The sequence below is a fragment of the Asterias amurensis genome, chromosome 2 (assembly GCF_032118995.1).
Source record: "Asterias amurensis chromosome 2, ASM3211899v1".
NCBI lineage: Eukaryota > Metazoa > Echinodermata > Asteroidea > Forcipulatida > Asteriidae > Asterias > Asterias amurensis.
The window spans coordinates 22,705,047-23,746,985 of record NC_092649.1 but is presented as its reverse complement, the minus strand read 5'-3'; the positions used below and the strand labels follow the sequence as shown (position 1 = coordinate 23,746,985).

Genomic DNA, 1,041,939 nt, shown 5'->3' with positions numbered 1-1,041,939 from the left:
GTCTGGCCTCCCCCCTGGCTCCCATTGTCTCCTACCTGTGGAGAGTCCGGCGCTTCTCTACCGTGGCCTCGTGGGTTCAGCATCCCAGAAAATCACAAATTTACCTTCTTGTCCGGTCCTCATAATGCCAGTGCTGCCACCATTGTAGCATTGACGGGGGGTTTCAATGCGCACAGTTTGAATGACACGATAACATACAATTAACTGGCTTTTCTGTCCTTGTTCTGAAGCTTTATTGTTACTCAACAAGTCATACTAATACACAAGGGGAGAAGGCCTTTGCCAGAGCGGGTTCCCCAATCGGCCTGCAGGGGCTGCCAGCAGTGCTCCGACGGGGAGTCCATGCTTACCGAGCCATGCTTACCAAGCCATGCTTACCAAGCCATGCTTACCGAGCCATGCTTACCAAGCCATGCTTACCAAGCCATGCTTACCAAGCCATGCTTACCAAGCCATGCTTACTGTGTGTGACATACAAACAGAAAATCAGCATAATGGCCAAAAGTCTTAGCAGTTAGACATAATGAATCAAGATGAGAGCTTAGGTTAAGTTTAGTTCAGTTTATTTCCACTCAGTTTGCATCGACAGTAATAATATATACAGTATTAGAATTAAACAATAAGGATTAAACGGCAGAAGTCTCCTAAAAGTAAGCTAGTGGAGTGAGACCCTAGTATCTTTACATAATGAGTTCAAGAATTAGTTTTTTAAGGAATGTACTAGCAAGGGGACTTGCTGGAATGTAGTTGCCATCAGGTTTCTTGTATTATCTTGTAACATCCAGACTAGATCACTGCAATGGCTACGTTCACAATCAGGATACTGTTTGGTTATATTAAAGGGCTTGCATGATCTAGCACTGGGTTACATACAAGCCAGTAAGATCACTGCATGAGAGAATATCATTCCACTTGGTGCATGTCGTTCCAGAACTGTTGGATATGGTAACACAACATTTCAGTAAAAGTGTTGATACACCTTCTATGAACTAACGACCTGGCCAACTTATAATCAGATCTCTTCAAATCATTAACTTTAAACTTGCTGTTAATATTAATACGTCTTTGTGAGATATGGCAAACAATGTTTGGTTTGGATGTGTACAGACTGATTTACTCACACCAAACAGTGCAATTATAATATGCCCACCAATACATGTCATATTTCAAAATGGCTTTAATATGGTGTTTGGTTGTAATTAAATTCTTTGACAGGACAAATTATCGTTTTGTTCCAATTATGCTTGACTGTATACTGGTTTTACTGGTTTATTTTTATCGTGGTTATCATGAATTTCTTGTCTTTAAACATATGAATACTTAATTTTAAAAATGCATTACACTTTGTTATATTAAGTTAATGTATTCTTTGATGATTTTATTATTTTCCTCATTCTGTGTTGAGTACAGTGCCACAGAGCTTGTAGTCGTGAATTTTAGCACTCATGTACAAGTGGTTTCAGCTATTAATCTGAATTGCCGTTTGTTTTTTCTAGGTTGTTATTATTTTTATTAAAACATTAGGACTTAGTGTACTTAGAACCTGGGAAAACTGGGGGGTCAGTTCTTAATAAATGAAGTTTTACATTCTTGAACATTTTATAATTAGATGTCTACTAAATGCTGTACCATAATTGTTTAAAAATTTAAATTAACAAAATCTTACTATCTAAAACATGGAAGTAAAATGGAAATGATAATAAGAATAACAATAAAAAAAATTATTTTTGACATACTTCTACAAACATACTTCTTCTTTAGACATCCTTCCATAACTTGACCAAACATCCATCAAGTTATGATGATCCAAAGACGGCGATACGGTAACTAAATGTTTCATTTACAATCAGCGCAAAGATCGGCAGATCAAAGTACTCAACATCTTAAATAATAAAGGAATCCACTACCAAACATTAATATATGAAATCAAACTGTTACTTTATCGGCTGAAGATGATTCTGTGTTTCTATGTTACTTAGACTATGTCTAAAACGTGCCCAAATACCCCTCTCCGTCATTCCAACAGAGCCTAATATGAATACCTAGAAAGTCCTCGTTTTCCATCAAGTCTAAATGTCGACAAAATGAAACTCAAAACCAACGTTCCAGCATGAATATTGAAGCATTAATGTGTAAGACTTTTTCAGCAGTCTTCGACAAATTTACTCTTCATATTGATAAAGTAATACGTTATGGAGTATTGCTTTTCAGCATTGCAAAATTTGACTTATTTCAGACTCATTCAGCTTCAAGTTAGTCAGATTTTAAAATGCATTGCTTTGAATAGTAGGCTCTTTTAAAAGCAATGAAACAATAAAACATCAATGATATGGTGTGCCAGTTTGAAATGACTGTTTGAGACAACTACATGTATGTATATAATCTAACCATATCATGAACCTTGGCCATTAGCGCTATATAAAGCAGGTCAAAACAAATACTATCCTAACTATTCATTTATGTAAAAGCAGAAGTAATATCTGGAAACTTGTTGGCTTCATGTTTGGACTCTAAGTCTCTATAACAATGACCTCAGGCTTGTCCTCTTCTTTGATGTCTCTGAAATTAAAATACACAATTCAAATCAAGTTACAAAAGACCAGCATCCAATTGTGTACAAGACATTATGTTGCTGTATCAATTGCCATATCTAGTAGATAATATTGAAGTTGGATTGACTATTATCCATTAGAACCAGATGGAATTGATATATAACTTGAAAACACCTTGCCAACCTTGTACCATAGTTTTCAGAATATTAGCCACATTGATCCATCTGCATAGTTCTTTGTGGCTACCTTCTGGTCAGCTTACAGTAACATGTAAAGCAAGCTTGGCCATTTTGACCAGTAACTGCAAAACCGTCTGATTACCGACATTTACAGACAACAAATGGAAAATAACAAATAAGAACTACTGCAAGTTCGTGGCCGAGCGGTTAAGAGCACCGAATTCAAGCTCTGATGCTTCTGTTCAGCAGAGTGTGGGTTCGAATCCCGGTCGTGACACTTGTGTCTCTGAGTAAGACAATTAACTATAATTGCTTCTCTCCACCCAGGGGTAAATGGGGACCTGTGAGGGCAGAGATGGTTCTTGTGATTGATTTCGCAGAGTAGCGCATTTGTTGCACGAGGCTGTATACTCCAGAGGAAGCTGAGATGGTTTAATGAGTGAATTAAGGCCCAGTGACCAGGGGTAATAATTTGAAGCGCTTTGAGACACCCGTTCGGGAGTGAAAAAGCGCTATATAAACTCACAATATTATTATTATCATTGCAATGTCAAAGTGTGATTTCTATAGCATATGCAACTCAGTTGCATATACCCTACTTACTTGAAGGGTCGTTTACATAATGAGCACCACCTAACCAATCATTATTCTGGCCAGCATATATGTATACCATGTGATATTATAAGTCAACTTACATGTCATGAACTTTGGCTATTCTGAGTGAATCATGTAACATAAGATCGCGTAGTTTCCATAGTGCTTTAACCGTTTCACTCTCTCTACTTGGTTTGTTGGCCAGCCATCTGAAGGGTAACCGAGCTCGTTGTTCTGGAGTAATGGTAACATCTTCAGGACGTACAGTCAGATTGCGTTGCCAATCACTAACATTCAGAGTGTTACTGCTCAGACCCTCAATGTATCTGAAATAATCAAGCCAAAATAACAGCAAACTAATTTCATGTATTGCGCTTATCTGATAAGTACACACAAAGATCTTTTGACAACTGTCATAACAAATTTATGACAAAACAGTTTCAGTATCCAATCAGTACATTACTTGAGAAAATTTAAAATTCAAGAGTACACTTTTTTAAAGCAATCGCACAACATCGGTAAACAGTATTGTCCAAAGGCCCACACTTCATGTATCACAACTTATATATAAAATAACAAACCTGTGAAAATTTAGGCTCTCGGTCATCAGAGTCGAGAGAAAATAACGGGAAAACCTACCCTTGTTTCCGCACATTTCGCCGTGTCATGACATGTGTTTAAAATAAATCTGTTATTCTCGATATCGAGAATTGATAATTGTTTTAATGTTTTCTCAAAAAGAAAGCATTTCATGGAACAATATTTCAAGAGAAGTCTTTCACCATTACCTTCTGTAAACCCTGTAAGTTATTTGTAAATCTGTGAACTTTTAATTCTTGTTCTGTTCAGAATGTGTCCAATGGCTTTAACAGCTGATGAAAGTACACAGGATCAGGTCCATCTAGCAATGCAGTTGGTTGCAATGCAATGCGTTTGAAGCTTGGAACACTTCAACAGATTGGGTTCTGATGAGCTCTTATGTTTGATGATCTAAGAATATGAAAGTTTCTATATAAAATGCATAAAGGTTTTCCTCAACCAAAATAAAAGAACTCTTCAGGACAGTTTAAACTGTAATTCAACCTGAACTTTCAATTTCTGCCACTTTTCTTGCTGATCAGGAGTGCGTTTTGGCGACCCCAACCAAAGCCCAACCAACTCAACTAGTCAGTTACCGTTTGGTCTGAACTGCATCGTCACCGCGCTCATCCAAACACACAAAAACGCTCAACCGGTAACCAATGTTTCTGGTTGGGGTCGCCAAAATGCACTCCAGAGCGAAGCTGTTTGGGCTGCGGCCATAGTTCAATGTTGTATTGTATTTGTATCATACTACAGCATTTCTTTCATTGTATGCATGTTATGTACATGTACAATGAATATGTACTGTACATACTTGTATTGAATCAAACGTGTATTGTGTACACTGCACAGACCATTGTTGCCCTGAGAAGTATGGTCACTATTTTAGTTGCGATCTTTAATAACTTTACACAGAGTAAGCCTTCTTACTGATTGGAATATTCCTTTATTTGATTACCAGAGAACACTCGTCTGATGACAAATCAGACTGTTGACAAGTACAACCTCCGGACGCCTATGTTCTATAACATGATCAGTCTGAATGTTAAAGTCCCAGAGGATCTTGACCTGGTCGGTCTCTGTAAGTTTCTCGGAACATTGTTGTACTATTTTGCAATCACTTGGACACCCCATTTCTTACACAGATCCCAGTGAATCACCTTGGCCAACTTGTCATGTCTTCCTTTGTACTCCACTCACTGACAATATGACTCTATGAGATACAGTCTCCTCTGCCTTAGTACACATTCTACACACATGTACTGACCCATTTCACCTGACGTCATCATCAGAAAAATCTTGAATGCGCCATACTGGTGGGCAGTTTCACTTTGTGTTTTCATATATAACTCTATGCATAGAGTATGCTGTGCGTTATGCAGTGAAGTGCGCATTTTAGGCGATGCGTCGTTAATATACGTAAACCTAACTTGCCCACCAACATGGTGAGCATGGCACCAGACGGCGTGCAAGGGGTCACTAGGAGAGACATTTGTTTTCTCTGTCTTTGCCGTCAATACATTTGTCCTTAGAGACTGATCTTGCGTCGCAGTAATTATAATACTATGACTGATATGCCACCTACCTGACATAAGCCTCCGAGTGTAGCAGACGTTGGGTCTTTGGTGGTGGAGGTACAAACAGTGGCTGAGGAGGTACCATTGACTGATGCATTGAGGACCCTTGACTGTAAGCATTGCCTGACAATAATAAAACATCCGATCAATAATAGTCATAACTAGGAACTAGGAGTTTGATTCTTCTTCTTAAGACATGGGAAAGTACCGAGTGTATGGGTATCACCCCCAAAAAATAATCTTAATCCCTGATGACAATCTTGGGGGTCTAGGGGTGACACTTGCTCTAGAATGGCAAAAGATGTGGGTTTGAACTTCAGTTGAGAGTAATATTCCTGTGGATTTCTTGTACTGGAATTTGAAAAGTATGAAGTATACAGTGCTTAAAACACATTGATTTATAGGTAGAACCAAATAATATTCTTTATCCCGGGTGCATATTTTTTATTTATTTTGATGTAGCCAGTGGCATTAGAGTTAGTCTTTTGAGTCAAAGATGTTATGGGGGAGGGAGGGAGTTTTTTTTTTTTTTTTTTTTTCTTTTTTTTAAAGTTTTGTTGACATGCCAAATATGAAATCAAGAATAAAGAAATCATCACAATCACTATAAAACAGAGGGTTTGTGTGTTTTTAATAGTTTTGTCAAACAAATTTAACTCCTAGATGACATTTTTTGTGAACTTTTTCAAACAACTAAGCACAGTGTAGCCCAAGTAAATATTTAAAGAATTGTTCTTGCTTTTCCAACATGAATAAAAACCTTCTTTAAACATCCTTTCAAACCTGTACATTTTGAAAAAAATATCAGCTGAAAAATCTGGGCAGTAAAAGTATAAAGAGATATCCAGACATGGAAAAAAAAAATGGGGTTGGGGGTTTTGAATGGTCGGGCGGGGACGATCAACAAATTTTGTTTTGTATGTGGCCTTAGCTATCTTCTTTACTTCCCAGCACCGTGTCATTGGCTTACTGTCCCTTTTGTTTTGTTTAGTTCTTTTTGGTATGGGATAATTATACATAATGATAACTCTAGGACATCAATGTTGATGGAGGAATATCTAACCACTTGGCAATCGACATGACAGCTTTCCTCACTAGAACTTACACCTCAAAAAATCTCTGCTCACTCAATCTCAATGCCTTCTCTAATGATATTAGAGACTGTCAGCTCACTAAGACTTGTTCTGATTCATCCTCAACTGAAATATACACTACTACTTTGCTTGACATCACAGACGAGCATTCACCAGCAAAGGAATTTGTTCTGGTACCCACATCATGCAATATGGTTTTCCTTAAAGGCAGTGGACACTATTGAAAACTACTCAAAAAAATTATTAGCATAAAACCTTTCTTGGTGACGAGTAATGGGGAGAGGTTGATAGTATAAAACATTGTGAGAAACGGCTCCCTCTGAAGTGCCATAGTTTTCGAGAAAGATGTAATTTTTTCACGAATTTGATTTCGCGACCGCAGATTTAGAACTTGAGGTCTCAAAATCAACCATCTGAACGCACAACTTCGTGTGACAGGGTGTTTTTTCTTTTATTATCTCGCAAGCTCAAATTTTCACAGGTTTGTTATTTAATGCATATGTTGAGATACACCAACTGTTAAGGCTAGTCTTTGACAATTACCAATAGTGTCCACTGCCTTTAAGGACCAACAACATACAGCTACCCTACACTCATCCAGTTGAAAATATGCTTATATTCTGCAAGTAATGTTGTTGTTGACTGTTTACCTTGGTTTATGGCAGGACTTGGGGCACCATGAGAGCTAGGAGCAATCATCTGTTGACTCATGGGTGACATCATTTGTCCCTGACCCATCACACCTTGGAGAAAAGAACGCAAATCATACATGTTTTCTTTCTTTCTGGGCTCGTTAGAAAATAGCAAAACATAAATCTTCACTTTGGGAAGGCAAGCAGTCAGCCACAGTGACAACACACGACTTTGTGCAACAATACTCAAATCTGGGTATGACTGATCAAACTTGAATTACTTAACTATTGTTAACTTTAAAAAAAGAGCAAACTCCTAATCTGTGTCTTGACAAAGAAATTCACATAACTTGGTTGCTTGAACATTTCAAGCTTTGTTTCTGAAAATCTGACTTAGTAAATTGTATTATTGCTATTGAAATTTCTGATAATGAAACCAAGGACTTGCTTTGTGAACCAGATATGTGAACCAGAAACACTGGGGTAAGTCCCTACTCATTCATGATAAGTGTTTCTGGTTTATTTTACATGCACTACCAATCCTAGTAAACAGGACCTACGAATTAATAATAATTTGGGGGGCTAATCGTCCTTACTCGCAGCTAGAGCTGAATTGCAAAGGACGCGACTACAACGTGTTCGAGAAGCAGGCATGCAAGGGCGCATTCAGCTGCCAGCCACATCAACCCATTATGACCACGGAGCACAGCCAAGATCAAAAATGTTTGATTTTTTCCTGAGGGAGGAAAACCGGATAGTCTGGAAAACCCTTGTGGCACAGCAGAGAACCAACGCACAACTCAACTCACATGGCCCCGACCGGGAATCGCACCAGGGTCACCTTGGTGAGAGGTGAGCGCTTTACGCACAAGCCAACCGTGCCATTAATGTCCAATCTTGGCCTGGGTGACTAGTGGGACAAGTGTCACGACTACCATTTTTCAACTACTTGGTTAGTCGTGCTGCCACAACTACTAAAACAAATGTCGCTACTACCCGTTTGGTGAACCAATTGTGTATCTTGTGACTATTCACGACAAACTATTTTACTTACAAAACACAATCAGACGTCAGTGACACAATCCTTTAACCCTTTCAACTTGGATTTAAATATAATGAGTTTGCGGCACACAATGCCACAGTGCATCTTGAGAATTAAAAAATTAGTCACGACTTTAGTCGTCCAGGACTAGTCCCACACAAAGGATAAAAAAGTATAATTGAAAGGAACGACTCTCTTTTGTCACTGATTTGAAAGGAACAACTCTCTTTTGTGACTGATTTGAAAGGAACAACTCTCCTTTGACTGATTTGATAAACAATGAATACAACAACTGTTGTTGGTGCATTTCATATCAGCTGGTAGCATCTAGGATCTACCAGGCTCTTCTGCAATGCAAAACTTGTCATTTTGAAGTTAATGCGCAGAGAAGAGTTTGCTTGATTATAACAGTTATAACCTGTTAGTTTTGTCCTGTACTTTTAATGTCTGTCTGTTTTTTGGTCTGGCTGTTCATAGGCTGGGGAACAAAAGCTGTGCTTCTCCCCGGACCTAGATGTTGCATTTTGTTTAAAGTTTCAACTTTTAATCTCTTTGTTATCTACAATGATTTTGACCATATTGTACACTACTTGCAACATTGAATAAACGTATCTATTTATCTATCTATCTATCTATCTATCTATCTATCTATTTATCTATCTAACAAAATAAGCGAGTTTTAACTTGGGAATCACTGAATGACAGATTTGTTTTAACCCAGTTTGAAATCTCCGACTCTCAAACAATGCAGACTTTAATAGTTTTTATGGAATGGAGTTATGTTTTGAAAGACCTTTCCACAGATGTATAGCTTTTAATAAATACATTGAATTAAATTGTGTGGTTCATAAGATGTTTTCTTCTTCAAATATTAAAGTTTGATGTAATTTGATACTCGATGACGTAATCATGTTACTGTTCTGATGCCATCTTGATGTTGAGGCTCAGTACAATATGATTAACTTCTAGAGATGTGACTATGTAGTAGATGTATGAAATAACATACAAACTAATATTTGTACTAATTCAATAAGTATTGCCAAGAACACGTGCAAATGTTATTTTCAAATCCAGAGGATTTTTCCAATACCATATGATGTTGTTTTGTCTGAAATAAATGCATCAATGCAATGTCAATGTTGGTTTAGTAATCTCAGAGGATGGTCAGAAAGAAATTTTTTGACAATTCAAACAAGAGAGTTACTCTTTCAAAGTTGTTGACAAAGGTTTTTTTTGGTTTTATGAATATGTATATTATAAATATATTTTCAACCCAAATTTGCCTTAATAAAGAATAACTACACAAGACAAACACATGTACAGTATACAAAGAAGCAACCAGTCCAAAGAATAACACAAATTGTGAAAACTCAAAAAAATAAACAAGAAAATAATCCCAAAACTAAAATTGTACATAAAAATAAATAAATAAAAGGAAAATGAAACACTTAAGTTAGTTTGCTTTAAAGGCAGTGGACACTATTGGTAGTTACTCAAAATAATTATAAGCATAAAACCTTTTTTGGTAACGAGTAATGTGGAGAGGTCGATAGTATAAAACATTGTGAAAAGCGGCTCCCTCTGAAGAAGCGTAGTTTTCGAGAAAGAAGTAAATTTCCACGAATTTGATTTCAAGACCTAAGATTTAGAATGTGAGGTCTCGAAATCAAGCATCTGAAAGCACACAACTTCGTGTGACAAGGGTGTTTTTCCTTCCATTATTATCTCGCAACTTCGATGACCGATTGAGCTCAAATTTTCACAAGTATGTATTTATGCATGTGTTGAGATACACCGAGTGAGAAGACTGGTCTTTGACAATTACCAATAGTGTCCAGTGTCTATAAACAAATAGTTGCCTGACAAATGCCAAGCTATGAGTGAGTACAAACCATGGATGAGTGTTGCAGACAATGTAATAATAAGCCAGCTTTGATACAGAGTCAATGGCATGCTTATCATCTCACCTTGTTGCTGTACATGCATCACATGCTGTTGGGGATGATAACCCAAACCAGACTGCTGCTGCTGCAGCTGCTGTTGTTGCTGCTGCTGCTGCTGCTGCTGCATGTGCATTTGCATGCCATGCTGCATACCAGCTGGTTGGGCCATGGGGATCATCCCTTGCATGCCATTAGGATGACCCCCTATCATGTGACTGTTGGAATACGGGATGGCGTGCATATTGAGCATCGGCTGCATAGCCATGCCTGGAAGGATGGAAGGGGTAAACCAAATACACTGACAAGGATGCAATGTTATCAAACATTCAAATGAAATATTCATGCAATACACTTATACCACAATCACTACATTGATTCATGCAATCTATCAGTCTTCTAAAGTGTGCACCTTGGGTATGTATCAAATGTATCCAACACCTATATGTGTACTTGAGTGGATTTCACAAAGAGTTAGGACTAGTCTTATCTCGGGTTAGGACCATTTACTCATCCTAACTTAGGACTATCCATGCAATTTGTATATCTCCTAGGACTAGTCCTAAGTTAGGACTAGTCTTAACTCTTTGTGAAATCGACCCCTTGCCATTTAATACTTCCAATATTGAACTTCAGAGTTTTCACATTGTAAAGTAAACCAGTTTTTACAATGACTTTCATCAAGCCTCATCCTTTTTTTAACCTTTTGGTGCTATATCATTATTGGAACACATGATTTTTTTCAAACTGAGTTACAGTGGACGTATATGCGCCAGAGTAGTTCAGAATGTCCTCATTTTGTTGCAGTCAGTTGAGTAATTATTACATCATGTACTGTACATGCACACACATACAAAGAAGAACAAAGAGCTCTGGAATTTGGACTCCAATTTTCCCTTTAACTAGGGTTTATTGTGCAATCCATGACCCTAGACCTCATCCCTTTGTCTTGCCATGGTGTGACAAACAAGAATTCTGAGAGCTTGTTGGGATGCTATAATTTATTCATCAATGGTCCAAAGTCTGCCATGGCTCAAGGCTTAGGGTATACAGGCACGTCATGGTGATAAAAGACAACAAGATAAGTCCGGGTACATTTTTGCAGTTGAGTAACCAGACATTTTCATCTGGGGCGGAAGCAGGAGCAAAAAGACAATTTACTGTTTAACTCCCACTCCCCCTCCTCTTTTTTTTGGTGTGTTTTGGGTTGGGGGGGGGGGGGTATTCTTTAATGTATAAACCCATTCATTTGTGCAATCGGTGTATATCATCTGGGGTGCATGAAGGGATGGGAGTTATGGGAGATTGTAACATGTCTCTACTTGATAGCAGTCATGGTTCCATTTTGACAATGATCCTCTCAAAACAAAACTAAATTTCTTAATTTCAAAAACAATCCTGCACAGAGGCATGATTTTTTTTATCCTGTCCTTACAAGGTTAATAAGCAAAGAGAGAAGCAAACATATATAGGTATAGATATATAAATACAGTCCGACGACTTTAAAAGTTTAGTAAATTCGCTCATTGTAGTTCACAAAAGTGAATTTAGAGTTGCAAACTGTTAACCACGTCAAGCAACACAAACAAAAATGTGCAGATTTTAAAATAATTAAAAAACCAAGGACAATTAATTAATTGTTAAAAGTTAACCTCACATAGAAAACAGAACCAAACTTACCAGAACAAAAAACAAATAATTCAAGATTAAATGTAAACACCACATAATAGAAGACGGTACAGTAGCTCGTAAGACAAAACAGACACGGTGTATTTAAGCGCACTTCAAGTGAAACTGCAAAAAGTCAACAGCTACTTCAACCTGATACTCCTACGAGATGCAGTTTTTTAATGTGTATAAAATGCTTTCCACAAATCATTTCAGCTACAAAAAGTGAAGGCACCATTATCTTAGCCTCATAACAGCAGCAAACGACTGCATTTTGCCCCAAAACAAGAGGCCATTTCCAGAACACTTTGTGCTGTTTCTTTTAATGGCATTATTGAGAAGCCAAACACCAGGAGATTAGTTGATGAGCTGAAAAAATTAAATTATGTATAAAACAACCTCGTTTTTCACAAGTTACACATTTAACAATTCAAACATAATGACATAAAGGCATGCTGCTGCAGAAAACAATAAATACTGAATATTTGCTTGTGGGAAAGTGGTTAGGATTAGTGGTTAAGATTATTAGAGGTGAAGAGCGCAACTCAAAAAGGGATTATGGTACTAATAATGTGTTATCCATAGGCAGCTGCTGCTACAGTTAGGTGTGGCAAAGGTGCAGTGGATGAGTTGTCTGACCTCCCAGGAGAACCTTTCGTATTTAAGTTCAGCCAAAGTTACCATACATACTTCCATGATGGCGTCAAAAATTTATGTAAGCACTTCTATCAAAAAGTCACTCACCAAAGGTATTGAAAAATAGAAGGAACTATTTTAAAAGGAAAAATGCATATGGAAGGAAATCGAAAGAGTAGCAGATGGTGAACTTTTTTTTTGCATAAAAAAGATGTTTTCATATGAATTGAAAAGAAATGAAAGCTTGCAGCAAACAAGTCTCCAATTGAGTTTTAGGTGGCAATAAAATTTCAAAAAAAGATTTTAAAAAGATTCCCTTATTGTAGAAAGATAAGTCTGTACAACCCCCAAGACATTAAACCCTGACCTGGCAGCCATGGCAACAACCAATCCACAATGCACCCACCTTGCATGCCTGCGTGAGATGAATGTGTAAGCTGTTGTGTAGCCATCCCAACTGGAGTGGGAGGACCAACAATACCCATGATAGCACGCCCACCTGGTGTGTTGCCACTTCCATCCCCATTCCCATGGACAGCAAAGCGGGAAAAGTAATTCCTGTACAACAAAATAACAAACTAATATAAACACATGTACAGTCAAATAAAACATTTTAACCACTTAGGCATAGGGTCAAATTAAGACAAAAAATCAAGAACACAAAACTAGAGAGCATTTGATGAGAAATATAAAGTGTACATTGGATGGCTCAATGTGTTCAGTTTCTTCACAAGCCTACACTACTGACCGTTACAATCACAAAACTCATTGTGATTAACAGCAGGACAAGCCAATTATAATGGACATTGAAATTAGCACTGCTCTAGTCAGCTTAGCTCCCTCCTATTTTGTTTATTTATTTATTTTTTGGGGGGTATGCAAGTCACCTGACACACAAGGCCTGAAGGCCACTTCAAGGTGTGGGCTACAATTATTTTTTTCCAGAGGCCATTGCCACCTACTCCTAGGGCTGAAACAGGGTTACCCCTTTCACAGTCCATACGAATGTAGGCTTGGGTATCTTCAATTCGAGGCCTACATAGCTGGTAGAGCAGAAAGCACTACCTCCCCAATTTTATGTAGCAAGTGTCACGACCTGGATCCGAACCCACACCCTGCTGATCAAACACCAGTGCTTGAATCCGGTGCTCTTAACCGCTCGGCCATGACACTATGAGGGTAATACAGCCTAAGCATCCTTATAATCAGCCTTGCCATTTACAATCAAGTCTCCTTTCCAATGATACAAACAGTTCAAGATTCCAGCAAGGGTTGCTTTTACATATGACTTCAGGTGCTAACTAAGGTTTAAAATAACAGTAATGTTTCTTGTGATAATATAATGTCAAATAACCATCCAATAGTTTACAACAATTCTTTTTTTCCTTTTCTTCTTAATTTACTTCAAACATATTCACAAATGATATAAGGTAACTGTGTTCATGAGACAATTATTAAGGTTGCTATGAGAAAAGAACAGATTTGGGTTATCAGGAAACAAGTAAAGTAAAATTGCAGATGTTTGTTTATTCATTACTGCATATGATACAAAGCAAGAGTCCAAGAACTAAACCTTGAGGTGTGCACATTACCAAACTTAGAGGGAGAAGCTCCATGAATGAATGAATACAATTGAAGGAAAACTGATGCAATAAGATATATCAAGTTGAACTGCATTGAAAGACTTCTGGGGACCAATGAGGAGTTACCAATCACATTCTAAATGTTAACTGGTCAGTTCTAGAACAAGTAAACTTCAATTCAAGTCAGGCAATTTGTGAAAACTAAGCGATGACCGAATGGGTAAATCCAAGTGAGATTTGGGCCATGTAAAAATAGTGAAAACAAAGAAAGTGTAAATTTAGCATTGATTCAATGATTGATAAGATTTTTCCCCACTGTGTACATGTACTTTCCATATGCCATCCCACCTGCTTGGAACACAAGCCCCAAATCCTAGAAACCCCCCGAATGTTTTTGAACATCAACAAGGCTAATTATGCTGTAACTGGCTGTCTAGGTAAAGTTTTTACATGTCAAGCTGACTTTGTATCAAGACCAGTCTTTTCATCCCGTTTACTTCACAAGCATATACCTTGGAGTAGTGTGCTGATGTACATTGTACATGTACCAGCAATCAATTTAACAACACATATTTATGTTAATGCTGGTTAATATCTTTGAGGTAGAAAAGTTAGCTGGAAGATAGTTTGATATTACACTTATGAACTTTCATATTGATCAATAAGGATGAAGCAAATATTTTAACTTGCAGCGTAATTGAAACTCAGGCCAAAAATATTGAACAATGAGAACAACTTGATGTACATGTACAGATATACAAGTTAGTTGAAATAGTTCCCAAATCATTAAACAAAACATGCAAGCATTGTGTCTGATGTCAAAAATCAATGCTAGATTTCCAGTTCATTCATGATAAGAAATTGAAAGTTTTATGAAGTACTAAAACGAGCACATTTGTCTGTGTCCTCAAAGACTGAAATTATTTACCTGCTCAGGTTCTGTGGATAGATGTATTTGCCTGTTGCTGACTTCATATGCACCTCTTTACAATGTCGTATCAGGCGAGACAACGCTGGAAATGGTCTATATGTAAGTAGCACACACAACAAAATGATCAAGCTTTTTATAGTAATACTTCTGTTTTATCTTCAATTAATAAATACCTCAGACAGTTTCGCTATCCTATTGGTGGAGAGCGCGTCACGTGTGTGTGTATAAACCTTTGTTTATGACCGGTAAAAAGTGTTAATTCATGGGCGTGACATGCGACCTTGCACCTGTTCTTATAAGACAGTTAGGACGGGTGACTTGTCCCAACTTAGGACAAGTCCTACATGCAACTCTGTGAAATGGAGCGCAGGTCCTTTATTGAGTTATCACTGGGACAATGATCGCAACCACGCACATACACAAGTTTGTCAACACCTGCAATCAGGTCACTAGTACTCCAATAGGGACATCGCCAATATAGGGCTAGATAGATCAGTTGGTAGAGCGCCGGCACGTTAATCCGGAGGTCGTTGGACGTAATTTGGGTGTGATCCCTGGCTACACTGCAGTTAACGGTTGTATGGCTTCTGACTGGCGCCCCTGAACAAAGATATTGACAAAATAGGGACACCGCCAATACAGGGCTAGATAGCTCAGTTGGTAGAGCGCCGACACGTTAATTCGGAGATCGTTGGTTTGAATCCCACTCTAGTCAATTCTCTGTTCAACCCCAAAAATCAAATTGTTTGGCAACAGCTTTTTGTTATACATGTACAATGTAGGTTCTTGGTTTGAATGTGCATAACCACTCACCCAGCCACACAGACACATAAACAACAAATAAAACACTATACATGCTATATGTTCATTCATCTTCACCAGTAGGGCAACAACAAGGAAAACGTTGCCTTGGATCGGTCGAGTTGGTCTTTGAAAAGCGTTCTGTAACCGCTTGTTATAGAATGCATATGGGTAGAAAGATGTTGTAAAATTAGAATACAATGATCTACACAAATATGCCTTGAAATTGCGTGGTTTTCCTTTTACCTCGTCGACTAACACGGTCGGCCATTTATGGGAGTCAAATTTTTGACTCCCATTAATGGCCGACCGTGTTAGTTCGCGACGTAAAAGGAAAACCGTGCAACTTTGAGTGATACTTGTGTGGATCATTATATTCTACTTTTAAAACATGTTTCTAACCATATGCATTTCATAACAAACGGTTTGAAACGCTTTTTATAGACCAACTCGTCCGATCCAAGGCAACGTGTTCCTTTAATAAGACCCCTAAATCACACCAACAAATATTTTCTACATAAAAGCTACATTGTGACTCTTTGTTTATTTATGTATTTATTTATTTCATATTTGGGGGATCAAGTTTTTATACTTAGTTCATGTGACCCAACAGCCAAGCACTGAGAAACAGAGTTTTGTGACTAAGATACATAGTATGCTGAAGCCAAGACAGACAAACCAGAACAACACACAAGATCTATAAAAAACACTGGTAAAATGGTTTCAGAGTTTCATGGCAAAAGGCTTAACAGAATTTAAGTAAACTATCTTTAGTTGAAATGATTCCAACTTACTGATTTTTGCGATACCGGACACAACTTTTCCAATAGCATGGATATGTGGGTTCAGCTGGATCACCTGTGTAAATAAAATATAAATCACAAGTTGCATAATTAATCTTATTTTGTGAAAGACAGTTTAACATAAGTTCCCATCAAGACCTCCTAAATAACAAACCTCAAGAAAGTGAGCAGCTTCAGTTTCAAATAAAAAAACAATTGATTTGAATTTATGTTTAAAGCCAGTGGACACTATTGGTAATTGTTAAAGACTAGTCTTCACAGTTGGTGTATCTCAACATATGCATAAAATAACAAACCTGTGAAAATTTAAGCTTAATCGGTCGTCAAAGTTGCGAGATATTAATGAAAGAAAAAAACACCCTTGTCACAAGAAGTTGTGTGCTTTCTGATGCTTGAATTCGGGACCTCAAATTCTAAATTTGAGGTCTCGAAGTGGAAAATTACTTCTTTCTCGAAAACTATTTCACTTCAGAGGGAGCTGTTTCTCACAATGTTTTATACTATCAACCTCTTCCCGTTACTCGTAATCAAGAAAGGTTTTATGATGACAATTATTTTGAGTAACTACCAATAGTGTCCACTGCCTTTAAAGTGTTACAATAGAACTAACTAGAAATTGTAACCTCTCCATGACTTGAGTCTGCAAGACCTCATGGTTCTTGTCACATGATTCATGATACAAGATTCAGACCTCTTAAATGATGGTTGAAGTCACTAGATGGCGATGTAAGCCCCAAAATGAAGATGTCAAGAGGGAGGACACATGGCATTTTGACTACAGTGTTCACCGTCTGATGATGTCATATCGATGGGAACCAATCCAGTGATGCCAAACCATCACCAATTAGAGTATGTGGAGAACTGTGTACTTTGCCCAGTCAGTTTCCCTCGAGGTTTATTACCTGATATCATAACAATTTAAGCAGGACCCTACACAGGCAATTTCAATCAAGAACTTGATTACTACTTACAGTTTTTTACAAGTTAACTTCCCTTAAAGTTTTAAAACACTATTACGTACATCTATCTTTGTGCCTTACAATTATTCAACACCAACAACCTATTTCTCCAGACTCTGTGTAATTTGGTTGACCCTTCTACACATGAGAAAGTGTATAGACCTTATGCACATGACGTCATTTCAGTAGGGCGCCCTCACCTAGAGGTCAAAAGGAGGTTGTTCATTGGACAATACTGTGCGCAGCGCGTACAAATCTGTGCGTCTCGATTGTTTCGTCACCGTTTTTCCACTAAGATGGCCGCTGGATGACGTCAATGCATAAGGTATATTCCTATTTATCAGCAAAGAAGTTGCTGATAGAATCTACAATAGGTTTTGTTACTTAAATTTACAACCATTTGACCCGATATGGCTTTAATTTCCGGCATACGACACATTTAGCTTGATCACATCACAAATGTTGTCCAAAGACTGCTGTACCTACCTACTGCCTTGAGGTGATCTGATACCTCTACAACATGATTGATAAGATCCTCCAAGTCATCATATTGATAATCACAACCATCCCAGCCACATTCAAAGACTGGTATAGTTCCTGCTGCAGGGGCCTTAGTTACTGGCTGACTAGCTGGTTGGGGGTTAAGTGCCTCTCTGGTTGCCTTCTCTAGGGCTTTGGTCTCAGCAATGGCTGCAGCACGCACCTCATACTGACTTTTATCTGTAGTTGGAAGCTGACGCCACTTCAACATAAAACACAATCAAAACTTACTTATTCTGCATTTAGAGTTCTTAAAGAAAAGTACAGTCTTACTTCCAGGGGTGGATTTCACAAAGAGTTAGGACAAGTCCTAACTTAGGACTAGTCCTAGGAGATATACAAATTGCATGGATAGTCCTAAGTTAGGACGCGTAAATAGTCCTCGAGATAAGACTAGTCCTAACTCTTTGTGAAATCCACCCCAGGGCATTTAAGTTTTCAAACGAATTATCCCAATGATATTTTCTTAAAACGGTCAAACCTAGACATGTGTTTGCTGTGTAACAAGCACTGTGGTTTGTTTTATGTTTGAACATAAATTGTTATTATCATGTCATTACTTTCAATAGTTTATGCTAAGTTTGGTCATATTACCTAACTCTTCTAACTTGCTGTTTGGACTGTAAGGACAGATCAAAGACGGTCATATCTTGACATAAATGTCTATTGTGTCGCACAGTACAAAATAAGACAGTACAAAGATTATGATTTTATTACATGTGGATCAGGAGATTTTGTTCACATTTTTAGAGCTTCCCATTTGATGGAAAAGAACAAACAAAAAAGGAACAGAATCAAGAGGTGTTGGTGCACATATTGCACAAACACTTAAAGACACTGGACACTATTGGTAATTATCAACTACCAGTCTTTTCACTTGGTATATCTCAACATATGCATAAAATAACAAACCTGTGAAAATTCTAGCTCAATTGGTCATCGAAAGAAAAAACACCCTTGTCACACGCAGTTGTGTGCTTTCAGATGCTTGATTTCGAGACCTCAAATTTTAAACTTGAGGTCTCGAAATCAAATTTGTGGAAAATTACTTCTTTCTCAAAAACTACGCCGCCTCAGAGGGAGCTGTTTCTCACAATGTTCTATACTATCAACCTCTCCCCATTACTCGTCACCAAGTAAGGTTTTACGCTAATAATTACTTTGAGTAGTTACCAATAATGTCCACTGCCTTTAATAACTGTTAATTATTTCAAACTAATTGAGTACTTACATCACTTCCTATTAGTCTACTGATCTCTCCAAATGACATTTTAGGATTGCTCTTCTTAACATCAGCTCTCTGTTCACTAGCAAACAAAATAAATCCACTGGCATGGCGAGGTTTGGGCGGTTGGATCTTTGACAAAAACAAAAGGTATCATTGCAAATTAGAGTAAGTAATGCTTAGAAACACAAACCAAGAAATTCATTATTAGTCAATGGTTAAAGGAACACGTTTCCTTGGATCGGACGAGTTGGTTTATAAAAAGCGTTTGTAACAGTTTGTTATAAAATGCATATGGTTAGAAAGATGTTGTAAAAGTAGAATACAATGATCTACACAAATATGCCTCGAAATTGCGTGGTTTTCCTTTTACCCCGTCGACTAGCACGGTCGGCCATTTATGGGAGTTAACACGGTCGGCCATTTATGGGAGTCAAATTTTTGACTCCCATAAATGGCCGACCGTGTTTCTTCGTGACGTAAAAGGAAAACCGAGAAATTCCGAGGCATGTCTGTATGGATCATTATATTCTACTTTTAAGTAATCTTTCTAACCATATGCATTTTATAACAAGCGGTTTCAAGCGCTTTTCAAAGCCAACTCGACCGATCCAAGGCAACGTGTTCCTTTAAACTGTAGACAAATTATTGCTACATTCATTTATTATACCAGTCTTGTATAGCGCATGTATCTACCCACCATGCCCACAAGGTACTCAAGGCACTTATATATACATTTATACAGAAAGAGAGGTTATTGAAAGACTAATTAATTTCTTTTCGGGAACTCGTTGAAAGCATTTTGAATTATTATTAATCAATCCGAGACCTCTTCTTTTTGTCCAATGTTTGGAACTTTTTTGTTTGTACACTGAGTTAAATTAAAGGCAGCTTTGGTTTGTACACCTGTTTGGATTCCTACACTTATGTTCAAACCACTTTCAAACCACTTGGATCCCTTTTGTTAAAGTCTGCATGTCAACGGTTAGACACACCAACCCATTGTCTGTCCATTTAGCGTATAATGACCAAATCTTCAAAGAAAAATGCATACGACTTATGTAGGTGTAGAATGCTACCCAGAGTTAGGCCCAAGTGAAATGTAATAATAATTAGCTGTTCCGATAGTTTGTGTACCACCCAAAAAGAACTAATTTTAGGATTACTTGCAAGGTACTGATATAACATGATACCAGTGGCAGTGCCAATGCAATTCTTATGACAGAATTTAGCAGAACATTATATGGTAACAACAAAATTCAATCAATTGTTTTGATGTTTTTCATAGTTAAAAAGAGAGGTCTATGTAAATTTTAAGTTTTGAAATAAAACACTTTGTTGAGCTCACTTTTAGACAAAATAATTATTACTTAATATTAACTTGCATTTTTCATTGTTTAATGTCAATTCTTCACCTTTAACCCCCCACACCCCCCCCCCCCATCTGAAAAAAAAAACAAAAAACAAAAAAACTCAAAGTGTTCATTCCAATTCTACATACTCTATCCTAAAAGATAGGACCAAATTGACCTAATTGTTACGGTATACATGTATAACAAAACTCCCTTTGCTCCATGTTTCATTCACCTGTTATGGTTTTGGTCCTTCTGATACTTTGTTTAATCTGAGTGTTTAAAGGGACACATTTCCTTGGAGCGATTTGGTCTATAAAAAAAACGTTTAATCTCTCTGTTCTAAAATGCATATGGTTAGAAAGATGTTTCAAAAGTAGAATATCATGATCCACACAAGTTTGCCTCGAAATTGAATGATTTTCTCACACGTCATGAACTAACATGGTTAGCCATTTTGTGATGGCCAACCGTGTTACATGTAGTTCACAAAATAAAAGGAAAACTTTGAGGCATATTTAAGTGGATCATTATATTCTACTTTCAAAACATCTTTCTAACCATATGCATTTTATAAAATAAAATACATATAGGTTTCAAATGCTTTTCATTGACCAACTCGCCTTATCCAAGGCAATCTGTCCCTTTAATGAACAAGAAAAAAGGTTAGCAACAGATATCAGTTTAATACTGGTCAAACTACTAAATCATGACTTTCAGTGTTTTCCATCCACAAGTGATGCAACCACATGTTATTTTCTGGGGACAAGTTTGGCTCAGATGTTCCTATACCAGTGTGCCAGCTGGATGGGAACCATTGCTGGGAACCATTGCTGGGAACCATTGCTGGGAACCATTGCTGGGAACCACTGATGGGAACCATTGCTGTGAACCATTGCTGGGAACCATTGCTGGGAACCATTGCTGGGCACCATTGATGGGAACCATTGATGGGAACCATTGCTGGGAACAATTGATGGGAACCATTGATGGGATCCATTGCTGGGAACCATTGACGGGAACCATTGACGGGAACCATTGACGGGAACCATTGACGGGAACATTGACGGGAACCATTGACTGGAACCATTGACTGGGAACCATTGATGGGAACCATTGATGGGAACCATTGATGGGAACCATTGATGGGAACCATTGATGGGAACCATTGACGGGAATCATTGCTGGGAACCATTGACGGGAACCATTGATGGGAACCATTAAATGATGATGATGACGATTGATGATGACGATTGATGTGAACCATTGATGGGAACCATTGACGGGAACCATTGATGGGAACCATTGATGGGAACCATTGATGGGAACCATTGATGGGAACCATTGATGGGAACCATTGATGGGAACTATTGCTGGGAACCATTGCTGGGAACCATAGATGGGAACCATTGATGGGAACCATTGACGGGAATCATTGCTGGGAACCATTGACAGGAACCATTGATGGGAACCATTAAATGATGATGATGACGATTGATGTGAACCATTGATGGGAACCATTGATGGGAACCATGATGGGAACCATGATGGGAACCATTGATGGGAACCATGATGGGAACCATTGGTGGATTTTGAATAAACAGCCTGCAGAATCTTTACCCTTGACAGAGTCATAAAATATATTATTACATTATCTTTATTATAGGAGAATCTGCGCAGTGAATAGGAAGACAATTCAGAAGACCCCCATGAGCAAAGGAATGTCAAACGCCAAGGAAACCAACATCAATGGCAGTTTGGGAACCATTGCTGGGAACCATTGATGGGAACCATTGCTGGGAACCATTGCTGGGAATCATTGCTGTGAACCATTGCTGGGAACCATTGCTGGGAACCATTGCTGGGAACCATTGCTGGGAACCATTGCTGGGAGCCATTGCTGTGAACCATTGCTGGGAACCATTGCTGGGAACCATTGATGGGAACCATTGACGGGAACCATTGACGGGAACCATTGACGGGAACCATTGACAGGAACCATTGCTGGGAACCATTGCTGGGAACCATAGATGGGAACCATTGATGGGAACCATTGACGGGAACCATTGCTGGGAACCATTGACTGGAACCATTGATGGGAACCATTAAATGATGATGACGATTGATGTGAACCATTGATGGGAACCATTGATGGGAGCCATGATGGGAACCATGATGGGAACCATTGATGGGAACCATTGGTGGATTTTGAATAAACAGCCTGCAGAATCTTTACCCTTGACAGAGTCATAAAATATATTATTACATTATCTTTATTATAGGAGAATCTGCGCAGTGAATAGGAAGACAATTCAGAAGACCCCCATGAGCAAAGGAATGTCAAACGCCAAGGAAACCAACATCAATGGCAGTTTGTACTGCTCCATAAAAGGATTTATACCCAAAAGGTAAAGCGACTGTGTGCCACAGTCTGTTCTAAGCCCATAATATAGAAACCATCCATGTGTGCCATGGAGCCAGAGGGGACGGTTAAGCAACGATTCAGGGATGTGTAATAAGACCAAGAACCCAGTCAAGTTTACCCTGATGACTCTCCTTTATGGTGCTTGGATTGTTTAGTTTGTTGTTCCATCTACCTTGGCCAGAATCAAAGACTAGATATGATCTCCTTCTAACTAACAAAAAGTGCAGGCATACAGGGCCTTTATTGGCACAAAGTACGAGGCAGCAGGATGTTGTCACTGGGTCAGTCCCCAATAAACAAGTTTCAATCAGTTTACTCCTTGCCATTTGTTTAGCAATTTAATATCACTTAAATCAACATGGGCCAAAGAAGTTCTACAAATGAACTATAAACGTTGCCTTTACATGAAAAGCGTTTGATATGAAATCAATATGGTTGGAAAGATGTTTTAAAAGTAGAATACAATGATCTACACAAATATGCCTAGAAAATGTGTGGTTTTCCTTTTACTTTGCTATCTAACACCGTCGGCCATTTTATGGAGTAAAAAACTTGACTCCAGATGTTTCATGTTAAATACTACCCCAATTTCTAAATCCAAAACTTAATCTTATGTTTCATGCTATATCTGTTATTATTAATACTGGATAATTTTGATTAAAAAAATGAACAATATTCGCAACTTCTGGGAGTTTTGTGATGATAATGTAGAATTGAACAGTATCTAAAGGGTTAATGCCTTGTAAGGCCTAAGACTTAGAAGACTCAATTGAAGAATAAAAAAATGTGGTTAAAAACCTCTGGACAACCTGGAATTCCATGCAATGTTCCTTTCTGCTCATACTTGTCAAAATGGACCTTAACAAACTGCAACTCTTAATATTGCTCTTATTGTGAAATATTTTGTTTTGGGTTCAACCCAAGTTTTTTCCAAAATGTTAGTCTAACAAGTTATTAATTTAAAAAAAAATGAAACTGTGACTGGTTAGGGCCATCAAAATGCACACCCTTGGTGATCCCACATGATCCCAGTGTAATTTGAGAATCAATGATGACTGGATCACAACTTACAGGTATGATTAAGGGTTTCTGCTTAACCATGTACTGTATTTTGCTCAAGTAATCTTCAACAAACACACCTGGGTGTTATTAGAGTCACCACACATTACTTACTGTGAGTTTATACAAATAGTTAAAGCTGCAAGATAACTTGGGTAGTTCTCCTGGGACAGGAGGATGATAGAAAGGTTGGGGTATGCATAATGCTGGCCAGTGCTGGTAAACTACTTATGCATGTTGTTGATTGAGTAAAATGAAACTGTACTTGCACAACACTATGTACATGTAGGTTGGTAACAAGTACTTGGTGATATTAATTTAATTCCACATTGAGTCATTAAATCAAGCAGACATTGGGTGATATGAAGTTAATTAAATTAAAAACAGTAAGGCCACATAAACAAAACAAATTGTTGATCGTCCCCCCGACCCCATTTTTTTTTCCCATGTCTGGATATCTCTTTATACTTTTACTGCCCAGATTTTTCAGCTGATATTTTTTTCAAAATGTACAGGTTTTAAAAGATGTTTAAAGAAGGTTTTTATTCATGTTGGCAAAGCAAGAACAATTCTTCAAATATTTACTTGGGCTACACTGTGCTTAGTTGTTTGAAAAAGTTTACAGAAAATGTCATCTTAGAGTTAAATTTGTTTGACAAAACTATTGAAAACATCAAAAACACACTGTTTTATAGTGATTTTGATGATTTCTTTATTCTTGATTTCATATTTGGCATGTCAACAAAACTTTTTTTTTTTTAATTAAAAAAGAAAGAAAAAAACCTCCCTCCCTCCCCCATCTGCAAAAAAAAGGACGATCAACAATTTTTTTGTTTATGTGGCCTAATTGTTATGACAGACAATATTCTGCGTAAATCAACATAGAAAGGTTCAGATTGATTACCAGTTTCTGGCTACTTGTTGATCTGCTTGGGCTGCAGTTATTAACCTGAAAGGACAGTAATACTCACCATGAATGCAGGGCATATCAAAATGTCTGCAAACGCTAGCATTTAAATTGGGAATGTCTCTGAAATATGTAAATATATTAAGCAACAAAATTCAAACAAAGTTGACAAATATGACTGGGGAAGACTGTCAGATTTTAAATGATGCAAGCAGATGTTCAGTTATATTTTAAGGTAGATCTGCAAACTTATTGAAACATTTCCTATTTAAGAGCGTCTTACAGGAAACTTGTACATTCAATAACAAATCTACATTTACAATTAGACTGGAATGTCTCAAGTTTGCTCCAATGGTTGGTCTGATTTAATATTATCCCCAAACTGGACTAGGTCGATTAGTTTTGCATTGCCTTTGAAGGTCAAGTAAGTTTTGCACAGCAGTCAATATGACTGCAGTATTCAACAATAATGCACACTGCATTGCACCAATATGTTGGTCAAACATTTTCCTGGATGTGTTCTGTTTTCCCTCTTTTTTCCAGAAAAGATCATTGTGAAAACAATTCTACAAGGTAAATTTGTTTTCACTGAAATTGTCCTGCAGAATGGCAACCGTCTAAGCCATCCCATGTAGAAGGACCCGTGGGGTAAAACACATTGTATTCCAAGCAAAGTAAAAAGGGATAGATATGGAATCAAAGCAACCCTGTCTTAACACAAGCCTTTTACTAACTATCCTCATCAATCACATGGAGATCAAGCTGAACATAAATGTAGGGTTTGGCCCCAATATCACAAGTACATGTAACCTCACTGGAAGCAACGCACCACAGGGTTAGTCAGGTTTGAGCTTCGAAAGACATGTAATGTACCGGTAAACTTCAAAATTTACTCATCCATACCATTAAAGTCATACCTTACACCGTCTTGGCTAGTAGAAGCACATCATCTTGGATTGGGTTGCATTATCTTGGCTCAGAATTTTGCCATTTGGCTTTGGTATGGTGACTTGACTGCCCTATCTGCTAGGGTACACGATACAGTCACCCAATCTTCTATGGTGTGAGGTACCCAATTGGCTAGTCAAGAGGGACCTCCGCAACGCTCCAATGCCGAGTAATCTTTGGGATGCTCAACTCCAATACATAAATAAGGTCTCGCCAATTGCCATGATCCAAAGTGTCTTATCAGCTATTTGGTTATTTGGTTGGCTTATTACCCATTGGCTTCTTACCTTCACTGCCAGATACCATGGATACCAAAAATGCTTACCAAACTGCCCATGCAATCAAATGTTTGATTGGACAGGAATTTGGAACAGAAAAAAATGGCAGAAAACGAAGTACTTTATTTGTAAACATCCTTTGGCGTACCTACGCACATTTCACTATCCAAACAGGTGGGGCCTGAAAGTTGTTTCAACTCCCCTTTCACACATAATACCATCAAATTACTACACAGACCGATACATTCTACGAATTTCACTATTTGAAAAAAAAAATACAAGTCAAGTTGCATTTTGATGCAATATTGAAATTAAAAAACCGAGCAAATCGAGTTAAAAAAACGTATCAAGTAAAAAATTTAAAGAAGATGTTAGTTGTCTTTCACAAATGCAGCGGGACAAAAACCTAAACACAACAGTTTGCCTGTGCACTGACATTTCCCACGTTAGCGACTGAAAAGAGCAGACACTACCAACTGATATCTGAGTGGAACTGATATTTAATTGTTACTTAGTTTGGTCCTTTAAATTGCAATGCTGTGTAGCTAAACAAAATTTACAAACAATTTGACAAGACGCACCATCACAAGACTTCCTTCAACCTTTGACAGGTCAGACAAATCTTTGAAGAAGAAAAAATCTTAATTATAGATAAAAGATTTCTGATAGATGAAAAAATTCCCCCCCCCAAAAAAAGCTGATTGTACCTTTGATGTGCCTATAGGTGGCGCTGTGGAAGTACTATCCTGTGTCTCTTCATCAGCAGTCAATATGACCGTCTTATCATCATCTTCATCTATAGTTGCAGTCTGCACTCCATCAGTCTGACTCATATCAGTACCTTCTGATGCTTGCTGCAGGAGTGGGGATGCTTCCTTTAGAGGTGTGATGCCTTTCTTAAAGAAGTAGATTTCATCATCAACCACTTTATTAGAGACAGAGTAGCGCTTGATGCTCTTGAGTTTACGAATTTGTCTCTCAGCTTCCTTGTATTGTGATTCACAGACAAACACATCAGCCTCTTCATACTCTGTAGGACGACCTGATCCATCAAAATTGTAACACAAAATATTTCATAAATTTTTCATAAATTCTGTAATTTTATGCACCATTGCTGTCTAAAAAAAACTCTGACTCTATTAATTGCAAGCACGAAACAGTTTTCAAAACTATTTATATCAATTGAATATTGTTCAGCTGTTACTTGGAAGAAAGAAATGGACCAATTTGAAGCTTTTTATCTAAATTGGTTAAGGTTTATTTTAAATGTGAATAGACGTACACCCAAGGACGAAGTTCAGGATGAATTTAGTAGCTTTCCTTTGTCAATAGAGCAACGTAAACATTGCTTAACTACTGGTTTGAATTGAGTGGTAAACACAGGAATTCCATTCTGTACAACTCCTCCAAAGTTGATCAAACTCTAGGGCTTAACCACAAACCATCAGTATTTCTTATGCTTAGAAAATACTTTGATTCAGTCTCCTACAACATGCCAGAGAACATACCAGACCTTGCAAACCAAAGGAATGTGAATCGTATTTTTGTTCAACAACTATGTAATGAGTTTATTTCAAACTGGTATAACAGATTGCACAATGACTGCAGAACTAAATCTGGCCGAAAGAATAAGCTCAGGACATACTGTATATTCAAAACCCAGTTTGAGTTTGAGTTATATTTACAATGTGCTAAACAATGCTGACTCCTTCCAACCAAGGCTTACCTACCCCCACCTGACACCACCTTCTTTAAACAATGCTGACTCCTTCCAACCAAGGCTTACCTACCCCCACCTGACACAACCTTCTTTAAACGTGCTGACTCCTTCCATCCAAGGCTTACCTACCCCAACCTGACACCACCTTCTTTAAACAATGCTGACTCCTTCCAACCAAGGCTTACCTACCCCACCTGACACCACCTTCTTTAAACAATGCTGACTCCTTCCAACCAAGGCTTACCTACCTCCACCTGACACCACCTTCTTTAAACAATGCTGACTCCTTCCATCCAAGGCTTACCTACCCCCACCTGACACCACCTTCTTTAAACAATGCTGACTCCTTCCAACCAAGGCTTACCTACCCCACCTGACACCACCTTCTTTAAACAATGCTGACTCCTTCCATCCAAGGCTAACCTACCCCCACCTGACACCACCTTCTTTAAACAATGCTGACTCCTTCCAACCAAGGCTTACCTACCCCCACCTGACACCACCTTCTTTAAACAATGCTGACTCCTTCCATCCAAGGCTTACCTACCCCCACCTGAAACCACCTTCTTTAAACAATGCTGACTCCTCCCCTCCAAGGCTTACCTACCCCCACCTGACACCACCTTCATTAAAACATAGTTGACTCCTTCCAACCAAGGCTTACCTACCACCACCTGACACCACCTTCTTTAAACAATGCTGACTCCTCCCCTCCAAGGCTTTCCTACCCCCACCTGACACCACCTTCTTTAAACATAGTTGACTCCTTCCAACCAAGGCTTACCTACCACCACCTGACACCACCTTCTTTAAACATAGTTGACTCCTTCCAACCAAGGCTTACCTACCCCCACCTGACACCACCTTCTTTAAACAATGCTGACTCCTCCCCTCCAAGGCTTACCTACCCCCAGCTGACACCACCTTCTTTAAACAATGCTGACTCCTTCCAACCAAGGCTTACCTACCCCCACCTGACACCACCTTCTTTAAACAATGCTGACTCCTCCCCTCCAAGGCTTACCTACCCCCACCTGACACCACCTTCTTTAAACAATGCTGACTCCTTCCAACCAAGGCTTACCTGCCTCCACCTGACACCACCTTCTTTAAACAATGCTGACTCCTTCCAACCAAGGCTTACCTACCCCCACCTGACACCACCTTCTTTAAACAATGCTGACTCCTCCCCTCCAAGGCTTACCTACCCCCACCTGACACCACCTTCTTTAAACAATGCTGACTCCTTCCAACCAAGGCTTACCTACCCCCACCTGACACCACCTTCTTTAAACAATGGTGACTCCTCCCCTCCAAGGCTTACCTACCCCCACCTGAAACCACCTTCTTTAAACAATGCTGACTCCTCCCCTCCAAGGCTTACCTACCCCACCTGACACCACCTTCATTAAAACATAGTTGACTCCTTCCAACCAAGGCTTACCTACCACCACCTGACACCACCTTCTTTAAACAATGCTGACTCCTCCCCTCCAAGGCTTTCCTACCCCCACCTGACACCACCTTCTTTAAACATAGTTGACTCCTTCCAACCAAGGCTTACCTACCACCACCTGACACCACCTTCTTTAAACATAGTTGACTCCTTCCAACCAAGGCTTACCTACCCCCACCTGACACCACCTTCTTTAAACAATGCTGACTCCTCCCCTCCAAGGCTTACCTACCCCCACCTGACACCACCTTCCTTAAACAATGCTGACTCCTTCCAACCAAGGCTTACCTACCCCCACCTGACACCACCTTCTTTAAACAATGCTGACTCCTCCCCTCCAAGGCTTACCTACCCCCACCTGACACCACCTTCTTTAAACAATGCTGACTCCTTCCAACCAAGGCTTACCTGCCTCCACCTGACACCACCTTCTTTAAACAATGCTGACTCCTTCCAACCAAGGCTTACCTACCCCCACCTGACACCACCTTCTTTAAACAATGCTGACTCCTCCCCTCCAAGGCTTACCTACCCCCACCTGACACCACCTTCTTTAAACAATGCTGACTCCTTCCAACCAAGGCTTACCTACCCCCACCTGACACCACCTTCTTTAAACAATGCTGACTCCTCCCCTCCAAGGCTTACCTACCCCCACCTGACACCACCTTCTTTAAACAATGCTGACTCCTTCCAACCAAGGCTTACCTGCCTCCACCTGACACCACCTTCTTTAAACAATGCTGACTCCTTCCAACCAAGGCTTACCTACCCCCACCTGACACCACCTTCTTTAAACAATGCTGACTCCTCCCCTCCAAGGCTTACCTACCCCCACCTGACACCACCTTCTTTAAACAATGCTGACTCCTTCCATCCAAGGCTTACCTACCCCCACCTGACACCACCTTCTTTAAACAATGCTAACTCCTTCCATCCAAAGCTTACCTACCCCCACCTGACACCACCTTCTTTAAACAATGCTGACTCCTTCCAACCAGGGCTTACCTACCCCCACCTGACACCACCTTCTTTAAACAATGCTGACTCCTTCCAACCAGGGCTTACCTACCCCCACCTGACACCACCTTCTTTAAACAATGCTGACTCCTTCCATCCAAGGCTAACCTACCCCCACCTGACACCACCTTCTTTAAACAATGCTGACTCCTTCCAACCAAGGCTTACCTACCCCCACCTGACACCACCTTCTTTAAACAATGCTGACTCCTTCCATCCAAGGCTTACCTACCCCCACCTGAAACCACCTTCTTTAAACAATGCTGACTCCTCCCCTCCAAGGCTTACCTACCCCCACCTGACACCACCTTCATTAAACAATGCTGACTCCTCCCCTCCAAGGCTTACCTACCCCCACCTGACACCACCTTCTTTAAACAATGCTGACTCCTTCCAACCAAGGCTTACCTGCCTCCACCTGACACCACCTTCTTTAAACAATGCTGACTCCTTCCAACCAAGGCTTACCTACCCCCACCTGACACCACCTTCTTTAAACAATGCTGACTCCTCCCCTCCAAGGCTTACCTACCCCCACCTGACACCACCTTCTTTAAACAATGCTGACTCCTTCCAACCAAGGCTTACCTACCCCCACCTGACACCACCTTCTTTAAACAATGCTGACTCCTCCCCTCCAAGGCTTACCTACCCCCACCTGACACCACCTTCTTTAAACAATGCTGACTCCTTCCAACCAAGGCTTACCTGCCTCCACCTGACACCACCTTCTTTAAACAATGCTGACTCCTTCCAACCAAGGCTTACCTACCCCCACCTGACACCACCTTCTTTAAACAATGCTGACTCCTCCCCTCCAAGGCTTACCTACCCCCACCTGACACCACCTTCTTTAAACAATGCTGACTCCTTCCATCCAAGGCTTACCTACCCCCACCTGACACCACCTTCTTTAAACAATGCTCACTCCTTCCATCCAAAGCTTACCTACCCCCACCTGACACCACCTTCTTTAAACAATGCTGACTCCTTCCAACCAGGGCTTACCTACCCCCACCTGACACCACCTTCTTTAAACAATGCTGACTCCTTCCAACCAGGGCTTACCTACCCCCACCTGACACCACCTTCTTTAAACAATGCTGACTCCTTCCATCCAAGGCTAACCTACCCCCACCTGACACCACCTTCTTTAAACAATGCTGACTCCTTCCAACCAAGGCTTACCTACCCCCACCTGACACCACCTTCTTTAAACAATGCTGACTCCTTCCATCCAAGGCTTACCTACCCCCACCTGAAACCACCTTCTTTAAACAATGCAGACTCCTCCCCTCCAAGGCTTACCTACCCCCACCTGACACCACCTTCATTAAAACATAGTTGACTCCTTCCAACCAAGGCTTACCTACCACCACCTGACACCACCTTCTTTAAACAATGCTGACTCCTCCCCTCCAAGGCTTTCCTACCCCCACCTGACACCACCTTCTTTAAACAATGCTGACTCCTTCCAACCAAGGCTTACCTACCCCCACCTGACACCACCTTCTTTAAACAATGCTGACTCCTCCCCTCCAAGGCTTACCTACCCCCACCTGACACCACCTTCTTTAAACAATGCTGACTCCTTCCAACCAAGGCTTACCTGCCTCCACCTGACACCACCTTCTTTAAACAATGCTGACTCCTTCCAACCAAGGCTTACCTACCCCCACCTGACACCACCTTCTTTAAACAATGCTGACTCCTCCCCTCCAAGGCTTACCTACCCCCACCTGACACCACCTTCTTTAAACAATGCTGACTCCTTCCATCCAAGGCTTACCTACCCCCACCTGACACCACCTTCTTTAAACAATGCTCACTCCTTCCATCCAAAGCTTACCTACCCCCACCTGACACCACCTTCTTTAAACAATGCTGACTCCTTCCAACCAGGGCTTACCTACCCCCACCTGACACCACCTTCTTTAAACAATGCTGACTCCTTCCAACCAGGGCTTACCTACCCCCACCTGACACCACCTTCTTTAAACAATGCTGACTCCTTCCATCCAAGGCTAACCTACCCCCACCTGACACCACCTTCTTTAAACAATGCTGACTCCTTCCAACCAAGGCTTACCTACCCCCACCTGACACCACCTTCTTTAAACAATGCTGACTCCTTCCATCCAAGGCTTACCTACCCCCACCTGAAACCACCTTCTTTAAACAATGCAGACTCCTCCCCTCCAAGGCTTACCTACCCCCACCTGACACCACCTTCATTAAAACATAGTTGACTCCTTCCAACCAAGGCTTACCTACCACCACCTGACACCACCTTCTTTAAACAATGCTGACTCCTCCCCTCCAAGGCTTTCCTACCCCCACCTGACACCACCTTCTTTAAACATAGTTGACTCCTTCCAACCAAGGCTTACCTACCACCACCTGACACCACCTTCTTTAAACATAGTTGACTCCTTCCAACCAAGGCTTACCTACCCCCACCTGACACCACCTTCTTTAAACAATGCTGACTCCTCCCCTCCAAGGCTTACCTACCCCCACCTGACACCACCTTCTTTAAACAATGCTGACTCCTTCCAACCAAGGCTCACCTACCCCCACCTGACACCACCTTCTTTAAACAATGCTGACTCCTCCCCTCCAAGGCTTACCTACCCCCACCTGACACCACCTTCTTTAAACAATGCTGACTCCTTCCAACCAAGGCTTACCTGCCTCCACCTGACACCACCTTCTTTAAACAATGCTGACTCCTTCCAACCAAGGCTTACCTACCCCCACCTGACACCACCTTCTTTAAACAATGCTGACTCCTCCCCTCCAAGGCTTACCTACCCCCACCTGACACCACCTTCTTTAAACAATGCTGACTCCTTCCAACCAAGGCTTACCTACCCCCACCTGACACCACCTTCTTTAAACAATGCTGACTCCTCCCCTCCAAGGCTTACCTACCCCCACCTGAAACCACCTTCTTTAAACAATGCTGACTCCTCCCCTCCAAGGCTTACCTACCCCCACCTGACACCACCTTCATTAAAACATAGTTGACTCCTTCCAACCAAGGCTTACCTACCACCACCTGACACCACCTTCTTTAAACAATGCTGACTCCTCCCCTCCAAGGCTTTCCTACCCCCACCTGACACGACCTTCTTTAAACATAGTTGACTCCTTCCAACCAAGGCTTACCTACCACCACCTGACACCACCTTCTTTAAACATAGTTGACTCCTTCCAACCAAGGCTTACCTACCCCCACCTGACACCACCTTCTTTAAACAATGCTGACTCCTCCCCTCCAAGGCTTACCTACCCCCACCTGACACCACCTTCCTTAAACAATGCTGACTCCTTCCAACCAAGGCTTACCTACCCCCACCTGACACCACCTTCTTTAAACAATGCTGACTCCTCCCCTCCAAGGCTTACCTACCCCCACCTGACACCACCTTCTTTAAACAACGCTGACTCCTTCCATCCAAGGCTTACCTACCCCCACCTGACACCACCTTCTTTAAACAATGCTGACTCCTTCCAACCAGGGCTTACCTACCCCCACCTGACACCACCTTCTTTAAACAATGCTGACTCCTTCCAACCAAGGCTTACCTACCCCCACCTGACACCACCTTCTTTAAACAATGCTGACTCCTTCCATCCAAGGCTTACCTACCCCCACCTGACACCACCTTCTTTAAACAATGCTGACTCCTTCCAACCAAGGCTTACCTACCCCCACCTGACACCACCTTCTTTAAACAATGCTGACTCCTCCCCTCCAAGGCTTACCTACCCCCACCTGACACCACCTTCTTTAAACAATGCTGACTCCTTCCAACCAAGGCTTACCTACCCCCACCTGACACCACCTTCTTTAAACAATGCTGACTCCTCCCCTCCAAGGCTTACCTACCCCCACCTGACACCACCTTCTTTAAACAATGCTGACTCCTTCCAACCAAGGCTTACCTGCCTCCACCTGACACCACCTTCTTTAAACAATGCTGACTCCTTCCAACCAAGGCTTACCTACCCCCACCTGACACCACCTTCTTTAAACAATGCTGACTCCTCCCCTCCAAGGCTTACCTACCCCCACCTGACACCACCTTCTTTAAACAATGCCGACTCCTTCCATCCAAGGCTTACCTACCCCCACCTGACACCACCTTCTTTAAACAATGCTGACTCCTCCCCTCCAAGGCTTACCTACCCCCACCTGACACCACCTTCTTTAAACAATGCTGACTCCTTCCAACCAAGGCTTACCTACCTCCACCTGACACCACCTTCTTTAAACAATGCTGACTCCTTCCATCCAAGGCTTACCTACCCCCACCTGACACCACCTTCTTTAAACAATGCTAACTCCTTCCATCCAAAGCTTACCTACCCCCACCTGACACCACCTTCTTTAAACAATGCTGACTCCTTCCAACCAGGGCTTACCTACCCCCACCTGACACCACCTTCTTTAAACAATGCTGACTCCTTCCAACCAGGGCTTACCTACCCCCACCTGACACCACCTTCTTTAAACAATGCTGACTCCTTCCATCCAAGGCTTACCTACCCCCACCTGACACCACCTTCTTTAAACAATGCTGACTCCTTCCAACCAAGGCTTGCCTACCCCAACCCGACACCACCTTCTTTAAACAATGCTGACTCCTTCCAACCAAGGCTTACCTACCCCCACCTGACACCACCTTCTTTAAACAATGTTGACTCCTTCCAACCAAGGCTTACCTACCCCAACCTGACACCACCTTCATTAAAACATAGTTGACTCCTTCCAACCAAGGCTTACCTACCACCACCTGACACCACCTTCTTTAAACAATGCTGACTCCTTCCAACCAAGGCTTACCTACCCCCACCTGACACCACCTTCTTTAAACAATGCTGACTCCTTCCATCCAAGGCTTACCTACCCCCACCTGACACCACCTTCTTTAAACAATGCTGACTCCTTCCATCCAAGGCTTACCTACCCCCGCCTGACACCACCTTCTTTAAACAATGCTGACTCCTTCAAACCAAGGCTTACCTACCCCAACCTGACACCACCTTCTTTAAACAATGCTGACTCCTTCAAACCAAGGCTTACCTACCCCAACCTGACACCACATTCTTTAAACAATGCTGACTCCTTCAAACCAAGGCTTACCTACCTCCACCTGACACCACCTTCTTTAAACAATGCTGACTCCTTCCAACCAAGGCTTACCTACCCCCACCTGACATCACCTTCTTTAAACAATGCTGACTCCTCCCAACCAATAATTATAACAAACTTTATGTATTCATTTATAGGATGCTACAGTTTCTTCTACTTACTTGAGGTGTAATCTTTGTAGATCATAACATGACACTTTCCACAGATACTGCGCATGGGATTTGTGTCTTCAATCGAACTCAAGAAAACCTCATTCTTGTAGAATAAGCGAGTTGGTGGATGTATAGTCTCAGATGGACGCACAAACCAAGGACCATTGAACCAAGGATCACCGCTGTCAACATTAAACATCAAAACGTTTACTAACAAAATAAAATATTGGTCATCACTTACTTTGGTATTAACAATAATAATACTCTCTTCACAAGTGTATAACAAATACAGTTAAAATAAAGTTTTTTGGCACCTCAGTCAAGATAAATTTAAAGAAACATATACGGGAGGGCCTCTTTAACTAACCTCCGATTCCAGCCGCAACCCCAAGGATCCCGGCGGCTTTATACTTTATATGGCAGTACACAAGAGGTCATTAAACCCCAATCCCATGCCAGAGGGATTAAGTATATTTCTTTGATGACACCGTTATTAACTTGAATTGATATTTGAGTGAAACAACCTACTTGGCATCCTTCCACATCTTGTCTATCCTGGCAATAAATGGCCTTGCTTGATCAGATCGAAGATACACACTGTCCCCTAGCTTGTAGACATGACCCTCAAAATGAACTTGTTCGTAATATACTTGACCACTGTCACTGTTGGTTGTATCAACTATAACATCCTATAATCAGAACAACAATACAGCTGAATAAAACCATAAATCACTTCTTATTAAAGGTAGTTAGACTATGACACTTGTTTCCAGTCTGAAATCAAGAAAAACATGGCATGAAGTCACAAAAAGGGACAACACACAAGGTCTTAGATCAATCAGCACTCAGGTCTTAGATCAATCAGCAGTCAGGTCATAGATCAATCAGCAACCAGGTCTTAGATCAATCAGCAACCAGGTCTTAGATCAATCAGCAGTCAGGTCTTAGATCAATCAGCAACCAGGTCTTAGATCAATCAGCAACCAGGTCTTAGATCAATCAGCAACCAGGTCTTAGGTCAATCAGCAACCAGGTCTTAGATCAATCAGCAACCAGGTCTTAGATCAATCAGCAATCAGGTCTTAGATCAATCAGCAACCAGGTCTTAGGTCAATCAGCAATCAGGTCTTAGACCAATCAGCAACCAGGTCTTAGGTCAATCAGCAATCAGGTCTTAGATCTATCAGCAACCAGGTAAAAAAAAATACTTTTCATAAGTTTAAAAAAACATAGCCATTATTGTACCATTATAAACATCTGAAACTTTGTCCTACTTTGGAATGTTACATACCTCTCTCTCCTTATCAAAGGGTTGATACTCTCCATCAACCTTATCAGCATCTGTAGGCTCAAGCTTTTGACTACCAGCAAATACAGATGCAACACGTACACGAGACAAAGGCTCATCACGAGGAACTATCTTAACATTACTGGAAGGGAGAGCCCAAATCTGTTTTGAATAATAACAAAAACATTTTTCATGGTATTTGAAGCATTGCAAAACATATCAAAACATATTGATATTAAAACATTGTGCAGCCATTCTTTACCCAGCTCGTGGTCATTATCAACGGGCCAATCACAGGGTGGGGAATGATTGTTAGGTTCGACTTTGGACCTGCTCCGTTTTACTGCACATTACACCCATGTGTTGTGTGTGCATACATGTTTTAATGTTTGTGTACTAAAATGAACAATCACGATTCAGTCGAGGCCACATTTAATCTAGCAAATATCAAAATTTGTCACATGAATTTACAAACTTAAAAATTACACTCTCATTCGGATTTTACCGATGAACCCCTCATTTATTGACTCGCCCGGTGGACTAGTAAAGGAAGGATTTTAACTTGCCTGCTGCTGTTTTCACTCGCATTTTACAACCAGGCAAAGGCTAATTTAAAACCTTGCTTGATCTGGCTGACAAGATGTGCACTACATAAGAACCGAGTACTATTAAGGTGAATAGTGCATGAAAACTCAGAATGTAAACAGAAACACAAATCTGGTCATGAATATATCATACCTTTATTTTCTTAAATGCTTTGGCCTTTGCAGAATATCGAGACTCACAAGTATACACATCGTCCTCATTGAAGCCTTCTGGTTTACTCTTGAAGAAATCTCTTACGAACATTACATGACATTTCCCTGCAACATGCTGGGTTATCTTTACTTTATTGTAATAGTCACTTTTAAAGACTTCCTACCAAAAAAAATGACACCATTATAAATAGAATGAAAATCTTAACAACTTCAATTAATAATCAAACAACAATATAACCTTTGAACCTTTACGACATTTGTTCTGATGTGGACAATGTTTTTTTTTTTAACTGTGGTCATCTTGAGATTGCGCTCTATCTATGGCTGTTTGCTTCACATGTTTGCTTCGTAATCCCATGTTTATAACTCAAAGTACACCATGTCAAATTTTGTTGGCGCCTCCGGACGATATGCTGCTTAGGGGTTAAAGGCAGTGGACACTATTGGTAATTACTCAAAATAATTATCATCCTAAAACCTTTCTTGATTACGAGTATTGGGGAGAGGTTGACAGTATAAAACATCGTGAGAAACAGCTCCCTCTGAAATGACGTAATTTTCGAGAAAGAAGTAATTTTCCACGAATTTGATTTCGAGACCTCAGATTTAGAATTAGAGGTCTCGAAATCAAGCATCTGAAAGCACACAAATTTGTGTGAACATGAGCGACAAGGATGTTTTTTTCTTTCATAATATCTCGCAACTTCGACGACCGATTGAGCTCAAATTTGCACAGGTTTGTTATTTTATGCATACGTTGAGATACACCAACTGTGAAGACTGGTATTGGACAATTACCAATAGTGTTCAGTGTGTTTAACCCCATAGCCAGCCTGCCTTATACTCTGCATACCGACCACAACCAACATTCAAGTTTGACAAGTTGAATTTTTAGTTCTAAACACATGATTAACACGCAGTAAATAGCCATATAGAGCACAATCTCAAGATGAAAAGAGTCTAAAAATAGCACATGGTCGCCATAAGAATAACTGACGCTGTCCAGCATCAAAGGTTCAAAGATGGGAAGTCCTTTTAGTAATGCATGTAAGGCCTAACGAGTGGCTGCTTTTTCTCTGAATTGTGCAGACCATGCTCTACGTACCACGTATCACGAGCGCAATAGCAACTTTCTGCTTGTTTGGGAATAAATCTATTGGTGTTTTTACACACGGAGTACCAAATTTTGGATGATCTCTCTTATGTTTCTAAACTCAAAGCTTTAACTTGGTAACGCAAACAAAACAACTATGAAATCATTTAAAAGATAATTTCATCCCCTCCAAAATATTTCTTGTAACATAAGAAATCAATCAAAACAAAAGTTAATGGAAAAGTGAATTTTGATGACGTGGTGAAGAGTGAGTGGTTCTGTTTAATATTACATGAGTAGTAAAGGGTCAAGTAGATTAAAGACTCTGGTAAGTTTTAGAACTCTAGCCGGCATTTGATTTTACTAACTTGCATTCAAACTCAATACTCAATACTGCTGAAATCATAAATAATTATTGTACCTTTAATTGAGTATTCATTCGATTTAGTTTCTTTGAACACTGATGGTCTTATTCATTTGTACAGTACTATATTTTCTAGAACACGATGTACTTGTAGTTGTAGTTGTTTTTTGTCAAGGAAAAAAGCAAGAACTAGTAAAAACTCAACTTTCATGTAGTTAACCACCTTTAACTTAGGAAAATGGTGAACTACATGTACATGTAATCAATACTTAACAGAAATTCCTTTGTTCTGAAGTCTTTAAAACACATTTCAAAAGGTAATATCCAATTTGGAACACAATTTCTTCTGTAAGAAAATTTAAAATTCAAAATAGGATACCTTTTCCAAAAATTTGCGAGTAGCTAAATGAAAAGTTTCATTTGGTCTGAGGAACCAGTTGCCATGTAGCCAACATTCACCGTCTGGATCCTTCCATAGCTTCTCAATGCACACTATATGTAGCTTCAAGTTCTTCTCACTGACAGAAGACAAAAAATAAACACATGTTACATCCCAACTGGCAGCTTCAGAACAAAATAAAACAGATTGCAAAATGCATGCATTAGTCAAGTTTACAGTGACATCCTACACTAGTATGTGCCATCTAATCAATTGGGTGCTTTACCAATGAACCATTATTTCACATTTTGGGGGTTTAAAACTGGTCTCGTATGACCATCTTCACAATTTTGTCACTCTAACTTAATTTAAAAAATTTAAAAGCTACAATTTGAAGCAACTGCGTAATTGTAAAGCTATCAAAATGCTTTCGATTTGGCGCTTTCACTCCCCTCTTGTCAGACCTGTGTACATGCAAGGATGCAGATTAGCCTATATAGGACTCTTCCTCTGTGCTGTACACAGATACAGAGTTCTAAATATTAAGAAAACACTTTCGTATTATACTACAGTGACATCCTGGATATTAAGGCCCGTTCCTGGACCGACAAATTTTCAAAGCTTCAAAACTCGAATCTTACATGGGAGAAGCCACTAATTTCAACGGATTCACATTCCATGGCAGCAAACAAAATTTCTGTGGTGGGTCTTGGTTGTCATATATTCTGCATTTTCGTGAAATAATGCCGCTCCCAACGTTAACAAAATCCTGTTGTGGCCGTATTCTCACAATGCGTATGCAAGACATAACAAATTTATGCACTTCTTGGAGACCGTATCTTAACATGCAAGTACGCTGTGCCTACGCACGGCACAGACAACTGTGAGAATACAATCAAAACAGGTACTTGTAAGTGTTGAGAGCAGCATTATTTAACAAAATTGGCGGATTTGTGAGGAATATAAGATGATCAAATATAAGAAAAATATATGCTGCCATGGAATGTGAATCTGTTGAAATTAGTGTGTTCTTGCAGGTAAGATTTGAGTTATGAAGCTTTGAAATTTTCCACCCCAGAAATGGACCCTGATATCCCAGATGTCACTGTAGTATAATACAAAAGTGTTTTCTTTTTGGTTTTACTGTGCCTTGAACACCCATCAGGGTGGATATGTGCACATTACAAGTCTTTATAATTATGTTTACTATCTACAATTATCAAGAACTTAATACCTACATTGATTTTACCCATACTTACTTAGCGTGAGATATAAATATTCTTTATACAAAATCACAATCGTTGGTATTATCATGAATGGAATGGATCAGCAAACAAATGTGATACTCAGGCTGCTCATGTATATTATTTTAAATTGTCATCTCACTGGAAGTTTGGAAACACTAAGCTATAATAAATCTAAACATACTAACCTTGGTTCCACATAGACAAAGTCACCAACACGGTATGTCTGTCCATTCACCACTAAGCCATCACTGGCCTACAAAGAAACAATAGCCACAATATTAAACATGGTTAAACACACTTCTGTATCCTTCCCTATGTAAAGAGTGCTATCATTAATCTACTACCGAGAAGCGTGCTTTCCTCATTATTTTCACCGATTTTAAGGGTGTACGTGTATGTACTTTTTGTAGGACAAAAAACACAATGTCCACAGATTTACACTAAACTTACACAGTTTGAAGATGATAGTAGAAAGCTTCCCTGAAAATATTACGTGCTGAGGTGCTGTAGTTTTGGGGTAATGAATAAAACAATGTCATCAAAATAATTTTCATCTCATGATACCAAAAATATTTTAAAATTTACATTTTATTACATTGTTTTACTCATTTCTTAAAAACTACAGCACCTCAGTAAGTACCCTGAAGGGAAGCTTTCCACTATCATTATCTTCAAACCCTCATTTAATGTAAATCTATGGACATTTTGAAAAAGTACTCAAATCCTTTTTTTTAAAACACAAAATGTGAAAGATCTACTTGGATGTTTTATAACATCTTATGATAAAGAAATGAAGAACAAAAAGAATGATGATTAAAACCAGTCAAAACATGAACAGGAACACATCTTTGAACAGTACCTCCTGATTGTCAGTCATATCTTCTTTAGAATCTGTCACATCATGCTGCTGTTTAGCTTCTTCCTCTTTCTTCTCAGCATCTTCCTTCAGCTGTGTTGGCAAACATCAACAAGAAAGTATTTATTAGCAACCAATACACAAGCAGCCCAGCTTTTTATCTAATATGTTATGAACAGGACTGGAAGTACACTGAATCTCCCAGCTAATAGGATTCACACCAAAGAACTAAAATACAGACTTGGTAAAAATACACAATAGTAACTTCTTGCAACTTCGACGCCCAATTGAGTTCAAATTTTCACAGGTTTGTTATTTTGTTCATATGTTGAAAACACCAAGTGAGAAAACTGGTCTTTAACAATTACAAAAAGTGTCCAGTAAAGTGCCATGTAACAGATTATCCCCAAATCCACAGATGTAGCCATCAGTGGTGTTTCAATAACTCACTGCACCCACTCCCTAGCTCTAGGATCAATACAAGAATTCTGATGGCCATCTTCAATGGCAATCTGAAGAAAAGCTTAGGCTGCAGTGGAGCCAATAAATTTGGCTCATCACAAACACCAATGTTTGGAAATATTTAATTAAGAAGAAATCACTATAGCAGATTGCCATATACAATATATGTGTACAGCACCTATACAATGACTCTATGACTCTACTTATAACGCGCCTTTTTTCCAAAGGATACAAAGTGCCAAGTATTGACTGGAAGGCGAGTGGGAGGAAGTAAAGTAAATGAGTTATAAGCATTTCATGCAACAACCATAGATTACAGCTGTTCTGGGGTGGATTTCACAAAGAGTAAGGACTAGTCTTATCTAGAGTTGGGACCAGTTACTCGTCCTAATTTAACTTAGGAGTATCCATGCAATTTGTTTATCTCCTAGGACTAGTCCTAAGTTAGGACTAGTCCCAACTCTTTGTGAAATCCACCCCTGGTCTCTTAAAGGTTAACTAACCTCTTTTGGAAGCTTGACTTTCTTCTGCTTGTCAATGTCATTCTGCATGTGTCTATGGGTGTAGCTGAGTGCAGGAGACAGAAGAATCTCTCCATTCTTACAGATTTCATCACGAATAGCAATGAAGAATCTCTGCATCTCAATTGCATCTTCATATACCTACAATCATATGCAATCAAACATACCTTTATCATAGCCCTGACGGCCCTACACTTTCGTATTGTACTACAGTGACGTCCTGGATATCAGGGTACATTTCTGGGGCGGAAAATTTTCACAGCTTTATAACTCAAATCTTACCTCCAAGAAATCACTAATTTTAACAGATTCACATTCCATGGCAGCATACATTTTACGAGTACTGTGTAGGGTGTTTAAACGGTTGATAATGACCAGCTGGAGCTCCGTTTATAACTGGTTGTTTTCGGATACTACACGCTAGTCTTGGTGCAAGACGTTTCTTGTTATGGGCCATGCGGGTGCTGTCGGTGAGTGGGCTGCGCTGTGTGTTAGAGGAAAACGAGAACGTCTTGCACAAGACTCTACGCGCACGAACGGATCCGGAAAGTGTCGTCTCAGTCATAACAATGCAACACAAGGACGTACATGTACAGAGCTCAAGCATGTCGGAAACGGATAAGTTTTACAGAGTTTCTTACTTTATTACACCTTTTAACCAAAAAGGAATTTATGAATGGGAACAAAAGAGTAGTGACTCGTTCTTTAACGGCTGTTTAAAACCTTAAAGGGTCGTTGCCATGCAATTTATCACATGTGAGAACGACCCTGCCAGTTTTAAACGGCCGTTTAAGAACATCGCTACCCTTTTACTCCCTTAATCAAGAAGAATACTTTACAATCTTAAAGGTCCTTGTTACTTACCTGTGAGTCAGTTCTACTCAAACTGCGAGCTCTCTCTAGGACACCAAAGATATGATCCTGAAAGCAATCCAACCTTCTGTAACAACCTTTGTCTAAATACCTCCTCAAAGTATCCAAGTCCTGGGGTTTTCTGCATTTTAAAGATCAAATTTAAGCAACTATAATGTAACTACATGTATTAAGCAACTATAACGTTGAGACCAATTCAGAACTGACTCCGCGGCAGTACAGTTAATTACGATCCTATAAGCTAAAGTAGTAGTCCAGTCTATTTCTATACCATCCGCCCTGGTAATAGTTAAAAAGCAGGACAGTTCTTTTCAGAACTGAGAAGTCTCCCGAACCTCCGTTTTTCGAGGGTTAGAAATGGCTGCTTGGCTGACATGATGGATTGCAGCAGTAGTTTAGCTCATCAACTTTCATGTTTAACAATATCATTCTCACTAAAGATTTTGGTGAGACAAACAGGACACATTATTTTAAATCTTCAGACATAATTCTTTGTTGGCAGGGGCCGTCCAGGGTAAGGCAAAAGTTTTAAAAACTGTCATCAAAGAGATGTGCCCTCCTCACATTGAAACCTTAAATGTTTGATTTCTTTGAAATAGTCCAAGATGAAACAAAAATTTGCTACAAATATAATTGTGGCCTATAAAGACAGTTGTTGATAATTCAAGTACAAATATAATCTTGACATATCAAAAGGGTCTTTTGACACCAAACGATCAATGATAAAGGCTGATTGATTGACGCTACAGACCAAAGCATTAATGCCAAACACCAAATGATCAATAACAAAGACTGATTGATCAGCACAAAGGACCAATAAGTATCATGATTTTATATTTCCTTTACATTCCATATACTTGCTACTACCTACTTTTGTCGAACAGGAATCTGCCCTTCAGAGTCTTCATTTAGCTCATCCTTATCTGGTGGAACCTCTGATAACGAATCATTGAAACAACGGCCCTCTTCATCTTGATGATTCGCCAAGGACACAAAGAGATTAGTTAAAATCTCTCGGACTGTGCTCTGAATATCTGGCATGCCAGAGGTCTCATCACCCATCAGTTCAGATTTGGTTTGAAGTAGGACACGTTGAAGAGTTAGGGCATCCTAGGGTTTAACATAATATATATCTTAGTTAACGTTAAACGTAAATATATCATAAATATATCTCAGTTGTGTTAAATGGTACAAGAGGAGGTATTATGGGTGCATTTGATTAGCTTCCCTGTGTCGACTCCGCAGTGCTCACTCAGGTGAGCCCCTTACAAGAGCTAATCACACGATCACTCATCCTCTCGTGGTGACGGTATGCACCTGGGGCCAGCCCCAAGTGACCCACTCCACAAGCAGGGCACTTGGGGCTGACGCGGGTGAGCCCCTGGAATAACGTCAAAGCTATTTAACATACCGGGGCAGACAAGGGTCGACCCAGGGAAGCTTATTGAATGCACCGTATGTGAATTGTTTTAATTTAGTTTTGTTTTGTTGTAAAGCTAACATAAAAACATATTTGGACTTATTTGAGTAATAAAGGTATATCCCAAACTGAAAATAATTTTTTTTATATGCAAACGTTTCTACTAAATTGCAAAATATGTCATAGTTAGATGTTCATTTACTGACTTACACTCTAAAAAAGAAACTACACTGCACATGTGGGGAACTTATGCAATACCTTATAAATAAGCGAGTCTGGTTCATTGAACTTGCAGGCATTATCAAACATGAGCAGGAAATCATTGACCATGTCATCTAGTTGCTCATACTGCTTGGACGTTAGTCTCTGCTGAATCTTCTGCATGTCAATTGGCTTTTTAATCACTTGGTAGTACTCAGGGTATTCCTATACAAATTCATAATAGCATTGTATGTTATAAGTTTGCTTCATCAATGGTATCAGTACATGAATGTATTTTGTTTTTAATTAAAGATGCTATGTCAGATTTTTGGCCGATTTGACCCAAACATTTTGATATAAAATCCAATAGGTATTTGGAAAATTTGAAAGTTACAAGCTTTCATTTGAGCCATTGCTCGAAAAAGTCCGCCAATTATTAGTAGCAGTGAAATAAAGTGCTCAAAATAAATTTTTGTCGGGATCCCGACAATATATCACGTGACCAATCCTTATGTGTTTTATAAGAAACGTTTTAAATTTTTGTCACGGTTCCTGACCATTAAAAGTAAAAGTTAAATTTTTTTTTGTTAGAGCGGGTGATACTCTTTGAAATACCATTCACTTATAAAAATCTACATAGCATCTTTAATGACCTTGGAGCCATTCAGAACAGTCAATGTTAAAACGAAAATTGTTTGACCCACCCACCCCCGTTTTCTTTTTAAAAATTGAGTGGCTTCATATTTTAATCTGAGAGGCAGTGGACACTATTGGTAATTACTCAAAATAATTGTTAGCACAAAACCATACTTGGTTACAAGTAATGGGGAGAGCTTGATAGAATAAAACATTGAGAAACGGCTTCTTCTGAAGTGACGTAGTTTTCTAGAAAGAAGTTGTTTTCCAGGAATCTGATTTCGAGACCTCGGATTTAGAATTTGAGGTCACAAAATCAACCATCTAAACGCACACAACTTCCTGTGACAAGAGTGGGTTTTTTTTTTCTATTATCTCGCAACTGCGACGACCAATTAAAGCCATTGGACCCTTTTGGTACCAAAAAAAAAAAACTCACAGATTTACAAATAATTCAAAGGGTTTACAGAAGGTAATGGTGAAAGACTTACTCTTGAAATATTAGTCCATAAAATGCTTTACTTTTTGAGAAAACGGTAAAACAATATAAATTCTCGTTAGCGAGAATTATGGATTTGTTATAAACACATATCATGACACGACGAAACGCACGAAAACAGGAGTGGGTTTTCCCGTTATTTTCTCCCGACTCCGATGTTCGATTGAGCCTAAATTTTCACAGGTTTGTTATTTGATATACAAGTTGTGATACACAAAGTGTAGGCCTTGGACAATACTGTTTACCGAAAGGGTCCAATGGCTTTAAGCTCAAATTTCCCCAGGTTTGTTATTTATGCATATGTTGAGATACACCAAGTGAGAAGACTGGTCTTAGACAATTACCAATAGTGTCCACTGCCTTAACACTGAAGAACAAAGTAACGCCTGAAATGATCCAGCTATTTGATATCAAAGGTCTCCAACATCAGCAGGATTGTCAGGGGAGCTGCATTGTTTCATACCCGCCAGGCACCCTTTGTAAAGTCACAGACTTGGTGTGAGCGTCAAGTAACTTTGTGCGTACACAGTGCAAGCAAAGAACAATGGACACGCCACTACGGGGAACAGAGGCACAAAGGAGGACAGGGAGAGGAAGGGCCACACAGTGGTTTGTCTGTGGGAAGGGGGCGAGGGAACGGCTAAAAAATGAAGGGCATAAATTACCAGGGCTGAGGAAATAATGTTGAACAGGAAAAACCAAAAAGGGTCTAATGATGATATGGAAGAAGAAAATAATCAACTGAACAGGGAACACATAAACGTAACGGGGACAGAAGTACTAACGAGGGACCCACGCCAAACTGGAAAACATGAGTTAAGGGCAAATAGTGCAAGAAAAGTACAAGGCCAATCTACAGGGTCACAGGGATGAGTTAGATGTGGGATGCGAGGAGGATGGGGCACAGTTGTACATCTGTGGGATGGTGGACTTGGGAACAAATTATGGGGTATAAACATGACAGAGAAAGAACCACTAGTGGAACCAGCGTAATGGGCAAACAGTGGCAAGCAAAGGACAATGCCAACACACGGAATGGCAGAGACGAAGGCCTGGAGGCACGGGTTATGGGACGGGAGAAGGGGCCACACTGTGAGACAGGGGAGGGGGAACGACACAAGAAAACAAAATTAAGGGGAAACAATTAATGGGGCTGGGCTGGGGATATAAAACCAGGAAAGAAAAAAGAAAGGGAATTATAAACAGTACGGGACAAGAAAATATTAAACTAATAAACGGGGAAAACAAAACAAAAAAACAGGGTGTATATAGCTGGACCCGCGGGAAATGGGAAAACATAGATGGGACCAACAAATAAAAATAAACAAAAAAAACAATGACAGGGGAAGTACGTACAATTTCACAAAGCACCAAGACTCCTCTCGACTTAGGATGGGTTGTTTGCCACAGTTATTTGTATTGTGACTCTGAGTCCCCCCCCCCCCCCCCACTACTACTACTTGTTATTTAGTAAATGAAACTTCTCGGTCTGTGATTGATTGAATGTTTCAGGGAGTAAATAAAAAGGAGTAAATAATACCTTGATATTAATTCGGTAATCTACATAAAAACCTACATTTTTGGTTGGTAGTCTGATGAATGGTGCAGCAAGCTCTCTTCCATTAGCGTCTGTATATTCCAATATGGTCCCATACAAATCATTAAGTTTCTGTTCGAACAGTGTTAAACCACTCATTGATTTGGGTCTCTTGGAAGGTATCTTTTTGGTGGGGTCCACTGGTGTTGTCTTGATTTTAATGCTGGCTTTAGTCACATCTGAAATACAAGAAAACATTGGTGGCTCTGATTGTCACACCAGAATGGCAAGTTTAGATAATGTTATCTATTTATATGTCTTGAAACGCAGTTTACCTCCCAAGTGAAGTACGATTCTTTGCAATAACTTTTGTGCCCATATTGCACTTTCAATGAGGCTTCATGATGCCTTGTCTATTGTCATGATGAACTTGTCAAGATGAACTTGTTAGAATATAGCATAGTATAAAGATCAATTATAACATGTCTCCAACAAAATCATCATCTTCTCCTGAAGACGAACAGAGTATACTGTTTGAAACGTTGAGACCAACGTAATTAACAACTCCTGCAATATTTACTCTTAATTATACTTGCATAATAGATGACTACAGTCCACAAGCAAGGGAGATTCTTATACTCAGTTTGGGTTCAAATCTTTCAATTATAGGATCATTTTAACCTCACTTTCCACTATAATTAAATGCCAGACTTACTGTTAAACGTGTGCAACCTAAATACATAACCAGATACCTGATGTTTGAATACCCAAGTCTCTGCATTTATCTTTAAGTAGTTTCTCCAGTAGATTGGCATCTTCATATACCATGGAGCCTTCTTCATTATACTGCCTGGCATTATTGAACAGCAAGTCATAATCCTTTAACATTGCTTCCTCAGTCATGTACTAGGGGAAACAAAGCAAGAGACAAAAGTCAAGATTCAAATGCAATCAAACAGTTCAAATTCTCAGGAAAACAGTTGATAAACAATAAGGGAATAAAAGAGTAGGCGACGAGTTCTTAACAGCCGTTTAAGAATGAGTCACTACTCTTTTATTCCCGTTCATAAATGCCCTTATGTTAAAAGCTACATAATTTAACAGGTATAGACAGTGTGACACTGTTTCATCTACAAATTTTTTTGAAATTTGCAAAACTTTGATAAAATTGTTTTTTGCGCGTTGGTCGGTGTGTATACGCGCGTGTACTAACATTTTACGCGCTGTTAATAATAGCAATGCCAATTGCATTCCGCATAATTTAAATTGGCGTACATTAGCTTGCGCGCCCAACACACAAAGCTTTTCAAATTTTCAAAATCTTTTGTCAACATTTTTTGTGTGCGTCGGGTGGTGATGTGAATAGGCGCGTGTGCACACACATAACGCGATGTTACTAATAGCTATGAATTGCGTTCCGCGTAAGTTAAGTTGGAGTACACAGCTTGCGCGCCCAACACGCGAAGCCAGCTGATCTTAAACAGCTCTAGCTGTGTCTTTATCAGCCGTTTAAACACCACCACGTGACGCGCTCTCAACCAATAGGAGTAGTGAAACTGTCTGGGGTATTTATGAACATTAGTTAAAAGATGATAAAGTATTTTTGTGTCATCACTCTATTGATGAAAGTGAAGATTATTTTTACGAATCTACCTTAACTGCATGTAGTTGAGTGTACAAACTAGAGTTCAACTTGAAAATGACTCTTTTCAAAAATAACATCGTCTGAAAAACTCACCTGACAGCATGTTATATTTCAATTTTTTTTTAAAGTTTTCCAGTTAAAAAAATTATTTTAGTAAAAACATAACTTTAAACAAAACATTGTACTCGATACTGTTGCAAGCAGATAATGCTTATAAATTTTGCAAAATAGTTATACATGTGACCAAACCTCATTGGAGTACAAAGATTGGGGAATAATACAAGTGAGTTGTAAACCTTGATCCTCAAGATCAGAAACCAGACTAGAGTGGGTTTTTTTCTCTTTTTTGGAGTGTGGGCTTTTGTTAAATTTTGTTTAAATGGAACTGTGAGTTCAACTACATGTATTATGATACACATCATAGTCAAATTTACATATCAATATTAGGTCTCTGATTGGCAAGAATATCAGGTGGTGTTGTGGTTCCGGCAATCAAGTGGGCACCAGGGAGATCACAATTGGTTTTTCACGTCTGATCAGCTTTTGAGCAAAAGGTATCATACAAAAGACAGAATATGCTGTTGTGCCGCCAACTATAATGACCTTGATCTACACTGTAGCATACATTTACAATTGTTTAGAATGTTTCACAATGTTACTTTCCAACCACATAGGGCACACTTCATAATATTGACCTAACCCCATCAACTAAGATTTGCCTTTGTGCACACACAATCTTTAAACAATCAAGTTAAATTTGTTAAATTCCTTTTTTAAATTCTTTAATTAGTTTTAAATCTCACCTTATCTGACCTAACATTGATCTCAATTGTCTTCATGTCAATAGGTTCATTGATAACTTGGTAGTAGTCAGGATACAGTTTCTTGGATGGTTTCTCCATAAACAATGCAATTGGGTATCGTCCATTCTTATCCTGTAAATGACAACAAGAAAACTAGCATGCAGTTAACTGTTCAGCTAGTTAACAGTCACTAAGATCATCAAAACTAGCATGCAGTTAACTGTTCAGCTAGTTAACAGTCACTAAGATCAACAAAACTAGCATGCAGTTAACTGTTCAGCTACGTAGTTAACAGTCACTAAGATCATCAAAACTAGCATGCAGTTAACTGTTCAGCTACGTAGTTAAGTCACTAAGATCATCAAAACTAGCATGCAGTTAACTGTTCAGCTACGTAGTTAAGTCACTAAGATCAACAAAACTAGCATGCAGTTAACTGTTCAGCTAGTTAACAGTCACTAAGATCATCAAAATTTGCATGCAGCTAGCCCTCTGTTGGCCAACGAACAGGCCATCTACATGTAGCCCTCTGTTGGCCAACTGAGCCATCTAGCCCTGTTTGCCAACTGAGCCATCTATCCCTCTGTTGGCCAACGGAGCAATCTAACACTCTGTTGGCCAACTAAGCCATCTAACACTCCGTTGGCCAACGGAGCCATCTAGCCCTCTGTTGGCCAACGAACGGAGCCATCTACATGTAGCCCTCTGTTGGCCAACGAACGGAGCCATCTACATGTAGCCCTCTGTTTGCCAACTGAGCCATCTAGCACTCTGTTGGCCAACTGAGCCATCTATCCCTCTGTTGGCCAACGGAGCATTCTAGCACTCTGTTGGCCAACTAAGCCATCTAGCCCTCTGTTGGCCAACTAAGCCATCTAGCAATCTGTTGGCCAACGGAACCATCTATCCCGCTGTTGGCCAACTGAGCCATCTATCCCTCTGTTGGCCAACGGAGCATTCTAACACTCTGTTGGCCAACTGAGCCAGTTATCCCTCTGTTGGCCAAGGAGCCATCTAACACTCTGTTGGCCAACTAAGCCATCTTGCAATCTGTTGGCCAACTGAGCCATCTAGCCCTATGTTGGCCAACGGAGCAGTCTAGCCCTCTGTTGGCCAGCGGAGCATTCTAGCCCTATGTTGGCCAAGGAGCCAGTTATCCCTGTTGGCCAACTGAGCCATCTAGCCCTATGTTTGCCAACTGAGCCATCTAGCCCTCCGTTGGCCAACTGAGCATTCTAGCACTCTGTTGGCCAACGGAGCCATCTAGCACTCTGTTGGCCAACTGAGCCATCTGGCCTTATGTTGGCTGTCTCCCTATTATGTCTTAATCTCTGTTCAGGGCTGCCAGTCAGAAGCCATGCCTGGCGTTAACTGCCGTTTTTTGATACAGCCTGTGAAGCAGCAGCCAGGGATCACCTTTAGGGGATGCCAATTTGAAATAGAAGTGATTTAAATGAATTTAAGTACCAACCTGACAGTCCACTAGAGCATCACACAACACTTGCATCCTTGTTTTGAGATCTACATCACTCTCCCGTGTTTTCTTGATACTGCTTCTACGCCGTTTATTACCTCCTCGATCACTATCCTCATCACTATCAATTTCCTTCTGCAAAAGAATACAGCAACATGTTTGATTCTAGCCAGACGGTGATCCTGGCCTTCTTAACAAAGCATACCATAACAACCCAAGAATATCTATAGTTACAGAACTGTACCAAAATCTATCTGGTATATTTTGGCAAGCTATGTAAATGCCTGAAGAAAGGAAATGCCTTAAAGTGGTTATTTATGGCTTGTAAAGGTGGTAACTGGACGCTATCGCTAGCATTACTAATCCGAAACTGGAGTCACCAGTCAGCAAGAAGGATGTCCAAACTGGGGGTAAGGGTGGGACTTCGAGGCTTGCATGGTTCAAACATTAGAGCATTCATCAAATCATGTGAAATCTTTAGAAAATATACTGATCCATTGAGTTTTACAAGCCCATAGTGTGCATTTCCAGCAGAAAAATAACAGATAAGCAAAAATAGTCGTTGCACAATCAAAATTTAATGCAACAACATCGAATTTCCTGGTTACTATGATTTTCCATGGTTACTAGCTTTATTTCTAACCTTTTTCCTCATTTGTTCTTTTTTGCACTAATGTAACCTTGGTTTGTTCATTTGGCGCTTCTACACTGAAAGCAGATCGGATACACATTCTTAGATCAGATTGTTTTTTTTAAGCGGTTATCCGCATAGAAGTGGAGATTTCACCAGCCTGATTTCAATTTCCAAAATCAAACTGTTCACAGTAGTTATATAATTATGTACAAGTATATGGAACAAATCCCAAACTCCCCACTAAAACAGACAAACAAGCTTGTTTGTGTTTCATGTAACAAATTGTGGCTGTATTTAGAGGTTGGTGAATACCCTACCAACAGCGTATTAATTATATCTACATGTATACAATATGTAAACAACAATTTAAATTTGATGAAAACTGTACTTACCTTAGCTTCCATTTTGTCTAATTCTTTCAACTTTACATGCATAAGCTTTTGCAGTCTATCAGCATCTTTGTAGAGTCGAGAGGTTGAAATGTTATATTGTTTTGCATTGTTGAAGGTAAGATCCAAGTCATGGGACAGGTCCTCAAGAGACTCATACTTGTCCATCTAAAGAAAATAAGTTATTCATCACAATGTCATTTAAGCAATTATATATTATGTCTAATGACAAATATTGATTTAAAGACAGTGTACACTATTGGTAATTGTCAAAGACCAGTCTTCTCACTTGGTGTATCTCAACATAAGCATTAAATAACAAACCTGTGACAATTTGAGCCCGATCGGTCGTCAGAGTTGAGAGATAACTATGAAAGAAAAAAACACCCTTGTCACACTAAATTGTGTGCTTTCACATGCTTGATTTCAAGACCTCAAGTTCTAAACTTGAGGTCTTGAAATCAAATTCGTGGAAAATGACTTCTTTCTCCAAAACTACGTCACTTCAGAGGGAGCCGTTTCTCACAATGTTATATAGTATCAACCTCTCCCCATTACTTGTTACCAAGTAAGGTTTTATGCTAATAATTATTTTGAGTAATTACCAATAGTGTCCTCTGCCTTTAAGCATGACTACAAATTGGACACTTTGTCCAGAGATGCAGACAACCTCAGGAGAATGGACCAAGAGACCAAAAACATTGCCACTAAAATTTGTTTTATAAATCTACCTAAAAATTACAAACATATCACAGTTTAAATCTGTTCAATGATATTTTATTTGACACATTTGAGGGGCAATAAAAAGCCAATCAGTAGTCTTTTAAGATACAGTAGAAACAATGCAATCCATGAAATGTGTTCACTGTGGGTGCGTTCGTTTAGCTTCCCTGGGTCGACTCCGGCATGTGGCGGGGTTTTTTTCTAGGACGAACGTGGGTAATTATCTGCACACGTTCGTCCTGGGAAAAAAAAACGCCACACACCGGGGTCGACCCAGGGAAGCTAAACGAACTCACCCTGTATGTCTCAACATTTTAATCCTTCCATTTAATGGTTTGAGTTTAGTTTTTCTTATCACATCTGCAAGTGGGAACTCTTTGTCTTTTTTTACCCACATGCCTCTGAGTAAATGCTTCGCATTTTGACAGAGTTCTTTGGTTTCAATACCAGAATGTTACAAAATTAACAACAAACATAATGAAATGAAAGTTATTTATTGACTATTATGAATGGAATCCGGGGGGTGGTTGCATGAAGCTTACCTTGAGTTTATTTCTAATCTTACATAGTGCCATCGGCTGTTTGATGTCTTCATAGTAATCCGGATACAGCCGTCTGATGGGCAACCTCATAAATGGCTCAGAAATCAACTGACTTAAGGAGTTTTTCACATTCAGTATAGTGTCAAACAGTACGTGTTTAGCATCACTTGAGTTAGCTTGGAACCCCTCGGCTCCTGACTCATCATCATTTTCTTCATACTGCATGGCATCTGTTGCTTCACTGTTATCATCTTCATCTGATGGAAGGCTCGCTGCAACTTTAATGGCCGACACTCTCTGATCTGTGATGGCTTTGAAAGACCTTTGGATAAAAGCATGGGGTAAATAAGGTCAACCTGGCAACATAATAAACCGTAAGGAATCACAAATATCAAAATGATATTTGAACGAAGGTTTCATTTTGCAGTACATCTGGGACCTAATCTCACTATTGAGTGTGATTTATCAGAATGTTTCTTTGAAGAAACCATTCTTGGACATTTTCCGAACCCTCTTTCCACAACACACTACAATGACTTACCTACTGTCTGATTTAGTAACACTATCCCCTCCCCCTTTCCACAACACACTACAATGACTTACCTACTGTCTGATGCAGTAACACTATCCCCACCCCCTTTCCACAACACACTACAATGACTTACCTACTGTCTGATTTAGTAACACTATCCCCACCCCCTTTCCACAACACACTACAATGACTTACCTACTGTCTGATTTAGTAACACTATCCCCACCCCCTTTCCACAACACACTACAATGACTTACCTACTGTCTGATTTAGTAACACTATCCCCACCCCCTTTCCACAACACACTACAATGACTTACCTACTGTCTGATTTAGTAACACTATCCCCACCCCCTTTCCACAACACACTACAATGACTTACCTACTGACTGATTTAGTAACACTATCCCCACCTCCTTTCCACAACACACTACAATGACTTACCTACTGTCTGATTTAGTAACACTATCCCCACCCCCTTTCCACAACACACTACAATGACTTACCTACTGTCTGATTTAGTAACACTATCCCCACCCCCTTTCCACAACACACTACAATGACTTACCTACTGTCTGATTTAGTAACACTATCCCCACCCCCTTTCCACAACACACTACAATGACTTACCTACTGTCTGATTTAGTAACACTATCCCCACCCCCTTTCCACAACACACTACAATGACTTACCTACTGTCTGATTTAGTAACACTATCCCCACCCCCTTTCCACAACACACTACAATGACTTACCTACTGTCTGATGCAGTAACACTATCTCCACCCCCTTTCCACAACACACTACAATGACTTACCTACTGTCTGATGCAGTAACACTATCCCCACCCCCTTTCCACAACACACTACAATGACTTACCTACTGTCTGATTTAGTAACACTATCCCCACCTCCTTTCCACAACACACTACAATGACTTACCTACTGTCTGATTTAGTAACACTATCCCCACCCCCTTTCCACAACACACTACAATGACTTACCTACTGTCTGATGCAGTAACACTATCCCCACCCCCTTTCCACAACACACTACGACTTACTCACTGTCTGATTTAGTAACACTATCCCCACCCCCTTTCCACAACACTTTACAAAGACTTACCTACTGACTGATTTGGTAACACTATCCCCACCCCATTTCCACAAACACTACAATGACTTACCTACTGACTGATTTAGTAACACTATCCCCACCCCCTTTCCACAACACACTACAATGACTTACCTACTGTCTGATTTAGTAACACTATTCCCACCCCCTTTCCACAACACACTACAATGACTTACCTACTGTCTGATTTAGTAACACTATCCCCACCCCCTTTCCACAACACACTACAATGACTTACCTACTGTCTGATTTAGTAACACTATCCCCACCCCCTTTCCACAACACACTACAATGACTTAACTGCCGTCTGATTTAGTAACACTATCCCCACCCCCTTTCCACAACACACTACAATGACTTAACTGCTGTCTGATGCAGTAACACTATCCCCACCCCCTTTCCACAACACACTACAATGACTTACCTACTGTCTGATTTAGTATCACTATCCCCTCCCCCTTTCCATAACACACTACAATGACTTACCTACTGTCTGATTTAGTAACACTATCCCCTCCCCCTTTCCACAACACACTACAATGACTTAACTGCTGTCTGATGCAGTAACACTATCCCCACCCCCTTTCCACAACACACTACAATGACTTACTTACTGTCTGATTTAGTAACACTATCCCCACCCCCTTTCCACAACACACTACAATGACTTACTTACTGTCTGATTTAGTAACACTATCCCCACCCCCTTTCCACAACACACTACAATGACTTACCTACTGTCTGATTTAGTAACACTATCCCCACCCCCTTTCCACAACACACTACAATGACTTAACTGCTGTCTGATTTAGTAGCACTATCCCCTCCCCCTTTCCACAACACACTACAATGACTTAACTGCTGTCTGATTTAGTAGCACTATCCCCTCCCCCTTTCCACAACACACTACAATGACTTACCTACTGTCTGATTTAGTATCACTATCCCCTCCCCCTTTCCATAACACACTACAATGACTTACCTACTGTCTGATTTAGTAACACTATCCCCTCCCCCTTTCCACAACACTCTACAATGACTTACCTGGATGTCTCTCCTGTCTTCATTGCTTTCTCTATCTCCTGTTTAGTACTAGCAATATGTTTCTTGAGTGCCATGGCATCTTTATAGACTTGGGATCCAGGTTCATTGAATGTCTTGGCATTCTTTACCATTAACATCAAGTCTTTCTCAAGGTCAAGGATGCTGGAGTATCTACCACACTGAAGACATCAAAAGACACAAACATCATTCTTAGTTCAACTGTCATTAATTATCATTGAGAAGCACTTCAGAAGGCTACTCATACATGTCATACCAATAATAAAAATAATAATAACAATAATAATAATAATAGTTAATATAGGATTTGAGGCACCTCTATTGAATGTCTCAAAAGCCACAAATACTGACTTTCCAGGCTTTTTAGGTATTTCCTTTGTTGGTTTTTGTATTATCTCATTATAAAAAGGCTTTAAACAATGTTTTGCTATCAATGGGCCGCCCAAATTACCTCGGTATAACCTTTTTGCTCGCTACTACAAAAAGATGACTAAGTCCTCTTACAACTAAAACACATTTAAAATGATTTTACCTGTATGTTCTTGGCTATAACTTTCAGGTCAATAGGGTTATTGATGATGTCATAATAGTCCGGGATTTGTGATCTTGGAGGTAGTTTGCGAAATATAAGACTGATGTTTCTTCCAGTGTCATCTTGATGGGCCATGACAGCAGTAAAAAGTTTTTCTATTGGATCGGATGGGTTCTCCATAACAAACTCACTGCCTTCTTCCCCTTCTTCTTCATTTAGGTTTCCAAACTCCTCATTGACAACCTTTCAAAACCAAACAAGACAAAAAAACTAAACCATATAATTGCTATAACCCTTTAGCACACACGCAACATTAAACATAATGTCACACGCTCCTTAGTGCGCCAGGAATATTCAATCGATTTCCGGTCCCATCCAGAAATCGTCGGATAACTGTCGGTGTGATTATTTTCTTGTGTTACAAGTTGGGTTTATTTTGTGGATGAAATTATATTTCGGATGATTGTCACAGTTGCTTTGTTTGTCTCACAAATTTCAAGATTTCAGGTTGGAAACACAAGAGAGATCAACAAAAAATTTAAAACTTTGTTGTTGTATCAAGTGAAGGTTTGTTTACGTGGAAAGTTGTGCACACAAGTTTCTCAAGTTTACTGTCGTCCGACAGGAAAACAAAGCTTCAAAAAGTGGTTGAAAATAATCACAACATACCTTGAGAAATGAAAATGAATGCCTCTATTATCAACAGATACCGTCTGTACCTAAAATCTTTTGTAAAATCCTTTCAAATTGCGGTATTCCGTGTGTAAAAACACCAGAAAGTTTTACTGTCATTACTGTGTACATGCGCGCGTAGTACGTGGTACATCCCCTATACGGTCCGGCTACACAGAGAAAACGTACGGCTCCACACAGAGAAAAAGCACCCACTCATACATGCGTTGTTTGATTGTGAAATGACTTTCGACCTTTGAACCTTACGTCATTTTTTCTTATGTGGACCTTGTGCTATTTTTAGACTGTTGTCATCTTGAGATCGCGCTCTATCTACGGCTGTTTGCTGCGTTGTAATCGCATGTGTATAACTCAAATTACACCATGTCAAACTGCGCGGGCGCGTGCGGGCGGTATGCGCGGTCATACGCAGGGCGCCTCCGGGCGTTATGCGGGCTAAAGGGTTAAATCACATTGCAATGCAAAACTTTTCTGATGCCCACAGAATAGTGGAGAAAATTAAGCTTATGTCAGATTCACAGCAACTACATGTAAGTTGCTAAAAATAGGATTCTATTGAAACTGAGCCCAAAATACAAAACAAGGGCCAAACAAAGACGATGGGACTGTATAATGGTTGCCAGTCAGCCAAAGCTTCTAGCTTACACATGTAGGAGTGGAACATAACTAAAATAATAGGTAAGTAAATATACCTTTCTTTTGATTAAAAAAACCCTTATAATCCATAACAAGGCGTTTACAGTAACGAAAAACTTTTGTGCATAATTTATCAGATTTCATTTGTTTAAGTTTTTCCTTGCAAACATGTCTAGTAAAACAAACTGAACTGTTTTTATTTTGAAATTGTGCAATCACAACATAGCAACTGCCTCTAGGCTGAAGGAATTCAAGGTTAAATGGTCACCAGTGACCAAGCGAGTTATTGTATCAGCAGGGTTCTCCACACGCGGTTTTGTCTGGGCGCTGCACCCTTCCAAAATTCTCAAAATACCAAATGCGCCCGCTCATAAAATGTAGCGTCCAGACAAAGTCATCTAGTGCCTGGACAATTTTTTATTATTTTTACTTCACGACGCACACAAACCCATATTGCAATGCGCTACTAGATCGATCTTTTTGTATTAATAGTGTGCAGCAACTGGCACCCAGAAGTCGGCTATTTCGTAATGACATTTCGCATGCATTTTTCTCTGTGTCGCAGGGCATCCTGACTACATTTTTAGTTGATGAATGGAGCCTTGTATCCAAGACTCAATAATTGAGTCATTCTCCCTATCATGAGAGATATTATTATTGTACATTGTCCATAATGGGCCAGGGAATGACAACTCTTTGGATGTTTACAACAAACAGCATGGAAGAAGACTTGACTTAATTTCAAGTCTGAGATCGCTGTTATTCTCGTGCATCAGCCACACAGATTTCCACATTTTGCAGATTAGCTATCACACGCTCTAACAGGCCAATGACAGAGATTAATTTGCAAGAGGGCGCTATTTCAATCAGGCAACATTGTGTAGGCTATCGGGTAGGCTAAAAGCCACAATCACAAACTTTGAACCAAGTCTAGGTAGGAGACCGATCAGAGATCAAATAACCTGGATTCAAATCTGAAACTCGCATTCCTGAGTAGAAGCTATCGGGCGATCGTGCACAAAGTGGATAACAGTTCAGCACCAGTGGTTTTGTTTGTGCTGAAATGATTTGCACAAAAATGTTTGCGCAATCAGTCGGTCTTGCAGGAATAGTTTGTGCAATTGCCGATCGTACAGGAATGGTGTGTGAATCAGCTTATCTATCTTGCAGGAAGAATTAGCGCTATTTGCTGATAGTGCAGGAATAGTGTTCGCAATATGTCGATGGTGCAGAGCTGCAAACATTGGTGTTTGAAAATCAGGAAGATTTTATTTTTAAGTCAGAAAAACTCAATCTCAGTGCGCGCGACAACGATTTTTGCTGAAATAAAAACCAATATTCATAAACAGGCATGACATTTGAAATATTACAAAATAATATTTCTGTTTATGTTTAAAATGCTTTACACACACTTCTAGAAAGAGGACCAGCATGGTCAGAAGATGCATGGTTTAAGTTATGTTCAATTATAAACCCAGGGAATAGAATTTCTGCCTTTATTACACTGCTGTCATTAGAGTCCAATTTTCTAACAAAAATCTGCAATGCCTAGCGTGTTGGCTCGACCCGTGCCGTTTCACTACTGCAATGTTTATATCAGAATCTACGTGTCTCAGTATGTTGTTTCGTCCGAAACATCTGAATGGCAATGCAAAACGCATGATTTTCATCTTTGGGTGATTGTTTTATTTTATACATGGTCATCCTTTGTGGTAGTTTTCTATGTGTTTTTGAGCATATTTAATTTGTTTCAGCGACTTAACGCTTGCACCGCTGGGCGCCGCCATTTTGGGTAGTCTTGGACCATTGGTGTTGCGCACTCACACACAGATCCCACGTCGCTGCACACACACAGGGGAAGAACACTAGTCACAGCGCCCTCTATGTTGATTCATTACAAGCGTGTACAGTTTGCCGTGTATTATATACTGTAGATCGGAACGTTGGTTGTGTGTGAGCATTTGGAACCAAGACTAGATCGTGGAAGATTTGCAGAAGACGAAACTACAGTTAGAACAATTTTTTCTGCGCATCTATTGCAATTATGCATGCGCGTAAATGTTTATTAAACACAAACTGAATTGGGACGGCGGCGGAGGGCAAATTCGTTTTTTGTTTTTTTCATTAACAAGTTGGAGATCCAGGAGATTTCGACTGTTTGCGGGATGTCAGAAGTTTGCCGTCAAATGCGGGAGTCTTCCGCAGGATCCAAACGAGTTGGCAGCTCTGATAGTGCTGGAATAATTTGCGCAATTAGGTGATGCTGCATGAATTGTTTAGTTCTTTAGCGCCTGAACAAAATTTAACCCTGTGAAGAACCCTGCAGATATATCCAAATTTAATCGAAAATGGATTATTGATGGGGAAAAAACATTATATATGTACATGTAGATGATGTATGGAGATAATATATTCGTAGAAAAAGCAAAATAATAAATATTCTCATAAAATACTTATTAACAAAGAAGTGCCATGATAAATGGGAACAAATACATGACACAAACAAGTATTTCTGGTAATTCTTAAAGGAACACGTTGCCTTGGATCGGGTCGAGTTGGTCTTTGAAAAGTGTTCTTTAACCGTTTGTTATCAAATCGATATGGTTAGAAAGAATACAATGATCTACACAAAATATGCCTCGAAATTGCACGGTTTTCTTTTACCTCGTCGACTAACACGGTCGGCCATTTATGGGAGTCAAATTTTTGACTCCCATAAATGGCCGACCGTGTTAGTTCACGATGTAAAACGAAAACCGGGCAATTTTGAGTGATACTTGTGTGGATCATTATATTCTACTTTTAAAACATCTTTCCAATCATATGCATTTCATAACGAACAGTTACAAACGCTTTTTATAGACTAACTCGTCCGATCCAAGGCAACATGTTCCTTTAATGTAAAACAAACCTCTCCCAAATCCTCCAGTTTGTCTCCTGTCTCCTCCAATTTGACATCATCTATAGGAGACTCATCCTCAAGATATTGATGTTTGGTGGCACAGAAGAGACGCCAAAGATCACAAGCATCCCGGTATTCTTGAGAGGTTTTCTGTTGCAATGTAAATGAAATAGGTCTGTTTCACTGCATCTGCCATCAAACTGCAACCACGCAGGGCGTTTCATAAAACCATTATGAAAATATTAGTAAGTCTCTCTCACAGATGCACCTCCAGGTTTATTCTTCATGTATTATGATGTATTGTTTAATGATGACAAATTATTTGTACCCTTTCTTGGACATGGTTTTTTTTTGGGGGGGGGTGTTGTTTTTTCATTGGATTATTCAGCAAGCTTACAAAAAATGTACTCTGCCTTTTTTTTTTCTTTTGATTTTTTTTTTGGGGGAAAAAGCTTGGACTTCCTCAAAAAAGGCCAGATGAAAAAGAATGTGACCATGGGGGTTGAAAAACAATAGGCTTCTGTGGGATCCCTAGACCAATCCTCAAACCAAGTTTGGAGTTGATAACCTACATGTACATTGTAAGTCCTTGAGTTATCACTTGGACAATGATAAGGACAAACGCACACGCCTTTGCACCGAGACACACGGAAGGACAAGGCAAACACTATATGCCCCTTCGGCTGGCTTCACCGGCAGTGCAGCGTAAACTGACACTCACACAACAAAGCACAGCAAAACAAGTACGCCTTACAGCTTTCACTGGCACTGTCTTCAAACCAATTGAATCTAAACTTGTTCTTATATAACTGATTCCTTTGTCTACAATTATCTTGCACTGACAGGTCTCCAGTTGGAAAAACAATGGCAAAACTAAAACAACATTTTGGATAAGTAGCCTAACAGATCGTCACTGCACATGTTCATTCATGCAATATGTACACTCAAGGTGCAGAAGCCAAAGGATTTTCTTTAGTCTAGACCGCATGTGCTAAACTGTATGCACCAAGATAGTTTCTACCGAGTAATTGACTCCACTAAAGTTTAAACTTTTAACCAGTACATCCGTTGTCAAAATTTTTAGCACAAACCTAACCTATCATGATTGCTATCTATGTAATAATCTACATAGAAAGGTTTGCGGTAACACCATGTAATGACTATCTCTAATGAGTTGGGGTGGTTCTGAAAAGAACCGTTGGTTTCAACTCGACATTTCGATCAGTATGCTCTGATCGTCTTCTTGAGAAAGCTGGACTCTGATGCTGCATGCTGCTTAAGTACTGTGGAGGCGGATTAGCTTGGTGATCTATAATCTACCCCGTGCACATTGTATGTCCCTGTACTTTAGTTCTATCCCAATTCCCATGGACTTTAAGCACAAGATGTACAAAATCTTTTTGTTCCCCCTGTTTGTAGTCTCAACCTAATAAACAGTATTGCCTTATACTGTTTATTGCCTCGGTGTATGGGTAAAAACCAAAATTAATATTCTTTATCCACGATGCAAATTTAAGATCTATTATATCGTTGCGGTACCCGCTGCCAAAACATAGGATTCGAACTGCCTCTAACTGCCGGGCAACCTCGGTAGTCTAGTTGGTAAGACACTGCTCTAGAATTGCAAGGGTCGTGGGTTTGAATCCCACCCGAGTAACATGCCTGTGATATTTTTTCACCGGACTCGGGAAAGTACCGAGTATACAGTGCTAACACACATCGGTGTATGGGTAAAAAAACAAAAATAATATTCTTTATCCCCGATGCAAATTTAACATCTATTAGTATTGCCTTACCTTATAATATGCCAGTGCATTATTGATCATAAGCTCTACATCTGTTGCCATTTGATCTACAGTATCATACTCTTCCATCTTGAGTCGTTGCTGGATCTTCAGCAGGTCAATGGGACTAGTAACCACATCATAATATTCAGGTGCTCCTCTACAAAAGAAACAGTGAGAAGTAGCCTCAAAGAGTCATTTCCAAAACTTTAGTCATGTTTACTAAAATAACTCACAATGGCTTAAAGGCAGTGGACACTATTGGTAATTACTCAAAATAATTATTGGCATAAAACCACACTTGGTAACGAGTAATGGGGAGAGGTTGATAGTATAAAACATTATGAGAAACGGCTCCCTCTGAAGTGGAGAAGTTTTCGAGAAAGAAGTGATTTTCCACGAACTTGATTTCGAAACATCTGACAGCACACAACTTCGTGTGACAAGGGTGTTTTTACTTTCATAGTTTTCGCAACTCCGATGACCAATCGAGCTCAAATTTTCACAGGTTTGTTTTTTAATGCATATGTTGAGATACACCAAGTGAGAAGACTGGATTTTGACAATTTTGACAATTACCAATAGTGTCCATTGTCTTTAAGAAGTTCTGTTTCTATTAAAATAACAATAAATAGAATTTCAGTTTTTGTGACTTCAAAATTTAATTTCGCTTGTGTTGCTGTCTCGAATTAAAGCCATTATACACTTTCGGTAAACAGTATTGTCCATATCCCACACTTCGTGTATCACAACTTATATATAAAATAACAATCCTGTGGAAATTTAGGCTCAATCGGACATCGGAGTCGGGAGAAAATAACGGGAAAACCCACTCCTGTTTTCGCGCGTTTCGCCGTGTCATGACATGTGTTTATAACAAATCCGTAATTCTCGTTAACGAGAATTTATATTGTTTTACCGTTTTCTCAAAAAGTAAAGCATTTTATGGACTAATATTTCAAGAGAAGTCTTTCACCATTACCTTCTGTAAACCCTGTAAATTATTTGTAAATCTGTGAATTTTTTTGTTTTGTTTCTGTACCGAAAGGGTCCAATGGCTTTAACCTTTAGTCTGGATGATCTGATGGTTCATGTCTCATGATATGAGATTTGAGATTCTTAATTGATGATTGATGTCATCAGATGGCGCTTTAAATAAAGCATAAAAATGTCATTACCTTAAAGGCACTGGACGCCTTTGGTAATTGTCAAAGACCAGTCGTCTCACTTGGTGCATCTCAACATAATTATGCATAAATTAACAAACCTCTGAAAATTTGAGCTTGATTGGTTGTCCAATGTGCTAGAGAATAAAGGAAGAAAAAACAACCCTCAAAGGTGTGTGCCTTTAACATGCATTGAATTCGAGACCTCAGCTGAGGTCTCCAATTCAATTCAAACACTTCAGCGAGAAATTACTTTTTTCTCAAAAACTATGTTACTTCAGAGGGAGCCATTTATCACAATGTTTTACTATCAACAGCTCTCCATTGCTCATTACCAAGTAAGTGTTTATGCTAATAATTATTTTGAGTTATTACTATAAGTGTCCAGTGCCTTTAATTCGGGAATAACAGTGTAAGGACCCAGTCCTCATTGCTTGGTAATGACAAGGTTGGTGGCTGGCGCTGTTAATGGACCAAGCCAGACCCATAAGCATGTACAAGTCTCTACAAGCAGGCAAACAAAATTGTAACCATTTGTACAAACCTTCGCTTTGGTACCCTGATCAGAGCTTCACATAGTAGTCTTCCATCTTCAGTTTTATAGTTCCTGATGGTATCATACAGCTCCTGGATAATCCCAGCCTGCCATTAAGTAAATCAAGTACATTTCCATTATTGTCGTTCTGTAATACCAAACTTTTTGGATTATAAGTTGCGGTTTATACGTTGATTGTGGCCCTTTTTTAACTCCTGTGCTGAGCGGCTTACATGTATACCGACGTACTAATATTGAAGGGGAAAAAACAGCATACATTTTTTTTAAAGAAAGAACCACCAAACTCACTCTGAAAAATTCTTTTAGAAAAAAAAAACATTTTATTCAACAAGGACTACTCCACCAACCTTGTTTTTATTCCTAGATGAATGGGTCACAAAAGTCCCAGTTCTACTCCATTGTATTTTAAGGAAATTCGTCTGTTCGACAAAGTTTTTTTGTCCATATTTATGAACGTCAAAATGATGTTAGTCTCACCAACCCTTTGTGTAGGTTGTGCAATGCCGCATTTGCACACTGGTAAACTACAGCTCACTTTAGGCCTGTGATTAAAGATTGTTGTGTCATATTTTCTGACGTCATTTCTTTGCAAGATATTCCACAATAATGGAGAACGATATTTCGCGATTTCATTGCATGCGCAGTCATAAAGGTTCATTAAGATGCACACAATTGCAAAGATTTTAATGACAGCCATCTGTCAATGTTTTGTTTTTGAAAAGCAATCAAAGTTTACGAAATTGACATTGTAAATTATACAATTTTCATTGATTTTCTGGGTCACAAAATTGTGCATCTGGCAGGGAGTGAGCTTGTGTTTTTGACCATATTAATCGATGATGTGGCCAACCTAAGCCAACTCCACAACACAACATTTTAAGACATAAATATTCTTTTCCTGACACGCTGTCAGCAAATCTACTGATTTGGGGCTCTGCATACGTCCACTCTATGGACAATTGGCTGACAGCAAAGTGGTGGTTTGTGTCAGCAGTCACAATCAATAGGCCTATGATAAGCATCTTTGCAATGTGTTTGTGGCGGTGATCATGTTTCCTCTGAAGTAAGGAAGTTCGATCTCCTTCTGTAGTCCTTTCTCACACAATTTTGTACAAGTACAAAATTGTGTTACATGATGTGTGGCATCCTTGTGCATTGCTGTGGCAACCGAAAGTGGGAAACACACCCCAATTTCAAAATGTTACCGAACCATGAAGGAGATGGGTCGCCAAAACTAATTTTGGTCTAGATATAGATTGGACATTTATATTACAAATGGGGTTAGTTGAATGTTTGTGGTTAACTATTGCAAAGGTCAACAAAGTTCACAAAGAATTACTCTATTGGGTCATTCCGTGTCAAATCACCCCCAAAAAAGACAATTTTAAACCCTTCCCTCTTCAAATTTGCTCGAATGTGGTAATAGTGGCTCAACAAGCTGATATTTCAAATTTCAGCTCTATCCTATTAACGGTTTTCGTCCTACGGCATGCTCTTTTTCGTTGATTTCGGTCAAAATGCGCCCGACTGCCGATATTCAAACGACCATAAATCGGTAACCATTTGGTCAAATTGGTTGAAATTGGTGTCTTTGGAAAGGAAATTGCATAAGCTTTCCAAATCTGCCATTACTTTTTTTGTAGGAACATTTTTACACCAGGTTTTAGGTTTAGTAACCTTTTGACCTTGGATTTGACCTTGTGGATCACGTGATCTGGAAATGAACTTAGGTAAAAATTTACCCTCATATTTTTCTCCACAATATAAAAAAAATAGAGACATAATATTTTTGGCTTGCTTTCAAGCTCCACTCAAAGTTGCCCTACTTGCCTATTCCTAGATACAAAGTATGGTGATCAGTCTAATTCTTCAGAAGAAGATCTGAGAACCCATGAATCACCACTTGGTACATTCTTACACGCAGAGACTGTCCACCAAAAATCGGCTTACTGTCCACTAAGCTTGGGCGATACCACGATATTATCGATTATCGCGATACTAATTTGGAAACGATTTCGATATCGGATCGATTTGGATTTAATCGAAATATCGCTATAACACGATCGCGATATATCGTGATATATCGTGATATCGATTAAGTATCGCAATATCGCAATGTATTTCCTAGCTGAGACATCTTGCACCCCATAAGTTTGGAGTAAAACCAGAAGAATAGGTCATTAGAACACCTCTCTAATGCTATGACTGTCTCTTCTACAACTTTCAATGGGAGTTTCAAGACTGGTGATGTCAAATTTTATTAATCACGATTATATCGAATATCACGATATATTGTCGGCGATATATCGTGAATAAAATAAGTTGATATCGCCCAAGCTTACTGTCCACCGAAAAATCTTTCCTGAGGATGCACCTATTAAAGTTGAACATGACTACATGTACTTACAATATACTTTGCATACTTACTGAGTCTTGTGAGTGAACAGACTTCTTGCGTCTCTTTATGGAAAGGGGGGCTGAATGCAAGGGTTCCTCCTCGGCATCCTTGGCATCAGTAGACGCCGCTGATCTACGCCTTTTGGTCATGGCTTACTGCAGAGAAAAAGAGTACCTTTATTGTCATTTTGACTTTTTAAAAGCTCTACAATGTAAAATGGCATTTATAGAAACAGACTGATTATACCACAACAAATGTATAAAGACAGTTTGTATTCAGGACGGTAATTATGCACGTACTGTCAGCTGTCCTTAAAATACAGAAACTTGTCCCATTAATAAATCAACCAAACACCTGAGCACAACCTCCGGCATGGCAGACCCTCTGCATTCCTATACAAAATGTGATCAACATGAATCTGGTTTCGTCTTATTACTGGGGGAAGGGGGACAATTTGGCAACTTTCACATTATTTTTAACAAAGAAGGCTTAGTTTGGTGAGGATTAGGTTTGCACAAGTATTTATCTGACCTGGAGAACATCATAAATTTTTGGGGACAAGATGTGTAACTGACCTTAAAACAAAGATTTATCAATCTGTTTAGGTGCTTAAAAACCTCTTTTTCCCATACTTGGCCATGGGCCACATTATTTTATGAATTAATTCACTCAAGCAATTTTGTGACGTGAGTTTATGTGATGCAAAATGTACGCTGACAAATTGGGGTCGTTCGCAGAAGACGACCTCCGTTGTGCTTCGATGGCATTCTGCGGGCTTGAAATTCTCCTCTCAGGTGGGCTTTGACATCGGACAAACAAAAATAAAGCTCAGTTGTTCTTGGTTTTGTTTATTAAATTTAAATTCTACTCAAGTCTTCAGTGCATGCATATAGGGTACACAAGGCCACTAGTTGTCCCAGCCAAATTTCTGTACATTTTGCCCTGGTGCTACACTGGTACTATACGGTAGTAGTTAAAAAGCAAGACAGCTCTTTTCAGAACTGAGAAGTCTCCCGAACATCCGATAAATCTACACCGCAGTAGTAGAATAAAGAAAGACAGTTCTCTATATCAGAAAGAACTCTACCTGACAAGTACTTGTAGATACACACAATCCACATGGTGTTACTGCAAACCAAAAGACACTCTTGTCGCACAAGTTGTGTGCTTTCAGATGCTTGAATTTGAAATATTTCAGTGAGAAACTACTTCTTTTTCAAAAACTACGTTACTTCAGAGGGAGCCTTTCTCACAACGTTTTGTACCATCATCACCAGCTCTCCATGGCTCATTCATAGACATAGACAAGTAAGTTAAGAATGGTGTATATGATTGTGCATGGGCTTGTGGCCATACCATGTGGACCACTATACTTCATTCCATTAAGATCAGGGCCCAATTTCATGGCTCTGCTTACCGCCGAACTCTGCGCTTACGATCACAATTCCCCGCTTACATGCAAGCGCCGAATTTCTGCGCTCGCCTTGTAATCATAAAATGCCCAGTAACGTGAAGTACGCACGCGCAGAAGCCCAAATTCGCCGCTAACCCGTGAAATACGCTTGCCGTAAGCACAGAATTCCCTGCTTCCATAAGCGCCGATTCTGTCCTTAAATGGTAACCAGAGCCATGAACTTGGGCCCTGGCTTCCTCCAACACCACTGCAGGATACTTGTATAGCAACAACACTCATTCATACCAAGCGCCATCTGTCTGTGGAACCATACCAGACACAGTTGTGACAGCTCCATCACTGGACCAGTTCCGGAATCGGCTATCCAGCCTACGCAACGAACGGCTCCGTTAATCAAGCTAGCCGCCAGATTTTTTTTACTTGCACTTGCAGCCTATCTGCATCTGTATAAATACACCTTATTTCATGTATTTCTGTGAGCTTTTTTGCTGATATAATGTTCCCGCGCCCTGCTTACTTTTACACTTCATACTAGTATCAATATCATAGAACGATAATACTCACACATGTGAGACTTGGTTGTACTCGTATAAATAGGAAGAAGACGAAGAAGAAGAAGTTTATCAATAATGAATGCCAACAATTATTTTGAGTAGGCTAATTACCATATTATCTAGTGTCCAGTGACTTTAAAAAGGAAGGAATATAATTTAGAACTTAAAAAATAATTAGGCCTATATTATTAATAAGAAAAGAAAAAAAGAAAATTAGGAATAGAATTAGAATTTAGAAAGAAGGCGGTTGGTTTATCATACATAGTCATTATGAATTATGATGATACACTACAAATTATCCAAATACAATACAATAATGTGTTACCTCTCTCCCTCAGTCAGTCAGATGTGAATTCGGACCATGCATATACGGTATCAACTCTCCAGGACCAGGTGAGGATCGAGGGGTGAGTGTGTGCCGAGAATTCGGGGGAGAGTGGCACCGAATGGTATGAGAAAAAGTGAATGAGTACGGGGGACGTTGTTCGGGGACGGACCGACGTTCCACCAAGTCGATGTGCACAGTGCATGCATGTGGTTTGTATCATCACACACTGCACTGAAGCCGCAGTAGACAAAGAGCGCCACTCTTTTGCAGCTAGTCTTTAAAACGAGTCGTTTCTTTGCAGGTCCATAACGAGAATCCGCTAACGCAAAATAACGTCTTGAACAAAGAATAATTTTATGCTTGCAGCCGGTGTCACATTAGACTTGATTTCAAGTCTTAGATCACATTAGACTTGATTTCAAGTCTTAGATCGCGGTTATTATTCTGCATCTCACGAAAAACGTCCTACGGGTGCCCTATGGCGGAGGTTGATACCAAGAGGGCGCTGTTTGTAGAGCCTAGGACGACTAAAAGCCACGATCAAGACTTTTGGAACCAGACTTGCGGCTTTCTCCAGAAGACGATTGGAGCCCCATGACCTGAGCATACTGATCGAAACAATGAGTTGAAACCAACGGTTCCTTTCAGAACCACCCCAACACATTAGCCTGATAGTTATTACATGGTGTTTCCGCAAACCTTTTCATATTTACTTGAAACCAACGTCTAGTGTCACAGGGAATTTTGTATCCCCCGCACAGCGGTCCGAGGGGGGGGGGGGGCACAGAATCCCTCTGTCCCCCGGCGGGCTAGTTGTGGTCCGCCGCCAGGGAAAATTATCCCCCTCCCCTCTCAATTTAGACTGAATTGAAATGTAGTTATATTTTAATATCAACATTTGTTTCCGCACAGCGGTCCAGGGACAGAATCTCCTACGGGATTATGTCCCCCCCCCCCCCGCCCCCCGGCTGCTATTTTTTTTTCAAACGACATTGGTAAAAGATTTTAATAATTCCATTATGAGGTAATTTTGACGGAAAGAGCCAATTTTGACGGAAAGGGAAAACAAATGTTGCAATTTCGTTTGAGGGAAAAAACATCGCCCCGGCTAGGGTTTTCTGTCCACCAGGTGAACTTGTTCCCCTATAGGCTCAATTATAGACTGAGTTAAATGTAGTTATATTTTTATACCATCATGTTGTTTCCCTCCGTGCCTCTCATGCAATCGTTTTACACAATAAAATATGAGACGTGTTGTTCCTTTCAATAATTATGCTATTGGGGGGGGGGGGGGGGAGGGAGAGAACTACGTGCTTTGAGTGTAAGCTGCCTGCAAAATGTGTGCAGCAGTCATTTTCGTTTGGGCCTACAAATTAAACCGACTTGATTCCAAAAATGGGAAGTATGCATGCTACTTAATTATCACATAGGCTCGGAAGTCGTCACTAAGTTGTTTAGACTTTATTTAAGTCCCGTTCCCGTGCGGGAGGTTTATATACATGTACTCGCTGCCGTCAAAATGTAGCAATTGGGGTCCCGACGGAACAGGTTGGCGAATGCAGAACATCATATCAATAGTTTTCTGAGATTGGCACGGGATTGGGACTTGAGTCAAGTCTAATATTTGTTGGGCCGGCTGACCGGTGTGAACGCAACGGGAGATTCTGCCCCCCCCCCCCCCACCCCTATGGGAACAGCATGGGGCCCGGGCCCGCTTAAGGGCCCATGAAACTTTTGCATTTTAGACTCTCTGTGATGCAATCAGGGCCAGTTTTGAGGGGGGACATTTTGATATAGTGTCCCCCACTCTTCAAAAGTTGTTTCATCCTTTGCCCCCGGGGTTATGTCCATGGTTGGGACACTGGGTTTGGTCTTACACAGTGCAAAACAGGAGTTTATGAAAAAGGTGGTCAAAAGACACGGGGAACATTTGATATTGTTTCCCCTACCCCCTTCGAAAATGGGGTGGGGTGGGGTGGGTGGGGGACACGTCCCTTCCACTCTTTTAAGGGGGAGGTGCAAATCTGTCAACGAGCATGCGTGCTGTGATAAGCCTTTATGGCGTTGGGTGCGGGCACGATTATAGGGCCCGGGATACTCTTAATACTTAGATGCACTTAGATGCTCTGGGATGCAATCGGGGGAACAGTTGATATAGTGTTCCCCACCCTTCAAAAAGTTATGTCATCCTTTGCCCCCAGGATTAATGTCCATGGTGGGACACAGGGTTTGGCCTAACACAGTGCAAAACTTGGGCTTCATGATAAAGGTGTTCAAAAAGGTGGGGGGGGGGGACATTTAATATTGTTTCCCCCACAGGCCTCCAAAAGATGGGGGACATGTCCCCCTGCCCCCCCCCCTGATTGACGCCCGTGCCCGGTGTCCCGGTGTGGCGGTCTCGGAGCTCCGGCGGTCTCAGAGCTCCAGATTACCAAATACGGTAGTATTACGTCATGCTGTGCCTGCGCACACCAAGCGAAAGTAGTCGATTTTAGCGCCGTGCCGAGTACACTCTCGTAGTAGACTTAGGGACAAGTCGTTTTATTGTCCCACGCGGTGAGATCGTCGAGTTGCAGCGGTGCTCTCCGCGCGCGAACTGCTGGTTGCGCAACTACTCCGGAGAGCTTGGCACGCCAGAGATCTGAGACCGTGATTACTGCGTGTATTTGCCGAAATCTCCGGTGACGTCACCCGGAGCTCTGAGACCGCCGGAGCGCTGAGGCCGCCACACCGGACCACTTTACCTGGCGTTTCTAGGGTACAGCGTCCCCCGATACAGTGTGTCCTATATGGAAAAAACTGTCTCTTGTTATTCTATCCGCCGTGCTCAGCGGAGATTTTGTCCCCAAATGGAAAATGTGTCCCCCAGGCAATGACGTCCACCTACCTCCATGGTCCACCGACGACGGAACTTCAGTGGATTTCGCTTAGACAGCCACTGCTCACAAAGTGGCTGTTAAAACACATTTTATTCAATGTGGGCCTGTAAAATAATTTAACGTTGCAGCTTTACCTTAAGAATTATTATTTTCAATAAATTATTTTCAATATTATTTTCAACATTATTTCACGATCTTTTCGCCACACACGAAAAGTTGCGGACGTAGGGTACACAATTAAAAGTAGTTCCGGTGTCACAGGGAACTCTGCCCCCCCCCCCCCCCCCCCGGCCCCGCAAAGCAGGGGGACTGTCAGCGCGGCTAGGGTTTTCTGGTCCGCCGCTAGGGAAATTGTCCCATCCCCTCTCATTTTAGACTAAATTAAAATTCGTCGAAGTTGGGAGAGAATAATGGAAGATAAAACACCCTTGTCGCACAAGTTGTGTGCTATCAGATGCTTGAATAAGATACCTTAGCTGAGCTCGAATTAAATTCAAATATTTTAGTGAGAAATTACCTCTTTCTCAAAAATAACGTTATTTCAGAGCACGACGTTTCTCACAATGTTATCAACAGCTCGTCATTGCTTGTTACCAAGTCAGTTTTTATGCCAACAATTCTTTTTGAGTTATTACAGATAGTGTCCAGTGCTTTTAATCGATGCATTTACTCAGTCTTTCAAACAATCTATTTCAAGGCATGTGATAATAATGGCGGCGCTGCGATGAGAAGGGCTGCTTCTAGGAATCCCGAATTATGTCGTGCGCACGAGATATGCGTGCGCACGAGTTAATTATGTCGAGGCACGAGATAATTATGTCGTGCGCACGAGATAATAATATTTATTTTATTTTACTTTTTTATTTTAAATCTTTAGACATACACAATAGTTACAAGTTGTACAGGGGCTGTCAAGGTTAAAACAAAAGTATAAAACTGTCATCAAAAGATGTGTAAAACCAGACCCCTGCCAACGATAAAAATATAATTATACAATATACAAAGGTGATTGCACTGAAACATTTTAGAATCACACAATAGAAATCATTAAAACACAAGCAAAACCAGACTATTGAAAACAAAAAACTACACCCACAACAAAACACCGCAGCGATAAGAGGAAGGGACAACAATTGAAAATAAAAAAACATAGAATGGACTAAAAACCCTCAGAAAAAAAACAAAATAAAAAATATCTCGTGCGCTAGGGTAGTGTCGTGCGCACGAGATAATTTAGATGTTTTTCTTCTTCAAAATGTCCCTTTTGGGGCTCCGTAGTGATTACCCCCAAAAGGTGAAACAAACTACATCAGGCATAAAGCTATACAGCTCAGCTGCCTCTGATTGCGCTTTACTCACCCAGCTGCCTATAATAATATGGCATCATACTTCACCTTCTGAAACACGGCATAGCTTCTGTGAGGGGTAAACCTTTTGATAAATTATTGTCCCTCAAGGGTCAAGCATGTGCTATCTTTCGTCTTGTGTGGCGAAGCTCAATTCATGGCTTACGGACAATATGCTCAAACTGGGACTAAGTTCTGACGACAGCGACGGTGACCGCTATACCAACGTCACGTGACCTGAGATGGGGTACAACCATCAAACACGGCGTACTGCGTATCAACATGCGTTAAAAAGACATGATCATTGTTGCATTTTTCTGTTCAATCGATGCTTTTCTTTCTTGAAATCACTGAAGAATATTCCGGAGTTTGTACCATGATACCTTAGCGGTGGCTGAACAATGCCAGTAAAGGGTAAACACAGTTCCACCAAAAAGGAAACTCTACGGTAATGTTCACACGATGTCATGTGTTTGTGCACGGAGAGTGTGGTTTTCGTTGCCCTCATTGTAATTATTTAGCCGCCAATATTTTCAATAAAAATCTCCGGAAGAAGCTGCAAATTCCTTTATTTTCACCCTCAAATTATTTGATAAGAAGGGGCAGCTGTCAGCTAGAGTCTAACAACTTTGCGGTCCCCCTGTGTTGTAGGTGTCCCCACTGGTCTCCCCTTGTACTCGACTTGCTTTGGTCTTGGTTTTAGTCTCGCTCGGGTGTACCGGTCTTGACTACAACACTTGGTCTCTCTTTGCACAGCCCGACTTCACGCCATGCACAACGCAAAATCTACGGCGCGCGAGCTCGCTCAAACCTCGGTAATTTACGAAGTATTTTGTAGTAGAAAGGGGATGAATACCGGATAAGTGTGATTTAAATAAATGTCACAACATTCAACTTTATTAAACGGGCTTCGTTTTGAGATAAAAGTGTTATGTATCGGAAATACAGCCGATTATGGTATATCGATAAGAGCTTTCTCTTGTCTTTACTTAGAAGCTGTGTTTTATTTCTATATACCCATCTCAGGATACGTGATCACATAAACATAATGTAGGAACACATGGTGTATCTTCCTGTTGGGGATATTGCACAGCCATTTGCTTATACTTATTTAAAATGTACATGTTTTTCGGCACTGTCTGCTCGCGCATTTCCTTTGGTTGTTATCGTCAATTTGCACGAACAAGAACTAATGAACCCGGATCTGACACATCAGCCAAAACCAAATGTACCAGATTCCTTTCAACTCCGTCTGATATTTGTGTTTATATCGAATCCTAGTGCAAACTGCATCCTGCCTTATGGGCCTATAATTGCAGACAATATTTAATATGGCCTAACGTTTCGACCCTAGCAGAGTCTTTCTTGAAGGCTAAATGACAACACACAACAAACATGAAAAGGTATCTAAGTGTAATATAAGCAGTGAAGTGGAAATACATGAATAGATAGAATGAAAGTAAGAAAGCACACTGGAAAAAAATAAGTGAGACAAAGGGGGTTTGTATTTTTTCAGCAATATTCTTTCCTGCTGGTTGTTATCGTCAATTCGCATGAACAAGAACTTATGAACCCAAACCAATTGTCGTATAACTGTACCTCATTCATATCAATCCCATCTTCTTCTTTTTTATATCAACACGTACAAAGAATGATTATTACAGAAGCAGGGGTAAAAATATGTAATCAAATAATTAAACGAAATAAAGTAGTATAATTTAAAATCTACCAAACAAATCTTTGCGGTGGGGGGGGGGGGCTATCCGTTCGGGGCGTCGATCTGTCTTGAAAGTTTGGGGGTGGGGGGGGGGACTTCGTGAGTCATAAGTATTACCTTGTGTGGTCCGGGGCCCGCTTTAGGGCCCCGGGAAAAATTAACTCGATATAGCTTCGGTATTTATCCTATATTATTTCTGCATACATAATGCACAGACGGCGTTTCATCCCAATCATCACCACAACATCGTCAAGGAGGGACAAGACAAGAAGGTATATTTGTGGTATTTTGCGGCGTGGGGTCCGGACCCGCTCAAGGGCCCGGGAAAATGTTGCGTTTTAGATGCTCTGTGGTGCAATCTTAGGCCAATACTTGACATAATGAATGAAACACAACATAAAGCATTTAAAATGTGAGCAGCAGTGGAACCTTTTGGGTTAACAGCATCTTCAGGTGCCGATCTATGACACGAATTTTAGGGGGCAAATCTGTCAAAAAGTGAGCATGCGAGTGTGAAGCCTTTACGGCGTGGATTTTGAAAATAGTTGAACTTTCATTAAAACAAAATGAAAAAGAAGGGTATGTGAAGTTGATTATTTGCAACGTGTGTACGCTAGGTTTGCGCAAAAAACAAAATCTCAGAAATGTCTAAATTGAATATGGTGTCAAATCGTCAACGTTTTCACGAAGGGACAATATCGTAAAAAATCGACAAAAATCTTATTTTGATTTTTGGGGGGTTTCGAATAAGTTGAACGGTATCTAACAATTCTCTAATTTATGGACCTAAAAGTCGTCTTAGGTCTAGTTTCTTAGTAACTAAGATGGTGAAGGACAAAAACCTCAAGATCCTGGATTTGCGTTTTGACGAACAGCCAATTACCTTTTTGTGCGTTGAAGACACGGCTGGCACAGCGCCAAAAAACAAGTGCTCCGGCTTTTTGCAGTTTCACCGAAGGGCAACTATCTTTGACCTACAATGTTTTACGCGCGCACCCCAAACGGCCACAACTTGTTTTTTCGTTTTCACACTAGGGAAAATATGCTAGCGAATGGGCTTACGAATGGTATTATTTGACAATCGCTCAAACTTGGCAACATTCTTCGCCGTGTTTCGTTTGGTAACAATTTCGGAACGTTCACTGGTCATTCTCCACCTCTTTTCGAAGATCACTCAATCAAAATGTGGCGAATATTCTTGCGATTATGAATACATTCTTGCGAATAAAAATGTTTACATTCGCGGTGAATTCGCCATACAATTGCGATTTGATGGTGAATATTTTCATCTTGGTCACCCCTCGGTCGTCCCTCGACCTCTCCTCAACAATATATGACGAATGCTTACCAACCTTGACAATGCTAGCCAATGCCTTACAAATAGGCAACGAACGTTGCGCACGTCGCGACTGAGCTTACCAACAATTTAAAACAAATGAAGCGATTGCTAGCGAATGTTACGAATGCTTGCGAATGCTTCGAAAGGGCTTACAAACGTTAATAATGCACTTATGAAGGTTACGAATGTCTTACCATCGTTGCCAATGTCTTGCCATTTTCTGACTAACTTCCGAACAATGGATTACGCTGCCGCGATTGCTATAAATACCGGGGCGAATCTCGCTCTGGCCACTTGTTCGTTTGACAAACAGTAACACCACATTTGTAAGAAAGGGAACCCGCGAAGGTTACAAACGCGTTACAGATGCCTTTATACGAACGTTGCCAACGCTTACGCATGCTTTACAGACGTTAACAATGGCTTACCAATACTAACGAATGTCGAGGCGAAGGACCGTCTTCGCAACATTCGCTGAAATTAACAAATCGGTTTGCAAATTGACCGATCTTCGTAAGGAGATGGGGCGTGACGGGTAACCGCTCCGAATTTGATACGAACGCTTAAGAAGACACGGCGAATGTTGCGAAGTATGAGCGATTGTCAAATATTTTCATTCGAAGCACATTCGCTCTATATTATTCGCAACAACGTGAAACAGCATTAGGAAGCGCTTTTTAATTTCAGCGAATAATGCGAAGACAGCCATTCGCCGTAGATTTTCGTAAGCATTGGTAGCCATTAGTAACGTTGGTAAAGCGTGCGTAAGCGTTGGCAACTTTCGTAAGGCATTGGCAATCATTGGCAAGCATTGTTAAGCAGTCGTAAAAGTTCGTAACAAATTGGTAACGGACAGGTCGAGGGGTGGTCGAGGGCGAACGTGAAAATATTCACTATCAATTCGCAAATTTTGGGCGATTTCGCCGCGAATTTCAAATATCCATATTCGCAAGAATATTCGCCCAATTCCAAGTGTGAGAGTATTACAATAGCGTGTGGAAATTTCCCCTTGCACAACGAAAAAAGTAGGTGATCAGGTGTGGCGGTTTCAGTCTTCCGCCGTGTTCAGTTTTCCGGGTGACGTATCCGGACATTTCAGCACGTTGTTCGAACGGTTATAGCTTTCCGGCGTGTTCAGTTTTCCGGGTGATGAGCCAGACAAAAATACCACCGCGAGTACCCTGGCGAGTACTGTAGTTCAGTGAAATAAAAAAATAAAATAAATAAATAAATAAATAAAATAAAAAACGGTAATAAATAAATTTAATCAACTAAACCAGAATTATAAAACAATTCTTCTGATTCTCTGACGCTCCTTCGGTATATGTACCACTGGTTAATTAACTTAATTACATGATAATTTGCTCGATCTTCACACCAAATTCTCTATACGATCCACGCGTTCGCCGCTCGTTGTACTCGTGGACGCCGCCATGACAGCTACCGGAGAGACACGGATGACTCAACACGGCACTAAAAATGGACTACTTTCGCTTGCTGTGCGCAGGCATCGCATGACGTAATGTAACCGTATTTGGTCATTCGGAAAACTGAACACGGCGGAAAGTTGAAACCGCCACACCGGCTTTTGCGTTTTCACGAACAGCAAAACGACGCGCTGCACACAGACCACGTTTTGTACAGTTTTCACGAAGAGACAATTTTGTTTGTTGAATAGTTTTACTCATTAATTAAACCATTATGGACAAAATTGGAAACAGATTTGTATGATTTAGGATCTCTATATTCTTGTAAAAGTTTCAAAGATTAAATATCGAAAAGTCTACCAACAAGTGATTTATAAATTAGCATAACTTCAAACGCGATTTTCTCCAAACATACATTTTTGGCTGCAGGGGACAAAATTGTCCCTTCGTGAAAACGGTGACGAAATGGAACAGAGTTAATTGGCAGACAGAGAATGTGCGTCACCGTAGAGTAAACATAAACTAACTACAAGAGAACCAACAAGTATGGAGATAACACGCACATAAGATACACGAGTTTAAAAAAAAATGGGGGAAAATTGACACCCCCCCCCCCCCCCAGGATTGATACCAATAAGGGGACACGGGGTTTGGTCTTACACAGTGCAATACTTGAGTTTCATGATAAAGGTGTTCAAAGACACGGGGAACATTTGATATTGTGCGTCCACCCTTCCAAAATGGAGGAGGAGGGTGGAGGGGGACACACACGCCTCTTACACCTTTCAAGGGGGAAGAAGTGCAAATCTGTCAACGATGTTCGCTCGGCCCCAGCGGCCAGTCTATCCAGGACCGCTGGGATGGGCTAATCGCTTGCACAGATTCTTGTTCAGGAAGTACGTTATGTATGCAGTGCATAGAAATATGGTGCAGTGTGAGTGTGATGCATGATGGGACTGCGCATTATTAAACCAATGACGCTGGTGACGAGCGAATCAACGACGGAGCATTAATTTTTGTGTTAGAAGCTTTTACGGCGTGCGGTCCGGGCCCGCCTAAGGGCCCGGGAAAATCTTGCATTTTAGATGCTCTGTGCTCCATGGCGGGACACTGGGTTTGGTGTTACACAGTGCAATACTTGGGCTTCATGATAAAGGTGGTTAAAAACATGGGGGGAAGTTTGATATTGTGTCCCCCACCCTCCAAAAGGTGGGGGACATGTTTTCCTGACCCCCCCCCCCCGATTGACGCCCATGTACCCATTGCTGATGGATTTGAACTGCCTCTGTAGCCATGGGGTTAGCTCAGTGGTATGATGGTCAGACATCTGCTCTATGCAATGACAAATGTTTTGGGTTTGAATCCTACCCGAGTGATTTGCCTGTTGCAATTATTGTTCAAAGAACTCGAAATAATTACTAAGTATGCAATTGCTTTAATACGGGTAAAAAAAAATTAAATGAGCACATCATGAACCCAGGGCTGCTGTAAGACCAATTTTTACCAATTTAATGTGCTGGTTCGCAAAATGGGAATAACTGCATGTAAATGAACAAAATGGAAAACAATTATCCAGCAACAAACAAAACGGCAAAGGTCCATCATTGTTCGTAAGCACAATTAATAATAAACAAGTTAATGTCGATTTATATAGAAATAGCCTATAGGGAAATTAAAAAGTTTATCACATGCGTATTACTCGGGTGGGGTTCGAACGACTCTTGCAATTCTAGAGCAGTGTCTTACCAATGAGGCAGTTCGAACCCTATCTTTTGGCAAACCCGCTGTTTCAGTATTCTTTCTTTGCAAGAAAAACCAGGTTGAGTTCGCAAAGTTTGCACAAGTTCATAAGTTCAGGATCATAAGTTCTTGTTTGTGCGAATTGACAATAACAACCACATGAAATGCGTAAACAGACAGTGCCGAAATTTACTAGCACAATACGTATAGGTTATTGACTCTGCAATATACATACCAGGACAACACACTTAATTGTCCTTGAATGGGTAGCTTACTCAATTGGTTACTGTCCTGATTATCCAGAAAACTCAAAAAGGAGTTGTTCATCGACAATCGCCGTCGCCGTTGCCTTCGTCAGAACTTTGTTTGAGCGTGTTGTCTGTAAGCCATGATCAAAAGCTCCTCCACACACGACGACAGCCTAAAGATAGCACACGCTGCGCCCCCTGTTTAGCTCGTCCTATCTCGAGATAAGACTGTTAAGTCTTAACTCTTTGTGAAATCACCCCTGGAACCTTAGTAGGCCTTACAAACAAATGTAAACCTGCACATCATCTGCAATCAGTGTGAAAGATTAACCCACGAGGTAGAACTACACCCGCAACATGTTGAATTTATTTGGTGCAAAATCTAGGGCCAATGATTGACCCTTGCGGAACCCTATAATTTATCAACAAGTTTACCCCTCAAAGAAACTATCAAACATTTCTAAGTTTTTGTGGATGGCCCAATTTATATATATCAATGATTATGGCTCCACTAGGTCGTTACACTTGGGAGAATTGTGGCTTCAAGGCCGTGGCCACTGTTGGTAATTACTCAAAATAATTGTTAGCATAAAAACTTACTTGGTAACACGCAATGGCAATCTGTTGTAGTATAAAACGTAAACGGTTACCTCTGAAGTAACGTAGTTTTCGAGAACAAAAGTAATCTTCCACGAATTTGATTTTGAGATCTCAAAATAAGATTTTAAGTCCCGAAATCAAGCTTCTGAAAGAACGGGACTTCGTGTGACAAGGTGTTTTTTCTTTCATTATTACCTCGCAACTTCGACGACCAAGTTCAAATTTTTACAGGTTCGTTTATTTGTGCATACTGAGGGACACCAGGAGAGAAGACTGGTCTTAGACAATTACCAAACATGTCCAGTGTCTTTAAATGTACTGGACATGTTTGGTAATTACTTAAAACATGAAAACAAACTTAACTGAGGTAAGTCCACTTTAAAAGTCCCTGTCATCATACACCTTGACGTTTTAGTCAGCGTATGCTGACGTATGCAAATTTTGGCGAATACGCTGGCGTACGTCGAATAAGTTATGGGTAAGTTTTGTGTAAGTTAAAGGCAGTGGACACTATTGGTAATTACTCAAAATAATTATTAGCATAAAATCTTTCTTGGTGACGAGTAATGGGGAGAGGTTGATAGTATAAAACATTGGGAGAAACGGCTCCCTCTAAAGTGCCATAGTTTTTGAAAAAGAAGTAATTTTCCACGAATTTGATTTCAAGACCTCAGGTTTAGAACTTGAGGTCTCGAAATCAACCATCTAAACGCACACAACTTCGTGTGACAAGGGTGTTTTTTTCTTTGATTACTATCTCGTTAGGTGACTGATTGAGCTCAAATCTTCACAGGTTTGTTATTTTAAGCATATGTTGAAATACACCCTTTTGTGTCCGATCTGCACTGCATCAACAATCAAGCACCCTTGGCCTTACGTCCTCACTTAAGGATTCTGCCGAGTATCAACATAAACACCAACTGTGAAGGCTAGTCTTACAAAATAGTGTCCACTGCCTTTAAGAAGAGCATGCTGTAACACGCTGATATACGTTGTGTCAGCCAAGATAGTCGAGAAATTTTGTGCATGCACAAAAATTCTCGACGTATGCTAGCGTGTGGCTCATAAGTTCTGCATAAGTTGTAGGTAAGTTATACGTTCGTTGACACACGTTCACACACGTTACTTGAAAGTTAATCATACGTCGACATACGTCGAGATAATGTCAAACAAGCGTACTCAAAACTTATTTCTAACTTATGGGTAACGTGCTTTGAACCTATGTCGAACGTATTTGACGTGTTCCAGACGACCACGGAACTTACTGAACGTGTTTCTTACTAACAGCTACCGTATAACGGCGTATTGGAAGCGTTAATGGGAATCAGTATATAAAATTTGGGTTCGCAGGAGGATTACTACGATGTCAAGTGTAGTTATTATTTCAATCGTCGAGAAGCACACCTCTGTAGGCTACTACATGTGATCGTCGGAAATACGCTGCCGAGCGCTATCAGTAGTAGACTATCGTAGAACATAAGTTGTGAACGCCGTCAACACGCCAAACATTCGTTAAGGAAACGTTCCATGTAAGTTGTTAATACGGCATGCAAACGTCCACAGCTCGTTATGAATACGCTTTTTATACGCTCAACATTGAAAAATCGATCGATAGTTCAGTCGGCAAGCGCTGACTAAAACGTCAAGGCGTGACAGGCCTCCAGCTAAGTTGTTCAATCTAAATACTCTGGTTGTCGCAAAGAGTTGAGCTCAGAGCCAAAGTAATATAAACATGTTGGCCAAGTTTACGGTTGTCTTTCTGGGCCAATGCCATCGTACACTTTAGAGATAACCATGTGACAACGTGGCGGAAATGTATGTGACATATGTAATTGATTCATTTATAGTGTGTGGTTTATAAGGAGAGCGCGTTAGGGCGATTTTGCAGAGCTCGGAGGGATCGGTTAGAAACAGTCAATCACACACGGTTTAGAAAGTGCTGTAATTTCGTGGAGCAGGACAGATGTTGGAGTTGAAGTTAAAATCGTAAGTTAAAGTTTACTGAGCGCGTTGTCTAGTATTTAGATTATTCTTGCTCGTGATGGGCTAGGTCTTTACGACATTCCACTTTGCATGAATTCACGAATAGATCTAAATGTACAATTTTTAATTGGATTGTGTGACACGATAGTTAGATAGTGTGTCGCCGGTTGCAAAAGCGTTGGTTTGTGACAAGGGCGAGAAAACCAGCTAGATAGTGGAATAATTCCTGGCAAAGACACACCTATTGAATGTCACACCTATAGATCGGACACGCAATTAGAAATCGGCACTGGCGTAAGATTCGCTTTGAGAGAGTTCGTGTGAAGTCCATTTTATATTTTCTGCGTGTGTGAGCTCTGCTCTCTTACAGTTTTAATTGGGAAAATCACTCTTTAATCGGTTGAAACTAGTGACAACTACAGATTATGCTGTCCCTGGTTTCAATCGATGAGAGAATGACATCATAAATAATTCGCATTGAATTAATCACAAGAATTGCCTTGCCCACATCTGTCCTGCGAATCATTCGCAGCGAAAACGGAGCTGTGACGTCAACACGAATCGTATTTGCAGGATGAACCAAGCTTACGGGAAGCGCGTCTTATACGGCGCAAAGATGCGCCGTGGTATGGGAGCAAGCGAAATGTAAGCATTGTGGAAGTGGGCTTGAGCAGCCGTCGATTTCACCAAACTCGTCCTAACTTAGGATTAATCTTAGAACTTAGGACGAGTTCAGTTCCATATGTGAAGACGTTGGGATGCATTGAACGTTGGGACGTAAAGCCGTTGGTCTCGTGTGTTGTGCGACACTTCGGCCCGGTGTTCCTGGCTTGATTGGCAGCATATATTGCGTCACAACACCTTGTAAACCATTATGGTGTTATGTAAAAGGAGTAGATCTCATAATTCCAACTAACCTTGAAAAAAATACTGTATTTAAGCGCTTTAAAATGCCTTTCGAATGTATAAAGCGCTATATAAATACAGACTATTATAACGTTGTGGCATATCACGACAGCCGGTGCCGTGTCAAGTAGGACCAGGGGGCCTCACAACGGGGCATGTGCTCCCCAGCTCCCCGGATAGCCGTGAGCTTGGGAGTTTGTGAGAGGAATGGGGAGCCAGACCACCAAGTATACATGTTTGTTATTGCGGGTTTGCGAAATCAACCATCTAAACGCACACAACTTTGTGTGACAAGGGTGTTTTTTCTTTCATTATTATCTCGCAACTTCGATGACCGATTGAGCTCAAATTTTCACAGGTTTGTAATTTTATGCATATGTTGAGATACACCAACTGTGGAGGCTAGTCTTTGACAATTACCAATAGTGTCCACTGCCTTTAAGACTCATAAACTAGTTGTTCAATCTCACTACATGTAAGTCATTGTTAAATATGAAGAAGTCTGTAGTGGAATTGCCACCTCACATTGACACAGAGACCTTTGTGAATGATTTAGGTTCTTAGTTTGATCAGAAAATTATGAAAATCTGTGACGGAATTCAGCACACTTTTTTGTTAGTTTAAATCTTTAGCAGAAACAGATGTTAAAAACTTGGTAATGATGTCAAATAAGAAAACTTGCGGTTCTGATCCAATGCCCGCCAAGTTTGTTGTTGATATTTTCACGATAATAAAAGGCTAATCTTTAGTGCTCAAAGGGTTTATAAGTGAAAGAAATTAATAATCCGGTATGCAGTTCTTGAAATATGGTCCCACTTCCGGTACATCCGGAAATAGATGTCAACTTGGGTTTACAATAGGCCTAACTTTGGTATAACCTGCAATGCTCAAAAGGTTTATACAGGGTGTCTAAAAAAAAAGGTAATCCTACTTTAAAGGGTTTTTATGGCCAGACTATTATGTTTACCAGCAGAAAGCATGGCATCATCTTAAAGCTGAAGAAACCTTGTGCTTTCCAATGATACATTTGGTTACATTCAAGGGTCATGCATCAGCGAGCACCATTGTCTTGAAGTTGTGGTGCATAAATGCAGTTGGTTCACTTTTGAACCCATGTCATTTTGGCCTTCAGACAGAGTGTAAACCTCGGGTTGTCACAAATGGTTCTGCTAATAACAGCAGAGTGGTCAGGAAAAGGTATGAAACCAGAAGTTTGCTGGGATCTCTCTCACACCGCTCAAGAAGCCACTCACAGAAAGTATGTCTTCTTGCAAAATCAGGAAGCAGAAGTTCATGACGGATGTGAAGATGTGGAACAGATGGAAGTGAAGGTCCAGATGAGTGATCCGATTAAAAGTGGTGCGGTTCAGTCCAACACCATTCCGTCTTGCACTTGTCTCCCGTGGGTGGTCAATCAGTTGCTGTCGTAGGATAGCGATGTTTTCCTGAGATCTCGCTGTCCTTGGCCTTCCTAAACTTCCTTTGTTGCGATTGAGGCTGGTTCCTGATGTGCTTCACACTTTCTCACATTGGCCCAGATTGTTTCTTTGCTGGTGGTTATCGATCTGGGAATGCTTCTCCAAATGCATCCTGTGTAGCCTGCAAAAAGTTCTGGTTTCATACCATTTCTTGACCACAAACATTCTCTGTTCTGCCGTTAGCTGAACCATTGTGACAACCTGAGGTTTACACACTGTCTGAAGGCCAGAATGACAAGGGTTTAAAAGTGAACCAACTGCATTTTTGCACCACATTTTCAAGACAATGGTGCTCGCTGATGCATGACCCTGGAATGTAACCAAATGTATCATTGGAAAGCACAAAGTTTCAGCTTTAAGATGATGCCATACTTTCTGCTGGTAAACATAATAGTCTGGCCATAAAAACCCTTTAAAGTAGGATTACCTTTTTTTTTAGACACCCTGTACATATTGAGGTATGGTCCCACTTCGGTTGACCCGGAAAGGTCAACTTGAGGTCGCTGTAAGCTAAGGTTTATCTGAATTACTCCAGGAGTCTATACAGAAAAGAATTTGGAAATCTGGTTTGATGACCCGGAAATAATGTTCAAAATGGCGTCACGGTAACCCTTGCTTGACATGTACGGTCAAAACGTTTCAAAACTAAAAGAAATGGCAAATCGAATGTTTATTGATTGAGATATAATTCCACTACCGGTTGACCCGAAAGTAAAGGTCGACAAGGGGCCATAGTAACCCTATGCTAATATACAATGCTCAAAGGTTTTCCGAAAAGAAATTGATAATTGTATATAGGCATAGTTGTTGAGAATTATTCCACTTCGAACCGGAAGTAAAGGTCAATAATTTCGAGTACGGTAACCAAAGTTTAATCTTAGATAAAAAAAATCAATGTGTGGTGAAGAGGTTTGTGGTTTAATCCCAACGAGGCCTGGTTCTTGATAATTTACCGAGACGAAGTCGAGGTAAATTATAAAGAACCAGGCCTCGGCGGGTTTAAACCACTAGTTGAAAACCGATTCAACACCAATTGATTCCCATTCATAAATACCTTTTCGGTCAAAAACATCATAACTTTTTGATCAAAGAGTAAAATAAATGCAAAAATTATAATTGTTGAATTATTTTTTTTAAACACAGCACCCCTCCAGCTATGAAATGGTAGAGCCCTCCGCTGCCCTCGCGTAAACAACTCCTTATAAGGGAATGCTGTGCGCGTCGCGCGTTTCGCGTGATGTGGCACAGCTGTTTCAGCCGTTGCTCTCGACCAATAGGAATGAAGAAACTGTCGTATAAGAACAGGTGCAAGGTCGCGTGTCACGCTCATGAAGTAACACTTTTTACCGGTCATTAACGAAAGGTTTATGCACACCCACGTGACGCGCTCTCCACCAATAGGAGTAGAGAAACTTTCTGGGGTATTTATGAATGCCATTTTGAATTAAGTAGGCCTTTAGGCCTAGATTTTAAAATTCAAATTTGTGGTTCAGAAATGTTTTTTTTTTTTTTTTTTTTTTTTTTTTAGGGGGGGGGATCAATAAATTTTGTCTTCCGGTATTTTCCGGAAGTCAAGGTCCAAAAGACGACAACATTACAAAACAAGTCAGCTGTTAACTTATGCACTAAGGTCTATATGGACGAATTTCATGTCGTTCTTCAACAACACTATACTACTAGGCCTACATACTATGGTACTACTTTGCATTGAAGGTATAAATGTTGATAGTATAAATTTACAAATTTGTGTAAAATGTTGTGCCTTGAAGGGGTAGTTTACAAAACTTCCACTGTGAAATTTACGGCACTTTAAAGACATGCTTGAATCCACCAACATGTCATAGTTTGTTAGTACACCTACTCATAGTGGTCACGTTCTATAGCCATTGCGGCCTCGCACTTTGGTAATACACTACATTGACGTCCTGGATCAGGGTCCATTTATGGGGCGGAAAATTCTCAAAGCTTCATAACTCAAATTTTACCTGCAACAAGCCACTATATATTTCACAAAAATGACGGATTTGTGAAGAATATATGAGGACCAAAACCCACCGCAGAAAAATGTATGCCACCATAGAATTTGAATCTGTTGAAATTAGTGGCTTGTTGCAGGTAAGACTATAAAGCTTTGAAAATTTCCCGCCCTTTAGAAACGGGCCTTAATAGTTAAAAGGACTCTGTATCTGTGTACAGAGAAAGAGTCCTACATAGGGCTAGTCACATTCTAGACCTTGTAATCGCTCGCCCATCCGATAACCTTGTAGACTCGGTAAATGTTGGAAATTTTATAACGGCCCTATGCATGCACGCAGCCATACACTGTTCACTAAACTTAAATAAACCCCTGTCGACTAGTAAACAATTCGCAAATATGCTTGCCTTGACCATGATGCTTTTGCAGATGATATTTGCAAGTCTGATCTGATAATCAATCCTTCGGATAACTTGGATACCCTCATTGATCAGTATGACTGTATACTTAAATCTCTTCTTAACCATCATGCTCCGTTAAAAACTCGCTATGTCACCATCAGACCATCAAACAAACACTTCCAACGGCGTTCGTGCTTTTTCTGTATCCACAGCCACACTCTGGAACTCTCTTCCTTGACATATCCGAGCAACAACGTCTCTGGACATTTTCAAAACACTGCTAAAAACCCACCTATTCAAAATTTCTTATGATCGACTCTCTGTCTGTTTTTAACCATTTATTTATGCCAACACGTTTATGTAATTCAACATTTTTTATTCAACCTCTTATTTCTTTACAAGCTACGTAATTTGTATTCTTTTTTATTACTCTCTCTGTTTTGTTGTTTGTTTTTATGCGCCTCGGAATAAGTTTAGTCTTAATATTATTATAATAATTTATTATTATATCTTAGACAGTTTATTTTTTTTTTTTACACACAAACGGGAAGTTTGTAACAAAAAGACTTGAATTATTACCATACACCGGGAAGCTATATTTATATATAATTGTCTGTTCCTCTATTGGTTTTAATCCTAGAGGAAATAGCAGTACTAATCTGTTAACTCTTGAGCAGCATGGGGCCGTTTGTCTTCATTGTGTTTATCATGATTGTGAAGTCTGTAGAGGGCGATGGCCAATCACCTACGTTCAGTGAAAACAATGTGTGCCAGCAACAAGTGATCACCATCAACCCACTAGTATGTTCACACAGCTCTCCTCCATTGAACTCAGAGATAGGCTGCAATTCTTCCACCATTCAACACATCATTGCAACTGAACAAATGGTAACAAAGCGACAGCTTGAGGAACTGCAGATCGCAGTATCGACCAACCAAGAAATGGTATCTTCGGCTCTAAGAAACGCAACACACCAGTTTAAAGACACAACACTTCAAGTGGAAGAGTTGCTAGTATCATTGTCTGGTTTTCAAGAAAATGTTACTTCTGAGGTACTGGGTATAAGACGACAGCTGGAGCAGCTGCAAGTCCTAGCATCTGCGTTGATGGAATTCCTTCATGGTAAACTTATCCTTCGGTTAAAAGAAACCTTCCTTATTTTGCCGTGAAGAGCTAAGATTTCTAAAGTATAGACAGTTCTTGGAATAAATGTTCAAAAATATCAGTCTATAAGGGGTCAACTCCCATCTTTCCACAAGCGTAAAAGGCATACACATTTTCACTAGCCCAATGGAGCTATGTTTTTATATGTCGAATAGGTAGAATATATAAAACCTAAGCGTACTGCAGGCCACCCCCCCCCCCCCCCCCCACCCAGCGTACGGTTTATATAATCGCTTGTGAAAATGTATATTATTTTGAACGGCCCCCAAACGACCAACACGGCTAAATACTATTTCAGTTGTCAGGCCTTCCCTTCAACTCCTCGACAACGGAAACAGGTAAGGGGCTTTATCGAATGCAATACTAGTGTCTGTTTTACTTTCTAAATCCATATTGACACGATGTCCTCTTTCCTGATTTTCATTAAAGATTCATCCACCATGAACCAGGCTAGTACAACTGATGCAACGGAGAGAACCACAACAATGGAAACAGGTAAGGGGCTTTATCGAATGCAATACAGGTGTCTGTTTTACTTCCTAAATCCATATTGACATGATGTCCTCTTTCCTGATTTACATTAAAGATTCATCCACCATGAACCAGGCTAGTACAACTGATGCAACGGAGAGAACCACAACAATGGAAACAGGTAAGGGGTTTTATCGAATGCAATACTAGTGTCTGTTTTACGTCCTATATCCATATTGACATGATGTCATCTTTCCTGTTTTACATTAAAGATTCCTCCATCAACCAGGCTAGTACAACTGATGCAACGGAGAGAACCACAACAATGGAAACAGGTAAGGGGCTTTATCGTATGCAATACAGGTGTCTGTTTTACTTTCTAAATCCATATTGACATGATGTCATCTTTCCTGATTTACATTAAAGATTCCTCCATCATGAACCAGGCTAGTACAACTGATGCAACGGAGAGAACCACAACAACGGAAACAGGTAAGGGCTTTATCGAATGCAATACAGGTGTCCGTTTTACTTTCTAAATCCATATTGACATGATGTCCTCTTTCCTGATTTACATTAAAGATTCCTCCATCATGAACCAGGCTAGTACAACTGATGCAACGGAGAGAACCACAATAACGGAAACAGGTAAGGGGCTTTATCGAATGCAATACAGGTGTCCGTTTTTCTTTATAAATCCATATTGACATGATGTCCTCTTTCCTGTTTACATTAAAGATCCTTCCACCATGAACCAGGCTAGTACAACTGATGCAACGGAGAGAACCACAACAACGGAAACAGGTAAGGGGCTTTATCGTATGCAATACAGGTGTCTGTTTTACTTTCTAAATCCACATTGACACGATGTCCTCTTTCCTGATTTTCATTAAAGATTCATCCACCATGAACCAGGCTAGTACAACTGATGCAACGGAGAGAACCACAACAATGGAAACAGGTAAGGGGCTTTATCGAATGCAATACAGGTGTCCGTTTTACTTTCTAAATCCATATTGACATGATGTCCTCTTTCCTGTTTACATTAAAGATTCATCCACCATGAACCAGACTAGTACAACTGATGCAACGGAGAGAACCACAACAATGGAAACAGGTAAGGGGCTTTATCGAATGCAATACTAGTGTCTGTTTTACTTTCTAAATCCATATTGACACGATGTCCTCTTTCCTGATTTTCATTAAAGATTCATCCACTATGAACCAGGCTAGTACAACTGATGCAACGGAGAGAACCACGACAACGGAAACAGGTAAGGGGCTTTATCGAATGCAATACGGGTGTCTAGTAGCTTGAGGTGGAGAATGATGGTTAATGTCAATCCTAAAGTCGTGGGTTCCTATCCTGCAATTGTTAGTTATTTAAGGGCAACGGTAGATGGACATGTTGATTAATTGTGAACAACCCCTATAAGCTCAGTACAATTGTTTTTAGAAGTTGGGTCATATCTTCATCCCCGTGTATTTGAAGGCGAAGTTCTCGTGCAGTGGTCTGTTGTATAATTTTCTTGCAAAGCATTGTGAGAAAATCAGTCATATTGCGGATACCGAGTAGAAATCAACATTTTGGTTGTTGCACTTGTACAGTTGCCCCTCCGAAGGATTGTTCTGACATTCTTGTGAGTGGTGTATCGACCAGTGGCGTGTACACGGTTCATCCTCTAGACTCCGGTGAGGCTTTCCAGGTATACTGTGATATGGAGACAGACGGTGGTGGATGGACTGTAAGTTAGCACGCTAATGAATGACCCGATTTGTGATTTGTATCGAAGCAATTTTATCAAAGTGAGGAAGACTACGGTATAAAAATTTTTTTTTTTTTTTTTTGAAAGGTTTTCCAGCGGCGTAAGGACGGCAGTGTTGATTTCTATTTGGACTTTGCTAGCTACAGCCGGGGCTTTGGGAATCTAGAGGGAGAATTTTGGCTCGGTAACGACAACTTGCACCGTCTGACCGCTCAGGGCGAGTATGAACTCCGCGTAGATCTCTCAGACTTCGAGAGTGAATCCAGGGTTGCAACGTATGACTCATTTAGCATCGCTGATGTGAGTGGCAAATACAGGCTGGCTGTAGGAAGCTACTCTGGAACCGCAGGTAATAAATCAGTAACATTCCTGCTAGTTTATTATAAGGAAATGAACCTATTTCTTAAGGTTAATGCGTGTGTATTACTTACGAATTATTATTCCTGCATGGACATATTCAGCTCCTGGATTTTCGGTGATATCTGATAATAATGTACCACCTTTTGAAATGGAAGTTTCAAATGTTAGTTTTATTGTATTATTTTTGGTTTTTACCCATACAGGTTTATTGTATTAATATAATTTCAACAATCAAATGTGTAACAAAAAGTATATGTTCCCTTAAACCGAAAGATCACTCATTAAACCATACAGGTTTCAAAAATGTTGCCTATATTTTATTAATATTAAAATTGTAATTATTGAATTTTTGACAAATCGAAATGAAGTACAACCAATTATAAAATAAGTGTAATGAACAACAAAACAGAAAACGTAATTTTTGTCCTAAAACTACAACATCATCTTTGTTCAGGTGACTCACTGATGTACCAGAATAACCAGCAGTTCTCAACCCACGACCAAGATAACGATGTAGACAGCAGCAGGAATTGTGCCCAGATATTCCGCGGTGCCTGGTGGTACAGACAATGCTACTATTCTAATCTTAACGGGGAGTATCTCCGTGAGACGGGGTCTAATGCTCGAGGAGTTGTTTGGTATCACTGGAGGGGGTGGTATTACTCACTTAAAACCTCCGAGATGAAAATACGACAAATCCCACAATAAGAACACCATACCACTCACAGTGATGCCGCTCACTAAATTAAAGTCATATCGGTACCGTACTGGAAAGGGTCGAAGACAAATAAATAGCACACGCTCACAAGTACAACTGCACAAGAGATAGTTTAAAGCCAGTGGACACTATTGGTAATTGTCAAAGACTAGCCTTCACAGCTGGTGTATCTCAACATATGCATAAAATAACAAACATGTCAAGATTTGAGCTCAATTGGTCATCGAACTTGCGAGATAATAATGAAAGAAAAAACACCCTTGTCACACGAAGGTGTGTGCGTTTAGATGGTTGATTTCGAGACCTCCCAAATTTGAGGTCTCGAAATCAAATTCGTGGAAAACTACTTCTTTCTCGAAAACTATGTCACTTCAGAGGGAGCCGTTTCTCACAATGTTTTATACCATTAACCTCTCCCCATTACTCGTCACCAAGAAAGGATTTATGCTAATAATTATTTTTGAGTAATTACCAATAGTGTCAACTGCCTTTAAAGGTCATTTGTGGAAACAAAGGAAAATCACCCTGTTTTAACCGTAACAATAAATCATTTACCAAGGGAATAAAAGGGTAGCGACTCGTTCTTTTACGGCCGTTTAGAACTGGCAGGGTTTTGCCGTGTGATAAAGGCCCTCGTCTTCGGCTCGGGCCTTTATCACACGGCAACGACCCTGCAAGGTTTTAAACGGCCGTGAAAGAACGAGTCTTTACTCTTTTATTCCAACTCATAAATGCCTTTTTGGTTAAAAAAGCGTAATAAAGTAAGAAACCCTGTAAAACTCTGTTTCCGAAGTGCTTGAGCTCTGTATTCCGTGTGTTGCATTGTTATGACTGAGACGCCTCTATTTCCGACAGTTTCCGGCTCTGTTCGTGCGCATGCGCGTATAGTCTTGGTGCAACACGTTCTTGTTTTCCTTTCACACACAGCGCGGCCAACTCACCGACCTGCACCGCATCGCCCGTACGAGAAACGTCTTGCACCAAGATTAGCGCGGAGTATCCGCTCACAACCGGTAATAAACACTGGTCATTATCAAAGGTTTGAATACCCCACGTGACGCGCTCTCCACCAATAGGAATAGCGAAACTTTCTGAGGTATTTATGAATACTAATTTAAACAATAATAATAAGCTTGTATATACACACAAACTTTAGTATCAGCCTTACAACCTGGTATTCAAATACAAAGGTTGTAAACACTAAACTATAACTGTAGACTAGAAACCATAGGCCTTCAATTGTTAACTTACCAGGTACAACAGGTTCTCATGGTGGTTGGGAAGTTTTGCATAATTAATTAAAGAATTGTGTAATTCTAACTTTCACAGGCACTAAAAGGTATCGGTATTTTTCGTTCTGTGTAAGTGTCTAGTAATTCACTCTAAAGAAGTTTTAATTTTTTTTATCATTGATGCATAATGGAAAACAATTTTCATGTCTTTTTACGTGTTGTTTATAAAAAGTTTAATTGAAATTAAAAGATAAGCCTTTTTTGGCGAAAACTTACTATAAATATTAAACAAAAGAGTATTTCAGTTTCTGTAGCTGGTAAAATAAAAGGCCAGAGTAAAAATATGATGTTTGCAAAACAAAGACTTTGATTGTTCATGAGATGAAATGATGAGAAATCTATCAAATTTAAAAATTAAAAGCCAATACCAAACAGATAAAATTGCAGGAAGAGATAAACCTTATAAGGGCCTTCAACGTTTGACATTCAATCGATGCGTTTAGATCAGAAAGCTCTGCATTGATCCTTAAAAAAACAAAATAGTTCAAGAATTAAAATGACCACGACCATTTTGATAATTAAGAATAAGCACAACATTTGTTAACCTCAACATCTATCAAAGGTTCCTTTTCTCCTTTTTAAAATTTAAACATAAAATAAAAATATGTCCCTTTAAAGGCACTGGGGTGGATTTCACAAAGGTAGTCCTAACTTAGGACTAGTCCTAGGCAATGCTAAGAGATAGGACCAGTCCTAAGTTAGGATGAGTTACTGGTCCTAACTTGGGACTGGTCCTATCTCTTAGCATTGCCCAGGACTAGTCCTAAATTAGGACTACCTTTGTGAAATCCACCCCTGGACACCTTTGGTATTATTGTTAAAGACCGGCTTGAACGAAAATGTCAAGTCGTGGTATTAATTTTACCATGTACATGTACGCTGTAAATGTTTAATTGCTATAATTCATGTTGTTTGAGTATACATAAATTAGTTTTTGTAAATACAACCGCTGGTTAATTCTTTTGGACATTAGCCGCACGTAGCACTTAGGATAGATGCAACGTCCTTGTCTTGGGATAGACGCACTTATCCTGAATCTTGGGATAGGTGCAACTTCCTTTTCTTAGGATAGATGCACTTATCCCGAGCCTTAAGATAGATGCAAGTTCATTGTATTGGGATAGACGCACTTATCCTGAATCTTGGAATAAGTGCAACTTCCTTTTCTTGGGATAGATGCACTTATCCCGAGCCTTAAGATAGATGCAAATTCCTTGTATTGGGATAGAGGCACTTATCCTGAATCTTGGAATAAGTGCAACTTCCTTGTCTTGGGATAGATGCACTTATCCCGAGCCTTAAGATAGATGCAAATTCCTTGTATTGGGATAGAGGCACTTATCCTGAATCTTGGAACAGGTGCAACTTCCTTGTCTTGGGATAGACGCACTTATCCTGAGCCTTGGGATAGGTGCAACTTCCTTGTCTTGGGATAGATGCACTTATCCCGAGCCTTAAGATAGATGCAAATTCCTTGTATTGGGATAGACGCACTTACCCTGAATCTTGGAACAGGTGCAACTTCCTTGTCTTGGGATAGATGCACTTATCCCGAGCCTTAAAGGAACACGTTGCCTTGGATCGGACGAGTTGGTCAAAACGAAAGCGTTTGTAACCGTTTTTTATAAAATGCATATTGTTGGAAAGATGTTTTAAAAGTAGAATACAATGATCCACACAAGTTTGCCTTGAAATTGCGTGGTTTTCCTGTTACTGTGCGAACTAACATGGTCGGCCATTTATGGGAGTCAAAATTTTGACCCCCATAAATGGCCGACGTGTTAGTCGACGAGGTAAAAGGAAAACCATGCAATTTCGAGGCATGTTTGTGTGGATCATTGTATTCTACTTTTACAACATCTTTCTAACCATATGCATTTTATAAAAAACGGTTACAAACGCTTTTCAAAGACCAACTCGACCGATCCAAGGCAACGTGTTCCTTTAAGATAGATGCAAATTCCTTGTATTGGGATAGAGGCACTTATCCTGAATCTTGAAATAGGTGCAACTTCCTTGTCTTGGGATAGATGCACTTATCCCGAGCCCTAGGATAAATGCAATAGGGTATGTTCAGACAGCGTACTAACTTAGACCCGAACTGGTTTAACGAGCAGCGGGGGTGGTCGTAAAAATAAAAAACCCTTGCGTTCAGACAGCACAGAGTTAAACCCGATCCGGTTTATCTTCGGTTTTAAGAGGTCAAAGTACACGCGACACCGTTGCTCTAACATCCGGTTTTATTCATACACACACCGAGCATGCCGATATACTGAGTGCCTCATGCCCTGGATGATCATCAGAACGTATTATTATCGGATAAAAATGGCTCAATCGAACGCGGAAAACAGTTTTACCGCTAGGAGGATATGGGCACTTAAAACAAACAATAAATAAATTAATAAATACTTTTAGCTTGTACTTCAATCGACTGGAAGTTGCGATCTCTCAAAAGCTGGTGCCGCGATTTTTATTCCGATTCGTTCATAAACACAACTACACACGTGCAAGCTACGTAAATACATGTACTTTGCAGTATTTTCCCAACTTCTCAACAACGTGGTGATCCTGCTGGCAAAGGGAATTCCCCCTACACACATCCTCGCATCCACTGCAGTTCATTCTCCTAGATTGAAAGTACAGCACGCTAGTAACGGTGACGGCAATAGAGAGGCACATCCACGGGATCGGTGATGGATAACTATGGGATATCAGAGAGTGATCACTATGGGATGGCAGCGCTCTGCATGTGAAAAGCATTACACAATATGCTTCTTTGCTGCGCTCGTAGTATATACGCATGAAAAACAGTTTCAAATTATTGTAGGCAACAAAAATAAAAGCTTGGCAAATATAATTTTGTTTCAGAATTTAATAAATCATGGGCGTGGGCCTGTGTTAAACTGCGTACACCGATCGAGAGGGTAGCGCCAACTCGGTAAGCGGCAAGAAATTAATATAATTAAAAATACTCGGTGCTTTTTCGGCATCAGAGGCAACAGAAACCGTATACAAGCACTCCGGTGTGGCGGTTTCAACTTTCCGCCGTGTTCAGTTTTCCGAATGACCAAATGCGGTAACATTACGTCATGGGACCCCTGCGCACAGCCAGCGAAAGAAGTCAATTGTTATATACTTTACTGAGTCCCGGAAAACTGAACATAGCGGAAGACTGAAACCGCCACACCTGGGGCTGGGCGTGTGCATTGAACCACACAATGAGTCGTCCGTTGTGAGTTAAAACCGGTGTGGCGGTTTCAGTCTTCTGCCGTGTTCAGTTTTCCGGGTGACGTAGTCGGTCATATCTACACGTTGTTCGAACGGTTTTAGCTTTCCGTCGTGTTCAGTTTTCCGGGTGACCTCTCAGATACCGCCGCGAGTACCCTGGCGAGTAATGTAGTTCTCTCAGCAGTGACCCCACGTTGTTTATATTACGATTCTTTTCTGTGTAGTCACATAATCTCTTGTCCTATCTTTACATGTATTCATGGGAACAACCTTCAGGCAGGTCACACTCTGCTTGCATAAAAAACAACTCATACGATCCACGCGTTTGCCGCTAGATGCACTCGACTCGTGGACGCCGCCATGACAGCTACCGGAGGGTAACGGATAACTCAATACGGCACTAAAATGGACTACTTTCGCTTGCTGTGCGCAGGCATCGCATGACGTAATGCTACCGTATTTGGTCATTCGGAAAACTGAACACAGCGGAAAGTTGAAATCGCCACACCGGATGTCATTCTGTCCACACGCAGTGTTAAAAGATAAACCCGAACTGGTTTAGACTTAGACCGCCTCGCTGGACAGTTTAAGTTTTGGGGTTTAGACCCGATCCGGTCTAACTTTATTTGCGTTCACACGCACAAAAGTTGAACCCGAACCGGTCTAAGTGGACTTAGACCAACTTTAGTACGGCGTGTACCTGTTATTTATTGTTCAGCCCGTATGTAGGTCTGTCATTACTCAATCTTTGCAAACATTGGAAGGGGTACAGACTGCTTTTCTAGTCAGTTAGTTTAAAATGTCAGTATGCCTTCATAAGGTGATGGAGATGGTTTCGTTTTTAAAGATGAAGATGGAATAAATGTAGAACTGGCACAAAAAGAGCATTCACTGAAATCTGACTGTGATCAATAGATCGATGAAATTGTTTAGTCTCTCACAGGTCATGCATCTCACGGCGGCAGAATAAAGTTTTATTTCGAGCATCGAAGAAAAACTCATTAGATGGAACTCATAGTCTCTTTCAGGTAGACTCCTGTGAGAAATGCTTCGGCAGACGCTCGGAGCAGGTGATGTATTATGTATACATGTATACTTATAACAAGAAACAAAAATTAAGGTGTCAGCCATTAAATCTCATGTGCATGCTTGTTTTTATTGCCAGGTCCCTTTGGCTTCACCGGTAATAGACACTGTGAGGTGGAGTCAGTGCTTTGGAGTAGACACTTCCAAAACCGTTTATATTGGGATGCAATGTTTTGTAAGTCCGCGGCGAACTTATTTGAATTGAATGTTCTTGGATTCCCGGTAGACATCAGGAAGGTCCTCAAGTATTATCACTGGAGGAAAAGAACTGTGTGTAGTGGCATTTTGTCCACTTTGTTGTAAACCTTTTGAGTTGGCTGACTCCTTTCATTGTTTAAATGTTTTCTGTTGAACAAAAGAGTAAAAATTGAGAGAAATAAATTTTGACCCTGTCCGTGCTAGACAGCGAACAACAAATACTTTGTGTCATGAGTCTTTCATTATTTGTCCGGGATAAGAAGAAAGAAAACCCTGCGCAAACAGCCCCCTCTACTGTTTAGGTTTAAGCAAGTAGGGGTGGGCGGGGTAGATGCTGTTTTTTCGTAGGGTGACTAAATATACTGCAAGTTTCAATTTAGTTGCCTATATTTTTGGGAGTAGAGGGTGGGGGGTAAAGAATCATCCAACTTCCAATATTTGTAAAGTTGTGAACAAAACGGACCCATATTTGGCTATCACAACAGAGCAAATAATTAATAATTTAATTGGCCCTAAGTTTAAAAGCCCCGCACCCAATATGAAAATCCTGGATCATCCCCCCAGATTTGAGCCTACAACTTAATTTTCATATACCTGAAATTGTGACAGTAGGGCGAAATAAAATAATTAATAATGATTTTAAAAACACAAGTAAGGAATAAATATTTCCCATTCAACCCCAGTTCCAAAATACAGTGAAAACTGCTGTTCTGTTCAAGGAGCTTACCCCAGCGGCCCCACCCAAGAGGTCACCTCTGTTTGCGATAGGCCAAACTAAAAGAAGAACTCAGGGCGCTTGGACCGAATGTGATAAGAGACTCGCCAAGAACTTGTTTTTGACTGGATGATGCGAACTGTTACTAAGGCGCTAAACACTCACCTGCAATGGGTACTGATGAAAAAAAATGGGTTTTAAAACCCCAAATTCAAATCAGAGTTTTCCTACGCAGACAAATATAAATGCAACATTTTACTTCACATTGTTTAGAAAAAGGCAGAACCTACAGCACTTGATCAGAAAGTTTTTTTTTTTTTCAGGGAAGCTTTCTACTAGTACTATCATTACATTTAAACTGTGTACAAAAGGTTACCAAACCCTTCAAGGCGAAATTATAAATACGTATGTACATGTAGGGGCCTATAGCATGCTTCATACTCTATAAAGACACTGGACACTATTGGTTATTGTCAAAGACCAGTCTTCTCACTTGGTGTATCTCAACATATGCATAGAATAACAAACCTGTGAAAATTTGAGCTCATCAATCGGTTGTCGAAGTTACGAGATAATAATGAAACAAAACACACCATTGTCACACGAAGTTGTGTGCTTTCAGATGCTTGATTTATGCATAGGAGATTTGTCTCAGGTAACAGTGACCCCGATTTGACCTCTACTTCCGGGTCAACCGGAAGTAGGACCATTTCTCAAGAACTACACACCCGTTTTTCAAATTTGTTTCAGTTATAGACTACTTAGGCATTAAATGTTTACTTTGGAAACTCTGACCCCCATGTTGACCTTTATTTCCGGGTCAACCGGAAGTGGGACCTTATCTCAAAAACAACACAACAGATTTTCAGACTTTTTCAGATATGGACTCCTTTGGCATTTGACATACGCATTGGATAGGTGTGACCCCATGTTGACCTTTATTTCCGGGTCAACCGGAAGTGGGACCTTATTTTAGGAATTACACAACAGGTTTTTTTTAGTCATGGACTCTTTGGGCATTAAAAATCGAGCATGGGTTACCGTGACCAAGTGTTGACCTTTACTTTCGGGTTAACCGGAAGTGCGATCCTATCTCAAGAACAACACAGTCGATTTTTGAACTTGGTTTAAATTTATTAAGCACAATGACCATGGCGCCATGTTGACTTTTATTTTTTGGTTAAAGCTTCTTTTGATTTAGTATCAGATACAAGACCAGGTAACCACGTGCCTCAGAGTTGTAATGTGTGTGTTTTTTGTAGCATAAAAAACTTTTATTTAAAAAACATTCGGGAACAGCTGTGTGATTGTTTACAATCACTATCTCTAGTTTCACTTTTTACTAAAATAATCACGCCTTTTCTCTTACAAATCATTGAAACAAGGCTGAAATGTGTATTTTTAGAGTTAAGCAAATTTACGCTTTTCGGAAATATTATTATATCCCATTTTACTGAACAACTTTTTTTTCAGAGTTAAATGTTATTGAACAAAAAAGAAGTGGCAGATTTAAAGTGACTTACATACATGTAAACATATTGTGCCTGAAAATTCAAAGTTTGGATTCATTGTTTAAAAGTGGTCTGTGAATTTAAAATGGACTTGTTGGTGACGTAAAAAGTGTATTACAACACAAAAAACCTTCTTGGCCATCAATCTCCTTGACTTTATCTGGATACATTTCACTGCATATTACACCACACACCGTGCCTGACCATTCATTGCTACCCTGATTTGTAAGGCAGCTTTTTGTATTAATCATGTTTCTTCTTTCTCAAGGAAAATGGTGGCAAGGGGACATCAGCTTTTTGCTCACATCCTTAACTAGAGCCCTTTTTGGAAATCTGGTCTAGAGTATGATGATGATGATTATATATACTTTGTTTACCTGTCTAGCGGGACCCGCAGTACAGGAATTTGCACAGAACAAAAAAAAAACATTGCAAAAACGCGTTAGAAGTGCGCGATTGGGGGATAGTGAACGGGACGGGAACAAAATTAATTCGACTGACAAATAATACAAAACGGGAAAAACAGGACGAGACAATAGGTAAAATTATCAAGAACCAGGCCCTGGTTGGGATTAAACCACTTGTTGAAAACCTCTTCACCACACATTGATTCCCTTATGAAGGCTGTTTGAACATCATGGTTTGAATAAGATTGAATATCCACCAGATGCAGATTCTTGGAAAGTAGGTGTCCGTATTCGCTCGGCCACAGCGGCTATCTATACTATTAAAAGCGTAACCCGCGCCATCTTGAATTGAAATTAGAAGGTCCAGTGGCATGGCATCCTTGAGGAAATCAACACGGTTGTGTGTGTGGAATGCAACCCATTTGTGTCTTTTCAGACGTCGGGTTGCAAGTCTACAAAACCCTGGCCCAAACTCCCACTATACGAGTCATCTGATTGGAGGAAGTTTGGGCGGCGACCGTGTGTCAACCACTGGTCGATGTTGTTACCAGACTTCCTAGAAATCTTTCTGACAGGTGACTCATTGGACAGTGTTTCGCAGATGGTTCTCCGGATTGGTTCACTCAATTGCCCCTTGACCGCCCACCCGCCATTCGATCCACCCTTTTTGGTCAGGTTACTTTCGTGTTGTACTTTAAAGCATGGTTCTCCGGCTTGGTTCATTCATTGCCGCGCAGGGTCGAAGAGGCTGGGTGCCAGGACAAAACCGAAACAAATCCACGAATTTGCATTGAATGAAGGAAGTAACTCACAGATTGATGTTTCGCAGGCGACCATGTGTCAACCACTGGTCGATGTTGTTACCAGACTTCCTAGAAATCTTTCTGACAGGTGACTCATTTGTTGAAAAGATTAAATAATGGAGAATATTTATAAAAAAAGCATTCACTTCCAAACGGCAGGATCGGATCAATTGGAAGCTTTATAATTTGGAAACATTGGGTAGAATACTAAAGGGCTATAGGTTGGAAGGAGCCTGTGGGAATTAATAACATTTTGGTGTTGGGGGGGGGGGCTTACACAAGTAAAGTAAGCATGTGAAATCGAGCCCAAACTCTCCTTACGTTCGTCAGTGTATTGTGAGTGGTGTGTTGTCTGGTTTTGAGATAGGCCACCTGTTGCTTGGTGAAGGAGGTCGCCGTGGGATCACTTTAGGTTGAAAGTGGGTGGCGACCTCGGACTTACAATAAATCTGTCTATTATAAAATTGACAAAACTGGACGTAACAAACCCTAAAAATAACTTGAAATGCTTTCTGAAAGTGAAATGAGTGAGAGAAAATTAAAGAATTAAGGAGTGAGGACGAATTTACCGTTTTATTTAGTTTGTACGATAAATAGGGTTCCAGAGATATTGGAGGTTTGTTCCTTGAGTAGCGTGAACATGAACGGTCAGAAATTGTGTCGTTAAAACTTCGCGAGACGCAAAAAGCCCAAAGTGACAATAAACAATACACTTTTTTGACGTTCACGTTCACGTTTACACGACAAATTCAGATGAGAATAAACTAAAAAGAGGCCGATGCTCTTACCCCCCCCCCCCCCCAAACAAAAAGAAAACAAAAAACAAACCCGCTGTAACAACGCTATGTACCGTGGGACGTGCTCTTACCCCCCCCCCCCAAAAAAAAAAAAGAAAAAAAAAAAAAAAAAGAAAAAAAAAAACCCCGCTGTAACAACGCTATATACCGTGGGACGTGACGCTCCATAACTCGCGATGAATAATTAAAGGGCCCAAGATTCTAAAATCACGTAGTGTTATTGGAAACAAAGCAACAAATAACTCAACAAAGCAACCAATCATTCAATGTGTTTATTTTCAGTAAAGTTTTGCAGATATATTATTGTTGAACTTTTTCACTATCATCTGTTCAACACGATTGAACCTGCGGACCGCCAACCGGTGTGTTTCTTTTAAGCTGTTAACTTTCTTCCCTTTTCAGTCGGATAAACTCTGCGGACATTAGCTGTGACTTTTCTGAAAAGTCTTCTCAAGCCTTTTAGTACCAATGATTATTGTTGAGAAGGATATTATACCAGTCTCTTACAAGCCATTGGTCGAGTAACTCGGCGCGGCTATTGACGGTGACTATGGATTTGTTCATGGATTTGTTCAGAAGGGAACCAAAATACCACTGATGCCAAATTCATCAGGTTAGAAAAATATTTTTGTCTTATTGGTTGGATCTTCCAAACAGACCTCCCGATTGGTCGCCAATGTGACGACACTTGACTATTATCCGCGTACACGTGAATTATACCCAATGCGCTCAGTACAAGAAAATAAGTGTGTAATTATAATAGCAATGTGTTATATTTTTTAGTCGACTAGGTAATTACCCTTACATTCGGCTTAGCGGGGTAACACTCGGTGCAGTTAAGATAATAAAATTAATACAATGACATAGCCCATTGAATTAAAACTATGCTCAAAAGTCGCGGACAATTTATGCGGATAATGCGTTTACTTTGTCTTCATCCAGGATACATTGACATGACCTCATATTTGTATGTCCTCTTTATATTTATACCCTTTGTTATAATGTACTTCATATTTCAATCCTTAATCTTCAATCTTGAGCATTATATAAGACCAAAAAGGTAATACACAATTGAACAACTATCTTGGGACACTCACACCCTTGTAACACTACCATTTTTGTTGCAATCATCAACAATTTACAAATCTAAAAGAACGAAATGAAGATACAAAGACACCAAAAAAGAAAAGAAAAAAAATATGGGCCTACAACATTACATCCACAACTAAACTTTAACATCGATATCAGGAAACATACATTATATCAATAAGTCGCTCCCTTATATGGAATTACCAAAACTATACACCAAAACATCAACAAACAAACAAGCCGAAATATATGAGTATACATAAAATTAGTTTAAAGGGCATGGATAAAGAGAAACAAATGGCAAAACACTGATATCATTTTATTTTAGACACAAAGAAAAGGAGAAAAACACAAATAAAGAATCAAAGACGAACAACCCAAATAGTAAAATTTTAGAGCTTAAATTCCTCAATCATTTAAGATGCAATTCCCAATCCAATTATTAAGGATTTTCATCATCTAGCGGGGTGCCGCGCGAAGCGCGGCATCCCGCTAGTGTCTACAATACACACACAGTAAGTATGAGAACGAGGTTGAGTAAAAGTACGCCCTCTACCGGTAGGTAGTATTTGCTACAATATACGACCACACGTGCGCATTTACATACATGAGAAGAATAAAATTGTGTTAAAACTGTGTGTGTTGTTGGGCTGATTTCTGCCATTTTTAGCAAGCGCCAAGTGAAGCAGTGTTAAATACCTGAGTTTAAGATGACAGGGGAAACTGTGGTAAATGCACGCACCTCTGCTGGTTTAAAAACTAAAGTATTTGGTACTTTGTGTGGTGAGTATAAATTTAATATTATTAATTATTACTAATATTATAATTTATATTCATATAAAAAAATCATAATATTATTTATTTTATAAATTTTTCAGTTAGGCATGTTAGGGTTAGGCCTAGGGCCTACCTACTCCTAGAACTATTTTGGTTTCGTCCGCTATCGTCTCCCGTAACAGAGACGATAGCGGACGAAACTGAAATAGGGAAAAGTTTCTGTATGGCGCCACCACTTTTTCATTCGAAATAAAATAATATAGTATCTAATTTACCTGATTGATATATCCCTTTTTGTAAAAATGAGTGAAAAAGTGGTGGTGCCATACGGAAAGTTATCCCTGAAATAGTTTTAGGACGATGAGCGAGTAGGGCCTACCATGCCTGCCAAGTACTTCTAGAAACTATAAGGCTCCCCTGTCAGCCTTAGGGTTCTAATATTTTGGGCCTCCTTAACGCTATACGTTTTTCAAATCGGCGTTGATAGGTGAAAGTTTTACGACCGTTAGCCAGCAATTACTGAAGTTTCTTTTGTAACTACACTACCAAAACTTTCCCCACATACTCAATTTGAATATACATTCATAATGCTTGTAGTTGTATTTCCTCTTTGTTGAGTGAAATTAATAAACATCGTCAAAAAAATTTCTGCTCGGTACTCACTAATCTGCTCGGTAATCCAACACAAATTCAACCAGGAACTAAATCCTCGATGTCTAATGAACACTCAAAACACCATTGAGAAAATATTTTTGGAAAAAAAAAGGACTAAAACTTACCAGATCCCGGAGCAAATTCCCAGGTTTATATTTTGAACCTGAAAGCGTTTGCAAAGCAAACGCTTTATTTATTTTTTGGTCACCAAGCGCTGAACCGCATGTATCTAGGGACTGTTTACATCGCGTATAGAGAGGTAAAAGATTTGCCTCGACTTTAGGGACACTTTGAAAACAGGAGGTCGTACAATATAACAATATTACTCAATTAGACATATGCTACTTTGTTAAAATCCTGAGATACCTCCCTTCACCATTGTACTACATGTAGGGAATGACATTAACAATAACAGTATGGTATAAAACTTGATGGGCTTTTGTGAAAAAATACAAAAAGTGCCGGACTCCCTACTCTAGGCAGACACATTTAATGTACAACAGGAATCATCATAAGTAATGTACGGGTCCTACATGTCTACTTGCCGTCAACTTGCTTAGTGCCGTCAACTTGCTGTCAACTCAACCAATATTCATTTAAAATCCACAAAAGAGGCATAGAACTGTAAAGTATCAGCTGAGAGATAATTTTCATAAGTTTAAGGTTACATTTCAGTTAATATTTTTACTACATTTTAATTGTGTCTTTTGTTCTCATAATTTTTTTTCGCGAAGTAGCAAAGCCATTGGCCACCATCTTGCTTATTTCACAGCCTGGCTTGTATAACATGGACAATAGAGGGTGCTTTCCTGAAAACGGAATAGTCTTGGCCCAAGACATCAAATTTAATTATCGGTACCATATTGTATTAGGTACTGTGCTTTGTTCAATTATTGATCACTGACGACTTGGGTCAAGACTAATCCGTACCTGCCATCTGGGTAGTGGTTGAGTTGAGGGCGAGTTGAAGGCAAGTACATGTAGTAGGACCGTACCGAACAAGTTTTAGATGATTCTTTTTTACCATGTATTTATTTGTACTTTTGTATAGCTCCTATCATAGTGAGATTAGAGCCAGTTGGTCGTTGGTTTGAGGCTCATATTCACAGGCGTCACCATCATCACAACTTATCTTACACGTCTGGTTCGCTTGGCTCTGATTCATCTTCTGATAGCTCCGATGATGACCTGGAATATGATGAAGATGACTCCATGTTGTTAACTCTAGACCCAAAAGATTGGAAGGTAATGTTTGACAAAACAATAGTCAGGTATCAATTTTAAGTTCCGTAATTTGTGTTGTTGTAATTTTAGTAAATAGAAGTCGTAGAACTTTACATTTGGTCTAATTGCTGAATCTTACATGAAGCTGTATTTAAGCCACTCAGAATATAAATCATTTAGCATGAAGAAGGCCAGAAAATTTACTTATAAGCTGCAGTTTTATTTTGAAGATATTAGGCCCTACCTTTCTGAGAGTAAAGTGGACTAGTCCAAGATGTCTCAATAGCCAACTGCCTATGGCTATGTAACAACCAATGGCAGGGTACATGTATTATGCAATGCGTTTCCACAATGGTATCGGTTTTGTATAATGGAGATTTTGCAGTAAAAATATTTGTTCCTTTCTTGGTCCATTTTTCTTTTTCTGGGGTATGTTCACTGCTGGGGAATTTTCATAGCAAATGTCAAATTCTATTTGGAGTTAATGATCGGACGACAATCTTTTATGTAAAAGATTGTCGTTGATCAATTTTGAAATAGCAGTTTAACTTTCCAGTCTTTTCTTCTCTCAATTTGTGCATGCGACAAGCTGCTTACAAACACAACTGTTATTATACTGACAGAGTTTATTTTACTTAAAAAGGGAGCACCAATCTCTTCCTACATGTATCCATTTTTTTCAATAAAAACTTCATCCCAACTTCCAAATGACAGCTTAACTGTTAGTTTTTAAATCGATTTTGTATGTATTTTATAAGGCATTTTATCAAATTTAATGCATGTTTCAACCCTTTAACATCTGAAAAATGAAGTTGTTTCCTTATTACATCATTAAACAGCTAAATGATACTTCTCTTGTTGACATAATTTGTTTTGTTTTTTGTTAAATTGTTGCTAATGCCATTACAGCAGATGTTATGAATGTGTAATGTCAGTCACGGTAATGTCAGTCACGAAGGTTAATTTGCATAATTGTTGACAAATTCAAGAAGAGGTTTTCCCAATCTAACTACAAGTGTTGGTAACCCTATAAGATATAATGGTTGTATGGATTTAGATCTGTAGCACTTTAACTTGGTTGCGACGCTTTTTGTAATGTCAGTCACCGCAGTTAACGCCCCCCCCCCCCCAGTCAGAAAATCTTAATATGAAATTTCAAGGTTTCAATTCTGTATTGTGTATTCAGGTCCTAGTGTCCCCCATGCCAAACATGGTTAAGATGGCTGTCATTGTTTATTGGACGTGAGAGCTGATTAGATATTCAAAATAAGTATTAAAAAAAGTAGTGTCAGTCAAGCTGGAATTGCCCTGAAGTACAATGTACAGTGAATTCTTATTGTATGTTTTCACTGTTTTACTGAAACGAGTTGTTTTACTCATACTTGAACAAAAATATAGCAAAGAAATGGAAGCACATAACCTACTTTACAGGAAGTGTTGCCCTATGAATCACTATGTGTTTGTACCCTTTTAAATGGAAGAAGCACTCAATTAATCATTTTTTTGTCTCATTTATATTTACAGAATCAAGATCACTATGCTGTTCTTGGGTTGTCCAAATTGAGAAACAAAGCAACCTCTGATGAGATTAAGAGAGCTTGTAAGTAAGAGTAAGAGTTTTGCTTGTAATGTGTACTTTTTGGGGCTGTTTGGCACTAGTTTCTATTCAACCTTTTTGTATTTTGCTTTTGTGGTTTTTCTTGCAATTTTTAAAACAACTACATTTATATAATACATTTTTTTTTTTACTTTGCTCCAATTAAATGGCACTATCTTGATTGGTTTGGTGACTCTGCAACTGTCCTCAGTGTAATCACAGAGTTTGTCAGGGTCCCAGATAAACTTACTTGGTAACAAGCAATGGAGAGCTGTTGACAGTATAAAACATTGTAGTAATGAGAAAGAAGTAATTTTCCATGAATTTGATTTTGAGACCTCGGAATAAGATTGTGAGGTCTCGAAATCAAGCATCTGAAAGCACACAACTTTGTGTGACGAGGTTGTTTTTTCTTCCATGATTATCTCACAACTTCGATGATCAATTGAATTCAAATTTTCCACATTTTTGTTATTTTGTGCATATTATGTTGATATACACCAACTGAGAAGACTGTCTAGACTTTGACAATTACCAATAGTGTCAAGTGTCTTAAGTAAGACTTTGATATTGTTACACTATTATTTGTATTCCCCCAAAATCATCAAGAGAAAACCATATTAGTATAAATAGTAGAACTTGTTAAAACCAAGTGTAAATACCAATGAAGAAACAATAGAGCGATTGCGCTACCAACGTCACGTGACCTGAGATGGTCCCATACACCGCTTTCTGCATATCAATGTGCATTGAAAGACATGTTAGTTGTTGCATTTGTTTGTTCAATCAAGGCTTTTTCTCAAAATCACTGAAGAATATTCCGGAGTTTGTACAATGAGACCTTAGTGGTGGTTGAACATTGCCAGTAATCGGTAAACACAGTTCCACCAACGAGGAAATTCTACGAAAATGTTCACACGATGTCATGTGTTTGTGCATGGAGAGTGTGGTTTTACATTGCCCTCATTGTAATGATTTTGCTGCCAGTATTTTCAATAAAAATCTACTGAAGAAGCTGCCAATTCCTTTATTTTCACCCTCAAATTATTTGATTATAAGGGTTAGCTATCAGCTAGAGTCGAACTTTGCAGTCTCCCTTGGCCCAGCCCGACTTCACACCATGCACAGTGCAAAAACTAACCATACTCCTAAAAGAAACCCCTTTTGTTGTAGAATACTGGATTTATCAAATAGAAAGTGCGATAGGGGCTTCGTTTTTGAGTTTAAAGTGTTATTTATCGAGAATACAGCCGATTATGGTCCATTTGTACGAGTCTTCCCATGTCTTTACTGTGTGGCTGTTTTTCTATACCCATCTCAGGTCACTTGATCACATGTAAACATTAATAGTGCAATCGGTCTATTGAAGACCTTGCTTCAGCCAGACATGAATAGTTTGGGTCCAGAATGCCCCACAGTTTTGAAAAATCGTGGGGGGACCCAGAAAGTAACATACGTGTACAAATACACTGTATTACATTTTCTTCATTGAAACTTCCGGGCCTTAATCATTGCATCAATTTCACCTATTTATTTGCTGATTTATTCAGTTGTTAAAGTGGCTTGCTACAATTCAATTGTAGTTTTCGTCACTTTTCTGAAAAACATAGATGATAAGTAAAATATAGCCATGCAGCTCCTGCTCTGAACTTTGTAAAATAAGTGAGTCCGGCTCATACTTCACCTGAATAGCAAAAGTGAAGTGACTTTCCGCGCATCGCTATTGGAAAACAGCACATACATGATTGTTTGCTCCATGCAATTAGCTTAGCATTTGCTTTTTCATTAAGTATGAACTGTGCTTTAGACTGAAAATTGTGTTGATAAAAACCAGTTTGACTGTACTTTCTAAGAAAATAATTGTTGTCCATTTTTTTTCCTTGCTGTGTAGATAAGCGTAAAGTGTTGAAACACCATCCAGACAAGAGAAAAGTAGAGGGAGCCAAGAAGCCACGGGAAAATGATGATGACTACTTCACATGTATCACAAGAGGTATGACACACTTTTCTTGGTGCCAGCATTCTAGTCAGTTTGTGCTTGTCAAGTTCATGGCTGAGAAAACCACCTTAAGGTAACAATGTGACAAATACCAAAGGCGAGTTTGTAACATCATGTACATCACATAGCAAGCTGGTTGGTAACATTAGCTTGGGCAACTTTTTTTATGTCGGAACTATTTTCTTTGTTTTAAAACAAGCTTAATATTGTTATATTTTTTGTTTTCCTTTTTTTGTTAAAGACCTTTTTTAACACCTTAAATGTAGGTGTTTTGCATGTGGTATATGTGTTGGGTCACACACACACACACACTCGCAGCTTTTGCATTACCTTTTAATACATGCATCACTGGCATGAGATTGTGAATTTGAGTCTTTACTGTGACTGAAATAGACCATGCAGTTCTTGCACGTATTCAATCATTTTGGGACCACTTGGTTCCACGATGCTTTAATTAACGCATGAAAGAAATAAACCAATCCACTTGAATGGGTTCTTATGTTCAATTAAGTGAGAGACTGATACAGTCTTTTGTTCATATTGAGTTGAGTTAAATTAATGACTTCTACCTGCTTTGTACAAGATGTATTAGTATGTAAACATGCAGATAAATGAGACTTGTTTTGCATTGTGTAATTTGGTTCCTGTCTTTCACAGCTTATGAAACTCTTGGAAATCGAATCAAGAGGAGGTCTTATGACAGTGTAGATTCTAAGTTTGATGACAGCGTTCCTTCCGTTAGCCAAAATTCCAAAGATAACTTCTTCAAGGAGTTTAGCAGAGCCTTTGACAGGAATGCAGTGTAAGTAAACCTTGTTAGGCCTTACCGGAGCCCAAAATAAAAACACAATTGTTTCATCCAAAGTCACCTTGGTAATTTGTAAGAACTGACTCAGAGGTGACATGCAGGGAGGGGGGTGCTCTAGTCATTGTGGCAGAATCACAGTATTTTTTATCCAGGTTAAATTAACAACACAGCTAATTGAATAAAAGTAAAGGGGAATCCGGTTAAAAGTAACACCCAATTGTGGCTACAAATCCCAAGCCGTGTGTTTCATTTGTAAAACCTGTATAGCCTCTTACACCATGCATGTCTTAGCCTTAAGTCAAGATTATTATTATTATAGTCAAGATGCATTGGATGGAAAGGTTTTGTCACATTTTGCCGTGCTAAGCTATCTTACCAAACACAATCCTTCAAGACAAAACCATTATTGCTCCATGATGTAATGCAGCCCATGATTACACCCAGACTCATTCCATCCATCAACTCAGGCATTTATGCTTGTGTATTGTCCTGGCGATTCATACATTGAATTCAGCTTATAACTGCGTCTTACCCTTTCTCTCAAATCAAATTTAATAATCATCTGGTGTGATTTCCATAAACATACAATTTGTTGTTTCCCTTTAGATGTGAACCTCTTGTGTTTGCCTGCAGCAACGCCAGGCATTTTGGCTCTTTTGTAAACATGTGATATATAACAGTTGAATTATTAATAATTTTCTGTTTTTTGGATGTATGCAGATGGTCCAAAAAAAAGAGAGTACCTCCACTGGGTAATGACAAAGCTACATTTGAAGAAGTCAACAAATTCTATAATTTTTGGTAAGTAGAAATTTGTGTACGGCATGAACCATGATGCTAGGATTGCCTCATTATGGATTTAACATTAAAAAGTACAAACCTACATCAAGTACATGTACATGTACTGCAAACATAGTTATGTGTATTGCAATCAGCAAAGAAGGAAAATCTAAATAAACTCCAACATGCCCTGCATGCAGCAGCTAGGGTCCTCTCTAAGACCTCAAAATTTGATCATATTTCACCGGTTTTACAGAAACTTCATTGGTTGCCCATGGTTTAACATGGAAAGTACTTCATGGATTAGCACCAATAGCTATCTCAATGAACTTATTTCACAATACTTTCCTCAATGCAGCCTCAGATCATCAAACAAGTGTCTTCTTGTGACACCAAGGACACACACCTCTTAGGGTAAAAAGTCTTTTTCAAACTGTCTGGGGTATTTATGAATGCTTATTATTATTACTATTATTATTATTATTGTTATTAAAATGAAGATGTGTATAATATAGGCCTATGCACAACTTTTTACAAAGCCGAAATCAGATGACTGCTTTAAAGACACTGGACACTATTGGTAATTGTCAAAGACCAGTCTTCTCACTTGGTGTATCTCAACATACATGCATGCATAAAATAAACCTGAGAAAATTTGAGCTCAGTTGGTCGTCGAAGTTGCAAGATAATAATAATTGTCGCGTGAAGTTGTGTGCTTTCAGATGCTTGATTTTGAGACCTCAAAATCTAATTCTGAGGTCTCGTTATTAAATTTGTGGAAAATTACTTCTTTCTCGAAAACTACGTTACTTCAGAGGGTGCCGTTTCTCACAATGTTTTATAATATCAACAGCTCCCCATTACTTTTACCATAGTAAGGTTTTATGCTAATAATTATTTGGGTAATAACCAAGTGTCCAGTGCCTTTTTTAACACCTGCAGCTGTTTCTTCATACTAAAACAAGAAGTTTCGACATGTTTGCCAACTGCATCTCATGTAACATTTTATCAAATGGTTTCTTGGGCATGCATTTTTTGGTAAGTGAAAGTTTTGGGTGTATACACACCTTCTGACATTCAATGGTTAAGAATATTGTTCTTCAATGAGTATTATTTGAAAAGAAATATTTGCCCAAATCTTCTTTCGCAAGAATAATAGATGGTTGTATTTTCCAATGGATTGCAGGTATGATTTTGACTCTTGGAGGGAGTTTTCTTACCTAGATGAAGAAGAGAAGGAAAAGGGAGAGAATAGAGAAGAGAGGCGTTGGATTGAGAGACAGAACAAAGCAGCGAGACAGAGCAGGAAAAAAGAAGATGCAGCAAGGATAAGATTACTTGTTGGTTAGTTACTTTGTTCAGTTCAAACACTTTCCTTTTTAACCCTCAACACCAAAGGTTAAAGAATTTTTCCTTGGAAAATGGAAATCGTTACAATTTTCAAGGGATGAGGGGTTTCAATAGCATTGTTAAAGTTTTCTTTCTAGTTTATGCCCATGTTTTCCGTTTTCGCGCGGGTCCCGCTAGTGGTTCTTTCCCAGTCCCGTTATTGGCACCTGCTAGAAATCATTGCATATAACTCTGCAAGTAGCTTGGTGGAAAGGGGTGGGGGGGGGTAAGTGATGGAGGGACAGTCTGAGTCTTGATGAACCTTTTAGTGCTTTGTGAAATTAGAAACCAGACACTTGCCCATCTTTTTTTCCCGTTTCTTTTTATTTGTCGGTCCCATTTATGTTTTCTAGTTTCACCCAGGTCCCGTTAGTGGTTCCTGTTTATATGCCCGTTTTGTTTATTTTGTTCGTTAATTTACTGTTTTCATGTCCTGTATCGTTTTCAAGTCCCTTGTCATTCTTTCCTTTCCCTTATTTTATCCCCAGCCCCTTTATTTGTTCCCGTCATTTATTTTGCTGTTCCTCCACTCCCTGTCCCACTGTGTGCCCCTTCCCTCTCCCCATCCCATAATCCCGCACCTCCTTGCCTCCCGTCTCTTCTATTCCTCGTCACAAACAACACATATCCCCCAACCAACGAGTACCCCAAATTTGACCCCGGGACGCATCAATTCAGCAGGGTGCGGGCACCACATGACAATGGTGGCGCCCTGAAAACAATGGCGGCGCCCTGAAAACAATGGCGGCGCCCTGAAAACAATGGCGGCGCCCTGAAAACAATGGCGGCGCCCTGAAAACAATGGCGGCGCCCTGAAAACAATGGCGGCGCCCATGCGATTTAAGCATCATTATATTATAGAAGCACATAAAGCAAGTTACTTGGTCATCCAATTGTTGTGAGTTTATTAGTTGTTTACATAGTACATGACCACAGATAGACTGTCACTGTCACATACAGGTAGCATTTTAACATTATACATAATGTTTTACACTTGGAGTCTTCATAAGGATGAAGATACCACAATAACAGCATAACGTTCTATTAAAGGCAGTGGACACTATTGGTAATTACTCAAAATAGTTAGCATCATAAAACCTTTCTTGATTACAAGTAGTGGGGAGAGGTTGATAGTATAAAACATTGTGATAAACAGCTCCCTCTGAAGTGACAGTTTTCGAGAATGAAGTAATTTTCCACGAATTTGATTTCGAGACCTCAAGTTTAGAATTTGAGGTCTCGAAATCAAGCATCAGAAAGCACACAACTTAGTGTGACAAGGGTGTTTTTTTTTTCATTATTTTTTCGCAAGTTCGACGACCAAATGAGCTCAAATTTTCACAGGTTTGTTATTTTATGCATATGTTGGGATACACCAACTGTGAAGACTAGTCTTTGACAATTACCAATAGTGTCCACTGTCTTTAACACTTTCAGTAAGATTGACTGATTGTTGACTTGTTAGAGAGTTGTGAGACAAGGTGTTTCAGTAACAATCCAAATGACAAAGTTCAATTCAATTCAATTCAAAATTGGCTTATTAAAGGAAGCCTCATTGTGGAACCAGTAATATTAATGTGTTTAAACATTCACTATCCCTGTAGATAATGCATATGCATGTGACCCAAGAATCAAACGCTTTAAAGAAGAAGAGAAGGAGAAGAAAGCAGCTGAGAAGAAAGCCAAGCAAGATGCAGTTAAAGCATTGCAGATGGAGAAAGAACGAGAGAAACAAGCAGCTATGGAGGCGGAGAGATTAGCCAAAGAGAAAGAAGAAGAGGAAGCTAAGGCAAAGGTAAGTATTGAGGTTTCCCAAGGGGGGGGGGGGTCCAAGACGACTAGTTTCCAACTTGAACATTTTCAGTCAATCCAAAGTACTTTGCAGGTGATCTTATGTATTTTGGATGATACTTTATAAGTATTATCGTCAAACATGGAGTGGCGTCAAGTTTTTGACTCGATAAAATGGTCGATCATGTTAGTTCGCAAAGGTAAAGGAAAACCCTGCAATTTCTAGGCATGTTTGTGTGGATCATTTTATTCCACTTATAAAACATCTTCCTAACCATACATTTTATAACAATTGGTGTAAAACTCTTATCATGGACCAACTCACCTGATCCAAGGGAACATGTCCCTTTAAGGTCAGCTTAAAAGATAAACAATTGTTCCAAGGTTTGTGAAATCAATCACGATTCTAAATATTTTTTTTAATCAAACCATGTTCAGTGGATGCAACTGATGAAAACAACTGAAAACAATATTTGTTTAAAACAACACCACAGTACCACTGCTGCTGCTGCTGCCCAGAAGTTCACTCTCAATGTCAACCTATGTACATATGCCATTTACAATTCATATGTCTATTAAACTCCACTGGGAAATTCTTACTAAGTGACTTATTGTCATTAATACATAAAGGTGGTTTGTGGTTTGGGGAAACAACTGAAGACAGTACCTCTTTCCATTTTGTGTTTAAAGTTGGAACAAAATAGTGTTGTTTTAATTGACTTCATATGCAAACCCTCACGTTTTAGAGTCACTGGCCTAGTGAAATAATCTGTATTGTATTAACTTGAATAATTAGGAATTCCTATGTGTGGTTTAAAAATATCCGTGGTTAACCAACAGGCTCAGGCTGCTAAAAAGGAGAGGGAAGCAGCTAAAAAGGTTATCAAGAAAGAACGTAAGATGCTGAGGGATTTATGTAAGGTAAATAGAGTGATTGAAAACTTAAACATGTAAGGTCTTTGGATGTGTAGTTGATATTTCTTAATATTGTTTTAGTACTGATTGATAGTACTACTAGTTCTTGTTCTCAGCTAGCTGCTGGACTGCCATGTTTTCTCTTTATTACCTGACCTCATATGGCTGCATACTTACGTATTTAAATAAGGGAATAAAAGGGTAGCAACGAGTTCTTAAACGGCTATTTCATAACTAGGAAAGCTTTCACACAAGTCGCTTTTGCTATATTTTATCCTGGTTGCGAAAAATTGCAAAAATATGTTGGATAAAAAGCTCACATGTGAAATGGCTTTAGCAATTTATCAACCAAGTGCATTAATATAATGGGATTAAATAATCAACCGGCTCACTTGAAGAGGCAAAATAATTGATTTGGATATTCTCTTTTTAACAGCAAACTCATTCATTTATTTTCCTCTACAGAGAAACAACTACTTTGCAGAAGCAGAGGCTGACAGGGTGAAACATATGGCTGATGTTGAGACGCTGTGTGAAAGGCTATCTGCTGTTGAGTAAGCACAATTATACAACACCAAAGCAGATCCTTGCCATTTCATTGGAGGATTGTCCGTCGCGTGATAGCAAATAAAAGTACTATTGCACGCTGAGTCACTCACCACGCATTTTCCGTTCCATCCGAAAAGTACTATTTCACGCTGAGTAAACACAGCACTGCGTGCGGGTGTCTTTGGTAACCCAGCAGTGTAACTACAAGGCACACATACTACAGTTGGCGTCTGCGTGTCTCAAAATAGCTGGACAGAATGCACATTGTCACTGTTTAATCCAACAGGCCGACCCAAAAGAAACGGGTGTAATTTCACAATTGAAAATAGTAGGCCTAGGCTTGGTTTATTTTAAAAGCTGTATCCTCCAATCAAAATGACAAAGATCTATTTGGATATTATATAAAACAAATAATGAATGCTTTTTCATTCGTGCAATAGTGCAAATATTGGCGCCAGTGATGATATTCCTCCGCCTCATTTAATAGAACATTCCATCTTTCAACTCATCAACATATTCGCACCATTGCACTCATAAACATTCATTATTGGTATACTAATTACATTCACAGTATTATACATGTGTATTTAGAACTATTGCAAACAATCGAGATTGAAGGAGAATTGGATTGCAGTTTTGGGGATTTGTTCTATATACCTTGTCCACATGCCATGTCAAAGTTAGAAATTAATAAATAATGAATCAGCTACGACTGACTCCACTTGATAGTTAGCCTTTAGTCAAGGCGCAAGATGTCAAGCACGACCTCAGATATCATGCACATTTAAGGGCTTGATTAGGGTTTTTTCAAAATGGTGGATTATACAAACTTGATTTATTTTAAAAGCTCCTAATGATAAACATACCAATGGTGTCAATCAAATTTTTGCATCATGAAATGTATTTGGTTAATGACATGTTTAGGTCATAGAAATTACCTCAGTCACTATTCATTATAAGCCACTTCGGAATGTCAGCTGCACATGACTATTACTGCTGACAATGGATTTTGTCTATCTCCCGTAACTTTTTGACAATACCCGCCCGCTGTTATTGTCAAAAGGTTATGGGAGATAGACAAAATCCGTTGTCAGCAATAACAGACATGCGCAGCTGACACTCAGAAGTGGCTTATTTTCATTCCACTCACTAAATAGGACTTAAATGATGGCAGCTGGGAAATATTTTAAATAATGCTTGTTTTTAATGATGTCAGTTTACAGGCTCTAAATGAAACCTTGACTAAATCCGAAGTTGAATCGGCCAAGGAAGCCTTCTGTAAACAGGTAAGCAACACCTCAAAGGAACATCATAGTCTGCTTCAAATTCTATGCTTTGTTTATCACTCCAGAATAAAATGATAAAGGCAGATAGTTGTTTTTATAGAAGTTTCTAGAATGGTGTGCAGAATTTCTAAAGGGTGCACATGTGGGTACTTTTTGTAGAACACAAAACAAAATGTCCACAGATTTACACTAAACTCACACAGTTTGAAGATAATGATAGTAGAAAGCTTCCCTGAAAATATTGCTTGCTGAGGTGCTGTAGTTTTTGAGAAATGAGTAAAACAACGTCACAAAAATAATTTTCGTCCCAGGAGACAAAACCTATTTCAACATGTAAAATGTATTTTCGTAACATTAAACTCATTTCTCAAAACTACACCACCTCAGCTTAATATAAACTTGAAAGCTTTATTCATAAATATCTCAGACTGTTTCGCTACTCCTATTGGTTGTGGCACTCGACGCTACCCTTTTATTCCCTTATTCAACATTTGTTTTGGTCATGACAGCTGATTTGACAACAAGTTAATTTATTAGACTTTTTTATTTACTTAAAGGAACTTTACAGAATTGGTAAAAAAAAACAACCGTGAACATCACAGATTTACATAAAACTTACATGACATGATGATGATAGTTAAAAACATCCCTTGAAATATTTCTGTCTGAAATGTCATAATATTTGATGAGAAACAAATAATTCAGCTTCGCGTTTGGAGTTTATCGCTCAGTGAGCGTTTGATTCATTTTTGTTTTGGCATTGCTGCAATGCAAAATTTGTAATCGGATTTTCACTATTCTCTCATGACCCAGATAGCCGATCAATCTCGAACTTCTACAGTTTTTGTATATGGTGGATTACATAAAGTGTTTACACTGCCAGCAACTGTTTTGTTAGCAAAAAACACATCTGTAATGTTCCTTGAAAGTTTCTTGAAAGCTTTAGCGCCTGCTGTAGTATTTGTTGTTCTGCAATTGTACAATTGAATTGCTACATTTCTAATTGTTAATCACTTGGTTTAGTTCTGGGTTTATTAGTGACTGTATGCTTGGCACTGTAGGTATGTGATTTGAATGCTGATATGGAACGACAGCATCAAGAAGAGCTTAGGAAGCAGAAAGAAGCACAGACAAGTAAAGTAGGAAGTGGTGGGTCAGGAGGGCTTGGTAAACATTGGAGTGAAGAGGAAGTACAACTATTGGTCAAAGCAGTTAAAATGTTCCCTGCTGGAACCGTGTCAAGGTAGGAGTATAGCAACATCTTGAAACAAATACTTGAAATATTTGCTCTTATTTAGCAGTAACATTTGGTTACATTGAAAGGAGTGCACCACACTTGTTTTTAAAGGAACATTCATGACAATCTATAAACAACCTAGTCTCTCAATGTGTATTGACATGGGTCAATTATCTTTTTTAAACATTTTTCTAAGTTGTTCTACAACAACTTTTGAACATAATTTTTTGAAGGGTGACTGGTGCTTATACTGATTTTATGTAATATAGACACCGTCTGAATTGGGCTGTTTGGGCTACAAAATAGACTAAGATATGACTTCAAAGGTCTTCCTGGAATGGAGAAGAGCAGTCCCTAAAAAAAAACCTTTAAATTTAGCCGTTTTGGGGCATTTAAAAAAAAAAGTAGAGTCGTGTGATAGTTTGTACGTGACCTTTCGAGTTGGTTTTACTTTCAGCCGTTTAAAAAAGCTAATTCGCTGAACCAAATTTTAATGTTTTTGTTTACAATTATTCATGAGTATATGACAAAAAACTACGTATTCAAATTATGGATACAAATCGTAAATAATAGTAAAAAATCGAACATAAGATTAGCATTCAGAGAGTCCGTGTAGCGGAAGCTTGTTATATGACCTCACGGCGTGGAGCAATCGGAACGTACATTTGTGTAAGCCTTAGGGCATATCACGTACCACACATGCCGTGTCATGTGGGGGCTGAAGGTGTAGTCCTGGACGCTAAGAACTCCCAGCTTGCTTCAGTGAGCTTGGGGGGGGGGGGGTGGGGAGCCAGACATCAAAGTACATGTTTGTCATCGTGGGTTTGTCAGTTGGTACACCTCGTATCGAATTTGTTATTTCTTGTGATCGAAAGGTCCAATATGCTCAGTTTTGTTTCATGGCCGCCTAATTTCTTTTTGTTAGGAGTTTTCGGGTAATGATTTTTGAGGTAATGATTAAATTGGGCAACTAGTGGAATTAGGACTGGAATGCAGTGCCAGAACTTTTTTAACTTTAGGGGGCACAATGTCTGGCCAACTAAAAGTCTAATTGCACTTCTCATAAAATGTCATCTTTTCAGTGCTGTTTCTGTGCCATTCACTTTTTGCATAAGATTTATAAGCTTATAAGTAGTTTCAAAAACATGGTATGCGATACTACACTAAAGCTTATAAAATGTAACATTTTACTTTGGTTAGTCTTAATCCTAAAGGAACTTTACAGAATTGGTAAGAAACAAAAATCATGAAGATTCCAGATTTACATAAAACTTACACAGTCTAATGATGATGATAGTAGAAAACATCCCTTGAAATATTTCTGTCTGAAATTTCATATCGAAAGATAAATAAATAATCTAATTTGGTGTTTGGGGTTTTTTGCTCAGTGAGCGTTTTATTCATTTTTATTTTGGCATCGATGTAATGCAAAATTTGTTATCGATTTTTCACTGTTCTCTCGTGACCCATATGGTTGATCGTTATCGAACTTCTACCTGTTTTTTCAGTTTATGTATATGGTTGATTACATAAAGTGCTTACACTGCCAGCAACCTTTTTACTAGCAAAACCAACTCTGTAATGTTCCTTTAGAAGTCTGTATTTCAAATAGTCGAGGGTCAATCGGGGGGGTTATGGTGGCATGGATTGGCGCGTCCCCCCCCCCCCCTCTGCAAATATATCTTGACCACCGTAATTGTTTACCTTTATAGGTATGAAGTTATTGCCACCTTCATCAACCAACACTCCTCATCTGAACACAGCAAGACGGCTAAAGATATCATCAACAAAACAAAGAATCTTCAAAAGCTAGGTAAGTTCAACCTGATAGTTGTATCTCTGTGTATGTATTGTTCAGGGATGAGTTTGTTCAGACTTTTTGCTGAATTCAGACTTTTTATGTCGGCCAAATCGGACAATATTTGTTTCCACAAATAAAGAAATCCTGCTCATTGGTCTACTTCTCTAGTGCTTTGGATACCGTTTCCAAAAGCTCCTTGGAATCTAAAACCCCAGGGGTTACCAAACGTTAGAAATGCCATCATTTCAACACACCTTTGAATTTGTATCCAAGTTTCAGACTTTTTCGTTAGTAATGACTCTAACCCCTGTTACTAGCATTACCATCTTTATAACAAGTATGGTTCAGATAGGAACTATTTCAATTCAATAAATTGCAATGTCAAGTTAACTGCACTAATAGCAATTCTCCATAGCTGCCAACTATAAGGAATTGTTCTTAACTGTTACAAATTTATCTATGAATTACAAAAATACAAATTGCTTGTTAAAAAATTAAGAATTTCCATTTTTTTTAAGTGAACTTAATTGTTCATACTTGATTTTGTGCGCATAGTAACCGATTCTTTACCATTTAAATGCATTTATAAACACTGCATCACCATGGAACAACTCTGGAAGAATACTGAAGACATTTGGTTTTTATGTAATATCGATTCAAGTGCTTTGCAGGCTATCAGTATACAATTGTTGCAGGCTGTGACTGGGTCCATGGCGTTTTGTACACCCGAGGGGGAAAATGGCACTCGAGGCGAAGCCAATGGCGCCATTTCCCCTCGAGGGTGTACAAAATCAGAATTGTTTGAATAATGACCGTTTCCGATGGTTTTCAAAGGTGAACAATATGAGGGGTACAGTGTTGAAATTTGAAAATAGACTGTTTAAAAGTTTGTTCAGTATAATACAAATGCATGTCTGGCATTCGATCAAGGGGAATGGGTCCAACCATGTGATGACAAGTCACACTTGGTTAGTTTATTCTTGAATAATTACGTTTCACTACAATATCTAATGGGGTAGATAAAGTATCAGTTGATTAAAATTAAGAATTTGTTTTATTGTTTTGAGGATTTGGTTTCAACTGCGAACATTTTTACAATGACTCAACTTGTATGAAAAATATATAGTTCTAGTACTTTTGCTTGAACGGCGGGTCATCAGGCAAACTTTAATCATACATACATCTTGGAGAGAAAGAATGAAGCAAAAATGAAGATTGTAAATGTGAGATCCCAAACAATAGCGCTGTGATAATATTTATTAGCATGTACACGTCTTTACATGTGTAGTAAGTATTCAAAGAATTCGATTAATTTTCAAGAGTATTTTACCTGCCAATGTGGTTACATATGAATATGTAATAGATTATTAAAGGTTACATTGAGGTCTGGGCCCAATTTCATAGAGCTGCTTAATCATAAGCAATTGTTTTGCTTAACGTAGCAAAGTTAATTGCTTAAGTGTAAATCTATATCCAAGCGGTTGCTAGCTTAAGCACATTAACAAACTGCACGCGCAATATTTTGCTTAAGTTTGCTTAAGCAAAAAAGAAGAAGGTACTGACAAAATGGCGGAGTGTTCAAAAAATCATCACCTTCTCTCTCTATCTACACTTGAAAGGTTTACACACTAACTTGAGAGTAAACAAAAAGAAGATACAGTGACCACATTTCTGAGAATATTTTGGACCAAATTTTACTTAGCTGCACCTACAAACACACGCACGCACACTTAAAATATAACAGCTTAGCCGCCACAATAACAACGTGTTGCAATGATGTTGCACTATGCACTGTGCTTAAAGAGGGTGCTGAAGCAAACAAATGAAGGCTTTAAAGACCCTTTTTGCTTGCTTACCGCTTTAAGCGAAAAACAAACCTTCGCTTAAACAAGGCTATGAAATGAAAATTTGCTAGGTTTGCTCGTTAAGCATAAAATCGACTGTTAAGCAGCTCTATGAAATTAGGTCCAGTTCAAATTAAAATAATTTTAGTTTCATTGTAACACATTCTAATTATACACATTTATTCCACAGATGGTTTTCAAAAAGAGGAAGTCAACAAAAGAGCGTTTGATAAATTTGAGAAGACGATGAACAAATCCAAAAAGCAAGATGTGCCACAGCCATCAGAACGCTTTGATACAGGTAGTGCATCTTAACAAGAAAGTGTTGTAAACACTTTATAAAGCTTTAATAAATAGTTTATATTTAACCAAGATGGATACAAATTTGTCAGTTTGGTTTCAGCCAAATATAAATTACTGTGAACCTTTTTCTTGAAGTGTAGAGCTATTAGAATTGACTAAAAGTTTTATTAAAGTGACACTATTCACTGTAAAACTAAGTGATTATACTGAGTCTTAAAGGCAGTGGACACTATTGGTAATTCTTCAAAATAAGTATTACCATAAAACCTTTCTCGGTGACGAGTAATGGGAAGAGGGTGGCAGTTTAAAACATTGTGAGAAACGGCTCGCTCTGAAGTGCCATAGTTTTTGAGAAAGAAGTAATTTTCCATGAATTTGATTTTGAGACCTCAGATTGTGAACTTGAGGTCTCGAAATCAACCCTCTAAACGAACACAACTTCGTGTGAAAAGGGTGTTTTTCTTTCATTGTTATCTCGCAAGTTCGATGACCGATTGAACTCAAATTTTCACAGGTTTGTTATTTCATGTATATGTTGAGATACACCAACTGTGAAGGCTTGTCTTTGACAATTACCAATAGTGTCCACTGCCTTTAATTAATGGTATTGGTACAAGTGATCTTCAAGAGTTATCCAGCTGTAAGATATTTTGTTCTCATTTTAGCTTTATTTCTACCCTTTACTGACATTGATTGTTCAATTCTACACAATCATGACAATGGTTCTTTGTAGGTTCTTGAAAAAGCCTCCAACTTACTCCTCTCTAAAGTAAGAGTCTTTGTAAGCAAGCTAGGATGAATTTAATCCAGTTGTTAATAATAATAATAACAAATTCTTATAGAGCACATTTCACAATAACCGTCTCAATGCGCTTTCGCTTTACATTAGTGCCCTAGTCATAGGGCCAATAACATCCCTTTAATGTTTCTCAGCTCCCTATCGGAAGTATACAGCCAGTGGCTGCCATGGCGCTCCAAAGGCTTTTTCATTCACAATATCAACCTCTACCCTCGCAGGTACCCATTTATACCCCTGGGTGAAGAGAAGCAATTATTGTAAAGTAACTTGCTCAAGGACACAAGTGTCACGACCGGGATTCGAACCCACACTCTATAACCCACCAAAACTTGAATTTGATGCTCTTGACCACTCTGCCATGACACTCTACAATCGTTATAATTATTGTTATCAATTATATTATCTACAAAAATTGAATTAGCTCTGGAAAATTGAATTAGCTCTGGAAAATTTCTTACCAACTAAGTACCTGTGGTTTAAATGCAAACATTTGTCATTGACCTGACATTACAACCCTAGCTTACTTTAGTCTTCTCTGTTACTGTTTGTTAGCTTATAGTGCTTTCATCTTCTGATAATCAATCTCTTTGCTTATTCCTAAATAGCTGACAAACCAGGGGAAAAGAAAGCAAGTGGGGCTGCAGAAGTTGCTAAACCATGGAGCACAGATGAACAGAGACGTTTAGAGCAAGCCTTGAAGACATACCCAACAAGTACTAAAGACAGATGGGATCGCATTGCAGATACTGTGCCTGGACGTACCAAGAAGGAATGCATGTTGAGATACAAGGTAATGAATCTATACACAGTGTCATGAAACATTGAGCTATTGTAACCATCTAGTCATAGCAGGTAATTCCTTGCTTTTTTTTTTTGGGGGGGGGGCTGGTATTGACTTCTTTTGGTTGTGACCACTTATAATCTTAAAGATTTCCATATACATGTACTCCTCAGAACTAGCATATAATCATATATTTGTTTCTTGTTGAGGGCTGATGTGGTTAACCAGAAATTATCAGCAGTGACACACTGTGATTTATTATTTTGGGGGGTGGGCCGTATTTCCCCAAAAATTTCTTTAGAAGATTGTAAAACAAAAAAATCAAAACAAACCAAACAAACAAATTGAATACCTTGGAGGGCTGGGATCAATCCCCTAGACCCATCGTACCCCCCCCCCCCCTTTCAGGTGCACCACTGTGATTATTAGTGATCTCAGTTAGAGACTACATCAAAGTTGAGATGGAGAAGCTGTCTGCCTTTCTTCAGTAGATCACAAACTTGTGCAGTCTTGCTTTAACCCCCTATGATGAATCTTGAACAACAAATTAATGCATAATAACTTTCTGAGAAATCCTCAAGAACAATTTGTTCACCATGGTGCAACTCTGACTTCAGTGCCCATTTTAATAGAGCTGCTCAGCGGTAGATTTTGTGCTAACTGGGCGATTTCCATTTCATTCCACTCGCTACCGTACAGCACACGAAAAGGCATGCTAACCTTCCGATGAAGTCAGAGTTGCAGCATGGTGACATTTTTTTTTACCATCTGGGAAAGAATTTTGTTTGGGAAATATGCAAATTAAATCCTGAGTGCGTCACTGCTGGTATTTTAAAGTTTGATTCTGGTTAGACCACATCAGCCCTCAACATGAAAATATCCCAAACCATTAACAATTTTACTAACTTTGAAAAGTTGTTTTTTGTGGATTTACAAAGTAAAGTATATAAATTGACTAATTTGTAACCTACCAACTGTACAAAAATATTCTTAAAATTTTAAATTTTGAAGAGCCCAGTTGTTTCTAAGTGGATTCTGATAGCGGATGACATGCTCTATCAAGTGATTTTCATTTTGTTGATTTTTGGAATGATGCGCTATTTCAAAAATTGGGTCAAAGGTCACGATAACATATTAAAGATCACAGTGACTTGTACAAAAATAGTAATAAAGTTGTAAATTTTAAAGAGCCCAACTGTTTCTTAGTGGATTCTGATAGAGGAAGACATGCTCTATCAAATGATTTTTATTTCGTTGATTTTTGGAATGATACATGATTTCTAAAACTGGGTCAAAGGATTTATGTGTTTTGTTTACATTACTTTTTTATAGTTAGTTTTCAGTTTTTCAAATAAATAATAATAAATAATAAAAGGTGTTTATATTGCACTTTTCCGAAACATGATCAAAGCGCATAACATAGAAAAGGGTAAATTAAAACTAGCTAGTAGCACATCTTTAATCTACTTTTTAAGAAAGAGATATAGTTTTTTCAGAGAAAAGAGAAAGAAAAAAACCATATTATGGTCACTAGAATACGATCCAGAGAGTACATCACAATTTCATTGATTTTGGAGATATGAGGAGAACCAGTTGATTATTTCTGCGTGAAGCAATGGCCCTTCTTAACTTTAGACCACATTTATAGTATATTAGACACTGGTCTGTAGTTCTTTAATTGATTAATATCCAAGGATGGTTTATTGAGGATGGGTGTAATGACAGCCTGTTTTAGAACATCGGGAAATACACCTGTTGATAAAGATAAGTTTACAATATAAGTCAGCTTTGGTACAATGATGTTGATGCATTGCTTGACCAACCATGTTGGCAAGACGTCCAAAGAACAAGACTTATTTGGCGACCGAGATAATTTTGCAAATCTCATTGTCATCATCAACTGGTTCAAAATTATTCAGAACAGTTATTGCCTGAACAGTGTTGGACACATTATCAATTGGATTGGAGTCTGCCAAATCAGTATTATTATCAAGATCGTTCCGAATCTTGACAATTTTGTTCTCAAAGAAGTCAGCAAACTTGTTGGATAGGTGTTCATTTGAATCACACACATGAAGAGATTTTTGAGTCTTATTTTTGTTTTATTTTTACAGGAACTTGTTGAAATGGTGAAGGCCAAGAAGGCAGCACAGGCAGCAGTTGGGAGGAAATAGGAAGCCTGAAACGTGCAGTGCAGTACAAGACCACAGACTGGAGCTGAAAGGTTCAATGTGCTAAGGTTCACTCAGCAGAAAATATTCAGGGTCTGTTAGATTTTGCTTCCACTCCTATACAAGTTGCATGTTTCGCCGGCAGCCATTATTTCCTTCTGGACATTACAGTAGGACCCCCACATGTGATAAAACACCATGTGTAGTTGTGGATAGCACATTAACTTAAAGACAGTGGACACTATTGGTAATTGTCAAAGACCAGTCTTCTCTCTTGTTATATCTCAACATTTGCATAAAATAACAAACCTGTGAAAATTTGAACTCAATTGGTCTTGAAGTTGTGAGATAATAATGAAAGAAAAAACACCCGTGTCACATCATGAAGGAAGGAAGAGAAGGAGTTCGAATGACCCGCAAAACCACAGAGTAACAAAAGAATACCCTGACAATGCCCCTGTCTGACCAGTGGAAAAAGATAAGAGACCTCCTGCTGGACAGCCGATTAGTGAGCGCGATTAGATCTCTTTGTACTAAGGTGTGGTACCGCCACTCTGCACCGTTGCCTTTGTGAAAAGTTTAATCATTGGAGACAAGAATTGTGAATAGACATGTTTTCTTTTACCATTTGTGGTGTTTACATGGAAATATCATAGCATATTTTTACATTTTTTGCAACTCTCCTGTCACTAGCGGTGGTTCAAAATTTGGGTATAAGCACACGAGGGTGGTTGGTATTGAATTGTGTTTCTCGATTTGGTGGGCGAAAGTGCACACAAACTTTATCAGGTCTCAAAAAAGTTGTTTTTTATATCCATACGACATATGACACCATAGTTGAGTGAAGAACCAAGTGCCCACACGCAAACTCACATACGCCAGGTCGCCCATTGTTTGTGTAAGGTATGTGGGTGATTACGAAGTGTCGTTAAATGACCGCGGTACCGCGGGTTCGGCTTTTGAAGTCCCTTCGTTCGAGCTCCTTTTCTTCCTTCCTCCATGGTCACATGAAGTTGTGTGCTTTCAGATGCTTGATTTCGGGACCTCAAATTCTAAGGTCTCAAAATCAAATTCAAATATTTTAGTTGAAAATTACTTCTTTCTCAAAAACTGCGTTACTTCAAAGGGAGCTGTTGCTCACAATGTTTTATACTATCAACAGCTCTCCATTGCTTGTTACCTAGTATTATTTTATGCTAACAATTAGTTTGAGTAATTACCAAAAGTGTCCAGTGCCTTTAAATGTGTGTGCTTGGTTTTTGATGTAATTTTAAGAACAATTTTGGAGCTGGCAATTGCATATTGTTATTTTTTTTTTACCGATGCGTATGATCATGAGGAAGAAAGGGTGCTCAGAAAACTTGTCAGTCTCACGATCTGTAATGGTTTATAAAGCTGATTGACCAGTCGAGTTGTCTGACGAGTCGAGTTGTCTGACGAGTCGACTGGTCTGACGAGTCGAGTTGTCCGACCAGTCAAGTTGTCTCACCAGTCGAGTTGTCTGACCAGTCGAGTTGTCTAACCAGTTGAGTTATCTGACCAGTCCAGTTGTCTGACCAGTCAAGTTGTCTGACCAGTCGAGTTGTCTGACGAGTCAAGTTGTCTGACCAGTCGAGTTGTCTGACGAGTCGAGTTGTCTAACCAGTTGTTTGATATCCATGACAAGCATTGATTTGATTCGCTAAATGGCCACATGACCTAATTAACCTTGTTCGTGTTGCTACTAACAGGGCCTTGTTTTTACTCAGCGCCGCTTGTTGCTTAATCACATTTGCCTGTTATGGTGCTGTGAGCATCTTGGCATAAAAAACGAGGGTTTCTATTCAAAAAATTAGTTCACCTCCTGAAGGTTCTTGTCAATGCGCAACTATTCCCCCCCCCCCCCCCCATCATGCACAGTGTGGCTTTAAAGCATTTGAAGTCAAACTTGTATATGAAAGTGTCAGATCCTTTATGATACATGTATATCATATCAATGCTTAGGTATGAACTTATCTTTAGATGTAAGTAATTAGCTTAACATTCTTAATTATTAGCTTAGTTGTAATAACTTGAATACTGAATTAGGCAAATTTACACCCGATCTTCAAACGTTTTTCAGTTGTACATGTACACTTGTGACTTACGTTGTTGTTGTAACACCATTTATTGCACGTTTTCTGTTTGTGTACAAAATGTCTATGGGTAACAAAAAACTATTTCAAAGTAAGATAACTTTAAGTTTTTGTCATTCTACATGGATCATTGTTTAAACATAAAAAGGCTTTTAAGAAGAGTTTAAATTCCAGTTCATTACAAACTCAACAGGATTGAGGTATTTCCACTAATATTTTGCCACTATTTGATGAGTCTGTTTATCCTAGACTTGATTAAATCATGTTGTTATTTGTGAAAAGTATATGCTCTGTTCATGGATACATACAAGCATATTAAAAGGACTTATGTGAGTCTAAGAATTTTACAAAAAAATGCATTCTTTAGTTATTGGATTCCCAAAGCAGTGCGAATAGTCTGAAGCCCGTCACTCATTCTACAATAATAATATTTTATTCATTTATTATGCGCAAGTTTCATAAAAAATATGTACAGATGCGCATTACAACAATATACAGATATTAACAATAATTTAAACAGATTTAAAAATGGTAATTACACTGAAAATTACGAGAACAATAGTTAAAGTCAGACAGCAAAAATAAAACCTCAGTCGGCAAAAGGCCACGTAAAAGTCTAGTAAAAAGCCTGGCGGAATAAATGGGTTTTGAGCAATGTTTTGAAGGTACCTGTATTGTTGGCGATCCTGATTGCATGTGGGAGAGCATTCCAAAGTTTAGGAGCAAAACGCTCAAAAGCGCAATTTCACAGAGTACTTTTAGTTTTACAGAGTGGGTAACTGAGAATGGAAGTGTCATTAAAACTACGAAGACAATATTTAGACAAAGACCTTTTAATTAGAAGATTACACAAATATGAAGGCGCTTGCCCATTAAGGGCTTTATACACAATCAGCAAAATTTTAAAATTAATTCTAAAACTGACAGGCAGCCATGATAGTATTCTACTATCATGGTCCTCAATTACATGATAGAGTGTCATGGCCGAGTGGTTTAGAGCATCGAATTCATGTTCTGGTGCGTTTTCACCGGAGTGTGGGTTCGAATCCCGGTCGTGACACTTGTGTCCTTGAGCAAGATACTTTACTATAATTGCTTCTCTTCACCCAGGGGTATAAATGGGTACCTGCGAGGGTAGAGGTTGATATTGTGAATGAAAAAGTCTTTGGAGCGATATAAACTGTTGCCCAGGTTGTATACTCCCAAGGGAGCTGAGAAACATTAAAAAGGGATGTTATTGGCCCTATGACCAGGGCACTAATGTAAAGCGCTTAGAGAATTAAGTGTTAGTTATTAGGCGCTATATAAATCGAAAGTTATTATTAATCCACTTGTAATTGAGGCGGATTTAGATTGGGTTATTTAGATCAAATTTTATTACTACACAAAAAACATTTTACCCGAACCATGTCTTAAAACCAATATAATTGTGGTGTTGTGACGGATAAGACTAATGTGATAAAAAGATGACCCCACTCTTACTTTCCTTTCAGTTCAACCAATGAGATACAGAACGTGTAGGTACATGCATGGAGGTAGGATTCCATGGTACATGTATGAGGTTTTGTGTGTACATGAAATCATGACCGAGTTCAAGCTTTGTTTACATCATTTATTTTAGGCTACCACCCCTCAGAGGTTCTACAGACACCGCATTTACACTTGATCCTCCTACAAGGATCCAAGGAGGATCAGATCCAGAAAGCGAGATCAAGCATTTTTGTGCTGCGTCCTCATCGCGTTCACAGTAGCTGTTGATCTCCCTTTGACCGCCCTTGCGAGATCAGATCCTCCTTTGACCCTCCTAGCAGGATCAAGTGTGAACACGGTGAGAAGCTTATTCCCTCTAGTGGAATGTGTTTGCTCGTTTGCCCCATCATCTCTTCCTTTGATTGGTTGTTGCTGAATAACATTGAATAACATACATAACTGATCATAACCCAAGAGCTCTACTATAGTTTATAGCAGTTCCATTACAGTCTACCTTCAACCCATGCGTTTTAATGAGCTTTTGCCCAGTTCTATCTGCAAGGGTTGGTGTGGTTTTTCATGCGTGACCTTGGTTTGATTATATACATGTAATTAGTCCAAAGGGCTTCTGAAATTCAGTCTTTTTCGGCCTTATCTGAAAAGTATTGACAGAAATAATGTAGCAGTACATTGAAATAAAGAGCATATCTGTCGTTTTGTATGAACAAAATCGGTACAACTCAAACTTTAAAAAGAGAAATTTGTACGTACAAAATTGCTTCAAAAAGAAACAAAAACAAGTCACTTAAACACGACAGATTGTCCCGTTATGAATGTCAGCAACAGTCGAAAAATAGTATACGTGGATAGATTATTTAATATTCTTCCCGGAAAATGTTAAAAGCGAGACCGGATCCGTACCTAGTCCAGTTAGGATACAGCGATTTCCACCGGTAGTCCAAAACCCACCATAAGAAAAAATCAACCATTAAAACAGCATGGTTTTCCTGCACGGTGATTGGCTGACGATGACATCATCCATTGATGTAGCAGCTTGCTGTTTTTCGTTGGTATGGTTTCCCGACCGTTATGCTAGCGTTAGTCAATAACAAAAGTGCCTGTTTACTATGAGCTGAAAGAGTCATCACACCATTCTTGTTTAATATATAAAAGTGATATATTATCACAACCTGAGTTATTGGAAGAGAAGATGCATTTACAAAACTAAGAACTTCAATCAACCTTCATCATCACATGCAGTGGTTTCGTTTGGTTGGAAATAACCATTAAAAAATAAACGGTTTGTGCAATTTTTTTTTTGACATGCTTACTTTAAATGCAGCAATCGAGATGCGAACAATGAACGATGGTTTAGGGATCTTTATTATTTCACAACTTTGACAAATATTTCTTCTTTGAAGCGTTGGTAGTGTTGTAAATCGGGCTTAAACAAAAAATGTGTCAGTTCCATTGTATTTTCAATGGGAGTTGACCTGAGCCCAGTTAATCAGAGGCATCACTGTTTTTCATCTGCCTGTCCATTTGATGATGAAAGCAGGTTGCCGGTTGAAATTACAGGTTGTCGTTGCTGGATGGACACCATCTGAGACTTCAAGTAAAATCGGTCATATTTGTCACTCGCCATTGGCTGGTGAATAAGCTGTCTTGCTCTGGGATTAGCTGAATGTGATGGGATAGACTTTCTTCGTAAGCTGGCAGGTAAAGCATCTTGGAAAGATCGACGTTGCAATGTGTCCGACCCATCAGGCAGTTCTGAAGCAATGTTCATGCTTTGCATTCGTAATTTCATACCAAGACTGGCTGCATGGGCCATTTGCTGCATTCTTATTTCCTGATAGCAGTACATGTAATCAAACAGAAATAAATGTTCATTAAGTTCAAATGTGTCCAGGATTTCTTGGCAATTCATAACCATAGTTTACGGACCACAATAAATACTATGATAAACCGGGGAAATATATTTGTTTGCACATTCAAAACTTTAACCATCAATTCTTTGGGACTTTACTTTATGTGTATTCTGTAAAACATTAACACTTTAATTACACATTGTCTGAACTTAAATGCACATACAGAGGAGTACAATAAACAAATACTGTAAAACTGACTGCTCAAATAAAAGAATACATTTGATAGTATCATGACACAGTCCATAACAAACTTTCTATTTTTTTTTTTTAATAAAAGTGATGTATTATTACATCCCGAGTCATTTATGGCTGCTGGGTTATTTAACTCCCGAGTTTACCAAGTATTGACTCAAAGACTGGACTGTATATGTACCTTCAAATATACAGTACACAAAATTCAAGATTTGTAACCTCACACGGTTATACGTTGACACTGCTCACAACATAATACAAATTTATTGTTGGGCATTGTGCAGATCCCAACTTGAAAGAACCGGAAGGACAGAAGTTTGAAAATTGGTTGCTGATTAATTGTTGTTTCCCAAGGTACGGAGAAATGCCAATTGGTAGAAAGAAATAAAAGCAAGGACACAATTCTTTGGAACAAACCTGCAAGCGTTTTTCTCTTTGCCGCCTCCTGAGGAAGAGCCTCTGTTTTTCTCGATAGCTGTGCCAGCTTGGAGTGAAGAGGGATGCCATAAGATCCTCTTCCTCTGTCTGCTTCCTTCTTAATGCTGCCTTCATGGCTGCTGGGGTATTCAACTCCACAAGTTTACCAAGCATTGACTCAAAGACAGGGCTGTATACCTTCCAATGTACACAAAATTAAAGGCTTTAAGCTCAGATGGTGAGAAGGGACCACAAAGTGGTAGGATTATTATACACTAAGGTAGATGATGTGTATTATTGGTATCTTAATATTATTGGTGCTTCTGCCATGTCTTTCATAGGTAAATTTAGTGTAATTTACCTTGACCCTCAATTAATGGCATTGTTGCTCGATCTACGTGTACCTCAATGCTGGAATCATTCCAGATTAGTAGACATTATAATGCAGTGCTTAAAGATGCTATGTCAGATTTTTCGCAGATTTGACCCCAACATTTTGATTTCCGAGAAAGTTACAAGCCGTTGCTCGAAAAAGTCCACCAATTATTAGTAGCAGTGAAATAAAGTGCTCAAAATTAGTTTTTGTCGGGACCCCGACAATATATCATGTGACCAATTCTTATGTGTTTTATTTAGAAACGTTTTAAATTTTTGTCATGGTTCCTGACCATTAAAAGTAAACTTTTTTGCGTTAGAGCGGGTGATACTCTTTGAAATACCATTCACTCAAAAAAATAAATTTTTTAATGTTTGGGGCAAAAAATCTGACATAGCATCTTTAAATGGGATAAGAATCTTTCAAGAAATTACATCAAATATTTTTTTAATCAATTTAGGGGAGGGAGAAATTCCCACCTAAATTTGTTAAATTGCCCATATTTCTAGTTCCCCGGCAGACAATTTACATTGAAAACCCAGCTTGGGCTGTACCTGTTCATCACGTAGCCTATCTACACGACATCCCAGCTTCAACTCTGCAATCTCTCTCATTGCCACATAGGTTGGATGAATTTTTTTGAAGACCTGCCGCTCGAAGTTGTTGAGATCCAATTCCAGTGCCTCCACTGGTTCAAGACAGGTTACTGTTGACACATAGGTTGGTAAGTGAAGGAAGACTGAAACATCACCTAAACAACAACAAGATAATATTCAGAGAGCCTTGAATTACATTCTTTCTAGCAACCAGAGTGAATTGTAGTGAGGGTCATCTAAAAGCTCACTTGGTGATAACACATCAAAAGATGGTTCTTGTCAAACACTTCTCAAGTTGTTTTGCATACTATCGCATAAACTAAAGTTTATAAACAAATGCTGTTTTAAAGTTCACAATTTGTAACTGCAAGCAAGTATTCAGCAAAGCAAGGGTTCATATAACTCCATTAAACTTCCATTATATTAGTTCAGAAGACAATTATTCCTGTGTTTTTCGTTGTGTGTTCATTTCACACCTTGCATTGACAGCTCACTTTGTTTTGTGCAACTTATAATAAATCATATTGTGAAATGTAAGGCCATACATTCTGCATTAAAACTACATCAAAAGACTTAATATAGAATAAACAAATAAACTGAAGGGTTACTGTTGGTATCAAAGAAAATACTGGGCAGCCAATTGAGACTTCAACAAAGAAAACTTCAATTTGAAGATCGTTTTGCAAATAGTAATAATAATAATACTAATGACGAACGGCACTTGTGTATCGCTTCACACAGCAGTCCCGAAGCGCTCAACAAAAATTAATGACCCGTATCCGCCGCCAAAACATAGGATTCGAACTGCTTCTAGCTGCCGGGCAACCTCGGTAGTCTAGTTGGTAAGACACTGCTCTAGAATTGGAAGGGTCGTGGGTTCGAATCCCACCCGACTAACATGCCTGTGATATTTGTTTAAAGGACTCGGGGAAAGTACTGAGTACACAGTGCTAACACACATCGGTGTATGGGTTAAAACCAAAATTAATAAAAATAAATGAGTAAACAGGTAGGTTTTCAGCAGATGTTTGAAAATGAAAGGGAGTTTCCCTGAGTAGTGTCTGGATTGAAAAAACATGAAATAATTCCAACCTATGAAGTCATTCGATCCAATGGCACAGAGCTGAATGGATTTGCGATTAACCTCCTTCTCAGCTGCTGCATAGCCATCCCGCCGACGGGCCTTGTGGGGACCTGATTTTCTCAATTCTGAAAGCCAATAGTCTGAGGAACCTGGGCATGCTGTTCGACTTCTTCTACCAAGTCTAAACAAAAGGAACACAAGTTAACCATTCAAAGGAACATCTTTCATAATTAAAGCCATTACACACTTTCGGAACAGAACAAAAAAAGTTCACAGATTTACAAATAACTTACAGGGTTTACAAAAGGTGATGGTGAAAGACTTCTCTTGAAATATTATTCCATGAATCTTTTTACTTTTTCAGAAAACGTTCAAACAATTATCAATTCTCGATATCGGATTTCTTTTAAACACATGTCATGACACGGCGAAACGTGCGGAAACAAGGGTGGGTTTTCCCGTTATTTTCTCCCGACTCCGATGACCAATTGAGCCTAAATTTGCACAGGTTTGTTATTTTATACATAAGCTGGATACACGAAGTGTTGGCCTTTGGACAAAACTGTTTACCGAAATTGTCCAATGGCTTTAACCAGTGATGTAAATGGCATGAGTAAAACAAAACAAAGAGTTACTAAAAACATTGCAACAAGATGCAGGAATGATAGTTTGACAAAGTGTGGAATCAAATACATTTTTATTTTAATTTATCCATGCACGAAAAAATTACTTGAACTATTGCAATGTAAATTTGTGTGTTTTTACTGAGAAGCTGTAACTAACTTGATATTGGTCTGAATATCCCTATCTACCAACCTGACTTCCTTGGCAAAGCTCCTGGCTGCTTTGCTACACATATTAGGGTATTGCTCTATATGTTGAATGGGATCTATAGAGACAACAGCTCGACCTGACCTGATGAAGATGATACCACGGACTCTCTCCCCTTGTTTAACGATGCTATTGCCATACTGGTATTTCACTCTGGTCAGGCTCATCGTCATAACATTTCTCTGTCTTGGTGTCCAGTGACTAAAACATGAGGCAAACAATCTTGTTTAAAATAATGGTTGAGTGACGCACAAACACATATCAGCTGTAAATGCTTGTTTACTTTGTATACAAAATTGTTTACATAAAGGCAAATGACGAAACGAACAATTAAGCCTATTTTATTTTAATGTTGGAGTATTCTGATGTGGAAACATATGGGAACACTTTTTATACACAAAGTGAGAGCTAACCCGGTCACACTATTGCCTAGCTTGATCTAGTGGCCGCTGACAGATTGAATGTTGTGGTGTAACCCTGGTATTGTTGTTATTCTGTTTTGCGTGCGTTACCCATCTCAGTTTCTTTACGACTCGCGCTTTAAGGTGATTAAGCTAAGTGGTAAGAGAGAGATGGCGATTATGTAACGTTATGCAGTTTATATTGGTGGTGATTGGCTGAAGGTTTTTAGGAGGCTAGGCAACGCACCCTGGCTAGTACCTAGCTGTCTCGTAACGGGCTGTGTAACGGTTGTTGGAGGGTGCCAGCCTAGTGCGTACACAGTATATAATGACAGAGCGGGCGTGGGCCGTTCTCTTTCCCTGTACTGCGACCGTCAGAGTCAGACCATATAAATTGACGTGAGTGTTGTGTTCGATAATCAGGGAAGGAGCCTCACGCTTTAGTGTGAGTCAATCATAAAATCAAGTATACCCAATCATTTACCCTAACCTACATTATAATTATCTCTTGTAATCATTTAATTAAAGAGAAAGTGAGTGTCAGTACAGATCAGCCGAATAACTTTAAGTAGATGTTGTGACGTAGGCGAGGAGAGATTGGCGTATTGACGTAAATTATTTAAGTCACAGTCACTTTTAATTGAACTGTGTCCGTTCCTGTCATTGCTGACCCTTTCCGCCATTTGAGAGTGGATATATTACAGTTATTGGTGTGGATGTTATTGACTGTGTTGCACTACGGGCCTGGTGGTAAATTGTCGCCGAAACGAACCGACGACTCCAGCCTTCCAGACCACTCGCTGACGTTGGCTGGGACCGAACGGGTCTCGGGCAAAGAATACACCGTCACAATGTGATAATGGCACCGAACTGTTAAACGAACTGGAGACGGCTTGGTAGTCTAGCGGTGATGTTCCAGAGTTGAACTCCTCCGTGACGATGAGTTAATCATGATTGAGAAAAGTTATTTAATTTTGTAAAAGTTCAAAAGAGGAGTATATGATAGGTGTTGGCTAAAAATCGCATAATGGTGACATGGGGCACTTAAGAAGTGATGTTATAGCCACAATAATGATCTCACCTGAACAATGGGAAATTATTGACAAAGTGTGCTTTCGCAGCCAACTCTTGTTGCTGGGCTGCCTTCAAAGAGCGATTGTATAGATCCCGGTTGACTACAATCAAATCGGTCTGTTGGTCAGCTATAACAGAAGCATTTCTCACCAAGTTGGTCTCTACCAGCGCCAACTCTCCGAAACTCTTGCCGGGACCTATCATAACCAAATAAAAACGTCCTGTAAAAGTAGGCCAAATGTATATTTTCGAGAAAATGTCATATTGTGGATGTTAGAGGTCATTTCGTCTAAATTTAGATGCTGACCCACCGAGCCACCACAAATGTTGATTTTAGTTCGTTGCTTTATGACAGACGCCATTGGTGAGGAAAATATCTGAAAAGATTCAGATTACGCATGACGTAAGCCGCCCATAAAGTGAAACATTACGTTTCTCCTTTCACCACGTGGTGATATATCTTTTCCTGTGTAGTGTTTCTGTCAACTGGAATTACCGCCCCAGCATGAGACTCTGTTCCCAATATGGCGAACTATGTGCAATAGACACTGGACACTATTGGTAATTGTCAAAGACCAGTAGTCTCCCTTGGTGTATCTCAATATATGCATATATTAACAAACCTGTGAAAATTTGAGCTAAGTTGGTTGTAGAAGTTGCGAGATAATACTGAAAGAAAAAATACCCTTGATTTCGGATGCTTGATTTCGAGACGTCAAATTCTAAATCTGAGGTATCGAAATCCAATTTGTGGATGATTACTTCTTCGTCAAAAACTATATGTTACTTCACAGGGAGCCGTTTCTCACAATGTTTTAGACTATGAACCTCTCTCCATTACTCGTACCAAGAAAGGTCTTAATTTCGAACCATCTTTGATCCTCCAATTCAAGTTAATTTCCCAATGGGGACAAAATCTCAGGCGGACGGAATTCCGTGTGACACCGCCACTTCTAACTGGCGGGGCGTCAGTTATCTCGTTTATAATAGGCAATTAGCTAACTATGCCTACATGCCTCCACTTACAAATAGTTAATATTGACCCCTACTGATAATTGAATCGTCAGTGAGACCTAAACTTTTCAGAAATATGAGACGATTTCACCATTGTTGTATATCCACGTATTTCCCGAATCACGTGCAAGATTTGGAACACGGGCTGAGACGTAAAATGCGCACCGGACACCATTTTTTCACCAGACAACTGTTTGGATGCAACAGACGAGGAGCATTTATGGGAATAAATATGTGCTTGGCTGGTTTTGAACACTGTTTAATACCAGTATACTCGGGATGCGATAATTATTTGAGCCGGAGGCAAGGGTAATTATTACAAAATTCTATTCCCATTATTCCCAATCATAAATTCCTTATTGGTAAAAAAAAAAAACACACAGACCAACCACATGCGAGAGCGGTAAGGCCACAGAGAGGGCCTTTTCCAACGTGTCAAAACTTCACAACCAATCATGCGATGTGAACATTCATTAGCATAAAAGTTTACCTAAGCACCACTTTAGGGAAATAGTTTCATACCCATGATGAAACATTAGGATGAACTTGCATCGGGACTAAAGAAAATGAGTTTTTGGTTTTACTTATTAGTTTACACCAATATGTGTTATTAGCAGTATCACTGTATAGGCCTACTCTGTGGGGGGAAAAACTCAGGCATATTCGGGTGGCCTTTCGAACTCTTTGCGATTTTAGTACAGTGTCTAATACCAACTAGTATGAGTGACGTTTAAATCATGATTATTAATGCAACAAAACACTGCTAAAGCTACAATGTGGCCTCCCAATCCAATTCCGCTGACGCTTTGCGGCTACCCATGCTTTGTCTCATCAGCTACGAAGGCCTTGACAAAATAAAGATAATAATAACCCGTTTTTATATATAGCGCTTTCACACCCGGTGTGCGTCCCAAAGCGCTTCACACTATATATTACCCCTGGTCACTGGGCCTTAATTCACTCCTTAAACCATCTCAGCTCCCTGATGGGGAGTATGCAGCCTGTGCAACATTAACATGCGCTACGTGGCTAAACCAATCACAAGAACCATCTCTGCCCTCACAGGTACCCATTTACCCCTGGGTGGAGAGAAACAATTATAGTTAAGTGTCTTGCTCAGGGACATAAGTGTCACGACCGGGATTCGAACCCACACTCTGATGAACAGAAGCACCAGAGCTTGAATTCGGTGTTCTTATCCGCTCGGCCACGACACCCCACAAGGCTACCAGTGTGGGCTCCAGCTTCTGGTTGTACTCCGCCACAATGGTCAAACGAATCGATTCCTTATCGCCAAGGTTTGGCCATACATGGAGTAGGGGAAAGAGCTAAGGGGCCAATTTTACTACATTCAGCCTAAAATATTTTGTTGTTTAAAAGTCGCATTTTGGCACACCGTTCTAATTAGATCCTCTGGGACCGAGCGAAAGGTATTGCCTACTCATTGATCAATCTGGGATAAAAATGGCGCGGCAAGATTGTACAGCTTTATAAGACCCGGAACAATTTCGCATTTTAGATGCTTTGTGGTGCAATTGGCAAACGAAACAGAACAATAAGCCTTCACAATTTGAGCAGTAGAGATTGGGCCATTTTGGATTTTGGAAATACTTGAGCTTTCTTAAAAACAAAATGAAAAAGATGAAGATGTGTTGTTTGCAATGTTTGTACGCGAGGTTTGCGGAAAAGAATACAATCGTAGAAACGTCTCAATTGAATATGGTGTCAAATGGAACAGAGTCTTGGGTGCGGAGTTACTTGCAATGGGTAAAACATGACCAATATCGCTCGAACTAGCCATACATGCCGCGTAATGGCAACGGCAGACAGACAGCGCGTCACCGATATAAAGTAAACATACAGTTACTATACAAGACTGAACTAAAAGGTATGGAGATGACACGCACGTTCGTGCCCTTATAAGACACACGAGTTAACGAAAACTAGGGGAACATTGCCCCCCCCCCCTCCCCAGGGTTGATGCCAAAGACGGGACACAGGGTTTGGTCTTATATATTGCAATACTTGAATTTCATGATAAAGGTGGTCAAAGACACGGGGGAATTTGATATGTGTCCCCACCCTTAAAAAATGGGGGGGGGGAATGGGGGGTCACGTCTCTTCCACTCTTTATATTTGGGGGAGGTGGAAATCTGTCGACGATGGGGCATTCGTGTGAAAAGCCTTCACGGCTTGGGGTCCAGGCCCGCTTAAGGGCCCGGAAAAACTTTGCAGTTTAGATGCTCTTTGGTGCAATCTTGGGTCAATTTATAGGGGGACATTAGTGTCCCCACCGGTACCCTTCAAAAGGTTGTGTCATCGTTTGCCCCAGGATTATTGCCCATGGCGGGACACAGGGTTTGGTCTTACACCGTGCAAAACTTGGGCTTCATGATAAAGGTGGTCAACAAGAGGGGGCGGGTGTTGATATTGTGTCCCCCACCCTCCAAAAGATTTGTGGGACATGTCCATTGACGCCCATGCCTCGGACCAATCAGAACACGTCACTGCACGTTTATCGAATAATTGTATCCAATGAAACCACTAGTTCTGAAAAGCAAGTAGGCCTGTCCATGTCTTTATCCTTGCTGATAAAGACAGGGGCCAGCTAGCTGGAAAATAGCCGCGGTGGTGAGATCTCCTCTGGGAACGAGGCCGGCGTGATAAGTGTTTAAGTGTGCGTCTACATGGCTCCAGCTATGGAGTTTCAACCCATTGTTTATACATACATGTTAATTTAATAAGCTTAGTATTTAATGGGAAGGACTAATCTATTTTCACGCACGTGCATTTTTATGTAATTTGTTTATTTAGACCGTATCCAATTGAATTGCAAAGTTATATAGGTCACGATCCGAGAAAAAAACGACAGAAATTGGGTAAGCCCCAAGTTTCCACCCCGAAATATCAACTGTGGTTTGGTTTGCCTACCCAGTTCCCGGATGTGTACACCAAACATTGTCCTGTCCAGTTTCCCAGTTGATGTTGTTTGTGCTTCATCTTCACTTGAACTTGACTCAAGTTGGTCGTCTTCACTATAAAAGAAGCTTGCATCCTGCGCCGTGTAAGTTGAAAGCCAAGTGTGTGAGCGGGACTCCTTGGTTGGGTTCGGATGAGGTAACTGCGATAAGCTTGAACGTCGATATCCTGCCGGAAACTTGAGAAATTTGCCATTTGCGTTTGCTTTTAAGAATTGTTCAGCATCATCATCGCCATTTACTTCAACTATATCGCTATGGTCAGCGAAGCTCTTCCTCCGTCGTTGTAAAGCTACAGCATTGGGTGTATCTGTTAGGACAGTAGTCTTACTCCGTTCACGTAGGGGTAAACCAATCTGCCTAGGCCTACTGTTTGAGCGACTTCGTTGCTTAGCCTTTCGTTTAGCCTTCGCGAGATCATTTGGATTGTGAATGTTTCCTTGTTCTTCTAACGTCTGGTTGATATAGATGGAAACGGTACCGCTTAGAATAATATAGAAACTGAAAATGAATCGTAAATGGTATAAGGTTAAAATGAGACAATCTTGCATTGAGATATAGTTATCGTAACCAGCGGGGCGGCGCTCTGAAAGCCCCCCCCCCCCCCACATACACGAGGCAGAAACAAATGTTCAGAAGTTTGCATTTAGGGCGTTTCTAATGGAAGCTTTCTCAGTGGTACTTTTTTTTTAAAGGCAAATACTCATTGTGAACCCTACTATGAGCAATGTCAAAATGAAATTGTGCACATATGGACACTATTACTGCATGTGTTCATTAATCATTAATTATAAGTGACGGACAGATCAGGCAATCAAATGTCTTCATCTATTGGCAGGGGTCGTTGGGCCAGTCGATTGATGTCTACCGACAAGTCAATTAAGTACTTGATTTGAGTCTACCATGTAGCATATGGTAAATTCTACTTACCAATCTCCTTTATCACCTTGCTTGATGATCACATTATCCGATGGTACTGACCTAAATTCACAATTCCGCACAATGTCCTTCACCACATCTAAACGAAAATTCAACCAAATGATTCTCAGCATTAGACATCTCTCCAAAATGAGAATCAATTAACCCCACTCTTCACACATCACTGGTTTGTCAGCAAAGTTAACAATAACTATTTATTTATTCAGTTCAGGACGCTTTCTGATTGGTATTTCTTTTCTGTGAGAAGGCCAATATATTTTAAACAGAGAATTCATGTATATAAAGTTCGGCTTGATATCTCTGTATAGTGGAGCGATTTATACGAAATGCATCCACAACGGGCAGTAGGCATAGGTCACAAACATTTGAGAAAGAGAGGGGGGAGAGAGAAACCCATGAAAACAAAGTCAAAACGAGCATTTGGTAAGCCCATTCACAAACGTCGTTTCTCAGAACGTTTTAGAGTCTGGTCCAACTTAGTTCGAACTTGAAGATGCTATGTCAGATTTTTTGCCGATTTGACCAAAAAATTTTGATTTAAAATTCAAAAGGTATTTTGATGGGGGTCGAGAAAGTTACAAGCTTTCATTTGAGCCATTACCCGACAAAGTCCGCCAATTATTAGTAGCAGTAAAATAAAGTGCTCAAAAATTGTTTTTGTCGGCATCCCGACAATATATCACGTGACCAATTTGTATTTGTTTATAAGAAAAGTTTTAAAATTTTGTCATGGTTCCTGACCATTAAAATAAAGTTTAACTTTTTTTCGTTAGAGCGGGTGATACTCTTTGAAATACCATTCACACAAAAAAAATCTATTTTTTAATGTTTGGGGCCAACAATCTGACATAGCATCTTTAAAGGTCTGTGCGAACAATCGTATCAACTGAGTAGTTTGGATTACAAATTTTATAAGGCAAATAAGTTAGTTTCAATCCAAACTTGTTAAATTATTGGCCTACTTATAAGTTGCAATAACGTTCTACACCGCGGGTAACTTACTCATGATGTGCAAACAAAGCAACATGAACAAAAACTGCGACAAATTCCAACGCGTTTCGATTCTATCAATTGTAAATAGGTAGGGACCAAATATAATTCAACAGAAGAATGTTGATTTTTTTTTATTAGAGAAGTAATTTTTGCTTCAAGGCAGGGGACACTATTGGTAATTGTCAAAGACTAGCCTTCACAATTAGTGTTTCTCAACATATGCATAAAATAAAAAAAATGTGAAGATTTGAGCTCAATCGGTCATCGAAGTTGCGAGATAATAATGAAAGGAAAAACACCATTGTCACACGAAGTTGTGTGCGTTTAGATGCTTGATTTTGAGACCTCAAGTTCTAAATCTGAGGTCACCAAGAAAGGTTTGATGCTAATAATTATTTTGGGTAATTACCAATAGTGTCCACTGCCTTTAAGCATAACTGCTCGTTGTCGATATTGCATACAAACACGTTGGATGTTACCTGTCTTCTGTGTTTTGAAGAGTCCGCTCATGTTCTGAAACCACGGAATAAGCGACTCAATATCTCGTTCATGTCTTCTTGAAGGATCCTTGGAGATAAGCCGAACTACTCTCTCATATATGTGTGCCATGGTTTATCCTTAACAAAAATATTAAACAATAAAATCTGTTGTCTAGTATACAATAAGATATGTAGGCATATACCATCCGATTCAAACATGTAAAAGTCCTTGGCGGCCAGAGTTTTCGAAAAGATGTTCACTTTAACTAAAGTAAATATCAAATATTCCAGAGATAACAAATTATCTGCTTGATATATGTCTGCTCGTCTGCCTGTTATTATGTCTATGTATTTATTTATCTATTAATATATTATTTTGTCATTTTTAAGAGTGGAGTTATGCCTACGAGTACAGGAGTGATACGGCGCCAGATTTACTGATTTTCAGAGAAAACATGAAAATGCTAACGTACAATAACAAAACACCAAAAAAAGGAGAAAAAACACCAACAAATAGCTTAGAGGTTGAACAGTCGATAATTATTACTATACCTCATACATATTCATGACCGAGAGTCGAGTTCTCTTTGGTCTATATTTAACATCACGTGCCATGCTTTGATATGAACCAAGCGCGTGCGGGAGTATACGCCTCTCTTAATATGCATGACGTCATAATTCCTTTTTTTTTAAATGAGGCCATAATATAATCCTTGGGATATTACGGACACAATGCTGCAACACTAAAAAGGCTTGTGTATTATACTCTATATATATGGGTTAGATTTCTACGGCAAATGCACGCACACACCCCCACGCAAACGCGCACAGACGCCATTTTGCAGGGCAGATATATGAACGGTGACGTCATATTCAATACAGTCTATACACCCAAACCAAACAGTACACGACAGTACAAACACGTACGTCCGCCATACCTCAAAAATGCTTAAAGGCGCACGTCCGCCACCGCTCTTGCAGTTGCTGCCCTATATGCCCTCTTACTAATTGTATGCATGAGTGCAAATGGACTCAATTTTAGGTAAATGACGTCATGCATGGATATTAAGAGATGCGTATAGCCTTGTTCAACGCTTTAAGTTGTGACATACTCGTGCATAAATATTAAGAGAGGCGTATAGCCTTGTTCAACGCTTAAAGTTGTGACATACTCGTGCATAAATATTAAGAGAGGCGCAGGCCGCCTGCCTATATTCAACCATTTATGGTAAATACGAATGACAAGTAGAACCGGGCTACTTGTCATGCGCTTTACGAGCGGCGAACTGTCTGTTACGCATGCGCCAGTAGGTTTTTGTGAAAACAATTGATGCATTTTAATTCTCAGTCGTCATTTTCCCTTGCTTATAAATAATATTGTACCATTATCTGAATATGTATGATAGTTAAACAGTGGTTTATTTCGGTTGAAGTCGCTATGAGATCCCGACCCTCTTTGGAAGTTGACAAACTACTCGGCTTCGCCTCGGGAACTAGTTTATCAACTTCCAACGCCGAGGGGGTATAGACAGGTAATGTGTGCGGTATACGTTTATATATATATATATATATATATATATATATATATATATATATATATATATTTGTGGTTTATTATTTGATATCTGATATAAAAAGTCGCATCCCCTTAAGGTGATCCCCTGTCTGCCGCTTCCCAGGTTGTATCGTTACCCGGGTGTGATCCCTGGCTACACGGCAGTTTGTGGTTTAATGGCTTTTGACAGGCACCCCCGAACAAAGATATTGACAAAATTGGGAGACCACCAACATAGGGCTAGATAGCTCAGTTGGTAGAGCGCCGGCACGTTAAACCGGAGGTCGTTGGTTCAAATCCCGCTCTAGTCAATTTTTCTTTGTTCAATCCTAAAAAATCATTTACAAATGTACCCAGTCAGTTTCCCTTGTGGTTTATTATTTGATATATCAAATAATAAACCACAAGGGAAACTGACTGGGTACATTTTTAAATGATTTTAGGATTGAACAAAGAAAAATTGACTAGAGCGGGATTTGAACCAACGACCTCCGGTTTAACGTGCCGGCGCTCTACCAACTGAGCTATCTAGCCCTATGTTGGTGGTCTCCCAATAAATAATTATGAATACATGCTAAATGCGCATGACTAGACTAACGTCCGGGCGTTAGTCTACTTGTCATGTGCATTTGATATTTAATCTCAATGGAATCTCAAAGGAATCGTTAAAAAAGGTGGGAAATTTGTGAGGATGGCAATTCTAATGGCGCAACTTCGTGCTTCACATATTCTTGAACGCAAAGTGATTCTTGTATAACAAGTTTTATACTCTAAAGGAACACGTTGCCTTGGATCGGTCGAGTTGGTCTTTGAAAAGCGTATGTAACCGTTTGTTATAAAATGCATATGGTTAGAAAGATATTTTGAAAGTAGAATATAATGATCCACACAAGTATCACTCGAAATTGTGTGGTTTTCCTTTTACCTCATCGACTAACACGGTCGGCCATTTATGGGAGTCAAAATTTTGACTCCCATAAATGACCGACCGTGTTGGTTCGCACAGTAAAAGGCAAACCTCGCAATTTCGAGGCAAACTTGTGTGGATCATTGTATTCTACTTTTAAAACATCTTTCTAACCATATGCATTTTATAAAAAATGGTTGGCAATCTAATGGTGCAACTTCGTGCAGTTCTTTACATATTTTTGAACATCAAGTTTTATACTCTTTAAAGGGAGAGGCCAATTTTATTGTTATATAGGTCAAACACTGAGTGTCATCGCTGCCAATATACACAAATGCTTACCAGATAATCCAACACTTCTGAGAGCATCCACACGATGCAATTAGGAAACATTTGCTTGCAAAATAAATCATTATTGATTGACTGATATGAGAAGCTTTCAATCTTTAACAATAAAATGAAAGAGAAAACATATCAAGCATGCTCCTGAAAATGTTCAACAAATATCATAACCAATGAGTCATTATTTCATCTGAATTTTTTGGTTGATGGAATTCAAAGAGTAGTTTACAGTGATACCCAAAAGGTCGTCAAGTTTTGCAGTGGGTATTCCATACCGGAAGAAACATCTGGCAACTTATATACCTTTTGGATGCCAATTGAATGAACCCAAGTAATATCGGAAAACACGCCTCCTCGCATTATTTTTTAGGTCTGACGGAAGTTAGATGGATTTGTTCATGGGTTAAACAAGCGAAATACTAATTGATAAGCGAATTTGAACTTATTTTCAGAAATTAAAATTGAGACAAAACTTACATTCATTTACCATTATCTTTACAGACTATTATAACCTCCCTTTGTAAATTAACTGAATACTGTTGACAGATGGCATCCATACAAAATGTGAAGAGTTTTGCGTTTTGGCGAAGCCAATCATCGGATCAAATAATAATAATAATTGCTGTTGGCAGAGTGTAGTGCTTATACCGTCAGTATCCGTACAATAACTCCACACAATGTTCGGCTTCTCATTAATCTTGTCATTTGAAGAAATACAGAAATTTCACATTTCGTTTTGCAGCATAGGATGTCTTGAGTGTCTTCCGGCATGACAAAATAACCGAGTTTACCTGCTACAGTCCGGGCAATGTGATTTTATTGTAGGCTGCTACTTCATTTCAGTGTTTTGAGAATAAACCTTCATTCATAATGGTTAAGGCACTGATTGAATGTCATTGGGGTTAAACTTGCAGCATGGTTTATTAAAATGATAGTTGAAGTGAGTAGTGGAAAAATGCTCAATCTTCTAGGTGTTTCTGGCAATTGGATTCATTAAACAGTTTGATCTCTAAATCCATTGGTTGATTAATACATGAACATCGCAGCAAATAAAGTTACATGAAACAAACGTTATTTTTTTTACGCAGTGTCTGTAAAATGCACAAATTACATTAAAAAACACAACAATAATTTGTAAATTCAGTAAAGAATTATTTTCCTCTCTAATAAAATTGACATTAGTTTATTAGTCTTACACATTATCTGCGTCTCCAACATTTACATACCTCCTTGTGTATATATACACTCACACTCATGATTCTGTGCTAAGTTGTTTAATGATATGTATACCATGAATGAAATGTGTATAATGTCTGCGATTTTGGACAGCAATAAAGATGATATTATTAAAAGTAGGCCTATATAAAAGTTCAGCTTAGCTTATTAAAAGGAAGGTACACGTTTGGTAATAACTGAAAACAAATATTAACTTAAAAACTGACTTGGTAATGAGCATTGGAGAGCTGTTGATAGTATAAAACGTTGTGAGAAAAGGCTCCCTCTGAAGTAGCATAGATTTTGAGAAAGGTAATTCCCCACTAAAATAATAAAAGACTTCTATTATATAGCCAGAAGTATTTTATTCCTATCCGAAAGCACACAAATTTGTCCAACAAGGGTGTTTTTTCTCTCATCATTTTCTCGCAACTGCGATGACCAATTTAGCTCAAAGTTTCACAGGCTTGTTGTTTTATGCTTATGTTGGAATACACCAAAGTGAGAAGACTGGTCTTTGACAATTACCAAACGTGTACCTTCCCTTTAACCGAAATTTGTAAAACACAAAATGAAGGTAACGTGGTAGTTCCACATTCGTGCCATTTTTTGTCAGCTCTGGAATTTGTGAGAAGAAGCTGGTGTTGGTATTAATGCGGCCAAGTTCCACAGATGTCATATAGATTTCCATACCATGGATGTAGGGGATATTTAGGCAAACATGAGTTTAAAATCTTACCTTACAGTCTTTCTCCTGTTTAATTATTACCGATACGCTTTAGGATATTAACACTCCAAAACGATTCTCAATCTGCTCAGCAATTCGAAGTTAAAACATTCTTCTTTTCATTATGTAGGGTAGGTCCGACAACACATAAAACACGCTGTTTCGAATATCTCGGCAAAATTATTGGCTAGTCCAAAAAAACACTATCCCGGCCAACTGCGGGTTGTGTTAATAATAAAGTATAAATACAAGCAGTCTTGTATTTTGACCAACTAGCGGCGCCCGTATCCCATACGTCGCGATGGTAACGTGGTGTGTCGAGTGACACTTTTATGCCACCAGTCACTGTGTCAACAGTCAACAACAGTTAACTAATAGAATATGAGTTTGTTTAATTTTTATATAAATACTCATATCCAAATAATTGAAACCACTCCCGGCAACAGGCCTTTGTGCTTGATAGATCACAGATACTCAACGTTCAATGTCAAAGGGTTAGCAATAGTTGCCTCGGTCCATCACTTTGAATAAGTCTTTCGAATGAGTTGAGTTTCGCAAGCACTTTTCCATAGTGAACGGTAACATTATAAAGCAATTTGACTTCAGAAATAATTCCCCCACCCCAAACTCGGTGTCCAATTTGCAACAAGTATTTCATTGAAATGTTACATGACTGTTTAGGACCATACATGCTTGTGCGCAATGTGCATAACCCCCCAGTGGAGAGTCAGCTCAGAGAGAACGCGATATATTGCGGTATAATGGGTTGTGGTAATCTATTGTAGAAGAGAATGTGTAGGGCCTAATAGGCCCTCACAAAAACAACAACAATCAAAAATCAACTCAGTGTTCTATTATTATTATTGAAGAAAGTTAATAGAAGCCAACGCCTCTACCTTAAAACACGATTTTCAGTCTTACGTTACCCAAACTATATACATGGAACAAGGGAATGTTGTTTACGGTGGCCTGTGATTATTATGCAAACTACTTGTTGGCCAGATTGTGTTTCGCATTTACTTAGACTGAAGCAATAAACAGCTTGTATAGGTACATTACATCGTGTTTGCATGGAAAGTGATATCCCAAGTTCAAACTGCATTGTTGCCCGGTGTAAGACTGAATTAAATACTGTGGAAACCTGTAATTGAGACAGACAAAGGGTCTATTGTGGACCTTATTTCTTTTTAATCGGCACATGGAACAGAAACTAAAACTATTTAATTTGTATGTAAAACGAATAGTCCAGGTTTCACCTTGGTGATTTATGTGACAGTGAAGGCATGCATCATTTGGTTTATGACTCCTATATTAAATTGTAGCCGTTCCACATTAAACATGGTACAAATAAAGGGTGGCATGATGAGTGTTCCATCAATCAAACGACAAGGATCTAAAACAAACTTTATGTATTTTATTTGTGAAAGGGTATCATGATCCTACTCGTAGTGTAGGCTGCTGGGGGCGCAGCTTCTTCTTTGACGTTGGAGAGCTTACTAAAGTCTTACTAAAGTCTTACTTAGAGCCACGTAAGTGACCAATTTACAAGGGCTTCATGAATAAGGCCCCTGCCTCGCATTGAATGTTTCGCAGGGGTTGCCCAACAAGTTTAGTGATGCGAACTTTCATTGCGAATTTGTGACTGAGCCAACACCTAATACCAAATAAGCCCCATGAAAACCAAGTTTGAAACTATTTCAACGGTTGATACCGTTTTGAATGGAAAACGGTCTCATTAACGATCAACAAAACTTTAAATGTTGCCAAGTTGCTGATGACGTCATGAAGCGCCTCATCCCCATCCTAATTAAGAAAACATATAGTGTGAACGTGAATAAGTATAACGGGCGCTTTTTAAACTCTTGTGCTAATGTTCTTGGAAAAGCTGCCGAATTTTGTAATGTTATAAATTCAATATTAAAGGAACACGTTGCCTTGAATCGGTCGAGTTGGTCTTTGAAAAGCGTTTGTACCGTTTGTTATAAAATGCATATGATTAGAAAGATATTTTAAAATGATAATATAATGATCCACACAAGTATCACTCGAATTTGCGTAGTTTTCCTTTTACCTCGTCGACAAACACGGTTGGTTGACTCCCATAAATGGCCGACCGTGTTAGTTCGCAAAGTAAAAGAAAAACCACGCAATTTCAAGGCAAGTGTGTGTGGATCATTGTATTCTACTTTGAAACATCTTTCTACCCATATGTATTTTATAACAAACGGTTACAAACGCTTTTCAAATGCCAACTCGTCCGATCCAAGGCAACGTGTTCCTTTAAGGAAAAAATCAAAACGCATTTTCCTTGTTTTGGGGAAAAGTATATTTTTGATGCAGGTACTGTTACAATTACCCTAGTTTTTCACACCAAAAATAAAAAGACAAATATTGGCCCTAATCACAACCGAAAGACAAATATTCTGAGACCCCTGGAAAGTTGACATTTTGAGGGCCAACAATTTCGACTTTTCAAGTTCTACAAACATGCTCAAATGTATCTCCTAAAAATGTCACAATGGTGAAATTTATAGCAATAATTTGTTGTCTGACACGTTAAAGGCAGTGGGCACTATTGGTAATTACTCAAAATAATTATTAGCATCTAAAACCTTACTTGGTAACGTGTAATGGAGAGCTGTTGATAGTATAAAACATTGTGAGAATCGGCTGGCTCCCTCTGAAGTAAGGTACTTTTCGAGAAAGAAGTAATTGTCCACAAACTTGATTTCGAGACCTCAGAACTAGATTTTTAGGTCTCGAAATCAAGCATCAGAAAGCATAAAAACCCTTTAAAGTAGGATTACCTTTTTTTTGAGACACCCTGTATAAGCTTAACTCTACCCAAAATTCTCAGGATAATTTAAATAACCTATGCTCTTTGAATTTTGTTTCCACAGATGTTTGGGAAGTTCTTGCGTCATGACACCCAGGCAAGAGGTAAGAGGCAAGTGGCCCGAGCGGTAGAAATTGTTGTCCCCGAAATTGTAACCCGAGTGTGCGCATCGCGAGACTGCACCTTCACTCACTGCAATTTTCAATGCCTCTCTCATGCATGGCAAGGTTCCCTCTGCTGACTGGAAAACTTGCAAACGTCTCTCCAGTTTTCAAAAAGGGGTAACAGCTGTGCTGCGAACTACCGTCCCATATCCTTGCTTAGTTGTTTTTATTAACGATAGATGCCTACCTGTGTCTGGCCAGATACACGAATTGCGCTATTTACTGATGATGCAAAATGTTATCACATCATCTCCACCAATGATGACCAAATGGCTCTGCAAGATGATCTCGACGCCATTTTTAACTGGATATACTTGGGAAAATATTGACTTTAATGCTAAAAAATGTGTTGTGCTATCTGTCAAAACCCGTAAACATCATCATCTAGCCCCTTATGACTACAAAACTGGTAGCCATAGTTTACTCTCTGTTGATATATGAATGATTTTGGTTTAATAGTGACCAACAATTTAAGTTGGAAGTTGCACATCAACAAAATGGTTTGCAAAGCCAGCCGCACTTTATATCCTTGTTTGAGTTGCCGTCATTGATTTCAGTGTTTGAGTTGCTGTCACTATTGTCCATTTGTTGTCATATCCACATATTTTGGTTATCGATTTTACACCAATTCACAATAATACAGTGAAAAACTTGGACAAAGGTGAAATTTTTATAAAAAAACAACTTTAATGACAAAAGTTCCCAAAACAGTTTTGTTAACTGAAATAAATGGTATGAAGTACATTATGGTACATAGAAAAATAGTAATTGTATAAACAAAAATTAGTGAAAACTGTATACAAATTAGCCTTTTTAAATTAAAGTTGAGGTACATGTACACCATTAGTAACACTTTCAACCCAAAATTGAAAAACTGGGGGGGGGGGCACAACAAAACGAAAGTAACAGCAATGCTGTTGGAGCCCTGCATACATTATTACACTATACCAATACAAACCATACAACCAAGTTTCGCAACCTTGACATTTGATCTGTTGACCTTAAAGGCAGTGGTCACTATTGGTAATTACTCAAAATAATTATTAGCATAAAACCGTACTTGGTAATGAGAAATGGGGAGCTGTTGATAGTATACAACGCTGTGAGAAACGGTTCCCTCTGAATAACTTAGTTTTGGAGAAAGGAGTAATTTTCCATAAATTTGATTTCAAGACCTCAGATTTAGATTTTGAGCACACAACTTCGTGTGACAATGGTGTTTTTTCTTTCACTATAATCTCGCAACTTCTACGACCAATTGAGCTCAAATTTTCACATTTTTTGTTTATGCATATGAACTAAGTGAGAAGACTGGTCTTTGACAATTACCAATAGTGTCCAGTGCCTTTAAACTAACCACTGTGACCCAAATAATTGCGCCCTTTTTCCAAAACAGAAACCCTCACCCAAGTTACAAGTCCAAATGTCACTTCTAACTGGAGTCAAGGCCTGAAAAACCATTAACCTAAACTCACCACTGTGACCTTGACTTTTGACACCAATACAATCTCAAGTTTCCTTTCCCAAAGGGTAACACCATATAAAGTAACAAGTCCAACTTCTTAGTCAAATTACAGGTCAGAAAAGTTGCACAACGTCTGGAGGCAATGACACTACCCTGTCAGACTTATGGGCAGACAAAGGGAGTTGAACCAAACACACAAATAAAGTTGCTCAAGAAAAAAAAATCTTATAGCAGTGTAATAAACAATTGATAAATACCTGTGAAAGGTGACAATTGTATAATTAAAAGAAATTTAAAATCAGGATGGATGAATTGATCCCATTGTCTTGTTTTTGTTTCTTCAGACAATTTAAACCGCTTTGCCAAGATGTATTTTGATTTGTTCAATACATGTATTTGTAATCTTGCCATAAACAATGAATAAACAACTGGGTTTATCTGACACAGGCAAGAAGCTTCCACTGTAGTGTACCTGATCAAAACTTCAAATGAATTTCATGTCATATAAGTCAACAGAAAGTGTGACATTTTTCGAATATTAATTAAACAGCCGCATATGATCTGGCCAAACACATCCGTGTCACTACAACCTCTGAGCAACACAAAAACATTAATGCTGTCTCCCATGAAAAAACTACAGTGAACAGAAGTGGTCACATAAACCTTATTTTTCACCATGTCCACTGCCTCTTCTAGACCTATACTGAGTTATAACGAAATTTACTAACTCTTTTTCACTTTGTAGTATACTCACAAATACTACTACAATACACAACGCCCCTATGGCTATATGAGCAAGCCGATATGACAGACCTTCATCGCAACATAGAGACATCTGAAAATATACAAAATAACAAAACAAACATCAAAATTAACTTAAACCAACTTTTTGTTTACAACTATTGTACAAATATTTGATTAGTGGGAGTTGACTGTCCACAAATAATAAGGGAATCAATGTGTGGTGAAGAGGTTTTCAACTAGTGGTTTAATCCCAACCAGGGCCTGGTTCTTGATAATTTTACCGAGACGAAGTCGAGGTAAGTTATCAAGAACCAGGCCTCGGCGGGTTTAGACCTCTAGTTGGAAACCGATTTAACACACTTTGATTCCCATTCATAAATACCTTTACGGTAAAAAACATCATCACTTTTTGGTCAAAAAGTAAAATAAATGCAAAAATTATAATTGTTAAATAATTTCTTTCAACACAACACCCCTCCAGCTATGAAATGGTAAAGCCCTCCGCCGCCCTCGGGTAAACAACTCCTTATAAGGGAATGCTGTGTGCGTCGCGCATATCGCTGGGGCACAACTGTTACAGCCGTTGCTCTCGACCAATAGGAATGAAGAAACTGTCTTACAAGAACAGGTGCACGGTCGTGTGTCACGCCCATGAATTAACACTTTTTACCAGTCATAAACAAAGGTTTATACACACCCACGTGACGCGCTCTCCTCCAATAGGAATAGCGCATGTCTGAGGTATTTATGAATCATGATTTAAAGAATCTGGACACCTTTTGTAATTGTCAAAGACCAGACTTCTCTCTTGGTGTATCTCAACATATGCATAAAATAACAAACCCGTGAAAATTTGAACTCAATTAGTCATGGAAGTTGCCAGATTGTGGGCTTTCAGATGCTTGATTTTGGGACTTAAAATCTAATTCTGAGGTCTTGAAGTCAAATTCATATATTTCAGTGGAAAATTACTGCTTTCTTGATAGCTATGTTACCTCAGAGGGAGCCATTTCTCACAATGTTTTGTACCATCAACAACTCTCCATTGCTCATTACCTAGTAAGTTTTCATGTTCACAATTATATTGAGTATGACCTAGTGTCCAGTGTCTTAAAGGAACATGTTGCCTTGGATTGGTCGAGTTGGTCTTTGAAAAGCATTTGTAACCGTTTTTTATAAAATGCATATGGATAGAAAGATGTTGTAAAAGTAGAATACAATGATCCACACAAACGTGCCTCGAAATTGCGTGGTTTTCCTTTTACCTTGTCGACTAACATGTCGGCCATTTATGGGGGTCAAAATTTTGACTCCCATAAATGGCCGACAATGTTAGTTCGCATAGTAGAAGGAAAACCACGCAATTTCGAAGCAAACTTGTGAGGATCATTGTATTCTACTTTTAAAATATCTTTCCAACAGATGCATTTTATAAAAAATGGTTACAAACGCTTTTGTTTTGACCAACTCGTCCGATCCAAGGCAACGTGTTCCTTTAAATGAGAAAATTTACTTTGTTTATGTGACAGTTATTGAAATACTCCACAGAGTTTACTTATTGTTTCCTTTAAATGTGCTACTTTCTTATTACATATTACTAACCTTACTTTTTATGCCCAATAAGTTCATTTTAGAAGCGTTTATTATCCAACTTAACCTGTTCACACTTACGCCCTTATAAGCTTCATAGCCTTCATGTCCACATTTATACTCACTTTGCAAATTATTTTCATGAGGGGGACAACACTTTAAACAGTCTTTGGTTTCACCTCTCTATTTTCCAGATCAAGATCAATAAATACATTGTAAATAACAGCAAGCTATTCTCCTCATTTATTAACTCCTATTAACATCCTGGTGTCACATTTACATGATTTATGCCTTTTACTTGTTTATTTAATATTTTTAGTGGATAATTCATTTTTAACATGTCACCTGGCAACTTTTCAAGATTTTTTAAATAAGCATAAAACTAGTTTTTCATTGAATTTGTGATCTGATTATTACCTTGCTATTAAAGCACTACCGGTATTGAATGTTTAAAGAATGTTTGTAACTGGGTTATATATTGTAGACTCAAAATGTGTTAATCTGTTCATTCGAAATGTCTGTTGTAGCTGTGCAAATGAAAACTAGTAGTCATCAACTATGCAAGCCTGATTTAAGTATAAACTCCTTGCTAAACTGTTAAATATGCTTATATAGGTAAGTGGCAACAACTTGCTCAAAGTAAGCAGAACCATGAAATTCAGACCTGGTATCCATACATAAGCAGCTGTACACACACTGTTGACACATGATAACTGTTAGTTGTAAGATGCACAACTTTTACTGTATCCAAATTAAGAATTAAAAAGGTAGGAGCTAGCAATATGACCCTGCAGCAGTGCCATGCCAATTTATAGACAACAATGGTACAGTAAATTTGTAAGTGGTTGATTAGTTGGCTAGCAATGCTTTCTGCCAATCACAAGTTATTACTGCCATTCTGTACAGTCAGGCAAAAAGGCTGATTGATCAATTACTGTACAAAGGTTAGGTTTGTAAGCATCGGGGTGCACGATTGTCTCATGTCTGGACAACAGATAACTCCATGTTTACCTCACTTCTCTTTATCAACAAAAGTCGACCTCAGGACTTGAAAAATGAGGGCAGGTGGGGGTCTACTTTTGTTTACACCGCATTATTTTGATATTAATTTTGTTGATGACAATAAGATATAGGTAAAGAACTTTGCAAATTTGTGATAGATTGCATGATAAGAACCTCTTCAGCTTCATCAAATGTAACTTTATCACAAGCTAGATAGACAATGTTGAGCAAATGTTTTTTTTACATGTCTTTGGCTCCAAAGACATTTAAAAAGAATTGCTAGTATTGTTCAAGTTTCACAAAGGGCTGTGATTAAAAATATGTCTTCACGTATCATAGTATTGTGATTAAAACAAATTCCTATGCTCAATCAATCAAGCCATACAATATTTTATGACCTTTTTATGACTGCAAGTGTTTGCATGGTCTAAATAGTTATTTTGTAGAGTCACAGATTCTTGTTCGGCTCTGCACTCATTGATTTAGAACATGGTCAATGTAAGATGTATTTTGTGCCTGTTCCTTGGTATGGGGTTTAGTTTGGTTAAAGTAACTAGGCCTAACTTGTGAGACCTTTTTGATGATTTGAGGGTTAGTAATGTACTAATGCAGGCATCAATTTAAAGCTTCGGCCCGATTCCGCCAACACGCTTTGATCATTGCAAAAGCTGAAGCTGATCGCTAAATACAAAACCCATCACGACTTACCAATGGATTTTGGATAACGACTTCACTACAACTTTGTGACAAATCTACCCATCGCAAAACAAATATAACCGAAGACAATCTTGCCTTGTAGTGGCTTCAAAGTTATGACAGAGTGAGGCATTTTGTGCTAACCATTAGCGATGTGTCTTGACGTAGTTTGTCAGTAAACTAAAGACAGTCAAATGGCATTACATTATATTCTTCATGGTTTTTTTACTGTTAAACTCAGATGGCTGATGACAACATTCAGCGATGCGACTGCTTACGAGAGAGAGTTTAAAACTGGTAAAAAAAGGAGATCTCCAGCTTATAATATTAACTATAATTTTTGCCTAAAATGAATGTAGGCCTAGTTTTTTGGTTGTGGATTTCGATTTTACTCTCGATGGCCGACGATTTTCTGGCAGGCGCATCACAGGCGCATCGCAAGTGCTTGATTTCGAGACCTCAAAGTCTAATTCTCTGAATCAAATTTGTTGAAAATTACTTCTTTCTCAAAAACTATGTTACTTCAGATGGAGCCATTCCTCACAATGTTTTTACTATCAACAGCTCCCTATTACTTGTTACCAAAGTTTTATGCTAATAATTATTTTGAGTAATAACCTAGTGTCCAGTGCCTTCCAGAGCACTAAATTAAAACTCTGGTGTTTCTGATCAGCAGAGTGTGGGTTTGAATCCCGAGCCGTGACACTTGTGTCTTTAAGCAAGCAACTTTACCATTGGAAATAAGGCCATTGGTCCCATGTGTTGTGTAACGCATGTAAAAGGACCCAGGGGTCGATTTCACAAAGAGTTAGGACTAGTCTTAACTTAGGACTAGTCCTAGGAGATATACAAATTGCATGGATAGTCCTAAGTTAGGACGAGTAACTGGTCCTAGCTCGAGATAAGACTAGTCCTAACCTCTTTGTGACATCCACCCCAGAGCACTTATCTAAAAGAGAATGGGTTCGCCCAGGTGTTTCTGGCTGTGGTTGCTGTATGCGCCAGAGCACCTTGTAAGGTGCTACATAATTGGGTCTCAGAACCTTGTTGGTAGCTACGTGCTCTGTAAAAGACTTTAATATTATTGTTATTATTATTATTACTTTTGCAAATCGTGTAGTTCCAGTCCCAGTAGCGGAAATTTATTTGTTTTTACAAACTTTGGTTCAAAAATAGTGCGCCAGCAAACATTTTAAATTGACTTGCAGGAGTTTAAGAAAAGGCCGTCTTCAAAGACTGCGCCAATATTTGAAACGCCAAGACTTTAACATGATGCAACTGATGTAGTGGATTCGATGTCACGTCACATCACCAAAGATAAATCCGGCTCGTCAATGCTTCACCCTTTCATCAACTTCATGAGTAATGCTTTATTTAATTGTTTGTCATTACATTCAAAGGAAGAATTTTAGTCAAAAGTTAAAAAACTTCAAGGCCGAAATGACTGAATATCATCGAAAGTCAGAAATTAACCTTGACATGTTTGTTTAAAGGGTCTATGCATTTTTTTCTAGCACCAAACACAATTGTCACAGATATACAATAAACTTACACAGTTTGAAGATAATAATAGTAGAAAGCTTCCCTGAAAATATTACTTCCTGAGGTGCTGTAGTTTTTGAGAAATGAGTCAAACAACGTCACAAAAATAATTTTCGTCTCAGTTTTAACTTGTAAAAACATATTAACCAGTTATGGTGTAATATGGCCATGACTTAAAGGGAAGGTACACGTTTGGTAATTACTCAAAACAAATATTAACTTAAAAACTGACTTGGTAATGAGCATTGGAGAGCTGTTGATAGTATAAAACATTGTGGGAAACAACTCCCTCTGAAGTAGTGTAGTTTTTGAGAAAGAGGTTATTTCTGAATAAAATAATCAAAAAAAACTTTAAGCTACATGTAGAAGTCTTGTATTCCTGTCTGAAAGCACACAAACTTGTCCAACAAGGGTGTTTTTTCTTTCATCATTTTCTCGCACCTTCAATGACCAATTGAGCCGAAATTTCCAACGGCTTGTTATTTTATGCTTATGATGGGATAAACCAAGTGAGAACAACGGTCTTGCACCTTCTCTAACTTTTCTGTTTCAACAATCTTACAACCTTGGCATTGTCCAATCCCAATAGAAACAAACACTTGTAACAGGGATCTACAAGAAGGGACCTAAATCACAACCATGCAACTATCGTCCAATTTCTCTTACTTGTATCTGCAGCAAGGTTATGGAACATATAAATCTAAGCCACATCGCAAAACACATAAACATGAACAACATCCTCATCGACTCTTGGCCTGGCTTTCGAGATTGCCTATCCACTGTTACGCAACTTATCACATCCACTCATGACTGGGCTTCCATACCACAACATCGTAGCCAGACCGATGTCATACTACTTGATTTCAGCAAGGCTTTTGACTAAGTTCCAAATCTACGTTTGTCTGTCAAGCTTGATCACTATGGTATTGGAGGCTCTACACTAGATTGGATTCGTTCATATTCATTCATCCATTGACCTATATAAGTTCTCCTTCTATCCATGCACAGTGAAGATTTGGAACCAGTTGCCTGCAGCTGCTGTCCTGGCTACATCACCCATCGCGGCCCTGCCTGCCATAAAATGGATGAGGCTACCTGCTGGTTCCAGGCTTCTCTTAATCTTGTAGTCAAACTTTTTAACCTGCACCCAAGTTCTGTTGGATTTTGTCAACTTCTTGTGCTTTTGTCTGCACTTTGTCTGTTTTCTTTCTTCACCTTGCACGTTACGGCTGTGACGCCATGCTGCACCCATCCTAATTTAGCCAAATTTGTGCTGCAAAGGGATCACACTACTCAAGACTCAAGACCTACATAGCATAAAAGCTTTGCAGTAGAACAACTGGCTCTAAAAAAAACACTGCTTAGAATCCCACAGTACTTGATAACCATCTTACAATGCATGCTTAATAATAATAATAATAACAACCGCATTTCTATAGCGCCTAACACCTCCAAAAGAAAGTCTCTAAGCGCTCAGAGGAACCAAAAGAATAATTAAGTATAAGATAATTTGAATAGATGTGTTTTGAGAAGAGTCTTGAAACTTGAGATCGCAGTGGCTTGTTTGATGTGTAGAGGGAGATTGTTCCATAAGTGAGGTGCAGCAAACTGAAAACTACGTTGACCATATGCTTTGGTGGTAACTTTAGGGATAACGAGGGTGTCTTTGTTAGCAGAACGGAGGTTTCTAGTAGGAGTGTATGGAGTTAGTAGATCTTTCAGGTAAGTTGGTCCACTTCCAAGACTGCATTGAAATGTTTGAAGGAGAATTTTGAAGATGATGCGAGAATGAATAGGAAGCCAATGGAGAGATTGCAAAGCTGGAGTAATTGAATCGCGTTTTCTTAACCGGGTGATGAGACGAGCCGCTGAGTTTTGAATGAGTTGGAGTTTTCTGAGCTGTGAGTCGGGCAATCCATAGATGAGACTATTGCAGTAATCGAGATGACAAATTACAAAAGCATGGATGAGCTTTTCTGCTGTTGTTTTATTTATGAACTGGCGAATTTGACCGATCTTGTGTAGGGCAAACGAGGCGGAACGGCATTTTGCATTGACAAACTTATCCATGGCAAAAGATTTGTCAAATGTCACACCAAGGTTTCTTGCTTTGTCGACAGAATGAACTGGTATACCATCAATTTGAATAGAAGATAATGGGATTCTGTTGCGAAAACGAGATGTGATGTGAAGGAGTTCTGTTTTATTCTCATTTAACTTGAGACCATTGCTACATGACCACTGCTTAATGTCCATTATGCAACTCTGTATGCTGAGAACGGTTTCCTGAAGCTGAGAATGTTTAAATGAAATGTAGACTTGTGTGTCATCGGCGTAAAACATGCTTTTAATACCATGAGCATGAATGATCTCTTCCAGAGGCGAGGTGTACAGGGTAAACAATAGGGGTCCCAATACCGATCCTTGTGGAACTCCTTGGGTTGGAGTATGAACCGTAGATTGTTGCCCATTAATCATAACTGCTTGACGACGATTTGTTAGATAGGTCCGAAGCCACTCTAATGCTTGATCCTTGATCCCGAACCTAAGCGATAGACGGTTTAAGGTGATGTCATGGCTAATGGTATCGAATGCTGCTGAAAAATCCAAGAGGACTAGAATAACCTCCAGCCCCCTGTCAAGAGATATCAGAACATCATTGGAGACCCGAAGAAGTGCTGTTTCACAGCTGTGAAATGGTCGATAAGCAGATTGCATTTTTGGTTGTAGTTCTGTGTGATTTTCCAAGATATAGCCTTGTATCTGGGCTACGGCAGCTTTCTCTGTCAGTTTAGACAAAAACTTGAGGTTGGCAATTGGTCGGTAGTTTTTCAGATCATCCGTATCCTTTTTGGGATCCTTTATGCGAGGGGATATGTTGGCAAATTTTAGACCTTCGGGGAATTGGCCACTCAGAAAGGAAGCGTTGATGATGCGGGTAATGATGGGCAGGAGTTCATTTGAGCATTGTTTCACCAAGGAGGTGGGAATGGGGTCAAGGCAGCATGTTGTTGAGGACGATTTCTTCATCAGTTTTTCAACCGCGTCCTTTGTAACTGGTTTGAAGCTGTTGAACGAAGTGACTATGTGGTGATGTTCTCGGAAGTTTCTCCCTAAACCTTGGGCAGAGATGGCCAATGAGTCCGAGATGGTTTTCACTTTACTAGTGAAAAAATGTTGAAAACGTTCAGTCAATGGAGTTTGCAGGTCATCGGCTGATGGGAGGAGTTGTGGGGATTGAGGCTGACACAAATGTAAATGATACCTGTAGAGCTGCTTCATTTGCACTTCATAAAATTGGTACAATACGGTCATTCTTAAACAAGAAATCAACAGAAAGACTCGTCCATGCACATATAATGTCTCACATTGATTTTTGTAACAGCATTTTGTATGGTCTTCCTGAAGTACATATTAACAAGCTTCAGAGAATCCAAAACTCTGCTGCTAGATTGGTGACACGTACTCAAAAGCGTGAACACATTTCTCCTATTTTGCATGATTTACATTGGCTTCCGATAAAACACCGTATTCAGTATAAGATACTTTCATTAACTTTCTTATGTTTGCAAGGTTTAGGCCCAACTTATCTCCAGGAACTCATCCAAAAATATCATCCAGTTCGTAATCTCCGCTCTAAATCCAGGTCTCTCTTAGTTTGTCCCTCGACTTCTACTAAATTTTATGGGGCCAGAGCTTTTGCAGCAGCAGCAGCAGAATTATGGAATAGTCTTCCGGACACCGTAAAACAAGCTCAAACAGTGAATTTATTTAAGACAAAGTTAAAAACACATTTATTTTTGCAATAGCCTTCAGTACTTCTTTCTGTATCAACTAAATTTTCCTTTTGTATTTACTTCGCATCTCTATTAACTTTTACTTCTCTTTTGTTTTCTTCTCAAAGCGCATAGGGACTTCTCTGTGATTGTGATATGCGCTCTACAAAAATGGTTCATTATTATTATTATTATTACTTTGTACCCAAGTAATTCATGCCACTAGTGACTGTAGGAAAAGCAGGTGTTCCTGCTTGCCTTAAGAGCCTTAGACAAAGCTTAGTCAAAATACCCATGGGTTAGTTTTTTTTATTTTTAAGGATCTTATAGGCTAAACACTCACTTTGACAACTTTCCTTGACTGATAGCAGAGTATATGAATTATAATCCAGTATTCATAAACACCTCAGACAGTTTCGCTTATCCTATTAGTGGAGGTCGCGTCACGCGGGGGTGTTTAAACTTTTGATAATGACCAGAGTTTATTTATGATCGGTTGTGAGCGGAACAGTTTCTTCATTCTTTTTTGGTGAAAAGAGCAATGGCTGGAACAGTTGTGCCACATCGTGTGATACGCGCACAGCAATCTCCTTGTAAGGAGTTTGTTACCCGAGGCATTTATTTTACTTTTTGACCAAAAAGTGTTAAAAAAGTTTTGACCGAAAAGGTATTTATGAATGGGAATCAAAGTATGTTGAATCGGTTTTCAACTAGTGGTTTAAACCCGCTGAGGCCTGGTTATTTATAATCTACATCGACTTTGTCTCGGTAAAATTATGAAGAACCAGGCCTCGTTGGGTTTAAACCACTAGTTGAAAACCTCTTCACCACACATTGATTCCCTTAGTTTACCACATTATATACTCCCCACCAGGGAGCAGAGGTGGTTTAAGGGGTGATTTAAGGCCCAGTGACCAGGAGTAATAAAGTGAAGCGCTTTGGGACGCCCTCTGGGTGTGAAAAGCGCTATATAAAAACGAGTTATTATCATTATGAATGTGGCTTGATAATAAAACTCACCTCAGAGAAACTTGTGATCAACCATGAGGCTCCAAAAGTGAAGAGTACCGGTATACTTGGTAACATGCCATACAGTGGCTGGTATATGGTAGCACTGAAGTAATTCACTATGAAATAAATGCTGCAAATCAAACATGTCATAAGTTATAGGTCAACACCTGCAATGGCCATACACATCAACAAGACAATTCTGTATATGGGATACAACAAATAATAAAAAAATATATAAAAAAAGTGATTCACTAAAAAGTTGAGTTAAAGCCATTGGACACTTTCGGTAAACAGTATTATCCTAAGTCCCACACTTCGTGTATCACAACTTATATATTAGCCTTGATCAAGGTGCTACAGCCAGCCGCGACCTGCAAAATCCCAGTCCCCATCACTGAATTCCGCCAGCACATATAATACGTGTACAGCGTATGTACACACCTATACCTACTATACATACACATTACCATCTACATGGCACATACAGTACATGAGTATTTCTACAGTAGCGCCTTGATGGTTCTGTTCTGCCAAAATTGAGAGTGGAGCTCGTTATGCTAATGTTTACTAATAACCGGTCTCATTGGTTGTTGGTTGACCTATAAACTCTCACTGCGATGTCAATCACAACACAACGTTCTGCGAGCACATGCACGAGCTCTCTGACGTAAACAACAAGCCTTGTGGCTGCTGTACAAAAAATTGCAATGGCGGCGGGCGCGAGGGAGAAATCCCTAACCTAAAACAAAGTTGTGTACTCTATATCAATGGTGTATTATTTGCAACAGTACATCGTGGCACAGCTGCAGAAGCTTTCAATAAGATAAAACAACCAGGTTTAATGCACCAAACATGGGTTTAGAAATAAGAAGGAAGAAAATTAGACCAAGTGAAATTTGTTTGAGAACGGGTTCAAAAAGTATCAAGGTGTCATGGGTTTCCGGCAATGGCTACTTAATTAGAATTCTTAGATGTTGGACATACCCATCCCCTTGAAGCACAAACACTTAATAACATTCTGTTTTCCCCATTTCAGACCAGATGAGATAGGAAACCCAGCTATTGTTTTTTTTTTGTCTAGACATATTATTTGTTACGTTTCTCGCGGTAAATCAAAGTTGGAGATCGAAAATAAATTATGTGTTGGTCGAAAACATACCAGACGGTAGAAGATGGCGTGTGGCTGAACAACAACTACAAGTAAAGATCAATTTCATAAACTAACTCTTGCCATACTACTACACTACAACGTTACACTTATAGTACAGCAGCTTCCCATTCAGAGACAAATCTACCAGCTACATTGTACTTATGATGCTAGTCCTCGCGTTATAATGAAACGCAAGACAACGGGGCCAAGGAATTGAACCCCTCCTCTCTTCAAAGTTGTTCGACACCGTACCGACCGAACGAGGCTTGTCCGGCTCGCACCGGTAGCCCGTATAACGTCCGGCAGCACATTAAGACCCCTTGCTTACATCATAGCGATTCCCACTCATGTCCATACAGCTAGCATACATTGTTGCATACGAAGCTTGAAGTTCATGGTCAGATATATAAGGCAATGCGGTCATCGTACAACAAAAACATGGACAAAGCTAAGACTGAATTTCACTGTAACCGTATTCAAGCTGCTGATTCAAACGAACTGTTTTCAATTATAGATAAACTAGCTTGTGCTAAGGGGTCGTCCCGACATATTAACTGATCTTCCTGATTTGGAGCCCTCTACCTTGCTAGATGTTTTTGCAGATTATTTTTCTCAGAAGATAGTTCAAATTCGATCTAATTTGCTGATTGGTATTGAAAATGGAAATGAGTTTGCCTTTTCTGAACACAAATCTCATCCTTCATGTCAGTTTAATGTTTTTGAACCTGTGAGTGTTGATGATGTTTTACATATAGTGCGTAAGATGTCTGCTAAAACATGCCTGTTGGATCCTATGCCTACTAAACTGGTTAAAGATTGTCTTGATATTTTAGCTCCTATACTGGCCCGCATTGTCATTACATCTTTTGATTTTGGTATTTTTCCAGTTGATTGTAAGGAGGCAATTGTGAGTCCTTTGATTAAAAAAACTGGTCTAGATAGAAATGTCTATAAAATTACCATCCTGTTTCTAATTGTTCATGTTTAGATAAATTTCTTACAAAGGCTGGTTTTCTTCAACCATCAACTTAACACATATTTTCAGGATAATGCATTGTATGGTAAATTTCAGTCTGCCTGTCGTGAGGGCCATAGTACCGAAACTGCCCTCTTACGAGTGCACAACGATGTTATGTGTGCGGTAGGCAACATGATGTTATTTTAGTAATGTTGGATTTGTCTGCCGCCTTTGACACCATTGACCATGACATTCTTGCAAAAAATATTACATGGCTGCTTTGGAATTAGGAGCAAAGTCTATGACTGGCTGAATATTTTTCTGTGTGGTAGAACACAAAGGGTGTCAATAGGGTCATTGTTGTCAAGGCGGCAGACTCTCCAATTGTGAGTGCCACAAGGTTCTGTTCTGGGACCGGTTTTGTTTTCTCTTTACATGGATCCACTCGAGGACATTATCACCCGCCATGGTCTTAATTGTGTAATTTATGCTGATGATTGACAGCTTTACATTTCTTGTGGCTCTCGTTCTAATTTTTCTTGTGTGACTCACATTGAGTCCTGCGTTGACAAAAACCGTTGCTGGATGCGAACAAATATGCTTGCCTTAAACAATAGCAAGACTGAAATCGTCTTTGTTATTTTAAAACTTATTCTTCACGGTAAACTGACCCCTCGCTATTTGTCAGAATTAATTAAAAGCCTAGCAAATCTTATGGGGATCGGGCTTTTTCTACTCCTACTCTTTGGAATCAATTATCCATTCGTTTGAGGATTATCACCAACTTTGATATTTTTAAAACTCATCTCAAACCATTTCTTTTTAAAAGACATTATCTTTGAATTTTTGCATATTTTTCATTGCCTTTTCTGTGATGTAATATTGTTGACCGTCTTGTAATGGTGTATGTCATTGTTTGTTTTTGTCGTTCTTATTGTACAATGTAATTTTGCTGTATTTTGCTTACTCTTTTTAGCTTAATGTTTATAATATGTAAAAGTAATGTACAGCGTTTTGAGATTTTTTTTATGTAAGACGCTATATCAAAAATAAATTATTATTATTATTATTTTTATTATTAAGCTTTTTTGTGTACATGCCTTAAACTGTACACAATCCCAAAACTGATGTTTAAAACCCTTGCCTAAGAAAATATGTCGATTGGCATGAAAAACTGTTGTCATTATCAGAGCTACTTGTAATTATTCAGTTCTTAAGTTATACAAAAAAATCAACTTCATTAAGCAAGCAGTGAGTGGAAAGAAAACTATTTGCACTATTTGTATGGATTATAACAAAGGTAGAATATTGTAGGCATACCTATGCATGATTCTGGCCACCATGTTAATGCAGTTGGCAAGGATAAAACCAACACTTCCTAGTGTACTGGATAGATACCAAGAAGCTGACAAGAAGAAGACTGAAAACAGCAGCATTTTCTTGTTATACCTGCAGTCAAAAACAAACACAGGAAATAAAACAAATGTAATTCATCATCATGAACCCTTGCACTCATGTCACAGGCAGCTAGTGGCTACTTATGGTCTGCCACATAAGTATTAGTAACTATAATAATAAAGATGATATACTATGTGTAAATGACATATACCTCAACTAAAATGTACCTAACTAAAATACGAGGTACAACAAAGTTTATCATGGGTGATGGCTTCAGAAAAATTGGATCATAATGGCTAGTCCCTGTTAATTATCATGGAGGAAGGAAGAGAAGGAGCTCGAACGGCCCGCCAAACCGCAGAGTAACAAAAGAAAACCCTGACAATGCCCATGTCTGACCAGTGGAAAAAGATAGGAGACCTCCAGCTGGACGGCCGATTAACGAGTAGGATTAAATCTCTTTGTACATAACGTGTGGTACCGCCACTCTGCACCGTTGCTTTCGTGTAAAGTTGAATCATTAGAGACAAGAATTGTATATATACACTTCTTCATTTACCATTTGTGGTGTTTACATGGAAATATCATAGCATATTTTTACATTTTTTTGCGACTTTCCTGTCACTAAATTTGGATATTAGCACATGAGGGTGGTTGGTGTTCAATTGTGTTCTTCGTTTTGGTGGGCAAAAGCGTACACAAAATTTATCAGGTCTCAAAAAGTATTTTTTTCTTTATTATACGACATGCAGCGCCATAGTTGCGTGAAGAACCAAGTGTGCACGCGCAAACTCACATACGCCAGGTCGCCCATTGTTTGTGTAAGGTATGTGAGTGTTAGGAGGTGTCGTTAAACGACCGCGGTACCACAAGTTTGACTTTTGAAGTGCCTTCGTTGGAGCTCCTTCCCTTCCTCCCTCCATGCTATTACTATGTTGTGTTATACTTATCGCTAAAATTTGCTTCATTTGATTAATTAGTACTGCATCGTTGGAGGGCTGGAAGTTAAATTTACCTATGTGACTTAAACCAAACAGATAAGTGTATCATCTGTTGGATATCTAGCAGAGTGATGTACAACTACTCTGGACTGTAAAAGTAAACACACTTTATATATGGACAGTTTCCCTCACCTTTCAACATCCTTTTGGCTCATTGAAGCAAACACAAATGCCTCTGTGGTTCCGTTAACGGCAATAAGTAGGACATAGAAACAGTACCATCGAAGTAGTGATGGGCCTGAAAGAAAAGCAAGTTTGTTTTTAATAAATTTTAATTCATTCTCTAGTCGTTAAGATAATACACTGTTAGAATAGCTTGTATTTAACTTTATGTTACCTAATGTTTCTATCATTGAGCATCGACATTGTCAATTGTGAACAAAATTTATCAGTTTCCTCAAATACAGCACAATGTATTTCAAATGGAAACTGCAAAAATGTTTTGATGGCCTGATGTTTCAATGCAAGCAGTCTTTCTCAAAACATACACAGACAAGACTGGTGCAAAAGAAGCAATCCGAGAAGGACAGAATGCAAACAGAAGACACAAGTGATGAAGATGAAAAAAGACAAGAGGGTCTAACCACAAGAGCTTAGAAGAAAAAACACTAGACATGTAGTGTTTGTGAAACAAACACTAGGTGTTCGGCTGTCGTTGGGTCAGTGTTTGCTAGTAATTTTTAGTAAGTATAAGACGGATATGCGCGCTATATAAGAATCCACTGTTTTTATTATTATGATGATGGTCTTTGAAAACCCAGAGTGATTAATATAATATAAAGTAGAAAATATACTCTACATCAAAAGCACTAAATGTGGACCAACATACAAACATGATTAGGTCCTTTGAAAAAAAGTAGAAATATTTTATCATGGGCTGACCTACATATATGTGCAATTGGTGCAGACTGAAAATTAAAATCGTTCCGTAGTCACGTAACACATCAAACATGTCTGCGCCCAGGGTGGCTTCTAAACGCAGAGCAAGTTAGCGCTCTAGTCAATATATACATGTACATGTACATGGTTGTACATATGACTTTGGAAAAGATGCTTTTGTAAGCAGAGAAGGGACGCGGAGAAAAAAAGAAAGCAGAAGTATAACAAAAAAAGAAAAGAAGAAAGAAAACAAAAAAAAATTAAAATAAGTGGTGTTCCATGCCCAGACACCTAATCAAAGGAGGGAAGAGGGAGACAAAGTAATTAATTAGCAGTGTTGTTGATCACTTGTGACCGATCTCAATACCCATCAACTTGTTAAAGGTTTTGGCTGTTTGGGTGTCTTGACCTGGAAGACTTAATCTCAGTCTTGGAGCAAAAGTCTTGGGCCGCAACATTTTAAGACCTGATATTCAAAATCAAGACCTGATATTCAAAATCATAATCGTCCAAAAACATTAAAAAATAGAAAAGGGAATTCCAGCTGCCAGCCAATATGAATTGGCTCTATGTAAATTAGACAGTCGAGAACGTGACTCGTTTTGGCCTCCATTGACAGATCACCAATGTATAAATGGCCATGCAGACTTAAACTGTGTAGACAAAGTGAACTGATTTCCAATCAAACTGCTTGCTATTTAGCAGCCCATGTGTATTGTAGGGACTGTTGATTATGACTGGGCTGAGCACCGTAGATTCGGGGGAATTTACAACAAAAGTGATGTGTTGATTAGTTAAGAACAACTACACAAATGGTTGTCTTTCTGCACAACAGTTGAAAACTTTCAACTCCTTCCAATGTATATAAAAAAGGACTTTTGCAATGATCAAACTATCCTCCTTTCCCAATTAAATAGCATAGGTTCAATATCTAGTTAATGTCATTCCTTTTATCAAGATACTTGTTTTTTTTTCTTTATGTAGTTAACCGCATACATTTATTTTTCTTAAATCATTTACTTGGAGGAAGGGGGGGGGGCATTGAATATGAAAAAAGTACATCGTTGCGCTAGGGTTAGAATTGGGCATGTGATGGGCTAAAGTAGCAGCTTGGCCCACAAGTAAAGTGCAGGTCGTGAAATTGCGTGTTGGACGATCTTTCCCCTTAATTTCTGCCCTAAATAAAGGCGTTTTCATCAACAGCAAATTTTATGGATTAGTAATTTGAAGATCGGTTTCATAGAAATGGCCGGGCATGAGAATCTTCTGGTTTTAACTGGAATTCCGGTGTTTTGCCTTTCAAATTAGTGGTAGTCAAGTCCATTGATATAAGAACAAATTTTTTGAGGGGCGGGGTTGGTTGTATGGAATTTGTAAGTCCACCCCAAACCCCACCAAATTCTGATGGTGATGTAATTTAACCTAACAATGATGTTTTTATTGAAAACTTAGTTGAAGTATATTTGGTAATTAATCATAGTACAAATTTTCTAAAAACCTGATGATTACATGTCAGATTTTAAAGATATAAGGAATTAAATGTGTCACACTCATCTCAACAGATAATTACTATATCGTAAAAAAGAAAACGCTTGATTCAGCTGAGGACACTTATTTTCTGTCTGCATTCAATAACAGGTACACTGCATTTGTTAAAGTTGGAGTGTGGTGCGAATATTAGTGGTTTGTGTAATTTAACCTAACAATGCTGTTTTTAATGTCAAACTACTTTGGCACTGTTTTGAAATGTCTGCTCTTATGCTGCTGCTATTTCTCTGATGTCTTTAGAGTGATTCTTTTTCTTCGATAATTGTCTACAGGACAAAAATATTGATTTCACAAAGCACTCACATTCATCGTATTAACTTACGATGGGTTGCTTGCCACAGTTATTTGTATTGTACTTCCTTGGATTGCGTCCCTCCACTTACCCGCCCCCCCCCCCTTCACCCCCTTACACCACGCTGACGCAAACCTAGCATGTAGCAAACCTAGCCTGAACATCTAACCCTCGTGGCATCACACTTCGAGGCGCTTGTTCTATGGCAGACGTGATAGAGAGTACTATTTGGGCATCTATTGAAAGCTGCGCTTTCATACCTTGAATTCCTTCATCCTCTTTCATAAAATTGACATGAAATAAATAAAATTTACCTATTACCAATAGTGTCCACTGCCTATAAAGGAACAATGCAAATTCATGACACTTGTTAAAAACTAGTTGTTATATTTTCAGTTATTATTAAAACACATTGGTGAAGTTCATTTAACAAACTTAATTTATAACATTGTGTATGTACAATGTAGCTTTTCTGATAAAATTAAGTTGATGTTGTGCTTTTTCAGTTTTTGTAAACGCTGTGATATTATAGTTTCTATGAGGAGTGTTTCTAAATACTTGTTATTATTATTGTTTGAATTTGTCAACAATCTTTGACATGAGGTCTTGGTCATGATCTTGGAGGGGAGGTCTAAGACTTTGTTAATGCGTGAATGAAACAGAGTTAACTTGGGAACAACTGTGGAAAAATGAGCATGAAAAGACAACAAGTTATTAATAATGTTGTTCTTAGATGCTTAGACCATGGGGTTGAATGATCTACATGTGTAGGTGCACCCTATCCAGAGTGTCTCCCTACTCTGACGGACAGTCTCTCTAAGATTGGGTTACGCCTCAGTGCCCTGTAAAATCATGTCAGAAATAAAGTGATCAAACTAATTGAAGTGATGTCCAACATGGGTGGTGTCTCTGTATCTATGATTGTAGAAACGCCTCTTGATTGTAGTTGTTATTTCACCTGTATAATAAACACAACAAACTATGCAAGATATGAGACAGATGAGATTGGTGGTGTGCAGGTAACATGGCTCCTTGTTTTATGGATATATAGTTAAGTCAGAGATAGTTGTTTACTAAAGCTAATTGATTCACACAGAAATGGTAATGTTTGGGCCATTGGTTTATGTAACACAGTTCTTTCTAACATAAGTTTTAGCTGGCACAAAGATTTTTGCTGCTTAACTGCATTATTAACTGCATTAATATTCCTTCTTGCAGGCTGAAATTTAACTCTGACCTTAAGTATGCAAACTGCGTCAACCATGGTATTTGTGATAGTGTAAAAACAGTTTTGTTTCGTAATTAGTTTCTTGAATGTGATGACCTTGATACTCTCGGTCTGCTACTCAGATGGTTCTGACAATCCCTCTGTTTCATACTTTGTCAGGATGGTATAGGGGGTCGTCCGAGAGTGTCAGGGTTATCCTGTTTCTTTATTTGCGTGTTTATGTCCCTTATTTTGTATTTTTGATGTAATTTTTATAAATATTTTATCTTCTCCATTGTTGGAGGTTTTGAGGAAATAAATAAATAAGACTAAACCATTGCTCTAGTTTTAAATTCCATGCATCAAACTCACCTGAGCCAGAGCTGAGCAGGGATCCACCATATATATCCAGAAGCAAGTAAGAGTAAGCATAGCCGAAGACTACATTTGTGAGGCCTATCAGAACTACACATTTCAGTAGGCACTTTAGTAGAGTAGAAGCTAATGTTATGGACTCCTGTAGTTCAATTAAAGACAGAGGACACTATTTGGCAATTGTCAAAGACCAGTCTTCTCACTTGGTGTATCTCAACATGTGCATAAAATAACAAACCTGTGAAACTTTGAGCTCAATCGGTCGTCGAAGTTGCGAGATAATAAGCCACTTCAAAATGTCAGCTGCACATGTCTATTACTGCTGACAACGGATCTTGTCTATCTCTCGTAACCTATTGTCAAAAGGCTACGGGAGATAGACAAATCCGTTGTCAGCAGTAATAGACATGCGCAGCTGACATTCTGAAGTGGCTTATAATGAAAGAAAAAACACCCTACAGCACCCTTGTCACACAAAGTTGCGTGCTTTCTGATGCTTGATTTCGAGACCTCAAATTCTAAACTTGAGGTCTCGAAATCAAATTCGTGGAAAATGACTTCTTTCTCGAAAAACTACGTCACTTCAAAGGGAGCTGTTTCTCACAATGTTTTATACCATCAACCTCTCCAAATTACTTGTTATCAAGAAAGGATTTATGATGATACTGCCATTAATAACATTTTACAAAATTAGCATAGAACAAGATTAACATAAGACATACATGTAAACTTGTATTTTTCATTTTGTTAAATTTGCATTATTTGCTTTTTTCACAAAATTCACGAACACAAGTTTTAAAACCAGAATTCAGACTTAGATTGCAGGCCGTTTAACTTAGATTTACCATTTAATATTAATAGCTACAATCCAACCCACAGCAGACACAGAGTTACAGCACAGTACTTCAGTGTGATTAACACAAACATCATTTTTGAGAATAAAGTCAATTATGTATTTTCTTTACCTTTGGCTGTTTGTCTACTGGTACTCCTCTTTCCAATGTTTGTGAAAAAAACAAGTAGGTACTTTCTTCAATTGGGAAGAATATAAAGCGAGCAGCTAAAGAGCCCAGATTGTTGATGGTATCATAGATGCCCTGATCTCCAAAACTCAGCATGTCAAAAAAGGTCATAATATATCTCTCTCCTGCCAAAGAACAAGTTATGATAACACCATTATGATTCATTAAATGTCAATGTACGTTGCACATTCATCTCTTTGTATCTGTATAATGAATTTGAAATGTTAACACTTAGTATTACCAAGTTGAACTGTATAAAATATAAATATACACTGTTTCACTGTTTAAAAAGGTCATGAAATACAACAACTATTGGAAAAAGACTAGAATGAGCCATCAGGAAGTCATATCGTGAAGACCGATTCATTACTGCTGTTTCTAACACTGTTTAAAGCAACATTACAGGATGGTTTTGCCAGCGAAAAAAGTTGCTGGCAGTTTTAACACTTTATGTAATCCACCATATACATAAAATGACAATCCTGTAGAAGTTTGAGATCGATCGGCCATTTTGGTCACGAGAGAGTAGTTAAAAAAACGTTGTTGGCAGTGTAAGCACTTTATGTAATCCACCATATACATAAACTGACAAATCTGTAGAAGTTTGAGATCGATCGGCCATTTTGGTCACGAGAGAACGTTTACATATTTTGCATTGCATCGGTGAAAAAACAAAAATGAATAAAACGCTCACTGAGCGATAATATTTTAAGGGATGTTTTCTACTATCATCATCTTTAGACCATCACCATTAGAAGTTTTATGCAAATCTGTGATCTTCCTGATTTTTGTTTCTTACCAATTCTGTAACGTTCCTTTAAAATTGGTTCTAAAACAAACACAACTACAGCTTTCACAATAGTTTCTTCAACCACATATTAGAAACAATACTAGGAAAGTCAATACACCTTATATACCTTCTGTGAGAATTTGCTTGAGAAAACCTTGCTTGAAGAAACTCAGTGTAAGATATGCCTGCTGTGGATTTATCCATTGCTGAAAAATAAAAGTGATATAGGAGACATATATGGATTGAGCATGACACCATTCTCTAAACCAACATCTATGTTTACTTTTTAAAATTTGAAACAGGGACACAAGAAAGTTTCTATTTGCTATGACAAAAAGTTCTACCTTTTTTGAACATGTTCTACTTTTTCCCCCAAAAAACTTTCATTTTCAGATAAAGAAAACTATTCCTGTGTTATTTTTTTGGTACATATCTATATGTCAAGTTTCCCTAGAAGTATTAAACAGTCTTACTTTGTTTCGGCCCCTTACACCAGTGCTAGATAAACATCAGATACTTTATTTGCCTAGTAATAATATGCCATTGTTGTTGAAACAGAAACTCATCTCTTTTAAATGTAGTAAATGTAGTAGTATCTTTTTAATACCACTTCTTAGCTTTTTAATGTCTTCTTCTATGGTCACCTTGCCAGTTAGTTTAGAATTTTAGCATAGTTAGGGTTAGAGGCGTCTGTCTCCTGAAAAGGTCAAAACATTACCGATGCCAGCAGAGATAGGCCTATGTAATAAGTAATTAATTAGTTCTCTGTTGGCGGGACAGACGTATCCCCATACTTTTGTTTGGGCACTGGCCTGGTGACCAGTCTTTTTTCTTTGTCTTTTTCTTCCACTCTGTGCTTTTTAACTAGTGTTCTGCGCCTCTGATCATTTTGTATGTAAGGGGCGCATTATAAATTTTAAATATTATTTTTATTATTATTATGATTTGTTGTTTGCATATACTGTGAGACAAGTCAACATTTGAACCACAGAGGATCTTATCCCTTCACAACAAATCATTATTTTCAAGTTTGATGGGGATGTTTCCTGTGGTTTAATGAATACATTCATGATAATTACAGGTGTTGCACAATCATCGACTTAAATCGACTTCCATAACCTGTAAGATGCTGGAGCATGTGCTATGCAGCCAGATCCTGAACCACTGCGACAGAAACCACATTCTCACCAATGCTCAGTTTGGATTTAGGAAACGGCGCTCATGTGAAACACAACTACTGTTGACCATCCAAGATCTTGCTAGTTCCATTGATGCCAAAGGCCAAATAGATGTCATCCTATTAGATTTTTCAAAAGCCTTTAACAAGGTGCCGCATCAAAGGTTGCTACACAAGCTCAATTACTATGGAATTGATGGCAACATAAGTCAGTGGGTCAGCAATTTCCTAGAAAACCGCACTCAACAAGTCATCTCAGATGGAGCTACTTCAATCCATGCACCAGTCCTATCTGGAGTGCCACAAGGAAGTGTTCTTGGACCATTGCTGTTCCTGCTGTTTATAAATGACCTTCCTGACTGTGTCTCACAGGGCACAACAGCCAGATTATTTGCAGATGACTGTATCCTGTATCGTAACATCAAGACAGAGGAAGATGCATCTATATTGCAGCAGGACCTAGACCACCTTCAGCAATGGGAGAGTGACTGGAAAATGGAGTTCCACCCAAAGAAGTGCCAGGTTATCCATGTCACCAACAAAAGGAAGTTCATCAAGCAAACATACACAATTCACAACCACACTCTGGAAGAAGTCGACTCTGCAAAATATCTTGGGGTGAACATTCACAAAACCCTAAGCTGGAATAATCACATCAACAGCATCACCAACAAAGCAAATTCCATAAGGGCTTTTCTGCAGCGCAACATACACCAGTGTCCCAGGAAAACAAAGGAGCTGTGCTACAAGACCCTAGTGCGCCCTATTGTAGAGTACTCCAGCATCATATGGGACCCCCAGACAGCTAGCTACACCCACAAGTTAGAAATGGTGCAGCAACGCTATGCACGCTTTGTGCTTGGAGACTACCGAACAACAAGTAGTGTAACTGCCATGATCAACCAACTTCAGTGGACCACACTTCAAGAACGGCGTGCACAGGCCAAGGCAGTTATGATGTATAAGATTGTGAACAACCTGGTTGACGTCCCACACACATTTCTAGCTCCATGCACCGTTTCTGTGAGGGGTCATTCTTACAAATACATGATACCATTCATCAGGACAGGGGTCTACACACAGTCATTTTTTCCCAATAGCATTAGGATATGGAACAATCTCCCGGTAGACCTGATCAACTGTACAACTCTTGCTAGTTTTAAGTTCCATTCCATGTTACAGCTGCGTTAAATTTTTTAAGCAGGGTGTACAGTCAGTCCAGCTCCGCTAGGTCAGCCTGAGCTGTTTTTTAGCCGCACGTTCACTGTTCACCCACCTGCACTGTATATATCCACACCCTCGCATGCACACAACTACCACAGTACGCAATACACCAGATGGTGGACTGTACTTTCACGGAAGAAGAAGAAGAATCATCTTCAGTTTAATCCGCAAGACAAGGCCAAATTAGATTAACATTGGTGCAACCCAAGTTAAATTTTTTAAGACAACTGGCTTAATTTTATAACTTGAACATTTCTGTTTGCATTTACATGTTCTAAAGGGTGGAATGTTTTTCCAAACTGACATTTTAATTTTCATTCTTAGCTCTTAGTTTATAGTTTCACATAAAATCAGAAGATTCCTCGATAAGGACACCTGTCATCTTGTTGTCCGTGCTCTGATTCTTACCAGGCTTGACTATGGTAATGCCTTGTTGTTTGGGTCCAACTCAACAGACATACAACGACTACAACGGCTACAAAACTGGGCTGCTAAACTTGTCTGTCGTGCCCAAAAGCATGACCACGCCACACCATATTTACAAGATCTTCACTGGCTGCCGATTAGGGAGAGGATAACCTTCAAGATCTTGGTTTTTGTGTAAAAATGCCTCAACAACACAACTCCTGGCTATTTAACCTCTTGCCTGTCTCTCCATTGGCCTGGCCGCTCAAGTCTACGCTCAGCATTCGACACTACTCGCCTCATGGAACTAAACTCAATCAAGCTTCTTAAGTCAGCCTCAAGTCGCACATTCTCTCATTTTGCTCCACACACCTGGAATGCACTCTCCACCTCAATCAGTAAATCCAACTTTTTTTTAACATTTAAGAAGTGTATCAAACATTATCTGTATCCTATCTACTGTGCTGAATTCTTGACGTAGTGGGCGCTATACAAAATAATACCTTATGTATGTATGTATAAAATTAAGTTCATCTTCACATGAACAAATAAATGTAACTTACTTGTTTTGACTGGAATCTCGGGAAAATGTCCCTTACTGACTTGATGGGGAAATCATCATCCTGACTGCCTTTTGCCACAATATAATAAATGATGTATCCATAATACATACTCAAGTGGATTATAACATATCCCATCTGCAAGAAAAAGTAAAATTTCAACTTTAAGGTTATGAAACTAGGTGGGTTATGGTGTTTTTCGCTGCTATTGATGTTGCTTCAGACTTACTATGCAAAAAACAAACAGAATGGGCTATCATCAACCGTAATTCAATATCACATGAACTAAACGTAAAATAGATTTAGTAGGTGGCCATTTGCATTGGAGATAAAAAATATTCATTTTGGTTTCACCCATACACACTTTTAAAAGTGCCGGTATCTGCCGCAAGCTGCACTCATGGCGCTGCTCTACAAAAGAACAACTATTAAGCAATGAAAGTAGCAATGTATAGACGATGTGACCTCTGACGTCACACGAAAACCATAACATGATTTGCACGCATACTGCCGGGCAAAACCTTTGTGTTTTGGCAGCCAGCTAGAAAGTGTACGCAATCTTACTATGAATGCGCAACTCCGTGCCCTGCGGAACATGACGTATATAGTGTTTTGTCAACAGAGGGCAGTTTGAATGTAAAACATAGGTCACATCGTCTATATTCAGCACTATCCCAAGCTCTGTGGAAAAAATCACTGGCATATTACTTGGGTTGGATTCAAACCCACCAACTTTGCAATTCTAGAATAGAGTCCTTCCAACTAGACCACCAAGATTGCCATGTAGCTAGAGGCAGTTTGAACCCTGTACATTTATTGTATCAGAGGGTAGCTTAACGATTTAATAGATAGAAATAGGCATCGGAGATAAAGAATATTAGATGGATTGTTGAGCTCCCGTTTTTCACAATATCCCTTCTACTATCTATTCAATCACTAGACTGCACTGTGTAAAATGCCCAATGTATCCTCTCATTCTCACCCAAATATGTGTAAAATCATACCTGACTGATGCAGAAAATATAGATTCCCAATTGGGGAAAAAATAGCACCAAGCTGGCAATCAGCAGAGATTTTACAGCAACCGCAAGACCTTCTACGATCACCTGAAACACACAACAACAAAAAACAGTTGGAATACAAATGAACATTTGATAAAGGTTAAACAACTTTAAAGGTATCGACATAGATTGGTAAATACTCAACAAATTAACACAAAACTAACTTAGTAAGTAGCCTTGCTCAAGGCAGTCGAATTATTCACTCCGAAAAAAGATACAGACCCGACAAGGCTGTCGGCCTGACGGCCTCCGCATGCGGTTAGTGGTACGAGTGCGATGACTTGTGTGAACAGTATTCGTACTATCTGACAGTGTGTACACGGGTGGGTCATGCGGTGTGATCGCACGCACTACGAACAGGGTGTACGGGTGGGTTTACAGTGGCGTCTTTTCGGAGCGAATAATGCGACTGCCTTGAGCAAGGCTACTTAGTAAGAAGGGATTTTGAGCAAATATTCCCTTCAGAGTTATCTGGTCTAAAAATTATTCACTCCAACACAATTGAATGTGAAAAACGCTTCATGCATGAATTATGAAATCACTAAAGGTTGGTGTGCGCTCGCAAAAGCTGCGGGCAGAGATGCGGTTGGTACCCGTCACCTCATTACAGTTGGTACCCCCTCTCACCTCGTTACAGTTGGTACCCCCTGTCACCTCGTTACAGTTGGTACCCCCTCTCACCTCGTTACAGTTGGTACCCCCTCTCACCTCGTTACAGTTGGTACCCCATGTCACCTCGTTACAGTTGGTACCCCCTGTCACCTCGTTACAGTTGGTACCCCCTGTCACCTCGTTACAGTTGGTACCCCCTGTCACCTCGTTACAGTTGGTACCCCATGTCACCTCGTTACAGTTGGTACCCCCTGTCACCTCGTTACAGTTGGTACCCCCTGTCACCTCGTTACAGTTGGTACCCCCTCTCACCTCGTTACAGTTGGTACCCCCCGTCACCTCGTTACAGTTGGTACCCCCTGTCACCTCGTTAAACGTGGCTGGGTTGGATGTTCTTGTGAAAATACCATGACAGTTTCTTGTTTTTATTGGAGAGAATTATTACATGGTTGTACTCGCAAGTTTACCATTAAAATGTCTACTAGCCTGCAATAATTTTTAAAAAACAGTCAACGCCTAACAGAGCATAGCTTGGGTTCTTATTTTTCAACTTAATTTTTTATTGGTTTAATTAATTTATTGTTCTGTGACTGTGTTTTCCATGACTCATCTCATGCTCTTTCCTAGCTTTGTATGTTTTTGGAACTTCCATTATTTTGTGGCCTTTTTGCCGTTTTTTTAAAGGACCTTGATGGAAATAAGTCTAAGCTATTGGCTTTTTGGGGTTATTCTGGGATAATTGTGTGCAGTATTTCTATCTTATGCTTTTTTTCATTATCTTTTCTTCTGTTGTTGTGTATGTATTTTTGGCATGATCTTGCTGGCTTTTATCAAACCAAATTAAATTAATCAATTCATCAGCGTGGAGCACTCGCATGCACAAGGTACATGTAAATTCCCTGCTAACCGGTGAAACAGGCTTGACGTAACCACGGACTTCCCTGCTTCAGCAAGCGCTGATTCTTTGATTATGGTAATAAGAGTCATAAACGTGAGGTCTGGTGTGGCTTTCTTGTTTAAACTGGGCCAATGCTTTTAAACCAGCTACCCCTTTCATTGAGGTGTTTGACATTCAAGAAGAATCTGAAAAGACATCTGATACCCAAAATAGTAAATAATCTTCCTTTGTTACTACATGTTTAATAGGATGTTCTGACTTATGCAACAACACTTTGAATCTTTTGGCAAAGTCCAGTCCAAGTGACTGATATTACTATTATAATTATTACTAACATTAATATATAATATATAAGTTATCACACAAGCGCGAGTGGAATACAGAAAAATAAAGCGCTTCTGCGTCGGATATGGGACGCAGACGCGCTATATTTTCCGTATTTCCATGAGCGCGCGTGTGATAACGTATTTATCTGCAAGCAAACTTGGCGCGTGTCATAGAACACACAAGACGCATGGTAGTGATATTAGCCGTGCAATATAGGTTTTTATCACCACTCCATTCTGCGAATCTGATTGGAGGATTAGCGCGTACTTGAAGATAATAAATAATATTATGACACACCTCTCGCTTATTCTATATTCTGGTTGGCTGACAAACTGTCACATGGGATGAACTTATATAGTCTAGTGTTCGCGGGAACTAGTACCCAAACGGGCACTAGTCTTTGAAAATAGCGCCCTCTCTTGACTTGAACAACAACTACTTAACTTACTTTCTTTTCCAGATCTCTGTTCTTATTTGACATTTAAAGGAACACGTTGCCTTGGATCGGTCGAGTTGGTCTTTAAAAAGCGTTTGTAACCGTTTGTTATAAAATGCATATGGGTAGAAAGATGTTGTAAAAGTAGAATACAATGATCCACACAAACATGCCTCGAAATTGCGTGGTTTTCCTTTTACCTTGTCGACTAACACGTCGGCCATTTATGGGGGTCAAAATGTTGACTCCCATAAATGGCCGACCATGTTAGTTCGCACAGTAGAAGGAAAACCACGCAATTTCGAGGCAAACTTGTGTGGATCATTGTATTCTACTTTTAACACATCTTTCCAACCATATGCATTTTATAAAAAACGGTTACAAACGCTTTTGTTTTGACCAACTCGTCCGATCCAAGGCAACGTGTTCCTTTAAGACCGAGTTGTGTTATAAACACATATTGATATGACTGGCATAATTCGGTAAGTATTGTACATCTATTCCCCTCAGGCCTGTGAGTGACCAGAAGAGCGAGCGGCCTCGGGAAACAGGTCCCTCTTTTGGTCACTCAAAGTCCCTCTGAGAATAGACGTACACTAGTTACCTCATTGCCAGTCAATATGTGTATAATAACAATAATAATAATAATAGACCGTTTTTATATAGCGCTTTTTACGCCCGACGGGGTGTCTCAAAGCGCTTGCGACGTTATTACCAATTATAGTTAAGAGTCTTGCTCAGGGACACAAGTGTCACGACCGGGACTCAAACCCACCTTCTGCTGAACAGAAGCATCAGAGCATAAGGGAATCAATGTGTGGTGAAGAGGTTTTCAACTTGTGGTCTAAAAACCCGCCGAGGCCTGGTTCTTGATACTTTTGCCAAAGAGGTAAATTATCAAGAGCCAGGCCTTGCGGGTTTAAACTAATAGTTGAAAACCGATTCAACACACTTTGATTCCCATTCATAAATACCTTCTCGGTCAAATAAGACCAACACTTTTTGGTCAAAAAGTAAAATAAATGCAAAAATTATAATTGTTTAATGATTTCTTTCAACGCAACACCCCTCCAGCTATGAAATGGTATGGTAAGGCCCACGGGTAAACAACTCCTTATAAGGAGATTGCTGTGCGCGTCAAGCGTATTACGTGATGTGGCACAACTGTTCCAGCCGTTGCTCTCGACCAATAGGAATGAAGAAACTGTCTAATTAAGCACAGGTGCAAGCTCGCGTGTCACGCTCATGTTTCAACACTTTTTACTGGTGTTATATCATCCATTCAAGCAACCCCTCATGATGCCCTCTCGACCAATCAGAATGGATAAACTGTCTGAGGTATTTATGAATGTACAGTAAACAGCAGATCATTTGGATTGAACACACAAATCACGTACCTTGGATGTTACACGCACCTTGGCAAATATATTTTTGTTATTGCACATTCATACTGCACCTACGTGTATTGTGTCAGGTGGTGTGTGTCCATAGTCACGCCCTAATCCTGATTCTTCTTATCCCTACCTAAACTGCCCCCCCCCCCCAAAAAAAAAAGAAGGAAAAACGGTTGGTCTTGCAATGGACCCTTGCAATCAGAGACCAATCAAATGTGTTTTTAACGTCCTCACCTTTAGTTTGACAAACAGTGTGGCTTGAGCAAGAACCAGGAGTGGCTGTGCTGACAGCTCGATCCATGTTGACAAAGCAAATATAAAGACACTAAATGAATAGTTGGCTATAACCCCAGGATCAGGCTGTTCCAAAACTGACATCCAAATGTATATAAGAGGAATACTACAGAATACTGCAAGAGGGACCCTGGAACACAAAAAATACAAGACAAGGTAAGTAAAGAACTGTGATAAAAAACAAGACAATGTCAGTAAAGAACTGCGATAAAAAACAAGACAATGTCAATAAAGAACTGTGATAAAAAACAAGACAATGTCAGTAAAGAACTGTGATAAAAAAACAAGACAATGTCAGTAAAGAACTGCGATAAAAAACAAGACAATGTCAGTAAAGAACTGCGATAAAAAACAAGACAAGATAAGTAAAGAACTGTTATAAAAAATAAGAAAGGGTAAGTAAAGAACTGCGATAAAAAACAAGACAAGGTATAAAAGTAAAGAACTGTGATAATGGACAGTCTACTTTCTCATGGTAAAACATATTGTTTATACCTTGGTGGTTGTCTTGAAATTGAAGCTAAATTGCTACAGTTCCACCCCCCATCCACCCCAAAGGAGGACAAATAAAATATTAGGGATATGCTTCACCTTTTATTGTTCATTAACTTACGACTCCAACATAAAGTCCCTGTCAGCGAGCGGCTGCTGGCAGACAAGTATGAGGATACGCTTGGAGGAAATATACCACCAAGATTTAATATCTTAGTTTATAACTAAAACAAATAGGGGATTCCTTAGAGATGATAAAGACACAGCAGGCGAATGAATCGGCAGCATCAACAAAGATTTATAAATACTTATTACACTTCCAATTGTACAGGGTTGTATTTTTTAGGATATATGATCCATTATGTTCAATGAAACTATTAATAAAAAGTGAGGATAATGGAAGTTTCACTCAGTGTTTAGGGGATTTGTCTCAACCCTTTAATTGGGTTGGTCCTTAACCAAAGAAAGACATCCCAAGTTTCAGCCTCAACACCTACCCCCTTATAAACCCCCAAGGCTAGGATGAGTCAATCTTAGCCTCCCTCCTCCAGTCATCCTCTGTCCCTCCCCAATTTGTCTCACAGAACTTGGGAAAGCATGCCATTTGAATACTTAACAAAGCCCCTCCCAAGATCACTGACACATTTATAAAACTCTCCTACTGACCCCTTGCACGCGTATCACACGCGGCGACTGATGCCACGCTAACCATGTCGGTGGGCATTTAGGTTTACGTGTATTAATGCCTCGTTGCCTAAAATGAAAACTTCACTGCATAACGCACGGCTTAGAGTTATCTATGAAAACGCACAGTGAAATTGCCCACCAGTATGGCGCTTTCAAGATTTTTCTGATGATGACGTCAGGTGAAATGGGTCAATTGGCTACTCAGTCTGGCAGGTAAACACTGGTTGGTTAAAATAATCCATAAAGTATACAAAGTGTAAGGAACATGGGTTACACCACAGAGAAAAAGGGCAAACAGTTACTTACACACTAATCAAGCAAACCAGACCCTCTAACATCACTGAACACTGGTCAGTGAACATGCAAGTGGGCAAACATAAAGAGTATTAACTTCAAATCCTTTCAACTAAATTAAGTAAAATGAAACCACTGTTACTCTCCAAATAGTTGGGTGAAATTCTTTTGAAGTGTTTAAAATACTAACTTTGTCATGGACTTACCATATTATATTTCATCTTCTGAAATTTAAATTTAGTTAATGACTTCTTGTAGTTTCGAAACAATTCTTCATAATTTTATATATTTTAATTTGTTTGTGTACTTGATTAATAATGGGATGGGGCCTTGAATTTTTTTTTTACACTGGCATTTAAAACTTTGCCGCAATAAAAATTGAGTGCGTAAGTTACGCCATTCTTGTGGGGCAACTTACGCCATAAACGTTGCGCAAGTGGACATACACAGTTGAGTAAAGTTGCATGAAATCGGCTGCAGGATCTCAGACAAACATGCACTTGAACGTATACAAAAAAGGCCTGTATGATTATCTAGTAAAAGAGTATGAATCATATGATTGTGCCCTACTTGCTTTGAAAATGCAAGATCTAAAGCAACGCCTCCAACTGTTGCCTCAACTTTGCCGAGTCCCTGTTGAACAGTACTGAATTTTGAGAGTGGCTTCCTAAGACTAGAGGTGATGGTAATTGCCAGGTATTACGTAACTCACTTGTCTCGACTACTCCTAATGTACTACCAAGAGACATGCTAGTGGTGCCATTCCTTGTATGTCACAAATCAAACATGGCCGCGGCCTACAATCCGGACATGTTTCGCACTACAAAACATTTGTTAATGCCATGCTTCTTCTTGCCGTTCTTGAGAATTACATGTGGAGATCTTATCTGTGTCTTCATTCATGTCCTTTTGAATTACGTAAAGTTACCGCGGTGAGGAACATTAATTATGACAATCGTCGTCTTCCAAGTACGGCTGTGAGTAAACGTTCAAAGCATGGATATATTCATCTGTATGTTCCTGGACCAGATCCTCTAATTGACGTAACTATTTTTAAAGACGTGTTGAAGAACCCGGGTCCAGAGTCATCGCGTCCATGCCATGTAAGGTCTTCAAGTTGTGACAAGATAAGTGAACTTGACATCGCTAAAGAAGCAAAGTTTCGGTGCACATCCCTCTCCCAGAAAATAACTTACAACCGTCATGGGCTACTTGCTTTGAACGTTCATAAACACACTCTTTCAAAAGAGGTTTATCATCACCTCAAATCATTACATATTTTGAAACGACAACGTGGAAAAAGAGGTGGAAAACAACAATCTAAACGTGGCCAACCTAGCTTGCCTATGCAAATTCTACTGGTTATTGGTGTCTTCCCTCGTCATTCAACAACTCAGAATATTGATCGATCTACTACACTTGTTAATGTGAAATGCCTGTCTTCACATTGCATACGCCAGTGTTTGAATTTTGCGCTGTGGAATGCCCGATCAATGGATGGAAAAATCGATGCCATATGCTCATCGATAATCTCCAACCAGACAGATGTAATCTTGATCTGTGAGTCATGGATAACTGATAAAAATGGATCTTTCGTCGATGCAAACTTCTCATCATCAATCACGGGCTTTGCTTCTCACCATGTCCCAAGATGTAAGCGGAGAGGGGGTGGTCTTGCCATTTTCATAAGATCTAACCTAAAGGTGGTGAAGAACACGCGGGACTCTTTCAAATCAATGGAAATAATGGATTACAACATTCACAGTGGGAGTGAACTGATGCATGTCATTTTGGTCTACAGGCCACCCTATTCAAGTGCTCACAAAATAACAGTCAAAACCTTCTTGAATGAGTTTGGAATTCTTATGGAGCGTGCTTTAACGTCGCCAGGTCATCTAGTCATATTGGGTGATCTTAATGTGCATGTTGACAATCCACATTGTGCTGATGCTAAACAGTTCATTGACTTATTCACTTCTTTTGGATTGGTGCAGCATATTGTTGGGCCGACCCATGTTAAGGGTCACACTCTTGATGTGGCTTTAACCCGGGTTGCTGACCCCTGGCTGTGTACCTTTGTGATTGATTCATCCATGCCCTCCGATCATGCTTCGATTCATTTTGTGTCAACCTTGCATCGACCACCGCCAGTGAAAGTAGTAAAACAACATCGTGTTCTGAACAATATTGACAATGATTCACTAAAAGCTTCAATTTGTTCGTCGCTGGAGAACCTGCAGAGCAATGCTGATGTGAACGCCCTCTGTCAGGGATATAACTCTGCCCTTGTCTATGCTATTGATGAACATGCACCACTTCGCACTAAAACACTAATTGACAAACCTCGGGCTGAGTGGTTCTCATTGGAACTTATGGAAGAACGCAGATTTCTAAGGAGTCTTGAACGGAAATGGTTGCATACGAAGCTTGAAGTTCATGGTAAGACATATAAGGCAATGCGGTCATCGTACAACAAAAACATGGACAAAGCTAAGACTGAATTTCACCGTAACCGTATTCAAGCTGCTGATTCAAAAGAACTGTTTTCAATTGTAGATAAACTATCTTGTGCTAAGGGGTCGTCCCGACAAATTTTACCTGATCTTCCTGATTTAGAGCCCTCCAACTTGCCAGATGTTTTTGCAGATTATTTTTGTCAGAAGATAGTTCAAATTCGATCTAATTTGCTGTTGGTATTGAAAATGAAAATGAAAATGATTTTGCCTTTTCTGAACACAAATCTCATCCTTCATGTCAGTTTAATGTTTTTGAACCTGTGAGTGTTGATGATGTTTTACATATTAGTGCTTAAGATGTCTGCTAAAACATGCCTGTTGGATCCTACGCCTACTAAACTGGTTAAAGATTGTCTTGATATTTTAGCTCCTATACTGGCCCGCATTGTCAATACATCTTTTGATTCTGGTATTTTTCCAGTTGATTGTAAGGAGGCAATTGTTAGTCCTTTAATTAAAAAAACTGGTCTAGATAGAAATGTCTTGAAAAATTATCGTCCTGTTTCTAATTGTTCATTTTTAGATAAATTTCTTGAAAAGGCTGGTTTTCTTCAACTTAACACATATTTTCAGGATAATGCATTGTATGGTAAATTTCAGTCTGCCCATCGTGAGGGCCATAGTACCGAAACTGCCCTCTTACGAGTGCACAACGATGTTATGTGTGCTCTCGGTAGGCAACATGATGTTATTTTAGTAATGTTGGATTTGTCTGCCGCCTTTGACACCATTGACCATGACATTCTTGCAAAAAGATTACACGACCGCTTCGGAATTAGGAGCAAAGCCTATGACTGGCTGAATTCTTTTCTGCCTGGTAGAACACAAAGGGTGTCAATAGGGTCATTGTTGTCAAGGCGGCAGACTCTCCAATTTGGAGTGCCACAAGGTTCTGTTCTGGGACCGGTTTTGTTTTCTCTTTACATGGATCCACTCGAGGACATTATCACCCGCCATGGTCTTAATTGTGTAATTTATGCTGATGATTGTCAGCTTTACATTTCTTGTGGCTCTCGTTTTAATTTTTTTTGTGTGACTCAAATTGAGTCCTGCGTTGACGAAATTCGTTGCTGGATGCGAACAAATATGCTTGCCTTAAACAATAGCAAGACTGAAATCTTGTGGTTTTCTTCACGCTTCAAAGATTCCAGTTTGCGGGACGTGAAGACAGATGTGCGAATCGGTGATGTCCGTATTATGGCCTCTGATACGGTTCGTGATCTAAGGGTGGTACTTGACTCGAGTGGCACCATGAATGCTCATATATCTAATGTGTGTAGGGTTGCATCTCACTCCCTCTGGCGGATTGGTAGATTAAGAAATTTTTTAGACCAATCTAGTACTGAAAAACTTATATATGCCTTTGTTACATCCCGGTTAGATTATTGCAATAGCTTATACTTTGGTTTATACAATTATCAATTTCAAAAATTACAACATATTCAAAATGCTGCAGCCCGTCTTGTTATTAGGAAACGGTTTAATCGCCATTCAGATATGACATCAGTTCTTTTTGATTTACACTGGCTTCCAGTCAAAGTTCGTGTTGAGTATAAAATCGTCTGTGTTATTTTAAAACTTATTCATCATGGTAAATAGGCCCCTCGCTATCTGTCAGAATTAATTTCAATTTACGTTTCTCATATTCATACTAGAAGTTGTGTTGGTGTCAAACTTAATTTTTCCTTAGTTGGCCCAAGGCCTAGCAAATCTTATGGGGATCGGCATTTTCTATTTATGCTCCAACCCTTTGGAATAATTTACCCATTCATTTGAGGATTATCACCAACTTTGATATTTTTAAAACCCACCTCAAAACATTTCTTTTTAAAAGACATTATCTCTGACTTTTTTCATTTGTTTTTTTTCATTGCCTTTTCTATGGTGTTATAATTTTGTTGATTGTCTCGTTTTGGTGTATGTCATTGTTTGTTTTTGTTGTTCTTATTGTACAATGTAATTTTGCTGTATTTTGCTTACTCTTTTTAGCTTAATGTTTGTAAAACACTGTACAGCGTTTTGAGATTTTTTATGTTAGACGCTATATTAAAAATAAATTATTATTATTTTTTGAAATGCCATTAAGCTACAGTTTTCAAGTTGCAGTTGATCCTGATTTAAGTGTTTTGAGTTAAAGTACTGATGTGTATAATATTTTTCTTCCAAGAGAATTTTTAATTTATGTAGTACTGCCGAAATTCTTTTATTTATATTTGTATATTGTGTACTTGTATTTAATCATACTTTTTTATACTGACATATTTTGTATATAAATGTTTATGTACTATATGTGTGTATTTATATAACTGTTTTTATACTGTGTTTTTTTATATTTTATATTTGTACTTGTTTATGATTATTTTTATTTGTACAAAATTGTCGTAATTCAACAGATGGCTATGATGACTTGTTTATCAATATGCAATAAATAAAAAATAATAAAAAATAATGGAGACTACCATCACATAGACTTTTGGTATTGGTATGAATGCGTGTGAGTGGTTAAAGTGGAGCAGATTGGCGGGGTTCTCTTTCTGATTGTGTTACTTCCAGCAAGATTGTTTACAATTACTACTGTAAACAAGGAGAGTTTAACGAAAGCCTCTAAACAGTTTAGTACTCAGGTCTGATCAGGTGTGATTTATTTAATTCTTAATGTTTAACAAACAATCTTCACACTAGTTAGTGTAAGTTTAAGCCTAAATACTTTCTAGTATGTATAACCAAAACTTTGAGGTAAGCTAGTTACAGTTTGCATGGCAAAAGTTTTAAAAAGGGCTGGGCAACTTAATGGTGTGAAATATTGGTATTTTGAGGGCATTATTAAAGCAAGTAATCTATCTCTATTGCCAATGGTCATTTTGAGGCGTGTATATAATTCAAAAGTTATTAAAATTCATTTGAATGACCCTCCCCCCTGTTGAATGCCTGAACACCTAAAAGAAAACCCATTTAATTAAGACAATCAAAGATAACTTACGAGCACCAGAGCAGATTGATGGTTTGTGTCCATTGCTTGTGTTGACCCTGACTGAGGCAGGCTCTGCGGAATGCTTCTCCTGACATAAACAGGATGGTATTGTATAAAAGTTGTAACCTAAAGAGATTCAAAGACATACAAATTCAATGCAGTCAGTCACAGTAGACTCATAAAATACTGTTTTCAACAGGCAAAAATGTCCTGTTTGCTCACAATCAAACAGTTTCAGGATTCACCATTTGACTTTTGTATACTTTATCTACACACTAGTGCAATGCACTCACCCTGTAATGCTAAGCTTGAATTCTATTATTGTCATAGTCAAACAAACAATAATTTGAGAAAGAAATATCTACCAATACCTGACAGAAACAACTCCTAGCATTTCCTTAGAGATGTGTCTCAGTATGAGAGCATTCAGTACAAACGTGGTCAAACGGAAAAGGACCTGGAAAGGCAAACATAAAATAGCTATTATTATTGTCGGTCATAAGGCTACGGGATGTAGCATGACTGGAAAAGTTACCAGCAAAGGAAAATGATATCTTTCTTATATGCATGCTGTGGCAAGATGAATAATAATGATAATAATGACAAATAATAATAACAAAACACAGCTTTTATGAGGGCCTCAGGAAATCACACTTTCCTTGGAACAGTGTCTTAAATTATTTCAACATCCTATGGATTGGGCGGACAGATTTTAGAAACACCACCAATAATGCTGACAGTGACACAAGTAAATTATGGAAGGTCATTCAAAATATTCAGCGTAGAACTAAAAAAGGTCAGTATAAACAACAATAGGTGAGGACATGAAATTTTAACTGCTGCATCTGCCATTGCTAAAGACTTAAAAAAAAGTTTTGCTAGTATCGGCAGTAGTGCCGGGCGAAGAGTGAAATTTGGTATTCGGTACACCGCTGGCCAACTATCCGAAATTAACCGGCTATTCAAATATTTTTTCCTGCTGCTAGGGGGCGTTTATTTTTAATTTAATTTTTTTTTTCCACTAGAGGGTGCTGTTTGCTTGTTACGTTATGCATATGCCTCAGCCAAGCCACATCTTATGCCTCTTTAAGCCTGGCGAGAGTGCATTTTACCACAGATCTACCATGGCCCAATTTCATGGCTCTGCTTACCGTAAGCACAGAATCGCACTTACGGAAGCAGGGAGTTATGTGCTTACAGCAAGCGTATTCCACAGGTTAGCTGCAAATTTTGGCTTCCGCGTGTGCGTACGCCACATATTTGTGCATTCTACGCTTACGAGGCTAGCGCAGAAATTCGGCGCTTGCACGTAATTGAGGAATTGTGATCATAAGCGCAGAATTCGGCGGTAAGCAGAGCCATGAAATTGGACCCTGGTGCTTACCTGAATCCTCATTTCTTACCTGAAGTATCATATTGTAAGATGCAAGCCTTGCTGCACCAGCTAAAACATTTCTGTTGGTGGCTGTCTTGGTATGAGTATCTGCCATTGTGTGAGTCCAGCTTTGTTCGATAGAATGAAGAGAAACGCCAAACTCTGGAATTCAACAGCTTCCAAAAATCATCTTCATTCAAACTAAGGGGTAAGCAGTTCAAAACAGTATTACATTTTGACAGGTAAGTTGTATAAATTAGGGTTGTCCCTAACTTGTTTACTGACTATCAGTGACTTTAAAGCCAGTGGCTTGTTATTTCATCTGAATGGATTGTCAGGGCCAATAGTCCAATAAGGTTTTCTTATTGACATTGTAATCCATGAAGCAATTTGAAGCAATCGGTGGTTTATGACTTGGCGAAAAGTAATCAACTAGCCAGCCAGACTTGTTGGCAGGCAGAGGTTGGACTGGTCCTTGGGTATTAAGGGAGAAAACTAAACTCCACGATAAACACATCCACAAAAAAAGCACTAATAAACAAAATCTACAGAAATATAGTAAAGAGGTTATTACACCTAAGCAGATCTAGAATAATGCAACTACCTTTCCAAAGACACTAACTTCAACCAATTTGACCCAATGGTTACCGATTTATGGTCATTTGAATATCTGCAGCCGGGCGCATTTTGACAGAAAATCAACTGAGAAAAAGAGCATGCCATAGCCCCAAAACCCGTTTATTGGATGAAAATATGAGCTTGTTAAGCCACAATAACCCCATAATAACCCCAGGGGTTTAACATTGCCTTTTTATTGGGTGATTTGACCTGGCATTACATTTTAAGCCAAGACATATAAATATGAAGGAAAAATATTTATTAACTTTAATTAAAAAAGTGGCCTGTGCTCTGTGTCTATTTTCGGTGAAAAAAAAGGTTGCACACCCTGTTTTTTTATTTGCCCTCCCATTAGTTGGTAAGACATTGCTTGGGAGAGGTTGATAGTATACAAATATTGAGTGGCTCAAAGTGGAATGGGAGGAGTATTATCACAAGGTAAAATTTGGACTGTTCCATTTCACGAGGCGAAGCCAAGTGAAATGGAACAGTCCAAATTCTACCGAGCGATAATATTTCTTCCATTCCACGAATTAAAGCCACTCAATGTTTGTTTTATTCTGTCATAGATCCTTGTCATTTGATGTATTTTAAAAGTATAACATTATGAAAAATCACACAAATTACTGACAACCAAAAATCATATAGCGCCACATAGCGGCAACAATGCACAAATCAGATCACAACCTTTTGCAAAGGTGCTCCTTTGTTTTAGCAGCGGTGCGGGGCGCTGTACTGCTCAAAAACATTGGGAACAAGGATGATCCTAACTGTTGAATGGGAAATGCTATTCCCACTGGGCGACTAGGTCTTTTTGATCGCCGGTGTGGATGGGAGTAATAGTGAATGTCACGTGAAGTAAGTTCCACCAATCAAATGACAAGGATCTGTATGTCAGTTATATACATAAACTATTGTAAGAAACAACTCCCTCTAAAGTGACATAGTTTTTGAGAAAGAAGTTGGTAAGATACTGCTCTAGAATTGCAAGGGTCGCGGGTTCAAACCCTACCCGAGTAACATGCCTGTGATATTTGCTCACAGGACTCGGGAATGTACAGAGGCCAAAATTTGACTTATTGGTGCCACCTGAGGTGGCAAAATCTAAATAATTTTGTTTGAAAGGTCTGTTTCTTGGGATGATAAATTGATGTGATAGCAATCCCAGGGTGGTAGCTTAGTGGTAGTAAATGGCCACTCTTTAAGCCTAGTCACAAGGAGCTTATAATTTCAAAAATCCTTAGCACTAGGGTAAGGATATGTGTTTACACAATTGGCAATTACACCAATATGCTTTGCTGTTTCATGATAAAACTTGGTCAAATTACTGTTTAGATACAGGTTTTTAAAATAACGTCATGTTTAATACATTAGTCTCCAGAGGGCGCTGTTCGGACAAGTATAAACTGTGCTAATACATCACATAAGTTTGTTATAGATGACTAAATAATCTTTCAAACCATAAAACTTTGTGTGTGTTCCCTTCCCTGCGAACAAACCAAACTTATATAATGGTTTGAAAGTGTCGGCTAAGATCTGTTTTAACTAACAGAAGGTAATGGTGAAAGACTTCTCTTGAAATATTATTCCATGAAATGCTTTACTTTTTGAGAAAACATTAAAACAATTATCAATAGTCTATAACGAGAATTGCGGATTTATTTTGGACACTTGTCATGACATGGCGAAACGTGCGGAAAACAAGGTATGGGTTTTCCCGTTATTTTCTCCCGACTCCGATGACCGATTGAGCCTAACTTTTCACAGGTTTGTTATTCATAAGTTGTGATACACGAAGTATGGCCTTTGGACAATGCTGTTTACCGAAAGTGTCCAAAGACTTTAAGCCTCTGTATTTTTTTCCCAGAATGCTCAGCAGAATGTTCAGTCACATGATTTGATAATCGTGAATTGTGAATTGAAATCCTAGGGTTTGATGAAACTTTTTCGGTGAGCAATTTTTTAAATATTGTTACATGGTCGCAGTTTGTACCTTTAAACCTGTAGCCAGCGTGTGTGTTTGCTCAGCCGTTTCTTCCTTTCTTTACCTTCCCCACCTGTGTGCTTTGATAACGGCGCACTTATTTCCTTTCAAGACGTGGTTATGCTTGAGAAATTATGTGGTATAAAAGGTAATGCATGCCATAGCCGCACCCTCTTTTGATTCTGGGAAGCTCGGGATGGGATGCTGACCGGTGCAAACCTCGGGGATGTGATATTCACTACATCTACCGTGGGATCTGAAGACGCTACAGACTGGACGGGAATTCTTTGGGCGTATTAAATAAATAATGATAATAATAAGACTTGTAATGCGCACATATCCACCCTTCTGGGTGTTTAAGGCGTAGTACTGAGGGTCTTGGACTACCTTAACTGTGATGTTCTACCGTACTACCGTACTACCGAAGGCTACCTACCGGTGGTGAGCGCCGGACTTCCCATTCCAGAGCACTCCTGGGTCGATTGAGCACTTAAAATGGTCTTTCTTTAAATATTCTGATTTCATTGACGTTCGGCCGGATTGTTATTTTGTTATACTGATTTAGTTTATTTACGAATTATGCCTTGCTTTATGCTATATCTAACTTTATTTTGTCATCACACGCTTTGTAAGCTTTGATTTTGTAAATAAATTACTTAATTATTTTTTACTAGATATGCAGAATGTTTCAACCGTTGCCTTTATCAGTTGCTGGTTTTCCCTTTTCTTTAATAGTTGCGATAACGTAACCCTCCTGCCGACGGCTGCCAGGCCTGGCGGCCGTCGGCAGGATGGTTATGTTATTGCAACTATTTCTTTAATTGTTTTTGTAGTTCCATTGTTGTATTAGTCTTCCGTGCAAACCAACTTATGGGTTTAACCTTGTTAGTTGGTCGTACGTAACAATATGGCCTCAACATTATGACTTATTTTTGTACCTTATAAATATAATGTAATGTATGTAGAAATGTCCTGGTGTCATGTGCTTTCAGTAGGATTACAGGAAAATTGTTCACAATCAAAAAGTGAATGGGTTTTTTTTCCAATCATCTATCCAATTTTTGTAACAATAACACTTACACTTCATGGTGTGTTGAAATTTTTAAAGTTTTGGTTTTACGTTGCGAGAGACAGTCCGCCATTAACAGCGCAATTATGCATGCATGACATTGGAGCAACGTCATATGTTTTCACACCTTTCATTGGTTGGTATTTAATTGAATATTCAGAAGCTAGTATGGCGTGCAAAACAAATCAAACTTAATAACATTTGTTGTCCTAAGGCATTATGGCTACTATTATTAGAATCCCGAGATATCATAAGGCATGAAAGTAAAACACCCCACCCCCCTTGAAGCACACACACTTTATAACAATCCGCATCTGAATATTCAGTAATATACCAACCAATGAAAGGTGTGAAAACATATGACATTGCTCCAATGTCGTGCATGCATAAGCACTGTTAATGGCGGACTGTCTCTCGCGACGCAAAACCAAAACTTTAAAAATTTCAACACACCATGAAGTGAAAGTATCATTGTTGAAAAATTGGATAGATGACTTGGAAAAAAATATTTAGTTTTTGATTGTGAACAATTTTCCTGTTATCCTACTGAAAACACATGACACCAGGATACGCAGTTAAAGGAACACATTGCCTTGGATCGGTGGAGTTGGTCTTTGAAAGGCGTTTTGTAACCGTTTGTTATAAAATGCATGTGGTTAGAAAGATGATGTAAAAGTAGAATACAATGATCTACACAAATATGCCTCGAAATTGCGTGGTTTTCTTTTTACCTAGCCAATAACACGGTCGGCCATTTATGGGAGTCAAAATTTTGACTCCCATAAATGGCCAACCGTGATAGTTCGCAACGTAAAAAGAAAACCGTGCAATTTTGAGTGATACTTGTGTGGATCATTATATTCTACTTTTAAAACATCTTTCTAACCATATACATTTCTTAACAAACGGTTTCAAACGCTTTTTATAGACCAACTCGTCCGATCCAAGGCAACGTGTTCCTTTAATCCAACAAAAAAAACACCATAAAATCCCAAATAGTAACCACCTCACGTGATCCATCTAGTGACTAAAGCAGATTATAACACCCCTTGCAAGTATTCTGCCTGCTCATTGGTTTGGAGCGCGTCACATGACATGTCTAAGTTTTGCTAGACGACGGCCGTGTGATAGTGCGTCGGTTTGCCATGCGCTAGTCCGAAGACTAGCACACGGCGTGCAGTACCCAGACGTCCGTTGCATGTACGAGGATGATAAATTAATAGTCTGTAACCATTTCGGATTGCACGACACTACATGCAGCACAGTAAAAGTGTTTGCAATCTGTATTCGCGTCGTCCGTGGATTGTAGCATTCAGGTCTGTAACTTAATAATAATAGTACAGTATTTAGAAATGTTTGGGGTGTTATAAAACAAATATTGACTGCTTTTACTCGTGCAATGGTTAAAAACTGTGACTCCCTCGGTGATCCCCGTAGCGTTCTTTTTTCCCTCGGCTTTGCCTCGGGAAAATAGAATGCTCCCGAGGATTACCTCGGGAGTCATAGTTTTAACCATAGCACTCGAAGCAGTCAATATTTGTATAATGAAACTCTAGAATCTCTGAATCTAGCAGATAGTAAATTTGTTTTGAACTTTTGAGGTTGGATGATGTTTCTTCGACTCATTTGAATGTTGGCATAATAATGCACTTAGTGATTTGTACCAAAAATCAATCATTTTATAAATGTTTGAGCATAACCAACGACATGAAACTTTATCGTAAGTTAAGCCTGATGGAAATACAGACCACGAGTAAGTTAAGCCTGATGGAAATACAGACCATGAGTAAACTGCATAACTTCTGTCACCGGTGCAGATTGCACAATCTCGCGGTAAACGGGAGTCAAAGTTGGGGTTCGAAAACATACGAGGGTTGATAACGTATGACGCTACGATGCAAATACCCAACTTTTTGCATCTGTGCAAATAACCAGTGGAGCCTTAATTACGTGTTTCTAAATTTTAATCAAAGGAGAGGAGACTCTCTGCTTGGCAAATAAAACCACACAATTTGTATATATCTAGGGACTGTTTACATCGCGCAGAGAGGTAAAACTAAAAGATTTGCCACGATTTTACTAACAATTTTAGGGACACCTCGAAAACAGTACCTCCTACGTAGACCCAGTGACTGGGGCGCTGTACTCCTTTTAAACAATTTTTGACTTAAAAGGAGTACAGCGCCCCAGTCACTGGGTCTACCTCCTACGATAATAATAAATAGAGGAAAATGACACACAGATGTTTTGGCAATTTTCCCTGCCACGCCACCAATTTATCCGCCCTAAATACGCTAAAATTAAACAGAACTTTGTACTTACCTAACAAGAAGGGTAGCCGCATACATCCAAAAGCAAGCAGCGAAGAAAATGTTTGCAGTGTGATGGTGGAGGGGGGATGGGACGGGACATGTGGGTGTGTGTGTACTGCTGCATGCCGTGTGTGTCCGTACCCCCGGCCCTCTGTAGCCAGCCAGGCGGCCGGCCGGCAGCTAGACTTGATTCAAGTCGCTTTATCGTGTGAGTTCCCAAACACATGTAACGCGCCGGCTGTCACATAAGACAAGTGCGCCCCCATCGTCAAAATGCTTAATTTTTTTTTGGTTTATAATCATGCTTTGTAAACCATGATTTTTAAGTTTCAATTTTCATGGTTTATAAACCATGTTTTTTTAACCATGATTTTCATGCTTCAATTTTCATGGTTTATAAATAATGTTTTTAAGATGCCCCAATTTTCATGGTTTATAACCACGATTCATAAATGCCTCAGACAGTTTCGAATTATTCCTATTGGTTGAGAGCGCGTCACGTGGGTGTGTATAAACCTTTGTTCATGACCAGTAAAAAGTGTTGAAAACATGGGCGTGACACGCGAGCTTGCACCTGTGCTTATATCAGACAGTTTCTTCATTCCTATTGGTCGAGAGCATTGGCTGAAATAGTTGTGCCACATCACGCAATACGCGTGACGCACAACACTCCCTTATAAGGAGTTGTTTACCCGAGGGCCTTACCATTTCATAGCTGGGGGGATGTTGTGTTGAAAGAAATCATTGGAAAAATTTATAATTTTTGCATTTATTTTACTTTTTTACCATAAAGTGCTGATGTTTTTTGACCGAAAAGGTGTTTATGAATGGGAATCAATGTGTGTTGAATCGGTTTTCAACTAGTGGTTTAAACCCTCTGAGGCCTGGTTCTTGATAATCTACCTCGACTTCGTCTTGGTAAAATTATCAAGAACCAGGCCTCGTTTGGGTTAAACCACCAGTTAAAAACCTCTTCACCACACATTGATTCCCTTATTTGTATACCATGAGTTTGATGCTTCAATTTTTATTGTTTATAAACCATGTTTTAAAGATGCGTAAATTTCCATGATTTATAAATGTTTATTGCATGTTCATGATTTGTAAACCATAAACTTACACACAACAAATACTACTGGTATGTAAACCATAACAAGAATTTGGCAACACTTTCTATGATTTAAATCTAACTGCTATAAAAACTCAAAATGTCCACAGATTTACATTAAACTTACAGGGTTTGAAGATAATGATAGTGGAAAGCTTCCCTTGATATATTACTAACTAAGGTTGTGTAGTTTTTGATAAATGAGTAAAACATGTCACAAAATAATTTTGGTCTCATGAGACCAAAATTATTTTAGCATGTAAAATCCCAAACCATAGCATAACTGGTTAATACGTTTTTATATGCTAAAACTGAGACAAAAATTAAATTATTACTTTTACTCATTTCTCAAAAACTACAGCACATCAGTAAGTAAAATTTCAAGGGAAGCTTTCTACTATCATAATCTTCAAGCTGTGTAAGTTTAATGTAAATCTGTGGACATTGTGTTTTCTGTTAGGAAAAAGTACATATTTATACAATTAATTGCCAGACGGCGCCCCATAGTCATTCAGCGTCAGACCCGTCCACTCCATGATCCTCCCACCTTCCTCTGCCTGCCTTTCTTTCTTCCTACTGGTACAGTACCTAATTGCCGGCGTCTTTAGCAAGTCCCGGGATGATCGGAAATGTGCCATACCACTTCAGTTTACGTTTTTTTCATAGTGGGTAGGAGATCTTCAATGTGAGGTTTTTATCTGCAGTCTTTTGTGTGGTAATCCATACGTGACTGATCAACTCTTTGAGTTTTATATTTGTGATGGGAGTTTACATTTTTTTTTAAGTCAGTGCATCATTGCAATGAGGAGTTAAGACCATTTAAAGTCACCTGAAAAAAAAATGCTTTCAAATACAAGAGTATAATGCTTATGAACAATAAAATAATTTTTTTAGCAATTGTTTTTCACGATTATGTTTAAAAAATATATAAAGTCGTTTGGGGGGCTGACTCCGCCTACCCCAGTTTGTGCCGTCAATCGAGGCAGACTTTGCCTGCAATGCGTTGAGTAAACACACGTGCAAATTGCATGTACGTCCAGTCGTGAGTTTGTACGTTTAAAAAAAAATATTTTTCTGCATTCAGCAGCATTACGACTGGTCGGCATTGCCGGAAAAAATGCAAACTAAATCTTTTTTCTTTGAAACGTACAAACTCATGACATGGACTGTACATGTACTGTGCAAGTGTATATACTCTACGCATTGCAGGCAAAGTCTGCCTCGATTGACGTCACGAACAGCGCCCTCTCTGGCCGGGGGCTACTCTTAAATTTGTCAATAACATTTTGAAAAATACTACTTCCAGGTGACTTTAAGGTTTTCATTGTTTTAGCTCATTCAATTGGAACCAGTAATACACTCTTTGAATTTTTGTCTTTCCATATGTATCTATATGTAAGAAGCAATATATGATTTAAGATTCAAGTCAGAACATCATTGCAATGAGGAGTTATGACCATTTAAGGTTTTTATTGTTTCAGCTCATTCAACCAAAACCAGTGACAGAGAGATTGATTTTTGTTTAAAACAAATTATTTCAAAACTTCAAGATTTAAGTTTGAGTTTGATTCTTTAAAATCCAGATGTCAATATTTGGGCCTGAAAAAAAGAACCAAAAAACAATTATTCCAAAAACTTAAACATTGTTGGAAAATATAACTGAAAATTACCAAACATGACTGACATGTATATATAACAATCTCACTTGGGCTTGTACATACCAAAAACAACTCAACTCAAAGACTGAAACTTAACCAAAAACTTGAACATTTCCACTAAGCACTGACGGCCGCCCGACCGGCCGGACGGAAGAAAATTGTAGTATGAACTGAGGCCGGCTTTAGGTATTATTTTAGAGTGGCGCGGGAACACATTTTTCTACGGGGCACTTCAAAACAAGGGCGGATTGTGACCAAAATCTTAGGGGGGCCAAATCTGTCGAAGATGGAGCATGCGAGCGCGGAGCACGAAGCATTTACGGCAATGGGTCCGGGGCGCGATGAATTGCCCCAGAAATTTTTTCATTCTGGATGCTCTGTGGTGCAATTTAAGGCCATTTAGAGGCATACTTGATAAAAAGAACACAGAAAAGCCTTCAAAATGTGAGCTGTAGAATGTGGGCCTTTCATTATTTGGGCATTGAGACATAGTGCAGTACCAGATTCTTTCAAAATGCAACCGAAAAAAGGTTGAGTTTCTGGATATAATCACCATTAAGGGTTGGTTGACTTAAAATATTGATTTGTCCCCCCCCCCCTGTATCCACCCTTGCTTCAGAACATAGTTCCTAAAGAATTAATCTCAAGTCAAACTCAGCGATTTGAAAATTGTTCTTCTCCAGCCACGCTGAGAATCAACCAGTTGCTTCAGAAACCCCACATTTTTTGTACAAAAATAATCTCTGTACATTATGAGTAATTTGAAATGTGTTCGTCTCCGACCACAGTGAGATTGAACAAGCCCCTTCAGAATACCCACGTGCATTAGTACATAAATCATCTCAGAGCAATCTAAGAATAAGCAGTTTGAAAGTTAGGGCCTACCGTACAAAGTGTCAGAATATGGCAGAATGGGGCGTGCACCAGTGGTAGTAATTATACATTTGCAGACATTAATTACTGAACTCCCTTATTACTGAAGACGTTTGGTGACAAATAAACTGTCCAATGCAAAGGTACAACAATTATGTGTGGTTTGAAATTTTAAGTTATAAGACACCAGTGCTCCATAAAAGTTTATAAAACTAAACACTATTCAACTATTCTGTTAATTATTATAGTATCAAATTTTCAAATTTCAGGTGGGGGTGGGGGCACTGACATCTCCCCTCTCGCAGTAAAGCCACTGCAAAACCCTCCTCCATTGCTTGCATCAAGGGGATAAGCCCTTCCTTCTGCCATAGCAGTTCATTGGAGGTGGACATTGAGACAATCCCCTGAACATTTATTGGGCTGTGTAGGGTTGAGACTATGCTGATTTTTGAAATTCTGTTTCGGAAGTTTCGGACATAAATCAAGAAATCTCTGATGTCCAACATAGCTTGGTTAGCTTGGTTTAGATAGCTCATGAATACTACACGTATGCAAACACGACCATCGCTCTTGTAGAAAAATCTTTACTATTGACCCATTTCACCTGACGTCATCATCAGAAAAATCTTGAATGCGCCATACTGGTGGGCAATTTTACTGTGCGTTTTTATATAAATATATATAACTCTTTGCTGGGCGTATGCAGTGAAGTGTGCATTTTAGGTGACGTGGCGTTAATAAACGTAAACCTAACTGCCCACGAACATGGTGAGCGTGTCATCAGTCGTCGCAGGTGACGCGCGTGCAAGGGGTCAGTCAATACCTTGAAGAAAAAAAATTATAAAAATTTACAGGAAGACAACAAATATTTTCTTCGAAATATTGAATTGGTTCACACTAGGGTTTACTGTAAAACCATTTATTTTGAGTACAAGAGCATAACTTTTTTTGGTGACAATCAATATGTGTTCCTGTTTGGCTGTGATATTCTTTTCACTTGATTACCAAGAACAGATAGTTTACAAGAAAAGGGACTCGACAAAATGATATTGAAAACCAGCAATTGCATGTTTACTTTGTTAACTTATAAAAAAAAGACATGTACACTATTGGTTATTACTCAAAATAATTGTTAGCATAAAAACTCACTTGTTAACGATCAATGGAGAGCTGTTGATAGTATTTTTTTAACACATTGTGAGAAAAGGCTCTCTTTGAAGGAATGCAGTTTTCCACTAAAATTTTTGAATTTGATTTTGAGATCTCAGAATTTAATTTGGAGATCTCAAAATCAAGCAACTGAAAGCAGACAACTCTGTGTGACAATGGTGATTTTTCTTCATTATCTCACAACTTTGATAACTAATTGAGGTCAAATTTTTACAGGTTTGTTATTTTGTGCATATGTTGAGATACACCAAGTAAAAAGACTGGTTTTGACAATGACCAAAGGTGCCCTGTGTCTTTAATAAACTTAAAAGATTTCCAATTCAGTGCAAATGTATTTGATTGACCAGTTATCTGACCATACTTTTTAAAAAGACACAATTTTAGGAACCAATTCGATACCTCACCATGCAAAGCCTCAAATCCCACATTCCATTACACTTTTACACTTCATGTTGAGGCCTATATCAAAGTTAAGAAGGGGCTGGTCATTATTTAAAGTAGTAATAAATTGGCACCACTGGAGTAAGTTTTTCATAAAATGAGATTTCATAAACTGTAACTTTACCATATGGTCAAGTGACTGGATTTAATCGCCTCTAAGCCAGTGCATGTGAGAACAAATTTTGTGACAAGATTATTTTTGGCAACACAGTTCTGCTTCATGCATGACTTGTACACAAGCGTGTCACTGTCCAAAAAGTCCATAATTTGCAGGTTTAAGAGAGCACAAAACATAGAACATAAATATTGTTGTATGTTTTTTTTTTTAACTGCCCCACTTCAAAACAGTGCTCAATTTACAGCACATGATCATGTGGTCATGAACATGTACATGCTAAACACAATTAGATTGTATATTGTCTCTACATGACATGTCTACACTGTGACAGAGTTGCAACACAATGTATTGTACTCTTTGTACTAGAAGCAACATTGAAGATTAACCCTTTTTGACAAACAGACAACAGCCACTACCAAAACCATTAGTTCAGTTATGGCCTAAGCCATGAGGTAATGAAGAAAATGATGCCAGTATAACTGAGAAACATCCTCTTTTGCAGCCTACATTTGCATGGTCCATTTTGCAGAAGATACCATATAAAGTGCTGGGCTACATTTGTCCATTACAATGTTCCAGATCTTAATGGCGGTGAAACCAGAATAACTCCATCTCCTCGAACAAACAGCATGGGAATGTTCCTTTTTGTAGTCTGTTGCAAATAACAGTTATAAGATAAGTTAGAGAAAAACACATACTCATATAAATGTACATCAGTCATGTTCTATGCAAAAACAGTTTTCCCACTATAAAAGTACAACGAAACGTTAGTGCTGCAATTTTTCAGTGGTTAACCAAACCAGATCTGATCATTGTAATGTGTTGCAAATACATTGTAGGCAGCACAAACTCAAATCTCACGTGCTCCACATTGGTTTTTAAATTGCTTTTCTTCTGATAAGCAGCAAGCAGACGAACCTTGACAAATACACACCTATTTTTTTCAAGCTTCTACAGTTTTGAAGTGTGTAAAAAAGAAGCAGGAGAAAACAACAATGAAAGATGTCTAGCACTGACAAATACCTTTTGTCATTATACAGAATGGGTACATGTACAATAGTTTACACATTTTAATACATTGCTTCATGTTATTTTCTACCTTGTATATTTCTTCATACGTCTCTTCATCTATTTCCATAGTTGTCACCGTCTCTTCTACATCACCAAGAATCATATTAAGATGTTGATCATATGCCTGAACAATAAAGATAAAAAACTTAGTAACATTTGAAAATGCAGTATACTTTCATAGACAAATTTACTTTAGGTCATTTGCATTATGCAGCTTGTGGCGCTGTTTGTTCTGTCTTTACTAGAATGCAATAGAAAGGTTTGCGATAACACCATGTAATGACTATCACTAATGAGTTGGGGTGGTTCTGAAAAGAACCGTTGGTTTCAACTCGACGTTTCGATCAGTATGCTCAAACGATCAGCGCTAATAGGCAGAAACATCTGCGGGCGCAATTCCTGGCAAGCGAGGTATAAAGACCCATGAAAGACTTAGGTATTATGTGTCTGTGGTTACGTCACAGAAAAAAAAACCAGATTGCATTGCGTTCAAGCGTCCTTCTCAACCAACAACATACAGCATAGATAACTTGAGCTAAGAATAACGACATTTCAATGATTTTGGCAAACGAAAATGCAATAGGAATTACCTCTTTGTAATATTCTTATCAACAAACACATCATTTTCATAACCATAAATATCCCACCCAAAATTGTCTTAAAGTAAAAAAAAAAAAATTAAAAGCCGTTTTATATTCCCTGTAAGTTTTTTTATATTCCCTGTAAGCCGTTTTATATTCCCTGTTTTCAGTTTGTGTCTAATTGTGTCTACCGTTCAAATGCATACCACCCGATAGAAAAATTTGCAAACAATCTCAATTTGTTTACAACGGCCGGAAACCACCTACATTCTTTTTATGATAAAAAAATCAATGTTTCATAATTTTCCCGATCAGCAAAATCTAACAAATGTCATAACTCATCACAGGAAGACCCGATTTGTTTGCTTCAAAATTCAGTAGAAAGCTCAAAGTTGACAGTTTCTAATGTAGCACTGTGCGCATATAACGTGGCTGACATTGTCTACTGCGCACGCATTGAACTTGTGAGTTGCTGCTTTACCACTCCAATAATTATGTATGAATGGAAAATGATGTGATACCAGCGACAGCAGCGAAAGGCGGTAACACACATGAGGTACATAGAGCTGCCGCCGTCGGAATGTATACAGCCTTTTACAGGCGCTGCGGTTCACATCCATAGAGTTTCCACTGGAGGTGGGTGCAACGCTAATTGGAATAATTTGAGCTTTGGAGCTGTAACTCCTTCTGTTCCATGCTCTATGGCATTACACACACTGTACTGTCACAGCTGAGAAGCTGCATATTGATCCATACTATAACCACAGAGCACAGTCTAAGATTAGAGGGGGGAGAAGGGGGGTCCCCTAACTGTCTAAAGACCAGGTGTCAGGCGTGTTGGATTTGGCGTTTTAGTAAATCTATTGTTTTGTCACTTCATCGCCACCGTCTTCTTTGAGCATGTTTGTGTAAGTCCCTGACTGCAGCACATTGAGGCTAACTAGTGTTGTGGCATACAAAGAAGAAACTTTCAAACATGTAGGTACTGTATAATTACACATCTGATTCAAGAAAAAGGGTCTCCTCCAAAAAAAGTGGTAAAGGTTTAATAGGTTTTGTTCAGAGTCCTGTAATTTACAGGCAACCCTTACTAGCATCCCTGACCGCTCCCCACTCAACATCCAGAGTGTTCTTATAATCAGGGACTGTGGTTGTGGTTTGAACTTTATGCATTTCATTGACTACACTGTAAGTAAACTTACATTTAATCTTCCTTTTAACTCTCTGTCATTCCTCATCTTAACATAAATACGCTCATCCAGAGAAAGGCGAACTAAATCCAAAGGCTCTTCCACTGCATTAGTTGGTACCTGTTGATTACACAAATGAGTTACTTAAAAAATCAAACCTGATGAATGATGGACAAGGAAACAGTTCTCATTTAATTGTTTGGAAATAATGAAGCACAGCTTAACACCCAAACACATCCATGTAGTGTTATCTAAAATACTAGAAATTGGGAGTATTTTGATAGCCTTCAGCTTTGTACAATACTCTAAATTTAGCCAATGATTCCCAAACCAGAAAGCACAGAGCTCCATGTTCATGATAAACCATGGATGGCTGTACATAGGCTATTATTAATTTACTCATCCAGCAATGGCAAGGTCAGGGACTGATTTTATCCAGCAAGTTTTCGTAGCAAACCATTTAACTTTGAATGACCTTATTTTGTGAACACAGTTTTGCTATATTGAAAAGCAAACCTGATTTTTGAGTAGCAACTGAGACATTTTGTGTAGCATTTTGTTCAAAACTTGCTATACAATGAAAATTGTTCCCTGAAGGTGCTTTTTCTCATAAAAACACATTGACAGGGAGGTATCTGCATAGTGGTCTGAGCAATGCATTTAGCAAGCCCCGAGTTGCATGTAACTGACCCAACTGATTGGTTGAGAAATCAGGAAAAGTAAAACAAGTTTAAAAGTTGGCTTTGTGAAATGCGTTAATGGAAGGCACAATATTTTTTATCTCAAGGGAACGGCTTTTTATGAAACAGATATTTTTTGAAAAACCAAATCATAAACGCACAAGTTAGCTTTTTGTGCTTACCATACAGTTGAAAAATGTCACTTTATTCGTTTGCACCCCCACGTTCCAAATTCGTAACGTAAAAAATAATACTAGTGTTCCAAAGTGACTCCTTGACTGTTTCAAGAAACGACACTAACTACCGTGTTCCGGAGTTACTCATTGACAGTTTCAAGAAATCACACTAAATACCGTGTTCCGGAGAGACTCATTGGCTGTTTCAAGAAACAACACTAAATACCGTGTTCCAAAGTGACTCATTGACTGTTTCAAGAAACAACACTAACTACCGTGTTCCAAAGTGAGTCATTGACTGTTTCAAGAAATAACTCTAACTACCGTGTTCCGGAGTGACTCATTGACTGTTTCAAGAAATAACATTAACTACCGTGTTCCGGAGTGACTCACTGACTGTTTCAAGAAACAACACTAACTACCGTGTTCCGGAGTGACTCATTGACAGTTTCAAGAAATCACACTAAATACAGTGTTCCGGAGTGACTCACTGGCTGTTTCAAGAAATAACACTAACTACTGTATTCCGGAGTGACTCATTTGCTGTTTCAAAAAACAACACTAACTACCGTGTTCCAAAGTGAGTCATTGACTGTTTCAAGAAATAACTCTAACTACCGTGTTCCGGAGTGACTCACTGACTGTTTCAAGAAATAACACTAACTACCGTGTTCCAGAGTGACTCACTGACTGTTTCAAGAAATCACACTAAATACCGTGTTCCGGAGTGACTCATTGGCTGTTTCAAGAAACAACACTAACTACCGTATTCCGGAGTGACTCACTGACTGTGTCAAGAAATAACACTAACTACTGTATTCCGGAGTGACTCATTTGCTGTTTCAAGAAACAACACTAACTACCGTGTTTCAAAGTGACTCATTGACTGTTGCAAGAAATCACACTAACTATCGTGTTCCGGAGTGACTCACTGACTGTTTCAAGAAATAACACTAACTACTAAGCTTGGGCGATATCACGATATTATCAAATATCGCGATATTAATTTGGACACAATTTTGAAATCGGATGGATTTGGTTTTAATCGAAATCGCGATATATCGATATATATCGATTAAATATCGCGATGTAATTGCTAGCTGAGACATCTTGCACCCCATAGGTTTGGAGTAAAACCAGAAGAATAGGTCATTAGAACACCTCTCTTATGCTAGGACTGTCTCTTTTACAACTTTCACTTGGAGTTTTAAGACTGATGATGTCAAATTTCATTAATCACGATTATATCGAATATCGCGATATATTGTCAGTGATATATCGTGAATAAAATAAATTGATATCGCCCAAGCTTACTAACTACGGTATTCCGGAGTGACTCATTTGCTGTTTCAAGAAATAACACTAACTACCATGTTCCAAAGTGACTCATTGGCTGTTTCAAGAAATCACACTAACTACCGTGTTCCGGAGTGACTCACTGACTGTTTCAAGAAACAACACTAACTAACGTATTCCGGAGTGACTCATTGACAGTTTCAAGCAATCACACTAAATACCGTGTTCCTGAGTGACTCACTGACTGTTTCAAGAAATAACACTAACTACCGTATTCTGGAGTGACTCATTTGCTGTTTCAAGAAATAACACTCACTACCGTGTTCCAAAGTGAATCATTGACTGTAAGAAATCACATTAATTACCGTGTTCCGGAGTGACTCACTGACTGTTTCAAGAAACAACACTAACTACCGTGTTCCGGAGTGACTCATTGACAGTTTCAAGAAGTCACACTAAATACCGTGTTCCGGAGTGACTCACTGACTGTTTCAAGAAATAACTCTAACTACCGTGTTCCAAAGTGAGTCATTGACTGTTTCAAGAAATAACACTAACTACCATATTCCAAAGTGACTCATTGACTGTTTCAAGAAATCACACTAACAACCGTGTTCCGGAGTGACTCACTGACTGTTTCAAGAAACAACACTAACTACCGTGTTCCGGAGTGACTCATTGACAGTTTCAAGAAATAACACTAACTACTGTATTCCGGAGTGACCCATTTGCTGTTTCAAGAAACAACACTAACTACCATGTTCCAAAGTGACTCATTGACTGTTTCAAGAAATCACACTAACTACCGTGTTCCGGAGTGACTCACTGACTGTTTCAAGAAATAACACTAACTACTGTATTCCGAAGTGACTCATTGACAGTTTCAAGAAATCACACTAAATACCGTGTTCCTGAGTGACTCACTGACTGTTTCAAGAAATAACACTAACTACCGTGTTCCAAAGTGACTCACTGACTGTTTCAAGAAATAACACTAACTACCGTATTCCGGAGTGACTCATTTGCTGTTTCAAGAAATCACACTAACTACAGTGTTCCAAAGTGACTCATTGGCTGTTTCAAGAAATCACACTAACTACCGTGTTCCGGATTGACTCATTGACAGTTTCAAGAAATTAACTTTGAAGATTTCAACACATGATGTAGTCGATTAAGAAGTCAAAAAACGTGCAATGCGGCAGAAAAACAACAGTCAGTACCCAGCAGAAAATTGTCGTCGGAAGGAGGGGGTTACGTTAATATCGCAACTAGAAGTTGACATGGATGATGGATAGATCATGGAGGAAGGAAGAGAAGGAGCTCAACGAAAGTTGAACTCGTGGCACCGTGGTCGTTTAACGACACCTCGTAATCACCCACATACCTTACACAAACAATGGGCGACCTGGAGTGTGAGAATTTGCGCATGCGCACTCGGTTCTTTGCCAAACTATGGCCAAACATCATCCAACCTCGAAAGTTCAAAACAAAACTACTATCTGCTAGATTGAGTTTCATTCTGCTTTAGTCACTAGATTGATCACGCGAGGTGGTTACCATTTGGGATTCTATGGTGCGCAAATGTGGGGAAAATATTAAAATATTTTAAGTGAAAATTACAACAATTTTTTATTTACTGCATAACTGCATAATTCCCGTAAGCGTAATAAATATTAAGTCTACATTTAAGAGAAAATAGCATAGATTGGTTTCTTATCTCCTGAAACCAAACATTACTGGTCTGAAATGGGGGAAAACGGATTGTTATGAAGTGTGAGTGCATCGGGGGGGGGGGGGGGGGTGTTTTACTTTCACGCCTTATGGATGATATCTCTGGATTCTAATATAGTAGCCATAATGTAATTAAATTTGTTAAGTACTAATTGAATAATATTTTTGATAAACTTTGCCCGCCATACTAGCTTCTGAATATTCAATAAAATACCAACCAATGAAAGGTGTGAAAACATATGACGTTGCTCCAATGTCGTGCATGCAAAAGCACTGGTAATGGCCGACTGTCTCTCGCAACGTAAAACCAAAACTTTAAAATTTCAACACACCATGAAGTGAAAGTGTTACTGTTAAAAAATTGGATAGATGATTTGAAAAAAAAAATAATAATTAGTTTTTGATTGTGAACAATTTTCCTGTTTTCCTACTGAAAACACATGACACCAGGATAAGCGAGTTACCTGCTCCTGCTCGTCCGCCATTCCGTCGAAATTATAACTGTCTGGGACCACAGAGAGCTGTTGTAAGACCACAATTGATAAAATAGTTGAAACTGCGAGTGGTTTGGACACAGCCTACGTCTCCAATCAATCAACCCAAGCTTGGCTTTGATAAAAACAAAATATGACTCGCTCGAGAGAGCTGGTCGGTCGTGTTCTGTTGTTTGTGTGCGTGCTGCATGCATGCAATTCAATGTGCGGCGGCGGCCGCGGCATATACACTACTCTGTGACGAAGTGGTCGATTGAGGGCGCCGTGCGGCGCGGTTTTGCTAGCAAAGCAGTTGTTGTGGGCACTTTGGGGTGAAAATTCACTTATTAGCTAGAATGCCCTTTTAGCATTGTAGCACATAAACTAAACATCATGTCAAGATAACTACCCTAAAGTACCCACCTAGAGGTACCTGCAGTAGCAACAACTTTGTCAAAGTTGCTTTGCAAGATTTTCAGAATGTTGGTAAAAAAACTATACTAATTCAGTTGCCAATCAAAGACATTAGTTAGCAAAGCCATCACTGCATGTTACATGATGAATGAATGGAGAAATGCCTTGCTTATAACAACAATAGCTCCAATGATTTATGTCTGGTAAAAGCACACCAGGGTCATTAGTGAGCCATTTCGGACATAACTATTTTCCGTCCAATTTTTAAGGTATTTTCTTGATACTAGTTTCTATCAACTAGTAAAATTAAAAGGAAACCAGAAAGTTTAACATTTTTCCCATGGTTGTTTTAGCCCAGCACTAAGTGCAATTGTTTTCATAATCTCAGATGCGCCGGTTTAAGTGTGACAAAGTGCTAAAAACAACGATGCATATTTCCGTCCAAACTAATACATTTCTCTTTATAACATGTATGTACCCCTAGTAAAGAAATCATTCAAGTTAATAGATGTAACAAGTGGTATTGACTTGTCAATTGATAAAAATCTTCACCTGAAACAGTTACCCCTAAACTCCACGAAGGAGGTGGATTAAGAACTTTCCGTCCACATGAGGTATGTCCGAAATAGAAGTTATGTCCGAAACGTGTCCAATGGAAGAATAAACATTTTGGGGCAAGTTATAACATTGAAACTATGACACTATTATTTTATGTATTGAAGAATGGTAATTAAAAACATATAAAACCATTAATAAGTTTTCACTCCAAAATACACTGACAAACCCATTTCGAATTCACTTGTGCTTTTTTATGACTTAGTTTGTATGTGGGTGGGGCGAATATTTAATGTACTTCATCAATTCAACTAACTAAAAACATAAATTGGCATTTGTGAAACAAATAATACTTCAATTGAGCGAAAACTACAAAATGATCATCACATTTGAAGTCTCTCTCCCAAAAGGCCCAAGCTTTTAATGTGGGAAGTTAAGAATGATGATGTAAAGAACCTTTATTCTTGAGTCTCAAATAATGTGTAGCTTATTTATTTGCACCAATTATCCCAAAGTAATGCTGAAATTTAAAGCGTTTTGTTAAAAATTAACTTTCCTTGTGTGGACATATTGCTGTTTCGGACATAACTAAAGACAGTGGACATAGAAAATGGTGGGTCGTGGCTCTAGTGAACATGTAGGTAATTAAAAAGATAAATTGTTAAAACTTCCACAGGAGTGTGTCTGGGTGGGTTTGACTTACATTTCTGTAAGTGTACGCGTAGAACCTTGTATGTGATGATGTACACAGTATACTTAGACTACATGACAGTATACTACAACAAGCACTGCTTCTGCACGCACACGGTATACCACACTTATTAATTGTAATTAAAATTAAGGCCACATTGTTATTGTTTCCTCTTAAACCAAAGTTTCTTTCATTTTTTCAAACTCAGGTTGTCAAAAAAAGGTTACTTTGTTTGGCCAACTGGAGAGGACAAGGAGTGGAAGTCATCATGGGCATCATGGTGATCTCAATGCCAAACGCTATAATAATGACTCAAGGAACGCACGCAAGTGGAGTGATGATGATGTGTCACAAATTTAACAAAAGCTGGCGTTATTGTAAAGCATGGGTATTTACCTGTCATTCAGATCAACCAAAATGAAAGACAACTGTGTCCAAGTTAAATTTGTTTGTATTTTATATAATGTTATTGCCAGTTACTTGGTGTTAAAATGTCTTTTGAGTTTAAATTGGTTGTTTCGGTTACACACTTATATTCCGACACCCCTATATTCCGACACCCCTATGTTCCGACAACTGAACCTATATTCCGACACCCCTATGTTCCGACACCCCTATATTCCGACACCCCTATGTTCCGTCACCCCTTTGTTCCGACAAGTTGTTCCCGCACATTATTACTCAGTTGATCAATAACAAAAACACAACTTGTATTACGCAAGGTTTCCCAGTAGTTTTTGACCGGGATTAGGTTTGAACATTCATAAAATGAATTTGTACTATTTGAAAAAGGTATGGAATCACGCATGCATTTCATTTTTTTTTTTTTTTTTTTTTTTTGGTTATACACATGAGTATGGCTCCCCGAGGTAGCTGGCAATAAAATACTCGGTACTTTGCTATTGTTAGGTGCGTGTCCGTGTCGATAACATTTCATGAGCCTTCAATTAACAAAAATTCCAACCCTCTCGTGCGTTTATTTTTGTGGGGTGTCGTGGCCGAGCGGATAAGAGAACCGAATTCAAGCTCTGATGCTTCTGTTCAGCAGAGTGTGGGGTTCGAATCCCGGTCGTGACACTTGTGTCTCTGAGCAAGACACTTAACTATAATTGCTTCTCTCCACCCAGGGGTAAATGGGTACCTGTGAGGGCAGAGATGGTTCTTGTGGTTGATTTAGCCGAGTAGCGCATATTAATGTTGCACAGGCTGCATACTCCCTACCAGGGAGCTGAGATGCTTTAAGGAGTGGATTAAGGCCCAGTGACCAGGGGTAATAATGTGAAGCGCTTTGGGACGCCCTCCGGGTGTGAAAAGCGCTATATAACAACGGGTTATTATTATTATTATTATTGCGCCGATGTGTGATTTATTTCCTTGCCCCCCCCCCACAATTTTTTTAATAATAATAATAATCATAATAATGTGTTAACAATTATAACAATAAATAATCCAGTCCTACCACCCCCTCAATTACTCAGTCCTTTTCTAAAGAAACCGAATATTTGTAATAGCAGAATCTTGTTATACAAATTAAACTCCTTTGTGGGACTACATAAAGATAGGTTACCGGTACGTTCATGAACTAAATTGCAAGCATGTGTAGTTTCTTCAAGTAACGCCGTTTTTCTTTAAAATAAAATGGCAAAGACAAAATATTGGTACAGGTCGGAACATAGGGGTTTCGGAACATAGGGGTGTTTGGGTCGTTGGAGGGTGTCGGAACATGGTTCAGTTCTCTTCAAACACGTCACGTACTTTTTACTTTGAAGATGGTTTTGACATGGTTTCACTGAAAAGGCCTTTAACTTGCTACATTCCGTAACCTGTATATGGGTAAGGCAGTCTTCTAGTAGTAGATTCGTATTGAACAAACTGCGATGCTACAATAAGAGTTATTCAAATAACTTCCCTGAGTACTCACAAAAATGGACATTGGACATAGTTATGTCCGAAATATGATTAAGTTCAAAGTTATGTCTATAATATAATGATATGACTGAAAGAAAGAGATCACACATCATGCTTAACAATTATTTATGTACCAAGCCATCAGTTAAATACAAAAAAGGTGTCCCGTAGTGTCTTGTCCATGTAAAACTATGTAATTTCTACAAAGAGTTATGTCCGAAATGTCCACATTGTCCAAAGTTATGTCCGAAATTGTGCAACCAAAGAAATATGTATCTTTTACACCAAATACACTCTAAACTTCAATGATTGTATGCAATGATCAGTAGGTTAGTATGTGTAGACACAAGCATTGATATGAGACTAGGACAATTTGTTGTTCAATTACCCTTTAAAATAATTATGTGCGCTTGTCATGAAAAAACACTCTGAAATTCACGCAGAGAGCCTTAATTTTTTTTCTAAAACAGCCATGGCTGTTTGGTACGTATTTCGGCAAAAATGTTGTAGAGCATATTTGTCACAAGGTGTTAAAAACATAATTATGCAGTTAACATAAAAGAGGTTTTTAACAATGGTCTTATTGTTTTGTATATTTACTGCTCACTGTGTACAAGTTGTTGAGCTTAAAGTATTGTTTGTTAAATATTCGAAATAGTTGTAGCCCCCGACATTATCAAATTAATAAATTAGAACAATTGGACTATTTGACTGAGTTGGAATGATTATTCTGAATCTATTTTGAATTTTTGACCCAAGTTGAACGTTATGGCGGCTTAGTGATTTTTTCACCCATATACATTAAACCGACAAACTTGTAGAAAATTGAGATCGATCGCCCATCCGGGTCACGAGAAAATAGTGAAAACCGATTAAAAATTTTGCATTGCATTGATGCCACAACAAAAATGAATAAAACGCTCACTGAGCTATAAACTCCAAACGCGAAGTTATATTATTTATTTCTCATCAAATTATGACATTTCAGACAGAAATATTTCAAGGGATGTTTTCAACTATCATCATCATAGACCATGTAAGTTTTTTGTAATCTGTGATCTTCACGATTTTTGTTTCTTACCAATTCTGTAACGTTCCTATAACGAAAAAAAATAGCTTGATTAGTAAAATCAGATTACCGGCCAAGACTCCGCTCAATTGTTGCTATGCCAAGTAAACAACCAGTCACAGGGAATGTATATGTCATGAAATTGTGGCCATTAACATGTGTAAAATAAGCAAGCCATTTTGGTGCTTTTAGCAAAGAATTCACCCCATGCTGGGGACGAGTCACACTCAGGCCGTGTCCGAAATGACGACTTTGGCTACAGCTACGGCTAGGGCGCGCGCCTGCTATTCTTAAACACTGACAGACGCGCTGATCTAGCCGTAGCTGTAGCCAAAATCGCCAATTCGGACATGGCCTTAGAGTGGAATGGGGGGGGGGGGGGGGGGCTGTTATCGCAAGGTAAAATTTGGACTGTTCCATTTCACGAGGCGGGAAAATAACACGGTAAGGGGAAAAAGAAAAAGGGACTAATGATGACATTGGACAGGGAAAAAATAAACTGGACAGAGAAGAAAAATACACGAAACGGAGAACCACCTGACTTGCGGGACCCACGGGGAACGGGAAAAAGGTGCAAAGAACAATTCAAGGGCGGGATGACGGGAAGGAGGAACGGGTTAGATTTGGGACAGTGGTACGTCTGTGGGACGGGGGACGGGGGAACGGCAAAAATAAAATGACGGAGAAAATTAACAGTGCTGGGGTAGGAATTGAAAAAAAATATTATACACATGTTGACTGGCAACGAGGTAACTATTATACGTCTATTTCTCCACGTGGGAGACCAGAAGAGCGACCAATTTCTCGAGGCCGAAGGCCCCTCTTCTGCGGTCACTCACAGGCCCGAGGGGGAATATAGAAGTACACTAGTTACCGAATTATGCCAGTCAATTATGTGTTTTATAACACGGCTCGGGCTTAAAATGTCAAATAAGAACAGCAAAAGGAATGTTGTTGTTTGTTCACGGTTCAAGTCAAGAGAGGGCGCTGCTACCGCGGGCACTATAGACCTTTTCGCAAATACTGGGGCGCGCGCGTAAAGCTTGGAATTAGGTGCATTGTGGTCTAGCTGATTACAAATTTGATTCATATATATCCCACAATGCGCCTCATTCAACAGTCTGCGCTTGCGCATTGGTATTTGCGATAAGGTCTATAGACCTTATCGCAAATACCAATGCGCAAGCGCAGACTGTTGAATGAGGTGCATTGTGGGATATATATGAATCAAATTTGTAATCAGCTAGACCACAATGCACCTAATTCCAAGCTTTCCGCGCGCGCCCCAGTATTTGCGAAAAGGTCTATTTGCAAAGACCAGTGCCCGCTCTGGTACTATTCCCGCAAAAAACGCGCGCGCGATCACTTTATTAGTTCATTCCACGTGACCGTGTTTCAGCCAACCAGAATACAGAAAAGCAAGAGGTGTGGTATAATATGATTATGGGTGATGGAACATGAACATATTAAACTGGAATGGGGGAAATCAAGCCCATGAAACGGGAAAGAACCACACACGGGAACCGCAGGAAACTGGAAAAATATGAGTTTTGGGGCCGATTTCAGAAAGCAACAAAACTCATCGCAAGACAAATTTTCAGTTTCACCATAGTGATTTGTATTGTGACATCACATTTTAATAGGCAACTACGATTGATTTGCAATTACGATCAATCTTAGACAGTGGCGTAACTAGACATTTTCATTTGGTGGGGCAAGTGGGGGCAAAGATTAAATTTGGGGGGGCCAAAGAAGTGCAAGATTATTATTAAATGTGTTAACTGATATATAGTTGATACACACCAATGCAGTTCTAAAACAGTCTACATAGTCAGCAGGTAACAAAACATTGCGAAAACAACAACATCTTAGAGAACTTGTCATTTTGTGTAAGATAAAACTTTTTGACTGTATAAAGGATTAAATTACCAACTGTGGTCACCAAGTACCAACTTAGAGTTGTACACGGCATTCTCAAATAGGCTTTGTGGGTGTGTAAATACCCAAAACATAATAATATTAGGCCAAGTAAAAATAGAAAAATAGAAATGTTTAGCGTCCCCGCCGCTTCCTTTTTACAGGACACCTCTTTTTTTCTTAATTTTTTTTTATGCAAATTTTTTTGTTTTTGTTTTGAAAAAGGGTTATTTTAAATGATCTCAGCAAAAAAAAAAAAAAATCTGAATGTCTTGTCTGAATGCCTTGACCAAACTGTTTCATTAATGTTTTGTGTATTTCAGCAGCAGAAAAAACAGTTGATATTTGACATTCATGGCGGCCATCTTGAAATAAAAAATAAAAAGCCCCTCCTCCTTCCTTTTTTTGAGAAACTCAGACACTAAACATGTTTCTTTTTTTTACTCGGCCTTATTGTAACAAGTGTAAGCCATCAAAAAAAAATACAGGATCGAAATTGTGGGTGGTTAGTTATGAAACGGATATTTAAAATAGGCCTACCTCTCAATTGCACCGCTTGCTTCAAAGGAGAAGAAATGGTCTAAGCAACCTTTGTTGCTGGCCATTGTTTGCTGTTGTAAATTTCTCTGTAGTGCATCTGACCATGGAGGTAGAAATTTCTACCTCATGATCTGACTTTGTGTCTACGGAGCTATTAGTATTGGTCTGCGTTCAGACCACCACGTATTTAACAGAACTTTGTCACATCCTGCACTCTCTGTAACCGCAAAACCACAACAAACATTTACCGCCAATACGATCGCGCGCGCGTTTCACGCATTTTTCATGTTATAGTCTACATAGGGCCTACTGATATGAATAAAAGTTTTCCTTTTTACGACAGCATTTTATGCAGCCTTAAACGATTTATATATAAGCCCTATGTATAAGAATATACTTATCTCTGATTTCATTTGGGGGGGGGGGGGGGGCAAGAGGGGGGGCAAGGGTTCTGAGCGGGGGGGGCGCCGGCCCCCCCCCTGCCCCCCCTCTGGTTACGCCACTGATCTTAGATCTTTGTGAAATCGGCCCATATGGGCAAACAGTGGCAAGCAAAGAACAATGCCAGTTAATGCATGGGATCGCGGGGACGGGAGGCGCGGAGGCGTGGGTTAGATATGGGACGGGATAGGGAAGGGGCACACGGTGGGACAGGGAGTTGGGGGAAAATGAACGGGGCTGGTGAGGGTGGAAAAAGAAAAGAGACTTGAAAATGACAGGACAGGAAAATAATGAACTGAACGGGAACAAAATAAACGAAACGGGATATAAACTGGACTGGGAAAGAACCACTGCCGGGACCCGCTGGAAACTGGAAAATATGGATGGGATCGACATTGCCGAAACGGAAAAAAGACGGAAAGGTGTGTAAGATTTGTCTTAACTTAGGGTGGGTAGTTTGCCACAGTGATTTGTATTGTGACCCTGCCCAGCCGCTTTAACCCTCCCCAGTACACAGCGCTACACCTGAAGCATTTTTACGCAGAGCTTTCTATGGATTATGTTGGGGGGGGGGGGGGGCTCGAACAAATTTATTGTGTGGGGTCCAAGGGGCGAAGCCTCGGTGGCAGTGGCGTAACCAGAGGGGGGGGGGGGGGCCAGGGGGGGGGGCCGGCGCCCCCCGCTCAGAACCCTTGCCCCCCTCTTGCCCCCCCATATGAAATCAGAGATAAGTATATTCTTATAGGCCTTATATATAAATCGTTTAAGGCTGCAGCTGCCGTAAAACGGAAAACTTTTATTCATTATCAGTAGGCCCTATGTGGACTATAACATGAAAAATGCGTGGAAACGCGCGCGCGATCGTATTGGCGGTAAATGTTTGTTGTGGTTTTGCGGTTACAGAGAGTGCAGGATGTGACAAAGTTCTGTTAAATACGTGGTGGTCTGAACGCAGACCAATAGCTCCGTAAACACAAAGTCAGATCATGCCATGGTCAGATGCACTACAGAGAAATTTACTACAGCACAAAAATGGCCAGCGAAAAAGGTTGCTTAGACCATTTCTTCTCCTTTGAAGCAAGCGGTGCAATTGAGAGGTAGGCCTATTATTTTTAAATGTCCGTTTCGTAACTAAAATGTGATTATTAAACACCCACAATTTCGATCCTGTATTTTTGGCTTACACTTGTTACAATAAGGCCGAGTAAAAAAAGAAACAAGTTTAGTGTCTGGGTTTCTCAAAAATAAGGAAGGAGGAGGGGAGGGGCTTTTTATTTTTTATTTCATGATGGTCGCCATGAATGTCAAACATCAACTGTTTTTTTTCTGCTGCTGAAATACACAAAACATTAATGAAACAGTTTGGTCAAGGCATTCAGACAAGACATTCAGATTTTTTTTTTTTTTGCTGAGATCATTTAAAATAACCCTTTTTCACAAAAAAAAGAAAGAAAAAAAAATGTGCATAAAAAAACTTAAGAAAAAAAAAAGAGGTGTCCTGTAAAAAGGAAGCGGGCGGGGACGCTAAACATTTCTATTTTTCTATTTTTACTTGGCCTAAAATTATTATGTTTTGGGTATTTACACACCCACAAAGCGTAGTTGAGAATACCATGTACAACTCTAAATTGGTACTTGTTGACCACAGTTGGTAATTTAATCCTTTTGTACAGTCAAAAAGTTTTATCTTATACAAAATGACATGTTCTTTAAGATTTTGTTGTTTTCGCAATCTTTTGTTACATGCTGACTGTAGACTGTTTTAGAACTGCATTGGTGTGTATCAACTATATATCAGTTAACATATTTAATAATAATCTTGCACTTCTTAATCAACCCTCAAGGCAAACTGTGTTAATTTATGGCATATAAATCGTAGGGGTATTGAAGGGTAATAAGCTCGAATTTGCTTAATGCCAAGCTCAAAAATGTCCCATAATGACTCAAATTCCCAAATCTAAGATGGCCGCCATAGTGCATGCAAGCTTTATGCGTGATCGGCGGGTATTGTAAACGGACAGCACCCACGCACTGCTGCACTGCCTTGTAACACCCTTTTCACAGAATGGTTTAGTCCGACTCGGCTGCGGCTCGGCATGCCCCGGCAGTTCATCGATCTACATGTAAAACAGTGAGTACCGAGCAGAAAATGTCATTTTTTGACAATGTTTTTTTTTAATATCACTCAACAAAAAGGAAATGCAAGCATTGTGAATGTACATTGAGTGTGTGGGAAAAGTTTTGGTAGTGTAGTACAAAAGAAACTTTTAGCTTCATTTGGGGTTAGAATTATGACGCCATGCATAAATATTAAGAGACGAGTATAACACCCTCACCCACATTACATTTCAAAATATTTTGTGTGAAGGATTTTCATCATCTAGCGGGGTGCCGCGCGAAGCAAGGCATCCCGCTGGCAAAGGATTATGGGCGATATTTGGCACCTCGCAGTCGTCATGCAGTAGGCAACGCACACACGTAACATCACGGCGTGTGGAACTACGTTCGTCTGACTGAGCTCTGTCGTCGTGTACTACATGTATACGACTTGCCGTTTGTAAACATTGCGTTTGTTTGTAAACATCCGGATGATGCAGCAGAAGACAGTTTATGCATGTTTATCTATGTTTATGGAATGGAAGTGCATCGAGAGGTACACTTCGACTCGAAGTTCGAGGCTTTGCATTAGTCATGTTAGATGATTAGACTACGACAATAATGCCGTCAGACCACAGGTGTGTGCTTTGCAACAACGGAAGAAACAGGGACAGGTACGTCGTAGGTCCATGTTATTTTGAACAAAAATAATTTAATAAAATTAAAATATCAGTAAATACAAAGTCACTATTAAAATTACATAATGAATCCCAAACATATCCTCTGCTTACCAGTTATCACGCTATTATGCCTTTTTCTTTGAATTGGGAAAAAAATAATGATGCAATATTAGCACTTTCCGAAAGCAAGGAACTCTACTGCCTTTACATTCAATGTATTTCACACGGGTAAAAGGGAATTTTGTTTTGTAGTGTGCAATAGAGGCAATCTTCCCTTAAAGTTATACAGCTAGCTAGTGCAGAAGTTTGGAATGATAATCACAAGTACAGAAGTTGGACATAAGCAGTTACATGTACAGTAGCAGAGCCATGAAAGTGAGCGTAGAATGCTATAACAAAAATTACCAGTTGTTGAGTTTTAAAGGCAGTGGACACCACTGGTAATTACTCAAAATAATTACATGTATTAGCATAAGACCTTTCTTGGTAACGAGTAATGGGGACAGGTTGATAGTATTAAACATTTTGAGAAACGGCTCCCTCTGAAGTAACATAGTTTCTGAGAAAGAAGTAGTTGTCCACTTATTTGATTTCGAGACCTCAGTTTAGAATTTGTGGTCTGGAAATCAAGCATCTAAAAGCACACAACTTCGTCTGACAAGGCTTTTTTTCTTCTTGAAATCATTATTATCTCGCAACTTCGATGACAGATTGAGCTCAAATTTTCACAGGTTTGTAATTTCATGCATATGTTGAGATACACTAACTGTGAAGGCTCTAGTCTTTGACAATTACCAATGGTGTCCAGTGTCTTTAAAGCACTGTGCTTAGCTTGAGTTTAGGGGAAAATAATAAACAAAAGATCTTCTGAATTTATGTGACTTTTCAATGATCTTTGAAAATGGTACAATATTACTTGTTGCAAGTACATGTATATCATACAAAAAAACTGTTATTTCAAATGTAAACTGGATTAGACAACAGTACCAGTCAGATATTTAAAAAGTTACATTTAAAATAATCTTATCATTCTTAAGGTATCTTTTAATCACCAGTGTTCAGGCAAATACAGGAGATGCACAATAAACTTAAAAGCTTGAAGTGTAAGAGATTTTATAATAATGCAAATTGCAATATCATTGCTTTTCAGATGGATCATAATGCCACATGTGCTAGACCTTCAATTCCATTCTCCCAAAATTGAAGAATTCACGAAATGGGAGAAAAAAATTGACATAAAGAATTTCAAGGTGACAAAGCACACAAAGATCTGTAGTAACCATTTCAAGTAAGTGCATCTCATTTCTGACTTAACAAATATGACAGGTCATCAAATAAGAAACATACATGTACATATACCTAAAAGATTTAAAAGCACAAAATTCTAAGGGAATACCATGAGTTCTTAAACGGGTGTTTAAAACAGGCAGGGTCGTTCGGATCGGGCCTTTGTCGCACTGCTACAACCCTGCAAAGGTTTAAACGGCTGTTTATAGAACGAATCACTGCTCTATTATTCCATTTATAAATGCAATTTCTGTTAAAAGGCTTAATAAAGTAGGAAAATCTGTCACACTTATACACCCAAACATGACTTGCCCTCCATCACCGAATACCAAAACTGTGTGGGGTATTTATGAATAAATATTCACTGTGTTTTCAGATTGGAAAATAATGTTAAACTCTGCCAAAAATATAGGAATAAAATATACATTATGTCCTCAGTCAACACAGTTTCATGAGAACAATCTATGTGATTAATTCAAATGTAAATAATGTTATGGAGGGGAGGACCTGTACTTCATAATACATTTGTCAAATTAATCTTCAACTGCAGTAAGAATAAAACATTGTAAAATCTAAAGCAAGTGTACTGTTCATGTACCAGATAACACAACCTTTTTGTTTTGTTCTGTGGATATTTTGTGTACAGTGCAAGTTCATACCCCACACGTTTTTATGATTCACAGGGGAAATGTTGCTAGATCAACTGGCTATCTCCTGATGATATTCTAGAGCAAAAGATCTTTATTGTATTGGCATTACTTAAAGGAACACGTTGCCTTGGATCGGTCGAGTTGGTCTTTGAAAAGCGTTCTGTAAACGTTTGTTGTAAAATGTATGGTTAGAAAGATATTGTAAAAGTAGAATACAACGATCTTCACAAATATGCCTCGAAATTGCATATACATATATCTTTTCTTGTTTTCTTTTTTTCATTCAGATTTGCAAAGCCACTTGAAAATTCTGCTGTCCCTTCGCAATATTTGAGGGGTTATCCTAGCTGGGCAGTGTCTAGGAAATGTGCGGCCAAGGAAGTAGCAGCTGTCGAAGATGGACTCATCTCCAACATCTTAGTTCACATCAGCAAGTACTTGGACCCTGTTACTATTGCTAATCTAGGCAAGCAGTTTGGAGTACAGGGTGAACAACTGAATCAGACGCTGCTGCAATTGCCTTGGCCCACAGCAAGATATTTAGTTTCCAAACTTGCACCCATTGTGCCTGGTGGTAAATGCCTTGAAGCTCTCTTCATTTATAGATATGGTGGTCTGCTTGATCTTCCAGCAAATGAGCAACTTCAAACGACTTCAACAATTATCAACAAACAGCCAACCATTTCTTCAAGAACAGAAGACACAGGTGATTGTACCCCCTATTCTATCGGTGACTTTCATAATTACACCAAGACAGGTGTACCGTTAGTACCAACTGTTCACTATGGATGCAAGGGTCATGACAAAGACTGTACACATAAAGTATACAAGAACTGTCAAAGGAATAAAAAGGGCAAAAAGATGTTATGTGGCAATGCAAATTGTAAAGAATTAACAGTACAGCTCAAAAAACACATACAAAAAATAGAAAACCTTCAAGAAAACTTGGCAGCGGAGGCTTTACGAAGCAAACAATTAACAAAAGAGAACAAGTCACTTGAAAAGAAATCACAAGAAATGAAGAGACTTGTAGACGGGCCTAAAGTATCCATTGAATGTATAAAGGACTCGGATGAACTTATCCATCTCCACACTGGCTTAGCGTCATATAAGGTATTTGAGTGGGTCTTTAAGGAAGTTGAACCAGCAGCAAAAACCATGGCCTACTGGCATGGCAGTGATTCAGCAACACCAAAGAAGTTTCTACAGGCAAATCAAAATAGACCTGGACCAGCAAGACTTCTGTCTCAACCAAATGAACTCCTCCTGACTTTGATGAAGTTGCGGCACAACATGACTGAGGATTATTTGGCATTTCTGTTTAACATTTCTCAACCTTCTGTGTTATCTATACTATCCACATGGATTCCATTTCTGGGTCATGAGCTTTGTGGTTTAATTTATTGGCCAGAGAAAGAAGAGGTCCCACTATGCTATCCAAGATGCTTTAAACCATGGAAAGGTATAAGAGCTATACTTGACTGTTTTGAAGTAGCAACTCAAAAACCATCTCATGTAGAGGCAAATACTCAAGTGTTCTCAGCCTATAAAAACCGCCCAACCACTAAATTTCTACTTGCATGTACTCCAGGGGGCTCAGTGTCCTTCCTGTCACCCCCAGCTGGTGGAAATATGTCTGATAAAGAGCTTGTTCTAAAAAGTGAATTTCTTGATAAGTTCTCTCCTGGTGACAAGTGTATGGTTGATGAAGGGTTTAAGATAAAGGGTGAATTGCTAGAGCATGGTGTAGAGCTCATTATTCCACCATTTTTAAATAAAGGGCAACCGTTTACTGAGGAGAAGAATGTTCTCAACAAGGAAGTCACACATGCTGGAATTCATGTAGAGCGTGTGATTGGTAGAGTTCGTGAGTATAGATTTCTAGCAGGTCCAGTGCCTGTAAATCAGCTCGATTTAATTGGACCTGCAGCAACTGTGTGCTGTGCTCTTACCAATCTCAAACCCTCTGTTATTAAAGGTTAAATATAGGATAGATAAAATTACAATTACAAGGGGTCAATCTGTCGTCTGAATAGGGAGTGAATAGTGAAGACCGTGCATATATTTCAGCATGTCAACACATTTTCTCTTGCTGTCAAATGTATGTTAACCTATTCATTTGGCAGGTACTTGTAGTTTCAACTTGTTTTTCTCTATAACTTAGAGAGTGCTTCTACAAGCAGATCTTTAATGTATTTAAATTTCATTTTCTTCTCAACTTAACATGTTGTCAGCTCAGTCAACACCTTGTATGACCAGAAAATTGATGCTTTTTGTCTCATTTCATCAAATATTTTTTCACTCCTACAAATGCGCTGGATTAGCATGTTATCTTGTTTTGCTTTGGTCATTAACACAAAGTCATAGTAACTGCATTCTGTACAAAACAACTGACATTGAACCTGAATATAATAACTATTAGAGGTTTTCAAAGTAACTTGGCCCTCTTTACTTTCCAAGCATGTGTTCTTCAGTGAACCATATTCTTTAATGCTGACATTATTATTTCTGAATGGACACTTTATCTCAATGATGCCATCCCCGCAACACTTGCATGTGACGCATCCATCAGGGGTCGCAGCAATGAAAGGATGTGTACTGGATATCCAGAGGCCTGTCTCCTGGGTAGTGTAATGTTTGTGCTTCTTTTGCATTGTTAGCGAGTACTGCTTTCGTGCTGTTGGTTCTTGGTTTATCCCATATGATGTGGCTGGTGTTGTGAAATGCTTGTTGTATAACATGGCAGTAGCAATTTGTTACGCTCCTCTCAGCAGTAACGTTAAGTTCTGTATTGGTCAAAGTCAAAAGAATGGAACAGGATTGAATATGGTCTCCTTGCTCTCAAGATAACTCAGAAGCCGCATCCCTGGAGCGATGGATGGTACAACTGCCTCAACAATCTCAACTTCGTTGTAGGACTTCCTCAGGCCACTCTCAATCTTGCGGACCAGACTACTAGGAGAGAGTCGGTCCTTCTGACCCGGTTCGCCAACTTGGCCGATGATGCGGAATTCTTTCTTTAGTAAACCCATCATTTGGTTTACCGGTATGGTAGTCGCTGAGTTGCTGTTTGCGTCAGTGGGGGCATCTGTGGGGGCATTTGTGGGGGCATCTGGGGTTGCTGTTGAGCTTGCTTCTGGATTTGAGGCCGCTGTTTTTGGAATCGTGCTTTTGAGAAAGCTGTTTAGATCTTCAAATAACTGCTGACCTTTATCGTTGCTCTCCTCAATTGCTTCACTGTTCAGATATCGTGCGACCCTGTGGATGAGGACTAGGCGTGCACTTTCTTGGGATGGAGTTGTGTCGACTACTCCCAACTGCTTACACACCTGCCTTAGCTCTACCACCTTTAGGGCACCAATCTGGCCAGCAACACTCTGCTGAAGGGCTAGAAGATTTTCCATACCGTTTTCTTTGAATTGCCAGGCTAACGACGTCTCCATCTACTGTGTTCTCTCCAGCTCCCCTCAATGCTTCCAGCTGTTAACTACTGCATACTGGGGACTTTCAAAGTAAGCTGTGAACATTGCATTCACGTGCACTTGTCACATTATGTCCTAGCAAGATCGCCAAATTTGTTACGCTCCTCTCAGCAGTAACGTTAAGTTCTGTATTGGGCAAAGACAAAAGAATGGAACAGGATTGAATATGGTCTTTTCACTTTGCCAAAATATATGAAAGTGGTTTATTTAACACAATAAACACAAAATAATAACAGTATAAGTTAACCAGTAACAAAACACCAATTTAGTATAGCCAATACTGATAAACTATTGGAGCAACATAACTTTAAAACTCATGGCCAACTACAACGCTCTATTTACACTAAAGGAGAACCTTAACTTTTTAACCTCATGGCCACAACCACTGTAAGAACACATCCCAGTGCCCAGCTGATTATACATGTAGATAAGACTCCTGTTGCAATAAACAACACACACTCCACTGCAGGACTTAACCCAAGTTTCTACCTCCACCCACAGTGGTATCTCCCAACTCTTGCATGCAAGCCTTTTGTTCTAGCTTAATGGAAATCTACCTACATACAAGCACATGGCTTTAGTAGTGTTCAGACAAATCAAAGCTAAACAACTTTATAAATCTTAACCAAACTTGCACACTTGTTTCTCACTTCCAGGGAACTTTGTAAAACTTGCCATGGATTTTAGAAACAACTATAACTAATAAAAAAAAAATTATCTAAACTGAACATCAGAATATCACTCCAGAATATAGTTTAACAACAAAAAATAATAGAAAATATCAATGTCTAAAAGGAAAAAGAGAAGATCTTGTCATGTTCTAAGAGTAAATGATAACTTCAAAGAATAAAGTACTCTTACCAAATAAATCAATTTAAGATCTATACTTCAACTAATATAAAATGTGAACAATGGAAATACAAAACTTGTACCTATATGTAAAAGAAAAAAAAGTTAGTACATACCTGTATGGGGCTAAGACAAACGAATGGAACAGGATCGAGTATGGTCTTATCACTTTGCCAAAATATATGAAAGTGCACATACACACTCAACATGTGGCACTCGTATGTCTTTGGCCAATACCATTTTAAACAGAGGGGTAACACATTATAAAAGCTGTATATTCTTTGAGGGGCTCTACACAATGATACTGTGTGTGGCTCAAGTTATGTTATCATTTCGCTCGTCCCCAGCGCCTTGCTTTAACCAAAGGCGCTGGGATGGGCAAACGTATCAGCCACTGTCATTAATAATGCGCAGTCCATGCATCACACTTCTATGCACTGCATACGTGACGTACTTCCTGAACAAGAATCTGTGCAAGTGATTAGCCCATCCCAGCGGTCCTGGATAGACTGGCCGCTGGGGCCGAGCGAATGTTATCATGTGCATCAACATGCTTCATAACAGCACTCATATTGGAAGCGGTTATTCATCCTGTGTGCACTCCAAAGATGTGATCTGAACTGTTTTTTTTGTGGACTTGACCAACCACATCCTACTTCTTTTGCTGCAGGAGAGCCTATTAACCATTTCGTCTGAGTTTACTAAGGGCTGTGTGTGTGTCTTTACTTTCATGAGGGCATCTTTGACCGATGACACATAGATCGGTGATGATGAAGTTATGTTAATTGTTGAGTGAATATTGTTAATGTCTGGTGATGAGGAACATTTCCTTTTATGCGATAAATGTAACAAGCCACCTGCCTTTCCATTGGTGATCTCTGCCAGTACATCCAAATTGTAGTCACCTATTGTCTTTGTTCTTTTGTGTAGAGCAGATTGAAGGTCAACTTCATCCCTGTGAACCTTGTTTAGTTCACAGGTCATCGAGGAAGATGCCTTTGGTGTTTGGATGTCCTTGAATAAGGCTGACGTTTTAACACCATGGCTTGATGACTTACTCGGTTGGTCAAGCTTGATGGTGCATTTCATATTACAACCATGCTGAACATTGAGCAACATGTGACAGCAGTGCTGAGTCTAGTTTTAAAAAATTGTTGAAAGTATACAGTGTTAGCTACAAAACTTTTATTCTATTCTCTAAATAAAAACACGGAAGAGTGTTCACTACTCGTCTTAAAAGAATTATGTTCAAGGGTAAACTTTGAGACTGGAAAAACATTTCAATCCTGCTGAATATCGCTCATAAAACAGCAAGATAAATCTTCTCTTTGTGTTTATTCAAGTCGTGCAGTCTTGAGGAATTTTCCTCCAAATTTGTCTAAAAACTGAAGGACTTGGTTCAAAAAAGTTATTTGGATAATGTATCACACTCTTGTTGCTATGGATGAATCATTCAGAGTACACGATTCCAGTTTGCTGGAAGATAAGTGAACTTTTCCAAAGATCAATACTATTCAACTTAATCATAGATTACTTAACACACCCTGCCATGCAATGACAATCTGCTTGATGTATGACACCAGTAGCTTTGAATACAAGTACCCATACCATGTAGGGATGATCGTTAACTCGCCTTTGTGGTACCACAAGTGCACGGATATAGCAGATTCCTGTAGATGGAGAGAGTTAGATTGATATTTTTCATTAATAAATACCTTGGACGGTTTCAAGTCTCTGATTGGTCAAAACCAGGTCACGTGTGGGAGTGTTAATGGTAAAGACCTGCTTTGGGAAATAGCGAATAAGTGGCCCCTAAATCAGCATACATTGGGTAAACCTTGCGTGTTGCGCTGTATCGCATGCTTATTTATATCCATGCTAGTTTCGTTGCAACTTTGCGCGCTGAAAAAGTATCAATTTTGAGTGCGCATGTGTAACAGGTGGGCACGTATAAACTGACGCTGAGCTCATTCGTGCGTTTCAATGCACAAAGAACAGCTATCGTCCAATCATTTGCCTCCTTTGACCCCAGTGAAGGCGCTGAACAGATCATTATTTTATAAGAGTCACTGGCAGACTCAACTATGTATGAACATAAATGTGGGATCTGCTCAGAATACACCAAGTGTCCTTTTACGCCAGTTAAAGAAATGCTATCATACCTTCATGTTTTAAAATGAATTTATTCATGTTGAGAAGTGAAAAATTACTGATGTATGGGTACAGGTGGCATGTGTGTACTCACCTACAATGTCACTTATCGGATGGTACTCCACACCATGTACACGCCCTCTGGAAAGTGCCATACTTCTACCTTCCCGTAGTGCCTTCTGCCCACCTGTATATATGCCCACATCTTGGTTTCCTAGTGGATAATGACATCAGGTAATTAGCTAAAGAAAAGGCAATGTGTTTTAGAAAAGGCAATGTGGTTAGGTTAGTTACCAGGAGGAGAACTGTCTATGAAGTTTACTATATAATATAAAAATATAATATAATTAGTCTAAGACGCAAGTCATGTACAGTGTATACACTTATTATTTATAACCAATGATGCCATTTGAAAATATTTGTGTAAAAAAAATTGAAGGTAAATGTACATTGATTAGCATTTAAATAAAAAGTGTCATTTAGTATAAAAACTAAGTGTGATCTTACATAGGTGACCCCGTTCTTTTGTTGACATATAAACTTCATGAAAAGGTTACTTTGGTTCGCTTTGGTATGTTAGGCATTTAAACTGATCCAATCATTTAAATAGAAACAAAGTTTGAATTATATGAACAGCACACGATCTTAGAACAAATACATATTTTGAAATAGTGTAATACTGATAGTCACAATGCTCTCAATACAAAACTTTGTGCACCACTAGATTTATGTGAGCTTAGTCCTGACTGCTGTTGACATAGTTTCCAAGATCTTGACTTATAATTGATGGTAATCTTCTGCAGTAGCTACCCAACTCTAATAATAATAATAATAAACAACGTTTATAAAGTACCTTACATCCATGACTGGACCCCAAGGCGCTGTACACATTAAAAATAGCAGCAAACAAGAGTACAAAAAAAGCCCAAAGAGCATAAAAGATTTCTAAAAATTTAAACCACTAAATGGACCAGCCAATAGTTAAAACCACAAACCGCGAAATTTAAACAGTTATGGAAATGCGCTACTATAAAAAGATTAGTTAAACTTACAATACTTTAAAAAGGTGTCCAAATAGGAATTAAATGATGCATTGATCAATTGGGATGGGGTTGGGGGATGAGGGACACACATTCTTGCACAGGCATCATCATCAATACCACTCATGTCAACAGTATTTTTATCATGTGTACATCATTCAGCAAAGGTAATCTGTAGTTTACAGACTGGGTGGAAATAAAAGTATTGTGGTCATTGAATATAAAATGTACTTCAGTATGTTGGCTGGAGAGTTACAAGGAATCTAGTGGGATATAAGTGAATTTTTTTTTACCAAAACCAATTTGGTTGTTCACATTTGGTTGTTTACATTTGGTTGTTTACATCTGTCTGCCTTTGTACATTTATAAACAGGAAATAAGGTATCACGGCCTTTTGAAGATCAAAGGCAACTGGACATGTTATAAAATTGAATGAATGATGTTCTGTACAAGACACCTGGGGTGGGGCTTGAACCCACGACCAAGGATAACAATCCCATGCTCTACCAACTGAGCTAACCAGGCTGTGATTAAATCGTACAGGACAATGTGTACATGTTTTTGGTGTTTTAAAGGTATTACACAAGTTAAATACAGACAAATTTAGCACTCTGCATACCATATTTAGTGGTGCTGAAGGCTTAGTTTGGTGGGGGATGCAGATAGACTATATTTTTCTGATTTCCATAAATGAGGCGGGTGATAAAAATTTTATCTTCAAGCAAACTTCAAGCATGTATGTGATGATTCAGCATTTAATAGATGGATTGCAATGCAAGTCATACCGTCATCTTTGATGTATTAACAAGGGAAGAGTGAAGCGCGTACAAATGTGCACTTTTCCCCTTGATATTATATCAAAGATGTAGGTCCATGACGCTTATTGCAATCTCCATCTGTAGAAGTGCAATTTATGGAGTAAAAACACACAATACGAAGGGTGTGATGTAGCCTTGAAATGTACGTTTATAGTTAACTCCTTGTTGCTAAGGATTGAGTCATCAGAATCAAGGATTCAAGCCTGCTTGAAGATAAAGGGAGTTATGTGCAAACTTTCCGTATGTTTTTCCATTAAATACATGTACATTTAGAGTTTTACCTCTGTATTAGTTTTGAATGTCTTTTTATTACCAATTTAAATATTTGTTAAAAAGTATTTTTTAAAGAAAGGAAACTGTAAATAAATAATTTTGTAAACAAATAATGGAAAAAAAGTGTGACAAGTTTGGATTTATTTACAGCAAGAGTTAAATTATGTGTACCCACAGTGATCAATGAACCCCTTAAACTCTCACCATATAAAACGAGTCAAATAATTACAGATGCTGTTTGACGTGACCAATTGCACAATTGTTTTCACACAAACCCCTGGAGTAAAAGTTACAACAATGCATGGTATTGACCCATTTCACCTGACGTCATCAGCAGAAAAATCGTGAATGGCCATACTGGTGGGCAATTTCACTGTGCGTTTCATATATAACTCTATGCTGCGCATTATGCAGTAAAGTGTGCATTTTACACGACGTCAATGCACACAAACCTAACTGCCCACCAACATGGTGAGCGTGGCATGGTCGCCGCGCGCGTGCAAGGTGTCAATAGCATTCACAAACTAGAATTTGTCACAGATGTTATAGGCCTACATTGTACATCAGTTGCAATTTGATAGACCTTTATCATGGTGCAGTCATTTTTAGATTCCATTCCAACCAAAATGAGTGCTGCAGAATAGTCTGACCCCTCATTGTAACTTGAAGTTTAATCTGTCAGAGCATGGAGCAAGTTTATTGCGCCATGGTCAGAGTCTTTGTGATGAACAAGGACTCTGACATGCATGACGTGTCTGATAAACTTGCCTACAGCTGGATAAAGATGTATTGTTTCAATGTTGGCTTTGTGATGTCATGAGACAGCTTATATACAAGTTGCCTCTGGCAGTACTGAACCCATTATTAGTGGGCCCTGAACCACCTGATCACAGTGCCAGTCTACTTGTTAATTTTAATTCAGATTTTGAAGATGCAGATTTTGCAGAGAATCTCACAATACTTTATCTCTGATGACTTTCAACAAAATGGTGGCATGGCACCCATCACCCACTTAAACTGCAAAATGAGACCTATCAATAGATACAAATTTAGAATCAGGTTTAACAGATTTACAAAATGTATTATTTATGAAGAATATGAAGAGTATAACAGCATAGTTACTGTATAAGTCTATAATAACCAAAAATGTATTAATTGGAATCTACGTGTAGTTGCCCCCAAAATAATAACGTGTAATATGTAATGATTGAAAAATTTCCAAGTAAAACCAAAATGGTTTTATTTTTTGGGGGATGCCCAAACGCAGTAATCTTTTAAATTTCCTATTAATTTCATTGAATCAGTAACTTTACTTATTTGAAACACACATTTTGATATTCTTTTATCAAATTCCTACCTGAAGAAGGGCTTCGTTCACCGTGACCTCTTCCTCTCTTTACAAATTAAAATCCTACAAAAACTCGAGGTCCAATGTTAAAAGCAAAGACAAACTAATTTAAACATACTATTACACTACATTACAGCTTATTGAACATCACAGTTTGATGCTTTATCAAGATTTTAAGCATCCTCCAATCAGATTCGCAGACTGGAGTGGTGATAAAAACCTTTATAACACACCTCTTGCTCGTTCTGTATTCTGGTTGGCTGAAACACGGTCACATGGGATGAACTAATATAGGCTAGTGATCGCACGCGCTGTTTTGCGGGAATAGTACCAGAGCGGGCAATAGTCTTTGAATATAGTGCCTGCGGTAACAGCCCCCTCTCTTGACTTCTGAACAACAACTGCAAAACTCCTTTTTCTGTTCTTATTTGACATTTAAGACCAAGCTGTGTTATACAACACATATTGACTGGCATAATTCGGTGACAGTGTACGTCTATTCTCCTTTCGGGCCTTCAAACCCAGAATTGGTCACTGTGATTTTATACTGCAACACGTCCACGTCATAGCTGATTACAATAATGGCCTACAAATACAATTTACAATCGAATCAAGACAATGTAATTGCAACCATGGACTAGTCTACACTACGTACAGTAGTGTACCTCCTCAGTAGTACTACTAGTTGGCCCTAATTCATGCTATTTTAGATTTGTATTAATACTATCAGTTTATATAAAATAGTATACTTTGTAACACAATCCTCGACCATCATGACATGATTGTCATGTTTCTCTTAGAGTTTTGTAACATAAAAACATATCTTACTTTTGTCGAAGTAACTCTCAGCAAAATTCCGATCACCGGTGGGAAGTTGTCACTGTTTTTTCCCCATCCTTCGAGGGTTAATGGGTGAGGGAGCGTCACCGATCCGTGCTGCCAGCGCAGCCTTGTCGTTCTTGTCAGTCTTCTGTTTGCTTCCTCCCCGGTCGACGGTTGGACAGACGGGCAAACCTAATTTTAACGCGAAATAAAAAAGTTAATTCGTCTATTCTAAAACTATTTATTTTGTCAAGTCAAGCAGCTCTTTCTCGGTCACTCTATTCATTTTGTAAACAGCTGTTCGTGACACCGATCGAACGTTGTTTACTTTTTTGAGCAAAGTGCCAAATTGTTCCCACAGTCGTTTGCGCGCACATGCGCAGTTGTTCGAATTCGCAGTTGGTCACATTGATCTCCATTATACTGACTGGATAGGACATTGCGCTATGCTGCGTGCATAAACACACGGCCCAACAATGGCGGCGCAATTCCTTCAAACGGGTAAATTAATGTGCACTTGGGCGGGTTTGAGTCTGTCAGTTGAAGTTGTAAATTGAGAAAACATGACGATCGATAGTTTGAAGTATGAAAAAGTTTCTGATTGAAATGCAAATAAAGCAAACTAATAATACTTTACATCAGTATAATGGAGATCAATGGTTGGTCACCACACATCACACCGCGCCGCTAGCTAGAATTTAGCAGTGCGCATGCGCGAGCTTAGCGGCGCCATTACAACTAAGAGGATATGACTCGGTGACGTAGTTCTTAATCTCACCAAGAAAAGGTAAATCTTTTTTGTTTTAATTTCCCCCTGTCGAAAGGCATTTTCATAAAACCGCTGGTCATTCGTGCATGGTAATCTTTGGTGATTAGCTCTTAAAATACATGTACAAAATCCGCTCAATTTCCTTCCGACTCCGTGCCCCAAAACACACTGTCATGAATGCGTGTTCTGTTTACTGTGTGCATGGAGGTTCTACCTCCTTGCTGTGTGCCACTCAATGTGGTGGTGCCACGGTAGTCACGGTAGTCACGGTGCCACGGTAGTCTACAGGACCTGCCTTACCGCATGGTATTCAGTAAAGAGCCAAGACAAAGAGTAAGTTGGAGCTAAGTAATACGATGCTCAAAATTAAAATCCCACATTCCAAATCTATTTAAATCATAAAAAAATGATTAATATTATTGATATCTATTTAAATCATAAAAAAAACGATTAATATTATTGATTCTCACGTTCATGCTTATGTCTTCAAGACCCGACCAGACGGTGTCACCTTCAGATAAATATCCATCCCGCCACACAAAATGCTTAAATGCTTTTATTTGCACAGTATGCGTATCTTTTATGCCTTGAGTTTATGTCTGCGCCTGCCTGGCAGCGGTGAAGTATTCATCATAGAACTCTAAGTTACGCTTCTCTATACTGAAAAACTGAAAGAGAACCCGTCCAGGAGAAAAGCAAAAAAGGACAACCGATCAGTCCGTGAGCCCATCTACAGATCTATGATCTATCTACATGCGTCCGTGAACCACCGTTCTGCACTACACTACACTCGTCCGTGGATGTGTACGTCGCCCGTAAGTTGTAGTTTAAACTCTTAAACCGTGTTGATGTTTAGCAATGTTGATAGTCACCAAAACCAATAAAAGTGACGGGAAAGTGATTGTACTTAAAATAGTAGGAAAACGTACAAGAAATATGCAATCTGAATCTCACTGAACTGATGATAAATGCATACCTACTCAGTACTTTCACTCGCCATGCTAAAAATAACACACTCTCGACTCGTGAGATAGGGCTCCCTTCATGAACATTGTAAACTACATCTGTACCGCTCACTGACATCTACGCAACTGACTAGTGCTCGTATCTACGTTGCTGTTTTGGCATAACAAATAAATATAAAAAATGGCTTGTGCTAAACCCCTCACCCATGTGTCTCCCCCACCTCAACTAAAGCTCAAAGAAAATGCAATCGAAGAGTGGAAAATGTTTAAACAGATGTACTCCAACTACTGCATTATAACTGAACTGAGCAAACATGACAAGGCATATCAAAAGGCAGTATTCCTTCACTCTATGGGCCCTGCTGGGGTAAAGATCTTCAACAGCCTGACCTTCTCTGAAGATGATGATAAAGATGATATCACCCTCATCACACAGAAACTTGATCAATACATCATTGGTGAAGTAAATGAAACATATGAGCGATATATGTTCAATAAAAGGGACCAAGAAGCATCAGAATCTATAGAGGCTTATCTATCAGCTCTCCGTGAACTTGCCAAAACATGCAACTTTTGTGATTGTTTACAAGACAGCCTACTTCGTGACCGAATTGTTCTCGGGATCCGTGACTCACACACACGTAAACTGCTGCTACAGAAACGCAAACTCACTCTAAAGATGGCTCTTGACATCTGCAAGTCAGCTGAAGCAACCACATTTCAGCTGAAATCTTTTGGTGAAACCGAAACTGAGGCTGTCCACAAAGTTAGTGACTGGAAAACTAAGAAGGATACATCAGCTAAACACACAGGGAAACTCCCCACCATCACATGCAAATTCTGTGCTCGCAAACATCTGAGAAAAAAAGAACTCTGTCCTGCATGGGGAAAAACCTGTAGCTTATGCAAACGAGACAACCACTTCAAGCAATGCTGCAAGTTCAACAAAGAGACACGCAAAGTTCACGCACTAGATGACGCCCACGTGTATGGCTCTAATGAATCATTAGACTCTAGTGGCACTGAATCCATCAACTGTGTAGAGATTACTGTCAATGCTGTCGAAAACACCAAAGGTGCTCTCTTTGCTGAAATGATGCTTGATGGCAAATCAATGAAGTTTCAAATAGACTCAGGAGCTACCGTCAATGTTTTGCCAAGGAAATATGTGACTGAATCCACAATTCAACCACACAACCTCACACTTAAGATGTACAACCAGTCCACGCTAAAAGCTGTTGGCAAGACAAAAGTCATCTTGCGCAACCCCCAAAATAAGAAGAAATACAGGGTTGAATTTGTGGTGATTGAACCAAACTTCTTCACTCCCCTCCTCAGCCGCAATGCTGCTGAACGCATGTCACTGATCACAGTCAACTATGACAACTTCAGACTACTGCACTCAGTAAACGTCACATCCACTGAAGGCATTCTTGCAGAATATGATGATGTATTCAAAGGCAAACTTCCAGGTTCTCTACCAGGACTAGTCCACCTCCACATTGCAGAAGACGCAAGACCAGTGCAATGCTCACCTAAGAAAGTACCAGTGTCACTAAAACACAAAGTCAAGACAGGACTAGCACAACTGGTTAAAGATGACATTCTTGCACCAGTTGATGAACCTACTGAATGGTGTAGTCGCATGGCAGTGACAGCAAAGAAAACCTCGAATGATCTGCGATACTGTATCGATCCCCGTCCACTGAACAAAGTACTTCAAAGAGAGTTGTACGAATTGCCCGTTATGGAAGACATCTTACCAGAACTTTCCAGAGCTAAAATTTTCTCTAAACTGGACCTCCGATCTGGATATCTACATTGTGTGCTTGACGACCAGAGTAGTCTGCTCACTACCATGATGACACCGTTTGGTAGATACAGATGGAAAAGACTCCCATTTGGTCTGAAAGTCAGCTCTGAAATATTTCAGAAACGCCTCCACCAAGCGATTGCTGACCTTGACGGCATTGAATGCGTTGCCGATGACATCATTGTTTTTGGTGTTGGCGATACAACCGATGAGGCAGAACAGAGCCACAATGCAAGGCTAAAACAACTCCTCCAGAGATGCAGAGAAAAAGGCATCAAACTCAATGGAGAAAAGTCTGAGATCAAATCTCAAAGCATCACCTTCCTAGGACACGTTGTCACCAGTGAAGGTCTAAAAATTGATGCAAAAAAGGTTGAAGCCATCACCAAAATGAGTAATCCAACCAACCCCGTAGAAGTACAACGACTCCAAGGAAGTGTCACATACTTGGCCAAATTCCTCCCAAGATTATCCGAGGTATTTGAACCAATCAGAAGACTCACAAGAAAAGGTGCAGAATGGCAGTGGACTGAAGAACACAACAGAGCAATGTCTGATGTAAAAACACTGGTTACAACTGCACCAATACTGGCCTACTACAATCCAAAGAGAGATGTAACCATACAATGTGATGCCAGTAAAACAGGTCTCGGTGCGGCTATCCTACAAGAAGGAAAACCAATTGCTTATGCAAGTAGGGCATTGACCCCAACTGAACAGAGATATGCCCAGATTGAGAAAGAGGCTCTTGCAATCGTGTTCGCACTTGAACGATTCCACCAGTACACCTTTGGTCAAAAAATTCTAGTTGAAAGTGACCATAAGCCGCTCGAGACAATTGTCAAGAAACCACTTCATCGTGCCCCAAGACGTCTCCAAGGCATGCTGATGAGAATGTTGAACTACGACATAGAAATTGTTTGGAAGAAAGGCACGGAAATGCATCTTGCAGATATGCTGTCCAGATCATACCTACCGTACACTGATGGATCAGATGACTTTGCTCAGGTCAACCTGGTTGATAGCCTTAGCATGGGACCAGACAGACTACGACAAATAAAAGAAGAAACGGACAAAGATGAATCACTGCAACTACTGAAAGTGGTGATCCAACAAGGGTGGCCCGATGAGAAAGATTTCCTTCCATCCCAAACACTACCTTACTTCAACGTTCGTGACGAACTCTCCCTTTCTGATGGTCTTGTGTTCCGAGGGGAGCGCATCGTAATACCAAGCTCACTCAGGAAAGAAATGATAAAGACAGTTCACAACTCTCATCTTGGTGTTGAAAGTTCCCTCAGGAGAGCTCGTGAATGTCTATTCTGGCCAGGCATGTCTGCTGAGATAAAGCAGTTTGTATCAAAGTGTGATGCTTGTAGATCATATGAGACAAAAAACCAGAAGGAAACACTCATGCCTCATGATCTACCAAACCGCCCCTGGGAGAAAATTGGAGCCGATCTTCTAGAGTATGATGGTAAGGACTACCTAATCACTGTTGACTATTTGTCCAACTTCTGGGAAATAGACAGACTCCACGACCTGACCTCAAAAACTGTCATAAAAAAGTTGAAGTCTCACTTCGCAAGATATGGCATACCAAACTCGGTAATCAGCGACAATGGTGGCCAGTTCACGTCCGATGAGTTCAAGAAATTCTCCAAAGTTTGGGATTTTGAACATTTCACTATCTCCCCCAAACATAGCCAATCTAATGGTAAAGTGGAGTCTGCAGTGAAGGCTGCAAAAAGACTACTGAAAAAGTGCAAGAAAGCCAACTCTGACCCATACATGGCACTTCTTGAACTGAGAAATACTCCAACTCAAGGAATCAGCAGCAGTCCTGCACAAAGACTGCATAGCCGAAGAACCAGAACCCTTCTACCCACATCTAACAGCCTGTTAGTACCAAGAGGAAGAGACATCATGGAAAGTGAGCGAGCCAAAATGAAACATCTACAGAGAAAACAGTCGGACAACTACAACAAACATGCAAAAGACTTGCCATCGTTGGCAGAAGGAGATGTTGTACGACTAAAACCATTCCGCTCTGGAGAAAAACAATGGCCACGGGCTGTTGTAAGCAAGAGACTGGACGAGAGATCCTACGAAATCGAAACCCAACAAGGACAGACCTTGAGACGCAATCGTGTTGACCTGAAGAAAACGCATGAAGAACCACCAGTAATGCATGGTCACACAAACATGAGACACTTGCATGCCCCGACACCCACTGACCAATGCATTACAAAGGAAACCATCCTACCCCCACAGAGTCACCCAGACCCACATGTATCTGATGGATCTGGAACACCGAAACAACCCACACGGAAACAACCCACACGCATCCCTGAAATGGAACACCCCCCAGGAATGCATCAAACAATTGACCCAAACCCTCAACAAGAGACAATTGAACTGAAAGACTTGCCAAAAACCAGATCTGGTAGAATGATCAAAGAACCTAGCAGACTAAAGGACTATGTTAAATACTGAGAACTGAGTTCAAAGCAAAACAAGATGCTGTTCGCAAATTGACAACAGTTGCTTGAGTTTATATTCTAAAAAAAATTGTTTTTGTTCAAACCAAAAAAAGCGTTTTAAGCAGTTGAGAGGGTATTTTGGTTTCTCACTAAAAAAAAAAAAAAAAAAAAAAAAAAAAAAAAAAGTTAGGAGAAATTCCTCATTTTGTTTGACTAGAGAAAACAAATTGTTTCTCTATTTTTCCACCTGTTTTTTTTTTTTTTCTTCTTTGGAGAAAACATGATTTAATGCATGTCTAAAATAATTTGTTTTTCCCAGTGTTCAAGTTGGAGTTAAATTGTTGTGGCTTTCAAAAAAATGCTCCTTCCTCAAAAAGAGGAGGATGTTGCAATATGCATAAAGTTGTTTATTGACCTTTGACCTTTCGTGTGTTGCATTAAACGTTCCCGGATGTTAGCTTAAACCAGTGACTCGTGTCTACAATCTTGTGCACCTAAAATCATTGTTTACTAACTAAAGTATGAAGCATAGCATATTGAAACAGTTTGCACCTCAACCAATGTGCAAGTATACTCCAGAGGAGGTTTTTGCATGATGATGATCTGAATAAATAATTAGTACCGCTTCTTCCGTGGCCCTATGTAAGCTTGGGCGATATCACGATATTATCGAATATCGCGATATTAATTTGGAAATGATTTCAATATCGGATGGATTTGGTTTTAATCGAAATATCGATATATCGCGATAGCGATTAAATATCGCGATGTATTTGCTAGCTGAGACATCTTGCACCCCATAGGTTTGGAGTAAAACCAGAAGAATAGGTCATTAGAACACCTCTGTTATGCTATGACTGTCTCTTCTACAACTTTCACTTGGAGTTTGAAGACTGATTCAGGGGTTTCCCTTAACTTTTTTTTTCAATCGCCCGCCGGGCGAGTCAACCAAAATTCTCGATCGCCCACAGGTTTTTTTCACTAGCCTACATGTAATTATACACAAAATTTTCAAAACGAAAAAAAAAAAAAAAAAAAAAAAAAAACACGAAAGTGTAGCCCTTAAAATTGCTTTTTTTGAGGATTTTATATCTGAATTTTTACCTTAAACTATCCCTTTTCCATCAACAACTTTAATGACTTCGTGGTTAGGGGGTCGGTTGATTTGAATATGTTTTGAACTCCGTTTGCAACAAAATCTTCATGAATCAACGATCAGTCAACAACGCACATCGAGAAATAATTAATGAATTGCCCCGTAACGCCCTCTGTTGGCAAAAGTTGTCCATGTTATTGGTTGTCCAAGGCTGTACATTGTGCAGTCTGCAGTCATTATGCACAACGTTCTGCAATTCTTTACTCCGTTCATGAACATGTACTGCATTGAAGTCTAGTCAAGAACATAATGAATATGGAATTTATTAACAGCCATCAACGGCCAATCACAGCGTGCACAGATTTGGTCAGAATGGACTTTGGACGACTGTGTGCGTTGTGTATGTGCTGTGCATACTGCATGGATGTACCACCAGTGGGCAACCGTGCACTGTGTTACTCGGCATCATGTGGTTTGTGCATCGTGTTTTCAATTGATTGTACGTGTTTTCTGATACGAACGACAGCAATTCCGGTCCCGATCACGACAAAATTAAATCTAGCAAGTTTCTAGAATTGTCAAACTTACTAATTTAATTTTAGTAGAAGTTTTCTGTGGGATTTTGCCACTGAACCCTCATTTATATGTGAAAAGGAATATTTATTTGACTCGCCCGGCGGGCTAGTGAGAAATGGTTTTCAGTCGCCCGCCGCTATTTTCACTCGCATTTGGCAATCGGGCGACTGCTAATTGCGAACCCTGAGATATCAAATTTAATTAATCGCGATTATATCAAATATCGCGATATATTGTCGGCGATATATCGTGAATAAAATAAATCGATATCGCCCAAGCTTAGCCCTATGTCTATCTACTCCATGCGAGGTGACGAAATCATTTTTCGAATAGAAACATGGTTTTTATGCGGATATCCTTTCCCCCATTTATGTCACTTACTGTAGCGGGCACATTGGCCTGACATAACAAGCACATTGGCCTGAAGGCCGTAGCGGGCACATTGGCCGTTAGTCTTGGTGTAGGGCCTATCTCTAGCAAAAACATCGCCTGTTCAATGGTTGTATATATCTCGCATTAGGTTTTTTCATACACGAATTGGGTTTTTCCATTTTTCGTTTACATGCATGTCATTCACACACAGAATGGTTAAGTCCAACTCTGTGGCTCAGCGGGTCATCAATTATTCGGGTTGGGATTATTCCACTCATAGAGGGCATTCTGAACAGGATTTTCTAGACAGTGTCACAATGCGGGCAGCAGTATTTTGGAGCCGTTGAAGTCGAGAAATCTGGTTGTTAGGAAGACTGTAGAGAAGAGCATTGCCGTTGTCAAGACGAGAAGTAACAAATGCGTGAATGACCTTTTCAGTGGCACTTTTGTCCAAGTACTTTCGAATCTTACCTATATTCCTGATGTGATATGATGATAAACGAACAATGTTGTTGATGTGTGGCTGAAGTGTCATCGATGAATCAAAAATAACCCCTAAGTTCCGAGCTTTCAGCGAGGGAGCTATCCGAGCATCACCGATGGAGATGTATGGCACTGAAACCTTAGTTAACTGTTGACGTGACCCAAATAAAAGGAACTCTGTCTTATCATCATTTAACTTCAGGAAGTTTTGTTGTGTCCAACGTCGAATCTCTTGGATGCATTTCTCAAGTCTTGCAATAGATGCATTGGCGTTTTCTTGAGAAGATTTAAACGTGATGTATAGCTGAGTGTCGTCTGCGTACACATGGTAATTCAGATTAAATTTGAGGATGATGTCACGAATCGGTAAATTGTACAGCGTAAACCACTGCGGGCCGAGTACCGACCCCTGTGGCACAGAGTAGTTCAAAACAACAGGGTCGGATATCGCAGTGCCAATACATACATGCTGAGTTCTGTTGTGGAGATACGATTTGCACCATGCTAGGGCTGTGTCCTCTATGCCAAGGTGATTCTGGAGCCGAGAGAGAAGGATGTTATGATCAACAGTGTCAAAAGCAGCACTCAAGTCTAGCAGGACTAGTGCTGTAAGGTTACCATTGTCCATAGAAGAGAGAATATCGTTGCTCACACGGACTAGTGCAGCCTCAGTCCCATGGAAAGGCTTGTATGCTGACTGGAACACGTCGGACAGGTTGAAAGTATGAATGTGATCAGAAATACGTGATGACACCACTCGTTCGATGACTTTTCCAAGATATTTTAAGTTTGCAACCGGTCTGTAGTTTTTGAATATCTCCTTGTCCAGGTTTGGTTTCTTGATGAGCGGCCTGATGTAGGAAACTTTGAGGCTATCGGGGAAGCAACCGGAACTGAGAGATTCGTTTACAAGCTTAGTGATGTAGGGTACAAATATATCAATGTTTTGCTTTATCATGGATGTTGATACTGGATCCAGCTCACAGGATTTTGAAGGAGATTTCATAATAACCCTTTGAATCTCAGCAACAGTGGCAGGCTCAAACACAGATAGTCTACAATCTGGTTGAAGATGTGGCAATGTCTGCGGCACGTTGTAAGGGACTGATGAAAATGATGAGCGGATGTCTGAAATCTTGGTGACAAAGAATTTCTGGAACTCGTTTGCTAAGTCCTGGTCATTGTAGGTGGATGGAAGGACAGGGGTTTTGGGTTTGAGCAACAACTTACCAATTATCTTGAAGAGCTTCTTTTGATCTCCTGAGGATTCTTGTACTTGAGATGAATAATGGATGATCTTTGCCTGGTTGATCAAATTCCTAACTACTTTACATTGGTTGCGATATTCTTGTCGTTGTATTGCCAATTTGCCATATTTCCGCCACTTCCGCTCCTGTTGACGACAGATCTTTCTCGCTGTACGAATATCATCATTGAACCAGGAGACTTCAGTTCGGACCTTGACTGATCTCCTTTTCCAAGGTGCGTATTTATCCAAGATGTCACTGACTGTACTCTCATATTGGCTAACATAGGAATCCAAGCAGTCATGATCAACTTCTAGATTTGCTAAATGAGTGCCTATGTCGCGGAACACTTCGGGAGGATTCACATGTTTCCATTGTCGGCTCTTTATAGTGACGGTTGGGACTTTGGGCTTGCACAGACTCAAGTTACACATGACTGCATAATGGTCCAGGTAGAATAACAAAGTTTGAGACAATTGGTGGGGAGATTTCACGAGTTATGACAAGGTCCAGGCAATGACTGAGACGATGAGTCGGCTCCTGGATATGCTGGGTGAGACCAAAAGCTTGTAGTAGATGCTTAAACTGGTTTGCATTGGTGTTATGGATGTCATCAACATGAATGTTAAAGTCGCCGGTGATGATGATTTCCGATGGATGAAGCAGATATTCCAAAATCAAATTCTCAAACTCCCTTAGAAAACTTGAGAAAGTTACATGTTGGCCGTTTGAATCCCTCTCAGGTCTGTATACAATGACAAGGCGAACAGATTTAGAGTTTCCAGAAACTTCAGCATGAAGAGATTCAAAAGTTGTGTACTGGACGTCATTATTTTTCACAGAGACAGATAAAGTAGATCTGTACAGTATTGCAACTCCTCCACCAGTCTTGTGAGGTCTTGGGATGTGATGAAAGTAGTAGCCAGCAGGGGTACACTGACGAGTTGTTAAGTTGTCGTCTGGTCTCAGCCATGTTTCTGAAACGGCAACAAGGTCCAGATCTTTTTGCAGAACAAAATCAGCAAAATCGTCATACTTGTTACAGATGGACTGTGTGTTTAGAACACAAAGGCTGAGTTGAGATTTGGCAGTAGTCACTGGTACTGGAACAGAAGGGAGTGTAACTTCGGGTACAGGGGGATTATGAACGGTTCTATGGCGACCAGCTTTTTTACCACGATGTGTAGGTCGATAAACAGTGCTGGGATTTACAAAAAGGCCAAGGTTCTGTAATGATAATATACAGGAAGGCAGCAGAGTTGTGGCACGTGTGGATGGGGCATAGCGGAGACTGAGAAGCTTGTTCCGTGAGTAGGAATTTGCAGAGTTTGGACTAGCTTCTGCTGAGTTTGAGTTATTTACACCTTCAGGGCCGGGATTTACAGCAATGTCACCAAAAATCACAATTTCCAAATGAAAAGTGGCTGGGGAGTTGTCATAGTAAGAAACAGGGCATTTCAGATATCTTCGATGGTGGATGAGGCCTAGATGTGTCTTTGGCAGAATGCAAGCACCAGACACAATTGATGCTGATGGAACAAAGCTGACCACAGATGAGTCAGTACAGTACAATGGTCTAGCAAGCAGGGAGAGAATGAAAAGGATACTTACCTCCATTGTCCCCAGATGGGAGAACAATGTCCATGGATTAGGTGGATGACTGCACAGGATGCAGCCACCTAAGTGAGTGTAAGCTTTATACACCAGAATTCTCAGCTGAGACAGTGAAAATTTCTAACAGAAAAACACTATTTTCACAATTCAGATGACTCCAGGATACACAGAAAAAGTCCTGTAGATTCCAGGTGTAGTAACAAATCCAGTTGTATAAGAATAAAAACACAAATTGAGCAATATACTAAGAAATTAGCAAACAAACACAGAGCTGATTTGAGTGGCCGCTGTCAGGCGCTCAGTCAAAGATGTCACTTATTACTGATAGCCAAATCATTTAATTTACTTCATACAATGGCTTTTGTGGAGATTGATTTAGTGAGAGAATAGACTCTGAATTGTAGAATCTTTTAACTACAGAAGTACTTTTCTTAAGCTCGTACATTCACTAAACAATTAGTCATATATACACTTTCATGTACTGCTCAGAACTATACGGTCGCTAATGGCTTTTTATTTTTCTAATGATCTCCAGATCATTAGGCGAAAAACACGTAAATTTTTTTAAAAAGTAGATAAAAATCAACAAATTAAACTTTTACTTTGAAATGATAGTTTTTATTTGCCAAACAATTTTGAAGAATACTATTGACCAATAAACCCCATTTACTAGACGCTCAACACAGAATAATGGCTTAAAGTGGTGATGTGGTTCTGTTTGAGGCCAAGTTGTGGGTGGAGAATCTTGGTGAGATGTTGGCCTTGTAGGTTGTGAAACCCTGGGCGCCAGGATGGGCTGAAGGGGAACATCGGGATTGTGAATCTTGGGTTGACGGAAGAAACAAGGGCAGGTGGATGCAGAGGTCTTTTGATGGCAGTACCTGGGTGAGCTGATGGCCTTAGACTGATGGAGAGATCAGAGCTTGTTGCTGATCTCGCATTCAATGGGCAAGATGTTTTTTGGGGGTAGGCGTCTGTAAGTGTCAGTCGACAGAATTTTAGTCACCTTGTGGTCATACTTAGTGGTAGATATGTCCACAGTGGTGTGTCGGCTGGCAGAAGGTGGATTGATTGGTCTTTAGGTAGGGCTTAGATGGCAGCATTCTACTGCTTGCTTTTGAATGGTCTTGGTAGGTTGGTGTTCTTGAGGATGAGCATGATCTGGATATGGACTTGAGTTAGGTTTAGGGCAGAGTTATGGTTGAGTTAAGGTTAGGGTTTGTGGTCGAGTCCACATCTGACTTATAACCTCAAGGAGACTGCGATTCTGTCGACCAACACTGACATACATTTACCAAGAAACTCCATTCTGGCCATCGAACACAAGATCAGCAACAAGCTCCGGTCTCTTCATCAGTCTCATCTCAAGCCATCAGCACACCCAGGCCTTCTCAAGACTTATGCATCCCCCTGCCCTCGTTTCTTCGGTCAACCCAAGATTCACAATCCCGATATTGCCCTCCATCCCATCGTGGTGCCCAGGGTTTCAACACTCTACAACAAGGCCAGATATCTTACAAATATTCTCCACCCACTACTTGGCCTCAAACAGTACCACATCACCAATTTAAAAGGACACACCGGCTGAATTTGGCTATTTGGGCTACAAAATAGACTAAAATATAAATTCAAATGGTATGCTTTCAATCTCGAGTCAAGCTACATGTAGGCTTATGTTTGAAGATTTGCAGCTACATGTACGCTACGTTTCAAAATACATTTTCACAAGGATGCTTTTGAATCCCTCAAGATTCCCCCCTCCCCGAGATTAAAAAATCTCTCACTGTGAATAACAGGGCCTGTTGATCAGTTTCATCTTTTTAGCAGAATATACTGCTTACAATATTGCTTTATGATTTAAAAATTTAGTCGGGCACCAGCCAAAAGTTCACAAATTTGGCTGGTAATCAGATTCTGCAACACTGTTTTGTGTTAAGCAAATTTGCAGGCCACTACACAGGCACTATGAGTATGAAATTGGGTCTGCGCACATCGGGAGCAAGTAACGCTGCGATCGCATTCCAAACTGCATCATGGCTATGCAGTAGTAGGCCTAGTTTATTTGTGCCAGGAATGCTTATTTACTTGTCACTGTCCCATCATAGTCTGGGTTATTTGTGTTCTTCGTGACGATCTTTGGATGTATGTTGAAGCACGAAGGTCTAACTCCATCGTCGTAGGATTTGCCTTAAATCCGTATATTTATGCTGGTTGTTTATGATACATGGATAGAGTGGATCCTATGCTGCGTCATAGTAAAACATTGCTATAAACAAAGCACCAGGCTACTTACCACATTGTGCGACAATGTCACAAAGATTTGACAGTTGCAACGGCTGGAAACACGTATATGTTGGCCTTTTACCGCTTTTGTTTTTTTTAATCATTTTCCGCTAAGTACAATACATTTCAATGTTTTGTTTTACAGCATCAATCTGTAAAAATATTATTTTATGATTCTACACCCCTAAATTGCGTAATTCTTGAGAGTTTTGACAAAGTCTCTCTCTTCACCAACATACCTAAGAAAGAATCATGTCTCATTGTCAAATAATACCTACAAGTTAATCCCTCCATGACAGACCCCACAAGCCTCACTAGAAACAAGTCATCTATTTTCTCATTACCTGCATATTTTCATCAAGCTTCTGATTGAGGGACTATTCCTATGACATACAACTTTGTAGTAGGTTTCATTATGGTCTTCCTCGCACACACTTAGATACCTCAATGATTTCTGATACTATTTTATCGGTAGTAATTGCATTGTTTATTCTAAAAGCATGATATGAGTTATTTGTAACCTATACAAATAGGGCATTCATCTTGAATGGACTTTTCACAGGACTCAGGAAAGTACTGAGTAAACAGTGTTAACACACATTGGTGCAAGGGTTTAAGAGCCCCTGCCTGTAAGAGTGTACCAAGTGGTGATTCATGGGTTCTCAGATCTTCTTCTAAAAAATTAGAGTGATACATCATCATACCAAACGAATAAATCCAAAATTTTAGTTTGCTGACGCAAAGTACAATGTGTATAGGCATGTATTGTGAACTTTTGATCTGTAATATTTGTTAGCGCCACTCAAATCCCATTTGGTTTTTGCTTTTTATGTGTTGCTGAGAATCTATATAATCATAAAACGCAGACAACTTAATGGGATCATATTGGCGCGTGGATTTCTAGACGACGCAAAATCGCCCGAAATAGGCAGTAGTGTAGTTTCATATGACCTTTGACCTTTGTTATATTGGCGGGGCCAACATGATCCCAATTATTTTTCAATTGATATCTGTTTAGGAACACTCAACTTAACCAAATACAAGAAAACATTGATGGGATCTTGTTGGCACAGATACTTACAGTGATGAAAAAAGTGAATGTTGTGCCAATTTAGGCCAAAATGTGTGGAATGACAATACTTTAGAAAATTTTCAAAAAATCTTTTGACATGCAAGTTGCAGAGATCCCAAGATTCTTTTTTCATTTGTCATTAGATGAAAACTGTTCCAATACCCAGTTGCCATAAAAACAATTTTTTGTTGTTGGCGCGCGAAGTTATGGAGTGCGAAAACGCAATATATTGGTAAAATTTGAACTTTGACCTCTATTATCTCTCTGCGCCAACGAGATCCCACTCACTTTGCACTTAAATTTGTTTTAGGGATGCAAGCTCTTTCATTTGAACTTGTTCAATTTATGGGATCTTATAGGCGCGCTGAGTTATGAGGCGTTGAAAATGGCACGAGGGCACTGTTCGTCAAAGGTTCAGGTGCGCGTAACATGATGCGCCAACGAGATCCCAAATTTTTTTTTATACTTTTGTTATAAGCCCAACTGGAGGTTTCAAAAAATGTTTTACTTTTTCTGGGATGACCTTGGCGCACGTTTTTGTGTTTACAGGGAATGTACTATTCGTTTCTTGAGGGCTTTTTGGCCCAAACTTTGATAACTGGTAACTCCAAAACCGAAAGCGTCAGCAAACTAAAATTTTGGATTTATTCGTTTGGTATGATGGTGTATCACTCTAATTTTTTGGAAGAAGATCTGCGAACCCATGAATCACACCCCCCCCCCTAATTTGGTACATTCTTACAGGCAGGGACTCTTAAACCAACATTATCAATCTTTATCCTGGATGCAAATTTAACATCTTAAAAAAAAAATAGGAATGGTAGTTTTACATCGATCATTACTAAATTTTACCAAAGCAACAGCTGTTACTGCAGTGCTCAGAACTATAATACAGTCTTTATTGCAATTTGTATGGGACCCATACAAATTGCAATAACATAAAAATGCTTTGCATATTTAATAGATGTTAAATTTGCATCGGGGATAAAGAATATTAATTTTGGTTTTTTACCCATACACCGATGTGTGTTAGTACTGTGTACTCAGTTTTGCATATTGTTTAGCTCCTGGTTATTGTGTATGAAGTAAATTAAATCAATTTGATTTCTCAATAATAAGCGTAGATTCCGAAGATTACCCATGCATGCATATTTTCAGTAATTTTTACGAACAGCCACAAATCCCCATCAGCCAAAAATGTATGTTTGGAGAAACCATTTTTAAAGTTTAGAAGGTAAATTTGTAAATAACATGGTACATGGAGACAATTCACGGTTTAATTTTTTTAAATTTTACAGTGACAGCTATTTGATCCTGTTAACGTAAACCTTGAAGATGCTATGTCAGATTTTTGGCATTTCATGGAAATATATTTCAAGAGAAATCTTTCACCACTACCTTTTGTAAACCCTGTAAGTTATTTGTTAATCTGTGCACTTTTTTTTTTTTCTGAACCGAAAGGGTCCAATGGCTTTAATGTTTTGGGCCAAAAATCTGACATAGCATCTTTGACATTTAAAAGTAACTTTTATCATCTTGTTGTTGATTTTTTGAGGAACATTACATAATATTGGTATGAACAAAACTTGTCTAAGATTACTGATTTACATCAAACTTACTAGGTCTATTGATTGACACTGACAGTAGAAAACATCCCTTTAAATGTTTCTGTCTGAAATGTCATATTTTATGAGAGGTTTATAAAACCAATTTCCTGTTTTGAGTTTATTGCACAGTGAGCGAAAATGTGTTATAAATTTTCACTATTTTCTCATGACCCAGGTGGCTGTTTGGTCTTTAGCCTATACAGGTTTGTTTATGTACATTGTAAATGGTGGATTATATAAAGTGCTTACAATGCCAGGCGTGCCAGCAACTGTTGTGTTAGCACAAGCCAATAATGTAATGTTGCTTTAAACATAACTTTTACATATTGTATTTGTGTAGTGTGATGAATTGGTTAGAGGGCTAATTATTAAGTTGTTTGCTTGTGGGACAGCCGTGTATTGGACCATTGTCCCTCTGTAATTTTCCTCAAATATAAAGAGAGTTTGATCAAAGGGTGTACAGAGGCACTGAACAATATTGGCAATTACGCAAAATAATTTTTAGCATAAAAAGACCTACTTCGCAATAGAGAGCTGTTGGCAGTATGAAACATTGTGAAGTAACATATATAGTTTGTTTAGAAAAAGGTGATTTGTCATTCAAACAATAAAATACTCCAGCCTATGCATCTGAAAGCACACACATTTATGCAACAAGGGTGTTTCGATCACCAATTGAGTCCAAATTTTCACAGGTTTGTTTTTTGATGTATGCGTTAGGATACACCAAGTGAGAATACTGGTCTTTGTCGGTTACCAAACATGTCAAGTACCTTTAAATGCTTTATACAGTGTGTATGATTCTTTGAGTCTATTTTATAATTCTAGTAGGAGTAGGATTCTACATGTACTTTATAAAACAGTATTCACATCTCTGGCAAAAATGATAGCATTCTTTAAAGTTCAATGTCTGATCATCTTCCAATATTTGCTATGAAGGGAATATTTAACATTCATTCAATTAGCACATTCTGTTTCAACTTTGATCTTGCATTGCATCTTTATTGCTGTTCGCTATTTTAATTTCAGTTTAAGTTTCACATTGTTTAAATTTTATTTTATCTATCATATAGTGTGATTGCAGAAAACAAATCACATACGTTTTATGCATTATGCCTACTCCTGTTAAAGCCATTGGACCCTTTCGGTAAATAGTGTTGCCCAAGGCCCACACTTTGTGTACCATAACTTCCATATCAAATAACAAACCTGTGAAAATTTAGACTCAATCAGTCATCGGAGTCGAGAGAAAACAACGGAAAAACCCACCCTTGTTTACGCGCGTTTCGCCGTGTCATGACATGTGTTTTAAAATAAATCCGTAATTCTCGTCAACGAGAATTTATATTGTTTTGCTATTTTCTCAAAAAGTTACGCATTTCATGGAATAATATTTCAAGAGAAGTCTTTCACCATTGCCTTCTGTAAACCCTGTAAGTTATTTGTAAATCTGTGAACTTTTATTTTTTTCTGAACCGAAAGGGTCCAATGGCTTTAAAAGCCTGGGCGACTTGAGTGACTAGGGTCGACACTCAGGATAACCGCTACTCAACTACTAGGTTAATCATGTTGCCTTGAACAACACTGACATCAGTGACACAATATATCAATCCTTTCAGCAGTAATTTTAGTATATTGTGCCTGCGGCCAACAAATGCTGCATTGCATCTTGGGAATTAAAAATTACTTGCAACTACATGTAGTTTAAATTTGCAACTGTTTGTGGTGCGACTAGTCAATAGTAAATGTCACTAGTTGCCCAGGCTTACCCCTGTTGTTAATACCTATGTTAAGTTGTTGCCTTTTTTAAAGTTTAATTTCTACATTATATTACCAACTAAAATCTTTTATTAAAGGCACTGGACACTACTGGTAATTACTCAAAATAATTGTTGGGCCTACTCTTCTAAAAAAAAAACTCAAAAAGGAAGAGTTGTTTAGAAATGTTGTCCAAGATTTTGGCAGGTTCTCGGCAAACCTGAACTCCCTCCCATTTTGTTTTGTCACTTTTTCAAAATATAATAAGTGATATCAACTTTCAAGACTCAATATTGACAGCACATTATTTACCTTGAAGATAGTCATTTGACCTACATGTAGCAATGAATTGTTTTTGACTTTTCAGGAAAAGTATATTTGACTTTTCCTGAAATTCATGTTATGTTACCACTTTTGTGTCTCCCTCTCTCTCAGAGATAGGTAGTCTTTGTGCAGGAAAAATCCTCATCTTAACTATCAGCACAAACACAATATTTGTACCCAATGGAGATACTGGCCGTGGGAGACAGAGAAATACTTTAGGCCAGAAGCCTTTTTCAGTTGAAGCCCATTGATCAAATGAGCCAATACTTTCACAGAATTGTTACTTTGTGCATGTTGGGATACACCAAGTAAGAAACTGGGCTCTGACAAATACCAAATGTGTTCAGTGCCTTTAAGTAAAATAGGGAAAAAATAGAGAAACCTAAAACAACATGTCATTTCTCTCAGTGGCCCATAAACTACCAATCACATAAAATGCCTTCTACAAATTGTATTTCTTATTACAGTAGTTGGAACCGATATCACAAAAGATGTCTGTTTCAAAATTTGTTGTTCATTGGTACTTTGAGCCGTCACTGAAATCATAGTAATTTAATTTTTTGTCATGATTGGTAATAAATATAAAACAATTATGTAAGTCGCCAGACACTAGAGGCCTGAAGGCCACTTCAAGGTGTGAGCAACAATTTTCTTTTTCAGAGGCCGTTGCCACCTACTCCTAGGGCTGAAACAGGGTTAACCCCTTTTAAACTCCATACGGATGTAGGCTTGGGTATCATCAGCACTACATGTACCTCCCCAATTTTACGTAGCAATAAAAGACATTTTAAAGTGCATAATAATGCAAAAAGCCTCTCTAAGTTCATAGCTAGAACATTAAAGTGTATGTGTGATTCTTCTATATGTATATTAGATATCAATCTGCTTCCAAACAAGAAGTATAAATAGTTAAAAGTATACATTATTCCCATTTTTGCCTGCTTGTGATTTATGTATCTAGTAACTATGTGTCATACAATGTAGTTACAATTCAGCTGTAATTTTGTGAAAACTTAACCTTTAATCTATTGATCTATCTATCTATCTTTCTTTCTTTGAACCTGTTGATCAATGGAGCCAACCAGCTAGCCACAGCGCTTTTCTCGAAATAGATAATAGTTTAAAACTGACATTGGCTCTAACACCTGCGCTTAACGGGAAGTAAAAGTCAAATGGGGTCACACTCTGTGTAGCTTTTGTTTAAAAGTATGCAAAGCCCATTCGATGATTTATAGATTGTTCAAATCCTTTATGTGGTTTATGTGTTACGTTTTTAAAAATTATATTAAACTTTAATTAATGTATCGCAGTACATTATGTAGGATTTAAATTGACCAAGACATCACCCAAAATATTCAACATGGTGTTGGAAGAGGTTTTCAAGAACACTTTACTGGATGAAAAGGAAGGCGCACATTATCGATGGAGAAATGTTATTAGATCTCTGCTTTACATTTCTTAATATAGAGACAGAATTTATAGCACAGAAACAAAAGAGAACTTTACCCTTAGAACTTAATTATATGGACAACAAGAATCATGGATTGGCAACCAAGGACAGGGAAAGGGAGAAGAGGTACAAGTAGACAAAGAAGAAGATCATCATACGGAAAAATGACATCATGCAGGGAGCAGAACTGCAAGTAATAGAAATGAATGGCATTTATGGAATGAAGACCTGTGTGGATAATGCTAATTGCGTGTGCGCTTCCAGTGTACAGTGTGGGCGGGGGTGCTATGTGCATTTCTGGTGACTTAAACATCATGGAAGATGATGGTATTGTTCTTATTTAGTTCCATGGTCAATTTGATGAGTGCATGCTGGTTGTTTAGGTGTTGGAGGAACTGATGATCAAGTGTTGTCTTGACAAAACTGACATGAATGTTGAACTTGTGTTGGTGATATGGTGCTGTGTGAGGCCAATTGGGTGGAGGATCTTGGTGAGATGTCTGGCCATGTTGTAGGTTGGTGAACCCCTGGACACCACTATGTCGTGGAGGGGAGCATCAAGATTGTCTATCTTGGGTTGTCTGAGGAAACGAGGGCAGGGGATTCAGAGAGCTCTAGAATGCAAATTAAAATAACGTTATAAATTGGTGTGCTAATGGCTTGAAACAAATGGAGCTGCTATGTGATCTAGTGCATTCAATATCCGGAATGGGGTTTCTTGTAGGTGTCTGTCCCTATACACAACTCTAACCCTCATCCTAACCCTCATCCTAACCCTAACCCTAGTTCTACCCGGGAGTTCTATCACCTTAACCCCTCACCTTTAACCCTTAATGTCACCCTAAACCCTCACTCATGGCAGCACTTACCAACACAAACGACTAGGCCTACAACTGACCTTTGCAGACACTAACCTTCACTTTAGACACCAACTGACACTTACAGATACCTACCAAAGAAACCCCATTCCAGATAATAAATGAAAGATCACATACCAGTGTTGGGTGTTGGGTGCAGCGCGATGAGGCAGCTTTTGCTATTGCTCTCCTGCAAATGTCTCTGTCTTCTCTGTTTTCGTACTACATTGGTTGTCTACATATCTGCATGTCGTTTTCAAGGTGTTTGAAGTTTGACTTGCCTGTGGACAGGCAGGTAATTAATGTTCAAAAATCAACAGAGAAAGATGGAAGAAACATGTCAAAGAAAGCCGAGCATGCCCGATCGATGAAGATGATGAATATCTGTAGCAACTGTAAAGCTAATGTCTTGAAATAACAGTTAAATGTAATAATTAGCTTAGCTTAAACTAATTAGTTAACTTTCTTAATATTGATATAAAAAATGTCTTGATGAGAACCTCATCAACTACTTATAGTAAGCTTACAAGGTATATGCATGTAAATACGTGTATGTTATAAATCTTGTCTGAAGTATAATCCCATGTGACCTTTACTTCTGGCCAAAACTGGGAGTTCAAATTTCAGAATTCAAAAGTTCATGTCTCATGAACCAAACTAAATTCATTTGGGGACGTTAAATAAATGCAAGAACATTGAGATAGGTATTGTGAAATGGGCGCTATAAAAGTTTTATTATGAACTTTATTTATTTAATATTACAAAAATCTGGAGAGCCATAACAGTCCCAATTGGAAGCACCATATGTTGTATTGAATAGGTTCACTGCGCTCCTTTTCTATTTCCTCTTCTACTTCCCCTTCTCTCTTTTCAAGGAACACCTTGCCAGTTTAGTTTTAGCTTTTGTTTAGTGTATATATTAGGAGGCGCCTGGACCCCGGAATGGTCAACACTTCATTGATGTCAGTTGGAGTATATACACACAGATCTCCTGCTGGCGGGAAAGGCGTATCCCCACACCCGCGGTATGGGTACTGGCCTGGTGTTCTACATTACTCTTTCTGTTGTCTTCCTCAACCCTCTCACATGTATAGGTTATATTTTGTTGAGACTAATCCAACAAAGAATGCCACAGTGGACAGTTCCATTTGTGGACTTGTACAGATTTTAGTTGTACTGATGGTTTAGTGGGAATATGATGCTGTCGTATGCTATGTAGATCTCAATTTAAAGTCTGTAAGCCAGTTTACGGCTAGATCCTCAGCAAGGTGAAGGGCTGAGTTAGTGTAAAACAAGGTAGAAACAGACATGTAAAAAATATCCTTACATATTTTTGTAAATTAAGATAAATGTCAGTAGATTTGAACATTTTTAAGTTTCCAATGATGCCCAGAGTGTTTAAAGCCATATGACAATTTAGGAAGAGAAAAAAAAAAAATGCACAGATTTACAAATAACTTACAGGGTTCACAGATGGTAAAAGACTTCTCTTGAAATATTACTCCATGAAATGCTTCTTGATTATGTTTTAGTTAAATAGTTTTCTCAATAATAAGTGTACATTCACAAGATAACTGATATGCAAACATATTCATATGCTAATTTACTGGTCAGCATTCATTTGGTGTACGATCTTCTAAGAGAACAACATGCAGACCAAGAGAGGCCATCAGCAAAGCTTCATACTACAGAGTCTGTAGCACATTCAAATACATGTTCTGTCTCTTTCAACTCGGGAGAACTGGTATCTTCATCAAAATATTATAGTGTGACGACTTGTTCAATGTTTCCGGCTTAATTGTTAAAGGCACTGGACACATTTGGTAATTGTCAAAGACCAGTATTCTCACTTGGTGTATCCCAATATACATGTATGCTTAAAACAACAATCAGTGAAGGTTTGGGCTCAATTGGTCATCAAAGATACATAAGAAAATAATGGAGCCATTCCCCAAAATGTTTGTTACTATCAACAGCTATCCAATGCTCATTAACAAGTCAGCTTTGTGCTAACAATTGATTTGAGTAATTACCAATAGTGTCCAGTGCCTTTAAGGTTCGTGTTTGTAGTTCTGTTTATTGCTACAGTTTAAACTCTGTTTTGTTTAAATTTGCACTGTAATTTTGTTTAATCAAGGGAGGTTTCCAATATAGAGGACAATAATAATGTCCATATCCTACCACCACTTTTCCATTCATTATGAAATAATTTTAAATTGAACTTACTCAAATGAGATACTCCTTGAGGTACACATAAGTTAAAAAGTGGTGGCAGGTTTTTGGAAATTATTCCATATCAGTGTAAAGTGCAAATGTTTCCTTATTTTTACCTAATTTTGTGTACTTTGTCAAACATAATTGAGTACATGGCCAGTTTGCTCAGTTTACAATTAAACTATGCCTTTCTCTTTAGTTGCGTAGTCAACCGTAGTCTTAAGTTGTGCCGTTAGCCACATAAAAGTATCACTCTTTGGTTGCCATATCAACCACAGAACTGTCTCACTCTTTGGTTATGTGGTCAACCATAGAAATGTATCGCTCTTTGGTTGCACCCTCAACTACAGAAATTTATTTCTCTTTGGCTGCGCTGACAACCACAGAAATGTCTTGCTCTTTGGTTGCCCTGTCAACCATAGAAATTTCCACTCTTTGGTTGCGGCATCAACCACAGAAAAGTCGTGCTCTTTGGTTGCCCTGTCAATCAGAGAAATGTCTCACTCTATGGTTGCGGCATCAACCACAGAAATGTCTCGCTCTCTGGTTGCCCCGTCAACCACGTAAATGTTTTGCTATTTGGTTGCCTTGTCAACCACATATATTTCTATCTCTTTGGTTGCGCTGTCAACCACATAAATGTGTTGCTCTTTGGTTGCGCCGTCAACCACATAAATGTATTGCTCTTTGGTTGCGCTGTCAACCACATAAATGTATTGCTCTTTGGTTGCGCCGTCAACCACATAAATGTATTGCTCTTTGGTTGCGCCGCCAACCACATAAATGTAATGCTCTTTGGTTGCGCCGTCAACCACATAAATGTATTGCTCTTTAGTTCACCGTCAACCACATGAATGTCTTGCTCTTTGGTTGCGCCATCAACCACATTTTGCTCTTTGGTTGTTATGTCAACCACAGAAATGTCTTGCTCTTTGGTTGTTATGTCAACCACATAAATGTGTTGCTCTTATGTTGCGCCGTCAACCACATATTGCTCTTTGGTTAATTGTCATTTCAACCACAGAAATTTTCGTCTGTTCGGTTGTGCCAGCAACCACAGGAATGTATCACTCTTTGGTTGCCCTGTCAACCAAGGAAATGCCTTTGTCTTTGGTTGCGTAGTCAACCACAGAAGTTTCTATATCTTCAGTTGTGCCGTCAGCCACATAAATTTATCACTCTTTGGTTGCCATATCAACCAGAGAAATGTCTTCCTCTTTGGTTGCGTCATCAACCACAGAAATGTCTCTCTCTTTGGTTGCGTCATCAACCACAGAAATGTTTCACTCTTTGGTTGCGTCATTAACCACAGGGATGTATCGCTCTTTGGTTGCGTCATCAACCATTGAATGTCTTGTTCTCTGGTTGCGCCATCAACCACGTAAATGTTTCACTATTTGGTTGCGTCATCACCCACAGAAATTTCTATCTCTTTGGTTGTGCCATCAACCACAGAAATGTATTGCTTTTTGGTTGCCCTATCAACCACAGAAATGTCTCACTCTTTGTTTGCGCTGACAACCACAGAAATGTCTCACTCTTTGGCTACACGGTCAACCATAGAAATGTCTCACTCTTTGGTTGCGTCATCAACCACAGAACTGTTTCGCTCTTTGGTTGTGCTGTCAACCACAGAAATGTATTGCTCTTTGGTTGCCATGTCAACCACAGAAACATCTTTCTCGTTGGTTGTGCTGTCAACCACAGAAATGTCTCACTCTTTGGTTGCCCTTTCAACCACAGAAATTTCTACCCCTTTGGTTGCCCTGTCAACCACAGAAACGTCTCACTCAATTGTTGCTCTGTCAAACAGAGACATTTCATTCTCTTTGTTTGCGCTGACAACCACATAAATTTCTATCTTTTTAAATTTGGTTGCACTGCCAACCACAGAAATATCTATCTCTTTGGTTGTGCCATCAACCACAGCAATTTTTAGCAAAACTCTGGCGGTTTTGGTCAAGTGGATGATGTGACACGTTTGAGACATTTTGCAAAGCTCATGCAACATTCAGGGGTTCTGAATATTATCTGTATGGCAGGACACAAGTCTTTTGGGGCTTGATTTTTGGGCTTGATGTTATTCTTACATTGTTGGTTACAACAAAGGGTCTGAGTAGTGGGTTTATGTAGTTGAAGCCATTTTGATTTCAAGCTATAATTTTTCTTTGTCACTACTTTTTGTCTACTTTCTTTTTCTAGTTTAAAGACACTGGACACCTTTGGTAATTGTCAAAGACCAGTCTTTTCACTTGGTGTATCTCAACGTATGCAGAAAATAACAAACCTGTGAAAATTTAAAGATAATAATGGAAGAAAACCACCCTTGTCACACAAATTTGTGTGTTAACAGATGCTTGATTTTGGGACCTTTTATTCTGAGGTCTCGAAATCAAATTCAAATATTTTAGTGGAAAATTACTTCTTTCTTGAAAACTATGTACTTCAGAGAGGCCATTTCTCACAATGTTTAATACCATCAACAACTCTCCATTGCTAATTACCAAGTAAGTTTTTATGTTCACAATTATATTGAGTAGTCACCAATAGTATCCAGTGTGTTTAAACAATTATTTTGTTTACTTTGTTTAGGCTTTTACTGTGTTTTTCTTTGTTGTATTTAAGGTTTTGAAAAGATTCATTGTATGGTTTAGGTAACTGTTCATATTGGTCTAAAGATGTTTTTTATTCTGTTTTACCTTGTAAGTTCCGTCAGTCAGATTTGTGAATAAACTCCAGCAACTAAGGGAACACACAGTAACGTTTAACTTCTGAGTCCCTGCAATAAAATAAGTATTTGACCCACTGCATCATTGTCATTTAAGGCTGCTGATTGCAGCATTTGCCATTATGGGAGTAAAATTGCCTTAGAGCATAGGGTTGCCCAGGTGGTATACCCCCAAGGGAGCTGAGACAGATTAAAAGAGTGTTATGGCCAAATGACCAATGCAATAATGTAAAGCGCATTGAGACGGTTATTGTAAAATTTGCATTATATAAGAACTAGTTATTACTACAAATATTATTATAATAATAATAATAATAATAATAAGACATTTGTAAAGCGCCTATAGCAAAAGCCTCTAAGCGCATTAAAGAAACAATAAAATAAACAGTTAGAGAAAGATACAAATAGGCAAACTACAAAAAAGAAGCTTTATTATGACATCATGTGGTTTGGGTCAATAAGTTATTTTATCATGTGTTGTACTCTTTGTTTATTTTACTTATCAAATAATAAACCTCAAGGTAAACAGACTGGGCATTTTTTTCTTTGCTCAATCCCAATATTCTTTTTTTACTTATAGGAATCCTTGGGAAGATGACACTCTGAGATGTGCAGGAAGATGTGTTGGGAGGCAGCCCACCAGCAAGGCCTCCCCTGAAACGGCTGCTGAAGAGACTCGAGTACATAAAGTGCCATAGAAGCTTTACTGTAGTGAAATATTTGCCATCATCCTGCAATACACACATGGTAAGTTGCAGTCAAGTTTGTTGTTATTCTATCTTTAAATAAATTAGCTAATGACAGGGCTCAATTTTATGGCTCTGCTTACCGTAAGATAGAATTGAGGTTACGGAAGCGGGGAATAATGTGCTTACGGCAAGCGTATTTCACGGGTTAGCGGTGAATTTTGGCTTCTGCGTGTGCGTACTCCCTGTTACTAGGCATTCTACACTTGCAAGGCTAGCGGCGGTTGCTCGTAAGCAGGGAATCGTAATCGTAAGGGCAGAATTTTGCAGTTAGCAGAGCCATGAACTTGGGCCCAGTACCGCTAACAAAAAGGTTTTACTGAACTCCCGTATTTGAGATTTGCATCCAGAGTTATAACAGTTTTCATTTTATCAATATAAACCACAAGGGAAACTGACTGGGTAAATTTGTAAATGATTTTTGGGGTTGAACAAAGAATTGACTAGAGTGGGATTCGAACCAACGACCTCCGGATTAACGTGCCGGCGCTCTACCAACTGAGCTACCAACTGAGCCCTATATTGGCGGTGTCCTGATTTTGTCAATATCTTTGTTCGGGGGTGCCAGTCAGAAGCCATACAACCGTATTTTGATGGTGTTTATATAAAACCTTTGATCAAAGTTCGTTGCATCAGAACAACAATGTCAAATCTGCCCGAGATCCTGCAAATATTACGAAAGTGCCCCATGCGAAAGCTGTGCAATTTTGTCCATACATTCTCGTTATTTTAACCATGTCTGAAGATGTATACAAAGTAAAATCTTATTCAAACTAGCTAATGTTGGCCATACAAACGCCCGGAACAACTCAGAGTATCAATTTCTTTAATGGTCACAGTTGACCATATTCTTTGAACAGGGAAATCTATTGTGCTGCCTGCACAGGCTAGGCAGGCAACTATACCGTGCTTTGCTTTGAATCCCTCATAAAAATATATGGAGGGTACTGGAAATCATGCTTTAAATCTCCCTTTTTCAGGGGGATATTGTGTAATTCCGAATTCCAGACCTTTTGTGTTTAATTTACAAATGATCGAGCAGGTTGCCATCACTGTATTTGGCTCAATGAGAGGTTGTCCGAATGGTAGATTATTAATATTTGATTATCATTCTTAGCCTTGGCCAAGAATTTACGATAAAGAGTGAACTCATGTCTATTTTTACAAACACAAAATAGAAGTAAGTTTATTATGTTGCCGTAATAAAGCTGAGGGGGGTGGAAAGTCTTGATTACCTACAGAGGTGATGTAATCAATAATTATTTCTACTACTTAATTGTTATTCTTTGATTTTTGTTTATCTTGCAGTACTTTGATAACATCTTCTCCACGTTGGGAGAGATTGAAAGAGAACAGGTGATGAGGAGGGTAACTCCAAGAGTGTGCCCCATTAGAATGTGAGCATGAGGGGACCATGGACACATGTTTGCCAGACTGCAACACTGTATTAATGAAACTCAATGCATGCATCAAGGACATTCACCAAAGAGCCACTGCAAACAAGATGATGCTAAATGCTGCAAAGCATTGGTTCTTCATTTTACATCAAGATTTTCACTACAGCCACTTCCAGTCATTTCCATCATGGTTGCGGTGATGTGAAACCACACTCAACGAATACCAGAAATCTCTGTGCAGTCATGGATGGACATCTACATCAGTCATTGAAGAGCAGCACATAGGGTGGTGACATGGGCCTTCAGTGATACGTCATCCAAAGATGTTTCAAATACACCTGGAAATTGTTTGGTTTTCCCTGGCTGTCTTGAACTAACATGATCTGCCATTTTGTTGAAGCAGTAGTTTGACTCCCCAAAATGACAGACCATCATAGTTCGAAAAGTATTTGGAAAACCTCACAGTTTTAAAGTACATTAGTTTAATTATCCACTACTGTAAATGCTTTTCTGTCCAACCTGGTTCACGTCATAACAAACACTTTTTATTAGCCCAAAACGCCCAAAAGCAATATGTGTCTCTAAAAAATGTTGATGAAATAAATGAAATCATTGATTGTGATTGCAATTATTGAAGCTTGAGACTCGAAAACCACAAGAAGGTTTGACAAGAATATGAGTACTGAGCCTGACAATTTAATGTTGCCTAATGTCTAAAGGGATACGTCGCTTTTGGGTTGGGTGTTTTTAGCTTTAGAAAGTGCTTGCTATGAAATAGATGACGTTGGAAATATGTTTTAAAATTAGAAAATAATTATCCACAAAAATCAACCTGGAAAGTGTTTGTTTTTTCTTTTGTTACCCTCCTGAACTATAACACAACCTGCCATTTTTGTTGAAGCAAATTTATGACTCCTCAAAATGGCAGACTATTTTCACAGTAAGTATTATGGAATTTTTGACTTCACAAAACCACACAGTTTTGAGGCACCTTAGTGTTGATAATTACACGCAAATCTAAAAGCAATGTGTCTCTTGAAGAAGGTTTTGATGACCATGTGATTGAAATTGTTGAAATTTGAGATGGGATGAATTTTCAATCAGGTTTGATAAAAAGTACAGAGTCTGACTTTTTTACTGTTGAATTATCCCACATGCCTATTAAAGGGGACACGTCGCTTTCAGTTGGGTGTTACTGTTTTGGGCTTTAGAAAGTGCTTGCTGTGAAAAGAATGTGGTTGAAAATTTGTAAAAATAAAAAATGAAATAATGATTCACACAGATAAACATGGACCTGGAAATTGTTTGGTTTTCTTTCTATACTCTCTTGAAGTAACACAGTCTGTCATTTTGTTGAAGCAAAATATGGACTCCTAAAAATGGCGGACTATTTTAGTTCACAAAGTAACTGGAATTTTTGACTCCACAAACAAAACACAAAAGGAAAACCACACAGTTTTGAAGCACTTTTTAGTGTTGATAATTATACTATACTTCCAAAACAGGTTTCCAAACAGGGCCCTATTTCATGAAGCTGTTAGGCAGAAAACACTTCTAGACAAATTTATTTGCTATGTTATTTTGGGTGGAAACCTATTTCTGTTAAGCAATACTTTTCTGTGCTGAGCTAATTGTTTTGCTTTATAGGCTTTATTAAATTGGGCCCAGATTCATATCACACATGTGGGCAGTTCCACACAAATGGAATTAAGACAGGCATCTTTTTTGTTTGTTATTCCACAATCCTCATCTGCTTCTGAATGTACACAGGAAAAAAAAAAACATGACAACATACTTCATTTTGTTACCATTATCCAAACTTTCCCTTTCTATTTGTGCCCATTATAGTGTGGATATTGCCCATATGTACCCTAACATATGCTTTGATAGTCCAAAGCGTCAAATCTAAAAGCAGAAGGTGTTGATGACAATGTGATCGCAATTGTTGAAATTTGAGATGGGATGAATTTTCAACAAGGTTTGATAATAAGTACTGAGCCTGACTTTTTATTGTCGAATTACCTCAAATGCTTAAAGGGACATGTTGCATTTGGGTTTGGTGTTTTGTGCTTTAGGAAGTTCTTGCTATGAAAAGAACAGCCCTACGAGGTTGGAAAGATTTTTCAAAAAAAAAAAAAAAAAAAATGACCCACACATAAATATACCTGAAAATTGTTTGGTTTTCTTGTTATGCCCTCTTGAACTAACACAGTCTGCCATTTTGTTGAAGCAAATTCTGGATTCCTCAAATTAGCAGACATTTTTGTTCACAAAGTAAATGGAAATTTTTGCAGTTTTGAGGCAAATAGTATGAATGATAATTTAAAAACATGTTTCCCAACCAGATTCGCGTCCACAAACAAGTATCCACTATAGAAACAGTTAGTTTTACGATAAAAAAAAGAAGTTACATCTGTAAATCAGTAATTACTATTAAAATAAGCCTACTAATATTATTTGTAAAAAAAACATTAAGTATTTGTTTGGTAAATTGAGCGACATTAATAAAATTATTTACAAAAAATTTGGACTTTGTGCATGGAGTTTCTTATTATTGAAGACGTTTTTCCTCAAGCAGACTTTACTTTATATTATTTCTAATACAATAATTAAGCCATTACATAAAGAATCCTTACTTATTTTCTGGGGGTGACTTCGCTAGGGGGGGCAATGGCTGGGGGCGACATTGTCAGTTAGGCTCTTTTTATTCTTTCCAATACAATAATTGAATTCGCAAAAGCCATTATGCTACCGTAAGAATCCTTACTTATTTCTGGGGGGACTTTGCTAGGGGGGGTTGGGGGGGGGGGGGCGACTTTGCCTGGGGGCGACATTGTCTGTGGGCGATATTGTCAGGTGGGCGACTTTGCCTGATGGGGGCGACATTGTCAGGGGGCAACTTTGCCAGGGGCGACATTGTCAGGGGGCAACTTTGTAACGACCCGGATTGAATGTCATTGATAGAGGTCAATTGGTGCATGAGGAATCATCCAACTCAAAGAATTCATTCATGGTATTTATTACAGTCATATCATATCTTCCAGTTTTTATAGCCACAGATCTTTTTCTTACGCCGCACCGTTTCTTTGGAATAGTCTTCCTGTGCATATTCGCCAAGCTAATACTTTACAATGTTTTAAGTCCTTGTTTAAAACTCATTTGTTTAAAGCTTTTTTGTAGTTTGCCTATTTGTATCTTTCTCTAATTGTTTATTTTATTGTTTCTTTAATGCGCTTAGAGGCTTTTGCATTAGGCGCTTTACAAATGTCTTATTACAATTACTATTACTATTACTATTACTATTACTATTACTATTACTATTACTATTACTATTACTATTACTATTACTATTACTATTACTAACGCTGTCAGTGTCGCTGTCGGTGTCGGTGTCGCTGTCGGTGTCGGTGTCGCTGTCGCTGTCGGTGTCGCTGTCGGTGTCGCTGTCGCTGTCGCTGTCGCTGTCGCTGTCGTTGTCGTTGTTATTATTATTATATGGAAAGGGTCAATCGAGTATACAAATGTTTTTTAGATTCTCAAGGTTAGGTTTCTATTCACCTCTACGCAAACCATGTCCATAAAATGAATAGTTTCAGAGATAATTGACCTTAAAGATTGCTATTTACCACCTAATTTAAATATGCAAATTATGTCACAAGTATGGCTTGAAACTTTTGTCTGATTTTGGTTATGTCATCAATAACCACCCATGCAATTAAAAAGAATCAACAATAAAACAAACTTCTGCAATTTGTAGACATGAACAAAATGTCTAAATCTGGTCCTCATTAGACGGTTTCATCGTTTTTTGGCCCCCACCCCTCCCCCCCCCCCCCCCCCCACGGCGCGTTAGAATACTTTACACTTTTTTCCCCAGTTATTGCGGCGCCGCGCCGGTATAGAGTGCCAAATGTGTAGTGGTAGACTGGTTCCATGTCTTATCCGTCCACACGTAAGAGAGATAGTCATGCTGGCTGGAAACCAAAGATTGTTAAGTGCCGAACCTTCGGCGCCCCATATGAATCTTTGCCAGAAAACACATGCGTTTCACACGCGATCAATTGATGTCGCTGTGTTTTCAACCTTGTACAAAACGAGGATCAAAGTTCGTATAGCGGCGCGCTATACGATCGAGGGATCGACTTGACTGAGAGCTTACAAAATAGTTACATAACATTCTTCAGAACTAGCTTTGCAACGGCGGGTACCACCATCATGGGAGATTCCACACATGCAAGCGCTTATTCGTTTTTATAAAGAGTGAGCTAAGACTTTAACTAGAGTGTTGTTACTGATTGCTATGTTTATATTTGTAATACCTTACCTGTACTACCACACACTACTTGTACTTAGTTCAGAATTGAAGATGAAGGAAGTCGCCGGTGAGCATGGTGAGTAGTTTATATCGTATTCGTAGCGTCGTACGTAATCGACCTTCATATGTTTTCGAAACCCAACTTTGATTTCCGTTTACCGAGATATTGTGCAAGCTGCACCGGTGTGACAGAAGCTATGCAGTTTACTCACGGTCTGTATTTTCATCAGGCTTAATCTTGCAGAAAAAAACCCATTCAGTTTTTGATTGTGAACAATTTCCCTGTTATTAGGCAGTGTCATCAAGTTGATTTCACGTGTACCAAAAAGAAAACACACACACACACAGCCCCGAAAAAAAGAACGAAATGTATTAAATCATAACTCACATTTTGTACAACTCACAACTATGAGACTTAAAAGCAGGCAGAAATATTCTCTCCTCATGCTGACATTTCAAAAATGTTTGAAATCGGATGAATAATTTCAGAGATATTGTAAAAAATAGAGAGCAACAACGGAAACCGGATGCTTGGCCTCGCATGCAGCGCCCATTCGTTTGAGCATGACATCACCTTTGAACCCCGTGGACAACAGATTGCGGAAATCTTCGGAAAGCGCCCAAGAAGCCCAAAGACGTTTTTTTTGCGATGAGGGAGAACATTTTACACAAAATGAGATAACGATTACATCATCGTGTAGCCGATAAAATTCCGCACATGGTACATCTATCTAGTCGCATAGCTTGTCGGCGTTTTCCGTTTTTGAATCAAGATTTCTTCCAGAGATAATTATCAAAATTGAATGCGACTTTGTCAGTGCTAATTCCCATACTTTTAAGATTAACTTGTGAAAATTTGGTGTAATTTGATTATGTATTCTTCTACCTCAGAGAGGTTTTGGAGTAACTATAGAATACAGGTACACTCGGAGCTCTATCTGCGCCTCCGCGGAGGCGGAGTCGCGGTCACGTACGTTTTAAGTAACTTGGTCGGAGCATGGAGGAAGAAAATGGCTCTTTACTACTTGATTGTATTGAGTGCGATTGATGAATACAGCAGATAAAATGTTAGGGTCGTAGGGAGTCAAAGTGTGACGTGAGTGGTGAGGTAGGTGAAGCAGTCGATAGAGAGCGTTTTAGGAAGACGTGCACTTGATGCAATCGTGAAGACGGGGAAGCTGGAAGCGTGGAGGCGCGGAGTCGCGGTGTTGACAATGGCCGATAGAGGGCGTCTTTAGGAAGACGAGCATATGATGCAATCGTGAAGACGGGGAAGGTGGAGGCGCGGAGTCGCGGTGTTGGCAATGACCGATAGAGGGCGTTTTTAGGAAGACGGGCATTTGATGCAATCGTGAAGACGGGGAAGGTGGAGGCGCGGAGACGCGGTGTGGACAATGGCCGATAGAGGGTGTCTTTAGGAAGACGAGCATATGATGCAATCGTGAAGAAGGGGAAGGTGGAGGCGCGGAGGCGCGGTCGGGCTTTCTTTCCCTTTTTTAAACAATCCTCTAATGGGGTCAAGTGTATGAGGGCAATATTAATAATTGTACGGAATTCGGGCTTTCTTTCCCTTTTTTAAATAATCCTCTATTGGGGTCAAGTGCATTAGGGCAATGTTAATAATTGTACAGAATTCGGGCTTTCTTTCCCTTTTTTAAATAATCATCTAATGGGGTCAAGTGTATTGGGGCAATGTTAATAATTGTACGGAATTCAGGCTTTCCATTTCCCTTTTGTTTAAACCCTCTAATAAGGTCAAATGTATGAGGGCAATATTAATTATTGTACGGAATTCGGGCTTTCTTTCCCTTTTTTAAATAATCCTCTATTGGGGTCAAGTGTATTAGGGCAATATTAATTATTGTACGGAATTCGGGCTTTCTTTCCCTTTTTTAAATAATCCTCTAATGTATTAGGATTCGGCCTTTAATTTTTTCCCTTTTGGAAATAATCCTCTTTTGGGGTAATATGTAGTACGGCAATATTAATAGTTATTAATTATTTGTACGGAGTTCCCATAATTATTTAAATAATCATCTAATGGTCTTGTGAGTTATCGTATAAAATAAATTGACATCACAGCGCAGTTGTGTATTTTCGAGCCTAATGAGGGCGCTGTTGTGCATCTTTCAGAGTGCCCCCTAGGTTGCCAAATATTTATAGTTAAGCAACAGAGCGCGACCTCAACTCCAGTGTACTGTGTACGTATGAACGTCACTGCGACTCCGTCTCCGCGGAGGCGCAGTGGAAGCTTAGAAGTGTACCTGCATTCTATAGTTGTGCCGAGGTTTTGTTCAACCATTTCCTGCAAGGTTGTCCTAAATACGCATGAATATACACGTATGTTGCACAGTCTGCAAAACCTCCCCATTGGTAGAGGGCGCTCGTCATATAGTGCGCCCTCTTTTGCCATAGGCTATGCGTTAAACTTGGCCGTGGCCGATATGAAGAAAAACATAACAATTGAACTTGAACACAGGTACGTTTTTGCACAATCCACGCTCATTAAAAACGGTATATCTCTGCAACCAAACATCTGATTTCAAAATTTTAAATTGATTTTTACTCCTTATAATACACCTTAACAGACCACATCTTGTCAGAGAAAAAATCACCTGCATTTAATTTCACTGAAACTGCCTACTGTTATCCTATACTGAAAACACATGTATAACACCAGTACTTCTAAAAACTATAAAAACATAAGGCTCACAGGGGAGCCTTATAGTTTCTAGAAGTATGACACCAAGATAATATTCGAGTTACGTCAAGAAACGATGATTCCAAGAATCCAAAATAGTTCAATAGCTGTATAGTGTATCTGATCTATAGTCTTTATAGACCATACTGTATTGGAATTTGAAACCAGCCAACTCGCCCCACAGCAAAATCAGCATTACAAAGACCGCGTACGAACATTGTTATTCCCATTAATAATTTTTTCAGCGAATTAAACGGCTAAAATTGTCCAAATTTTGTGACTTTTCTCTCGACGGTACTTCCAGACATGTTCAGGGGTAATATTTGAGCTTTTGATGGTTCCCATCTCTTTCGTGCGTTAATCACATTACTGATCTTTGAGACCAGTGACTCTTTTAAATAATGATCTGTTCAGCGCCTTCACTGGGGTCAAGGAGGAAATGATTGGACGATAGCTGTTCCTTGTGTATTAAAACGCGCCCATGAGCTCGGCATCAGTTTATACGCGCGCACATGTTACACACGCGCACTCAAAATTAATACATTTTTAGTACACGTAAGTGCGGGAAGTTCCAATGAAACTCACAGGGATATAAATAAGCGTGCGATACAGTGCAACACGCAAGGTTTACACAATGTATGCTGATTTAGTGGCCACTTGATCACTATTTCTAAAAGCCGCTCTTTATACCACCGTACCACTCCCACACGTGACCGGGTTTTGACCAATCAGATACTTGAAACCGTCCAAGGTATTTATTAATACAATTTACAACAATGCATCGTTACGCATGGTCTGGCCTCTGCCGTGGCACGCAATCCATTCTACTGCATGGTCAATCTAAAGCCCACAGCAAGCAATGCATATGTTCACACACTGCGTGCAGTCATTAATAGCCGTGTGTACGGTCAACAAATCTGGAACAGTGGAACGCACCCCAGGGCGCAGGCGAGTTGTGTGCTAAACCAAGTTATTATACAGCCTTGAAATGAGGTCATGCTCTCACAGACCATTATAAGGCGGCAAAGCATCAGGAGTTGATTAAGTTGAGGAAAACTAACTATTGTTTTCCCAGGTATTATGGGGGGGGGGGGAAATAATAATTTATGCAAATTTCATAATTACCTGGGAAACAATAGTTAATTTTCCTCAACTTAATCAACTCCCGATGCTTTGCCACCTTAGAATTACGGTGCATACATAGGCAAGGTGTTTTTCCATGTTATTTTAGTTGTATAAAACACTTCACTTTGTCTTTGTCATACATGCTAAGATTGATCCTAAGAGCATAAAAAACCTCAACACTTTTTAGGGTACCATTGTGGGTCTCGAAAAGTTTCCTTTTTTTTTTTTCATCGGGCAGTTGCTTGCCTGGTTACAGAGCACACATGGTTCTATTATATCTATGGTTTATTTGCAATTTTTGAGGTATGGCCCGGGCCCCGCCACTTTTTCACTCATTTTTACAAAATGGGATATCTCATTGATTGAGGTAAATTAGATACTTTCATTCTTTCACATCGAATGAAAAAGTGGTTGAAACGTTTCCCAAAGTCGCCCCCCGTCTGGAAAACTTTGACTCCATTTCGGACGGAAAGTAAAAGCCCCTGCTCTGTCACACCCAGCGTGTGTGCACCCACTCGCATTCATGAATAGAATCCCGGACACTTCGTCATCTCGCAAACTCGGCCACTTGCCAACTCGGCATTCACTCGGCACCAAGAATGTCAGCACCAAACAAAATGGGAACCAGCTTTTTATAGTGTAACAAACTCGACACTAAGCAATATCACCTCAAAGAGTCAGGTGGTTAAAAATAAAGTACAGTACCTGTCTTACATGATATAAAATGGTTTGAATAGTTTTAGTAGCTTCGTAAACGCTGTTAATGGCAAAATCACGGGTTATGGGAGTTCAAGCAATTAGTTTGGGCCCCCAGCAATTTTCTTTTTTTTTTGGGGGGGCAACTTTGTGAGGGCGACTTTGTAAGTGAGTGGGGTGACTTTGCTGGGGGGGGGGGGTGACTTTGTAGTGGGCTACTTTGCTGGGGGGGGGCGACTTTGCTGGGGGGGGGGGAAATTGACTGGTATTCGCTGTAGTCCTAATTCGCTGTACCCATGCTGTATCCATATGTTATGATTGTAGAGCGTCCTGTTTTCTTTCAAGGTCATTAGGTGTGTCCCTAAATGGAGGCAAGTCTCTCTGTGCGCGATATTAACAGTCCCAACATACATACATAAAATGTTTGTGGTTTGACTTGCCAAGCAAAGAGTCTCCTCTCTCATGACCAAAACTAAGAAAGGACGTCAGGCTCCACATGGTAGGCCCATCAATCTTTTTTTTTTTTCCAATTCAAAGAAAAATTATATTAATACCTCAAAAACAGGTCAGTTGAGGAGTATCCTCCCCTGTCCTGTTTCAAGGTAATATGCCTTTTCTTACAAAATTTTGGAAAAAATTGTTTTCAGTAGGATCTAACAGGAAAATTGTACACAATCAAAACCTTAGTAGACTTGCGGGTACAACCATGGCTTAATTTGGGCCTCCATTTTTTACTTTTGTTTTTAAACTCTACCCCCAGACGTTGCTGCGTGACGTGTCCTGGAATGTCTAATCTTTTCCACAGTAGTAGTTTGGTTTACTTTTAATGTGCATGGTGTGTGTCTCTACAAGTTAACATAGTACCATTAATTCCTCCTGTGTTTGTTAACATTTACAGATTGTGAATCAGAAGACTGTTATCAGGAGAATACTGTACAAACTCCACCACAGAGCAGGAGAATCACAAGAAATCAGAGCAAATTATTGCAGTCATCAGCCAGTGGCAAGTTGGACTGTCACTTGCTTACAGGAGAAAACTCAAAAGGTTTTGGAGAGTCAGCAAAAAAAGGGGGAAATCGTCCTCATGCACAATCAAAAACATTGAACTCCAATGATTCCAAAAACACAAAAGAAAGAAAGAGGACTAAAACAGTTTATGCACACCAGCCTGCTAAAAAATTAATGAGAAAAAATGAACCAATAAATGTTGCCTTGTGTATGGAAACCTGCAGTGAAACATTATTGAACGAAGTTGACAAGCAAAATGTTGATGAAAAGAATGATCCATTGGTTCAAGACTGTGATGTAAGAGAAAGTGGTCATAATCGTGCACGCCAAAGTAAAACTTCCAGAATGTGTCAAAGTAGTACAAGAACAGTCTCGACAAATCAATCATGTGCAAGTACACACTGTGTGCGTAAGACTGATATTAAAGAGGATGCTGTTTGTGATGAAAGTCTGAACTCCAGACAATTTGGATTTTCTTCAATAGGAAAAGAAAGTTCCACTTTGCCAGGTTCACTGCTGGCACGTAATGCTGAAACACCTAACAATCAAAGTGTTCAGTGCATAAGTAACAAGCTTTCACTGAAAATGAAGTCAAAGATTCAGAATTCTGCTGGTGTCCTTGACTCCCAAAACAGTAATACGAGTGCCAATTTAACAAATTTTGTTTGTAAAAATACATACACAAATCAGACACAAATGGAAAAAGATGAGGAGTCAACAAGTGATGGTGAATCGGAGGAATGGGAAGAGGTGGAGGGTAGGTAACATTTTACACTTAAAAGTATACTTGGTTGCAAAATGTAGCCAGCGCTTTAAGAGATAATGTCATCAGACCAAAAGTTTGTAAAGCAAATTTGAAATGGTTTAACCTTGAAGTTTTTTTTGGCGGCTACAGCTACAGCTATTTCAATACATGATGATGCGGCAATCCAGTCGTCAATTTCGGATACAGCCTGAAACTGGAAAAAAAGTTTCACCTCACTCCTGTTTTTTTTTCCATTAAACTTTTGTCAATTGAACTAGACATTGTTTGGTAAAATAGTTCCATGCCCGATCGTTCTGTTTTTGTATCCCTAGTTTTGACTTGAATCCTTTTCATGTAGATTTGAACATTGAGGAAGTAGAATGTGATTTGGCAACTAAAAAACCCCATGATGGCCCGACTCAGTCTGTTGAAATCCAGATTGATGTTCCTGGATCTTCAAATGTCAAAAGGTGAGTTTTGGCTTCATACATTTATAATGATCATTGAAAAAAAAGAAGCTCTTATTGTATAACTTTGTTTGTATTTTGTGTTATCATAATTCTTTGCTTGCAAAAGAAAAGGAAATGTTAATGCTGGCCTTCATAACACATGAGAGTGTCATGGCCGAGTGGTTAATAACATTGAATTCAAGTTCTGGTGCTGATTCACCGGAGTGTGGGTTCGAATCCTGGTCGTGACACTTGTCTCCTTGAGCAAGATACTTTACTACAATTGCTTCTTTTCACCCAGGGGTAAATAAATGGGTACCTGCGAGGGTAGAGGTTGATATTGTGTATGAAAAAGCCACAAGCGCCTTACAGGCAGCTCAGGCTTGTATACTCCCAAGGGAACTGAGCAACATTACAGGGATGTTGTTGGCCCGATGACCAGGGCACTACCAAATTTTCCTGCGGATAAGATGCTCGGCGGACAAGGTGCAGGACCCTAAAATGACCCCCCAAAAAATCAAACGTCAGCAGACAAGCTGCATTAACATTGGTAAATTTAATCAATTATGAATTACTGAAAAAATTCTTTTCACTATTTTTTTACAAATGATGTTATGACCGCAATGTATGCCACTGTTTCTTCAACGCGTCTGTCTCTATTCTTCACCATAATCCAGCTAACAGTTGCAGAGCCATAATGTACAACACAAACTCATTCGCCAAGATGACCTTAACGGTCCTAACTTGGGATGAGTTCGGGGCCGTTGCCATGGAAGTTAGGAGGCAATAAACCCTTCGTGTCTTTTGTGAAATCGTTCCTAGGACGCGTCCTAAATAAGGACAAGTTACTCTCCCTTACTCTTTTCGAAATCGACAGCTGGAGATCTAATTAAATAAAAGGTCAAATGTTCAATCTAACTAGAAATGTTGTGTTTATGAACTAACAAACACTAGGAGTTCAGTATTTTTATTGAAAGTTAATAGGCTTATTACCATGGTGATGTCATGCAGACATTTATAAGAACGCAAAACCCTTTCATATGATGGTATTTCTCTCTTCAGTCTGGTGGCGCAAAATGCGCTGTGGTGGTCATTACAAGTCTACACCAACCATCTCGATCTGCTGCTGATGCAGCTGCCACCTGTCCAGTCCAGTTCTTAACGTCCGTCATCCATGATGCTGCTAGGCGACCTCTTCTTCTCTTCCCCTTGACCAACCTCTGAATTATTTCTTCGTAAAAACCTCTGCGACGCATGACATGTTTGAAGAAATGCATTTTCTGCACTGTCATCTGTTTCCTCAGCATCAGCTCACTCCCCATTGTGTCCAATACCCAGCAGCTTTGTCCTCCTCTCCATCCATGACAATCAGAGAACTGGTCTGTAAGCCAAGTTCTTAAAGGCATCCACTCTTCGCTGGCTTTACCTCTGCTGTTCCATATGGAGACCATCTTCTGAGTTGCTGCTCGTGCTAACGCCAAGTGCCTCTTATAGTCTCCTTTGAGTTACTGCCAGTAGAAGTGATTGTGGATCCAAGATGGATGAGCTCACCCACCTTGTCTACTTTATGGCCATGGTGTATAAAGTTAGACCAGCCCTGTCTACCTGGATGGATGAACATTATCTTCGTTTTGGTGGTACTGATCTTAAGGCCCATTGGTGTGCTGAAGCATTCCACACGGCAGATCAATCAGATCTTCTATGGTCATGACCATTATGGTCGCATCATCGGCAAAGCGCAGGTTACCCCTTCTCACACTTGCCAACTGTGACTCCTCTGTCGAACTCATACAAGGCTTCCCTCATATTGCTTTTGCCAGCGGACAAGCGCCTGGAGTAGAGGAAGAAAAATAAGAAGTATCAATAAAACAAATTAAAATGAACAAAAATAAGGCGTGTTCCGGCCTGAATGCCAAAACACTCAAAAACTAACAAAAATAAGAGGTGTTCTGGGCTGTTAGCCCAAAGCGAACGCCCAATTAAATGAGATTTGGAATCATCCTCAATGTAGAATAAGTTTAGTTTTTACATTTCAAAAACTAAGTAAATGGGCAATTCCAAGCAAACAGGGACATGACACAAAAAATTACAATTTTTGTCACAGCTTTCTTTCCACTTTTTTCAATTTGTTTCAATTGTTTCGCGTTATGAACCAAATTTTGCCCAAAAAGAACTCAGCTTGGGCTCCATGTAGGCTTGGCTAAATTTAAACTGACTTGAAAAACTGTAAAGCGTCTGACAGTAATGCGACTGACCGTGTTTTTTTTCCAATGCTGATCCTTTATAAGTATCCTGTTGGATACTCATGTATAAGAGTTGTTTGATACATGTAGCAGAGTTTTTGAGTTTTTGTGTAATGCGACTGACCGCTTTTTACAAAGTTACATGTATGACATCCAGAGCACACAGCCCACAACATTTCTAATATCATCAATTCGAAGCCTTTGGTGTTTAGTACATATCAGAACTTCTAGCACCAAGATCAAGAAACTACACAAAAAAGTATAATGCGACTGACCATGGAACTGCCCAAATGGCTTTTAGATGTAGCAAAGGTTTAAGTCTTTGGCTACAAAGAATTATAAATGCAAACTGTTAGTGGTGACTTGGTCTAACCTGTTGTTTGAGGCCCGCCTTTCACTCATTCTGTATTGCTTTAAGATTATTCCTTTGCAAATAATAGAACTCAACTAATAATATCCCTTATCTAATAATATCCATTCTTATATAGGGTTCATGGCAAGTGTCAGTGGGCGAAACATGTGCAGTGGCAAGTTAATCGCTACAACAAAGCACTTCAACTGCAGAAACACAAGGTAAACATCTTTTACATCTGTTTTCCCCCGTTAATTATACCTCCGGTTTATAGAACAATGTTCTTATAAGTTGTCCGCGCCACCCAAGGTCTTGTTTTTATAAACTTTTGGAGCTTTTTGAGTTATCAGTTTCCTGTAAAAAACCATGGTGAAAAAGGAACCTTGAAGAAACTGAGAGTCCCAAGATAAAAGAACGTAAAATTCATGCTCAAAATAAGCAACTCTTCTGATGCAACAGTATATCATCGCTGATTATGAAAATTGCCACAATTTCTGTTATCCGGTTATATAAAATATTTACTTAATGAAATACCACTCGCCCCTACCTCATTCCAAGCGGCGCTACTCGAGCCACAGAGATATAGACAATATAGCAGGAAGAGCGCTGCAACATGGCAATAATCTGATATTCTTCAAACGCTTTACTTCTACTACATCGCTTGCTGTTGAATGTCGGGCGACCATGCATGAGTGCTGAAAAGATTGTCACCTCCATAGTTTTTTAGAGGCATTGGTCTTATCTTAGTCTGTCCCAAACCATAAAGCTAAAGCTAAAAACCGAGGTCTCTGATGAAAATTAGATGTTGATGAGGAAATAGTAATAGTTGGCGGGAATAGTAATTGGATAATAATTTCAAACAATTTGGAGTCATGTGAACAAATCCACAGGCATGAAACTCAGGTGGGAACCGGTGGGATTTTTACCACTAGACCACCGAGATTGCCCGGGAGCTAGAGATAGTGTGTATCTTATATTGTAGCAGCAGGTACCGCAACAATTTAATAGATGTTAATGCATCTTCATTTATGAAAAGAATTGTTGGACAAATCTTTTGCGAAGTCGATCTCACAACACACTTTTCCTGTTTTGTTCAGTCTGATGCAATTTTGTTATCTCATACACGCCCCCGAAATGATGCCAACCTTTTGAATGTTCAAATTGGTACCTTCTACCCAGCTTCAGAAGATAACAAACATTAGTTCAAAGTCTCTGACATTATTAATGTGATTTAGTTGTGTATAACAGTTTTACCCTTTCCAAATGATAATGATAAATTGTGTATGTTTTTTTTCCTCATCTTTTGAACATAAATATAATAGGCTCATCTTGTCTGTCTGTTAGCCAGTGCAGTACATAGCAATGAGGTATGCAACAATGTAGAGCTGCAAGCATTGGCACTTTCTCAAGTTCCCATAAACCAAGTGTTTGGAAAACTGTCATTGTTTAATCTTAACTGGGTAACACAGTTCATTGCATGGTACGTATTTTTATCACTCTTAAAATTGTTTTGTTATTTAATAAACACCTCTAAAAGTTTATGCATTCTGAAGATTGGTTGAAGACTGGTCTCGAGTTGTGTATTTAAAGGATTGGGGTACTTTTTGTAACACAAAACACAATGTCCACAGATTTACATTAAAGGATTTAGGTATTTTTTGTCACACAAAACACAATGTCCACAGATTAACATTGAACTTACACCGTTTGAAGATAATGATAGTCGAAAGCGTGGCTTAAAATATTAGTTGATGAGGTGCTGTGGTTTTTGAGAAATGAGGTTTCCTAAAGTGTGTCATTTTAAAATTGTAGACGAGGCGATTTACATAAGGAAATAAAAGGGTAGTGACGAGTTCTTAAACAGGCGAGTTCTTAAAGTTCTTAAACCGGCATGGCCATGGCCATGTGATAAAGGACTGAGCCGAATTCTTGAACTTTTGGGAGAAAAATACAGATTCATAGGTTGATCTGCCCCTGTAAACGTATTCAGTAGAAGATCTGTTCCGGCAAAATAAACACCATACACAAGTAGAAGGGGTGTAATTCTGACACGTTGCATTGGTTTAAGTATGATTTCACTGTCATGAGGAATATCATAGCTGTGTTTTGTAGAAAATTCATTTGATAAGTTGTCATAAGGAATATAGACGATGTTAACCTAATTGTGAACTTCATAAATTTTGGCAGCAAGTGAGGAGAAAAATGTACGCAGGTTTACGTGCAGCTCCGCCATCTGAAAAATAAATGACGCTCTCGCGGCACTTTCAAATTGATTTGCTAAATAACATTTGGGATGGTCTATTTTTTATCACAGTGCCTGAAAAAAACTCATCTCCGTGTTACAAAATGTTTAGTGTGAACACAACTTGCGCTGCTCCATGTTGGTAGTGAACCGGGTTAAATTATTCTCCAGGTTAGATATTGTAGGGTCAGTTTTGATCCGTGTAGAAAACATTAACACAAGTCACAACTTACACGGATCACAAGGTGAGTAGTGTGAAAACAACTGGAAGATAACATAATGGTTTATGACCTTTGCAGACAGCTATCGGGTGTTAGCGCTTTGTGTGAATGTAAGGCATTTTTTAGTTAAGTTCAGTTCTATGAGGATCTGCCGCTGCGAATATTTAGCAGCGAAGTTAGCTTTTCGTGTGAACATCCTCAAAGTTGTACAAAGAGTCATTGTGCAATCTGTTATTCAAGTTAGGAATAAATACATTACGTTATTGGTTATAACAAAAATCAAGCTTTCACTTTCCTTTGGCTTGATGGTCCAGTATACAATTGTTGCACACCTTGACGGCGTTTTGTACACCCGAGGGGGGAAATGGCACCCAAGACAAAGCCAATGGTGCCATTTTCCCTCGAGGGTGTACAAATCCCATGGACCACAGTCACAACATGCAACAATTGTTTTGTTATGCCTTTGTAACATTATAATTCCTCTTCTCAAAGTTCTGTTGTCATCTTCAAACATTATTACGACGGACTAGTCATTGTTTAATAAGCAGACAAAAAAGAAACAATTCCCTCGTACACGTGATTGTTTTGTACACAGCGCTGTTTCGTACACATCGCTGGGAACGATCATGGTGATGTACACCAGTGTACATTACTTTTCATGTTACCCAGCCCGTCGAGCCATGTAACATGCGTATTTGTTGCACGGCATGTGATTGGTTCTCGACCAATCAAACTTCACAATTTGTACAGAGGTATAACAAGATTCTTTGACACATTACAGGAGACTGGATCATTTACTTTCTAAACAATAGAAATACTGATGGTTTGTTGTTAAGCCCTAGAGTTTTATAAACATAATTTAGCACATTGGGTCGTATGAATAAAAACTAGTATTTTCTTTTACTTGAAGATATCAAAAGGAAGTAAAAGCTTTTACTGGAACGTGTTTACTAAAGTGCTCATAAAAGTCTTGACTTTTTATAAAAAGTAAATTCCTTTCTGTTAAGCACTTACTTACATCCATATGAATAAAAAGGAGAAAATACTACTTAATGCTAGTAATAAGTTCTGGTAATTTTTCGAGGTAGTTCCAGAGCTACCTTGAACACAGAAGTAAAAGGCTTGTCCAAAGAAATGACAGTGTTTCAGAAGCTTAACAAAATCGTTTGATTCTGGGGGTCCAGATGAGTCGTCTTCATCAAATTATTGTCAGAATAAAAATCTCATGGCTGACTTGAGCCATTCAGCCATGGCATACAGCTTGATATCAGAAGTACATGTATTTACTCCAAAGCATTAAGTAAATACTTTGCAGTAAGAGAATAAGTTTATTCATACATAATCTAAAAGATGCTTGTACTGAATGCTTCTTCTTGGAAGTTTATGCTTTTACTTTTTGCTAGTACTTGTCAGTTATTACTATTTTTTTTCATACGACCCATTTCTCGATGATGTTCTAACAAACGTAATGAAATAAGTGTACAGGAAGGTCGAAAGAAATAATGAAGTGATTCTACATATGTACAAACACATACACTGTATACATGTACAATTTTATCACAAGATTGGGTAAGATTTTCAAATTTGCTGGAAGGTAATGATTGGTTATGCCTCACATTGTATTTGATCACTGCATTCTTTATGATCATGAAACTCCTCTTCTGTTATAGGTTTAAGAAGTCATACAAAGTAGACTCAAAGAACTCTAGTGACACAAATGGCACTTTGAGTGACACTCTTTCCCATAGTATAGTGAACCTGACTGCTCCTCATCAAAGGAACATAGTATTGGTAAGTCTTATTCTTAAGAGTCATTTTAAGGCAGTGGACACTATTGGTAATTACTCAAAATAATTATCAGCATAAAACCTCAGTTGCTAAAGAGTAATGGGGAGAGGTTGGTAGTATAAAACATTGTGAGAAACGGCTCCCTCTGAAGTGATGTAGTTTTCGAGAAAGAAGTAATTTTCCACGAATTTGATTTCAATACCTCAAGTTTTGAATTTGAGGACTCGAAATCAAGCATCTGAAAGCACAAAACTACGTGTGACAGGGGTGTTTTTTTCTTTCATATTTATCTCGGAACTCCGACGACCAATCAAGCTCAAATTTTCACAGGTTTGTTATTTTGTCCATATGTTGAGATACACCAAGTGAGAAGACTGGTCTTTGACAATTACCAACAGTGTCAATTGTCTTCAACACGTTTAATTTTTGTCAGGGTACAGGAGTACCACATACATGTATTCTACACCCCCGGAAAACAACTGGTCGTTGCAGATACTCTATCCCGTGCACCAGACTGTAGTGATGACAAAGGGAAAGGCCTGCAAGTGCAACATCTTGATGATGTTGTGCAAGCATTCGTTGATATGATCATAGAGACAATGCCCGTGTCTTAAAACAGATTTAATCAGATACATGATGCTACTCAAGCTGACGACCAACTGAGTAATGGAGGGGGTGGTAGGATTTAATTATTTATTATTATTATTTGTTAACATATCGTATCACAGCATGCAAAAGAAAGATCATATTTTCATTTTTGCCGGTAACTTCTCCAGCTGGGCTATGTCCCGTAGCCTTAGATCTCGAGGGTCTTTCTTGGGATCCTCACTGTTCTCAACAGCGCTGCCTTTTGCAACAGATCTGTTCTCACTTTTGTCCCTATTTCGTCCAGATGCTTCTCCAGTGCTTTCAGTATGGTGCCGAGCGCCCCAACCCCGACAGGAACTTCTTTAACTTTCACCTGCCAAATCTTACGAAGTTCCCTTGCCAGGTCTTGGTACTTTTGGATCTTGTCTACCTTTTGAAGCAGCCCTTGTGTCACTGGGCACAACTATGTCATTGAGATGACACATCTTCTTTCCCTTATCTAAGATTACAACATTCAGATGTCAATTGTCTTTAAAATTATCAGCCTGGAAGTCCCAGAGGATCTTGACCTGGTAGGTCTCTGCAACTTTCTTTAGAACATGGTTGTACTGTTTTGCAGTCACTTGGACATCCCATTTCGACACAGATCTCAGTGAATCAACTTGTCATGTCTTCCTTTGTCAAAGCCGTCTTACTACATTCGCTTACACATCTTTCAAACACTTGTTTATCAGATTTTTGTCAGTGTGTCCTTTAAAGAGACTGGACACTATTGGTAATTGTCAAAGACCAGTCTTCTCACTTGCAGTATCTCAACATTTGCATAAAAAATAACAAACCTGTGAAAATTTGAGCTCAATTGGTCGTCGAAGTTGCAAGATAATAATGAAAGAAAAAACACCCTTGTCACACGAAGTTATGTGCTTCAGATGGTTGATTTCGGGACCTCAAATTCTAAAATCTGAGGTCTCGAAATCAAGTTCGTGGAAAATTACTTCTTTCTCGAAAACTCCTTTTTTTTCAGAGGGAGCCGTTTCTCACACTAGTCACCAAATAAGGTTTTATGCTAATAATTATTTTGAGTAATTACCAATAGTGTCCACTGCCTTGAAATATTTTGCTTGCATTCACATCTTCTGTCATGAACTGTTACAGATATCAGTGACAAAGAGAAGTTTGGATAATTGACAGCAAAATTAATCATCAAGAACTTAATTGATACTGTGATGCCAATACCAACCGTCTGACAGTAGCAAATTTGTTTGTACATTTTTCCAATCAGACTTTTATCCCTCATTATGTTTTCCCACAGATTTGTTTGATTACCTTGAGAGCACTTGGTCTTGAGACTCGTCTTGTTCTTTCACTTCAACCAGAACCCATCAAGCACAAAATCCTGTCTAAGGTAAATTCAGGCTAGACAAGTACATGTACTCCATATTAAATATTTACACATGTGACAACATTTCTTTTTTTTATTCTTTTTTTGTTTAGAAATTTACTATTGTTTTCAATTTGAGCATTTGGTGGTGTCTCCCGATACTTGAAATAAAAGTGTATACAATTATCTTCTTATATGTTAATATAGAAGAATCCGAAAAGGTTTTAAAATACTTACAGCCTTGACTAATGAAGCAGAGTATTTAAGCAAGCACATGTAGGGTGAAAACACACTCGTTATCACATGTACATGGAAAGTGGCACATGGAATAGTGGCCAACAAATTGATAACCACTTTGGTGGTCATGTCAGGAATGTTGGTTTGTTACAGCAAAGTTGCCTAGTTTCTATCCCCTAACCAATATTCTGCCTTTTCACTGGTTTAGAGCATGTCACATGATATATGTATGTCTTAGTTTTACTAGACGACGGCCGTGTGATAGTGCATTGGTTTGCCGTGTGATAGTGCATCGGTTTGCCGTGTGCTAGTCCGAAGACTATCACACGGCGTGCAGTACCCAGACGTCCGTTGCGTGTACAAGGATGATAAATTAATAGTCTGTTACCATTTTGGATTACATGACACTACATGCAGCACAGTAGAAGTTTTCGCAATCTGTATTCGCGTCGTCCGTGGATTGTAGCATTCAGGTCTGTAACTTAATAGTACAGTATTTATAGACATGTTTGGGATGTTTATTAAACAAATATTGACTGCGTTTACTCGTGCAATGGTTAAAAATTATAACTCCCTCGGTGATCAATCAATCAATCAATCAAACAGAATTTGTATAGTCGGGAAAAATGAATGCTCCGTGGATCACCTCGGGGGTCATAGTTTTAACCATAGCACTCGAAGCAGTCAATATTTGTATACTTAATCCTTCAAAACGTATAGACTTGTCAAGGACCACCAATCTTGATGTCCTTTTTTTATCTGGCAAGCTGCCAAGGATCCTTATTTTTTTCAGCTATACCAGTGGACGTTGTTCTTGGAAGTTCACTCAATAACTAGTCAAAGATGGTGTTCTTGACCACCTTCAACTCGATTTGTTTTTTGTTTTAAATAAATCCTGATGATGACTGAAGCAAGCTAGTCCAAACGTCAAGTAGTTCACTCGGGTTGTAGTTAAAAAGCAGGAAAGTTCTTTTTAGAACTAAGAAGTCTCCTGAACAATCCATTAAAACCTACTCTGTGGATTAGAGTAAAGAAAGACAGTTCTCTTAGAGCAAACGCTACCAGGCATGTAGATACACACACATGGTGTTACCGCAAACCAAATATGTATTGATACCTCACCATGCATTGCCTCAAATCCTAAACGAATGTATTAATAGTGCGAAAGACTACTCTTTTTGCCTTTGTTTTTGTGTTATGTCAATGGAAAACTTATTTACTAGTAATTTTGTCTCTTTTTAATTTGGTACAAAAGTGATGGAATTATTCCCTTTATTTGAAAGGTTTCAAGTCGCCAAGTGTCAAACAAAAGACAGTCATGTAAGTCTAAGACTTCTGGCTCTGATGTTACGCATGAGGAAGTTGCTGCCAGAGTAAACATGGTGAAGAAGAAGCAAGTCAAAAACAAAGGAAAATGCAAGGTCTTGCGAAAACAAAGCCGCAAATCTGCAGCAAAAATGGACTCGGATAGTGATTTCGAAGGAGATGCTATATCCTCAAGCTTTAAAAGAAAGACATTCAAAAGAAAGATACTATCATCAGAATCAGAATCAGAACATGAAACAGACAGCACCCCCATCAATTCTGAAAGGATCAAGAAGAATGGTACGTTAATAATAATAATAATAATAATAATGATAATATCATCCTAATAATGTCATCTTAATAATAATGTCATCTTGTAGACATAGCTGCCGGGAGATTTAAGGGTAGCTTCGAAGGAAATGGACAAGATCCTAAAGTACCAAGACCTTGCAAGGGAACTTCATAAGATTTGGCAGGTGAAAGTGAAAGTAGTTCCGTAGTGGTTGGAGCACTCGGCACCATTCCGAAAGCACTGGGGAAACATCTGGGCAAAATAGGGACAAATGTGAGAATAGATCTATTGCAGAAGGCGGCGCTGTTGGGAACAGCGAGGATCCTATGAAAGACCCTTGAGATCTAAGGCTACAGGACGTAGCCTTACTGCTCAAGGAGTTACTCGCACAAATGAAAATGTGGTCTTTCTTTTGCATGCTGTGATAAGATGAAATAATAATAACAATAACTAGCTATAATTGCATTTGTGCACAAATGCATAGCTGTTTCGTTACTAACATTTTCAAATTTTCCATCTGAATTTGAAATTCTTTTTGTATACAAAGCAGTTATGACCAATCCAGCCTTGACAGGTGACAACGTCATCATGACATCTTTGGATTAGAATCATCATTGCACCAATACCTATCATCACTGAAAGTTTCATTGCAATTGCTTTTTGCAAACTATGCAAAAAGCCGCTTCAAAGAACCGTGCATCATCTCAATGGCTTTTTTACTGAAACAGACAAATAAAAAATAAAAAAATATAAACAATAAACTAGTCATAGTTGCATTTGTGTAAAATTCGTTTTTGAAGAGTTTTCAACCTGTCGCTAGAGGGCGCTATTGGGCGCTATTTGAACTGCCCACACTTGCCAGACACTAACATTGATAAAAGCAACTTAATAACTTTTGCCACTTTTGAATTAGAGGGCCACTTCCAGTTTTGACCGGATGTAGAGGTCATGTGAGGTGACGCACACAAAACAAAATGAAGATATTTAGACCTAATTTATCCCTACCCAATCCCGCAAATAGAAACCTACGGTCCCTTGTGGCTGATTTGGTATAGATTTTGAAACATTGAAAATAAAACACTTTTAAATTGCTGTCACGTGACCGGTGATGACATCATCATGACATGATTGCAATATGCAGACCATTACGACAATACCTTGCATACCTGAAAATTTCATTGCAATCGCCCAATGGCAACATTGCAAATTAGTGCTTTGAAAATTTCAGTCCTGAAAAATACAAATAAATACAAAAACTATGATTGCATTTGTGCACAAATGCAGAACTGTTTCATTAATAACATTTTCAAATTTCCCAACTGAATGTGAAGTTCTCTCTACATCAAAGCAGCTATGACCAATCCAGTCTATTTTAAAAAAAAAGAGTTGAATAATACCATGTTCAGAGTAATTTATGACTTAAAGGTACAAAAATGGAAAAAAATAAGAAAAAATCATGTTTCTACGTCATCATGACGTCACTTCACAACTTACAAGAACTTGCCAGTATCTAACATTCTACTAAGTTTCAACTTTATCACATCATTGCTTCGGGAGATATACGATTTTAAAAAGTGCACCTTTAACGTCATGTGACGTGACCTCTGGTGACGTCATCATTCTGAAACCTCACACATATACAAAAAAACTTCACCGCACTCATTTTGATGAGTTTTCAACCTGCCGCTAGAGGGCGCTGTTGCACTTTGTGACTTCATTGATATTGTGTTTGAACTGCCCACCCTTGCTAGACACTTACATCCTTGAAAAGCAATCAATAACTTGAACCACTTTATACAGGCCACTTTTGTTGTTGGCCCGTTTCGATCAGAAGTAGAGGTCATGTGAGGTCATGACACAAAATAATTATAAAATGAAGACCTACTAAATCCTGCAAACAGAAACCCACAGTCTCTTGTGGCTGATTTGATATGGATTTTCAAACATTTAACATAAAGCATGTCACATGACAGGCGATCAAATTTTCACAGTTTAGTTGTTTTAGGCATAGTGTTACGATAGACCAAGTGAGAAGACTGGCCTTAGACAATTACCAATAGTGTTCAGTGTCTTTAAGATGACAAATAAAAATATGCTAGCTTGAACAGAGTGCTAAAGGAATTTGAATGCCTCAAAACGAAATTGAATAACCGAAATATGAAATTGAATAGCCGAAATATGAAATTGTAACACAGTAAAAACTGGAGAGGCAAAACAGCTTTAATTCAAACATACGGAAATTAAATTGGCTGCTCATTTGCTGAAATTGACAAAGAAAACCTATACTTACTATGACATACATTTCTCAATCATTTATTTTGTTATTATAGTACAAACAAAAAGTTTGTGTAACAAAAACATGTCTTCTTTTTCCCCCTTTTCTCATGTACAGAAATTGATATCTGGATTGAAGTTTTCAACTCAGAGGAACAAAAATGGATTTGCTTGGATTGTATCGGAGGTCATATTAACCAACCCGAATTATGTGAAGAGAATGCAACTAAGCCAATGACATATGTCATTGCACTAGACAACGGTAAGACTCAGATTATTCCAGGAAACACAGAAAAAGTCATGTAGCTTCCAGGTGTACATGTACATGTAATAACAAATCCAGTTATATAAGAATTGGACAAATAATGAGCAAACCACTAAGAAATTAGCTAACAAATACAGAGCAGATTTGAGTTGCAGCTTGTCAGGTGTGCACTCTCAGGTCAGTTATTTTCATCAGATATTAAATGTCATCTTTTTATCTATTTGTCTAGTGCTAGGAATGCTATACTTCTCAAAGCCTTTTTAAAATCTATAAATCCAAAAGGGGCAAATGGCGATGGTTAACCTCTAAAGTATTGAACGTGTTTTAGATTTTTTTGTCAGCAGTGACTCACACATTTTTGTATGATAAAATCATTTTGGCTCAAAAACAAAACTTGGGCCACATAACAAGCAAGATACTTTTAAAAGGTTATAGAATAACAAAAAATGTGTGAATTTGAGAGGTTTGTGATAACAATTACTAGTTTTGTTGAAATTGCTCAGAAAACCTATTGACCCATTTCACCTGACGTCATCAGCAGAAAAATCTTGAATGCGCCATACTGGTGGGCAATTTCACTGTGGGTTTTTATATTAACTCTATGCTGCGCGTTATGCAGTGAAAGTATGCATTTTAGGCGACGCAGCGTTAATACACGTAAACCTAACTGCCCACCAACATGGTGAGCGTGGCATCAGTCGCCGCGTGTGACACGCGTGCAAGGGGTCAATAGGCCTATTACACCTAAAGCCCTGTTTTAAAGCCATTAGACACTTTCGGTAAACAGTATTGTCCAAAGGCCCACACTTCGTGTATCACAAATTATGAATAAAATAACAAACCTGTGAAAATTTAGGCTCAATCAGTCATCGGAGTCGGGAGAAAATAACGGGAAAACTCACCCTTGTTTCCGCACGTTGCGCCATGTCATGACATGTGTTTACTATAATCCGTAATTCTTGTTGTCGAGAATTGATAATTGTTTTAATGTTTTCTCAAAAAGTAAAGCATTTCATGGAATAATATTTCAAGAGAAGTCTTTTACCATTACCTTCTGTAAACCCTGTAAGTGATTTGTAAATCTATGAACTTTTTTTGTTTTCTGTTCCGAAAGTGTATAATGGCTTTAAAACAAATTACCAGAGTCACTCGTGTCCAAATGGTTTTCATGATAGGATATGAGTGGATGTACAAATGTAATAAATTATACCACTTATTTTTAATGCAAGTTGCTTGTGGTTAACAGGAAAAAAAGGATTATTTTTGGAATGATTTATTATAAAAACTTGTTTTCAATGCAGACAGTGGTGTGAAGGATGTAACAAAGCGCTATGCCTCAAAGTGGATGTTTGAAACATCCAAGCTGAGAGTAGAATCAGGCTGGTGGGAGGATACTTTGAAGCCTTATATCAACACCAAGTGCACATTCAGGGACCAACTGGAAGATACACAGCTATGCAGTAAGTTATTTTCTGATTTCAGCTCATCTTGACCTTATAAAGAATGACTTGTTTTGTAACTCTTGATATGATGTGTGTGTTAGGAAGTTATACTAAGGGGTCTACATCACTCTACTTACCTGTAGAGCGAAAACTACAATTGCTTTGTTCCCTATGCCGGCAGGCAAATAGCTATAAGGTTAACATACAATAGCGCTCTCAAGAGTCCTATCCCCGACGCACTGTGACATGTGCACCACGAAGGCATGAGAACCTTCCGGTTTAAACCGGAATTCTTTTTTTTTTTTTCCTTTCAAAATTGTAGTCTCCGAGTTCGATGTGAATTTGCTATACAATTTGAGGGGTAGGTTTTTTGGGGTATACATATGGATTTCTCTAATCCCTCTTCTCTAGTCAGACAATGTAAGTTTACCTTTAAAATTGTATATTATCGCAGATCCACAAGGCATTCATGAAAAAACCTGCACCTAAACAATAAAATTACCGTCTAGCAGCAGGCCCAATATACGGCTTGTTGTCTTCCTGATCATGTTGTTATCGTGCATGCATTCCCCATGCAGCAGCAGAGCGACAGACATGCACATAAACTTGTCTCATTCCTTGCTAGCAGTACGGTTCTATAATGTTTGCGCGTAAATGCGCTTGCTGCTGTAGCAAAGATAACACGTGCGGGACTTTCGAAAGTCTACTGACATAACATTGCCAGTGTTTTGCACCATGTGTACTGTGTATGTGCAGGTTTGTACAGGAACCAATGAGCAACGCAGCACGAGTCTGAGATCGCCGGCAGGCCATGGAGAACTGGTACCTGTTATTGCCTCACAACCAGGACAGATACACTGGGAACCAGCAAACACACTGTACGTCCAGACGCCATTGTAGGAGCGACAGGGCATTAAAACTTGAATTTGTGTGGGGTCTAATCTAAACCTCGTTCCAGTTTTATCCTATGCTGAATAACAACCTCTTTTTCAAAAACATCTCACTCTCGCCATTTTTTTCATTATTGTTTTTATGTGCGTCGCCGACGGATTGTTGAAATCCAGAACATTGCAAAAGATTTTTTTCATACAACCGAAATTCAAATAAGGAACCTATGAAAAAGTGGTTGTTAGTGTAAAAAAGCATTTTTGTGGGTACAAATAAGAAATAAGATCGTCCAAAAAAAAAGTTTTATTATTTTGTTATTTTTTTATTCTGTTTCTTTTTTCTGTAATTGTAACAAAATCGCTGGGATTTTGCGCTGCGCGCTCGTGTTGTGTGCGTTGGAATAGTAACATTTGCAATAAACTTAATTTTGTCCTGTTTTTTCTGTCATCACCAATGCTCATGCCTGACCTCGTCAGGGTCCTCTTTTTCTCTTAGCAGGCAGAGGCATCGGTATATATCGGTAAGATTTAATAGTGCCTTGGTGCTTGAGAAGTGAAGTAAATAGCGGCTGTCCAGTAGAGGATAGACTGTAGAGTTGAGTTGTTTTTGAGTGTGTTTGATATAAATTCACATAAAACATCGGGGAGGAAAGGGCTTGTCGCCGTAGGAGGGACCTAACTTCCCTCCAAGACAGCCTGAATCCCCGCCCAAGCAATCCCCCAGCCAGCATCCCCCCTCCCAGCCATGGTTGGTTGGCGAGGCTGATGGATCAAATACCAGCTGGGCGGCGGACAATTTTATTCTTATCATACAAAAATGTGTGAGTAACTGCTGACAAAAAATCTAAAACACGTTCAATACTTTAAGAGGGAGTATCTGTGATAAGGTCTATCATATACATGTAGGGTAAAGACATATCTTACAGAGTCCGTATCAGAATCAATATTTGTAGGTTTTTGAAGCACACTTCAAGTCAAAATAAGTGCTTTTTAAAGGTGAATAGTTTTCTGTCTCAAAGTCAGACCTACTTAATAAATTGGAGTGCTGTACGAATTGATTTGTACATTACAAATTCATGCACCAGTCAAAGGGTCCAAACCAAGGCAGAAAAATATACATACCATATAATTGCAATGTGACACCATTGAGTATGTTGATTATAACAAAAGAATTGCACCTGAAGAAAACATGTTGAAATGGTATTTTACATGGTTTTAACATGAGGATGGTGGCTTGAAAGAAGTTTCCATTTTTTCCCCACACTTTTAACCTTGGAGCACCGCTAAAGAACTACATGTATGAACACTGCACAAATCAATTTATTCCTGCAACAAAAGGGATATGGCTCACTTAATTTATTCCTTGATTAATAATGTGAATTATTTCATGTTTTACTTTTAGAGCAACTAGAAGGAAAACCATTACCAACTCGTGTCTCAGAGTACAAGAACCATCATCTGTAAGTTGTTTTTTATATTGACTATTAATGACATTCAAAACACACGGTACTTCAAAAGAGAATTTAATAGGGTACAGACAATACGACACCTCCGATACATACAAATGCATTTACAAAGCGCAAGCAACTCCGCTGAATAAAAACAAAGCAACCCTCCTTTCACTGCCAACCCCAAGTGTACCCGAAATACGCCCTTCTTTTTACAGCGCCCTTGTCAAATGGTCTTTTCCACCTACATGGCAGAGTATCCGCAGCACAACATTGCACAACACTGACTAAGATTATTTAGAAAAAAACCTAATCTGTTCTACATGTGTCAAATGTCAAGAAACAGACTGGCTTGCAGGGCATTTGTGTTTTTAAACACCACTTTTCTTGTTAATAACTTTTATTTCTACTTACAATGATTCATATAAATATACTTTCCTTTTGTTTTCTATAGATTTGTTCTCAAGCGACATTTGTTGAAATTTGAAGCTCTGTATCCAGACACAGCTAATATCCTTGGCTACTGCAGGGGTGAACCAGTGTATTCAAGGGACTGTGTACATAATGTAAGTTTATATACAAATCCATCTTTGTGATACATTAATAGATTCTTACTCAGTGGGGGGGGGGTTGCTTGCTTGTAGAGTCTCTTTGTAGATAAAATGTCATCAAATAGCCTTTTGTATGTTTTCATGACTGGAGTAGTAGGTCAATCCTTATGTATGTACACGTACCTAAAAGTTAAAAGTCAATAGTGCTAACTTTGTAGCTAGACTACATGTACAATACCAACAGGTTGGACTTTGGCTATTCATGTGGTTTCTTCCCAGCTGTTCATCATCTCTAAGTCTTGTTTAAAGCTCAGACCATAGCCTTTCATGTTGATTGGGTCCCAGTTCTTACCTACATGTAATTACATTGATTTCTTGCAACATAAAAACAGATATTTCTATGATTTACAGTGCATTCACATTTGAGCTTCCCCTGCTCTCCTTACCAAAATGATATAGTTAAAAATAATAACAATAATAAAAAAATTAGTTGTTTGTGTTACCTTTTCGGTTTTAATTTTTAGTTATATTTTGTTTCAGTTACACACACGGGAAACCTGGTTAAAAGAAGGTTTAGCTATAAAACCTTGTGAACAGCCATACAAAACAGTACAAGGCAGACAGAGAAAGGTAAGGCATTTTACAAGCAATTTAAAGAGACAAATTGCCTTGGATTGGTTTCTTTGAACCATTCAAAGTGTTTGTTCAGAAATAAATATGGTTGGAAAGATATAATAATTAACATATTATGACTCACACAGCTATCCCCCCAAAAATCACTCTGGCCCTGCCATCTGCTGTAGTAACAAGTATAAAAAGTAAACCCCACAATTTTGATGGTCTGCTTCACTCATATTTACCTGTAGAGCACACTACTATTTTTGCATATTTCCCTATACTGGCAGGTAATATCGCTAATAATTAAATAGCGCCCTCTATTGGCCTCCCCATAGTACCCGCGGCATACCGCATGATCTTCCTCTCTTCTCTTAGCGACAGGAACGATGAGATGTGTTATTAGGAACTAGCGAAGATTTGCTCTAAAACTTCCCCGTTTTTGCTTAGACATGTTAGAGAAGCTTAATAATTTAGCTCTATGACCATAAACAGTTTGTGGAATTGTCATAGTTTGTGTCTTTTGATTGTTGTTGATTGTGAATATGAAGCGTTTTGGGAGGGCAAAGTCTGTCGTTACCGAGGGAAACTACACCCCTCGGGACAGTCTGGGTCCTCGGGCGGGAGGCTGCGTTGGAGACTACATGTATGTTGCTGACCCAGTATACCGCCCAGCACCCACAGCCACTTTCGCCTGCGGGTGACGGCAGCCCCACTGGCGGCCGAGTACTCGGTCGCCGGCGTGACCAAGGATGGTGGGGCTGGAAAACGCAAGGCTGTTTCGAAGGGGCGGGTTACCCGAGCCCCCAAAACGGAACATAAGTCGAAGAGAGGTCGAGTTAGCAAGAAAGACTTGTACTGGGTCTGATCCTTGCCACCGACCAAACCCAGAGCACGGTGCCGCCCATTGTGGCTAGCAGTCATGGCTCAATGGGTCCTGGCCTCTCGGGCCCCCTGGCACAGTGCAATGCAGCACAGGTGACTAGGGCGGGTTGTTAACCGGGTTTCCGGACCACGCAGCACCTGCCGACCCAATGGGTGTTGGGGCGCCGCTGGCCGGGGGAGGGCTAGGCGGACATTTGTCCCTGAGCGGGTCACGCTCTGACGGGCGCTCCACGGCATCGGGGGTACCCATGGAATGCACCTCAGTACTCTTGTCAAAATTGAAGGTCATTAGGGTATTTGGAATGAAGCACACATTTTGTTCTGTCTTGCCTTCAATGAATAAAATAAGATGTGTTCACAGAGTCTTTTCTGCAGAAGAAAAATTGTAACAAATGTTTTCCTTTTTGGCGAGCTGCAGAGCAGTGCGAGCCTATGTAATACCAATTTCCTCTCATTCGTCCGTCCGTCCAACCGTCCGCGTTAAAGTTTTGGGAAATGTTGCAAGTTTTTTATTTAGTGTAAGTCTTTGAGTTCAGTTGTTTTTGGTACATACAAGCCAAAGTGAGATTGTTATATACAATTGCAAGTAATTTTCAGTAAGTTTCTGGAATTTTGGGATAAACAAAAAAATGTTATTTAAGTTTTTGGAATAACATACATTGACATCTGGATTTAAAAGAAACAAAATCAAATTGAAATCTTGAAGTTTTGAAATAATCTGTTAAAACAAAAATCAAACTCTCTGTCACTGGTTCCAGTTGAATGAGCTGAAACAATAAAAAACATAAATGATCATAACTGATCATAACGATGTACTGACTTGAAACTTAAGAGTCAGTTCAGGTAAATAATTGACATAGTTGCTCACGATCAAAAAATGAATTTTTTTTATACTTTGTGGGTGGAAGGGCCTTGGGGTGCAAGTAAACAAAATTGCATTTTTAATTCCATATATAGCCCGTTGCCATAGTTACAGCTCTTTTTGTTTTTTGGCCATTTTCGGCCGATTTTGAGGTCTGAAAAACTGGTTTTTAGCTCTTATTTACAACTCCACCCCACCAAAATGCAAAATTATTTTTAAAAACCTTTGATATCACTACAAAGTATCATCCTTGGCCTTCCTTGAGAAAAAAAATTATTGCTTTAAATATCACCCTTGTGCTATTTTTGCATCATGCATTACAGTATGTTTTTAGAACTTGCAAAATCGACATTTTTACCCTATTTTTGGACCCCAAAATGTCAACTTGCCAGGGGTCTCAGAAAGTTCTCCTTTCGGCTGTGATTAGGGCAAACATTGGTTTTTCTATATCTGGTGTCGAAAACTTGGGCAATTGTATCCTGTTGTGACAGTACTGCCTCAAAACTAGACTTTTTTCCCCAAAACGTGAAAAATGCCTTTTTAAGGGTCTTTTCACATAATATCGACATACGTGTCAACGGTAAAAAAAAGGAACATTTTTCTTATACTTTGTGGATGGTAGGGACCTGAGGTCCAAATAAACAGCATCTACATTTCAAATAATAATATAACACATTGCCATGGTTACCGTTTATTTGTTTTTAGGCCGATTTGGGGGTCTGAAAAACTGTTTTTTAGTTAATATTTACAACTCCACCCCACCAAAAAACAAGCATATTTATAAAACCTTTTCCATCACTACAAATTATCATCCTTAGCTTTACTTGAGACAAAAAGTCATTGCTATAAATTTCACCTTTGTGGTGTTTTAAGATCGTGCATTAGAGTATGTTGTTAGAACTTGCAAAATCAACATTTTTACCATATTTTTGGCCCTCAAAAGTTTATTTTTGCAGGGGTCTCAGAATATTTTCCTTTCGGTTTTGATCAGGGCCAAAACTTGTCTTTTTATTTCTTTTAAGAAAAACTTGGGCATTTGTATCCTGATGTAACAGAACTGTCTCAAAAATAAACCCTTTTCCCCGAAAACATAGAGAAATGCATTTTGAATTGTTTTTTTTTCTTCATACTGAATTTCGAACATTAAAAAGTAATAATTCTATCAATCTTGCAGCTTTTCCTAAGCACTCTATAGGCTTAGTGGATTACCCAACATTGATCAGGAACGATTGATGACCTTAATTTTAGAATTTGCCAGGCCCAGCCCCTATCATATTTCTTGACATTGCATAAAACAATGTTTTGTGAATAGCGCCTCTTTTTTTTAAAGTGTTCCCTTTCGGTTGTTATTGGTGTTTTCATGTCTTCTGGGTAGAAACACTGTGTTTATTGTGTCCTGTTGTGACTGATCATGCCTTAAGTATAGTAATTTTTACAAAAACAATGCATGCTTGTTAAAAATCTGGCACCGTTTCCATGCCCTTTGAGTAATGAATACAAAGTTTGTATTTAAACATAATGGTATCCAACCAAATCATAACCAATGCTTTGCCACTGAGAGTTCTTGATTTGGCTACTTTACCTATTGTACAGGTATGATTCCCATTGCAAGTAGAGTGCGATGAGCATTCTTTACAGGTTGTCTTTAATACAGGGCCTACTCACCTTGGTCCCTGCCTGTTATACCAAATGTAAAACTTTTCATAGAGATAGAGATCATAAACAATGTAGTTTCTGTGCTTGAGGCAGATGGTTTGGAGCATCCAATCATGTCCAACACAAATGTGGGAAATTAAAAAGCCCGCTTAAAAGTGTTGGAAAAATTTGCCAAGATCTTATTAAAAACAATGATACTAACGATTTGCAAGATGAGCGTCAGGGATCATTTAAAAGGAAAACGTTGCCTGGGATCGGTCAAGTTGGTCTTTGAAATGCGTTTGTAACCGTTTGTTATAAAATGCATGGTTAGAAAGATGTTTTTGAGTGATACTAGTGTGGATCATTATATTCTACTTTTAAAATATCTTTCTAATCATATGCATTTTGTAATAAACGGTTACAAACGCTTTTCAAAGACCAACTCGACCGATCCAAGGCAATGTGTTCCTTTAATGAAACAACATTGAAAGAAGTTGTAAAAACTTGCACCTGCTGAAGATAAATAAGTAAGATGCATTTGCAGTGACAAAAGTCTATTCAGGCTAGTTTGATTATTTTTTCCATTCACTATCTTACTAATTCATAATTATTATATATGTCTCTGAGAACGATCAACAAAAAACATTGTCAAACATTACCTGCTGAATTGTTTATCACGTTAAATAAACCAACTCTTTTATTGCTTGCAACAGTACAATTGAAAGGAACCCCACCATAGATGGGGGGAACTGCTTACAGAAGGCCAAAGCAGGTGAATGGCCATTTAGATACTTTGGATACAAATTAAAAGATTTAAGTCATCAACAAGTCCTGATCAATGTTTGGTAATGCACTAAACCTACAAAGTGCTTATGAAAAGCTGCCAGATTGATGGAATTATTACTAACTTCTTGATGTTATAAATTCAAAATGAAGCAAATATTTCAAAATGCATTTCTCTATGTTTTCGGGGAAAAGGGTCTATTTTTGAGACAGTTCTGTTACATCAGGATACAATTGCCCAAGTTTTTCTTACCAGAAATAAAAGACAAATTTTGGCCCTGATCAAAACCGAAAGGAAAATATTCTGAGACCCCTGAAAAATGAAATTTTGAGGGCAAAAAATATGGTAAAAATGTTGATTTTTCAAGTTCTAAAAACATACTCTAACGCACGTTCTTAAAATAGCACAAGGGTGAAATTTATAGCAATATTTGTTTGTCTCAAGTAAAGCCAAGGATGATACTTTGTAGTGATGTTAAAGGTTTTATGAAATTTTTTTGTTTTTTGGTGGGGTGGAGTTGTAAATATTAACTAAAAAACCAGTTTTGCATACCCTAATATAGCCTTGCTCAAGGCAGTCGCATTATTCGCTCCGAAAAGCAAGCTGTAAACCCACCCGCCATATACCCTGTGCATGGTGTGTGCGATCACACCGAATGACCAACCCGTATACACACTGTCACATCGCACGAATACTGTTCACACAAGTCATCGCACTCGTACACCACTAACCGCATGCGGAGGCCGTCAGGCCGACAGCCTTGTCAGATCTGTATCTTCCCGTTTTAATGTGTTGTATTGAAAAAATTCCAATAGTGGACGAAATTGGGGGGCTCGAGGATATGCTAGTATGCAGCTCATGAATATGTATATCGTTCGTCAGACCTATCAGACAACACAGGATGTGAGGCAAATGAATTATTCATTTTGGCGTCCAATCACGCACTTCCCTTATCGCGACCTTTGGACCCTATCATGCGTCCGTGGTGGTGGTGTGTGAGGTAAACATGTCTCGTCTTTCGCGGGCATTATGGTAATGAGCTGACCGTGGGAACTCTTCGCTTATTATAGTAATGAGGTCAGTGGCTTCAACACAGATCTTACAAGGCTGTCGGCCTGACGGCCTCCGCATGCGGATAGTGTACGGGGGCATGGTGTCGTGCGATGTTACGCACAGTGAATACGGGTGGGTTTTACGCACAGTGAATACGGGTGGGTTTTTATACAGCGGCGTTCTTTTTTCGGAGTGAATAATTCGACTGCCTTGAGCAAGGCTAACCCCAATATCGGCCTAAAGTGGCCTAAACACAAATGAACTGTTACCATGGCAACGTGTTATATTATTATTTGAAATGTAAATGTTGGTTATTTGGACCCCAAGTCCCTACCATCCACAAAGTATAAGAAAAATGTTCCTTTTTTTTTACCGTGAACACGTATGTCGATATTATGTGAAAAGACCCTTAAAAAGGCATTTTTCACGTTTTTGGGAAAAACGTCTAGTTTTGAGGCAGTACTGTCACAACAAGATACAATTGCCCAAGTTTTTGACACCAGATATGGAAAGACCAATGTTGGCCCTAATCACAGCCGAAAGGAAAATTTTCTGAGACCCCTGGCAAGTTGACATTTTGGGGTCCAAAAATAGGGTAAAAATATCGATTTTGCAATTTCTAAAAACATACTGTAATGCATGATGCAAAAATAGCACAAGGGTGATATTTAAAGCAATAATCTTTTTTCTCAAGGAAGGCCAAGGATGATACTTTGTAGTGAAATGAAAGGTTTTTTGAAATAATGTTGCATTTTGGTGGGGTGGAGTTGTAAATTATGCTAAAAACCAGTTTTTCAGACCCCAAAATCGGCCTAAAATGGCAAAAAAACAAAATGAGCCGTAACCATGGCAACGGGCTATATATAGAATTGAAAATGCAATTTTGTTTACTTGCACCCCAAGGCCCTTCCACCCACAAAGTATAAAAAAAAATCATTTTTTGACCGTGAGCAACTATGTCAATTATTTACCTGAACTGACTCAAACATTGCTTCTAACATGTAGATTTGTATGAAAAGATAAAACTCAAAGAATTAATCACAGGTTTCAGTTGAATGGGCTAAAACAATGAAAAACATTAAATGTTCATAACTCCTTAATGCAATGATCAACTGGCTTGAAACTTAAGTCAAACATATTGCTTCTTACAAGTAGATTCACACGCAAAGATAAAACTGAATCACTTAATCATTGGTTTCAGTTGAATGATCTAAAACATTGAAACATTTTCATAGACACAACTCATTATTTTAATGATGAACTGACCTCAAACTATTGCTGTTGGCACACAGATAAAGATAAACCTCCCTTTGTGCATCACTGGTTCCAGTTGAATGAGCTGAAACAATTAAAACCTTAAATGACCATAACTTCTGATTGCAATGATGTTCTGACTTGAAACTTAAGTCAAATACCGCCATGGCAGCTTTGCTGTTCTAGTTTGTTACCTACTCCAAAAGAGAAATTGTTAAGACATTTGTCTTTTTGTCTTTGCTCATTCGTTATAAGAACGCCTCTGAAGTTTCTGTATTATATTATTGTTTCAGAAAAACTCTATTGATCCTGTTTTACCTCTTTATGGGAAATGGCAGACTGAGTTATACATCCCCCCACCTGCAAAAGATGGCAAGGTTCCTCGCAATGAATATGGAAATGTTGAACTTTTTCAACCTTCAATGTTGCCCATGGGGACCGTACATCTTCATGGTATGTTCTTTCAAACAAATGTATTTGAATAAGTTTTTCAAATACAAGTTTTATGTGTTTATGGACTGCAAGACAATGGTATCATTTTAACAAAATCAAATGGATGATGGAACTACCTGGTTTTGTAAAACGTTCTCCCTAAGCAAGTTAACACTATGATGACAATCACCTAAAAACACATACATGTTTAGCTTTGTTTCTATAATGATTGAGAAGTGTTTTTATTCTAAATGTTCCAACGTATTACGGAAAGGACACTACCCCACCCCTCTACCGATTGCCCCCCCCCCCCCTGTGTGTTGTACATGCTGATTGCCTCCAGCTGATTGCCCACAAAGGTACATCATGTATATTAGCTTAAAGGTCAGCTACTGGATGCTCTGAATTATGTTACCTTTTTTCGTAATAGACAGAGTCCATAGGAAACAGACAAAAAATATAACAAGTCACTTACCTCACATTAAAACATGGTAACAAAAATTCTCCGAAACGCTCCAAGCCGAAATTCTGAAATTGTGAGGTAAAAAAAAAACGTGCGACAAAGGACTTGTGAAGTCATATGGAAAATAGTGACCTCAATTGGCCAAAGCTGGAGAACTGTGCACAAACGCTAATGGAAAATTGCGCCAAGGACGTCAAGGGGTCATTGCATATCATTATAGTAGATAAGCAGTTTTAGACTCTCAGCTGAAAAAGCAGCACGGAGAAGTGTATTTTTGACTTGAATTTTTTATTACTAAATGCAGATTAAGTATCTAAACCAGTATCTACAATGTCTGATTCCAACTCGGCCTTTGGCCTCGTTGGATGTGGGACGCAGAAGTGCTATATTTTTCTGTATTCCACTAGTGCTTGTGTGATAACTTATAATATTCGTGCACCATCTCTTGTTGATGTAGGCACAAACTCCACCTCCAGTAAGTTTATTTTAACTTTAAGTCCTGTCCATTCTTTCGCAAGCAGAACCCTCAATTATTGATGTGTGTGGACTGTATGTACTCTTAAACCCGGTATCACTAAAACACATCTAAATTCATACTGGTAGTCAGTGCAGTCCTTTAATTCATCCATTTTGTTTCAAAGTCATTGTGAATCACCTGTGATTATTGAAGGAAGTGGGGGATGAAACTTTCCACCCTATTTTTTCCCCTTTTCCACTGCTTTGTTTGAATCTCAATTGGAATGTCAATGTCGGTTGGGGCACTGGTCACTGGCTGAAGCTGCAGTAATTCCTGTCGCTTGGACACGATGGGAAATGGCTGTCCATGTTCATTCACCCCCTCAGCAGGATTGGCGAGAATTTTGCTCAAAACTAACGGCAAAGAAATACAAATCCACAAAAACATGGTGCTTGATGCAAAAACGCAGCCTCACATTCACCAATAAGTCCAACAAATGTACTAAAAAGTGACAAAAACAAGACAAATATAAGACACCGAGCACACAAAGTGGTCGCCACAGTGCAGATGCCAATGAAAATGACTTTGTATTTGCAAACATTATTTATATGTAGGGTATACGTTTGATAGCTGTCAAAGACCACACTACGGTATCCTTAGTTGGTGTACATGTACATGTACATGTGTACATGTACCTCCTTAACATTCGTGCATAAAATAATGAACCTGTGACAGTTTGGGCTAATTGGACAATAAACTTGCAAAAAACAATCCGTTTTTACAGCAAGGCGGTGTGTGTGTGTGTACATTTCACACATGTTGCGAGGTAGAGAATGGTATGTTACCTCATGTTCATCTCATAGGTTTAATGTACATGGCCACTGGCTACGCTGCCAGCCTAATTGCTGTTCATTGCACATACAGGGACAATGGTATTCACGTCTTGAAATACATTTGGCAGGACATTTATTGGTGGTCAGAGGTCATAAGCAGGTACCACCAAGATCAACTGACTCCTTCTACATTGCGCATTGGGCTCTAATCAATAATAACATCCAAAGCATGTTAATAGCATGCTAAAGTTTAGCTACACAAAAACAGTAAATATTTTGTAGAATTTGATTGTTGTACTATTGCTTAAATAACTTGTTTCACTAACTTCATCTTGTTAATAGTCGAGTATAAAGACATTTTGTGTTTATTTGTTATATTTTTTATATCAACCAACAGTGCCTGGACTAAATCGTACTGCTAGAAAACTTGGTATAGATTGTGTACCTGCCATGGTTGGATGGGACTACCATAGTGGCTACTGTCATCCAGTGTAAGTACAGCCTTGTTATCAGAGTCACATGTTTTTCCTACAAAGATACATAAGCATGCTGTTTTGATCAGATTTGTAATGTCTTTTGGTAAAAATGTGCGTGTTTTTTCTTCTTTCTAGATTGGATGGTTATATTGTTTGCACAGAGTTTCAAGATGTTCTTCTTGATGCTTGGGAGAAGGATCAGATAGAAATTGAGGCCAAAAGAAAGGAGGTATTTTTGTCCCTAGCTTTATTAAACTGTAATACTTGTAAACAATTTGCAAGAGGTGATTAATTTAGCTGCCTGTGTGTGAAATATTTTGTTTGATTTAATTGTGGGTTCTTATATAGCGCTCATAACTGTCAATCAGTGATCCATCAAAACACTTCAACGTTCCGTATTTTCCTCAAGGTATGTGGGACTTTGTTTGAATTCTGAGACCTACTTCTTTTGCATAGAACCATGTAATGTTTTACAAGATGCTGTGGTGCAATATATACTGCCAATCAAACCAGGAACGCGGGGCGTTCCACTTGGTACCTTTACAGCCCCATTTGGGACTAAACTGGGATGGTGGGAAAGTGGCGTCAACAGCCAGGTGGATTAGGTGCCGAAAGGAAAATATTAAAGGTGCACTTTTTACAGGTGCAAGAAAAGAAAAAAAAATAATTTAAAGGACAATATTGTCATGCAGAGGCCGCATTGCTCTGATTGCAGGGATGGCTGATGTTTGGAAGACCTGTATGGATGGAGCTATGTGTAAGACAGCAGATGGTGGGAGCCTGTTCCAAACTGACATAGCCCTTGGAAAGAAGACATTGTATACATTAATGGTTGGAATTGTTAAGGAGGTGTATTTGAGTGGGTGATCGACTCGTTGTGAGATATGAGTATGGTATTTGTAGCCATCAGATATGAGTTTTCCATTTAAGGAATAAAACAACTTTTAAAATAGTTTTACTGCAAAATTGTTTGTGAGAAAATGAATCTTGTAATTGCCACGTAGGTTGAGTGTTGTTTATATTTTTATTTCAGAGAATAGAGACACGTGCAGTGAAAAACTGGAAACGTCTTTTCAGTGGTATTCTCATAAGAAAGCGTCTGAACAAACGCTTCAAAGTGGATACAGACCACAGCTTTGACGAGTAGAAATCCCACCTGCTGACCAATAACAATACAACAAGCCTTAAAGGAGACTGTGGTGGAGGCAATCGCTTACCTTTATAATAATAACATTTTAACCAATTCTTTACAAATGATTCTTTTTCATTTGCATAGATAACTTTTGTTTGGATCAGTGTCTGTATATATAATCAGGAAAAATTAAAGGTGTGGTCACACTTTGGAAATGAAAAAAACTGTATAATCCGTATCCTAAAGCCTACTTAAAAAAAGAATTGTAATTGTAGAGATCATCCTGTGGAATGGGTTGGCTCAAGTGCCTCCTGTTGAAGTATGTCAACAGAACTTGAATCTCCAAATAGCACTAACAGAACAGCTTTGGAAATTGTTGTATTGGTTGAATGATGCTCTCAATACAGACTGAGAAGCTATTGGTACCCGCTGTGAACAAACACAGTGCTTTTCATCTCCTTCATGTATATGTGCAAGGATTCAGTGTTCTTGATGAAAAAAAACAGTGATGACCCTGGCATTGTATCATTAATTTAGGAAATGTTTCAGCCGTATGGGGAGGATCAGTACAGATGTTGGACCCTATATTATTTATGATTACTTCCATGTCTACTTAAGTATATTGACTTCACTGATAAGAGTGCACATAGAAAGGGAAGTAAGATTAGCTCAGGATTTCTATTATGATTTAGGGGTGTTTATTTTTAGGGGTGGCTTCTATCGTAGATGCTTCTAGTGATTGCACTACAGCAGAGTAAGGTGAGTGAAAACAATAATGTCAATAATGTACATGTATACCCCCATGGTGTTCTCAAAATCTTAATATATACATGGAGGAGCAGTGATGATACCTAAGTTATGTAAAACATTTTACAACAGAAAAACAAATTTCAATCGACCTTTCCAATTAAATTATGTAAAGTACATTCATGCGTGCACACTAGACACTACTTGGCGAAACAAGTGAAAATTATTTTCTTTTTTTATGGTGGTGTGACGCATGTTTCCCAACCAATAGTATCTGTATGCATGTATGAATGTTATAAGAACATTTATAAAAACATCTATTCATATGAGATTGTGCATGGCAACAAGTTTATTTTAATGACATCTGGAAATTTTGAATGCAACAAAAAAGCTGAAGAGATAAAATTAAAAGAATGTAATAGCCCGAGGTCGATTTCACAAAACTTTTCCCAACTAAACTTAGGATAGAACCTACCTACTGTAAGATTTAGAACCAAGCCTACTTAAGGATCACCTAGGATTGATTTCACAAAACTGTCTTAAATACACTGTACATGTACACTGTTGGTCATTGTCAAAGACTAGTCTTCACAGTTGGTGTATCTCAACATATGCATAACATAAAATTCTAAATCTGAGGTCTCGAAATCAAATTCGTGGAAGATTACTTCTTTCTCGAAAACTATGTCACTCAAGAGGAAGCTGTTTGTCACAATTGTTTAAACCTCTCCCAATTTCTAATGATGATAATTATTTTGAGTAATTACCAATAGTGTCAACTGCCTTTAAAGAAACTGGAAACTATTGGTTTTGGTTAAAGACTATTCTTCATAGTTGGTGTATCTCAACACATGCATAAAATAACAAACCTGTGAAAATTTTAGCTCAATCGATCGTCGAAGTTGCGAAATAACCATGAAAGAAAAAACACCCTTGTCACATGAAGTTGTGTGCTTCAAGTTGTGTCTCAAAAAACTACATTACTTCAGAGGGAGTCTTTTCTCACAATTTGTTATACTATCAATCTCTCCTCATAACATGTACTTGTTTCCAAGAAAGGTGTTGCATGTATGCTAATAATTATTTTGAGAAATTACCAAGCAGGACGGTCCCAAGAAGTATAAACAAGTTCTCAGACAATTGCAATGGCTATTTCATGCCTGTACCGCCTTAGGTAAAAGCGACAGTATGATTCGCACATCACATGATCTTGCACTTCTCCGTCAGAAATAACAGACCGATTGCCATTTTCTATTCGCTCAGTGTTGACAAAATATAAACAGTTGATTTTAGACCTTTATTGGTGAACATTAAGTGTGTGTGTTTGAATAAAGCATAGGCATGAAAGGTAAGCTGTTTTTAGGCAGCACAGTTTGCGAAGACAACAAAGGGGCATACTGTTTCCAACATGCAAATTATAATTCAATGAGGACTCAAATGTCAACTTAAAACTTGGTGTGTGAATTGGTTATTGGATTCCTCCGTGAAGTCTGTCATCATTGAACCTATTTGTAACATTGCAAGGTCACTGTGACAACAAATTGATGTTGGATTGATAACTTGGGATGGACTTTGCATATCAACTGCAAACTTGGTTTGTGGATTAGTCTTGGGGTCCTCGTCCTTACTCAAGATAAGATGAGTCCTAACTCTTTGTGAAATCAACCCAGGTATTTATAGTCTCACTTGTGTGTACATCAAACATGAGAGGTAGATAAAAAGATAAAAACTTGCATATAGATACTCAAGACTTGCCATTTGGCATTTGTTTATACTAATAGTTTACATTTGTATTAGTTGATGATATTTCAAGGTTACCAATAAAATTCTGAAACACTTTGTTTTGTTTATGCCATGTAACACACCTTTTATTTATTTATGTGTACAGTTCTAAAATAATAACAACATGTTTCCATCCTTACCCATGTTCGTTTAAAATACAAAAACATTTCTTATAGCAATATACCGGTATGGTGATCTACATTTTAGTTGTATGTTTTCTGCATTGTGGTTTGCAGAAAAACCAATACAGTTGTCTAAAGTAAAATAGTTTTAAAAAAGAGATGGTATGCTTAAGGTATCTACTTGGTATACTTAAAATATCATGTTATGTACATTTATACAAGATAATTAGTTGGGATTACCAAACAATACACTACGTTGATGTGATTGACGTCCCATGTGCTGTGTTGTTCAAAAAAACATTTACAGAAAAACAAGTTGCCGTAATGCAAAGTAATATTCAACTACTTTGTTACTGTTTTTGTGTAACTATATATTTTGTTTTCAGGGAATATTTTGCTAGTAAAGCACTGGTAGGCAAATGGCAACTGGCTAGCTATTCAGATCAAGCTTTTATGTAGATAGCTACTCAAACTTAATAGGCCCACATAGCCTTAATTCACATGCAATCAAACTCAAGTCAATGTACATGTATTTACTAGAAGTTTAAACATTTGATCTGAATAGCTAGCATGACTGATTCAATATTTACTCTGCAGAATAATATTATTATCACTATCAAAAGTACATCAGTTCATGTTCAAGTACATATGAGGGTGTAAACAAAATATTTCAAAAGAAATGTACAATAATATGAGTTTATGGTATGTTGACAATCATAAACAACACAGCAATTTAATGTTCATTATTTCCAACACCATAAAGCCCTTCACCACATTCAAGTAACTAATTGCATCAGAAACTAATTCAATGGTTGTTTTTGTTTTTAATACAAGGTATAGTTTAAATATTACAAAAAACTTCATAATTGTACTTGCAAAATCAAATATTAAAAAAAAAAATGCTTTATTTATATTTTGCAAAGAAAATTTGAGTACAAATACCTACATGTAAGCAGGCCCATGTAGGGGAATTAAGGGCAAACAATTCAACAGCGAGAACGTTTGCCTCTGCAGGATTATATATTATTTAAACACATCAGCTCAAAGTAATATTTCCTATCATTACATGTTTTCATGTATTATGTAACTGCAGACACTTGAACACGCTTTCAGTCATTTCATTCCCTAGGAACTTCACTCCATCATAAACAGTAAGATTTATTTTGCTAGAATATCAATATGTATACCTTAAAGGATTCAACCGTCAATTTCACAAAACTCTTCCTAACTTAAGACTAATCTTAGGTCTTAGGACGAGTCCCAACCATGTAGCATGCAGACCTTAAGATTAATCCTAAGTTAGGACGAGTTACTCGTCCTAACTCGAGATAAGACGAGTCCCAACTCTTTGTGAAATCAACAACGGGTACTTTTTTTAAATGTCTACAGATTAACAATAAACTTGCATAATGATAATGCAAGATAAAGATAGTGGAAAGCTTCCCTTCAAATATTACTAACTTAGGTTCTGCAGTTTTTGAGAAATGAGTAAAAGAAGTCACAAAATAATTTTTGTCTTAACTATATATTAGCATGTTAAAACCCATTAAAGCTATCGCACAATTAAGGCCCACACTTCGTGTATCACAACTTATATATAAAATAACAAACCTGTGAAAATTTAGGCTCAATCAGTCATCGGAGTCAGGCAAAAATAACGGGAAAACCCAGCCTTGTTTCCGCATGTTTCGCCGTGTCATGACGTGTCTCCGTCTCGTGACGTGTCTCGATACCCAGAATTGATACTGTTTTGCTGTTTTCTCAAAAAGTAAAGCATTTTGTGGAATAATATTTCAAGGGAAGTCTTTCACTATTACCTTCTGTAAACCCTGTAAGTTATTTGTAAATCTTTGTACTTTAAACTTTTGTTCTGTTAGAAAGTGTCCAATGGCTTTAACAAATTTGTTTTACTCATTTCTCAAAAACTGCAGCACCTCAGTTAAGTAAAAAGTAAGGGAAGTTTACTATCATATGTTCAAGCTGTGCAAGTTTGATGTAAATCTGTGGACATTATTGTGTTCAGAAAAAGTACATAGACCTTTTGAAATCAGGTTGTTTTGATCCATCCATACAAATGTTATTACTTTGAGACAAATTTCAAAGAAACAGAGACTTAATTCATGAGGTAAACTGATTTTGTTTGGACAAAAACTAAACTTTCAGTAACAAAATGGTCATGAATAATTTGGTATAAAGACATTCTTATTAATGTTGTTTTGCTGGAAATAACTTATTTTAAGTGATTGTAATGGAAACGAAGACTCCACAAAATGAAAACAGATCCAATACTTTATTTTTTTTATATATTTGTGACCAAATACAGTACAGGGCAAATTTTTGAAATGTCTGGGAAATAGTGTCAGTATAATATTACACTTTGCCCATTTTAATTACTTTCCTTCTTTCCACATTCATATAAAAAGTACTATGAAAATGGAGTGTGAGATAAATTTAGTCTGACAATAGAACAGTTGATTTGTCAGTAACTGTGGCACTTTAAACTCATAAACAAATATGGACCAGTTTTTTAAAATAATGTTCAGTCTGTATATCCAATTTAATACACCTTACCTCCACATGACAGGATTTTACAAAATCAGAACCTATAAACTCTCTAAGGAAGTCATGTTTTTTATTCAAGGTTATAAAAAAATTGGAAATACCTAAAAAGCACTATTGGTAATAACACAAAACAACTGTTAGCATAAAACTTACTAAGGAACAAAAACAAAAGAGCAACGAAGAGCGGTTGATATTACAAAACATTGTATGAACCTCTGGGGTAACATAGTTTTTGAGAAAGACGTCATTTCTCACTTAAAATTTGAATTGATTTCAAAATCAAGCATCTAAAAGCACACAACTTGTGCGATAAGGGGTGGTTTTTCTTACATTATTCTCTCGACCAATTGTGTTCAAATTTTCACATACACCAAATGAGAAGATTGGTATTTGACAATCACCGAAGGTGTCCATTGCCTTTAAAATTGTTTTGTTCACTTGACACAAAGTAAGATTCTACTACTCTTGTAAATCCATGTTGCCAAGATAAGCATGCAGTCTTTGAATGTAGCCATCGTCTGACCAGCAGACTTCTAGACTTTTAAACTCATGAGAGGAAATTAGATGGTGGAAGCTCAGACTGTGTATCATCCATGCTTGTCAGACTGCTTCGTCTACTGCTATGTAAAGAGGCAATTGGTGAAGATTGGCACAATAGTGGATCCACTCCAGTGTGCAAAGTATTATCGTCCATCATTTCCTCGATACTTGATTTGTTCTGTAACATATTTGCAGTTCTTGAGTTTCCAAAGCTGCCTTCATTAGCAAAAGTAGCTGCTCTGTAAATGTGGCCACCATTCTCTTTCATCTCAGATTTTTCACCTTTAATGTTCAAATCAAGATCATTGCTCTGGAGACGCATAAATTCACTGGCTATATTTTCTGTCTTTGTCTCCTCACTAAGAGCAGTGCTTGGAATGTTGAATTGCTTGCATCGCATTTCCAACTCCTGTGAGGAAAAATATACAGAATTATTGTAAAGGTAAGGTCATATATAGATTGTCAAGAAAGATACAATAAAAGTTACATGTGAAAGTTTCAGCAGGATACAGTGTTGAAGTTTACTTGCTGAGAAAATAGATTTGAAAAAAACTCAGTATTTTCACAGGAACGGGGAATCCATACAACCACATCTATAGTTGCAGCATTCGTGAATGGACATTCATGCGGGAATCATTTAAAAGATTCAAATGCAAATGTTTGGGGGGGGGGGGAATTGTCCGTGAAGGGAATCCTTTCTCATATAAACTGCCCACAAGAAGTACGAACACTTTTTCTGGTTGCGTATATTCAGCTGTGCTATTTGGTCAAAGACAGTCCTGTCGGAACAGCTATTGTAATCGTCCAGATTTTTATTTTTTTCATCTGTTCGGAACTTCAGTCGGAACAGCTATTGTAATCGTCCAGATTTTTTTTTGTTTTTATTATTATTCTTTCTTTCCCTAAAACCCTATTGGAATTACATTTGACTTTTCTAATTCCCAAATGTCAAATTGGAATAATCAGAAAGAGACAAATCTATACACCATAGTAAAGCTTATGACCTGACTTAATTTTTAGATGTATGTAGATGCTGTGCTCAAGAAGTTGACGGCTGATTTCAAAGATTTTTTCAGTATGAGACTCCTTAGGCATAAAGATTTGCCTTGGGTAAACGTGACCCGATTTAACCTCTACTTCTGGATGAAGCGGAAGTGGGACCATATCTAAAGAGTTACACAACCGGCTAAAAAAATTCTTCAGTTACAGACTCCTCAGGCTTTAAATTTTTTTGGGGGAAAAAACCGTGACCCCATTTTGAACTCTTCTGGGTCAACCGGAAGTGGGACCATTTCTCAAGAACCATACAACCAATTTTCAAACTTTTTCCAGTTATGGACTCCTTTGGCATTGGACATTCACATCGGGTAGGTGTTTTCCCCTTTTGACCTTTATTTCCGGTTCAACTGGAAGTGGGACCTTATTTCAAGAACTACACAACAGATTTTCAATCTTTTTTCAGTTATTTTGTTATTTATTACTCTATTGTATTATATTGCAATGGTTTTTTGAAATTATTTCCAAATTTACACACATGTTGATTGTCAGGCTGGCAGCATATGTATGTGTGAACCTTCAGATCTATGACATAATTCGGGTCACTTGAGGTTTGTTCTAAAAAAAAAAAACACGACCCCCTGGACGTCCGCTTCGTGTTTAAAGGGTGTCCCAATTCCAGATTCATCAAATGCCGCTTTACGGCCGAGTAAGAATTAAGTCCCTGATTTAGAGTGCACAGTTTGTGATCTATCCATAAGAACAGGCGACGCACCTTCTTTCCATTGAATTGGGAGTATTTACTCTCTGCTTCTGCATGTCACATGCACACCAAAGGGGGAGGCCCTGTTTGTGTATGTGTGGGAGACTGACAACAACCCCAAGCACATTTAGGCCATTTGGTCGGTCAGGTCTACAACCTCGAGCTCCGCATAGAGCAACACAGGACGGGAGCGATCAGCCGGAAATGGGTCTGCCTCATCATCACGTAATGAGTTGGCCGTAATCGTACTCGGGTGGTAAACGCGGCTAGGTTCCCAGTTGGGAGTATAATCTTATTTAGTTAGGGCTTGGATCGTCTAAGAGATATGCATGGAAATGCCACAGGTTTTGGGGTTTTTTTAACATAAAAATTGTCACAGGTCCCCATCTCAGGCAATTACACGCAGTTTGCTTCGGGCATACCACGGTGTGTTAGGCATGTTAGTCGACGTCACCTTACAAAATTGTGTGCGTGATTGGCTGAGGTTGTTAACTGTGGCAATTTCGTTGTACAGAGAGGGTGTTTTAGAACAACCAGTCACATGACAGGGCACTTTTTGAGTCGTAAAACTGCAAAAATAATGACTGGATCAAGTTTAAACTTTGTAGGTTCTTAGATATTGGCAAGTTCTTGTAAATTATAAAATGATGCATAGGTGACGTCATAACATGATTTTTTAAGATTTTTTTAATTTTGCATCTTTAAGTCATAAATGGCTCACTGATGAGATTTCTCCATACGAAAACATCCAGAAGACAACATCCTTTTCATGTTTCCCAACTCATACTTCTAATCTACTATAGTAATCTCATAAACACTGGCTTTTAAAGGCAGTGGACACTATTGGTAATTACTCAAAATAATTAATAGCATAAAACCTTTTTTGGTGACGAGTAACGGAGAGAGGTTGATGGTATAAAACATTGTGAGAAACGGCTCCCTCTGAAGTGCCATATTTTTTCCGAGAAAGAAGTAATTTTCCATGAATTTGATTTTGAGACCTCAAGTTTAGAACTTGAGGTCTCGAAATCAACTATCTTAATGCACATATAACTTTGTGTGATAAGGATATTTTTTTCCTTTCATTCTTATCTTGCAAGTTCGATGATCGATTGAGCTCAAATTTTCACAGGTTTGTTATTTTATGTATGTGTTGAGATACACCAACTGTGAAGGCTAGTCTTTAACAATTACCAATAGTGTCCACTGCCTTGAATCCCTTGATCTCAGCAACAGGCAAGCTGCAGCTGGTACTATTTGCCACTGAAGCATGAAAACCGCTCTAGTAATTTTTTACTGCGTTGCCCAAGTGTTTGAGGCGCATACTAAATAAAATATTGTTCTTATGCATGATTGCTGTCGATGCCCATACCAATTGCGAAATCCCACTTTACACAGCCATTTTTTCTAATAGGTGAAACTTTATAGGTTGTTACATGTAGCTGTTGGCTGTGTTCATATTGGAGTGTTTTTAGCCAGACCATAATTAACATCTAATAGGTGAAACTTACCACCATCTGCACTTGGATTCATAACATGAGTTAACTAACCGACACGTCCTGTGAAACATAGTTACTTACTTAAAACAAACACAAAATGGTGCTGTAAAAGTGACTTTTGACCTGGTTGTTGACATTGAGAATGCAAAGAGTACAATACAACCAAGCTTCTGTGTAATCGATCACACGGTCATGTCTGTGTGAGTGGCGGGTTGGGGGCCCGGACGTAGCTTTTGACCATGAAGGTTTTACCCGAATCGCATTTGCACTTGACTTTTCAGCTTGATTGAACTGACTTGGTCAATTTAAAAAACCTCCAGGGAGGGAAACTTCCAGGGCTGTCTGCATTGGACTTACATATGTAGAATGGTATTGGTTACCCATTTGCTCGGTAAGTTTTCAAAAACAAAGTCCAATGGTTGGCTTTTGATGAAGTGTCAGAGGATTGCCATTTATAGCAAAATGGGTAACTTTACCATTTGAAGTCCAATGCAGACAACCCGCACCATAAAACATAGTGCAAGTGGACTTACGCAGTTGTGTAAAGTTTTATGGAATTCAGCTGCATGAAGTTTCCCTCCCGGCTATTAAACTTATTTGACCCAAATGGTTAGTTTTATTGGGCCTTATCTGGTTGGTAAAATTGACCAGGTCAGTATAACTAAGTCCCAAAGTCCAGTGTGAGCAATAAAAGCTGGTTGGTTGCACATGTCCTTTCATATCCCTTCAATGTGAAATTTTACAACAGAATACAACTTACTTGAATCCTAAGCATCATTCGTCGATTAACTGATTGAAGTTTCTTCTGGCGCTCTTCTGCAGCCTTAAAACGTGTCTGTTCCTTTTGCAGTTTCATGATGTAATCAACAGAGCATTTGAGAATGGTTCCTTTGTTTTGCCTTTGGTCACTATTTATAAAATGAAAGAGAAATGTAATCAACTTTAATTTAGTGATTTAAACAGAGGACAAATTTACATGAGCATGACAGTTAAATATATTTTGTCCGGTCCGTTTGTTTTTGTACATTAATTCATTTATTTATAAGGTATTTGGGCATGCCACCCGCAACCCCCCTTATCTTTGTCTGTGTTATGAGCCCGAAACACCTCTTATATTAGGGCAACTCTTTGTTAACCACTTGCCGCCGGTATTATAATTTAAAAAATGCTTGGCACTTCAGCGGTATTATTTTACAATGAACAGGACAGCAAAGCTGCCGAGGTGAGCTGCCGATCGCCAGGGCCCAATTTCATAGCGCGGCTAAATACACAAACTCCATTAGCATGAAACTTCTCCCTCGATAAAAACAGGAATGCCAACCAAATTTCCACTTGATTTTCAGGGCAAGCAAACAACAGCTGTATACTAGTGAGAAAACAACATGCAACAAATGGAAATTTCATTGGTAATCCTGTTTTTATCAAGAAAGAAGTTTCATGTTAAGCAAATTATTTGTGCTTAGCAGCTCTATGAAATTGGGTCCAGATAGAACCAACGACTGCCAAGACCAATTATTTGATCAACTGATGATCAAAGGGGTGGAGACATTGACAAGTATGAAGTAATGAACATTAAAGGTTTTCATTGTTTTAGCAACTGGAACCAGTAATTAACTCTTTGAATTTCATCTAAAATTGTTGCACTAAAATTGTGTGTGCTAAAAATACAATTATGTAACAGCTCTAAAAATAATTTGCTATCATCCTTCTATATGCGAATTGTGCAGGAATCACTGTAAATATCTTGTTTTGATGTATTTATTTAAATGTAACAAATTTCAGTGCTGATATGCTGGATTATTGTACATGTATTGAACGAAAAATAATGGCAATTTGCTATTTTTCTCACCTGAAGCATAATACCCAAAATTTGCAGCTAATGCTATGAAAATTGTGTCGTTTGTGTGTGTTAAAGCAAACGATTTTTGTTTTTCTGTATTTATGCTTTTGGTGTCTCCGAAGAAATTAAATCAAGTATTGTAGTACTAAAAAGTCACTAATTTTTGTATATATAAGTTCACGGATTTACAAATAACTTACAGGGTTAATAGAAGGCAATGGTGAAAGACTTCTCTTGAAATATTATTCCATGAAATGCTTTACTTTTTGAGAAAACAGCAAAACATTATAGATTCTCGTTAACGAGAATTACGGATTTATTTTAAACACATGTCATGACACGCGAAACGCGCGGAAACAAGGGTGGGTTTTTCCGTTGTTTACTCCCGACTCCGATGACCGATTGAGCCTAAATTTTCACAGGTTTGTTATTTGATATAGAAATTGTGGTACACAAAGTGTGGGCCTTGGACAAAACTGTTTACCGAAAGGATCCAATGGCTTTAAGCTAGGACTAGTTCTAAGTCCTAGGATCGATCTTTAAGCTAGGACTCGTTCTAAGTCCTAGGATAAATCTTTAAGCTAGGACTTGTTCTAAGTCCTAGGATCGATCTTTAAGCTAGCACTCGTTCCAAGTCCTAGGATCCATCCTAAGATAGGAAAAATTTTGTGAAATCAACCCCCAAACACATTATACAAGTTTACTAACAATTTGAGTTTCATAATTTTGTGATACACGGCTGCTGTTAAGGTAACCGATTCCTACAACTGCCAAGTGACAAATAACAACTATGCAATGCAATGCACAGTGCTCACACGTGTACCGACAGTGCAAGTTGAGCGCATTTGACAAATTTGCCCAAATCATCAGCTTGAGCTGTCATACTCACAGAGCGCAAATCTACAGAGTGCGCACAATTTTACTCGATCCGCAAAAACGGCAGATAATGCATTAAGTTTATCCAATTCAATGTTCAAATCTGTTGAACAAAACACATGAACATGGACTCAACAGATGTCAGGAGCAGAGGATTTGTAACATCATTTTAGCTGGAAATTTATCTTATTTACAAATACATCTGACACAAACGTACATGTACCTCCATATAAACCAAAAACATCTCCCGTGTACATGTAGTTCAGTTCAAAGCATACTGAGAAGGACATTGATGCATTTTGGAATACTTGTTTTGCCATTTGTCAACAGAATCTTTCTTTTCTTTTCTTTGGCCTGGTGAGCAATGTAAAGCATGCAAAGGGTAATAGAAACCCACCACTGGTTTTAATCAGGGCTCAGGTACAGTCCTTGTCACAAGACCTCATAAAACTTCTTCAATATACAAGAACTGTGAAAGACCTCTTGTATCCTATATGTACTCCAAACTTACCCTGGAAACACTAACAGGTCTTCCTGAGTTAAATAATAGTACTACAAAACTAAAAAAACATTAAACTCACGGATCAATGTTCTTTGGAATAAGAGTTCCCAACTCCTTGATTCTGTCATTGATGTTAAAGCGTCTTCTTCTCTCAACTGAAAACAACAAAGAACACCATCAAAAGGTTTGTTGGTAAATGAAGGTAGTTTAAAGTTATGCAAGCAGTCACACCCGATTGTTCATTCTATAAAATGTTTTGCTATTGAAATGCAAGTTAGCCATCTAGGTATACAGTTGCTGCTCCAAATGGCTCTAACACATGGTAAAGACACAGCCATGGAAAGATATAGGCTTACTTTAATGTACTTGCATAAGGCATCTTTTTTATTATGTGGACCATTTGTAAGTCTGAAATTCAGACCCTGATATTTTCATCAGTGAAAGCTATTTTGTTGATTTATACATTGTAATCAACTAAGAGGTACCTAGCAAGATATTATACACAATTTTGACAGCCCAGGCCTTTCAAATAAATCAAGGTAGAAGATTTTGAGTCCCTAACTTCAGCATTTTTGACAGACCTCAACAACCTGTTAGATAATTGAGGAATTTAAATGATAAAAATTTCATATTTGCAGGGGCATTTATTTAACTTTTGAATGCGCAGGTGGTGGGGGATGCTGACAAATAATTTAACAGCAAAAGACAATCAAAGTCCGACAATTAAAAAAAAAAAATCACTAATTTTCCGTGCGTCTTTTTTTTCCGTCAAAAATATCAACAATAAGAAACACGTGAGTTAACCAATTTTTAAGACATTCAATGAGCTCGAAAAAAATACAAAGAAAACACGTTTAAATAATAGTTATTTTGTGACAGTGATTGCTGCGATACCTGGTCAACTATCTGAGTAATCAGTTTTTCAAATCTCCAGCGATGTATTTTTTTCTTGTCTGTCATTGACTTCCGCGCGACGTTCATGAATTTTCTGATCGCCCTGTAAGATGACCTTTGACACGAGATGCACCCCCTCAAACGTCTGCTTGTAGTCAGGCACCCTCAGTGTTTTTACGGAACGCGCGATCAGCACATGTTTTTCTGCACGATCTTACACTCAGGCAAAATAATTCTGTCAAGAAAATGACGTCGGCATTTACTGCCGTTCGAACAATCCATCGGACAGCTCCAGAAGAAAATCCAAAACGTCTTTTAGATGATTTACAACGGAAATACTTTCTTCAGAACGCTAGTTTTTGGAAACAAAATCAACTTCCATTCAGGTACGTTTGATGTGGATTGCGCGAAGGTAATAAAGTCTGGAACGTCATTTTGCAATTAAGTCCGTCCATTTTCTGGAACGTCATGCAAGTCTGTCATTTTTTGGCGATCGTCGCTTAAAATCTGTCAAAAATTACGTTCGAAACTGACTTTTTTAACCTAAAATAAAAAAAAACGTGGACGCTTGATAAAGTTTTTATTTTTGATAGATATTAGGTATGAGAGGCTGCAACAATCAGCGAAATTACAGTAGTCTTGTGCCAGAAAAAAAATAATTACAGACAATATTTGCTTCGTTTTTCTGTCAACCTTATGCCCTCCTCTGGCAGGCTTATATTTTCTGTGTTTGGCGTTTTGTTGATTTTTTACTGATTTTATTTGAAAGTACATCTGTTGGACCTCATTATAGTAAACAATTAATGTTCCTTGTGATTTACTTAAGCTAGTTTTGAACTCAATATATATATCCACAGGTTTCACTGCTGCAGACTCTACACTTTTAAAAATGATCACAACACAATTAAAATTAACTGATCTGTCCTTATATGAACATGTTAATAAACCTTAATATGTATATACAACTATTTGAAATATCTAAAAAGGTCAAAATAATTTTTTGAAAAATGGTATTTGAGGTTGTAAAATGGTCCATATTTCAAAGAAGATGCCATAAAGGCAAGATCTGCTGAATACTATCTGCTTGAAAAAAGGTAGAGAATTAGACAAACAAACACAGATCTTACTGTTCAAACCCATCAAAAAAATAAGAAAACCATAGAAAATTAAATCTCTCTTACATAATGTTGAAAGGTCCAGTATAAAAAAAGCTTGAACTTTTACGCTAAAAACAGTTTTACCGCAAGGACGAAGACAAGACAAACAAAACATGACTGTTGTGTATAAATAAAAAAAAAATGGACTGCGTAAATTAGATAAATTTTATTCAAACCGCCTTGATGAAAATTACTGAATTACGGTCTTGTCTGTTGGTGTTGTATGTTAACAAGATGAGTTTAGACTGGTCCTGTCTGTTGGTGTTGTATGTTAACAAGATGAGTTTAGACTGGTCTTGTCTGTTGGTGATGTATGTTAACTAGATGAGTTTAGACTGGTCTTGTCTGTTGGTGATGTATGTTAACAAGATGAGTTTAGACTGGTCTTGTCTGTTGGTGATGTATGTTAACTAGATGAGTTTAGACTGGTCTTGTCTATTGGTGTTGTATGTTAACTAGATGAGTTTAGACTGGTCTTGTCTTTTGGTGTTGTATGTTAGCAAGATGAGTATAGACTGGTCTTGTCTGTTGGTGATGTATGTTAACTAGATGAGTTTAGACTGGTCTTGTGTATTGGTGTTGTATGTTAACAAGATGAATTTAGACTGGTCTTGTCTGTTTGTGATGTATGTTAACAAGATGAGTTTAGACTGGTCTTGTGTGTTTGTGATGAATGTTAACATGATGAGTTTAGATTGGTCTTGTCTTTTGGTGTTGTATGTTAACAAGATGAGTTTAGACTGGTCTTGCCTGTTGGTGTTGTATGTTGACAAGATGAGTTTAGACTGGTCTTGTCTGTTGGTGATGTATGTTAACAAGATGAGTACAGACTGGTCTTGTCTGTTGGTGATGTATGTTAACAAGATGAGTTTAGACTGGTCTTGTCTGTTGGTGATGTATGTTAACCAGATGAGTTTAGACTGGTCCTGTCTGTTGGTGATGTATGTTAACAAGATGAGTTTAGACTGGTCTTGTCTGTTGGTGTTGTATGTTAACAAAATGAGTTTAGACTGGTCCTGTCTGTTGATGATGTATGTTAACAAGATGAGTTTAGACTGGTCTTGTCTGTTGGTGTTGTATGTTAACAAGATGAGTACAGACTGGTCTTGTCTGTTGGTGTTGTATGTTAACAAGATGAGTTTAGACTGGTCCTGTCTGTTGGTGTTGTATGTTAACAAGATGAGTTTAGACTGGTCTTGTCTATTGGTGTTGTATGTTAACTAGATGAGTTTAGACTGGTCTTGTCTTTTGGTGTTGTATGTTAACAAGATGAGTTAGACTGGTCTTGTCTGTTGGTGTTGTATGTTAACTAGATGAGTTTAGACTGGTCTTGTCTTTTGGTGATGTATGTTAACTAGATGAGTTTAGACTGGTCTTGTCTTTTGGTGTTGTATGTTAACAAGATGAGTATAGACTGGTCTTGTCTGTTGGTGATGTATGTTAACTAGATGAGTTTAGACTGGTCTTGTCTTTTGGTGTTGTATGTTAACAAGATGAGTTAGACTGGTCTTGTCTGTTGGTGTTGTATGTTAACTAGATGAGTTTAGACTGGTCTTGTCTTTTGGTGATGTATGTTAACTAGATGAGTTTAGACTGGTCTTGTCTTTTGGTGTTGTATGTTAACAAGATGAGTATAGACTGGTCTTGTCTGTTGGTGATGTATGTTAACTAGATGAGTTTAGACTGGTCTTGTCTATTGGTGTTGTATGTTAACAAGATGAGTTTAGACTGGTCTTGTCTGTTTGTGATGTATGTTAACAAGATGAGTTTAGACTGGTCTTGTATGTTTGTGATGAATGTTAACATGATGAGTTTAGATTGGTCTTGTCTTTTGGTGTTGTATGTTAACAAGATGAGTTTAGACTGGTCTTGTCTGTTGGTGTTGTATGTTGACAAGATGAGTTTAGACTGGTCTTGTCTGTTGGTGATGTATGTTAACAAGATGAGTACAGACTGGTCTTGTCTGTTGGTGATGTATGTTGACAAGATGAGTTTAGACTGGTCTTGTCTGTTGGTGATGTATGTTAACTAGATGAGTTTAGACTGGTCTTGTCTTTTGGTGTTGTATGTTAACAAGATGAGTTTAGACTGGTCTTGTCTTTTGGTGTTGTATGTTAACAAGATGAGTTTAGACTGGTCTTGTCTGTTTGTGATGTATGTTAACAAGATGAGTTTAGACTGGTCTTGTCTGTTGGTGTTGTATGTTAACAAGATGAGTTTAGACTGGTCTTGTCTGTTGGTGATGTATGTTAACATGATGAGTTTAGATTGGTCTTGTCTTTTGGTGTTGTGTGTTAACAGGATGAGTTAAGACTGGTCTTGTCTGTTGGTGATGTACCTGTACATGGGTTTTTGTACACCATCAGGGGCAAATGGCACACAAGCTTCTCATCACAGCAGGCAAAAAAAAGAACAATGGTGTACAAGTACTTACTCATGTTGTGATTGTCCTTCTTCTGTCGTTCTTTAGCTATAGCTCGTACTTGATCTTGAAAAGGTTCTTGCTTAATTTGGTTCAGGTCAGCTGGGCATGAGACTGACTGAGTAGGAACAGCAGCAGGTGTCATACCACCAGTAGGACTCAACTGGTCTAGATATGTGTGTACTGGCATCTTTAACATGATCAGACAAACATCACTTTTTTTTATTTGCATGATACAAGCAACTTCGTCCATACAATTTTAAAATTTCTCATCTGAGTTTGAAATTTGTTGTGTGTTCAAAGCAATTTGCTCAATCTAGCATAAATACATTTAAAAGTTGGATTATACCATGTTCAGATAGTTATTCATGAGTTAAAGGTGCAAAAATGGAAAAAAAAATCTTTAAAAATCATGTGGTGACGTGATCACGGTGTAATTTCACAATTCAGGCGAACTTGCCAATATCCAACGACCTACCAAGTTTCAAAATGATCGCATTATTAGTTCGAGATATATATCACTTCAAAAGGTGCACCTTTAAGCGCGAGTCACGTAGGTTATGCTCAAACATTTATAAAATTATGAATTTTTGTATAAACCACTAGTGCACTATTATGCCAACAATTAAACGTGTCTAAGAAACATCATCCAACCTCTAAATTTCAAAACGAAATTATTATCTGCTAGATTGAGTTTCATTATGTTTGGGGCATAGATTATCACTTGGTATGGTTGCTACATGTATTTGGGATTCTATGGTGTGCCAATATTGGGGGAAATTAAAACATTTTAAGTAAAAAAATTTGAATTAACTGCAGACAGTAGTAAACTCTGATAAACGTAATAAATAATATATCTTCATTAGAGAGAAAATATCATAGATTGGTGATTACGCCTGAAACCAAAACTTATGGTTTTAAATGGGGGGAAAACATACTATTTTGAAGTGTTTGTGCTTCAAGGGGGTGTTTTACTGTCATGCCTTGCGATATCTCCAGTTTCTAACCAAGTAGCCATAATGTCTTGGGACAAAAATGTAATTAAGTTTTTTTTAATAGTAATTGAATGAACTTTTTTACTTATTTTGCACGCCACACTAGCTTCTGAATATTCAATAAAATACCAACCACTGACAGGTTTGAAAACACATGACGCCGCTCCAATGTCGTACATGCATTGGCACTGTAAATAGTGGATTATCTCTCGCAACCGAAAAACAAAACTTTTAAGATTTCAACAAGCGATGAAGTGTAAAAGTCATTGTAAAACTCTTGGATTGATGATTATTTTGTTTAATCCTTTAGTTTTCGATTGTGAAAAATTTTCCTGTTATCCTACTGAAAACACATGACACCAGGATACCATTATTTAGTTTCCAACTTGCCAACGTGAAAGACAGTGTGCGCCTAGTCTTGGCTTAAGGTGTTGGCTTTTTAATACAGTTTTCAGTAAAGCGCCCTCTCTTGGTGGAACGGGACAATGACATTGGCAAAAGTATCCATCGTGCTTTACGAAAATTGAACAACGGCTTTAGTCAAAGACTACCGCGAAGATGACAGGTTGTGTGGTAAATTTACTTGCTGCTTGAATCTTGATGACAAAAAATGTAAAAACGCAGACTGGCCAATCATGGCAAATCGCGGAAGTCTCACATGCCTGTTTGACCTTGAGAGTAAATTGAACCACACATTTTTAAGATGATAACAGCATACGTAGACAGTGTTAATATTTTAAATTGTTACAAAATTCATATCTTGAGAACCATGGTACATGTAGCTAATGTAGCTACAGCACAAAATATATTTGATGATATTAAAGCTAAGTACTCATTCGCCAATTACTTCCAATTGAAACCAGAAGTGATTTGTAGTTCAACTTTTTCTGTTCTTTTTTAGTTGCTTTTAAGATAACAGTGTCTAGCTAGGGTACAGTAAAAGAACATAGTACCCCTGATGTCATGAAATCAAGCAGTGCCCTCTTGTGGCAAGCTTAAAACAGTTCCAAATGCACCTTTTACTTCATATCTATGGTGAAGTTGCAAACCAATGTCTATGGTAATCGTTCCAAACTTTAGTTCAGAGAACATATGTGTGGTATGTGTGAAGTTGTAAATTGATGGCATCATCAAGGAATTGAGATGGGTTTTTTCTTTAAGAATTTGGTATAAATATAAATTTAACTGGCTAATTTGATTTAGTAAAACGACTTGTTTTCTTATTATCATACATGCTATACTAGACTTGCACAGTATTACAACAAGTTTAGGAATCAAAATATAAACAATGGAAATTATACAAAGTGTAACATGTTTTTACCGTTGATGGCATCATCACCGGCTCTTGAAGGTATTGACTAAGTGCTTCTTCTCCTATGCTTGATTCCAAACTTATCACTTCATCTAAAATATCATCCACCTGTAATGAAATAAAAAAAAGAGTTGACTTGCTGGGTTTTTATATCTCACTTTATACTTTATACTCTCATTTATTGTTAAGAATCCTTCTGAGGCAGCGCTGGTGGTAGCGTTCAAATGTCAGCAGGTTCCTGAGATATGTAACCCAAGTTTCACAATTGTACAATAGCGAGGGGATTACAACAGTACTATAAACAAGAAGTTTGGTGGGAGTTCATAGATCATAATCATTGAAAACACGATACTGGTGTCTTTCCTGTTAGCGCATGTCATCTTTGAAGATGCTAAAAAAACGTTCAACACCAACATTGCTTTGGGAGTTGTACCTGGCTGTGCGGCAGTGAGTGACGAACGAGGAAAACTGAGAACTGTTCCAAGGTCCATTGTCAGTGATGATGACCTCTGGGAGGCCCCCTTTTGTGAACATTTGCTGCAGGATCGAGGTGGCCATGGAACCGTTTGAGTGATTTCCGGCCACTTCGAGTGGAGATCATGGAACACCACAAGAAAAACCCTGATTCTGGGGAGCACTTTCAATCGCGCCAAAAATGTCCAACTGCAGTTGCTGCCAGGGTAGTTGGAGCTGGTCTGATGTTTACATGGTCTATGGCCTTTTCGCTCAGAGCATACCCTTCGCAGTGCACAAGTACACACTACATGAATTAGCAAAGGTTTGTAAACACAATACCAAAAGTGCTGCCTTCTGTAACAGATCGTCGTCTGATCTGAGACTACAACATTTTGCGCCTGCAGCCATACCTGGGTGATCTTTGGTATGGAGGCTGTAGTGTTAATCATGTTTATAATGTGATGATATATGACCAACCTCGACCTGCTCATGGTGGAAACCACCAAACAGTTCTTGCTTCAACTTGGAATATTCATTAGCTAAAGATATAACATTTTAATTGCAAAAATATTTCAATTATTTCAGACGAAAAGACGTACTTGTGTAGTAGTCCATTTGGTACCTTATTAGATACTTTTTAAACACCTTTGAAATCAATCTTAAATTATTCACCTACATAAATTGGAAAAATTACTTAAAATATACTCATCAAGTACTATACCTCTTGCGTAGTTGACATGGGACTGTTGGGTACACTGGAGATTGATCCACTCTGTTTGCGTGATGGGGAATTTGAAGTAGGGCTGCAATTGAGTAAATGAGGAGACATTCTTGATTGCGATGCAGAAGCTGACAGATACTGTTCAACTTGACGCTTTTGGGATTGCTTGATGTAATACCGCGTCGGGTTCTCAAGTTTGGTGGTCACCTGAAATAACCAAGCATAACAAAGGAAATAAAAACAAATTGGCTTTACAAGCTACTTACATGTTTAAATGTTCAGGTTTATGATTAAACCTTGTTTCGCTGAAAAATATCAATAGTTTTCCCCTTCTGTCCTCTTTTGGACCTTGTAAGACATGCAGCCAATTTCACGCAACTTTACGAAACTGCGAATTTTGCCTAAAGATGAGTGAAATTTGCTGCAGATTTCATGTCCTATCATATACTTTTAGTTCCCTGACAAGTTTTTACACTCCTTTGGCATAAAACAAATTATAAGTAATTTAAAGAAGTAATTATATCACTCTCTTTTTTGTAAATACATTGTTTGGTCCTTAAGTATTTAAAAACACAAAACTGGTGTGTTGACAAAACACAAAAAGCCCAATGACATTAACCACATTTTGGACCTTGTCATCACCCCACCTATTGTCTCAAACTTTGTTATTCTACCTGAATTATCAGACCATTATGCAATAATGTGTAACTTGAGTCTGTGCAAGCCAAAGGTCCCAACAGTCACTGTAGAGAGCCGACAGTGGAAAAAGGTTAGTTTTCCTGCGACAGGAACTCATTTAGCTTGGATTCCCATGTCAGGCAATATGAAAGTACTGTATGTGAAAGTTTAAATAAACCGGCACCTTGGTGATCAGAAACATCAGGATTAAATTGCGTTAAAAAAAATATTAATGTAACATTGAATATTTCCAAAACTAAAGCGACAGTAATAATTGAAGTAAATTTAAATCCATGTTACAGGTCTTTATCCATGACCCTAATTGAATGCAAAGCACTTGTAAATGTTTATTTCAGGGTTTACAACCAAACTTAGCATAAGATTTGGGTATCATGCAATTTTCAGTATGAAATCATTATAATCTTTCATTTTTGTTTCAACAACTAGACCCCCCTGTGTTCACTTTTACAAACTTTTTCTTTACTTTATTTTAGTCTTAAGCTGAGCAAAGTCCCTCAAGAAATGCATGGTGGAACACTGATTAGTTGTGATACAAAGATATGTTTATAAAACTGTACATTAAATGCACATCATCCAAGACCAGACATGGTACCCCACTGCAGTCACAGGAAAAAACAGTGAATCATCAAGCAAGTGTGACCTCATTGATCCAAAGTAATTATAGGCATCCTGTTGCTTGTCTAGTGTGCACATCCATGTACATGAATTGCTTTCAAAAAGATGAACACGTTCAGTAACAAATTCGCTGTAAGGTAGACCAGGTAAATGAGTATACTTAAGTTCCTGCAATAAAACCTTTTGTAAATCAGAATGTTAATAAAAGGTTAAAAAAAAAAGTAATTTTCATTGTTTTCAAGTGTGTGCCTTCTTTTATGTTGTACACGTATACTTGCGTAAGAGATACAGTGGTACAATTGAAACGGCATCCTAACATGGTGCTTTTAGAGCCCTGCTGATAAAGTGTTGGTCCTCACCCAAAGTATCAATTAACAAGACCACTTTAAAGTGATGTCATTACAACTTTTATTCATCTTTGAGAGACATTTCCAAGGACATTTAGATTATAAAGCTCCATTGTGTTATTTTAACATGATTATTGAGGCTCAATTGCCTCGTAAGTTTCAAGGCTCAATTCAGTTTTAATTTAGAGGAACCGTTTGTGGTTGAACAAAAACAAAATTGACTAGACCAGGATTTGAACCATCAACTTCCATTTAAATGTGCCTACGCTCTACTGACTGAGAGTATAAGTTTAATTAGGAGAGACAGTCACTGTTGAAGACGCTGACCATTAATCTGGGATATTTAATTTTAAGAAGACCAGTTCCTCTTAACATTCCGGTTAACAAATAAATTCTGGTTTCAAAATGGGAAGACACCGCCAAAATGTGTGATGGCAAAATGCCGGTTTTTAAAACATAATTCATAAATACCTCAGACAGTTTCGCTTTTCCTATTGGTGGAGAGCATGTCACGTGTGTGTGTGTATAAACCTTTGCTTATGACCAGTTAAAACATGGGTGTGACACGCGAGCTTGCACCTGTGCTTATAAGACAGTTTCTGCATTCCTATTGGTCGAGAGCAACGGCCACATCACGCAATACGCGCAGCATTCCCTTACAAGAACCAGGCCTCGTTTGGGTCTAAACCACTAGTTGAAAACCTCTTCACCACACATTGATTCCCTTAGTTAATTTCCAACATATCAAGTGCAGTTACTGAGATTTGAACGTGTTCGAGCACTCAAGCAGGAACGCCCTTTCTTATATAAATATATTAATTCATTATTCTCCTTCTTTTTCATCTCCCTGCCATTGTCTGTTTAAAACAAAGACAAACTTCACTAGCTCACACAACTTAAAAACTTCACACATTAATGTACAAGTAGTTTGATTTTTTCGCCATGTACACAATGTTCATCTACATGTACACTGTAGTTAATGACATCTTCAGGCATTGACACTATTTACATCAAATCAAGTTTTATCTGTATTTAAAAATACACTGTACATGTTGTACAAATCATAAGCCCTGACCACACATGTAAGTTGCACAATGTATACATCATCTCAAAGGACTTCTAAAACTTAACAAACGCTACATAGATTGTGACCCCATTTGACCGTGACTTACGGTTCAAACCAGTAGTTGAACATTTCAAAACTCATATCACAGATTTACACAAAGGACTAAATTAATACAAATGTTATCTTTGCTTGGGCTCTTAGGCACATTTATGATTAATCCACATTCATGAATACCTCAGAAAGTTTCGCTATTCCTATTGGTGGAGAGAGCATCACGTGGGGGTGTTTAAACGGTTGATAATGACCAGCTGGAGCTCTGTTTATAACTGGTTGTTTAAGGGTACTATCGCTAGTCTTGGTGCAAGACGTTTCACGTTACGGGCGATGCGGGTATAGTTGGTGAGTTGGCCGCGCTGTGTTTAAAAGGAAAACGGGCGTGCCTCGACCCACTAGTGCTGGTCGAAGTGACCGCGGTGGCTAAACGCTTTCAAAAGAGATGGAAATGGAAATTTAAGGTTTTAATCAAACAGATTATATTTTCTGATAAGTTTCTAAAAACTTTTCAGGAGGAAAAATAGGTTGAATATCTTGTTATATTTTTCCTTGAGACAGAAGTACAATAGAAGTAATTTTTTTTGCCAAAAATCTTGCAAACAAAATTAAACCCATTGGACACTTACAGAACAGAACAAAAATTAAAAGTTCACCGATTTACAAATAACTTACAGGGTTTACAGAAAGTAGTGGTGAAAGACTTCCCTTGAAATATTATTCCATGAAATACTTTACTTTTTGAGGAAACATTAAAACAATTATCAATTCTCATAATTGAGAATTACGGATTTATTTTAAACACATGTCATGACATGGCGAAACGTGCGGAAACAAGGGTGGGTTTTCCCGTTATTTTCTCCCGACTCTGATGACCAATTGAGCCTAAATTTTCACAGGTTTGTTATTTTACACATAAGTTGTAGTACACGAAGTGTGTGCCTTTGGACAATACTGTTTACCAATGTTGTGCGATTGCTTTAAGAAAATACATACAAATTTGACATCGTAGGAAAAGGTCATTTTATATGCTACAAATTGTATGCACAAAGTTTTTCAAAGTAAACTTAGGTTCCCACAGAAAATCAAGATTGAAACCAGTACACACTGCAAATTGTGTTATACAGCATTGTGACCTTTGTCAACAATGCGGTATCCGATTGGGCGCTTGCAATAAACAATGTGGTATTGAAAGGGTTAAGAACTGGTCACTACCCTTTAATTACTGCTAACATTTCAATTGCTTCCGTTAACTGTGTAAGTTACATGTGGTCCAATGATGAATAACCTGCTTTTCTACGATTTCCACATTACATTTTTTATTATTGCACTGTGAAGGGCAGAAAAACGTGTGTAAAACATATTTTTTATGCTTCTTTGTTGACTTAATATATTCATTTATTCACACTTCATACCCCAGTTCAAGGGCCCACAGCGGTGGCTTTATTTTCAAATTTATCAATTCGGATCATTCTATACTTTGATGTCGAAAGAAACACATCTGGCAACTTCATGTTACTTCTCCAACAAGTAATGATCTTCTCCATTTACTTATTTCACATTTCCCTGTTATCATAAATTGCATTTACCTTCGTACAATCTCTTGCATTTATACTTGTTTTATACATTTTGCTTAGATTTATAGCCACTTTTTTAATGTTGTTTTTGCAAGATTCCAAATTGAGATTCGGCAACCAGGAGTTCCGCCCTTTTTCAGAACTTAGTTTAATTAACCTTTCTTTATTTATCATACATGAGTTTGAGTTATTAGAAAGAGATAATTGAGCTCTTGAGTAATACTTCTTGAGGTATATTTTGCACAGTTTGCAAGGTTTATTTAGTTGAATATTTGGGCGTTTCCAAGATGGCGAACGCCATAAAGGTTTTGGCGGGAACCTGCCAGAGGAAATACCGTTTTGTAATTTTTCTTTAATGTTGCCATCCAACTACAATCTCTATTTGATGGCCTTAGTTAGTAATCGCTTAGACATTAATGTATATTTTCTAGCGATGTGTCTTTTTCTAATTGTTTAATTTCGGGGCTGAGAGAAACCCGCCCCGTATGTGAATTTTATAGTTGCCTTATTCCTTGAATAACTCGTAGACATACTCGTAGACATAAGCACTGTATATATTAATGTTATAATGTATATTAATTTTATGTTATTGTTTCTCATTAATATTATTGATTCTATACTTTGATGTCAAGAGAAACACATCTGACAACTTCGTGATCTTTCTCCGACAGATTATATGAATAAAGCCCGGAGGCAAGAGATCTAGAGAATGTTTCCACATTAAAATCTTTCAATTAAACGGGTCACAGCACCAATAATGTTCAAAGTCCACAAAGCCTACTTTAGTTTCATGCAAAACTCCATATTATGTGAGCACTGTTTTTCACTTACCAAGACTCACAAAAATATTTTAAAAAACCTTCAAACTTTCAGCTCTGTAGCCAATAGTGCATGAATTTGGACAAAAGTTTCATTGCATGAACTGACATCATAACCATGAAATTTTCCAATTGATTGGTAACTTCACCACATTTGCAGTTACTACACCAAAAACAACTTTAAAAACTGTTTTATTTTCAATATTTTTTTTATCAAGTTTCATCATCAATTTTTACTGAATAAAAGTAAAAATCAGTAAATGCTTTTAAAAAATTTACCTCTGTAAACTAAGTATGATAAAAAGGGTGCATTTCTTTTGCACAATCAGGAAAAGTGTTCCTGATAGACCATTGTGTTGCGCTGTCACTGTTGTATTTCAACATCTTTTCAGCATATAGACACAATGTACCTATGATTGTAACAAAGAAACTGAAACTAAACTGAAAATTTCAGTCAAAGACTCCTTTGGCATTGGAGATTGCCAAAGGGTTAGATCCATTTAAAAGCTCAAGAGAGATTGATCAAAACAAAACATTTGTTGTTCAAGGAACTGCATGAACATAATGAAGAGCTTTGATGGCCAGTTCATGAACTGATCTCAACTAATGAACAATCATGAACCAATCATTGAAAATCATGAACATTCTATGATTATCTCGCTTTGGAGTCATTGAGAAGCTTCTTTCATGTTAACATCCGGTTTCAGCTGAAAGACCAACAACAAACTCAGATAAAAATCAGAACACCTTTTCAAGAAAGTGTTTGGGTAATGTCCAACAAACTTAAATAATAAAAGACACTGGACACTCTTGGTTATTGTCAAAGACCAGTCTTCTCACTTGCTGTATCTCTACATATGCAAAAAATAACATACCTGTAAAAATTTGAGCTCAATTGGTTGTCGAAATTGCAAGATAGTAATGAAAGAAAAAACACCTTTGTCACACGAAGTTATGTGCTTTCAGATGCTTGATTTGGAGACCTCAAAATCTAATTCTGAGGTCTCAAATCAATTTTGTGAAAAATACTACTTTCCCGAAAACTACGTTACTTCAGAGGGAGCTGTTTCTCACAATGTTTTATATTATCTACAGCTCCCCATTGTTACCAAGTAAGGTTTCATGCTAATAATTATTTTGAGTAATTACCAATAGTTTCCACTGCCTTTAAAGAATAACATGAGGTGTTTGAGCAGTTGTAGAAACACCTAAAAAATTAAATTAATTACAAAGGGAATATTGAATGAATGGGAGCACTTTAAGAATAAACATTCAGGGATAAAAGCTCCCCCAAAAGTTATGTCTCACTAGGTTCAAATACTATGCATTAAAGATGTCTAAAAACCTTGCGGTAAAAATAGCTCAACAGGAAATTCATATTTATTCAGGGAAGTTCTGGTCAGGTTTTAGCTATGTCATTCTTTAGGTGACGCACTTGTTTGTCTTAAGGGAACCCATCGACTATTAAATGGATGACTGTACTTGTGAGGCACTTTAGTTTGGCTAGCAAATTAAAAATGAATGTAAACATGCATCTGCAACTCAAGTAAGTTTGTTTTAGTCAACAAAAAATGTGTGTGAAGGATTGCAGAAATAACATTGAATAAAATTTTTTTTAAAAAATCAGAAAAGCTCAAGCTCATGATGAAATAGTTACACGTACTTAGTGAACCTGAGAAATGTTTGCCGGGTTTACAAAAACATGAGAGCTTTGATTTGATACCGTCTTGATGCCCATGATGTAGTCTTACCACTATCATTTTGCAATGTACAAGTTGGTCAGAAATGTTCTATTCTTGCACTGTACAGATAAGACTTGCACAAAATGTTTGCAGACCATTCAGCAGTTGGGTGCACTAAAATGTACATAGTCCTAACAGTGAGTATGAACACCTCTGGTAGTACACAAGTTGCCATGTAAATGGGTCATGTTACTGGTCATTATACAAACTCATTAACACAGATTCCCTACATAATGTACAAGTATCGTACAGTACTCCGCAGTACTTGAAACTTGACTACATGTAAAAGGTTCTTGACACAGCAATGCTTAACGACAGTGAAATGTAGCACCAGTATAAATCATGTTTGTTTTTATTAAGGCCTTACAATACATGTAAGGCCAACTTCGCTTAGTGTTTAATATGTTAACATCAAGTTCAAAAACACACACACAATGACTGTACATAGTCTGGATTTTTATTGTTAAAATCTTTGAACAAACACTTGGCGCAGAGCTTGATTAAACTCGACTAATCCAAGCAAAATGAAATATCTTGCAGAGAGAAACAACCAAAAGTTTAATAAAGATCAAGTGACTTTTAGGCCAACATCTTGTCTTAGTTTTAAGTTAGAGATATTTGGGTCTTCATCAGAAAGCATGCAGTGGAATAAATGCTGGGATCCAATGTAGAAAAAAAAGGGAAAAAAATCAGCTGAGACTATGTTATTTCGTCAGCAATTTTACGAAGGGCCAAAAAGTCCCCTGCAGCCAAATGTGTCTGTTTCGAGAAAACCACGTTTTAAGTTTAGCTAGATTGGAATCTACTAGTTGGTAGACTTTTCGAAATTTGATCTTGGAATGTTTTACATGTCAAGGAAGAAGAGATCCTAAATCATACAAATCTGTTTCAATTTTGTCCCTAACGTGTTTAATTAATGAGTAATTATTTAATTAACAAAATGTTCTCTTCGTGAAAACGTTACAAAACATGGTCTGCGTGCAGCGGGTCATGTATAAACTTTTTGGCTGTTCGTGAAAACGCAAAAGCCGGAGCACCCACTTTTGGCACCATGCCAAGGGATAATTTCACGCGGTAGAGCAATACACTTTTCTGCACTTCGTGAAAACGCAATTCAGGGTGCTGCTTATTTTTTGTCCTTTTAAGTTTTTGGCTCTTCGTGAAAACGCAAAAGCCGGTGCGCTCATGATTGGCACTGTGCCAGCTGTACAATCATCAAATTAGCGAAATTAGGAAACGAGACAATTTTGCGACCTATAACTTCGTAAATAGTTAGATCCCGATCACAATAGTCAAATCCACCAAAAAAATCAAAATCACTTTTTTTATCGATTTTTAAGGTTTTTGGCCCTTTGTGAAATTGGGGACGATTTCTACACACAAACATTTAAGTGAAAAGTGGGTTTACCCTTGAAGTGTGTTACCTCATTTTGTTTTTTGTTGTTTGTATCTGTATGCCTAACGCATTAAAGCTTCACTTGCTTGTTAATTTGAAGCAGTTATCAACAATCTACAGAAATTGTTTGACTACATTTTCACAGTTTAAGAAAAAGAAAGCACTGATATTTCATATTGTAGAACATTAACATTTAAGTCAAGGAAACAAGTTGAAGACAGAACTGCTTGTACTGTTTAAAAATCTTGTTGTCAAACTTTGTGTGAATTAAAACGATTAGATTGAATAGTGTACCGTCACTTCTAAATAAATATTAAAAAGATTTATTTGGGGAGATTTTATAGGCACTTAAGCATGACTGAAAATGAAAGAAGTTTATTAACCTACCTGGTTATAAGGATGGTGGTGAGCGTGAAGGTGTTGGTGTGGTTGATGCCCATAGTATGGAAGCATTACTGCTATTCCACCATACATACTGTTTAAATCTAACGGACCAGCCGTTATGAACTTTAATTGAAATAACTTGTGATTGACCACACGAGCTACCAGCGCTGTGAGGTCTTGGGACGGAGTGAGCAGTCTCAACAAGAGCTTGCTACATATCAAAGCTAGAGGAGGGGAGCAATTAGAATATGGATGATGTCATTTTCCTGTCTGTAAACTCTTTCTTTCCATTACCAATCCCCCTATTTCCTGTCTACAGCAGTTCTCATTGGTTATTGATGGGATGTACGTCAAATACACTGATCATACAGATATCCCCCTCCCACAATAGTTGTTACATGTATAAATAGCCTTTGTCCCACTGTATGATCCCAGCTCCTTTAGCTACCAGCGGCACAACCCCTGGCCAATCTGCAATTAAGATTTACAGGCTCTTGCTACATGTACATTACACCTACCTTCTCTACCCAGGTCAGACCATGTATGTATGCACCTGGATAACAAGACAGTAAATGGTAAAAGGGATCAAAGACCCCCCAAAAAGGGACAGAAACCAGCCTGAACAGGTAGCAAAAAAGGGACAGAAACCAGCCTGAACAGGTAGCAAAAAAGGGACAGAAACCAGCCTGAACAGGTAGCAAGCAGAGAAAAATTGGCTGATACCATCCTGAAACCTTCAAAGTCACCTGGAAGTGGTATTTTGTCAAAATAAAGCTACAATATGTGTTTTGATGAGTGGAATATGAATAAACAATTAACTAAGGTTTACAAAAATTAGTTTCCATGTTATTTACAAATTTGAAGAAAAAAAACGACCCGAGAGGGCGCTGTTCATGACGTCAATCACGGTGCCATGAATCGCATGCAGTGCCAACACAGCATAGTGACGCTTGGCGCAAGCTAAAAACATGCCCTCAAAGTTGAAACAATACCTGATTTTTTTCACGTTAGGCAAATGCTCCTTTAGGTTCGTTACGTCTTTTAGGTACCTTCTTCGACTTCCCCACTAGCTGAAAAAGTTATTGGGATGTTTTAGAAAAGAACTTTTCTCTTCATGTCAAAATGTGTAGTGAATTCCGGATTCTCGAAGCACGGCGGCTCGAAGTGTTTGCTGCACAGAGCTGGGAAAAGAGGTCGGACCAGACAACTTGGCAAACTGACACCATCTTTAGTTGTTTTGCTGCATCCAGCAGCAATACACCTTGACATTGCCGTCGACATTGCCGGAAAAATGCAAGAAAAAAACTTTTTCAAAACGTACAAACTCACGACTAGGACTTGAATGTACTTGCACGTACGTGTGTTCGATGTTCGATTGAGGCAAAGTCTTCCTCGATTGACGCCACAAAAGGGGTAGGCGGAGTCACCCCCACACAACTTTATTTAATTTTTTAAACATATAAATCGTCAAAAACAATTACTCAAAAAAATTATTTTATTGTTCAGGAACATATACTATAATGTTTGAAGGCAAAAAAAAATCTATTTCCAGGTGCCTTCAACCTCCTGAAAACCATAGGAGCACTCTATCAACTGAGCTAAGTACATATTTGAAGCAGTGATCAGTCCACTCACATGTATGCCAATAGTTGTATAATAATAATGACCTTGTGTTTAAAGCCATTATACACTTTCGGAACAAAAACAAAAATAAAAGTTCACAGATTTACAAATAATTTACAGAGTTTACAGAAGGTAATGGTGAAAGACTTCTCTTGAAATATTATTCCATGAAATGCTTTACGTTTTGAGAAAACATTAATCGAGAATTACGGATTTATTTTAAACACATGTCATGACAAGGCGAAGCGTCCGGAAACAAGGGTGGGTTTTCCCGTTATTTTCTCCCGACTCCGATGACGGATTGAGCCTAAATTTTCACAGGTTTGTTATTTTATATATAAGTTGTGATACACGAAGTGTGGGCCTTTGGACAATACTGTTTACCGAAAGTGTCCAATGGCTTTAAAAGGATTTTTAAATGCTATTCTGTAAGCGCCATGGAACATTGGGGTTTTTTCTATGTAAATTTATGCATTTATTATTATCTTCAAATTGTCCCTATATCAATAAGGAGGCTAGAATTGTAAGACCAGAGTTTGTCTCATCTGGTTGTAAGCAATAATATCAATAGGGGATATTACCATTTCAAACCAGCAAGGTACTGTACAGGGAAAGGCCCCATTTCAAACCAGCAAGGTACTGTACAGGGAAAGGCCCCATTTTGAGCCAGCAAGGTAGCACAGGGAAAGGCCCCATTTTGAGCCAGCACGGTAGCACAGGGAAAGGCTCCCTTTCAAACTGTCAGCAAGGTAGCACAGAAAAAGGCCCCATTTCAAACCAGCAAGGTAGCACAGAAAAAGGCCCCATTTCAAACCAGCAAGGTAGCAAAGGGAAAGGCCCCATTTCAAACCAGCAAGGTAGCACAGAGAAAGGTCCCTTTCGAGCCAGCAAGGTACTGTACAGGGAAAGACCCCATTTCAAACCAGCAAGGTACATGTAGCACAGGGAAAGGCCCCATTTCAAACCAGCCAGGTACTGTACAGGGATAGGCCCCATTTCAAACTGTCAGCAGGGTAGCACAGAGGAAGGCCCCATTTCAAACTGTCAGCAAGGTAGCACAGAGAAAGGCCCCATTTCAAACTGTCAGCAAGGTAGCACAGGGAAAAGCCCCATTTCAAACTGTCAGCAAGGTAGCACAGGGAATTAAAGGCCCCATTTCGAATCAGCAAGGCAAAGATAGACTTCCTCTAAACAAATTTTTTTCTCTGATCTGGTTAAGGCACACCAGGCGCAAATGTGTTTGCACAGCCATTTCTGAGAGGGGAGATGTCATATGTTTTTACCCCATTTATGCTTATTTAAATCCTAGTGGTCTGGCTGTAGTGTGAGTGGGGAGACGTACTTTTGAGGCTAGTAACACCAAATCACTCCAATCAAATGTGCCGAACAACAAGGGGTTCCCATTTGAGCTTTGGGCATTGAGATGTCGTTTTCCGCCATGGCTCATTGTCCCTCGAGAAGGATGTATCATTACTGGACTGAAGTCAATGTCAAGACCCATGTCACTCTGAAACAAGCCGCTCCAGTTTTTTTCAGACAATTTACAATGGTTAATGTGGGACATTCGGGCATATTTGTGATTTGATGCAAGTGGCGGAGCCAAGTTTCTTCAAACTTTATATTCTTCACAGCGATCTAGTGGGGATTTGCTCCTAAATCATACGATTGGCAAGACAGTGAGAAAGGAGTCCTCCTCCTTTATCATTCTCCCAAAGTTGGAGCAATCAAGACAACGGTGGATCTGGCTTGCGAGCATGAATTTGACTTGGGCAAGGGGTATCTCTTTCGCTCATGTACGCCCGATAAGCGGCTTTTGGCAAACTTTACAAGGAGGTGGAACGGGTAACGAGCACACTGGCACAGTACAGATGCTTCGGGATGCAATTTCACTCCATGTAAACCATTTGTCTGAGAAAACAAAGGTTCCACAGAGTGGTCCCATCACAACCCCACCGCCTAAGAAATCTTAAAACATTCTGGACCCACCTCAAACAGATCTCTTTCATGTCTTTTTCAATTTTCCTCCCATCTTAACAATTGACTTGACTAACATTTTGCACCTGACATCCTCATCCATTATATAAAGCGGGGGAGCATCATTGGATATCCTCCTACCCACTACCGCCCTCCCCTCAACCCTAAAGGTCTACCACCTTGAATACTACTACAAACAGTCAAACAAGAGAGTTACAAGAATTTCTTTTATCTTTTTGGTAATAATCAATATCAACAATTCTACACTTTGATTCAAGTACAGTCTACATCTCTGTGTCAAAATGCTGTCAAACTTTCCTTCAGCCTCTTGTCAATGCATGGCTCTACAAAGTTCTCAACCATGAATATCAACCAGCCTCAACCTGCAAACAGCGCAAAAAATATACAGGTATGTAATTCAAAGTAAAAATGGCTTTCTCTGATGCGAAAAGCATCTCCTTTGGCTATGCATGGACCCTGTCTACAAGTCAAGCTGGAGGCAAAGAATTTCAGTTGCATTCCTGAGGCTAGTGGGGCAGTGCTGCTTTTAAGTGTTTGTATGAGTTCATTTGGTACATTTACCTTTGACTAACCTGACTACACGCACAAAAAATATACAAACCTTACCCGCTTACGCATTGTATCCACCTACAGTAATGTGCACAACATTTACAGCCCCCCCCCTCCCCCTAAAAAAATAAATAAATAAACTAGACATTAGGTGTTTGTGAACAAACACAAAGCTGTTCCGTGTTCTTTTGCTTGGATTATGTGCTAAAATGACCAAGGAGCCTATAACTGAAAAAAAAAGTTAGAAAATGTTGAATAGTGTCTTGAGTTATGGTGCCACTTCCGGTTGACCCCAAAGTAGAGGTCGACATGGGGTCACGGTAACCTAAGGCTAATCTCCAATGCCTAAGGGGTCTAAAACTGAAAAAAAGTACTTGAGATGTACTTGAGATGTGGTCCCACTTCCAGTTGACACGGAAGAAGAGGTCAAAATGAGGTCACGGTTTTTCCCAACAAATTTTAAGTCCTAAGGAGTCTATAACTGAATAATTTTTTTTTAATCGGTTGTGTTACTCTTGAAATATGGTCCCACATCCGGTTGACCCGGAAGTAGAGGTCAACTTGATGTTTTTCAAAATTAATGTCCATGCCCTACGGAGTCTTCACTACAGTGTAAAAATTGGTCCTGCACTTCTTGAGATATGGTGTTGCAAGGATTTTCAGTCACTCGTCAATAGAGGGCGGTATACAAAATAAGTGGTCCCTAGTTGAATAATGTAAAAACTTGCATTTGACTCAGGATTATTTGATTTGGTTGGTTTCTTGAGTTCATGCTAGTATCTTTAGAGTCCATTGCCATGTGACAAACTACTTAAGGATAAAATCCTTGTATTTGGTTGGTGGTTTGATGTTTGATCTTGTTCGAGTGGATTTTACTGAACTCGTAACCACCAAACTCTGCACCTACGATCACCATTTTTGGCTTAATGTGCATGCGCGGAATAAAATGTGCGAGCTTGGAAGCACACAAACAAAAGAAATCCCTGCTAAGCAGTGTATTTTGCTTGACGTAAGCGCAGATTTCACTGCTTCTGCTAAGCACTGAATCTTTGCTTCCAGAGCAGAGCACGACATTGGGCTCATTTGCACAAGATTTTTCATAAGGTTTATTGCGATTCAGAACCGCAATGCATTTTGGGAAGGAATATGGGGCGGTTACTATGCAGTTTCTACGACTCGCGCTCGCATTGTCCTCTCTTGAAATTTTGCAATTCGCGATAAAACCTTAATAGGCAAGTTCCCATCATGATAGGCCTGGGTGACTAGTGAAATTTATAAACTCCACTAATCGCCCCTCAAACCCAACTACGACGCTTGTCACGATAAATTACGGATTCTCAAGACTTGTGCCGCAAAGTGTTGCAAGCGCACGTTATATTATATGTTGCGAATAGTAAGAAGCAACACAACCAGTGTTTCACCAGACAGGTAGTCGGGACAATTTTTGTAGTCAACGTTTGAGCACGATTATAACAGAGTAGAGAAAAATAGTAGTCGCGACTCAAATAATAATTTGTAGTCGTAACTCAAATAATAATTTGTAGTCGCAACTTTAACACTAAAGCACACTAGTCGCCCCGGCCTACTTTTGCACGTAAGTAAACCACGGGTATTATCCTGAGAATGCAAATCAAATTTTTAAGTCACTGTTGTTTTCAGTTTTGCAGGACTTGAGCACAATTAGTCAACTGTAGCTTTTTTTATTGCGAATTGTGACGCTCAAGAACACATTCCCTGCTAAGCTGTTAAATACGCTTAGCGTAAGCACAATTCCATGATTACGCAAGCGCTGCGATTCTTTCCTTTAAAAGCCATTGGCCCTGGACCAAACTACACTAAAGATTTTTAAACACAAAAAGCAGCTAAACACAGCAAACACAAGTACAAGTTGTGAATCAAGGTATTCTGCTGATCTGCAATTTTTTTTAAAGCAAAATGTTTTGCCTATTGATTATATAAGCAGCTCTATAACATTCAGCCACTATTCTGCTCAATTTCTGCATGTTTATAAAGCAAAATGTTTTGCCTATTTATTATAAGCAGCTTTATACAAATGACCCACTCAACCACAAGAGAAACGTCAGCATAATAAAATCGCTGCTTTTGTATTCCTGCCAAAGAGTTTTTGTATGTCATGGTATAATTTCTGAAAAGAAAGCGAAATACTTGAACTAGTTTAGGCAAATGGTCCCCGGCGCAAACAAGGTGACTTCACCCGTAAATGATTCAAAATCCCTGGCGTTCTATTTTCGTCGTCCACGCTCGTCGCCTGAAACGAAGCTGGTCAACTCGGTCCCAAACCAACTCGGTCCCAGTCATACGTTGACAGTTTTTTCACTAATTTCTCAAAAACTACAACACCACAGCAAGTAATATGTTAAGGGAAGCTTTCAACTATCATTATCTTCAAACTGTTTAAGTTTAGTGTAAACATGGAGGTAGAATGTGTGGACACGATGGTGTGTCGTCGTCGTCAAAAACCCCTATCAATTGCGCACGTTGGTTAAACGAAAACCCTATGCCTTCGTGTACGTCCAGAACTCGGTTAGGAAACGAATAAAAAGAGAATTCGCTGTGGTCCAGAACGTAAGTAGAAAAACAACAAAAGGAGACTTGAGTAGACTTCTCTCAAGAAGTCACAACTCATGATAGGTACATACTGAATTGCATTTACCATAGAGAATGTTTAACAATAACATGGAAGCGACTGCATCCAGTTATATTCAAATGCGTATACTCATCTCAAGAAGTCACACTCATGATAGGTACATACTGTATGGCATTTACCAAAGAGAATATTTAACAATAACATTGAAGCAACTGCATCCAGTTATATTCAAATGAAGATTACGCGGTTAATTAATTAAGATTTTCAATTTTTTTTACATTTAGAGTAAAGCTTATGTTCTAAGCTACAATTTGGTATAATAAACTCACTCTTTCGTATTATGGTTTGGGAGATTAGGCTTAAAGAAAAAACGTGTACAAATGCAATGGGGTTTTGGCGAGAAACAAAGAATAATAATAATAATAATAATAATAATAATAATAATAATAATAATAATAATAATAATAATAATAATAATAATAATAATAATAAAAATAATAATAATAATAATAATAATAATAATAAAAATAATAAAAATCTCGACGAAAACAATACCTGTTTCGAAGGTAGGTCGGAACAGCTAATAAATAAATAAATTATTATTTTCATCCTAAATGCAGTCACTTACCAAGAATGGCTTCTTTTAAGCCCTATTTGGGGAGAACTTGCAAACGGAAATATTTTTAAACTAGGCGTAGATTGCATTTGTGCAAAAATAAATAGCTGTTTCGTTTAAAGCATTTTCGAATGACTCAACTGAATTTGAAATTCTTTTTGTATTCCAAGCAGTTATGACCTATCTAGCCTATTGAAAAAAAAAAGATTATACCAAGTTCAATTTATGACTTAAAGCTGCAAAAATGGAAAAAAAAAATCATACAAAATTATGTGCTGATGTCATCATGATATCATTCCACAATTTACAAGAACATCCCGATATGTGACAACCTACAAAGTTTCAATAATATGATTGCATCATTATGTCGGAAGTTATACAACTTCAAAAAGTGCTCTTTTAATGCCACATCACATGACCCCCGATGACGTCATTGATCTAAAACTTCACACAAATGTTGCCTGTCTGAGAGTAAATGTGTGTGTAAATTTTGAAGTGATTTAACACAAAACTTCACCACACACATCTTCAAAAACTCTAACTTGAAGAATTGTTAACCTGTCGCTAGAGGGTGCTATTGCATATTGTGACGTCATCTATATATATTTTTTAAAGCAGTGGACACTATTGGTAATTGTCAAAGACTAGCCTTCACAGTTGGTGTATCTCAACATATGTATAAAATAACAAACCTATGAAAATTTGAGCCCAATCGGTCATCAAACTTGTGAGGTAATAATGAAAGGAAAAAACACCCTTGTCTGACGAAGTTTTGTGGGTTTAGATGGTTGATTTCGAGACCTCAAGTTCTAAATCTGAGGTCTCAAAATCAAATTCGTGGCAAATTACTTCTTTCTTGAAAACTATGGCACTTCATAGGGAGCCATTTCGCACAATGTTTTATACCATCAACCTCTCCCCATTACTCATCACCAAGAAAGGTTTTATGCCAATAATTATTTTGAGTAATTACCAAGTGTTTTCACTGCCTTTAACTGTCTACCCTTGCAAGACGCTAACATCATTAAAAGCAAGTAACTTGTGCTGAGTACTGAGTATTATATACAGTGCTAACACACATCGGTGTATGGGTAAAAACCAAAATTAATATTCTTTATCCCCGATGCAAATTTAACATCTATTATATCGTTGCGGTACCTGCTGCCAAAACATAGAATTCTAAACTGCCTCTAGCTGCCGGGCAACCTCGATGGTCTACAATCCCGGCCGTATCTCGTTGGGCCCCCCTGCCCCCTTTCAATGTTGGTTCCAATTGCCGATTGTGTTCTGAGTTACAGTCAACATTGAGCGGGTGGCGGGGGGTGGGGGACAAATGTTTTGAATGTGAATGGGAAGTGCACAGAGAAATGTTGTATACAACGTTAGGAAAGGGTGGCCCAAGCATTTTGGCCGGGATTGTAGTTGGTAAGACACTGCTCTAGAATTGCAAGGGTCGTGGGTTTGAATCCCACCTGAGTAACATGCCTGTGATATTTTTTCACGGGACTCGGGAAAGTACTGAGTATTATATACAGTGCTAACACACATCGGTGTATGGGTAAAAACCAAAATTAATATTCTTTATCCCCAATGCAAATTTAACATCTATTATATCGTTGCGGTACCCGCTGCCAAAACATAGGATTCGAACTGCCTCTAGCTACCGGGCAACCTCGGTAGTCTAGTTGGTAAGACACTGCTCTAGAATTGCAAGGGTCTAGGTTCGAATTCCACCCGAGTAACATGCCTGTGATATTTTTTCACAGGACTTGGGAAAGTACTGAGTATTATATACAGTGCTAACACACATCGGTGTATGGGTAAAAACCAAAATTAATACTCTTTATCCCCGATGCAAATTTAACATCTATAAATATCATAACTGTTGTCACTTTTGAATTACAAGGCACTTCCGATTTCAACCAAAAGCAGAGGTCATGTGAGGTCACGCACAAAATAAAATGAAGACCTAACTTATCCCTCCCAAATCCCACAAACAGAAACCTACAGTCTCTTGTGGCTGATTTGATATAGATTTTTATACATTTGAAATAAAAACCTTTAAGATGATGTCGTGTGACAGGTGATGACATCATCATGACATCACTGGTTTAGGATCATTATTGCACCAATACCTTTCATCACTGAAGGTAAGCAACATCAGGCCCGATCAGTATTTTTTTAATTTTTCATGCTTTGATTTTAGTCTGTTTTCAAATTGTTTTCAACAAACATTTCCCTTTCGGTTAGTTAGTCTTCGGTCGACAGTCGTCATTATTCATAAGTTCCTATTTCCTCAACCACAAAAGCTATTTTGACAATCTATACATCATGTGAAAGGGCTTTGCGCACATGTACTTCACAAAGGGTATGTTGGTGACCTTCTCTTGACCTTTTGACCTGTCTTAACCAGAAGTGAATGTAAAATGCTTTGAATAGGCATTGTATCTTTGTTTATTGTCCACCAGGCTTGTACGTGTAGTTGTGTACTCCTGGAAGCTGAACACCTTGTTTTTGTTACGACAAAACTTAAGTCTACATGTAGTTAAATGATTATTACTGCCCTGCCCTTTTCTTTCGTTGGCCGTGTGCCCTTCTTAACTGTGTATGGTTTTCTGCTTACCAGTAATAATTAAACATAAACTTTCTTCAATTCGATCCCGAAGCGTGTAGACTTAGACTTGGTTCTAAGTCTGTGATTGTGATTTTTAGTCGTCCTGATAGTCGATACATATTGGCTGAAGCAGCGCCCTCTTGTGGATAAACAATCGTCATTAACCTACGATGGACCATTGTCAAGTTTGTAAACAGTAACGCCCTATGGCGAATAAGTCAAAAGGTGGATGGAACACTCTGATTGGTCAGAATCTATGAGGCCTTCAATAAAATGCACATTCAAACTTGACTGTTCAGAAAAATCAGGGCTATATTTCCAGATAGTTTCAACTTTAAGTGGTATGTACACATGATTTATGCAAAACAGGTTTAACAAATGGCAATATTTCCTGTTGCAAAAAAAAAGAATTAAATTTTTATTCCTAAATCAACACATGATGTCATTATTTAAACTGGGGTGTTTTTTTTGTGCACATTACTTATGCCAACAAATTATTGGATGTGATGTGAGCAGAGTTTGTGTTTTCATCACACTTGAAAAAGTTGGGTTTCATGGTTTTGGATAGTTTGCAATATTATAACATGTGATAAAGTTTAATTTAAAGTACATTGTCAATCTTATGTCACAGGTTTTCAAGGACTAATTTTGTTTGTTTTGTTAGTTTTTGGTTTTTACTGCTCCTTGAACACACAGCAGGGTGGATACGTGCGCATAGCAAGTCTTATTATTATTATTATTGTTATTATTATTAGGACAACAAAATGCAAAAAAATAAACAATCTGTATTTAAAAAAAATTACCTGAAATATCTTTATGTTGTGTTCATAAAGAGACGTACAAATTTGATAAACACGGTGCCATTTCAATTTTGAACCTAAACCCATGCAAGTATTTTTGATTTCACACCTCATGCCTGTTAATGCATAGTTAAAATTACGTTTCAGAACATCAAATGGTTGACTTGCAGACCATGTTAGTTCGAATCAGTAAAAGGAAAACCACCCAATTTCCAGTCATACTTGTTTGGATCATTCTATTCTACTTTTAAAACATCTTTCCTAACCATATGCATTTTACAACCAAATCACCCGATCTAAGGCAATGTGTACCGTCTCTTCAAAGGGACTTTATACCTAATATATTGGTAATTAATCAACTAGTTTTTGATCATAAAACTCACTTGATAAAGTCCACATGAGAGGCATGTCAAAGGACTTGTTTCTATACTGCAATGGTGTTTTTCTTTGACTATTTTTTGCAACTACTATTGCCCAATTTAGCCCAAATTGTCAAAGATTTATTATTGTATGCATAAATGTTGAGGAGATACACCAACTAAGGATACTTGGTCTATAGTGGTCTTTGGCAGCTATTAAAAGTATACCCTACATTTAATTCATGTTTGCAAATACAAATTAAGTTTTATTGTGTACTGCTGTGAATTGTATAAACATGTCGCAATAAATTTTCCATATTGCTTGTTAAAGTTCCTATAAATTTGTGACCAAGATTCTCTTTGATTACAAATGATACAAACTCTTGGCAATACTTATAATAATGCACTGACCTTATGTCTAACGCACACAGCAGACAATTGTTTACAATTTTATAGCTAAAATGTTGAGAGTTACATGGAAGTTAACCATAAGAAGTGGAAAATCTGGACTTGTGTTTCGCTACAAGTTAGGTGGTGGTGGTGGTGGACGTGGGCTGGACTTGCTGTTTAGATAATTTAATCAAAGTTAATTCAACCATTCAACGTAGGCCCTTATATTTAGCGGGTCCTGCTAGAATTCTGCGCTGTCTCGATTTCACAAAGCACTAGAATGATCTTAATAATTGCTAAGCAAAGAGTAACTTCACAATACCAATTACATACATCGCCCTTGTTTGTACTCTGTTTCATTTATTTTTTCCCGTTCAATTTATTTTTATCCTTTCCCGTATTATTAATTAGTCCCTTTTCTGTTTTCCTTTCCCGTATTATTTCCCCAGCCCTAAGCTTGGGCGATTTTATTATCCCACGATATATCATCATAAAAGTATCGCAACATTCGATTAAATCGCGATTTATATTTGAAGTGTAAAATTCTGACAATTTGTTATGCCCAATTTTCAAACTTTAAAAATCTAAACAAATCGAGGTATAGATCTGTGAGGTGTACTGTCTACCCATGGTGTCATAGCTCTATGAGTTACACACACATAAAGTCTCTTTTAAAGTGTCTACTGCGCATGACTGTACTGCGCATATCCTGCCCATTTTATTCTAGCTAACCAATAAGCATCCATAACATGCACATGGGGTGACCTCCCATTCATAAAACGGTTGTGGATGGTTTGTGGTTTGTGTAATATGATCCCACCGGGTCTGCAGTTCGGCAGCGAGGCGGAACACAAGGCTACCTCACAGGGGAGGTATTTGATACATTGTGTTACTTCTGAATGTCTGTGGGAGACTGCCTGATCAAAGTCTTTGATGTTATTTTTTTTCAATTGGTGAATCTTGGGGTTGGTTCTGGGACTTTATATTTTTTTTAAACAGCCGTTTTGGTTGCAAGACGTCACAATTAGGGAAGACATCGAGATACTTCATCAAAACCACGATATGCCGATAATTCGATTAACAAAAAATCAAGACGATATGGTAATCGTTTAAGAAATGGTATCGCGATTTTCGCTTATATCGAGATATCGCCCAAGCTTACCCAGCCCCATTAATTTTTTCCGTCCTGATCATTATTTTGTCCTCCTGTTTTTCCCGTTTAGTATTGTTTGTCAGTCGAATTAATTTTATGCCCGTTCCGTTCATTCTCCCCTGTTTGCGCGGGGGGTGTAGATGTCGCAAGTTTTAAAATCAAAATTAATGTTCCCATGTGTAAACTTTTAATTTAAGGCGTGTTTTATTTAGTTTGTCATAATTTGCTTGAGACGGATGCATGTATCCTTAAAAAACAGAGCTGCGTGATACGTGCCGTTCCCCTGTCCCCCTGCCCCTTCCCATCTCCCCGTCCCACGTGCTCTAATGTCTGACTCCGTTCTCCGTGATCCCGTCCCATAGCAACAGTTAAATAAAATGTGCAGTTCCCCGGTCCCCCTCCCTCTCCTTGCCCCACTTGCTTTAAAGCCTGCCTCCGTTCTCCATGATCCTGTCCCATAGTAAAAGGTGCCGTCCCCCGTCCCCCTGCCCCTTCCCTCTCCCCGTGTTACGTGCTCTAAAAGCTTGCCTCCGTTCTCCATGATCCCGTCCCATACGCCTCTCTTAATATTTATGCATGACGTAATAATTCTTACTCAAATGAGGCTATGGGAGCGCAGCCACTGTGCTGTTCGCGCGCGCGGCCCATAGCAACAGTTCTTTGCTTGCATTGTACGCGCGCGCTGCCCATAGCAACAGTGAAAACTGCTCGCAAAACCCCACCAATTTTGGTGTTTTTCTGCTCATAAATCTGTCAATTCTCAATGGACTTTGTTCAAAAATAGATAAGTGTCAAGACAAAGTCAGCGTCTTTCTTCCATGTAAATTTGGCGAGGTTTGATGCAGTATCCAGGGAGGAGATCCAATAACATACACACACACACGCACACAGTTTATGGTGTAAACCAAGGACTTCTCTTTGTTCTCCCATTGTTTGGACATAGTTTATTTTTCAAACGTCCCCATTGGTTTTGTACACGAAATCAAATTGAGGACGTCCTCGGTGTGACTTTTTCCCGTATCCCTTTTGTTATAACCTTCTCCAAGTCCTCGGTTTGAATGCGTAGACATGCCCACACACACTCACACAGACAGACACGATGCGGCTATTTATAAAAAGATAATTGCTCAGTCGTAGTTCAACAGCTTCGACTGGAAATAAATTATAAGACTAGTGCAATTTGGTGGCCATTTATGGAATCTTGACATCCATAAATGGCGGAGCGTTTTGTTTTGCGAAATTTAACAAAGCGAAGCACGTTTGTGTGGATCATTATATTCTACTTTTAAACATCTTTCCAACCGTGTTTATTTTTACATTAAACGCTTGTTATAGCCCAAAAACGCCCAACAGCGCGCAACCCGATATGCTCCGTCATTTAATCCTCCTTCTGTGAAAGCCTCAGTGAAGGGCACACATTTACCAAATTAACTGGAGCCCCTTAACACAGTGCTCAAAGAGAACGGGCATAGACCGAACAAACCAGAGTCCCTTTCCAAACACAACTCTCAGTCTGCACAATCCAAAGATACTATGCCCATTGGGGTCCTTCCATACATTGGTCATACCAACAAATCCTCCGTGAAGCGGAAATCAAGGTCTACTACCGAACTTGCAATAAGTTGAAACGAAGCTTCACACCCATAAAGACAAGCATGACTCTAGCAGTCAGGCAGGGGTCTATTGAATTCCTTGCACTTGTGGTAAAGTGTACATTGGCAAGACAGGTAGAGACCTTACTAACAGGCTAAAAGAACATAAAGCACACGGCCAGAGAGGGGAATATGACAAATCTGCCATTGTGAAACACTCCACCAATTTAGACCATGTCATTGATTGGGATCAGGCTCGAATCATATAGTACCTGAGAGACATTGGTGTACAAGGCGTATAAGGCGCCTTGTCAAAACCTCCAAGCCGTTCCATTCCGCGTGCATTCTGCGGGAGTCCGCGGATTTTTGTAACAAAAGAACCCGTAGCAACCAGGCATGTCCACGGCCATGACGGCTCATTTACATGTCAATAAACATGAATATTCCGGGGGCTCCGCGGAGCGTCCGGTAGGCCATTGTAAGGTCCAGCTTATGAGCTGACCGGCGGAACCGCGGAGGAACGTAGGTGGTTAACAATGGTTTTACCTTAATTTGCAGATTAAAAAGCAAAGTAAGGGTGGATGTGTAACTAAAATCCATTTCCTCCAATGTGTGATTTTTATGACTTGGTTGGGCCCCTACATAACCAAAACATGAATTTTAAAAATGGTTGTCTTTATTCCCGGCTTCGACTGACAAAAGTTCCAGGCTACGTGCAAACTCCGTTCCAAGTGGGTCAGAGTATCCAGGGGACATTTTTTTTAACTGTTCGTTCTTACTTTCCAAGCGGAAAACATTAGTTTTTATTTATAAAATCCCAAGTCACCGTCACCAATAAACAAATCTACACACCTGTGCGAGTGTGTCTCCATGTCAAAACAACCAGATAGTCTGGTTTGTCCAATGTCTGGGGGGGGGAAGCCACAGTTTCAGAGACCGGTGTTTCTATTGGCTGATGAATTTACATATAGTGCGTAACAAATGTTTTCATTGGTCAATTTTGCCCTACTGCCAGAGCAGCATATTGTGTTCAACATCATGGAAGAAAACGTTTAGTAGTCGCGGCGGCGGTGATTTCTTATTAATTTAGCATCGTTTTTCTTGCGGGAAAATTGATTAAATGTGGTTGGTTTCAAGTTAAAAATCGATATTTTTGTATCAAGCATAAATGTTGCAAATTATGCTTCGCAAATTGGATCGCAACATTTGCGATGCACTTTTTACAATTGCATAGCAAATCATCAAAATTGCATCACAAATTGCGATGTGATACAGGCGAAATCATTCCCTGATTATCACATGCGCTGGATGGTGTAATTGTCTTGTCGGTGCGGCCTGTCCGCTTCCAGGACGATGTTATTCATGAGTAGAAAATGTATTGTTCTGGAAGAGCATGGCCGGTCCGCGTCCAAGCCGCTGATATTCATGACCTGAAAATACAACTTGTTTATTCATGAGACTTATTATACTAACAATAGCGCCCGGCAAGGATAGCTCATTAACTTTGTCGCGCTTCAACGCACATGGTCGTTCTTCCGCGGACTGTCCGAGGTCCTTAGCAACGGCGGTATTTGCTGTCCAGTCCGCAGACTGTCAGCGGAGGAACGACCGGGAAGTTTTGACAAGGCGCCTAAGGGAAGCTATCGAAACAGACACAACACTGTGCCACAAGATATCGGTTATTTCATCAGCAGCATTTGGCATAGTATCCTACCATCCTCCTCCTCTAACAAACCCCAACCTACTGACACGCCTCACTACACACAAGGGCTTTCTTACACAATGGGCTACCCTAACAATGGCCCTGAGCCGCTAACCACCACAACACCAATCAGAGCGTTGATTGACTCCGCGGTAGTCTAGATAATTAGGATACATAAGCGAAGTAGTAGTCCCAGCAAATTTTCTATACCTTGTACCCGGGTAGTAGTTATAAAGCAGGACAGTTCTTTTCAGAACTGAGGAGTCTCCCAAACATCCGATAAATCTACTCCACAGTAATGAAGAAAGAAAGTTCTCTACGAACAAACTCTACCTGGTAAGTAGATAAACACATGGTGTTACCGTAAACCAAACATATATTGATTATATCCTATTTGGAATAGATGCAGCCAACAGGTTTTTGTGGTCTCCCGATTGGTCACCTCTCTGGCATTGTGTTGTTATGCAACTGTAGGTTGTCAATAGTATAAATATTCCGTATACACAAGAGGGTCAAGTCTGAGATCGCCAGTTAGAGCGTGTGATAGCAAATCTGCGGGAAGGTCTACATGGCTGATGCAGAAAAATAACCGCAGTCTCACACATTGAATCAAGTCTATGAAGCGTGTGGCATACTAACCATTGACCACGTCCAGATTCACAAAGGAACACAGAATCGTTCCCGATGCACGTTGTACTGCATGGTCTACTCTAGTTCTCTGCTCTACACAGCACATTTTTTTTTGTACCTTGCAGTCAACTGGTGTGCAACCAGACTGTATGCTCAGGTTCCCCAGATACTGTTTTGTCCAGACTCTGCGCCAGTCCAAAATTCTCAAAATACAAAATGCGCTGTTAAAAAAGCGTAGCGCCCGGGCAATTAATTTTTTTAATACTTCACAACGTACTACATTGTGTACACCAAAAACCAATCATTGGGCTAGTAGATTGATATTTTGCATAAATTGTGTGCATCGTCTGGTACCCAGAAGTTGACAATTCTTTGGATGTTGAAACACACAGTGTGGTATTGGGAGACCGATCAGAAATAAACAAATACCCAGACGCAATTCTGATACTAGTATTCCAACTAGAGCTATCAGGCAATTGTGCAGGGTTTTTATAGTTCAGGATCAGTGTTTTGTTAGTGATGAAATAAATAGCGCAAAATTGTTTGCACAATCAGTCACTTCAGAGGAAGCTGTTTCTCACAATGTTTTTTACTATCAACCTCTCCCCATTACTCGTAATCAAGAAAGGTTTTATGATGATAATTATTTTGAGTAATTACCAATAGTGTTCACTGCCTTTAAAGCCTAATGCATGATATCTTTCAATGCTTTTAGAATGTAGATTGTTTCAGAACTGTAAGAGCGCCCTCAAAATGTCAGGTTTAAAAAGGTTGTTGTTACATACTTGGTCACATTCAGGTTCCATCCATTCCATCGTCACATTGGGGGTAATGGACATTATGTAGTCACAATACATGTAACTCAAAAACCTCATTAGAACTACACTTAAAAAACAAACACTTCTAATAATTAATAAAAGGAACAGCAATGTGTTTGTCCAAGGGACAAACACTACACTCAGGTATTATATGTACAATGTATGTTGCAAACCCTAATGGTTTCCTACCCATAAATTGAGTTTTATCAGTTGCAAAACATCATCAAAGCTCCTAGCCAAAAGAGTTAAATCATTGTTTTTATACACATCTAAAAGTTGAGAACTTATACCTTTAGAACATTTGTAGGAACTTCTGGGATGGTAGAAAGCTTGGGAAGGTCTATAGCAGGTGAGGTCAGCATTGGAGATGAGCACGGCAGACTTTGTTCTCGTTTGTCCATGTCTTGGATCTGCTGACGCATAAGCTCCTGCTTAAAATTTGTCCTTGTAGACATGGCGCCAGGTGAAAACTCTTTCTGCAGTATGGAACTACAATGTGAAAAAATAATACTCGTTAATTAAAATTTCATTTAGTGATTGCAGCCTTAAAGTACTCCCGAAACATTGTTTAAGGTACAAGATCAACAGAAGGACACAAAAGATTATATTTAAAGGCTCGAATTTAGAAAAAAATCCACAAGACCACAAATCAACAAATGTGCTTCACTGTCTATCACCAAAAAAGGCAACCCCAGCCTCTTCCAATACAATATCCTTGGAACAACACTCGCATCAGTAGACCAGCATGATACCTGGGAGTCACAGTTCCATGTGATTTCCGCTGGAATGTCCATCATCAAAAAATAAATAAATCTGTCAGCTGCACTCTTGGTCTTCTTCACAGAACCCTCACTCACTGCACTTAAAACTGTGAAACAACAGCCTACAAAACCTTAGTTTGCCCACAATTGGAATACGCCTCAGAAGTCTGGAGTCCACACACAATACATGGTCAAAAATGACTTGAGCAAACAAAAAGGTCAGCAGCACGCTTCGTTTTCAAAGATTTCCATAAAACAACCTTACTATCAACCTGGGATGGGAAACACTGCATGTACATGTAAGACGCCTCTTTGCACCACCATCTATCAAGCCAGCTACATGATCACACTCTCAAGTATGCCATACCAGATGCCTCACACGACCAATACAAATTCTCATTCTACCTGAAGAACAGTTAAGATCTGGAACCATCTACCCTCTGGCCGAGTCCTACGACCTCTGGCTGGCTCTAAGATGCTGTAAACCCTGGCTCCTGCACAATGTTATTTAAAGTGCACAACCTTTTCTTTTTTCTTCTTTTTTTTCTCCGCACCTTGCACCGACGACCAATGACGTCACCAACGCACTATCCAAGTTTAGCTTATAATCTAAGGGGTCAATCAAAAGGCTTGTTGTTGTTCCACTTGTTAACTGGACCAGACAATGTTTTACAATGATCAATACAATGGACAACAATATCTGCACAAAACTGTATTGAACAAGCACTAAAAAATAGAAAATTTATCTCATTCTTGGCTATTTAAAGTTACTTTGTTTATCAGACTTTTTGGAGTGTGGAGGGTTAATCATTTTAAAACACCAGAAGATCACCGACCATACTGGCCCTTCTGTAGGATCCATAAGTCTGGATACAAATAATACTGAGGCCTGAAGGCCTTAGGCCTGTGATCCAATGTAAATTTTGAGCCTTGTCAGCAATAGGCCTGGATATTCCATTGCGCAGAGTGCACTGTGCCGCTATAACACTACAGGCGATTGCTCCATATAAACAGCAACACAAAGGTACTGAACTTCATGCTTGGAACGCCCCTTCTACCAGGCTGGGTTATTATGTAATCTTATATATTTTCACATTTTCAAATTACAATCAAGGATCATAGTTTAGTTTTCACCTCATAATTATCTATAATCTTGCAACTAACTCGTATTCCATCCAAAAGGCCTATCTATAGGCGTGTAATAATGCAACAAATTAAGGTTGATTTCAAGACACTGGGTCGTGTGAATAAAAAGTAGTATTTACTGACAAGTACTAGCAAAAAGTAAAAGGGCAATTCCATGGTCAGTCGCATTACACTTTTCTGTGTCATTTCTTGATCTTGGTGCTAGTATTTCTATGTGAGATACTATTTCCACTAAGTTTATAGACTGATTTGTACTTGACACCCAAGGCTTTGAAGTGATGATATCAGAAATGCTGTGGGATTTGTACTCTTGATGTTATAGCTTTGTAAAAAGATGTCAGTCGCATTACACAACGAGGACATGGTAAAAAATACACTTGTCTCAATTCAAAAGTTTCCTCAAACTAAAAAACTTGAGAAGGACGCTTGAACGCAATGCAATCTGTGTATTTTTCTGTGGCGTAACTGGGTAGCTAGTTCTTTATATTTCGCTCGTTAGGAAATGATGTTTTTGCCAATTAGCGCTGGTCGTTATACGCCCACATTGTGAGAAACAGCTCCCTCTGAAGTAATGTAGTTTTCAAGAAAGAAGTAATTTTCAATGAATTTGATTTCGAGACCTCAGGTTTAGAATTTGCGTCTCGAATTCAAGCATCTGAAAGCACACAACTTCGTGTGACAAGGCTTTTTTTTCTTTCATTATTATCTCGCAACTTCGATAACCGATGGAGCTCAAATTTTCACAGGCTTGTTATTTTATGCATATGTCGAGGTACAAAAAACTGTGAAAACTAGTTTTTGACAATTGCCAATGTTGTCCACTGCCTTTAAGTGAATACTTTGCAGTGAAAGAATTGTTTATTCATACAAAATTAAGAACATGCTTTTACTGAATGCTTGGAAGTTAATGCTTTTACTTTTTGCTAGTACATGTCAGTAATTACTACTTTTTATTCATATGACCCAATAAGCCTTAATAATTGAGGCATTCATTTCTGAGCAAAGTAATGCTTTGTGTCTTTGGAAAAAAGCTTGCTTTACTGATACAAAACGGTTTTACACAAATGGTTTTATTTCATTCTCGGCATAAATATAAACAAACTTGTTAAAAAGCAGTTTATGCGTATTGTTTCTGTTGTGAAAAACTGTGCATGTGTCTATTTAATATTTCAGTGATGTCTTTCCTTTAGACTTAAACATTTGTCCTATGAGGAACAGTCATAAACACTGTCATTTCTTCAGGTAAACATTTTACTTCTGTGTCCAAGGTAGCTCTGGAACTACCTTGAAAAATGACCAGTACCTACTTACTAGCATTTTGTAGGATTTTCTCCTTTTTATAATAAAACTAATAACAATACAAATTTGTACCGCGCTTGATACTACGTTTCTAAGCGCATGGTACTGGTGTCCTGGTGAAGACTATAGTAAACCAGGGCAACAGCACCAACCACAACTAGAAATTGAGAGTTTGTGTACAAACTCAGGGTGTTCGGGTGAATGGTCAAATGAGGTCACGTTGTGTACAACATTTGTAGAACATTACAAGAGGTTTCATGTAGTGAAAGAATCTTGTACGTAGCGTTTGTGGTTCTCAAGATATGAATTTTTCAATTATTTACCGTTTATTTAACGTAATGACGTCATCAATGACGTCATCATTCCAAAAAAGTTGCGGGTTCATCTACTCATGAAGGTTCATGTTTATGATAAGTTTCAAGTTCATAGTAGTTTAACATTTTGTTCAAAATCGCACAAAGAAAGATGAGGCGAAACCCAGCGTAGTGGAATTTGAATTACGCGCGCCTTCAACGGAGTCTGCATGTGTATACACAACCCGTAATGCCCACAGCCACGCAGTGCTGTTTTGTCGTAGAGCATGGATACAATGTAGGCCTACATGAACTACACGCACACACACCCACACACCCACAATACAATAGTAGCATTCACATACATGAATGGCGATACTATCTGGTTTCTACGCGTAATGAATGGAGGTCAACACAAACGCGCGCTTTTACGACCAGAAGGCAAAATTCAACTGGCATTATGTTTGTGCAAAAGTTTGAGCAGGATAACTGATCTTCAAACTGATATTCAAATTTTGCGAATATGATATATAGTTCTTGAGATATGAACTTTTGAAATTTTGAACTTCCGGTTTCAACCGGAAGTAAAAGTCACATGAGGTCACGTTGTGCACGACTTTTGTAGCTAATTACAAGACCTTTTATATGCACCAAATATCTTGTGTGTGGCATTTGTAGTTCTCAAGATATGAACTCTCCAATTTTTAGCGTTTTTTTGAACGTAATGACGTCATCAATGACGTCATCATTCCAAAAATGTTGCTGTTTCGTCTACTCATTAAGATCAATATATATGGTAAGTTTCAGGTTCATACAAGCTTTAGTTTTTGCGAAAATCGCGCGAGAACGTTCGAGGAGAAGAACACGCAGAAAAAAAAAAAAAAAAAAAAAAAAAAAAAAAAACAGAACAATAACAATAGTTGTTCGGCTGGTGGCCGAACACCTAAAGAACAATAAACATGCAAAAACAAAATAAGCAGAACAAAAGCAGAAATAAACATGAGAAATAAACACAATTAACAGATAACAACAAGCTGCAGAATGAGATAACTACAAAGATTTGAACAAGTGAGTTTTCATCAACGTTTTAAATGTCTGTAAGGAAGAAGCATTTTGAATTTTGGGAGGGAGAGTGTTCCATAATTTGGGAGATGCAACAGAGAAAGCTCTTTCACCCCAGCGTATTTTCACACAAGGACCAGGCATCAGTTGAAGGTGAGAGGATGTGGAAGATCGTAGCTAGGTTGAAGGAACTTTTTGTTGAATGAGTTCTGAGAGATTTGTAGGACACTGACCATTACAAGTTTTGAAAGTGAGCAGAAGAATTTTAACCTGAATGCGTTGAATGATAGGAAGCCAATGGAGATGTTTGAAAATAGGAGTGATGTGTTCATGACGCCGTGTACGTGTAACCATGCGTGCAGCAGTGTTTTGGATACGGTGTTTTGGAAGAGGCATGAGATAAGAGGAAGGCAGGTTAACAAAGAGACTGTGCAATAATCTAAATGGGAAGTGACAAAAGCATGAATGAGGCGCTCAGTTGAAGAATTGTTCAAAAATTTCTAAATCTTCCCAACTTTGTGAATGCCAAAAGAAGCAGCTCTACATACTTTTTGGATATGAGAATGCATGTCTTCGTCACAGCATTGTCTATAACGAAGTCAGGCAAGTTGGATGAGTTGCGGAACTGAGATTTTATATGCATTATTTATGTTTTATCGCCATTGAGTTTGAGGTAATAATTCAGAGCCCACTTTTTGACGTCAACAATGCACTACATGACATAATTCTATGTTACTATGAACATTTATAACATCACTCAGAGAACTAATATACAAAATGAACTCAAGAGGCCCTAAAACAGAGCCTTGAGGCACACCGCAAGAAAGAGGTAGAGGATTTAAAACAACGCCATTAATAAAAACTCTCTGTTCTCGATGTTCAAGAAACCATTTCAATGCAGTACCGCCGATTCCAAACCTGTGGCAAAAGCGCTCAACTAGAGTGATATGATTAATAGTATCAAACGCTGCCGAATAGTCTAGCATTACTAAAATAGCCTCCTGACCTCTGTCAACAGCCATTAGGAGATCATTATAGACTTTCAGCAGTGCAGTCTCTGTTGAGTGGAAACGCCTGTAAGCTGACTGTGCTCTCGGAAACAAGCAATTTTCCTCAAGATACAGTCAAAGCTGGTTTGAAACAATACGTTCCATAACTTTTGCAACGAACAACAGGTTTGCAATTGGACAATAAGTTTTTCAGTTCATTTCGATCCAGACTAGGTTTTTTTAGTATAGGTCTAACATGGGATATTTTAAAAGCCTTTGGAACAATACCAATAGTTAGTCATTGGTTCACAAGATTTGTGATATATGGAACAAGTTCATTGATGCATTCTTTGAGTAGAGTGGTGGGTATCGGGTCAAGCCTGCAGGACTTGGGAGAACTCTCTAGGATAGTTTTATGGACTTCATCTACTGATACCGGATCAAAGTCAATGAACGAAGAGTTGCATGATGACAGGTTATCCGTAGGAAGAGGAGATCCTCTTAATGAAGACACAATACCTTGAACTTTCTTTAGAAAGAATTGTCTTAAGTCATCAGCCAACTGTTGATCGGATTCACTGTCAGAGAGGGCTTGATGTGACATTGGTGCAGTGAGTTTATTTACGAACTGGAACAGCTGTTTTCTGTTACTTTGCTCTATCTTTGGGGTGAAGTAATGAGACTTGGATTTCATCAGGAGCTGGTTATAGGAGTTACATTGTTGCTCATAAAGTTGCCTGTCTATCTCAAGGTGAAACTTCATAAACTAACGTTCAGCACAATGTCGTTTACGTTTTGCCTCTCTCACATCGTCGTTGAACCAAGGAGCACAAGGTTGAGTGAAGACAGGTACACATTGCTCTGGTGCATGTTTGTTCATACAAAACATTGTCAAACCTCTCCGCTAGATGCAAGGGGTCCTCAGACGGAGAGTGGAGAAGGCCAGAGTTTAAGATGTCTCTCCTAAAGAGATCATGATTGATCTTAGAGATCTTGCGGTATTTGATGAGTTGTTTTGTAGCTTTCAGTCGCTTAAAGTTCAGTGATATCAGAACAGCTTTATGGTCAGAAGGAAGTCCTGACTTCAGATCAACGCATGATACTAGCTTGTTAGCCTTCTCAGTGATAACAAGATCCAGTATGTGTCCAGCTTGATGAGTAGATGAAGATACAATTTGGTGTAAAACAGCAGCATCCAGCATGTTGAGAAAGACCTTGGATTCTTCGTTGTTTGGATCATCAACATGAATGTTGAAATCTCCTACCAATAAAGCGGTTTTGCGGTCCCAGGCAGTGGTAGCTTCAGTGAGAGTAGAGAATTCTTTGATGAACGTGTCGAACCTCAGGTTGTTTCTGTTTGAAGGAGGAGGTCGGTAAATGGCACACAACTAGAATTGGTCCATTGGTGTTACACGCACGGAAAGGTACATTAGTTCGAAGGAAGTGAAGTTCAGAGGCTCCATTTTCTGAATGACAACACAAGATCAGTGTATGATGCAGATCCCACCACCCATGATTTACCACTGAGATGGATGACACAATAATTTGGGAGAGTAATGTTTATGTCGGCCAATAATGAAGTCACAGGTGAAAACTGTTTCATTATTCATTGAGCGAGCATTCTAGTGCCCAATGCATAAGTGTGAACCATTATACAATTGTTGCACGCTGTGACGGGGTCCATGGCGTTTTGTACACCCGAGGGGGAAAATAGCACCCGAGGCGAAGCCAATGGCGCCATTTCCCCTCGAGGGTGTACAAAACCCATGGACCACAGTCACAGCGTGCAACAATTGTTTTGTTATACCTTTGTAACATTATTGTTCCTCTTCTCGAAGTTCTGTTGTCATCTTCAAACATTATTACGACGGACTATTCATTGTTTAATAAGCAGACGAACGAGAAACAATTCACTCGAACCCGCGGTTGTTTCGTACACAGCGCGAAATTGACCAACGCTGGGAACGATCAAGGTGATGTACACCGGTGTACATCACTTTTCATGTTACCCAGCCCGTCGAGCCATGTATCATGCATTTTGTTGCGCGTCACATGATTGGTTCTTGACCAATCAAACGTCACAGTTTGTTACCGAGGTACAACAACAGCAGTTGATTGAGTTGAGGTATTGTCACAGGAATTGTTAGTCAAACTGCCTTGTGGAGCAGGTTCCTGCTGTGCATTTGGAAGAGATCTCAAGTTCTGGTGGTGAATCCCACGCATCTGGTTGTTCTTGGGCATGATGGGAAAACGATAAGAGGTCAACACCGGATTTGGCCGTTGCTTCCTTCTTCCAGCCCTCTCTCCTCGATGTGTTTTTTTTTTCTTTTTCTTTGACTTCCTGCTTTTGATATCCCAAGATCATGGATTAAGTTCAACACATCGATATTGGGATATAATGGGATGTTGTGAGATGAAGTTCAGAGTCAACAGGTGTGATGCATCATAAGTAATGTAGGCACTTGTTTGATTCGATCCAGTGTCAAAGCACGTAGGCTCCATAGTGCCCTCTATGTGATCCAAATTCTTGGGGAGGTTGTGCTTACTTGGCCTAGGATTGGGGCTAATATTACTGCATTCTAATAGTGGCGAATGAAATGATAACGTTGAGTTGGCATAGTAGGTTATTGTATATCCACAAAACTTTCTTAAAAAGTGCGTTGCAATCCTTGAAGTTCAAATAATGGGTTGATACAAATGTACATGTACATTGAGGCCAGTGTTGAGGCCAGTGTTGAGGCCAGTGTTGAGGCCAGTGTTGAGGCCAGTGTTGAGGCCAGTGTTGAGGCCAGTGTTGAGGCCAGTGTTGAGGCCAGTGTTGAGGCCATCTCCATACTGGCCCTTCTACAGCACAATGACAATGGCAACAAAGGTGAGAAGATTAAGAGCAACTATAAATATTAATAGTAAGAGAGAAGATTAAGTGACTTCATTGTCCTACTATCTGTACTCCTGACAACAATCAAAGTTTTGTAATTTTAGTCATTTCTATCTACAAGGTACAAAAATTTGTCATAATGTTGGGGCCATATAAAAAACAAATGCCTACCGAAAAAGTTTCATCAAACATTTTTTCAATTTACAATTCACGATGATCAAATCATGTGACAGAACATTCTGCTGAGCATTCTGGGGGAAAAAAATACAGAGGCTTAAAGAAGCCGTGGGACTTATTTATATCTTTTTCTACCCTGGAGAATTTTTTTTCATCCCTCATATCAATATTATATTAATATTAGAATTCAAACATCGGCTTGGTGATTCAATTATCACTGTTTATTTATACACTCTAATATCAATGTTACGGAAAAATAAAAAGATACAAAACTAAATAAAAATCACAAATGAAAGCCAATAACTATTTACACTTTTTGTTTCCCTTTTTATTTTTTTTCAATTTTTTTTTGTAATGTCATAAACAATATTTAGAATTAAAAAAAGACAACTGCTGACTAAAGAGTCGTACACAAAGTCTCACAGAACACTTGTAGTCACTGCAGATGTTGCTTCCATGTATGGCTTCACCGAGAACCAATACTTTCTTGTTTGCCTCGAAAACAGGGAAAAATGCTGTTGAAGTCATCGAAGATCGGTGTGTAGTGCGAACATTTCAATGTCCATCAAGTTTTAGGCCCAAAAAAAACAAAAACAGTTGATCGTCAGGATTACTACTTTTTTTTTCAAGATGGCCGCTTAGTATTTCAAATCAAACAGGCCACCAATTCTTCAGTTTGAATCAACCAAAAACTCATTTTATACCTTTATTAGTTGCATGAGGACCTGTGTTAACACTAACATTTAAACAGAGTCGGATATCACTAAAAAGATCATCATTAGAGATGCCACACCAGAAGATTACAAGTTTGTATATGTTGCCCGTGAAGAACGTAGGGGCGGAGGTGTTGGACTGTTGTGTAAAAGCAACTTCACAACTAAAATTGACGCACCTGGTCAATTCTCATCTTTTGAGTCCCTTCATGTGCAGGTTACAAGCAACTCTTGTTCGTTTAGGCTAGTTATCATTTATCGTTCTGGCAATGACAAGGAAGGTCGTCGGTTGCCGTTTAGTGCAGTGTCTTAGCCAGGAATTTGGAAAGTGGGAGTGCAAACTGAAAAAGTGGGAGTGCAACCTAAAATCACTAGAAAAATAGAAACGTGTGCGTAGCCCACAATACGAGCGCGCACCGCCAAGTCTGTCTCACCCCCCCCCCCCCCCTCTTAAGGGCCCTGGAAGCTCTGGCTACTGTATGTGCTCTCTGGTGGTTTGATGCATTTCTGGTACCTATTTCTGTGATAAGTAAAATATTTTGATTTAATTTGTGTATTGTTTTGAACTTGAAAATGAGAGCCTTTAAAGCACAGATATTGTAAAGGTGATCGACGTCTGCTATTTAACTCTATGAAATGTTTCTGGGTCAATATTAGGCCAGTTAAAAGCAGTGGACCATGGAGCTGTGTTTGGACCCATTTAGCATGAAATGATTCAAAAGAGATCAAATAATGCAGTACAAGTTTGCTGTCAACAACATATTTTTTGCCATGTGTTACTCTTGATACAAAGTTTTGCTTAAAGACTAAAAAAAAATGAAGAGGTATTGAAGAAGAAATTAAGAGTTATCATTTACTAATGTTAGTTTTGTTTCCATTCTTGTCCATTCGATTTCAGAACTATAGGCCTAAGGTCAAGAAGCTGATAATAGTTTTTGTATTTATTTTAAACAAATCAATTAGTTAATGTAAAATAACGATTCACACAAGTATTTGCAACCATCAATATGCCAAGAGTGATTTACATGTACCATAATTGTTTGCTTAATTTAAACTGACTGATCATGGTAATTAATATTTTCCTTAGTATGTGTTAAGGTTTCATAACGTTTAAGTCTTCCAGTCTGTGGAGAATAAAGAACAAACAGTTACGAAAGACAGTGCCATTTAAGTAGTTCCACTGGGCAAAAAAACGTACCATGCATTGAAAAATAAATTTAGGAGGTCTACAGCAAAACTGACTTGAGATTTGAAAAGAAATATGAACCAGTTATTGATCCTTTTGAGCGGAAAATAAACATTGTTTTGTCAACTGCATTAACACCCATGAGATGTAAACATTGAAATCCAAAAAAGTCTCGATGTTTCAAACAAACTCTACAACGAACAAACGATGTGCCCTTGAATTTCTAGAAGGAAAAAAGATCGTCATGTTTGCCGCCGTCGAGTTGGGAAAAACTGCGGAACCAATCTACAAAGCAACTGCAGAATGTTACTGCACAGTTACTGATTCTGACGTCATAGTAGAAAAATCCAGAGCGCGATGGTTTGTAGGATCGTGGAGATGAGATTGGTACCTAAAATAATTGAAACGAAAACGCGTGTGAATTTGCCTCTATCATACCACGCGTGCATGGAGTTCATGCTGCCTGCTGATGACGGTCGATGACGTGTAATTTGCACGTGCGTTGTGTAATGTGTGTTTTGTGCGTTGTGTTTTGTATAGTCGCAATGTGGTCAGGGTTTTCGAGGCAACTTCGAGTGATTGTTTTATGGTTGCGTCGTTGAAATTTTGATTCAAAAAGCAGGAAATCTGGTAAAGCCAAATCTAATCTTACTCACTGCTGTTTTTAAACTGTTCAACAACAAAAAAATAATAAAAGAAGTCCAGTAATTTTCACTAAAATCATTTAACAGCACGGCTTCACCCAAGCCGTGCATCAAATTTTTGCCCGTGTTTTCAGCCCAACTGACCGTGCTAACACGGCGTGCACGGCTCGCTAGCTAACACGTTGGTTTAGTGTATTTGTGGATGAGTGTGGCTCGCTGATGGACCATTATCTTCTTCATCCTTCCAAAATCCTAATAACTGGTGATTTCAATATATGGATGGATGAGCCAGCCGATGCGAATGCGCAGAGAACAACCACCTCTCCAGGTCAGTGGATGAATACGAATCTTCACTACAAACTCTCATCGATCATCTCGAACCTTTAAGACACAGACCTGTAATACCAAGCGGATTTCACCATGGTGCAACGATGAAATTCGTGCTGCTAAACAAGCTAAGCGAAGGTTGGAGAGAAAATAGAGAAGATCGGATGTGGATCGACAACTGTATCAGAAACAATGTCAAGTTGTAATCACTCTCATCAGGAAAGCTAAAAGGGAGTTTTACTCAGCAGCTGTCCAAGGCTGCTCAACTGACATGAAAGCCTTGTTCATCATCATTGGAAACTCCTTCATAGGGTTGGTGATCCCGAATTACCTAGCTCCACATTAGCACTAGATATAGCCGACCGGTTCTCTGAACATTTCTTGAGTAAAGTCACCAGACTACGCGATGACCTAGGACTTCATGTGACACAGAGTTCCAATAATAAAGAGGTACCAAGTTCACCAGAGGACCTGCATCTTTCTTCTTTGGAGCCGGCTTCACTAGATGAGGTAAAGAAAATCATCATACACTCACCTGCCAAGTCATGTAGGCAAGATCCATTGCCAACTTGGCTGATCAAGGAGCATTTAGACATCTTTGCGCCCTTTATCACAAGGCTAGTGAACAAGTCACTTGAGAGAGGTGTTTTTCCGGGCAATTTCAAGCATTCATTGATCAAACCACTGCTGAAAAAATAAGATCTCGACAAAGAAGTTCTTGGAAGTTACAGACCTGTGGCAAACCTGAAGTATCTTGGGAAGGTAGTTGAGCCAGTTGTGGCTTCACGTATTCTTGGATCCATTAATGCTAGACAGCTACAAGATCCCTGTCAGTCAGCATACAGTAAGGATAACAGTGTGGAATCGGTTAACTAAGCTTGGGCGATATCACGATATTATAAGTTATCACACAAGCGCGAGTGGAATACGGAAAAATATAGCGCTTCTGCGTCCCATATCCAACGAGGCCAAAGGCCGAGTTGGCTATGGGACGCAGACACGCTATATTTTCCGTATTTCCACGAGCGCGCGTGATAACGTATTTATCTTTAAGCAAACTTGGCGCGTGACATAGAACACACAAGACGCATGGTAGTGATATTAGCCGTGCAATATAGGTTTTTATCACCACTCCATTCTGCCAATCTGATTGGAGGATTAGCGCGTACTTGAAGATAATATCGAATATCGCAATATTAATTTGGAAACGATTTTGATATCGGATGGATTTGGTTTTAATCGAAATATCGATATATCACGATATATCGTGATATATTGCGATGTTCGCGATATATCGATATATTGACTAAATATCGCGAGGTACATGTATTTGCTAGCTGAGACATCTTGCACCCCATAGGTTTGGAGTAAAACCAGAAGAATAGGTCATTAGAACACAGCCCTCTCTTATGCTATGACTGTCTCTCTACAACTTTCACTTGGAGTTTTAAGACTAATGATGTCAAATTTCATCAATCGCGATTGTATCGAATATCGCCATATATTGTCACCGATATATCGTGAATAACATAAATCGATATCGCCCAAGCTTAGAATCGGTTGTGTTACGTGTTTGCAACGATGGGCTTCAAGCTATGGATTGGGGTATGCTGACGGGTCTTGTTCTTCTAGATCTAACCTCTGCATTTGATACTGTTGATCATAAGATGATGTTGCGGAGACTGATGGATCTTGGCTTTGGGGGACCTGTTATTGATTGGTGCAAATTGTATCTCCATGGCCGGACCCAATCAGTGCAAGTTGGAACTGTTTCATCGAAACCAGGATCTATGGACTTTTCTGTTCCACAAGGTTCCGTGCTAGGCCCTCAGTTTTTCTCATTATACATACTTCTGATCAAGGACATCATCTCTAGACATAACCTCATGTACCATGTTTATGCAGATGACATACAGCTGTATGCATCATGCTTGCCCGATCAAGATGACATCAACTCCATTGTTTCTAGGCTTGAGGCATGTGTAGCTGAGATCATGGTCTGTATGAATGAGAACTACCTGAAGCTGAATGAAAAAAAGACCGAATTCATCAGGTTTGGGTCTGTTTAACAGAGAAATAAAGTTACATGTACCATCCCTCATTTTAAAGTTGCAGATTCTCACATACGTACTGCTGACAAGGTACGTGATCTCGGCCTCGTGCTAGATGTCAGCATGACTATGGAGCCCCAAATCTTGAACTGCATTAGCACGTCAGTCTACCACCTACGAAACATTCGCAGAATCAGAGAATACCTAAACCCACAGGCAACTAAACAACTCATGCATGCCTTCGTCACATCCCGCTTGGACCTATATAATTCAACACTGTATGGGCTCCCTAAAAAACAGATTACAAGACTGCAAAAAGTACAAAACACAGCTGCTCGTCTCATTTCTGGTTTCCAGTCTTCATCTCACATCACACCGATCTGAAGCAACTACACTGGCTCCCGGTAAATCAACGACTCAACTACAAACTCTCCATGAATACATACAAAGCAATTAACAGTCAAGCTCCAATCTAATTGTCTGAGCTTCTACATAGAAGCACATACCTGGACGCTCTAGTCTTCGCTCTTCGGACACTAACAGAATCTCTGAGACCAGAGCGAGACGCTCGTGGGGTGAGCGCTCATTCTGTGTGGCTGCTCCACGAGTTTGGAACACTCTTCCAAGAGAAGTTGCTACTGCTACCTCCCTACTGCTTCAAGACCGGACTAAAGACATACCTATTCAAGCATTCTTACTAATTCAGTTTAAAGTTTTCTGTTAAATGTTACATTGACTTTCTTTTGTGTGCGCCTTGGGTGTATCTATTGAGACAGATATGTGCACGTTATAAACTTATAATTATTGCTATTATATAAGATTTGCTGGTAGGCATTCACTAATTTTGTTTTATGAAACAGACGGTTACAAGTTTTCAAGAGCATCACATTAGATTCGGAAAAAGCTGTTAGGCCAGTCCTTTTACAAAAATCGAAAAATAATAAATAGTTAAAAAAAGGATGCGGGCGGGGACTGTCAACTGTTTTGGGGCCTTAATAATATATGTTTGCATACTTCTTATAAACAAATGAATTATTAGGGCATCTATTGATATGGAATCATTATTCGTTTTCCAATTCAAAGAAAAAGCCAATTAAAGCAATCGCACAACATCGGTAAAAATTAGGCCTATTGTCCAAAGCGATAACTTTCCGTATGGCGCCACCACTTTTTAACTCATTTTTACAAAAAGGGATATCTCATTCATTGAGGTAAATTAGATACTATTCTACTTATATTATTTCATATCCTATAAAAAAGTGGTGGCGCCATACGGAAATGTTTCCGTCCAAAGGCCCACACTTCATGTATCACAACTAATAATAACAAGCTTGTGAAAATTTACGCTCAATCTGTCATCAGTCGGGAGAAAATAAGGGGAAACCCACCCTTTGGGTCCGCACGTTTCGCTGTGTCATGACATGTGTTTAAAATATATCTGTTATTCTCGATATTGAGAATTTATAATTGTTTTAATGTTTTCTGTAAAGCATTTCGTGGAATAATATTCCAAGGGCAGTGTTTCACAATTACCTTCTGTAAACTGTGTACGTTATTTGTAAATCTGTGAACTTTTTTTTTGTTCTGTTCAGAAAGTGTCCAATGGCTTTATACCTTGAATGAAAACAGGACAATTGAGGATACACACTGTTGCCCATGGCGTTTAGTTTTTTTTAAACATATTTATAAGATTTATAACAAGTCTGTAGTGTACTAAGTTATTACTCAGAATAGTTAGTAAATAGTAGGCCCCAGGCCAAGGTTTACTTTAATTTTAATACAACAAACATGACAAATACAAGTAGTAAGCAGATTATTCCTCCATACATGGGGGAACCAACTAAGAATAAGAGAAAAAATGCATAAATACCTTTCAACTGGTGTACTTCGCAACTCATAAAAGCTTGAGTTTGAAAATGCACCAGACTGACCGATATCTTCTTCAGCTAGGCTGAACCCAACCTCTGCTGATCCTGGCCCGGAAGTTATTGAAGAAACAGACCCTTCACAGTTGCCTTCCAAATATGTTTGTTGCAAGGTTGAGCACAAATTTTGTCTCAGTTCTCCGAAAAGATCGAAAGCCCCGTCATCATCGTCGAGTTGAAGATCATACTCGAGATCAACTCCAGACTCTGGCAGTGGCATTGCCATTTAAAAACGGACAATTAAGTTACAAACAACTTTTATTTTAAAATAAAACAAATTTATTGTTTAATTTTATAATTTTGTAACACCTCCAATTCCAAAGTCATCTGACATAAATATAAAAATGATTGCGCGTGTACAACAGTAACACTTTACCGTGAGTAGAATGTCTGGTGAATCACAAAATACACTCTGTCATGTCTGAGCGGAGGACTGTAAAGTATTTGCTAAAGAAATTGTGTCAAGTTTTAGTGATATTTCAGTTCAAAAACTGTAGGTTTTTTTTCATGAAAAATGTATCCTCTAAGCAGTGGCTCCACCATCTTGCAGGGCTTGTAAAACATCGACAACAGAGGGCGCTTTCCTGCATTTTGGTCTTCTTTGCCTAACGTAGACTTGTGGACAAGTCGTTGAATCGGCCCCACGCGGTGAGATAGTCAAGTTGTGGCGGTGCTCAAGAGAGATCACTGCTCTCCCGCGAACTGCTGGCTCCCCGATTTCTACTCCTCATGAGGACGCGAACTGCTGGCTCCCGATTTTTACTCCACATGAGGAGTAGAAATCGGGGAGCCAGCAGTTCGCGCGAAAGCAGTGATCTCGCGAGAGCACCGCCAAAACTCGACTATCGCGTGGGACCGATTTTTAAAACGACTTTTCCATAAGTCTAGGCCTAAAGTAGCTGTACTCTGTTGTGCAAATGGTACCGGTACGAAAGTGTAAGGCCACCAAAACAAGGGCCGGTGTCATGATAAAAACTGTCCGCTGGCAATAAGTGTCCGCTGAGCATGCGCAGTATACCCCGGACACTATTTGGCACGGACTACGTGACAAAAATAGTGTCCGCCCAACAAATAGTGTCCGGGCGCCATGCTGCGCCGTGCTGATTATTTATAATCAAATACAACCTAGAATGCGTGCAAGTAAATACAAGCCAAGTAAAAAAAAAAGACAAACAGAACACTTACTAGCAATCAAAAGTATGTCAAGATTAGTATTTTACCATGGTAAAACAGTGCAGGTTGTGCTAAATGTTACGAATTATTTATAATAAAATACAACCAAGAATGCTTTCAATCCAGCATACAAGTCAAGTTGCAAAATAGACGAACTTTGTCAAGACTCGTAATTTAGTAAAATACGAATGAAAGTGCTAAATGATCAATAATACGAATACTTATAATCAAATACAAAAAGCAGGAAAGCTGCGGACACTATTAATCAAGCGTCCGTAAACAATGTGACGTCGTAGACACTTGACCAATCAGAACGCAATATGCTAATGAGCGGACACTTATTGCCAGCGGACAGTTTTTGTCATGACACCGGTTAGGCTCCGACAAAAATAGCCATGTTGGACATGACTTGACCAAGGGACCCAGGGGTGGATTTCACAAAGAGATAGGACTAGTCTTATCTAGAGTTAGGACCAGTTACTCGTCCAAACTTATGACTGTCATGCAATTTGCATATCTCCTAGGACTAGTCCTAAGTTAGTACTTGTCCTAACTCTTTGTGAAATCCACCCCTACCTGGACACTAAAAAAAAATTGTCCTTTCACATGAGATTTGTTTATGTTTCCTATGGACTGCAGCTTTTAGAAACCTGCTATAATTAGCTGTTCCGATGCATTCGGAACAGCTATTGTTTTCGTCGAGTTTTTCAAAACGTTTTAGAAACGTTGTTCTTGGTTTCCGCCAAAACGCCATAGGTTTAACGCACGATTTTTGTTTATTCGTAATCTTAGAAACGGTAGAAATGACAGACTTAAGTCATATATGGAATCGAAGCTTAGTACGTGACTTAATTACTAAACTTCGTTTTGTTTAATTTCTTAATCAATTAGCTGAGTTATAATGACATGAATATTTAATTAGGCAATCTTGTTAACACCATATCTCCCAAAATAAACGTCCGATTTTCAAATTGTTTTCAGATTTTGATTCTCTGGGTATTGAAGTTGTGCCAAATGAAGTAATTTTTAATGTCACGTCATTTTGAAATTATTTGTCATAAATTAATACACTTATTATATAAGGAATAAAATCACTCTATTTGTGTTGACGGATCTATTGGGCCGCGGTTTACCGCGGGTGCTATTACCCAAGTGATCTGAGGTCTAATCCTTCCGGGAATTTCGACGAAATAAATATTATAGTGCACACATTTTACTTTTTTTACAAAAAGAAATATGTACCTACATTTAAACAATCAGTACAACATGTTCTTATTTTTCACATATTTGGCTCATGAGATGCTTCTTTCCTGGAAAATAAAACGATCTGATTTTGTCCTCGCGCAGCACGATCTTTAGTGGGTGTAGGCACTATGGAGGGAAGTTCTACGTACATGCACATGGTTCGTCGATTTACGTACAACCACCTTTTCGCTAATAAATAGCGCTGTTTTTGCATTTTTCGCTCTATGTATGTTGTCAATCAACACAAAGTGTCAGCCTTTTCTTTCTAAACCTTATCACTGAAGACAAACCTATGTGAAACATACAAACTTGTTTCTTTACTTATTTGCCTTCGATCAAAGGCATCATGTACGAGGAAAAGTTGATCGTGCATGGACGAATACACCTGCCTGAGATTTGGAAGTTTACACGGCATACACATTTTATAAATGACCATCGAAATGGTAGTAGGCCTACTATCAATGCATGTAAAGACTGTTAAGTGTCTTGTGGTGAATCATAAAGATGTAGTGTTAAGTGTATACTTGTAATTTTAACGCCTGGGATTTCGAATGATTTAGGGGTGAAGTAACCTTGTTCGCACCGGGGACCAGTTGCCTAAACTAATTCCAGTATTTCGCTTTACTTTCGGAAATTAGACCATGACAAACAAAAACTCTTTGACAGGAATACAAAATCAGAGATTTCATTATGCTGGTCGACGTTTCTCTGGTGCTCTGGTGGTTGAGTGGCTCAATGTTATAGAGCTGCTTATAATAAATAGGCAAAATATTTTGCTTTATAAAACTGAGCAGACTACCTGGATTCACAACTTGCAGTTTGTACATGAGGAATGGTGTTTGCTGGGTGTAGCTGCTTTTTGTGTTTAGTTTGGTCTGGTCCTTGGCCAATGGCTTTAAAAGGAAAGAATAGCAGCGCTTACGTAATCAGGGAATTGTGCTTACGCTAAGCGTATTTAACATCTGGGCACACAGGGAATGTGTTCTTGATGAGCGTGACAATTCGCAACAAAAAATCTGCTGCGATTACTATGGTGCTCAACTTCTGCGTAACATTCACTGCAAAAACAGTGACTTAAAAATTTGGTTTGCTTTCGCAGGATAACCGTGCTTTTCTTGTGCAAAAGTAGGCCAGAGCGACTAGTGTGGTTTAGTGTTTAAGTCGCGACTACAAATTAGTATTAGAGTCGCGACTACTGTTTTTCCCCACTCCGTTAAAATTGTGCCTACACATTGACTACAAAAAAAGTCCGATTACCTGTTTGGTGAAACAGTTGTCCTGCTTACTACTAATCGCAACATGTGTCGCTTACGGCACATTGCGGCACAAATCTTGAAAATCCGTAATTTATCTCAACAAGTGTCGTAGTTGGGTTTAAAGGTGCGACTAGTCGAGTAGTAAATTTCACTAGTCACCTAGGCCTATCATGATGGGAACTTGCATTTTAATGAAAAATCCTGTGGGAATGGGCCCAATGTCATGCTCTGCTCTGGAAGCAGAGAATCAGTGCTTAGCAGAAGCCGCAATTCTGCGCTTACGTCAAGCAAATTAGACTGCTTAGCAGGGATTTTTTTTCATTTGTGCTTCCAAGCTCGCACATTTTATTCTGCGCTTGCACAGTAAGTGGAATATTGTGAACGTAAGCGCAGAGTTTGGTGGCCGTTAAAAGTTCAGTGAAATCCACTCGTTCTAGATCAAACATCAAACCACCTACAAAATACAAGGATTTTATCCTTAATTGGTTTGTCACATGACAATGGACTCTGAAAGTACTGCATATGAACTCAAGAAACCAACAAATCAAACAATCCTGAGTCAAATATTAGGTTTTCTTTACATTTATTCATCTTGTTAATCAAACTTTTGAGATAACATTTCAACTGAACAATTAACTAGGAAAAGGAGACGGTGATATAGAAAGACCACTCATCTTACATACCGCCCTCTATTGACCAGTAATTTGTTTTTGTTTCAGCCTATTCTTCTAAACCATAACGAGTTAAATCATTTTCCAGCTTTGAAGCTCAGCTTAATTAACTTGTTTGTAGTTTAAGACTCCTTAGGGATAGGAGAAAAATTTGGAAAAACCGTGACCTTAATTTGACCTCTACTTCCAGGTTAACCGGAAGTGGGACCATATCTCAAGAGCTACTCAACCGATGTTCATTTTTTTTTTCAGTTACAAACTCCTAAGACATTAATATTGACTGTGAAAACCCGTGACCCCATGTTGACCTCTACTTCCGGGTGAACCGGAAGTGGGACCATATTTATAGAACTGCACAACCGATGTCAATCTTTTTTTCAGTTATAGACTCCTTAGGCATAATAGTGACTTTGAAAAACCGTGACGGGAAGTGGGACCATATCTCAAGAATTATTAAACATTTTTAAAAACTTTTTTCAGAGTATAAATCCTTGGTCATCGATGAAGCACATAATCAAAGCAAAACAACACGGAACAGCTTTGTGTTTGTTCACAAACACCTAATGTCTAGTTATATATTTGAGATCATCCTTTAGTGGCTGTTTAATGATCGGTACTGCATTTCACAAAAAGCCAAGCTTGATCGTAATTCCAAATCATTCGTACAGCGCAGTATTTAGCTTCCCTGGGTCATCCCCGGTCTGCCCCGGCGCGTTCAAATAGCCTTTATCGTCACTCCAGGAGCTCACCCCAGTGCCCTGCTTTTGGAGTGGGTCACTTGGGGGCCGGCCGGCCAGGTTAACGACGTCACACGAGAGCGGTGAGTGGTCGCATTGTCAGGGTATTCTTTTGTTTACTCTGCGGTTTTACGGGTCGTTCGAAACATGGAGCAACACTCCATGTTCGAACTGAGTCCCTCAGAACAGAAGTACAAACTGGAAACGCCCATTTCCAATGTTGAAAGGTTTCCAATACTCTTCTTAGCATTGTGGAGAAAGTCTTTGCTTGAGTTGTCCTAAAGAGACTTCTAGTTCTTGCTGAAAAAGCCTATACCCAGAGTCTCAGTGTGGTTTCAAGCCAAACTGTCGACCATTGAAAGTTGCAAAGAAAGTTTAGGGAGTTAAGTAGGGAAAGCTACTCTACATCGCCTTCTTACGGAAGCCCATGTGCCACGTTGCGTTTCTCTTTTGCGTTGTAGTGTTTCTCTTTCACGCGGTAGTGTTTCCCTTTCACCTGGTTGCCGGGGCGGCCGGACGAGTTGGTCTATAAAAAAAGCGTTTTTAACCGTTTGTTATAAAATGCATATGGTTGGAAAGATGTTTTAAAAGTAGAATACAATGATCCACACAAGTTTGCCTCGAAATTGCGTGGTTTTCCTTTTACTGCGCGAACTAACACGGTCGGCCATGGGAGTCAAAAAGCGTTCGGTCATTACAAATCGTGAACACTCAGTTTTGCCGTGCATAGATCGGAACCATTGATCTCTACTGACTGGATTGGACATTGCGCTATGCTGCGAGCATAAACACACGACCGAACAATGGCGGCGCAATTCCTTCAAACGGGTAAATTAATGTGCACTTGGTCGGGTTAGAGTCTGTAAGTTGAAGTTGTAAATTGAGAATAGAAATGGGGGGGGGGGGAACATGACGATCGATAGTTTGAAGTTTGAAAAAGTTTCTGATTGAAATGCAAGTAAAGCAAACTAATAATACTTTATATTTTTGTCTATCAAATGCCCTATTAGTAATTATGATAATGACATCTAAATTTCTAAACAAAAACTCGGACGAGAAACTGTGTTGGGATTCAGGTACATGTTTTGTTTTTTTATTCTTTCAGTTCATTGAGAAAATGGAAATAAACCATATAAAGACAAAACAGGAGTCGCTCCTAAATACAAAATTCGAGTAGGCCGATGCAAACTAAGACTAGAGTGAGAATTACATACTCGCTAAAATCAATGTAAAAGAACAACAAAGATAAAAACAAAATACAATGTGATAGTACGGAGCTCCAGGAGTGTCATCCCACATATTGAGATACCGACATAATTATGTTAGTAAGTCGACTTATTTCTCTCAGTAAGTCGACTTGTTGAAATAAATTATGTCAGCAAGTTGACTTATTGTTTGATCTAAGTCGACTTGGCGAGATAAATTATGTCAGTAAGTCGACTTGGCGAGACAAATTATGTCAGCAAGCCTTTTGTTTTATCTAAGTCGACTTGATGAGATAAACTATATTGCTTAGTCGACTGATTGTTTTGAATAAATTGACTTAATAAATTATGTCAGTAAGTCGACTTATTGTTTTATCTAAGTGAAATTGTTGAAAAAAATTATGTCAGCAAGTTAACTTATTGTTTTTCTAAGTCGACTTGGCGAGACAAATTATGTCAGCTAGTCGACTTTTTGTTTTATCTAAGTCGACTTGGCGAGACAAATTATGTCAGTAAGTCGACTTTTTGTTTTATCCAAGTCGACTTGGTGAGATAAACTATGTTGCTTAGTCGACTGATTGTTTTGAATAAGTTGACTTAGCTAGATAAAATATGTCGGTAAGTTAACTTATACCACGAAATAAGTCGTCTTGATGAGATAAATTATGTCGGTATCTCAATATGTGGGATGGCACTCCTGGAGCTCCGTATGATAATTATGAATCAAGGGCCACATCTTAAATAGCATACACCTTTCAGCCAAACAGCTGGGGTCGTTATTAAATTACGGGCTCTTAACGTTTGAAAGAATACCACCACGACGCGCGGTGTCGGCCGGGGGCGGAGCTCCAAAAGGGGGAGTTTTTTGCATATTTTAAGAGACTGTATCTCGGAAACGGTACGGAGTATGGATTTAATTTTTGGTTTGTGTTCATTTTAGCCATAGTGGAACAGTTAGACAAAGTTTCATGTAAATCTGAGCTAATTTGACAACTGGTTAATTTCAACCCATAGGTTTGTACACAAAATATTTGGGGGCGGGGGTGTCTGGCAGGCCTAATGCAGCAGAAAATTTGTCTGGCGGTTGATATTTTTTACTTAGTATCATGGTGACGACCATTTCCACTTGGTTTCATATGGTACCTAGAATGTTTGATCCAGCCCATTGTTTTGCCTCTTTGTTGGGGGTCATGCGCTACACGCAGCGGGGGGTCCCCGTCCATATTTGACTATGTCAGGTTATCCACTAAATGTTCATGTACTCAAATATTGGTACCTCGTTTGTTTAATCTGGGCTGCCGGTCTAGTCCTCGTCGATTCCAGAAAACCATCTGTAACGGAGTGAAAACAAAAATAGTATAACTCGGTAAAAATAACAAATACTTGGCCTATAATAATCATTGTTATGAAAGATAGTTTAAATTTCCTGCCTAATATTTGTAACGTTAGATATAATAATAATAATATGAATCACTAAAAAAATGCAAAGGGCTACCTTATGGAAAGACAATCCATTTGCCGACTCAGTTTTCCCTCCTCCGGTGATTGACAGCCGCGCACGACTTCACCATCAGCATTTTTAGTTTGTTTGATCCGATTCCAATTGTATTTATACTAAAATGACAATTAAAAGGACGAAACTTCTCTCTACTTGCAGCAACTCCGTTTAAAAGTGTACAACGCATATCGTGTGACGAACGGTCTTCACCCGTTTGAAAAAATACGCGCACGGCCTGCGTTTGGACGCGATGTCCTATAGTCCTAGTCAGTATAATGGAGATCGATCGGAACGTTGGTTGTGTGTTCTTGTGACCGCGCAACACCAATACATGGTCTTGGAACCACGATTCTGCTGCGCGTGCCAAATATACGCGCACGCATGACCGAGTTTGTCCGACCACAATCATTGCTGTGATTGGTCAAAATGGGTGAACGCGCACAGTTTGATTGACAGGCAGGATAGGTCCATCTTCCTTTTCGCGGAGCTTGGACTGTTCCATTAATGGTATGGGTATGCAGCGAAATGCTTCGCTCGGCCCCAGCGGCCGGGCCAGGGCGCTGGGGACTTCGGTCGGCCCCAGCTAGCATATCTATCCAGGACCGCTGGGATGGGCTAATCGCTTGCACAGACTCTTGTTCAGGAAGTACGTCAGAAATATGGCGCAGTGCGAGTGTGATCATGGAGGAATGACTGCACAATGACACCAATGACAGTGCATGATACGTTTGCCCATCCCAGCGCCTTTGGTTAAAGCAAGGCGCTGGGGACGAGCGAAGCGAAGTGCAAGTATCAAGCTAGCTTTATCAAAGATACAACATAAAAGGCGATATGGATGGACAACAACAGGGGGCGCTATATTGAAGATGGCTTTGGGTTGGTGGTGGTGTACACTGCTGCCTCTGGATCGATCGAGCTGTATCACAATATTGTGAATGTGAGTTTTTCTCACAACCATTATGTTGGAAATTGCAGCGTCATACGTTTGTGACCCTCATATGTTTTCGGCCTAACTTTGATTCCCGTTTACCGCGAAATTGTTCAAGCTGCACCGGTGACGGAAGCTATTATGCAGTTTACTCACGGTCTGTATTTTCATAGGGAATAACACTAACAGTGCGAGTACCCGGTCTTCACTGCGCTGTAGTGTTAACAGACCTCGCCTCCGGCTCAGTCCGTTAACAAGCGCCAGCTACCAACCAAGGTCATTAAAAGACCGGTTACGAACACTGTTATTCCCATTATAAATACCCTTTTTAGCGAATTAAACGGCTAAAATTGTCCAAATTTTGTGACTTTTGTAAACCTTGCGCGTTGCATTGCACTGTATCGCACGCTTACTTATATCGGAGGTCCTGTTTTCGAGGTGTCCCTATTAAAATCGTGGCAAATCTTTTACCTCTCTGTGAGCGATGTAAACAAACAGTCCCTAGATAAAAAAAATTATTTGCCAAGCAAAGAGTCTCCTCTCCCTTGACCAAAACTTAGAAACACGTAAGGTTCCACTGTATATTTGCACTTGTAAATGCGAAGTTTGGTATTTTTTAGGCATTTCTACAAGGTACAAAAATATGTCATGATGTTGAGTTGAGGCCATATAAAAAATATTTGCCCACCGAAAAAGTTTCATCAAACACTATTTCAATTCACAATTCATGATGATCAAATCATGTGACTGAATATTTTGCTGAGCATTCAGGAAAAAAAATACAGAGGCTTAAAGAAGCCATGTGCCTTATACAATTTTTAAAAATATTTTTGGAGATTTTTTGTTTAACCCTCCGATCAATATTATTATTAATATTAAAATTTAAACGATCAGCTTGTTGATTCAATTAGCACTGTTTATTTATACGCTTAATTATAAATTTTAAGAAAAAAGGGGGAAAAAGTTAATAAAAATCAGATTTGAAAGCCAATGATTATTCACACTTTTTATTATATGTTTTATTTTTGTTATTTTTTTGCAAATTACCATGGTAATTTTAAAATTTCATTAAAAAATATTTTGAATGAAACGAAGACAACTGCTGGCTATAGAGTGATACACAGAGTCTTAAAGAACACTTGTAGTCATTGTGTAGATGTTTCTTCCATGTCTGGTTTCATCGGGAAACCATGCTTGTTTGCCGTGAAAACAAGAAAAACTCAAAACAAATGGGGCCAGTTGAAGTCATCGAAGATCGGTGTGTAGGTTGAACATTTCAATGTCCATCAAGTTTTAATATATGTTTGAATACTTCATATTAACAAAAGAAGGTAATTAGGGCATCGGTTGATGGCATCATTATTTTTTCCCAACTCAAAGAAAAAGGCATAATATCGTGAAAACTGGTAAGGGGAGGATATCCCTGTAAGTTTCATTGCAACTTCGCGCACTTACGCGTATGCGCGCTGAAAATGTATCAATTTTGAGTGCGTGCGTGTAACATGTGCGCGCGTATAAACTGTCGCTGAGCTATGTGCGTGTTTTAATGCACAATGAACAGCTAGCTATCGTCCAATCATTTGCCTCCTTTGACCCCAGTGAAGGGGCTGAACAGATCATTATTTAAAAGAGTCACTGGTCTCAAATGTGAATTATGCCAACATTCAAATGAGTCAAAGAAACATCATCCAGTCTCGAAAGTTCAAAACAAAATTACTATATGCCAGATTGAGTTTCATTTTGCTATAATCACTAGATGGATCACGTGAGGTGGTTACTACTTGGGATTCTTATATCTAGATGGTGTGCAATACGGGGGAAAATATTAAAATATTGTAAGTGAAAATGACAATAATTTTATTTTTGATTTACTGCATACTGTAATAAATTCCGATAAGCGTAATAAATATTAAGTCTACATTAAAGAGAAAATATCATAGGTTGGTTTCTCATCTCCTGAAACCAAACATTACTGGTCTGAAATGTGGGAAAACAGATTGTTATGAAGTGTTGCATCAAGGGGGGGTCTTGTTTTTGCCACCAGTATCTAGTTGGTCTGGGCCCAATTTCATGGCTCTGTTTACCGCCGAATTCTGCGCGTACGATCAAGATTCCCCGTTTATTTGCAAGCGCCAAATTTCTGCGCAAGCCTTGTAAGCGTAGAATGCCTAGAAACGCGGAGTACGCACACGCCGAAGCCAAAACTCGCCTCTAACCTCTGAAATATGCTTGCCGTAAGCCCAGAATTCCCTGCTCCGTAAGCGCTGATTCTGTGCTTACGGTAAGCAGAGCCATAATATTGGGCCCAGGTTGTCATCAAATCTAACACGCTTAGGGGTATGGTCAAACTGTATACGCGTAGGCTGCGCAAAGTTGGCCTTGCGCTTAGCTTAGACGCAGTTAGGCCTGGCATTTTGCGCAGTGTGCGATCTGCTGCGACGAAGTTTGTTTCCGTTTGGCGTAATGACCTCATACGACCGTGGCTCCTTGCATACCTTGGTGACTTCTCCTGGAAACCATGTTTTACTAGGTGTGTCTAGGACCCTGAACTTCTGGCCAACATACAGTGGCGGGAGACTTGGACTGGCATGCTTGTCGTGGTTGTTTTTCTTCTTGTCTCTCCTGTCCTGTAGGTATTCATGGTTTTCCGCATGCTTCTGCATGAATATCAGTTTTCAACATAACCAACCTGATCCACCTACCTTCGACATTTTTCACATGTCGAAGGTGCCTAATGCCTTCAATTGCCCCATTAAAGTCTAAGATGGTCACCACTAGGCCCTGTCTACCTTGGTTTACAAGAAATCAACTCTGCCTCGAGGCTGAGGAGACGTGCAAAAGATGAGGGGCGACGAACAAACTTGGTCTCTGATCTTTAAGAATATAAGCTTATAAGAAACAAGGTTACCTTTCTTCTTAATAAAGCTCGCTGCAACTTTTACAAAGACTTCATTGAAAGTTATAGTTCCTACCAGAGGAAATTATTTAGATCATCTAAAAAGCTGCTTGGGCATAGTGTTGACGTCCTCTATCCACTGACTCTTGCTATGATATAAGTAGCTTTTTTGTGAAGAAAATATCTAATACTCATGCAAAACTTGATGACTTGGAAGTTTCAACCTCTGTTGAGAGACCGTTTTCTTTTACACCTGAAACAATGTCCAGTAATAACCTGTTTGATAGTTTCATACCATGGTATTCGATTTGGTGGGCGAAAGTGTACACAATTTTTATTAGCTCTCAAAACAGTTGTTTTTTCTGTATTATATCCATTCGACATACGACACCATAGTTGAGTGAAGAACCAAGTGCGCACGCGCAAACTCGCAAACGCAAGGTCGCCCATTGTTTGTATAAGGTATGTGGGTGATTATGAGGTGTCGTTAAGCGACGGCAGTACCACGGGTTCGACGTTTGAAGTCCCTTTGTTCGAGCTCCTTCTTTTCTTTCCTCCATATCCGTACAACCCTGCCAAGCAGCAATCCATACTTTTATTATTTTTTTATCATTGGTTTATTAAAACACATTCAAACATCGCAGCTACAAGCTGAATTGAGTTTAAAATACAGAGATTCTTAAAAAAATTACAAAAAAACACATTAAGAATTACAATTTGTTTTTATACAATAAAAGGGCAAATTGGCTAGTGCCAGCGACAAATAAGATAAAATAAATAATTGCACAGAGGGTCACATTAAAGGAACAAGGCTAAGGGTTGGGGACAAAAGGCAAGCCAACTGAGTGAACAAAAATCAAGAGCTATTGTTGTGTGCTTGGACAAGGGATGGAATGCAACTATTTTTGTAACGACCAGTTCTACATTTTGGGGGGCACATTTTGTTGGCATTCCGCAAGTTGTTTGTTTGGTGGGAGCCAGTGCCTGTAATTTTCAGATTCAAACAAGGTCTTACCAAAATTGATAAATAAATGACTCAGTCTATCAGTGATTGTAGGTAAACTGAACAAATGGCATATTTCCACATATATGTATGCTGTTGGTGTATTTGACTGACCAGCCAGAATGATACGAAAAGCCCTTTTTTGTAACCTTTCAAGGGTAACGAGTTGTGTTTTAGTAAATCCAGAGTACCAGACAGGACAGGCGTATTCGATAGTGGGTCGGACATACATTTACATGTACATAACATACAGCTAACAGATCCTTGACAGAAATAAAACAACATTTAAGCTGGGGTAAAAAGAACAGTCTACGATTAAAATTACCACACATTTGTTCACTTGGGAATCCTACTTCAAATTACTCTGTGTATAAATACCCAACAATTTCAAACAATCAGTTTGATTAATTTGAGAATCTAAAAATTTGAGGAGTGTCCATGCACAGTCTAGAAGAGACTTGTTCACTCTTCAGGTAATTAATGTCACTGGATTTAATATCCCTATAAACAATCTGTTTCGCAGGAAAAGCAGACTTGTTTTGTTGCAAATTGCAAATAACAGAAAATAAAGGTGGTGGGGTGTCAGGGGGCTGTTAAGAACCATGTCTGATTTCCTGGTAATAACAAGATCTAGGGTGTGACCCATCTTATGAGTAGGTTTGTTAACTTGTTGCTGGAGACCCATGGTTTCAAGAAATGACAAAAAACGTATAGGGTTTGGATCATCAGAGATGTCAACATGGATGGTAAAATCCCCAGGTATTAAAACTGGTTCAGAATAACTTTGAGAAATTAAATCCAGTACCGCACAGCTGCAATGTTACCCTATGATAGGGTGAAACATACTCATTTCTGACAGTCTCAGCATCAGGAACGATTTGAACCCGTTACTTATGTTTGATAAAAAGCAGATTGTAAAAACGCCAACAGGCGAGAACTGCCCTAAAGGCAACAGCCATGATGAACACACGTTACAAAATAGTGAACTCGACGAGAGATAAAAACCACATCAAAACATCAAAATAGCAAGCAATACTAATCGGATAAAGCACCAACATATATTACACAAAAGCGCAGAAAGCTTACTAAACACGTCAATAAATAAATACTGAAGGTAGTAATACATCAAAATCTGTTGCATACCAATATAAATGTATGCAAACATCGCACTGTGTCTTTTCTTAATATGGGATAAATAAAATGGTATTATTATATTTGGGGGTCATGCAACTTTTCCAGTTAAACACTGCATGCAAGTTAGAGTTGCTTTTGAATGTCTGCTATAAATGTAATAAAGTTGATAATTGTTTATTTGAATATACAATTGTCACAAGTATAGTTTGTAAAATGGGATTACTTCAGTGATAAATAATGTAGAGAACTGTCATGCGACATTAAAAGAGACTTAAAAAAATAATGTCACTTATACATTGAACAATTAGGGAATAACCTTGGGAGTACCCGGTCTTCACTGCGTGGTAATGGTTGGTGGCTGGCGCTGTTAACGGACCGAGCCGGAGGCGAGGTCGGTTAACAGCGCCAGCCACCAACCAAGGTCATAACCACGCAGTGAAGACTGTGTACGAACACTGTTATTCCCATAAATAAATAACTTGTTTAGCGAATTAAATTTTGTGACTTTTCTCTCGGTGGTACTTCCAGGCATGTTCAGGGGCCATATTTGAGCTTTTGATGGTTCGCATCTCTTTCGTGCATTAATCACATTACTGATCTTTGAGACCAGTGACTCTTTTAAATAATGATCTGTTCAGCGCCTTCACTGGGGTCAAAGGAGGCAAACGATTGGACGAAAGCTGTTCCTTGTGCATTAAAATGCGCGCATGAGCTCGGCGTTTGTTTATACGCACGCACATGTTACACGCGCGCACTCAAAATTGATACATTTTCAGCGCGCGTACGCATAAGTCAGGAAGTTGCAATGAAACTTACAGGGATATAAATAAGCGTGCAATACAGTGCAACGCGCAAGGTTTACACAATGTATGCTGATTTAGTGGCCACTTATTCGCTATTTTCCAAAGCCGGTCTTTATAACACCAGTCCAATCAGCTAAGAAGCTTCAGCTCAAGCTCGGTACATGATGGATGGTCTCAGTTCTATTTCTTCCTCCTTGCTGTCACTACTATGGTCTCAGCAGTTGTCTATAGGCCCTGTATTTCAATTGAAAACAATAACCATCCTATATCACAGCGGCGTAACTACCGGTAATGTGTTAGGGGACACAGGGGGGGGGGCACAAATTTTTCAAGGGGAAGACATCAAAACAAGGTTGGATTATGACCAAAATGTTAGGAGGCAAAATCTGTTGAAGATGGAGCATGCAAAGCTTAAAGACTTTGCAGCTTGGGGTCAGGGGCCCTTAATTTTGCATTCTAGATGCTCTGTGATGCAAACTATAAAGGTCATTTAGAGGCATAATTGATCAAAGAAACGGAATACTGTGTTTGTACTGTTTTTAAAAAGTGTAACTTTACATCTTTAATCCAGATGTAACGAGCAAACCTTTGGCCACTTCAACAGTCAAGATGGAGGCACTGTGTTGTGAATTGGATGATGTAACAGTCCATTATTTTGAAATCCTTCAGCAGTTAAGCATGGTCAAACAAGATATGGAAATTTCTATGCAACAGGTATAGTGACTGAAAATGCTCTTATAGGGTACATATGTACTTTTTTCTAAAACAAAAAACAATGTCCACAGATTTACATTAAACTTGCACACATTGAAGATAACAATAATAGAAAGTTTCCCTTAACACATTACTTACTGAGGTGCTGTGGTTTTTGATAAATGAGTAAAACAATGTCGCAAAAAAACAAATTCTCATTTTTAGCATGTAAAAATGTATTAACCAGTTGTGGTACATGTATGTTATGGTATAATATCATAACTGGTTGATAGGTTTTTACATGCTAAAATAGTTTTCCTCTCACTGAGATGAAAATTACGTTGTGACTCATTTAATTTCTCATTTCTCAAAAACTGAAGCACCTCAGTAAGTAATATGAACGGAAGCTCTCTACTATCTTCAAACCCTGTAAGTTTAATGTAAATATCGGGACATTTTGAAAAAAACTTTTAAATATTGGCTACAGGATAATTTCAATGTTTTAACTATTACCTTTTTGGGGCCAAATAGACATTGTACGTAAATGTTTATAACCATTTGACGCTTTAAATTTGCATTTAGTAATAACAAATAATTCAAGTAAAATATGCACCTCTCCACGCGGCTTTTCAGCTGAGAGTCAAAAACTGCTTATAAATATATGATAATGATATACAATGACCCCTTGACGTCATTGGCGCAATTTCCCAATAGGGTTTGCGCACAGTTCTCCAGCTTTGGTCAACTGAGGGCGCTCTTTTCCATATCAAATAGGGCCAAACAAGTCGCAATTCCTTAATTGCGCGAGTTTGTTTGACCTCGCGTTTTTACAGAATTTTTGCTTGGAGTGTTTCAGGATTTTTGTTTGACCTTGTTTTAACAGAGGTAAGAGACTGTTTTTGTGTTTTCTATTGACTCCATCTACAATAAAAAACATTAGACCTACTTAAAATTATGCGCCCTTAAACCAGCCTTTTACACACTAGTTGGTTGTATGAAATGGTCCTTGTGTGATTTAAAGACTTTGGTGGCGTAAAAATAACCATGGTCACCATTTAAAAAAATAATCTAATCTACTCACTTTATTAAATTTACAACCTCAAAGCTTCACTTTTGTTGAAGAATATAAACCAATTTACAATATTGTGCTTCCTCGTCTTTATAACTCGCTGGTTTACCTCCACATAGTGTACTTATCATCCATCCATTCTTGTTTATATTGACAGGGTTTCATGAATCTTTCAAAGGCTCGTAATGCTATGGGAAGAGGACAAGTGGGATCTTTACAATTTGATCAAAGCAAAATGTCTGCTCAAGCAATGGTATACCTCAGGTAAGGTTTGTACATGTCGGAATGGTATTGGTTCCAACTAAGGACTCGGGCCTTTATGGCTCGGCAACGTCCCTGCAAGATCTTAAACTGCCGTTTAAGAATGAGTCACTCCTCTTTTATCCCCATTCATAAATGCCCTTAAAGATGATATAAGCGAATAGTTTTACAAATATTGACAATCTATGACAATCTATTTATTTAGTGAATTTTTGAAGTTGGTAAACAAAATAAAAAATACATGCTGGTACTTATAGCTATTAATCTCAATCCGCATTATAAGTAAACTGACATTAGCTTGTGCGTCCAACATGCAAAGCCAGCTGGTTTAATACATCACCAGCTATGTCTTTATCAGCCGTTTAAATACCCCCACGTGACATGCTCTCCACCCATATGAATAATAATAATGATAATAATAATACGAGACATTTATATAGCGCTCTTACACAAGGTACCACAGCGCTTTACAAGAAACTAAACAATAAGCAAATAAATAATGCCACTAAAACAGTCAAAGCAATCAATTATTGAACAGGAAAGTTTTGAGATGTTTCTTGAAAACTGCGAGTGACTGCGCGGAACGAATTTGATGGGGAGAACAGTTCCAAAGGCGCGGAGCATGTGCTTAAAAAGCACAATTCCCAGCAGCGGAATGCACCTTTGGAACTGCTAAGAGTGTATTGTCTGAACCAGAGCGAAGGCCAGGTCCTCCAGGTTGGTAAATCTTGATGAGACTGGTCAGATATGTAGGAGCGGTATTGTGAAGGCATTTGTATACAATGGTGAGAATCTTGAAATTAATACGCTGATGGACTGGGAACCAGTGAAGTTGATGGAGAAGTGGTGTGACATGGTCGAATTTACGACACTTAAAATCAGTTTGACAGCCCGGTTTTGGACGCGCTGAAAACGTTTGGTATCAGATGATGAGATCTCATGTAGCAATGAATTAGAATAGTCAAGTCTTGACGTGACGACTGCCCGAACTGCCTTCTCGCACATTGAATTGTCGATAAATGGCCTTATGCGTCCAATATTGTGAAGATGGTAGTGGAGAGGGCGACAAAGAGAAGACACGTGATGGTTCATTTTCAGAGCAGAGTCAATCAAACTCCACTCCAAGGTTCCAAACAGTAGTGGAAGGTGCAATGATCTCATTATTGATCCGAAGTGAAATATTTGCGAGTTGTGGAACAGTGTGGGAATTGGCGACAACCATGAACTGAGCTTTGCTGCAGTTAAGTTTCAGCATGTTGTGAGCCATCCCTGTCTGTAGGTCCGTAATGCACTCTGACAATGACAGTAGACCAGCTGCGATGGAATAGTTGCACATCGTGCGTATAGGAATGGTATTGCATGTCCTCATCCTGCTTGATGATGTTTTGGGCCAATAACAGAGCCTTGTGGGACGCCAAAGTCAAGTGATTGGGGTTCTGAAAGATCATTCGTGACTTTAACTCTGCTAATCCGATTGCTGAGGTATGATCTAAGCCACGACACAGAATTGTCAGCGAAGCTGAGTTCCATAGACAGGCGCTGAAAAAGTATGGCGAGATCGATGGAGTCAAGCGCTGCAAACAGGTCAAGGAACACCATCTAGACAGCTAACTTCATGTCAAGGGCCTTTAAAACCTGTAACTATCACAGACGCCTTTCGTAAGTATTGTCTTTATGCAACACTAGAGGGAAACCTGCGCTTTGTGCGGGTCCTGCTAGAGTTACGCTTTCACAAAGCACTAAGATTGATCTTAACTTTGCATCATTCTTAATTGCTAAGCAAAGACTGATGTCACAATACCACAATAATTGCAAGGGTCGTGGGTTCGAATCCCACCCGAGTAACAGGCCTGTGATATTTTTTCACAGGACTCGGGAAGTACTGAGTATACAGTACTAACACACATCGGTGTATGGGTAAAAACCAAAATTAATGTCACAATACCAGTTACCCGTCCATGATGTTTGTACTCAGTTCAGTTTATTTTTTTTTCTGTCCCGTATTGTTTATTATTCCCTTTTCTTTTTTCCTTTCCCGTATTATTTCCCCAGCCCCATTAATTTTTGCCCGCCCTGATTGTTATTTTCTTGTCCAGTTTTTCCCGTTTTGTAGTATTTGTCAGTCGAATTAATTGCGTTCTAGTCTTGATCATTATCCCCCGTTCGCACACTTGTACGATTTTTGCAACATTTTTTGTTTTGTGCAAATTATAGTGTACTGCGGGTCCCGCTAGACAGGTAAACTGGGCAGTTAGCACACCCGAATACCTGCTACGCATAACAATGTGTATTGTTGATGATCGGATCATAGTGCAAGGGGGGTGATGCGTTACACAATGACCACGTGATGACAGTATAGTTGCGATGACATCATCAGATCACATCAAGAAATCAATGTTAGTGTTAGTTTTATTGTCAACTGTCACTTTAAAAAGGAATAACAATATTTAGGAAACACCCATCAAATTGTGTTTTAAAGCACATGTGTGACACATGCAAGCTGCCATTTATTACACCAAAACCAATCCAATGACTACATAATTAAAGAATAACTCATAATTAAGTGTTTAAACTTTGGCTGGTTGTTAAATAACCAAAGCTTAAAAATCATTTGTCATGTGCAATGAATGTTAAAATGCGTCAACTTTCAAGGCATGTTTTACTCAGTTTGTTTGGTCCAAACTACAAAGAAACTTCTATGTTTGTGGAGGGAGTGTAACAAAAGAGGTGTAGATGTCGCAAGTTTTAAAATATAAAAAAATTCCCCATGTGTAAACTTTTAACTTAAAGCCATTATACACTTTTGGCACAGAAAAAAAAAAAAGTTAACAGATTTACAAATAACTTACAGGGTTTACAGAAGGTAATGGTGAAAGACTTTTCTTGAAATATTATTCCATGAAATGCTTTACTTTTTGAGAAAACTTAAAAGAAATTCAATTGTCGATATCGAGAATTATGGATTATTTTCAAACACATGTCATGACAGGGCGAAACATGCCGAAACAAGGGTTGGTTTTCCGGTTTTCTCCTGACTCTGATGACCGATTGAGCCTAAATTTTCACAGGTTTGTTATTGTTGTGATACTCGGAAGTGTGGGCCTTGGACAACACTGTTTACCGAAAGTGTCCAATGGCTTTAAAGTCAGGAGGCACGTGTCCCGCGGAAAAAGCCTCTTCATTAAATGTTTGGTATCAGGAGTATCACAAGGCCCCAACAATATTTTGTAAACTGCATTACTTGTATTACTTTAAATCATTTCAGATGAAGTTAAAGGGTATACATGTATATTTGGTTTGCGGTAACACCATGTGTGTATCTACTTGCCAGGTAGAGTTTGTTCTTGGAGAACTGTCTTGCTTTATTCTACTGCCGCGGAGTAGATAATCGGAGGTTCGGGAGACTTCTCAGTTCTGAAAAGAAATGTCCTGCTTTTTAACTACATGTATTACCAAGGCGGATGGTATAGAAAATAGACTGGAAACTACTTCTATAAGCTTAAAGGATCGCAATTAACTGTACTGCCACGAAGTCAGTTCTGAATTGGTCTCAACGTTTCGACTAGCTTGCTCTAGTCATCGTCAGGAGACTGAAGAGGTAGAGAGGAGTGGGCTTATTTATAGGGGTTCAGTGGATCCACTGCAGTTCAATCAATGCTTTGATTGGTTGTGTGGTTGGCAGGCTCAGGGCTATTGTTAGGGTTGCCCTCTCGGGTGTGAGAAACCTCTCGGGTGTAGTGAGGCGTGTCAGTAGGTTGGGGGTTGTTAGAAGAGGAGGGTGGTAGGATACTATGCCGTGTCATGTCTGTGTATTTCAATAGCTTCCCTTATACGCCTTGTATACCAATGTCTCTCAGGTGATGATTTGAGCCTGATCCCAATCTATGACATGGTCTAAATTGGTGGAGTGTTTGTCATATTCCCCTATGCGGCCGTGTGCTTTATGTTCGTTTAGCCTGGTAGTTAGGTCTCTACTGGCAAATGTACACTTTACCACAAGTACAAGGAATTCGATAGACCCCTGCCTGACTGCTAGAGTCATGGCTTGTCTTTGTGAGTGTGTACCTTCGTTTTCAACTTGTTGCGAGTGCGGTAGTAGACCTTGATTTCGGCCTCACGGAGGATCCGTTGAATTTTGTGTGAGGTATGACCAATGTACGGAAGGACCGCAATGGGCATATCTTTGGATTGTGCAGACTGAGAGTTGTGTCTTGAAAGGGACTCTCGTTTGTTTGGTCTATACCCATTCTATTTTAGCACTGTGTTAAGGTGCTCCAGTTCATTAGGTAAGTGTTCCTTATCACAAATAATGTGTGTGCCCTTTGAAGTAGGGTCCGGTTCACTGAGGCTTTCACAGAAGGAGGATGGAATGACCGAGCATTAAGGTAGCGGTCTGTTTGGGTGGGTTTTCTGTACAGTGTGTTAGAGAACCATCAATCCTCTTGGAAATGAGTACATCAAGGAATGGTAATGAATCAGATATCTCAGTTTCCATGGTGAACTGAATGTTCGGATGCTGGTGTTAAAGGGTCCAAGAAATGTCCAAGAAATGTCTCTGAGAAGGCCTTAGATTTCACCAGAGAGCATCTACGACATAAAATTTTCCCAGGGCCCTAAGGCGGGCCCCGAACCCCACACCGTAATGGTGTTGCCATTGTTCAATGTCCCTACCCTTTAATTTTGTTTTGCCTAGGGCCCTGCTTGCAACAACGATTATCGGTCCGATCTGGGTTAGCCACCCACTTATATTCATGGAATTTGCCGTCCGGATAACATAAAGTACTTGTAGGTATTTCATCGCCTAGAATGTTGTTAAACGTCAGCAGTAGGCCTATTTATAATAATACTTTAATAACGAAAACGCTTGCTGACGATGTACGGCGTAAATTCAGTTTATTGTTAACAAGAGGGAGAAGCATCTTGACTGAATGACTTATGAGATGTGTGTGATTAAAACTTACCAGGAGTCCCACGTCACTGTACATACATTTTCCAGTAATTGGATGACTGATATTGATCAAAAATGCTCAAAAATTGTTTCTTGAACTCTGTATTTAGGCACACGGAGGCTTTATTTTTCAACACGAAAACTCCAAAAGCTCAGAGCTTCGCCCCTGGACCCCACCAGGGGCCATGCAGCCAGCTCCTGGACCCCACCCATTACATTTCCTGGAGCAAAAGACAAAGTATTATGACTACAAAGTTGTGCCCCCCTTCTAGATCTGCCCCTGTTGATCTAAACAACCCAATGTTGGAAAATATTGGTGCCACCCCCACTTTTTAATACCTTCCGGCGGGCCTGATTTAGCAGGGTTTCTAGACCTGGTCACATTCATTAATTTACACTTACTTGGGTTTAAGGTAATTTAGTTTAGACTAGGGCCTACATGCACACCTTTTGTTTATGAGAAGCAGGGCATCCTTGAGTGCCACTTCATCATCTTGTTTTTTAATGACTCTGTACAAGACAGTGTTATCTGCATACCGACGGAGATTAGATTGAATGCAAAATGGTAAATCAAAAGCAAAGATATTGAAAAGAATAGGTGCTAGAACAGCACCATGTGGCACCCTGGAATGAACTGCAGCTGAGTCAGATGATGAACCCATAAACTGAACCCGATGTAATCTGTTTGAAAGATAAGACTTAAACCAGTGCAACATTGAGCCACAAATATGTAATTTTATGTAATTTATTCAAAAGAACTTTGTGGCTCACGCGATCAAAAGTTTTTTACCAATCAAGAAATATAGCATCAATGCGGGGCAGTTTTGAAACATTCAAGAGCAGTGGCCCAGCTATGATAAAGAGTTGTCAATTGAGTAACGCGAGATCTTTTAGGCAAGAAACCGTGTTGTGTAGGTGAGATTATCCTCCCTCATGTGATTAATGAGATGTTTACAGATAATCCTTTCAAGAATTTTACCAACAACAGAACATAGTGAGATTGGTCTATATTTCGACATAACTTGAGCATCACCAGTTTTAAACAAAGGAACAACGTTTGCTAGTTTCCACTCATGCGAAACTACACCTGTGGCAAGCGACAAGTTAACAATTTTAGCTAATGGCCGGGCTAAATAAACTCCCAATAACCTTGATGCAATATCCGATTAGATATTATAGAGGAAATTCTTCTCTTGACGAGTCCAGGAGGGAAACAGTATTATGGTGAGAAGAAATAAATTCATGCTGCTTTAAGCCATGATGACAATTATTGATACTTGGGCGATATCTCGATACTATTGAAAATCGCGATACCATTTCTTCTGAAACGATTACCATATCGTCTAGATTTTTTGTTAATCGAATTATCGAAAAATCGTGGTTTTGATGAAGTATCACGATGTATTCCCTGATTAAGACGTCTTGATACCACAAAGTGCTGCTTCAAAAAAATATTAAGTCCCAGAACCAACCGCAAGATTCCCCAATTGATCTCGAAATGACAGGGTTTCAGGTTTCTTTGAGAAAAAAACCCATCAAAGTCTTTAGCGCCCAGGGGGTCTCACTCAATACAAACATTTACGAGAAGTAACACAAATTTATTATTTTCGCCCTGTGTGGAGCCCGCCGTTTTCCGCGAAAGGAAAACCACATTGGGATCATAACACAAACCACAACCCATCAGAAGTCACCACATGTGCATTATGGATGCTTATTGGTTAATTAGAATGAAATGGCAGGATCTAGCAAAACATGCACATATGTAAGAACATTCATGCGCAGTAGACACTTCAAAAGACACTTTACATGTCAGTATGTGTGTGTAACTGATAGGCACATGTTATTGCACCATGGATAGACAGTACACACGACAGATGTATTAAACTTTGGCAACATAAGTTGTCAAAATTTTAGCATTCAGATATGAATCACGATATAATCGAATATCGCGATCTTGTTTTGACGATACATAGTGGAATAATAATAACAATATCGCCCAAGCTTGGGCAGAACAGTGTACAAACATGTACTGATTTGTTACTCACATAGCTTTTTCAAAAGAAGGCATCAAAAGTCATACTAGGGCAGGCACAATCAAGGAACAGATTGCACAATCTGTAGCCTTGGGCATCCAATGAAGGGCTATGATGTTTTAAAAAGGCTGGATGGTGGTCACAGAGGCCTCAACAAAGTAGATAAGTTCTAAAAAGGAGCAGAGTTTCTGATAGAGGTAATTTTGTTGGTGTCAGCCTTATGAGCAAGCCCTTTTTGTAAAACATTTTAAAGGCAGTGGACACTATTGGTAATTACTCAAAATAATTATTAGCATTAAACCTTTCTTGATTACTAGTAATGGGGAGAGGTTGATAGTATAAAACATTGTGAGAAAAGGCTCCCTCTGAAGTACTGTAGATTTCGAGAAAAAGTAATTTTCTACGAATTTGAGTTCGAGACCTCAGATTGAGATTTGAGGTCTTGAAATCAAGCATTTGAAAGCACACAACTTCATGTGACAAAGTTTTTTTTTTTCCTTTCATTATTATCTCGCAACTTCAACGACTGATTGAGCTCAAATTTTCACAGGTTTGTTATTTTATGCATATGTCGAGATACACCAACTAAGAAGACTAGTCTTTGACAATTACCAATAGTGTCCACCGACTTTAAGTAATGTCACGCAGGATAATCAGAAATGATTTGCTCTGTCAATTTTTTAAGTTTTCAATTCATATTCAGGGGCCCTGTTTATTCAATAGATTGCAATGTCTAGATGATGCTACATAATTGTGCATACTTCACATTCAAACTGTATCTATATTTGTTTGCAATTCTCGTTTCAGTCTCTGTGGCCATATAAGCCTTCTTGAGGTATGGCGGACGTGATACGCGCACGTCAAACGCCATGACTGATGCCACGCTCACCATGTTGGTGGTCATTAGGTTTATGTGTAAACGCTGCGCCTAAAATGCGCACTTCACTGAATAACATACGTTCTATTTCTATGGTCAATACGCACAAATTTACCACAACTTTACAGTGTTGTAGCATTGTGTCCGCCATACTTCAAAAAGGCTTATAGTCATTATCTGCAGTATCTTTATATCCATAAATACCTTGGAGAATGTGTGCATTAACTGCATTCTGATTGGTCAAAACATGTTCATTCTTTTGTTTCATACATGCTGTTACAGTCAAGATCAAGATGACAAATCTTACACAGATTTCCAACTGGAACATGAAAAGGAGTTGGAATTAAAGACTACAAAGATTGCTCATTGCTCCGATGTGAAAAAACCAAGAGAAATTCCAGGTACCACTTCAAAAGTTATGATTATAATTGACATTTTCAATAAGTGTTTGTAGTTTATACTAAGATTAAAGGCAGCAGACACTATTGGTAATTACTCAAAATAATTATTAGCGTAAAACCTTACTTGGTAACCAGTAATGGGGAGAGGTTGATAGTGTAAAACATTGGAACGGCTCCGTCTGAAGTGACGCACTTTTTGAGTAAGAATTAGTTTTCCATGAACTTGATTTTGAGCCCTCGGGTTTAGAATTTGAGGTCTCAAAATCTAGCATCTGGAAGCACACAGCTTCGTGTGACAAGGGTGTTTTTTCTTTCATTATTATCTCGCAACTTTGATGACCAATTGAGCTCAAATTTTCACAGGTTTGTTATTTTATGCATATGTTGAGATACACCAAGTGAGAAGACTGGTCTTTGACAATTACCAATAGTGTCCAGGATCTTTAAAGGCTTTGAATGGTATTTTTGTTTTTGAAACGATATAGCAGAAATGTTTTGAGATTGTTCAAAGTCTTTCCAAGTGCTGACGTATGTACAGATGTACATGTAGGTAGTTCATTGTAACACAATTGTGTAGGCAGTGTTCATCTTCATATTGTACAATGTATGCAATTCTTCAAAAGCATGTTTATTCCTGCTTTGAGTCTCTGTGTCATAAGAGATCACTGCAATCATATTAATCAACAGGTGATACAAGATGGGCAAATGTGTAATTGAAAGGTCTATAAATACTTGCAATATTACCCTTCTTTAGACCAACCTACAATAATTGCACATTGATTTTAAGGTAGGACACTATCTATTTATGTTCCTTCAAGACCAAACCTACGGTCCAGGTTTAAATCTTTCCAGCTGACCGACCCACGCACCCATAACAAAGCTAGAGACAGAACCTTTATATCACTGCAACAAAGGAGTGGAACACTCTACCACTTTCAATCCAAAAAGCAAAATCATTTTACAAATTCAAGAAAATTATCAAAACATACCTATTTCAACATAAATCAATTTATTTCATTACAGGCGGCTTTTATTTTAGAATTTGTCATTTATTCAGTGTTTGGTTAACAGCCGAACCACTATTGTTATTGTTCTGTTTTTTTAAGTGTTCGGCTAACAGCCGAAGAACTATTGTTATTGTTATGGTTTGGGTTTTTTTTTTCCCTCGTGTTCCACTTTTTTGGAATAATGACGTCATTGATGACGTCATGACAAGGTTTTTAATGTTGAAAAATTACCATTTGCTTGTTGCTGTATCTCAACAAAAATAAAAGCTGGGGAACATTTGAAAAGTTAACGCCAAAATCGTATGACCTTAACTTCCGGGTCGTTACCCTGGGTCAAAGTTTGCCTTCTTGTTTTTACATAAAAAAAACAACTTTGGAGCTTTTAAACAAAATTAAAGCTTGTACAAACTTAAAACTTACTATGTACATCTAAAGGCAGTAGTTAGTAGATGAAACCGCCACTTTTTTGAATGATGACGTCATTGATGAAGTCATGACAAGGTTTTTAATGTTGAAAAACTACCATTTGCTTGTTGCTGTATCTCAACAAAAATAAAAGCTGTGATGTTCATACTTGGGGAACATTTGAAAAGTTAACGCCAAAATTGTATGATTTTAACTTCCTTACCCTGGGTCAAAGTTTGCGTTCATGTTTTTTTCAAAAAAAATTACATTTGAGCTTATCTACAGCATAACTTAAGATTGAGATCGATTTGAACCTTGAAACTCAACAGCTAGTTTAACCTTAGTATCAAGACACCACAGGCCTAATTACGCCATAATGACATCATCGGGTATTAAATAACAATAAAACAACGTTTAAAACATGTAAAAATCATATGGTGCGAATGGTTTCGCGGAATCCCAACAGCGCTCTCTTTTGTCCAACAAAAGAGGGCGCTGTTGACTATCATATCTGTGCTCAGCATCTCATGCAGGGTGAGCTAAATTTTTTAAAGGGTTTCCATTAATTGCAAAATAAATCCTGTTGCCAATCCCAACAAACATATTGCATTTGTGAAGAAAGAAGAGTTGTTAAAAAATGTGATACAAGTTTAACTTTAAAATAACGACACATTGTATAAAGAGTCATCTTTATGGTTCAATGTTTTTGAACTACGTCATCACGTAACAATTAACCGAACACCGTGTTTTTGTAAAAAAAAATTCTATGTCTAGTTTTTCCTCATCTTCCGCTTTCTCTCTGAACCTTCTCCAGCGTTTTTAAACAAAAGTAAAGCATCTACAAACTTAAGACTTGCTATGTACATGGACAATAGTGAGTAGATGAAACCGCCCCTTTTTAAGAATGATGACGTCATCAAGATGACGTCATTGATGACGTCATGACAAGGTTTTTAATGTTGAAAAATGACCATTTGCTTGTTGCTGTATCTCAACGAATATATAAGCTACGATGTTCATACCTGGGCATCGAATAGATAAAAACTTGGGTAACATTTGAAAAGTTATTGCCAAAATCGTACGACCTTAACTTCCGGGTCATTACCCTGGTTCAAAGTTGGCCTTCGTGTTTTTTCATAAAAAACAACTTGTGAGCCTTAAACAAAAGTAAAGCTTGTACAAACTTAAAGGGACACACCGGCCGAATTGGGCTATTTGGGCTAAAAAATAGACTAAGGTATGACTTCAATGGTCTTCCAGGAATGAAGAAGAACAGTCCTTAAAAAAAATCATCAAATTTAGCCGTTTTTGAGCATTTTAAGACAAAACCGCAGGTCGCGTGATTGTTCTAACCAAAAAGTGGTACAAACAATAACGTGACCTTCCGGGCTAGTTTTACTTTCAGCCGTCTAAAAGTAACTTACTTAACCAAATTGTAATATTTTTTTTACAAAATTATTTACGAATAATTGATGAAAAGATCAGGTATTCAAGTTATCACTACAAAATGTAAATAATGGTGAAAAATCTAACGTAAGATTCACATTCAAGTAGTCTGGTAACGGAAGCTTGTTATATGGTCGCTTTGGTTTTTTAAAATAATTTTTCGCTAAATACGTGACACTTTGATGATTTTTTTTATAGCAACCATCTATAAAAACATTATTTATGATTCTACACCCCTAAATTGCGTAAACGTTGAGCCGGTGTGTCCCTTTAAAACTTACTATGTACATAGGCAATAGTTAGTAGATGAAACTACCACTTTTTGGGAATGATGATAAATGTAGATAAAGACTTGGGAAACATTTGAAAAGTTAACGCCAAAATCGTACGACCTTCGTGTTGTTTTCATCAAAAAAACAACTTTTGAGCTTATCTACAGCATAACTCAAGATTGAGATCGATTTGAACCTTGAAACTCAATAGATAGTTGAACCTTAGTGTTTTTAAGACAACACAGGCCTAATTAGGTCATAATGACGTCATCAGGTATTAAATAACAATAAAACAACGTTTAAAATGTGTAAAAGTCATATGGCGCGAACATTTTTTGGGGAATCCCAAAAGCGCTCTTGTTTGTCCAACAAAAGAGGGCGCTGTTGATTATCAAATTTGTGTAAATCATCCCGTTCAGGGGTAGTTAAATTTTTAAAGGGTTTCCAGCCAATCTCACACAAACATATTGCATTTGTGAAGAAAAAAGGAGTTGTTATAAACTGTGATACAAGTTTAACTATAAAAATTAACGACACGTTGTAGAAAAAGTCATCTTTATGGTTCAATGTTTCTGAACTATGTCATCACGTAACATCCAACCGAACACCATGTTTTTGTAATTAACAAAAATTCTATGTCTAGATGTAGTTAAACTTGTATCACAGTTTTTCCTAAAAACTCCTAAAAACCTGAAAAAAAACCAATAACAATAGTTGTTCGGCTGTTAGCCGAACACCTGAAAAAAAACATAACAATAACAATAGTTGTTCAAACACCTAAAAATAACGACACATTGTAGAAAAAGTCATCTTTATGGTTCAATGTTTTTGAATTAAGTCATCACGTACATCAACCGCACACGGTATTTTTGTAATAAACAAAAATTCTATGTCTAGTTTTATTTGTTTCTGTGTACTCAATGACTTATTACTGTTATTCATCAGCACACGAACAAACAAACTCGCTGAAACATACAGGTTTTTGTTTAACATTCTGATGAGTCACCATTAGGTTTTATACAAGTGAAGTATTGAATGTACACTTAATAGGGTTGAAGATGGCTGAACAGTATAAAAGCATCATGTTATTAAAGCTACATCTATGTCTGGTTTTTTTTAGAATTAAAAACCCAGAAAAAGGTATCAAGAAAACATTGCACAGATCCTCCAACCAGTAAGGAGCAGCATTTTGTGCATCAACAAGATGAAGGAAACGGTGTGTGTGACCCTCTGCACTGGTTTGGCATCTTGGTCCCATCTAATCTCAGACAATGTCAATCTAATTTTGTACAAGGTAAGTTTAATAATTCGCAAACCAAAATTAAACATATTTTCAAATTGTTTTATTTGTATTTATTTTATTAATGAGAGGTCTCCTGAAAGCTTCTACTCCTGTGCGATCTCTCCGATCTTCCAATACATGCATGCTACAGGTCACTAAGAGTAGCAAGTCATGGGGCAATAGGGCATTTTCCCATGCTGGACCCACTCTCTGGAATGACTTGCCTCTACAAATCCGCAATATTTCTAATCTCAATACTTTCAAGTTAAAAACCACGTTGTTTAGTCTCGCCTTATGTGTAATTGGTCTATTTGTCTTATTTTCCTTTCTGTGTGTGGTTCCCCCTCCTGTGCGCCTTGAGCACTTCATTTTGGTGGATTTTGCCGCCCTATAAATATTCTTTAGGCCAAACAAAATAATATATGTGTTTCCGGTTACCCGACCGAACCTAGAAAAACACGCCGACCCTATGGAATTTTATACATTTACAGACAAAATAAAATAAAACAACCCCGATCCCACTCCCCATATGACAAAATACTGCACGATTTTAACGGTTTTATATTTAATGTTTCCTTTTTTCTAAAATGTTTTCACATTTAAAATAAAGCATTAGAAAATACACATTTTCTTACAAGAAAAGACGTCGTTGATCCATGGTTGAATGATCAAGTACTAGTATTGCATGCAACGACGGATGGACGACGTGTAGCGTGTGTTGGGAGGTCGCTGCATGCATTTACATGAGCGAGTTTGTTATGCTACTAATCTGTTAATTGCGCTGCTCAATCTTGAGATTCCACAACAGATGTTGATTGAGCGCTGTACGCCGACAGGCTGCGCTACGCCCTCGCTTTTGCGCCGCCTGGAAACGCGCTAAAATTCCCACGTGACACGTCGAGTCTTGTCTCAATGCGTTTATTGTCGGTTTGCGTACATTTTACAAATAGAGGGCGTTTTATCTCATGCTATTGAATTGTTCCAAAACGACCTCTAGCGTTCAATGTTTCTTGTAATTTATTGTCGCACGCAAAGTAACAATGACTACAGGCGTGAAATCTGCTTTTGTGTTACGTGAAATTTACCGACCTCGGAACGGTTGCTTTTTTGGGGCTTATTTTCTGTGTCATTTCAAGAGATTTTCGAGTCGAACTTGGACATCGTTGAATTTACTGGAAATTTACATGCAAGGCAAAAATATTTTTAACATTCGTTCCTACCTTAAGTTTTGAAGCAATAAAATAATTCAACAAAATAAAATGTGTTTTCATCCCTACCGACGCGAATTTGTTGGCCAGTGTAATAGGAAACACACATATTATTTTGTTTGGCCTTATGATTATTATTATCACAAGGGTATGGATGGCCACTGTATAGCGCAAAATTCCCAAAACATTATCATTGCGCTTTACAAAAAAAAAACAATAGCAATTATAATACACTAGAATAAATAAGTTTTAAGGTTGTGTTTGAAAGCATAAACTGTTGGAGAGGACCTTATGGTATGTAGTAATTTGTTCCAGAAGAGTTGACCCGAAAACACTGAATGATCCATCGCCTATCCGGCTGTTACTTTTTGGGATAGAAAGACGAGTAACGTGCCCGCTCGATCGCAGGTCTTCCCGTGATGGTATATGGGTGGCAAGGCAGTCTTTCAGGTAGACCGGCAACAGTTCATTCAGAGCTTTCTAGTAGAGTAGTGATAATAATAATAAAAATAATAATTGTGGCTTCTTATATAGCGCACATGTCCATCACTCAGTGACGCTCCTGGCGCTGTAACATACAGTATTTCCTGCAAGATGTGGGACTACGTTTGAATTGTGAGACCTAATTCTGATAGCACCATGTAATGTTTTACAAGGTGTTGTGATGCAATTTGCTGTCGATCAAACCAGGAACACCGGGGCGAACCTCTTCTCTTTTTGATAAGTGCACTGGGTTCTTTTACATGCGTTACACAACACATGGGACCAATGGCTTAACATCCCATTCGGAGGACAAAGCCATAGTGAAGTGTCTCGGTAAAATTATCAAGAACCAGGCCTCGTTGGGATTAAACCACTAGTTGAAAACCTCTTCACCACACATTGATTCCCTTATTCTTTATCCCCGATGTAAGTAGAGGTCATTGTAACGCTTTTTCTTTGAAAGCTCCAACAGTTTATTGTAGTGTAAGTGTTGGGTGCAATAGGCATCCTTGTCAACCCTAAAATAAGCCCACTTTTCCGCCACTTCCTTTGAAGCATATATATGTATGTTGCACCTGGAGGTCTTGGTTGAACATATCTAGCCCTAGTACTCATAGGCGCATGTTTGCTTAGCACTTCAGTTGATACCTTGTTAAAATGCTGAAGCATTTCATCTACAGTAGTACTCCTAGGTGATTAAGCATTAAGTTAAGCTTCCAGATCACATTTGAGTGCTAAAATCTCGCACAGAATGCACAACTTTGAGAGGAGGGTGCTTTCTCTGCTGCAAGACACATCTTATCATGCTGTGGTCGGAGCCATAGTCGGTACACACATCACGCAATCTGATTAGATTTTCATCAAACCATGTGAATATTAGGTCCAGTATATGGCCAGATCTATGAGTAGCGTGTTGTACATGTACATGTTGTCTTACACCAAAAGATGACAAAATGGTCATGAAAGAAGACACATCAGACTTAGTGGGCTCATTTACATAAATGTTAAAGTCCCCCTTCATGACAAGTTTGCCCGGCAGCAGAGATTCCTCAAACTCTTTAAAGAACTTAGCGAGAGTAAACCTATTTGCTTGAGATGGAGGAGGGCGGTATATTGTGATGTTTTATATACCAATATTGGGATCCAACATACCGGCATGGTCAAAGGTAATTGTGGTCGTGTTTAATGGGTATGACCGAAAACCATTTACAGAGTATCCCAATGCCACCATGTTTGCTAGAGCCATGTGGAAAGTTAAAAAAAACACATAGCTCGCCGATAACAACTGGGTCACTTCCAAGTGATGTTAGACTTGATTCAAGTCCCAGTCCCGTGTGAGAGGTCCCGAAGCAAGCAAGGCAAACAAGCCGTATATAGCAGTGCGCACTCGCCGCCAAAATGTGGTACAGAGAATGGGACTTGACGGGGTAATTTCTTTCTCTGCAATTGTTATTGGAAAATCTCCCCAAATGGGAAGATGTACAAAACCAATGGTTGAGTTGCACTTCCCAAAGTTCAGATTTTGCAAACAAAACCGACCCGATGTATTTTACAACATATTAACATTCAGTGCTTTCTTTTTATATTTAATTGGTTAATCAAAATTGTATTTCAATCCTCAACTTAGTACTTAACCCCAACAAATAACAAATGAACAAGTCTTCTGTTTGGATGCGTTACATTGGACAACATGTATCACGCATCAAGTTTACATATATTCAAGTGAATACATTTACATATCAGGCGACTGCGGTATTGTCAAGTCCCTGTCCCGCACGCGGAACAGGTTGGGCTATGCAGAGCATCACAAAACAACAGTTTTCTGGCTATGGCATGGGATTCGGATTTGAGTCAAGTCTAAAGGTGATGTGTGCTATCGACCCAATCAACTGTGACTAGGAGCACGCGTGCCTTTACACCGTTCAGGCCTGGAATTACATTCAGACCACAAAGGCCATGGCTTCCATTGCCTGACCAATCTGTTAAGCACCGTTCAGGCCTGGAATTACATTCAGACCACAAAGGCCATGGCTTCCATTGCCTGACCATTCTGTTAAGCACCGTTCAGGCCTGGAATTACATTCAGACCACAAAGGCCATGGCTTCCATTGCCTGACCATTCTGTTAAGCACCGTTCAGGCCTGGAATTACATTCAGACCACAAAGGCCATGGCTTCCATTGCCTGACCATTCTGTTAAGCACCGTTCAGGCCTGGAATTACATTCAGACCACAAAGGCCATGGCTTCCATTGCCTGACCATTCTGCTAAGCACCGTTCAGGCCTGGAATTACATTCAGACCTCAAAGGCCATGGCTTCCATTGCCTGACCATTCTGTTAAGCACCGTTCAGGCCTGGAATGACATTCAGACCACAAAGGCCATGGCTTCCATTGCCTGACCATTCTGTTAAGCACCGTTCAGGCCTGGAATTACATTCAGACCACAAAGGCCATGGCTTCCATTGCTTGACCATTCTGTTAAGCACCGTTCAGGCCTGGAATTACATTCAGACCTCAAAGGCCATGGCTTCCATTGCCTGACCATTCTGCTAAGCACTGTTCAGGCCTGGAATTACATTCAGACCACAAAGGCCATGGCTTCCATTGCCTGACCATTCTGTTAAGCACCGTTCAGGCCTGGAATTACATTCAGACCACAAAGGCCATGGCTTCCATTGCCTGACCATTCTGCTAAGCACCGTTCAGGCCTGGAATTACATTCAGACCACAAAGGCCATGGCTTCCATTGCCTGACCATTCTGCTAAGCACCGTTCAGGCCTGGAATTACATTCAGACCTCAAAGGCCATGGCTTCCATTGCCTGACCATTCTGTTAAGCACCGTTCAGGCCTGGAATTACATTCAGACCTCAAAGGCCATGGCTTCCATTGCCTGACCATTCTGTTAAGCACCGTTCAGGCCTGGAATTACATTCAGACCACAAAGGCCATGGCTTCCATTGCCTGACCATTCTGTTAAGCACCGTTCAGGCCTGGAATTACATTCAGACCTCAAAGGCCATGGCTTCCATTGCCTATATTAGTACTCCATTTCCATATTAGTACTCCTAGGTGATTAAGCATTAAGTTAAGCTTCCAGATCACATTTGAGTGCTAAAATCTCGCACAGAATGCACAACTTTGAGAGGAGGGTGCTTTCTCTGCTGCAAGACACATCTTATCATGCTGTGGTCGGAGCCATAGTCGGTACACACATCACGCAATCTGATTAGATTTTCATCAAACCATGTGAATATTAGGTCCAGTATATGGCCAGATCTATGAGTAGCGTGTTGTACATGTACATGTTGTCTTACACCAAAAGATGACAAAATGGTCATGAAAGAAGACACATCAGACTTAGTGGGCTCATTTACATAAATGTTAAAGTCCCCCTTCATGACAAGTTTGCCCGGCAGCAGAGATTCCTCAAACTCTTTAAAGAACTTAGCGAGAGTAAACCTATTTGCTTGAGATGGAGGAGGGCGGTATATTGTGATGTTTTATATACCAATATTGGGATCCAACATACCGGCATGGTCAAAGGTAATTGTGGTCGTGTTTAATGGGTATGACCGAAAACCATTTACAGAGTATCCCAATGCCACCATGTTTGCTAGAGCCATGTGGAAAGTTAAAAAAAACACATAGCTCGCCGATAACAACTGGGTCACTTCCAAGTGATGTTAGACTTGATTCAAGTCCCAGTCCCGTGTGAGAGGTCCCGAAGCAAGCAAGGCAAACAAGCCGTATATAGCAGTGCGCACTCGCCGCCAAAATGTGGTACAGAGAATGGGACTTGACGGGGTAATTTCTTTCTCTGCAATTGTTATTGGAAAATCTCCCCAAATGGGAAGATGTACAAAACCAATGGTTGAGTTGCACTTCCCAAAGTTCAGATTTTGCAAACAAAACCGACCCGATGTATTTTACAACATATTAACATTCAGTGCTTTCTTTTTATATTTAATTGGTTAATCAAAATTGTATTTCAATCCTCAACTTAGTACTTAACCCCAACAAATAACAAATGAACAAGTCTTCTGTTTGGATGCGTTACATTGGACAACATGTATCACGCATCAAGTTTACATATATTCAAGTGAATACATTTACATATCAGGCGACTGCGGTATTGTCAAGTCCCTGTCCCGCACGCGGAACAGGTTGGGCTATGCAGAGCATCACAAAACAACAGTTTTCTGGCTATGGCATGGGATTCGGATTTGAGTCAAGTCTAAAGGTGATGTGTGCTATCGACCCAATCAACTGTGACTAGGAGCACGCGTGCCTTTACACCGTTCAGGCCTGGAATTACATTCAGACCACAAAGGCCATGGCTTCCATTGCCTGACCAATCTGTTAAGCACCGTTCAGGCCTGGAATTACATTCAGACCACAAAGGCCATGGCTTCCATTGCCTGACCATTCTGTTAAGCACCGTTCAGGCCTGGAATTACATTCAGACCACAAAGGCCATGGCTTCCATTGCCTGACCATTCTGTTAAGCACCGTTCAGGCCTGGAATTACATTCAGACCACAAAGGCCATGGCTTCCATTGCCTGACCATTCTGTTAAGCACCGTTCAGGCCTGGAATTACATTCAGACCACAAAGGCCATGGCTTCCATTGCCTGACCATTCTGCTAAGCACCGTTCAGGCCTGGAATTACATTCAGACCTCAAAGGCCATGGCTTCCATTGCCTGACCATTCTGTTAAGCACCGTTCAGGCCTGGAATGACATTCAGACCACAAAGGCCATGGCTTCCATTGCCTGACCATTCTGTTAAGCACCGTTCAGGCCTGGAATTACATTCAGACCACAAAGGCCATGGCTTCCATTGCTTGACCATTCTGTTAAGCACCGTTCAGGCCTGGAATTACATTCAGACCTCAAAGGCCATGGCTTCCATTGCCTGACCATTCTGCTAAGCACTGTTCAGGCCTGGAATTACATTCAGACCACAAAGGCCATGGCTTCCATTGCCTGACCATTCTGTTAAGCACCGTTCAGGCCTGGAATTACATTCAGACCACAAAGGCCATGGCTTCCATTGCCTGACCATTCTGCTAAGCACCGTTCAGGCCTGGAATTACATTCAGACCACAAAGGCCATGGCTTCCATTGCCTGACCATTCTGCTAAGCACCGTTCAGGCCTGGAATTACATTCAGACCTCAAAGGCCATGGCTTCCATTGCCTGACCATTCTGTTAAGCACCGTTCAGGCCTGGAATTACATTCAGACCTCAAAGGCCATGGCTTCCATTGCCTGACCATTCTGTTAAGCACCGTTCAGGCCTGGAATTACATTCAGACCACAAAGGCCATGGCTTCCATTGCCTGACCATTCTGTTAAGCACCGTTCAGGCCTGGAATTACATTCAGACCTCAAAGGCCATGGCTTCCATTGCCTGACCATTCTGCTAAGCACCGTTCAGGCCTGGAATTACATTCAGACCACAAAGGCCATGGCTTCCATTGCCTGACCATTCTGTTAAGCACCGTTCAGGCCTGGAATTACATTCAGACCTCAAAGGCCATGGCTTCCATTGCCTGGCCATTCTGTTAAGCACCGTTCAGGCCTGGAATTACATTCAGACCACAAAGGCCATGGCTTCCATTGCCTGACCATTCTGTGCTTCGTAGAAGTGTGTTATTACCAGCTCTCTTAATAGGTTGTGCCTTTCTGTTCATCATCTTAAAAATCACTGTTGTGTATTGAGGTTTTTAGGGAAGTTTTGCTGGTCTCACAGTCTGGTCTCATGTTGGGAACCTTGGTCATAGTCTGAATCACAGACCAGTAGTTCAGCCAGGCATCAAAGAAAGAATCACCCTGGTCTGTAAAAGCAAAATCCGACATAATTGGAAATTGCTGATACTACATTTACGTAGAGACGATGTGACCTCTGACGTCACTCGAAAACCATTTATAACATGATTCGCACGCATACCGCCGGGCAAAACTTTTGTGTTTTGGCAGGCAGCTAGAAAGTGTATGCAATCTTACCATGACTACGCGTCTTTTTGCCCTGCGAGACATGGCATATACAGTGTTTTGTCAACAGAGGGCGGTTTGAATGTAAACATAGGTCACATCGTCTATACCACTTAACATAGCTCTTTCACACTTCCTGGAATTTCTATATATTTTTTTAATGCAACAGCCCTCCATATCTGCTCGAAGGTTGCCTGTCTCCAAAGTAGACTTGATTCTGTTAAATGTGAATACGCCAGGCTACAGAAAAAGAAGAAACAAGTCAAGGATGCTTCCACTTCGGACAGTTTGCAATAACAGTCTTCTTTATGCTTCATAAGGTAATGTTTTATGTACATGTACAGTATATTGTGTACACAATGTATCTAAAAACTGGTAACAAGCAACAGCAAATTTCCTGATGGTGTACTTTAACTATACCACTCCAATATCAAGTGCTCTACCATCAGCTAACCAGCCTTTATGTTGGTGGTCAGTCCACTTATAAATGTTGGGCCTGGTCAGAATTTTCTGCTGATTTCTTCTGATTTGTCTGGGACTGTGCCTGTATGTAAAATACCCAAGTTATGGCAGTAGCGGGAATCAAAACGGGGAGTAGTAATAATCAAAGATTATAGAGCGGCTAAGGCGCAAGGCCCAGAACTCAGACTGGAATGTGAAATCCCACTGGATGCCGTTTCAGCAAGTAACTCTTTTGATACAACAATAGGTCAGTGCAGATCAGTGCAGACAATGACTATTCCTATCAATGGGAAACAAAATTCACTCACTGAAATGGCGCCCACACGTATTTCATGTGCCAACAATGGATAAAGCTTCAGTTCCGCATCTATAATCTTTGTTAGGCTTTGGAACATTTCTGCTCATACACTGTAGAAGATATGACATTTGCCCCTGGCAAAACCTTCTGCAACTAAGATTTTAAAAGTTCATTATTTGATTTTTTAAAATTTTTTTATTTGTTGTACTTTTATTGTGTTTTTAATTTATTTGACAGTTGAAACAATATGATTATTTTTATAGCTTAAGCCATTTTCATTTTACCGGTTACACAATTATTGTGAACATATTGGATATAATTAATTTGTGGTTTAGCAAGTATGGTGCAGATTGTACATGTATAACAACAATAGTAGCAAGTCCAAAATGTACTTAGTAGTTTGATCAGAAACTGAGTCTGAAAAGAAGAAAAATGTTGTCATCAACATAACTGGAGTTAGACTTTATTGATTGTCTTGAACCTTGCAAGGAAGCGTGGTAATTGGATCATACATAATTAGTTTATGAACTCAAGCACTGAAAGCTGAGTTGAGGATATGTACATGTCTTTTAAATACTTGAAAATCTATTTATTTTGTTTAGTTAAATTTATTTGAGACATTATTATGGGTCCAAACTATATTATACAAATATTACATGGTTTGAGGGTGACTAGTCGATATTAGCTCCCCGTGGTATTGGTACTAGTTTGTCAACTTTCAATACCGAGGGGAGCTAATAATCGACTAGTCACCCAAAGCACAAAAACTGACCCTGATGAACACAAAAACTGACTGAATCTGTGATTCATTAATAAAAAACAAGGAAGTACATAATGGATCTAGCTCAGTCCATTATTGTTCACGTATTAATGTTTCAGCTGTTATAAAATGTTCCACGATCGTAAATAGGGCACGGCAAGTAGATAGCACCCTGGGATGACGTCGCACAATGGTAATGCGCATGACAGGTAGAATAGTTCCGGGGAACTATTACTTGTCATGCGCATTCACCACTTGCGTGAATATTCACGTGCGCGCTTGGTAGTAAGCAAAATTAACACCTGGCTCGTGATGGTGAATGGACCAATGAGAACTCGACTCTCGGTCATGAATATGTATGAGGTATAGTAATAATAGTAATCTCACATGACTAACTCATTGTAGAAGAAATTCAAATGATGTCCATGCTTATATTATTTACTGCAAACTATTTGTTTTATGTCTAAGCTGTATATTGTTAAAATGTGCATGAAGGAGGGGTTTTCAATTCACACTGGGAACTAAATGCTTGTGCAGGTCACTGATTATCTTCACTGTTTTGATGCTGCAACCAGACAGTACAGCAGTTAGTCTTGCTAAAGGCAGTGGACTCTATTGGTAATTAGTCAAAATAATTGTTAGCATAAAAACTATCTTGGTAATGAGCAATGGAGAGCTGTTGGTAGGTAATTTCTCACTCAAAAATTAATAGACTTCAGGCCTGAAGCCTTTTATATTAGGCATCTGAAAGCACACAAATTCACAAAATGTGCAACAAGGGTGTTTTCCCTTTCATTATCCTCTTGCAACTTTGATAACCAATTGAGTACACATTTTCACAGATTTGTGATTTAGTGCATATATTTAGAAACACCAAGTGAGAGTAATGGTCTTTGACACATACCAAAGATGTCTAGTGCCTTTAACTGTAGGACATGGGTTACAAAAAAAATAATTGTTAAAATCATAATGATTATTGCTGCTCTCACATTCTTGCGAATATGAATATTTGAAAAATGGCTCACCAATTTGTTGCGAACCTTTTGCCAATGTTTACGAACACTTCCCAATGGATTGCCCATGCTTATGAATGGTTACCAATGCTTGCAAACGCAAGTTATTTTCAAAGTTCCATTAAGAATGTATTGCAAATGTCTTGCCAATGTTTAGACAAGTATTGCGAATATAAATGGCATTCGCCCCAGGGAGGTGTCAAGAGAGTTTAAGTCCCAATTTTCAATTAAATTTCATTATTTCACTCCGACACTCCGAGTGAGACAGGTGGCTGCTTATTAGTGAAATAACAAGCCTTGAAATGTGGTGTTGCTGTTTTTTTCCAGAGTCAAACGAACAATGAGCAAGAGGCAGATTCTCTTCACTATTAGTAGCAATTGCGGCCGCGTCATCAAATGTTCGATCAAGTGCAATCTTAATGTTAGTCAGCCCATTTGTAAGCATTCAAAACAGTCGCAAGGTATTCACTGCATATATTTGAAATTGTTGGAAGCTCGGTCCAAATATTCGCAACGTTCATGGCTATTTGTAAGACATTGGCAGATGTGGAAAGCATTCGTAATATATTGGTAAGGAGCGGTCGAGGGACGACCGAGGGGTTACAGAAAAGAAAATATTCACTATTAATCACAATTTTGGGGCGAATTCAAATATTCAATATTCGTATATTATATTAATTTTTGCAAGAATATTCGCCACAGTGTGATTGACCATAATGAGGTGAAAATTCTGAATTTCTTACCAACGCTTACGAAGACATGGCGAATGTTGCAAAGTAGGAGCCATTGTCAAATATTTCCATTTGTAAGCAAATTTGCAATCATAATGGCCACAGTGTGAGAGTGGCATTAAAGCGTTATCATTTTCTTGAAAGCATTTCAAACATTTGTGTGGGAGTAATGCTGATATTCTTACCAAGTACTCCCTTTAAGAATAAAGTAATCAATACTTAAACAATTCTTAAAAACCATACATTCACTTTTATTTCATACAAAAATATATTTACAAAGTAAATAAAACTACAGAATGGAATGTCTGCATTTGTAATAATTTATTTGTGTTATGTAAATTGGGCTACCAGGTTCACTGACTTACATTATGTAGAAATTCTTCTTCCTGTGATTAAGAACTAAAAACAACAAATCTTACATGGGAGGTTTTTTGTTTTAATAGTAAGTTTCATACTAAAGGCACACATTGGCTTCAGATTTGGTTTTATGGGCTGTAAAAGAAACTATTATGAAAAGAATATGGTTGAAAAGATGTTTTAAATAAATGAAGAATTTATAATGATCCACACGAACAGGCTTCAAAATTGCGTGTACATGTATTCCCTTTTACTTTTAGCCTTTAGTCAAGGTGCACACAGCACCTCCAGATGTCATTACGACCCTAGATATCGCACAAGGAAAACGTCTAGCGCAAGTGGCGAAGCTCCGAAGTGCCTTTAGCGACTCACTTTGGGGCAATATGTTGTCTTTACTTTTTGCCACAGATTTTGGTGGGAGAAATGTTTATGCATAATGCACTAGCGTGACGAGTTGGCCAATAAGAAGACAAATTACCATATTATATTATTATTATTATACATGTAGATCACACATCAAGTGCATGCCCCATGAACCACTGACTAATGCATACATCGAGTGCACGCCCCATGAACCACACACTAATGCATACATCCAGTGCACGCCCCATTACCCACACACTAATGCACACATCCAGTGCATGCCCCATGAACCACTGACTAATGCACACATCCAGTGCACGCCCCATTACCCACACACTAATGCACACATCCAGTGCACGCCCCATTACCCACACACTAATGCACACATCCAGTGCACGCCCCATGACCCACACACTAATGCACACATCCAGTGCACGCCCCATTACCCACACACTAATGCACACATCCAGTGCACGCCCCATTACCCACACACTAATGCACACATCCAGTGCAGGCCCCATGACCCACACACTAATGCACACATCGAGTGCACGCCCCATTACCCCACACACTAATGCACACATCCAGTGCACGCCCCATTACCCACACATTAATGCACACATCCAGTGCACGCCCCATTACCCCACACACTAATGCACACATCCAGTGCAGGCCCCATTACCCACACACTAATGCACACATCCAGTGCACGCCCCATTACCCCACACACTAATGCACACATCTAGTGCACGCCCCATTACCCCACACACTAATGCACACATCTAGTGCACGCCCCATTACCCACACACTAATGCACACATCGAGTGCACGCCCCATTACCCACACACTAATGCACACATCCAGTGCACGCCCCATGACCCACACACTAATGCACACATCGAGTGTACGCCCCATTACCCCACACACTAATGCACACATCTAGTGCACGCCCCATTACCCCACACACTAATGCACACATCCAGTGCACGCCCCATTACCCACACACTAATGCACACATCCAGTGCACGCCCCATTACCCACACACTAATGCACACATCCAGTGCAGGCCCCATTACCCCACACACTAATGCATACATCCAGTGCACGCCCCATGACCCACACACTAATGCACACATCTAGTGCACGCCCCATTACCCACACACTAATGCACACATCCAGTGCAGGCCCCATTACCCCACACACTAATGCACACATCCAGTGCACGCCCCATGACCCACACACTAATGCACACATCCAGTGCAGGCCCCATTACCCACACACTAATGCACACATCCAGTGCAGGCCCCATTACCCCACACACTAATGCACACATCCAGTGCACACCCCATGACCCACACACTAATGCACACATCCAGTGCAGGCCCCATTACCCACACACTAATGCACACATCCAGTGCAGGCCCCATTACCCCACACACTAATGCACACATCCAGTGCACGCCCCATTACCCACACACTAATGCACACATCCAGTGCACGCCCCATTACCCACACACTAATGCACACATCCAGTGCACGCCCCATGACCCACACACTAATGCACACATCCAGTGCACGCCCCATTACCCACACACTAATGCACACATCCAGTGCACGCCCCATGACCCACACACTAATGCACACATCCAGTGCACGCCCCATTACCCACACACTAATGCACACATCGAGTGCACGCCCCATTACCCACACACTAATGCACACATCGAGTGCATGCCCCATGACCCACACACTAATGCACACATCCAGTGCACGCCCCATTACCCACACACTAATGCACACATCGAGTGCATGCCCCATGACCCACACACTAATGCACACATCCAGTGCACGCCCCATTACCCACACACTAATGCACACATCCAGTGCACGCCCCATGACCCACACACTAATGGTGCGCTGAAGTCATGTGTTGAGGGCAACACACAGAAGGTGCATTATGAATAATTGACTAGATAATCGAGTTGTTTAAGGCGCTTTGCAGCTACGCCGTTTGGCTGGTCTTTTTTTTTTTTGCGTGACAGCTGAGGATGCCGCCACCGCATGCGCCTTGATTAAAGGCTATTTTATTTCATGAACTAACACAGTCAAGGCAATGTGTCCCTTGTTTAAAGGCACTGGACACTAGTGGCACTTACTTAAAATAATTGTTAGCATAAAAACTTACTTGGTAACGAGTAATGGGGAGAGGTTGATAGTATACAAATATTGACTGCTTCGAGTGCTATGGTTAAAACTATGACTCCCGAGGTGATCCCCGGGAGCGTTCTATTTTCCAGAGGCGAAGCCGAGGGAAAATAGAACGCTACGGGATCACCGAGGGAGTCATAGTTTTTAACCATTGCACGGGTAAATGCAGTCAATATTTGTTTTATAACACCCAAAAATTTCTAAATACTGTACTATTATTATTAAGTTACAGACCTGAATGCTACAATCCACGGACGACGCGAATACAGATTACAAACACTTTTACTGTGCTGCATGTAGTGTCGTTCAATCCGAAATGGTTACAGACTATTAATTTATCATCCTCGTACACGCAACGGACGTCTGGGTACTGCACACCGTGTGCTAGTCTTCGGACTAGCGCATGGCAAACCTACGCACTATCACACGGCCGTCGTCTAGCAAAAGACATGTCATGTGACGCGCTCTAAACCAATGAGCCGGCAGAATACTTGCAAGGGGTGTTATAATATAAAATATCAAGAGAAACGGCTCCCTCTGAAGTAATGTAGTTTTTGCGAAAGAGCTCATTTCTCAGAGATGTTAAATTTGCATCGGAGATAAAGAATACTAATTGGTAATTTCTCACTCAAATAATATAAAACTTCAGCCGAAGACTTATTATGCATCTGAAGGCCACAAAGTAATGCAACAAGGGTGTTATTTGTTTCATTATTCTCTTACAAATTTGATGACCAATTGAGCCAAAATTTTCACCAGTTAATTTTATGCACAGTTGGGATACACCAAGTGAGAATAACGGTCATGACAATTACCAAACTTGTCCAGCGCCTTACAAAAGTATGTGCTAATAAGCCATTTGCAAGTTAAAACCATTGGACACTTTCGGTTAACAGTATTGTCCTAAGGCCCACACTTTGTGTATCACAGTTTATATATAAAATAACAAACCTGTGAAAATTTAGGCCCAATCGGTCATCGAAGTCGGGAGAAAATAACGGGAAAACCCACCATTGTTTCCGAACGTTTTGCCATGTCATGACATGTTTTTAAAATAAATCCGTAATTCTCGATATCGAGAATTGAGAATTGTTTTAAAGCATTTCATGGAATAATATTTCAAGAGAAGTCTTTCACCATTACCTTCTGTAATTCCTCTAAGTTGTTTGTAAATCTGTGAACCTTTTTTTTTCTGTTCCGAAAGTGTCCAATGGCTTTAAGATCAGAATAATGTCTGATACTACAATGACTTGCTTAAGCACATGTGACAGTTTAATTTTGAGTTCCTCAGACTATAGAGACAGTTGCTTTTTCAAATTCCTCTAAGTTGTTTGTAAATCTGTGAACCTTTTTTTTTCTGTTCCGAAAGTGTCCAATGGCTTTAAGATCAGAATAATGTCTGATACTACAATGACTTGCTTAAGCACATGTGACAGTTTAATTTTGAGTTCCTCAGACTATAGAGACAGTTGCTTTTTCAAACGATTTGGGGAAAGCTGTAGGCGTATAGCAACCTCCAGATAAGCAAACCATTGTGCCTTACACCTATTGTATGCGGGTGTTCATCGTCTCTTACGTAACTAAGCAAAAGCTTGCCTTGAATCATGCGACTTAGCAACTGGCCTATAGTCTGAGGAATTCAAATTTAAGTGATAACTTTTATCCAGCAAGTCATTGTACCAGACATTGTATGCCAGAATGTTCAATTTTCTTTTCAACAATGAAATAGAAAATTGAACATGGATACCAAATAAATTGTATAAAGCAAGGATTGCGGTAGCACCATAATCTCTAAATGAATTGGGGTGGTTCTGAAAAGTGCTGTTGGGTTCAACTCCAGACTCCAATATTTAAGATTTGTTTGCTGTTGATTCCTTTTTCATAATAATGAAAGATCACTGCAATGAATGTCATGGCGGAGTGGTTAAGAGCATCGATTTCAAGTTCTGGTGCAGTCACCGGAGTGTGGGTTCGAATCCCGGTCGTGAAACTTGTGTCCTTGAGCAAGATACTTTACTATAATTGCTTCTCTTCACCTAGGGGTATAAATGGGTACCTGCGAGGGTAGAGGTTGATTTTGTGAATGAAAACGCCTTTGGAGCAATATACATGTAAACTGTTGCCCAGGTTGTATACTCCCAAGGGAGCTGAGAAACATTAAAAGGGATGTTATTGGCCCTATGACCAGGGCACTAATGTAAAGCGCATTGATACGGTTATTGTGAAATGCGCTATATAAGAATTTTTTATTATTAATGAATGACAAAGTGAGATATGTACCAACTACTCACAAAAGAAACACCTATTTTCAAACTACCAATACATGTATAAAATATATCAAATCAAACACATGTTGTATCATCTACATTGAAGGAAGAATGGCAGGTAGGCAAGATACTCTACTTTGTCAATTGTTGAACTTGCATTCTGTTGACGGAAAGAAAGGAGAAGAATTGTTAACGACATTACATTAATGTTATTCCAGCATATTTGTTGGTAGCAGATAGGTGACGTGTTTGGGGGGGTGCCTTTGATGATACATGTACAGACATGGAATTTAGCAGTCAGAGTATGTCATGGAAAAGACGTCCTTAGTAAACAAAACAACAAAATATAGGTAGAATAATAAGCAATTTCCAAACTTTTTAAAATGGATGACATTTGGTAATAAACCTTTCTTTTGCAACGTCACATCCCAAGTTTTTGCCAACCCAGGTTGGAAAACTTTGGAAAGCCATAACTGCAAATCAAAAACAGATTGCAACTGTTTGTAACAATGTTACAAAAAAATATTCAAACATTGTGTTCATTTTGTTGAAAACAACTAATTATGGAAGGTAATTTATTTAATAGAAAGTTTGCAGAAAATGTTGAATTTTGTTAAACTATCTGTAAATAACGATTGAGTGTATTACTAACATTCGGCTGTCCATGTCAACCAAGGCGGTTTGTTTAACAACAACAGAAAAGGCTGAAGACAAATGACACACTGAGCCTGTGTGCTACATGTCCCATGATTGCATCATCAAAGGCAAAATTCCATCATTTACGAACACACTATATTTGGTTACCTACATGTAAGATCGACACTTCAACTGCAATTATTTATCATGATGATTAAAGAAACATCTGCAATGTTTTTTGACACATAATATTTTGGTGAACAGTTTTTCAGTTTTAGTAGACAGCTTTTTGTAAAAATTTGATTAAATGGCATAGTGCTTCAGTACCGTCACAATATAGAAAGAAAATACAGCAATTGATTTGGTTTTAGAGAACGAAAGATGGAAACAAAACAAAATGAATCTTAAGACTAAAGAATTAAAAGAAACCCCTTATATCAGCAAATGATATAAGAACGCAATAAATAATAATTATATAGATAAAATGTTTTGTGATTCGGAGAAGAAATTTTGTATAGGGGAGATTATGAATGAGCTCTATATTCCAACCTTTGCAATTGTTGCCAAAATCTGCTCAGTTTGACTTTGATCAGATTTCAAATCTCTATCTGTTGCCATGGATAGCACCTCCAGTAGAGAATCTACAGATATGGCTCCAGTTTGTTGCCTGTCTACTGTGGAAAACATCATCTGTGACAAAAACAAGGCAACTTTGGTAGTAAACAAATTATACATACGTTTTAAAGCATACTTAAAGTTCTAGATGACATTCAGAGCAAGTATGAACAACCAACTGCACCCATGTGTATTATTTCTAGAGTGTACGACAGTCATAGTAGCTAGGCATCCATGGTGTGGTTAGTAATGGATATAAAGTCCTTAAAGATCTGAAGCTGTGCCCAGTTTCATTACTATGCACACTATGAGCCAAATTTGAATTTCCAAAAGCAGAACATTTGTGCTTGACATGGGCATATTTTTCAGGTTAGCAAGGATTTGTTTAGTTGTGTGTGTGTACTTTTTGTTAAAAGCATTATTCACTTAAAAAGATACAGATGAAAAATTGAGAATGGTAACTGAAAACTAAGTCCTTAGCTGGTAAGGAACATTTTGGAATTCATGGCAGTGGTTAAAAGAGCTTAGATGCAGTCATTTTAAATGACAGGTATAAGTAGTCATAGCAGTGCATTTTGATTTTACTGCATGTACTTTGGGTTTGGAACCAAGGTGTCACATAAATTGGGTGTTATTGACATTGAAAGAGTTTCACTTACAACATATTTCATAATGGTGTGTTGGATTGAGGCAAAGTCTACATCATCATAAGAATCTTTGATGGGTTCAGGTAACTTGGTCATCATTTCTCCTAGGCATGTCACACCCACAAACTCCTCAAGACCAAAGAAGGTGCTACTACTTACTGCTTCATATACCTGAGGAGTCAATAGTAAAAATAATTTTAATCGCAATGTAGGTTTGAATTCAACCAACACAACCCAGTTTACTGAGTATACAGTCCTAATAAACATCCACGTAAAGGGTAAAACCGAAATAAGTAGTCTTTATGCCTGATGCGAATTAAAACATCTATTAAAACTTGTTCTTTGTTTGATCATGGAGGTAGAAATAGCCTCCATGGTTTGACCATCCCGTGTTTCATTTTTCTGTGGTGTGCATATTTAAGTATGGATATGTCACCGACATGTCTTTTGAATGGCTTATTCATAAATACCCAAGACAGATTATCCATTCTAATTGGTCGAGAGGGCATCACCAGTTGTTGTTTGAATGGATGATATAACGCCAGTAAAAAGTGTTATAACATGGGCGTGACACACGCGATTGCACCTGTGCGTATAAGACAGTTTCTTCATTCATATTGGTTGAGAGCAACTGCTGAAACAGTTGTGCAACATCACGCGATACGCGCAACGCACACAGCATCTCCTTATAAGGAGTTGTTTAACCGAGGGCCTAACCATTTCATAGCTGGAGGGGTGTTGTGTTGAAAGAAATCATTGAACAATTATAATTTTTTGCATTTATTTTACCTTTTGACCAAAAAGTGTTGATGTTTTTTGGCCGAAAAGGTATTTATGAATGGGAATCAAAGTGAGTTGAATCGGTTTTCAACTAGTGGTTTAAACCCGCCGAGGCCTGGTTCTTGATAATTTACCTCGACTTCGTCTCGGTAAAATTATCAAGTCCAGGCCTCGGCGCGGGTTTAAACCACTAGTTGAAAACCTCTTCACCATACTTTGATTCCCTTATTTTAGGACTAGTCATGTCTAGCACTGCAATTACAGGCAGGGTAGCTTCTTTCTGCCAACATTCAAACAGAAAATGAAATTTGTACAGCTTGTGAGACCTGGACGCAGTGTACACCATACTATCACTTGATTCTGTGTCTTACAACTCTGGAAATAGACTGTGCAAGTCTAACATGGTTTAGTCTGCTATCTTTCTCACTGGGTTGGCCTTCTACAGGTACGATGGCTACCTGTCGGGGTTGGCCTTCTACAGGTACGATGGCTACCTGTCGAGGTTGGCCTTCAACAGGTATGATGGCTACCTGTCGAGGTTGGCCTTCTACAGGTACGATGGCTACCTGTCGGGGTTGGCCTTCTACAGGAACGATGGCTACCTGTCGGGGTTGGCCTTCTACAGGTACGATGGCTACCTGTCGAGGTTGGCCTTCTACAGGTACGATGGCTACCTGTCGGGGTTGGCCTTCTACAGGTACGATGGCTACCTGTCAGGGTTGGCCTTCTACAGGTACGATGGCTACCTTTCGGGGTTAGCCTTCTACAGGTACGATGGCTACCTGTCGGGGTTGGCCTTCTACAGGTACGATGGCTACCTGTCGGGGTTGGCCTTTTACAGGTACGATGGCTACCTTTCGGGGTTGGCCTTCTACAGGTACGATGGCTACCGGTCGAGGTTGGCCTTCTACAGGTACGATGGCTACCGGTCGGGGTTGGCCTTCTACAGGTACGATGGCTACCTGTCGGGGTTGGCCTGCCACCCTTTTGGTGGAATGAAATACCTTTTCAACAAGAAGTGCCTTCAACTTCTGTTTTTCTCTATTTAGATTTGAAAGTGAAAGTGCACGTTTGTGTTAATCACAATGACCATTAACATCACATCAAGGCAAAAGTTGTAAAGCATTTGAAGAAAATGGAAACAGTTACTAATGGCAACTTAAACTAAGCATTTCTCATGAGTGAAAAAAAAACCTCAAAGGGATAGCGCAATTGGTGAATCAAAAGACTACTTTAAAGGTATATCAAAGCTGTGCTAAAATCAGATAGCTATTTGAGGTATAGGCAATAAATGCAATCATTCTTTTATAATTGAGGACAGGTTTTGTATTAATTTTGTTGTACCAGAGATTGAAAATACAACGGGGAGGTATGTGCATTATTACCAGCTTATGGTTTCACTCACCTTAACAAACTGTGTTAAATTGAGTATAACAAAATATTGAAAAAATTTGATAATATTGTTTATCAACAAACGTTACATGTTTAAACAAATTGCAAAGTACAGCTAAAGAGATAACACAATTCTTCACTAATCTTCCATTTTTAATTTTGACTGGAACGTGTAAATGTATTTTACTGAGGAAATCAATGTGTGGTGAAGAGGTTTTCAACTACGGTAGTGGTTTCAACCCAACTAGGCCTGGTTCTTGATAAAGAGGTAAATTATCAAGAACCAGGCCTCGGCGGGTTTAAACCACTAGTTGAAAATCGATTCAACACCCTTTGATTCCCATTCATAAATACCTTTTCGTTCAAAAACATCAACACTTTTGGTCAAAAAGTAAAATAAATGCAAAAATTATAATTGTTCAATGATTTCTTTCAACACAACACCCCTCCAGCTATGAAATGGTAAAGCCCTCCGCCGCCCTCGGGTAAACAACTCCTTATAAGAGAATGATGTGCGCGTCGGGCAAATCGCGTGATGTGGCACAACTGTTTCAGCCGTTGCTCTCGACCAATATGAATGAAGAAACTGTCTTATACGCACAGGTGCAATCGCGCGTGTCACGCCCATGTTTCAACACTTTTACTGGTCATAAACAAAGGTTTATACACACCCACGTGACGCGCTCTCCACCAATAGGAATAGCAAAACTGTCTGAGGTATTTATGAATTAAGAATTTTGAAACGATTTGATGTACCATGACGTACATGTAATGACGAACATGTAATGACATAAGCACAAATATGTTGTCTGGACTTTAACTTAAAACCTTGAAGATTTACAATCACTTTGCTCTAAGATTTCAAGGTTTACAGCAGACTAAAATGAATGGACAATAAAATATCAATCGGAGGCAATAGAGAAAAAAGTTAACTTTCATTTTGAAAACAATGTCAAACATTTCACCATTTCAAGTATCCTGCACACAAACTGGATACTACTTATTTATTTATTTATACATACTAAGATCAAAGCACTTTACACTAATGATAATTACTCAAAGTGTTAGCATAAAAACTTACTTGGTAACAAGCAAAAAACATTTTGAGAAACGGCTCCCTCTGAAGTAATGTAGTTTTTGTGAAAGAGGTATCTTGTCACTCAAAATTTTGAATCTGCTTTAAGACTTCAGGCCTGGAGCCATTTTTAGGCATCTTAAAGCAAATAAATTTGACCAATTGAGTCAACATTTTCACAAATTTTTTGTTTTTTGTATATGTTGGGAAATGTCAAATGAGAATAATAATTACTAAAGGTGTCCAGTGCCTTTAAAGACAGGGGGAAAGATGAATGTATTATATACATGTAAATGTAGATGTGTCCCTTCCAAAGAAAACTTACCTCTTTGATAAACTTCCTCTGAGATTTTGTTAGTGAGTCTGGAAGAACACTCGTCAATTCTTGAAAGGTGATATGCCTAAATAGACGGCAACAAGTTAGAATTGTAACTAATAGTGAAAGGTTGATATGCCTACATAACATGTGAACAAGTTAGAATTGTAACTAAATAGACTACTTAGGTAATAAATTATGCAGACTGTACCTTCTTGGAACCTTGTGTGAATGAACCAGACATTCTACTGATGATACTCGTTTAATAAAGTCTATGACTGTGTGTCAAGGCATTTCACGCGCACCATTTACCATTTACCATTCTACTCCATGGACTATGGTCTGGTTAACAAAATACTTACTCAGAATTTAATGAATCTCACACTTGTACAATATATTTTGAGTCATATAATTGCAAAGTTAAACATTTTACAAAAAAAGGAAGTAGGTGTGCCTAGACTGAATCATTTCTATCGTGTTTTTGTTTGTCAATTTATATTCCCAGAAACAATGCAAAATTTATATGCACAATGGTACAAAACTGAGTGACAACGGCTTTAACTCATTCAAATTACAAAACTAGCTGAAATGTTCTAAAATATCATGTATATTTTACCCCTATTGTGAATTCAGAAAACATCTGATTGTCAACAGAAGTGCAACTTTATGATTTTTTTGGATGATAATAGGTTAGACATACATCATCACAATGTAAAAATGTAACATTCCATGCATCTATACAATAGTGATGCTTAAATCGCATGGGCGCCGCCATTGTTTGCAGAGCGCTGCCATTGTTTTCACGTCAAGTGGTGCCCACACCCTGCTGAATAAATGTGTCCCGGGGTCAATTTCGGGTTACACATGGGTTGGGGGAATGTGTTGTTTGTGATGTCAAAGTTTAGTAACTTTGGGGTTGGGGGCTACCCTTGGGTTGTCAGGGGGTCTGCCCTTTGTGGTGTCACAGTCATAGCGCGAGCATCCAGTAACTTTGCGCGTACGGGGGAGGCACAGAACATGCACAGGATCATTACGAGGATCACAACGGAGGCACGACGGAGGTTTGGGTTATGGGAGGGCATGTGGGGCAGGGAGAGGGTAGGGGCACACAGTGGTACGTCTTTGGAACGGGGGACGGGTAACGGCAAAAAAAATGAACAGGGCTGGGGTAGGGAAATGAAAAAATGAAAAGGGACTATGAAGATATGGGATTTTGGAAAGGAAAATATTAAACTGAACTAACTGGGGAAAATCAACTGTAAAAAGGAAAAGGGCCACTATAAGCGGGACCTGCGCAAAACTGGAAAACATTAGAATGGGGGTATAAACGAGACTGGGAAAGAACCACAAGCGGGCCCCCTGCAAAACTGGAAATTATGAGTTATGGGCAAACAGGCAGGACGGGAGGCAAGGAGGTGTAGGATAATTAGACGGGGAGATGGAGGGACACACGGTGGGACAGGGAGTGGAGGGACGGCAAAATAAATGACAGGCCAAAATAACTGCCTCAACTGCTTCACCTGGTTCCAAAGTTCTCAACTGTCTTAACTAAGTTTTTAAACTCAGATTGCCAACAATCAATATGATGATTTAAGGTTACCAATTGAAGATTCTGGACAATTCATTTTCAACATCATGCTTTTGTTATTCAAAAGGGTATTTAATCTACAACTTAAAAATCAGGCTTTTTTTTTCATTTTCAAATTCAATGTGCATAACAAACAACTAAAGATTTGAAGTTTGAAAGTGTTTAGTTTGTAATACATAAGATAAATACCAACAAAATGGCAAAAATATATCAATATCTTCTTGCCCATTATAAAACTATAAAACAAAACATGGTATCTACAAGGATGGCTGTTATTATGAATGGATGTTTTCTTACCCATCTCTATTTGAGTCCAGCTTGGTGAATTTTGTTGCTAACTCTTCTTTTTGATGAGCTGAGATATGTAGAGTTATATCGATAGATGTGAGTGGATTGGGCGTGGTGATCTTGCAGAATGAAGAGCTCTGATGTAAGCCAAGCCTTCTCGGGTCATCATCTACAATCTCTATCTCCATTTCAGAATTGGGCCTAGTCAATTACACAATAAATCATTTCACAATTTAGATTGGTTATTGTGGGAGCAACCTAGTTGTAAGTATATGGAATCAGATCTACATGTGTATAGACAGAGAGCTCTAAATAGTGAAATGCATTAAAAACACTGAATATTTCCAGGCAGTTTGACCACGGCAGATGAACCCAGGGTTGATATCTTTTGATTTGTTATAGAGTGGTCAAAGAAATCATTATTCAGAGAAGCCTATATTAACAATGATTGATGACAAGGAACAGAAACGCCTTCCCCTATTGTCAAAAGAACCTGAATTTATACCTAACATTGGTTGTAGTAGCTATCTCTCCTTCATCCTTGGTTTCTTCCATTGCTACTTCCACAGGTGTAGAGTTATCAATGGCATCATCTTTCATCTCCATTTCCATTTCATTATCTTCACTTAAAGTAACAGCCTCACTCCTGGCAAACACAAAGAGCAACTTTAGCTATCAAATTTAAGTACCTTTTTTATCTCACAACAACGAACAAACATACAGAATGTTTCATAAAGCCCTTTTCACCCAAGAACCGAAAACCATTGACTATCGTTTTGGGCACATCTGTCCAAAAGATTGGCAGGTGATTTCATGACAAACATTCACACGATCACACACATCGCGTGTCCGCTGCTCCTCAATTATGTAAGATCGCATTGTTGTTTATTTATCAGTTCGCTAGTGCTCTGTCAGTGTCCCCATTAGTGTAATGTAATTGCGGTAGACCACCAATCACTTTCTTGGCACACCAGTTGTGTTTTTTATGCAACTTATCAGCATCCTGACTCCAAAGATGAGTGTATCTGAAAGTATTTTGTTGAAAAATGGCAAGTGGAAAAGGTAAATTCAAGGCTTTCTTTCCTTTAGCAAAACAATCCAAACTATGTAACCTTTTGTTCTGTTAACAACATATCGATGAATACTCTGAATAAACAAACAACCATTCATGACATGTACTGTTTCATACTTTGTGCATGCGTGATTGTTGTGCAATGCTTGGGACCTTTGTTATCGTTTCACACCAGCGATCTCAGCGATTCTAAACAGGGATGCGATTTTTGGAGGAGGTCTTGATCCTGGTTGTTTATTATGCGGGTCCCTGGCGATATCATTAAACGGATTCATTTCACACAACGCAAATTTGCGATTTGATTACACATCCGATGTGATTCATCGTTTAGACACCTTGTGTGAAATGGGCTTAAGGCAACTATCATCCCAGCAAAAACAGACACAGCTGGTTCAGGTATAACAAAAAGGAAAAGAACAAAATGTACAAAACGAGTGATTTCTTTGGCCAATAAAGTCATCAGCTACAAGGGATGTATATCACTAGTCTTGATGTAATAATGAAGTTGGTGTGTTTATTGTGGTCATCAATGCAGAGTAGTGTAGGATTTTGAACTTTGATCAAGTCAAGTCAAACTGCACAATGACATTTATGGTGCAATGGGCAAAATCATTTGACTAATTTACTATAAAAAAAAACCTTGAATACAATTTACAACATCTTTCAATAACGGGTTATTCTTTGAAACTTAAAGGCAGTGGACACTATTGGTAATTGTCAAAGACTAGCCTTCACAGTTGGTGTATCTCATCATATGCATAAAATAACAAACCTGTGAAAATTTGAGCTCAATCAGTCATCGAACTTGCAAGATAATAATGAAAGAAAAAACCACCTTTGTCACGTGAAGTTGTGTGCGTTTAGATGGTTGATTTCAAGACCTCAAGTTCTAAATCTGAGGTCTCAAAATCAAATTCGTGGAAAATTTCAGAGGGAGCCGTTTCTCACACTGTTTTATACCATCAACCTCTCCCCATTACTCGTCACCAAGAAAGGGTTTATGCTAGTAATTATTTTGAGTAATTACCAATAGTGTCCAGTGCCTTTAACATGAATATCTGAACATCTACAATTATTATCTATTATTAATTTTGGTTTTACCCTTGGTTTTACCCTTATGCCTGTGATTTGTTTTCACAGAACTCGAGAAAGTACTAAGTATATACATGTACACTGTAGTGCTAACACACATCGGATCGATGCAAGGGTAAAACCAAAACTAATATTCTTTATATTCCCGCTGCAAATTTATCTATCAGTGCAACACCTATTAATTATAATCCAATATTGAACAATTCCGCTAAATCTTTTGATCATTTGAGTACATTGCAGGTCTACCTAATTCATGTATGGAACATGTATCAGCTGGGACAGAGTGTTATGTTTGACCACCACTTAGATACCAACATGACCAATAAAGAAGTCAAGTTTGTACACACAATATCATGAGTCAAGTTGACAAACATTTTGGTCTTTACACATTGCCTTGGATCGGACGAGTTGGCAGTATGAAAAGCGTTTGTAACCATTTGTTATAAAATGTTTATGGTTGGAAAGATGTTTTGAAAGTAGAATACAATGATCCACACAAATTTGCCTCGAATATGCATGGTTTTCCTTTTGCTTTGCGAACTAACACATTTATGGGAGTCAAAAATTTGACTCCCATAAATGGCCGACCGTATTAGACGACAAGGTAAAAGGAAAACCACGCAATATCAAGGCATATTTGTGTGGATCAGTGTATTTTACTTTTAAAACATCTTTCCAACCATATGCATTTTATAGCAAACGGTTACAAACGCTTTGCAAAGACCAACTTGACCGATCGAAGGCAATGCTCCAATGGCAATGCTCTTCTCTACAGTCTTCCTAAAAACCAGATTTCCCAACTTCAACGGCTTCAAAATACTGCTGCCCGCATTGTGACACTGTCTAGAAAATCCTGTTCTATCACCCCCATTCTGAAACAACTTCACTGGCTCCCTATCTCTCAACGAATCATCTTCAAGCTGATGCTCATTGTTCACAAAGCTCTTAATAGCAAGGCTCCCCACTATATTTCTGAACCGCTTCAAGTTACCACTCCATCAAGGAATCTTCGATCAAGTTCTATGCTTCTCCTCATTGAACCCAAGTCTCGACACTCATGGGGTGACAGGTCTTTTTCTTTAGCTGCGCCACGCATCTGGAACTCCTACCACTTAATCTTCGATCTCGTCTTTGTACCGCAAAATTCAAGTCTCTCCTCAAAACTTATCTTATGTCACAGGTTTTCAATGACTAATTTTGTTGTGTCTGTTTTTCTTTGTGTTGTGTTTTGTTTTTGTTTTTGTTTTTGGTTTTACTGCGCCTTGAACACCCAGCAGGGTGGATATGTGCGCATTACAAGTCTTATTATTGTTATTATTTATCGTGTTCCTTTTAAGACACTGGACACAACTGGTAATTGTCAGAGACCAGTCTTCCCACTTTATGTATCTCAACATATGCATAAAATAACAAACCTGTGAAAATTTGAGCTCAATTGGTTGTGGAAGTTGCAAGACAATAATGAAAGAAAAAACACCCTTGTCACTTGAAGTTGTGCGCTTTCAGATGCTTGATTTTGAGACCTCAAAGTCCAATTCTGCGGTCTCAAAATCAAATTCGTGGAAAAGTACTTCTTTCTCGAAAACTACGTCACTTCAGAGGGAGCCATTTCTCACAATGTTTTATACTATCAACTTCTCCCCATAACTTGTTACGAAGTAAGGTTTTACGCTAATAATTATTTTGAGTAATTACCAATAGTGTCCACTGCCTTTAAACACACCATGCAACCAGTTTAGGGGCTCATAATGACCTATTTCTGGTTACTCTACTTCACTGCTTCCATACTCTATCAAATAAATTGACTTAGCCCAAAGCCTTATTATATGAAATAGGGCTGACCTGATACTGCATGCATCACTGAATGGTTGATCAATATTTGCAAGATGGAAACTTACTTGAGTGGTTCAGACTCCACCACCTTTGTCTCTGCTTTCTTCTGTTCTCGCTGATGAACCATCTCAACTTGACTACTTCTTCTTGATATTTCAGAGTTTCTTTTCTGTCTCTCCACCTGAGACTTCCTTCGCTCCGTTTTCCTAACCGAGGATTGCTCACTTGCAATACTACTATGTCTGTCTGATGTGTTGTGTGACATTGAATGAGAACGTGTGACTTTTGGCAAGGGCTGAGTATACCTTGAAATAGTGCTTTGCATTGTTGTCTTCACGACAGTCGTAGTAGCAGGTGCTGAGTTGGGAAGTTCACATTCTGCCTTTATTTTATTCTGCCATTCTTTCATTCTTCTATTTGTTGAGTGGTCCCTGTAAAGTACAATTTGAACATCAACATACTTTATTGAAAATACATGCATTTTTATTGAGATCTGAGAATACAAAGATAATGTACGAGTAGTTTCAAGTATAACTATAGTTAAAGGGAAAACACTTTTTTATTATTGTATCCAAGCTACTCAACAACAGTAGGCCTACCAGAGGCAATGGAAAGATAACTGGCGGTTCCTGTCAACCAATCTCAAAATTCTTTATTATACAATTTCCTTAATCCTTATACTTTTTATCGAAGTCACATTTATTAGATGCATAGATTGTGCTAACTTGGAAAATATGGATTATATAATTCTTGCTAGCAAATGATGACTAAAATTGTATGACATTTTCTATTGTTTTGGTTTTGTAGGAATAATAAACCTTAATAATTCCTACACACTAACAATCAACACTCACTGGCTTTAAGTTTTGTTCTACTCCTTCATCTTTAAAACCATTGATATTTGAATGTCATCATATTCACTAATAATTAAAACAAAAATACTTGAACATTACAACATTCCCCTTTTCTATTTTTGTTTATTTTTTGTTCTTGCCTGTAGTACGTATTTGTTATTCGGTGTTCGGCTAACAGCCAAACAACTATTGTTATTGTTATGTTTTTTATCTTTCTTTTTTTTCCTCGTGTTCTTCTTTCCCTGCGAACCTTCTCCAGCAATTTTAAACAAAAGTAAAGCTTGTAGAAACTTAAAACAAACTATGTACATTAGGCAAAGTGTCGTGGCTGAGTGGTTAAGATCAATGAATTCAAACTCTGGTGTTTCTGATCAGTAGAGTGTGGGTTCGAATCCCAAGCCGTGACACTTGTGTCTTCTTAAGCAAGACACTTAACCATTGCTTCGTCCTTCAGATGGGACGTAAAGCTGTTGGTCCCATGTGTTGTGTAATGCATGTAAAAGAATCCAGTGCACTTATCGAAAAGAGAAGGGGTTCGCCCCGGTGGTCCTGGCTGTGGCTGCTGTACGCGCCGTAGCACCTTGTAAACCATTATAGGGTGCTAACTAATTGGGTCTCAAAATTCATCACTGCAATAACCTATCTTTATGAAAGTTTGTACATACTCAGCGCCTTGAGTACTACCATGTTTGGTAGATACGTGGGCTATATAAGACTTCGTTATTATTATTATAGGCAATAGTGAGCAAATGAAACCGCCACTTTTTGGGAATGATGACGTCATAGATGACGTCATAGCAAGGTTTTTAAAGTTGAAAAACAACTGCTTTTCGCTGTATATCACTCATATTAATGCTATATGTTCATACTTGGGCATCGGATAGATAAAGACTTGGATAACATTTGAAAAGTTAACGCCAAAATCGTATGACCTTCACTTCCGGTCGTTACCTTGGGTCAAAGTTCGCCATCGCATTTTTTCATCAAAAAACAACTTTTGAGCTTTAAAACAAAAGTAAAGCTTGTACAAACTTAAAACTTACCATGTACATAGGCACTAGTGCGTAGATGAAACCGCCACTTTTTTGGATTGATGACGTCATTGATGACGTCATGACAGGGTTTTTAATGTTGAAAAATTACTATTTGCTTGTTGCTGTATCTCAATGAATGTAAAAGCTATGATGTTAATACTTAGGCATCGGATAGATAAAGACTTGGACAACATTTGAAAAGTTAACGCCAAAATCGTACGACCTTAACTTCCGGGTCGATACCCTGGGTCAAAGTTCGCCTTCGTGTTTTTTTTTCATCAAAAAACAACTTTTGAACTTTTAAACAAAAGTAAAGCTTGTACGTACTTAAAAGTTCTTATGTACATAGACAATAGTGAGTAGATAAAACCGCCCCTTTTTTGGAATGATGACGTCATTGATTACGTCATGGCAAGGTTTTTAATGTTGAAAAACACCATTTGCTTGTTGCTGTATCTCAACAAATATAAAAGCTATGACGTTCATACTTGGGCATTGGATGCATATAGACTTGGGCATTATTTGAAAAGTTAACGCCAAAATCCTATGACCTTTAGTTCTGGGTCGTTACAATGGGTCAAAGTTCACCTTCGTATTTTTTCATAAAAAAAATACTTTTAAGCTTTTAAACAAAAGTAAAGCTTGTACAAACTTAAACTATGTACATCTATAGGTAGTAGTAAGTAGATGAAACCGCCACTTTTTTGGAGTGATGACGTCATTGATGACGCCATGACAAGGTTTTGAAAGTTGAAAAATGACCATTTGCTCGCACAAACATATTGCATTTGTAAAGAAACAAAGGAGTTGTTAACGAGTGTGATACAAGTTTAACTATACAATAACAACACATTGTATAAAAAGTCATATTTATGGTTCAATGTTTTTGAACTACATCATCACGATACGTCCAACCAAACACCGTAGTTTTGTAATAAACAAAAATTCTATTTCTAGTTATTCTTACTCTGGTAAGTTGATGCCTCTGCCCATATACAGCTCTTGAGCATTTGGAGGTAGAGCTATTTGCCTAATTTTGTCAGCCTCATCACGATAGTCGTGTCTGAAAAAAAATCAGAGGATACTTCTTTTATATCAAATTGGCAAACATAATTGAACTAATGTAAATTTTAAATGTTAAAACGCTTCCATACACTTTGCTTTAATGAGGGTACGTTTGTATTTCTGTTCCATGTCCCTTCTCATCCCCCCCCCCTCCCTCCGAAAAAACCCAAAAAGTTACACAAGCTCTTTTTGTTCACTTGGTAAATCATGGACTTTGTCTTTGTTCTCCCATTAGCTTGTTTGTTTTTTAGCTATGCCCCTACTGGTTTGTACATGAAAGTGAAACAAGAATAAAAAACACATGGATCCCCTGGTACTTTTTGTTTGACACAAAACATAATGTGCGCAGATTTACATTAAACTTACACGGTGTGAAGGTTTTGTTAGTAGGAAGCTTCCATCGAACTATTTCTTGCTGAAGTGCTGTAGTTTTTGTAATAATTAGTAAGTAAAACAATGTCACAGAAATAATTCTCTTCTCAGGAGACGGAAATAATTTTATCAAGTACTACATATTTACGCGACTCTACTGAAAACATTGCTCTGTGGTTTTCATTTTGTTCTCAAGAACTTGACGACTAATTATCCCCCTCCAACAAACACAAACGCAAATATAAACACTGCCCCTCCCCCCCCCAACAAACACAAACGCAATTCTGTAAACACCCCCTCCAACATACACAATCAAAAGTATGTAAACACCCCCCTCCAACATACACAATTACAAGTAAACACCCCCTCCAACATACACAATCACAAGTATGTAAACACCACCCTCCAACAAACACAATCACAAGTAAACACCCCCTCCAACATACACAATCACAAGTATGTAAACACCCCCCTCCAACATACACAATTACAAGTAAACACCCCCTCCAACATACACAATCACAAGTATGTAAACACCACCCTCCAACAAACACAATCACAAGTAAACACCCCCTCCAACATACACAATCACAAGTATGTAAACACCCCCCTCCAACATACACAATCACAAGTATGTAAACACCACCCTCCAACAAACACAATCACAAGTAAACACCCCCTCCAACATACACAATCACAAGTATGTAAACACCCCCCTCCAACAAACACAATCACAAGTAAACACCCCCTCCAACATACACAGTCACAAGTATGTAAACACCCCCCTCCAACAAACACAATCACAAGTAAACACCCCCTCCAACATACACAATCACAAGTATGTAAACACCACCCTCCAACAAACACAAACGCAAGTAAACAACGGTAGATGTTGGTTTCAAAATGCTGCGAGTCGATGGACTCGTGAAAAGGATCCGTTGTAATCGGTAATCAACATAGCACGGCAACTAAGATTTGTTTGTGTATTTTTTGTTGGGTAATCAATACTGATGTTCCGATGTTTACGAGTTTCGCTCTTTGGTTCAGACATTTATTTCATTTGTTATACTCACTACCATTAATATACAAAAAGGGTATTGTTTTATTGCTGATATTTTAACAAAGCAATGCATATCCAGTAAACGAATTGGTCATCAACGAAAGTGGTCCAATTGTAAAACAGGTTTGTCCAACATGTTCCATTCATTATAGAGTAGCATAGGTGTAGCGGTTATGTTTTTATACCAACCCCCTAATTTTTTTTCCCCATTTTTTTTTTTTCAATCAGTGACTGGCAGTCAGAACACAAAGGTTTCACCCAGATTTTCTAATTTTATCATATTTTTACATGAAGCTTTGTTAAATTTATTTATGATTTTTTAAGGTAAAATACCAGTGAGTCCCTTATTTAATTGTGCACTCTGGGCGTGCATACGGAAGTGTACTATGCTGCTGCTTTGTGCGTACAGTTTACAAACTTATCAACGCCGAGGGTTGATTTGTAAAACGGTTATCTCAACGCCTTGTCATTCGAATGAAGCCCATCAAAGACTGCCATTCCCTAAACAAAGGATTCATGTAGCATAAGTGGTTTTATCATATTTTTATAAACCCCCATTATATTGATTTATTTCAGATTTTCCAAAAATTACACACCACGAGTCCCTTTGCAGCATACTGTGCGTGTACTACACTGCCATGCGTACAACAGTTTACGATTTCATCAACGCCACGGGTCGATTTGTAAAACAGTTTATCAACACGTTATCATTCAAACGAAGCCAATCAAAGACTGTCATTGCCTAAACAAAGGCATTACTGATTTTATCATATTTTTATAAAGCTTCATTATATTTTTATTTCAGATTTTTGAAAATTACACACCACGAGTCCATTTACAGCATTCTGTACGTGTGTACTACACTGCCATGCGTACAGTGTACAAACTCATCAACGCCGCGGGTTGATTTGTAAAACGGTTTATCATTACGTTATCATTCAAACTAAGCCAATCAAAGACTGCCATTTCCTAAACAAAGGACTCATGTAGCATTAGTGATTTTATCTTTTTTTTTATAAAGCTCCATTATATTTATTTCAGATTTTTGAAAATTAAAGATCACGAGTCCATTTCCAGCATACAGTGTGGGAGCTACACTGCCATACGTACAGTTTATGTATAGGATAATGCCCGAGGTGCGCGCCATTCGTGGGTAAGAATTGCCCGAGGGCGAAGCCCGAGGGCCATTCGTACCCACGAATGGCGCGTTCACCGAGGGCATTATGCGACTTAACCCACACCTGTGACGTCATGCTATTGTTAAAATCGCTCCATTATTTCGCACGAATGGCGCGATATTGTTTAATTTTTAAGTCAATTGTTTGTATGTATTACGTAAGCTTGTTCACTCCAGTGAACACCACTGGTGGTGGGTGAACAATGGACGAAGACCAACATTTAGGAAATATATGCTCGTTCCTTCGATAATGGCATCATAGATCGGGAGCGAAAGTGGCAGCAGATAAGTGATTTTGTTTCTTGACTTTAAGTAAATTTATACAAGTTAGTGATAAAAACAGACTATCAGATGATGTTGTAGCCGACTTTCTCGGTCTACAAAAAACCCAAAAGGTGAAGATAAAAGAAGTGACCTACCCGCGTACAAGCCTGTAGTTTCAGATTTGTTTTTAATAAACAAATTTAAGCTACCTTTATGGTCAACAATTTCAGTTGAATTCCTGTTATTTTATGATGATATTGAAAAAGGTATCTTTGCAATCTTAAATTTTATTGACTTTACTCACTTAGCATGTTTGTGTCTGATAAATTAAGCATTTTGAATTAATAAAAACAAAAAACAAAAATACTGGTTAAAATGAAATTGATTTATCTGACTTTAAGACCTGCTTAAATTACTGTTGTAGTTCTATAATTATTTTTTAACATCTCAGCTAAATAATAATTTAATAATGTAGCTGTTCACATGTGGAAAGTGTTAACGATCATTTTGCAATACATGTGTAGCTCTATTAACCTGTGTTTAAAACCATTAAACAAAATAATATATGGGCCATGGCCTCATTGACTTCATTTACTTTGTTCCCCAACTCTTTTATGCACAATGGGTGAATAGATGTACCCATCGCGCCATTCGTGCAAAATAATGGAGCGATTTAACAATAGCATGACGTCACAGGTGTGGGTTAAGATTTCATCAACGCCGCGGGTCGATTTTTAAAACGATTTATCACTACGTAATCATTCAAACTAAGCCAATCAAAGACTGCCTTCTCTAAACAAAGGATTCACATAGCATTACTGATTTTATCATATTTTTATAAAGATCGGTTAAACTTATTTCAATTTTTTTTAAATCAAAGACCACATGTCCATTTGCAGCATATTGTGCGGGTGTACTACACCGCCATGTGTATATTTTACAAACTCATCAACGCTGCTAAAAATCACCTCTTTTTTATCCTAAAACTTGAAAATGGACACTTGTTGAAGAATGACCCTTATTTCAGATTTTTGAATATTATTAAGATGAGGGTCCCTTGCTGCATACTGTGTGCGTGAACGTGTACTACACTACCATGCATGCAGTTTACAAACTCAAAATATGATAAAATCAGTAATGCTACATGAATCCTTTGTTTAGGAAATGGCAGTCTTTGCTTGGCTTCATTTGAATAATAACGTAATGATAACCCGTTTTACAAACCAACACGCGGCGTTGATGAGTTTGTAAACTGTAGGCATATGGCAGTGTAGTACACACGCACAGAATGCTGCAACGGGACTCATGGTGTGTAATTTTCAAAAATCTATAATAAATCAGTAAAGCTACATGAATCCTTTGTATAGGGAATGGCAGTCTTTGATTGGCTTAGTTTGAATGATAACATAATGATAAACAGTTTTACAAATCAACCCGCGGCATTGATGAGTTTGTAAACTGTACGCATGGCAGTGTAGTATACACGCACAGTATGCTGCAAATGGACTTGTGGTGTGTAATTTTCAAAAATTTGAAATAAATGTAATGAAGCTTTATAAAAATATGATAAAATCAGTAATGCTACATGAATCCTTTGTTTAGGTAAAGACAGTCTTTGATCGTTTGAATGATAACGTGTTGACAAACTGTTTTACAAATCGACCCGTGGCGTTGATGAAATCGTAAACTGTTGTACGCATGGCAAAGAGACTCGTGGTCTTTAATATTCAAAAATCTGACATAAATATAATTGAGCTTTATACAAAATATGATAAAATGCTTTATGAATCCTTTGGATAGGAATTGGCAGTCTTCGAATGGCTTCGATTGAATGATAACATATTAATAAACCATTTTACAAAATCGACCCGCAGGGTTGATGAGTTTGTAAACTGTGTACGCATGGCAGTGTAGTACACACGCACAGTATGCTGCAAATGGACTTGTGGTCTTTAATTTTTAAAAATCTGTATTAAACGTAATGGAGCTTTATAACAATATGATTAAATCAGTAATGCGTTTTGAATCCTTTGTTTAGGAAAGCCAGTCTTTCGATGGCTTCGTTTGAATGATAACGTGTCGATAAACCGTTTAACAAATTGACCCGCACATTCGTTGAAATTGTAAACTGTACGGTCGCACGGCAGTGGGAGATGCAGGAGAGTTGAGCCATGACCCACCCCCCCAAAACAGCTAGGCTGGTCCAAAACACCACTATCCCGTAGAGTGTTTGAGTCCATATGCCTTAAAATGATAGTGTCTAACCAAACATTCTTTTTGACTACAACAGAGAATGTGAGAGATACATGTAAGTGCTCAAAGTGGGAGTTACAAGAACATCTAAATTCCACTAAAGAGTGAATTTTGGAACTCCACTTAAGACTCTTTCTATTACTTACATGTTTAGCAATGATTATAGTGATTGTGTCTAATATATAGCTTAATATTGTTGTTTATTGTGGTAATTTTTATTGGATGTAATTTGATTATTGTAAATCAAAATCAAGTCACATGTCAAATGGCTCTCTTATAGGAGAGTTGAGCCAATGAGCACGGGGAGAGTTGAACATAGGAAATAGCCATGATAAAAATATAATATTTTTCAGAATTCAGTTAGAAAATTGTTGGAAATAGTTTTAAAATGCCAGTTTGAATCAAAGTATTTCTACAATTATAAGTACATTTCACTTTTAACATGGATAAACCAATTTAAGTAAAATAATTTTCTGATTTCCAAAGTCCCATTGAATGGTGGTTCAACTTACACCCACACAGAACAGGCTGCTCAACTTACCCAAAGTTCATGGAGAGTTGAGCCCTACAATTTTTTTGTCAAGCACCTTCCATAAATAAACAGTTGGTTCAATTATTATGCTATACAAAGTAAGTCAACACTCTATAAAGCTTTACTTAAAACATTTAGTTAGGGGATCCTACATTTCATCTCTGCAGATTGGTGCAATGTTAAAAATGGCTCAACTCTCCCGCATCTCCCCCAATGCACATACATAAAGGGGACTCTTAGTCTTTAATATTCAAAAATCTGAAATAAATATTTAAAAACTTTATAATAAAAAAACGATTAAATCAGGAGATGAATCCCCTGTGTACGGAAAGGGATTGCTGGTCTTTGATTGGCCTTAACTAAAATGATAACGTGTTGAGAAGTTTTGCAACATTAATTAACTCCATGCGTAGGGCCTCTAGCACCCGCAAAGACTGCAAGTCTTCAATGTAATATAATCTTATAATTTATAAAGAACATAAACATAATGGAACATGAAAACATGAAAACAATCATGGTTGATTGGTTATTATGTGCAAAGATGCGCAAAGTAACTACAGGCAGCTAATGTTGGCATTATCCACACGCGTCAAGCACATTCAGCAACAAGAGAAATGCTGGACGGACTTTGTCAAGTCTTATAACGGTAGCGATCGACTCGCGGCGTTTGGAAACTTACATCTACCATAAACAACCCCCTCCAACAAACACACACGCAAGTATGTAAACATCCCCTCCAACAAACACAAACCCACACAGCTGTGTTTATGGTGTAAACCGAGGACTTCTCTTTGTTCTCCCATTGTTTATTTTTCAGACGTCCCTATTGGTTTTGTACACGAAATCAAATTGAGGACGATCTCGGTGTGACTTTTTCCCATATCCCTTTTGTTATAACCTACTCCAAGTCCTCAGTTTGAATGCGTAGACATGCCCAAGTAAACACCCCTCCAACAAACACACACGCAAGTATGTAAACATCCCCTCCAACAAACACAAACGCAAGTAAACAACCCCCTCCAACAAACACACACGCAAGTATGTAAACATCCCCTCCAACAAACACAAACGCAAGTAAACAGCCCCCTCCAACAATTACAAACGCAAGTAAACAACCCCCTCCAACAAACACACACGCAAGTATGTAAACATCCCCTACAACAAACACAAACGCAAGTAAACAACCCCCTCCAACAAACACACACGCAAGTATGTAAACATCCCCTCCAACAAACACAAACGCAAGTAAACAGCCCCCTCCAACAAACACAAACGCAAGTAAACAACCCCCTCCAACAAACACAAATGCAAGTATGTAAACACCCCACTCCAACAAACACAAACGCAAGTAAACAACCCCCTCCAACAAACACACACGCAAGTATGTAACCACCCACCTCGAACAAACACAAACGCAAGTAAACACCCTCCTCCAACAAACACAAACTCAAGTATGTAAACACCCCCTCAAACAAACAACAATATATATTTGTTTATATAAATTTTGTTTTTTATTTGTTTATTCATTTATTTATTTATTTATTTATTTATTTATTTATTTATTTATTTACTACTTTATTTATTAATTGATTGTTTGATTGTTTGATATACTTATCTATTTATTTTTTATTTATTTATATTTATTAATCCATTATTTATTTTTTTGGATATATTTATGTTGGAAAAGAGCTCATTTCTGTTGCGTGTTATTTTATTTTTTGTTACTTATTCATTTACTGATTCACCTATTTGTTTAGCCATATATTGAATTTTCGTTAATGTTTTGTTGTTTTGTTGTTTTGATTGCTTTATTCATATTTAATCATCTGTTTATTGATGTAAGAGTTTAAGTGGAAAAGGTGATTGCTTTAAGATTAACTTTTTTGTTGATTGACCTATTTTTTGTTAAATCCATCCCTTCATTGAATTATTTGTTGCTTTATCTCTTTTTTACATGTACTTTTCTAATTATTTATTCTTTCATTTGTTAATACTTTTTATTTATTTGTTTTAATTAACTATTTATTTGTTTATTTATTTATTTGCTATTTGCTTGTCTAATTTCTGGTTTTGGTTTTGTTATTTTAATTTGTACTTTGTGTAAACAGATTATTTATATTAATATTTATTTCTAATTATTATTATTTTCCAAAGAGAGTATTTTATATAGTGTGTTTGCTTCCCTATGTGACTGGATTAACAGGCTTTCGAGCTACAGTGTTTAATTATACTTTTGTTGATCCTGGCCATCACATTAGGGTTGTTTTATAATTTCCTGTGCCCTTATTGTTTTGCTTGCTTTGTATTTACTTTTGAACGTGTACTTATAATTATCTATTTGACATACTGTCTGCTTGTATTTGTAATTGTTTATTGGCCAAATAAAGAATAAGAATAAGAAAAGTATGATGGAAACACCCCCTCCACAAGCACACACGCAAGTATGTAAACACACCCCTCAAACAACACAAACGCAAGTATGTAAACACCCCCTCCAAACAAACACAAACTAAAGTTAGCATCCCCTTCTACAAACACACACGCAAGTATGTAAACATCCCCCTCCAACAAAACAAACGCAAGTAAACACCCCCCTCAAACAAAAGCACACGCAAGTAAGTAAACACCCCCCTCAAACAAATACAAACGCAAGTAAACACCCCCTCCAACAAACACAAACACAAGTAAACACCCCCTCCACTTAACACAAACGCAAGTATGTAAACACCCCCCTCAAACAAACACAATCACAAGTAAACACCCCCTCCAACATACACAGTCACAAGTATGTAAACACCCCCTCCAACAAACACAATCGCAAGTAAACACCCCCCTCAAACAAAAACACACGCAAGTAAGTAAACACCCCCCTCAAACAAACACAAACACAAGTAAACACCCCCTCCACTTAACACAAACGCAAGTATGTAAACACCCCCCTCAAACAAACAGAAACGCAAGTATGTAAACACCCCTCCAACAAACACAAACTCAAGTTAGCATCCCCCACCAACAAAACAAACGCAAGTAAACACCCCCTCAAACAAAAGCACACGCAAGTAAGTAAACACCCCCCTCAAACAAATACAAACGCAAGTAAACACCCCCTCCAACAAACACAAACACAAGTAAACACCCCCTCCACTTAACACAAACGCAAGTATGTAAACACCCCCCTCAAACAAACACAATCACAAGTAAACACCCCCTCCAACATACACAGTTACAAGTATGTAAACACCCCCTCCAACAAACACAATCGCAAGTAAACACCCCCCTCAAACAAATACAAACGCCAGTAAACACCCCATCAAACAAACACACAAGCAAGTATGTAAACACCCCCTCAAACAAACACAAACACAAACGCAAGTAAACACCCCCTCAAACAAACACAAACACAAACGCAAGTAAACAGCCCCCTCCACAAACACAAACGCAAGTAAACATCCCCCTCCAACAAACACAAATGCAAGTAAACACCCCCTCCAACAAACACAAACGCAAGTAAACACCCCTCCAACAAACACACACTCAAGTAAACATTCACCTCAAACAAACACAAATGCAAGTAAACACCCCCTCCAACAAATACAATCACAATTATGTAAACACCCCCTCCAACAAACACAAACGCAAGTAAACACCCCCTCCAACAAACACACACGCAAGTATGTAACCACCCCCTCAAACAAACACAAACACAAGTAAACACCCCCTCCAACAAACACAAACGCAAGTATGTAAACACCCCCTCCAACAAACACAAAGGCAAGTAAACACCCACCTCCAACAAACACAAACTCAAGTATGTAAACACCCCCCTCAAACAGACACAAACGAAAGTAAACACCCCCTCCAACAACCACACACAAGCAAGTATGTAATCACCCCCCTCCAACAAACACAGACGCAAGTAAACACCCCTCCAACAAACACAAACGCAAGTAAACAACCCCTCCAACAAACACACACGCAAAAGTGTAATCACCCCCTCCAACAAACACAAATGCAAGTAAACACCCCCTCCAACAAACACAAACTGAAGTATGTATACACCCCTCCAACAAACACAAACGCAAGTAAACACCCCCTCCAACAAACGCACACGCAAGTATGTACCACCCCCTCAAACAAACACAAATGCAAGTAAACACCCCCTCTAACAAACACAAGCGCAAGTAAACACCCCCTCCAACAAACACAAATGCAAGTAAACACCCCTCCAACAAACACAAACTCAAGTATGTAAACACAAATATGTACACACTGTAATCAGTCTGATTTTTGCCAACAGCTCCCATTGGTTTTCTATACACTTTTGACTTAGGGATCTTCAACCAACCAAAAGGACAATAAAAATATAAAGCGTATAAAACTGTTTGCATACTTTTCTACAATGTTCGTTGACTTTCCTCCAACATGCAGATCATTGAACCACTGGCGATGAGAAGGGACCCCATGTTTTCTTTTCTGACCTCTGACCTTTCGTAGGTTTTCTTCCTCCTCAAGAAAGCGTGTAGGAAGATTTGTTGACCTGAAAGTACAAATATGTAGATTTGCCATTACAAATAAAAGGCAAACTTGATTGCTGCTAGGAACGTGGGTTAAGTAGTTACCTGTAAGGCACATACAGTAAAGGTACAGTCGACTCCCGTTAATACGAGTTGCGCCGGACTGGCCCATTTTCCTCGTATTATCCGGACCTCATTATTAGCCCGTCCTTTGCATCGCCTTACAGTGAAGGCAAGGGAGTTCGTCTGGGATGATGACTGTGCGGAGGCGTTCCAAGACTTGAAGAATTGCTTACAAGAGTCACCGGTGCTGAAGTACCCCGACCTTGAGGCGGATTACATACTTGACACCGACGCTAGTGGTGTAGGAATAGGTGCTGTCCTATTGCAGGTGATGGATGGTCAAGAGAAGGTTGTTTCCTACGCTAGCAGGGCACTAAGTAAAGCGGTGCGCAACTATTGCGTCACACGCCGAGAGCTGTTGGCCGTTGTATTATTCCTGAAACAATTCAGACAATATCTCTACGGGAATAAAGTCACCGTAAGGACCGATCAAAGAACCCCAGGGTCAAATGGCTCGTTGGTTGTAGGTGATAGGCGAGAATAACTACAGTAGGTATGCTGTTAGGCACCTAGAGTGAGTGTATGCTCATAGGCACATAGGGTAAGTAGGTATGCTGTTATACATGTGTAGGCACATAGGGTAAGTATGTATGCTGTTATAGGCACCAAGGGTAAGTACATGTATGTATGCTGTTATAGGCACCAAGGGTAAGTAGGTATGCTCATAGGCACTGTGGGTGCTGTAAGGCACATTGGGTTAGAAGGTATGCTGTTAGGCACCTAGGGTGTCTTAGCACCTTGGGTAAGTAGGTGCTGTTAGGCACCTTAGGTGAGTAAAAAGGTATGCTGTTAGGCGCCTAGGGTTAGTGTTTTCACCAAGGGGAAGTTCATGAAGTATTGCCATTGGTATGTTGCGGAAAAGTAAAATTGCTTTTATACAAACGGGCAAGTACAAATAAGTACCCAATATGTTAACCATCAGGTTTAGCACACTCTTATACATGGGATGTATGTCACCGAACTACACTGTTACAGGAACAATAGACTGTTTGCACTACCAGTGTTTACATGTGATCATGTGACCTGAGATTGGTATAGAAAAACACAGTAAAGACTTGGGAAGACTCGTACTGATGGACCATAATCTGCTGTATTTTTTTATAAATTACACTTTTAACTCTAAACGAAGCCCTTTTAACAAAGTTGAATGTTGTGACATTGACTGATATTGCATTTTCTGTTTGATAAATCCAGTATTCTACTACAAAAGGGGTTTCTTTTGGGAGTACGGTTTGACTATGTAAATTACCAAGGTTTGAGCGAGCTTACGCATGCCGTGGTTTGTGCGTTGGGCTTGAAGTCAGTATAGACTGTGAAGTTGTCCTACTCTAGCCGACAGCTATCCATTCTAACTAATTAATTTGAGGGTGAAAACTAAAGAATTTGCAGCTTCTTCAGGAGATTTTTAATGAAAATATTAGCAGCAAAATCGTTACAATAAGGGACATGTAAAACCACACTTTCCGTGCACAAACACATGAAATGATTGTGTATACTTGTAATTTGGCCAGTGGATGTCAAGTTTCTATGTTTTTAAAGCCATTGGACCCTTTCGGTAAACAGTGTTGTCCAAGGCCCACACTTTGTGTACCACAACTTCTATATCAAATAACAAACCTGTGAAAATTTAGGCTCAATCGGTCATCGGAGTCGGGAGAAAACAACGGAAAACCCACCCTTGTTTCCGCGCGTTTCGCCGTGTCATGGCATGTGTTTAAAATAAATCCGTAATTCTCGTTAACGAGAATTTATATTGTTTTGCTGTTTTCTCAAAAAGTAAAGCATTTCATGGAATAATATTTCAAGAGAAGTCTTTCACCATTGCCTTCTGTAAACCCTGTAAGTTATTTGTAAATCTGTGAACTTTTTCTTTTTTTTCTGAACCGAACGCCAGTAGTTGTTATAGCGCCCTCTTGCGAGGGGTTTGTCTTTGTTTACATCGCCATCTTTGTTGTTGCGATCTTCTCCGTCTGTAATAAAAGTCCTTGGATAAGCATTCTAATTGGTATTCTGCTGTGGCTACTTTGTGGTGTTGCATCCCTCCTCTTACCTTGGCGTGGTGGCAGCGTTCTGAAACGTCCCTCGCTTCCATAAAGGTGAAAGAAAGTGCAGTTTTCTCAACGCCGTTCTAACGCAACGGATCTCCGGTTCGTCACGTTGATGTGTAACACCCATCTCAGGTCACGTGATGTTGGTAGCGCAATCAGTCTATTGTGGGCAGCCAACCTCACCCGTATAGGTCAGACTTTCAATTAAGTTTTTTATTTTGTAGATATTTTATCAAAGCATACCAAGGTCTACAAAGGTTTCTTGCGCCTAATTGACTTGTTTAATTCCCCCTCTGTCACCCTCAAGCCCTCTTATTCTGATTATTGTTATTATTATTTGGAATTGCCAGTGTACATTGTTAAGTTGATCAAAATACAAGAGCAATTACCAAGCTACAGTTTAAAGTTTATGAAAATGTTTCAAAGATTGATTAGTTTTTGTCAACTTACTCAACTTGCTCTGTACTCTGTTGAGCCTGCCATAGAAATGGTTTGGTATAAAAAGAAACACTCTTTGACTTAGCAATGGGTCCAGGTTTTGATCTGGCTGCAGCACTAAACATGTCACGATTACGTTTGGTAATTGGAACTTCTTTCACCTTTGTTGTTGATCTGAAACAAAACAGAAAAATACCCACATTTCTTTTATTTTATGTTCTGCCCCAACATGTTTTTTATTATACCTTTGTGTTTTAGGACTATTGACCCCTTGCACGCACGTCGGACACGGCAACTGTGCCATTTTGGTGGTGAATAGGTTTACAAGTAAATGCCCGTCGCCTAAAATTCGCACTTCACTGAATAACGCACAGTAACATTGCCCCACCAAAATTATTCTGGGCCCAATTTCATGGTTCTGGTTACCACCAAATTATGCGCTTCAGTATCAAAGAATATTGTGTGCTACAAGGGTTCCGTATGCGCTGAATTATGTGGGACGCAGAGCCATGAAATTGGGCCCTGATGATGACATCAGGTTAATTGGGTCAACAGGTGAATTGGAAGATCAAAAGGGACAGTGCAATCAAAATAAAATATTAATCACCAACCAAAGGGCAATGTCATATTTCCCTATCAATCTTATCGCAGCCCTAATCGTTCTTTATCCATTCAATTTAGTCAACCAAACAGTCTCAAAAAGGGCAATTTTGTATACCGGTACTTTCTTTGGTACAATGAGAATCAACATCAAGATTCATATTACAAACAGGAAACACCTCAAAGGTGGCGTAAACATGTTACAACAGTTCCTGAGTTTTCAAATTGTATGAACAAAATTTTGTTTCTCTTTGTGCCCATTACTCCTTGAGGTGGGAAACGTCCCGTAGGGTCTTTCACAGGGCATCACTGTAAGAATCTTATAACAAGAAGATGCACCATGAACTGGTTAAACAACATGAAGTAAAAGCGTGACAATTTTCTTATATTATTAATATAACTTTTGTCTCAGTATTCAGGGTTAGTGAATTTGGTAATTAGTCACTGGCTCAATGTTTAAAAACACAATGTACATTTACAATTGTAGCTGGCACTCTGACAATGCAGTAGTTCCGTCTTTACACAATTTGGCTGGCATGTGACAAAACAAGTCTTCAATGCTTTTATAATATTTCTTGTTTGTCGGCTGTCTGATTTTTCTAGAAATAATATTATTGGCAGAACACCTTTTGTGTTTCGGCTTAAGGTTCTCTCTAGTGTACATAGCCTTCTCCATATAATTTACATTTTGGTGTAACTCTTTTGTTTGTAGTTTCATTGAATTTGTGGAGAGAAATAACAATATAATAAAAGCATTAGGTACAAATCTATAGTACATGCACAATTTTAATTTGTTTGTAATTTGCAGTGCCATTTGGCAAGGACAAAATGAAACCATGAATAAATGAAGTGAATAAAACAAGAAAGCCCTTCTTGTGCAGCATGACCCAGGCACCACAAAGGCTGGAACCCACTGCCGATAATTGCCCAGGCATGGCGCTAGAATCCCACCTTACATTAGTACTGGCGATAATTGCCCAGGCATGGCGCTAGAATCCCACCTTACATTAGTACTGCCGATAATTGCCCAGGCATGGCGCTAGAATCCCACCTTACATTAGTACTGCCGATAATTGCCCAGGCATGGCGCTAGAATCCCACCTTACATTAGTACTGCCGATAATTACCCAGGCATGGCGCTAGAATCCCACCTTACATTAGTACTGGCGATAATTGCCCAGGCATGGCGCTAGAATCCCACCTTACATTAGTACTAAAAACCAGTTTAAATAATTAAGGCAGCCATTGAGTAAATTTAAATCCTCCAAAATGATATAACAAGAGGAGTACAATAGAAGTTACAAACAGTAATAAAAACAGACATTTGTTTTCGTTTTACTTACCTAAATGATTGACATTGATATGGTATGGCATCAGCTCGACCAAAATTGTCAGTTTTTTTGTAGCTTTTCACATTGGATGCCACAGTTTTCTTCATTGTCAAATTTCTCTTGACCTTTACAAAACAAAATGAAATGTTAGACTACTTACAATGTCATGCATATCGGTCAGATTAGGAATTCCAGCCAATCTCATTCAGGTAAATGTTGTCTTTTGCTTTGACAATTTGCTGTATGCTCGAAAGATACACAAAATGTGTGCCATATGCTTGAGTTTAACTAACTGTGCTCTTTAAAGGTAGGGTCATAAATTGTTTTTGTGGCATTGTAATGCCAAATTTATTCATAAATGATACAATAAAAGTCACCCCCTGTGAAAGTTTCAACTGAATACAGTATCTACTTGTTGAAGAATGTCAAATCAATCCACTATTTGCACCATTGTGAACAAAGAGGGCACATGATTCAAATCATTCGCAGCTGGACGTGAACTGGTTCGTCTCCGGTTGGAGGATCGGAAACACACAGAGGCTTTATTGAGCGCAATATTCTGAAGGGATTTCGGGTGAAGTATGTAGTAAACTGACTAAGGGTATAACCCGGAAAAGGTGAACATGTTGTATTCGGAGTATCTCTGCCGTGAGATGAAAACTTTGCCCCATAGATGCAGTACATGTATTATGGGGATGGGCCCCGAGATTGGGAGATGATCTGGCCTCACAGAAAATATTATTACGATAACAATTATAATATTTGTAATACTAATGACAATAGTCACTTTTGTACGCCTATATATATAAGTCGGCCTCACATACAAAGTTACGGGGATGGGCCCCAAGATTGTGAGATGATTTGGCCTCACAGAAGTATCAATTTGATATTAAAAATAGTATTTGTAATAATATAATAGTTATGGTCAGTTGTAAATATATAATCTTGTCATACAGACAAAGTTTTGTGGGGATGGGCCCCGAGATTGTGAGATGATTTGGCCTCACAGATTAAGTACTGTGGGGATGGGCCCCGAGATCGTGAGATGATTTGGCCTCTCAGAAGTATTAATATGGTGTTAATAATGATATTAATAACAATAATAATAGTCAGATTGTATCTTTCAGACAAAGTTTTAAGGGGATTGGCCCCGAGATTGTGATATGATTTGGGCCTCACAGATAAAGTATTATGGGGTTGGACCCCGAGATGGTGAGATGAAATTTGCCTCAGAGAAGTATTATTATGGGGATGGGCCCCGAGGTGGTGAGATGATCTGGTCTCAAAGAAAGTTCAAATGATAATAATAATGGATTTTATAGTAATAATAATAGTCAATTTGTATATATATAATTGGCCTCATGAATGAAATATTATGGGGATGGGCCCCGAGATGATGAGATGGTTCTGCCTCACAGATAAAGTGTAATGGTGATGGGCGCCGAGTTTGTGAGATGAACTTGCCCCCACAAGATGGAGTATGTATGTCACCTTGTAGATTTGAATGTCAATGTATGCCTTGTGAACTAAAGCAAATTTTTGGTCCTTGGTCCACCTGTTTTATTTAGAGTGGTCAAGAAATATTCAAGAAAGCTATGGGGCGAGCCCCGAGACAGTGAGATGAATTTGCCACACAGGATGGATTATGAATTAAATGTGAACAAGACAAAGAACAAAGAAAAAAAAGAATGAATTTAAACATGTAGGGCCTCTAAGCCCTGTGCATTAAAACGAGTTTCGGTCCTTGGGCCACCAGTGTCTTATTGTAGTGTGTTCAAATAAATACACCAGAAATATATGGGGATGGGCCCCGAGACGGTGAGATGCGGCAGATGTGCCGCACAGATGGACTGTGTATGGGGTGCAACCCCAAGACCCCAAAATGTTTTGCTCCACAGATGGAATACAAATACAGTACCGTATTACAATGCCTAGAGATTGCGAGGTGATTCGGCCTCGCAGAAGGTTATATGAAATGATATTGACTCAAATTAAAAGCAGGACTTGGGTTATACTCCCAAGATGGCTAGAGATGAATTATATATTGTACTTAATTGAGTCCGAAAAATAAAGATTTCTTAGTCGATTTGCTTTTGGGTTCATATAGATGTGGGGACGGAACCAATTATTGTTTACCGTATAAAGCGTGCTGGCGGAAATGGGCTGAGGTCACTCACTCACTCACCCCAAGTTGTCACGTTGCTGCATGTTTGAGTTGGGCTCTATGTCTGACACGCCACACAACTCTATCCTACATACAGCTGATTAGCTCCTCCTTGTTGACTACTCCTGCATCCTCGATCAGGGTCTTGAGCATGTTGTTAGTTGGTCTTCAGGGGCCACGCCTGCCGTGAGTGGGCTCCCACACAATGACTTTATTGGCTGGTGGCTCTGGGTGCTGTAGACAGTGACCAACAAGGCGCAACCGGCGCTCCTTGATCTTCTCACTCAGTGGGGGGAGGTTGCCATAAAGCTCCAGGTTCGTGATGTGATCCCTCCAGGAGACATTCTGTGCCATCCGTAGCATCCTGGTGTAGCATCCTGGTGTAGCAACCATTGATGGATTTGGTCAATGCCTTTGTGAGAGTCCAAGACTCACACCCATAAAGCAGGATGGTTTCTATTGCGGCATGAAAGAATGTCGGCTTTAAACCCTTGGAGAGCTGAAAGGTCCACATCTTCTTCATGTCATGGAGGGCTTTCCATGCAAGCGACTTACAAACTTTGATGTCTTTCTCTGTACTCTGCATCCTGGAGACGAGGTACTTGAAGTCGTCCACCTCCTTTAGTGATGAACCTCCGAAGGTCTTTAGCAGAGCATGATCCCCAATGTTGTTTACCATATACTCTTCTTGGCATTGAGATGGAGACCTTTCTCACACTCCGATTAAACTCTGCTGAGTAGCTCTTGTGCCTCTATGATGTTGTCAGACAGTAGGGCTGTATCATCTGCGAAGTCTAGGTCAGAGAGGGTCACTGGGCCAATTCTTCTAGACTTTCGTGGGGTGATGGTGAAGCCTAGATCCTCGTGTTTTTTGAGGGCTTGTCTCAGGGCGTAGTCAAGTAAAATGATGAATAAAAACGGAGCCAGCATGTCGCCTTGCAGAACTCCTGCCAAGATTTCGAACACGTTGCTTTCTCCGTCCGGGCTGATGATTTTGGCAGTGGTATTGGTGTACATGGTTTCGATAGCTCGAAGAAGCCGTTGTGGGATTCCATACGCCTTCAAGATTTTGATCATCTTGCCTCTGTGTATGGAGTCAAAGGTCTTTTTGAAATCTATCAGCCGCCAGTTTGTTGTTCTTTACTTCCTCGATAATACGGCGGAGGGCTAAGATCTGTGCGACAGTAGAACGTTTTTCTCTGAAACCGTTTTGATTGTACCTGAGTTTAGGGTCAATGGCTGCTCTAATTCTATTCAGGATCAGCAGGTTATAGGTTTTGGCCATGGTGCAGGTGAGACTGATTCTACGGTAGTTGTCTGGTGAGGACAGGTTTCCAGATTTTGGGATTGGGATTATGTTGGACAGGGACCACTGGGTGGGCATGTTGTTCACAATCAGGGCCATCACCCTATTGCAGAACTCAAGCATTATGGGCCGAGGTGGTGAGATAAATTTGCCTCTTAAAAATGCAGTTAATTCTTCTGTGATCGTGGGAGTGATTGGACTTGCAACAAAATGTGTTAATTATTTATAGTTGGCTCTAAAATCTTGGGATCAGTTGGCCTTGCTGCAAAGAACAATCATCGGTTGTGGAATTTAAACCTCGCTTGGTGCCAGCACGAGCGCAGTCTTTCTGTAGTCTAGTACACGAGTGCAAAACGGCAGAACTTGTTTTCTCAGAGTGTCAAATTGTATAATGGAAATTTGCAATTTAAATAAATAATATAAAAAGATACTCGTTGAACATAAGTTTTGGTTCAGCAGAAATTTTTGTATCTTATGTGGATTTTAATCCGTGCAGCGTCAGCCCTAAAGTACACAACCCGATGCTATGGAGGGCCTGAACTCCAAAGGCCTGTTCAGAGACAGGGTAATGGGGCGTACGTGGTGTATCTCTGCTTGCGGGGGGTGCGTCAGAATTATGCAATTATTATTATCAGCGCAGGACGTAAATGCGTCGCGCAGTTGGCGAATCTATCGCCATTTACAAAACACGCCGAAGGAAACACCGAGGGTTTAGCAGTGTACATTTACAAATCAGTTGCGCACACAAAAAATGGCCGCTAAGGTAAGCTCAGCCAAACAAACAGAGGAAGATGTTAATAATAACAATTTTGGGCAGTTAAGTCAAATGAGGCTTATATTTACAGGCAAAGGGAAATATTGAGTGAAAGCGGCAGATATAAAAATACGTCCTTTTGCATTGTTTCCCTCTTCCCCCTTGAAGTGGGCAACATTAAAAAGCCTGGTGTTTGCAACAAAACAAAACGAAAATATTTTCCCTACAGCATGACAATGGTGTGGCATTTTTACGTGTTCGCAGTACCTCAACGGTCAACGGGACATGTTTTTGTTTTGTTTTTAGGAGTATGGCAGGTACCTACAAAATACTCAAAACGTACACTTTGGGGAGTATTTTTCACCACTTCACAAAATCAATCCGGAGGAAACAACAGAGACGGCATGTGAAGGGTGTACCCTTCGGTGGGTAAATGTCATGGACTAAGAAGAAAAAAAGAAATGGCATGCGTGTAGATGGATTAAAGAGTTCCCATTTGACAATGTCTAGGGTGAAGGCAAGATCTGTGGCTTGCAATGGGTCAACTACACAGATTGTGGTCTTTTAGTATGGAGGCAGACTTCTAGTACTGTTGCAGTTTCGGAGTACAATCGGACGCAAACTCACCCAAGGGAGTTGTCGAGAAAAGTCACTTTTTTCTACGGGAAATTGGACAGACCGGTTGGCTTTGCATTTGACCCTGTGGCCCTCCTTTCAAGCGTGTCAAAAGGGGCTAGACGAAAAGCCGCTTATGTTTCTTTCTAAAGACATAGGCAGCCTCCAGATCCCCTATGAGTGGTGACCAAATCTAACGTTGTTCAGTCGACGGAGGCTGCGGTCGGCGATAGAAGCTGAATGGTTTTTTTTATTTTATACTTTCCAGTATATAGACAAGGCTTTCCTTAGGTTTCGGGCATTAGAATTTTTCTAAACAAGTACATGTATATATCAGATGGGAAGAGCATCATGCAATGCGTGTGGTAGTGTCGGATTCTTTGGCCAAAGAATGACGGGCTTTGGTTGGATAGCCTCACAGGATGTTCAATGGAGCGTGGAAGGAAGGCGAAGATGGGTAAGTTGGACAGATTGATGCCATCTTGTTGTCAAGTAGCCTAACAGCATGAACAGTGAGGTTTTGCATGGTGAATATAACAACTTAAAAACCCAAAAAATTAAACATCTGTGGAAATATTTTCATCATGGGCTGCGGAATCTATTTGGTTTCGTGGTATGCAGTTTGTCCTACACGGTGCCGTTGAGATATTGTTGCGTTGGTCATCGCCAAATTGAGGAAGTTGTGTCAGGACAGAATCTAACTATGATGATTTTGAAGCATTATGGCAATTTATGTTTCTTTTTAATAAGCTCACACGAAACAGTCAGGCCGAGCTTAACTGCAGACTCAACGTTTTCGTACAACTTCCAGAAGGTAGTTCGGAGGTTTTTTTTGTTTAAATGCCGGTTGCTGACCATCATACAGTTGGGATTAACTATCTAGACGACAACTCTACCCGGATGGTGTAGTCAAGTTTGATTGATAGGACACACGTGTAGCCTCATACGGAGGGTGATGAACTTACACGGCAACCTCACAAGGACACAGAGGTACCAATTAGAGCTCCATGCTATGGATGAAATTTGACCGAGTGCCCGACAGCGGCCACTCAAATCAGCTCTGTGTTTGTTTGCTAATTTTTTAGTATAATGCAAACCAGTTTAAGCATCTACATGTACTTCAAGCTTTTGGTCTTACCCAGCATATCAAGGAGCCGACTCATAGTCTCGGTCATTGCTTGGACCTTGTCATAACTTGTGAAATCTCCCCACCAATTGTCTCAAACTTTGTTATTCTACCCGGATTATCAGTCCATTATGCAGTCATGTGTAACTTTAGTCTGTGCAAGCCCAAAGTCCCAACCGTTACTATAAAGAGCCGACAATGGAAACATGTGAATCCTCTCGAAGTGTTCCGTGACATAGGCACTCATTTAGCAAATCTAGAAGTTAATCATGACTGCTTGGATTCCTATGTCAGCCAATATGAGAGTACAGTAAGTGACATCTTGGATAAATACGCACCTTGGAAACTGAGATCAGTCAGGGTCCGAACTGAAGTCTCCTGGTTCAATAATAGTATTCGTATAGCGAGAAAGATCTGTCGTCAACTGGAGCGGAAGTGGTGGAAAAATGGCAAACTGGCAATACAACGACAAGAATATCACAACCAATGTAAAGTAGTTAGGAATTTGATCAACCAGGCAAAGATCATCCATCATTTATCTCAAGTACAAGAATCCTCAGGAGATCAAAAGAAGTTCTTCAAGATAATTGGCAAGTTGTTGCTCAAACCCAAAACCCCTGTCCTTCCATCCACCTACAATAACCAGGACTAAGCAAATGAGTTCCAGAAATTCTTTGTCACCAAGATTTCAGACATCCGCTCATCATTTTCATCAGTCCCTTACAACGTGCCGCAGACATTGCCACATCTTAAACCAGAGTGTAGACTACATGTATCTATGTTTGAGCCAGACACTGTTGCTGAGATTCAAAGGGTTATTATGAAATCTCCTTCAAAATCATGTGAGCTGGATCAAGTATCAACATCCATGATGAAGCAAAACATTGATATATTTGTACCCTACATCACTAAGCTTGTAAACGAATCTCTCAGTTCTGGTTGTTTCCCCAATAGCCTCAAAGTTTCCTACATCAGGCTGCTCATCAAGAAACCAAGCCTGGACAAGGAGATATTCAAAAACTACAGACTGGTTGCAAACTTAAACTATCTTGGAAAAGTCATCGAACGAGTAGTGTCATCATGTATTTCTGATCACATTCATACTTTCAATCTGTCCGACGTGTTCCAGTCAGCATACAAGCCATGGGACCGAGGCTGCACTAGTCCGTGTGAGCAACGATTTTCTCTCTTCTATGGACAATGGTAACCTTACAGCACTAGTCCTGCTAGACTTAAGTGCTGCTTTTGACACTGTTGATCATAACATCCTTCTCTCTTGGCTCCAGAATCACCTTAGCATAGAGGACACAGCCCTATCTCCACAATAGAACTCAGCATGTATGTATTGGCACTGCGATATCCGACCCTGCTGTTTTGAACTACTCTGTGCCACACGGGTCGGTACTCGGCCCGCAGTGGTTTACGCTGTACACTTTCATCATCCTCAAATTTAATCCGAGTGTACGCAGACAACACTCGGCTATACATCACATTTAAATCTTCTCAAGAAAACGCCAATGCATCTATTGCAAGACTTGAGAAATGCATCCAAGAGATTCGACGTTGGACACAACAAAAATTCCTGAAGTTAAATGTTGATAAGACAGAGTTCCTTTTATTTGGGTCACGTCAACAGTTAACTAAGGTTTCAGTGCCATACATCTCCATCGGTGATGCTCGGATAGCTCCCTCGCTGAAAGCTCGGAACTTGGGGGATATTTTTGATTCTAACAATAGGGCCTAGCGGTTTAATTGTCATAACACAACACTTTGGGATCAACAAAGCCAATACATCCTGCATTGTGGCTCGCGAAAATGGGCAATTCACCCAAATTTCAACATGCTGCCTGACCATGAAGGAGAAGAGTCTCCAAAACAAAATTTGGTCCAGATTATTAGATGTATGATGGTGGGTAAGTGTTGCCAAGGTCAAAAGTCACCGAAACTTTCAATGTTTAACCACATGTGCCAATATTATACACACATGCAATGTTAAAGGGGCACACGGGCTCCCGGTTTACGCAATTTAGGGGTGTAATTTAATCAAAATGTCACGTAATTAGCGAAAAACAATGAATAAACCAAAAAGCGATAAAAGGCCAGTGTACCTTGAGGAAGTCTCAAGCGTCCTTGTGAGAATGTATTTTGAAACGTAAGCGTAGCTGCAAATGTTGAAACGTAAGCCTAGTTTGACGTGGATGGAAAGCGTACCTTTTGATTATAGCAAAACTGGAACCTACATGTAAACGTATCGTGGATTGTATAAGTGTAGCTGAGTAGCTGCGTAGCTTGGAACGTAACCATATCTTTTGGAACGTAAGCATATCTTGGAACGTAAGCATAGCTGGGTATCTTGGAATGTAAACAGAGCTGTTTGAAAGCATACCTTTTGTTATTACAGCGTAACTGAAGGAACGTAAGAGTATCCTGTAATGTAAGCCTAGCTGAGTAGCTGTGTGGCTAGAACATAACCTTATCTTTTGGAACCTAAGCATCACTTTGAACGTAACCATAGCTGGGTATCTTGGAATGTAAACGTAGCTGTGTATGGAACGTAAGCATAACTTGAGTCAGGATTGAAAGAGTACATGTACCTTTTGTAATTATAGCGTAACTTGAAGGAGCGTAACTTGAAGGAACGTAAGCAAAACTAGGAATGTAAGCATAGCTTGGAACGTAAGCATTATCTTGGAAGGTAAGCGTAGCTGGGTGTCTTGGAACAGAAACGTAGCTGCGTATGGAACATAAGCGTAGCTTTTGACTCAGGAATGAAAGCATACCTTTTGTTATTATAGCGTAACTGAAGGAACGTAAGAGTATCTTGTAATGTAAGCCTAGCTGAGTAGCTGTGTGGCTAGAACATAACCTTATCTTTTGGAATGTAAGCATCACTTTGTACCTTTTGATATTATAGCGCGTAAATATCACTTCAATCACAGAATTAAAAAATAATATTTTCTTGGGGACAAAATTATGCTTTGAGGGAATTTTGTTTTAAAATCATTATTTTTGTTTCAACCTTAAGCATTAAGCCTAAGCTACTCACTCAATAACACTGTCAATATAACAAAATGCGGTATTCCTAGTTTTTTCAATTGCCTGAAAACTCCTGGTAAAAAGAAATTAGGAGTCACGAAACAAAACCGAGCATAATATTGGACACTGCGATCATAAGAAATAACGGATTCAACACGAGGTGTAGGCCTACCGACTGACAAACCCACGATGACAAACATGTACTTTGATGTCTGGCTCCCAACCCCTCCCAAGCTCACGGCAAGACCCGCAAGCTAGCGCCCGCGATTATATTCCCAACCCACAAAACATGGCATGTAGGGTCTGTCATATGCCCCAAGGCTTACGTTCCCATAGCTCCACGCCATGGGGCCATTTAATAAGCTTTCAAACACACAGACTCTTTAAATGCAAATCTTATGGCAAATATCTTACCTTGGATTTTTTACCATTATTTACATTTTGTAGCGATAATTTGAATACTCGACCATTTTTGTCAACAGGCCCCTAACTCATGTTAATAATTTTTTGAAAAAAAAAAAATTTCAACAATGGGTTTGGTAAGTTACTTTAAGACGGCTGGAAGTAAAACTAGCCCGGAAGGTCAACTGATTGTTTGTACCACTTTTTGGTTAGAACAATCACGCGACTTTAATTTTTGTTTTAAAATGCTCAAAAACGGCAAAATTTTAGGATTTTTAGTAGTTTAGATTTTTAGATTTATTTTTTATTTTTAGTAGTTTGTGTAGCTTTGTACATTGAATACATGTAAGCTTGAATAAATTTGCCCCTCCAAGGGGAAAAAAAAAAATAAATTCTTTTTTTAGGATTTTTCTTAGGGACTGTTCTTCTTCATTCCTGGAAGACCGTTGAAGTCACATCCTAGTCTATTTTGTAGCCCAAATAGCCCAATTCAGCCAGTGTGACCCTTTAAGCTTTCTGATTCTCAATATGAGAATACAGGTATGTGGGGTCTAAAAATTTCAATTATTTTTTGGGGAAGATTAAATTATTGTTTTGATCAGCCCTGTATAGAGAAGGGGGATGAGATACACTGTTTTGAGGTCAAATTTGGGGTTTTGGGGTACAAGTCACCCAACGTATCAATGGACCGATCCGGCCTGTCAATCAAACTGTGCGTGTTCACCCATTTGACCAATCACATCAATGATTGTGGTTGGACAAACTCGGTCATGCGTACGCATATATTTGGCATGCGCGGCAGAATCGTGCTGAATGTCATTGGGGGTGATGTCTTGCTCACGTGCGCGGTGAGCGGAGCCAAGTGGAAAGCCGGAACGGTCCATTAATAGTTTTCGCAAATTAATTTAAAGGCGCTCTACGCAAAATATTCAATGGCGCGGCTTGCGTGCACTCTGAGGGCAGAACCGCCCCAAGTTTGACGGGTCATAATTTCAAAACGACTTGGAGTTAAAAATTTGTTTGGCTTTTGTTTATTATATACCCATGCAGATGATTGTTAGAAATGAAATGAACAGCCAAATCTGAGAGGTGACCTGTAACCCAATGGTTGATTTGAAATGAAATGACCCTAAGATTCCAAATCGTCCATAAATAGAATCATTGACTTGCCTCTCGTCATGCTAAAATACTATAATAAAACTATGGTCACAGACCAGTGATTCTGTGGTATTCCTTATTTGTTCAGCAAAAGAAATCAGTCTGGAATTCTGGGATTACAAAATAACCCTTAGTCCCTCTTTAAACAAGAAGCATAGCATGGTACATGTAGGTTCAGTGTTATTCAAAGCTGAAGAATAATATGGAACACCTTCAACAATTTCAGGTTGAAATTTCTTGAATAATGAGCATTTATACCTACCTTGGGAAAAGATGTTGTTGTAGTCTGTTCTGAGCGTTCTTTATGATCTCCACCACCACCATGTATCAATTCTGGGAGTTGAATAGATGGCTGCTTCATGGATAATGTAACAGATTCAACAGTTTTTGTTGGAGATGGACAATTGGGAACAGTGAAGAACTGTGTGGGGTTCTGGATGATGGGGAAAGTTTGTTTGTTTGGATCTGGAACAGTTGTCATCTTGTCCACTACCATTCTTGTGGTCATATTGCTGTAAGTGTAAGTGAATCAAGTTCATTGACTGATTACTCATTTTTACTAAAAAGTCAACAAATAATTACAAATTTCTATGTAGGCGCACAGCAGGAGATGCTTCCTGGTGCATCTAGGCACTCAGACTAGATGAACTTGTTTCTGAAATAATAGAAAATGTATTGATTTGTAAAAATTAAATTAAAGAGGCTGTATTGTTATGATCAAAGCCAGGCCTTTGGCTGTAGCCTGTGGACTTATAACTCTCATGCATTAACAAAACAAGCAAAGATTACAACAGCGCCTCCCACCTAAATGTAACGATTAAGAATGGCATGCCAATAGACCATAGAGTTATTGACTAGAGCACCAACACCCTGTTATTACACGCACTAAGGTTTTGAAGCAGTTTGGGCGCTTCCATGGTTATGTAAAAAGTTAACAAACCAATACAAAAGCAGTTGCAAAAGTAAGCGCACACGCTGAATGTAAAAGAAATAACGTCAATGTGTGTCTCTCAAAATTATTCGGTAGTCACGCAAGACTTAACACATCAAACATGTCTGCTCCCAGTGTGGCTTCAGAATGCAGAGCAAGTTAGCGCTCTAGTCAACATAGCTCTATGCAATAAACACAGAAACTTGGGCTCTGTACTCATTTTGAAAAACTTAAGATTGCATTTTCGTACTCGATATGGAGTAAAAGAATTATCTAGAGTACTTTTAAATGCCGCTCAATTGGATCTTGAATGTCTGTAGTAAACCTGCCGAGGTATCAACATTTAAGCGTTAGCGTAAACATTGTCAGTCAAGTAGCCATTTTTTGAGGATTTTTATGTTGGTCTTTTAGTAAATTTTCTAAAAAAAATAAGCATATTTGTGGTTGGGTATTCCTACCGAGAAAATCCTAGCAAAATGTATAGAACAAAATAGAATTAATAAATTTATAAAATTACTAGAATACGCCTAATTACTTTCCATGGGGCTCTACTAAGTTAAATGTAATATTACTAATAACAACAATTTTCTTTTAAATTATAAGTAAAGAGCCCCAGATACTGCTGGGTCTAGCAATCATCCCACATATATCGCACTAGCATTATAAGCCACTCTCTGTGTTGACAATTTATCAATGATGTTTTATGGAGGAAAATAATAAGATTTCATTAAACAATCACCCCTCACCAAGGCAAAATACAATTGAAAATTAATTGTAAACAAAGTTGGTGTGATGTTTCCATTCTGAAAGATGCTTCACCAATTAAGAACCATAATAAAAGTTTTGAGACCTAATTAAAGGGCGGACCGGCTCACCATTTACGCAATTTAGTGGTGGAGAATCATAAATAATGTCTTTGTAGATGGTTGCTGTAAAAAAAAATCATCAGAATGCCACTAATTAGCGAAAATGAAACAACAACAAAAATGGTAAAAGCCCAGCGTACTCGTGTTTCCAGCCGTTTCAACAGTCAAATCTTTGTGACATTGTCGCACAATGTTGTAAGTAGACTGGTGCAGTGGTGCTTTTTTATAGCAACGTTTTACTATGACGCAGCATAAGGATCCAGTCTATCCACGTACATGTATTATAAACAACCAGCATAAATATACGGGTCAGGTTCCTTCGATGATGGAGGTAGATTTTCGTGCTTCCACATACATCCAAAGATCATCATGAAGAACACAAAGAAACTAACCCAAAATATGATGGGACAATGACAAGTAAATAAAGCAAATGTCCCTACACCAATAATCTAGGCCTACTACTGCATAGCCATGATGCAGTTTGGAATGTGATCGTGGCGTTACATGCTCACGACGTGCCAGGACCCAATTGCATAATGCCTGTAGTGGAACAAAAATTTGCTGAGCACAAAATAGTATTGCATAGCAGAAATTGATACCAGCCACATTTTAATTAAATTTGAAATTGTGATCTTGTGGCTGGTGCCAAACTTATTTTTAAACAGTAAAAAAAATTTGTCAACAGTATTTTCTGCTTAACAGATGAATCAATGGGCCCTGTTATTCACAGTGAAATTTTTTTTAATCTTAAGGCATTCGAAAGCGTCTTTGTGAGAATGTATTTTGAAACATAAGCGTATAGCTGCAAAACTTGAAACGTAAGCCTAGCTTGGAATGTAACCATCTTTTTGATCGTAAGCACATCTTGGAACACAATCGTAGCTGGGTATTTTGGAACGTAAGCATAGCTGCGTATGGAACATAAGCGTAACTTGTCTCAGGATTAAAAGTGTATCCCTTTTAATATTATAGCGTAACTTGAAGGAATGTAAGAGTAGCTTGTAATGTAGCGTAGCTGAGTAGCTGTGTAGCTTAGAACGTAACCTTGTATATTTTGGACGTTAGCATATCTTGGATTGTAAGCGTAGCTGGGTATCGACTCAAGGTGTACCAACTGACAAACCCACGATGAAAAACATGTTCTTTGATGTATGGCTCCCAACCCCTCCCAAGCTCACAGCAAACCCGCAAGCTGGTACCTGTAGATCATAGTGCCCGGGATTATACCTCCCGTCCCCACAAGACACGGCATGTGCGGTACGTAGTATGCCCAAAGGCTTACGCTACCATTGCTCCACGCCTTGGGGCCATTTCACAAGTTTTTGTTCCAGGGACGCTTTGAATGCGAATCTTACGTTAGAATTTTCATAATTACTTACATTTTGTAGCGATAATTTGAATACATGATCTTTTTCGTCAATTACTCGTTCATAATTTTGTAAAAGATTTCGGAAGCTCACGTGATTGTTTGTACCACTTTTAGTTTAGAACAATCATGTGACCTTCTTTTTTGTTTTAAGATGTTCAAAAACGGCTAAATTCTTCATTTCTGGACACTTTTGAAGTCACTTCTTCTTAGTTAGTCTATTTTGTAGCCCAAATAGCCCAATTCAGTCAGTTTGTCCCTTTAAATAGGCCCCTACTACTAGTACTATAGAAAACCATAGTTATAACAGGAAATATAGCCTCCATCCTGTCCATGAGAAAACTAAACTGGGGGAGCTTTGTGTACTGCCTTTTTAAATTTGTTGAAATCTTCGGCCAACTACTTCTACCTCATGGGCAACCGACTGCTCTGCAGCCATCATTTTCTTCAGAACGCCACAAACTGGTGTAACTGTAAATTCAGTGTGCATCACGGCGGCTAGTTTGTTATCCGTCATTACTCATTATCCGATTTTTATTTTTTAACCCTCATATCAACATTATTATTAATATTAATATTAAAATTTAAACATCAGCTTGTTGATTCAACTATCATAGCCCACCTTGTTGAGCTGTTTATGGCTCCGCTTTGAACATCATTCTTTAAAAGCGGAGCCATTAACAGCTCAACAAGGTGGGCTACAATTATCACTGTTATTTATACGCTTTGTTAAAAATAATAAGAAAAAACATTAAAAATAAATTATAAAAAACAGATTTGAAAGCCAGTAGTTATTCACTCGTTTTATTATAAAAAAAAAATTTGGCAAGTTACCAGGATGGTCATTTTCAAAATTTAATAAAAACATATTTTGAATAAAATGAAGACAACTGCTTGCTATAGAGTCATACACAGAGTCTCAAAGAACACTTGTAGTCACTGCAGATGTTTCTTCCATGTATGGCTTCTGGTAAAAGCACTACAGGATCATTAGTGAGCCATTTCGCACATAACTATTTTCCGTCCAATTTTAAGGTATTTTCTTGATACTAGTTTCTATCAATTAGTGAAATAGGAAACCAGAAAGTTTAACATTTTCCCAAGGTTGTTTAGCCCAGCACTAAGTACAATTGTTTTCATAATCTCAGATGTGCCGGTTTAAGTGTGACAAAGTGTTAAAAACAGCAATGCAAATTTCCGTCCACAACTTTGTTATGTCCGAAATAATACATTTCTCTTCATAACATGTCCCCCTAGTAAAGAAATCATTCAAGTTAAAGGAACACGTTGCCTTGGATTGGACGAGTTGGTCCATACAAAGCGTTTGAAACCGTTTGTTATGAAATGGATATGGTTTGAAAGATGTTTTAAAAGTAGAACATAATGATCCACACAAGTATCACTCAAAACTGTACGGTTTCTTTTTACGTCCCGAACTATCACGGTAGGCCATTTATGGGAGTCAACCATAAATGGCCGACCGTTTTATTGGACGAGGTAAAAAGAAAACCAAGCAAATTCGAGGCATATTTGTGTAGATCATTGTATTCTACTTTTACAACATCTTTCAAACCATACATTTTATATCAAACAGTTACAAACGCTTTTTATAGACCAACTCGTCCGATCCAAGGCAACGTGTTCCTTTAATAGATGTAAAAAGTGGTATTGACTTGTCAATTAATAATAATCTTCACCTGAAACAGTTACAGCTAAACTCCACAAGGGAGGTGGATTAAGAACTTTCCGTCCACATGAGGTATGTCCGAAATAGAAGTTATGTCCGAAACGTGTCCAATGGAAGAATAAACATTTTGGGGCAAGTTAAACATTGAAATTATGACACTTCTTGTTATGTGTATTGAAGAATGATACTCAAAAACATATAGAACCATTAGTAAGTTTTTAAACATTTTACTCCAAAATATACTGAAAAACCCATTTCTGACATAACTGCTATGTCCAGAATTCACTTAATGCATCATTTTTTATGATTTAAACTTATTTTGTATGTGGGTGAAGTGAATATATATGTACTTCATCAATTCAACTAACTAAAAACATAAATTGCCATTTGTGAAATAAATAATACTTCAATCGAACATAAACTACAAAATGATCATCACATTTGAAGTCTCTCTCCCAAAAGGCCCAAGCTTTTAATGTGGGAAGTTAAGAATGATGATATAAAGAACCCTTTTTTCTTGAGTCTCAAATAATGTGTAGCTAATTTATTTGCACCAATTATCCCAAAGTACATGTAATGATGAAATTTGAAGTGTTTTGTTCAAAATTAACTTTCCTTGTGTGGACATTGCTGTTTCGGACATAACTTAAGACAGTGGACATACAAAATGGTGGGCCATGGCTCTAGTCAACATGTAGGTAATGAAAAAGATAAATTGTTCAAATTTCCACAGGAGTGTGTGTCTGGGTGGGTTTGGCTTACATCTCTGTAAGAATATGCATAAAACCTGTATTTGATGATGTACACAGTATAATACGTACATAGACTACATGACGGTATACTACAACAAGCACTACTTCTGCACGCAAATAGCACACTGTATACCACACTTCTGCTGCAGTGCATAGGTAAGTGATAATTGTGTTGTCTTAAAACAACCATAATACCTGAATTTAAACTATTTTATGTTTTTGTAGGCTTAGAAAACAAAGAGCAGATGTAAATTTTGTTGCAAAAGGAAATAGGTAAGATCTGACTGTTTCTGTATCTGAGATCGTGACTTAAATTGCTTATTATTGTAAATTAAAATTAAGGTCATATTGTTATTGCTTTCCTCTTAAACCAAAGTTTCTTTAATTTTTTCAAACTCAGGTTGTCAAAAAAAGGTTACTTTGTTTGGCCAACTGGAGAGGACAAGGAGTGGAAGTCATCATGGGCATCCCTAAACATGGTGATCTCTATTCCAAACGCTATAATAATGACTCAAGGAACGCACGCAGGTGGAGTGATGATGATGTGTCACAAATTTAACAAAAGCTTGGCGTTATTGTAAAGCATGGGTATTTACCTGTCATCAATATCAACCAAAATGAAAGACAATTGTGTTCAAGTTAAATTTGTCTGTATTATATGATGTTTTTGGCAGCTACTTTGTGTTAAAATGTCTTTTGAGTTTAAGTTTGTTGTTTTAGTTCTCTTCAAACATATGTCACGTACTTTTTACTTTGAAGATGGTTCAGGTTTTGACATGGTTTCACTGAAAAGGCCTTTAACTTGCTACACTCCGTAATCTGTATTTAGGTAAGGCAGCTTAATGTTATTTGGGGAATATCTTGTTAGTAGACCATCTGTTGCCTTCCAGTAGTAGATTCGTATTGAACACACTGCGATGCTACAGGACATAGTTATGGCCGAAATTAGATATAAATTTCAAAGTTATGTCCATAATATAATGATATGACTGAAAGCAAGAGATCCCACATCATGATTTACAATTATTTATGTACCAAGCCATCAGTTAAATACAAAACAGGTGTCTGGTAGTGTCATGTCCATGTAAAACTATGTAATGTCTACAAAGATGTATGTCCGAAATGTCCACATTGTCCAAAGTTATGTCCGAAATTGTGCACCTAAAGAAATCGTATCTTTTAAACCAATAACACTCTAAACTTCAATGATTGTATGAACGATCAGTAATTGGTTAGTTAGTATGTGTAAACACAAGCATTGATATGAGACTAGGACTATTTGATGTTCAGTTACACTTCAAAGTATGTGCGCTTGTCATGAAAAAAACCTCTGAAATTCACAATTTTTTCTTAAAACAGCCATATAGTATGGTGGCCCTGAAGGGACATCGCACATCGCAAATATCTTTGCAAATATTTGCGATGTCGCAAATATCTTTGCAAATATCTTTGCATATTCTTGCGATTTTGCAAATATCTTTGCAGATATTTGCGATGTTGCAAATATCTTTGCAACAGATATTTGCAATGTCACAAGTATCATTGCAGATATTTGCGATGTCACAAATATCATTGCAAGATAGTTGCGACTATTATTGCAAATATCTTAGCAGATATTTGCGATGTCACACATTTAATCGCATACCTTGTCGCATACTTTGTCGCATAGTTTGCATTTTTGTGGCGAGAAATTTTTCAAGAGCCTAAAGGGCTTCATGACTTCAGATTCGTGATGATAAAACTTGTTCTTGCGGCAACCATTAAAATCCTCGGTTACCGTTCTATTAAATTGACAAATTTGTCTCTTTTGAGGGCGTTTTACTATCAATAACAACAGTCTTCATCTGATATACCACCCATGAGAAGGCGAACAGTTTGCATCAATGATATTAAGGTAAGTTTTGATATAAAATGTAATTTTTTATGGTAATTTACAGTAACTTAGTGCTGCATCTAATTTGTGAAAATTGTCTTTTGGTTTTATTCTCAACATTTACTGATGAAGATAAGCTACATTCAGGAATTATTTGACAGAATAATATTTGTGAAAGTAGGGCCTGTCTTCTTAACTTGTTTATGGTTTTATTTTTCGTTGGCAGACATCAAATTCCTTGTCTGCTGTTTAAAAACTAAAGTTGATTAAAAAACGAAAGTTGTTTATAAATATTTAATTATAATCCCCAGGCTGAGAGCTGGATAGTGATATTATAAATATTGCGGTTTCGCTTAAGCTGAACCGATTTTTTTAATACAAACATTACATTGAACCCTGTTGTTACTTATGAATTATATTTCACTTTGTTCCCTTTTTTTCAAGAAATGTTTTGTTGTAATGTAGGTCTACTTTTTAAATAATAATATTTCATATTGTTTACTTCTGACTGATGTACCAGGTATTTAGTAATTAATTTGAGTTTTCGGAAGGGAAACACATTTCTTGGCAACTTAAAAAAGGTTACATAATTACATAAATTTAAATATTAGCCATGAATGAATGAATGATGATACATGCACACCTGCATCATCTTATCAAGCAGGGGCTATAGTATATGGGTTGGGTGTTGGGGTGGGGGGGGAGACTTTGCTAGATAGAAGAACACCTTTTGCTTGTGGAATAAGGATTCCAACATTTTTCTGTAGAAGAGGACTGGCATTCATCATTATTCTTACTTGTATCAACTTTCATTGTTTTATTTTATCATGTAGGCCTACAAGTACAATGTAGAGTTGGAAGAGTGACTTTGGTGTGAGGAAAACCACCAGGCCGAGGTTCAAGTCTAATACTAATAGGGGCAAAAGGATACTTGAACATCCGCCCATATCTGTCAGGTACGTACGGTATGAATCACATAATTGGTTTTTACCCATATTATACACCGATGTGTGTTATATAAGCACTGTAAACTCAGTACTTAACTTACCCGAGTTCTGTGAAAACAAAAATCACAGGCAAATTACTCGGGTGGGATTCGAATCCACAACCTTTGCAATTCTAGAGCAATTTCATGCTAAACTAGACCACCGAGTTTGCCCAGTAGCTGAGGCAGTTTGAATCCTAAATTTTAGCAGCCGGAACTGCAAATGATATTAAAATTGCACTGGGTTACGAATATTCAGTTTGGTTTTTACTCTGGTAAGTGTTGAGTATATAGTGCAAACACCACATCGGTGTATATGGGTAAAAACCAAAATGAATACTACAAATATCAAGGCTGTGGCATTATTTACTCCGAAAAAGACGACAATCTAAACCCACCCGTATACACTGTGCGTAGTGTGTAATCACACCGCACGACCAACCAGTATACACTGTAACATTGCTGAACACTCGTTGTACTACTACTGTGCACAAGTCATCCGCACATGTACCACTAACCACATGCAGAGGCCGTGTACGGGGGCGTCATGTCGTCCGATGTGGTTAATTTTGCGCAGTGTACAATGTATACGCATGGGTTTTTACAGTGGCGTTTTTTCGGAGTGACAATTTGACTGCCGTAGCAAGGCTTAGCAAGGCTAACCCGACATCCTTTTGAGATGTTCCCGATAATCAGTGGTGATCTGGAGTTCGAGAGACTTCCAAGTCAATCCCCCCTTGAATGTTAACCTTTGTTTTTTATACCTAAGGGGGGGGGGCAGGGGGGTAAGAAAGAAAACGCTCTAAACCAACATTAAATCCCAAGAGCTGAAAATCAATTTTGTTTAAATACATTGTACAATGATCACCCGAATGGTTTGATTAATGCTATAATTTTGCAATTTATAATGTTGAGGGCTGCATTAATTATTTGATCATACATGTACTCAAGCATTGATTATTTGATCATACTAAAGTATTGATTATTTGATCATACTCAAGCATTGACTATTTGAAGGTTGTATCTTCTTCTAATTTCAGTTACAAGGATCTGCAGAAAAGCGTCAATGTGAGAAGCGTAACGTGTGCTACCCAGTTCCGCATCAAAGTGAAAGACCTGTTAGTTCATTTCAGAACAATATAAGATGTCATCAGTAGGCCTGGTGGGCAACAAGTGAAGTTTACTACTCATCTAGTGTCAAAAACATTGTAGTCACGACTTGGACACTAGTTGCGACTATTTTAAACTCCTAAGATACATTGCGGCAAGTTGTTTGCCGCAGGCCAAATCAAGTAAAATTAAAGTGCTAAAAGGATTGAAGTTGTTGGGAATAGTCAAGAGCGACAAAATTGGAGACTTCCCAACGCTAGGAGGCAGCAGACTTACCGGGTAAACTTCTATTGTTTATGTATGAGCTTGTGCATAATTCTGAGAACAATGGCTTTACCCAGTATGTCTGCTGCCACCTATCCTCCTAGAAAGTCTCCTGTTGGTTCACCAAGCAGTAGTCGTGACTGTTTTTGTAGTAGTCATGGTAGCACGTCGACTATCTGAGTAGTTGAAAAATGGTATTTGTAACTCGACAATGCAATCAATAGTCTCCACTTCGACACTTGGAATGTCACACTAGTCGCTCAGGTTCAGTCACCGGTAGAGGAAATATCACCTGTGATTCAGCAGAAGAAACTTCACCAGTGTCGATAAAGATATAAAGCTCAATTCTAACTGTAAAGTAACATAAAGCAAACTGACCTGTCCTTAGTTGCTAATTTTTACTAGCAACTATTCTACAGCTGAAAAATACAGTTAGAAAAAGCTTGATAATTCCGAAATACAAACCTAACAGTTGACGAAATAATCATGTTTCTTGACTTTTAAGTGGAGATCATCATAGTTGCAATGAACTTAAAAGTCGTTAAGTAACCTAACATTTTCCCAGCCTAATGGGAGAACACAAACACGTATTTATTAGCACCGTCTTTGTAGTCTTAAAAAATTATTTAAAAAATCAATTGCTGTAACCTGATACTTCTTTGGTTTATAAGTAACTCAATTTATGATAAAATAAAGTTGTCATTGTAGTGCAGTATAGCTTGTATGCAGTTTTTACTTGATAGTCAGAGTATGTTGTTTTTATTCTAAAAGAATGTTCTAGTTTTCAACAACTTACCTTTCGAAATTTCCCTGCTTTCAGTTTTAATGCAATTTCAATTCCAGTTTCATAAAGCCATGTTTTCAGAACATTTTCGGTCCGTTTTGTTGTTGATGAAAACAACCATCATTTGTTGGCTTTCACTATAAAATAAGTCATTTTTCAATCAAGTGAAGCTAAAAAGTGGGCTGCTTTAATTATTACAAGTTATTGAGGTATTGTTACAATGATTAAACCTTCAGAAAGCGAATATGCATTTGTTACAATACAAAAGGTATGATTATGTGTTTTGTGGTGGTGTTATTTTTTAAATTTTTATTTTACAATCATTAAATAAATGCCTCACACACAAAAAGCAGACAACGCACGTTTGTCCTTGTGCATCATTATTTCCCCCATGATCCACCACGCCTGAAAATCCCAAGCCTGAAGCGTCAAGCCTGAGCCTTCGATTCGTAAACGCTCTATGTACACAGCAAGTTGTACTATGGTAAAGGCGCTTCGCCGCTCGCGGTGATGGTCTTTTATCGAGTGTTACATTTTGGGGGCTGTGCGTGCTATCCAGTGTGCCGCATGCACCTTGACTAAAGGCTAGTGCAAGTTGTAATGGCATATAAAAAAACACGCGCGGACTGTATCCGACTATCCACCGGTGTGTACTATGTTAATGGAATGAAGGCTGGAACCCAAACAACCCTTTAGGCTCTTGAAAAATGTCTCGCCACAAATATGCAAACTATGCGACAAAGTATGCGAGAAGGTATGTGATAAAATGTGCGACATCGCAAATATCTGCAAAGATATTTGCAATGTCGCAAATATCTGCAAAGATATTTTGCAATGATATTTGCGAAATCACAAATATTTGCAAAGATATTTGCGACATCGCAAATATCTGCAAAGATATTTGCATATATTTTCAAAGATATTTGCGACATCGCAAATATTTGCAAAGATATTTGCGATGTGCGATGTCCCTTCAGGGCCACCATAGTATAGGCCTATGGTTACAATTTTTTTTTACATGATACATATTTTGGCAAAAATGTTGCAGAGCATATATTTGTAGGTAACAAGGTATCAAAAACATTAGCAGTCAAATGGTTTCATTTTTTTGTATGTTAACTGTTCACTGTTTACAATTGAGATGTAAGTATTTTTTGTTAAATATTCGAAATAGTTGTAGCCCCGACAATATCATCAAATTAATAAATTGGGACAATTGAATTGGACTTTTTTACTGAGTTGGAATGATTATTCTTAATCTAGTTTGAATTTTTGACCAAAATTGAACGTAATTATTGCGGCTTAGTGAATTTTCACCCATATGGCATCACTATTTTTCCCAATTACAAAAAAGGGCATAATAGTATACCGTGAAAACTGGTAAGACTAGTAGTCACGGTAGACCATAGACTAGTAGAGGAGGGAGTTAAAATACTTACAGAAACCATGGATGGAGGTAGCAGAAACACTGCCTGGTGATAAAATAAAATCCAGTTTATTTCTCCTCGACTTCACGGTTCTTGCTTTATAACTGTTAATGTCGTCATAAGTCAATAATAAATAATGAAGCCTTTCTTCCTGTTAATAATGGAGATATCGATCATGACCTACCTCGGCCCCCCGCCGCATGAAGTTGGTTTATACGTAGCCATGGTATTATTGAACAGAAGCAGCCAACAGACCCGCCATGTTCGTTCTGACTTAGTCTTGGCCCAAGACTAGACTATGATGGTGCTTGATTCTGGATAGTGTACTAATCGCCAAAGCGCGCCCGCCACAGTATGATTTAGTTAATTGGACGGCTTCAAATCTAGACTACACTAAGCTTGCAGAGTGTAGTCTAGATTAGTTAATTGGACGGCTTCAAATCTAGACTACACTAGCTTGCAGAGTGTTGTCTAGATTAGTGTAGTCTAGATTTCAAGTAGTCTTGGTTCCAAGACCATTGGTGTTGCGCGGTCACACACAACCAACGTTCCGATTATGCACGGCAAAAACTGTCCACGCTTGTAATGAACGAACGCTAGCGGGCGCTCTGTTTCTCTGATTTAGATCTCACCATAGTCTTGAATATTTGCAACGATGGGTCTTAACTTTTTTATTGTTTTTCGGCAAATCTCCCCCGACTTTCCGGTGGAGCCAATCAGAGGCTGCGTTGTGGTTGGCTCATGAATAATTCATCAGTGTTGTGCATGTAGTGTACAATGCATGCAGTAATTCCGTTGCATGACTTTTGCTTTACTCTGTGTGTGGGTATATATATGTCCAGATCAGTAGGATTTGGAACTTTGACACATGGTGGAAATACGATAAAGAAAGGTTTGTGGTACCAGCACAAACATTTCTATGTATAATGTCCAGATCCAGACTACTGCATTGCCATGATATGCAGCTTGAAATGCGATCGTGGCATATGCTCCCGACGTGCCAGGGCCCACACTGATGAAGCCTGTATTGGCTAAACAATTTGCTTATAGTTAGCACAAAATAGTATTGCTTAGCAGAAACTGGTTGCCAGCCAATTTTTAATTAAATTTGAAATTTTGTAGTGCCCAAGTAAATTTTTGGAAAGTAAAGAAATTTTGTACAGTATTTTCTGCCAAATAACTGGTGGGCCCTGTAGTGTTATTCACAGTGAAAGTTTTTTAATCTTGGGGGAAGGAAATCTTGAGGGATTCAAAAGCGTCTTTGTGAGAACGTATTTTGAAACGTAACCGTAGCTGCATATCTTGGAACGTAAGCGTAGCTTGACTCGGGATTGAAAGCGTACTTTTTGATATTGTAGCGTAACCTTATAGTTTCTTGGAGTGTATAAGCGTAGCTGAGTAGCTGCATAGCTTGGAACGTAACAGTATCTTTTGGTGGAGCGTAAGCATATCTTGGAACGTAATTTGTAGCTGCGTATCTTGGAACGTAAGCGTAACTTGACATGGGATTGAAAGCGTACCTTTTGATATTATAGCGTAACTTGAAGGAACGTAAGCAGATCTGTAAGCGCAGCTGAGTAGCTGTGTAGCTTGGAACGTTGACATCTTTTGGAATGTAAGCATATCTTGGACTGAAGCGTAGCATCTTGGAACATAAACGCAGCTGCGTGTCTTTGAACGTAGGCATAGCTTGACTCGGGCTTGAAAGCGTACCTTTTGATATTATAGTGTAACTTGAAGGAACGTAGACCTAAGCGTATCTTGGAACGTAAACGTAGCCGAGTAGCTGCGTAGCTTGGAACGTAACCATATAACATTTTTTGGAATGTAGATGTAGTCGTAACAATATCTTTTGGAATAACTCATGAGAAATTTCGAATTTTGATTGCTTGTCCAGCGGCGACTACTGCTATTCAACTCCCAGTTATTTGAGGCGAATAGTCGGGTCATTAAATTCCACTAGTTGCCCAGTTTAATCATTACCTCAAAAATAACTCTTCACCCAGGTGAAAATTCCAGTTGAAACCAGTTCAACTGGTTTTAACTGGTCCCAACTGGTCCAGTTGAACTGGGATTTGGTAACTGGTTTAACTGGTTTTTAACTGGTTAACTGGTTTTGAACTGGTTTGACTGGTTTCGAACTGGTTTGACTGGTTTTGAACTGGTTTAACTGGTTTCGAACTGGTTTTAAACTGGTTTGACTTGTTTTGAACTGGTTTTACTGATTTGAACTGGTTTTGAACTGGTTTAACTGGTTTCGAAATGGTTTAGTTGGTACAAACTGTTTTGTGACTTGTCTGAACTGGTTTTCAACTGGTACCAACTGGTCCAACTGATTTAGAGTGCATCAACTGTTGTCACCAGTTAGCAGGTTTGCTTGTATTATGACTGACAGACAGACAGTCAGTCAGCCTTAAACTTTTGTCAACATCACTAATAGTGCCATGATTTTAGTCATGCTGAGATCAAGCACATTACGCCTGAAAGTTGCGATCCAAGTATACACTTTTTGGGCTTTGCTTTCTACCTATGGTGTGTAATTTTGAAGTGCGCTGACCAATATGATACACCAAAATTTGTTGTAGTACCAAATTATAACTACATGTATATAAACTTACACACATTTAAGTGTAACTTTTGTTATACCTACAATGGTTTTGAATAAACATAGAGTTCTATATTTGTGCATAATTAATTAGATCCCGCCCATTTAATTCTAACAAATTGCATTTATGTTTTGTTCAGTATAATATTTACTTTAATTTGGGGATGTGAATTTAATGAGTGGATTTCCATTTTTTGTATAAACCATCAATGATGGGCAACTGTGGGAAACAAAACACAAACAACAATCTGGTTCCAACTGGTCCCTGTTTAAGAATGACAGTTTTGGTAACTGGTTTCAACTGGTCGATGTTCATGAGAATTATTAAGACCAGTTGGTAACTTTTTCCTTCAACTGGTTTCAACTGGTCCCTGTTCATGAGAATAACCAGTTGGTAACTGATCCTTTCAACTAGTTTCAACAATGGTCTCTGTGGGTGAGAAAATCCAGTTGCTTAATTGGTTTCAACTGTCCCTGTTCATATGAATTAGTGTGACCAGTTGGTAACTGGTTCCTTCAACTGGTTTTAACTGGTCCCTGTTCATGAGAATAACCAATTGGTAACTGGTTCCTCCAACTATATAATTTCAACTGGTCCCTTTGGTAATTATTTCCAGTTGGTAACTGGTTCTTTCAACTGGTTCCTGTTGACACCACATGAATGGCCAGTTGCTAACTGGTTCCTCAACTGGTTGCAACTAGTTCCTGTTGACACAACAAGAATTACCAGTTGGTAACTGGTTCCTTCAACTGGTTTGAACTGGTTCCTGTTTACACCACAATAACTACCAGTTGGCAACTATTTCCTTCAACTGTTTTCAACTGGTCCCTGTTTACACCACAATATTACCAGTTGGCAACGACTTCCTTCAACTGGTTTCAACTGGTCCCTGTTGACACAACAAGAATTACCAGTTGGCAACTACTTCCTTCAACTGGTTTCAACAGGTCCTCGTTGACACAACAGGAATTACCAGTTGGTAACTACTTCCTTCAACTGCTTTCAACTGGATTTTTTTCAAACCAGTTGAATCCAACTGGTACTAGTTGGACACCAGTTAATTCCAGTTGAACCCAGTTGAAACCAGTTGACTGTTCAACTGGTTTCAACTGGATTTTTCACCTGGGCATTCACAGAATTAAAAAATAATACTTTGTTTGACAAAATTATGCTTTGAGGGAATTTTGTTTTAGCATTATTTTTATTTAAACCTTTTATAAAAAATTCTCATATTTTTTTGAAGCTACTCACACAATAACACTGTCAATATAACAAAATGCGATATTCCTATGTTTTGACATCATCAAAATTACCTGAAAACTCATAACAAAAAGAAATTAGGGGGCCATGAAACAAAATGGAGCATATTGGAACGTTGCGATCATAAGAAACAACGGATTCGACACCCGCAAGCTGGGAGTTCATAGCGCCTGGGATTTAACACCTCCAACCCCCACGAGACACGGCATGGGCGGTACGTGATACTCCACAAGGCTTATTTCACGTTCCGATTGCTCCACGCCGTGGGGCCATACAGCGTCCGATACACGGACTCTCTGAATGCTAATTTTACGTTCGATTTTTGACCATTATTTACGATTTCAAATCGTCACGTATCCATAATCTGAATAAGTACCTATACTTAAAATTTCACTGTTTTCCTTTTAATAGGCCTATAATGACCACGGAATCACTCTTTGAGCAAAGATTATTAAAAATAGACCGCCGATCATATTGACCTTTGACTCGATCTAGTTTGAATAGTCATCTTCAATTCGTCACGTGATATGAATATTGCATATATTAAAAGTAATTTACATAGTCTGGCCACGCCTTCAATTTGCAAATATCCAAGACCATGGTGAGCACAGGACATGGTGAGATCCGTAAATCAGAGAAACAGAGCGCCCGCTAGCGTTCGTTCATAACAAGCGTGAACAGTTTTTGCCGTGCATTATCGGAACGTTGGTTGTGTGTGACCGCGCAACACCAATGGTCTTGGAACCAAGACTAGATTTCAAGCCGCCCAATTAACTAAATCATACCGTGGCGGGCGCTTTGGCGATTCAACCGCGCGTAATACACTATCCAGAATCAAGCACAATAGCCTTGGGCCAAGACTAGTTCTGACGCAGCTGGGGGCCGGGGGGGGGGGGTCCCTAGAATTGACTCAAGTCTAGTCTTGGTTCCAAGACCATTGGTGTTGCGCGGTCACACACAACCAACGTTCCGATTATGCACGGCAAAAACTGTCCACGCTTGTAATGAACGAACGCTAGCGGGCGCTCTGTTTCTCTGATTTAGATCTCACCATGGTGAGCACAGGACATGGTGAGATCCGTAAATCAGAGAAACAGAGCGCCCGCTAGCGTTCGTTCATAACAAGCGTGAACAGTTTTTGCCGTGCATTATCGGAACGTTGGTTGTGTGTGACCGCGCAACACCAATGGTCTTGGAACCAAGACTAACTCAAGTCCAAATCCCGTGCCATCCCAAGGAAAGTTAGACTTGATTCAAGTCCCATTCTCGTGTTAGAGGTCCCTAAGCTATTACCTCAACCAAAGATACTATAAAAGGAAGATAGGACACTAGCGCTGTTTTACACGCAGGCCGTTGTAACGCGATGACTCGGCACAATAGACCTTTTCGCAAATACTGGGGCGCGCGCGTAAAGCTTTGATTTAGATGCATTGTGGTCTAGCTGGTAGCAAAATTTGATTCATGTCTATCCCACAATGCACTTCATTCAACAGTCTGCGCTTGCGCATTGGTATTTGCGATAAGGTCTATTGGAACGTGGGGAAGGGCGCCATCACTCGGTGGGCAAGTAAAACAAAGTAGGCGACGTTAAGCGCAGTATAGAAATAAATAGGATGGTCATGGCAAATGTTGGCAATTTGCGTTAAAACAATAAGATTTCTTAGATTTAAAAGGGCGTTTCTTAGGATTTAAAAGGGTGTTTCTTAAGGATTTGAAAGTGTGTTTATTAGGGATTTAACAGTTTTTTTCTTAAGAATTCAAAAGGGTGTTTCTTAGGGATTTAAAAGGGTGTTTCTTGGATAAAAGAGTGTTTCTTGGTTGATCGGGTTTTTCTGCACAATTGTCTACAAGTGGTAATCTTTGAGTCCAATTAATCTTATTTTATTTTTGACCCTGCTTTTATATTACTATTATTTGAGGTAGTTTTCAAAAAGCTTTTAATTTCATAATAAATGTGGTGATATGGGGATACTGAATACTTGGATCTTTTAATTAAATCAACAAAGTGCAAAAGCATGACATTGTATCCTGTGCATCAATCATTTTTAATAATCACTTGCAAGTTGGTTACAGACAATAACAAGGTTCAATTAATGACCAGCTGGGACCAAATCCATGACTCTGCTTTTGCAGATTTCTACGCAGTAAGCAGAGCCATCCAATTGGACCCAGATTCACAACTCTGTTTGTAAACAATAAATATATGAGTTAGTAGGTATACCACATTTAATGATGAGTAGGGTTAGCATGGTTTGCTACATTAAACAGCCCACTCCAAATTATGTCTTTGTTCCGCTTTTTTTACCAATCTTTGTAACATAACTGTATTATATATTAATTTAATTAATGTTTATATAATTTAATAAACATAACATATTATTAAACATATTAAGTCATTGTTACTTTCTTTTAATCAACAGAGCCCCTCTGCTCAGCACCCTTCTTGATCCCAAATGAGATCGAACAAATGAACAAATGAATGGTTTGGTACATAAAAAGCCCCCTCCAAATTATGTATTTGTCCCGCTTGCCCCCCCCCCCCCCCCCACACACACTACTAGCCTTGTCAGTCATTATCGATTACAGATCACAGGAATTACAGGTGAGAAATTTTTACCAACTTTCTACTCTTCCTTTTCACTTTCTTTTCACTGTCCACAACTTTCTTGTTAAACAAGCTCTTGTTATAAAACTTCACTGCAGCATGCAACCTAAATCTCACAAAAAATGAGATGAACGATGTTACCCTTTCACTACTGCACAAATCAAGATGAAGGTTATTATTAGTCAAACCAATATGGATTCTCTCTACAATCCTTTTGCCGATGACATTGATGTGGAAATAATCATTAAAACATTTGACAAACACTTTCTCGCATACAACAACAAAGTCAGAAAAATTGTCACTTGGAACAGTTAAACCACCAAAATCTGATTCTTCAACACAGTAGGCCTTATAATTTAATAGTAGTTCAGATGGATCTTCCATGAATGCAGCATTTTTCAACAATGCATTTTTACAAGTCTCGCAATTTTTATGCTTGGCAAGTATCTGCTTGGCCAGATAACCAGCCACATACACTATTACATTTTTTTGAGGCTGGTCTATCATTTTATCCAAGTTATCACAGATATGGTTGAAATGGTCATCGGACATAGTTTTAGCCTTTCGCTGCAATATTTCAAAGCTTGTGTTATTAAAGCCAGGCTGTACTCTCACTTTTTCCAGCCATCTTCGAAGAGATCTCTCACATGGCAAAGCAAAAATTTTGCGGCAATACCTGTAAGCACTCGGACTTTGGTAGTGAAGGGCAAAGGCAAAGAGTTTATCCTTGTTTGTGTATCGTCTGCCCTTCAAACGCTGCTTACCTATTCTAAGCTGGCCAGCAAAGAAATCTAAAGTGCTTGTGTCCAGGTATCTACTTGCATTCTTGATAATGTTGGTGATTGATCCAGACTTGGAAGCTTTCTCTAAGGATGCTGTAAGCGTTTTGATCTTCCCCTTTAGTCTGTGAATCTTTACTCTGTGTGTGGACACTTTGGTTTTTGAATGTTGACCAGCATTCTCTCTTGCAGTATCTGGACCAGGCTGTACATCTTCCACTTAAGTAAGAAAAATGGAATGAAACATATGGCTGAGATTATGGAAATGTAAATCCAGGTTTCAAAGCACCTCAGTATGACTTAAAATGCAAACAAAAGGCAATAGTTTTGTTTGTAATTGTTTATTACAGGAATGAAGTGGGCATTTCCTAGCCAAAAGGGTCTACTGGATTGAATGTGTATATGGATATCATTTGCATGTTATCTTTACCTGGTTCATTATAGAATGAGCTGATGTGGTCTACATAAGATTCTTGGTCTGTGATGTCCAAATGTTCTTGAGTGTCTGGTTGTGGTACTTTGCGCTGTACATTGTCTCTATTTGCATAGGTGTGGTCTGCCTTTTACCCCACTGTGTTCTCCTCCAGAAGCTAAATCATTTTCAACTGTTATGATAACAAATTAAAAAGCTTGTTTAAAATCAACAAATACAATACTTCACTCATTTTCCCTCCTTTACTTGTCACCTGGGCAAGCATCATTATTGTTTCTGAATAGCTAATAACAACAGCTTTGTGGGTGACAGCCAGTAATAGTAACTTCAAACTCATTATCACCCAATCGTCTTTAAATTCTGTCAGCATCAATTCTTCCCATAAGTAAATTTAACTTTACATGTAGTTCACACCTTTGGAAAAGAAAAAAAATTAAAACATTTCAACTAAGCAGGTTCAACAAAACAATACCTGTTTTACTCTTAGATCTTTTTATGGAGACATGTCTGCTGGGTAGTTTCCGCTTCAAAGTCACCTTCTTTGGTGGATTTGGTATGTTGAAAATTGTAGGGACCGCATTCCAAACCAGTCTACCAGTACATAGAATCTGGGATGGCTCAAAATGCATTGAGCAGATTCTACAATTATTGTACAAGTATTTGGGTGACTTGTTCCGCAGATCTGATCTTCTCGTAGACTGAACCCATCGGTCTGATCTGTGGTACCACAAATGAAATAAACAAAAGCATCATAATAAACCCATGTGATCTGTGCAGATTTTAATACTAGAGGCCAAATTAAAAACAAACACCTCCATCTTGATTATTTGGGTTGACCTGGTTTATCAAAACATTACAAATAAATTATTCAAGACTACCATCACATTCACAAATTTATAATGTTGTTAGTCAATTACAAAATAAAAACTTAAATGGCTGGAATAAATACAAGAACACTGCTACACAGCTACTCCATTCTACACTTTGGGGTCATGAATGTTTGTTTCCTGATCATTAAAAAAACGATATAATTGTAGAGTAGCCTAATATAATAATTAATCATGCCTTTCTGTGTAAACATTGATAACATTTTGCAGAAAACAACTCCAGCCAATCATTGCCAATTTCTGCCAATTTCTGCCTGGACGATGTCGATGTTAATGTCATTATTACATCAAAATGTTCTGCCATAAAGTTCGCCTTACCTTTCTTTGCTTTTAGGAAACCTGTAAAAGTGAAGATTTCCATTCCGTTGTGAATTGTTCACACAATTCACTGCAGAACACCATAGTGACATGTTTGCTGTGCTGAGCTAGCGCCTATTGGTTGCAAGTTTTCCATAGCCATAGTGCAGTGTAGTAGCGCAGAGCCGACTTTGGTTTTACTTGCCCGACAATAGCGGGCGCCCTTCCATGCTCCCGCCATTTTGCGTTTCACGGTTGCGCACTCGGTGTCCTATCTTCCTTTTATAGTATCTTTGCCTCAACTTAGGCCGTGTCCGAAACGACGACTTCGGCTACAGCTACGTCTAGATCAGCGCGTCTGTCAGTGTTGAAGAATAGGCAGACGCGCGCGATCTAGCCGTAGCTGTAGCCGAAGTCGCCGTTTCGGACACGGCCTAACTATGAAACAACCCCGTGGCATACACAGTACAGTGCGCGCTCGCCGTCAAAATGTGGTCCCGAGAAAAGACTGTGCAAGTCTCGCGCAGATTTGAACTTCCGGGACCATTGTGGTCCCAACCTTATGGAGTTTTACGTTGGGGAGATTTTGTTTCGTCCATTACTTTAGTTTAATATAGTTTATGACCATAAAAATGACATATGTTGTTAAAAATGTAATACTAATTAACAACATATATAAAAGTAAAAATTAAGTCAAAATAATAACGAAGAAAAACCGATATTTAAACTTGACCTCAGGTCAGGTTACTTGTAAAAAATTAAGAATTTGTGCCCATCTCCGATCAAGAAACTTACGCAGACGCTTGTTTTGGCCGTGCGGGGTGGAAAGCCTTTTCATTGGTCGCTTAGGCGTCGGCTTCCTCTTTAAAATGCGTCAAGGCCGAGTTATAGTCGGTCGCGCGATGGTCGGGCGTCGGAAATCTTGACGCGCGATCATAAAAAGACACGGTTTTTAGGCCTCAGTCTTAGGATTGCGCGCAAGATTTCTGTCGCGCGACCATCGCGCGACCGACTATAAACCGGCCTTCACGCGTTTATCTAACGCCCTTGCGACCATCGTGCGTCCGCGTATAAACCAGCTTTCAGTCATAGATATAGAATAGAACAACTAGATCGGCCGCGCGTACATACGCGGGTTCTGGCATGGGGGCCGCCATTGCCTATCTTCCGTGTACATTTTCTGTGCGTTGCCGTCAGCACGTGACTTTTTGCCGTCAGCACGTGACATTTAGCGCGTCAAAGCCCTATCTCCCGTGTTCATTTTCGCGCGTCGCCTTTCGAACGTGAAATTTTTACTGCGTCCATGGCGAACAAAAAAATTTTCTACACAGGCAATGGCGCGTATGTACGCGCGGCCGATCTAGTTATTTTAATTCTATATCTATGCTTTCAGTAGTTTCACATTCGGGCGTAGATTTACAAAAGGGGTTTCAAAACATTTAAGATCAAACAAACATCCTTGTCCCAGAGTTTTACTTTTGTCTATACATAGACTTTAACCGATAATTGTGTGTTAGTTTAAAAAGCTAAAACTAATTTAAACAAGCTCTAATGGGTATTTTTGTTGTTCAGATTCGGCATTAAGAAAAAAATTAAAGCAAAGATTTGATTCATAAAAAAATTAAGTTCTTCAGTTGTCGTGTTTTCTCGCTCCGGTGCGCGCGAGACTTGCACAGTCTATAGGACTTGACGAAATCGTTTCTTACTCTGCACGTTGTTATTGGAAAATCTCCCCAAATGGGGAGATGTACAAAACCAATGGGATCGTAGAAGCGCTGCCCTGCCGGTAAAATATTCATTATACTCTGTGACATCACAGTAGAAGACGTTGTAAGGCACGCGTCTATACGCGGCACGCACGTGGGTCGGGTAAACTCATTAGCAGGCAAGGGGGTGTCGGTGTCATAAGTCGTTTTATTGCACTTCCCAAAATTCATATTTTGCAAACAAAACCGACTCCAAATGTATGTTACAACGTATTACTTAAATTCAATACACATTTAGTGCTTTCTTTTTTATAATTAATTGGTTATTAAAAAATGTATTTCAATCATCAACTAAGTACTTAACCCACAAGTGACAAATGAACTAGTCTTCTTTTTGGGTGCGTTTGATTGGTCAAAACGTATCACGTAACAATGTTACATATTCATAAGTGAATATATTTACATACCAGGCGACTGCGACATCGTCAAGTCCCTGTCCCGCATGCGGAACAGGTTTTGGAATTCAGAGCATCACAAAACAGTAGTTTTCTGGGGATGGCACGGGATTGGGACTTGAGTCAAGTCTAAAGGAAAGTAGGACTCGAGACTGGTGCTAGACAAAGTGCGAGTAAAAACTGGGCTGCTGGTTATAGGCTTGTTGCAACTCTTCCCCCTGAAGGACTCTAAGGTTGGGGCGGCCAACACCACAACTGTGGGAGCGAATTCCAGAGTTTGCGGCTATTGATGGTCGGGAGTTTGCAAGGGTGGTATGATCTGTTGTTGGAAGGAATCATTGGAGACAGGTAATGGGAGGCATTGATGGCGAAGATGTTGTGCTGTATCTTGTAGAGCATTGACAGACTGGTGGCCTGTCTTCTCCGTTCAAGTGACTTCCACTCAAGTTCTTGTAGCATGGAGGAAACACTGTCTCTACGGGACTACAGTGGTACCTCTGGAGGACAAATCTGGCAGCACGTCTTTGAACACTCTCCACTCTGGTGATGTCTTTTTTGCTGCGGGGGTCCCAAACTGTGCTGATGTATTCTAGGTGTGGTCTGACGAGGCCTATGTATGCTTTCTCACGGATTTTTCTTGAACAGCATCTTCGGTTGCGGCGTAGGAGGCCCAGCATTCTGCTTGCTTTGTTGGAAACTTTTTTTATGTGGTTCAGCCAGGACATGTTGGATGAGAATGTGAGGCCTAGGTAGGGATACTCCTCAACAGAAGTGAGTTGGTCACCTCCCAGATGGTATTGTGTGCTGGTTATTTTGCGGCGGCGGGTAAGCCTCATCAGATGGCACTTATCGGTGTTAAATTTCATCTGCCAGTCCAGCGACCATTGATGGAGGCGGTCAATGTCGTGCTGGTCGTGCTGTAGGTTGACGCTGTCTTGGGGGAAGAGATTGACCGATACATGAGGCAGTCGTCGGCAAACAGGCGCAGCTTGGAGGTGATGCCAGTTGGGATGTCGTTGATGAATGTAGGCTGGACTATTTCATGATAAGTAATAGTCTTATTGAGAGTGTTATGGTATTAGGACAGACCATTCTGCAATTGCTATTACCTTTCAAATGTATAAAGAGCCTAATAGAGGCTCTGCATGGCCATTGGAAGTTTAATACTTCTTTTTTAGAAGACGAACATTTTGTGCAGTGGATGAATAGTAATCTTCGAGTTTGGTTAGGTGACCCATCAATTATTGATCAGCAAGTGAAATGGGAAAGGATTAAATTTAAGGTCAGAATTGCTGATCTTACAAATACATTAGATCAATTAGAAACTTCTCTTGCTCACGAACACAATGAGAATATTTTGGAGGAGATTCGGGTCATCAAAGATGCATTAGAGGAGATTGACGCTAAATTAATTGACGGTAGTGTTATTTGCTCACGATTAAGATGGTCTGAGAAGGGGGAGAAAACTAACCAATACTTCCTCGGTCTGGAAAAAAAGGAACAGCAGACGGAAGCATTGTAAAAAGCTTATTACAGATGAGGGTCGGGAAATTATTAATCCTAACGATGTCCTTACCGAACTAAAAGATTTTTTTTCAAAAGCTCTATGACTCCAATCGTGATGGTAATACTGATATTGAGAACAATGTTTTCTTTAAAGACAATAAGATTCCTGTGCTCAGTGAGGACAATATGCTGCTTTGTGAAGGTCAACTCACCAATGTTGAGTATTATGATACTTTGAAGAAAATGTCCAACAGTAAAAGCCCTGGTAATGATGGGTTGTCCTCAGAGTATTACTTGATGTTTTGGAATGTCATTGGTAACTTTCTTGTTGATGTTTTAAATATATTGGTCTCACAAATGGAAGCATGTCGTCTTCGCAGAGACAGGCGGTTATTACATTGATTGAAAAAGAGGGCAAAGACAGAAGTAAATTAAAAAACTGGAGACCAATTTCCTTGAAAATGTAGATTATAAAGTTGCCTTTAAAATGTTAGCTTCTAAAATTAATAAGGTTGTCCCAAATCTAATTCACAATGACCGATGTGGTTTTGTGAAGGGTCGATTTATTGGTGAATTAGAACCATCCAGGATGTTATGAATTATACGTGCGCCGGCACGTTAATCCGGAGGTCGTTGGTTCGAATCCCACTCTAGTCAATTCTTTGTTCAACCCCAAAAATCATTTACAAATTTACCCAGTCAGTTTCCCTTGTGGTTTATATTGATATCTGAAACAAAAAGTCGCATCCCCTTAAGGTGATCCCCTAGCTGCCGCTTCCCAGGTTGTATCGTAATTTGGGTGTGATCCCTGGCTACACGGCAGTTAACGGTTGTATGGCTTCTGACTGGCACCCCCGAACAAAGATATTGACAAAATAGGGACACCGCCAATATATGGCTAGATAGCTCAGTTGGTAGAGCGCCGGCACGTTAATCTGGAGGTCGTTGGTTCGAATCCCACTCTAGTCAATCCTTTGTTCAACCCCAAACATCATTTATGGTTTATATTTAATTATACTAAAAGTAAGGATATTCCAGGCTTGATGATTTTCCTTGACTTCGAAAAAGCCTTTGACTCATTAGAATGGGAATTTTTATTTAAAGTTTTGGAGTGCATGAATTTGGCCCAGATTTTGTTAGAATGTCAAATCTCTTTACTCAAATAATTATAAGTAGTTGTGTAAGTTACTTTTCAGTTGGAAGAGGGATGAGACAGGGTGACCCACTAAGTCCGTACTTATTTATGTTGGCCATAGAACTGTTGTCATGTGCTATATGAGAAACGATCCGGATATTAAAGGTATTTTTGTAGAGGATGGGGAAGTTAAGGTTATCCAATACGCAGATGATAGTACCTGTGTAGTCCAAGATGATAACTCAGCTGAAAATTTGTTTGCCCTCATGAGTAAATTTACCATGATCTCAGGTCTGAAACTGAACGTGAGTAAATCACAAGCTATGTGGCTGGCTCTAAACTGATTTTCGCTGAAAAACTGGGTGTTTATTTCGCTTATAAGGATGACGCAGCTGAAAATAGGAACTTTGAGCCTAAAATCACGATTCTGAAAACCACTCTCAATATTTGGAAGTCTTGACGTTTGACCTGTTCCGGTAAAATTCTGTTGGTCAAAACTTTCGCCCTGTCTCAGTTACTATATGTGCCTCTTTAATTTAAGTTCCTACATATGTTGTTCAGCAGGTCTACAAAATTATTTATGATTTCATGAAAATGGGGGGAAAGGGATGGTTAAAAGAAGTACCCTTATCGGTAATATCGATGTGGTTTGAAGATGCCGGATACAAAAAGTATGTTCAAAGCCCTGCAAATCAAATGGATTCAGAGATACAACAATGTGAGTTTGGCTCCTTGGAAGCTCATCCTTAAGAAATATATCTCTCCTTATGGCGGTAATATGAGTTTCCATTGTAATGTTAAATTTAGCCAAGTGAAAAAGTGGAATAACATTCCCTTGATTTACAGGGAGGTTCTCATCTCGTATTTTGATCTGGTAAAACCAAGGGATGTAAAGATTACTTCACAGTGTGTTTTTAACAACCACTGTAATTATAATACCAGCGGTAAATCCCCCTTTTTTTACACAAAATACTGTACAATGATGGTATGGTTCTATTGAGTGATTTGTGTTATTATGATGCTTTGATCCCCTTTACTGAATGGACTATAGGAGGGGTCTTTCAAGTAAGGATTATTTCAATTTGAGGGGAGTTATGTCATCCATCCCAACAAATTGGAAACATATCCTCAGCCAGGGCTTTGATAGAAATAAATGTATTGCCAAAGGTTTCATTGCACAGAATAATGGAGAGACTCATATTGACACTTTATCAACCAAGATGATTTACCAGATCTTTATTCATAGATTTAGGGAAGTTCCCACTTTCCAGAAGAAATGTAGAGATGTTTTTAACATGGATGATGATGAGTGGAGTGTAATTTACTATTTGCCATTTAAAGCCTGTGCTGAGGTCAGAACAAGGACTTTTCAATGCAAAAATCAATGTTTAATTGTTTGATGACTAATAGTAGGCTTTGCAAGATGAGGATTATCTCTATTGATAAGTGTTCTTTTTGTGAAACTCACCCTGAAACAATGAGGCATATGTTTTATGATTCTACATCTGTTAAGACTTTCTGGACGAATGTAGAGAACTGGTGGGAGAAAATATTTCATGTTGCCATCCAATTGGATTATAAACCTATCATTTTTGGCATTGATGTACATAACTCTGAGGTACTGTCGGAAAATGTATGTATTATTTTGGCGAAGAAAGCTATCTATAATTGTAGGTTCAAGAACAAGAAACCGAATATGAGCTCCTTGTTGTACTTCGTGCATCACCGCTGATCCGCCGCCCAGTACTTAAGCAGCATGCAGCATCAGAGTCCAGCATTCTCCAGAAGACGATCAGAGCATACTGATCGAAAAGTCGAGTTAACCCAACGGTTCTTTTCAGAACCACCCAAACTCATTTAGAGATTATTATTACATGGTGTTACCGCAAACTCTTCTATATACTTACTTAAAGTTTCACTACACATTGGAGAAAAAATAGCTTTGGGCAACAACAACCTGTACAAATTTGATAATAAGTGGACTGCTCTAAGAAATTACCTTTTTTAAATAAGATGCCAGGTTGCCGGATTGTCTGTTCATTGTTTTAGTCTCCTTTTTGTTTTTCCTTGGTATGTAATTTGTACTGGTATGTTGTATTGTTACATGTATGTGTAAACTTGAGCATTGCAAAAAAGAAAAAAAAAGAAAAAAGTCTTGATTGCCCGATGAAATAATTGTTTGGATAGGGTTTGGAAGGGGAGGGAGGGCAATTAAGAAAAAAGACTGACGGTCATAATGAACGGCTGTGTCCCTAAATGAAATTAGTACACAGCATGCATTACAACAGCACTTATGCATCTGGAAGCACACAAAATTATGCAACAAAAGTAATGTTTTTTTTTGTCACAGTTTTGTTATTTTATGCATGTTGGGATACATCAAGTGAAAATACTGGTCCGCGACAACAATTACCAAATGTGTCCAGTTTAAAAATAATTGTACCATGGATGGTAAGAAATAGGAGGTAGACTGGTTCATCACAACCTGTACACCATTGTGTGAAGCGATAGTAGAAGAAAGGCAGGTTGTGTGGTCCCCATTTATTTCTCCTCAATGCCACAACTATTTTCATTCCACAGGGGGTACATACTATTTAGTTGATATTCATTCTTCCCAAGGTCCCTTCCCCTTGCGGGTCATCACTAAAGTTCGTGCATGCGCGATAGTATTTTTCGGGAAAAAACACGCCCATTTTATGTTAACTGCCAACGTTCGTCCTTGAAAAAAAAAAAATCGCAGTGAGAGTCGGAACGCTATCAACGCGACAGACAAACGACTTGTCCACAAGTCTATACTTGACGAAACCACCAAACGGTATCCTGGTGTCATGTGTTTTCAGTAGGATAACAGGAAAGTTGTTCACAATCAGAAACTTTTTTTTTTTTTTTTTTTTTTTTAAATCCTCTATCCAATTTTGTAAACACATACAGTTCATGGTGTGTTGAAATTTTTAAAGTTTTGGTTTTACGTTGCGAGAGACAGTCCGCCATTAACAGTGCTTATACATGCATGACATTGGAGCAACGTCATATTATATATGTTTTCTACACCTTTCATTGGTTGGTATTTTATTGAATTCATTCAGAAGTTAGTATATGGCGTGCAAAATAAATCAAAAATATTATTCAATTACTACTGAACAAATTTAATTACATTTTTTTCCTAAGGCATTATGGTTACTATTCCGGGATATCATAAGGCATGAAAGTTACCCCCCTCCCCTTGAAGCACACGCAGGGGCGTCAATCCGTCTTGAAAGGTAGGGGGACATAACATTTACGGCGTGGTGTCCGGGGCCCGCTTTAGGGCCCCGGGAATTTTTTTTAGCCCGTAGATGCTCTGTGGTGCAATCTAGTGAATCTGAGGGGTGATGTTCCCCCCTCTCAGATGTTGGAATTTAATGCCTATTTCAAGCTATGATGCACCTATTCTTGCACCTAAAAAGCAACTCAATTATAGCTTTGTTATATCCATATTGTTTCTGCATTCTAATGCTCAGACGGCGTTTCATCCCTATCATCACCAGACCTAAGACACGAGTTTTCTGGGGCAAATCTGTCAAATTGTGAGTAGCAGTAGAACCTTTTGGGTTGACAGCATCTTCAAGTGCGGATCTATGAACCAAGTTTTAGGGGGAAAATCTGTCGAAGAGTGAGCTCACGAGTGCGAAACCTTTACGGCATGAGTCCGGGCCCGCTTTTATTTAAGGGCCCGGGAAAATTTTGCATTCTAGATGCTCTGTGGTGCAATCTTTAGGCCAATAAGAGGCATACAGAACGGAACAGAACATCTGTAAAATGTGAGCAGCAGTAGAACTTTTTGGGTTGACAGCATCTTCAAGTGCGGATCCTTGAACCAAGTTTTAGGGGAAAATACTGTCAAAGAGTGAGCACGTGAGTGTGAAACCTTTACGGCATGGGTCCGGGCCCGCTCAAGGGCCCATGAAAATTTTGTATTTTTAGATGCTCTGTGGTGCAATCTTTAGGCCATTTAGCGGCCAAATGGCAAACGAAACAGAACAATGAGCTGTGTGAATATTGTGTTCCAGTGCTCCACAGTTCCACAGTGCAAAACACGATTTTCATGATAAAGGTGGTCAAACGACACGAGGAACAGTGATACTGTGTCCCCCACCCTTCGAAAATGGGGTGGGGTGGGGTGGGGTGGGGTGGGGTACACGTCCCTTCCACTCTTTCAAGGGGGAGGTGCAAATCTGTCAACGATGGAGCATGCGTGTGAGAAGTCTTTACGGCTCGGGGTGCGGGCCAGCTAAGGGCCCGGGAAAATTTAGCATTTCAGATGCTCTGTGATGCAATCTAGGACCAATTTTGAGAGGGGGGATATTGTGTAATTCTTTGCCCACAGGATTAATGCCCATAGGGACACAGGGTTTCGTCTTACACAGTGCAAAACTTGGCCTTCATGATAAAGGTGGTCAAAAAGGTGGGGGGGGGGGGGGGGGTGGGGGACATTTTATATTGTTTCCCCCACCCTCCAAAAGGTGGGGGACATGTCCCCCTGCCCCCCCCCCCCCCTGATTGACGCCCATGTTCATAACAATCCGTCCCCCCCCCCCCCCCATTTCAGACCAGTAATGTTTGGTTTCAGGAGATAAGAAACCAATCTATGATATTTTCTCTTTAATGTAGACTTAATATTTATTACACTTATCGGAATTTATTACAGTATGCAGTTAATAATAATAAAAAATATTTGTCATTTTCACTTAAAATATTTCAATATTTTCCCCATATTGGCACACTATAGAATCCCAAATAGTAACCACCTCACGTGATCCATGTAGTGACTAAAGCAGAATGAAACTCACTGATCTAGCAGATACTAGTAATTTTTTTGGGACCTTGTCGAGGTTGGATGATGTTTCTTTGACTCATTTGAATGTTGGCATAATAATGCACTTAGTGATTTGTACCAAAAAACAATCATTTTAGCATAACCAACGACAGGAAACTTTATTGTCAGCATGATTAAGCCTGATAAAAATACAGACCGTGAGTAAACTGCATAGCTTCTCCGGTGCAGAAAATATATGAGGGTCGGTAACGTATGACGCTACGATAACCGACCACGTGTTCTGATGCGCACGCCACCACTGAAAAGCACATGTTTTCCTTTTTATAGCTCCATGTTGGGACGTTTTTGTACATGCGACATTTTGCAACACGTTAAAAAACAGTCTGGGTACCAGACTAAAATTATCACGCGCATGAAGTTTGCTGTTAATTTCTTCCTCCATGCTGTTGTACCGAACCTTAAATAACTCGTCAACGACCGTCAATATGCCGTATCGCGAATCCCACCTGGAACATCGACTTCTACTGCAACGACTATCAGAGCAGCGGCTCGGTGACTGCATGTCGGTGTTGTCAAAGTTGCATATAATATTACATGGACATGCATGTGTACCTCTTAGCCCTATGAAGGACTCTTCCTCTGTACGCAGATACAGGTCACTGTAGTACAATACGAAAGTGTAAGGCCGCCAGGGCTAGTGTACCTCTGTGTCTTTGAACATTTATGATAACGCTTTTCCTTTTAGGAAAACGGTGCAACCGGAAACTATTACCTCTTGCTCCTCACTGATCTAGGCTGTCGGTTGATAGGCCTATAGGTTTCCCAAATGTGAGTTCGGCACTGTTCTGCGGTGACTTTGGCGCATGTAACGCAATCGTCTGACCCATGCTGATAAAGAAACATACACTGTTGAAATATAGCCAGTGAGGTATCGTTTCTGTTGCTCGCACTCTCCCACACTCGTCTTGATTGCATCGTCACAGACTCGGCATCATTCTTGAGGTCGTCTCTTTCTAGAAAATCTTTAACTTCATTGTGAAGAAAATTCAAGAGTTTCAAAGTTTGTCTGTGCCTAGAACAACGCACACGGTTTCCTGTCGCCCCTGAAAGGTTTCCGCTTCGGCCCACCCTTGATTTTCGAACCGTGGACACCGCTTGAGAACCGCCGCTGTAGTTCTCCACACAAAGCGTACTGTGTGCCCCACCACCCAATAAGAGGCAGAGAATCTCTTTTTCAGTTTACTTAGGGAATCAATGTGTGGTTAAGAGGTTTTCAACTAGTGGTTTAATCCCAACGAGGCCTGGTTCTTGATAATTTTACCGAGAAGAAGTCGAGGTAAATTATAAAGAACCAGGCCTCCTTGGCGGGTTTAAACCACTAGTTGAAAACCGATTCAACACACTTTTCGGTCAAAAACATCATCACTGTAAAATAAATGCAAAAGTTATAATTGTTAAATGATTTCTGTCAACACAACACCCCTCCAGCTATGAAATCCTTATAAGGGAATGATGTGCGCGTCGCGCGTATCTCGTGATGTGGCACAACTGTTTCAGCCGTTGCTCTCGACCAGTAGGAATGAAGAAACTGTCTTTTAAGAACAGGTACGTGCAAGGTCGCGTGTCACGTCCATGAATTAACACTTTTTACCGGTCATAAACAAAGGTTTAGACACACCCACGTGACACGCTCTCCACCAATAGGAATAGCGAAACTGTCTGAGGTATTTATGAATGCATTTTATTTACAGTGAACAGAGCATACAAACAATACTTTAACGATTAGGGCCTACTTACAGAGCCTAATTTGAGAACGCATACTGCTAAAATTGATAATTTCTGATCACTGTTAGTAATTTAATCCACATGCAGTCGAAAAGTTTATTTTATAATAAATGACAAATTTTCTAAGATTTGGTTGTTCTTGCAATGTGTCCATTGTTTTGGAACTGCATTATACGGTTTGGTTTGTATCAACTATAAGGTAACTTCCTTCGGCCCCCGGGAAATTATCTTTGCCCCAACTTGCCGCCCCGCCCCCCCCCCCTCCCCAATGAAAATGTCTAGTTAACGCCACTCATGTTTTTCCCATATGAGAAACACATCACATGAACTGGAACACAACTTATTGTGAACATAGAGTTAGTTGTGAAGTACGAAGGGAACAAGTTTAAATGTAAAGGATTTCCGGAAAATGGTATATTTACAGTTTTGTTTATAAACTGACGATCAGATGTCTTTCTTTGGGACAACACTAGTTTTGTGTGGTATGTTTTACTGCGCTTTTCATGATATTTTTCAACATACACGTAAATAATTTGTCGAAAAATACTGTTTGCTCCCATTACATACACCCGAAAATGATAAGATAACACAATCCTCGGGTGCCATTTCCCCCCTCGGATGCGTACCTGCCGTTTCCCCCCTCGGATGTTGTACAAACGCCAATGACCCCCGCCATAACAGCGTGCATTATACAATTTGTTGCACGCTGTGACGGGGTCCATGGCGTTTTGTTGAGTGAGTGACGGTCGTTGACATGTTTTTGGCAGCCGGACCAGCTACACCACACTGCCATGCCACACGTCAGCATGGTAACTTTATATTAACGGATAAAGCGCTGGCGTACATGTATGTGTGGAAAACATTCACCTTCAAGCTTCAACCCCGCACATCACGCAAGTACTAAAGACTTAAGATTTCCTCCAAACTTCTAGTGAAACATGGTTAAAAAGGGAAGACCACGTAAGTAACACAATACTTTCAACGTTGTTTAGCTACTTCTAAGAACTGGCTACAGATCATTATTTCCATGGGACTCTCTTCTCCGAGTCTGAATCTTCTCTTCTTGTTCAATGTCCTTAAAAATAAGTTGCAAAAAATACGGGCACGGGCATGCATTATAAATATAGGCCTAGGCCAACTTCTGCTAGAACTATAGGTTCGTTCCGCTATCGTCGTTAGTGTACGAGACGATAGCGGAACGAACCTCCATAGTTCTAGGATTACAATAGGCATATAATTATTATATTAGAAAGAATTAAGGAACACGTTGCCTTGGATCGGACGAGTTGGTCTATAAAAAGTGCTTGTAACCGTTTGATATAAAATGTACATGGTTAGAAAGATGTTTTAAAAGTAGAATACAATGATCTACACAAGTATGCCTGCCTTGAAACTGCGTAGTTTTCCTTTTACCTCGTCGGCCATTTATGGGAGTCAAATCTTTGACTCTCATAAATGGCCGACTGTGTTACTAGCTCGCAAAGTAAAAGGAAAACCACGCAATTTCGAGGCAAATTTGTGTAGATCGATATGTTCTACATTTGAATTATCTATCTAACCATATGCATTTCATAAACGGTTTCAAACGCTTTTCAACGACCAACTCGTCCGATCCAAGGCAACATGCTCCTGTAATGCTGAATTAATTAGTAAAACCATGGCTTATATTTATAATCGTAGGAGGCCCTGTTTTTGAGGTGTCCCTAAAATCGTGGCAAATCTTTTACCTCTCTGTGTGCGATGTAAACAGTCCCTAGATAAAAATTGTGTGGTTTTATTTGCCAAGCAAAGAGTCTCCTCTCCCTTGACCAAAACTTGGAAACACGTAAGGCTCCACAGGTTATTTCAACTCGGTCTGAATCCAACTCGGTCTGAATCCAATTCGGTAGCGAGTCCACCGATCCGCCCCTTTTGGGTATTTGTATCTGTCACACGTGAAAAAGGGCAAACTTCATCGATGAAAAAGTACTACAAATATGGCGCTTTAGTTGCTCCAAATTACCTTATGTTGTTCAGGATCATGAGTTGTGATCATTTATTGTTTTGTTTTTCAACTTACGTGCACTTAAGATGAGAAAATTTGCGATTAACTTTCACCTTTCAGACAACCACCGCTAACGCGGGCGCATCCATTTTGTATTTTTTTCACGTGACGATGAGTTCTCGTTTTCGACTTAATATCTCTTGAGAGGATGGTGACACAATATTTATATTTCACACAAATGTTGTAGAGAAATAAGCGTTCCCGATCGTGAGAAAGTTGTAAACATTTAGGCTTTCAAAAGGTAAGAAAATTTGCCTCAAACTTTGTATTTTTTGTAAAATTTGTTCCAGATTGGTGTCGGGTTCATTTCATTTCGTTGATTACTGAAAATCTAAAACCAAATAAAGTCCAATAGGGGTATCATCATATGTGTTAGGGTCACCGCTACAAAATGAATCCATAATTTTTGTTGTAAACGCTGGCGCATTTTAGCGCGAGCCCATCTTTTGGAGGCAGGTCCAGACTCCATTTTTATCATTTTGAGTTTTCCATTTTCTGTTCTACTATTTGTCGTCAAGCCGCCGTCAACACAACCACTACGCAGATGGCAGTATTTGATTAGTCTTGGCAGAAGACGTCAGTGAGCAAATTACAGGAAGCGATGTACATAAGTGTCGGTTTAGTCGGTCGCGCGATGGAAATCTTGACGCGCAATCATAAAAAGACACAGTTTTAGGCCTCAGTCTTAGGATCGCACGCAAGATTTCCTTCGCGCGACCATCGCGCGACCATGCGCGCGACCGACTATATGATTAACACAACCTCGTCCCCAGGATGTGGCGAGCGGTTGCAAGAAGGGTGCTTGTCAAGATGGTTTAAAAAGTAAACTATTGGGTACGAGGATGATATTCACGGTAACGATCATTAACGTCTTGAGCTAAGACTATTCCATGTGCAGGAAAGCGCCCTCTGTTGTCCATCCTGTGCAAGCTAAGTGAAAAGCAAGATGTCGGCCGACGGCTTTGCTGATTGAGATTTTTCGCGAGGGAAAAACTCAATTATAGAACTGAAATGTAACCTCAAACTTATGAAAATTCTCAGTAGCAAATATTTTAAGTTCTCTGCCTCTTTTGTGGATTTTAAATTAATATTGGAGGAGTAAACGGCAAGTTGACAGCAAGAGCTTAGTTGACAGCACCAAGCGAATTGACGGCAGGTTGACGGCAAGTATTACAGCCCCTCCATTTTGAACTGCGTGTTAGCGATTACACCATGGCAGGGGTTGCCCTTAGCTTTTTTTTCAACTGGCCAGCAGGACCAGTTGGCTTGATTTTTCACTGGTCCGCCAGGTTTTTGACTGGTCCGTCAATTTTTATATATATTTTTTTTAACTAATAGTATACTGATTGTATACCAACTGCTCGATTTCCGATCGTCGCTATTTCAAAATTCAACATGAATTGCAACGTCAACTTAACTGCACTGGAAGCCATACTTTATTTATGTGTACCAAGTAATTGTGTTCGTAAGGGGGCTCACTAATTTGAGAGTATTGTTTCTTTAAAAATGTAATAACAATAATGTTATTAAAATTAATTTAAAAACAGGTCAAATTATTTGTCAGAGCAAATTGAAAAATTTAATATGATCTTTATTTAGGTAGTTTTTTAGTCCACGGTTTATTGTAAGCCCTCGACATCGAAGTATTCCTAAGTAAGAAGAACTTTTTTATGAAAAAAAATTAGTGTTTTACTAAACAAAAAAAACACTTTAAAACCGACTGTTAAAATATCATTAACTTTTTATGTATTGCCTTCAAATCTACGGTGGGGATGGTTACGTGCGATCGCTCAAGTTATTTTATCATGTATAAACATTGCCTATTATTGTAGTTTTAATAAGTATTCATAAACATTATACATCGTACCGATAACCGAAGTTCCCAAAATCTTCCCACTTTCGTCCAGAAAAACCCCCAACAAAAAGTAGACATCAAAATAGTTGCAACATCCATGAAGAAGCATATGAGTTTTACGGTATTTTTTTCAACTATGTGAATGGAATGGTCGGTGCCGGCGTCTGTTTTGTGAACAAAGTTTTCATTTAAAAAACATTTTTAAAAGCAGCAAAAACAACTGCGCCTTTGTTTTAACCATGAAGGAATTGCATTCTAGAACCCAAGTCTTTCTTGAAATCAACCCGCAAAAAGCCCCAAACAACCGCGCATTATATTTGACCAATAAAACCATGGAGCAAAACTAGATCGCCCACCAATCGCACGCAAAAAAAGCAAGCCCCAAATAACAACAAAATTAAGCAAAATCAGGACGGAAGAACCTTACTAAACACAATTAAATACTCCTTTTTGCTCATCCAGAGTATCCTAACTTGGTATTTTTTGTTGAGCGAAGCCTCACCGTCTCGCTCGTCTTTCGTAAACACGCTAGACTCTTATTCCCTCACGGAAATCTGCTCCGTTGACAACCATGCTGCTGACAATGTGTTTTGCTTTGTGGTCTTTTCTCAAGGCGATTGAAGCTAGTTTTGTAAGCTATCGCGTACTTTCACCAATAGAGGGCGTCTATTCTCACGCTATTGAATATTCTGAAACGCCCTCTAGCGTTCAATGTTTCTTACACTTTTTGCCACACGTGAACTAATACGAAGACTACAAGCCTTTGCGTTGCATGATGGGATTTTGCGCTGTGTGTGTACACGTGTATGCGTGATCGTCGGAAGTTTGCCAGCGTTCAGCGGCACTTCGACTCAAAGTTCGAGTGATTTTTTTACGTTTTATCCCAACCTTGAGTGAATGTTTTTACGTTTTATTCGAGCCTAAAAATAGTTTAAAAATAGTCAGTTCTGTAGTACCACTGCCGATATTTTTGACTGGTCAGCCGGACCAGTTGGCAAGGTGTTTCAGCTGGTCCGCCGCGATTTCTACTGGCATTTGGCCAGCGGACCCGCGTTAAGGTCGAACGCTGCATGGTTACGTGGTTAAACTTTAAGATTAAATTTTGTTGCTGGTCCCACAGAACATCCTCAACGGAGAAATAGTAATTAAACTTGAAGCACATCGTCAACTATTATTACTATTATTTTTTTTTAGTGTGTTATCATGGTTTTATTATCAAGGGAACAACAAAGGACACAAAACAAACAAAATTACTCAAAAGTGACATAAGATTAACACTCATGACTCATGTTTAAATTTAAAATTTATTTATTTATTTATTTTGAAACTTATCAAGCAGGAATGGATCGACCAATTTTGTTGTCAAGTGCTTTGTCCCTGGTTTTAACAAATGTTGAAATTAATAAATTTGAATTACATGAAGACACCCCCCCCCCTAAAAAAAAAAAAACTTTAAACGAGCATAACTTTGTGAATAATGAACCTATGGCAGTATTTTTTTTTACTATCAACTTACAAATAGGACAAGCTTTCCATTGATACCAATTGTGTGTATGTGCGCTAAAAAAAAATTGATTCAAATATATGACAGACACCCTCCCCCCAAAAAGCAACGTTTAAACGAGCATAACTTTGTGAATAATGAACCTATGGCAATAATTTGTTTACTATCAAATTACTCATGGGACAAGCTTTCCATTGATATCAATTTTGTGTAGGTGCTCTGGAAAAACCTCAAAAGTGCCGGACTCCCTAAATTCGGTCTGAATCCAACTCGGTCTGAATCCAACTCGGTCTGAATCCAACTCGGTCTGAATCCAAATCGGTCTGAATCCAACTCAGTCTGAATCCAATTCGGTCTGAATCCAATTCGGTCTGAATCCAACTCGGTCTGAATCCAACTCGGTCTGAATCCAATTCGGTCTGAATCCAACTCAGTCTGAATCCAATTCGGTCTGAATCCAACTCGGTCTTAAGTCAACTTTTATATGTTTTGTAAATAAGTATTAACTAATTAATACTGTAGACGTAGTAGTTGCGATAACGTAACCCTCCTGCCGATGGTGGAGCCGGAGGGTTACAAAGCATACGCAACCTGTGCAGGGCGAGATGGTCATACACCTGTACACGTATCCTCCTCTTACCAGTTTTCACGGTATTATGCCTTTTTCTTTGAATTGGGAAAAAAATAATGATGCGGTAAGGGCCTATATCAACCGATGCCCTAATTTTCTTCATTTGTTTTTATTAAGTATGCAAACATAAATTAAAACTTGATGGACATTGAAATTTTCACACCACACCAATCTTCAATGACTTCAACTGGTCCCATTTGTTTTGAGTTGTTCCTGTTTTTAACGCAAATGAGAAATAATGGTTTCCCGGTGAAGCCATACATTGTGTGTGGAAGAAATATCTGCAGTGACTGCAAGTGTTCTGTGAGACTCTGTGTATGACTCTATAACCAGCAGTTGTCTTCATTGTATTCACAATTTTTATGACATTTTAAAAATTACCATGGTAATTTGCAAAAAAATAAAGATAAAAAATAAATAAATAAAAAGTGTGAATAATTATTGGCTTTGAAATCTGATTTTTATTTATTTTTAATAAAAAAAATTCCCCTTATTATTTATAATAAAGCGTAAAAATAAAAAGTGATAATTGAGTCACCAAGCTGATGTTTAAATTTTAATAATGAAAGAAAAAACACCCTTGTCACATGAAGTTGTGTGCTATTTGATGCTTGATTTCGAGACCTCAAATTCTAAACTTGAGGTCTCGAAATCAAATTTGTGGGAAATTACTTCTGTTTCGAAAACTACGTCACTTCAGGGGGAGCTATTTCTCACAATGTTTTGTACCATCAACCTCTCCCCATTTCTCGGAACCAAGACAGGTTTTATGATGATAATTGCCTTTAAGCCTCTGTATTTTTTTCCAGAATGCTCAGCAGAATGTTTAGTCACATGATTTGATCATCGTGAAATGTGAATTGAAATAGTGTTTGATTTTGATGAAACTTTTTCGGTGGGCAATTTTTTTTATATGGCCTCAACATTATGACATAGTTTTGTACCGTGTAGAAGTGCAAATAACCTGTGGGGCCTTACGTGTTTCTAAGTTTTGGTCAAGGGAGAGGAGACTCTTTGCTTGGCAAATAAAACCAAACTTTTTGTATCTAGAGACTGTCTACATCGCGCACAGAGAGGTAAAAGATTTGCCACGATTTTAGGGACACCTTGAAAATAGGACCTCCTACGATACAATTTTGACAGCTAGTCAACAGATTTGCTCGATTTTTACCACTTCAAAAAATCATGACACAAATTCTATGAACACGACCTTAATCCTCAATACCTAATCAGGGTTCGACCTTAACGCAGGTCCGTTGGCCAAATGCCAGTAGAAATCGCGGCGGACCAGCTGAAACACCTTGCCAACTGGTCCGGCTGACCAGTCAAAAATATCGGCAGCGGTACTACAGAACTATGACAATTTTTAAACTATTTTCAGGCTCGAATAAAATGTAAAAACATTCACTCAAGGTTTGGATAAAATATAATAAAAATTACTCGAAGTGCCGCTGAACGCTGGCAAACTTCCGACGATCAGGCATACACAGCGCAAAATCCCATCATGCAACGCAAAGGCTTATAGTCTTCGTATTAGTTCACGTGTGGCAGAAAGTGTAAGAAATACTGAACGCTAGAGGGCGTTTCAGAATATTCGATAGCGTGGGAATAGACGTCCTCTATTGGTGAAAGTACGCAATAGCTTACAAAACTAGCTTCAATCGCCTTGACAGAAGACCACAAAGCAAAACACATTCTGTCAGCAGCATGGTCAGTCAACGGAGCAGATTTCCGTGTGGGAATAAGAGTCTAGCGTGTTTACGAAAAACGAGCGAGACAGTGAGGCTTCATTCAACAAAAATTACCAAGTTAGGATACTCTGGATGAGCAAAAAGGAGTATTTAATTGTGTTTAGTAAAGTTCTTCCGTCCTGACTTTGGGTAATTTTGTTGTTATTTGGGGCTTGTTTTTTTTTGCGGGCGATTGGTGGGCGATCTAGTTTATCCATGGTTTTATTGGTCACATATAATGCGCGGTTGTTTGGGGTTTTTTGCGGGTTGATTTCAAGAAAGACTTGGGTTCTAGAATGCAATCATGTGTTAAACAAAGGCGCAGTTGTTTTTGCTGCTTTTAAAAACGTTTTTTAAATGAAAATTTTGTTCACAAAACAGACGCCGGCACCGACCATTCCATACACATAATTGAAAAAAATACCGTCAAACTCGTATGCTTCTTCATGGACTTTTTGATGTCTACTTTTTGTTTGGGGTTTTTCTGGACGAAAGTGGGAAGATTTTGGGAACTTCGGTACGATGTATTATGTTTATGAATACTTATTAAAGCCATTGGACCCTTTCGGTAAACAGTATTGTCCAAGTCCCACACTTCGTGTATCACAACTTATATATAAAATAACAATCCTGTGGAAATTTAGGCTCAATCGGACATCGGAGTCGGGAGAAAATAATGGGAAAACCCACTCCTGTTTTCGCGCGTTTCGCCGTGTCATGACATGTGTTTATAACAAATCCGTAATTCTCGTTAACGAGAATTTATATTGTTTTACCGTTTTCTCAAAAAGTAAAGCATTTCATGGACTAATATTTCAAGAGAAGTCTTTCACCATTACCTTTCTGTAAACCCTGTAAATTGTTTGTAAATCCGTTTTTTTTTTTTGGTACCGAAAGGTTCCAATGATAGGGTACAATAATAGGGTACAATAATAGGCAATGTTTATACATGATAAAATAACTTGAGCGATCGCACGTAACCCTCCCCCACAGTAGATTTGAAGGCAGTACATAAAAAGTTAATGATATTTTAACAGTCGGTTTTAAAGTGTTTTTTGGGGTGTTTTTATAGTAAAAACACTATTTTTGTTTTCTTCATAAAAAAGTTCTTCTTGCTTAGGAATACTTTTATGATGAGTGCTTACAATAAACCGTGGACTAAAAAAAAAACTACCTAAATAAAGATCATTTTGCTCTGACAAATAATTTGACCTGTTTTTAAATTAATTTTAATAACGCTATTGTTATTACATTTTTAAAGAAAAAATACTCTCAAATTAATTATCCTTTACGAACACAATAACTTGGTACACATAAATAAAGTATGGCTTCCAGTGCAGTTAAGTTGACGTTGCAAATCATGTTGAATTTTGAAATAGCGACGATCGAAAATCGAGCAGTTGGTTTACAACAGAATACTATTAGTTTTAAAAAAAATAGCATAAAAAATTGACGGACCAGTCAATAACCTGGCGGACCAGTGAAAAATCAAGCCAACTGGTCCTGCTGGCCAGTTGAAAAAAAAGTTAAGGGCAACCCCTGCTAATGAATAACACTTAAAACACCATTGAGAAAATATTTTGAAACAGGAGCGAAACAGTCACAAATGTCCCAGGTTGATATATCGCATCGCCATTTTGTGACTTCCTGATATGTTCAACGCTTTATTTGTTGGTCACCAACAGCAGGTACCAGCCAATTGAATTGCAACCTGCCGGGCTGCGACCGAGTTGGACTAAACCATTCTGTAAAAGGGGTGTTATAAGGCAGTGCGGCAGTGTGTGTGCGCTGTCCGTTTACTATGCCCGCCGTTCACTCATGTAGCGCGCACGCACTGCGGCACTGCAACACCCCTTGTAACACCCCTTTTACAGAATGGTTTAGTCCAACTCGGCAGCGGCTCGGCAGCTCGTCAATTTATTTGGCTGGTACCTGCGGTTCAGTGCTTGGTAACCAAAAAAAAGCATTGAACATATGGGGAAGTCACAAACTGGCGATGCGACAGGTTCTAAATAGAACCTGGGAAATTTGTGACTGTTTCGCTCCGGGATCTGGTAAGTTTTTGTCCTTTTTTATCAAAATATCTTCTCAATTGTGTTTTTGATTGTTATTCATTAGACATTGAGGACTAAGTAATAAGACCAATAGGCCAATAAGAGGCATACAGAACGGAACAGAACATCTGTAAAATGTGAGCAGCAGTAGAACTTTTTGAGTTGACAGCATCTTCAAGTGCGGATCTATGAACCAAGTTTTAGGGGGAAATTCTGTCAAAGAGTGAGCACGTGAGTGTGAAACATTTACGGCATGGGTCTTGGCAAGGTGTTTCAGCTGGTCCACCGCGGTTTCAACTGGCATGGCATTTGGCCAGCAGGCCACCGTTAAGGTCTAACACTGATAGACCATCCACAAAAAAATATTTTGTCAGTAAGGAGTGGTTCTTTTGTAGCACCTTGCAGCTTGTCTAAAGGCAGAGTCACACTAAAGAGATAGGTGAAACGATAACGATCACGACGCAAAGAGAGCACATTCTATAGGTTGAGTTGCTCCACACATAATACGCACAGACTCATTCAACCAATAGAATGCGTTCTCTTTGCGTCTTGATTGAATCATTTTCATTATCGCTGCAATGTGACACGACTTTAATTGTGGTACTGATTAATCCAGCCTTTGTTTTTCTGCGATGTCTAATAAAAACTGTATTCCGGTATTTTTAAACCACACCACATGTCGCAATCAAGAGCATGTCCAATCTGCTGAAACCAAACTGGCTTTTGGCTCCACTTCCCACTTGTGGACCATTTCCTATGCTTGCGCTTGTTTGTGCACTCAGCTAGGCTGTAAATGTGCATTTCATTTTATGGATTTGCACAATCTGCAAATTGCATTATTTATTTTGTGTATTTTTGTTGCTATCAGCATCCAAAAAGAAGGAAACAAAAGAATAGGGACGAGTTCTTAAACGGCCGTTTAAAACCGGCAGGGTCATTGCCATGTGATAAAGGCCTGAGCCGAAGGCAAGGGCCTTTAACGCACGGCATCGACCTGTACAATTATAGACATTTTGACAATTGAAAGTTCAAGGTTTTAAATATTATTTAAAAAAACTTTGTGAAGAATCAGTTTGATGTGCAAGGGTTGTGTGTACGCGGACGGGCTTAGAATAATCTTGATAATCTTGTGCGCACGCGCCTGACACGCTGAAGCCAGCCGGTTATAAACCACTCCAGCTGGTCTTTATCAACCATTCAAACACCCCCACGTGACGACCCCCTGGGGTATTTATGAATGAATATTCAATGCAATTTGGTCTATAACATAGTTGGGTGATTTTGATTTTAAATATTTTGTTTATCTTTAAAATGTTGATATCATAGGTAAGATGAAAAGCAAGCGAGTGCTGGCTAAAGTTCGCTACAAGGTAGAGAAAAAGGTAAGTCCATTTTTAGTCTATTGAATTGTAGAATTGGCATAGCATCAATCGACTAACATGCCATAAACCACTCACTTAAACCTCTTCTCTGATGGGAAATGCCATACACAACACATGGGACCATCCTGAATGTACTATTATTACTTGCTATACCTCAGTATTTTTTGTTGAAGTTTTATTGGTCGAGAACCAATCATGTGATGTGATACAAAGAGGCTTGTTATACCTCTATAGAAATTGTGAAGTTTGATTGGTCGAGAACCAATCACGTGCCGTGCAACAAATACGCATGTATCATGCCTAAAGATGCGCGCTACGCGTAATGCAGAGCGCGCCGGGTAACATGAAAAGTCATGTACACCGGTGTACATCACCTTGATCGTTCCCACCGTTGGTCGATTTCCAGCGCTGTATGAAACACGCGCGGGTTCGAGGGAACTGTCAGGAATTGTTTCTTGTTCGTCTGCTAATTAAACAACGAATACTCCGTCGTAAATGTTTAAGATTACAACAGAACTTCGAGAAGAGGAATATTAATGTTACCAAGGTATAACAAAACAATTGTTGCACGCTGTGATTGGGGTCCATGGGTTTTGTACACCCTCGAGGGGAAATGGCGCCATTGGCTTCGCCTCGGGTGCCATTTCCCCCCCCCCGGGTGTACAAAACGCCATGGACCCCATCACAGCGTGCAATAATTGTATAATGTTCCATGGCTGTACACACGGCGGGTAACATGAGTTTTGTAAACTGATGTACATAACCTTGACCTTTCCAACCTTTGTCGATTTACAGCGCTTAGTACGAAACGGTGAAGAAGTGTTTCTTAATATTTTAGCAACTGTTCGTCTGCTTATTTAACTATACATACTTGTCCTGAGTAATGTTTGAAGATGACAACAGAACTTTGAGAAGAGGAATAATCATGTTAAGGTATAAAAAAACAATTTTTGCTCTGTGACGGGGGTCCATGGGTTTTGTACAGACATCGCCTCGGGTTCCATTTCCCCCTCGGGTGTTCAAAATGCCATGGACCCCGTCACAGTGAGTGGCAATAATTGTATTATGGCATCTTCTTTATTATGTGGACCATAATAGATAATTGAGGAATTTAAATGATCAAAATTTCATATTTGCAGGGCATTTATTTAACTTTTGAATGCGCAGGTGGTGGGGGATGTTGACAAATAATTTAACAGCAAAAGACAATCAAAGTCTGACAATTAAAAAAAAAAAAAAAAGAAAAGAAATACAAAGAAAACACATTTAGATAATAGTTATTTTGTGACAGTGATTGCTGTAATACCTGGTCAACTATCAGAGTAATCAGTTTTTCAAATCTCCAGCAATGTAATTTTTCCTTGTCTGTCATTTACTTCCGTGCGACGTTCATGAATTTTCTGTTCGGCCTGTAAGTTGACCTTTGACACGAGACGTACCCCCTCAAACGTCTGCTTGTAGTCAGGCACCCTCAGTGTTTTTACGGAACGCGCGATCAGCACATGTTTTTCTGCGCGATCTTATACTCGGGCAAAATAATTCTGTCAAGAAAATGACGTCGGCATTAACTGCCGTTCGACAATTCATCAGACAGCTCTAGACGAAAAACCAAAACGTCTTTCAGATGGTTTACAACGGAAATACTTTCTTCAGAACCCTAGTTTTTGGAAACTAAATCAACTTCCGTTCAGGTACGTTTGATGTGGATTGCGCGAAGGTAATAAAGTCTGGAACGTCATTTTTCAATTAAGTCTGTCTATTTTCTGGAACGTCATGCTAATCTTTCATTTTTTGGCGATCGTCACTTAAAATCTGTCAAAAATTACGTTCGAAACTGACGTTTTTTACCTTTAAAAAAAATGCGGACCCTTGATGAAGTTTTTATTTTTGATAGATATTAGGTATGAGAGGCTGCAATAATCAGAGAAAAAAATGCCAGAAAAAAAAATAATTACAGACAATATTTGCTTTGTTTTTCTGTCAACCGTTTGCCCTCCTCTGTCAGGCTTATATTTTCTGTGTTTGGTGTTTTGTTGATTTTTTACTGATTTTATTTGAAAGTACATCTGTTGGGCCTCATTATAGTAAACAATGAATGTTCCTTAAAGTCACCTGGAAGTGGTATTTTTTTAAAATAAAGCTTTTGTCACTAATGTATGTGTTTTGATGAGTGGAATGTGAATAAACAGTTAACTAAGGTTTTAAACAATCAGTTCTTATGTTATTTACAAATTTAAGAGTAGACCCGAGAGGGCGCTGTTCATGACGTCAATCGAGGCAGACTTTGCCTGTAATGCGTAGAGTAAACACAATTGCAAAGTACATGTACGGACCAAGTCGTGAGTTTGTACGTTTCAAACAAATTTTGTTTTGTTTTTTTCCGGCAATGCCGACCAGGTGTATTGCTGCTGAATGCAGAAAAACACTTTTTGAAATGTACCAACTCACGACTTGGACGTACATGTACTTTGCACGTGTGTTTACTATACGCATTGCAGGCAAAGTCTGCCTTGATTGACGTCACGAAAGGGGTAGACGGAGTCAGCCCCCCAAACAACTTTATATATTTTTTAAACATATAAATCGTGACAAACAATTACTAAAAAAAATTGTTCTATTGTTCGTAAGCATATACCATTATGTTTGAAAGAAAAAAAAATCTATTTCCAGGTGACTTTAAAGCTAGTTTTGAATTAAATATATATAACCACAGGTTTCACTGCTACATTTTTAAAATGATCACCACACAATTAAAATTAACTGAACTATCCTTATATGAACATTTTAGTAAACCTTAATATGTTGTCACCATTATTCGATTTTAGCAAACACCTATCCTTAGTTCTCTCGTGAACTTTTGCAAATGGTGACCCCGGTTCAAAAACTAACACCACTGAAACCACAGACAAGAAATAATCGACACGACTGACAAGAAAGCGACTTATGAATACAAGAAAATTACATTTATTTTAAACTAATAACTTAACGAAAATTATGTTAAACTCTCTTGGTTCGACTAGTGAATCCTTTCACATTCAGTTTTGGTTATAACACCCTAATTTTAAATACAATGCTTGGTGATACACGATTGATTAACTCATTACGGAGGAGTTCAACTCCAGAACATTTCTTATTGATTCAAACAATCTTAAACTTCAGTTCAACATAGTTCAGCTTCAAGTTCGTTTATGATATACACATTGTTAATTACTTGGTAAACAATTGTACCATTACCTCATCACAGAGGAGTTCAACTCCAGAACAGACTTTTCTTATTGATTCAAACAATCTTAAATCTAGTTCAACTCATGGAGTATTCCAGCTTCAGTTTCTTTTACAAGATTTACAACTTCAACTCCTTTACAAAATCATAGCTTAAATAATCACGATCAAATCATCATCACGGAGGAGTTCAACTCCGGAACATCAGGTAGGTCTACACTTCCAGACTGCCAAGTATGTCTCATTTGTCTACAACAGTTCGGTGGAATTAGTACATCTTTCGGCCAGCGCCATCTCTCTCTTAGAGTGTGTGATTACTCCTGAACCTACGGCCATGAGTGGTGTTACTGGCGAGATCCTCGGACGGGCTGAGTGTTGTGGTTTTCTCCAAAACGGGAAAAAGAGTTCTTCCGACACTGAATTGGTCGGTTTGAAACGATTTTTTTGGTTGTGGCTGTCTCCACAAAATAAATCGGAAAATAAACCTGCTGTTTCAGGCCTTCGGCAAGTTGACACCGATCTTCACTCTCACACAAATACACCCAGACTTAAAACCACGTCTTCCTCTGTCAAGAGGTTCTTGAAATCTGCCATATATTTCTTCTCGCACTCACATCCTTACACACCACATTCCAAACAACATTCCACAACAAAATACAAAAGGTATGGACAAAGCAACCGATTTTAAACAAAGTAAATAGTAAACAAAACACAAAGCAACCGCAACTAAATCATCTTGTATATAGCATGACTCGATTATAGAAATTTAAGGGAATTTTCTGCGCTCTAACTGGTTAAAAACTTTTTGGGCGAGACCACACAAACGCAAAGGTAGGTTTTTACACTATGCGGAGATGGGTCACGCACGCAAAACAAAATACCAAAAATACCAGTGTTACATATGTATACAATTATTTGAAATATCTGAAAAGGTCAAAAATAATTTTTTGAAAAATGACATTTGAGGTTGTAAAATGGTCCATATTTCAAAGAAAATGCCATATGTACTTGGTCCTTTTATGAGGGCCCCATATGAATAATGTGTTTAGTGTTGGCTTTTTTCCAAAAATAATTCCAATAGCCAGTTGTGTGTGTTTTCAACTAGATCAAGAAAAGGTAATAACTTTGCTTTTTCTTCCTTTTCTGTTGGGGTGACTTGCGGATCACCTTTGGAATTTCTGACTTATTCTATGTTGTTGGCATGTATGCAATGAGTGAATTGAGATCTGTGCTTCTTGCATGGAGTTCATAGCAGCACTTTTTTATATAGTTTTAGGGTCTTATCAAAATTAATCCATGACAGATAGTCGGATAATAAGCTGATACTTCATAGAGTCATTGCCTTGATGACCTTGAACATGTTGAAATGATTTGAACAGTAGGAATTTACAATTTTCTCAAAGGGTGCTTACCAAGGAGAAAATTGGTGCCCTTTAAGAAAATGAAGCACACAGACCTGGGGCCAATCTCACTAAACTTTGTTTTGCGACCATCGCTAAATTGGTCGCAAGCGTGACACAAACCACAAAATCCATCATAGTTGCGACGGGCTGCATTTTCGATTTCACTAAGGTGTTTTTGGCGACCAAATTTATTTACGATGGACTTATATAAAAACCTTTACCTTGAACGAGGCTCTCGCAGGATTATTTGACCTTTGACCTATCATCGTAGCAGTTTTCCATGACAACTAAAAAAGTCGTCCGCCATTTTTTCAAGAAAACACGGTGAAATAGGCCTTGTTGGTTGGGACGCACAAAAGCGCTAGTCTTAATCTGAAGCAGGTGGGGACGCTAAACATTTCTATTTTTCTTTTTTTACTTGGCCTAATATTATTATGTTTTGGGTATTTACACACCCACAGAGCCTATTCGAGAATGCCGTGTACAACTCTAAATTGGTACTTGGTGATCACAGTTGGTAATTTAATCCTTTTATACAGTCGAAAAGTTTTATCTTATACAAAATGACAAGTTCTCTAAGATTTTGTTGTTTTTGCAATCTTTTGTTACCTGCTGACTATGTAGACTGTTTTAGAACTGCATTGGTGTGTATCAACTATATCAGTTAACATATTTTATAATAATCTTGCACTTCTTTGGCCCCCCAAATTTAATCTTTGCCCCCACTTGCCCCACCAAATGAAAATGTCTAGTTACGCCGCTGTTTAAATGGCTGGTTAAATGTAGTCCTGGACGCTTCCAAGCTAAAGTGGACATGTTGATGATTGATTGATTGAAATGTAGCGTTTTCCTTGCCCAGCCAAGAGGTGGTGTGATTTTGTGTGTGTTGTAAGTTTATACAAAGTGAGGACTTGAGAACAAAAGAGGTCTGACACACAATGTTGGGACTTGAAACATAATTATGTGGACTTAACTTGCACAAATCCACATAGTGAGGTGGATTAAGGAAAAGATCGTGACACGGCGGACAAAAGCACCATTTTTTCACCAAAGTATCAGTTTGACCCACAGATTTCAAAAAAGTCATGCTCCAAAAAATCTGAGAATGGCATCACCTTGAATTACGTCATTATGACGCCATAACCTATTTTTATGTAATAAAGCATAGGAAAATGCCATGCGATGTGATTTCTACTTGCCAAAATTATGTTTCTAAAGGTCAAGGAATTCAATTAGGGTGGTATTAGTTTGAAGAAAAAAAATCCTTTATGGTGAGTATATTGATGTAATTATGACGTCATCATCATCAACACTACACAAATAACACAACAATTGAAAACAAAATTAATGTCGTGTGGTTTCGCCAAAATGCTAATCTGTTTGTGTTCATATGGTATAATTACCATGGCACTGATCTATAAGATACCGTGATGTCATTATGATATAAACAATACATCAACCAAAACAAAACACCTTAATACAATGAAACACAATGATTCTGACCGGATATAGGTTATACTAGGGTAGATTAATTATGTTGAATAGCGCATATGGGGAACTTCAAAGGAAATGTTGTGAAAAAGTTTCACGGAGCGTCAAAAATGAAACTTTTTGTATTAATAGTAGTAGGCATCCGTCAATCTTTGAGAACCATGGAGTTGTGCCGTTGGAATTGGATGTCGGCTAGGGAATAGCGTATGGTGTGGCTGTAGAGTCCAATGCGGGAATGACAGTCTCTGCCGCAGTAACTGCAGGTGAAAGATGAAGCTGTTCTAACTGCTTGAGGCTGGGCCTTCCTCGGGAGTCATCCCTCATCTGCCCGTTGCGACAGGTCTTCCTCGAACTTGGAAATACCTCTCTGCACCTCCTGCTTCCGGGTGCATCGGTCTGCAGTGGCTGCTTCCCAGGTGGTTGTATTGGTTGCAAGTGCCAGGTGGTTGTATTGGTTGCAAGTGACTTGGGGTCACACTTGGAAGTGTCTTTGTAGCGCAGCTTGGGTCTACCGAACGGCCTCTTCCCTGATGCAAGCTCTCCATACAGGAGGTCTTTTGGGATACGTCCGTCCTCCACTTGGTGACATGTCCAAGCCAAGGCATTATACTTGAGGAGGGTAAACATGGAGACTTGCTGCTCTATCAAGCAATGTGTTATTGGTATGTGGTCTCTCCAGGAGATGCGGAGGATGCGCCTCAGGCGTTGCATGTGGGAGACGTCGAGTCTATGCTCTTGACGGGAGCCTAGCCTTCTAAGCCTGGACTTTGGTATGCTCTGAAAGCTTTTTGGTGCATCATACTCTCTTTGTAAGCGTGGAGAGTGTTGTGGCAGCCTTTCCTATACGCCTGTTGAGTTCTACTTATACAAGCGAGAGATTGTCGGAGATGGTTGAGACATGGTACACAAACTCATGGACAGCCTCAAGCTCATGGTTGGTGATGCTGGTAGACAGTGGTTCATCAACATCCTGGTCGCTTCCCTGCGTTTTTGTAAGACTGATGGTAAGTCCAAAGTCTTTGCAAGCCGCAGAACATCGATCCATGAGCTGCTGCAGGTCATCTGGTGTGTGTGTGTAGTGATGGCTGTGTCGTCTGCAAACAGGAAATCTCTAAGGCATCTTGTTCGGACTCTGGACTTTGCTCCGAGTCTTGAGAGGTCGAAGAGGATTCCATGAAACTATGAACCCCGTAAAGTTCTCCTGAAAGAAGACTTAACGATGCGAAGCAGAGCAGGAGGGCAACCAATTTTGGAGAATGGTCCTTGGTGAGGTCTATACGGCGATGTAGGGTGACTTTCCCTACTCCCTACCTTTTTCTTGCAAATGTCTGATGGAGAATATCATGTCAATGGTCGACAGTTTGGCTTGAAACCACACTGAGACGCTTGGTAGACTCTTTCACAAAGAATTCAAGCAAAGAGTTTCCCCACAATGCTAAGAAGAGAGATGGTGCGATAGTTGTTGCAATCACTCCCGTCACCTTGTTTTTGGAGAGAGTGACAATTTTGGCGTCTCTCATGTCTTGTGGCACTGTACCTTCTCTGCAGCACTGGCAAAATATCTCATGCAGATCCTTGATGTGGATTCCTTTTACGCACTTGAGGACTTCGGGGATGCCATCTTTTCCTGAAGCTTTTCCCGGGGAGAGTGTATCAGCGCTTTGCCAAGTTCTTCTAGTTTTGGTTCGTCCATGATATACAGGCAATCTTTGTTGTTCAGAACTTCTGTGTTGACATTGTTCTCTTTGGAGTACAGCTCTGAGTAGTGCTCCACCAATCGATCCATCTGCTTCACAGGGTTCTTTAGGACCTTACCGGTAACTGACTTCAGACGAGCGGTCATCTTCAGGTGGCCTGCTTTATTCCCTCGTACATACCTCTTACATTTCCTGTGGCAGCAGAGGTCTGGATCTGAGAGCAGAGTTGGGCACAGTAGTCAATGGCGCATCGCCTTGCGGTTTGCTGGACGTGGTTTCACGTGGTCCGTGGTGCATGCAAGTTTCTCACAGAAGGTGAGTGTTTGTATGCAGAGAGAGCGCGTCTGAATTTTCTATGCGAGTTGATATCTCCTCAGCATGAGCCTCGAACCAAACGGGTGACTTGATCTGCCTCTTGCCGAACCAATGGCATTGTAGACAGCATCCCTGAGGTGTTCCCATCTTCCGCTGACATCGGAATTGGGTACTCTTGGCAAGACATCTTTTTGGACCTGGACAAATGCTTCCACTATCTCAAGGTTGTGAGTCTTGTTCGTGTCAATGGGAGGCTGCCCTGCCTTCTTGGATCTATGAACTCTTCTTAGTTGAAGCTTTACTTTGCTGCACACAAGGGAGTGGTCTGTATCACAGTCTGCACTTTGGTAAGTGCGGGTTATCTTGACGCTGCCCATCAGGTCCCTACCTCTCGTGAGCACGAGGTCAAGTTGGTGCCAATGTGGCTGATCTAGGGTGTCTCCAGGATACCTACATGTAGTGTTGGGGCTTTGTGTTGAAGAAAGTGTTAATGATGCAGAGATTGTTGTGCAGCAGAACTCAAGAAGACGTTGACCGTTTTCATTTATAACTTTCCGATGTGAAACTGTCCCATACAGGAAGACCAGGATTTTTGATCGGCACCAACTCTGGCGTTGAGATTTTCGAGGATGAAGATTGGATCTTGCTCTGGGACTTCGCTGATAATGGAGCTTAGATCGTTGTACAATTTGTCCTTAGGTTCCGACCAGTTAGCTAGAACATGTTCCGGTTTCAAACCTAAATCAGTGAGTGATACAAATCCTGATACCATTCGTTTAACACCACCAGACGCAATCCAGATGCAAGGTGTTTATACTTGTGTTTTTTTTTCTCCAAAACAAATCGGTGGTTTGGTCATCGTAGGACATTTTCGACACCAGTTGCCCCCAAAACAGTGTACAAAGTTGTATATGGTAATTGCATTGTCTCAAACTCGAACAAAACCATTTTAATCCAAAATCAAATTTTAATTTCAAATGTTACTAACGTTGGTTTGCTAGCCATCAGAAACATGAGCTGAAAATCAAACATATTCAAATATTTTCATACAAACCATTGATTTGTCCTCAGTGATGATGACATATTTTATACCATTATATGCTAAAGAAATACAAATTTAATACAAAATCATAAAACTGTTTGTTTCAGCAAAACAAGAACGTTGCCATTCGATTCCTTGGCCCCTGATACATATAATTCGCAACTAAAATCAGTTGCATCGGCATTACATAACTAAAGTTATGCTGTTTTAAGGAAATGACTGCCATTTTAAATATATATTACGTCCTAATAAGGTCAAGGTCATTGCAATTTTTTGAGCACCAACATAGTCACCATAAAGGATATTAATTTGTTACAAACTAATACCACCCTCATTAAATTCCTTGGCCTCAGAAATATAATTTTGGCATGTAGAAATCCAACCATTGTATTTGAGTTTGCTTTACTTCATTATAAAAGACGTAATGACGTCATAATGACGTAATTCAAGGTCATCCCATGCTCAGATTTTTTGGAGCAAGACTTTTTTGAAATCTACGGGTCAAACTGATACTTTAGTGAAAATTTGGTGCTTTTGTCCGCCGTGTCACGATCTTCGTGTTTTTTGTCCTTAATCCACCTCACTAACACGCACTGCTCTGTGTTGCACATTTCTTTGTTCTGTAAACTGAATGAAATGGCAATTCTTCAACATTGTAAAAATACTGTGTAGGATGTGGACTTTTTACGGTGTTGCAGAATACAAATAAAAAAAGGCACTGGACACTAATTGGTAATTACTTAAAATAACTATTGCCATAAAAATTTACTTGGGAATGAGCAATGGAGAGCTGTTGATAGTATAAAATATCGTGAGAAACATTGTTTATTCTAGGCATCCATGAACATGGTATTAGTTTAAAGCTTTCCTCAAAATTTTCATGCTAAGACCAAGACGGTAAGTTGTTGGACCCTCCCACTAATGTGCGCTGCTGACACCGATCAAAAAATTTTATTGCAAAAGAAGTTTGTTATACAACCGATCCTAACATTACGATCCTAACATTACGAACCCATCAACATGGTTGACAAAAAAAGAACCATAAAGGCATAAATAAGGGGTAAGATCGTCCAAAAATGTAAACAAAATAATAAAAAAAATCTCAATTTTTTTGGGATTTTTTTGTTTGTTCACGTTTTGAAATTTGTGACTATGCCTGCCTTTTTTAAAAAGTGCTGTTATGGTTTTTTTAATAGTTTTTTGGTCTGAGGGAGGGGGGACGGTGACCCCTTTTCCTTCAAAAAAATTTTTCAGGCTCTGAAGGAAAGAGCCACTGGCATCCCTGTAAATTGTATCTGCTGATCGATGCAACAGAAACATGTAAACAGCCGTTGCACTGTGGCTGCAGTATCAACGCACATGACGTGATAGACTTAAATCACAGTCTAAAACTGCAGTTGTTTCTCTGCATCAGCCACATTGCTAGCCTGAACGTCTGACGTCATTCTTCGAGGCTCGTGAATAACGCCAGAGACCAGCCAAAAACCGGCGTGTGGTTTGACCTTTGACCTCTCATAGAGATACACACAAATTCTACACCAACATTCCAAGCAAGTACCGTATCCACCATGCATGTACTGTATACATATACTACCGACGACCGAAAGTAAGCTTTCCATATATCTGTGTTTTGATTGGCCAATCGAGGTGAGTCAGACCAATCAAAACAAACCCAGCTACGGTAGCTTTCAGTCACTGCATTTATCCAATGTTATCATTATACCCAATGGAATCACTGGAGCTGAATAGTTGGTACCTGTCTTTATCCTTGCGCATTGCATACATTGCATGCATTGTAGGCTAATGACGGAAGTGTATCCACAAGAGGGTGCTGTTTTAGCGTGATCACAGACTTGGGACCAAACAAAATGTTGGCCATTTTGTTTTCGCTTTGGCAACAGAATGTTGACAGTTTACAGTTTTATTTTAGACCTTTCGGAGATGAAAAAACATTGTATGTGTTCTTATGGATCATAGGTAAGCTAGTTAGTGTATTTTTGGTAAAAGGGAGGGAGAAAATGCAATTTGGGTGAAACAAAAATGTAAAAAACGTGCCGTGAATAATGCCCTCTGCATGTTAATAACGTGTGTACTGGGTGGAAATTGGAATACATGTAGAATGATCCATGATTACGATCTCGTACTTTTTAATGGTCTGATTTCTGATGCGTTTTTAGTTTAACAAAAGATCCTTAATAGAGAATGCAATTGCAATAGTTTTGGCCTGAAGAACATGAAAAAAACATGTTTTTTTTCTTCTCTCCCCCCCCCCCCCCCCAAACTGAAAACTTTTTCTGTTTCAAAGGGCGAGTTCCGCGAATTCCGTCCGTTTTCCGCGATCGCGGAAAATCATTGGCCCTAGATACATTCATCTTTTGAGTCTTGATGCTGAGAAGTCGCAAAAAACATAAATGGTGCGCCAAGAAAGTGATCCAAGCTAATGCAAAATATACATTACACTGAATGGGACAGCGACAGAGCACCGGCAAACTGGTATGAATAAACAACAGTGCGACCTCCATAAAAATTAGGGATGTCAGGAATGATGTGTGTGATCATGTGAATGTTTTTCATGAAGTCTCATTCCACTACTCGGTAGCAGGGTTCGAAATTAGCGGTCGCCCGGGTCGCCAAATGCGAGTCAAATAATTATTCCTTTTCACATATAAATGAGGGTTCAGTGGCAAAATCACACAGAAAACTTTTACTAAAGCTTTTAAAATAGTAAGTTTGACAATTCTAGATACTTGCTAGATTTAATTTTGCCGTGATCGGGACCGGAATTGCTTTCGTTGTTTCAGAAAACACGTACAATCAATTGAAACACGATGCACAAACCACATGGTGCCGAGTATCCTCACAGTCTACACGGTCGCCCACTGGTCCATGCAGTATGCACAGCACATACAAAACAAACACACACAGTCGACCAAAGTCCATTCTGACCAACACTCTGCACGCTGTGATTGGCCGTTGATGGCTGTTGATAATTCCATTTTCATGATGTTCTTGACCAGACTTCAATGCAGTACACGTTCACGAACGGAGTAAAGAATTGCCGCACGTTGTGCATAATGACTGCAGACTGTGCACAATGTACAGCCTTGGACAAGGGCGATTCCAAGCAAACATGGACATGACACCAAAAAATAAAAATTGTGTAACAACTTTCTTTCCACGTAAAAGTTATAGCTAACATATGAAAGGAAACAGACATTAACTTTTTTTACACACTCTGTACCATTTTGTACAAATTCAGCTCATGTTTGCACAAGCTGTGAACGGACCCTAAAAAGTGAGCACATTAAGGTGATTCCTTCAAAGTTAAATATTGTCCCCCACAAAGGTTCTTCCAGCAAAACTTTAATAGTTGTGATTAGCAGCAGGTACAACTATTTAAAATCCAGAATGAATTTTAATTTGTGTTTCTCATTTAAGCAATATGTGAGTGTACTTGTGGGAGCTTCAACAGGGCGTAATGCGACTAACCGAGAGATGAAATTATTTCAATTGCACGAAAAATCCACTGACTATCTTCATGGCAATTCAAAATATGCTTCTACCCTTATTACCAAGTCTGAAATGAGTAAAGAAATCAACACTCTAGTTGGTGTATTTTAATAACGAGTCATCAAAAAGTGTAATGCGACTAACCGGTAATGCGACTAACCATGCAATGTAATGCGACTAACCAAATCTTTTTTCAAGAGGAGGCGCTAAGAGGTCAGCAAAGCTGGATATCTTGGTTTTGACTTACTAGAGGACAATATTACATGAATTAAGAGATCTGGGGCTCTGCAGATGCCACTCATGCCCTACCCACAATGCATTTTTCCATGCTGAAAACTATAACATGTGTTGTACATGTGCCACTCCAATCTAGTTTCATCATTAACATATGAAACAAAATAAAGAAAAGCAACATTTCTGACAATTTTGAGTAGAAAATTGAAGTAATGTAACTAATTTACTCCACAAATTGTGGACATATGTACATGTTGTACCATTGCCTAGGCTGAAAAAGCAGAATGATGTTAAAATACAAGGAATTCAAGAAGAGCACAGAAAAATCTCCCAAAAGAGCAAACAAAAGCAAAAAGCTGATGTCCTCTTGCCACCATTTTCCTTCAGAAAGAAGAAACATGATAACTACAAAATGCTGCCTTACAAACCAGCGTAGTGATGCAAGGGTAGCAATGCATGGTCAGTGGTGTGTGGTGTAACATGCAGTGAAATGTATCCAGGTAAAGTCGAGGAGATGGGTGATCAAGAAGGTTTTTTGTTTTGCTTTATACACTTTTTCGACACAAAACAAATTGTTTGTTGCATTGAGGAACCTGTGATAACCAACAAGGCCATTTTAAATTCACAGTCCACTTTTAAACAATAACCCAAACTTTGATTTTTCAGGGACATGGTTACATGTATGTAAGTCACTTTAAATCTGCGATTTTATTTTTGTTCAATTCCTACACACTCGGCAAGATATTTAACATTTTATGTTGAATGCACAACTCTGAAAATAAAGGTGGTCAGTAAAATGGGAAATAATAATATTTCCGAAAAAATGTAAGTTTGCTTTTCTAAAAATACACATTTCAGCCTTGTTTCTATGATTTTTAAGAGAAAAGGCGTTATTATTTTAGTAAAAACAAGTGAAATTAATTTATTTTGTTTATTGATAAGGAATTAACCCAATTTTGCCAAACAAGAACTCAGTTTGGGTTCCATTGGGCTTGGCTTAAGTGGCCGGACAAACTGTAATGCGACTAACCGCAATGCGACTAACCATGGTTTTGCCACGTAAACCTAAAAGTTCAAGTTGCTGACTATTTATAAGTATCCTGTTGGATACTAATGTATAAGAGATGTGTGCTAAATGTAGTAAAACCTTTGCAAGTTTTTTTAGTTTGAGGAAACTTTTGAATTGAGACAAGTGTATTTTTTATCATGTCCTTTTTGTGTAATGCGACTAACCGCTTTTTACAAAGCTATAACATCCAGAGTACAACGCCCACAACATTTTTAATATCATCACTTCAAAGCCTTGGGTGTCGAGTACAAATCAGTCTATAAACTTAGTGAAATAATATCTCACATAGAACTACTAGCACCTAGATCAAGAAATGACACTAAAAAGTGTAATGCGACTAACCATGGAATCGCCCACAACCAATAACATGGACAACTTTTGCCAACAGAGGGCGTTGCGGGGCAAAGTTCATTGAATTATTTCTCGATGTACGTTGTTGATTGATCGTTGATTCATGAAGATTTTGTTGCAAACGGAGTTCAAAACATGTTCAAATCAACCGACCCCCTAACCACGAAGTCATTAAAGTTGTTGTTGATGGAAAAGGGATAGTTTAAGGTAAAAACTCAGATATGAAATCCTCAAAAATGCAATTTTAAGGGCTTCACTTTCATGTTTTTTGTGTTTTTTTTTTGGGGGGGGGGGGGGGGTTGAAAATGTTGTGTATAATTACATGCGGGCTAGTGAAAAACCTAGTTCCCTCGGCTTCGCCTCGGAAACTAGTTTGTCAACTTCCAATTCCTCTGGGAGCTAATATCGACTAGTCACCCTCAAACCATGTTATATTTGTACATTATATTCCACCTTTGGTTCTCATGTGAAAAGGGCTCAAATGCATTGGGGCCTAACATGTAATTTTTTTATGCTTATTGAAAATGTTGTTTATGTGAAGTGTTGTTTTATTCTATGCTTGTAGGTTAAAGAACACAGACGGAAACTGAAGAAACATGAAAGAAAGAGTGGCATCAAGCAGAAACCAAGAAAGGATATTGGTATCCCTAATTTAGCCCCATTCAAAGAGAATATACTACGGGAGGCTCAAGACCGTAAAGCCAAGGTAGGAAAGCATTACAATAAAAATGAAGTTTCTTCTAAATTAGCCATGTTTTAGTAGAATTCGCCACAAAATCCCCAAAAGTAGTCTGCACATGTTGGTTTAAAACTTTTGTATTAAACGCATAGTAACCTACTGAAAAGACTATTGAAAAGAGCTGCCAGGTTAATTCTTGTTTGCCCCTACCCTATATGTTTAATGAATTGAACTGGTTAGCTTTTGCTGAGAGAATTTGTTTGTTTGTTATTCTAGTGTAGATTATTCTAGTGCATACAGCACCAGCTACAAGTAATTCCAAGCCCCCGAGGGTAACCCGCGAGGGGCAACGAGTACATGGCAGGGACCCCCGCAAAATACCCGCGGGGTGAGGGGGCCCACGAGCCACGAGACAATTAACGGGGACCACGCAAGAGATTTGCGGGGCCTCGCAAATGGCCCCCGCAACCCGCAAACGGCTCAACAGGGGGCCTTTGTTTGGCAATCACTGATGCATAAAGCTGTTGTGTTGAATACAACAGCGAGTGCTGTATACCCATGAAACATAATGCTGTTGTTCGTTTGGAGGTTTATTCCATGGAGTACACACCTCACTAAAAAACATTCAACGGTATATTTCACTATTAAGAGTAAATAAAATACCACACCTGTGTCTTGTGTCTTTATTTCCACTCTTACAAATTCATATTTTCTTTACAAAAATGACGTTTGGCACAGCACAGCACATGTTGAGACGATTTTCTCAGCACCTTCCCAGCTTTTCTTATTCTGGAGATTTACAGTTAATGTTGTCCTTGCAATTGTATCCACCAGGTGCCTACACAATATTTACAGGCCAGCCAGTCAAATGATTCAACGATTTTATCCCGTCCACTTCATTCATGAAAAGTGGCAACCAAAAGTGTTGTCCAATGAGGGTCTGTGACATCGTGCACGTGTTTCTCCAAATATTGCTCAGTCTGGGATTTCCCCTTATTCCTCAAACTCTTTGCCAGTGTTTATAACATGACTGAGTGTGGATTCCTGACCCGTGGGAACGAGCTTGGCATGATTGTATTGCAATCATTCCTCCATTCTCTAATATAACTCCCTTCTTTTTAATAACTTGTCGTTGTGGGACATTTGTATATTACTTACAAAACAATTAGTTGGTAAGAAAAGAATGTCCATAGGCCTACTCGTCTGTTTAATTTATGCCATTTCAAAACTTTTCAGCAATGTAGAATTTTTATTACGCAACCATTTGGTTTCGACACTTCCGACATTTGGTTTCGAATTTTTAATATTGCTGTCCATAGACCGTCCCCAAGTGCCGTTATGGTCGATTCCTCAATGATTCCTCCCACATCCACTTGATTTTCCCAGATGTTACAGTAAACATTGAAAATGGCACAATCATTTCCCCCTTTGTCAGACCTCCCCTCTTTGTTATATTTTTGCCGTTGTGGGACAAAAACAATTATTTTTAAATGGTATAATGTCCGTAATCCGACTTTGTTATTGCCGGCATTTCAGTATTTGGGAATGTTTTTTACAAGCTAAGAAGCCAACCTCCCCTCGTTGTCATATTTTTGCTTTTGTGGGAAAATGCCTTCGAACATTTTTCTTTTAAGGTAGAATGTCCATAATCCGTCTTTTAATAATGCCGGCATTCAAGTTGGGGAACATCTTTTTACAAGTTAAAAATGTCGAACCTCCCCTGGTTGTTATATTTTTGCCGTTGTGGGAAAATGAACTTAAACATTTTTCTTCTAAGGTAGAACGTACGTATTCCATCTTTTAATATTGCCGGCATTCCATTTTGGGAACATTTTTATACATGTTAAGCATGTTGGACCTACCCTCGTTATTTTTTTGCCGTTGTGGGAATATGCATTTAAACATTTTTCTTTTAAAGTAGAATGTTCGTATTCCGTCTTTTAATATTGCCGGCATTCGAGTCGGGGGGGGACATTTTTTGACAAGTTAAAAATGTCGGACCTTTCCTCGTTACATTTTTGCCGTTGTGGGAAAAGGCATTCAAACATTTTTCTTTTAAGGTAGAATGTCCGTTATCCAACTTTTAATATTGCCGACATTCGAGTTGGGGAACATTATTTTACAAGTTCAAAATGTCGTACCTCCCCTCGTTGTTATATTTTTGCCTATGTGGGAAAACTTACTTAAACATTTTTCTTTTAAATGGTAGAATGTCCGTATTCCATCTTCTAATATTGCCGGCATTCCATTTTGGGAACATTCTTTTACACGTTAAGAATGTCGGACCTACCCTCGTTATATTTTTGCCAGTGTGGGAATATGCATTTAAACATTTTTCTTTTAAAGTAGAATGTCCGTATTCCGTCTTTTAATATTGCCGGCATTCGAGTCGGGGGGACATTTTTTGACAAGTTAAAAATGTCGGACCTCCCCTCGTTGTTACAGTTTTGCCGTTGTGGGAAAAGGCATTCAAACATTTTTCTTTTAAGGTAGAATGTCCGTTATCCAACTTTTGATATTGCCACATTCGAGTTGGGGAACGTTTTTTTAGAAGTTCAAAATGTCGTACCTCCCCTCGTTGTTTTATTTTTGCCTATGTGGGAAAACTTACTTAAATATTTTTCTTTTAAATGGTAGAATGTCCGTATTCAATCTTCTAATATTGCCGGCATTCCAGTTGGGGAAATTTTTTTTACACGTTAAGAATGTCGGAACTACCCTCGTTATATTTTTGCCTTTGTGGGAAAATGCATTTAAACATTTTTCTTTTAAGGTAGAATGTCCGTATTCCGTCTTTTAATATTGCCGGCATTCGAGTCGGGGGACATTTTTTGACAAGTTAAAAATGTCGGACCTCCCCTATTTTTGCCGTTGTGGGAAAATTTACTTTAACATTTTTCTTTTAAGGTAGAATGTCCGTATTCCATCTTTTAATATTGCCGGCATTCCAATTCGGGAACATTTTTTTACACGTTAAGAATGTCTGACCTCCCCTCGTTATATCTTTGCCAATGTGGGAAAATGGATTTAAACATTTCCTTTTATGTCCGTATCTTGTTTAATCTCACGCTATCGCTTTGTTCTGAAACGCCCTCTAGCGCTCGACGTTTCAAGTATTTTTTTGTCGCACGCAAAGAACAACGACTAATGGGCATGAAATCTGCTGTTGTGCCTTACGTGCGTGAAATTGAGGTCTATTTCGCTGAGTAAAATTTACAGACATCGGAACTTTTTGGCTTATTTTCGAACTTTGACAACGTTGAATATAATTTGTTTTTGGGAGGAAGGGCACGGCGGCAATGATGAGAAAAGGGCACGGCAATCATTGCCGTGAAAAATTGGGTTTTTGAAGGGCATTGCGGCAATCAGTAGGGGCAACGACGGCACGACGGCAATTGCCGTCGTTGCCGTCGTGAAGTATCAGGGCTGTCCTTGTCACACGTAGTTGTGTGTGTTTAGATAGTTGATTTCGAGACCTCAAGTTTTAAACTTGAGGTCTCGAAATCAAATTCATGGAAAATTACTTCTTTCTCGAAAACTATGGCACTTCAGAGGGAGCCGTTTCTCACAGTGTGTTATACCCTCAACCTCTTCCCATAGCTCTTACTTAATCAAGAGAGGTTTTATGAAAATAATTATTTCTAGTAATTACCAATAGTGTCCACTGCCTTTAAGGAGTCCCAGTTTTTGTCAAACAGTGTGAGCAGGTGGTGTTCAAAGCATGTTTAAGTATTGTTATACTTAGTATCAATTTACAACACGGTGTAACAACTTTGTATAACTTTTTATGATTGTGGCACATCTAAGGGAATGTTGTTACTGGCTGTGAGGCCTGGAGTGGCTGGCTTTTTTTTTTTTTTTTTTTTTTTTTTTTGGGGGGGGGGGGCATTCTGGTTTTTCTTTTGGTAGATGGTCTTGTCTATTTCTACCTCCATGGTTGGAGCAAGGTTTTGTTGTCCTTGCCTTGATAAACTTTTAAATTAAAAGCCAGTGTTTTTTTGCAGGACTCGGGGAAAGTACCGTACTAATACACATCGTACTAATACACATCAGTGTAGTGGTAAAAACCAAAATTATTATTCTTTATTCCCTATGCAAATGTAACATACAATGTGCAATTGTTTGTCACTTGTTGAAACATGTTAATTTTGCTTTGTTGGTAGCAGTAGTTCTAGAATTTTACATTTTGGAACTGTGATTCTGAAATAGTATGCATGTTATGTTGTATGAGTGATCGATAACTTTAGAGGATTTTACAACAAATAATTAACTCCTTATCCACATCAGAGGTCCCCCTCCTCGAAGACATTAAAAAAACTCATTAAAACCTTCCTCTTTTCTATTTTTATTTAGAGGTGTTATTGAACTCGGCCCATAAAAACGAAAAGAAGTACGGTAAACAAAAAATGATAATAATCAAGTTTGTCGGTAATTTGCTTAAAAAAACTTGTTGGAGGTCGGGTGACCGGGCTGCGATTGCTGTACATTTTTCTACAGAGCAAAATCAGGGTCGTGGTGACGACGATGGGTTAACATCACAATGTGGAAAACATTTTACAAGAAGTTTTGAATATAATGAATATTACAGGGTTATCCTTCCTAATTTGTATTTATTGTTTTAACATCAGATTAAAGAACAAAGCAAATTCGAAAAAACTTTGAATAATATAAATATTTTAACTAATACTTTCTGTCTAGTAAAAATATGATGGCAACTACCGGCAACTTAATCTCTTCAACATTTTTGCAACATGAATTACTGATTTGCAAATTTTACCAAAGAAGATATATATTTACTTATTTTCTGGAAAGGGGGATAGGTAATAAAATACATTTAACCATTAAGAGGTATTACTCTACCTCCATGATTTAACTGATACCGTATATAGCTCTTGATGCCGCCTTGTTTATTGACTTCACTGGGTCAACAAAATACAAACGTTTACTGTAAAGCACAAAATTGGGTCATCAAAGGTAAAACCAAAAATTAAACAAATGATAAAAGCCTGTAGACTTCTAGAATCTGGCAAAAAGGCTGCTTCAAATTTAATCTAAATTATCAATTAAAAATAAATTGGCTAATACCAGATCTACCCTCTTTCGCGATATTTTTTATAACGAGTTTATAAAAAAGGAACTGTTTTCAAAATCTTGTTGTATATGTACATCTTCGAAAATAATTGAAAGAATCATGAACTGACTACAAGGGGCATGACGAGAGCATGTACAAGATTCTGGAGTGGTCGTGGCTGTTTTATGTATACAATTGTTTGATTGTTCCTCGGATCGGATCGTTGCTTTTTATTTGTACTTCTCTTGGGCCCTAACTTTATAAAAACCTCGCTGTTTTGGATTGGAAGCACACCCAGAATAAACATCTTTATAATGTCTGAATTGATGTTTCCATCCAAACGCAAAAGTTGAGTAACCTTAACATGTAGTTGGTGCTCATTTTCTTCCATATAATAGAATGACCCCCCCCCCCCCCCAAACAACAAAAATGTCTTCACAATAAAGCTGCGTTCGCACCTTCGTTGCGGATTAGCTGACTCTTATGGCTGACTCGTAAACATTTTCAACATTGCCAAACATTGGCCAACCAACACCTCACCAAACGGCTCCTGGAGGTCGTTCACACGCCGTACTAAAGTTGGTCTAAGTCCTTTTAGACCGGTTCGGGTTCAACTTTTGTGCGTGTGAACACAAATAAAGTTAGACCGGATCGGGTTTAAACCCCAAAACTTAAACCGTCCAGCGAGGCGGTCTAAGTCTAAACCGGTTCGGGTTATCTTTTAACATAGCCTTGATCAAGGCGCTACAGCCAGCCGTGATCTGCAAAATCCCAGTCCCCATCACTGAATTCCGCCAGCGCACCTCATACATAACACAATGCATACGTGGGTACTTCCTAAGTAGCGCCTTGATGGTTTTGTATCTGCCAAAATTTAGGGCGGAGCTCATTATGCTAATGTTTACTAACAACCCGTTCTCATTGGTTGTTGGTTGACCTATAAACTCTTGCTGCGATGTCAATCACAACATTGTTCTGCAAGCACTCACACACACATGTGCTCGTTGACGTATTGTAAACAAGCAGTGGCTGTAGTATAGTTGCAATAATGGCGGCGGGCGAGGGAGAAATCCCTACTAGTAAAACAAAACTGTAAGTCGCTGGAAATCAGTGGTGTATAATTTGCAACACAACTACAGAAACTTTCAACAAAACACAACAACCGCGTTTAATGCATCAATCATGGGTTTAGAAAATAGAAGGAAGACAATTAGACCATGTGAAATGTGTTTGAGAAAGGTTAAAACAGTATCCAGGTGTCATGGGTTTCCGGCAAGATGGCTACTCGGTAAAAATTCTGAGGTGTTGGGCATATGACAGTACAACACACCCCATCCCCTCGAAGCACAAACACAGACCAGATGAGATAAGAAACCCAGCTGTTTATTTTGTCTTAATGTAGACATAATTCATTACGTTTCTCGCGGTAAATTAAAGTTGGGGATCGAAAATATGTGTTGTCGACAGACGGTAGAAGATGGCGTGTGGCTGAACAACAGCTAACAACTACAAATAAAGTTCAATGTCATAAAATTACTCTTGCCATACTACTACACTACAACGTTACACTTATAGTACAGCAGCTTCCAATTCAGGGACAAATCTACCAGCTACGTTGTAATTATGATGCTAGTCCTCGTGTTATAATGAAAGGCAAGACAACGGAAGTTTTTCGAAGTTGTTCAACACCATTACCGCGACCGGGCGAGTCATGTCCGGCTCACCCGTCCGGCAGCGCATTCAGACCCCTTACAATCATAGCTAATATACACCACGCTCCCGACACTGCTATAAAAAGCACGTAGGACAGTACATATACAGCTAGCGTACAGCGTACACACACATGGACGTGGCATGATTGCTAGCAGTAATACGTCATTCTCAATCGCGCCTGTGATTGGCCAATGTGTAGAATGACACGCCCACATCATGAATACCCTTTTATCGGAATTCTGATAAAGCTTTACAAACCCATCAAGGCTGTTGTTTGAGCCACGTGTATGAGGTTGAAAATTCAAAGACAAGACCCTTCTCACGACTACGCTATACTGTTCTTGCTGTACAATGTATGGTAATGTATGTTTTTGTGTATGCACTGCGTGCGTGTGCAGCGAACCGGGCCGGGGAACAGAACGTCAACAGCCTTGATCAAGGCTACTTTTAACACTGTGTGTGGACAGAATGACATCCGGCATTAACTCACAATGGGCGACCCATTGTGTGGTTCAATGCACACGCCCGGAACCCGGAGTCCTTGTATACGGTTTCTGTTGCCTCTGATGCTGAAAAGCACCGAGTATTTATATGACTTTCTTGCCGCTTACCGAGTTGGCGAAACCCTCTCGATCAGTGTATGCAGTTTAACACAGGCCCACGCCCATGATTTATTAAATTCTGAAACAAAATTATATTTTCCAAGCTTTTTTTTTTTTTGAGTGTCCTACAATAAATTGAAACTGTTTTTCATGCGTATACTACGAGCGCAGCGAAGAAGCATATTTTGTATTGCTTCTACATGTACAGCGCTGCCATCCCATAGTGATCACTCTCTGATATCCCATAGTTATCATCACCGATCCCGTGGATGTGCCTTTCTTTTGCCGTCACCGTACTGGCGTGCTGTACTTTCAATCTAGGAGAATGAACTGCAGTGGGCGCAAGGCTGTGTGAAGGGGAAATTCCCTACGCCAGCAATATCACCACGTTGTTGGGAAGTTGGGAAAATACTGCAAAGTACATGTCGTAACTTGCACGTGTGTAGTTGTGTTTATGAACGAATTGGAATAAAAATCGCGGCACCAGCTTTTGAGAGATCGCAACTTCCAATCGTTTGAAGTACAAACTAAAAGTATTTATTAAATCGGAAACAGTGGTATAAAACAAAACGCAAAAATGAAACGTGTTCTGTTTCATGGAATATGGACAATGTTTTGGTGAGTTTTCTCGGCGGTTTGTATCAATAATTTCGAGTCGTGTTCATGTTTGTTTTAAGTGCCCATATCCTCCCAACGTGAAAACTGTTACTGCGTTCGATTGAGCCATTTGTATCCAATAATTATGCCCTGTCTGATCATCCAGGGCATGGGGCACTCAGTATCTCGGCATACTCGGTGCGTGAATCTGATGAACAAAACCGGATGTTAGAGCAACGGGGTCGCGTCTACTTTGATCTCTTAAATCCGAAGATAAACCGGATCGGGTTTAACTCTGTGCTGTCTGAACGCAATGGGTTTTTATTTTTACGACCACCCCCCGCTGCTCGTAAAAGTTAGACGGGTTCGGGTCTAAGTTAGTACGCTGTCTGAAAATACCCCTGGTGTGCATTGTCTGCGATGCACTTGCTGTGTCTGGCCATGGTCTGGCGTTGTAAAGGAAGACACAATATACAGGTTTTATGAGACACTTCCTGCTACTGGTTGCAAGCATTCCCCAGCAACATCATGTTTGTTGTCATGCCTCACTGTTTTCAATGAGACATAAAAAGCAACCCATATTATTTACAGAGAAAGGGCAGAGAAAAAAAAGCATTCGATACATGGCAGAACTGCCAACCCTCCCTGATTCTGTAGGGAAAATTCACTGAAAATCTGTCAATGTTCGGATGTACAAATTTAAAAAATCCTGGAAACATCTTTATCTGTCATACAACGGCAAAAATACAACAAAGAGAGGATGTCCGACATTCTTAACTTGTAAACAAATGTTCCCCAATAATGGAATGCTGGCAATATTAAAAGTCGGACGACGGACATTCTACAATTTAAAAGAAAAATATTAAATGCATTTTTCCACAACGGCAAAAATATAACAACGGTGGGAGGTCCGACATTATTAGCTTGTAAACAATTGTTCCCCAATACTGGAATGCGGGCAATATTAAAAGTCGGAAGACGGACACTCTACCATTTGAAAGACAAATATTAAATGCATTTTTCCACAACGGCAAAAATATAACAAGGGTAGGTCCGACATTATTAGCTTGTAAACAAATGTTCCCCAACTCGAATGCAGGCAATATTTAAAGACGGACGACGGACTTTCTACCATTTAAAAGAAAAATATTAAATGCATTTTCCCACAACGGCAAAAATATAACAACGATGGGAGGTCCGAAATTATTAGCTTGTAAACAATTGTTCCCCAATACTGGAATGCGGGCAATATTAAAAGTCGGAAGACGGACACTCTACCATTTGAAAGACAAATATTAAATGCATTTTTCCACAACGGCAAAAATATAACAAGGGTAGGTCCGACATTATTAGCTTGTAAACAAATGTTCCCCAACTCGAATGCAGGCAATATTTAAAGACGGACGACGGACTTTCTACCATTTAAAAGAAAAATATTAAATGCATTTTCCCACAACGGCAAAAATATAACAACGATGGGAGGTCCGACATTATTAGCTTGTAAACAATTGTTCCCCAATACTGGAATGCGGGCAATATTAAAAGTCGGAAGACGGACACTCTACCATTTGAAAGACAAATATTAAATGCATTTTTCCACAACGACAAAAATATAACGAGGGTAAAAAAAAATTTTTTTTTTCCCAAACACGAATGCCGGCACTATTAAAAGACGGAAACGGACCTCTCTATCTATGTGCATCATCGTGTTAGCTAGCGAGCCGTGCAAGCCATGTTAGCACGACCAGTTTGATGCGGGGCTTGGTTGAAGCCATGCTGTCTAATAATTTAAGTGAAAATTACTGAACTTTATTTCATTTTATTTTTGTCTGTGGAAAAGTTTAAAAACAGCAGACAGTCATACTTAATATGGTTTTACCAGATTTCTTTCTTCTTTTTCGAATCAAAATTTGAAGGGCTCGCACATCGATGACGCAAACGTAAACAAAAATCACTCAAAGTTGCCGCGAAAACGCGGACCACATTGGTACCACACAAAACACAATGCACAAATCACACATTACACAATGCACGTGCAATACACAACGCACGAGCGAGACGCACATACTTCGTTTTAACAATCAATCATCGTCATCGACCATTATCAGCAGGCAGCATGAACTTCATGCACGTGTGGTATGATAGCAGGAAATTCACACGCATTTTCGTTCAGATTATTTTAGGAACCAATCTCATTTCCACGATCCCATAAACCATTGCACTCTGGATTTTTCTACTACGACGTCAGTATCGGCAACTGAGTGACATGCGGTGCAGTGCAAAGCACCTTAAACCGCATACATTCTACAGTTGCTTTGTAGATTGGTTCCGCATTTTTTGCAACTCTTCACGTGTGGAATGCAGCGGCTAACATGACAACTTTTTCTGCAATAAATTCAAGGGCATGTCGTTCGTTCGTTGTAGAGTTTGTTTGAAACATCAATTTTTTTTTCTGACTTCAATGTTGCATCTCTTGGGTGTTTTAATATAATGCAGTTGATAAAACTATGTTTTTCCACTGGAAAGTTGGAGCCTCTATTATCTGTAAAACAGCATAGCTAAGCAACAATAGTAATGACGATCTTCGTTCGAACCATCCGCATAGTTCAATAAATGGTTCATAGATGTTTCTTTTCAAATCTCAAGTCAGTTAAATGCTGTTTTTTCCAATACTAAAACCTCCCTGAACTTATTTTTCCACTCACACCATACGATTTTTTGCTTAGTGGACAGTGGAAATACTTAATGGTACTGTCTTTCGTTACTGTTTTTTTTATATTATTATTTTCCAAAGATCGTTTCCAACTTGCCGTTGACCTAGTTTCAGAAATTAAACAACCTATTAAATGTTGTGTAACTGTTTGTTCTTTATTCTCCGCAGACTGTTACAAATTACCTTTGACCCAGTTTCAACAATTAAACAACCTATAAGACTTAAACGTTATGAAACCTTAACACATACTAAGGAAAATATTAATTACCATGATCAGTCAGTTTAAATTAAGCAAACAATTATGGTACATGTAAATCACTCTTGGCATTTTGATTGGTTGTAAATACTTGTGTGAATCATTATTTTACTTAAATTAATTGATTTGTTTAAAATAAATACAAAAACTATTATCAGCTTCTTGATCTTAGGCCTATAGTTCTGAAATCGAATGGACAAGAATGGATAGAAAATTAACATTAGTAAATGATGACTCTTAATTTCTTCAATACCTCTTCATTTGTTTTTAGTCTTTAAGCAAAAATTTGTGACAAGAGTAACACATGCCCAAAAATATTTTGTTAACAGCAAACTTGTACTGCATTATTTGATCGCTTTTGAATTATTTCAGGCTAAATGGGTCCAAGCGCAGCTCCATGGTCCAAGTAACTGCTTTGAACTGGCCTAATATTGACCCAGAAACATTTTATAGAGTTTAATAATGTATAGTGGACGTCGATCACCTTTACAATATCTGTGCTATAAAGCCTCTCATTTTCGAGTTGAAAACAAAACCAAAATTTAGTCAAAAAAGTTTACTTGTAAGTAACAGAAATAGGTACCAGAAATGCATCAGAAACCACCAGAGAGCACCTACAGTAGCCAGAGCTTCCAGGGCCCTTAAGAAGGGGGGGCGGGGTGGGGGGGAGTGAGACAAGACAGACTTAGCGCTGCGCGCTCGTGTTGTGTACTACGCACACGTTTCTATTTTTTGTAGTGATTTAAGGTTGCACTCCCACTTTTTCAGTTTGCACTTCCACTTTCCAAATTCCTGGCTAAGACACTGGTTGTAGGGAAGGGACTGGCTTGACCACAAGAAGATGGAAACACAAAGGACAATATCAAGGGTGGGGAGGTGGGGTAAAAAGTAATTAATTAGTGATTGGGGCTCAGGCTAAAAGGCTGTGGGGGAAAAAAGGAGACGGCAAAACAAAAGGTTTATTAGTCGTTTCCTTCTTGGATGTTCAGACCATGGGGTTGAATGGTCTGGAGGCGTCTAATCCAGAGTTTCTCCCTACTCAAACGCACAGTCTCTCTGTGGTTGCTTAGTGCCTCTATGCCCTGTAAGATCATGTCAGAAATGGAGTGATTAGGAAGATTGAAGTGATGACCTACAGGTGTGTCCAGCTTTTGGGTCTTGACTGTAGATCTGTGGCCATAGAAACGCCTCTTGAGTGTAGTTCTTGTTTCACCGGTATATTGAACACCACAGACTCTGCAAGATATGAGATAAATGAGATTACTACATGTATACTGAAAAAGTGGGAGTGCAACCTTAACATTTTCTGCTCTGATAATGAGATCCCTGAGACTTGGTGGGCGTCTGTAGGCAACTATGGGTTCTTCCTGCACAGCACGTTGAAGTCGATCTGATGTGTGAAGAATATGATGGTTAGAACTGGTTATTTTACGAATGGGAGGAAGTGAGGGGTGGAAATTGACAACAAATGGAACTTTCCCCGTAGGACTCTGTTGTTTCTTGGGTCCTTTGGAAAGTACTAGACTCCCTAGAACGAGCCTTGACTTTCTGGATAGCGCGAAGAACTGCTAGAGAGCTATGACCCTTGGAAACAAGGTGTTTCTTAAGTTCCTGTGGTGAATAAAATCCGAATCATTAGAACAGATTCAACGGAGTCTGAGGGCCTGACTGTAGGCTATGCTGGTTTTGCAGTGTCGGGGGTGTTAGCTAGTGGAATGTAGGTATTGGTGTCTATCTGTGGGTTTAACAAAGAGATCTGTGATTAAGCCATCATTCGTCTCGAGAACCTTGACATCTAGCCCTGGCGGCCTTACACTTACACTGTACTACAGTGACGTCCTGGATATCAGGGTACATTTCTGGGGCGGAAAATTTTCATAAAATTCATAAATTAAGGGGTTTCCCTTAACTTTTTTTTTCAATCGCCCGCCGGACGAGTCAACCAAAATTCTCCATCGCCTGCAGTTTTTTCCACTAGCCCACATGTATTTATACACAAAACTTTCAAAGCAAAAAAACAAACAAAAACACCACACACAAAAACACACGAAATGGAGGATTTTATATCTGAATTTTTACCTTAAACTATCCCTTTTCCATCAACAACAACTTTAATGACTTCGTGGTTAGGGGTCGGTTGATTTGAACATGTTTTGAACTCAGTTTGCAACAAAATCTTCATGAATCAATGATCAGTCAACAACGCACATCGAGAAATAATTCAATGAACTTTGCCCCGCAACGCCCTCTGTTGGCAAAAGTTGTCCATGTTATTGGAATTTCTATAAGAAAGTACCGTGTGCATTATGCACAACGTTCGGCTTTTATTTACTCCGTTCGTGAATTGTACTGCATTGAAGTCTAGTCAAGAACATCATGAGTATGGAATTATCAACAGCCATCAACGGCCAATCACAGCGTGCAGAGTGTAATTGGTCAGAATGCACTTTGGACGACTGTGTGTGCTGTGTATGTGCTGTGCATACTGCAAAGACCAGTGGGCGACCGTGTACTGTAAGGATACTCGGCACCATGTGGTTTGTGCATCGTGTTTTCAATTGATTGTACATGTTTTCTGATACGAACGACAGCAATTCCGGTCCAGATCACGGCAAAATTAAATCTAGCAAGTATCTAGAATTGTCAAACTTACTAATTTAAAAGCTTCAGTAAAAGTTTTCTGTGGGATTTTGCCACTGAACCCTCATTTATATGTGAAAAGGAATAATTATTTGACTCATTGTGGGTTTTCACTCGCCCGCCGCTATTTTCACTCGCATTTGGCGACCGCTAATTTCGAACCCTCCTTACCTGCAAGAAACCACTAATTTCAACAGATTCACATTCAATGGCAGAATATATTTTTCTGCGGTAGGTTTTGATCGTCATATACTCTTCACAAATCCGTCATTTTCATGAAATAATGCAGCTCCCAACGTTCAAGAATTCCCACTTTTGTTCGTACTCTCACAGTCTGCCGTGTGTGCGAAAGACGCACAACGTGCAAATCGTGCGTTAAGTTTGCGTGTTAACGCTGTGCAGTCAAGATACGGTGACCAAGAATTCATGCGTCTTGCACGCGAATGTATATACCCGTATGCACGGCAACAGACAACACTGAGAAAACGATCAGAACAGAAATTTGTAAACGTTGGGAGCTGCATTATTTCACGAAAATGACGGGTTTGTGAGGAATATATGAGGATTAAAACCCACCGCAGAAAAATATGCCGCCATGGAATGTGAATCTGTTGAATTTAGTGGCTTCTTGCAGGTAAGATTTGAGTTATGAAGCTTTGAAAATTTTCCGCCCTGGAAACGGGCCTTAATAGGTAGGACTCTGTATCTGTGTACAGAGAAAGAGTCCTATATAGGGCTACTTGACATCCAGAAAGTGTGTATCCTTGGTTGAGTATTCGCTCGTGAATTTGATGGTCCTGTGGAAGGAATTTACGTGATTAATGAAAGCTGTAAGGCTTGCTTCATCGCTTGTCCAGATGGTAAAGATGTCATTGATATAGTGCCACTAGACCCAGGGATGGCAAGGGGCTGACGCCAACATGCGCTGTTCAAGATGGCTCATGAAAAGGCACACCATTGATGGTGCCATACATGTGTGCCCATTGCAGTGCCCAGGGGTGGATTTCACAAAGGTAGTCCTAACTTAGGACTAGTCTTAGGCAATGCTAAGAGATGGGACTGGTCCTAAGTTAGGACCAGTAACTCATCCTAACTTAGGACTGGTCCTATCTCTTAGCATTGCCTAGGACTTGTCCTAAGTTAGGACTACCTTTGTGAAATCCACCCCTGTACCTGTAGGAAATTCTTACCCATGAAAGAAAAGTTGTTTTTGGTTAGAACATGTTGCGTGCGGGATACAATGTCAGAAATGGGTGGTGATGTGTGACCACTCTTAGCCAGAGCTGAGGAGCAGGCAGCAATCACTTCATCTTGAGGAATGTTGGTGTAGAGAGAGGACACATCAAAAGTACCGATGATGGCTGTGTTTGATAACATTCGTTGTTTAGCATATTGTTGAAAATTTGTGTTGATCGGTAATGATAATCACAGGGTGACAGGTTTGTTATTGTTATTGCAAATAAACAAACGCAAGTTGCCTGTACCTACATGTACATTTACTGAGTAATGTCTCATTTAAAAACAAACTTGTGGTCTGTGCTCTGTGTGGATTTTCGGTGAACAAAAGTTGCACACCCCATTATTACAAGGTTGTCATGTTGTTTTGTTTTGTTTCTTTAATTGTTCTTCTAGGAAGAAGAAGAGAAAAAAAGGCAAAAAGATAAACGCTTCCAGGAAGTGATGAAACAAAGGAAAATAGGAGACTTGCAAACAAGTGCTGAACGTAGAGCAAAAGCGTTTGAACAAAAGGTGAGATGAATTTTAACATGACAATTTTAATGGACAACTAGAATTAAGTGTAAAAACAACACGAGTTGTTTGGGTACCGTTGGTTCATTGTTGAATTGATGAAGAGTATTGTTCATAGCTCATCAAAATTTAACAAATCAAAATGAAAATGTATATTTTACACATTTAATTTTTGATTTAACCTCAATTGTTTCTACGAGAACTAAAAGTGAATTGCATAAAACAAATGTTCAAAAAAATGGCAAGCTTAAAGTTGCTCATGTTAGGATATTTTTATATTAATAATTTACTTTTGTTAACGGGTTTTTAAACCTGTGACGTCAATTCAAAGTTCCTTTGAGGGGTTGGTAAGTACATATGTGACCCGCTCGATCGTAATTAGGAATATCGAGTAAAGTCTCATTTCATGTAATCTGACACCCAACATAATCATAACAGAAAATTATTGAAAAATATTGGATTTTTTTATTTCTGCACTTTTAGGTTGCCTAAATCTTGATTAAACTTGCTGTGGTCTAACCTTTTCGTCAAAAGATTAATAAAGATGCAAAAACAGATGATTTCTGAGCCATGTTTTTGTCCTAATTATAAAAAAATGTTTGGAAATAAACTCAAGAGCACGGCCAGTTGGGCTGAAAACACAGGCAAAAATTTGATGCACGGCTTGGGTGAAGCCGTGCTGTCTAATAATTTCAGTGAAAATTACTGAACTTCTTTTATTATTTTGTTGTTGTTGAACAGTTTAAAAACAGCAGTGAGTAAAATAGGATTTGATTCACCAGATTTCCTTCTTCTTTTTGAATCAAAATTTCAACGACAAACCATAAAACAATCACTCGAAGTTGCCTCGAAAACGCTGACCACATTGCGACCACACAAAACACAACGCACAAACCACACATTATACAACGCACGTGCAAATTACACAACGCAAGCGAGACACGCAGACTTCGTTTTAACAGTCAGTCGTCGTCATCTACCGTCATCAGCAGGCAGCATGAACTCCCTGCACGCGTGGTATGACAGAGGCGAATTCACACGCGTTTTCGTTCAGATTATTTTAGGTACCAATCTCATCTCCATCGCGCTCTGGATTTTTCTACTATGACGTCATTATCGGTAACTGAGTAACACGCGGCGCAGTGCACCTTTTACCGCATACATTCTGCAGTTGCTTTGTAGATTGGTTCCGCAGTTTTTCCCAACACGACGGTGGCAAACATGACAATCTTTTTTCCTTCTAGAAATTTAAAGGCACATCGTTTGTTCGTTGTAGAGTTTGTTTGAAACATCGAGACTTTTTTTGATTTCAATGTTTGCATCTCTTGGGTGTTAATGCAGTTGACGAAACGATGTTTGTTTTCCGCTCGAAAGGTTCAAAAACTGGTTCATGTTTCTTTTCAAATCTCAAGTCGGTTTTGCTGTATAGACCTCCCAAATTTATTTTTCAATGCATGGTACGTTTTTTTTGCCCAGTGGGAACTACTTAAATGGCACTGTCTTTCGTAACTGTTTGTTCTTTATTCTCTGCAGACTGTTTACAAATTACCTTTGACCCAGTTTCAACAAGTAAACAACCTATAAGACTTAAACGTTATGAAACCTTAACACATACTAAGGAAAATATTAATTACCATGATCAGTCAGTTTAAATTAAGCAAACAATTATGGTACATGTAAATCACTCTTAGCAATTTGATTGGTTGCAAATACTTGTGTGAATCATTATTTTACATTAATTAATTGATTTGTTTAAAATAAATACAAAAACTATTATCAGCTTCTTGATCTTAGGCCTATAGTTCTGAAATCGAATGGACAAGAGTGGATAGAAAATTAACATTAGTAAATGATAACTCTTAATTTCTTCAATACCTCTTCATTTCTTTTAGTCTTTAAGCAAAAATTTGTATCAAGAGTAACACATGCCAAAAAATATTTTGTTGACAGCAAACTTGTACTGCATTATTTGATCGCTTTTGAATTATTTCAGGCTAAATGGGTCCAAGCGCAGCTCCATGGTCCAAGTAACTGCTTTGAACTGGCCTAATATTGACCCAGAAACATTTTATAGAGTTTAATAATGAATAGTGGACGTCGATCACCTTTACAATATCTGTGCTTTAAAGCCTCTCATTTTCGAGTTGAAAACAAAACAAAAATTAAATCAAAATAGTTTACTTGTAACAGAAGTAGGTACCAGAAATGCATCAGAAACGGGTATTCTCAGAAACCACCAGAGAGCACCTACAGTAGCCAGAGTTTCCTAGGCCCTTAACTTAAAGGGGGGGGGGGGGGGGTGAGACAGACTTGGCGCTGCGCGCTCATGTTGTGTGCTACGCACACGTTTCTATTTTTTTTCCATCTATCTAAATGTACATTACATCAACACGTTGGGCGACTGCATTGCTTGTTACAGGGGTTCAAGGAAACCCATTTTGTCACCTGACCTATTTCATTCATCAAAGTTTGCGTCGCCAGATTAGTACGGCTTACCTACATACCGAGCGAGCGTATGTTTACCTATGCAGCGAGGCCGTTACCCGACCCAGTGCTGTTGCCACGTTGAACAAGACTATTTTGGTATAATGTTGTTCTCTAGCGGGAAACAAACAGGTTTTTCTTGGCAGTGCTACGAGTATAGTGTGAATGGATGTTGGAAGTTAGTGTGAAAAGTGAATTAATGCAACTTGACAATGCGTTATTCATAGCGTTATACATAAATTTACCCAAATTTAGTTGTTAAAGGTCAATAATTTGTACATGTGTAGTAATCTAAGATTACAAAATAATGGAGCCGTATGGTCACGGGCACCAGCATTAGAAATAGTACAAACAGCTCGCTTTTGCAAGGTGAGAAGTCTACTGGTTTGTGTTAAGGAACCACCCCAAGTAAGAATGGAATAATTTAAATACGGAAGAACCAAAGAGGTATACAGGGTCAGCAAAATAAACCTAGGAACGAATTTTCTTAGACGGTTAATTATACCAATATTTTTAGCTACTTAAGAGTCCCTGCCTGTAAGAATGTACCAAATTAGGGGGGTGTGTGATTCATGGGTTCGCAGATCTTCTTCCAAAAAATTAGAGTGATACACCATCATACCAAACGAATAAATCAAAAATTTTAGTTTGCTGACGCTTTCGGTTTTTGAGTTACCAGTTATCAAAGTTTCGGCCAAAAAGCCCTCAAGAAACGAATAGTACATTCCCTGTAAACACAAAAACGAGCGCCAAGGTCATCCCAGAAAAAGTAAACCATTTTTTGAAACCTCCAGTTGGGCTCATAACAAAAGTAAAAAAAAAAAAATTGAGATCTCGTTGGCGCGTCATGTTACGCGCACCTGAACCTTTGACGAACAGTGCCCTCGTGCCATTTTCAACGCCTCATAACTCAACGCGCCTATAGGATCCCATGAATTGAACAAGTTCAAATGAAAGAGCTTGCATCACTAAAACAAATTTAAGTGCAAAGTGAGTGGGATCTCGTTGGCGCAGAGAGATAATAGAGGTCAAAGTTCAAATTTTACCAATATATTGCGTTTTCGCACCTCCGTAACTTCGCGCGCCAACAACAAAAAATTGTTTTTATGGCAACTGGGTATTGGAACAGTTTTCATCTAATGACAAATGAAAAAAGAATCTTGGGATCCCTGCAACTTGCATGTCAAAAGATTTTTTGAAAATTTTCTAAAGTATTGTCATTCCACACATTTTGGCCTAAATTGGCACAACATTCACTTTTTTCATCACTGTAAGTATCTGTGCCAACAAGATCCCATCAATGTTTTCTTGTATTTGGTTAAGTTGAGTGTTCTTTAACAGATTTCAATTGAAAAATAATTGGGATCATGTTGGCCCACCAATATAACAAAGGTCAAAGGTCATATGAAACTACACTACTGCCTATTTTGGGCGATTTTGCGTCGTCTAGAAATCCACGCGCCAATATGATCCCATTAAGTTGTCTGCGTTTTATGATTATATAGATTCTCAGCAACACATAAAAAGCAAAAACCAAATGGGATTTGAGTGGCGCTAACAAATATTACAGATCAAAAGTTCACAATACATGCCTATACTTATGCATTGCTGTGGCAACCGAAAGTGAGAAATATCCCCCAATTTAAAAATGTTGGCAAACCATGAAGGGGATAGGTCTCCAAAACGAATTTTGGTCAAGAGATAGACTGGATTTGTTTTTACAAATGGTGTTAGTTTAATGTTGGTTGGCAACTGTTGCCAAGGTCAAAGGTTACAAAGAATATGGGTGTTTTTTATATTTTCTGTCAAGAGCCAACTTCAGAGCCTTTTCAAGATTTTATTTAATGAACAAGGGCTCTTTCCTTTATGTTGGGGAAAACCACTTATAATATCTAGGCACATGTGATTGTCCCAAATTAATTATAGAGCCCTTGTTCATTTGATAAAATGATGACATGGCTTTGAAGTTGGCTCTCCACAGAAAATATTGGTGTTTGTAATACATTTTCTGTCAAGAACCAACTTCGAAGCCCTGTCAACATTTTATCAAATAAGGAAGGGCTCTATAATTAATTTGGGACAACCATATGTGCCTAGATATTATAAGTGGCTGTCCCAAACTAAAATGATAGAGCCCTTGTTCTTTAAATAAAATCTTGAAAAGGCTCTGAAGTTGGCTCTTGACAGAAATATAAAAAACACCCATATTCTTTGTAACTTTTGACCTTGGCAACAGTTACCAACCAACATTAAACTAACACCATTTTTAAAAACAAGTCCAGTCTATATCTTGACCAAAATTCATTTTGGAGACCTATCCCCTTCATGGTTTGCCAACATTTTGAAATTGGGGGATATTTCTCACTTTCGGTTGCCACAGCAATGCATAAGTACAATGTGTATAGGCATGTATTGTGAACATTTGATCTGTAATATTTGTTAGCGCCACTCAAATCCCATTTGGTTTTTGCTTTTTATGTGTTGCTGAGAATCTATATAATCATAAAACGCAGACAACTTAATGGGATCATATTGGCGCGTGGATTTCTAGACGACGCAAAATCGCCCGAAATAGGCAGTAGTGTAGTTTCATATGATCTTTGACCTTAGTTATATTGGTGGGCCAACATGATCCCAATTATTTTTCAATTGAAATCTGTTTAGGAACACTCAACTTAACCAAATACAAGAAAACATTGATGGGATCTTGTTGGCACAGATACTTACAGTGATGAAAAAAGTGAATGTTGTGCCAATTTAGGCCAAAATGTGTGGAATGACAATACTTTTGACATGCAAGTTACAGAGATCCCAAGATTCTTTTTTCATTTGTCATTAGATGAAAACTGTTCCAATACCCAGTTGCCATAAAAACAATTTTTTGTTGTTGGCGCGCGAAGTTACGGAGGTGCGAAAACGCAATATATTGGTAAAATTTGAACTTTGACCTCTATTGTCTCTCTGCGCCAACGAGATCCCACGCACTTTGCACTTAAATTTGTTTTAGGGATGCAAGCTCTTTCATTTGAACTTGTTTAATTCATGGGATCTTATAGGCGCGCTGAGTTATGAGGCGTTGAAAATGGCACGAGGGCACTGTTCGTCAAAGGTTCAGGTGCGCGTAACATGACGCGCCAACGAGATCCCAATTTTTTTTTTTTACTTTTGTTATGAGCCCAACTGGAGGTTTCAAAAAATGTTTTACTTTTGTTGGGATGACCTTGGCGCACATTTTTGTGTTTACAGGGAATGTACTATTCGTTTCTCGAGGGCTTTTAGGCCGAAACTTTGATAACTGGTAACTCAAAAACCGAAAGCGTCAGCAAACTAAAATTTTTGATTTATTCGTTTGGTATGATGATGTATCACTCTATGTTTTTTAGAAGAAGATCTGAGAACCCATGAATCACCACTTGGTACACTCATACAGGCAGGGACTCTTAATTGGTAACGTGTGATTCTTCCAGGATAAATTCTCATCAATTTCTACACCAAGAAATTTGGTATGTGTCACTTGTTTGAGCACTACACCATCCAAAACTAGGGGTACAGATTGAATATATAGACGTTGAGCTTGACAGAATATAATATAATTGGATTTTAGTCAATTAAGACAAAGTTTGTTTGCTTTAAGTCATTTACTTATTTTTGCGGCTTCAATATTTAAAATGTTCACAGCTGCATCAACGCATCTGTGGCTAAGAACTAAACTTGTGTCATCAGCAAAAAGACAAAATGATATAATATCGGATGTGTTACAGATGTCATTAATATAGAGAATGAATAGCAAAGGTCCTAAAACAGAGCCTTGGGGCACTCCATAGACGATATTTTGTTTTGTTGAAATTGTAGAATTATATGAAACAACTTGTGTTCTGTTAGATAAATAACTTTTAAACCACTCCAACGCTATTCCGCGGACTCCATAATGTTCTAATTTATGTAATAAAATGTCAGGGTTAACAGTGTCGAAGGCCTTAGACAGGTTTAGAAACATGCCAATAGAAAAGTTTTTGTCTTCAGAGCCATTAAGCAATTTATTTGTTACAAAAGATGTCGCTAACTCCGTAGAACGCTTTTCTCTGAAACCAAATTGGATTCAGAGAGAAGGTTATGCTTAGATATGAAGCCCATTAGCCTTGTATCATAGATGAGTTTTTCAAAGGTCTTTGAGAATGTCGAAAGAACTGATATCGGTCTATAGTTACCAATGAGTTGCCAATGGTTGTTTGTACATTTTGGTCCTACTGTTGGTCCGACTACGCCGGGGTTAAAAACCAATGTTTTCATTTCGTAAAAAATATTATTTTAATGAGTGTGTGTGAGACGTCGCATTTTTAAATTTTTAATTTTCTGGTGTTTATGTTTTTCAAAACACGTTGTAAAATTAAGCGTCAAGGTCATCGAAAATCCCACATTATTTCGGACAGGAAGGTCGTATGATCTTGATTTTGATTTCGTTTAAAATGTTAAGATTTGCTTGTTTTGATTAGGATGATAAACGCAAAAATTAAATTTACTCGATATTCTTCATTACGACAGAGCGGGTCACATATATGTGCTAAGTAAACTTAGAACTTAGAAGCAATATTTAGTTTGTCACAAGTGCAGCGTTCGACCTTAACGCTGGTCCGCTGGCAAAATGCCAGTAGAAATCGCGGCGGACCAGCTGAAACACCTTGCCAACTCATGTGGTCCGGCTGACCAGTCAAAAATATCGGCAGCGGTACTACAGAACTATGACTATTATTTAAATATTTTTAGGCTCGAATAAAACGTAAAAACATTCACTCAAGGTTTGGATAAAATGTAAAAAAAACCACCCAAAGTGCCACTGAACGCTGGCAAACTTCCCATGATAACGCATACACATGTACACACAGCGCAAAATCCCATCATGCAACGCAAATGCGTGTAGTCTTCGTATTAGTTCACGTGTGCCAAAAAGTGTAAGAAACATTGAACGCGAGAGGGCGTTTCAGAATATTCGATAGCGTGAGAATAGACGCCCTCTTTTGGTGAAAGTACGCGGTAGCTTACAAAACTAGCTTCAATCGCCTTCAAAAGACCACAAAGCAAAACACATTCTGTCAGCAGCAGCATGGTCGTCGTCAACGGAGCAGATTTCCGTGTGGGAAAAAGAGTCTAGCGTGTTTACGAAAAACGAGTGAGACGGTGAGGCTTCATTGAACAAAAATTACAAAGTTAGGATACTCTGGATGAGCAAAAAGGAGTATTTAATTGGGATTAGTATGGTTCTTCCGTCCTGACTTTGCTTAATTTTTTTGTTATTTGGGGCTTGTTTTTTTTTGCGGGCGATCGGTGGGCGATCAAGTTTTGCTCCATGGTTTTATTGGTCAAATATAATGCGCGGTTGCTTGGGTTTTTTTTTTGCGGGTTCAAATTTCAAGAAAGACTTGGGTTCTCGAATGCAACACCTCGATGGTTTAACAAAGGCGCAGTTGTTTTTGCTGCTTTTAAATGAATTTTTTCTTCACGTAACAGACGTCGGCACCGACCATTCCATACACATAATTAAAAAAATACCGTAAAACTCGTATGCTTCTCCATGGATGTTGCAACTATTTTGATGTCTACTTTTTGTCAGGGTTTTTTCTGGACGAAAGTGGGAAGATTTTGGGAACTTCGGTTATCGGTACGATGTTTTATGTTCATGAATACTTATTAAAAGTACAAACAGGCAATGTTTATACATGATAAAGTAACTTAAGCGATCGCACGTAAACCCTCCCCACTGTAGATTTGAAGGCAATACATAAAAAGTTAATATTTTTAACAGTCGGTTTTAAAGTGGTTTTTTTTTGTTAAGTAAAACAATAAAAACAAATTCATACAAATGTTCTTCCTACTTAGGAATACTTCGATGTCCAGTGCTTACAATAAACCGTAGACTAAAAAATTACCTAAATAAAGATCATGTAAAATTTTCCAATTTGCTCTCACAAATAATTTGACCTGTTTTTAAATTAATTTTAATAAGATTTTTGTTATTACTTTTTTTTAAAGAAAAAATACTCTCAAATTAGTGAGCTCCCATACGAACACAATAACTTGGTACACATAAATAAAGTATGGCTTCCAGTGCAGTTAAGTTGACGTTGCAATTCATGTTGAATTTTGAAATAGCGGCGATTAAAAATCGAGCAGTTGGTATACAACAGTATTGTTTTTAGTTAAAAAAAACATATAAAAAAATTGACGGACCAGTCAAAAACCTGGCGGACCAGTGAAAAATCAAGCCAACTGGTCCTGCTGGCCAGTTGAAAAAAAAGTTAAGGGCAACCCCTGAAGTGGACGCTGCTCACAGAAACCAAGTCTCTGCAGCCAAGACCGAGATTCAAACTAAGACTTTGCATTCCAAGACCGAGATCCAAAAACCAAGACTTTGCAGCCAAGACCGAGATTCAAACTAAGAATGTTCAGCCAAGACTGAGATCCAAAACCAAGACTTTGCAGCCAAGACCGAGATTCAAACTAAGAATGTTCAGCCAAGACTGAGATCCAAACCAAGACTTTGCAGCCAAGACCAAGATCCAAACTGAGATCGAAACAAAGCAATGCAGCCAAGACCGAGATTCAAACTAAGACTTTGCATTCCAAGACCGAGATCCAAAACCAAGACTTTGCAGCCAAGACCGAGATTCAAACTAAGAATGTTCAGCCAAGACTGAGATCCAAAACCAAGACTTTGCAGCCAAGACCAAGATCCAAACTGAGATCGAAACCAAAGACGTTGCAGCCAAGACCAAGATCTAAACCAAGACTTTGCATTCCAAGACCGAGACAGAGACAAAGACTGAGACCTAATTAACAAATTTAAACACTTTGTAGGCCTTAAATTAATTTATACACCTCAAGAGATGCCAACATTTCAGTTTAGGCGTAATTTGTGCTATTTATTTATCCAATTGCGACTTTGCGATCCTTGCTTCATTCTTTAAGATTTAATAACAGTTTACAGGCCTCGAACTTCGTGTTCAAAAGGGGCACGGCAATAATTAGAAAGGCACCACTGCATTTTTGTAGAATTTGAGGGGCATCATGGCAAAAACTAAAATTTGCAAAATTTTACAGGACAGGTGACCACTTCTGAAACAGGATCATCAGCTCAGAAACAAAATCTAAGCTTAAAAGACAAACATTTTACACAATCACACATGTGATCAAATTCTATGCGTCTGCATCACAGCAAACACCCCGCAAAAACTTCCCCAAAACAAAATAAGGAAGAAACAAATCTTACGTTATACAGTAAAATTATCTTTCTATCGATCCAAGGTATCGTAATCTGCGTCATTTTGGTAAAATAAAGCCTACACAGTTCCCAGTTTTGGTAAACAAGCTAACAATTCCGAGGAAATGTGCTTCGCAGACCATGCTGTCGGCGGCTATTGAGTGCTTACCCGCGATGACAATGCTGTTGTACGGTTTAAGCGTGCACACCAGCAATGGTGGTTATTGCAATTCGGGGGGACAAGTACAGTCTTTGTTCAAGGCGTTAGTCATATTTAGCGGGTGATGCACTGTGATATTTTGATGCATTGTTCTGAAAAGCTCTCTTGTGTTCAATGTTTCTTGCCTTTATTGTAGAACGCAAAGTAAAAATAACTAGAAATTTAGAGTTTGTTTTAAAACAAACTCTAGGTGTTCGGTTTCCGGGAGTAAAAACCTGGTGTAAAATAATATTCTACCTTGCTTTGCTCTCAAGATTTGTACTCAAGTTTCACCTCAGTCGAACATTGGTTTGGCATACACACAGCTTTGAAAAGTGCACCTTTAAAGCAATACCACCTGACACATGATAACCTCATCAAGCTAAGACTGCACAGATACGTTGCTATTATGAAGGAGATTATTACCAGTTTTGAAACAATTGTCACAAACTCTGACACAAACATCTAGTAAAAGTGTATTTTTAGATGTATATAAGCTGCCGCGAGAGGGCGCACTTGTTTTTGGTGACGTCATCAGTTTTTGTTTTTTTAAAACCAAACCTTTGCCTGACTTGTATGCTGTGATGGTAAAGCAACAAAGGATGTATATTTCAACCTAAACGCCCTTTAATAACGCCCTTTCAAATCATTTTTACAGTCATTTCCGGTTTGAAAAGGTCAAAAGGTCAAGAAAAATTCACCTACATGTCCATTTTTGTTAAGTACGTAAAGCCCTTTCATATGATGTATAGATTGTCAAAATGGCTGATGTGGTTGAGGAAATATGAACTTACGAAAAAATTACGACTTTAGAAGAGACTAACTAACTGAAAGGCAAATGTACCTGACATGTTGAAAACGCCTCGAACGCAGACTAAAACGATCAACACGTGGCGCAGAGCGTGACTATGCTCCTTAATGCACCGCATACATACACGTGGTGACCGCAATGCACCGCATACTTACACGTGGTGACAAAGTACATGTACATGTAATTGTAAAATCTTTACGTGCAATCAATGGGGGAATTTTGTATTTCTTTACACATGAATTTTAGAATTTTCAATTTTGAACCGGAAGACAAGATCAAAAAGGGGTCATGTCTGTGAGGCGTTTACAGAGTTTTTAACGACCTTTCCGATGATGTGTCGATTGTAGGAATCCATCATGTAGATCAAAAGTTATGATTTTATGAAATAAAAAACTTTGAATTTTGAATTTTCATAACTCAAGAATTGATGACGTCATCATGACGTAACTACAGAGATACCAACATACATGATTTGGGCGTAGCAAATACGATTTCGAGCCGTGACTACGACGCTACGATAATACAGGCCTGGAATTACAATTTTTTTAGGGCAAGGCCACTTTGGCCTTGGAGCAGGCCAAATTTTGAAGGGCACCAGGGCCAGTAGAAAGGGCACCAAGGGCAAAACAGTGAAAGTAAAAAAGGCATCAAGGCCAAAAAAAATTGACCAGGGGGACCCCTACGGGTGGTAAACCCAATTAAACAGTTCACATGAATAAGGATATTGATAATCAAATCTCAATAAGGATATTGATAAATCATATCTTATTCATGAGCAAACTGTACCATTTTAATTTTAAAACAATATTTGTATTATTTAAAAATATAAAAATACTAACCCCCCCCCCAAAAAAAAAAATAAAAAAATTCTTACTTGTCCCCAAAAAGAAGTCAAGTTTCTTGCATTTTGCAGCAGAGCTTTCGTACTCATCCCTTTCAGAACGCTTCAAACGCTCTTTTCGCGGCATTATTCTATTATGAAGTTATATCGTTGACCTGAAAAGTTTTTGCAAGCGATAGTAACTAAAAAGGTTTTTTCAGATCACGCGGCGGTGTAACAATGCCACCAGCAGAGGGCGGTCGAAAAACAACAGCGCCCGCTGTCGTTCAATGATTCATTAAATAGACGGGTCCCCTGTGAAAATGGGATGTCGGATGTTCGGGCCAATCGCATGTACATGTGTACTTGTTTGCAACGAATGTCACGATGGGAATAACAAGTTGCGCGACTCGTTGTTTGTACGATGATGACTCTTGACCTGATTGCGTTGGATTATATTTGTTTACACAAGCGAAGTTTCGTTGGACGAAGACTAAAAATGTAAATATTTGGGGGTTTTCATGAAAATGGAGGCACTACGGCCCTTTTGTTTAAAGAAGAAAAAAAGGGCACGACGGCCAAAAGGAAAAAGGGGCACGGCAATTATGGCCGTGAAAAGCGGAAATTTTTGAAGGGCATCACGGCCAGTTGGAAGGGCATCGACGGCCATGGCCGTCGTGGCCGCCGTGTAATTCCAGGCCTGATAATACTCAATAAAACACGCTAAACAAGCCGCCCAATATAATTTTATTAAATCGTACGATACATGCAAACAACGAATGAACTATTAAGTGGAAATAAAAATTAAGAAAAATATCCAAAAAATTATAACAGAAAAGAAAAAACACTTTTAATTTTAGAACTCAGTGTTGAATAATAGCGGCGAATTCACTCGAACACGTGTCTCGACAGAATGATTATTGCGTGCCCCCGCTGGCTGGCCGGATGAGTATTTTTACGCTAGTGCATTGCTGCAAGATCGTACCCATTGATCTCTATTACACCGTGGGGAATGAGGTTGTGTGTGAGCTAACGTGTCACAGTAACCTCATTCCTCATGTATCCACTATTATTGTGCCCACGCTGTCTGTACATGTACTTCATCGAAGCTTGGCACAAAAAGTAAGAAATAATGGCGACAAAAAAGGAGACCTTCTGAACAAAAATACCTTCAACTGAGTGGCCTGTGAGATCTAAGCTAGACAGTTTCCATGTTTTCTTACTAGTAATTGTAGCGCCGATGTCCAGACAATGCCCAAAATACGGACACGTATTTTTTGCCCAAAATCTGGACAGATTTTTTTATTTATTTTTTTTTTCTCTCTCCCAATAGCTTGTTGTTGCATTTCTGACCATTAAAACAAAAACATTTAAGTAAGGCCACCCTTTGTTATGTTTTTTTTTTTAAAACAAAGTCAGAGGATGAGGGATTTTTTTTTTTTTTTTTCCCCAGATTTTTTTTTCACTGGCCATTATAAACATTTGTAGCTGTTCTGGTGGTGCATACAGAGGTAATTGTTATTACACGACAATGCCTGAAAATGAGCTAATTAGCATTGTAGAGAGTAATAGAAAGATCGGTTTAGGGAGCCCAGCCCAAGCCACGCTCGCCCTTAACTTTTGGGAGATGCTACTCTTTTTTAAAGTTCAATGTTGGCATCTCTGTAACTACACATTTTTCTTCTCCTAGTAAATATCTAACTACATAGTGTGAAGTTTCAAGTTCATACGAGTTTGGGAAAGTTGTTTTTGTTAGCGGACAAGGGACGCTGAGGAGAAGAAGAAGAAGAAGAAGAAGAAGAAGTATGAAGAAAAAAAAGAAAGGAACAAAAATAATAGGTGTTCTGGGCCGTTGCCCCGAACACCTAATTATGAGCCTTTATACTGGAAACTATATGACTGTGTGATTTGTATAAACTGTGATCGCGGAGTGGTCGGTCTGTGTTATGCGGAACTTTCTAGTGAATTTTCTAGTGCCCTGTTTATTTTCATAGCGCATATTTCTAAAATAAACCTCCCGGTGTATAAACCGCCTTTTCCCAAAATATAGAAAAAAATATTTAAGTGTCAGCGCATAAACCGCAGTCGCGAGTAAGCTTGGGCGGTCCCTTCGGTTACCCGGTTCTACCCGGTTCCAAATTGAAAACCGGACTTGCGGTTCCACTCTTCTGTGGAACCGGGTACCCGCTTTTGTCGGTTCCGATTTTAAAAGACCGAGTCCCGATTATAAAAGGCTCTGTGGAGCCGATCCTGCGACGAACCGGCTCTAGAAATTCAGGCTTGATGTTGAAAGCGGTGACCGCAGATACAGTGTGCAAAGGCTTCAAGCCGACATGAGTATCAACTATCACATGTGGCTGCATACGCAGTGCACACACATAGGCATCTTCTACAACCACCACATGTATGCATGTACATGTCATGCATATACATGTTCATGTATAGACAGCACGTTGTGATTGGCTGCCGATATATCCATATTCATAAAAGCTTGCCCCATGCACAAAACACACAGTGCTGTATGTATGTATGTATGTATGTATGTATGTATGTATGTATGTACAGGCATGTACAGGCATAGTACACTTGTATGTACAAAGACGACACACTGCATGCACTACGGATGTACTGCACTACGGATGTACTACACTACGGACATACTGCTACGCAACGATCGTACTGCCGGCTAAATCAAAGACTTGTTTAAATGCAGGGAAAATAGGTGCTCGGTGGCACGATGTCTGATCATTGGGGTGGGTATTCTGGTATTTTCTTTAAAAATAGATCGGCTCCAATTGTGTGTGTGTGAGCTCGGAACCGATGTCTGATTAACTTGGTTATTTTCAGGTAAAATAGATCGGCTCAATTGTGTGTGTGTGAGCTCGGGACGGGCGGCTTATGTTTTATATTGAATTGGAACCGGGTATGTCTCAGAACCGAGCTTTTTTTCGGAACCGGAACCGAGCCCCAAATTTCTGGAACCGCCCAAGCTTAGTCGCGAGCGCACAAAGAGTAGAGGGGCCGTGCGAAAGTGGGATCCTACCTTGACGTCAACTCGCCTTTAACTCACTTGGTGCTGTCAACTCGCCGTCAACTCCTCCAATAATACATTTAAAATCCACAAAAGAGGCAAAGAACTGTAAAGTATTAGCTAAAGGAGAGTTTTCATAACTTTTAGGTTACTGTTTGGTTTAAAAATTGAGTTTTTTTTTCTCATTAAAAATTACCTTGAAGCAGCAAAACCGTCGGCTGCCATTTTGCTTTTTTTTTTTATAGAGCTTACACAATATTGACAACAGAGGGCGCCTTTCTGCATATGGATTATTCTAGGCCCAAGATGTCAATGATTGGTACCGCATAGATCTTATGTACTGCGCCCCGTGTTAATTGGTAGCTGACGTCTTGGGTGAAGACTAATTCATACCTGCCATCTGCGTAGTGGTCGAGTTGACGGCTAAAAGGCGGCACAAGGGTGTTGACAGCAAGTTGACGGCGCAAGTAGCAGGACCGAATATAACAAACTCCGACCAGCAGAAATTTATTTATAATTGTTAACATTTTCATTGAAATATTGTGAAAAATAGAGAAAGAACTTTGTTGCAAACTCCTTATTAACGTGTGTTTTTGTTTCTGTTAAAACAATCAAACAAGTTTATTATCCAAATCCCGCGATTATTTGCTTACATCCATGGACCGCTTGTTGAGGGGTGAATTGGCAGCCGAGTTCGACCATCCGACGATCGTTTCAAAGTCTGCTCTAAATGACAAAGAATCTCCAAAAACATGCACCCAGAAGTAAGCAATTTGGCAATGACACTTAGCATGTGTTTTTTCTCTGTGTGGAAGGGCAACCCAACTATATTTGTTTTGCAGCTATCCTCATTTAATGAAAAATCTGTTGGTTTACGAGAAGCTCAGCTGTGAAGCGTCCAAGAGTCCAATATTGATCAGTACGACTGTCATTGTATTTAATGGTAATAGCCTATAGCCACAGTTGAAGCATAGTGATTTTGATGTGGTCTTTTGTTTTATATTTTTCAACCCACAAGTAAAGAAGTGAATTTGCAGTGATTCACACACTCCGGGTACTTCATATTGATGACCGTTGATTTACATGTAAATATTTCTTTAACAAAGTTTAGCAATAATTTTAAATTAAATTTCATTGTATAAACATCACAGCAATCCATATTGGGATCTAAAATCTCATCAGGAAGTCACAGTGCAAGAGATCTGGAAACATCTCGTAAGACATACTACAAGGAGTTCAAGAAGGTGCTTGAGGCATCAGATATAGTCATACAGGTTATAGATGCAAGGGATCCACTAGGCTCACGGTGTCCACAGCTGGAGAAAGCTGTTCTCTCCGCTGGAATCAATAAGAGGATGATTCTTCTTCTTAATAAAATTGGTACGTGCTGTTTCATACTTTGTTCAAAAACCTTTTGAGATAATGTTAAGATAATAATAAGGGAATCAATGTGTGGTGAAGAGGTTTTCAACTAGTGGTTTAAACCCGCCGAGGCCTGGTTCTTGGTAATTATACCGAGACAAAATTGAGGTAAATTATCAAGAACCAGGCCTCGGCGGGTTTAAACCACTAGTTGAAAACCGATTCAACACACTTTGATTCCCATTCATAAATACCTTTTTCGGTCAAAAAACATCAAAACTTTTTGGTCATTTTGGTCAAAAAGTAAAATAAATGCAAAAATTATAATTGTTCAATGATCTATTTCAACACAACACCCCTCCAGCTATGAAATGGTAAGGCCCTCGGGTAAACAACTCCTTATAAGGAGATTGCTGTGCGCGTATCGCGTGATGTGGCACAACTGTTCCAGCTGCTGCTCTCGACCAATAGGAATGAAGAAACTTGTCTTATAAGCACAGGTGCAAGCTCGCGTGTCACGCCCATGTTTCAACACTTTTTACTGGTGTTATATCATCTGTCCAAACACCCCCACATGATGCCATCTTGACCAATCAGAATGGAGAAACTGTTATAGGTATTTATGAATAATATTTGATAATAATATCAACCAACCGCCCACTAATTTGGTGGGGATATTGATGATATTTCTCCATCTGGTGTGGTGGCGCTATGGCCAGGACAGCTTGAATGAGTTTATTGACCATATACTGCTTTTTGACCGAAAGCGAGATCAAGCATTTATTACAAGGTTCTGGTTTATACAAGGTTTTTTGCCGGTTCCGAATGCCCTCTGGGGTTTCAATGCATTAAAATATGGATTATACGAGCACGGTAGTAGCAAGAACATGGTTAAAACAATTTGGGTGACCCATTACAGGCAAAACATTGTTTAAATCCCTTTTATAACGAGAACAATACAAAAACCCAATCAAACAAATACCTACCAGCCTGGAAAGTTGTTATTTGTGGCTTTTGAGAAATTCAAAAGAGGTGGCAAGTGAACGCCATTACTAGCAACAAACACTTGTCTGAAACCAGGAGTCATGAGTCAGCGAACAAGGTTGTTTATTCCAAACTTCTGACAATGGTGGGATTAGGAGGCTTGCATGGTTCAAACAATGGAGCCGATTCCATACTAAGTCAGAAGCCATCAATTAATGAACAATCCTTAGAAAAGATACTGATCCAATGAGTTTTACAAGCGCATTATGCATTTTCAGAAGAAGAAAAAACACCACAACTTACAAGCAAAACTTGTTGCATGATCAATATTTATTGCAAACCGCAATATTTTTTTACCTGGTATCTCGCGTTAGCAATGAACCATCCAACATGACACAGGTGTTTACCAATGGAAATCAAGATTCTATTTTTTTGTGTTAACTGCTAGCTGCGACAAAACGATTATATAAAATGCAACAGCAATATTTTACCTGGTATCTCGCATTAGCAATGAACCATCCATCATTACACTGGTGGTTACCAATGAAAATCCAGCTTTCATTTGTTGACTGCTACGGCTGAAGGTTTTCATGGCATGTTCAAAATTGATTGCAACAGCAATGATGCCATCCAGCATTATACTGGTGGTTAATGATGAAAACCAACAGTATTGACAGTAAACTGCCTGAATGAAGTTTTGCGCATAAAGTTCCCTAAACAAGAACACAAGTTAAAATCTCACACATTTTTTCAATCATGTAAAATATAAATTGATCTTATGAACTTAATTTCAAACTAAACTAACTATATTTACTCTTTCTAGATGTAGGCTTTAAATAAGGGAATCAATGTGTGGTGAAGAGGTTTTCAACTAGTGGTTAAATCCCAACGAGGCCTGGTTAAATTATCAAGAACCAGGCCTCGGCGGGTTTAAACCACTAATTGAAAACCGATTCAACACACTTTGATTCCCATTCATAAATACTTTTTCGGTCAAAAAACATCAACACTTCTGGTAAAAAAAGTATATCCTTATAGGCCCAAGTATATGTAATGGTAAAAGGAGTTTTGGAGATAGATCAGTGAAGATTTAAAAAAAAAAATATTAGACCACCCCAACTTGTCCGTCAACATGACACTCGGCATAATTTTGAAACTGAAGTCAACCAAGGTTTTGGTGTTACTTAAAGGTGTGCGTTTTTGTTTATTCTGCAAGCTCGAAGAGGAGGATGAAATACGGCAGATTCTCTCCACCAGCCACCTGACATACAACTTCAAATAAATTCTGAAGAACAAACCGTCCTTTCGGACGACCAAAGGAGAAAAGATATGGTTCATGTGTCTGTTTCGTTTATTTCATTTATCAAATAAAAAAATGATCCTTAAAAACAAGGTATTGATCGTTGAAAACAAAACTAACATTATTAAAGAAGAGGAGAGATGTTTTGAACAAATACCTTATGAACGAGATTAACAAATCATAAGTTTGAAATAAAGGGAAAGACCAACAAAAAAGCAAAAACAAATTACAAAACTTAAAATAATATGAAACATTATTTTTGTTACGTCTTCCCGGTTGTGACAGGATTATTTGTTGCCGTACAGCTTCAAATAAATTTTGAAGAACCAACAAAACCAGCCGTCCTTTTCAGGATGACCAAACTAGAAAAGAGATGAGTTCATGTGTCTGTTTTGTTTATTTCATTTGTAAAATAAAAAATAATCCTGGAAAACAAGTTACGTCTTGAATGAAACTTGATCTACCAGGTGAAACTTATAACATAGTTTAAGCAATGCATTTTTATTAACTTTCAGATCTTGTACCTAGTGAGAATGTTGAGAAATGGCTGAAGCATTTGCGGAATGAGTTTCCTACCGTAGCTTTCAAAGCTTCTACTCAGCTGCAGAGGCAAAACTTGGTACTTAAAAGTTATTGTGAATTTATCTCTTCAACTAGTAATTAATTGTTATGGTATGTGTACTTTGCTTGATATGCCCTGTGGTTGACCAAGTCAGTGAAGGGGCATCATTTTTACTGTGTTTGGTACTTAGACTGTGGCTATATGGGAACGAAAGGTTGCCCACTATATTGTTCTAAAAGGGGCTGTTTCATTTGCAAATATGTAGGGGGGGGGGGTTCTAGCCCTGGCAGCCTCAACACATTCACATTCCATTGCAGCATACGATTTTCTGGGGTGGGTTTTGGTCTTCATATATCACAGTCTGCCAAGAAGATGCAAGATGCACGACACGCATATCTTGCGTTGCGTTTGCATGTTAATGCTGAGTAGTCAAGATGGGATGACCAAGAATAACATTAGTTTGTTTATGTCTTGTTAAATGCAAATGTACATGCGTGTCCCCACGACAGCAGACAACACTGAGCGTACGATCAAAACAGGAATTCCTTTACATTGGGAGCTGCATTTTTTCACAAAAATGATGGATTTGTGAGAAATATATGACGAGCAAAACCCACCACAGAAAAATGTATGCTGCCATTGAATGTGAATCTGTTGAAATTGGTGGTTTCTTGCAGGTAACATTTGAGTTATAAAGCTTTGAAAATGTTCTGCCCCAGAAACGGGCCCTAATATTTAGGGTTCTGTATCTGTGTACAGCACAGAAGAAGAGTCCTTCATAGGGCTAGGGGTGGTTAGGGTTAGGATGGCAACAATGAAAAGAATTAGACTTGATGCAAGTTTTTCATTTGATTTTCAAGTCTAGACAAAGATGCTTTTCAAAAAAATCTTGACCACATTGAGACCCTCTGTTTGACAACTTCTATTGGTTTGGTCTTCATTTAAAATACGATTTGTCTTGCTTACAATGGCAAAAATTTACGTGAATGCGTTCTAGCCTGGTGAGTACATGTACACACTATAAAAAAAATGTTAAAATGCATATAAAATGAACCAGTAACACATTGATATGTCAGTAATATTTAGAAGTGACATAAATTAATGTCTGTAACTGAATGTATTTTGAACTTTTTTCAGTCACAAAGTAAAGTTCCAGTAACGTTGTCCACCAAAGATTTACTGCAGTCAAGCCGCTGTCTTGGAGCTGAAACACTAATGAAGTTACTCAACAATTACTGTAGAAGTGCCGATATCAAAACAGCAGTTACTGTAGGAATTGTTGGTAAGTGAAGTCTGAAACAAAAGTAGCTTGACTTGTTTATCAAGCCAGGCTTTAGCAATGTAAATAAAATTAAAATCTTAATCCCAAATGGCCGGCCACTCATACAACAATCTTAATCCCAAATGACCGGCCACTCATATAACAATCTTAATCCCCAAATGGCCGGCCACTCATATAACAATCTTAATCCCCAAATGGCCGGCCACTCATATAACAATCTTAATCCCAAATGACCGGCCACTCATATAACAATCTTAATCCCAAATGACCGGCCACTCATATAACAATCTTAACCCCAAATGGCCGGCCACTCATATAACAATCTTAATTCCAAAATGGCCGGCCACTCATATAACAATCTTAATTCCAAAATGGCCGGCCACTCATATAACAGTTTTAACCCCAAATGGCCGGCCACTCATGGACATGACATGACACCAAAAAAATAAAATTTGTGTCACAACTTTCTTTCCACTTAAAAGTTATAGCTAACATATGAAAGGAAACGGACATTAACTTTTTTTTACACACTCTGTACCATTTTGTGCAAATTCAGCTCATGTTTGCACAAGCTGTGAACGGACCCTAAAAAGTGAGCACATTAAGGTGATTCCTTCAAAGTTTAATATTTTCCCCCACAAAGGTTCTTCCAGCAAAACTTTAATAGTTGTGATTAGCAGCAGGTACAACTATTTAAAATCCAGAATGAATTTTAATTTGTGTTTCTCATTTAAGCAATATGTGAGTGTACTCGTGGGAGCTTCAACAGGGCGTAATGCGACTAACCGAGAGATGAAGTTATTTCAATTGCACGAAAAAATCCACTGTCTATCTCCATGGCAATTCAAAATATGCTTCTACCCTTATTACCAAGTCTGAAATGAGTAAAGAAATCAACACTCTAGTTGGTGTATTTAATAACGAGTCATCAAAAAGTGTAATGCCACTAACTGGTAATGCGACTGACAATGCAATGTAATGCGACTGACCAAATCTTTTTTCAAGAGGAGGACGCTAAGAGGTCAGCAAAGCTGGATATCTTGGTTTTGACTTACTAGAGGACAATATTACATGAATTAAGAGATCTGGGGCTCTGCAGATGCCACTCATGCCCTACCCACAATGCATTTTTCCAAAGCACATGCTGAAAACTATAACATGTGTTGTACATGTGCCACTCCAATCTGTAACTTCTAGTTTCATCATTTGTACAAAGTCTTAATGTTAACATATGAAACAAAATAAAGAAAAGCAACATTTCTGAGAATTTTCAGTAGAAAAGTGAAGTAATGGAACTAATTTACTCCACAAATTGTGGACATATGTACACTTTTTCGACACAAAAGAAATTGTTTGTTGCATTGAGGAACCTGTGATAACCAACAAGGCCATTTTAAATTCACAGACCACTTTTAAACAATAACCCAAACTTTGATTTTTCAGGGACAATATCTTTACATGTATGTAAGTCACCTTAAATCTGCGGTTTTATTTTTGTTCAATTACATACTCGGCAAGATGTTTAACATTTTATGTTAATTGCACAACTCTGAAAATAAAGTTGGTCAGTAAAATGGGAAATAATAATATTTCTGAAAAATGTAAGTTTGCTTTTCTAAAAATACACATTTGTTTATACAAGTGAAATTAATTTATTTTGTTTGTTGATAAGGAATTAACCCAATTTTGCCAAACAAGAACTCAGTTTGGGCTCCATTGGGCTTGGCTTAAGTGGCCGGACATACTGTAATGCGACTAACCGTAATGCGACTAACCATGGTTTTGCCACGTAAACCTAAAAGTTCAAGTTGCTGACTATTTATAAGTATCCTGTTGGATACTCATGTAAAAAAATTGTGTGTTAAATGTAGTAAAACTTTTGCAAGTTTTTTAGTTTAAGGAAACTTTTGAAATGAGACAAGTGTATTTTTTACCATGTCCTTTTTGTGTAATGCGACTAACCACTTTTTACAAAGCTATAACATCCAGAGTACAACGCCCACAACCATGACAACATTTTTAATATCATCACTTCAAAGCCTTGGGTGTCAAGTACAAATCAGTCTATAAACTTAGTGGAAATAATATCTCACATAGAACTACTAGCACCAAGATCAAGAAATGACACAGAAAAGTGTAATGCGACTGACCATGGAATCGCCCATAACAATCTTAACCCCAAATGGCCCAGAATGAGTGGCAGTTGTCTCGAGACCCCAAACCAAATTGATTCTTCTAATGTTTGCTTTAAAGGTCACTTTGCCTTTTTAATTTCAAGGATTCCCTAACGTTGGTAAAAGCAGTGTCATCAACAGCTTGAAGAGATCCAAAGCCTGCAATGTTGGATCACAGCCAGGAGTGACAAAGTAAGCTTTTTAGTTTGTCTGTAGTTATTTTTAAAATGTGTTTTTTTAAGAGCACAGCCAATAAAAAATATATAGAATATATGACAAGGAGAGTCACTGGTTGATAAAAAGAAAGGGGCAGCTTGCCCAGCCTTTTTGCAACAATAAAGCAGCCATGTTTTTAAAACACTAATAATGACTTAAATTCCTACAAGGCTTAAAGGATTTTGGTACTTTTTCCAAAATGTCCATAGATTTACATTAAAAAGAGATGCAACTTTTCCGATTTAAATCGAAAACCGACTTTTCTTATTTTTACCCCCAAAATCCGATTTTGTTCAGGATTTTCTGGGTTCAAATCTAAAATGTATAAATCAGGGAAAAATGTCAGATATTTCCTCGATTTATGCTTCCAAATTCGCTATTTTTAAATTTGAAAATTCGAAAATCGCCGTTAAAACCATGGAGAAACTAACACAATTCCGTCTGGTATCGTCAGCGATCGCGCTCGAATCACAACGCATGCACCCGGTCTTACTAATTGCCGTCAACTCGCCATCAACTCGCTATCAACTCGCTATCAACTCGCTTGTGTCAGTCAATTCGCCGTCAACTCTCACCCACGCAGATATGGCAGGCATGGATAAGTCTTGACCCAAGACGGTACCGATCAATTTACACAGCACAGTACACAATACACCATGCAGTACCGATCATTGACGACTTAGGTCAAGACTATTCCAAATGCAGAAAAGCACCCTCTGTTGTCGCGTTGTACAAGCCTGTGAAAATGCAAGATGGCGGCCGACTGCTCTGCTGAGAGATATTTTTTTCACAAGAAAAAAACCCTAAATTTGTACACCGAAATGTTACCTTAAAACTTATGAAACTTCTCTTTAAGCTTATACATTACAGTTTTATGCCTCTTTTGTGGATTTTACAAACAAATTGGAGGAGTTGACGGCGAGTTGACAGCACCAAGCGAGTTGACGAGTTAACGGCAAGGAAGTTTTTAGGTAGGACCCTACCAGCCTACATAATATCTGTACATGTATTTCTACCTCCGCGCTATTTCCAAGAGTGCGTTGCTGACCGAACATTTTTATTGCAAAATAAGTTTTTTATACAACCGATCTTCAACTCATAAACCCATGAAAATGGCTGTTGACGAAAGAAAGTGTTATTAAGGGCAGAAATTAGCGGGTAAGATCGTCCAAAAATTGAAGAAGAAAAAGAAAAAAAAAAACTTTTTTTATTTTTATTTTATTTTTACGTTTTGATTTTTTTTTGGCATTAATGTTACAATTGGGCTAGTGAAACTTTTTTATGCGACCCAAAGTTTGTTTGACCCCCAAACTAGTAAAATATACAGATTCTGTATGTTCACCTTGGGCGACCGCAACAAATCAGTCCAGGTTTGTCCCTATTTCTGGCTGCGAGGTTGGGGTGGTTTACTGCGTTAAGTGTCCAAAACGTCACCACAAAATTTTTCAGATTTTGTTTTCAACACCTGGTTGCATCTCTGATTAAACTTACATGGTTTGAAGATAGTGATAGTGGAAAGCTTCCCTTTAAATAATACTTACTGAGGTGCTGTAGTTTTTGAGAAATGAGTAAAAAATGTCATGAAAATACGTATGTAAATGATTAAAATAATTTTTGTCTCATGAGACGAAAACTATTTCATGACATTGTTTTACTCATTTCCCAAAAACTACAGCACCTCAGCACATAATATTTTCAGGGAAGGTTTCTACTATCATTATCTTCAAACTGTGTAAGTTTAGTGTAAATCTGTGGACATTGTGTTTTTTGTCCTACAAAAGTTAAGATAGACCCTTTTAAGTGATTCCACTGTTTGTATAAGGCATCTTCTTTGAAATGTGGACCATTATATTACAACCTCAAATGTAGTTTTTCAAATTTTTTTTTTACCTTTTCAGATATTTCAAATAATTGTATACATATTAAAGCCATTGGACACTTTCGGTAAACAGTATTGTCCAAGGCCCACACTTTGTGTATTACAACTTCTATATAAAATAACAAACCTGTAAAAATTTAGGCTCAATCGGTCATCGGAGTCGGGAGAAAATAACGGGAAAACCCACCCTTGTTTCCGCACGTTTCGTCGTGTCATGACAATGTGTTTAAAATAATCCGTATTTCTCGATATCGAGAATTGATATTGTTTTAATGTTTTCAGAAAGTAAAGCATTTCATGGACTAATATTTCAAGAGAAGTCTTCACCATTACCTTTTGTAAACCATGTAAGTTGTTGTGAATGGCGCTATTATAGCAACATTCGGATATTTACCGGATAGGTGAGTCGCACCGCTCTGAAGCCTGGGGGTTTGGAGGAGCTCTAAGAGACACACAAGCAGACGGGTTGGTTTCAGGAATATGACTGGCGTGGCCAGGGCTTGCAAGGTGCTTGGTGCACGCCCCGGTCACGCCTGACTGGTTTATTGCATAACCTCAGAACTGGGATGGTTGTTCTACAATTTAAAAAAAAATAACAAAGAAAAGAAATTGAAAGTAATACCGTATTTTCCTGCGGATAAGACGCGTCTTATCTGACTTTTTTTACCCCAAAAACATTGATGCGTCTTATCTTTCGGTGCGCCTTGTCTGCTGACGATTGATTTTTTTTTTTATGATCACTGCGTGAAATAAAAAATACCTTCATGTCCAGTTCAAATCAACGATCTTTGTGTGAAGAATCCTTACTCAATAATGCGGTCGAACAAGGCTATTCAGACACTGGGACTGTATTTGCGTTCAAACAATGCCGCAATCCCCCAGACGGTCCAATTATTCCAACAATGCTGCAACGTGTTTATTCCCCATGACCGTGCTTTCATTCCATTAATGCCGCAATGCGTCTAGCTTTCAGAACAGACGTCGGCGGCTTACAAACGTTTTTCTGTGTGGCCGTGTATTCGTTCCGAAAACGATTGACAGTCAATAACTTCATTCACATGTCATTCACCCAACCGCTATTGTGTGGTAAACTTTGAGGGTTTTTATTGTAGAGAACAACGATCTCTGAAGTGTGCTTTAGGCTGAATATTTATTGCCTCTTTTTAGACGTTTGCTTTTAAAAAGTATTATGAGAACGTAGGATTATCTTACTAGGATATGATTTGTTTTTGTTTGTAATGCCAAATAAAATAATACAACACTAGCCCCCAAAATTATCGAATTTATTTTATTGAATTATTTTATTGCTTCAAAACTTCGGGTAGGAACGGTTGCCCTTGCATGAAACTTGCCTGTAAAATCAACGATGTCCAAGTTCAGACTCGAAAATCTCTCAAAATGACACAGAAAGTTAGCCCCAAAACGCAATCGTTCCGAGGGCTGTAACAGGCAGCACAAAAGCAGATACCACGCCTATAGTCGTTGTTACTGTGCGTGTGACAATAAATACAAGAAAAATTAAACGCTAGAGGGCGTTTTGGAACGATGTAATAGCGTGAGGTTAAACGCCCGCTATTTGTAAAACTTACGCGAACCAGCAATAAACGCATTGAGACAAGACTCGACGTGTCTGGGCTAGACTGGGCCCCTGTCTTTATCCACAAGGATAATGACGGGTCCCTGCCGCTAGATCCAGTGAATCCTATTGGATACACTGAACGGGCAGTGACACAGATGCCCAAACAGTCACTGCTCTCAAGTCCGCAATGGAATTTGACTGCATATGTATATGTTCAGGCTATGTCTGGGCATGCTTTGGACCCGCACAGTCACGTGGGAATTTTGGCGCATTTCCAGGCAGTGCAAATGCGAGGGCGTAGCGCAACTCGTCGGCGAACATCGCTCAATACGGTGCCCACGTGTCTCCAACATCTGTTGTGCGATCTCGAGATTGAGCAGCGCAATCCACAGTGTACGTGTGCATATTAATGTGCATGCAGCGACATCCCGGCCGTAGGATACATTACTACAGACACACGTTTGTAAATAAAATTAACTTCAGACAGTGCGTGGACCATGGTTTCTGCCCGCTGATTGGGCCGAACTTTATGTTATTAACAATATACAGCGTTGGCTGATTGGATAAAGGTCGGTATACGTAGGTTCTCAAAGGCAACAAATTACGTCTTTGTGTCAATGTACCGACACCGGGTGGCGCCAGGTGTTCTTTTGTGTGCGGTTAAACGTGCGCCTTGTCTGCTGACGTTTGAATTTTTTTTGGTCATTTTAGCGTCCTGCGCCTTGTCCGCCGAGCGTCTTACCCGCAAAAAAGTACGGTAATCATCCTTAGCATCACAGTCCATAACACTTCTCAGCAAATACCACTTTTAAATACCATTTTAAAATGTATCATAATCTGAGCCTTGAGAGACAAACCTGCTAAAGAAAAAAGATGTATGCACATATATATACAACAATTTTCTCTTGAAAACTTCTAAATAATAACTTCTGAATGAGAACTCTTTTTTTCTTTTCTCTCTCTTTTTCTCTTGAAAAAACTTGTAAGTGCTATTTCCAATGAAAACTCTTTTGATATTAGAAACTGCCTTTCTCTACAAAACCTGTACAAATTGTTTCCAAAGAAAGCTTTTTTAGGACTCTTCTTCTCTTGATAGCTTGTAAATTGCTTTATTGTGAATGAAAAACTCCCCTTTCTTTTGGAAAGGAGTTTATTTTTTATAACAATAACAACTGTTTTTCCAAGTCGTTTATACATGAAACATGCCATACAAAAAATATCGGGTACTTTTCCCATGTGTTTGCTAAAAACCAACAAGAATCAAGAGATAAAGAGATATTGACTAACCAAAATATTTAACCAAAATTTACACCAAAAAGCCGGACGGTATTAGTGTAGCACTGGCTTAGCACATCTTCCACGCGCAGTCCTCGGATCCGGGCGACCTCTTGACCGACGATTTCCGCCATTGTCGGATTGCTGGAGGTTAAGCTGGGCGGTGACCAACGCGGCAAGAAGTATGGTGAGTCCGTCTCCAGTAGCAGACGGTCGAGGGGGATCATCCTTGCTACCTCTACTAGCTCCGGTACGTTCTAGGTGATTAGAGGTGTTAGGCCAATGCACAGGTTGGGAAACCTCCTGCACCAATTTCGGCTGTTCTTCCAGTTATTGGTGTAGCAGTGAAGATGTATCTTCCACTGCAGAGGGAGAACTTCTGTAACGATCTGTAAGAAGTCGTCCTCCGCAACTCGGCAGTGGATTATCACAGGTTTGTTGAGCTCAACAGCTAGCTTCAGAAGTCGGCGGAAGACGGACTGTTGGATGAATTTTAGACCTTTCATGACCCCCCGAATAATCTAATCCCACTTATCCCAGGGAACAGGCCTTCGGATGTTGCAGCGAATGCCGGATTATCCGATCTGTGTCCAAAAAGAAGTGGTGGGCATATTTTAGGATGAAACCCTACCGCAGCAAAGACATACTTGTCGTCGACCAACTCTTTCCAACGTTTCTCGTCCGTCAAGGTTTCTTCATCGCAGAAATTGGCAATGCACCCCCGGAAGTTGGAAGTGTCGTTCTCCTCCTCTGTCAGGAATTCAGTGAGGGTGCCCCTATTTTGCACTATATGTAGGAGTCGATCAATGTGACAATGGGCATCAACGTAAAACAATGGTGAAAGACTCTTGGGGAAGAACGGGAGACACCTGAGGAAGGGGTGGTTCTCGAGAAAGAGATGACTGCGTTGTTGATGGGGGGCACAGCGCTAGTTGGGGATCTGGTGGAAGGGGTGACTCCTGAGGGAAAGGCAACTCCGGTAGTGGTGGGGGGACCAGTGAGAGTAGTTGTTGCAGTGTTCGCCAGTGGAAGACTGATGATAAACGCGATAGAGATATAATGCACCTGTTGTGAAGCTTTGGCATACCAATAAAGTTGTCGTAGGCATCCCATACTTCAATTTCTGCGGCGCTAAACCCGGCGTTTCTGTCGCCAAGTTCCCGACAACAGATAAATTGAAGAAGATCTTCCGAGGAGACCACGTGCAGGGCATTACAAATGTGATAAATAAACCCGTTGACGAGATGTGCCAATTGAGGAAGGTGCATGGTAGTGTCGAATGGGCCATGTACATAGGCGGCAATGGCTCACTATCTCCCACTTTCGACAAACCCAACAAGACAGTAATGGTACTAAAAACCACCATGGACCGTTGCAGATGTGCTGACGCACAACATGGCGTTTCATTTTATTGGTCTTAAACCCACACTCTTGGGGCAACAGGTGGATTTATAAACTTTGCTTTTATTACAAGGCTCTGGTCGTTGTTCCTCTGTGTGCTCGTCCGGGGTGACTGCAACAACGGCTAGTGGGTCCTCGCTAGCCTTCATGACGGGCATTTCTGGTTTGTCTTCGGATGGGTGCTCATCATAGTCGGGAACGAAGTCCATTTCCTCCATCATGTTATATTCTGCTGAGCTGGAAAAATAAGGTGTTAAAGGGGGCATTGTCTTCACATTGCTTTTATTTCTAATACAAAATTCACGATAACATTCAATTGGGCCACAAAAGTGAAACATTTAACCAGAGGTATTTCACAGCCAGAGAAAAAAATAATAAAACGGGAAGGAATGTTGTAATATGCGATTGCACCACTAATAAACCAATCAGGTGTGACTGGGGCGTGCACCAAGCACCACGCATGCCCTGGCCACGCCAGTCGTATTCCTGAAACCAACCCGTCTGCTTGTGTGTCTCTTAGAGCTCCTCCAAACCCCCAGGCTTCAGAGAGCGGTGCGACTCACCTATCCGGTAAATATCCGAATGTTGCTTTAATAGCGCCATTCACAACATTGGCGACGAGTATAAATTGTTGCGTGCAATTAGAAGGAAAATCTTCTAGAAATTTACTAAAAACTAATAAATTCCTTGTCCAATATTGATGAGGACCAAACGTACTAAAATTCATAAACTCTGTGTCTAAATTCGTGGCAATACACACAATTCAACGTGTGAGCTCCCCACCTTTTGTAGCAAAATTTTATCTACATTTAATGTTCATTTTCGGTAATTTTCATACCTTAGCAAATCCGTCGTTCGTTGAATATGCAACTTCATCTGTACACATGATTTGAACTTTAATGCAATTTTTTCTTATTTATGGATTCATCAGACCTCTGTAACCACATGTAGGGGTAACCACATGTATTTAAAAATCTGCAAAATCAAGCTTTTCTGATATTAATTATAAGTACCAGTGGGTTTTGGAAATGGAAATTAAAATTTTCTGCAGATTAAAGTTATTGGGTTTTTAGCAGCCAGTAGAAAAAAAAGGGGAATGAGATACACTTGTTTTGAGGCAAGATTTGAGTGATTTGGGTGAGAGTTACCCTAGGTACCAATTTATAGCTTTGTAGGATATTTTAAAGGCGTTCAAAAAGGCGTTCTCATATTTATTTTCAGGATTTTGTACAATTAAGAAGATTTGTTTAAAGAAATAATTCCATGTTTAGATAGAGGGCATCAATTGTTGCTTTGTAATGTAAATTTGAAAATTTTCTGCCCATGGTTGAAATAGGGAGATTAAAATATTGACTATTTTGGTGTCGGACGTACATCAGAAAAGTAAGTTGCCTAAAATATTGAATATCATAAAATTTTGAAAGAAAAATTTATTTTTGTTTCCATCATTGTGTTGTTACCATAGCAAACTTCAAACAGATACAAAACCAAAACAAACTCTGTTTAATCAGGGTAAAAACTTTGATTAATTTGGCAAAACATTAATTTTGAGCCAATTTTACAATTTGTAAAGTTTTTTTTCAGTTGAAAATAGCACTTGAGCCGCTGATTTTTTTTGAGTAACAAATTATATTTTATTACAATTCATACAATTAGCTACAAAATGATGTCTCATTTTCACATTTGTGCCATTTTGAAATTTCGGCATTGAGGTTTACATTTCCATGGAACTGCCCTAATGCCAAAGTACACGAACCTCGTCTTAAACGCAGTGCCAGAAGTGTCATTATTGACAGACACGGTGCACTAGAAATGTTCAACATTATTATTATTATCTATACTATTAAAAGCGTAACCTGCGCCATCTTGGATTGAAAATTAGAAGGTCCAGTGGTATAACATCCTTGTGGAATCCAACACGGTTGTTTTTGTGGAATTCAATACGTTTGTGTGGTTTCAGACGTCGGGTTGCAAGTCTGCAAAACCCGGATCCAAACTCGCACTTACAAGTCATGTGATTGGAGGAAGTTTGGGCGGCGACCGTGCGTCAACCACTGGTCGATGTTGTTACCAGACTTCCTAGAAATCTTTCTGACTGGCGACTCATTGGACAGTGTTTCGCAGATGGTGCTCCGGATTGGTTCATTCATTGCCCCTTGCCCGCCATTCGATCCGCCCTTTTTATTTAGGTTACTTTCGTGTTGTACTAAGCATGGTTCTCCGGATTGGTTCATTCATTGCCGCGCAGGGTCGAAAGGGTCGAAGAGGCTGGGTGCCAGGACAAAACCGAAACCAATCTCACGAATTTGACCGAATTTGCATTGAATGGATGAAGTACCGTAGATTGATGTTTCGCAGGTGACCATGTGTCAACCACTGGTCGACGTCGTTATCAGACTTCCTAGAAATCCTTCTGCGGGTGACTCATTTGTTGAAAAGAGTAAATGGAGAATATTTATAAAAAAGCATTCACTTCCAAACGGCATGAGAATTATCATGATGAACAAGGATGGGATCAAACGGAAGCTTAATAATTTGGAAACATTGGGTAGGGCCGGCTATAGGTTGGAAGGTGTCTAAGGGAACTTTACAATTAATAACATTTTGGGGGTGGGGGGGGGGCCTTACACAAAGAGCCATTCTGGTCAGTGTATTGTGAGTGGTGTGTTGTCTGGTTTGAGACAGGCCACCTGTTGCTTGGTGAAGAAGGTCGCCGTGGGACCACTTTAGGTTGACAGTGGGTGGCGACCTTGGACCTTTTGCCAGTAAACTCAAATGGGTACATGAATACCAGTAGGATTTGAAACTTTGCATGGTGGAGATAAGATATAGAAGAGTTTGCGGTAACACCATGTAATAACAATCTCTAAATGAGTTGGGGTGGTTCTGAAAAGAACCGTTGGGTTAACTCTCTGGAGTTAACCCAACGGTTCTTTTCAGAACCACCCCAACTCATTTAGAGATTGTTATTACATGGTGTTACCGCAAACTCTTCTATATACATGAATACCGTTTTAGAATACGGTCTGTGCATGGAGGTATAATGTTGCAGTTTCAGAGTTTAACCATGGAGGTAGAATTGTGAAACCATTCCTTACTCTATCTTATACACACACGTCAAAGGCTGTTTTGAAGCTGTAAAAAAAAGAACTTTGCTTTGCATTTGGTCAAAGTTGTTAAGCAAAACGACATTAAGTTTCCTTTTGAATAAGTCCATTCACAAAATTTGTTAGAGCAGTGTGTCGGTCAGGTCTCAGAATGTACATTTTGCCAAATCCATTTTGAAGCCTAATTTAGCCATCGGCCCGTCGGGTTGGTTACTGATGGAGATAATATTAACAAAAGAGACCTCGTGCGGCTGAATGGGGTACATTTTTAGGAGTTTGTCTATTGACCCAAACTGGACGTAACAAACCCTAAACATGACTTGACATGCTTTCTGAAAGTGAAATAAGTTAGAGAAAATTAAGGAGTGGGGACGAGTTTATCGTTTTTATTTAGTTTGTACGATATAGGGTTCCAGAGATATGGGATGTATAGAGGTTTGTTCCTAGAGCAGCGTGAACATGAACGCGGTCAGAAATTGTGTCGTTTGTCGTTCAAATTTCGCGAGATGCAATAAGCCCAAAGTGACAATAAAACAAAACCAGACCTGCCAAGTCTCACGCATTAGGCGTGAGACTGACGCATTTGGGCTCTGTCTCACGTTCACACGCACATCAACCATTATTGGGGCGAGATCGGAAATAAAAAAATTTATGACATTTTTTGTACAAAATTTGTACAAACGGAGCGCAAATTTGCAGATTGCGCACGCTTTTGCTCATCCAGTAGGTTCAGCTCAAGTAGGTTCGGCAGAGCGCAAAACGCTTATTGCGCACAAGTTTGTTCCGATTCTTTTAGCAAATTCGTTGAAATGCGCTCCACTAGCGAAGACACAACAGGCAGAAGAAGTGAGCGATTGATTTTGGACATCATTTTTAGTCTATTTTTTTCAAGTTTGGAAGGATATAATCTGACACAATCGAACCTCCACATTAACCATCAACATCTCCTGTGTACCTCAAGTGAGTTTTAATTATTCTGAGGAGGTTTTTGATGCATTTTGAAACACTTTTTGTCCACAATTAAATTTCACATTGTTTTATTTAAAAAAAAAAAAAAAAAAAAAAAAAAAAAAAGGTTAAGCGGCGATTTAAAAAGGCCTTTTTAAACTGGCAATTTTTTTCCGGGGGGATGGGGGTTGAGCTTTGAAAAATCTCACACATAGCTAGCCTCTGGACTTGGCATCTCTGCCTGCAAAACACTTTTTTGACGTTCACGTTAAGTGCTCCCGTTATACATGCAGCCTAGAAACCAGAAAGTTTACAAGACCAATTCAGATGAGAATAAACTAAAAAGAGGCCTACGCTCTTTCCTCCTTTCCAGGGCGAAGCAAGAAGTTCAACTAGCAAAGAACATCAAGTTGCTTGATAGTCCCGGTGTTGTTATGGCAGCATCAAATAGTGAAGTTGCTTTGGTATTACGTAACTGCATTAAGGTAAGTTTGATTTAATGAGAGTTGGCAAGGAGAGTTGGCATTTTCTAGGTTTCATTTAAAATTATCTGATATCAGTTGAGTTCTTAATGAATACCAAAGTGCTGTCAAATCTTTCATTTATTTTAAAGTCCAGCCCTGACACTTCACGACGGCAACAACGGCAATTGCCGTCGTTGCCCCTACCGATTGCCGCAATGCCCTTCAAAAACCCAATTTTTCACGGCAATGATTGCCATGCCCTTTTCTCATCATTGCCGCCGTGCCCTTCCTCCCAAAAACAAATTATATTCAACGTTGTCAAAGTTCGAAAATAAGCTAAAAAGTCCCGATGTCTGTGTAAATTTCACGCAGCGAAATAGGCCCCAATTTCACGCACGTAAGGCACAGCAGCAGATTTCAGGCCGGTTAGTTGTTGTTCTTTGCGTGCGACAAAAAAATACTCGCAACATTGAACGCTAGAGGGCGTTTCCGAACAAAGAGATAGCGTGAGATTAAACGCCCTCTAGTGGTAAAATTACGCAAACCAACGCTAAGCGCCTTGAGACAAAGACTCGACGTGCTGTGCATGCTGGGATAGTGGTTTCCCCCATGCTTGGTACATGTGATGTACCATCATGTATAGCATAGTCGTAGCGCACCGCATGCATTTATTCTGTCAACATCGTGTCAAAATGGAGCAGTTACGTGGGAATTTTAGAGTCTCTACGAAAAACTACACAACGTGCATGACCAGTAGTAGGATTACGTATGAACAAAAATTATTTATTGTGTATTGTAAGTACACCTGTAGTTGTTCTTTATTTGGTTGAGTTAGATGAATGCTTTCTTTTTTCATTGGGTAACAGTTAGAAACTCAGAGTTTTTTTCTTCAAACTGCCGTCGTGCCCATCGCAACTTTTTATGATTGCCGTGATGCCCTTCCAAATTTTTGAAAATTGCCTTGGTGCCCCAAATTTTTACAAAAAGTCAAGGCAAAACTGCCGTGCCCCTTTAAAGCCGAATTATCAGGGCTGAAAGTCCTTGTTGTGAAAGCACTGTTAAAGCGCCATCTAGCTTTCAGTGGTGTTTGCATGTTTTTTAGCCTGCAAAAATCAAGACGATGAAGACTAGCAGCCCATTAATTGTAAAAAAATGTTTGGACAATGAGTGTTTGGGTGAACACATGAAACTATATTTTAAATAAAATGAAAAAGCAATTTTTAACTATATCAACGATAAACAGTTTACATTACCTTTATCTTATAGCAAGTGTTATATACGAACACATCAACCCTACCAACAGTGAATGGGAACTGGCGAGCCTCCTGTATGTAACTCATATTGCGCCTTATACATAGGTTAACACTTGTTTCTGTGAATTTGGGGCATTGCGCCTTTTACACCGAGTGTTTTATATGCAGGAAATTATGGTATTTGCCAGCAGTCAGGAGTTCTTTAGCTTAATAAATGGATACTTTCATATGACTAGCTTACTTGGCTGCTAGAATACAATAGAGGCAGAGATTCTTGGTTCCTACGGGATAAGTACAAGCTGGAGAAGCAGGGAGCTATACAACTTCAATGCCAGTATTAAGAGAGCGAGGAGCTTGAGCAGAAGATAGAAGGGGTCGACTATTCGGGGATAAGTCTGTCCTCGATTCTCATGAAGACGTACAACCGTACAATTTCTGTGCTTGATCCATTTCTCAAAAACTCGCAGAATGATTTTCGTCCGAGGAGAACCAGAGCTAGGCAGGTCCTTGCCCTGAGACGAATACTGGAAGGAGACAAGGATGTGAACATGTTGTGTGTCATCATCTTCATAATTATTTGGCGTCCTCATAGGATCAACTGAGAATGAGACAAGATTGAGGAGAGCTTTGGCATGGAAGGCCCATCATGGCATGAGGCTAGTATAGAGAGCTGTTCTCAATGATGACATCAAGAGCAGAGGTTCGTTGCTGTAGTTGAGTCAGTACTTCTTTATGGAGCCAAGACATGGACTCTGACAGCCAATCAAGAATGCTTTGGATGACACATGTACACTGGGAAGCCACATGCCGAACCTCCAGCTGTACTAATAATGCAGCTGCCAACGTTTAGTTGGTGAAGTTTTTAAATCAGGTTTTTAAACAATCCCTTACATGTATGGTTAGTCCCCTTATGGTAATGAAGGTTTCCTCGGTCAATAATTGGTGACAACAGAAGTAGGCAATTACTTAACTGGTTAATACAATTAATTTTCTGATACTCCAAATCTTTTATCGATGTTTTTTAGTATTCTGTGATGATAAGCAAACTTACAATTGTACAGTCGACTCCATTATTACGAGCCCGCATGTTACGAGGTTCCGGTTGATACGAGGTTTTTTGCTGGTCCCGAACGGCCCCATGCGTGTTTCAGTGCATTAAAATACTGATTATACGAGCACGGTAGTAGCGAGAACACGGTTATAACAAGGTAATTTGGGAGACCCATTACACGCAAAGCATTGTTTAAAACCCTTCTATAACGAGAACAATTCAAAACCAACAAAGGAAATACCTGTACAGCTGGTAAAGTTGATATTTGTGGCTTTTAAGACACACAATAGAGGTGTTAAATGGACGCTACCGCTAGCAACACTAATCTGAAATCGGGAGTCACGAGTCAGCAAGCAAGGTTGTTAATTCCAAACTCCGGACAATGGTGGGATTAGGATTTAGTTATTAAAAAGCTTTACAATAGAAAATACATAGTGAACATTTGATAAAAAAAAATCACAAAAGCAATGGCCTGCCAGATATGTACAAACAGGTTCACTACATTTGTATACATTTAAGACCAGAACTTAAGCAATTATATTAACATGGTTCTAGGAGTTCAGGAGCTTGGTGAGGTAGGGCAAGGCGCTGTTTTGGAATCTTTTGGTGTTGCAGTGAAACATACCAAACCGTGCTCGTTGGCGGAGTTGCATAGATGAGTTGTTTACAGAAGCAGGGAACCACCTCGAAAATCTCACAGAAGCACTTGTCTTCTCTGCAAATTGGTGGCAGAGTTTGTTTCTTCGAGACTGGAGGGAGTCCAATTGAAGAATAGACAAAGCATCGTGGTATGTTGTGTAGTCCTTAGAGAGGATGTAGCTGCATATTCTTCGGCGTCTAGTCCAGCATCCTTCAACTTCCTTAGCATGAACAGCTTTCTGTTGGCCTTGCTATACATCGAGTCTACTTGGCCCTCCCATTTTAGATTTTGTTCAATGATTACCCCCAGTAGTTTGACCTTGTCCACGATGGCGAGTTTCTGGTCAGAGATACGGACATCCACGTCGGGGATGGGTTTACGTCCGAAGTACACCTGCATGACCTGACATTTTGATGGGTTGAGTTTCAGTTTGGTATCAATGGTCCATTGATACAAGGAGTCCAAACTATCTTGGATGGTACCTGGACTGCCGTAACTTCTACTCTCACTGATAAGAAAAGATACTGATCCACTGAGTTTATAAGCGCGTTATAAATTTTCAGAAGAAAGAAACACAACACCTTACAGCAACTTACAAGCAAAACTAGTTGCGTGATCAATATTATTGAATGCATAAGCAAGATTTTACCTGGTATCCCACATTGGCAATGAACCATCTAACATGACACAGGTGTTTACCAATGAAAATCAAGATTCTATTTTTTGTTTACTGCAACAAGTGTATTGCACATGCACACACATGCACAGAACAGCACGATCTTCCCTGGTATCTCGCGTTAGCAATGAACCATCTATTATTACACTAGTGGTTACCAGTGAAAATCCAGCTTTTATTTTATTGACTGAAAATTTTCACAGCGTGTGCAATATGCATTGCAGCAGCAAGATTTTCCCTGGTATCTCGCAGTAGCAATGAACCATCCAGCATTAAACAGGTGGTTACATGTAAACCGAGACTCTATTTATTGCATTGGCAATAAACTGCCGCCGACCAAAGTTTTGCAAGGGAAACTTCCCAAAACATGAACGCAAGTTAAAATCTTACACTTTTTTTCAATCTTGTAAAATGTAAATTGATTTTAAAATTTAATTTAAAACTAAACTAACTGAGGTAAAACAGTTTTATAAGCCCAATGTTGTGCTTGTTTGTGCAGTACATCGCATCGCACACACTACTCTATGCACACAGGTCAGTAGTCAATTGCAGCTCTGCCATGCATCTGTGTACACACGTGCGGCCATTTTGACATGTATACATGTATATGCAAATACACATGTGGTGTGCATGCACAATGATGACGTATGTATCTATATTTAGAGCGCTGCGTTTAAGACGAGATTCGGATAATACGAGGAAAATGGGCCAGTCCGGCGGACCTCGTTATAACGGGAGTCGACTGTAGTGCTTTTGACTGCATATGCATTCAATGGCATTATAATGTTCAAAGGTTTATTACTCTGGCTACTTTTAAAGTGCAAATGGCATCGCAGCTTTAGTGAAATTGGCTGTAAAATATCTTAGAACAATTTCTGTTAAAGAAACAAGGGTAGTTTACTCCACAATGCCCTTGTTTTCTCAACAAGGTAGTTTTTGGTCGTCAGTTTTTATTTTTGTCAACCAAAATCTCGCTGATATAGATCCTTTAACTTCAGATGTCCAAGTTTCTTTCCCTTAAGTTCTGAAATTATTCTAAGCAGTTATTAATTTTTATTTCCAATCTCACCGAAATTCAACTTGTTGGTTTAGAACATCCTTATTTCTTAGTACGGAGCATTCCAAGTGGTACATGTACATTTAAAGTTTCTGTCTCAAATCTCGCGATTAAGTTTTTGAAGACCTTCATGGATGATGTTCAGATTCTGTAAATCGTATAAAATGGTTTTAGGAGCTAAATGGTGTTTGAAGCTTTAGAAGTTAGGGGCCGTTCACAATTATCAACATTTTCACGAGCATACAAACCGTACGCTGGGGGGAGGGGGGTTTATGCCTGCCAGACGCTTTTTAAAATATTTTTAATGTCGATCTGTTTTTTGGCCCGTCGCCACTTCTGACATTGCTAACATGCGGTAAAAATGCTGTGCCCGGACAAACTCGTCGTCCGCCCGGACAAAAAATATCACACCCGGACAAAAATTTTTGAAAAACACTAGACGAACACAAACCACCGTTCAATGCACTGCATCACCTACCTTTTCGTGTATCATATAGTTTGCAGCGACTGGTACCCAGAAGTCGGCTATTTCATAAGGGCATTCCGCGTGCATTTTGTGTACCGGTACATTTTGACAACAGCGTGGTATTTAGACTTGGTTCCAAGTCTGTGATTGTGCGGTTTAGTTGTCCTGATGTATTATTGGATGAAACAGCGCCCTCTCGTGGTCAAACATCCGTCATTAGAGCGAGTTAGAGCGTGGTAGCAAATCTACGGGGGAATTATGCGAGGCTGATGCAGAGAAATTACCTCACTCTCAAACTTGAAATCAAGTTTACATGGTATTAGGAGACCGATCAGAGATCGAAAAACACCTGGACGCAAATCTGATAATTTAATAATAATAACACTGATTGTACTTGTATGTTTAGTTTTATAGATCATTTGTTTGTATTATAACTATTGTTTAAAGATTTTATTTTTGTGTTTGTACAGATTGAGGCACTTGATGACCCTATAAGCCCAGTGCAAGCAATATTAAAGAGATGTAACAAGCAACAGGTTTGTATATCTAGAAATCAAAAACCAAGTTAACTTTGCACCTTCAAGCCCACCCATGCTTGTCGCAGACATTTTTTACATCTAGATGTTTTCCAACTTTTTTTTTCTTATTTCAAAATTGCTTGAACCAAATTTCATCCTAAACTACTTCACGTCATTTGTATATAGGCAAAATATGTCTGTACTGAATTCCAGAAGAATCTCAGAGCACCTTCGCTTTGTTATTGGTAGCTGACGGAAATATCCACCCCAACTTCCCATAGTGTAGCATGAACATGCATAAACCTAACCTGTTACGCTTTGTTTCACCCGTACTTGGTAATGTCCCTTTTCCTGAGGTTATTTTCCCATGTAAAGCAGCTCCAAGTAGTTGGGCCCTGTCTGTTGTGCACAGTCTGTAGTGCACACTCTGAATGAAATGAGCATCCAACAAGTAGAGAACTATTTGTGTTAGCGGTCATGGTTTTATACCACCCCCTATTTTATTATTTTCTTTTGAGCCCATCTGGGTCTGGGTCCTCATAAGTTTTGTCCATACATTGTTAATTAACATTATAATAAATCTTGTTGCAGATAATGCTGCACTATACGATTCCAGACTTCAGTGGGGTGGATGAGTTCTTGGGTCTATTGGCGAGGCGACAGGGAAAGCTTAAAAAAGGAGGGATGCCTAATAAAGACAAAGCAGCAAGGGGTATGCTAATGGACTGGAACAGGTCAGTTAACATTTACGGTTACGACAGTATGATTGACCACAGTTGTTATTTATTTTGTACTAAGCTTTGCGGTTATTTGGTATTACCAAAAGCCCCTTTTTTAGAAATGTTAAAATACTGTCTTGTTCGATTTGTCAACTTTAATACTGTGATATAAACAAAAGTATGACCGCGTGTGATTCCACCCTCAATGATCAATCAGCAATTACCTGGCATTGGGAAACTTTTTAAATAAGATTTGCTTGTGAGTCGGGGCTAGACCCGGTACAATGCTCCGCTTAAGTCTTTGATTAAAACTGTGGTCTAAAGCTCATTTCACACAAGATTTATACACCATGGTCATTCCCATTATAAAATCGCAAATTTGCATCATGTGAAATAAATTGTGTGATGAAATCGCCAAAGACTGGAGTAATAAACAACCAGGATTAAGACCTCCTCCAAAAATGGCATCCCTGCTTAGAATGGCCAAGATCACTCAATTGTGATTTGACTACCAAGGTCCCTGTAGATTGCACGACGATCACACAACAATCACACAACAATCACACAAACACAAACCATGGAGTTTCCTATCTCCGTGCACAAACTTTTAAGCAGTGCATGTCATTGCCTGGTGGAAAAGGGCTTATGTTTCTGTTAATATTTTTTGTCTACGGTGCAGTACAAAGCCTGTTATATGTTATACAGACTCAAAGTGCTGGCCCAAAATCCGGACAAGTTTCCTCTTTTTTCCTTTATGACCTGCTCACAAGCAGATTGTTTATTATACTCAAATAACAACAAATACACAAATGTGAATTAATGCCACAGTCTAAATCAACTGTTTAACTTTGTGCCGGATACCAAGTGTTTTTGCAAACCGTACAGGAACACAAACGGCAGGTCCCCAAAAACAGGGTACACCAGACCCAAACAAGGGGGTACACCAGATCCCAAAAAGCAGGGTAAACCAGACCCAAACAAGGGGGTACACCAGACCCCAAAAAGCAGGGTAAACCAGACCCAAACAAGGGGGTACACCAGACCCCAAAAAGCAGGGTAAACCAGACCCAAACAAGGGGGTACACCAGACCCCAAAAAGCAGGGTTAACCAGACCCAAACAGGTAGGGTACACCAGACCACAAAAAGCAGGGTAAACCAGACCCAAACAAGGGGGTACACCAGACCCCAAAAAGCAGGGTAAACCAGACCCAAACAGGTAGGGTACACCAGACCACAAAAAGCAGGGTAAACCAGACCCAAACAAGGGGGTACACCAGACCCCAAAAAGCAGGGTAAACCAGACCCAAACAAGGGGGTACACCAGACCACAAAAAGCAGGGTACACCAGACCCAAACAAGGGGGTACACCAGACCACAAAAAGCAGGGTAAACCAGACCCAAACAAGGGGGTACACCAGATCCCAAAAAGCAGGGTAAACCAGACCCAAACAGGTAGGGTACACCAGACCCCAAAAAGCAGGGTAAACCAGACCCAAACAAGGGGGTACACCAGACCACAAAAAGCAGGGTAAACCAGACCCAAACAGGTAGGGTACACCAGACCACAAAAAGCAGGGTAAACCAGACCCAAACAAGGGGGTACACCAGACCACAAAAAGCAGGGTAAACCAGACCCAAACAAGGGGGTACACCAGATCCCAAAAAGCAGGGTAAACCAGACCCAAACAGGTAGGGTACACCAGACCACAAAAAGCAGGGTAAACCAGACCCAAACAAGGGGGTACACCAGACCACAAAAAGCAGGGTAAACCAGACCCAAACAAGGGGGTACACCAGATCCCAAAAAGCAGGGTAAACCAGACCCAAACAGGTAGGGTACACCAGACCCCAAAAAGCAGGGTAAACCAGACCCAAACAGGTAGGGTACACCAGACCCCAAAAAGCAGGGTAAACCAGACCCAAACAAGGGGGTACACCAGACCACAAAAAGCAGGGTACACCAGACCCAAACAGGTAGGGTACACCAGACCACAAAAAGCAGGGTAAACCAGACCCAAACAAGGGGGTACACCAGACCCCAAAAAGCAGGGTAAACCAGACCCAAACAAGGGGGTACACCAGACCACAAAAAGCAGGGTACACCAGACCCAAACAAGGGGGTACACCAGACCACAAAAAGCAGGGTAAACCAGACCCAAACAAGGGGGTACACCAGATCCCAAAAAGCAGGGTAAACCAGACCCAAACAGGTAGGGTACACCAGACCACAAAAAGCAGGGTAAACCAGACCCAAACAAGGGGGTACACCAGACCACAAAAAGCAGGGTAAACCAGACCCAAACAAGGGGGTACACCAGATCCCAAAAAGCAGGGTAAACCAGACCCAAACAGGTAGGGTACACCAGACCCCAAAAAGCAGGGTAAACCAGACCCAAACAGGTAGGGTACACCAGACCCCAAAAAGCAGGGTAAACCAGACCCAAACAAGGGGGTACACCAGACCACAAAAAGCAGGGTACACCAGACCCAAACAGGTAGGGTACACCAGACCACAAAAAGCAGGGTAAACCAGACCCAAACAAGGGGGTACACCAGACCCCAAAAAGCAGGGTAAACCAGACCCAAACAAGGGGGTACACCAGACCACAAAAAGCAGGGTACACCAGACCCAAACAAGGGGGTACACCAGACCCCAAAAAGCAGGGTAAACCAGACCCAAACAGGTAGGGTACACCAGACCCCAAAAAGCAGGGTAAACCAGACCCAAACAGGTAGGGTACACCAGACCCCAAAAAGCAGGGTAAACCAGACCCAAACAAGGGGGTACACCAGACCACAAAAAGCAGGGTACACCAGACCCAAACAGGTAGGGTACACCAGACCACAAAAAGCAGGGTAAACCAGACCCAAACAAGGGGGTACACCAGACCCCAAAAAGCAGGGTAAACCAGACCCAAACAGGTAGGGTACACCAGACCACAAAAAGCAGGGTAAACCAGACCCAAACAAGGGGGTACACCAGACCACAAAAAGCAGGGTACACCAGACCCAAACAGGTAGGGTACACCAGACCACAAAAAGCAGGGTAAACCAGACCCAAACAAGGGGGTACACCAGACCACAAAAAGCAGGGTAAACCAGACCCAAACAAGGGGGTACACCAGATCCCAAAAAGCAGGGTAAACCAGACCCAAACAGGTAGGGTACACCAGACCCCAAAAAGCAGGGTAAACCAGACCCAAACAAGGGGGTACACCAGACCACAAAAAGCAGGGTAAACCAGACCCAAACAGGTAGGGTACACCAGACCACAAAAAGCAGGGTAAACCAGACCCAAACAAGGGGGTACACCAGACCACAAAAAGCAGGGTACACCAGACCCAAACAAGGGGGTACACCAGACCACAAAAAGCAGGGTAAACCAGACCCAAACAAGGGGGTACACCAGATCCCAAAAAGCAGGGTAAACCAGACCCAAACAGGTAGGGTACACCAGACCACAAAAAGCAGGGTAAACCAGACCCAAACAAGGGGGTACACCAGACCACAAAAAGCAGGGTAAACCAGACCCAAACAAGGGGGTACACCAGATCCCAAAAAGCAGGGTAAACCAGACCCAAACAGGTAGGGTACACCAGACCCCAAAAAGCAGGGTAAACCAGACCCAAACAGGTAGGGTACACCAGACCCCAAAAAGCAGGGTAAACCAGACCCAAACAAGGGGGTACACCAGACCACAAAAAGCAGGGTACACCAGACCCAAACAGGTAGGGTACACCAGACCACAAAAAGCAGGGTAAACCAGACCCAAACAAGGGGGTACACCAGACCCCAAAAAGCAGGGTAAACCAGACCCAAACAAGGGGGTACACCAGACCACAAAAAGCAGGGTAAACCAGACCCAAACAAGGGGGTACACCAGATCCCAAAAAGCAGGGTAAACCAGACCCAAACAGGTAGGGTACACCAGACCCCAAAAAGCAGGGTAAACCAGACCCAAACAGGTAGGGTACACCAGACCCCAAAAAGCAGGGTAAACCAGACCCAAACAAGGGGGTACACCAGACCACAAAAAGCAGGGTACACCAGACCCAAACAGGTAGGGTACACCAGACCACAAAAAGCAGGGTAAACCAGACCCAAACAAGGGGGTACACCAGACCCCAAAAAGCAGGGTAAACCAGACCCAAACAAGGGGGTACACCAGACCACAAAAAGCAGGGTACACCAGACCCAAACAAGGGGGTACACCAGACCCCAAAAAGCAGGGTAAACCAGACCCAAACAAGGGGGTACACCAGACCCCAAAAAGCAGGGTACACCAGACCCAAACAAGGGGGTACACCAGATCCCAAAAAGCAGGGTAAACCAGACCCAAACAGGTAGGGTACACCAGACCACAAAAAGCAGGGTAAACCAGACCCAAACAAGGGGGTACACCAGACCACAAAAAGCAGGGTACACCAGACCCAAACAGGTAGGGTACACCAGACCACAAAAAGCAGGGTAAACCAGACCCAAACAAGGGGGTACACCAGACCACAAAAAGCAGGGTAAACCAGACCCAAACAGGTAGGGTACACCAGACCCCAAAAAGCAGGGTAAACCAGACCCAAACAAGGGGGTACACCAGACCACAAAAAGCAGGGTAAACCAGACCCAAACAAGGGGGTACACCAGATCCCAAAAAGCAGGGTAAACCAGACCCAAACAAGGGGGTACACCAGACCACAAAAAGCAGGGTAAACCAGACCCAAACAAGGGGGTACACCAGACCACAAAAAGCAGGGTACACCAGACCCAAACAGGTAGGGTACACCAGACCCCAAAAAGCAGAGTACACCAGACTCACACCGATAGGGTACACCAGGCCCCAAAAAGCAGGGTACACCAGAAGCAGGGTACACCAGACCCAAACAAGGGGGTGCACCAGACCCAAACAAGGGGGTACACCAGACCCCAAAAGCAGGGTAAACCAGACCCAAACAAGGGGGTACACCAGACCCCAAAAAGCAGGGTACACCAGACCCTACACAGGTAGGGTACACCAGACCCAAACAAGGGGGTACACCAGGCTCCAAAAAGTAGGGTACACCAGACCCAAACAGGTAGGGTACACCAGACCCCAAAAGCAGGGTAAACCAGACCCCAAAAAGAAGAGTACACCAGACCCCAAAAAGCAGGGTACACCAGACCAAATCAGATTTGTCCGCACTGACATACAAGCTAAGTACAGTCGAGTCCCGTTTTTACAAGCTCGCATGATACAAGGTTCCAGTTAATACCTAACTGCCCCATGCGTGTTTCAATGCATTAAAATATGGGTCTACTTCACTCTACGGGTAGAGTCCAATTACTAATTTGCATGTTCCCTCTGCCGCGAGGCAATAATGCTAAGACTTTCACACACAATAGCGCCCTGCACTGCCTACCCACAGCTCCCTGCGACATGCTTGCCACGGAGTCGTCCTCTTTTCTCTTAGCCGCGAGTGGGTAAGGACGTGATAAACCTGTGTCCAACAGTTCACCGTTTTTGTGATAAAATAAAAACGCTTATCCTTTGCTGAGAGCTTTTTATAAAGACTAGAAGTTGTAGAGTTATAGTTGTTGTTGTAGAGAGTTTGAGAAATAATATAGTTTGATTTCATTGAATTAATTTACGAGTAGTGTAAAGAAATTTGGGTGGGGTTCGACTGTCAATACTGGGGTTGCGTTCGTTCCCCCGGGACAGTCGGAGCTCTCAGAGGGCTGCACGGCGACACTCCGTCGCCTGGCTCGCATCCCTTCAACTGGCCCCGCAGGCTTCCCGCTCCCCCTCTTCGGTCAGCGTGCGTGGGTCGACCCAATCGAAGGTCAAATACCCCGTCAAGGCCAAGAAAACCGGTGTCGGGGCAGTGACCAAGAGAGGCAGGGCAAAGAGTGGCTCAATTCCGGAGCGCACCGCCCTCTCTCCCAGCACCACCTCGGGGTCTCTGAAGCCGGAGGACATCCCATGGCTCAGGGTACCCGGCCCGCACCGACCACATGGATTCCCCCAAGACGGTCGGTGACGGTCTTTTACGAGGTTATCAAACCCGAACGGCACCTGCCACGCCCATAGGCTGTGGGGCGCTAGCAATGGGGAAAAGGATTAGATCCTAGATGCACTGTTCCTTCCGTTTGCAGGGGCACACAAGTGGCTTAATGCGCTTCCTGAACGGGACGGGACCCTTTTCGGGGCAGTATTAAGAATCTATGGAGGCCGAGGCCAGACGCCTTAAGGCCACTGACAAGATTAACCTCAATAAACCGTGGGCCTCTACACCAGCGGCGAAGAAACACAAACGAGCTTCGTTTGTTATTCCCACTGACGCCCACAGAGACCCGCCCGTGGTGGGTTTCGTGGGAACCCAGGAGCAGCAAATACACGCACGCCCACTCAAGGCCAGCAGCGGGCCCAGTCGGGTCGCGGCTTCTGTGAGTCCGTATCCCGGGGCGTGGCGGAAGTGACTTTCCTGTCTCCAGGCGACCTCCCGCCGACGGACCCGTTGGCGGCTGCCTTAAGGAGTTTTTGGGGTCCTGGGCTCAGATCACGTTCGACAGGTTGGTCCTTGAGACCACTCGAGTTCACGAGGACCCCCCAGTCGGACGTGTTGATGCAGCCAATGCCCATCCCGTCGGACCGTCTCAAGTGCCGTGCCCTCGAAGGGGAGATCAGTTCCCTTCTCCTCAAGCGGGCGGTGCACGTTGTCCCCGACCAGGGGACGCGGATGGGGTTCATGTCCACTTTCTTCTTAGTGCCCAAGAAGGAGGCAGCAATTGGCGGCCGATCCTAAATTTAAAGCCCTTAAATAGTTTTATCCGCCCAAAGCCCTTCCGTATGGAAACATTGCGGGCAATCCTCGAGTCAATACAATACAAATTTGTGGTGCTCCCCTTTGGCCTGTCCACCTCTCAACGGGATTTCACCCGCGTGGTGTGGGCGATAGGGGCAGCACTTCAAAGGCGAAGACTGCTGATTTTCTAATACCTAGAGGATTGGCTAATCGTGGGCCGATCGCGGGAGGCACAGACGCGGTGCTGATGATTACTTGGTGCCTCATGTCCAGCCTGGGGTTCCTGGTGACCACCGAGAAATCGCACACGATCCCCTCTCAGTTGCCCACCTTTCTCGGTGCGGCTCTCGACATTCGGAGGTGGCATGGTTCAAACATGGAGAAATCTTCAGAAAAGATACTGACCCACTGAGTTTAAAAGCACATTATGCATCATGTTCATAAGAAAAAAAACACCGCAACTTACAAGCAAATCTATTTGCGTAATCAATATTATTGAATGCAAAAGCAAGATTTTACTTGGTATCCCACATGGCAATGAACCATCTAACATGACACAGGTGTTTACCAATGAAAATCTAGATTCTATTTTGTGTTAACTGCTTGCTGCGACTAGGTGTATTACACATACACACACATGCATGAGCAATATAACACGGAACAGCAAGATCTTCCCGGGTATCTCGCGTTAGCAATGAACCATCTATCATTACGCTGCTGGTTACCAATGAAAATCCAGCTTTTATTTTATTGATTGCTGTGGCCAAAGTTTTTCACAGTGTGTGCGATATGATTGCAGCAGCAAGATTTAACCTGTTATCTCGAGTTAGCAATTGGGGAGGTAGTGCTTTCTGCTCTACAGGCCAGCCTTCGAATTGATGATACCCAAGCCTACATTCGTATGGACTGTAAAGGGGTTAACCCTGTTTCAGCCCTAGGAGTAGGTAGCAACGGCCTCTGGAAAAAAATAATTGTAGCTCACACCTTGAAGTGGCCTTCAGGCCTTGTGTGTCAGACAACTTGCATAAAAAATAAAATAATTAAAAAATAAAAAATAATAAAAAAACCATCTAGCATTAAACGGGTGGTTACCGATGAAAACTAAGACTCTATGTATTGGCAATAAACTGCCTGCGACCAAAGTTTTGCAAGTCCAAATCTCAGTCCAAATTGATTTTAAAATTGAATTTAAAACTAAACTAACTTAATTAAAAAAGTTTTTTAAAGCCTAATTTTGTGCTTGTTTGTGCAGTACATCACACACTACACTATGCACACAGTAGTCCATTGCAGCTCCGCCATGCATCTGTGTACACGTGCGGCCATTATGCACCCACTTTGTGCATGGTTCAATTATTATTACCGTGATCGGATACAACGAGGTCCGGATAACATAAGGAAAATGGGTCAGTCCAGTGGACCTCGAATTAACGGGACTTGACTGTATAGTCTACATCGCACATTTAAAGCGTTTAACAAGACCATCTGATTTGGGGTGGTAAGGTGTTCAGGTTTTGTTTATTCCTAACAACTGACAAATAACCTTGAATAGTTGACTTTCAAGGTTAGTTCTTTGGTCAGAGTGTGACACCAAAGCGAACTATTAACTGTCCTACCAAGACTGTTTTTGCCTCTGGTTGTGAAGTGTACATGTATGCCTACCTACTTAGTAAACAATCCATGACTACTAAAATGTATCTGTTACCACATTTTGAACAAGTTGATGGTTCATAAATATCTACATGTGTGCGCAATCTCTCTAGTGGGGCACCAACAGCAGAAGGTTGAAGATGGGCCAGGAGTTTTGGAGCTGGCGACTTTCGTTAAATCTTGTTAAAGGTCTTTAAACAGCCTACATGTAGATATCCACCAGTCTGAGAGCAGTGAGCTTGTACAAAAACTTCCTCCTCTTCATCATCTGAACAATCAGTTGACAAACGACTGAGGCGTCTAAAACAAACTTCCTATTAACAAGTTCCAACCGGTCCCACTGATACCAGTACCTTTGGGTCTCTGTATCATAGCTCAGCACTTCACTTCTTGGTGGTCTGCTCGGACTCTCTTCAACCCACTTGATGATTGGTGATAGTGCGGGGTCTTGCCGTTGACCTTTCCGAAAGCCATTCTCATCCCAACCTGTAAAGACTTGACTTATGGAACCACAAAATACTTCAAATCTGCGCGATAAGGCAACAGCATTTTTGTGTTTAAGAAACATGTCAAAGTCAAAAGAACTTAGCGTTTCTAAACACCTAGCAAGTTGTCCCTTGCAATCCTTATGAGCCATGATCAGTTCTCATAGTAAACTTTTTACCATATAGAAAATGTCTAAAGTGTTTGTCAAAATGGACAGCAGCCAGAAGTTCACGCCTTGTGACACTGTAGTTGCACTCTGCATTGTCAAGCTTTTGGCTTTGATATCCAATTACCCTCTCCTGGCCATTCTGTATAAGTTTGTGAAAGTATTTTGAAAAACTTATTATTTTTAAAGCCATAATACACTTTGGGGGGGAAAAAAAGGGAAAAAAGTTCACAGATTTACAAATAACTTACAGGGTTTACAGAAGGTAATGGTGAAAGACTTCTCTAGAAATACTATTCCAGGAAATGCTTTAATTTTTGAGAAAACATCAAAACAATTATCAATTCTCGATATCAAGAATTACGGATTGATTGTAAACACATGTCATGACATGGCGAAACGTGCGGAAACAAGGGTGGGTTTTCTTGTTATTTTCTCCCGACTCCGATTACCGATTGAGCCTAAATTTGCACAGGATGTTGTGATACACGAAGTGTGGGCCTTTGGACAATACTGTTAACCGAAAGTGTATAATGGCTTGAAGTATCTAGATGTTTTTTTTTTTTATTTTTTTTTTTTATTTTATAAATACACTCAAATGCAAACGGAGTTGGAACAATTACATAGAACTTTATTGAAGAATCTGTATGGTTGAAACGTTAGGAAAGTGAAATATGTCACCCTTCAAAATTTGCCCAGTCAGTTTCCCTTGTGGTTTATATTGATATCTGAAACAAAAAGTCGCATCCCCTTAAGGTGATCCTCTGGCTGCCGCTTCCTAGGTTGTATCGTAATTTGGGTGTGATCCCTGGCTACACAGCAGTTAATGGTTGTATGGGTTCTGACTGGCACCCCTGAACAAATATTGACAAAAATAGGGACATTGCCAAAACAAGGCTAGAAAGCTCAGTTGGTATAGCACCGACATGTTAACATGGAGGTCGTTGGTTTGAATCCCACTATAGACAACTCTTTGTTCAACCCCCAAAATCATTTCAAAATTCACCTAGTCAGTTTCCCTTGTGTTTTATATTGAAAGTGAAATATGTCAGGTAAAACAATCTCCCTTTGTAAATTATAAAATAATTAACCCCTGAAAGAAAACACACAATTATACTTTGGGTTAGCTTAATTTTTCTGCTACAATCTGTCTCATAAAAGTGCCCCCAAGAAAGAAATATGCTAAAGAAAATGTTTCCATGACACACATGAGTCACTTTTGCTACCAATATTGCTCTGTGGTAACCACAAACTGCAGATAATGATATACCGTAGATTTCGGATTATAAACTGCGGTTTATATGTTGATTTTGACATTTTTTTTTAACTGCTGCTCCTTATTCGCCGGGCGGCTTGTATGCCGACATATTAATATTGAAGAAGAAAAAAGAAACATCAGTTAAAAGAACTTCTTAAAACAAATACAAAACAGACAGGAAAAATCATACACTGGCGCGCCAAACTCACTCTGAAAATCCTTTAACAAGAGATTTTTGCTACATGGACGACTCCACCAACCTTGTCTGCCGTTACAAGGTCATGCCTCGAGTTTATTCCAGATGAATGGGTCACAAAAAGTCCTATTTCTACTCCATAATAAATCCATCTGTCCAACACGACCGATTTTTGTCCATATTTATGAACACTTTGAACATCAAAATGATGTTAGTCCAGCGACTCTGCATATAGCGAATTGGAAATAATTGTCATCCTTGGACCCATAAAATAATCCATGATGTGTCACGATATTGTGGGGTCGAGCGCAAGGCAATATCGTGAGTACGTGGATAGCTGCAAAAGAAATATAGTCGGGTTGCCCTTCCACGCAGAGAAAAAACACAAAGTGTCATCGCCAGATTGCTTATTTCTGGGTACCGGTTGCCATGTAGAAATGGGTGCATGTTTTTTGTTTTGTTTTGGAAATTCTTTTTTATTTAGAGCAGACTTTGAAACGATCGTCGGATAGGACTCATCTGCCAACTCACCCCTCATCAAGCGGCCCATGGATGTAAGCAAATAATCGCGGGATGTGGAGAATAAACTTGTTTGATTGTTTTAACAGAAACAAAAACACACGTTAATAAGGAGTTTGCAACAAAGTTCTTTCTTTATTTTTCACAATATTTCAATGAAAATGTTAACAATTATAAATAAATTTCTGCCGATCAGAGTTTGTTATTTTCGGTCCTGCTACTTGCGCCGTCAACTCGCCGTCAACTCACTTGTGCCATCTATTCGCTGTCAACTCGACCACTAGGCAGATGGCAGGTATGAATTAGTCTTCACCCAAGACGTCAGCGATCAATTAACGCGCAGTACATAAGACACTAAGCGGTACCAATTATTGACATCTTGGGCCAAGACTAATCCACATGCAGAAAGGTTGTCCACATTGTGTAAGCTCTGTAAAAAAAAGCAAAATGGCAGCCGACGGTTTTGCTGCTTTGAGGTAATTTTTATGAGAAAAAACTCAAATTTTAAACCGAAACATAACCTAAAAGGTATGAAAATTCCATCTTTACATGTAGCTAATACTTTACATTTCTTGGCCTCTTTTGTGGATTTTAAATGTATTGTTGGAGGAGTTCACGGCGACTTGACGGCACCAAGTGAGTTAAAGGCGAGTTTACGTCCAGGTAGGTACCACTTTCGCACGGCCCCTCTCTTTGTGCGCTCATGACTGCGGTTTATTTGCCGGGCGGTTTATGCACCGACACAAAAAAAAAAACATCTATATTTTGGGGAAGGCAGTTTATACGCCGGGCAGTTTATAATCCGAAAATTACGGTAAGTGCTTGCAGTCTAATCTTCTTGAATGACAGCTTAGCTGTCCTAAACTGTCCCTGAACGATCCCTTTGTGAGTTTTATAAGTAAAAACAATTTATGAAAAACAACCCTGTGCACTGCAGTGTGAAACTTTCCAGGAAGTTATCTTTGGTAGTTTTGAGAAGGTGACTGATATTGTTAGGGGCTGCATTTCAGGGGTTCAGAAGCACAACCTGCATTGGAAGTTTCATTTACAGTTTGCTGCTTATGTTGGCTGTCTTTCATCTTTAAAATTTCACTAATTCCATGCGCTAAATGAATAGCCTTTGGCGGTAGATGTTTGCTGTACTTATCTTGCACTTACCATTTTAAGGATGCTTCCTTGGTAACCTGCTCACCCAACCAGTACTCGGCTCTGAATATACCAGTGGATGCACAACTAGCTTACAGGTTTCTTCTGTTTTGAACAGTTCACAATGCTTTTTTATTTTGTTTTGTTTTGTTTTATATATCAGTGGACGTATATCATTCTACACCCATCCACCGGAGCAGCACAGGTTACCTACCCACATTGATGCAGCAATAGTAACTGAAATGGGCAAAGCTTTTGACATTGGGTCGTTGGAACAAGAAGACAAAGAAACATTAGGAGGTAAGTTGTCATATGTCAAGTTTTTTTGTACACACAATTATTTTTCTCTTCTGAAATAAAATATGAAGTTAATTTTTTATTTCCTAGTTTAATTTTCCCCTTTTAATTTTTTAAATAGTTTTACCACCTGTAAGGCCTAGCAATACAATACTTGTAGAGTCAGCTGGCCCGACACTTGGTGTAACCGAAGATGACATTGCAAGTGACAATGAAACGGAAGAGCTTATGGTAAGAGAAGACGATGAGGATGTTGATGCTGTCCATAATTTGGAGGATAATACTGATGTGGAAGATAGCCAGGAACACAAAGAAGCTCAGCATTCAGAGGTGAGAAAACTTAACCCTCTAAATTTGTCAAACAGTGCAAAGTTGTACGTCTGATGTTTTAGGGGGGGTTTTGGCTCGACACGGAATCTTGGGCTGACTTCACTAAACTTTGTTTTGCGATCATAGCTAAATCGAACGCAAGTACTACACAAACCACAAAATCTATCGTAGTTGCGACGGGCTTTATTTTCGATTTCACTATGGTATATTTGCGACAGATTTTATTTACGATGGATTAATATAAAAACCTTTACCTCGAACGAGGCTCTCGCAGGATTATTTGACCTTTCACCCATCATTGCGGCAGTTTTGCATGACAACTAAAAAAGTCGTCCGCCATTTTTTTCAAGCAAACACGTTGAAATGCCTCGTTGGTTTGGACGCAGAAAAGCCCTAGTCTTGACAGGGATGAGATTCTTCCGCCTTTTGGCGGAATTCCGACTTTACGACTTTGAAAAAAAAACATCTTTTTTTTCCAGTTCCGACTTTTTTAAAATCTCTGACTTTGGCAAATTGAGTTCTGAACCTTTCACTTTCCAACATTAAAATTGACAGTAAATTAAAAAATTCTAGATACTTGCTAGATTTAATTTGGCCGCGATCAGGATCTGAAGTGCTCTCGTTCATTTCAGAATACACGTTGTCGTACAACCATTGGAAACACGATGCACAAACCACATGGTGCAGAGTATCCACTACATTTATAGTCCATGCAGTAAACACAGCATATTAAACAACCCACACAGTCGTCCAAAGTCCATTCTGACCAACATTCCCCACGCTGTGATTGGCTGTTGATGGCTGTTGATAATTCCATATTCAAGACCTTCTTGACTTGACTTCAATGCAGTACACATTCACGAACGGAGTAAAGAATTGCCGCACGTTGTGCATTATGCCTGTAGACTGCACAATGTACAGCCTTGTTCTATGAGCATGGACAACTTTTGCCAACAGAGGGCGTTGCGGGGCAAAGTTCATTGAATTATTTCTCAATGTGTGTGTTGACTGATCGTTGATTCATGAAGCTTTTGTGGCAAACGGAGTTCAAAACATGTTTAAATCAACTTAACAATGAAGTTATTTAAGTTGTTGATGGAAAAGGAATACATTAAGGTATTAATTAAGAGATAAAATCCTCCAAAAACGTGATTTTAAGGGCTTCACTTCCTGTTTTTATCTTTTTTTTTCCTTTTTTTTTCTTTCTCTCGAATTTTTTTGGGTGTAAATATATGCGGGCTAGTGAAAAAAACCTGCGATCGAGAATTTTGGTTGAATCGTCCAGCGGGCAATTGAAAAAAAAGTTAAGGGAATTCACCTCCAGTGATGAACAAATTTCAGTCTTTTTAATTTTTTCAGAATCTCATCCCTGTCTTAATCTGAAACCAGCCACACAGAATTAACCATTATGTACCACATTAACCATGGAACAAAGCAAAGAGCAAAAACAGCCAATTTGTAACCTGTAGTGAGACAATTTCAAATGAAGAATCATAAATAAAGGAAAACTTACGACCATGCTGGGCTGTGAGTGATGTAAACACACTGGTTGAAATACGTCGGGAAAAATAATAAAAACGCTGCTATCTTGCAATTTATCATGACCACACAATGTGCATGCGATCAAAATACTAATCGACTGACCTATAAATGCTTGTACAGAATATTATATCCCAGCGGGCCGCAAGCAGGGTCGTACATGGCCATCTAAGGTCTATTACTTGCCGTCAACTAGCGGTCAACTCGCTTGGTGCTGTCAACTTGCCGTCAACTCCTCCAATATAAGTTTTCCAAAAGAGGCATAGAACTGTTAAGTACAGTATTAGCAAAAAAATAATTTTTACAGCTTTTTTCATTTTTGGTTACATTTCTATAATTTTTACTACATTTAATTGTTTTGTTTTTCTTGTTATAAAAATTATCGCGAAGCAGCAAAAACATCAGCCGCCATCTTGCTTTTTCATAGACCTTGTACATAATGGACAACAGAGGTCGCTTTCCATAACATGGAATAGTCTTGGCCCGAGACGACACTTATTGGTACTGCATAGTGTATTATGTACTGCGCTTCGTGTAAATTAATCGCTGACGCCTTGGGTCAAGACTAATCCCTATTTGCCATCTGCGGTGTCTTGGTTGAGTTGACGGCAAGTTAACGCCACAATTGAGTTGAAGCGAGCTGACGGCAAGGGACCGGCCATCTACACGATAATCACGAACAGTTATTGTAGCAACAGTGTACGCACCTGTGTTAGACATTAATATTCCTCTATGTGCATTCCGGGCATGTCGATGATTGGATCATCAGACTTGTTTCAAACCAATATTCAAAACTTAAGGTATGGTTTTTGAAAATACGTGACTCGCATGTCACAAGTCCTCAGGGACAAGTCCGAGTCATGAGGGTCGAAGCCAAGAGGGTCGAAGCCATGAGGGTCGAGTCATGAGGGTCGAGTCATGAGGGTGGAGTCATGAGGGTGGAGTCATGAGGGTGGAGTCATGAGGGTCGAGTCCGAGTTCGAGTCTTTTGCCGACGTGATTCGAGTAAAATCCGAGTCACCGAAATTGTGACTGGAGACAGACTCGAGTCCGAGTCCTAGACTCGAGTCCGAGTCGAATCATACAACACTGCTTCAAAACTCGTGATTATTGCTTATAATAAGCCGCTTGAATGATGTGAGCTGGCAGTAGCAGCTAAGCTTGGGCAATAACACGATATTATCAAAAATCGTGTTACCATTTCTTAAACGATTACCATGTCGTCTAGATTTTTTTGTTAATCGAATTATCTGCAAATCGTGGTTTTGATGAAGTATCAATATGTTTTCCCTAATCGACACGTCTTGCATTCACAAAGGGCTGTTTAAATAAATATAAAGTCCTAGAACCAACCGCAAGATTCCCCAGTTGATCCCGAAATGACAGGGTTTCTTTGAAAAAAAAAACACCATCAAAGTCTTTAGCGCCCAGGCGGTCTCACACAAACACTACTGAAGTAATACAATTGTATCATTTTTCCCCGGTGTGGGGAGCAGCGCGGGCGGTCTCACATAGACACTACAGAAGCAATACAGTTGTATAATTTCCCCCCTGTGTGTGGAGCCGGCCGTGTGCCACGAAAGGGAAACCACATTGGGATCATAACACAAACCACAACCCATCAGAAGTCACCACATGTGCATTATGGATGCTTATTGGTTAATTAGAATGAAATGGACGGGATCTAGCAAAATATGCACACATGTAAGAACATTCATGCGCAGTAGACACTTCAAAAGACACTTTATGTCAGTATGTGTGTGTAATTGAAAGGCCCAGGTTTGCACCATGGATAGACAGTACACCCAACAGATGTAAACCTCGATTTATTTTTGCTTACAGAGTATTACATTTTGGCAACATAAGTTGTCAGAATTTTAGCGTTCAGATATCGCAATCTTTTTTTGCCGATACATAGTGGAATAATAAAAGCAATATCGCCCAAGCTCAGTAGCAATAAATGAGTCAACGCAAAGTGTGCTCTAAAGACACACGCATTTACTATGGCAGCTGGTACCCATAGGGGTGTGATTTCTCAGGCAACTCAAAAAGTCAACCATCGTGAATCATGTGAATCCGTTGAGAAAATAGGGGGGTTGATTATGCTAATTAATTATTCACGTTAAAATTTGCATGCCGAAATGTATTTAATTGGTTTTATGACGAACGTAAACTACGTATTTCTACATGTAATTGCCATATTTACGAACGAGGAGGAAACAGAGTGCTACATGTAGGTCAGATTGGATTATTTTTTAATAACGGCGAACGGCGCATAAGTTGTGATCGTTCTCACCTTGGACGTGTACGATTTGTTGTTTTTACTGGTTAGAAGCGTATTGTGTAGTCTTAGTCCAAAACTGCAAGATCGAACGCCCTCTATTGGTGAAATTATGCGAACTACCAATAAACGCCTTGAGACATAGCTCGGAAAAATGGGTTATTTCCCAAAAATTTGTACAGCGGCTAGTTGCTGGTGTGTGTACCCATGCATATTCTGTCAACACGTGGTAAAAATGGAGCAGTTACATGTATATGGGAACTTTGACGTCTCTACAGAAAACTACTGAATGTGTAGTTTAAATTGAACAAACATGATCAATTACTAGGACTCCATGGATGAAGTAAAATAGTTTTCTACTTTGTGATAATAGATTTTTCAGCTGTTTCGTAGCAGAGCGTAGCGAAACAGCTCTTGTTTTCGTTAAAGATTTTTTTAGTTATTATTTTTTTTATTTGTCATGTTCAGTACTCGCAATTTTTTGCATAGTTCCTAAAGAGCAATTGCAATGAAACTTTTAGGGATGGAGGGTGATGGTGCAATAATGATCCTAAAGCAATGATGTCGTGATGACCTCATCACTGGTCACATGACGTCATCTTAAAGGTGTTTTATGTTAAATGTTTGAAAACCTATAACAAATCAGCCACAAGAGACCGTAGGTTTCTGTTTGTGGAATTGGGTAGGGATAAATTAGGTCTTCATTTTGTTTTGTGTGCATGACCTCATATGACCTCTACTTCCAGTCGAAACAGAAAGTGCCCTTTAATTCAAAAATGGCAAAAGTTATGAATTTGCTTTTAACGATGATAGTGTCTGGCAAGGGTGGGCAGTTAAAAAAAATACTGATGACGCCACAATTTGCAACAGCGCCCTCTAGCGGAAGGTTCTTCAAAATGGACTTTTTGAAGATGTCTGTTGTGAAGTTGTTTGTAATCACTTAAAATTTTACACACAGATTAATGAGTTTCAGATTAATGACGTCATCGGGGGTCACGTGACGCGGCATTAAAGGTGCACTTTTTGAAGTCGTATAACTCTCAAAGTAATTATGCGATCATGTTGAAACTTAGTAGGTTGTTGGATATTGACAAGTTTTTGTGAAATGTGAAATGACGTCATAATGACGTTATCACATGATTTTTTATGATTTTTTTTATTTTTTGCAACTTTAAGTCATAAATTGCTATCTGGACATGGTATAATGCAAATTGTTTATTTAAAGAGGCTGGATTGGTCAAACTGCCTTGTAGCCAAGAGAATTTCAAATTCAGTTGAGAAATTTGGAAATGTTATTAACGAGCAGCTCTGCATTTGTGCACAAATGCAATTTAGCTCTAGTTTTTTTATTTTTATTATGATTTTTTTGTAAGTGGGAAAAAAATTTATGTGTTTTAATGGTCTCATCAAGAAAATATATAACTTCAAAATGTTTCGGGCAGGCATTAAATAAAAAGGGTCCTCTTCCTTCCCTTTTTTTTAAATCTCGAAAAGTCCCTCCTCCCTTTTTTTTTAGAAACCCGGACGCTAAACATGTTTCTTTTTGTACATGGCTTTAAATGCTAAATTGTAAGGACATTTCTTGTCTGAGGGCAAATTACTCTTTTTGAATTTGAAATGTTGGCATCTCTGTTTCAAGTAATAATATCCACATACCAGTGGCGTAACCAGAGGCCCCCCCACCCCACCCCCCGCTCAGAACCCTTGCCCCCCCCCCCATATGAAATCACAGAAAAGTATATGCTTATAAGCCCTGATATATAAATCGTTTAAGGCTGCATAAAATGCTGCCGTAAAAAGGAAAACTTTTTTTTCATATCACTATCAGTATGTGGACTATAACGCAGTCCAGAAAAATGCATGGAAACGCGCGCGCGATCGTATTGGCGGTAAATTTATGTTGTGGTTTTAAGGTTACAGAGAGTGCAGGAAGTCACAAAGTTCTGTTTAATACGTGGTGGTCTGAACGCAGACCAAACGCTCCGTTAACACAACTTAGTCAGATGCACTATTATACACCCACAATTTCAATCCTGTATTTTGATTTTGATTTGTTGTTAATGGCTTACACTTGTCACAATAAGGCCGAGTAAAAAAAGAAACATGTTTAGCGTCCGGGTTTCTCAAAAAAAGGAAGGAGGAGGGGCTTTTTATTTTTATTTCATGATGGCCGCCATTCTTGGTTAAAATGTCAAATATCCATTGTTTTTTCTACTGCTGAAACCCACAGAACATTTATGAAACATTTTGGTCAAGGCATTGAGACAAGACATTCAGATTGTTTTTGCTGAGATCATTTAAAATACATGGTGTAACCCTTTTTCGAAAAAAGAAAAAAAGAAAGAAAAAAAAAATATGCATAAAAAAAGAAAAAAGAAAAAAAAAGAAAAAAAGAGGCGGCCTGTAAAAAGGAAGCGAGCAGGGGATGCTTAACATGTTTCTTTTTTACTTGGCCTAATATTATTATGTTTTGGGTATTTACACTGAAATAAAGCATACAAGCAATAATTTAATTCGTACCCACAGAGCCTATTTGAGAATGCCTTGTACAACTGTAAATTGATACTTGGTAATCACTGTTGGTAATTTAATCCTTGTATACAGTCGAAAAGTTTTATCGTATACAAATGACAAGTTCTCTAAGATTTTGTTGTTTTCGCAATCTTTTGTTACCTGCTGACTATGTAGACTGTTTTAGAACTGCATTGGTGTGTATCAACTATCAGTTAAAGCCATTGGACACTTTCGGTAAACAGTACTTTGTGTATCATAACTTCTATATAAAATAACAAAACTGTGAAAATTTAGGCTCAATCGGTCATCGGAGTCGGGAGAAAATAATGGGAAAACCCATCCTTGTTTCCGCACGTTTCCTTGTGTCATGACATGTGTTCAAAATAAATATGTAGTCTACTTCACATATTCCCTATTTGCATATTCCCTATGCTGCGAGGCAGAAATGCTAAGACTTTTACACACAATAGCGCCCTCCACCGTCCTACCCATAACGCCCCGCGACATGCCCGTCACGGAGTCGTCCTCTTTTCTCTTAGCCCGGCTTGCAGTCCTCCAGTCGGCCTACGCAGCCTCTGTCGGCTACGTCGGCCGGAATACCCACCGATCAAAGAGGGGTTGCTTCCCGCTCCCCCTCTTCGGTCAGTGTGCGTGGGTCGACCCAGTCGAAGGTCAAACGCCCCGGCAAGGCCAAGAAAACCGGTGCCGGGGCAGCGACCAAGAGAGGCAGGGCAAAAAGTGGCTCCGTTCCGGAGCGCACCGCCCACTCTCCAAGCACCGCCTCGGGGTCTCTGAAGCCGGAGGGCATCTCCCCTCCGCATGGCTCAGAATACCCGGCCCGCACCGACACCGTGGATTCCCCCACGACGGTTGGCGACGGCCTTTTGCGAGGTTTTAAGACCCACAAGGCACCCGCCCACGCCATAGGCTGTGGGGCGCTGGCCATGGGGAGAAGGATTATGGGTGCGGAGTCGGGTACCAGGGACTCCCCCGGGATACCCCACTCACAGGGCCCGCCCTCGTCTTCGGGTTTCACCCGTTGTTCGGGCATCCCTGTCACTCAGGTTTCCTCAGAGAGAGCCTCGGATTCGTCCCGTGAGCGGGTACCGAATAAGCGGCAGAGGACCAGAAAAGACCGTCACCTTCGGTCGTCTGACGACTCCTCACCTGACGGCCATAGGAAGCATCATCGGGGTAGCGAGCCGCTATCACGAGACGAATTCCTCACGGCTTTCCAAACCTTAGCGGCCTCAATATCCGGCCGGCGCAAGGTTCAGGAATTTTCCCGGTTTTCGGGACCGTACACCCAAACCGACCAGTCCGGTCATGGCTGGGTGCGCCAGGATCGAGGCGGCGTACCGTGCACGGTCAGCTGGCCACCGGCCTCCCCTCCCAGCCACCGTCCCACGGTCACCACACAGGAGGTTGCATGGGGTATGATGGATCAGGGTGATGTGTGGTCACGCACGGGTGCACGTCCACAATCCCATACGGGGATTAGCATACACCCCTCTGGATCCTTTGTATCCGTTCGGGATGTAGAACACCATGATTTGTTAGGCACAGCCCTGCCTTTGGGTCAACAATCAGTGAGTGTATCCGACCCCCCGGGTCCGGCGACTCGTCCCCGGAAGAGGACGAGTTGACCACGGCAGTTCAACGGCTTTCGATTGCCGAAACTGAATTGCGCCTTGTCCAAAGGGACATGGCCCGGGTGTTTGGTCTCCCCGCCGAGGAAGCGGGGGACGCCCCCGATGAACGGAGGTCTTTTAAGAGGAGGACTGGCCCCGCTCTGAGGAGTGGGAATATTTTCCCGGCTATGCCAGTCGACCGTGTATGCGCTGACCGCATCGAGGGCATTATGTTGGCATCCTCTTGGACGAGAGTATCAACCCTAGCAACATCTACCCATAGGGCAAACGTCCTAGACGCTCTGTTCCTCCTGTCCGTCGGGGCTTGATGCGCTCCCCCTAACGGGACGAGACCTGTTTGCAAGGAAATTCCAAGAGTCCATGGAGGCCGAAGCCAGGCGCCTCAAGGCCACGGATAAAATCAACTTAAGGAAGCCCCTTTTTGGCCCCGACAGCCCTGGTTCCCACGGCTGGTCAGGCTCCTGGTACACAGGCCGATAGTTCTCCCACAACGCCCGGACCTCATATACCAGCCCGGGTCCGGAGTGGTTCATCCGACTCAGAGGGACCTGCACCTGACGTGCTGGGTGCTGTCACAAGATCCCTCAGAGCAGCGGGCCTTTCGAGACGGGCTGCGGAAGTTGCCGCCCAGTTGCCGCCCAGTCCCGAAGGGCCTCAACCCAAAGAGTTTATGACTGCCGACTACGCCATTTCTTTAAATGGTGTAGGCGGCGAGCTATTCATCCCGCCGATACTTCTGTAGAGGAAGTCGGGGATTTCCTCCTATATCTTTTTGATAGCGGGCTGGCAATGGCCACGGTGAAAAATTACCATTCGGCCATTGCGGCAATCCACGGAGGATTCGCCGACGGCTCGACAGTCTCAGATAACCGGGCGATTGGACAGCTGACTAAGGGGATGTTTGTCACCCGTCCCCCGGTGTGCAAACTGGTCCCATCCTGGGACCTCTTTAGCGTGCTGTCAGCACTAACAAAACCCTGTAAGTTATTTGTAAATCTGTGAACTTTTTTTTTTTTCCTGTACCGAAAGTGTATAATGACTTTAACATATTTAATAATAATCTTGCACTTCTTTGCCCCCCCCCCCCTTAAATTTAATCTTTGCCCCCCTAAATGAAAATGTCTAGTTACGCCACTGCCACATACGTACATGTACACATGTACATGTATGTATGTTGAAACTTGCATTGCCTTACAAAAGCTGTAAGGTCCAAATGGGTCATAAACCTGGTGCTAATCCACTCAGATCTGTGCACGGTGAATCACAGTGAAGCCAACAACAAAATCGGGGGAAAAAAAATCCCATGCCCCTCCGAGTTCAAACGTACTCTGATTTGGTCACGTTTGAAAACTGATCCTTTAGGTTATACAGACATGTTCTTTGATTTCCTACTAAATGGGAAATAGGTGGGATTGTGTCATGTTTAAACAGCTACCTGATAAGCTTGGGCGGTTCCAGAAATTTGGGACTCGGTTCCGGTTCTAAACAAAAACTCAGTTCTGAGACGTACCCAGTTTCGATACAATATAAAACATAAGCCGCCCGTCCTGAGCTCACACACACACAATTGGAGCCGATCTATTTTAATCGAAAATACCAAAATACCCACCCCAAGTCAATCAGACGTCGTGCCACCAAGTGCCTATTCTCCCTGCATAAACAAGTCTTTGGTACACGTATAGCCCTATGTGCATGCAGTGTGCCTACTGTGTATGTGTACTGCACAATAGTACTGTGTGTTGTGGATGGGGCAAACTTTTATGAATATGGATATACCGGCAGCCAATCACAACGTGCTGACTGTTCAAACTTTGGACTCCGTATATCTCATGCATGCTGCATGTAGTGAATGTGGTTGTAGATGCCTTAGATGCATGGGACTGGTATTTTGCACTCACTAGTAGTACTGCGGCTGATTTCACGAAACACTAGGATTAGTCCTATCTCGAGTTAGGACGAGCAACCCGTCCTAACCTAGGATTGGTTCAATTCGTCCTACGTATTTGGATACGGAACTGAAGCCGTCCTAAGTCCTAAGATGATTCCTAAGTTAGGAAGAGTTTGGTGAAATCGACGGCTGATGCATGTGTGATGTCTACTCAATGTGTGTGGGTACTATACTGTTGAGTCACCGCATGTATTGCTTGTGTGTACTGTGTTGTACATGCAGCCACATGTGATATTTGATACTCATGTCGGCTTGAAGCCTTTGCTGTGTATCTGCTTTCAACATCAAGCCTCAATTTTTAAAGCCGGTTTGGTCCCAGATCCAGCTCCACAGAGACATTTATAATTGGGACCCGGTCTTCTAAAATCGAAACGACAAAAGCGGGTACTCGGTTCCATAGAAGAGTGGACCCGCGGGTCCAGTTCGCAATTTGGAACCGGGCAGAACCGGGTAACCGAAGGAACCGTCCAAGCTTACTACCTGAGCCGAATGTTTTCAACAGAAATGGTATTTTTACTTGTTTTTAATGTACTTGTTCACCATTTTAATTTAATTTTGATATGTGTACACTTCTGAATTTGTCTTAACTATCGATTAAAAAATCAGGCCCTAACCTACAGGTTTTGAAAAGCTAAAAACACTTCTGCCGTTGACGGCGCGCGTCAAAGGACCATGCCGCTGACGTCATGTCTGGGAGTTTGCTTTTTTATACCTCCACACAGCGACAAAGCGGCGTTACAAATAGGAACTCCCAACTATGACGTTTTGAGAGTGATTACGTAACGGGGCTTTTCGCAAATCTCTCAGAAAAGCACTGGATAAGGGCCTTCGAAATGATAGACTTTTTACACAATTAAAATCATAAGACTCGATTTTCTTATTTATTGAAAATATTTTAAGTGAAGTTCAGCAAATATAGCAACTTGACATTTTCGTTCAAGCAGGTCTTTAAGAATAACTTTTCGTGTCATGTCAGAAGACCATCGTACATCCCAGATTTGAAGCCTGACCGTAGCGCTGGGGATGTCGTCGCTCCAGCCCACTTTGCCCTCGTTACCCAATGGTTACCCGGACTTTGTTACTAGCCAATCATAACCGTTGTTACTGGCAAAACATGAACATTGATAGATGTTTGAAATGTAACCTCCTTATTTGATGACATTTTCTCAGGTTGGTTTGATGTGGTTGTTGAAAACTGCAGCATTGGAGTGCCCGACATACACAACTATTTTATTGATGGATTTTTCATTCCGGGTGTTCCTATTGGGCTGCCCTACACCCATTCTGTATGGTGTTTTGTTTGGAAATCTTGATTATTTGGAACTTATAGTTTACACCTAAGAACATTAGTGCAGTATGTTTATCCCATTTTGAATGGGTCATAGGAATAAGTGATACTTTTCATTTTGTCCATAGATCGGGGATGTTACTATTTCATTGAGTGGAGAGATTTCAAGTGAAAGAGTGAAATGTAATGATGGATCAGTGTATACTCAAGGAGCACAATTCATTGGTAAACACCAAAGTGCAGTGAATGTTGACACCAACCAGCATAACAAATCTAAAAAGAAGGAATTCAAGCAGATGATCAAAAAAAGGAAGAGAGCTGGTATGTATTAGATTACCTCCAAAATTAACTTCATACTGCTTAATAGTTTTCCTTTTGGAACCCCCTTTTCTTAAAAACATATTATTGGAATTGCAAATTGTCCCTAAAAATGTACTTGATTAACATGCCCAAACTTTCAGTTGCATCCTGGACCCCAAAATATATATGGCAACATTAAGTACAATAGGCGCCTTGTCAAAACCTCCAAGCGGTTCCATTCCGCGTGCATTCTGCGGGAGTCCGCGAATTTTTATAATGAAAGAACCCGTAGCAACCGGGCAGGTCCACGGCCAGGACGGCTCATTTACATGTCAATAAACATGAATATTTGAGAATTTTGAGGTCCAGCTTATTAGCTGACTGGCAGAGAGGACTGGTGAGAGGAACGCAGGTGGTTAACAATGGTCTTACCTTTTGCAGATTAAAAAGCAAGGGAGGGTGGATGTGTAACTATAAGCCATTTCCTCCAATGTAATTAAGACTTGCATAGGCATAAATGACCAAAACGTGTGAATTCTAGAAATGGTTTTCTTTATTCCCGGGTTCGACTGACAAAAGTTTCAGGCTAAGTGCAAGCTCCGTTCCAAGTTGCAAAAGCAGTGACATGGGATCTTTTGCAGCGATCATGATTACCAAACAACTAACTACCTACTAGTTATCAAACGGGAAAATGGAACGGGAATGTGTTTATTAATTTTTTGGGACAGGTTACGGGACAGGACCAGACAGGAATTAGTTTATTTAAGTGAAAACGACGGGATTTGAACAAGTTACCGTAGTTCTTTTGGATTAAAAACCGCCTGGCGTATAAACCGCACTTCCCCAAACTATAGAAAAAATATTTAAGTGTCGGGTATAAACCGCCCGGCAAATAGATTGCAGTCACGAACGAACAAAGACGGGGCGAAACGGGGGTCCTACCTTATCGTCAACTCGCCTTTAACTCACTTGGTTCTGTCAACTCACCATCAACTCCTTCATCAATACATTTAAAATCCACAAAAGAGGCAAAGAACTGAAGTATTAGCTAAAGGAGAATATTCATAAGTTTTAGGTTCAAGTCTGTATAAAAAAATTGAGTTTTTTTCTCATTAAAAATTACTTTGAAGCAGCAAAACCGTCGGCCGCCATTTTGCTTTTTTACAGAGCTTACACAGTATGGACAACAGAGGGCACCTTCCTGCATAAGAATTAGTCTTGGCCCAAGATGTCAATACTTGGTACCGCATAGAGTCTTATGTACTGTGCGTCGTGTTAATTGATTCCTGCCATCTGCGTAGTGGTCGAGTTGACGTCGAGTAGACGGCACAAGCGAGTTGACGGCGAGTTGACGGCGCAAGTATTAGGACCACCGCGTTAGCTAGTGAGCCGTGCAGGCCGTGTTAGCACGGCCAGTTGGGCTGAAATCACGGGCAAAATTTTGATGCATGGCTTGGTTGAAGCCGTGCTGTCTAATAGTTTCAGTGAAAATTACTGAACTTTTTTTTCATTGTTTGTGTTGAAAAGTTTAAAAACAGATTTGGGTTAACCAAATTTCATCCTTCTTTTTGAATCAAGCTTTCGACGACGCAACCATAAAAACAAATCACTTGAACACACTGACCACATTGCGACCACAAAACACAATGCACAAACCACACATTACACAATGCACATGCAATACACAACGTATGAGCAAGACACTCAGGCTTCGTTTTAACCATCAGTCGTCATTGACCGTCATCAGCAGGCAGCATGAGCTCCATGCACGCGTGGTATGATAGCGGCGAATTCACTTGGTTTCGTTCAGATTATTTTAGGTACCAATCTCATCTCTACGATCCCATAAACCATCGCGCTCTGGATTTTTCTACTATGACGTCAGTATCGGCAACTGAGTGACGCGCGGTGCAGTGCAATGCACCTTATACCACATACATTCTGCAGTTGCTTTGTAGATTGGTTCTGCAGTTTTTCCCAACTCGACGGCGGCAAACATGACGATGTTTTTTCCTGCTATAAATTCAAGGGCAAATCGTTCGTTCGTTGTAGAGTTTGTTTGAAACATAAAGACTTTTTTGGATTTCATTGTTTGCATCTCTTGGGTGTTTAAAAACAAATACTGTCGTCAAAACGAGTTCTTTTCCGCTTGAAAGTTTGAGCCTGTATTCTCTGTAAAACAACATAGCTAAGCAACAATAGTTGTGATGATCATCGTTCGTACCATCTGCATAATAGGTTCAACAACTGGTTCATGATGTTTCTCAAGTTTCAAATCTTAAGTTGGTTTTGCTGTTTTCTCCTCACTAAAACCTCCCCAAATTTATTTTTCAATGCATGTACAGTTTTTTGCCCAGTGGAATTACTTACCGGCACTGTCTTTTGTAACTGTTTATTTTTTATTCTTCGCAACAGTTTACAAATTGCCTTTGACCTAGTTTCACAAATTAAACAACCTATAAGACTTAAACGTTATGAAACCTAAACAATTACTAAGGAAAATATTAATTACCATGATCAGTCAGTTAAAATTAAGCAAACAATTATGGTACATGTAAATCACTCTTGGCATTTTGATTGGTTGCAAATGTGTGAATCGTCATTTTACATTAATTAATTAATTTGTTTAAAATAAACACAAAAACAAGACAAAAATGGATAGAAAATTAACATTGGTAATTGATAACTCTTTGTTTCTTCAATAAAGAATATTTAAGAGTTACCTCGTAATTTTTTTGTTCGGTCTTTAAAAACAAATTTGTATAAAGAGTATCACAAACCCCAAACAGCAAACTTGTACTGCATTATTTCAGACTAAATGGGTCCAAGCTCCATTATATGTCGGCATACAAGCCGCCCGGTGAATAAACCGCAGGAGTTCAAAAAAATGTCAAAATCAACGTATAAACCGCGTTTTGTAATCCGAAAAAATACGGTATATACGGACACTACATGGCCGGGATGCGAATAAATAAATTTGGGAATTTGTTTTTGAATAAGGGAAGATGGGAACGGGTAGTGTTTATTATCGAGAAGATCCGGAAACATATGGCAAGGATATATTTATCATAGGGAAAGACGGGACGTGTACAATGCAATTAGTAGCATAACTGAAAATTGCCTTTACCGATCATAATTTAAGCAAATATGTGTCCCGTCAACTGTTGGACCCTTTTCTTGAAGGACGACTCGTCACACCACTCACTAATTTTTGCAACATATTCACTCATTAACCAAATAGAGTCGTTAAAGGGTTGAAGTTGTTAAGCTACATGTAGGACTCAACTGCATGCTTTTTAGATATGCAAGAATCCAGTTCTGTGCCTCTTGAATGCCTGTTGAATGCCTCAGGATTATGTTGAGTTTAAAAGTTGCCGATGTGGTTGTCTATATTGTTTAAACATGAATTGCGCGAATATCACATGTGCTGGAGGGTCGACGGGCACACCCAACATGCATCGTGCAATTGTCTTGTCGGTGCGGCCTGTCCGCGGTGCGGCCTGTCCGCTTCCAGGACGATGGTATTCATGAGTTGAAAATGTATTATCCTAGGAAGAGCACGGCCGGTCCGCGCCCAAGCCGCTGATCATGACCTGAAAATACAACTTGTTTATTTATGAGACTTATTGTTTTACTAACAATAGCGCCAGGCATGGATAAGCTCATTAAACTTCGCTGCGCTTCAACGCACATGACCGTTCTTCAGCGGACTGTCCGAGGTCCTTAGCAACGGCGGTATTTGCTGTCCATTCTGTGGCCGGCCTGTCTGCAGAGGAACGCTCGGAAGGTTTTGACAAGGCGCTTTGAGTGCAATGTTATTTTTTTAATAGAATCATGGAATCAATAGAATCTCCTCAGCTTTTATACTGGTGGGTAATTTGGATGTATTGTGAATGCAGTTTGTATGTAAACTGCGCCAATAAATTATCTAAACACTTACAAATGGTCAGAGCTCATCAAGAAATGCCAAAAGAGCAGGGGTTTCCCTTAACTTCTTTTTTTACTCCCCCCCCCCCCCAGACAAGTCAACAAGTTTTTTCACTAGCCCGCATGTATTAATGCACACAATTTTTGGAGCAAAAACAAATAAAAACGGGGAAGTGAAGTCTGAGATTTTGTATTTATCCCCTAATTTCATTGACATCGTGGATTTGTGATTTTTGAGGATCAGTTTTATAGAACTTCTTTTATAGATCTTTGTGTTCATTGATCAGTCAGCGACGCACAGTGAGAAAAAATCCAATGAACTTTGTCCTGCATCGCCCTCTATCGGCCAAAGCTGTTAAAAACCTTAATCCAAGGCTGTGTATAGCAAAGAATGTGGTTGCATCAACCCAGGCTCATAGAGAAATGCTACAGCAGATGAAATAACTATTTCTACTATCCTCTTGCGCTTACAACTTTATAAAGTTGTTTTGAAGTGTAAACACTTGTTTATATTTGAATGTCACTGCCAGCAGTTTCCCCCTTAACAATACTAATCATCTCCTTACTTTCCCCTTCATCTACCTATCACATTTCCAACCATTTAAGCCTGCATTGATCATCTGGATCAGGATGACTACCCTGTTGAATTGTAGTGACATGGGTTTTGGTAGCCCCCAAACTCTCCCACCAGTAATTTGTAATTTTTGTCCACTCTCATCCATGTATATTACAGACAAACTGGCAACAATTCTATCTGATGAGCTGACAGTGGCAATGGATTTTTTGGGGGAAGATGATGATGATGACTATGATTTCAAAAAGGACTTTATAAAGGAATAGCAAATTAGCGGAAAGGTCTAGAGGAATATTGTCTAATTTCATAGCGGCAGGTACATTATCTAATATTTTGTTCAACCCATAGATATCCCATAGGTGCTTATTTACATACATGTGCCTAAGCGTCTGCACATACACTTATTGTTTATCTTGAAACATTTATCTAATAAACAATGTTGTCACTGACAGAAAAACTAAGTATTATACCAGTGAAAAGGGAAAAATTATCTTAATTTGATTTTAAACTTGTCTCACTTTATTGGTGCTATCATGGTTGGAAAGAATATTTCCTAAGCTTCAAAATAATACAAAACTTGTGGACATGTACATGTACCATTCTAACGTACAACAGTCAACAACAAATTGTTTTCCTTAGACAATTTTCTCTCTCTACTCGCTAATCGGCAGAAATTCACATCAAAACAGTTCAAAGCTGTATGCTTTGGAGATACGACATTCTTCCTGCTGGAAGTTTAGACTTCCAAAATAATGAATTTCCAGCCCAAACATCGATCAAAATCAACATGAAACATGTCCGACTTGTTTTGTTTTGTTGAAATTATACATAACATGCCAACTAAAAACAGTTTGCCTCCAAACAATCCTCAAATTAAGTTAATTGAATTTACTCTTAAAAATGGTTGACATCTTTGAAGAGAACTTAAGGTTTCAAAAATTGATGTTCTAGTTTAAAATATTGTCTCTCAATAGTTTAATGGAGATACATTTTGGTGGATTAAACCAGTTTGACAATCTTGTGTGTCATAACTGTATTGACTTTCCAACAAGTTACATTTTGTTTGAATCACTGGAAGTTTTTTATTTTCAAGCAGTTAATTTGTTAGAGCTTTTGGTAAAATTCCTTAAAATATTCTTGGTTATTTGTTTTGAGAACATTAGAATCATAACAAGTTTGGGTTGCTAGTTTCCGTTGAAATTTCATTAAAGTTTAATAAGATCATGATAAATATACTTTGTATTATTCTTATGAAGACCCCAATTTAGATTTTTTTTGTTAGCTTGTTTGTGTTAAAGTTAATTAATTAGTTTAGCAGAAAATGTTATTTGGTTATTTACTTTACTTGTTTTATTACTATTATTGTTATTATTACATCTAATCACAGCATGCAAAAGAAAGATCATATTTTCATTTGTGCCAGTAACTCGTCGAGTCGGGCTACGTCTCATAGCCTTAGATCTCGAGGGTCTTTCTCAGAATCCTGGCTGTTCCCTAAAGCACCGCCTTCTTTCTGCAACAGATCTATCCTCACATTTGTCCCTATTTCGTCCAGATGTTTCCCTAGTGCTTTTGGAATGGTGCCGAGTGCTCCAACCACTACGGAACTACTTTCACTTTCACTTGCCAAGTTCCCTTGCAAGGTCTTGGTACTTTTGGATCTTGTCCATCTCCTTCGAATCTACCCTTTAATCTCCTGGTACAGCTATGTCTATCAGATGCCACATCTTCTTAGCCTTATCTAAGACTACAACATCTGGACCATAATTTTTGTGACTTGGTTTACTCATTTCTCAAAAACTACAGCACCTCAGCAAGTGATATTTTAAGAGAAGCTTTCTACAATCATTATTTGCAAATTGTGTGAGTTTAATGTAAATGTGTGGACATTGTGTTTTGTGTCCTACAAAAAGTACAAAGACTCTTTAGAAGGCCTTAAATTAACTAACTCATGATATTCATTATGCACTGAAGGCAGGATTTTTCAGGAAACATCCCTGCCAAGAAGTGAAAATGTTGGAATTCTGTACTGAGATCTCATGAAGTTCAAAATCAGATACTGTATTGTACAGAATACAGGTAGTAGAATTCTAACTTAATTTAGCTTCAAAATAAAAACATGTATTAAATGCAAAATATGGTGTATTCAAAATGTGTTTAAACAAACAAAATTTAAAAGTTACATTTATTTGTCTTATGTATTGGAAATGTACTTTAGTTTAAGTTTTATCAGGTAATAAACCACAAGTGAAAGTTGTTTGGTTGAACAAAGAATAATTTACTACAGCGGGACTTGGACACTGATTTTTGGCTATGTGCCCTGCTCTACCAAATGAGCTATCGAGCCCCAATGTTGACAGTGTAGGCCTGGGCAACTAGTAAAATTTACTACTCAACTAGTTGTGCCTCAATTAGGCAGGACTTCAGCACTAGTTGAATATTTCTGGGGTTTTTTTTTCCACAAGATTCATTACATCTTTTTAATAAGTGTATTTGTATTGATGTGGGTACAGTGACTGAAATGTGATGGATGCATTGTGGTAAAGATATTATTTTGCAATGACACGCCATCACAGTAAGCAACTCATGCTAAACGAACCATTCAAATAAAGAAAATATTGCAGCAAATGCAAGGTAACATTGGATAGTGAAGTTTGTTTGTTTATTCTCGGGAATAATCCAAATCCATACAGTAGGTAGTCTTATCCTTCCTGCCAAATTTAACAGATGTACAATGTATTGAAGATTCAACTTGTCAAATTGTCAGTCTATTTCATTAATAGGCATTCAAGTCTACACTTCAACCATTATAAAGTTGAATTTCTACTTCCTACATTGTATTTACAATTGATGCATATAAACTTAGACTCACCAATGTATTTGCTGCTTGTTTGCGTTTTCTTTTTCGTCCATGTGCCACGAATTTCAACTTCTTTGTATTCACAAAACAGATGAGTTATGGCTTAAAGACTCTGGACACTATTGGTAAGTAATTGTCAAAATCCAGTCTTCTCACTTGGTGTATATCAACATATGCATAAAATAACAAATCCGTGAAAATTTGAGCTCGATTGGTCGTCGAAGTTACGAGATAACTATGAAAGAAGAAAAAAACCACCCTTGTCACAGGAAGTTGTGTGCTTTCAGATGCTTGATTTCGAGACCTCAAGTTCTCAACCTGAGGTCTCAAAATCAAATTTGTGGACAATTACTTCTTTCTCGAAAACTACGTTACTTTAAAGGGAGCCGTTTCTCAAAATGTTCTATATCAATAGCCCCCCATTACTCGTTACTAAGTAAGGTTTTATGCTGATAAGTATTTTGAGTAACCAAAAGTGTCCACTGCCTTAGTTGCTCAACGAGCAACATTTTTCTTTTAAGGTTAAGAAAGAAAAGAATGACCAATAAAAAAACTACGTCACTTCCGGGGGGAGCCGTTACTTACAATGCTTTATACTATCAACCTCTTCCCATTACTCGTTACCAAGTGAGGTTTTATGCTGATACTTATTTTGAGTAATTACCAAGTGTCCACTGGTAAATCATCATTCAGAAACTGAGAATTGTAGCTCCAAGAGTGCATCGCTGGTTCCAGTTGAATAAGCTAAAACAATGGAAACCTTAAATGGTCATAACTTCTTATTGCAATGATGTACTGGTAAATCATGAAAATATAAAACTCAAAGAGTGCATCACTGGTTCCAGTTGAATAAGCTAAAATTAATGACAACCTTAAATGGTCATAGCTTCTTATTGCAATGATGTACTGGTAAATCATGAAAATATAAAACTCGAAGAGTGCATCACTGGTTCCAGTTGAATAAGCTAAAACAATGAAAACCTTAAATGGTCATAGCTTCTTATTGCAACGTGTACTGTTAAATCATGAAAAGATAAAACTCAAAGAGTGCATCACTGGTTCCAGTTGAATAAGCTAAAATTAATGACAACCTTAAATGGTCATAGCTTCTTAATGCAATAATGTACTGGTAAATCGTGAAAAGATAAAACTTGAAGAGTGCATCACTGGTTCCACTTGAATAAGCTAAAACAATGAAAACCTTATATGGTCATAGCTTCCGATTGCAATAATGTACTGGTAAATCGTGAAAAGATAAAACTCGGAGAGTGCATCACTGCTTCCAGTTGAATAAGCTTAAACAATGACAACCTTAATTGGTTTTAGCTTCTTAATGCAATGATGAACTGGTAAATCATGAAAAGATAACACTCAAAGAGTGCATCACTGGTTCCAGTTGAATAAGCTAAAACAATGAAAACCTTAAATGTTCATAACTTCTTATTGCAACGTTGTACTGGTAAATCGTGAAAAGATAAAACTCAAAGCGTGCATTACAGGTTCCAATTGAATAAGCTAAACCGTGACGACCTTAAATGGTCATAACCTCTTGTTGCAATGATGTACTGGTAAATCATGAAAAGATGAAACTCAAAGAGTGCATCACTGGTTCCAGTTGAATAAGCTAAAACATTGAAAACCTTAAATGGTCATAGCTTCTTATTGCAACGATGTACTGATGGTAAATCGTGAAAAGATAAAACTCAAAGAGTGCATCACTGGTTCCAGTTGAATAAGCTAAAAACAATGAAAACCTTAAATTGTCATAGCTCCTTATTGCAACGATGTACTGGTAAGTTTTTTTTAGCTGTTTCGTAGCGCAGCGCAGCGAAACAGCTCTTGTTTTTGTTAAAGTTTTTTTTATTATTATTATTATTTTTTATTTTATTTTTCATCTTCAGAAAAATTTCATATAAGTGCTGATTTGCAAGGTTCCCAAAGAGCAATTGCAATGAAACTTTCAGGGATGAAAGTTATTGGGGCATTGATCATTGCAAAACAAGGATGTCATTATGACATCATCACAAGTCAGGTGACGACATCTTAAAGGTGTTGTGTTTTAAATGTTTGAAAATTTATAACAAATCAGCCACAAGCAACCGTAGGTTTCTGTTTGCGGGATTGGGTAGGGATAAATTAGGTCTTCATTTTGTTTCGTGTGCGTGACTTCACATGACCTCTACTTCCGGTCGAAACCGGAAGTGGCCCTCTAATTCAAAATTGGCAAAAGATATGAAGTTGCTTTTAACGATGTTAGTGCATTGCAAGGGTGGGCAGTTCAAAAAAAATACCAATGACGTAACAAAATGCAACAGCGCCCTCTAGCGGCAGGTTGAAAACTCGTCAAAATGGACTTTTTGAAGATGTGTGTGGTGAAGTTTTTTGTAATCACTTCAAATTTAACACACACGTTAACTGTCAGGCAGCCATCATATGTGTGAAGTTTCAGATCAATGACGTCATCGGGGGTCACGTGACGCGGCCTTAAAGGTGCATTTTTTTAACTAACATAACTCTCTAAGTAATAATGCAATCATGTTGAAACTTGGTAGGTTGTTGGATATTGACAAGTTCTTGAGAATTGTGAAATGATGTCATGATGACGTCGTCACATGATTTTTTAAGATTATTTTAATTGTTTGCACCTTGAAGTCATAAAATGCTATCTGAACATGGTATAATCCAAAAATTATTTTTTAAATAGGCTGGACTGTCATAACTGCTCTGATGCAAAGAGAATTTCAAATTAAGAGGGAAAATTTGAAAATGTTATTAACGAAACAGCTCTGCATTTGTGCACAAATGCAACCATGTCTAGTTTATTATTATTATTATTTTTTTTTTGTCTGGTTCAGAAATTACATTTTATAAGTTCTGATTTGCAATGTCCCTAAAGAGCAATTGCAATGAAACTTTCAGTGATGAAAGGTATTGGTGCAATGATCATTGCAAAACAAGGATGTCATTATGACATAATCACAAGTCACGTGACGTCAGTTTAAAGGTGTTGTGTTTTAAATGTTTGAAAATCTATAACTACTTAACCATAAGAGACCGTAGGGATCTGTTTGCGGGATTGGGGAGGGATAAATTAGGTCTTCATTTTGTTTCGTGTGCGTGACCTCACATGACCTCTACTTCCGGTCGAAACAGGAAGTGCCCCTTTAATTTAAAAGTGGTAAAAGTTATGAAGATGCTTTCCAAGGACGTAAGTGTCTTGCAAGGGTGGGCAGTTCAAAAAAAATATTGATGACGTCACAAATTGCAACAGCGCCCTCTAGCGGCAGGTTGAAAACTCTTCAAAACGGACTTTTTGAAGATGTCTGTGGTGAAGCTTTTTGTAACCACTTAAATTTTTACACACACATTTACGGTCAGGCAGCCATCATATGTGTGAAGTTTCAGATCAATGACGTCATCGGGGGTCATGTGACGCAGCCTTAAAGGTGCACTTTTTGAACTAATATAACACCCGAAGTAATTATGCGATCATGTTGAAACTTGGTAGGTTGTTGGATATTGACAAGTTCTTGTGAGATGTGAAATGACGTCATGATGACATCATCACATGATTTTTTTATGATTTTTATGATTTTTTTCATTTTTGAACCTTTAAGTCATAAATTGCTATCAGAACATAGTATAATCCAATTCTTTTTTTTAAAGGCTTGATGATGCAAAGAGAATTTCAAATTAAGTGGACAAATTTGAAAATTTTATTAACGAAACAGCTCTGCATTTGTGCACAAATGCAATCATGTCTAGTTTTGGGTTAATTTTTGGTCTGGATAAAGTAAATGTTTGCTCCTTAAGTAAAGGTGTGGTGCAAATTAAAGGTTTTCAGGTGTATTTATATACCTTAGCTAAAGTGGCACATGGCCCACACATCAACGCTTGCAATGTGGTGGTAACGGTTTGAGCTCTAGTAACAGTTGATGTAATAGCCTGCCAAATACTGGGAACTGTCGGGCTCTATTTGTTAAGTCACGTTGGGGTTTGTTGTCAGCTTAAGAATTTTTTTTAAATAATACAAGTCAATTCGTGGTACAATTTTGGTCGGGTTCAATCTTTAACCCGTATAAGTCAGGTCATATTCAGTCACAGGCCGGTAGCATTTTGGAACAGTTGGCACTTCAGCGTCCTATTACTGCAACAGCAAGGTTCTTATAATTGTACAAACTAATTTTTAAACAAACCCAATTTGTGGTTTTCGTTTTGCCAAGGTTGTTTTGGAACACTAACTATATAGAACCAAAGCTGAGAGCGGGGAGCCCTCCAACTCGGTTCCAGGTCACTGTCGCGCTAAACTGTTTTCCAGACTTGTTTTACTCCGTATGGAGCATTTTGTTTTGATCATCAATCATGGTATTTTTCAACAAGTTGCTGGCCAAAAACTCAATAATGGTATTTGCTTTTCATAAGCCAGCTTGTTAATTTTTGCCATTTTTTTTTGTTAGGCAAAGCCTAACTTACTGTGCGGAAGTTGGCCTTAACGCACAGCATAGTTCGTGTCGATATTTATTATATTGTTAAGTTTGTTTTTGCAATGCGCACAGTTTTTGATTTTGGTCTACCTGCCAAAGTTTCACAAAACTGTCAAAAAAACCCCACAAAAAACGTCGACCTTGTTTACAAGGCTGGCCAAGGAGTCCTAAAGTTGGTCATATTATATTAGCAGTTTAGGTAAAATATTTTTGGTTGCCATAATGACCTGCCCAGTGGTATACATTTCAACACTATCAACTAGGTGCTTTGTTTTTAACAATTATGAAACTCATAGAATACAGTGACTGCTGTCAAGAGTATTTTATATTGCAGAATGCCCCGTAGAAAGACTACCTCAAAGCGGGAGGCACCTGCTCCACGACGGGTATCCAAAAGGAAAAAAGCTCGCACGCAAGAGAAAAGCAGCGAGCCTTCCCAAGAAGTACACACCAATGATGATGAAGCACGGCATACAGAGATCCCGATACCTACCTCCATGCTGATACCCCAGAATGAGCAGACTGACACTGTGCTAAGCATTGATCCCACTGAGCTCCAGAAAACGGTAACAGAGTTAGTTGTCTCTGCAATAACAGACCACATCAGGCTGTAAGAACAGAACTAGATCGGGTGCTGCCGCAAAGTATTCGAGAATTGGTAACAGCAGTAGGCTCACTCCCTATTACATCAGCTTCACCATCAGCAACAACACAGAATCTGAGCGGAGGCACTCAAACAACAATAACCATCAGCAACAACACAGAATCTGAGCGGAGGAACTCAAACAACAATAACCATCAGCAACAACACAGAATCTGTGCGGAGGAACTCAAACAACAATACCACCAAACATTACACAAGAACAGCCTAGTAACCCGCCGGCACCTCGGGAGCGATGGGGGTGGGACATGGGCCGACTCCTGGCGTTTCTCTGGGTGTTGGCGTCGGCGAGCTGTTTTCGAACAGCTCTGGTGAGTTAGATAGTATTGGACGGCTCACCCCCTTTTCTGCACCATTATCACTTGATTTTGCAGTTAACCAAGATAACGTAATAAGATTTGGGGTAATGAGTATGTTGAATTTGCAAGTTTACTAGACCCTACCAACGCAAGTCAGAACAAAATTATGTTACAGAAGACTGAAACTGGGGATAATACGTTGTGTGTTGTTCCAACAAATAAAAAACTTCCCAAAAACATCAATGAGTGGATTTCGGCATTCTCCATTTTCTCAGCAGTTTTCACAAAGGAGTTTCTGGGCGAGAATGATAAACTACTGCAATTTGGGGATGTAGTACGTCAAATTGCCGCTGAAGGCGGAAACTTTAACTTGTACGATGTGAATTTTAGAAAACAGGCAAAGGACAGAACTCCCTAGGATCACTTTCATACCGAATTGTTCCTAAAAGCTAAGAAATAAGCCACCAGCTCAAACATTTGGCGAGTCTGAGCAGTTTCCAGTGGGGTATTGTTTCCGTTTCTGTCGTGGTTTATCATGCAGAGGTTTTTGTGGGTTCAAACACAAATGCACAAAATGCATGGGTAACCATCCAGTGAGCAATTGTGCGTTTCAAGTCCAGTCAAACACCAGGAACCAGCTCTTGCAAATCCACAATTTGTACATGTATCTCAAAAACTCGTACTCGAAAATCAAAATAACAGAATTGCTGGTCCATTTCAGGAAATGCCACTCTGAAATGTTTGCGTAAGCCAAATTGGTCTGGTTCCCAAAAAACATTCATCATTTATCACATCCAGCAAATGAGTCAGTAAACCATGGGATACCAGGTTACTATGCAATAGTAAATTGAATACGCTACAACTGAAACAAACTAGGTCCGGGTTGCGTACTAGCAAAAGTTGACATTCAGTCGGCATTCAAAATACTACAAGTCCATCCGGGAGATGGATAGATTGATAGATAGGTAGATAGATAGATAGATAAAATGGTTTATTAAAAAACTGTCCTCGCAGCACAAAGGCTGAATTACAACAATTTTACATTAAAAAGAAGGCAAATTGGTGGTAAAAAAAAAAAAAAGAAAAAAAAAAGGGAAATAGTTGAGCCACTCCCCTAGATTTACACATTGAAATTGGTTACTTTTACTCAAAAATGGTGTGACAATAAAACAAAACAACAGACAAGAATTGAAAATGTTATAATCAAGAAAAACAAGCAAAAGACCAACTAAAATCTGAACATCAATTAGATAAAAGCTGGCCATTGATTGTAATTGTATTTACAACATTAAAAAGTGATCAACATGGCTAGATGTGGTAAAAATATAGAAAAATATTATTATTGCTCTAAAATTGGGTTTTATTCCATAAACTGGTCATATACATAATCGGGCTATTTTGGTACCGTTTGGTTTTGCAAACTGGTAGTGAGATTTCATCTGAGTTTCTCAAGTTCCTGTGGTGAATATTTTTCCTAAGTGGTGGGACCCAGTTGCAGAATTGCTCAGAAGAAAGCAAGGATTTGAAGAAGCTCAGGCACAGCTGCTTCCTTCGTCCTCAAGGGTTTCGAGGTTGAGAATTGCAAGCACCTCTTCATATGGAGTAATCTTTGCCCATGATAATTTTACAGGCCCTCTTTTGGATATTTTCTACAGCTATATTTTGAGCTGCAGTTATTCCTGAATGCCAAACAGGTGCAGCATATTCAGCTAGACGTCTCACAAAGCCAGTAAAAATAGTTACTAGGTCTGCACGTGGTAAGTTGAAACGTCTCAGTGTTTTGAGCAGGAAGAGTCTCCCATTAGCCTTCTTCCGTATCTCTGCAACTTGGGTTCCCCACTTAAGGTCAGCATTGATATTGAGCCCAAGATTTTGGTTACATTGACAGCATTTAATGGTATATTACAAAGTGTGAGAGGTGGACTAAGAATTGGTCGTCTCAGAAATGACACTTTCATTGTTGAGCATTTGTCATTGTTTAATTTCATATGGTTCAGTTCAGCCCACTCCTCGAATTGGTCAAGCTCATAGAAGATCATAATCTGCTTGGTTTCAAATGGGAAGGGCATTTTTTTACAATATAACCTTACCAATGGGGTGTCGTGCAAGTTGGGCCATTTTTTAAGCTTTCAGGCTCACTAGGGTACGGCACGACTTGCGAAAAGAATCGGTTCTTTGGAAAGTTGCCCGAAGAATGGACTATAGTAGTTATTACTTTGGAAGAATTGTTTCCAATAGTTACTGCCTTTCATGTATGGGGTTGTTTTGCCAACAAAAGGATCACAATACACACAGATAACAAAGCCCTAGTCAGCACCTTGAATTCCAAAACGTCTAAAGACATTCAAATAATGGTGCTAGTTCGTACGTTAGTCGTTAAATCAATGATAGGCAACTTTCATAATAAAGCAGCCCACATACCGGGGTAGAAAACATTTTAGCTGACAAATTATCCCGACTGCAGGTAGAGTCATTCAAAAAGTTAGCACCATGGGCGGAGAAACAACCAATAACGCTTCCTCCCGAAATGCTACCAGAGAATTGGTTCCGGGGCTGCTAAGTCTCCTAACTAACTCAATGGCACCCAAAGGGCAATAGGGTACTAATTAAGTTTCTACAGCAAATGGATTTAACAAAGCATTACATTTGCTTTCAATCGTAAGGGCACTGTTGGTAACACATTTTGTATGAGGCCAAAAATGCATCAAGTACTATTTCAACGTTTATTTCAGCTGTTAGTTACGTACATACGTTGTACAATATGCAAGAACTAGGTCAATCATTTTTGGAACTGGGAAGGTGGCGTTCTGACGCATTCAAAAGTTATATCGATTGAAATCAAGTTTTCAAAAGTATTAGTGCTAATCATGAGGCTTAGAGTGGCACCGAGGCGTTTTTGCGGGGGAGCCGCCCCACTCAGCGTGGGCTGACTTGTGGCGGATTGCCTCACAAAAATTGCTCTATTCTGGCTCACAAAGTAGAAGCCTTGCGTAACTTGTATTTTATGTCTGGGAAATATTAAAATGTGGTATTTACCGGGTAAATCATACGAACATATCAAATCACAAAACTAAAACAGTACATGCAAGTATTCAAGAAGTTAATTTGTGTTTTAAAGATTATGGACAAGTAAGAAGCATTAATCGACAATAGTAAAGGTTTTCATGTACAAATTTACTGAACGTACATTTGACTCTAGATAACTCTACAGTTAAAACAATAAATAAGTTTAGTTAATTTCATTAGCGTCTTTTAAAGTAAACACTTAAAGTTATTATAAGAGAATGATGTTTATGTTATTACAGGTAACTTGGAATGTTTTGGATGACATTAAAGAAAGGACTCCTAAACACAAAGCAAGTGCTAACTGAACAGTTATTTCGAGTCAAAAACCTAAGGCAATAAAAGGCATAAAATAACAAATTTGGGAAATTTGGGATCAATTGGTCATCGAAGTTGCAAGAAAATATTTAAAGAAACAAAAACCTTGTTGCACTATCGGTGCTATTAATGCCTAACAAAGGTTTCAGGTTTTTCCTGAAATCTTTTAATATTTGAGGGAGAACATTTTAAAAAAAATCAATTTTTGCTATCAAGAGCTCTCATTTGCTCGTTACTGAGTAAGGAGAGCACTTCCATTCTATCTTGTGCCTACAGCAAGCTTGTTGGAAAGCTAAAAAGACAAAAAACAGCTCATTTACCAAAAGATACCTTTCACATGGTTGTAACTGCAATAATAGAAATATGTCATTCCAAGGGTTTGAAAGGAAACAAATAAACAAACAATGACTCACAATATACAATTCTGACTGTTTTGAAACAGTTCGGTTCCTTAGGTTTATTTATCGTAATATTTTCTTCATTTATGATCATGCTTCATTATTTGTCAGAGTGGAGAAAACTTATTGTTATCTCATTAACACAACATTTTAAAATAAATGCAAAAAAAATGTGTTGTGATCTGGATCAAGCTAAATGAGTCGTTTGTCAGAAATATCACTATGGAGAAAAACAGAAGAAAAAACGAGCCAACAGGGGTTCTTGTCCTATTTCAGTACAACAACAAAAAGTTTAAACCCAAACTATTTAAATACTTAACCAGTCAAGTTTCCCTTGTGCTTAATTACTGGAGACAAATGATTATGTTGCAACTTCATAGAAATTTAGTGCTTGCGTCTTGCAAGTTGAATCATTGGACAATCATTGAAAAATAAACCAAAAGAAACCAAATATTTGGTTATAAATAAAATCAAATTTTTTATTCGCCAGTGTACTTCGGCGTTCTCTTTTCTCGAAATGCAGTCAGCCCTTCAATTCTGTCCTTGGTAGGGATTACCTTTAGATGATAAAAACACACAATTAATTTGAAAACCAAATTAAAAAGAGACTTAAAGCCAGTGGACACTATTGGTAATTGTCAAAGACTAGTCTTCACAGTTGGTGTATCTCAACATTATGCATAGAATAACACACCTGTGAAAAAAAAAACCATGGTCACACAAAGTTGTATGCTTTCAGATGCTTGATTTTGAGACCTCAAATTCTAAATCCGAGGTCTCAAAATCAAATTCGTGAAAAATTACTTCTTTTTCGAAAACTACATCACTTCAGAGGGAGCTGTTTCTCACAATGTTTTATACTATCAACCTCTCCCCATTACTCGTCTTCAAGAAAGGTTTTATGATAATAATTATTTTGAGTAATTACCAATAGTGTCCACTGCCTTTAACAATACATTTTATCTCCTAACAAACAAAGTACTGAGCGAATATTGAAAAATGTTGGAAAAAGTATGTTAAAAAAATGGCAAGATGTTGATCTAAGAATAATAATTACATAAAATTTATAAGGCGCTCGGTATCTGGATTGGTACCATTCAAAGCGCTGGATGCTAGAAAGCTAACAAACTGAATAGATGAGTATTGAGGTTGTGTTTGAATGTTGATAGATCAGGTGTGTCCCTCAGCTCGTCTGGCAGTTGGGAAAATAGACTGGAAAGTATAGATTTGTGACAACAATGTAACTCAAAGAGAGGTTTGTGGTAACACCATGTGAATATCATCTTGATAATAGTAATAATAATAATAATAAGACTTGTAATGCGCACATATCCACGTTGCTGGGTGTTCAAGGCGCAGTAAAACCAAAAACAAAAACAAAAACAAAACACAACACAAAGAAAAACAGACACAACAAAATTAGTCATTGAAAACCTGTGACATAAGATAAGTTTTGAGAAGAGACTTGAATTTTGCGGTACAAAGACAAGAGTGGAGATTAAGTGGTAGAGAGTTCCAGATGCGTGGCGCGGCTGAAGAAAAAGACCTGTCACCCCATGAGTGTCAAGACTTGGGTTCAATGAGGAGAAGCATGGAACTTGATCGAAGATTCCTTGATGGAGTGTAAACTTGAAGCATTTCAGAAATATAGTGGGGAGCCTTGCCATTAAGAGCTTTGTGGACAATGAGCATCAGCTTGAAGATGATTCGTTGAGAGATAGGGAGCCAGTGTAGTTGTTTCAGAATGGGGGTGATAGAACAGGATTTTCTAGACAGTGTCACAATGCGGGCAGCAGTATTTTGGAGCCATTGAAGTCGGGAAATCTGGTTGTTAGGAAGACTGTAGAGAAGAGCATTGCCATTGTCAAGACGAGAAGTAACAAATGCATGAATGACCAGTAATAATTAGAATGAACAGTTTTTACATAGCGCAAAATTACAGTGAAGTCTCAAAGCGCTTTTGAAAAGTGAAAGAGTGAAACCAGGACAATTGAATGCAAAGTTTACAAAAAAATACAGAAACAACTACAAAATGCATACAATGAAAATTACTTAACCGAACAGATGAGTCTCCAAATTAGACTTAAACTGTTCTACAGAGGAGTTTTTTAAAATGTTTTTAGGGAGTGAATTCCAGAATTCAGGAGATGCAACCTGAAAAGCTCTTTGCGCATAAACTTTGGTGGTGGCTGAAAAACAAGTGAGAAGATTTTGTGAGCCAGAACAAGGATTTTTAGTGGGCAATAGTCGTGGAATCATTCTATGAGATTTTGAGGAGCTACATACCATGTTTGCATTTGTACGTCGTAACTAAGAGTTTGAAAATGATTATCTGTTTAACTGGTAACCAATGTAACAAGTAACAAGAAGAGAGTCGGGTAACCCATACAACAGACCATTGCAGTTATCTATCTGACTCATTATGAAGGGGTGTATTAATTTTTCTGTTGTGCTCTGATTCAAGAATGGTCTGATCTTTCCTATCTTGTACATGCCATAAGAGGAAGCCTGACAAATATAAATGACATGTTGTGTTATTGTTAAATGGTCATCCAATACATCACCAAGATTTCTAGCACACTGAGATGGCTTGAGGTTAACACCATTAAACATAATCAGAGGTAATACAATTTTATTTCTGAACCGTGATGACAGTTGATGTAGCTCTGTCTTCCCTTCATTGTTCTTGAGAGCATTTACTGATGACCACAACTGAATTTTATGTAAACAAGATTCTTCTCTAGGAATGACAAATAAATAATGGTTCTTGTACAAAGTAGTGTAGATTTGAGTGTCGTAACTGTCGTCTGCATAGATGGCATGACCCAAACCATAGGACTTTATGAGGAGTACATTGTGAAGACAATAGGGCCCTTGACCATCCCCGAGGTACTCCTTGTTTCAATGGAGCACTGGCGGATCATTTCCTATGACACAAGACTGAGAGCAATTGGTTATTAGTATGAATGAAGCTAGTTCAATGTGCTCCAGCCTGCTGGAAAAGAGTGTCATGGCTGCAGAGTTTTAAAAGCAGCAGAGTAATCAAGAAACAGTAAAACAGCTTCTTGTCCTTTGTCTTGTGATAGAAGCAGATCATTACACACACAAAGTAGGGCACCGTCTCAAAACTATGGTTTTGTCGATATGCAGACTGCATGGTAGCATTTAGATTATTTATAGATAAGTAGCTCTGCACCTGAAGTACAGCATCACGTTCAGTTGTTTTGGAAAGGAACTTTAAATTAGCCACAGGTCTGCCTTTTTTAAGGTTTTCAGGGTCCAGCTATGAATTTTTCAGAAGTGGAGTGATGTTGGCGTGCCTCAGCAAGCCTGGAAAACAATCATTAGTAAATAAGGTATTGATGATATGAGTAATGATGGGAGCAAGTTTAATGGCACATTTCTTGACAACTTGCGAGGGGGCTGGATTAAGTGCATATGTTGAAGCAGGGTATTCGGCCAAGAGACTGACGACTTGGTGCTCTGACCAGTGTAAACTTCTTGAAGATGGATTCACCGATTGTGTCGCTGTATAATGAAGCGGCGTGTTGAGAAGATTTCAGGAGATCCTGAACTATGTGGTCGGCATTCTCAGCACAGAAAGTGGAGAAATGTTTTAATAGTTGCCCAGGCCTAGACATACAGTGACACAATCCTTAAATCCTTTCAGCGTGAATTTTACTATATTGCACCTGCAGCAATTAATACGCAACAATCCATTTTTGGGCATTAAATTTTTTTGACTATGTTGAAGTCGCAAACTATTTGAGGCACGAATAGTCGAGTAGCAAATTTCACTAGTCCCCCAGGCTTTAATTGTTGGGTACAGTATTTCTTGTTAAAGCCTGTTCTCAAACCTGATCATTTTAATAACCACTGTTCTGTGAAATTGTTCTGAAAAATTTGTGTTTGGTAATAAAGAAATCAATTATAAGAACAAGTAATTTGTGTTGGCCTTTATTTAGAAATAATTTTAATAAACTGTATCAATTGTTGTTAGACACAATACATTAACGTTAATTATAACACACTGATGTATTCATGTGATTGTGATTAGTAGCCCTACAATTATACATGTGTAAAGCCGGTGCATGAACGACAATTTGTACTTGTACAATGAATAGTGTTTGCTGTAGTAAAACTACTATATACAATAGTATCATAGAGGGTACTACCTTCATGGTAGTATGTACTGCAGGTAGTTCATTTGTGGTTACTGTCATCTGTTCCCACGACAAATCATTCGGGGAAGTATGAAACCATGAAACAAACACAACTGATGTAACTGTGACGGTCATGAACTATTACATATGCCCACAGTCTATTTTTTATTTAACTTCACTCTCTATTACGTAATACCTCTAAATAGCGCCCTCCAGCGATATCATTTGCGCGGGCTTTCAGTTCATAAGATCCTTAGACGAAGATCTCATCACATCGTATTTATCTTCGTCAACAGGTAATTATGTTTTTATATTGTTCAATGCTTACTGTTTGTGTTAATATTGTTTAACTAAATATATTCCGTTTACCGTCAGAGTCTAAGTTGTATATATTTACTGTTTAAATCTATGATTTATTGACTCGTTTGCCATGGATAACGGAGTCAAACTAGGAGTTACCCTTAGGTCATGCTCTTGCCTTAAGACAAGTTATGTACTCATTTTGTAAATTCCATCGGGACAAGTCAGTCCCTTTTGAGTAAATATATCTATAGTGCATTTATTAAGTAAGCTCTGTTGTGGATCCAGCTTACGGTTCATTTATATTTTCCTTTGATTTCCAAGATGGCGGACAACGCCTAGAATAATGGCGTGAACCGCTTAAACTGTTTGTTTATTTATTAGTGTTTATTTAATATTATAATTATTACTGTAAAAGTTCATAAGATCCTTAGAAGAAGATCTCACCACATCGTATTTATCTTCGTCAACAGATTCATGAGTGTAAATAAAATACTGGAAAGCTAACATTTGAACAGCCGTGTCACGTCAATCTTGAATACAGTCAGAGGGGTCCAACTGGTGGAGAATCCCAGTTTGAAGAACACAGCACCATCTATTTAAAGGTCTTCAACCAACAAATCAACCTCTCTGATCTTTTCAACAAACTTGACCGATATCGGAGACCAGTGCCCGGCCCTGCACCAGCACCCGGACCTGCACCAGAGCCCGGTCGGCACCAGAACCCACTCGGTGGCACCCGAGTCCGCCCTGGCACCAGAGCCCATCCCGGCACCAGCGCCCATCCCGGCACCAGCGCCCGGCCCTGCACCAAAGCCTGCTCCGGCACCAGAGCCCGGTCGGCATCAGAACCCGCCGGCACCAGAGCCTGGCCGGCACCAGAGCTTGGCCAGCCCCAGAGCCCGCCCCGGCACCAGAGCCTGCCCCGACACCAGAGCCCGTTTGGTTTCTCGCAGCCCACTGAACCCCCAAACCCTCCGTATTGAGGACTGGACAAGCACCCGTGAATTGTGAATCTACCCGTACTTCAGGTTCTGAGTCAAAAATGATTGAACAACAGAACTGACAGCGAAGCTACTATTCAACATGGACAATTTGTGCATAGAGTGATTCAAACAACTTTACTAGAATTCCAAACTACGGAGTATTTGCTACCGGCAGCAAAAGCAGCCCAATAACAATAACACTGAACTGATGAGTCTTGTTGCTACCTATCCCTGGTAGTAACCACAAGAATTCCGATTCACAATCAAACAGTTTAACTTGCATTGTTGTACTGATTGAACCACTTGTAACTTTGGCATTGTATAAAACCATTACTGACACCAGCCAAACCACAGATTAAAGTGTTTCATTGTTATAGCTCTTTTGTGTTGCAATTACTGCGCTCAAAGCGAAACACAACTCACAAGTCAAAAGAGTCACGCCAATTCCAAGCCAGACCTATCATTCCATCCCACTTGATGTCAAGAATCACCGTTCTACAACAACTCCCCCAAGGAGTTACCCATCTTCTTCTAATCATGTCCATCTCATGCTCTCTCATCAGGTCAAAAGTGTTCATATACACTGGTCATGAGGGATCTACGATTGCCATTGAAGATTGGGTTAGAGATACAAGATACTTGGTGGAGACAACGGCAATACCTACTGAAATGCAGTTCTCGACTATTGTCAGATACCTCGGAGGAGCGGCGAGAAAGTTAGTCCTGAATCTACCACCTGATCAAAACACAGCAAGCTTCGCCTTTGCAGAGCTACAGGCCCAGTTCTGCGACAATCTGATGTCAGGTGACCCACTGGCTGAGTTCTACGAACGTGTACGACTACCGAAGGAGTCGCCTGGCATCTATGCAGTTGAGTTGGAAGCCACGCTCCGTACAGTGAAAGAAAGAATGAACCAAACCCAACCTTGGCCAAACAGAAATAAGATGCTTACTCAACAATTTATGAGAGGAGTGAAAAATGAGAAAATAGCCAACAGACTTGCGCCGATGAAACCACGTGAGATGTTATTCAGAGAACTACAAATTGAACTGCGTCAGATAGAAAGAGAGAACAGGATGACTTCTACAATGACTACAGACACCAAAGCACTCTCTCAACCCCAATATGCTAGACATCCTTACCAGAGTACTCAACCCATGCAGTCTAAGGCAGCTGCTACCGAAGTCACTCAACGACCAGCACAACACTTTTCTAACGATCAAGTGCTACGAGATCTAATCTTAACTGTGCAAAAGCTGGCACTGAAGGTTGACCAGATGTCTACATCACTGCCCCAGCAAAGCCAGTGCCGAAGACAAGAACCTCAAGCCACATCTCGACAGATAACTTGCCATAAATGTGGACAAGAGGGACACATAGCCAGAGGTTGTCGCAACATCCCGTTGAACTTCCAAGGCCCACGGGCAACAGGGCAAGCCGTACGGGGCCCAGAAAGACCAAGCCCTATAGATGAGAAATCTGCAAAGTCATTTCAGAGCCATACCACACCAAGTTACCAGCAACTCATTGGGCCAAACAATGAAGCCCCGTCGACATACATGGAAAAGATTGCACTGCTCTCATTGATTCAGGCTCGCAAATCACTTCCATCAATAAAGACCTATGGAAAACGCATCCATCTTTACAGAACCTAGAACTGACAGAAGTGAACGTCTCCATCGAAGGTGCCAGTGGCCAGTGTAGTACCAATTTCTATCTCAATCATGGGCGCTACATATGTAGATGTCCCAGCATTCGTAGTACCAACTGACAGCTACCAAAAGAATGTTCCGGTTTTGATTGGTACCAATGTCATTCGAGCGTCCAGAGACGACCAGAGCCGAGCTAGAGGACAAAACTTTCTTCAAGAAGTTGGAGCTGAAAGTAACGCTTGGCAGACAGCGTATATCAACACGACAGATCTCGACATGGGTGATCCACAGGAAAAGATTGGTTATATGCACCAGGAAAAGAAGTTGACATAATCTGCGAAGCACCTCCTAAACCGAATGGTCACACCTACACCGCAATAGTCGAAGGATTTCCACAGAATATGTCAGATCTCCGAGTTGGTAACATAGTTGCACATGTTGATCGAAATCGGAGGTTCCTGTACGTCTTTGCAATATTACGCTAAGCCCATCACAATTAGACGTAATTGTAAGCATGCACAAGTTTTCACCATCATCCATGTGGACAACGAATCTCTTCCCATGCAACCACTGGAGCATTAACAGGAGAGACGAGGCATGGCAGAAATTGCAGCTAGTCTCCATCCAACAAATCTCCATCCAACTAATGGTCTCCTTCACACCTGGGTCTGGTTTTACGTAGGCAACATCTTTTGCACTGGTCCCACCATTTCTTTACTACGCCTGCCATCTTGGGCCAAAAGAATCTGCTTCTGATCATGTCTATTGTTCTTTCAAAGCCCAAGTGACCTAGGTCATCATGAAGTAATGTCATTGCCAAAGCTTTGAATTGTTGAGGTAGAACCAGTTGTAGTGATATCTTGTCATCTTGTGCCTTTCTTTGTCTATACAGGATGTTATCTTTGATGATGAGTCTCTCCCATGTTCTGAAGTAGATTGAACACTCTGGTGATTCTCGAACCCGTTCAGACTTTGTCGGTCTCTGGTTTCGGTCGACGAAGTATAAAACATGAGATATGACTGGATCCTCTTTTTGTGCGATGGCAAGTTCTCGTTTAGACACACGTAGTAATCCTTCTTCGATAGTGTTCTGCTGTTTGGTGTTGGTCTTAGCTGCTTGTCAATTTATGATCTCACAGTGTACAGTATTAGAAGCTTCTAGAAATGGTTGAGATGGAGAAGTATATCCATCACAGATGGCTTGTACGCTATCAGAAGGGATGGTCACCACCTCTCCCTGAAATTCTCTGGAGTTTCTAGTCATCTCAATCTCAGGCTTCCTCGAAAAGGCGTCTGCAGCAGAGTTGTTCTTTCCCGGTCTGTACTTAATTGTGAAGTTGAACTGGGACAATGCAGCCACCCATCTCTGCCCAGCAGCATCAAGTTTTGCTGATGAAGTCACGTACAGTAGGGGGTTATTATCCGTAAGGACAGTGAAGCTGTTGCCGGTGCCAAGTAGATAATCGCGGAGCTTGTCTGTCACGGCCCATTTCAATGCTAAAAACTCTAGCTTATGAGCTGGGTAGCAAGACTCTGCGGAGTTTAGCAATGACATGAATGACACGTTCCGTCCCATTCTGGATTTGACTCAGAACTGCCCCAAGTCCAACACCGGGCGTGTCGGTCTGTAGGATGAATGGTGCAGTAAAATCGGCATACGCCAGGATAGGTGCCGATGTCAGGTGATCTTTGAGTGTATCCATGGCTTGTTGGTGTTCTGTTTCCCATATGAATGGAGGTGGAGGATCATGCTTCTTGGTTTTCTACCTCTTTTCTTACGTCTCTGTTCACCAAATGTTAATATGTAGAGTGGTGCTACGATACCCACAAATACCCGACCAACAGAAGAATCTGCAAACCAGTCGAAAGGCTGATGTATGATTACCTTGAGCAGGCAAAGTCACATAGAATAAGAGACAAGTACGAAGTAGAACAGCTCCAGTCAAAGCTACTAGCTGGAAAGAAATTGTTGGCAAAATGGAAGAGTCCTCAAATGACTGCAAGAAGAAAAATGGCCAGCGTGAGATTTTTCCTACAGGAACATAGCTGAAGTATTTTGCTATTTTTATTACCCCCCCCCCCATGTTTTTTTTTATTTCTACAAGTACATGTATATCCCATGACGAAACTAAACTGCGCCAATAAAGTATCTAAACACTTGCAAATTGTCAGATATATCGGAACCTGAAATAGTATGCCAAAAAATAGTTATTCATTTCGAGTCACCGTTAATTTCTGCACATTTTGACACATCTTGTGTTGCGCTACGATGTTGTTAGGTGGATTTATGGACACTTGAGTGGCTTACATGTAAGGTCGAATTTCAAAAGTTGTAAAAGCCCCTATTCAAGCTAAATCGTTGTATTGTGACGAGTAAGATCAGCGTTTCTTTTGCCCACCTTTGATAAACGATTTTTTTGGTCGCTTGTTTGATAAATCGGTTGTGATGAACATCAGCAATAATTGTCAGTAACCAAGCAAAGGGGTCAAAGATGGGAGGCATACAACAATATGGGTTAAGAGCCAGAATTCCTGATTATGATGAGATAGGGAAAGGTGGTTCAAGATAACAGGAAAGATGGTTCAAAATGACCAAACAGGAAAGAGGACGGATCGTTGGTTTGATAGAAGCCGGTACGTCAATGCGAGCTGCAGCTCATGGTTACAACGTCACCAGCGACGGTCAGTAAATGATGAAATGGCTACAGTGTACCAAGCTCAGGGAAATGGGGACGACCTGTCAAGGAGTGGCCGTCCGAGGGTGACTTCTGCAGCAGAAGAAAGTGAACAAGTCCATAAAGCCTGACACCACTCTTGAGGGATTGCGACGCATCCTGATCAGGAAGTGGCAGGGGATTGACCAGGTACAGATCAGAGGTCTCATTGGGAGTATGAGAAGACGACTCCTTGGCGTTCAGGACAGTAATGGAGGACACACTAAGAACTGAAAACAGGATATCAGCAGTTTTAAAGTTAAAGATACGGCAATAAATTTCATGGTCAAGTAAACGAAACGAGTTTGTGTCTTTTGATTTTGTCTGTGTGTGGTGCTTGTGCGAGTTCCCTTCTGGAATTGGGGTGAATAGGGGCTTTTGCAACTTTTGAAATTCGACCTTAAGCCACTCAAGTGTCCATAAATCCACCCAACAACATCGTAGCGCAACACAAGATGTGTCAAAATGTGCAGAAGTTAACGGTGAATAGAAATGAATAATTATTTTTTTGTATACTATTTCAGGTTCCGATAAATCTGACCATTTGTAAGTGTTTAGATACTTTATTGGCGCAGTTTAGTTTTGGATATAGCTTGGTAGTAGTTTAGTTTATTAATTAACGGTTAATTAGTTTCTAAGTTACAGTTGAGTCATGAGGAAGTAGATTAGTAACAGTAGCGTAATATTTTTAGGTGTTCGGCCAACAGCCGAACAACTATTGTTATTGTTCTGTTTGGTTTTTTGGGTTTTTTTTTTCCTCGTGTTCTTCTTTCCCTACGAACCTTCTCCAGCAATTTTAAACAAAAGTAAAGCTTGTACAAACTTAAAACTAACTATGTACAATGTACATAGGCAATAGAGAGTAGATGAAACCGCCACTTTTTGGGAATGATGACGTCATTGATGACATCATGGCAAGGTTTTTAAAGTTGAAAAACAACATTTGCTTTTCGCTGTATCTCAACGAATATGAATGCTATGATGTTCATACTTAGGCATCAGATAGATAAAGACTTGGACAACATTTGAAAAGTTAACGCAAAAATCGTATGACCTTAACTTCATTTTTTCATCAAAAAACAACTTTTCAGCTTTAAAACAAAAGTAAAGCTTGTATAAACTTAAAACTTACTATGTACATTACTATGAATTCTCAACAGCGTTCTCTTTTTGCCCACCAAAGAGGGCGCTGTTGATTATCAAATCTGTGTATAGCATACAGTACAGGGGTGAGCTAGATTTTTAAAGGGCTTTCATAAGTTGCAAATAAAAAAACTGATGCCAATCTCACACAAACATATTGCATTTTTGAAGAAACAAGGCATTAAAAAGTGTATATATATCTATAGTGCATTTACTGAGTAAGCTCTGTTTTGGATCCAGCTTACGATTAGTTTATATTTTTCTTTGATTTCCAAGATGGCAGACGACGCCTAGAATTATGGCAGGAACCGCAGGGAGAACTGTTTGTTAATTTATTAGTGTTTATTTAATATTCATAATTATTATTGTAAAAAGTCATAAGATCCTGAGATCCTTAGACAAAGATCTCATCACATCGTATTTATCTTCGTCAACAGATTCATGAGTGTAAATAAAATACTGGAAAGCTAACAACTGAACAACCGTATCACGTCAATCTTGAATACAGTCAGAGGGGTCACATAACGAAGATACAACAATTCTTTTTCTTCCTGCATAGTCAGACGAACAATCAATTATATTCTGTTTTCTGTAGTCAGCTATAATCTATACTATAATAGCGCTTAAATTGCATGGGCCCCGCCATTGTTGTATGGGCACTGCCATGTTGTTTTCACGTCAAGTGGTGCCCGCACCCTGCTAAAATGATGCGTCCTGGGGTAAATTTCGGGGTACCCGTGGGTTGGGGGCATGTGGTGTTTGAGACGTCACAGTCAAAGCCGAGCGTGTATTAACTTTGGGATCAAGGGCAGGCGTCCTTTGTTATGTCTCAGTCACAGCGCGAGCATCCAGTGTATGTACATACAGTAAAGAGCAATGCTCTGAATATGAACTATCGAGGCACGACGACAGGCTTGTTGGGGTTATTAGAGCATGTTGTGGGACAGGGAGAAGGAATGGGCACGCAGTATGGTACTTCTGTTGGAAGGGGGCGGGGGAATGGCAAAGAATGAAGGGAACATACATGTAGTTAAAGGGCAGGAAAAATAATGCCGAAAGGGGAGAAAGAAAAAGAGATTAAGGATGACATTGGACAGGGAAAAATTAAACTGGACAGAGAAAAATACACGAACGGAGAACCACCTGACTGGCAGGACCTGCGGGGAACGAGGAAAGTTATGGGACGGCAGTCAAAGTGCAAAGAACAATTCATGTGCGAGATGTGGGGAAGGAGGCACGGGTTAGATTAGGGACGGGGGGTAGGAGGTAGGGGCACAAAGTGTTACGTCTGTGGGACGGGGAACAGAGGTACGACAAATAAAGAAATGACAGGGAAAATGAACAGGGCTAGGGTAGAGATTGAACAAAATTAAAAGGGACTATCATGATATGGGACACGGGACAGGAAAATATTAAACTGAATGGGGGGGATCAAGCCCATGAAACGGGAAAGAACCACAAACAGGACCCGCTCGAAACTGGAAAATATGAGTTATGGGCAAACAGTGGCAAGACAAGAACAATGCCAAATGCCACAGAGGCCTGGGGTAGATATGGGAATGGATAGGGAAGGGGCACATGGCGGGACAGGGAGTTGAGGGGGAAAAAAAAGAACGGGGCTGGTGAGGGGGGAAAACAAAAGGGACTTGGAAAACAATACAGGACAGGAAAATAATAAACTGAACGGGAACAAAATAAACGAAGCGGGATATTAACGGGACTGGGAAAGAACCACTATCGGGACCTGCTGAAAACAGAAAAAAGTGACAAGTGTACGAATTCACAAAGCACTAAGATGGGTCTTAACTTGCGTCTTAACTTAGGATGGGTGGTTTGCCACAGTGATTTGTATTGTGAAATCAAAGTTGAGAGTTTTGTGAAATCGACGGCAGGGGTCCTTGGTCCTTAGAACAAAACGTTCTGTAATCAACCTCGTGTGAAACATACCTCTCCTTAAATAGGCATGGGTCCCTTGTCCTTTTAAGACCACAAAGTTGTGTAAATTATACAACAATCGTTCGTGCGTGCTGCGTGAATGAACATTGCTGGCGTAACTAAGGACCCTGGTGCAGCTGGAGCTACCACATATGCGCGCAAGAAGAAACACATGATGCAAGTAAATCCAGGTGCTCAATCTCGTCATATGTTAACGTTGAAAAGAAACCTTTTGAACATGTTTATGAACACGTGTGTTTTAGACTCATTCAAGTTGCCAAGATGAGATCGTTGAAAGCAGCTCTCAACTGCAGATTGAATGGACTGGTTGACAAAATGATGACCAATGGGTTCGAAGTACACCAATAAATGTGAAAGTAAAGGAGAGGTGAAACAGAGCATCTGTTATGCGCTCAGTCCACTACTCATTATCAGAGCACATTGATACAAACATTCAGTCATTAACCATTGGTTCGTTTCAGAACCAACACTACTCTTAAGAGATATTCACATGGTGTTTACAAACACAAACCTCTGTAGTTATACTTCCACCATCCAAAGTTTCAAATCCTACTGACAACAATGTACTCAACTTTGGCTGGACATTGTATACACGAGTCTACATTTTCTTAACCAAAATCCTCTGTGTTTGGACAATAATGACATTCTCAAAACAAACAATAAGGGTGGGTGCATCTAGAATTTGGCTGCTTGGCTATTGACAAATTTATTTTGAAAAAAAATCTGTTGGACCCAATTGTTTCTTTCTTTCAGTCAGTGGGTTTCTTGTTTTTTTTTTTTGTTTTTTTTTCTGTTCTTAATTGTGTGCTAAGATATGGTAAACGAAGTCAAGATTGGAAGTGTGACTGATTTTTTAGATGGGTCTAGATGTTGTTCTACTTGAGTTGAAATAAGACACCTTTGTCTTAAGATTGATGTTTTACCTGTGAGTAGTAAGCTTCTTCAAATGCCATCCCTGATGCAAGATCCACCTACCCAAAACAAAGATATAACATTCCATAAAAGGCAGGTTCATTATCAATAACAGTGGTAATTATCTCCTTCAAAGCAACATTTCTCTAGTCTAACGGTAGCACTTTTCACATACATGTAGTAAGTACATGTAACTACACATAGCCTTACATGGTTTATTATTGTATCCAAGTGTAGTTCCTTTTAAAGGGTAGGTACACTATTGGTAATTGTTAAAGACCAGTGGTCTCACTCGGTGTATCCCATCATAACCACAACATAACAAGCCTGTAAAAAATTTGGGCTCAATTGGTCATAGAAAAACACCCTTGTTGGACGAATTTTGTGTGCTTTCAGATAGGAATAAAAGTCTTTTATTATTTGAGTGAGAAATTACTTCTTTCTCACAAACTACGTTACTTCAGAGGGACACGTTTCCCACAATGTTGTATACTATCAACAGCTCACCAATGTTCGTTACCAAGTCAGTTTTTAAGTTAATATTGTTTTTGAGTAATTACCAAATGTGTACCTTCCCTTTAAAGGAACTGGACACGCTTAATATTTTGAACTGTTGGTCTGTTTCAATTCTATAGGATTGTAGATATACCTGTGGAAATTTCATCTCAAAAGAAGGCTCCATTATTGAAATATTTGGGAAATTCTGAAGGTCTTTTTTAAATGCAGGACAGGACCCCGACCCAGTGCATACAGAGCAAGCAACGACATACTCAACCTTTTAAGATGAAACTTTAACATGTTAGTTTCATCATAGGTTTCATATTTACAAATATATGAACCTCGATGAACATTATTGGGCCTTTCATTCATGGGAAATTTTTACATTCTGTAAAATAAATTCCACACCAATCCAAGAGTTCTAAAAAGATTGTATGTTGGCTGAAACGTTCATCTGAAGTAATGTAGAAATTTTATTTTAAAGTAAAAGTACTTCAAAAATTTTAATGTTTTCTTTTTTCTAAAGCTTAATAGGAGGAGATGGGTCAAAAAATAATGCGTTGGTTAGAAGCACTGCAGCCGTTGATAATGCATCATGTTTTGAGAAACTGTTCCCTTCCAAGGAATGTGTTTTAGAGAAAGGGATTCAAAGCAGACATGGTGGAAACCTACTACTAGCTTCTCCATACTCGCTCTATATCTCACGCAACAACTCCATCACCACATCATAACAAACTCTGATTGCACTCCGTTCATTATCAACGTTTAACAAACACACATGTTCTTGGGAACGATCAAGCTTAACGTGGGCGAAAATGCATAATGCATATACATTTACTACAATTGGCCCATTTGTGGATGAAACAATGGCATTGCCTAATCAGGAATAGACTTTTCAGGAAAACATCGAAGGCAGGAATTCGTTAAACCATAAGTTCTGAAGTTGATTCAGATATTTTAGTAAGAAATTACTTCTTTCTTGCAAATTTGGTTACTTCAGAGGGAGCGTTTCTCACAATGCTTCATACTATCGACAGCCCTCAATTTCTAACATGTATGCTAACATTTATTTTGAGTACTTACTAAAAGTGTCCAGCGCCTTATGTGAAAATTTATTAACACAAGTTTTTTGCCCAGTGTATGTATTGTGTAAAAAGCTATGATTTTTTTCCAATGGGAACAAATTATATTGTTTTGACAATATTCAATAATACATGACCCAAAATTCTTACCTGTATACCCTTATTAACTGCTTTCTTTACCATCTTGACAGCTATAGGACCTTGTGGTAGAATTTCTTGAGCCAATTGCAAGGCTGCCTGGTAAGCTGCATCTCCTCTGTCATTCTGTTCCACTGCTCTATTCACAATACCCAGTCGAGCAGCTTCACATCCATCAAATACACGTGCAGTGAACATAAGCTCCTTTGCAATGGCAGGATTTATTAAGCGTGACAATCGTTGAGTTCCACCTTCATAATACAAAAGCATTGGTTAAACTGTATATCTTTCTTCCTCAAGCAACACTTACATAATGCACTTGGTAAATCATTCATGGACATACTTTTAAAAGGGCACCGACGGAAATATTATTTTAAAAAATTGTTCATTTTTGAATGACAGAATCAAGTACCTTCTACACAGGGTGTCTCAAAAAAAAAGGTGATCCTACTGTATGGATTTTATGGCCAGACTATGTTTACCAGCAGAAAGTATGGCATCACCTTAAAGCTGAAACCTTGTGCTTTCTAATGATATATTTAGTTACATTCCAGGGTCATGCGTCAGCGAGCACCATTGTCTTGAAGTTGTTGTGCAAAAGTGCAGTTGCTTCACTTTTGAAACCATGTCATTCTGGTCTGCAGACAGTGTGTAAACCTCAGGTTGTCCCAATGGTTCAGCTAACGGCAGAACAGAGAATCTTTGTGGTCAAGAAATGGTATGAAACGTTGGATGAACGTCGCGAGAAGACATTTTCCACTCAATGGGTCAATTGTAAACACTACAAGCTGTTGTTTTTTTGAGTAGTTATTGCCTCAAAACCTCACGGCATACGTGTGGCAAAATGGCAGTTTTTTTAAATGTATCTGTTACTGTGTGAGGAGTAGCTGTGAATAAATCATAATTCATATATATCTCAGACAGTTTCGCTATTCCTATTGGTGGAGAGCCAGGCCTCGTTGGGATTAAACCACTAGTTGAAAGACGCTTCACCACACATTGATTCCCTTATTTATTTAAGTTAATTCTGAATTCTTCCAGTGCTGCTGTTAAAATTGTGACATGAGGTGATGCACCAACTTCCTGGCTTACAAATATATTTTACAACGTCATCTATTTTATGGATCAAATCACCAAAAAAACTGCACTGAATCATGTAGTCTACTGCCGTGTTTACAGTACATGTGAGCATATTTATACACATGTATGCATGCACAAGTGGTTGGTTTTCAAGTAGTGTTACATATGAAACACTGTTCTATCGCGCTCATAGAGTTATATATAAGGACTAGAGGGCGCACTGGCTTATATACGCGACCAAGCATGCGCGCAGGCGGCAATTTTTCTTAGTTGACAAAACAGGCATCGCATAGCGTGTGTTCATGCTGCCATTTTGAAAGTGGACACAACAGCATCGTGAAAAGCATTCAATAAACACAAACTCGAAAGTGTACTTCATATCCAACGCGCATACAGAATGGTGCGCGTTTCTCCTTGCGGTCCCGTCGCGTTTGTGCAAAAAGCATGACCAGTGTGCCCTCTAGTTCTTATAAAGAAGTCTATGATCGCACTGTTGTAATGGGTACCAGCCACTTTGGCACTTGCAAACACGGCATCTACAACATCGACACTTAAACCCAAACTCAGCAAATGTACAAATACAAACTCGGCAGCCACTTGAAAACGTTAGATTTTCACAGTGCATGGTAGGCCTCATTTTTATGTAAAAGTTTAGTCCCACTATAGTCCCAAAAAAAGCTTGATTGTGTTATACAGTTATCAGTAATAACATTACAAATATTATTGGGGCAAGGTTAGGCCTATGATGTAGCACTGGACGCAAAAAATAACACTGAAAGGAGTGTGCAACAAATGATCTTTGGTGTGTGCACGCCATAGCAAATCACTCTCAGAACTAGCATGGAGCTGTCGGAAACTTATTCCCCGTCACGGCCGGTGCCTTTTGGCAAATCAGGCTTTGTTAAAAATCGAAAATCCATTGAAAATCATTAACCAAACTAAACACACATTATTAAAACTAGAAATTTATTAAAACTAGAAATTTAAAGTTTGTAAAACAAACTCTAGGTGTTCGGACGTGTGAAAGGGGTTGTTTCACAAGTGTGTACACTTTACTAGTCACAATAAAAAAAGTTCCAATCAAAGCAAGCAATCGCTTTGGCCTACATGGTCACCAACATACCCATTTTTGTAAAGTACGTAATGCCCTTTCATATGATGTATAGATTGTCAAAATAGCTTTTGTGGTTGAGGACATAGGAACTTATGAATGACGACTGGAGAAGAGACTAACTAACAGGAAGGGAAATGTTTGTTGAAGAAAAAAAAGAAGTATCAACTAGACTTAAGTTTTTGTCGTAACAAAAACAAGGTGTTCGGCTTCCGAGAGTACAAAAATACAAGCCTGGTGGACAAGACACAAAAATAACTAGACATCGAGAGTTTGTGAACGAACTCTAGGAGTTCGGTTTCCGGGAGTAAAAGCCTGTGGTGTAATTAAATAAATATTGCACCTTGCGTTGTTCTCAAGATTTGTAATAAATGAACATAATTGCACAAATTGTCACAAAACATGATGACGTCATTTCGAGTTCAAGAAGTTAATGTTCTTAAAAACTACCTAAATAAAGATCATATTAAATTTTCCAATTTGCTCTGACAAATAATTTGACCTGTTTTTAAATTAATTTTAATAACATTATTGTTTTTACACATTTAAAAAAAAAATTCTCTCAAATTAATGAGCCCCTTACGAACACAATAACTTGGTACACATAAATTAAGTATAACTTCCAGTGCAGTCAAGTTGACGTTGCAATTCATGTTGAATTTTGAAATAGCGACGATCGGAAATCAAGCAGTTGGTATACAACAGTATACTATTAGTTTAAAAAATATAAACAAAAAATTGACGGACCAGTCAAAAACCTGGCGGACCAGTGAAAAGTAAACCCAGCTGGTCCTGCTGGCCAGTTGAAAAAAAAGTTTATGGGCAACCCCTGCCAAACCCCCGCGAGTTCGGAACAGGTACCCGCAAGTAAACTGAGTGGCGGGTACGGGGACCCCCGCACCCCCGCGGATATTTTGCAGGGACGGAACAGGGTCCACGCGAGCGGTGGTACTTGCGAGTGTCAAGTTTTGCGGGGCCACGAAGGACCCCGCATCAAGTCTAGTAATAACTTCACGCATGGGTTAGCATGAATACCTTCAATGATAATAGGGAAGGCGGCCTGAATAGTTGTACACAAAAGAATTTGTTAATGCCGCTTGAGACTTTGAAGAATGTTCCTTTCCATCTTTTGATAATGCCAGCATTCGAGTTGGGGTACACTTTTTTACAAGTTAAGAATGTCCGACCTCCCCTCCTTGTTATATATTTTTTTATTCCTAGGTCAATGAACAACTTTTTGTAATGGCCGCTGTGTTCCGACTGATAATATTGCTAGCATTCGAGTTGGGGAACATTTTTTAAAAATGTCCCTTTGCTGTTATATTTTTGACAATTTTTGTAATGGTAGAATGTCCGTTTCCATCTTTTAACAGTGCCGGCATTCCAGTTTGGGATTTTTTTTTACAAGCTAATAATGTCGACCTACTCTCGTTTTTTTTATTTTTGTCGTTGTGGGAAAATGCATTTAATATTTTTCTTTTAAATGGTAGAATGTCAGTCTTCCGACATTTAATATTGCCGGCACTCAAGTTGGGGAACTTTTTTTTACAAGTTCAAAATGTCGGACCTCCCCTCATTGTTATATTTTTGCCAATGTGGGACAATGCATTTAATGGTAGAATGAGCGTATTCCGTCTTTTAATATTGCTGGCATTCCAGTATTGGGGAACATTTTTATCAAGCTAATAATGCCGAACCTACCCTCGTTGTTATGTTTTTTGCCGTTGTGGTAAATGCATTTAATAATTTTCTTTTATAAGGTAGAATGTCCGTTTTCCGACTTTTAATATCGCCGGCATTCGAGTTGGGGAACATTTTTTTACAAGCAAATAATGTCGGACCTACCCTCGTTGTTATATTTTTGCCGTTGTGGGAAAATGCATGTAATATTTTTCTTTAAAATGGTAGAATGTCCATCTTCCGACTTTTAATATTGCCCAAGGGAACATTTTTTTACAAGCTAATAATGTCGGACCTACCCTCGTTATTATATTTTTGCCGTTGTGGGAAAATGCATGTAATATTTTCCTTTAAAAGGTAGAATGTCCGTCTTCCGACTTTTAATATTGCCCGCATTCCAGTATTGGGGAACATTTTGTTAACAAGCTAATAATGTCGGACCTCCCCTCGTTGTTATATTTTTGCCATTGTGGGAAAATGCATTTAACATTTTTCTTAAATTGTAGAACGTCTGTATTCCGAGCAGTAGTAGTATTGCCCGCGTTCCAGTATTGGAGAACATTTGTTTACAAGTTAAGAATGTCGGACATCCCTTCTTTGTTGTATTTTTGACGTGCATGACATGATAAAGATGTTTCCAGGATTTGGGAATTTTTTTTAATTTGAACATCAGAACATTGACAGATTTGTATATTTTCAGTGAATTTTCTCTACAGACAGACAGAATCAGGGAGGGTTGGCAGTTCTGCCATGTATCAAGTGTTTCCTTTTCTCTGCCCTTTCTCTGTAAATAATATGGGTTACTTTTTATGTCTCACTGAAAACAGTGAGGCATGACAACAAACATGATGTTGCTGGGGAATGCTTGCAACCAGTAGCAGGAAGTGTCTCATAAAACCTGTATATTGTCTTCCTTTACAACGCCAGACCATGGCCAGACACAGCAAGTGCATTGCAGACAATGCACACCAGGAGCTGTTTAGTGAGGTGTTGGTCGGCCATTGTTTGGCAATGTTGAAAATGTTTACACCTAACATGACGAGTCAGCCGTGGAGGTAGAGGAGTCAGCTAATCCGCAACGAAGGTGCGAACCCAGCTTTATTGTGAAGACGTTTTTATTGTTGGGGTGGGGAGGGGGGGGGGTCGTTCTATTACATAGAAGAAAATGAGCACCAACTGCATGTAAAGGTTACTCAACTTTTGCGTTTGGATGGAAACATCAATTCAGACATTATAAAGATGTTTATTCTGGGTGCGCTTCCAATCCAAAACAGCGAGGTTTTTATAAAGTTTAGGGCCCAAAAGAAGTAAAAAATAAAAAGCAACGATCCGACCCGAGGAACAATCGAAAAATAGTAGACATAAAACAGCCATGACCACTCTAGAATCCTGTACATGCTCTCGTCATGCCCCTTGTAGTCAGTTCATGATTCTTTCAATTATTTCCGAAGATGTACATGTACATGTACCAACACGATTTTGAAAACAGTTCTTTTTTTATAAACTTGTTATAAAAAATATCGCGAAAGAGGGTAGATCTGGTGTTTGCCAATTTATTTTTAATTGATAATTTAGATTAAGTTTTAAGCAGCCTTTTTGCCAGATTCTAGAAGTCTACAGGCTTTTATCATTTGTTTAATTTTTGTTTTTACCCTTGATGACCCAATTTTGCGCTTTACAGTAAACGTTTCTTTTTTGTTGACCCACTGAAGTCAATAAACAATGTCAGCATCAAGAGCTATATACGGTATCAGTTAAATCATGGAGGTAGAGTAATACCTCTTAATGGTTAAATGTATTTTATTACCTATCCCCCTTTCCAGAAAATAAGTAAATATATATCTTCTTTGGTAAAATTTGCAATTCAGTAATCCATGCAAAAATGTTGAAGAGGTTAAGTTGCCGGTAGTTGCCATCATATTTTTACTAGACAGAAAGTGTTAGTTAAAATATTTATATTATTCAAAGTTTTTTCGTATTTGCTTTGTTCTTTAATCTGATTAACAATAAGTACAAATTAGGAAGGATAACCCTGTAATATCCATTATATTCAAAACTTTCTTTGTAAAACGTTTTCCACAGCGCGATGTTTACCCGTCGTCGGCTACAACAACAACCGCAGCCCACACCACAGCGCGATGTTTACCCGTCGTCGGCTACAACAACAACCGCAGCCCACAACAACCGCAGCCCACAACAACCGCAGCCCACAACAACCGCAGCCCGGTCACCCGACCTAACAAGTTTTTTTTAAAGCAAATAACCGACAGACTTGTATTATTATCATTTTTTGTTTGCAGTTCTTCTTTTCGTTTTTTATGGGCCGAGTTCAATAACACCTCTCTATAAAAATAGAAAAGAGGAAGGTTTTAATGAGTTTTTTAAATGTCTATAGGAGGGGATCTCTGATGTGGATAGGGAGTTAACTATTTTTTATATAGTTTTCTATAGTTATCGATCACTCATACAACATAACATGCATATAATTTCAGAATCACAGTTCCAAAATGTAAAATTCTAGAACTACTGCTACCAACAAAGCAAAATTAACATGTTTCAACTGGTGACAAACAATTGCACATTGTATGTTACATTTGCATAGGGAATAAAGAATAATAGTTTTGGTTTTTACCACTAAGTACACCGATGTGTATTAGTACGATGTGTATTAATAGGGTACTTTCCCGAGTCCTGCAAAAAAACATTGGCTTTTAATGTAAAAGTTTATTTAGGCAAGGCCAAAAAACCCTTGCTCCAACCATGGAGGTAGAAATAAACGAGACCATCTACCATATACGCCGCCTGCTCACACTGTTTGACAAAAACTGGGACTCCTTAAGCTTATCATCAGCAATATTAAAAGACGGAATATGGACATTCTACCTTAAAAGAAAAATGTTTAAATGCATTTTCCCTCAACGGTAAAAATATAACAACGAGGGAAGGTGCGCCATTTTTAACTTGTGAACAAATGTTCCCCGACTCAAATGCCGGCAGTATTAAAAGACGGAACACGGACATTAAAGGAAAATGTTTAAATCCATTTTCCCACAACGGCAAAGATATGAATGGGATGTCTGACATTTTTAACTTGTAAAAAATGTTCCCGAACTGAAATGCCGGCAATATTAAAAGATGGAATATGGACATTCTACCTTAAAAAAAAAATGTTTAAGTAAATTTTCCCACAAACTTTTCTACCTTAAAAGAAAAATGATTAAAAGCATTTCCCCACAACGGCAAAAATATAACAACGAGGGGTGGTCCGACATTCTTAACGTGTAAAATAATGTTCCGAAACTGGAATGCCGGCAATATTAAAAGATGGAATACGGACATTCTACATGTACCTTAAAAGAAAACTTTTTAAGTAAATTTTCCCACAATGGAAAAAATCTAACAACGAGGGGAGGTCCGATATTTTTGAACTTGTAAAAAAATGTTCCCCAACTGGAATGCCGGCAATATTAAAAGCTGGAATACGGACATTCTACCTTAAAAGAAAAATGTTTGAATGCATTTTCCCACAACGGCAAAAATATGACGAGGGGAGGTCCAACATTTTTAACTTGTAAACAAATGTTCCCCGACTCGAATGCCAGCAATATTAAAAGAAGGAATACGGACATTCTACCTTAAAAGAAAAATGATTAAATGCATTTCCCACAATGGCAGCAAAAAATCTAACAACGAGGGGAGGTCCGACATTTTTAACTTGTAAAAAAATGTTCCCTAACTTGAATGCCGGAACTATTAAAAGATGGAATATGGACATTCTACCTTAACAGAAAAATGTTAAGTACATTTTCCCACAACGACAAAAAAATAACATTTTTAACTTGTTAAAAAAAAATTCCCAAACTCGAAATTAGCAATATTAAAAGACGGATTATGGACATTCTACCTTAAAAGAAAAGTGTTTAAGTAAATTTTCCCACAACAGCAAAAATATAACAACAAGGGGAGATCCGACATTTTGAACTTGTAAAAAATGTCCCCCGACTCGAATGCCGGCAATATTAAAAGACGGAATACGGACGTTCTACATGTACCTTAAAAGAAAAACGATTAAATGCACCTTAAAAGAAAAATGTTTAAGTAAATTTTCCAACAACGGCAAAAATATAACAATTTTCCCACAACGGCAAAAATATAACAACGAGGGGAGGTCCGACATTTTGAGCGTGTAAAATAATGTTCCAACTCGAATGCCGGCAATATTAAAAGACGGAATACGGACGTTCTACCTTAAAAGAAAAATGATTAAATGCATTTCCCCACAACGGCAAAAATCTAACAACGAGGGGAGGTCCGACATTCTAAATGTGTAAAATAATGTTCCCCAACTGGAATGCCGGCAATATTAAAAGATGGAATACGGACATTCTACTAGGGAGGGCGAATTATTTGAATATCAGGTTAATGGCGAATAGGTTTTCCTATCCATAACCGCGAATGCCCTTTTTGTCTTAACCGGATATGCGCATAGGGCGCGAATACCTATTTACAAACCGAATAATTCTGTAATTACATGTACAACCGAGTAACCGGATATTCTTTAACTATCCGAATATCCGCGGATGTCGGGCGACAACTAATATGAATGTTTTGTCTGAATCCTTATGTAACTTCTATTAAGACAGCATTAAACAGCATAAATTAAGTATTTAACTGTGCTCACCCCCGTGAAGAGTTAAAACAATGACAATTCTGACGTAATTTGTTCAAAGATTACAAAAGTTTTCCTTCACGTAGAGTCCATCACGATCAAAAGAAAAGGCAAATCGCCGTCTTTAAATTAGATCCGGTCATTTTTATGAATGAACTGAGTGACACTGTCTAAAACTAATATCAATCCGCTCAGAAGATCTCATTCACAAACGAACAGCGCCCTCTACTGGCAAAATTTGTTATTTAATTTTTTTTTCAAATAGCGCCCTCTAGCGGCGAAAAAAACTATTCGAATATCCGGTTAATTTCGGATAGTTGGCCAGCGGTATCCGAACAACAAAATTTCAATATTCGCCCAGCACTAAACTACATTCTACCTTAAAAGTAAACTGGACGGCAATATTTCAGTGTCGAAACCAAATGGTTGCGTAAAACCACAAGTTATTAAAAAGATGGAAGTTATAATAGAAAATGGAGAAATGATTGCAATACAATCATGCCAAGCTCGTTCGCACGGGTCAGGAATCCACACTCAGTCATGTTTTATGTAAACGCAAGCAACGAGTGTGAGGAATAAGGGGAAATCCCAGACTGAGCAATATTTGGAGAAACACGTGCACGATGTCACACACCCTCATTGGTTGCCACTTTTCATGAATGAAGTGGACAGGATCAAGTCGTTGAATCATTTGACTGGTTGGCCTATACATATTGTGTAGGCACCTGGTGGATACAATTGCAAGGACAACATTAACTGTAAATCTCCAGAATAAGAAAAGCTGGGAAGGTGCTGAGAAAATCGTCTCAACATGTGCTGTGCCAAACGTCATTTTTGTAAAGAAAATATGAATTTGTAAGAGTGGAAATAAAGACACAAGACACAGGTGTGGTATTTTATTAACTCTTAGTAGTGAAATATACCGTTGAATGTTTTTTAGTGAGGTGTGTACTCCATGGAATAAACCTCCAAACGAACAACAGCATTATGTTTCATGGGTATACAGCACTCGCTGTTGTATTCAACACAACAGCTTTATGCATCAGTGATTGCCAAACAAAGGCCCCCGTTGAGCCCACCAAGCTGTTTGCGGGTTGCAGGGGCCATTTGCGAGGCCCCGCAAATCTCTCATGTGGTCCCCGTTAATTTTCTCGTGGGCCCCCCTCACCCTAACGTCCGTTGCTATCGGTTTTTTCCCATTACCGATATATCGAAAATTTAATATCGAGTATACTCGATATATCGAGTACTTCCCGCGCGCAAGATGAAGCCTAAAAACAGCACTTGGTATACTCATGGCGAGTAGAAATATATATACCGTAGACTGACAGTTTAATAGGGTTACCTTTAAACCTGTTTTTGGGGGCCCCGACTTTGTTTGTAGTTCAAAAATTTTAAATTGCGTAGTCCCGCGCCCCGATTATTTCTGGTTTTACAACAAAGTATGATCGCCGCTACCGCTGGCTTGGCCAATATTGGTGAACGCTCACCACAATTCTCGATTCGTGATTGGCCATGATTGACCGTCTCAAAATGACACAGAGCCTTTGTGAGTTGCGTGACTCGCCGACAATAAGGTGTCAGTTGCCGATGCATTGACGTAAAAGTGTCAATCAAGTTGTCCGACGGGCGCGCGGGCGGCTTTGGGTTGAGATCTTTGGTACGATGTGGAAAAAAAAATTGGTGCGACAGGCCCGCTGTTCTATGTGGAGATTGAAGTGTGTTAGGGGAGCATGGCGCTTCAAACTTCAACACTAAATGAATTAGTTACTAAACTTTTTCAGAGTCTAATGCCCTCAAAAATAACGACAATTCACAACAATATTGTTAGATACATTATAAATGTCCGCTGGTATGTTACACTACCTTTACGGTTGAAAATGGTTGAGATAATCATAAAAAAAAAAATCACTAGAAAGTCCCGCAAAACACAGACCTACCATTCCGCGCTCGCAATATACAACGCAAACAGCATGCAGTCACATAGTCTCCAATAAAGGCTCGTAGCACTTAGCATTCTATAAAGGCATGAAACATTGAATGCTAGAACGCCCTCTATTGTCAAAATAACGCAGTGCATCACGCGATACCGCGTTGACAAAAGACTGCACTTGTCTGTGCATGCTTGGGCAAACGGCTTTTCCCCCCGAATTGCAATAACCACACACGCTGGTGTGCACGCTTAAACCGTACAACACCACAGTCTTCGCTGGTACGCACGCAATAGCCGCCGACAACGTGGTCTGCGAAGCATAGTTCCTCGGAAATGTTAGCTTGTTTACGAACACAACGTGTAGGCTTTATTTAACCAAAATGACGCCATTACGATACCTTGGATTGATAGAAAGATTATTTTTCTGTATAACGTAAGATTGTTTTCTTCCTTATTTTGTTATGTCTTGTTGATTCGGGAAATTTTTTGCGGGGCGGGGTATTTTTGCAAAGTAGCGGTGGTTTCTTTTGAGGTTTTACCGTACGCTCGCCGCGGGGTTGTGAACTTCTGCGGCGGGCCAGCGGCTGATGGCGAAATCCCAACAAACAAGCAGACATACTTGGTTGTACAACGTATTTTATTTAATACGGCAACTCAAAATGATGAAACTACATAACGACGACGGCTTTTCTAATATTCAAACACAGATTTCTCTTAAATAATCGGACACTCTTTTGGTATTTTCGATATCATTTAAGAACATCAAAATTTTCAAAACATCGAAATTTTTGATATATCGAAAATCCGATATTACAATATTTTTATAAAAGTGACATCGGCGATTTCGATGTCAAAAAAATATCGAGTTTTTGAGTATTTTCGATATATCGACGGACGTTACCTCGTTGCCCCTCCTGGGCTACCCTCGGGGGCTTGGAATTACTTGTGGCTGGTGCTGTAGTTCTTTGGACATGAATTTTGAAATTTTCAACCTCTCTTTTGAACCAGAAGTAAAAATGGGGTCATGTCTGTGAGGCGTTTACAGAGTTTTTAATGGCCTTTCCGATGATGTATTGATTGTAAGAATTGCTAATGTAGATCAAAAGTAATGATTTTTTAAAATAATTAAATTTTAACAACTCAAGAATAAATGACGTCATCATGACATAACTCCCACGGTTTGCTCTCCTAATAAATACCTAACTATGTGCAAAGTTTCAAGTTCATACAAGCTTGAGAAAGTTGTTTTTGTTAGCGGACATGGAAGATTAAAAAGAAGAAGAACTAGATATAGTGTTTTTGGAAACAAACACTAGGTGTTTGGCTATTGTTGGGTCAGTGTTTGAATCAATGAAACAGTGTTGTTAATAGCTCGTCAAATTGCAAAGAAATCAAAACGATGTGAAATAATTTTATGGTAAAGCATCAAAAAGTGTATATTTCACTGCCTTATAGCGATGACCTTCTTCCTCCATTTCAGGTTTCGTTGGCAATACCCGCCGCGTCTTTTCCAAAATAAACGAGAGGAAGGCTCCTGGTCCGAATGGGATATCCTCTCGCCTTTTGCGATCATGCAAAAATGAACTGTGTGATATTCTCTGTATTATTTTTAATTGGTCATTGAAGATTTGTCATGTTCCTAAGGTATTTAAACATTCATTTGTCATTCCTGTGCCCAAGCATACACCTGTTTGTTTAAATGATTACCGACCAGTTGCTTTGACGTCAATTGTTGCAAAGTGTTTAGAGTCTCTGGTACGGCAATATATTTTAGCTAATATTCCACCTGCTCTTGATCCGTATCAGTTTGCTTACAAGAAAAACAGATCAGTAGAGGATGACGTGCCTCTCGCATTATTTAATGTAACTCGGTTTCTGGATAAAAAAATGCCTAATTAGGCCCTATGCCAGACTTTTATTTATTGATTTATACAGCTCGGCCTTTAACACGATTTCGCCTTTTAAATTATATGACAAACTGACTCTTCTAGGGTTAAATGTTAATCTTTGTAAATGGGTTTCAGACTTTCTATTGGATCGTTTTTGATTGCCAGAGTCAGAAATAATTATTTTAAACCCTTGGTTTTAAATACTGGGACGCCATAGGGTTGCATTTTGTCTCCTTTGCTGTACTTGTTATTAACATACGACTGCGTCAGTACTTCAGCCAGCAATTTTATGGTAAGTACGCTGATGACACGACTGTATGTGGGTTAATTAAAAATGACAAGACATCGTACCGAAATGAAGTACAATCTATTGTTAACTGGTGCACTGAGAACGATTTCGAATTAAATGTCAATAAAACACAGGAATTTGTTATTGATTTTCGCAAAAATCCTGCAGCTATTGCTCCCTTGGTCATTAATGGTTCTGAAGTGGAAATAGTGAAATGTTTTAAATTTCTAGGTGTACATTTATCTAGGTGTACATTTATCATCTGATTTGAAATGGGGATGTAATGCAGATTCAATTGTAATGAAAGGTCAGCAAAGATTATTTTTCTTGAGACGGCTGAGAAGCTTACATGTCAGTCAGCCACTTCTGTTGAAGTTCTACCGAGCGGTGATTGAGAGTGTCTTGACACAATCAATGATCGTTTGGTGGGGCAATGCAACAGCCGATGACTGGCAGCGCATCAGCTGGATCGTTCGCACCGCTAGTAAAATCATAGGTTGCCAACTTCCATCACTTGATGAACTGTATCTCTCTCGAGTTAAAAAACGAGCCCTCTCTATAGTAGATGACCAGTTTCACCCAGCACATTCCCTCTTTCAGCCCATGCGGTCTAAGAATCGTTTCCGTTCAATTAAATCTGGATCCAACCGTACTTTACAGAGTTTATATCCCACAGCTGTTTGTGTTCTAAATGACAGGTTTTAATCATGAATGTCTATTTCTATCGTACTATTTTTATCTTTCATATTTCGCCTGTATATTGTAATACTTTTCAGAGTTGTTCATACTATATTTCCATGTATTTTTGTAAATGGTTAATTTTGAGTGTAATTTGTATATAACATAATATTTTTAGACATGCAAAACCAAAACGAATTTCACTGTACTAATATTTTGTTTTTTTTACAAGTGACAATAAAATATTATTCTATTCTTATTCTATAACATAAAAATAAATTTGGTCGCCAATTGGTCTCCCATCCAAGAACTGACCAGGCCCGATTTTGCTTAACTTCAGTGATCGGACAAGAACCGGTGTTATCAACGCAGTACGGTCGTAGATAAAACCACAAAATGTATGTTCAAAGAAAATATACAACAAATTTGATTTGAACCAGAAGACAAGGTCAAAAAGGGGTCATGTCTGTGAGGCGTTTACTGAGTTTTTGTTGACCTTTCCGATGATGTATTGATTGAAAGAATCCCTCATGTAGATCAAAAGTTATGATTTTTTAAAATAATAAACTTTGAATTAGTGTATCTCGTCAACTGATGACGCCATCGTGACGTAACAACTTTTGCATCATCTACTGGTTATTGTCTACCTGTGTGCAAAAATTCAATTTAAGGCAAGCTTTGCAACTATGCTTTTTCTTGCTAACAATAGACTTTTAGGGGAAGAAGAAAAACTTGAAAAAAACAAAAAAACAAAACAAGCAATGACAAAGAGTTGTTCGGGCTGTTGCCCGAACACCTAATAAGAGGTGTTCCGGGCCGTTGCCCCGAACACCTAATTATATGACAACTAGTACTCCCAAATGGTCTCCCATCCAAGTACTGACCGGGCCTGGTGTTGCTTAACTTCGGTGATTGGATGAGAACCGTACCATTTAACGTCGCATGGTCAAGATGTCATACTTTACAAATGCAAACTTTGACCTTCCGGTATGAACAGAAGGAGGGGTCATACGATTTTGGCGTTAACTTTTCAAATGTAGTCCCAGTCTTTATCTATCAGATGCCCAATTATGACTACAAAAGCTTTACAATTCAAAGACTTACGCACAGCAAACAGCAAATGTTAACTTTTTTTAACATGATGATGTCATAATGACGTAGTCAAACGGTTTTCTCTGCTATGCATATCTAACTATGTGTGAAGTTTCAAGTTCATACGATTTTGAGAAGTGTGCTTTTGTTAGAGGACAAAGGGACGGAGAGAACCTGAAGAAGTAAAAAAAACTTTAAAAACTAGACATGGAGAGTTTGTGAACAAACTCTAGGTGTTCGGTTTCCGGGAGGAAAAAACTGCTGTAAAAAGCAATTATTGCACCTTGCTTTGTTCAAAGTTTCAAGTTCATACCAGTTTGGGAAAGTTGTCTTTGTAAGAGGGCAAGGGACGCTGAGAAGAAGAAGTATGAAGAAAGAAAAAAAAGGGGGGTAAAAAAACAAATCAAAAATAGGAGGTGTTCCGGGCCGTTGCCCCGAACACCTAAAAAAAAAAAGAACAAAAATAATAGGTGTTCCGGGCCGTTGCCCCGAACAACTAATTAATAAGTGTACAATAGTCACACACTGCAGTTGTAAAGAAGACTGACACTTACCTCCTCCTGGTATAATAGCAAGTTTAGTTTCAACAAGACCCATCTTAGCTGTACTAGCTGGAAAATAAAAACACAAAAACACTGCTTCAAAATTCCACAACTCACAAAGTGAGATAACTAATGTTGACAAGTTAATTTATTTAGGCAGGCATCAATTTGAAGCCTGGACCCACCCTCTTCACATCATCACCTTTCTTGCAATGAAATCTTCGTGATTAGAGAACAGCTGTCAACGTACATTGAGAACAAAATATACAGCGACAGCAATGTGTTTACGAGTAAGAGGTTTAGATAGTATAACATATATCTGGAATGAGGTTGACATTCTACCCCCACATACATGTAATATCTTTCAACCCCGGAAATTTGAGTCATTACCAGTCAGTTAACAACTGCCCCTTTCGCATTTGTTTCTTTATTTTTTTATACATGCTGTGTTTTTTATACATACTGACAATGGAGATCACGGCAAAACCTTTTATAGAACTTAGAAAGAATCTCTCTTTTGGATTTTACTGCCTTCCCTCTCATTTATTGTGAAAAAGACTTTTGCTTACTCGTCCAGCAGACTAGTACAGGGCATTTGGAGAACGAGCAACAGCAAGGCAGCCGCTAATTTTGATTCCTGCCGGATGGTTTGATAACATATGCAAAAACCATCACCGATTAAATGGTGGACTGGAGAACCAGTCATTTGTTATTGTTTTGTTAATTTCCTTGACATCCTAGCGGCTTCACGTTGCAGACACATAACAACACCGAGTGTCATTTTGATTGCAGCAGCAAACCCAGGAACAAACTCTGTAAATACTCTTGTGCAGATAGACTGACAGTTAGACTTGACAAAACAAGTAGGACTGTTCTTCACAGTCTACGAAATGTAGTGAGAATTTGGTTAAGATCAATAATGTACATAACATTAAATTTACTCCAAGACAAACTCCCCACACATGCATATTCCGGTGACTTCAACATCTAGCAGGCGATCCGACCCCCCCCCTTGATTTTTACTTCACACTGAACGCGAAGACGACATATTTTGAAGTTATAAAATCTGCAAATCTTGAAAAATCTGGAATACGCTCATGCCTGTAGTAATCTTGAAGATAAACTTTTCTTCAAGTTCGTGCAAGTCGCCATTTTTTTCTTTTGGGCAGCACAAATTTGGTTTCCTTGCATAATTTACAAACTTAAACAGAGGAAGCAACAGCACACACCTTGAACATCTGTGATCTTTGTTGTTCACACCGCTTTCTTCACTACTTGTCATTAAATAAGAGCTGTATCAAGAAAATTTACTTGAATAGATTGAATGGGTAAGTTCAAGCATTATTATAAACTGCTCACAAAAAGTAAGGAAACTTTTTTTAATCCAGTATTATTGTTACTATTTAATACTCTCCTTTTATATGGTATATATCAATGCAAAGCTGAACTGTTCCTCTTTAAAATGATACCACATTTGCAATGATTACATGTTCCTGGACTTGGCTACATGAATAACAATGAGGCAAAGTCACAAATCAAATATGCCAAAATTACCGTTGTCTGTGAATGGTCAATAGGTAATGCTCAATAATCAAACCGATCAAGCTTTTCAGAACCATTAATGATTTGTACCAGTGATCTCATTGGACACAATTAACCCTCATCTCATGAAAAACACCTTGATGGGTATTTGCAAGACGCTATTCGACAGCCGAATGCAGTCTCGTACTTGCAGACTCTTGGACCAAATGCCATCTTTCAAGATGACAACGCTCGCCCCCATCGCGCCCGACTGGTGACTGACTACCTGAAAAATGTTGGGGTGCACCGGATGGATTGGCCCGCTAACAGACCTGAATCCCATGGAACATCTGTGAGACCAGCTTGGCCTCACTGTTCGCGCCAGAACCGACACATCAACTGTGACTGACCAAACCAGGTTCCTTAATAAAGAATGGAACACCATCCCTCAGCAGCGCATCACAAGACTTGTGTGCAGCATGGATAAGAAGGTGACAGGCTGTCATCAACGCCTTCGGATCATCCACTCGTTACTGAACTTTTTGTATCAATAAAGTGTATTAAGATCAGTAAGGTGTCTTGCTCTATATCAAAATTCTTGTCTCAATAAAGTGGATTAAGATCAGTAAGTTGTCTTGCTTGTTTGAACTAAGTGTCAAGTTGATTGTTCACACAGTAACACAAATTGCTAATTTTGGCACATTTGATTTGTGACTTTGTCTTATTCTCATTAAAGGCAGTGATAAAACCTTTCTTGGTGACGAGTAATGGGGAGAGGTTGATGGTATAAAACATTGTGAGAAACGGCTCCCTCTGAAGTGCCATAATTTTCGAGAAAGAAGTAATTTTCCACAAATTTGATTTCGAGACCTTAGATTTAGAACTTGAGGTCTCGAAATCAACCATGTAAACAATGGTAAACACACACAACTTCGTGTGACAAGGGTGTTTTTTCTTTCATTATTATCTCGCAACTTCAATGACCGATTGAGCTCAAATTTTCACAGGTTTGTTATTTTATGCATATGATGAGATACACCAACTGTGAAGGCTAGTCTTTGACAATTACCAATAGTGTCCACTGCCTTTAATGTGGTCAAGTCCAGCTACGTGTAATCATTGCAATTGTGGTATCATTTTAAAGAGGAAGAGTTCAGCTTTGCAATGATATATATACCATATACAAAGAAAGTATTAAATAATGACAAATATACAGGATTGAAATATGTTTCCTTACTTTTTGAGAGCAATTTATATTTGGTTTGCGGTGTGTACATCTACTTGCCAGGTAGAGTTTGTTCTTAGAGAACTGTCTTGCTTTATTCTACTACCGTGGAGTAGATGTTTGCAGTTCGGGAGACTTCTGAGTTCTGAAAAGACTGTCCTGCTTTTTTAACTATTACCCGGGCGGATGATATAGAAAATAGGCTGGGATTACTACTTTAGCTTATACGTAGGATCGTGATTAACTGTACTACCGCGAAGTCAGTTAAATTTGTTTCAACGTTTCGACTAGCTTGCTCTAGTCATCGTCAGGAGACTGAAGAGGTAAGAGAAGAGATAAAGGTTCAGAGGATCCAGTGTAAGTCATCAATGCTCTGATTAGTTGTGTGGTTGGCGGGTTCAGGGATATTGTGAGGGTTGGCAATAGCCTTGATTCAAGGCTGTGGTCCTATTGTGCCCTGGCCCGGTGCAGCATCGATTCGGCAACAATAACTGCACATGGTGCATACACGAACAACATACACTGTACAGCGAGAACAGTATAGTGAAGTCATGAGTACGGTCGTGTCTCAACCTCATGCGCGTGGCTCAAACAACAGCCTTGATGGGTCTGTAACTAAAAGCTGTTTTTCTTAATATTTTATTGGAAATCCAAGAAAAGCGCTTATGCAGGATGTGGGCGTTTCATTCTAGACATTGGCCACTCACAAGCGCGATTGAGTATGATGTGTTACTACTAGCAATCATGCCACGTCCATGACTGTGTGTTTTATATAGACCTTTCTTTTGTTGATTAACATACCGCCTTGGTTGGCATGGTCGGCCGAATGTAAGTAAAACACTAAATCGTAAAAACAGATGTTTAAACAATTCAACATTTTCTGCAAACTTTCAATTAAACAAAATACCTCTCACAATAAGTTGTTTTGTTCTAAACAAAATCAATACATTTTGTTACATTGTGTCCAAAAACAGCGACATTTTCTTGATATTCACTTATGGCTTTCCATAGTTTTCCAATCTGGTTTGGCAAAAACTTGTGCTGTGACGTTGCAAAAGAAAGGTCTATAGGCCTACCCTGTAGTACATGTACACGTGTCGGGAGCATGATGTATGTTAGCTATATAAGGGGTCTGTTGTACTGGTACAGGTGCCAGACAAGCCTCGCTCGGTCGGTATAAGTCGGTATGGTGTTCAACAACTTAAAAGTTTGAAGAGAGGAGGGGTCCTTTGGTCCGTTGTCTTGGGTCTCATTATAACACCAGGACTAGCATCAGAATAGCCTTGATCAAGGCTGTGTAATAGTTTCCACAGCCGCACGAATGCGATGCCCGAATGCCATGCAACTCATGTTCCGCCCCCCCCCCCCCCCCCCCGACTGTCTTTAAATAGCACACCATGCTCTCACCCAAGGAAGCACACAACCTCTCGTTTCCACAGTTCTTGTCCCACACACACGTGTGCTATTCCACACACCGCTATCGCCCACAATCCTAGCCCGTCAGCCGCCAGGCTCACAGCCTTGGCGATCTTGTACACTTCCGGGTCTTGCGGTTACGGTAATGAGTGTGCCCTACTTGTAATAAAAGGCTCTTGATTGGCCATTGGAAGAGGTCATGTTTGAATATAATGATGACGGCGCGATTCCCATTGGGGCGGTCTGTTATAAAGGTTAAAATAAAGGTCAAATTTTGTGCAGCTGATTGGACGGCTGTAAATTAATGATTCATATCCATTTCCTCTAGACCAACAATAATGGCGTGTGATTGGCTATTAAGAATGATGTATTATTCATGAAATAAATCTTTGCATATTCACTCACCCCCCCCCCCCCCCATTTTCCACGGATTTGCGAAGAAAAACAATGAAACACATAAGCCACTTGGTTTACAAGATTGTCAAGGCTGTGAGCCTGACGGCTCACGGGCTAGGATTGTGGGCAATAGCGGTGTGTGGAATAGCGGTGTGTGTGTGGGGGGCTGCGTAAATGTACAATGTACAGGCGCTGTGTGGTGCGTGAGAGAGTGCGGAGTGCTATTCTTTTTAGAGTCAGTCGGGGGACTGGTTGTATACATGTAATATCGCATTTGGGCGGCTTGGGTTTATCCTTGCTCTATGGTTTTAGCTAGAGTAATTGTCTACACAGCCTTGATCAAGGCTTGCATCAGAAGTACAATGTAATGTAGCTGGTAGATTTGTCCCTGAATTGGAAGCTGCTGTACTAAAGTGTAACATTGTAGGGTAGTAGTACGTGTATGGCAAGAGTAGGTTGAACTCATCTTGAAGCTGTTGTTCAGCCGCACGCCATCTTCTAACGTCTGGTATGCTTTCGACCCTCACATATTTTCGATCCATAACTTTGATTCCTATACCTTGAGGCACGTAAAAACATAATACGTCTACGTTAAAGACAAAATAAACAGCTGGGTTTCTTATCTCATGGAACCAAATATGGCTGGTCAGAAATGGGGAAATACAGAATGTTATGGCGTGTTTGTGCTTCAAGGGGTGGGGGTGTGGTGTACTGTCATATGCCTTACATGTACATCTCAGAATTATAACCAAGTAGCCATATCCTATCGGAAACCCATGACACCTGGATTCTTTTTGAACCTTTCTCAAACACATTTCACACACTTGATGCATGGTCTTATTTTTCCTTCTATTTCTACATCCATGCTTGATGCATTTAACACAGAGGTCACAGTCGTTTTTTCTTATGAAAGCTTCTGTAGTTGTGCTACGATGTACTGTTGCAAATTATACACCATTGATTTCCAGCATCTTACAGTAAACACCCTTTTTTTTGTTTTACTCGGGGGTAGGGAATTCTCCCTCGCCGGCCGCCAACAAAACATGGGCCCGATGGTCACAAATAATTGAACAGTTGATTTGTATTAAAACAAGTATAACCAGTCAGCCTTTCGAAGCCCACAAAACGATTTATCAAGCTAAAAGACCAGAATGCTTTAAGGTCTCACTACCTCCCACTCCATGCCTCACTGCTGGGATTTGTGACAAGTCCCCTTAGATGTGTGGCAACTACTAAGCTCAATAGTAATACAAAATTGTTTTACTGGAACTTGATACAAAGTATAACGACGCTTCACATTTTTGCTTTGTACACTGCAGGCCATTTTTGTCTTTGTACTGTATGCCGCTTCCCATTATTTTTTGCTTTTTGTACTCCATGCCCATTTCACAATTATTGACTTAGACTCCTTATGTTTGATTGAAAAAACGATGCATAGTTTTGACCTCGATCTTGTAGAACAGGTGTCCAAGAGCAACTGTTGGGTGTAAGAGGAAATATACCTGCTAGATAAAACGCCATCGCAGTTTGATAAGTATTGGCCAAAAGGGTACAATCGATGAACACCTTCTGATGCGTAGAAAAAAGAAAAAGTATAGATTACCGATAATTTAACTGTACTGTGGATAACGTGCTTAAGCTTTTCATTTTTTACTGCATTTCTTACTACAGCTTTTGCTTGTATTCAAATAGTGATCTTTTATCATTTCTTGTAAACTCAACGAGATTCCATTAAGACTAGTCGACGCTCTAGGTTTGAGATGGACTTTGCAAAAAATGTAAAAATAAATGTTAATTATTTTGGTAAAACCTATTTAAAGTTAATTTAACCGTTTATTTATTGTGGATAATAGGCTTAAGCGCTACGATCTTTTTGTGATGGTTCATTTTTTTTACAGCTTAAAATTGTCTTTATTTGAGTTTGTATTAAAATAATTGTTCTTTGATGTGTTTGTGTTGTGCTTGCATTTCAGTACATTGCTCTGCTACCTTTACAACTGTTCTGTGTAAAAGTTGAAACTAAATGTTATAAATAAATCATTTAATCATACATGTGCATAAAAGTATTTCCATAAATTTAATTAATCTCTTATCAGTACGTTAAAACTGTCTTGTTTTTGTAAACTAAATAAAATATAACATCAATTCACAAAAGATAACAAGGGTTAAAACAAATCTAAACCCAAGACAAACAAGATGTAGTTACATTAATAATAACATTAATAAAGGAACATTTATAAAGCACCTTGTGCATGGCCTCCAAGCACTTTACACAATATTAAAAGATTTAAATTTTATTGAAGCCTTTGCCCATTATTAGTCGAGTAAATTCATCATAGTAGGCCTGGACGATATGACGATAATATCGTCACGATACGATATTGAAAACAATATCGCCAATATCGATGTTGGTTTTGAATTTATCGAAATATCGTCTCAAAACGATATTTTTTTTCATAGACGATATCTTTCAAAATATCGAGTATTTTCCTACGGATTTCTTACAATCTCACAGGTAAATAAGATTTGTTAGGGCTGATGCCCACTTTTACGACTTCGAATGAAAGTTGTGGCTGAACGCATACCTTGTAAACATCATCATATCTAGACATGGTGGTCTCTCTTTGCAGCGCTGAAGCATGACCAACGTTCTTGAACCGTTTATGTGCTGTGTGACTACCCGGAGCAGTATCTATCACCTCGATCCCACTGTTATTATGGTACTTTATTATTAGGGGATGCATGAACTGAGTGCTGCCGTGGCCAAGCGTGGGTGCAAAGCTGCAGGGGAATTTCCCTTGGCCAGAAACACCACGTAGCAGTATCCATCACCTCAATCCCACGGTTATTCTTATAAGTTATTATTAGGGGATGAATGAACCAAGTGTTTCCGTGCCCACAAGTGGGTGCAAAGCTGTAGGGGAAATTCCCTTGACCAGAAATCACCACGTTGTCGTCAGGAAATGTCGGACGCACTGAAAATGCGGGTTCATCTACTTGCCGTCAACTCAATGTCAACTTGCTAGGTGCCGTAAACTCACCATCAAAACCTCCAGTAATATATTTAAAATCCACAAAAGAGTCATAGAAATGTAAAGTATTAACCAAAAGAGAATTTTTACTAGTTTTTGGTTACATTTTGGTAATAAAATGAGGGGGTTTTTTAACCTGAAAAAAATTATCTTGAGGCGGCAAAAGCCGTCGGCCGCCATCTTGCTTCTTCACAGGGCTTGTATTGTACATCATGGACAACAGAGGGCGCTTTCCTGCATTTGGAACTGTTTTGGCCATACAGCTATATAAAATAGCATCGGTCGTGTTGACGGTGAGTTGACCAACACAAGCGAATCGATTGTGAATATCCATGCACAGCTAAAGTGATGATCGTGAACGCATTGGAATAAAAATAGCGGCACCAGGTTTTTCCTCCATGGGTTTTTAGAGATCGCAACACTCCAATCGATTGAGGTACAAATATGATTTAATTGCTTAAGAGCCAGTGATGTAAAACAAAAAAATATTACGTTTTCTGTTTCATGGAATATGGATGTAATGTTAATGCAGTAATTTTCATCAAGGCGGTTTGAATAAAATTTATCTAATTTACACAGTCCATTTTTTTTTTTATTTTTTTTTTTTTTACATAACAGTCATGTTTTGTTTGTCTTGTCTTCGTCCTTGCGGTAAAACTGTTTTTAGCGTGCGATTGAGCCATTGTTGTCCCCTTCTGAAGGGTACTTTCAATTTTCAAAAATCTTCACGATATATCGTCATATCGGCGATATTTACCTGACGATACATCGCCAGTCAAAATTTTCGATATCGTCCAGGGCTACATCATACATGTAGTAAAACAAAAACTACATTCACAAGTTTGACTTTTAGGAAATGTTTTGGAAAAGTACACTACTGCTTTGCAGAGAATGATTGACATCTGTGAGCAATTATAGCGTGTCGTTTTGCGCGATTACATGCAGGACCGGGTGTCAAAGGGTAAAATAACGAGTGCGCTCGTTAAAACTCGTTCTCGCTCGTTATACTCGCATTTTTTTTTTACCTACCTTTAGGGTATGTTCAGACGTGGGGTTAAACTAGTCCTTAATCCGAGCACCGCAAGTGTCCAAAAGATAAAAATGACTTGGTCCAAAAATGGCTTGCGTTCACACAGTGAGTTTATTCTGGTCAAGCGGACGATCCAGCCCCAGGAAAGAGCATCGGCCATGACATTCTCCTTCCCTGGGATGTATACTGCCGACAGGGCAACCCCCTGCTGCATGCAACAGTGGATTAGGTCCCAGGCTAGTGCACACAGCCGGGCCGACCGGGTGCCCCCTGGTGATTGATATACGCTACCACTAGCGTTATCGGAGCGCACCAGGACGGCCTGCCCCCACTAACTGTGCCCAGAAGTGCTGAAGGGCATTTCGGACCACCAGCATTTCCAGGATGTTGATGTGGGTTGAGTGGTGTTCCGTGCCCCACACCCCCGCTATCTGGCAGGGGTCTGGGGTCGAGGGTCGCCGCCCAATCGTACAGAGACGCGTTGATGACGACGGTCGCCAACAGTCAGGGCGGGCGGAACATTTGACCACGTGTAAGGTTGGCGTCCTCCACCCACCATTGGAGGTGGGGGTTTAGCCAAAGCGTGGTAGGCACCGGTAGGTTGACTAAATGACAGCTGGGTCAGAAGTAGGAGAGGAGATGGAGCTGGATAGGCCTCAACCTCAGTCTGCAAAAATCGATCGTATCTACCATGCTTGCCATCAGGCCCAGTAATCTGAGCCAAGCCACCGCTGGCGCCACCATAGCCTGAAGGAAAAGGGCCACACACTGACGCAGGTTCTGTACCCGTTGAAGCCCCCTTTGAAGGTCGAGAGCCGCACCGAGAAAGGTGGGCACCTGAGAATGGATCGGGTGCGATTTCTCTGTGTTTACCAGGAACCCCAGGCTGGACGTGAGGCACCAAGTAATCATCAGCGCCGCGTCCGTTGCCTCCAGCGATCAGCCCACGATTAGTCAATCGCCGAGGTATTGGGAAATCAGCAGTCCTCGCCTCCATGTGCTGCCCCGATCGCCCACACCATGAGGGTGAAAACCCGAGGGGAGGTGGACAGACCAAAGGGGAGCACCACAAATTCGTATAGCATTCCGTTGTAGAGGAAGCGCATAAATTTGCGGCGTTCGGCCCTGATGGGAATGTGAAGGTTAGTGTCCCGAAAGTCCAAGCTCGCCCCCCACGCAGGTGTATCGATTGATTCAAGGATTGCCCACAGTGTTTCTACGGAAACACTTTGGGCGGATAAATCGGTTTAGGGGCTTCAAATTTAGGATCGGCCTCCAAGTGTCAGCCTCCTTCTTGGGCACTAAGAAGAAAGTGGACATGAACCCCATCCGCGTCCCTTGGTCGGGGACAACGCTCACCGCCCGCTTGAGGAGAAGGGAAATGATCTCCCCTTCGAGGGCATGGCGCTTGAGAGGGCCGGACGGGATGGGCGTTGGCCGAGTCAGCATGAGCGGAGGGCTGCGGTGTCTTGAGGTTGATCTTGTCAGTTGCCTTAAGGCGTCTGGTCTTGGCCTTCATAGATTCTTGGAACTGCCCCGAAAAAAGGTCCTGTCCCTTTAGGGGGAGCGCATCAAACCGCTTGTGTGCCCCTACGGATGGAAGGAACAGTGCATCTAGGACGTTCGCCCTACGGGCAGAAGTCGCTAGGGTGGAGACTCTTGGAAATTGGTTGAGGACGGTGCACAGCCCGTGTTCCAGACAATGGAGGGCCGCCACCATCATATCAGCCGGGATCGCCAAATCCTCATCGACAGCCAGCATGAGTCATGTTGCTCTACATCCCAATCAGAGACAAAGGACCCTGAAGGGTGTATGCTGATCCCTGTCTGGGATTGTGCTGGTGCACCCGTGCGTGACCGCACACCACTCTGTTCCAAGACACCCCATGCAACCTCCTGTGCCGTGGTTGTGGGACGGTGGCTGGGAGTGGAGGCCGGTGCCTGGCTGACTGTGTACGGCAGGACGCCCCGATCCGAGTGCACCCAGCCATGACAGGAGTGACCAGGAATGCGTCCCGGGATAGCGGTTCGCTAACCCGATGACGTTTCCTAAGGGCGTCAGGCAAAGACTCGTCAGATGACTGCAAATGACGGTCCTTTCTAGGCTTCTGCCTCTTATTAGATACCCAGCCAAAGGACGAATCCGAGGCCTTCTCAGAGAAAGCCTGAGTTACAGGGAAACCCGAGCAACGGGTGAAACCCGAAGACGAGGGCGGGCCCTGTGAGTGGGGTATTCCGAGGGAATCCCAGGTACCCGGCTCTGCACCATTAATCCTCTTCCCCATGGCTAGCGCCCCACAGCCTATGGCATGGGCGGGTGCCGTTCGGGTTGGATAACCTCGTAAAAGACCGTCACCGACCGTCGTGGGGAAATCCACGTGGTCTGTGCAGGCCGGGTACTCTGAGCCGTGTGGAGGGGGGATGCCCTCCGGCTTCAGAGACCCCGAGGCGGTGCTGGGAGAGCGGGCGGTGCGCTCCGGAATGGAGCCACCCTTTGCCCTGCCTCTCTTGGTCAGTACCCTGGCACCGGTTTTCTTGGCCTTGCCAGGAAGAGGGGGAGTGGGAAGGATCCCCTCTTTGATCGTTGGGTCCACCAGCCGACGCAGCCGGGCTACGGAGTGTCGCGGGCGCAGCCCTCCGAGAGCTCTGACTGTCCCCGGGTAACGGACGCAACCCCAGTATCAACAGTCGAAGCCCTCCCCAATTTCTTTACACTACTAATAATTTAACTCAAAGAAATCAAACTATTTTTTTTCTCAAACTCTCTACAACAACAATCTATTACACTACAACTTCTAGTCTTTATAAAAGCTCTCAGCAAAGGATAAGGCGTTTTTATTTCATCACAAAAACAGTGAACTGTTGGACACAGATCTTTCACGTCCTTACCCACTCGTGGCTAAGAGAAAAGAGGACGACTCCGTGGCAGGCATGTCGCGGGGCATTGAGGGTAGGACAGTGGAGGGCGCTATTGTGTGTTTGTGAAAGTATTAGCATTCTTGCCTCGCGGCATAGGGAATATGCAAATTAGTAATTCGACTCTACCGGTAAGTAGAGTGAAGTAGACTTTTAAACTTTTTAAAAATAAAATCAGGAAAGTAGGGAAAAATCGCAAGCAAACTGGATTTTTAGGGTCTTAAAAACTCAGAAACCGGGACTGTCCCTGGAAAATTTGACAGGTTGGCAGGTCTACATTCTCATTTGATAGTCCTGATAGATCAAAAACAATATCAACCTACTTAATTGTCTCACATGACAAGAGAAGACTAGAGATAATCGATACTATACAGTGCACCATTAACCCACCTGCTAATCTGATATCACAAGAAAAGGCAAGTTCAAGTCCTCCTCCAAGTGCAGTTCCATCAATGGCAGCAATGACAGGCATCGGCATTTCCCCCAAATCAGTTATTAGTTGACGTGCACTGCTGACAAATGGAGCAACCTCACTTTGTTTCATTTTAGCACGTTCTTTCAGATCAGCCCCTAGAGTAACAAACAAGGAGACTATGATTCAGCTTAATAGGAAGTTAATTTGTTTTCCTCTTTCTGTTAATCAAGTGAAATTGCAAACATTAAAAATTTCCTCACAGAGCAGACAGTGCATTGGAATAGTTTCCCTGACATTACTCATTTAAGTCACACAAGTAAGCCTTGCCAAGGGCTAAACAAATTACCATTTTCTGCTAACCCTAATAATAATAATAATCATCATAAGGACAATTTATATTGCGCATGTATCCACCGAACAAGGTGCTCAAAGCGCATGTCAATGTTGAACAAGCATTTTTAATTCAATGACTATGAGGCAGGCATGATACTTCATGGAGGCAACAAAGGCGATTGCCTCAATTACCCCTGGCCATTGCATCAGTGCCCTTAAAGTGCTCCAGTAGAAATTCACCAGAACAAATGCCTTGGTGCCCTTGCCCCTTCAAAAACGAAACATACAGGCCTGATGGGGAGTTTGAGTAAATACGAAAAACCGTGACCTCAAGTTGACCTCTACTTCCGGGTCAACCCAAAGTGTGGCAATATCCATTTTCAAACTGTTTTTCAGTTATAGAAGAGTTTGTGGTAACACCATGTAATAACAATCTCTAAATGAGTTTTTTCAATTATAGACTCCTTGGGTATTTTAGCTCATAATCCAAGCAAAAGAACACGGAACAGCTTTGTGTTTGTTCACAAACACCTAATGTCTAGTTTTACATGTTCTTTCGTGGTAAAATGTGCAATCGGTTACCTTCCTGAAAGGCAAGCTGAACTTGTATAATTATTAAACAGCTTCTGAACCGTGTACTTGAAGTTCAGTTCATGTTGGTACACGTATTTACTCAAACTCCCCATCAGGGATTGGAGATTAATTTTGAAAAACCGTGACCTCAAGTTGACCTCTACTTCCGGGTCAACCCAAAGTGTGGCAATATCGATTTTCAAACTGTTTTTCAGTTATAGAAGAGTTTGTGGTAACACCATGTAATAACAATCTCTAAATGAGTTGGGGTGGTTCTGTTTTCAGTTAGAGGATCCTTGGGCATTGGAGATTAGCCTTAGGTTACCATGACCCCATGTCGACCTCTACTTCCGGGTCAACCGGAAGTGGCATCATAACTCACGGTTTTTCAAAATTAATCTCCAATCCCTCAGGAGTCTTTAACTACAAACAGTCTAAAAAACGGCAGTGTACTTCTTGAGATATGGTGCTACAAAGATTTCCCAATTAAATATGCAAATATGGGTCACGTGGTTAATTAATTAAGATTTTTAACATTTTTTTGGGGTCGGTGGTTTGATGTTTGATCTAGTACGATTTGATTTCACAGAACTCTTAACCACTAAACTCTGCGCTTACGATCACCATTTTCTGCTTACTGTGTTTTTCAAACATCATCGTGCCATGCATGCACACATGTTATGTTGGGCTAACAATTGAGAAAAAGAAAAGGCAACACTATCGATACAAAGATAAGAATCTAACTTTAATATTACAAAAAGAAATATTTTTTAGTTTTTGGGGGAAAAAAAATTTGTTATCGCACGAAGATTCGAACTCGCAGGTATCTAAGTAATAAGCACGACTGATAACCACTAGGCTATAAGCAAAGATTATACAGCGCCGCAAGGCGCAAGATGCGGAACTCGGGCTGAAATGTGAAATCCCACTGGACGCCATTTCGGCAAGTAACTCTTTTGATACAACAATAGATCAGTGCAGTACAATGACCATTCCTATCAATGGGAAACAAAGCATTCACTTGCTGAAATGGCGCCCATGCGTATTTCACATTCCAACAATAGATAAAGCTTCAGTTCCGCATCTTGCGCCTTGCGGCGCTTTATAATCTTTGGCTATAAGGGCCAATGCACGATTCGAGTATCTATATCAACATGTATCTATATCAACAGAGGGGATTATGATCCAGCGAAATAATTCTCGTTTTGTGATTTTGCGAACATTGTCACTAAATATGAACTGCTAACGCCTATAACTATTAAGTAGGGTTGAAATGTAGCATTAACTGCATTTAGGGGTTTTTGACGACGTCGTGGTCGTCATCAAAAGTCCATATTTCTCGGAGTCTAAATTTGACATTTTTTTCACTCATTTCACAAAAACTATAACACCACAACAAGAAATGTTTTAAGGGAAGCTTTCAACTGTCATTATCTTCAAACTGTTTAAGTTTAGTGTACATCTTTGGACACGATGGTGTGTCATCGTCGTTGAAAACCCCTATTTAATTACGCACGTTCATTTGAACGAAAACCTAAAACCTTCGTACTTTGTACAAGCGTAAACTAATGGGCCTTGAAGCCGGTTAGAAAGTAATATGTCCTGAACGATGGTAGGAAAACAGAATTAGTAGACACCTCTCAAGAAGTCAGAACTCATGATAGGTACATACTGAATTGCATTTACCATAGAGAATTGAACAATAACATGGAAGCGACTGCATCCAGTTATATTCAAATGTGTAATCTCATCTCAAGAAGTCACCACTCATAAAAGGTACATACTGTATGGCATTTACCAAATAGAATATTTAACAATAACATGGAAGCGACTGCAACCAGTTATGTTCAAATGAAGATTACGTGGCTAATTAATTAAGATTTTTAATTTTGTTTACATGTTCTAAGCTTCAATTTGGTATATGATTTCACTGTTTTAAAGTTATGGTCTAGGAGATTAGGTTTAAAGAAAAAAACATGTGCAATTGCTATGGGTTTTAGGCGGAAACAAAGAATAAGAAAAAAAATTAAAATCTTGACAGAAACAATACTGTTCTGACGGTAGGTCAGAATATCTAATTAGCTATATAACTGCCCTTCAGGTAATACATTTACCCTGATAGAATGTAAAGGCATGTGGTGATCATTTTATCCTCTTGAGATAAATAAACAAGTCATTAAAAGAAACATACCTGCGGAAAAGATTCCTGCAACATCACTCCTGACAATAACTACTCTTGCATTTTTGTCAAAGGTCACAGTAGATACTGCTTCGGAAAGCTGTTTAAAAACATAACACATGAAACATAAAGACTAGGATATAACACATGAAACATAAAGACTAGGATATCAAAACATAAAGACTAGGATATCAAAATTAAGAAAGCTGTTACTGTTACTGTTACTGTTACTGTTACTGTTACTGTTACTGATAATTGGGTAGAAAAAGGGCTGTCAGGAAAATTTTAGTAAACCTAAATATGTACAATTATTTAGAGGTATTAAGAGGTAAAAAATAATTTCTTGAAAAATGACCTTTGAGATAGTAAAATGGTCCATTTGTCAAAGAAGATGCCTTATAAAGTCCCTCTGACCTCTCTTTTTAAAACAAGTACTTACCAACTTGACAAGGTTTTTGCTAAATGAATTCTTTGCTGCTGGTCTATTCAATGCAAACACAACAATACCTGAAAAGTAAAAATTGAAGAAGAGTTTAAACTTAAATGAACATTACAGAATTGGTTTTGCCAGCGAAAAAAAGCTGCTGGCAGTGTAAGCACTTTATGTAATCCACCATATTCATAAACTGATAAACCTGTAGAAGTTTGAGATGGATCGGCCATCTCGGTCACGAGAGAATAGTGAGAAAGTGATTACAAATTTTGCATTGCATCGATGCCAAAACAAAAACTAATAAAACGCTCATTGAGCGATGATCTCCAAACGCGAAATAAGATTATTTATTTCTCATCAACTATGACATTTCAGACAGAAATATTTCAAGGGATGTTTCTACTATCATCATCAGTAGACCGTGTAAGTTTTATGTAAATCTGTGATCTTCACAATGTTTGTTTCTTACCAGTTCTGTAACGCTCCTTTGAGAGTGATTGGTGTTCACATACATTTACCATGGTCATTCTGACAAGGTAATTTGGGAACATACAGTTTTAAGGCCACTTAAGTCAGTCGTCAAATAAAAAACACTGAAAGGTGAGGAGCTGTTAATATCACATGTACCTGTACATGAACAGTGACGATTGCAAGTCATCATGTACACGCAAGTCACCCGAAGTAACTTGTTTTGCTCTAATAAAGTGTTTTAAAGCTTTACCAATGTCTGATTTCAAGAAAGAAGACTCTTTCTCTTAGGGGCATCTAAAAAACATAAATCTGGTTTTTATTCTGATATTGAATCCAATGGAAATTTTTAAAACACAACGTACATGACGTAAGGTAAACATGGGTCACGATAACCCTTGTCTAACCTTTAATGCTTTAAAAAGTTTCATGACTGTATTTTTTTTTCTGGTTGTGCAGCTCTTGAGATATGGTCCCACTTACAGTTGACCTGGATGTCAAACCTGTCAACATGGGTCCATGGTAAACCACGACTAATCTCCAATACCCAAGGAGTCTATAACTGAAAACAGGTTTGAAAAACAGTTGTGTAGTTCTTGAGATATGGTGCAACTTCCAGTTAACCAGGTAGTAAGGGTCAAGTCGGAGTCACGGTTACCCACGACTAATCTCCAATGCCCGAGGAGTCTATTACTGGAAAAAGTTTAAAAATCGAATGTGAAATTATTGAGATATGGCCCCACTTCCAGTTGACCCAGAAGCAACAGTCAACTCAGGGTCAGGTTACCCAAGCATTCTCCTGAAGATACGCAGGGTATACTGTTCAAAACATTGATACTACACCAACTCTTTTCAGAGTTTATTTTGCCGTTCCCGCTGTCCCTGTCCCACTTTGTACCCCTTCCCTCTCCCACTCCATATCTATCGTGCCTCCCGGTCCAAGCAATCCTGTGCGTTGGCATTGTTCTATTCTTGCCACAGTTTGCCCATAACTCATGCTTTCCAGTTTTCGTGCAGGTCCTGCTAGTTCTTTCCCAGTCTTGTTTATACCCTGTAATTTCACTTTCCAATTGTGCATTGCTTCCGCTTAGTGGTTCTTTCTCCTCTTCATGGTTTGATTTTTCCCCTGTTCAGTTTAATATTTTCCTGTCCCATAAACTCAAACCATCACCGTCCCATTTAATTGGTCTTCCATGTACTGGTACTTTCAATTTCAAATTCAATGTGTTCATACATTTGATGTACACTAAAAACATGTCTTTCTTAAATCTGTACACCTTCAAGAAGCATAATTAATATAGTCCATGGCCAGACCAGATATTGGTAGCACCTGAGGTGGCAAATAATAAATGGTGGCAAATGCTTTGTAGGATCACCCCGAAGTACAAAAACATGTGATAGCAACTTCACATGAGTAGTCTGTGTTTTTCTTAGTTTTGTGTTTTCCCATTGAGTTACATGGTAATTGCATTATGTACATTCCTTTAAAAAAAAATAATAATAAGACTTGTAATGCACATATTATCCACCCTGCTGGGCGTTCAAGGCGTAGTAAAAAAATATAAAAATAAAAAACAGACACAACAAATATTAGTCCTTGAAACCTGTGACATGAGATAAGTTTTGGGAAGAGATTTGAATTTTGTGGTACAAAGATCAAAGATTAAGTGATAGAGAGTTCCAGATGTGTTTTCTAGACCGTGTCACAATGCGGGCTGCAGTACTTTGGAGGCATTGAAGACGGGAAATCTGGTTGTTAGGAAGACTGTAGGGAAGAGCATTGCCATTATCAAGACGAGAAGTAACAAATGCATGAGTGCCTTTTTCAGTGGCACTTTTATCCAAGTACTTGCGAATCTTACCTATATCAACAATGTTGTTGATGTGTGGCTGAAGTGTCAACGATGAATCAATAATAACCCCCAAGTTCCGAGCTTTCAGCGAGGGAGCTATCCGAGCATCACCATTGGAAATATATGGCACTGAAACCTCTGCTAACTGTTGACGTGACCCAAATAGAAGGAACTCTGTCTTAACATCATTTAACTTCAGGAAGTTTTGTTGTGCCCAACGTCGAATCTCTTGGATGCATTTCTTAAGTATTGCAATATATGCATCGTGGCTTTTTTTTTAGAAACCTTTATGGCATGGGTCCGGGCCCGCTTAAAGGAACACGTTGCCTTGGATCGGTCGAGTTGGTATTTGAAAAGCGTTTGTTATAAAATGTATATAGGTAGAAAGATGCTGTAAAAGTAGAATACATTGATCCACACAAACATGCCTCGAAACTGTACGGTTTTCCTTTTACCTCGTCGACTAACACAGTCGGCCATTTATGGGAGTCAAATTTTTGACTCCCATAAATGGCCGACCGTGTTAGTTCGCACAGTAAAAGGAAAACCACGCAATTTCGAGGCAAACTTGTGTGGATCATTGTATTCTACTTTTAAAACATCTTTCCAACCATATGCTTTTTATAACAAACGGTTAAAAACGCTTTTTTATAGACCAACTCGTCCGATACAAGGCAACGTGTTCCTTTAAGGGCGCGGGAAAATTTTGAATTTTAGATGCTCTGTGATGCAATCTAGGGTCAATTTAGGGAGGGGGTATTGTGTCACCCATTGCCCACAGGATTAATGCCCATATAGGGACACAGGATTTCGTCTTACACAGTGCAAAACTTGATGATAAAGGTGGTCAAAAAGGTGGGGAGACATTTGATATTGTGTCCCCCACCCTCCAAAAGGTTGGGGGACATCTCCCCCTGTTTGTTCGCGACGTAGGGGGAGGACCGTGCAGTTTCGGGGGGTGTTTGTGTTGATTATTCTGTTCTACTTTCGAATTATCTATCCGGCCGCATGCAGCTTAAGGAAGCAGATGGTTTCGGGTGCTTTTTGGCGATCAACTCGACCGATTTGGGGCAACGTGTTTCTTTAATGTTTTTCTGCCATGGCGAGCTGCCGATCACCAGATAGAACCAATGACTGACAGTTAAACAATCATATGATCAATTGATGGTCAAAGAATTTGGGACAAATATGAAGTAATGACCATTCAAGGTTTTCATTGCTTATTAGCTCATTCAACTGGAACCAGTGATCTTTGAGTTTGATCTTTTCATATTATACATCTAAGCCGCAATATTTGATTAAAACTTTGCACTCTTCAGTGATGCACTCCGAGTTTTATCATTTCATATATGGGTCATTCCATGTAAGACCAACGCACTTTTTTTTAGCTCATGTCTTCCGATTTTGATAAAAATTGCTGTGATTGTAGGTCCTTATAAGCAATGAATGCACAGCAATTTTTAGCCCGATCGGACTTACCATGTGGTCAGGGCAGAAACCACTAAAATCTGACATTTTTAGGGTAAAATACCACCTTTTTTGTAAAAATATGTTATAACCATGTCAATTCTCATCACATATATGCAAATTTGGTATCAAAATGATGGTAATTGCATGCTCAAATCAGTTCTTTTGTCAAAACAAATTTTCTGAAATGTAGGTCACTGTAATCTTTAACATGTTATCGTGACCTTTGACCCAGTTTTTGAAATAATGTATCATTCCAAAAATCAATGAAATAAAAATCTCTTGTTAGAGCATGTCTTCCTCTATCAGAATCCACTAAGAAACAGTTGGGCTCTTCAGAGTTTACAACTTTATGACTATTTTTGTACAAGTACCGTGATCTTTAATATGTTATCGTGACCTTTGACCCAATTTTTGAAACAATGCATCGTTCCAAAAATCAACAAAATAAAAATAACTTGATAGAACATGTTTTCCTCTATCACAATCAACCAAGAAACAACTGGGCTCTTCAAAATTTACAATTTTATTACCACTTTTGTACAGTTGTTAGGTCACAAACTAGTCAATTTATATACTTTACATAATAAATCCACCAACAAACCTCACTCTTCTGTTTCTAAAGTTACTTAAAGTGTTCATGGTTTGCGATTTGTTTCTTGTTGAGGGCTGATGTGGTTTAACCTGAATAAGAATTTAAACTATCAGCAGTGACGCACCCAGGATTTATTATTTAGGGGGGTGGGACATATTTTCCCCAAAAATTTCTTTTGAAGATTGTAAAACAAAAAATCAAAACAAATCAAACAAACAAATTGAATACCTTGGAGAGGCTGGGATCAATCCCCAAGACCCATCGTACCCCCCCCTTTTTTTGGGTGCACCACTGTGATTATTAGTGATCCCAGTTAGAGATTACATCAAGGTTGAGATGGAGAAGCTGTCTGCCTTTCTTCAGTAGATCATAAACTTATGCAGTCTTACTTTATCCCCCTGTGATGAATCTTGAGCAACAAGTTAATGCATAATAACTTTCTGAGAAATCCTCAAGAACAATTTGTTCACCATGCTGCAACTATGACTTCAGTGCCCATTTTAATAGAGCTGCTCAGCGGTAGATTTTGTGCTAACTGGGCGATTTCCATTTAACCGTATAGCACACGAAAAGGCATGCTAACCTTCCGATGAAGTCAGAGTTGCAGCATGGTGAACTTTGTTTCGGAAAAATGCCCCCACCACCTCCACCCCTAAATCCTGGGTGCGTCACTGCTGGTATTTTAAAGTATGATTCTCGTTAGAACCACATCAGCTCTCAACATGAAAAAATCCCAAAGCAATAAAAATTTTAGTAACTTTGGAAAGTTTTTTATTTTTATTTATTTTTAAAGTAAAGTACATGTATAAATTGACTAAATTGTAACCTACCAACTGTACAAAAACAGTCTTAAAGTTGTAAATTTTGAAGAGCCCAGTTGTTTCTTAGTGGATTCTGATAGAGGAAAACATGCTCTATCAAGTGATTTTCATTTCATTGACTTTTGGAATGATGCGTTATTTCAAAAATTGGGTCAAAGGTCACGATAACATGCTAAAGATCATAGTGACTTGTACAAAAATAGTCATAAACTTGTAAATTTTGAAGAGCCCAACTGTTTCTTAGTGGATTCTATCAAATGATTTTTATTTCGTTAATTTTTGGAATGATACATTATTTCAAAAACGGGGTCAAAGGTCATGATATTATATTAAAAATTACAGTGACCTACATTTCAGAAAATTTATTTTTGATAAAAGAATTTATTTGAGCATGCAATTCTCATCAATTTGATACCAAATTTGCATATGTGATAAAAATTGACATGGTTACAACATATTTTTTCCCAAAAGGTGGTATTTTACCCTAAAAATGTCAGATTTTAGTGGTTTCTGCCCTGACCACATGGAAAGTCCAATCGGGCTGAAAATTGCTGTGCATTCATTGCTCATTAGGACCTACAAGCACAGCAATTTTTATCAAAATCGGAAGACATGAGGTAAACAAGTGCGTTGGTCTGACATGGAATGACCCATATGCACCTTATGTAAAACTTAATATATTTACCTTTAGGTTTCAAGTCATATCCTATTCAAAGTGTTCATTGTTTTAGCTCATTCAACTGCAACCGTTGTTTAACTCTTGTTTTATCTCATCATATAAAACTACAAGTAAAAAGCAATATTTGACTGCTCTATATGTAAAAAGCAATAGTTTGAAGTCAGTTCATCATTGAAATAAGGAGTTATGTCTATGAAAATGTTTCTTTGTTTTAGATCATTCAACTGAAACCAGTGATTCAGTGTTTAAGTTTTATCTTTTCATACGAATCTACTTATTAGAAGCAATGTTTGACTTAAGTTTCAAGTCAGTACATCATTGCAATAAGAAGTTATAACCATTTAATGTTTTTCATTGTTTTAGCTCATTCAACTCAAACCTGTGATTAATTCTCTGAGTTTTATCTTTTCGTATGAATCTACATGTAAGCAGGAATGTATGACTAAAGTTGAAACTCAGTACATCATTGCAATAACGAGTTAGGCCTATACCATTTAAAGTCACCTGGAAATATAGTTTTTCTTCAAACAGTAGAGATGTTTCTGAACAAAATAATTTGTTGAGTAATTGTTTCCAACGATTTATATGTTTAAACAAATAAACAAAGTTGTGTGGGAGTGACTCCGCCTACCCATTTTGTGACGTCAATCGAGGCAGACTTTACCTCGATCGAACATCGAACATGTACGTGCAAGTACATTCAAGTCCTAGTCGTGAGTTTTACTGGCATTTTTCCGGCAATGTCGACCATGTGTATTGCTGCTGGATGCAGCAAAACAACTAAACATGTTTGCAAAGTGGTCCGGTCTGCCAACTTTTCCAGAGAATCCGGAATACACTACACATTTGACATGAAGAGAAAAGTTCTTTTCCAAAACATAACCCATCCCAACAATTTTTCCAGCTAGTGAGGAAGTCGAAGAAGGTACCTGAAAGACGTGACGAACCTAAAGAAACATTTGCCTAACGTGAACAAAATCAGGTATTGTTTCAACTTTGAGGGCATGTTCTTTGCTTGCGCCAAGCGTCACATTCTTGTGTTGGCACTGCATGCGATTCATCGCGCCTCGATTGACATCACGAACAGTGCCCTCTCGGGTCGGGCTTATTTTTAAATTTATAAATTAACATGGAAACTAATTTTTTTAAACCTTAGTTAATTGTTTATTCATAATTCCACTCATCAAAACACATATTTTAGTGACAGAAGCTTCCAGGTGACTTAAAGGTTTTTATTGTTTCAGTTTGTTCAACTGGAACCAGATTGATTAATTCTTTGAGTTTTATCTTTTCATATGAATCTACATGTAGGAAGCAATGTTTGACTTCAGTTTCTAGTCAGTACGTCATTTCAATAAGGAGTTATGACCATTTAATGTTTTTCTTTGTTTTAGCTCATTCAACTGAAACTCGTGATTAATTCTTCGAGTTTTATCTTTTCATAAGGATCTCGTACATAAGAAGCAATGTTTGACTTAAAGTCACCTAGAAAAAGATTATATGTTTCTGAACAATTAATAAATTTTTTGAGTAATTGATTGTTTTCAACGATTTATATGTTAACGATCAATATGAATTTAACAAAATGTTTCTTGCGCCTTGTTGAGAGGTATGTATCAGGACTTCCAACAAGTTAGCACTGTATGAAATCAAGTTTGACCCCAGAATTTAAACTTACATAATACTGACATGAACAGCGCCCCTTGTGTGGCAAATTAAATTGCTTTTGTATCCTTGACGATTAGTTTCATCTAGATCATTTGGACTGTTGGGGCATTTGATAGTGGTCGTCAATTCATAGTTGTTTTAACCTCACAGAACAAAGTTTGGAGAGACTGTTCACTTAGTTTTACATTCTACTCTCGCAACAGGGAGTAGAGATTTTCCCGGTGCTTCTAATCAAACGCTCTCAAACTCCTCCAAAGTGTGATCCTGCTGGAGGATCAGGATATGCCATTTTGAGGTAAATTGTTATTAATCTTCTGTTGCTTCCAGGATTTCATCTGCTCTTGCATCTCACGTTTTGCACCTACAAAATTTGTTCCATTGAGCACAAAACCACGCATAGAATTGGTGCACGAATCTGTATCAAGCGAATGCACCACCTCCAAGCGATGACTCTGTATTGTGTAATGGTACCTCTCCTGCGCTTCACTTCAAAAGCAATTGTTGCTCTAGTCAGCTCAACACTTTGGATGGTCATGTTCTTCAAATCTGGTACTCAGATCCAGTGATTCCATTGACAATTATATTGGATAAACATGGACAAAACAGTGACATGAGCTTTTCATAGATGCCCAAACAGTACACTCCTATCACGTCTGTCATAGAATTTAACTGCATATCTCTATGTGAAATGAATGTAGGTCATCAAGGTGCATCATACAGGCCGGCTGGAGGCCGTTTTCTGGCATTATTAACAAGCCTTGAAGTGTGACGTCAGATGTTCAAGCTACAATGACACAAACTTCAGAAGAGCGCCACCATTTGACATACCGACGTTATTAGATGAATCCAGACTACTCAAAGGAACAATGCCTCACAATTTTTTTTTTATCTCATAAAAAAAGGAGTCAACTGCTCAGTTTTTACTTTTTTTCACGTTTTTACCATTTGAAACACATGTAACTCATCCTGGCGCTGAAATTTAGAGAAATCAATCGCAAAATTTGTTTTTAAAAATTGCTGTGATTTATTTTTTAGATGATGTTTAGCACCTTACTTTGGGTTTGTTTGTTCATTGTACATGTATGTTGTGCTTCACATGTATCAATAATAGAAATTGGTAATGTGAAAAGTATCCTGCCCGCGGCGCTGCGAAATCCGACTGTCCGCTTGCGCTGGTTACCTCGCCCCCTTCAGAGACGAAGTTGCGCAGGCCTGGTTGCATGGGCGCAGCCATTTTGTTATCACGTCAAGTCAACGTGTTAGCTAGCAAGCCGTGCACGCCATGTTAGCACGGTCAGTTGGGCTGAAAACACAGGCCATTCTGTTAAATAATTTCAGTGAAAATTACTGAACTTCTTTTATAATTTTGTTGTTGTTGAACAGTTTAAAAACAGCAGTGAGTAAGATTAGATTTGGATTTACCAGATTTCCTGCTTTTTTAATCAACATTTCAACGACGCAACCATAAAACAATCACTCGAAGTTGCCTCGAAAACCCTGACCACATTGCGACTATACAAAACCATGGAGCAATAAACTAGTTTATTGCTCCATGACAAAACACAACGCTCAAAACACACATTACACAACACACTTGCAAATTACACGTCATTGCCCGTCATCAGCAGGCAGCATGAACTCCATGCACGCGTGGTATGATAGAGGCGAATTCACACGCATTTTCGTTCCGATTATTTTAGGTACCAATCTCATCTCCACGATCCTACAAACCATCGCACTCTGGATTTTTCTACTATGACGTCAGTATCGGTAACTGTGTGACACGCGGTGCAGTGCACCTTTTACCGCATACATTCTGCAGTTGCTTTGTAGATTGGTTCCGCAGTTTTTCCCAACTCGACGGCGGCAAACTTGACGACAATCTTTTTTCCATCTAGAAATTCAAGGGCACATCGTTTGTAGATTGGTTCCGCAGTTTTTCCCAACTCGACAGCGGCAAACTTGACGACAATCTTTTTTCCATCTAGAAATTCAAGGGCACATCGTTTGTTCGTTGTAGAGTTTGTTTGAAACATCGAGACTTTTTTGGATTTCAATGTTCAGATGTTTACATCTCATGGGTGTTAATGCAGTTGACAAAACAATGTTTATTTTCCGCTCAAAAGGATCAAAAACTGGTTCATATTTCTTTTCAAATCTCAAGTCGGTTTTGCTGTAGACCTAAATTTATTTTTCAATGCATGGTACGTTTTTTTTCCCAGTGGAACTACTTAAATGGCACTGTCTTTCGTAACTGTTTGTTCTTTATTCTCCACAGACTGGAAGACTTAAACGTTATGAAACCTTAACACATACTAAGGAAAACATTAATTACCATGATCAGTCAGTTTAAATTAAGCAAACAATTATGGTACATGTAAATCACTCTTGGCATATTGATGGTTGCAAATACTTGTGTGAATCGTTATTTTACATTAACTAATTGATTTGTTTAAAATAAATACAAAAACTATTATCAGCATCTTGACCTTAGGCCTATAGTTCTGAAAACGAATGGACAAGAATGGAAAGAAAACTAACATTAGTAAATGATAACTCTTAATTTCTTCTTCAATACCTCTTCATTTTTTTTTTAGTCTTTAAGCAAAACTTTGTATAAAGAGTAACACATGGCAAAAAATATGTTGTTGACAGCAAACTTGTACTGCATTATTTGATCGCTTTTGAATCATTTCATTCTAAATGGGTCCAAGCGCAGCTCCATGTCCAAGTAACTGCTTTGAACTGGCCTAATATTGACCCAGAAACATTTCATAGAGTTAAATAGCTGACGTCGATCACCTTTACAATATCTGTGCTTTAAAGGCTCTCATTTTCAAGTTGAAAACAAATCAAAAATTAAATCAACATAGTTTACTTGTCACAGAAATAGGTACCAGAAATGCATCAAAGACCGCCAGAGAGCACATACAGTAGCCAGAGCTTCCAGGGCCCTTAAGAGGGGGGGGGGGGGGGGCGGGGGGTGAGACAGATTTGGCAGTGCGCGCTCGTATTGTGGGCTACGCACACGTTTCTATTTTTCTAGTGATTTTAGGTTGCACTCCCACTTTTTCAGTTTGCACTCCCACTTTCCAAATTCCTGGCTAAGACACTGCGTCAAGTGGTGCCTGCACCCTGCTGAATTGAGGCGCCCTGGATCACTTTCAGGGAACCCGTGGGTTGAGGGAATGTGTTGTTTGTGGCGTCACAGTCAAAGCAAGAGCTTGTAGTAACTTTGGGGTTGGGGCTACCCTTGGGTTGTCATAGGTCTGCGTTGTTGCATATACCCGTAATGCGCTCTTTATAATGTCACTAAGCATGCTAAGTAACCTGGCGCATACAGTCGAAGCATTTAGAACAATGCACAGGATCGCCTATGCTACGGAGGTGGGGGTTATTAGAGCATGTGGGACTGGGACAGGGAATGGGCAAACAGTGTGGTACATCTGTGTGGGAAGGGGGACAGTGGAACAGCAAAAAATGAAGGGAACAAATTAAAAGGACTGGGGGAACAAAACGGAAAAGGAAAAGGGACTAATGATGACATGGGACAGGAAAACAGTTCACTGAATAGCTCGGGAAAACATGAGTTAAGGGCAGGTAAACTGTGAGGTTGAATGGGGGATAATAGAGGATATGGGACAGGAAAATGTTAAACTGAATGGGGGAAATCAAACCGTGAAACGGTAAAAGAACCACTATACGCTACACTAAAAAACATGAGAACTGGGTATAATTGAGACTGGGAAAGACACGAAAATGAATCAGTTATGGGCAAACTGTGGCATGATCAATCACAATTGCATGCAGTGCCAATACAAGATTGTGACGCTTGGCGCAAGCTAAAGTATGCCCTCAAAGTTGAAACAATACCTGATTTTGTTCACGTTAGGCAAATGCTCCTTTTAAAGTCACCTGGAAATATACATTTTTTTCTTTCAATCGTAAGAGTATATGCTTACGAACAATAAAACAATTTTTTTTGTAATTGTTTGTCACGATAAATATAAAACTAAAAGGGACTGTGAAATGAGAAATGGAAAAAGACAGACTATTTGATTTCACAAAGCCATGGTAATTTGTATTGTGACACTGCCCTCCACTACCTCCCCACCCCCCCCCCATACATTTGCAGCATTTTATATGAAAAGCTTTCTAGCAATCCCGCTAGTTTTAGTAATGATGTCACTGTGGCTGCTGCAAAGTTTGAGTGACCTGGTGTCTTGCCAAAAAGTGTCTGCTGACAATGAAAAAGTGTCTGCTCATTAGCATATTGCGAGCCGATCTATATGACGTCATATTGTTTGGTAAATAGTGTCGGCGGTTTAGCATTCATCGCATGTGCATGTCCAACCCTTCTCACCTCGCAAGTTGTGGTACGGTACAGATGAAAAAAAGTATCCCTTACAAAATAATGTCCATTTTCGGCCATGATTGTCATGATTGTCGTGGAGGAACTTCTGCCGCCAATTACTTCCATTCAAGCCCAAACTGTCAACTTAGCTCCCAAAATATTGGACGTAATTTTTTTTAATACTGACCATAAATGAAATCTGCCAAAAACTGCTTTCTGTGTGCATGCAATGCAAACGTGAACTGCAGCAGCACAGCGCCTAGCCCACCTTGTTGAGCTGTAAATGGCTCTCTTTTAGTTTTAACATCGGTCTCATCACAGTCGCCACTGCTATAAAAATTCTGTGTCAAATCAACCAGATGAAACTTCATCAGATTGGATGTGGCTAAAATGAACATAAAAAAAGCTAAATCATAGTCCATGTCATTTTCGAGATATGACCCATTAAAATTTGCTTGAGGCGCCCATTTTGTGCGCGCACGAGACGGGAAATGTGATTCTTGTAAAAAACTTTGGAAGCTGATAATTTAGTTTATGTACCAGGTAGAGAGCTCAAGTTTAGTATTCCATCTTACTTGCCATTTGGAAGTCAATGCTTTTTTATAAACTAAATTATTCTCCATTTATAATCTTTTGAACAAATGAGTCACCTGTCAGAAAGATTTCTAGGAAGTCTGGTAACAACATCGACCACTGGTTGACATATGGTCGCCTGCGAAACATCAATCTGAGTTACTTCATTCATTCAATGCAAATTCGTGTGATTTGTTTCGGTTTTGTCCTGGCACCCAGCCCCTTCGAACCCCTGCACAGCAATGAATGAACCACTCCGGAGAACCATGCTTAGCACAATACGAAAGTAACCCGACCAAAAAGGTCGGATCGAATGCTGATTGTGCGGGCAAATGGCAATGGGTGAACCAATCCGGAGAACCATCTGCGAAACACTGTCCATTGAGCGGCCTGTCAGAAAGATTTTTAGGAAGTCTGGTAACAACATCGACCAGTGGTTGACACACGGTTGCTGCCAAAACTTCCTCCAATCAGATGACTTGTAAGTGGGAGTAAGTGGGGGTCAGGGTTTTGTAGACTTGCAACCCGACGTCTGAAACGACACAATCGTGTTGAATTCCACAACAATGTTGTTGAATAAAAGATATGTTAAATTTGCATCGGGGATAAAGAATATTGATGTTGTTGAATTCGGCAAGGACGCCACTAACTTCAATCCAAGATGGCGCGGGTTACGCTTTTAATAGTATAGAAGTTAGCACATATTCAATTTGTTGATGTGGGCAATTCCACGCAAGTGCGACACGAGGGTCAACATTTTCAAATGCTTTTTGCTCAAACATCTTTTGCAAAGTTGATCTAGAGTGTGTTTTGAAAAAAAATGATCCAGACCAAATATTTTGAAAGTAACAGCACTCTGAAGTTGACGCTACGTTAAATGGGACCAATCATAGGTAAAAACACAAAATTTATTTCTTTTTGTAGTTTTCATTAATCTAAAGGCACTCATTTTATTTTGTTTGGTAAAAATAACAACTCTCAGTGTCTATATTTAGGAAAACACCTTTAATTAATATGAAACTAATGTTAGATACCTACATTGTAGTATGTGCCATCAAATGAACACTTTTGTTAGGCTTAGTGTAATGTCAGTCACAAACAATGAAGATTTTTGTCATAAAAGTATACATGGTAGCAATTAAAATCTGTTCTTCATTATTTCCTTAGTAGGGGGTCAGGGTAGAGCAACAATGTTATCAAACAGGTAAATAATTGTTGTTTAATTTTTTTTATTAATTAAACAAAAGTGTAATGTCAGTCACGTTTTATGTCAGTCACAACAATGTAATGTCAGTCACGTTATTACACAAGCTAATTAAAAAGATCTTGGATGGACTATTAAGTTGTCTTTTACTCACAATGCAACTTAAATGAAGCTATATAATCCTGAAACAATGCTCTTGGATCTGTTTATTTGTATTTTTAGTCCAATTCGTCCATATCTTACAGGTAAGTGAATAATGAATTTGTAAGGTGAACTGTACTCCAATCCATACATGCTTAAGGCGCATTATTCATTGTGAATATTTGTCATTGACCGAAGTAAAAGCAATACAATTGTTTCCTTTTTTAAAGTAAGGTCACCATTATTACAAGAGTCTCACACTACACAAGTTTTACAAGAGAGTAAGGAGGATACTACAAGACAGCAGCAGAGATGGGTTGCCGAGTGCATGAAAACGAAGGAAGCGTACATGTAGGTCAACAAAAGGACAAAAAGAGGAGTTCAAGCTATTTATACATGTAAGACTGATTAGAAGAAATTCTTTTCAGAGATGTGTAAATCGAAATAGAGAGAGGGTATCCAGATGTCATAATCTTTTAAGAAGCAGAGAGCAGCTCAATCTCCTTCAAAGTTGAGGATACTTAAACAGCTCCTACACACACTAGATCGACTTGATGGATACGAAGTGCTGTTTCGATGGGAAGGACAAGACTGTTTTGTGGAATATTGTACTTGAATGTGTGCAAAGTAAATGTGAACTGATCTGCTACTCCACCAAGGTGGAGATTACAAAGTGGTGTTGGTTGGTTCAACCTTAAATTATGTCAAGATTTAACAACACAGGTCTCAAAATACCCACTCCACCCACAGCAATTGCCGCAGTGCCCCGTGCTTTGCATTGGTGCCCTTCTTCAAAGTTTCAGTACAAATTTACAATTTCGTTGCAGAGTGCCCTTTACATGAGGAACATTGCAGTGCCCCTTGAAGAGCCATGTTCAAGGCCTGGTAACAATGTAGCCAATACCTTGGAAACTGACCACCCTCTGACAATGTTAGTGTTCAATTGTTTTGTGCTTTCATATGGTATCTATTTTGATCTAAGTACATTTTATAGATTGGCTTGTTAACTACACAGTTTTCTAAGCAGTAATTAAAGTACTGTAGATTAAGGTGTTGCAAATTGAACAAATACAATGAATAGAATCTTACAGAATATTGCCTATTTATGTACATTAAGAGACATTATGTTTTGATTACAATAGTAGGCGTGTGTTTTTAGCAGACATACAAATGTATCCCAAAGCTTGAAAATTCTGAAATAGCTGAAATAGCAGTTTTACACTTTTCAGTCTTTTCTTCTCTCAGTTTTCTCATGCATGTGAAAAGCTATTACACAATTGTTACTATACTGATAGTAATTTATTTCACTAAAAAAGGGAGCACCCATCTCTTCCTTCACGTGTCATTTTTTTCTCAATAAAAACTTCATCCAAATTCCCAAAATGCAAAAAATAGCAGCTAAAATGTTAGCTCTTTAATAGTACGTTTTATCACAATTAATGCATGTTTCAAACTTTAAACATGTAAAACATTATAGTTATTCCCTTAATAACAGTTCATTGATACTATCTTATGGACAGAATTTTTTTATTTTGTTTTGCTAAATTGTTGTTACTGTTATTCCCGCAGATGTTATGAACGCGTAATGTCGGTCACGGTAATGTCAGTCACGTAGGTTAATTTGCATAATTATCAAAAAATTCATGAATACTTTTTCCCATGTAACTACAAGTTTTGGTTACCCTATCAGATATAATGTTAATATGGATTTAGATCTGTAGCACTTTTAACTTGAAGTGAAATTTTAAAAACATATCAACACTATTTGGTTGCATTGCTTTTGTAATGTCAGTCAGGGCAGTTAACGACACCCTTAGTCGGAAAAGCTGAACATGAAATTTAAAAGTTTCAATGCTGTATTGTGTATTCAGGTCCTAGTATCCCCCATGCCAAACATGGTTAAGATGGTTGTCATTGTTTAGACATGAAAGCTGATTAGATATTCAAAATTAGTAAAAAATGTAATGTCAGTCACGCTGGAATTGCCCATGTGATGAATGCTTGCAGTTTGGCTTGAATGGTCTTTAAGTCTTCACCAGGAAGCATGATAATATCTTGGAATGGTATCCAACAATCAGCGGGTGTTTTGTGGACAAGAGAGTGCATTAGAGTTCTTGGTTCATTTTGTGCCATTGAAATGTGCACGTTTTAATACATTTTTAGTATACTACCCACATTGAAAGTAATGTCCCGTCTAAACCATATAATAAAAAATTATCACAAAAATCACTTTTTGTGTCTTGCGGGTGCACAAAATGACCGCCTCGACCAAATTTCAATGAGTCATATCTCGAAAACGACATAGAGTATGATTTAGCTTTTTCTTATTGAGCCACATCCAATCATTCTGATGAAGTTTTATTAAAATCTGAGAGGGTCACCTGGGAACGATGATCAAATCATGGTACTGAACACTCTGCTGAGCATTCTGGAAAAAAAATAGGCTTAAAGAAGCCATGTATCTTATAGGGCCTATTATTTTCTGATTTTTTTTAAAGATTTGTTTTTAACCCTCATTAATCCATATTAATATAAATATTAAAATTAACCATCGGCTTGGTGGTTCAATTATCACTTTTTAGTTATACACTTTATTATAATTATAAAGGGGGAAAATGTATGAAAGTAAATTAAAAATCAGATTTGAGAGCCAATGATTATTCACACTTTTGTTTTTTTCTTCTTCTTTTTTTTGCAAATTACCATGGTAATTTTTAAAATGTCATTAAAAATATTTTGAATAAAATGAAGACAACTGCTGGCTACAGAGTCATACACAGAGTCTCACAGAACACTTATTGTCACTGCAGATGTTTCTTCCACGTTCATGTATGGCTTCAACGCAAGGGCGTCGATGGGTGGGGGACGGGGGGACATGTCCCCTCCCCCCCCTTTTTCGGACTGGGGGGGGGACATCATATCAAATCAATTTTAACTTTGACCTCTATTATCTCTCTGCGCCAACGAGATCCCACGCACTTTGCACTTAAATTTGTTTTAGGGATGCAAGCTCTTTCATTTAAACTTGTTTAATTCATGGGATCTTATAGACGCGTTGAGTTATGAGGCGTTGAAAATGGCACGAGGGCACTGTTCGTCAAAGGTTCAGGTGCGCGTAACATAACGCGCCAACGAGATTTACTTTTTTTTACTTTTGTTATGAGCCCAACTGGAGGTTTCAAAAAATGTTTTACTTTTGTTGGGATGACCTTGGCACACATGTTTGTGTTTACAGGGAATGTACTATTCGTTTTTCGAGGGTTTTTAGTCCGAAACTTTGATAACTGGTGACTCCAAAACCGAAAGCGTCAGCAAAATAAAATTTTGGATTTATTCGTTTGGTATGATGATGTATCACTCTAATTTTTTAGAAGAAGATCTGAGAACCCATGAATCACCACTTGGTACACTTACAGGCAGGGACTCTTAAGCAAAACGACATTAAGTTTCCTTTTGAATAAGTCCATTCACAAAATTGATTAGAGCAGTGTGTCGGTCAGGTCTCAGAATGTACATTTTGCCAAATCCATTTTGTAGCCTAATTTAGCAATCGGCCCGTCGGGTTGGTTACTGTAGATAATATTAACAAAAGAGACCTCATGCAGCTGAATGGGGTACATTTTTAGGAGTTTGTCTATTGACCCAAACTGGACGTAACAAACCCTTAAAACATGCTTTCTGAAAGTGAAATAAGTTAAGAGAAAATTAAGGAGTGAGGAGTTTATTCCTAGAGCAGCGTTAACATGAACGCGGTCAAAAATTGTGGCGTTTGTCGTTAAAATTTCACGAGATGCAATTGGCCCAAAGTGACAATAAACAAAACACTTTTTTGACGTTCACGTTAAGTGCTCCCGTAACGTGCAGCCTATTGACCAGAAAGTTTACAAGACCAATTCAGATGAGAATAAACTAAAAAGAGGCCTACACTCTTACCATCCCCCCCCCCCGACAAAAAAAAAAACCAGTAGATAAATTAGACTTGTGGCACACAGCATGTTCCGAAAACTCGCTTTACTTATAGTGCTGTAGCAACGCTATGTATCGTGGGACGTGAAAATTTCATTTTTTGACGATGTTTTGAAAAAAGGAAATGCAAGCATTATGAATGCATGTTGAGTATGTGGGGAAAGTTTTGGTAGTGTAGTACAAAAGAAACTTTAGTTATTGCTGGCTAACGGTCAGTTCCACCTATCAACGCTGATTTGAAAAACGTGTAGCGTTAAGGAGGCCCAAAATATTAAACCCCTATAAGGCTCACGGGGGAGCCTTAGTTTCTAGAAGTATGCATTAAGGTACGTCGTCTAACCCAAAACGAGGTGGGTACAGCCACTGCAAGTAGTGGCGGACGTGCGAAATAGCTCCATTTTGGGTTATAATTATGAAGCAATACATAAATATTGAGAGAGGCGATAACACCCTCACCCACATTACATTTCAAAATATTAGTGTAAAGGATTTTCATCATCTAGCTGGATGCCGCGCGAAGCGCGGCATCCAGCTAGTGTATGTAATGTATGTACTTTGAATAGGAATAGGCAAGTAGGGCAACTTTGAGCGGAGCCTGAAAGCAAGCCAAAATTATTGTATCTCTAATATTTTTATATTATTGAGAAAACATATGGGAGTACATTTTCACCGAAGTTCATCTCCAGATCACATGATCCACAAGGTCAAATCCAAGGTCAAAGTAAAAGTCAAAAGGTTACTAAACCTAAACATGTTCCTACAAAAAAAGTACTGGCAGATTTGGAAAGCTAAATGCAATTTACTTTCAAAAGACACCAATTTCAACAAATTTGACCCAATGGTTACTGATTTATGGTTGTTTGAATGTCAGAGGTCAGGTGCATTTTGACCGAAATCAACAAGAAAGTGCATGCCGTAGCACAAAAAACGTTTATCAGATAGAGCTGAAAATTGAAGTTTGAGCTTGTTGAGCCATTATTACCCCATAAAAAAACATTGCGCAAATTTAAAGAGGGTAGGGTTTAAAATTGTCTTTTTCTTGGGTGATTCGACACGGAATGACCCTTTGATAGAATCTCGGTTTTACATGAGGGAAACAAGTTCCCAAATCCATTGAATGATGTTATTGTTAATTATCACCCCCTGTAACTCGCCTCCTTGTCAAACAAAAAATTAGTCTTGGTGCAAGACGTTTCTCGTTTCCTTTTCACACACACCGCGGCCAATTCACCGACAGCGCGCGCAACGACTCATCGGAGAAACACAGTACACAACCGAATGTCAGCGTGGTGTTGTGGCTGGGCTTCTTACTTCGCGCGAAGACGTGTCAAATTACTCATAGGCTTAGATATAATAATGGTCGACAACCGGTTGATTTTGACCAAGCTGTGTGAGTATGATACGGAAGTTTCGGGTGTAGTGTTTAGTTTCTTCTGCATAAAAAATACTTTCAGGCACTAGGCCTGGGCGATTTAATCGAATATGCGGTTAATGCGAATAGGTTTTCCTATCCGTAACCGCGAATGCCTTTTTTTTCTTAACCGGATATCCGCATAGGGCGTAGCCTTGCTCAAGGCAGTCGCATTATTCGCTCCGAAAAGACGCCGCTGTAAACCCACCCGTATACCCTGTTCATGGTGCGTGCGATCACACCGCATGACCCACCCGTATACACACTGTCAGATCGTACGAATACTGTTCACACAAGTCATCGCACTCGTACTGCTAACCGCATGCGGAGGCCGTCAGGCCGACAGCCTTGTCGGGTCTGTATCTTCCAGGTTTAATGTGTTATATTGAAAAAATTCCACTAGTGGCAAAATTGGGGGGGCTCTCGGATATGCTAGTATGCAGCTCATGAATATGTATATCGTTCGTCAGACCTATCAGACAACACAGGATGTGAGGCAAATGAATTATTCATTTTGACGTCCAATCACGCACGCCTTTAATGCTCGCTGAGCGTCCGTGGTGGTGGTGAGTGATGATGTAGACATGTTTCGTCTTTCGCGGGCATTATGGTAATGAGCTGACCGTGGGAACTCTTCGCTTATTATAGTAATAAGGTCAGTGGCTTCAACACAGACCCTACAAGGCTGTCGGCCTGACAGCCTCCGCATGCGGATAGTGTACGGGGGCACTGTGTCGTGCCCATGTTACACAGAGTGAATACGGGTAGTTTTTATACAACGGCGGTCTTCGGCATTACGTGTCCGGCCCTCTAAAACCCGACCCGACCAAACCTTGTATCTGGTCGGGTCGGGACGCATACTTTTGGAGGTTTTTAAAGTGAGAAAAATCAGCTGGGAGTTGGGGGATTAAGATCGTTATCACCACTAATCCGATAAGGTTTGACAAAGCCATCCTGCCTGAAGGAATCCATGTGAATTTATTTCAATTGAAGCGCCCTCTCCAGTTCATCCAGCCAGCATGCCTTCGCGACCGCCCGCAGGAAGCAGATAGCCAAATTCCACAAGTTATACCACCAGAAGCAGAGATCCTCTATATCTCACTTCAATCGCGCACCCTCCGAGAAGATGAGATCTCCTATATCTCTATTCAATCGCGTCCCTGGGCAACCCACAGGATCTCCTATATCCTTACGGCCACCAGTTCACCTCCATAGTCAACGCGCTTTTCAGAAACACACCGTAGTCAACCTTAGCAACCGGAGTATCACGGAAACCGAGACCAGCGTCCTGTCCCTGGGTATGAACTTTGCCCAGCCCCCCAAGTCCATCCCCACCGAAGAAATTATCCAGTCTACTGAGCAAGCCCTCAAACACCTCAGCAAGACGGAGAAGATTGATGTCCGGATCAAGATTAACGAGGTTCTGCGGAAGGCGAAACCAGCCAAGTCCAACCTTTCCAAGGTTGAGCAGGCGGCCCTCCGAGAACTTCACAGGGATGAATCCATTTACATCTTGCCTGCTGATAAAGGGAATGCCACTGTCATCATGGACCGCACAGAGTACACTGACAAGGTAAGCAACATTTTATCATCTGGTTCATACCACCCCCTCCCCAAGGACCCCACACCGAGCATCGAGAAGAGGGTTGCCAGCAAACTCCTTTCCATCCACCGGTCTGGAGCTCTCTCCGTCCCACTCTATCGTAGGCTCCGCCCATCCAGCTCCACCTGTCCCAGGTTCTTCGGCAATCCCAAGATTCACAAGCCGGAAGTTCCCCTCCGCCCCATAGTTGCCTCGAGGGGTTCCCCCACCTACGACACCGCCAAGTACCTAGCTAAAGTACTTCGACCCCTGGTGGGTCTCACTGAACACCATGTTTCCAATTCCACCCAGTTTGTTGACATTACCCGCAACCTAACCCTACAACCCACTGATATCTTGGTAAGTTTTGATGTGGAATCTCTCTTCACCAATGTGCCCACTGATGAAGCTTGCTTCTTGGCCAAGGAGAGATTATCACATGACCCATCCCTCCCTGATCGTACTGGTCTTTCACCTGACCAAATTCATGATTTGCTTTACACATGCATTTCCTCCAGTTGTTTTCAATTCCAGGGCAAGTACTACGAGCAGACAGCTGGGACCTCCATGGGATCCCCTATATCCCCGGTTCTAGCTGACATATTCATGGAAGAGTTCGAGTCCTCATCACTCCTCACCGCTGACCTCCGACCCAGCCTGTGGCTCCGCTACGTAGACGACGCCTTTGTTGTGTGGCCCCACGGTCAGGACTCTCTCCATGAATTTCTGCAGTACCTCAACCAACAACACTCAAGTATCAAGTTCACTATGGAGCAAGAACATTCCGGAAAGTTACCCTTTCTGGATGTTCTCATCACAAGAAACCAAGACGGCACCCTGCATCACAGCATTACCCGGAAACCCACCCACACCGACCGTTACCTACATCAGCGATCTTTCCATCATCCAGCTATCAAGTCGTCAGTCAACCGTGCGCTGGTTCGACGGGCTTATACCATTTGTGATCCGGATAGCCTCCAGCATGAGTTGCAGCACATCACCACTTCTCTACAGCGGAATGGATACAACGCCAAGCAAGTCAAGACAAGCAAGCCCGTCCCCCCCCGACCAAAGGGTCTCCTATACCCAAGGTCAAACACACACACCCACAGTTAGTTTACCATACCTAGGTCCCCCCTCTCATCGCCTCCAACGCATCTTCAAGGAAGCAGGTATCAAGGTGTATCACTCCGCCCCGAAGAAACTCCATGGCTCTCTCCAATCGCACATGGACAAGAAGGACCCCTCCGCCCGTGCCGGAGTCTATTGCATTCCATGCGAATGTGGTAAGGTTTATGTCGGGGAAACCGGGCGTAACCTTCCCACTAGACTTAAGGAACACCGAGCACACGGAAGGAGGGGGGACTTCGATAAATTCGCCATCGTCAAGCATTCCCACATCACTGACCACTGAGTGAATTGGGATGCTGCAGAAATCATCGCTCCCATCCAGGCGTGGCACCCTAGACACATTAGAGAGGCCATCGAGATCCACAAGCATGACACCGTACCCCAAGACATCGGCTTCCACATCAGTGACATCTGGCTCCCCCTTCTCCCGACCAATGGATCTTCTATCTCCACGGTCACCCCCTAGGCCCAACATTAGACTGCTTTGGGTCATCTATACCCTCAGTCACCTAGGCCCCACACCCTCACTATCCCCTGTGCGTGTTCCTACTGACACGGTTCAGTGAGCACACACCCCCCACACAACACCCAAGGCTCCACAACAGGTTTCACCACGCATCGAGTTCACTTCCCGCCTACATTTCCCGCCTTCATGCATCACCGCTGATCCACCTCCTAGTACTTAAGCAGCATGCAGCATCAGAGTCCAGCATTCTCCAGAAGACGATCAGAGCATACTGATCGAAACGTCGAGTTAACCCAACGGTTCTTTTTCAGAACCACCCCAACTCATTTAGAGATGTTATTACATGGTGTTACCGCAAACTCTTCTATATCTTATCTCCACCATGCAAAGTTTCAAATCCTACTTAAAAATTGGTTAACTCACGTGTTTCTTATTGTTGATATTTTTGACGGGAAAAAAAGACGCACGGAAAATTAGCGATTTTTTTTTTCTTTTCTTTTTAATTGTCGGACTTTGATCGTCTTTTGCTGTTAAATTATTTGTCAGCATCCCCCACCACCTGCGCATTCAAAAGTTAAATAAATGCCCCTCCAAATATGAAATTTTTATCACCTCAATTATCTAACAGGTTGTTGAGGTCTGTCAAAAATGCTGATGTCAGGGACTCAAAATCTTCTACCTTGATTTATTTGAAAGGCCTGGGCTGTCAAAATTGTGTATTTAATATCTTGCTAGGTACCTCTTAGTTTATTACAATGTATAAATCAACAAAATAGCTTTCACTTATGAAAATATCATGGTCTGAATTTCAGACTGGAATGTGCTCGGAATTTCCCGAGCGATCAGCACACGGACCAAGACGTTTCTCCGGGGGGGTGAGTGGACTATAAGTCAGGTGAGTCGTTGCGCGCGCTGTTGGTAAATTGATCGCGGTGTGTGTGAAAAGGAAACGAGAAACGTCTTGCACCAAGACTAACAAAAACCAGGCAGGAAGAAGTTTAACACAGAATCTAAATGTAAAGGTAATGGTATGGGTGAAAATAATGTATGGTATTTTTAAAACTTGCTCGCCCGTGGCCCCCCTCCCCCTCCACACTTTTCAGTAGCGCTCGACGCCCTTGCTTCACCGGGAATCCATTCTTTCTCGTTTACCTTGAAAACCGGAAAAACTTAAAAACAAATGGGACCAGTTGAACTTGAAGTTGTCAAAGATCGGTGTGTGGTGTGAAAATTTCATTATGTTTGCACCTACTTCATAAACATATGAAGATAATTAGGGCCGGCATCGCTTGATAAAATGATATGGCACTATTTATTGTTCCCAATTCAAAGAAAAAGGCATAGTTAAAATTGGTAAGACTTTAAGACTAAGTAAGACTGAGAAGAGTAAGACTAAGATTTTAATTAGAGGAGATAGGTTGTTGCGGTAGGCCCTAATAATTTAATCGGCTCAAATAACTACTATTTTGTTCAATTACCATTACGGTTCATGTTGTCAAGAAACCTACCTGAATGTTCACCGTCCAAGTAACGGACACTAAGATCATTGTGATCAAATGTTTTGTTAGAACTGACGGTTGATGATGATGCTGATGATGTTGAAAATGATAGTGAGCATGGTGAGTAGCATCGGCCAGTGCCAGTCCTCATGTCAATAGTAGTACCATAGTCATAGAGCAAGCTGCTGCTACTTCTACTAGTATTTATACTACCAGTGGTTCGACTGCATTCCAGTAAATCTAACCGTTTCATACAATGCTGCCTCACAACGTTATTCTTCCAAACACTTCGCATGCTTCGGATAGTGTTAAAGTTCAACTGCAGCGCCATTTCTTTTTTTACAGATCGATACATACACGGCCGGACGAATTATGGATTGTGTGGGGTGTGGGTGGTAGACTTGATGAATTGTGGAATACCGGACACTTCGGCACCTTGCAAACTCGGCACCCACAAACTCGGCACATGCACAACTACAAACTCGGCACCTGGTTGAAAACGCTCAATCTGCCACGGTTACAAACTAGGCACCCAGTTGGAAATTGAAATAAATCCCGATCCTCGTCGTGTTTCGACGGGTTCGACGTCGTACCGACAACGATACACACCTAATAATTAATATTAAAATACGTAATTTCGATGTCCAAGTATTTTTTGTGACAATTTACACGAAACTTTGATCCAATAAAACACCAATTCAAAATAAAGAGTACGTGTTAAATAATTTCTGTTACAGACTGTCGTGCACTGTTCTTTTTCACGATTCCACTATACACCGCGTGCATGAGCAAACCGCTACCGTGTGGTGGGGCAAAAGTCCCCCATGGCCGACGGCCGCCATGTAGGCAAAACACGCTCCCAAATCACACTCTCTTCAAAATCAAAAAGTTATTCTAACGTTTTCAATGTCCATTACATTAACACATAGCGATGCACTTTCACCAAAATGATTGTGAAAGAAGAAAAGAAGGAGAACAAAACTGAACGTGCGGACGTAAAGTTTCCCTAAAAAAATCTCCGATGCCAATTTTTCAAAAGTTCGGAACCGGTTATGGCCATATAAGCTACGGTGCCCGAGTTTGGTTTGGTGGACCAAAATAGGCCGGTGCCGAGTTTGTTTGGTGCCGAGTTTGTTGGACCAAAACAGGCCGGTGCCGAGTTTGCAAGGTGCCGAAGTGTCCGGTACCTATGGTGGCCCCGAAGGGACGTCGCATAACGCAAACGTGTGCGCACACGTATGCAATGTCGTGAAACAAATCGCGAATATATGCGCACACGTATACAATATCGTGAAACAATTCACGAATATGTGCGCACATGTATGCAATGTCGTGAAACAATTCGCGAATGTGTGCGCACACGTATGCAATGTCGTGAAACAAATCGCGAATATGTGCGCACACGTATGCAATCTCGAGAACCAAATCGTGAATATGTGCGCACACGTATGCAATTTCGTGAACCAAATCGTGAATATGTGCGCACACGATTTGTTTTGCAATGTCGTGAATTTTATTGCATACCATGTTGCATACCATTAGGATGATGTCATAGTTGTGGATAATTTGTTACCGATCTAGGGAGTACTGTGGCGCTACAGCAGGCTCCCTCTGTAAAGCATGTGTATACCCAGGAACTTGGCACCAGGCCAAGGACGACCACACGCCTCGCTTGCCTCACAACAAAGACTACTGCTGCAATGACTACCGCTTATCTCACTGTTGGAAAGAAACCCCCCAGATCATTAGACATTTTATTCAAAGGTATGCAACATGGTATGCAATAAAATTCACGACATCGCAAATAATATTCGCAGACGTGTGCGCACATATTCGCGAATTGTTTCACGACATTGCATACATGTGTGCACATATTCGCGAATTGTTTCACGACATTGCATACGTGTGCGCACATATTTGCGAATTGTTTCACGACATTGCATACGTGTGCGCACATATTCGCGAATTGTTTCACGACATTGCATTCGTGTGCGCACATATTTGCGAATTGTTTCACGACATTGCATACATATGCGCACACGTTTGCGATATGCGATGTCCCTTCAGGGCCACCATAGGTACCCGACTTGATGAGAAATCGTTAAGGCCGGTTTATAGTCGGTCGCGCGATGGTCGCGCGACGGAAATCTTGCGCTCAATCCCAAGACTGAGGCCTAAAAACCGTGCTTTGTGTAATTGCGCGTCAAGATTTCCGACGCCCGACCATCGCGCGACCATCGCGCGACCGACTATAACTCGGCCTTTAGGCGCTGCTTATTTGCCTGCTACGTCTAGATCAGCGCGTCTACTAGTGTTGAAGAATAGGCAGACGCGCGCGATCTAGCCGTAGCTGTAGCCGAAGTTGCCGTTTCGGACACAGTCACAGTGCGACGTTACATACAAGTTCGTATAATAACTCTATGACTCACACACACATACTGGGATCGAGGGGTGTGTGCAGGGGGGGGGGGCGGAACGGGTCGCGCCACGAACCCGCCACCTACGTTGAAAATAATCTCATTCTTCTCTCGCGACTAGCGCCGGTCGACGCTCTCCATACAAACCTACGCAAACGGCGCGCTGGCACGTACATAGACCAATGCATAGACCTTATCGCAAATACCAATGCGCAAGCGCAGACTGTTGAATGAGGTGCATTTTGGGATAGATATGGATCGATTTTGGATACCAGCTAGACCACAATGCACCTCATTCCAAGCTGTATAAAATTTAAAGATTCCGATTACGTTCTCCCCTTGGAACGCAGGCGCGGCCGTTGAGACTGCCTAGACGGGTCCATTTAATCAAAGGGTGCGTCTATCTCTAAATAATGTTAGTTCACCCAATGTCTACACAAGAAAACATCGTCAAATGATTTTTTTTGCATTGCCAACTGCTTTAGTAATTTAATAAAGCAACACAAATTAGCGTAAACGACATGTCTTACATATTATTTGTAAGATGTGCGCTTGCCTCGGAATTAACAGTACCTGCGGCGAATGTTCCCGTCCGTCAACAGACGATCGTTTGCGTGGAAACCAAGTATAGGCAGAAACCATTTTCTCAAAAATACCTCTCAAAAAACGTCAAATACCCAGAGGATGTACGGAGGGATTTTGTTTAAACTTTTAGGAATGAAAGATCTATCCCTCATCACAACATTTAGTAAAAAAAAATCAGAGGATGAACGGTAATTTTTTCACATTATGTCGATGTTTATAGCCATTTTAGGGGTGACGTTTTGTAACAAAACTCCCGCCTGGACCCATTCATACCGCTGCAATAAGCCAACGGAAAATTTCGGTAAAATGTTTAAGCATTTTATGTAAAAACTAACCAGTTTAACAATTGAAAATGCTCTTACAATAAGTACCGTTATGTTTTCAGTGCTGCTAAAGAGAGAATTTCAGCGGTATTCATGTTATCTTTTCTGGTTTAATATTGTCATCACCTATTTTTAAAATGGAGTGTACCCAAAACGCGCTAGCAAATGATTGCGCAACCCCTCCGCCCCCCGGGTGTGTGTATCGTCCCCGTAGCTACACCGCGCTGTAACTACACACCGCGCTTAACAATTACCGTCTTGATTTCAAGACTAGGTGGGTGGAAGCCATAGATATAGAATATAAAATTTAATAATCAGTGTCGTAGCTAGTCTTGGTTCCAAGACCTTCGTAAAGTTCGTACCGAAATGGATCAATTCGTACAACGCACCGAAATGGATCAATTCCAACAACAGAGGGCGTCACTATCCATGGTTCGATTTAGCTTACAGCCAGTCGTAGAGGACCAGATTTAGACATTTTTTTCATGTTGAGTCAAACAAATTGCAAAAAATTGTTTTATTGTTGATTCTTGTTTATGGGGTGGTTATTGATGACATATCCAAAATGGGACAAGAGTTTCAACCCAGAAATCACCTAATTTGCATATTTAAGTTAGGTCGTAATTATCAAAGTTTAAGGTCAATTATCTCTAAAACTATCCATTTTTAGGACAAATGTTGTGTTAGAGGTGAATAGAAACCGGACCCTGAGAATCTAAAAAACATATTTGTATACTCGATTGACACCTTCCAAACAACTAGGTCAAAGGTCAAGGGGTCAAACATACGTTAAGTTGGTTTTCTCCACTCAAATGCACTGTTACATGGCATACCATCACAGTGAAATTAAAAATGAATGTATTCTTTGGTTTAAATGATAAACCTTCATCAATGACATTCAATTAAATCAATTAGATTCAAATGACCTTTCTAAACAGCTAGGTCAAAGGTCAAGATGAATGGTGTGATGGGCCTTAATAGTACAGCTAGCTTTGTTTCATCGCAGTTTATTAGTATCTGCATGTGTAAACAGGAAAGCGGAGTTTGCCAGTGTATTTGAATTTTATCTTTGGTTTCAAGGAACTCATCAACAAGTTGTATGAGAAAGGGCTTTGTCTGTTCTATAATGAAGGTCCGCTATTCAAAGGGTCTGTAGCAAAACACCAGGGTGATAGCTTCTCTAGTAGCTTCTGGGAGCGATAGCTTCTCTTGATCTCCTTTGGAAGTGCGGTTCATACAAGAGGAATACCAACAGGTAGTTAACAATGCCTTTAGAGAAGTTTATTGAGGCAACAACAGAATTAGAGGCAGCAACAACGGAGCACCAGCTGGGAGGCAACAGCAGGGGAGGCAATAACATGGGAGGCAACAACGGGGGGGGGGGGGGGCGGGGAGGCAACAGCAGGGGAAGCAACAACTGGGGAGGCAACAACAGGGGATCCGGGAGGCAACAAGGGGAGAGGCAACTGGGGAGGCAACAACTGGGATGCAGCAAAAGGGGAGGCAACAAAAGTGGAGGTAACAACTAGGGAGGCAATTGGGGTGGCCACAACTAGGGAGGCAACAACAAGGGAGGCAACAACTGGGGAGGCAACAACATCGGATGCAACAACCGAGGATGCAACAACCGAGGAGGCAACAACCGAGGAGGCAACAACTTAAGAAGCAACAACTGGGGAGGCAACAACGATGGAAGCAATGGGGGTGGCAGCAACTGGAAGGCAGCAAAATGGTAGGCAACAAAAGTGGAGTTGACAACTAGGGACGCAACAACCGGGGAGGCAGCGCAACAGGGGAGGCAGCAACAGGGGATGCAACAACTGGGGTGGCATCAACTGGGGGCAACAAAAGGGGAGGGCAGGAACTGGGGAGCGACAACCGGGGAGGCAGCAACATGGGAGGCAGCAACTGGGGATGCAACAAGTGGGGATGCAACACCTCCCCAGTTGTTGCCTCTCCTGTTGTTGCCGCCCCTGTTATTGCCTCACCAGGCAACAACAGGGGAGGCACCAGGTGAGGAGGTACATGTACCAGCGAGGGAGGCACACAACTGGGGAGGCAACAACAGGGGAGGCAACTGATCTAATTGTTGAGAGCATCGTGGAATCACACAAAGACGGGATATGGATGACGCACAGCGGACACTGTGGCTGCTGACGATGCCTGAATATGCTCAGAGAAGCTGAGTGATCGGGAGGGGGGGGGGGGGGGCAGTGTGAAACTTTGCTTGCTACCAGAGAAAATGTACAACAATCCAGCCCCAGAGGATTATTGATACCATGATGTTTGTGTAAAATAAATGGGTTCAATTGCACCTATTCGCTTGGGAAATGACTATAAGAAGGCATTTGCACCACGATTCCGTCGGATGAATTTGATTGTTAATTTCTTTGATTTTATTGAATGTCATCAATAGAGGTCATTTTGGACAGGGTGGAATCATTCATCCCAAATAATTCATTTATTATTAATTTCAATGTAATGGGAAGCCATGTAATGATGATTTTGAATGGAGAAAACCAATTTCACGTATGTTTGACCCCTTGACCTTTGACCTAGTTGTTTGGGAAAGGGTCATTTGAGTATACAAATATGTTTTTTAGATTCCCAAGGTCATGTTTCTATTCACCTCTAATACAACATTTTTCCTAAAAATGGATAGTTTTAGAGATAATTGACCTTAAAGTTTGATAATTACGACCTAATTTAAATATGCAAATTAGGTCATTTCTGGGTTGAAACTCTTGTCCCATTTTGGATATGTCATCAATAATTACCCACTTAACAAGAATTCACAATAAAACAAACTTTTGCAATTTGTTTGACTCAAAATTTTAAATCTGGTCCTCTATCGTCAAACCGCGATGAATTCGGGAAGAAAAGCGCGCCCTCTGTCGGGTTATCACGAGTATGAAATATCACGAGTATGAGATAGTGACGTCTTGGACCAAGACTAGGGTCAGAGCTGCCTCGCGCTACCTACGACTGTTGCATGTGTAACATCGCACTGTGACTGTTGCATGAAAGGCAGACAAACAGGCAGCGCCTAACGACTTGTCATCAAGTCTATACTGTAACGGGCACGTCCGCACCGTTAATGTCGAGCAGTGATGTTTCAGGCTACTGAGTTACACAACGTCAGAGGGCGGCTGTCGGTCGTCAAACTTCTCTTGGTCTTCGGGGAATATTTCGACTTATTGGGACCAGGGGAGGGGTGGGCAATAGTCGCTACTATTTTATCACTTAGTAAAAGGGACGGGAGAATTGATCATAAGAAGGGGGAAGGGGTGGGACGACGACTGGTTCCTACTGAAGATGAAGACTGCAAAGGCTGACTAAAGGCTAAAGTGTTATTGGCCCTAGAACTCTTAAGAGACTTTTCACTCCGAAGCGTAAGGGTTTACTTTCAATTCAACCGGAATATCTGCTCATTTATTCTCTCTTCTCTTTAATTATTCTTCCATTTCTACAGGGTGTTATATATTGAAGGATCTTTATTCATCAGTCAAACACAATCAATTAACTGGTAGTATATCTAGGGGATAACGATGAAGAACTACATGTAAAATGTCTTGCTAGCGGCGGTCACATATGCAGCGACCGTCCTATTTCTCCACCGGGTCTGTCCAACTCACGAACTAACAACGAAAGGCAGCCGTAAAACGCTCGCCTTTTATAGGTTTAGGTAGGTCGCAATTAGTGAGTACGCATGAGCTCGCGACCTAAAGTAATTGGTTACTGTACTGCAAATTAGCGCTTGCGACCAAAAGTAACTACATGTAGTTGCAACCAGATATGCTAATTAGCGCTTGCGACCAGCGACCTAACGCGATTGGCCAAACATGCTTTGCAGGCGTGGCTTATACTCAACGCTAAACTTATACATTTCACGAACTCTGTGTGTACTAGTTAAATGTACATTTTACATAGGCTGTTTTACGTACGCAATTTATATACACGTGTAAAGACAATTGTATTATTTAACGTTAAACAACATACATCGGAAACTTGTGAATACTTAATTATCTCAACGAGATCTCAGCTGGATAATTCTAGAACATTCTCTCATAGATTCTTAACAACTGTTCATGAAAACCTTAGAGATTAAAGTAATAAATATTCATTGGCATTACAGGTAAATATTGTCAAAGACTGTATCGTGAATACTGCTAAAAATGTGCAAGTTTCAAGCACACTAATAATTCGATAACTCTCGGACACCATTTTATTTGACAGCTCTATTTTTAGCAAAGATCCCTGGGGAAAAGGCACTTGTCGCCACAATACGTTATCGACCCTCATATGTTTTCGGTCCCAAACTTTGATTCCCGTTTACCTCGAATTTGTGCAAACTGCGCCGGTGACAGAAGCTATGCAGTTTACTCACGGTCTGTATTTTCATCAGGCTTAATCATGCTGAGAACAAAGTTTCCTGTCGTTGGTTATGCTCAAACATTTATAAAAATGATTGATTTTTTGTACTAATCACTAGTGCAACATTCAAGTGGGTCGAAGAAACATCATCCAACCTCGAAAGTTCAAAACAAAATTATTATCTGCCAGATTGAGTTTCATTCTGCTTTAGTCACTAGATGGATCACGTAATGTGGTTACTATTTGGATTCTATGGTGCGCAAATGTGGGTAAAATATTAAAATATTTTAAGTGACAATGACAACAATTTTTTGTATTAATTAACTGCATAACTGTTATAAATTCCGATAATCGTAATAAATATTAAGTCTACATTTAAGAGAAAATATCATAGATTGGTTTCTTATCCCCTGAAACCAAACACTACTGGTCTGAAATGGGGGAAACGGATTGTTATGAAGTGTGAGTGCATCGAGGGGGGTGTGGTGTTTTACTTTCATGCCTTATGATTTCACTGGATTCTAATATAGTAGCCAAAATACCTTAGAACGCACCCATTATAATAGACAAGCTAAACGACCGCACCCACTGGGTGCGTTCGTTTAGCTTCCCTGGGTCGACCCCGATGTTGCGTATTATATTTTTTATTCCATGACGAACGTGGGCACACAATTATCCCACGTTCGTCTTCGAACCAGGAAAAACCCTAGACACGTCACCACGCGAGCCTTCTTGTGGTGACGTCAGTGCACCTCGGGGCAGCCCCAAGAGCCCCACTTGTGGATTGGGTCACTTGGGGCTGGCCCGAGGTGCACTGGCGTCACCACGGGAAGGCTCACGTGGTGACGTGTCTGGGTTTTTTTCTGGTTCGAAGACGAACGTGGGGTAATTGTTTGCCCACGTTCGTCCTGGAAAAAAATAAAATACGTAACCCGCGCCATCTTGGATTGAAAATTAGAAGGTCCAGTGGCATGGCGTCCTTGTGGAATCCAACACGGTTGTGTCGTTGCAGACGTCGGGTTGCAAGTCTACAAACCCTGAACCGAACTCCCTCTTATGAGTTGTCTGATTGGCTGGAGTCGTGAGCGATATCTCTATACATGTGTGGTTGTCTGGTTTTGATACGGGCCACCTGTTGGTCGAAGGGGGGAGCCGTAGGCTGCACACAGAGTCACCTCTGTGGTTGTCTGGTTTTGATATGGGCCACCTGTTGGTCTAAGGGGGGAGGGGGGAGCTGTCGGCTGCACACAGAGCCACCTCTTTAGGTTTGAAGTGGGTGGCAACCTTGGACTCCCATTAACATTCCAGAGTGACTCATTGATGTTTCGCAGAGGGGTAAATGGCATTGTGTATACCATTTTGTACAGGGAGGGGGGTAATTTCGCGTGTTAAATAAAAAACATTAGGCGATAAATATAGTGCTTATTCATGTAGGCCTACCCAACTTTTCAGCTTTTTTAAAAGCATCAAACATCAGCAACCCATTGTTGTGAAACTTTATTTGTTCCATTTAACTCTGCACCATTGGTGGTACAGTCCATATGTCATCCCCCACACACAGAACGTACACACGCAAAAGTTGAAACATTTTCAAAAAGAAAGTAATACATTATTGATTATTTTCATATACATTGTATAGGTTTTGCCAGTTAAACCTACAAATGCTACAAAAGAGTACATGAAATCACCGTTTAAGAATAATATGCTTTCATAGTTACGAACTTTGTGAAACATCAACGGCTGTTTTGAAGCTGTAAACGAACATTCCATTCAAAGTTCTGAAGCAACAAAATTGTAGAACGCTAGTTGGTCAGGACTCAGGGTGTAGATTTTGCCAAATCCGTTTTGTATTTAGCAATCGGCCGTCGGGTTTTGTTATCGAAAGAGCCTTCATGTGCAGCTGAATCGGGTACTTTTTACGAATTTCTCCTTACAAAACTAACCAAACTGGCCTACAAACCCTTAAAACAACAAGGCAAATGTTTTCTGAAAGTGAATTAAGTGCTAGGGGTAGCTGGCATACAAACCCTCAAAATAACTAGGAAAATGTTTTCTGAAAGTGAATTAAGTGAGAGAATGTAGGAGTAGTTATTAAAGACCATAAAATTACCGTTTCTATTATTTTAGTTCGTATAGGGTTCCACAGATAATTATGTAACATTATATAATTGGATGTTTTATCAGGGGACTTCGTCACGCGGGGCGCGCGCACCGGCGGATGTTCACCAGAAAGTTTACATGAGAAATAATTGATATGAGAATAAACTAAAAATTAATGAGGCCGACGCTCTGTTACTCCCAAAAGCGGTGGTAAAAACAGTAGATTAGATGCTGCACAGCATGTTCCAAAAACTCGCTTTATTTGGTGCTCAGACAACTTTGTATGCGTCGTTGGACGTATGCTCAATAAATCACGATGAATGGGGCCTTAGATTCTAAAATCGTGTACACCACATTGGAAACAAAGCAAAAATCATTCAACAGTTATAGCAACCAATCATTAAATATTTTTATTTTTAATACAATTTTGCAGAAATTGACTTTGTCGTTAAAGTCCATACCAACTGACGCGTTTTTTTTATCTGCACACCACAACTTCTTCGAAGCTTCCTTTTCAGGCAGATAAACTCCGCGGCTATTAGTGGCTGTGATTGTGAGTTTGTTTTAAAAGAGGGTACCACTTTCATACAAACCTTTTAAGTCGGATTTCTTCTCTGCTATTAGCAGCGGTGATAATTGTTGAGGGGGAGACCAGACTTAGACCACTCAAATCCGTGGCTATTGGTGACTATGGATTTGTTGCTAAGGGAACCAAATACCACTACTGATTCCACATTCAGCGTGTTATACATTATCCGATTGGCCCATCTCCATATAAATTAACCAAAATTGGACGTACAGACGCTCAAAATGACAAGGCAAATGTTTCACAAAGTTCGTAACTATAATGAAAGCAGTTTGGGCGGGATTCAGAATGTACATTTTGCCAAAGTGTAACTGAATTATACCAAATGTGCTCAACATAACAAAATAAGTGTGTCATTGGAGCAGTGTACGTGCTATATTTTTAGTCGTCTATTTATTATTACCCTTACAGTCATCTTAGCTGGGAAATACTCAGTGCAGTGGATAAAACTAATACAATGACAAAAGCCGATTGAATTAAAACTACGCGTAAAAGAGGAGAAACATAATCCACATTACGGATAATGCGTTGGTCCGCTCAATCAATACTAAAATATTACGAAATACCCTACATATCATGCCAAGTACCATCATTGCAAAGTATACCCATCCCCAATATTAAAGCTCAGTTCCAGAAACAAACACCAGTTCCTTTAGTTGGAGAACGCAAGAGAGACGGTGAGGAGAGGAGGCGACGCGTCGCGACGATTCACAAGTTGTGCACGCTCAACAATTATTTTGTATCAAAATACAACATTAATGACAAATTTCCATACTGATCATAAATAAAATTTCTTATATCCAATCCTACGAAATGATTATTACCCGTAAGAATACCTCCCTAGCCCCCACATTACCTTTCACAACATTTTTATACTAGAATCCTCCTCATCTAGCGGGGTGTCGCGCGAAGCGCGGCATCCCGCTAGTTACTGTGATGTCCGTTTATGTACAAGTACATGTATGTGTATGTACAAGTATGTGTATGTACAAGTACATGTATGTACGTACAATCGTATGTCACTAATAACATCATGCACTTCTAGCTCATAATTTTTATGCGAACAACTGTGTAATCTCGTTGCAATCGGGACATGGTTAGCACAACAAAACTTCTTGCCTTCTCATTCAAAATTTATTAGACTACATCATTCGATTTTTAGAGCACTAACTTTGTAAGAATTTCAATAAAATCATGAACAATCCAGTAACAGGATCGGGAGAAAAGTTATCTGATGGGTATCACCGATATGAGCTGAATAAAACTACATGGGAGGTGCCGGTTCAGTACCAAAAACTCTCAGCAGTGGGAGCTGGTGCGTATGGATCCGTGAGGTGAGTTTACAGTCAGTAATCCTACCTCCATGGTCAGACATGGTCAGACCATAATCAACATGGGAATGAGATTGAACAGAAACTATGCTATTTCATTTAATGTAGAGTTGACCCTGTTGACGGAATGCAGGAAAGGACAAAAATTCCAAATTACACAACATTAAATTCAACAAGACAAGGTCAAGGAAGTGGACATAACAGTGGACATATCGTATCGTCATAATCGTGTACCCTATATTTCACGCACTGAAGAGGTACCCACCATGTCCACTCACAGAGTATATTAATACTTAACAGGCAAGGGGTTTCCTTAAAAGATGTTTGTTATTAGATCGCATAGATAGAGTCTAGACTGGCAGTTGGAAAAAATGGGGTTGGAGTCCTCTGAATCTGAGAGATATCCTTGGTGGTAAAGTGCCTTTTGATGAGCGATATACGCCGATAGACATACACAAGGATCTTGAAGATGATTCTGTCCTTAATGGGTAGCCAGTGTAGATCTTGTAGGATAGGTGTGATGTGTACTCTAGTGTTAGACCGGGTTACAATTCTAGCGGCAATATTTTGAAGGCGAGACAAGTGTTAAATTTGATAAGGCAGACCATAGAGAAGAGAGTTTCCTCTGTCAAGACGGGAGAAAACAAAGGCATGAACGAGTTGCTCTGTAGCATCTTGAGTAAGGTACTTTCTAATGAAACCAATGTTGCATAGGTGGAGTGAGAAACTCTTGGCAAGACGAGAAGTGCCAGTCCTTAAAGGACATAGTTGTTGTCGAATTTGGTGCCTAAATTACGAACTCAATGTCACCAATGCGAAGATGAGGAATATGGACTTTATGGTGTTGATCCGAGAATGATAAACTCGGACTTCTTCTCATTTAGTCTTGAAGATTGTTATTTGGATAGAATTTCAATTTAATTAACAGAAACAAGAACAACTTTAAGCTTTTTTTTTATTTGTCCCATGTCAAAGTCCACCTGAGAGGAGTTGAGAACTCCAGCAGAACGCTGTTAAAGCACAACGGAGGTCGTCGTCTGCAAACAACCCCGATTTGTCACCACGTTTTCGTCACATAAATTCATGCTCTTGGTTTTTAAAAACTTTACTACGGCGTCCCTATTGCCACCTTTCTTCTAAACACCAGGGAAACTAGTCGGCCGAAACTGCCAGTGATAACTATTTACCCCATCAAGTAAGGCAACGCATTGTTTGGCTAATTAATTGAACCCCCATCTTTCACACGGCACAGCCTGTGGTGAAGACATTAGAACTTCACAAAACTAATTATTTAATCACTAAAATGCTGTTTTTTTAAAAGATAATTATGTTATAAAGAACTATTTATAATAAATTTGAATTTTTTTTTCCTAATAATGCCTTAAAAAGAATTTTGTTTGTTTTAACGCATTGTGGGGACAATAAAATTGTAATTTCTGTTTACTTGGCAATAAGGCGCACGTCCACTTCAACCCTCCGCAGTATTTTGTAAAAATCACAAGATCTTGTAACTGAAGTATGGAAGTATGGCAGATTAACTGGACTTTCGGGTTGCAAGTAACTATTAGTAAAGTACAAATAAACAGATAAAAGTCTGCTTCACTGAGTGGCCCTGACAGATCGTTTTTCTCACAACCAAGTACAACATACAAGTAATAAATTAATGCATCGTGTCGTCTATCATGTCTTATCTCGTCTATCGTCTATCAACTTCTCAAATCGGGTCAATATTTGTATGATTAAGGTACTGCTAATTCGGCCTCAAGCCTTTAGCTTCATGAATTATAATAACTTCTAGGCTTTCATAAAATTAACATTGTTCACAGTCATTGTTGCTTTCATTTCAACCTTCACCAGTGGCGGACCTCTGTCTTTCGGGTGAATCTTAATCAGCCACACTCTGCCACACTGGTCTTCATTGCGATTCGGTTACACTTGGGTATGGGGAGGAAGTCGCCGATTCCAGGGGTTAAATGGTCATAAACAAAGTTAACCAAATTGTCTAATACCAGGTTTTCCAAATCCAAAGCACATCAAAATATACATTGTATTAAAAACAACATAATTTTATTGCCACTATAGGCCTACAATTTCATTGATGTTTTTCATCATGTCTCAACATTTAAAGGGACAATAGTATTGCAAAGCAGAAACTGATACCAGCCAAATTTTATATAAATTTGAAATGTTGTGAACTTGTGGCTGGTGCCCGACTAAATTTTTGAATAGTAAACAAATTTTGGAAGCAGTATTTTCTGCTAAACAGATGAAGCTGATCAATGGGCACCTATTCACAATGAAACATTTTTTAATCTCGTGGGGGGGGGGGGAAGGGAATCATGAGGGACTCAAAAGCGTCCTTGTGAGAATGTATTTTGAAACATAAGCATAGCTGCAAATCTTGAAGCGTAAGCATAGCTTGACTTGGGATTAAAAGCGTAATTTTTTATTATAGCGTAACGAACCTAAGCAATGTATATATGGATTGTACAAGCGTAGCTGAGTAGCTGCGTAGCTTGGAACTAGTGCTGGGCGAAAAGTGAAATTTTGTTATTCGGATACCGCTGGCCAACTATCCGAAATTAACCGGATGTTCGAATAGTTTTTCCTCCAGGCCTACTTGGAGGGTAGCCATATCTTTTGGAATGTAAGCATATCTTGGAACGTAAGCGTAGCTGGGTATCTTGGAACGTAAACCTAGCTGCGTATGGAATGTAAGCGTAAGTTGACTCAGAATTGAAAGCGTACCTTTTGTTATTATAGCGTATCTTGAAGAAACGTAAGAGTATCTTGTGATGTAAGCATAGCTGAGAAGCTGTGTAGCTTAAAACGTAACCTTATCTTTTGGAACGTAAGCATATCTTGGAACATAAGCGTAGCTGGGTATCTTGGAATGTAAACGTAGTGCGTATGGAATGTAAGAGTAACTTGACTCGGGATTAAAAGCGTAACTTTTGTAATTATAGTGTAACCAGGGGTTGCCCTTAACTTTTTTTTCAACTGGCCAGCAGGACCAGTTGGCTTGATTTTTCACTGGTCCGCCAGGTTTTTGACTGGACCGTCAATTTTTGTTTATTTTTTTAAAACTAAAAGTATACTGTTGTATACCAACTACTCGATTTACGATCACCGCTATTTCAAAATTCAACATGAATTGCAACGTCAACTTAACTGAACTGGAAGCCATACTTTATTTATGTGTACCAAGTTATTGTGTTCGCAAGGGGGCTCTTTAGTTTGAAAGTATTTTTTCTTTTAAAATGTAAACAATAATATTATTAACATTAATTTAAAAACAGGTCAAATTATTTGTCAGAGCAAATTGGAAAATTTAATTTGATCTTTATTTAGGTAGTTTTTTTTAGTCCACGGTTTATTGTAAGCACTCGACATCGAAGTATTCCCAAGTAAGAAGAACTTTTTTATGAAAAACAATTAGTGTTTTACTTTATAAAAAAAAACACTTTAAAACCGACTGTGAAAAATATCATTAACTTTTTATGTATTGCCTTCAAATCTACGGTGGGGAGGGTTACGTGCGATCGCTCCCTTGAAAGTTATTTTATCATGTATAAACAGTGCCTATTTCTACTTTTAATAAGTATTCATAAACATCGTACCGTATAACCGAAGTTCCCAAAATCTTCCCACTTTCGTCCAGAAAATTAACCCCCCCAAAAAGTAGACATCAAAATAGTTGCAACATCAATGAAGAAGCATATGAGTTTTACGGTATTTTTTTCAATTATGTCACGTGTATGGAATGGTCGGTGCCGGCGTCGTTTTGTGAACAAAGTTTTCATTTAAAAGCAGCAAAAACAGCTGCGCCTTTGTTTAACCATGGAGGTATTGCATTCTAGAACCCAAGTCTTTCTTGAAATCAACCCGCAAAAAAACCCAAACAACCGCGCACTATATTTGACCAATAAAGTAAAACCATGGAGCAAAACTAGATCGCCCACCAATCGCCCGAAAAAAAACAAGCCCCAAATAACAAAAAAAATTAAGCAAAATCAGGACGGAAGAACCTTACGAAACACAATTAAATACTCCTTTTTGCTCTCGACCATGCTGCTGACAGAATGTGTTTTGCTTTGTGGTCTTTTGTCAAGGCGATTGAAGCTAGTTTTGTAAGCTATCACGTACTTTCACCAATAGAGGGCGTCTATTCCCCTGCTATCGAATATCCTGAAACGCCCTCTAGCGTTCAATGTTTCTTACACTTTTTGCCACACGTGAACTAATACGAAGACTACAAGCCTTTGCGTTGCATGATGGGATTATGCGCTGTGTGTACATGTGTATGCGTGATCGTCGGGTCGTTTGCCAGTGTTCAGCGGCACTTCGAGTGTTTTTTTAACGTTTTATCCAAACCTTGAGTGAATGTTTTTACGTTTTATTCGAGCCTAAAAATATTTAAAAAGTAGTATTAGTTCTGTAGTACCGCGGCCGATATTTTTGACTGATCAGCCGGACCAGTTGGCAAGGTGTTTCAAATGGTCCGCCGCAATTTCTACAGGCATTTGGCCAGCGGACCAGCATTAAGGTCGAACGCTGGTAACTTGAGAAGGAACGTAAGCAAAACTTGGAATGTAAGCAAAGCTTGGAACGTCATATCTTGGAACGTAAACGTAGGCTGCATATATATGGAACGTAAGCGTAGCTTGACTCGGGCTTGAAAACATACCTTTTGATATTATAGCGTAACTTGAAGGAACGTAAGCGTAGCTGAGTAGCTGCGTAGCTTGGAACGTAACCAAATAATACCTCAACAATCCCAAAACTAACACTTCATTCATTCGCAGAATTAAAAAAAAAATTTGACAATTTTTTGACAAAATTATGCTTTGAGGGAATTTTTTTTAATCATTTATTTTTTCAACCTTTCACACAAAATTATTATTCATATTTTAAATAACAAACAACAAGGGAAACTGAAAATAACAAACCACAAGGGAAACTGACTGGGTACATTTTATAAATGATTTTGGGTTGAACAAAGAAAAATTGACTAGAGCGGGATTTGAACCCAACGAAAGTTGCATCCCCTTGAGGTGATCCCCTGTCTGCCGCTTCCCAGGTTGTATCGTTACCTGGGTGTGATCCCTGGCTACACGGCAGTTTGCGGTTGAATGGCTTCTGACAGGCACCCCCGAACAAAGATATTGACTTAATAGGGAGACCACCAACATAGGGCTAGATAGCTCAGTTGGTAGAGCGACGGCACGTTAAAGCGGAGGTCGTTGGTTCAAATCCCGCTCAAGTCAAAATCATTTATAAAATGTACCCAGTCAGTTTCCCTTGTGGTTTATTATTTAATATCTGATATAAAAAGTCGCATCCCCTTAAGGTGATCCCCTGTCTGCCGCTTCCCAGGTTGTATGGTTACCTGGGTGTGATCCCTGGCTACACGGCAGTTGAATGGCTTCTGACAGGCACCCCCCGAACAAAGATATTGACTAAATAGGGAGACCGCCAACATAGGGCTAGATAGCTCGGTTGGTAGAGCTCTAGTCAATTTTTCTTGTTCAACCCAAAATCTAAATTTTTATTCACCTATTCTCTTTTCGTTTATATTCACACTTTTCTTCGCACTGTATAAAATTAAATACGGACCGAAGTTTTGATGATACGGCAAAAACGCTTTGAACTCTTCGGCATATGTTCGGTACCTAATATGCCCCCGAGACTTATGTTCCAATTGCTCCACGCCGTGGGGCTATGTAACAAGTTTCTGTTACAAGGACTCTTTGAATGCGAATCTTACGTTAGATTTTTCACCATTATTTACAATTTGTAGCCATAATTTGAATACATGATCTTTTTCATCAATTACTCGTTAATAGTTTTGTAATAGTTTTTTTTTAAATTTGGTTAGGTAATTTACTTTTAGACGGCTGGAAGTAAAACTAGCCCGGAAGGTCACATGATTGTTTGTACCACTGTTTGGTTAGAACAATCACGCAACCTTCGTTTTTGTTTTAAAATGCTCAAAAACGACAAAATTAGATGAATTTTTTTAGGGACTGTTCTACTTCATTCCTGGAAGACCGTTGAATTAATTTCTTAGTCTATTTTGTAGCCCCAATAGTCCAATTCGGCCGGTGTGTCCCTTTTGTGTTTGAGGGAGTTATCCCTATCACTGAAACTATTTATTAGCACAATTGACTATCTCATCAAACGCTTATGTCACATGTACGGCATAGAGGAGACTGAAGAGACCTTCTTTTTATGGGTTTTCCAGTTTATTTCGCACTCAGTGTAGTATAAATGACACAGGTGAAGCTATAACAATACATATAATAAATAGCTTATTAAATAACACGAAATTAAGAGAAGGGAGACAAAAGTGAACCGTATCAGTCTAATGAAATCAATTTTAAATGCAGAACGAGATATGGCAAGCAAAATGAGCAATAACTGGGAACCAAAATGGTGAAACTTAAACATTTAAAAATACTTTAAAGACAAATTCAGCAATAAACCACACTGGTCAGCGAATTTACTTATTACACTAAACTTACGTCATTGCTGGGAGAAACTTAACTTTGTCCATACACATGGGAATCATTCTGCGGTATTTTGGGGCATTCTGCTGTATTCTGACATTTATAAACATAACATAAACCAACAATAAATATACAGGAAACAATGGGGGCTTACTTTGCTGCGGTATTCTGCATAAACCAACAATGAATACAGGAAACAACTGGGGCTTACTGCGCTGCGGTATTCTGATTTAAGTGGGGGAATAGGCTCAACAGCAATTAACAAAATGGAAATCAAGAGAACAGCGCATTGCTGAATTTACCAATTAGAGAAATTCGTACATGGGGAAGGTTTTGTCTGGGAAGGTTAAAATAAAGATGTTTATACATAGGAAAGCCAATGCTGGAAAACAAGACAAGGTTACTTATGGGAGATGACTATGGGAAAATACATGAGCAGAACTAAAATAAAACTCGAACTAAACTCAAAGGAAACATGAACAGAAAATGACCCTACGGTCTACGGTCATTAATGTTGGCGCCCGGGGCATAACTGGACATTCCAAAGCAATACAAAAGGCCTTTTCACACTCGATCTTTGATCCGTGTTCGAACCGTGTCGGTCCGTGTTGGTTCGGTAAAATTTCAACCCGGATTCAAACAGCTTCGCTTTCACACTAGCTCTGTAGGAAATCAGCTTTTTGGCGCGGATGCCACGCACACTCAACACGGATCGGAAATTAACCCGGAGGTGTTCACACTACGCCTTTCGATCCGTGTTAGAATCTTCGACACGGATAGAGATTTATCAACCCATCTCCTGGGCAGGGTTGGTTTTGACACGGATAAAGTGCCATATCCGGATCGACACCGTGTTAAAAAGTTGTAATGTGAAAAGGTCAGTGCACATTATCCGGATCGTATCCATTTCCAACACGGAGATTTTTTGTAGTCTGAAAAGGCCTAGAAAGTAAGTACCGGAAATACAGTGAAATAAATATAAAAACAACACTTATCGACGGAAATAACAACTTGAATTTTACCAATAACAGGGAGTTTACATTGTAACTTTGTAAAACTTTGAAGCCGTTTCAACACTGTTTAGCAAATAACACAATTTTATCAAAGACACATTTTAGTTCTCAACTTTCGTTAAACTGAACATATTTAAATGGTAATTAAATTTAAGAGAAGTCTTTGGCTTCAGGCTGCCATTACTGTAGAGATTGGTCAAACTTGATTTTGTACATAGTAGTGGCTCTCGGCCATAACTTTGGCTGGCCGGCCCAATACCGATACGGTGGCTGTATCCACTCGCCTGCTGGTATGGTTGGCAACCTAACACTCATGCAACACGTCATCTCTCTCTCAAGCTCACATTGTTTTCACTATTACAAAACTTCACATTAAAACTCTCGTTTATCAAACTGTTTTAATGAAAAATACAAAGGCCTTTGCCATAAAAGGTGAGGGGTTCTAAATTACCAAGACCAAAGTGAAATCAGGGTGGCGCGCGAAGTATGCCTTTAACATGACATACATGTAGTTAAACAGGCATTTCTTGCGCACTCGACGTGTGATACATGAAAAGACAATTGTTGCGGTATTTCCTGAAACATTTCCAAACCGTAGGTTTGAGGAATTTAAATTATGTCAGATTGTTAAATAGGAACATTTAAAGGGTATTTTTTCTGTGTACTTTTTCCTAACAAAAAACACAATGTCCACAGATTTACATTAAACTTACACAGTTATATAATTATGATAGTAGAAAGCTTCCCTTGAAATTTTACTCACTCAGGTGCTGCAGTTTTTGAGAAATGAGTAAAAGTAATAGTTTTCGTGTCAGTTTTAGCATGTAAAACGTATGTACCAGTTATGCTATGGTTTGGTATAATATCATAACTGGTTAAGGGGATTTTGCATGCTAAAATAATTTTGGTCTCATGAGACCAAAATTATTTTGTGACTTGTTTTAATCATTACTCAAAAAGTACACAACCTTAGTTAATAATACTTGAAGGGAAGCTTTCCACTATCATTATCTTCCCTGTAAGTTTAAAGTAAATTTGTGGAAAAAGTACCCGAATCCTTTAAACAATGAAAGACAAATTGCCAACGAATCAACTCTGACATTTCACTCCCTCAAAATAAGAAAAGTTATAAATTTTCTCGACACTATAAATTCTACGTATTTTGACTAAAGCCTGGTTCATACTTCCTGCGAATGCGAATGCGATACGAAAGTTGACGTCACAAATTCACAATGAAAATTTGCAGCAGTTAAGCTCTGCTCAACTCACTTGCGAATATCGCTGCGAAAGGAGGGTTCTTACGTCAAATTCACATAAAAATTCACTTCGCATTTGCGAAGTATGAAATTGATAAGGTTGCTGCGAGAATGCCCAACATATGATTTCTTGGTTTACAACTATTGTTCTTTTGCATCGACTACATGTTAATTTAAGCGGCTGATGGTCTGTTACAGACAGGTGGTACCGTAATTTTTGGATTTTAAACCGTGCAGCGTATAAAGCGCACTTCCTCCAAATATATACAACAAAATATTTAGATGTCGGCGTATATGCCGCGCGGCGTATAAACCGCGATCAAAATAAAAAAGTATATGAAAAAACTAACCTCAAAACACGGAAGTGAAGTACGCAAACCTGTCGCGTTACGGGTGATTTTTTATCTCACACTTTCCGTCCTGAGTTAAAATTTTTTTCCATCAACAACCCTTTTCAAGAATTTGAGATTTGATGATCGGTTGTGTTGGCCATGTTTTGTGAACTTCTTTGGCAACAAACTCTCTGTGAATCAAAGATCGGTCGACAACGCACACCGAGAAACAGTTGAACTTTGCCCAGCATCGCATCGCCCTCTGTTGACAAAAGTTGTTCACGTTTGATTAGACTGGGCCCCCAGCCTCAAAGCGTGGGTCAGACGTTCAAGCTCCCCGTTGTACAATGGGCAGCCGCTCTACTCGATTTTATGAATGGAACTATCACCGGCCAATCAACAACGGCCAATCATCAAACGGCCAATCACCGCATGTGTGAACACTTAGGGGCCGTGCTTGTTTGCGGTCCTCTTTGTGGCGATGTGCAGTGACAGGCGGGCGGCACATCATTCAGTCTTGTATAGTTGTCGCAATGTGGGAGTTGCGTCGTAATTAAAGTGGAAATGTATTGAAGTTTACACTATTGATCGTAATTGAAATAATGCATTATAGGATAGCATTCTTTTTGTAAGCTGGCAGCACCCCCTTTTGCGGGACCACATAATTGTTTGTGTTGGATAATTATTGATGAAAGTTACAACTGAAAATACGTTTGTGAGTTCGTGTTGCTTGCAATAAAAATTAACTTCAGACAGTGCATGGCTGTACCATCGTTTTAACGTAGGATTCGTCTGCAGAAGCAGTGAGTGATAAAGAAACAGTGCAAAGATTTATATCCAAGGAATCCTTTGCCTTCCGTTTTGTTTAAATAGAAAATAGACAAAACCAAAACCAAACAGTCCTTTTCAGGGCTACCACAACACAAACGTGAGTATTAATGACTGTTGTTTCTTTTCATTGTATATAGGAACATTTTTCAAACATGCAAAATTCCTTTATAAAATATAAAAGAAATAAAAATGGGGACGGCTAAAGTTTTTCCCTCGCTTTTATTGTATAGCGGTAGTAATGAAACAAAATGTGCTACCTTATTGTTTTATTGAACATCGGAGTAGACGGGAAATAAGGTTGAAACGGGTCTTTCAATAAGGGAATTAAAGTAGGGTGGTTGGCCGGTGTTTCTCCCTCCCTTTTATTGTAGTCCCACAACGAGGATCCACACAACAAATTATTGCAACGACGGACGGGCGGACAGACGTAGCGTGTGTGTATGTAGTAATGTATCATGCAGCGTGCACGCACATGTACACACATGCAAGTTCGTAAAGCTAGCAATCTGTTAATTGCGCTGCTCAATCTCGAGATTGCACAACAGATGTTGGTGGCACCGTATTGAGCGATGTTCGCCGATGGGTTGCGCTATGCCCTCGCATTTGCGCTGCCTGGAAATAAAATTCCCAATGTTACTGGACTCAACAAACAGGGCAGGTTGAAAACGTTTTGTTTGATCCCACGTAGCGGCATAGTTAATTCTTTGCGTACATCCATTCACCATTCTGCTGTTGCGGTGTGCGTGGTTGAGCTGAAGAAACCGCTCGCTGACACGAGTGTAGCCTGGATGTCTGACGTCAGTATATAAAGATCGTGGGAAAAATAGACAGGGGACGAGTCTATTTCGCTGAGACACGAGTATAGCTTGAATGTCTGACGTCAGCATGTAGAGATCGCTAGGATAAATAGACGGGCACCAGTCTAGTCTAACCCGAGTTGCGCTGAGAGGGGGAGCTGAGGGCGGTTGATAAACGTTTTACAAAGGAAACATGGAATACAATTGTGGTGGGATTTTCAACGGGTTTTTGTCATCACACAGGCAGGTTTTTGTTCTCGTTTAAGAAAAGTAAAAATTATTTAGAAAATTTTACAAACGATCTTTCTTTTTAAAAATGCTGTTTTTTCCCTTAAATATTTGTACGCCGACTTACAAAAATACAAGCCGCCCGGAGAATAGACTGCAGGAGTTAAAAAAAATGCCAAAATCAACATACAAACCGCGGTTTATAATCAGAAAATTACGGTACAGGTAGCACTGGAATTCTTAATTCCCCACAGGGCGAGCCATTCATTTTCCATTATTGAGTACGCTTGTTCTATCTCTAGCAATTTTCTGCTTGCGGATGCAACAAGGAACTACACCAAGGTCTTAGCCAAGAATTTGGAAAGTGGGAGTGCAAACTGAAAAAGTGGGAGTGCAACCTAAAATCACTACAAAGAAGTTGGAACATTGTATGCGTAGCACACAACCTGAGCGCGCAGCGCCAAGTGTGTTTCACACCCCCCCCCCCCCTCTCTTAAGGGCCCTGGAAGCTCTGCCTACTGTAGTTGCTCTCTGGTGGTTTCTGATGCATTTCTGGTACCTATTTCTCTGTTACTCGTAAACTATTTTGATTTAATTTTTGTTTTGTTTTTAACTCAAAAATGAGGCTTTAAAGCACAGATATTGTAAAGGTGAACGACGTCCACTATCTTTGCTCCTTGTCTGCAATAATGATCAAACATTGAACAAAGAAGATGCAAAAAACAAATAACACATGAATCATTTCAAACAGATTACAACCAAGTCTACTTGATTTGTGTTTTTCAATAAAGACTTGCACAGTTCAATTTACAATATTATGTCAATCCTTCATTTTTGTGTCACTTTAGTCAGTAGACTCACATGCCAGTTGGACCATGAAGCTATTTCTACCTCCATGGTTTGACAAGGTTGGTATTTGAACTTAAAACAAATACATATATTATTAAACTCTATAAAATGTTTCTGGGTCTGTAAATTCCACTATTGGAAAAAAATGGGGGGGCTCTCGGATATACTAGTATGCAGCTCATGAATATGTATATCTTTCGTCAGACCTATCAGACAACACAGGATGTGAGGCAAATGAATTATTTATTTTGACGTCCAATCACACACTTCCCTTATCACGACCTTTGGACCCTATCATGCTCGCTGAGCGTCCGTAGTGGTGTTGTGTGATGTAAACATGTATCGCCTTTCTCGGGCATTATGGTAATGAGCTGACCGTGGGAACTCTTCGCTTAATATAGTAAAGAGGTCAGTGGCTTCAACACAGACCCTACAAGGCTGTTGGCCTGACGGCCAATGGATGCGGATAATGTACGGGGGAGCATCGTGTCGTGCGATGTTACGCACAGTGAATACGGTTGGGTTTTTATACAGCGGCGGTCTTTTTTCGGAGTGAATAATTCGACTGCCTTGAGCAAGAATAACACTTTTCCTGTTATCTGTGTTATTTCAGATCGAATAAAATAGCATAATATGCTATTTTATTCGATCTGAAATAACACAGATAACAGGAAAAGTGTTATTCTTGCTCAAGGCAGTCTCCTTCTCTGAATTTCTGGTTTAAACTTGGTTTTCATGCACCCTAACGATCCAACATCTTTCAGATGATTTACGACGGAAATAATTCTTCTGACCGCTAGTTTTTGGAAACTAAATAAATTTCTGTTCAAGCACGCTTGATGTAGATTGCGCGAAGGTAATAAAAATCTGGAACGTCAATTGGCAATGAAGTCTAATTCTGGAATCATGCAAGTCTGTAATTTTAATTTTTTTTTTAGCTGTTCCAACAGTTCAGTCAAACAGTTAATTGTGATCATCAACTTTTAACACATGTTTTCAATTATTTTTTTAACGCCATATTATAGGCTTCAGAAAATAGAATTAGCTGTTGCAAGCAATTTACCAACCAAATGGATCGAGAGTATAAATTTGAGGAATTTAAACTATGTTAGATCGTGAAAAAGGAACATTAAACAATTAAAGACAAACTATCAACGAGTTAACTCCGACACTTGATGAAAAAATGGTGATCTGAACATCCATATTGGTAAAGCAACAGCACCTAACACGATCAAGTTTAAAGAGTTGCTTGTCAGTTACACAAACTCTTGCAAGAAATCTCGATTGCTACCCTGCGAGCTTGATCCTGTTCCTATGAAGTTGTTGCAAGAGTGTGCAAATTCTTTGTATAGAAAGATCTATGATGACTGAAATCGTGAACAGGTATTTGCGTAGCGGAAAAGTTCTCGATGCTTGCAAACTACATTGTAGTGCACATTCATCCTCTGTTGAAGAACTCTACATTGGATCGCGAATCACTCCAGAAGTACAGGCCTGTGTCTGACCTTTCGTAACTGTCCAAGTTGCTTGAATGAGTTGTTTTTTCTGACTTTTATCAATATAAACCACAAGGGAAACTGACTGGGTAAATTTGTAAATGATTTTGAGGTTGAACAAAGAATTGGCTAAGTGGGATTCGAACCAATGACCTCCGGATTAATGTGCCGGCGCTCTATCAACTGAGCTATCTAGCCCTATATTGGCGGTGTCCCTAACTTGTCAATATCTTTGTTCGGGGGTGCCAGTCAGAAACCATACAACCGTTAACTGCTGTGTAGCCAGGGATCACACCAATTACCTACAATGTACTTGATGAACTTCAGTCCGCATACCGCATACCGCTACAACCATAGCACTGAAACACTATTCGTAAATCTTACAAACTAATATTTTCCTTGAGTTAGATGTTGTAGTCCACTTCCTTTAAATGTTGCCTTTAAATGTTTACTCCAAATTAGACCTATCTTCTGCGTTTGACACAGTGTTATCATGACATACTTCTGAAAATTCTCTCATCACTTTTTAAGTGGATGTAAACTTAACACATGGAAATCAAGACTTTCTTGCTAATTCTTGCTAATCAAATTACAGGGGGAAAAAAGCACTTAAAGTGGTTTCTGAGTGCTTAATTTGTCTACTTTACTTGAAATAATCATTTGAAAGCATTGAAAGGCAGTGGACACTATTGGTAATTACTCAAAATAATTTTTTCCATGAAACCTTACTTGGTTACGAGTAATGGGGAGAGGTTGATTGTATAAAACATTTGATGATGAATCAAGCTCAAATTTGCACAGGTTTGTTATTTTATGCACAACTACCAATAGTGTCCAGTGTCTTTAACAAACTTTTGAAAATAGAAAATTCCTTATTTTTATTTTGATGTAAAATATTGATGATACTTTAATTTCTGCTTTGTTCTGCTTTTAATACAGCTCATCCTTAAACACAAAAACTGGCATAAAGATTGCTATCAAGAAGCTTTCTCGACCATTTCAGTCTGCAATTCATGCAAAGAGAACATACAGAGAGCTTCGACTTCTACAGCATATGGATCATGAAAACGTGAGTTGCGTTTACCTTATTCAGTCTTAAATAATTGCTGCATGTACCGTATTTTCCTGCGGATAAGACGCTCGGCGGACAAGGCGCAGGACGCTAAAATGACCCAAAAAATTTCAAAGGTCAGCAGACAAGGCGCACAAGGCGCACGATTGACCGCACACAAAAGAACGCCTGGCGCAGTGTTGTAGCAAGGACATTTTTAGTGGTGGGCGCAGCTGATTTTAAACTCGGTCAGAAATTGCGAGCAGTGCGCACGTACTTCGTTGAAAGGATTGTTTTCAGGGCTAAATATCAACATTCCAATCGTGCCAAATGCACATTATTGTAAGATTCAAGAATCACAATTTTTAAGTATAATGACAATTGTTGTTACAAAAATGTGTTAATACAAAATAATTGTGATGCATTTGTTGTGAACAGACTGTTTTTTAAATAGTTTCTGCTGTTTGCTTGTTGTAATCACGCCGCGATGAAGTTGAACTTGAACTTTGAGGGTGGAGTAACTGTCTCGATAGTCTCAGGTACAGTTTCATCATCAGCACAACTGAAGCTGCACGAGATACTTTTATATCATCTTCCAATCTTTTCCCGTTTTCCAAAAAAGTCATCCAGCTTACCGTACGTTGCGAGGCCATCTTAAAATTTACACAGATCTCATTCAAGTTAAAAACCCAGCGCGCTGTCACACGTGTGGACGAAGCATACGTGTTTACATGCCTACATGTGGGACACGCGAACTCGTACACTTGACTTTACACAGCCCCCTTGTACTGTTGAGTGGCGATACTGTTTGTATGTACATGGTATGCGTGAAATCCCCACGAAATCCTCACGACCAGACTTGTAGTGCACTCTAGGGTCTACCACAGCGCGCGCTGGTGTACACCACAGTACATACATACATCGTGTACATGTGCACGGTACCAGCACTGCTGTCTGCCTGTATAGACGGTACGCCTTCTACACTGTACTATAGTTCGTTCAATAAAAACGTCAGGGCACATTTCACGAAGAAAACTTAACAAGATGGCAAGAGGCAAGTTACGTGGGAAAACACGTTTGAGGTTTTTATTGCTCGCAATTCTGGCTCAAACAAATTACAAACTGCATTAAAAATGACAAAACACGAAAAAACATGACATTTTAGTCTTGCAATGTGATCAATATCAGTAGAACTTTTAATTTTAGGGGAAATTTTGTGGTGGGCGGCAGTCTATTTTTCAGCTGAAGTGACGGGCGGAAATAGTCAGTGCTGGGCGGGCCCGCCCACCGCCGCCCACCGTGGCTACAACGCTGGCCTGGCGCCACCCGGTGTCGGTACATTGACACAAAGACGTAATTTGTTGCCTTTGAGAACCTACGTATACCGACCTTTATCCAATCAGCAAACACTGTATATTGTAAATAACATAAAGTTCGGCCCAATCAGCGGGCAGAAACCATTGTCCACGCACTGTCTGAAGTTAATTTTATTTGCAACATGAACACAATGCCTCCCTGGACATCCGACGTCCCCACAACGAGGATCCTTGCTGATACAGATACATTGCAACGAAAGACGGAAGTAGCGTGTGTGTATAGTAATGTATCCTACCCGAACAACCGTTCCTACCCGAAGTTTTGAAGCAATAAATTAATTCAATCAAATAAAATGTGGTTTCTTCCTTATTTTGGGGGGCTAGTGTTGTATTATTTTATTTGGCCTTACAAACAAATTCAAATCATATCCTAGTAAGATAATGCTGCGTTCCCATAATACTTTTAAAAGCAAACTTCTAAAAAGAGGCAGTATTATTAATACGATTTGAACGTTTATTGTAACAATAATATAAACTCTTGTCCTACCAAAGATGACAGTTAAGTTCCAAAAGCAAAAGTTTACCACACAATAGCGTTTGGGTGAATGACGTTTGTATGAAGTAATTGACTGTCAATCATTTTCGGAACGAATACTCGGCCACACAGAAAAACGTTTGTACACCGCCGACGTCTGTTGGACCGAAAGCTAGACGCATTGCGGTATTAATTGAATGAAAGCACGGTCATGGGGAATAAACACGTTGCAGCATTGTTGGAATAATTGGACCGTCTGGGGGATTGCGGCATTGTTTGGACGAAAATACGGTCTCAGTGTCTGAATAGCCTTGTTCGTCCGCATTATTGAGTAAGGATTCTTCACACAAAGATCGTTGATTTGAGCTGGACATGAAGGTATTATTTATTTCACGCAGTGATCATAAAAAAAAAAATCAATCGTCAGCAGACAAGGCGCACCGAAAGATAAGACGCACCGATGTTTTTGGGGTCTAAAAAGTCAGATAAGACGCGTCTTATCCGCAGGAAAATACAGTACACATGTGGGCTTGAATACATGTATCTAACCCTGGACGATATCAAAAATTAATATTGCCAATTTATCATCATGTAAATAGTGCTGATTTATTATTATTTACTTTAAATCTTTAACACAATGATTCCAAGTTGGACAGGTTAAATACAAAATCTTAAAATGTGTTAAACCTGACCCCTGCCACGGATAAAAAGTATAATTAATGTCAGAACAAAGGGTAAACCTATTCGCCTACCGAATCCAAACTCCAATAAACAGTATGCGGTTGACAACTTATTGTGTTTTGTACTAATTTATTCTAAAACCAAACTTATGGTGTTCAAAAGACCACAGGTCGCATCGCCTTCGCCTCTTGACTCTTGAGGGCGCTGGTGGACTCTTGAGGGCGCTGTTTCACTGCAGCTCTGATCCTGCACTACAATATTTAGTTGGACTATAACGAAACCCTGACAGCAAGCGATCCAGCAATATAACCTGAGTAAAATGACATTGCGCCTTACTCAAGAGTTAAAAAATTGACGGCAGTGGGGCAACGGCAAATTTTTTCTCTTTCAAAGAAACATTACTTAGTGTATACGTGTAAGTGTGTAGGTATGTGTGTACAGGCAACTACAGGCAAATGTTTCAATGCAATTATGCTGTACAGCAGGAACTACACGTATGGTCAGCAGGGGTCGTAATTTTTAGGGCAAGGCCACTTTGGCCTACGATACAGCACCAGCTACAAGTAATTCCAAGCCCCCTGCGACTAACCCGTAGGGGCAAGGAATATGTGGCGGGGACCCCGCAAAATACCCGCGGGGGGAGTGGGCCCACGAGAAAATTAGAGGGGACCACGCAAGAGATTTGCGGGGCCGTGCAAATGGGAATTGTTGATATTTTTGACGGAAAAAAAAGACGCACGGAAAAAAAAGACGCACGGAAAATTAGCATTTTTTTTTCTTTTTTAGGTGTTCGGGTATTGAACCCGAACACCTCTTATTTTTGTTCGTTTTTTAGGTGTTCGGGCCAACAGCCCGGAACCCCTCTTATTTTTGTTCGGTATTTTTTTCTTTTTCTTCAAACTTCTTCTTCTTCTTCTTCTGACCGTCCCTTGTCCGCTAACAAAAGCGACTTGAAACTTCACACATAGTTAGCGATTTATTAGGAGAAGAAACCGTGTGAGTTACGTCATGATGACGTCATCAATTCTTGAGTTATGAATATTCAAAGTTTGTTAATTCAAAAAATCATAACTTTTGATCAACATGAGGGATTCTTACAATCGAAACATCATCGGAATCGTCATTGAAAACTCCGTAAATGCCTCACAGACATGACCCCATTTTGATGTTGTCTTCCGGCTCAAAAGAGAGGTTGAACAATTTCAAAATTCACGTCTCAAGAACAACGTAAATCCCCATTGGTATGTGCATAAACATTGCACATAGGCATACACACAACGTGTAGTGTATTAGCGGTGCAGCAGAGCACGCTCCAGTGATCATCCATTCTGATTATTAGCGGCGATTGTCCGCTAAAAAAATCACACTTCCCAAGCACATATAAAGTAGAAACTTCACACATAGTTAGATATGTATAAGGAGAAGAAACCGTATGAGTTATGTCACGATGACGTCATCAATTCTTGAGTTATGAATTTTCAAAGTTTATTATTTCAAAAAATCATAACTTTTGATCTACATGATGGGTTGTTACAATCGACACATCATCGGAAAGTTCGTTAAAAACTCCGTAAATGCCTCGCAGACGTGATCCCATTTTGATCTCGTCTTCTGGTTCAAAATCGAGTTTGAAAATTCACAATTTCTTGTATAAAGAACTACGAAATTTCCCCATTGGTTGTGTGTAACACTTGTGGCGTACGCGTGTAGTGTATTAGGCATAATTTATTGGGTGGCATGCTGCCAAGTTTGTTGTACTCTGTGCCATAGCGTGATATGCATGGAGCTATATAGTTATGCAGAACGCTGCGAAAACGCTTTCATTTCAATCTTCAGCGTCAAATTGTTCAAATGTTACCCTTCTGATGGCTTAGTGGTCAATGTGGAATTGGAGACGAAGTTTCGCTGAGATGGCCACCTACTTCAGTGATTCATGGGACTTTTAATTATGTGAGAAAACAACAGTACAAAATGACGAACATTGGTCGTGTTTTGGTTAAACACCGAGAAGAATAGAGACGTTACATCGATCGACCACTCCCGTGGGTGAAGGGCGTTTTGGGCCCACGGAATTCACGTCAGTATTACGATATCTATTACTTCTTGAACTTAGCATAATCATCAGTTGTTTTGATTATTTGTTAAAACAACTATCCAAGTTATTTTGAGTTAAATATTTTGAAGAAAGAAAATCTCTGGAATAACATAAGCCCTTTCAAACTTTCTCTATAGCAGGAAAGGACGTTACGTAAACTAATCTATTTCTACCTCCATGCGGAGACATTGATGTTACAACATGTACAATACAAAACATTAAAAGAAAACAGAATGGTTAAAGCATAAGGCCCAAGCAATTAGGAGTGGTCATGCTAAAATAAACTGCCGGATTAAACAAAACTTTAGTACAAACAAATCAATAAAACAATGCAGATTTTCATCTTCTTCTTCTCTTCGTCCCTTGTCCTCGAACAAAAGCACACTTCCCAATACATTTTTTGTTTTGACTTGAAACTTCGCACATAGTTAGATATGCATTAGGAGTGGAATAATGTGTTAGTTAGGTCATGATGACGTCATCCATTCTTGAGTAATAAAAATTCAAATTATTATCGCAAAAAATCATTATTTTTGATCCACGTGATGGATTCTCACAATCGATACATAATCGAAAAGGTCGTTAAAAACTCTGTAAAGGCCTCGCAGACATGATCGACCCCTTTTTTACCTTGTCTTCTGGTTCAAATCAGATTTTTCGTGTATTTTCGTCAAAAATACATTTTTTGTTTTGACTACTACCGCACTGCGTTGATCACACCGGTTCTCGTCCGATCAGTGAAGTTAAGTAACATCGGGCCCGGTCAGTTGTTTGTTTTTGTCTGTTTTTTTTTTTTTTTTTACTTCTTTTTTAAAATATTATCAATAGAGCGCGAAAAAGCTTCATGAAGAATAGTCTTCGTTCAAGGCGGTTAAAACATACATGCCCCTTACAGTCTTTTCTTCAGTCGTCAGTCAATATTTCCTAAGTTCATATTTCCTAAACTACATAAGCTATTTTGACAATTTGTACATCATATGAAAGGGCTTTACGTACTTGACAGAAATGGATATGTTGGTGAACTTTCGTTGACCTTTTGACCTGTTTAAACGGGAAGTGACTGTGAAATGATTTGAAAGGGCGTGGTTTATTGTCTTTTAGGTCGAAATAATCATCCTTTGATGCTTTACCATCACACCATACAAGTCTGGCAAAGGTCTGGTTTAAAACAAATAGTACCGATGACGTCACCAAACATACACTTTTACTAGATGAGTAATCATGTGGTTTTGACAGTTTTTGCAATTTGAATCATTTATTACAAATCTTGAGAACAAAGCAAAGTGTAATATTTGTTTTTTAATCCAGGCTTTTACTCCCGGAAACCGAACACCTTCAGTTTGTTCACAAACTCTCAATCTCTAGTTTGTTTTTTTAATTGTCGGACTTTGATTGTCTTTTGCTGTTAAATTATTTGTCAGCATCCCCCACCACCTGCGCCTTCAAAAGTTAAATAAATGCCCCTGCAAATATGAAATTTGTATCATTTAAATTCCTCAATTATCTAACAGGTTGTTGAGGTCTGTCAAAAATGCTGATGTCAGGGACTCAAAATCTTCTACCTTGATTTATTTGAAAGGCCTGAGCTGTCAAAATTGTATAATATCTTGCTAGGTACCTCTTAGTTTATTACAATGTATAAATCAACAAAATAGCTTTCACTGATGAAAATATCAGGGTCTGAATTTCAGACTTACAAATGGTCCACATAATAAAGAATATGCCATAATAACTTGTCGTTGTGAGACATTTGCACCTTACTTGTACATACAAAACAGTTAGTTGGTAAGAAAAGAATGTCCATAAGCCTACTGTTCTATTTAGTAATATGCTGTTTTGATAGTTTCCAGCATTGTAGAAGTTTTATAAGAGGAAGAACGTCCGACAATTTTTTAAATATATTTTTTATTAGAAGGTCCGACCTGTTACACAATTTACAGATGTTTTTGCCCGTTATTAGTAGAAAACTGAGCGCAAAGATTTGGTTTCAAACCTGAGAATTTTTACTATTGCGGTCGATAGATCATCCCCAAGTGCCATCAGGGTCGATTCTTAATGATTCCTCCCACATTTACTTGTTTTGCCCAGGGTCATTGGTATAGCAAACACTGAAAATGGCACAATCATTTCCCACTTTGTCCGACCTCCTCTCTTTGTTTTATTTTTGCCATTGTGGGACAAAAACAATTATTTTTTAAATGGTATAATGTCCGTATTCCGACTTTTAATATTGCTGGCATTCGAGTACTGGGGAACATTTATAACAAGTTAACAATCCGATCTCCCCTCGTTATATTTTTGCCATTGTGAAAAAAAAAAAATCTTCTAAATGATAGATGTCCATAGTCCTACTTTTTACATTGCCGGCAGACGAGTTGGGTAACATTTCTTTTTTACGATGTTATAGTTTTGCCGTTGTTAAACAAAGCCTCTTTTTAATGGTATAACGTCTGTGTTCCGACTTTTAATATAGTGCTGGCATTCGAGTTTGGGAACATTTTGTTACAAGTTAAGAATGTCAGACCTCCCCTCTTTTTGTTATATTTTTGCCGATGCGGGACAAAATATTTTTTTAAAGGTAGAGTATTCCGTCCTTTAATATTGCCGGCATTTGAGTTATGAATTTCGGACTTCCCCTCGTTGTTATATTTTTGCCGTTTTGGGACAAATGCAGTTAAACAATTTTCTTTTAAGTGGTAGAATGTCGGTATTCCGTCTTTTAATATTGCCGGCATTCAAAGTATTTTTGAATTTATTTTTGCAAGTTAAGAATGTCGGACCTCCCGTCTTTGTTTTATTTTTACCGTTATGAGACAAACCAATTCCTTTTAAATGGTATCATTTCCGTATTCCGACTTTTAATATTGCCGGCATTCGAGTTGGGGAACATTTTGTCACAAGTTAAGAATGTCCAACCTACCGTCATTGTTATATTTTTGCCATTGTGGGACAAATGCATACTCTTTTCTTTTAAAAAGTAGAATGTCTGTATTCCGTCTAGTCTATACATTTTCAACATTGCCATCGATGGCAGACCAACACCTCACTAAACACCTCGTGGTGTGCATTGTCTGCATGCACTTTGCTGTGTCTGGCGTTGTAAAGGATGCATTTTCTCGCAACAGCAAAAATATAACAGCGAGGCGAGGTCTGACATTAGTAACTTGTAACAAAATGTTCCCAAACTCAAATGCCGGCAATATATTAAAGGACGGAATATTGCATTTTCCCACAACGGCAAACAAAACAAAACACTGAGGGGAGGTCAGAAATTCTTAACTTGTAAAAATATGTTCCCCAATATTCGATTGCATGCGGGACATTCTTAAAATTTTTGTTCCATTTTATACAATGTAAAAAGACAATTCTATTTTAAAGATGGAATACAGACATTCTAACATTTAAAAAAATATTATTTTTCTGCATTAAGTCCCACAGCGGCAACAATGTAACAACAAGGGGAGGTTGGACATGTCTTAACTTGTAGAGAAACGTTCCTCAACTCGAATGCTGGCAATTGAAGTCGGAATACGGACATTATACCATTAAACAAAATTTTTATTGTCCCGCAATGGCAAAACTATATTAACAAAAAGAGGGGAGGTCTGGCATTCTTAAATGTATCGAATGTTCCCCAATATACTCGAATGCCGGCAATTTTAAAAGAGTTGAATACAGACATTCTAAAATTTAAAAAAATGTTAAGATTCATGTTCCCACAACGGTAAAAATAAAAAATTTGTTCCGTTTTTAACATACAAATGTCAAAACATTCTACCATTAAACAGCAAAAACAGGACATTCTACCATTAAAAAAGAAAATGTTTTTGTCCCACAACGACGAAAAAAACCATAAAAAATGGGAGGGTCGACATTCTTAACTCGTAGCCAAACGTTCCAAATACTTGAATGCCGGCAATATTAAAAGACGGAAAACGGATATTCTATCATTTCAAAGAAAAATGTTAAAATGCATTTTCCCACAACGGCAAAAATATAGCAATAAGGTGAGGTCCGACATTATTAGCTTGTAAAAAATAATTCCCAGCTCGAATGCCGGCAATATTAAAAGACGGAAACGGACATTCTACCATTAAAAAAATTATTTATTGTCCCACAACGGCAAAAATATAACAACAAGGGGAGGTCGGACAAAAATGTACCCCAACACGAATGGCAGCAATATTAAAAGACGGAATACAGACATTCTATAATTAAAAAGAAAAACATTAAATGCATTTTCCCATAAGGGCTAAAATATAACAACGAGGGGAGGTCTGACATTATTAGCGTGTTAAAATATTTCTCCTAACGTGAATGCCGCCGGCAATATTAAAAAGATTTTGGAGGTTGAACGAAGAATTGACTAGAGTGGGATTGGAACCAACGACCTCCGGATTAATGTGCCGACGCTCTACCAACTGAGCTATCTAGCCCTATATTGGCGGTTGTATCGTAACTTGGGTGTGATCCCTGGCTACAAGGCAGTTAACGTTTGTATGGCTTCTGACTGGCACCCCCGAACAAAGCTATTTACAAAATAGGGACACCGCCAATATAGGGCAGATAAGGAGGGCAGATAAGGACAAGGGAGCAAGGAAAGAGGCAGATAAGGACAAAGAAGCAAGGACGGAGGCAGATAAGGGCAAGAGAGCAAGGAAGGAGGCAGATAAGGACAAGGGAGCAAGGAAGGAGGCAGATAAGGGCAAGGGAGCAAGGAAGGAGGCAGATAAGGGCAAGGGAGCAAGGAAGGAGGCAGATAAGGGCAAGGGAGCAAGGAAGGAGGCAGATAAGGACAAGGGAGCAAGGAAGGAGGCAGATAAGGACAAGGGAGCAAGGAAGGAGGCAGATAAGGACAAGGGAGCAAGGAAGGAGGCAGATAAGGACAAGGGAGCAAGGAAGGAGGCAGATAAGGGCAAGGGAGCAAGGAAGGAGGCAGATAAGGGCAAGGGAGCAAGGAAGGAGGCAGATAAGGACGGGGAGAGCAAGGAAGGAGGCAGATAAGGACAAGGGAGCAAGGAAGGAGGCAGATAAGGACAAAGAAGCAAGGACGGAGGCAGATAAGGGCAAGGGAGCAAGGAAGGAGGCAGATAAGGGCAAGGGAGCAAGGAAGGAGGCAGATAAGGGCAAGGGAGCAAGGAAGGAGGCAGATAAGGACAAGGGAGCAAGGAAGGAGGCAGATAAGGACAAGGGAGCAAGGAAGGAGGCAGATAAGGACAAGGGAGCAAGGAAGGAGGCAGATAAGGACAAGGGAGCAAGGAAGGAGGCAGATAAGGACAAGGGAGCAAGGAAGGAGGCAGATAAGGGCAAGGGAGCAAGGAAGGAGGCAGATAAGGGCAAGGGAGCAAGGAAGGAGGCAGATAAGGACAAGGGAGCAAGGAAGGAGGCAGATAAGGGCAAGGGAGCAAGGAAGGAGGCAGGTAAGGACAAGGGAGCAAGGAAGGAGGCAGATAAGGACAAGGGAGCAAGGAAGGAGGCAGATAAGGACGGGGAGAGCAAGGAAGGAGGCAGATAAGGACAAGGGAGCAAGGAAGGAGGCAGATAAGGACGGGGAGAGCAAGGAAGGAGGCAGATAAGGACAAGGGAGCAAGGAAGGAGGCAGATAAGGACAAGGGAGCAAGGAAGGAGGCAGATAAGGGCAAGGGAGCAAGGAAGGAGGCAGATAAGGACAAGGGAGCAAGGAAGGAGGCAGATAAGGACAAGGGAGCAAGGAAGGAGGCAGATAAGGACAAGGGAGCAAGGAAGGAGGCAGATAAGGACAAGGGAGCAAGGAAGGAGGCAGATAATAGCAAGGGAGCAAGGAAGGAGGCAGATAAGGGCAAGGGAGCAAGGAAGGAGGCAGGTAAGGACAAGGGAGCAAGGAAGGAGGCAGATAAGGGCAAGGGAGCAAGGAAGGAGGCAGATAAGGACGGGGAGAGCAAGGAAGGAGGCAGATAAGGACAAGGGAGCAAGGAAGGAGGCAGATAAGGGCAAGGGAGCAAGGAAGGAGGCAGATAAGGACAAGGGAGCAAGGAAGGAGGCAGATAAGGGCAAGGGAGCAAGGAAGGAGGCAGATAAGGGCAAGGGAGCAAGGAAGGAGGCAGATAAGGGCAAGGGAGCAAGGAAGGAGGCAGATAAGGACAAGGGAGCAAGGAAGGAGGCAGATAAGGGCAAGGGAGCAAGGAAGGAGGCAGATAAGGGCAAGGGAGCAAGGAAGGAGGCAGATAAGGGCAAGGGAGCAAGGAAGGAGGCAGATAAGGACAAGGGAGCAAGGAAGGAGGCAGATAAGGGCAAGGGAGCAAGGAAGGAGGCAGATAAGGGCAAGGGAGCAAGGAAGGAGGCAGATAAGGGCAAGGGAGCAAGGAAGGAGGCAGATAAGGACAAGGGAGCAAGGAAGGAGGCAGATAAGGACAAGGGAGCAAGGAAGGAGGCAGATAAGGACAAGGGAGCAAGGAAGGAGGCAGATAAGGGCAAGGGAGCAAGGAAGGAGGCAGATAAGGGCAAGAGAGCAAGGAAGGAGGCAGGTAAGGACAAGGGAGCAAGGAAGGAGGCAGATAAGGGCAAGGGAGCAAGGAAGGAGGCAGATAAGGACGGGGAGAGCAAGGAAGGAGGCAGATAAGGACAAGGGAGCAAGGAAGGAGGCAGATAAGGGCAAGGGAGCAAGGAAGGAGGCAGATAAGGGCAAGGGAGCAAGGAAGGAGGCAGATAAGGACAAGGGAGCAAGGAAGGAGGCAGATAAGGACAAGGGAGCAAGGAAGGAGGCAGATAAGGACAAGGGAGCAAGGAAGGAGGCAGATAATGATAAGGGAGCAAGGAAGGAGGCAGATAAGGGCAAGGGAGCAAGGAAGGAGGCAGATAAGGACAAGGGAGCAAGGAAGGAGGCAGATAAGGGCAAGGGAGCAAGGAAGGAGGCAGATAAGGACAAGGGAGCAAGGAAGGAGGCAGATAAGGACAAGGGAGCAAGGAAGGAGGCAGATAAGGGCAAGGGAGCAAGGGCAAGGAAGGAGGCAGATAAGGACAAAGAAGCAAGGAAGGAGGCAGATAAGGACAATGAAGAAAGGAAGGAGGCAGATAATGATAATGAAGCAAGGAAGGAGGCACATTAGCAGGTTTATTAAATTATTACTGGACTTATAAGAAACTAGATGCTGGTCACTTACCTGATGACTGCTAACGTTACAGGACACTATCAATGGCCTTGACCTGTCACGTTAGCACTGGTTTTTTTTAGTGCTTATTAAATAATCTAGATGAGATATGACACTCAGTTTGAACATTATAAGTTATCACACAAGCGCGAGTGGAATACGGAAAAATATTTCCCGTATTTCCTTGAGCGCGTGTGATAAGGTATTTATCTTCAACCAAACTTGGTGCGTGACATAGAACACACAACACGCATGGTAGTGATATTAGCCGTGCAATATAGGTTTTTATCACAACTCCATTCTGCCAATCTGATTGGAGGATTAGCGCATACTTGAAGATAAAATTGATTTATAATAGTTTCACTTTGTTGGCATCAACTTGATGGATTATAATGCTTGTTTTAGTTTATTTTACAAACTTTATTAACTTTATATGCATAGTAATGTATTTTTATGCCCCGCCGGCAAAGCCAGCCGAAGGGGCATATAGTGTTTGCCTTGTCCTTCCGTGTGTGTGTGTGTGTGTGTACTTGTCATCGCTGCAAACCGAGCTCTTCGGTGTGAATACACACTCGCACATCGAGGACTTTTAGCACAGTGAGGACGTCCTCGCTTTGAAAAATTGTGATAAATGCAGCATTATAGCCAGTTTGGACGCCACTGAGATATCTAAGCTTTTGGGACTAATCCTCGGTTTACGTCATTTACGAGAGGAGTATGTGTGAGTTAACACAATTCTGTTGCCGGAGCGGTGGGTTGGCACTCTTGGATGGTTACATCGCCCTCTGTTGATATGAAGTTTCCTTCTTGTAGGTAGTAGAGGCGGCCATTTCTAAATCTGAACTCATTTATGCATGACGGTTAGCTTATTCGATTTGAGTCGGGTAGCGTGGCCGGTTGCAGCTGTCATGGGGACGCATCATAAACATTGAGTGCATTGCATCCACCAGGACCCTAGAGTCAACCATTCGACCCATGGCAGCTCTCGAGAGAAGACAAGAAATGGTGAGTGATCTGAGTGTAAACAAATTTCCCTGTAGGCCTAATCCTTATTACTGTACTGACTACATCACTATACTATATATATACAGTCGTTTGACCAGTTAACGATTCCTTACACTTGTCAACAAACACATAGTTAAATGATTTAGGACATGACCAATTTATGTTTATGCATGTGATTAAGAAATAACCCCTAAGAATACGTACCCCAGTTGGAATTCCACAAGTTCATTCAAACCAAAGTCAATTCGTACCCAAGTAAATTCGTACCCGAGTCAATACGTACCCACGTTCATTCGTAGCCAAGTCAATTCGTACCCGGGTGTACTGATACCCAAGTAAACTCGTACTTGAGTAAATACATTGGTTTGCTACTGATTCAGAATAGAAACAACCCATCCCTAACCGGTCAAATGGTTAACGGGTGACGATACTCTACTAGAAGCAACTAGTAATATTTGTGTCAATGATTGGGTGAGGGTGTTATGACACGGTCGCACTCAATACGGACAACTCACAACCCCTCACGACAACTCACGACAACGATTTTTAAATGCACTTTAACAGAACATTTGAACGTAATTCAACCATTAAATATGTGCACAAGAGTCATATGCATCAAAATCACTTTCAAACTGTGGAATAAATTGTATGTGTCACTGTAAAAAAGGTGTTTGTCACCCCGAATTTACTAACGAGCGGAAATATTCGCCATTTTATCTTTCTACGTACTTGGACGATTTTGTCTTGGTTTTAGCTGCTGATTGTTTCTTTCTTGTTAGTAACTAAGCCGCCACTCTTGAATTCGGAGTTAAAAGGGGCAAATAAAAAATAATATTGTTTTAAACTCCATGAAAGACATTTTTCACAAGAGTAAATACTCATGTTGCATATTGTATCACCCCTGCGGTATAATAGAATCGTCCAAGTGCGTTGAAAGACAACATGGCGGATATTGCCGTTCGTTACTAAATTCGGGGTCACAAACACCTTTTCTACAGTTACAAATACAATTGTTTCCACAGTTTGAAAGTGATTTGGGTGCATATGACTCTTGTGCATATATTGAATGTTTGACTTATGTGAAAATGTTCTGTGAAAGTGCACTGAAACATTGTTGTCGTGAGGGGTCGTGAGTTGTCGGTATTTAGTGCGACCCTTATGACATGTTCCACTAAACCGATCGACTTTGGTTCGATGAATAACGTATATGTGACATCATTTTTATGTCTTCTTTCTAGTATGAAGAAGGGGACAGCGTCATGGCACTGTGGCCTCCAAACTCGTCATGGTATCCAGCTGTAATCACCTCCATAACCAAAGGTATTTAAACAAGTATGATTACTTTTGTACTGTGGACACACGAAATTACAGTTCCACACCCTTATTGTGATCCACATCACGTGAAGAGCACGTTGTAAAGATGGCACAATGTTGTATGTTTCCCCCCCCCCCCAAATGAAATGAAAATTAATAAACCCGTTTGCCTTTCATTTTTCAGGGAAGTGGCTCATCAAGTACTGTGTGCGTTACACTGATGATGGCATCACACGCTCCTTATTTGAGCACCAGGTGAGTAAATGATGATGTCATGTATTAATTCCATCGATATTAATTGAATAACATGCTATGTGTCTTCATAATATTTTATGTTCTGTACAATTGAGACGTTTTTCCAAGGTTGACGTGATGAGGCAAACAAATGTGCTCTCTAAATGTAACAGAGTGCAAAAACACTTGCTGTTTATGGCAAGCGGGTCGCTTTATAGTAAAAGCTGCATAATAACCAATCCGTGCCACATTGAGTACAATGATCAACACAAATATGGCTCAAAATTGCATGGTATTCGTTTTACCTCGTCGACAAACACGGTCGGCCATTTATGGGAGTCAAAACTTGGACTCCCATAAATGGGCGACCGTGTTCGTTCGCGACGTAAAATGAAAACCGTGCAATTTGGAGTGATACTTGTGTGGATCCTTATATTCTACTTGTAAAACATCTTTCTAACCATATGCATTTTCTAACCATATTCAAACGCTGTTCATAGACCAACTCGACCGATCCAAGGCAACGTGTTCCTTTAAGTTCTGACTAGCTTAGTGCTTATGTATTATTTGCCTATCAATTTAAGGGCACGCTGATCCACTCAACCGTATATATTTAATTCGTGTCATAATCCTAATCATATCTCAGTGGTGTTAATTATGTCATTTATCTTTTCCTTGCTAGCTGGCCCATCAAACATCAGGTTTTCAGTCTGATACTTCAAGGTCTGTCAACCCCAACACCAATTGCAGGGATGACGATGACCAACAAGCTATTTTAGAAACTGCCGAGCTTCACCAAAGCAATGAAGCTGTAGGATGTGAAACAAATGATTCGAGTGAGAAGTGTGCCGTAACAGTCATGCAGACCGATAATGTCGGTGGACAAAGGAAATGGGACAAAAAACACTATTGCTTTTACTGTGATGAGCCTCAGGCCAAGTTACCCCGTCATCTTCAGTCACGTCACAAAGAGGAGAGGGAAGTTGTAGAGATAGCATCGGAGACCGACGTTAGTGCCCGCAAGAAACTTCTGTTATACATCCGCAATATTGGTAATCACAGACACAATTGCCAAGTCCTTAGAGAGGGAAAGGGTGTCCTTATTATAGTATACAGACCAAATCATGAGGCATCTCCACACGCATATGGACCATGCATACATTGTTATGGCTAGTACGTGCGTCTTGATCTTTGGCGTCATCAGTGCCCACTTAAGCCTGCGCTCCCTGCACAGACTGATGGTAGCAGTAGGACAGGTCGTGTTAGGGGGCGAGTAGCTAACAAGAGTGATTTGTTAAAACCACCCCCTGCTGGTGTATCTTTCCAGTTGAACAAGGTTCTTAGTTCTATGAGGAGAGACAATGTTGGTCTGATTGTCAAGAATGATTCTTTGATTCTGGAAGTTGCCAAACGTGAATACCTTAGACTTGGCCACGATGTTACACAACATGGCTACATTCGGAACACACTACGAGAACTTGGTCGTCTTGTTATACAACTGAGACAAAACACCCACCAACCAAATGCATCACTGGAAGTATTCGTGCATCCCCGCCATCTGAATGATATCGTCAAGGCTGTTCATGATGTCAACGGCTTCAGTGTAGGAAAACAGATGTATCACGTTCCATCTCTAGCACTCAAGACTGGACATTCCATCAAGAGATGTGCACTCATACTTCAAGCAAGTGCTTTAGAGTTTAATCTTAGGCAAAAAGCGGAACAGGCCGAACAGTTAAGGCAGTTATGTGAAATAAAGTGGCCAGAAGTTGTGTCAACCCACGCTCACAGAACACTGTACCAAGGAAAGCGCAACAAACCTGCTGATCTCCCCACAAATGCAGATGTGGTGAAAATCTCATCGTTCCTTCATGAAACTGGCAACAGGGAAGTGCAGCTCCTACACTCTGCTAAGGGCCATGAAGTTACAGCCACCAGCTTGGAAGAAATTGAATGAAGTCACACTGTGCCATCTCATTATCTTCAACCGCAGACGACAGGGGGAAGTATCCAAAATGAAACTTGAAGATTTTCACAAGCGCAGTAGTGCAACCATTGTGAATGGTGATTACGTGATGACTGATCTTGAACGGCACCTCTGTAAAATGTTCAAAGTCATTGAAATAGTTGGTAAGAGGGGCAGAACTGTTCCTGTGCTTCTTGGTACTGATGTGATGGCGTGGTTGAAGGCTCTGGTCGCAAATAGAAATGCAGCTGGAGTGGTACAAGACAATATTTTCTTATTCGCACAAAGTTGTTACGGAGGCTCAGGTCATATACGAGGAAGCGACTTTCTACGAGCATATGCAAATCAGGTGGGCCTTGAGAATGCTGATAGCATGCGGTCTACAAAGCTTCGTAAACATGTAGCGACTGTTTCACAAATTCTGGCCTTGAATGAACATCAGCTTGAAACACTTGCAGACTTCATGGGTCATGATTTGCGGGTCCATCGTGAGTACTACCAGTTGCCAGACACTGTCCAGAGGGTTACCAAACTGTCTAGACTTTTCCTCAGCTTGGAGAGAGGCAACTTGGTTTCGCAACATGGCAAATCTTTGGAGGAGTTGCATGGTACTGGAGGTAAACAAACCCGTTTTTAACTTGTCTTTCCAAATTAATTCAAACTGTGGTAACCCCCCCCATAACATTCATTCACTGTACAACCTCCCCCCCCCCACCCCCCCCCCCCCAATGGATTGGCCAACATGTTTAGGTGTGTGCGGCAAAAAGCAAGCATACCTAAATGTTACGATTGCTCTTTGTTTTTTGGGCCTGATAACTCGGCCTGTGGCCATCATCACCTAACCCCCCCCCCCCTTTTGAACATCATTCACTGTACACCCAAACCCCACACACCCAACCCAACGGATTGGCCCACATTTTTATTTGTGTGCCAGAAAGCAATCAAAGCTAACTGTAGAAGTTTCATTTCTTTTTATTGCAGAAGGCTTCACCAGTGATGAGGACTACAGTGATTCAGGTGACTCGTGTGACCCAGCTTTGGAGGACAGTGTTGATGACAGTAAGTTTGTAATATTTGTGACTGCCTATATCTCTTGTAGGTCTCTTGCATATGCTGGTCCTATTCCCTGTTGACCCCCCCCTAGACCAAAATGCGATAAGATGCTTTCAACAAATTTAAGGTGTCATGCACCACCAAAGTACAGTCATAACCTAAAGTAACTCTGTAGGCACAGCCAAGTGATTAGCCCATCTCGGCAACTAATTTTGTACGGTAGCATGAAACAAGATGGCTGCTTCTTGTCAGGCATTTTCTGCAGGTACCTTTATTGCATTCTTTTGTGCTCAATTGCGTATTGATTTACTGGAGGAGTAAATGTCACATCGGTAAAATGAACATATTGAGGTTATTTATACGCCCCATTTGATTATGTTGACTAATTTACCTCTTCTTTCCTGTGTGTTGTAGGAAGGTCACCAACCCAAACGGATCCAGCTCCAAAAGATCGACAAGTCAAGCGTCGACAATTCAAGCGACGCCCCTGGACTGCCCAGGAAAAGAAAGACGTCACCGAGGGCTTGCAGAGATTCATTTTGCTGAAGAAGATTCCAGGAAAACGTGACGTTGAATCGTCCTGTCCTGTGGCATTGCAGACCAGAACTTGGAGAAACATCAAGGACTTTTGTAGAAACACGATGACACTTAAACAAATTTAACGTCTCATGCACCACCAAAGTACAGTCATAACCTAGAGTGACTCTGTAGGCACAGCCAAATTATTAGTCTAGACCTTTGGCCTGCCCCCCCCCCCCCCCCAAAGAACAAGAAAATACATGTACCACCCCCAACAACATTTCCTAGAAGGCCAGTATACACATTGACATTAGTGAACCGCAAGAAAAAGGATTCATGTGTTATGTCCTCACATCGATAGGTACCATTCGACTTTTGGCAATGTCCTCCATTGGATAGTATGAAAAGTATGTCCTCAATCTGCAGTGTACACATGTATTGGTGTGTGTGTGTGTGTGTGTGTGTAAATCATCCTTGTCCGAGCGATATCTCAAGAAGGACTTGGTGTATCGACTCCAAACCTGGTTTGTGGATTGGTCATGGGATCCCCTAGAAGCCTGTTGATTTTGGACCCCCTCAGATTAATATTAAGCTTGTTATGGCTAAAACAAAAGAAATGTTGTCCGAGCGATATCTCAAGAAGGACTTGTTCTCAAATCCAAACTTGGTTTGTGGATTGGTCATGGGATCCCCTAGAAGCCTATTGATTTTGAAACCCCTCAGATAAATATTAGGCTCGTTCAATGAGGGCGCCCTTGTCAATGGCTGCACTTGTATCTTTTTAGCTCTGTTAATCTCCGCTGTTTTTATAACATTTCTCCATCTGTAACAAGTTTGTCTACTCCAAGTGTGAACTGTTGCGTTTTGTAAGTACCTTTGTCATACTGTACCCGTTTTGTGGATATGGATTGAGACCGGAAAGTGATACTTCAGCTACTTTCTTTTTCGCACATCAATCGTTTTGAACCAATGCTACGTGACCACTGGATACCAGACATCCTACAGTTAAGAAACATGACTTTATCTAGACCCATCACTACAGTAACTGCCTAATGGAGAGATTAACGTATAGCTCTAGCTACCTCAAAAGCCTCAACATTAACAATAAAAACGGGGTTTCTTCCAACTAAGACATACTGAGCAAATGTCTAGAGATCCAAAATGTTGCAAAAGAACTAAACGTGGCTGTCGTTCTGGGAAACTTCTACAAAGGAGAATTGAGGTAATTGTGAGACCTTGATCTGTCAAACCAACCTCGTACCCACGTCTACCCTCAGTGCTCTCAGTGCCGATGTGCTACAAACAAAAACCTGCTGGAACTACAGTACTACTAGCAGGAATTGCCCAAAACTGAGCTCCCTCCCAGGCTTTTTTCTTACAAACATTCGTTCAACCATGAATAAAGTTGATGAACTTGAAGCAATCCTCAGGCAGCCATATCCCTCCCCAATTGACATTGCTGTTTTTACAGAAACCTGGCAGTCAAACATGATCACTGATGACTAGCGATTTATGTTAGAGACAACATCCCTGCTATGGTTCTTACCAACATTACAGTGCCCGAAGAGCTTGAATGCCTGTGGCTACAGGTCCGACCCCATAGGCTCCCACGTCAAGTACGAGTGTGATTGTTTGTGCAGTTTACATTCCACCTAAATCGGTACATCAGCAAACTCTGGTTTATCACATTGTCAGAACCCTCAATCTACTGAAATCAAAACATCCAGATGTGGGCCTAGTGATTTTAGGGGATCTCAACAGAACTGACAGCAACCCTATATGCAGAGCCCCTGCCCTGAAGCAGGTTGTGGACAAACCTACAAGAAACGATGCGATCTTGGACGTTATCATTACTAACATTAAGAACCTGTACAGCAGTCCAGTTGTAAGTACCCCGGTTGGCCAGAGTGATCATAACACTTTATATTGGTCTCCCAGTGGAAACAAGATTGTGAATGGTGTCCATGTAAGATCTGTCAGACCACTCCCCAAACCGAGCATGCATGAATTTGGCAGATGGATAACAGCTCATCAATGGGAAGAGGTTTTGAATGCTACTAGTACTGATGAAAAATCTGATGCTTTTTATTCCACGATCAATGCTGCACTGGATCTTCACTTTCCTACCAAAATAGTCAAGCTTCACACTAATGACAAACCATGGATCACTGCTGAAATCAAGGTCCTCATCAAAAAACGTCAGGTTGCATTTGCTGAGAAGAACAAAGTCAACCACTTAACAAAGTCAACCACGCCATCAGTCGAGCCAAAAAGTCGTTCTTCCAAATTCGTCTCCAAGGCCTAAAATCCAGTGATCCATCAGGCTGGCATAAAGGAATCCAAATGATCACCAATAAGACTCAGAAGCCCACTGTGATTTCCGTCCCAGGCATACCCTAGAATGATGACAAAGCTATCGCCGAGGCAATTAACCTGGACTTTGCTTCTGTCTGTCAAAGCAGGCCCCCTATCAATCTGAAGGAACTGCCTGCTTACCTACCTGCAGAACCTACAACTCAAATCAAAGTATGGGATATGTACAATGCTCTCAAAAAAATATGTGCCAAGAAATCAGCAGGCCCTGATGGGCTCCCAGGAAAACTAATCAAAGAATTTGCATGTGAGCTCAGCATACCTGTTTCTGATATATTCAATTCGTCTCTTGTTGAGGGTTGCGTACCACAGATTTGGAAGGATGCAACTGTCGTGCCAATTCCTAAAGAAACACCAGCCACCATCACAAAGCTGAGACCTATTTCACTAATTGCTCTCCTAGCAAAAGTATGCGAAGGATTCGTCTCAAAATGGGTGCTTGAAGATATCCACACATAAGAACAACACACACAGTATGGGTCTTCGCAATGCTACTAAATATACGGTGCCTAAACATAGGACTAAGCGTTATGGCAACAGTGCAATTCCATGCCTTACTAAACTTTTAAACCAATCCTCTTAGACTGGAGCTTCCATATTTGCTTTTGTTTTATTGGGGTGCGTGTGGACTGTATATATTATTTTCAATGCTATAGTATAGCCTCATAAATGAGGGTCTTCCACATCCTATAAACTGTTTGTTTATTTTTTCTGTTTTATCAAATTTGTTTTCCCTTTTTTGCTATCATTGTTTTTGTCATCTGTTCAGCTTTTAACTGCTAGGGTTTCTCTTTTTTAGCTGGTTTATTTCATAGTGGTGTTTCAGTGTATAAGAGGGTTCCCCCAACACCCTGTGCATTTTTTAGTGTTTTTGTAGTGGTTATCTTATATCTATTTTTACTTTTGTGGTCTTCTTACATGTATATAATGTTCCTTTGTACCCCGCGGTGGTGCAATTTTTTTAACAAATTTTTTTGTCTATGCTATTTTTATCAATACTGTTATCTTGTAATGCCACATTATTCAGCTTCGTGCTGCCAGTTGGTTCTTTAATAAAAATGAATAAATGAATGAATGAATAAATGAAAATGGCTGAAACAAAAGAAATGTTGTCCGAGCGATATCTCAAGAAGGACTTGGCGTATCAACTCCAAACTTGGTTTGTGGATTGGTCATGGGATCCCCTAGAAGCCTATTGTTTTTGGACCCCCTCAAATATTAAGCTTATTTTGGCTAAAACCATAACTAAAAAAGGACTTGGTTTAGCAACTCCTATCTCAGCGGGGCATTTGTGTTGTCAACATACCATTCTTGTTTAAGAACAAAAACGCTTAAAAACTGGAAAACATAAAAAGTTATATTTTTTTTTTTAATTTTAATCAACAGATTGGATGTATCTCTTGTTTCACCCATTCCCAAAGTGGCAGAAACGATTTTAAATTTTTACTCATGTGTAGGTTACTGGCCCCTTTTATTGTGTTTCCTGTCATATCTACTGCACTGAGTGTCAACAAAGCATGCCTTCTTTTGCTGTTAGACCTGTCCGCAGCTTTCGACACTATCGACCAAGATCGCATTATGTGTGTCCTCAAAAGGCAATTTGGTGTTGTAGGCAAAGCCAAAGCATGGTTTGCATCATACAATTCTCATCGCTCCCAGCACATCAACATTGGCGCCTTCACATCTGATGAATTCCCTCTGAGATTTGGTGTTCCACAAGGGTATGTTCTTGGCCCCATACTGTTCAATGTATACACTGCGCCACTTGAAGCCGTCATCACATCCCATGAAGTACACTACCATAAATATGCAGATGACATCCAGCTATACGTCTTCTACAATCCAAACATTGACAGTGATCTTGAACAAGCAAAACATCACCTCTCTTCGTGCACGAGTGCAATTCGTAACTGGATGACCACAAACCTCAAACTGAATGACACGAAAACAGAGTTTCTTCAAATAATGTCCCCACACCAACTATGCGAGTTCGGCTCAACCAACATTGTCATTGGTGAAACAATAGTCCAGAAACCTCGGCGTAACACTCGATCGCCACCTATCCTTGAGTGCTCAGGTATCAGCCGTTTGCAAGAAGTGCAACTTTCACCTCCATCGAATAAAGTACATAAGGAAATACCTGACCACATCTTCATGTCACACTGTTATCCAGTCTCTGGTTGTCTCAAACATCGACTACTGTAATGCCATCCTCTACTGGGCTACAGGTTGTCAAATTCCAACACATCACCCCCATCCTTCAACAACTCCATTGGCTTCCGGTTTCGGACAGAATCAAGTTCAAAATAATGCTCTTTGTTTGGAAATGCCTTCACTGCTCTGCACCTGTCTACCTCAACAATCTTCTCTCTATATATCATCGTGAAAGCCGACTCCATAAACTGGACAACGCAACAAAACTTACTCCCACCATCTGTATGAAAGTGGTTGGTCAGGGTGCCTTTGGTTATAGTGGCCCCAACCTATGGAACAAACTCCCTCCAGAAATCCGGCAGTCTGACTCAATCATGACATTAAAAAAACTGTTGAAGACCAATTTGTTCAGAGCCCTTTAATTTGTTTATTGTTAATTCTCTGTTTGTTCAACGCCTTGATCAAGTGTATAGGATATGTGCGCTTTATAAGAACTTTGTATTATTATTATTGGAGCATAATAAAAAACAAATTTCAACAGGCAGTTGCATGCCTGTGATGTACAGATTGAGGAAATATTAACTATATGAAATATTGATGTCTGTAGAAGAGACTATTTAAGCAAAAGGGAAATGTATGTTGAAAACGTCTTGAATGAAGACTATTTGTTGTACTCAAAGCTTTTTTCGTGCTCTACGGCTAAATATTGATTTGTCAAGGCATATACACTACACGAGGTGATGTACGTGCAATGTTTATGCACACTACCAATGGGGGATTACGTAGTTCTTGGTGAGTCTGGAAAATCACTTCAATTTTTGCAAGGTAGTGTGGTCAAAATCAAACGACTTGTACATTTCCAAAAACCAGCGCTGTTTTAGTTTGGAGTCGCCATGCAAACCGTCATGTAAATGGGCAAAGTGATTTCTTTCGTTACTTGTAGATTTTCCACACCTTGTTCTCTTTTCAACTTTACGTATTGTATTGTGCCAGGACAATTATCTCAATAAGACTCCACCCTGTGGAATGCTATTGTGTGAGATAATTTTCTTGTTTACCTCATCTATAACAGTCGTGATTATGCTGAAACTTTTCAATTCAATTCAATTCAATTCAATTCAAGGATACATTTATTTCCATACTCTCATAAAAGAATAACAACAGTTACATGTATTACGGAGTAAAGCAAAACATTTCTTTAAGTAAGAGTAAACATGAATAAATAAATAGAGTACGGGGCCGTTTTGGTAAGCATAAGTTTGTAAAAAACAGCCAGACAAACAGACAGACAGACAGAGACACAGACAGACAGACAAAAAGGACAGATGAACATAATACATGACACAACAAACTCGTAATAGAAGCGACAAGATGGCAGAACAGTTAAAGTTGAAAATAAATAAGACAAGTATTGAAGAGATGGATGTGGTTCAATTACATAGAATGGTAAGCTATGATACATAATGGGAGATAATGTCACACTTGAAAGCAGACTTAAAAAGACTCACGGACCGCTTAGATCTAATGCGTTCATCCCTATGGCATTCCACACACGAGGACCAAAGAAGCGGATTGTGTTCATAGAGTAAGTGGTGTGTGTGAATGGAACATAAAGATTAGTGCAGGATCTAGTGGAGTAGCTGTGAGTTTGCTTAACAGACTTGAAGAAGGAAGAGATGACGTCTGGAAGAAGATTATTATTGAATTTAAACATAAATATCCCCGTGTGGAGCTTATTAATATCAGTGACAGTGAGTGTGCAATTGTGCGAAAAGAACTACTGAATGTTCTCTGTAAGATGAGAAAGTACAGATGCGAATAGCCCTTTTTTGAGAAATAGCCACTTGAAGAGCGCAATTTGGTAGTATTCACACATGCCCAGACAATGTTACAGTAATTTAGGTGAGGAAAGATAAGAGTATTGTAAAGAAGAGCAAGCGAAGAGGCAGGCAGGAAACGACGTATCTTGGAGATAACGCCAGAATTACAACAGACCACTTTATTGACAGAAGAGATATTGCTCAGACCAAGATAATTTTGAGTCAATAATGACCCCAAGAAATATAGTTGAAGAAACTCTGGTTATTGCAATGTCCTCAATGATCACTGGAGGTAAATTAGAGAAGAAGATGAAATTGGTTTTGGCATGGTGTATGGAAAGTTTGTTTGCCTTAAACCAAAGAGAGACCTGACATAATTCAGTGTTGAGTGTGTTGAATAAGGAGGAAAGTGGACGGTTAGAGTAGAAAATAGTTGTATCATCTGCAAACAATGTGAAAGAAAGAAAGGTTGGATGAGCAATAGAGATCATTAATGTACAGAAGAAATAGGATCGGCCCAAGGATGGAGCCCTGAGGAACACCATGCTTAATATTTAAGCGAACAGAATCGCAGCCCTTATAGAAGTAAACTGGTGTCTATTAGCAAGATAGTCGGAGAACCATTGCAGTGCAATTCCCCTGATGCCATAGTGTTCAAGTTTGGAAAGAAGAAAAGAGAGGTCAATAGTATCAAAGGCTTTAGAGAGGTCTATGAAAACACTGACTGCATGCATTTTATTATTTAATGCATGAGAAACATTGTCAACAAATTTAATAAGGGCCAAGACGGTGGAATGTTTAGATCTAAAGCCATGATGATCGAACAGAAGATGAAATTGAGAAATGAAGCTAGAAACGAGGAAGAATAGAGATAGGTCTGTAATTATTAATGTTGCTCTTATCCCCGTTTTGAAGATGGGAATGATTTTTGCAACCTTTAGAGTAAGAGGCACAGATCCACTTAGAAAGGGGAGGTTGAAGATGTGAGCGAGAGATTCAGCAATAGAGGGAAGAACAGATTTCATAACAGTAGAACTAATACCTTCAAAACCGCAGCTGTACCCTTTTTTATGTCTTTACCGATATGTAGGATTTCTTGTGCATTAGTGGGAGTTAAGAAAAGGGAGAAGTCATTAGGATTGTGCATGTAATCTGAGAAGTGCGCTCGAGAAGAGGGTATTTTTTTTGCAAGAGAAGAACCAATGTTAGTAAAGAAGTTGTTAAAAGAATTGGAGATATCATGAGGTTGTGACACAAAGTTTTCACCATCCATAGTGTAGCTATCTGGAAGCGAGGACTCTTTACGTTTACCCAGAATGCCATTTATCTCAAGCCACATGTTTTTAAGGTTGCCCTTGTGATGATCGAGCTTATCTGCATAATATTGCTTCTTAGCTAAACGTATAGTGGCAGTGAGACGATTACGGTAGATCTTATAAAACTGCTTATTGTCCTCAGTGGGCTTGGGCAGATAACGCCTGTGAAGTCTGTTTTAAAATGGACATGAGTTCACTATAGACTGGGTGATCCATGGTTGATTTTTTGTCGATGCCCCAATAATTTTGGTTACAAGAGGAAAATTGCTATTGAAGCGAGATGTGAAGATAGAAAGAAAAGAATCGCAAGCAGTGTTGACTGCTGAAGCTTCATAAACGTCATTCCAATCAACGCCATTGAGTTCGCACCTGAAAGAGTTCAGGGAGTTGCTGTTTACATGTATGTTCCTAGAAAGGAAGGTTTTCTCAGGAAGCGCAGACTTTTGAAAACAAGAGGCAGTCATCTGGAAAAGAGGATAATGATCAGAGATATCAGAGTACAAAAGACCAGCTGTAATAGCAAGATCAGAGTTAGTAAGAATGTTGTCAATCATAGAGGCAGTGTGTGGGGTGATGCGGGTGGGTTTGGTAATCAGAGGGTGGAAGCCATATGAATAAAACGTATTGACAAATTGGTCTGTGGGCGCTTGATCTTCACAATTGAGCAAATTAAGATTGAAGTCACCCATTATGTAGCAAAGCTTCCCCTCCTTATTAATCCTTTCAAGGCATGAATCAAAACATCTGTTAAAGTCATCAAGTGGAGTACCAGGAGCCCTGTAGACATTCCCAACGATTAAGTTACAAGCATTGTCTCGCTGAATTTCAGTGAAAATTGATTCAAGTAAGCCATCTTGGGAAGGCATGAGATCGTTCCGAATAGAGAAATTGAGCGAGTTGCTTTAAAACACGGCTACCCCTCCGCCGGGTCTTGAAGACCGCAATGAGTGAATAAGGTGGTCATGTTTCATATGTACATACGACGGAGGGGCTTCTTTAAACCATGTTTCATATGTACATACGACGGAGGGGCTTCTTTAAACCATGTTTCATATGTACATACGACGGAGGGGCTTCTTTAAACCATGTTTCATATGTACATACGACGGAGGGGCTTCTTTAAACCATGTTTCATATGTACATACGACGGAGGGGCTTCTTTAAACCATGTTTCATATGTACATACGACGGAGGGGCTTCTTTAAACCATGTTTCATATGTACATACGACGGAGGGGCTTCTTTAAACCATGTTTCATATGTACATACGACGGAGGGGCTTCTTTAAACCATGTTTCATATGTACATACGACGGAGGGGCTTCTTTAAACCATGTTTCATATGTACATACGACGGAGGGGCTTCTTTAAACCATGTTTCATATGTACATACGACGGAGGGGCTTCTTTAAACCATGTTTCATATGTACATACGACGGAGGGGCTTCTTTAAACCATGTTTCATATGTACATACGACGGAGGGGCTTCTTTAAACCATGTTTCATATGTACATACGACGGAGGGGCTTCTTTAAACCATGTTTCATATGTACATACGACGGAGGGGCTTCTTTAAACCATGTTTCATATGTACATACGACGGAGGGGCTTCTTTAAACCATGTTTCATATGTACATACGACGGAGGGGCTTCTTTAAACCATGTTTCATATGTACATACGACGGAGGGGCTTCTTTAAACCATGTTTCATATGTACATACGACGGAGGGGCTTCTTTAAACCATGTTTCATATGTACATACGACGGAGGGGCTTCTTTAAACCATGTTTCATATGTACATACGACGGAGGGGCTTCTTTAAACCATGTTTCATATGTACATACGACGGAGGGGCTTCTTTAAACCATGTTTCATATGTACATACGACGGAGGGGCTTCTTTAAACCATGTTTCATATGTACATACGACGGAGGGGCTTCTCTAAACCATGTTTCGTAAAACCGTAAATTGAAAAGGAATGGTCCAAGGTGGCTAAGAAATCTTGAATTTCAAAGAAATGTCTACAGAGGCTCCTTGAGTTCATGTAATAAATGGAAAAATCGCCATGAGAAGAATCAATATTGTTGAATTGTTGAATTGCTGGGAGTCAAAATAATCACAAGAATTGCTTTTGAATGTCGACCTCTGAAATGATTGGCACACATAGCTTTTTGATGGTTTGAAATTTAGCAAACGAGGCGGGAGGAATAGTGGTAAAAGTTACTAGAGTATTTGCTCTCGCCGTTAAAATGGTGTTCTCAAAATTACTCAGTTGTTGAAACAAGCTCTCTGATGTATGATTAGAAGATTTCAATACACGGTATTCATGTGTTAAAACAAATGCAAATGAAGTGAGATCATTAATGCCAGCTGCTAGGCGTACAACCACAATGTCCTTAGCACCGTATGAACTGAGTCTATGAATGGTAGGTCCTACCAGGTTATAAATTTTGGCACCATGTAAAGTAACATTGTCAATTGTAAAATGAAATGCTCTATCTTTTAGGCTTAGAATATTTGGAAAACTTATTGCCTCTAGAATCAGCAACAAACAAAAATCTTATAACAGTACTGTTAATGTTCAATGTCAGGATCACCAGTTTTTGTGGTAAGAGTTAAATAATTTTATAACTTTACCAACAGTTTAAATTAGATTGACCTGCAACTGCCGAGGCCTTAAATTATGGGAAAATGCCTGCAACTGCCTAGGCGGGGTAATTACTAGTTAATAATAGTTAATATATATTACTTACAACTTTAACCAATGAGCAGGTTCTTCCCTGTGAGGGGCAAACACCACCAAGCCAAGTCCAAACCTGCTACATTGGCTAAAGAAAATAGCTGCGAAGAAAACTGTCTTAATAAACGAGACCTTCTCTGACCAGAGCTGACGGTGAAGTGGACGAGCATTTGCTATGCGCCCCTCGTTGTCGTTACACCTCGGCAGTTTTCAAAAGAAGAAAAAAACAGAAGCATGCGTCTTTGGTGCACAAAGAAAGCTTTATTTATTCTTAAAGGAATTCACTACACATGCACTTCAAAATGCACCGGAAAAGTATCATTTTATTTGTTTTAAGCTATATATGGAAGGAAGGAACTTCTATAAAAGTAGTTTGAGAATAATTTGTTTTCTAGATAAACTCATTCACTATCTTTTATAAAAACTTGTCTTACACATTTTTAACACAGTAATGTTTACCAGAATATTTTCAATAACATTAAGTTAACTTCTTGAATTCAAATGACGTACTCCTATGTTGCTTTGACAATGTTTGCAATTTTGATCATTTATTACAAACCTTGAAAACAGAGCAAGGTGCAATATTTTTTTTACACCAGGCTTTTACTTCCGGAAACCAAACACCTAGAGTTTGTTCACAAACTCTCAATGTCTAGTTAATTTTTGTATTTGAAAGTACATCAGTTGGTGACCTCACCATAGAAAATATTGAATGTTCCTTGTGCTTTACTTGTACTACTTTTGAATTAAATATAAATATAACCACAGGTTTCACTGCAGGAGACTCTACTTTTTTTAAATGACCACCGCAAGATGAAGACTAACTGAACTATCTTTAACATTTAATGAAAAATATTTCTTTTTGCAAAGTGACATTTGAGGTTGTATAATGTCCATATTTCAAAGAAGATGCCACAACATAATTTCATTGCTGTGGGAACCGAAAATGGGCAAATACCCAAATTTCAAACTGTTGCTGTACCATGAAAGAGATAAGTCCACAAAACAACATTTGGTCCAGATATAGATTGGACTTGTATTTAAAAATTATTAAAGTTGGTGGGTAACTGTTGCTAAGATCAAATGTCACTAAGAATTTTCGTGTTAATGTTTATGATATTTTCTGTCAAGAACCAACTTTGGAGCAACGCCAACATCTTACTAAGTGAGTGAGAGCTCTTTCCTTGCTTGGGGGTAACATCATGTCTATGTATATTTGATAAATTTAATGCAAAATCAAGCTTTTCTGATTATCAAATACAAGTACCAGTGGGTTTTGGAAATGTAAATTAAACTTTTCTGCAGATTAAAATTATAGTGTTTTTAGCAGGCATCTTGAAGCAAAATTTGATTTATTTGGTGGAAAGTTACCCCAGGTACAAGTTTATAGCTTTGTATGATATTTTAAAGGCATTCAAAAAGATGTTTCTTAATATTTATTTGGAGGTGTCAAACAAACATGGTTTCGGACTTACAACAACTGTTTTACAATACACAAATGTCTCACAACAGCAATAATATTAAAAAGATGGAGTACAAATATTCATACAATTTAAACAAAGTTATAGCAACAGCAAATGTCCCAGATTGGCAATATTTTTTAAAAAGATAGGTAAAAAATTACGTCTTCTATTTCTTATCCCTTCCCATGGTTTTACAAAAACGTTGTAGCATCTTTCCTCAACTCTTATATGAATGAGTTGATGATTGTCTTTCTCTTACTTAGGCATGGGCGTTCGTGATTTCTTGTTACATTATCTATTATTTCGTCCATAGTTAAACTTGTTTTTTAATATCTTTGTATGAGAAGAAGCAGAAGCAGCCTGGGTGTCTGGCTTTTCTTGTTCCGCATTGTGTGGAAGAATTGTTTAACTTAAAGATAACCTTGACAATTTTAGTTTAAAAACCCATAATGTTTTTATACTATTGATTTCCTTATACAGATCATCAGTCTACTTGATGTCTTTTGTAGAGGAGATACCTTAGCAACCTTTCGGGATGTGTACATGGTGACGCATTTGATGGGTGCAGACCTGAATAGCATCACAAAAACGCAAAAACTCTCTGATGAGCATGTCCAATTCCTTGTGTATCAAATACTTCGTGGGCTCAAGGTGAGTTTCATACAGTGAACAGTTGTACTGTAGGCTAGTGCTGTTAATCTTTATTTTTATAATAATAGTGGCTTCTTAAAGCGTTTATATCAGTCACTCAGTGATGCTCGCGCTCCAACATTTAGTATATTCCTGCAAGGTAATGTGGAGCTATGTTTTTGAAGTATGAGACCTTTACTATTCCTATACATATCACCATGTAATGGTTTGAGTGCTGTGGTGCAGTATGCAGTAAATCAAAGCAGGAACACCAGGGCAAACTCTTTGCGCAGTATTGTTTATCCAGGACTCCAATCCACACTCTGCTTAACAGCCGCATCAAATTTTAGTCCTAAATTGCAGACAAAGTCAGTAGGGTCAATCCATACATGCAAAAATATCTTTGGCAGCTTGTTATCATTTTGAGGAGCACCAAACACAATGACCTCAGTTTTATTTTCATTAAGCTTTAACTTGTTATTTACAAGTCATCCAGTTTTGAACATCAGTAATACACAGCTGCAGTTTCTAAATGGCAACTTGAGGTATTCTAGGATCAAAGGAACAATACAGCTGGGCAATTCCAGCGTGACTGACATTACATTTTTTACTAATTTTGAATATCTTATCAGCTATCATGTCTAAACAATGACAGCTATCTAAACCATGTTTGGCATGGGGGATACTAGGACTTGAATACACAACACAGAATTGAAACCTTGAAATTTCATATTCAGCTTTTCTGACTGGGGGGGGGGGTCATTTACTGCCATGACTGACATTACAAAAAGCGATGCAACCAAAACGTGCTGTGTATGTTTTTAAAATTTCTCTTCAAGTTAAAAGTGCTACAGATCTAAATCCATATGAACATTATATCTTATAAGGTTACCAACACTTGTTATTAGATGGAAAAAACTTGTCATCCTTGCTGCTAGTCACAATACATCGCCCCGATGTGATACATTACTCAAATAACAATCCAAAATACATAATTTTGCAGTAAGCCTGCCGAGCGATTTTGCACGACTTTTTAATCAACTTCCGCTCAAAAAAAACTCTTATCCACAAAAAACTTCCAAAACACTTAACCGCTCCAGAACTGCCAAAAACTCAAACAGAATGTTTTACTTTTTTCTATATCACTTTTTCTGATACAGATGACAACTACATGTATGGTCCGGGATTAAAAAAACAGAGTTCAAACTTGAAAAGCGCAAAACTCTGGAAAACCCTCGGCCACGGCTTAATAAATCACCTGGAAACAATGGCCTCTTGAATTGTTTACTTAAAATAGATAACATTAAACAAAAGACGTGCTATTTGTCTGCAGTGCAAGGCTAGAATGAAGTTACATGCCCTTCATGCACCATTGCCTCTACACATATTCAAATTTACTCGCCACCCGGCGGGCCAATACGTTACATAACCACGACATTGTGTTCCCACATGTCAAACATATAAAAAATGTATACATGTACCTGCTATACTGCGTAACACAGGTAAAAACATTTCTTAAATCTTTTGACAATTATGCAAATTAAGCTTCGTGACTAACATTACCGTGACTGATATTATGCATTCATAACATCTGCTGTAATGACAGTAACATCAGTTTAACAAATAACAAAACAAATTCTGTCAACAAGAGACGTATCAATTTACTGTTTAATGATGTATTAAAACTTCAATTTCCAGATGTTTTAAGGTTGAAACATGCATTAAATGTGATAAAGTGTATTATAAAATACATGCAAATATTATTTAAAAGTTATTTAACAAAATTAAGCTGGAAATTGGGATGAAGCTTTAAAGGAACATTACAGAATTGGTTTTTGCTAACAAAACAGTTTCTGGCAGTGTAGGCACTTTTGTAATCCACCATATACATAAACTGACAAACCTGTAGAAGTTTGAGATCGATCGGCCATCTGGGTCACGAGAGAATAGTGAAAAAACGATAAAATTTTTGCATTGCATCAATGCCAACATTAAAATGAATAAAACGCTCACTGAGCGATAAACTCCAAACGCGAAGTTAGATTATTTATTTCTCATCAAATATGACATTTCAGACAGAAATATTTCAAGGGATGTTTTCTACTATCATCATCATTACACCGTGTAAGTTTCATGTAAATCTTCTCGATTTTTGTTTCTTACCAATTCTGTAACGTTCCTTAAATAGAAAACAATTTATACATGTAAGAAGAGATTAGTGCTCCCTTTTTTAGTAAAATAAACTCTTTCAGTATAATAACAGTTGTGTTTGTGTAGCTTTTCACATGCATGCACAAATTGAGAAAAGAAAAGACTGGAAAGTTAAACTGCTATTTCAAAATGTTCAAGCATTGGGATATATTTAACATGACTGCTAAAAAACACATGCTTACTAGATTGCAATCAAAACATTTACATGGTCTCTTCCATCCTAGCCAGTAAGCAATATTCTGTAAGATTCTGTTTATTTTGTTTGTTCAGGTTGCAATACACAATGTGGTATCTACAGCCCTTAAGAAAATTGTGTAGTTTACGAGCTGATCTTTAAAATGTACTTAGATCAAAATAGATACCATATGAAAGCACAAAACAATTGAACACTAACATTGTCAGAGGGTGGTCAGGGTTCCAAGGTATTGGCTACATTGTTACCAGGCCTTTAACATTGCTCTTGAAGGGGCACTGCAATTTTCCTCAGGCAAGGGGCACTCTGCGAAGAAAATGTAAATTTGTACTGAAACTTTGGAGAAGGGTACCAACGCAAAAGCACAGCGTGCATCATGGCAATTGCCAGCGTTCGACCTTAACGCTGGCCAAATGCCAGTAGAAATCGCGGCGGACCAGCTGAAACACCTTGCCAACTGGTCCGGCTGACCAGTCAAAAATATCGGCAGCGGTACTACAGAACTATGACTATTTTTTAAAACTATTTTCAGACTCGAATAAAACGTAAAAACATTCACTCAAAGTTTGGATAAAACGTAAAATAATCACTCGAAGTGCCGCTGAACGCTAGCAAACTTCTGACAATCACGCTTACACAGCGCAAAATCCCATCATGCAACGCAAAGGCTTGTAGTCTTCGTATTAGGCCGTGTCCGAAACGGCGACTTCGGCTACAGCTACGTCTAGATCAGCGCGTCTACCAGTGTTGAAGAATAGCAGACGCGCGCGATCTAGCCATAGCTGTAGCCGAAGTCGCCGTTTCGGACACAGCCTTAGTTCATGTGGCAATAAGTGTAAGAAACATTGATCGCTAGAGGGCGTTTCAGAATATTCGATAGCGTGAGAATAGACGCCCTCTATTGGTGAAAGTACGCGAGTGCTTACAAAACTAGCTTCAATCGCCTTGACAAAAGACCACAAAGCAAAACACATTCTGTCAGCAGCAGCATGGTCGTCAACGGAGCAGATTTCCATGTGGGAATAAGTGTCTAGCGTATTTACGAAAAACGAGACGGTGAGGCTTCGTTCAACAAAAAATACCAAGTTAGGATACTCTGGATGAGCAAAACAAAGTATTTAATTGTGTTTAGTAAGGTTCTTCCGTTCTGATTTTGTTTAATTTTGTTGTTGTTTGTTTTTTGGGGTTTTTTTTGCGTGGCGATTGGTGGGCGATCTAGTTTATTGCTCCATGGTTTTATTGGTCACATAATGCGCAGTTGTTTGGGGTTTTTTGCAGGTTGATTTCAAGGAAGACTTGGGTTCTAGAATGCAATCATGTGTTAAACAAAGGCGCGGTTGTTTTTGCTGCTTTTAAAAACGTTTTTTAAATGAAAATTTTGTTCACAAAACAGACGCCGGCACCGACCATTCCACACACATAATTGAAAAAAATACCGTAAAACTCATAGGCTTCTTCATGGATGTTGCAACTACTTTGATGTCTACTTTATGTTGGGGGTTTACTTTTTCTGGATGAAAGTGAGAAGATTTTGGGAACTTCGGTAGATGTATTATGTTTATGAATACTTATTAAAACTACAATAATAGGCAATGTTCATACATGATAAAATAACTTGAGCGATCGCACTTAACCCTCCTTACCGTAGATTTAAAGGCAATACATAAAAAGTTAATGATATTTTAACAGTCGGCTTTAAAGTGTTTTTGTTTGTTTAGTAAAACACTAATTTTTTTCGTAACAAAGTTCTTCTTACTAGGAATTCTTCGATGTCGAGTGCTTACAATAAACCGTGGACTAAAAAAACTACCTAAATAAAGATCATATTAAATTTTCCAATTTGCTCTGACAAATAATTTGACCTGTTTTTAAATTAATTTTAATAATATTATTGTTATTACATTCTTAAAGAAAAAACTCTCAAAATTAATGAGCCCCCTTTCGAACACAATTACATGTTGACGTTGCAATTCATGTTGAGTTTTGAAATAGCGACGATTGGAAATCGAGCAGTTGGTATACAACAGTATACTATTAGTTTAGGAAAAAAAATAAAAATTGACGGACCAGTAAAAAACCTGGCGGACCAGTGAAAAATCAAGCCAACTGGTCCTGCTGGCCAGTTTAAAAAAAAGTTAAGGGCAACCCCTGAATTGCTGTGGGTGGAGTGGGTATTTTGAGACCTGTGTTGTTAAATCTTGACATAATTTAAGGTTGAACCAACCAACACCACTGTGTAATCCCCACCCTGGTGGAGTAGCAAACCAGTTCTTAGGGAAGACACCAAAAACATTAATCGGAATCCCGCGTCGCCCCGTGGCGCTCCCGCAAAGCACCGCGGTGAGTTTTGCCACTCGGCTTTTCTGCGACGCACTGTTGCCCCCAGATCTCATTAGTGAAATCCTGTGTGGCATGTATCATGAATACGGTACAGCCCTTTAGTTGCCATCGAGGCACTGAGGGACCGAGACGAGCGAGACCGGCAACGTGTGCCCCTACTCGCTACACGCAAGGGAAGCTCGCTCGTTTGTCAGTCAAACGAGGGCGCCTCTCAGTTGGAAAGCAGCTATACGAAGACAAACGAGCGAGGACCTGCGAAACTATCGAGTACCCACGAAACGAAACGAGCGCTGCACAATGCAATGACAATTTCAGGGATCGTTTTCTTGAAAGTTATTACAAATGCAGTAAACACAAGAAGTGTCAGTGTTGACCAATAATGAGAGCAGAGCGGCATACAAAGCAAAACATTGAAGCCTTGTAATACTTTGTAACAAGTTACAACAAAGTGTAGCAATTTTATAATGTAGTTACAATTGCAGCACATCTAAGGGGAAGTTGTCACTTAATGTGAGGATAGGAGTGGCTCCAGGCTCCAAACTTCCTGTCTGTTGTTGCCGTTTTAGACTTCCAATATTGTTTGTTAAAATAGTAAGAATTTCCGACAAATTTCCAATGTTTTATATTTAACGTCCCTTAACGGCGATTATTATTTAATAATCGCCGTTAAGGGCTGTTAAATACAACATTTTTGTCTGTACTCCTTGCCGTTTTGGGACTTTTGAGTATTTGGGATCATTTTTTAAGGAGAAGACGTCAGTTCGAACTGAATGTTTTCAATAAAATTGCTGTTGTGGGACGATAAGCAGTTGGCTTTAATTTTATTTCAACAGTAAGAATGTCCGTACACAGAAACTCGGACCAAACAAACATCACGTGAAGCTGTCAGTTCTCCAAGAAGCTTACGGATACAAAAGCTCGGAGGAACAATAAAAAAATACATCACAAAATCAGCTTTTAGGCATGGATAATTTGGGGTAATTCTCAAAAACTGATTGTCGGAATAATTTATTCTTTACGAAATAAGTTTAATGGTTTTGTTTCAGTTAAAATGTTTAAAGCTGCTATGCTAAGACGAAACAAATTTCGCCACATTTTTCAAGTCTGCACTATTCTTGTAAAAAAAATCAAGTTAGTTGATCAAATACAACGTAGTAATTATCACAATGTTAGCGGCAACGCTCCATAGCAACACTGTTGCTAGGAAGCGCGAGGATCTTTCCATTACCGATGCACGTGTCCCCAGTCAGATTAGATAACATTTTATGAAAGGTCCGACACTATAAAAGCTTTTTTTTTGCATAGCTATAAAATAAACTCATCATGCCTGTAAGCATAAAAACTGACTGCCAAGCATAGAAAAATCTGGCTTAAAAGAAACTTGTAATCAGCCAAAGTTCCGTAAAGATTGTATTTTTGCAACTGGTTACCTACTAAGCTTAGTATAGACATTTGCTAAGCAATATTTTTCTGTTTAACAACATTATGAAATTGGGCCCTGCCATAATTAAAGCATGTAAGCACGTCTATCATGTCACCTGCTAAGCACAGAAAAGTATTACTAAACAGAAACAGGTAACCAGCCGAAATTTTACATTATTAAGTTTACATTGTTGTGACTGGTGCCCACTAAATTCAAAGGAAAGGATCACCCAAAACAAAGGATCACCCAAAACAAAGGATCACCCAAAACAAAGGATCACCCAAAACAAAGGATCACCCAAAACAAAGGATCACCCAAAACAAAGGATCACCCAAAACAAAGGATCACCCAAAACAAAAGGAAACAGTAAAAAACAAAAAACACCCAAGTAAATTCCCCAACCAATAAAATGTTGCTGTATAATTTTTATCACCTTCAAAGAAACTTTTTTTAAAGCCAGTACATTTGTACTTTTAGGCATGAAATAATTGAATGTCGATTATTAATTTTAATCCGGGCACAATGTTGAAACTCAGTTTGGTGCTCTATGGCAACACTGTTGCTAGGAAGCGCTCGAATCTTTGCAAATGCACAATCTGTCCCCAGTCGGATTGAATTACCATCAACAGAATGTCCCGCAATCAAAGGCCACAACAATTCAACCAGCCGAGCGGCACCACAGAGGAATCGTTGAACATTGGAGCTGTCAATCACCCCCAGTATTTTTTAGCCACAGTATTGAACATGTAATAGCAGATATGCTTTCCTCGAAACGTAAAGTACTTGAAAAAACTTCAAAGCCAAATAAATTCGAAATTTGTTAAGTCCTGTGTTAATGAAGAGGGAACAAGTTGAGCTGTGCACATCATTCTGAATATTGCTATTTTCATATCATTCTTATTACAATCTTGTTAAGGAAAGTCGCAGGCCTTAAAATTGCAGTGCTGCAAGGTTCCAATACAAACTTATTTTCCCCAAAAGAAGTGCACAAGAACGTAGGAAGACCTAAGGAAAATTGCTGTGGCCCCTTCAAGCGCGAAGTTGAAGTCTGTCTGTCAGTTATTCTTCTTCAAAGAGGGTTCAAATTTATAAAGCCCATAATCACAGAAATGTGCTTGCTTAGCAGACACAGTGTAGCAGACACAGTGTACCAGCCATTCAACCTTTACGGAACTTTGGCTGATTACAAGTTTCTTTTAAGCCAGATTTTTCTATGCTTGGCAGTCAGTTTTTATGCTTACAGGCATGATGAGTTTATTTCATAGCTATGCAAAAAAAAAGCTTTTATAGTGTCGGACCTTTCATAAAACGTTATCTAATCTGACTGGGGACACGTGCCTCGGTAATGGAAAGATCCTTGCGCTTCCTAGCAACAGTGTTGCTATGGAGCGTTGCCGCTAACATTGTGATAATGTGATACCTGTGGTTGTATTACTACATTGTATTTGATCAACTAACTAAATTATTCCGACAATCAGTTTTTGAGATTTACCGCAAATTATCCATGCCTAAAAGCTGACTTTGTGATGTATTTTTTTATTGTTCCTACGAGCTTTTGTATCCGTAAGCTTCTTGGAGAACTGACAGCTTCACGTGATGTTTGTTTGGTCCGAGTTTCTGTGCTACATAAGCAACAGTCCAACCAGCTTTACATGAGAAATATTTGTATTCTTTTGCCGCCAAACAGTGGATATTCCTCATGAAACTACATTGGTTATGTATATAGTATATAGGCCTAATTGATGATCTAACCTTAAATGATACTTGATCTAAAAATATTATAGTCTTTAAGTAGGGCCATTGAAAAATAGTAACAATAATTTACAGTCCACAAATAAAAAGAGGAGAGATATATAGTTTGGACGTTTCGAACAACATAACAACCATTTTTTTCTTTTAAATGCTTGCCTGAGATTATTGTTAATATTTGATAGGGCCTTTTAGGAAACGATTCTCTGTTACCTTGTCTGTTACAAGTATATTTTGTACCTCTTGCGTGTGGAAATAATTGATGCGACAAGGCCCATGCGTTGGAATATTCTTACGCCGCTCGGAGTATAGTGCCTTAATAAAGAACACGTCCATACCGCGGGAGTCGTTGACTTTTTTATGTACCTTGCTAGAGAACAGATTTTTTTTATTGAAAGTTCTGTTAAATTATCTGCTTCCTTAAACTATGTATTTTTGGGAATTAAATTATTGACATGTTTTTTTTATTGACATGCCATTCATGGAGACTGTTTTAAGTAGTTTGAACAAGTGTTTTGTTGCTTCGACTATCTTTGATTTAGGACTGAAACAATTAAATGCGAACAATCACACATTTTTTTGATTTTTGGAGAAGAAAACAAAACTTGAGATGAAAATTAACTTGGGATGACGACTAGTTGAAAGTAGAGCGTCGTCTAATTTTATGACATCCTGAATAAAGATAATTCATTGTCACATATTCTAAAAAGCTGTTCTGTGACATCTTGCTACTTCTGGACAAATGAAAAAAAAAACATAACAGTATGTACATGTATACCAGTTTCGGTATTTTATACGGAAAATGGTAATGTTTCACACTGTGTTCGTAAACGCTGAAAATTGGGTCCGTCCATCACACATTTTTAAGAGCTTGCTCCACTCTCCTGAGTGTATTATCGACTGTTTATTTTTGACAATTATTATGAAACATTGCTATGCATTATTAACAAAGAAAACAAAAAGACTTTTATTATGGGCGACTTCAACGTAGATCTCTTGCAATGTGATTCCCATCGACCTACCCAGAATTTAGTTAATAGTCTTTTTAGTAATTATTATCGGCCATTAATAAATAGACCAACCCGTATTACTGACACGACTGCCACCATCATTGACAACATCATTTCCAACAATCTCGAAGATGACATGTCTTGTGGTATTCTATTTACTGAAATTACAGATCATTTTCCCATTTTCCAAGTCTCATCATTAAAGGACACTCATCAGCCCCAACATTGTGCTAATCAATCTAGACGGATAATCAATGCCGGTGGTATTGCCAGATTTTCATATGATCTTGTTGAAACTGACTGGAGTGACGTTTTGTCTAATGAGGATCCTAACCAAGCTTTCAATTTGTTTCACTCTAAGTATACCTCAATGTATGATGCAAATTTTCCTGTTCAACAAGTGAAATCCAAAACGACTTGTAAACTTAAAAGCTGGATGACCACTGCTTTGATTAATTCTATCAAGTATAAACATAGACTGTATAAAAAATATATTAACAAACCAACTGAGCAGAATAAGCAGAAGTATACAACTTACCGTAATAAACTAACCACCCTGTTAAAAGAAGACATGGAAGATTATTAAGCTCATTCTGAATAATAATACCGGTAGTCGTAAGTCAGACACAAAGCTTAAACACGAGGGTAGACAAGTTAATGATCCCCATGAGGTCGCTGATATATTCAATAATTACTTCACTAACATTGGCCCATCACTGAATAGTAAAATTCCACAAACAGATGTGTCATTTAGAGATTTTTAAAAATGTAATCACCCTGAATCAATGTTTTTCTACCCTACCGATCAAAAGGAGGTTTTTGTGATATTGCCAAATCATTTAAGAACGGTAAAAGTGCTGGGTACGATGACCTGAGCCCAGATGTTTTTAAGTCCGTTATTTCCAAAATTAGTCGGCCATTATGCCATGTTTGAATTTGTCCATTTCTAAGGGTGTTTTTCCCGATAAACTGAAAACAGCCAAAGTGACACCCATATTCAAAGCTGGAGACCAGTGTGAAACCGTTAACTACCGACCAATATCTGTGTTATCATGTTTTTCTAAACTTCTCGAAAAAATAGTCTATATGAGAACTTCTTCTTTTTTATCTAAATTTGATATTTTGTACAATGGTCAATACGGGTTTAGAAGTAATCATTCTACTGACATGGCTGTAATAGACCTGGTCCATAAAATTACTAAAGGTTTTGAGAATAACTGCATATCGCTCGGTGTCTTTCTAGACTTGTCTAAGGCCTTCGACACCATCAATCACAATATTCTGCTTCAAAACTTAATTATTATGGCATAAGAGGTACTACTCTGAATTGGTTTTGTAGTTATCTCACAAACAGAAATCAATATACTAAAATTGACTGCTGCTCCTCTTCATTGAATAATATTACTTATGGAGTACCACAAGGTTCCCTTCTTGGGCCATTGTTATTTTCTTTGTACATAAACGATATTTGTCATGCCTTAACGGTCCTCTCTTTTATCCTTTTCGCAGACGATACTAATATTATCTACTCAAGTGATATCAGACATGTAGAAACTATTATCAATGTACTTAATGTTGAATTAGACAAAGTTTCAATTTGGCTCCAGGCTAACTCAACTTGAAAAATGTACATTTATGGCTTTTTCAAAAAGTAAAAAGAAATTGAATTTACGTAATTGTCAAGTTAAAATTAATAATGAGCCCATACAGCGAGTGACTAATACAAAATTTCTTGGGGTTTATATTGACGAATGTCTTTCATGGAACATCCATATCAAAGAATTAGAAAACAAAATATCAAAAAATATTGGTTTCCTGAGTAGATTGAAGTATACACTCCCATTGAGCATTCTGCATACTTTATATTGTTCACTTATTCTTTTATACCTCTCTTATTGTAACATTATCTGGGCCAGTACATACAAGTCAAATCTTAAACTTCAGAAAAAGGCTATTTGCATTGTATGCAAGGCCCCCTTTCTCGAGCACACCACTCCCTTGTTTAAGAAACATAAGCTATTGTCTCTTATGAATATAAATGTATTTCAGCAAGATGTTTTTATGTATAGTAAACAACCAACTTCCTAAATCATTACTCAATCTTTTTGTTTTTAACAGCACCGTACATGATTATAATTCTAGGTCGTCAGCTAAATTACATGTTCCCCTATTTAGATCAACTCTTTCCCAACACACAATTTCTTTCACTGGACCAAAAAACTGGAATAATCTTCTACCACCAATTACTAATTGCCCCTCAATTAGCTCGTTTAAATACCGACTAAAAACGTTTTTACTAAATTCCCAACATAATTGATCGATTTGCTTTTTAATACTGGTAGTTGGCTTAGCCGTTACCTAATTACTTACGTACCTACTTACTCGTATATGTTTTCTAATTTGTATTGTTTGTTTAATTGCTGTCCCTTTGTTTACTTCACATACATGTTCTGCTTGATAGTTACATTTACATTGTTTAATCATGGTTAAACCTTTGTGTAGTTATCTACCGTAGTGGTATGTATTTATTTATTCGTCTATTTAGTGCTGTTTTCCTGTTTTGTTATGTAATCTTGTAACGGGCACATCCGCCATAAGCCTCGGCTTTTAGGATGATGCCTCCATGTGATGTGAATGTGGAAATAAATGTTTTATTGATTGATTGATTGTTCATAATTACTATGATAATACAAATTTCTATTGAACCTTAAATTGTATATTTGGTAGTGGTTGTCATTTGTATTGGTGTTCGCCATCACACAAAAACAACCTATAATAAAGTCTGATTTTCACTTAATGAAAATGTTTTTTTGGAATCTACGTCTAGATTTTTACGTGCAGTAAAATTGTGCTACTGAATTAACGTAACAAAATGGATGTCTTCACTGATGTGCATAATATGCACACTATGGTTATTTTAATCTCAAATTAATCGATAATGAGATCTAGTTGTGTGTGTAATGTGGATAATTCTATTTTAATGCGGTCGCACTTGGTAATAAAATAACAGCGTAGAGTCAGTACATGAATCTGCCAGGTGAAGTAATATAGTTACATCAAGAATTTAGAGGGCACCAGTCACAACAATGTAAACTTTGTAATGTAATTCTGGCTGGTTTGAAGCAATACTTTTATGTGCTTAGCAGGCGACTCGATAGATGTGCGTATTAGATTATAGGCCCAATTTAATCTCTGTTATGCAGAAAATATTGCTTAGCAAATGAATTTAGTGGGGCACCAGCTGCATGCAATGCAAACTTTACGGTACTGGCTGGCTTGTTACAAGTTTCTGTTAACTTGTAAGATTTTGATGCTTACAGGCTTCTTGAGTTTATTTCATACCCACGCAGTATTTTCCGTTTTAATAAGGAATTTGGTCTTGTCTGGGTGAACTCCTAAAAACGCAGAGTCCATGCCACCTTTTATGGCTCTGCTTGCTGCCTGCAAAACTCTGCGCTTGCATCACTATTCTCCGCCTTTTGTACAAGCGCTGCATTTCTGTTATCTCTATCAGATTTCGGGAAAGGGTTGTCCACTTTTGGTCCTCATTATGGATTCAATTCAATTCAGTTCAATTCAGTTCACTTCAGTTCACTTCACTTCACTTCACTTCACTTCACTTCACTTCAGTTCACTTCACTTCACTTCACTTCACTTCACTTCACTTCACTTCACTTCACTTCAGTTCACTTCACTTCACTTCACTTCACTTCACTTCACTTCACTTCACTTCACTTCACTTCACTTCACTTCACTTCACTTCACTTCACTTCACTTCACTTCACTTCACTTCACTTCACTTCACTTCACTTCACTTCACTTCACTTCACTTCAGTTCACTTCACTTCAGTTCACTTCACTTCACTTCAGTTCACTTCACTTCACTTCACTTCACTTCACTTCACTTCACTTCACTTCACTTCACTTCACTTCACTTCACTTCAGTTCACTTCAGTTCACTTCACTTCACTTCACTTCACTTCACTTCACTTCACTTCACTTCACTTCACTTCACTTCACTTCACTTCACTTCACTTCACTTCACTTCACTTCACTTCACTTCACTTCACTTCACTTCACTTCACTTCACTTCACTTCACTTCACTTCACTTCACTTCAGTTCACTTCACTTCAGTTCACTTCACTCCACTCCACTTCACTTCACTTCAGTTCACTTCACTTCACTTCACTTCACTTCACTTCACTTCAGTTCACTTCACTTCAGTTCACTTCAGTTCACTTTACTTCACTTCACTTCACTTCACTTCACTTCAGTTCACTTCAGTTCACTTCAGTTCACTTCAGTTCACTTCAGTTCACTTCGCTTCACTTCGCTTCACTTCGCTTCACTTCGCTTCGCTTCGCTTCGCTTCGCTTCGCTTCGCTTCACTTCACTTCACTTCACTTAATAAGAAAACAAAACAATAGGTACAATAAAACTAATACGAGGATGCATTACCCTGGAAGCCGAAGCTTGTAAACGGAATGCCTTAAACACACACAAAATATTAGTAAGTAAACAATAAAGAACAATATATGTTTGGTTTGCGGTAACACCATGTGTGTATCTACTTGCCAGGTAGAGTTGTTCTAGGGAACTGTCTTGCTTTATTCTACTGCCGAGGAGTAGATAATCGGAGGTTCGGGAGACTTCTCAGTTCTGAAAAGAACTGTCCTGCTTTATAACTATTACCAGGGCGGATGGTATAGAAATTTGACTGGACTACTACTTTAGCTTATAGGATCGTAATAACTGTACTGCCACGAAGTCGGTTCTGAATTGGTCTCAACGTTTCGACTAGCTTGCTCTAGTCAGGAGACTGAAGAGGTAGAGAGGAGTGGGCTTATTTATAGGGGTTCAGTGGATCCACTGCAGTTCAATCAATGCTCTGATTGGTTGTGTGGTTGGCGGGCTCAGGGCTATTGTTAGGGTTGCCCATTGTGTGAGAAACCTCTCGGGTGTAGTGAGGCGTGTCAGTAGGTTGGGGGTTGTTAGGAGGAGGGTGGTAGGATAGTATGCCAAATGCTGCTGATGAAATAGCCGATATCTTGTGGCACAGTGTCGTGTCTGTATATTTCGATAGCTTCCCTTATGCGCCTTGTGTACCAATGTCGCTCAGGTGCTATTATACGAGCCTGGTCCCAATCTATGACATGGTCTAAATCGGTGGAGTGTTTGACAATGGCAGATTTGTCATATTCCCCTCTGCGGCCGTGTGCTTTATGTTCTTTCAGCCTGGTAGTTAGATCTCTACCGGTCTCGCCAATGTACACTTTACCACAAGTACAAGGAATTCGATAGACCCCTGCCTGACTGCTAGAGTCATGCTTGTCTTTGTGGGTGTGTAGCTTAGTATCCAACTTGTTGGGAGTTCGGTAGCAGACCTTGATTTCGGCCTCACGGAGGATCCGTTGAATTTTGTGTGAGGTATGACCAATGTACGGAAGGACCGCAATGGGCATATCTTTGGATTGTGCAGACTGAGAGTTGTGTTTTGAAAGGGACTCTCGTTTGTTAGGTTTATATCCATTCGCTTTTAGCACTGTGTTAAGGTGCTCCAGTTCATTAGGTAAGTGTTCCTTATCACAAACAATGTGTGCCCTTTGAAGTAGGGTCCGGTTCACTGAGGCTTTCACAGAAGGAGGATGGAAAGACCGAGCGTTGAGGTAGCGGTCTGTATGGGTGGGTTTTCTGTATACGGAGTGTGCTAGAGAACCATCAGTCTTCTTGGAAATGAGTACATCAAGGAAAGGTAATGAATCGGATGTCTCAGTTTCCATGGTGAACTGAATGTTAGGGTGTTGGCGGTTAATGTGACTAAGGAAGTCATCAAGGTTTTCCAATCCATGCGACCAAATGATGAACGTGTCATCCACATATCGGAGCCAAAGTTTGGGTTTGAGTCGAGCGGTACCCAGGGCTTTCTGTTCAAAATCTTCCATGAAAATGTTCGCTAAGACTGGGGAGATAGGAGACCCCATGGGAGTTCCTAAAGCCTGTCTGTAATATCCATCTCTCCATTGGAAGTATGTGGACTTCACGCATGTCATTAATAGATCATGAATCTGGTCTGGCGTTAGGCTGGTTCGATCGGTTAGAGTTTCATCTTGTTCTAGTACCGCTTTGGTTATTTGGCAAGCTTCATCGGTGGGTACATTAGTGAAAAGAGATTTGACATCAAAACTCACTAATATATCGGATGACTGTAATTCAATTCCCTTGATAATATCGATAAACCCTGCTGAATTGGGTACATGGTGAGGTGTTTTGCCCACAAGTGGGTGGAAAAGCTTAGTCAAGTGTTGGGCGAGGTTGTAGGTAGGGGAACCTCGAGAGGAGACAATAGGGCGGAGCGGTTTGTCTGGTTTGTGAATCTTTGGCTGACCAAAGAATCTCGGGCATTTCGAGGCTGAAGGCCTGAGATGTCTGTACAATGGAGTGGGTATGGCAGTGCTACGGTTTAGGGAGAGGAGTTTGGCAGCGAGCTTCCTTTCAACTGATGGGATCGGGTTCTTCTTTAGGCGGACATAGGTATCTGTGTCAAGGATACTTTGAACAATTTGGTCATATTCAGTGCGGTCCATTACAACAGTGGCATTACCCTTGTCAGCCTTCAGGATGTGTATTGAGGGATCCCGGCGAAGGTCATTTATGGCCTGGAATTCTCGTTTCGATAGATTGGATTTAGGAGGTTTAGAATGTTTCAAGACCTCATGAATCTGAATGCCGATGTCGTCTGCCTTTTGTTTGTCCAGCTTTCGGATAGAGGGTTCAATTGCTTGGATGAATTCCTCAAATGGTATCTTGTTCGGGGTAGTGGCAAAATTCATACCCAAGGATAAGACATCCGTTTCAGTTTCAGATAGCTGGCGTTGACTGAGGCATCCGATTCATTACCTTTCCTTGATGTACTCATTTCCAAGAAGACTGATGGTTCTCTAGCACACTCCGTATACAGAAAACCCACCCAAACAGACGGCTACCTCAACTCTCGATCATTCCATCCTCCTTCTGTGAAAGCCTCAGTGAACCGGACCCTACTTCAAAGGGCACACATTATTTGTGATAAGGAACACTTACCTAATGAACTGGAGCACCTTAACACAGTGCTAAAAGCGAATGGATATAAACCTAACAAACGAGAGTCCCTTTCAAAACACAACTCTCAGTCTGCACAATCCAAAGATATGCCCATTGCGGTCCTTCCGTACATTGGTCATACCTCACACAAAATTCAACGGATCCTCCGTGAGGCCGAAATCAAGGTCTACTACCGAACTCGCAACAAGTTGGATACTAAGCTACACACCCACAAAGACAAGCATGACTCTAGCAGTCAGGCAGGGGTCTATCGAATTCCTTGTACTTGTGGTAAAGTGTACATTGGCGAGACCGGTAGAGATCTAACTACCAGGCTGAAAGAACATAAAGCACACGGCCGCAGAGGGGAATATGACAAATCTGCCATTGTCAAACACTCCACCGATTTAGACCATGTCATAGATTGGGACCAGGCTCGTATAATAGCACCTGAGCGACATTGGTACAAAAGGCGCATAAGGGAAGCTATCGAAATATACAGACACGACACTGTGCCACAAGATATCGGCTATTTCATCAGCAGCATTTGGCATACTATCCTACCACCCTCCTCCTAACAACCCCCAACCTACTGACACGCCTCACTACACCCGAGAGGTTTCTCACACAATGGGCAACCCTAACAATAGCCCTGAGCCCGCCATTCACACAACCAATCAGAGCATTGATTGACCTGCAGTGGATCCACTGAACCCCTATAAATAAGCCCACTCCTCTCTACCTCTTCAGTCTCCTGACGATGACTAGAGCAAGCTAGTCAAAACGTTGAGACCAATTCCGAACTGACTCCGCGGCAGTACAGTTATTACAATCCTATAAGCTAAAGTAGTAGTCCAGTCAAATTTCTATACCATCCGCCCTGGTAATAGTTATAAAGCAGGACAGTTCTTTTCAGAACTGAGAAGTCTCCCGAACCTCCGATTATCTACTCCTCGGCAGTAGAATAAAGCAAGACAGTTCCCTAGAACAACTCTACCTGGCAAGTAGATACACACATGGTGTTACCGCAAACCAAACATATATTGATACCCCACCATGCAATGCCTCAAATCCTATATAGTAAAGAACAAGCAAAACAAAATAAAAAAGACAAAACAAAACAAAACAATGAAACAAAAACAGATAAACAAACGGAGTGGACATAAACTGTAGTAGACATCAGACTGACATATGCAACATTACGACACGGTTAATTAAAGAGGTACGAAGCAAAATAAAGCACATATAAAACAAGACAAAATACATGTAAACTATGCTATACACGTATACTGGGAGATAAGATAGTTTTTGAAAGCGGTTTTAAATCGGCCAACAGAGGACTTTGATTTTACAGACTGCCCGAGTCCACTCCATAGACGAGGTCCATGAAAACGAAGTGTGTTCATTAAGAACGATGTGCGGGCAAGAGGGATATAGTAGTTATTATGTGATCTAGTATGGTAATGGTGAATATCGTTAATTGAGGTGAAATATGAGGAGAAAGTGCAAGGAAGAAGGTTATTGGTATATTTGAACACTAATACACCAGTTTGAAGTTAATTAATGTCGGTGATTGTTAGTGTGTGTAACCTGGCAAACAAGGGTGCTGTGTGATTACGAGGATGGGAAATAATGCCTAGTAGAAACGTGGAGGACGCAAGCACACAAACTTAGCTTATTTCAAGTCAAAGGCCTGATTTAACCTATTCATATTTCTCATGAACGGCACAGAATACGTTACATATCCTAAGTTGCTTACATGTATACAGCTGATACAATAAATGTTACGTTTTCTTTAGAAACTGTTGTCGAACGGACTTTTTATAACTTATTAAATAGTGCCTTTTAGGATAGGAAACTATAATCTCTGTTACCTGGTCTGGTTTCCCCGAAGTAGATCCACATATATTTTTACCAATGTCAATTAATTTCCTGAAGTGATTGACACTTTGAACCGCGTTCAAAGGGGGGGGGGGGGGAGGTAACGAGGTTCATCATCACAGAAACACGATGCCTTTGTGATGCCGCTCTAGTTTAGAGTTTCTTTATTGTAAAGCCTTCAGATAAATCTGCCGATTCCGTCAAAATAAAGACGTAATTTGTTGATGCTGTGGATCGGACTTCTGTCATTTTGGGGCCTACACTGCTTTCTCTATGAAATAATTGTCGCGGCAAGGCCAATAAGCTTTGGGAAGGTTCTTACGCCGCCTAGCAACAGTGTTGCCATGGTCAGAGGAAGGTGCCTACAAGAGCACGGCCAATCTGCAAGAGTCTCTGACCGACTGGTTTTTTCAATGCATTACTATTTTGTTCAAATGTGTGGCTCAAAAACAATTTGGCTGCTAACTGTTTTTACCCTGCACACGTTTAGTATTTTTGTATTAACCGATTCCAGCATGCAACAGTGCTGCTACGCATCGGAGCGTTGCCGCTAACATTTTGCTGTGACGCATGCGATTGTATTGTTACAAAAACCTTTGTATTGTAACTGATCAATCTACCATAACTTTTCAAGAAAAGCGCAGGCTTGCAATTTGTGATTGTGTTTTCCCTCTTGGCAGTTTCAACTTTTAGACCCAAAAGTTATTTTCGATACAGCATAAACAATTATTAAAGAATCCGAGGAAATATCTGGGTTTGTTTCTTATTCAACATGCTGTGAATGCCTCGTGCCTAAAGCTGAATTTGTGATGTTTTTTCCCTGCTCCTCCGTATCCGAATGCTCTACAAGAAGAATTCAAACATTAGTATTTTTCCGCCAAAAAGTGGACGTTCCTCCATTTTTTTTTATTAATAACTTCCAGGAAATCTCCAATGAAACTCGTTCGAAAGTTAAATAAATTATTTAATTAAAATATCATCTTTAATTAGGGCCATTGAAAAAAAGAAAAAAAGCAGAGCGGTTTTATGCCACAAATATTAAGAAGAGTTGAGAGATTAAGCCAGTCTGAGCGTTGCGAACAATGTTTCATTGTCTTCAAGTGACATAACCTAAATCAAACTTTCCTTTCAATAATTGTTATTTTAAATGCTACGAGCTATATTTGAATTTGGATTATTTTGATTAATTTGTGAACGAGGGAACCTTCAATGAAACTCGTTTGAGAAACAAGTTAAACTTTTAATATATAAAATATCTTCTTTAATCAGGGCCATTGAAAAAAAAGTAGAGACAACAATTTATTCCACAAACAGTAAAAAGAGTTGAGAGATTAATAGTCTCCACCAGTCTGAGCGTTTCGAACATTGTTTCGGTATTGTCTTCAACTGACATAACTTAAATCAAACTTTCGTTTCAATAACCTTTTCCTAAATGCTAAGAGCTATAAAGGAATTGAGATTATTTTGATAATTGAATTAGGGGAGGGCCTTTCAGGAAATGATTATCCACTCGCGGGATACTGCGCTTCGCACGGCACCTCCCTAGATGAGGAGGGTTCTAGTATATACAATGTTGTGAAAGGTAATGTGGGGGTAAAGGAAGCATTCTTACAGGTAATAATCATTTTGTAGGATGGATTAGAAATGGTTTTTATAATCGGTATGAACTATTGTCATTAATGTTGTATGTTGATAAATTGTTGAGCGTGCACAACATAGTTGTGAAACGTCGCCTTCCCTCCTAACCTTCTCTCTTGCGTTCTCCAACTAAAGGAATTAGTGTTTGTTTCTGGAATGGAGCTTTTTAAAATATTGAGGAAGGGTATACTTGGCAATGATGGTACTTGGCATGATATGTAGGGTTTTTCGTGATATTTTAGTGTTGATCGAGTGGGCCAACGCATTATCCATTCATTCAATCAGCTTTTGTCATTATATCAATTTATTCACTGCACTGAGTATTTCCCCGCTAAGATGACTGTCAGGGTAAATACTTAGTCGACTAAAAATATAGCACGTATACTGCTATAATGACACACTTATTTTATAGTGTTGAGCACAATGGTATAATTCAAATATTGCCATGGCGGTCTTTGTCATTGAGCCAATCGGACAACACGATGAATTTGGAAACAGCAGTGGTATTTGGTTCCCTCTGCAACAAATCCATTGTCACCGATAGCCACGGATTTACTCCAGGCTCGATCGTATAGAGTCTGGTCTCCCCCTCAACAATAATCACCGCTGCCAATAGCAGATGAGATAATTATCCGACTAAAAAGGCTTGTATGAAAGTGGTACCCTCCTTTAAAACAAACTCATAATTACAGCCACTATAGCCGCGGAGTTTATCTGACTGAAAAGAAAGAAGTTCTGGTAAAGCAGATTAACAAAAAATGCGCCAGTTGGTGTGGACGGTGTCGGAACACTTGAACGACAAAGTCATTTCTGCAAAACTGTGTTGAAAATAAATACACTTAATGATTGGTCGCTATAATATGTTGAATGATTTGTTGCTTTGTTTCCAATCGTTCACACGATTTTAGAATCTTAGGCCCCATCCATCGTGATTTATCGAGCGTATACGCCCAACGACGCATATACAAAGTTGTCGGAGCACCAAATAAAGCGAGTTTTCGGAACACGCTGTGCAACAGATATCTAATCTACTGTTTTTACCACCGCTTTTGGGGAGTAACAATATTAATTAATTGTCATGTAAACTTTATGGCAAACACCCGCCGGTGCGCGCGCCCCGCGTGACGAAGTCCCCTGATAAAACATCCGACTTTATATGTTCTCTGGAACCCTTTACAAACTAAAGAGAAACGGTAATTTTTATTGGTCTTTAAAAACTACTCCTACATCCTCTCACTTATTTGACTTTTAGAAAACATTTGCCTTGTTATTTTGAGGGTTTGTACGTCCAGTTTGTAAGTTTTGTATGGAGAAATTCGTAAAAATGTAGTACCCGATTCAGCCGCACATATGGCTCTTTTGTTAACAAAACCCGACGGCCGATTGCTTAACACAAAACGGATTTGGGGCAAAATGTACATCCCGAGTTCTGACCAAGCTACTTTAAGTTCTAACAATTTTGTTGCTTCAGAACTTTGACCAATAGAATGTTCGTTTACAGCTTCAAAACAGCCGTTGATGTTTCACAAAGTCCGTAACTCTCAAAGCATACTACAATGTATTCTTAAACGGTAATTTCATGTGCTCTTTTGGAGGTTTAACTGGCAGAACCTATATGAAAAGAATCAGTAATGTATTCACTTTCTCCTTGAAAATGTTGCAATTTCTGCCTGTATACGTTCTGTGTGTGGGGATGACATATGGACTGTACCACCAATGGTACAGGGTTAAATGGAACAAATAAACTTATTAGCAACAGTGGATTGCTGTTTGATGCGTTTAAAAAATGCTGGGAAGTTGGGTAGGTCTACATGAGTGATTTAATAATAATAAACACATCTGTAACAGACGCATGTATTTTTGTTTCTCATAATTATAAAGCCTTAATATTTTTTATTTAACACGCGAAATTAAACCTGACGGCCGATTGCTTAATACAAAACGGATTTGGCAAATGTACATCCTGAGTCCTGACCAAACTGCTTTAAGTTCTTACAATTTTGTTGCTTCAGAACTTTGACCAATGTTATGTTCGTTTACAGCTTCAAAACAGCCGTTGATGTTTCACAAAGTTCGTAACTCTGAAAGCATACGGTAATTTCATGTGCTCTTTTGGAGGTTTAACTGGCAAAACCTATATGAAAAGAATCGGTATTGTAATCACTTTCTTTTTGAAAATATTGCAATTTTTGCCTGTATACGTTCTGTGTGTGGGGATGACATATGGACTGTACCACCAATGGTACAGGGTTAAATGGAACAAATAAACTTATTAGCAACAGTGGGTTGCTGTTTGATGCGTTCAAGCCTGGGGGTGGGTAACAAGGTCCATCGTCAGAGAAACACGATTCCTTTGTGATGCCGCTGGAGTTCGGAATTTCTTTATTGTTAGCCTTCAAATAAATTTGCCGATTCCGTCAAAATAAAGACGTAATTGGTTGATTCTGTTGATCGGACTTCTGTCATTTGGGGCCTACCGCTTTCTTTATGAAATAATTGCCGCGGCAAGGCCAAAAAGCTTTGGAAAGGTTCTTACGTCGCCTAGCAACAGTGTTGCCATGGTCAGAGGACGGTGCCTACAAGAGCACGGCCGCTCTGCAACTGACCAACTGGCTTTCGTTTCATTGCACACTGTTTTGTTCAAGTATGTGCGGCTCGAATACAATTTGACAGCTAATTTTTTACCCTGCCTTAATGTGTACGTGGAACTTAAATATTGTTTAACTAACCTAAATGATTCCGTTGCTGTGAAAACTTTGATGTGACGCATGCCGTTGTATTGTTAAAATTACCTTTGTGTTGTAACTGATCATTCTACCATAATTTTTCAAGAATATTGCAGTCTTGAACAGATTTGATGGTGGTCTTTTTTCTTCTTCTTGGCAGCTTCAACTTTTTAACCCAAAACTGATATTCGTGAGCATAAATAATTATTAAACAATCCGAGGACATATCTGTTTTTTAAATATTTTTTATTCAATATATTGTCCATGCCTCATCCTTAAGGCTGAATTTGTGATGTTTTTCCCTGCACCTCCGTATCCGTAAGCTCTAAAACAAGGATAATTCAAACATTAGTATTTTCAGAATTGTTTTTATTGATTAACCAGGAAACCTTCAATAAATCTCGTTTGAAAATTAAACTAATTATTTAATTAAAATTTAATCTTTTATCATGGCAATTGAATTTATTCCACAAATAATAAGAGTTGAGAGATTAATAGTCTTCGCCAGTCTGAGCGTTTGGAACACTGTTTCGGTATTGTATTCAAATGACATAACTTATCGAACTTTCGTTTCAACAATTTGTCTTTTTTAAATGCTAAGACCTATGGGAATTGGGATTATTTTTTAAATATTTGAATTAGGGCCTTTTAGGAAGTTGTTCTCCATTAACTTGTCAGTTTTTTTCAAAATTAATCCCCAAAGAATTGTTTGTACATGTACGTCTTAAAAAAGCTTAGTCTTCAAAGAAAACTGATTCCTATGTGATGCCGCTGCAGTTGGAATTTCTTGATTGTTAAGCCTTCAAATAAATCTGCACATTCCGTAAAGATAAACGACGTATTTGACTGATTCTGTGGATCTGAATTTTGTCATTTGGGGTTATGCGCTTGCTTGCTGAAATAATTCCCGCAGCAAGTACCGCATAAGCGTTAGAAAGTTTCTTAGCAACAGTGTTGCCATGGTCAGAGAATGGTGCATACGAGCACGGCCACTTTAAGGAGTAGTGACCAACCGTCGACTGGCTTTCTATTCAATGTGCGGCAAACAATTTGAAAGCCAAGTTTTTACTCCACCTATTTCTATACATGTGTATGGGTGGAACTTAAATTGTTGTTATTTACCTTGCTGTCGAAAACAAAACTAAAAAATCCCCGAAATCATGTGGTTGAACATTTTTGCCTGCCTCCTTAAAAAAAAAAAAAAAAATCTGAATTTAATTACTTTTCATCATTTTTTACTTATGGTAACAAGAGTTATATTTAAATTCAAATTATTTTGATGTTATAAACGTTTTGTATTGGTTCGACTACCTTGACTAGATTATATGTGTCCAATCTTACTAAACATGGATTTAATTTAACAGCATCTGGAAAATGACAATCTACTTCAAGGAGTTTTTTATCCCGACATAATTGATCTCATGATGTTGTCATCTTACGTATACGTTTTGCAGCATCAGAGCAAGAAAATAAAACGTATCAAGGAGGCGATATCCTTCTCTCAGGCTGTCGACTTTGTAATCATAAATTACTTCTGTAAGACGACACCCTACTTTTGTTAAAACAAGTGTATGTTTCCTTTTTATAGCACATAATTGAAAAAAAAACCTCACAGGGCCAAACCCCTAACTATAAATTTATCCTGACTAAAAAAATGCACACCCTTCATGAAGATGAGTGACAGCTCCATTGTTCAAAGGTTCCTTTGAGATGCAGCTGGTAAAATATTTAAGAAGCTTAAAAAGTGTGGTATTTTGGGGATCCGACTTTCCCTTTGATGGGAATTTAATTCACTGGGGACAGTGGCAAAAGAGGACACCTACACTTCCTATGTGATGCCGCTAGCTTTTCATACTTGTTTCTGAAACTAGCTCGTCCAGTAAAACCGGCTGTCTCCTTTCAAATAAAGACGTAGTCGTTGCTTGCCTATTGGGTTAGTTTTAGACCAGCACCGGAAGGAGGGGCGGAGGGGGCGGTAGGTTTATACAAGAGTGACTGTATAGAACTTTCGTGTATTTGTTCATTTGGAATGGGCTGTCTATATAAGCAACAACTCTTTTGTAATGCCGCTAGAGTTTCAAACTTCTTTTCAGTAAATTGTTCTTCAAATCAAACCGGCTTTTTCCTTCCAAATAAAGCGGTAATAGGCTGTAAACTGTGGTTGCTTTCAGCTGGGAACAACAATGAATCACATCTCAAGCATTCACGCAACCATACAAGGAGAATGTTGTCTGGCGCGATAAACCCTATGTGATAGGTTGCGCAACAGTTTATCGCACCAATGCATTTCTATCGCGCTAAATTTATTGTACAGCCTCTACTTATTTTCAATCGGTACTGTAACTCACCAGAGCTGCTCGAAAACAGCTCACCGAAGCCAACAATCGGAACTGTAACTCACCAGAGCTGCTCGAAAACAGCTCACCGACGCCAACACCCAGAGAAACGCCAGGAGTCGGCCCATGTCCCACCCCTGTCGCTCCCGAGGTGCCGGCGTGTTACTAGGCATAACGCCTTGTGTAATGTTCGATGGTATTGTTGTTTGAGTGCCTCCGCTCAGATTCTGTGTTGTTGCTGATGGTTATTGTTGTTTGAGTTCCTCCGCTCAGATTCTGTGTTGTTGCTGATGGTTATTGTTGTTTGAGTTCCTCCGCTCAGATTCTGTGTTGTTGCTGATGGTGAAGCTGATGTAATAGGGTGTGAGCCTCCTGCTGTTACCGATTCTTGAATGCATTGCGGCAGCACCCGATCTAGTTCTGTTCTTACTGCATTTTTGATGTGGTCTGTTATTGCAGAGACAACTGACTCTGTTACCATTTTCTGGAGCTCAGTGGAATCAATATCTAGCACAGTGTCAGTCTGCTCGTTCTGGGGTATCGGCATGGAGGTAGGTATCGGGATCTCTGCCGTGCTTCATCATCATTGGTGTGTACTTCTTGGGAAGGCTCGCTGCTTTTCTCTTGCGTGCGAGCTTTTTTCCTCTTGGACACCTGTCGTGGAGCACAGGTGCCTCCTGCTTTGAGGTAGTCTTTCTACGAGGCATTCTGCAATATAAAATACTCTCTACAGCAGTTACTGTGTTCTATGAGTTTCATAATTGTTAAGAAACAAAGCACCTACAGTAGTTGATAGTGTTGATGAGCACTGGGCAGGTCATTATAGCAACCAAAAATACTTTACCTAGACTGTCAAAAATATGACCAACTTTAGGACTCCTTGGCCGGCCTTGTTAACAAGGTCGACATGTTTTTTAAATATTTTTTTTTATACATTGGTTATAATATACCATGATTGATGACCGATACAAAATGCTCCAAACGGAGTTTAAAAAAGATTGGAAAACAGTTTAACGCAACAGTGACCTGGAACCGAGTTGGAGGGCTCCCCGCTCTCAGCTTTGGCTCTATATAATTAGTGTTCCAAAACAACGTTGGCAAAACAAAAACCACAATTTGTGTTTGTTTAAAAATTAGTTTGTACAATTATAAGAACCTTGCTGTTGCAGTAATAGGACGCTGAAGTGCCAACTGTTCCAAAATGCTACCGGCCTGTGATTGAAAATTACCTGACTTATACGGGTTAAAGATTTAACCAAACCAAGAACTGAATGACAAACGGGAAGTAAAGAATAAGAATAATAAAGCAAGAAATAACATGGATTGTACTTACACTGGTACAAATATTGCCTGGACGAATAGGAAAGAATTGTTTGCCTCCGTTGCAGATGAATCTCGTAATGCAAGTGTTTCTCAATGGCTTGGGCATTCCGTTCCTTATCACCGCCTTTGTATTTTGCTTTACCGATTCTTACATGTTATGTAACAACCCATTAGCCGGCACAAGTATTAGGCATAGTTGGTTACTTTACTTTTCCCCACTACATTAGTTTTATCTTTGCCTATTAAAAAGGATCAACGACCCACGTCCATAAACTTAAGGACATTTATGTCATTAAGCTTTGCTTAATTTTGTTTTAAGTTCTTTGGTAGTCGATCGTTCCGTTAATATTATGGAATGACCATACTCACTTAAGTAGGTTTCAGTGTTTGACGAATCTGTTGCAGTACATGTACTAGTATTTTTCAGCTTTCATGTTATTCAATATACATGTACCACTTTATTTTTTGTAAATACTTGAAAACAATCTTCATTCTAGCATTATATCTCGTGAAGGATACTACATGTACATGATCCAAGAATTTGCGGAAAAGGGTTTTTTCTGCACATGTTGACTCACACTTTCAGAATGTTGGAAATTCCCTTTGTCAATTGAGAAGAGCCATGATTTATGCGCTGATATAGCTCTCTCGTCAGCAATTTTACTCTGCCATTTCATTGTGTTAATGCGATGACCAAATCACATCCTAACATATCATTTTAGTGTGTATGTGTGTATTTTTTCCCACCAGTACATTCATTCAGTTGGTGTAATCCATCGTGATCTCAAGCCCAGTAACTTGGCTGTGAATGAAGACTGTGAATTAAGGGTAAAGTATTCTTTACATTTTCTACATCTGATTCATTATTTGTAGTTGATGATCCATTACAATTTGGCCATAAATGAAGATGTACATTTAAAACAGTTTCATCTAGGATTGAAAAAGTGGCTGTTAACATTTTTCCAAGAAAAATCCAACGGAACTGCATGGAGGATTTAAATTGGCTCTATTGAAAACATCACATTGTGTTTGATGTTTCTCTTTACTTTTTATCTTTCTGTCTTAATGTGTTATTATTTAAAAATGAAAATGACTTTGCTTTTTACCAAAATTCTTCCCTTGGCATCCTGACATTGTGTAAAGTGGCATACATTGAGATAGGTCACTTTGTGAAAATACAAAATTGAAAGTGTATTGTATAGCTGTTTGACATACATGAAACAGTCGGATCAGCTTGTTTTCGTCAGAACTTTTGTTAGTTTTTGTGATAGGAAAAGCTATTGTTTTGGTCAAGATTTTTATTTGTTTTTATTTTATTAGCTGTTTTGTAGCGCAGCGCAGCGAAGCAGCTCTTGTTTTTGTTAAAGTTTTTTGTATGCCCTGCCGGCGAAGCCAGCCGAAGGGGCATACATGTATAGTGTTTGCCTTGTCCTTGTGTGCGTGTGCGTGTGTGTGTGATATCTCAAGCAGGACTTGGCATATCAACTCCATAATTGGTTTGTGGATTGGTCATGGGATCCCACAGAGGCCTATTGTTTTTGGACCCCCAATTGGACCACAAGTGGTATTTTGTCAAAACAAAGCTTTTGTCACTAAAATATGTGTTTTGATAAGTGGAATATGAATAAACAGTTAAAGGAACCTGATGGCTCAGGCCTTCAAATTACAACCATTCCTGGCCACAGGTCTGTCATTGGTGTCCTACTGGGAGAGCTTGGCTATAACTCACACCTTTATAAACAACACTTCCATTTAACACCTTCTGGAGGGCATGTTTGGTGACAGACCGCGCACCAAAAAGCTTAATCCTTCCTGGGACCTCTGCAGCGTATTTCTCAGTGGTCAGAGTCTCCCTCTGAACCAGCTGGATCCTGTTCCTTCATTTGCTGACAGTCAAAACAGTTTTTCTGCTAGCAGCCTCCATGGCATGTCCTAGAAATGTTTTTCATGCTCTGTTCTTAAAACCAGGCCACTTGCGCTGGGAACCAGGGGGCGTTCAACTAATTCCACATAATCGGCTTCTTGACTGAGAACCAGTCGCCAAATTGTTCAACCTCAGATATCTTCGTCCCAAGTTTAACACACTTTTCAAGCATCTTGGATGACAAGCTGTCCTGTCCACGTTCTGATATTTTATATTGATCGGACGAAAGGGCTGTGGGGTGACGCAATGCAGCTACATGTGTTTATCATGGCAGTTCTGCCATACCATGCAGCCTCTGCAGCTACTTACAACAGCCTGCTGCTACTCAGCCACTTGGGTCTATGCCTGGTCCTCCAAGTAGAGCATATGAAAACCAACCAGCGTCAGCTGTGCCAGGCAAACCTCTAATGGCGCAAAAAGCGTCTCAGGTTCATTAAAGGCCACCACAGGTGCGATATGCATCTCCTAGGCCATACCCATTCTACCAGCTCAGGAAGAACCGTTCAATCTTAGCCACCATAGATGTGAATCACATCTCAGCTGGCTATGGGTAGATCCTCTCTGCAAGCCGCACGTACATATAAGATGATTCAAAAGGCATCAAAGGCTCAGAACCAAGTGCCGAAGGCTAACCAGGTGCGGATATGAGCTCACCAAACAGGGATCATGACTACATCTTCAGCTATCTTTCAGGGGGTGACCATTCCAGAGATTGTGCAAGCAGCCTGCTGGGAACATCCCTTAAGATTCACCTCCTGCGCTACCTGTGAGATGTGCTGCAGTCAGACAGTCGCATGGACAGACAAGTTCTATGCTCAGCAGCACAGTCAACAGCCCGAAGACACAGTAAAACTGCGGCTTATGCAGGCGTCAATTTGAAGCCTGAACCCACCCTCCTCACGCCGTCACCTTTCTTCACCCGAGCCAATTATGTATAGGGTCAGGATTTCACCACCACTTCACTCCATTAGCAAATGTGTTAGTCAAAGCTTCGCCCTTTGAATTAATTCCATAGGTGAAGCTTCACTTTTTCAGTTTTTCAGAAGAACATGTAGTACATGCGATCGCTAGCCTGAACATCTGACATCTTTCCTTGCTGATAAGGACAGGGGACCAGTCTAGTTCGCCTGGTTGCTATTACTTTCACCAACGTTGGCGGCGCACAGCTCGTTCTACTTGCGCAAACTTGGCAATGTTTGCGCAAGTGGATTGCACCACAGGATACAGTTTGCAGCGCGCAATGTTAGAATGTGTGTATTTGTGTGGGCAAACTTTGGTTCAAAAAATGCGCGCACGCAAATTTAAAGTTGTGCAAATTTCAAAACATTTCTCTAAAGATTGCATCACAACTATTAAGATTGCATCACAACTATTAAGACATAATATGACTGCTAGTGCTATCCTATGGAATGCACAGTCCATAAGGAATAAGATGGATTTATTGTGTGAGATGATCCTTGAACATGATACAAATATCACGATCCTTACCGAGACTTGGTTGAAAGCTGATGATCAGATAGTTATGGGTGATATGTGCCCACCTGATTACGTGGTACTGAGTGCACCTCGCCAGTCTTGCCGTGGCGGGGGCATTGGTGTTGTTTTCAAGAGCCCACTGAACCTTCTACTTAGGAACAATGTTCTCCCTCCGTCAAGCACTTTTGAACATGCGCTTGTTACATACCGTCACAGTAACATCAATTTTGCCTTCTTCTACAGACCCCCTTCATCCTTTGTCACTGATTTTCTGTCTGAATTTGAAGACTTTGTATGTGCTTTGGAGCATCTTCCAGGTAGATGTGTGGTACTCGGGGATTTCAACCTTCACTATGACTGTCCGTCTAAACCAGAAAAAAAAGCTCTCACTACCATCATCGCTTCATGACTACCACCAGTTAATCCATGATCCAACACACACAGCTGGCCATACTCTTGACTTTGTGCTCGTGAAAGACGACGACACTCTTATTGACTCATACTCCATATACCACCCCCACTCTTCTGCAGCCGATTTCAATGCGTCCTACGTATTTTGATACGGAACTGAACCCTTCCTAAGTCCTAAGATTGATCCTAAGTTACGAAGAGTTTGGTGAAATCGTCAGCTGATCACCTTGTCATCAAGTTTAACCTTGACCTTGACAAACCCCGTGATATGAAGACTACATATATCACGTAACTTCAGATCTATTGACTCCGATGCCTTCAGTCATGATCTTGCTGCCAAGATGGACGTTGTATCATTGTCTGCCCATGATGACATTAATGGTCTTGTCGCTGGCTACAACGGTGGTTGCTGGGAAGTTCTCGATCTCCATGCTCTGCCAACTACCTGTCTCGCACCGTTTGTCACAAGCCCAGGTGGTTCAACGAGACTGTGGAAGCTGCTCTTCATCCAAGACGACATAGTGAGCTGAAATGGAGAAAGACACGTGCAGAGACTGATCACCAAACCTACATTAAGTCCCAGCGTGATGTCTCTGTTGCCATCACTCAAGCCAAGACTACAATGAACAATTATCTGACTGTAATTATAAAGATATGTTTAAAGTTGTTAATACATTACTTAACAATAGCAAATTTCGTTGTAAACAATTTGATAATATTTTTTCTGAAGTTGACAATATTAACTCCGGTAATTGTCTCCCAACTGATAACAAACCTTTGCATTGTAATATGTGTAGCTTTGATCTTGTAACTGTGAAAGAATTAACTCGTATTATAAACCAATGTTCCTTGTAATCGTGTGACTTAGATCCTATGCCCACATGGTTAGTCAAACAACACTTACCTGCTCTTATTCAGATTTTGTGTTGCATCGTGAATTGCTCACTGTCTTCGGGTGTGTTTCCTGCTGAGCTCTGCAAAGCTAGGATCACACCTGTCCTTAAGAAGCCATCCCTTGACACTCAGCAACTCACAAGTTACATGTCTCTAATCTACCCTTCCTTGGTAAACTCATTGAAAAGGTGGTCTCCTCACAGGTTGCTTCTTTTGTCAAATCTAATGACTTGTCTGAGCCTTTGCAGTCTGCCTGCCGTCCTTGCCATAGCCATGGATGAGATTCTTCCGACCTTTGTCGGAATTCCGACTTTTGAATTTTAGAAATCCGACCTTTTTTTCCACTTCCGACATTTTGACTTTCCCTCTTTTAATACCTGTTTTTATTTAAGAATCTCTATTCTCTAATCAGACACAATGTAAGTTTACCTTTGTAATTGTTATTATCGCGGATCCAAACGGCATTCATGAAAAAACGGCACCTAAACAATAAATTGCCGTCCAGCAGCTGGCCCAATTTACGGCTTGTGGTCTTCCTGGCATCGCGCTTACATGCAGCAGCGACAGATGTATAAACTTGTCTCATTCCTTGTTCGTTTATAGTGGTACGGTTCAAAAATGTTTGCGTGTAAAAATGTGCTTGCTGCTGCAGCAAAGATAACACGTGTGGAGACTTTTGCAATTCTACTGAAAAAAAAAAAAAATGCGCGTGTTTACTGTGTATGTGCAGGTTTGTACCTAAACCAATGAGCGGCGCGGCACGAAACAGAGATCGCCGGCAGGCCATGGGAAACTGGTACCTGTGATTGCGCCCCACAACCAGCGAAAGATATATTGGGAACCAGCAAACACACTGTACGTCCGGACGAAGTGTTTCTTCATTGGATTCTAATTCTATGTTAGGGTCTAATCTCAACCTCGTTCCAGTTATATCCTATGCTGAATAACAACCTTTTTTCTCAAAAACACATTGCTCTCGTCAAATATAAATGTGCGTCGCTGACGGATCGTTAAAATCACAAACATTAATTGCCAAAGAATTTTTTTTAAACAACCGAATTTCAAATCAAGAACCTATAAAAATAGTTGTTGGTGAGAAAAAAAAAACATTTTCAAGGGCAGAAATATAAGGGATAAGTTCGTCAAAAAAAACCCCAAAATATATATAAATATATATATATATTTCTTCTTTTCTGGAATTGTAACAAAATCGCAGGCGAACTCAAAATTGTTTGAGCTTTACATTCCTTATTTTCCCTTTAACCTATTATTATTATTTTTTTTGAGGAAAAATCATACAAAAATAGCTCACTTCTACCTGGAAAATAGGTATCAGAAATGCATCAGAGACCACCACAGAGCTTCTTAAATACCCAGAGCTCCCACGGCCCTTAAGCGGGCCTCGGACCCCAGCCGTAAGGGACTTCGCGCTGCGCGCTCATGTTGATTGCTTCGCACACAAATGATTAAATATTGACATTTCAAATCAACTGAATTTTCAGACCTTTTCATTTTCGCAGAATCTCATCCTGAAACAGCACTTCTTACAGTTGGGAAATAGATTCTGTTTTTTTAAACTAAGAAAATACTTGCTATTCTTTTCACCAAATTCAGTCCAACGTGCCCTGGATCTAACAATGGCCCCCCTAGCCCTGCTTTCGAAAATCGTTTCTAGCTGCCTCTGTTTAGATTTCAGGGAATTCAACACCTCAACCGAAAGAGCCTCAAAATAAGATTTCTCTAGTTGCAAAATTTGAGATTCAAGACTTGAAACTTCCCGGTTTCTGAGCATTTTTCATCTTAGAAGCATACTTGATTGTTTCACCCCTAATCTTGCTTTTAATAACTTCCCGGAGAGTATTATGGTTAGCTGAGGTGTTGACTTCGGTAATGTACCTGATAGCGTTTTTAATTTTTACAAACAAAATCCTGATCACAATTTATTTTCCAAAAACCTCTGCCCCTTTTGTTATCATTGGAAAGAGACAAAGTGACTACAGAGTGATCTGTTTTAGGAACAGTATCTGACGAGTCAGTATTACCCCAAAGATGACTAGAGATTAAAAATAATCAAGCCTGCAAAGAATTGGGGGAGAGTGATTTGATTTCCAACTGAAATGCCTAACCCCAGGATTGTTTTCTCTCCAAACATCAATTAATTCCAGGAAATCCATGATATTAGAGATTTTGTTCCACACTTTAAAATAAGTGCATGGCCTACCACCCTGCTTATCGAAACTAACAGTCCTCACAGCATTAAAGTCTCCATCCATAATGATATTCTCACAATTAAACTCAGACATTTTTTTAACAATCTGGTCAAAGGCCGGTCTTCATTGTGAGCAACAAAAGTAAATACCTCGTTATCAACCTCAATATCAATAATAATAAATCTGCCAGAGGGATCAATCAAGTTATTTTTAAACAAAATAGCTACACCTGCTTTGTTTGATTTATCATGGCTAAAGAAGCAGGTATGACCCCCATTCATTAACCCAAATCTTTTCAGATTTTGATTCACTAAGAGTTTCTTGTAAAAAGAAAACTGAGAATTTCTTTTTTTCTCAACCAAAGATAAACTTGCCTACGCTTAAGATTATTATTAATCCCTCTGACATTAAGAGAACAGATTTCAATTTTAACCATTTGGGTATTTAACTAGGCAAATACAACATGTATCATCTTCCTGCAAACACATCTTGTAAATAATGAAAGTAGCAATGAAAGAGAAAATAGGTAATAAAAACAAATATGATAAGCAAATTTTTTTGCTAATTGAATGCATCTAATTTGTAACAACATAAACAACAACAAAAACATCAAAACCACACAAACTACAAAACAAACAGACAAACAAACAAACATCCAAATTGTTCTGCGAATGCTTCGAGGGATATTACACGAATGTCACTTGAAAATCTCTATGAGCCCCGACGATATTGGACGATAATTATTTTTATCATTTTTGACGAGAGACTGTCTCTTCAAAACTGGAGTAATAAGAGCCCTCTTCAAGCAACCTGGGTATTGATCTGAGGTAAGAGTCGATTATTGCAGCTATGGGCTAAACTAACGATGAAATTGGATCTAGGGCACAGGTCTTCATGTGAGAGTTATTGATTTCCTACGTGACTTCTTGATCAGAGGTGATGGTAAACGCTGTAAGGGGGACTCATAATTTTCCACATGGGGTTCAGCATAGGGTTCAACATGTATGGAACTGTTGTCTCTGATTTTGACGATCTTTTCTTTGAAAAAAACAGAGAAGCTGTAAACCATTGCTGTGGCATTTGGGGATGATGGGAAAACAGGAGTGGTTTTCCTGTGCACGAGATTGTTGATGACTTGGAAAAGGGCTTTTTGGTCGCCTCCACAGTCACATATTTTGTCGGAGTAGTAGTTGACCTTGTGGTTGTTGAATTTGAGTTTAACCAGTTCTCGCTAAGCTTTGAAGATATCACAGTCAACTTGGAGGCTTGTTGAGCGCAAACATCGTCGTTCGAGTTGTCGATGCCTGTGTTTAGCTGAAGCTATGTCCTCGTTGTACCAAGGAACCATAGGTTTAACAGTGATGACACTGGTCATGGTTGGAGCGTGGATGTCTAACAGTACTCCGAGAAGGTTATTGTACTGATCGATGAAGGGGTCGACTGGGTTGCTGATAAGGAAAGATGCGATGATGTCCTGTTTGAATTTGACCTGGTCTACTGTCTTTGTTTTGTGATAAGTAACCTGATGTCTTATTGTATTTGGGTTTCTGGATAGCACAGTAGTCCAAAATGAAGTTTGCTGTTGTGATGGATTGTATGAGGGAATGAGGATGTCGGGTGATCACAAGATCTATTACGTGACCAGACGTGTGAGTACCAGTGTTGACTATTTGGGGCATACTGTGCTGCATTAGGAGATCACTGAGTCTTCTGTGGGCAGTGGAGTTATCACCCCAGTTTATGTTAAAATCGCCAAGACTGATGAGGTTCCTGACGAACAGTGCCTGGCTGTCCGGCAGATCAGTAAACTCATCAGTAAACATGCTATAAGAGCAACTATAAATATAGATATTAATAGTAAACTTGCGGGTACAACCATGGGTAAAAACTCTTTTGAGGGAGTGGTGGCTCTGAAAAGAGCCGGTTTGGTCTCGACATTTCGAACAGTATACTCTGCTCGTCTTCCTGAAGAGCATGGAATTCACTTCTGTGGCGGGCTGTGGAGGATGCTAAAGGAAGACTGTCTTGACCGAGAGGTCGAGTAGAGGAGAAGAGGACCCAGTCGGCTCAGAGGGAGGCTTCGTCAACCTGCGAAAAACAGTGCAGAGGTCCCAAGAAGGAGTGAGTACATGTGTATCTTAAAAGGTGGTCCCTCCAAGCCTTTTGTCAGTTGAGGTACAATATAGCAGTGTTATGGAACAGAGTAGAGTCATCATCGAACCTGTGATGTACTGATGAGAAGGTTGATCTGTAGTCTTGAAAAGTGCTAAACTGGAGGCCGGAAATAAAGGGGGAGTCGACAATTCCCAGTGACAGTTACAGACGCAGAATAGGGAACAAAACCTTCCTTGGTACACCATCAGAAGAAGTGTGGCTGGCGATAGTCATACTTTGTTCTACAGGACAGTCGTCTATATTTTGCTGCAAGGGAAGCAGCAACTTAAACAAGGCCAGCCGTTGGGAGGGAAGACTTGATAGCTTCCAAACACAAGGATGAAGACAGTCCATGGTGGTGTTTCATAAAGAACATAATACAATTAATCTTAACTATCAATCTTAAGTCTGAATCAATCTTAGTCTACAATTAATTGTAAAAATCTGTTTCATAAAATCAATCTTAGCGTAAGATCAATCGAGCGTACGAAAAGATTGATATCAATTGTATCTTAAGACTTCAATTGTATTGACAGAGCCTAAAGCGCGACCTTTGACCCAAACACACTTTTGGGCTCTCAAAACTTTTTTGAAGTCGGCCATCTTGTTTTCACTGTGAGTGATGGAACCGTGGTAAGTAGAAAATAAATTCGATTCTTTTATGATTTGTTGTTGGATTAGAACGTTGATAGTTTGCTATTTTATAGTTTATGTTCACAGGGCTTACTAAGTGTTCTTGAATGAAAATAAACCAAGCACATGTGTGGTTTTTACCGACTTAAAAACTGCTGTTTTTCAGCGTGAATCGCCAGTGACGGCGTGGGGGCTAGCGGTGCATAGTGACCCATCAAAACACTGCTAATTACGGTGCACACAATGGAGGGGGATGTGGCTATAGTTTTATTAGCTATGAAGTTTGTTAAGTTGGTTTGACTTCATTATATTGATTTTCAGGCAGTAATAGAACATTAATGAGGTTGATTGTTGTTGTATGTATAGTTGTTAAAATGAATTGGTATATTTTATTCTATTTGTTTTGGAGAAAAAAATTATTATTTATTGTGGATGTCTGACAAACGATACTTTTGATAATGTTGGGATAATGATCAATTGATGTGTCTCCTTTTTGATTTTTTTTTTATAAAAGGTGTTATTTTGAGGACTTGTGACAAGTGGGTAAATTAATTAATATTTTTATATTGTTTGTTTATCTAGTAGTAGTACTCTAGCTAGGCCCTATATATAAAATAATGAAAGCCAGTCAACTCATAATTAATTTTAAAATGCCAATATATTGGAATTTTCAGTGATCAGAATTGTCTGTAGGTGTGAATTAATTATACAGGGATATTTCAAAGATACTTGCAAGTAATTACTATTTTTTTAAAGTACTAAAACTAAAGCCTTAAATAATAACAAATATTTTGTTTCATTCAGCAGGGAAAGATATGTGAAAACCAGGAAATAACAATTGTACAGCTGAAAAACGCGTTCTTGCTGGGTTTGTAATGGGAAATAACAAGATACTCTTTGAAAAGACAGCACACTGTTCACACAAGGTAAATTTGTTTTTAATTAATTTGTTAATTATATTTTGGTCGTAAGCAAGTAAGTCTGCCACTAATTCTGTTGTACACTGTAGGCTGGGCGACTAGTTAATTGTACTACTGTACTCGACAAGTCGCAAGTTGCGACTACGACACTAGTTGAGACTAATTTTTTATTCTCAAGATGTGTTGATTGTGGCAATGTTTGCCGCAGGCGTAATATAGTAAAGTTCAAGTTGAAAGGATTGAAGGATTGTGCCACTTATGTCTGATTGTATTTCGTAAGTAAATTATGTTGTCGTGAGTAGTCGTCAACGACACAATTGGTTCAGGTAGTCACAGACTAATTATTTGAAGTAGTCACGACTATGTTTGAAGTAGTCACGACTATGTTTTTAGTAGTCGTAGTGGCACGATTAACCTGGTAGTTGAAAAACAGTAGTCCCTACAAGTGCATTGCTTACAATTTTTTTGCCTTATACTCAAATGTTACAGCCATACTGGCAAGCAAAAGATGTACGTATGCCTACTATGTGAGGCATATTATGTGCACAGTTCAGTGTATGCCTGTTATTATAGTAGGCAAACCATAATACTATGTTGTTACTTCCAAATTTAAATTCCCTCCATAAGTTTGTTTTACTATTTGAATTTATACACATATGAACGTTCTTTATATTTTTAGAAGGAGGTTCAAGCCCTGTTGATGACACTCTTCTTGAACATTTCCTAGATGCCCTGTCTCCTCAAACCAAATTTGGAATCTATTGACATGAGTCAAACACAGACCCGTTGCCATCTGAAAGTGCAGCAGGTAAGACCCAGTTACTTCAAGTCAAGTTTACACTGGTGATATAAGGTGAAAATGTTAAGTGTCAGTTTCACTGTCCAACTAAATCCAACTTGTGTTTACTCTCACAAAGGAGGAAGCATTTTATTTTGTTAACTTTTTATTATAATAACAATAATAATAATAATAACAGGTATTTAGAGACGTTCCCCATAGAAAACTATATCACAGCGCTTACAAAAACTGAAATGCACAATAAACAACAAAATCTTATCGGAAAAGCTACGTATACACAATGTTTGAAAAGAATGAGAAGAAGAGAAAAGCTCAAATAGGGAAAAATGTGTTTTCAGAAGTTTTTTAAATGGGTCTGTGGATTTAGCGGCTTTAATGAAAGAAGGGATGTTGTTCCATGCTGTGGATGTATCAATTTTTAGCACATTTTGAGTGTAGATATCAAGAACCAATTACTAAAAGATGGAGGAGTTTAAAAAGGGTTCAACTTCAGTTGAAATTCTGGATTTAAAAATTATATACATGTGTATAATTATCAATCACCATTGTATCATTTTATAAAAAGTTTCAGAACCATTATGATTTGTATTTTCTTTTTTTTTTTTTTAGGATTCGAAATTTTAAATTTCTCAAGAGTTGCAAGCCAAGTGAACAGTTGAATAGCAGCAGCAGCAACATCAACAAACAGAGGCAGCTTGAGCTTATGTAAGAGACTTTGGATGTCCAGAGAGGCATGATAGTATGTCTGTAACTCTTTGCATTAGTAAACTTGTATTCTGTTTGGTCTAGAAATTGTTGTTTGAAAATACTTTGACAATATCTTAAACAGTACATTCAATGTATTTATCTGAATTACTATTTATTAAGAGTGTCTTCATTTTAAGTATGGACAAATAAGTTTATCTATTTAAGCATACATTATGAACTTCACAATAATATGCCTTTTGTGAGCCTTTCCATGTGTTCACCTAACTCAAGTAAACGAGAATAAATTTATACAAATGTGAACTGATCATCTAAAAAAAATTACTCAAACTGCATCTGCAAATTTTCTTAAACTTAACCTAAAGCTTTTACAAAGTGGAGCAACAATATTGTTTGTTTTGCAATGGTTACATTTTATTTTATGCACACCATGCAATGCCTTAAATACTAATGTGTACAACATAAATTATCTCTTCAAAAAGCATTTGTAACATTAAATTCTTTTTTTAAATAAACATCTGAAAAAGAGTTGCTTCTTCAGAGAAAATAAATCGCTAATAAAATGGTTTGTTTTTGTATTTCTTACAGTGTTTACATGAATTCAAGAATTAAACAAAGAATATGCCAATAATCATTATTTGCTCTAACCAAATCCCCAGCAGCAGCTGCTACAATGTTCTCCTATGTAATGATTTTCTGTATCAACTAGTTGGGGGAGGGGGGAATCCTGCATTGATGAACAACCTCTCTGTGTATCGTGCTCTGCTGCAGGATTTGATGAAAATTATATTATTCATTTCTCAGATGATAAAGTTATCCTTAATATTACCCTGATGCAGTGTATTCGCAATGCTGCAGCCATAAATCCCACTTGCAAATCACTAAACTTCATCTACTAGGGTTCTTCTCGTCTCCAAAATCCCTCTCCTTGCACAAAGCATTTATTTTCCATTCAAGAGGTTGAAACGCCATCATTTTGTTGAGATGACATGTTTACCCCACTAAAGTACTACACACAGTTCCCCCAAAAGTTTAATTTTAGTGTTAATGAATTTTTCACATGTCACTTAAGATTAATTGTCTTACTCCTACAATTGATCTAGGACCATGTGTGAGGCCAAGATTGATTCAGAGTGAAATTAAGTTTGATATTGATCTTAACTTTCTTTATAAAACGGAGATAAGATTAATTGTAAATTTGAGTAGTTTAAGATTAATTGTTGGGAGATAAGATTGATTATTGGAAGATAAGATTAATTGTAAAGCTTTATGAAACACCCCCATGCATATCTTGGTGTAGAAGCTTGAACACGGTCTTAGTGCGATGATATGGTCACTTAGGTGAAGTAACAGGAGATCGAATGAGGAGATCCAGGGTGTCCAGGACGCTGAAGATTTGTTTGACCACCAGCCATGCCAGATGAAAAAGGAACCGTTTCGAAGGGGTTGTTTTCCCTAGTGAAAAGGGCATCTGCTAAGATGATCTCCTTCCCGGAAAGGAGGCTCGTCTGTAGAGAGAATTGACGGGGAAGGCACCAAGTGAGTAGGCTCCAGGTTAGCATAGGAAAGAGGAGAGAGTCCCTCTCCGAAGGTGGAGTTGTTGATCTCACCCAGCATACCCAGAAGAAACTGAACTGAGAAAGATCAACAACCTGTAAATCCAAAGTATCCAAGAACAAGATCACTGAAGGAAAGGGCGGGAAAAACTGTTTCGCAGAAAAGGTTCCGAAGATAAGGTAGTCCACTCAAACTAGACTTGAACTTACTGGGCAGCAGTGTTAAAAACAGGTGCAGTTGAAGAGGTCAAAATGCATTCTGCCTCATGGCAAAAGATCCGAAAGGCATGCCAAGAATCACTGGAAACGAAGCCAAGCTTGAGCTGGTAGCCATGCTGAAGAGAGGGAAAGTTGAAACCTTCCTCCAAAACTCTGTGACACTCTAGTGAAGAAAAGGCTCTTTCCTAGTCAAGTTGATGGAGGCACAGAGGAGCATCGGATTCCGAGAAGGGGCTTGTAGACTAGACCGGGAAGATGATGAAACCCATTTTGGGGGTGTGGAAAAAAGTCTTAGACATGGCTAGAAGAGTGGCTGTTCATGAATGGCCACAATGAGAGAGTCATTGATATTGAATATTATTGAATACAGGTTTTAAGAAGGATGTAGCAGCGGTACCACAATAATTCCTTCGGAGTAACTCAAACAAATGGAAATAAAGGCAGCAGAAAATTGGGTATAAAGAGAGCAACTGGCCTAAAACATTTAGCAAATTTGTTCCATAAGGCCACGGTTAGTCCAGTAGTCCAAATTCATTGATATAAAGTCATGCAAATGGTCCTGTGACACAAATTTCTGCAGAAGAATGAAATAAAGACTTTATAAAAACACCATAGAAAGGAAAATAGCAGAAAAACAAGTATAAGGCAGGGGTTTCCCTTAACTTTTTTTTCCAATCGCCGGTTAGGCAAGTCAACCAAAATCGCCCACAGGTTGTTTCACTAGCCTGCATGTATTTAAACACAAAATTTTCGAAGAAAAAAAAAGAAAGGAAAAAAAAAAAAAAAAAAAAAGGAAAAAAAGGGGGGGGGGGACGCGAAAGTGAAGCCCTTACAAATACGTTTTTTTTTTTATAGGACTTTACCTTTTAATTCATACCTTAAATTATCCCTTTTCCATCAACAACAACCTAAATGACTTCGTGGTAAGGTTGTTTTGCACATGTTTTTAACTTCGTTTGCATCAAAATCTTCTTGGATCAACGATCAGTCAACAACGCACAACGATAAATAATTCAATGAACTTTGCCCGGCAACGCCCTCTGTTGGCAAAAGTTGTCCATGTTATTAGAATTCCTCCAAACCAGTACATTGTGCACAGTCTGCAGGCATATTGCCACAATGTGCGGCAATTCTTTACTTGGTTCGTGAACATGTACTGCATTGAAGTCTAGTCAAGAAGATCATGAATATGGAATGTTGGTCAGAATGGACTTTGGATGACTGTGTGTGTTGTGTATGTGTTGTGCATACTGCATGGACCAGTGGGCGACCGTGTACTGTGAGGATACTCGGCACCATGTGGTTTTGTGCATCATGTTTTCAATGATTGTAAGTGTTTTCCGAAATGAACGATACTACGATAGCAATTCAGATCCTGATCGCGGCCAAATTAAATCCAGCAAATATCTAGTCTTGTCAAACTTACTATTTTAAAAGCTTTAGTAAAAGTTTTCTGTGGGATTTTGCCACTGTACCCTCAGTTATATGTGAAAGGGAACAAATATTTGACTCGCCTGGCAGGCTAGTGAGAAAGGGTTTTCACTCGCCCGCCGCTATTTTCACTCGCATTTGGCGATTGGGTGAACTGAAAGGTATTTACCAGTAGAAGAGCGGAGAGAATAAGAAAATGTCTGGAGTGAAAGGAGAGAGGAAAGATAATCTGGGGCACAGTGATTGAGGTATTTATATGTATGAACCATTGTACGGAATTGAATGCGTTAGGCAACTGGAAGCCAGTGTAATTGCTCGAGAAGTGGAGATGTGCCAAAATTTGGGAAGCTTAAAGATAAGTCTGGCACATCGGTTTTGGAGCCGTTGAAGGCGAGAAACATCTTTCTTTGAAACACCATTCAGGAGGCAGCAGCCATAGTCCAGCTTGGACAGAATGCCCTGGTCGCTGCTTGCTCTGATTCGCATAACCTTGGTGTTACTTTTGATAGGTTTAAGAACCTTGACCAACATATTAAATCAGTCTATCAATCTTCTTACGCGCATCTACGCCGCATAGCTGCAATCAGACACCACTTTCACTTCATACAGCTGAACAACTCAATTCATGCATTCATCTCATCAAAACTCGACTTCTGCAACAGTGTACTTTCAGGACTCCCTCAGCAATCACTAAACCGTCTTCAAAAAGTCCAAAACGCTTCTGCCCGCTTACTCACCAGAACCAAATCTTCTAAGCACATAACACCCATTATATATAATCTCCACTGGCTTCCTGTTAAAGATGCTGTCAGATTTTTGGCCCCAAACATTAGAAAATAGATTTTTTTTTAGTGAATGGTATTTCAAAGAGTATCACCCGCTCTAACGAAAAATAGTTAACCTTTTACTTTTAACGGTCAGGAACCATGACAAAAATTTAAAACGTTTCTTATAAAACACATAAGAATTGGTCACGTGATATATTGTCGGGATCCCGACAAAAACTAGTTTTGAGCACTTTATTTCACTGCTACTAATAATTGGCAGACTTTTTCGAGCAATGGCTCAAATGAAAGCTTGTAACACAAGTGTAACGACCGGGATTCGAACCCACACTCTGATGAACAGAAGCACCAGAGCTTGATTTCGGTGCTCTTATCCGCTCGACCACGACACCCCAGAACAATCATCATCCTCGTTAGGCTGTGTACTGGTTAAAGTGTTTTGTAAATTGGTGTTCTTAGACAAGTTTTTTTCTTAACATTTCTGTTATGTTCCTTTAATTAATTTGCTGTTTCTCTTCTCCAAATTTTAAAGAATCTTTATGGTCTTTTTTGTGCAGATACTTGATTTTGGCCTCGCTCGTCAAGCTGATGATGAGATGACAGGTTATGTAGCTACACGATGGTATAGAGCTCCAGAAATCATGCTGAATTGGATGCATTACACCAATACTGTGGATATGTGGTCTGTTGGATGTATAATGGCAGAACTTCTCACAGGTAAAACGCTGTTTCCTGGATCGGATCGTATCCTTCAAAATATAGCACTTTTTTATACATGTCTCTTTACACAGAGGCTGAGAATTTGAAGAAAAAAACCCAAGGAAATGGAATGGTAGCTTTCAACTCTTTTGCTAGAGCAAATTGTGCCGTATTAAAAAAAATGTTATACACATGTGTTTGCTTATATTTGTCCAGCAAATGGTTAATATTTTTGCATGGTGTCTTTTTGGTAAAATCTTTGTTCTACTTCACTCTACTTACCTGTAGAGCGAATACTACAATTGCATTGTTCCCTATGCCGGCAGGCAAAAAGCTAAGAGTTTTACACACAATAGCGCCCTCAAGAGTCCTATCCCCGACGCCCTGTGACATGCGCACCAGGTTGGCATCCCCTTTTTCTCTTAGCTGGCAAAGGCAGTGGACGTGAGTACTTGATTGTCCGTATTGCGGTAGATTTCTTTGCCCTTTTTAGCTGATAAGAGTGTGTTTAGCAGCTATCCGATAGCAGGATAGTCTGTAAAGTTGTTGAGAATTTCTAGTAGAATTGTTGAGAAATTCTAGAGTGAGATTACATATGAGTTCTAGTTATAAGAAATCAGGGAGGACAGGGCTTGTCGCCGTAGGGGGGGACCTACATCCCTCCGAGACAGCCTGAGTCCTCGGGGGGATTGCGACGGTGACTTTACGTCACCGCCAAAGCAATCTCCCAGTCAGCCCCCTCAGCCATCGCCGGCTGCCGGGTCTGACAGATCTGTAACCGGCCGAGTGGGGACCTTACGGTCTCGCCGTCTCTGCCCGACAGAAGGGGGAACGCCCCGGTAAGGCCAAAAAATCGCCTAGTACCGGGGCGACACCCAAGAAGGGACGAGTTGGTAAGCGGGACTCCACTACGGAGCCCGCCCCATCAATCCCAGGCCAGCCAGCGGGGCACGCACAGCCAGAGGGGGTACCCCTCCACGGCTCGGTGCACCCAGGGCTGAGTACAGGGTATGCACAGCCGGAAAAATTACCCCTCCACGGCTCGGTGCAGCCGGCCCCCCACAGTGCACACGCGAGTACCGCGGTGCCCAGGGATGGCCTTTTGTACCGCCGCCCCGACCAGGCAGCCTGCGCTATCGGGCTCGGGGCGCTGGCGGTTGCCAGGGAGATTGGCAACGGGGTACAGACCCCTTGGGGCCCCGTCGGAACGCTACGTTCCGAAGGGTCGGCCTCTACATCAGGGTTTACCCGCTGCTCGGATATTCCCGCCCCGCAGCCGGCCTCCGATACTACATTGGAGTCTGCTCGGGGACGCCTCTCCAAAAAGGGCAAGAAAGTCCCAGCTCGAGCGGCTCTACCTCCGATTGTCCCCACCGTGACAAACGTCATAAGGGTGGGGACCCGATCTCGAGGGAAGAATTTTGGAAGCATTTCACACCCTCGCGGCCTCAATTACGGGTCGTTGGAGGGTGGTGGACAAGGCCCGTCTGACTTGGCCACCGAACTGGTGCCCCACAGTCAACACGGCCATGGGTGGCTTGCGCCGGGCCAATGGGGACTCCCCCACACGGCTAGCCGTGCGCCGGATTCCCCCCGGGGTTGCCACACCCACCCGCTAACCCATATGGTCAGGGACGTGTGGCTACCACCCAATGGGGACCCCCTCAGGGGGGCCCGCCATGCATCAGCCTGCACCCGTCGGCGGCCTTTGAGTCCGACCACGGGCGCCGTGATGATGCTGTTTCAGAATCTCGTTCCTCGATGACATCTCGTCCCTACGACTCGGCCGACTCGGCCAATGAGGAGGACGGGTTGGTCAGCTCCATCCAACGGATGTCGATCTCCGAGACTGAGCTACGCTTGGTACAGAGAGACATGATCAGAGTTCTGAATCTCCCCTGTGAACCCGGAGCCCCCCTCCGATGAACGCCAATCGTTCAAGAAGAGAGCAACGGGCGCGACTAAACCCTTCGCAAACCGTTTGCGAACAAGATCCGCGGCAAATTGGAGGACGTTGCCCGAAAAATTGATTCATCGGCGCGCATGGGTATGCGCACAACATCCTTTCTCCTGCTCCTATCAGAATATCTGCTCCTGCTCCTATCAGAATATCTGGAGCAGGGGGGCGATGAGGAAACCATGGTGCCGGCGGACATGATGATTGCGGCCCTTCATTGTTTGGACAATGGTCTTTGTTCCATCCTTGACCAGTTCACAAAGATTACGACCCTGGCGACGATGTCACGCCGCGCCAATGTGCTGGATGCGCTTTTCCTGCCATCAGCTGGGGCACGTAAACGCCTTGACGATCTACCACTCACCGGCGTCGACTTGTTTTCCGGGCAATTTCAGACGTCCATGGAGGCTGAAGCGAAGCGCCTCAAAGCCACGGACAAAATAAACCTGAAAAAGCCTAACGCCCCGCCTAAGGCTGTGGGTAACAAGGCGAGGAAACAACCATCCTTCGTCATCCCTCGTCGCCGCCCACAAAAGGCAGCCCGTGGGAGTTTTTGTGGCCGCGCCGATAGTAGGCGAGCTCACGTTACCCCAAAACCCAACCTGGCCAACCACGCACCCAGTCGGGTCGTGGTTTCCGAGCACCCGCCCCCGATATACCAGGGCGTGGCGCAAGTGACTTGACAAACTGTGAGCGGCCTCCCACCGACGGACGCGTGGGGGGGCTGCCTCCGGAATTTTCTGGGGTCCTGGGGGCAAGTGACCTCCGACAGGTGGGTTTACGAGGACCCCCCCGTCGGACATGCTCAGCCGGCCGACACCCGTACCTTCCGACTTAGCAAAGCGCCGCTCCCTCGAGGGGGAAATAAACGCCCTCCGACTCAAGGGGACGGTGCGTATCGTCCCCCGTTCTGGGACTCAGACGGGCTTCATGTCAACCTTCTTCTTGACTCACAAGAAGGAGGCTGGCTACGGCGCCCGATTTTGAACTTGAAACCCCGTAACAAGTTCATCCGTCCGAGGCGTTTCTGCATGGAGACGCTCAGGACTATACTGAGTTCTATAGAGACGGAGGCAGGGAAATAAACGCCCTCCTCAAGGGGCGGTGCGTATCGTCCCCCGTTCTGGGACTCAGACGGGCTTCATGTCAACCTTCTTCTTGACTCCCAAGAAGGAGGCTGGCTACGGCGCCCGATTTTGAACTTGAAACCCCGTAACAAGTTCATCCGTCCGAGGCGTTTCCGCATGGAGACGCTCAGGACTATACTGAGTTCTATAGAGACGGAGGCAGCGCTCCAATATACCTGGCGCCTGACCTCCGACCTCGGATTTATAATCAATACCGAGAAATCACACCTTATCCCCTCGCAGGTTCCCACCTTTCTCGGTGCGTCCCTCGACCTGCGCAGGGGATTGGCCCGCCCTTCGGAGGAACGCCTACTGAACTACTGCGTTTCTCTCTTCCTCCTGGCAGTGGTGGCCCCGGCACTGGCCTGGCTCAGGCTGTTGGGCCTTATGGCCAGCATGGTGGATTTGGTGGACTTCTGACGTTAGGGGGGTAGCCGCCTCTTGGGCCTTCTTTAAAGGGGTACCCTTAGCGGACATCACCAAGGCGGCCTGCTGGAAGCGCCCTAACACCTTGAAGGACGTCCTCCAGGCAGACGGCAGAGCCGGGAGAGAATTGCTGAAGACGGCCAGTCAAGTTTCCCAGAAACGCTAACTGGTGAGTCCACTTTCCTCTCTTATACATGTAATAATTTATATATTACCTATGTGCATTGGACATTTAACGAGGTGTACCTATTATGTTTTTACCCCATAATTGCGATACCCCCCTAAGGTCTTGCGCACGATTCGTGGGCCCCCAGGGCCGCGTGCGTTGTTCTCGCGGTGGGGTTATGTTGGGTGATCGGTCCAAAAGATTTTCCCCAAATATCCCAAAGCTAGAATTTGCATCATTATTTTCATTGTGTAAAACCTGTATTTTAATGGTGGATATTATTTGGTAGTTCATCTTTTTTGTTTTCTTTAAAATTTAATCAAGATAAACCTCAAAAGTTTTATGATTATCTGTATTTCATTACATTAAAGCAGAGGTCCGGGTAGTTTTAAAAAAACATCGCGTACATTTTAAGTAGTCTGATGCATAACTAATGTTTACAAGACCACTGATCATTTCCTGTCAATAAATCTCTTCTTCGAGGTTTCAAAAGGGGGGAAACTAAGACGATCCTTTATAACAAAAATGTCAATCGACATCAAACTTGTGTCGAAAATCTAGCTCCCACACGACTGTCGATGAGTTGGAAATAGTCACGGTAAGTCTCAACTATTCAAAAGCTCCTGGATAGGTGACAGGTGTCTTTTAATAAGGGAATCAATGTGTAGTGAAGAGGTTTTAAACTAGTGGTTTAAACCCGCCGAGGCCTGGTTCTTGATAACTTTACCGAAACGAAGTCAAGGTAAATTATCAAGAACCAGGCCTCGGCGGGTTTAAACCACTAGTTTAAAACCGATTCAACACCACACTTTGATTCCCATTCATAAATACCTTTTCGGTCAAAAAACATCAACACTTTTTGGTCAAAAGGTAAAAAAAAATCAAAAAATTTAAATTGTTCAATGATTTTTTTCCACACAACACCCCTCCAGCTATGAAATGGAAGGCCCTCTGGTAAACAACTCCTTAAAAGGAGATTGAGGTGTGCGTCGCGCGTATCGCATTACTGCCAATGTTTTGAGACGTTGGAAAAAAATGTAAAAAATGTCCAACCCGTCTGTATCAAATTGCCGTTGTGTAACGTTCGAGTAGGCCTATTGGGGGAAAAAATGTTTAAATAGTAAGATTGTCCAAACTCCGTCTATTTGATAAATTGCCGTTTTGTAACTTCGAGTATAGGAAAAGAATGCCCCGACGTTTGAGTATTTTTCTTTAAAATGGTAAGATTGTCCAAACTCTCTCTCTGTTTAATAAATTGCCGTTTTGTTACATTCGAGTATTGGAAAACAAATTGTTTAAATTAAGATTGTCCAACCGGTCTGTTTAATGAATTGCCATTTTGAGTCATTTTATTTCTGGGGAAAAAAATCATTTTAAACGGCAAGATTGCCCAAACTCTGTCTGAGAATGTAAAGAATGTCCGGACCCGTCTGTTTAATAAATTGCCGTTTTGAGGTTTTGAGTATTGAAAAAAAAAATTGATATGGTAAATTGCCGTTGTGTAACATTCGAGTACTGGAAAAAATTGCTTACCAGTAAATATTAAGAATGTCCGACCCATCTGTGTAGACAATTGCCGTTGGTGTAACGTTTGAGTTTTGGGGGAAAATATTTAAATGGTAAGATTAGCCAACCGTCTGTTTAATAAATTGCCGTTCGAGACAATTGAGTACTAGAAAACATTTTTGGTTAAATGTTAAGAATTTCCGACCCGTCTGAGTTTTTAATAAATTGCTGTTTTGTGACGTTCGAGTAATGGAAAAGTTTTATTTAAATGTTAAGATTGTCCAAACTCTGTCTGTTAATAAATTGACTTTGAGTATTGGAAAAAATTTTTTTGTGTAAATGTTAAGACTGTCCAAACTCCGTCTGTTTAATAAATTGCCGTTTTGTAACATTTGAGTATTAGAGAGAAAAAAAAGAGTATAAATATAAGAATGTCCGACCCGTCTGTTTAATAAATTTTCGTTATGTAACATTCAAGTTTTTGGGGAAAATTGCCGTTGTTTTGGGGAAAAGTTGCGTTGTTTTGGGGAACAAAAATCAAAACTCTGAATAAATTGCCCCATTTGAGACGTTCGAGTAATGGACAGCATTTTTATTTAACTGTTAAGATTGTCCAAACTCCGTCTGTTAATAAATTGACTTTGAGTATTGGAAAATATTTTTGTTTAAATGTTAACGTTGTTCAAACTCCATCTGTATAATAAATTGCCATTTTGTAACATTCAAGTATTAGAAATTTGTTTGTTTAAACATGGTTTAAATATAAGAATGTCAGACCCGTCTGTCTAATAAATTGCCTTGGTGTATCGTTCGAGTTTTGGGAGAAAATTGACGTTCTTTGTGGGAAAACAAGTTTTGGGGAAAAGTTGGTGAGTTTTGGAGAAAAATGTTTAAATGTTAAGATTGTCCAAACTCCGTCTGTTTAATAAATTGCCGTTTTGTAACATTCGAGTATTGGAGAAAAAAAGTCTAAATATGAAAATGTCTGACCCGTTAAATCAATTTCCGTTGTGTAAAGTTTGAGTTGTGGGGGAAAATTGCCGTTGTTTTGGGGCAAAACAGTTTTGGGGAATTTGCCCCGTCTGAGACGTTCGAGTAATGGAAAACATTTTTATTTAAATGTTAAGATTGTCCAAACTCCGTCTGTTTAATAAATTGACGTTCGAGTCGAGTAATTGAAAACATTTTTGTTTAAATGTTAAGGTTGTCCAAACTCTGTCTGCATAATAAATTGCCGTTTTGTAACATTCGAGTATTGGGAAAAAAAATGGTTTAAATATACATGTAAGAATGTCCGACCCATCTGTCTAATAAATTGCCCTGGTGTAACGAAACTGACGTTGTTTGGGGCTGAAAAGATTCGGGGAAAAGTTGCCAAATTTTGGGCAAAAATGTTTAAATATTAAGATTGTCCAAACTCCGTCTGTTAATAAATTGACTTCGAGTAATGGAAAATATTTTTGTGTAAATGTTAAGACTGTCCAAACTCCGTCTGTTTAATAAATTGCCGTTTTGTAACATTTGAGTATTAGAGAGAAAAAAAAGAGTATAAATATATGAATGTCCGACCCGTCTGTTTAATAAATTTCCGTTATGTAATATTTGAGTTTTTGGGGAAAATTGCCATTGTTTTGGGGAAAAGTTGCGACTGTTTGGGGAACAAAATCCAAAACTCTGAATAAATTGCCACATTTGAGACGTTCGCGTAATGGACAACATTTTTATTAGGTGTTCGGGCCAACAGCCCGGAACACCGCTTATATTTGTTTTCTTTTTCTTCATACTTCTTCTTCTTCTTCTTCTTCTTCTTCTTCTTCTCAGCGTCCCTTGTCCACTAACAAAAGCACCTTTCCCAAACTCGTATGAACTTGAAACTTCACACATAGTTAGCGATTTATTAGGAGAAGAAACCGTGTGAGTCATGATGACGTCATCAATTCTTGAGTTATGGATATTCAAAGTTTATTAATTCAAAAAATCATAACTTTTGATCTACATGAGGGATTCTTACAATTGAAACATCATCGGAATCGTCATTGAAAACTCTGTAAACGCCCCACAGACATAACCCCATTTTGATGTTGTCTTCCGGCTCAAAGGAGAGGTTGAAAATTTCAAAATTCATGTCTAAAGAACAACGTAAATCCCCATTGGTATGTGCATAAACATTGCACGTAGGCATACACACAACGTGTAGTGTATTAGCGGTGCAGCAGAGTCACGCTCCAGTGATCATCCATAGAGCGCGAAAAAGCTTCATGAAGAATAGTCTTCGTTCTAGGCGGTTAAAACATACATGCCCCTTACAGTCTTTTCTACAGTCGTCAATATTTCCTAAGTTCATATTTCCTAAACTACATAAGCTATTTTGACAATCTATACATCATATGAAAGGGCTTTACGTACTTTACAGAAATGGATATGTTTGTGAACTTTCGTTGACCTTTTGACCTGTTTAAACCGGAAGTTACTGTGAAATGATTTGAAAGGGCGTTGTTTGTTGCCTTTTAGGTTGAAATATACATCCTTTGATGCTTTACCATCACAGCATACAAGTCTGGCAAAGGTCTGGTTTAAAACAAATATTACCGATGACGTCACCAAACATACACTTTTACAAGATGACGTAATCATGTTGTTTTGACAGTTTTTGCAATTTGAATCATTTATTACAAATCTTGAGAACAAAGCAAGGTGTAATATTTGTTTTTTAATCCAGGCTTTTACTCCCAGAAACCGAACACCTTGAGTTTGTCCACAAACTCTCAATCTCTAGTTTAACTGTTAAGATTGTCCAAACTCCGTCTGTTTGATAAATTGACGTTCGAGTATTGGCCAATATTTTTGTTTAAATGTTAAGGTTGTTCAAACTCCATCTGTATAATAAATTGCCATTTTGTAACATTCGAGTATTAGAAATTTGTTTGTTTAAATACATGTATAAGAATGTCCGATAAATGTCTGTCTAATAAATTGCCCTGGTGTAGCGTTCGAGTTTTGGGGGAAAATTGGCTAAAAAGTTTCGGGGAAAAGTTTTGGGCAAAAATGTTTAAATGTTAAGATTTTCCAAACTCCGTCTGTATAATAAATTGCTGTTTTGTAACATTTGAGTATCGGTGGATTTTTTAAAATAAATATTAAGAATGTCCGACCCGTCTGTTTTCTAAATTGTCGTTGTGTAGCGTTCGAGTTTTGGGGAAAATTTGCCATTGTCTGGGGAAAAGTTGCCGTTGTTTGGGGAAAAAAGTTGTCCAAACTCTTTCTGCGTGTTTTTGGCACTTTTGAGTTTTGGGGAACATTTGGGGGGAAGACGTCAGTTCGAACTGAATGTTTTCAAAAATATTGCGGTTGTGGACATTAATAGTTGGCTTTACTTTTATTCCAACAGTAAAAAATGTCCGTACTCCGTCTTTTAATAAGTTGCCGTTTGAGATATTGATGACAATTTTTTTTTTGAAGGGTAAAGAGGTCCTAACTCTGTCTGTAATTGCCGTATGAGACGTTCGAGTGTTGGAGAAAAAAATAATGTAGTTTATTGATTAGTAGAATATTCGATGAGCTATGTATTAAAAATAATTGCCCCTGTGGGACATTTCCAAGTACAGTGTTTTAATTGTAAAAAGGTCAATACTCCGCCGTAAATAATGATGCTCTTTTGGGACTTGGAACACATTTTTTTTAAGGGGAAGACGTCAGTTCGAACTGAATGTTTTCAATAGAATTGCGGTTGTGGGACATTTACAGTTGGCTTTACTTTTATTTCAACAGTAGGAAAGTCCGTACTCTGTCTTTAATAAGTTGCCGTTTTGAGATATTGATAACAGTCAATTTGTTTTGAAGGGTTAATAAGGTCCGAACTCCGTCTGTAATTGCCGTATGAGACGTTCGAGTATTGGAGAAAAAAATAATGTCGTTTATTATTTAGTAAGAATGTCAAAACGAACTCACATGTTTTTAATACTAATCGCCGTTGTGGGACATTTCCATATATGTAAACTATTGAGTATTTGAGCACAATTTTTTTTAAGGGTAGGAAGGTCCGAACTCCTCCTTTTGATAATATTGTCATTATGACATATTTTCAAATTGGACAAAATATTGTAAAAGTGTAGAATGTCCGAAGTTGTTATTGTTACAACACTATATTATTGCCGTTGTGGGATATTTTTTTATAATGTTCACTCCGTTACAAAGTTGACCTTGCAACAAGGGAGATTTTGCAGGGCAGTCACTATCACTCGGGGACCTACATGTATTTTAGAATTACATTCAGCATAGAAGATACGAAGTTTCCACATCAGTATTCCAAACTTGGACCAGGGAGAGTCGTCAGCTCTGATGGTTTTAAAAATGTTAAACGCAGTTGTAAGTAATATTCTGCTTCTCTCAATGATGGCTCATTGAAAACGGATCCGCGTATGACAATAAACGTTGATGTTGCTGGGAATGCTGGCAATTAGTAGTGGCTAGTGTATCATTACAACACCAGATAAGACCCACAGCAAGTGCATCACAGACAATGCACACCAGGAGGTGTTTAAATAAAACGTGGGGGCCCCCATTGTTTAATTTGTTAGAGATCACCACTTGGCTTTGGGACCAGTCAGCTAAAACCACAAAGAGGTGCGAATGCAGCTTTATTTGTGGGAAGGAGTTGTTGGTGGTGGGGTTTACGAGAGGGTAAATTATCATACTGGTAGTCACGGCCCATAGGATTTTTTTCTATGAGTACCATAATACAGGATGAGGGTCGTTTCAAATAGGACATACAGGGGAAAGTATTGAGTGCCGGCTAATTTTTATTTAAAAAAAAGCGTATAGTGATGAGCGAGCGCAGCGTTTTTACCAACTGAACGTTTGTTTGTGGGTGCAACGAAGTGTAAAGTACTATAATTGTATCTGTTAAAAAACACCAGGCCTCTAATTACGAAACACATTTCAAGGCACTACCGCATTGTTATTCACTGCGGAGTATTGACCTTTTTACCATGTTTACAGTTAAAAAAAGTTTGTACATGGAAATTTGTTATTCATGACGGAGTACCAACATTTTACAATAAAAACAATTTTGGTACATGGAAATATGCCACAACGGCGATTATTATTAAACATGGGAGTTCGTCGGACATTCTTACTAAATTAATAAACAACATTATTGTTTTCTCCAATACTTGAACGTCTCATACGGCAATTACAGACAGAGTTAGGACCTCCTAACCCTTAAAAAATTTTGTATCAATGTCTCAAACGGCAACTTATTGAAGACGGAGTACAGACATTCTTACTGTTGAAATAAAATTAAAATCAGTTTGAACTGATGTCTTCCCCTTAAAAATTGTTCCCAAATACTCAAAAGTCCCAAATTGGCAATTTGTTATTCACGACGACGGAGTACCGACATTTTTACAATAAAAACAATTTTGGTACATGAAAATGTCCCACAACGGCGATTATTATTAAACATGGGAGTTCGTTGGACATGCTTATTAATTAATAAACAATATTAGTTTTTTTCTTATACTGGATCGTCTCATACGGCAATTACAGACGGAGTTTGGACCTTCTTACCCTTTAAAAAAATTGTTATCAATGTCTCAAAACGGCAACTTATTGAAGACGGAGTACGGACATTCTTACTGTTGAAATAAAATTAAAGCCAACTGCTTATCGTCCCACAACAGCAATATTATTGAAAACATTCAGTTTGAACTGACGCCTTCTCCTTAAAAAAATGTTCCCAAATACTCAAAAGTCCCAAAACGGCAAGGAGTACAGACAAAAAGGTTGTATATGGAAACGGCGATTATTATTAAAAACATGGGAGTTCGTTGGAAATTCTTACTATTTTAACAAAGAATATTGGAAGTCTCAAACGGCAACAACAGACAGGAGTTTGGAGCCAGCCACTTTGTTGCTACACTTTGTTGTAACTTGTTACAAAGTATTACAAGGCTTTAATGTTTTGCTTTGTACTCCGCTCTGCTCTCATTATTGGTCAATACCGACACTGGTTGTGTTTACTGCATTTTGTAATAACTTTCAAGAAGACGATCCCTGAAATTGTTCTTGCATTGTGTAGCGCTCTTTTCGTTTCGTGGGTACTCGATAGTTCCGCGGGTCCTCGCTCGTTTGTCTCGTATAGCTGCTTTCCAACTGAACGTGAGATCCCTCGTCTCGAGAGGCGCCCTCGTTTGATTGACAAACGAGTGAGCTTCCCTTGCGTGTAGCGAGTAGGGGGACACGTTGCCGGTCTCGCTCGTCTCGGTCCCTCAGTGCCTCGATGGCAACTAAAGGGCTGTACCGTATAACAGACTTTAGTCATGTATGAGAACTCATAGACAAATTGGAGTAAAGGACCGAGTGGGTTCTGAAAACTCTCACTTCTAGCTGGTCACCAAACTTGGCATCTCTGACTTTGAGGCTTGTGAATTACACCAGATACCAGCCTCGAGTGGCTGTCTTAAAAATTATTTTGGTGACATTCTTTTTTTTATATACTAATTTATCAAAAACTACAGCACCTCAGAAAGTAATTTTAAGGGAAGCTTCCTACAATCATTATCTACAAACTGTATAAGTTTAATGTCAGTCCGTGGACATAGTGTTTTGAGTCCTACAAAAAGTAGGCCCTACCCAAAACCTTTAAGGGAATGCAACTTGTAACTTCAGATATTAAATGTTGTAAACCACAAAGGAAACTGACTGGCTGAATTTAAATGATTTGGGGTTAAACAAAAAAAATGGTTGAAGTGGGACTCGAACCAACGACCTGCAGATTAATGTGCCAGCACTATTCAATGTACATGTAGTTCAGAATCTTACTATCTGGGCCCGATACTGTGTGTATTTTTCATCCTTGTATCACTGATACTAGTGTTATTCTGCATTAATAAATACCTTGGACGGTTTCAAGTCTCTGATTGGTAAAAACCCGGTCACGTGGGGTGTATTAACGGGCGGTATAAAGACCGGCTTTGGAAAAAAGCGATTTAAAACTGGCCCCTAAATCAGCATACATTGTGTAAAACTAGTTTGCGCGTTGCATGCACTGTATTGCAAACTTAATTATATTCATGTTAGTTTCAATGCAACTTTGCGCACTTGCACGTACGCGCTGAAAATGTATCAATTTTGAGATAACAGGTGCGCGCGTATAAACTCATTTGTCCATAATGGTCTTGTTTACAGCGACATGCTACATGGACGCTGCGCTCATGCACGCGTTTATAACGCCAATCATCTGCCTCCTTTGACCCCAGTGAGGACGCTGAACATACCATTATTTAAAAGAGTCACTGGTCTCATAGTATCGGTAATGTGATTAACGCAAGGAAGAGACGGGAACCATCAAAGGCTAAAATATGGCCCCTGAACATGTCTGGAAGTATCTACCACACAGTGAAGACCGGGTCATCGCACTGTTATTCCCCGATTAGTATATGGTGGGCTATTTTCTGTAGGAAGATTACCCTCAGTAGGGACACCTAATCTACTCATAAAATACTAGCCTCATAACAGTTCTCCCTTGTACCGTATTTTCCTGCGAACAAGGCGCAGGACGCTAAAATGACCCAAAAAAATTCAAACGTCAGCAGACAAGGTGCACCGCCGCACAAGGCGCACGTGTAACTGCACACAAAAGCGCCACCCGGTGTCGGTACATTGACACAAAGACGTAATTTGTTGCCTTTGAGAACCTACGTATACCGACCTTTATCCAATCAACCAACACTGTATATTGTTATTAACATTAAGTCTGGCCCAATCAGCGGGCAGAAACCATGGTCCACGCACTGTCTGAAGTTAATTTTATTTGCAACATGAACACAATGCCTCCCTGGACATCCGACGTCCCACACAACGAGGATCCTTGCTGATACAGATACATTGCAACGACAGACGGACGTAACGTGTGTGTGTAGTAATGTATCCGCCGGCTGGGATGTCGCTGCATGCACATTAATATGCACATGTACACTGTGGATTGCGCTGCTCAATCTCGAGATTGCACAACAGATGTTGGAGACCATGTGGGCACCGTATTGAGCGATGTTCGCCGACGGAATGCGCTGTGCCCTCGCATTTGCGCTACCTGGAAATGCGCCAAAATTCCCACGTGACTGTGCGGATCCCAAGCATGCCCAGACACGTCGAGTCTTGTCTCAATGCGTTTATTGCTGGTTCGCATAGTTTTTACCAATAGAGGGCGTTTAACTTCACGCTTTTACATTGTTCCAAAACGCCCTCTAGCGTTCAATGTTTCTTGTATTTATTGTCACACGCACAGTAACAACGACTATAGGCGTGATATCTTAAATTTACAGACCTCGGAACGGTTGTGTTTTGGGGCTAATTTTCTGTGTCATTTTGAGAGATTTTTCGAGTCTGAACTTGGATATCATTGATTTTACAGGCAAGTTTCATGCAAGGGCAAGCATGATTTTAACAACCGTTCCTTCCCTGAAGTTTTGGAGCAAGAAAATAATTCAATAAAATAAAATGTGGTTTCTTCCCTAATTTGTTTGGCTAGTGTTGTATTATTTTATTTGGCCTTACAAACACATACAAATCATATCCTAGTTAGATAATGCTACGTTCCCATAATACTTTTTAAAAGCAAACGTCTTAAAAGAGGCAATAAATATTAATCTGATTTGAACGTTTAACAATAATATAAAACTCTTGTCCTACCAAAGATGACAGTTAATTTCCCAAAGCACTTATCAATCACAAAGGTCTATAAACTAAAGAGGCAAATACAAAAATAAATTATTACCCCATCCTTTTAAATAATACGTTCAGCCTAAAAGCACACTTCAGAGATCGCTGTTCTCTACAATCATGGATGACCCCTCCATGCTACAATAAAAACCCTCAAAGTTTACCACACAATAGCGGTTGGGTGAATGACGTTTGTATGAAGTTATTGACTGTCAGTCGTTTTCGGAACGATTACCCGGCCACTTAAAAAAAAGTTTGTACACCGCCGACGTCTGTTGGACCGAAAGCTAGACGCATTGTGGCATTAATGGAATGAAAGCAGGGTCATGGGGAATAAACACGTTGCAGCATTGTTGGAATAATTGGCCCGTCTGGGGGATTGCGGCATTGTTCGAACGAAAATACGGTCTCAGTGTCTGAATAGCCTTGTTCGACCGCATTATTGAGTAAGGATTCTTCACACAAAGATCGTTGATTTGAACTGGATATGAAGCATACCTGCCAACTGTCCCGATTTTCCCGGGACAGTCCCGGTTTCTGAGTTTCAAAGATGCCTAAAATCGGGACTGTCCCGGTTTCTCAGATTTCACGATTTTATTATTAAAAAGTAAGAAAATTGATGATGAACGGCTGAGAACAAGACTAGATGTATTTTAGACTTGCTGAGCGAACGTGCATTTCATCCCAAAGTAGCCGTGTGAGTGAACAAGTACGCACGTGTAGAGGGAGATTCGTGTGGAGGACTTGTATCAAGTTTATTAAATCATTTGTCAAGCATGTGATGTGTGCGTGTGTGTGTGTATATCAATAAAAACAAATGTTGTTAACGACTGATGAAGAGTTTAGTTGTATCATAGACTTGTTGAAACATGCGCTCCCTCAAAAAGTGTCCGTTTAGTCCGTGCAACAACATTGTACGCGTAGAGAGATTCGTGGAGAGGACTTGTACCAAGTTTATTGTGTCAAGCCAATACATGCGGTGCGTGAGTGTGTGCGTGTGTACATACATAATACGTTATGCACATGTATTTGCTTCGTCGACGACGTCGTGGTACGAAGGGTGTTGCGGTCGCCATTTTGTTAAAACCAAAAGTTGATTGTGAACGAGTGTTCTCTACATCTACATTGAGCAGCTTGATCACTCACAAGCAAGCAATGCTGGCAAAGAGGGAAACTTGCTTCGACACAAAATACAGTCCAGCCCTCTTAAAACAAGCAAAACAATCCACATACAAAGGTCTACACCAATAGAAAGGTGGTGAAAAGCTGTGTTATCAAATAATAATGAACTAATGTATTGTTTTTATGGAGTAGTTCCACATTCAAAGTTAATTTACTTTATGTTAATGTTTAGCCCCCAAATGACTCTGGAAGCTGTGTAGTTCTGTTAGCTTCCAGGGGGCACTGTCCCCTGCAATGCAGAGCCCCCTGGAAGAAAACACTCATTCACAGTACCCCGCCTTGGTGACCCCTGGACCCCGGCCAGGCTTGTCCCTATTTCTGGGTTTCGAATGTTGGCAGGTATGCATGAAGGTATTTTTTATTTTTACGCAGTGATCATAAAAATAAAAAAAAAATCGTCAGGCAAGGCGCACCGAAATATAAGACGCATCGGTGTTTTGGGGTCTAAAAAGTCAGATAAGACGCGTCTTATCCGCAGGAAAATACGGTAACCACACCTTTGTATGCTTTTATGGGAAAAGGGGAGAGTTCTTTAGATTTGTGGCAATCATGCATCCCATTGGAATTGCATTTTAAAGGTTGTCAGAGGTGATAATTTTCTTAATTGAATAGGAAATCCCTAGTATACCTTAACCCACTTTGGGTAAAATCTATAACATTTTGTGGTTGAAAAGCATATTTTTCTATTTATGTACATGTACAATATGTATACAGACATTTTGTCTTGTGGTCATGCATTTGAATGTTTGTTGAAGATGTGTATTTTTCTTTAAGCTCAACAAACAATAAACTTGAACAATAATTTAACCAAGATATGGGCACAAACAACCATGTTTGCAGGGTCTTTCCTGTGCACCTTGAGTGGAAACGAGGTCTAATAATAGTGACCACTACATGCAGTCTTACTGCTACTCCCATTACTATAATGCGGGTCGCACTAAATACCGACAACTCACGACCCCTCACGACAACTCACGACAACAATTTTTAAATGCACTTTAACAGAACATTTGAACATAAGTCAATCGTTAAATTATGCACAAGATGCACCCAAATCATTTTCAAACTGTTGAAAACACAAACTTAGTAACGAACGGTTGTATCCGCCATGTTGTCTTTCGACGCACTTGGACGATTCTATTATACCGCAGGGGTGATACAATATGCAAGATGATTATTTACCATTTTTTTTATGTATCTAATGGAGTTTAAAACAATATTATATTTAAGTTTCGAAATCAAGAGTGGCGGCTTAGTTACTACAGTGTAACAAGAAAGAAAAAATCAGCAGCTAAAACCAAAACGAAAAAATAAAACTCAGCCCTCAGAAATTACCTTGCCCCCTGCGGTGTAATAGAATCGTCCAAGTACGTCGAAAGACAACATGGCGAATATTTCCATTCGTTACTAAATTCTGGGTAAAAAACACCTTTTTTACAGTTAAAAATACAATTTTTTCAACAGTTTGAAAGTGGTTTAGATGCATATGATTCTTGTGCACATATTTAACGGTTGAATTATGTTCAAATGTTCTGTTAAAGTGCATTTAAAAAATTGTTGTCGTGAGGGGTCGTGAGTTGTCGGTTTTTAGTGCGACTGCTATATGCTATTCCAATGAAAGACACTTAAGACACTGTTGCCAGTTTTGTTCCTGCCTGCATGACTGAAGGCCCTATTTTGTACTTGCTTCAGGACACTTTTTGCTGGAAAGTGTCACCAAGCATAGTTTTTATACACATTATTGTATATTATGGAAAGTTATTTTTACAATGGTTTGTAGAAGTATTCCTTAACAGAAGTGACAGACATTGATCAGCTGAGCCGCATCATGGATCTAACTGGTACACCTGATGATGAAATCCTTGCCAAAATCCAGAGTGAAGATGTAAGTATACACATAACCATGTACAAGAGTAACACTACGCTGGACAAAAAAAGTAGGCCATATTGCACATCATATAAGTTGTCTAATTTTTATAAATAAAATATCTGAAAGATTAATAAAAAAAGGAGATGTAGGAGTACGACTAAAATTGTGCTTATTCTTTTCTTTACTGTGGAGAATTAATTTTTATTAAACATTTTCAACAACACACCATCTTCAACAATATCTATGCGCACAAATTGTGGACGGACGACGCACATGTATTGTACATGGTCTCAAAGTTAAATGCATGGAGCGTTCTTGGCTCATCCTTTATGTATTTCATGATTGAAAGTTCAAAACATAATAACACTTTGTCAGTGTCAACATGTCTTTCAAATCTACAACTGAAGAATAAAGTGCCTGTGCAGATTAATTTCTGGATAAACTAACCAATTTAAATAGTTTATTGACTGATAGCTGGAATGTAAACAAAAGGATGTGCTACTTTCCCGTAATACCCCAGAAGCCCCATTGTTTTTGGAACCCCTAGGTCAAATTTAGAGGTCATTATGGCTAAAACAAAATAAATCTTGTCTGAGCAATAACTCAAGATTGAGATTATTCTCAGTGGGGCATTTGTGTTTGTCAATTCTTGGGTTTTTTAAGAGATCGTGCAACGAGCAGTAACACCTATTGTTACTGTTCTTATTTGTTTTTTCAAGGTGATATTTCCCCACCACCCCCTTCTTTTTCTTCTCCTTCTTCCCCTTGTTCCCTGGAACTCTTCTCTGGAATATAACTGAAGATTGAAACTGAATTGAACCTTGAAACTCATAAGACAACTGAACCTCAATACATGTATGAAGACAGCAAAGCTGTCATGACGTTATGATGACGTCATTTCATAACTCCTCAACCACACATTAGATTAACTGGCCAGTCAATGTGCAACTCAAAGAGAGAATTCATGAAGTGTCTAGGCTCAGGAGCACACCACGATCACAGGTGATATGCCGATTGCAAAACTACTATACTATGTGAGGAAAATCACTGAGCGCCTCTATACCATTCACAACCAAAGCTGTTCACTCCTCTGTAAATAAGCAACTGTCTTGGCCTCTTTAAGAGATTGAATGAGGTAAAGCAAGTTTAATTTTAGAGCCGAAATCCCTGCGTTGGTCACTAGTGTGGGAAAATCCTAGGCGTCTTAACATATATAACATAAACACTTTGCCCTGTAAAGTAGTTTGTGCATGAGAAAAGTACCTGCCCACTAAGCTTGGGCGGTTCCAGAAATTTGGGGCTCGGTTCCGGTTCCGAAAAAAAGCTCGGTTCTGAGACATACCCGGTTCCAATTCAATATAAAACATAAGCCGCCCGTCCCGAGCTCACACACACACAATTGAGCCGATCTATTTTAACTGAAAATAACCACGTTAATCAGAAGTCGGTCCCCAGCTCACACACACACAATTGGAGCCGATCTATTTTTAACGAATACCCACCCCAAGTCAATCAGACATCGTGCCACCGAGCACCTATTCTCCCTGCATTTAAACAAGTCTTTGATTTAGCCGGCAGTACATCCGTAGTACAGTACGTCCGTAGTCCGTAGTGCAGTACATCCGTAGTGCAGTACATCCGTAGTGCAGTACATCCGTAGTGCATGCAGTGTGTCGTCTCTGTACATACAAGTGTACATGCCTGTACATGCCTGTACATGCATACAGTACTGTGTGTTTTGTGCATGGGGCAAGCTTTTATGAATATGGATATATCGACAGCCAATCACAACGTGCTGTTTATACATGTACATGTATATGCATGACATGTACATGCATACATGTGGTGGTTGTAGAAGATGCCTGTGTGTGCACTGTGTATGCAGCCACATGTGATAGTTGATACTCATGTCGGCTTGAAGCCTTTGCACACTGTATCTGCGGTCACCGCTTTCAACATCAAGCCTCAATTTCTAGAGCCGGTTCGTGGCAGGATCGGCTCCACAGAGCCTTTTATAATTGAGACTCGGTCTTTTAAAATTGGAACCGACAAAAGCGGGTACCCGGTTCCACAGAAGAGTGGAACCGCTCGTCCGGTTTTCAATTTTGAACCGGGTAGCACCGGGTAACCGAAGGAGCCGCCCAAGCTTACTGCCCACTACTACCAAAAGTGGAGACGGAGATCTATGTTCCAATATCAGGTTACATTAGTACTTCTCAAGTGACATTGCAGAAAAAAATGTTCTGGTATGGTAGTCGTTCGTGACATTAATTCGTTGACGGATGATACAACGTAATTCAAATAAAAAATAGTGGACCAAAAATAATGGAAAGAACACATCTTGACGCTGTGGCTTCTTGTGCAAGAATGATTTGAGTCAAGCGCTGCCAATGCAGGATAGCTCCGCGCCACACCCGTAACGCCTCAGCGAACTGCAAGCATTCTTTTTAAATTGAAGTTACTTATAAGGAAAGGAATTCTGTGAATTAAAATAACTACGTGAACAATTGACTGTGTACTCCAAGTCAGTTGGTTACACTATATATTTGGTTTGTATCAACTTGCCAGGTAGAGTTTGTTCTTTAGATAACTTTTTTTCCTTATTCTACTACCGCAGAGTAGAAAATGTAAAACTAGTACCGCGAATGTAAAACTAACAACTTAACAGGAGGCCTACCCGTTGACATTCCATGACTTTGTCTTGACAAATCAAAATACTTAAAGGATTTTTGTACTATTTTTAACACAAAACATATTGTCCACAGATTTACATTAAACTTACTCACTTTCAAGATAATGATGGTAGAAATCTTCCCTTAAAATATTACTTGCTGAGGTGCTTTAGTTTTTGAGAAATGAGAAGAAAAACAAGACACAAAAACAATTTTGCATGTACAAACGTTTTAATCAGTTATGGTATGTTATGCCATAACTGGTTAATCTGTTTAAAACATGCTAAAACTGAGACTAAAATTATTTTGGTGTCATTGTTTAACTCATTTCTCAAAAACTACAGCACCTCAGCAAGTAAAATTTAAAGGGAAGCTTTCTACTATCATTATCTTCAAATTGTTCAAGTTAATGTAAATCTGTGGACTTTTTGTAAAAAATTCTCAGACCCTTTAAAGCCATTGGACCCTTTCGGTAAACAGTATTGTCCAAGGCCCACACTTCGTGTATCACAACTTCTATATAAAATAACAAACCTGTGGAAATTTAGGCTCAGTCGGTCATCGGAGTCGGGAGAAAATAACGGGAAAACCCACCCTTGTTTCCGCACGTTTCGCCGTGTCATGACATGGTGTTTATAATAAATCCGTAATTCTCGCTTACGAGAATTTATATTGTTTTGATGTTTTCTCAAAAAGTAAAGCATTTCATGGAATAATATTTCAAGAGAAGTCTTTCACCATTACCTTCTGTACACCCTGTAAATTATTTGTAAATCTGTCTTTTTTTTCTTTTTTTTTCTGTACCGAAAGTGTCCAATGGCTTTAAAGGCAGTGGACACTATTGGTAATTACTCAAAATATTTATCAGCATAAAATCTCACTTGGTAACAAGTAATGGGGAGAGGTTGCTAGTATAAAACATTGTGAGAAAACGGCTCCCTCTCAAGTAAGTTTTCGAGAAAGAAGTAATTTTCCACAAATTTGTGAAATCAAGCATCTGAAAGCACACAACTTCGTGTGGCAAGGGTGTTTTTTTCTTTCATAGTTATCTTGCAACTCCAATGACCAATCGAGCTCAAATTTTCACAGGTTTGTTGTTTTATGCATATGAGAAGTGAGAAGACTGGTCTTAGACAGTTACCAAAAGTGTCCACTGTCTTTAAATGTAATTTTACATGGCTTTTATTGACAATGTCAGCCATACAAGCGCTGATAATCATGATTTTGTTATCATTGCGTAAGAAATTTAAAGGGAAAAGAAGGGTGCGGACATGAGACGGGACCTTTACTCAACACTTTTGGCCTGCTCAAAATGTGATATCTCAAGACAAAGCAACATTGTGTACTGTTTTACACTGCCCTGACCAAACCTGTTCTACAAAATGATGATGTCCCATGTCTTGGCGAGATTTATGTTGTTACCGTCCTCTTATTCAACGAGAAATACCTATTTGATTTGTCCTATGTATCTATCAATTGAGTTTAAAGGCTCTTGTCTGATGGTTAGGGCTATTTGAAAGGCATCGTTTAATAAACCTAGACATCAATAAACCTAGACATTAAAAATAAGGTGTTCGTGAGTGATAGTACAAATTGTGATTGAATGAGTTGGCGCCAAATTCTTAACTTATAAATCAAATGTCTGGATCAGAAGTATTAGTTTCCCAACATAAAATTTCAAGACATTTAGTGGAACAAACATGTATGGTGTAGTCAAATATTTTATGGAGATTATTAAACTGATAACAGGGATATACATGTAATCATTGTCGCAGAACTTAATTAAAATACTTTGTAAAGCGCCTGGAGATAACATTATATTAGGCGTTATATTAATCAAATATATTATTTTTTGGGAAAGTTTGGATCGTCTTTAGATTGACCTTGTTTCACTTAACGATTTTGCATAGGCACGGAACTTTGTAAAGTCTCAACCTAAAACAAAGAAAAAAGATTTCCGTGGATATTTTGCTGGAGCAAATGAAATTGCTGTTGACCTTCTTGAGAAAATGCTTCTGTTGGATGTGGACAAGCGTATCACTGCAGAAGAGGCACTGAGCCATCCATATGTTGCCAAATATCATGATGAAAGTGATGAGCCTATTGGTAAGCAGTTTGATGACTCCTTTGAACAGCAAGACTTGACTGTGCAGCAGTGGAAAGGTGAGCTAGTTACTTTATGTCATTTCATTGGATTATTTGATCATCAGTACAGTATTATTTCATATCATTATCATTATTTACCAACGTTTCATTATTAATTTATTTAAGTTAATTTATTTTAACCTTATTTATTCTTTTATTTAATTCTGTATTTATTTTCCTTATTTCTTGCTTTTTTATAATTGTTTTTTTTTCCCGTTATTGTTCTGTCTTGTGCTATTGTAACTTGTTTGTTGTTCCTTGTATTGGTTGAATAAATAATAATAATAATAATAACCCACACCTGTGGCGTCATGCGTTTGTTAAATCGCTCCATTATTTTGCACAAATGGCACGATGGGTACAATTACCTCCCCCGTTGTGCAATCGGGTGAAACTGCATGTCATAATAGAGTTAAGGAATAAAGTAAATGACGTCAATGATGCCATAGACCATATTTTGTTTTGAACACAAGTTAGAGCTACGCATATATTACAAAATGACCGTAAATACCTTCCACAAGTGAACAGCTACATTGTTAAACTATTATTTAGCTGAGATGTTAAAAAATATCAGTTAGCTACAATATGTAATCTTGTTCTGAACGACAGGCACAAAATAATGTTCACTTGACACAAAATAAACTTCAAATATTCTTATTAAATAAATCTCAGGGGTATTTACAACATAATCAACGTATAAACTGAAGTGATGGCTTCCGGACTTTAATAAACTTATAAAGTATATGCTTCACGGAATGGTTCTTGTGCTCCTTCTCACATCCAGGTATAAATATCGTACAACAGCTACAATAAATAAATCAATGTATGTTGTCTCTCTTTGTGCGTCACTTCTCAATTTATAGGCAACGTAAAACAAATAAATAATCTATAATAAGGGTTCTGCCAAATTGTTCAAAATCATTGTTGCTCCGCTTAAAACCTTCACTGGCAGCGAACCTCGTCTTGCTGGTGAATCCCAACCAGCACCACACTCTGTGTCCCTGCCGTGGTCGTCCTTGCGATCCAGACTTGGGTACGGTGAGAGAGGTAGCTGATTCTAGGGGTTAAATGGTCATCTATAAACGAAATTAACATACTAGGTTTTCCCTACCAAAAGCACATCAGATAAATACATTCTTGATACAACATAATTTCATTACCACTTCAAACACTTTCGTTTATGTTTTTCATCGTGTTGAAACTTAAAGATTTTTGAGGGAAAACAACTGAAACTGAAACTGTTTGCACAATTGACTAAATCATCAAACACTTGAATTATATTTATGAACTCTGACTTCATCATTGTAACCTTGTAAACCTTGGAGTCGTTTCAACACTTCCAAGCAAATAATACAATTTTATCAAAACACATTTTAGTTCTCAACATTCGTTAAAACAAATCAACTTACGGTAATTAATTGGAGAGGAGTCATTGGCTTCACACTGCTGTTGCTGTAGAGAGAGATTGGTCAACTCTGACTGAGTACACGAAGGTGGCTCTCGGCCATAACTTTGGCTGGCCGGCCCAATACCGATACGGTGGCTGTATCCACTCGCCTGCTGGTTTGGTCGGCAACCCTAACACTCACATGCAACACGTCCTCTCTCTCTCTCAAGCTCACACTGCTTTAACTTTCTCAGCACATTTTCACACTCCACATTTACTTTCCTTTATCCAACTGTTTCAATGAAAAAATATGAAGGCATTTGCAAAATAAGGAGGGGGGGGTTCTTAATTACCATGACCATAAGGGTGGCTTGGTTAAACAGACTCGGCCAATCTTCCTAGGCACCTTTGGCTCGGTTAAACTACCCATGAGGAGTGGGTAAGTTACCTGTCAGGATATGCACAAACTTATTTTTAAATTCCTAATTTGTTCAAAGTCAATGAGTTTCTTTCATGCTACCAATCATAGAGGTAGAAAATATATCTATGGATCAAACAACGTCAAGCGAAAAAACAAATGTGACAAGCCTAGCGTGCCATTTAAAGTCTGAGATTGTGCTCAAATATCTTGCAGTTATTTGGGCACGTAAAATGCTATTTGGGTGATTTTTCAGGTGGAAAAACCACCATCACAGAAAACAAGTAAAGGGCCAAAGCCCAAAGTATCGTTTGTGTGACAGGACGGAATTTGATGTAGTATTTTCAGTGCATTTAATAATAGAACCATTAAAACACAAATTAATTTATGGTGTGTAAACAAGGAACCAACTGACCCAAGCAAGCTTTCAAAAAAAATTGAATGGTATTTAGTTTGTTGCCATTGTAACACAAATTTATTCGCGCGACAGGACGGATCAATAGAAACATGTGTTTGAAACATTCAATTATCTTTTAAATTTTTATCAAATTTAATGCAACTAAATACATTGTTTTATTTTATAATCAAGTATACCCTTATATACTCTAACCTACAGAAAAAGAATAATTTTTGCATGTTTCTTTCTTTCAATTACTGGAGGATTAATTATGGTATACATGCGACAGGACGGAAATGTGACAGGACGGAATTTCGTTCACATGGTTTTAATCCATTTTAAGCCAGTGTATAAATAACCATATGAAAACAAAACATACAATGGGAAACTGACTAACTAATTCTGTCCTGCCAAACTTGTTTTCCGTCCTGTCGCACCTATTTCCGTCCTGTCGCACTTGTTTTTGTCCTGTTATGAACACTACGTATTGCCTCATTAAGTTAATTGGAGGAATTAATTGAAAGCAAATATGCTTTAAGTGTCAAACACACTTGTCATTGATAGTTTGGAAGAATTCATACAAATAAATGCAAAATTAAGCATTTGAATATTAACTAATAGATTAAAAAATGCGACAGGACGGAATTGATACCTTTAGATTTGCATATTCGCTTAAATTAAAAAAATTATTTTAAGTATTTGGTTTAGATATGTGTGCTCCATGACCAGCTAGTCTATATACAAAATAACAAAACTGATAAATCTGTTAATTAAGTTATTATAGTTTTAATTAATCATTCTGTCCTGTCGCACTCTAAGCGCTCGTTTCTCGTTTTAAATCACTTCCTAATTAGCATTATAGGAGACTATATCTCTGTTTCTTTTTTTAATCCTGAAACTTTAGATATTACTCTACATAGTTACATACTTATTTCACCCAAAAGAAAGACTTGAAAATTTAGAGCTCAGGATGACCACTTTTGGCTTTGGCCCTAAACAGGTCAAAGCTAAAGGCAGTGTAGTGTAGCATCGACGGAAACACAGTTCACTTATTATGTCAGATCAAAGACGTGGGACACAATTGGTAATTGTCAAAGACTAGCCTTCACAGTTGGTGTATCTCAACATATGCATAAAATAACAAACCTACTCCTTTCTGAAAAACTATGTTACTTCAGAGGGAGCTGTTTCTCACTATGTTTTATACTATCAACAGCTCCCCATTACTTGTTGCCAAGTAAGGTTTTATGCTAATAGCTATATTGAGTAATTACCAATAGTGTCCACTGCATTTAACATGGGCACAAAGAAGTAGCTTAAAATTGCCAAACCGCAAACTTAGTTTTTCAATATTTACTATTCTCAACAGAGCTTACTTTTCAGCTGATTCAAGGAGTAAGACAACAAAGCAGAAGGTAATTAGCTCAGCTTTGGCGCCAAGGCTTGGAGATTGGAGGGCTTTACAATTACAACAGTGTCAACAAAAACAAGTTGCTGTTCAGGGTATCTAGGCAAAACATGACGTTATCGACGTTGGCATACAAAATAAATTAGTGTTGAAGAAAAATTTGAATAGGCAATTTTGTTTGTTCATTCAAATCTTGCTTGATTTAATATTTTCACGTTCCGACAACTCAGCCTATTTTCCGACATCCCTACAGATGTTCCGACACCCCTATATTTCGACACCATTGTGTTCCGACACCCCTATATTCCGACACCCCTATATTCCGACACCCTTATGTTCCGACAAGTTATTTTCACACTATATTACTCTGAACAAAAACACAACTTCTATTCAGGATTCCCGGCGAATTTCGGCCGAGAATATTAGTTTGAACATTCATACATTAAGTTGAATAAAAAAATCCAACTCTCCCCTTCGTTTGTTGCACCGTGTAATTGTGTAATTTCTTTCTTTTGCCCCCCCCCCCCCAAAGGTTAAGTGTTCGTAAAAAATGAACACAGAGGGGTTTCGGCTGGTGGAACAAAAATAAAAAATTTGAGATCACTTCCGGTTGAACTGGAAGTGGAGGTCAACACAAGGTCATGGTTTTTCAAAGTCAATGTTAATGCCTATATAAGGAGTCTCAAACTGAAACAGATTGAAAATCAGTTGAATAGTTCTTGATATATGGTCCCACTTCTGGTTACCCGGAAGTAGAGGTCAATACAAGGTCACGGTTTTTCAAAGTTTATTTTTTATGCCTAAGGAGTCTATAACTGAAAAAAGTTTGAAAATCGGTTGTGTAGTTCTTAAGATATGGTCCCACTTCCGGTTGCCCAGAGGTAGAGGTCAACTTGAGGTCATGGTTTTCAAAGTTTATTTTTTAATGCCTTGGGAGCTTATAACTGAAAACAGTTCGAGAATCTGTTATATAGTTCTTGAGATATGGTCCCACTTCCGGTTGACCCGGAAGTAGAGGTCAACTTGAGGTCAAGGTTTTTTAAGATTATTCTCCAACCCCTAAGGAGTCTATAACTACAGACAGTTTAAAAATCGGCCGTTTGCTTCTTGAGATATGATGCTGCAAAGATTTCCTAATTAAATATGCAAATGAGGGTCATGTGGTTAATTAGTTAAGAATTCTAACATATTTTACATTTAGGATAAAGCTTATGTTCTAAGAAGAAGAACAATAAAAAAAAATATAAAAAATCGCTACGATTACAATGGGCCTTTCGGCTGTTAGGCCCGAAACCCCTAATAATAAGAATAATCATAAAAAGCAAAAAAATCCTCTACGATTACAATAGGCATTTCAGCTGTTAGGCCGAAACCCCCCCAAATAATAATAATAATGGTAGCCATTAATAATAATAAATAAAAAGTCCTACCACCCACAGCCCTCTTCTTAATATACCAACATTTCTATTATAGATAAGAATAAAAATTTTCATGTAAATTAAAGTTCTCTGGGGGACTACATGAAGATAGGTTAACAGGGCGTTTATGGATTAAATTGTGGTAAGGTGTAGTTTCTTTAAGTCGCACCGTTTTTCTTGAAAAATAGCTAACACAAAATGTTGGTGCAGTTTGTCAGAACATAGGGGTGTTTGGGTTGTCGGAATATAGGTGTGTCGGGACATAGTGGTGTCGGAATGTAATGTGAGTTGTCGGAACATAGGGGTGTCGGAACACAGAGGTGTCGGAACACAGGGATGTCGGAATATAGAGCAGTCACCAATTTCATTATCGGTGTTTGTTGTGAGCTTCTGATTAGTCTGTAAATGTGTACGATTTTATATATAACGACAAGCTTCTAATTTCACATTAAGTGCATCAGTAGCCATGATATTTTAGTTTGCCGGAATGCGTTTTGGGGTTTTAGTCTCAGCACAGGACCTTTTACTGTTAACCTGTCAATTCCTGTCTTGAATTGAGAGACTATGTTTACCCTTTTTGAAATGATCCTCCATTATGGAACATCTGCAGCATGGCATTATTAATAAAACAGTTTTACTTCAAGACTAGAATTGGCAGTGTTTACAATACAAAACTCCAGTGCTGCGATGTAAAAGAAAATGCTGCTGGGTTTGTATGTCAAAGTTAATCAAACGCAATAATAACTGGAGCGGGTAAATTGCTTTAATTTGAACGTACAGAAACTAAATTTGCTGCTCATTTGCTAAAATTGACCAAGAAAACCTATAATAACCATGGTTTCGTTCAGGAACCCAGTAGTGCCCAAGATCTTTCTTATTAAGTCGTTTGTCTTAAAATTAAGGCAATCAAACAATTGAGCGCCTAATGATACCATTAGTGTTTGATGAGACAAATTGTATGATACATGTTATCATGATATTGGTTAAATCCGAAGTTTGTAGGATGAGGTTTTATGGATTGTTCAGTTTAGTAATAGTGAAAATAGGATGTTATTGCAGGTGAGGCAAGAAGAAGAGAAACGCAGAAAGTGATATAAATATATTGTCTTGTATACAATTGTACTTTATTATAGAAATAAAAATAAACAAAAAATTCCTGTATGTAACTGGTTCTATAATGTTTCTAACCTATTTTCATGATGGAGCCTAATGGTAACCTTTTTTTGTAATATTTCTTAAGATTACCCAAACAGTTCTTTGATTAATATTCAAGTATGTTTATTTTTTGAATAGTCTTGGGAGATTTATGTAAAAACAAAAACGGTGATAAAGGAAATGTAAGCCTTTATTATTTTATTGTTGTTTTTTTTTGGTTTTTTTTGTTTTTTATAACTCTGTGGAATATCTACGTTTTTCTTACAACCTATCCACCATAATTGTTCCCGTCATGAGGATTTGAAATAAGTATTCAATTTGCTTAAATTACTTGATTGAGATACATTTAGATGACTAAGCAAGTTAATGTTTGAAAGGCAAACCCAGCTTCGTGCACAAAGAAGACGTTTATTAAAGCAGTTTTTGGTTTTAGTATTATTTTCAAAACTGAAACACCAGTTTTGACAACACTGAACACTAAAATTATTTACTCAAAACAATTGCTATAATAACAAGCAATGGAGAGCTGTTGATAGTATCAAACATTATGAGAATCGGCTCCCTCTAAAAATATTTGAATTTGATTTCGAGACCTCAAAATTAGATTTTTAGGGTCCCGAAATCAAGCATCTGAAAGCACACTAACGGTGTTTTTTTTATTCCACTTTTATCTCGCAACTTCTACTACCAATTGAGTTCAAATTTTCACAGGTTTGTTATTTTATGCATATGTTGAGACTGGTCTTTGACAACTACAAATAGTGTCCAGTGTCTTTAAGTAAATATTTTAATCTTGTGTTTTACTCAACGACCCACTTTACTCAGCTTATCAGTTAGTGTACTTAAATGTAGATGAAAATGTAACTGTTGGATTTATTGTTGGATCAAAAGTTCAAAGTATGGATCAAAAGTTGGATAGTTGGTTGCTCCACAAACTAATTTGCAAAACAAAACGTCCACGTTAAGGCTTCTGTATCAATTCAATAAACCAAACTTAATCATTTCAGTTTTCTCTGAAATAATGTTTCAATTCAAATTGATTTGATATCAAAGTCCTCCTTCGTCTTTATTTAAACAATTTTTGGGGTCGAACAAAGAATTGACTAGAGTGGGATTCAAACCAACGACCTCCTGATTAACGTGCCGGCGTTCTACCAACTATTGGCGGTGTCCCTATTTAGAGCGCCGGCACGTGTATCCGGAGGTCGTTGGTTCGAATCCCACTCTAGTCAATTCTTTGTTTGACCCCAAAAATCTAACTTTTCCTACATACGCTTAGGTGGACGTTATGTCAATCAAGTTTTTAAATGCTATGTTTATGAAGGTCCGCTCAGTATGTGTCCACAATAAGAAGTAGACAATCACAGTTTACAATAAATGTTCTGATTCTCCAAGTCTTTAAACGATCTCACATAATGTTAAAGGATTCGGGTACTTTTTCAAAATGTCCACAGATTTACATTAAACTTACAGGGTTTTAAGACAATGTTAGTGGAAATTAGTGGAAAGCTTAACCCCTTCAAATATTACTCACTGATGGTGTGTAGTTTTTGAGAAACGAGTAAAACGTGTCACAAAATAATTTGCGTCTCAGGAAGACCAAAATTATTTTAACATGTAAAATCCCATTAACCAGTTATGATATTATACCAAAACCATAGCATAACTGGTTAATACGTTTTTACATGCTAAAACTGAGACGAAAACTATTTGTTTTACTCATTTCTCAAAAGCTACAGCATGTCAGATAAAATTTCAAGGGAAGCTTTCTACTATCATCTATACTATTAAAAGCGTAACCTGCGCCATCTTGGATTGAAAATTAGAAGGTCCAGTGGTATGGCATCCTTGTGGAATCCAACACGGTTGTTTGTGTGGAATTCAATACGTTTGTGTGGTTTCAGACGTCGGGTTGCAAGTCTGCAAACCCGGATCCAAACTCGCACTTACAAGTCATGTGATTGGAGGAAGTTTGGGCGGCGACCGTGCGTCAACCACTGGTCGATGTTGTTACCAGACTTCCTAGAAATCTTTCTGACAGGTGACTCATTGGACAGTGTTTCGCAGATGGTGCTCCGGATTGGTTCATTCATTGCCCCTTGCCCGCCCACCCGCCATTCGATTCGCCCTTTTTGGTCAGGTTACTTTCGTGTTGTAATAAGCATGGTTCTCTGGATTGGTTCATTCATTGCCGCGCAGGGTCGAAAGGGTCGAAGAGGCTGGGTGCCAGGACAAAACCGAAACCAATCTCACGAATTTGACCGAATTTGCATTGAATGGATGAAGTACCGCAGATTGATGTTTCGCAGGCGACCATGTGTCAACCACTGGTCGACGTTGTTATCAGACTTCCTAGAAATCCTTCTGCGGGTGACTCATTTGTTGAAAAGATTAAATGGAGAATATTTATAAAAAAGCATTCACTTCCAAACGGCATGATTATCATGATGAACAAGGATGGGATCAAACGGAAGCTTAATAATTTGGAAACATTGGGTAGGGACGGCTATAGGTTGGAAGGTGTCTAAGGGAACTTTACAATTAATAACTTTTTCGGGGGGGGCCTTTCACAAAGAGCCATTCTGGTCAGTGTATTGTGAGTGGTGTGTTGTCTGGTTTGAGACAGGCCACCTGTTGCTTGGTGAAGAAGGTCATCGTGGGACCACTTTAGGTTGACAGTGGGTGGCGACCTTGGACCTTTTGCCAGTAAACTCAAATGGGTACATGAATACCGTTTTAGAATACGGTCTGTTCATGGAGGTATAATGGGTTACACACCTATATTCCGACACCCCTATGTTCCGACACCCCTATGTTCCGACACCCCTATGTTCCGACAACTCAGCCTATATTCCGACACCCCTATGTTCCGACACCCCTATATTCCGACACCCCTATATTCCGACACCCCTATGTTCGACAACAAAACCTATATTCCGACACCCCTATGTTCCGACACCTCTATATTCCGACACCCCTATGTTCCGACACCCCTATGTTCCGACAAGTTGTTTTCGCACATATTACTCAGTTGATCAATAACAAAAACACAACTTGTATTACGCAAGGTTTCCCAGTAATTTTCGACCAGGATTAGGTTTGAACATTCATAAAATGAATTTGTACTATTTTAAAAAGTGATGGAATCACGCATGCATTTCATTTTTTTGTGGTTATACACATGAGTATGGCTCCCCGAGGTAGCTGGCAATAAAATACTTGGTACTTTGCTATTGTTAGGTGCGTGTCCGTGTTGATAACATTTCATGAGCCTTCAATTAAAAAAAATTCCAACCCTCTCCTGCGTTTATTGCGCCGATGTGTAATTTCTTTCTTTTGCCCCCCCCCCCCCACCAAAAATAATAATAATAATAATAATAATAATAATAATAATAATAATAATTTTGTTAACAATTGATAACAACAAATTTTTAAGTCCTACCACCCCCTTCATTACTCAGTCCTCTGCTAAAGAAACCAAAGTTGCTAATTTTTAATAGCAGAATAACACTTAATATACAAATTAGACTCCTTTGTGGGACTATAAAGATAGGTTACTGGTACGTTCATGGACTAAAAAATGGCTAACACAAAATATCGGTACAGGTTGTCGGAACATAGGGGTGTCGGAACATAGGGGTGTTTGGGTCGTTGGGAGTATAATGGTGTCGGAACATAGGGGTGTCGGAATATAGGGGTGTCGGAACATAGGTGTGTCGGAATATAGGTTGAGTTGTCGGAACATAGGGGTGTCGGAATATAGGGGTGTCGGAACATAGAGATGTCGGAATATAGAGCAGTCACCGGTATAATGTTGCAGTTTCAGAGTTTAACCATGGAGGTAGAATTGTGAAACCATTTTTTTACTCTATGGTAAAACTTACACACGTACGTCAAAGGCTGTTTTAAAGCTGTAAAAAAAGAACTTTGCTTTGCATTTGGTCAAAGTTGTTAAGCAAAACGACATTAAGTTTCCTTTTGAATAAGTCCATTCACAAAATTGGTTAGAGCAGTGTGTCGGTCAGGTCTCGGAATGTACATTTTGCCAAATCCATTTTGAAGCCTAATTTAGCCATCGGCCCGTTGGGTTGGTTACTGATGGAGATAATATTAACAAAAGAGACCTCGTGCGGCTGAATGGGGTACATTTATAGGAGTTTGTCTATTGACCCAAACTGGACGTAACAAACCCTAAACATGACTTGACATGCTTTCTGAAAGTGAAATAAGTTAGAGAAAATTAAGGAGTGGGGACGAGTTTATCGCTTTTATTTAGTTTGTACGATATAGGGTTCCAGAGATATGGGATGTATGGAGGTTTGTTCCTAGAGCAGCGTGAACATGAACGCGGTCAGAAATTGTGTCGTTTGTCGTTCAAATTTCGCGAGATGCAATAAGCACAAAGTGACAATAAAACAAAACCAGACCTGCCAAGTCTCACGCATTAGGCGTGAGACTCGCGCATTTGGGCTCTGTCTCACGCTCACACGCACATCAACCATTATTGGGGCGAGATCGGGAAAAAAAATTAACGACATTTTTTGTACAAAATTTGTACAAACAGAGCGGAAATTTGCAGATTGCGCACGCTTTTGCTCATCCAGTAGGTTCAGCTCAAATTCGGCAGAGCGCAAAACGCTTATTGCGCACAAGTTTGTTCCGATTCTTTTAGCAAATTCGTTGAAATGCGCTCCACTAGCGAAGACACAACAGGCAGAAGAAGTGAGCGATTGATTTTGGACATCATTTTTAGTCTATTTTTTTCAAGTTTGGAAGGATATAATCTGACACAATCGAACCTCCACATTAACCATCAACATCTCCTGTGTACCTCAAGTGAGTTTTAATTATTCTGAGGAGGTTTTTGATGCATTATGAAACACTTTTTGTCCACAATTAAATTTCACATTGTTTTATTTATTTATGGGGATGTGCCACGCTTGTTTGGAGAATGTGCCGCGCCCCTACCGGGGGTTTGTCACACCCCTTTTGGGGATGTGCCACGCCTTGTTTTGGGGATGTGCCACGCCCCTTTTCGGGGAATTGCCTCGTCTCTTTTGGGGGTTTGTCACGCCCCTTTTGGGGATGTGCCACGCCCCCTTTTGGGGATGTGCTATGTCCCTCTTTGGGGGTTTGTCACGCCCCTTTTTGGGATGTGTCACACCCCTTTTGGGGATGTGCCACGCCCCGTTTTGGGGATGTGCCACGCCCCGTTTCGGGGATGTGCCATGCCCTGGCTTGGGGATGTGCCACCTCTATTTTGGGGGGGTTGTCATGCCCCTTTTGGGGATGTGCCATGTGCTTTTGGGGCTTCCCATTTTGGGATCTGCCATGCCCCTTTTGACCCCTTTTGACCCCTTTTGGGGGCTTGTCACGCCCCTTTTGGGGATGTGCCACGCCCTGGCTTGGGGATGTGCCACGTCCATTTTGGGGGGTTGTCACGCCCCTTTTGGAAATGTGCCACGTCCCTTTTGGGGGGTTGTCATGCCCCTTTTGGGGATGTGCCATGTCCTTTTGGGGGCTTCCCATTTTGGGATGTGCCACGCCCCTTTTGACCCCTTTTGGGGGTTTGTCACGCCCCTTTTGGGGATGTGCCACGCCCCGTTTCGGGGATGTGCCATCCTTTTCGGGGGTTTGTCATGCTCCATTTGGGGATGTGCCCCGCCCCGTTTCGGGGATGTGCCATCCTTTTTGGGGGTTTGTCACGCTCCTTTTGGGGATGTGCAACGCCCCGTTTTGGGGATGTGGCAAACACCCGAAACAGCGTGCCCCGATTCGGGTGTTTGCCACGGGGATGCGCCACCCCGTTTCGGGGGTTTGTAACGCCCCTTCTGGGGGTGTGCCAGTTTGAGGGGGGGGTACTTACTAAAAATGCCGATAGAGCAAAAAGTGCAGGCTAAACTCTCGCCGTGATATGAAACAAAATGCTCAGATTTTAGCCGAGTATAATTTTAAGAATGTTGCTCATCCAGTAGGTTCAGCTCAAATTCGGCAGAGCGCAAAACGCTTATTGCGCACAAGTTTGTTCCGATTCTTTTAGCAAATTCGTTGAAATGCGATCCACTAGCGAAGACACAACAGGCAGAAGAAGTGAGCGATTGATTTTGGACATCATTTTTAGTCTATTTTTTTCAAGTTTGGAAGGATATAATCTGACACAATCGAACCTCCACATTAACCATCAACATCTCCTGTGTACCTCAAGTGAGTTTTAATTATTCTGAGGAGGTTTTTGATGCATTATGAAACACTTTTTGTCCACAATTAAATTTCACATTGTTTTATTTATTTATGGGGATGTGCCACGCTTGTTTGGAGAATGTGCCGCGCCCCTACCGGGGGTTTGTCACACCCCTTTTGGGGGATGTGCCACGCCTTGTTTTGGGGATGTGCCACGCCCCTTTTCGGGGAATTGCCTCGTCTCTTTTGGGGGTTTGTCACGCCCCTTTTGGGGATGTGCCACGCCCCCTTTTGGGGATGTGCTATGTCCCTCTTTGGGGGTTTGTCACGCCCCTTTTTGGGATGTGTCACACCCCTTTTGGGGATGTGCCACGCCCCGTTTTGGGGATGTGCCACGCCCCGTTTCGGGGATGTGCCATGCCCTGGCTTGGGGATGTGCCACCTCTATTTTGGGGGGGTTGTCATGCCCCTTTTGGGGATGTGCCATGTGCTTTTGGGGCTTCCCATTTTGGGATCTGCCATGCCCCTTTTGACCCCTTTTGACCCCTTTTGGGGGCTTGTCACGCCCCTTTTGGGGATGTGCCACGCCCTGGCTTGGGGATGTGCCACGTCCATTTTGGGGGGTTGTCACGCCCCTTTTGGAAATGTGCCACGTCCCTTTTGGGGGGTTGTCATGCCCCTTTTGGGGATGTGCCATGTCCTTTTGGGGGCTTCCCATTTTGGGATGTGCCACGCCCCTTTTGACCCCTTTTGGGGGTTTGTCACGCCCCTTTTGGGGATGTGCCACGCCCCGTTTCGGGGATGTGCCATCCTTTTCGGGGGTTTGTCATGCTCCATTTGGGGATGTGCCCCGCCCCGTTTCGGGGATGTGCCATCCTTTTTGGGGGTTTGTCACGCTCCTTTTGGGGATGTGCAACGCCCCGTTTTGGGGATGTGGCAAACACCCGAAACAGCGTGCCCCGATTCGGGTGTTTGCCACGGGGATGCGCCACCCCGTTTCGGGGGTTTGTAACGCCCCTTCTGGGGGTGTGCCAGTTTGAGGGGGGGGTACTTACTAAAAATGCCGATAGAGCAAAAAGTGCAGGCTAAACTCTCGCCGTGATATGAAACAAAATGCTCAGATTTTAGCCGAGTATAATTTTAAGAATGTTGAATCGTAGCAAGTTCAGAGACTAAATATTTTCAAAGCGCTCGAACATTAACTGGTAGTAATCAATTTTAGGCCAAATCTTTGTGCTTTTGTAATTTTGTCGGGGGACCTTTGGGCTCACCGGTCTGTCACCGGTCTGGCCTGGGCATTTGTTTTATTGCCTCGGCGTTTCGTCCGAATGACCCCTTGGATGGTGCCTTCCTTGCTTCCCGGTTTGTGCTGGCTTGATCACTTTTGTCTGAGCAGCCACAAGTTGATCAATTTGTTAACATTGTGCATGTGGTGAAAAACAATCAGATTTCTCTAGATTTCAAGACCATCGAAGTTGGTGCATATAATTTTACTTTACTAAATTCTCAAATTAAATTGAGTTAATGCTCTGATTAATTGTAGTTATTTGTACCATATTTGGCAACAAAATTCAAGATGCTCAGATCGAGCTCATATCGACACTGAAGGATTGGCGACGAAGTTTTTTTCAAGATTCTGAGCTGATTCTGCCATCATTTTGATCGATGGCCAGAGGGTTTAGGGTTATCCCAGATGAGTTTGCCCCCCCCCCCAAAAAAAAACCCATGTATTCAGACGAGTTTGCCCACCCGAGCGCGCACCGTTGTCCAGGCACGTGCACTGGATTGCCAAGTGTTCCCAAGTATTCAAAGTTCAAATTCTGCAAACAATACCAAATTACATGTAATGTGACAACGTACAACCTTGAATTCAAATGAATGATCAGTGTTTTTTTTTTTATATTAAAAGACAGTGGACACTATTGGTAATTGTCAAAGACTAGTCTTCACAGTTTGTGTATCTCAACATATGCATAAAATAACAAACCTGTGAAAATTTGAGCTCAATCGGTTGACGAAGTTGCGAGATAATAATGAAAGAAAAAACACCCTTGTCACACGAAGTTGTGTGCTTTCCGATGCTTGATTTCGAGACCTTACTTCTTTCTCGAAAACTACGTCACTTCAGAGGGAGCTATTTTTCACAATGTTTTATACCATCAACCTCTCCCCCATTACTCGTAATCAAGAAAGGTTTTATGATGATATATATTTTGAGTAATTACCAAAATTGTCCACTGCCTTTTGGGTAATTAAAAAATGTGTTTCTTAAGTACTTAATCTCACAAAAAAAACAAATGAACAGGTTGGAGTGAAATTATAATTTTGTTCTAAGCTGCTTTCGAGATCGGATTCAGAAAATGTTAAGATTAAATTTACATTTTCAGAGCGCTCAAAAACGCTTCGAGATTTTCTACCAAAATCATGAGTTCAGTGAGATCAAAGACGACAGCAGGATCCGAGTTTATTTTTTACTCACGTTAAACTGAACAAAGCTACAAAATCGGAGACGAACATTTTTCAAGGAAAAGTTTGGAAAATAGATAATACATGTATTCCGTTTTCCAAATCGAGGGTATGCCAAAAGATAGAAAATTTGTTTTAATGAGCAAGAACACTTTTCAGAGTGCTCAAACACTCTGAGATCTCCCTTTACACAAGAGTGTGCTGATACAGGTTAAGAGATGAAACTTAAAATAATGCTCAATTGAGTTAAAATTGAAAGCTTTGAGGCGAAAATTTTCCCCTACTTTAAGAAACATTGGTGTGGTGATTGTATTTCAGTAGATTTTGAGACGATTTTTTTTGACATGCTTTGCTACGTTTGAGTCGACCAATTTTCAAAGTTTCAAAACGCCCCGAGCTTTGTTTTATCAGCAAGATAAAAAACAAAATATTAGATCAATTTTTTAAACAAAAAAAACATTTATAATTCCTGCAAAGAGACGTAATTTTTTTTCAGAATGCTCCGAGCCTAATTTTAAAGGGACACACCGGCTCACCGTGTACGCAGTTTAGGGCTGTAGAATCATAACTTATGTTTTTATAGATGGTTGCTGTAAAAAAAAATCATCAAAATGTCGTGAGGGAATCGTGAGGGATTCAAAAGCGTCCTTGTGAGAATGTATTTTGAAATGTAAGCGTAGCTGCAAATCTTGAAACGTAAGCCTAGCTTGACTCGGGATTGAAAGCGTAGTTTTTGATTGTAGCGTAACAAACTTAAATGATGTATATGGCTTGTATGGATATGGAGTAGCTGCGTAGCTTGGAACGTAACCATATCTTTTGGAACGTAACCATATTTTGGAACGTAAGCATAGTTGGGTATCTTGGAACGTAAACGTAGCTGCGTATGGATCGTAAGCATAGCTGAGAAGCTGTGTAGCTTAGAACGTAATCTTATCTTTTGGAACGTAAGCATTGTCACATATCCACCCGCCAACAGAGGGCGGTGTTATTCAACATGGCTGATTAAACAGTTGTAACAGCTCAGAAGTCTCCTCGTTCCTCAATCCTTATTTAGGCCACATGCCAACATGGTGGCAGCGGTAAACTACTATACATGAAAATACATAGTAAAGACAGTACTTTTAGACACTTTCTGGCGAAATTCTCTGTCAGGAAATTGAAGTTTGACATCGTTTTTGTGCACCAAATCATACGGAGCCAACACGGCGTTTTGTGTACATCACTACACGTACACACACAGTCACAGACAACGTGCATCACCCGTTCAGTGGCGACCTCAACCCGATCCCGAGCTCCTGCTAACTTGGTAAGCCGTGCAATCTCCTTCATATTTTAACCACAGTGTCTCAACTAAAGTACCGCCATGTCAGAGAACGCAGGATTAAGCCCCAGAATGAACTGGGAAGATGCTGACCAAGCCAACTCAATACAGTTATTTCAGCAGCAGTGTGCCTTATATTTTTCTGTCAAAGATATACCTGTTGACAAGCAAGTTGATCACATTCTATTGTTCATGGGAGCCACAGGCATAAAGATCTACAACTCATGGAGCCTCACAGAGCCCGAGAAAAAAGACCCTACAGTTGTGTGGTCCAAATTCATGGCACAAATTCAGCCCAAAGAGAATTTTCGTGTGGCTAGGCTGTACCTACAGAAGTTTGCTCAACGTGATAGTGAAACAATAGATGATTTTCTCTCTCGACTCAAACTTCATGCCCAAAAGTGTGAGTTCAAGGATGATGCTGAGTTCCAGGACCGGGTCATTGAACAGTTCATAGCGGGTGTGAAGTACACTGAAGTCCAGAAAGATCTCCTCGGCAAGGACAAAACGCTTACAATACAGCAAACCCTTGACCTAGGACGAACACATGAAGCTTCGATCAACCACATGCGTCAGCTTGCCCAAGTCCAACCGACAGCACCACCTGATGCTGCAACAGTTGATGCCATCCGCTCCAAGCGAACATGCCGTAACTGTGGAGGCACACACCCCTTCCGCCCGAGAGACTGTTGCCCGGCATACAACTCAACTTGCCATAAGTGTGGCAAGAAGAACCACTGGCAAAACGTCTGCCGTTCCACTGGTTCCAATGATAGGCAGCCCAGAACACGTGATAGACCACCCTCTCGTCGTAAGCCCCGTACTCCCTCTAGAGGGCGCAAGAGGCCTAATCCAAAAGTACACTACATCTCTGAGCAAGATTACGAGAGTGAGTTTGAAGATGACTTTAATGAGATGGTCATAAGCCCAATCCTTGTCTCAAACATCAGTGCCATACACAATGCTGAGCAGCACGACAGCCCTGACACACGAGATGAGGTTTTCACTTTCATCGAGGTGAAACGTGACCGGAAAATGCTGGTGAAGCTCCGCGTCAAAGTCGATACAGGAGCCCAGGGCAACACAATACCCCTGAGAATGTACCGCCGCATGTTTCCAGACAGACTTGACTCTGGTGGATTTCCAAGTTCTGACTCTACATCCAACCATAAAGCCATACTGACTGCTTACAACAACACAAGAATAAAGCAATATGGTTCTACTTCCCTTCCCTGCCGGTATGATGGAAGTGCCTGGGTGACAGCAGATTTCTTCGTCGTGGACTCTGACGGCCCAGCAATCCTTGGTTTGCCCACTTCCCGCAAACTGCAGCTTGTGACTCTGCACTGTGCAATAACGACACCACAGTGCCCCTCTATCAGCTGCACTCAGGATCTACAACGCCAATACCCTGACCAGTTTGACAGGATTGGTAACTTCCCTGGCAAATACCACATCGTCCTGGATGAAAATGCCCACCCTACAATCAGTGCTCCCCGCAAATGCCCCATAAAGATCAAAGATGAATTGAAGTCTGAGCTAGAGAACATGGAGCAACAAGGAGTGATCAGACGCGTCACTGAGCCGACTGATTGGGTAAGCAGTTTGACAGTCTCCAGACGAGAGAATGGGAAACTGCGTGTCTGCCTCGATCCGAAAGATCTTAACAACGCAATCAAAAGATGTCACCACAAAACTCCGACCATAGAAGAAATCACCCATAAGTTCTCAGGCGCCAAATTCTTCAGCAAGCTAGATGCCAAGAATGGCTACTGGTCGGTGAAACTGGATGACGAAAGCGCTCTACTCACAACATTCAACAGCCCCTTCGGTCGTTATTGCTACTTGAGACTACCCTTTGGCCTAGTGATGAGCCAAGACGTGTTCCAGCTACGCATGGACCAATTTCTCGAGAGCTGTCCTGGTGCAATTGGCATTGCAGATGACATTGTAGTTTTTGGCGCGACTGAGGCAGAACATGACAAAAATCTTCATCATCTGATGAAAGCCGCCAACCAGTACGGACTGATGTTCAATAGCTCAAAGTGTGCGATCAAGACCCCACAGATAAAGTTCTTTGGTATGATCTACGATAAGCATGGTGTACACCCCGACCCAGCGAAGGTTACGGCCATCAAACAGATCAATCCACCTCAGGATAAGACAGGACTCCAGGAATTCCTTGGCATGGTGACCTATCTCAGTCCCTTCATCCCGAACCTGTCCGACCATACATCTGACCTAAGGGCTCTCCTAAAGAAAGACATTGACTTCTTCTGGTCTCCTTCACATCAGAGGGTTTTCGAGAAAGTCAAAGACCTCATCTGTGCTGAGACGATCCTCACTTACTTTGACCCCTCCAAAAAGACGACCATCCAAGTAGATGCCTCCATGAAAGGCCTGGGTGCAGCTCTAACCCAAGACGGCAAACCGGTCGCCTTTGCTTCAAAATCCCTCAGTCCGGCAGAACAACGGTATGCCAACATAGAGCGTGAACTCCTTGCAGTTGTCTTTGGATGTGAACGTTTTCACACATACATATATGGCGATCATTTCACTGTAGAAAGTGACCACAAGCCCCTGGAGATGATTCAGCGCAAATCACTAAAAGCCGCTCCTCCGAGACTGCAGCGAATGCTTCTCCGTCTCCAACCCTACGATGTCACAGTAACCTACAGACCAGGGAATGAAATGCTCCTGCCTGATGGCTTATCTCGTCTCCCTGTACCAGACGCCAATCACATAGACCTTGACCTGCATGTGACCTTTGTCCAGTTCACACAACCGCGCATTCGCTCTCTCCAACATGAAACAGCCTTGGATACCACCCTCATGACACTCAAAGATGTAATCATAAAAGGATGGCCAGAGCGACGTCATGACGTCCCCAAAGCTCTCCATCAGTACTGGCCCTTTCGTGACGAGCTTGCAGTCGAAGATGGACTTATTGTTAAGGGTGAGTGCATTATCATCCCCGCTTCACAGCAACAACATGTCCTCCTCCAGCTCCATGAAGGCCACCAGGGTAGCGAAAAAACCAAGCTGAGAGCCAAAGAGTGTGTCTTTTGGGTAGGCATAACCAAAGACATCGACACACTTGTGAAAAATTGCCCAACTTGTCAGCGGTTCCAGACAGCACAACCACGAGAAACTCTTCTTCAACACACTGTCCCCACTCGCCCGTGGCAAGTTGTCGGTACTGACCTGTTCTTCTTCGAAGGTGATAATTTTCTCATCGTGGCTGACTACTACTCAAAGTTTCCATTCATCCGGAAGCTACCAGTGCCATGCACAAGCCAAGCAGTTGTAAACGCCACCAAACAAATCTTCGCCGAACAAGGTATCCCTGAGAGAGTTGTCAGTGACAATGCCAGACACTACGACTCAAAACAGTACAAAGATTTCTCCGTCTCATGGTGTTTTGACCATATCACTTCTTCACCCCACTACCCCAGATCCAACGGTTTCATCGAGCGCACAATCCAAACAGTCAAGAAAACCATACGAAAGGCTCGATCCAGTGACAGTGATGTAAATATGGCACTCCTCTGTCTTCGAACGACCCCAGTTGACCATACTATTCCCAGCCCAGCTCAAATCCTCTACAACAGAAAACTCAGAGGCAACTTACCTGCGAAAATCCGCAACTCCCTCGCAGCTCGTGACAAGATCCAAGAGCGTTTGTATGAGCGTCAGAGTACCCAGAAACAATACCATGACAGACAAGCCAGAGATCTCCCTCCCCTACGGTCCGGTCAAACCATCTCCATTCTTGACCCCAACAGTGGCCGTTGGACACCAGCCACTGTAGCGGAGAAATGTCATGAACCGAGGTCATACATAGTCCGCACCCCCAATGGAAGTATCCTCCGTCGCAACCGCAGACACATTCGTGACTTGGAACCAGTCAAGAAGCGAGTGACCTTTGACATTGACCCTCAGACACCCTCACAGTCATCGCCCCAACCTCCAGTCACCACTCCCCCACGTGTCAACACACCAACCCCACCACCTCTCCACCAACCAACGGTTCAACATCCAGAGTACAAAACTCGCTCTGGAAGACTTGTGCGGAAACCTGAGAAACTCTCATTGTGAACATTGAACATTGAACACTCCATCATGATGCCACCCATGATATACTCAAACTTTTACTAAAAAATTTTTTCTTACAAAAAATTCTTCTTTTTGACAAAACCAAAGTTTCTTTTATTTAAACCACACCAGACTCCTCTAGCAACCAAAGACCACAATGCTTCAAACTTTTGAGTTCATTCACAGAAAACTTTTTATTTTATTTCTAAACCTCATGTGATAGACTGGAAAAAACCTCCAGTGGAATCCTAAAATACAGGATCATTAACCAATCATTTTTCTACGGATGAATGCAGTTGATTCATCATTAATTTGATCAAAGAGCACAAAAACCTGTGTTCAACATTATAATTTTGTTGTATTTAAAATCTGTGATTTTACACTGTTCTTGGATTCAAATTTTTTTTAAAAGGGGGATGTCACATATCCACCCGCCAACAGAGGGCGGTGTTATTCAACATGGCTGATTAAACAGTTGTAACAGCTCAGAAGTCTCCTCGTTCCTCAATCCTTATTTAGGCCACATGCCAACAGCATATCTTGGAACGTAAGCGTAGCTGGGTATCTTGGAACGTAAACGTAGCTGCGTATGGAACGTAAGCGTAACTTGACTCAGGATTGAAAGCGTACCTTTTGTATATGTGACCCAACACGAGTAAATGAGACACTTTGAGGTGAAAATGAAAATTGAGATTTTGATTTCATCATGTAAAGCTTAGTTACAGGATTAAAATGACACCTTACTGACCTCTATAGTGTTTACGGTTGTGAAGTTATGGTCGGTCAAAGGTCGCAGGTCACCGACAATATTCAAATTCAAGTTTACCACAAACAGGCTGTTAAACAAACGGTTCATTTTCTTTATTGCTAATTTTGCATGTAAATTCAGAACACCATAGCAACCAGACATATAAATTAAGATACTAACACAACATTTTTTGTTAAAGTAGAACTGATCTTTATTTACATTACTGGACGGAAATTCATTATCTTTGGTTTGAGAAACTTATCTCTAAATAAACATTAAAAAAACACATTTTGGGGCAAAATATCAACAGAAACACATGTTCCGTCTCAACAGAGACAGTATTCGCCACTTCGTCAGAATTTTTAGACATGCAGATTTGTTTGTTAGAAATAAAAAATAAAAAATATATATCAATATTTTTGAGTTGAATTCTGATGGAAGGTCATATATAAAATCAAATTGGCAGTTTTCTTAACAAATTTTGATTTTTGGGGTGGAAAGAGATAAAAATGGCATTTTTTTAAATTTAAATTTAAGTTTTGGGCATGAGGGCTAGACAATGTTGGATGTTGCCCTTAGTTATCTATGTAGTTAGTAACTTACCTGCTGTGGAATAGCTTCAGCACACACTCCAAACAAGAGACACTTGCGAGGAGTCATGAAATAGATGGGGCCGGGTTGAAACACTTTGTTGGGAAAGTGCACCTGCTGTGCAAAATCAAAGGAATAGTGTGCAACAGCAGGAGGTGCAGACTTGGCTGGTTCATCCAGGTGTTGATTGTGCAAAACATCTTTAGCATCCTTGACCTGTGCTGTATAGTGGGATCGCTGTTTTTTGGCCGTCAGCAGATGGTGTTCCTGCTCCTTCAAATTGTCCCCCTTTTCATCCTCACCCAGGTTGGCAGACTTGAGGATTGCACTGTTGTTCTGTTGGCATTTGAAGCACAGGTCAGTCATGGGCCTGCTGATGACAATGTGTGAACAAAGCTGCCTCCAGATGTCTCGGAAAGAAGTCAGACCTACATGTACAACCCTGTAACCTGTAGATAAATGTTATTTTGTTATGTTGTAGTTAAACTTGATCTTGATAAAATAGTTGATCAGCTCCTTTCTAGGAACAGCACTCAATATGATGTCAGGTCTGGAGGGAAGAGCTCTATTTTGTATGCACACCCATGAGTGTGCCCTGAAACTTGGTTGGAATAGGGTTGCTGTTTAGTGTCTGTTGAGTAGGGGATTAAATTCCAGTCTTTTGCAGTGTTATTTTCAAGGGTAAGCAGCATGATTTGATAGAAAACTATTCTAGCAGATACAGCAGCAGCTTTTATATTTTAACTACTCAGTCTGATACTAAAAGTCAAACAAATTATTTTAAATCTGGGATTTTGTTTGTATTTAAATCATATGAGAATGTAAATAATTGCTCTTCTTGTAGAATGTATACGTGTACTTACCAGCTGTCTTGACAATTTTCTTGTACACTCTGTGTACAGCAGCCTTGGTATTGTTGCTGGGAAGCACCAAAATGTCGTCCCGCTTGTGCCCAGCTACCCGGCCAAGAAGCATAACAGCATGCATGGTTGCATAATTTTGCAGGAAAACCACAATGCGTTGGATGTCTTCAAAAGACAATGATGTCTTTCTCCTCTTTCCTTTAAGCAAGATCTGAGATGAATAATTTTTAATTTACTCAGATTGAGCTGAGATTAATTCTGTACCAAGAAACATGGGCGTTCTGAAGCTACTGGTTGATTCTAAGCGAGATCTGAGATGAATAATTTTAAATTTACTCAGATTGAGCTGAGATTAATTCTGCACTAAAGAAACATGGGTGTTCTGAAGCTGTTGGTTGAGTCTAAGCAAGATCTGAGACTTTTATTTTTTTCAAATTGCTCAGATTGAGCTAAGAAGAATTCTGTGCTAAGAAACATGGGCTTTCTGAAGTTACTGGTTGAATCTAAGCGAGATCTGAGATGAATAATTTTAAATTTACTCAGATTGAGCTGAGATAAATTCTACACTAAAGAATATGTGTGTTCTGAAGCTGTTGGTTGAATCTAAGCGAGATCTGAGATGAATAATTTTAAATCTACTCAGATTAAGCTGAGATTAATTCTGCACTAAAGAATATGGGTTTTCTGAAGCTGTTGGTTAAATCTAAGCGAGATCTGAGATGAATAATTTTAAATCTACTCAGATTGAGCTGAGATTAATTCTGTACCAAGAAACATGGGTGTTCCGAAGCTACTGATTAAATCTAAGCGAGATCTGAGATGAATAGTTTAAACATTGCTCAGATTGAGCTGAGATTAATTCTGTACCAAGGAACATGGGCGTTCTGAAGCTACTGGTTGAATCTAAGCGAGATCTGAGACATTAATTTTTTTCAAATTGCTCAGATTGAGCTGAGATTATTTCTGCACTAAAGAATATGGGTGTTCTGAAGCTGTTGGTTGAGTCTAAGCAAGATCTGAGACATTTATTTTTTTCAAATTGCTCAGATTGAGCTTAGATTAATTCTGTACCAAAAAACATGGGTGTTCCGAAGCTACTGGTTGAATCTAAGCGAGATCTGAGAAATTAATTTTTTTCAAATTGCTCAGATTGAGCTTAGATTAATTCTGTACCAAGGAACATGGGCGTTCTGAAGCTACTGGTTGAATCTAAGCGAGATCTGAGACATTAATTTTTTTCAAATTGCTCAGATTGAGCTGAGATTATTTCTGCACTAAAGAATATGGGTGTTCTGAAGCTGTTGGTCTGAGATGAATAATTTTAAATTTACTCAGATTGAGCTGAGATTAATTCTGCACTAAAGAATATGGGTGTTCTGAAGCTGTTGGTTGAATGTAAGCGATATCTGAGACTTTTATTTTTTTCAAATTGCTCAGATTGAGCTGAGATTAATTCTGCACTAAAGAATATGGGTTTTCTGAAGCTGTTGGTTAAATCTAAGCGAGATCTGAGATGAATAATTTTAAATCTTCTCAGATTGAGCTGAGATTAATTCTGTACCAAGAAACATGGGTGTTCCGAAGCTACTGATTAAATCTAAGCGAGATCTGAGATGAATAGGTTAAACATTGCTCAGATTGAGCTGAGATTAATTATGTACCAAGGAACATGGGCGTTCTGAAGCTACTGGTTAAATCTAAGCGAGATCTGAGATGAATAATTTTAAATCTTCTCAGATTGAGCTGAGATTAATTCTGTACCAAGAAACATGGGTGTTCCGAAGCTACTGATTAAATCTAAGCGAGATCTGAGATGAATAGGTTAAACATTGCTCAGATTGAGCTGAGATTAATTATGTACCAAGGAACATGGGCGTTCTGAAGCTACTGGTTAAATCTAAGCGAGATCTGAGACATTAATTTTTTTCAAATTGCTCAGATTGAGCTGAGATTATTTCTGCAATAAAGAATATGGGTGTTCTGAAGCTGTTGGTTGAGTCTAAGCAAGATCTGAGACATTTTTCTTCTCTTCAAATTGCTCAGATTGAGCTTAGTTTAATTCTGTACCAAGAAGTATGGGCGTTTTGAAGCTACTGGTTGAATCTAAGCGAGATCTGAGACATGTTTTTTTTCAAATTGCTCAGATTGAGCTGAGATTATTTCTGCACTAAAGAATATGGGTGTTCTGAAGCTGTTGGTTGAGTCTAAGCAAGATCTGAGACATGTTTTTTTTCAAATTGCTCAGATTGAGCTTAGATTAATTCTGTACCAAGAAACATGGGTGTTCCGAAGCTACTGGTTAAATCTAAGCGAGATCTGAGACATTTAGTTTTTTAAATTGCTCAGATTGAGCTAAGATAAATTCTGTACCAAGAAACATGGGTGTTCCGAAGCTACTGATTGAATCTAAGCGAGATCTGAGATGAATAATGTTAAATCTACTGAGATTGAGCTGAGATTAATTCTGAACAAAGGAACATGGGCGTTCTGAAGCTACTGGTTGAATCTAAGCGAGATCTGAGATGAATAATTTTAAATTTACTCAGATTAAGCTGAGATTAATTCTGCACTAAAGATTATGGGTGTTCTGAAGCTGTTGGTTGAATCTAAGCGAGATCTGAGACTTTTATTTTTTTTCAAATTGCTTACATTGAGCTGAGATTATTTCTGCACTAAAGAATATGGGTTTTCTGAAGCTGTTGGTTGAGTTTAACAGGTCTGAGACATTTATTTTTTTCAAATTGCTCAGATTTAGCTTAGATGCAATCTGTACCAAGAAACATGGGTGTTCCGAAGCTACTGGTTAAATCTAAGCGAGATCTGAGATGAATAATTTTAAATCTACTCAGATTGAGCTGAGATAAATTCTGTACCAAGAAACATGGGTGTTCCGAAGCTACTGGTTAAATCTAAGCGAGATCTGAGATGAATAGTTCAAACATTGCTCAGATTGAGCTTAGATGAATTCTGTACCAAGAAACATGGGCTTTATTAAGTTACTGGTTAAATCTAAGCTAGATCTGAGATGAATAATTTTTTATTTACTCAGATTGAGCTGAGATAAATTCTGTACCAAGAAACATGGGTGTTCCGAAGCTACTGGTTGAATCTAAGCGAGATCCGAGATGAATAATTTTAAATTTACTCAGATTGAGCTGAGATTAATTCTGCACTATAGAATATGGGTGTTCTGAAGCTGTTGGTTGAATGTAAGCGATAACTGAGACATTTATTTTTTTCAAATTGCTCAGATTGAGCTTAGATGAATTCTGTACCAAGAAACATGGGCTTTATTAAGTTACTGGTTAAATCTAAGCTAGATCTGAGATGAATAATTTTTTATTTACTCAGATTGAGCTGAGATAAATTCTGTACCAAGAAACATGGGTGTTCCGAAGCTACTGGTTGAATCTAAGCGAGATCCGAGATGAATAATTTTAAATTTACTCAGATTGAGCTGAGATTAATTCTGCACTATAGAATATGGGTTTTCTGAAGCTGTTGGTTGAATGTAAGCGATAACTGAGACATTTATTTTTTTCAAATTGCTCAGATTGAGCTAAGATAAATTCTGTACCAAGAAACATGGGCTTTATTAAGTTACTGGTTAAATCTAAGCTAGATCTGAGATGAATAATTTTTTATTTACTCAGATTGAGCTGAGATAAATTCTGTACCAAGAAACATGGGTGTTCCGAAGCTACTGGTTGAATCTAAGCGAGATCCGAGATTAATAATTTTAAATTTACTCAGATTGAGCTGAGATTAATTCTGCACTAAAGAATATGGGTGTTCTGAAGCTGTTGGTTGAATGTAAGCGATATCTGAGACTTTTATTTTTTTCAAATTGCTCAGATTGAGCTGAGATTAATTCTGCACTAAAGAATATGGGTTTTCTGAAGCTGTTGGTTGAGTCTAAGCAAGATCTGAGACATTTATTTTTTTCAAATTGCTCAGATTGAGCTTAGATTAATTCTGTACCAAAAAACATGGATGTTCCGAAGCTACTGGCTAAATCTAAGCGAGATCTGAGATGAATAATTTTAAATTTACTCAGATTGAGCTGAGATTAATTCTGCACTAAAGAATATGGGTGTTCCGAAGCTGTTGGTTGAATCTAAGCGAGATCTGAGACTTTTATTTTTTTCAAATTGCTCAGATTGAGCTGAGATTAATTCTGCACTAAAGAATATGGGTTTTCTGAAGCTGTTGGTTGAGTCTAAGCAAGATCTGAGACATTTATTTTTTTCAAATTGCTCAGATTGAGCTTAGATTAATTCTGTACCAAAAAACATGGATGTTCCGAAGCTACTGGCTAAATCTAAGCGAGATCTGAGATGAATAATTTTAAATTTACTCAGATTGAGCTGAGATTAATTCTGCACTAAAGAATATGGGTGTTCCGAAGCTGTTGGTTGAATCTAAGCGAGATCTGAGACTTTTATTTTTTTCAAATTGCTCAGATTGAGCTGAGATTAATTCTGCACTAAAGAATATGGGTTTTCTGAAGCTGTTGGTTAAATCTAAGCGAGATCTGAGATGAATAATTTTAAATCTTCTCAGATTGAGCTGAGATTAATTCTGTACCAAGAAACAGGGGTGTTCCGAATCTACTGATTAAATCTAAGCGAGATCTGAGATGAATAGTTTAAACATTGCTCAGATTGAGCTGAGATTAATTCTGTACCAAGGAACATGGGCGTTCTGAAGCTACTGGTTGAATCTAAGCGAGATCTGAGACATTAATTTTTTTCAAATTGCTCAGATTGAGCGCAGATTATTTCTGTACCAAGAAGTATGGGTGTTCCGAAGCTACTGGTTAAATCTAAGCGAGGTCTGAGATGAATAATTTTAAATTTACTCAGATTGAGCTGAGATTAATTCTGCACTAAAGAATATGGGTGTTCTGAAGCTGTTGGTTGAGTCTAAGCAAGATCTGAGACATTTATTTTTTTTCAAATTGCTCAGATTGAGCTTAGATTAATTCTGTACCAAGAAACATGGGTGTTCCGAAGCTACTGGTTAAATCTAAGCGAGATCTGAGACATTTAGTTTTTTAAATTGCTCAGATTGAGCTAAGATAAATTCTGTACCAAGAAACATGGGTGTTCCGAAGCTACTGATTGAATCTAAGCGAGATCTGAGATGAATAATTTTAAATTTACTCAAATTGAGCTGAGATGAATTCTGTACCAAGAAACATGGGTGTTCCGAAGCTACTGGTTAAATCTAAGCGAGATCTGAGATGATTAATTTTAAATCTACTCAGATTGATCTGAGATTAATTCTGTACCAAGAAATATGGGTGTTCCGAAGCTACTGGTTAAATCTAAGCGAGATCTGAGATGAATAGTTTAAACATTGCTCAGATTGAGCTGAGATGAATTCTGTACCAAGAAACATAGGTGTTCCGAAGCTACTGGTTAAATCTAAGCGAGATCTGAGATGAATAATGTTAAATCTACTGAGATTGAGCTGAGATTAATTCTGTACAAAGGAACATGGGCGTTCTGAAGCTACTGGTTGAGAGATCTGAGATGAATAATTTTAAATTTACTCAGATTGAGCTGAGATTAATTCTGCACTAAAGAATATGGGTGTTCTGAAGCTGTTGGTTGAATCTAAGCGAGATCTGAGACTTTTATTTTTTTTCAAATTGCTTACATTGAGCTGAGATTATTTCTGCACTAAAGAATATGGGTTTTCTGAAGCTGTTGGTTGAGTTTAACAGGTCTGAGACATTTATTTTTTTCAAATTGCTCAGATTTAGCTTAGATGCAATCTGTACCAAGAAACATGGGTGTTCCGAAGCTACTGGTTAAATCTAAGCGAGATCTGAGATGAATAATTTTAAATCTACTCAGATTGAGCTGAGATAAATTCTGTACCAAGAAACATGGGTGTTCCGAAGCTACTGGTTAAATCTAAGCGAGATCTGAGATGAATAGTTCAAACATTGCTCAGATTGAGCTTAGATGAATTCTGTACCAAGAAACATGGGCTTTATTAAGTTACTGGTTAAATCTAAGCTAGATCTGAGATGAATAATTTTTTATTTACTCAGATTGAGCTGAGATAAATTCTGTACCAAGAAACATGGGTGTTCCGAAGCTACTGGTTGAATCTAAGCGAGATCCGAGATGAATAATTTTAAATTTACTCAGATTGAGCTGAGATAAATTCTGTACCAAGAAACATTGGTGTTCCGAAGCTACTGGTTGAATCTAAGCGAGATCCGAGATGAATAATTTTAAATTTACTCAGATTGAGCTGAGATTAATTCTGCACTATAGAATATGGGTGTTCTGAAGCTGTTGGTTGAATGTAAGCGATAACTGAGACATTTATTTTTTTCAAATTGCTCAGATTGAGCTTAGATGAATTCTGTACCAAGAAACATGGGCTTTATTAAGTTACTGGTTAAATCTAAGCTAGATCTGAGATGAATAATTTTTTATTTACTCAGATTGAGCTGAGATAAATTCTGTACCAAGAAACATGGGTGTTCCGAAGCTACTGGTTGAATCTAAGCGAGATCCGAGATGAATAATTTTAAATTTACTCAGATTGAGCTGAGATTAATTCTGCACTATAGAATATGGGTGTTCTGAAGCTGTTGGTTGAATGTAAGCGATAACTGAGACATTTATTTTTTTCAAATTGCTCAGATTGAGCTAAGATAAATTCTGTACCAAGAAACATGGGCTTTATTAAGTTACTGGTTAAATCTAAGCTAGATCTGAGATGAATAATTTTTTATTTACTCAGATTGAGCTGAGATAAATTCTGTACCAAGAAACATGGGTGTTCCGAAGCTACTGGTTGAATCTAAGCGAGATCCGAGATTAATAATTTTAAATTTACTCAGATTGAGCTGAGATTAATTCTGCACTAAAGAATATGGGTGTTCTGAAGCTGTTGGTTGAATGTAAGCGATATCTGAGACTTTTATTTTTTTCAAATTGCTCAGATTGAGCTGAGATTAATTCTGCACTAAAGAATATGGGTTTTCTGAAGCTGTTGGTTGAGTCTAAGCAAGATCTGAGACATTTATTTTTTTCAAATTGCTCAGATTGAGCTTAGATTAATTCTGTACCAAAAAACATGGATGTTCCGAAGCTACTGGCTAAATCTAAGCGAGATCTGAGATGAATAATTTTAAATTTACTCAGATTGAGCTGAGATTAATTCTGCACTAAAGAATATGGGTGTTCCGAAGCTGTTGGTTGAATCTAAGCGAGATCTGAGACTTTTATTTTTTTCAAATTGCTCAGATTGAGCTGAGATTAATTCTGCACTAAAGAATATGGGTTTTCTGAAGCTGTTGGTTAAATCTAAGCGAGATCTGAGATGAATAATTTTAAATCTTCTCAGATTGAGCTGAGATTAATTCTGTACCAAGAAACAGGGGTGTTCCGAATCTACTGATTAAATCTAAGCGAGATCTGAGATGAATAGTTTAAACATTGCTCAGATTGAGCTGAGATTAATTCTGTACCAAGGAACATGGGCGTTTTGAAGCTACTGGTTGAATCTAAGCGAGATCTGAGACATTTTTCTTCTCTTCAAATTGCTCAGATTGAGCTTAGATTAATTCTGTACCAAGAAGTATGGGTGTTCCGAAGCTACTGGTTAAATCTAAGCGAGGTCTGAGATGAATAATTTTAAATTTACTCAGATTGAGCTGAGATTAATTCTGCACTAAAGAATATGGGTGTTCCGAAGCTACTGGTTAAATCTAAGCGAGATCTGAGACATTTAGTTTTTTAAATTGCTCAGATTGAGCTAAGATAAATTCTGTACCAAGAAACATGGGTGTTCCGAAGCTACTGATTGAATCTAAGCGAGATCTGAGATGAATAATTTTAAATTTACTCAAATTGAGCTGAGATGAATTCTGTACCAAGAAACATGGGTGTTCCGAAGCTACTGGTTAAATCTAAGCGAGATCTGAGATGATTAATTTTAAATCTACTCAGATTGATCTGAGATTAATTCTGTACCAAGAAATATGGGTGTTCCGAAGCTACTGGTTGAATCTAAGCGAGATCCGAGATGAATAATTTTAAATTTACTCAGATTGAGCTGAGATTAATTCTGCACTATAGAATATGGGTGTTCTGAAGCTGTTGGTTGAATGTAAGCGATAACTGAGACATTTATTTTTTTCAAATTGCTCAGATTGAGCTTAGATGAATTCTGTACCAAGAAACATGGGCTTTATTAAGTTACTGGTTAAATCTAAGCTAGATCTGAGATGAATAATTTTTTATTTACTCAGATTGAGCTGAGATAAATTCTGTACCAAGAAACATGGGTGTTCCGAAGCTACTGGTTGAATCTAAGCGAGATCCGAGATGAATAATTTTAAATTTACTCAGATTGAGCTGAGATTAATTCTGCACTATAGAATATGGGTGTTCTGAAGCTGTTGGTTGAATGTAAGCGATAACTGAGACATTTATTTTTTTCAAATTGCTCAGATTGAGCTAAGATAAATTCTGTACCAAGAAACATGGGCTTTATTAAGTTACTGGTTAAATCTAAGCTAGATCTGAGATGAATAATTTTTTATTTACTCAGATTGAGCTGAGATAAATTCTGTACCAAGAAACATGGGTGTTCCGAAGCTACTGGTTGAATCTAAGCGAGATCCGAGATTAATAATTTTAAATTTACTCAGATTGAGCTGAGATTAATTCTGCACTAAAGAATATGGGTGTTCTGAAGCTGTTGGTTGAATGTAAGCGATATCTGAGACTTTTATTTTTTTCAAATTGCTCAGATTGAGCTGAGATTAATTCTGCACTAAAGAATATGGGTTTTCTGAAGCTGTTGGTTGAGTCTAAGCAAGATCTGAGACATTTATTTTTTTCAAATTGCTCAGATTGAGCTTAGATTAATTCTGTACCAAAAAACATGGATGTTCCGAAGCTACTGGCTAAATCTAAGCGAGATCTGAGATGAATAATTTTAAATTTACTCAGATTGAGCTGAGATTAATTCTGCACTAAAGAATATGGGTGTTCCGAAGCTGTTGGTTGAATCTAAGCGAGATCTGAGACTTTTATTTTTTTCAAATTGCTCAGATTGAGCTGAGATTAATTCTGCACTAAAGAATATCGGTTTTCTGAAGCTGTTGGTTAAATCTAAGCGAGATCTGAGATGAATAATTTTAAATCTTCTCAGATTGAGCTGAGATTAATTCTGTACCAAGAAACAGGGGTGTTCCGAATCTACTGATTAAATCTAAGCGAGATCTGAGATGAATAGTTTAAACATTGCTCAGATTGAGCTGAGATTAATTCTGTACCAAGGAACATGGGCGTTTTGAAGCTACTGGTTGAATCTAAGCGAGATCTGAGACATTTTTCTTCTCTTCAAATTGCTCAGATTGAGCTTAGATTAATTCTGTACCAAGAAGTATGGGTGTTCCGAAGCTACTGGTTAAATCTAAGCGAGGTCTGAGATGAATAATTTTAAATTTACTCAGATTGAGCTGAGATTAATTCTGCACTAAAGAATATGGGTGTTCTGAAGCTGTTGGTTGAGTCTAAGCAAGATCTGAGACATTTATTTTTTTTCAAATTGCTCAGATTGAGCTTAGATTAATTCTGTACCAAGAAACATGGGTGTTCCGAAGCTACTGGTTAAATCTAAGCGAGATCTGAGACATTTAGTTTTTTAAATTGCTCAGATTGAGCTAAGATAAATTCTGTACCAAGAAACATGGGTGTTCCGAAGCTACTGATTGAATCTAAGCGAGATCTGAGATGAATAATTTTAAATTTACTCAAATTGAGCTGAGATGAATTCTGTACCAAGAAACATGGGTGTTCCGAAGCTACTGGTTAAATCTAAGCGAGATCTGAGATGATTAATTTTAAATCTACTCAGATTGATCTGAGATTAATTCTGTACCAAGAAATATGGGTGTTCCGAAGCTACTGGTTAAATCTAAGCGAGATCTGAGATGAATAGTTTAAACATTGCTCAGATTGAGCTGAGATGAATTCTGTACCAAGAAACATAGGTGTTCCGAAGCTACTGGTTAAATCTAAGCGAGATCTGAGATGAATGATGTTAAATCTACTGAGATTGAGCTGAGATTAATTCTGTACAAAGGAACATGGGCGTTCTGAAGCTACTGGTTGAGAGATCTGAGATGAATAATTTTAAATTTACTCAGATTGAGCTGAGATTAATTCTGCACTAAAGAATATGGGTGTTCTGAAGCTGTTGGTTGAATCTAAGCGAGATCTGAGACTTTTATTTTTTTTTCAAATTGCTTACATTGAGCTGAGATTATTTCTGCACTAAAGAATATGGGTTTTCTGAAGCTGTTGGTTGAGTTTAACAGGTCTGAGACATTTATTTTTTTCAAATTGCTCAGATTTAGCTTAGATGCAATCTGTACCAAGAAACATGGGTGTTCCGAAGCTACTGGTTAAATCTAAGCGAGATCTGAGATGAATAATTTTAAATCTACTCAGATTGAGCTGAGATAAATTCTGTACCAAGAAACATGGGTGTTCCGAAGCTACTGGTTAAATCTAAGCGAGATCTGAGATGAATAGTTCAAACATTGCTCAGATTGAGCTTAGATGAATTCTGTACCAAGAAACATGGGCTTTATTAAGTTACTGGTTAAATCTAAGCTAGATCTGAGATGAATAATTTTTTATTTACTCAGATTGAGCTGAGATAAATTCTGTACCAAGAAACATGGGTGTTCCGAAGCTACTGGTTGAATCTAAGCGAGATCCGAGATGAATAATTTTAAATTTACTCAGATTGAGCTGAGATAAATTCTGTACCAAGAAACATTGGTGTTCCGAAGCTACTGGTTGAATCTAAGCGAGATCCGAGATGAATAATTTTAAATTTACTCAGATTGAGCTGAGATTAATTCTGCACTATAGAATATGGGTTTTCTGAAGCTGTTGGTTGAATGTAAGCGATAACTGAGACATTTATTTTTTTCAAATTGCTCAGATTGAGCTTAGATGAATTCTGTACCAAGAAACATGGGCTTTATTAAGTTACTGGTTAAATCTAAGCTAGATCTGAGATGAATAATTTTTTATTTACTCAGATTGAGCTGAGATAAATTCTGTACCAAGAAACATGGGTGTTCCGAAGCTACTGGTTGAATCTAAGCGAGATCCGAGATGAATAATTTTAAATTTACTCAGATTGAGCTGAGATTAATTCTGCACTATAGAATATGGGTGTTCTGAAGCTGTTGGTTGAATGTAAGCGATAACTGAGACATTTATTTTTTTCAAATTGCTCAGATTGAGCTAAGATAAATTCTGTACCAAGAAACATGGGCTTTATTAAGTTACTGGTTAAATCTAAGCTAGATCTGAGATGAATAATTTTTTATTTACTCAGATTGAGCTGAGATAAATTCTGTACCAAGAAACATGGGTGTTCCGAAGCTACTGGTTGAATCTAAGCGAGATCCGAGATTAATAATTTTAAATTTACTCAGATTGAGCTGAGATTAATTCTGCACTAAAGAATATGGGTGTTCTGAAGCTGTTGGTTGAATGTAAGCGATATCTGAGACTTTTATTTTTTTCAAATTGCTCAGATTGAGCTGAGATTAATTCTGCACTAAAGAATATGGGTTTTCTGAAGCTGTTGGTTGAGTCTAAGCAAGATCTGAGACATTTATTTTTTTCAAATTGCTCAGATTGAGCTTAGATTAATTCTGTACCAAAAAACATGGATGTTCCGAAGCTACTGGCTAAATCTAAGCGAGATCTGAGATGAATAATTTTAAATTTACTCAGATTGAGCTGAGATTAATTCTGCACTAAAGAATATGGGTGTTCCGAAGCTGTTGGTTGAATCTAAGCGAGATCTGAGACTTTTATTTTTTTCAAATTGCTCAGATTGAGCTGAGATTAATTCTGCACTAAAGAATATGGGTTTTCTGAAGCTGTTGGTTAAATCTAAGCGAGATCTGAGATGAATAATTTTAAATCTTCTCAGATTGAGCTGAGATTAATTCTGTACCAAGAAACAGGGGTGTTCCGAATCTACTGATTAAATCTAAGCGAGATCTGAGATGAATAGTTTAAACATTGCTCAGATTGAGCTGAGATTAATTCTGTACCAAGGAACATGGGCGTTTTGAAGCTACTGGTTGAATCTAAGCGAGATCTGAGACATTTTTCTTCTCTTCAAATTGCTCAGATTGAGCTTAGATTAATTCTGTACCAAGAAGTATGGGTGTTCCGAAGCTACTGGTTAAATCTAAGCGAGGTCTGAGATGAATAATTTTAAATTTACTCAGATTGAGCTGAGATTAATTCTGCACTAAAGAATATGGGTGTTCCGAAGCTACTGGTTAAATCTAAGCGAGATCTGAGACATTTAGTTTTTTAAATTGCTCAGATTGAGCTAAGATAAATTCTGTACCAAGAAACATGGGTGTTCCGAAGCTACTGATTGAATCTAAGCGAGATCTGAGATGAATAATTTTAAATTTACTCAAATTGAGCTGAGATGAATTCTGTACCAAGAAACATGGGTGTTCCGAAGCTACTGGTTAAATCTAAGCGAGATCTGAGATGATTAATTTTAAATCTACTCAGATTGATCTGAGATTAATTCTGTACCAAGAAATATGGGTGTTCCGAAGCTACTGGTTGAATCTAAGCGAGATCCGAGATGAATAATTTTAAATTTACTCAGATTGAGCTGAGATTAATTCTGCACTATAGAATATGGGTGTTCTGAAGCTGTTGGTTGAATGTAAGCGATAACTGAGACATTTATTTTTTTCAAATTGCTCAGATTGAGCTTAGATGAATTCTGTACCAAGAAACATGGGCTTTATTAAGTTACTGGTTAAATCTAAGCTAGATCTGAGATGAATAATTTTTTATTTACTCAGATTGAGCTGAGATAAATTCTGTACCAAGAAACATGGGTGTTCCGAAGCTACTGGTTGAATCTAAGCGAGATCCGAGATGAATAATTTTAAATTTACTCAGATTGAGCTGAGATTAATTCTGCACTATAGAATATGGGTGTTCTGAAGCTGTTGGTTGAATGTAAGCGATAACTGAGACATTTATTTTTTTCAAATTGCTCAGATTGAGCTAAGATAAATTCTGTACCAAGAAACATGGGCTTTATTAAGTTACTGGTTAAATCTAAGCTAGATCTGAGATGAATAATTTTTTATTTACTCAGATTGAGCTGAGATAAATTCTGTACCAAGAAACATGGGTGTTCCGAAGCTACTGGTTGAATCTAAGCGAGATCCGAGATTAATAATTTTAAATTTACTCAGATTGAGCTGAGATTAATTCTGCACTAAAGAATATGGGTGTTCTGAAGCTGTTGGTTGAATGTAAGCGATATCTGAGACTTTTATTTTTTTCAAATTGCTCAGATTGAGCTGAGATTAATTCTGCACTAAAGAATATGGGTTTTCTGAAGCTGTTGGTTGAGTCTAAGCAAGATCTGAGACATTTATTTTTTTCAAATTGCTCAGATTGAGCTTAGATTAATTCTGTACCAAAAAACATGGATGTTCCGAAGCTACTGGCTAAATCTAAGCGAGATCTGAGATGAATAATTTTAAATTTACTCAGATTGAGCTGAGATTAATTCTGCACTAAAGAATATGGGTGTTCCGAAGCTGTTGGTTGAATCTAAGCGAGATCTGAGACTTTTATTTTTTTCAAATTGCTCAGATTGAGCTGAGATTAATTCTGCACTAAAGAATATGGGTTTTCTGAAGCTGTTGGTTAAATCTAAGCGAGATCTGAGATGAATAATTTTAAATCTTCTCAGATTGAGCTGAGATTAATTCTGTACCAAGAAACAGGGGTGTTCCGAATCTACTGATTAAATCTAAGCGAGATCTGAGATGAATAGTTTAAACATTGCTCAGATTGAGCTGAGATTAATTCTGTACCAAGGAACATGGGCGTTTTGAAGCTACTGGTTGAATCTAAGCGAGATCTGAGACATTTTTCTTCTCTTCAAATTGCTCAGATTGAGCTTAGATTAATTCTGTACCAAGAAACATGGGTGTTCCGAAGCTACTGGTTAAATCTAAGCGAGATCTGAGACATTTAGTTTTTTAAATTGCTCAGATTGAGCTAAGATAAATTCTGTACCAAGAAACATGGGTGTTCCGAAGCTACTGATTGAATCTAAGCGAGATCTGAGATGAATAATTTTAAATTTACTCAAATTGAGCTGAGATGAATTCTGTACCAAGAAACATGGGTGTTCCGAAGCTACTGGTTAAATCTAAGCGAGATCTGAGATGATTAATTTTAAATCTACTCAGATTGATCTGAGATTAATTCTGTACCAAGAAATATGGGTGTTCCGAAGCTACTGGTTAAATCTAAGCGAGATCTGAGATGAATAGTTTAAACATTGCTCAGATTGAGCTGAGATGAATTCTGTACCAAGAAACATAGGTGTTCCGAAGCTACTGGTTAAATCTAAGCGAGATCTGAGATGAATAATGTTAAATCTACTGAGATTGAGCTGAGATTAATTCTGTACAAAGGAACATGGGCGTTCTGAAGCTACTGGTTGAGAGATCTGAGATGAATAATTTTAAATTTACTCAGATTGAGCTGAGATTAATTCTGCACTAAAGAATATGGGTGTTCTGAAGCTGTTGGTTGAATCTAAGCGAGATCTGAGACTTTTATTTTTTTTCAAATTGCTTACATTGAGCTGAGATTATTTCTGCACTAAAGAATATGGGTTTTCTGAAGCTGTTGGTTGAGTTTAACAGGTCTGAGACATTTATTTTTTTCAAATTGCTCAGATTGAGCTTAGATGCAATCTGTACCAAGAAACATGGGTGTTCCGAAGCTACTGGTTAAATCTAAGCGAGATCTGAGATGAATAATTTTAAATCTACTCAGATTGAGCTGAGATAAATTCTGTACCAAGAAACATGGGTGTTCCGAAGCTACTGGTTAAATCTAAGCGAGATCTGAGATGAATAGTTCAAACATTGCTCAGATTGAGCTTAGATGAATTCTGTACCAAGAAACATGGGCTTTATTAAGTTACTGGTTAAATCTAAGCTAGATCTGAGATGAATAATTTTTTATTTACTCAGATTGAGCTGAGATAAATTCTGTACCAAGAAACATGGGTGTTCCGAAGCTACTGGTTGAATCTAAGCGAGATCCGAGATGAATAATTTTAAATTTACTCAGATTGAGCTGAGATTAATTCTGCACTATAGAATATGGGTGTTCTGAAGCTGTTGGTTGAATGTAAGCGATAACTGAGACATTTATTTTTTTCAAATTGCTCAGATTGAGCTTAGATGAATTCTGTACCAAGAAACATGGGTTTTATTAAGTTACTGGTTAAATCTAAGCTAGATCTGAGATGAATAATTTTTTATTTACTCAGATTGAGCTGAGATAAATTCTGTACCAAGAAACATGGGTGTTCCGAAGCTACTGGTTGAATCTAAGCGAGATCTGAGATGAATAATTTTAAATTTACTCAGATTGAGCTGAGATTAATTCTGCACTAAAGAATATGGGTGTTCCGAAGCTGTTGGTTGAATCTAAGCGAGATCTGAGACTTTAATTGCTCAGATTGAGCTGAGATTAATTCTGCACTAAAGAATATGGGTTTTCTGAAGCTGTTGGTTAAATCTAAGCGAGATCTGAGATGAATAATTTTAAATCTTCTCAGATTGAGCTGAGATTAATTCTGTACCAAGAAACAGGGGTGTTCCGAATCTACTGATTAAATCTAAGCGAGATCTGAGATGAATAGTTTAAACATTGCTCAGATTGAGCTGAGATTAATTCTGTACCAAGGAACATGGGCGTTTTGAAGCTACTGGTTGAATCTAAGCGAGATCTGAGACATTTTTCTTCTCTTCAAATTGCTCAGATTGAGCTTAGATTAATTCTGTACCAAGAAGTATGGGTGTTCCGAAGCTACTGGTTAAATCTAAGCGAGGTCTGAGATGAATAATTTTAAATTTACTCAGATTGAGCTGAGATTAATTCTGCACTAAAGAATATGGGTGTTCTGAAGCTGTTGGTTGAGTCTAAGCAAGATCTGAGACATTTATTTTTTTTCAAATTGCTCAGATTGAGCTTAGATTAATTCTGTACCAAGAAACATGGGTGTTCCGAAGCTACTGGTTAAATCTAAGCGAGATCTGAGACATTTAGTTTTTTAAATTGCTCAGATTGAGCTAAGATAAATTCTGTACCAAGAAACATGGGTGTTCCGAAGCTACTGATTGAATCTAAGCGAGATCTGAGATGAATAATTTTAAATTTACTCAAATTGAGCTGAGATGAATTCTGTACCAAGAAACATGGGTGTTCCGAAGCTACTGGTTAAATCTAAGCGAGATCTGAGATGATTAATTTTAAATCTACTCAGATTGATCTGAGATTAATTCTGTACCAAGAAATATGGGTGTTCCGAAGCTACTGGTTAAATCTAAGCGAGATCTGAGATGAATAGTTTAAACATTGCTCAGATTGAGCTGAGATGAATTCTGTACCAAGAAACATAGGTGTTCCGAAGCTACTGGTTAAATCTAAGCGAGATCTGAGATGAATAATGTTAAATCTACTGAGATTGAGCTGAGATTAATTCTGTACAAAGGAACATGGGCGTTCTGAAGCTACTGGTTGAGAGATCTGAGATGAATAATTTTAAATTTACTCAGATTGAGCTGAGATTAATTCTGCACTAAAGAATATGGGTGTTCTGAAGCTGTTGGTTGAATCTAAGCGAGATCTGAGACTTTTATTTTTTTTCAAATTGCTTACATTGAGCTGAGATTATTTCTGCACTAAAGAATATGGGTTTTCTGAAGCTGTTGGTTGAGTTTAACAGGTCTGAGACATTTATTTTTTTCAAATTGCTCAGATTTAGCTTAGATGCAATCTGTACCAAGAAACATGGGTGTTCCGAAGCTACTGGTTAAATCTAAGCGAGATCTGAGATGAATAATTTTAAATCTACTCAGATTGAGCTGAGATAAATTCTGTACCAAGAAACATGGGTGTTCCGAAGCTACTGGTTAAATCTAAGCGAGATCTGAGATGAATAGTTCAAACATTGCTCAGATTGAGCTTAGATGAATTCTGTACCAAGAAACATGGGCTTTATTAAGTTACTGGTTAAATCTAAGCTAGATCTGAGATGAATAATTTTTTATTTACTCAGATTGAGCTGAGATAAATTCTGTACCAAGAAACATGGGTGTTCCGAAGCTACTGGTTGAATCTAAGCGAGATCCGAGATGAATAATTTTAAATTTACTCAGATTGAGCTGAGATAAATTCTGTACCAAGAAACATTGGTGTTCCGAAGCTACTGGTTGAATCTAAGCGAGATCCGAGATGAATAATTTTAAATTTACTCAGATTGAGCTGAGATTAATTCTGCACTATAGAATATGGGTGTTCTGAAGCTGTTGGTTGAATGTAAGCGATAACTGAGACATTTATTTTTTTCAAATTGCTCAGATTGAGCTTAGATGAATTCTGTACCAAGAAACATGGGCTTTATTAAGTTACTGGTTAAATCTAAGCTAGATCTGAGATGAATAATTTTTTATTTACTCAGATTGAGCTGAGATAAATTCTGTACCAAGAAACATGGGTGTTCCGAAGCTACTGGTTGAATCTAAGCGAGATCCGAGATGAATAATTTTAAATTTACTCAGATTGAGCTGAGATTAATTCTGCACTATAGAATATGGGTGTTCTGAAGCTGTTGGTTGAATGTAAGCGATAACTGAGACATTTATTTTTTTCAAATTGCTCAGATTGAGCTAAGATAAATTCTGTACCAAGAAACATGGGCTTTATTAAGTTACTGGTTAAATCTAAGCTAGATCTGAGATGAATAATTTTTTATTTACTCAGATTGAGCTGAGATAAATTCTGTACCAAGAAACATGGGTGTTCCGAAGCTACTGGTTGAATCTAAGCGAGATCCGAGATTAATAATTTTAAATTTACTCAGATTGAGCTGAGATTAATTCTGCACTAAAGAATATGGGTGTTCTGAAGCTGTTGGTTGAATGTAAGCGATATCTGAGACTTTTATTTTTTTCAAATTGCTCAGATTGAGCTGAGATTAATTCTGCACTAAAGAATATGGGTTTTCTGAAGCTGTTGGTTGAGTCTAAGCAAGATCTGAGACATTTATTTTTTTCAAATTGCTCAGATTGAGCTTAGATTAATTCTGTACCAAAAAACATGGATGTTCCGAAGCTACTGGCTAAATCTAAGCGAGATCTGAGATGAATAATTTTAAATTTACTCAGATTGAGCTGAGATTAATTCTGCACTAAAGAATATGGGTGTTCCGAAGCTGTTGGTTGAATCTAAGCGAGATCTGAGACTTTTATTTTTTTCAAATTGCTCAGATTGAGCTGAGATTAATTCTGCACTAAAGAATATGGGTTTTCTGAAGCTGTTGGTTAAATCTAAGCGAGATCTGAGATGAATAATTTTAAATCTTCTCAGATTGAGCTGAGATTAATTCTGTACCAAGAAACAGGGGTGTTCCGAATCTACTGATTAAATCTAAGCGAGATCTGAGATGAATAGTTTAAACATTGCTCAGATTGAGCTGAGATTAATTCTGTACCAAGGAACATGGGCGTTTTGAAGCTACTGGTTGAATCTAAGCGAGATCTGAGACATTTTTCTTCTCTTCAAATTGCTCAGATTGAGCTTAGATTAATTCTGTACCAAGAAGTATGGGTGTTCCGAAGCTACTGGTTAAATCTAAGCGAGGTCTGAGATGAATAATTTTAAATTTACTCAGATTGAGCTGAGATTAATTCTGCACTAAAGAATATGGGTGTTCTGAAGCTGTTGGTTGAGTCTAAGCAAGATCTGAGACATTTATTTTTTTTCAAATTGCTCAGATTGAGCTTAGATTAATTCTGTACCAAGAAACATGGGTGTTCCGAAGCTACTGGTTAAATCTAAGCGAGATCTGAGACATTTAGTTTTTTAAATTGCTCAGATTGAGCTAAGATAAATTCTGTACCAAGAAACATGGGTGTTCCGAAGCTACTGATTGAATCTAAGCGAGATCTGAGATGAATAATTTTAAATTTACTCAAATTGAGCTGAGATGAATTCTGTACCAAGAAACATGGGTGTTCCGAAGCTACTGGTTAAATCTAAGCGAGATCTGAGATGATTAATTTTAAATCTACTCAGATTGATCTGAGATTAATTCTGTACCAAGAAATATGGGTGTTCCGAAGCTACTGGTTAAATCTAAGCGAGATCTGAGATGAATAGTTTAAACATTGCTCAGATTGAGCTGAGATGAATTCTGTACCAAGAAACATAGGTGTTCCGAAGCTACTGGTTAAATCTAAGCGAGATCTGAGATGAATAATGTTAAATCTACTGAGATTGAGCTGAGATTAATTCTGTACAAAGGAACATGGGCGTTCTGAAGCTACTGGTTGAGAGATCTGAGATGAATAATTTTAAATTTACTCAGATTGAGCTGAGATTAATTCTGCACTAAAGAATATGGGTGTTCTGAAGCTGTTGGTTGAATCTAAGCGAGATCTGAGACTTTTATTTTTTTTCAAATTGCTTACATTGAGCTGAGATTATTTCTGCACTAAAGAATATGGGTTTTCTGAAGCTGTTGGTTGAGTTTAACAGGTCTGAGACATTTATTTTTTTCAAATTGCTCAGATTGAGCTTAGATGCAATCTGTACCAAGAAACATGGGTGTTCCGAAGCTACTGGTTAAATCTAAGCGAGATCTGAGATGAATAATTTTAAATCTACTCAGATTGAGCTGAGATAAATTCTGTACCAAGAAACATGGGTGTTCCGAAGCTACTGGTTAAATCTAAGCGAGATCTGAGATGAATAGTTCAAACATTGCTCAGATTGAGCTTAGATGAATTCTGTACCAAGAAACATGGGCTTTATTAAGTTACTGGTTAAATCTAAGCTAGATCTGAGATGAATAATTTTTTATTTACTCAGATTGAGCTGAGATAAATTCTGTACCAAGAAACATGGGTGTTCCGAAGCTACTGGTTGAATCTAAGCGAGATCCGAGATGAATAATTTTAAATTTACTCAGATTGAGCTGAGATTAATTCTGCACTATAGAATATGGGTGTTCTGAAGCTGTTGGTTGAATGTAAGCGATAACTGAGACATTTATTTTTTTCAAATTGCTCAGATTGAGCTTAGATGAATTCTGTACCAAGAAACATGGGTTTTATTAAGTTACTGGTTAAATCTAAGCTAGATCTGAGATGAATAATTTTTTATTTACTCAGATTGAGCTGAGATAAATTCTGTACCAAGAAACATGGGTGTTCCGAAGCTACTGGTTGAATCTAAGCGAGATCTGAGATGAATAATTTTAAATTTACTCAGATTGAGCTGAGATTAATTCTGCACTAAAGAATATGGGTGTTCCGAAGCTGTTGGTTGAATCTAAGCGAGATCTGAGACTTTAATTGCTCAGATTGAGCTGAGATTAATTCTGCACTAAAGAATATGGGTTTTCTGAAGCTGTTGGTTAAATCTAAGCGAGATCTGAGATGAATAATTTTAAATCTTCTCAGATTGAGCTGAGATTAATTCTGTACCAAGAAACAGGGGTGTTCCGAATCTACTGATTAAATCTAAGCGAGATCTGAGATGAATAGTTTAAACATTGCTCAGATTGAGCTGAGATTAATTCTGTACCAAGGAACATGGGCGTTTTGAAGCTACTGGTTGAATCTAAGCGAGATCTGAGACATTTTTCTTCTCTTCAAATTGCTCAGATTGAGCTTAGATTAATTCTGTACCAAGAAGTATGGGTGTTCCGAAGCTACTGGTTAAATCTAAGCGAGGTCTGAGATGAATAATTTTAAATTTACTCAGATTGAGCTGAGATTAATTCTGCACTAAAGAATATGGGTGTTCTGAAGCTGTTGGTTGAGTCTAAGCAAGATCTGAGACATTTATTTTTTTTCAAATTGCTCAGATTGAGCTTAGATTAATTCTGTACCAAGAAACATGGGTGTTCCGAAGCTACTGGTTAAATCTAAGCGAGATCTGAGACATTTAGTTTTTTAAATTGCTCAGATTGAGCTAAGATAAATTCTGTACCAAGAAACATGGGTGTTCCGAAGCTACTGATTGAATCTAAGCGAGATCTGAGATGAATAATTTTAAATTTACTCAAATTGAGCTGAGATGAATTCTGTACCAAGAAACATGGGTGTTCCGAAGCTACTGGTTAAATCTAAGCGAGATCTGAGATGATTAATTTTAAATCTACTCAGATTGATCTGAGATTAATTCTGTACCAAGAAATATGGGTGTTCCGAAGCTACTGGTTAAATCTAAGCGAGATCTGAGATGAATAGTTTAAACATTGCTCAGATTGAGCTGAGATGAATTCTGTACCAAGAAACATAGGTGTTCCGAAGCTACTGGTTAAATCTAAGCGAGATCTGAGATGAATAATGTTAAATCTACTGAGATTGAGCTGAGATTAATTCTGTACAAAGGAACATGGGCGTTCTGAAGCTACTGGTTGAGAGATCTGAGATGAATAATTTTAAATTTACTCAGATTGAGCTGAGATTAATTCTGCACTAAAGAATATGGGTGTTCTGAAGCTGTTGGTTGAATCTAAGCGAGATCTGAGACTTTTATTTTTTTTCAAATTGCTTACATTGAGCTGAGATTATTTCTGCACTAAAGAATATGGGTTTTCTGAAGCTGTTGGTTGAGTTTAACAGGTCTGAGACATTTATTTTTTTCAAATTGCTCAGATTTAGCTTAGATGCAATCTGTACCAAGAAACATGGGTGTTCCGAAGCTACTGGTTAAATCTAAGCGAGATCTGAGATGAATAATTTTAAATCTACTCAGATTGAGCTGAGATAAATTCTGTACCAAGAAACATGGGTGTTCCGAAGCTACTGGTTAAATCTAAGCGAGATCTGAGATGAATAGTTCAAACATTGCTCAGATTGAGCTTAGATGAATTCTGTACCAAGAAACATGGGCTTTATTAAGTTACTGGTTAAATCTAAGCTAGATCTGAGATGAATAATTTTTTATTTACTCAGATTGAGCTGAGATAAATTCTGTACCAAGAAACATGGGTGTTCCGAAGCTACTGGTTGAATCTAAGCGAGATCCGAGATGAATAATTTTAAATTTACTCAGATTGAGCTGAGATAAATTCTGTACCAAGAAACATTGGTGTTCCGAAGCTACTGGTTGAATCTAAGCGAGATCCGAGATGAATAATTTTAAATTTACTCAGATTGAGCTGAGATTAATTCTGCACTATAGAATATGGGTGTTCTGAAGCTGTTGGTTGAATGTAAGCGATAACTGAGACATTTATTTTTTTCAAATTGCTCAGATTGAGCTTAGATGAATTCTGTACCAAGAAACATGGGCTTTATTAAGTTACTGGTTAAATCTAAGCTAGATCTGAGATGAATAATTTTTTATTTACTCAGATTGAGCTGAGATAAATTCTGTACCAAGAAACATGGGTGTTCCGAAGCTACTGGTTGAATCTAAGCGAGATCCGAGATGAATAATTTTAAATTTACTCAGATTGAGCTGAGATTAATTCTGCACTATAGAATATGGGTGTTCTGAAGCTGTTGGTTGAATGTAAGCGATAACTGAGACATTTATTTTTTTCAAATTGCTCAGATTGAGCTAAGATAAATTCTGTACCAAGAAACATGGGCTTTATTAAGTTACTGGTTAAATCTAAGCTAGATCTGAGATGAATAATTTTTTATTTACTCAGATTGAGCTGAGATAAATTCTGTACCAAGAAACATGGGTGTTCCGAAGCTACTGGTTGAATCTAAGCGAGATCCGAGATTAATAATTTTAAATTTACTCAGATTGAGCTGAGATTAATTCTGCACTAAAGAATATGGGTGTTCTGAAGCTGTTGGTTGAATGTAAGCGATATCTGAGACTTTTATTTTTTTCAAATTGCTCAGATTGAGCTGAGATTAATTCTGCACTAAAGAATATGGGTTTTCTGAAGCTGTTGGTTGAGTCTAAGCAAGATCTGAGACATTTATTTTTTTCAAATTGCTCAGATTGAGCTTAGATTAATTCTGTACCAAAAAACATGGATGTTCCGAAGCTACTGGCTAAATCTAAGCGAGATCTGAGATGAATAATTTTAAATTTACTCAGATTGAGCTGAGATTAATTCTGCACTAAAGAATATGGGTGTTCCGAAGCTGTTGGTTGAATCTAAGCGAGATCTGAGACTTTTATTTTTTTCAAATTGCTCAGATTGAGCTGAGATTAATTCTGCACTAAAGAATATGGGTTTTCTGAAGCTGTTGGTTAAATCTAAGCGAGATCTGAGATGAATAATTTTAAATCTTCTCAGATTGAGCTGAGATTAATTCTGTACCAAGAAACAGGGGTGTTCCGAATCTACTGATTAAATCTAAGCGAGATCTGAGATGAATAGTTTAAACATTGCTCAGATTGAGCTGAGATTAATTCTGTACCAAGGAACATGGGCGTTTTGAAGCTACTGGTTGAATCTAAGCGAGATCTGAGACATTTTTCTTCTCTTCAAATTGCTCAGATTGAGCTTAGATTAATTCTGTACCAAGAAGTATGGGTGTTCCGAAGCTACTGGTTAAATCTAAGCGAGGTCTGAGATGAATAATTTTAAATTTACTCAGATTGAGCTGAGATTAATTCTGCACTAAAGAATATGGGTGTTCTGAAGCTGTTGGTTGAGTCTAAGCAAGATCTGAGACATTTATTTTTTTTCAAATTGCTCAGATTGAGCTTAGATTAATTCTGTACCAAGAAACATGGGTGTTCCGAAGCTACTGGTTAAATCTAAGCGAGATCTGAGACATTTAGTTTTTTAAATTGCTCAGATTGAGCTAAGATAAATTCTGTACCAAGAAACATGGGTGTTCCGAAGCTACTGATTGAATCTAAGCGAGATCTGAGATGAATAATTTTAAATTTACTCAAATTGAGCTGAGATGAATTCTGTACCAAGAAACATGGGTGTTCCGAAGCTACTGGTTAAATCTAAGCGAGATCTGAGATGATTAATTTTAAATCTACTCAGATTGATCTGAGATTAATTCTGTACCAAGAAATATGGGTGTTCCGAAGCTACTGGTTAAATCTAAGCGAGATCTGAGATGAATAGTTTAAACATTGCTCAGATTGAGCTGAGATGAATTCTGTACCAAGAAACATAGGTGTTCCGAAGCTACTGGTTAAATCTAAGCGAGATCTGAGATGAATAATGTTAAATCTACTGAGATTGAGCTGAGATTAATTCTGTACAAAGGAACATGGGCGTTCTGAAGCTACTGGTTGAGAGATCTGAGATGAATAATTTTAAATTTACTCAGATTGAGCTGAGATTAATTCTGCACTAAAGAATATGGGTGTTCTGAAGCTGTTGGTTGAATCTAAGCGAGATCTGAGACTTTTATTTTTTTTCAAATTGCTTACATTGAGCTGAGATTATTTCTGCACTAAAGAATATGGGTTTTCTGAAGCTGTTGGTTGAGTTTAACAGGTCTGAGACATTTATTTTTTTCAAATTGCTCAGATTGAGCTTAGATGCAATCTGTACCAAGAAACATGGGTGTTCCGAAGCTACTGGTTAAATCTAAGCGAGATCTGAGATGAATAGTTCAAACATTGCTCAGATTGAGCTTAGATGAATTCTGTACCAAGAAACATGGGCTTTATTAAGTTACTGGTTAAATCTAAGCTAGATCTGAGATGAATAATTTTTTATTTACTCAGATTGAGCTGAGATAAATTCTGTACCAAGAAACATGGGTGTTCCGAAGCTACTGGTTGAATCTAAGCGAGATCCGAGATGAATAATTTTAAATTTACTCAGATTGAGCTGAGATTAATTCTGCACTATAGAATATGGGTGTTCTGAAGCTGTTGGTTGAATGTAAGCGATAACTGAGACATTTATTTTTTTCAAATTGCTCAGATTGAGCTTAGATGAATTCTGTACCAAGAAACATGGGCTTTATTAAGTTACTGGTTAAATCTAAGCTAGATCTGAGATGAATAATTTTTTATTTACTCAGATTGAGCTGAGATAAATTCTGTACCAAGAAACATGGGTGTTCCGAAGCTACTGGTTGAATCTAAGCGAGATCTGAGATGAATAATTTTAAATTTACTCAGATTGAGCTGAGATTAATTCTGCACTAAAGAATATGGGTGTTCCGAAGCTGTTGGTTGAATCTAAGCGAGATCTGAGACTTTTATTTTTTTCAAATTGCTCAGATTGAGCTGAGATTAATTCTGCACTAAAGAATATGGGTTTTCTGAAGCTGTTGGTTAAATCTAAGCGAGATCTGAGATGAATAATTTTAAATCTTCTCAGATTGAGCTGAGATTAATTCTGTACCAAGAAACAGGGGTGTTCCGAATCTACTGATTAAATCTAAGCGAGATCTGAGATGAATAGTTTAAACATTGCTCAGATTGAGCTGAGATTAATTCTGTACCAAGGAACATGGGCGTTTTGAAGCTACTGGTTGAATCTAAGCGAGATCTGAGACATTTTTCTTCTCTTCAAATTGCTCAGATTGAGCTTAGATTAATTCTGTACCAAGAAGTATGGGTGTTCCGAAGCTACTGGTTAAATCTAAGCGAGGTCTGAGATGAATAATTTTAAATTTACTCAGATTGAGCTGAGATTAATTCTGCACTAAAGAATATGGGTGTTCTGAAGCTGTTGGTTGAGTCTAAGCAAGATCTGAGACATTTATTTTTTTTCAAATTGCTCAGATTGAGCTTAGATTAATTCTGTACCAAGAAACATGGGTGTTCCGAAGCTACTGGTTAAATCTAAGCGAGATCTGAGACATTTAGTTTTTTAAATTGCTCAGATTGAGCTAAGATAAATTCTGTACCAAGAAACATGGGTGTTCCGAAGCTACTGATTGAATCTAAGCGAGATCTGAGATGAATAATTTTAAATTTACTCAAATTGAGCTGAGATGAATTCTGTACCAAGAAACATGGGTGTTCCGAAGCTACTGGTTAAATCTAAGCGAGATCTGAGATGATTAATTTTAAATCTACTCAGATTGATCTGAGATTAATTCTGTACCAAGAAATATGGGTGTTCCGAAGCTACTGGTTAAATCTAAGCGAGATCTGAGATGAATAGTTTAAACATTGCTCAGATTGAGCTGAGATGAATTCTGTACCAAGAAACATAGGTGTTCCGAAGCTACTGGTTAAATCTAAGCGAGATCTGAGATGAATAATGTTAAATCTACTGAGATTGAGCTGAGATTAATTCTGTACAAAGGAACATGGGCGTTCTGAAGCTACTGGTTGAGAGATCTGAGATGAATAATTTTAAATTTACTCAGATTGAGCTGAGATTAATTCTGCACTAAAGAATATGGGTGTTCTGAAGCTGTTGGTTGAATCTAAGCGAGATCTGAGACTTTTATTTTTTTTCAAATTGCTTACATTGAGCTGAGATTATTTCTGCACTAAAGAATATGGGTTTTCTGAAGCTGTTGGTTGAGTTTAACAGGTCTGAGACATTTATTTTTTTCAAATTGCTCAGATTGAGCTTAGATGCAATCTGTACCAAGAAACATGGGTGTTCCGAAGCTACTGGTTAAATCTAAGCGAGATCTGAGATGAATAATTTTAAATCTACTCAGATTGAGCTGAGATAAATTCTGTACCAAGAAACATGGGTGTTCCGAAGCTACTGGTTAAATCTAAGCGAGATCTGAGATGAATAGTTCAAACATTGCTCAGATTGAGCTTAGATGAATTCTGTACCAAGAAACATGGGCTTTATTAAGTTACTGGTTAAATCTAAGCTAGATCTGAGATGAATAATTTTTTATTTACTCAGATTGAGCTGAGATAAATTCTGTACCAAGAAACATGGGTGTTCCGAAGCTACTGGTTGAATCTAAGCGAGATCCGAGATGAATAATTTTAAATTTACTCAGATTGAGCTGAGATTAATTCTGCACTATAGAATATGGGTGTTCTGAAGCTGTTGGTTGAATGTAAGCGATAACTGAGACATTTATTTTTTTCAAATTGCTCAGATTGAGCTTAGATGAATTCTGTACCAAGAAACATGGGCTTTATTAAGTTACTGGTTAAATCTAAGCTAGATCTGAGATGAATAATTTTTTATTTACTCAGATTGAGCTGAGATAAATTCTGTACCAAGAAACATGGGTGTTCCGAAGCTACTGGTTGAATCTAAGCGAGATCCGAGATGAATAATTTTAAATTTACTCAGATTGAGCTGAGATTAATTCTGCACTATAGAATATGGGTGTTCTGAAGCTGTTGGTTGAATGTAAGCGATAACTGAGACATTTATTTTTTTCAAATTGCTCAGATTGAGCTAAGATAAATTCTGTACCAAGAAACATGGGCTTTATTAAGTTACTGGTTAAATCTAAGCTAGATCTGAGATGAATAATTTTTTATTTACTCAGATTGAGCTGAGATAAATTCTGTACCAAGAAACATGGGTGTTCCGAAGCTACTGGTTGAATCTAAGCGAGATCCGAGATGAATAATTTTAAATTTACTCAGATTGAGCTGAGATTAATTCTGCACTAAAGAATATGGGTGTTCTGAAGCTGTTGGTTGAATGTAAGCGATATCTGAGACTTTTATTTTTTTCAAATTGCTCAGATTGAGCTGAGATTAATTCTGCACTAAAGAATATGGGTTTTCTGAAGCTGTTGGTTGAGTCTAAGCAAGATCTGAGACATTTATTTTTTCAAATTGCTCAGATTGAGCTTAGATTAATTCTGTACCAAAAAACATGGATGTTCCGAAGCTACTGGCTAAATCTAAGCGAGATCTGAGATGAATAATTTTAAATTTACTCAGATTGAGCTGAGATTAATTCTGCACTAAAGAATATGGGTGTTCCGAAGCTGTTGGTTGAATCTAAGCGAGATCTGAGACTTTTATTTTTTTCAAATTGCTCAGATTGAGCTGAGATTAATTCTGCACTAAAGAATATGGGTTTTCTGAAGCTGTTGGTTAAATCTAAGCGAGATCTGAGATGAATAATTTTAAATCTTCTCAGATTGAGCTGAGATTAATTCTGTACCAAGAAACAGGGGTGTTCCGAATCTACTGATTAAATCTAAGCGAGATCTGAGATGAATAGTTTAAACATTGCTCAGATTGAGCTTAGATTAATTCTGTACCAAGGAACATGGGCGTTTTGAAGCTACTGGTTGAATCTAAGCGAGGTCTGAGATGAATAATTTTAAATTTACTCAGATTGAGCTGAGATTAATTCTGCACTAAAGAATATGGGTGTTCTGAAGCTGTTGGTTGAGTCTAAGCAAGATCTGAGACATTTATTTTTTTTCAAATTGCTCAGATTGAGCTTAGATTAATTCTGTACCAAGAAACATGGGTGTTCCGAAGCTACTGGTTAAATCTAAGCGAGATCTGAGACATTTAGTTTTTTAAATTGCTCAGATTGAGCTAAGATAAATTCTGTACCAAGAAACATGGGTGTTCCGAAGCTACTGATTGAATCTAAGCGAGATCTGAGATGAATAATTTTAAATTTACTCAAATTGAGCTGAGATGAATTCTGTACCAAGAAACATGGGTGTTCCGAAGCTACTGGTTAAATCTAAGCGAGATCTGAGATGATTAATTTTAAATCTACTCAGATTGATCTGAGATTAATTCTGTACCAAGAAATATGGGTGTTCCGAAGCTACTGGTTAAATCTAAGCGAGATCTGAGATGAATAGTTTAAACATTGCTCAGATTGAGCTGAGATGAATTCTGTACCAAGAAACATAGGTGTTCCGAAGCTACTGGTTAAATCTAAGCGAGATCTGAGATGAATAATGTTAAATCTACTGAGATTGAGCTGAGATTAATTCTGTACAAAGGAACATGGGCGTTCTGAAGCTACTGGTTGAGAGATCTGAGATGAATAATTTTAAATTTACTCAGATTGAGCTGAGATTAATTCTGCACTAAAGAATATGGGTGTTCTGAAGCTGTTGGTTGAATCTAAGCGAGATCTGAGACTTTTATTTTTTTTCAAATTGCTTACATTGAGCTGAGATTATTTCTGCACTAAAGAATATGGGTTTTCTGAAGCTGTTGGTTGAGTTTAACAGGTCTGAGACATTTATTTTTTTCAAATTGCTCAGATTGAGCTTAGATGCAATCTGTACCAAGAAACATGGGTGTTCCGAAGCTACTGGTTAAATCTAAGCGAGATCTGAGATGAATAATTTTAAATCTACTCAGATTGAGCTGAGATAAATTCTGTACCAAGAAACATGGGTGTTCCGAAGCTACTGGTTAAATCTAAGCGAGATCTGAGATGAATAGTTCAAACATTGCTCAGATTGAGCTTAGATGAATTCTGTACCAAGAAACATGGGCTTTATTAAGTTACTGGTTAAATCTAAGCTAGATCTGAGATGAATAATTTTTTATTTACTCAGATTGAGCTGAGATAAATTCTGTACCAAGAAACATGGGTGTTCCGAAGCTACTGGTTGAATCTAAGCGAGATCCGAGATGAATAATTTTAAATTTACTCAGATTGAGCTGAGATTAATTCTGCACTATAGAATATGGGTGTTCTGAAGCTGTTGGTTGAATGTAAGCGATAACTGAGACATTTATTTTTTTCAAATTGCTCAGATTGAGCTAAGATAAATTCTGTACCAAGAAACATGGGCTTTATTAAGTTACTGGTTAAATCTAAGCTAGATCTGAGATGAATAATTTTTTATTTACTCAGATTGAGCTGAGATAAATTCTGTACCAAGAAACATGGGTGTTCCGAAGCTACTGGTTGAATCTAAGCGAGATCCGAGATGAATAATTTTAAATTTACTCAGATTGAGCTGAGATAAATTCTGTACCAAGAAACATTGGTGTTCCGAAGCTACTGGTTGAATCTAAGCGAGATCCGAGATGAATAATTTTAAATTTACTCAGATTGAGCTGAGATTAATTCTGCACTATAGAATATGGGTGTTCTGAAGCTGTTGGTTGAATGTAAGCGATAACTGAGACATTTATTTTTTTCAAATTGCTCAGATTGAGCTTAGATGAATTCTGTACCAAGAAACATGGGCTTTATTAAGTTACTGGTTAAATCTAAGCTAGATCTGAGATGAATAATTTTTTATTTACTCAGATTGAGCTGAGATAAATTCTGTACCAAGAAACATGGGTGTTCCGAAGCTACTGGTTGAATCTAAGCGAGATCCGAGATGAATAATTTTAAATTTACTCAGATTGAGCTGAGATTAATTCTGCACTATAGAATATGGGTGTTCTGAAGCTGTTGGTTGAATGTAAGCGATAACTGAGACATTTATTTTTTTCAAATTGCTCAGATTGAGCTAAGATAAATTCTGTACCAAGAAACATGGGCTTTATTAAGTTACTGGTTAAATCTAAGCTAGATCTGAGATGAATAATTTTTTATTTACTCAGATTGAGCTGAGATAAATTCTGTACCAAGAAACATGGGTGTTCCGAAGCTACTGGTTGAATCTAAGCGAGATCCGAGATTAATAATTTTAAATTTACTCAGATTGAGCTGAGATTAATTCTGCACTAAAGAATATGGGTGTTCTGAAGCTGTTGGTTGAATGTAAGCGATATCTGAGACTTTTATTTTTTTCAAATTGCTCAGATTGAGCTGAGATTAATTCTGCACTAAAGAATATGGGTTTTCTGAAGCTGTTGGTTGAGTCTAAGCAAGATCTGAGACATTTATTTTTTTCAAATTGCTCAGATTGAGCTTAGATTAATTCTGTACCAAAAAACATGGATGTTCCGAAGCTACTGGCTAAATCTAAGCGAGATCTGAGATGAATAATTTTAAATTTACTCAGATTGAGCTGAGATTAATTCTGCACTAAAGAATATGGGTGTTCCGAAGCTGTTGGTTGAATCTAAGCGAGATCTGAGACTTTTATTTTTTTCAAATTGCTCAGATTGAGCTGAGATTAATTCTGCACTAAAGAATATGGGTTTTCTGAAGCTGTTGGTTAAATCTAAGCGAGATCTGAGATGAATAATTTTAAATCTTCTCAGATTGAGCTGAGATTAATTCTGTACCAAGAAACAGGGGTGTTCCGAATCTACTGATTAAATCTAAGCGAGATCTGAGATGAATAGTTTAAACATTGCTCAGATTGAGCTGAGATTAATTCTGTACCAAGGAACATGGGCGTTTTGAAGCTACTGGTTGAATCTAAGCGAGATCTGAGACATTTTTCTTCTCTTCAAATTGCTCAGATTGAGCTTAGATTAATTCTGTACCAAGAAGTATGGGTGTTCCGAAGCTACTGGTTAAATCTAAGCGAGGTCTGAGATGAATAATTTTAAATTTACTCAGATTGAGCTGAGATTAATTCTGCACTAAAGAATATGGGTGTTCCGAAGCTACTGGTTAAATCTAAGCGAGATCTGAGACATTTAGTTTTTTAAATTGCTCAGATTGAGCTAAGATAAATTCTGTACCAAGAAACATGGGTGTTCCGAAGCTACTGATTGAATCTAAGCGAGATCTGAGATGAATAATTTTAAATTTACTCAAATTGAGCTGAGATGAATTCTGTACCAAGAAACATGGGTGTTCCGAAGCTACTGGTTAAATGTAAGCGAGATCTGAGATGATTAATTTTAAATCTACTCAGATTGATCTGAGATTAATTCTGTACCAAGAAATATGGGTGTTCCGAAGCTACTGGTTGAATCTAAGCGAGATCCGAGATGAATAATTTTAAATTTACTCAGATTGAGCTGAGATTAATTCTGCACTATAGAATATGGGTGTTCTGAAGCTGTTGGTTGAATGTAAGCGATAACTGAGACATTTATTTTTTTCAAATTGCTCAGATTGAGCTTAGATGAATTCTGTACCAAGAAACATGGGCTTTATTAAGTTACTGGTTAAATCTAAGCTAGATCTGAGATGAATAATTTTTTATTTACTCAGATTGAGCTGAGATAAATTCTGTACCAAGAAACATGGGTGTTCCGAAGCTACTGGTTGAATCTAAGCGAGATCCGAGATGAATAATTTTAAATTTACTCAGATTGAGCTGAGATTAATTCTGCACTATAGAATATGGGTGTTCTGAAGCTGTTGGTTGAATGTAAGCGATAACTGAGACATTTATTTTTTTCAAATTGCTCAGATTGAGCTAAGATAAATTCTGTACCAAGAAACATGGGCTTTATTAAGTTACTGGTTAAATCTAAGCTAGATCTGAGATGAATAATTTTTTATTTACTCAGATTGAGCTGAGATAAATTCTGTACCAAGAAACATGGGTGTTCCGAAGCTACTGGTTGAATCTAAGCGAGATCCGAGATTAATAATTTTAAATTTACTCAGATTGAGCTGAGATTAATTCTGCACTAAAGAATATGGGTGTTCTGAAGCTGTTGGTTGAATGTAAGCGATATCTGAGACTTTTATTTTTTTCAAATTGCTCAGATTGAGCTGAGATTAATTCTGCACTAAAGAATATGGGTTTTCTGAAGCTGTTGGTTGAGTCTAAGCAAGATCTGAGACATTTATTTTTTTCAAATTGCTCAGATTGAGCTTAGATTAATTCTGTACCAAAAAACATGGATGTTCCGAAGCTACTGGCTAAATCTAAGCGAGATCTGAGATGAATAATTTTAAATTTACTCAGATTGAGCTGAGATTAATTCTGCACTAAAGAATATGGGTGTTCCGAAGCTGTTGGTTGAATCTAAGCGAGATCTGAGACTTTTATTTTTTTCAAATTGCTCAGATTGAGCTGAGATTAATTCTGCACTAAAGAATATGGGTTTTCTGAAGCTGTTGGTTAAATCTAAGCGAGATCTGAGATGAATAATTTTAAATCTTCTCAGATTGAGCTGAGATTAATTCTGTACCAAGAAACAGGGGTGTTCCGAATCTACTGATTAAATCTAAGCGAGATCTGAGATGAATAGTTTAAACATTGCTCAGATTGAGCTGAGATTAATTCTGTACCAAGGAACATGGGCGTTTTGAAGCTACTGGTTGAATCTAAGCGAGATCTGAGACATTTTTCTTCTCTTCAAATTGCTCAGATTGAGCTTAGATTAATTCTGTACCAAGAAGTATGGGTGTTCCGAAGCTACTGGTTAAATCTAAGCGAGGTCTGAGATGAATAATTTTAAATTTACTCAGATTGAGCTGAGATTAATTCTGCACTAAAGAATATGGGTGTTCTGAAGCTGTTGGTTGAGTCTAAGCAAGATCTGAGACATTTATTTTTTTTCAAATTGCTCAGATTGAGCTTAGATTAATTCTGTACCAAGAAACATGGGTGTTCCGAAGCTACTGGTTAAATCTAAGCGAGATCTGAGACATTTAGTTTTTTAAATTGCTCAGATTGAGCTAAGATAAATTCTGTACCAAGAAACATGGGTGTTCCGAAGCTACTGATTGAATCTAAGCGAGATCTGAGATGAATAATTTTAAATTTACTCAAATTGAGCTGAGATGAATTCTGTACCAAGAAACATGGGTGTTCCGAAGCTACTGGTTAAATCTAAGCGAGATCTGAGATGATTAATTTTAAATCTACTCAGATTGATCTGAGATTAATTCTGTACCAAGAAATATGGGTGTTCCGAAGCTACTGGTTAAATCTAAGCGAGATCTGAGATGAATAGTTTAAACATTGCTCAGATTGAGCTGAGATGAATTCTGTACCAAGAAACATAGGTGTTCCGAAGCTACTGGTTAAATCTAAGCGAGATCTGAGATGAATAATGTTAAATCTACTGAGATTGAGCTGAGATTAATTCTGTACAAAGGAACATGGGCGTTCTGAAGCTACTGGTTGAGAGATCTGAGATGAATAATTTTAAATTTACTCAGATTGAGCTGAGATTAATTCTGCACTAAAGAATATGGGTGTTCTGAAGCTGTTGGTTGAATCTAAGCGAGATCTGAGACTTTTATTTTTTTTCAAATTGCTTACATTGAGCTGAGATTATTTCTGCACTAAAGAATATGGGTTTTCTGAAGCTGTTGGTTGAGTTTAACAGGTCTGAGACATTTATTTTTTTCAAATTGCTCAGATTTAGCTTAGATGCAATCTGTACCAAGAAACATGGGTGTTCCGAAGCTACTGGTTAAATCTAAGCGAGATCTGAGATGAATAATTTTAAATCTACTCAGATTGAGCTGAGATAAATTCTGTACCAAGAAACATGGGTGTTCCGAAGCTACTGGTTAAATCTAAGCGAGATCTGAGATGAATAGTTCAAACATTGCTCAGATTGAGCTTAGATGAATTCTGTACCAAGAAACATGGGCTTTATTAAGTTACTGGTTAAATCTAAGCTAGATCTGAGATGAATAATTTTTTATTTACTCAGATTGAGCTGAGATAAATTCTGTACCAAGAAACATGGGTGTTCCGAAGCTACTGGTTGAATCTAAGCGAGATCCGAGATGAATAATTTTAAATTTACTCAGATTGAGCTGAGATAAATTCTGTACCAAGAAACATTGGTGTTCCGAAGCTACTGGTTGAATCTAAGCGAGATCCGAGATGAATAATTTTAAATTTACTCAGATTGAGCTGAGATTAATTCTGCACTATAGAATATGGGTGTTCTGAAGCTGTTGGTTGAATGTAAGCGATAACTGAGACATTTATTTTTTTCAAATTGCTCAGATTGAGCTTAGATGAATTCTGTACCAAGAAACATGGGCTTTATTAAGTTACTGGTTAAATCTAAGCTAGATCTGAGATGAATAATTTTTTATTTACTCAGATTGAGCTGAGATAAATTCTGTACCAAGAAACATGGGTGTTCCGAAGCTACTGGTTGAATCTAAGCGAGATCCGAGATGAATAATTTTAAATTTACTCAGATTGAGCTGAGATTAATTCTGCACTATAGAATATGGGTGTTCTGAAGCTGTTGGTTGAATGTAAGCGATAACTGAGACATTTATTTTTTTCAAATTGCTCAGATTGAGCTAAGATAAATTCTGTACCAAGAAACATGGGCTTTATTAAGTTACTGGTTAAATCTAAGCTAGATCTGAGATGAATAATTTTTTATTTACTCAGATTGAGCTGAGATAAATTCTGTACCAAGAAACATGGGTGTTCCGAAGCTACTGGTTGAATCTAAGCGAGATCCGAGATTAATAATTTTAAATTTACTCAGATTGAGCTGAGATTAATTCTGCACTAAAGAATATGGGTGTTCTGAAGCTGTTGGTTGAATGTAAGCGATATCTGAGACTTTTATTTTTTTCAAATTGCTCAGATTGAGCTGAGATTAATTCTGCACTAAAGAATATGGGTTTTCTGAAGCTGTTGGTTGAGTCTAAGCAAGATCTGAGACATTTATTTTTTTCAAATTGCTCAGATTGAGCTTAGATTAATTCTGTACCAAAAAACATGGATGTTCCGAAGCTACTGGCTAAATCTAAGCGAGATCTGAGATGAATAATTTTAAATTTACTCAGATTGAGCTGAGATTAATTCTGCACTAAAGAATATGGGTGTTCCGAAGCTGTTGGTTGAATCTAAGCGAGATCTGAGACTTTTATTTTTTTCAAATTGCTCAGATTGAGCTGAGATTAATTCTGCACTAAAGAATATGGGTTTTCTGAAGCTGTTGGTTAAATCTAAGCGAGATCTGAGATGAATAATTTTAAATCTTCTCAGATTGAGCTGAGATTAATTCTGTACCAAGAAACAGGGGTGTTCCGAATCTACTGATTAAATCTAAGCGAGATCTGAGATGAATAGTTTAAACATTGCTCAGATTGAGCTGAGATTAATTCTGTACCAAGGAACATGGGCGTTTTGAAGCTACTGGTTGAATCTAAGCGAGATCTGAGACATTTTTCTTCTCTTCAAATTGCTCAGATTGAGCTTAGATTAATTCTGTACCAAGAAGTATGGGTGTTCCGAAGCTACTGGTTAAATCTAAGCGAGGTCTGAGATGAATAATTTTAAATTTACTCAGATTGAGCTGAGATTAATTCTGCACTAAAGAATATGGGTGTTCTGAAGCTGTTGGTTGAGTCTAAGCAAGATCTGAGACATTTATTTTTTTTCAAATTGCTCAGATTGAGCTTAGATTAATTCTGTACCAAGAAACATGGGTGTTCCGAAGCTACTGGTTAAATCTAAGCGAGATCTGAGACATTTAGTTTTTTAAATTGCTCAGATTGAGCTAAGATAAATTCTGTACCAAGAAACATGGGTGTTCCGAAGCTACTGATTGAATCTAAGCGAGATCTGAGATGAATAATTTTAAATTTACTCAAATTGAGCTGAGATGAATTCTGTACCAAGAAACATGGGTGTTCCGAAGCTACTGGTTAAATCTAAGCGAGATCTGAGATGATTAATTTTAAATCTACTCAGATTGATCTGAGATTAATTCTGTACCAAGAAATATGGGTGTTCCGAAGCTACTGGTTAAATCTAAGCGAGATCTGAGATGAATAGTTTAAACATTGCTCAGATTGAGCTGAGATGAATTCTGTACCAAGAAACATAGGTGTTCCGAAGCTACTGGTTAAATCTAAGCGAGATCTGAGATGAATAATGTTAAATCTACTGAGATTGAGCTGAGATTAATTCTGTACAAAGGAACATGGGCGTTCTGAAGCTACTGGTTGAGAGATCTGAGATGAATAATTTTAAATTTACTCAGATTGAGCTGAGATTAATTCTGCACTAAAGAATATGGGTGTTCTGAAGCTGTTGGTTGAATCTAAGCGAGATCTGAGACTTTTATTTTTTTTCAAATTGCTTACATTGAGCTGAGATTATTTCTGCACTAAAGAATATGGGTTTTCTGAAGCTGTTGGTTGAGTTTAACAGGTCTGAGACATTTATTTTTTTCAAATTGCTCAGATTGAGCTTAGATGCAATCTGTACCAAGAAACATGGGTGTTCCGAAGCTACTGGTTAAATCTAAGCGAGATCTGAGATGAATAATTTTAAATCTACTCAGATTGAGCTGAGATAAATTCTGTACCAAGAAACATGGGTGTTCCGAAGCTACTGGTTAAATCTAAGCGAGATCTGAGATGAATAGTTCAAACATTGCTCAGATTGAGCTTAGATGAATTCTGTACCAAGAAACATGGGCTTTATTAAGTTACTGGTTAAATCTAAGCTAGATCTGAGATGAATAATTTTTTATTTACTCAGATTGAGCTGAGATAAATTCTGTACCAAGAAACATGGGTGTTCCGAAGCTACTGGTTGAATCTAAGCGAGATCCGAGATGAATAATTTTAAATTTACTCAGATTGAGCTGAGATTAATTCTGCACTATAGAATATGGGTGTTCTGAAGCTGTTGGTTGAATGTAAGCGATAACTGAGACATTTATTTTTTTCAAATTGCTCAGATTGAGCTTAGATGAATTCTGTACCAAGAAACATGGGCTTTATTAAGTTACTGGTTAAATCTAAGCTAGATCTGAGATGAATAATTTTTTATTTACTCAGATTGAGCTGAGATAAATTCTGTACCAAGAAACATGGGTGTTCCGAAGCTACTGGTTGAATCTAAGCGAGATCTGAGATGAATAATTTTAAATTTACTCAGATTGAGCTGAGATTAATTCTGCACTAAAGAATATGGGTGTTCCGAAGCTGTTGGTTGAATCTAAGCGAGATCTGAGACTTTTATTTTTTTCAAATTGCTCAGATTGAGCTGAGATTAATTCTGCACTAAAGAATATGGGTTTTCTGAAGCTGTTGGTTAAATCTAAGCGAGATCTGAGATGAATAATTTTAAATCTTCTCAGATTGAGCTGAGATTAATTCTGTACCAAGAAACAGGGGTGTTCCGAATCTACTGATTAAATCTAAGCGAGATCTGAGATGAATAGTTTAAACATTGCTCAGATTGAGCTGAGATTAATTCTGTACCAAGGAACATGGGCGTTTTGAAGCTACTGGTTGAATCTAAGCGAGATCTGAGACATTTTTCTTCTCTTCAAATTGCTCAGATTGAGCTTAGATTAATTCTGTACCAAGAAGTATGGGTGTTCCGAAGCTACTGGTTAAATCTAAGCGAGGTCTGAGATGAATAATTTTAAATTTACTCAGATTGAGCTGAGATTAATTCTGCACTAAAGAATATGGGTGTTCTGAAGCTGTTGGTTGAGTCTAAGCAAGATCTGAGACATTTATTTTTTTTCAAATTGCTCAGATTGAGCTTAGATTAATTCTGTACCAAGAAACATGGGTGTTCCGAAGCTACTGGTTAAATCTAAGCGAGATCTGAGACATTTAGTTTTTTAAATTGCTCAGATTGAGCTAAGATAAATTCTGTACCAAGAAACATGGGTGTTCCGAAGCTACTGATTGAATCTAAGCGAGATCTGAGATGAATAATTTTAAATTTACTCAAATTGAGCTGAGATGAATTCTGTACCAAGAAACATGGGTGTTCCGAAGCTACTGGTTAAATCTAAGCGAGATCTGAGATGATTAATTTTAAATCTACTCAGATTGATCTGAGATTAATTCTGTACCAAGAAATATGGGTGTTCCGAAGCTACTGGTTAAATCTAAGCGAGATCTGAGATGAATAGTTTAAACATTGCTCAGATTGAGCTGAGATGAATTCTGTACCAAGAAACATAGGTGTTCCGAAGCTACTGGTTAAATCTAAGCGAGATCTGAGATGAATAATGTTAAATCTACTGAGATTGAGCTGAGATTAATTCTGTACAAAGGAACATGGGCGTTCTGAAGCTACTGGTTGAGAGATCTGAGATGAATAATTTTAAATTTACTCAGATTGAGCTGAGATTAATTCTGCACTAAAGAATATGGGTGTTCTGAAGCTGTTGGTTGAATCTAAGCGAGATCTGAGACTTTTATTTTTTTTCAAATTGCTTACATTGAGCTGAGATTATTTCTGCACTAAAGAATATGGGTTTTCTGAAGCTGTTGGTTGAGTTTAACAGGTCTGAGACATTTATTTTTTTCAAATTGCTCAGATTGAGCTTAGATGCAATCTGTACCAAGAAACATGGGTGTTCCGAAGCTACTGGTTAAATCTAAGCGAGATCTGAGATGAATAATTTTAAATCTACTCAGATTGAGCTGAGATAAATTCTGTACCAAGAAACATGGGTGTTCCGAAGCTACTGGTTAAATCTAAGCGAGATCTGAGATGAATAGTTCAAACATTGCTCAGATTGAGCTTAGATGAATTCTGTACCAAGAAACATGGGCTTTATTAAGTTACTGGTTAAATCTAAGCTAGATCTGAGATGAATAATTTTTTATTTACTCAGATTGAGCTGAGATAAATTCTGTACCAAGAAACATGGGTGTTCCGAAGCTACTGGTTGAATCTAAGCGAGATCCGAGATGAATAATTTTAAATTTACTCAGATTGAGCTGAGATTAATTCTGCACTATAGAATATGGGTGTTCTGAAGCTGTTGGTTGAATGTAAGCGATAACTGAGACATTTATTTTTTTCAAATTGCTCAGATTGAGCTTAGATGAATTCTGTACCAAGAAACATGGGCTTTATTAAGTTACTGGTTAAATCTAAGCTAGATCTGAGATGAATAATTTTTTATTTACTCAGATTGAGCTGAGATAAATTCTGTACCAAGAAACATGGGTGTTCCGAAGCTACTGGTTGAATCTAAGCGAGATCCGAGATGAATAATTTTAAATTTACTCAGATTGAGCTGAGATTAATTCTGCACTATAGAATATGGGTGTTCTGAAGCTGTTGGTTGAATGTAAGCGATAACTGAGACATTTATTTTTTTCAAATTGCTCAGATTGAGCTAAGATAAATTCTGTACCAAGAAACATGGGCTTTATTAAGTTACTGGTTAAATCTAAGCTAGATCTGAGATGAATAATTTTTTATTTACTCAGATTGAGCTGAGATAAATTCTGTACCAAGAAACATGGGTGTTCCGAAGCTACTGGTTGAATCTAAGCGAGATCCGAGATGAATAATTTTAAATTTACTCAGATTGAGCTGAGATTAATTCTGCACTAAAGAATATGGGTGTTCTGAAGCTGTTGGTTGAATGTAAGCGATATCTGAGACTTTTATTTTTTTCAAATTGCTCAGATTGAGCTGAGATTAATTCTGCACTAAAGAATATGGGTTTTCTGAAGCTGTTGGTTGAGTCTAAGCAAGATCTGAGACATTTATTTTTTCAAATTGCTCAGATTGAGCTTAGATTAATTCTGTACCAAAAAACATGGATGTTCCGAAGCTACTGGCTAAATCTAAGCGAGATCTGAGATGAATAATTTTAAATTTACTCAGATTGAGCTGAGATTAATTCTGCACTAAAGAATATGGGTGTTCCGAAGCTGTTGGTTGAATCTAAGCGAGATCTGAGACTTTTATTTTTTTCAAATTGCTCAGATTGAGCTGAGATTAATTCTGCACTAAAGAATATGGGTTTTCTGAAGCTGTTGGTTAAATCTAAGCGAGATCTGAGATGAATAATTTTAAATCTTCTCAGATTGAGCTGAGATTAATTCTGTACCAAGAAACAGGGGTGTTCCGAATCTACTGATTAAATCTAAGCGAGATCTGAGATGAATAGTTTAAACATTGCTCAGATTGAGCTTAGATTAATTCTGTACCAAGGAACATGGGCGTTTTGAAGCTACTGGTTGAATCTAAGCGAGGTCTGAGATGAATAATTTTAAATTTACTCAGATTGAGCTGAGATTAATTCTGCACTAAAGAATATGGGTGTTCTGAAGCTGTTGGTTGAGTCTAAGCAAGATCTGAGACATTTATTTTTTTTCAAATTGCTCAGATTGAGCTTAGATTAATTCTGTACCAAGAAACATGGGTGTTCCGAAGCTACTGGTTAAATCTAAGCGAGATCTGAGACATTTAGTTTTTTAAATTGCTCAGATTGAGCTAAGATAAATTCTGTACCAAGAAACATGGGTGTTCCGAAGCTACTGATTGAATCTAAGCGAGATCTGAGATGAATAATTTTAAATTTACTCAAATTGAGCTGAGATGAATTCTGTACCAAGAAACATGGGTGTTCCGAAGCTACTGGTTAAATCTAAGCGAGATCTGAGATGATTAATTTTAAATCTACTCAGATTGATCTGAGATTAATTCTGTACCAAGAAATATGGGTGTTCCGAAGCTACTGGTTAAATCTAAGCGAGATCTGAGATGAATAGTTTAAACATTGCTCAGATTGAGCTGAGATGAATTCTGTACCAAGAAACATAGGTGTTCCGAAGCTACTGGTTAAATCTAAGCGAGATCTGAGATGAATAATGTTAAATCTACTGAGATTGAGCTGAGATTAATTCTGTACAAAGGAACATGGGCGTTCTGAAGCTACTGGTTGAGAGATCTGAGATGAATAATTTTAAATTTACTCAGATTGAGCTGAGATTAATTCTGCACTAAAGAATATGGGTGTTCTGAAGCTGTTGGTTGAATCTAAGCGAGATCTGAGACTTTTATTTTTTTTCAAATTGCTTACATTGAGCTGAGATTATTTCTGCACTAAAGAATATGGGTTTTCTGAAGCTGTTGGTTGAGTTTAACAGGTCTGAGACATTTATTTTTTTCAAATTGCTCAGATTGAGCTTAGATGCAATCTGTACCAAGAAACATGGGTGTTCCGAAGCTACTGGTTAAATCTAAGCGAGATCTGAGATGAATAATTTTAAATCTACTCAGATTGAGCTGAGATAAATTCTGTACCAAGAAACATGGGTGTTCCGAAGCTACTGGTTAAATCTAAGCGAGATCTGAGATGAATAGTTCAAACATTGCTCAGATTGAGCTTAGATGAATTCTGTACCAAGAAACATGGGCTTTATTAAGTTACTGGTTAAATCTAAGCTAGATCTGAGATGAATAATTTTTTATTTACTCAGATTGAGCTGAGATAAATTCTGTACCAAGAAACATGGGTGTTCCGAAGCTACTGGTTGAATCTAAGCGAGATCCGAGATGAATAATTTTAAATTTACTCAGATTGAGCTGAGATTAATTCTGCACTATAGAATATGGGTGTTCTGAAGCTGTTGGTTGAATGTAAGCGATAACTGAGACATTTATTTTTTTCAAATTGCTCAGATTGAGCTAAGATAAATTCTGTACCAAGAAACATGGGCTTTATTAAGTTACTGGTTAAATCTAAGCTAGATCTGAGATGAATAATTTTTTATTTACTCAGATTGAGCTGAGATAAATTCTGTACCAAGAAACATGGGTGTTCCGAAGCTACTGGTTGAATCTAAGCGAGATCCGAGATGAATAATTTTAAATTTACTCAGATTGAGCTGAGATTAATTCTGCACTAAAGAATATGGGTGTTCTGAAGCTGTTGGTTGAATGTAAGCGATATCTGAGACTTTTTTTTTTTTCAAATTGCTCAGATTGAGGTGAGATTAATTCTGCACTAAAGAATATGGGTTTTCTGAAGCTGTTGGTTGAGTCTTAGCAAGATCTGAGACATTTATTTTTTTCAAATTGCTCAGATTGAGCTTAGATTAATTCTGTACCAAAAAACATGGATGTTCCGAAGCTACTGGCTAAATCTAAGCGAGATCTGAGATGATTAATTTTAAATTTACTCAGATTGAGCTGAGATTAATTCTGCACTAAAGAATATGGGTGTTCCGAAGCTGTTGGTTGAATCTAAGCGAGATCTGAGACTTTTATTTTTTTTTCAAATTGCTCAGATTGAGCTGAGATTAATTCTGCACTAAAGAATATGGGTTTTCTGAAGCTGTTGGTTAAATCTAAGCGAGATCTGAGATGAATAATTTTAAATCTTCTCAGATTGAGCTGAGATTAATTCTGTACCAAGAAACATGGGTGTTTTGAAGCTACTGGTTGAATCTAAGCGAGATCTGAGACATTTTTCTTCTCTTCAAATTGCTCAGATTGAGCTTAGATTAATTCTGTACCAAGAAGTATGGGTGTTCCGAAGCTACTGGTTAAATCTAAGCGAGGTCTGAGATGAATAATTTTAAATTTACTCAGATTGAGCTGAGATTAATTCTGCACTAAAGAATATGGGTGTTCTGAAGCTGTTGGTTGAGTCTAAGCAAGATCTGAGACATTTATTTTTTTTCAAATTGCTCAGATTGAGCTTAGATTAATTCTGTACCAAGAAACATGGGTGTTCCGAAGCTACTGGTTAAATCTAAGCGAGATCTGAGACATTTAGTTTTTTAAATTGCTCAGATTGAGCTAAGATAAATTCTGTACAAAGGAACATGGGCGTTCTGAAGCTACTGGTTGAATCTAAGCGAGATCTGAGATGAATAATTTTAAATTTACTCAGATTGAGCTGAGATTAATTCTGCACTAAAGAATATGGGTGTTCTGAAGCTGTTGGTTGAATCTAAGCGAGATCTGAGACTTTTATTTTTTTTCAAATTGCTCACATTGAGCTGAGATTATTTCTGCACTAAAGAATATGGGTTTTCTGAAGCTGTTGGTTGAGTTTAACAGGTCTGAGACATTTATTTTTTTCAAATTGCTCAGATTGAGCTTAGATGCAATCTGTACCAAGAAACATGGGTGTTCCGAAGCTACTGGTTAAATCTAAGCGAGATCTGAGATGAATAATTTTAAATCTACTCAGATTGAGCTGAGATAAATTCTGTACCAAGAAACATGGGTGTTCCGAAGCTACTGGTTAAATCTAAGCGAGATCTGAGATGAATAGTTCAAACATTGCTCAGATTGAGCTTAGATGAATTCTGTACCAAGAAACATGGGCTTTATTAAGTTACTGGTTAAATCTAAGCTAGATCTGAGATGAATAATTTTTTATTTACTCAGATTGAGCTGAGATAAATTCTGTACCAAGAAACATGGGTGTTCCGAAGCTACTGGTTGAATCTAAGCGAGATCCGAGATGAATAATTTTAAATTTACTCAGATTGAGCTGAGATTAATTCTGCACTAAAGAATATGGGTGTTCTGAAGCTGTTGGTTGAATGTAAGCGATAACTGAGACATTTATTTTTCTCAAATTGCTCAGATTGAGCTAAGATAAATTCTGTACCAAGAAACATGGGTGTTCCGAAGCTACTGATTGAATCTAAGCAAGATCTGAGATGAATAATTTTAAATTTACTCAGATTGAGCTGAGATTAATTATGCACTAAAGAATATGGGTGTTCTGAAGCTGTTGGTTGAATGTAAGCGATATCTGAGACTTTTATTTTTTTCAAATTGCTCAGATTGAGCTGAGATTAATTTTGCACTTAAGAATATGGGTTTTCTGAAGCTGTTGGTTGAGTCTAAGCAAGATCTGAGACATTTATTTTTTTCAAATTGCTCAGATTGAGCTTAGATTAATTCTGTACCAAAAAACATGGATGTTCCGAAGCTACTGGTTAAATCTAAGCGAGATCTGAGATGAATAATTTTAAATTTACTCAGATTGAGCTGAGATTAATTCTGCACTAAAGAATATGGGTGTTCCGAAGCTGTTGGTTGAATCTAAGGGAGATCTGAGACTTTTATTTTTTTCAAATTGCTCAGATTGAGCTGAGATTAATTCTGCACTAAAGAATATGGGTTTTCTGAAGCTGTTGGTTAAATCTAAGCGAGATCTGAGATGAATAATTTTAAATCTTCTCAGATTGAGCTGAGATTAATTCTGTACCAAGAAACATGGGTGTTCCGAAGCTACTGGTTAAATCTAAGCGAGATCTGAGATGAATAGTTTAAACTTTGCTCAGATTGAGCTTACATTAATTCTGTACCAAGGAACATGGGCGTTCTGAAGCTACTGGTTGAATCTAAGCGAGATCTGAGATGAATAATTTTAAATTTACTCAGATTGAGCTGAGATTAATTCTGCACTAAAGAATATGGGTGTTCTGAAGCTGTTGGTTGAGTCTAAGCAAGATCTGAGACATTTATTTTTTTCAAATTGCTCAGATTGAGCTGAGATGAATTCTGTACCAAGAAACATGGGTGTTCCGAAGCTACTGGTTAAATCTAAGCGAGATCTGAGATGAATGATTTAAATCTACTCAGATTGAGCTGAGATTAATTCTGCACTAAAGAATATGGGTGTTCTGAAGCTGTTGGTTGAGTCTAAGCAAGATCTGAGACATTTATCTTTTTTTAAATTGCTCAGATTGAGCTTAGATTCAACCAGTAGCTTCAGAACGCCCATGTTTCTTGGTACATAATTAATCTCAGCTCAATTTGAGTAAATTTAAAATTATTCATCTCAGATCTCGCTTAGATTCAACCAGTAGCTTCAGAACGCCCATATTTCCTGGTACAGAATTAATGTAAGCTCAATCTGAGCAATTTGAAAAAAAAATTTCTGAGATCTTGCTTAGACTCAACCAACAGCTTCAGAACACCCATATGCTTTAGTGCAGAAATAATCTCAGCTCAATCTGAGCAATTTGAAAAAAATAAGTGTCTCAGATCTTGATAAGACTCAACAAACAGCTTCAGAACACCCATATTCTTTAGTGCAGAATTAATCTCAGCTCAATCTGAGTAAATTTAAAATTATTCATCTCAGATCTCGCTTAGATTTAACCATTAGCTTCGGAACACCCATGTTTCTTGGTACAGAATTAATCTCAGCTCAATCTGAGTAAATTTAAAATTATTCATCTCAGATCTCGTTTAGATTCAACCAGTAGCTTCAGAACGCCCATGTTTCTTGGTACAGATTTAATGTAAGCTCAATCTGAGCAATTTAAAAAAAATAAATGTCTCAGATCTTGCTTAGACTCAACCAACAGCTTCAGAACACCCATATTCTTTAGTGCAGAATTAATCTCAGCTCAATCTGAGTAAATTTAAAATTATTCATCTCAGATCTCGCTTAGATTCAACCAGTAGCTTCAGAACGCCCATGTTTCTTGGTACATAATTAATCTCAGCTCAATCTGAGTAAATTTAAAATTATTCATCTCAGATCTCGCTTAGATTCAACCAGTAGCTTCAGAACGCCCATATTTCTTTGTACAGAATTAATGTAATCTCAATCTGAGCAATTTGAAAAAAAAATTTCTGAGATCTTGCTTAGACTCAACCAACAGCTTCAGAACACCCATATTCTTTAGTGCAGAAATAATCTCAGCTCAATCTGAGCAATTTGAAAAAAATAAGTGTCTCAGATCTTGATTAGACTCAACAAACAGCTTCAGAACACCCATATTCTTTAGTGCAGAATTAATCTCAGCTCAATCTGAGTAAATTTAAAATTATTCATCTCAGATCTCGCTTAGATTTAACCATTAGCTTCGGAACACCCATGTTTCTTGGTACAGAATTAATCTCAGCTCAATCTGAGTAAATTTAAAATTATTCATCTCAGATCTCGTTTAGATTCAACCAGTAGCTTCAGAACGCCCATGTTTCTTGGTACAGATTTAATGTAAGCTCAATCTGAGCAATTTAAAAAAAATAAATGTCTCAGATCTTGCTTAGACTCAACCAACAGCTTCAGAACACCCATATTCTTTAGTGCAGAAATAATCTCAGCTCAATCTGAGCAATGTTTAAACTATTCATCTCAGATCTCGCTTAGATTTAATCAGTAGCTTCGGAACACCCATGTTTCTTGGTACAGAATTAATCTCAGCTCAATCTGAGTAGATTTAAAATTATTCATACCAGATCTCGCTTAGATTTAACCAACAGCTTCAGAAAACTAATATTCTTTAGTGCAGAATTAATCTCAGCTCAATCTGAGCAATTTGAAAAAAATAAAAGTCTCCGATCTCGCTCTGATTCAACCAACAGCTTCGGAACACCCTTGTATTTTGGTAGAGAATTAATCTCAGCTCAATCTGAGCAATTTGAAAAAAATAAATGTCTCAGATCTTGCTTAGACTCAACCAACAGCTTCAGAACACCCATATTCTTTAGTGCAGAATTAATCTCAGCTCAATCTGAGTAAATTTAAAATTATTCATCTCAGATCTCGCTTAGATTCAACCAGTAGCTTCAGAATGCCCATGTTCCTTGGTACAGAGGTAATCTCAGCTCAATCTGAGTAAATTTAAAATTATTCATCTCAGATCTCGCTTAGATTTAACCAGTAGCTTCAGAACGCCAATGTTTTTTGGTACAGAATTAATGTAAGCTCAATCTCAGTAGATTTAAAATTATTCATCTCAGATCTCACTTAGATTTAACCAGTAGCTTCGGAACACCCATGTTTCTTGGGACAGAATTAATCTAAGATCAATCTGAGCAATTTGAAAAAAATAAATGTCTCAGATCTTGCTTAGACTCAACCAACAGCTTCAGAACACCCATATTCTTTAGTGCAGAATTAATCTCAGCTCAATCTGAGTAAATAAAAAATTATTCATCTCAGATCTTGCTTAGATTTAACCAGTAACTTCAAAAAGCCCATGTTTCTTGGTACAGAATTCATCTAAGCTCAATCTGAGCAGTGTTTCAACTATTCATCTCAGATCTCGCTTAGATTTAACCAGTAGCTTCGGAACACCCATGTTTCTTGGTACAGAATTTATCTCAGCTCAATCTGAGTAGATTTAAAATTATTCATCTCAGATCTCGCTTAGATTTAACCAGTAGCTTCGGAAAGCCCATGTTTCTTGGTACAGAATTCATCTAAGCTCAATCTGAGCAATTTGAAAAAAATAAATGTCTCAGATCTTGCTTAGACTCAACCAACAGCTTCAGAACACCCATATTCTTTAGTGCAGAATTAATCTCAGCTCAATCTGAGTAAATTTAAAAATTTCATCTCAGATCTCGCTTAGATTCAACCAGTAGCTTCAGAATGCCCATGTTCCTTGGTACAGAGGTAATCTCAGCTCAATCTGAGTAAATTTAAAATTATTCATCTCAGATCTCGCTTAGATTTAACCAGTAGCTTCAGAACGCCAATGTTTTTTGGTACAGAATTAATGTAAGCTCAATCTCAGTAGATTTAAAAGTATTCATCTCAGATCTCGCTTAGATTTAACCAGTAGCTTCGGAACACCCATGTTTCTTGGTACAGAATTAATCTAAGCTCAATCTGAGCAATTTGAAAAAAATAAATGTCTCAGATCTTGCTTAGACTCAACCAACAGCTTCAGAACACCCATATTCTTTAGTGCAGAATTAATCTCAGCTCAATCTGAGTAAATTTAAAATTATTCATCTCAGATCTCGCTTAGATTTAACCATTAGCTTCGGAACACCCATGTTTCTTGGTACAGAATTAATCTCAGCTCAATCTGAGTAAATAAAAAATTATTCATCTCAGATCTTGCTTAGATTTAACCAGTAACTTCAAAAAGCCCATGTTTCTTGGTACAGAATTCATCTAAGCTCAATCTGAGCAATGTTTCAACTATTCATCTCAGATCTCGCTTAGATTTAACCAGTAGCTTCGGAACACCCATGTTTCTTGGTACAGAATTTATCTCAGCTCAATCTGAGTAGATTTAAAATTATTCATCTCAGATCTCGCTTAGATTTAACCAGTAGCTTCGGAAAGCCCATGTTTCTTGGTACAGAATTCATCTAAGCTCAATCTGAGCAATTTGAAAAAAATAAATGTCTCAGATCTTGCTTAGACTCAACCAACAGCTTCAGAAAACCCATATTCTTTAGTGCAGAAATAATCTCAGCTCACTCTGAGTAAATTTAAAATTATTCATCTCAGATCTCGCTTAGATTCAACCAGTAGCTTCAGAACGCCCATGTTCCTTGGTACAGAATTAATCTCAGCTCAATCTGAGTAGATTTAACATTATTCATCTCAGATCTCGCTTAGATTCAACCAGTAGCTTCAGAATGCCCATGTTTCTTGGTACAGAATTAATGTAAGCTCAATCTGAGCAATTTAAAAAAAAATAAATGTCTGAGATCTTGCTTAGACTCAACCAACAGCTTCAGAACACCCATATTCTTTAGTGCAGAAATAATCTCAGCTCAATCTGAGCAATGTTTAAACTATTCATCTCAGATCTCGCTTAGATTTAATCAGTAGCTTCGGAACACCCATGTTTCTTGGTACAGAATTAATCTCAGCTCAATCTGAGTAGATTTAAAATTATTCATACCAGATCTCGCTTAGATTTAACCAACAGCTTCAGAAAACTAATATTCTTTAGTGCAGAATTAATCTCAGCTCAATCTGAGCAATTTGAAAAAAATAAAAGTCTCCGATCTCGCTCTGATTCAACCAACAGCTTCGGAACACCCTTGTATTTTGGTAGAGAATTAATCTCAGCTCAATCTGAGCAATTTGAAAAAAATAAATGTCTCAGATCTTGCTTAGACTCAACCAACAGCTTCAGAACACCCATATTCTTTAGTGCAGAATTAATCTCAGCTCAATCTGAGTAAATTTAAAATTATTCATCTCAGATCTCGCTTAGATTCAACCAGTAGCTTCAGAATGCCCATGTTCCTTGGTACAGAGGTAATCTCAGCTCAATCTGAGTAAATTTAAAATTATTCATCTCAGATCTCGCTTAGATTTAACCAGTAGCTTCAGAACGCCAATGTTTTTTGGTACAGAATTAATGTAAGCTCAATCTCAGTAGATTTAAAATTATTCATCTCAGATCTCACTTAGATTTAACCAGTAGCTTCGGAACACCCATGTTTCTTGGGACAGAATTAATCTAAGATCAATCTGAGCAATTTGAAAAAAATAAATGTCTCAGATCTTGCTTAGACTCAACCAACAGCTTCAGAACACCCATATTCTTTAGTGCAGAATTAATCTCAGCTCAATCTGAGTAAATAAAAAATTATTCATCTCAGATCTTGCTTAGATTTAACCAGTAACTTCAAAAAGCCCATGTTTCTTGGTACAGAATTCATCTAAGCTCAATCTGAGCAGTGTTTCAACTATTCATCTCAGATCTCGCTTAGATTTAACCAGTAGCTTCGGAACACCCATGTTTCTTGGTACAGAATTTATCTCAGCTCAATCTGAGTAGATTTAAAATTATTCATCTCAGATCTCGCTTAGATTTAACCAGTAGCTTCGGAAAGCCCATGTTTCTTGGTACAGAATTCATCTAAGCTCAATCTGAGCAATTTGAAAAAAATAAATGTCTCAGATCTTGCTTAGACTCAACCAACAGCTTCAGAACACCCATATTCTTTAGTGCAGAATTAATCTCAGCTCAATCTGAGTAAATTTAAAATTATTCATCTCAGATCTCGCTTAGATTCAACCAGTAGCTTCAGAATGCCCATGTTCCTTGGTACAGAGGTAATCTCAGCTCAATCTGAGTAAATTTAAAATTATTCATCTCAGATCTCGCTTAGATTTAACCAGTAGCTTCAGAACGCCAATGTTTTTTGGTACAGAATTAATGTAAGCTCAATCTCAGTAGATTTAAAATTATTCATCTCAGATCTCACTTAGATTTAACCAGTAGCTTCGGAACACCCATGTTTCTTGGTACAGAATTAATCTAAGATCAATCTGAGCAATTTGAAAAAAATAAATGTCTCAGATCTTGCTTAGACTCAACCAACAGCTTCAGAACACCCATATTCTTTAGTGCAGAATTAATCTCAGCTCAATCTGAGTAAATTTAAAATTATTCATCTCAGATCTCGCTTAGATTCAACCAGTAGCTTCAGAACGCCCATGTTCCTTGGTACAGAATTAATCTCAGCTCAATCTGAGCAATGTTTAAACTATTCATCTCAGATCTCGCTTAGATTTAATCAGTAGCTTCGGAACACCCATGTTTCTTGGTACAGAATTAATCTCAGCTCAATCTGAGTAGATTTAAAATTATTCATCTCAGATCTCGCTTAGATTTAACCAACAGCTTCAGAAAACTAATATTCTTTAGTGCAGAATTAATCTCAGCTCAATCTGAGCAATGTTTAAACTATTCATCTCAGATCTCGCTTAGATTTAACCAGTAGCTTCGGAACACCCATGTTTCTTGGTACAGAATTCATCTCAGCTCAATCTGAGTAGATTTAAAATTATTCATCTCAGATCTCGCTTAGATTCAACCAGTAGCTTCAGAACGCCCATGTTCCTTGGTACAGAATTAATCTCAGCTCAATCTGAGCAGATTTAAATTATTCATCTCAGATCTCCCTTAGATTTAACCAGTAGCTTCGGAACACCCATGTTTCTTGGTACAGAATTAATCTCAGCTCAATCTGAGCAATTTGAAAAAAATAAATGTCTCAGATCTTGCTTAGACTCAACCAACAGCTTCAGAACACCCATATTCTTTAGTGCAGAATTAATCTCAGCTCAATCTGAGTAAATTTAAAAATTTCATCTCAGATCTCGCTTAGATTCAACCAGTAGCTTCAGAATGCCCATGTTCCTTGGTACAGAGGTAATCTCAGCTCAATCTGAGTAAATTTAAAATTATTCATCTCAGATCTCGCTTAGATTTAACCAGTAGCTTCAGAACGCCAATGTTTTTTGGTACAGAATTAATGTAAGCTCAATCTCAGTAGATTTAAAAGTATTCATCTCAGATCTCGCTTAGATTTAACCAGTAGCTTCGGAACACCCATGTTTCTTGGTACAGAATTAATCTAAGCTCAATCTGAGCAATTTGAAAAAAATAAATGTCTCAGATCTTGCTTAGACTCAACCAACAGCTTCAGAACACCCATATTCTTTAGTGCAGAATTAATCTCAGCTCAATCTGAGTAAATTTAAAATTATTCATCTCAGATCTCGCTTAGATTTAACCATTAGCTTCGGAACACCCATGTTTCTTGGTACAGAATTAATCTCAGCTCAATCTGAGTAAATAAAAAATTATTCATCTCAGATCTTGCTTAGATTTAACCAGTAACTTCAAAAAGCCCATGTTTCTTGGTACAGAATTCATCTAAGCTCAATCTGAGCAATGTTTCAACTATTCATCTCAGATCTCGCTTAGATTTAACCAGTAGCTTCGGAACACCCATGTTTCTTGGTACAGAATTTATCTCAGCTCAATCTGAGTAGATTTAAAATTATTCATCTCAGATCTCGCTTAGATTTAACCAGTAGCTTCGGAAAGCCCATGTTTCTTGGTACAGAATTCATCTAAGCTCAATCTGAGCAATTTGAAAAAAATAAATGTCTCAGATCTTGCTTAGACTCAACCAACAGCTTCAGAAAACCCATATTCTTTAGTGCAGAAATAATCTCAGCTCACTCTGAGTAAATTTAAAATTATTCATCTCAGATCTCGCTTAGATTCAACCAGTAGCTTCAGAACGCCCATGTTCCTTGGTACAGAATTAATCTCAGCTCAATCTGAGTAGATTTAACATTATTCATCTCAGATCTCGCTTAGATTTAACCATTAGCTTCGGAACACCCATGTTTCTTGGTACAGAATTAATCTCAGCTCAATCTGAGTAAATAAAAAATTATTCATCTCAGATCTTGCTTAGATTCAACCAGTAGCTTCAGAACGCCCATGTTCCTTGGTACAGAATTAATCTCAGCTCAATCTGAGCAATGTTTAAACTATTCATCTCAGATCTCGCTTAGATTTAATCAGTAGCTTCGGAACACCCATGTTTCTTGGTACAGAATTAATCTCAGCTCAATCTGAGTAGATTTAAAATTATTCATCTCAGATCTCGCTTAGATTTAACCAACAGCTTCAGAAAACTAATATTCTTTAGTGCAGAATTAATCTCAGCTCAATCTGAGCAATTTGAAAAAAATAAAAGTCTCAGATCTCGCTCTGATTCAACCAACAGCTTCGGAACACCCTTGTATACAAGGGTGTTCCGAAGCTGTTGGTTGAATCAGAGCGAGATCTGAGACTTAATTAATCTAAGCTTAATCTGAGCAATTTGAAAAAAATAAGTGTCTCAGATCTTGCTTAGACTCAACCAACAGCTTCAGAACACCCATGTTTCTTGGTACAGAATTAATCTCAGCTCAATCTGAGTAAATAAAAAATTATTCATCTCAGATCTTGCTTAGATTTAACCAGTAGCTTCGGAACACCCATGTTTCTTGGTACAGAATTCATCTCAGCTCAATCTGAGTAGATTTAAAATTATTCATCTCAGATCTCGCTTAGATTCAACCAGTAGCTTCAGAACGCCCATGTTCCTTGGTACAGAATTAATCTCAGCTCAATCTGAGCAGATTTAAATTATTCATCTCAGATCTCCCTTAGATTTAACCAGTAGCTTCGGAACACCCATGTTTCTTGGTACAGAATTAATCTCAGCTCAATCTGAGCAGATTTAAATTATTCATATCAGATCTCGCTTAGATTTAACCAACAGCTTCAGAAAACTAATATTCTTTAGTGCAGAATTAATCTCAGCTCAATCTGAGCAATTTGAAAAAAATAAAAGTCTCAGATCTCGCTCTGATTCAACCAACAGCTTCGGAACACCCTTGTATACAAGGGTGTTCCGAAGCTGTTGGTTGAATCAGAGCGAGATCTGAGACTTAATTAATCTAAGCTTAATCTGAGCAATTTGAAAAAAATAAGTGTCTCAGATCTTGCTTAGACTCAACCAACAGCTTCAGAACACCCATGTTTCTTGGTACAGAATTAATCTCAGCTCAATCTGAGTAAATAAAAAATTATTCATCTCAGATCTCGCTTAGATTCAACCAGTAGCTTCAGAATGCCCATGTTCCTTGGTACAGAGGTAATCTCAGCTCAATCTGAGTAAATTTAAAATTATTCATCTCAGATCTCGCTTAGATTTAACCAGTAGCTTCAGAACGCCAATGTTTTTTGGTACAGAATTAATGTAAGCTCAATCTCAGTAGATTTAAAATTATTCATCTCAGATCTCACTTAGATTTAACCAGTAGCTTCGGAACACCCATGTTTCTTGGTACAGAATTAATCTAAGATCAATCTGAGCAATTTGAAAAAAATAAATGTCTCAGATCTTGCTTAGACTCAACCAACAGCTTCAGAACACCCATATTCTTTAGTGCAGAATTAATCTCAGCTCAATCTGAGTAAATTTAAAATTATTCATCTCAGATCTCGCTTAGATTCAACCAGTAGCTTCAGAACGCCCATGTTCCTTGGTACAGAATTAATCTCAGCTCAATCTGAGCAATGTTTAAACTATTCATCTCAGATCTCGCTTAGATTTAATCAGTAGCTTCGGAACACCCATGTTTCTTGGTACAGAATTAATCTCAGCTCAATCTGAGTAGATTTAAAATTATTCATCTCAGATCTCGCTTAGATTTAACCAACAGCTTCAGAAAACTAATATTCTTTAGTGCAGAATTAATCTCAGCTCAATCTGAGCAATGTTTAAACTATTCATCTCAGATCTCGCTTAGATTTAACCAGTAGCTTCGGAACACCCATGTTTCTTGGTACAGAATTCATCTCAGCTCAATCTGAGTAGATTTAAAATTATTCATCTCAGATCTCGCTTAGATTCAACCAGTAGCTTCAGAACGCCCATGTTCCTTGGTACAGAATTAATCTCAGCTCAATCTGAGCAGATTTAAATTATTCATCTCAGATCTCCCTTAGATTTAACCAGTAGCTTCGGAACACCCATGTTTCTTGGTACAGAATTAATCTCAGCTCAATCTGAGCAGATTTAAATTATTCATATCAGATCTCCCTTAGATTTAACCAGTAGCTTCGGAACACCCATGTTTCTTGGTACAGAATTAATCTCAGCTCAATCTGAGCAATTTGAAAAAAATAAATGTCTCAGATCTTGCTTAGACTCAACCAACAGCTTCAGAACACCCATATTCTTTAGTGCAGAATTAATCTCAGCTCAATCTGAGTAAATTTAAAAATTTCATCTCAGATCTCGCTTAGATTCAACCAGTAGCTTCAGAATGCCCATGTTCCTTGGTACAGAGGTAATCTCAGCTCAATCTGAGTAAATTTAAAATTATTCATCTCAGATCTCGCTTAGATTTAACCAGTAGCTTCAGAACGCCAATGTTTTTTGGTACAGAATTAATGTAAGCTCAATCTCAGTAGATTTAAAAGTATTCATCTCAGATCTCGCTTAGATTTAACCAGTAGCTTCGGAACACCCATGTTTCTTGGTACAGAATTAATCTAAGCTCAATCTGAGCAATTTGAAAAAAATAAATGTCTCAGATCTTGCTTAGACTCAACCAACAGCTTCAGAACACCCATATTCTTTAGTGCAGAATTAATCTCAGCTCAATCTGAGTAAATTTAAAATTATTCATCTCAGATCTCGCTTAGATTTAACCATTAGCTTCGGAACACCCATGTTTCTTGGTACAGAATTAATCTCAGCTCAATCTGAGTAAATAAAAAATTATTCATCTCAGATCTTGCTTAGATTTAACCAGTAACTTCAAAAAGCCCATGTTTCTTGGTACAGAATTCATCTAAGCTCAATCTGAGCAATGTTTCAACTATTCATCTCAGATCTCGCTTAGATTTAACCAGTAGCTTCGGAACACCCATGTTTCTTGGTACAGAATTTATCTCAGCTCAATCTGAGCAATGTTTAAACTATTCATCTCAGATCTCGCTTAGATTTAATCAGTAGCTTCGGAACACCCATGTTTCTTGGTACAGAATTAATCTCAGCTCAATCTGAGTAGATTTAAAATTATTCATCTCAGATCTCGCTTAGATTTAACCAACAGCTTCAGAAAACTAATATTCTTTAGTGCAGAATTAATCTCAGCTCAATCTGAGCAATGTTTAAACTATTCATCTCAGATCTCGCTTAGATTTAACCAGTAGCTTCGGAACACCCATGTTTCTTGGTACAGAATTCATCTCAGCTCAATCTGAGTAGATTTAAAATTATTCATCTCAGATCTCGCTTAGATTCAACCAGTAGCTTCAGAACGCCCATGTTCCTTGGTACAGAATTAATCTCAGCTCAATCTGAGCAGATTTAAATTATTCATCTCAGATCTCCCTTAGATTTAACCAGTAGCTTCGGAACACCCATGTTTCTTGGTACAGAATTAATCTCAGCTCAATCTGAGCAGATTTAAATTATTCATATCAGATCTCCCTTAGATTTAACCAGTAGCTTCGGAACACCCATGTTTCTTGGTACAGAATTAATCTCAGCTCAATCTGAGCAATTTGAAAAAAATAAATGTCTCAGATCTTGCTTAGACTCAACCAACAGCTTCAGAACACCCATATTCTTTAGTGCAGAATTAATCTCAGCTCAATCTGAGTAAATTTAAAAATTTCATCTCAGATCTCGCTTAGATTCAACCAGTAGCTTCAGAATGCCCATGTTCCTTGGTACAGAGGTAATCTCAGCTCAATCTGAGTAAATTTAAAATTATTCATCTCAGATCTCGCTTAGATTTAACCAGTAGCTTCAGAACGCCAATGTTTTTTGGTACAGAATTAATGTAAGCTCAATCTCAGTAGATTTAAAAGTATTCATCTCAGATCTCGCTTAGATTTAACCAGTAGCTTCGGAACACCCATGTTTCTTGGTACAGAATTAATCTAAGCTCAATCTGAGCAATTTGAAAAAAATAAATGTCTCAGATCTTGCTTAGACTCAACCAACAGCTTCAGAACACCCATATTCTTTAGTGCAGAATTAATCTCAGCTCAATCTGAGTAAATTTAAAATTATTCATCTCAGATCTCGCTTAGATTTAACCATTAGCTTCGGAACACCCATGTTTCTTGGTACAGAATTAATCTCAGCTCAATCTGAGTAAATAAAAAATTATTCATCTCAGATCTTGCTTAGATTTAACCAGTAACTTCAAAAAGCCCATGTTTCTTGGTACAGAATTCATCTAAGCTCAATCTGAGCAATGTTTCAACTATTCATCTCAGATCTCGCTTAGATTTAACCAGTAGCTTCGGAACACCCATGTTTCTTGGTACAGAATTTATCTCAGCTCAATCTGAGTAGATTTAAAATTATTCATCTCAGATCTCGCTTAGATTTAACCAGTAGCTTCGGAAAGCCCATGTTTCTTGGTACAGAATTCATCTAAGCTCAATCTGAGCAATTTGAAAAAAATAAATGTCTCAGATCTTGCTTAGACTCAACCAACAGCTTCAGAAAACCCATATTCTTTAGTGCAGAAATAATCTCAGCTCACTCTGAGTAAATTTAAAATTATTCATCTCAGATCTCGCTTAGATTCAACCAGTAGCTTCAGAACGCCCATGTTCCTTGGTACAGAATTAATCTCAGCTCAATCTGAGTAGATTTAACATTATTCATCTCAGATCTCGCTTAGATTTAACCATTAGCTTCGGAACACCCATGTTTCTTGGTACAGAATTAATCTCAGCTCAATCTGAGTAAATAAAAAATTATTCATCTCAGATCTTGCTTAGATTTAACCAGTAACTTCAAAAAGCCCATGTTTCTTGGTACAGAATTCATCTAAGCTCAATCTGAGCAGTGTTTCAACTATTCATCTCAGATCTCGCTTAGATTTAACCAGTAGCTTCGGAACACCCATGTTTCTTGGTACAGAATTTATCTCAGCTCAATCTGAGTAGATTTAAAATTATTCATCTCAGATCTCGCTTAGATTTAACCAGTAGCTTCGGAAAGCCCATGTTTCTTGGTACAGAATTCATCTAAGCTCAATCTGAGCAATTTGAAAAAATAAATGTCTCAGATCTTGCTTAGACTCAACCAACAGCTTCAGAAAACCCATATTCTTTAGTGCAGAAATAATCTCAGCTCACTCTGAGTAAATTTAAAATTATTCATCTCAGATCTCGCTTAGATTCAACCAGTAGCTTCAGAACGCCCATGTTCCTTGGTACAGAATTAATCTCAGCTCAATCTGAGCAATGTTTAAACTATTCATCTCAGATCTCGCTTAGATTTAATCAGTAGCTTCGGAACACCCATGTTTCTTGGTACAGAATTAATCTCAGCTCAATCTGAGTAGATTTAAAATTATTCATCTCAGATCTCGCTTAGATTTAACCAACAGCTTCAGAAAACTAATATTCTTTAGTGCAGAATTAATCTCAGCTCAATCTGAGCAATTTGAAAAAAATAAAAGTCTCAGATCTCGCTCTGATTCAACCAACAGCTTCGGAACACCCTTGTATACAAGGGTGTTCCGAAGCTGTTGGTTGAATCAGAGCGAGATCTGAGACTTAATTAATCTAAGCTTAATCTGAGCAATTTGAAAAAAATAAGTGTCTCAGATCTTGCTTAGACTCAACCAACAGCTTCAGAACACCCATGTTTCTTGGTACAGAATTAATCTCAGCTCAATCTGAGTAAATAAAAAATTATTCATCTCAGATCTTGCTTAGATTTAACCAGTAGCTTCGGAACACCCATGTTTCTTGGTACAGAATTCATCTCAGCTCAATCTGAGTAGATTTAAAATTATTCATCTCAGATCTCGCTTAGATTCAACCAGTAGCTTCAGAACGCCCATGTTCCTTGGTACAGAATTAATCTCAGCTCAATCTGAGCAGATTTAAATTATTCATCTCAGATCTCCCTTAGATTTAACCAGTAGCTTCGGAACACCCATGTTTCTTGGTACAGAATTAATCTCAGCTCAATCTGAGCAGATTTAAATTATTCATATCAGATCTCCCTTAGATTTAACCAGTAGCTTCGGAACACCCATGTTTCTTGGTACAGAATTAATCTCAGCTCAATCTGAGCAATTTGAAAAAAATAAATGTCTCAGATCTTGCTTAGACTCAACCAACAGCTTCAGAACACCCATATTCTTTAGTGCAGAATTAATCTCAGCTCAATCTGAGTAAATTTAAAAATTTCATCTCAGATCTCGCTTAGATTCAACCAGTAGCTTCAGAATGCCCATGTTCCTTGGTACAGAGGTAATCTCAGCTCAATCTGAGTAAATTTAAAATTATTCATCTCAGATCTCGCTTAGATTTAACCAGTAGCTTCAGAACGCCAATGTTTTTTGGTACAGAATTAATGTAAGCTCAATCTCAGTAGATTTAAAAGTATTCATCTCAGATCTCGCTTAGATTTAACCAGTAGCTTCGGAACACCCATGTTTCTTGGTACAGAATTAATCTAAGCTCAATCTGAGCAATTTGAAAAAAATAAATGTCTCAGATCTTGCTTAGACTCAACCAACAGCTTCAGAACACCCATATTCTTTAGTGCAGAATTAATCTCAGCTCAATCTGAGTAAATTTAAAATTATTCATCTCAGATCTCGCTTAGATTTAACCATTAGCTTCGGAACACCCATGTTTCTTGGTACAGAATTAATCTCAGCTCAATCTGAGTAAATAAAAAATTATTCATCTCAGATCTTGCTTAGATTTAACCAGTAACTTCAAAAAGCCCATGTTTCTTGGTACAGAATTCATCTAAGCTCAATCTGAGCAATGTTTCAACTATTCATCTCAGATCTCGCTTAGATTTAACCAGTAGCTTCGGAACACCCATGTTTCTTGGTACAGAATTTATCTCAGCTCAATCTGAGTAGATTTAAAATTATTCATCTCAGATCTCGCTTAGATTTAACCAGTAGCTTCGGAAAGCCCATGTTTCTTGGTACAGAATTCATCTAAGCTCAATCTGAGCAATTTGAAAAAAATAAATGTCTCAGATCTTGCTTAGACTCAACCAACAGCTTCAGAAAACCCATATTCTTTAGTGCAGAAATAATCTCAGCTCACTCTGAGTAAATTTAAAATTATTCATCTCAGATCTCGCTTAGATTCAACCAGTAGCTTCAGAACGCCCATGTTCCTTGGTACAGAATTAATCTCAGCTCAATCTGAGTAGATTTAACATTATTCATCTCAGATCTCGCTTAGATTCAACCAGTAGCTTCAGAACACCCATGTTTCTTGGTACAGAATTAATGTAAGCTCAATCTGAGCAATTTAAAAAAAAATAAATGTCTGAGATCTTGCTTAGACTCAACCAACAGCTTCAGAACACCCATATTCTTTAGTGCAGAAATAATCTCAGCTCAATCTGAGCAATGTTTAAACTATTCATCTCAGATCTCGCTTAGATTTAATCAGTAGCTTCGGAACACCCATGTTTCTTGGTACAGAATTAATCTCAGCTCAATCTGAGTAGATTTAAAATTATTCATACCAGATCTCGCTTAGATTTAACCAACAGCTTCAGAAAACTAATATTCTTTAGTGCAGAATTAATCTCAGCTCAATCTGAGCAATTTGAAAAAAATAAATGTCTCAGATCTTGCTTAGACTCAACCAACAGCTTCAGAACACCCATATTCTTTAGTGCAGAATTAATCTCAGCTCAATCTGAGTAAATAAAAAATTATTCATCTCAGATCTTGCTTAGATTTAACCAGTAACTTCAAAAAGCCCATGTTTCTTGGTACAGAATTCATCTAAGCTCAATCTGAGCAGTGTTTCAACTATTCATCTCAGATCTCGCTTAGATTTAACCAGTAGCTTCGGAACACCCATGTTTCTTGGTACAGAATTTATCTCAGCTCAATCTGAGTAGATTTAAAATTATTCATCTCAGATCTCGCTTAGATTTAACCAGTAGCTTCGGAAAGCCCATGTTTCTTGGTACAGAATTCATCTAAGCTCAATCTGAGCAATTTGAAAAAAATAAATGTCTCAGATCTTGCTTAGACTCAACCAACAGCTTCAGAACACCCATATTCTTTAGTGCAGAATTAATCTCAGCTCAATCTGAGTAAATTTAAAATTATTCATCTCAGATCTCGCTTAGATTCAACCAGTAGCTTCAGAATGCCCATGTTCCTTGGTACAGAGGTAATCTCAGCTCAATCTGAGTAAATTTAAAATTATTCATCTCAGATCTCGCTTAGATTTAACCAGTAGCTTCAGAACGCCAATGTTTTTTGGTACAGAATTAATGTAAGCTCAATCTCAGTAGATTTAAAATTATTCATCTCAGATCTCACTTAGATTTAACCAGTAGCTTCGGAACACCCATGTTTCTTGGTACAGAATTAATCTAAGATCAATCTGAGCAATTTGAAAAAAATAAATGTCTCAGATCTTGCTTAGACTCAACCAACAGCTTCAGAACACCCATATTCTTTAGTGCAGAATTAATCTCAGCTCAATCTGAGTAAATTTAAAATTATTCATCTCAGATCTCGCTTAGATTTAACCATTAGCTTCGGAACACCCATGTTTCTTGGTACAGAATTAATCTCAGCTCAATCTGAGTAAATAAAAAATTATTCATCTCAGATCTTGCTTAGATTTAACCAGTAACTTCAAAAAGCCCATGTTTCTTGGTACAGAATTCATCTAAGCTCAATCTGAGCAGTGTTTCAACTATTCATCTCAGATCTCGCTTAGATTTAACCAGTAGCTTCGGAACACCCATGTTTCTTGGTACAGAATTTTTCTCAGCTCAATCTGAGTAGATTTAAAATTATTCATCTCAGATCTCGCTTAGATTTAACCAGTAGCTTCGGAAAGCCCATGTTTCTTGGTACAGAATTCATCTAAGCTCAATCTGAGCAATTTGAAAAAAATAAATGTCTCAGATCTTGCTTAGACTCAACCAACAGCTTCAGAAAACCCATATTCTTTAGTGCAGAAATAATCTCAGCTCACTCTGAGTAAATTTAAAATTATTCATCTCAGATCTCGCTTAGATTCAACCAGTAGCTTCAGAACGCCCATGTTCCTTGGTACAGAATTAATCTCAGCTCAATCTGAGCAATGTTTAAACTATTCATCTCAGATCTCGCTTAGATTTAATCAGTAGCTTCGGAACACCCATGTTTCTTGGTACAGAATTAATCTCAGCTCAATCTGAGTAGATTTAAAATTATTCATCTCAGATCTCGCTTAGATTTAACCAACAGCTTCAGAAAACTAATATTCTTTAGTGCAGAATTAATCTCAGCTCAATCTGAGTAGATTTAAAATTATTCATCTCAGATCTCGCTTAGATTCAACCAGTAGCTTCAGAACGCCCATGTTCCTTGGTACAGAATTAATCTCAGCTCAATCTGAGCAGATTTAAATTATTCATCTCAGATCTCCCTTAGATTTAACCAGTAGCTTCGGAACACCCATGTTTCTTGGTACAGAATTAATCTCAGCTCAATCTGAGCAATTTGAAAAAAATAAATGTCTCAGATCTTGCTTAGACTCAACCAACAGCTTCAGAACACCCATATTCTTTAGTGCAGAATTAATCTCAGCTCAATCTGAGTAAATTTAAAAATTTCATCTCAGATCTCGCTTAGATTCAACCAGTAGCTTCAGAATGCCCATGTTCCTTGGTACAGAGGTAATCTCAGCTCAATCTGAGTAAATTTAAAATTATTCATCTCAGATCTCGCTTAAATTTAACCAGTAGCTTCAGAACGCCAATGTTTTTTGGTACAGAATTAATGTAAGCTCAATCTCAGTAGATTTAAAAGTATTCATCTCAGATCTCGCTTAGATTTAACCAGTAGCTTCGGAACACCCATGTTTCTTGGTACAGAATTAATCTAAGCTCAATCTGAGCAATTTGAAAAAAATAAATGTCTCAGATCTTGCTTAGACTCAACCAACAGCTTCAGAACACCCATATTCTTTAGTGCAGAATTAATCTCAGCTCAATCTGAGTAAATTTAAAAATATTCATCTCAGATCTCGCTTAGATTTAACCATTAGCTTCGGAACACCCATGTTTCTTGGTACAGAATTAATCTCAGCTCAATCTGAGTAAATAAAAAATTATTCATCTCAGATCTTGCTTAGATTTAACCAGTAACTTCAAAAAGCCCATGTTTCTTGGTACAGAATTCATCTAAGCTCAATCTGAGCAATGTTTCAACTATTCATCTCAGATCTCGCTTAGATTTAACCAGTAGCTTCGGAACACCCATGTTTCTTGGTACAGAATTTATCTCAGCTCAATCTGAGTAGATTTAAAATTATTCATCTCAGATCTCGCTTAGATTTAACCAGTAGCTTCGGAAAGCCCATGTTTCTTGGTACAGAATTCATCTAAGCTCAATCTGAGCAATTTGAAAAAAATAAATGTCTCAGATCTTGCTTAGACTCAACCAACAGCTTCAGAAAACCCATATTCTTTAGTGCAGAAATAATCTCAGCTCACTCTGAGTAAATTTAAAATTATTCATCTCAGATCTCGCTTAGATTCAACCAGTAGCTTCAGAACGCCCATGTTCCTTGGTACAGAATTAATCTCAGCTCAATCTGAGTAGATTTAACATTATTCATCTCAGATCTCGCTTAGATTCAACCAGTAGCTTCAGAACACCCATGTTTCTTGGTACAGAATTAATGTAAGCTCAATCTGAGCAATTTAAAAAAAAATAAATGTCTGAGATCTTGCTTAGACTCAACCAACAGCTTCAGAACACCCATATTCTTTAGTGCAGAAATAATCTCAGCTCAATCTGAGCAATGTTTAAACTATTCATCTCAGATCTCGCTTAGATTTAATCAGTAGCTTCGGAACACCCATGTTTCTTGGTACAGAATTAATCTCAGCTCAATCTGAGTAGATTTAAAATTATTCATACCAGATCTCGCTTAGATTTAACCAACAGCTTCAGAAAACTAATATTCTTTAGTGCAGAATTAATCTCAGCTCAATCTGAGCAATTTGAAAAAAATAAAAGTCTCCGATCTCGCTCTGATTCAACCAACAGCTTCGGAACACCCTTGTATTTTGGTAGAGAATTAATCTCAGCTCAATCTGAGCAATTTGAAAAAAATAAATGTCTCAGATCTTGCTTAGACTCAACCAACAGCTTCAGAACACCCATATTCTTTAGTGCAGAATTAATCTCAGCTCAATCTGAGTAAATTTAAAATTATTCATCTCAGATCTCGCTTAGATTCAACCAGTAGCTTCAGAATGCCCATGTTCCTTGGTACAGAGGTAATCTCAGCTCAATCTGAGTAAATTTAAAATTATTCATCTCAGATCTCGCTTAGATTTAACCAGTAGCTTCAGAACGCCAATGTTTTTTGGTACAGAATTAATGTAAGCTCAATCTCAGTAGATTTAAAATTATTCATCTCAGATCTCACTTAGATTTAACCAGTAGCTTCGGAACACCCATGTTTCTTGGTACAGAATTAATCTAAGATCAATCTGAGCAATTTGAAAAAAATAAATGTCTCAGATCTTGCTTAGACTCAACCAACAGCTTCAGAACACCCATATTCTTTAGTGCAGAATTAATCTCAGCTCAATCTGAGTAAATAAAAAATTATTCATCTCAGATCTTGCTTAGATTTAACCAGTAACTTCAAAAAGCCCATGTTTCTTGGTACAGAATTCATCTAAGCTCAATCTGAGCAGTGTTTCAACTATTCATCTCAGATCTCGCTTAGATTTAACCAGTAGCTTCGGAACACCCATGTTTCTTGGTACAGAATTTATCTCAGCTCAATCTGAGTAGATTTAAAATTATTCATCTCAGATCTCGCTTAGATTTAACCAGTAGCTTCGGAAAGCCCATGTTTCTTGGTACAGAATTCATCTAAGCTCAATCTGAGCAATTTGAAAAAAATAAATGTCTCAGATCTTGCTTAGACTCAACCAACAGCTTCAGAACACCCATATTCTTTAGTGCAGAATTAATCTCAGCTCAATCTGAGTAAATTTAAAATTATTCATCTCAGATCTCGCTTAGATTCAACCAGTAGCTTCAGAATGCCAATGTTTTTTGGTACAGAATTAATGTAAGCTCAATCTCAGTAGATTTAAAATTATTCATCTCAGATCTCACTTAGATTTAACCAGTAGCTTCGGAACACCCATGTTTCTTGGTACAGAATTAATCTAAGATCAATCTGAGCAATTTGAAAAAAATAAATGTCTCAGATCTTGCTTAGACTCAACCAACAGCTTCAGAACACCCATATTCTTTAGTGCAGAATTAATCTCAGCTCAATCTGAGTAAATTTAAAATTATTCATCTCAGATCTCGCTTAGATTTAACCATTAGCTTCGGAACACCCATGTTTCTTGGTACAGAATTAATCTCAGCTCAATCTGAGTAAATAAAAAATTATTCATCTCAGATCTTGCTTAGATTTAACCAGTAACTTCAAAAAGCCCATGTTTCTTGGTACAGAATTCATCTAAGCTCAATCTGAGCAGTGTTTCAACTATTCATCTCAGATCTCGCTTAGATTTAACCAGTAGCTTCGGAACACCCATGTTTCTTGGTACAGAATTTATCTCAGCTCAATCTGAGCAATTTGAAAAAAATAAATGTCTCAGATCTTGCTTAGACTCAACCAACAGCTTCAGAACACCCATATTCTTTAGTGCAGAATTAATCTCAGCTCAATCTGAGTAAATTTAAAATTATTCATCTCAGATCTCGCTTAGATTTAACCATTAGCTTCGGAACACCCATGTTTCTTGGTACAGAATTAATCTCAGCTCAATCTGAGTAAATAAAAAATTATTCATCTCAGATCTTGCTTAGATTTAACCAGTAACTTCAAAAAGCCCATGTTTCTTGGTACAGAATTCATCTAAGCTCAATCTGAGCAATGTTTCAACTATTCATCTCAGATCTCGCTTAGATTTAACCAGTAGCTTCGGAACACCCATGTTTCTTGGTACAGAATTTATCTCAGCTCAATCTGAGTAGATTTAAAATTATTCATCTCAGATCTCGCTTAGATTTAACCAGTAGCTTCGGAAAGCCCATGTTTCTTGGTACAGAATTCATCTAAGCTCAATCTGAGCAATTTGAAAAAAATAAATGTCTCAGATCTTGCTTAGACTCAACCAACAGCTTCAGAAAACCCATATTCTTTAGTGCAGAAATAATCTCAGCTCACTCTGAGTAAATTTAAAATTATTCATCTCAGATCTCGCTTAGATTCAACCAGTAGCTTCAGAACGCCCATGTTCCTTGGTACAGAATTAATCTCAGCTCAATCTGAGTAGATTTAACATTATTCATCTCAGATCTCGCTTAGATTCAACCAGTAGCTTCAGAACACCCATGTTTCTTGGTACAGAATTAATGTAAGCTCAATCTGAGCAATTTAAAAAAAAATAAATGTCTGAGATCTTGCTTAGACTCAACCAACAGCTTCAGAACACCCATATTCTTTAGTGCAGAAATAATCTCAGCTCAATCTGAGCAATGTTTAAACTATTCATCTCAGATCTCGCTTAGATTTAATCAGTAGCTTCGGAACACCCATGTTTCTTGGTACAGAATTAATCTCAGCTCAATCTGAGTAGATTTAAAATTATTCATACCAGATCTCGCTTAGATTTAACCAACAGCTTCAGAAAACTAATATTCTTTAGTGCAGAATTAATCTCAGCTCAATCTGAGCAATTTGAAAAAAATAAAAGTCTCCGATCTCGCTCTGATTCAACCAACAGCTTCGGAACACCCTTGTATTTTGGTAGAGAATTAATCTCAGCTCAATCTGAGCAATTTGAAAAAAATAAATGTCTCAGATCTTGCTTAGACTCAACCAACAGCTTCAGAACACCCATATTCTTTAGTGCAGAATTAATCTCAGCTCAATCTGAGTAAATTTAAAATTATTCATCTCAGATCTCGCTTAGATTCAACCAGTAGCTTCAGAATGCCCATGTTCCTTGGTACAGAGGTAATCTCAGCTCAATCTGAGTAAATTTAAAATTATTCATCTCAGATCTCGCTTAGATTTAACCAGTAGCTTCAGAACGCCAATGTTTTTTGGTACAGAATTAATGTAAGCTCAATCTCAGTAGATTTAAAATTATTCATCTCAGATCTCACTTAGATTTAACCAGTAGCTTCGGAACACCCATGTTTCTTGGTACAGAATTAATCTAAGATCAATCTGAGCAATTTGAAAAAAATAAATGTCTCAGATCTTGCTTAGACTCAACCAACAGCTTCAGAACACCCATATTCTTTAGTGCAGAATTAATCTCAGCTCAATCTGAGTAAATAAAAAATTATTCATCTCAGATCTTGCTTAGATTTAACCAGTAACTTCAAAAAGCCCATGTTTCTTGGTACAGAATTCATCTAAGCTCAATCTGAGCAGTGTTTCAACTATTCATCTCAGATCTCGCTTAGATTTAACCAGTAGCTTCGGAACACCCATGTTTCTTGGTACAGAATTTATCTCAGCTCAATCTGAGTAGATTTAAAATTATTCATCTCAGATCTCGCTTAGATTTAACCAGTAGCTTCGGAAAGCCCATGTTTCTTGGTACAGAATTCATCTAAGCTCAATCTGAGCAATTTGAAAAAAATAAATGTCTCAGATCTTGCTTAGACTCAACCAACAGCTTCAGAACACCCATATTCTTTAGTGCAGAATTAATCTCAGCTCAATCTGAGTAAATTTAAAATTATTCATCTCAGATCTCGCTTAGATTCAACCAGTAGCTTCAGAATGCCAATGTTTTTTGGTACAGAATTAATGTAAGCTCAATCTCAGTAGATTTAAAATTATTCATCTCAGATCTCACTTAGATTTAACCAGTAGCTTCGGAACACCCATGTTTCTTGGTACAGAATTAATCTAAGATCAATCTGAGCAATTTGAAAAAAATAAATGTCTCAGATCTTGCTTAGACTCAACCAACAGCTTCAGAACACCCATATTCTTTAGTGCAGAATTAATCTCAGCTCAATCTGAGTAAATTTAAAATTATTCATCTCAGATCTCGCTTAGATTTAACCATTAGCTTCGGAACACCCATGTTTCTTGGTACAGAATTAATCTCAGCTCAATCTGAGTAAATAAAAAATTATTCATCTCAGATCTTGCTTAGATTTAACCAGTAACTTCAAAAAGCCCATGTTTCTTGGTACAGAATTCATCTAAGCTCAATCTGAGCAGTGTTTCAACTATTCATCTCAGATCTCGCTTAGATTTAACCAGTAGCTTCGGAACACCCATGTTTCTTGGTACAGAATTTATCTCAGCTCAATCTGAGTAGATTTAAAATTATTCATCTCAGATCTCGCTTAGATTTAACCAGTAGCTTCGGAAAGCCCATGTTTCTTGGTACAGAATTCATCTAAGCTCAATCTGAGCAATTTGAAAAAAATAAATGTCTCAGATCTTGCTTAGACTCAACCAACAGCTTCAGAAAACCCATATTCTTTAGTGCAGAAATAATCTCAGCTCACTCTGAGTAAATTTAAAATTATTCATCTCAGATCTCGCTTAGATTCAACCAGTAGCTTCAGAACGCCCATGTTCCTTGGTACAGAATTAATCTCAGCTCAATCTGAGCAATGTTTAAACTATTCATCTCAGATCTCGCTTAGATTTAATCAGTAGCTTCGGAACACCCATGTTTCTTGGTACAGAATTAATCTCAGCTCAATCTGAGTAGATTTAAAATTATTCATCTCAGATCTCGCTTAGATTTAACCAACAGCTTCAGAAAACTAATATTCTTTAGTGCAGAATTAATCTCAGCTCAATCTGAGCAATTTGAAAAAAATAAAAGTCTCAGATCTCGCTCTGATTCAACCAACAGCTTCGGAACACCCTTGTATACAAGGCTGTTCCGAAGCTGTTGGTTGAATCAGAGCGAGATCTGAGACTTAATTAATCTAAGCTTAATCTGAGCAATTTGAAAAAAATAAGTGTCTCAGATCTTGCTTAGACTCAACCAACAGCTTCAGAACACCCATATTCTTTAGTGCAGAATTAATCTCAGCTCAATCTGAGTAAATTTAAAATTATTCATCTCAGATCTCGCTTAGACTTAACCAGTAGCTTCGGAACACCCATGTTTCTTGGTACAGAATTAATCTCAGCTCAATCTGAGTAAATACAAAATTATTCATCTCAGATCTTGCTTAGATTTAACCAGTAGCTTCGGAACACCCATGTTTCTTGGTACAGAATTCATCTCAGCTCAATCTGAGTAGATTTAAAATTATTCATCTCAGATCTCGCTTAGATTCAACCAGTAGCTTCAGAACGCCCATGTTCCTTGGTACAGAATTAATCTCAGCTCAATCTGAGCAGATTTAAATTATTCATCTCAGATCTCCCTTAGATTTAACCAGTAGCTTCGGAACACCCATGTTTCTTGGTACAGAATTAATCTCAGCTCAATCTGAGCAGATTTAAATTATTCATATCAGATCTCCCTTAGATTTAACCAGTAGCTTCGGAACACCCATGTTTCTTGGTACAGAATTAATCTCAGCTCAATCTGAGCAATTTGAAAAAAATAAATCTCTCAGATCTTGCTTAGACTCAACCAACAGCTTCAGAACACCCATATTCTTTAGTGCAGAATTAATCTCAGCTCAATCTGAGTAAATTTAAAATTATTCATCTCAGATCTCGCTTAGATTTAACCATTAGCTTCGGAACACCCATGTTTCTTGGTACAGAATTAATCTCAGCTCAATCTGAGTAAATAAAAAATTATTCATCTCAGATCTTGCTTAGATTTAACCAGTAACTTCAAAAAGCCCATGTTTCTTGGTACAGAATTCATCTAAGCTCAATCTGAGCAGTGTTTCAACTATTCATCTCAGATCTCGCTTAGATTTAACCAGTAGCTTCGGAACACCCATGTTTCTTGGTACAGAATTTATCTCAGCTCAATCTGAGCAATTTGAAAAAAATAAATGTCTCAGATCTTGCTTAGACTCAACCAACAGCTTCAGAAAACCCATATTCTTTAGTGCAGAAATAATCTCAGCTCACTCTGAGTAAATTTAAAATTATTCATCTCAGATCTCGCTTAGATTCAACCAGTAGCTTCAGAACGCCCATGTTCCTTGGTACAGAATTAATCTCAGCTCAATCTGAGTAGATTTAACATTATTCATCTCAGATCTCGCTTAGATTCAACCAGTAGCTTCAGAACACCCATGTTTCTTGGTACAGAATTAATGTAAGCTCAATCTGAGCAATTTAAAAAAAAATAAATGTCTCAGATCTTGCTTAGACTCAACCAACAGCTTCAGAACACCCATATTCTTTAGTGCAGAATTAATCTCAGCTCAATCTGAGTAAATAAAAAATTATTCATCTCAGATCTTGCTTAGATTTAACCAGTAACTTCAAAAAGCCCATGTTTCTTGGTACAGAATTCATCTAAGCTCAATCTGAGCAATGTTTCAACTATTCATCTCAGATCTCGCTTAGATTTAACCAGTAGCTTCGGAACACCCATGTTTCTTGGTACAGAATTTATCTCAGCTCAATCTGAGTAGATTTAAAATTATTCATCTCAGATCTCGCTTAGATTTAACCAGTAGCTTCGGAAAGCCCATGTTTCTTGGTACAGAATTCATCTAAGCTCAATCTGAGCAATTTGAAAAAAATAAATGTCTCAGATCTTGCTTAGACTCAACCAACAGCTTCAGAAAACCCATATTCTTTAGTGCAGAAATAATCTCAGCTCACTCTGAGTAAATTTAAAATTATTCATCTCAGATCTCGCTTAGATTCAACCAGTAGCTTCAGAACGCCCATGTTCCTTGGTACAGAATTAATCTCAGCTCAATCTGAGTAGATTTAACATTATTCATCTCAGATCTCGCTTAGATTCAACCAGTAGCTTCAGAACACCCATGTTTCTTGGTACAGAATTAATGTAAGCTCAATCTGAGCAATTTAAAAAAAAATAAATGTCTGAGATCTTGCTTAGACTCAACCAACAGCTTCAGAACACCCATATTCTTTAGTGCAGAAATAATCTCAGCTCAATCTGAGCAATGTTTAAACTATTCATCTCAGATCTCGCTTAGATTTAATCAGTAGCTTCGGAACACCCATGTTTCTTGGTACAGAATTAATCTCAGCTCAATCTGAGTAGATTTAAAATTATTCATACCAGATCTCGCTTAGATTTAACCAACAGCTTCAGAAAACTAATATTCTTTAGTGCAGAATTAATCTCAGCTCAATCTGAGCAATTTGAAAAAAATAAAAGTCTCCGATCTCGCTCTGATTCAACCAACAGCTTCGGAACACCCTTGTATTTTGGTAGAGAATTAATCTCAGCTCAATCTGAGCAATTTGAAAAAAATAAATGTCTCAGATCTTGCTTAGACTCAACCAACAGCTTCAGAACACCCATATTCTTTAGTGCAGAATTAATCTCAGCTCAATCTGAGTAAATTTAAAATTATTCATCTCAGATCTCGCTTAGATTCAACCAGTAGCTTCAGAATGCCCATGTTCCTTGGTACAGAGGTAATCTCAGCTCAATCTGAGTAAATTTAAAATTATTCATCTCAGATCTCGCTTAGATTTAACCAGTAGCTTCAGAACGCCAATGTTTTTTGGTACAGAATTAATGTAAGCTCAATCTCAGTAGATTTAAAATTATTCATCTCAGATCTCACTTAGATTTAACCAGTAGCTTCGGAACACCCATGTTTCTTGGTACAGAATTAATCTAAGATCAATCTGAGCAATTTGAAAAAAATAAATGTCTCAGATCTTGCTTAGACTCAACCAACAGCTTCAGAACACCCATATTCTTTAGTGCAGAATTAATCTCAGCTCAATCTGAGTAAATTTAAAATTATTCATCTCAGATCTTGCTTAGATTTAACCAGTAGCTTCGGAACACCCATGTTTCTTGGTACAGAATTCATCTCAGCTCAATCTGAGTAGATTTAAAATTATTCATCTCAGATCTCGCTTAGATTCAACCAGTAGCTTCAGAACGCCCATGTTCCTTGGTACAGAATTAATCTCAGCTCAATCTGAGCAGATTTAAATTATTCATCTCAGATCTCCCTTAGATTTAACCAGTAGCTTCGGAACACCCATGTTTCTTGGTACAGAATTAATCTCAGCTCAATCTGAGCAGATTTAAATTATTCATATCAGATCTCCCTTAGATTTAACCAGTAGCTTCGGAACACCCATGTTTCTTGGTACAGAATTAATCTCAGCTCAATCTGAGCAATTTGAAAAAAATAAATCTCTCAGATCTTGCTTAGACTCAACCAACAGCTTCAGAACACCCATATTCTTTAGTGCAGAATTAATCTCAGCTCAATCTGAGTAAATAAAAAATTATTCATCTCAGATCTTGCTTAGATTTAACCAGTAACTTCAAAAAGCCCATGTTTCTTGGTACAGAATTCATCTAAGCTCAATCTGAGCAGTGTTTCAACTATTCATCTCAGATCTCGCTTAGATTTAACCAGTAGCTTCGGAACACCCATGTTTCTTGGTACAGAATTTATCTCAGCTCAATCTGAGCAATTTGAAAAAAATAAATGTCTCAGATCTTGCTTAGACTCAACCAACAGCTTCAGAAAACCCATATTCTTTAGTGCAGAAATAATCTCAGCTCACTCTGAGTAAATTTAAAATTATTCATCTCAGATCTCGCTTAGATTCAACCAGTAGCTTCAGAACGCCCATGTTCCTTGGTACAGAATTAATCTCAGCTCAATCTGAGTAGATTTAACATTATTCATCTCAGATCTCGCTTAGATTCAACCAGTAGCTTCAGAACACCCATGTTTCTTGGTACAGAATTAATGTAAGCTCAATCTGAGCAATTTAAAAAAAAATAAATGTCTCAGATCTTGCTTAGACTCAACCAACAGCTTCAGAACACCCATATTCTTTAGTGCAGAATTAATCTCAGCTCAATCTGAGTAAATTTAAAATTATTCATCTCAGATCTCGCTTAGATTCAACCAGTAGCTTCAGAATGCCCATGTTCCTTGGTACAGAGGTAATCTCAGCTCAATCTGAGTAAATTTAAAATTATTCATCTCAGATCTCGCTTAGATTTAACCAGTAGCTTCAGAACGCCAATGTTTTTTGGTACAGAATTAATGTAAGCTCAATCTCAGTAGATTTAAAATTATTCATCTCAGATCTCACTTAGATTTAACCAGTAGCTTCGGAACACCCATGTTTCTTGGTACAGAATTAATCTAAGATCAATCTGAGCAATTTGAAAAAAATAAATGTCTCAGATCTTGCTTAGACTCAACCAACAGCTTCAGAACACCCATATTCTTTAGTGCAGAATTAATCTCAGCTCAATCTGAGTAAATTTAAAATTATTCATCTCAGATCTCGCTTAGATTTAACCATTAGCTTCGGAACACCCATGTTTCTTGGTACAGAATTAATCTCAGCTCAATCTGAGTAAATAAAAAATTATTCATCTCAGATCTTGCTTAGATTTAACCAGTAACTTCAAAAAGCCCATGTTTCTTGGTACAGAATTCATCTAAGCTCAATCTGAGCAGTGTTTCAACTATTCATCTCAGATCTCGCTTAGATTTAACCAGTAGCTTCGGAACACCCATGTTTCTTGGTACAGAATTTATCTCAGCTCAATCTGAGTAGATTTAAAATTATTCATCTCAGATCTCGCTTAGATTTAACCAGTAGCTTCGGAAAGCCCATGTTTCTTGGTACAGAATTCATCTAAGCTCAATCTGAGCAATTTGAAAAAAATAAATGTCTCAGATCTTGCTTAGACTCAACCAACAGCTTCAGAAAACCCATATTCTTTAGTGCAGAAATAATCTCAGCTCACTCTGAGTAAATTTAAAATTATTCATCTCAGATCTCGCTTAGATTCAACCAGTAGCTTCAGAACGCCCATGTTCCTTGGTACAGAATTAATCTCAGCTCAATCTGAGTAGATTTAACATTATTCATCTCAGATCTCGCTTAGATTCAACCAGTAGCTTCAGAACACCCATGTTTCTTGGTACAGAATTAATGTAAGCTCAATCTGAGCAATTTAAAAAAAAATAAATGTCTCAGATCTTGCTTAGACTCAACCAACAGCTTCAGAACACCCATATTCTTTAGTGCAGAATTAATCTCAGCTCAATCTGAGTAAATTTAAAATTATTCATCTCAGATCTCGCTTAGATTCAACCCAATAGCTTCGGAACAACCATTTTTCTTGGTACAGAATTCATCTCAGCTCAATCTGAGTAGATTTAAAATTATTCATCTCAGATCTCGCTTAGATTTAACCAACAGCTATAGAAAACCCAAATTCTTTAGTGCAGAATTAATCTCAGCTCAATCTGAGCAATTTGAAAAGAATTAATGTCTCAGATCTCGCTTAGATTCAACCAGTAGCTTCAGAACGCCCATGTTCCTTGGTACAGAATTAATCTCAGCTCAATCTGAGCAATGTTTAAACTATTCATCTCAGATCTCGCTTAGATTTAATCAGTAGCTTCGGAACACCCATGTTTCTTGGTACAGAATTAATCTCAGCTCAATCTGAGTAGATTTAAAATTATTCATCTCAGATCTCGCTTAGATTTAACCAACAGCTATAGAAAACCCATATTCTTTAGTGCAGAATTAATCTCAGCTCAATCTGAGCAATTTGAAAAAAATAAAAGTCTCAGATCTCGCTCTGATTCAACCAACAGCTTCGCCACACCCATGTTTCTTGGTACAGAATTTATCTCAGCTCAATCTGAGTAGATTTAAAATTATTCATCTCAGATCTCGCTTAGATTTAACCAGTAGCTTCGGAACACCCATGTTTCTTGGTACAGAATTCATCTAAGCTCAATCTGAGCAATTTGAAAAAAATAAGTGTCTCAGATCTCGCTTAGATTTAACCAGTAGCTTCGCCACACCCATGTTTCTTGGTACAGAATTTATCTCAGCTCAATCTGAGTAGATTTAAAATTATTCATCTCAGATCTCGCTTAGATTTAACCAGTAGCTTCGGAACACCCATGTTTCTTGGTACAGAATTCATCTAAGCTCAATCTGAGCAATTTGAAAAAAAATAAATGTCTCAGATCTTGCTTAGACTCAACCAACAGCTTCAGAAAACCCATATTCTTTAGTGCAGAAATAATCTCAGCTCACTCTGAGTAAATTTAAAATTATTCATCTCAGATCTCGCTTAGATTCAACCCATAGCTTCGGAACAACCATGTTTCTTGGTACAGAATTCATCTCAGCTCAATCTGAGTAAATTTAAAATTATTCATCTCAGATCTCGCTTAGATTCAACCCATAGCTTCGGAACAACCATGTTTCTTGGTACAGAATTCATCTCAGCTCAATCTGAGTAGATTTAAAATTATTCATCTCAGATCTCGCTTAGATTTAACCAGTAGCTTCGGAACACCCATGTTTCTTGGTACAGAATTAATCTCAGCTCAATCTGAGCAATTTGAAAAAAATAAATGTCTCAGATCTTGCTTAGACTCAACCCAACAGCTTCAGAACACCCATATTCTTTAGTGCAGAATTAATCTCAGCTCAATCTGAGAAAATTTAAAATTATTCATCTCAGATCTCGCTTAGATTCAACCAGTAGCTTCAGAACGCCCATGTTTCTTGGTACAGAATTAATGTAAGCTCAATCTGAGCAATTTAAAAAAAAAATAAATGTCTCAGATTTTGCTTAGACTCAACCAACAGCTTCAGAACACCCATATTCTTTAGTGCAGAATTAATCTCAGCTCAATCTGAGCAATTTGAAAAAAAATAATTTCTCAGATCTCGCTTATAGATTCAACCCATAGCTTCGGAACAACCATGTTTCTTGGTACAGAATTCATCTCAGCTCAATCTGAGTAGATTTAAAATTATTCATCTCAGATCTCGCTTAGATTTAACCGGTAGCTTCGGAACACCCATGTTTCTTGGTACAGAATTAATCTAAGCTCAATCTGAGCAATTTGAAAAAAATAAATGTCTCAGATCTTGCTTAGACTCAACCAACAGCTTCAGAACACCCATATTCTTTAGTGCAGAAATAATCTGCGCTCAATCTGAGCAATTTGAAAAAAATTAATGTCTCAGATCTCGCTTAGATTCAACCAGTAGCTTCAGAACGCCCATGTTCCTTGGTACAGAATTAATCTCAGCTCAATCTGAGCAATGTTTAAACTGTTCATCTCAGATCTCGCTTAGATTTAATCAGTAGCTTCGGAACACCCATGTTTCTTGGTACAGAATTAATCTCAGCTCAATCTGAGTAGATTTAAAATTATTCATCTCAGATCTCGCTTAGATTTAACCAGTAGCTTCGGAACACCCATGTTTCTTGGTACAGAATTAATCTCAGCTCAATCTGAGTAAATAAAAAATTATTCATCTCAGATCTTGCTTAGATTTAACCAGTAACTTCAAAAAGCCCATGTTTCTTGGTACAGAATTCATCTAAGCTCAATCTGAGCAATGTTTCAACTATTCGTCTCAGATCTCGCTTAGATTTAACCTGTAGCTTCGGAACACCCATGTTTCTTGGTACAGAATTTATCTCAGCTCAATCTGAGTAGATTTAAAATTATTCATCTCAGATCTCGCTTAGATTTAACCAGTAGCTTCGGAACACCCATGTTTCTTGGTACAGAATTTATCTCAGCTCAATCTGAGTAGATTTAAAATTATTCATCTCAGATCTCGCTTAGATTTAACCAGTAGCTTCGGAACACCCATGTTTCTTGGTACAGAATTAATCTCAGCTCAATCTGAGCAATTTGAAAAAAATAAATGTCTCAGATCTTGCATAGACTCAACCAACAGCTTCAGAACACCCATATTCTTTAGTGCAGAATTAATCTCAGCTCAATCTGAGTAAATTTAAAATTATTCATCTCAGATCTCGCTTAGATTCAACCAGTAGCTTCAGAATGCCCATGTTCCTTGGTACAGAATTAATCTCAGCTCAATCTGAGTAAATTTAAAATTATTCATCTCAGATCTCGCTTAGATACAACCAGTAGCTTCGGAACGCCCATGTTTCTTGGTACAGAATTATTGTAAGCTCAATCTGAGCAATTTAAAAAAAAATAAATGTCTCAGATCTTGCTTAGACTCAACCAACAGCTTCAGAACACCCATATTCTTTAGTGCAGAATTAATCTCTGCTCAATCTGAATAAATTTAAAATTATTCATCTCAGATCTCGCTTAGATTCAACCCATAGCTTCGGAACACCCATGTTTCTTGGTACAGAATTCATCTCAGGTCAATCTGAGTAGATTTAAAATTATTCATCTCAGATCTCGCTTAGATTTAACCAGTAGCTTCGGAACACCCATGTTTCTTGGTACAGAATTCATCTCAGCTCAATCTGAGTAGATTTAAAATTATTCATCTCAGATCTCGCTTAGATTCAACCAGTAGCTTCAGAACGCCCATGTTCCTTGGTACAGAATTAATCTCAGCTCAATCTGAGTAGATTTAAAATTATTCATCTCAGATCTCGCTTAGATTTAACCAGTAGCTTCGGAACACCCATGTTTCTTGGTACAGAATTAATCTCAGCTCAATTTGAGCAATTTGAAAAAAACAAATGTCTCAGATCTTGCTGTCCCGAAGCTGTTGGTTGAATCAGAGCGAGATCTGAGACTTTTATTTTTTTCAAATTGCTCAGATTGAGCTGAGATTATTTCTGCACTAAAGAATATGGGTGTTCTGAAGCTGTTGGTTGAGTCTAAGCAAGATCTGAGACATTTATTTTTTTCAAATTGCTCAGATTGAGCTTAGATTAATTCTGTACCAAGAAACATGGGTGTTCCGAAGCTACTGGTTAAATCTAAGCGAGATCTGAGACATTTAGTTTTTTAAATTGCTCAGATTGAGCTAAGATAAATTCTGTACCAAGAAACATGGGTGTTCCGAAGCTACTGATTGAATCTAAGCGAGATCTGAGATGAATAATTTTAAATTTACTCAGATTGAGCTGAGATGAATTCTGTACCAAGAAACATGGGTGTTCCGAAGCTACTGGTTAAATCTAAGCGCGATCTGAGATGAATAATTTTAAATCTACTCAGATTGAGCTGAGATTAATTCTGTACCAAGAAACATGGGTGTTCCGAAGCTACTGGTTAAATCTAAGCGAGATCCGAGATGAATAATTTTAAATTTACTCAGACTGAGCTGAGATTAATTCTGCACTAAAGAATATGGGTGTTCCGAAGCTGTTGGTTGAATCTAAGCGAGATCTGAGACTTTTATTTTTTTCAAATTGCTCAGATTGAGCTGAGATTAATTCTGCACTAAAGAATATGGGTGTTCTGAAGCTGTTGGTTGAGTCTAAGCAAGATCTGAGACATTTATTTTTTTCAAATTGCTCAGATTGAGCTGAGATTAATTCTGTACCAAGGAACATGGGCGTTTTGAAGCTACTGGTTGAATCTAAGCGAGATCTGTGATGAATAATTTTAAATTTACTCAGATTGAGCTGAGATTAATTCTGCACTAAAGAATATGGGTGTTCTGAAGCTGTTGGTTGAGTCTAAGCAAGATCTGAGACATTTATTTTTTTCAAATTGCTCAGATTGCGCTTAGATTAATTCTGTACCAAGAAACATCGGTGTTCCGAAGCTACTGATTGAATCTAAGCGAGATCTGAGATGAATAATTTAAACATTGCTCAGATTGAGCTGAGATTAATTATGTACCAAGGAACATGGGCGTTCTGAAGCTACTGGTTAAATCTAAGCGAGATCTGAGACATTAATTTTTTTCAAATTGCTCAGATTGAGCTGAGATTATTTCTGCAATAAAGAATATGGGTGTTCTGAAGCTGTTGGTTGAGTCTAAGCAAGATCTGAGACATTTTTCTTCTCTTCAAATTGCTCAGATTGAGCTTAGATTAATTCTGTACCAAGAAGTATGGGTGTTCCGAAGCTACTGGTTAAATCTAAGCGAGGTCTGAGATGAATAATTTTAAATTTACTCAGATTGAGCTTAGATTAATTCTGTACCAAGAAACATGGGTGTTCCGAAGCTACTGGTTAAATCTAAGCGAGATCTGAGATGAATAGTTTAAACATTGCTCAGATTGAGCTGAGATTAATTATGTACCAAGGAACATGGGCGTTCTGAAGCTACTGGTTAAATCTAAGCGAGATCTGAGACATTAATTTTTTTCAAATTGCTCAGATTGAGCTGAGATTATTTCTGCAATAAAGAATATGGGTGTTCTGAAGCTGTTGGTTGAGTCTAAGCAAGATCTGAGACATTTTTCTTCTCTTCAAACTGCTCAGATTGAGCTTAGATTAATTCTGTACCAAGAAGTATGGGTGTTCCGAAGCTACTGGTTAAATCTAAGCGAGGTCTGAGATGAATAATTTTAAATTTACTCAGATTGAGCTGAGATTAATTCTGCACTAAAGAATATGGGTGTTCTGAAGCTGTTGGTTGAGTCTAAGCAAGATCTGAGACATTTTTTTTTTCAAATTGCTCAGATTGAGCTTAGATGAATTCTGTACCAAGAAACATTTGTGTTCCGAATCTACTGGTTAAATCTAAGCGAGATCTGAGACATTTAGTTTTTTAAATTGCTCAGATTGAGCTAAGATAAATTCTGTACCAAGAAACATGGGTGTTCCGAAGCTACTGATTGAATCTAAGCGAGATCTGAGATGAATAATTTTAAATTTACTCAGATTGAGCTGAGATGAATTCTGTACCAAGAAACATGGGTGTTCCGAAGCTACTGGTTAAATCTAAGCGAGATCTGAGATGATTAATTTTAAATCTACTCAGATTGAGCTGAGATTAATTCTGTACCAAGAAATATGGGTGTTCCGAAGCTACTGGTTAAATCTAAGCGAGATCTGAGATGAATAGTTTAAACATTGCTCAGATTGAGCTGAGATGAATTCTGTACCAAGAAACATAGGTGTTCCGAAGCTACTGGTTAAATCTAAGCGAGATCTGAGATGAATAATGTTAAATCTACTCAGATTGAGCTGAGATTAATTCTGTACCAAGGAACATGGGCGTTCTGAAGCTACTGGTTGAATCTAAGCGAGATCTGAGATGAATAATTTTAAATTTACTCAGATTGAGCTGAGATTAATTCTGCACTAAAGAATATGGGTGTTCTGAAGCTGTTGGTTGAATCTAAGCGAGATCTGAGACTTTTATTTTTTTTCAAATTGCTTACATTGAGCTGAGATTATTTCTGCACTAAAGAATATGGGTTTTCTGAAGCTGTTGGTTGAGTTTAACAGGTCTGACACATTTATTTTTTTCAAATTGCTCAGATTGAGCTTAGATGCATTCTGTACCAAGAAACATGGGTGTTCCGAAGCTACTGGTTAAATCTAAGCGAGATCTGAGATGAATAATTTTAAATCTACTCAGATTGAGCTGAGATAAATTCTGTACCAAGAAACATGGGTGTTCCGAAGCTACTGGTTAAATCTAAGCGAGATCTGAGATGAATAATTTTAACTTTACTCAGATTGAGCTGAGATTAATTCTGTACCAAGGAACATGGGCGTTCTGAAGCTACTGGTTGAATCTAAGCGAGATCCGAGATGAATAATTTTAAATTTACTCAGATTGAGCTGAGATTAATTCTGCACTAAAGAATATGGGTGTTCTGAAGCTGTTGGTTGAGTCTAAGCAAGATCTGAGACATTTATTTTTTTCAAATTGCTCAGATTGAGCTTAGATTAATTCTGTACCAAGAAACATGGGTGTTCCGAAGCTACTGGTTAAATCTAAGCGAGATCTGAGACATTTAGTTTTTTAAATTGCTCAGATTGAGCTAAGATAAATTCTGTACCAAGAAACATGGGTGTTCCGAAGCTACTGATTGAATCTAAGCGAGATCTGAGATGAATAATTTTAAATTTACTCAGATTGAGCTGAGATGAATTCTGTACCAAGAAACATGGGTGTTCCGAAGCTACTGGTTAAATCTAAGCGCGATCTGAGATGAATAATTTTAAATCTACTCAGATTGAGCTGAGATTAATTCTGTACCAAGAAACATGGGTGTTCCGAAGCTACTGGTTAAATCTAAGCGAGATCCGAGATGAATAATTTTAAATTTACTCAGACTGAGCTGAGATTAATTCTGCACTAAAGAATATGGGTGTTCCGAAGCTGTTGGTTGAATCTAAGCGAGATCTGAGACTTTTATTTTTTTCAAATTGCTCAGATTGAGCTGAGATTAATTCTGCACTAAAGAATATGGGTGTTCTGAAGCTGTTGGTTGAGTCTAAGCAAGATCTGAGACATTTATTTTTTTCAAATTGCTCAGATTGAGCTGAGATTAATTCTGTACCAAGGAACATGGGCGTTTTGAAGCTACTGGTTGAATCTAAGCGAGATCTGAGATGAATAATTTTAAATTTACTCAGATTGAGCTGAGATTAATTCTGCACTAAAGAATATGGGTGTTCTGAAGCTGTTGGTTGAGTCTAAGCAAGATCTGAGACATTTATTTTTTTCAAATTGCTCAGATTGCGCTTAGATTAATTCTGTACCAAGAAACATCGGTGTTCCGAAGCTACTGATTGAATCTAAGCGAGATCTGAGATGAATAATTTAAACATTGCTCAGATTGAGCTGAGATTAATTATGTACCAAGGAACATGGGCGTTCTGAAGCTACTGGTTAAATCTAAGCGAGATCTGAGACATTAATTTTTTTCAAATTGCTCAGATTGAGCTGAGATTATTTCTGCAATAAAGAATATGGGTGTTCTGAAGCTGTTGGTTGAGTCTAAGCAAGATCTGAGACATTTTTCTTCTCTTCAAATTGCTCAGATTGAGCTTAGATTAATTCTGTACCAAGAAGTATGGGTGTTCCGAAGCTACTGGTTAAATCTAAGCGAGGTCTGAGATGAATAATTTTAAATTTACTCAGATTGAGCTTAGATTAATTCTGTACCAAGAAACATGGGTGTTCCGAAGCTACTGGTTAAATCTAAGCGAGATCTGAGATGAATAGTTTAAACATTGCTCAGATTGAGCTGAGATTAATTATGTACCAAGGAACATGGGCGTTCTGAAGCTACTGGTTAAATCTAAGCGAGATCTGAGACATTAATTTTTTTCAAATTGCTCAGATTGAGCTGAGATTATTTCTGCAATAAAGAATATGGGTGTTCTGAAGCTGTTGGTTGAGTCTAAGCAAGATCTGAGACATTTTTCTTCTCTTCAAACTGCTCAGATTGAGCTTAGATTAATTCTGTACCAAGAAGTATGGGTGTTCCGAAGCTACTGGTTAAATCTAAGCGAGGTCTGAGATGAATAATTTTAAATTTACTCAGATTGAGCTGAGATTAATTCTGCACTAAAGAATATGGGTGTTCTGAAGCTGTTGGTTGAGTCTAAGCAAGATCTGAGACATTTTTTTTTTCAAATTGCTCAGATTGAGCTTAGATGAATTCTGTACCAAGAAACATTTGTGTTCCGAATCTACTGGTTAAATCTAAGCGAGATCTGAGACATTTAGTTTTTTAAATTGCTCAGATTGAGCTAAGATAAATTCTGTACCAAGAAACATGGGTGTTCCGAAGCTACTGATTGAATCTAAGCGAGATCTGAGATGAATAATTTTAAATTTACTCAGATTGAGCTGAGATGAATTCTGTACCAAGAAACATGGGTGTTCCGAAGCTACTGGTTAAATCTAAGCGAGATCTGAGATGATTAATTTTAAATCTACTCAGATTGAGCTGAGATTAATTCTGTACCAAGAAATATGGGTGTTCCGAAGCTACTGGTTAAATCTAAGCGAGATCTGAGATGAATAGTTTAAACATTGCTCAGATTGAGCTGAGATGAATTCTGTACCAAGAAACATAGGTGTTCCGAAGCTACTGGTTAAATCTAAGCGAGATCTGAGATGAATAATGTTAAATCTACTCAGATTGAGCTGAGATTAATTCTGTACCAAGGAACATGGGCGTTCTGAAGCTACTGGTTGAATCTAAGCGAGATCTGAGATGAATAATTTTAAATTTACTCAGATTGAGCTGAGATTAATTCTGCACTAAAGAATATGGGTGTTCTGAAGCTGTTGGTTGAATCTAAGCGAGATCTGAGACTTTTATTTTTTTTCAAATTGCTTACATTGAGCTGAGATTATTTCTGCACTAAAGAATATGGGTTTTCTGAAGCTGTTGGTTGAGTTTAACAGGTCTGACACATTTATTTTTTTCAAATTGCTCAGATTGAGCTTAGATGCATTCTGTACCAAGAAACATGGGTGTTCCGAAGCTACTGGTTAAATCTAAGCGAGATCTGAGATGAATAATTTTAAATCTACTCAGATTGAGCTGAGATAAATTCTGTACCAAGAAACATGGGTGTTCCGAAGCTACTGGTTAAATCTAAGCGAGATCTGAGATGAATAATTTTAACTTTACTCAGATTGAGCTGAGATTAATTCTGTACCAAGGAACATGGGCGTTCTGAAGCTACTGGTTGAATCTAAGCGAGATCCGAGATGAATAATTTTAAATTTACTCAGATTGAGCTGAGATTAATTCTGCACTAAAGAATATGGGTGTTCTGAAGCTGTTGGTTGAGTCTAAGCAAGATCTGAGACATTTATTTTTTTCAAATTGCTCAGATTGAGCTTAGATTAATTCTGTACAAAGAAACATGGGTGTTCCGAAGCTACTGATTGAATCTAAGCGAGATCTGAGATGAATAATTTTAAATTTGCTCAGATTGAGCTGAGATGAGTTCTGTACCAAGGAACATGGGCGTTCTGAAGCTACTGGTTGAATCTAAGCGAGATCTGAGATGAATAATTTTAAATTTACTCAGATTGAGCTGAGATTAATTCTGTACCAAGGAAAATGGGTGTTCTGAAGCTGTTGGTTGAATGTAAGCGATATCTGAGACTTTTATTTTTTTCAAATTGCTCAGATTGAGCTGAGATTAATTCTGCACTAAAGAATATGGGTTTTCTGAAGCTGTTGGTTGAGTCTAAGCAAGATCTGAGACATTTATTTTTTTCAAATTGCTCAGATTGAGCTTAGATTAATTCTGTACAAAGAAACATGGGTGTTCCGAAGCTACTGGTTGAATGTAAGCGAGATCTGAGATGAATAATTTTAAATTTACTCAGATTGAGCTCAGATTAATTCTGCACTAAAGAATATGGGTGTTCTGAAGCTGTTGGTTGAGTCTAAGCAAGATCTGAGACATTTATTTTTTTCAAATTGCTCAGATTGAGCTTAGATGAATTCTGTACCAAGAAACATGGGTGTTCCGAAGCTACTAATTAAATCTAAGCGAGATCTGAGATGAATAATTTTAAATCTACTCAGATTGAGCTGAGATTAATTCTGTACCAAGGAACATGGCCGTTCTGAAGCTACTGGTTGAATCTAAGCGAGATCTGAGATGAATAATTTTAAGTTTACTCAGATTGAGCTGAGATTAATTCTGTACCAAGGAAAATGGGTGTTCTGAAGCTGTTGGTTGAATGTAAGCGATATCTGAGACTTTTATTTTTTTCAAATTGCTCAGATTGAGCTGAGATTAATTCTGCACTAAAGAATATGGGTTTTCTGAAGCTGTTGGTTGAGTCTAAGCAAGATCTGAGACATTTATTTTTTTCAAATTGCTCAGATTGAGCTTAGATTAATTCTGTACAAAGAAACATGGGTGTTCCGAAGCTACTGATTGAATCTAAGCGAGATCTGAGATGAATAATTTTAAATTTGCTCAGATTGAGCTGAGATTAATTCTGTACCAAGGAACATGGGCGTTCTGAAGCTACTGGTTGAATCTAAGCGAGATCTGAGATGAATAATTTTAAATTTACTCAGATTGAGCTGAGATTAATTCTGTACCAAGGAAAATGGGTGTTCTGAAGCTGTTGGTTGAATGTAAGCGATATCTGAGACTTTTATTTTTTTCAAATTGCTCAGATTGAGCTGAGATTAATTCTGCACTAAAGAATATGGGTTTTCTGAAGCTGTTGGTTGAGTCTAAGCAAGATCTGAGACATTTATTTTTTTCAAATTGCTCAGATTGAGCTTAGATTAATTCTGTACAAAGAAACATGGGTGTTCCGAAGCTACTGGTTGAATGTAAGCGAGATCTGAGATGAATAATTTTAAATTTACTCAGATTGAGCTCAGATTAATTCTGCACTAAAGAATATGGGTGTTCTGAAGCTGTTGGTTGAGTCTAAGCAAGATCTGAGACATTTATTTTTTTCAAATTGCTCAGATTGAGCTTAGATGAATTCTGTACCAAGCAACATGGGTGTTCCGAAGCTACTAATTAAATCTAAGCGAGATCTGAGATGAATAATTTTAAATCTACTCAGATTGAGCTGAGATTAATTCTGTACCAAGGAACATGGGCGTTCTGAAGCTACTGGTTGAATCTAAGCGAGATCTGAGATGAATAATTTTAAATTTACTCAGATTGAGCTGAGATTAATTCTGTACCAAGGAAAATGGGTGTTCTGAAGCTGTTGGTTGAATGTAAGCGATATTTGAGACTTTTATTTTTTTCAAATTGCTCAGATTGAGCTGAGATTATTTCTGCACTAAAGAACATGGGTGTTCTGAAGCTGTTGGTTGAGTCTAAGCAAGATCTGAGACATTTTTTTTTTTCAAATTGCTCAGATTGAGCTTAGATTAATTCTGTACCAAGAAACATGGGTGTTCCGAAGCTACTGATTGAATCTAAGCGAGATCTGAGATGAATAATTTTAAATCTACTCAGATTGAGCTGAGATTAATTCCGTACCAAGGAACATGGGCGTTCTGAAGCTACTGGTTGAATCTCAGCGAGATCTGAGATGAATAATTTAAAATTTACTCAGATTGAGCTGAGATTAATTCTGTACCAAGGAAAATGGGTGTTCTGAAGCTGTTGGTTGAATGTAAGCAAGATCTGAGACATTTATTTTTTTCAAATTGCTCAGATTGAGCTTAGATTAATTCTGTACAAAGAAACATGGGTGTTCCGAAGCTACTGATTGAATCTAAGCGAGATCTGAGATGAATAATTTTAACTTTACTCAGATTGAGCTGAGATTAATTCTGTACCAAGGAACATGGGCGTTCTGAAGCTACTGGTTGAATCTAAGCGAGATCTGAGATGAATAATTTTAAATTTACTCAGATTGAGCTGAGATTAATTCTGCACTAAAGAATATGGGTGTTCTGAAGCTGTTGGTTGAATGTAAGCGATATCTGAGACTTTTATTTTTTTCAAATTGCTCAGATTGAGCTGAGATTAATTCTGCACTAAAGAATATGGGTTTTCTGAAGCTGTTGGTTGAGTCTAAGCAAGATCTGAGACATTTATTTTTTTCAAATTGCTCAGATTGAGCTTAGATTAATTCTGTACAAAGAAACATGGGTGTTTCGAAGCTACTGATTGAATCTAAGCGAGATCTGAGATGAATAATTTTAAATTTGCTCAGATTGAGCTGAGATGAATTCTGTACCAAGAAACATGGGTGTTCCGAAGCTACTGGTTAAATCTAAGCGAGATCTGAGATGAATAATTTTAAATCTACTCAGATTGAGCTGAGATGAATTCTGTACCAAGAAACATGGGCTTTCTGAAGTTACTGGTTGAATGTAAGCGAGATCTGAGGTGAATAATTTTAAATTTACTCAGATTGAGCTGAGATTAATTCTGCACTAAAGAAGATGGGTGTTCTGAAGCTGTTGAACGTAAGCGTAGCTGAGTAGCTGTGTAGCTTGGAACGTAACCAAATAATACCTCAACAATCTCAAAAATAACACTTCATTCACAGAATTAAAAAATATTCTTTTGACAAAATTATGCTTTGAGGGAATTTTTTTTATCATATTTTTTCAACCTTTTATACAAAATTATTTTTCACCTGTTCTTTTTTCGATCGGGGGCTCCGGTTTTTTTAATCCCTTTTTTCTTCTTCATAAAACATTTTTTAAGCTACTCACACAATAACACTGTCAATATAACAAAATGCGTTATTCCTACGTTTTGACATCTTCAATCTTTTTTTATTGTTTCTTGAAAACTCCTAGCAAAAAGAAATTAGGAGCCATGAAACAAAACAGAGTATAATATTGGAACGTTGCGATCATAAGAAATAACGGATTTGACACGAGGTGTACCGACTCACAAACCCACGATGACAAACATGTACTCTGATGTCTGGCTCCCAACCCCTCCCAAGCTCACGGCGAGACCCGCAAGCTGGGAGTTCATAGCGCCCGGGATTACACCTCCAGCCCCCCACGAGACACGGCATGTGCGGTACGTGATTGCTCCACACTGTGGGGCCATATAACAAGCTTCCATTACACGGACTCTTTGAATGCGAATCTTACGTTAGATTTTTCACCATTATTTACATTTTGCAGCGATAATTTGAATACATGATCTTTTTCGTCAATTACTCGTTAATAATTTTGTAAAAAAAAGATTTAAATTTGGTTAAGTAAGTTACTTTTAGACAGCTGGAAGTAAAACTAGCCCGGAAGGTCATGTGATTGTTTGTACCACTTTTTGGTTAGAACAATCACGCGACCTTCGGATTTGTTTTAAAATGTCAAAAACGGCCAAATTTGATGATTTTTTTTAAGGACTGTTCCTGGAAACCCGTTGAATACATTTCTTAGTCTATTTTGTAGCCCAAATAGCCCAATTCGGCCGGTTTGTCCCTTTAAAAAATGACTCGCCTCCAACTTTTGGTTGAATCTCTGACCAAAAGCGATTGACCCAAAAGCCGAGATGAACAAATTTTCAAAAAACTGAATTAGGAGAATATATTTTTAGGTCAAACCAAGAGGTATTCCGTCTGAAAACATTGGCCAGCAAATTTTGATACAACTAAAGTCGAATCTCAAAATATAAAAAACAAACAAGTCGAGACTTAAACAGATGTTTGGATTCCCACCTCAAACAAATTGGGGAGGGCTCCGACTGTCGGAGCTCGTCGAAGCGCAGAACTTTGAGACTTAAAGGTCAGATAGAAGTGACTAAGATCAGCTGATCTTAGCCACTTCTAGACGAACAGATTTACAAGCTTAACGAGAATGGTGTAGAACACTGAGAGAATTGCTATTTTAATATTTTGTACACAAACTCACGATTATTCTCTAAACACAAGCCCTTGATATTAAAAGACACGGACACTACTGGTAAATGCCAACGACCAGTTTATCTTAATTTGAAATAACAAACTGTGAAAATTTGAAACACCCTTATCGCATGAAATTGTTGCTTGATTTTGAAACCTTAAAATCTGATTCTGAGGTTTCAAAATCAAACTCGGAAACTACGTCACTTAAGAGGTAGATTATGCCCCCATTAATTATTTTAGTCCACTGCCTTAAACTAATTATTAAGTGCTGGATGAATCTCATAGTGGGTCGGGACTTTTTTCGAAATATAAACAGCCAAGGTCGCATCTCAAAACATCAATCGATAAGCTAGGGCGAGAGGAGACAGTGTGTGAATTGTCAGCAGATTCAGGGACTATTTTCAAAATGCTCAGAAGATTGATTCTGTTTTAAAAAACAATGGCAAGGAGATTTCACAATCCAAAGTTTACAATTATACTTACACCTTGAGGAAAAAAATACTTGCGGAGTCAACGTGGGACGAAAATTGTTTGAGAATGGAATCGAAGAACTTCTTTCAATATCTTAAAGAAAATATAAACTCGGTTGGCCGTCGAACAGCACTTTCAACACGAAGTTGTGTGTTTTTTAGCTACTTGATTTTAGATTTTGAGGGCTTTCTCAACAACTAAGCAAAGAGGAGCCGCAGCTCAAAATACTTTCCAGAAATGTTTTGTCAAGAAATATCTTTTTTCCTCATGCATAGAATGCTGATTTAAGTTTCGAATTTATGTAAAAAACAAAACGCTTAGTTAAGGGGAGGAATTTTTGTTTAAAAAATAAAAAGGGTAGAAAAAAGAAAAGAAAAATTCTCAATCCCAAAAGAAACAAGTACAATAAAAGGGGTGCAAAATGTTTGTTTTTAAAGAAAATGTAGGAAATAAAAAACAAAAAACCATTTATGGTAATTGTCAAAGATTAGTCTTCACAGTTGGCATAAAAATAACAAACCTCTAAAAATTTGAGCTCAATCGGTCGTCGAAAAAAAAAACCTTGTCACACGAATTTGCATGCTTGATTTACAGATGCTTGATTTCGAGACCTCAAATTCTAAAACTTGAGGTCTCGAAATCAAATTAGTGGAAAATTACTTGTTTCTCGTCACTTCTCATCAACCTCTCTCCATTACTCGTAATCAAGAAAGGTTTTTATGATCAAAATTATTTTGAGTAATTACCAATAAGTGCCAAAAAAAAAAAAATTCTCTACCCAGACAAACCAAGTTAAAAAAAAGTTTTAAAAAAAATAGGGGCGATTTTTTTATTCTGACACAAAACATTTTAATACAAAAATTAAAAAAGAAGAGAAAAATTCTCAATCCGAAAAAAAAAAACAATAGGTAAAAAATCTTTTTTGGGAAGAAAATGTAGGAAATTAAAAAATCTAGGTAAAAATTTAAAATCTCTCCGAAAAAAGGATATGACATTTAAAAAAAAATAAAAAAGCAAGAAAAATAAAATTCTCTACCCACAAAAACAAGTAAGTAAAAAAAAAAAAAATTGGTGGCAAATTTTTTTATGACACCCAACAAGAATTAGAGCAAAAAATTCTAATAATTTTTATTTCAAAAAGGGAGTAAAGAAATCCTGGAAAAGAACGAACGAAACCAAGTCGTTTATCTTTGTCAATTCGTTTATTTTTCTGATGAAAACTTCTAATAACCACAATTACGAAAACGTTGAATGCCGCAAAGATAACAATCTTAAGTATGACATTTTAACAAACACAAATGAGTATGTATACTATGGATGTGAGAAAAACACGTCAAAATCTGAGATAAAAACCCTGAAAATCACACTTAACATTTCGAGTACCAAGTGATTAAAGAATCATATATAACCTTACGCACTACGAGTGTTATTTAAAAAACACAACTATATCTTGGTTACATTATGCATATTTTGAAATTTATACTCGCCACATTTGATTGCTGCAAGATTATTACAAATAGCGAGTAGCTATGAAATGCTTTTGTTTCAAAATACAAACCAAATTTATTTGATAATTCGTTTAGTGTAAACGAATTATCAAATAAATTTGGTTTGTATTTTGAAACAAAAGCATTTCATAGCTACTCGCTGTTTATTCTGCCATTGATGACAATTTCTGTCAGAGCTGTCAGGTACCTGACAGAAATTGTCATCAATGGCAGAATAACGGTGACAGAAGTTGGTAAACAAACAAAATCGTGAAGATCACAGATTTTCATAACACTTACACTGTCTAATAATGATGATAGTAGGAACGTCCCTTTAAATACTTCTGTCTGAATCTTCATATTTGATGAGAAATAAATCATTTAATTTCTTTTGCATAAATGAGCAAAGTGTGTGTAGGTTTTCACTTTTTTCTCATGACCCAGATGGCTGATCGATCTCAAACTTCTACTCGATAAAGGACCTTACTGCCAGCAACTGTGTTGTTTGCAAAACCAATTAATGTATATAGTTTCCTTTAACTAAATAAATTGTGGTTGATGTTTTTATAAAATATTCTAAATAAAATACACGCAGAAGCTGTCAAAACAGTGATAACAGTGAGTTTCTTCCCATACCTTGGTACATCCTGTTGTTCATTGATCAAATCTGCAGGCAAAACTTTCTTAGATGGGACAGTCTGAAAGAGATATCCAAAAAACTAATTAAGCTTCGGGGCAAAGAGCAAGCAAGGCACGACACCAAAATGTTTTGATTTTTAAAAATTTTCTTTCCACTTTTTATTAGCTATCGTATGAAATCAATTTATTTTCCGCCCCATTTTTCTAAAATGGGCTCCATGTAAACTTGGTTATTTTGGTTGGAATTCTGTAGTGCAACTATTTTTTGGCCATGTACATCCTGTTGGCTACTGATGTAAAAGAGTTTTGTGGTACATGTAGTGATACTTTCGCAAGTTTTTTTTGTAATTGGAGGAAACTCTTGAATTTTGACAAGTTTTAACCGTGTTCTTTTTTAATAATGCTTTTTAAAATGTTGTATCACCAAGAGCACAAAACCCACATTATTTCTAATATCAACAAAAACTTAAGTACAAATCAATCTATAAACTTACATGTACCTGACTTAATACGTTAGCTATAATTTCCAAGTGGAAAGAAAATACTAGCACCAACGTCAAGAACAGTCGCAGGAACAGAAGAGCATTACATATGGTCCAACGATTTACATCAAGTTTGGTCAATTTGCGTCCCAAACTACAAGTTCCGATACTCTCGACACAAGCTTGTGTCACAGATATCAGAACTTGCCGCTGAAACACAAAGGTTCGAAAAAAGAATTGGGGAAACACCAAATCTGACAACACTGATCAATGACAGCAAATGGGCTAAAAAAACAACTTTTATCAGGTTTCAGACAAAAATGACTTGTGTGCGCGATTCACGAAGGACGTTCAAGAATTGCACATTGCACGTTTTTTATGTGCAAAACCAATATCATACCTTTCTCACAAGTAAGTTCGGTAAGAATGTATTTTCTCTCTCTCTTGTTTTTTATTTAAGAATCGTCCATTGATCTTTTATGATTAAAACAAATTGAAAACGTTTAGGAATGTGTTTCTTTTGAATCAACTGTAAGCAGATTTTCCGGAATTCCGTGGTAACTTTAAGTTGTAAATAAATTCGGAGGGTTGGTTCTTTAAAAAAAATATGTGAAGAAAAAAAAAAATTAATACCCAATTAATAGTTTCTCTCCATTTTTACTATTCCAATTGTGCTGTGGTTCTCAAAATGCAAAAAAAAATAGCGGGCAGAAATAAAAGTTGATTATGATCTGACGTTTACAGATAATTTCTTTGGCTGGGTTGACTTACACAATATCAGCTCCCCGTGATCGGGCCTTACTTATTGTGAAAATGTCATTCATGAAACCAAAGTTTTGTACTTGGAAATTATAGGAGTTTTTCTTTATTCCTTTATTCCTTAAAGTTCATGTTGCTGACCCTTCGAAAGTATCCTATTGGATACTCATGTATAAGAATTGTGTGTTACGTGTAATGATAATAATGATGCTCATGGCGCTTAATTAAACACAAAAATGGAGTTTTAGAATTGTGACAAGTGAACATTTTAACCATGTCCTTTTAGTGTACTGCGACTCACCGCTTTTTACACCTAGAACAACTAAGCCCACAACATTTCTAATATCAACAATTCAAAGCCTTTGGTGTACAAATCAGTGGAAAGTCTCACAATAGAACTACAAGTACCAAGATCAAGAAATGCCACAGGAAAGTGTACTGTGACAGACCATAGACAGAACAATGATATACCCATGAACAATGAATCAAGCAAAGCAACATGTGTTTCTTTTCACACTATTAAGGGGCGACATGAAACGTTCCCTTTTAAAAGACACAGACAAAGCACGCTGAAGAGTTCAAAGAAAGATGATGCCTGGAATAAGCGATGCAATCAAGACAAGTGTGGGGTTTCAAGCAACAAAAACGATACCCCAGTGACTACTTTGGCAATCTACTCTGCCAACAGTCACAGGAACTTCAGAGAAATGGCATGTGTCATAATTGGAATTTCATATGGACACAAGCTTGTGTCACATATATGTCAAAAGTTGTCGCTGAAACACCAAGGTTGAAACACAATCAACTGAAAACACTGATCAATGACAGCAAATGAGCAAGAATTATATTTGGTCAATCAAGAAGAAAACAAAGGCAAAATTTGACGATTTTTTAAGGGACTGTTTTTTTTCCATTCATGGAAGACCTTTGAAGTCGCATCTTAGTCTATTTTCTAGCCCAACTAGCCCAACAAAGCCGGTGTGTCCCTTTCAAACGATAAATAAAGAGTTTTGCAGTACCATTGCAAATATTTTTGACTAGCAACTAACTAGGGATTTCAGCTGGTCCACCGCCGTTTGGTCAGCGGACCACCGTTAAGGTCGCACCCTGCTCCGGGGCCAAATATTGGATTTGTAAAGCATCATAAATGTCTAAATAAACTGAACAAATGCTACACATTGTGAGACACCACTTGGTCTTGACTTCCAGTTAAAAAACGCAGGTTGAATTTGAAAAAAATTTAACACCTGAAATTATGTCAACAGTTGATGCCTAATATGCGATGCGATCAAGCTGTTGTCATTTTTTACTTTTTTATACATCGAGTACAAGGTCGGAAGTCCTGCCATCGCAACGCATGTGAAGCACGAGTTGCTATTTTTCTCTGTGTAGTACGATCCGCAATTGTAACGTACCATGCATCGCACGTGCAATGTACACATAGTAATGGCGATCTCCGCTTTTTGGTGATTTCAAACAAGGAGGGCCGCACTAAATACCTACAACTCACGACCACAATTTTGTCGTGAGGGGTCGTGAGTTGTTGGTATTTAGTGCGACCGAACAGTGATGTGACAGAAGTTACCTGTAGGTAACGGAGAGACACTCGTATTCATTTACAAAGGTATGTTGTGATTGTTTTCAATTACTTTTAAAGTATTTTTTGCCGTTGACAGCAAATTTTACAGAACTTGTGTGCACAACTTGCCGTGTAACAAACCTACGCAAACATAGTTTTCAAACTTTTGTTGATTTCTTTTTCTCACAATGTACATCAGCAAACTTTATTCCCATGCTAATTTTAACCCTTTGATGATGTTATTATTCAAAAAGGAAGTCACCAATGTAAAGTAGGGACATTTTGGCACTTGAATCTATAGTTAAAAAAAATTGAAATTGTACCCCTGTTGTCCTGTTATGACTTGTTTCTCCGTAATAAAATTGCCGACACTCGTCTAGCTTGATCGCATCACATATTAATCCCCTAGTTGCGAGGTGAAACAAAGAAAAAACAGATTTCGCTTTATTTGTTTTAAAAAGTACTGCTACTTTGAGATCCAAATACTTGGCAGGTGAACTTGGATATTAGACTATTCAGTACTCAGGGACTTGAACTTGTACTTAGCGGCTGAAGTAGTAGTAGTACTTGGCCACCTTCAGCAATCGGCAATACAATTATTCACATGGAGTGTTATTTTTACAAATTGAAATCATAAATGCAATGCCTTTTTTTTTTTTTTTTTCAGGAGGCAATAATTACATGGGGGAAAAACCAAACAACTATGAGCAGAAAACAAAATACACCAACTTGTCTAAATCAATCACATGACTTACCTCTAAAAGTTGCTCCTTAAGTTTCTTAAGCTCCTTGAATAGCTCAGTGGTCTGTTTGAGAGATGTATCTATCTCCACCATAAGCAAGTCCAAGTTGCAGGGGTCTTGTTGTCGGTCAAATAACGTTCCATGAGTCATCCAGTTGCTTCCCACATATTTCATGCTGCTTCCAATGTAAGTAACATGTGTGCTTATGTTATGTATCAAAACTCTTGATTCAAAGAGGCTGCAAAATAATCATATTTAAAAAAAAAAAATTCAACCAGAAGGATATACATAAATACCACAGACAGTTTCGCTATTTTTGCCCCCATCAAGCCCGAATATGGACTGACCACCTGAAAAAAGTTCTTAAACTGCCTTTGCGATATCGCAATGCAACGGCAGTTTAAGAATTCGTCGCTACCCTTTTATTCCCTCAATCAATATGATATGTTAACAAGGTTTTTTAACAAATGCATTAGACAATTTAACTAAGCAAATGTGACACTTTCTATAGCCCTTTGGTTGCACAAAACCCTGTCCCCATCGCTGGTTTAAGCAACACTCAAAACCAATTTGACTCATTCTTTTTTTGTATAAGTGCTGCAAAACAGCTCTTGTTTTCGGATAACCTTGCACGGTGAATCGTATGCAGTGCCAAGCTTGGTGCAAGCTAAAAACATGCCCTCAAAGTTGAAACAATAACCAAATATTTTCACATTAGGCAAATAGTCCTTTAGGTTCGTCATGTCTTTCAGGTACCTTCTTCGTCTTCCCACTAGCTGGAAAATTGATGGGATGGCGTCATGTTTAATATAATATTCATAAATTCCTCAGACAGTTTCGCTATTCCTATTGGTGGAGAGCGTGTCACGTGGGTGTGTATAAACTTTTGTTTATGACCGGTAAAAAGTGTTAATTCATGGGCGTGACACGTGACCTTGCACCTGTTCTTATAAGACAGTTTCTTCATTCCTATTGGTCGAGAGCAACAGCTGAAACAGTTATGCCACATCACGCGATACACGCGGCGCCCACAGCATTCACTTATAAGGAGTTGTTTACCCGAGGGCGGCGGAGGGCTTTACCATTTCATAGCTGGATGGGTGTTGTGTTGAAAGAAATCATTTAACAATTACAATTTTTGCATTTATTTTACTTTTTGACCAAAAAGTGATGATGTTTTTGACCGAAAAGGTATTTATGAATGGGAATTGACTTCTTCTCGGTAAAATTATCAAGACCCACGCCTCATTGGGATTAAACCACTAGTTGAAAACCTCTTCACCACACATTGATTCCCTTAATAATATCGAAGTCTTAAATAGCGCACGTGTCTACCAAACTAGGTACTCAAGGCGCTGAATTGTCTAATGCATTTGTTAAAAACCTTGTTATAACAGATCATATAAAAGATACTTTTTTGTTTTATAAAAGGACTTTTCTATTCATGTCAAAAAGTGTGGTATTCCGGATTCTCGAACCTTGACGGCTGGAAGTGTTTGCTGCACAGCGCTGCAAAAGACGTCAGGCCGGACCACTTTGCAAACTGACCCCATCTTTAGTTGTTTTGCTGCAAACAGCAGCATTACACCTGGTCGACATTGTCGGAAAAAATGCAAGAAAAAAAACCCCTTGCTTGTGTCCATATGAAATTCCAATTATGACACATGCCATTTCTCTGAAGTTCCTGTGACTGTTGGCAGGACTTGCATGTACTTGCACGTACGTGTGTACGATAATCGATCAAGGCAAAGTCTGCAAAGATTTTGCATGGTCCTCTCGTGGACATGCACTTAGTTGATTTATTGGTTTCCTCAGCCAAACCAGGGCATAAGGTTAAGACTAAACAAATTGTACTATACTTTCTGTAAATTTCTGTACATATTAATTCCCCTTATAAATATTAAAGAATTTTGTTTATTTAAAGTTAAAGAATAGTGTTCATTCTGTCGATTTATTTGAGTTCACTTGATGTGTATGTCACAAAATCCCCCAAATCAAAGGTGATTTGGGAGTCCGCGAAGATTGATACTTACATGTACCTGTTAAACCTACAATTGCATATTTGCCCTAGCCATAGGCTTTCACTAGCGACCGCTCCCATAATTAGCTTTGGGGCCAGGGGTGTATAAAATCCGGGAACCCCGATTGTGGCTGCCGCGTGGGGCACTGGGAGCCAACATTGGCTGTGGGGAAGAGTAGGGGTTAGCTGGGCTAGCCGATGGAGTACAACCTGCAGCTCTATTACATGTAAGGTTGTAAGGGCTTGGGAGGGAAGCGGGGGCCAGAGCCCTGTTTCCCACCACGACCCGACACATTCTGGGAAGACTTGCATTGATTAATTTTGTCTGTTGCTTTGATGCGTTTGGCCTCTTCTTCAAGGGTCTGTTGGAATTTATCCGCAAAGAGGTCCGTACCCAATCGAGGGAGGGCTTCGAGCTTCGTGTGGGGAGAAAAATTGTATCAAGGACGTTTGCCTGCCGTGTAGAAGTAGCAAGAGCAGATACCCAGGTGAACTGGTCCATGATGCAGATGCGTAAGCTGTCGTCCAGGCAGTGGAAAGCCAGCTCAACTGCATTAGGTGACACTGGTGAGTTTGCCTCACAGGAGCATACCAGGTACTCAGAGAGCAGTTGTAGGAAGCAAGTAACACAGAGACCAGCTCTGGAAGCCTTGTCTACCTTGACGAGGGTGTCTTCCAAGTGTATTGCATTCCTTACTTGAGAACGGGGACCTGAAGTTGTCATTCATTCCTGACACGCTTGTGTTTGGTTCAGGACACATTTTACAAAATTCAACATGAAAATGACCTGAACCAGCTTGGAGAGCGTACTTATGGGTCAGCTGAGACACGTCACGTGACCGGCAGTATTCTTAGCATCTGTTGGGCATTCCTTAGCCGCCCATTGCATGCGTTCATAATTCGTTGGATGGAAGCTATGTATGCGCAGTCATTCCTTACATGGACGCTAGTTATACAATCAGCATTTGTTCCGCATTTGTTGGGCATTCGTCTTATACGTCAGGATTTCGTTAAGAAATCTGTTTTTGGACAAGACTTTGTGCATATCTGGCCATTACTAAATTTTCAGGAGAAACAAATTGTACGCTAGGCATAATTTAGCTGTATACCCAACGGTGTGATAGGGCCAATAAGAACTAACCTCCAACAACTTGTCCTGAACAAGACAGCAAAGGCTAATCCTTTTCTTGTAACCAACTTAAGAGCTGTGTTGTCCGAATAATCTGACCAACTAAATGCACCAACGGAAGAGTTTGGTAATGACGGTACCTAATAATCACTGGACTTGTTGGGTTTATATGTTATTTTACCTGAGTATCCTTTTTTGTGGTGCTCTCACACTCCCTGGTTCCCATCTTCTCTTGTGTACTTCATGTATTGCATTTACTATCTTACAGCGCCAACCATATTTGTCTATTCCAAGCTAAAAAGACAAACAAAAAAACAAAAAAGAATGAAAATAGTTTTACTGTAAAATGTTCAAAATTACTTACTATTGTTTTTCAAGGTGAGTATGTGCTTTTTGCTTGTTTTTCTTTTACACAGTACTCGGTATGTTGAAATGAGCTTGGGATTTAGACGACGTTGACATCTTATTTTAAAACAGAGTTTGATCCTCAAGGAAATGCAACATAAGGTCACACAATACTAGACAGGATTGTATTTGTGCACAAATGCATAGCTGTTTCGTTAATAACATTTTCGAAATACCCAACTGAATTCGAAATTCTGTTTTATATATTCAAAGCAGCTGGGCAATTCCACGGGGTCGGACAAACATTTCGGGCACTTTAACAGAGTGTGTTATTAAAGTGATATTAATAAAAGGAATTTTCATTCTGGACAGAGGTATAAGGTAGTCACTAAAGTTATTTTATCAAAAAATTATTCATCCACATCTTTGGATATAGATGCCATTCGCCCAAAACACCATTATGTCGGACGTACTTAGAGAAACGCCTTTTTATGAAAACCAATGGGTTTGAACTTTAATGCAATTTTTTCTTATTTATGGATTCATCAGACCTCTGTTAGTACATTTAACGATAAAACATTTGTTTTTTAAATTTGAATTTTAAGAAACGGCATTTAATATATTGGTGTCGGACGTACATTTCACAGTGGCGGACGTACCTGTCTAATATTGCATTCAAAAATAGGTACATGTAACAATCAGTTCAACTTTTCACTTTTGTTATAAAATAATGATGTAATCTGCAAATTTGTTGTTGTAAAATCAGATTAAATTAATATTTGTTGAAAAAAGTGGTTTAATTGTCAAATTATACCACATTTTGAGATAAATAAAAACAATGTACACGTGTAATGCAACTTGTACATGATGATGCATATCCTTATGCATTGCTGTGGCAACCAAAAAATGGGCAAAATACCCCAGTTTCAAAATGTTAATATGTTGCCTAATAATAATGAAAGAGATGAGTTTGCAAAACAACATTTGGTCCAAATACATTGTAGATTGGACTTGTATTTAAAAATTATTAAAGGTTAAAGTTGTTGGTGGGTAACTGTTGCCAAGGTCAAAGGTCACCAAGAATTTTGGTCTTAATTTGTTTCGATATTTTCTGTCAAGGACCAACTTTAGAACCTTGCCAACATTTTACTTGAAATAGGAACATTTAAAAATTCACCATTTTGGTGTCGGACGTACATCGAAAAAGTAAGTTTCCTAAAGAATTGAATATCAGAAAGAAAAATTTACTTTTTTTTCTCATTCTTACTATAGAAAACTTCAAACAGGTACAAAACCAAAACAAACACTAAATAAGGGTACAAACTTTGAATAATTAGGCAAAACATTATTTTTGAGCCAATTTCACTATTTTTCAAGTATTTTTTCCAGTTGAAAATAGCACTTGAGCCACTGAATATTTTTAGTAACAAAATATATTTTATTAAAATTCATACAATTAGCTACAAAATGATGTCTCATTTGTCACATTTGTGCCATTTTGGCACTGATGAGGTTTACATTTCTATTGAACTGCCCAGCTACAACTGTTATGTATGATCTTATTTGGCCTACATGTATTTAAGAAAAAAATATTTACACTATACAAAGTCCAATTAGCAATTTATGACTTAAAGGTGCAAAATTTAAAAAAATCTTTAAAAATCATGTGATGACGTCATTTCACAATTTTAAAAAACTTGCCAATATCTACCACCTACAAAGTTTCAACTTGATCGCATCATTACTTAGGGAGTTATACATGTATGCCTTCATAAAATGCACCTTTATTTCCAATTCCTATGACCCCCGATCTTGTGTATCGTGACATCGTCATTATTTTTTTCACTTTGTTTCCAGCTTTGAATTACAAGGTTTGACTGGAAGTTGAGGTCATGTGAGGCCACGCACACAAAATAACATGAAAGTCTAATTTATTCCAACCCAATCCTGCAAACAGTCACCTAGGGTCTCTTGTGGCTGATTTGATATGTTTGACCTTTAAGATGACGTCACTTGACAGGTGATGACGTCATCATGACACCATTGTTTCAGGATCATTATTGCACCATTACCTTTCTTCACTGAAAGTTTCATTGCAATTGCTCATTGGGAACATTGCAAAATAACGCAAACAAAATGTTTGTGGCTGAAACATACATGTACAGTACCGTTTTAAAATAAGTAGATGCTGTGCGATAGATTAAGCGCGATAGAAATGCCTTGGCGCGATAAACTGTTGCGCCGCCTTATCGCCTGGGTTTTATCACGTCAGACAACAAAATGCGTAAACAGCCGTCAGCAAATTAGCAGCGCGTAGGCGGTACTCTTTCGTGACAATCTCCATATGACAATCATCACGCGAAAAATGCTGGACCATTCTCCTTGCATGGTTGCATGAATGCTTGAGATGTGATTCATTGTTGTTCCCAGCGGAAAGCAACCATCAGCCTATTACAGCTTTATTTGGAAGGAAAAAGCCTGTTTGATTTGAAGAATTATTTTCTGAAAAGAAGTTTGAAACTCTAGCAGCATCACAAAGGAATTGTTGCTTATAGACAGCCCATTCCAAATGAACCAGTACACGAAAGCTGCCCCTCCTTCCGGTGCTTGTCTAAAACTAACCCAATAGGCAAACGACTTCTCTTTATTTGGAAGGAGACAGCCGGTTTTATTGGACGAGCTAGTTTCAGAAACAAGTATAAAAAGCTAGCGGCATCACATAGGAAGTGTAGGTGTCCTCTTTTGCCACTGTCCCCAGTGAATTAAATTCCCATCAATGGGAAAGTCGGATCCCCAAAAGACCACACTTTTTAAGCAAAGCTTCTTAACCATTTTACCAGCAGCATCTCAAAGGAACCCGTTGAACAATGGAGCTGTCACTCATCTTCGAGAAGGGTGTGCATCTTTTTAGTCGGGATAAATTTTAGTGGGGGTTTGGCCCTGTGAGTTTTTTCAATTATGTGCTATAAAAAGGAAAGATAAACTTGCTTTAACATAGTTCTTCAAAAGTAGGATGTCGTCTTACAGAAATAATTTATGATTACAGAGTCGACAGCCTGAGAGAAGGATATCGCCTCCTTGATACGTTTTATATTCTTGCTATGATGCTGCAAAACGTATACGTAAGATGACAACATCATGAGATCATTTATGTTGGGATAAAAAACTCAGTGAAGTAAAATGTCATCTTCCAGATGCCGTTCAAATTAAATTCATGTTTAGTAAAAGATTGGACTCATATAATTTAGTCAAGGGAGTCGAACCAATACAAAACTTTTATAACATCAAAATAATATGAATTTAAATATAACTCTTGTTACCATAAGTAAAAAAAAAAATCATTAAACAAATGTCAATAAAAAAATGATGAAAAGTAATTAAATTCAGAAAAAAACATTGTTTTAGAGGAGGCAGGCAAAAATGCTCAATCACGTGATTTCGGGGATTTTTTAGTTTTGTTTTCAACAGCAAGGTAAACAACAACCCATACACATGTATAGAAATAGGTGGAGTAAAAACTTGGCTGTCAAATTGTTTGCCGCACATTGAAAAGAAAGCCAGTCGACGGTTGGTCACTAATCCTTAAAGTGGCTGTGCTCGTATGCACCATTCTCTGACTATGGCAACACTGTTGCTAAGAAACTTTCAACGCGTATGGGCCTTGCCGCGGGAATTATTTCAGCAAGCAAGCGCGTAGTCAAAAATTTGACTCCCATAAATGGCCGACCGTGTTTGTCGACGAGGTAAAAGGAAAACCACGCAATTTTGAGGCATATTTGTGTGGATCATTGTATTCTACTTTTAAAACCTCTTTCTAACCATATGCATTTCATAACAAACGGTTTCAAACGATTTTTATAGATCAACTCGTCCGATCCAAGGCAACGTGTTCCTTTAATAATATCTGGCTACGACACTGATGAGAAAAGTTCAATGTTTGGAGACCAGTCGGCAGGTTTGAATTCATATGGATCTTTGTTGTTTTAACAATTGTTGTTTTAACGAATTGTGACTAGTTAGTATTTTCTCACACTATCGACCGGCGTTGACTTGCATTATCCGGAGTTAATATTATGTGCTTGATGTAATTCATTGTCTTACCAAATAAAATACTGAAAGAAAACCTTCACCAAATATTTTGTCTATCGGAGAAAAACCAACTTTCTCAGTTCAAACGTGCGTCTGCTGTTGCGAGCAGACGACGCGTTACCAACAGAAATAGTACTCAACATGGCCGACGGCGCACACAACAAACTTTTTGCGGGGTCACGCAACCTCTCTATTAATCTCTCAACTCTTATTATTTGTGGAATAAATTCAATGGCCATGATTAAAGATTACATTTTAATTAAATAATTAATTTAATTTTCGAACCAGTTTCATTAGAGTTTCCTGGTTAATCAATAAAAACAATTCTGAGGAACGTCCACTGTTTGGCGGAAAAATACTAATGTTTGAATTATCCTTGTTTTAGAGCTTACGGATACGGAGGAGCAGGGAAAAAACATCACAATATCAGCTTTAGGCATGAGGCATGGACAATATGTTGAATAAAAAATGTAAAAAAACCCAGATATGTTCTCGGATTGTTTACCGTATTTTCCTGCGGATAAGACGCTTGGCGGACAAGGCGCAGGACACTAAAATGACCCAAAAAATTCAAACATCAGCAGACAAGCTGAGCACCGCACAAGACGCATGTTTAACCGCACACAAAAGAGCACCTGGCGCCACCCGGTGTCAGTACATTGACACAAAGACGTAATTTGTTGCCTTTGAGAACCTACCTAGTATACCGACCTTCATCCAATCAACCAACGCTGTATATTGTTAATAACATAAAGTCTGGCCCAATCAGCGGGCAGAAACCATGGTCCACGCACTGTCTGAAGTTAATTTTACTTGCAACATGAACACAATGCCTCCCTGGACATATCATCCGTTGCCCACACCGAGGATCCTTGCTGATACAGATACATTGCAACGACAGACGGACGTAGCGTGTGTGTGTAGTAATGTATCCGCCGGCCGGGATGTCGCTGCATGCACATTAATACGCACATGTACACTGTGGATTGATGCGCTGCTCAATGTCGAGATTGCACAAAAGATGTTGGGGACATGTGGGGACCGTATTGAGCGATGTTCACTGACGGGTTGCGCTCACCCTCGCATTTGCGCTGCTGGAAATGCGCTAAAATTCCCACGTGACTGTGCGGATCCCGCGCATGCCGAGACACGTCGAGTCTTGTCTCAATGCGTTTATTGCTGGTTCGCGTAATTTTTACCAACAGAGGGCGTTTAACCTCACGCTATTACATTGTTCCAAACGCCCTCTAGCGTTCAATGTTTCTTGTATTTATTGTCACACGCACAGTAACAACGACTACAGGCATGATATCTGCTTTTGTGTTGCTTGATTAAATTTACAGACCTCGGAACAGTTGCTTTTTTGGGCTTATTTTCTGTGTCACTTTGAGAGATTTTCGAGTCTGAACTTGGACATCGTTGATTTTTACAGGCAAGTTTCATGCAAGGGCAAACATGATTTTAACAACCGTTCCTACCCAAAGTTTTGAAGCAATAATAACTTCAATAAAATAAAATGTGTTTTCGTCCCTAATTTTTTTTGGCTAGTGTTGTATTATTTTATTTGGCCTCTTACAAACAAATATAAATCATATCCTAGTAAGATAATGCTACGTTCCCATAATACTTTTAAAAGCAAACTTCTAAAAAGAGGCAATAAATATTAGTACGATTTGAATGTTTATTGTAACATTAGTATAAAACTCTTGTCCTACCAAAGATGACAGTTAAGTTCCTAAAGCACTTATCAATCACAAAGGTCTAAAAAGAGGCAAATACAAAAATAAACTATTATACCCCATCCTTTTAAAATACGTTCAGCCTAAAGCACACTTAAGAGATCAGTGTTCTCTCAATAAAAACCCTCAAAGTTTACCACACAATAGCGGTTGGGTGAATGACGTTTGTATGAAGTTATTGTCTGTCAATCGTTTTCGGAACGAATACCCGGCCAAACCGAAAAACGTTTGTACACCGCCAATGTCTGTTGGACCGAAAGCTAGACGCGTTGCGGCATTGACGGAATGAAAGCACGGTCATGGGGAATAAACACGTTGCAGCATTGTTGGAATAATTGGACCGTCTGGGGGATTGCGGCATTGTTTGAACAAAAATACGATCTCAGTGTCTGAATAGCCTGGTTCGACCGCATTATTGAGTAAGGATTCTTCACACAAAGACCGCTGATTTGATCTGGACATGAAGGTATTTTTTATTTCACGCAGTGATCATAAAAAAAAATCAATTGTAGCAGACAAGGCGCATCGAAAGATAAGACACATCAATGTTTTTGGGGGTCTAAAAAGTCAGATAAGACGCGTCTTATCTGCAGGAAAATACGGTAATTGCTCATGCTACACGAAAATAAGTTTTGTGTTAAAAAGTTGAAATTGCCAAGAAGAAAAAAAAGACCACCATCAAATTTGTTCAAGCCTGCAATATTCTTGAAAAATTATGGTAGAATGATCAGTTAAAATTTTAACAATACAACCGCATGCGTCACATAAAAATTTTCGCAGCAACGGAATCATTTAGGTTAGTTAAACAATATTTAAGGTCCACTTCCACGTTAAGGCAGGGTAAAAACTTTGCTGTCAAATTGTTTCAGAGCCGCACATTAAAACGAAAACCAGTGGCCAAAGACTCCGTAGAGTGACCGTTATCTTGTAGGCATCGTCCTCTGACCATGGCAACACTGTTGCTAGGCGGCGTAAGAACCTTTCCAAAGCCTACGGGCCTTGCCGCGGCATTTATCTCATAAAGAAAGCGGTAGGCCCCAAATGACAGAAGTCCGATCAACAGAATCAACCAATTACGTCTTTGTTTTGACGGAATCGGCAGATTTATTTGAAACAAAGGAATAGTGTTTCTCTGAAGATGGACCTTGTTACCCACCACCAGGTTTGAACGCGGTGAACATCCAAAAAAGTGTCAGTCACTTTATGACTGTCAATCACGCTATATGAGGAAAATATAGTGGGGACTTTTTATAAGACGAACAAACAATTCTTTGGCGATTAATTTTTGGGAAAACTGACAAATTAGTGGAGAATAATTTCCTGAAAGGCCCTAATTCAATTATCAAAAAAATCTAAATTCCTATAACTCAAAATAATTATTAGCATAAAACATTATTTGGTAACCAGTAATGGGGAGCTGTTGATGGTATAAAACATTGTGAGAAACTGCTCCTCTGAAGTAACGTAGTTTTCGAGAAAGAAGTGCGTATATAGGCCCAATTTAATCGCTGTTACATGTGTGACAGGTATAAAGTAATACCCCCACAAAACTATTTTCTTATGCATTCAATTTCCTTTTTAATGAATATTCATATCCTCGGGCGCCACCAATGGCGACCCCTTCGTCATTATTCTCTGCGTCGAAGACGAACGAACATTGAATATTCTCTGTGTCTTCTTTTACAGGTAAAACAACATTCCATTCTTTTATTTTACTTTGCTATCACATTTTAGAATTATATTAAATAGTACTCAACCAGTTTGTCTTTTTTCGTACCTAAACTTTACTTGACCGAGTTTGGTAAAAATGTATTATTTCCGATGTTTTACTAGTACCGTATACATCGTTATCTTCAAGTACGCGCTAATCCTCCAATCAGATTGGCAGAATGGAGTGGTGATAAAAACCTATATTGCACGGCTAATATCACTACCATGCGTCTTGTGTGTTCTATGTCACGCGCCAAGTTTGCTTGAAGATAAATACGTTATCACACGCGCGCTCGTGGAAATACGGAAAATATAGCGCGTCTGCGTTCCATGTCCAACTCGGCCTTCGGCCTCGTTGGATATGGGACGCAGAAGCGCTATATTTTTCCGTATTCCACTCGCGCTTATGTGATAACTTATATTGTGCTATTTGATTTGTGTAGAAGTGAAACAAAGGTTTAATAATTGTTGCCTTCGAATTACCATTTGGGCGATTCCATGGTTAGTCGCATTACACTTTTAGTGTCATTTCTTGATCTTGGTGCTAGTAGTTCTATGTGAGGTATTATTTCCACTAAGTTTATAGACTGATTTGTACTTGACACCCAAGGCTTTGAAGTGATGATATTAAAAATGTTGTGGGCGTTGTACTCTGGATGTTATAGCTTTGTAAAAAGCGGTTAGTCGCGGTTACACAAAAAGGACATGATAAAAAATACACTTGTCTCAATTCAAAAGTTTCCTCAAACTAAAAAACTTGCAAAGGTTTTACTACATTTAGCACACATCTCTTATACATTAGTGTCCAACAGGATACATGTACTTATAAATAGTCAGCAACTTGAACTTTTACGTTTACGTGGCAAAACCATGGTTAGTCGCATTACGGTTAGTCGCATCACGGTTAGTCGCATTACAGTATGTCCGGCCACTTAAGCCAAGCCCAATGGAGCCCAAACTGAGTTCTTGTTTGGCAAAACTGGGTTCATTCCTTATCAACAAACAAAATAAATTAATTTCACTTGTTTTTACTAAAATAATAACGCCTTTCTCTTAAAAATCATAGAAACAAGGCTGAAATGTGTATTTTTAGAAAAGCAAACTTACATTTTTCGGAAATATTATTATTTCCCATTTTACTGAACACCTTTATTTTCAGAGTTGTGCATTCAACATAAAATGTTAAATATCTTGCCGAGTATGTAGGAATTGAACAAAAATAAAATCGCAGATTTAAAGTGACTTACATACATGTAACCATGTCCCTGAAAAATCAAAGTTTGGGTTATTGTTTAAAAGTGGACTGTGAATTTAAAATGGCCTTGTTGGTTATCACAGGTTTCTCAATGCAACAAACAATTTGTTTTGTGTCGAAAAAGTGTATAAAACAAAACAAAAAAACCTTCTTGATCACCCATCTCCTCGACTTTACCTGGATACATTTCACTGCATGTTACACCACACACCACTGACCATGCATTGCTACCCTTGCATCACTACGCTGGTTTGTAAGGCAGCATTTTGTAGTTATCATGTTTCTTCTTTCTGAAGGAAAATGGTGGCAAGAGGACATCAGCTTTTTGCTTTTGTTTGCTCTTTTGGGAGATTTTTCTGTGCTCTTCTTGAATTCCTTGTATTTTAACATCATTCTGCTTTTTCAGCCTAGGCAATGGTACAACATGTACATATGTCCACAATTTGTGGAGTAAATTAGTTCCATTACTTCACTTTTCTACTCAAAATTCTCAGAAATGTTGCTTTTCTTTATTTTGTTTCATATGTTAATGATGAAACTAGCTTGGAGTGGCACATGTACAACACATGTTATAGTTTTCAGCATGGAAAAATGCATTGTGGGTAGGGCATGAGTGGCATCTGCAGAGCCCCAGATCTCTTAATTCATGTAATATTGTCCTCTAGTAAGTCATAACCAAGATATCCAGCTTTGCTGACCTCTTAGCGTCCTCCTCTTGATAAAATATTTGGTTAGTCGCATTACACTGCATGGTTAGTTGCATTACCGGTTAGTCGCATTACACTTTTTGATGACTCGTTGTTAAAATACACCAACTAGAGTGTTGATTTCTTTACTCATTTCAGACTTGGTAATAAGGGTAGAAGCATATTTTGAATTGCCATGAAGATAGTCAGTGGATTTTCCGTGCAATTGAAATAACTTCATCTCTCGGTTAGTCGCATTACGCCCTGTTGAAGCTCCCACAAGTACACTCACATATTGCTTAAATGAGAAACACAAATTAAAATTCATTCTGGATTTTAAATAGTTGTACCTGCTGCTAATCGCAACTGTTAAAGTTTTGCTGGAAGAACCTTTGTGGGGGACAATATTTAACTTTGAAGAAATCACCTAAAGGTGCTCACTTTTTAGGGTCTGTTCACAGCTTGTGCAAACATGAGCTGAATTTGTACAAAATGGTACAGAGTGTGTAAAAAAAAGTTTATGTCTGTTTCCTTTTATATGTAAGCTATAACTTTTACCTGGAAAAAAAGTTGTTACACAATTTTTATTTTTTGGTGTCATGTCCATGTTTGCTTGGAATCGCCCATTTCATAGTTTAAATATCTAAATTAATTGAGGTTTAAAGGATCCCAGACAAAATAACCATTGTAATTTATTACAAAGCATTATAATGTTAGTTCATACACATTGATTACATATATTGCTGATTTAAAAAAAATCGGTGGCTCTAAGTATATAATAATAAACGGAAAAGAAATTGCGCGGGAACGCCCCTAAAAAATACCCCTTCAGCCTCAAGGTCTTGCGCCAGATAAAAAATAGAATGACTTTATAATTATACAATATGATTGCACTTGCACATCTATAAAAACAAATAAAATAAAGTTGTTTGTTGGAAGAAGTGAACACTGTAATAAAATGATGTACACAAAAATTAGAGTCATTTAACAGGTATTTTAGTTAGTGTGTTTTTCCAAGCTCAACAATTATTTTATTGAGCTGTTTTTTTATTTTGCTTTCTGTTTGTTTACAAATTCAGGAAATACAGACACATTGCCTACCGACAATTGGCCAGATGGTGCTGGGGTTATCTCGGCAAAGATATGAGAGTGCCACTTCCCTCCTGTGCTGTCAACAAAATTCGTGAAAAATATCCATCCCCAGAGTACAAAGGCTTTCTAGAAGTGTGACCAAACCAAATAATAACAAATAAATAAATATCGAGTGCTTGTATTTTTTCAATTTCACTACTCCATCACATGTACTTGCACATGGGTAATTTCACCAGGTTGGGACATTTATCCATACATTTGACACAATTATTTGCCTATGTGTCAGTAAGTGTTTATTATTTTAGATGTGGACAACATGGACACCGTGTCAGTGATGTCTGCGTTTTCAATATTTTTCACTTTTTGCATTTGAGTGGTGACAAATAAATTTAAACATTTTAAAACTTTAACAAACACATAGGGAATGTTACATGAAAAAGTTGAGTCCGGTGTAAGAGTGCTTTTTTAATAGCGAGGACAAAAATGTAACATAAATGTTGCACAATGTCCCAACCTGGTAAAATGACCCCAATAAATATGCAACATTTAGGGTTTTTACTACATGTTTCGCAGTTTTGAGCATTTTGTTCATCTATAATTAAACCATAATCTAAACAACAAATGCCTAAACTGAAAGAAGATAACTCATGTGAGGCTAAAGCGACTTCGATGTTGCTTGATAAGCTCTTCTTTAGGTGGATATGTATACCTGCTACAAAGTGTTGGAGGTGCTTTCTTGCGTGTTGGTGGAAGGGCGGATTTTGCACTGAGCTTCGCTACTTGGCTCATCAGGGGGGCAACATATGCTGTTAAAAAGTAAACAAAATGTTTGACATGAATAAAACTGCCTTTGCAAATGAATAAAATTGGTTTCTGGTAATGTATTTTTTACATGAGCAAGTTACCGTTTAAACATTGGTTCCTTCTTAGGTTTAACTGTTGCTGCACCTTCCTTGTACTTGGGTTTGCTGTTGCTGCACCTTCCTTGTACTTGGGTTTGCTGTTGCTGCACCTTCCTTGTACTTGGGTTTGCTTAAGGCAAACCTTCCTTGTACTTGGGTTTGCTGTTGCTGCACCTTCCTTGTACTTGGGTTTGCTTAAGGTAAACCTTTTTTTCCCTGTGCGTGTGATGGCCTGCTTCCTTTCTGCGTTAGCATTAAAATGAAGTGCAGCGAGATGAATCCTTAAAATAGAAAACAAATTCCAAATCAAACATAAATAACATAACCTTATCATAATTGATTACCAAACTCAATCTCAAACTCAAGTTTTACCTTTGTATTAGCTTGAAAATTAATTTGTGATTCTATATTTAAATGAAAACAAACTATTTCAATTTAATTTTGCCATGGAAACTTGTTTTACATGAGGCAAAAGTAGTCATAACACATGTCAGCAAATGCCTAATTATGTTTTTTATTGTTAACAAAAATGACATACCTGCTGATCATTCCATAGTAAGAGTAGGCCTTTGACTTTGGTGCGAAGTGGTTAAGTACACTATGGAATGATTCCAATGAGGAGGTTTGAACACTTGACGACATCTTTCTGATGTCTTTAAGGAACATTGTATTGCTGAGCATTTCTGTCAACTTGGCACATGGCTCAGTACCTTTAGCAACAGAAAACGGGATGTGTTACTAGAACAGTTCACAATCACTGTTTGCAATGAACTAATGTAGATTGTGCTGCTTCCAAAACCAGGGATAAAATAATATTTCTCTTTTTCCATCTTTATGTTTTTAATGATTTTTCTTTTAAGAAATACATTACAAAAAAAATCTTTTAACTGCAGCATGAACCAACATTCTTTTCAATATTATGTATTGAAAATGGTCTAGAAAATGTACATTATCATCTCTAATATCGTTATTTACCGGACTTAAGCCACTCTTTGCGTTTCTGTGTGCCTTCTTGGAGTCGGTGTAAGTCGCCATGAAGACATCGTGGAAATATATCCGAGTGGCCTTCATGGACTCCTTGGAGATGGTTTCCAATGGAGAGCCATTTGTGTTCTCTCATCTCCTCTTCGTCAGTAGTGGACGACGCCACCAAATACACATGGTTGTTTATGCTCCAGCCCCATTTATGTACCTCATCGAACCCCTTTCTCTTTGATAAGGCTCTCACCTTCTTCTTAACCGCTGGAGATTAAACAAATTTTATTTATTGTATTTAATATAAAATATAAAAAAAGATAATACTGCCCTGTAATTGAAAAGGTATTCAATCCGAATGTAGCATGCACATATGACCTTGGACAAAAAATACTTGGAATAGGGCTACCTTTAAAAATAAAAACGGGAGGAGACCACACTAACTTACATTTTGCTACATGCCAGACATCATACATATGTAGTATTTCAGGCGACTTCTCCCGTATGTACTTTGCAAGTTGCCGGTGCCTGTCTGTTACGAGTTTTCCAATTGTGAGGCCCGATTTCTTTACATACTTGGTCTACCTCTTGTAGCCTTCCAACTCCATGTGATAGGAGCCCTTTACCTCGTTACTCTGAGATGATTTAAAAACAAAAGTAAACAATTCATTAATTTTCATACACCTTATTGAAAATGCAAGAACTATAATAATGAAAACAGCCAATGAGACACGAAAAATGAAAAATAGAAACATAATAATAAATAATAAGAAATGGCAAGAGCTCAGTTAGCAATTACCTGCACTAATTGAATATCCACTATCTTGTTGCTAATAAGGTCGATTGCAGTGTATGTGCCATACTTCGCTGAGTGTCCAGGGCTATCCGCACGACCATCCCCACCAATTATTAGAGGTTGTCCATCATTCAACAATTGCTTTTTTATTTGCTTGCGTTCCTTCTTCCACTCTTTCTCAATTGCTGGCTGCAGAAAACGGGTTTGATGCCTGTAAAATGTGCGCTCCGTTATTGACGCCACGTTCAATTGCTGCAACAATCGAAGGGTTGATGTGCAGCTTCCTCCAGAGAACAAGGTTGCAGCAGACAATACGTTTCCAGCTGGAATATTGCCCAGACATGGTTGCTGCAGCTCCCACACTCCATCCACATGGTTAAAAGGGTGCCGCTTTCCCTTTGGAAGACTTGTACAACACCCAAACCACAACTACTACAAGTTGTAAACAGCTTGAGAAGTTGGGACTCAAAGACGATGTACCTCCTCTCATCTTGTGGCGGAATAGACCTGCTGGGTGCATTGTCAACAATGGTGCGGAGACTGAGTCCTCGCTTCCTAAAAAAAACAAAAAAAAAACATGTACATGTACATGTATATCACATATAAATCATAATTTTTAATTGTGGAAATTTAAATTTTTGAAGACCACTTTTACGAAAAGTGTCAAGTTATTACATGTATAAACCATGTGGAAGTGTCGGGGCCGAGCGGTTATAAGCACCGAATTCAAACTCTGGTGTTTCTGATCAGCAGAGTGTGGGTTCGAATCCCCAGCCGTGACACTTGTGTCCTTAAGCAAGACACTTCACCATTGCTTCGTCCTTCGGATGGGACGTAAAGCCGTTGGTCCCATGTGTTGTGTAACGCATGTAAAAGAACCCAGTGCACTTATCGAAAAGAGAAGGGGTTCGCCCCGGTGTTCCTGGTTGTGGCTGCTTAATGCGCCGTAGCACCTTGTAAACCCTTATAAGGTGCTAAATAATTGGGTCTCAGAATTCATCACTGCAATAACCTATATTTCTGAAAGTTTGTATATACTCAGTGCCTTGAGTACCTTGTTTGGTAGATACGTGCGCTGTATAAGACTTCAATATTATTATTATTATTATTATTATTATTATTATTATTATTATTATTATTATTAAACCAGTAAGTTTACCTTTTAGTGGGCTTTTTAGTTTTTTTCTTGGGGGTGCTGCAATCTGTTGATGATCCAGAAGAGTCCGGCAGATAACCTGGAGACTCTGGCTTTTCGGGGATGTCAATCTCCATGTTGTCCTCATCATACCTTTCCTTATGTTGTTTATGGAGATTGTCGTCGGGATTTTACATGAAATCCCTGTGGACGTTTGACTTGGCTTTGCCCATAAGCCCTTTTCAGCTGTTTTAACTGATGCTTGAATTCCTGCATATTGTAAACAATTGCCAACAATTTTATTTTGGTTGAGATTTAAAAAAAAAACCACTAAAGTAGACCTAGAACCTTTCAAACGTTAAAAACTATTATAATTGTCGTAAAAACTGAAATATATTCGATTCACAGCACACTGCTGACCTATAATAAATGCTTAAAGGCACCTGGAAATAGGATTTTTTTTCTTTTAAACATGAGAGTATATGTTTATTAACAATAAAACAATTTTTTGAGTAATTGTTTGTCACGATTTATATGTTAAAAAAATTAATTAAGTGACTGGGGGGTTGACTCCGCCTACCCCTTTTGTGACGTAGGAAAAGGAAGACTTTGCCTCGATCAAACATAGACCCCCATCTCGATGCGTAGGTAAACACACGTGCAAAAGTACATGTAATTCTAAGACGTGAGTTTGTACGCTGCGAAAAAGGTTTTTTTCTGGCATTTTTCCGGCAATGCCGACCAGGTGTATTGCTGCTGGATGCAGCAAAACAACTAAAGATGGGGTCAGTCTTCATCTGTTTCCTGCAGATCCCAAGTATAGGCGGTTGTGGGCTGCGAAAGTCAGATTAACTAGAGCACAGTGGTCCGGTCCGACGTCTTTTTTAGCGCTGCAGCGAACACTTAGAGCCGTCGTGCTTCGAATCCTGGATACACAACTCATTTGACATGACGAGAAGAGCCATTCTTAAACAAGACGCCGTCCCAACAATTTTTGTAGCTAGTGGGAAGTCGAAGAAGGTATCTGAAAGACGTGACGAACTCAGAGGAGCATTTGCTAAACGTGAAAAAATTCGGGTAAGTTTGAACTTTGAGGGTATGTTTTTAGCTTTTGCCAAGTGACATGATTTTTTTGTTGGTACCGCATGCGATTCACCGTGCGTGCAGGTCCTATGTGACCGTCCGCCCATTATACAGCAGCCATGGTGCGTGCGTGCAGTCTGCTCCGTGGCCGTATTTCTATAATAATACGTAGGCAGACCCACATCTTACAACCCATTTGGTCACTAAAAAGACGCATAGTTAAATAAAAATAGCAGCAATAGCTTTTGTAAAAACCACTAGGCGTTCAACATGTTCAAGTTTCAATGTACGTACATGTATGTGTGTAAAATCGTGTCTAAATTTGTTTTGATGTGCCATGTTCCCAGACGTAATGTACGGGGGCCCGACTACAAATTTTCTCTCCAAATATCGCGCCTTGAAATACGTCACGAACAGCGCCCTCTCGGGTCGGGGCCTACTCGTAAATTTGTAAATTCAATCAAAACTAAGATTTTTAAACCTTAGTTAATTTTTTATTCACATTCCTCTCATAAAAACACATATTTTAGTGACAAAAGCTTTATTTAAAAAAAATACCACTTCCAGGTGACTTTAATTGCATATTTGTGTAAGCTTCAAATTTTTAGTCCAAGCGCCTGTAATTTTTTGTAAGTAAGCAAATAGTAAATTGCTTTTTATTTTTAATTGATGTTTGTTTAGAATGTTTATACCAGAGGATTAACATGTACTCATGGTAAGCCAAAAACATATTGACTGGCCTTTAGTAGTCCATAGAATTGTCCCTTATGGTCAAATAATGGTTGGCCTTAAAAACAAACAAACACACCCCATCCAAGCAGACACCCCAACAAGCACCTACCCAACAAATACTTACGTTTTACTCTTGTAGCAGTTGCTTTGGTCTGGGTTCCGATGGACTGTTTAATTGGTTCGGTCTGGCATCCGGTCTGGCATCCAATACTGGACGTGGCTGGACCTGAGTTCACGACCTTGTGTTTTAAGTGGAAAAACAGATGCGTCATTTACATTGTATATTATATGGTATATGGTATATTTTATATTTTATTCACATTATCACATTGTAACCCAAAGGCCAAATTGCATGATAATTTACAAGAATAAACAACAAAATCACAGCAAACATGAAATAAACAAAAAAGAAAAAAGAAATATGGGTTGGTTAAGAATATAAAAAAAATTAGTACGATGCACATACACATGGATTTGTCTGCCTCAAATCACTGAAAAGAATTAAAAAGCCGCTCACAGAGAACACTTCTATAGATGACTGGTAAAAAGTTAACACGGGCCGTTTGTTATTAATCAAAATGCGAGTAATAATAATCTTGCACAGGTCTGTGGTGGCACTAATTATGAAAATATAATTATGAAAATATTATTAAAAGCTGTTCACAGAGCAAAAGATTATACTTGCTCAGCAAGCTGATGAAATAGGGTATTGGGCAATCACTTCATATACAATACCAGTGTCAAGGTGTTTATGCATTTTTTTCTCAAAGGACAATTCCTCTGACTTGTTCCCCATCTTTGAACAACTAAATACAAACAAAATAGTTAAACTACTGTTGTTACCGATTGGTATACTTAAACATTTTAAGGGCTTACATTTTATAGGCTATGCAATTGTAAATTTGAAATATTACTTCATCGAGTGTAGGCTATTAGTAATTACTATTAGGCCTACGTGTGTTTATATTTGTACAAACATTAAATTAAAAAGGATTTATATTGTATCATAGATGAAGTATTGTACGTACTTGTGTAGTCATATTCTCTGTCAACTGACTGCACCCTGGCAAGGAATCGGGCACATTTATGTCGACCGTGTCTTTGTCAAGAAAGTGATCCTCTGAAGATGTGCACGGGTTTGTATGGTTGGCCAACAGTTCGTCCACCATCTAGAATATGATGAGGAACGTGTGGGAACATAGTTAATAATAATAAAAGGATTGTATTTGTATCTTAAAAAACCACCACAAAACAGAATTCCCCAAACTGCAGAGCAATGACCCAAACGCAAAGACAAAGCCACGCAATAAACAACATGTACGTGGTCGAATAATTAAACCTTTCTTTTTATTGCACGTTCTTTCATCGGTTGATTTTAGTACCCTTGACAAACACTCAGGAGCATACCCGCTACAAAAACTACCCTGAACATGTGAAGAATGGGAAAACTAACAAATGTCGACTTTTCAAACATTCATATGAATTGAAATAACAACAACTTGATGATGACACGGGGACCAGCAAGAAGGGACCTTTACTTTAGGCCATGTCAGCAAATAATAACAATTTTTAATCACCTGCTTTTGTTGTCGCTTTTTAAACGCTTTCCGCTCGGGCTTTTCAGCTCCATCTGCAACAGATTTGTTCTTGATCTTCGAAACGCCTCTGCAGTCAATCGCCGGAGTCTGCTTAATTCAAACTGTGAATACAATCCAGTTTGGAACGCCGACTCGTCAAAATGAGCGCTACAAATAATGCTAGAATCTGTCGGCCCGTACCATTTTGCGCGAGTCAACTTCACCCTCGCCGTCCAGATTTTCCTCAATGCAACATCCTTCGGAAATGTGTGCATGCTCACACCATCTATACTCATATTACAACAACCTCCAACAATGCACCTTCCTGGCATTATTTTAAAAGACATAACGTACAACTTTTACTTTTCACAAAAGAGCAAAGCAACAATACAACACTGCTCTATTGCATGTATTGTGCGTTAGCCTGTGTAAACAGCATGGCGGTACCTCCGTGGTAACAATGAGTACGACGTGTGTTCCCGACTTGTTGTGTCAGGTCATGTGATAGTCACGTGACGCCGTGCCTTGTCAAATTCCCCTTATTAGGGAGAGGGGCAATGGGGGGGACAAAAGACTCACAAAACCGCTCGTTTCGCAGGCTTAGAGTATATAAAAAAAAATTTAAAAACATAGGATTGTATTATGCAGACACTACAACCTATGGAAGCATCAATTATGTTCATTTCTGGGATCCTTTAGAGAAACCCTCGATTAGTTATTCCTTAGGTTTACTAGAAGGGTTCGGTCGCAAGATGGCCACCGACCAGGAGTTTTGGCGGGAAATACGATCTTTGTTTCAGAGTTAATGGGTTATTATTTCCTTTGGAGCACATTGTTTATAAGTGTTGATGTTCCTTTCTAGTACAATTTATACGTGAACACAAGGGATAAGTCATTCAATTGTTCATGGTATTTTCCTTTAATAGATTGGTTCATTCCGTAATAGTGTAGTTATTTAACTTGTAAATATTATTGTGCTTTAATTTATTTTATTATATTATCAATTGTCATTACTCTCTGCGTCAAAGACGAACGAACATTGAATATTCTCTTCGTCTTCTTTTACAGAATAAACGTTATAACTGCAGCCAAAGTGTCCTCGTATCCCTCATTTTGACCTCAAAGTTAGAGTGTCACACATGTAAGGGACTTAAGATTTAGAATTTGAGGTCTCGAAATCACGCATCTGAAAGCACACAACTTCGTGTGACAATGTTGTTTTTTTCTTTCATTATTATCTTGCAACTTCGACTACCGATTGAGCTCAAATTTGCAAAGGTTTGTTATTTTATGCTTATGTTGAGATACACCAAGTGAGAAGACTGGTCTTTGACAATACCAATAGTGTCCAGTGTCTTTAAGTTATGTTAATTGAAGACAATACCAAAACAATGTTCGAAACGCTCAGACTGGTGGAGACTGTTAATCTCTCAAATCGTTCTGTTGTTTGTGTAATACATTATTGTCTCTGCTTTCTTTCAATGGCCCTGATTACAGAAGACATTTTAATTTAAAGGTTAACTTGTTTCTCAAACGAGTTTTATTGAAGGTTCCCTGGTTCATAAAAATAATCAAAACTAGAGATAGTGATTGTAAACAATCACACAGCTGTTCCCGAATGTTTTGTTAATAAAAGTTTTCTATGCTACAATAAAACACACACATATACAACTCTATGACATGTGATTACCTGGTCTTGTATCTGCAATACTGAATCAAAAGGAGGTCAACATGGCGTTATGGTCATTGTGTTGAATAAATTTAAACCAAGTTCAAATATCGTTTGTGTAGTTCTCAAGATTTGATCCCACTTCAGGTTAACCCGGAAGTACAGGTCAATACTGGGTCTTGGTAACCCATGCTTGATTTTGAATGCCTGATTTTGAGTCCATAACTGAAAAAAGTTTGAAAATCTGTTGTGTAGTTCTTGAACTAAGGTCCCACTTCCGGTTGACCCGGAAATAAAGGTCAACATGGGGTCACACCTACCCGATGCGATTGTCCAATGCCAAAGGAGTCCATAACTGAAAAAAGTCTGAAAATTGGTTGTGTTGTTTTTGAGATAAGGTCCCACTTCCGGTTGACCCGGAAATAAAGGTCAACATGGGGGGTCACAGTTTTCAAAGTTAATATTTAATGCCTAAGTAGTCTATAACTGTAAAAAGTTTGAAAATTGATCGTGTAGTTCTTGAGAAATGGTCCCACTTCCGGTTGACCCGGAAGAAGAGGTCAAAACGGGGTCACAGATTTTCCCCTATCAAATTTAATGCCTAAGGAGTCTATAACTTAAAAAAAAAATTAAATCGGCTGTGTAACTCTTGAGATATGGTCCCACTTCCGGTTGACCCGGAAGTAGAGGTCAAATCGGGGTCACGGTTATCCGAGGCAATTCTCCTATGCCTGAGGAGTCTATTACTCAAAATAACTTTGAAATCGGCCTACACTTCTTGAGATATACATGTAGTGCTGCAAAGAAAAACTCATTAAAGCTTCTAGTTAGCATAAATTAACACGTGATGGCGTCACAGTCTTAAAATTGTGTTTTTCGTACACGATGGTATGTAACTTACCCCAATCCAATGCCTTTTACAAAAACCCAATTTTGTATTGCATTAACCATGGAAAAGGTATTCAATGCATTGGAAGTGACTGAATGTAGTTTATGAGGTACTACGTTGTACCCATGACGCCAAGATTTTTATTTTTAATTAAGCGTTAATTATAGACGTACCTTGATTGCTTTTAATGGACTGAAACATCTCTTATTTGAATCAGTTAATTTTTCATTGGTTAATTGTGTTTTTGACTTGTAAAACGTTTCCACTTTTAGCGCCATATGTTTTGTGCACAGAAAACAAAACGTGCAAACGTATGACGTCATGATGACGTGACTGAACATTTAAGACTGGAAGACACATCTACAACTCAAGACAAGTCCATAACCAAAAATTTGTTGGGATTGGACGTTTTAATTCTTGAGCTTTGATGTAACCATATTGCCTTATTAAATATTCATACAGCTGTCACGTGAATAATTAATTAGGAATGTTAATCTAAATACATCTTATACATCTAAAAATTAAGTCAGGCCATAAGCTTTAACATGGTATATGATTTGTCTCTTTCTGATAATTCTAATTTGACATTTGGGAATTTGAAAAGTCAAATGTTATTCCAATAGGGTTTTAGGGAAAGAAAGAATAATAACAAAAACTAGAGATAGTGATTGTCAACAATCACATAGCTGTTCCGGAATGTTTTGTTACTAAAAGTTTTCTATGCTACAATAAAACATACGCATTATAACATGCGATTACCTGGTCTTGTATGTGATACTGAATCGAAAGGAGCTTTAAAACCAGAAATAAAGGTCAACATGGCGTAATGGTCATTATTTTGATTAAATTTAACCCAAGTTCAAAAATCGGTGGTGTAGGTCTTGCGCAAGCTTGATTTTGAATGCCCAAGGAGTCTATAACTGAAAAAAGTTTGAAAATTGGTTGTGCAGTTCTTGAGATATGGTCCCACTTCCGGTTGACCCGGAGGTACATGTAAAGGTTACTATGGGGTCACGGTTTTCAAAGTTAACATTTAATGCCTAAGGAATCTATAACTGAAAAAAAGTTTGAAAATCGGTTGTGTAGTTCTTGAGAAATGGTCCCACTTCCGGTTGACCCGGAAAAAGAGGTCAAAATGGGGTCACGGATTTTCCCCAACAAAATTTAATGCCTAAGGAGTCTATAACTGAAGAAAAAAATTAAATCTGTTGTGTAACTCTTGAGATATGGTCCCACTTCCGGTTGACCTGGAAGTAGAGGTCAAATCAGGGTCACGGTTACCCAAGGCAAATCTCCTATGCCTAAGGAGTCCATCACTGAAAAAAACTGTGAAATCGGCCGTACACTTCTTGAGATATAGTGCTGCAAAGAAAAACTCATTAAAGCTTCTAATTAGCATAAATTAACACGTGATGACGTCACAGTCTTAAAATTGTGTTTTTTTGTACTAATAAATTTCATGAGGTACAAGATGGTATGTAACTAACCCCAATCCAATGACTTCTACAAAAACCCAATTATGTATTGCACTAACCATAGGGAAGATGTATCAATGCAATGATCAATGCATATCACGTTGTACCCATGATGCCAAATGTTTTAATTAATCATTAATTATTGACATACATGTACTTTGACTGATTTTAATAAACTGAAACATTTATTGTGTTTTTGACTTGTAAAACGTTTCCACTTTTAGCTCCATATGTTTTGTACACAGAAAACAAAACACGTAAACGTATGACGTCATGATGACGTGACTGAAATTGTTAGGCTGGAAGTCTTATCGTTACTTCAAGACAAGTCCATAACCGAAATTTTTTTGGGGATTGGATGTTTAATTGTTGAGATATGATTGTTACAAAATTGCCTAATTAAATATTCACACGGCTGTCACATGAATAATTAATTAAGAATGTTAATCTAAATAAATCTCAAATTTAAGTTAGGCCATAATCCTTAATATGGTATATGATTTGTCTCTTTCTTATAATTCTAATTTGACATTTGGCAATTTGAAAAGTCAAGTGTTATTCCAATAGGGTTTTAGGGAAAGAAAGAATAATAAAAATAACTAGACATTAAGTGTTTGTGAACAAACACGAAGCTGTTCCGTGTTGTTTTGCTTGGATTATGTGCTTCACTGCCCAAGGAATATATAACTGAAAAAAGGTTTCAAAAAAGTTGTGTAGCTCTTGTTATAAAGTCTTACTTCCCGGTTGACCCGTAAGTAAAGGTCAACATGGGCCCACAGCTACCAAAGATTAATCTGCAATGCCAAGGAGTCTTTAAAATCGGTTGTGTAGATCTTGATATATAGTTCCACTTCCGGTTGACCAAGAAGTAGAGGTCAACTTGGGGTCACAGTTTTTTCAAATTAATCTCCAACCCCCAAGGAGTCTTTAAGAACAAACAGTTGAAATGTCGGCCGTGAAGTTCTTGAGATATGATGCTGCAAAGATTTCCTAATTAATATGCAAATGAGGGTCACTGGTGGTTAATTAATAAAGAATTTTAATATATTTTATGATAGGAATTAAGCTAAACATCCTAAAGCTTCCATTTGATATTATTTTACGTGTTTAAAAACACATAATTAATTTGTAGGATATCCTTTATTTTCCTACTCCTGCCAATAGGGGGCGCTCTTATGAGACATTTCAATTGCACGATTTCTGCACCGGTATGTCTGTATCTGACTCTGTATTTGTATGTGTACGTCGCAGAGACCAAAACTGTCATAAAATGTCAAGCTATAACTTCCCCTATAGAACACGGCCCAGTTTTATGGCTCTACTGTGTCTGCTTCAACCAAACTCTGCACATTTATTATACAACCACCATTCTCTGCTTACTGTGCAGGCGCTGAAATATCTGTGCAATTAGTTCCAAGCAAAGATTACATATGATAAGTTTGCCCGCGCACAAGCAAAAAAACCCCTGCTAAGCTGTGAAATATGCTTTATGTAAGCGATAATATCCGCGCTTCTGATGTGTCAATTCTTTGCTTACGCAGTGAAGCAGAGTAAAATTGGACCAGTTTCACAAGATTTCCCCTCATGTACTAACAATCTTTTTTGACTTTACATGTTTGAAGTGTAGGCCTTACCAAACCTACTTACAGGGCAAAATTACATGGTTCTCATGACCACCAAAGTCTGCGCTTACGATCACTGTTTTCCGCTTACTGTGATGTGCAAGCTTGGAAAATAGTGTGCGAGCTTGGAAGCACACAAACAAAAGAAATCCCTGCTATAAGCAGTCTATTTCGCTTGACGTATTGAATTCAATGCTTCTGCAGAGCATGGAATCTTTTTCATAAAGCAAGTTCCCATCATGACTCGACTAGTCGCACCTCAAACCTAACTACGACACTTGTCGAGATAAAATACAGATTCTCAAGATTTGTGCCGCTATGTGCTGCAAAGGCAGTATTAATTATGTTGCGAATGGGTGACTAGTGAATTTTACTACTCGACTAGTCGCACCTCAAACCTGACTACGACACTTGTCGAGATAAAATACGGATTCTCAAGATTTGTACCCCTATGTGCCGCAAGGGCAATATTAATTATGTTGCGAATGGGTGTGACTAGTGAAATTTACTACTCGACTAGTCGCACTTCAAACCTAACTACGACAATTGTCGAGATAAAGTACGGATTCTCAAGATTTGTGCCACTATGCCGCGAATAGTAGTAAGCAACACAACTGGTTCACCAAACAGGTAGTCGGGACAAATTTTTAATTACGTTGAGAATGGGTGCGACTAGTGAAATTTACTACTCGACGAGCCGCACTTCAAACCTAACTATGACACTTGTCGAGATAAAGTACAGATTCTCAAGATTTGTGCCGCTATGCCGCAAGGGCAATATTAATTATGTTGCGAATAGTAGTAAGCAACACAACTGGTTCACCAAACAGGTAGTCGGGACAAATTTTGTAGTCGATGTGTGGACACGATTATAACGGAGTAGAGAAAAACAGTAGTCGCGACTCAAGTAATAATTTGTAGTCGCGACTTTAACACTAAAGCACACTAGTCGCCCCTGCCTAGTTTTGTCACAAGTAAAGCACGGTTTTTCCTGCGAATGCAAATCAAATTTTTAAGTCACTGTTTTCGCAGGAATTGAGCACAATTAGTCAACTGTAGCAAATTTTTTGATGCGAATTCTGACAGGAAGAACACATTCCCTGCTAAGCTGTAAAATACGCTTAGCATAAGCACAGTTCCCTGATTACGTAAGCGCTGCGATTCTTTCCTTTAAAAGCCATTGGCCCAGGACCAAACTACATAATAGCTTTTTAAACACAAAAAGCAGCTTAACCATGCCTCATGTTCAAGTTGTGAATCCAGGTGTTCTGCTCAATTTCTGCAATTTTGTAAAGCAAAATGTTTTGCCTGTTTATTATTAGTCATACACTGTACGTGTAAAAAAATTGAAATCAATAGTGTTAGCTCTATAAAACTGAGCCACTCAACCACCACAGAAACGTCAGCATAATAAAATCTCTGCTTTTGTATTCCTGTCAAAGAGTTTTTTTTTGTCATGGTCTAATTTCCGAACGTTACGCGAAATACTGGAATTAGTTTAGGCAAATGGTCGCCGGCGCGAACAAGGTGACTTTACCCGTAAATAATTCCAAATCCCGGGCGGTCTATTTTCGTCGTCCACGCTCGTCGCCTGAAATGAACCCGGTCCGCGACGCACCATGCTCAGGCATGTCAAATTTTGGGAACAAGTTTAGACTTGTGCTAGTCGGTAACCGTAAGAATTCTATGTATATTGAACAAAAAAACGCAATAGCACCGGTCGAAAATGGGATAAGGACTTGGTCAAGTTTACAGTTTTACAATTCTGACTATTCAAATCAAGTTTTACGCCGTACCCATGATCTTTGAAAAAACTTCCCCGGAAATACAGGATTTTAAAAATAATTACACTGTTTCTATAAGTTCTGATGCTTTTAAAATGACTATCAATAAAATATATTTTAATCTAAAACAGTTTTGGGAAGTGTTCAACATGTAATTTAATTTTAATCGAATTAATCATGTTTCCGAAAGCTGGGTTTGTTTACACTTCAAGAGCCATTGTGTTTGTGCACAGACACAAAACGTGCAATACATGACGTCATGGTGACGTCGTCCAGAATTTTATGTCGGAAATCACATTCACAGGACCTGACTAGTGTAAAGCTGAAAAAAGTTTCAGGATCGGCGGTCTACTTTTTGAGATATGGTCCTAACTAGGTTTGCTAATTAAATATTCACAAGCTTAATTAAGGCTTATTAATTAACAATTTTTACATTTTTTACGATAAGAATTAAGCTTATGTTGTAAGCTTCAATTTGGTATAATAAACTCACTCTTTCGTATTATGGTTTAGGAGATTAGGCTGCCGCAAAAATGTGTACAAACACTATGGGATTTAGGGAGAAACAAAGAACAACAGCAACAGCAACAGCAACAGCAACAGCAACAGCAACAGCAACAGCAACAGCAACAGCAACAGCAACAGCAACAGCAACAGCAACAGCAACAGCAACAGCAACAGCAACAGCAACAGCAACAGCAACAGCAACAGCAACAGCAACAGCAACAGCAACAGCAACAGCAACAGCAACAGCAACAGCAACAGCAACAGCAACAGCAACAGCAACAGCAACAGCAACAGCAACAACAACAACAACAACAACAACAACAACAACAACAACAACAACAACAACAACAACAATAATAATAATAATAATAATAATAATAATAATAATAATAATAATAAGGTTGTAGAGACCGACCAGGTCAAGATCCTTTGGGACTTTAACATTCAGACCGATCATGTTATACCACATAGGCGTCCGGATGTTGTGTTATTAGATAAAACGAAGAAGATGTGTCATCTCATTGACATAGCTGTGCCAGGTGATATAAGGGTAGCTTCGAAGGAGATGGAAAAGATCGAGAAGTACCAGGACCTGGCTAGGGAACTTCATAAGATTTGGCAGGTAAAGGTAAAAGTAGTCCCCGTGGTGGTTGGAGCACTTGGCACCATTCCCAAAGCACTGGGGAAACATCTAGATGAAATAGGGACAAATGTGAGGGTAGATCTGTTACAGAAGGCAGCACTTTTGGGAACAGCGAGGATCCTGAGAAAGACTCTTGAGATCTAAGGCTACGGGACGTAGCCCGACTCGAGGAGTTACCGGCACAAAGGAAAATGACATCTTTCTTTTGCATGCTGTGATAAAATAAAATAACAATAACAATAACAATAACAATAACAATAACAATAACAATAACAATAACAATAACAATAACAATAACAATAACAATAACAATAACAATAACAATAACAATAACAATAACAATAACAATAACAATAACAATAACAATAACAATAACAATAACAATAACAATAACAATAACAATAACAATAACAATAACAATAACAATAACAATAACAATAACAATAACAATAACAATAACAATAACAATAACAATAACAATAACAATAACAATAACAATAACAATAACAATAACAATAACAATAACAATAACAATAACAATAACAATAACAATAACAATAACAATAACAATAACAATAACAATAACAATAACAATAACAATAACAATAACAATAACAATAACAATAACAATAACAATAACAATAACAATAACAATAACAATAACAATAACAATAACAATAACAATAACAATAACAATAACAATAACAATAACAATAATAATAACAATAACAATAATAATAATAATAATAATAATAATAATAATAATAATAATAATAATAATAATAATAATAATAAGCAGCACTGGGGAAACATCTAGATGAAATAGGGACAAATGTGAGGGTAGATCTGTTACAGAAGGCAGCGCTTTTGGGAACAGCGAGGATCCTGAGAAAGACTCTTGAGATCTAAGGCTACGGGACGTAGCCCGACTCGAGGAGTTACCGGCACAAAGGAATATGACATCTTTCTTTTGATAATAATAATAATAATAATAACAGCGACAGCAAGACCAGTCTCTGCGGCGCAAGACCAGTCTCTAAGGACAAATGAAATGAAGGCTAGGATAGAGAAAGCAAACGTCTCTCCTATGTGTAGAATGTGCAATAAAGCAGAGGAGACTGTATTTCATATTGTTAGCGAATGCAGTAAGATGGCCCAAACGGAGTACAAAGGAAGACATGACAAGCTGGCCAAGGTGATTCACTGGGATCTGTGTAAGAAGTATGGTGTCAAAGTGCTTGCGAAATGGTACGAACATGTTCCGGAAAAAGTTGTAGAGACCGACCAGGTCAAGATCCTTTGGGACTTTAACATTCAGACCGATCATGTTATACCACATAGGCGTCCGGATGTTGTGCTATTAGATAAGACGAAGAAGATGTGTCATCTCATTGACATAGCTGTGCCAGGTGATATAAGGGTAGCTTCGAAGGAGATGGAAAAGATCGAGAAGTACCAGGACCTGGCTAGGGAACTTCGTAAGATTTGGCAGGTAAAGGTAAAAGTAGTCCCCGTGGTGGTTGGAGCACTTGGCACCATTCCCAAAGCACTGGGGAAACATCTAGATGAAATAGGGACAAATGTGAGGGTAGATCTGTTACAGAAGGCAGCGCTTTTGGGAACAGCGAGGATCCTGAGAAAGACTCTTGAGATCTAAGGCTACGGGACGTAGCCCGACTCAAGGAGTTACCGGCACAAAGGAATATGACATCTTTCTTTTGCATGCTGTGATAAAATGAAATAAAAATCTCGACGAAAACAATAGCTGTTCTGACTGGATCGGAACAGCTAATAAAAAATAAAAAATCTGGACGATTACAATAGCTGTTCCAACTGAAGTTTGGATCACCTAACTAGACATTTAGAGTTTGTCACCTAAAACCTAGGACGGATGCTTATAAATTTTCTACCATTGTTCTCAGAGCTCACATTGGATACCAGGAATGTTTTGATTTTGGAGGGGTACAAGTCCTTTCGTATGAAGCTGAGGGGGGAATATTTAGTATGTTATTAGTGCTAGTGGTTTTAATTGTTGTTTTCTTTAATATTTGTCTAAGGGGTCTTTACACTTTTTTGAGTGGTGTTTGGGGAGGCTTTCTGCTATCATTGTCCTCAGGCCCAGTGGGTTTGGCATGAATCTGTGAGGGTGCACTCTGTGCCAATTTTATTTTGTTTTTTTGAGGGTTTTTAGTCCATTCTATGTTTTTTTAATTTGTTATTGTTGTCCCTTCCTCTTATCGCTGCGGTGTTTTGTTGTGGGTGTAGTTTTTTGTTTTCAATAGTCTGGTTTTGCTTGTGTTTTAATGTTTTCTTTTGTGTGATTTTTAAATGTTTCAGTGCAATCACCTTTTTATATTGTATAATTATATTTTTATCGTGTTGTGTGTGTAAAATCTTTACATACGACCAATGGAGGAATTTCGTAGTTCTTTATATATGAATTTTTGAATTTTCAACCTCGATTTTGAACCGGAAGACAAGATCAAAATGGGGTCATGTCTGCTAAGCATTTACAGAGTTTTTAATGACCTTTCCGATGATGTATCGATTGTAAGAATCCATAATGTAGATCAAAAGTTATGATTTTTTGAAATAATAAACTTTGAATTTTCATAACTCAAGAATGGATGACGTCATCATGACGTAACTACACATTTTTCTTCTCCTGATGAATATCTAACTTATGTGTGAAGTTTCAAGTTCATACGAATTTTGAAAAGATTTTTTTGTTAGGGGACAAGGGACGTAGAGAAGAAGAAGAAGAAGTATCAATAAAATTAAAAACAAAAAAAACAAAAATAAGAGGTGTTCCGGGCTGTTAGCCCGAACACCTAATAAAAATCTTGACAATTACAATAGCTGTTCCGTGAATGCCTCGTGCCTAAAGCTGAATTTGTGATGTTTTGTTTCCCTGCTCTACATGGGGAATTCAAACATTAGTATTTTTCCGCCAAACAGTGGACGTTCTACAGAATTTTTGTTATTGATAAACCAGGAAACCTCCAATGAAACTATATAAACAAAATTGGAATCGAATGTGGAATTCTGGAGATATGGTCCCACTTCCGGTTCACCCGGAAGTAAAGGTCAGCTTAGGGTCACGGCCACCCAAGGCTCATCTTTTATGCCTAAGGGGTCTATTACTGAAAAAAGTTTTGAATTCGGCTTTTTACTTCTTAAGATATGGTGCTGCAAAGAAAAACTCATTCAATCTTTTAATTACCAAAATTTGACACCTGATGACGTCACAGTTACAAAAATGTGTTTGTCATACTAATAAATTGGATAAGGTACAAGATGGTATGTAACTCATCCCAATCTGAAGCATTTTACAAAAACTCTGTTAAAACGTAGATGTGATTTAACAAAAACCCTAAACCTATGTGGTAATCAAACTTTATTGGCTGTACAAATCTAATGGAGTATGTACAAAGTAATGGGTCCTGAACATAGTAAAGGTCAACACGGGGGTCATGGTAACCCAAGGACAATTTCCAATGCCAAAGGAGTCCAAAACTGAAAAATGTTTGAAAATCATATGCGTAATTCTTGTGAAATGGTTCCACTCCTGATTGACCCGTAATTAAAGGTCAAAAAGGGATCACGGTTTTTCAAATACAATATTCAATGCCTAAGGAGTCATACACTGTACGTGTAACTCAAAAAAATTGAAATCAATAGTGTTATTCTGGAGATATGGTCCCACATCCGGTTGACCCGGAAGTAAAGGTCAACATGGGGTCACGGTTACCCACAGCTCATCTCTTTTGCCTGAGGTATATTACTGAAAACAAGATTTGAATTCGGCTGTTTATTTCATGGTGCTGCAAAGAAAACCCCATTAAACCTTTCGATTACCGTAATTTGACACCTGGGCCCAAGACAAATTATCGCCCAACTTCCAGGGTCCCTATGGAGTACAACAGGGCTCGGTTATTGGCCCCTTAGTCACCATGGTATTTTCAATATAGTTTACGCTGATGACACCCAGCTTTATATTATTCTCAAAAATAATGAAAGAGCGTCAGACATAATCCAGCTCCAAGAATCAGGAATCTGCCCGATGAAAAAAAACAGGAAAAGTTTCGAAGGCACATTGCAAGGGAGCCAAGGGACATGAGACCCACAATGGAACCCTTGAAAATGTTGCATGCAACTGCTCAATGAAAAAAGAAAAAAAAAATTACCATAAAAAACTAGGTTTTTCCCAAACGGGGATTCGCCACGGATTCACATTACCTCAGATTTTTTTTTAGCACCAATGATTTTTTTAAATGTGAAATTCCGCGGAAACGTGAAAGAGTTGCATGCCTGAAGAATGCCTGAAAGACATCAAGTCATGGTCTACTAAGAACTTTCTTAAGTTAAACGAGAACAAAATCGAGGTTATTCATTTTTCCAGTCGTCACAGACCTGTTAGTCCTCTCTCAAGTATCACATTGAACAATACTTCCATATGCCCTCGGAGTTCTGTTTGATACCCATCTTTCACTTAACAATCATGTCAGCAATGTTTGTTGTGCTGCTCTGTCTGCTCTTCATAGAATTGGCTCAATCAGACAATATCTACTGAAAATTTGGTTCCTTGGTATTGTGCCGTAGATACTTGCAACAGCCTACTCTACGGACTACCGGACACTCAGATTGCCAGATTACAGCGTATACAAAATTCAGCAGCCAGACTTGTCACCAGAACTCACACTCGGGAATCCATCACACCCATTCTTAAGGATTTACATTGACTACCAATACGGGCTAGAATTGATTTTATAATTTTGGTTCTGACTTATCAATGTATCCATGGTATTGCCCCTGTTAGTTCAGTAGTACAAAACAACCAGTTATCTGCGATCTTCAACTTAATCCCTTCTGACTCCCCCAGTTATCAAAACCAAGTCGTACGGTTCCTGCTCTTTCCAATATGCAACAGTTCAGTTATGGAACAGTCTTCTAGAGGTTGTCAAATAGGCTGAAACATCTGTTTACTTTGTACAACAATTGTTGATTTCTTCTACAGCGCAGTGTGAACTCACGGTGATATGTGCTATATAAGAATGGTTTTAAAATAATTGTTATTATTTATTATTATATGGCTGTGATTTTTTCCCAGAGTTGGAGAAAGCACTGCTGTGCGACTAGTGCTACTGGTGTTGTAGTCTCGACTATTGACTGATAAGTCGCGTCGCAACTACTGTTTTTCAACTGCTAAATTAATCATGCTGCTACAACTACACGTACTTTCCTTCAGAGCCTCAGAACAAATTTGGTGCAAAGGAAAGGGGATTATGTCTAGTTCAAGACTAGTTCATACCTGCCATCTGCATAGTGGTTGAGTTGATAGCGAGTTGACGGCACATTTATTTTCTCCGGCCAGACACAGACACAGACACAGACACAGACACAGACAGACAAACAGACAAACAGACAAACAGACAAACAGACAAACAGACAAACAGACAAACAGACAACCAGACAACCAGACAAACAGACAAACAAAACAAAACAAGCAAATAGAGAGATTACACTAAAACTACACTTAACAATGAAAACAAATGAAAAATATACATACCTTTTCCAAATCTGCTTCTGACATATTAAGAAGAACTGCGAAGCTGACTTCTTGATTACGAAAAACAGGAACAAGATTGCCAAGGTCTAAGCCGAATAGGAAGAGGTCCAGATCATCAGAACAATGATTGGATACTTGATTTGCCACTGTCAGTTCCAAACTATCTTGCTTTTTAAGTTTTGCAGACCTATACAAAAGTGAAGGCAAAAAATAATCTAAGTAAATTAAAAGCCCCCAAAAATCAAACTGTGGTATTAAAAAAAAAAAGAGATATGACAACACTTTTGTCACTCCCAATGGAATGCCAAATTGGTAATTGCAATCCTCAATTTTCTCCACACCCGTACAAAACAATTGTTTTACCTCCTTTGGAATATTGTTCACCTGTATGGTGGGTTAACAAAAGGAAACATATTGACATACATGTACTCAAAGGAATTCACCGCAGGGCCAGCAGGATGATTCTACCTCACAATTGATTCTCTGGTAGGAACATACCACGTATTTAAAGCATAACAAAGCAAAGTGATTACGATCCTATACTTTATAAGAGCCCTCTCCGCACAATATCACCAGTGTACTTTTGGTGCATGCTACCATAGGTCACAATTTTTTGCTTGGGATTTTTGAAGGTTTGCTCAGCTTGGCGCTATAGTCGATGAGAGTTTCTTCTCAACTTTGGAGAAGGAATTCGCTACGGCAAATCAAGCGCAAAAGCGCACTACCAAGAAACGAAATATTGCTGCTTTAGGCAACGCGCCCAGATATTAGCAAAAGGTTTACCCCACTTTGCTCCTCACAAGTCCCAAGCACAAACTTGCTGTTTGGGGACAATTTTGAAAAATCAACGTTTCGATCAGTATGCTCTGATTGTTTTCTGGAGAAAGCTGGACTCTGATGCTGCATGCTGCTTAAGTGCTGTGGAGGCGGATTAGCTTGGTGATGCACGAAGGCGGGAAATGGAGCTCGATGATGCATGGTGAAACTGGATCCTGCTCTGGAGACTTTGGGTGGTGTGTGGGGGGTGTGTGCTCACTGAACTGTGTCAGTAGGATCAAGCACAGGGGATAGTGAGAGTGTGGGGCCTAGGTGACTGAGAGTATAGTACCCAAAGCAGTCTAAATAAATAATGGAGTGGGGACCTAGGTGACTGAGCGTATACATGTAGATGACCCAAAGCAGTCTAAGTAATGGGGGGGCTAATACTAAGTTGAGTGGTTTGGGCCTAGGGAGTGACCGTGGATATAGAAGACCAAAGTTTCGCAGGAGTTGAGCCCAAGTCAACTAAAGCAAATAATTTGACGCGAATTTGTGTCGTCAAAATTTGTTGCATTCGCATTAGCAGGAATTAATAAATACCTTGGACAGTTTCCAGTCTATGATTGGTCAAAACCCGATCACGTGGAGATGTATTATCGGATGATTAAGGACCGCCTTTTGAAAACAGCGAATAAGTGGCCCCTAAACCAACATACATTGTGTACAAATAGTTTACTCTTTGCACTGTATCACATGCTTATTCATCATAGTTTCATAGCAACTTCACACACATGCATGTAACTAAAATAACTAAAATATATGAATAACAGTGTTCGGACCCGGTCTTCACTGTGTGATAATGAACTAACAGCGCCAGCCACCAACCCAGTTATTACCACGCATTGAAGATCGGGTCCTCGCACTGTTTTTCCTTAAGTATGAACCGAACTGACGTATTTATAAGGCAAAGTAAACCCAACGTATTGTAGCGTTGACCGTGGGTTGCGTTGTACACAGTTTAAAACGACACAAGGTTGTACAAATACTGACTTCTCTGTCAGTTTCTTTGGGGTTAATTTATACTCGACAAGTCATCAAATTACTCGAAACAGAAACCTAAGCCAGAAAGCGCCCTCTCCGGCGAGCAGACTTACCAATCGGCCTGCTTGGGTTGCCAGGGGTGCTCCGACGGGGAGTTGTGCTGACGACCCCTACTGGTCGATTGGCACCGCCAAAACAGTATATAGGGCACCGGGCCAGTTTATCTGCAAACTTTCGCACTGATATGACGATCACCTTTCTCTGCTTACTGAGCTAGTGTCAAATATCTGGCTAGCTTTAGAGGTTAAATAATGCAAATAAGCGTGGATATAAACAGGCTCAAGCATACATTCCCTGCTAAGCTGTAAAATACACTTAACGTAAGCGCATACTGCTTGCTTCCGTAAGCGCCAATTCTTCCCTTATGGCATCAATATAATCACTTCGCTCATTCTGAATACTTTTGCTGATTCGTAAACCATTTCGCTTATCCATTACAGTTTCACTCATTACACAATGCTTGTTCATGTAGATTTGTAAAGGTATTTAATTACACTCAGCATTACATCATTCAATGTTTCACCACCATGACCACAAGACACATGAATGATATAGTACATGTACCATTTCAACTTTTCATTTATAAAAAAAGTGAACGAATCAATTTGTTTAATCAGAATCACATTGCTGATTTAGAATCAGTTAGCTTAGTCTGAATTATGTCGTTTATTCGGAAATCATTCGCTTATTCTGAATAATAAATTCTTGTTGATAAAGACTGAGAAAATTCTTACTTAATACATACCTGCCAACATTGGTATCCCAAGAAAAAAGAAAAAACCCATTGGTATCCCAGAAATAGGGACAAATCTGGACCAATTTTTTTGTGTCGCGGAGGTAAACATCGGAAACTGTATACTTTATTATTTTGGGGGTCAAACTTTGGGTCGCCTGCAATACATTATCTTGTTTAGTAACCCACTTGTAACATTAAAGGATCGGTTTTGATAAAACTTCTTTTGCAAAATAATGTTCGATCGGTCAGCAACGCACATTGGGAATTAGGATCCAATTACTTACCGCCAACTCGATGCCGTCAACTCGCCGTAAAGTAAAACCCTCGCCGTCAACTCCTCCAAAATAAACTTAAAATCCACAAAAGATGCATAAAACTATGAAGTATTAGCCAAAAGAGAATTTAAACAAGTTTTAAGTTCCATCTCAGTTTAAAAATTGAGTTTTTTTCTTGTGAAAAGATCATCTCTAAGCTACAAGGCCGCCATCGGCCATCTTGCATTTTGAGAGGGCTTGCATGACATCAACAGAGGGCGCTTTCCTGCATTTGGATTAGTCTTGGCTCAAGGCGTCTATGATCAGCACTGCACGTGTGGTATCTACTTCACTTTATGATAATTGAAAGCCGACGTTTTGGGTCAAGACTAGTCTAGTCCATCTGCGTATTGATTGAGTTAAAGGCGAGCTGACAGCACAAGGGAGTAGACAGTGAGTTGACAGCAAATAGCAGAACCAGTGCATGCGTTAATTAAATTCGCGGGCGATCAGGGCCACATTAAATATCAAGACTTGTCAAACCATTTTACAAACTTTAAAACATGGATTTTTACCACCATACCCCTCATTTATTGCGACAAGGAACCATTGTTTAACTTTAAGATACAACTAGACTCATTTTCAGTTGTTCACCAGTAATTTTTTTACATTTTAAAAATAAAATCGGGAAAGTTGAGAAATCGGACAGTCCCGATTTTTAGGTCTTCAAAACCCGGAAACCGGGACTGTCCCTGGAAAACCGGGACAGTTGGCAGGTATGTTAAAACTACATCTTTATGATTCAGCACAAGACACTTATAATTTTAAATGGCCTACCATTTTGATGGTCATTTATAAAATGTGTATGCCGTGTAAGCTTCCAAATCTCAGGCAGGTGTATTCGTCCATGCATGGTCCACTTTACTCGCATGGAGTATGATGCCTTTGATCGTAGCCAAATAAGTAAAGAAACAAGTTTTTTTGTTATACCTCTTTACAAATTGTGAGGTTTGATTGGTCGAGAACTAATCACGTGACGTGCAACAAAAACGCAGGTTACAAGGTCGGGTAATCCCTCCGGCTGCAGTGACCACGAGGCTCGAGAGAGGGCACGATGTGCTGCGGAATGGAGTTACCTTTAGCCCTACCTCTCTTGGTTGCCGCCCCGGCACTAGTTTTCTTGGACTTGCCGGGGCACTTGACCTTTGATTGGGTGGACCCACGTACGCTGACCGAAGATCTCTGAAGGAGGGATATCAGGGGGAACGCATATGCGAACATGCCTGTCTAGTCTATGGCTAGGGCATCGGTGGCCCAGGCCCTGGGATGATGGAATCTTGCACGGAATACCGGGAGTTTGGCGTTTATCTCTGTCGCAAAAAGGTCTATGTGTGGTCGATCCGCTGTCGCAAAGATCTGTTGGGTCACACCTTTGTGCAGGGTCCACTCTGTAGGGATCACTGTACCCCTTGACAGTGCATCTGCTATCGTGTTTTCCTCTCCTGGAATGTGGATTGCATACAGAGTTGTCTCGTTCTCGATGAGCCAGAGACTCAAGTCCCAGGTGAGGAGGCACAGCTGAGGTGACCACCTGCCTCCCTGTCTGTTTATATGTGACACGACTGTCGTGTTGTCTGTCCTGATGAGGACCGTACAGTTCCTCACCTCGGTTTGAAAATGCCGTAGAGCATTGGTGACCGCCTGGAGCTCCAAGATGTTGATGTGTTGGGACTTGAAGAACTTGTCCCACACTCCGGCTGTCTGCCGTGGGCCCAGGGACGCGCCCCAGCCCTTGTTGGATGCGTCGGTTAAGATTGTGACCTGGGGAGCCCTTGGCGGGAACCCAGGACCGCAGTTGACGTTTTCCTCCTTTTGCCATCATCGCAGATGAGGAAGGATGTGGCTGCTGATTGGCACGAGGATTGATACATAGTCCCTTTTCGGCCTGTAATGTGACAAGAGATGCAACTGGAGTGGTCGCATTCGAAGGCGGCACCATGGAACCAGATCTACCAGAATGGCTATGAAGCCCAGAAGTTTTAACCAGGCCCGGGCTGGGACCATGGTGGATGACAGGAACAGGTCCACCCATGATACAGAGCTGTGATGCGGTCTGTCGTGAGAAAGGCCACGCCGATACGGAGGTCGACAATCGCTCCTAGGAAGGTCGGAGACTGGGTTGGTATGAAACGGGATTTCTCTTCGTTTATAATGAAGCCTACAGCCCTCGTCACCTCGCAGGTGGTCTGCAGATAATGGACTGTTTCCTCTTCCGATCTGCCGACAATCAGCTAGATGTATAGATCATGGACTCGGGAAGACAATTAGGGTGGATGCCCAGCTTAATTTCCAATGTATTTTTAACTTTATGCTGATACTACAAACCTATGTAAATAACGTATAAACTTTGACATTGTACACAAATGTATAGCAAAACAAAGTGTAAAAGTGTGATTATCTTGAAAAGGGTACATTTTGAGTACACCAATTGCTTTTGCACTCCCCATCCTCATTGGTATATATATTGGTTTCAAACAACTTTTTTTGAAAGGTATATATACCATGGCAGTTTTTGAGAAAAAAATTATTCAAATACCACCTTCATGTGGGGTCATAACGACTCATTTTAAGGTCAAAATTTCAAATTAGGCAAAAATGTTGCATTTTTTTAAATTTTCACAGAATTTGACCCCAAATGATAGATCTATCCATAATATATATTTTCATCATCATATTGACATGCCAAGTCTGTAAATTATGATTTTATCTTTTGTCTTGTACACAAACGTAAAGGAAAATTAAATCTTAAAGGAACACGTTGCCTTGGATCGGACGAGTTGATCTATAAAAAGCGTTTGTAACCATTTTTTATAAAATGCATTATGGTTAGAAAGATGTTTTAAAAGTAGAATACAATGATCCACACAAGTTTGCCTCGAAATTGCGAGGTTTGCCTTTACTGTGCGAACCAACACAGTCGGCCATTTATGGGAGTCAAAATTTTGACTCCCATAAATGGCCGACCGTGTTAGTCGACGAGGTAAAAGGAAAACCGTGCAATTTCGAGGCATGTTTGTGTGGATCATTGTACTCTACTTTTACAACATCTTATTACCCATGTGCATTTCATAACAAACGGTTACACACGCTTTTCAAAGACCAACTCGACCGATCCAAGGCAGCGTGTTCCTTTAAAGTGCAATTTTCTCAAAAAGGGTGTATCTTGAGCATAATACAGTGTTTTGCACTTCCTATTCCAGCAATACATATAATTGGTTGAAAACAACTTTTTTTGAAAGATCAATATACCAAGGCATTTAAAAAAAAAAATCATATCAAACTTTCTTATGTGGTAAAATGAAACAAGAAGGTAATAATAATATTTATTCGGGCAATCACATTTACAAGCACATATACATACATAAAAAAATATTTAAGAAAACAAAGAAAAACAACAGTGGGGTGCCCAGGAGAGCATAAAAGTTAAAAAAATAACTGTCGCCAAAAGGCGTATGTCTCCTAAAACCCTAAAAATACATTAAGGCAAGAGGGGGCATATAAAAAAGCACAGAAGATAATACAAATCACTAAACAATTTAAAAAGGCAAACAAGCAAAGACATACACAGAAAAACACACCAAAAATGATGTACGTAAAAAAAGCAAGTCTATACATCAAAATGGTTTAAGAGCAAAACAACAAAATTCTGATGAGGGGACACAAATGAAATGACATTGTAAACAGGCAAGTAACTCTATCTAAGAGCAAAACTGCAGGGGGGTGGAAAAATTTGAACAATTATAAAAATAACTAAAAAGCATAGAACATGAAACAAAACAAGGAACAAAAAGGCAAACGAGCAAAACATGAACTTTAAAAAGCCAGCCTATACATCAAAATGTTTCTTGAGCTTAGATAAAAATTCCTGTAAGGGGGCACATATGAAATCGTTAACAAGGTCAGTAGGCAAGTTGCTCCAGCCACGAGCAAAACGGCAGGGGATGGAAAATTTAAACAAGTCGGTACGGGCTGATAAATGATGAAAACCAAGTTTATCTTTGTGTCTAGCATTAACCAAGATTTTGCATAAAAAGGATGACAAGGCACCTGTATGATTGTGAGCAACTAATTGTTTACATGGAAAGCCCTGTTTCTATAAGCCTGCTATTGTAGGGTTGTTCCTGTCTCCTTTGATGAAGCATCAGCCTTGTGGCATACCTCTGAACCTTTTCTAGTTGAGTCTCGTGTTTTACACGATAAATATGCCAAACAGGAGAACAATAATCTAAAAGAGGTAAAACAATAGTACAAAGTGAGCAGTGTTTTAGAGTTGCAGTCTCCCACAACATGACGAATAAAACCCAAAGTTCTATAGGATCTACCTGTGACAAAATTAACATGCGCATCCCAGGAGAGATTGTTTTGAACAAGTACACCTAGTAGTTTAAGCTCAGTGACCTCTTGAATAAGCATATTATTTATGGAATATGAAGCCTGGTATGATGGATTCGTCGTAAAAACCAAGTCCAATAAGGTAGCACGATTGTTAGGCATGGTGTGAGTAGGATCATTGATGAGTTGATGGAGTCCATGGGCAGAAGTGAAATTTTTCAACTGGAATAAAAGAGCGTGGTCTTCCATCCAGTTTATATTAAAATCGCCCATTATGGCGATATTAGCATACTGACTTAAGTTCATGGCGAGCAAGGCATTTTCGAGACGATCCAGTGATGTTGCATCATGAGGGGGGCGATAATAAGAACCACATAACCATCTTTCGCCTTTGACGATACATGTAGCAAAAACACACTCCACCATATCGAGGCTGGGATGAGTGATGGGACTAGGTTGAAGGTCGGGAGATATGCCAAGAAGAACCCCACCACCTCTTGAGTGACGATCTTTACGGAAGATGGTGTGATTTCCACTGATGGTTCCATCAGGGACTGATGAGTCAAGCCATGTCTCTGAAATAGCAATGATATGGATGTGGTTTGTCTCAAGCAGAACTTCCAACTCGGAAAGTTTGTTCTTGATACTCCTAGCATTCATGGATACACAATTAATACTTGTCTTAGATGGGATGGTTGAAGACATTGGTGAAGGTGGCAACGTCTCAATTGATGTATCCCCCGTATAATCAACAGATGAGAGGTTTAGAGGGTTCTCAAGTTCAAAAAAAGAGTTGGAGAAATGAGGCAACTCGATCGAGATACATGAGCGGCACATCCAGGTTTGCGGGTTGGACACATTTAAGATGGATTCACAACTGGCATGGCACCAAAGATTACAAGTGTTACACTGGAGCCTCTGCTGATTTCTCTTAACTGGATTTGAACATGCCGTGCAGGGGTGCTTTGCAGGGCCTGGGTTTAAGTGAATATCACCACTCAGTAACACGCAACTGGATAAGTGAAAGGTGCCAGATGAATTCGCATAATAGGGAATCGGCCTACCATGAAACTGTCTTTTAAGTTTAGATGCACATTCCACAGTCTTCATAGTGTTTGAAACACAGGATTGTTTGATGGCAAGATGCATAGGGAACATGGAGATCAGTATGCAGACAAATAAATACATACCAATACGAGTGTGTGGAACAGCCATCTTATCGTAGAAAAAGGTGTTTACTCAGTTCCAGAAATTGTCCATAAGATGTCTCCTTCTTGAGTAATTTTAGAAAAACACCAACAATAGAATCCAGTGCAAGCTCCGGGCATAGCACTATCCAGAGTGATAGATGTAAATGGCAATACGGTTGATATTTCGGTCGAGTTGGTTACTTTGGATCACAAGTCACAATTAGTTCCATATATCCAGCACATGAACACTTGTGGATGTTGAGGCAATCCTTATTTGTATGCTATTCACGCAGAATAGTTTGACATAGTTTTAAAGTTTGACATGGTGCCCTTTGATTTGCATCCTTATAAAAGTAGCTCAAATCGATTACCTCAGACAACTGCTGAGGTCTGGTAACGCCTGGGGCTGCTCTGATAGGCCCCTGAACAACCAATCCCGGGTCTGGGTCCAGGAAGGTGGATGGTTGTGGAGCCCGCTGTGAGTTGGGTGCCGCCCCCCATCACTGTTGGGCGATCGTCCCACGGTAGGGAGTCCCACGAGTGTGGAACACTGACCCAAAAAACTAGCTTTTCTACCAAGGCTGGGAGTACTGCTCTCAGAGGGAGTCCCATGGAGGTGAGACGCTAGTTAATTTATATATCGTAATTAATTAAATTAAGGAAGGCACGGCGACACAACAATATTATATATACACTTGGAAAATAAGGTAAGGGGATGTACTCGATCCCGAGAGCTACTAGCGCTCGGGTCTCAACAGAATTCAGAATGTATATACCGGTACTAGCAAATCATGCAAATAATTCTCAAGAATTCGGAGGATAAGTGTACCAGAAAAACATCGGCTCTTCCAAAACGTCACTCCAAATGACTGAAAACTCTACTAATGAACTGGTTGTAATCTTATAGGAATAAAGCGAATGTACAAGGACTCTAGCTAAAGCAAGAGGGTGGAAAAAACTCACATCTACCACAAACGGTCGCTAGAAAAAGAAAGACGTATTTGGCGGAGCTACTGCGTAGCATGCTGGGTGGGCGCAGGAGGGCACATTAGCCTGTCGGCTATGAAATATGCATGTGGCTATTTGGGTAAGTGAATGAAATAGACTTCTTATATTAGGAAGTAGAAAACTCTTTTTTATTCATCCATGGAGTCCTAGTAATTGATCATGTTTGTTCAATTTAAACTACACATTCAGTAGTTTTCTGTAGAGACGCCAAAATTCCCATGTACATGTAACTGCTTCATTTTTACCACGTGTTGACAGAATATGCATGCGGTACACACAAACGACGATCCCGCTGTACAAAATAATGGGGGAATAACCCATTGTTCCGAACATGCACAGACACGTCTTTGTCAAGTCTTCGTGTCAAGGCGTTTATTGGTGGTTCGTGTAATTTCACCAATAAAGGGCGTTCGATCTCGCGCTTGTTTCGAAATGCCCTGTAGCGTTCAATGTTTCTTGCAGTTTTGGACCAAGACTACGCAGCACAATCCTAACCAGTAAAAAAAAAATAAAAAATTGTATGCGTCCAAGGTGAAAACGATCACAACTTATGCGCCGTTCACCCGCTATTAAAAAATAATCCAATCTGACCTAGCACTCTGTTTCTCCTCGTTCTCAAATATGGCAACACAATTACATGTAAAAATACATAGTTTACATTCGTCATAAAACCAATTAAATACATTTTGGCATGCAAAACTCAACATGAATAATTAATAAGAATAATCTGCACCCCCCCCCCCCCCATTCACTCAACAGATTCACATTGGTTGACTTTTTGAGCTGAAAAAGCCGGCATTCCAGGAAAATTAATCACATCCCATCAAATCACATCCCCGAGAAATAGACCTGTCAAAGTGAGCAATCCTAAAATACATTTTGTCTTACCTGATGGTGATTTTTTTACTGGATTTGTCACCTCTTTTTCTTATTAGCTCTGCAAGCTGTGTAGATAAAATTATGAAAATATTAATAAACATTCAAGTTTTCAGGCTAAGATTGCTGGGACTGACCAAATGACCTTGCTCCAACCCACCTCTTTAATATCCAGCATTAATTACCTCATTCAGTCAATGTAAATAAATTAACAGATTATTTATTTGAGATAATTGGAAAGTGCTACTCATATAAAAACACCAGGCAGGCAGCTAGAAAAGAGTAGCTGATATAACCACAATCACACTTTATAAGATTTAGAAATGCTTACATACAAGTTAAAAAGAGTGGAAGTATAAAATAGCAACCAAGTTTAAAGGATTTGTTTGCAGGGATGTTGAGGTGTTTGGTTGATTGTTTCTAAATATCACAAATATAATCTTAAAACATACATGCATTGGGTAACAGATCCTGGGGTCAATTTCACAAAGAGTTGGGACTAGACCTAACTTAGGACTAGTCCTAGGAGATATTAAAAACATATGGCAAGTCCAAAGGTAGGAGGAGTAACTCGTCCTAACTCGAGACAAGACTAGTCTTAACTCTTTGTGAAATCCAACCTCTGTCCCTTTAGTATACAAATTAATTGGTTTTAGTTTATAACAATAACAAACAATATTAATTGATGAAATGAAAGTTCAGAGAAAGGTATAATGTATACAGCAAACAGCACAGAATTGTTTTGTTTTTCAAACTGGTTTTCACACTTAGTGGTGTAATTTTTATATGATATTGGTTATAGGTACATGTAGCTGGTTGCTCTCATGTATTTGTTTAAGCTGTGCACAATTCTACATGTAAATGAAGGTACTTTAGTAGTTGAAATTGCTTGAAAATGGGTGCAGTGTGCTCTCTAAAGCTGTAATTGGTTATTACTCTCAAGGATTTATTACTATTACTATTACCATTACCATTACCATTACCATTACCATTACCGTTACCATTACCGTTACCATTACCGTTACCATTACCGTTATTACTATTATTATTACCGTTATTATTATTATTATTACTACTATTACTATTACTATTACTATTACTATTACTATTACTATTACTATTACTATTACTATTACTATTACTATTACTATTACTATTACTATTACTATTACTATTACTATTACTATTACTATTACTATTACTATTACTATTACTATTACTATTACTATTACTATTACTATTACTATTACTATTACTATTACTATTACTATTACTATTACTATTACTATTACTATTACTATTACTATTACTATTACTATTACTATTACTATTACTATTACTATTACTATTACTATTACTATTACTATTACTATTACTATTACTATTACTATTACTATTACTATTACTATTACTATTACTATTACTATTACTATTACTATTACTATTACTATTACTATTACTATTACTATTACTATTACTATTACTATTACTATTACTATTACTATTACTATTACTATTACTATTACTATTACTATTACTATTACTATTACTATTACTATTACTATTACTATTACTATTACTATTACTATTACTATTACTATTACTATTACTATTACTATTACTATTACTATTACTATTACTATTACTATTACTATTACTATTACTATTACTATTACTATTACTATTACTATTACTATTACTATTACTATTACTATTACTATTACTATTACTATTACTATTACTATTACTATTACTATTACTATTACTATTACTATTACTATTACTATTACTATTACTATTACTATTACTATTACTATTACTATTACTATTACTATTACTATTACTATTACTATTACTATTACTATTACTATTACTATTACTATTACTATTACTATTACTATTACTATTACTATTACTATTACTATTACTATTACTATTACTATTACTATTACTATTACTATTACTATTACTATTACTATTACTATTACTATTACTATTACTATTACTATTACTATTACTATTACTATTACTATTACTATTACTATTACTATTACTATTACTATTACTATTACTATTACTATTACTATTACTATTACTATTACTATTACTATTACTATTACTATTACTATTACTATTACTATTACTATTACTATTACTATTACTATTACTATTACTATTACTATTACTATTACTATTACTATTACTATTACTATTACTATTACTATTATTATTATTATTATTATTATTATTATTATTATTATTATTATTATTATTATTATTATTATTATTATTATTATTATTTTATTTGTATTGTATGTTTGCACAACATTTTTATTATAAGTTGTTAATTTTTGTTAATAACAATGAACTAATAACACACCAACATTACAACCTAAAAACTAGGACGAAAGACAGTGCCTTTAATTAAAAAACACTAACAACAAGTGCAGAGGATCAAGCTGTGAAGCAAGATATATGCAACCATGTTAGACTGTCAGTCTTTCAGTGTAGAGAAAGCACTGTATTCTTGTTCACAGGAAATAATAAATTTATAATTAAATATACTCTATATTGAATTTCTGAGATATCTACTAAAAACAATTCTAAAAACTTTGAAGCACATTACAGTGAATACTAACTAAAAAGAGACAAATGGCACAGGGCGATGTGGGTAGGACAGCAGACAGCGCTAATGGTTTCAGATTCTTAGTGCCTTCCTGCAAAAGATTTAAATGTAAATGTAGTATTCGCTATACAGGTAAGTAGAGTGATGTGGACCAACACATTTAATTATCTTCTATAGCTGCTTTCAAGGGCCCTGATCTAAATGGAAAGGAGCTATATACATATATATAAACTGCACCAATAAAGTATCTAAACACTTACAAATGGTCAGATTTATCGGAACCTAAAATAGTATACAAAAAAAAATAATTATTCATTTTTATTCACCGTTAATTTCTGCACATGTTGACACCTATTGTGTTCCGCTACGATGTTGTTTGGTGGTTTTATGGGCACTTGAGTGGCTTAAGGTCGAATTTCAAAAGTTGCAAAAGCCCCTATTCATCCCAATTCCAGAAGGGAACTCTCGTAAGCATCACACACAGACAAAATCAAGACAAAAGACACAAACTCGTTTCGTTTATTTGACCATAAAATTTACTGCCGTATCTTTAACTCTAAAACTGCTGATATCCTGTCCTCAGTTCTTAGTGTGTCCTCCATCACTGTCCTGAACGCCAAGGAGTCGTCTTCTCATACTCCCAATGAGACCTCTGATCTGTACCTGGTCAATCCCCTGCCATTTCCTGATCAGAATGCGTCGCAATCCCTCAAGAGTGATGTCAGGCTAGATGGACTTGTTCACTTTCTTCTGCGCAGAATTCACTATCGGACGGCCACTCCTTGGCAGGTCGTCCACATTTCCCTGAGTTTGGTAGCGATTCCACCATTTACTGACCGTCGCTGATAACATTCCAACTTGATGAGCTGCAGCTTGAATCGACATATCGGCTTCTATCAAACCAACGATCCGTCCTCTTTCCTGTTTGGTCAGTTGAGCCATCTGTCCTGTTATCTTGAAACACCTTTCCCTGTCTAACCATATCAAGGAATCTGGCTCTTAACCCATATTGATCTATGCCTCCCATTTTTGGCCCCTTTGCTTGGTTACTGACAATTAATGCTGTATGTTCATCGCAACCGATTTATCCAACACGCGACAAAAACAAAATCATTTGTAAAAGGTGGGCAAAAGAAACGCTGATCTTACTCATCACTATACAATGATTTAGCTTGAATAGGGGCTTTTGCAACTTTTGAAATTCGACCTTAAGCCACTCAAGTGCCAATGAATCCACCAAACAACATCGTAGCGCAACACAAGATGTGTCAAAATGTGTAGAAATTAACAGTGACTCGAAAAGAATAATTATTTTTTGGCACACTATTTCAGGTTCCGATATATCGGACCATTTGTAAGTGTTTAGATACTTTATTGGCACAGTTTATATATATATAACATGCCTATACTTCACTCCTCCAGCAGGTTACACCCAGCAATCCCCGAGGTTCCCATGGTTGCATTCCGCCGCCCTAAGAACCTTGGTGACATACTAGTCAGGGCCAAACTTCCCCCAGGTACAGTCCAAACACAACCCCCGACAGATATACTGGGCTGTCACAAATGTACCCGTTCCAAATGCAAAACGTGTCTGCACATTAAGCCCTCACTTAAGGTGAAGAGTCATACCACTGGCTCTTCATACAACATCAAGACCGACTCTGAATGTAGCACGTCTAATGTAGTCTATGTCATATCATGTAAGAGATGTGGGCTACAATATGTGGGAGAGACTAAGACCAAACTTAGCCTTCGCTTTGCCAATCATGTCTCTTCCATAAAGACTAAGAAACCGTACCCAGTCTCTATCCACTTCAACAGCCCCAATCATAGTGTCAGAGATGTTGAACTTCTGGTGATTGAAGCTTGTAATGGTGATGACACACACCGCAAGCATAGAGAATCACACTGGATTCACCAACTCAAGACAGTCAAACCCTTTGGACTTAACATAAACACTGGTATTAAATAACTTCTCATTACCCTCCACTTCACTTCGGCCTAAGAACTTATATGTTGTATATATTCTGTACATAAAGTATAAATTAATCTTGTTTAAAGTTGTTTTTATAAATTCATCACTGTAACTATCTGATGTAAGTAACCCCCCCCCTTTTTTCCCACAGGTCCCTCATACCTATTTTTTAAAATCATCATACCTTTGATCTTGCTATTCTTATTAATTGACCATTGTTAGTTGCATCATGATGCAACTTGCTCTCTAATCCTACCCTTTCATGTCTCCCTGCATTGTTGTCGAACAATACATTCACCACTTTTATGGTCCAGTAACCCATCCTTTCATTCTAAACATCCTTTGTCCTCGCCACTTCACTCCTATTGGTTCATAGCCACCAATATTGTCTCTGAAATAGAAACTTTGATTGGTTGTTATTATCCCGCTTCTTTCTGGATCCTTTCCTTAATCCCTTTCCCCCTCTCTTTTTCTATAAATGGATATGTATTTGTTTGTACTTGTTTTATGCCTCTGAAGAAGGTCCGGATTGGATCGAAAGCTAAGGCCATCTACCCTATTCATTATATATATATACATATATACAAATCCTGCTGTTCCTATAGACTCACCTCATAATGACCACAATTGTAGGCAACATCTGATGCTTTACCCTCTGAACACTTCAATTGTGTGTCTGCGTTATTGTCTATAAGACACTTAACAACAGTTGTAAATCCTTGTTCAGCAGCATAACACAGTGCCTGCAAAAGATAACAATTTTTGTTAGAAAAATAAAGCTTTGTGTGATGAAGAATCTTGAGTTTCAGATTGCAGAACACCACGATTACTGTTAAATTAAACTTACAGTACCGATTGAAAATAACTAGACGCCGTGCGATAAATTTAGCTTGATAGAAATGCCTTGGCGCAATAGACTGTTGCGCCGCCTAACGCGTGAGTTTTATCGCGCCAGACAACAAAATGCGTAAACAGCCGTCGGCAATTAGTCGCGCGTAGGCGGTACTCTTTCGCGACAATCTCCACGCGACAATCTCCACGCGAAAAATGCTGGACCATTCTTCTTGCATGGTTGCGTGAATGCTTGAGATGTGATTCATTGTTGTTCCCAGCTGAAAGCAACCACAGTTTACAGCCTATTACAGCTTTATTTGGAAGGAAAAAGCCGGTTTGATTTGAAGAACTATTTACTGAAAAGAAGTTTGAAACTCTAGCGGCATCACAAAGGAATTGTTGCTTATAGACAGTCCATTCCAAATGAACCAATGCACGAAAGTTCTATACAGTCACTTTTGTATAGACCTACCGCCTAAAACTAACCCAATAGGCAACCGACTACGTCTTTATTTGAAAGGAGACAGCCGGTTTTACTGGACGAGCTAGTTTCAAAAACAAGTATGAAAAGCTAGCGGCATCACATAGGAAGTGTAGGTGTCCTCTTTTGCCACTGTCCCCAGTGAATTAAATTCCCATCAATGGGAAAGTTGGATCCCCAAAAGACCACACTTTTTAAAGCAAAGCTTCTTAAATGTTTTACCAGCGGCATCTCAAAGGAACCGTTGACAGTGGAGCTGTCACTCATCTTATTGAAGGGTGTGAATTTTTTTTGGTCGGGATAAATTTATAGTGGGGGGTTTGGCCCTGTGAGTTTTTTCAATTATGTACAATAAAAAGAAACCATAAACTTGCTTTAACATAGTTCTTTAAAAGTAGGATGTCGTCTTACAGAAATAATTTTTGATTACAAAGTCGACAGCCTGAGAGAAAATATTCGTTTTATTTTCTTGCTCTGATGCTGCAAAACGTATACGTAAGATGACAACATCATGAGATCAATTATGTCGGATAAAAAACTCCTTGAAGTAGATTGTCATTTTCCAGATGCTGTTAAATTAAATCCATGTTTAGTAAGATTGGACACATATAATCTAGTCAAGGTAGTCGAACCAATACAATAAGCCCCTCTTCGCCAGGGGGGCTTACAAACCTGGAAAATATTGATCCACTAAAAATAATCTAAATGACACCTCAGGCTTGTCCCAAGCCGAAGATGAGGCATGCTGGGGGTGAAGGAGCAGTGTTTTGACAATTTAGGATGAGGTACTAAAATCCCCCCCCCCCCAAGTGTGGTTGGAGTCTATGAACGTATACTTACCCGCAGAGCCACTATATCGCATTTTCCCTAACCGACAGGTTTGATTTGCTCTCGTCCCATATTGCCCCGCAGTCTGGCAGCCATGTTATCTTCCTCTTTTCTCGCAACTTATATACTCAAGAGGCTCGGGCAGTAGGGGGGAGGGTGGGATGCTCTACGGGTAAGTATTCGTTCATAGACTCCAACTACACTCTTGTGGGGGGGGGGAGTCTATTTCACTCACTTACCCTTAGAGCCACTTAATCGCATGGATTGGCACCGCTACAGGCGGTGGGTGCGAGAGCTATCATGTGCGAGCCACCCAGATGTCCCTCTCAGTCCAGATCCAACGCCTGGGGTTGGATCGGAGCCCTGGAATGAGCTAGAGAGGCGCGTGGCCAACAACAAATAATTACAACTGAATTAAATTCAGTATAATGAAATATTGGAAGAAAAGAGGGTGCACTCGCCAAAAGGAGGGTGTCCGGTACCGCTACTTCTTCTGAGATGAGACGTCACCTCAGCCTTCGCTGTCATCAAAGCTATACGGCCTGCTCCCCCCTCCTGTTGTGGAACATCCTTCAGGTAGCAAGACGTGAAAGTACTTGGTGACTTCCAGCATGCTGCTTTGATGATATCCTCAATGGGAACTCCCTTGAAGAAAGCCCATGATGAAACCATTGCCCGGACCTAATGAGCATGGGCCGGGTTCACCGAGGGCGTAGGCCAGTTTGCTGCTGAGCCAGATTTGATTGCCTGAACAATCCATTAGATTGCCTGAACAATTGGATGCAGCCCGGTAGGGGGGAACAGAGGTGATGAACAGCTGTTTGCACTCCCCTCTGAGGTCCTTGGTGCGACTGAGATACCATTTCAGCCCCCGCAAGGGGCACCATAGTCTGTCTTCCGGAACCGAGGACAGAGATTTCAGTTCAGGACCCCAGCCTCGGGACGAGGCGAACTCCACCTTGGTCCCAGCGTATGTGGCCTGGCTGAATCGTCAATACATGAATTTCGCTCCGCCGTCTCGTAGTTGCTGCTGCTAGGAGAAAGGCCACCTTGATGGACACTTTCGTCAGGGATACCTGGCGCAGGGGTTCGAAGGGGGTCCTTGTTAGGGACTCGAGAACCTGAGTTAGGTCCCAGGAGGGAACTAGCTTCTAGCCTGGGGGGCCTTACACAAACAATGCCTTTGATAAGTTTGGAATGGGCTTTATTGTCCGATACCGATGACCCATCGACAGACCCATTGTGTATTGCCACAATGGCTGACTCGGTAGTTACGAATAGTGGAGACAACAAGATTTTCTTGGAAAAGGTGGACGAAGAAATCGCCGATCACCCCTACAGGAGCACTGGCGGGATCCGCAGTCTTCCTTACGCACAATTTGTAAAAACGGTGTAGTCGGCTAATGTACGCCTCCCTGGTGGATGATGGACGGCTGTGTACTGCAATTGCTGCAGCGCTTTCCGAAAGGCCTGCCGCTGTGAGGGATCTTGTGATACAGCCCAGCAAGTCAGGTGTACATGTAGGTCCCTTGGAGCTGGATGCAGAAACCCTGACAACCTTTGGAATAGGATGTCTGGCCTCTGCTGAAGGATCAAGGGGTGGTCGACAAGAAGTCTGACAAGCCTGGTGAACCAGGGTTGGTGGGGCCAAAAGGGGGCGATTCGCAGGATCTTGAAACTTTCGCGCTTCATCTTTGCCAGCACTCTCGACACTAGGGAGATTGGGGAAAGGGCGTAACCCAGTATCCCGTCCCATACCATTGACAGGGCATCTGTGTGAAGAGCCCGGGGGTCGTAGTTTTGGGTGCAGTACACGGGCAACTGAGCGTTTGCTGCCGTTGCGAATAGGTCTTCATGTGGCCGGTCCATCCATCTGAAGAGTAGTTGGGCAATCGCTGGTAGCAGTGACCATTCTGTTGGGACTATCCTTCCCCGGGACAGCGCATCCGCCAGATCGTTGGACATGCCCAGGATATGAACCGCCGAGAGATGAATATTGAATCCGGTGGCCCAATGGAGGAGGTTTCATGCCAGTAGACAGAGATGGGGATCGGGTGCCCCCCTGGTGGTTGATGTAGGCGACCACAGTTGTGTTGTCGCACCTGATCTGCACGTGGTGCCCCGATATTTGGGGTTTGAACCGCTTGAGGGCATTCACCACTGCCCACATCTCCAGTAAGTTGATGTGAAGGGTTTGGAAACTTCTTTCCCATACACTGCACACCTGTCGTGGGGGCAGTGTCGCCCCCCAACCCGTCAATGAAGCGTCTGTCGTGATGATGACGGACGGTCGGCTTTGCCGAAAGGACAAACCCGTCGCTATGTTTGCCCCCACCTTCGGAGATGGGGATGAATATGGCAAGGTATCGAGATTGTGTGACCCAACTTGTCCTGCTTTGGTCGGTAGAAAGCTAACAAGTGTAGTTGCAGGGGCTGCATGCGGAGACTGCAAAATAGTCTAGGCGGATTTCTGGAAAAAGTGACTGATTGAGGCATTTTGGGGTAAAAGTGCGGAACCAGACTTTCTAACACATTTTTGGTGTGCTGAATCCGAAAAAAATGGTTCCCAAGCGAATTTTTGAGTTTTTGACCATCTAATTTGCATAATCATCTTTTTGACCTTTTTGAACTATTTTAAGCAAACCTCTGTAACCAGGCAAGCAAAAATGACAAGTGATGAGTCTGTACCTACATGTTGAATGTCACAGAGAAGAATTAAAACATTTCCAAAGACATAAGTGGTAATTAATAATCATAAATATGCAAATTAGTGCCGCCATTACAGAAAAATTTTTCTTAAATATCTCGGTAACTAGGAAAGCAAAGATGACAATTGAAGTGCCACACCCATGTTTTGAAGATCTCATAAAACGATTTAAAAAATTATGAAGTTATCATTAGTGGTAAGCAATTTTAACAAAATATATGCAAATTAGTGGCAGCCATAGCAGAAAAATGAGTTTTCTCCAATATCTCTGAAACTAGGCAAATAACCACGATAAAGAAATGTTTTTACCTATGTTCTGAGGGTCAGGCAATGCATGTAATGTGTTCATTGGCAAGCCAGATGCTTATGCAAATGAGTTGGTATACATGTAGCTACACGTGCTTATTATGCAAATCAGCTAGTCTGACTACCAATACATTTCACCATTCATCACTTTTTGCTCAATCGATGCATCCCTACAATAGAGTTTTTGCAAAACATTTGCATCTCTGTATGCAGTTTTAGCAATGATAATACAGACAAACCCAGGAGAACTGTCCTCTTCTAGATGGACTCCTACTGCTTGGTTTGATGCGCCAAACCCTGTTTTAAACTGATTGGCAGAGGTGTAAAAGGCAATTTTAAAGCTTGTTAGGCTCGTCAGCTATGGTTGACAGGCCACCTAGGAGAAGGAAAACTCTGATCACACTTCCGGGAAGGTAGAACTCGTAAGCCTAGATTGGTAGCATACCTAGGAGAAGGACCTATTTGACCACCATTCCAGGTAGGTAGAATTCCTAAGCCTAGATTGGTAGTCTACCTAGAAGAAGGACCTCTCTGGTCACCATCCAGGGTAGGTAGAACACGTAAGCCTAGATTGGTAGTATACCTAGGAGAAGGACCTCTCTGATCACCATTCCGGGTAGGTAGAACTCGTAAGCCTAGATTGGTAGTCTACCTAGGAGAAGGACCTCCATGACCACCATTCTGGGTAGGTAGAACTCGTAAGCCTAGATTGGTAGTCTACCTAGGAGAAGGACCACTCTGATCACCATTCAGGGTAGGTAGAACACATACATGTAAGCCTAGATTGCTACCTAGGAGAAGGACCACTCTGACCACCATCCTGGGCAGGTAAAACTCCAAAGCCTAGATTGGTAGTCTATTTAGGAGAAGGACCTCTCTGGTCACCATCCTGGGTAGGTAGAACTCCTAAGCCTAGATTGGTAGTCTACCTAGGAGAAGGACCTCTCTGACTGCAAACTCCGGTTCGCAGGTAGAGCTCGTTACGTAACTAACGTACGTTCACATCCTAGTGCGGACAAGGGAAGCAACCAGGGTAGTCCTGAGAGGAGTGGTGCCCCCCAAATCTTATTATATAGCATTTAAAGGAAGCTAATGGTAAATCGCATGGCAAAGCATTTACTTCCAATCCCAAGTGGACAGGATCGATGCTGCGGAACAAGTGTGCTGGCCAGGTCTTGGCCTTCGTTTATCATGTTTGCTTGCCTAGCTACAGAGATATTGAAGAGAAATCATGTTTTTGTAATGGCGGCCACTAATTTGCATATTCATGAGTATAAATTAGCACTAATTACTTCAGAACTGTTTTAATCATACTCTGTGACCTTCAACATCTAGGTAATGGTGCATCACTTGTCATTCCCTGTATATAAAACATTTTGTCTCTGAACGGGATTATTATTCAAAAGACGGAGTACAGACATTCTTGCCACTAATTGAAGAACAACAACAACAAATTGAACAACAACAACAACAACAAATTGAACAACAACAACAACAACAAATTGAACATCAACAAATTGAACAACAACAAATTGAACAACAACAAATTGAACAACAACAACAACAAATTGAACAACAACAAATTGAACAACAACAAATTGAACAACAACAAATTGAACAGCAACAGCAACAGCAACAGCAACAGCAAAAGCAACAGCAACAGCAACAGCAACAGCAACAGCAACAGCAACAGCAACAGCAACAACAACAACAACAACAACAATAATAATAATAATAATAATGCATTTATAATGCGCCATCTATCTAGTGTACAAGACCCTATTCCGAGGCGCAGATCAAAAAACAATACATACAACAAAAAGAAACATAGAACATAATACAAAATTACAGTCGTTTGACCAGTTCGGGATCACTTTTTGAATTCACATTGTTTTTTGTTGCAATCTCTTTGATATCTTAAACAAAAAAGTTGATCAGTTTACCTAAACATGTCATAAAACTCACCAAGTATTCACTGACGAAAAAATATTAGTTCTTTTGAAGAGGCTTTGAGAAAAGTATCGTCACCTGTTTGACCAGTTCAGGATCAGTTGAATCTATTCTGAATCAGTAGAGTGCCCTTTATTGCAAACCCATACTCCCATTCATAAAACTGTCTCTCAAGGACACGAAACTTCAGAGGTGTGTTGGCATGGACTTGGACTTCCTTTCTTTAGTGAATGTCATGCAAGTGTCCTCAATAGCAGCGCAAAAACCCAGCCACAAAACCCCAAAACAACGGCAAAGGCAAATGAAAAAGTGAAGCGAACCTAAAAAGCAATATTGACCCCTCCAAGTTTAATTTTCTCACAAAATAAAAAATCTACAAGAATTTGTTGAAGTAATGTTTCTCAAAATCAACTAAATAAACTTTCTACTGCAGTAGTATGATTTTACCATACTTACTGACTTCGTAAGTTAGTGCGGCACAATTTGACGCAATGAGATGTTGAGTGATCCCGAACTGGTCAAGGGTAAGCTGCCCGCCCAAAGAAGATTTTGGGATCTTCGTCACCTCAAAAAAACAAGATGACTGCACAGTATTTACAGGAATGTCTTTTTACACATTCTTATCACTTTACATAAATATTTTTTGCCCCGGCACTCCAATTCTACAGGTAAGAAGTTTTAACAGTGTTTTTCAACCAACATTTTTAAACAAAAAAATGATAAATTTCGCAGACAACCTTCAGGAAAACAGCCATAATTTATTTGCTGATGATATTTGGCACCTTGTTTTTGGGTTTGTTGGTTTAATGGGTGTTAATCTTCACATTTATCAACAGAAATTGGTAATAATGAGAAGTGATATAATTATTTGGTTATTGCAAAGTTGAAGTGATCCCGAACTGGTCAATGATCCCGAACTGGTCAAATGACTGTATACAATGAATAATCTACTGTCAAGACATGTAATGAGCATGTAAAGTGTAAGAGGATTTAAATACATGAGTCTTAAGCATGTTTTTAAACAATGGAAGTGAACTACAGCGCCTGATGTTGTTAGGTAGAGCATTCCAAAGTTTGGGAGCACAAGTGGAAAAGGCACGATCGCCATATGATGAGGAAGTCCTAGGAATAGTTAAAAGGGACTTAGCAGAAGAACGAAGAGTGCGAGAGGGAGCATAAGGTACAAGGAGATTTGAAATATAAGACGGAGTCAAGCCGAACTGAGATTTAAATGCAATAAGTAGAATATTGAATTGAATTCGTTGTCGAATGGATAGCCAGTCAAGTTCCTGCAATATAGGTGTAATATGATCATGTGTTTTAGATTTTGTTAAAACACGAGCGGCAGCATTTTGTAAAAGTTGTAGTTTGTGGAGCTAGTGTTCGGTAACTCCGTATAACAGGGAATTACCATTGTCAAGGCGAGAAGTGACCAAAGAATGAATGATAGTAGCAGCAGTTTTATGTGATAAGGTCTTTCGAATGGTGTTAACAGTAATAGTATGTTGATTGACAGATTCTGCTGACATGTTTATCCATGGACAGTGTGTCATCAAAAATAACTCCCAAATTACGCGCACAAGGTGAGGCGTGAATAGAGGCACTGTCAACATGGATGTTATGATTTATGATTCTATGGCGTTGATGTTTTGGAGTTATAATGAGAAATTCAGCTTTATCATCATTTAGTTTTAACTTGTTAATTGTCATCCACGACTTAATCTCAGATATGCAGGCTTCGGCACACTGGCGAGCCGATTCCTTACTATTGGGTTTGTTTAAATCAAATGGTAAATAGAGCTGTGTGTCATCTGCATATGCATGTACCCGCAAGCCATGTTTACGAGCAATATTGGCAATTGGGCTAGCATAGATTGTAAAAAGCAACAGCCCCAGAACTGATCCTTGGGGCACGCCGTAAGGGAGTGGATCAAAGTCAGACAGGATACCAGCAATGTTCACTGACTGGGTCCTGTTACTGAGATATGATTGTAGCCACTTAAGAACTGAGCCCTTGACACCAATTGATGCAAGGCGAGAATAAAGTACGTCATGGTCAATGGTGTCAAAGGCTGCAGAAAGATCAAGAAGAATAAGAAATACATCAAATTTATCATCCAGTTCACATAAAATATCATTTTGTACCCTCAATAAAGCTGTTTCTGTACTGTGGAATTTTCTGTAAGCTGATTGAAAGTGTTCATAAAGGTAGTTAGAAGATAAATGATCAATGAGCTGGCAAGCTACAGCCTTCTCAACAATTTTTGACACGAACTTTAAATTGGAAACAGGACGGAAGTTCTTTAAAATTTCAGGGTCAAGTGATGGCTTTTTTAGGAGCGGTGTAACTAGTGCGTTTTTAAAATGGTCCGGGAAAATTGCTGTTTCGAAAGAGTTATTCACAATCCTTGTGATCACAGGTGCCAATATATTTATATGGTCTTTAAGTATCCATGTTGGTACAGGATCCAAGACACACGATTTAGATGGTGATGCAGAGATAAGTTTACAAATCTCTGTTACACTAACAGGTCTGAAATGTTGAAAACTGGGGAAGTACATGTAGGGGGATCAGTATCTAATGTGGGAGAAGAAACTGGAACTATGTCTAGGCCTTGACGAATTGTGTGAATTTTTGTAATGAAATAATTGTTAAATCTTTTAGCAAGTTGAGATTGACATGTATGTGAAGGTAGTTTCGCTTTCCCCTTTTGATGCAGCAAACTTTCAACAACTTTGAACAATTCACGTTGGTCCTTGCACTGGGATACTTTGTTGTGGTAGTAGTCAAATTTAGCCTGGACAATCATATTAGTAACAACAAGACGCTGTGATTTAAAAAGTTGCCTATCAATTTCAAGTTTCGCAGTACGCCATCGCCTCTCATATCTTTTCCTAAGCTTTTTTGCACTATCGATATCAGGAGTGTACCAAGGATTAGATGCGCGGATTGTAACAGAGCGCTTTTTCAGGGGGGCATGCTTATTGAGGATATTAGTGAGGATAGTGTCATACTGAGCAACTAGTTTATCTAAATCAATTTCAGGGGCGGTGATCAAATCACTTAACCTGATATCATGTGAGATAGCATATAAAATAAAAGACGGGGTAGGCCTATCCGAATGTTCTTTTTTCCGTTTAACAAAATTATTGTGCACATTTTCTGTATAAACATTTTGATAACAACACTCAAAAGTTTCTGAACAGGATTATTTACAAGACGGGAGTACGGACGTTTTTGTTTTCATTTTAACTAAAATATTGTCCAAAGGCAAATGTCCGACAACAATTAATTTTAAAAAGATGTGAGTTTGGGCATTTTCTACATGTATATAAAACATTTTGACACAAACACAAAGACGATTATTATTAATAAGACGGGAGTTCGAACATTCCCTATATATATAAAACATTTTGTCAACAATACTCAAAAGTCTCTGAACGGGATTATTATTTAAAAGACGGACTACAGACGTTGCCACTAATTAAATAAAAGACGAGGTAGGCCTATCCGGACGTTCTTTTTTCCATTTAAAAAATGGTGTGGTCGGCAGAAGACTTTATGAACCATGTTTACACAGTAACTACACTCAGATCCATCCGCAAACGGGCACCGCTGAAGAATTCTCTTCAGGTCATTATTTACACATGAATGCTCCTCGTTATAGCCCTCGTTCAACGTGGTAAATGGGGGAATCCCCCAACCCACTCGCTCCCGCTCGCTCCGGCTCGTAATCACACGTTATCGCCCGAAACTGCTCAAACTCGCTTGTAATCGCTCGTTATTGTAACAAGTTTTGCAAAGTGACTCGCGGGTACCCGTTCACCGTTTTGATAACTACCTTTAATCATAACTGTAAATGCCCCAGACAGTTTCGCTTATCCTATTGGTGGAGAGCGCATCATGTGAGGCTGTTGAAATGGCTGATAAAGACACAGCTGAAGCTATTCAAGACCGGCTGCCTTCCCGTGTTGGGCGCGCAAGCATATTTTAACAATTCATAGCTATTAGTAACAGCACGTAATAAGTGTTTAAAGGCAGTGGACACTATTAGTAATTGTCAAAGACTAGTCTTCACAGTTGGTGTATCTCAACATATGCATAAAATAACAAACCTGTGAAAATTTTAGCTCAATCGGTCATCGAACTTGCGAGATAATAATGAAAGAAAAAATACCCTTGTCACACGAAGTTGTGTGCGTTTAGATAGTTGATTTCGAGACCTCAAGTTCTAAACTTGAGGTCTCGAAATCAAATTCATGGAAAATTACTTCTTTCTCGAAAACTATGGCAATTCAGAGGGAGCCATTTCTCACAATGTTTTATACCATCAACCTCTCCCCATTACTCGTCACAGAGAAAGGTTTTACCCTAATAATTATTTTGAGTAATTACCAAAGTGTCCACTGCCTTTAATACACACCGACCGACGGGCAAAAAGCATTTTAACAAAAGTTTTTGAAAAATTGGCAAACTTCGAAAAATTCGCAAAAGAAACAGGGTGACATTGTTTATAATTGTGATATTACTTTGCTTTTTAACATTTAAAGGGTATTTATAAATGGGAATAAAAGAGTAGTGACTCATTCTTAAACGGCTGTTTAAAATCTTTCAGGGTGATAGTCGTGCGATAAAGGCCTTTACTACACGGCCACGACCCTGCCGGTTTTAAAACGGCCGTTTAAGAACTCGTCACCTACTCTTTTATTCACTTATCAAATTACACTCCATAGCGCAAAATAGGGCCAAGATTCATCCCAACAAAAATATAAAACATGTTTACTTTCCAGTTTGGCACAAAACAGAAGTAAAACAAAATAGCTGGGATCTTATTGGCGCATCATGTTATGCTCACCTTTGACGAACAGTGCCCTCGTGTCATTTTCATTGCCTCATAACTCATTGCGTTTTAGGGTCCAATGAAATAATCAAGTTGACATTAAAGAACTTGCAGCCCTAAAAGAAACTTAGGTGCAAAGTGGGTGGGATCTTGTTTGCACAGAGAGATAATAGAGAGGTTAAAGTTTAAATTTTATCAACTTCTTTTGTAACCTTGCGCGCCAACTTCAAAAACATACCAACTAATACCAACTCAAACCAGTTCTTTTCAACTGGAGCTAATTGGAATGAAATTGTAACTTTTGCAAAGGATACCTTACACATCATAGATCCTTGTCTTTTGATATTTGTATTTTATTTCAACAATAAATAATACAAAATTTTGAACAAGGGAATAGTACAAAGATCTACAAGTGCAACAAAATCAAATTTCATAAAAACATACGGTCCATCCTCGATTGTCCTGGTGATTTATTTCTGCTCCGAAATTGAGCAGCTGCAACACTGCATCATAGACTCCACTCTTGGACACAAACATCAGTGGGGTCATATGACTCCTGAAAAAGGGGGAAAAACAAAAACAGTGATTAGTGAATGTTCAACAGGATGTGAATTGTGTCAAGAGGTCAAAGTCAAAAGATGAAAATCTGCTTTTTCGCATTCTCAAAACCAAGAGGTAAAAAATGTTAAATACAGTTTTTTATTCAGCTGAATATGAGATGGAAGGTTTTGTTAAACAATTGAGCACGTATGTGTTGAGACTCCGTGCTTGCCTTTTCTTTAAAAAGCCAATGCCCACTTCAGATACTCTGTTGAAATCTCATTGACATCATATATGTAGGTACCTAGGTTCAAAGCTTAGTCACGACAAAGAGGCATTCATCCATGATCTTAAGGCCGATCTTCTGTCTGACAGCATAAGCTTGAGTCTAGCATACATCACCTTGGTCAAGTTCGAAAGAGGGACTTAAGTCCACCATTGGGCAATTTTGCCTGGTACCCAGGCTGTATTGCTTGCATATATAACCATGAAATATTGACTAATGGTTGACAAATGCTCGCTTCTGGAACTTGCCCATTGTGCTGGTCAGGTTGGTGTAAGAAGGTATCTCTCCTCACCCTCCACCTCTGGAACCCTTACAATTAGTGGATTGGTTTTTAATCCCTATCTGATTGGTAAGGTAGGTAAGGTAAGGTTCATTTTATTTGCAACCACATACGGTTGGATTCTTTATAAAAAATACATTAAAACTTACAAAAAACATCACCAAAACTTTAAAATCATTAATCTTTACATGTACATGTATTTACAAGATGATAGTTAAAAAGTAAACATTAAATATTAAAGATTCGCCAGTAAAAATATTACATATATATATAGAAAGAGAGATAAACAGCAACATTTTTATAAAATACTAGAAAGAAAAAAAAACATTCTTAAAGCATGCACTTCATTTAAGCCGGATAGAAAAACGAGACAAACTTCCAGGTTTACAAGGTACAACAAAAGGATGCAAAACAACAGGGGGAACCAAACACCCCCAACAAACATACAAACGTACACCAAATCAAACAAACAACATGATGTCATAGCTAAATTCTTAGCGAGACATTGATAACCTGACATTAGGTTCTTGTGGACAAACACAAAGCTGTTCCATGTTGTTTTGTTTTAATTAAGTGCTTCAAAGATTATAGTTGGTTTGATTTCCAGAAAGAAGAGTTTGGGTCTTTGCCCAAGAGTCTATAACTAAAAAAAGTTTGATGGCGCCACTTCCGGTTAACCTGGAAGTAAAGGTCAAAATGGGGTCACGATTATCTAAGGCTAATCTCCTATGCCAAAGGAGTCTAAATAACTGAAAAAAGTTTAAATTTGGTGGTGTAGTTTTAGAGATAATGGTCCCACTTCAGGTTGACTCGGAAGCAAGGTTAACTAGGGGTCACGGTAACTGGCATAAAATTTAAGCATTTATACACCAATATTTTGAATTGAATGTGCTCTTTCACCGGGAGCCAATGTAGCTTTTTGAGCAAAGGAGTTGCATGATCATGTTTAGATGCATAAAATGTTAGTTTGGCAGCCCAATTCTGAAGATGTTGAAGTCCATTAATTTGAGTTGTGTTTGCTCCAAGTAAAAGTGCATTGCCATAGTCCAATCGTGAAAGAACAAGAGACCTTGTAACACGGTACTACATGTGTCATTGTCTAGAAACCTTCTTATAAGTGTAATGTTATGCAGATGGTATGACACAGACCTAGACAATGATGTTATTTGTGTAGACATAGACATACATAAGATTGTCAAAGACAATGCCAAGGTTCTGAACGGTTTTAGTGGGTGTGATAATTTCATCTCCAATTTGCAGTTGAACACTGGGCATGAGGCGATTGAAATGAGGTGCTGTAAAAAGAAGGGCGTTATTTGTGTGTACACACGGGACCTGCACTGCAAGGACGGATGTTTTTTTTTTTTTCAGCGGAGTCGCTTGCACTTGCGCATTGTATGCATTTATAGGTATCGGAGGTGAGCTCTTTTCTGTAATAAAATCTTTACTTTTATATGTTTGAAGCGTAGGCCTTACCAAACTCACTTACAGGGCAAAATTTCATGGTTCTGAAACTCTGTGCTTACGATCACTATGTTCTGCTTACTGTGCAAGCGCGGAATATAATGTGCGAGCTTGGAAGCACCAAAACAAAAATAATCCCTGCTAAGCAGACTATTTTGCTTGACGTAACCGCATAATTCACTGCTTCTGCTAAGTACTGAATCTTTGCTTCCAGAGCAGAGCATAACATTGGGCCCATTCGCACAAGATTTTTCATTAAGCAAGTTCCCATCATGATAGGCCTGGGTGACTAGTGAAATTTACTACTCGACTAGTCGCACCTCAATCCCCATCTCTGACACTTGTCGAGATAAATTACGGATTCTCAAGATTTGTGCCGCAATGTGCCGCAAGTGCAATATTTATTATGTTGCGAATAGTAGTAAGCAACACAACTGGTAGTGGGGACAACTTTTGTAGTCAACGTGTGGGCACAATTATAACGGGTAACAGAAAAACAGTAGTCGCGACTCGAATAATAATTTGTAGTCACAAATTTAACACTAAAGCACACTAGTCGCCCCGAGTTACTTTTGCACAAGTAAAGCACGGTTATCCTGTGAATGCTATTCAAATTTTTAAGTCACTGTTTTCACAGTGAAAGTTTTGCAGGGGTTGAGCACAATGAACCAACTGTAGCAAATTTTTTGTTGTGAATTGTAACGCTCAAGAACACATTCCCTGCTATAAGCTCTTAAATACTGTACGTTTAGTGTTAGCACAACTCCTTGATTACGTAAGCGCTGCGATTCTTTCCTTTAAAAGCCATTGGCCCAGGACCAAACTACATATAGCTTTTTAAAAACAAAAAGCACCCTAACACAGCAAACACCATGCCTTATGTACAAGTTGTGAATCCAGGTATTCTGCTCAATTTCTGCAATTTTTTAAAGCAAAATGTTTTGCCTATTTATTATAAGCTGCTCTGTAACATTGAGCCACTCAAACACCAGAGAAACGTCAGCATAATAAAATCTTTGCTTTTGTATTCCGGTCAAAGAGTCATGGTCTACATTTGTGTAATTTCCGAAAGTAAAGCGAAATACTGGAATTAGTTTAGGCAAATGGTCCCCAGCGTAAACAAGGAATCTTTACCCGTAAATCATTCCAAATCCCAGGCCTCCTATTTTCGTCGTCCACGCTCGTCGCCTGAAGCGAACCTGGTCCATGACGCACCACGCTCAGAGCTTGTCTGATTTTGGAAATAAGTATAGACTTGTGCTAGTCGGTAATTGAAATTAATCTATGTTTATTGAACAAAAAACGCAATAACAACAGTCATAAATGGGATAAGGACTTGATCAAGTTTAAGAATTTTACAATTTTGACAATTCAAATCAAGTTTTATGCCATACCCATGATCTGCAAAAAATGTCCCTGGGAATACAGTTTTCTTTTTTAATTACACTGTTTTAATACGTTTTGATGGTTTTAAATAGACTGTCAATGAAATTCAACCCCCCCCCCCCCCCACAGAAGTGTGGATGGGTCTATGAACGAATACTTACCGGTAGAGTCGAATTACTAATTTGCATATAACCCATGACGCGAGGCAATAATGCTAAGACTTTCACACACACACAATAGCGCCCTCCACCGTCCTCCCACAACGCCCCGCGACATGCCTGCCACAGAGTCGTCCTCGTATCTACCAGGGCATGAGCCCTACCAAATGTAAGCACCCAAGGACCGAGTATGTGGGGAAGGAGGGATACTCTACCTGTAAGTATTCGTTCGTAGACCCCATCCACACTTGGGGGGGGGGGGGGGTGTCTACTTCACTCTACTTACCGCTAGAGTCGAATTACTAATTTGCATAGACTCGCACTGATGACAGGCGGTGGGTATACGCGGTGCTACTGCACGTCTTAAGGGGGCGTAGGACCCCGGCGCGCTCAAAAATTCAGAGAACGCTTCGGTCGCTAGGCCTGATAGTGGTCCATGCCCGAGCGGACAGGGGGTGTCGTCCCCATGGGTGAACAAAACATTAATAAGTATTGTTAGCACTATAATACCGTGGAAAACTAACCTAAACACGTGACTGGCGAGGTGGAGCTTGTTCTGGCTTCACAGCTTGGCTGGCCGCCTGTAACACCGCTCTATCCGCTCTCCCATCCACCTGCAGAACGTCCTTCAGGTAGCAGTCGGAGACCGTGCAAGGGCTCTTCCAGGAGGCCGCCCTTGTTATATCTCTCCATGCAACCTCCTGTGCGGTGGTTGTGGGACGGTGGCTGGGAGGGGAGGCCGATCGTGCACCCAGCCATGGCCGGAGTGGTCGGGCTGGGTGTACGGCCCTGGAATTTGGGCAGTGTCCTGGACTTCACGCCGGATAATGAGGCCGCTAAAGTCTGGAATGCCGTCAGGAATTTGTCCCGCGATAGTGGTTTGCTATACCCTGATGACGTTTCCTATGGGCGTCAGGCGAAGACTTGTCAGATGACCACAAATGACGGTCTTTTATGGGCTTCTGCCTCTTGTTCGATACCCGGTCACAGGACGAATCCATGTCCCTCTCAGAGGAAGCCTGAGTTACAGGGACACCCGAGCAACGGGTGAAACCTGAAGACGAGGGCGGGCCCTGTAAGGAGGGTATTCCAGGGGAATCCCAGGTACCCGACTCTGCACCATCAATCCTTTTCCCCATGGCTAGCGCCCCACAGCCTGTGGCGTGAGTGGGTGCCGTCGTGGGGGAATCCACGTGGTCAGTGTGGGCCGGGTACCCGGAGCCGTGTGGAGGGGGGATGCCCTCCGGCTTCAGAGACCACGAGGAGGTGCTGGGAGAGTGGGCAATGCTTTCCCGAATGGAGCCACTCTTTGCCCTGCCTCTCTTGGTCGCTGCCCCGGCACTGGTTTTCTTGGCCTTGCCGGTGCGTTTGACCTTCGATTGGGTTGACCCACGCACGCTGACCGAAGAGGGGGAGCGGGAAGCATCCCCTCTTTGATTGGTGGGTCCACCGGCTGACGAAGCCGACTGAGGCTGCGGGGGGCTGCGAGCCAGGCGACAGCGCAGCCCTCTGAGAGCTCCGACTGTGCCGGGGGAACGGACATAACCCCAGTATTGACAGGCGAAGCCCTCCCCAATTTCTTTAAACTACTCATAATTTAACTAAAAGAAATCAAACTATTTTATTTCTCAAACTCTCTACAACAACAACTATAACTCTACAACTTCTAATCTTAAAAAGCTCTCAGCAAAGGATAAGGCGTTTTTATTTTATCACAAAAACAGTGAACTGTTGGACACAGATTTATCACGTCATTACCCACTCGCGGCTAAGAGAAAAGAGGACGACTACGTGGCAGGCATGTCGCGGGGCGTTGTGGGTAGGATGGTGGAGGGCACTATTGTGTGTGTGTGAATGTTATAGCATTATTGCCTCGTGACAAAGGGAATATGCAAATGTGACCATCCACAACCAATGGGCTGTAAAGTCGCACTTGCACATTGCAGAGCCTATTAAATTGTTTGGGTTTTCAAGAAATCTTTGAGAAATCTGAATAAAAAAAGTAGGTGGCTTTGAGAAATCATAACTTCATCAAGAAAAGTCCGATTTAAATGTGGAGTGTATCATTTTGAAGCTGATTACACACTCTCTCAAAAAATGCATTAAGCCCATAACAGTGAAAGTGTCAACTTTACAGCCCAAAAGTTTTTGAAAGTGTACAACATTTAGGGCCATTGAATAATTATAAAAAAGAGGGGAAAAATTACGATCTGACGTATAGGTTTTGAGATGTGGCTGTCTAAAGATTGGCTAACTAAATATTCACGTCGTTATAACTTAGTTAATTAATTTGTTAATTTATTCTAATTACATTTAACTGTAACTTCAAAACCTAAGCGTTAAAGCCAGTGGACACTATTGGTAAATGTCAAAGACCAGTCTTCTCACTTGCTGTATCTCAACATATGCATAAAATAACAAACCTGTGAAAATTTGAGCTCGATCGGTCGTCGAAGTTGTGTGCTTTCAGATGCTTGATTTAGAGACCTCAAATTCTAAACTTGAGGTCTCAAAATTAAATTTGTGGAAAATTACTTCTTTCTCTAAAACTACTCCACTTCAGAGGGAGCAGTTTCTCACAATGTTTTATACTATCAACCTCTATCCATTACTCGTTAGAAAGTGAGGTTTTATGCTGATAATTATTTTGAGTAATTACCAAGAGTGTCCACTGCCTTTAATATGGTATAGGATTTGACTCTTATACATGTACTAAGCCAAGTATGACGCTTGCTAGACACAAAATGCCCTGGTTAAACCTATTTTGAAAGATACAGATCATATTATAATAACAAATAAAAATCTTGACGATTTCAATAGCTGTTCCGACCACTACGTCGGAACAGCTATTACAAACTAGGCATTTTATAGGGTGTATGTGAACAAACACAAAGCTGTTTCGTGTTATTTTGCTATGATTATATGCTTCAATGACCAAGGAGTCTATACTGAAAATCGGTTTGTTCTTGATATATGGCCCCACTTACGGTTGACTTGTAAGTAAAGGTCAACATGTCGTCAAGGTTACCTAAGGTTACCTAAGGCTTGTCTCCAATGCCCGAGGAGTCTGTAACTGAAAACAATTTTGTAAAACAATTGTGTATTTCATGAGATATGGTCCCATTTCCAGTTGACCCTAGAGTAGAGGTAAACATGGCTTCACGGTTTTTCAACGTTAATATTTAATGCCTAAGGAGTCTATAACTGGAAAAAGTTTGAAAATCGGCTGTGTAGTTCTTTAGGAATGGTTCCACTTCCAGTTGACCTGGAAGTTGAAGTCAACATGGGGTCACAGTTTTTCAAAATACAATATTTAATGCCTAAGGAGTCTATAACTGAGGGAAAAAATGAAATGGCTTGATTAATTCCTCAGATATAGTCCCACTTTGACCGGGGTTGGGCTATGAGATCCGCTCGTCGGGGAAGTAAGACTGGGGGATGTGTGAGGAGGCGAATGAGACCTCGAGGCCAGAAAGGTGCAATGAGGAGCACCCTGCAAGTCTCCACTTCCATTTTGCTAGACCCTTGGAATTAGTGAGATGGGGGGTAAGCATAAGCGTACATGCTTTCCCAGTTAATTGATAGGGGGTCTGATGCCAAAGCCTGAGGATCCCGACTGCGAGCGCAGTATACCGGTCATAAAAACTCAAAGATTGATGGCATCAGCCCAAACAAATCTTATTTCTCTGTGAGATTGTAAAAAATCCTTGGGGAAATACTCGATATTTTGAAAGATATCGTCTATGAAAAAAAAAATCAAGTTTTGAGACGATATTTCGATAAATTCAAAACTAACATCGATATTGGCGATGTTGTTTTCAATATCGTATCGTGACGATATTATCGTCATATCGTCCAGGCTTAGATATAGGCAAACAGTGGCAAGCAAAGAACAAAATTGCCATCGCATGGGCTCACAGGGACGAAGGCACACCGAGCTCGAGGCGTGGGTAAGAAAAAATTACATCCGTAGGACCAAAATCCCAATTGTAACATTACTGGTCTCAACTCATGTCACCTTGTGTTTATGATTGACACTGACACTGTTAGTAATAGACTATCGTGAGAAATATGTCAAAACATTAATAAGAGTGAATAGAAAAGTGCCAGTATTAATATTAAAACTAATTCTTTTATAAAGATGTTTTAAAAAAATTCATAAAGATGTTTCAGCTTTAAGTTTTATGTTTTTTGCATGGTAAATTAATTTATGATGTTAACTTTTTTTTGTATGTAGCTTGATAATGATGGTGACCACGAGCAAGAGGATGGTGACCTTGATGATGGCCGCCTTCAATCACAAAGATACACATGTATGGTAAGTGTTTTGTTTAAACTTTAAGTTGGGATAAATAAGTTGTTCGTAAAATTTTTTTTTACACATAACATCATAGGACCAAACTCTCAAAATGTAAGATACTGTTCTCACCTTCATGTCACATTTCATTTATGATTGACACTAACGTTACATTTAGACTAGCGTGAGCAACAACTGTCAAACATGTCAAAACATTAAGTAAGTTTGACACTTAATTTTACGTTTAATTTTACGGCCTAACTGATAAAAACATAAGATGGGATGGAGTGCAGTATACGACTGCCACCTTTTCACTCTATAAATAATAATTTAGCCAATGCTGAGGTAAGACCAGATTGGTTAATAAGAGTCAATAGAAAATAATAATAATAATAATAATAATAATAATAATAATAATAATAATAATAATAATAATAATAATAATAATAATAATTGCAATAGCAATAGCAATAGCAATAGCAATAGCAACTTCAGCCTGCCATGATAAAATGCACCATGATTTTGACTCTACAAAGTTGTTCAATTTCGAACAACTTGCAAACAACGACACCAGTTCTGTCATTGCTAATCTTGAAATGATGGTTGCTCTTATTGGTTCCCACCACTCAAATGAGGTGTATGTAATGCTTGTAAACAAAGGGGCAGGACATTTCAGAAAAATGGATTGAGGGTGGGTGGGGCGGGAAGGGGGGGTAGATTCTTTATTACACAGCATACCAGGAGGGTGGGTTGTAAATTCCTTCTTATTCCAGATTTATTAAACCAGTTTGTGAAGTGTAGAAAGTAAAGAAGCAACATCACTACACATACATCTTAAAACTACGTTTGTGAACTTTTTTCCAAACCAATAATAATTTACCTATACTATACAGTCTACCCGCATTTATAAGAGTATTTGCCAGGTTTTATCTGCGGGGGTTGGTGTGTTTTTTCATGCGTGAACTCTGTTTGTATATACATTTAGTCCAAAAGGCTTCTGAAATTCAGTCTTTTTCGGCCTTATCTGAAAAATATTGACAGACATAATGTAGCAGTACATTGAAATGAAGAGCATATCTGTCGTTTTGTATGAAAAAAATCAACTCAAATTTTAAAAAGAGAAACTTGTACGTAAAAAATGGCTTTAAAAAGAAAGAAACCAAGTCACAAAAACACTGCAAATTTTCCCGTTATGAATGTCGGAAACAGTCCCCAATTAGTATAATATGGATAAACTATTTCATATTCTTCCCGGAAATGTTAAAAGCCAGACCGGATCGTAGCTAGTCCAGTCAGGATACAGCTATTTCCACCGATAGTCCAAAACTCCCGTTACAAAAAAATTCAACCATTAAACAGCATGGTTTTCCTGCACGGTGATTGGCTGACGATGACATCATCCATCGATATGGCAGCTTGCTGCTTTTCGTGGGTATGTTGCCCCGACCACCAAGCTGGCGGTCGGGGCACCATACCCACAAAGAAACAGCAAGCTGCTGCAGCAACTTTGAGTGGAGCTTGAACGCAAGGCAAAATCATTATACCTCTATTTTTTTTTATATTGTGGAGAAAACATATGCGGGTAAATTTTCACCGAAGTTCATTGTCAGATCATGTGATCCAAAAGGTCAAATTCAAGGTCAAAGTATAGGTCAACAGGTTATCAAACCTAAACATGTTCCTACAAAAAAAGTAATGGCAGATTTGGAAAGCTTATGCAATTTCCTTTCCAAAAACACCAATTTGACCTGAAGGTTACCGATTTATGGTCGTTTGAATATCAGAGGTCAGGCGCATTTTGACCAAAATCAACAAGAAAGAGCATGCCATTGCGCAAAAAACGTTTATTGGATGGAGCTGAAATTTGAAATTTGAGCTTGTTGAGCCATTATTATCCCCCAAAAAATGCTTTAAAAATTTGAGCAAATTTGAAGAGGGTAGGGTTTAACCCATTTGGTGATTTGACACGGAATGACCCTTACTTTTAAACAAATCAGCATTTCTTACCTTTCATGCATATTTGGATCTGCACCTTTTTGAAGAAGAATTGTTACACATGATGCTACACTTTGGGCGTGGACACTGGATGCAGCAGCAATAAGAGGTGTGTACATGTCTGTGATAATTTAATACAAAATGATAACAATAATAACTCGGGTAAAATTTAAAAAAATCATGTGTCTATAATTAAATGGCTAGACAATGGCCAGAGAAATGAGCATGAGAATCAGCAAACTGCCTCATCCTCATTGATATAAAAACTCATCAAAATCATGAATTTAGAGCCTTTGAACATATGGAGCTCACTTTATCATCAATGTCGTCATCTTTCCTTCTTCTCATCATCTATCGACCTCCACCTAACAAGAAAAATAATCTCACATTACCGATGTTTCTTGAAGAGTTTGGATGCCTAATTGAATCACTCATCGCTAATCCCTGCAGTTTTCTCTTGTCCGGTGACTTAAATTTTCATATGGATGAAACTGTTATTTTTTGTGACTTCCAATTCAACAACATGTTACTTCATCTACTGATATCGCTGGACATACACTGGATTTACTGATTTCTAATGTCACTGATGATTGAATTTCTTCGGTTTCAACTCATCATGATCTTCCTGCTGACCATCCTGCTGTGAAGTGTCTAATTAATATTGCTCGCCCTACAGCATCAACTAAGACATTACTTACATGTACTCGCAAACTTCTTTTAAATCTGACATCTGTAATTCTTCTTTGATGACGGATCCTGCCATCGACTTGGATGAACTTGTTTTGCAATACGATTCTGTTCTTAAGGATATCATTGATAATCATGCTGCTCCTGAAATTCTAAAAACTGGAATACAAGCCCTCATGCTCTTTGGTATAGCGATACTTTACGTGCAGCCAAGCAAGTGAAACGTCATAGTGAGCGAAAGTGGATAAAATCTGGCCTTGCTGTGCATGATGAGTTGTATACAAAACAGTGTATTATATACAGAGACCTAACAAACAATACTAAATTTAATTATCGTCGCCATCAACTATCCGAGTGCAACCAACGAAGCCTGTTCTGTGTTACTGACAAGCTTTCTTCTCCAAAATATTTGAAAAAGCTTCCAAGTTTTGACAATCCTATCTATTGATCTGGCCAACAATTTTGCTAGTTTCTTCGAAGACAAAATTAAGAAACTGTATGGCAGATTTGATAATAATCATCCTTCATCACCCATCTCCGTTGACATTCATGATCATTGCACTTCGTCATTCGCCACTTTTCGTGTAGTCACTTTTGATGAAGTGATGAAGATGATCAAATCTTGTTCGGTTACCTCCTGCAAGCTGGGCCCTCTGCCATTATCTGTTTTTAAGGGGTGTTATTCTGAATTGCAGTCTTCACAGAGATTATTAATAGATCTTTGTCTTTTGGTCATTTTCCTGATCATCTTTAAGGATTTGGGTACTTTTTCAAATTGTCCATAGATTTACATTAAACTTACAGGGTTTGAAGATAATGATAGTGGAAAGCTTCCCTTCAAATCTTACTTACTGAGGTGCTGTAGTTTTTGAGAAATGAGTAAAACAATGTCATGAAAATACTACTATCATTATCTTCAAACTGTGTAAGTTTAGTGTAAATCTGTGGACACTGTGTTTTTTGTCCTACAAAAGTTACATAGACCCTTTAAGAAGGCTTGCATCCTGCCACTTCTGAAAAAGTAGTCTTGAGGCCCATTCACACGAGCGCTGCAAACGAGGGTCCCTGGTTAAGGGCGCCAGCCGTCTGTCACCTTTACCGCGTGCGATTTTTTAGCGAGCATTCACACGACACACACACACACTCATGTAAACATACGTCCCTCGTTTGGGTAGGCTTGACTGCATGGACTAAAGTCTACAAGCGATTACAGTTAAAAGGAATAAAATAATACAATTTCATTGAAATCAATTTCATTTTAAGTCACATAAAATGTAGAATATTTTACAAACATTTGCGATAACGTAACTCTCATCCCGGCGGCCGGCGGGAAGGGGGTTACGTTTTCGAAGCTAAAAAAAGAAAAACACGATTCAAATAGCTTTTTGGACGTTAAAAATGCTACATTGTTGAATGGAAATGCTTTATAGATATGAAGTTATTGATGACACATACCAAATAATGAATTAAAACATCGAAAAGCTTAACCAAATGACGTATTCTGCTTCCGAATGAACGATGTTTTTGCTTCAAGGTTTGAGCTTGTCTTGAAATGCAGCGATCCAGCAACGACGAGTCATGTTCGAGTCGAAGAAAAACACAAAAATTTCACGATTCAAATAGAGTTTTTGACGTTAAAAACGCTACATTGTTGAATGAAAATGTTTTGTAGATATGGAATTATTGATGAGACATAACAAATGGTGAATTAAAACATCGAAAAGCTTTGCCAAAAGACGTATTCTGCTCCCGATTGAACGATGTTTTTGCTTCAAGGTTTGGACTGGTCTAGCATCCGGCCACAAAACCCACCAGCCAAACGATCGTTGTCCAGCGTTGAGCAGATATACATCACGTGTATGTACATGTACATGTATATGCATGCTATAGTTCGCCCATTTCTTCCTCCATAGTTCCACACGTGTCAACGCAGCGGTCCCTCGTTACGATCGCAGGCATTCGGTTCAGACGATGGCTCCCCATGATTATAACATCGATGCGATTTTTTGGAGGAGGTCTCGATCTGTGTTATGAACAACACGGGACCCAGGTAATTTCGTAACATACATAGCATTCACACGACGTGGATTTGCGATTTCATAACATCGATGTTATGAAATCGCACGGGACCCTCGTTTGCAGCGCTCGTGTGAATGGGCCTTTAGTTCCGAGACCATTGGTGTTGATAGGTCACACATATGTAGTATCCTTGCACTACTGATAAAGTAACCCAATCTATAAACATGTTGTTCTCATCCACATTCCAATATCATGATCCAACTAATGAATATGCATATAGAGACCACCACCCCATACAGTGGTTGTACCCTTGAAACAGTAGCCTATTGATATATCTTAGATTGTATGTGTACTACAAGCAAGACATGTGTGAGACACAATAAACCAAGCAAGCATCAAAGCAACAGCTCTTGTAGAACTCAAGACATTACATTGGCGACGAGGATACAGGATAAGCGCTGGAACAACAACAACATGAACAACATGAACAACAACAACAACATGAACAACATGAACAACAACAACAACAACAACAACAGAGGATACAGCAACAACAGCAGTAACCTGTGCAGCAGCAACAGCAACAACTTCAACTGCAACAACAGAGGCGACAACAACAACTGCCTCCACACAACTCAGCCACATGGCAGGCAACGACCAATCCAGAGTATATGCGGTAAAGTCGCAGTCGCGACAACGCCCGAAACAATCAACACCAGAAACAATGATGAAATCATCGGCTGTCTGTTTTAACTGTGGGGGAACGTATCCACATACATACGGAGAAACTTCATACGGAGAGACTTGCTCATTCTGTCACAAGCGCAATCACTTCGTCAAAATTCAGGGCCAACAATTCCAAGCCAATGCCATCAGCGGCAAGCCATCACACACTGCGGCACCAGACAACGATACTTCAGATGAAGATTATGTATTCTAATAATCAAACAAGACCAAGATCCTCTAGAGCGTCTTAACAACAACACCAAGGGACAAGCGTGTCAACAACGACACCGACAGCATCAACAAACATTTAAATAAGCGTGTTAACAACACCAACAAGCGAGGGACAAGCGTGTCCACAGCGACAACGATAGGCAAGCGTGTTAATAACAACACCAACGAACAACTAAATAAGCGTGTTAATAACAACACCAACGAACAAATTCATAAACGTGTTAATAACAACACCAACGAACAACTTAATAAGCGTGTTAATAACAACACTAGAGATCGAAACACTAACTTTACAAAAATTAAGGAGTGCAGTAATGGGTGACTCATGGAGTTACTAAAATCCAAAAGTTATTCAACCAACTTTTGAATATCAAACAATGGACACTAAACTTCATAAGATTAATCAATATTTTACATTGAATATAACTCTTCTTCAACTGGTGTAAGTTTATGTGATTTTAACAAGTTTATTCACTATTCAAACTTTTATATATTGTACTCTTGTTAAAGTACATGTATCAGTCACCTTTCACCCATAGGAAAGTTCCATTTCAAGGTGGGGAGGGATGTAATGTAGTATCCTTGCACTACTGATAAAGTAACCCAATCTATAGATATGTGGTTCTCATCCACATTCCAATATCATGATCCAACTAATGAATATGCATATAGAGACCACCACCCCATACAGTGATTGTACCCTTGAAACAGTAGTATGCCAGGACACTGGAGCAGACAATGTCCTTTTCACGGCAGCTAACGACGGCTTATCCCATCAGAGGACACGGCCCCGGGTCAACCCCTGCTTCGGGGGTTACGCCAGCAGGACCATCCCAGGGCAAGCCCAACTGCCATACCGACCATTGTTTCCCTCAATTGCCGCCACAACAACCGAGGTGTCCAAAGAGTCCTGAGGCCCAACCACTTCTCAATCTTAAACCCATTGGCGACAAGTTCAAGGACGTTCTACAGGTACCTTGTGGTTATCAACACATTAACAATTTGGTTTCTGACACCGTTTCAGTCAAGGGTAGACTAAAGGCACATAGCGAATTCTGGCATAGGTGCTTCAAACTTGATCATGTCCATTATTAACAAAGGTTTTAAAATTTGGCTCTTAGAAGATCCACCTCCAATGTTTTTGCCTAACAATGTATCAGCCCTTCGTCACCACTCCTTTGTCACTGATTCCATTTCGGAACTCCTAGCTTCCAATAAGATTAAAGAGACTTGTTCCCCCTCTTACGTCACTAGCCCCCTTTCGGTAGTATGCCAGGCCAATAGTAAGAAGCGTTTAATTCTGGATTTAAGTCAGTTTAACCATTATGTTCGGAAGGATCACTTTAAGATTGATGATTGGAAAATTGCAATGCAATATTTTCAACCCGATGCCTTGCTGTTTTCCTTTGACTTGAAGTCGGGATATCACCATGTAGAGATTAATCCACAGTTCCACAAGTTTTTAGGATTTTCCTGGTCAATTGAAGGTGTTCAGAGGTTTTTTCAATTTACAGCTTTGCCATTTGGTCTGTCCTCTGCCCCCTTGATTTTCACTAAAATCCTAAAACCCCTGGTTTCCCATTGGCGCTCCTGTGGCATCTTCATCGTCTTTTACCTGGATGACGGTTTTGTCATTGTTTCCAGGTCAAACCTTTCTCCCAACTCACACCAAACTCTAGCCAATGAAGTCTCCGCTCACGTGAGGTCTGATCTAATGAACGCTGGTTTTGTTTACAATATTAGTGAAAGCACTTGGCACCCCACATCATCCATCGTGTGGTTGGGTATGATTTGGGATTTGGGATTTGCAGTTGGGTACCCTCAAAGTTTTGGATCGTAGGATAAACAAACTCCATACCTCCATCCTCTCACTACTTCAATCACCTGTTTGCAAAGTAAGGGATCTTCATTCCTTTGTTGGCCAAATCATCTCCCTGTCACCCGTCATAGGTAATGTCACTAGATTGATGACTCGTAACTGTCAGTCTCTGATTGCTCTGGTCAAAGACGAAGACTCATTAATCACCCCCGATGTGCATTGTTTGAAGGAAATTACCTTCTGGCAAGAAAAATGTGTCAAGCTTGAATAATCGAACTGTGTTTCTTTCTCACAAGGTCAACAGGGTCAAAGGTCAAAGATAATTTGCACAGACGCTAGTTCCGCGGGTTCAGGTGCTATAATGTGCAATGACAATCTCATGGCCCACAAAAACTTGACCCCTGTAGATATGGACCAGAGTTCAACCTGGCGTCAGTAGGAAACCATTTTATTTGCGATACATTTCTTTTTGCCTGTCATCTCAAATTCACGAGTCAAAATTTTCACAGATAATCAGGCGGCGGCTAAGACCATCGAAACCGGGAGCATGAAACCTCATCTCCAGGACTTAGCCCTTAACATCTTCCGTTTTTGTTTGAAGAACCGAGTCCACTTAGAGGTAGATTGGATCCCACGTATACTCAACGATCAAGCAGATTTCGTAAGCAAGTTGGTAGACATAGACAGCACTGGACATAGATGACTGGGGTCTTTCAGCAGTGTTTTTTGAGCATATCAACACTAGGTGGGGCCCCCTCACGGTAGACTGTTTTGCTACTTACTACAATTCGACACTGCCTCGTTTTTTCTCAAGATTCTGGAATCCCGGCGCTTTAGCCGTGGACGCTTTTGCCCAAGATTGGTCAAAGGAGAATGCATTGCTAGTTCCCCAGGTCACATTGATTCCCTCCGCGCTATATTACTTGAAATCATGTTGCGGGACAGGGGTTCTAGTGTTCCCATGGTGGCCATCTAGCCCATTTTGGCCATTACTTTGGTCATCATACAGACCCTTCATTCGTGATTTGTTCACTATGCCAGGGAGGACTGCGTTAGTTCAAGGTAGAAACACTAATTCCTTGCTCGGGTCGGCAAGATTTGAAAGTTCGATGGCGGCAGTTAGATTTCTGCAAAGCCAATCACTTCACCATTCTCCCAGATGATCAGTGTCTTAGGATTTTTATCCCGAAGTCCAAAACCGACATTTTTAGAGAGGGCAACGTAGCGTATATTCCCTTATCACAAGATCGGAATTCTCCCTATTTCGTTTTGTCAAAATTCATGCGCAAAGCTGGGATTAGCATAGGTGAAGACAAATTCATTTTCACCCCACTTACTTTCTGTTCTGCCTCCAGCTCATACAAGTGCACTCAAAACAAACCCCTTAGCTATACTGGGTGCAGAGAATTGTTTTTTGATGCTCTCAAGTCAATTGGCGTTGTACAACATGTAGATGTAAAATCATTTGGTCTTCACAGTTTGCGGTCAGGAGGGGCCACCCGATTGTCCCAAAACAATATCTCTGAAGATTTAATAATGCAACATGGTCGTTGGAAGACCATTAATGCACAAAAATCGGTATGTGAAGAGGGACATTCGTCTCAAAGTGTCAAAAGCTGTTGTAAGCTGAGTTCATGTTAGGGCCAATGATTTTCCGTTTCAGAAAAGTGCAAATTCCGTTTGGCAAAAACATGAATTCCATTTCAGGCACAAAAAACTTCGTTTCATGTTTTTTAATTAGATAAAAGGTTGTTTAATACCCAGGGACACACTTATCAACATCAATTTTAGATAAGTTGCACTGCTGACTTCGTAAAATGTTCATTTGAACTGACAAATTTAAAAAAATACTTTAATTTTTTATATTTTTTATTGCGGATTATTTTGTATACTGCTGATCGATGAAACAAAAACATGTAGTATAACAGCCGTAAAAAGGTTGCACTGTGACTGCAGTATCAATGCACATGATGTGATAGACTTGATTCCAAGTCTAAAACTGCAGTTGATTCTCTGCATCATCCACATTGTAGGCTAATGACAGGAGTGTATCCACAACATGATCAAAGACTTGGGAACAAGTCTATGGACGTGACCGTTCTCCATCCACAAACAAAATGTCAGCCATTTTGTTTTCGCTTTGGCGACAGAATGTTGACAGTTTACTGTTTTATTTTAGACCTTTCCGAGATGAAAAAACATTGTATGTGTTCTTATAGATAATAGGTAAGCTAGTTTGTGTAATGTTGGTAAAAGATAGAGAGAAAATGCAATTTGAGTGAACAAAAAATGTTAAAAACGTGCCACGAATAATGCCCTTCGCTTAACCATGTTAACAACGTGTGAACATGGTGTGTGTAAAGTAGAACAGAATGATCCACGGTTAAGATCTCGTACTTTTTAATGGTCTGATTTCTGATGCTTTTTTTAGTTTAAATAAAAGAATCTTAAAAAAGAATGCAATTTCAATAGTTTTGGCGTCAAGAAATTTGAAGAAAAAAAAGTGTTTTTTTTTCCAATTTTCTGAAATCCCGTTTTCCGTTTCAAAGGGCGGATTCCGCGAATTCCGCCCGTTTTCCGCTATCGCGGAAAATCAGTGGCCCTACATGTCATGTAAATTCCATAATGGTGATATGATAATATAAGGAATTCAGTAATGTTGTAACAAGAAGATAATCTTTGTTATTGTATGAATAAATTTCAAATCAAATCCTAACGTTTTCTAAAGTGCCATGAGGGCAACGTAGGGCTTACGCCACGGAAAGCCACTGTGGCTATCAAAATTCGTAAAACCATGCATTTGTATTCGCAGGAAGTATGAATCGAACTTAACTCGGCACCGTTTTCGCTGACTGTTTCATACTGCTTACCAGCCAGAGGACCCCTTGTTTTGTGCATTTACGTTGATTGTATATTAAGTTGTATTTGTCGTACATGTACTTGATAAATAGTTAGTGGTCGAATAAAAAATGTTAATGGTGACAGTAATATTGTGTGCACGATTAATTTTCGGTGTCAACTTCCCGTTGCCTACCAATCATTGACCAACGTCAGATAAACAAATAAATGCCCAGAAGACAAGCCGATATCAATCATTCATCCAGTCCCAACCTATAGATCAAGGCTTTCATTTGTCCATGTTTTACATCTGCACCCCCCCCCACCCCCACCCCTGTGATTTTTAATAACTACCATGAAACAACTGACACTTAATAAATGTGCTGCAAGTAAATACCACACGTACACGTGCGCTCGGACAATCATGACCCGCTCTGGTACAACTGTCCCTCTAGCCCTCCCCCGGCCAGCGCACTCCCACACCCATTGGGTTGGCGGGCGCCGCGTGGTATGGGAACCCAGTTAACAACCCACCCTGGTCACCCGTGCTGTATTGCACAGTGCCAGGGGGGCCCCGAGTTGCCAAACCCACTGAGCCATGAAGGCTAGCCACAATGGGCTTCCCCGTGCTCTGGCATTGGTCGTTTGCAAAGATGAAGCCCTTTCTTGGGCTTTGTTTAAGCTTGAGGGGCTCGAGTAAGCCACCCCTTGCTAGAACCAGCCTTACGCTTTGCAACCCCACTATCCTTGGTCGACGCCAGGGACCAAATACTCAGCCCTGCGTACTTCCAGCACCCGCAGCCGCCAGTGGCTGCTGGGCGGAAGACTGGATCAGCAACGTTACGTAGCCAACACAGCATACGAGGTTACAGACTGTCCCGAGGGGGTGTAATTGCCCTCGGTTACGACAGCCTAGGTTCTCCCAATACGCTTCAAAATTCTACTCACTCAACAACACAACAAAAAACTAAAAGCAGTTTTAGATCTGAAAATATCTTATAATGACATCTAGGGGACACAGCGAACGTAGGGTCCAACTTGCTATCAACAGGGCTCTCAACGTACCTCGTCATACTCTGTTGACTAACACGGGAGCTAAAAAAGCTCCGACCAATAGAGTTGCTTTGGTCACCACCTTCCACCCCAAACTACCCAAACTTCCCTCAATTCTCAATAATAACATGCCTATACTTCACTCCTCCAGCAGGTTACACTCAGCAATCCCTGAGGTTCCCATGATTGCATTCCGCCGCCCTAAGAACCTTGGTGACATACTAGTCAGGGCCAAACTTCCCCCAGGTACAGTCCAAACACAACCCCCGACAGATATACTGGGCTGTCACAAATGTACCCGTTCCAAATGCAAAACGTGTCTGCACATTAAGCCCTCACTTAAGGTGAAGAGTCATACCACTGGCTCTTCATACAACATCAAGACCGACTCTGAATGTAGCACGTCTAATGTAGTCTATGTCATATCATGTAAGAGATGTGGGCTACAATATGTGGGAGAGACTAAGACCAAACTTAGTCTTCGCTTTGCGAATCATGTCTCTTCCATAAACACTAAGAAACCGTACCCAGTCTCTATCCACTTCAACAGCCCCAATCATAGTGTCATTGATGTTGAACTTCTGGTGATTGAAGCTTGTAATGGTGATGACACACACCACAAGCATAGAGAATCACACTGGATTCACCAACTCAAGACAGTCAAACTCTTTGGACTAAATATAAACACTGGTGTTAAATAACTTCCCATTACCCTCCACTTCACTCCTGCCTGAGAACTTATATGTTGTATATATTCTGTAAATAACTTTCTGATTCTGGGGAATTTCTGATTGGTTACTATGACTGGGATACACTTCTCTCTTTTCATCGTATAGTTAACGGCTGAAAAGATTTAGGGTGCTTGGCGGTTTCATCGGGGCCATTCTTCCCCCTCGTTGTCCAACTTGGGTAAAGCATTTTGAGTAGGACTTTTTAAATACTTAATTGATAGGCAAGGTGCATAACATGTTGTTTGCACTTTATGTGCCTGGTTGTCCTCAACTTTATGTTGGTAGGACGTGGTACCCCACTTGGTGTGGTCACTTTGGTAAGGGCAAGGTAATCCTGACGTGGTAGTCCTTAGTGTGGTTACTTTTGACGTTAAGTCCTTGACGTGGCCACTCTGGTAAGGGCGTGGTAGTCCTTGGTGTGGCCTCTGGTGTTACATGGATGGTTGTCCATTGATTGTATGTACATGTTGTTTTGTTTGTCTGTCTAAGCCAGTTTGCCCTATGTTTCGGTTTTACGGCTCCTTGCCGATTTTACAAACATTGTTTTGCATAGTGTTACTATTTTGCATTTAATGGCAAGTATTGCAGTGTCCAGCTGTGGCGTAAATCACATATCTGGCTAATATTTTGTCTGTGTATAATACATTTAAAAAACCTATTTGGTTTGCATGTGTTAGTTTCAAAATACAGTTCAAGCTGACTCCTTGATATAGCCCTTTGTTTTGACTCCAGAGGAGCAGATAAACTTTTTGAAGTTTTACACAAACTATCCTTCCTTTCCTTTGGAAAATACTGTTGAATTATCTTGACCTTGAATCAATTGTAAATCGTTTACAAGATGTTCAATAAAGCCCTAACAAAAATGGTGTGCTTTACAAAAATGGTAAACAAAACATTTTACATACATGTGGCTTTACTGAAATTAGCATCTGCATCTCTGTCTAGAAGAAATTCCACTATATGTGCATGACCACTTGATGCAGCATACATAAGGGCTGTCCATCCTGCTCTTAAGGAAACATCTACTGATAAACCTGCAATTGAAAACAAATCAGTGAAAAAGACAAATTTATTGTTTTGCCCCAAAATCAAAACTTTATCTGGTGAATTTAAAATTACATGAATGGATAACTTATTGGTCTCAAGTTTTTACTTTAACATGAAAGAATTAAGGTGCCCCTACTAATGTCTGTCTATATACGAAAAGTACAAAAGTTCTCAAAAACTCAATATTCTTTTGACATAGAAATCGTCGATATATCTTTTTTAATCATATCGCATTATCGATGTCAAAATCGATGTCGGAAAAAACAGTCATGCAATTCTTCAGCAAAAACAAATACGGAAAATAATATCCCCGCATTCCCTTATACAACAAGTTATGCTGTACGAGGAGAATTGTTTTCCAGCCGCATAATGGTACTTTTGTGTGTAAACAAACCACCGGAAACCGGAGCATGCCTCATGGTGTCATGCGGAGAGCGAACGTTCTCTTCGCCTAGCGAGTAGAAGCAGCAACGTTAATCACGCCTTTTCTTCGTTGGTTAAAAAAAAAGGAAAAAGCGGATTTTGATATTGTTTGACTAATAAATAGCGTGTTATTTAAGAACTGTTTTCTGTTAGGCTTCATCCTGACAGGGAAAAACTTGATATATCGAGTATACTGCCTATTGAATTTTCGATATATCGGTTATTTAAAAAAATTGACAGCAACGAACGCTAGCCCCTACAGTGATGATTAAAGGTAGTTATCCAGGAAAACTTGGGAAAATTTGTTACAAAAGCGAATGATTACAAGTGACTAGGATCGCTTCCAAGTGATAAGAATCACTAAGAAGTGATTAGGATCGATCACGAGCAATTATGGGTGATAACGCGATGCGCTTACGCTTACGCGTAAACAATGACCTAAGCAGAAAAAAAATACAACTGTTTCAAATAATATTCTTTTTTATTCAACTTTTTATCAACACATTAAATTCCCCCCACCCCCACACAGTAGTGTGGGATGAGTCTATGATTAATACTTACCCAAATAGCCACTACTTAAATGCATATTTCATAGCCAACAGGCTAATTCACTAGAAAAATTGACAACCAGAGTGTGCCCTCTCGCGCCCAACCAGCATGCTACGCAGTAGCTTTGCTAAATATGTCCTTCTTTTAAGTTTTTCTTGTCTTACAGGTAACCCTGAACACGAGCCGATAGTAGGGAAGGAGGGGGGAAGGCTATTTGGGTAAGTATCAATCATAGACTCGTCCCACACTACTGTGGGGGGGGGGAGTCTATTTCATTCACTTACCTAAATAGCCACTACTTGTCTGTCCTGATGAGGACCGTACAGTTCCTCACCACGGTTTGAAAATGCTGTAGAGAATTGATGAGTGCCTGGAGCTCCAAGATGTTGATGTGTTTGGAACTAATGTCCAACACTCCGGCTGTCTGCTGTGGGCCCAGGGACGCGCCCCAGCCCTTGTTGGATGAGTCAGTTAAGATTGTTACCTGGGGAGCCCTTGGCGGGAACCCAGGACCACAGTTGACGTTTTCCTCGTTTTGCCACCATCGCAGATGAGGAAGGATGTGGCCGCTGATTGGTACGAGGATTGATATATAGTCCCTTTTCGGCCTGTAATGTGACAAGAGATGGAGCTGGAGTGGTCACATTCGAAGGCGGCACCATGGAACCAGATCTACCAGAATGGCCATGAAGCCCAGGAATTTTAACCAGGCCCGTGCTGGGGCCAGGGTGGATGACAGGAACAGGTCCATGCACTGATACAGAGCTGTGATGCGCTGTGTCGTGGGAAAGGCCACGCCGTTCCGGAAGTCGACAACCGCTTCTAGGAAGGTCGGAGACTGGGTTGGTATGAAACGGGATTTCTCTTTGTTTATAATAAAGCCTACGGCCCTTGTCACCTCGCAGGTAGTCTGCAGATATCGGGCTGTTTCCTCTTCCGATCTGCCGACAATCAGCCAGTCGTCCAGATACATTAGATCATGATATTCTGATGACGCAGATAGGCTGCGATTGATCATGTGACTCTTGTGAACGCCCTTGGTGACGTTGAGAGTCCAAATGGGAGGGCCATGAGTTCCAGGCTCCTCGGAGCGTGCACGTGACTCACGTGAACTCCTTTCCCCCTCGGGCTCCTACTCATGTTCCTCGGATGCCTCGAGGGTATTTGAGGGGTGCAGTGAGATGGCCGTAGGAGAACCTCTCTGTTGACATTCACGCCCCGGAGTGCGAGGCACCTCCGACCCACTATCGATAACCTCGGACGAGTGTAGAGGTCCAGTATCGACTGGAGCTGTTCTGATAGGCCCCTGAACGATCAATTTCGGGTCTGGGTCCGGGAAGGTGGATGGTAGGGGAGCCCGCTGTGAGTGAGGTGGGTGCCGCCCCCCATCGCTGTTGGGCGATCGTTGCCAATGAAGCGTTGATTGATTCAAACGCCTTCATAAAGGCTGACGGGGATATGGTATCTTGTTCTTTCTTCTTCTTTTTGACCGTGTAGCTGAAGAATCATCAGAGAAGGAGACTGAACGCTTTTGTTTGGTTTTCTTGACGGAAGCCACACTGACCCAGGAAAACTCTGACAGAGAGTCAGTTATCGATATTCCCGAGCAGCGATCAGTAAATGAGGTCGACTGTGATTCCCTCACTCCTAGCCCCTGGCCCGTCCGCCCTACAGGGCGGGGGACCGGAGAGCCCGGAACGCACAGATTGGGCCAGAGAAAGATTTAACTCCGCGCCCATTCACTTCTGTTCTCCTGTCTGGGCTAACAGTCCAGAGGATTGCTGAGGCGTAGCAGATCCTGGTGAAACCTTCGCCTGAGGACTGAGTGAAGTTGCAGTTGTTGGCTTCGAGAGTGATGTACCTTTCATGGGTTTACCCTTGGTACTATTCGGTAGCTGTGCTCTTTACCATTGGAAATAATCACGCGCGGAGCGCCGTGATATATTGTGGTTAATCGCGCACTTCTTATTTAATATTATCAACAGGGCTTTCAACGTACCTCGTCATACTCTGTTGACCAACACGGGAGCCAAAAAAGCTCCCACCAATAGAGTTGCCTTGGTCACCACCTTCCACCCCAAACTACCAAAACTTTCCTCAATCCTCAATAATAACATGCCTATACTTCACTCCTCCAGCAGGTTACACTCAGCAATCCCTGAGATTCCCATGGTTGCATTCCGCCGCCCTAAGAACCTTGGTGACATCCTAGTCAGGGCCAAACTTCCCCCAGGTACAGTCCGAACAGAACCCTCGATAGATATACTGGGCTGTCACAAATGTACCCGTTCCAAATGCAAAATGTATCTGTACATTAAGCCCTCACTTAAGGTGAAGAGTCATACCACTGGCTCTTCATACAACATCAAGACCGACTCTGAATGTAGCACGCTTTGCGAATCATGTCTCTTCCATAAAGAACAAGAAATCGTACCCAGTCTCTATCCACTTCAACAGTCCCAATCATAGTGTCAGTGATGTTGAACTTCTGGTGATTGAAGCTTGTAATGGTGATGACACACACCGCAAGCATAGAGAATCACACTAGATTCACCAACTCAAGACAGTCAAACTCTTTGGACTAAATATAAACACTGGTGTTAAATAACTTCCCATTATCCTCCACTTCACTCCTGCCTGAGAACTTATATGTTGTATATATTCTGTAAATAAAGTATAAATTAATTTTTTTTAAGTTGTTCTTATGAATTTGTTACTATAACTATCTCATGTAAGTAACCCCCCCCCCTGTTTTCCACAGGTCCCTCAAACCTATTTTAAATACCACCCTACCTTTGATCTTGCTATTCTTATTAATTGACCATTGTTAGTTTGAAAGGGTTTGACTGTCTTGAGTTGGTGAATCCAGTGTGATTCTCTACTCTTGCGGTGTGTGTCATCACCATTGCAAGCTTCAATCACCAGAAGTTCAACATCACTGACACTATGATTGGGGCTGTTGAAGTGGATAGAGACTGGGTACGGTTTACAGTATATAATATATCAAATAATAAACCACAAGGGAAATTGACTGGGTACATTTTATAAATGATTTTGGGTTGAACGTGCCGGCGCTCTACCAACTGAGCTATCTAGCCCTATGTTGGCGGTCTCCCTATTTAGTCAATATCTTTTTTCGGGGGTGCCTGTCAGAAGCCATTCAACCGCAAACTGCCGTGTAGCCAGGGATCACACCCAGGTAACGATACAACCTGGGAAGCGGCAGACAGGGGATCACTTTAAGGGGATGCGACTTTTTATATCAGATATCAAATAATAAACCACAAGGGAAACTGACTGGGTACATTTTTAAATGATTTTGGATTGAACAAAGAAAAATTGACTAGAGCGGGATTTGAACCAACGACCTCCGGTTTAACGTGCCGGCACTCTACCAACTGAGCTATCTAGCCCTATGTTGGTGGTCTCCCAATTTTGTCAATATCTTTGTTCGGGGGGTGCCTGTCAGAAGCCATTAAACCGCAAACTGCCGTGTAGCCAGGGATCACACCCGGGTAATATATATATCAAATAATAAACCACAAGGGAAACTGACTGGGTACATTTTTAAATGATTTAGGATTGAACAAAGAAAAATTGACTAGAGCGGGATTTGAACCAACGACCTCCGGTTTAACGTGCCGGCGCTCTACCAACTGAGCTATCTAGCCCTATGTTGGTGGTATCCCAATTTTGTCAATATCTTTGTTCGGGGGTGCCTGTCAGAAGCCATTAAACCGCAAATTGCCGTGTAGCCAGGGATCCCACCCGGGTAACGATACAACCTGGGAAGCGGCAGACAGGGGATCACCTTAAGGGGATGCGACTTTTTATATCAGATATCAAATAATAAACCACAAGGGAAACTGACTGGGTACATTTTATGTATATATATATCCCTTGTGGTTTATTATTTGATATAAATGTATACATATATACAATAAATAGGGTAGGTGGGAGATTTCCTGGTTTACCTGCTAGACAGCGGCCTCACGACCGGCACGGTAAGAAATTACCGGTCAGCCATTGCCGCGATCCACCCCGGGTTCCCGGACGGCTCATCCGTCTCGGATAACGGGGCCATCAGCCAGTTGATCAAGGGGATGTTTGTCACCCATCCCCCAGAACGCAAACTTGTCCCGCCTGGGACCTCTTCAGCAATCTATCAACCTTAGCAGGGCCTCCCTAAGAGCCGATGGACTGCTCGAAGCTGCTGCAGCTTTCGATCAAAGTGGTGTTTCTCCTGGCCGTCGCTACTTCGCGACGGCGCAGTGAGCTGCACGCCCTGTCGTTGGAGGCAGGACATATCCGATGGGAACCAGGCGGTGTCCGCCTGGTCCCCACGACTGGGTTCTTAACCAAGAACCAGTCCAGTTCCTTCACGCCCCCTGACATTTTTGTCCCGGACATCAAGTCCATTTCGTTAGAGGTGAAGGATAAACTGTGGTGCCCCGTCCGGGCACTTAAGTGGTGCATGAACCGCACGAGGTCACTTCGTGCGGATCATCAAAAGCTTTTTATCACGACAACACCGCCCTTTTGGCCTGCATTGCAGTGCACGATTTCTCGATGGATCGTAACCACCGTTCGTTCCGTGCCGGGCGGCTGGCCAGCGACGGAAGACCCGATTCGGGCGCACGCTGTTAGGGGGTAGCCGCCTCCTGGGCTTTCTTTAAAGGTGTTCCTTTAGCTGAAATAACCAAGGCGGCCTGCTGGAAGTGCCCAAACACGTTCTCCGAACTCTACCTGAAGGATGTCCTCCAGGCAGCCGGCAGAGTGCGACAAGTGCTGAAGACGGCCAGTCAAGTTTCTCAGAAACGCTAACTGGAGAGTCCACTTTCCTCTTAGTTACATGTAATATTGTATATATTCCTATGTGCATTTGAAATTTAACGTGGTGTACCTATCATGTTTATACCCCATAATGGCGATACCCCCCGAGATTACACGTGCCTGGGTCGACCCGAGATCCCGAGTGCTACCCGCGCTCGGGTCTCAACAGAATTCAGAATATATATCTTAGCAAATAATTCTCAAGAATTCTGAGGATAAGTGTAGCATAAAAAAACATCTCGGGCTCTTCCAAAACGTCACTCATTATGACTGAACACTCTACTAATGAACTAGTTGTAATCTAAGTCCCTGTCCCGCGTGCGAAACAGGTTGGGGAAATGCAGAGCATCACAAAACAATAGTTTTTGTGGATGGCATGGGATTGGGATTTGAGTCTTGAAAGTCTAGCAAGCAGGTGGCCAGGCAATCATCCATAAACTTGAACATGACTGGGAAAAGATCTGGATCAACCAGTATGGGTCATCAGAAGCACGGGCTTAGGCAGTCCAAAAGTAAAATGGAGAAATTAGAAACCTAAGCACCAAGACACAGTTGATTATCTAATTAATTCTAAACTTACACTGGTCCAAAAAGAGCCAATAAAGGATGATCTCAATATTCAACAATTACCTTTTTATGGCCAAATAAAATATTTTTAAATATTTTTTATGGCCATGTTTTAACGTGAGGTAAGAGACTCGTTATATTTTTTTTATGTTTCCTATGGACTCCAGCTACTAGAAAACTGTAATATCTATACAGTCGACTCCCGTTAATACGAGGTCCGCCGGGCTGGCCTGTTTTCCTCGTATCATCCAAACCTCGTTGTATCCGATCGCGGTAATAATCATTGAACCATGCACAAAGTGGGTGCATAATGGCCGCACGTGTACACAGATGCATGGCGGAGCTGCAATGGACTACTGTGTGCATAGAGTAGTGTGTGATGTACTGCACAAACAAGCACAAAATTAGGCTTTAAAAAACTTTTTTAATTAAGTTAGTTTAGTTTTAAATTCAATTTTAAAATCAATTTACATTTTACAAGATTGAAAAAATGTGTGAGATTTTAACTTGCGTTCTTGTTTTGGGGAGTTTCCTTGCAAAACTTTGGTCGCCGGCAGTTTATTGCCAATGTAATTAAGAGAGTCTTGATTTTCATTGGTAACCACCTGTATAATGCTGGATGATTCATTGCTACTGCGAGATACCAGGGAAAATCTTGCAGCTGCAATCATATTGCACACGCTGTGAAAAACTTTGGCCGTAGCAGACAATAAAGTAAAAGCTGGATTTTCATTGGTAACCACTAGTGTAATAATAGATGGTTCATTGCCAACACGAGATACCAGAGAAGATCTTGCTGTTCCGTGTTTTTTTATATTGCTCATGCATGTGTGTGCACGTGCAGTACACCTAGTCGCAGCAAGCAGTTAACACAAAATAGAATCTTGATTTTCATTGGTAAACACCTGTGTCATGTTACACCGCTGCTTACTCGCTGACAGTTAGTTTTGCGCATGTGGGAAATTGTTGACGAGCGCCCTCTTGAGTCAAAATCGTAAACAAAACATAGCCTTTCAACCGTTGAAAACGATCTGGGGTCATCGCAATTTTTGACCAATTAAAAGCCAAGATGGAAAACTAAACATGAATATGCAATGAAGTTAGTTGCGATGGTCGGATTTTGAGTCGAATTGATCCTTCAAAATCTACGTAATGTGAATTTTCTTGTTGAGAAATAGACCTCACACGTAAGAAATATATAACAACTAATATTTTCCACTCAAAATTGAGAAAGCAAACCCTTTGAAAACAATTCCCTGTTTATTTTTGTAACACATGACGACGTTCTGGTGAAGCATTTTTATCACGAGTAATGTACACAAGCATTGGACAATTGCGCTTTTTGTGACGTGTGCACATTGTAATAAACATTGTGCATTGTATGCGTTTGTTTAGTTTGTATGTGAAACTGTAGGCCGCGTCAGAAAAACGTCGGTGGAATCCCACTGATTTTGATAATTCCAGAGGGTTTGCTGCTATATAAACAGAATAATTTGATGAAATAATAATTTTCCTCTACAACAAACATTGTTTCAATATCAGGGAAATTCAATTTTACTCACAACACTAACAAAACTCATCGTTGACGCCATTCGGTCTTGGTTTTAAAGTCATAGAAACATGCACAAAACAGCGATGGGGTCACTGCTATGAATAATTCATCTCATGTGGGACTTTCTGAAAATCTTGCGCATGCGCAAAACTATTTGGCACTCGATGTAGAGCTCTGAACAGCGGTGGTTAGATGGTTCACTGCCAATTCTGACATTATACGCCGCCCAATTTTATAACTTATTAATGGTTAAAAATCGGGGTATGGGTCTGTGGGGTGTACTGTGTCTACCCATGGTGGGCTTTCAGTCACACCATAGAGTTCTATTACACACACATAAAGAGTCTTTTGAAGTGTTCACTGCACATGATTGTTCTTACATGTGTGCATATTTAGCTAGATCCCACCCATTTCATTCTAGCTAACCAATAAGCATCCATAATGCACATGGGGTGACCTCTCATTCATAAAACGGGTTGTGGATGGGTTTTGGTTTGTGTAATATGATCCCATTGTGGTCTGCAGTTCGGCAGCAGCGAGGTGGCGCACAAGGCTCCCACAAAGGGGAGGTAAAATGACACATTGTGTTACTTCTGCAGTGTCTGTGGGAGACCGCCTGGGCGCTAGAGTCTTTTGATGTTTTTTTCTTCAAAGAAACCCTGGTATTTGGATCAATTGTGGAATCTTGCGGTTGTTTCTTGGACTTTATATTTTTTTAAACAGCCCTTTGTGGTTGCAAGACGTCTCAATTAAGGAAGACATCAAGATACTTCATCAAAACAACGATTTGCCGATAACTTGATTAACAAGAAATCAAGACGATACAATATCGTCTAAGAAATGGTATCGCGATTTTCGATTATATCGAGATATCGCCCAAGCTTAGCTCGTAATGGGTCGCCCAAATTACCTCGTTATAATCGTGTTCTCGCGACTACCGTGCTCGTATAATCAGTATTTTAATGCATTGAAACAGGCACGGGGCAATTCGGGACCGGCAAAAAACCTCGTAGTAACCGGCACCTCGTAACATGCGAGCTCGTAATAACGGGAGTTCAATGTATATTTGAGATCATCCTTTATTGGCTGTTTAAGTAGACCAGCCAAACTTTAAAAAGTGCTCTAGAAAAAAAAAACACGGCATAGTTTGTTAATGGCTGGCATCGGGAAGACGATTAGGGTGGATGCCCAACTTGATTTTGAATTTAAAGGTCATTTTGGGGTCAAAAGGTCAAAAAAGGTCAAAAATCAATATTTTCAAATTTGTGTCAAATTTAATCACATTCGATAGATCTAACCATAAAATGTATTTTTAACTTTATGTTGATACTACAAACCTGTGTAGTTAACGTATAAACTTTGACCTTGTACACAAATGTAGCAAAACGAAGTATAAAAGTGTGATTATTGGATCATTTGGAGTACACCAATTGTTTTTGCACTCCCTATCCTCATTGGTGCATATATTGGTTTCAAACAACTTTTTTTGAAAGGGTAATATACCCAGCAGTCTTTGAGAAAGAAAAACATTTCAAATACCACCTTCATGTGGGGTCTTAAGTGTAAGTTTTTTTAAGGGTCATGCAGGTGTGAAAGATGGGGGTCGGCGGAATCCAATTACATTTTGCAACTTTGATGTACTATGAAGACTATTTACAAAAATGATATTAAAAAAATCTGCAGTACCCCCCCTGGAAAATAATGGTACCTCCTAAAAATGAGCCCAAAATCATGTACAAGAAAGAGCTTAAAAACAGTTTTACGTCAAATTTACAGAAGGTACTTCAGAAAAACTAAGCAACCTATTGATCTCAAACAAAAATAATTTTAATGTGCATACCTTTGTGCTTGCATACACAACAGTACAGATGCTTACTACTTTAGCAACATTTTTTTTCTGTTGCACCAAATTACTCCATTTTGCAAAATTTCAAAAAAGGGAAAACATTGTTTTTTTGCCCTTTTTTGAATTCAAATATTTTCTATATTCAGGCTAATTTCCAAATTTCCTTGATAAAAACATATTGCACACTCTTCAGCAACAGCTCTATGCTTTCAAAAGTGTGGGTTTTTATTTATTCCTTGAGTGAGAGGTCTTGAAGTATTTGCCATTTTGTGCTTTGTCAAGTTTGCAACAAGTTAGACTTTCCTTTAAAAAAAACATGATTTTAAAATAAATTTCATTTATTTTGCAATCAAGTTGAACAATTAGGATCAGATCAAATTAATTTTATTAGGATAAAGTAAAATACAAAAATGGACCTTGACCATGACATGTTTAATGGTGCTTTAAAGCTATATCTATGGGTAAACAATTGCTTTATAATTACTAGTACCGCGGGGTAGGCCTTTGAAGTTTGTTGCTATAACCATTACTGTCTATTTCTTCTTCTGTTTTATCCTTTTTTTTTATCACCTCAACTGAAATTAATCACAGTTAATATTCAGTTTAATTTAGTTTTTGGAGAAACACTAGAATTGTGTTTGTAATAGATGTCAAGGCTTGCAAACCACACTTAATGATATCAAGCGTAAAGCTCAAGCCTACACAATGCCTGAAGTATAGATAGAGTCCGAGTTCTTCATGAATTTTCACTACTTGAGTCTGACATACTTTCTTGGAAAAGATACCCATTGAGAACAGTGAACCAAGAACTTGGGACACAAAATGTTCTCAGTCAACTTGGAAATGATGGTGCCTTGATTATTATGGACTGGGCCATGAAATACCTGCCACAGAGATATAGGGAAAAAATGACAGATTTTTATGAGAAGCGTGGCATTAGCTGGCACGTCAGCTGCGTCATCACAAAGAAGGATGGTTCTGATTTTGATGTCAATTGTTATGTACACATCTTTAAAAGGTGCATTCAGGATTGGTATACAGTGGCAAACATAATTGAAAATCTGCTAAAGACCACAAAGAAAGATAACACCAACATCGAAAGAGTATTTCTCCGCAGTGATAACGCTGGGTGTTATGATAATGCTCACTTACTGCTAGCATTGCCCAGTATTTCTGAGAGTGTTGACCTAAAGCATAGAGGAAGGACAGATATATGCCGCTTTGACTTTTCAGATGTACAATCTGGTAAAGACATTTGTGACCAGAAGATATCACCTATGAAATCACATATGAAATTCTGGGTAAATGAAAAGCATGACATTACAAATGCAGAACAGATGAAGGAAGCTCTAGACTCCCATGGTGGCATCAAAGGATGCCAAACTGCTGTTTGTCAAACCAACTAACAGAGACAAGAGGGGAGTGGCAAGTGGGAAAGAATAAGTCTGCTGAATAACTTTGAATTCCGAGATAAGGAAATTCGTGCATGGAAGGCATATGAAATAGGAACTGGTAAAGACTTCGAAATAGAAGCAATGGGAAAAAAATCCGAGGGAACACATCCCTTCAGATTTTGAGCCACCACGAGAGTTGGGAACCATGCCAAGGACATCGATGCCAGGCAGGACAGGTAGATCAAACCTGTTTTCTTGTTAAGAACCAGGTTGCTACCTATGCTTTCAAACACCTCAAGAAGTAAATATCCACATGGATACTGGAGTTCATGTAAAAAAAACTTGAGCAGGAATCAACGTACAATCGCATAAGAAAGCAGTGGGCGGACAAAGATTCAGTGCCTCTGATACCAGCAGCTGAGAAAGAGTCTATGCACCAGCTTAGGAACTGCAGCTTGATCAGCTGGGAAAATGATAATACAGAACATGGGATGGGCATTGAAAGGTCCAAGAAAGGGATCAGCTTTGTCTGAAAATGTCAAATCTTTTCTGACTGATCAGTTCAACGCAGGTACGGAAGAACTGGGCACAAAGCCGATGTCATGCACGTTGCAAAAGTCATGAAAACCTTGAAAAATATTAATGGTAAGTTTGTTTTCCTTCCCGCAGAATGGCGGACTGCAAAACAAATTTAAAGTTTTTTAGTAGGCTTGCAGCTGCTCAGATAAGGCATCAAGCAGGTCAAGGTCATTATAATGTGGACGTAGATGCCAGTGAAGAAGACTTTCGTACTTGGGAAAGTTCAGAGAACGAAGAAAGACTTCGCAAATCAGTTTATGCTGAAATAGACACTTCCCATCCAATCATATTTGGTGATAGCAATGTTTGTACTCTAATTACACAGGGCAAAGGTAAATCGAAACGCATTAGTGAATTGAAAGATCTGTGTGAAAACTTTGGATTGAAAGTTGAAGGACCCGAATCGCGCAAAGACAGTTTCATCAAAGTACCGAACAGTCTTGTTGGTCAATGTAAATGTACTTGTACCAACAAAGGTGGCTCCGAAGACAAGACATAATCATCACATCGTAAGCCCTTTCACTTTGCAGAAAACCAACAATGTAACTAAATATTACAACAAACTGAAAAGTGTTTATGACGATTAGCAAGGTCCAAAATACAAAAGGCTTATAATTAACAGAGAACAGTGTATTATCAAAAGTAACTGTTTTTATATTTTTTTCCAATGTAAATGAATCAGAAATATAAAAAGGTATAACAGGTCAAACTGATTTATTTATGTCATATGTCTCAAAAGTGTTATGGATCAGAAGTTTGAAGTGCTATTACAACTGCAACTGTTTTTGATATCGTCATAGCGTCTATACCATTGCATGCATTCACTGACTTGTGAATGTGATAGTAGAATAGGTTCTCCCTTGAGTAAAAAACCCCACTAATACTTATAATGCACATTTGTCATTACAATAATTAGTTAACTTAAAAAATGGCCCTGAACGTTTTTCTTGAACATACAATTAAATTGCTTAACATATTTTGTTGTTGCTGTACAGGGTGGCCCAATCTTAAGCTAATATTATTAATAAAAACAAACAAATAAAGATTGTTTTTCTCATAATAAAGTCTAACGCTCACAGACTCGCTTTGGCCCTTAACATATGACGTCAGCATAAATATTAAGGAGGGCGTATTGTGCACAATTAGATAAACCACGTGGTTGGGAGGGTTAAAACCCCCTATCAAGGAATGGAATGTTCCAAATTCGTTAAAATGTATTTTTCTGTCAAAGAACAATGATGCGTTGTATCTATTTAGTTATTAGAACTCAAAAGTGTCAATAAAAAGGAAGCGGTAACTCAATTTAAACTGGAAAACACGATTTGTTGCTTCCAAATAAGGGTAAATATGACCCATATACAAAATTCCCTACCTCAACAATTTTGAAAAAACCCAAATGTTCAACTTAATATCCTTCAAGTACACAACATAACCTCTTACAAATGTGAGTTTCAATGTTGAACTAGCCTGAAAAAAGAAAGTACATTGAATTCAAATTTCAGTAATTTCGGAAGTTTTGCGTAATTTAAAAAACGTAATTTTGATGCCATTTTTAAAATTAACTAGCAAAATTCCTAAACCAAACAAGCAAATTCAAGAAATGCTATGTTATTATATATAAAACACTACAGACATGACCCAAAAATTGTAAAAATCGGTTGGGTTTAGAGCACTTTTCTGTAAAGATAAAATTTAGGGTAATTTCAGTAAAAAACGCTATTTTCTTTGCATTGGAGGTGTCCAAATTCAGGGGGGTCTCACCCAAGCTAACAGAGGGGTGCCATGAATTTTTTAATATTGCCAATGGGGAACCATTCACCCCCCTTGATGATCCCCAAAATATAATTGAAATTCGCCGACCTTCATCTTTCAACTTTTTCAACAGCCTGCATGAACCTTAAAAAATCTGACACTTAACAACTCATTTTAAGGTCAAAATTTCAAATAAGGCAAAAAAGTTGCATTTTTGAAATTTTCAAAAAATTTAACCCCAAGTGATAGATCTATCCATAAAAATGTATTTTTAAGTTAATGTTGATATGATAAACTTATGTAATTAACGGATAAACTTTGACCTTGTACACAAACGTATAGCAAAGCAAAACGTAAAAGTGTGATTATCTTGAAAAGGGTACATTTTGAGTATACCAGCATTTTTTGCACTCCCCATCTCAATGGTGCATACATGTATAATGTTTCAAACAACTTTTTTTTTAAAGGTACATTAATTGTACCCAGGCAGTTGTTGAAAAAAAAAATTCAAATACCACCTTCATGTAAGGTCATATTGAGGTCAAAAAGTGCCAAAAATGTCAAAATCTAAGTTTTTTTATTTTTTTCGCCAAATTTTACCCCAGGCGGCAGATCTATCCATAAAATATAGTTTCATCATCAAATTGGCATGCCAAGTCTGTGAAATTATGAGTCAATCTTCTGTCTTGTACACAAATGTATAGGAAATTAAATCTTAAATTGCAATTTTCTCAAAAAGTGCGTATCTTGAGCATAACACAGTGTTTTGCACTTCCTATCCCAGCAATGCACAATATATAATTGTTTGAAAACAACTTTTTTTGAAAGGTCAGTATACCAAGGCATTAAAAAAAAATCATATCAAACTTTCCTATGTGGTAAAATGAAACAAAAAGGTACTTGTATGCTATTCACGCAAAACAGTTTGTCAGCCTACGGGTGACAGCCTGCTAAGGTGTCATCAAACCTCATCTCTCCTAAAAGGACCATGGCGTCCGTAACATAAAGAAACCCACGCCTGTACTATTCCTCATCTTTCCAGTAGACCCTTGCCCTTCTCTACGAAAACGTCTCACAAGAACTTGAGATTAGCTTTGTTCAATAGCCCATACCTGACGTGTAGGAGAGGAACCCGGGTCTATCGACGAACTTTCGAATTGGTTTTTTTCTTTCCTATTCTCTTTGACTGTGTCACTGCCTTGGTGGAGCCCTCTCCAATCTAGCGATCAAGACCACATTGTAGGTTCCAGTGGCAGCATTGAGCAATTGAGCATTGAGCAGTGGCAGCATTGAGCAATCGTTTTGATAGGCTTTTGTACCGTAGAAAATTCGTTCGGTTGAAACATTAATATTGTACAGATCAGAGAAAGTTTTTGCGTCACTAAAACCAAGAGTTTCTTGAAGCAGACGGTGCTTCCAGATGGTCAATATACTGCGTTCCATGATCTGGAGTTGATAGAAGATCACTACCACATCAACTGGTGCATGTCTTTGGTTGTCAAAGATACCAGTGGTATATCTCTAACAATATCAGAGTCTGTGTCATCTTCTTCGCCAAGGTTGGGTTTTAGTCAGAACACATCAAATCTTACTGTTTGTTATGAAAGCTTCTAAACATCATCAACATCTGTCTTCTTGAGGAGTTTCATATCTGCCAGATGAACACATCCCTAATGATCAAAGTTACTGTGGTTATAGATGATGGGGACGGCAGCATTGCGGAAAAAGCTCCCAGATAGGTGATCAAGTATCTGTCTTTCCGAGTACTGTGGATCTCAATCTCCACCATCTCAATGTAATGAGACCACTGTTGGGAGTTGGATTTCTAGGGTGCTTGTTGAATTTGTTTATGAGCTCATAACCATTGTCACTCCTTAGAAAATCTGACAGCTGGCCTACTGTGCTTTGGAGAGTTCTGCTGTGTGATTGCCGCCCCTCTAATTGAACTGCTTAACCACACTTTGGGCAAGTTTATCAACTTCCACATATATTCTTGTTTAAACAATTTTAACCAACCAAGATTCAAGCACAGACTGTTTATGTGCCACAGAGCCTCACAAAGTAGGCTTTGCCTTGAAGCATGGGCTCAGTCATAAATTATTGGCTTCATTTATACCCGCCTCTGTCCACGAGTACGTAGGCCTAACCAAGCCCAGTACTTTCCATGTGTTGGCAATCCTTCAGAAAGTTGAAACAGACGTAGTCCTCCCTTGAATTTTTTTATATCTCAAACTTTGGACTTGCCCGTTTAAGTTATTTCTTCCTGATGTGTATAGTGGCCGGGCAACTGTGATGGTGGTATGTTTCTGACCTGTGTTATGTCCGCAAAGTGATTGATCAAAGTGATGAGAGTGTCATTGCGGTCTGCTAGTGCCTGAAGAGTAATGAGAATTCTTTCATCAAAGAAACTTGGCATAAAAGTATGTCAAGCTGTAGTGGTTTTGGTGTGCCTGGTTATATGTAGCTCTGGAGTTAGCTTTAAATAACGGCACTCCAGATAAGAAAGTATACAACGTATCACTGCACAATGACCAATACCCCGTCGTAGCTACAATGTAAAATATAGGCCTAACTAGGTTAAAACAACATTTTACTGCAAAAAAAGAATGTTCAACTTTGTTAATTCACTAATAAAAGGAGTATTTAACTGCGTATGTACTTGGGAAGATTGGGAGCAAAAATAACTTTGATATCAGACATGCAGTTTTTGAGCACGTCAAACTATACAACTACTATATCAAACTAATTGCATGAATCAGCATACACATTTCTTGTTTCAATTTACCAATGCGAAAAGTGTAATATGATTTTTTTAAACCAAAAACTGCCTTGGTATATTTACCTTTCAAATAAGGTTTGTTAAAACTGTTATTATGCAGTGCTGGGATCTATAAGGTGTTCCCAAACAAACATTTGGTATGCTCAGGATATGCACTTTAGGAGAAAATCACACCTTTAGATTTTATTTTCCTACAAGTTTGTGTACCCAACAAAATATTAACTCTTAATTTCACGGACTTGGAATGTCATTATGATGATGAAAATAAGTTTTATGGATAGATCTGCCGCCTGGGGTAAAATTTGGCGTTAAAATTAAAAAAATTAAATTTTGATATTTTTGGCACTTTTTGACCTCAGTATGACCTTACATGTACATGAAGGTGGTATTTGATTTTTTTTTTCTTCACAAAAATGCCTGGGTACATTTACCTTTCAAAAAAAAGTTGTTTGAAACATATATATGCACCATTGAGATGGGGAGTGCAAAAAATGCGGGTATACTCGAAATGCCAAGATAATCACACTTTTACGTTTTGCTTTGCTATACGTTTGTGTACAAGGTCAAAGTTTATACATTGGAGTAGTCTGGTGCTTCGTTTTAGTAGTAAACAGCTCAACTAAGTTTGATATGGTTACCATGCCACGTTCTCGACACATTTTTTAGTGCACAGAATCAGCATTGTGAAAACTAGTGTGCGGGATCGTACGTTCCGAATTTTTCCACCATATAAATTAAATGGGTCACAATGTTAACATTAAATAACATTTTCGAATAAATAATGTTATGGAATCAATGAAAAAGGGCACGACGGCCAAGTGGCCGTAAGGTACGTGATTTTTAAAAGGGCTTCACGGCAATTCGCTGGGGCATCGCGGCAATGGCTGCTGGTGGCCGCTGCAGAGGTCGAGGCCTGATGTACCCTTTTCAAGATAATCACACTTTTACACTTCGTTTTGCTCTACATTTGTGTACAAGGTCAAAGTTTATATGTTAATTACACAGGTTTGTAGTATCAACATAAAGTTAAAAATACATTTTATGGATAGATCTATCAAATGTGATCAAATTTGACACAAATTTTGAAAATATAGATTTTTTTACCTTTTTTGACCTTTTGACCTCAAAATGACCTTAAAATTCAAAATCAAGCTGGGCATCCACCCTAATCGGCTTCCCGAGCCCATGATCCATACATCTAGCATGGATGCCAGCCATTAACAAACTATGCTGTCCAAAGTGTAATTTCATACTTTGGCTGGCCTACTAGGACCCTTGATCATGACCAATGTGTACATTTATCAGTCTTCATGGTCTTTGTTCAAGGTAGCGTTAGGAGGAATGCAGTCAGGTGTCTTGCAAAAAAGTGAAAAATGCAGGCAAAATGCTATTGTAAAATGGCTGACTTCTCAGCACCAGCCATCGTACATCGCATATCGGCAGCCCATCTTAAGTAAATGAATTCTGACGCTGAAATCTACACATTTTGTAAGTGCCAATTCACACTCATGCCTGCATATATATAAAAATCTAATACACGTACATGTACATTCCTCTGAACAAAGAAGAGCCCTTGAAACTCCTCGCTTCCCTGTAAATTCTACAGCTAACATGGATCAAGCAGTTCAGACAGATTGTGTACAAGGGTTTGGGCTTTTCGTGGGGTTGAACTTCCTTTAGATAAAACTCATTCTCGCTGAAAAGTTTTTGGAGTACTTCCCCAAGATCATCACTGTAGATGGTAATATGTGCAAATAGCTCAGGGTCAGGGCGTCAATGCACCACTAGTGCTGGGCAAATATTGAAATTTTTGTATTCGTTAAGCCGCTGGCAAACTATTCAAAATTCACCGGAAAAATATTCAAATATTTTTCCCGCCACTAGAGGGTGCTATTTTTTTTATATATTTATTTTATTTTATTTTCCACTAGGGGGCGCTGTTCATTTGTGGTCGTTCGTTTGTGAATGAGATCTTATGGGCGGATTGATATTAGTTTTAGACAATGTCACTAGGTTCATTCATGGAAATAACCGTATCTAATTTAAAGATGGCGATTTGCTTTTTCTTTTGATATCGTGATTGACTATACGTGAAGGAAAACTTTTGTAATCTTTGAAAAAATTACGTCTGAAATGTCATTCTTTTAACTCTTTATAGAGTTGAGCATAGTTAAGTACGTATGTTACGCTGTTTTATGCTGTCTTAATAGAAGTTTCATAAGGATTCAGACCAAACATTCCAATCGGTCGTCACCCCGACGATCGCAGACAATAGGAATCCGGTTTCTTGGTTGTAATTAGAGGACTATCCGTTTAACTAAAAGGTATCTGCGCCCCTTGTGGATATCCGGTTCGGTCAAAAATGGTATTCGCAGTTACGGTTAAGAAAAATTATTTGCCATTAACCGGATATTCAAATTTCGTGGCCTTCAATGCACATAGTTTAGGGTTCAAGGGGTTAAAAAGCCCTAATCAAGATTAAAGAAATTTAACATTTATAGTTGTTGGTTCATGTTAAATTTGCTAAATTTAACTGTCACCTTTGTCCAGAAAGTATTGCACTTGTTGTATATTTCCTTGACAGACTGCTAATCTTAAGTCATCTGAGACGAGTGGAATTCCTTGCTTGTCCCTCTTTGATACTGTAGTGGATGCTCTGACGACCTCTGTTGATTTTCCTCCAGAGAATGATTGTTCATGGTTGTCATGCCCAACTGACATCTCCTCATCACCATTAACCTTTGTACTTTGCTGCTGAAAAAAAAAGACGCCACATTTTAAAAATTTAAAACTTTAAAAGTGAAAATCCATCTTGAATTGGACTGATCTGAAAGACCAGTCTCAGTGATGCTACTTGTCAAAGTAATAATAATAATAATAATTATATTGCGCCCCATACATACAAAATGATCAAAGGCGCAGAACACATGTTAAAAAGTACAGAGTGAAAGAAAAAGACAAAGAAAAAAGACTGGTCACCAGGCCAGTATGGGGATACGTCTAGGCCTGGGCGAATTATTCGAATATCCGGTTAATGGCGGATAGGTTTTCCTATCCGTAACCGCGAATGCCTTTTTTTTCTTAACCGGATATCCGCATAGGGCGCGAATAGCTATTTATAAACCGGATAGTTCTGTAATTACAACCAAGTAACCGGATATTCTTTAATATCCGAATATCCGCGGACGTCGGGCGACAACTGACATGAATGTTTTGTCTGAATCCTAATGAAACTTCTATTAAGACAGCATAAAACAGCATAAATTAAGTATTTAACTATGCTCACCTCCGTGAAGAGTCAAAACAATGACATTTCTGACGTAATTTGTTCAAAGATTACAAAAGTTTTCCTTCACGTAGAGTCATCCACGATCAAAAGAAAAAGCAAATCGCCATCTTTAAATTAGATCCGGTCATTTTTATGAATGAACCGAGTGACACTGTCTAAAACTAATATCAATCCGCCCAGAAGATCTCATTCACAAACGAACAGCGCCCTCTAGCGACAAAAAAAAATTTTTTTTTAATATTTTTTTATTTTTATTTTTTTTATAGCGCCCTCTAGCGGCGAAAAAAACTATTCGAATATCCGGTTAATTTCGGATAGTTGGTCAGCGGTATCCGAATAACAAAATTTCACTATTCGCCCAGCACTAGACTAGATACGTCTGTCCCGTCAACAGAGAACTAATAGTTACTTATTACATTAGGCCTTTCCCTGCTGGCATCGGTAATGTTTTGACCTTTTCAGGAGACAGACGCCTCTAACCCTATATATGCTAAAATTCTAAACTAACTGGCAAGGTGACCAGAGAAGAATACACACTGAAAAGCGGTTTTAAAAAGGTGGGTTTTTATATTAAATTTAAAAAAGATGAGTTTCTGTTCGCTACATATGTGAAACGGTAGCGCATTCCAAAGCTTAAATGGGTGCTTAAATGACATCACAGGAATGAGAGCATAAGTAAAGGTCAACTAAAGGGTGAGATTGGCTTTAGGTTTTAATTTGCAATTTATGGAAACCCTTTAAAAATTTAGCTACCCCTGCATGCGATGATGTACAAAGATTTGATAACCAACAGCACCCTCTTTTGTTGGACAAACAAGAGCGCTGTTGGGATTCCTTTTTTGGAATGATGACATCATTGATGACCTCATGACAGGGTTTTTAATGTTAAAAAATGACCATTTGCTTGTTGCTGTATCTCAACGAATATAAAAGCTATGGTGTTCATACTTGGGCATCGAATAGATAAAGACTTGGGCAACATTTGAAAAGTTAACACTGAAATCGTACGACCTTAACTTCCGGGTCGTTACCCTGGGTCAAAGTTCGCCTTCGTGTTTTTTCATCAAAAACAACTTTTAAGCTTATCTACGGCATAACTCAAGATTGAGATCGATTTGAACCTTGAAACTCAACAGATAGTTGAACCTTAGTATTTTTAAGACAACACAGGCCTAATTACGTCATAATGACGTCATCAGGTATTAAATAACAATAAAACAATGTTTAAAATGTGTACAAATCATATGGCGCGAACGTTTTGGGGGAATCCCAACAGAGCTCTCGTTTGTCCAACAAAAGAGGGTGCTGTTGATAACCAAATCTGTGTACATCATCCCGTGCAGGGGTAGCTAAATTTTAAAAGGGTTTCCATAAATTGCAAATTAAAACCTAAAGCCAATCTCACACACAAATATTGCATTTGTGAAGAAAAAAGGAGTCGTTAAAAAAGTTTAACTATAAAAATTAACGACACGTTGTAGAAAAATTCATCTTTATGGTTCAATGTTTTTGAACTTCGTCATCACGTAACGCCCAACCGAACACAGTATTTTTGTAATTAACAAAAATTCTATGTCTAGTTTTTATTGATACTTCTTCTTCTTCTTCTTCTTCTGTATGTCCCTTGTCCCCTAACAGAAACATCTTTCCAAAGATCATATGAACAAGGACATTAACTTCTTGAACTCGAAATGAAGTCATGATGACGCCGTCATGTTGTTTTGACAATGTTTGCAGTTTTGATCATTTATAACAAATCTTGAGAACAAAGCAAGGTGCAACAATTGTTTTTTTTACACCAGGCTTTTACTTCCGGAAAACAAACACCTTGAGTTTGTTCACAAACTCTAAATTTCTAGTTTTATTTTTTATTGATACTTCTTCTTCTTCTTCTTCTCTACGTCGCTCTTCCGCTAACATCTTTTCAAAGATCGTATGAACTTGAAACTTCACACATAGTTAGATATCTATTAGGACAACAAACCGTTTAAGTTACGTTTAAGTTACGTCATGATGACGTCATCCTTTCTTGAGTTATGAAAATTCAAAGTTTATTATTTCAAAAAATCATAACTCTTAATCTACATGATGGATTCTTACAATCGATACATCATCGGAAAAGTCGTTAAAAACTCCATAAACGCCTCGCAGACATAACCCCATTTTAATCTTGTCTTCCGGTTCAAAATCGAGGTTGAAAACTCAAAAGTTCGTGTATAAAGAAAATGAAATTCCCCCATTGGTTGCGCGTAAAGATTTTACACGTACCATGTACAGTACATTGGTCACCACTGTATGCGGTGCATGGTCACGGCTCAGTGGTTGCGCCACGTGTTGTTCGTTTAGTCTGTGTTCCAGGCGTTTTCAACATACATGTACACACGTACATTTTCCGTTCGGTTAGTTAGTCTTCTCTTCAGTCGTCAATACTTCATAAGTTCATATTTCCTCAACCACATAAGCTATTTCGACAATCTATACAGTACAGCCCACTGATAGCCATCGAGGCACGCAGGGGAAACGAGGGCTCTAACGAGCGTGTTATTACCCCTCGCGAGTGAGTGAATCGAGGCTCGTTATGACCATCTTTTCGAGACGAGATCTTCGTGTTCGCTGAAGCAGATCAATAGCCCTCGTTACACACAGAGCAAAGATTAAGCCACGCGAGCCACGCAGGCTGCTTCTGTAAGGGATGATCTCAGATAGGGATATAACAAAAAAAATATGACAGACGGACATGATAATAAAGAATGCAACCAGAACTTCAAGCCGCCTGCTTTCATTGGTGTCGATGTCGTCATGAATTTCATACATAATGGAGGAGAAACTCTTGGGGAATGATGTTGCAAAGTTGTAAAAACCATGGGAAGGGATAAGAAATAGAAGACTAAAGCTCTTCGTCTAGAAACTTGTCAGAGTCAGAATCTGACAATATTATTTGTTTTGCTTTTCCTTTTTTTTCTTGTGTGAATTAACGAAATTCCACGCCTGATTCTCATTCAAAATTTAATAAACCCATGGATGTGGTTTCGTGTGGTGTTGAAGTTGTTCTGTTGTCAAAAAATACCCACAGAGTTCTAGAGTTTGTCCCTGCAGTCTGGCTGACAGTTTTTGTCGTCCAATAAAACTCCATTTTCTTTTAAAATTGCTGTTTGAGATGTTGTAGTAGTGGAGAACTATTTTTTTCATGGTAGCCGAAGATTGTCCAAACCCCATCTGTTTAATAAATTGTTGTTCAACATTTTGTGTTCAATTAATGATAAGATTGTTCGACCCACCTGTTGAACTTAAATTCCCATTTAGACATTGGAGTATTGGAAGTTAATCATGAGTGTCCGCCCCGTCTGTTAAATAAATTGCCGGTTTGAGACGTTAGGAGTATTAGAGGACACAAAAACGTCTCTGAAATGTAAAAAATGTCCAACCCGTCTTTATCAAATACCCGCTGTGTAACGTTCGAGTAGGCCTATTGGGAGAAAAAAGTTTAAATGGTAAGATTGTCCAAACTCCGTCTGTTTGATAAATAGTGCCATTTTGTAACTTCAAGAATAGGAAAAGAATGCCCGGACGTTCGAGTGTTGAACAAGTTTTTTTTTTAAATGGTAAGATTTTCCAAACTCTCTGTTTAATAAATGGCCGTTTCGTTCGAGTAATTGAAAACGTTTTTATTTCAATGTTAAGATAGTCCAAACTCCATCTGTTTAATAAATTGACGTTCGAGAATGGGAAAACATTTTTGTGTAAATGTTAAGATTGTCCAAACTCCGTCCGTATAATAAATTTTCGTTATGTAACATTCGAGTATTGGAAACAAGTCTAACTAGAGATTGAGAGTTTGTGAACAAACTCAAGGTGTTCGGTTTCCGGGAGTAAAAGCCTGGATTAAAAAACAAATATTACACCTTGCTTTGTTCTCAAGATTTGTAATAAATGATTCAAATTACAAAAACTGTCAAAACCACATGATTACGTCATCTAGTAAAAGTGTATGTTTGGTGACGTCATCGGTAATATTTGTTTTAAACCAGACCTTTGCCAGACTTGTATGGTGTGATGGTAAAGCATCAAAGGATGTTTATTTCGACCTAAAAGACAATTAACCACGCCCTTTCAAATCATTTCACAGTCACTTCCCGTTTAAACAGGTCAAAAGGTCAACGAAAGTTCACCAACATATCCATTTCTGTCAAGTACGTAAAGCCCTTTCATATGATGTACAGATTGTCAAAATAGCTTATGTAGTTTAGGAAATATGAACTTAGGAAATATTGACTGACGACTGAAGAAAAGACTGTAAGGGGCATGTATGTTTTAACCGCCTTGAACGAAGACTATTCTTCATGAAGCTTTTTCGCGCTCTATTGATAATATTTAAAAAAAAAAAGTAAAAAAAAAAAACGTGGATCAAAAATAATGATTTTTTGAAATAATAATTTGAATTTTTATTACTCAAGAATGGATGACGTCATCATGACCTAACTAACACATTATTCCACTCCTAATGCATATCTAACTATGTGCGAAGTTTCAAGTTCATGCGAGTTTGGGAAGTGTGCTTTTGTTCGAGGACAAGGGACGAAGAGAAGAAGAAGATGAAAATCTGGATTGTTTTATTGATTTGTTTGTACTAAAGTTTTGTTTAATCCGGCAGTTTATTTTAGCAAGACCACTCCTAATTGCTTGGGCCTTATGCTTTAACCATTCTGTTTTCTTTGAATGTTTTGTATTGTAACATCCATGTCTGTGCATGGAGGTAGAAATAGATTAGTTTACGTAACGTCCTTTCCTACTAGAAAAAGTTTGAAAGGGCTTATGTTATTTCAGAGATTTTTTTTCTTCAAAATATTTAACTCAAAATAACTTGGATAGTTGTTTTAACAAATAATCAAAACAATTGATGATTATGCTAAGTTCAAGAAGTAATAGATATCGTAATACTGACGTGAATTCCGTGGGCCCAAAACGCCCTTCACCCGGGGGGAGTGGTCGATCGATGTAACGTCTCTATTCTTCTCGGTGTTTAACCAAAACATGACCAATGTTCGTCATTTTGTACTGTTGTTTTCTCACATAATTAAAAGTCCCATGAATCACTGAAGTAGGTGGCCATCTCAGCGAAACTTCGTCTTCAATTCCACATTGACCACTAAGCCATCAGAAGGGTAACATTTGAACAATTTGACGCTGAAGATTGAAATGAAATCGTTTTCGCAGCGTTCTGCATAGCTATATAGCTCTATGCATATCACGCTATGGCACAGAGTACAACAAACTTGGCAGCATGCCACCAAATAAATTATGCCTAATACACTACACGTGTACGCCACAAGTGTTACGCACAACCAATGGGGAAATTTCGTAGTTCTTTATACAAGAAATTGTGAACTTTCAAACTCGATTTTGAACCAGAAGACGAGCTCAAAATGGGATCACGTCTACGAGGCATTTACGGAGTTTTTAACGAACTTTCCGATGATGTGTCGATTGTAACAACCCATCATGTAGATCAAAAGTTATGATTTTTTGAAATAATAAACTTTGAAAGTTCATAACTCAAGAATTGATGACGTCATCGTGACATAACTCAAACGGTTTCTTCTCCTTATACATATCTAACTATGTGTGAAGTTTCAACTTTATATGTGCTTGGGAAGTGTGATTTTTTTAGCGGACAATCGCCGCTAATAAGCAGAATGGACGATCACTGGAGCGTGCTCTGCTGCACCGCTAATACACGTGCAATGTTTATGCACATACCAATGGGGATTTACGTTGTTCTTTAGACGTGAATTTTGAAATTTTCAACCTCTCTTTTGAGCCGGAAGACAACATCAAAATGGGGTCATGTCTGTGAGGCGTTTACGGAGTTTTCAATGACGATTCCGATGATGTTTCGATTGTAAAAATCCCTCATGTAGATCAAAAGTTATGATTTTTTGAATTAATAAACTTTGAATATTCATAACTCAAGAATTGATGACGTCATCATGACGTAACTCACACGGTTTCTTCTCCTAATAAATATCTAACTATGTGTGAAGTTTCAAGTTCATACGATGTTTGGAAAGATGTTTTTGTAGGGGGACAAGGGACGTACAGAAGAAGAAGAAGAAGAAGAAGAAGAAGAAGAAGAAGAAGTATCAATAAAAAACTAGAGATTGAGAGTTTGTGAACAAACTCAAGGTGTTCGGTTTCCGGGAGTAAAAGCCTGGATTAAAAAACAAATATTACACCTTGCTTTTGTTCTCAAGATTTGTAATAAATGATTCAAATTACAAAACTGTCAAAACTACATGATTACGTCATCTAGTAAAAGTGTATGTTTGGTGACGTCATCGGTAATGTTTGTTTTAAACCAGACCTTTGCCAGACTTGTATGGTGTGATGGTAAAGCATCAAAGGATGTTTATTTCGACCTAAAAGACAATAAACCACGCCCTTTCAAATCATTTCACAGTCACTTCCCGTTTAAACAGGTCAAAAGGTCAACGAAAGTTCACCAACATATCCATTTCTGTCAAGTACGTAAAGCCCTTTCATATGATGTACAGATTGTCAAAATAGCTTATGTAGTTTAGGAAATATGAACTTAGGAAATATTGACTGACGACTGAAGAAAAGACTGTAAGGGGCATGTATGTTTAACCGCCTTGAACGAAGACTATTCTTCATGAAGCTTTTTCGCGCTCTATTGATAATATTTTTAAAAAGAAGTAAAAAAAAAAACGTGGATCAAAAATAATGATTTTTTGAAATAATAATTTGAATTTTTATTACTCAAGAATGGATGACGTCATCATGACCTAACTAACACATTATTCCAGTCCTAATGCATATCTAATGTGCGAAGTTTCAAGTTCATACGAGTTTGGGAAGTGTGCTTTTGTTCGAGGACAAGGGACGAAGAGAAGAAGAAGATGAAAATCTGGATTGTTTTATTGATTTGTTTGTACTAAAGTTTTGTTTAATCCGGCAGTTTATTTTAGCAAGACCACTCCTAATTGCTTGGGCCTTATGCTTTAACCATTCTGTTTTCTTTGAATGTTTTGTATTGTAACATCCATGTCTGTGCATGGAGGTAGAAATAGATTAGTTTACGTAACGTCCTTTCCTACTAGAGAAAGTTTGAAAGGGCTTATGTTATTTCAGAGATTTTTTTTCTTCAAAATATTTAACTCAAAATAACTTGGACAGTTGTTTTAACAAATAATCAAAACAATTGATGATTATGCTAAGTTCAAGAAGTAATAGATATCGTAATACTGACATGAATTCCGTGGGCCCAAAACGCCCTTCACCCGGGGGAGTGGTCGATCGATGTAACGTCTCTATTCTTCTCGGTGTTTAACCAAAACATGACCAATGTCCGTCATTTTGTACTGTTGTTTTCTTACATAATTAAAAGTCCAATGAATCACTGAAGTAGGTGGCCATCTCAGCGAAACTCCGTCTTTAATTCCACATTGACCACTAAGCCATCAGAAGGGTAACATTTGAACAATTTGACGCTGAAGATCGAAATGAAATCGTTTTCGCAGCGTTCTGCATAGCTATATAGCTCTATGCATATCACGCTATGGCACAGAGTACAACAAACTTGGCAGCATGCCACCAAATAAATTATGCCTAATACACTACACGTGTACGCCACAAGTGTTACGCACAACCAATGGGGAAATTTCGTAATTCTTTATACAAGAAATTGTGAACTTTCAAACTCGATTTTGAACCAGAAGACGAGCTCAAAATGGGATCACGTCTGCGAGGCATTTACGGAGTTTTTAACGAACTTTCCGATGATGTGTCGATTGTAACAACCCATCATGTAGATCAAAAGTTATGATTTTTTGAAATAATAAACTTTGAAAATTCATAACTCAAGAATTGATGACGTCATTGTGACATAACTCAAACGGTTTCTTCTCCTTATACATATCTAACTATGTGTGAAGTTTCAACTTTATATGTGCTTGGGAAGTGTGATTTTTTTAGCGGACAATCGCCGCTAACAAGCAGAATGGGAGATCACTGGAGCGTGCTCTGCTGCACCGCTAATACACTACACGTTGTGTGTATGCCTACATGTACGTGCAATGTTTATGCACCTACCAATGGGGATTTACGTTGTTCTTTAGACGTGAATTTTGAAATTTTCAACCTCTCTTTTGAGCCGGAAGACAACATAAAAATGGGGTCATGTCTGTGGGGCGTTTACGGAGTTTTCAATGACGATTCCGATGATGTCTCGATTGTAAAAATCCCTCATGTAGATCAAAAGTTATGATTTTTTGAATTAATAAACTTTAAATATTCATAACTCAAGAATTTATGACGTTATTATGACGTAACTCACACGGTTTCTTCTCCTAATAAATATCTAACTATGTGTGAAGTTTCAAGTTCATACAATGTTTGGAAAGATGTTTTTGTAGGGGGACAAGGGACGTACAGAAGAAGAAGAAGAAGAAGAAGTATCAATAAAAAAAAAAAACCGAACAAAAATAAGAGGTGTTCCGGGCTGTTGGCCCGAACACCTAAAAAAAACCGAACAAAAATAAGAGGTGTTCCGGGCTGTTGGCCCGAACACCTAAATATAAGACTGTCTGGCCCGTCTATTTAATAATTTTTTCGTTGTGTAACGTTAAAGTTTATGGGGAAAATTGCCGTTGTTTGGGGAAAGGGTTTTGGGGAAAAGTTGCCGAGCTTTGAGGGAAAATTTTTAAATGGTAAGACTGTCCACACTCCGTCTGTCTTACAAATTTCCGTTTTGTAACATTCGAGTATTGGAAAAAATTCTAAATATAAGAATGTCTGACCCGTCTGTTTAATAATTTTTTCGTTGTGTAACGTTCGAGTTTTGGGGAAAATTGCCGTTGTTTGGGGAGAACAAGTTTTGGGGAAAAGTTGCGACTGTTTGGGGAACAAATATTAAACTTCTGAATAAAATGCCCCGTTTGAGACGTTCGAGTAAAGGAAAACAATTTTATTTAACTGATAATATTGTCCAAACTCCGTCTGTTTAATAAATTGACGTTTGAGTATCGGAAAACATTTTTTGTTTAAATTATAAGGTTGTCCAAACTCCGTCTGTATAATAAATTGCCGTTTTGTTACATTCGAGTATTGGAAAAAAAAATGTTTAAATATAAGAATGTCCGACCCGTCTGTCTAATAAATTGCCGTGGTGTAACATTCAAGTTTTTGGGGAAAATTGCATGTTTGGGGGAAAAAAGTTTCGGGGAAAGGTTGCCAAGTTTTGGGCAAAAATGTTTAAATGTTAAGATTATCCAAACTCCATCTGTTTAATAAATTGCCGTTTTGTAACATTTGAGTATATTGGTGATTTTTTTAAAATAAATATATGAATGTCCGACCCGTCTGTTTAATAATTTCCTTTGTGTAACGTTCATGTTTTCGGGGAAAATTGCCGTTGTTTTGGGAAAAAAGTATTGGATAAAAGTTGCCACTGTTTGTGGGAAAATTGCCGTTGTTTGGGGAAAAGGTTTTTTGGGAAAAGTTGCCGAGTTTTGGGGGAAAATTTTTAAATGGTAAGATTGTCCACACTCCGTCTGTTTTATAAATTGCCGTTGTGTAACGTTCGAGTTTTGGGGGAAAATTGCCGTTGTTTGGGTAAAACAAGTTTTTGGGAAAAGTTGCGACTGTTTGGGGAACAAAAATCAAAACTCTGAATAAATTGCCCCGTTTGAGACGTTCGAGTAATGGAAAACAATTTTATTAAACTGTAAAGATTGTCCAACCTCCGTCTCTTTAATAAATTCACGTTTGATTTTTGGAAAACATTTTTGGTTAAATGTTAAGGTTGTCCAAACTCCGTCTGTATAATAAATTGCCGTTTTGTAACATTCGAGTATTGGAAGAAGAAAAAAGTCTTTTCGGGGAAAGTTGCCGAGTTTTTTTTGAAAAATTGTTTAAATGTTAAGATTGTCCAAACTCCGTCTGTTTAACAAATTGCCGTTTTGTAACATTTGAGTATATTAGTGATTTTTTTAAATAAATATTAAGAATGTCCGACCCGTCGGTTTAATAAATTGCCGTTGGATAGCGTTCGAGTTTTTAAATTTGCCGTTGTTTGGGGAAAAAAGGTTTAGGAAAAGTTGCCGTTGTTTTTTGGGAAAAAGTGGTCCTAACTCTTTCGACTTAATAATTTGCCATTTTGTAACGATTATTGAAAAACAAATTGTTTAAACATTAAGAACGTCCGAGCCGTCTGTTTAATAAATTGCCCTTTTGAGACATTATTTAAATGTTAAGATTGTCCAAACTCCGTTTGTTTAATGAATTTACGTTCGAGTATTGGAAAACGTTTTTTTTTAAATGTTAACACTGTCCAAACTCCGTCTGTATAACAAATTGCCGTTTTGTGACATTCGAGTATTGGAAAAAAAAAGTTTGGATATAGGAGTGTCCGACCCGACTGTTTAATAAATTGCTGTTGGCGAAAATTGCCGTTGTTTGGGAAAAACAATTTTTTGGGAAAAGTTGCCGAGTTAAGTAAGTTTAAATGGTAAGATTGTTCAAACTCCGCCTGTTAAAATAATAAATCACCGTTAACTTCAAATGTTGGAAAACATTTTTCGTTTTGGTTAGAATGTCAGGAACTCAGTCTGTTATTGCCGTTGGACATTCAACACTCAGGTATTTGAGAAAAATATTGTCCCGCAACGGCTGAAAACCCCGAGTTGGGACTGACGTCTTCCCCTTAACATTTTCTTCTCCACTACTCCAATGACACAAAACGGAAATTTTATTGAGATGGACCTTTTTACCTTTACGCAATTGTCCAATATGCAAATGTGCCACAATGGCAATTATTATTATAGGTGATGTTAACAGTTTGTTCATTTTAATTCAGTTTAGGACGTAAAACAAAGATAGAAATACAGATGTGTAAGCAGTGTTGGTCAAAAATGTAGACAGAGCGGCGTACAAAGCAAAAACAATTCAGCGTTGTTACAACAAAGTGTATAACAATTACCCCGAGTAGTTACAATTGTGGCACATCTAAGTGATTATCATTTTTTTTGGGGGGGGGGGGGAGGGGGTGCTTATGGTTATACTTTCAGTAGACGGTCTATGATGGCCGATGCCTACTATTCTATCTCCGCAAAAATTTATTGCCGTATCGCAGCGAGAACGGGCCGCATGACAGTGTGTTCGATACATTTCTCCAACCAGATGTTCAGCAAATAATATTTTTGAGTGGCGATACTCATGTAGCGCATTCTTGGGGTTTGCACAATCTCACAATTGCGCATACAATTGTTAAAGAGCTGCTCGATATTAGAGCGCAAATGTGCAAATCACAAGACTGCGCTCCACGAGGAAAACAATTATTTGTTTAATCTTTTTTGTGTAAACAAATGTTTGAACGAACTACCCCTATTATGTGTACCTCTGGTTAGTTTAAAGTAGTAAATGAAGAAATTGCGAGATCGATGCCATCCCTAGGTTACCTAAAGAAAGATTCTCGGCTGAGTGATTTAGATAGATTGTAACATTTATCATCATCATTTTTCTGCAGGGCGGACTTTTTCAAGAACCTACAAATCCATAAACCATCTAATAAAATTGGAATAGCCTTACCATGTTTTAAAAGGCCTAATCATGACTACGCAAAGAAAGTTTTGAATTGTATAGCCACACCTTTAAGCGCCGATCCAGTCGGGCATTTTTGCTGTTGCAAACAACATATGAACCAAATGGAACTACATGTATGGTTCAAATGCAAACAACAATAAAAAACGAAAAGAAAACCCTTTCAAAAGTTAACATTAATTGAGAACAAAACCTATTTCCACGAAATGAATCACTAGCTCTATCCACAAAAAAACAGGATGCTGGGAGAATGATTGACACACCAACAGATAGATACAAATACCTCTTATCTTAATCCCCTGCAGTTTGTTATACATTTGTTTCACTCAGAAGACATGCCCCATGTGGGTGTCTTTTGTGGTTTTGTGACTGAACAAGGAAAGTTCATTGACATCTGCTGGCTAATAGTTTCCTGCTCTTTTCTTTTAAATTAATTTTTGGCAGTATGGTAACTACTATCTAGTGCCCCCGAAATTTGGCTTACTCCAACGCCAAAGTGGTAGTGCCGTGAAATGTGTTTCGTAATTAGAGGCCTGGTGTTTTTTAACAGATACAATTATAGTACTTTACACTTCGTTGCACCTACTAACAAATGTTCAGTTGGTGAAAACGCTGTGCTCGCTCATCACTACGCTCTATTTTTAATATAAATTAGCCGGCACTCAATACTTTCCCCTGTATGCCCTATTTGAAACGACCCTCATCCTGTATTATGGTACTCCTTGGAAAAACTCCTATGGGCCGTGACTACCTACCAGTATGATAATTTACCCTCTCGTAAACCCCACCACCAACAACTCTTCCCACAAATAAAGCTGCATTCGCACCTCTTTGTGGTTTTAGCTGACTGGTCCCAAAGCCAAGTGGTGATCTCTAACAAATTAACCCATGGGGGCCCACGCTTTATTTAAACACCCCCTGGTGTGCATTGTCTATGTGTGACCATAGAGTAAGGACAGAGAAGGAGTTACAACTAGTCCCCTTATCTTATATGGCACCAATTATCCAATTAGCGCACGGCCCCAGTCCTGTGGAAACCAATGGAGCCCACCCGCTGCGCGAGTAAACATCAGCGACCGCAATCAGCCCTTTGTGGCCTATGTGTGTTACCGCGTTTCGCTGGTGTCGCTGGTATCACATCGTTTTCATTCACAATTATTGGAGAGTCACAATTCACAACACACAACTTCAACGCATGCGCAGTACTACCAGGAAGCCCCTGGTGTATGCGCAACGTGTTTTCGTGTAGACTCGCGATCGCTACGTCTCGAGACGTTTTTGAATCATCAAAATCGGATATTTTTGAGGTGAGTTATGAAACTTTTTAGATTCTGATGAAGGAGGGGAATGCTGAAATATGTATTTATGATATCAAATTATGAAAAATCATTCCGGTGGTTTCCTACGGATGAAACTTAGTCGAGGTTGTTCAGAAACGTTTTCTGTACATGGGGATGTACATAAAAACCGTGGACACAACTAGACACAAACTGAAAAAAGGCCGCTAACATGTTCAAAATATTCGATATTTTTCGTTTTTTAAGAGAAACAAATTTGCCTTTCATTGATAGCTTGTTCCCTTTTTTCCGTTTGAAATCGATATTAACGTTTTTAAATAACAAGAACAACATAATCTAGATCATTTTTCGTCGTAAACACCCAGAGAAACAACAGTTAAATGCCTTTTACCGAAGATGTTAACTCGTTCATAAAACAGTCGTTGGTTCAACGTAGATTTTTGCGCATGTTGTAATGGTGGGAAAACTACACGGCTGTTTTATGTTTATAAAGAGATAAAAATCGCATGACCAAGCAAAGATATTATAGTTTTCCGTTTGGGTCTATGTGTGAAATGTCTTCATCGAATGATTTTTGGGGGGAATATAGTATCCAAACACTAATTTACAAATGCTTATTTAATAATAAATGATAAATAAATTAATAATGTAATTAATTTATTGTTCTTTTTCCCCCAAATTTTCAGCTTTTTGTGGGCAGCTGTCTGATGGTCCGAGTCTGTCTGAGCTGAGAGTGAGAGCATGGAGGAAGGATCATTAAAGGACCTCTATGGAAGGATATACAGTGTATAGGTTTATGAATGGTCCTACAATCATATAAGCCATTGCTTACTGTCGACGTGATGTTTACAGACTATTTGGAGAGCAAGAACCCACTTGCCGAACAATTCATACAAAACGTGATGGCCTGATATATTTCCCGATCCTCCCCAAAGCCCTTTTTTTTAGAAGCATTGAAACTGTAACCTAAAAAAATGACATCTGGTGACACACAATGCATAGAGCAAGAACATTGTTAAAAACATTTAAGTGAAAACTTGTACTGCACCTGCAGATCTTGTTTAGATATTTACAAAAATGGGGAATTTGCATCAAAACTTTTGTTGTATTCATGTATGTACCCACTTGATTTTGGCTGTAGAAAACGTGTTTTTGGTGTTTTTAGCCGTTTGGGTGCTTGATGACGAAAACGTAAAATTTTCATGCCATTAATAATAATAATTAGTTTTAGCATTTCTTTTGGTAAATAAGATCTACCAACTAATTAGTATGTCTGATTGACTAAATTTCAAACACAAGAACAATTAATTTGCACTTTTTTAGAACTTGGATGTCTTTAAAAATTGATTATTAATTCATAGATGAAATAAAGATTCCAATAAAATACTGGTCATAAATGGGATGTTGCAACCATTATAAATACCTTATTTTTGTTGTTTTCTTTGTCTTGGTATAGTGGCTTTGCCTGTTAATGTATTGTCGGTAGTTGCTGTGATGGGAGCAGAGTAAGGTCTTCCAAATATTGTTATTCCCTATATTATATGCAAATATCTTGGCTTAAATTAAATCGAATTAAAATTCATACGACTTGCTGGAAATGAACCAATTATGTCTGATTTGCCATCTCACCCGACCCAGCTTTATTTTAAAAGACCTCAGCCTACCTCCATGGTCACATGGTAACTAACTCCCTTGTGTTCGGCACAAACATCACAGGAATGATCTATAATTATAAACATGGTCGAAATAAAATTATCATGAAAAATTGCGCAACTTTTATGCGCATTTTGAGAATTTAACCAGTTTGTTTTTGCGCAAAATAATAAGCCAACACCCGATGCGCAGTCAGTAGAGCGCAATGTACATATTATTGCGCAAAACCGTACAATGCGCAAAAAAAGTTGCGCGATCCACTGTCGAAATCGGCAGAGATTTTTTAGCTAAATATTTTATCCTTTTGCGAAGAACGCTTGTGACACAATCTAAGGTAGTAACATCCAAGTAATAGCAGAATATCGATTCAAGTAATTCTGATTAATCATGACCAATTTTCACTTGGAATATATTAATTTTACATCATACAAAACGTGGGTGGAAGCATCCCCAGCCTGCCGTTAGTGCACCGTCTCTCGGATCCTCCCCGCCCCGCCGGCAACACATTCCGTCGTAAAAGGTAAGATAAATGCCACCACCTAACATGGTGCCACGCAATGATGTGTAGCCGGCCTTCATCTTTTCTTAAAAGCTAAACTTTTGCTGTTTCTTCCGCTGTTTAATGGTCCGGGGAAACACTGAAGTCGTGTGCTCATCGCCCCACAAGAATTATTTCTTGCCTTGCGCCGCCATTTTGGTTGGTAGGGGACGCGATATCGCAATGCACTCTGGGATATCCGTTACGTCATATCGGCAGGAAATGCGCCCCGGGCTTGTTTATAAAGTCATTAGCGCTGGTCGTAAAACTGACCGCGGTAACACACATGGTACCTTTGAAGTTCGACTAGTTGTAACTCCTTCTCTGTCCTTACTCTATGGTGTGACACACTTGCTGTGAGTCTTATCTGGTGTTGTAATGATACACTAGCCACTACTGGTTGCCAGCTTTCCCAGCAACATCAACGTTTATTATCATATGCGGATCCGCTTTCAATGAGCCATCATTGAGAGAAGCAGAATATTACTTCAAATACGTTTAGCGTTAAACCATCAGAGCTGACGACTCTCCCTGGTTCAAGTTTGGAATACCGATTGTGGAACGGCAACTTATTAAAGACAGAGTACGGACACTCTTACTGTCGAAATAAAAGTAAAGCCAACTGTAAATGTCCCACAACCGCAATTCTATTGAAAACATTCAGTTCGAACCAATGTCTTCCCCTTAAAAAAAATGTGTTCCAAGTCCCAAAAGAGCATCGTTATTCACGGCGGAGTATTGACACTTTTACAATTAAAACACTGTACTTGGAAATGTCCCACAACGGCGGTTATTATTACAACACAGCTCGTCGGATATTCTACTAATCAATAACTACTTTATTTTTTTTCTCCAACACTCGACTGTCTCAAGGCAATTACAGAGTTAGGACCTCTTTACCGTTCAAAAGAGAAATTGTTATCAATATCTCAAAACGCCAACGTATTAAAAGACAGAGTACGGACATTTTACGGACAGAGTAAAGCCAACTATTAATGTCCACAACCGCAATATTTTTGAAAACATTCAGTTCGAACTGACGTCTTCCCCTGCCAAAACAGCATTGTTATTCGCAACGGAGTATTGACCTTTTTACAGTTAAACAAAGTTTGTATGGAAATGTCCCACAACGGCTGTTGAAATAAAATTAAAGCAAATTGCTTTCGTCCCACAACAGCAATATTATTGAAAACATTCAGTTCGAGCTGACGTCTTCCCCTTAAAAAAATGTTCCCATATACTCAAAAGTCCCAAGACAGCAATTTGTTATTCACGACGACGGAGTGCCTGGACATTTTTACAATAAAAACAATTTTGGTACATGGAAATGTGCCACAACGGCGATTATTATTAAACATGGGAGTTCGTCGGACATTCTTACTAAATTAAATAAACGACACTATTGTTTTCTCAAATACTTGAACGTCTCATACGCAATTACAGAGTTAGGACCTACTTACCCTTTAAAAATGTTGTAGCAATGTCTCAAAACGGCAACTTATTGAAGACGGAGTACGAACATTGTTACTTTTGAAATAAAATTAAAGTCAGTTCGAACTGACGTTTTCTCCTTCCGAAATACTCAAAAGTCCCAAATTGGCAATTTGTTATTCACGACGGAGTACGGACATTGTGCTGTTGAAGCAAAACTAAAACCAACTACAAACGTCCCGCGACAACAATATTATTGAAAACATTCAGTTCGAACCCACATCTTCCCCTTAAAAAATTGTTCCCAAATACTCCAAAGTCCCAAATTGGCCATTTGTTATTCACGACGACGGTGTACCGAAATTTGTACACACAAAAATTGTTGGGTACATGAAAATGTCCCACAACAGCGATTGTCATTATTAAAAACATGGGAGTTCGTTGGACATGCTTATTGATTAATAAACAATATTATTTTTTTCTCCAATACTGGATCGTCTCATACGGCAATTACAGACGGAGTTTGAACCTTTTTACCCCTTAAAAAAATTGTTATCAATGTCTCAAAACGGCAACTTATTGAAGACGGAGTACGGACATTCTAACTGTTGAAATAAAATTAAAGCCAACTGCTTATCGTCCCACAACAACATTATTATTGAAAACACTCAGTTCGAACTGACGTCTTCTCCTTAAAAAAGCGTCCCTAATTCACAAAAGTCCCAAAACGGCAAGGAGTATAGACAAAAATGTTGTACATGTATATGGAAACGTCCCTTAACGGCGATTATGATTAAAAACATGGGAGTTCGTCGGAAATTTTTGGAAGTCTCAAACGGCAACAACAGAGTTCGTCAGAAATTCTTGGAAGTCTCAAACGGCAACAACAGAAAGGAGTTTGGAGCCAGCCACTCCTAGCCTCACAGTGACAACTTCCCCTTAGATGTGCCGCAATTGTAACTACATTATAAACAGACACTCCTAGCCTCACAGTGACAACTTCCCCTTAGATGTGCTGCAATTGTAACTACATTATAAAATTGCTACACTTTGTTGTAACTTGTTACAAAGTATTACAAGGCTTCAATGTTTTGCTTTGTACGCGCTCTGCTCTCATTATTGGTCAATACCGACACTGGTTGTGTTTACTGCATTTTGTAATAACTTTCAAGAAGACGATCCCTGAAAATGTCCTTGCATTGTGCAGCGCTTGTTTCGTTTCGTGGGTACTCGATAGTTTCGCGGGTGCTCGCTCGTTTGTCTCGTAACGCTGCTTCCCAACTGAACGTGGGATCCCTCGTCTCGAGAGGCGCCCTCGTTTGATTGACAAACAAGCGAGCGTCCCTCGCGTGTAGCGAGCAGGGGCACACGTTGCCGGTCTCGCTCGTCTCGGTCCTTGCGTGCCTCGATGGCAACTAAAGGGCTGTACTGTACATCATATGAAAGCGCTTTACGAACTTCACAAAATTGGATATGTTGGTGACATTTCCTTGACCTTTTGATCTGTCTTAACCGGAAGTGGCTGTAAAATGCTTTGAAAAGGCGTTATTATGGATTTGAAGTTGAAATTAACATCTTTGGATGCTTTACAATCACATAATACAAGTCTGGCAAAAGTCTGATTTAAAAAAATAATACCGATTAAAAAATACACTTTTACTAGATGTTTGTGTCAGAGTTTAGGACAATTGTTTCAAAATTGTATACATAATCTCCTTTATAATAGCAACATATCTGTGGAGTATTAGCTTGAATTCGTCGTCATTTCTCACGTGGTATTGCACAATCGACTGAGGTGTAACTTGGTGAATTGTTAGTCAAGAACATTAACTTCTTGAACTCAAAATCCTGTCATGATGACGTCATCATGTTTTTTGACAAATTGTGTAGTTTTGATCATTTATTACAAATCTTGAGAACAAAGCCAGGTGCAATAATTACACCAGGCTTTTACAACCGGAAACCGAACACCTAGAGTTTGTTCTCAAACTGTCAATGTCTAGTTATTATTATTATTATTATTTTTATTATTATTTCATTTTATCACAGCATGCAAAAGTAAGATCACATTTTCCTTTGTGCGGGTAACTCCTCGAATCGGGCTACGTCCCGTAGCCTTAGATCTCAAGGGTCTTTCTCAGGATCCTCGCTGTTCCCGAAAGCGCTGCCTTCTGTAACAGATCTACCCTCACATTTGTCCCTTTTTCATCTAGATGTTTCCCCAGTGCTTTGGGAATGGTGCCAAGTGCTCCAACCACCACTACTTTTACCTTTTAATTAATTAATTAATAACTAGCGGGATGCCACGCTTCGCACGGCATCCCGCTAGATGATGAAAATCCTTTTCACAAATATTTTGAAATGTAATGTGGGTGAGGGTGTAATACGCCTCTCTTAATATTTATGCATGACGTCATATTTCTAGCCCAAAATGAGGCTATGGCGCACATTGGCCACTACTTGCAGTGGCTGCGCCCACAGCCTCGTTTTGGGTTAGATTGACAATGTACCTTAGCACACATATTAAGAGAGACGTATTCGGAGGGACAGAGGTTATAATAACTTTGTATAATTGGATTGGGAATTGTATTTAAAATGTTTGAGGATGTTAAGCTTTAAAGATTCATATAACATTCATAAGATTTCTATACTTTTATTATTTGGGTTGTTTTCTTTGATTCTTTTTTTTGGTCCTTTTCTTTGTGTCTCAAGAAAAAATTTATATCAGTGTTTTGCCATTTGTTTCTCTTTATCCATGCCCTTTAAACTAATTTTATGTATACTTATTTCGACTTGTTTGTTTGTTGATGTTTTGGTGTATAGTTTTGGTAATTCCCAATAAGGGAGCGACTTATTGATATAATAAATGTTTCTTGAAATCGATGTTAAAGGTTAGTTGAGGATGTAATGTTGTAGGCCCATACTATTATTATTTATTATTTTTTTTTTTTTTGGGGGGGGTCTCTTCTTTTTGTTCTTTTAGATTTGTAAATTGTTGATTAGTGTAACAAAAATGGTGGTGTTACAAGGGTGTGGGTGTCACAAGATAGTTGTTCAACTGTGTGTTCTCTTGTTGGTCTAATTATTATGCTAAAGATTGAAATAAGATTGAAAATTGAAATATGAAGTACATTATAATAAAGGATATAATGAGGTTATGTCAATTATCTATCCTGGATGAAGACAAAGTAAATGCATTATCCGCATAAGGGCGATTCCACGGTAACACGCGTTATGCTTTTGAGGGTCCTTCATCATTCTCCATTCTCTGGCTGCAAGACTACTTTGATTTAGGTGTTCATCTTTTGTATTTTAAAACCTGAATATCTAGGCTAGATCCCCATGTTCACACAAAAGTGAAAGATCAACTGGTTTAGCTGAGAAAGCTCTGCGAAAATTGGTAACAGTAGTAATTTAATAATATTTTTGATTTATTTTGCACGCCATACTAGCTTCTGAATATTCAATAAAATACCAACCAATGAAAGGTGTGAAAACATATGACGTTGCTCCGATGTCGCGCATGCATAGCACTGTTAATATCATGGCGGACTGTTTCTCGCAATGTAAAACCAAAAATTAAAAAATGTTAACACACCATGAAGTGTAAGTGTTATTGTTAAGAGTCCCTGCCTGTAAGAGTGTACCAAGTGGTGATTCATGGGTTCTCAGATCTTCTTCTAAAAAATTAGAGTGATACATCATCATACCAAACGAACAAATCCAAAATTTTAGTTTGCTGACGCTTTCGGTTTTGGAGTTACCAGTTATCAAAGTTTGGGCCAAAAAGCCCTCGAGAAATGAATAGTACATTCCCTGTAAACACAAAAACGTGCGCCAAGGTCATCCCAGAAAAAGTAAAACATTTTTTGAAACCTCCAGTTGGGCTCATAACAAAAGTAAAAAAAAAAAATTGGGATCTCGTTGGCGCATCATGTTACGCGCACCTGAACCTTTGATGAACAGTGCCCTCGTGCCATTTTCAACGCCTCATAACTCAGCGCGCCTATAAGATCCCATGAATTAAACAAGTTCAAATGAAAGAGCTTGCATCCCTAAAACAACTTTAAGTGCAAAGTGCGTGGGATCTCGTTGGCGCAGAGAGATAATAGAGGTCAAAGTTCAAATTTTACCAATATATTGCGTTTTCGCACCTCCGTAACTTCGCGCGCCAACAACAAAAAATTGTTTTTATGGCAACTGGGTATTGGAACAGTTTCCATCTAATGACAAATGAAAAAAGAATCTTGGGATCTCTGCAACTTGCATGTCAAAAGATTTTTTGAAAATTTTCTAAAGTATTGTCATTCCACACATTTTGGCCTAAATTGGCACAACATTCACTTTTTTCATCACTGTAAGCATCTATGCCAATAAGATCCCATCAATGTTTTCTTGTATTTGGTTAAGTTGAGTGTTCCTAAACAGATTTCAATTGAAAAATAATTGGGATCATGTTGGCCCACCAATATAACAAAGGTCAAAGGTCATATGAAACTACACTACTGCCTATTTCGGGCGATTTTGCGTCGTCTAGAAATCCCCGCGCCAATATGATCCCATTAAGTTGTCTGTGTTTTATGATTATATAGATTCTCAGCAACACATAAAAAGCAAAAACCAAATGGGATTTGAGTGGCGCTAACAAATATTACAGATCAAAAGTTCACAATACATGCCTATACACATTGTACTTATGCATTGCTGTGGCAACCGAAAGTGAGAAATATCCCCCAATTTCAAAATGTTGGCAAACCATGAAGGGGATAGGTCTCCAAAATGAATTTTGGTCAAGATATAGACTGGACTTGTTTTTACAAATGGTGTTAGTTTAATGTTGGTTGGTAACTGTTGCCAAGGTCAAAGGTTACAAAGAATATGGGTGTTTTTTATATTCCGTCAAAAGCCAACTTCAGAACCTTTTCAAGATTTTATTTAAAGAACAAGGGCTCTATCATTTCAGTTTGGGACAGCCACTTATAATATCTAGGCACATATGGTTGTCCCAAATTAATTATAGAGCCCTTCCTTTTTTGATAAAATGTTGACAGGGCTTCGAAGTTGGTTCTTGACAGAAAATGTATTACAAAACACCAATATTTTCTGTGGAGAGCCAACTTCAAAGCCATGTCATCATTTTATCAAATGAACAAGGGTTCTATAATTAATTTGGGACAATCACATGTGCCTAGCTATTATAAGTGGTTTTCCCCAACATAAAGGAAAGAACCCTTGTTCATTAAATAAAATCTTGAAAAGGCTCTGAAGTTGGCTCTTGACAGAAAATATAAAAAACACCCATATTCTTTGTAACCTTTGACCTTGGCAACAGTTACCAACCAACATTAAACTAACACCATTTGTAAAAACAAGTCCAGTCTATCTCTTGACCAAAATTCGTTTTGGAGACCTATCCCCTTCATGGTTTGCCAACATTTTGAAATTGGGGGATATTTCTCACTTTCGGTTGCCACAGCAATGCATAAGTATAGGCATGTATTGTGAACTTTTGATCTGTAATATTTGTTAGCGCCACTCAAATCCCATTTGGTTTTTGCTTTTTATGTGTTGCTGAGAATCTATATAATCATAAAACGCAGACAACTTAATGGGATCATATTGGCGCGGGGATTTCTAGACGACGCAAAATCGCCCGAAATAGGCAGTAGTGTAGTTTCATATGACCTTTGACCTTTGTTATATTGGCGGGGCCAACATGATCCCAATTATTTTTCAGTTGAAATCTGTTTAGGAACACTCAACTTAACCAAATACAAGAAAACATTGATGGGATCTTGTTGGCACAGATACTTACAGAGATGAAAAAAGTGAATGTTGTGCCAATTTAGGCCAAAATGTGTGGAATGACAATACTTTAGAAAATTTTCAAAAAATCTTTTGACATGCAAGTTGCAGAGATCCCAAGATTCTTTTTTCATTTGTCATTAGATGAAAACTGTTCCAACACCCAGTTGCCATAAAAACAATTTTTTGTTGTTGGCGCGCGAAGTTATGGAGGTGCGAAAACGCAATATATTGGTAAAATTTGAACTTTGACCTCTATTATCTCTCTGCGCCAACGAGATCCCACTCACTTTGCACTTAAATTTGTTTTAGGGATGCAAGCTCTTTCATTTGAACTTGTTCAATTCATGGGATCCTATAGGCGCGTTGAGTTATGAGGCGTTGAAAATGGCACGAGGGCACTGTTCGTCAAAGGTTCAGGTGCGCGTAACATGATGCGCCAACGAGATCCCAAATTTCTTTTTATACTTTTGTTATAAGCCCAACTGGAGGTTTCAAAAAATGTTTTACTTTTTCTGGGATGACCTTGGCGCACGTTTTTGTGTTTACAGGGAATGTACTATTCGTTTCTTGAGGGCTTTTTGGCCCAAACTTTGATAACTGGTAACTCCAAAACCGAAAGCGTCAGCAAACTAAAATTTTGGATTTATTCGTTTGGTATGATGGTGTATCACTCTAATTTTTTGGAAGAAGATCTGCGAACCCATGAATCACACCCCCCCCCTAATTTGGTACATTCTTACAGGCAGGGACTCTTAAAAAATTATAGATGATTTGAAAAAAAAACTTTCAGTTTTTGATATTGAAAAAAAATTCTGTTATCCTACTGAAAACACATGACACCAGGGGCCAATTTCATAGAGCTGCTTAAAGCCATTGGACCCTTTCCGTACAGAAAAATAAATAAAAGTTCACAGATTTACAAATAACTTACAGGGTTTACAGAAGGTAGTGGTGAAAGACTTTTCTTGAAATATAATTCCATGAAATGCTTTACTTTTTGAGAAAACAGTAAAACAATATCAATTCTCGATAGCGAGAATTACGGATTTATTTTAAACACATGTCATGACATGGCGAAACGCGCGGATACAAGGATGGGTTTTTCCGTTATTTTCTCCCGACTCAGATGACCGATTGAGCCTAGATTTTCACAGGTTTGTTGTTTGATATAGAAGTTGTGATACACGAAATGTGGGCCTTGGAGAATACTGTTTACCGAAAGGGTCCAATGACTTTAAGCAAAATATTTGCTTAAGCACAAAAATAGCTTGCTTATTTTACACTTGTTACTGGCCAAAATTTCATGCCATACATTGCTTATGACTAGTAATATTAAGCTGTTGTTTACTTAGCATAACAATTGAGTGGAGTCTTGGCCGGTAATCTGATTTTACTAAGCAATGAATTTTTTGCTTAAGCAAAATTTTGTGCTTAAGCAGCTCTATGAAATTGGGCCCAGGAAGCAGGATACTCACTGTGAGTGTGACTGTGAACATGGTAATATTTAATAAGAAAAAAAGATCTATTATTTTTATACCTTTGTCAAGTTCGAGGTCGACACTGACTCTGGCATGTATTGGGAGGTGGCACCATCATCACTATCTATAGCAAAATCGGCCACTAACTCGGCATTTTCATCAGAATAATCTGCTTCTGTTCCAGCAGCACGAAAGTAGGTCAGCCCACTACTGCTACTGCTGCTACTAGTGCTAGTCATCGTAGGTACGTACGTTCATACGTGCGCATTCATCACTCATCTCGTCAAAAAGTTTCGTGAGGTTATGTGTGTTGGCCTATGGACGATGGTAGTATTTTCATGATGGAGGTAGAAATGGGTATTTTACAGATCGGCTCTCCCCCGTCGTCATGCGTCCTCCAATAACCGACCCCCCTTTCTGCTGTTCGTGCTCGATCCTCTTCAGGCGGCAGCAGCGGGCAGTGCGGCCGGTGCACGTTGTGTACTCAATTATGTGTTCTTTCCTTGCAGATTTGTAATTCAGCTCCAAAATTCTTCTGATAGCGCCCTCTTTTGTCAGATTTCCCAAGAAAAAGCCCTTTTCGAAACGACGCGAGGACTTCCGATTTGGATTCGGCTTCAGGCTAGCTTGGCCCCCTTTGCGTTTACGCTCACAGCTTCAGACGAGAGGACGGATCCTGAAGCCTAGCCAAAACCGTGGTTTCGAAAAGGACCGAGCGTCCACCGACGCCGGAACTTCAGTGGGGACATTTCGCTCAAATTAACACATACTAGCATGGGGAGTGTTCTAGTATATACAATTGTTGTGAAAGGTAATGTGGGGGTAAGGGAAGTATTCTTACAGGTAATAATCATTTTGTAGGATGGATTAGAAATGGTTTTTATAATCGGTATGAAATATTGTCATTAATGTTGTATGTTGATAAATTGTTGAGCGTGCACAACATGTTGTGAAACGTCGCCTTCCCTCCTAACCTTCTCTCTTAGTGTTTGTTTCTGGAATGGAGCTTTAATATTGAGGAAGGGTATACTTGGCAATGATGGTACTTGGCATGATATGTAGGGTTTTTCGTGATATTTTAGTGTTGATCGAGCGGGCCACCGCATTATCCATTTATTCAATCGGCTTTTGTCATTATATCAATTTTATTCACTGCACTGAGTATTTCCCCGCTAAGATGACTGTCAGGGTAAATACTTAGTCGACTAAAAATATAGCACGTATACTGCTATAATGACACACTTATTTTATTGTGTTGAGCACAATGGTATAATTCAAATATTGCCGTGGCGGTCTTTGTCATAGAGCCAATCGGACAATATAACACGATGAATTTGGAATCAGCAGTGGTATTTGGTTCCCTCAGCAACAAATCCATAGTCACCGATAGCCACAGATTTACTAGAGGCTCGATCGTATAGGGTCTGGTCTCCCCCTCAACAATAATCACCGCTGCCAATAGCAGATGAGATAATTATCCGACTAAAAAGGCTTGTATGAAAGTGGTACCCTTCTTTAAAACGAACTCATAATTACAGCCACTATAGCCGCGGAGTTTATCTGACTGAAAAGAAAGAAGTTCTGGTAAAGCAGATTAACAAAAAATGCGCCAGTTGGTGTGGACGGTGTCGGAACACTTGAACGACAAAGTCATTTCTGCAAAACTGTGTTGAAAATAAATACATTTAATGATTGGTCGCTATAATATGTTGAATGATTTGTTGCTTTGTTTCCAATCGTCCACACGATTTTAGAATCTTAGGCCCCATCCATCGTGATTTATCGAGCGTATACGCCCAACGACGCATATACAAAGTTGTCGGAGCACCAAATAAAGCGAGTTTTCGGAACACGCTGTGCAACAGATATCTAATCTACTGTTTTTACCACCGCTTTGGGGGAGTAACAGAGCGTCGGCCTCATTAATTTTTAGTTTATTATCATATTAATTAATTGTCATGTAAACTTATGGCAAACACCCGCCGGGGCGCGCGCCCCGCGAGACGAAGTCCCCTGATAAAACATCCGACTTTATATGTTCTCTGGAACCCTTTACAAACTAAAGAGAAACGGTAATTTTATTGGTCTTTAAAAACTACTCCTACATCCTCTCACGTATTTGACTTTTAGAAAACATTTGCCTTGTTATTTTGAGGGTTTGTACGTCCAGTTTATAAATTTTGTATGGAGAAATTCGTAAAAATGTAGTACCCGATTCAGCCGCACATATGGCTCTTTTGTTAACAAAACCCGACGGCCGATTGCTTAACACAAAACGGATTTGGGGCAAAATGTACATCCTGAGTTGTTAGCAGTAAGTTATTAGCAACAGTGGATTGCTGTTTGATACGTTTAAAAAATGCTGGGAAGTTGGGTAGGTCTACATGAGTGATTTAATAATAATAAACACATCTGTAACAGACGCATGTATTTTTGTTTCTCATAATTATAAAGCCTTAACATTTTTTATTTAACACGCGAAATTAAACCCGACGGCCGATTGCTTAATACAAAACGGATTTGGCAAATGTACACCCTGAGTCCTGACCAAACTGCTTTAAGTTCTTAAAATTTTGTTGCTTCAGAACTTTGACCAATGATGTTCGTTTACAGCTTCAAAACAGTCGTTGATGTTTCACAAAGTTCGTAACTCTGAAAGCATACGGTAATTTCATGTGCTCTTTTGGAGGTTTAACTGGCAAAACCTATATGAAAAGAATCGGTATTGTAATCACTTTCTTTTTGAAAATATTGCAATTTTTGCCTGTATACGTTCTGTGTGTTGGGGATGACATATGGACTGTACCACCAATGGTACAGGGTTAAATGGAACAAATAAACTTATTAGCAACAGTGGGTTGCTGTTTGATGCGTTTAAAAAATGCTGGAAAGTTGGGTATAGGCCTACATGAGTGACTTGAGTGAGTTACTCACACATATGTAACAGACGCATGTATTTTTGTTTCTCATAAAGCCTTAATTATTTTTATTTAACACACGAAATTAACCCCCTACCCAAAATGGTATATAAACCTTACCATTTAACCCTCTGCGCAACATCAATGAGTCACTCTGGAATGTTAATGGAAGTCCGAGGTCGCCATCTACTTCAAACTTAAAGAGGTGGCTCTGTGTGCAGCCTACGGCTTCCTCCTTAGACTAACAGGTGGCCCATATCAAAACCAGACAACCACATAGGTGACTCTGTGTGCAGCATACGGCTTCCCCCTTCGACCAACAGGTGGCCCATATCAAAACCAGACAACCACACATGTAAGGAGATATCGCTCGTGACTCCAGCCAATCAGACAACTCGTAAGAGGGAGTTCGGTTCAGGGTTTTGTAGACTTGCAACCCGACGTCTGTAACGACACAACCGTGTTGGATTCCACAAGGATGCCATGCCACTGGACCTTCTAATTTTCAATCCAAGATGGCGCGGGTTACGCTTTTAATAGTATAGATTATTTTCACCCGTAAAACAGCTTTATGGGCTTATTGGGTGTTACTGACTTGTCACATGCATGGGCGTTTCCCGGGGTGGGGGTATATTATGGTGGGTGGGTTTAATATCCGGGTGAACGGATAATAACGTTTTATTTGTTGCCCTTACCATTTTCATTATTTTTTTTACCATACATGATCGAGTTGTTATTGTTGTTGTAATAAGTAAAGTAAATAGGAAATCTTCTAATCTATAGAGCTGTATAATAATGTTTTAATGTTGTTAACTTTTAGCAGGTACACTAATATTAATCTTACATGGTTTCATGAATAACGGTTATTCCAAGTGCTACTTTTGCCTGTACCATTGTTCGTGCTAAATTGGAAAAATGCAAATGTTTATTAAACTCCGTATGTCACATTAAATTACATCATTTAATTTAGCCGGTTTGCCCTGTTGGTATCCGGCTCCTTGCCTACAACTAATCTACTTAGGGGAACGTTTCACAATTTGGTGTGTGTGAATAAATTCGGCTTTAAGCTGTGGCATAATCAATCTACTTTTGTTATGTTTAGTCTGTAGGTCCGTGTATAATGAACCATTTTTTGTATGTAGCGCACTCACAATCACAGAGAAGTCTCTACGCTCAGTGAGATGAAAACAAAAGAGAAGTAAAAGTTATAGATGTGAAGTTATTACAAAAACAAAATTTAGTTGATACATAAAGAAATACTAAAGGCTACTGCAAAAATAACTGTGTTTTTAACTTTGTCATAAATAAATTCACTGTTTGAGCTTGTTTTATGTTATCCGGAAGACTATTTCATAATTCTGATGCAATTGCTCAATACTGGCCCCATACAATTTAGTGAAAATCGAGGGACAAACTAATAGAGACCAGCTGAAATTAGAGCGGAGATTACGAACACGAAGATATTTTTTTTATGAGCCTGGAGATAAGTTGGGCCCAAACCTTGCAAACATAAAAAAACTAATTTAAAGTATCTTATATCTGAATAAATCGGAAGCCAATGTGAATCATGCAAAATATGAGAAACGTGGTCACGCTTTGAGTGCGTCACTGAACTTGCAGCCGAGTTTTGGATTCTCTTAAAGCCGTTGGACACTTTCGGAACAAACAAATTAAAAGTTCACAGATTTACAAATAGCTTAAGAGGGTTTACAGAAGGTAGCTGTGAAAGACTTCTCTTGAAATATTAGTCCATAAAATGCTAGAGACAACATTAAAACAATATCAATTGTCGATATCGAGAATTACGGATTTATTTTAAACACATGTCATGACACGGCGAAACGTGTGGAAACAGGGGTGGGTTTTCCCGTTATTTTCTCCCGACTCCGATGACCAAAATTTTCATAGGTTTGTTTTTGTCGGGAAATGGAATTTACCCTCAATATATTTTATAGAATTACTAAATCCTTGCTTTTAAGATGAAGTTCATTACAGAACTTCACCCAAAATCCTCACACACAAAAAAGGAGTATAAAAACTGCTGACCAAAAGTTATTATGTCCACATGTTTCCACAAGGGTAACATAAATATATAATATTTTAATACAAAGTGACCACCTGAAGGCAAGTTAATCATAATAATTTCTTTACAAACCGACTACTTAGAGACTTTTTCCATATGTTCCCACCAAGGTGACTTAAATGTATGGAAATACAGAATGACAAGCTTATTATAACAATTTCTGTTTAAACTCATTGTTTTAAGGGAGTTTAAGAGAAAACGCACTTCCTTTTTGCTATATTATTCTCTTGGTCGATTGGAAAGGTTTAGTGTCCCTCAAGGACTGCTAGTCCTGAGCCATGGCCTTTACAGTGACTTTGTGGGTCAAAGTGAGGTAAATTGATACAAGGAGAAACTCCGCGATTAGCTGACCAATAGCAATCCTCAAATTCAAACTTAATTGTAAACATATTCAGTGAACTTTTAAACTAACCAATTGAAGATTGGTCTAGCGTCAGTGACTAGTAAAGTAAGGGGTTTAAAAGGCGATGCACAGAGGATCAGTAGTCATTCTGAATTGCCGAACTCAATTTCATCCAATCTGAATTTGTGAGGAGCTTTCTTATATAGCCGTACATCAGGGTGAGTTTTTGGTCTTAGATGTTTTAAGTTGTAGTTTTAACAGTTAATAATTTTGGAGTCGATATTTTATTGTACTGATTTTGTTGTATTTCTTGTGTTTAAATGTGAGTTAATTCTAGTACAAATGTATAATTCTTCCTCAAGAAACTTGTGTTCAATCCAAATATCTAGAATGTTGTGACTGTGTTTATGTTAACCTTTCTTACAATAAGGAGAAACAATATTAGGTTTTACTGATGTGGAACTGATTGTTACTCCATTTTATTCTTATGTAGCTTCCATATCAGCCTGAGTATGGTCGTACTGATGATGATGTGTTAAAAGAGAAGCAGTGGCTGAAAGTGTTCAGGTTAGCTCCTAACTTCTTGTACTAACTTCATATTTTTGTCTTGTATTTCTGCTAATTTAAAGTGGTTTAGAGTTAAACCCTACTTTGAGAGAAATGGTTTCAATTGAGATTTGTTAAGTCAGTTGAGGTTTTTAAAGTTATAATCTTGTTAATGTTTATAGTATCACACTGTACCAAAGTTCAAAGAGTGTAACCATTAGCATCACAATGTTTTCATGTTGGCCTTGTGCATGAAGTAATGCATAAATCCATGTGTGAGTCCTGGATTTTGAGTTCAAGGACGAAGCTCTAACAACTATCCAACATTGTTAGTAATTTGTCATGTATAGGTAAAAGTGACTGTTTTATGGTTTGTTTTGATTCTCAGTGAAGGTTGTTCACAAAGTGACCTTTGAACTACTGGTGTACTGTGTTTAGCTCAGTTTATGATAATGTAATAATGATGTGTATTCTAAACCCTTGTTTTCTATTTTACTCTCTATTTTGGGTCTGTTTTCTGTTTGAGTTTGTTTTCATATATCAAGTTGTTTTGAATATCGTTTTTAGTTTAGATCCAAGTCAGGTCTGTATCAGTTTAAGTCTATTTGAATAAAATTATTGAACAGTTGTAAGTCAGAACAACTCTTTTGTGTGCATCTGTAGAGTCGTATTGAGTTTACCCGTTGAAACCCTGTGTGAAACCACACTAAACCAATAATCGAGGTTCGATTATTATACGACATTTTGTTTACATATAAGTTGTGATACACGAAGTGTGGGCCTTGGACAATACTGTTTTCCGAAAGTGTTCAATGGCTTTAAGCTTGTTAATGTGAGAAATTTAACATGACTTGCATGGACGAGTTTTTCTGTAGATTTCTTGTTCAATGTAAACATTGGGTGCGCAATCGGTCTACTGGTTGTTTACACTATTTAAAGGCAATGGACACTATTGGTAATTTTCTCAAAATAATTATTAGCATAAAACCCTACTTGGTATTTTTGTACTTAATTTTGTTAAATTTTAATTAATAGTTAGAGGGTCACACCAACTGAAAGTATTGAGTTGATGCCTAATTTTCTTATACGAATTACATTGAAAGAAATTAAACAAAAATCATTAAATTTCATAATTACACCAATTTTGTTGCATTTTAACGTTGAGTTTGGGCTGCTATTAATTTTTGGCATCAGGCTATAAAATGTTCATCTTGTTGTCAGCCTAAAGCAACGCTGATTCAACATTACCTAAACCAAGATTTTTAAATTTCTTCAAATTAGGTAGAGTATTAGTTTGGTTTTCGTCGACGAATGCCGATTATTCCAAGTTTATCAATCAAAATTGCCATAAAAGTAAGTTGAGGAAGTTGAGGCTGATTACACTACTTGTTAAGAAAACTACGGTCGTGGCTGATCTCTGCCAACAACTAAACACTTTTTCAGTATGACGTTATAATACGCCCAATATAGGGCATCGATGCCCTCATTTTACGGCGTTATCATGAAACGCTACCTCCCTAAGCGAACGTATGACTTATAATGACGTACTGATACTGCACTGAAATTGCCTTGGTAAGTACCAGCCCAAACTCGCCCATTCATCACCACTGGTTCTGGGATTAAGAAGATTGACAAACGACCTGGCGTTACCTTCCTAGGTGAACGTAATGATGACCTCTGACGTAAAACGTAAGTTGCACTGACGTTGCCGAGTAGTGACCGGCCATAAACTCCTTTACA

General features: G+C 38.9%; 19 protein-coding genes, 2 long non-coding RNA genes and 7 pseudogenes across 46 annotated transcripts; 13 read left to right on the top strand and 15 right to left on the bottom strand.

Annotated features, from left to right (window-relative positions):
• Nucleotides 1-546: 546 nt before the first annotated feature.
• On the bottom strand, nucleotides 547-70,057 carry LOC139954256 (protein polybromo-1-like). Of its 7 annotated transcripts, none has more exons than XM_071953975.1 (36): nucleotides 69,846-70,057; nucleotides 67,582-67,707; nucleotides 65,143-65,240; nucleotides 63,445-63,592; nucleotides 61,658-61,798; nucleotides 57,418-57,660; nucleotides 56,868-57,046; nucleotides 54,161-54,482; nucleotides 52,899-53,063; nucleotides 51,870-52,007; nucleotides 50,399-50,530; nucleotides 48,703-48,856; nucleotides 47,990-48,216; nucleotides 45,336-45,503; nucleotides 44,529-44,767; nucleotides 43,649-43,778; nucleotides 42,767-42,925; nucleotides 41,805-41,894; nucleotides 41,131-41,198; nucleotides 39,699-39,837; nucleotides 37,843-38,022; nucleotides 37,108-37,266; nucleotides 36,345-36,505; nucleotides 35,826-35,998; nucleotides 27,015-27,349; nucleotides 25,079-25,123; nucleotides 19,345-19,470; nucleotides 18,060-18,315; nucleotides 16,606-16,669; nucleotides 15,008-15,103; nucleotides 12,903-13,054; nucleotides 10,220-10,462; nucleotides 7,229-7,321; nucleotides 5,493-5,607; nucleotides 3,427-3,651; nucleotides 547-2,559 (listed from the first exon to the last, which is right to left on the bottom strand). In XM_071953975.1, exons 2-36 carry the CDS (start codon nucleotides 67,699-67,701, stop codon nucleotides 2,511-2,513), a joined length of 5,532 nt encoding a protein of 1,843 aa, XP_071810076.1. In that variant the 5' UTR covers nucleotides 67,702-67,707; nucleotides 69,846-70,057; the 3' UTR covers nucleotides 547-2,510. The 7 variants fall into 7 exon arrangements, with proteins under 7 accessions (XP_071810076.1, XP_071810081.1, XP_071810078.1 ...); XM_071953980.1 differs by having other exon boundaries at nucleotides 12,996-13,054; XM_071953977.1 differs by having other exon boundaries at nucleotides 47,990-48,189.
• A 12,970-nt stretch (nucleotides 70,058-83,027) lies between these two features.
• LOC139953957 (uncharacterized) lies at nucleotides 83,028-94,076 on the top strand. 7 transcript variants are annotated; one of them, XM_071953572.1, is made up of 14 exons: nucleotides 83,028-83,130; nucleotides 88,528-89,010; nucleotides 89,482-89,547; nucleotides 89,639-89,704; nucleotides 89,796-89,858; nucleotides 89,950-90,015; nucleotides 90,106-90,171; nucleotides 90,262-90,327; nucleotides 90,419-90,484; nucleotides 90,575-90,640; nucleotides 90,732-90,797; nucleotides 91,132-91,268; nucleotides 91,377-91,638; nucleotides 92,104-94,076. In XM_071953572.1, the coding sequence occupies exons 2-14, from the start codon at nucleotides 88,566-88,568 to the stop codon at nucleotides 92,355-92,357; spliced, it is 1,689 nt and encodes a 562-aa protein (XP_071809673.1). In that variant the 5' UTR covers nucleotides 83,028-83,130; nucleotides 88,528-88,565; the 3' UTR covers nucleotides 92,358-94,076. The 7 variants fall into 7 exon arrangements, with proteins under 7 accessions (XP_071809673.1, XP_071809682.1, XP_071809690.1 ...); XM_071953581.1 differs by lacking the exon at nucleotides 89,796-89,858; XM_071953589.1 differs by lacking the exon at nucleotides 90,575-90,640.
• A 9,995-nt stretch (nucleotides 94,077-104,071) lies between these two features.
• Nucleotides 104,072-128,661, top strand: LOC139954254 (dnaJ homolog subfamily C member 2-like). The gene is made up of 16 exons (XM_071953973.1): nucleotides 104,072-104,276; nucleotides 105,976-106,169; nucleotides 107,673-107,748; nucleotides 109,637-109,738; nucleotides 110,402-110,546; nucleotides 111,273-111,353; nucleotides 112,519-112,676; nucleotides 114,326-114,516; nucleotides 115,353-115,433; nucleotides 115,893-115,981; nucleotides 117,193-117,262; nucleotides 118,324-118,505; nucleotides 120,212-120,312; nucleotides 122,335-122,445; nucleotides 123,852-124,036; nucleotides 126,142-128,661. Exons 1-16 carry the CDS (start codon nucleotides 104,204-104,206, stop codon nucleotides 126,199-126,201), a joined length of 1,899 nt encoding a protein of 632 aa, XP_071810074.1. The 5' UTR covers nucleotides 104,072-104,203; the 3' UTR covers nucleotides 126,202-128,661.
• A 191-nt stretch (nucleotides 128,662-128,852) lies between these two features.
• LOC139954253 (uncharacterized) lies at nucleotides 128,853-148,048 on the bottom strand. Its single transcript, XM_071953972.1, has 10 exons — nucleotides 147,846-148,048; nucleotides 143,088-143,225; nucleotides 141,607-141,694; nucleotides 140,630-141,177; nucleotides 136,692-136,881; nucleotides 135,195-135,410; nucleotides 134,387-134,559; nucleotides 133,253-133,449; nucleotides 132,323-132,520; nucleotides 128,853-131,634 (listed from the first exon to the last, which is right to left on the bottom strand). Exons 2-10 carry the CDS (start codon nucleotides 143,215-143,217, stop codon nucleotides 131,299-131,301), a joined length of 2,076 nt encoding a protein of 691 aa, XP_071810073.1. The 5' UTR covers nucleotides 143,218-143,225; nucleotides 147,846-148,048; the 3' UTR covers nucleotides 128,853-131,298.
• A 3,805-nt stretch (nucleotides 148,049-151,853) lies between these two features.
• Nucleotides 151,854-196,117, bottom strand: LOC139933925 (man(5)GlcNAc(2)-PP-dolichol translocation protein RFT1-like). Its single transcript, XM_071928161.1, has 14 exons — nucleotides 195,996-196,117; nucleotides 190,031-190,203; nucleotides 188,999-189,084; nucleotides 188,637-188,753; nucleotides 181,608-181,797; nucleotides 177,650-177,751; nucleotides 176,649-176,783; nucleotides 173,407-173,485; nucleotides 172,433-172,614; nucleotides 171,465-171,609; nucleotides 167,299-167,404; nucleotides 166,088-166,216; nucleotides 162,669-162,789; nucleotides 151,854-153,133 (listed from the first exon to the last, which is right to left on the bottom strand). The coding sequence occupies exons 2-14, from the start codon at nucleotides 190,115-190,117 to the stop codon at nucleotides 152,963-152,965; spliced, it is 1,650 nt and encodes a 549-aa protein (XP_071784262.1). The 5' UTR covers nucleotides 190,118-190,203; nucleotides 195,996-196,117; the 3' UTR covers nucleotides 151,854-152,962.
• A 4,389-nt stretch (nucleotides 196,118-200,506) lies between these two features.
• On the bottom strand, nucleotides 200,507-715,180 carry LOC139954245 (U6 snRNA-associated Sm-like protein LSm3). Its single transcript, XM_071953964.1, has 5 exons — nucleotides 715,170-715,180; nucleotides 208,543-208,713; nucleotides 204,208-204,315; nucleotides 202,453-202,548; nucleotides 200,507-202,005 (listed from the first exon to the last, which is right to left on the bottom strand). Exons 2-5 carry the CDS (start codon nucleotides 208,561-208,563, stop codon nucleotides 201,919-201,921), a joined length of 312 nt encoding a protein of 103 aa, XP_071810065.1. The 5' UTR covers nucleotides 208,564-208,713; nucleotides 715,170-715,180; the 3' UTR covers nucleotides 200,507-201,918.
• Nucleotides 218,578-223,008, top strand: LOC139954237 (uncharacterized). The gene is made up of 3 exons (XM_071953955.1): nucleotides 218,578-218,857; nucleotides 220,014-220,151; nucleotides 221,088-223,008. The coding sequence occupies exons 1-3, from the start codon at nucleotides 218,805-218,807 to the stop codon at nucleotides 222,781-222,783; spliced, it is 1,887 nt and encodes a 628-aa protein (XP_071810056.1). The 5' UTR covers nucleotides 218,578-218,804; the 3' UTR covers nucleotides 222,784-223,008.
• LOC139952618 (uncharacterized) lies at nucleotides 226,655-231,794 on the bottom strand (annotated as a pseudogene).
• Nucleotides 232,117-261,554, top strand: LOC139954246 (uncharacterized). Its single transcript, XR_011788077.1, has 3 exons — nucleotides 232,117-232,370; nucleotides 257,875-258,041; nucleotides 259,349-261,554. It is a non-coding gene; the product is annotated as an uncharacterized lncRNA (long non-coding RNA).
• LOC139954235 (DNA repair protein complementing XP-C cells homolog) lies at nucleotides 263,612-301,462 on the top strand. 2 transcript variants are annotated; one of them, XM_071953954.1, is made up of 17 exons: nucleotides 263,617-263,828; nucleotides 269,173-270,039; nucleotides 270,386-270,497; nucleotides 273,208-273,292; nucleotides 274,394-274,551; nucleotides 277,205-277,325; nucleotides 279,223-279,315; nucleotides 280,812-281,133; nucleotides 283,518-283,661; nucleotides 284,966-285,124; nucleotides 287,396-287,453; nucleotides 287,896-288,007; nucleotides 288,533-288,622; nucleotides 295,377-295,536; nucleotides 297,666-297,759; nucleotides 297,880-297,973; nucleotides 298,778-301,462. In XM_071953954.1, exons 1-17 carry the CDS (start codon nucleotides 263,738-263,740, stop codon nucleotides 298,889-298,891), a joined length of 2,874 nt encoding a protein of 957 aa, XP_071810055.1. In that variant the 5' UTR covers nucleotides 263,617-263,737; the 3' UTR covers nucleotides 298,892-301,462. The 2 variants fall into 2 exon arrangements, 1 of the variants encoding a protein (XP_071810055.1); XR_011788076.1 differs by lacking the exons at nucleotides 295,377-295,536; nucleotides 298,778-301,462 and having other exon boundaries at nucleotides 263,612-263,828; nucleotides 297,880-297,925.
• On the bottom strand, nucleotides 301,450-361,271 carry LOC139954239 (microphthalmia-associated transcription factor-like). 2 transcript variants are annotated; one of them, XM_071953957.1, is made up of 8 exons: nucleotides 360,603-361,271; nucleotides 345,497-345,695; nucleotides 319,063-319,269; nucleotides 317,895-317,993; nucleotides 315,591-315,768; nucleotides 311,185-311,260; nucleotides 308,648-308,795; nucleotides 301,453-305,038 (listed from the first exon to the last, which is right to left on the bottom strand). In XM_071953957.1, the coding sequence occupies exons 1-8, from the start codon at nucleotides 360,881-360,883 to the stop codon at nucleotides 304,637-304,639; spliced, it is 1,590 nt and encodes a 529-aa protein (XP_071810058.1). In that variant the 5' UTR covers nucleotides 360,884-361,271; the 3' UTR covers nucleotides 301,453-304,636. The 2 variants fall into 2 exon arrangements, with proteins under 2 accessions (XP_071810060.1, XP_071810058.1); XM_071953959.1 differs by lacking the exons at nucleotides 345,497-345,695; nucleotides 360,603-361,271 and adding an exon at nucleotides 327,761-327,922 and having other exon boundaries at nucleotides 301,450-305,038.
• Nucleotides 339,383-343,903, top strand: LOC139934091 (uncharacterized; annotated as a pseudogene).
• Nucleotides 369,116-401,427, top strand: LOC139954200 (coiled-coil domain-containing protein 115-like). Of its 3 annotated transcripts, XR_011788064.1 has the most exons (7): nucleotides 369,116-369,527; nucleotides 375,778-375,920; nucleotides 377,126-377,232; nucleotides 385,370-385,488; nucleotides 389,739-389,912; nucleotides 391,424-391,558; nucleotides 397,760-397,892. XR_011788064.1 is itself a non-coding variant. In XM_071953909.1 (6 exons), the coding sequence occupies exons 1-6, from the start codon at nucleotides 369,512-369,514 to the stop codon at nucleotides 397,885-397,887; spliced, it is 687 nt and encodes a 228-aa protein (XP_071810010.1). In that variant the 5' UTR covers nucleotides 369,124-369,511; the 3' UTR covers nucleotides 397,888-401,427. The 3 variants fall into 3 exon arrangements, 2 of the variants coding, with proteins under 2 accessions (XP_071810010.1, XP_071810011.1); XM_071953909.1 differs by lacking the exon at nucleotides 391,424-391,558 and having other exon boundaries at nucleotides 369,124-369,527; nucleotides 397,760-401,427; XM_071953910.1 differs by lacking the exon at nucleotides 391,424-391,558 and having other exon boundaries at nucleotides 369,125-369,379; nucleotides 397,760-401,427.
• LOC139954199 (uncharacterized) lies at nucleotides 379,683-385,359 on the bottom strand (annotated as a pseudogene).
• On the bottom strand, nucleotides 402,508-457,904 carry LOC139954197 (uncharacterized). Of its 4 annotated transcripts, XM_071953906.1 has the most exons (15): nucleotides 457,839-457,857; nucleotides 457,667-457,699; nucleotides 456,240-456,364; nucleotides 445,872-446,121; nucleotides 435,061-435,173; nucleotides 433,130-433,291; nucleotides 430,385-430,531; nucleotides 420,239-420,334; nucleotides 417,449-417,814; nucleotides 413,892-414,032; nucleotides 413,396-413,587; nucleotides 411,520-411,595; nucleotides 407,960-408,118; nucleotides 407,235-407,375; nucleotides 402,509-406,209 (listed from the first exon to the last, which is right to left on the bottom strand). In XM_071953906.1, exons 4-15 carry the CDS (start codon nucleotides 446,115-446,117, stop codon nucleotides 406,141-406,143), a joined length of 1,908 nt encoding a protein of 635 aa, XP_071810007.1. In that variant the 5' UTR covers nucleotides 446,118-446,121; nucleotides 456,240-456,364; nucleotides 457,667-457,699; nucleotides 457,839-457,857; the 3' UTR covers nucleotides 402,509-406,140. The 4 variants fall into 4 exon arrangements, with proteins under 4 accessions (XP_071810008.1, XP_071810007.1, XP_071810005.1 ...); XM_071953907.1 differs by lacking the exon at nucleotides 456,240-456,364 and having other exon boundaries at nucleotides 402,508-406,209; nucleotides 417,689-417,814; nucleotides 457,839-457,901; XM_071953904.1 differs by lacking the exon at nucleotides 456,240-456,364 and having other exon boundaries at nucleotides 457,839-457,901.
• On the top strand, nucleotides 478,703-590,718 carry LOC139954238 (guanine nucleotide-binding protein-like 3 homolog). Its single transcript, XM_071953956.1, has 15 exons — nucleotides 478,703-478,884; nucleotides 489,069-489,124; nucleotides 504,024-504,164; nucleotides 519,362-519,478; nucleotides 535,230-535,458; nucleotides 538,240-538,343; nucleotides 539,424-539,568; nucleotides 541,847-541,934; nucleotides 552,521-552,632; nucleotides 558,225-558,290; nucleotides 558,864-559,006; nucleotides 571,353-571,489; nucleotides 571,608-571,816; nucleotides 583,167-583,359; nucleotides 587,999-590,718. Exons 1-15 carry the CDS (start codon nucleotides 478,863-478,865, stop codon nucleotides 588,103-588,105), a joined length of 1,869 nt encoding a protein of 622 aa, XP_071810057.1. The 5' UTR covers nucleotides 478,703-478,862; the 3' UTR covers nucleotides 588,106-590,718.
• Nucleotides 546,661-548,098, bottom strand: LOC139954244 (putative deoxyribonuclease TATDN2; annotated as a pseudogene).
• Nucleotides 599,942-670,175, bottom strand: LOC139954240 (methylglutaconyl-CoA hydratase, mitochondrial-like). Its single transcript, XM_071953960.1, has 8 exons — nucleotides 669,787-670,175; nucleotides 645,906-645,973; nucleotides 645,479-645,566; nucleotides 642,357-642,536; nucleotides 630,443-630,499; nucleotides 615,480-615,718; nucleotides 613,761-613,808; nucleotides 599,942-600,479 (listed from the first exon to the last, which is right to left on the bottom strand). The coding sequence occupies exons 1-8, from the start codon at nucleotides 670,130-670,132 to the stop codon at nucleotides 600,402-600,404; spliced, it is 1,104 nt and encodes a 367-aa protein (XP_071810061.1). The 5' UTR covers nucleotides 670,133-670,175; the 3' UTR covers nucleotides 599,942-600,401.
• LOC139934090 (uncharacterized) lies at nucleotides 647,101-667,797 on the top strand. The gene is made up of 3 exons (XM_071928381.1): nucleotides 647,101-647,181; nucleotides 653,654-653,745; nucleotides 666,093-667,797. The coding sequence occupies exons 1-3, from the start codon at nucleotides 647,101-647,103 to the stop codon at nucleotides 667,795-667,797; spliced, it is 1,878 nt and encodes a 625-aa protein (XP_071784482.1).
• On the top strand, nucleotides 681,189-798,282 carry LOC139954241 (mitogen-activated protein kinase 14B-like). The gene is made up of 8 exons (XM_071953961.1): nucleotides 681,189-681,496; nucleotides 695,744-695,873; nucleotides 726,045-726,215; nucleotides 752,856-752,933; nucleotides 768,780-768,966; nucleotides 785,812-785,891; nucleotides 790,459-790,711; nucleotides 794,265-798,282. The coding sequence occupies exons 1-8, from the start codon at nucleotides 681,357-681,359 to the stop codon at nucleotides 794,312-794,314; spliced, it is 1,089 nt and encodes a 362-aa protein (XP_071810062.1). The 5' UTR covers nucleotides 681,189-681,356; the 3' UTR covers nucleotides 794,315-798,282.
• Nucleotides 712,178-713,843, top strand: LOC139954242 (uncharacterized). Its single transcript, XM_071953962.1, has 3 exons — nucleotides 712,178-712,745; nucleotides 713,110-713,187; nucleotides 713,596-713,843. Exons 1-3 carry the CDS (start codon nucleotides 712,178-712,180, stop codon nucleotides 713,841-713,843), a joined length of 894 nt encoding a protein of 297 aa, XP_071810063.1.
• On the bottom strand, nucleotides 720,897-722,229 carry LOC139934089 (uncharacterized; annotated as a pseudogene).
• On the bottom strand, nucleotides 740,113-740,901 carry LOC139954243 (uncharacterized). The gene has a single exon (XM_071953963.1). The coding sequence runs from the start codon at nucleotides 740,899-740,901 to the stop codon at nucleotides 740,113-740,115; it is 789 nt and encodes a 262-aa protein (XP_071810064.1).
• Nucleotides 740,941-741,951, bottom strand: LOC139934088 (uncharacterized; the record flags this gene model as incomplete). The annotated part of the gene is made up of 1 exon (XM_071928379.1): nucleotides 740,941-741,951. A coding segment is annotated over exon 1 (1,011 nt), but the record flags the coding sequence as incomplete, so codon positions are not given.
• LOC139934086 (uncharacterized) lies at nucleotides 741,988-742,894 on the top strand (annotated as a pseudogene).
• On the top strand, nucleotides 761,631-764,939 carry LOC139933885 (uncharacterized). 2 transcript variants are annotated; one of them, XR_011785644.1, is made up of 4 exons: nucleotides 761,631-761,807; nucleotides 762,612-762,733; nucleotides 763,407-763,535; nucleotides 764,136-764,939. It is a non-coding gene; the product is annotated as an uncharacterized lncRNA (long non-coding RNA). The 2 variants fall into 2 exon arrangements; XR_011785643.1 differs by lacking the exon at nucleotides 761,631-761,807 and having other exon boundaries at nucleotides 762,588-762,733.
• A 104,291-nt stretch (nucleotides 798,283-902,573) lies between the features above and the next one.
• Nucleotides 902,574-1,037,482, bottom strand: LOC139954189 (ankyrin repeat, SAM and basic leucine zipper domain-containing protein 1-like). Of its 6 annotated transcripts, none has more exons than XM_071953893.1 (12): nucleotides 1,037,348-1,037,482; nucleotides 1,009,739-1,009,952; nucleotides 990,783-990,911; nucleotides 979,786-979,894; nucleotides 969,812-969,923; nucleotides 958,032-958,163; nucleotides 952,832-952,887; nucleotides 942,504-942,690; nucleotides 910,411-910,523; nucleotides 907,093-907,318; nucleotides 904,018-904,209; nucleotides 902,574-903,576 (listed from the first exon to the last, which is right to left on the bottom strand). In XM_071953893.1, exons 1-12 carry the CDS (start codon nucleotides 1,037,348-1,037,350, stop codon nucleotides 903,415-903,417), a joined length of 1,635 nt encoding a protein of 544 aa, XP_071809994.1. In that variant the 5' UTR covers nucleotides 1,037,351-1,037,482; the 3' UTR covers nucleotides 902,574-903,414. The 6 variants fall into 6 exon arrangements, with proteins under 6 accessions (XP_071809994.1, XP_071809995.1, XP_071809992.1 ...); XM_071953894.1 differs by having other exon boundaries at nucleotides 1,009,739-1,009,949; nucleotides 1,037,348-1,037,467; XM_071953891.1 differs by lacking the exon at nucleotides 1,037,348-1,037,482 and adding an exon at nucleotides 1,034,369-1,034,821.
• On the bottom strand, nucleotides 921,791-925,609 carry LOC139954315 (uncharacterized; annotated as a pseudogene).
• Nucleotides 1,037,483-1,041,939: the final 4,457 nt, after the last annotated feature.

Bases quoted from the DNA above. Each gene is read 5' to 3' on its own strand.
- LOC139954256 (XM_071953975.1), bottom strand. From the start codon at position 67,701: ATGACCAAAAGGCGTAGATCAGCGGCGTCTACTGATGCCAAGGATGCC. The intron at 38,023-39,698 runs GTATCCTATTTT...TTTTTTTGGTAG, and splicing joins CTCGCAAATTTTTGGAAAAG to GAAGTCTTTAAAAGTGACTA. The intron at 18,316-19,344 runs GTAAGTACTCAA...TTTATGTTGAAG, and splicing joins GTAGACTAATAGGAAGTGAT to TGGCGTCAGCTTCCAACTAC.
- LOC139954253 (XM_071953972.1), bottom strand. From the start codon at position 143,217: ATGGCACACATATATGAGAGAGTAGTTCGGCTTATCTCCAAGGATCCT. The intron at 134,560-135,194 runs GTTGGTAGATAG...CCTTTTGTTTAG, and splicing joins AGCTTTGCCAAGGAAGTCAG to ACTTGGTAGAAGAAGTCGAA. The intron at 132,521-133,252 runs GTACAGCCCAAG...GTACATTGGAAG, and splicing joins ATAGGCTACGTGATGAACAG to GTATACAGCCCTGTCTTTGA.
- LOC139934090 (XM_071928381.1), top strand. From the start codon at position 647,101: ATGGCCCCACTTCCAGTTGACCCAGAAGCAACAGTCAACTCAGGGTCA. The intron at 647,182-653,653 runs GTATACTGTTCA...CTCTCGCAACAG, and splicing joins TTCTCCTGAAGATACGCAGG to GGAGTAGAGATTTTCCCGGT. The intron at 653,746-666,092 runs GTAAATTGTTAT...TTTCAATTGAAG, and splicing joins TCAGGATATGCCATTTTGAG to CGCCCTCTCCAGTTCATCCA.
- LOC139954189 (XM_071953891.1), bottom strand. From the start codon at position 1,034,548: ATGACTAGCACTAGTAGCAGCAGTAGCAGTAGTGGGCTGACCTACTTT. The intron at 969,924-979,785 runs GTAAGAAATGCT...CCCCTTTTTCAG, and splicing joins GATCCAAATATGCATGAAAG to GAGTCATATGACCCCACTGA. The intron at 903,577-904,017 runs GTACATGTAAGT...TATCTCTTTCAG, and splicing joins TAGCTAACGTATTAAGTCAG to ACTGTCCCATCTAAGAAAGT.
- LOC139954242 (XM_071953962.1), top strand. From the start codon at position 712,178: ATGAAACTTGAAGATTTTCACAAGCGCAGTAGTGCAACCATTGTGAAT. The intron at 712,746-713,109 runs GTAAACAAACCC...TTTTTATTGCAG, and splicing joins GGAGTTGCATGGTACTGGAG to AAGGCTTCACCAGTGATGAG. The intron at 713,188-713,595 runs GTAAGTTTGTAA...TGTGTGTTGTAG, and splicing joins GGAGGACAGTGTTGATGACA to GAAGGTCACCAACCCAAACG.
- LOC139954245 (XM_071953964.1), bottom strand. From the start codon at position 208,563: ATGGCGGACGAGCAGGAGCAG. The intron at 202,549-204,207 runs GTAAGTTTACTT...TTTATTGTTCAG, and splicing joins AGTTAAAAGGAAGATTAAAT to GCATATGATCAACATCTTAA. The intron at 202,006-202,452 runs GTAGAAAATAAC...TATTTGCAACAG, and splicing joins CGTATGAAGAAATATACAAG to ACTACAAAAAGGAACATTCC.
- LOC139954237 (XM_071953955.1), top strand. From the start codon at position 218,805: ATGCCGTCAGACCACAGGTGTGTGCTTTGCAACAACGGAAGAAACAGG. The intron at 218,858-220,013 runs GTACGTCGTAGG...ATTGCTTTTCAG, and splicing joins AACGGAAGAAACAGGGACAG to ATGGATCATAATGCCACATG. The intron at 220,152-221,087 runs GTAAGTGCATCT...TTTTTCATTCAG, and splicing joins ATCTGTAGTAACCATTTCAA to ATTTGCAAAGCCACTTGAAA.
- LOC139933925 (XM_071928161.1), bottom strand. From the start codon at position 190,117: ATGGCAGATACTCATACCAAGACAGCCACCAACAGAAATGTTTTAGCT. The intron at 171,610-172,432 runs GTAAAGAAAATA...ATTGAACTACAG, and splicing joins CAGTAGACAAACAGCCAAAG to GAGTCCATAACATTAGCTTC. The intron at 162,790-166,087 runs GTATGCCTACAA...TTTGATTTGCAG, and splicing joins GTGGCCAGAATCATGCATAG to CATTTATTTCATAGTGAATT.
- LOC139953957 (XM_071953572.1), top strand. From the start codon at position 88,566: ATGGGGCCGTTTGTCTTCATTGTGTTTATCATGATTGTGAAGTCTGTA. The intron at 90,328-90,418 runs GTAAGGGGCTTT...TTTTCATTAAAG, and splicing joins AACCACAACAACGGAAACAG to ATTCATCCACCATGAACCAG. The intron at 90,485-90,574 runs GTAAGGGGCTTT...TTTACATTAAAG, and splicing joins AACCACAACAATGGAAACAG to ATTCATCCACCATGAACCAG.
- LOC139954239 (XM_071953957.1), bottom strand. From the start codon at position 360,883: ATGGCAATGCCACTGCCAGAGTCTGGAGTTGATCTCGAGTATGATCTT. The intron at 308,796-311,184 runs GTGAGTTTAATG...TTTTATAAATAG, and splicing joins ATTCCAAAGAACATTGATCC to TGACCAAAGGCAAAACAAAG. The intron at 305,039-308,647 runs GTAAGTTGTATT...TTTTCCTCACAG, and splicing joins GAATGATGCTTAGGATTCAA to GAGTTGGAAATGCGATGCAA.
- LOC139954238 (XM_071953956.1), top strand. From the start codon at position 478,863: ATGGTTAAAAAGGGAAGACCAC. The intron at 504,165-519,361 runs GTAGGAAAGCAT...TTGTTCTTCTAG, and splicing joins CTCAAGACCGTAAAGCCAAG to GAAGAAGAAGAGAAAAAAAG. The intron at 552,633-558,224 runs GTAAGTTTGATT...GTGTTTGTACAG, and splicing joins TATTACGTAACTGCATTAAG to ATTGAGGCACTTGATGACCC.
- LOC139954200 (XM_071953909.1), top strand. The intron at 377,233-385,369 runs GTAAGGTTTGTA...ATGCTGTTACAG, and splicing joins CAAGCAATGGTATACCTCAG to TCAAGATCAAGATGACAAAT. The intron at 389,913-397,759 runs GTAAGTTTAATA...TTAATGCAACAG, and splicing joins TCAATCTAATTTTGTACAAG to CCCTCCATATCTGCTCGAAG.
- LOC139954240 (XM_071953960.1), bottom strand. From the start codon at position 670,132: ATGTATCGATCTGTAAAAAAAGAAATGGCGCTGCAGTTGAACTTTAAC. The intron at 642,537-645,478 runs GTATGTTTCTTT...TTGTTACTCTAG, and splicing joins TGCAGGAATCTTTTCCGCAG to GGGCTGATCTGAAAGAACGT. The intron at 600,480-613,760 runs GTAAAACATCAA...TATCATCTAAAG, and splicing joins AAGAAGCTTACTACTCACAG to GTAATCCCTACCAAGGACAG.
- LOC139954241 (XM_071953961.1), top strand. From the start codon at position 681,357: ATGAACAATCCAGTAACAGGATCGGGAGAAAAGTTATCTGATGGGTAT. The intron at 726,216-752,855 runs GTGAGTTTCATA...TTTTCCCACCAG, and splicing joins AAATACTTCGTGGGCTCAAG to TACATTCATTCAGTTGGTGT. The intron at 768,967-785,811 runs GTATCCTTCAAA...CAGAAGTGACAG, and splicing joins GCTGTTTCCTGGATCGGATC to ACATTGATCAGCTGAGCCGC.
- LOC139954235 (XM_071953954.1), top strand. From the start codon at position 263,738: ATGTTTATATTTGTAATACCTTACCTGTACTACCACACACTACTTGTA. The intron at 263,829-269,172 runs GTGAGTAGTTTA...TAACATTTACAG, and splicing joins GGAAGTCGCCGGTGAGCATG to ATTGTGAATCAGAAGACTGT. The intron at 285,125-287,395 runs GTAAGTTATTTT...TTTTACTTTTAG, and splicing joins GGAAGATACACAGCTATGCA to AGCAACTAGAAGGAAAACCA.
- LOC139954243 (XM_071953963.1), bottom strand. From the start codon at position 740,901: ATGGAAACTGAGACATCCGATTCATTACCTTTCCTTGATGTACTCATT.
- LOC139954254 (XM_071953973.1), top strand. From the start codon at position 104,204: ATGACAGGGGAAACTGTGGTAAATGCACGCACCTCTGCTGGTTTAAAA. The intron at 107,749-109,636 runs GTAAGTAAGAGT...CTTGCTGTGTAG, and splicing joins TGATGAGATTAAGAGAGCTT to ATAAGCGTAAAGTGTTGAAA. The intron at 114,517-115,352 runs GTAAGTATTGAG...GTTAACCAACAG, and splicing joins AAGAGGAAGCTAAGGCAAAG to GCTCAGGCTGCTAAAAAGGA.
- LOC139954197 (XM_071953904.1), bottom strand. From the start codon at position 457,879: ATGGCTACGTATAAACCAACTTCATGCGGCGGGGGGCCGAG. The intron at 420,335-430,384 runs GTATGCAAACAG...ATTTTTTTTCAG, and splicing joins TCAACGAACATTGTAGAAAA to ACACGACTATCGTGATGAGG. The intron at 406,210-407,234 runs GTTGGAATATAG...TTCCGTCAACAG, and splicing joins TTTTGGCAACAATTGCAAAG to AATGCAAGTTCAACAATTGA.